The sequence below is a fragment of the Fimicolochytrium jonesii genome (genome assembly GCF_025526975.1).
Source record: "Fimicolochytrium jonesii strain JEL569 chromosome Unknown EV422scaffold_3, whole genome shotgun sequence".
In the NCBI taxonomy this organism is placed as follows: Eukaryota; Fungi; Chytridiomycota; class Chytridiomycetes; order Spizellomycetales; family Powellomycetaceae; genus Fimicolochytrium; species Fimicolochytrium jonesii.
Genome location: NW_026515670.1, coordinates 1 through 949269, shown reverse-complemented (window position 1 = coordinate 949269; position 949269 = coordinate 1). Strand labels below are relative to the sequence as shown.

Here is a 949269-nt window from a genome sequence, read left to right as displayed (position 1 = left end):
AGTTGGAGAACTGGCGTCTTTGGTGGCTTCCTCGGTTGCAGAGCTTTCAGCGATCTCATCGACCTCACGCTAGTGAACTCGATCTCATCTAGATCTTGAGCACCGGCATCCTTGGTGGGTTGACGCAGGGTGTTGTCCAAGGACTCTGCGGCCTCCAAGGCACTGCGGGAAACACCATTTCACCACATCCATTTGCTTCGGGGTATCTCCATTGCTTTGGGGTATCTCCATCTCGTCTCTCCAGCGTTGATCATTGCGGCGTGTGGCTTCCCAGATGCGTAGCATTCGAAATTTTCGAGAAGACACCCTGAAAATCATGGAAATTTGGCGAAAAAAGTCAAAAACAAATGGTCCCGACGAGAATCGAACTCGCAACCCTTCGATCTGGAGTCGAAAGCTCTGCCATTGAGCCACAGGACCATATTTACTTCCTTCTAAGTCGCTCACACTCAATTCCCAACGTTGTGTTCAAACCATTTCATGCGTGTCACACGCATTAGCTCCACGTATGAAAGCTATCGGCTGCAACCACTGTCAGTCGCGCTGTCGCACTTGGAAATCGCAGCAACTCCGGCGGCGCATCACTGACTCGGTTGTGCTCGTCTCCAGACCATCAATCCCCTGCTGACTTCAGACTTCCATTGCGATACGCAATCTCTGTTCTACAGTGTTCGGTCACTCGATCATCGATTGGTGGAGGGCACCTCTCACCTTTCTCTGAGCGAACCATGCGAACGCCGTCGAGAGCTCTCGCAAACACATAAAAGAGGTGCCATTCCGTTAACCCGCCCTCGTCCATCGCTTTGCCAATTTCCTGCACCTCTCGAGCTGTAGTCACATCACGATTGCAGACGTTACTCGGAGCCACCACTTACTCGTGACGTTCACTTCGGGGCAACCACACGTCAAATACAACTCGATACGACGATTCGAACCCCCTGCACAAGAAACCAGACAGTTCGCGAACGACACCCGACCGACGGCGACATGCAGCGTCAGGGATGGAAAGATTACGAGAGTACGAGACTTATGGCGGAGAACCACCACCCAATCGTGTTCATGATGGGAGCGCAACCCCGACGAGGGATCGTTAATGCAGCTGGGGAATGACGTTTCCTCATGCGCTGTCTTCTTTTCGCTGTTCGACTCGATGAAACAAATCCGAACGAGGCACATATACACCAGCTCTACGATGCCCAAAGCCGCAGCCAGCCGCCTGTCTCGCACGCGCGCCCCCGGCGTCGATGATAGAGGTTACCGGTGTCTTGCGCCTGGAAACCGCTGCTGCTGGTGCGCTGCGACAAAGTCGACGGCTTGGAGGACTGGTCTCTGGAGGCTGGCCTGAAAACCGCCCGCGCTGCCTGCAACGCGTGCGGTCGTCAGGCCGGCCACCAGCCTTCTCCTGCTCTCAGAAGTCAATGGCCCGCTGCTCTAACGGTCGGTGGGAAGTGGGGGGGGGGGGGGGGGGGGGGGGGTGGTTCGACATCTCCGCGCTGTCCGCCAACCTGCATCTCACGGCCGGACGCGACCTGGTGGATAGGTGGAAAGGTGGACGCGACCGTGCTAGATAACGGCGGCTCACATCGGCTCTTCTACTCAAACATGGGCCTCTTTTCTGAGGCCTCGCGCCAACCCCTATGTGGGGCGGAGGTGTGAAGTTGGGATGTCAGACTTCTCTGACGTGTTTTTTCGACCCGATTGCCGAGGGGTGAAGGGAGAGGCGGGGGGTATCTATGCTATGAGTGTAGGGCGGGGGTGAGCAACAAGAAAACCGTGCGGCTCGATCAATCTGGAGTCTCCCCACTAACATCACTTCGCCTCATCTGCGCAAGTCAAAGGGAGACCCTCGTACTCCTGACGAAATCGCCTCCGCAATTCTCAAATGGTTTGAAGGAAGTCATGGATCCGAAACGCTGAGGAAACAATCGACCTGTCTGTCTTTCGACGGAGGGGCACTCAGATACATCTCACCCACGGAGACCAACATATACGCCAAGCCCAAGTACCTCCTGGCAGACGGAGCCCTTATCAACACCGAGCATACCCGGGCAGACAGAGCCCTTATCGATACCGAGCATCTCCCGAGAGAGGGAGCCCTTGTCAACCCCAATCATCTCCTGGCAGAGGGTGTCGCCTATCATCTCCAGAAGATGATGGACGCTCTTAACCTCCTCCACAGTGCCACTATTCTGAGGAGATCCGGGGTAGTGAATATGTTCTTAACTACCATGGCCTGGTGAACTGCCTCCATGGCGGATGGCGAGAGAGCCATCCTGGAAAGAAGGGATTCGTCAAGCAGAAGGACACGCTCGTACGCTGGTTTATCGAGAATGAAAAAGCCATGGGGATCATCAGGATGGAAGCGACCGTCGAAAGAATGCAAAGGAAAGAGGCTGAGTTGGAGGCGAAGATCAGCACAGAGGAAAACAGAAAGCATTCGAGAGGTAGACCTAGTCCCTCCACTACTATTCAGCGGATAACTGCACAGCTGAGTTCCTTCCCGCATCCAATAAAGCCATTGTTCTGAGAGTCGAGATTGTATTTCTATATGCCAACATCCTAAAGCCCTAAGCCTATATGCAATATTAAATACAAAAGGTCCACTCTCGCGGATGGAATGTTTGAGCTAGCAACAGCTCGGAAAGAGTCCGTACTACCGTACTTCCCTATCAGCCATATCCTCTCCTCTCCCTTTCGTTTCTTCGATGGCATGGCCACCCAGCTGCCCGTCCGCTCTCCCTCAGCCGACACTTTCATGACCTTCCACCACGTCACCTAGCCCCAACCTCCCTCTTCAACCTCCTAACCTCCCGCTCCGCCTCCGCACGTGCCTCACCCTCCTTCGCCAGCAACGCCGCATGCTCCGATCTCAGATCCGCAATCAACTTCCGGAAATCAGCGCGCATGGCCGCCGTGGACCCGTTGTCCCCGCTGCCGAGACGATCGACGGAGAGGTCCTGAATTTTTTCGCGGAGGGTGTCCATTTCGGCTTTTTGGGTCGAGACGGTGGATTCGAGGTTGCGGGATTGGGCTGTTAGTTCGATTGTCGTTCGTGTCAACTGTGGGGAAAATGGGGTGTTATCAGTCATACAATGTCTTTTTCTCGGTGAAGTCCGGATCATTGATACAAACCTGCTCAACAGTCCTCTCCAACCCATCCGCCTTCCGCTTCATCATCTCCTCCCTATACTTCGCATCCTCCATCTCCTCCACCAAGTCGGCGCGTCCTCGCTTCAAGCTCATCACCATCTGCTGCATCGTATCCAACAGCTGCTGGCCCTCCTTAAAGTCCTTCTCCTTATCCTCCATCGCAGCTCTGTATTCGACCAACTCGCGTTTCGCGTTCTCGGCTTCGCGCTGCGCTTGCACGATGGTATGCTCTTTCTCCTCAAGCATCTGTTGGATCATGCCGATTTCGCTGGTGATAGATAGCGCTTCGTTCAGCTGGTGTTCCTTCTCGGCCAACGTGCTGCTGAGTTTCGAGATTTCGGCGTCGCGGCTTTCAAGACCCATCTTCATCTTCTCCAGCTCCATGATCATGCCATTAGCTTCGTCTTCGGCAGACGCGGCACGGCGTTGCGCTTCCTGGAAATCTTTCGAAACTTTCTCGAACCGCTCACGCACATCGTTCAGTTCGGCCTGCGCTTGTTTCATAATTTGTTCGTTTTGGGTTTTCTCCTGGATGGCGAGGTCGCGCTCGATCGCAGCGTTGTCGATGCGTTCCTGGAGCCGTTCGCGTTCTTGAAAGTATTGCTGCTTGGAAGACATGAGGGCTTGCTCGGATGACTCGAACCGGGCTTTGAGTTCGTCGTGGCGGCTGGCTAATGCATCGACCTCCCGATCATGCGCTTGTTGCTGCTCCTGAATAGCTTTGCTATGCTCGCGTTTCGCATTCTCAAGCGTCTCGGTCAGCGCAGCAATGGCGGCCGGACCTCCACCTGACGCAAGCTCCTTCGTAAGCGACGTCAGCTCATCATTCAGCTCGTCCATCTCACGCTGGAACCTCGATTCCGAATCCTGCATCACCTTCGCATGGTTCGCTTGCAAGTCCACCATCTCCTGCTTATACCACTCCTTCTCAGCCTCTAACTGCCGTTGGAGCTCATCACACCGTCGGTTCCACTGATCCGCATCCGCTCTCGCTTTCGTCAACGCCTCGTTCAATGAGCCCAGCTCATTACGATGGTTGGCGCTCATCTCGTCCTTCTCGCGCGCAAGGCGGTCTTCGAACTCCTTCTCCTGCGCCTGAATGTCCTGGTCTAATTCGTCGACTTGCGCGGAAAGATCCTTGTTCTCCCTCTGCAACCGGGCGACGTTGTTCTTGACAGAGTCCAGCTCGTCTTCTAATCTATCTATATCGTCATCCTTAGCGGCGATCTGTTTTTCCAGGTCAGCAACCTTGTCGTTGTTCAGATCTCGGTCGCGTGGTGAATCCCGGGTGTCTTTCAGTGACGCGATCTGCCGTTCAAGGTCACGTTGTGCGTCCATCGCCGTGTCTCGTTCCTGCTCCACCCTCTGCAATTCCCGTCGCATCTCACCCACGCGTGCGGCGTCTTGCGAAAGCTTCGCCATGTTGCTGTTCGCTTTCTCCTGTTCCAATCCGACAGCGACGGAACTTTCCACTTGTCGCTGCAGGTTCTGTATTTCTTCGGATGCCCGTCGCCGCTCTCGTATCAAGCTCTGCACTTCCTTCGTGAGTACATCTACGCTGTACGAGCGCGAATACGAGTCCTTCGACTCCTTAGCAGCCACAATGTCATCGTACAGTCGCATCAGCCTCTTCTGATCATCTTCAGACCCAGCGGAACTCTCGTTACTCTTAGCAAGCTGCCGCCGGAGATCGGAGATGACTTGCTCTTGCTGGTCGAGTTGTGCAGCCAGCAGTTTTGGATCCCGTCTCCTTGAGTTATCCGAAGCCTGCAGCCTGGACGGGGAGCGCAATGACCCGCTGCCTGGGCTCCGAGGCGTGAGGGCCTCTGGCTCGGTGTCACTTCCGGAATCACCACCGCGGAAGGCTCCGCGAGCCCGCGGGGAATCCCTGCCTTTATTACCGTTCTGACGCAGTTCCGCCAATTGGGACCTCAACTCGCTGGCTATCTCCGTTTGCTCATTGTACTGCAAACGCATGCGCTCGCGTTCCAGAACGGCTTCTTTCAACTGGTCGCCAAGGACAGCTCGCATCTTTGCAGAGTGCGAAGCGACCTGCTCCGTCACTTGCTCGCGGTACCACGCGCTGTTTCGGGTAGGTTTATGGACCGACCGCGCTTGGTCCGCAGCCCGCGAGCTCATGTCAGCCTGCGTTGTCAGCTCCTCCACCTGCGCCAGTAAGTCCGCAATGGTACGGTCCTTCTCCTCCATCAGGGTAACGTTATCGTCAAGCTGCAACTGCAATTTCGAGTGGTTGTTGCGGGCTTCGTGCACTTCCTCAGTCAGGTGCTCGATGTCCGCTCGCGCGACGGCTAATTGCAGTTTCAGCAGGTCTTCCGCTTCCGACTTCGTGGTTTGGTCGGTACGGTACCTGTCACGGATTTCCCGCGTTACGCGGGCCTCCTTCTTGGCTTGCGCTGCCAAGCTGCGCAAAGGCTCCTGTTCTGACTCCAGTTGGGAAACAGTCTTTCGCAGAATATCGTTTTCGCGATGCTGCTCTTTGATGCGGATCTCGGCCGAGTTAAGTCGCTCCTGGACATCCCTGGAAGCGTCCCGGCTCTGGGCATTGCGAGGCGGCGAAGGTTTACTGGCCTGCTGCTCCTTCGCATTCGTTGCGCTCCAGCGCAGGACACCAGCAACATGCTTTAGGATCGAGCGCTCAATTTCTATGAGCTGTTGCACTGCCTCCCACAGGGCGGCAGCGATCGCCTCAACTTTCTTCTCTGCATGCGCCAACTGTTCCTTTGCTTGCTGCGTTTTGCCTCGATCTCCTCCAGAATCCAGCTTATTCAAGGAATTCGCAGCCTCTTTGATCTTTGTTTCAAGTGCGAGCCGCTTCTGCAGCGCTTTTATCCTCGCCATCGTGTCCTTTAACGCTTTCTTTTTGGCGTCGTACTTCTCCGACGTCAGAACTGGGAATTCCGCAGCCAGTTTGTCGGCTTCTTGCTCCATGATCTGAATGATCATTCCGTCTGCAACATCCATCATGGATTGCCCGCTCATGACCGTGAAGGAGCTGAGTCGTTTGCCTCCTGGCATAAAGAGGTCGTCCTTCGTGGACGCGGCTTTGCTTCCCGGATCCTCCATGAGATCTTTTATGGGCCTCAAAAGCAAAGCGTATAAGGGCACGTCGGTCCCTAAAGGCGATGGTATGTCGTCTGCCGATAACGATCGGCGAGCTGGGGAGTAGCGGGAGACATCGGGTACGTATGAGGTGTTGGTGAGAGGTGATGATGGGGTTGGCCGTGTGTTGGTTGAGGATGGAGCTTTGGGTGATATCGCGAGCCTTGGCGGTGCCGCCAATTCACGCTTGATGGAGTTTAATGAAGTTGTGGAAGACGATTGTGGGCCGTTGTAAAAACGTTGTAGTGGTTCCTGGCTCCTCTGCAAGAAGAAGGGGTCAGCAGTGCAAGTCGCGTTATCTTGAGATCTGACTCTTTCCCAAATACCAACCTGACTGTTTTCAGAAGCCAATCTTGGAGATGCCGCCGATGACGTCGTTCGACTTGGAGGCGTTAGCTTTGCATCCCTAGCAGTCGAAGCGGAGGTGTCACTTCTGGCGGGAACATCTTTTCTCGTGCCTCTCGTGCTCTTTCCTCGGCCAGGCAGCAGTTTCTCCAGATCCGCCAGTATCTTATCCGCCTCCGCCCCCATATCGTTGTCAACATCCCCAAAACTGCTCCCAAAATCGTCAGGGCTTTTGGTATGTGCTCCATTTCTGGAACCTACGCCGTTTCTGGCACGAAATAAAGGTTCGCTATCCTGACTCTTCGTGTTCTGCTGCGGTCGTTGCTGCTGCGGTGCAGCAGCTGGGTTGAAATCCAGCGCAAAATCTTCCAGCTGTGAAAGCAAGTTGCTTATCGGCCGAGACGACTGCGAGCTGCTCGAAGCTGAGGGAGCGGGCCTCGATGGTCGACGGTCTGGCCGTGGCAAGTCTACCGCAATGTTTGGCCGGCGGGAAGATCCCGACGAGCCGTCCGTGCGCCCGCTAGCATTTCCACTAGAGCCGCCATACATTTTGGCAACGCTTGCTATCCCAATGGGCCAGAACGGCCGTTATTACGTGTACACGTAACAGATCGTGGTCTCTGTGACAAAAAAGAGCTCGAATGGCGATTTTCCCACGCCCGATAGTTGTGCTCTCCTGGTCGACCGTGCGTGAAATGACTTCTTTTGAAATAAGCGAGACTTACAAATCGAAGGCGTCTCGTCTCGAGTCTTCTACTATTCGATTGCACCTCCTGCTTCGTATGCGTGGTTTGCGGAGTTCCTGAAAGCCTCCATTTGTCGTTGCGGCTACGGCATACAGTAGGCTTCTGAGCTTCTCTTTCGCGATATGGCAAGCCGGGGACACCGCCACCCGCAATAACTTAAACGCGATTGCTTGGCCGTAAAACCTGAGAGCCTCGCTGTGATCTCACTGTTTCAAAACCGTTTCACTTCCTCCGCTCACTCATGTTCCCGACAAAATCAGCACATACGGTAAATCACTGATCGCACGATTCTGGATAGAGTACTTGCATGGGCGAGACGGAGTGCTGTCGGGCATCGGGCATCCTCGGATACCAATACTGAGGACATTATAGAACTACTAGATGTGAGCGACGGATCATGGGTGTGTTTCGGATATTTCGTCACACTGTCGAATGTGAAGGTTCGCTGACGACTGCGCGTGTCCGGACGAACGCACGAGAGGACGCCGTGTCCGGATGGCAAGTCGCTACCGAAGGGCAACGAAAGCATACCCCATCGCGGCTGTCTCCGGGTCCAATCTCCGTATCGCATCACCCAAGGCCTCGCTTGCAGGGAGCGAGTGAAGCCGGTGTCTGCTCACGCTTTCGCCCGATATCGCAAGCGTCGAGCGAGGATGCTCACCCACCTCGAAGAAGAACCTTCTCGGCCGCCATCACCATCACCAAACCCTATCCCCACTATCGAGTCCAAAAGTGAGATCTACCTGAGCTCCCCTGCGAAACGAAAGCTCACCGTGCTTCAAGGCAACGCTGCCGGGAGCGCCGAACCGTACGCTACAAATCATAATGCAGACGAAAGAACGCTGAAAAGTCGGCCAAGGCAAGACGTGGACCCAGATGACGACAGACGTAGGAAACGACATTGTGGAGAACAGACGACAACCAATGAGAAGGATGATATCGTCGTGCCTCTATTCGTTCACCTAGAACATGATGGACATGGCAAGGAGAGATCCCTGTCAGCGGATTCACCGCTCGCTGGGGCCTCTGTACCACCTTCCCCAATGCCGCAGTCCAAAAGTGTTACGGCTTGCAGCACATCTTGTCGCGCCATCTCTGTCAACGACACTGGACGATCAGGTCTGCCAGAATTGACCAGAAGCAACGATGCGCCTGGGATACTCAAACATGACTCGCATACTCTCCCATCTGTCGGCCCCTTGGCGCTCAGCCATAAATCCGTCGACGCTGCCGAGCACCCACAACCAGACACTACTGCAGACGACGGTCTCGGAAACCATGGAAGCGTGCCCGCCAAGAAGAAAAAGTCGCCGCACTTCACAGAGGCTGAGGATGCGATCATCTTACGTGGGTACGAGATGTACGGAGACAACTGGGACGAGATCATCAGATGGGGCAATCTGGATCGGTCCGTCCGAACTACCATATCTGTCAAAGGGAGATTTACTAGGCTGCAGACTGCGAGAAAGAAGGAAGTCCCAACGTTGGGAGCGAGTGTTCCCCAGAATGTCGCAGGCGAAGAGAAGAAGCCAGATAATAACTCCTTGTCGAATCACTCGTTATTGTCCAATGAGGATGCGATGGCATCAGGCTTGAAAACTCCCGCGCGGCATACGAAGTCGTGGTCGCAACGTTTGGACGGTGGTGGACACAATGCGCTGGTCTGGACAAACGGAGCGGACGCGCAGATAGCATCGAGTTTAATACACACCCCGACCGGAATGTCGCCCGGTGCCAAACCGTCTGCACAAGCCTCAACCAAGAAGATTCATGAATACTTTTCAAAAACCGCTGGAGGCTCTGAGCGAGCACCCGTGAAGGACGGCAACAAGCGTTCCAGGGCTGGCAGCAGAGAGGTGGATGATGGTACGGGAACTGATGGATTGGACTCCGCACCATTCCTGACCGATGCTCCCCTTCGTGTTTCCGAGAAGGTCAACGACGCATTAGTCAAGGAGTTGGAGGAACTCCGGGCGCAGCTGCACACATTCGCCCAAACAAACGAAAATACCCAAGTGCAGCTCCGAGGTGCAACCAACGATCGGGAGGAACTGCAAAAGCAAATCCAGGAGCTGGAGCACGAACGAAGCGCCCTGGAAGCCCAGACCTGCGCGCTACGTGAGGAAGCCCAACAGAGCATCGCCAACATCGAAGCACAAGCCAACGCTCAACTAACCAAGGCGCGGTTGCTCTTGGTCGATATGCTGAGAGAAAAAGCGACACAAAGCGGACGAGAAGCGCGGGAGAAGGTTAATGCGCACCTGCTGCGATTAGGGAGCATCAAGTATGACCGGCATGGCATGGGATTTCATGAACGATGGGAGGACGGGTATGCGCTAAAAGAACAGCATGATCAGCTCAATAGGATTGGGAGGGAGAAGGAGGATATCGAGCGTAAGCGGAAGTTGCTGGCTAGACGGCTACGATTGACGAAGGCATTGCATGCGGAGGCGAGCAACAATAATACCGAGTCAGGGTTCAAATCAGATGGTGGGTCGCTGGAGAAACCCATGCCACATGCTCGGACGAATGCCGCCGGCAACAGCTCCTCCAACACCACGCAAAGCCCACTCGAACCCATCTCATCTGGGGAATACTTTGAACTTGACGAAATCGCCAAACTACGCCTGGCTGCCTTGAAACGCGAAGAAACCGAAACACAGGTCCTACTCGACAAACTCACCCTCCAACGCGACCTCCACATCCGCGCCTGGCGCCGCATCAATGACGAAGACGCCTCCCGCTTCAGCGGCCACCCGCTCCTCAACGACCGCTACCTCCTCCTCAACCTCATCGGCAAAGGCGGCTTCAGCGAAGTCTACCGCGCCTTTGACACCATCGACATGCGCCACGTCGCCTGCAAACTCCATTCCCTAAACGAAACATGGAGCGAGGAACGCAAGCAGTCGTATATCAAGCACTCCATCCGCGAATATCGCATTCATAAGACACTCGTGCACCCGCGCGTCGTGAGGCTGTACGATGTGTTTGAGTATGATCATTTGTCGTTTGCGACGGTTATGGAGTATGTGTGCGAGGGCAGGGATCTCGAGGAGTATTTGCAGGTTGTGAAGGCGGTGTGTGAGAAGGAGGCGAGGTCGATTGTGACGCAAGTTTTGGGGGCGTTGAAGTATCTGAATGAGTTGGAGAATCCGATTATTCATTATGATTTGAAGCCGGGTATGTTGGGGCGAGTCTCGATAACTGGTTTTGTGTCTTCAATGTATAGGACTAACGTTTCCACTGTTGAAGGCAACATTCTCTACCACAAAGGAGAAGTCAAGCTGACGGACTTTGGGCTCTCCAAGATTGTGGAAAACGCTGAGCCGCGCTTCCGGACGCCCGGATTCGCACCTCTAGGCGTTAAGGACATTGAGCTGACAAGCCAGGGTGCTGGCACCTATTGGTATCTCCCGCCGGAAGTCTTTGGCGGTCGGCGGGGACAGGAGCCTGTTAAGATTTCCAGCAAGGTAAGAGTCGCGGCTCAGTCCGACGCCCTCTCGATGAAGTGTATATCCATGCTCTTCTCTATGGTCTTTGTCACCATCTGCGCAGGTGGACGTCTGGTCCCTCGGCTGCATCTTCTACGAACTCCTGTACGGCGCCAAACCGTTCGGCAACAACCAAAGCCAGCAAACGATCCTCGAAGAAAGCACCATCACCCGCGACGCCGGCAAGCTCGAGTTCCCAGTCAAACCGGTCGTTTCGCAGGAGACGAAGGATTTCATTAGGAGGTGTTTGGAGTATCGGAAGGAGAGGAGGCCGGATGTTCTGCAATTGTATGTTTGGCGATGTTTTGCACATGTTTTTGTGACTAGTTGATTTGGAGGGCTTAACCTGATATGTTCTGCTTCTGTGTTTCAGGTCGAACGATCCATACGTGAATCCACCCGTCACCGGTTTGAAAGATGGCGGAAGTGCCCGTGCTGCTACCAAGTAGGTTAGCTTCTGTGTGGCTGCGGATGGGCGTTTTCGACGAAACACAGGAAAAAGACGTATCAGTTCCGAGAAGGCATTAAAGGGAGTGTAAACGGTGAAGTTTTGTAAATAGGAGTTTAGGTTCGTGATGTGAAGTCGGAGCATTCGCAAATCGCATACTATTGTAGATATAGAGCAACCCAAAAAAATGTGTGTACAGAGGAGCGGTTAGATTTTTGAGGAAGGCGAAGAAACAGAAAGGTCGAAGGCAAACGTGGCGGCATTGATATGAAAAGACATCGCAACAGTTTCTCGAACGACAAAAGCTCAATCCTTTGGACGTGCGGGCTACTGAAGGCTTTCCTTCGATTTATTCAGTGCGGCGATCCGCTCCTTGACACTCCCTTTCCTGACCACCGCAAGCCCCAAATCCAGCTCCGGATCTGATTTCGCAGCCATCTGCTCCTTCAGCGACGGTAACGGCGGCGGGGCCGCGGTCGCCACTTTCGAACCGCCTCCATCCCCACTTTTATTATGCGCCTTCCACCGCGGTGGCGGCGCGGACCCTGGCGATGCCATGGTTGCGCTTTTAGCACTCTGAGCGGACGATGGGGACCCAGAAGGCAGTACCCGCGTCTGCGACCATTTCTTCTGTGGCGCGGATAACGTGCCATGCCGTACCAGCGAGCTCACCGGCGGGACGGGTGCGTGCGGTTGCGTAGGGAGCAACGATGGCGATGAACGTTGGTGGAGGTCCAATGAACGCGGCGGCAACCCCGCGCCTCCGCCCCCACTGACCCCACCACCGTCGCCTGCAAATATATTCCCGCTGGATGCCGTCGCTGCCAACGGCGACGAGTACGATGGCGAATTGGCCCCTGTCTCCCCACGCAGGAACTGCAAATCCACCGACATGGATTCCGAGCGTGCAACAGAGGGTCGGCGGGAGAGCTTGATGCGCGAGCGGGTGGGTGTCATGCCCAGTGGGCTTCCCGATGACGGGGATTGCGGGACCATCATCTCTCCCGCCGACGTCGCTTGGGTACCTGACGGTAATGGGGGCGTTGCACCACCGGAGAGTGATGACGGCATCCGGTTGGTTATGATGCTGAGACGGAGGGGTGATGATGGTGTGGAAGAGATACCATGCCGAGAAGGCTTGCCGGCGCTGTAGACTGTGGATGGTGGGGAAGGAGTGGCTGCGCCAAGGCCGTCTGGAGCTGAGTAGGCGCGATTGGGTGCGGGTGGGATGTTGGTTCTCGGCGGTGTTGGGGATACGGGGTTGTTCGTCTGCGTTGGCGATCGTTGCGAAGTGCGATGGGGAAGGGCGGATGGGGAGGATTCGATGCGCAGAAGTTCTGAAGGGAGGGGATGTGAACGTCGTTTTGGCTCGACAGCTGCCTCTTTTTCTTTGATCTTTGCCACTGACGGTCCAGTTTCCGTTCCATTTGATCGTTCGGTCACAATCTTCGGCTTTGGATCTGATGAGAGAGATCCTGATGGTTCCAACGGCTGAGATATCTGACTGGGTTTAACGGCTTGCTGGGGTTCGGCTTTATCTGCAGGCCGTATCGGCTTCGAGGAAACGTCGTCGGGTATCTTGTCAGGGGCATATATGCGAGACGCGCTTTCCCCCAATGCGTCCAGTAGCGAGTTCGTAGATGATCCTGGGGTCTTCTGATACGAGGGCAAAGGAATGCGGGATTCTCGCGCTATGGGAGATGTGGGAGGAGCAGCTGTCTGCGCTGGTAATAGGGAAGGCGTTGGTGCAGGTGTCCGCACTGGGTCGGTTGCTTTTGGCGGCTCGACCGGCCTTTCATTGGGTGGTTTCGCCGGCTGGATTGGCTGCTTCTGTGGTTCTATTGGCGCTGGTTCCGCGGCAGGGAGGGACGGCGCTGCCAGCGGCCTTCGTATCCGTGGGAGAGTTGGCGACGAGTCTTTCTCTGTGTCCTCTCCGTCTGTGGATGAAGACGCGGCGGTGTGTTCCGCCTCCCCTTCCTCCTCCTCCTCTTCATCCACGTCTAGGGAAGATCTGGACGCTTGCAAAGGCGGTGGATAGCGGACTTTCAGATCTGAACATCGCAAGGGTTGTCAGATGCCTGCAAATCGTCATTTGGACGTCTGCGACTGAATGCGCTTACCGTTCAAAACATTTTGGATCTCCTCTGCCCTCTCCTCCAACGCAATGTCCTCAGGCAGCTCGCCCTCTGAATTATACGGCACCAAATCAATCGGTCCATCTGGCGGATAGAACGGACTCGCGTCCCCCATCCCCGACCCGTCAGCCCCATCTTTCGGGCCCTTTTCCTCCACCCCTCTACACCTCCCCAACAGCTTCACAATCTCCACATGTCCTTCCGCACAAGCACAATGCAGCGGCGTCCACCCCTCCACATCCCGCATATTCACCTCCGCGCGTCCGCTCTCCAACAAAAGCTGCACGATATCCGCGTGCCCGTGCGTGCACGCCTGGTGGAGGGGTGTGAGTTCTTTCTGCGGGGTGCTGACGAGCGAGAGGTCCGGTATGGATGCCAGACAGTCGCGGATTGTCTTGAGGTAGGATTTGTCGGAGAGCGAGGCGTGTTGGCAGAGATGCAGGAGCAGCGTGGCGTAATCGAAGCGGACTGAGCGGGATTTGGTCTTTGGCGCGGCGGTGGTGCTTTTGTCTTTGGGGGGTGTAGAAGTGCGGGCGATGCTGGATTTGCGGGGCTTGACGAGATTCGTGATTGAGCTAGTGAATTCTTCATAACTCGGCATCGTTGGGAGGGATGTGCGTGTGGATTTTGCTGTGGCGGACTCCTTTATCACCCATGAAGAAAAGCTGTCAATTATGCGATGTACCATATATTACCGGTCCAGGAAACGCCTAAACTCACCTGAGGACCCAGTTTTCCCCCGTCCACCGACAAGCTCTTCTGTCTTTTGACCGCTGGCGGCTTATAATCACCCCCGCTTGCTGCAGCCAGACTTTCCTGCGTGCTAGCGTCCGGAAATAGTGTAGGCAAACTCGTCTGCCGTTCTGATCCGCGTGGTCTCGATTGCAAAAACTCTGTGATGCTGCCATAATGCGCTTGCGCCGGCGATGTTTCCAATATTGGCGAGAGTGCGACGTTGGAGTTTTGGGGCGAGAGAAGGGAGGAATGGGAGCTGATTGATGGTGGACTTCGATCTGCGTCGGCTAAGCGATATAGAAAGCTTTAGCATAACTTCTCATTGAGGCCCCTACTCGACGGCAGGCATCAACATCCGCTGCTCTAACATGTAAAACCGTACCTTCATTCACAGTACTAAACATCAGCGTCGTGACCTGATCATCAGCACAATCCACCGGCCTGTATCCCCTATCATTTCGTTTCCGACTCGCAGCGCCCAACTGCAACAATCTCTTCACCAGCTCACTCATCCCTTGAAACGAGGCGAGATGCACGACCGTGTTACCGTTGCCCCACACCCGGCCCATGAACTCGTAGAGGACTTTGCGGGACTCGATCTCCTCGGTGACGCGCGCGACGAAATCGAGGATGTCGAGCGCGATGTCTTCCTCGCTGAGCACGCAGGCGATTTGGATTGCGTTCAGATGTGTCATGCTAAGGTAGTATCGCGGTTGGGTGATGCTGTCCATGAAACTGGCCAAGCCATCCAAAACGAATCTGTTTCGGCACATACCTTGGCCCCAGCAACTCGGCCGCATCATTCAACACCTCCTCATCTAGCTGATAGAACAAATCCGTGTTCGGATACGTTGTTGTCAGCAGCAGCTGTAACACTTCCGTCGCCCCGGGATAAATTGCAAGAAATTCACGCAACCCGGCCGTGTCGCCGTTATTGATTGCGGTGAAAATTATGCGTTTGATTTCGATGTCGCGCTCGGCGGCGGACAGGTTAGCTGTTGATGAACCCGAAGAGTGAGATCACACATACGGAGTGATTTGCCCTCGCCTGCAGCCACGAATCATCAGGAGACACATGCGCTGGGCCGTCAACACTCACCACCAAAAAACGCCGCCGTCCCACCTCCACTGCGCGTATTGATCGAATCCTCGCTGTTATCCCGGCTATGCCCCAACGGCCGCTCCACGCCCTTCGTCGACAACAGCGACTTGTTTGGGATCGGCGACATAAGCGGGGATGACGCATCGATGGAGATCGTTGGCGTTGTGGGAGACGGCGGGATCTCGGTTGGCATTGCTGCTTTTGCGCACTGGGAATATCGATGTGGGTGGTAGCGATGGAGATGAGCGAGGAAGTTGGTCGTCGACGCCAGAGCAGACCGCGTTGGCTCGCCCGGAACGCGTCGAAGAACCGTACACAAACCCTAAAATACTAGATCTAGATATTTGGGCTCAGAAGCAGAAAGATGGCGCACTGTCCGGTACGGGATCGACCCAAAGCAAGTGGGCGTTGGGCAAGGATCGCTTGCACGAGCGAGGCGCACGACTTGACAGGTCTAGTGTATTGGCGATCTAAATGGAGGAAGCGAATTTAGGATTATTTAGATCCAGAGCGAACGAGCCGAACGTGTACCGAGTCTACCGACAGCCGTCTGAAAAGCCGCTAGCGCAAAGAGAACAATGCTGCTGGAGTCAACAAGCTCCAAAGGCTTTCCCCGCCCGCCAACGCGCTTCACGTAAGCAAGTGGCGCAGCATATCCGATCGGGAGGTCTCACGAACCTGAGAGACAGTCGTAGATTCAAACGAGGACGTGACCACATATATGAACTGTGACCATCTGACGATATATTTATGGACACGGACGCAAAGAACTTGTACAGGGAGGGTGAAATAGAAGCTCTCAACACGAGGGGAAAACAAAGAAAAGCACGCACAAAGGATTTACAAGTATCAGAAAACAGGCATGGTGTTGCCCAAGGGGAGAACGTATATATGTCCCGCCCTGGGCCGCCCATGGAGGCACAAGAAAGTGGGCTGACAAAGGGGGTGGACTTCCTTCCCGAATATATGGTGGGAGGAGGTGACGGGAGTATCTACATACTAGGACAGGAGTGGATATGTGGCATGTCGTTTGCTGGGCTCCGTTTTTTGTGAAGCGAGAAGTGTCGACTACGCAGAGCGCGGCATGGGGCTGAGTGGGTACGAGGTGAAGGATGCCGATAGGTGTTGGATGCCGTAGTTGGCGTAGTACTACTTGCGTCACCCCACCAGTCCACCGGGAACATTCGGTATCACAGGCAAGTCGCCGTCGCCATCCCGCGGTTCTCGAGCGTCATGCTGATGATGCCGATGATCATTCGAATTCGAAGACCCTTGCCGCTTCTGCTTTGACGCCGCAATCTCATCCACAATCTTCCTCATATCCGTTTCATCCAACTCGGCCAAGATGCCGCGCAGGAGCTCCATGTTGGCTTGCGCTTTGAGAGTGTCATTCACGTTCTCGCGAGTGGCAGTGCCGGAGGAGATGGATCGATTCGCATGTTGTCCAAGATGCTTCGGCGCTTGCAGGGGACGGCGAGGCGCGGGAGGTGGTAGAGAAGAATCATGGTACCGCTCTTGCTCGATGTCTTCCCATGGTTCCGATTGGACGTCGGGAGGAAGCTCGATGTCATCGCCAGGCGGGGATAACAGGTCATCATCTGATGCAGACGCGACATGTGGAGCCGAGACCTCGATTCGAAGAGCACCTGGGGCATGTGAGCGCGTGCTTCCAAACTGTGCAGAGTTCGGGACTCTGAAAGGATCTTGATTTGACGACTCAGGAGCAACGGGAGGTTGCGTTTTCTGGTCATCCGACTCGTCTCCCTCAAAGTTGAAGCCTTCCAAATCGTCCAGCAACTGCTGAAGATCCCGTTGACTCTTCTGCAATCGCAAAGTCCTCTGCTTGCCCGTAGCAGGAGACGCGGCGGCCGACCCTTCCACTCGGGATAATGCTGGTGATCCGGGAGGTGTCGCTTTCCTTTCTTCCTGCCCAACCGATTGTGCGACGTCACTTGAAAACGATATTGTTCGGTGCTCGGCTCGGAGGTTCGGGCGTCGAGTGGGCTGGTGCCGAGCAGCGATATGCTCCAATTCGTTTACATCGATTCCGCTCTCCATGGAAACATCTGTCTGCTTTCGCGACAGAGCATAGGGTATTGTGCTGTCGCTTGATACAGACGACATGGTGGGTATTGTGGGATAGAGACTGAGGGTGTGAGTTTGTGGCGCACGCGGGATCTCCTCAACACATGCTCGGGTAGACGATGTGGACGCTATTTCCGGTGATGACGTCGATGATGCAATACTGATTGTTTGCGATGCGGGGATCGAGGCGGAAGAGTCCATGGAAAGCTGTGATTGCACATGCTGGCGGCCCGCGGATAGTCGTATTGAGGATGCAGCTCGTTCGGAAATGGAGGATCCGAAGGTCTCGCTCCCTCCACTCCGGGTAAGAAGCGACCGAAGCACCTCCCGAGAAACGCCTGCGCTTCTCGGTTGCGCACCGGTGACATTCACTGTGCCGCCTCGTTGAAACGTTCGCCAGGCTCGGAATACCATATCGCGCCTAAATCTGATGCTGTCTGCTTTCGCGGGGCCAAGGCCTTTATTCGCATCCACTACTGTCTTCGAGCGGGTCGATAGGGTGGATGACGCTATTGACTTGAGGGTCGGATTCACTACGGTCAGCGGTCCTGACGGCTTGGTGACTGAGATAGCTGAGCCTTCAGACAATATGGTGTTGGAAGAATCTCGGTTCCCAGCGGCGCTGAGCCTGCCCCTATTCGCCTCCATATCCTGGGTTCGCGAAACTTGGCCGTAAACGCGATCTGTGGAAGCGGTTGCTGATCTGTGAGATTGGTTCGAGTGACGATGTCCTCCGCTATCGTTGCTCTGCAGGGACCCTGTCGACCCATTCCGCCGTGATTTGTACGCATGTCCCATCTTCCCTTCATTGGCGAGCGACACTATCCCTGATGCTAGAAGCGCTCGAGCATGCTCCTGTGCCGATATCAGAATCTGCCTAAAACAATGGGCGACAGACTGCGGCGCCATCACGGTTGTCTCGTTGAAGGTAACTTTGAGCAGATCCGCCAACGCTTGCCCCATATCTTTCGTAACCTGCCGAGGCCGTTTGTCTGGCGCCGATCTTGTAGGGTCCGACGTTACATTGTCCACCATATTTCCAAGCAGCATGATCGGTAGCGTGGCTGGCCTCGCACATTTCACTTCCATGATCTGACGGTAGAATCCGAAAATGGCCTCAAAGGATTGTCGGTTTCCGACGTCGTAGATCAGGATGAACGCGTCAGCCGCAGCTATGGCAGATGCCCAGATGGTGCCATAGAACGGATGCCCTCCAACATCGCTCAATGTGAGCACAATCCGTTGGCCACGTCTCTTCTGCCAAAGATCCTCCTCTGTCATTTCCACTTCCTTATCCGCATCGTCCCCCTCATTGCTGATCGTGCTGCCTGAGCCTAAGCTCTCAACAGGAGATATCGGTAGAGCGCTGCCAGATAGAGATCCACCGGTAGGCGATGCCACTGGGAGTATGTACTGAATGACGTTACAGTCCTCTATAGTCGGGTCGTATCCGCTGAGCCATGGCCCTCGATGCCGAGTTTTGCCCAATCCACTAGAATGCGAGCCTCTCAGGAAGACCCTCCGTAAGGATGTCTTTCCCACATGCGCTGAGCCGAGGAGCAGGATGTTGAGGTGCGTGACATTGCCTGTTTCTTCCAGAAGCAGCATCGTGCGGCCTCTCCAACGGTCTCGTCAGCTTTCCGGGCGTTGTGGCCAGCACCGCTTCGTGAGACTGTCTATTAGCAAAAGGCCTACTGCTGGGTATTCGTGCAGAATTCTTTCGCAGGCACAGCGTGGGAAAATGTGTTGAAAGGCAAGACCAATGACACGATAACAAGATCGCACAGCACGAAGGTATGCCCGTGTGTATTAGGAGCGCCGGGCGAGGGGACGGTGGCGGGCTAGTCGTCCCGTGATGGTGCCCGTCTTCTCTGTTGTGTTGCCCTTCAGCTGTATTGAGGAGTAAAATTCCAATCCCCGGCCTGAATTCGGGAATTTGAAAGTTGGCGGAACGTGTTGCAACGAGACCGTGTTGGACAGCAATGCTTGCAACCAATGCTGTTGCTTCTGAGTGATCTCTGCACACGCAGTATGCCTGTTGCCGTTACGAAGAAAAACAGCAGCGACCTCCGGCCATCAGGGTCTCCACAGACGCAAACGTTGTCGTATCTGGTAAGCCCTTACGCTAGCCGTGCAGCTACGGTCAAGGGGTTTCGCAACACAATCAAGAATCACAGCAAAGTCTGAATCAGGACTCTCCTTTTCCCTCGCTCTGTCATCATCCGAATTTCAGGGATTCATCATATGAGTTACGAACATGGCGGTGCTGCAAGCGTGCGTGGCATTGCCCGTCCACCCACAAACAAAGCAACCAACCCGGGGCCCAGTGTCCCCACCACCAAGAAAAAACGACGCTGGGATGCCTGCGAGGGAGTTTACCACAAAACACCGTGGGACTGTGCGCTAGAGTCGCGCGTAACCACGCGTAGAATCCGCGTCGATCCTCGCAATTTACGGCTATTGCTCCAACTTGCCTATCGTCTCGCTGGCATGTTCATTCCGGCACCTCAAAATTCTCTAACAATACCGACGGGGCATCGATGGATTATCCTATGCTGTTGAGATAGTTGAGATAGTCGCCGTAAGCTGGGAGACCGTCACGCCGGTGCGTAGCGACACAAATTCATACAATGCGATATTACCTATGACGTCTGCCCTGGCCCATGGGAGGCATGCTTTCGACAGCCGCTGTTTGGCAGTGGGTAGTATCGATATGCAGTCCGACCTCGGATCCATGGAGTCGCAAGTCCGCTCGCCGACAACCGCAGTTGTGTCACTTGTGAACAGAAGGACCGCGCGCGCAGCCCTCGCATGGAAGCCGTTGTGGCCGTAGCGGAAGAGCTTAAATTGGCGCGAACGACGTTGCCGCGGGAAAGCTGTCCACAATATAATGCTTTCCAACAGTGCGTTTGTAGCCGTGGTCGGATGCAGGAGAACAGAGTCGACGCGGCGGGAGGCCTCAGCGTCGGGGCGATGAGAGGCAACCTCTACGTGGCGGATACATTCTCGTCGCCAGGCAATCTTGACACCGTGCTATGCGCATCTGCATGCAGTCACACCCAATCCGGCTCGATATATTCAACCGCTTCGGCTATGATCTCAGTCGAGGTTTTGAATGGGCTTCAAAGTCAGCGCTGACTCGTTTGTACTGTACGTTTCGAGTTTCTGTTGCAGCTATGGTGGCGGCCCTGTGGTTCCCGCAGGATGGTCGACTCTGATCGATACCCGAATTGAGCGTGAGCAACATGGAGTGTTATTTTTCCTCGTAAATCCTTTCTTTCTCTGCCTGGTCGGATAAGGATCCCAACTGGACGCCTGATGCCGGGCACCGCGATGCGGCATGTATATCGGTCTTGCTCGCGGAAACTCACTCCCTGTCGACTGACCACTGTGGGACCTTTGCATTTGCTTCAAATTCAACGGGTTGAGGGAACTTTCGAGCAGGTTGCAGACACAAGGTATGCAATTGCCTCTGACCATCTATTGAGCTGGGGTAAGCCGACAACAGCGAACAGGAGAACTATTCGACGGACCTGCAACTCTGTGTGTACAAGCGCCAGCGCTCTTGGGACCTGGGGGATGTGACGCATCGGTCTCTGGCCGCCCTTTCTTGCCACGCTGGATCTCGACAAAGCTGAAGCGACTGATCGCCATCGTAGCGTAAATACATGGCCATGGCTGGTGGGGCACAGTTCTCTGGGGAGTCAACCACGAACAAACTACGGAGTACGGACCGCCGAATTGAAGAACACTTGGGAAGATGGTCGAAATCCTGCACAACACGAGCGCCGGCTCTTGGACAGCGCGCCATTTGCGATTGAGGCGTACAAACCCAAAACCAGCCCGTGGCACGAACTCAAGGTTCTCGTATTTACCCATTTTTAATCGTCGCCTAGCTTGACAATCAAAATCAAAATCAAAACAGCACATATGGTCAACTACGTTTGGAAAGACGTTGGTGGTGAGTATGAGTTCGCCCTCCAGGAAATGAAGTACTGTACCTGGATTCGATGGCTGTAGCCAGAGGAGGCGGACAAAGGGAGCAAAGGCCTCAGGGATTGCGTAGTGCAAGTTGCGGCATGACGAACATCAACCAACGACCCCATGGGCAACGTCACGATTCCAGATGCCGCCACCACACTACAAGACACATCTCTACCTGTCCCGATTCCACTGTTGGAATTTGCGAGTGTGGAGTTTGTTGGACCCACTTACTAACACCAAGCTCGCTCACTGCACTGGGGTGTGTGCCAGGGATGGGGCTTCCTCACACCGCACAACCGTGACGCCTGCAATGATCCGCGAGAAACGACTTGATGTACACCGCATCACAGAAGCCGAAAAAGCTACAGCGTCGCACTGGATCAACAAAATTCAGGAATTGTTTACACAAGAGGTTGTCTTCTTCTGCATGGGACGGGCAAGTGCCAACTTGAAGAGGAAAAAACCACGAAACTACCACCGTAGCAACATCAACTTCCTGCTGCGATATGACCTCCCTGAAACTGACTCCATCTGGCCAATCTTTTGCGGCCGCCGTGCTAGACGAGCGGAGATCTCCCCACTTGCGTACACAAGTTATACTCGCAGCTATTTCGATTTGCTTGAGGGGCCGTACTGCAGCATTTTCTCCGAGCCATACGAGGCGACATTTCCGACCTTCTCTACCCTGGTGCACCACCTGGCGGTGGTTGCACGGCAACCGCCATCCACCGGTTGGAATCGCCCTGGTAATGACCGAGATCGACTCGTTCAGCAGTTCAGTGATGTTGTGGTGGGAATACCTCGACATCATCCGACACTTGTCGCGCGGAATTCCAGTGCAGATCATTATCCACCGTGAGGGAACCCCGCTCTGTTTGACGCTTTTCAAAGCCATGGGAATTCTGGAACGACTGCTAGCTCTTCGACAAGGCGAGCTCCACATGCTGGACGCAGACGGGCAGGCATTTGCTCAGCAAATGCGCGACATCCAACGTACTCGAATCAAGAATTATGAGAGAGGCGTACGCGGCGCTTATTTCGAAAACTAGCTCCCCTGACTGATAGATGGGGTAGCCGACCATAGCAAACAACGTAGAAAAGGAATACAACCCGCCGTAGATACAACGAAATACAACGAAACATCCCCTAATAGTACATGAGCAGTTTATGCGTGAGTCACGACAATCACTTTTTGGGAGTTCTCAGTTGACGCGCAGCCCGTCCGAAATCCCCCCAAAACCCCACCGGCGTTTCCCCACTGCGCCCTCCCTCCCAGCGGAGCGGCCCGTCGCGCGCGTCCCATACTGTACGTGCACCATGATATATGTAGAAGTTGCCCAAGGCCCCCAAAACCCTCCATTACCGGCTTATATTCCTCAACCCCCACCGGACCAATCACCCTGCTCAACGTCCTACGTTGCTACTTGTCCATACCACTTCTCTCACTCCCCCGCTTCTGAAACAAGCGCTTCGTCACTATGAAGATCACTCAGAAAATCGACAAGGCTATTGGTAAGGAGTCGTTCCATGAAGTGTTCTTTACCGTAACACCGCAGTCCAGTCAGGGAATATCTCACTGAGACGCCGTCGCTGACTGTCCTCATCCTTCTGCTCTCTACTTTCCTGTTGCGACTTGCAATGTATTTAGCCGATGGCCGGTGTTTTTGGGTGAGTCTTTTTCGCCCCTTTTTCCCGCCTTCCTTACACTTCGTCGCTTAACCCCTATTTCCGTCGTCCACAGTCATTCGAGTACTTCCCACCAAAGACCGAAGCTGGTGTCATCAATCTTTACGACCGTATGGTAAGTAGTTCCCATCCCGTTGGCCGCACATATTCTCCGCGAACGCTTGTGTGGACTGACATTCCATCGATCACTTTCAGGAACGTATGTACCAACTCGGACCCGAATTCATCGATGTCACATGGAACGCTGGTGGAAGCAGCTCGGATGTGACAATGCAGATCTGTACCACTGCGCAGGCCGTTTATGGTCTGGAGACCTGCATGCACTTGTAAGCATCCCTGACGGCGCGAGCGCGAGCGGTGGAACCGATGGAGCGGATGCGGGCCGGAGCGATGGTGGAGCTGATGGAGCGCATTTGGGCCCAAGCGAAGCGTGCGGGAGTGCGGGCGACAGCCACCCTCGACGAAGCCGAAGTGGCTGCATCGAGATTCGCTGCGGCGCCATGAGGGGCCGATTGCCTTCATCACACACCCATCCCGACATCTTTGTCGAGCAGGGTGTTGTTCTCTCATCGTCCTCGCGAGCGGCCTTCATATGATATATCGTTGGATCATTATTCATCTTCATTTTTCCCCCTCATCGCAACATAGGACATGTACGAACATGCCGCGGGAAAAGATCGATATTGCTCTTCGAGACGCAAAGGCGGCTGGCATTCAGAACATTCTCGCCCTCAGGGGCGACCCACCACGCGGTCAGGAGAACTGGACAAAGTGCGAGACTGGCTTTTCGTACGCTGAGGACCTGGTCAAGTACATCAGGCAGGAGTACGGCGACTATTTCTGCATTGGTGTTGCAGGTAGGACTCGATAATGCAGTACCGCGGAGAATCCGAGCGACGTTCTGACATCTTTTCCATCCCGATAGCATACCCCGAAGGCCACACGGAGCAAAACGATCCTGAAGCCGACATGCGCCACCTCAAGGCGAAAATCGACGCCGGCGCCGACTACATTGTGACTCAACTCTTCTACGACGTCGACATCTTCATCAACTGGTACAAGAAATGCCGCGGCCTCGGCATCACCACGCCCATCCTCCCTGGTCTCATGCCCATCCAGAACTACGGCGGATTTCATCGCATGACGAGCATGTGCAAGACTTTCGTTCCACAATTCATTCTTGACGACCTGGAGCCGATTAAGGAGGATGATAAGGCGGTGAAGGATTATGGTGTCAAGCTGGCCGTGGACATGTGCAATAAGATGAAGGAGGAGGGAATCAGGGGTTTCCACTTCTATACACTGAACTTGGAGAGGTCGACGCGGCTGATTCTTGAGGGTCTTGGCTTTATTGCGCCGCCTGATCAAGTCCGTCCTCTGCCATGGAACCCCGTAAGTCTTCTACTTTTCTCCCTCCGACTGACCGCTGCGATCCTCACTCACCACCCTCAACCTCGCTTCACAGTCCCTGGCCAAAAACCGCGAGAAGGAGAACGTCCGCCCGATCTTCTGGAAGAACCGCCTCCGCAGCTACATTCTCCGCACCGAAGCCTGGGACGATTTCCCCAACGGCCGCTGGGGCGACGCGCGCTCCCCCGCCTTCGGGGAATTGGACGGCTATGGCTTCAACCTCAAATACCCCGCCGACGAATGCCTGCAGCTCTGGAACCACCCTGAAACCCTTGAAGAAGTCTACACCCTCTTTACCAAGTACTGCACCAATGAACTCAACGTCTTGCCCTGGTGCGATGCGCCATTGTTCCCAGAGTCCGACATCATCAAGACCCGCCTCGCGCGGATCAACTCGCAGGGTTACCTCACCATCAACTCGCAACCCGCCGTCGACGGCGCGCCCTCAAGCCACCCGGTGTACGGCTGGGGCCCCAAGAACGGGTTCGTGTACCAGAAGGCGTACCTGGAGTTCTTCATCAGCCCGCAGGCGCTGGACAAGATTGTGGCGAGGATCGCATCGTTGCCATATATCACATACTATGCGGTGAACAAGCAGGGTGATTTGAGGACTAATACGCAGGGTGATTCGCCGAATGCGGTCACGTGGGGTGTGTTCCCGGGGCAGGAGATTGTGCAGCCGACCATTGTGGATTCGGCGAGTTTCGTTGCTTGGAAGGTCTGTAATGGGTATTCTCCTTCGTTGTCATCCGCCATGTGCCTCTCATCCTCTCATCACCATTAATAACGCCTCCAACCTCTTTCTTTCAGGACGAAGCCTTCGAACTCTGGAACAAATGGGCGCAGCTCTACTCCCCAACCTCAGCCAGCGCAAAAGTCATTCAACACATCTCGGACGACTGGTTCCTCGTCAACGTCGTCGACAACAACTACAAGGACGAACAGGCCATCTTTGAGATCTTTGACGATGAGGATACTGAGAGGGCTACTTCCCGATGATGAAACACATCACACACGATGGGATGGGATCGGACTGCCGTGGCCAATGACGATGAATGATAATTTATCTTCCTGACTCGCCTGGACCCCGTCCGTTAATGCTAGATTATGATATAGGGAAGGGTTCAGAGTTTTCTCAACTCTCACCTCTTTACCCTCCGCTTTGTAATTTTCCTCTCTCTCTCTCTCCGCTTTCCGTTTTTTATCCTTTTTGTACAAACGCTCTTTGGTATATATGCAAACGACGTTGATTTGATATCTAGTACTTTTGTTGGAGTGGTGCTCCTCGCGGATTTGACCGGTGACGTTTGACGATGCCCCTGGAGAGGCGAACAGGAACGGACAGATTTACGCTAGGGTCAAGAACACAACGTTACGAATGATTATAACCTACGTACGTATTTTGGCAGAAGGCTTCCTTCGTTCAGGGCCCAGGAGAGAGAGGAGGGTCTCGGTTAAGCGCGAGTGTTAAGCGCGAGTGTTACAAAAGCAAAAAGAAAGTGCATTCAGGTAACATACCACTGACGCGGTCATACTCTGAGCTGAAGGACGTGGGAATCGAACCGGTGACCTGCACGTCTGCAGATCAGGAAGATTCGCCACTACGCCAAACAGTATATGCTAGCCACAAATCTGGTTACGACGCCCCACACATTACTCCGAGCATAGCCACCCGCAGTTATGCAATTAGGGTTACGCGTGAGTTCCCTGCCCTCCCCTCCTGCTGCAATTTCGATTGGGACCCATATTCCCACCGGCAAAGGCATCTCAACGAGCCTTGCCTATTAGAACGTTCCAGCCACCCGACGTACATACCCACTGCAATGGCCTTCGGCCAAGTCACCGCTCGTCACTGGCTGGTCCTGTTCCTTGCCTGCGCTGTTACCTTTAGCAACTACTACTGGTACGTTCTGTTGCCCATGAGCCACCATCACCATGCAATTGCTGTTTGTTTTTCGAGCTTGTTTTTCGGGCTGCGTGCATGATGTCGAACACAATACGCCGATACGGCTATCTCCTTTCTCTCCCCGTCCGTCCCAAACTAACTCCCCATTTTCCACGATGGCCCCAGCTACGACATCCCATCCGCGCTCAACGTCCCGCTCCGAAAATGGCTCAAAGCGCCCTACGCCGAATACCAATGGCAGCTCAACCTCCTCTACTCGGTCTACTCCTTACCCAACGTGCTTCTCCCCCTCTTTGGCGGCCTTCTCGTCGACGCGCTGTCGCCGAACGTGATGCTGATGATTTTCGTGACGCTGGTGGCGGTCGGGCAGGGGTTGTTTGCGAGTGGGGTGGCGGCGGGGAATTTCAATTTGATGGTGATTGGACGGGTGGTGTTTGGGGCTGGGGGGGAGTCGTTAGAAGTGGTAAGGAAGAGGTGTGGGAGTCGCTTGGATGCGAGTGCGGTTCTGGGCAGGAGAAATCTGATGGGTGTCTTTCGTAGGCAGCATCCCGGATAGCCACCGACTGGTTCCAGGGCCGCGGACTAGGCTTCGCGATGAGCGTGCATCTCTCCATGGCGCGCATTGCGACCGCCGCGAACGCGAACTTATCGCCTTGGCTTGCAAACGAGGCGTCGACCCCGTTTGCAGTCTGGTTCGGCCTTTTGGTGTGTCTGGCAAGCTTCCTGTGCGCTGTGGCGATGCTGTATGTGGATCGGCCGGCGTCGCGCGTCGCTGCGGGCATTGCAACGTCGAATCAGAAGCCGAGGAAGAGGACGGAGGGCGGCAGCGCCGATCGGTTGAACACCGACAGCGCCGTGAATTCGCCGAGGATAAGGGGTAAAAGTGTGGACGGGAACCGAAGCGACGACGGAGGCCGACGCTCATCCTCCTCTTCGCGATCCTTCATCTCCACATCCGCGCGATCCCCAAGTGTCGGAAGATCACCCACGGGCGGGAAGTCCACACGTTCACCCAGTGGCAGCAGATCAATCTCGGGGTCACCGATCCGATCTGTCGCACGCCAGCATCGGAGCTTTGGGACGATGGACGACCGTGACTCGAATTCGAGTGGTTTGGATGAGAGTGATGATGTGGAGGAGGAGTATGATGAGGAGGATGAGACTGTGCATTTTTCGCAATTGAGGGGGTTGAGGGCGCCGTTTTGGATGTTGTGTTTGACTGCTATAGCTTTTTACGGTAAGGTGTCCTCAATCCTTTTCTTGGCATCAACCGACCGATCTGCCAATGTGCTGACTCGCGACTTTATCGACTGCAGGATCTGCTATCCCATTCTTCCATATTTGTACAGACTGTAAGTGCTTGATGTTGGATGTCAGCGCAGCAATCGCGGATCAGTCATAAACAATCATTGTCCAGTCTTCCAGCAAAAATGGTATAAAGATGATTCGCAGATGGCAGGAACGGTCATGTCCATCACCGACATAGTTTCCGCAGTTGGCTCGCCAATATGCGGGTTATTCATCGACCGGTTCGGTCACCGAAGCACAATGCTCCCTCTGGCGGGAATCTTGGTGTTGATATCCCATCTCCTATTCGGCTGGACCACTATTACACCTATTGTCGGCATGGTCATTCTCGGACTGGCATACTCGATCTTTGCGGCCTCGGTCTGGACATGCGTGCCTTATGTTGTCGGCAACCACCAGATCGCAACAGCTTACGGGTTGGTCACCGTTGCGTTGAACATGTCACTCGCAACGTTCCCACTGGCCGTTGCACAAATACGGAATAGTTACCCGGATAGCTTCATCCCCGTCCAAATCTTCTTTGTGGGCTTAAGCTTGGTGTCAATAGCAACATCCTCGGTCCTGTTCATGGTGGACGCACGAAACGGCTGGGTCCTGCTTAAATCTCACCGCCCACAACCCCACTACGAGCGTGTACGCACCTCCTCCGATTCACCACGAGACGACCAGCCCGGGACGGTGTACACGCCCCTCCGCCACTTCTCGGACCCAGCGCCCAGCTACAGTCGCGACGAGTTTGACGAATCGGACTTCACGACGAGGGTTGTCGGCGACGGTGTCATCGTGCCGACCCCGCATACGCATATCCATCACCGACATTACCACCGCCACACGGAAGGCGAGGCATGTACCTGCGCAGAAGACAACGGACGGCCACGGTCAGCGGACTGTATAACAGGGCGGAGCGCACCGGACGGGTCAGGCTGGCGGGGCTGGCTAAGGGGCGGCGGCGGCGGGGGTTCCGACACCCGTGAGCAGCGCTGGCAACGACGCCCACCATCCACTTCCTCCCGGCGCAACAAATCCTCCAGCGCGGCACTGCGGACGCATCATTCGTCCGATCAGGACGGGCTGCAGATCTTCATTGATGATTTGCAGCATATCCCGCCGTCGCCGACGAGTGCGATAGGGGGTACGCCGAGGACGTCCACGGCGGGTGGGTTTAAGGGTGAGGAGTTGAGGGCGAGGAGCCCGACGAAGATGAGGTCGCCCTCGCCGTGAAGGGATGGGGATTTCCTGTATGTAGAATGATTCTGCTTATCTGGGTGGTTAGTGCGGTAGGATGGTAATTTATTGAGATCTAATTCGGAAATGAATCATATCCTTCTTGATTCGCGATCCGGCATCCGCTCTTCATCCGCATTCGGTCCGCTCTTCATCTTGCCATCTTCCGGAGGTGCCGGTCTCCAATCGCGCTGTCGAAATTGTGTCAATCTCCCAACCCTCCATCGGCCGAGCGCAGGACGGAGAGTTGCAATCAATGCGAGTGTGGTAACGTTGTGTGATGAAGGGGCAGCATAGTGACTTACAGTATCGCTCAAACCATCAGAGGTAGGGGGCCCTTTTCATGTGACAATACGCAGGAAATGGTGGTGATTACGTTCACGGAAACGGTCCTGATTATATGTTATCGAATGTCAAACCTCTTGAGACCCAGAAGAATAGGCATCATCCGCTGTCCATGCCGCAATCGTCGAGTTCCGTGGGTATAGAAAAACGAGGTTTTCCGCACGCTTCTCCCCTCAAAATTTCAGTTGCCAGTTGATCAACGTCAAAATCAACCACATACACACGCCATCAAAAGACCGGCACGCACATCTACGGCATCCCAAACAGCTCGATCAACTCAATTCGTACTTGTCGCATTAGCAACTTGACAAAAAAAATGGGTGTCATCGCTTGGCTGGCCGTTACCACCATCGGGGGCGCCGCTTTGCTCGTCCCGCCTGCGGCCCCCGTTGTCGGCGGCATCCTGGGATTTTCCCGCATTGGGCCCGTAGCTGGTGCGTTATAGAGCAAAGAGTAGCTATGGCCGGATGGTTCAACTGGTGTGGGTTTACGAACGTCCTTTGGAATTGACAATATTTCCGTCCTTTTTCTTCCTTGCCTCCCATGTCGTAGGTACGATTGCTGCGTCCGCGCAAGCGTACGTCGGTGCCGTCGCCGCCGGAAGCACTTTCGCCGTGCTTCAAAGCGCAGCTATGTTGGCGCCCACTCTCTGATGATGCCTTTTCATAATGTCATGAGCGAAATATGAGCGACTTTTCATATCATAGTCGTCCAGAGGAATAGTAGGGTCACTTTTCTTCTGTTTTGGGTTGCTACAAATGTATAGTGCATGTTCCGTCGCCTGCAGCTCCCCGTGGTAGGCATCACTTTGTTATGGCTTTGAAGGAGGGTATTCAAATAAGATTGCACGGCTTCCCTGGCGGACATGTTATTGGCGCATCGTGGCGTTCCCGACTCGTTGTTGTCTTGCCTCTTATACTGTATAATCGCTGGACGCAAACGTCGGACTTCTATGTGATTCCTTGATCTTGGACCCGCCAAACCTGGACATGCTTCCATGCCGGAGGGTCGAAAGGTACACTCCAGCTTGGCACTTCGTTGCCGCTCGGCTCTAATGAAATCGAGACCTTTGTAGGCGGGCTGGCAGTGGCCATCCAAGAACCGCCTTGCGCGCCAAACCCAACTTCGAAATTCGAACATTGATTGCAGCGAACATTCGCCCAACCTGGAACTCCGCCATGCCCATCCCCCGCTCGGCACCTAACAAAAAATTGACAACCCTCCGCGTCCACCTCGAGCGCGAATCTGCTCTTCACACTTCCAATCAAACTTTCATGCGCAGCTGGCTCACGCGTCACCACGGCGAAGAAAAGGAGACACTTGACACCACCAAAACACACATACATCCGACAAAAGGATGCACATCTATACATCGACAACAGCAGGATTTGAACCTGCGCTCCCAAAGGGAACTTCCTTAGCAGGGAAGCGCCTTAACCACTCGGCCATGTTGTCACTTGAATGTCGCTAGAAACCAAAGTAAATTAGATAATCAAAAGTACTTCAATTGTTCATGTTGGCGGATTAAGCGCCTGTGGATTGCTTTCTGGAGCATGGAGCATGGAGCATGGGGGAATGTGTCAAGCAATGTCCTGCATTACCACTACGTACAACGATGCCGGGTGGTCTTCGCCACAGCGTATGTCGAGTGCAAGCCGCGTGAAAACGGTAGTGTGATGCGTTGCGGCAAACTTATGCGATTGCACTCATAGAAGCCAAGGCGGGGGACTCCGAGTGGGGTTGTTGGATGAGTCGCTTATCATCGTGAGGGATCTCTTCCCTCAGGCTCTACAATGCGGTGGCCTTTATGCAGCCCGACGAAATCGTCAGTGAGTGCCCACAAGGGGAACTCCGCCCCGGCCGAGTGGTTAAGGCGCTGTCCTAGGCGATGCTTTCCTCGCAGAAGAACACTTCGGGAATTCTATTTCAAGCTGTGGCCAAGTCAAAATGATATCCGAGTACATCGATGTGATTTCATGCGGTGAAAAGCCCACAGCGGGTCCATTCCAAATACATATGTAGATGTTTCCTTTCTTTCCATCCTTCCAACTCCTGTGTTACGGAGGGCATACGCATGCGCATCAAGTGCTTCCACTGCATACATAATATCAAGCTCTCTTTCCGTCACAGCGCTTCAATTCCTCTTGGGCACCTTTCGCATCTTCAAGTACGACCAAATCCCATCCGTTTTCCCACGCTGAATACACCCGCAACTTTAAGCCGCAGCCGCTTCTCCAGACCCACACTGCATTCCCCATATTTCATGTCTGCATCGCATCCTTCGCCTTTGCCTTCGCTTTGCTCTTAACCTTCTTGACACGCTCCTTCTTTTTCAGCGAGTCCATGTGTAATCGCACAATGTTGGTGTAGGCGTCGTGGAAGCGGTCTGTGTCTTGTGGTTGTACCTGTTGGAAGAAAGTTTGAGGGTCTACAGTCGGGAAGGGAGACTAGGAAATGAGAGAATGGAGACGCTTACCAGAGTGCTTATCTTGGAATTTCTGCAGACGGCGCGGATGAGGCATGGGTAGGTCGATGACGTTGTTTCCGATGATGACGATGGTATTGGAGCAGAAGCTCCTGACTTCTCGTCTTTCCGTTTTTGCTTCTGTTCCTCATATGCATCTGCGATAACCCAGATTCCGATATTTAAGTCCCAGGATCGAAAACATGAGCATCTCCTGTGCTCTTTCGCTATGCCCTCTACTTCCCGACGCTCCTTTTGCTGCCGTACGCCATCCCTTCGTACGCCCTTTCGCATGCAATCGACCTATGTGCGTCTACTCCTCTTCCTCCGTGTCCCCAGCATTCCCTTCTCACACTCCAACGCCAAAGCTTCATACACCCTGATTCTCACGTACATCGTTTCATGGTCACGTAGACGGTCCCAGACGCCTTGGCGGAGCTATATAAGGTATTCAGTTGGGATAGGAACTGCAAATGAACAAAAGGAGGCATACATGTTAGTATTGCTTAGAGGAAGGCGGCTGCTTCGCAAGGTGCACAGGTCACGTTGCCCCGCTTGTCCAGGATATTCCTGCTGAAACCCCCCTCCCTTCTGCGTACATACCCCGTCGTTGGATAGAAGAGGCATCTTTTATACTTTTTATACTTGGTGGAAATGCGCGAATCCGGTCGAAGTTTGCGGAAGTGTGAAATGGACTGGCGGCCTCTGTACGCTTTTCTCTGCGACTGGGTGGGAGTTGTCCTAGCCTGAGGGTGGAGTCGTCCGTAGCGGATCGTGGGCAGGGAGAGTGGTAGGATACAGTGGAAGGTTCTCGCAGGCCGTTGCAGCGAGAGGCGTCATGACAGCTCACGCGTCGGGCGACAAAGTCCGCCTTCTCTGGCCTTCTCTCACGCTCGCCCTCCTCAAAAACAACCCCCTGCGCTGTACAGACGCTCCCTCTTTGAGACGCAAAAGCAGTCCATACACCGGAAATGGCTACCACAGCAGCGAAAGCCTTCCCATGGCTCGAAAGCCTCCAACGCTCCCTCGACAACAATCCCGACCCGAGTACGTCCCCCAAACTCCCATCTTCGAGTTTTTCCACTATCTCACACTCCCCACCTTCCAGCCTCACGATGGCCCTCTCTCGCAACAATCAACGCAAAGACCCAGCCAACGGCCCGCATAGTCGCCTTCCGCGGTTTCGTGAAAGATCACATAGACGAAGCTGCCCAGAAAAACATCAACCCAGCTATCCTGAACTCGATTATTTTCACTACCGACGCGCGAAGTGCCAAGATTGAAGAGTTGCAGCAGAGGAGAGACGCGGCGCTTTGTTGGTACTTTCAGGATACGAGGGAACAACATAGGTTTCAGGGCACGATGAGGATTGTGGCGGGCCCGGAATGGGAGTGGAGGGAGAAGGAGTTGAGTGGTTGGAATGATTGTGGGGTGGATTGGGAGGAGGTACGTGTTTTGAGTGAGGGCGAGCGGAGCGAGCCACATTGCGCCAAAGGCGCAATACTCCCTTTACCGCTTTTCTTAGGGCCCAACATCCGTGCTGCGAGCAGAGCGAGCAGGGGTATCCGTTCAACCATCATCCCCAAATCAATCAACCTTGGCTTCGCACATGCATCGGTCATCCACTCAACGCTTCACTTCTTCCAACACAGGTTCGACGCGCGGAGTATGCCAAAATGTCACCCACAATGAAAGCCACCTTCACCCACCCACCCCCCAAATCCCCGCTCCTGGCAAACACCGCCTACGAAGCCGCACTCACCGACACCGCCTCGCCCGCCCAGCACGCCGCCGCGCTCAAGAATTTCGCGCTGCTGGTGTTCAAGGTGCATGAAGCGGATCGATTGGATCTGAGGCCGCAGCCGTATCTGAGGGAGTTGGGAGGGAGCAGGGAGGGGAGCGAGGAGTGGGAGAGTGCTGAGGTGTGTCCCTGAGCATTCCCCTCGTTAAAGCGACGGTCGATAGGAAACGGCGTATTGTTTTTTGTATCACCTGTATAGCAGATAGGGTTTTCTCTCTCAATACAAAGCATTCATACTATTCCACGACGGGCCCCCCCTCACCATATCTTCCCTCAACAGACCCACCACGACATCAACTACTTCTGCCGCAACCTTTCCCTCACCTTCTACGACACTGCTAACCCCGCCTCCGGGGCCCCCTCGACCCCCAACCTCCTCCACCAGTCTCGCAAAAACTACCACCACCTCCTCCACACCACCGTCGCTCAAATCCTCGCCACCGTCTCCTCCCTCCGTCTCGCTTCTCACACCAGTGGCACGGAATGCAGGGTTGGGGTCGTCGTAAGCGATTTGATGGCCGCGACGGGGGAGATGATGCTGCGGATGGTGCTCGAGGGGTTGCTTGGACGGGACGGGGAGGGGGAGGCGTGGGTGGAGGTGTTGAGTCGCCGCGCGGCGTTTTTGAAGAGCAGTTTGGATGGGAGGTTTGCGGGGATGCGGGTTGATGGTGTTTTTAGTTCGAAGGTATGTGTTGTTTCTTCCGCACATCCATTCGTTGTGTTGGGTAGTCTTTCATCGCAAACTGACGTTTCAATCCTATAGATAACCCTCGTAATCCTGATAACATCATCTCCCCACATCGCCCTCGCCAAAGAGATGCTAGATAAGCAGGACGCGGAAAAGATCCAGGACGCGGTGTACTTCTGTACGAGTGTGGGTGTAAGACGGGAGAGGCTGGCAAAGGTGATGGGAGTGGAGGAGGAGAGGGTTTTGCTGCCTGTGTGGGAGGCTATTGGGAGTGGGGAGGAGGATAGGGTCGGGGCGAGGGAGGAGTAAGGGTGGGGAGGAAACGTACAGTGAGATTGCTTTGGCATTTTTGGGAACTTGGAGGTTAATGTACAGCCAACATCAAAGCTTCTGGGCATGCGTTGTGGCAGGTGCATACTTCGCTATTAATAGTGCACAATCGCATCACATGTATTTCGCACTCTTGAGAGAAAACCAGTATGCTTGCTTCCTAACTGTATAGCTACCACATAAGTGTAAAAGTTCGCCAACTTCCTCTGCTCGGGTGAGGTGCTCTCAAAGCCCCTCACCGCAGAGTTCCGCCAAGGTATTGTGGTTGTTTGCCCTCCCAAAAACGGCGCGGCCGTAAACCTTGACGCGCCAGCTCACTCAAACGCATCAATAACCTCCTTCATATGTTTAAAAGTCTTCGCGTTAGTGCGCACATCGATGAACTTCTCCCTTGTCTTTTTGCGCATGGTGAGGATATAGTCGCGCAGCTCCGGGAGAGATGCTTCGTCTTTTTCAGCGATGATGTAGGTGCTCATTATCAATTCTATTGGCTGCGCGGTTGAGGAGAAGGGAGGAGGGTTGGTGAGTCTCCGCAAAGGGACATGAGACAAGGAGAGCCCGGAGGGAGATACATACAGCCATCTTAGTCGGCACACTGAACACATGGCTCGCCTCCTCCACCATCGTCGCAAAGACCTGCAGAACGCTCTCGACCAGCACCACATGTTCCTTAGCGATCGGTTCCTTCTTGGCCATTTCTTTCTCGATGAGGGGCCTGCTCGGCAGCTTGTCGGGGCGCTTGTTGATGATGAGGATGATGATGAGGACTAGCTGGAAGGAGTATTTGCGGCGGGATTCGACTTGGGCGAAGAGTGTTGGGAAGGACTGGTGGGGGGTGAGGGTTCGATTGAGGGTGCACGGGCATTTACTGGTGAGATTGTGAGAACATACATCGGTGAGGTCACGCGCGAGGTCGGCTAATGGTCCTGGTACAGCCCACATCTTCTCTGCCGTGGTCAATGCCACCCCTGTGCATGGACGAAGGATCAGTACCGATCGCATACCACTCCAGCCAACCACAACCATGCCCAAGTTCCCCATGACGTCCCCAACATACCCAACTGCACCCTCCTAAAAATCTCCTGCTCCTGGTCATCTGTCAAGCTCCGATACTCGACACACATGATCTCCTTCTTATCAAACTCCTTGCGCTCATCCGCGGTCATCCTCCTGCTTCTCGCCGAGGAGTGGCCGGAGTGGCGGTACCATATCCGCTCGCCCGTTAAAGAATCGATTTGCGGGATGAGGCCTACCATGAAGCGGTTTATGGAGGTGATGCGTTGCTTGCCGTCGATGGCGACTCGCACGTCTAGGTCGTCCCGTGGTCTGGGATGCGTGGAAGAGGCCTGTATGAGGCTGTTATTCTTTGACGAATGTAGCCGACGGCCCCCAGCCCCGTACCTGATGGAAAAGATCACTGGTGGAACGTAATAGTTCTTGACCAATGCTGTGTTCGATAGAAGCCTTAGTCAGCATCAATCAACATACGCGACGTGCTCGGCCATATACACTCACAGTCAATGAGATGACCCTGTTTCGCTTCTATACAGAGCGCGAATCCGCGGATTAGTTTCCGCATTACATCATCATCGAAACATCAACCATGATCAACCCATCAACATCCAATAACATCCACCGACCACCGACCACCGATCATCAACAAGCGATACCCTGCTCGCTCCGAGGATGTTGGATTGCGGTGGGCAGGAGTGTAGCTCGCTTCGCTCGCTAAAAGATGTGAGGCTCGCTTATGCTCGCTAAGAGCCGTACTTCGAGGAAGCATTGCGCCTTCACCGCAATGTGGCTCGCTCCGCTCGGAACCTCAAACATGCAACCCTCGCTCGCTCCGCTCGCGGCCCTTACATTACCATTCCATACGACCTCCCTCTTAGTGGCAAGAGTGTGAGAACGGGTGCCGCGGAAGAGAGACTGTTTGATGACTCCAAAGTAACGGCATACCTGATAAACCGCGTTCAAGTCGATAACACCTTGATTAACATACTCTGAGAAAGAGACAACGGGGTTTCAGCATGAACCCCATCTTTCCCCAGCACCTCCTCTGTCTCCTCGTCCCCTACCGTTTAATATTTCGAAAGGCATAGTATAAGTCGCGGGGGCCTTGAGGGCGTCGCGGGCGTCGCGGGCGACACGCTGCGAAGCCTCTCGTCCTCTGAGTCGTAGAAGTGGTCGTGGTCCTCGTCTTCCTGGTCCCGGCGCCGTTTTGTCATCTTCGTTCGGTTGTTATATGTATTGCGACGAGGATCTGGGTACGATGATTGGGGTCCGACCGACGGTGCGTCGTGGGAATTGTTTTTGGACTACGTAGTAAACTGACTTCGGACTTGGGGATCTCGGTGGCGCAGCAGTCCATTTAAATCCCCCGCGTGTACGTCACGCTTACGAGATGGGGGAAGTGGAGCGTGCGGAGTTGGAAGTGTTTCACCCCCCCAATGTTGTTGTGGAGTGGAACTTTCCATTGAGATGAAACGCCCTGCCGCAAGCAATCCCCCCCCTGTTGCTCTTGCTTTACTGTTATACGTCTTAAGCAATGAGAATCAGGCAACGGACGGGGAGAGCGGTGCGTCAAACCCGCCTCGTACGTATTTACTGTGAGTATTATTATTGACAACAATCACCCATCCCCCCCTACTAACAACCCCCCCCGTAATACTCGTTATTGTCCGCCGTTCCCCATGTCTATTTCGTTGCTTCGCTGCTTTGCCTATTATTATCCTCGTATAGGCCTCGGTTCGGTCCTGCTCCCGTCTTGAAAAAAAGTCGACATCGATCGCATCCAACAGTACGTAGAGAAGAGCGAGAAGAGACGGTGTGGTCAGTCTACGCTCCCACCAGAAAGCGTTCTACACCAAACTCAACGCTCGCGGCCTCTGCTCGGGTTCACCAACACAGCAGAGCAGAGCTGCTCGTTCGGCTCTAAAGGACTTCCGACAGTGTACACATCTAAATTCACATACAAAGTCACATATACCTGCGAGCCAGAGGCCTCTGTACATATTCCCACACCATGCCAGCACGAACCACCACCGCAACAGCCCTGAGGTTGCTGGCCACCTCCACTATTCTCCTCTGCTTCCTCGCCACGCCGGTCGCAAGTCAAACTACGTCGAATCCACCACAAGGAGATTGGTATGAGACCCCTACGGACCCGTCAGCATAATTCATGTGTCTTGTCTTGTTGACCCCGCCTTTCTTTGTTTCTCTTTTAGCTTCAGTTTTCCCACGCCACCACAAGTTGTCAGTACCGCGTTGATTTCGAGTCCCAATGCTTCCGTTAGAGCTTGTGCTCTGCAGTGTTTGGCGCTGACGCCGCCAAGGGATAGGACCGCTTTATCTGCCAGGAGTTTAGCCACGGGGACTACTATTTGTGAGTGGAAGCGAGTGCGATAGCGGAGGGAGTACGCGAAGGAAGGGAGACCGAGCGTAGCGAGGCATGCTTGAGGGTTCCTACTGGACCGGAGGCCCAGGAATTGCGGATCACCCAGCCCAACATCCTTGTCGCGAGCGGAGCGAGCAGGGTATCGTCCGCTCAACCCACCATCCAACCAACCACTGTATCGCTCATCCGAGTCTAACTCACCTATATTTTATTCACAGCGTGCGCATGTTTCCAATCCGACCAACAACCGGCCTCCTCCGTCCCACCCACCGGCACATGCGGGCTCACCTGCACGCAAGACAACCTAATATGCGGCAGCAACCGCGCACCCAACGCGTTTGTAGTCTACGTATCAACCGATGCAACCGCCGTAGTTAGAAACGCCGTCTCCGCCGCGACACCCATCCCAGGCCGACCAACACTGACACCATCGACAGGCAACCCCGGCGGAGTTGACGGCAAACAGAACGCCAAAATCGCACCACCGGCCCCGGACAGCCCCAACTCGGTCGCGATCGTTGCGGGTGTTGGATTGAGTTTGTTGGTGGTTGGGGTGGGGATGGCGTACTATTTCTACAGGAAGAAGATTTTGAGGAAGGGTTCAAGGCAGGATCCGGAGGATATGACTGTGCCGGTGGGGACGGTGTCGAGGCCGGATGGTGGGGATTATTTGCCGAGTACGTTTGTGAGGACTTCGGATGGACAGCCGCAGTCGACTCTTCCTCCACAAGGTATGTTGAGGGACGATCGTCTTTTTTCACACAGAATGCAGCAAACAAAACTAACGCTACATTCTATTTTGATATTAGTCTCGATCGTGAACATCCCAGGAGACGGTCAACGAAAGGAAGAGAAGAGTGCATCGAAACCTCTGGCGGCATCTCAAACATCGCAGATTCTGCAGGTGCAAAACAAAGCACCCACAAATGCTCAAGATTTACGGGCGCCAAGGATGGAACAACCACCACAGATGCAACCCACCAAACCTTCAACCACCCAACCCTCCCGCATAAACAAACCGCCACAAATCACCGACTCCTTCCTCTACGTAGCCGAAGCCCCCCTCCTTAGCAACCCCGCCTTTCGAGGTCCTCTAGGAGGCCCAACCAACACCGGCCCCAAAAAACCACCAACAAACGAACCCCTCAAAATCGCCGCCGAATTCTCCTCCCGTGCCCTCGGCCCCGCCGCAATCGCACCTTCCGCAGAACCCAACCTGCAACGCGCGCGGCAGATGGGCGTGCCGATCTTGCAGAGTCCGCCCAATGCTAAGACGTATAGGAAGGTAGACAGCCCGACTTCTGACCCGGAACACGAGCCGGATGTGCTGGCCCCGCCGGTCCGAACCGTGTCGATGCCGCAGAAGGCGACAACGGCCCCGGGGCCGATGGCGGTTAGGACGAATATCGTGCAGATTGCGCCGAGGGTTGATGTTTCGGTGCTCTCATCCACGCCCGTGAAATCGGAACCGTCGCAGATTTCCTTCTCCTCCCAGGCGCCGAAAGCTTTGCTGCCGTCACCCCCCGTGGCCGTCAATCAGGGACCGATGATAAGCCCGAGCGGGTCCAGTCTACTTTCCGACGCAGAAAAGTACTTCTTCCGATTTTCAGGGCTCCAGTCCTACGAAACCACCAACAGCCCCGGCCCACCCAACCGCGCTTACACCCCCTCTGCGTCCGGCTCAGACGCACCCGACGCAATCCGCAAATCCTCACTGGTGACGCCCAACAAGGCGCTCTCCCACGTCTCATCCTCAGCGTCCCGGCCCTCCTCCCGCTCCTCCACAAAATCCGTCCGCTTCGACATGCCCCCACCCCCCGTCCGCGCCCCACGAGCCATCTCAGCGCGTCAATCCTCGCTCGTCAATTTCCGTACCTCGGAGAATAAAGTATTTCGATCCTCATCGTTGAAGGAGGTGATCACCGACGTCGATATCACCGGGTCACCGGAGAAAGGGGACACTCCGCCGATGAGGAATGGGAGCAAGCTTCGCAGCGAGATCACACCGGACTCGCCATCCACCGCCGCCGATACATCCTCAAACACGCAACAACAGCAAATCGACTCGCTGATGTTGGAGCTCTCCCACATCGCGGACGCGTTGTTGTCGGGGAACTCGATGCAGTCGCCTGCGATCAGGGATTTGACGCTCGCGCCGGAGAGGGACGTGAGCTCCCCGAAATTGTTGACGGGGATGACGGATCTGTATGAAGATTTGAATCGGGCGGTTGAGGTGGGTTGGGAGGTGAAAACGGAGGTAGCGGATAGGTCGGAGGGTGCTGAGCTAAAGCTCCCTGGCGGATCGACTCCAGTCAAGTCTCCTGCCAACCGGGACTTGCCCCTTTCACCCGAAACCCGCACACCAAGCCCGGAAATCCTACCATCCACAACCGACCTGTACAAAAACCTCACTTTCGAGACCCAGAACATTAGCCCCGCCTCTGAGCGTGTGGAAGAGCAAGAGGAGGACGAGGAGGAGGAGCAAAAAGAGCAAACACCCGTCGACCGCGCACTCGACCTCCCCTCAGCCGACCCGAAACACCTGACATCCATGACGGATCTGTACGGGGGGTTTTCGGCGTTCGGGACTATTGACCGGGTCACCAAAGCACGGAGGGGAAGTGAGGCGAGTAGCGATGATGGGGGCTGGGGATTTGAGTCTGCCGATGCGTTTGACCGTCAGCCGGAGGAGCAGGTTCAGGAGCAGGAAGAGGAAAAGGAACGGCTGACAAGCGTTGGGAGCGCTGATAATCGGTGGGAAGCTGACTCTCAGACGCGTGAGGAGCAGGCGGAGGAAATCGTAAACGAAAGGCCTGCAAGCGTTGTGAGCGCCGACGACCGCTGGGACGCCGGAATCATGTCGAATCAAAACATGTTCGCCCCCGACGTGAAACACTCTACATTCATGTCGGAGCTCACATCCATGTCGGATCTGTACGGCGGGGTTGCCGAACCCGAGTTTGAAAACGAATCCGATGATGAAGATATCGCACCGGACGAACCCACCCCGACCACCACCGCCGTCCCACACACGGCCTCACTCCGCCTTTCCACAGCTTCATTCGCGCCCAATAACGAAGATTCGCAAGACCTGAAACGACTCATCTCCGTATCAGAATTCTACGGCGCGTACGACGAACACGACCAACCCCGCCGTCGCGGCAGTGTCGAGTCGGATGGGGATAGCGAGGTCCGGTCGTTTGTTGACGAGGAAGATGATGATGATGACCGGGTTCCGGTAGACGAACCGACGTGGGAGGTGCAGCAGCCCAGAAGGGAGGATCCTCTGCGCAGCATTGCCGAAGAGGCGGTCATCGTCGTCGACGAAGACCCGGACAACGACACCGACCAAACACCCACTCCACCGACCTACGCCCCCACAACTTCCCCAACGACCTCCCTACCCCTGACATCCGCCCAACCCCGCGCACCCTCCTTCACCCCCGAAGAACTCGCCCTCCTCCAAAACCTCCCGTTACCCCCCGACATCATGTCCGACCCCGAGTCACCGACACCCACCGACCGCCACTCGATCATGAGCGTCATGCCGGATTTGCCGGCAAGGATCCCGAGGGCGGAGGTGGCGATGTCGCGGCAGTTTATGTCGCCGTCGCCGTTGTCGTCGCCGTCGCCTAGGAGTGCTGTGGTGCTTGATGTGAGGGAGGAGGTGGAGAAGGAGGGCTTGGAGGAGAAGAGGTTGGAGTTTGGGGAGGATATATGCTGAAAGTTGAAATGCGTATGTAAAATAGCTGGCCTGTTTTAGATCTCCCTTTCCCCTATTAGACATACATTGTTTTGGCTCGACCTGTTGGGACAATTTCGGCGTAGCTTCATTGAGATAATACAAAGAGACAGTGTTAAGGACCTCAGATACAGTTCGGTTCCAGTTGCGGGCTTTAGTTTGACGTTATATCCAAAAACATTTCAATGGTACAGGAAGGTACATGAACAAAAAACAAGCAGGGTCGTGGGATGTTGCCTACATCAAAAACAAACAAAACGGGGACAGGCGCCTACGCACGTCTACAAAAAAGCTGATCACACAAACACCCAACGAACGCACTCACAGTCTCGCCTTCATGCACCACTGCGGCGGCGGAGTTGACGTCTCGGGCGTATGCTCCGGCTTCTGTTCCGGCGGACTATCCTTTCCCTCCACAACCGGCACCGCGTCCGCCGCCACCTGCACAACATGGCCGGGCACCCCATCCTCAAACGCCGCCGCCAGGACATCATCGATCGTCTTTGCCATCACAAACTCAATCTCGTCCTTCACGTACGCCGGCACATCCGCAAGGTCGTTGGCGTTACGGAAGGGCATGATGATCCGTTTGATCCCCGTGCGATGGGCCGCGAGGACTTTCTCCTTCACCCCGCCGACGGGGAGGACGTTCCCGCGGAGGGTGATTTCGCCCGTCATGGCTGTATGTGGGCGGACGGGCTTGCGGGTGAAGAGGGAGACTAGGGCGGTGACGATGGTAATGCCGGCGCTAGGCCCATCTTTAGGGGTGGCGCCTGCGGGGAGGTGGATGTGGACATCGAGGTTTTCGAGGACGTTGGCGGTGGAGGAGGGGGAGAGGCCGAGGCGGTGGCTGTTGGCGCGGACCCAGGTTAGGCCTATTTGGGCGGATTCTTTGATCACGTCGCCTAGTTTGCCTGTGCGGATGCATGGAAATCGTCAAGAATGCACTCGGGGACACATTCTCAAACTGTGGAATATAGTCCAAAGACTCACCAGTGAGATGTAACACACCCCTTCCAGGCATCTGCGTCGCCTCAATAAACAGCAATCCCCCCGCCCCACTCGCCGTCCACGCCAGCCCCGAAGCAATCCCCGGCACAGACGCCCGTTCCGCAACCTCATCATCAAATCTCTCCGGTCCCAGTATCTTCTCCAGCTTCTCAACCGTAACATGCCCATCAAAAGCGGTCCCTTTTTCCTTTGCATCTGCAAACTCGACAGCCATGGCTCGGCACACAGCGCCAATCTCGCGTTCGAGGCTACGGACGCCGGCTTCGCGGGTGTAGCCGATGGCGATTTTGAGGAGAACCTCGCGGTCGATTTGGATGTCCTCGGGTTCGAGGCCGTGGGCTTTGATTTGTTTTGGGAGGAGGTGGCGTTCTGCGATATGCAGCTTTTCGTCGAATGTGTAGCCCGGGATTCGGATGACCTCCTGGGAAATGGCACGTATGGGTGAGCATGAGGATGGCAGATCAATGGAATTGCGAGCTCGGCACATACCATGCGGTCATAGAGAGGGCCTGGAATTGTGTCAGCATCGTTCGCAGTCGCCACGAACAAGACATTGGAGAGGTCAAAAGGCAGATTCAAGTAATGATCTGTGAATGTGGAGTTCTGTTCGGGATCCAGGACTTCCAGTAATGCCGATGATGGATCGCCACGGTTGTCACGACCCAACTTGTCGATCTCGTCTAGTACAAAGAAGAGAAAGTCGGCGATTGCTTAGCATGTCATTGTTTAAGGGTAGGGCCATCAATGGCTAACTCATGACGCACCTAGCAGGATGACGGGATTGTTCACACCACATCGACGCAAACCCTGCACAATCCGTCCCGGTAACGCCCCAATATACGTCCGCCGATGTCCACGAATCTCAGCCTCATCTCGCACTCCGCCCAGCGAAATGCGATGAAACGTGCGACCCAAGGCCGTAGCCAGCGATTTGCCCAGACTCGTTTTTCCAACCCCCGGCGGCCCAAGCAAACACAAAATCGGTCCCTTCAGATCCTGCTTCAGTTTCCGAACCGCAAGGTACTCCAATATCCGTGTCTTGACTTTCTCCAGGCCAAAGTGGTCATCGTCTAATTGCTGGCGCGCTTTGGCAATGTCCATGATGTCCTCTGAGTGCTTGCCCCATGGCAACTCCGAGAGCCATTCCAGGTAGGTTCGGACCACCTGGTATTCTGCCATACTGGGATGCATGCGCTTCAGGCGCCGTAGTTCGCGCCCTGCTGCTTTGCTGGCCTCATCTGGGAGTTTGGCTTCGGCTATCCGGTTGTTCAGATCGGCTACGTCGTCTTCCTCGCCGTCATCTGATTCGCCAAGCTCCTTCTTGATCGCATCGAGCTATGGATGATTCAATTTCATTGGCATTCAAGCGGATCGTCAAGGTCCCAATAGCCCTTCCATACCTGCTGACGCAAAAAGAACTCTCGCTGTTTCTTCCCCAGCTTGGAATCCACAGTCGACTGCAGCTTTTGCGAGATCTTGAGGACTTGTATTTGACGCGTCAACAGCTCCGCGGTCCTCTTGATCCGCGTTTTCACGTTGGTGGTTTCCAGAATCTCGAGCTTTTCTTCCATGCTGAGATCAATCATGCTTGCAAAGAGGTCAGCGAGCTGGCCTGGTGGTGTTGAATCGAGCATTTGTCTTAGTTGCGTCAAGACAGTGGGTGGTAGTTGGAGCTGTGACAGGACGTTCGCGAGTTCTACATCGGGATGATTGGAATATTAGTCAATCAAAGGATCGTCAGCTGAGACAGTACCAAGGACGTACCATGTCCGCTTGCTCGAAGATTCAGAATGATAGCCTGGAGTTCGGCATCGTCCTTTTCAATCGTCTGTTCGGGATGTACCAACACAGCTGCCTCAAAGTAGGGCGTCGTCTTGGTGTACTTTTCGACTTTGAACCGCGCAAGACCTGAGCGCATTGACAAATATCAGCACATGCCACTTTAAAAACTGTAGCCACGAACTCCGCTCTCCTCCCACCTTCTAACGTCACAGTGTAGCTAGCGCGAGTCAGCTTAGTTTCGCTCGGACTGTTCCTCTTAAGGTTCAAGATGCGTGCAGCGACTCCCCATCCAAACAGTTCAGTCTCTTCAAGCGGTTGCCGACCGTCATCCACGTCCACCGGCTTCCTGTAGAGTCGCGAAGCACGCGCGGGCTTATTCTCGTTCGTCTTTGATGTCCCACCATTGTTGGTCGATGTCCCGTCGCCATTTGTCCCAGTAGGATTTATCTGCTCCACAGGAGTGTATTTCACGGGCACACAGCCGACGATAATATTTGGGTTCTTCGAATACTGCTGGATGAGCTGATCCATCAGATGCGTCGTATCCTTACGTCCGATTTGTAACCGGAGGACGATGCCCGGCAGCAACACTCTGTTGTTGCGAATGGGTACGACGGGAAGAGTCTTTGGGATCTCTGATGTCGCCTTTGTAGATGGCATGGCGTGCAAGCTTTATCTAGGCGCTGGGTGAAGCCCCTGGTTTCTACAAACTACGATCTCTCCTTATACCTAACGGTCTTGCCTCGAAGAGACTGATAGGACTGCACAAGACAGGTGCTAAGATGTGGTCGGACGAACTCGAAGCGTGCTAGCGGTTGAACCTATGGAATGGCGTTGCAATCTGCAGCTTCTTGCGCCCGGTGTCCGTGGGTTCGCCTCTCAAGTCTACGAAAAGGGTGAGGTTTCGTTCCCGTACTTGCAGGTTTGATATGGTAACGTAGAGAGGGATGCGGGGCTACAGTAGGTAGGGAAAATCCCAAGCACAGAAGCACAGCGAGCTCGCGGACATTTGAAAGCGCTCCCATGTGATGGCCATGACACGCGCGCAGTTCACACGCTCTCAGTCGACCTTATCCTGGAGGTTTGGAACTTTGGATGAAGCGTTTTCACAGATTTACAAGTCCGAGCACTATGTAAGTATGTACACCCGAATGACTATCCTGCTGTACGCCCGAATGAATGGGTGTCCAAGCGCTTTGGACCGGGGGTATATATATATGTACAGTACAGGATTGATGGTAAAATGTGGAAACTGCGGTCAAATCGAAATGTGCTGCCCATGCATCCCGGCCCACCCCGCACCAAACCCACTCAGCATTATGCTAAAGACCTGCATAAGCCTCGACTCATGACCACATTCCCGACATCCGTATCCGGCACAATCTCTGCACAACGACCGTACCGAAGCCAAATCCCCGACCGTCTCGCGTTGTGGAGGCTCCGCGGTCCGCTTTTGCCACCACGACCGGATCTTCCGCACCAACGCTTTCCGTTTGTACGGCGGCGGTGCATGTGGGAGGACGAGCGTGACGGTCGACCGATACGCAGGCAGCAGCTCCCGACTCGAATTCAAGCAGTGGAGCATGAGTGGATACACCTGGCTAGGCAGCGCATTCCGCTCGCGATCTGCATGTCTAGATCTGCTGCCATTCGTATGTTGTTGGTATGGCGGGATATCATCCATCGCTTCTTCAAGGCGGCGGGCCTCCTCCGCCACCTCCTCCGCCCTCCGCCGTGCTTGTCCTCCTATCCGCAAGCAGGACAGTCTCCCTGGCAACCGTAGGTATCTTGAGCGCGGCCGTGTTGCGCTCGCTGCGTTTCGATTAGTTTCGGTAACTGAATGCGGTGCGTCGTATCGTGGTGGTCGCTGCTGCCGCGAAGCGAATGGTATCGACGAGGGGTCTCGTTGGTAAGCGGGCGCCTCCGAGTCCCAATCGTCGTCGTGGTATGTTTCTGCTATTGTATCGTGGTGACTCGGTGCGAACAGCACCCTTCTTACGGGCGCCGCAGTGGACTCCCTGCTGGACGCGTTGCGTAGGGCAGACATACTGACTGGTGGAATACTACGAGTTGCTTCCAAATAGCGTACGTCAAACTAGCGCTTTAGGAATGGCGGAAGTCATTCCTCTATCGCCAGAACGTCGCAATGCGGAGGTTGCTTCACAGGGAAACGTCCAAACGACTCTGCATGACCTGCTCAAACTCTGCTCAACTCGGCTCAAAAGATGCCAGTCGTCTCATGGGAGACTCTTGCCTCCCTCTCTGTGGATAAATATGATATTCCCCTGGCATTGAGCGGGCAGAGAAAAAGCCCGCAGGCCCGGGCCTTCTTTGAGAGCTTTTCGGTGCCCTCCGTCGACAAAACGCGCCCTTGTCAGTCCAACATGGCGGCCGGTCCCCTCGGCGTGTCGCGCGCAGCACAAAGCCATGCGGACAACGAGGACCAAGATGATGGCTCCGCATAGGGACAACATAAGATCGTCCTTGTTTCTCCACCATCTCCATCATCCAGGGACGCCCAATCCGAAAGCCAAGGCAGTCCGACCGGAAGTCTTTCGGAGCCTTAAAGGTCTAGAACACCTTCTGACGTTCAAGCTTGTGATCGGGATGTTCCACGCTTTCGGAGCGCACACAGTGCCACAGTGGCCATACAGCGCAGATCCGCGCGACCGAAAACCTCAGAGACAAAGGATCACAGGATGGACGCCTGTGGATTTCAACACAATGGATGGTAACGATTCTTACTCGGATGGGCTTTCAGATTTGCGGGTGACAGAATTACATCAAAAACAAAGTCCGTAACAGATCGTGCAACTTGAAAAGGGGGAACTTGATCATGGGAGAGCAAAACAAAATGACTGCCATGAGGGTTGGGAATTAAAGCAGAGGGGTTCCATGGCCAGCCATGGAGCCTGGGTGCGAAGTCACTCAGTTACGCCCTACAGGTCGTCGTCATTTACAGGCGGCGGCGCCAACGCCAGCGAGTACTTGCCCGACGACGCCAGATGCGACAGCGCTTGGTTATACGAAAGCCCTAGGCCCAGATTATCATGCGAATGCCTCACAAGCGAATGGTACGCTCTGCTCGGCGAAGTTGACGCCACAGATTTGGCGTCGTCCGGATGCTGGTGATGGTGACTGTTGTAAGGCGAGTGGTCCCCATAGTCGATGACCCCATCTTCGTCGAATGAGTCAGAGAGCGGGCTGGATTCACCGGCGTTGGCGAGTGCTGATGTTGCGTGCGCCTGGTGGCGCTTGGCGTCGGTGCGGAGGAGGTTGAAGATTGCGTTGGTGGAGTATCGGTTGATTGAGAGCGCGTGGTATAGGTGTGCTTGGGATTCGTGGACGTAGGCGGAGGAGCTGTTGGGATCTCCCTCTGGGGTCGGGGTTTCGGCTGTCGTGTCCGTCTGTACAATCAGGATGCAAAACATATGATGAGGTCTTCATTCATACGCAACAACAAGTGAATATCGCGCGGCTGCAACATACCTCTTTGCCCTTCCCTTTTCTCAGGGAAGTCGCTACTGCCAACGCCTTCTTCTTTGCCAAGGCTTTCACACGTCCCCTGGTTCTTGCGCACACAACACACCAAGCTGTGCCATTCTGCACGTCCCCCGTACCATCCCACTCCTCCAACCGCGCAAACTTCTCCATTTCGGCTTGCAAACACGCCGCATGAAACGCATGTCGACAGGGCATTATCACCACCTTATTCTTCGCGGAGCGTTCCGCCTCCGACATGGCGCGGACGTGCAGGAGTCGCCTGCAAAGCGGACATTGCCCACGAGCAGGTCGGAAAGCCTCCGAGCGGAGTCTAGCGTTACGGACGTGATTGGCATGTACGTCGGCGGCCATGACGCGGTTGGTGGCTTGGAGGAGCTCACGCTCGTATGTATATGATTCCAGCATGGAGAAGATGATGTCGCGGTGTTCGCCGAATGTGGCGCTGCGTTGGGATTGAACGATACGGAGAAGGATGGAGGGGAGGGAAACGTGTCCTACCATCGCGTAGAGGATGTCTCGAGTCCGGGCTTTTAGGATCTCGTGAAGGGCGTCGCGGTCTGACGGCTTTGCGACAGATGCGTCCGCACCTGCCTCTCCATTGCTGACATCCAGCGGGACACCGTCCGTAGGAGGTTTCGCCGAACTTGTAAGGTGCTGCATCTCCACGATCGAGTCCAATAAGCGGAACCACACCGTTTCCCTATCTCTCGACTCCGTCTTCGCGTAATGACGTCTGCATAGGTTCAACCCCATATCAACCTTCACTGTAATCACGTCTGCCATCGCTCTCTCGGACACGTCTCCGTCAACGCTTTCCAATGACGTGCCATTCAGAATCGACTCCACATCCTCCTCAATGCTCTTCAATATAACCGACAGAGCCCCATCCCAATTGCCACTCTTCTCCAGCAGCCAGGCGGCTGCATCAATCACGTCATGCTTCTTGCACAGGTTGAATACTCGATCAAAATCATATGGGAAGCCCGCTTGGCCCGCAAAAAGGCTTTCCAGATACTCAATAACATGGTTGGGATGTTTTGAGCCGAGAATATCGATATACCGCTCGTGAATCTCGGCACTCACGCGAGTTCGAGGGTTTTGAGAGTAGCTGCCGGATGATCTCGACGGACGTTCCCTCTGAACCCATTCCGCGTCCAGTAAGCCGGAAAGGTATTTGAACAACGCATCGGTGTCCGCCGATAAGGAGGCGATAACAGTCTTGTGGTCGGCAGGCCAAATCGCATCCACCAAGTCTGCCGTGGAGATCTCATCGATTTGCACTAGGTCGCCGATCCGATCCATGGCGCTGCGCTTGACCGCATCCACTTGCTTCCGTGACAGCTCATCCCGACTGTCTATCAGTTGCCGCAGAGCAGCAAACCCTTCGGTTGCACGATCTGGATCATTGATGTAGCATTCGAGCAGAAGCTCAAAGCGTCGGTGCCTACGGATGACAACTTCATACGCCCGCCAAAATCCTGCGTTCTTGAAGTGGTCGAGATACGCTTTGGACTCTGCGTCAATCAAATCCTTTGCGGTAGTCAGCATGGCCACGACCGCGCGTTGACGCTCGTCGCGACCGAGACTCTCGTGATCGGGTCCCAATGTCAACTGCAGGATGATGCGGCCCAGGACGTGTGTTGGGAAAGCTATTGAAGTATGATAGCGTGCGTATGTTCGAGCAACAAAGCAGTAGAAGATCGTTCTTTGGTCGTCGTTTGCCGCATCATTCCCATGGTCAGCGCGATCTTCTAATGGCTCGTCGTCAATGAGCCAAGTCTCGCCATCAATAACCACAAACAGAGCGTCCAAGATACTCTGTCTCCCGATTACAAAGCGGTCAGTGTACCTCCCTAAGCCATCGGTATCAGCAACAAACACATTGGATTTGATGGCCAGGACATCCGAATCAAGTGTCGAATCGGACATGACTACGGCAACGACTTTCAAGAACTCCTCGGGATCATGGTTGAAGAGTAGCCGTAGGTATGGATACGGTTCGGTGCCCAGTCGTTGCCGAGAGTCGGATCCGGGCGGCCAGGATGCGAACAATGGGGAGAGGAGAAAGCTGAAAACGTCGTTGCGAGCTTGCAAAGATTCGGCGCTTTCGAGTGTGCCGATTGGAAATGCTTTCCCAGTCAGTACGTAGGAGAGGTAAACGTATAATGTGTACACGGCTTCCCTCCGTGACGTACTTGTCGATTCCTTCTTCGCTGAATCGCCGTTTGCAACTGCAGCGCTTTCGGGGGTTGAGACCATCAAGCGGAGGATCTCAATGATGGGCATCACAAAATCTCCCACGCGCGTGTACACGTAGATGAGGGCGCTATGCAAGCCGTGGCGAAGACAGACAGTGATGATGCCATGCACGTCGAGGGTTGCGGTGTCCAAGTGCAGGATCACTTGTGCCAGCCTGTCCAGCCACCCCTTGTTCTCGTAGTGGGAAATGAAATCTTGCACAGTGACGGGACTGCTAAAGGCGGTAACCCGTTCGTCAAGGATATACAGCTCCAGCACTTCCAAGTAAACGTGTCCTAGGCCCTTCTCGCAGAACTCTTCGTAGATGTCGCCGAAAAGAAGTGCGTCTCGATCGATTCCAAGGCATGTGTCAAAGGCTGCGACGGCCAATTGTCGGTACGTCGCGAGGTCTTCCGCTTCATCTGCTTCCGGCGGCTGAGGCTCGTAGCTGGCCATGGACATCTTGATGTAAGTTTGCAAGAGCTCAGCCAGATAGTCCCCGACAACTGTCTGCCGTCCATTCTCATCGACTGGTAAGCCAGTGACAGCATTTTTTGCCTTTCCACTGAAGTACGTCATCCCTAGTTCGATGGCACCTTGAAAATGACCCGTGACTACCAGCGCTTTCAAACGGTCCATCCACGAAAGTCTGCTTGCGCTGGTAACTTCTCGTTGGCCCTACGAAAGTGGAGGAGTACATTGAGCAATAAATCACCATATCCAGCGCCATCTGAGCAACATACCAGAATAAACAAACGGCCTTTGAATGATTTTATACTTGGATAGTAGGCCGCCAAGGCCGTACTGGGCGCACCCTTCGTAAAGTAGTCCGCCGATAGGATCATGCGAGGTTTGACATCCGTTCTGTCAACTTCCTTCATCAGCGTCACATCCAGCAGGATCAGGCTTTGGTTCTCGGTCAGTAGCAGGAGAAGCTGTCGAAGAAGCGTATGAGAGACAGCCTACCAAGACATTCTTGACTAGACCCAATATCTTACCTTATCGTCCACCCACTGAAGTGCAACAATGACATCGTCTCCTAGCCAATCCCCATGCATCTTGTAGTCTATTGGTGTGGATATCGACGCGTCTTGCCTCTTCAGATTTGGAACGGTAGGAGCTCCATATGTCACTCGTAAGATTCGCAGCTGTTTTTCAAACGAGCAAGCTAATAGAGGATCGCACAACCTAGTGTATTTGCCTGATACAACGTTCGTTAGGCTGCGAGCGCACCGTTAAGCCTGAAACGGCAGGCTTACCTTCTGTCGAACGTTTCAGCAAGGGACTCCACGCTAGACAAGCAATCCCACATGCGCGGTCGTCAACCAACTTCGACGCCGAAGTCCCACGGGCCCAGGACATTTTGAATTGCGTTTGCGGTTGCGGCTTCATGCTTTTGATCACCATCTGGAGTATCTTTATCAGCTTGTGGCACCCTCTGGGTCATCAATGTCGAAAATAATGTACCTGATGAGAAGTTGAGAATGCCACAAGATGCGATTGATCTCCAGGGTGTTTGTAATGGCCGACGATGCGAGGAAGAGCAGCCATGGCGTAGATGACGGAAGGAGTTGCGGGGCTGCGAGAGCTGGGTAGCAACCGAGTCATGCTATATGCTCCTACAACCACCATCAACGGCACACCGTGATGAAACGCATTTCCCTATGGTGACATTGCTCTCAGTTTCGAGAACGCAGATCAAAGCTGCATGGAGCACCACTGACCTCGTTATCGGCAGATACAAAAGCACCTTTTGTGCCGACGAATGCAATGTGGATGATTGATGCTCCCTGAACGTGCCCCTCAGGTCTACTTGCGCCTTCGTCTTCCGCGGCAACTGGTGGAATATTCCTCAAAACCGTCTGCCTCAGAAGATTCCAGACACGGATGCACCCATGCGCATATCCGCATACAATCTGCTTATGATCGATCCCGATGGATATAGCTGTTACAGGTCCCAGATCTGTTGACTCACGAGGGTCACCGATAATCACCTTCAGAGTCTGCGCAAAATCGTACACTAGAACCATAGAGCGAGACGTGCCAATGACGATCCCAGCCCCGCCTGATATCGCCATGACGGTCGGTTTGCCGACCTTTTGTCTCATTGCACCAGTGTACAGCTGTAATGAGAGCCGCTGCAAGGATGTCCATCGCAGAACGTCGTTCGGACCTGGTGGAACGCTGATGACGTTGCCAGACCTTCCTGGTTGACTTTCGTTGGAGAAGCTCAGAGGTAGGGATGCGGCAGGTGACGATGATAACGAGGTCATCGACGCGAGTGTCGAAATCGACATGGTCCGCATATGAGCGGGCGGCCGTGGAGACTGAGCTAGCGGTGTGGAGTACGCGCTGGCTTCGGAGGATCGTTCGGATGAGCTATCCTGTAATGGAAGCAAAACACACATTAGCGTTTGCAAGTGAATCGGTTTGATGAGCGTGACCACCACCTCGGCGGAGTTGGTAGCGTTTGTGCTGGCATGGCTGAACTTTGACGCTTTCACCACGACGTAGTTCAAAGTTTCGGCATTCGTGTCAGCAAGGAGTTCTTCACCATCCTCGACATCTGATTGACCGACTGTGAGATTCTACCCATCGCAGTAGAACAGCGATTAAGCGCACGCTACCATCGATGTCCAAAAACTCTCCATACACGGCGATCTCCTCGATTATACTTTCCAACAGTGTCTTCGCTCGCTCACATTGCAACGGATTTGGCCCATTTAGATGGGGCAGGATCTCGCGGTGTAAAGTCTCCAATGCAGCCATCTTCGATCGCAGTACCGATTGGCTTACTTCTGAAATCTCTCCTGGAATCAAAAGCTCAGCAAACCCATTGGTGATCTCAGATAGTGGATCTTCCACATGTTCCGGCTCTGGTTCATCTTCCCAGCTGCGACTCGGTGCAATTTGGTATGTCGAGGAACGTGCTACCGAAGGTCTCTCCGACCTTTCCAAACTTCCGCTCCCTGCCGTCCTATCGGGAAGACTGGAATTCGACAGCCGGCTACTCTCCCGTGGCGAACTGCCCAACGACGCCTGTGCCGTGTTGCGACGGCCCCATCCCGGCAATTTGAAGCCCGTCCCAAATGGTCGCCACTTTGCATAGTCATTCCCTGCCCGCGTTGGTGCATTCCGCTCAGCGCCGTTAGAAGCACCTTGAGGTACCTGTGAACTCGTTGAGGTTGAGCCGTCTTCCGACCCGGCGTCAACATTCTCTCGTGGTGATTCCGTGGGAAAGCCTTCGACGCTGGAAAGATCACTCATATGTAACTCTCGTTGTGAGCCACCATGGGCCAGACTTGGGTTCATCTATTCCCCCGGGAAGAGCTTCTTCGACCTTCAGTACAAAGCCGGTGTCGTTGTGTGCATCGACGGAATTCTGTGCTTTTCGACTCGAGGTTGCAAGATGGCTATGATCGTCAGCGGTTCTCCGACACCGCACGGAGCTTCAAAGGACGGAGAATCAACTATGAAAGTTCGGTTTTATGCTCTCACGGCTTGGAAGAAGCCTTAAAATTGAGCTGTGCGTTTCTGTTGTCTGAAGAGCCTATGATGCCCACGGAGTTGCTTGTTCAAGTCGACATGCCAAATGCTGTGCCAAATGCAACGAGCCCAAATGTCGCGGTGACTTGCGGTGGGTGACACGTCGAAACCTTCGTCCAGACTCCAGCAACTCCTCAAACCGCAAACCATCTTTGGCCCAAGATTCCACCGTTGTTTGCTGCTCACAATCACTCAAAAATGGACAGCATAAAAGCGCTCTCACGGCTATCCGTCCGCCAGGTAGGTCCTTGCTGCGGTGGCTCCTCCCTGTTCGTAGCGGTCTCTGATCCATCATATCACCCCACAGGTAGCGCAACAAGCCCTCAATTTCTGCCTGATCGTATCGTCGGCGCTTATGATATGGAAGGGTCTTTCGGTCGTAACAAACACCGAGTCACCAATAGTCGTCGTACTTAGGTACATCGAATATAGCCTCCGTTGCACTCCTCGTTTGGCCAACCCTTACCATTGTCCGTGTTCACCCCAGTGAGAGCATGACACCGGCGTTTCAACGCGGCGATCTTCTCTTCCTCACCCTCCCCTCCACCCCAATAAACATCGGCGACATTTGCGTCTACAAAGTAGAAGGCAAAGAGAGTGGCATTCCAATCGTGCATCGCGTGATCCAAATACACACGAAGGACAACGACACGCAGTACTTGCTGACGAAGGGGGATCATAATCCGGCGGATGATAGGCAGGGCGGGTTGTATGGGAAGGGGCAGATGTGGGTGAAGAGGGAGCATGTTGTGGGGAAGGTTAGAGGGTAGGTTTCGATGTTGTCCGGTCGTTGCTTCGCTCGCAGACACTTCATCTGACTGTTACCTCGCTTCCCTTCCAGGTTCCTGCCATACGTCGGGATGGTAACCATCCTGCTGAATGAGTTCAAAGAGCTCAAGGTACTTCTACTCGTCGTCTTAGGGCTATTTGTATTGTTCTCGAAAGAAGATTAGGTGTTCTGATACCGCATCAACGTGCTCATGCCGGGTGAGAGCACTGCAGTTCTATGGTATCGTAACTCCATCGAGGAGGTCATGGCGAAGTACGGGTCCCGCAGAATAGTTCTGATTCGGTTTGTGAAATATCTACCGAACCCACGTTCATTTTGGGACTTCATAGCAATGGTATTGGGGAAATTTGAATACAAAGAGTAGAAACTATAATAGAAGACGATGACCGCGAAACGAAGCACATGAGACCTATAAAAAATCTTGCCTTCGCTACAAAACCTCACGGGGCCGGATATTACAACAACGAATTAAAAGGAAGGTATCAACATAACGCCCGCAACAAGGCAAAACAACTACAGCCGCCTCGTTGACTCGCTGCCCGCATTGAGAATGAGGAAGGCAACCTATACTGTAGATCTCGAAATTTTAGCGAGCAAACTCGCTTGCTTTTTTTTTTTTTAATTTTACGCCGACTGCCTCAAGGGCATTTTCAGGTCCAGGGCTTGTGGTTCCTGAGCACTGAAATCTGCGCCTCGTTTGATGTTCTTTTCGTCCGTAATCGCATCGCTTGCATGAATGTGATCCATTACTGTCCACTTAGGCGCTGGCAACGACCTCCTGCGTGGGGGCGTGAGCTGGCTCGGCGGCAGGAGCAGCATCGGGCGCGGACTCGACGGTGGAGGGTCCAGCGGCGGGGACAGGGACTTCGGCGGTGGTTTCCTTGGTCGCAACGAGCTTCTCCTCGGCCTTTTCCTCAGCCTTCTCCTCAGCAGTTTCCTCGGTTATAGGAGCAGCAGTGTTTTCAGTGCTCGCCTTCTTCTTGGGGGTCAGAGTTCCCTTGGCGGCAGTGACGGCTCCAGCAACGGTAGAAGCGACACGCTCACGGCTGACGGTGATCATTCGGGAAAGAGTGCTCAGGCGCTTGGCGGAATGTGCGGTCTGGGTTTGGGAAGCGGCCTCGGTGGTGCTCTTGTGCTCCTCAACGACGGGAGAGTCGGTGGAGGTCGCAGCTTCGCTGGTTGCGGGTGCCGAGGGCGCCTCAACGACGACGGGAGTGAGGTCGGGGATTGCAGGGCTAGCGACAGGAATTTGGGGAAGAGCGGCGAGGACTTCGACGGCGGCAGGGGCTTTGCCGGCGTCGGTGGCTTTTGTCTCATCAGCCTACGGGCAAATCAAAAGAAGTTTTAATTTCATCGCGCAATGCAACTTGGTTGGCGTACGCAGAGCAAAATAACGCCAAATGCTATACGCGAAATAACGTAAAGCTAAGACCGCAGAGCGCGTCTGTCGAATCTCACCTTGACTTCCGCAGGAGCAACGCCAGCAGCACCGGTCTTCTCAACAGCAGGGACGTCCGTAGATGCAGAGGCAGCCGTCACGGGCGCCTCAACGTTCTCCACAGCGGCAGCAGACTCCTCAGCCTTGACCGCTGCGGTCTTTCCGGCCTTCTTCGACTTTCCGGTCTTGGGCGTGAACGAGAAGATCTTAGCGGCGAAAGAGGACAGACGCTCAATGACGGGCTTCTTGGGAGATTTGGGGGCCTTCTCGACCGGCGCGGGGGTCTCAGTGGCGGGGGCGGTCGCTTCAGTGCTTTCAGCGGCGGCTTCAGTGACAGGTGTTGACTCAGTAGCAACGGGAGCAGGGGTCTCGGTGACTTCCTTAGCAGCTGGCGCTTCAGTAGCGCCTTCGGGGGTTGGGGTAGCGACGGTCTCAGAAGCCTTTACCGCGGGAGTCTCAGTGGCAGGCACAGAGGGAGCGACGTCCGCAACAGGGGCGGCAGACTGCTCGACGGCGGGAGCCTGCTCGGTGGCAGGAGCGACTGCGGGTTGTTCAGAGTTTATAGCGCTCATGTTTTCGGTTTCGTGCGAGAATATGGGACGTGGCTGGTCAAAATCGGGCTTGCAGAGTGAGTTTCAAACCGGAAAGGCTAGCGCCGAGCATACCTCAGCGCATTTATATATATGGCGGCTACCGTCCCCTCTTCTCACCTGTGAATATTGGGCTTCCTCGCCTTCTTACTTTCCCACAGCGGCCTCTTTTTTGGCGCTGTTAGATGATATCGCTCCTCACGATTGATACAAGAAAGTACCAAAAAAAATAAATCCACAACCACTTTTTCGAAAACGCAAAGCCTTAGACTTGCGAAACTTCCCACGGTGCAGCGTCCGCGTGTGATAGTTGTGGCGAAAGGTGGCGAGATATCGATCTACTAACTTGCAAATGAGCGCAAATCCAGGCCGTTGGAAGGCCGACGAAAGATACTATATGACAGGGATAGCAGAAAACAGAGTTGGGAGTCGCTCTCTGCAACCGCCTTTGCTTATATTTGATCAGAATCGGCACGTCAAGGGCTTGCGTCAGACCAGACCGCATTAGATATCTTTACATGTCAAACCCATCCCTCCCCACACCTCCTGCGTCCCCTTCCGACCGATTTGATTCATTTGGGGGATGGCTGGCTGTCAGTGGGGCAAGGGACCAAGCCGGCCACAGGACCAAAGGGGGAGTATATAAAACAAACGGAGGGGGGCTTGCCGCTGTCATAAGTGTCAAAAATTTGCGTGATTTATTGCGCTTCACAGCCACCCGCTCGGTGTCGGACCCCCAAGGGCCCCAACATTTTCATGGAACAACATCGCGCAAGCCCCGTATCTACTACTACATACAGTAATTCCCACAATGTCCCAAAGGCGGCGTCGTAACGAAGAAGATGGACCAGCCGCTTGGAGGGATCCCAAGGACTCGGTTTATGTCCCAAAGCCACAACCGCCGGTCCTCCGGATTGAGGTGACCTGCTGCATGTGGTGGTATACTGTACGTATATTCGGCGAATACGACATGATGCGATTGAGTATATCGACGGGGCTTCTTGATTCCAGGCGGAGAGGAGACTTCCCTTGAAGAGGTTTCCCAGCTGAGGATCAGGAGACGAAGACCTTGCCTCTCATGCAGGAAACCGGGAAATGATAGCCCCCGGGAACTTCGAAGGCCCTCCATAAAATCTTTGATGTGAATGCTGATGACACATACGCGATCCAAAAGGGCACGCGACGGCATAACCGCTTGTCCCGACGATAAGGAGCCCGCCTTTGCACATGTCCCTTGCATCGGTCGTAAGCGAACGATTGAGGGGGAATGCCGAACCCCTCATGGCCGGAGGTTTCCGAAAGGGAGACGCCCCCGCTTCCATACACCATCATGGTCGTTGTAGAATACTGTACCTGTCCGGATTTGTTGCCACAGCGAGAATTCTCAGACTAGCCTTGCGGAGTTTAGCGAGCCGGGTCGTTTGAAATCTCACTCCACGACGTAGCTTACATCCAGATCTAAATCCCCAGAATCCATAGGCTCTCAACTGGACTGAACGTAAGCAGCCAGCGCCAAGCTTTCGATACATACGTCAGAGGCGTAAAGGAAGTTCCCCAGCGTTCGACTTGTGAGTGACGTACATGGTGTCATATTGTTGAGAACGAAGTGCCTATTTCGAGGATTTTCCAGCGCCTCAGCCTTCGCTCGGGGATTTTTTCGACGAGACACCCGCATATGCCATATGCGTAAGGTTGGAAAGCGTAACTGGAAAACCGACCAAAATCGACGCGTCCCTGTCAAAAGTGGACCCCGAATTAGGGGCTTTTTAGAACGATGGAGCTTCTCAATGGCGAACGATGCACAAACAAGAATGTGGCGCAAACTGAACTCACCTGGTTCATATCTCGCTCTCAATTCCCAGCAGGCTACTTAAGAACCTGTACGTCCCAAGCACCTCTCGGAAAATCCAAACCACGCAGTACGCAACAATCGATAGTGAACTACTCGATCTTCAACTCATCTCGTGAAAGCTCCTGAATCTTTTCAAAAAATCGCTATGTTTGCTCCCAGATTCGTCCCTTTCGGGCACGTTGCCCCGGCCGCCGATAGACGTTTCTCTTTGGGCGGCGACCAGCCGCTGACACCCTCTCCGACCATGACCACAGTACCGACCATCATCAACGGGTGTACCTTCTACACGCCTGTCCCTCTTGTGCGCCCCTTTTGGCACCCCGGTCCGGGAATCCCATTTTACCAAGGGAACATCCATCCCCCCGCGACTTGGGGCCCAGTGCCATACCCTATGCAAGTCGCTCCATTCTCGTACCCTATGAGGAAGCCCGCACCTGCCATACCAACTCGGGAGGAGCCCCCGCAGGTCGCCAACGAGAGGGCCAAGCTGATCCAGTATACCCGCGAGATAAAGGGCATGTTAAATATCGGCGACGAGGAGCCGTTGATCAAGCGATAGCCAACGCCAACAAAGACTCCAGAAACCGCTCCCTGTCAAGCGGGGTCGACCGGTCACGCCCCGTCCGTCCGTCCTCCCTTGCGCAAGGGTGCCCCTGCTGTTCCTGCCGTGAACAGGAACCAGCAATCCCCGCGGCGCCAGTCAACCAAGCTAAACGCGCCCGCCCCCGCTGCCGAATACCGTGGGGCGAATGTGTACGTGGGCAACTTGCCGCCAACGATGACGGACGAACGCCTGAAAAAAATGGGCAGTTCGTAAGTATCAGACTCCCGCCTTTATCGTCACTGCTTTTCGGATGTCCCGTTGATACATCTTCCTCTTCCATTGCAGGTTTGGCGCAATCGTCTCTTCCAAGGCGATTGTTGTGCCGAATACCAAAATTTGCAAGGGGTATGGCTTCATCCTGTTTAAAAGCAATATTTCGAGCGCAGCCGCAATCCACGGATTGAATCGCATGGGATATCGTGCGAAAATTGCAAGGGTATGTAAGACTAGTTCGCCTCATCCTTTACTCTGAATCGATTGCTGATCGATGTCCTTTCGGTGTTGAAATCAGGCTGCCCCTAACCATGCGGCCCACTGAAGTTCGCACATCGTTTGCATATACCCTTCCGGAAGCTGATTCCCCGGATTTTACGTCGTGTTCCCTTTTTGACTTCTGAGCCTTCTCGTTCGTCTCCTTAGTTCAGCATATGATACCTCATCTTGAAAGAAATCGATCGAGTTTATTATAGCACTTTAGAAACTATGCGTGCGCCTCTCCCCAGGTCCTTGTGACCCGCAGTTGGGAATGTGCTCTCCGAGCCTTAATAATACATTGCAAGCGTTATCAAAGGTTTGAACACTTTATATTACTTCTCTTTTACGGGACTTGGAATTCCGATCTGCAATAGATACGCATCGAGGGAAGAAGGATGGAGATTTGGCCCTTTGCACAACGATACCTGAATCCCTCCCACGAATGGATTGCGGCTCTCAGGTGAAATGAATCTGGCAATAGCGCTGCGACTCTGGATGGCTTGTTGGCTCAGCAGTCAGGCGGACTTTTGGCTGCTTCATCGCCAATGATCCAGCAACACAGCTGTATAGATCCGTGCTGGTATTCCAACGCATTTTCATGTTACAGGCACCGCCGAACCTCTCTCCATTTATATGACCATGCCCTGAGATGCTTCTTCACTGGCATCGTCGCCCATCTCACATTGAGTTTGCTGAACAGCTGATGTGTGAATCAGAAGACCTTTAGGTTTCTGACGCCCTTCGATCTCTGAAAGTCCGCCTCGCACACAGTGGTCTTTATGGACGCTAGAATCGGCGCTCTTCAGCACTGAATCGGCGTTCTTCCAGATCGACCGCCCCTTTTTGCGTTCCCCTTTTCCCCTGCTGCGTGCCTTTCGACACAGTCAGCCGCTTACGTACACCGAAGAAAGCCTGTCGTAATCCAATTCCATGTTGTCCACAACTCTGGCATGTGAAGAAGGCGGGGCTTGGAGCACTGTCAATCCGCACGCGTCGAGATGCGCTCCAATGATGTCACGGTCCTGTCATTCCCGATATCCTCACCCCGCCCCCCTCCGCCGAACGACACAGAGAAAGGGATTTGCATGCAGCAATGTCCAACGCATGCATCATCATGTTGCATAATACCCCCGTGCGTAGTATGCATAATACCTGTGTGCATGTGGAGGTTGCTTCATATTGCGGGGCGGAGTAACAGCTCCGAGGCAGATTAGATTTCGTAGCCAAGTGGTGGGAGAAAGGGGGAACAGCCTGCGCCTATAAAACCAGAAAGGTGTGCTGGAAGCCCCTCTCTCAGGTTCCAACAAAGTGATCGTAAAGACCACCACCGCATACCCAATACCCAAGGAAAACACATCAACACGGTAACCATGCCATCCGTATACGCGGAACAGGGGGTTTCAAACTTCCCAACGGACGTCGCCCAACCCATCCACGCCGCAAAGCAAGTCGACTTAAATGCACCCATCATCACCGCCGTCGACAAATGCCCACCCACAAAGATGTTCCCCGTTCCGGAGAACCTCGACCGGATTGTCAGAAACCCCGGCGTGCCCCGCGCAAACATCGCACCGTCGGCAGAGATGCCCAACGGGTCGCCCGAGGGGAAGCGTGATCTGACGGTTATGCAGCAGCATGTCGAGTTCTTCGACAGAAAGAAGGATGGGATTATTTGGCCGTACGAGACTTACCAAGGGTTCCGCGCGGTTGGGTTCAACATCTTTTTCTGCGTTTTGGCGATGTTGGTTATCCATGGCGCTTTCAGCTACCCATCGCTGGGTGAGTTGCCGCCGATATCCTTTCGAATGCACCGCGCATCCCGCTTATTGACCTTGCATTTTTTCCGTTCGTTCAACAGACAGTTGGATTCCCCACCCCGGGTTCCCCGTTTACATCAAGAACATTCACAGGCTCAAGCACGGTTCTGACTCTGGCACATATGGTACTCTACCATTTCACCCAAAAAAGTCCATGTGTATCGGGTTGCTGACGCATCGTGTTCCTATACAGACACCGAAGGCCGATACATCACCCAGCGCTTCGAGGAAGTCTTCAGCAAGTACGACCGCGACAACAAGGGTGGCCTGAACATCCGCGATATCCTAACCATGACCAACGAGATCCGCAACACCATGGACTTCTTTGGGTACGTTGCTGATGCTCAATGCCAGCAGGGAGTCGATGGGGTTTCTAATTCCCATGATGCTCGCAGATGGTTCGCCAACAAGTTCGAATGGGGTACTCTCTGGCTGTTGTGCGCTGACGACAACGGTGTGCTCAGGAAGGAGGATGCTCGTCGCTGCTTCGTAAGTACAACTGGCGTTGCTTGTTCCCTTCTGAAAAAGACAAATCACTCATTCTCGGCCTTCCCCCTTGGCGATTCGCACATGCAGGATGGAACTCTTTTCTACCACTACGAGAACCTCAACAAGCAAAAGAAGCTCGACAATCAAAACGCCAAGCAAAAGGCAAAGGCGCTCAAGGCTTCCGCCAAGGTTCCCACTGCCGTGCGAGTCAAGTCGTCGTAAATTCATGCTCGTCGTCATTCAGTCGGGTATCGACCCGCAAAGCATTCAGAATTGCTTAGCACGAGTAGTTTTGCAAGCATTCCGAGAGGGAACGGCTCTTAGTTTTTGGCATTCCTTTTCTTCCACTTTTTGTGTATACGAGGCGATCATCCCTCTATCCTCTTGATAAATAGTACGATATTCATCAGGCCGACAATAATAGTTATTCCATTTATTCATGCGAAATCTATTTCACATGCTACCTAAAAGTATATGGCTACGTGCTAAATCATGTCCGGAAGACGCTCTGATCACCGAGAAATGTCTCCATTTCCCTAAAGTTTCTCCCCATGCGGGTTGTAGAGCTGACCTTCTAGCAAAGTGTCCGTGATTCAACATGATACTCGGACTAGAATCTTCGCACAAATCGAGCGGTTCCAAGCCTATCCTAGCTTCGCTTTCTGCACTACTTGGAGGAGACATTGTGATATCGTGTGCGAGACCTATTCGGGCAGAGAGGCATACATACATATACTGTACTGTAGCTGCTGGTACTTGGGACGTCAGACGTCGTGGGAACAGGCTTGGGATTCCTGAGGGAAAAGGCCGCATCATATCGACGGAGGGCCCGCGACGGACGGCCTGCGCACAGGGCACAGGGGTTAGGGTTAGCGAGCTGGCATGACGTTTACGTGAGCACCCGTCCGGCCCAACTCCGCTTTCTCTCCCAAACCCTTCATGTCATGTCATGCATGCATGCGGTCGGCCTTGCGCCTTCTCAATCAGTTACGAGAACAACAAGGCGTTCCATGACGCTCGGTTTCTTGCTAACAACCCTGAAGAAAGGGAAATCCGTGACACGTCGACCTGGGTTATACCGACTGATTAGCTTCGAGAGTGCTTTATCAAGCTGCAGTCAGTTGATGACGAACGATTGACACAACAGGACACCTGCAATATTTTGGAGACAAGGATAGATTTGCTCGTTTGCCCGGGGATACTCCGTCGATATGATGCGGCGGGCGAGAAGCGGCTCGCTTGATGAGCCGCTGACAAGCGGAATGGACGTCCAAGAGGAGCTCGAGGTGCGGAGTTGTACGATCGCTTAACCCAGCCAAAGCCACAAAATGAACCCATTACATCTTTTGCCCCAGCAGGAGATGATACGCTCCTCGACCGTACGAGAGAGCGAAAACAGTCATGCATGGGGAGCATCCCCGAAAGTATCTTATAGGCAAACACCGCGCCTCGCAGGCACAACCCCAAACGATTCTACGGACGCAATGTTTAGCAACACGTTACGATACCGCGTGGTCCGTCAATACGCCGATTACGTCTTACGGCGACGGGAAGATGTGCCCTTGATAGACAATCCAGCTCAGCGCGGATGGACGAAAGCGCGCACGGGAGGGTTGTGCGAGTCCGGCTTGATAGAAGCGTCGTTCTCTATGGGCAGATGGAGCGTGAACCGGTTCCAAACCGTTATGCATACTCTGCGGGAGAAGGCATATTCACGGCTGCTTCCCAACGATTTTGCCACGGCGTTGGAAAGTTTGGGATGGGCTATACTTTCAAATACTGCGGCGGACGGGGATACGGAAGATGAAGAAGCGGATTCGCAATTGTGGACTCGCTATTCAATTGCCATCGAAAATCGCAGCGGGCCCCTCCCGCAACCTACGGATCCGGAGTCTATCATGCTGCTGATGGGCATGCGGAGCACTGGACTGGAGTATTTTCAGGGCGAGGTGGAAAAGATCATCAGTACCTTGGACAACCCAGATCTGGAGGCGGCACTGTACTTTCTGACGAAATATCGAGCGGCGGGGCAACTTCTGGAATTCGTGGGACCAATGATTATCGATCGAATCCCAGAGGAGCGACGGAAGCGGGAGGTGTTTCCGCGCCTCATGGTCTTGGCGGTGCTGAATGCAGATTCCGTCGGAGCGGTCATGCTCAACACCATCGCAACACTATGGGCGGATTCGATCACCTCCGAAGCTGCGAACTCCGCACTCGAATATAGTGCGCACTTGCAGCGCCCATCATGCTCTCGGTTGATAATCGATCAGTATGGTGAATTGCTCACGGCGGAAGGGGTTGTGGCAGCGATGATTCCCTGCTGCGCCCGTGGTGTTGATCACTTGATTGCGGTTCTCGAGCTTCTGATCATGGACAAATGCCAGCAATTGACGGAGAAGAATCTTCGAGAGGGCGAAAATGGCCCGGTCATATACGACGAGACCGTCGATGCAATCGGCCAAAACGACAGCGCGGCTGCTTTCGCCGTCTTAGTCCCGCCATGTGCATACCTTTTCCTGGTCCTTGCCGCCGCGGGCGGATACTCCCGACCGGACGTAGTAGCCGAACTCATCCAATTCTACGAGGACCCCTGCGCGGCCCTCCTCGAAGGCCGGGTCACCCAAGCCGAACACGCCCGTTTCGTGCGCGACCTCTTCCACCTCGTCTGCGCATGCAACTTCACCGCGATCGTCTGGGCGCTCATCATGTCCAAATGGCATCCCCACGATACCCGCGGCGCACTGAAAAATGCGATTGATGCTGGTCATCAGAGCATGGTGCATATACTGTTGGACGCGCTGCTTATACCCGATAGTCGTCTGGACATCCCTGCCGCGTCTGTACCGGCCATCTTCCGCAAATCGGAGGCCGTCGCGCTTCTCCCGCTTGTGGCGCAACGGTTTCCTTCAGAGGTGTCGTGGTTCCTCACCGTGCTGTCGAGCTTGCCGATACCGGGATGTATACCCTTGGGCGAGAACCAGGAGGCGCAGGTGCGCTCGGCGGCCATCACGGGCACCCGTCTCGGTCTGGCCACACTAGCCGAAGTCACCGGCCGATCCCCCGACCTCAACCCAATGATGATGATCTGGAGTCGGTTGAACACCCCCGCCCAACTGCGCGGAACGGCGTTAGGCCCCGGCGGAGCGCCCGCAGCGGAATGCGTCATCTGCATGGCGCCCGAAGCCTTCCTCACCGAGCCGGCAGCGCTGGACGGACGGAAATCATGGGTCCGGCAAACGAGCCCGTTCATCCGGTTACTCGAGACTGGAGAGGAGGATATCATTCTCCAGCCGATCATGCAGGCGCTGATGGAGTATCATTGGACGCAAGGGAAATTTTGGTACCGCTTTGCCGCGCATATCATCTTATCCCTCGGCTTCTTGGGATGCATGTGGGCGATGTTCGAGTCGACCGTGCGGAGAGACCTGTACGGGATTGGCACCAACCCGGCAAGCGTAATACCAGTCACGGTCGTAACGCTTATGTTGTCCGCGCTATTCATAACGCAAGAGTGTCGCGAATACATGGACTCGCCATACAACTATATCCGGTCCTCGAGCAACCTGCTGGATCTGGTCATCTACCTCTCCACGGTATACTGTGCCATTCAAGGCGTCTTCCGAGAGCAGTACGTCCCGCCGCTGCTGTTGGGCATTACGCTGGTGTTCTATTGCACTCGTGTGCTGATGCAGCTGCGGATCATCCCGTCGATCGGGCCCATCATACGGACGTTCGTGTCGGCGACGAAGGCGATCTTCCCGGTTTTGGTTCCGTTTGTCGTGCTGGCTATTAGCTTCGCCGGGGCGTTTCATTTGATTCAGATGCAGTTTATCTTTGCGTCGCCGACTCAGGAGACGTGGCATTTTAGGACGATACCGGATTCGATACAGAGTGTTTTGACTATGACGTCTGGGGACTACAGGTAAGGCGCTCTTGGTAAAATGATGCCGCCCGCCGAACGTCCATCCACGTACAGAACGCTGACTCCAATAATTCATGAAATCCACAGCGTCTTGGACTATTCAACAAACTCTCAAGTCTTTTTCCTCCGTCTCCTCTTCCACCTGATCTTCATCATCTTCCTCATCAACCTGATCATCGGTTTGATGACCGTCAACGTCGCCAACATCACCACAAACGCAACCAGCGCCTGGCTCGTAGAGATCGCGCAACTCATTGTCGAACTCGAACTCTACTGGCCATGGCCCACCCACTATCGCAAACGCGATTTGGCGCCCTTGCCTTCCCAGAGGGGTGGGAAAAGGCAGCCCAAAAAGGGATCGAAATCGTCAGAACCGCCACTACCGGGGCCTGGAAAATCCGGCGGTCCCCGGCCGCCATCTTCGAAGCCTAGATTCAGCTACTGGAAACCATGGACATGGTCCTCCCACCGCGGTTTAAAATCCAAGAACAAGATTAGGCCATATGACGACCTCCCGCCGGACATCACCATCACAGCCATCATGAGCCCCGAGCAGCAGCAAAGCATAGAGAGCGTGATCGTCGAGTCGGAGCCGGTGGTGACCGATGCGCTGCGGCGGCGGGTGGTGCTGTACACGTGTCCGGAGGAGCAGGTCGCATTGACGAGCTGGTGGAAGAATGCGGCGACGAATGCGCGGACGGCGCAGGATCGGAAGGAGAATAGAGGGGGTGGGGGTGGCGCGCCGGATCTGTTGCGGCAGGGGGCGAGTGTGAGACACAGTTTTCAGTCGTTGCGGGAGGAGTCGAACGCCGTTAGCGTCTTGAACCTGCGGGGGGAAAACTCGCGCAATCAGAAAGTGGCGTCGGTGCCGTCTATGGTCGGCCGGTCACAGACTTCGCTACCCCCCGTACCTTCCGCTGCGAACGCAATGACGGAACAGTCACTAACTGCGCCCATCGCGAACATGGACATGATGACGACGTTCTTGGCGGATCCGATGATGAATAGTCACATCTGGGGCGGAAACTCCCGGATGGAGGATGTGTTGACGGACCAAGATGAGCAGAACATGTTTTCAACCGTGCGCAATCGTCGATCGTCGAAGATGACGCGGAGAAGCTCGAATAATGTCTCGGCGTCCAATCTGGCTGGAAGGGGAGACAGCAGCAGTCAACTCCATCAGCAGCAGCAGCAAATACGACGGCAGTCATCGGGGTTAGGTCTCCCCACCGCATCCGTCAAAGAGCTCGGCGATCAGTTGAACAGCATGAAGGAAGCAGTAGCTGCTCTTGAGCGCACGCTCCGGACCGACTCGCGAAACCAGCGCGAAAGAACTCGGAGACTCGAACTCTCCCTCGACAGCGACCGTCAAAGATGCGGGGACGCGTCGGCGGCCACGGCACGCGAAGTCCAAGCACTGTCCCAAGATTTGCGGCTATGGCTGGGCATGACGGGTACCAGCGGGAAACATAATACCAGTTCAAAGGCATTGCACAGACCGAGCCATTCGACAAAATCGGAGAACTTCCTGCGGAGGATCCTACCCAAACGGACCCCTACGGAGTCAAGATCGCTGTCATCCTCCCACGGAGATGATCCCGCTGACTACCAGGACACGCCAGAAGGGCCAGAGGACCCAGAGGAACCAGAGGAACATAATCACGAGTGAAAAACAGATTCATTACTGTACCTAACTTTTTGTACGATGATCGTCACATACGGCCTGGTTCTTGAGGCGAGCAGTGTAAAGAGATATACGCCGAAGGGTGTTCTGATAAGCGATCCGATTCCTCAAACTATTTATCAATAGATTCAAGGATTGACTGAGTGTTTGGAGCGCTTGTAAGCTATTTGGGCAGCAGAAAGTGAGCTCCTCCTCTGGAAGCACGATGCCGAGTTCCCAAGATGTCAATCTCAAGTCCACCCACAGGCATCGTTGCAGGAAGCCCACGGTCAAACTCGGCTCCTCCTTTGTCGATCAGTTGACTTGCCGCCAACCTCCGTCTTCCAACACTCACTGGAGCGAGTCTCGCAATGTCTATCTATCCCGACTGGGATGTCGGTCGACTTATTCGCGGAACTCCATAGTGTTCTACCAGTCCCAGAGAGCAAGGTCGCTGCTGCCTTGGAGGGGGGCGCTGAGGAAGTGGTAGTGGTGTCCGAATGCTATGTGAACCCCATACATAACTTTTCCCACGTCGAATTGCATCAGTTTGCATGCGAGTTGCCTGAGTTGTTGGCAAGCGAGCGCGTCCGACTCATCAGACTGGAGGTGCTCGAACGACGGCGGTTTTTCCTCCCGCCCCTCTCGTCTTTCCCCAACAAGCACCGGAACGCCCGCCATGAACCCCAAGCCATACAACCACCAGCAACAGCAACAGCAACAGCAACTCCTGCTTCAACAGCAACAGCAGCAACAGAGGAACTTCGAGCAGCAGCAACAACAGCAACAGCAACAGCAGCAGCAGCAGCAGCCTCAACACCAGGCTTTCACTACTTCCGTCGTAACCGCTCAGGCTCTAGCAGCAGCCGCCGCTGCCTCCAGCCGTTCTTCAACTCCAGGCCCGCCCCAAACTCTCCCGAACCACCATCAGAACTCCCCATCCCAGCACAACCACGCCCACCACTACTCGCCCATTCCCGCCGCTGCGCTTCTCGATACCCTAAACTCCCCACGACGCGCACAGCAACCGACGGATGTAGCTGGAGTAGACGCCGCAACGTACGCAGCCGTGGAGGCTGCGGCGGCGAGTTTAAGGAATGCGATTGCTGCTGGGCATCCCTCGTTTGCAATGACCAATGCGCACCAGCAGGGGCAGCAGGCCGGACATCCGCCGCGGAGTCAGCAGGTCAGGCAACAGCAGCAGCACATTGTGTCGGCATTACCGCCGCCGCCGCCTGCCGGTGTGAATGGAGTTGCCAATGTGCAGAGGGGGATACAGCAGCAGCAACAGCAGCAGGGGGCGGCAGTATATAATGGCTTTGCGACACCTAGCAGCATGCCGGCAATATCTGCACCCGCCGTCCCGATCTTCTCCTCCCAACACCCAAACGTCGTACCTCCATCGGAAGCCTCCTCCGCCGATCCAACCGTCATGCCACTCCCCACCGACCCAGCACCCATCAGCGCACCCTCCGACTCCACCGACGCCAAACCTACAACAACAAGAACACAAAAAGACCGCCGCGAAGAACTCTCCAATGAGGTCCGCTGGCAAATAATTGGCGCCCACAAAGCAGGCGTCAGCATCCACAAGATTGCCGCCCTGTTTCGGGTGGCCAGAAGTACGGTCTCGGCGACGATCAAGCGGTATAAGGAAAGTGGGAGTCCAGTTCCACCGAAACGGTCGGGCAGGCCGCCGGCGGCTGCGAAATTGGCGGCGATGAAGGCCAAGAGGGGCAAGAGCGAGGCACCGGAGGAGGAGGAGGGTGAGGGCGAGGGTGAGGGCGACGGTGAAGGCGACGGTGTAGGGGAGAATGATGGGGGGGATGCAAATGTGGAAATGGTGGTGGAGACTATTGAGGCTCCTGATGGGAATCCTGAGGGTGAGCCTGATGAAGGTTGAACAATTTACTCCGACAAACCAAGGTACTTCCAGATTAGTCGATGTCCCTACATGCATACATCCCGGTAGCGGTGCCCAGTGTTCTGTAAACACTCGTGCGACACTAATGAAAGCTGAATCCACCACAGCTAGCTGTTGGTGAAGCCCTCATTTCTTTGACTGTCAGATATAACGAGCCAGGATGTGTTCAGCAGCGACCCCAAAACTTCCTTTTTTCTTTCAAAGTGACACATGGTTCGAGTGAGAACTGTGTGGGTTTGGAATCTGCACCTGGCTGGGAAAGAGTTGACTTGGAAAAACGCGATGTCGAACAAGACGAGAGGACAAGCCCGCGTAACGCGCAAAATCATGCTGCCCATGCCGTCCGACTTCCAGCTTCGCGCACACAGCCAGCCAACTTCAACGTCACATCGCACATCCCCCTGTGGATCTGGCCTGGGTTCGACCTGATAACCCCGGTATCAGCAAGGAGCAAAACTCAGCCGGGCCTCCGATCACCCTTTGGTTCCTGGATCTGCCCACAAACCATGAGCACAAATGCCATTTCCAGAATCCAGACAGACTGCGGGGGGCGTTGAGGCTTTGATGCGTGGGAGGCGGTGGAAGCAAATGAAAGATAACCGCATGCCTCTGTCACATCCGCCGTCGTGCATGTGTTCCGTGCGGCCAACGAGGGGGTTTTTTTTGAGCCAAACGGGGTTCTGTGGCCTTGATACCGGGGTCATCGACATTCGGCAACCTTCGACTTGCCGCTGTTCTCCGTGGGACTCATTGTCAAGGACTTATCGAGATACAAGGTCTTCCATCGGCCGTTCAAACCTACATTCGCATCCCACATAGGACCCATCCGGAGTAAAGATGACCCGTCTACACGCGCTAGCCTGCCTCCTCCTAGCTTTCATCTCGGTCGTGTTGGGCCAGGAAACCCCCGTCCTGTCCGTCCGCCAACTGAATTTCACGGGCACAACGTCCGGACCGTCGCCGCTGTCCTTTCAAGTGATTTCAACCTCCAAAGAAGGGACTTATGTTGTGCGTTTTGAGTGATCCAACTCCTGTTACGCGTCAGAACCACCTATGGAAGTCCGTTACTGACTCTTCCCTTGGCCCCCCTCCAACACCTGTTAGTTGAAATGGGAGAATCTAGCCGTAATCGATGGCTGTCGCCTGCATTTATCGGTAGCCCACCAGTCCATGGGCACGTTCTTCCATGCATGTCCGGAGGATTTCAAGCAGGATCGGTATACGAATGACAGCGACACTATGTACATCTACCCGACGTTGCCATATGCTGGGATTTATACCATCAATGCGAGGTTTACTATCTTTGTGCCTGCTGCGGCAAATATCACGTTGCAGCCTTCGCAGACGACGCTTTATGTCAAAGGTCTCTTAGGATGTTCAGATTCAGTGTGATGTCTCGGCAAGGGACCTTTTTTTCTGACGCATTTAGGCTTCGTAGTGGATCAGGGAGATCAGGCGCCGCCACAGTTGAGCTTGATTGATCAGAGGACACTTGGGCAAGCCTTGGGCCCAAATGACAGCTTCATCGAGCCGTGGGTGTATCAGCGTCAAGGTTAGACTTTCGCTTTGAACAGCAGGACATTTGTCATATGCTAATGCGCATTCCCGTCATACAGTCGCATCCTTACCAGCGCCGGATCATAATCCCGCCCAATGGCCAACAAACCAAACCTTCCGGGCCGTCTTCGGCACCACCTCCGGTGCAATCACAACCAACTACTGCAAACTCTTCACAGTCCTCTACTACACAACCAACTCCAGCGCGTTCGACATCCCAACCAACAACTTCCAAAAATACCTCGGCCGCGACGCGCACATCCTGCTTGTCGGAACCAGCGGCTCAACTCGGAATTCACAGTCCTCGTACGGGTACCGCGTATCCGAATCGCAGAAATGGCAGCCGTTCTGTACCGTCACCCAAGCCCCACCACCGTTCGAACTGACGAGTCCAAAGATCGGGTTTGGGCTGTACTTTCCGGACCCCGGGACGTACAATGTGTTTGTGCAGACGAAGATCAATGGGTTCTTGGTCACGTCGTCGTTTCCTATCAAGGTGCAGGATCCGCTGGATGTTGCGGCTGGTGCGAGGAAGGGGGTGAGCGATAGGAATTTGATGTGGGGTGTTGTGGCGACGGTTCTAGTAGGTCTTAGTTTCATTCCGGCGTAGTACTCTTGATGCATTTATAGACCCTATTGTTATAAACCGACTTGCAGGATATACCCCACCTCCAATATACCCCTCTATCAAACACCTCAACATCAGTGCCTTACGTCCCAAATTGAGTGATCTTTGGACCGGAGTTCGGGAAACGCGGCAAGTTTCGACAGAATTGACGGCCACAGGACTCCGATTTGATACTGTCATTCCGACAACCCAAATTGGCGCAACTTTGTCCAAACGGCCAGAGCGTTTTCTCTCCAGGACTTTCAACGCGTCGGATTTGGAACAGCGTTAGGATCACCCTGTACAAAGACTCATCGTATCCTTCGTCCGTGAACCAGCTAGCATTCGCTTTTACCGTAGGGACATCACGTAAGTATGGACGCTGTAAACTCAGGGCCGGATTTGCCGGAAACGGTCGCAGACCAAATGGTCGGCGATCCGGGTGTATTAGACTCTGCCGTACCTGCTACCGCTGCAGGAGAGGGCACATCTGAGACGCCTGGCACTTTCACTGTAGGTGTTGACTCTCGATGTATAAATGTTTGTTGCGAATATGTAACTGACGTTCCATGTCATAGACCGATGCCACGACCGAGAAAGATCCCGAACACCCACAGCTTCCGTCTGAACCGCTTGGACAGACGGATGTGAATGCAAATGCTGCAGCTGGGCTGCCTGAAGGGGCGGTTGGGAGTACGACGGCGGAGGCGGATGTGACGGCGGCCATCGCGGACAGCGCAGTGCCTGAAGGCTCTACACAAGGTATGGCTTCAAGTTCCTGCCTTGGACCTGAAACAGCGCATCGACGATCTCAGATCCTTCGGAATGCAGGAACAATGGATGGAGCAGCCGCCGAGATACCCGCCACCGAAGACGGATCGACACCAGCAGTAGGCGAACCGCCAAATCCCGACCAGCGACCAGACGACACTCGACCCACAGAGCGCGCACACACTGCCGGACCACAGACCGCAGAAACCGATGCCCTGCAACACTCACTGAACCTAACCAGCTCAGAACCTCCCAACGAGCATGCAACTCACGACAGCAGCAGCGCGGGCCCCGACGGCGGGTTCGGCGGCGAACTGATGCCCGCTATGCCTGATGAGATGTTTATGCCCCCCACCGCTAGGACGCTCATGTCGCCGCCGCCCGGTGTGGTGGCAAAAGCTTCTGGGCTGCCCTCTGAAACACGTCAAATGACGGACTTTACGTTCTTGCACGTGGATTATGCGAAGGCGTTGGATGAAGGCCCGCCTTTAGAGGTCGTTACGAGATATGATGAGCAGCCTTTGGAAGACGAGGAAGGAGCGGTTACGGACAGCATGACTAGCCTCACGGAGAACATCCCGATGCTGATCCCTTCGTCGCCGACTCCGAGCGTCCATGGCGAGTCTGAAGTTAAACTCGGTGTGGATGTGCCGTTGACCGAGACAGCAACGCAGCCGGAGCCACAGCAAGCCCGCACCCGCAGCGCGGGCAACGCCGTCGTCATCGATCGAGAGGAAATCATCGCAAGCATAAGAGCCTCCCTCGACGACAACGAAAAGCTCAAAGCGCGGAACGTCATCCTACAAAACCAGCTCGGAGAGTATTTCCGCCGGAAGCGCAGCGACGAGAACGCTCAAGCAGGCGGGACATCCAGCACGGGCGACAACACACTGAGCAACACAGGCGGGGGCAAAGGCGGAGCGGATATCGGAAACCGGTACAACGCCGCCCTGACGACCTTGCAAACGCTTCACGCGAACCTGGCGACCCTGCGAGGGACACACGATAAGCAGTCGGCGGATTACCATGAGAAGCTCACGCTTAAGCGTGCGGAGGCGGCGGCGAAAGAGGGGGAGTTTCGGGCTTATAAGCGGAGTGTTGCGCTTGCTGCGGAGAACTCGCGCACGGGAAAGGGGATCCAGGTTAAGGCTGTCGAGGCTTTGGAGGCTGGGGAGGAACGGAAGGATGCGGAGGTCGTTGAGGTGCGGTTGGAAAATATCAAGTTGAGGAATAGGCTGCGTAGATCCGAGGCGCTGTTGAGACAAAAGGTGCAGAGTGGGAGCTTCTGTCGTCGGACCGGCAGCCTATGTGGCGAATGTATGCTCACGTCTCTCAAAACAACAGGAAGAACTAGCGGATGGCCTGCACTTGATCGACTTCGAACAACTCAAAATCGAAAACAGCACCTACACCTCCAAAATCGAATCCCGCAACGAATCGCTCCTAACCCTACGCAAAAAAATCACCACGATCGTGCAAGTATTGACCCACGTAAAAGAAAAGCTCTGGCACACCCAGCTTGTTGCACGGGATCTCGAAGCCAAGCTTGCTGAGTTGGATGAAGATGTGCTAAGGCGCCGTGATGCGCTGCCTGGTCGGAAAGCTGTGCGAGATGCATTGAGGAAGGAGAATGCGGAGCTGAGGCGCCGGGCTGGGCTTTTGGGCGAGAAGGGACTGCTTAGGGACTTTGAGCATAGAGTGGTACGTTCCGAATTGTGGTCTGATTGAGCGGCTTCCGTATGGAGAACCTTTCAGCTCACCACCGATGGATTTTAGGATGCTACCGTCTCTCTACGTCAGCAACTGACAGAGTATCAGACTCAGCATGCCGAATATACGAAACACATTCAGGCCCTGAAGAGGCATATACACAAGGCTCAAATCCTTGCATCTGACCCAGGAGCGGCATCAGCGGCCATAGCAGCGGCAGCGGATGGGATGCATGGCATGTCGCATGTCCTGGGTGGAGTAGCTTAGACTGATCCTGTGATCGATTGCTGTGGTACTTCCATCGGGTCCCTGCCCACTTTCGTCCGTAGCATTCGAATTTTCACTTGCATCGAACTGGGATATGACTTATGTGATGAAAGGTTTATTAAGCGCCAAGTTTGAGGTGTGTTATGTTTCTCCCCAGGGCAGGAGGGTCTCGGCTAAGCTATTTTTGGACACTCGAGGGGCAAGCGCGTAATCGCTCTGTTTCTAGAATTTCATTCATAACGTTCTGGGGCGGTTCGTCGCCTTTTCGGAAGTGGGGCTGTGACTTCGGAGTCGGGCGAGTCGGGGAACGACTCGCTCTCAGGCGTGGTATCACAATCCAAGCACCTAGAAATATCCTTCGAATGAGCGAATGCAATGCCATTTTCCATCATTACTGATGAGACATACCTCCAGGCGTATCCTCGTGGCGGTCTCTTCTTCATGGGGGGATCGAGGCACCCCATGTGGAATGATTTCTCGCAATTTGAGCAATTGACGAGTTGTCGGGCAATAGGCGTTTTCCGTTGGACGTTTGCCGCTTCGAAGACTCCGCAAATATTGCAGACCCCAACGCTGCCATGGTTGGCAGTGTCTCTTTTCCGCTTGCGGGCGATTGAGGTGTCGATTTTAAGCGACTGGTCTTCTTGCGGTTGTTGTAAAGCGTGTTCATAGGCTGCAAGAAAAGCTTCTCGGTACTCCGGTAAAGGCCGGATGGTTGGACGCCCGCTGGACGTCGCTCGGCTGAGAAAGGACTCGAACGTGCCCATGCCTTTCGATTGAGAGGTTCTTTCCGGCGCAATTGCTGGGATGGCAGATTCTGCCCCATTACAATCTTTGTTGCTGATTAGCGGAGCGGACACCTGCAATGTAGGGTCTTTCTTGAAAGAAGCTGCATCGGCACCATTGAGCACGCCGCTGCTGACCGGGGGAGTCGAGGGGTTAAGGTCTTTTTCAGTATCCGCGGCAGTATCGCTAACCCCATTGCTGGTGAGATTTAGTTGTGCGTTGGCCTGGGTGAAGCCTTTTTTGTCCAGCGGCGTGAACTTGGATTGCGTATTTGGGAGCTGTTCCGGAACAGCTGTCTCCTCGTGAATATAATCGGTAGAAGGGGGCGGAGAAGTCGGAATGCCCATATCATTCGCGTCCGGTAGAACATCACACGCCGTGCGAGGCGCAAGCTGGGGCGATGGCGGGCGTTCGAAAATGGTCGGCATGTGAGAACTGGCGTTCTGGATGCTCTCTGAAAGATCGATGTTATCGGGTGGGATTCTTCCGATGGCCGGGGCGCCATGGATGGCGGCTTTCGTTCGGTAGGGGTCCTGAGTGTCGGTGAGATAATCGTAAACTCCTATCAACAATTGTTTTACTCTCCGTGTGGCAGACACAACGGAGTCGTTTTCCTTCTTGATGGTTGACTCCGCCTTGTCTCCAGCGTCGATAAGTTTTTGGAGTCTTCGGATTTCCTCCCGACGATGATGTTGTTCAGCCATTGATTGTAGCGTTATTCTTTCCTTGCTAATGATGGCTTTCCCCTGGTCCGCCTGAAATTTTGCTAAGAACGTTTCCGTAGCAGGACGAGGGTCCGAAATCGTCGGTTTTTCATAATGTGTACTGTTAAGATCCACACCGCCTGGTTTTGCCTTTACCCATTTGGCCCAGGGGTCCAGCTATCAAAATCCTAGGTTTCAGTTGTCATTCCATGATGAATGCCCAGAAAGACTTACCACAGGGTCGGAACTTGCATGCTTTTTGCAGTATATAAAGTGAGGGTCCGACATCATTGAGTCTGGATCCTTCTCTAGAAGGCCGTAGTCTGCCGCGCAAGTAGCATGCAACTAGCGCATGGCAAGCAAAAAGTAAAGAAATTGAAATCGATATATTCTCCCTGGGCTTCGACTTCGCTCGTAATCTTACCACGCTCTTGCAACCCGCTGCATCACAATTTCGCTTGCTGCCGGTTTTTCCATTACACACTGAACATTCACCTTCCCACGTTTTGCTCCCGACTCTGAATATGGCTGAGAGACTGACACTGTTTTGAAACGTAAAGTTAACCGATGTGCTCCATGGATTGACCGAGATGCATCAGACCAACCTCCGAGCTTCGCGGTCGCGCTGTCAACATGTGAATCCAGAGAAAGGACATCATGAGTATGTTTCCGGTATCGAGATAAGGAGTTAGCAACATACCAATTTTAGAATCCAATCCTTGCAAATACTATGCACCCAGGGAGTGCCGCCTTCGATGGCTAGAATTGCGCCTTCTTTATGTGAGCACAGGGTGCAAACCTGGGATTGATTTGTACATTCAGACTCAGTGGCTCAAGTACTAGATTGTATGTGCAGACACGTACCGCCAAAGCAGGGTCTTTAGAAGAGCACCGATCGCACCGCCACTGCGATTGCTGCTTGACCGTGGTAGAGGTGCTGTAACAAGCGGAGTGTACCGTGGTGGCACATCCGGGGACCGAGCAGACCAAGAAGCCTTGCCCATCTCCGCTCCCTTGTCGGCAAACGCAGCACACTGATGGACTTGCCATTGCCTGACAACGAGAAATAAGAAATGATGAGAAAACTTCCGTTACACGAATTGGGGATGGCATCATGGCTGTATATACCCATTGGACGAGTGCTTTGTCGTGTTCCGTTATTTCCTCCTTCTGCTCGGGGGCTTTCTTTCTTGAACCGGGTTTGCGCTTTGGCTTCTGAAATGACGTTCACGGAAGGGGAGCATCAGATTTTACCTCCAGATACTACCTTTGGGAGCATAGCCAGAAGAATTCTGTATGACCTTCTTCCTAATCTGGGGTCGTTTCACATTTTCATCTAAGATATCTCGGGGTTTTGGGACCCGGGTACTCTTTCGAGATCCCATGCTCGATCGTGTGCCGTAGGTGGGATGTCTCAATATTAGAATCGTCCGTTGCGGTTACCGATGACTCTTAGCTTCCAGGACTCAAGTGTTTAATCTGTAACGGCTCACTGCGGTTTTCCGTAGGCGATGGGAAAAATGGATATGAACCCAAGCTGAGAAACCATTACATTCTTCTGCAGGTCCTTTTTGACCGACACTGATTCGAGTTTGACAGGTTCGCCACTTACGGTTAACTTTCCGCTCAACAACCTTCTTTTTCGTGTGTGCAGCATCCTTGGTTAGAACGAGAGAAGGCTTACGTCAGGGTTACCGCTACAGCCTCGCTTGATATGGCTCGAGCGTCGTGGTTTATACGTATTCTTGGCTGGATCATAGTTCGCGAGTCCTCTTAGAGCGATAGGCCGATGCCAACGAGAAATCGACACCGCGTCAAAAGCTGTCAAGAACGGAGTTATTTCGACCTTAGTCACTTCGAAAAGAACGAAGGCGAGTTGTTACACGGCCAAAGTTCGAAAATCGAAGAAATTACGCCAAATAATGTGCTGTTTGTCGTGCATAAATTATGATACATATCTAACGTGAAAATACGCATCTGAAGTGACGCAGAGGCGGACACCACATCCTACATCCTCGGTACTACGAACTACGACTCGGTGGATGGCTATACATACTTCTAATCGTCGCGTTTCGCCTTCTTCCTGGCTCCACCGCTTGCGATGGCAGCTTCTCTCGCCCGTTTTTTGCCCTCGGTCCTATGGTAATCTTTCGTCAATTCCTTCTTCTTCTCCTCGGAGAACTTGGCATCCTTCTCCTTCTTTTTGAGATACTCCGCGCGCTTCTCCTGGACCTTGTCCTTCCGCTTCTTTTCTTTCTCGCGATGGATGGTGTTCAGCTGCTGGATCAGGTTCGCCACCTTCTTCTCGTGAGGCTCCAAAACCACTGCCCGACGTGCGAGCAATGATGGCTTCTTTTGCTTTTGTTGAAGCTTGGGCTTCGATGCGAAGGGGAGTTCTGCCTGCAGGGCTTTCGGGATCTTGAGGGTGTTGAAGCGTCGAGCTTGTCGCACAACGGGCTGAAGGTGACAAAGAAGAAAGGAAAGTTAGACTGAGTTTGCAATGCAACGCGAAGAGTGGCGCGGAACTCAAGCGAGAACGCACTTTGTACTGAGAGTCTTGACTGACGGGCGCACTCATGTTGTTTTCTCGGCGCAATTGTCCAGTGGTGCGCAACCCTTGCCATTTCTTAGATGACAGCAACAATGATGTGACAGGGTTGTAAAAGCGTTTTGGCTTCACCGGATACCATGCTCGAAGGAATACGATGTCTGGACAGAAATGACGAGTATTAGTCCTTTGTTCTTCTCCTTGCCCGCTTCAATCTACAACTTACCACTCATCAAAATCTTGTCTTCAAACGTTGCACGGAATTGTCCATCGGGTTTCTGGGAAACTTCGTAAGTACTTTATAATTCGAAAATGACCGGATGCCATATGAATATATGAACATACTCCAACATGCTTCTTGACTTGTCCTCTAATTCCAGAAACAGTCCTGATGTTGGCGCCCTCGAACTTCGCAACCTCCAAAGCGGTGGTAAACATATCTTTGACGAAAGCAGTGTTCTTGAAGACTTTCGTGGGCACACCGGTGAGCTTCAACTTTTTGACAATCTCAGTGCTCTTGTCGATGTCGAGAACGACGCCGGTGGCGCTCAACCTGAAAGCTGCAGTGTTGTCCGCAAGTTCTTGGAAGGCACAGAAGCCCGTGTTTGGCGGCGTTGTTGGGCCTGGACACGATGCAACATTAGGATTCAGTGAATCATCTGAAAGCGAACTTTTCGCCGATCTTACCGTAAAAGGTGGCCAAACAATGCATATGTTCAGGCGTGTACTTGAGCAGCCTATTTCTGGTTCCATCGTTCAAGGAGTAGATAGGCAAGCTTTGGAATCGCCTCCATCCCATAGAGAAGATGAGAGGGTCGTTGTTTTTCAGTGTCTTCTTGAACCATCTATGCCGCTTGATGCGAACCTGAGACACAGAAGCTTTAAACTCTTTGTTCGATACCACCCTTTCACATGTGACGCTCTCTGAACAAACCTGCATGAACCCAAAGTTTTCCTCCGCTGGTAAGAGCCCGCCCACCAATACAGGGAAGCTTGGGTCGAAGTTCTCTATGAACTCGCATGGCATGCCCTTGAGGACAATTCGCACATAAGTGCCCGGGCGATACCCCTCAATCTGAGCTCTCAGCTCCGGCGAGTCGTCCATAAACTCTTCCCTGTTGATGGCTTGTTGCCTGGCCATATCCTCCTTCATGTTCTCGTACATGTTGGAGTTGTTTGCTTCATCGTCACTACCGTCATATTGAGCATCGAACTTGCGTTTTAGTGCCGCCTTTTTCTTGGCGAGCTCATCCGTTTCCTTGGATTCTCCATCACCGGTAGTAGCTGCCTCGCCCTCTTGGCCTTCGATTTTTTCACCGGTCTCCAGATCTTCGAAGTCTCCGTAGACCTCCTCCGTCTCCGCGCCTGCCGCGGTCTCGGATTCTCCGGCCTCCCCATCGAGCTGCGCGGTAATGAAGCGATTCCTGAGGCTTTCCATCTCGGCCTCGTCCACCCATTTTTCCAGTTCCCCGGAGGGAGCTTCGTGTTTGCTTGCATCAATCTGCGTGTTTTTCCTTCCGAAATCCGTTTCGCCTTTCCGAACACGGAAGAGTCCGGCATCATCGACTTCCTGCATCAATCCAGCGTCGTCACTATCCCCCGCCTCGATTGTATCCTGTTCTCCATAAACAAGATCCATCAGGTTGACCCTCCGCTTCAACGCAAGGTTGGCGGCCGCTCTGTCGAGTAATTTGCCTTTCCAAGAGGCTTCCTCGTCTTCACCCACCAGAGCCGAGTCGTCCTCCTCATCGTCAAAGTCACTATCACTCTCGGCGAAAGCAAGATCATCGTTTCGCTCCTCGTCAGTGCGGACTTTTGGTGCTCGTAGTCGCCGTCTCGCGCCGTCTTGCACTTCCAGTTCGCCGTCCTCTTCGACATCGTCATCGGAATCGTCGTCTTCATCATCACTTCCGGAACCAGGCTCTGCATCGGATCCGACTCCAGAATCCACCTCATCCTCATCCTCATCATCATCTTCACCGTCAGTGTCATTGGGGTCAGCACCCACTCGCCTCCTCGACCTAGATGTTTGCCCCATGTCCCCATCGAGAACGTCGGACGCCTTTACGGTTGCTGAGGAGGCAAACAGTCGGAGCTCACTGTCCTTCATCTTATCTGCGAACGTATCCGGCGCATTCTGCAAGTCGATGACCATCTTTTCCCCTGCTCCGATGTTTTGATCGTCGTCTCCCATATCCTCATCGGTGCGCTTCGTAAAATGGCCAGGAACGTTGATGTACACGGCATCTTTGTCGTAGAGAATGCCAATAACGTCGGACATGGGCGCATAGATCAACTTATGTTTGTCGCTCAAAGTCCGTCGGACTTTATCGGGCTTCGGACACGGGTCTGGCAGAATGCTAACCTCGCCAACTTTCTGATCTCCGACTCCCGGAATATGTACCTAAAGGAAGTATCGTAAGTCACAGCGCGCATTTCGCAACAGCCCGGACGGAAGATGCATACCTTCATTTCCGATTTCAGGTTCGTCCCCCGCATATAACCGTAGAGAGAGACGGTGCGGTCGCACTTCGGACTGAGACGCAGCGTTTCGGGATCCGTCAGATCTTCCACACGATCAGCCAAGACATAAGGATGTGTGTTTCGCCAGATGAGTGGCCTGAATTTCATCACTGAAATGAAGCGGGCCAGATTCGTGATCTCATTCTTCATGTACCGCCCATTGATTAACCCAGACAGGTAGAAGAGCTTGGCTCCCTGGTAAATTTCTGTCCAGAAACGATGCTTCAACCGCTTCTTCGTTTTTCGAAGACGCTTGTTATCCCGGAATTTGTCCAAATGTGTCAGTACACCGATGACCTTCGGGAATCCATGGACCTGCAGAATGTTCAGAAATTCGAAGGTTTCCTGGGGACGCAAGAGGTCAAATTCAGATTCAATTCTCCAGGCACCGCTGTTCCCACGAAGGCACCGATTGTCAAAACGCACCATTTCAAAGCCGAAACTGGCGTCAATGAGCAAGAGCACCAGATCCGCGACCTTCGCCACATCGATCATCGAATTCACATCGTTACTGCACTCGATAAACGTCAACCGACGGTGCTTTCCACTGACAACCGTGATTGGCCCCTTGATTTCCGCAAGGTTGTGCTTTGAGTACTTCTTTACTAGCGACTGGATCAAGGTCGTCTTCCCCGTCTATGATGGAACTTCGGTTAACGGCTTTTCCAACTCCGTAGTCGACATTTACACATTTTCAGCGGCATACCCCAGGTGGTCCAACCACAGCAACAACCACCGGTGGTGCTTCCAATGGGGTCCTGTCAACAAGTGGAACGTGAAGTTTGTTCTGGTCTTTCTCCAGGTTTCGCCGAATTATCTTATCGGCCTTTTTCCCCGAATATGACGCAAATGCCTGTACGTAAAAATAGTGGCCGTTTGAGTCTGTGGGTTCGGAAACGGAGCCTAATGACGCAAGTTCGGGCGTCGACACTAACCTTGGGGTTGTTTCTCTCGGCATTCTTCTTTGTCTTACTGGCCTTCTTGTCGGCTTTCGGACCGGCCTGCTTCGGCCGGTGGTCTTTCGTGCTACGGTCCATGGCGAAGCCGGCGTCGGAGAGAGCAAAAGTGAGTGCTCACCAGAGTGACAGTCGAGCACTACCTAAGTCGGCCGTGGTGAAGCTATGAACGTTCCCTGCCCGAGCGCAAGTCAAATTCAAGGCTCTGCTGCGAAATGCCCATTCGCAGTTCGCAGTTCCAAAAAGCATTGCAATTCGCGTCTGCAAAACTGCAAGGGATTGATTACGCTATGATCACCCCAGGCACGTGAACGCAATACGCAATTAAATTTGGAACGCGTTCATCAGTCTCCGCTCTCTCTCTGACAGTAAAGAACCCTCTTTTCTGGAGTGGGATTTTCTCGTCAGGTAGTTTTGCGTGCAGCATATTGGAAAACTCAGGTGAGCAACAATCCTGTATATGGAGCTCCATGTCGTCTAGGCAACTGCATCTCAAGCTCCATTCTATTATGGTCCGCCATATCAATCCAATAAAAGGAATTAGCAGGTAAGTCTTAGCCATATATGCCTTCAGGTCTATGCACTTATCCACAGAAAGCTCCAGCGTTATGTACAGAAGTTTGAAATTACAATGGTGGAATGAATGAGCATGCTCAGCATATGCCTTTTCTCTATATAGCAACTGCTCTTGCTTTTCTCAGTTGCTCTTCCATGTCCATCATCTTCGTCGTGAGCTCCTTGATGACGAAGGATAGTCAGTAACAGAAGTCTGAAACCTGAACGCGATTCGGAGCAAGACAGACCTCTAGCAGCTTTTGCATCTTGTTGTTAATCTGAGAAAGTTGCACAGGGTCCATTCGCTGCATCGCCGACGTGCTTGATAATATGTTCAGGTTGAAGGCCTGGAAGTTGGAAGGAACTCCGTCAGCGATTCATCACAAGTTGGTCAAACGGCTCAGATACCCACGGATGTCTTCGGTTTCTCATCTGGCTGCAGTTTCTGCGCATTGTCTCGTAATACATATTGCCGTATCACGTTCGATTTTTGTTCCAAATCCTCTGATAGACGGGTGACTCTATCGTAAGCTTGTTTGAGCTGGGAGTGTCCATTGTCAGCTTCATCAAGTTCTCAGCTCAATGCCAAAGAAGTATCGCTCTTACTTCCTCCTCGTGATACTTTGCCCGCTTGTTCAGAGCCTCGTTTTCTTGTGCCAAGTTCACCAGATCGACACCCATCTGAAAACAAACGGGTTAGTCGAAGCTTCCAGTTCACGAGTCTTGATGAAGGTTCTTACGCGCTCAACCTTCGGCACGCCAGGTGTCTCAATCGATTGTGGACTCTTGGCGCTCCGAGCTAGATCAGCATTACTGTTGCGGATAGATGGTGACTTGTCATCTTGGTGTGCTGTAATGACGGGGGAGTGAGTGATCTAACTACCTCCCTCATCACGGGCTGGCGTCAACTTACTTGTCCCAAAAGATTCTGTCTCGTCATGCTGTTCGCGTTGTTTCCGCTCTTTGGCAAGCTGCTTTTGAAGATCCTTAACCTATGGGCAGCTGAGAGTTCAGCTCATACATCTACCGCCCGCTGTCAAACATCCGCCATGTACCCACAATCTGAGCAGTCTTCCGCTCCAGAATCTTGTTGTCGCTCTCCATCTGCTTGAGCTTGCTCTGAAGCTCTCCATTATCCTTTTCCAACTTTGCCTTCTCCACCTCCACCTGCTCCAGTCGAGTGTTGACGCTCTGTGTGGCACCCTCCAGCTCCGTCGCCTTTTCAGTCACATGCGCTTCAAGTTCCCGGATTCTCTGCTGAAGCGGCTGTAATTGAGCCGTCGTATCGTCGCGCTCCTTCTCTAATTTGGCGATTGCCTTCTTTAGAGCTGCATCGCCAATCTGCATCTCGTCGATGCGGACTTTGAGCTTCTTGACATTATCTTCCTTCTCTTGAGTCAGCTTGTTCGATCGCTCGAGGGACGCACGTGCTACCTCTAGCTCTGCTGTTAAGGCATGGTGCTGTGACTGTAAGGTACTGAGCTCCTCCTTCAAAGGCTGCACTTCGACACGGTTTTGCGTCTCTCCGCGGCGAAGTTGCTCGAGTTCTTTTGTCTTTTCTTCCAGTTGACGAGTGAGCGTCTTCGTCTTTTCGTCCAGTTGCCGCGAAAGCTTTTCCACGTTGACTTTGTTCTCCTCGACCAACTTCGCATGCTCTGCTTTGATGGTTTGTAACTCCTGTTCCGCTGTCTTGCCTTTCCGCAGGTAGCTCCCGAGCTCCTCTCCTTTCGAGATAATTTCCTTCTCTAGCCGTTTCTGAAGATCCACAGCATCCTTCTTATGCTTCTCGTACTCGGCTTGCACTTTCTGCTTCTCCTTCTGTTCCTTCTTCCATTTCTCCTCCAGCTCCAGCTTCTCGCGCTTGAACCTTTCTTCACCGTCTGTGGAATGTTTCTCAGCCGCACCTTTTTCGGCGTGTTCCAGCTTATGTATCCGCTCTGTTAACGACGCAACAAAGGCTTCATGGGATTTGTGTGCGTCTGCCGTATTCTTTTCTGTTTCCGCGAGCTTCTTCTCCTTCTCCTGCAGCCGCGCCTTCAGCTCGGCCACCTCCTTCGAATAAGCTTCCTCCACTGCCTTCAACTTCTGCTCCGTCTCACTGATCCTCGCGTTCAACGCACCAGCCGCCATATCGCTGGCCTCCTTCAATGACTGGATTGCCTGCTCTTTGTCGCTCTCAGCAGCAACACGTTGCGTCTTGTCGGCCTCAGCCAATTTCTCGGCCACCTTGCGGTCATTGTCGCTGGAAGATTCTGCAAGCTTTCGAGTGAACTCTGACTCTAACGCGGCCCTCACTTCTTGTTCCTTGGCTGCTAAAGCTTGCTGCAAAGCTTTCTCATGCTCATCTCGGATACGGGCAATGTCTTCCTCCGTTTGGCGCTTCGCTGAATCGGTTGCGTTAGCCTGAGCCTTTGCGATCCCGTCCGCGATTTTCCTTTCATGCTCTTCAGTCAATTTTGCGATTTCATTGTCCTTGGTTTTGATAGCTTCTGCAACAACTTGACTGCTGTCGCCTTTCAGCTTATCTTCTAACTCACTCAATCGAGCAAGCTCCGCCTGATGGGCAACCTGCAAAGCGGCAATCTCCTGCTCTTTCGCTTTGACCGCTTCCTGCACGAGATTTTCGTTGTTAACCTTCGCTTTGGATTGCTCCTCAGTAAGCCTCGCGAGATCCTCTCTATGTGCCGCCTGAAGTGATTCAAGCTCGCTCTCTTTAGCTTTGAGCGCAGTTTGCACGTTGCGATCATGCTCGGCCTGCAACGTCTCTTTCTCCTGTGTCAAATGTGCAATCTGTTCCAGATGGGCAGTCTTAACTGCATCAATATCCCGATCCTTCGCGTCCAAAGCTTGTTGGAGGTGCTGCTCATGTTCAGCTTTCAGACGCTGGATCTCAGCATCATAGGCCGCCTTTGCAGCTGTGTTTGATGAAGTTGAGGCGGATTCTTTCGCTTCAGCAAGCCTTGCCTCAAACGATGCCGTGAGATCCGCTACTTCCTTCTTGTGGGCATCCTGCAGCGAAGCCCGCGTTTCATCCAGAACTGCCTCGTGCCGCGTCCTAAGTTGATCAAATTCAGAAGACTTTGCTTCTTCAGCGCTAGCTTTGGAAGACGCCTCGAGTGCAGCGAGTTTTTCCGAAAGGACCCTTTCGATCGCAGAAGTAAGCTGCTGAATCTCTTCTTCCTTCGACCTCCTCACTTCATCCACCCGCGCCTCTGCCGCAACCAGGCGTTCATCAAACTGCCACTGCAACCGTGCAATCTCGCCCGTTCGCAGCTCATCCGCCTTTCGAGCCCCATCTTCATCGTGCTTCGCCAAATCTTCCACTAACCGCTTCTCCCAGTCCGCGTTGAGGCGGTTAAGCTCCTCCATACGCGCCGACGCGTCTTGGCCCTGTGCTTCAAGAGCATGCTGGAACTCCTGCTTCTCACGCGTGATTCGTTCGAGATTTGCCTTCTCGATCTGTAACTGCGATTCCAGCGATGCGATGTCGTCGTGGTGTTTCTTCTGTAGGGTCGCTGATGCGTCGGCTAGGCGTTTCGCTTCGTCCCTTTGTGTGTCTGCGAGACGTTTAAGTTCGTCGGCATGTTCGGTCTGGACCTTCGCGCGCTCCTGTGCTTCTTGAGACCGAGCTCTGGTCTCCTCTAGGTCGGCTTGAAGCCCCCGCCACTCGTCAGCAATCTTTCGATTCTCCAGCTCGAGCTTCTGGATAGAATCAAGGTGAGACGATGCGGTTTGCTTAGCTACCGAAAGCTCCTGTTGCGCCACTCGAAGTTCTTCGGTGAGTGCTTCCACCTGCGTTCCTTGCGTGCCTTCGGTCTGCAACTGGACTTTGAGGGTCTCAAGCTGACTGGTCAGTTTCTGTATCTCTTCCTGAGCAGCTCGCACTTGGTCCTTCCCATCATTCCCGTCTTTCGTAGCCGTGTCCAGTAATCCTCTTTGGGTATCGGCGTATTCGCGAGCAGATGCTAGTTGAATGTCCAAATCCTGCTTTGATGTCTTCAAGTGCTCCTCTCGCTCAAGAGCTTCTGCTAGCTGCCGCTTCAAATCAGCAAGAGCTTCCTCTTGAGCTCCGTTCTCAGACTGGGATGCAATCGCTCTGTTCAGCTGCTGCTTCAGATCCTTGAGCTTGGCATTCCATTCCGCTCTTTCCTTCTCATGTCCCGCCAGAATGTCTTGAATCTGCGCTTGGAGCTTTGCCGTCTCTCCTTCAGCCGCAGCTTTCTTCTCATCCAAATCCTTCGAGAGCGCTGAGTGACGTTGTTGCCATTCCTCCGCAGCCACTTTAGCCTGATCCAATTCGGCTTTGAGGGCGGTTGCAGCGGCTAGCTGTTGCTCTAGAGAATGGCTACTGGCCTTCCATGCCTCCCTCTCCTTCGCATGCTCTCCAACCAAATTCTCGAGCTGTGCCCGGAATCTAGCGGCTTCCTCAGAAGAGGTTTTGAGGGCGTCCGAAGTCCTTTGCGCCTCGGTCTTCAGCTCGGAAACTTCATGAAGGGCTGCATCCAGCTTTGTTTGAAGCTCTAGCTTGTCTTCCTGTGATGCTGGTTCTGCTTGTAATTGAGCGTCGGGCGAAGGAGAAGAAGCAGTCTTCGCTAATTGCTCCCTCAAGGTCGCAATCTCAGCATTGGCCACTTGATATTTGTCTGCAAGTTGTTTCGTATCACTATTCGCAGATTCACCAGCTTTGCGCAAAGTGTCAAGCTCGCCGACAGCAGTATCCAGCTTTTGCTGCAACGCTTCCTTCTCCTTACGTAGTTCTTCGATGTTATGTTGGGTTGCAGTATTATCTTGTCCTGCGGAGGCTTGCGGCGCTTGCGACTGCTTAGACTGGAGTACATTCAGCTGCTGTTGCACTTTGTGCAAAGATTCCTGAAGATGCTTGTTTTCAGCTTTGAGAGATTCAAGCTCTTTCTTCTGATCTCCTGTAGAAGTTGCGGTCGGTGCGGCCGCAGCGGCAGTAGCAGGAGTGGCGGCAGAGGCGGCACCTGCCGCGCCTCTACTCCACCACTTCGATACACCGGCAGTGCCTGTCGCGGGTGGAGGTCCAGGCGCACCCTGCTGTGATGCCGCAGGCGTCTCCGGCGCCTTTCCGTCTTTGTGCTCCACAGACTCGCTGGATTTCCCGGCTAAAATAGTAGTTGAGGTTGCCTGCGCATTGTTGGTTGCTGGAGCTGGTGCTGTGCCTGTTACAGCGCCAGCAGCCGTCTTGTTCCACCATGAGCGAGCAGCGGTTGCGGTAGCTGCAACAGTGCTGGACGTTGTCGAAGCAGTTGAGCTCTTCGCAGAAGGGTCCTTCTCTTTCAACTCCGCCACCTGTTGAGACAGGTCGTTCAGAGACTCAATCAAGTGGCCCTTCTCATCACGGAGGCTTTTGACTATCTGCTGCAAGGCCTGAATCTCTGCTTTCTCCATCATCTGCTCTGCAACTGCGTGAACGTTTGGATCGCCAGCGGTATACGGTGGGGGTGGTTTGACTTCCTCTTTAGGCTGGTCGGTTTGCTGCCCGCGAAGCTCCGTGAGCTCCTTGACAGCGATCGAGAGTTTTTGCTCCAGCGCCTTCCGTTGCTGATCAGAGCTAGCGACCAAGTGATGTATGTTTTCTTTCAAAGCCTGGTTCTGAGGGCAAAACGTTTCAGTGATGTGCGTCTTCAGACACTCCCTCTACGATCCGCTGCGCCAGGGAACTATGCCATACCTGCATTTTCTGATCCCCGAGTAGTTCCAACTCGACCTTCAACTTGGCATTTTCGTCAGTGAGCTGCTGTATGGTTTTAGCGTTGTTCGACTTGGATATCAGTGCTGCGTTACATTCATATCAGGTGGGGTGGAATATGCATGGATCATACATCGCACAATCTGTTTGCAAGTATGTGCGATTCAGACGAGAGATCTGAGACAATCTCACTTACTATTTGCCTTTCTCAGCTCTTTCTCCAAGTTAAGCCGAGCTTCTTCGACCCGATGAGTTTCGGCCTTCTCATGACTAATCTGCTCGAGGGCCTGTTCGAGGCTCTGGAAACGGGCTTTAGATCAGTTTCCCCCAGCCCCTCATTGGCAAATGCAGCATACAAAGCGCACCAGAGTGGTTTCTGCTGGCTTTGTATCAGCAGCCATTGCTTTTACTTTGAGAGCTAATCCAATTTCGGCTGGCTTTCGTCTCGACGAGACTTGCGATGGAAGGAATCGGGGGTGGAATTGGGACGAACTGTCAATTTGCCGTTTGCGAGAAAGCCCGCAAGGATGACACCGATGACACACGCGTCACACTGCGCTGCGCCACCGTTGCCCTCGCGTCCTTCGAATCCCCCTCCCGATCGATTCCCGAGGTTTCGCTCGCTCGGGCGGGGCAACTACTCTGTATTTATTCGATGGCGATACCTTTTGGACCGTGAAATGCTCTTTCTCCCATATCGAGGCTCTGTAGTTTCCCACCTCCGACTACGCTGCAGGCAGGCTTACCACCGGTTGCCTCTTACAAATTTTCGGTCGCTGAAAACCTTAACTTCAATGAGCGCCGACTCGCCGGAGCTGGCTTCTGGCCTGCCCAAGACCGCCCACGATGCCCTGTACTCCATGTATGCGACGGGTCTCGCCGACAAGTAAGTTGTTTAAGAATGGTTCGGCGGGCAAGCGCTCTCGGCCCAGGTGTCAGCTGCCTTTACCATTTCGCAAGGAGCTAATACTGGCGTCTCTCAGAATCAAAGTCATAGAGAAGAACCTCGACCCGTTAGTACCGAACGATAAGCCATATGTGATTCGATTAGACGGCGTGGCTTTCAGCACCTTCACGAAGGGCATTGTCAAGCCATTTGACGTGCGCCTCACTGAAGCCATGGTCAACACGACCGTGGATCTTGTTCAACGGTTCAACCCCGTGCTGGGGTACACTCAGTCAGACGAAATATCGTTGGTTTTTCCTGCAACACCTGTATCTGATTCAGTGATACCTGAGGAAGATGAAGATAAGGTCGACGAAACCGAAGGCGGGGAAGGCGGTTCAAACAAACGAAGACACAAAGCATCCTCAAAATTGAAGAAAAGCCATAATGTGCAACCCCAACAACACATGTACAATGGACGCCTCCAGAAACTTGCGTCTGTTCCGGCGTCCTACGCCGCCGCTCGCCTAAATTACCACCTCAGCCGAGCCAACTGGGACGATTTGAAGGAGCCTGTTCGGGAACGGATGTTGGGCGGAGCGGCCTTCTTCGATGGCCGAGTCGTGTCCATACCGGACACCGAGACTGCTATGGAGTGCATTTTCTGGCGGTCGAATTTCGACGGGTTCCGCAACTGCATATCAACCATCGGCAATGCATACTTTTCACCGAAGGAGATGCATAAAAAGGGAATGAAGGAGCAACTTCAGATGCTGGCGACAAAAAACGTATCGCCGTTCCGAGACTTTGCCCCGCGCCATCTGTACGGCACATGGGTAAAACGAGCGCAGTTCACGCTTCATGGATTTGTCAACCCAAAGACTGGAAAACCCGTCGGACCGGTTCTGCGAACCCGCGTGGTGATAGGCTCTTTCAATTGGGCGGATTACACGCCGGAGCAGCGGGTATCTTTCACTTTTGCGAAACTGTGGCCGGATGACGGGCCTCCGAAGGACGCCATACCTGAGAAACCATCGGCCAACAGTTGAGACATCCGAAAGATGAGGATCAGAACCCCTTTTTTCACATCCTTGTCGCTCGGAGACAAGACCGCGCTAACGAGATCGCTTTCATTTTTCGGGGATCGGTAGAACACTAGTCGGAGCTCGGGTAATGGGACAAAGCCGCGCTTTTTCAACGTCGACCTACCCTTAGATCTAGAGGTAATTAGGGCGTAGGCATTGTGGGGACCGCACAGCCAGAGCTTCTTGCCTTACAAGGCTCGTTCACATCAGCGCTCCAGAAGGTTCATCATCCTCAAGATATAGAAAGCAGTAATCTGTACATATGTATCATGCCATACCACTTGACGAATCTAGCACTACATGTCCGCCGCCCATCGTTAGGCCCGGAAATTGCAGCCTATGTTGACTAACGATCGTGACAGAAACTGGCAATACGCCCTAGATAAATCATGAAAAGCAGCCTTCTTTCAACCCCCCGCCACTCAACTCAGCACGGCGAGGCGGACTGCCATGTAGGAAAGATGCGAAAGTGCGGGCTGGTTGAGATTTTGTGCCAAACATTTCTTATACGATCATTTCTGGCCTCTCGAAGATTCAGCCGATTCCCCCTTCTGCTTCCGCTTCTTATACTGCTCCTCTCTCTCCTTAAACCGGCCTTCAAGTGCGTCCTGCGTTTCCCGCAACGTGTCTTCAAAAAAGTCGGAATCCGTCACGTAGTCACGAGGGTCACGGGGCTCCAGCGGTGGCAAGTCATCGTAATCGAATCTGTCTGCGACGCGGTCGTACTCATCGTCCAACTTATCGTGGGGTATCTGGTCGAAGTCCTCGGAGAGGTCTTCCTCACCCGAATCCAAGATGAACTTTGAGTACTGCTTCTCCTGCTGTGACCGATTTTCGACTTCGACGGTAGGGAGGGGTGCGTCAACGTAGTCGTATCTGTCCTCCTCGATCTCATCCTCAACAATTTCATCCACATCCTCAGCTTCGGTGCCAGTCACGTCCCCATCAGCAACCGCTTGGGCTTCCGCCTCTTTCTTCGCCTGTTTCTTCAGATCCGCTACGCCAACTGGAGTCAGATGCCTAGGGATAGGGTTCGGGAACCTGAGCGCACTTTTCTGCTCCAACTGGTCCGCATTGGCTCGTCGCTTGAGGAAGCATGCCCGTTGTTCGTCGGGAGACATCTCTTCGAACGGCACTTCTTCGCCCGCTTCCTTCAGCTGTTTTTGCACAGCGAGCTTTTGTTCGAGTTGCTTCATGGCCAACTGCACTTTCAGAGTGAATTCGCCCTTGGCCGGCCGTGTTTTCGATATCTTTTGCTGCTCGACGGCGTTGAGGAATGTTGGCGGCGCCATACTCTCCTGCCCAGCTTCCCATAATGCAATAGGAAGCCATGCGTTGATGGCCGTGAATCCAACCCAGGGTTCTTGCAACGGATTCCCAGTCCATTTAGCGTCGGCTTGTGCTTGCTGCAGATCGATGTTGATATATCGCTCCGCTAGCATGCGCGTCTTCGGATCCACGATTGGTACACCCTTCCCAAGAGGCGGCATATCCGGTAGAGGTTCTTTGATTTGCCGCTCCTTCATCTCTGCCAAATAGCTGACGGTATGCTTTCGTGCTTTCAACCTTTTCGGAGGTGGATGGTCATAAAATTCCGTGTCCATCCGCAACACTTGAGCCACGTCGTATATCCCACAGTAGTTGCGCGAATTGAAGGCTTGTTTCCAGTCAACCTGCAGCCGATCAAGCATATCGTTGATGTCTACTCCTATCTTCTTCACGTTCTCGTTCTTCAGAATCTTGTTGAACAAGATCGGATTGAATTTACGCCAATGCGCTCGCGTCATGCGTCCAGGCATGACAACCAAAACCTTATTCTGCGGCGTTGCGATCGTGAGTGCATGAATCGGGTTCAAGTTCTTGGTGCCCGGGGTGTAATGCGGTCTCTGCATGCCGGAAAGGCCAATGAGTGGCGCATTGTATGCTTCATCCATTAGCCACTTTTGAAGGACGGGTCCCCAGGTAGAGAACAGAACATCTAGGATGATCCGCTTTTCCTGGCTAGGATTGCCCTCGGAATCATACATCGGCACGTTGATCTTGTATCCTTCAGTGATCGGCACGATTCCCTTCTTGGAAGCCGGGCGCCAACGTCGGTTGCCGTCCTCGTCGGGCTCCTGCCAGATCACTTCGACTGGGGTGTCCTCAAAGACGCTTTTTGGTTTGATCTTTGGCTTTTTGATCCATTTTCGTCTTTCCAAGTGAGGTTCATCGCCTTCCTCCGGGTTCTGGTCCAAGCACGAGGGTTCGTCATATGAGTCGCCGCCGCTAGCTCCGGCGACTCCGGTCCTATTCCGGTCTGCGTTCCGGGATTGTATGGTCGTATCGCCCGTACCCGAGCTGTACGAAGTGCATTCAGCAAAGGGGTTGCCCGCATCCTCCTCCTCCAAGTCTTTCCTCTTCGAGGCCTCCCCACTCGAACGCCCATAGTCAGCCGTACCCCGAGTTAAATTCCGGTCGATCCGGTCCTCTTTGGTGCTCCGATCATTCCGCGGCTTGGACGGCATTCGGCTGTCATCCTCGTCTTCTTGTCTCCTTGACTGAGGACCGCTGCGGAGTCCGTTTCGCCCTACATTCCTCTCTGCCGACTTGCCAGCCCGCATGTCATTGTCTTCTCCCTGCCACCTTGACGACGGCGCGCTGCGCGATCCTCCTCGCGCTGCGTTTTTTTCGTATCCGCCGCCAGGAGATTCCCGAACATCATTCCCCCTCGACGGCGGTGCGCGGCGATTATTCATCTCCGCAGATTCGCCGTGGAGGGAGTCATAGAAGCCACCCTCGTCTACCCTCCACTTTGAGGATGGCCCGCTGTGCTTGTTCCCACCCTCAGAATTGCCACGAGGAGATGCTCGAAACTCATTCTCGTCCTTCTGCCCTCGCGACGACGGGGCGCTGCGTGTTTTATCTCGCCCTTCATCCCTGGCCGCATAGCTGCCGCGAGAAGGTTTGCGATCATGGTCCTTGTCTTCCTGCAACTTCGAAGGCCGTTCCTTCGGTGGTCCCCGGCGTTCGTGCCGGCCTACGCTGGCCCTTTTGATATTCGTCCCTGGAGGTGGTTTGTTGGCATACGTCGAAACATTCGCGCAAGTGGGTCGGAGTAAGCCGCCAAGGATGGATCGGGCGTGGGTGGGATCGGGGGTTGAGAGGAAGCGAGTGGTCCCTCTAGACCGTCTTCTGGTCGCAGCTAGCAGGCAAGGCCTGTACATCGTTGCAAGTGCTTCACCTGACGAGGGCGCTTGAAGATTCGCAAAACGCCGAATTGGATGTTCGAATTTCACGACGGAAACTTGATGGCATTTAAACGTCACACGCGTCATGTGAGATTCCCGTGATTTATTTTCCGAAGCGTCGTCTGGGGAAGAAAACGTCCAACGGCCGTGCGGTCCCTTCCTCCTTTTGCGCACTTAGCAGTACGATAATACCTGGACATCCCCTTTCGGTCATTCCACACACCCTCACAGTCAGCAATGGAGAACGAGAAGGGCCAGGTTAGTGTCGCTGTGTCGTTTGGGAGGGAACCGTGGGATGGAGGAATTTTGGGGTCAGCTAGTCGAGGCTCGGCTCTGGAGGTTTTCACTCTCGAATTGGGAGGAGAATCGCTGCCGGTTCTTTGCAAGAACGTTCGTCGGACTTATCAATACTTGCACCCACACCAGGTCGTCGACCTCTACATTCCCCGCAAGTGCTCTGCCACTGGCCGCCTTATCACCGCTAAGGACCACGCCTCCGTCCAGATCAACGTCGCCGATGTCGACGCTTCTGGCCGTCTGACCGGTACCTTCGAGACCTACGCTCTGTCCGGCTTCGTCCGCGCTCTGGGCGAGTCTGACGACTCCATCAACCGCCTTGCTACCGCTGACGGTTACCTCAAGGGGTGAGGCTTATTTGCGTAATTTGGTTTGTCGACTCTATGACTCGAGTGCTAAAGCGGCTTTTGAACTTTCTTCTAGAGTCTGGAGCTACCAGCAGTAAATTTTTCGAAGTCTCGCTTTTGGATACAACAGTAATGTTGGACGAGCCGTAGCGTTGTATAGTGCATACTCCGTCTCCTCAATATATCTCAAATCTAGCTTCAGATGGTTCAATCGAGTGAACGTTTTGGGATTTAGCGACGGACGGGTGGACTGGTTTCATGCATCGGAGGAAGGGCATTGCGGGCGAAGCATCATATGGAAGGACTGGCTTCGAATAGAAGATGGATTGGGGACAGAATATGGAGTGTTGCATCCGGAGCTATCACGCCTTCGACATGTGGAACGGGGCCGCCGGATGATTTCATCCTTCGCAGAAGGAGAATGTCCAGTGTGTATTATACAGAAAAGTGCGACAGTCCATGGTCCGCGTACAGTTACATAAAGCCATGTCAGGTGGATTGCAGTGAAAAGAGTAATATGAGTCCCACCATGTTCCAATAATGTCGCTCACTCTGCGGAAGCCTCCTCGCCGTCCGCTCCAATGATCCTCACAAACACCTCTTCCAACGTAGTTTCTCCGATTCCGTATTCCGAAATGCCATGAAGTTCAGCATGTTCCTGCATAATCTCAAACACCTTGGACACAGGTAACCGGTCATCATCCTACCAATTTGAAACAAAATATGTCATTTAGTATTTGGGTTGCCATATTTGTGTTATACGGGGTAGATTCTTTTGATGATTTCACCTTAGGGAATGAATACGTCGCCTGTGAGGCAAAACTCTCGTCTCGCTGCCATTCACCGCCGGACGGCAGCACTTGTGATTCCACAAATTGTGTGGCTGCGGGCATGGTGTCTTCAGACGTGGAGGAGAAAGAGAGACGGAAGGAGTTTGCGTAGAGTTGTTTGAGGCGGAGCGGGGAGCCGAGACAGCGCAACGTGCCTTGAGACATGATGCCGATGCGTTGGCAAAGTACTTCGGCTTCTTCCATGGAGTGCGTTGTCTGTGAAATGAATTGGGTCAGCTTGTCTAATTCCTGGCGCTAAAACCGGGCGGACAGAACTTACCAAGATGATCGTCTTGCCTATCCTGGCCTGCTGGATGATGTCCCAGATGAGACGACGGACTTCCGGGTCAAGCCCCGTCTATGAAGAGGCGAATAACACGACGTTCAGTATCCGAGACGAGTCCCGGCAGTAGGAAACGTGAGCATTGCCACCCTACCGTAGGTTCATCTAAGAAGACCACTTTGGGATGCCCAACCAAAGCAATCGCGATGGAGAGACGCCGCTTCTCCCCGCCACTCAGTCCTTTCGATAGCCTATTCTTGAACGCGCCATGCAGCGCGACGGTTCTTAGACTCTCTTCCACCACCTTCTTTTCTTCTGATGGTGATATGCCCTTCAGCCGTGCGTAGAAGAGCAAGTGCTCTTCACAAGTGAGATCATCCCAGAGGATGTCTAGCAACAAGGTAGACGCGGGTGAGCATGCGCAATATGGGAAAATGCTTTTTCGGTCAGCCAACTTACCATGCTGTGGGCAAATACCCACGACCCTCCACACGTCTTCCTGCTCCGAGTAAATGTCATAGCCCGCGATATACGCCTTGCCTCCCGTCGCATCATACAGTCCAGTCAGGATGCTGATCGTCGTAGACTTTCCAGCCCCGTTTGGTCCCAACAGACCTGTAAACCACCGTGTCAGTATGCTGATTATCGTAGATCCTAAGCACGTCCTAACGTACCAAACACAAGATCAGACTCCACAGCTAGGGTGAGTGTTTTCAACGCCTTCTTGCCCGTGGTCGCGTAGGTCTTTTGCAAGTCTTTGAGGATGAGCGGATTGCTGTTATGCTCGGCTAGAGCGGTCACGCGCGCTCGTTCGGCGGTGACGTCTGCGTCTTCATGAGATGTGTAGTTTTCTGGCGGTTGTTGGGCCTCTTCGTCTGTTACCTGCTGAGCGTAGTGATCGCGGAGTTTGTAAGTACGCGTCTTCATGTGCAGTTTTTGAAATATGCCATGATACACTTACTTTGCCAAGATCGTTTTGTTTCCTCCTATTCGCTAACCGATGCTTGGTCGCAAACACAAGCTTGCTCCACCCCCCATTCCCAAGCCATATCGCCAGTGCCATCAACACGAACCATTCCCAGATCATGAACATGATGGCTGTAAACACCTCATCCCCTGGACGGATGCGACTGATCGTGTAAGGACGTTCCGTCTTTTGGAAGGATGTGCGGTTGAGGACCGTGAGGATCCGATAGAAAGCGAATGGTGGCCAGACAAAGTAGCCTGACGGTGCTGCTTGGTCGACGAAAAGACTGTCGCCAGCGAGAGAGACTAGGACACTGCACAGGATGATGAGGAAAGTCACGACTATAGAGGGCAATCAGTATCAGTTGAAATGCCCTTTGCATTGAACGCGCGGAAGCTACTCACCCAACCCGGTGCGCGATGTTCCGAAAAGAGCACCGAGCAAGAAGGACAGGGCAACTTGAGCTGTGAAGTAAGTTTTAGTCAATCAGATATTAGCTAATCTTTCATGCTCGACGACACTGGAGGCATAGTTACCATGGCCCCATATGAACAGGACTAAAATCAGCACGCCAGGTGAAGTCTTCGTGAACATAGACTATTGAAAAGAGGTTGGATTAGCCTTCGTTCGCTAAGCCATGTCCCCTGAAAATCCCTACCATTTTGACGGCGGCTCCGACAATCAGGAAAACCGCAGCGGATAGGATATGGAGGGAGTAAAAATGGATGTAATGGGCCAGCCAATATGTCCACACTTTCAGCCCGTTCTACAACAGGCAAGGAAGATGGAGTCAGAATATCGCTCCAAGCCTCAATACCTGACCAACCATCTCCAAACGAACCATTCTCATCATCCCCATGATCCTGTCCTCCTTCTCCTTCACCAAAGTCACAACAAAGAATGGGGTGAGGAACGAGACACCGAACGGAAAGAGGATACGCCCGATGAAAGATGAGAAGGGAATGTCGAGGCGCGTGCTTTGGACGATCGGGAAAGCGCGGGTACTTGCGGTGATCGCGGCAGCTCCGTACGTTCCGGGGTTACTTGTCCGGACTGCAAGGTTGTGAGCGTATGTAAGTTTCAGGAAAAACTCCGCAATCGGAACAGTTGGATGAAAAGTTCTTACGGATGGCGCCGTTGAGCTGTGCCTGCTGCAAAACCTGGCGAAGACCTGCGGTAGGATATCCTGCAGCGGCCTCAAATCGTTTGTCTTTGCCAATCTGCATCGTATACTTGTACTTCTTCGCCGCATGATCGATAGTATCGAGGTGAAGAGCTAAAAGTGCATGATTGTGTGAGGTCTACTATGGCAGACCGGGATAAGTCATCGGCAGCTACACAATGGAAAGCGTACCTCCGTATGGAACCGAGTTGGTCACGCCAGACACATCTACCAGGAACTTCGAAACGGTGTCTGGATCTGGGTCGGATTCGAAAAAGATGCTCTTATCTATCGTAGATAACCTGTCCACGGCGTTTCGAATCGCCGTTCCAAGTGCGAGATTGATATCGCTTCCAACGTTTTGGAAGAACGGGACGCTTTCGACTCCGGCAAGATTCAGATTGCCTCCCGTCGTTGTGGCATTCACGTAAAGCCTGCTTTCAATCGTATCCAGCAGTCCATTCGCTGCTGTAGCGGGTTTCAGAGGGGTGAAGGTGGACAAAGCGGGTGTGATTGGGATGAGCGGCCCTTGCTCACGCGAGCCCGCATTCGTAACGCTGCTGCTCTGACTGACGAAGGCCCATGGACGAAGTTCATATTGAAACAGATACCGGGCCAGCTTCGTAGCAACGGTCGGCGAAAGCCATCCACCCCGCGGCTCCGGGGAGTAAGTACTTTGTGTAGAGGGCGAGATAAGCAAAGATGATCGTTCTCAAAACATTCACGGTTGTGACATACCTATCGTATGTAGCGTAGTTCGCGCTGGCGGCCACTTGCGGGTCAGTGGCGTAAGGATCCCCAGTGCGATAGCTGTACCCGGTCCCAAAGTATCTGACGCATGGAGCATTTCCGACCAAGCTACCTGCACTGGGTGGGCCATTCTGGGTTGGACCGACCAGGAAGTTCGCATGATAGACCAGATCCTCTGAGGTGCCAAGGATTTTGTTGCCATTGATCATTGGCGGAGTCGACGGTAGCAGCGGGTCCGACACGTTCTGGAGTGGGAAGTTCGAGTCATCGAGCGCAACGACGGAGGAACAGTAAATAATATCTAGGGGTGGCCGGAAGATATCAATCGCAGGGTCAAGAAGGCTGCGTACACAACGAGATGGGGCGAGGAATGACTACCTCTCGGCGCTGTAGACTTGTCGACGAGATTTTGGATAACCTTTCCCAGCGCTGCCGAAAGCACCACCATCAACAGTGGACAGCATCTAATCAAAAAGGCAGCAACAAAGGGGTGGGCTAAACGATTGTGACATCAAACGATCCGGCTTTGATCACACATACGCAACGCAACAGATGTTGGTGAAAAGCTGCCGTTTCTGGTATGCCAGTGTCTTTCGTCCCAAAGCCCGAACTGGGAGTTTGAGAGCGGTCAGTAATAAGTATGTTAGAGCCGTAACTTAGCGCTGCAACGACGTCTAACCTTGATAACTCTTCCCATGGCGAGCGGAACTTCTTGGCGAGGTTACTAGATCCAGAACCAGAACTCAGAAAGAGCAGTTGCACCCTAAGAAATATCCTGGCACTGCTTCCCTACCGTCGTTCATATCTACGGCAGCGGGTGCGGCCTTTGACGTTGGGTCAACCTTGGCCTCATTGGCCGGTTCCATTCTCTGGCAGTTTGGGAACGGGGCGTGAAAAGCGGAAATATACCCCTCTCGAGAAGCCGCATACGAGCACCGACTAACGGACGGCCGACACTTTCAGGAATGGGATGACTTCCTATGTAACGTTTTTCCGGAACGGCGGACGCAAGTAAGGACGCTCATATCAACCCCGCTCGCCAGAGTTCTAATGTGACGGACCCCTGTCATTTCCGACGGCTAATGAGCGAGATTAAGGTTTAAGCGCTTTCCGACTCGGACGTGTCCAATCAGCCCTCCGATCTCCCGTATTGTCGGACCTTTGTGACGCGGTGGTGTGTGTCACGTAGTAACGACGGTCGACTTGGCACGTTGGCAACAACCACCTTTAGCTCGTTCAGTCCCAGACTCTCACTGACAGGCCTCCGCGGAGTCCGTACGCCGGGGGAATAGCGGTTGGCTGGTCGTTTTACTGATGATCAAGCAGCTCTCGAAGCTGGGGAGTCCTGACTCCTGACGTGGGTCCGCCGAAGCTCGGAGGCCGTGGGTTGAAGGATGCGCTGGAAGTCTCTGTCCCAGCGCGTCCATTAGTTACACCCCGCTGGGAATAAGTTTCATCGGGCGCTTCGGCACTGAAGCAGCCGGGCCTCGCGTTTCTGTTGCGCATTGGAAAAGCCATCTGCACGGACATCCGCACGGTCGTCCTGATTATTGCATTGTGCATTGGCTTACCGGGAAGCTGAGCCTATTTGCCTCTTCAGCGACATCCTCGTCTGCCCTCATCATCGGTAGCCGCGATTTCGCTACCTTCCTGGTCTAACTCCACCTGGTCATCCGAGTCTTACTGACTCAGCTTTTCGTCAAACCTCCACTCCTCTCCCTCGGGCACCATTATACGCTGGAAACGGCGCAACTTCCGCCATCCATCCTTCATGTCCCTTCGAAACATCCACCTCCATCTATAAACAGGTCCAAATCTCTCCAACGCCCTCTTGCTTTTTAAACTCTCGCATAACAAGATCCCACCCTGCTCTTCCATCAGGACACCAATTCCCTTTTTTTGCGGAGCCCGGGAATTTTGTTTCATATACTGCACGAGGGATTTCATCTCGAGTCGGAGGACACTCTGATTCCTTTCTGCAGATCTGGTGAAGCGTGGTATGGGCCTCGCCGGGCTCGGTTCCCATGTACTTGATTTCATGGTCCCATGAATCGCGGAGCTCATATTGTAATACGGACGTCCGTTCCAATGTTCCGGGGCGCTGAGGCTGGTCATGATACAGAGGGGGTGCTGTTGTTTCCACGAAACACAAAATGCGTCCAGTCCGGTTAAGCCAACAGATCCCGATAGTAAATTGTCCGTCGTTTTGGCAGAGCGGGTCGATATCGATCCGGCACCGATTTCTATACATGCCTGACTAGCTGCTCGATTTGATCCAGAGAGTGCAAGCTCTGGCTGCTCTGGGGATGGTCCCTTGTTTAGCTTGTTGCTCACCGTGACGTTTGGCAGGCTGTTTGGCAGGGCTCGATCATCGATGACACCGCGTCGATCCCCACTTTCTGCAGTTTGCATGTGCATTTGGTTTGCATTTGAGGTCTGGAAAGTGACTGTACTGGGAACCACACACCAAACGACTAAAATGGACCCCGCAACTATCAAGAAGGAGAACGTCAAGCTCATAGTCAGCGACGTGGACGGAACGCTACTGGACTCCGCCCACGAGGTTCCTGCAAAAACGGTAGGCAAACGTTGAGAGCAACCGGTTCACCTCGTCCAAATGACGACTGACTTCCATTCTTCCAGCGCAATGCAATCCTGGCCATCCGCAAGTCGCACCCAGATCTGCCGTTCATAATAGCCACCGGCAAGCCCTTCGCCGCCACTTTGGATATCCGCCGCGACCTCAACCTGACTCCTTTCCACTGCATCCATACAAATGGATGCCTGATCTACGGGCCAAACGACGCGAACGACGGGACAACCCTTGACTGGGCCGAAAACCTGGAAACGGATTTCGTTAGGCGAGTTGTCCGTGAGAATCGGAAGAGGCAGATAGGGACATTCGTTTATGTTACGGATGAGGTGTTTGAGGTCGTGCTTGATGCGAGAGGCCGGGTGGGCGGGCCTGCGAGGGAGGATGGCAAGGGCTGGTTAGAGATTTTGAGAGCGTTTGGGGAGGACGTCAAGGTGCCGCCCGAGGGCTTTTTGGAGAGGTTGGAGAGCGGGGATGTGAAAGTGCAGGTAAGGCGATGTTGGGAGCCCCTTCTATCTGTTCATTCGACGAAGCGGTATCCACAATTGTTTTCATCAGAAAATGGTCCTTTGTGTCAACGACCCAGAAGTTCCAGGTACGAGGCCATACCCGTATTGTCAGAAAAGCACTGGTATCTTACCCTTATTTTTTTCGGCCACAGCTTTCCGCCAGCATCTCGTTACAGATTACCCTGCAACATCATTCCACCTCACGCAAGCCCTAACCTTTGCCCTCGAGCTGCTACCGCTGAAAGCATCCAAACAAGCCGCTCTGCAACACATATGCGATGAACTCGGCATAACCGTGGACAATGTGCTGGCATTTGGAGATGGAGAGAATGATGCTGGGATGTTGGGGACTGTCAAGTACGGCGTTGTCATGCCCAATGGCATGGAAGGAGCGAAGAAAGCAGCGGCGTATGTGGCACCCGTGACCAACGATGAGGCGGCTGTAGGAGTGGTTCTGGACTCAATTTTTGGACAGTAGACTTCGTAGAGTTACAATCAATGACATGGACACCATGCAACCAGGTCGCGCGGAGGGGCAGCCAGGAGAGCGAGACATACCGCCCTGTTCTCGCTGCGTCGCTTCACTGTATCAAGATGGTGCAAGTCTCATCCTTTAATCTGCTCACCCTGTCGCTGCCAAACGCGTTGTCCGCGTTGAAAGTCATCTGCCTGCTGCGATTTCGGTTCGGATCGAAACCGCACCAGGCGGAAGAAGATATGCGATGCGGGCACGGATCACATCGCGTCCCGGACGGTCAATCAACCCAGTGGCCTACGGGGCCAATTTGCCTTCCTCATACTCCGATGTATCTGCTGCGTACCACCGAGTGGATATCTTCCAGCGGGGATTTCAAAGCGGGATGTTCGTTCACATTTCACTCGGGGTCATTGATGTTTTTGGTTTGGTCGAATAGAGGCATGGAAGCAAGCTTCGAAGAGAGCAAAAACTTTTCGGTAGTCGGGCGAGCGTCGTGCTGTATTGCATCAGCAACAGGGATTTGCATACAGCAACAGGTCAAATCCCGCAGTCGGAGCCCCGACTCCACCGAAACATCGTGAGGTGGATGACAGACGTTTTAGGCGAGATTAGAGCGGGCTGGGAGAAGGACGTGGGGATTTCAACGTGAGGAGGAGGAGGGCTTTCCTGCAGCAGGATATGCACATGACTGGTTTAAGACAACCGCCGAATACGGACCCTCAGATTAGCGAGTTACGTGTTTTTTGGGCATAGGAGGGAGATGGGCGTCCAGGACGCGGTTGTATGCTGCGAACGGAGAGGAATCACGTCCATGATGCGTTTCCAAGTATTTAGTCATTGATTTTGGCCCGGGCTGGGCCAGAGGCAAAAAAAAAATTTCACCTCGGGAGAAGGAGAACAGTGCTGAACAGGTGCAGGTGCGTACTTCCTTTTGGCAGCATTGGTGGCCATACTTTTGGGGGAGACGCATGGCAGACGTCCTATGGCGATGCGATGCCTTTCTTTAAAGCTGTGCCCCCTTTCCCCGTGCTGTGGTGGGGCTTGTCCCGCAGGGAATTGGACGTGCACCGTGAGTTTGGCTTTGAGGGCCAGATCCTGGAGCCCAATCTCAGCTCTCTTGAGGTGTCCAACTCAATGCTTGGCAGAAAGGATGATTACTTTGGGTCGTCCCATACTACCAGCCTTGCTGTGATACCACTCCAGCAAAGTCAAAGCTACTGATCGCATATGCTCACTCACCCGTTCTGCCTGGGGGAAGCTCAGATTTGCCCTCCTTTCCTTTTCCATTTCTGGCCGGGAGGTTACCGTTCAGGTTGGATGTTTCAATATGGTGAATAACAATATGCTGCCTTCTGTTTACAAGTAAACCTTCCGCTCATTCCTGAGGCTTGTGCTCACGTCAATGTTCCATTCGGGCTCCCAGTCCTCACCCGGCTCACTGTCCACTTCCGTTGAGAATTCAAACTCTTGAATGCTGGTACTGTCTTAGAGTGAGAGAGTGAGACAGGCCAGCTCATCAGCTCATCACATTGCAGTCCATCTCGATCCCATTAACTGGCACATCGACACCAGCAGTTAGCCTGTACCGGACGCTCATCATGCTCGTACCGGGTTGTAGAGACGTTGGGTGACATTGTACTGAATATGGGCGAGCAGGATGCGCCGGAGGTCTACGAGGCTGCAGAGGTCTTGAGCATACTGCAGACAGAGCGAAGCGACCAATCTGTAACTGATGATTGGAGCCACATGGTTGGGCCGACGTTAGCTTGGTTGCGCGGTGGCAGAAAAATACACACGTCCTAAAAACGCGTAAACGCGTGAAACGCGTGAATCGTCAGTTCTCAACGCTTTACGTACTGACAGTACGGTCATCACGCAATCAGATTCCGCTTTACCACGATCCCGAAGCTCAATCTAAGGGGAATGGGAATAGTGATTCCGTATGTGATCGTAAAGTGGGTCTGTGATCGCAAACTTGGAATCACTGGATGAGCGTTTTTCATGCGCACGATATGTTGCCGGCGGTGGGCTACTGAAGCTTCAGGGATAGGTTTTAGCCTTGGTACAATGCGGTCGCGTTGGAGTTAGTGTGGCGGAAACGCCGCAAAAAGATGAAATTTCAAACTTCGTATTAGTACTGAGAGGGTCTATGCTCTATAGATACAATGATGGGATGCTAGATATATCAATCTGGATGTAGGAGATACTAGCATAGAAACAGCGGGATTACTTTGTACAAGAGGGGTAGCTGGAAGAGACTCGGACCAAAAGCGATCGGGACGAATCTACTGGGCGGCCAGGATATGCCCAAAATCTGTTCTGATGTTTAGGCAGAGAATCGGAGGAGCCGAACCGGTGCATTCACCCTTTGGGTTTCCGTTGCGTGGTGTCATACACACGGATAAGGCCAGCCTGTCCACCCTCGTTCTGCGAGAACGCGAACCCGCGCGTCCTTTTCAGCCGTTGTATCATGCGCACTTTGTGCATGGCCTTGCGGAACCACTCCATCCGTGGTCGGTAATCTGGGATGTTGTACTTTTGCACCTCTTGGATGATGTGGTAGCTGTTCGGGCGGTAGGTTCGTTTTGCGCTGCGAGTAGTAGGAAGACAGGTCAGAAAATGTAAATCCTGCGCAAGCCGAGAAAGACATTGGGGGGCTGGAGTACTCACTATTTCCATGTGAAATCACGGAGAGTTGCGGCGATGGGAATAAGCAAAAGGCCGAGCCAGAAGACGGGGTTCCCAAGCATTGGCGAATTCAGGCCAAAAATTTCAGGCGAGATGTGAAGCATGGGTCCAACAATCACGTACTAACGGAGTGCGAAGAAATGGAAGTATCAGCAAACCCCAGAAACAGGAACTTATGCCAAGCGCAAATCCTCAATGATACTCACGATCGGAAAGGCAACCAAAAACATCAAAAAGGCACCTGCAATCGCGATCCAGGTAAACTTTGTCCAGATATGAGCCACAAGCGCGGCTTTGAACCCAATCACCAACAAGTCTGTCGCAAAGATCGTTTCGCCCACGACCCAGAAATCGGCTAATCGCCCATCGGCGAGAATCGCACCGTCGCTTCCGGAAACGACTGCTCTCCACATGAAGTAGATGAATGCAGAGTGGTAGAAGGAGTTGGAGATCCAGGAGAAAAAGACTCCGTGGTTGTAGAAGTAGGACCGTTGACCGAGTGTGTAGAGCTGTGGGTAACGGTCGAGCATCCGTGCGGAAAGATATTGGTCGAAAATACCAAGAGCGATGGGTTGCGCAACGGCCCAGAGAACGTTGTATGATGAAAGTGATGACCATGTTTCGAAAAAGGTCTGGAGGGGAACGAGTGTCAGAATCAAACGAAATCCGTCGATTGTGTCACACTGAGAAACATACCGCTCCAGAGAATCCGTTATCGAAAGCAAACCACAGCTGAATCAAGTACAGCGTAATGTTCTTGTAGAAACTGTACAAGATCAACTTCGTCAACCGGTTGTAAGCCCAGCCTCCGTGGATGAGCAGCAGCTTCCGCAGGTATCTGAATTGAGCAATCGCGAAATCCGCTGACCGCGCAGCCTGCAAACCTTCTTGACCGGAGATACCGACACCGACGTGGGCAGCTTGAATCATCCCAACGTCGTTGGCACCGTCCCCAATCGCCAACGTCACAGACCCTTGCACATTTTTGCGCACGAGTTTGACGACGAGGGCTTTCTGAAGCGGGGATACACGACAGCAGATGACGGATTTGCAGAGAGTGGCGAGCTCTAGGAACGTGAGCTTGATGTCGTCCTCCAATGCGAAATCGAGCGTCCGCCCGTCGATGATAAGCGCAAGCGGTTCCGTGTCCGTCTCGGCATCCTTGTCGAAACGAGGTGGCTTTTTCTTGAGCAGGCGGTCAATGAATCCCATCTTCTTGGCCGGTGCGCCCATCCCCATTCCACCCCTCACGGCCAGCAACTTCTTTTCCAAGAAGTCCTTTGTCTCAAAGTGCGTGTCCTCATTACAAATGATGAGACTGGACTCAACCGTCAGCAGCTTGCATGAGTATCCGATGTTGATAGCGGTTTCTTGTCGGTCACCTGTCAGCACCCAGATTTTTATGTTGGCCTGGGCCAAGGTGGCGATTGCGTCAGGCACGCCATCCTGCAATTTGTCTTCGATGGCGGTCGCTCCGAGGAGGAACAGATCCTTTTCGATCAGTTCTGCTGCCTTGTCAAGCTCTGTTTGTCGGTTGTTGATGGTGTTGGCAGCGGTGTTGTAAATCTGCGCCCACTGTTGGTACTCGGCCTCAGAGACGTCCCGGTACGCTAGACACAGCGTCCGGAGTCCCTCCGTTGCGTAATCCTCCAAATGAACACACGTGGCATCAACAAACTGCTGGCCTTGCGGTCCTAATCGCTCGAGGATAACCGTGTCTGCACCCTTGATGTAGAGCTTGATCTGTCCGGTTGAAGTTCTGCATAGGATGCTCATCCTTTTCCTCGTCGAGTTGAACTCGTTGACGTTGAGTATCTCATATTCCTCCTCCCGTCCGTCGTGGGTGATTGTGACACTCCGTGGTTTGCGAGTGTGAAATCTCGCTCCGAGGTCCTGGGCGCCCTTGACGAGAGCGGCCTCGTCTGGTGACGATGCTTGGTAGATGATTTTCGTGCGGTCGTGCTCATCAATTTCCGGGATGACTGTGTGACACACTGCCAACAGATTCACGAACTCTGTGAGGACCTCTGAATGTGGATGCGAGTTCTTAGCTACCAGCAATTGCTTGAACGTCATATACCCCTAAAATGTATATGAGGAAAATTAGACACTGATTGGTTGCGTCGGGCACAGCTCATGTAACCGCTTGCATACCCCGTCGGCGCCTTTCTCTTCCGCCGCAGCCCGTCTCTCATCCGGTATGGTCTCAGAGAATGCGATTCCGGCAATGCTAGCCATTTTGAACTCCATGATGTTCATCGTCAACGTTCCGGTTTTGTCGCTGAAGATGTAATCGATTTGGCCTAGTTCCTCAACTAGCGATGACGTCCGAGCAACGGCATGTGTATCGCTTTCCTCGTGATACATATCGAGGTCGGAGTTGATGAGACCTCCGAGAACGAATTTGACAGCTTCCATGGTGACGATCAAACTGCAAATCAACACCCGAGTGAGAAATCACAGACAGCGACAAGGCGGAGCTGGAATATCAGGGTACCTGAGTGGAATCAAGTTGTTGAAAAGAATGATGAATGTCGCAATGTTCCTAGGGAATAGCGATGCAGGGTTTCCGGAAGTTGCAAGCCTGAGGATTTCTCTCTCGAAATCACCGCTGATCTTTGAACGACATAAATGAAATGTGAGCAAAATCGGTTAATGGAATCTGAGATGCGTACGACCAACTCACCTGTCTTATGAGGCCTCCTACAGCCAAAAGAATGGCAATGGACACCAGCAGACCGAACAGAAACAGAATTTGGGTGTTAACCATCCTCTCAACCTTTGTTCGCTTGACAGGCGCAGCTGTGGCGTTCCGCATTAGTTTGGTTTCATGTCCTGTAAACACCACGATCGCATAGACCCATTGGGTGTTTCGCAGTTGTGCGCCACGAAGCAGCAGCTGTTGTGGATCGAGTGGGACGGTCTTTGTCGGTAGACGCAGGGTGCCTTCGTATGTGTACAGAGAGTTGTTCGGTAACTCTGAACGCACGACGGCGTGTAAGCGCGCCATGGCCTCCGGAGTAAGAATGGTCGCCGTTTCTGGAAGACCCTGTCGGATCTTCAAGTTCGTCTCTCTGCAAGTCGGAAGGCGAGACGTCAGGGGGGTTCATTCCAGCATCACAGGTACTGCGTTTGCTTTGCTACTTACCCATCCAAGTTGCTAGTCTCGATGTAGCAGAGCGCATCAGGTTCGCTGGAGCTGAGCAAGATCAAGTCTGCTGGGAAATAGTTCCCGTTTTCCACCCTCACGACATCTCCTACGACAATATCCCTCCATCGCTTTGGAGCGAACTCCGATCCATGCAGAACCTTTGCATAACGGGCGTTCACCTCTCCGTCCTGCTTATGTCTCTTGATATCTTCGATGATCTCCTTCACGGCAGATGCAAACAGTACCACACTCAGAGGGAGGATAGTACCGAATTTGTTCGTCGGGGAAATATTTGGGATCAACTGAGCAGATATCAAAGTTAGCAAACAGCGAGATACCCTACCATTCTTGGTAACTACCTCCTATCCTCACCTGAATGGTACCAGTGAACAAGAAGAACAAGTTGGCATATCTTCGGAACTGCTCCAACAGGAATTTCGGTAGGAAGGTGGCAGGGTTGTACTTCGCGGTTGAGATGCCGTTGTGAATGTACTTGAATTGCGAGTTCTTGATGGGATCATTGACATAGATGGTCCTTTCCACTGCCTCCTTGTTGCCCGCATTCCTATCTAGCGTGTTACTAACGAAATTGGAGAGAGCGGTGGCGGCCCGATTCATCGTCCGTGGTCGACTGAGATCTGGCTCCATTGAAGCTGACGTTCCCATAGGATCGCTAGTCATTTTGGACGGCATAGGCTCATGCTGATGTTCACGGTCGAAGGGTGATGCCTGTGGTTGCTGGTGGGGCTGTTGGTGGTAGTGGTATTGCTGTTGCCCTGGTTGTTGCCAGACATTTTGACCGGGATGCCCATACGCCTCCTCGTCCCGGAGGTTCACGTCGTCCATCATCATCCTGCCCGATCTCCTTCTCGGTCGATGGAATCAATATCGCTGCAAGTCCGAACCTATATCTCGTCTAAAGTCTCAAACCGTGGCGGGACAGCAAGAAACTGGTAGTGCTCTGCGAAATGGACAAGGAATGTCAGCCCAACGGTAACTCGATTCTCCGAACAGTTTTAAAGCTGATTGCTGAGAGGGCGGTATGCTAGCGTTGAAAGAGGATCCACCATCTGACTATAAACGGAAACCCCAACTCATTCGGTTTCCCTCACAGCCTCAAGTTCGAGCGGCTTCCCTTCCTTTGCGGCTCGCCGCGATTCTTGGCACACGCGAGATGCAGTCCCAGTTCGATAAACACCTTTGCCCTGCTCCTTCCTCGTCCGCTACGAGTGGTCGTAACCCCTCAACTCTTCCTCTAGTGACGCAGGGCAATTCACTCCTGTGAGTCAATGTACCTTTGCAGTTCGGTCTCAGTGCCAATGTCGAGCTCACACGCGAAGTTCTACACTATACTACCGCGACTAAAGCAACCCCTATCGAACTCTTCCAGCACTCTTCTGCTGTTGCCGTTGGTCTGATGACACGGTGCTTGGTAGACAGCGACCGCAATCGACACGATGTCCTTCGCCAACCTTTCCGTGAGAAAGACCAAGGCTTGGAGGCGGACGGCACATAATAAATTGCACCCCGCGCCGCGCCGCAGTCTCAGGCTCTCAGGTACCTTAACCGGCACTTAGATTCCAATACCGCCAACTCGGATTTAGACCAATGATCGGCAATAATAATCGGATTTCCTGGTCAAAGTGCCTTCAACCGCTGGGGCATCAACTTTAACAGCGGCCCAAAGCCACATGGAAAAAGCCAAGCCTCAAGTCGAAACGATGGTTGTTGGATGGAGTTTCGGAGGCCGGTAAACAGCGTTCCAATCTCCAGAATCAATGGGAGGTGGAAGGTCACCGGCGGCGAAACATCCGAGGAGAAAAATTTGACAGCTCACTCCTGCTGGCGACCACTGGTGAATTTATTTCCGAAGAGCAAGTTGCGATTCGTGACCACTGCCGTTTAGGAAATTTTACTAGACAGGACTCGGAGTCCCCAGCGGTCCGGAATCCGCAGCCCACAAGCGGATCTGATCATTTTACATTAGCGGCCGATATGAGTTTGTGGTGCGCGGAGAGGACACCTTGATGATTGGGATTGGATCCAGGAACTTCATGTTACCAGAGCCCATACATAGATATGATATAGATAGGAGCCGGAAAAGGCGGGCAATGTGTGTACTTATGGTTTGTCCGTGCGAGGGTCATTCATTTAGGGGATTGGCAGCACGTTGGCGTTCTGGGCGTCAGCGCACACCAAAATAAATCTGGACGCGCCTGCGGTGTTCAAGACGCCTGGCAAGGAAAGGGCCCCGGGCAAGGAAAGGGCTCACGGAGACCCAGAGGAAGTCAAAGACAACTGGAAAGGCCATCTCCGGCTTGGCGAAAGAGAGAGCAGGCGTCCTGTACAGTAGACAGGCTAAGGAGGTCGGCGGAGAGAAAGTCCTCATAGAATAGATAGAGCATCGCCATTTCGCAGCGCTTTCGCGAAAGGGAAGAAAGTGTGACAGCATACGGCAGGATTGCATTTCATACCTCTAAATACTCCAACATGAAGCTTTTGAGCACACTGTGCACTGCGGGCGTCGCCCTGCTGGCCTCCAACGCACAAGCGCAAACGACGACCGGGACATGTGTGACCTTGTCCACCATGTCCGTGTGCAAGAACTGGGGTGGTGAGCTTGACAGTCGGAGGTTTCTTAGTGTTCGGTCGCCTTCTGACCTGCCATTATCCATATCCAGGATACTCTGTCCCAGCGACAGCCGACTACTCCGATGCCGCATCCTTCGAGGCCTACATCCTGAACCAGTTCGACAGCAATCCGGCGGGTCAAGCCGCCTTCCGCAACCAGTATGGGTGCCCAACTTACGCGGGAGCGGGGCGACGATACCATATTTCGGTGCTGTGTGGATCAATCATCGCATCCGCCACGAGCGGTGCGAATTCTTGCAACCCGGGCACCGCCCCGCCAATTCCGTTGTGTAAGGCGACGGCCGATGCTGCCATTGCTTCTCTTAACAAGATTTTTGCGGATAACAGTGTGTGTCCTGCTGGCCAGGCTAGGACCCTTGACGCAGCGACGCAGGCGTATGCCAGCAGGTTTGTCATCTTTGACTCTCTCCCTCAGTTCTCATTAACATGACTGACATGACCTATTTGATGTCGTACAGTCTTACTTCCTCGGTGAACTGCATCCCCGCCCTGGACGACGAATGGGCAATGTGTGGTTTTGCCGCCGAAGCGGACGCGAGCAAATACTGCAGTGACGCCAGCACAAAAGCCGACGCATGCTGCACCGCCCACCAAGCTAAGCTCGCCGGGCAGCCCATCAGCGTCCCCAACGGCGTGACCGTCGTCGACCCCATCACTACCGCAGGGGCCCCAACCACCGACGCCCCATCATCCGGCTCGTCCAAACCTGCCGTGTCAACCCCCATCATCATCGCCATCGCCGGAGGTGCCGTGGGTCTCATCCTCATTTGCCTGCTTGTGGTGTTCCTAGTCAAGCGATCGCACAAAAAGCGAAAGGCACCGACTGGCTTCTCGGCTACTCAGTCCAACTTCTCAAATCACTCCACCCCAACATTGACGCGGGGGCTAAGTTCAAGACAAAACACCGCATCCTCGAAGACTAACTTGCTGCAGAGGAACGCCTCCGAGCGCAGTTTGCCGATGAGACAAAACACGTTCAATGGGGAACAAGGTACCCTGGGAGCGGCGGCTATGATGGGGGTCGCCGCCCCGCGGGAGGATGTGGGTGAGCCGATTCAAATTGCCGAGACGATGGAAGTGGTCTATAACTACGTGCCGAATCTTGCTGATGAGATCTACCTCTGTAAGTCACTGCTGTCTTTTGTTCTTCGGTGTGTGTTCGGAAACGAGGGAACCAAACCTCACTGTCAAACCCTATCACAGACATCGGCGATCCAGTCATCGTGAAATGCAAATTTGACGACGGATGGGGCTACGGCTTCAACATGACCACAAAACAAGAAGGCTCCTTCCCGCTCGCCTGCGTCGACACCTACGGCACCGCCAAGAAACCGCGCGCCAACAACGACGGGGCGCAACAGATCTCGCCACACCCCCACGACCAGTGGGCCGCTGACAGCGATACCTACGACTCGTACTCTCGTCGTCCGCGGTCGACCTCCCTCGCGCGACCTATCGCTGCCCTGGACCCTGACAATTTCTCGCGCAACCCATCGCAGAGCAGGCGCAAGCCCTCTGTCCGCCAACCGCAGGCCTCGACATACGAGGCCTACACCGCTCCCGTCATTGGCCGTAAACCCTCCGTGCGTTCACCATTGCCATACACCCCCGCGTACAACTCACCAGTAGAGCGCAAACCGTCCCTCCGCCACCAACAAAACTCCTACCAAGGCTACAGCGCCAACATCCTCGACTACGACGACGACACCACCGCCCCGTCCTTACCTTCCCTCACCCGCAACAACACCCACAACATCCGCCCCAACGGTGCGGGTTACAATTACAACAGCTACACGACGCATGATACGATGACCAGCGGCACAATGCGGTCGGATGCGAGTGGCGAGACCTGGGGGGTTGGTGCGGGCAGTGCGGCGAGCAGTGGTGGTGCGGGACCGAGTAGCGCCCTGTCTCCGCCGCCGCCGCCGTTGGGCTCGGTAGATTTGGAGAAGTTCAAGGTTAGGACGGTGAGGCAGACGTATGCCCCACCGCCGCATGAGTATTTCCATGACACTAGACGGAAGTAGGTTGGAACGAGGTTGGAACGAGTAGGCTTTGGATGATGCGCGGCGTAGGGTTAGATTGGAATGTAGATGAATTTAGACCGGACATACTCGCACGGCGTGAACTAGGATATAGCGTAGCTAAATGGTCTCAGTTCAGGACCATTATAATGTAGATCGTCAACTCATTGCGTTTGTAGAAAGCGTTGGCAAAGGGCAGGTCCTTTTCGTTTCAACCCCATAAACTGCAGTATTTCGTGGTCATCTCCTCTAATCAAAATCAACGGCTTTGATCACTATGACGTTGACTGGGTATGCATCGACCGTTCTGCCAGATCCCAATTTTACCAAAAATTTATCAAGCTCAGATATACGTTCACCTTCCAGCAGATAAATAGAAGCTTCTTCATTAAAGATTATGAGGGCAGATATCGCGTTACAGGCCCGATCATCAGAAAAGACAGAAGGGAAAAAACTACACAAAGTAAGGGGTGGGTGATCGACACGAAGTGACAGCCTAAACTTCAAAAGTTCAACAGCGGGGGGGAAACAAGGCCATTACACCGCAACTTGATCGGTAGCAGCGCGGGAGCGACCGATCTTGAACATGCGGCGTCCGAGATTGCCCATCAGAGAGACGTTGGTGGATGGCGCGGACCCCTTGTCGGCCTTTGTGGTCGATCCGAGGGGAATGTCATCGGTATGGTTGTTAGCGGCCTTCTTGGTCAAGAAGGAACCCATGCCGATGCCCGTGATGCCCGTCTTGGTGGCAGAGCGCTTCCATTGGCGTTTGTAGCTGTCCACCATCCAGCTCAACTGCACAGAGTTGAGGGCTCCACGGCGACGACGACGAACGAACTCAACGGCGTCGAGAGGCACCATGCCGGCTTCGACGAGGGCAGCGGTGACGAGAACGGGTGCGCGGCCTAGCCCAGCGACGCAGTGGACGGCAATCACGGGGCCGGTCCCCTCGACGTAGTCCTTGGGAGGTGTAACAAGCCCGCCGAAGCGCTCATCGCACAGACTAAGGAAGCTGTGCAGGATGTTTTGCGGAGGGATACCGCCATCCTTGAAGGGCCAATCGTGGACCTGGATGCCGTTGGCTTCGAGGACGGTTTTGTCATAGGTGGGCTCGCAGAGCCGGACGACATCGGTGACGCCTCGCTGCTGCAGCTCCTGAAGGTAGAGCGGCAGAGTGTTGGCCGTGGGGCAATCGAGGATCACGAACCGGAGGTTGTGATGTTCAACCGTCGACATGATTCTTGCGAAGGGAATGGCGGCTGCAATAACGTCAAGGTGATTAGAATTGGCTGATGTAGAGAGATAACCGACATTTTATCACCCAACTTACCAGGCATTTTGATGGTGAGAGGCTTGGTGGTAGTAGCAGTAGCGGTGACAGAAGTAACAGACATCTCTGATATTTGCGTCAGAAGTCGAATTTCCTTCGCGGAAGGGTATGTGCGTATGTACGAGAGTTCTTTCGAGTATATGAGTGTGAGATATGGAATCGACAGTTCCAAGCTCCAAAGGATATTAATCTGGCTCCAGATCGCTCTTCACGAGAACGTAAGAGCGCTTCTTTACTGGGTTGTTAAGCGCACTAGCACCCGCAGCGGCTAGCACACTGAGAGGGGAATCGGGGTGGGAGGTAGAGCAGTCAGCCCATCGAAATGTGGAACTCCGCCGGGGGCCGGGGAGCTGAGACGGAGAGAAAGGTGTTGCCAGTTTTTTGACACGGAGTGGGACCTGCACACGCTGCGTCCGAGTCGAGCGTGCGGATGGGGGATTACTGAATTTGGAAGGGGAAACGTAGAACAAGAAACAGCGACTTTCGAGACGATTGTCGTTCCTTCTTCTGAGACTTGGTCGTGGGATAAGATGGTAAAGGAGGGATAAGGTTCTTTATCCGCCGTCGTTGTTGCCTGCGACGGTGCGAAGGAGGAGGCAGCGAAGTCCGTGAAGACGAGTGTTGTGAGAGTTGATAGGTCGGAGGGCAGCCAGAGGGCAATCACGAGTCATGAAGGTATGAACAAAGAGGTGAACGACGAGGGTTTGCAGTGTGCTTGCTTGGGTTGTCAGCGAGAGAGCCTAGCGCAGGGATGCGTTTTGTTATAAGGGCCGACGGAAGGATGGTTTGTCAGACTGAGTGGGATGTCAGTGCGATACGTGTAAAGTCCGCTGGGGAAGAAAAAGCGGCCTCTCTGTCTCTGGAGATGGGATGGATTTCTGTTTAGAAGTAGTGGGCTAGCTACGTATTAGGCGCGCGGGGGGGACACAAACAGAAGCGACTGGGCCGCGCCTCCCTCATCAATCCACTCTCTTCCACAGAACAAAAGTGGGGGTTGGCAATCGTCACCGCGCCCCCTGATTCCGCCCAGGAGGCGGTGGTAAATCATCATCATCTCCATATGCTCCACCGACTCTAAATTCGGAGATTGGAATCTTGGACCAACGACATCGATGGCTGCTAACGAGTTACGAAAGCCGTAAGCAGGTACTGTACACTGTACAGTATATGGGATCCTGACTCCTATGAGCAACATGTTATGAAGAGGGATCCACGTCCTCCCATAAGCAAGCGTGGATGGGGAAGAAAGAGAAAAAATTGCAAACGCGAAACGGGCCGTTGGTTCCTTTGCTACAAAACATGACATCGATGGCGACGTGCATTAGTAACAAGCTGTTGTTTAACGCTCGCCCATGTGATTGCTCGTCTCCGTTCTCCAAACTCACAGGTCACCACAAAACAAGCTAACGGGCTTACCTTGAACCCTCGCTCCCAACGGCTGCAAGACGCTGAGCTACAAAAGCGATGCGGTAAAGCACTGGTTGGTGTGCAACTGGCCTCCGCGCTGTGGATATTGTTGCATACGAGGCATAGCGCGGTACCAAGTGTGTAGGTACGACCCAGTCACGGTTTCTATCCACTCACCGATCGACGGACGAGCCTCTGCAGTGTGCGGTTGCGTGCGCCTCGGGACGTTCTGTAATTTCGCTTGGGTCTAATCTTGTGGGTACGAGGTTCTGCTGCATCGAATTTGGATTTGCAGCTCAGGATTAGGATATCCGGACGGCAGCAAACTTGTGGAAAGGAACCCCACTCAGCATCAACCCCCACATTCTTTCGTGCACAGCATTCATCTGCCCCGACCTCGCCTGTCCAAGGAGTCCATCACAACTCACTCTCCCATCTACGCGACGAATATATACCGGTCCGCTTGCATCCGAGTCCTGCTGTCCTCAATCGCCAGTCCTTTGTCCCGTCGATAAACCCAGCCGCCAATCGTGTCGCTCAGAATTTCGACCAAAATGATTCCACATCGAAGCAGTAGACCAAATGCATGTCGACTATATCGGTGTATTTTCAAGGATATATTGAAAAAACATGTACAGAAAGTTGAGAATATCTATTCCTCGGGGATTTCGATTTCCTGTAGATGCAAAACAGATGAGACACCATTCGCGATGACAACCGCATGAACCGGCAAAAGCTTCACTTACACCAGAGGCGACTTTCTCGCTGATGTCCTGTGGGGACTGGCCATCAACAGTGCAACCGACGGAGAAAGCGGTTCCGAGGATTTCCCTGACGGTGCCCTTCAACTCCTTGGCGAGGGACTTGAAACGCATCTTGCGAGCAACATCAATGATCTGGTCCAAAGTCAAGTTTCCAGAGTGCTTGACTGAGAAAAGGAGGGAAACATATTAGCCTCTGTACGGGAACGATATGTGAATCCATTTATGGATGCTTACTGTTCTTCTCCTTCTTACGGTCCCTTGGGGGCTCCTTCAACGCCTGGATGACCAGGGAGGAGGCACTGGGAAGAACCTCAACAGCGGCCTGACGGTTCTGGATCACCAGGCGGACGGTGATCCTCAGACCCTTGTACTCCTTGGTGGCCTTGGCGATGTCTTCACCGACCTTCTTGGGGGACTGTGATCGTGATATATGTCAGACTCGCCTGTTTCCTTCGTAGCAGTTGGAATTTGCAGCTTCGAAAAGTACATACCAAACCAAGAGGACCGATCTTGGGGGCAAGAGCGGAACCACCAGCAACTTCACCTCCAGTAGTACGGAGGACGACGTACTGGATTGCGGAGGGGTCGAACTTGGGAGGCATGTTGGCTGCAAACGAGAGGCCAAAGGTTGATCAGCCATCTCTTTCCGTCGAACAGAGTCTTCGTCTTCTCGCCGTTATGCATCTTCTATAGTTCCCTCCCGCTCTGGTACCACCCATTTCTTCGGTCGGTCTCGGTCTGCAATCGCCAACAACAATCACCGAGAGCCGCCCATAATTGTTGGTTTGCAAGAGGTGGAAACTCCCCCTGCCGTGAAAACGCATCCCACAAGCCCCTGAGTCATTGAGAACGGTCCACAGAGGTCGTAGCCGGTCCTCTTTCAATGCGGAGCGCTACTGCTGTCGAGTGGCATGTTTTCGTCGAATGGTTCGTCGAAGAATGTCATGTCGCAATCGTCATTCAGTCCCTACAACCATCCATCCTATCCATCTATCCATCCATCTCAGCGCCTCTTCTCCTCTGCTATGGCTATCGATCCTGCTCGTTCGTACGTTCTGTCTTCTGTCGTCGATTCTCACCTAGTGTGTGTTGCTGATCACGCAAGTTCGTTCGCGTATGTCAGTTGTGAAGCTTCAATCCATAAGACGAAAGCCGTGTGCTCTGTTGCAAGGAGCGACAGCGCAGGCCGCCGCTTAGGTAAGATCTTGACATGCATAATTTTGACCAAGTTGAACTCACCGCGTGTTCTCATGTTTGACACACCGCCGGCGCTAGAATCATAGGACCGCGGCAGTTTGGGGCTTCAAAATGGTAGCGCCTTACGAGTATAGTATTACTATGACGTCGCCGCAAGTTACGGGGCTGCAAACTTCTTGTCACTACACATCGACTTATCTGAGCGGCAGTCATTAACGTTGTGAGGAGGTGGGTTCCGCTTGGAGGGAGGTGGGAAGTGTGTGACGGGCACTGACGGCCCGCGGTTGATGAGAATAAGAGCAAACGCGCGCGAGGGGTTTTTCGGAGGGTCGGAGGAGACAAGGCTTAGCGTTGGCTTTGTGTTGAACTGTCAACAACGACTTGGAATGGTTGCGCATTTGCTCCCAGGCGGGCGAAACCTCAACGTATATTAATCATACGCTCACCTGAACAGCCAAAGTTGCTCTGACCGTCTCAAGCCTAGAAGTTGCGTCGTACTCGTATGAGTCCAAGGTTGGCCGGCTTCGCGTCCTCCCTTTCTGCCATCTTCCCCGAATCCCGACCACGGGGCTGCTCGACCTTCTCTCGGTATTTCAAGCAACAAACGGTGCCCAGGACCCCTAAGTTCTTTGCCACTCGACTGTTCAGCACCACCCGACCTGCAAATATGCGGTATTATCTGCAAGTGTTAGGTGTCGACTCGGTCGATACAAGCCCAACTGTGCTCGTGCACTTCGACTCCCAGCGGTATCTATTCAATTGCGGAGAGGGGACGCAGCGGTTCTGTCACGAACATAAAGTGCGTCTGAGCAAAGTCCAGAATGTGTTCTTCACTCGTGTCGCGTGGGATTGTATCGGTGGCCTACCTGGTAGGTCTGTCGTGATGTCGCCTAGATCGCGGGAGTGACTCTGAACTTTCTCCTCCAGGGATGCTGTTGACACTGGCGGACGCAGGGACTGATTCGCTTTGCTTACATGGCCCGAGGAATATGACGCATGCCATGGCCTCCACCCGTCACTTCATCTACAGGTAGCCGGAGACGCCCCGATTGTGTTCTACCCAAATGAACGTGTTTATCATTGATACTGTCGTCCAGAGAAGCTGTTGATGTCACCGTTGTAGAGTACATAGAAGCCCAACAGACATACCAGGATGAGAACTTGACGATCTTCCCAGTCCAAATCAAGCCGGAATTGGTCGAGACGCGAGCTACTTTCGCATCAGACGCATCAGTCGCGGACGTTGCTGCGTCCGTGAATCGGAAAAGGAAGAGCGAGGATGAACTCAATGACTATGCAGCGAGAAGAGCCGTTTTGCAGAAAATGTTTCCTGGAGGTCGGGGATCGCATCCCCTCTCATCCCTCCCGGAACCGGCTCGGGAACCCCCCGTCTCAGCTCCCGTGCATATGGAGTTCCCCGCTGGGCCGGGACAGGAGGCTTACATACAGCCGGTAGTTGAGAACACCCCCGGACAGGAGCCACATACTGAGATTGGGCGAGTGAAAGCGGCACGATTACCAAGAACCAGGGAAGATCCCACGATTCTCGCTTATATCTGTCGGGGTCCGAAAGTCCCCGGCAAGTTCAATGCAAAGGCTGCTATAGCTTTGGGTGTCAAGCCAGGGCCAGATTGTGGTGAGTAAAGGCGTAAGAGGAACTTTGCAAAAAAAATATCGTCTTACATGGGCTCTTCGCAGGTCGACTTGCGAGAGGCGAATCAGTTACCCTGGCGAATGGGACGACGGTGGTTCCAGATCAGGTGCTAGGCGAAGAAAAGCCAGGGGCCGTAAGTGGCTTATACGAAAACGAAGCTCTCCGGATGCAACGCGCTGACTGTTGTATGGACTGCAGGTGTTCGTGATTGTAGAGTGTCCGAGCATATCATACATCTCGCCAATAGCGACGTCGCCGCAGCTTCAGGACATACAAGGCGGCAAGGCACCGGTACGCTGTGTCGTGCATATCCTAGGACCGGGTGTTTTGGACGATATTCGCTACAAGAATTGGATGAAAAAGTTCAGCGAGAACACGCAGGTATGTCTCGACATATTCGGTCTTGCCGTGTTGTTATCTGATTATCCTTGCAGCATATCGTCATAAGTCGCAAGCACAATCCGGCCAGTGTTACAACTGTGTCCGCAGGGAAGCTACAATATCGGCTGAACATGCTGGATAACGAAATCTTCCCGTTGCCGTATAGTAATGAGACACCGGAGCAATCGCTCAGCTCAGGCGTGTTCTTGATGGCAACAACTCGCGAAAGAGTGAGGCGCTAACTTATCCATCTTTCATGTAGTCCCCGGTATACCGAAAAATGTCATCGCTGCCGCTCCTTTAACGAACTACATCCTCGAGCCGGCGCCTAAGCTGGATTTCAGTGAATGTTTGAAACCGCTTGACTTTCCTCACATTCAAGCACAAGCAAAAAAACAGCTGGAGGGCTACATCCTAAGCGATGGAAACGAAAATGGTGCAAGTAGGAATGAAGATGAAGAAGGCGTGTCTGTGATCCCTTTGGGAACGGGCTCTGCTATCCCTGGGAAGTACAGGAACGGTGAGTATTCAAAGTCAGCAGTAAGTTTGGTGCGAACATGCTGCTGATACATAATGGGGTTTTAGTGAGTTCCACACTCATCAAACTGCCCGAGGGAAACATTTTACTGGACGGCGGCGAAGGCACCCTTGGTCAGCTTTACCGGCACTTTGGTCCTGATGGGTTGGACACGGAGATTGGCAAGTTGCGGCTGATCTTTCTCTCGCACTTGCATGCCGATCACCATCTGGGACTCATTAGAATCATCAAGCATTGGTTTGAGGTATGGCGTTCTCAACTTGGCTTACACAGCATGATTTGAAATCTCTGATAGATGTCGGTTCCTTTGTTCCTTGAATCCCAGCTTCGAGATCGAGGCCACCCATCGCCACTGATTATCATTGCCCCATATCGCTTCAACGAGTTTCTGGAAGAGTACGGGGATTGCGAAGATTTCGGCGGAGGCCATGTAAGCATGGTCAATTCTGAGCTCTTGAGGTGGAATAGGGAAACGGGCGAAGTCTTCATTGGGGAGGAGAACTCGGCGTACGTCTTGTGGCTAAAACATCTTCCTTGCTGGTTTGGAGGATTGCTGACCTTGTCGTCATGTTGGTTTCAGGATTCAACGCCTCAAAGAGATCCTCCACCTTCAGTCTGTTGCCACAGTGGGGGTCCACCATTGTCCAATGGCATATGGTCTGGTCCTGAAGACCCACGCTGGTTGTAAACTCGTGTACGTGAATCTACCGTTGTTTTGATGCCCTTCCGACAACTCTGCCGCGTGATACTCATGTACCCCGTCAGGTTTTCCGGCGACTGCCGTCCATCCGAGGATCTGGTGGAAGCTGGCAAAGATGCGACAATCTGTGTCCATGAAGCAACCCTCGAAGATGGGATGCAGAAAGAAGCCGAGGAGAAGAGGCATTGTACGACCGGCGAAGCTCTTGATGTTGGGAAAAGGTACGTACGGCGTCTGCATTGCAACCTGGCTTCTTCCTCGACCTCTGAGATGAACTCCCTCCTCTCTTTGGGCAGAATGCGTGTCCGGCACCTCCTCCTCACGCACTTTTCGCAAAGGTATCCCAAAATCCCCGTACTGCCAAATTGGACGTTATCCAACGGCAAAAGCCAGGAGAATCGAGCTCCGGCCATGAACGTGGGAATCGCCTACGATCTGATGCGCGTGGACTTGGACAAGTTCCATAGATTGCCCAAACTGCTACCGGGGCTCCAGAAGCTGTTCCCCAGCGACGGTACTGAGGACGGTGACGATTCTGCGTCTCTCAGGTCCTCGTGAATCGAGCTAGATCTTTCATGTAGATTAGGCGACTTGGGTGCTCGCGCCGGTTTGCACTTGGTGCTCCCGGGCACTGCTACAGAACCGAACGAATAGAAAGAGACCGCAAAGATCGCTATTGATACACGGAAGCGAAGTCTGCAGCAGCAAAGATGAATTCAAGGGTCTAATGGAAATTGCAAAAATATGATATATACAACGAAGCAAGTCAAGGCAAAAACAAGAAGGCAAGACAGTCCCTAAACTCAAAGGTCCCGCGCCAGGCGGAACCCAGCAAACACATACGGGTATCCTCTCTGATACCAGTTGGTGAAACTCTCTCTCTCGGAGATACGCGGGATGGTCGCCCAGGAGGCGCCCAACACCACATTATGCTTCCCATCGAAAAAGTCGCTCGAATATCCAGGATATACCTCGGACTTGACATAGCCGTCCTCCTCCGACCGGTTCAGCACCGTCGACGTCCACTCCCACAGCCCTTCGTCGATGACGGGTTTGTCCGAGTCGATGTCACTGGACCCGAGCGCGACCATGGACGCGAACCCGTAGTTGCGTGGCTGGTGCTTGCCATGGCTGCGGAACTCGCGGAGCTCGGTTTCGGTGGGTAGACGCATGCCGCGGGTCGTGGCGTATTTGTGAGCTTGGTTGTAGGATACGGAGACGGGCGCGGTCATGAAGTCGGATAAGGGGAGGATGCCGAATACCGTCTTGACGCCGTAGGTGGAGAGACCGGTCGTCAGAAATCCCTTTTGAGCTGTAGATGATGATGGAAGGGGTGCCCAGCTGGCAGGGAGCAGGCCAGTTTCCTCCCTCCAGCCATCTTTCTCGCTATCTAGGAACTGAATGTACTCGCCGATGGTGACTGTCCGGGACTGGATCTCGTACGGTTTGCCAGCGGGCAACTCGCGGGCGGGCTTCTCGACATCCCATCCAAACGTCACGGGCAGCGCAGCAGTGGGCTCATGATCGAGGTACTCCTGGTCGTTGATTCCCGTCTTGACGTTCTGCGGATGTGCAACGCGGATCATATCCGCGAGCTTGGTCGATGGGAACTGGTTGGGAATCGGGGCCAGGATGCCCTTAGGCGGGACAGCGGTGGAGCATTGGACGAGCATGTAGAGCAATGTCTCGAGATGCATGCCTTCGTGCTCATAGCACATCCACAGCGCTCGCTTCAAGCGCTTTCCAACGTCCTTCCCCTGCGCAACATCGTCCATGACCTTGCGCAACCGCTCCCTCACCCGTCCCTGGTACTCCATGATCTCTTCCGCCTCCGGCCACTGATCTGGCACCTCCGAGTGCGGGTTGCACACGCTGGGGTCGTCAAGATCCGGGTCGATGCCGCGTTCAAAGATTCGTGCGAACGATTGCGGCGATGTCAAAGGCGCCTTTTCCGCGCGGGCCAGCTGGATGTCCAGGAACGCGGGGATGTGGCCCAGGTAGAAGATGAAGGGGTGTCGTAATGCGATGGGGCGGGTGAGCCGCTCGGAAGCCGGGATCATGGTCGTTGTGATGTGGTCCCATGCTTTCCACATCTGCCCCCACTCTTCCATCGAGGGTAAGATGGTGAGGGTCTCGTTGGACTTTTTGAAGAAGAATGGCGGCTTTTGGAACAGGTGGAGGTCGTACATTTGCCTCCTGTCGGTGTATTTACCGACATTGTAGAACTGCGCTTGTTCAACGAGCTCGTCTACCTCTTCCTTGGAGTACTTGTAGCTGTACTCGACGTTCAAGATCTCGTCCTTGGTCAACGATATCTGGTTGTGACCGGGGGCGGATATCGTTTGGTCTTTCAGCGACCTGTAGTATGCTTCGTGTCGGCCCTCGACGGCGTTGTAGATGGACAGATACTCAAAAGCAGAGCGATCAAAGACGTTTGCGCGGAAAATCGTGTTGACGTGATCCAAACCGTTCATGATGAAGTCTCGTGTCACATTTTGCGAGTCGTTATACGCCGCGCCGACAAGTTCGGGGGCATTGCGGCGGTCGATGCCGCACAGGAATGTGTCGCCGACATTCATTCCCTTGTCGCAGATTTGCCGTAAGAAGCTGGCGGCTTCCTGGCGGTTGAGGTTACCGATCGAGCTGCCGAGCCAGAGGTACGTCTTTGACGTCGTGGCGGGAATGGTGGTGCTGATATACTGGATAGAGTCCTCGTAACAGCCCAAAAGTCCTACGAATTGGATGGTTGGGAAGGCGTCTGCGAGAGGACTGAGGGAGTCGCGAAGTGACGCTTCGCTCAAATCGACAGCGTAGTAAGTCACGTTCTTCAAGCCAAGAGACTCGATCGCTTGCAGGATGTGCTTCGTCTTGCGCATGGCACCGCAACCGAGCTCGACAAAGATGCTGCCGTTTCCAGCAACGCGCGATACGCAGTCAACGGCGTGCGAATGGAGCACGTCAATCTCGGCTTCGGTCAGGTAGTACTCCTCGACGTACGTGATTTTGTCAAAGATCTCCAGACCTTTGTCGTCGTACAGCACCATGGTCGGGACCGATCGGACGAGGGTTGGTCCCTGCGGGCCGAAGTGGTACTCGACATTTTTCGTCGAGAGCCCTTTGATAATGGACGCTTTCAGGTTATCGTCCGTATTCGATTGGGATGTGTTTCCGCGCAAATCGATGACCGGCACTGGCGCCGGCTTTGCGTAATTTGACTTTACGCTCCTTTTGCGATGAAAGCCGTTATCGTGGTGGACGTCCACAGCGGTGGGTGAGGTGATTGTTGAGGGCGACATTTTCCCATGTGATTAGCGGGGTCCAGATGTGATTTTTTGAATTCGGCAGGTGAAAGATTCGAACGGTATGGAAGGGTAAACGGGCACTACTAGAACCAAAAAAAGGGACGCAGGTTTGGCTGTGATAGATAGAAGGCAGGCCCAGATGCTTTTATGTGCCGTGAATATCAACCCTTTGCGAATCTTCAGACAGTTTTGGAACTTTCGGCGGTCAGACAGAGGCTTTCTGTTTGAAATCTCGCTGCGAGGCGGCCGGCGGCGGATGAAGCCTCCTTTTATATCTGGCATGGTTTAGGGTTGGATCACTAGAGACAAGCGAGCTGCGAAACCAAATCCGGAACACTGGTTGATGAGGTCGGTGAGTTCCGAGAGTCATGACCGGTGGACAAGAAAGTGAAACATGAATGTGCATGATGATGCAGTTGAGTGTGGGGTAATTGTGGGGTCCCCAGTGCGAGTCAGCAGGGTGGCGCGCGCGCCGGTCAGGGAGGGCTTGTGAGAGGCCGCCCCCGCCCTCCGCCCATGCCGTATACGCCATGCCATCGTGCGCACGTCACTGGAGAGGTCCTCCCTGAGGCTCGCTCCCTTTGACCATTGATGGAACCTCGCCCCGGGACTCGATCCAAATGCCTGATTCAATTGAGACAAGGCTGGGAAGGAACGGAAAAAACAATCCTTTGCGCCAATTCATCGGCAAAAGGCCCACGTCATGATGTCAATGTGGGATTCGGGCACGCGTTTCGCGTCCTCGGCCAATCAGGAGCGCCGCCTTCATCACCTCAGAGGTACTCACTCCTCCACGTCATACGGGCATACATAGTAGCTCTCGAGTTGCACGCCAACAAGTCATGTCGATCGCTTCCAAAATGACAAATCGAGGCTTTGTGGGCCGTGCGGCCCATTTCCCAGACGCCAGAATCAAAACGTGCTCGCTTTGAGGAAAGCGCAAGAGAAGCGATGCGATGCAGGGGAGAAGGCAGGCACTTCTGCTCGAAGGCACTGCCAGGCTGTCTTGCAAGGTACAACACGTTGCTCAGACGTTGCGTGTTCCCGTTTGGCTGTTCGGTATACGGATGAACAGCGTTGGAGCCGACTTGCCATGTGTTCGCGAGGACAATTCGGAAACGTCCTTCACAGACCTTGTACGGTGGTAAGCCTGGGACAGCCCTTGAATAGGTGGGACGTCCACTGCTATGTGGAGGTGACCACCCCCGAGATACTCCCAACTGCTATGAGCTTGCGAACTTGGGCTCAGCGGAGGGTCAGCAGGCAGATGGCGGGACGGCATGCAATGCCTATGCGCAAACGAGTGCATCCATACGGAAAACGTGCATCCACATCGGCATATCCACCTACTCCGCACGCGACAGGGCCAACTCAGGGACCCGGACCTTGTGGCCATCGCGCCGGCCGGCAGCACAGCACGCAGAGGCATATGGACTTACGGATACAAGGCCAAGACGAAAATGTAAACGCTGTCTTGTATTGAACGGAGGACTTGGAACCAAACATCCTGAAAAGGAGAGTTTACTTGGAGTGGGAGTGGAGTGGTCCCTCTACAAGCGAATCGAGAGAAAAAAACAGACGCAGGGACCAAATTAAAAGTGGACCACTGGTTTCCTCGAGCCATGACAGCCCAAATACTACAACAGGAACCGCCACGAGAAGGCTGTCCAGTATGGGTTCCCATCAGCGGTACGAAGCTTGGGCATGCTCAAAAGTCATATGTATCGATACAGGACAACATGGAGCACCGTTTGGGTCATAAATGCGGATTGCGCAAGCATTTGCGCATACGGTTGTCTAAGCAGACCCTTTCCTCAACGGTACTATGTCTGACCTTTCCCCAGCGGTACTAGGCCCCCCTGTATAGAGAGCTTTTCCAGGAACGGTACTTGGTTGACAGCGGCTTCTAGCTATATACAGTAATGTTTGTGTGTTGAAGATGAGGGTGGGATGGCTGTCTTGTGTACTGTACGCGTTTTGCTTACCAGATCAGTGCACGCGTTGGAAGTTCAAATCCAAGCGGAGACACAATTGCGAAAGCATCACCGTAGCCCTTCCAAAAAGCACGAGAAACTCCAGTCTCTCTATATATAGCGACAAGAGCCCAGCCCTGTGCGCTGTGAGCGAAACAGGGTGGTAGAGTTGGTAGGTACTGGGCGTACATATGTTTTCATGTGTTACCAAAGGCGACGCTTGTCAACAGGCGCGGATTTGCTCGACGCTGGTTCATTGTTGACGTCGTACGTTACATGCAGTTACTCACGGCAGCGGGGCCAAGTCCTCTCTTGGAACCGGCTATCCGTGCTAGAACAGCCTCTCATGATCAGATGCATACCAGGATGTCTACACGAAAGTTCAACCCATGGGCCTGGCTGCTACTAGTCTCTCTGGCCATCTTCGTGCAGGAAGTTATGGCAGGAGGTTATCGTCCTGTAAGCGGAGGTCGACTGGCTCACGCGCAGTCTGCTTCGTCGAAACTCACGCCGACATCATGGCTGGCAGATTTCCGTAGGCTCCTCTCTCGACCGGTCTCTCACGGGCACCGGCATAACAACAATACGACAGCGCGTCCTCGTGCTGACAACCACGGAAGCCGACACATCAGCAGTGGAGACGACGCTTAAAAGCTACAGCATCCCATATGATGTCGTAATAGTTCCCAAAAGCGGATATGTCAATCCCGATGGAAGTAGTACTCTGCCGTTGGAAGATGCGAGCCGAAACGCTCTATATTCCATGACCGTGCTTAGTCCGGGACGGGTGCCATATCAGAATCCAGATACGAAGCTTTGGATTAGCGCGTTGACGACGGCTCAGTGGGATCAGCTGGCAGCGTAAGCCTTGCTAGGGCACGTGAATCAATTTGAAGGGAAGGCTCAAGAGCTCATCTGGACGTTTTGATTGTCGAAAGATTCGAGGTGAAGAATAAAGTCCGCCGAGTTACGTTGGATGACAACCCAGGACCGACAACCGGCACGGCCCCGGTTGGGCCGGCCAATGCTGCATGCTGCGCCAGCGGGGTGAGATCTTGGTTTACGGATCAATGGAGCTCTAGCTGCGGATCAGGAAACAGTTCTCATCTTCCTGGTGTGATCGTAGGTCACTCAAAACGTCTCGTACGTCCAGATCCCAGATGTGGCGAGCGCTGGGCTTGTGAATGGCGCAACATTCTCAACGACCGGATTGTATCATTATCCCGCCACCATCACTAATTCGACAACAACGGCCATTGCGACCTTAGGCCCGAGTTCGGATGGACAGTTCCCTACGCGGACAGTGGTTGGAGTTGTAAGTTAGGAAGTCCCTCAAGATGCACATTGAAAACATCCATCGTTCAATTCTCATATGAAAACCGATTTTAATGTAGCTCATCAAATATCCGAATGGCAGGGAGCAGATGACCTTCTTCATGGCATTCGGTAAGGCGTAGAATATGTTAAGTAGGCGGCGAGGCAGGCACATTAACGGTTTGATTCACAGGATGGTGGTCTACAGCAAGTCTCTTTTTCGGGCACTTGTAAGTAGACTTTATCTGTAGCATTCTCTAGTCTTGAGTGTAGTATAGGCGATGTTACTGATGCTCGTTTCGGTAGATACGTCCACTGGGGAACGCGGCAACTGTACAGTGGATTCCGAAGGATATACCTGAACATGGATGTATGGTCCAAAAAACGTAAATTTCCCGAAAGCGGATTCAGGCCTCATTTTCCTTCCGATATGCACATCAGGTCGATGACGTCCTCATGGGTCCACCTCAATACCGCATCACTCCCGCCGACGTTCAGAACATCGTCGCATGGCAAACTGATGTAAACAAAAGACTGCCAACCGGATCATCCTTCCGACTCACATTGGCGTACAACGGTGTTGGAGCGGTACAAGCGGCAACTCCCACCCTGTCGGTCTCTATTCCCGTGACGACACCCAATTACAACTTCATAAAATCCCCCGGGACTGGAACAAATTACTGGCCAGCGGAAGTATCGCTCTACAAGACGATGACGCACGAGGGGCTGTTGAAGGATGGGTTGTATGCGGAGCTTTTGGGCAATACGGCGACGAGGGACCAGTTTTGGTGGTGTTCGCATACGTTTACGCATTTGTCCTTGGATCAGGCTACGTAAGTGAGACTTGCTTGCAAGCGGGTTGCTGGGTTTCGGCTGGCGAGTCGCTGACGTCCCACTGCAGCCGCTCAGATACCAATAACGAACTAGAGGTCAATACCTTCTTTGCTGGGCTTTCGGGGCTTCTGCAAGCCGCTGTCATGGCAAAGCGCTCGATGGTCACCCCAATGGTAGGTATTTGCCTGATAACAGGATTGCCAGTTCCATGCACACACTACATATACTGATATCAATCGAACGCTTCCGTGTCTTTTTAAGATCACCGGCATTCATAATGTCGACGCACTTCAATCCCTCATAGCACATGGCTACACGTCTGTGGTCGGAGACACGACGCGAGGGGATTGCACCAACGCGACGTTCCCTTATCACCCTTATGTGACCACGATCGGCTCGTCAAACCATGCTGGGTACGAAGGTATGTCCGCCTCACAATCTTGTTGCCACTGTAGTTCATCTGCTAATACAGTCCGTCCACCGCACAGTGATACCACGGCAGGCAACGGTCATCTACTTCAACTGCAGCCTACCCGAAGAAGATGTCATTTTGTATAACAACATCTACTATAAAGACCAGGGCAACAGAACATGGGATTACATGATAGCAACGTACGAGACGAATCGGGTCATGACGTTGTTGTTGCAAATGCGGTGGGATAGTTATATGTTTCATCAGGTATGTGGGTGTTGCTGCATGAAGGCTCTTTCCACCGATGGCTTCTGATGTGTGCTTGGGCTCCCATTGCAGGCGAATCTGAGAAGTGCGAACATGCCGACCATCACGGTGGCGAATAGCGGAGCGACAGGGCGGTTCGGGCTTGCCCAGCAATGGGCCGAGAACATCGTCGGGACGCTCACAAAGGCTGTCAGATGGCCCATCATAAGTGCTCATATGGATGGTAGGCTTTCCAACTCCGCTGCCCTAGTGTGAGGAATCTCAGTTTTCTCACTTCACAATTTACTTCTTCAGTCCACCACGAAGCCTTCCGCAACCGCGCCAAACGAGATCTCTGCAAGCCAACGCTCACGCTCAGCATCGACCGCACGGCATCCTCCTCTTCGTACCTGAAAGCGATCGGGTTCAGCGTGGCCACAGAAAGCAACTGCACTTTAGCGATCACGCTACCCGTGCCTGTGCTTGGTCCGTGTGGGGGATGCCGCTTGGAACAGGTCGGCGTGGATCCGCTGACTGTTTGGGTGCCGATGGTGGGCGGGGCGCCGCCGAGGGAGTTCTATTTCGCGAGGGAGTGGACGTTTGGGAGTGATGTGGTTTGATCTCATTTTATCTGGGGCAGAAAAGTTTTTGGGACCGCCCGGTTGTTGAGGAGTCTGCATCTCTGTCTGATCTATCTATTTATACTTTTTGGGTCTAGGATACAAATGCGGTGTGACAGTTCTCTTTGTACATCTTTCCAAAAGATTCTGATGATTGGCTACAGCGGTGAGAAACTGCGACTCAGCGTCCGTCGAAGAATTGTTCTACAGATTTGCAACCCTATCTCGCCCTATCCTGACCCTCACAACCCCTCGATCGTCCATTCGTTGCGCCTCCGGAGCTTGCTTAACCGCCCATTGCAGAGCGGTCATCTCCGGGCCGTCGTCGGGTTTTGCGTTTACGCACTCGTTCGTGAGTGTGATGCTGCCATCTACCAAGTACGCCTGGTTGTTTTCCTCGACGAGAGGTAAGATGTAGTTGTAGTTCACCATGATTCCAAACGACTGGGCTAGGCCTTTCGCTGATGGGGCCAGACAGCGATAGCGCAATGATGCAGATAAGCGTGAGGCGACGGCAAAGATAAAAGGTACATGCCTTACCGGATGAATCTCCCATCCAGTTCAATCTATGCATGCATGCTCCGTTTCGAATATGGAAGTTGCCTGCGCCAAGCTCATCATCTCAGATCAAGAACGAGGCTTCGAGCCCGGTTGCGAAGCTCGATTGCGATTCACACTTACCGACGGGATCGAGAGCGAGCGAACGCCGTTTTTCCAATACTAGATACCTGGCACACAGCCGAAGTAATATTGGCCGAAGAACCTCCTGTGTTTCCCTGTTCGCTAAGAAGTCTTTGCGCGCCATCATTTCCTGCATAGCACGACGTCATCATGAGGGTGAGTCCGGGTGCAGCAACAGCTACGTTTACCTACCGATAAGATGGAGCTGGCCGAGCTTTTCTTCTCGCCTGCGAATCGTTTTATCGATGTAGACTCCTCCCCAGTCAATAGCTCCGACACGTCCTGGTTCAGCGCTGTCGTCAGCCAGCGACGAAACCCAGGGATTGGCGAGAGGGTGCAGAAGGTGGACACGGTGGGAAGGAACGTCTGCAGCTCTGTCACCACGCGTTTAATTAGGAAGTTGCCAAGATCTACGCCGGCGAGTCCTGAGGTACAGAGGATCATATAGAACCGTCAGTCCGAATTGATCCATGCACTCGGATCCAACGATAAGAAATCCGAATCCCAGGAATAGAGCACCGACCCTTTTGCGAGGAAGATATTGAATAGAAGATGGCGACTGTTGGATCAATGACCTCGGGATGAGGATTATTCAACATGTCCTGGGGTGGGAGGCGTCAGGATAAACCTCCGGTACTGCGAGTCAAGGCCGACATACTTGAACGTTGCCAGCGACCTCCTTGAGGAGGGCAATCTGCACGAATGTTAAGGGTTCCTGTGGCATTCCTTTGTGGAAAAAGGCGTAGCAAAGTCGTCCCGGGCCCAGCCGCTGCTTCAATGCTTGCCATGTTGGGACGGCATGAACGGCCTCATAATGAACGATCTTGGCGGCGGAGAATGTCAGCTGAGGTGTCTCGGCCTTGCTCATGCTTTTCTTCTTCATCGCACACCTTTTCCAGAACGCTAGCAGACGTGTCCCACGAGATCCTCTCCAGATCCAAAGACCCTATCCCAAACCATTGTTTCAACTGACTCTTCAATGATTCATTCAGAGCCCGTAGATGTGGATCACTTCCTTCTTGCTTCAATATGTCCTGATAAATCCCGTTTAGTGTTTGACTCGCCCGGCATACGGGAAAGGAACAACCACGCACCCACCAGTAAGTTCGATCGCATAGTGATCAGGAATGGCATCCCACCTGGCAGGCCCCGTATCTGATCAAAAAACTTTTCGTACAGTGGACGTAAGGATTCTCGGAGAGTCTCTTCTGCTCTGGGCAGCTTTCGACTGCCATTGCTGCCCTACAACACGACAACCGAAGGTCAAGATGGCAGCCAGAAACTCCAAGCTCGCATCCACTATCGTAGGTATTTCTGTACCACATACCGCAGCAACCGCGTCGATGTAAGCCTGAGCCGAAGCGACGACTTGGTCTTGCTTCACATCTGATTCGCGAGCATCGTTAGCTCTTCGCCTGATCCGTATATACCGATGGCAGTGTCCAACGGGCCAAACACTTGCCAAAATCGCGCCCCAGTGTGCGAAGAAAGTCCTTCCTATGGCTCTACGGGGATCTCTTTGTTTATATCTCATGAATCTGCGGGAGGTGCGCAATCGGACTTCCATACCAAGTCCAACGACTCGTAGAACTCGCAACACTGTCGGGCTAGCAAGCTAGGCAATATGTCCCCTTGCTCTCGCCTGGAGAGCATCGTAGCCTCAAGTAGCCGTCGAAGTCCTTTCTCGCCATCAGCTACGCTTGGAGTCAGCGTTGTTCCCACTCCGTTTGTATGTCCCAAGCTGTACAGAGCGGGCTCACGCGCAAACTTCATGATGTCTCTCCAAAACGCTGATACCAGGGCAGTTGTTGGCTCTGTTGGTGGAATGCCCGGGGAAAAGTTCTTGCTTTCCTCAGTACCTCTATGCTGCGGCCCAGTCTTAGAATCGTCTCTCATCGTAAGCGCTTTTGCACTTCGTACAGAAAAGCACTCACTTTCGTTGCGAATAAGCGCGTGATCCAAGGGCTTCCAGACTTGACGCAAATGGGAAGCGAGTGCGCTTGCCGGTTTCTGGGTCTCAACGCTCGCCACATTGGCATTCTGGTCTTTCCAGGGTTGAGGACTTCAAATAAGTAGGCCACCAAACTGCCGTGTTATCCGACCTTCCATTCGACCGTCGGGGGAAGCCGGGATGAGGAAAACGCGGAAGCCTGTTCACAACGTCCTGACTTATTACGCGTGGAGTCAGACGCAAGTCAGACGGGTGCGAAGGGAGAAGCGACAGACACTCTGACCCCGACAACGTCACTACCGGGGTCGTAGCATCAGATTACTTACTCGTCTACAATGGTAAAAGCAGGTGTCCGCGAGGACATTGTCCAGTCAGCAGTCCGGTTTCTCAGAGACCCAAAAGTTCAAGAGTCTCCCTTGGCGAAGCGAGTGTCGTTTCTCGAAACCAAAGGCTTGTCAGCAGACGAAATCGAAGAGGCTTTGAGTCGGGCGTCCGCAAGCGGTCCTGCTGCAAGCGTAGGAGGTGCTGTGCAGCAAGTGCAGGGCCTGCCACCCCAAGCGACCGGGGCGTATCAACAGTATGCGCCGATTCCGTATCCACAATATCCACCTCCACCACCACCTGGATACAATTGGAAGGACTACACTTTGGGAGCCATAGGGGCCGTCGGAGCAGGATATGGCCTTTGGACGCTTCTCAGGGTGGGTGCCTTTCGATTTGAAGTGTGGCATATAGTGTGGCATATGATCTATCACTGACTGGGCATATCCTGTGGTTCTGCAGAAACACGTTATCCCGCACCTTCAGTTCCCGACTCCCACCGCAATGGATGATTCCAATACCGAACTGTCAACGCATCTGGCCAATACCACAACGGTGATGGAATCAGTAAAGGCGGAAACAATGGAGGTTATGAAGGCGGTAGATGCGCAGGGGTCCAAAGTGAATGAGGCTCTGCAGGGGATGGTCGCGACCCTCACGTTGCTACGAGAGAGCGACGAGAACAGGGACAGGGAGATGCTGGAATTGAAGCGGGATGTCGATGGAATTAGAGATTTGATCCCAAAGGTTCGTTTGAATCTTTATCTTGTGTCACGATTCATTTTTGATGTCTGACTACTGCTGGTGCCAGATGCTGGACAAGAGCAAAGAGTCCCAAACTGCCGTCATAACGGACTTGCAGAACGAGATAAAATCACTCAAGTCGCTTCTCCTCAACCGTCGTGTGCCTAATACGCCACCCGCATCCAACACATCATCACCCAACCTAGCGAACGACGCTGTAGCCTCTCCCACCCCGGCACATTCGCAATCACCGTCACAACCGTCGCAGAACGGCTCACAAAAGCCCGATCAGCCAACCGTTCAATTCCCTACACCAGCAGCAGAGATCAACAGTTCCGTGCGGACCTCCTTCCCCAACATTCCGCGCACCCCTACCATCCCGGCATGGCAGCTGGCGGGAACGGGAAGCAGCACCAGCACTTTTGATGCGAAACCGGTGAACGGTAGTAGTGCAAAAGATGCAAATGTGGAGAGCGCGGATCGGGAAACGCCAGCTTCTGCGTCCACATCAAGCGATGACAAATATACCTAGTGTAGCAGATGATGGGCTTGGGCTCTGCTCGAAATCTCGTACATTAGAACCACGTTCATATAGCACCTAGTTGTATAGAGCCCTGAGATATGTAAGAGCCCATCCAAGGTACCGATGGAGAGATGGTTCTGCAGTGTGCGGAAATCCTACGTATGACCTGGAGCTGTCTGAAGTTCTGTTGAACCCGTCGGTGCTGCTCTGCTGTTTGGGTCCGTTTGGCGAGATCGTCCTCACGCGAAGTCCGAAAGTTTTCGAATTCAACATCGGAGTTCAAAAGGGCCAAACTCCGTGCCAAAATAACCCCCACACAACTCGACTCGCCGAATTCGCTCACAAAGTTGCGACCATGAACTCAAGCGAGGGAGAGGAGCTCGTACGGGAAGCAAACGAGGTGTGCATCGTGTCGTCCAGACCCTTCAATGTGCCCCCAACGCTCATTATTCTCATAGGTGTCTCCCGAGAAATTGTTCTCAGAATGCTGCGACATTCAATCCAAGGCTTCGTCCACGCTAGGGTAGGGCTTGCCATCTGCAATCAGTTCCGACAAAAGAGCGAGGTCAAAAATGCCAGTTAGAGCAATCCTAAGGGAACTCACAGATCATCCTTGCTGCCATCTTCCCACGCGGCTTCGCTGACAGAACAGACTTGGAGCTTCACCTATACTCCCTCAAAACGCTCCCACCAGCATTACAGCAATGGGCCTTCAACCTCGTCAAAGAAAACCTCTACGATGAGTACGTCCCTCCGCCCATCTTTTCCAAAAACCACGAACCTAACATCGATCACCTGATAGATACGTAGCAGCAAAAGACACCGGCTGGTCCGACGAAGACAAGCAACGCGAGATGACGGAGCCTAATGCGCGGTATATTGTTGTGAACACGATGGGCGGGGATGCGCGGCCGGTTGGGTTTGTGTATTTTCAGTTTACGATGGAGGAGTCGTGTGATGACAAGGACGAGGTTAAGAATGATGAGGATGAGGATGAGGGGAGTGAGGAGAGCGGGGAAGATGTGCAGATTCCGGTGGTTTATTGGTATGATTCGAGGGTTGGTGCACATTGCGCCATTGGAATGTATCAACTGATCACCTTCACGTTGGCAGCTATGAACTCCAAATCTCTGCCTCCTACCAACATTGCGGCCTGGGCACGCACCTGATGTCCCTCATCGAAGAGCTCGGGAGGCGGTACCACATGCTCAAATGCATGCTGACGGCGTTCAAAAGCAATACCGCCGCGCTCAACTTCTATCGGAAACGAGGGTGCGTTACCTTATTCTGCGCGGAGTTGATGGAGAGTGTTGTGGGGAGACTGACGGTGCTTGTGGGCTGTAGGTATGAGATTGATGGAATCTCGCCCAGCAACCATTTACCGCCGCGGAGGGCGGCGAGGATTTCGTATGAGATCTATAGTAAAGTTTTATGATAGACTTTGTAGTGTAGCGGCGTAGGGACCGTCCTTGGCTAGCGGGACTCATCCCCTCATCCGGTACTTGGACGGTTTCCAAGGCTTACGGATATCATACGTGCTTGTCAGCATATGGATTCTTCAACATTTACGTGGTTCTACATCATTGAGACGTTTATAGTAGGTCTGAGAGACAATGAGAAACTACATACAAATGGCGACGACTACGTAGTGAAACTACCATAAATGGGATGCTCAGAAGACGAATTCGCCGCGGAACGCATCCAGATCCCGCTTCTCGCACGCTTCTGCGAGGTCATGTCGCCGCACTAAGGGAAAAGAAATACCGAGTGGGTCAGTGTCCGCGTAATCAATCCGATGAAAAGGGGGTATACTTACGATGTCCATCAGCGACCATCTTCAACGTCGACCAAACCGTCCCACTCTGCACACTATGCATCGCCGTCAAATCACCCTCATCCGCCCGTCCTTTCCCCTTCGATTGCGCGACAACCGTCTCAATGTTGCTGCTCTGCACGGCGAGTGCTCCAAGAAGGTGTTCGGCGGCTTCGCGGTACTGCTGCAGTTGGATACAGCTGATGGCGAGATTGTAGCGGGCGCGCACGTAGGAGGGGTTGATGTCGAGGGCGTGGAAGTAGGCGTCCATGGCGCGTTCGGAGTCATTGGAGTTTGCTAGTGTTGCGCTGTAATTGTGAAACATATCGATGAGTCGGGGATGAAAAAAAAAACAGGAGTGCTACAACGTCATGCTGCACCTACCCCAATTTGTTCCACAGCAGGTAATCCTGTGGTCGTTTTGAAAGCGCCGCCTCAAAGCAATCCACAGCTTTCTGGTACTCCTCCGAAATGTTGAACAGCACCCCTAATCCAACCTGAACATCCGCATCCAGCTCCTGCGCACCACCCTGCCTTGCCGCCTCGATATACATATTCGCAATCGTCTCATGTGGACTCGTGTCCTCCCTCGACCGGGCCGCAATATGGCTGTACTTCGGGTTATTCGCAATCCACGATTCCAGAGCATCATACGCGTCCGCCCGCGCGTTCTCATTGGTGTACGAGACCGACAACGCGATCCAGCTGTCCAGCAACCCAGGATCGTGTCGCACGGCTTCTCGCAGAGCAGCGATGGCTGCGACGTCGTTTTCGTTCTCCTGTTGCCGGATCCCGAGCTCGTACCAGGCTCTGCTGTTCGTTGCGTCCTTTTGCACGGCGGCTTCCAGGACTAGGATCGTTTCGGTGAGATTGCGCGCGTTGACGGGGGAGGGGACTTGGTCTACGAAGGGATTGTTGGAGGTGAATTCGTAGTGGTCGTACCGCGCACCGATGGCGCGGCCTGTGATCACGTCTGAGAAGCCGCGGTCGTCGTAGTCCCAGGCGTTGTTGTACAGATCGTCTAAATTTTTGGACTCGTCGGCGAATGCCTCGGCAAGGCTGCTGTCTCCCGACGCAAATTCGTTTGCCCATGCTTGTTCTTGTGCTTGCCGCTGGAACTCGTCTGTCCATTGCTTGTCCTCGAGTTTTGGCCCGTTTCCTTGATACTCGGTCGCCCAATCCGCTTCCGCACCTCCTGCAAACTCTTCCGCCCACATCTTTGATTTCCCCGCCGTGTTGGGTACATCCGATTGCAAGGCATTGAAATCTTCTTCCCACGACGCCTTTTGCATCGGTGTCCCACCGCCAAACTCCTTTGCCCACGACTCTGCTTCTTCAAACGGTGTTGTTTGCTCCACCACCTTATTCCCTTCTATGGATGCCTCCTGGTCTCGGAACTGTTTCATCAGTTTCATAAACTGCGAGTCTCGGAATTTCGGGTTGTCTTGGGCATTCACGGCATCCAGGAGCATCCTCGCAGATTCCGCAAGCGCTTCTTTTGACCCTTCCGGGTGCGACATGCCCTCCGTCTCTTTGAATTCCTTTATCCATGATTCGGCATTTGCATTCTCGACTCCCTGGTATTCAGATGCCCAAGCTTCAGGTCGTTGTGCAATCCCCTGTGGTTCCCATCTCGTATGATCTGCGTAATTTTGTTGTTAGACGTTGTTACGGAAGCGGATCAATCATCGTCCTCAGAAGTGACTTACATCTGGCCTGTTCGAAGGCTCGTTCTAATTCTGCGCTATTACCATTAATCATTTGTGGATGTTGTCGGTCTTTCTGTGAATGGAACTCTGCTGCCCACATATCCCTAGCCACCGGTTCTGTTATAACACACATGAGTTAGTTGAGGATCTCGACAACTTTCAAATGGGAACCAGCGTACCACGCATGAGCGGCCCACTCTGCCGTGAGGATTCGAACTCATTGATCCAGTTCGCTCCGTGTATGATACCGTTTTGTTGTGGAAGCGCCATTGGTCGTTGACCCATTTGCATGTTGTGGTTCACAAACTCGGCTCCCCAATCGGCCCCAGCGTTTCTCGAGGCATTGGCCAGAGGTATGAGGGAATCCAGTTCTCTACCAAGCGGTTGCATGTCAAACATGCCCGGGCGTTGCATGCCTTGTGGACCAGGTGCATTGATGAACTCGTCAACACTCTGCGAACAATGGTTGGACGTTAATAGATGAAACGAGTTCCCGCTCCTGCGCTCAAGGAGTACTCACGTCGGTTGCTAGATTTGGTCGTGCGGCTCGACCACGCATTCCGAGTCCCTGAGAGGAGCAATGCCATTGTTAAGTGGTCGATTCACACCACAGGATACACCTGCAGCAGACTCATGCGGCTTACCGAACTACTAACACCGACATTGTCCGGAGGCCCAAAACGGTCCTACAAGAGTATCATCTTCGGTGAGTGGAATGGAATGGATGAAGAGCAACTAGGTGCGCCTTGGTCCTTCACGTTTATCGTACCTGTTGTAGTGATCTATCTTGCTGTAGTTGTTTTGTAAAGTGGCTGAGAGAATTGCCGCCGGAGCAGTCGGCACCGCCTACCAAGTCCTTCAATGCTGACATCGTTATGGATCGCTAGTGCAAAAAGCAACGATGAAAATAACTTTGGACTGACTCGCTCTACGAGCTCCTATGTATATGGCGGTTCAGTAGCTTGCTGGTAAGTGCAAGCTGTCGCCAAAGATTACGGTGTTCGCTTGAGGGGAAGTTGCATTTGAAAGCTCCGAATATTCTGGGGCCAGTCACGTCCAGCCGGCCACGTCACACGACTTTACTTTAGAAATTAGCACGCGCGGCTGTGATTTCTGGGACAGCAAGCCTTTATCCGGGAGAACACTTATTCAGCAGGCTAAAAGTGATCCACTGCATGCCGACGAGCACCCCTCGGTGTTGCCCTTGGCTCCAGGGCTGTCATATTGGACGTACAGTACATACAGTACATCACAAAGCCCGATACTGGGACATGCGCAAACGGACATCTCTAGATAAGTTAGGCATGTCCATTCAAAGATACACTAGCCAGCCCAGCACGTTTGCGGCCCTGCTCGCTCCTTCTGCACAATGTGAACCAGCAAAGATTTGCTAGAGACTCCTCCTGAATCTCCTCTACTTCCGAGAATATTACGATCAATTCGATGATATCCTCAGTGCTTGATGCAATTTCGGGGGTCTCTTGCCTCCGCTCCCATGACTCCTCGCTTCTGCATGATACTGGGGAGCCACCACGCGTCTCTGATGGGCCGATAACAACGTAACGGCGTGCATGAAAATGATTATTAGGCGCGCGACAATAATGCTCAACCTCATGGGGGTGACGTGAAAACGCTCTCGGAGATCCCCCAAAGTGTCGACCATCCCGCTCATCGCCTCCCACTTCGCACCACCTTCTTCCGTTCAGAACCACACTCAACAACAGCGGCGTACTAAGACTTTTTACGTTACAACGATATCCAGGGAAACCGTTGCTACTGGAAGAAACTACAACAATGGCTGCCGAACGGGCAGCTCAGATCACGACCGTTCCCCCGTCGGTTACCAACATCGATTCCAAACTGACTCGGAAAGGCCTGGCTCACTTGGCCACATCACCGCGGACCATGACACCTACGCATAAGCTGGCTGAGACGGCTGTCGGTGTCAGGGAAGCTGCAAAATGCATCGGTATGTCTGCGTCAACGGGCAAGTGGCAGCGAGGCTTAAGGTTCCGTAAACTCAGGTGTTCTATCATGCGTTATAGGACGTGCCCTAGTCAAACTTGAAGCACCACAAACTGTCATGATAGTCGCTAAAGCGTTCGATCCGAAAATAATAAAGTTCACCCGGCAACTGGCTTGCCACCTTATTGATACCCCGAGAACGAGCTGCAACCTGCAAGGCCTCACTGTGTATGTGCGCCTAGTGTAATGCCTGCGGATTTCGGAAACATGGGACTCACTCGACATCCTTGCACCTGCAGATATATCGACTCCAAGTTTCGAACGCACACGGCTTTCAACTACGAGAAACTGGTGTCTACACACCCACACTACGTAGAAAAGCTCATGTTCTGGGATTCGGAACTATGTGCCACTCACGCGGAACACATCGACTTTGTCATCACACTCGGTGGGGATGGAACGGTCATCTATACCTCCTGGCTTTTCCAGCACGCCCAGGTCCCCCCCGTAGTGTCATTCGATTTGGGATCCTTGGGGTTTCTGACGAACTTCAATATTGCGGATATCCGGAAAATATTACAGCGAGTCATTGGCTGTCGGGGCGAGGGAGTGCGAATCAACATGCGAATGAGATTGAGCTGCACGGTCTGGACGCACGACTATAAGAGCAGGAAGGATAGGACGACTGGGAGCAGCTTGCACTTGAATCATAAAACTACATTCAGTGAGGACGATTCGAAGCGGAAGAGCATCGATGGTATAAAGTTTGGGTTACTGGGAGACTCTTTCCACATGCCATCGTCAATCCCAATGCCTCCACGAGTCGGAGATGAGGACCGTCATCCCGGCGATATAGGGAATTTGCTGGATGAAATATCATCCCAGCTTGACGCGCATGCCGACCCGGATCTTGACGAAGAATCGTCGGCGAAGCCTAAGCGGACGACGTCATTGCAGTTTCTGGCAGATACCAAGTCAACGGGAGATAGAGGTCACAAACCGGTCCCGGTCGAAACGTTCCAAATCCTGAATGACCTCGTAGTGGACCGCGGGCCAAGTGCTTACATGAGTCAGTTGGAGCTGTTCGTTGACGACAAACATCTAACGACAGTGCAAGCCGACGGGCTGGTTTTGAGCACGCCAACGGGGTCCACCGCATACTCGGTACGTAATGACGCTGAATGATCTTCTGGTGAATACTATCTCACTCTTTCCCCTCCTTAGCTTTCTGCCGGTGGTTCTCTTGTCCATCCCGAAGTTCCCTCAGTCCTCGTTACACCCATATGTCCTCACACGCTCTCCTTCCGACCAATGCTACTTCCCGACACAACCGAGATTCGCATTCAAGTGCCCGCCGACTCGCGAAACTCCGCATGGTGTAGTTTCGACGGAAGACACCGAATTGAACTAAAAAAGGGCGATTTCGTGACGGTCAACATGTCACGGTGGCCAATGCCTACCATCTGCGATGCCGACCAAGGAGTGGACTGGTTCGAATCGCTGAAGCGCTGTTTGCATTGGAATGAAAGGACCCGTCAGATCGCCTTTGGGTCCGCGACGGCTGCGGATAAGAAGCTGGAGAGGGTCGGAAGGGCACTGGATAAGCAGCGTGTGCTCGAAAAGAAGGAAATCGAAGGGGTCAATCATACGAACGGGGTATCAGAAACCATAGTTGAGGACGAGCTCGTTGTGGAGAGCACCGAGCAGCAGACAGACGGGTTAAGCATGAAATCAGATTCCGTGTCGCACCGCAGTTCAACCAAAGAACGCGTGCAACGGCGACTTTCTGATAGCGGGTCGGAATCAGGGTCGCCGTTTTCGCTGCTAAGCGACGAGTGCAATTGTAAAGGGCGGATCCATGCGGATCATAGCCCGGTAGCCGCTGGGCGTGCGTAGTGGGTGTGGTCCAACAGGGCATATCGCCAAAGGGGCGGTTTTCATGTAGTACATAGTTAACTTTATCAAATCTCATTCTTAATCATATTAGAGAGGGAAGGGCGCCAAGTACCCCTTCTACATTGCATTCACGAGAAGACCAGAAGACTTGAGATTAAGAGGCAAAGATTACGTTGGAAGTTGAAACAGAAAACATGTCGGAGTACAAGAAATATGTATTGTCCATCGGTATGTAAGTACGTTCGTCACGACATCAGAAAGCAGTCTCCTCATCCTGCCCAGACGCAACAGATCCCAGATGGGCCATGGACAGCACGCTCGCCCCACCGGGTAGTTTCTTCTGCTGATGGTGGAGCTGCTCCATGCGCTTCCGATGCAGACTGCCATTGACGATCTGGAAGACGGCGTACGGAATGATCGTTTCTGCGATGCCGGATGTGATTGCGGGCGTCTCTTGCACAAACTATATGGACAGGAATGTGAGATTTCCCATCTCGACTCTTTGTAGCCGAGAAAGTGATCCACGTACCCGTTTCAAGACCAAGAAGGCTGATTCCAACTGTTTCGCCATTAGCTCCTTGTCAGTCGTCCGATGCAAGAGCCGCATAAGAACCGTTGATGATATCTGCAAAGACAAATCTCCTTGTCAATCACAAGTCTGTTTGGCTCATCAGATGCGCAAACAAAAGCACTCACATTCAAAAACTCCTTCTCAGCGGCCCATCCCGACGCCGCGCCTGGTGGCGGCCTTAACCCGGAAAGCAGCACACGGAACGCAGATGCTAGGCAGTGTCCGTTGTTCTCCAGGCCGTCGATGTACTGGTTGTATGTCGCATTGTCGTCGAAGGCGATCTGGTAGAGCATGGCTGTTTGGAGGAAGGGGAGGAGCGACCATAGGCCGGCATCCGATGGGTTGCCTGGTGGATTGTGCTCGTCCTTTAGCAATTGCATGGCCATCATCAATGACACGACATCCTTACCCATCAAGGTTGCAAGCAACGGAGCAACCCGCACATCCGCATCCGCGGCATGACGAATGCCTAAATCTTGCGCCAGTGCGTGCAGAGCCTGGTACGTAGGGTTCGCTTTTGCCTCCGCGGTTCGCGGGAAGTGGGTATACGCCGTTGCTACACTCGCTAACGCGTGCGGGCACTTTTCTCCAAACACCTGTGAAGTGGGGTGTCCTGTGGTCAGTCCAGAGGGTGGGCGCATGTGGACGGATGTGGTGTGCTTACCTTGTTGCTGGCATCTGCGAGTATTGTGCGGAATTCGATGATGAACCCAAGCTGGATGGCTCTTGTGGTGAGATCTTTTACACCTGTGATGATATACAACATGAGCAACCAATCTTCAGAAGCTGATGAGCTGATCCAGATCCGGAGCTCACCTTTCAGCTTTTTCAAGGGTTCAAAGACCTTCGCCTCGTCGGTCCAGTTGAGCCGAAACGCTTCGAGGAACGCTTGATGTTGCATCATAAGGTCCTATTGCAGAAGCCCGAATGAGATGAGAAAAGTTTCGATACCTCATCGACGAGACTGCGACTGCTCCCACCTTAATGCTATTCCCCAGACTGCCAATCATGCCCACAATCTGCTCATCGAAAAACCTGACGCCGGCGGGCCCAATGATCTCACATAAAGCGGACAACTCTGAATCATGAGACATTCAGCACAATCCGGACGATCCCCGAAAGTCGGTTGTAAAATGCTCACCGTTGATATCTGTATACGTCTCGGCTTGCAGCACTTGCTGATTCCGGCTCACGAAAGCACGTCGGTTGGGAGAAAAGCACACGGTGCCGGATGTCGCTTTCGATCCCAGAAGCTCAGAGTACCTAACACACGAAAAGAAGGAAGTTACAAGACAGATCCACTTCTCCAACCTGTGCATTGGGCGCCATACCAAGCCACATAGAGCGCAAGCACAGGTGGGGAGACGGTCGTGTTGATGAGACTTGGCTTGTTCCCTCGAGACTTTTTGGTGTCCCGCGTCACTTGGTACACCATGCTGTCCGGCTGCGTGGCTGCGTATTCTCTGGCACTTTGAGCGTGCGAACGGTAAGCAAGCGTTCACGGAAACTGGAAAGACGGCAAGGAGAACACGCTTACTTTGCGTCGCTGATCTTCTCCAGAAGGATGTCGCGAATGGCAGATGTACAGCTGATCGGGACTACGTTGAATATACTTTGAAGATTAGCCAACGCAGTCACAGAGAATGTATTGCAAACTCATTGATGACCTACCCATCGAGTCCAAGAAGCGGATAGCGGCCATATACGCTTTCATCTCCTGCAGATACACTGATGGGCGCTTGAGGTCGAAGGAGAGGATGTCCTCCGACGAACCGCCGAACAGCGACGTTTGCGCGGATGGGTCTGGCGGCTTGTAGACCGTAGAGAGGAGATATCTGATGGAAGGGAAGGCATATGTGAGTATGGAGGCGGAGCGTAGGCGAGAGGCATTTGTGGCTTACGCAGATATCCGTTCGGCAAAAGCTTCCAGAAAGAACTCGAACGGATGGAACTCAGAATCATACACGGTCGCGACCACGGGATTTGTGAGAGCGAAGAGGAAGTTCCGCATAAGGTGCTTCTTTCTCTCCAGACTACACACAAAGCATGCCGTCAGAGACAGAACCGGTTCTTTGTCACGGTCAAAATGATGAGTTTACCTCCTAGCTCCAGCATCAGTCCCATTCAAAATGCTCTCAAATCCAGGATTGATTATCGGCCTCTCTGGCGCGTTCTTCTTCTTCTTCAGCTTATCTGCGCCTGTCGCCTTCTGATACGCTGGTATTGCCTCACATGTGAGAACTTGGCTGTGATAACCGACGGAGTGCAATGCGATCTCGTGGGCGAGAGATGCTGCTGATTGCCCGAGGACCGAGTATATCTCGGTTGCGAACAGTATGCTGTGCACCGACAAATGCTTGGCCTGCAGTTTTGTGGAAGCGTTCAACGCCGATTTTCAAAGTCATACAATCCATTACAGAAAGTTGACGCACTGACCTCGAGTGGCCACGCTACAGTGACGTTGCTGAAGAACTCCTCAGCTACAAATCCCAAAGCGCCCACATAACGGACGAGCTCTGGGGCGTTGTCCAAGCAATCCCTCAGATGCTCATGCAGGGCCGACTGGTAGAAACAGAGTTCCTTCAATCCCGAGAGCCTGACCAGAGACACCTCGAATTGATCGAGCCATCTAAATGGTGGAACTTTGGTGAGGCCCCGATTGGAGAGACATTCGAGAGTGGGAACTTACCTTGTGCGATCGCAAATGTTGGTCATAAACCAGCTGATGTCGGATATGTTGGCTACACCACCAGCCGATGGCAATGAAGAAGCGACCTGGAAGCGGAGCCAATTCACTCGAAGACTCTAGGACGGGGGTAAGCAATGGTGCGACATCCCCCCGTGAGAATTGGACCCCTCCAACCTGCAGATCTCCGGCCTCGAGAACATGTACGAAATGTCCGTTCACAAAATCAGTGATCACGCGTTGTATGTCCGCCAGCAGAATTCCATAAGGCTCCTCCTGAATGTCGGGCGTGAGTGTATTGTCGAGGATACGCAGAAGCTGCGGTCCGTAGAACTGGACGATTTGATCCGCGATGTGGTCCTTGATGGCTGCGGGCAGAGAATTGGTAAACGAATCTTGCCACGTGGTTTCGTTCAGAGCGCCTTCATCTTATTTACCATCTCCTTTGGCGGCAACCTTGTTGGCCAGATCCTTCATCAGCCATATCAGCTCCAAAATGCCAACGTCCAGCGTTCGCACGTCCTTTTTGCTTCTCTTCTTTCCCGTGTCCAATTCCAAATGGTTGAAATACCACAGAATTTCGTCGCGTGCAAATCCAAGCGCGCTGGTAACCACCTACGCAACGTATCTGTGTGAGGCTGTGGCAGTTGTCGAAAGCGCACTGTGGGGTCGGGCACTTACTGGGAACTTCAGACATAAGATAGCGCTGTCGCTTGTCAAGCACGTCATTTGTTTCAACTGATGCCGTAGGTAATCTCTCCTGTCCTTATGTAACAACTGGTTGCTTGCAGCATTTGCGGTTACGGTCTCGCTGGAGTAGCAGAACGGAAAACATTAGTGAGGGGTTAGTGATCACCTTCGTCTTTCCGTGGGGGCGAATCTACCTGACGATCGTTCTCGATCCCGGAAACTTTTTTAGTGCTTTGAATGAGGCCTCGAACTCGCCTGCGATGTTCAGCATCTACTTCCAGATGTCTGCGTTAATGATCGCGTTACGGAAAGTGATCCCACTCAACGAGACATACCTCATTCCGAACCAGCGGCACCACATGCCCATACGTCAAAGTTTGCTTCAAGACATCCATGTACGCCGGCAGCTTCACCATCTCCGGGCCCGCCACCAAGAATCCCAAGATCAAAATTCTGTGTTGCCTGCCCATCTCCGTCAATTTTTGCAGATGTCGTTCATCTGGATCAGGCGCCTTGATTCCGCTCATCTCAGGTGTCAGACTGAGAATCGCCATTTTTCGGAAACTATCTGCTTTGACGCAGAGGCGGAGTTCCAGGTCGGGCTTCATCTCCAGCAAAAGGGTGAGGATCTTTGAAGCAAGGAGTCCCAGACTCTCTTGCATCGCAAAAAGCGGCTTGTCATAGTAAAGAATATGTTTGGCTAGCCTATGAAATGAAAGTCAGCGGCGAGTCTGCGACACATGATGCGAGCATCTCATTACTTTGCGTAATCCGGATCTTGCATTCCATGCGCAATCTGGTATGCTTTTCCGTATACCGCGGCAATGATCTTCCGATCCTGCCCAAAGGCGGCAAGCATGTAGACTGCAGACACGTGCGACACCAGGAGGTCCAGGAAGTAGTCGACAAGTTCGGGATTTGTATCAAACTATTGGTGGATTCGAGATTGAGATTTTGCAGCAGTCAGGATAGCAGTGGACCGGCCCTCTTCTTTGGCACTTACGCTCAAGCTCACGAGATTGATTGATTCTTGAAGTGCACTCAATCCAGTCTCTATGTACTCCATCGACGCCACGAGCACCTTGTAGTAGACCTTCAACTCCGCAAGAATCTGCACTTGGGCATCACGAAAAGCCTGGTGTTTGGGATCTTTCGTAAGGTCGATGGATTCAGGAAACTTTTTCACCAGCTTCCTCAGAACTTCGGCAATAGCCGGATCGTTCAAGATCTTGATTCTTTCCAATGCCGGCCGGGAAGGGGATGAGGGCGTGACAGCAGCTCCATTGTACGTGTATGCGACATCTGGTGAGCCGCCCTTCGAATAAACATCAGCAGCGGACGGAGAGGACGTGGCGGATACGGGCGATCTTTCACCCTCGTGCGGAATCAAAGTATGACGTGCGCAATACAAAGCGTTGAGAATACGATCCCCATGCGCGGTGAGCGCCAGCAAATGGTCGGCCCAGTATTCCGCCGTCATCCTTTGGCGTTGTTAACCCCTTCAAAAAAGTGCTGATCACCAAATGGCAACTATCTCCGATTGTCGACAAGACTTCTTTGCACAACTACAATGTTGAGATGCAATCTCCAATCTTGATTGGATCTTCGACGCCGCCTGTTCGTTTTGAGGACGGATCAACGCGAGAGAAATGAAACACAGTAGACGATATTGAGAATGAGCGGATGTCAGAATATATATACTGAACGTACTATGTCAGTGACGCTTCCGTCAGATCATCAAGGTAACAGGACACCTACCCGTCCGAGAACGCGCTCTTTTCGCGGATGCTGTACGTACGTGTGCCCAGTTTCAAGGGATAGAGTGAAAAGGTAAAGGCAAATAGGCTTAGCCCGTGTGACGAAAGTAGAGTTGTCCGCAAATGGCCTTAAGGATGGCGAGGAGGGTTGGCTTTGGTGCGCTGCGTTGTTGTGGGGAAGCCGTCAATCGAGTAAGCTTAACATGTCGGACCGAGAGCGAGCGCGGTGTCGAAAATCTCCGGAAAACAGACAAGACCAAGAAGGCATCCTGCTCCGACTCTTCCTTCTCATCCCGCGCAACAACTCATCCATCGCATCTACTTTGAGCGTACTCACTTGCACCACACTTAGCAGCTTACCTGAGATACACTTCCTTTATCTCAAGCCAGGCTCGCCCACCGAACGTCAGACGGTGAGGCAATGGGTGCCGTGGGACCTCTCTTGTTGGCTTCTGTTCTCATCTGACGTTATGTAATTTTCTGGCAGGTTGAGCAGTCCTTATACACCGTTTCAATATTTAAACGTATCTACAATACCAATCTCAGATATGAGCGGAAAGTCAGAGGAACCCGCTGTTGCACCGGGACCCCTACCGGACTTCAGTCATTGTACAATCAAAAACGAATGGACTTTCACGGACTACCAGGTCCTGTTCGATAACCCCGCCACGCGGAAAGACCCCGTCAAATGGGTCCCGAAAGTCGCCATCTGGCAGAACCACCAAATGGCCATGTTGATGGACAAGGTGTCAGTCGAAGGCGACTTTCGGGTGAACGAGAAACTCACGATGAAAGGATTGGCTTTGTGAGTCTTAGTCTCTCCCTTGTACATGAGGCTCCAGTGAGGTTCAGATGATTTCTAAAACTTTGCATCGCCAGAGACGCCGAGCTTTTAGATGCCGCTAAAATACTTATGCATCGCTTTTTTATGACACGTCCAATGCAAGACACACACCGGTGGGAGATTTGTGCTACCTTAATATACATGGTCGGAAAGCTGGCGGAGCTTCCGCAATTCAAGCGTGTGGAGCACGTAGCCCAGGTGTTCGCGGCGGCGCTAGTGAAGGCGATTCCGAGAAGAGAGGTAAAGTAAAACTTCTTCTCGAAAGAAGGGGAACCTCGTGACTAACGACGCTCTCGGTTCGGTTATCCAGGATATTGATATTTGGGTCAAGAGGATGATTTTTAACGAAATTGAAATCATGGCATCCGTTGGGGCTGACCTCTGGCCTGACCTCCCGCATGGAAGGGCCCGCAAGCTCATCAAAACATACGGAGGTAAGGCATCGAGCCCTGGAAACAGTGGTGTGAAAAATGTTCATGACGGACCTTCTGCATCAGGCTCCAAGGAGCTTCGAGAGAGTGTCGAGAAATGCTGTAGTGACGCGTAAGTTCACGAAGTTTGCCAAAGGTCTCATCCTGATGCAGCATGTCTCAACCTGGCCAATCACAGTCTGATAACTACGCTGGCCATTCGTGCCTCACCCGACGAGATAGCGCAAGGCGCCGTGCTCTTGGCATGTTTTAAGACCAAGACGAAGCTACTCGTCGGAGAAAAGCGCTGGTATCAGGAAGAAGGGCTCGACAAGCATCGTCTCGATGGTATGTATTCACCAACCTTTCCATAACACGGTCAAGGGCTCGTGGCTCATGCTTCCCATCTATCGCAGTAATTGCCCAAGAGATCTCCAACGCTCGGCATATGCAAAAGACTATGGATTTTATCGAGCAGCGGACGAAGCAAATCCAGGCTCCTCTAGTTCAAGAGCACTCGCAAGTCAAGGCAACACAAAAGGATTCAATCAAACCCAAAGAAGCTGTCCGCAGGAAATCAGGATCAGAGCTCGCAGTCGAAAAGAACGTTGCAAACAGTAACAAAGAAGAGAACATCATTGTTCGGAAGCGTGGTGCAGGTGACGACGTGGAACCAGGGGAAATCGAGGAAGAGGAGGTGCGTCCTCCTTCCCGTAAGGTGGCAAGGCGAACACAGCAATCGCAGCCAAACACGGTATGTTTCTCCTCCCGCCGCATAAATGACCTCTTTCGAATTGTTCATGTTTTCCTACTCCCTGAATGAGAACTGTTTCTTACGAATCCCAATATGCAACTCTTGGTTATTTGTAGAAACCTACACTCCCTTCGCCCACCTCTCCCGCGCCCACCCACCGGCACAGAGACGCACACCGTGATAATCGTGATCACCGGCAACATCCCTATCGAAGAAGCAATCACGGACGTGGTCGTCGCAACTCCCGTGCATCGCTGTCTCCCCCACCAAAGGACGTAAGGAGAGTGTCGCTCGAAGATTTGAAACGCGAGCGACCGGAAACCAAGGTCACCCCGTCGAAGACAGAACCTTCCACTCCTATCCGCAAAGTGGCACTGCTGGAAGTACCAAGCGAGACACCCGCAGAGGGTGCAGCAAGCCCTGATAAGGGCCGCAACCACCGTTCGTACGCCGCACGCCGACCGAGTCTTCGCCACAATCCCATCCGTCGCCCATCCAAGTAGGATGATCCCTCCATTTCATCGACAGAAAAGCTCAAGCCCGCAAACGCAACATTTTTGGACCCCCTTTTTGACACCACGAGATATATACCACTGTCCAAAGCCGCGTAGTGACCCAGAAACGCTCCTTATCCACGACGTTTCCCCACATTTTTTTGGTTAAGTTAAACACACCCTTTTTGCATGCCCTTTTTGAACCCCCCCACGCGATCAGTCGCTTTGGAAAGTGGGTACCTCCCTCGAGTTGACGAGCTTGCTTTGAAGTAGTGGGAGATATCTTTCGGATCTAGATGTTGGGCAAGCCTATATTGAACGCATCGAATATAAGAGATCCTGAACTCTCCACAATTCGACTCATCGGTGTTTTACGAGAGTGTCCGCTTTTCTATATACAGGATAACATTACACCCAGTAAAATAAAAAAGTGAGAGTGAGGGAGTGATGAAGCGTCAGATATGCTACATGTACAAAGTACGCCGGTTCAACCTCTACGCCAAAGAGCTTTTCCAAAAATGGGTACTCCTTTTCTAGTGTCTATTAGCGGGGAAACAAAACCCCCAGCTAACTCAAAACGTCATATACTTGAGCTTCGGCCCACGAATGGGCCACACCAACAGCGTGGCAACGAAAAGCCCGATAGTGATGCTCAAGCCAATAATCAGCATCTGGAAGGCGAAATTTGTTCCGCTGCCAGCGGTTATTCCCAAGAACCCCAGTGTGCTCCTGACGCCTAAACTTCCGGGCACCAGCAGCAGGATACCGGACAGGATCGGCGCGACGGCGAGGTCGTGGCTGATTCGGGCGTAGATATTGGACGCAAGACCGATAGCGAGTGCGGAGAGCACCATAGGTATCTGCCCACCGTTATTCTTCATCGAGTCGACCTTGTTAAGGAAGAAGTAAGTGACGAAGCCGAGGACGGAGACGAAGATCATGATAGGCCATTGTTTGGGGCGAGCTTGGAAGAAGATGCAGATGGCGACGGCCATCATGGGGTAGAAGAGGAAGAACCAGTATTGGGAGGGGAAGTTGGTGCATGTGGCGGAGCGGTTCATGTCCTTGTTTTCGGAGTCGATAAGGAGGGGGCCGACTGACATGCCGAAGCCTAGGAGCATGGCTGTGAAGAGGGCGTGGAAGAGACGTACACAGCCTTCGGAGAAACAGATGGGGATCGATCGGTGAGTCTGTTGGCACCGAATTGGAGTATAACAACGGCTAGAAGCTGACTTACCAGAAACCATGTTACGTGTGGAGATTTCGATGATGGAGATCGTCAAGCTCAATCCCTGGAAGAAAGAGAAGGGAAAAACCAAGTTAGCCTTCGACGCTGACCGGGCCAAGCATGGGAAGCAACGTACCGGTAGCAAGATAGCCAAAGCGGACAAAGTTACGACCGTCTCATCCACACATCCATCTCCCGACAGGTGCTTGTAGCCCCTGACCAAGATGCCAACCACGAGGGCCGAGAAGAACTCCAGCAAGTACGTAAATGACGGCAACCGCTCCGCCGCCAACGAAAACAGGCCAACCATGGTCGCCAAAATAGCAGCCATCAGCGCCTCGCCCCAGTTGGCGTTGAACCCGATGATCGCAATACCCCACGACGAAACCGGGAAGGTTGACAGGAACACCCAAGATTTGTATTCCTTCTGTGATCTGATCTCCACCAGTCGGTCGAGTGCTTCCTGGATGAGAACCTGTCCCTCTGTCAGTTGCCGACACAACATGTTGATAGCGGACAGCTTCCACATGTTGAAGCCCTGCGGCGCGCGGACAAGGTGGGTGCTGGATGAGTGGTCGTCGTTTCCGAAACTGATGAGGATCATTCCGGGCATGACGAAGAAGTTGCCTTCGACTTCCAACGCGTCCGCGACGCATCGGAGGTGGAATTCGAGGCGGTGGGATGGGGCGCCGTACATGGCGAAGGCGCGGGAGAGTTTTATCAGGAAGTCGCGGAGTTTGAGCTGGCGTGTTCAACAGAGTCGATTAGTGGACCGCCTTGCACTCATCGGGCATCAGAAACCTTCACGTGTGCTTACCATATCCGCGTTGACAAAGCCGCTAATCATGGTATGTTCGGACCTTTGGTCCTTCCACTCCTTCGCTGGTGGCTCTCCGCCCTTTCCATCACAAGTAGAGCACGACGCTGTTGTTCCCCTCCTTTCCATGTCAAACCCCGGCGGAGCCGTCCGCACGGTCAGATCGTTATCAGCAGCGGTGCTCCCAAATCTTGTCCCAGAAGCGAGGATACGCGCAATTGAAGTCATCTGAGGACGAGCTTTCGCTGTTGAGGGGTCCCACTGTGTTCCAATTACACCGAATTGCCTCGCGACTGTAGGGCTGGATGGTAGATCTGCTGTCGATGTGCCTTTACTTTCTTTACTTTCATTGCTGGGGGTTCGGGTGGGTAACGGTGGCGACCTTGATGATTGATCCACCCACTGAACAGTTGGCGTGCGAGCCGGGACCGGAGGAGTGACAATCTGTTCATCTGCACTGTGACTTCGTACGGGGACATGGGGTTGCGGGAAGTGGTGGTGGTGGTGCACATGACCCAAGTCGCCTAGAGCATCCGCAGCTGTTCGCTCTGCTGCTCCCTCTTCCGACGCATCGACCGGCGACAGTCGCTGAGAGGCTCCCACTGATGGACGTACAGTTATTATGTGCGATAAGCTCCCCTTCCGAGAGTCAATGACACTAGGTCGTCGCACTTCGCCGTTTCCAGAGCTGGCCGGGCTTGCCGGCGTCGCACTCGGCCTGCGCCCTCCCTCTCTAATGACACCTGCAGCATCTTCTGCACTCCTCTTTGCCAGTGAGCTCTTGCGAGAAAGGGGTGACCCTTCAAAACGGTCTTCTTCGTCGGTTCCAATGATTCCTGGCTCTCTGAGAAACGGATGCAACACCGACCCGGGCTGTGACGGCCTGCGCCGCAGGAATAGCTCGTCGAAGAGGGACGGTGGTGACGCCATGACTGTCGTGAACTCGTTGTTGGAAAGATGCCGGGAGGAGGACAAGTGCGTTCAAGCTTCGTTTGAATGAACACTTCTTTTCAAAAGTCCGCTGACGGGTAGCTTTAACGACTTACACTGGGAAGTACAGTACTTCACCCAGCCTGCAGCTCGAAGTACTGTAGTTGAGCTGCCCGCTGTGAGAAGCAGCACCAACATATGTCCCGAGCGAGCGATACACTCACTCCAAAACGTGGAAAAAGCCAGTGGCACACCCGGTCAAAAAAAAAGAAGTGTCTTGGAAAAAACGGCGAGTCAGAGCAGAGAAAAAGACGCGCGAGTCGGGGCGTGCGTGCGTCACGGCCAATCCATCAATTAGTAAGCCGCCCATCATCATGGTTTGGCTTGGAAGTGCAAACTCCGATCCTGTCATTTTGTGCGGAGCCCTTACCCCCAGGCTTCACACGGCAATGACAAAACGGGCGTTGGCCGAAGTTTCAAGTGATCTTCCTTCAACTGACTGGCTATGAGCTGCTGCAACAAGACAAACAACATGGCCAGCCCGAATCGGACATTCACACCTCTGAGATGGTCCGTCAATCGCCCGCCGCTTACAGCAGAAACGGTTGAGAAAGAAACGCAAATAACCCTTCGCCCGTTCCCTGCAATCTCCACACCTCGACCGTCCCGCAGCAGCTCTCGCCGGCGCCAGGGCTTTCCCGTCCGTCCCAGCCCCACCACACCAGGCCTGGATCCCGTACACTCCCAGACCGGCTACCTCACAACAGAGACAACCTCAGCCCTCGAAGAAGCTTGGGGGCTCAAACACCTGTCCACCGAGGAGTGCGTCGCAGAACTGTGGCGGATCATCTCGCTCGAGGAGCAAAAACTGGAATCCCTCCGCAGAAAGGCGATATTTGAGCTTGCCGACAAGGCATGGACAACGAAGACGCGGTTGGGGTTGCAGGCGCAGCAGGAGAAGCTGAACCGGACCCGCAGAGTTGTGCATGGGATGTATGTGGACGACAGCGGGAGGGTGTTTTTGGATGAGGAGGATTTGAGTTTGGAGGCGTATGAGTTGGAATTTAGGGAGAGGCTGAGCGCACGGCTGAGGGAACGGGAGGAAAAACGCGGGAGGAAGGAAAAGAGAAGGGAGTGGCGGGAAGGGAGAGCTGTTCGGAAAGAAGAGAGGCGAAAGGCGAGGATTGAACGTGCGGCGGCATGGGAGAGCCATCAGGCAGCTGGGCAGGAGGATGAGGTCTCATGTAGTGCTGAAAAGGGAGCAGAGGAGGTACTCGCAACTTTGAAAGAAACGGAAAAAGAAGGTATTGCGCTAAACGATGAGACAAGCGGCGAGCATCTCAAGTTTGCGGATATCTACAACCGTGAACCATCGTCACCATCCAGCGAGCTCGAGCACGAACGCACGTCGACTTCAGGGCAACAAATGGCTCGCATCGGCACCGATTCAAATAAGGCGACTGGTTCGCAACATGCCCATGCAGAGGAGCTCGACCGATTGATCAGACACGCTGGAAAATCTACATTCACCTGCGAAGTGATTCCCGGTCAGCGCACACATGAGCGACCCAGTAGGGCAAAGGGCCCCCGCAGATCTGTCGAAGGCTCTACCAGGCTACGAGAGCTTGCCCGGAGCCTGGATGCGGACCTTGACAAAAGCGGAGAGAAACCAAGGACCCAAGTCGGGACAACCAGTACGCTCAGAACCCACTACCGCCGATCGCCGGTGGACGCAGATTCCAGCGAAACCACTGGCTCGCGTTACTTAGATGTATGAGCAATTCATTGCGGAGGCACGAAAGGTGGGCTAAATTTCGTAGACCGTCCGTGAACGAAGGTTTTTGGGAATAAATGAGGCTATCAGCGCGGAGCATATCTTGCCAGACTATGACCTACGTTCGCAGATATTCCCTATCAGAAAGTCATGCGGGTGTTTTGGGGAATATATATATCTCTCTCTCTGCAATACATATACCGAGGGAGTTGTCTGCGAGCAAAAAACGCGCCGTCATTTTCAGAAGTCCGACCAAATGGACCTGGACTCTCTTGCTCCTTCCGACACGCACACTTCGTACCATTCCGTCAACACAGGCAACCATACGCACTCAGTTAACTGCGAAAAGGCTCCAATCGTCTACCTACGTGCGGCTCTGGTGCAAACCGTATTACCTCTTGACGAGTGTGTGCTTGGGCTGGCTAATGCGAGTTTGGCAAAACGCCATTTGCATATGGTCGGTAGAACGCTTTTTACTCGGACATTGTGGGCGGTTATTACCAAGTGCAGGTTGGTGAAGTTAGTGTTTCTGAGGCCGAGAACGCTTAATACTCCTGCTTATTCCGCTCAGCTCTCCTGATAGTAAATGCTTTCATTGCTTCCAGCTCCATAACGTGCGGTTTATACGCGTTCGGACGTCAAGATGGCCCCAGATGACCTGCAGGAACAGCACAGCCCGCTGGCTTCCACCGAGCTGGTCGCTATGCTGGCTTCAATGGACCTGTCAGCCATAGTAACTGATGATAGGGCCAGTTCGCCAGGCAGGAGGGCATTTCCGCGACAGTCATTGGGTCCGCTCACAGACGCTTCGCCAATGGAGGTAGAAAGTCCGCCGAAACGGGCCGCCAGCTCACTGACGGCTGGGCAACGGGCTGCAGCATTGTTTGGCGTTGGTGCTTCGGATTCTGTGCAGCAAGGGTCGCATTGGGCTGCTCGTGGATTCCCTGGAAAGAGCCCCACAAAGCCCCTTGCCCGTCCTCGAGCCTTCTTCAAACGGAGTGCGACTGTTCACGTCGAATCGACCGGATACAGCAGCGGACATAATGAAGCGATGCTGCTTGGGCCAAGTTCATCTACAGATACAGCGCCCGGCACACCTGACCCACGTCGTCGCTTCGCACGTACGCAGACGGATCCTCTCACACGAAGCATGTCGATAACCCGTCCCGCACATGCAGCATCCGCCATCAGTCCGAAAGGCAGCCCGCATCGCGACAAGGGAGCGTCATCAATGCGACAACTGGCGGGAACGAAACGGCCGTGCATGACACCTCCTTCTCGATCGCCCAGCCACTGTCTGGCGAGTTCTTGTCCGCGGCAGGAGATGCACCAGTTCCAGCTCACCCTGCTCAAGAAGCTTCCACGGGCACCTGCGAAACGTTTACGCCGAACAGCGACAAACATCGACGTGCCCACCAGGATAAAACGACTCGATTTTGATAGATTCCTTTCCTCTTTCCCAAACGAAGACCCTCAAGACACCGTCATAGAAAGCTCCAACAAGCGTGTACGCCGGACCGGAAGCGAGACGGACCTCAAAGAGAAGGTCCGCAGATACATGCCCAGGCCGTCGGATCCCGGTCCCCTTGCGTCGATGATGCCTTTGACCTTAGACCGGTCAACGACGATGGGAGAATTAGAAGGGACGCAAGGAGAGGAGGCCAACGTCTTTCTTCTAGACCCCTCGCTCCACGGTCGGCTACTCCCAACGCCTGCACCGTATTTTTTTGGAAGCTCTTCAACAACCGGAACAAGTTCAAACACAGCTCACGCTCAACCAATTATACCCTACACCGCGCCGGCTTCAGCAGCTACCCCGACCCAGCAACAACAGCAGCCAAACGACTACTTTTCATTCTCGCTCAAATGGTCCTCTCCGCACGCGATGGCCAGCCCCGCCGCTGACGATGAGGACTCGCAGCTTGCGTTTGGCGGTGTCCACCTTCCGGAACCTCCATCGCCGTGTTTTAGACAGATGGAGAAAGCGCAGGCGGCACAGGCAGTCGAGCTGCTTGTGCACAGCTTAGAAGCTGATCTCAAATTTTGAGTGGACGGTATCATTTTGGGAGCGACACTTTGTATGGCATCGAATTGGGGGAAAACGGGGACGAAGTGTCGCATGGAGATATGGACCCGCGTTGGGGATATGGACTATGTAAAGGATGTGAAGGATGTGGACTTAAGAGTTGGATGGTGGTTTTTGGCCGGAGCGGCATGTTTTCCTACACATATTGAGTATTGCAAAAGGTTCACCGCTGTATATAGCCGGAAAGATTGTTCCATTGCTCTTCGTTCCGAGCGGCAAGCCAAAGAAGTGGGTATCCATTTTTCTATTGCGAGCGGCAAGTATGGCGTTTCACCACAGAAGTGGTATCCAATTTTCTATTCCGAGCGGCAAGCCAAAGAAGTGGGTATCCATTCTTCTCTCTCAAGCCTATGTTTCCAGCATTTCCACCAGTGTCCCAGTCACACCAAGACCGTGGCTCATAACAAGCCCCTACGAAATATGCTATCCAGCTTCGGGTACTTTATTCCTCACCACTTCCCCTGGCAACCTCAACGAAGGCGGCAACCGACTCTCATTCGCCCCAGCCCCGTTAGCCCCATTCCGACCGCCAGCCTTCCCACCTTTTTGGTCGTTAGCAAGCGCACTGATCGAGGATTCCCGTCGCGATGCCGTCGGTGCTGGTGGCGGCGGCGTAGCTGTAGCTTGCCTGGACGCCGGTCTAGACGTGGACGCCGGAGCCGCGGCAGTGGCGGTGAAGATTTGTGTGGAAGCCGACGACGGCCGGCGAGGGAGGGCGGAGGGTGTTGTCTGGAGGCCGAGACGCCTGGCTTGAGGTGGGTTCCGGGACGTGGTGGTGGTGGGAGTAGGTGGATATGGGATGCTGGACTGGCGGCGTCGCGTAAATGTTGGTGAAGCCGTGCGTTTTTGTGTGACATCTCTCCTTTTATCCGTTGGAGACGTGACGCTTTCACTGACAGCGACGGCCTGTTGCCCTGTCGTTGTCGTCGTTGTCGCACCCTCCGGCAGCACAAAAACAGCGCCATTCACAAACCTCCCCTCAACCTCCCGCGCCATGCGCTCAAGGAACCGCTCCCCACCCACCACAAACGCCGATCCATCCTCGGCCTCCATTGCAGCCACCCTCTTCCTCAACGTCTCCTCCATCTTCAAAAGGGTAGGCACACACGTCCTACGGAACTTCTCCTCCTCAACCAACTGGAAACTGGGCCTAAACAATCGCTTTGGATCCGACGCGGTCTTCTCGAACTCGCGCATTTTGCTCAGGAAGGCCGTGCGGGCGTCCATGAGCTTGTAGAGAGCGTTGTAACGCTCGTAGCGGAGTTGTAGCGTGGCGACTTCGTCTTTGAGGAGCTGTAGTGTCACGGGGGAGTACATTGTATCGCCGATCCGCGCTGTGAAGGCGTCGCGTTGATTTGAGGAAGTGTGGCAGAGATCCCACAGTTCCTCCAATTGCTCGAAAAGCGCGTTGATCGTCTCCTCCATCTGAGATTTCCAGCGGGTACGAAGGGAGTCGGCGAGCTCTTTGTACGCTCCGACGTGTTTGATATTCTCTTCAAGATGTTGCCGCTCCTCCGCAGGTGTCTCGAGATGTTCCCAGAATAGTTTGATTTCCGCTATGTAGTGGCGCAGCCGCTCCAAGAGCTTTTCGTACTGTGATCGAACAGCACCTTCCGAATCCCGCAGCTGCTGTAGGTAGTCACGGGAGAGCGGCCATGCTATCATGGTTTCTTCTGAGCGTGAGCTGATCGCGGTGCGGATAGCTTCGTCGGTCGCATATTCAGGCGCAAACTCTGGAACGGTCGAACACAGCGATGCAAGGAAAGGTTCGGGAATGGTTACGCCCAACTCCACACACAGCCGTACAAGCGAGCACGCGGATTGGGCAAGCGCATTCACCCTTGCCGCCTTCTCCTCTTCCAGTCGCTGTACAACCTGTATACATCCATCGAGTGATGTCAATGACAGGTCGGCGTCGGGTAGTGGGTATTCATCGCTCGACAAGTCCATCAATTCGGCCCGCAATGCCGTCCACTTTTCTCTCAGCTTCCAAAATACCTCCTCTCGCTCCTCTATTGTTCGTCCGATTTTCGCTCTCATCTCGCGCAGCTTCCTTCGGCGAACGTATGGAGAAGGTTCTTGGGCTTCACTGGACTTTTCATGCTTCTCCAAACTCTCTTTGAGTTTGTCCCGTTGTTGACGGATCTCCTCCAACAGCGACTCGATTTCGATCTGGACCTTTTCGTGCCTCTCGGTCTCCTTTTGAATGGCCACCGCAAGGCATTCCTTCAGCGGTTGGAGGTCTCGCGCTCTGTCAGCCCATTCGCCGTCCAGCGGTGTGACGGGACCCGCCGCATTCGTTTCGCCTTCCTCCGGGACAAGCCGGTACAACTCTTCCAGCCTCACTAGGTCCTTCCCAATGTGAGCTACAATCTGCCTCGCCACCTCCTTCCCAATTTCATGGAGAGTGTCCAGTGACGGTTGCACTTCGCCTGCATCCGCATTCCCTGCGGCTGTCACCGTAAGCCCATCTCGACGCGTCTGTCCGTTCAGCCCCGATTTGACATGTGGCGAGCCACCGACATTTGTTATGGGGCTGGATACGGAGCGGCGTGAGAGGGCACCACGGAGGGCTCGTGGAGATCCGGAAGGGCTCGCTGCCTGCATTTGAGGTGTCAATGATGCAAGATTGGAGAGGACGTCAAGTCAAGCCACGATTCAAGGTCGCCTCACCAACATGTGCTTCTCTCCAGTTTTTCTTTGACGCGATAGTACAAGCCGCGACTATGCGGACGAGCGAACACAGCGGATGCAGAGACGAGCAAGAAGATGAGCGAGCCTTTATCTGGCGTCAGTTTGGCCGGGGAGATGTCGGTGGAAGCAAGAGGCGAGGAAGAGCGGTCCCGTCCCACTCGAATTTCACACTGGTGCAAGGGGTGCAAAAGCGCGCGTGTCCGAAAGACCTGTGCGTAACCCTAACTGCCCCGTCCCTCTCGCCATAACTTCGGCCCATCCGCCGTCCCGAAGGCGTTTCCAGGCTATGCGCTGGAAAGTGGACAAATCTTTCAGTAAGCATTAGAGCGGTTACGGGACCTAACACTTGGTGGTCCGACCATGTTGCTAGACGAGACCTCAGAGCCTGCATCTAGCTCCCAATAGAAAGGAGGCTGCCGCTGACCGTTAGAATGAACCGTCGGATGTAGGATGGGCTTTCAACAGGCCAGACTGGTGAGCTGACTGCTTTTAGGCTAGAGAAGCGAATGTCACATTGTCAAGCAATAACCCCATGGGGCAAAGGGTTGTCCTGCTCCAGGACGCGTGCATGAAGTACAGTATATGGCACACGATACACAATAAAAACCGCGGCAAATGACGGTGAACTGCGTGTGCACAATGCTCTGCAATCGGAGAATCGAAGAATCCATGCACAGTTGAACCCCAATGGCTTGAAGGTTGTGGCTTGGAGGGGGAAAGGAGGGACGAAGGGGTATTGAGGAGGGCGGCGAAGCGGGCGGTTTTCTACGTCCGATGTGCTTCTATAGTCATCAATCGCCTCAGCCATACGAACAGTTGGGTTTCAATGCGGTGTTCTTATCAACGGTGATCAAGACCGAAGAAAACGCGATACGCGTCTGATTAGGGCAACGTAACCCCACGGCTTCCCCCACACACAAACCCCGAGCTCCTCTGTCCGAGAACGCGTCCGTAGGCAATGTTCTACGTCATACTTCACAGCACACATTTGTAAGATTTACCCAAATTTCGGCCTTCTGGTGTTATGGCTTTCCTTCAGAATTCAACCAAACCCCCCGCCCTCCCCCGCCCCCCCTCCGCCACAGCAGAATACCGTATACGAGTCAGCGTGTCTTCATCAAAGCCGTGTGCACCTCTTTCTTCCGCAGGGTAAATATCTCCTAGCGCATACCGAATGACAGGCTGTTATTACGGCTGTCGCAGGCGGGCGGGGCAGGGGATCCGACTCGGGTGGAGGCTTCCCCGAAACCTTGGGCGGATATAAAAGCTGCTACCGGTCCTTCGCTCCCCTCGTCTCCACATCTGCCTTCTTCAAGAACGCATCAAACCACACTCGCATATCCAAACCACACACCAAAACCACAATCATGCCTTCCACCAACGAATCCGCCAAGGACTACAAGTTCGAAGGATGGGTCCAGAAGGACAAGAAGCTCGGCAACATGACGTGGGAGGAGTACTCGCCCAAGACCTGGACAGAGGACGACGTCGATATCAAGATCACCCACTGTGGGATCTGCGCGTCTGACCTCCACACCCTGCGCTCTGGGTGGGGCCCAACGGATTACCCCCAGGTCGTTGGACACGAGATTGTTGGGACTGTCGTGAAGGTGATTATTCAAGTTACTTTATTGCTTCAATCAGTTCGAAGAAAAGAGCATCGGACTGATGCGTTGTGAACTTCTTGACCCTCAGGCCGGAAAGAACGTCAAGAACATCGCCGTCGGTGACCGTGTCGGTGTCGGTGCACAATCTGGGTCTTGCCTCAAGTGCAAGTACTGCAAGGAGGGTCGCGAGCCCTATTGTGACGAGGGACAAATCGGCACCTACAACGGCCGTTACCCCGACAAGTCGAAGAGGTGAGTTGGACCGACACTCTGTCTGGAAAGCGGCGCTTCATTGCGCCGGCGTCAATGGAGGATGATTCTGATCTTCTTCTCACCCCACACTCCAGCTCTGGAGGTTACGCCGACTACGCTCGTGTCCCCTCGCACTTTGCCTTCAAGATCCCCGATGGCCTGCCCTCGGAGGTCGCGGCTCCCCTTATGTGCGGTGGAGTCACGGTCTACTCTCCGCTCAAGCAATTGGAAGCCGGACCCGGCAAGCGCATCGGTATCGTCGGTATCGGCGGTCTCGGCCATTTCGGTCTCCTCTTCGCCAAGGCATTGGGCGCCGAGCCCGTCGCCATCTCCCACAGCTCCAAGAAGAAGGAGGATGCGACGAAGATGGGCGCCGTGGAGTTCATCTCGACGAAGGATGACAAGGACTGGGCAAAGACTCACCGCCGCACACTTGACGGTATCGTCTGTACCGCCAACAACCACGACATGCCTCTCTACGAGTATGCCGGTCTGCTGAAGCCCGGAGGCAAGATCATCCTTGTCGGTTTGCCCGAGGAGGAGTTCCCACCTCTCAAGGCCGTGCCATTGGTCATGAACAACGTGTTCATCGGTGGTTCCGCGATCGGCGGTACCCACGAAATCAACGAGATGCTGGAAACGGCTGCTAAGGGTCATGTCAAGCCCTGGATCCAGACCCGCCCATTGAAGGACGCTAACCAGGCTGTCCTTGACATGGAGGATGGTCAGGCCAAGTACCGATATGTGCTGGTCAACGAGAAGCACGCCGCTTGATTGCCCTGCATGTAGCCATACAACCCATCTCTGTACACATACTTATTTTGGAATGGATATGTCATGAGCGTATGATTATGTGTGGTTGCGATTTGTCGCTCATTCGCCTGCGTTGTCAAGGGCCAACGGGATGACGGGAGAGGAAGGGACTGCAGCAGGAGACCCGGTTGGGTTGGAACCGGCGAAGCGCTTGTTAAAAACGTGCGCCTCTATGTTGCTCTCACACGCAAAGAGGTCGTTTTTCCCACGAGTGACGACATTCAAGTCCGCGGGCCACAACGAATATGACGCCGTGAAGTCGGGGGGAAAGGCCCACAACACCCATTGTGCCATCACCAATGCTGGCTTCCTCAGAATGTGTGTGAAGCTCAATCAATTGTCAGATATCCGAAACGACAAAGTGTATTCCTCCTTCAGGCCAGGCCGAAGCGTGAGGCATCTCCCGAGACGGCGTAGAGCAGCCCCTCCACCACTCCTGGTAATAGACCCCTGTTATTAGCGGCAAACGGCGGCTGGGAAAAAGCAAAAAAAAAAAAAAAAAGAAAAAGGGAAAGAAAAAAACAGAAGGTCATAATGCAGAGTGCATGACGTTCATGGTGGCCAAACACGTTGATTGCGAGATGAGGCGGAATGATGGACGGCCAATTGCAAGCGGCTATGTGTTGAGTCTGTTGACGGATGATGAGAGCGCGGGGGGGGGCGCGTGATTTCTGTGGTGGGAGCGCGTCTTGACGGGTGACTAGTCACGACTTGCCCTGGTGAGAACGGACTGACTGACTGAGGAGTTTGTGCAATATTCCCACCGCTTTTTGGGCTCTCAGAAGTGGAAGCAGCCATTCCATAGAACCACCCGTGGGGCATATAAGCTGGAGGTACGTCCGTCGGGCCCTCGCTCGTCTTTTTCTCCTCTGCATCGGTCCTTCCTTATTCTCATTCTCCATTTTGGGTCCTTTTTATTGTTATTTCATAGGTAAGTCCGGTGGTGATAGCTTGCGCGCATATAGAGATAGACTCAAGATCACTTAGACTGCTACCGGTTTTCCCACGGAAGTGGCGTTGCAACTGGACCTTTCACAACCCCACACCCGGAACTCTTTCATAACTCTCGCTCACGTCTTTCCTATCACAACAGTTTAGGGCAGATATTGCACGCACATCTACCCACCACCATCTTGGTCAATCACCAGCATCGTCTTCGACCCACCGCCTCCTCAACCGCATAACAGAAGAGTAAACATGTCTCTATCAGTTCCCGGCCAAAAGCCCGTGGCGTCCCCAGCGGGTGCCACCGACGGATACACGAGCAACGTCTTTGCCGGAAAGCAGGACCAGCTGCACAAAGTTTGCGCGTATGTCCAAGAAAAAGGTTTTATTCCCAGCGAACTCGTGCTCAACGAAGTGTCCTGGTTCTACGGGTAAGGAAGACAAGACGAGCATAGCCTTCGTCATTTGCAGTGGCGTCAAACCGCGACCGTTTCTCAACTTTTTCCATGTTCAGAAACTTGGGTATCGACGACATGTATTTCCAGCTGGAGAGCATAGATACGATCGCTCAGCATATCATGGCTCTTTACGGAGCGAAAATCTCTGCCTTCATTAAGAACGAGAAGGCGTTAGATATAGAGTTGGAAAGGGAAACCGATGACGGCGCTGTTTACATCAACACGTCCGCCCCGGGTGTCTCGAATTTGGCCGGCCCGCAACACGAAAAGAGGTGCGTAAGGCATTGCATGGCGGCCCATGGTGCCTGGCGGCGATTGGGCGTTTGGTACCCACGTTGCTGACGATTCTCCCCTTTTCGCATAGGATTGATACCCGCTACCTTGACCAGAGCACAAAGAACTCCGCGTACCGTTTGGAAAGTTACCGCTCGACCGGCACTGTTTCGAGCTCCCTTTCCACTCAACTGCGTTGTTACTTTGTTCGCAAATGCTCTTTCGCAAAGCCCGAGCCTACTGGCGACGAAGTCAACAATATCCAGCTTGTTGGTGACAAGACATTTTTGGAAAAGGCCACGGAGAACACCCTCGAGATCTACTCCACGGTCATGAAGCATGCCTTGTTGCGGACTGGGCCTGTGATTGAAGTTTACGACATTCCACGGAGTCGTGTCAAGCGGTTGGTCATGGCCTTCAAGCACCGTACTACGCAGGGCGTTTTGTCCGCGATTTCCGACCTGTACCACTACTACGAGTTGTACTCGACTCGCAAGTATGTGGAGCACTTCTCCAACGGCATCACTATTCACTGCATGTACCTCGACCAGCTTCCGGGCAGCAAGGCTCCTCCGATCGAGGCCTCCATCTGGCAAGTCATGAAGGAGGCCAGTTTGATATACTGCCTTCCTTCATCGCCTCTGCAGTCGTTCTTCCAAACTGGACAGCTCAGCGTACAGGAAACCGTTTATGGATACGTTGGATGGATATTCGCACAGCATTTCCTCAACCGTCTCGGGAACGAATATGTTGCGCTCTCGTCCGCTCTTGATATGAACAATCAACTGCACGTCGAGGTGTTGCAAAAGATCAAGAAGAGGCTGAGGTCTGACACCTTCACACGCGAATATATCCTCGACATAATCAAGCTGTACCCCGAGCTTCTGAAGTTGCTTTACACCAACTTCGCCATGATGCACTACATCAACCCACCGCACGACGACATGAAGATTTCGCTCTCATACCAGCGTCTCCAAACCACCCCGGTCCTCTCTGAGGACGAGCTTCTTGACAAGATCAGGAAAACCGTTGCCAACACGCACGAGCTGATGATCTTCCAGTCGTACCTTACCTTCAACCGTCACGTCTTGAAGACTAACTTTTACCAACCTACCAAGGTGGCTCTTTCCTTCCGCCTCGACCCTGCCTTCCTTCCCGAAATTGAATACCCCACCCGTCTTTTTGGAATGTTCTTCGTGATTGGAAGCGAGTTCCGCGGTTTCCACCTGCGGTTCGACGATGTCGCTCGTGGTGGTATCCGTCTCGTGCGATCCCGAAACAAGGAAGCCTACTCAATCAACTTGCGTAGTTTGATGGACGAGAACTACAACTTGGCCGCCACTCAGCACCGCAAGAACAAGGATATCCCCGAAAGTGGTTCGAAGGGTACGATCTTGTTGAACTTTGACCAACAAGATAAGCCCCGCGTTGCCTTCGAGAAGTATGTCGATGCCATCCTCGACCTTTTGATCCTCGGCGAGACTCCCGGAATCAAGGAAAAGATTGTCGACTTATACGGCAAACCCGAGATCCTTTTCTTCGGCCCCGATGAGGGAACCGCCGACTACATGGACTGGGCGAGCCAGCATGCCCGCAAACGTGGCGCTTCCTTCTGGAAGGCCTTCACCACCGGCAAGTCCCAGTCCCTCGGAGGAATTCCCCACGACACTTTCGGTATGACAACGCGCTCTGTACATCAGTACGTGCTCGGAATCTACCGCAAGCTCGGCATCAAGGAGGAAGCCTGCAAGAAGCTCCAAACGGGTGGTCCGGACGGTGACTTGGGATCCAACGAAATCAAGATCTCGAAAGACAAGACAATCGGTATCGTCGATGGTTCCGGTGTCATTTACGACCCCGAGGGTCTCAACCGCGAGGAGCTTTTGCGCCTCGCCACCAAGCGCTTGATGATCAGCCAGTTCGATATCGCCAAGCTGAGCTCGAATGGGTTCCGCGTCTTGGTCGATGAGAACAATGTGAAGCTCCCTGACGGATCCATCGTTGACAGCGGTGTCAAGTTCCGCAACGAGTTCCACCTCAACCCGCTTGCTGCGTCTGACGTCTTTGTGCCATGTGGTGGACGTCCTGAGGCTGTGGATCTCAGCAACGTCGCCCAGTTGATCAACGAGGATGGCACGCCTCGTTACAAGTACATTGTCGAAGGTGCCAACTTGTTCTTCACTCAGGTGAGATTTACCACACTTTCTGAAACTCGAGATTCCGTACACTAATGACTTCTTTCTCCGAAATCACAGGAAGCACGTCTCCGCCTCGAGAAAGCCGGCGCAATCGTCTTCAAGGACGCCTCCGCCAACAAAGGCGGCGTGACCTCTTCCTCCCTCGAAGTCCTCGCCGCCCTCGCCTTCGCCGACGATGAGTTCGAAGAGAACATGCAAGTCAAGCCCAACCACACCCCGCAGTTCTACCTCGACTACGTCAAAGCTGTGCACACCATCCTCGAAAAGAACGCCGAATTGGAGTTTGAAGCAATCTGGAAGGAGGCGGCCCGCACCGGCCGCGCGAAATCCATCATCTCCGATCAGCTGAGTACCGCTATCGTCAAGCTCAACGCGGAGCTGCAGCAGACGACGCTGTGGAACAATGTGCCGTTGAGGCTGATTGTCCTCGCTGAGGCGTTCCCCAACATATTGCTGGAGAAGCTGGGTCTGGAGACGTTGCTGAAGCGTGTGCCGGAGCAGTATGTCAAGGCTATCTTTGGAAGTTACCTGGCCAGTCGATTCAGTAAGTATTCATGCCCTTCCGCGCGTACCTCGCATACCCCTCCCATGCGAACGGTATTCTCACTTACACGATTTTCTCCCCTCTAGTCTACAAATACGGCGGAGAACCCAGCCAATTCGCCTTCTTCGAATTCATGGCGCCTTACTTCACTAAAGTGTCGCAAAAGACCCCCAATGGCACGGTCTAAGACAACCAACCCAGACATTCTTCACGGACAAGTTTCGTTCCCCGGACTCTCTTTTTTGTTTTGATCCTTCGTACAATCTTCTTTTAGATTCTCTTTGCTTGCATGCATTTGTCGCTTTCTTTTTTGTCATTTGGAATGAGATTTTGTAAACGTTTTTGCCTCGAGGACGTTGTGTGACGACGCCATGTCAGGACGGCAGTTATGAGGAGCAAGTGCTCAAGAACTTCCTTCTAACATCATGAATATTGGATAAGACGAGGTTGCCGTTGCTATTTCAATGTTCTCTACGTTATATTCTACGTCATATCTTACATCCTTACAAATTACGCCAACTACGCTAAACTTTACGCCATGTCCAAAGTCCTCTACATGTACATCCTGTCCTACCTACTATGTATCCCACATCACTCATCCCCACTGAAGGTACTCATTCATCTCCTGCTCACTACTCGGGAACAACCCCGAATTCTCCGCCAACTCCGACTGAGCCGGCGCCTGCTGGTCCTCTCCCTCAGCACCCTCCACATGCACCTCTTCCTCATACTCCGCATGCTCACCGTCCTCAACAACAACCTCTGTCTCCTCCTCATACTCTCCCTCCACATACTCCCCCTCCTCAACATACTCCACCTCGCCCTCAGCATACTCATACCCTTCCTCTTCCTCGCCCTCGACGTATTCCTCTCCCTCCTCCAAGCCCTCCTCTCCGTCCTCGTAGTGGGAGGTGGTGTCGTCGTAGGTGGAGGATTCGGCGTAGACGACCTCTTCCTCTCCCTCCTCAACGTGTTCCAATTCGCCTTCTTCGATGTGAGGGCCAATGTAATTCCCCTCCTCATCGTAGTGTTCCGGATCGTCTTCGTAAACGACTTCTTCTTCCTCGCCGTCGATGTACTCGACTTCTTCCTCGTATTCCACCTCCGTCTCTGTACCCGCCACGCTCTCCTCCTGTTCGTAGGCGAGACCTTCCGTGGGGAGTTCATGTTCTTCGGTGGTTGCGTGGAGTTCCTCCGCCTCCGGGACTACAGCGGAGGGGGATTCAACAGCCTGCATAAGGATCTCCGGCTGCTTCTGCTTCTCACCGGCCGATCGGGAAACACCGGCAGCGTGGTCATCATCATCCGACGCCTGGTCAGCATCTTCCTCCTCCTGCACAACGGCGACGTGTTCCGCTTCCCGGCTGCCGAAGAAGGTGCCGAAGAGGGATTTGGCGGAGGTGGAGATGGAGGTTAGGGAGGTTAGGGAGGAGGATTTGTGGAGGGGGGATGATGAATCGTGGGTCGTTGCGGTTGGGGTGATTTCGCGATCTAGGAGGGGTTTCTTGTCCGTTGAGGGGATTTGGGGTGCCTCGACGGATGACTCAACGACGGGGGATGCAGGTACCGGAACAACTTTCTTCACAGCAGGTTTTCGCGTCCGAGATTTACTCCTGGCCGAATTTATCGGCCTCGCTTTCGCTTTCGATACCGCGCCCGTGAGGCGTTCTTCCACGCGGGTAGCCGGACGAGACGGGCGGGTGTCCCCCGGTGCTGGTTTCGGCGCAGCGGGTTTCTTTTCTCCCTTGACGGCTTTGCTCAAATCGCTGTTGCTTGCGGTGTTGAGGGTGCGGAGCAACCACGAGCCTTGCCGTTTGTTGCTGACGGGTTCCCTCAACGGGGGCGTTGCGGGCGGGGTCGGTGTTGAGTTGTCGGGCGAGCCGGGCGACGCTGTGGTAGTCGAGGTGGCGAGCGTGGTCGCGGAGGGGACTTTTGTAAGGGCATCCTCGTCCTGCACGTCTTCCTCGGGCTCCGGGGAGGGCGGAAGGTCGGCATCTTCGATGATCAGAGTCGATGTGTCGAGCTGGCCGAAGAAGTCGGTGTAGCGGACCATGAGCTCCAATGAGAAGCGCCAGGGGTGTTGGTCTTGCAGGGTTTCGGAGGTTTCGGTTTTTGGGCGGAGAATGCAGGGGGCGATGGAGTAGGCTAGGCGGGTGATGCGTTCGTCGGATTGCTCCAGGGGTTTGATCAATCTGCGGGGAAAGAATGACATGGATCAGAACGGCGGCCAGTGCATTGTGTATAGTGAAGAGGAAGGTGACTTACTCATGCAGGTATCCTGTGAACAGCTTCAACGTCTCATAATGCGGCGCAGACAACGTCTTCAACAAAGAAACAATAGACTTGATCCGAATCGCATCCTCAACCGTCGTAAAATCATCCGAATACAGCGTCCTCAACGTCTCATAAGTGTCGTAGCTACACAGACTGACAGGCGCCTCCACCAAGTACAGTTTCAGAACTCCCGCAACGACAGGTGGCTGGTACCTCCTCAGAGCGGTTGTCGTGACCCGGCTGGCTCGTGGGGATGAGTTGAACTCGAGCCTCAGGAACTGGACGGATGGCAAATCCGGGTTGGGAAGGATCCAGTTGTCGACGACCGAGCGGCCGGTGGTGAAGCTCTCGTACAGTGAGCTGACACATTTGCGGACCATGGGCGGGATGGAAGCGTTGGTGGCTCGGGAGAGCTCTTCGAGGCTGATGCCAAAGACTTGGTGGGGCGCTCGGCCGCTGGTGTACGATTCAAAGACGAATGGCTTCGATCGGAGGTGACCGGTACGATGGGTGCGGGCAATGTACTGCACGCCTTCTTTGGGGTCAGGGGACACTAGCAAAGTGGTGGGTGGCCCTGATTCTGTTTGTCCATTCTTCTCGGCCTCAAGCTGGGCGTCAACAAGAGCTGGCGGCCTCCACGAGAGTGTGTTTTCGCTCAGGACAAATACTTGCGCACTTTCCAGCGCGAAGGCCGCTTCCTTGCAGACCTTCAATCGATAGCGTTCAGCCTCCTGTGCCGAAACGAGGTAATCCGTGATATGGAACTCCAAAGCGCTGCGGGTATGTTCTGCGGTTTTAATGGCCGAATCGTAGTCAAGACGGGCGACCTCAGAGTCCTTGCGAGCTTTGACGTGTGGCGGTTCACCGGATTTCAGCACGGGCCGGCCGAATTGATATGGGAGCTCGGGATTGAACTGACGATCGTTGGGACCGACGAGAACGGACATCAACCGCCTGCCGAGGATCTCCTGACACACAGACTTCAAATCGTTGCGGGGAACTCCGGGGTATCGCTTCTTGAGGTAGTCCAATGCGTCTTCCCCGGTAAAGCAGCCTTCAAAGAGACCGACTTCCGTCATGATGCTTTTCGTGCGGACTTCCTTCCTCATTGTCTCTACGAGTCGTTGAAACTCGTTTGGTCCAACGGATCGGCTGCCGACCATGACAGGTGCCGACGAAGGAGCGCAAGCCCTCTGTTCCCCATCTTCCCTGAATTTTTTGTCCTCCTCTTCCGCAATTTTGCATTTCTGAATGTAAACGGCGTGACGAGCTTCGATATCCGCAGCGAGACGTGTAAGTTGTTGGTGGTTGCTGTCCACCTCGCTCTTCTTCTTGATCATCGACCTGCGATGTTGCTCAACGAAGGCTTGTAAGGGCGAGATCACCGCAAGGGTGAGGGTGTCGGCGTGACGACGATGTGCGGCGGCCATGGCGACGTACTGCTCTCTCATCGTCCGTATGACTGGCAACACACTGGACTGGTCGACAATGGGACCAACAGTGCTTGTGTCGCTCTCCGGTTCGGCCGTCATGGTCCAACCAGAAGTTCCGGGCAGACCTGATGCAGCGGCAGCCGATTGAAGCATAGCGGCAGCGTTTCCAAGTCCTTGTGCAATGTTGTTCAACGACAGCTTGCTCTTTTCGTTGCCGGCGCCGATCATGTTTCCTGCGGCAATAGCGGGCGTGGAAGCTCTCGAGTTGCGGCGACTTGGTCCCTCCCGATCAAGAATCGCAGATACTGAAGGATTGCCCATGGACATGGAGCCGCTGTGACGGCCGAGCTCCAGAAGGTTCATCGAATAGCTTTCCTCGCCCTTCACGCGGAGCTTGACCATGTTCAGCATGTCCTCGACTTCCGCAAGGTGCTGCAGGAACACAGTGTGCAGAGCGCGCACGCCGGCGGTGGCATCCTCGCCAGTGCCCCAGAAGCAGTCGTCGAACCGGAGCATCGTCGTGCGCTACGTGGATTATATAAGTTGTAGTATGCGTCGGAAAGCGTCTATATCTATTCTATCTAAACCGAGAGAAAGCCACGTTCCGGCGTGGGAATATCGTATAGGCCGGCAGATGACGTTGTGATGTTTGCAAACGAGGGTATATCGGACGTTGCAACGAAGACGATATGGAGATGGAGACAAGCGGTGATAGCAGGCCTTTCCGATGACAGGTCTGTGGGTTGGGTCCTTTTTGTGGGTTGGAGTAAGTTGGGACGTTCTCAGCGGCCAAAGCCGTGAGTTCCCATAAGCAAAATAAGGCAGCGGCCACTTCCCTCTCTTCCCTCTCTTCCCTCTCTTCCCTTCCTCTCGTGTCTCGTGAGGGGGGCGCTGACTTGCAGCCGCCACCCAGCGTGTTCCCTAGCACTCTCGAGGGAAGTGAGCGGCGGCGTGACCCCGTTGCTTGACAAAAGGTTCCATCGTGTGTCCACAACAAAAATTTCATCCTTCGCCATCTCAACCCCTCGCAAATTTGACACAAACCCAAACTTCTTCGGTGATGCGAGCAAAAGTGCATCCAGCAGCGGTCGAGGCGAGGTATCTAGCTATCCATCCATCTGTCTGTCTGTCTATGGAGAGGTGACACTCCTTCAGTCTCATAGCATGATCATTTGCCCATCCAGCGAAATCGTGGTGGACGGTGAGATTGGGCTTCTTTTGCGGACACCTCGTCTGCCGTTGGCCGATGCGCGCGACTCAACGGGGGGATAGACCGGGATCCCATGTTCCTATGCTGATCAAGATTCCTGGCCGACTCCTAGGCCATTTGCAAGGCACTTCGACTCTGCATCCGCCGCTTTACGAATTAGATCCATATTGACTGGAAGTTCTAGGTTGCACTACCACCAACCCCAGGAACCTTACTGGAGCCCTTTTCCTCAGCCGCCCCCATTTCCTTCCACAGCCTATGCATATGATTCCTCATCTCTTTCCACAGCTCCTCCAAATCATTTCTTCCACTGCTCGTACGATGCCCGCACACGAACAAGTAGGTCGATAGATCTGTCGTCTTGACGGTGGGTCGGCAATATCGATTACCGGGCGATATCCAGCGTCAGCACACCAATGGTAACGAGAAGATGGATTGGGATACTGCATTGCTGGGCCGTGCTCCGTGTTCACCCCTGTGCTGCCCCTCAGGGAGTGTCAGCACGTAACCAAGACGGCGCGACAGGAGACTTCAAGGGGTCGAAAAGCGGAGTTGACCGCCAAAACACGCGTCCCCGGCTCCGCATGCATACAGTACGCACAGGCAAGATGCGCGACTATCGCCACCTGCTATATATACTGTACAGTAACCTCCGAGGAAGGACCGACCTGTGTCTGCACTTGGCTCTGGTTGTGCAGGCTGACCGTGAAGGTAAGCGCTCGTCGTATGGCGTATGACTCTGGGAAATTGTCTTCGCGTGCATTGGAGGCGCCATCGCTTAACAACCTCTTCGGCTGCATCATCGCGTCGTCCTGCCAATGTTCCCTTCGACCCTTCAGGCTCCTTGACGGTGTAGATTCGGTCGCCCGGGATGGTGTCGGGGCGCAGCGACCGAATGTACGCCGTCATTGAGCCTGGGCAGTTTAGGAACCTGCGCTACAAGATCACTACCACTGCTAAACACAAGACGTCGCGGTTGAAGGGTTGTGCGGAAGTGGGCCATAGGATTTCCGTTTCGAAATAGGCTTCAATCACAAGCTTCGTATTTGAACCGCCAGTGAATATCGTCTGCAGTCGCATCGACCCAAATTGTGTACGCAGCAACTGCACGTCGCCTGGCCTAGAGCTGCAAACTTTCCCGTTGAGGCGCCCGCAGCCCCTAAACCACCCCATTTGACCTAGCAAGTGGGCGCCTAGGTTGTCTGTGTATATTGGTCTCTAGTCAACGTGCTACCACTGGCCAAACCATTCTACAGTACGTACGGATACAATCCCGTCCTGCTCGTCAAAACTAAGGCCCAAAAAAGAGAAGGCCTTTTGTGAACGCCTAGCGGCTGAATATCGGACGTACGTCCACATGGAAGCTTGAGTGTCTTTCATGTCTCTCATGTCTCTCAATATCACCGCCTTGAAGCTCGACATCTGGTCGCCGTTGAGACATTTTAGGCTCGATACATGCTTTTCTAGATCTGCTATAGGTATCTCGAACGATCCGCCGTATGTCCCATAACTCCTCCACACACAGTCCATCTCTGCATTGAGCAGATCGGACGGATCGGCTGCCTTGATAGCTTCGACATGCTTTTCTATTGCTTCGCTTAGCGGACTGCTAAGTACGGTGCTATCCACGTGGAACGAACGGCGTCCGTCTCGCCATTTACGGATCATCTTTTGGAAAGAGAGGTACGCGTGAGCATCAATGGATTTCTCGCTCTCAAAAGTCCCTCCTACATTGGATGTCCGGTCGTAGGTGGTTGCTGCGTCGATGCACCAAAAGAACTGCGGGCACCTTCCAGATCATTGTCAAGTCCTCTATAATGTGGCGCAGCATCATTTCCTACTGTACTGTACGTACATATATGCATGCACCATGGCATTGAGCGCTCGTTCAAGGGCGGCCACCCGTGCGCTTAAGTGAGCGACCTCAGTTCTAACTCTCGCGTCACTGAGATCACTGAGAGTCATCGTTGCCTCATCTTCGGACGTGGATATCGTTTCGTCTTCTTTCTCGGAGTGGCTATCTGCTTCTGTTGTCGTGCCAGCTGGTCTCACGTTAACTTCATCATCATCACTGTCACTATCTGTATTGGTAGAGCTGTCTGATTCTACCTCTTCATTCGAAGAGTAGTCTCTGTCAACGAGATTCTGTATAGCCCCGATGGCATCGTGATCAGCAGAGGTATGCTCGTCGTCATTGGTGTCACGTTTACGGTCTCCTCTATTCCCTTGAAATACGCCAGGTACGTTTGGATTCTGTCATGTCTAGCAAGTGGTCACCGCGAAATGCCTTCCCACTCCCCACCGGCGGAATCGGCACTGGCGAGGGACAGTTACGGCCTCTGGAGAATTGGAAACAAAGTGCGGGTTCAGAACAACAACCCGGCAGTTTTGGATGCGGGGTTCTCGTTGACTGTTCCAATTAAAGGCGCTTTCGGATATCCAACTCCCATTTGTGCATTACTCAACTCTGACGAACTGACTTACGGATAAAGCACTACCAACGGTCGTCCAATGCATGGTCGGGTTCTCGTTGACCTGCTCCGTAACGCGTGATTTACGCGTCAGGACATGATTGCATAAGCAATTGCGTTAGCTCAAGCTGAAGTGCCAGTGCATTTAATCAGAAAGATGCCCCCGCATTCGGCTTGCCGCCACTCTCTACTAACATGGTCAATACCTTCTCTGTATTTAGAAGCGATTGCATTGCATTTGCTTGGTATCGCTAGGAATTGAACCTGCTTGAGTCACCGTGGGCTTGCTCACGGCGTCGGCACTGGTGTCCCCGCATTGCACTATCCCCGGCTTTTGGCAGCCGCCAAATAGAAGAGAAGCAAATCCAACCATGATGTGCGGATGTCGAGATAACGGGTTGAAAAGGGAGAACGCTGCTCGATGAATCATGGGCGTTGCTTCCTCGGTCTCACTGAACCGATCATGAACGCACAAAGTTGTTTAGCGGAAATAGGTATCTTCGCTGTACGCTATGGGCTGGGGGGGGGGGGGGGGGGGGATGCAAAAAAGAAGTGTTGTCTGCGTCCATTGGTCAGAGTCTGATTGCCCGGCAGAGTTTCATGCCGCCGGCCCCGCTCACTCAGCAATGGAATCGGGAATCCGGCGGAAATGTCGGCTGCATCGGTGCAGAATGCACATCGTCTGTGGAAGGAACTTCAACCGAAGAGCCAAAATAATATGGAAGGAGTTTGCAATGCCGCCACCCTGGAAAACTTGGCCACTTACCATCTTTATGACCTGCATGTATGTCAGGAGAGCGTCTAACATCGGCCAGCCATTACTGGATTTCCTGACCACAGGCCATTCTGATCCGGGTGGAAGTCCCGGGGGTTGATGGGGGCCAATGTGCGCGTAAATCAATGGCCTAGCGGAGTTTGGAACGCGTTGGGATGTCATAAGCACGCGTGTCGCCGCTTTTGTATCCAACTTTTGCTCATTTTTTCTCCTGCTAAACCCGTCCCGCAAATCTGCCCCGGCTGGCCTGGCTCTGCCGCCGCTTCTTCGCCCTCATCCGCGCTGCCCTCTCGCTCTCCTATAAACCTATAGAAGACTCCAGCTTTCTTCCAGGGTCGCTTTTCTTTTGGATTTCTGCCCATCTCGGGCAGTTCCTCATTGTGTACTGTACGTTGCAGGATCAATGCATCCCAGATGGGAAGGTAAGTGCATCCCTCGGCTAATGGCCCGCAATTGCTGCAATTGCAGGCGTCTTCCTTTTGCAGTATCCGTTCCCGGCAGCATGCTTGACACTCTGCCTTTACTGTTTTACTGAATCGAGTTCCAAAAAAATCACCCAAAAACCGCGGCGGACCCACAAGGCGGGGTGTGGACATTTATTGGAGCAGCGATAAAGTGAATAATGTAAGAAGAAAACTATGTACAACTCACCACCCCTCGCACCTAAGGTGGGCAGGAAACAAAAGAAAAAGGCCAGAGGCTTACGGGCCAAGGCGTCTGGAACAGATCTAACGAAGGATGTCAGGCCAGTTTTCTGGCGCTGGGCTAACCTACAGCGGATGATTACAATTCCCGCTTTTCGACCCTATCCCACCAACCCACCCACAACCGACTCCGAGACCATCGCATCCTCTTCGTCCCCACCTTCCTCCACAACCTCGTCCTCGTCCTCAACCTCCTCCTCTTCGTCTTCTGCCGGCTCTTCCTCCTGAACTTCCCGGCGGACAGGCACAGCAGCCACCGCCCTCTTCCTCTTGGCCGAGGTCGTAGCGGTAACAGGTCTCGCCACCTCATCAGCCGTTGTGTTAGCATTGGGGTTAGCGGTCTCCTCGACGAACCGCTTGGCGTCGTCCCGGGTAATGGACTGGATCCGACTGACTTTGTTGACGAACGTCACGCCGTAGAACTTCTCCGCGTTGACGAGGAGCTCGGGGCGGAAGGTTGTTGTAATGAATTGCGCGTTGGGGGAGAGGGCGTGGATCATTGCTGTTGTGAGGAATGGGTAGAACTGTCAGCTCAGCGGTAACCCACAGGGATTTTTCGCAGCTCATCGGAAAACACACCTGCAACAGCTGTTCGGTACTGCGCATCCAGGGCAGCATCAATCTCATCAAACAGATAGAACGGTGCCGGGTCACATCTCTGGATCGCAAAGATGAGCGCCAAAGCCACCAATGATTTCTGCCCGCCGGACAGCTGCGGCATGCGCAGAGGATGTTGCGAGGGTTCGAACGTCAGCGAGATGGAGACACCGGTGTATTGATCGATGGTGCTGCGGAGCCTGTCGTTCTTTGCTGCCTTTTTGCCTTTTGCTTTGCTGGATTTAACTGGTTTCTTCCCCTTCGCTTTCGTTTTTCCTTTGGACTTGTGACCACGTTTTGACGTTTCTTCCTCATCGTCGTCGCTGGCGTCATCTCCCTCCTCCTCCTCCTCTTCCTCCTCTTCTGAAGGAGCTTCATCTTGGGTTTGAGAGCTCTGCAACAGACGCAGAAAAATCAGCAAGGAGTTCAAATTCACCGAAATTTATGACGTACTCACCCCGTCAGCCCGCCTCAACATAATCAACTCCCCATTCCCACCGGGCACAAGTTTCGACCACACATCCTTAAAGAACGCCGCGACCTGCGTGAAAGTCCTCTGAATAGCCTCGTCTTTCCTCTGGTCGAGGTTACTGATAAGCTCCTCGATGGCTCCCGCAGAGCTGTCGAGTTCATCCTTCCGCTTTTCGAGCGAGTCGCGTTGCTTCGTAAAGTTGACGTACTGCTCGAACGCTTTTTTGTTGACGTGGGAGTACTTTTTGAGCTTTTCGTTAACTGAGTGCAGGCGCTTTAGCAGCTGATTGTGGGCCAGAAATGGGGTTAGCTCAGATGATGGGAGAGGTCGAAGTCAACACGCTCATGCTTTCACTTGCCTTGTTGCCATTGAATCCCTCGAATCGCTCCCAGGCGTCGTCAGGCAACACTCCCAGTTCGCGGATGCTCCTCATGCATTCCTCCTTTCGTTGCATCAGAGACGTCTTCTTACTGACGTACTTCTCCAATACAAGTCTATGCTTCTCAAGCGTCTTCAAAGCCGATTGTTGTTCATTCTATGGAGAACCTTGCGTAAGCATATGCATCCACACCGATTGGGAAATCCGCATCGTGAAGTCAGACATACCCTAGCGTTCTCCAAACTCTCCACTCCCTTCCGCAACTCCAAGGTCCTTTCCTCCAGCTCAGCATCAATCTCGGCAATCCGATCAGAGCATCGAATAATGTTGGCCTCCACGCCTGCCAGTTCAGCCTTGCGGCCTTCGATGATCGCATCACTGCCGGCGCTCGACGATGAAACCTCCGCCACGCCGAGGTTCTCGAGTTCCAGCCGTATGTCGGCTTCTCGTCGAAGGAGGTTCTGGGAGAGTTCGAATTCGAGGATTTTCTTGCGTGATTCCAGCTGTTTTTCGAAGATCATGTCAGCGATACCGACAATACATCAAGACGGAAACATACATGGAGAACCATACCTTCGCCCTACGCTTCGAGGTCTCGCCCAGCTGTTCCTCCAACGTGACGAGCTCCTCACCCAACGCCTCCAACCTCTCCAACTCCTGGTCATTCAAAGCTCTCGAAAAAGGACTAGAGAGCTCCTGCGTGAATGCGGTTATCTGCGCCTCAATGTTCCTAATGCCCGACTTCAAATTCGCCATCGACAGCTCCTTCCTGCTGATGATGTTGCCCAGCGTCTCCTTCTCCCTCGTTATAAGCTCCACTTCCCCAGCTCCAACCACAGCGGAAGCCAACTTCCGACGCTCGGCGTCAAGCTCAGCGAGGTTTCCGCGGCATTTTGTGATTTCCTGGTCAACGCGGGTGATCTCATTTTTGAGACGGGCCGATTCCGCTTCCTCCGTTTCCTGGGTCTTTCGAAACTCCTTGAGTTTTGCAATGGTTTCCAGCTTCGATTTGCGATTGTCGTGGAACCCTCCCGTGATGGCACCCTTCCGCTCAATCCGATCGCCATGCAGGGTCACCGCGTCCAAGTTCTGCGATTTAGAGTACCCGCTAGCAACCTCCAAGTTCGGGCAGATAAGCGCCTTGCCAAAGACCTGCGCGAACGCCGGACGATACCGCTCGTCAAACCGTAGCTTGTTGATCATGACCACGGCATCGTTACTCTGCGGGTAGTTGACGTTCTTCGGGTGCAAACGGTTCAACGGCATGAAGGTCACCCTTCCTCGTTCGCGGGCCATATGGCGCAAGATCGTCGATGCCGTCTCGTCATTGTCCACCACGACATGCCACAGGCTTCCACCGGCGATGACCTCCACCGCTGCCTGAAACGTCTTGTCGACCTCAAACAACTCGTGCAGGGGTCCATACACGCCGCGAAGCTTCTCCCGTGTGACGATCCGCTGGACAGAACGCAACCCCTCGGCGGTCACACGGTCCATCATGGTGTACAAGCCCCTCTCGCATTGATCCGCCTCCTCTTTGGAGGTCTGAGCGGCGACGCTGGATCGGCTCTCGGCTCTCCAGAGCTCCTTCCTGCTTTCGTCCAGCGCGTTGCGTTCCCTACGCACCTCCCTGTCGCGCTCTTCCAGCTCCCCGAGTTTCGCTTTGCGCTCCTCAGCGCGGCCCTTTGCTTGTTCGATTTTGTTGTCCAAGGAAATCTCCTCTTCCCGATGGCTTTCGATTTGCGCTTTAAGGTCGGTAATCTGCTGTTCTTGAGAGCTCTTTGACTCTCGTAACGTTTTCAGCTCCTTCTTCAGGTATGTATCGCGCTCGGCTTTCGTCTTGAATTGGGAGGTGCGGCCTTGCTTAGCGTACAAGTTCGTACGCTCCAACTCAGCCAGGTTTTTCCTGGAAAGGTCAACAATGATGTGAGTAAGAAGAAAATCCTTGGGCTGAAAGATGCTTACCTCTCAGTCAAATCCGTCTCTTGCTGTAGAGCCTCCTCAAACTGCGGTCGAATAGTATCTATCTGCCCCTGCTTCTCAACCACTTTCGTTTTCAACGCCTGCAAGCCCTGCACCAACTTCTCCCTCGCGGTCGCATTCGAAACCGCATTCTCCTCCAAATCCTTCACAATGAGTTCCAGATGCGCTTTCGCTTTGATGTACTCCTCGCGATCCTCCTCGACCTGCAAACGCTCCGTCTGGAGAAGCGTGATCCGGCCCTTGACGTCCCGAATCTGCCGGTCAATGGTAGCGATTTTCGCATCACGATCGTGCAAAAGCTGTTGACGCTGGTTCGAATCGTCCACTTCGTTCCTATGCGCCTCTTCAAGTTCTTCAAGGCTCTCATTCAGCTCGTTCTGTTCGCGGGTGTAGATGGTGTACTCCAGACACCTCCTCTCCCGATCCAGATCCTGGAACTGCTTCAACTCCTCCTTCTCGGCCTCTAGCTCATTCAACCTCTCCTCGATAACCTCCAACAGCTCATCGATCTTCCCCCGCTTATGATCAGTATCTTCCATAATCTTCAGACTCTCCGTCCGCCGCTGCTCATACACCCTCGTCCCCGCCACCTCCTTCAGCAGCTGCAGTCGCTCAGCGTCCTTGGCATTCGTCAATGCCGTGATCCGCCCCTGCGGGACGATATAGTACGGATTCGACCTCGAGAAACCGGCGGTCTCAAACAAACTCATAACCTCCTGTTTCGGCACGCTCTTCTTATCCAGCGCATACTCATCCTTCTTCAGCCCGATCGTGCGTCGCAGCGTAGTCTCGGTCTTTCCCGTCGGGAAGCGCTGATCGGAATTGTCAAACACGACCTCGACAAAGGCGGAGAGGGTCGCCGGGCCTGTGCCTTCGTGGAGGAGCGCTTGGCGTTCTTCGCGGGTCATGTTGCTGTAGGCGTCGCTGAGGACGAAGCGGATGGCCCAGAAGAAGTTGGACTTGCCGGACCCGTTGCGGCCGACGACGACATTGTGGTGCGGGCTGAAGGGTTCGAGGGCAGTTTGGTCTTTGTAGGACTTGAAGCCCTGGATGATAATCTGGAACAGCGAGGCAGATATGGTGTTAGAACCTTGTTCTCACTGTTCGTTGGGAACTGTGCGTGCTATCACAGACAAACCTGCTTTATATACATCTTCAACCAACACCGCTAACCAAAACTGTCGACAAGATAGATGTCGGACGGCCTGTCTCACAAGCAGCCCTATGCCTTGACCTGTTGACCACGCTGTGCAGAGAGTGTATGTGTGTTACTGACCACCCAGCTCTAAGACGTTTGCAACTTTTCGAACTGTAGCAGTATATTGGGCAAAGCATGGAGAACGGAGTCGATGCTGAGCCCGACTGTCGCTGGTTGAGCGAGTGTCCGAAAGCGGGCGGTGGCAGCAACCTCCATATGCAAATGAACAACTGCGCCACCCGTCTCAAACCCCCCGCGCGCTTCCTCGTTCCTCGACATCTTCCCAGCTTCTGAACTTTTTCCCTACTCCCTCGCTTGTTCTCGTGAAGGACCAAGGACATCCAACGTCTGCACCGCTAGCCCGCAAACTCGCCAGTTGCCTCGCTGTTGGCATTCATGGATTCGGGAAGAAAGAAGGACAAGGCGCTCGATGTGATGGGTGAGATATGTCGACCGCCGACCTCCGATATCCAGTTCATTGACGTTCCCTTCTCAGATTGTTTTCCCCACGTCAAGCCCGTCTACGCCGTCCAGAACCATCCATACAGTACGTGCCGCTCAATCACCATTCACCGACCCTATGCCACTGATCAAATCAACCCATCAAGCAAACAGGGCACACAGGTATCATCATCCAAATCCACTCGAAAAAAAAAAATGATACCTTCTAAACCCCCACAGTTAAAGTCGGACAAAAATCGTGTTCAGCACACACACCCAACACCAACACACCACAAAGCATACAAAAAAACACAAGAAGGGACGCCGGAGACAGAAGAATATGATGGCTTCGACGTGGGCTAATGGATGGGGAGGAAGGAAGATACAGGGGAAAAGAGGTGGGGATGGGGGGGAGCTAACGCTAAGAAGGGTAGGGATCGACGCGTGCGAGCGTTTGGAATGGGATGGCGGACAGTCGACCGACAGCCTTCGCCCGATGTGAATGCATGCCCGACAGTGGGGCATCCATTCAACCGCGCACATCAGCATGGAAGTCAAACAATGACCTCCTTCCATCAAGCCCGCGCGTAACCCAAATAGTTCGCCACTCGCTTCACCGGCAGGGTATGAATTGGCTCGAAATGGTCAGCGGACCGTTTCTTGTCCGCGATAGGCGCCATGTCCGGTGATGGCAGGTACGACGCGACCGCCGTCGCCGTGGCTTGGGCGTCCTCAAGGGGAGCCCAGGGCGCCATTTTCCCGCAGAAAGGTTCGTCTACGGGCGGAGTCAGGGGTGCGTCGCCTGTGTCGGCTGGAAATCTCCATGATTGGGAAATCCGCAGACGAGGAGCGGCAGCGGCAGGGTGCAGTTTGCTGACGTTGACGTTAACGTGCACGTTCTGCGGGCGGGGTAAAGAGGCGTGGATGGGTAATACGGCGGATCCGGAGACACCGGCACCAGCGCCCCCGACGACAACGCCCTTTTGCTGCTTGGTACTAGCCAGATGCGCAGATGCGGTCATCAGCATCGTGCTCCATTTCGCAAAGCACGACTTTGAAACAAACAGGTTCCACTTGATAACATCCAAGAAACTCGACTCGTTCTTCGTCAGCTCGGTCGCGGGTAAGCCACAAAGCTTGCTCCACGCCCGGTTGCTATAGTTACGGTCTTGGAGATATTTGCTGGCGGTGATGAGGGCGCTGAGGAACATCCTGCGGGCGCAGGAGGTTGGGCATGATTTGGCGGCGGAGGTGTGGGACGCAACGTTTTGCTTGAAACGCACGTAGTAGAGGAGCGTGAGCTGGAGGGTGGAGAACGAGGTTCGGGAGCGCTTGAGGAGCTCGCTGATGAAAAGCTTCATGGGAACCAGTCGTTTGCTGGCATTCTCGGCACATGAGAGTTGTCTCGATGGTGCTTCGACGATTTTCGCAGCGATTTCTGTGTAGCGCGATGAGGCAAGAGGTTAAGATGCGGAGCTTTGACGACAAATAGCATATTGCTCGGCGACTACCATATCCCGATACGCTTCTCCCTTCCGACCCGATCATCTCTTTCCCAGCCACATTGCAAGACTACCCGCGCACTTTCACGGTGTTTCACTGTTCTGCGTTTCTGAATCCGCATAGGGTGTAAACACCAGAACATTTCGAACCGTTTCCGTGAAAATGCATTTCGAGCTGAGCGACGGAGATGCAACGCGGGACAAGGGGCGAGATGGAGGCCAGAGCGCAACTCAGGGGAGCGGAAGTTTCTCGGGAAAAGGTATGCGTCGTCGAGCAAGGTGGCACAGTTTACGAACCTACTAAGCTCTCAACAAAATCCTCTTTGCGGGGAAACAGGTCTGAGAGTACGGATTGCCGGGCTGGGGGAAGGCAGCCCTGTTCCTTTAGGAGCCCAAGGGCGGGCTTAACTGGGGAAAATTCTAAGGAGATCCTGTCAACACACGGTCTACAAACAACAAGCATTTTTCGCACGGGAGACGAGATGTACCTGGAGCAGCGATATTAAGTGAGCTCGCGATGGGGATTGACCTCATCGCACATTTTGTCGAAAAAGAGGCAATGTGCGAGTCGGTGTGGGCAATGGGCTTCGTTTCTTGACCACGGGACGGCTGGGCAAACGCCTCCTCAAAAGGAGGCAGTCTGCAGCCATCATCCGCAATCACAGACTCTGGAGTGTCCATTGTGGCGAAGGTATGCGCGGTTGTCTTAAGGGAGAGTGGGAAAACTAGTTAGATGGGTGAATGACGACGAACCGGGAAAAAGAACGCAAAAAGCCGAAGGCGGTATCCGAGCGTCCGCGAGTTGTCATTGGGCGGGACCGCTGGCTGAGGCTTGCTAAGAGCCAGAGGATTGCGCCTTTGGCGCAATGTGGTTCGCTCCGCTCGCGCTCCTGCTCACTTCGGTCGTACTCGCAGGGCTACTCACTTATTACTTCGAACTCACGAGGGAGGTCCGGGAAATCCAAAGATGTGAAAGTACCAGAGGCAAGTCGTGTTCGATCTGCTGTACTGCACTTTGAGAGCCACGCGAGGTGTGTGGGAGTCGGAGTATATGTTGAATTTAATTTTTCGATTTCCAAGAGGGGGAACTAGCGGTCGATGTCGATTGACGAGTGATCCAGCAGCACACAGCGAGTGTATGTGATGGTTCGGCGTAAGCGGCAAAGAAGCGCTCAGAACCGGCCCTTGGCGGCGTTGCAGGAGAAGGAGTACATGTTGGGAAAGTAGGAGTAGAAATGAAGCAGGTAATGACAGAAACAAAACGAAGCAAGTTTCGCTTAAACTGCTTGACGCATAGGCAGGCGGCGAACAAGAATAGTCGGTATGAAGTTGGGACGGAATGACCGCTTGCAAATCCGAGGCGGTTGTGAGCCGGTTTAGGAAACCTTCTCAGTCAATACAAGGACGTCGATCACAATGGCGAAGTCGGCAGCGCGGGTATTTGGCTGACAAAGGCGAGACGAGCAAGAGTGTGGACGGTTGCAAGTCCACAAGGTGGTGGGTATGATATGAGGGGTTGCGTTGACTGTGACGGCGCCGTTTTGCGAGCGCAAATTCCGAAAAGCTCTGCCAGCGAGTTTCCCGGCTGCTAATACAAATCGTTCGTTCAAATAGGACAGGCACGCGAGTGGGGTGGTGGTGGGTTGCGGATACGTTGCAAGAGCAGTTCGGGGCACTGAGTCAAGCTGTTCGTTATGTGTCTGGGGATATGTTCGTGGGGTTGGTGGCAGTGGGGGGAGAAGAGGGGGGGGGGGGGGCAAGCGGATATACGTGGTGGGAATAGGCAGGATTATCAGCGTGAGGACGAGGATAAGGCCTTTGTCTTTTGCGTTGGCCTTGCTTGCGCTTTGCTTTTGGCGTTGCTTTTGGCTTCATGGCGGGTGGGCGGGGCGGGTGTTTCCTTGTTTGCCATTATTGAACTCCCTCGGCAGCCGCTCACTTCCGAACATCCCCGAGCTTTCTCGTCCATTCCTAAGCGAGAGGCCCTGCAAGTCACCGGCCCCAACCCCCGCCCGTGGAGTCGCACCGGTATTCCGACGCGACTTGCCCACAAAGTCAGATTTTCCAAGGCAACCGTCGCATCATGTCCACATATAGGCGGTGACTCACCTGTCATCATTCTGGCCTGTTTGGGTGTTTGACTGCTGACTCGCGATTAGGTTGCAGATGATCTCGCTCTCCCAGATCACATGACACTGCGTTCCCTGACGCTCCACTTTAATTGTTTAATCGTGACTTGAGCAAGCACCTTTGTCCCAAAATGGCGGCGGTTTGCTTGTGCATGCCGCTTTGCAAAGCAGGTTGGCTGGCAGCATCGCTTCAGTCACTTTGTGCTTGGAAGTCTCTCCACTTGATTTTCTGAGACGATGAACAACGAACGAGCGCGTCCAAGCATTCCTTAGTCGAAGGAAAGGGGCGGGAAGTCACCCCCGACGAGCTGTTTGTGTTTCCAATTTACGGTGAAGCGGAACCTTTGCTCAGCAACGATGATGATCATTGATAACCGCACAGAGGAACGGGGCCGGACTCTTACGCCCTTCATCCACTGCTGGAAATATGTACCAAAGTCTGCCAGCTCGGAAGTCGCAGGATCTGTCGAAAAGATGGGAGCGCGAAGGTCCAACGGGACAAGATCTTCTATCGCCCCGAAATCTTCTCTTCGTCCTCGTCTGCTCCCTCCAAACCTTTCCCGTCGCGAAAGGGCGTTGCACACACCTGCGCAGTGGGCGACTTGCGCGTAGGAAAGCCGGACATGCGATATCAGGGCTTTGGACGGTTTCTCATTTACCTTTGGATTCCGTGTCGTTTCTGAGACCCGAACGCCTGAATGCACAGCTTACTAACCGAGTTCACTCAAGCGCTCGTCATTTCTGGCCCTCGACACAATAGCTTGCTGCCGGTCACTTAAAATCCCTTGTCCATGCAAAAACTCAAATACCCCTGCAACTGCTGAGGTTACTCTCTGCGGAACTGGGGGCGAAATCCTTTGCTGAAACGCGTTCCCGGGCTTCTTGGACCCGCTTGTGCGGTGCAAGCCGATGGAATCAAACGGCACATACGCTGACTGAGTTATCAACAGACTCTAAGGATGCAGTAGTTCAGTTGGGGTATATTCCGTATGGGTGATGGCGCAAGAAGCCCAATGTGCGTCCAAAAACGCCTTCTGTATGACCTCCGAGCTGGATCCCGATGCTCGCTTGAGACGGAACTTTCCACACCTCCTGTTTTGTGACCGAGAGTTCCCTGTGGACGTGGTGGAATCTCAACATAAGGCTCTTTCTCCCGAGGGCCAAGGAAGCGAGTAGATTCCGGGCCTGCGTGTAGCAGAATTCAATATGACTGGAGAAGACGGTTACCTAATCTTGCATGCTTACGCGTAGCCCAGCGCGTAGGCCCAACTCCGACGCGTTTTCGGACGGCAGGCAATGCACAATCCGCACACCCGCGATCGGATTCAGACGCGTGACCTCGCAGAAGCGTCAATGGGCTCTCGCCTTTCTGAGCCTCTCGCCTTTCTGTGCTGACGGTCGGGAGAAGCGGGGCAGCGAGGACCAGGGCTGTTTATATCGGAGAAACTGGTTCGAGTGGAGACGATGAACAAAACACGTCCGCGACACTCATCCAACCTATTGACGCGCAATGTTTGCCTGCCGTCAGCAGCTTATGCACGGGTGCTTTTTCCTAACAGGTAGGGGCTTCGTTTCATGTATGGAATGGGATACCATGTCTATGCTTTTCCACCAATTGGCCCGCCGCGAGATAGGGAGGGTAGTGGCCAACGGGCTCGTGCGAGGTACGGGGAGGCAGTTATGAGTCTTCGAACTTCACTTTGGCACATCCGTGCTATGTGGCATCCTTGAGGCAACAGACACGGAGAGGGAAGAAACGCTCATTGCCGCATGCAAGCGGGGCGAAAATGATAAGAAGGTGGCCGGTGAGGGTATGGAGCGTGCGGAGCCCGGAAGGTGCAAAAACGAATTTCCAGGTCCCGCCGAGATTCGAACTCGGGTTATTAGATTCAAAGTCTAATGTGCTAAACCACTACACTACGGGACAACCATATTTCCGGAGCCTCCGGAATCATATTTTCGACCGCGCGTTATCCTGAACGCCTGCCAAGTTCCTGGGGTCCGAGGAGCAGCCAAGTTTCCCCGCGTGATGAGATTGATGAAGCCACAATTGAGAAGCCGCACTCCGCAACTTCCATGAAGCCTGCCTTCAAAAGTTCAACGAGCAAATGGCCAGGACTATCCTCTTCCATTCCCGGTGAACTTCCAGCATCCTCAAAAGCCTTCGTTGTATTCTCTGTACGTAGTGATAAGTCAGTCCCACGGTCCTCAGCGCCCCCACCAAGCGACGTTACGACGTGACGGACGCAACGACAAAGGCCAGTCATGAGCAGAGTCATAAGCGATACAATATTAGGGACGCATGTGCTCGCCTTCTTCTCCATCTTCACCTTCTACCTCCCCCTCTACTTCTGGGCCCTCCCGAACGTGCACAAAGCGAACTCCCTGCAGCACAATGTCCCCGTCACCGTGCACATGCAGCATAATCTCAACAACAAAGTCGTCTTTCTACCCTGCCCCGCCATAAGCGAAAACGACATGACGGCGCTCTATACCAAGCTCGGCATATGCTATTCGCCCATGCAATTCGAGGGCCTGTGCGACGGGAAGATGGTGCAGACGACGTGGATAGACCTCACCTACGTCAGGGGAACGGAGACAATGCGCGACACAGAGGCGATCAAGGAAGCGCCGAAACCGTTCAATTTCGTCCGGTATCAAGAACTCTGCGCGCGGGACTGGCTCTTCGACCCTTCCGCGCACAAGTTCGTTGACAATAGTAGGGTGTACTGCGCTGTACCAGACGATCCCAGGCGGAACTACGTGGCGTGCCAGGACTACTGGAACCGTTTGAATATTGTGTTGATCATCGGCAGTGGGTTTGGGGCCTTAGCTGTAGCCTCTTTGGTATCTTTCGTTGCCGGAGCAATCGCCGTCGGTACGCTTATTTACAATGCATCGCGCAGATTGGCCGGGTTTGAGGAGGTTCCTCTGAAGGGCAAGAGTTGGACCAGCGGATGAGGTCGCCTTCTTACGGCGTAGTATACAGTTTGAAACAATGAACGGATGAACGGGATGGGATGGTAGATACCACCTTTCGACCATGTACGATAGTTTTCCCCCAAGGGCTTGTGTAGATTAATCATCTAATTGTAGGCCAAACTGGCCCTATGGCTTGTCGCTCGACCTCCTCCAGCATCAAAGCGCGTTGGGCTTTCACTCTTCAGGTGCCAGAGTACGCGAGAAGCACTTATTATACGACATGGAAGGGGCCAGGCTGAGAGCCTCCAATCTATCAAAACCATGAAACTGTAGCGCTCATCAATGTATGTACAATGTACTGTATGTATGTGTATGCCCGCAGACTCGCCGAGTTCGTCCGTCCAAGAAAAGGGGGGCAAAAGGGGAAAACGGAGCGCGAGAGGTGGCTTGTCCCACCGCGTTCCGACTCCTATGACGGTCCTGCTTGGGTCCTGCTGCATGTTCAACTTCTGCCAATTGCAAAGATCGCTCCTGTGATATCCAGGACGAACATACGTACGTAAACTCACGGGCAGCATATTCCGCGGACCCAGACTCACTTCGGAGGGGCTTATACAGCATGTTGAAGGAAATCGTCGCCCAAATAGAGGCGCTAACGGCAAAGTTGCGAAGGAGGTGAGACGCAAGGTTCCAATGGTCATGAGAGGGTTGAGTGGAATCTCGAGCGAATTCCTAGCGGCTTGCGAGTATGCCACACGCGAGGCCTGTGGTGGATGCCTTAGGCGACCCCATCTCGGTGCGGAATGCAAATCCCGCTACCCTTCCAGTGTTGTCTCCGAGGGAACAAACCCTTTTCTTGTCACTTCTCACACTTCCTTCTCAAACACCCCTTCCAGGCAAATACAGGGCTCCGACGAGGTGGCGATAGCGACGGCACGGCTATTGAGGAACGTCGTGGCCGCATCCCGATGTAAGGATGTCCCGGCGTTGTCAAAGATGGTGCGGGATGTGGGAAGCAAGTTGCAGGCTGCTCAACCGATAGGTATGGGATTGAAGTTATGGGGGAGATACTTTCTTCGCAGGAAAAATGGGCGTTACCTGGGGACTGAAAGTCGATATTTGATGGAAAAACCATCGTTCACAGAACTCGCCGTCGGAAACATGGTCCAGCGAGTCCTCCACTTAATCGCCGAAGAAGCCAACGCCGCCGCCGACGAATCCGACTCCAACAGCGACCCCGACTCTGCCGCCGACTCCGACACACCCACAGCCGGCACCGGCACCCCGCGCTCAACCCGCAGCAAATTCTCCACAACCTCAACAACAACAACCCCGGCAATGCGCCGCTCCTTCGTAGCAAACGTCAAACAGAGCGTTGAAGAAATGATTGACGAGCTCGAAAACACTACCGCCAATATCTCTAACCAGGCCTGGGAGCATATCCACTCTAAGGAAATCATTCTCACCTTAGGCTACTCCTCCACCGTCGCACATTTCCTCGAGGTTGCAGCGCAGGTGCGTGATTTCCAGGTCATTGTCGCCGAAACGTCTCCGACACATGATGGACATACCATGGCGGCTGCCCTTGCCCGCGCTGGGATTGATACGACTGTGATTACCGATTCGGCGATTTTCGCGGTCATGTCGCGTGTGAATAAGGTTATCCTCGGGGCGCACGCGGTTACGGCCAATGGGGGATGTGTGGCGGTGTGTGGGACAAAGGTGGTCGCACTGGCTGCGAAACAGTACTCGACCCCCGTGGTGGTGTGTACGGGGTTGCATAAGGTGTCGCCTAGTTATCCGTATGATACGGAGGCGTTTGGGTTGCTGGGGCAGCCGGGCCCGGTTTATGCTTTTGAGGCGGGTGAGTCTTATGACGAGCCCTGCGGGTGGATGGGCGTTCTTTTTATGCTTCTGGGATGCCCCTGCGGACGTTGCAGCCTTGGGTAACACCCCATACTCTCCCACCTGCGCAGGCGATATAATCGACTCGGTGGAAATAGTCAACCCGCTCTTCGACTACATCGGTCCCGAAGACGTCTCTCTCTTCATCACCAACGTGTACGTATCATCCCTCCCTCCCTCCATTCATCCACGACCCCATGCGCTAAACCCTTTTCTTATTAATCGTAGAGGAACACACCCGCCATCCTTCATCCAGCGCCTCGTGCACGACAACTACCTCACTGAGCAGCCATGAACATACACAGCACACACTTAGGGGAGGTTATAAAAAGGGCGGGCATTTATGTATATACCATATATTTACACACAAGGGGGTCTGAGTACATATCCAACGACGAACAGGATCTCACACGCGTCCGTAACCACGGTCGAAATATCTTCATGATATAGTAGTCATCGCGATCGTCACATATACATCATTCTATGCCGCCAGCTACACTGCCTACATACAACCATGCGGGCATGTCGGTATGCGGTGGAACGATGCATGTTCGATAGATGGGGTAACTCGTGAGGGGGCGCTCAATGTACTTATGTATGTGTACGAGGGGCGGATAGACACGCCGTGCAGGGGGTAAAGGATAACATATGAATACCAGCATGGGGATGCACAGAGCCCTTCAAAATGGGTCTCTCCCCCGCTATCTTCGCCCTCGAGAGTGTTTGTCACAAGGGCTGGGTGAGGGGTATATAGGAAAGGGGGGCACCTTGCTCAGCATTCAGAAGTCCCTCACCTGCGCCCGCCGACGTGTCCATCCGACCCTCACCACTCCTATTTGCATCCTCCCCCTTCCCTTTCCCTTTCCCCTTCTTGCCCTTCTTCCCATCCGGGTTGCCCTCGTGCGGTTGCGCAGGCGGCCTCCAAAACGCCGGCGCGCGTCCCTTATTGTATCCAAACGAGACTGTTTTCGGGAGGTTGACGTGCATGCGGGCTAGGGAGGCTGTTAGTGAGTTTAGTTCTGTGTCGTCTGGTAACGAGAGGGTGGTGGTCTTGGTTGGGAGGCGTGCGATGGGTGTGATTGGAGGATGGGCGGCGTTGGGGTGGAAGAGGGGTTGGGTTGAGGCCGCGTGTGCGTGAGAGTTGTTTTGTGGTGAGTGTTGTTGGATGGCTGGATTTCGAGTCGACGATGTGCGTTGCGCGGTAGCGGTTGGGATGGAGTTCGACGGCGGTCTTGATGCGGTATGAGGTTCGGTTGCTTGACCGCGGTCAACTTCCATCTGACCTCCCTGCGCCCGCCGTGCTGCCCGCCTCTCCTTTCGATTCGGACCGCCGCTGCCGGATGAAGTCTGATTGCTAGCCTCGGTTGCGACTGGTTCCACGACGTCCATCCCGCCTTCTTGATCGTCTCCGCCTGTGGCCCCGTCCCTTCGATCCTCCTCACCCGCTACCTCACCTTCACCCTCACCCTCACCCGCAACCCCTTCCACCACCCCCTCCATACCCCCCTTTCCACACCTCTCCGCCTCCCTCTTCCTCGCCCTCCTCTCCACCCCCTTAACCCTCTCCTTCTCCCTCCTTTTACTCAGCACCCCCTGCACAACAACCTCGAAATGGTAATCGGGCGCATATGCATGTTTCGCGACCAGATGCAGGCGCCGCGCGTTCTGGTTGGCGAACATTTTGGGGCAGGCCGGGTCTAGGCATGCGTACATCTTTTGCCCGCGCGAGGTGAGGACTGCAAAGTAGGAGTCGTGTACCTGGGTGGGAAAGGAGAGAGGGGGGATTTGAAGGGATGAGTATGTGCGATGCGTGAGCTGGCTGCAATTGATCTCAGTCATCCTAACCCAAACCGCTCGGGGCCTCGCTTCGCCCAGCTTCGCCCGGAAGTACAGCCCGCTTCTGAACCAATGTGTCGACCCACCGCCCCGGTTCACTTCCACAAATCCCGCACGGGCCTTCTTTCCTCCCTCAGTACCCACCTCCATGATATGCAACTCGAGTATCCTCCTCGTCGGCAAGGTTTTCCTACACGTGTCACACACATTGACATGATTGTTCTCATGATGCGCCTCGTACTCCGAAACAGAAGTGAATGATATTGCGGCGCAGGACGGTGTTATCGTGCAGCGGAGGGGTGCTCTGGAATGGCAAGGGAATTGAACACTTGCTCGTTAGTGGTGAGAGCAAGCTAAGCACTTTCGTCTTGCGAAGGGACTTACGGGGTGGTGAGCTGATCGACTGGCTGCTCTTCTTCTTGGTCGAGGCGGTGGTATTTCTGGTATGTGCCAATAACGTCGTCGTCGTCGTTGTCGTCATTATCGGTGTGCGCGGGGTCGTCACGGGGCCGTTTTCGGGAATGATGTTGTGGTGGCGGTTTGGGAGAATAAGACGAGTAGTCTATTGGGGCGGGTATTGTTGCCATCCGTTCGTTCTTCCAGCTAACAGGTTTGAGAGATATTCGGTAGGGAGGAGGGGAGATCGAGCGTGGCCAGCGAATAGAACTTGGGGCAAGAGTAGCGTGAGCAAAAGTGGAGGAGCCCCACGGCTTGCAAGTTGACAGCGACGCGTTCACAGGCGGTTCCGCTGATTCGGACACCTCCCCTTCCGTTTTCTCACTTGGAGCATACCACCAGGAAATATAAGCATGCCCGTATTCCTGTGGGCAGTACTTCATTTTCTTCTATGCAAACTATGGGAAGAATGCCATCTATGCATCGCCTTGTCGTCCCCGCTCGCATACATGGTACATCGTCATTGATGGAAAACCCACCGCCTTTCCACCCTTTCTACCCTATCCTTCCCTTTCTACCCAACGCCGCATCCTACGTCTCCCTTATTTGGTCGTCCAGTGGGTTCGTCCCTTCGTCTCTGAATCCACCTTCAACCCATCGATCTCGTCCATCGTCCGACCCTCCACGTAGTAGTCCTTCTAGACAATCCACTTCTCCATATGGACATGTGGGATCCCATCCTCGTCAAACTCGTCCAGTCCCTCCAGCCTCGCATATCCCAACTTCTCGTACCACCGCTGCTTATAACTCTGGGCATGCATATCGATCCGCTGAACGCCCAAGCGCTTGGCTTCCTCTTCCACCGCCTTGACGAGGAGTTGCCCGAGTCCCTTTCCGCGGTGTTCTTTTAGGACGGCTAGCCGGCCTAGCATTGCTGTTTTCGTCGCTGTTGGTGATTCGGCTTCCACGGGGACGAGGCGCGCTGTTCCTACGGGAGAGGCCGGTGCCGAGTCTGTGTTGTTGTCGGAGTAGGTGGCGAGGAATTGGGTGCAGACGGGGTCTTTTGCGTCTGGCTCTGTGTCTGGGGGACACTCCTGCTCGACGACAAAGACGACCTGGCGGACGTGTATGCAGCGGTCAAAGTCCTCTGTTGAGGAGACCTTGTGGACGGTGTAGGACATGCTGTGGTTGTGGTCTGCGAGGTGGTGAGTGAGTGTGAAGCGGTTCTGCGTTGGGGGAGGGGGGGCTGTTAACGAGACGGCCTGAGCCTGAGCGGAGTGTGAGATCGGGAGAAAGCTGCGGAGCATTCATTCCCCACGCATTCTTCCCGTGGCCTTTCTTCCCTCGCTATTCAGACTTGCATAACACCGCTTTCGTTGGAACAACGCCCGAGGCCATAGGAAGGCAGAATGGCGGCCAGATGGGCGCTCCCCTGGGGCTTCCCGGCTGGTTCTCTAGGTCAACTCGGTCGAAGAAACATCGCCTTGTCTGCTCCGAAAGCTGTGTTCCGGCCTCGGAATTCACAACCGCCCGCGCTAGCAGTAAGTGCAACCTACGGACGTCGAGTGAACTCCACCGCACCATCCAGTGGAGATGGCCGAGTACCACCGCTTCCTCCTGCTGAAGGGCACTACGATTCGGTGAGCAAAGAAGCTCTTCCATCTGCAACTGTCACCGACGCCTTGGATACAGAACACACACCACGACCGGAACCGGCAGCCCCTCGCACACGGAAAGAAATCGTTCTTCTCGAACAAGACCTCGAAGAAGAGTTTGTCAAAGGCTCCGGCCCCGGCGGGCAGAAAATCAATAAATGCAGACACAGAGTGCAGTTGAAACATATCCCCACCGGTTTGCGGGTTGAGGTAAAAAAACTCACATGAAATCTACGTCAATGACAAACATGTATGAACCCACGTTTACGTGAACTCAAAATCCCCCAGTCCCAACGCTTCCGCGACCTAACAGGCAACCGCAAAGAAGCACGCAAACTCATGACCCTCAAACTCGACGAGCATTTCAACGGCGAGCTTTCCAAGCGTCAGGTCAAAATTGCGAAAGAGAGGGTCAAGAAGAAGAAGATGGCGAGGAAGATTCGGAAGAAGCATGGTGTGGGGTCTGGGGGGTCTGAGGTGGATGATGGGGAGGATGATGTTTTACTCGAGGGTGACGGGGATGAATGGAAAGAAGGAAGCCTCACAATGGGGGAGAGTGGGAGTGAAATCAAGGCGGATGGAGGCCGTGCCGGACCGACAAAACATAGCGATGGCAAGACGTGAGGCAGCGCAAACCAAATTGGCCGTGCTCTTTCCCGTCAACTTTGCCGCGGAGAGACGGATGTGAAGGTTGGCGCACATGAGTGTACAACGCAGAATCCAGTGCCAGCGGCAGCAGCAGCGATGTAGGTGTTGAGTGGACAGCACACTCGCTCGCCGCGCGAAATGTTGTCGCCGGCCTTGACCTCAGTGATGCACCGCTTCAACCTACCTGAGGAAAGGTTGCCCTTGTCCGGTGACCCTAAATCCTGACGACCCTAGGACAGCTGCACGGCCGACATGGGTATCGAAATGCCCAAAACATGCATATGCACTATGCACGCAGCCATCGCCCATCACCTCTTCAAACCCGACCGTTTTCGCTGTCAAGCAGGATCTCTTGGCGGCAATTACCAGCACGACCACGCAGTCTCTATTGCGAAATTCACGCTACCCCTATCGATGATGCTTTCGTTAATTGCTCTTCATGGAGTGGAAAGTGGACAGTGCCCGCCAGCCTGAAATGCCGACAAGCTGGCATTGCCAGGCTCACCTCGGGTCCTGCATCCGTGGACGCACGAAAACGGACACATGTGTGATCTCTTCAAACTAACGCACAGCTCTTTTTGAAATCCGTGGATCCGCTGAGAGACATCCTTTCATGATCACGTAGTCCCAGCATCCGGCTTATTTGGCGTATATGATTTCGCCACCAGCGCCGGCCTCTTCACCAAAGACGTGATGGCATTTTATTCGCCTGCGTCAGTGTCACCGGCGACACTATGTAGGCGTGATGTAGGTGGCTTTCCATAGCAGTATACATAGCTTTTCTCGTGTATACGCCGTGTATACCACCACTGAGTTACCGGCCCGCGTGGAATACTTTGTGTATGACAAGTCCATGAGGTTGCCTACTGTCTCGCTTTCCTATGAAACCTATGTCGGACATCCATCGCCTCTTTCACCGAATCAGGTTGGAAGGTTCGGTGCGCACTGTCGAGCGGGTCAACTGAAAGAGAACGTGGAGCTGGCACGGCACAGACTCATAGGGCCGAGTCGCCCAACTCCGACCCCCGCGTACAGACGCCAAGTCTCGTTTGCCCGCGCAGAATTTGCGACACGATGATCCATCCATCACGTCGCCTCCTTTGGCGCCCATTTCATCTGATGTCCCCTTGCACTGGGCGAAATGCTCTGCGGAGAGACGCAAAGAGGCATTGCATGTCATCGTCATCCATACGCTCTGCGAAACACGGCCGTCACGGTCATGGAGAGAGGGTCAACTTGAAGACGCCGTCTGGGCTCTCGACTTTTCTGCGCCCCTCGTTGATCGTCCTAGTGAACACTGTCGTCGATCCCTTCCCCCATATCTCTTCGAATCGGTGGGCGGCTTCACACCGTACTAGTAAATCATCTTGGGAGCGTCGACTCCTTTAGAGGGATTTTCATGGAAAGGAGGGATGAAGCGAAAGGAGGAGACGAAGACCCGGGGAACGCAGCAACGCAAAGAGCCCGTATATTCTCTCCACGCATCTTTGCAAATAAGCCATCGTCCCCGTGGAACGCAATGCTTGTTTCCCTCGCTGGGCGCCTTCTTGGCGGGCTATTTGTGCACCCATGGTGGGCGGCGTGTGATGTGCAGTGAAGCAACCCTGCTTGCACTGGAATATGTACAGTATCGATATGTACAGGCCGATGGACGGCAGGAATGTGTGGAGAGAGCGAGCAAGATAACGATGCATATGTAGGGCATGCCATACAGTATCTGAGCCTTTCTCCCAGTGTGTTCTGGGGCCAGCAGGCAAGCTGTCAATTGCATTGCAGGAAGTGACAGGATTGACGGCGGCTGCGCTTACGACTCTCGCTTACGCGCGAATTCCCACCCACCAACGTTGCGCTTGTTTTCCTCCCCTTGCCAACCCTCATCTCAATCCTTCTACTTGGCCCGCACAGCGCCCGCCTGTTATCTCCCTGCTTCATCCATCGCCACTCCACACTTCTGATTCGCAATATCGAACTTCCTGTCTCCTGTCTGTCTGTCTGTCTGTCTGCACATGCAACCGCTTTCTCTGCATTAAAAGTACGCGAAGCACAGCAACGTTCGCCCGTCCCGCTCCAACTCGCTCCCTCCCACCCAACATCTCGTGTTCTGCTCGCACACGCCCTTTCCCTCGCTCCGTCGCATAGTGACTCGGGATCTCTACAAAAGCCTAAAGGGGCCCACTCTCGTATCCGGTTTTCCCGCCCAAAAAGTGAAAATAACCGCACAGCACAGCGCCGGACGGAAGACGAAGGAAAGGAAAGAGAACGAGAAACGGGAATTGGCGCACGCTTAAGCTTCTCGGAGGTGGAGCCGGACGTCGGTTTGGTTGTTGTCAGAAGCAGGAATATCGTCAGTGTCATCCGCTTAGATCGAAGTTTATAGTAGCTGCGACGGAGATCCAACGCCTCAACGAACGCACAGCACTACATCTGCAACGCACAGAACCATCATTCGCATCACATTGCATACTTCATCACACATCGCAACGCTACTTTTCAATCCTGAAAACATCGCATCAAACATGCTGCGCGCACTCGGGAAAGCATTCGGCAGCCAAACCTCGCTCTCCTCAACCAGCTCGGGTTCAAGCTCACAGCAGCAGCAGAATTCGCAGCAGCGGAAGCCTCATATGGGTGGCGCTCATCCGGCGACTCGCAAATCCGGACCTGCATCATCAGCGGACGCAGAGCCTGAAGCTAGCGCAAAGGTCAGGACCGACAGCACGTCATCCGCGTCTTCCTGCCCACCACCATCCTCCTCGTCTTCTTCTTCATCGCTATTCTCCTCATCCTCCACGTCGTCCTTGGGACGCAAGCCAAGCGGAATCCTCCGCCGAACGAACAGCCATCGTGTGCTTGACGTCAGTGCCCACAGGCGTGGAGCCAGGTTGCATCACTCGGACAAGGAGAACGTGAACGTGCATGCGCGGCCTCAAGCCGACAACATGCAGGGCCGTGATGCACCGGCAGTGACGGGAGTCTACCCACATCGCCGGCTTCCTTCCCATCCCAACCGCCGCGGTGTGTCTGGGTCTGCACATGCACATGCACATGGATACGATCCCGCATCCAACACTCCCGTCAGTCCCATGCCGCCGCCGCGTAACCGCCCGCATGCGCAGCAACATATTTACCAACAGCAGCATCCGGTGCAGCAAAAGTACGATCCGGTGAACTACCCCGTCCCACCTCCACCGCCGCAACTGCAATACCAGCGTCGCCATGTCAGTGATTCGCATCATCCGCAGCAGCACCACTCTACGTGTCCGAGTCCTCATCACCCGTACGCGTTTCCTAGTCAACAACAGACATCAACACCCCAACAACCACCCCCGCAACCCCTACGTACCCTGCACAGCAACCCTTCCCTAGCCTCACTCGCGCCTTCCGAATCAATGTCCGTCGCGGGCACCGTTAATGTACGACGCAGACCGAGTGAGACCCGGATTGGGGATTTTGATTTCGAGGATTTTGAGTGTGGGGAGGAAGGGTATGAGGATGAGGAGAGGAAGAAGAGCGGATTTGGGGCATTGAGGAGACGGGCGAGTAGTGTGCGGATTAGTGTTAGGAGGAGGTTCTCGGTATGTCGTTCCCTGATTTCTATGTTTGATGTTGACTTTCTGGACCCATTCACTCATCCCATTTGCATGTACTTCTCAGACCAAACGCTCAGCCTTCGACGCAGCGCTAACCCATGGCAGCTCGACAGTCCACCTCCCATCCGTCGTCAACGCCAACAAAGCAAACACCACCAGTCGCCGACGCGCATCCATGTCCGCGTCAACCTCTCGAAAGTACGCAACATTCACCTACGGCTCCGCCCTCGCCGCCCGCAGCTGCGTCGAGCTCGGACGCGTTCGCGAGGAGGAAAGTGGGTCCGATGCATCGTCTTACCAACGTGGCCACCCGAAGGTGCTGAGACCCTGTGCGTCGACAACGAGTTTGCATTCGTTATCTCATCCCGTCACGACGACCCCTGCTGTGACAGCCTCGCTGCCGCGCAGGTCACGGAGTTTATCGTTAAGGGTGCGGCGGACGGTTTCTACACCCGCCCTAGCTTCCACCCCTGCCACCTCCCACACCAAGTCCAAATCCAAACACAATGAGAACATACAACCAACGCCCCTTCAACTTCTCTGGCACGGCATGCACCACCCGACCCCGACCTCCTCCGCGACCTCCTACACCCTGGGCACAGCCTTGCTGGCGCGGGACCAAGTCGCACTCGCCGTGCCGCACTTGCATGCCGCGGCGGCGAAGGGGCATGCAGATGCGGCATACACTTTGGCGGTTTTGTGGATGCGTGGATGGAGTGGCGAGGCGAAGGGGGATGGAGGGGAAGTGGAACCGGACCATGGCCGCGCGATGCAGTACTACCTCTCTGCGGCTAGGTTGGGGCATGCGGCGGCGATGTGCAATGTTGGGGTTATGTATGCGGCGGGGATGGGTGTTGCGTCGGGGGACGCGGACGGGGTGCCATCGGACAACGATGAGGAGGTGTATGAGGATGAGCAGGAGGAGGAGGAGGATTCCCACGGCGGCCCATCGATGAGCCGCGGACGACAGCAGCAGCGAGGCCACGGCCGAGGCAGGGGCCGCCGCACATCCTCCACTTCCGCATCCGGCTCGTCCTCCTCTTCCCAAAGCGAAGGCGGCAACATCAGCCCCCCACCCAAACCCCGCCAACCCAACCACATCCTTGCCCTGAGCTACCTCCGGCAATCCGCGTTAGCAGGCTACCCAAAAGGCATGTACAACCTCGCGGCGATGCTCTACGGCAACGGGGACTTCATCGGGGCGGCGGCATGGTTTGAGCGCGCGGCGAGGGCGGGGTGTGGTGGGGACGCTGAGGACTGGGTGAGACGGTTGAGGGGTGGGATGAGGGTTGGGAGGCCGTTGCCGGCGGTTCCTGGGGGTGTTGTTGCGGGACGGTGAACATGGTGTGGATGTAAATTTGAAATGAGACATGTAGGTATCTTTCATGTAAAGTAAACGAGACTTTTGGGGAGTACAGTATGTATATTTGTGCAGTAGTCGATCAATGAACCAAAAATGCCAAAAGAAGCAGTGAAGAATATGGGATCAATTAGGTTTTTGCCACTTTCTGGTGGAAGGTGCTGCCGGGATTGCATCAGCGGTTGGGACGCCATATTTCAATGATCTTCTTTCGACATACGCTTGACCCTGGAAAAATGAAAGATGGTGGCCGTCCGACATATCCGCCTGAGCAACAGGTATCGGAATGACAAGCTTACTTGGCGAGCGGATAGTCCTGTCGGTCCGCATGACACACCTGGAAACGTTTCCAACTGCTTCCAGGCACTTTTGCAACAATGTGTATTATCAGGATTGTCACTCCTAGTGTTCGTTTGATGGGAGGCACCGCGAAAAGTGCTGTTTGGAGTATTCAGTTGAAAGGGGCCATCTAGAGCCATCCTGTGGTATCGAAACGTCGGAAGCCCTCTTGGCCACACCAAATATGATACTGTTGCTTTGCGCTCGTATGAAGGTGCACCCTAGTGGCAGTAGCTGTTACGACTGTGGTATCTGTGTGCCGGCCCGTGACGAAGTGCGATGCAGAGGATGAATGGGCAATGGGACCTGAGGACGCTTGGCGCTTCCATTTCACACTCATCCTTAAAGGTGCTCCCATCACCGTACGCATAGACACACACACACACATACATCCCACTATGACCGACATCAAGGACCTCAGCACTCTAAGACCGGCCAGTAGGGTGCTCAGGGAAAGGCGTGAAAGCACGCCGCCCGTCGGCGCCGAGACTGCTACTCCCGGCACGGGCACGGTGAAGCGTGGGCGAGGACGGCCGCGCGGGTCAGGACGAGGAGGGTTAGCACAAGGAGACACAGAGTCAGGTCCAGGGAGAGGACGGGGACGCGGACGGCCACGGGGAAGACCACGGGGAAGACCACCGCAGCGTCCCAGTACCATAAGACTGGTGTTCAAGACGCGGGAACAGGAAGAACAGGAACGAGAGGCAAAGGAGCCTACGCCCGAGGAGAGAGTCAAGGGCGAGGGAGAGGAAGAGGCGGCGCAGGAGGAGGCCGTGGAGGAAAAGGAAGAGGAATTAGAATTGGAGAAGAACGAGGAGAAGCTGGTGCAAGAGGACGAGAGTAAGAAGGAGTGGGAACAAGAGCCGGAGCAGATGGAGGTGGAGAAGGAAAACCTAGAGGATAACGTCGACGACGAAAACGGGGAGAATAACGTCGAGAAAAGCTTGGGGGAATCCATAAACCAGGAAGAGCAGGAGGCGGTAGAGGCACCACCACCACCACCGCCCGAGTACAACAGCGAAGTAGCCTCTCCCGAACCTGAGCCTGAATTCGGAGCCGAACCTGAACCGCAGGCAGAGCCAGAGCCGGAATCGGAACCGAAATGGTTCGCGAATTTGGTGCGGCCATCACCATCTCCGTATTTTGGCCTAAACCTTGACCACGATGATGTGAAGGACAGCGCGTTCCTCACGACGTTGAAGACGCTGGTTTTCATGAACAATGTACCAAGTTTGCCGGAGGAGTGTGCTGAGGTCGTGCGAACGCAAATGGCGTTCCTGTTCATGGGCATGGCCCCAAGCGTTGAGAATCTGGACGGTCAGAAAGGTGTCGATGATGGGTGAGGCGTTGTCTATACCTCTGTTGATCAAAGTTTGCCAAAGCCTACTCACTCGAGGATGTTTGACACAGTACACAAGCCCAGCTTCAAAGCGAGATCGAGCAAAGCATCGCTTCGCACATTGCGCGACGAAAAGCATTCCGCTGTCGCCCATTACTGAAGCAACGACCGTTGTTCCGCCCAAACTCGACAACCGTAGTACCCGGGAAGTCGCTCTACTATATCGACGCTCCAGGCATCCCCGTCGGGCATAGGACCTACGAGCGCGTTGCACCCGCGCCAGACCCGCCCGACAACGAGGTCGAAATGGCGTTCGACTCCTTCCCCGGTTCGCCGGCGATCTCAAATCCACTTGAGATGATGGACATCTCACCAACCAGCACTCCCGACGCGTCCCGCAAACGCAAAAGAGCCGGTGCGGCCTCAACGTCCTCGGTATCCCCATTAACCTCCGAATTGGAATCTATCGCCACCTCTACTCCGGACGAGTCGCCCGCGCGGTTACAGCTTAAGCTTTTGAGCGAAAGCCAGAGTCCGATGCGGAAGCTTGAGCGAGTGAGCGAGACGCCAGACCCCGAAGGGAGGCGAAAAAGTGGGAGGGTTAGGCGCCGCGTTCATTACGGATATGGATATTGAACTAGGTATAGAGCATGTAGCGAGATCGTTCTTGTGTATCTAGCGGCGAGAGAGTTTCTGATGGAATTTACTGCATCGAGCGGCGTAGGAACCGGTGAAATGACCGTTTCTTTCTTGTACATACTTACGCTTTGCGTATGGCATCTCAACATTGGGACACAAATTTGGCCAGCTTGGAACGCTCCGGTTGTCATTACTGGAGACATTGTTGCAATGCCAAATGTCCGTCTGTGACTTCTCCGACACCTTCTGATTCACTCGGAATGCCTCCTGGGCACCGCCGGTAATGAGGCAGCCCAGATGTCACATACACGGCGAACGGCGAAAGGCCTACCTTGAACCTGTCAACGGTAGTGCGAAAGGGATGCGAAAGGGGAACACGTCTTGGCTCGACTCGGGAAAATAAGCTTAATCCTAACCTTCTAAAACAAGCGTCGTTGTAAACAGCAGCTTGACGCAAGGATGCGTTCCCCCACGCTCTCAAGGGCCTGCTCCGGGAAGTCCGCGATTTCGACCCTATTTTAAGATTCAACCTTGCCCAACAATACAGTAGCCTTCAAAATAGGCAAAGCACTGAAAAGCCCTGTTGTACTATGACATCACAAACAAGGGCACCTTCTAGAAGGTGTGTAAACTTAGGTCGCCGAGGAATGTTGATCCAACCCTTCAGAAGGCAAACAATGCATTCCGTCATGTGCTCTATATACCATGGATGAAAAATGACCTTCCATAAGGCCCTGAAGCTTCGGATTGGCTATTTCCCCCCCTCTGCATCGCCTTATGTGGCATAGCCTTCAACCTTCCAGACAGCACAGCTCCCGCCGTCTGGCCACGCCTGGATTTCGTACCTATGCACTTTCCGGTGGTCGGTGTTTCACCTTCCGGCTATAACGGTGCACATATGTGGTCCGCGGATTTCGAAAACTACTGAGAGGCAGGAATGGCTAGAGCGTATGTGCCAAATGTGGATATTTTGATATTGCGGAATTGTGGATTCCATTCTTTTCCTCCGTTCTTGAATATCCCCAGGGCTATAAAGACAACTGGGTGGTCAGACGACAGCCGCTCTCGTTTTCCTTTATTCGCTCTTGTGCCTCGCACATACCTGTTTGCACTTCGCTCTACCAGGCTTTCTATTCCTATACCCTTCACTGATATCTGCGTCAATCATGCATTACAATCTCCTCAAACTCGCGCTCGCCGTGGCGGCCGTGTCACCGGCCTTGGCGGCGTGGCCATACGGTCCGTTCAGCTACACCGTCCCATTCGCAAAGGGCGGAGGCTCCGCCTCGATTGCCGAGCTGCAAGCGCCTTTCATCCCCGGCAGCAAGCTCGTGTACAATGCCGCCAACAGCGGCGCCGCGGCGTGGGCCAACATGAAGAACGACCCCAAAGACGGCAGCGTCGTTACGCTTATCAACCTGCCGCACACCATGCTGCAGCCCATATACCCCGGCTTCGTCGCCAATTACACTTTTGATGATATCAAGATTGCTTATATCCATTCGTATACCCCCTTGGCTCTCATCGTCCCGTCCAACTCGACCATCCAGACCTGGGCGGATTTCGTGGATGCCTGCCGTACTGGAAACTCGAGCATGATTATTTCCGGTGCCGCGAAAGGCACGGTGTTTGATTTGGCGACGTTGAGGTTGAAGCGCTTGGCTAGACTTGATGTTGCATATGAGAGTGCAGGGGATGGTGCCAATGTGGCTATCACTGCTCTGTTGCAGGTATGTGTCGAATGTGTGAGCGGAGAGAGCGGAGGGACGCGTGACCTCACGAATCTGTGAGGAACTCCCGCTTAAGGCAGGCCTTCTTATGTTAACCCATTTCTTCTTTTCCCAACCTCGCAGGGCAAATACCGTGCTGCCTGGACAACCACTCCCGCTGTCTTCAACCGCCCGGATCTCCGCACTCTCGCCATCGCTGCCGAATTCGAGTTTCCACAAATCGACGCGCCCACCTTCAAAGAACTCGGCATCAACTATGTCGATGGTATCTATCGCGGGATGGGGCTTCCTGCTGGCACACCTGATAACGTTATGCAGGTAAATTTATTGATTAGAATACAGAGAAAATGCTCGCCACGTACAATGTATGCTGAAACTTCTCATTTATAGGACGTCGCGAACTACCTCAATGTCTTGACCCGCAACCTGACCTACATCTCAAAAGTGGCTGACTCCGGCGCTGTGCAGGTCTTCATGCCCTACGGAAGCACCACGTTGAAAGCGTTCATTGCCAATCAGCAAGAATCTATCACCAGTGATTTGTTCCCGCCAGATGCCATCTCGCGCGGTTCTTTGCATGCCATGATAGGTGAGGATTGCGATTCTATCTCTACATATAACAGCTTGTGTGCATGATGTGCTGACGAGTGGTTTCCCCATGTGCGCAACTAGCTCTCGGTGCTATCGGATTGATATTGACGGTCGGAGCGGCGGCGTTTGCTCTTATCTACCGCAACACGCCCATCATCAAAGGGTCCTCCTACTTCTTCAACAATGTGATTCTCATCGGTATCGCAACCGTCTACATCTCCATCCTCGTCAACAGCCTTCAACAGCCGCTGCCAGGCGTGTCGGCCGCGACGCTGACCAAAGTGTGTCGCGCGATGCCCTGGGTGTTGGGTCTGGGTTTTGATATCACCTTCGCCGCAATCATCGTCAAGTCTTACCGTCTTTACCGTCTGTTCCTGTTCTCGGCGTCCTCGGTAATTCAGTTTAAGGCGACAAACTGGGCGATCATGCAGTGGGTGTTTGCGATCTGCTCCGTGAATGCCCTGGTGTATCTCGTGTGGACTGTCCACGACCCCATGGTTGCCACGTTGAACAGTCTGGACGGCGACCGCACCTTCTACTACACTTGCGATGGGAAGCACACGTCTGAGTACCTGGGCGTCGTTCTGGCTATCAAGTATGTGATGTTGTCCGCTGCTGGCTACTTTTGCTTCAAGTTAAGGGACTTGAGCTCCGCTTTGAATGAGGTGAGGAAAGAGACCTGGCTTAACATCATGACCTTTCTCAGTACGCTAACGTCCGCATGTCTTTCCATTCTCTCAGAGTAAAGCCATTGCCGCAGCCACCTTCTCTACCACGTTTATCCTCACCATCTGCCTGGGAGTGTACAGCATGGTCAACAGTTTCCAAGGCCGTTTCGTCATCTACAGCGGGGGCATCTTCCTTGGGGCTACCGGCTGCCTCGTCGCGCTGTTCGCCCCCAAACTGATGGTTACGGTGTTCTCCCCGCAAACCAACACCCGCGAGCACATGCGCCGTCTCCTCCGCGGAACAGACCGTTCGACACACGCAGGGGGTTCGTCTGACGAGGCGTCTGGCGTCAAGAGCGGCAACGGGAGGAAGGCGTCGCAGGACTTGACCGGCAAACCCATGCCTCTCAGCCAGAATACCAGGAAGGCGTCGATGAGTTTAGGCATAGGCACGCAATCCCTCGCCTCACACGGGTCGGTCGGATCCATGGCCAACTTGTCCCCTCGCCTTGGTGCGGCTGCATCCGTCGTCAACGGTATCCCCACGTCGAACGCCCATATCGCGCCAGCGCCTGCCACGATCTACGTGCAGGATGGAAAGCAGTTGGCTCGAGAGCACCGCGACCGCATTGCTGGTCTCGTCCGCGTCATTAACAACACCGCTGCATCGGGACGTATCACTGAGTTCCAAGAACACATCGACAAGCTTCAGGCGTTCTCGAGCCGGTTCAAGATCCTCGCCCCCGTCAAAACGCGCACGGGGTCCATCGGCGTTCTCAATCTCGAGAAGGGTGAGAAGACCGAAAAGGATAAATTTACGGCGGGATCGCCTACGACCAAAGAGATTACCAAAACGAATGTCTTTCCCATCACTGAAGACGTGTGAGCTTATTAGTTGCATGGTAGCGGGAGGGGATCAGCAGCAATCTACATATCGATATACCCTTTGGTTAACCGGGCAGAGGTGTTTGATTTCCTTCGAATTGTACCCCAATTCCTTCATTTTTTATTGCGTAATCACTTGGATAGCCCCTGCGAGCTGTGCGTTCCTTTCAGCTGTTCTCAACGATGCGGTTTCCTCTGAAACGGGGTTAGACTTCGTTCTTTGGCATCTCCCCCTTGTACTCCTCTGGCAGACATGATACTTGCATACGGAAAAGCACGCTCGGCCAATATCGCCCGTTCACCGTCGTTACTCCCCTGGGAACTTCGACACACATTTGCCATCAATTGCACCCCTGCATCGCCGTCCTCAATCCCTGCCTTCGCCCTGACATGTCGTCCAACTGTGATCCCCATTAATCATGTTCCCGTAAACCGATTGTGATTACGCTCCCGTTACTGTTCTCTGCGATATTTCCACGTGTTTCTGTTGCTTTTTCTTGACCATCAACCTGGCCCTAACTCCGTTGGAATGATTACGGGCGCTTACCTCCGGGATTTCGTCCATCTGTGATCGCTTCATAGATTGTTTCCCTGCCCGGGATCGTGGTTTCAGCCCTCTACCACAACTTTTCCGAGGAGTTGAGTGTTACATGTGGCTTGCAAGCACCATTCGGGTACAGCGGACACCGGTTCAAAGAATTTGCTACATTGGTACCTCGGCTGCGTATCTCCCTACCGTTCGATGCTCAGAGTCATAAAGTCAAGGATAGCTTACCTAATGGTCACATTCGCCTTCCATCGGTTCCCTGTGCTTTTCAAAGTGTCTTCGTCAAGACCTCTTACCCCGCCGCGGTCTTTTCAACGTAGGATTCTTTCTCCGCAGGCACACGTAAGGTTGGAAACGCGTCACTTGAGGCAGGGAGTTCTGCGGGGAAAACGCACTTCATCGACAGCTTGCTTGCTTCGCTGGGCAACACCTGAGACTGAACTTGAAGGCGAGCACGCATGTGGATCTGGAAACGAGCGAGGAGGATCTGCAGGAGTTTAGGGGCTTCCTGACGGGGCGCCCCAAACTAGCGCAGCAGAGCATCGAGACTACCACCGGGAGAACTTAGATCAATTCAGATGCAGGCGCTAGCCAAATGCGCTGCGTTTTGACAGGGTCGGCGGGTGCTGACACATCATAGGCCGAATACGCGTTATTCTCACGTTACGTATTCCCACGCGTCGACTCGCTGCATGATATCCAATTGTCCATAGATCTAGTTTTGGGAAGGGCTTACGCGGTCTGAGCAAGGCGCATACACCAGCGGTACACTAGGTGCTTCTCGGAGGTGCTGCGACGGAAAGCAAGAAGAAGAAAAAAGCGGGAGAGATTGGTTACTAGGCATCGAGCGCGCGCTATGATGATCAGAAAGTATGTTTGGAAAGGACGTGGCGGGAGCCGCAGGTCGGCACGTTAGCCCTCTAGGCTAGGAGCGCGCCAGTTCCCAAGTTCGCGGGCAGTCCCGTTCTTATCGTCAAGATATCGTTGACACCGGCCCTCCCACCCTGGCCCCCGGTTGGAATGGCTCCTCGAGAAACGGTTGCGTGCACCATGCATAGCGACGATCGGAACACTTCACCGAGATGGGTCCGTGTGGTGGAATCTTGTATCTGACCCAAATCATCTGTACATCACCGAATCGCTTATGATTTACATAATTACAGGCTCAAGTATACGCCGCAACAAATGTAGGAGAGTTGTCTATGGTATGAAGGTTGTCTATGGAGATTTGTCTACGGGCTGTCCTTCTACGAACATCTAGTTACCCTTGCAGTTACCCTTCCCGTTTCCGTTGTTGCCCTGGCAAGATGCGTCGCCTGTTCCAGCAGGCAACGGGATGGGCGCCGGCACAATACCCTTGCACTCAACAAGGTTGGTCCATCCGTTCTTTCCCATCTTCACCATCGCCTCCGTGAAATCCCTGTTCCAGTCATCCTGACGGCCAACGTACTTGGCAAACTCTTGCTTGGTACGAGGGTCACGGGAGATGCCGACGTCGGACTGGAGACGGACCTGACCGGCAGGCGCAACGGGTGTGCTTAATGTCTCGTTATAGTAGCCAACGTCCCAGACCTCGGGGGAAGAGTCGAAGGATTTGCCGGTGGTGTCGTCGACGGGGTTGGCCGGTGGTGTTGAGAAGCGCTTGCCAGAGGTGTGCGAGCCGATGAGTGCCGCAAGATCTTTTGTGGACAGGCCTTGACGCTTGAACTTGGCAATGATGCCGTCCATGCTCTCTGCGAATGGGATTCATCAGAGGTAGAGACGTTGACATTAGCATTCTGTCAAGCGCACATTACGCCTAGAGGCATTCGTGACGAAAGAGCAAACATACCGGTGTCACCAGGTAACCGGTTAGCATCATCAGGAGTGTTCGAGTCAACTCGTCCAACCCAGAAGGGGATCTGAGCGCCTCCAGGGCAGCTCTGCGTTCCCAAAAGCCCAGCAAGGTTGATAATGTCCGCCCGGGACACTTTTCCTCCAAACTGGTCGTACACATCGCGCAGGGCTGCGAGGACATCCTTCAGGTGGTCGTTCTCCGGCATGGCTTCTTCCGAGGCGAACTTCATGATGGATCCGTTGGGACCGCCAGAGTTATCGCTTACTTGGAAGGTGCCCGCGTCGTGAAAATACAGTCTCACGGCGGCACGGCCGAGAGCGGAGCATGGCCGAGAGCCGAACTTGGCAAAGATAGCGTCCTTGACTTGGGTCCATTGCGCGACGTCGCATTTGCCGGATGAGCCAGATCCGGAGTTGCCGTTGCCATTTCCGTTACCGTTTCCGTTACCGTTTCCATTGCCGTTTCCGTTGCCGCGGGGGATGACGGTGGCAGAGGCGGATGCCGCAAGGGCGGTGAGGGCGATGAGTGAGATTTTCATTTTGCGAGTTTTGCGAGTTTTCGAGCGGAGGCGGTGGATGAAAGCGCAGGAGACCGTGAAGACACCTGTACTTTTATATTCATCCCCTCAGCCTAGCGGTCCGTCCATCTTCCACCGGCCTTCTATTTCTCCGCCTCCCACCGAATCCATACACCAAAAGTTCTCTTTCCCTCTTTCCGAAAGAGCCACAAGAGAAAAATCTATCGTCGGGATCCATCTGTTGCCTACTACTGTGGGAGAAAACAATTGAAATCAGAAAGCCCGACGATGTGCCTGTGCGAAGTACAACGAGCTACTTCCGTGGAAAGGTGGAGACCGCCGATCGCGTAGGAAGAAATTTGGAAAATTCTACCACAAAAAAGCTCAGAAAGTTTGAAATTAGATTACCATCAATTTCCGGTGGTCCCGAGAACCAGAAACTCACAAACTTAGCAGACTTGCAGAGAAAATACCTTGTCCGCGGCGCACGCTGCCGGGCAGTGGGCACCATGAGGCTTGACTCTTGAGCAGGTTGTGAAAACTTGAGTGCGTTGTGACTTGCGCAGTCAACGACTTGGACAATGGAGACCGCCGCGGCCTCCGATCGGACCGATGGTTTTGAGTCCCGGGCGACGGTAATTAGTCGATTTACCTGCCTCGAACAGATCTGCGTATGTCGATCCTGGGTTGTGTAACTTGTGTTGCCAACTAACAGTGACGGTCGTTTGGGAAACTCCGCCGGCCAATTCGTGACAGCGTGTGGGAGCCAACGCTCTCATAACACTTATGAGCTTCCAATCTAGAGGCTGGATGTAGACCTGGAGAAGTGGATGAAGCCCTTCTGAAATTTTGTCGAATCGGGGATTCTTGGCGATTGATGAAAGTTTTTCCGGCAGCAAATTCCATAGAACTCACGCCATAGTCATACAAGGCAGAATAGACGGTCACCCAGCAAGGCCGTCCGCCTCACAGCGAGCGTGATTCGAGCTCATCGGCCTCAAGATTTGCCTTAGTCACGGTTGTTCATATACACCTACTACGTAGCTCTCGTGGAAACAAGGTCTGTCTCGATACCTGTAAGCGGACACCGCGCAAAAGAAGCCACTTTGTGGAAAGTCTACAGCCTGCTATTCGCAGTATCTGCTTAACTCATAGGCGGCCACCCTTCCGAATGGGGAGACGCCACGAGATGAACGTTGGTAAAGTCTGCACGGCTCGCTGCCCATTGGTGACCGCATACATCGATATCCGTGCAGCCTTACGCATAGGATGGATGTACGGCTGGCGAATAGGTGATGTTCCCTATGCAAGCATCGCTCTACGCGTGTGGCATTATTAAGCAGCGTACGCAAGCAGAACACACGGGAGTTGCGCATGCAGTCCGGGTCAAGAATGGTTCTATTCGTCAAGATACTCAGAAAGCTGATGTTCGATCGCCTGCCTCCAAGAGCTCATGATACGGGGATGATACGGGGATGCTTCCGACTCTTATTTAATAAGTACCAGATGTGGAGCCGGTAACGTTGCTCTACGCCTCCACCCATCACGTATGGAAGTTCGCGAAGGCTACGTCGTTTGTTAACTTGTGTACCAGGCCCTCAAAACTCCATTCCCGCAGGCGGTATGATGCGCCTTTTCAATCCAAACCCCATTATGATGGTGAAGCCGCCCTGCCACACACCACCCACAGCCAAAACTACACCTAATCCTCTTTTCACCTTTCATTTATCCCACCACCCATTATTCTCCCTTGCCCCACGTCCATTGCGGCTCGTCACAGGGCCGTCATCTGCCCCGCTGGCAGTTACAGCCGCCGATTTTCCAGGAGCCGATGTCAGCTCTGATGTCGTTTTGGGTTTCGCTTTCTTCACAACCCGCAGTTGCACAACCCCGCCCACGACGCGAGTCTCAACGCCGTCCGGCGCAACATGCTTTGTGAGGGCCGCCATGTAGCGTGCATGTGACGCTGTGTTGATCGTCGTCGGTGAGGAATCCGGATCATGCGCGGAGGATGTCTGAGATGCAGATGAAGATGATGCGGATATCGGCGCAATATAACGCGACAGGTCGCGGTCTGGGAAAGTGAAGTACGCCTTGCTGATAATTTGCAGTACACGGTCGCCCAGATGTGGTTGGAGACGCTGCGTAGAAGAGTATTTGCATGAGCTGGAGTTCCCTCACCATAGAGATGAGATCGAGAAGTCAAATGCGACCGAACTCAACCGCGCAACCGCACAGTCCCACAGAGATACAGCAAAGGAGAAAACGAACCTCCAGAAACACCAACTCCCCCCAACTCGCACGTTCCCAATAGCCCGCCAACGCGACATAATCCACATCCGCTCTAACAGCTCTCGCAACGCCCATCGCAAACAGAACGCGCGGGTGGGATTGGAGGGGTGCAGGCGTTTTGCGATACGTTTGGAGGAGGTCGCGCGCGGGTGAGGTTGATGATTTGGGAGCGGTAGAGGAGGCGGCTGGAGGGTGCAAGGGACGGATGCCCGAAGCGTAGCAGCAGAGATAGAGGAGCATGAAGGATGTGAATTCTGCTCGGCGAGGGCTGAATGTTTGTGCGTCCTGCGGTACCACAAGTACGTTTAGGACTGCGTCGTGAAGAGGGATACGTAACGGAGAGGCAAACATACCCGCCCATCCAACACATCGTACATCCGGCCAACCAGCGCCGCCAGCGCTTTGAGCATTTCTGCAAAATTGCGGGCGCGCAAGCTCACGTCAACGGATAGTTCGTAGACATCACGCATAAATGTGTCGGTTGCGTCGCTGGCCGTCAGGGCTTCCCGTAACTTGCCTATTACATCAGTTACATCCGTGAGCTCGAGAAAACGCAGTCCCATGCACGATGGAGAGGAGGTACATACGCAGCTTAGCTACTAGCGAATCAAAGTGGTTGGCTTTACGCTCGGAGGGTGGGACTTCACAAAGCCTCTTATACTGCATCAGGATCAATGGTTAGTGCACATATCCCATAATGCGACCCAAGAGACCCCTGGCACACGAGATTCTTATGTCTTCTGGGCCATACCAACCTGCCTCACCCAGCGAGCCAGTCCCTAGCAATGGAACGCACCTGCTCGAGAACGTAAGCGTAGAATGATTCTTGTACAGACCGCGTCTTCGCCCTGTTCATGAAAAGAACGGCGGGAATCTCAGCAAGATTGTCATGCCCTGTCGTTTCCTGAGCTCCATAGCTCGGCATCCAATCCTCCACAGTCTCTGTCCCTTTCCAGTAGGCCTCCATGACGGCTGAGTGAACCTCGCGCGAAGTTCAAACTCTGACACTGCTGTTCGTTTTGCCCACTCCTTGTACATGACATTGACCAGGCTTCTGTTCTACACACTCCTCGCTCCTCCTCGATGTCCCAAATCCACACTCGCCCACCCACGACCACTCCTGGGGTGCCCAGCGAACGGAAGATGAAACCCACCTTTCCACATCATCCCGTCCCCCCACTTCATTCATCCGACTCATCAATGGCAGGGCATCGAACTCATGCTGTACGTTCCGTAATGCCGGCGCTGGCCGGAGTCTATCCGGACCTCTCGCCACATGAGAGTCGCTCGTCGATGCAGGTGGTGGTGTTGACCACGATGGCGCTGGTAAGCCCGTCGCGGTTGAGTCGTTACCCCATGCGGGCCGGGACTGATTACCCCACGACGAGCTGTTGCCTCTCGTTGTAGCCCCGCCTCGAGTCCACGGTCTGCTTCGGCCTCGTCCGCCGCGGGTCCATGGCTGGGCTGGTTGCTGTTGTTCGTTCGGCGGTTGCGGTGGTGGCGGAGTTGAATCATCTGAGTGGTTTCGCTGACTGTATGCGGCTCTGTCGGCACCGCGCCGCTGGCTCATCTCCTTCAAGGTGCTTGTATTGTTTCCACTTCTTCGCTGTTCTCCTCCCGGGAATAAGGGCTAGTCTGCTTGCTCTGTTGCTCAGTCCAGGGAAACCGTGAAATGCCAGAATCCCACGCACACGCGTATGTATGGAGCATGGACTTGCTCGATCGTCGACTATAGGACTGAACCCTAGAGGACCCTGGACCAAACGTGCCTTCAAGCGCCGAGGGTAATGATTGAGTGAGGCAAAATTTTTCGAACGTGCTATGTACAGGAAATGAAACAAAATCGTGCTGTGGTCTACAATACCCTCCTCTATCAACACCTAACCTAACCCTGACCAGGCTACTAATATTTCAGGAAGAGGTGACAACAGCCTCCGAGGCTGTTGGAACTGCCTGTACAGCAGCCGCTGCAGTACGCCGTCCCGCCGGTCTCGGTTTCCTCTCCTTCGCCGGCCCTCCATGGTTAGGCGTCCAGGGACCTAACGAGTCCTTCGCATAGAAATCCATCGGGTATGCTTCCCGCCAAGCCGTGTTGCTCAGCACAACAGCCGCCTCGTAAGGAGTCAGAAGCGGCTTCTCGAATGCGTACCCCCAGTCTATTGATAGCCGCGGGCAGGCGACTTGGATCCAGGCGTCGATGGAGGCGAATTGGGCGAGTTTGGACGGGAAAATTTCGGTTAGGAGGACTGTCGTATAGCTCAGATTGCGGGATGTGAGCTCTGCTTTCAGGTACTGCAAATAAACGATGGTGAGTCTCACGCGCAATGCAACTCCCACCGTACAGCAAAGTGGTTACCTCTAAAACTTTCGGGCTGCCTTGTCTTCCAAGGGTGCCCATGATGAGTCCAAAGTGCTTGGCGTTCTGCGCCTGCTCCACCGCATGCTTTCGCAAAGCGTGCATCTCCTCGTGCTCGTACCGCTCGCGAGTAAACACTTTAGAGTATGGGTCGTAGCGATATGCCGGCAAGGTCGGATTAGCAATCATAATGGCTTCCAGGTGAAAACGGCCGTCGCCCAGATATCTGAGAAGAAATGATGAGCGATGGATCTGGAAAGTCCTTCTCCTACGCGCACCCAACTTACATTAGGACGTCATGCCCTTCCAGGCGCGGAGCCGTGCAACCCAAGATTTCTCCCGGTGACAGAGGCTTCGACTGAGGCACGAACACACCATAATCCTGCTCTAGCTCTCGCTTCGCGCTCTGTAACGATGACAAGAACTGCACCGTCGCCACCACCACAAGCTTCGTTCCCGCATCGAAATTGTGTCGTACGGTCTCTACAAAGTGTGTCGTATCGATGCCGATATCCACAAAGACATACATTGTCTTGATAGGTGTAACATCAACAGGAACCAGACAACTGTGTCCGTAGTGTACCATGAAGTCACATCCGAGCGCCCGAGCAGTGAAATCGTCGACACAACATGCACCATAAGTCACGTCTCCCATGACAACCGTCTCCACCTGGGCGAAGCGTTGCAGGATATCCGATATGGCGAGTGAGAACATGAGCAGCCCTTCAGGGAACTGCAAAGCGACGTTCTTCGCTCCCTGTTTGGATATCTGCCATATCGTTTTGTGGATTTCAAAGTTGTAATTCGACGGAAGCTGTGCTATGGCTTTGTTGAGCGCTTCGTCGTTTAAGATGCTATCGGGTATCTGGTTCGCTATTCGCGGTCCAAGTTTGGCGCTGGGAGAGGCCGCTATAAACCAAGTGAACTTTGAACGTCAGTACGAGTGTACCATGCCATCGAAACATGCAGCCAAAGACACCAAACTCTCCAACCTGGTACAAGAGCATCCTCGATATTGCCTGAGATATTTGAGGCTGTTGAGGCTCCGGTTTTGCGGCCAGTTCCGACAAACCGCTTTCTCGCTTGTGCAGCCCTCGCTGTAGTGGTTTTCTCCGGCGCAGCGACGTTTCCTTGGACCACATCAGTTACGGGAAGTTGACGTGGCTGCCCTTCCTCAGTAGCAGCGGTAGAAGGACCCATTGCAAGTGACGAACGTAGTACTATAGAAACGTTGTGTTGAACCTTCCAATTGCCCAGTTCGCAGTTGTGGTTTGGTTTCTTCACAATTGTTATGACTTGTGAACCAAGAGAACGCGTAAAGTGAGTTTATTTCAGGTAAGGAATTCGATCACATGACCAACATAACAATTCGTTCGGGTCGCGCAAACGTAAGCAGCAGCTGAATTTCAACTCCGACCGACCGCGTTTGTTCGGTTTCTCCCATCGCCAACCCTCTCGCTCCGGCTATTAAAAGAGTGGTCCTCTCCCGTCCTCTCAACTTTTTTCCTCTATCGAATTTCTCTTCAGCTCCTCCAAGCAAGGCAAGGCGGCGTTAAATGGCCTTCCCGGCGTTGATGGCCATTATACGGCACCACTCACTTTCTATTCCCCATTTCTCACCCACGATATGTCGCCGTCACAAGAGTTTCATTCCTGGCCGGAATCTGCACGGGAAATGGAGCATAATAGTATCCAGGTTGCTGTCCGACCTTCCAGCTGCTCATGTTTTGCATGTAAAGCTTCAGCTCCGGGAAGTGGACTCGATCTCCTTGAAAGCGCCCGCATTCGAAAGGTATGCTGTACAAGCACGGATCATCAAGTTGCACTTGTATTGGCGGGGACAAGTGGAAACAGGATGTCGCCAGTCAGTTCCTTAGATGGGTGTCAGCATATCACACAATCTGCGGTAATCAAACCAGATGTGTAAACGCCGTAGGTCTTTATCAGGGCTCCTGCTTGTCGAGCAAAGAACATCGAAGGCAAATTTGGGACCTCCGAGGGCTCGCTTGCCACAAGAAACATGTTCATGAAGGAGGATGCGCGTACAAAATCAGCTTGCTTGCAGACTAATCTACAGATAAGCTTCAACGTTGCATAGTATAGACATTCTCCGCGTGGAATGGCTCCCACCGCCTCGGTCAACCCATCCACTACACTACTTGAGAATGGTGCGAGACACAGCCGGGAGATGAAACCGAACCAGCAACGAGACGGCAGAGGGTAAGCTCCGCTGACCGTGAAGTACTCATAGTGTGTGGTGATTCTGTGATTGGGATAATTCCATGCTCAACATACAAAAACACAGAAGGTATACCCAACCGTCTTTTTTGCGTTCTTGGAGTTGGGAACGGGCCCACCTGTCACTTCAAAGAGCTGGACGTCGGCCCCAAGTCCTCCAAGATGGGGAGTCCATTAGCCAGCTCGAAGGAAATCCCAGCGGCACTAGATAATGTCGTCTGGGTCCACTTCCGTCTAGGCAAAGGTCGTCGTTGGTGCCCTTGTCCTTACAATACCTGAGCGAACAGATGATTCCCAAGTTCTTCCCCGGACTCAGACCGGGAAGTTTCCGCATATCCATACCACAAGCATCCCGGTTTGCGTTACCGCGGGCATGGGTAAACCTCCTGCGCAGAATTAGAACGACAATTTGTTGCTCGTTTTAATCCGGCTGGTTGGCGAGATGCCAGCACGCATATTCTCGAAGAATCCAGGGCAAATCTGCAAGGGTCATAGCGGTCTTCGCACTGCTACCTTTCCATTGATCACAATAGCGTCCGCGCCACTTCTCGGCCTTCTGACATGCCAGCCGTATACATACAGCTCTTCGTCTCTGAGGGTACACCTTCCAAAACATTCCTAAAAATTGCGGCTGAACTGCTGGCTGGCAGCGTCGACGGTCTTCTGAACTGGGAGGATCGTCCATGTACTGCCGCTTCAGGCCACCTCCGATATATATGACCCTGGAGCATACGCAAAGGGAGACGGGCAATTATGACCGGGATAGTGGTGGACGTTGCCCAGGGTTCCCGAAGTTGGGCGCATGGTCCCGGCCGATGCGCGAGTTGACTCGCTTCCGACAGCAATTCCATTAGTGGCGGAGGTCCTCCCAAAATGCTCCTCAGCTCCTTCTCCATATCTGCTGACGCCAAGGTCCCAGCTCGAGTGAAAATCTAACTCAAAGTAGCCCGATTCGGTAAGGAATCGTATATCCTCATACACATTCCGACATCATCTTCAAGTGGCAACTTGATAATCGACCATTTTCGCCACTCGGGAACTGCCAGTGAGACCTCCACAGTTCAGAGGCAGCGTGTGCTCCGAGCCCAAGGAAATACCGTTTTCCTTTCAGACCTTGGCATCATAAACGCGTCCCTTCGTTTTTGCGATATCGTTGTTACCAATGGCGTGCTCTTTCAATTTCAGAGACAGGCGCGAGAGCTCCGACTGGTCCACTTTCTCAGACATGACTCCATAACAAGTAGGGCGAAAAAGCGCCGCCCTCTCCTGCCACCATGTCTCCACTCCCATCTACATCTCACCCCGTTACGACTCCCCAGCCAAAACCAGCGGAGTCTTCCGCGCGACCGAGACCCATACCCGAATCTGGGTTAGTTCGAAGTCGCAACGCATCCACGACCTGTCCTGAAGTGCAGCGTATGGGTGACAAGAAGGCGTCAACAATCAGATCACGCAGATCTCTCGAGAAGTCGCGTGTGCCTTTTCAGTTCCTTGGTTCTGTCCTAAATCATCTGAACGAGAGACTTCATCACTTGGGAGTTCCGTTTGCGCTTTCCGTCTCTGCTTCGAATGCCGTCCGTGCAGTCAGGAAAAATTCGATAATACTGTCCTCAATGTTCATCCTTATGCCGCTTGCTCAGCCCAACGCGCTAATGCGACCAGGTCTTCTAACAAGGAGCAGCTTAACAGGTAGCTGCCGTACTTGCGGGAAGAAAGGCAAGGTTGATTCGCGAATGTATCAAGAAGTTCGATGAGAAAGCTCACCCCACCAACGTCCGCGACCGGAGATCATGGCCCGCCAGATTTGGGAAATCAGCTTCCGTTGCAGTTGCAGTGGGCCCTAGGGTCACGGCGTCGACAACATCGACACCGTATCAGGAGTCCGAGACCCTGATCGATAAGCCATGTGCTGTAGATATAGCCCTCCCACCACCTTGCTTCCTCCGCCTTGCGACAGCCTCTCCACGTGAAGTCCGCTTCGGAGAGCACACTTTCTGGACATCCCAGACGCAGAAGTGACACCGCAAACATTCGAAGGTGTCCATATTTCACGCGGGCGATGGACTAACACCCGTCCTCCTCAGATACTGAGCAGAGCGGCGAACGACGGGTCTGGTGAGTTCTTTCCCTCTCGATTTGGAGGCAAGCATCTCCTACGCTACTTGACTTTTTCGTACTCGCGGCTTCCTCCAGTCCCACTCTCCGGGACCGCTGTTAGGCACTATAGAATCGTTTGGCATTCCGAATACAGTCGATCAAAGACATTGTATCGAAAACCGGAGGCCAAAGCCCGTCAACAACCGCTGTTCGTTTGGAATCTGTTTGCCCGCAGGCAACCCCCTCGTCCGTGTGAGTGTGCGACAAGAGGATCTGCCGGTCTCCCCCGCCGGTCTCAACCGTCGCTGCACAACGTCGGCCATATACCGGGGCAGGCCATACAGCTTCCCACTGCGTCGTGGCGTCGAAACCTGTCCGCTACCTCCAACTCCCAACCTTCGGCATATCCTGTATATATGTCGTTCTCGCCGCGAGCTTGTGTTCTTCTGATGAGCCTGTTCCTGGGGCGTGGAAGTTGTGGAGACGTGGGAAAGCGCAGATGTGACCTTGTCGTGTTTTGGCCTGTTCCTCCCAGTGTTCCTCCCAGGCTCCCAGCGTCTCGCACTCCTTCCATTGCGTTCGTCCTGCTCTCATGGCCGCAAACAACAATACAAACTTGGACTTCGTATGTATCTCCACCCTTATCCCAGCACTCCTGATCTCTAAGTCCCTTCCCTTCCACGCCGTTCAAGGCTTGTCGCTTTCACACGCTAACGATTCTTCGGCGTTGAAACCCAGTTTGCCCTTTTGCACGCCGTCCAGTTAGCTCAACAGCAGCAGGCTTCGCCTTCGCCTTCTCAGCAGCCGGCGACAGCTATACAAATAGCGAATCAGGTTCACTCTGCAGCTCCGGCATCTCAACCACCTCTGCTTCCGTTTTCACCTTCCACTCCGCAAAATGCTCCGGCACTGGGACGCCCGACCACGCCCCTCGGTTCCCCGCAGCTCTACAAACATCTGGATGTCGATAGCATGACCTCGGAAGAACGCAGGCTGCTGATCTCGCAGCTTGCCCCGGGATCAGGTTTGGGCTCCGGTCCCAACTCCACTTTCAGCGCATTTGGGAGCGTGTCATCACCGTTATCGACAAGTATGCCTACGACCCTGACAGGAACGTCACTGTCCTTCACTTCGAGTATTCCCATGCTCCCGCAGATCCCCGCGAGTTCTAGTGCGTCGTCCTTTCCGCCTTCATATTTCTCATTCCCGGCCACGTCTATACCGAATGCGTCGGCACCACAGGGTCTCACCACCACCACGGCTCCAGCGGACTGGCCAATACCACAGTTCCACCCAGGCAGCATACCGCTCGTGTACAACAACCCGTACGGCATGCAACCCTTCTCCCAAGCGCACATCCAGGCCCTCGCGCAGGCGCAGGCGGGGATGTTACTGCAGCAGCAGACCAAAGCAAACATCAAAGATACCCCGACTCTCAACCGAGTTCGCACAGCCTTCACTTCTGGGAGTGGGAGTGGGAGTGGGATTGGAACCCCGTCGAGAGGCATACATACCCCGCCGACATCTCAGCTGCCGCGGTCCGCAATACCCGGATCGTCGACATCATCGTCTTCGGCGCAGAAACGGCCGGGACAGAGTTTGAGCGCGGCGTCGTCGAAGCGGTACCGGGCGCGCGCGAAAGCTGCGTCAGTTGGTAAGTATTCTGGAAATCATCGCTTATTTTACTATTAGATCTTCCCCTCATGTTGACATTCCCCTATCTAGCCCCAGCACCCTTCGTCCCCGTCCTAACCCCACAACAGCAAGAGCACATCAGCACCATCAAGCACCGGTACGTCATAGCACTATCTCATCCCCAACACCCCTTTGTCTCAATCAACTTACACGCATCTCCCCATCATCACGCAGCATGCACGAAGCCCTCCACGCCGACCAAACAGCGGTCCTCAAACCCAACCAAACGCCATTCACGTCCCGCGAAGACGCCATCAAGCGACTGTTGCCCTACCATGTATACTACGTACCTAAGGATGAGGCCAGGGCGTTGACGGATGCTGAGGCGGGTGGTATGTACTGGGCCGGAGCGCAAGTGGTTGTCGGAATTTGGATGTATTACTCATGGGCTTCTTTGGGATCGTATAGTTCCTAGTGCAGAGGACTTGGTCGCGCGAGCAACACAGCTGGTACACGAATTCAACCAGTGGGCGCTTGTTGAGCCGGTACGTTTCCGTTTAACCCCAGACCTCTCTTTTCTACGTATGATTTTGACCTGTTATCGCTTGCAGCCCCCACCATCACGATACACACTACTTGCGGAGCAACTGGTGGAGGAAGACGGGACGGGGTTCAGTAGTTTTGTGGGCACGGATGAGGTGGATATCGTAGATTCGGCCTGATGTGTCGGTGTAAGGGCAGAGGGAGCGAGGGTGGGATGCAGAAAGACCACATCCAGTTCGATCTTCGACGGAGCTCTCGAGTTGGCGCTTACACGTCAAGTCGAAGTCGACATTCCATAGCCCGACACCGACAACACGTGGCTGTTTGTAAATATTTGATTGCGAAATGACATATCAGGATATGGGTATAGGTATTAGAACAGAAGGAGGGCGGCTGCTTTTACCATGCCGTGTCCATCGTGCCAGACCCATTCCTCTGGGAGTACGAAAAGGCCTATATGTGTCGCTTTTCCTATCCTACTCTGCTCCCAAAGACCCGCAGACTACACAAGGGCAACCCCCAATGATCAACTCATTCTCACCGACGACGCACCCCCGGCGACCTCTCCTGCCTCCTCTCCCGCCTCGAGGGCGACCGCGATCTAGACCGGGACCTGTCCCTCCTGCCCTTACCGGTCGAGTACCGTGACGGTGGCGACCTAGAAGACCGACGACGCCGATCACGTCGCTCCATTGACCTCGACCGTGATTGGGACGGGGATCGATGACGCCCCGACGACTGGTAACGGTCATCACGTGGGGCGGTTCGCTGCCGGTTGCGGCGTCGATCGGTACGGTCTCGCGAGCGGGAGCGGGAGAGTGAGCGGGTGGTGCGTTTGTGCTTTGACTCACGACCGTAGTCCGAGCGGGATCCCCTGCGCTCTGGGGTTGAAGATCTGTCCCGATGACGGCTGGATTTGGTGGGTCTATCCCGCTGGGGAGTTTCGCTTCTTCTATGCTCCCTATACCGCAGTTCGCGCTTTCCTTCTGATCTGGTGGGTGACCGGGATGGTGGGCGGGCCTTGCGAGGTGGGGAGGGACATGGGTCGTGACTGGCGCTGAATATGAAGATCGTCAGTCGACAGGCACGATGAGAATCAGAATCGAACAACGGCTCTCCCCATCAATGCGACTCACCTTTGACTGGCCCCCGCAATTGAATCCTGCATCCCGCGCTGGAAAAGATTTTGTTCTGCAACTTTGCGCTCCTGTATCCGTTCATCCGCTGCGACTGTTTAACAAAACGTCGCAAAGCGTCACGAAGGAGGAGCCAAATGGGAATGAAGAACCGAGAACGCACAATTTAGCGCATAGATCACTATAGGCGTAGCCGACAGCGGCAAGACATCCAAAGCCCCACTCTCGCAAACATCAAATACTCAGGCGAACGATGATCTGACTTTGTTTTTCCAGAGCTTGCTGCGCTTTCGCTTTTAGCTTTTGCATCATTGTCATTTTCGCTGGTGGTGCTGGGGTGGTGGTTTGTGGGCGGGAGGGTCCTGCTGGATTGGGGGATCTGCCGTGTATAACATTCTTTTAGCTGCTGCTAATTATGCGCGATGCAAATTCATCGTTCCTCACCTCTCTGCGTGTTCCTCGTGGGCGTATACTTCTTCGGAATGATCATAGCCTTTGCCTGGTCTGGACGAATCAGAGGAAGGTTCGATCGCAAACTCCGTGATGAATTCCATGGCATCCGGGCCAGCCTCCTCGGCTCCGGCTTGGTTCGCAATGCCTTGGTTTCGGCCTGCCGGCGACAAACTCCTGCAAAATACAACCCACTGTGAGACTCTCTGCACCCGTCATCAACAGCCCAAAGTGACGTACGGTACCTAGCATACGGTGCGTACGACGGACTAGCACGCCGAGACCGCGGCGGCGATGCGTTGGACTGATGTTTGAAACCCTTCCTTCCTCTCGCAGAGGTTCCACCTTCACTCACAACGGATATTTGAAGACTATCATAAAAGTCTGTAATGCCGTACGTTTTCCCTAAAGCGTTCAAGGAGGCGATACTGTCCTCATCATCAAGCTCAAGGCTCGCGCCAGGCTTAGGAGGAGGAAGACGCGTTTCGGCGGGGGGCTCCTCGTCCAAACTGTCATCGTCCTCCTCCTCTTCATTTGGCTTCGCGATGGATGTGCCCGCGTAGGTGAATCCTATAGCTGCTTTCTCGGTCTTTGCGGGGCTGCATTCGAACCTGACTGTGAGTGAGAGGCTGGAATACGCGGGCTTCGAGTGATGTGCGACATACCCTTGTTGAGATGTCGATCCGTCCCCACCGTTCCTCCGCACTAGCAGCTCATTCCAGTTGTCATCGATACTTTTCAGTAACTCTTCCTCCGATTCTGGACACATCCATCAGTACACAATGGACTTTCCCATCTCTCAGCGTTCGCCCTAGAAGGAACGTACTTCCTAAATGCTCGTTCTCCAACAAATCCCTGTAGCATTCGAAGTTCAACTCATCGTCTTCTCCATCCCCTTCGCTGTTGTCGTCATTCGGGCGGTTTGTAGGGATGAAATCGAGCAGCTGGCGGCAGTCAAATCTGCATTTGGCAGGGTATATTGATGGAGTCAGGACCTAATATCAAGACGTCGGGAATCTCAAAGAGCGACGCGTGCATTGTCCAACTCTTTTCGCTGTATCAGATGCATCGATTCGACCTGTCGATTGTAGTCTCCCCATCGCCCTGCCACTTTGACCTGAAGCACGATAGAAACTTAGCTTCCTGACATCATGGACCTGGAAACCTCATGGCTCGCAAACTTACAGATTCGACTCGTTCTCGTTGTAATAGAACTGTTGAGCGTCAGGGAAAGTTTGACCTGGTGATCATCCACATAACGCGTCAGAAAAAACTTGCAAGGTTCGGAGGACAACAGCCGGGAACTCACATTGCGTGCCGGTGATACGTAAGAGGTGAGCGGGATCTGCTAGTTTGGACTGGGAGCCATAGAGTCGAGAACTTTCAGTCGCTGCGTCAAGAGAAAACATATCGGGTTTTCCTGAACTCCACCTTGTAGTAGATTGCACGCCGCTGAGCTCTAGCTTTGTAGTCAACCAATTTCGCGTTGAGCAGCTTCTCCTGCTTCCTCTAATCAAAGTTGACGTTGTGTATCAGTACGAAGTTTGTGCATCTCCAAATTCGATCGTGGGAAAATGCGCTATTCTCACCGCTTCATGCCACATTTTTCAGACACTGGAAGCAAGACAAAGGAGAACACGGTAAGAGAAGACAAGAACCCTGACGGTAAGCTGTAAGCACAGAGAGCCGGAGACCCACCTGCACTTCAACGGATGGTCGACTATGTTTCTTCACGCCTTCTAGGTTTCTTCACAAGTGGCAAGTTGATGAACTTGTAGGCGTTGCGTCGACTGTGCCACCCCTGCAGCCTCACGCGTTTGCCCTTTTGCCCGACTTTGACTTTCTTGTTCCCAGTTCGAGCAAGTCCTTCAAGTTTACATTCCGGCTACCCATCCCCCGCCGGTTTCTCGGCGTTAAAGTGAGTTTGACTTCAGGGTGGACTCTTTCACAGACGGGTCCAGTCGACCGGTCCCCTCCGACATAACCGCGGAGAAGGGCTCAGCCCCACAAACAGCTTCGGCGCTTATTTCGCCTGAATAGGACCGGCGTCGCTTTGTTCGGGCTGCTAACCTGCTGAGGGCATTGCCATACAACAGTAAGCTCTGAAGCTTCACAGGGAGGAGGACTCAGGACTGTCAGCCGCGAGATTACTGTACTCGCTGTTAAATACGATAATTGCACACCGTCGAAGACGCATCGCGGTCGAGAGACACATCTGCCAGGATGACGGCGACCCTATCCCGGTCTTTTTCGAAGGACTTCCGCGAGTTCGGCATCACAGATGTTTCCGACAGAGCGGCCATCATTGAGAAACTTGTAAATCAGGAGTGGGAAATGAAGGACCTTCGGGAACAGCTTCACGCCTCAGAGTCTGAACGAGCAAAACTCGTTAGCGTGAACAAAATACTTCGCGAGCATATGAGCATGCACAACCATCTGCAGGAGCAGCTTAGGAACGCGCTGAAGACTTACGATGAGATTTCCGCAAAGGTGACGGACCACGTCAAGCTCGCCGAGAGGCTCCACGGCCTCGTCGGTGAACCTGTCTCGCGAGCCAAATCATTCTCCGTCTCCGGGACCGGGAACCAGTATTCTCCGTTTCCCGAGGGATCCGTCTCTTCACCGCTTCCACGAGGGGGGCCGTCTGGAGGTGGCACAAGCGAAAAGGGTTTCGTTGCCGCACTGAAACAGGAAGAGGCTTCCTGGTTTCCCACATCGCCCGTCGTTGGGAAATCCAGACGTGGGTCAGGAAACAATATTGCGGTGGCACGCAGCCCTTTCGCGGCCGACGACGCCATCGCCCTTCTGAAGATGTTTTCGCTGTTCGCAGAGTTTCCTGATGAGGTCCTGAACAGATTGGCTATGATTTCTTATGAGGTGGGTTGCGAAGAGGGACCCGAACGGTGGCGACGAGTCCGGCATCATTGTGGGTACAACCTACTGGGCGGGAAACGAGGAGGAAAGTCATGGCATGACAGGACCTGGCCATCTGCAGATGGGGCTCGCTGACTTCAACGAGGGGCGAGTACATCTAAGGCTCAACTAGAGATGTCCATGTTATTGAGGCCACCCGGGCGGGAGATTGTCTATTCAGCCGTTGGGGTTCCAGCATGGAAAGCGATGCATTATGCTCTCGAAACCACTGGCGTTGACCATTAGTCTCCTTGCAGATGTTCAGGACAGCAGGACAGCAGATTATAACCAAGGGAGAGATGGGCGCGGAGATTTATTTCTTGGCAAAAGGCGATGTCCATGTAATGGCCGCGGTTGTGGAAGGGGAAGCCGAAGAACCATTAGCGACTCTAAGCGACAGATCTTTCTTCGGGGAGCTGGGCGTCTGTGAGTACCTCTTTCATGCCCTGCAATTGTTAAGATAGCTCCAACTGACCGCGGTCTGGACTCTCCTCGCCAGTGTTTGACAAACCACGAACGGCCAACGTCCGCGCATCGACCGATTGCCATATCGTGGTCGTCACCAAGCAAAAGATCCACGACACGTTGCAATCGTATCCGGATCTTAAACAGCGCGTGGAAATGTTCGCTCATGACCGCGAGAAGTGGTGGTCTACCCGCGAATACAAGGCCGCATTTGGAATGGAGTTTATTGCCAATATCGCAAGGCAGGATATTACCAAGGTGAGAATCACAGCCTTCACTTGACTGGGAGGTCCTTCGCGCGTGTTACTGATACCCTCATCCCGCAGCTCCCTATCTTCGCAGAAGCCCCCGACGTCTTCCTGGAGAAACTAGCCCAACGGTGCACATCAGAGACCTTCGCACCCTCCAGCACCATCGTCCAGATTGGTGACGACTCCGACAGCATCTTCTTTGTCATCCGCGGGTCCGCCCTCGTCATCTCCGCCGAAAAAGTGGTGCACGCGGAGCTCGGCCCCGGCGCCTTCTTTGGCGAGCTGGGCATCATCCTCAACATCAACCGCACGGCTAGTATCGTGGCGAAGGAGGAGTGCTTTGCTCTGAAATTGACGAAGGAAAGCTTGATCGAGGTGCAGGAGGCGTATCCGGCGATCAAGGCGAAGATTCAGGACGCTGTCAATGAGCGGTTTGCGTTGTATCAGGAACGGTGCAAGCAGGTTGATAAGGCGCCTGAGCAGTTTGATGTTGAGGTTAGCAAGCAGCAATTGAAGAAGGTGCGTGGCGGATGGGAAACAGGGTGTGAGTTGTGGACTCCCAGTCCTGACGTTTTGTTTTCACCTAGCTTGGCATATTCCGCAACGTCGATGACATGATCATTGGCGAGCTTGCGCACTTGATGAAGCAGCAATCGTGGAAAAAGGGCGACAAGATCATAGAGTGTGGACAAAAGGCCGACAGGTATGCAGATCATGCGGAATGGCGCATGTCCAATTCTCTTCCTTGCCCAAGAAACATGAAATTCTTACACCATTTCCCATTTCCTTCCCCACCTTCACGCCCTTGCAGCATGTTCTTCCTAACCTCCGGCGAAATCGACGTCCTCTCCGAATTCGGCGAACAGATCGACCGCGCCTCCGGGCCCGACGCCTGGTTCGGCGAAGTCGCGCTCCTGCAAGACGTGCCCCGCACCGCGACCATCCGCGCCCGCTCCGAATGCTCCACGTTCATGTTCCGCAAGGACGATTTCATGGCCTTGTTGAAGAAGAACCCGGTCATTGCGGAACGGATCGAGGAGACGGCTAGGGATCGGTTGCAGGCGCATTTGATGAGGAATATTTTGGCTTGAGGGAGAACAGGGACGGGAGGGCTTCAGTGGACGATGGCACTTCCACTTCCATCTTTTTCTTTTTTTGGGACCATCTTTCATTCTTCGTTTTTGGACATAGTAGGGTTCTCTACGCAATAGTATTGCTGCATCCTTTTCCGAAAGCCCCATTCCGAGTCTTGGGTGAAGTCTCTGCTCCGACTGTTTTCGTGCAGGCTGCCATCATATCCGACGTTCATCCACTCTATCCTCGTCGGCCGACGGTAATGCATGCCGTCATCTCACATTGGGATTATAAAGCGCTCGTCGAAGCCGACGTACCTCCGCGCTTCCGATTGCAAAGGTCGCGGAACAATGAATTTTCCAATGACAGCTCGGAGAAATGGGGGAACACCTCCATCGGGATAAGCTTCAGGTACCTGCCCCCTTCACAGCTCGGGGTCGCTTTACGTCCACCCCACCCCAGGATGAATCCCGTCCGTTGTCTCTGGTTCAGGTATGGATCTCCTCCGCAAACGCTTTTTAGCGGCGGGTCACGCCCAAGAGGGTTGGCTCCAGCCTAACCGTCAATCCAGGCTCATCCTGCACGCGTTCCGCGATTACATAAGCCGCATCCCGTCTTTGACTGGTATTGCCCAACGACGGTAAGCGGTGGCTGAATTTATGAATCGACCCACATGACCGACATGAACAAACGTTCTAGATCTCAAGTTAGAGGGGGGTCCCCTTTTCAAGTGTGTGTAAGTTCGGAACGCAGTCAAGTTGGCCAAACGTCTGATTAGCTTCAAGTTGTATGCGCAGCCTTCAGCCGCTATTGCTCAATATGAAGGAACGCGATGGAATACAAGAGAAAATAAGGACGGTATCTATGTATGTATGTAGGCACGGAAACGAAAAACCACGCGGTCGCCGATGTTGCAAACCCCTTGCATCAAGCGGCGTTGACCGAAAAAAGGTTTTTTTCCTTCTCCGGGCTCCGCCCCCGCCGCAAGTTACGTAGGCGAGGCCCAGTTCCGTTGGCGATAGTTCCGTTCATAGCGTGGCGGAAGAACAACAAGAACAACAAGCACAGCTCTGCGCCAAACTCGGATGGAAAACCAATTAAGGCCATGTGATGAGGTCACGTGGGCGTACTGACGTTTCTATTCCATCATGAGATTTGCGATATCGAATGAGATTTGTTTGATCTGTTTGAGGTTCCAGATATCCAAAAGATCAAGATATCCAAGTCGAGCTTAAAGACATCTTCCGAGCCTCGATCGAGCCCTGCATGACTAATACGGCGCAGCGCACACTGCTGGCTGATTGGCCAGGGGAAGGCGTGCAGTTGAGCAATCCGCTGACTGGTCATCAATGCCGCATGATGAGGAGCCGCGCTGTCAATATTTCCTATCCTGGGCGGAAGTTCGATTCACAGGCGTCATGGCCGTCTGCCTCCCGGCATTTTTTCTCTTTACGTGAATCTGAACGTGGATGGGCTCTTCAGGGGTTAAGGAACGTTGTTCTGAAAACCTTCCATCCGTTCCGAACAGGCATGCATGACTTGCCCTACGGTTCGGCGGCCAATGACCGAGTGCGTGTGTGCGGGGGAATAAACAAGGAGAACTTGGGTCTGACGGGTCACGACTGGAGTGGGTGAACTTGACACAGTTAAGTCATCCATAATCCCCCTCGTTCTGGCCACGTTCACCCCGCAAATGATGCGATATGTCGCCAGGTCGCATCATGCAGGAATCATATGCATGCGTAGGTAAAAATGGAGGACATGGATGAGATTTACACGGATAATATATAGATCGCTTGAAAGACGATGGGCAAACGTTTTTATGCATATCAGCTAAACCAGACCCAGCCTAACACAATCGCACAGAATTACCACATATCCCAATATCTGCTCCGTTTTATTTGATTGATGGTGACTGTATGTGCTGAACGAATCTGGACCACTACAACCTCCCGGCGGCATCACCTTGTTTTTATCTGCGATCTAATAAACGTTTATCAAGCGGCGGCAAAGGAGGGAAGCCTTCGGAGATTCGACACCTGCTTCCAGATCCGGGCCATCCAGGCGTTTTACGTGCTCAGTCACTCGAGTCATACGCAATCGCTCGCTCGCGCCATAATACGGCCACAACATCGCGAAGCCGCTCCCCGGTTGCGCAAACCCGCCATTAATCATACGTAGATCTGATTATTATTACTTCCGCATCATAAGACGTAACGCCGAGTCACCACAAAACGCCATCACCACGCCGATTCGGGCAATTAGGCAAAAAAAGGCAAGCCACGTCTCTGGCGTAAACGTGCTTTCGGAGAGTCGTGCCAACCACATAAGCTCGCGCAAAAGCTAGCCAGAGTCATCCGCTTTCGCCTTTGTTCGCCTTCCTTGTTCTTCCGGTTTACGCTTGTCCCCCCCGCCGCCCGCCGCAGCCAGTCCTCCGAACACGTCAACCCCATCACGTTTCCTTCCCCCCATTCCTCCTCGCCCTCCAAGTGGATCTGCACAAAAGAAAAACCCAACCCCGCCCGCTCCGTCCTGCCCCTCCTCGTATCCATACCATATTGCATCTTCAAACTTGGCAACGGGCAATACCCTTCCGACCTGGTTGCCATCATCAGCACTTCCAATCCACCATCGCCTCCGATAAAACCGGACTACCTGCCTTCACAGCCTCGCTTCTCTTCTGCAAAACTTCTACATCAATCCACATTCGATAGCTCCATCTCAGCAGCATCGCACTACTCTCCATACCAGTCTCAAAACGCTCAACGAAACGATGGACTTCGGCCTCGACCTCGATTGGTGCCTCGCCTGCGGGCAACATACCCTCAACGGTGTCCTCTACTGCTCACCGGCCTGCCTTGCAAGCGATGCAGCAGCAGCAAGGAGTTCAGCAGCGGCGGCTGACGCTTGGGAGCAACAGTCTGCTGCCCACGACCACCACTTCCACAACTCCAGCCAGCAGCATTCTCAAACACATTCGCCAGCGACATACCCACACCCTCAAACCCGCAACACGCACTCCCAACACCACCACTCGTCGCAATCGCACCTGGCATATCCACAAGCGCCCAAGTCGCCGCAGGTACATTCCATACACGAGTCGTCGTCATTCTCCGCTTCTCCGCCAATGGCACCTCTCCCATCTTCCGCGTTCCGAAGCTCATATCAACACAGCAGCGCCCGCCGCGGGAGCTCGCAGTCGGATACGTCTTCCATCTGGAACGCAGAACACACCGCGTCAAGGAAGTCTTCCATTGCCGGTGGCTCAACGACAAGGTCCGTGTCACCGCAATGGCCGGAGCCTTCGACGCGCACAACGAGGTATCCCCACAGCAACCTCCCGGCGGCCAACGTCAACGGCATCCTTCCTCTGAAGAACCGGGGGTTCGTGAACAGGAGCCCGTCGCCACAAGATACAGGCGCTGCCGAATGGTGGGAGCTGTGAAGTTGCGAGTTACAACTCGACGCGTCGGCCTTCTTCTCCCCCACGATACCCAAACACACACGCAAAGAATAGTCAACATTGTATATCCTTACATTGCATACCCTTCTCTGCAACGGTCGTGCCGTTCCGTTAGTGTTTGCGGGGGGGCTTGGGCTCTCCTCCCAACCAAAGTTTTTGATTATAGAAGGCATAGGGTGTGTGGGTCGTATGCTCAGAGCCGCCACCGCCCTGTTTGTCTTCACCCCGCTTTTGTATATATACATCCCTTTTTGAAAACAAAATAGAGTCAGAAATGATAAATACCACCATACTCGTTGTTCGCTGCCCTTTTGTGCGCTTGCTGTGAAGTACTAGCTTATCCAGATATGTGGACGAGTTCGGCGAGTTCGAGGATGTCGGAAATGTCAGGAATGTGAAGATGTGCGCGTCGAAAACGAATTCCCGCCGGCCAGCACATGGGTACGCATTAGCACGGCAGTAGGAGGACAGCCGGAGCCGGAGAAAGGTAGCGGTCGCTGCATAGGCGTAGACACACTGTCTTACAAGGCTGTGCTTGAGGCACTAGGTCTTCGACTTTGGGTTCCCGCGTACCATCCCGGCTCCCAATGCCCATGACTCTGCCCGCCCGATATATTCAGTGGCGGCATGAAGTTCCTTCCTGCGGGTTCATGGGCGTTGCATCAAGTGTTTCATCCAAGTATCACTCAGAAGAGTGTGTTCATCTATTCTATGGCTGCAAAGCAGACAGAGTCCTAGGGCGAATCCGGCAGTGGTCCGGTGTGCCGACCGGGGGAAAAGGCAGGGCTCATATGACCAGCGGCTTGCCGCGACGGCGCGCCGCATCTGTGACTCTTCTACCATTTCACCGACAAGGCAGGCCCCGGCTTGACGCTTCCTTCCCAACGCAATTTGCGAGCATCGTCACCACCAAATCACCAGCAGGTAACAACCACAATCCCTCACCGTTGTCAGCTTCATTACCACAGCATTGACGTGGTTTTCTTTTGACACACAGCTATCCCAGCAACCAAACAACCCTGCAAGACTGTACTGATCTTGGCTGTGCTGGGGCGAGCAACTGACCTTGACACAATCACGGTGTTGGAATCATCTTGTTCTGCTAGAGTGATCTACAACAGACATCATCTCTAGCAGGCACGCAAAGGGACACGCTCAGATCTGTACCCACGTCGGTCGCTTGAGGCAGCGTGCATTGGGGTGGCCTTGTGGTTTTCACCATGGCCAGAAAACCATGCAACCGAGTTCGAGTGCAACCGAGCTGGAGATGCCTACGTCGGTGCAGCTGCTTTGAATGGGGGAGGAGGAGGTGGGGGAGGAGGAGACCAGGGACCCGGGGGGAGTGTGGATAGGAGGATCGCACAATCGGTGGCCGGTGCACCACTTCTGCTGTTCGCCGGGGGGTGCATCGCTGAGCTGAACTGAGGCAAGCACAGAGCTGAGGCAGAGACTTATGACAGCGGCATGGAGAACCAAAGCACCGGTGAGAATGATGTGGAGAAAGAAGGTGACAACTCTTTCAGGAACCGCTTTCTGAAGAAGACTCCCATTACTTCACGCCGCCCACCATCTCTGGTGAGATCCGATGATTAGACTATGAGTGGAAAAATGCGTGCATTTCATCAATCTCCCGAGAAGCGCATATTGATTCCCACATTCACGTAGCTTAGCTTTTTGCGAATCACTGTGGTTGGACTGCGTAGGGAGGGTCAGTGGAGGGCATAGGGGAGGGTCAGTGTATAGCGCAGTGTAGCGCTTGCCAACCTGACATACTTTGCTGCCATAGGGGTCTCCCGCCTCCGGCGGCTCCCAATAAAATCGCCAGCGAATTCGGCTTAACGGGAGGCAACCGTGTTCCGAAGACGCCATCGGGGAATGCCTGGGGGAATGGCAGCCCAAGAATGGAGCAACACCCAAATGTCTCAAGACCATCCTTCATCATCGTACAGTCTGATGGCAACCCAAACGGCATATTGCCCATTCAGGCGGACGAAATAAACGATTATATGTGCACATTCCCGGATCAAGAACTATTATACATTGCAGATAAGCCCATGAATGGAGCGAGACGTTAGCCTTTCGCTACGTATTGCCTGCGCACCCAACATCCACCCAACATCCTGAAGAACCGGCCGAACTGCTAAGCATTGCAGCCGCCGTACCCTTACCACCACCTAACCTTCCTCCACCTCCACCACTGCATCCCCCAAAGCACGCTACTAATCACCGCTGTCAGCGCTCCAGCATACGCAACGCCTGCCGCCGCCTGCACCGCCGCCAGCCTGACGAAATACACCTTCGTCCAATCGCTGTTCCAAAACAATCCGGCATCATAGACATCCGCGCATCGGCCTCCTCGAACGGTCGTGAAATTATCGCATGTTTCCCGCAAGCCCTTGAGTGTAAGTGCGCCGGAGACGGTGAGGAGCGCTGCCGGGATGAGCGTGAGTAGTGCCGGGAAGAGGTGCGGTTTTTTGGGCGTGAGGAGGAGGATAAGCGGGAGGAGAGCTAGCGCTGTGGCAAGGGAGAGCGAGGAGAGAATGATGTTTGTGTGGCACGCTGTTGAGCGAGCGACGAAACTGTAGGATGTCGGGGTTTCTTGGTAGGCGGATATGAAGAGCATGCTGTTCGGGAAGGTTGATGAGCGAATTGCTTGAAAGTGAATGATATAAGCAAGCTGCGAAACAAAACATACCATGCACTTCTAGGTCCATACTCCGCATGCGTCCTAATCAAGGCGATATGAGCGGCAGCAAACGTCTGCAAATCGAGCAAAATAGTTCAGATATCTGTTTTTTCCCGTGTCATATCAACCTCCCCAACTCTCACGAGAACTCACCGCAAAGGCAACCGTCAACGCTACCATAACGAAATTCCTCTTCCTCCTAGTCCACGCTCCACCCAATCCCAAGCGTCCAGCGCTCAAGGGCGATTTCCGTCCAGCCGGGAATGGCCCATTGAACCCATGAACCACTTCCTCTACCGCAAACGGCAAAAGATTTCCTTGGCCAGGCTGGCCTTGTTCCAATCTTGCGGCTGTATCGGTGTTGGAGGCACCACCGTCCTTCTTTTGGCCGTTCATATGGGTGATCTGGACGGAGACTTGCATTGCAGGAGTCGCTCCTGCGGAAGAGTTTTTCACAGCGTTGGAATCCATCGTGGGAACAGTTTTTGGCTCGACTGCTGTCAAGGTCGTGAGTATCGTTGATGGTCGTTATGGGCTCGACAGCGTCGCTAAGGACTCTCAGGCAGAGTCCGTTCGGCTCCGCTGGCAGATTTCGTCGAAGTGTTGCAACAAAGGAGTGACGGGCGGCTGCTTTCCCTCCTTCCCTTTATATAGACTCAGGGGTTGCGGCGAATTGTGATTAAAGAGAGTAGAAAGGGGACAGGCTGCGAAAACGAGTGGGGCTGTGGAACGGTGAAGAGAAGCACAAGGGATTAATGTGAGGGAAAGTATTCTATTTGCAGCATGGGTGGAGAGGCCCCAGGCCTCCACGGAAAGGCAGGCTTTTGACAGGATGCATGTGCATGTGCGACAGGAACAACAACGGGGGTCGATATCTCGCGATCGTTCATACTCCAGTGTTCCAACTGCCGGAGGGACACCGGCTGCCCTCCACCAGCGTTCGAGTTCAAATCCGTACGGCAACAAAAGCAAACCGTGGAGACCCGCGAGCACCGGTATCTGGGAGCTTGATTGCAAGAGCGGTAGGAAGGTCAGAAGGGGTCTGCAAATGAGATCTCCTTACAAAACTCCTCTGTGTGGCCAGGAGGCAGTCTTGGAGATAGAATTATCACTTTCTGGAGGTCGAAATCTGCGGGGATAAAGGGACTAAAGGGATGGCGGTGTGACAGGCCTCAAATTGGCACGCGCTGTCGATATTTGTGACACGAAGCCGTTGCTTTAGGAGCAGATCAGATCGAGCCTCGAGGACTTTTCCCGGAGATAACTAGACGATGGAGTTGGAAAAAAACCTGTCCGCGGTCTCCATGAATAATGTATCATGGAGAATGTGTGCAATAATGTATGTACATGGGGAGGTCGCGACGTTTATTGTGGAGATGGCGAGGACTTGGAGTCAACAGGGCTGAGACGTTCCCAGGTTTTCCCAGGCTTTTCCAAGACCTGTCCAGGAGAAGTCCAAATCCCTGCACGTCTTGCACTTCTCTCAACAGGTAAGCAATGCAAGCAACGTCCAAAGCCGCAGAACAACTCGCTCAGAATCTTCAAAAAAGGATGGGTATATGTTTGAAGTATAACCAATATCATACTGGCCTCCGACCTCACCTCCCCCTCCCCTCCCAAGAAACTCATACGAAGCCATAAATACAACGGCCGCCTATCGTTTGAGGACTAAAGAGGTATCAATGTACATAACACGCCATCCCAGATATTATGGATGGTTGGGCTTAGTCCTTCAAGTGGCGGATAGAGTGCTTGTCTGACGTTGCTTGTGGGATTCGACGGTTTATGTCTTCTGCTTCTTACTATCGGGCACCTCGTCGTCGTCATCATCGTTATTGACGAATTCGTTAAGCTGTCAGAGTAGTTGAGAAGTTAAGGATTATGAGTCGTGCTAAACACGGCCGATAAAGAAAGGCTATCTCACCCCTTCATCGCCCAGAGCGTCAATCTCATCAGCCTTTCTCTTCATCGTCGCATTGAAAAGCGCCTCGTCCCCGACCTCTCCAGTAACGAAAGTCTCAAAGTCCCCCGAAGGCGCACCCATCAGCGAGTCATCCATCATGAATGGGTCGGCGGCAAGCTCCCCTCCACCCATAAAGTCGTGGTCGCCAAATCCGTGGTCCGCAATGTATTCCAGCTCCTCTTCTTCCTCCTCGGCTTCGGCGGCCAAGTCTTCTGTGTCGCCGTGGGAGATGTAAGGTTGCACACTAGACGATGGGAGACCTTTGCCTCCTTGTAAGCCGGTGTTTGGTTCGTCAAGGTCTTCATCTTCTAGCTCTTCGTCCTCCTCCCCGTCCTCGCCGTCGCCGAAGCCGCCTGCATAGCCGTGTCCATCTTCAGTTTGTTCGTCTACATCAATCACTTCTTGCCCTTCATCTTCCTCCTCCTCTTCACCATCGTCGTCACCGTCATCGTCATCTATGAGTTCGATGCCGTGATCGTGCTGTGAGACATCTTGTACTTCGTAGACGATATCTCCCTCATCTTGATCTTCATCCGCTAATGGATGACGTTCATCGGCTTCATCATCAAAGATGTCGTCCTCTTCGTCCCCTTCTTGCTCAACAACGGTCCCTTGGTATCCACTCTGATCTGCATCTTCATCATCGCTCTCGCTCCCTATCTCATATACTTCCAGACCGTTATCCTCACCACCGTCCACACCGTGCTCCGAACCGTGCTCATCTCCCTCTACCTCCCCACTCACTTCCTCCTCGTAATCCTCTTCCTCGCCTTCCTCATCGTGCGTTTCACCCCCATTTTCGCCTCCCTGAACCTCGCCCTCCCCTTCTTCCTCTTCCTCATCGTAGTCATCCTCGCTGTAGAGTTCGACTTCGTTTCCATCCTTGTCGCGGTCATCGAGGGCTTGCAGTTGTGGGAGAGTTTGGAATACGATATCGGGGTAGTCTGGCCGTTTCGCTATTTCGCATTCGACAAGATTTAGAAGTTTGAGGTTCGGTAATTGTTTCTGAACGCGATGGAATAGGATTCATCATGATCAGTATATTGTTCATCAGAGGTGAGAAACACTTAACGGTAGACGCAGGTATGAACTCACCAGAGGCGCCAAGGTTTCCAAGTCTGCAATCTTATTATTACTCAGATCCAAGCTCTCTAATCTCGTCAGCGCCGCTAAGGTCTCCAAGCCGCCACTAATCTTGTTATCCCCCAGGTCCAGTTTTGCCAGCCTTTTGAGAACAGGAAACCCTTCGACCGAATGTAGATTACAGTTGTTCAGGCTCAAGTGCTCCAAATTGACATATTGCGCTAGTGAGTTCTGCCTTGGCTTCCCGTTACTACTGTGACCGTTTGTGGCATGATCGTCCTCTTCATCGGAGTGGAATGGACTGTCGTCGGAATCGTGTTCTGCGGTTGAAGATGTGGCAAGGAGGGGCGAGAGGGTATTGACTTTTTGGCTATCGAGGAAGAGCTCATGTATTTGTGCCGGATCCAAATGGGTCAGGAGATGTGCCATCCTGGCAGCTTGGGTAGGCGGCAAAGCGAAAGACGCTGGCGGGGGCAACGAGGTTCGAGGATGGCGATACGAGCGCGTGGAAAATCTGCGAGGGACGCTAAGAACTTCGAGGTGGGGGATTCTGATCAACCGAAGGCTTGATACTCCTGGACACTGAGAAGCTCTGGATCCTCAAGGGTGGTTGGGAGCGATGCTATGTTACTGAATAAGCGAAGGGGCCTCGGGAGAAAGTGCCATGTGCAACTGCTTTTTTAGTTACAAAAAATAAGCACGTTTCGCGGGAAGTCTGAGGGCAGGAGGGCAAGATAGCAGAACCGCGATGAGAGCTTGCGCGTGTTGTCCAGTTACATATTACACATTTACATGCAGGCGAGCCTGTGGGCATGCCCTTTCCCATCTTACCCAGACGTTTCGTTGCCCGCTAAAAGTAAGCATAATGCGATACCACCCATTTACAGTCCACCCTCGCCGAGACAAGCCCAGAGCGACCAGTTCTTTCCGGCTTGGTTCCGAGGAAAAACAGTACATACAGATATGGCCTGTGGATATGGGGCGAGCGAGCGAAGAAGCATCAGCCTCGACGCGTCTTCGCCTGGACTTTCGTCATCACCCTTCGTCCCGTGGTTCAAGAACCCCTGTGTGTGCTCCTCCTTTCTGGGGACACCAGGTGAAGCATCCTGTAATTAAACCATAAACGTTTGGGATCCCGCCCGGATATCCATGGAATTCAACGCATGTTTTTCTGCGAAGCGAAGCTGGGAGGCAGTACTATACGGAGTAAGGCGTTATCCCCTTCATCAAACTTAGATTACTGTGTGCTACCCGTCGCCGTTTATTCGTCTTTCCTACCCCACTTTCGTCCCCCTCGCGTGCGTGTCTTCCAACGAAGGGTTGGAGAGACGGAGAGGAAAGAGCAAGCGCTGCAACACTCTCGACTCAGCGCTGTGTTGCGTCTCTCTTGAGGTTGCTGCAGGACCTGCCTACGCTCAGAGCACAAACCACGGATACACAGGCCATTTCAGAGCGCGACACGACGGCGAAGATGATCAGTTCTGGGAATGCGCGTAGCTTCTCGCTCCCTGGTCTTGGCAGTCAACCGCACTCCTATCCTCCGCCAGGTCTAGGCTTTGCAGCAGGGTTCCGACCGAGCTCTAGCGCACGTACGGACGAGGGCAGGGACGAGCGAAACACGTCCGAGGACAGGTCTGACGATGGGGGTAGTAACGCGGCTTCCCACCAGTATGACTTTCGCAGCCTTTCCCACTCTGCGCAAACCGCTCCCCATAAAGCGTTCTTGGACACGCCGACGTCGGCGACTGCGTCTGGGCTGCAGCCTGTACCCGTTCGCAGCTGGCAGCCCGTTGCGCGGCCCATTGCGATTGCAGCCGATTATGATAGCATCCTTGGTCCCGCGGAGCCCGTCTTCCCGTCCTCAGCGCCAACGCAGGAAAACCAGCCACATTATCCACAACAGAGGGACGATAGTGGTAGCGAGAGCGGGTTGGGCTCGTTGATGTACCGATTTCCCACGGACGCGTACAACCATATGAGCTCCCAAAGCCAACACCACCGGCTCGCGCAAGGGACACAGGCGCACAATATCTTTCCTTCACCTCCGACGTTATCCCATCGACACTCAGTGCATGTTCCTGGCTATTCGAATCATCAACATACTTCGGTGCTACCTGTCTTGTCACGTAACTCTTCAGAGCACTTTGAGCGTTATGGGCATGGCCGTGAGGAGCACGATCGTCGTATGGGGCACTCTCCTGAACGTGCTCACCTACAGCGAGGACTCAATGGACGTGCGTCAAGTCCGCAGAAGAGTGATTTAGGTCTGGAGTCAGGACAACCGGACTATTTCGCAGCTTTGCGCCTGTTGGCAGGTTCGAATGGGGGCACGACGGAGTTGGAAGCTTTGGAAAACGCGACCGCGGCTGCGCGAATGTATGGGGACGACCGGAGCGCGTTCAATGACGATGCCTTTCTCAGACATTTTGCGGACTTGGCTCTGGGCGATGGGCACAGCGCGATGCGGAGAGATGGGGTAGACATGGGATTCGGACCCGAGAGCGGTTCCGGTGGGGCTTTCCAAGGTATTGTGTCGTTGTTAGTAAATGTCCTTAGTGCTTCACAAACTCATACCATTCGCATCACCAGAAAACAACCCGCACCCTTCCGAACTCTCCCTTCCCGAAACTACGAACTCCGTTATCCGCCCATTCTTGTATGACAGCTTCCTTTCATCCGCCACAGACTTCCCAGACACTTCACGGGATAATCTGCATTATAGCCATGCCCAACCTCGACACCACTCGCACTATACGACTTCATTGGAAACCTTACGCGCAAGGGCATACAGGGCTCTAGGAAGAGATTTTGCGGATGAGTTCGACAGTCTAACGTCTGCTGGCTCTGGACACGCAATCGGGTCATACCCGGGGCTCGGAAGGGGCTATAGCACCGTTCCTCCTCCTGGATACATATGTAAATTATGGTACGTCGTCGTCTTGTCAGCATGCCGGACCGCGATGATTAATGTCATTAGGCTCACATATATTCTTTCTGGCCTCGTAGCTTCGTTGAGGGCCACTGGCTCAAGAACTGCAACCTCTACCAGTACCGTCGTCGCAGTGAATACTTCCATAACTACCCACCCAACGCCTCTGCTGGCATGAATACCTCATCGTTGAGTGCTGCAGCAGCGGCCGCCATCGCCAGATACGACGGGCTCTCCATCAGCGCCGCGCTCCGGGGACTATCGGCCAGGCACTCACCCACGCACATGCAACCATCGAACCGCAGCGTTGGGAAGACGACAGTGCCTCCCGACGGATACGTATGCCGCAAGTGCCATACTCCTGGTCATTGGTAAGGGATCTCTTGAAAGAGTTATGATGCCCTCTTTCCTGTTCCTTACGCCGTACATAACCCATTGCAGGATTCAACAATGCACCCTTCCCAAACAATCTGTGCCTCCGGACGGCTACACCTGCAAGATCTGTCTCGTCAAAGGCCACTGGATTCATCAATGCCCCCACCGCAGCGGCGCCAACGGAGGGGATGCGCAGGCGGCAGCAGCGGCGGTCATTCGCGGTGGCATCGCCGGCTTCTGAAGAATCCGCACAACATTTTTGGATACGGGCGAGGAACGACAGAGTCGACCATTGCGCATGCTGTTTGTCCAACTTCTCTTTCGGCGCTCGCATATCTACTGTTACAAGCGCAGAACTTCATCGACTTTGGGACTGCGGGCAGATCAGTCACCTGCTTTGCGTGGGGCATCTTCACCTTTCCCTTTGGTGGCCCGCCTTCCTTCGCCTCTCTTTTTGGACTAAGATTATTACCTCGTGTTTGACATTGTGATGTGATAGGATATTGTGGGACGCTTCGTTGGCTTGTCTAATCCTTCTTTACTATGTATTGATCTCTCTTGTTTCTTCTTTATTTCTTTGTGTTGTTTTGGACTCCTATGTTATGCCTAAATTATCCTCTACGCTTTGTTATGTTATTCTTTCGTTTCAATGTATTCCCTCTTTTCCAATGACATATGTGTTGTGTACGCTTCCTTTGCTTTGTTGCGGTGTATTCTGGAATAAGTAACCGATATTCGAGAGAAGGGCAGTTCATTTCTCCCCATGGTCGCTGCGTCAATGGATTTCTCATCTGAGGTCGTTTCTCAGTCCATGTCCGTGTATGCTTTCGCGACGCGTTGAGGAAACTTGGGCTCACGTCACTTGCCTGCAACTTTCCTGACAAACCACCGTCTCCCCCCTCGAAATCACCGCTAGCTGTACCAGCCGGCAGGCAGAAGACGGGTTGGTGTGAACGCTCTCAGAGTACAAATAAGCTATAGACTTAGCCGACGGAGGGCCTCTGAATTGCCTTCTATTTCCACAGCAGCACAGGAGCAAGCATGCAATCCAACGGAAGGTCCGACTCTCAGTCGAACGTTGATGGCATGGGGGTAACCAAAGAGCACTGCTACTTCTGCTTCGACGTCCTCGAATCACACTTCGAGAACCGCAAGCCCATGCCGGCACCCTTCGAAGACGAAAAATACCCCCTTTTCGTCACTTGGAACACCGTCCCGTCCTCCTCGTCGACTTCCAAACGGCGCGGCTCCTCAGACCATCAACTCAGAGGGTGCATCGGTAACTTCTCAGCCATGCCCCTCCACCGCGGTCTCGCAGAGTACGCGCTGACATCCGCGCTCCACGACCGGCGTTTCTCACCCATCGTCGCGTCCGAGCTTCGCCGTCTCTCGTGCGCCGTCTCACTCCTGGTCGATTTCGAGGACGGGAGCGATTACCTGGATTGGCGGGTGGGAACGCACGGCATCTGGATCGAGTTCAAATCGGAGAGTGGGAACAAGCGGACCGCGACGTATTTGCCGGAGGTGGCGAAGGAGCAGGGCTGGACGAAGGAGGAGGCTGTGGAGTCGTTGTTAAGGAAGGGTGGTCATAAAGGCAAGATCACGCAGGAAGTGAAGGATGGGATTGTGTTGACGAGGTATCAGTCTAGCAAGACCAGCGTGACGTATGAGGAGTATCTTGACTGGAAAAAGCAGAATCAATATGTCAATTGAGAGTTTTACCTACGTAGCTTCGATGGAGGGAGCATTCTCATCAGCGTTGGATGCGCCTCGTTCTTGTTTCACCGTTTGTAACTTGTTTGAAAGTGGACGACGCACAATATTGATCGTCTTTTGCGTATATAGGGTTGCGTGACGACATTTCACCTTCACTCTATTGTATGTAATTTTGGGGAACGAACGATCTCTCCCTTTTAAGCAAAACAATAATATATGCCGGTTGCATAGTCCCACATTCACGAGCATCTCATGCCTGAGCGCTGGCATCACCACTTATTCAATCGCGTATTGTCTCATCATACGTAACTTCGCAGTTTGCGGAGCCACCATTCCTCAACCGCACCTTCCATGGTACTCCGATGGTACAGTACGTTGCACACTCGTTTTCCAGTACCCAGTTTTAGCTGCATTCGCGTTCTCGATGGTTGCATGTTCGTTTGCCGTTGGTCCGAAGTGAACCACAGTATCGTGTCATCACAGCGTTGCTTTCAGAACAGCAGAACACCCATCAAAACGATCGCCTCCGTCCCAACCCACACACAGTGGATGCATCTGTTGTAAAGCTTGCGTTCTGGCCAGATTCGCTGGCATGGAGAGTGGAAAACATCCAAGATCTCCAAGATGTTTGCGGCGTCGAGGGAGGTCGGTTCTACCAAACTCGGGTCTCTTGCGTCGCATTATGTCTTCCCTGGCCAAATGGCATTCGGCATCGTGATGAACTTGTGCTAGTACAACAGCCCAAGGCAAGTTGAGGCAGCCGTGTGTATCCAGCGTCACGTAATGCCTGCAAAGAGTTTCATGTGTTCTCCGCTTGTTATGCAAACTTACTGTATGTCCAGTCGTCATCTCCCGTACCTGATTGACAGTGGTGAGCGGAGTTTGACTTCTGCCACCGTCGATTTTTAATTGTTTCTCATGTGATGACGATTTAAATACGCCAATAAGGAATGTGGTCGTAGAATGCGATGGAAGTCGCGGGTGGCACAGTCGATTTGGCCAGATCCTTCTCAACGCGTCTCGCAGCCAAAGTGGCTGTTGGGGCTCAATAAGTAATCGTGACGGAAGCCCGCCATTGAACAAGGAAACTGAGGCTATCGACGATGTTTAGAAATCGCGTCGAAGTCTAATCAAAATGGTGTCTTTCAAATTCAAAGGAGTTCAACTCCGCTCACCATAAGGGCGATCTTTACTGGTGCGCATATGGGCGGAGAGTGCGCGGATTGGGGCTTGCTTCCGTGTGATAGAACCGCGAGGAAGGATTCATGGGGACGCGGCAAGCAGAAGCCGACATGCACGCACCTTTTGCTCCTCTTGGCGCCCCGCACAGCACCGTTTTTTGCATGCAGGACCTTGCGAAGCGAAGATCCCTTGCGTCGCACACAGACCCGTGGGAAAAAAAGAAACTTTCGGTTCGCTGCTGAGCTCCTCGCAAGGCCGTGCAGTATAAAGCACCCACAGGCCAGCCTTCGTTCCCACTTTTCCCCTCATTCCTGGTGATCTCTTCTTGCTCTTCCCGCAGATCAGAAGAAAAACTATCAACCATGACTTCCAAAGCTGTCGGTATCGACTTGGGTACCACCTACTCTTGCGTTGGCATCTGGCAAAACGATCGGTAAGTTGAGGAGGAGATCATTCGAGCTTGCTGTGCCGCTCATCTTTGGCATTGCGCACGACTTTGGGGAGGAGGTTGCGGTGGATCTTGCGCGAGGAAGACGTCGTCTTTGTTCAGAGCATCAGTCTAAACGAGTTTCCTCGTTCTCCTGTTTTTAGTGTTGAGATCATTGCCAATGACCAGGGAAACAGAACTACCCCCTCTTACGTCGGTTTCACCGACACCGAGCGTCTTATCGGTGATGCCGCCAAGAACCAGGTCGCTATGAACCCCATCAACACCGTTTTCGACGCCAAGCGTTTGATCGGTCGTCGTTTCGCTGACCCCGAGGTCCAGTCCGACATGAAGCACTGGCCATTCAAGGTCGTCGACAAGGGTACCAAGCCCTACATCCAGATCGAGTTCAAGGGCGAGACCAAGACCTTCACCCCTGAGGAGATCTCCTCCATGGTCCTCTTGAAGATGAAGGAGACCGCTGAGGCTTACCTCGGTGCCACCGTCAAGGACGCCGTCGTTACCGTTCCCGCTTACTTCAACGACTCCCAGCGTCAGGCGACCAAGGATGCCGGTGTTATCTCTGGATTGAACGTCCTCCGTATCATCAACGAGCCCACCGCCGCCGCTATTGCTTACGGTCTTGACAAGAAGACCGCTGGCGAGAAGAACGTGCTCATCTTCGACTTGGGAGGTGGTACATTCGATGTCTCCCTTCTGACGATCGAGGACGGTATCTTCGAGGTCAAGGCCACAGCTGGTGACACGCACTTGGGTGGTGAGGACTTCGATAACCGTCTCGTTTCCCACTTCTCCGAGGAGTTCAAGCGCAAGTTCAAGAAGGACCTCACCTCCAACCCCCGTGCTCTCCGTCGTTTGAGGACCGCTTGCGAGCGCGCAAAGCGTACCTTGTCTTCGGCCGCCCAGACCTCCATCGAGATCGACTCTCTCTTCGAGGGTATCGACTTCTACACCTCCATCACCCGTGCTCGTTTCGAGGAGCTTTGCCAGGACCTCTTCCGCTCCACCATTGAGCCCGTCGAGAAGGTCCTCCGTGACTCCAAGATCGACAAGAACTCCGTCGACGAAGTTGTCCTTGTCGGTGGTTCCACCCGTATCCCCAAGGTCCAGAAGTTGATCACCGACTTCTTCAACGGCAAGGAGCCCAACAAGTCCATCAACCCCGATGAGGCCGTCGCTTACGGTGCGGCCGTCCAAGCTGCTATCCTCACTGGTGACACGTCCGAGAAGACCCAGGACCTCCTCCTTCTCGACGTTGCCCCTCTCTCCCTCGGTATCGAGACCGCCGGAGGTGTCATGACTGCTTTGATCAAGCGTAACACCACCGTCCCCACCAAGAAGTCCGAGACCTTCTCCACCTACGCCGACAACCAGCCCGGTGTGTTGATCCAGGTCTTCGAGGGTGAGCGTGCCCGCACCAAGGACAACAACCTCCTCGGAAAGTTCGAGCTCACCGGTATCCCCCCCGCGCCCCGTGGTGTTCCTCAAATCGAGGTCACCTTCGATGTCGATGCCAACGGTATTCTGAACGTCACCGCCGTCGACAAGACCACCGGACGGTCGAACAAGATCACCATTACCAACGACAAGGGTCGTCTTTCCAAGGAGGACATCGAGCGTATGGTTTCTGAAGCCGAGAAGTACAAGGCTGAGGACGAGGCTGCTGCCGAGCGTATTCAAGCCAAGAACTCCCTCGAGTCCTACTCCTACAACCTCCGCAACACCCTGCAAGACGAGAAGGTCGCTTCCAAGCTTGAGGCTTCCGACAGGACCAAGCTCGAGGCTGCCATCGACGAGGCCATCAAGTGGCTCGACCACAACCACGAGGGTTCCAAGGAGGAGTACGAGAGCCGACAGAAGGAGCTTGAGGGTGTCGCCAACCCCATCATGATGAAGATGTACGGAGCTGGTGGTGCACCTGGCGCCGGTGGTTTCCCTGGTGGAGCTGCTCCTGGTGGCTTCCCCGGTGCCGGCGGCGACGCTGGCCCGACCGTCGAGGAGGTGGACTAAAGCCCCTGCTAAATGACATTTAGTGACCCGGTTCAGCATTATATTATAGACGGCATCTCTCTTATTGTATATATAAAATTTGAAGCATTTTGAAATGTTACGTTCAAAAACATTACCCCTATTCGTCCATATGTGTGTGTGGAGTTATCTCCTTTTGAGTTGCTTGAGTTGCGTCGTCGGTCTTCAATTGCTGGTGTTCATGGGACATGTGCACGACTGGTATTTGCTTAGTAGTGCTGAAAAGAGTTCCCCATCACAAGCGTGTATATATATGTAATGCACGGGGCCTCTCAAAAAGTCTCAAAAAGAGGCGGAACACAAGTCGCGTCCGGGAGATACTGCGCAAGAACGATGACTGCCGGGGGTTTATGTTTGAAGCCTGCGCGGACGCGTGAGTGACGCGGCATTTTCTCAGAGAGCTCGGCTTGCTCTGAAGCCTCGGCGCGTATTGATAGCTTTAACCAGCCAGAGTCGTAGCGCGAACGACAGACTATGGAGACCAGAGCGTGGGTCAAGCAGCTCGTGGGCTCGGCTCTCGCAGTTCCGAATGCTGATGTACTCGATTCAGTCTTGGACGGCTCCGAGTTTGATCGGTTCCTGAACGACGGAACACAGCAGTTACTGTTGATTGCGTTCGATGAAAAGGTCTTTCTTGATGAGGTTATTTGGAGGTCTTCCTCTGGCTAGAGGACTTCTTTGTACTGATGCATCAAAATGCAGAATAGGAATGCTCGGTTGCTCTCCGATCTGGACTCGATACCAAGCGCAGCCGCTCGATGCGTGGCATTAGGCAGGACGCAGCCTGTCGCACTGACCCCGGAGAACATATCCGACATATTACAAGTTACCGGTCTCTCTGATTCACCCACAAACGCCTTGTACCGGTCTATCCACGCCATCTTTGCGCCCATCTTTCTCAATTCCCGATGGTCCATCGACGCCAGATTACAAAACCTGATCAGTGAGCTCGATTATGGGCTCGCGAGTGCAGTTAGAAAAGGAGCGACCAACAGTGTACACGGGGCTGATGAGTCGGATTTCAAGCACATACACACCCTGGATGATGAGTTTCTATATTGGGTCGACCTAGCGGCGGATTCGACATTGGGAAAGGCCCAAAGGTCTCGCGCCGAATCATTCAAACAATTATTGCAGCCGCTCAAGGTCGAGTTCGATAAGATGAGCTCCACGGCGCTCTCGGATACGGGGGAGCTCGTGGAACAGGCGCAGGACGTGCTGGATGAGCTATGGCGGCAGATGGATCATGCGTCATATAGGGAAGATCGTATGGTGCACCTGCTCGAGGTCACCACGGAGCAAATTATATCCAAGATTCGTGGGGATTTGGCACAAGCGAGGGTGTTGACCAACCTCGACACAAAGGTGAAGGATGACCTTAAAGAGTCGTTGGTGATTCTCGGGGCGTGGAAATCGGCGCATTTCAATTTGACGGGACGGCTTTGGCCGCACAACACCTCGAATAAGTGGAACGGTCCGGCGTATGAAAGCGATCAACTCTCATTATTTAGTACGAGATTACGAGAGATCCAAGATATCCGCGGGACGCACGAACTGCTGTCACAGCTGCTAACGGACGACGAGCAGAAGGGGCTGAGGGAGGCATTGGCCACCCTAGAGAAAGCACATCCGCTGAATGTCAACACATACGCCCAATCAGCTTGGCAGAATGCCGTTCTAGTGTTCACGAAAGCTTTAAGTCCGGTCGAGCATCGAGCAGCGACGGCCTTACGTGCACTGTTTGCTGGTCTGCAGGGGAGTCCAGGGCAGTTGCTACGCGAATTTCAGAGATACGCCGATCTTCTCAAGAGGGATACGATCTCGAGAGAGCTTGCTTCCGAGAAAGAATCGTTAGTTCGCCAATTGATCAACCAATTGCAAGGTGTTGAGGCATCGTTCAAAGAAAGGCAGATAAATGCGAAGGAGCCGAAAGGCAGAAATGTTCCCAACTTTCTAAGGCGGCTAACGTGGACTAGGCAAGCGATCATCAAGATCGAGGAGCATACGGCCTTCATGGAAGAAGGCATTGACGGGCGATCAGCCTATAGAGATGCGTCACAGTCTTTGCATGATAGCTTGCGCAAATACGAACAGGAGCTGTTCGCGGACTGGTTGGCCGACGTCGAGGTTGCCATGTCAGATCGAGAGGGGTTTCTTGCGCCAGATCGAGGGGGCAAGATGATGGAGATCGAAGAATCTAACGGGAAGCTGCGAGTGCACTACAGTGATCAGACGTTGACACTGATAAAAGAGGTTCGACAGCTACTGTCGATGGGATTCGCCGTACCCACGCAGGTTCAGCAGATTGCGGAGAACGCCCAGAAGTATTACAGACATGGCGTCGTTCTCAAACAAGTGGCACAGTTTTACAACACGATCGAACAGCAGATGCTGCCTTCACAACAAGCCATGTTGCTGGATTCGGCTCTTGCTTTCGAAAGGTTAATCAAGAGCCCGACCGGGGATGCTGGTGCTGTCATCAGCGAACGAAAAGGCTCGTGGAATCCACCAAGCCAGCTCGAAGGCTACATCACTCAGATCCAGCTGGCGGCCGACAAATTGACTTTGATGAATCGTAGATTACGGAAACTTCATTCGGCTGTGTGCGACCAAGTCATAGGGCTGATGGGAGTCGACCTGGTCAGAGGACAATCGAAGTGGAAAGACGCTTTAAGCAACATCCGAACTATGATCGCATCTGTTCAGGAGCATGGGATTCGCATGCAGGACACTTTGACATGGCGGAACCATTGGGACTATCAACTATACAAGGCCTTGGAGTATCAATACAAAGTTGGTTTGGAGAACTTGCACGTCTACCTCCCCGAAATCAAAATCGACTTGCAGTACAAACAAGCACGCATGCAGTTCCGTCCGCCATTTGAAGACGTACGAGCGAAGTATTACAGGGAGATGAAGAAGTTTATCAATGTCCCTGCCACATTCAAAGGCCTCAGTGACAATCAGATCTTCAAACACATGATTGATTCCAATGCGTCCGCCCTGGTATCCGTCTATCAGAGGGCGGACAAGTTGTTCGAAAATCTCGCCAAGGTAGAGGACATCTTCAAGGATTGGGTCATTCTGGGAACCGTCGATCTCGATCAGTTTGTCGAAGATGTTCTGCTGGATGTTCCCGATTACGAGGAGAACTTTCGCGTGATCAAGCTGAAAGGAAAAGAGTCGGAGGTCTTGCCGACAGAGGTGAAGGTTGACTGTATCACCATCTCGACTTTGCCGATCAAGTCCGCTATTGATGACCATCTCCAACGGATGTTTGACGCTATGGTTAGCGGGCTGAGGAAGGCTGTTCTTCGGCATATGGCAGTCATCGACGAATTCACCACGAAAGGTTCCGAGACGCTGAGTCAAAGGCCACAGACACTGGCGGAAATAGGGCAAGCTAACACTCGCCATGAAGAATTGGCAGCCTCTCAGGCAGAGATCCGGAGCAATTTTGAGTCGGCAGACGCTAAAAACCGACTTCTCAAGGCCGTGTCAGGTTCCGGAATCGATGTCTCGGGAATACAAGCTCGCTGGAACAAGTTGGAGATCATGCTCGAGTCTCATGACATCATGATCAAAGAGCAAGTCGACCTTCTGCGCACGCAAATAGATGGAAGATGCCAAGCGTTCGTCACAGATGTGACCAAATTCACGCAAAGATGGCAGCAGCTGAAGCCAAGCTTTACCGATGCGTCCGCCTTCGACACGGCGCCTCAAAATTTGGCATTCGTGAAAGATAGGAGCACGGAACTTGCGGAAATGCAAAAGACCGCTGAGAAAATCAAAAGCGATTCTGCTCACTTTGGGGTTGAGGCGCCCGAATTCCCAGAACTCGAAGTCCTTGTGACTGACATTCATGCCACAGAGCAGATGTGGCAGACGTACACCAACTACGTTGGCGAGATGGATGTATTGCGGAAAGAGGATTGGATAGGCTTCCGGAATAAGATCCACACTTTCGAGGATACCTTGGTGAAATGGATCGAATTCTTCAAAGGAAAGCCAGGGAACCCCGTCTCAGCTCAAATCTTACGGGATGTCGATAAGCATCGCGAGACCATCCCGGTTCTCAAATTCTTGCGCGGTGATTCGTGGACCACTGAGCACTGGGCAGAACTATTCCGCATGCTTGCCCTGCCCAGGGGAACGACGTTATCAGAATTGACTTTTGGGCACATTCTCGCGGCTCAAGGCATGGTGCTTGAGAAGATTAACGAGATCAAAGAACTGAATAGCCGGGCACAAGGGGAGATCTCCATTCGCGAAGCAATTCAGGAGCTGGATATGTGGGGTGCAAGCGCGAGTTTCTCACTTACGGACTATCAGGATGTGAAAGGAAACAATGTGCAGTTGATCAAGGACTGGAAGGACTTGCTAACGCAAGTCGGTGACAATCAGTCTCTACTATCCTCGCTAAAAGATTCACCATATTACAAGGCTTTCGCTGACCGGGCTATTCTGTGGGAGAAGAAGCTCTTTCAGCTGGAGGCCAATCTCTCAAATTTGAACTCCGTGCAACGCCGTTGGGTCTATCTTGAGCCAATCTTCAATCGAGGATCTCTTCCGAATGAACAGCAACGATTCGAGAGGATTGACGCAGAGTTTCGAGCAATTATGGTCAATGTGGCTCGTGACTCTAGGGTCGTGTCCTTGTTGTCTCACATGAGCGGAAACGACGTCCTCAGCACGCTGGTCGACCAACTGGACAGGTGCCAGAAAGCTCTCAATGAGTTCCTTGAGCAGAAGCGGGAGAAGTTTCCTCGCTTTTACTTTATCGGGGACGAGGATTTGTTGGAGATCTTAGGGCAAGCGAAGAACCCTATTGTGATCCAGGCACACCTGAAAAAGTTGTTTGCTGGCGTCCATTCAGTACAATTTGACGAGGACATCCGGAACATTGTCGCCATGAAAAGCATCGATGGAGAAACAGTGATGCTGCGTACACCGGTCAAAATTACCGATGACGTCGAAATTTGGTTAGAGGACTTTGCGAAAGAGATGAAAGTCACACTGAAGCATCTATTGAAGCAATGCGTGTCGATCACCGACCTGTTCAAGTATCCATTGCAGATCTTGTCGTTGACGGAACACTTGCATTTCACGGCGAACGTTGAGACGGCGATCGCGAACGGCGGGAGCTTTACACAGCTGGCACACGATCTCCGTCAACATTTGAATGAGTATACAACATTTGATCCTGCATCGGTAGAGAACGTCGCAGACCGCAACGTGGCAGAGCTGAAGATAAAGTCGTTGATTCTGGATGTCATCCATTTCAGCGATATCGTTGCGCAACTGCAGGAAGCAGGACTCAAGACCGTCTCAGACTGGACCTGGCAACGCCAACTGCGCTTTTATTTCAATCCAGATGATGAATGTGTGATGAAGATGAACGATGCGGAGTTCCTCTACACATACGAGTACCAGGGTATTCCTCCGAAGCTTGTACATACGCCCCTTACTGATAAGTGTTATCTGACGCTAACGCAAGGCATGGCCAGCGGCTTCGGCGGAAATCCATTTGGGCCTGCTGGTACAGGGAAGACAGAGTCGGTCAAGGCCTTAGGTGTTCTTTTCGGACGGCAAGTTCTTGTATTCAACTGCGATGAAGGCATAGACTATAAAAGCATGGGAAGAATCTTCGTCGGGCTGGTGAAATGCGGCGCTTGGGGATGTTTCGATGAATTCAACCGCCTTGAGGAAGCGGTTTTATCGGCGGTCTCGCAGCAGATCCAGACTATACAGGCGGCTCTAAAGTCTAAAGCAGCATCGGTTGATCTCCTCGGCCGAGTCGTGAACCTGGATCAGAATTCCGGAATCTTTGTGACACTCAACCCTGCAGGAAAGGGTTACGGGGGTCGTCAGAAGCTACCCGACAACCTGAAGCAGTTGTTCCGCTCTATTGCCATGACACACCCCGACAACGAGTTGATTTCGGAGGTGATTCTGTTCTCGGAAGGGTTTCAACGGGGCAAAGATCTGGGAGCCAAGGTCGTGTCGGTGTTTGTTTTGTGCAAACAACTATTGTCGCAGCAGCAGCACTATGATTGGGGTTTGCGTCCCCTCAAAGCCGTGTTGGGCCTCGCTGGCCGTCTGTTGCACGCAGAGAAACGTTCGGGAACAATCGACCCCGAGCGCGAGCGTTGTGTCGTCGTCAAGGCACTCAGGGTCAATACTCTCTCCAAATTGACGTTCGCGGACAGCCTGCGCTTTGAAGGCGTAATGAGTGACATCTTTCCGGACGTCAACATAGAAGAAGTAGACTACCGCGATCTGGCTGTTGCTGTGAAGGCGGCTTATGCCGAGTTGAACTTGATCTACATAGAGTCACAAGCGGAGAAAATCTATCAATTCTATCAAGCATGCAAGCAAAGGATGGGAGTTGTCTTGGTAGGCCCTTCGGGATCGGGCAAAAGTACCTTGTGGCGGGTTTTACGGTTGGCATGGCAGAAGGTCGGCCAATCACTCCGCTACCACGTGTTCAATCCCAAAGCTATTGAGCGGAACCGGCTTCTTGGCCACATGGACATGGATACACGTGAATGGTTTGATGGTGTCCTGACGTCCGCCTCTCGCCAAGCGGTGAAGGAGCCTACGAATGTGCACACTTGGGTCATATCGGACGGAGACATTGATCCCGAATGGGTCGAATCATTGAACTCCGTGTTGGACGACAATCGATTGTTGACGATGCCGAGCGGCGAGCGGATCCAGTTTGGACCGAACGTGAATTTCATTTTTGAAACCCACAATCTCACATTTGCGTCCCCGGCCACCGTCAGTCGAATGGGTATGATCTATCTTTCCGATGAAACACTGGATATCAGGGCCCTGGTTCAGGGATGGATTCTGAAGCAGCATGAGGATGCCCGCGCACAGCTGTCTCAGTGGGTCGATGCGTACTTCTATCGGAGTATCGATTGGGTTCTTTCCAATGCCAAGCTGGTCACCGACACAAGCAAAGTCGGACTAGTTATGAACGGACTTTCGCAGCTTGGGAGCACTCGCACACACATACAATTCCTTTATAGCCTGATTCGAGGGCTAGGGGCAAACGTTCAGATCGAAGATCGTTTGAAATTTGCTAACGAGCTTCTCCGGTGGGCCAACGAAGAGTCACAAGATCCAAAACGCACTCTGGACTACTTCGTTAATGATAACGGGAGCCTGGATCAGTATTCTCTGCAGGAGCAAACGGACATCAAGGTTGACATCGAAGATTTGGAAAACATCCCGCTCGTTCTGACTCCAGACATTCGCAAAGCTTTCGATACTGTGATGCCATGGATCGTGGATAACCAACCTGTGCTTTTGGTCGGCCCGGAAGGTGCTGGAAAGCATATGTTACTCCGGCATTGCTTCTCGTCCTTGAAATCAACGGCCATCGCCATGATCCACTGCAGTGCGCAAACCAAGTCTAGTCATGTGCTACAGCGGCTGAAGCAAACATGCACCGCGGCTCAGACGAGTGCCGGTAGGGTCTTGCGGCCGCGCGATGCGGATCGACTGATCATCTATCTCAAAGATATCAATCTGCCTAAACCCGACAAGTATGCGACAGTGGAGCTGATCCAGTTTCTTCAGCAACTTCTGACGTACCAAGGGTTTTACGACAGCAATCTGGAGTGGATAGGAATTGAGCATATCCAGATCGTTGCCTCGATGAACCCTTCCGCCACAATGGGAAGGCACGATCTGTCAACTCGATTCACCTCCGTCATAAGACAGAGTTTCATCACGTATACCGACCGCGATCAACTTCAATCGGTTTATCGGCTGTTGCTTCAGCCTGTGCTCGCCAACGCGTTCCCCGGTCATAAAGTTTGGACATTGCCCAGAAACGTGCAAAAGTTGGCGGCCACGATGCTATCCGTGTATGACTTTTTGCGCCAACACTACACACCTGATGTCAAGCCTCACTATCTTTTCACTCCTCGGGATCTGACCCGCTGGACCATGGGGATTCGACGTTATGAGCTAGTGCATTCGGAACAGGACGAACTGCTCAACATCATCGCTTATGAGGCTCGCCGACTCTTCCAAGATCGTCTTGTGGGATCGAGCACGAAGACCAGATTCGCTGACTCGCTCAATGGCATCATCCGCAATGAGTGGAACCACGAAGTAGATATTGAAAGCAAAATCTACACCGCGGCCCTTAGCACGGCCTCTAGAATCAATCTCCATGGGAGAAGGGGTCTGACAGAAGTGAGCAAACAGGACTTCATAAAAAACATCTTGGATGCACTCAAGATCTTCGAACGGGACAATAGAGATTTGAATCTGTCGCTGATTCCGGAAACCGTCGAGCAGATTGCTCTAACGGAGTGGGCACTGGGTCAGCCTGGAGGTTCCCTCTTACTCGCGGGCCGCCCTGGGGTTGGTCGCCTGCAGGCCGTGTTGATTGTCAATCACATGCTGAAACATAAGTTCTGGTCACCAAGCGTTGGGCGTGGCTATAGCATGAAGGAGTTCTCCAATGACCTGAAGCAGATACTGCAAGCGACGGGTGTCAACGGTGAAGAGACCGTGCTGGTGATGGAAGACCACCACCTGCAGGATGCAAGCATACTCGAGAGCTTGAATAGTTTGCTCAGCGGTGGCGAAGTTCCTGGGCTGTATGCGCAAGATGAACTCGATGCCGTGCTCGGCTCTCTCAAGAATCAGCATTCCGAGGAGGGCTATAGAGGCAGCTTATTCGAGTTCTTTGTCACTCGCATAAGAAGGAATCTTCATGTCGTCCTCCTCATGGACTCGGCTTCGCCAGATTTTGTGCAACATTGCGAATCGAATCCAGCGTTCTACACCAGATCTCAAATCGGATGGGTGGAGACCTGGGCCCCCAGGAGCATGTTCGAGTTTGCTAAAGCAGGCTTTGAGCGTTCTGATGTTCTCGCCAAACTCGCAGATAAGGAGAAATTGATCAAGATGATCATTCAGCTCTTTTCTGAGTATAAATCGAAAGGGATCAACCCCCGGCATTTCAGCAACTACATGACGGTCTACGAGCAAATCTTCCGTCAGAGACAAGCATCATTTGACCATAAGAAGAAGTATCTGTCAGGGGGTCTGAAAAAGCTCAATGAGGCTGCCAAATACGTCGATAAACTTTCCGCTGATGCGAAAAAGCGTGGGGAAGAACTGGCTGAGAAACAGCGCGAGGCAGATGTGGCCCTGAAGCAAATCACCGACAGTATGGTCAACGCATCCGAACAAAAGAAGGAGATGGAGCAGCTGACGATCAAGCTGAAAGAAGAAGAAGAAAAGATGGTGAAACGAAAAGCTGCCATTGAGCAGGAGCTTGCGGAAGTGGAGCCGCTCGTCACAGCATCCAAGGCGGCTGTGGGCGATATTCGCTCGGATAGTCTATCCGAGATTCGTTCGCTGAGAGCGCCTCCACCAGCCATCCGAGACGTTCTGGAGGGTGTGTTGCGAATGATGGGCATATTGGACATGTCGTGGAATAGCATGAAATCGTTCCTCGGAAAGCGCACTGTGAAAGAAGAAATCATGAACTTCGACGCTCGGAGTATCAATAAACAGGTGCGGGTCTCCGTTGGCGAACTACTGAAGGAAAAGAGGGATTCATTCGAGGAAGCAACTATTAAGCGAGTCTCAGTGGCCGCCGCCCCGCTGGCTGCTTGGGTGAAGGCAAATCTGCAGTACTCGGCGATTCTCGAGAAGATTCAACCCTTGGAAACGGATTTGAATCGCCTAACTAAGTCATTGGATACTTCCCGCGAACGAGTCGACAAGTTGAGAGGCGAACTAGCAATCGTGGATAGCCGTGTGGCAGAGTTGAAGGCAGGATTCTCGTCAAAGACGCGAGATGCAGAGGTTCTCCGTGCGGGTTTGGAAAAGGCTGAGTTTACGATCAAGGCGGCCCAGGGTCTGCTCAAGAAGCTTTCAGGCGAAGGAAAGCGATGGGCCATCCAAGTGCAGGAAATCAATGAATCCCTCCGCACGCTAGCCATGAACACCCTACTGGCTTCTGCATGTGTTACGTACCTAGGAGGCGCCACGGAAGACGAACGTAGCCGAACCATCTCCGAATGGCAAAAGATCGTGGATATTCCAAACTTCAGCTTCAAAGAAGCGATGACCACCGAAAGCGAACAGTTGATCTGGAAGTCTGAAGGCTTGCCAGCGGATGTTCTCTCGGTTGAGAATGCGGCCATCATCATCAACTGCAACACTACTCCGCTGATTGTGGATCCATCCGGCCAGGCAGCAGCATGGTTGAAGACGCATCTCGCTGAGCGGAAACCTGAAATTGTCAACCAACATGATGACAACTTCATCCGTTCTCTGGAATTGGGGATACGGTTCGGAAAGACGCTAGTCGTGCAAGAGGTTACCGACATCGAGCCTTTGCTCTTTCCCCTATTGCGAAAGGATTTGCAGAAGCAAGGGCCTAGATCAGTCCTGCAGATGGGCGACAAGACCATTGACTACAACGACGCTTTCCGATTGTACCTTGTGACTCGTAGGGCTGACTTTGTCATCCCCACGTACGCCGAGGGGTACATCCAAGACATTAACTTTACCGTCACGAGGGCCGGGTTAGCTGGACAGCTTCTCGGCGTGACGCTGAAGCACGAGAAACCCGAACTCGAGATCGAGAAAATGAAGCTTTTGAAGAATGAGGAAGAGCTCAAGATTCAGCTGGCTCGTTTGGAAGAGTCGTTACTGTCCGAACTCGCAAACTCACAGGGCAACATTTTGGAGAACAAGACCCTGATAGATTCTTTGAACGAGACGCAACAGAAAAGCAGCGTCATCGCGAATGGTTTGCAAGAATCGCGAAGGCTGCAGGAAGCGCTTGATAGGGAAAGAGACAAGTTCGCGCCGCTATCCAGCTTCGGAAGCCTGCTGTTCTTTGCCATGGCTGATCTCGCAAGGCTGAACAACATGTATCGGTTCTCGCTTTCCTCATTCTTGCGCCTTTATTCGCAAGCCTTGGGAGCAGAGTCCTCGGCAACTAATGACGGCACGGAGCTGCGTGTGCAGTTATTGATGTCGATACTGGAAAAGTCTTCGTACAACTACATTTCACGTTCAATTTTCAAAGCGGATCGGCATGGTTTTGCACTCCATCTTGTGCATTCGTTGCATCCAGAGCTGTTCGACAAGAATGAATGGGAGCTTCTAACCGGCTCTATAGTGTCGGTCGAAGAGACGCACGTGGATGAGGTTCCAGGATGGGTCCCTGCCGAGCGCGCTGTAGCTTGGACGCAGCTCGAGGTATGAGGACATTTGGCTCCTCTTTAAACCGGGAACGGGAAGGCTAACGCGATGCTTCTAGACTTCTTTGCCGTCCCTTGTGCAAAGATTACAGAAAACCGACTCCTCGCTCTGGACAAGATGGTTGAAGCATCCCAAATGCGAACTTGAGGGTCCAGTACCGAAGCTAAGGTTAGTCACAACCGGCGATCACTGATGAGGCGAGAACTCTGCACTGACCCCATTCTTTCAGCGGAATCCAAAGAGTACTACTTGTCCAGGCGTTACGACCGGACCGGCTGTTGAGTGCAAGTAAGTCAAAAAATTACCTCGTTCTGCATCCTGGATGCCATGCTAATTCGCGGGAACAGTGACTAGTTTCTGTTGCGGTGTCATGGGATTACCAACCCTCGCACCAGCCGCGATGAACCTGGCCAAAATGTCGGGCGAAGAGTCCATTCCGACCGAGCCGATCCTATTCATCACCACTGCGGGAGCAGATCCCTCAGACGAGCTCCGTGAACTCGCTGTGAAGGAAGTCGGGGAAAGCAAATACCATCAAGTCGCCATGGGACAAGGACAAGGTGACACCGCGCTATCGATGCTGCGAGATGGCATGAGAAGCGGAGGATGGGTCTGCCTTCAGAACGTCCACCTGGTTACCAGCTGGCTTCCCATTTTGGAAAAGGAGATTGCTTCGAGTAAACCACATGAGAAGTTTAGATTGTGGCTCACCTCAGAGGCGCACGCCAACTTCCCGAGCAGCTTGCTGCAGAATTGCCTCAAGATTACGGTTGAAGCTCCTCCTGGTGAGTTTTTGGAATGCATCTGGTCCGGGCAGTTTCGTCCGACCAGCTAATCTCATCGTTTCGTGTACGTCATAGGCGTGAAGAACAATCTGCTGCGAACCTACGAGGCGTGGACTCCTGCTTTCATCGCCGATGGCCCCGTGCACCGAGCGCAGGCACTGTTCGGGCTAGCATGGTTCCATGCGGTCATTCAGGAACGCAGGACATACATTCCTCAAGGATGGAACAAATTCTACGAGTTCTCGGCTGCCGATCTGCGTTCAAGTGCAGAACTCATCAGCGTGAGTTCTGGGTTCTCTCCATCTTATATTTGACTGTGGCTCACAAGGTCGACTCTGTTACAGAAAATGTGCTCGAATGCCAAAGCTCCGCAATGGCAGGTTCTCCATGGATTGCTGGAGAACGCAATCTACGGCGGAAAGATCGACGAGCCTCATGATGCTTTGAAGCTGAGGACCTACTTGAAAGAGTACTTCAACGATGGTACGTTTATATCTCTCCAATCCGAATATCTCGCGAGTACCGTCCAACACCGACTGCTTCAGATGTCTTCACAATCGCTGGCAAAGCCCCGACCAAGAGGCTGGGCAAGGGCTTGTCACTCCCAAACGTCACCGACCACACGGCATATCAATCTCTCATCGGGGATCTTCCGGATATCGACGATGTGACATCTTTCGGTCTTCCCGGCAACATCGACCGTATTTTGCAACGAAACACGAGTCAGATAGTCATTACCCAGCTGAAGGCTTTGAGACGAGTCGACAGTCATGGTCAACAGTTTGACAAGGATGTTTGGACGAAAGAGCTCGGACCATTTTTGCAGCTGTGGCGGAAGGTATGAGAAATTCTGAATTATATCCGCTCCGCCTACTTTCAACTATACTAACCTGTCGGACGGACGATCAGCTGCATAGTGGACAACAGCTACTACAGAAGAAGGTCCAACAAGACCCAAAAGCTTCGCCTACGGAATCATTTTTTGCATTGGTAAGCCCATGCAGATCTCGTGTTTGTCATTTGCACACGTTGCTCAACGTCTTCCCCGTCTCCTTTAGGAATTGACCAATGCAATCACTCTGCTGCTTCGTATCGACGCTGACTTCAGAGCGATTACAAAAGTCATCAAAGGCACGATGTTACTGACGAACGACGTGATAAGCGTCGCACATGCATTGATTCGCGGCGAAACTCCTCAAAGGTGTGTTGATGCAGAAGGGTTCCAAGCGTCTGACATCTTTCTAACAAGGGTCCTTATATCATAGCTGGATCGCCAAATGGGACGGAGGACCGGAAATCCCTCAGCAATTTCTCAAAGAGGCCGTGTCAAACACGATATCGGTGGAGAGCTCACTGCAGAAAGCCTCCACCGGCACCTTATTTACTCAGCCTCTGAGCCTGGCCAAGCTGTTCAACCCAGTAACATTCCTGAACGCTTTGCGACAACATACATCTCGCCAACGTAAGTGCATTGAAGTAGATTTGTGCGGCGTGACGGCGACTTGGCTAATGCAAACGTCCGTTCCCCAGTGAAGATACCAATGGACACTCTCAAATTGACGACATCGTGGGATTCGAAACAGCTCTCCACATCCACAGCCATGATCTCTGTAGATGGCCTGTTTCTGCAAGGAGCGTCCTTCAACGGAACTCGCCTATCGGAGGCCCACGCAGAGGATCCTACCTTCGTTCAAGTGCCCCTGTGCAATATCGCGTGGGTGCCAAAAGACCGAGCCGAAGGGACGCGGGGCATCATCCAGACCCCATTGTACACGAGCCCTACCAGGGAGAAACTGGTTTGCAATGTTGGACTACCATGTGAAACTACCGGTGCCGAGGCCTGGATCCTCGCCGGCGTCGCTCTATTCCTGAAGGCAGATTGATGTCCATAGATTGTATACACTTGTACATATGCTGTCATCATACATAAGAGACTTCTAGATCCAGTGCAGCGCTCGGTTCCAAATTCGCCGTATGTGTTATGATGCGTTCCTGGATGTCTCGAGCTCGTTCGTCGCGTATTTCCCGTCCGCTCCTTCCTGCCCCTCCTTCCAAATTCCTGATCGCCTCTAGATCCTTGTAAGATCACCCAGTATCTTGCCCGTTTTCATCTCCACTTTCCGCAGCAGATTTATTCTCCCAACGAAATTGTTATTCGACCAAGCATAACGTACTGAGCAACCGGGTCGAGGGCAAAGGGGGGCATTTGGCTGAGCGAAGGTCAACCCGAAGGCAATGGAGCGATCTGATGGGTGATCCCTCAGCTCAACGTGCCTCCGGCATGTGGAAAACGGTCCTGGAGCACATTTTTGCTGAATAAACAGCAGCACGATCCCCCAAGAGATCCCCCCAGAGGTCCTCTGCTCAGCTCAAAAGCAAAGCGAGCGAAGGCACCGGGGCATAGGCGTAGATTCCATACCGTGCACCTCAACAAGGAAGAAAGAACACCGGAGAGGCGTAAGACCGACAGGTCGCAGAAGTCTCGTTTTTCCGGTTGCAGTTGTCCGTTGGCGGTGAGTTCAAGTGAACTAAAAGCACTCCTTTCCGCGTAAACTCGTCCGTCTGAAATCTTCCAAGGTCTCACCTACATTACTTGCAGAGTGTCGCCGCCACGAATACCAAGGAAGTCTCACCGGACACACCGAGCGTCTTGCGGAAGACGTGCAAGGAAAACGAAACGGGTGCAAATGCGGATGTGCAATCATCCTCGTAAAGATTTCAGTTCAAATGAGGAATCCTACCACGATTCTCATGTCCGAATCAGCGCGCAGTGACATAGTGTCGTTCCATGGGGGCGTCGCTGTATCCGCTGCATAGCGAACAGCGGTTATGATTGCTGGCGCGACATCCTGGTCCCCACATGGAACTGACCTTTCAGCTATGCCAGCCGTTAGATGGGAAGCTGGTTGGGAGGGTGATCCCAAATGATGAGTTTGTGGTTAGGGTAGTGTGACTTGCGCTAATAAGTGAGGGGATTACGGCCACCCCAAGCGCCCAAAGCAAGCACATGAAGCGCCTTTCCAGTTGACAATCATAGGAGAGCGACGGCGGCTTTCTCGAGACACAGACAACCTGCGCGCTTTGCCGACAAGCGAGACCCAGAAGAAAAAACAAGGTGCACATACACACATTCCCCCACCCGGCCACGACACAGCAGCAGGTACATAACCACACACACACGGTTCGGTCCTGTCAGCTGCCCCAACAGCTTCTTGTTTTCCGCCACGCACCCTCGTCATTTCAGCGCCTTGTATTTACGATAAAACCGACTGGTGCATCTCTGATTGGCCGCTCCTCTCGAAATTATAGGTCATCTCGTGTTGCATATTAGGTGCGTGAGCTACTTCGCCTTTGTAAGCCTTCTGTTGCGCTACGGCTCTATTGCGTCGACCGGCTTTCGGAACTGTTGTGTACTCGAAGCGTGGCTAACCAGCAACATCCACGTCTGTGCTTTCATCCACAGCCCCTCTCTCGCGCCACAGCCTGAAATTCGACCAGCAGAAGCGACCCCGTTCGAACTTGTGAGTATAGCAGCCACCAACGTGACTTCACTACTATTGCTGCTGGCCCGGCGTGCGTGAAGGCGTTACGGGGCCGATTTTGGGATGGTCGTGATTACCAGTCCCTAGCGGTACTATAGGTAACTGACCTGCTCGGGTGTTTTCAGGTATATTCTTTCAATGGCCGAAAACCAGGAAGTAGACGTTGACTCTGTCATCGAGCGACTGCTAGAAGGTAAGCTTTGCATGTCTGGTCCGATTCCGGTCATCAGGTTACAATTCCGGGATTGGCGAAGCAAGAATCAGGATCCCCAGCGCTGACGCACTTCTCTCTCTATCCTTCGTCATTCGCCACACTAGTTCGAGGGAGCAGGCCTGGGAAACAAGTGCAACTCGCTGAACACGAAATCCGATATCTTTGTACGAAGTCTCGTGAAATATTCATAAGCCAACCGATTTTGCTCGAGTTAGAGGCCCCCATCAAAATCTGCGGTGAGTTTATCTTGGCAGCTTGCAGTCACACATGGCATCCGAGGCTCAAATTCGTATCGTATCAGGTGATATCCACGGACAGTACTACGATCTTTTGCGATTGTTCGAGTACGGCGGTTTCCCACCTGAAGCCAACTACTTGTTCTTGGGTGACTACGTTGACCGAGGAAAACAATCCCTGGAGACCATCTGCCTTCTTCTCGCCTACAAAATCAAATACCCGGAAAACTTCTTCATTCTGCGTGGAAATCACGAATGCGCCAGTATCAACCGTATTTATGGCTTTTACGATGAATGTAGGAGCATTCATGATCACGAAAGCCCTGAGCAATACCGACATATGGAGCTAACATGAACTTGACGCTTAGGCAAACGGCGGTATAACATCAAGCTCTGGAAAACCTTCACCGACTGCTTCAACTGCCTTCCCATCGCGGCCATTATTGACGAGAAGATCTTCACGATGCATGGCGGTCTGTCCCCAGACCTCCAGAGTATGGAGCAGATTCGACGAGTTATGAGGCCTACGGACGTCCCTGACACAGGTATGCCCCACCTTCATGCAGCACACTCCTGGAACATCACTCACGGGAAGCACTTGCGAAATAGGCTTGCTCTGTGATCTTCTGTGGTCGGATCCTGACAAGGATATCACTGGCTGGAGTGAAAACGATCGCGGCGTCAGTTTTACGTTTGGACCCGATGTGGTTACCCGATTCCTACAGAAGCATGATTTGGACCTCATTTGCCGCGCACATCAAGTAGTGGAGGACGGATACGAATTCTTTGCAAAGCGGCAATTGGTCACGTTGTTCTCTGCGCCAAATTACTGCGGCGAATTCGACAATGCGGGCGCTATGATGAGCGTCGACGAGACGTTGATGTGTTCGTTCCAGGTGCGTTGTGAAAATTATGGCACGCGTGTGGTGAAAGCCTTTCCGATGTATTTCGGTTCCATTCGCTCATGATGATCTCTTCCGCCCAGATTTTGAAACCGGCAGAGAAGAAGCAAAAGTACGCCTACGGAGGCATGAACGCCGGAAGGCCTGTGACACCACCGCGCAACAAGAAGAAGAAGGAGATGGCGAAAACTATGTAGATGCACCGTATCTAACCCAATTCCTTTGACCTCCCATTTTCTCACGCCCCATTGAGCGCCACTGTGGGCGGTCGACGCGAAACCCCTTTCGGAAGACATCCAAGGCTCAACCCTGCTCTCTCAAGGCATGGGATGAGAATGCCGTGTCCTGGTGGAATAGATGACATGAGACATGAGGGGTTTTAGGAGCGGTTGTAGGCAAGGCGACTGTCGAGGTGGGAGGAATTACTGGGCGTCGCTTTTAGACGATCTTTTTGTGTTTTGTTATTACTTTTGAAAATTTCAACCCATATCATACGTTTAACTGCCTTGTCAAATCCTTGCTAACGGGACGAAACTGGAATAACGCGACGCATTGCACGCGCCATCGACTGCGCCACTTCCATTCTTGGAATATGGCATGACGGCTGGAATAGCTTCTCACACAAGTGTTTCCGGATATCAGCGGGACGTGTGGTGCACGTCTGTAAGCCAAACTTCTGGGCCGTTAGAATCCAAGGATGTGTCCTCTGGCAGACAAATACTGCGAGTCTCAAGCTCTTTCCATGTCCAAACTAAGGCTGAAGTCGAATACACATCTCTCCTGGCAAGGGAGAGAGGTGGATTCTTAAAGAGAGGGGGAACGCCTGAGGCAGGGCACTGAGCAAGGAAAACTCTCCGCTTCAGTTCGTATTTGGGTCGCAAGGAAATTGAGAGCTTAAAGATTTGTCGTACTGTCGAGTGGCGCGGACTTGCGATTCGTTTTTGCCCTGAATTAGAAATGCTAACCGTGAACCTCATCAGTCGGTACTGGTATGCATGGCCGGAATACTATCAGAGTCTACAGACTTGATTTCGTCCTTGCATTTTTACGACGATTACGATTTTCCCTACCATCAGCTAGCACGGGTGTTTCTGCTTCAGAAACCATGTATAGTGGTTGAGAGAACGTCGGGCGGACTTCGCATGGCGGAATTGACCTTCGATGTGCGTGGTTCGCCGCTGGCGGCATACCAGCCATTGCCCCGGTGTATTCACTTTCCCGATGTCGAGCCAGCTACCTGTGACAATGTCAGTTCCTGATGTCCGTGGCGATGTCGAATGCGTCAAAGAGCAGCTGGCGCGTGCAATGCGTCGCGTTATCTCAATTTCTTCCCGTTCACTTCAGACTCCCAACTTCCAGCGTAGCCGTATATTCAACAATTCGGAGGTCTCACAGAAAAGAGTCTCTTGCAGAATCCGCATATAGAGACTGTATCTCTAAGAGAGCTTAGGACAGCATAATACTCGTTGTGCCCGATCTTTGAACTTTAGGGGACTCCTAGACCGCTCGATACAGGAACGTAGCGGGATCGAACTTTCAACTGCTTCGACGTTGAGCGTCCCACATGTCCAATACCACAGAAGTATCAACCCGGGCGGCCACCGCAACAGCAGCGGCCGTGCTGCCTCCCGCTTCGACTTTTGGTCACCACGCCGTCCAATTCACATGTGGTGCATTAGCAGCGTGCGGGGCGGTTACCTTCACGAACCCGTGGGAGGTGGTCAAAACGAGGCTGCAACTTCAAGGAGAGTTAGAACAGCGGCGCTCTTTGGCGGCGGGCGCGACGCCAACGAACCGCCCGTATCCCAGTGCAGTGTCGGCTCTGGTCACTATCGCCCGTAACGAAGGCTTGCGGGGCATTCAACGTGGACTTGGACCTGTAAGATAGCCAGGTTTCTCACGGCATAGTGGGAGTTTATTTCAATATGTTCATGCATTCCTATTCTCAGGCATACTTCTATCAAGTGCTGCTGAACGGATGTAGACTCGGAATGTACGAGCCGATCAAAAACGGCTATCAGCGGGCGATCAATTTTGTGTCGGCATCGAACCAGACGAACCAGCTGCCAGCGATGATCCTGGGAGGGGCCACATCTGGAGTTTTGGGAGCGAGTATAGCGTCACCGTTATACTTGGTGAAGACAGTAAGTGGAGACGCAGGCCATTGCGTGTCAAGGAATCCCCATGCACTTCTCGTTTAAACGCGTGCTTTCCCAGCGAATGCAATCATATACGACAGCAAAGAATGCGGCGGTGGGGGCGCAGCATAGCTATGTGCAACAAGGGACTATAAGCGCTCTGCGGCGGATCTATTCAGGGGAAGGCATCCGCGGCTTGTGGCGAGGAGCAGACGCGGCGATGTTGCGGACGGGAGTAGGGTCGGCAGTTCAACTCTCCAGCTATGAGTCCTTCAAGAACATATTGGCAAGGTCAGGGTGGTTCGATTTGAAAGATGGACACGGAGGATTAGCATTGCATCTGGGAGCCAGTGCGATTACGAGCTTCTTCGTTTGTCTCGCCATGAATCCGTTTGATGTAGCCAGCACACGAATGGTAAAAGCTGAGTGAAGAGCACGACTTAGCCGTATTCACTTTCTCACCGTTCGGACTCTCTTACAGTACAATCAGCAAACGGCCGCTGATGGCAAGCAAGGTGCTCTTTACAAAAACGGCATCGATTGTTTAGTGAAGAGTGTGAAGGCGGAAGGCTTTGGGGCCCTCTACAAAGGATTCTTTGCCCACTATCTTCGCATCGGGTCAGTAACCTCCGCGCAGCCTATCCGCGATATGAAACTGGACCCCTGACTTCACTAAACTCTACTTGCAGACCACACACGATTCTCACGTTCGTATTCTTTGAGCAACTGAAGAAGTTGGGGCGGTGGATTGATTTATAGAGGATCATCAGGTCTTAGATGAACCATTTAGACGGCTGTTATATGATGTATAGACGTCCCGCGTCCCTGCAGAGAAGCTCTAGATATATACAGAGTAGGTACAGTAGATCGAGCAAGAGTAGGGGACGGCTTGATTAATAGCAGATTGGTACCCGGACGACTTTCATGTTGGTTAAGACATGACGACATCAACGACTAAGGACCCCGGAATGACGAGCGAGGAATCCTGCGGTTGAATCAAAGAGCGTTGGCATGCTTCAAAGGGTTTCATCACCGTAGCTTTGCATGAACATACCTTTCAGCCACGCGTTATGCTCTGCAAGCAACGTTGCGGTTCTCGAATGGCCTACTTCCCAGGCTCGTTTCCTGTGCTGTGACGCCAATGCGCTATTCCCTGGGTCTCGGGCGTGTGCGTAGTCAACGACACGGGAGGATGTTGCAGAATAGTTAGGTTCGGGGTGTGACGTTCGCGTTGGTGATGACCGCGTAGGACTGATGAACGTAAAATGTCAATGAAACATCTCCACCTGACCACCTTATCTCATTCACGGTAATACCTGTATGTCGCACTACCTATACCCATCGCCCTTTTCGCGCTTCTCCCGCGCCGTCCGTTTTCGCTGGATTCGATTGATGCTTTGAGCGCGCCGAGAAGCGCGCCCAATTCTCCCTCAACAGCGCTACTAGCTACTCGCTCGCTACGATGTGGTGAACGCTATAGTGCGATAGGCTTTGGTGAGATCTTTTATACGTATACGGTGAAACCCCCAACATAGGGAAAGGAACCCACGAATTACCTGAGAATGGCCCGTATAGTCGTTATTCGCGTTGATTAAGAGCTTGATGACAACATGAAGATTGGGAAGACGAGTGCGAACGCCGTCAGGAGAAGGACGAAGGAATAGATTATGTCACTGGCGTGCATACCGAGGAGATGTCCGCGATATCCTTCTGCCACTTCGCCTGCGCATCGATGAGTCCGCGTTGTTGAGATCCCAGACTTTTCTGGTGCTTCTTCAGAAGCGTTTTAAATTGGCGAACGTGGGACTCTCCTGTGAATTGATCATCTCGCCTACTGTTCGAAAGGTAAATAAGCTATCGGCCCCGTATGGGAATATGTGTCCTACCGGGGCGGTGAATGCCGCACAGGCTCCAATCGAGATAGCTCGGTGTCCACATCCGAGTCGTTTGAGTCGTCCACGGGTATAGGGCCCTCATAAAGACCATCGGAAACTGAGGGCATCATCAAGATGAGTTAGGAGCTACATCGTCAACTACCGCCTCGAGCGAAATAGGATAGACTACCTTCATCTTCCTCTTTTCCAACATTGTATCGGTTGCTCTCTAAGTAGTCATCGGGATCTGCTAGCGACGCGGCGACGTTCCTAAGCTTTTGCTGCACTTGCGCTTTTCGTTTTCTGACTTGATTATCTGTTGTAGACCTCTTAGGGCTTCTCCTGCCCGCTCCGGCAGCGCGCTCCTGGCGCTCAACCCGCGCTTGCTCCAAGAGCAAGTTCTTCTCGATGTCAAGCAGGGCCGACCGTTCTTCGGTGAGATGGTGCCGTTTGATTTCTAGCTCTTTCTCAAGAGCTCGAATCCGAGCGTGCTCGTCTTTTACAGAACTTAGCCTCGCTTGCCCTTCATAATCGTCTTCACCGTACGACTCGGACCGCGGTCTGTCTCGGCGATGACTCCGTGCGCTACTGGACAGTCCCGGAAGAGCGTCCCTCTCCGACATGGCACCCAGCTGATCAACAATATCCTCTCTACGATGCTTCAGCTTGCGCTCAAGCGCATCAAGCTCCTCCTGCTCGTCCCTCAAGCGCTCCTTTTGCGCCAACAGATTCGCGATCGTCATCTCGTTCACCTTTTGCAAGGCGGCCAACTCAGAAGCCCTGTCGTTGTCATGACCATCATTGCTCAAAATGTCCAACTTCGCGCGCAATTCCTCTTCTTTCTGCTTCACTTTCTCTTCCTCGGCGCGGATTCGCGCGTCCCACTCCTTCCTCAAATTGCGAAGACGAAGCTCCTGTTGCTCCTTCTCTTCTTGTCGTGCCTTCTCTTCCCGAGCCTCTGCATCTTGTCGCACCTTCTGCAATCGGACGTCGGCATCACGTTCATTCGAATCACGCATATTCCGCTCACGCGTCTCTCGTTCAGCTGATAGCTTCTTGATCAGCTCGTCTATTTCCTTCCGATGCTCTTCCTTGGCACGCTCGAGAGCTCTGCGATGATCCTCCTCTGCGTCTTTCTCTAAACGAGAACGCATGTCCTTCAGTTCCTTCTCCAGCTTGCGCCTTTCGTCCGCCTCAGCTGTCGCTCGCCTCTCGGCAAATTCATAACGGATCGCGCTTAGCTCGCGCTCGTATTTGGCGCTTTCAGTCTGTCGTGCAACCCTTAGCGCCTCGGCGTTCTGGCGAGCAACGTCTGAGATCTCCGAGTCGATGCTCGCCTTTGCGGTGCTGATCGCTGTCCTCTCGTCAAGCAATTGGCGCTCCTCTTCCTTAGTCTTGTCAAGCTCTCGTTGGAACTTCTGTCTCAAAGCCAGAATGGCTTGATCCGTCCGCTCCCTTTCCTCCTGCTCGGCCTTCCTCAATCTGTCTTCGTTATCCTTCTTCAACTTTGCGATGGCGTCGTCAGCGTTCTTCTTTTCTTCGGCCTCGGCATTCCGCACCAAAGTTTCGTACTTCTCCCTGACTCCCTTGATAACTTTGACGCTTTTCTCCTTCTCTTCCCTCTCTGCCGCCTCAACCTGGTTCTTATATTTGTCCCGAATCTTCTCTGTTTCCTTCTCGAGCGACTCCTTCTGCTCACTTTCCAGCGCTTCCAGCTTCTTTAGGTTCCCTCCAGTCGCTGTTGCAGCTTGTGTCGATTTGATGGCAGCGGGACCCTCGTCTTCAATCGAACTCACACTCAAACTAAGATTAAAGTCGTCATCATCGTTCAGAGGCTTTCTATCTCGCCCGCCAATAGCAGGTTTGGCCGTGGCTACCGCTACGGGCTTTTGCGTACGCGTCAAATCCTTGCCCCGCAGGACACTGTCGATGATCTCATCATCATCCTCGTCGTCGAACGCATCCCAATCATCTTTATCTACTTCGTCTCCATCTTCAGAATTGTCGGCATCCAGGTGTGGGATGCCCGTTTTCAGCGGGACCGGTGCAGGTGCTGGTTTCGCCTTTTCGAGAGCTGGCAAAGCTCCTAGTTTACTGGGGCCGCCTTTCAATGCTGGTAATGCTGGAAATGCCGCCAGCTGCATGAAATTGTCTCAGCAATGTGGGTACCATCCGGAACCTCGCTACGCTACATACCTTGGAAGGCTTCCCACCGACGCTGTCGTTCCCCTGCTCGAGTCAAGATTGAGGGTCGTGGCTCAGAATCAGACCGCGGAGCTAGCCTGTCCTTACCTTGTCGGCACCAGAGCCTGGGACACCCTTCGCCTTCTCGGTCTCGTACAGCTTTTTATAGTGTTCGTCACAAGGATGGTCCCATATGCTCTCTCCCGTCGTGAAGTTGAAATAGTAGATGTTTCCGTCATCCGTTTGGCTGGACGGGAATATACAGCGTTAGCAGGTTGATGTTTCGTTTCTGCGACATGGACGGCTGGCTTACCATGGCTTCCAGTTTGGGGGTAACGGTGCTTTCAGAGAATCTCGAGCAATCCATAGCAGATGTTTCTCCTTCTCCGTGTCGATTCCAAGGAACTTGGCATAGTCAATGATCTCTGTGGAACATAGGTGATACCGACGTGAGCCAACGTAAATGCGTGATACAAGACCTGATTGCTAGCCATCTACTACCTTCCTGTGTTGGCTCGTAATCTGCATCATATCTGTGGAAAGGCGTCAATTATTATTCTGACACATGCTGTCTGACAAACGGCAAAACGACCTACTCTTCTTCAAGGACGGTTTGTCTCGCGCTCTCCGCAGAGACGGCTTCTGCGGTTTGAGGTGGGGACATCATGCGAGGCTTATGCCTACGGTCTTCCTTAAGGGCCTTGTCGTGAAATAAATTCTGAATACTTTCTATCAAGTCGCAGGTAAAGTTGAGGAAGACTATGGCTTTCAGGAATGGATTTGAAGTCCTACGTTTGCGAGCGCCTCTGAACGCTTTGAGCGCGTCAAAATAAGCTTAGCTAATATCGACTTGCAGCGGAAGACGTCGTGACCGTATTCGACAGCGCGTCGAGATGTCAGTGAGCACTGAGCCCAGCCAACTTCCGTCCATGTGGAGACCAGCTCAGGCGGCCAATAATATGTGGAGATCATGCTCAGGGAGAGGCGAGATGTTTCCTGAGCATGGTCATCCCGCTAATTCAGATTCAATTCCGACCGTAGCGGCCAAAGTTGTGGAGAGCAAGACTGAGAGACAAGGCAGGCTTGGGTATAAATGGGAGCCTGGAAGACGAGCCCTCGACACTCTCCGTGGGTGCCTTCCCCCTCGTGTGGCATAAATCCAGCACATGTCAAAATTATTAGGTATGGATCCGGGTCTGGATATGGTCATCGTAGTTGTTTGTCATGTGGACCAGTCTGACTGTGTTTTCTTCGAAGGATTATGGGTTCCATCAAAGCTTAGGCTCGGACCTCCAGGTGATACCGACACCATCGATCGAGGCGTGTCGCTCCCACGCAGCCTTCCTCCGTCACTTGCACACTACCACTCAAACATCGTACCAAATGGAATCCTACAAAATCGTCCGAACAATCGGCGTCGGCTCATCCGGCTGCGCCCGCCTAGCCTACAACTCACAACGGGAGCGGGTCTGTGTGAAGGAAGTACCCCTCGGAGGCCTGACGGCGGATGAATGCAAGACGGCCATCCGCGAAGTCAAAATCCTCAAGTCGCTCCCGGAGCATGAGTACATCGTGAAGTACCGGGATGCGTTTGTGCAGAATGGGAGTTTACATTTAGTTTTGAGTTATGCAGGTATTGGATCGGTTACAAGTGAGGACAGGGGAGACGGGGAATCTCCGGAAGCTGACGTTTGATGACGATTAAGAGCGCGGAGATCTGGATGCGTACTTGAAAGCTCGTCAGGGGAAACATCTTTCGGAGAGCAGGATCTGGCGATGGTGTGTTTCCGTTAATCGTCCCGCGGCATTCAACCGCTTCCATCTGATACGTCGCAATGCACACAGGGCTGTCCAGATCTTGCTAGCCGTTCAACACCTACACAGGCATAAGATATTGCATCGGGACATCAAGACCAAAGTGAGTCGATAACTGGTCCATCACCGCCTGCATTTGCTCACCATCCCACCCAGAACATTTTTCTTTCAGAAGCCAATGATTTGATCCTTGGAGACTTTGGAATCGCTCGATCATTGGCATCCACGATGGATCGCGCACAGACAGCCATTGGCACTCCGTTCTATCTGTCACCAGAGATATGTGAGCGGAGACCGTATGGGTGGAAAAGTGATGTTTGGGCCATCGGGTGAGAAGGATATTTCAAAATCGAGTCGCTTACTATCTGTCTGTCCCTGAGATTGCGATTAACGCAACGACTGTGCACAGATGCGTTCTGGTACGTTAAACGGAGGTATAAGTTTTTAACCAATGTCAGCATTCAACAGCGGGTCGTTTCCAGCATGAAATGGCTGCTCTCCGGCACGCCTTTGAAGCCAAATCGCTGAGTCAACTGTAAGTGCTCTTTGATATCTCCCGTCTCCATTATTTCCTGGTAAGTATCACCTTCCTGACTTACTCATCCTCGCTACACCCAGGACCTCACGGATTCGGAAAGGCACCCCCACGACCACAGTTCCATCCACACACAGCACGGAGCTTCGAACCCTGATCTCCTCCATGCTGCAAACCGACCCGGACGCCCGACCGTCTGTTGATGAGGCGCTGCGGTGGATCCGAATGAAGATGAGGGGCGGGGAGGGAGAAGCGAAGGAGGTCAATCTACCGCACGATATCAGCAATGACGCGGCAGGTCGGTTAAAGCGCCGTGCACCGACTCGATCATCAAAGAAGACAACGTCCACCAAAGAGGAGTCAAATGTTGGAAGAAGACATGAGCTCCGGCAGCCGGATGGCGAGGACGAAGCACAGGATGCTGCACCACAGATCAATGTAAAAGCCTCACAAATGCCTATCAACAATCGAGAGGCATGCCAATATGAATGGCCGGAGGGCCCAGGAATGTTCATGGATATCATGGTAGGCGCATCCACGTCCGCTACTTCAGACATTGTGCTACCGAGCCTACGCTCACTCGAAACCCCGCGCCAACGCACTTGCTGATGCAAGAACCGCGTCAACCCATCAGACTCGATCTTCACACGCATCGAGATCGCGCGCCTGTACATTGAACGAGTCATTGGCCTTGACGCTCTTTTAAAGGTAGAGTTGACCCGTACGCGCAAGTGTACCTCAGCGAAACTGACCGGTGTCTTCGACCCATTGCAGCTATCCGGCCGACCAGGCATCCCACAGCCCCACGAAGCGCACCGGAATTATGGCGGCGAAGGCGAAGCTGATGACTACTCAGCACGAGAGAAAGAGATGGTCAGGCGACTGGGTGAGTGCCCTTGCGGCGTGGGTCGATCTCTGCGACTGGATTGAGGAAATCTGATAAAGTTTGCACCAGTCTACTTTGAGTCTCAGGCGTATGGTACTCAGATTTCATTGCTGAAAAACCGTGCAGCCAAATCTTCCGGCGTATAGTGTTTTAGAGGTAACTCCCTAGATAGGATTGTGTCCACTATTCTATCGCCTATACTTGAACGTTGGAAATTTCTATCCAAATCTGCTCCTAGCGATGAGGAGCCCTCTAAAGCTTCGCTTGGGGCTTCAGCTCCTTGAGAATCGCGTCGAGCTCTGGAAATATGACCTTCGGTTAGCTCAATACGGTCAAACCACACCGGAGTTCAAGACACATACTCGTCGCAAGCATCATGTTTCCTGCGTAACGAGAATCGCGGTTGTCATTTAGTTAAGCTGCATGAATGTCCAAAACAACGAGTGCACCATGGACAGGGAACTGATCTACCTTTGATCTTGAGTTTGCCGCCCATAAATGCCTTCTGTCCGTTGAGCTTTCCAGATGCGAGGTCGACAAAGTCCTGATCGTGAATTATGGTTCAGTTCTCTGTCGCCACCAATCGAGATCTATACATATTTACCTTATCGCTGATTGTGATGACAATGTCCGGCTTCTTCGCTGGTGCACCGGTGGTCACGCTCACATCGTCCTTCAGATCCAAAGTCCAAGTCTGGACCTTTCCGTCACCCTGTAGTTTGGACGTCGCCCATCGTCAGTCGCAACTTCCGCAATATAGACGCGTTCAAATGCAAGCACGGACCTTAACGTCGAATTGGAAAACGGCCTTCGCCTTCTTCGCGGTAGCTTCCTTCTGCTCCTTCGATGCCGCGCCAAGGCCAGCCTAGAGACGGTGGGCTGATAAGTACCAATGATTGATGTTCGCAGAGGAAAGGAACTACAAACCTTAATTTGAGAGAAGATGGCAGAGGACTGGAACCCAGGGACTTCCACACTTCCTGACGATGCCGGAGCTGCCGCTGGTACTGGGGCAGGTGTAGGCGCAGGCGAGGGTGCTCCAGGAGCAGCGACAGCTGCAGCCGCACTTCCCGCGGAAGCAACTGGAGCGCTCTTAGCGGCCTTCAGAACCACGTCCAATTTCGTTGCGAGCATCATCTACGAGTCAAGTAGGCCAAGGTGAGATAGGATAGCCGACATTGCACATCACACCCGACAAGTAAACATACGTTTCCCTTGATTTTCAGCTTCCCGCTCATAAATGCCTTTTGGCCGTTCAGCTTTCCACTTGCCAAGTCCAGGAATGTCTCATCGGAGGTGTTGATGGTGATGTCGGGCTTAGTCTCCGATTTTCCCACAGTCACCTTGCCCTCCTTCTTGAGTTCCAGAGTCCAAGCCTGCTCCTTTCCCTCGGCATTCTTGATAACAATCTCAAATACGCCATTGGCCTGCTTGAGGATTTGCTTCTTCTGAGCTTCGGGGAGGGTTTCGACTCCGGCCTTAATCTGGTCAAAGACGGGACCGGACTTGAAACCTGCGACGTTAACTGACATTTTTGCGGTGATGCTGCGGAGGGACGGTGATGCTGCGGAGGGACTTGGCAATGTGTCTGAGACTGCGTTTTTATATGGGATGACTGTTGGCGAGAGTTGAGCCGATTTTCGCAGGCTGGCTTGCACGCTGCTGCTGAAGCACATGTCAAGCAACCAGTTGGGACGGTCGTGACACATCACATGTGGCTTGACGGCTGGGCGGTTAGGGTTACGTTAGGGACAAACCGGAAGTCAATGGATCTGGATCTCCCACGTCGGACTTCGGAGACAACGACAAGAACAGCAACCCGCATCCATCCAGCACTGAAACAAAACCGCTTTACGAACCGGAACAAGTTGGTATATTTGTACGCTCACTCTAAACAACAATGACTAAACGCTACTCCACTGGGCAACTACGGTAGGGTAAATAGCTTCAAACGTCTCGTACAGTTTGGGGTAGGATGTCTTCATAATCTTCGAGTCCTCGGCGATCGCAACGAACGTCGCAGACACACCGGCATCGACCACTCTGTAAACGACTTGCATAACGACAACCCCGGCAATAAACGCACAGTAGGCAATGGCGACTGCTTCCGCCATGATTGGGTTGGAGCCACAGAGGGGCTGGCTCTCATAATCCTGCTCAGGGAAGTCGTCGCAGGACGGGTAGCTTCGGTACGAAGGCAAGGCGGCCATGGAAACCCCATAAGCCCCCATCGCGGAAGCGAGAGCAACGCCAACGGCGAGGCAACCCATCGTCCACGAAATCAGACTGTCGTTGATGACAATATTGATTCCGGAGGACTTGAACAGTTCCCATGTGTCACGGGCAGCGTCGACGTAGCTCTGGCCGTAGATGGCAACGCGCGCGAATGCGTATTTGTTGAAGCACTTCAATAGCGAGAGGAACATGCCGAGACCGCATTGGCAGCATGCGCCAACGAGCGAACCGTGCCCGACGTTGGCGAAGATGGAGCTGATGAACTGCGCGATGAGGACGACGAACGAACCAAACGCGACGGAGCCGAACGACGTGGTGAAGGTACGAACAAACGACGCTTTGAGCGGGGAGACGGCGGTTTTGCCGGAGAAGTAGTGGCTGGCGAACGCGCCCGCGAGCACGGTCTGCAGCGCCATCGGAATGAACTGGAGGGTCCAGTACGCGGAAAAGATCAGGTAGACCAACCCGAACCCAGTGCCACTCTTGAAATTGACGGCATCGAGGTACATTCTGTTGGGGTTGGTCGGATCCTGGGAGACTTCGATCGTGTCGACTTGGTATACGAGGAAGCCGATCCACCCGGCACCGGCAGCGAGAGCATAGAGGGCGTGAACAACCAGCGCTATGGAAGACGCGGCATACATCGACGTTCGGGCATCCATAACCTCAGTGACGGTCTCGACCATCACGATGGTGAAAGCAACGCGCCTCTCCCATCGGCGGATCATGTATCCAAAGATGGCGGCGACACCCAAGCTCATAGCCGCGGCGGCAAACGAGGAAGTCAGCAGCCCGATGGCAAGGAGACTGAATCCGACGATGGGCACATACAACGCTACGTAGGTAGTTTTCCTGGCACTCAGGCGAAGACAGCGCAACGCGAGGATAGCGAGGAGGATGGAACCGATGAGGGACAGAGGGAGGACGTAGAACGCCGGGTGGACGCCCTCGTCACCGCCATCACGTCCAAATAACCCATTGCCGGACGGAATCTGATCCGCGATACGACGAATACTCGACTTCAGATTCGCAATGCCGACAATATTGATAACGGTGGCGATAAACAGCTGAGCGACAAACACGATGCCGACCCGGAAATCACGGTAGGTGTTCACGAAGGCGAAGCGGTCGGATGGAACGGGGCTTGGAAAAGGTTCATTCTTCTTGGTCTCCTCTTGCGTATTTCTGGGGGCGGTTTCGTAGGCGGGGCTGGGTATCGGCTGGGAGTAGGTCGATTGGCCGAGGAGGTTCGCCGAGTCGCTGTAATTGATGGGGCTGGAGGACTCGGGCGATAGATCTATACTGTGTTCAGACATATCTTTGACCACAATGAAAAAATCGATATATGGGAATGGTTTGGTGGTGGGGAAAGGGGAGCGACGAATGACATTTCCTTTTATATGTGGGCCATGTAAATATTAGGGTTGGCGGAGAGGTATTTGATATCTTGTGTCCTTCATCAATAGGGTTGTCTATTTTTGGCAAGCTGGTCATAATAGCGGACACCACTTATCAAAGGACGAGTAAGTACGTAGGATTTTTGGGACAAACACAGTAACATCGCTGGACATCTTGGTAATAAATTCCGGTCTTATTGTTCCCGTAGCTTCCGCTCTCTGACACCACGGGTTTGGTTCAACGGCCTTTGTTACCCGGTGCTGCTGAGCCCCGCAAGCTTTCTCCTGTCGGCCTGTTTGGGCGGGTGCTGCAAGGAAACCCAGGCACCCCCAGTCTGAGCCCAGATTCAACAACAATATCGAAGTGTAATTGCTGTGTTGGTGCGAAAAGCAGAGACCAATTCGGACTTGCACAAAATGGTAAGGCATGTCGGGCTCTCTTCAATGACGCTTGGAGAACTGAACGACTCAATTGCTGACTCAATTGCCCTGATGACCGAACTCGAAGAATCGCCCCGACGCCGAGGACACTACCACCCTTTCTACCACTCTGGACACCGACGACCTTGACACATGCACCGCGGTCCGCAATGCTAGTCTTGCGTTCGACGATAAATTCTCGGGTCCCAAAGTGAGGCATACGTATTGACTTAAAGACAGGGCACTAATAACATGACTTGGCACACCTGCCTACGCACTGGGACACACTTCGTACGTATGGCTGTCTATGTACAATTGGGATTTCTAACTTCGTGGGAGGAAGCGTGAGGATGGTGTCGCGCACGTATCAAGTTTCCAAAGACATCTTGCGTTGCAATTCGTTCCAATTTCACTCTTCGGTATCAGACTCGTGTTGCTCGTCAGGGTCAGGTATGACTTCACACCAGTCAGCCTTCGACCCAGGGGTCGTTATTCCTGACGCTGTTTCCGCCTCGAAATCGGTGATGGAGGTGTCGCTCGACTCATCCGCAGCGGGTTCAGGCACATTGAGCGGCGACGGTGTTAGCTCAACCGCTACCTCCTGAACCACGGTCTGTTCCACGACGATACCACTAGGTGGTACCGTTTCCGGCGGGTCGCCCAGTATCCCTTCCATATGGAGGGACACGTTTCGCTCCTCGTCGTCACTCAACATGTGGTATGTTGACCGCCTTCGCAGCATTGTGCCGCTCTGGGAGCCTACTGGTGCGACGGCGACGGCCCCTTCGCGCCCGCGCCCAAGGGATTGCATGTCTGGCGAGGGCGGTGACTCTAGCGTCAGTTGGGTGTCCTCGTGGGGTAAACCTGGATGCTCTTTGCCGTCCACGGAAGTGCTCGGCAGCGCAGAAATCATCTCCTCTGTGAGACCTTCAGGCGAAGCAGCAACCGTGCTTAAGATTTGAGGGGCGGGTTCTGATGAAGTGGATGCATCAGGGACAGATCCGCCGATGGAGCTGCTGCTCAAACCCGTCATTTTGGTGCTATAGCTGATGTATGGTAGCCGACCATTTGTTCCGCCCGCTCTGCTGAATGCATAGGAGTACGCGGACCCTTTCACGAATGGCGATTGTCGCCCGTCAAATGATGGTGGAGGCGTGGCGTGCATAGCGTATTGCGGCGGCGATCCAAACGGACCAGAGTGGTAGGATGGTGCCGATGACATGGATCGCGGCGATAAAGCCATGTTCGCGATGGGATACACACTCGCAGGTGGAGAGAAGCCTTCATCGTTGTCCATCTGCTCGATCAGGCGCGCGTCCAAGGTCTCGTTCAGTATCGACTGCTCTTGTCCTCGCTGTGCTTTGTCCGCGTCTTCTGGGGTTTGCGAGCCGCCTGCGATGCTACTCGCGCTGGATGTGGGCGCAGACTCATCGCCAGGACCCCTGGTTTTGAAGCAAGCCACGAGAACTCGCCAGACCATGAAGAATGCCAACGTCTCCCAGAACATGATCGCTGCTACGAACACGGATCCCGTGCTCAGCTTCCAGTGGTACATGAAGTATCGGAGTCCCTGGAAACTTGCGTCGATGTGCAGAGTGGCTTGATACAGCTGGAGTTTGCTGTCGGACAATCGGACGAGAGCATGGTGCGTGGGATGCTCCTACAGAGTATATAGATGGTTAGCCTAGGGTGTCCGTGCCCTTTACATCGCTAAGATCCATAAAAAGTTACCCTCATCTCTTCATATTTCTCCACGAGCGGTACAAATATGCTTTGTGCTTCCTTTGTCCACCCAAATACCAGAGGCAGCCCTTTCCAAATGGTGAGCATCGTCCGCAATAAAGGTGTTCGATATTGCAAGATTCCCTGTGATGGAACAACACGTCAGCCCTTCAACCTCCGGCGTATCAGTCAGTCACTTGTTCTCGCCAACTCACCGTTCTGCTGGAGGATGCCAATGTCTTGTTTGCTTTCGATTGGAGGTCTATGTACACCATGAAATTGCCTAGAGTGGACATCAAGATGTGAGCATAATCGCTATGCAGTCGCATTCGGAACATTCATTCGACCTACCCAGATCGAAGTTGCTGTGAGAATCAGGCACTGAAAGTTCCAAGGCAAAGTTGTAATGTTGTTCGGGCGTCAAATACGTGGACTGTCGTACGACGAGATCGGTGGCAAGTCAGATAAGGAATCGTTAAATATCGTCTGATAAACAATTCCACCCGCACCTGTCTGCTAAACGTATTCGCCGAAAAGTCCACGAGGGCATGCGGGTGCATTGACGTCTCGGGTGCTCTACAAAGATCATGCGTGGTTGAGCATGGTTGGATGGTTGAAGCCCCCGGGAGTAGAAGATTGCGGTACGGGGCTGACGAGAGTATTGCGTATTTGGCGCAATGTGGTGCTCGCTTCCTCGCAAACGATCTGACGCTCGCTGAGGGCTCGCTAAGAGCCGTGGTTAGGGGAGTATTGCGCCTTTGGCGCAATGTGGCTCGCCTGCCTCAAGCAACCCTTCGCCTCGCTACGCTCGCCGTGAACTCACCCATACTGCAGATACACTGGTATTGCGTGAGTGACTTGCGGGATGTATATGCAGTAGAAGAGTCCATATATCGTCAAAGCAATGGTGAGGAGGGCGCCAAATAGGGACCCAAAAATCCCAACGTTGAGTGCGACTTTCTGGGTCTTTGTGGACGAGACGCCCTCATATCCGAGCCGCAGATATGGCTCCAGGAAGGTCGATACGGGCCGGACGACATACTCCTGCGCCGCCTGCGTAGTTCAACAGTTGTCAGTGTTTTCTGCTTTTAAGGGAATTACGGTTCGCAAAATATAAACAGTGGAACTTACGTCTCGAACACCGAGCATTGTGGTGATTTCAACGGCCAATAGTATAGAAGCTACGCCAGATCCGAGATGCAGTACAGACGTGGAAGACTATGTATGAGACCTAACAGTATTCACACATGGGTTGTTTGGCTGTGATTGCAGTGGTTCTCACGTTGCGTGGGAAACGGAGAGAGCAGGAGCAGCGTTCTGAGGTCACCAAAACAAAATGTCACGCTTGTCACGCGTTATGGTGATCTCCACACACAGTTCCCCACCGGCAATCTTCACAATCTTCTGCAGCATTTGGTAGGCTGGTGTTTGACTGGCCTGTGCTCCGGGACAGGTGTTGTCGTTCCTGCGCTTCGTGGAAACATGGCCGCCTTAGTATGTCCCCGCTCAGCAGAAGTAACGTCTTTGGCAGGCGCTTCGACAGTCACGTCGCAAGGGAAGAGGAACTTCGGAACATCCGCCAAATCCATCGATACCTCGATTTGCAGTTTCGAAACCCGTTCAGGCGGCGCGATGGCGTAGAGAGAAAGGATGTAGAGAGGAATCGCTGCTTTGGCATCGGGGAATCAACTTGCGGCGTACATCAACTTGCCCATGACTATAATGCAGTATTTGGAATATTTAGTGGTTTTCCGTCACTATGTGTGTGCAACGTATGCAACATGATTCTATGCTGTACAATGAGTGCATTTTTCATATGTGCCAAGAAGGTCTTGACCAAGCATGGCATCATGGAATAACGAAGCAATACGAGTCGACGAAAGAGGTGAGACTAACAAAATATGCGTGTTTCCAAAAATGTTCAAGACTATAAGACAAGATACGAAGATACTGCGAAGCCACTAAGGTATGCTAACTGCTGCGAAAACTATGCGACGCAGGACGCCGAGACATCAGAAATGGGGGGAAATCTAGTCTATTGCACCATCTCCGACAAGATGGTATCGTAGTGACGGGCATACACCTCCTTGTTGTGCTTGGCCAACAGTGCGATCCTCAACGACAACGCCTCGAGCTCTGTTTGCACAATGTCCAATCCGGCGGATGCAAGGCTCTCCCGCTTGAAGGTACCCTTCTCGAGCTGGTACCGGATGGCGGCCTGCACCCTGCGGCTGATGAGGGAGAAGACCGGGTCCTTGTAGGAGAGTGTCTTCTCCACCATGTTCTTGATTACAGTCTCTTGTTCGGCGGACAAGGGCGCAGAGTCGGGGCGAGAGGAGTTGAGAGTGGCGATGACTTGGAGAGAGAGGTTGTCCAGAGTGGTTGCCTTGTCCTTGAGGAGGATGAAAAGCACCTCCTTCAGCTTCTGCACCGTTGCGCGCTGGTCACGCAGCTCACGCAGCGCATTCTTGGAGAGCATGATCAACGCGGCGACGATGGTGATCGCCTGCCCCTCGTTCTGGAAGCCGTATAAGCGCTCCGCATCAAGCATCATCGTCTCGGCGAGCGTGTCCGGCGCGATCGCAGTGTTGGCAAAGACGATGTTCAGCAGCGCCTCGTTGTACACGTTCTCGTACTTGACCCGGTTTTCCACTGACTGGATGCTCTCCGGGTTACGCGCGGCAACGGTGCTCGCGACCGAGTTCACGGCTGCCGACAACCACGCGCGGGTCCGGTCCAAACTGACAATCTTGGCGTCCAGAGCCTCGTCGAACTTGGTGCGCTCGTACTCGACCGCCTGGGTCTGAAGAACGGGTCGCAAAGCCTGGAGGCGGTAGTTTGCCAGATCGAGCTTCATGTCGTCCAAGATGGTGAGGACACGCTCGAACGCTTCGGCGAGGTGGGCTGATTGGGCGACGTTGCGGATCGCTGCGTCACGGACGGGCGCGCAGAGCTGTGACATCTTTTGAGTGATGTACTGCAGGCAGTTCATGACGTCGAAGGTGTTGCGCTCGATTTGCTGCTTGACATGCTCCACGTCGAGAACGTCCTTGATGTTGTCGGCGAACTTTCCCTTGTCAGAGACCATCGAGAGGAGGGACTATACAGAGAAACCGTTCGTTAGAATGCGCAAGGAGTGATATGGGCAACAGCAGCGATTATACATACCTCACGGATCTGAGCAATGAACGCAGGCACGTGACGGTCAAACTTGCCCTGGTTGAACTCCTCGCGAACCGAGTCAAAGAACGCTTTCTTCGCCATAGCCCGGATCTGCTCTTCCAGCGGCTCGCGCTGGGATGGCTTCAGTTGGAAGTCGGGGTCCATGACCAACTCATGCGCAAGCTGAGCGTTGCTGAGGTTGCTTCCGATGCCCATGGCAGACAATTGCGGGTCAGCGGTCTCCATGGTGGACATGGTCTCCTTGACCGCAGCGGCCGTGTCAACAGATGCCGCTGCCGCGGGAGCGCTCTTGGCGGTAACCTCAGGTGTGCTGGAGCTAGAGGTGGAAGCGGATGAGCGGCGCGCGGGGCTCACAGAGTCAGATCGACGCTCGGGCGAGGAAGCCGCCGATGGGAAGCTTTGCGGGGAGGTGGAGAGGACATCCACCGCCGGGGCGTCCAAAGACTCGGCGGTGGCGCTGCGGAGCTGCTCACGCTCAGCGGCCAACCTCTGCAAGGCGTCATCACCGAACTTGGCCAACTTGGCGTGGATCTGCTGCTGTTGCTCCGCGATGCGAGGAGCCCACTCGACGTCAGCCAGCGGGCGATCCTTGACGGACAACCACAGTTTCTCCAGCTCCATAAAGTGCGCGATCATGCTCTCCACAATGCGTTCGGTGTCGGCGCGCTTCCACGTTTGGAAGGCGGCGTAGTAGTCGACGTAGGTCTCCCAAAAGGCCTGAGTGGGGTTGCCCTCGACGCTGAATGCGGACATCCAGGATTCGAAGTCGCGAAGCATCGCAGAGGCCTGTTCGCTGAGGGCCTAATGGAGCATTTTGAGTGTTAGTAAGCAGACTCGAATTGACTCGATATCGGCGAGAGGCATCGTACCTTCTCAGACTCTCCCATGGAAGGCATCAACTCCTCCGGGTGCGCAGCCAACATGTAAGCGGAGAGAAACACACGAGCAGGGTTCTTGAGCACCATACTTGTCTTTGGTACCATCATCTGAACCCGCTTCAACAAAGCCGCAACGGCCTTGATCACCGATGGTGACTGTATCCTACCAACAAGCTCCTCGAATGGCATCTTCATCGCCCTGTCGAGAGTGATCTTAAATCGACCGAATGACTTGATCGACGGCTCCAGCTTCAACTTCCTCCACCAACTCTGAATGCAAACCACGGCATCCGCAGTGAACATCTGCACCTGTCCCTGCTCCCATGCCGCCTGCGACTCCTGAAGAAGGCGTGATCGCGGTGTCGTGAGCAACCGTTGGCGACGAAGGGATGTCAAGATCAAGCGCTGTTCAAGCGCCGCCTTCCGGGCAGCCGTCTCCAGAGCCGTTCGCTCCGCCTGCGCCCTGGCGACCTCTTTGGCATGCGCGACGGTATCGGCGCAGGATTTGACCTGTTTCTCCAGGATGGCCTGGCGGTTCTGCTCGGCGTTCTGCATGTCCTGATCTATACGGGATCGCTTGGCGGATGTGTCGCCGTTCTCGCGCATGCGGGTGGCCGCGCACACCGCTTTGACGTGGGTGGTGCGGCGACGGAGACGGCGGACACGGTCTTCGATGAAGGCGGTGTGACGGGCGAAGGCGGAAGCCCTAGGTGTCGTGCTGCGACCACGCAGGCGCGCTTCGAGATGGTGGGGTTTGCCGGCGGGCTGCTTCAGGGGAAGGATATCAATGACGAAGAAACCACCTTTGGTGCTTTCCATGTTGACGGCTTTGTGAATCGGGATGAGGGAGTGGGTGGCAAGTCCGCTAGTAAGTTTCGCTGTGGGGTTTCCTGAACTGCAGAGCTTTGATTCGACTACTTTCGACGGCGGCGGTGACCTCTCTAGCAATTTCTGTGATTCAAAGCAGTCGCTCACAACTAGATGGAACAGAAAGATGCAAGAAAAAGCAGAAGTCGGATGGTTGGCAATGAATAGTAAGATCTACTAGGTGTGATATACAGGCAAACAACGTCTTTTCGGGATTTGAAAAGTAAGCGGGAAAGAGACGGCCATCAATCTACCCACCGACAATATATGAAGCCTCATCGAATGCCCAACAGATGCCCCTTCCTTGTTTGTGGAAAGAAATAAACGACGCAATATCTCCATATCACTTTCACTATCTTGCTTGACAAGAGCAAAAAGGTGGAGAGGTCACTGCTGGCAGGCAGTTGACTATGCGCCACGCGTTCGCCGAAACCCGAGACAAGACAACCCCGCTGCTATTTTTGGCAAACGGCCGCTCTCACACCGGCGATCGATATGCACCCTTGGGGCGGATGACGTTCGTCGACTTTCCCTCACCGTCGGGCGGTAACAGCGAGAGAAGAACAAGAGCGGAGAGCGAAAACCGCGATTACTCATCACAGTTCCTTTTGGGAGGCATGAGTCATGCATGGCGCGCAGCCTCGAAGACAAAAATCTGGGCAAATTGGTAAGGACAGGGTAAAAGGAATCTGGGAATCTTGGGAATCTTGGGAATCGAGTTACATATACAAGTGCGGAGCATAGAGATATAGACGCCTCTATAACAGCCATACTCCGCGTGACGCAGGGATTGCCTTCCTTCGGTCTTCCGCATCTCACCCGTTGTAAAGAAGTGCTTTCGGTAGGGTGGGCAGGACTGTGAAAGCATGGGCTGGGGCTTGTGCTATCAAGACGTCTCGTTTCTGAGCTTCTCGTGGTAGAAGAAGCAAATCAATGCTTGTGCTGGACGAGTTCCACCTTGCATGTAGAGTGTAGACGCATGTGCTGGGGCCCCAAAGTCGAAGCGTTGCTGGTGCGCAAATGAGCGGCTCGACGACGCTCTTCCCATACATATTGCAAGTATTGTCGGTGTTCTCGTACACCACCGGACTCTGAGACTCAGCAGGACCGTGTGAGACTCCTCAGCGATGGACTTCAAACGATGGACTTCAAATCAATGGACTCTCTCCGAAAGCGGCCTTTACATGCGCACGACTCAGAGTTTCGAGTTCGAAAGAACCGACGAAGTGCTGGAGGATGCTCTTGGGAACCGACTCAATATGAACGGGGGTTCCAGTGCTGCAGCACAGAAAGCGGGGTGGAGCTTCTTGCCAATTGCTACCCAATGCTTGGTGGTCACTGTGCCGCTCTCTAATCGGCATCGGATAATAAATAATTTCATATTTGACGCGGCTGGGTGGCCAATTGAGGCGCGGGTCATAAGCATAATGGTAAGTGCTTACCTGTTAAGAACCAGGGCCCAGACCCCCCCCCTATACAGGAAGCGCGCGATTGTTTAGACCAGCGAAGCTCAGTTCTACGACCCTCAGATTGGCGAGTGATTAGACAGCCGCGCCAAATGAGGACCCCGGCTTATTCACATCAATCATGCTGTGCTGCTGGTAGCTCCGCCTCACTGACTGAGCGTGGTGCAGTGGTGCAGCCTCAATTTCCAAAGTCAACAGCTGCACAGAATATCAGTGAATAACTACGAACTCCGGAACTTCGTGAAGCGTTGGACCCTGCCTCTAAGAGAAACCGTACGTTCTCAAGGAGCAGGCACATAGCGTTTAACGCAAGGAAGAGAAAGCAGAGACAGATTCGTGCGGTCCTATTCATTTGCCGACGGATTTCAAGTCCTTCATCGCTGCAGTCATGGCCTCGTTCGATCTTCTGAAGCTGCCCGTCCAGGAGACGGTCACCTTGGTAGCCAACCACTTGGCTCAGGTCACGACCGCCAACGACAAGATACCCGGAAAACAGCGTCTTACGAGATTTCATGCTCGGAGCAAACCGTCGATCGACGTCGCGGCCTATGCCGCACGCATTCTAAAATATGCGCCGTGTGGGAACGAGTGCTTTTTGGCCGCGCTCATTTACTTTGAGCGAATGACGGAACCTTCACAGCGATACCTCACTAGCGGCTTCCGGCCGACGTCGCCTGAGGCGAAGCGAAGAGAATGGACGCAACAGCTTTCCCCGCCTTCACCAGTATCGCCACTATCCCCGAACTCACCAGCTGTCCCCGCCACTCCCACGAGCAAAAACGTCTCGCTACTGAAAGATATCGTTGTGGATTCATACAACGTTCATCGGCTGCTTATCACCGGTGTGATGGTAGCGGTCAAGTTTCTCAGCGATGTTTTCTTTACCAATCTTCACTATTCACGTAAGTATCGGGGTTCCCGATGCGGAATGTGGCCAATTGGAAATGATGTTGATCAAAGTACTGTTTGCTTACATACATATCTCCATCTATCAGGAGTCGGCGGGTTACCGGTTCACGAATTGAACGAGTTGGAGATCGATTTCTTGCTAGCAAACGACTTCAACTTAAACATATCCCTGGAGGAATTGCAGTATGCAGGCGACAGACTCCTGCAAGCAAGCAAGTCGTCCAAACTCGAGCCATCGCCGTCGCTAACCCCACCATCGCCGCACAAATCACATCAGCACAACGCATCGCCTGTGGAACAAAATTCCACGGCGGATGTAGAGGTCTCGGATTCGCGGGGCAACGGCGTAGCGGAGACTTCTTCCGTTTCGGCACCGTCGGTTAACACATGGGTGGGAGTAGAGAGAAGTGCAGGCGGGGGTAATCACGATTCACAAACACGAAACGAGTATATGGGCAGTGAAACCATTCACTCCGCATCGACAGCAGATTTCGCATCTCCACCTGCGTGTATGGAGCCTCGGTACGCTCCCGATCCCTTCTCAGCATATACCTCCCATTTCGATCCACGAAATGGCTCGCGGACGGATGAGAGCAGTCAGCATCACTCGTGGCATATGTATGGTGCTGCCGTCCATCATGATGGACATACCTTGCTAGCGCAAGGCTCCTTTCACAGGCATTCCAGAGGCAGCACGACATCGCCCTCCCACCACCGCATCTTCAAACCCTACGATCGCCCCACCTACCACCGACATCACACCATCTCCCCTCCTTACTCCTTCGACCGCTCGCACTCTATCCACAAGTCTCCCACCCGCTCACAAATAACACCAACCTCAACCTACAGCTCCCCACCCTACTCACCCCCCAACGCACCATGTCCACCTCACAGCCGCCAGTCAGTCTCCATCGTACCCTCTGAGCCCCGTCGAACGATGTCAATGGACGAGCGGAGGCTGCCGTCGCTCCTCATCCCACGACACGAGCGATCAGTGTTGCACCCGCATCACCCGCACTCGATACCTGATTGTGGACGGGTGGATTCGACCCCGATGAGGAGGCTGTTAGTGGAACGCGTGCATACGAGGGAACAGAACGGGTCGCCGGACCAAATGTCCGATGAGCAATGACACTGATGCTTACTGTTGCTGCTATTTCTGCTGCTGCCATATCCTCCTGGATCCGCGCTGAGGGCTTACGAGTCTAGTATGGATGGCAATTCGCCGTCCATCTATCCCTACTGTTGTTTGGTTTTTTTGCCTCTCTTTTTGTCCTTTTTTTGTCGGGCTGATACCATTTCACTATTCTCCACCCGTAACCCTTGCATAAGCCAAGGACGCGCTTACTGTGTCTCTGTTCCCACTGCACAGCCCCAAACCACTTTGTATCTCTGTAAATACTTCACCCCCTCCCCATCTTTTTTGTATGTCGGGTTCACCTCGCCGCCCCTCGTTCTATCTTCATCCCCATTTTGTCCCAATCGGCCGAAACTTAAGCAATCAAAGAATGGATCCTCATGTTTGCTGCAATCGATTTCGAAGGGTGCATGAAGTTCATTAAAGGTGTGAAACACATTTTGAAAGAGAAATGAGAAGAAATCAATGGAAAGTTCTAAATCTAAGAGATTCAGACATGTCATCATGTCCGCTGGGACGTTTCGAAGGAAATGAAAATTCGGGAAACTAGGCTGTCGGAAAAGGACGAACTAGGCAGTGGCGGAGAGTTTGGCGTACATGGCGTCAATCTGGCTCCTATACTTTGCCTGAAATGAGAAGGAGAATGCTCATCAGTACCGCTCAGTCCACCTCACGAACCGAGCCCAACGTCAGATCCATCATACCTGAGCCTCATGACGCTTCAGCTTGAACGTCGGAGTGTGCAAGCCGTTCTCAGGCGAGAATGGAGTAGTCTCAAGGTAAATATCCTTGACGAGCTCGAACCCCTTCAACCCTTCAGCACGACCGTACTTCGTGAGATCCTCCAACAGAGCCTTGCGGACGTCGTCGTCTTGGCAAAGCTCTGCGAACGGTTTGACGGGAAGACCCTTCGCTTCTACCCAGTGCTTCAAGGTATCTTCATCAGGGACTGTTCGGAGCGGAGTGAGATAAAGCTCGCTCGTGATGAGGCGCAAGCAAGCCAGGCGCGTTTGTGACTTACCGATGACGGCGACCACGACAGCCTGCAGACTGTCGCCGTAGACGAATGCTTGGGCAACAGCTTCGTGCTTCAGGTATACCATCTCGATCCTGCAGGTAGATATGGTAAGTACGGGTACGAAGGATGCTCAAAGAACGGTCTACTGACTTCTCGGGAGCAATGTATTCTCCTTGCGCAAGTTTGAAGATGCTACGATTATAAGTTTGGGAGTCAGCTGATGATACGTGTTCCAGAGCAAACGGCAGCACTGGACATACTTCTTTGCACGATCAATGATCTGCAATCGACCCTTGGGGTCAAATTGACCGACATCGCCAGTCCGATACCAACCGTCGGAGGTCAGAACCTCGTCTGGAGCAAGTGTGAGTCGGGGCTGTTAAAGGCGGTGCTAAGCTCCTCTTCGAGGACTTACCGGTCTTCTCTTGACTTTGGTAGTATCTTTTGAATGAAGAGTAGTGTGAGCTTTGCGAGATCTTCGTTAAGTTGGAGGACGCGCCTTCAAACATATTACCCTTTGAAGATGTTGTTACCCCGGATAAGAATCTCTCCTCTTGGAAAGGGTTGGTCCTTCACGGTGTATCCCATGCTCTCGACGTCAACAAGCTTGACTTCACAAATTGGTGACGGGCCTCCGATGTGGCCCGACGTGACATCGAGCAAGTCCGTGGAAGTGGACGCGCCTGGTTGTAGACAGTCAGCAACCTCCCGACAACCAAAGTACTAGATCGTCTCGCATCCTGTGTTTACCAGAAGTTTCGGTGGCGCCATAACCCTGGAGGACAGTAGCGGAGAAGCAGATCCGCAAGAAGTCCATGACATCGGCACTGAGAGGGGCTGCGCCGGTCAAGATCAATCGAACTCTCCCTCCGAGACGAGCGCGGACCTTTCCAAAGACGATTTTGTCCCAGAGGAAGTGCTTGACCGTTCCGCTGGCCAGGTTGGCCTTCTTTGCGGCGTAAGCTTTGTTGAAAAGTGTTGCAGCAAGGCCACCCTTCTGTTTCACACCATTGAACACCTTGTCGTAAATTCGGTTGTACAATCGGGGAACGGAAGCAAACATGGTGGGCTTGAGCTCCATAACGTCATCCAGAAGCTTCAAAGTGTCGCCTTGGAAGAATCCAAGGCGAGCTCCCTCGTAGGTCAGACAGACGAAAACCATGCGCTCAAAAACGTGAGCAAGCGGGAGGTATGACATGTAGCTGTCATCCTTGTTGTAACCGATTGCGTGCGGAGTGCCGTTCAGTGCTTCACATCCACCGCAGAAGCTCAGCAGGTTTCCGTGTGTGATGATGGCCCCTTGAAAACGAGCGGGCAGGGTTAGTGACGCGTTCCCTTTGGCGATGGCAAAAGTCCATTAGTTACCATACCTTTCGGCTGCCCGGTTGTTCCCGACGTATAGCAAATAGTGGCGATCGAATCCTTCGTGGGAAGTGTGCCAGTGAGAGGCTTCTCCTCTCCTTCGCGCTCCAGTTCCAGGATGCCAATGATCTCAACATCCTTCTCCTTGCCAGAGTTGATTAGCGCTTCATCAGCGCCGTCCATAACAACGATATGCTTCAAACTGGGAAGCTTCTCTTTGATTTTCAGGAGGATTGCAACCTTGTCCTTGGTGGCAACAACCAATGGAATCTTTGTCTGGGTGGAGATGAACTCAATCGCCTCAGCCCCGAGTGTGTCGTACAGTGGGACGGTAATGCATGAGTTCAAGAATGCCGCTTGCTCGGCAATGATCTTCCAAGATAGTCGCCGTTAACATGCTACGTGTGCACTCATCGTGAAAGGTGTTGCAGATGAATACACCCACCCATTCAGCCCGATTGATGGAGAACAATCCAACGGACGAGTCAACCGTCAATCCACGGTTGGCGAAGCCAGAACTGCAAACTTTGTCAGAGGCTGATCAGAGCACGACAAGAATAAAATGCCCTTACCCTAGGTTTTTGACCCTCTTGTTGACCTCATTGTACGTTTGCCTGTGGGGGAGGGGGGGGGGGGGGGGGGGGGGGGGGGGCGTAAGGGGGTCATGCCTGGTTCTGGCCTTCCCGTCCATATATCAGACCACTGAATTCCTACCAGACGTAAGGTCCAGCCACTCCGTTGGTAACCACACGGTGACCGAGATAGGGACTGGGGCCTGGCAAGCAAACAGTCAGCGAAAACAGTTTTGGACAGCCAAATTCCCACGGTCCATACCGCTTATCTTGACTCCACGCTGGAAGGCATCGACCAAAGTGGAGGCCTCTTGCGGGAGAGCGAGTAGAGGCTTGTCTGCCCAAAGTAGATTGCGCCTAGGCTACGAGCGTATGCACCACCGGTGAGTTCACTTATCCAGTAAACCGCCTGGGAGATGGGTGATCTCCGACATTACCGAAGGGCACGCGACCACTCACTTTAGTTTCTCCCGAAATTTCCGGGGCACCTGCGGCTTCCACGGACCATTGAGTAATTTGGGATGCCATGGCTTGAGCTGAAATGCGACGTATTATGAGAAGTAGAGGGGAGCGGCGGAAGTTGAACGGTCTTTTCTCTCTCGGCGGACTGTCCCGCCCGCAATAACCGGCAAGCTGAATTATTATTGCGAGACATGCTTCATCAGTCAGGACTCGGTAGGAAATGTCACAGTGCCGGGACGCGTGCCGCAATCTGCCAATCTGCCCACACCTCGTCCACTTGAGCCACACTTCACGATTCATTACGATAGATTCATTTGTGCGCCCCCACATGATGGCAGTAGGTGAGACAATAATAAGGTTTTGCACAGGTGGTTCCCTTATTTCCAGATTCCCATCGGTACAATAGATACAAGGTTCATGGGATGCCACCGTAAGAACTCGGGTCCCCCGTATGATGAACTGGCAAGTTAAAGCATAGTTCTTTCCAGGGGGCTCCGTTACGTTGTTCGATTTCCATCCGTCAAAGTTCGCCTCAAGTATTGGAAGAAAATGTGATTCAAGAAAGGATATGTACAGATTTTTCTCACTGCTCTTTACAAATATGGGGAATTCTGTAAGGTCGAATACTGCTAATGATTGAATGATGCTCACAAAATGTCTATGTAAAATGTCTACTTGGCGTAGGCGATAGCAACAGCATACGATCCGCTGTGACTGATGCTGACCTTCACGTCTTGGATGCCGGCAGCTTCGATGATTTCCTTGGCTTCTCCGTGGAAAACAACTTCAGGAGCCTTGTCCGTCGCCCGTACGATCTCGATGTCTTTCAAGGGTGCCGCTGCGCCTTTGGTCCAGACAGCTTCCGATGCCGCGCTGCTAACGGCCTTGATGACAGCTTCCTTAGCGGCCCAGCGTCCGGCGAAGCTTGATTGTGGTTCGGCAGCTTTGGTGCAGTAAGCCAACTCGCCGCTGGTGAAGTTGCGTTCGATGAAAGTGGCATTGTCCATCGGGATGTCGGCGCTGAGCTGCACATCGATGCCGACTCCCTTGGTCTCAGCCCACGGTCCGTTCTTGGCCGACGCCTCCAACATAGCTTTGGTCACGGTCAGGTCAGGAACCTTGACAGAGCGGGATCGTGCCTTGAAGTTCCAAGAGCCGGAAGAGTTGTCGTAAGCAGCACGGGCGAGCGGGTCGAGGTAGACAGTGGATTGCTGCTCAGACGTGTAAGGAGCGGCGTCCTTGACACGCACGAAGGGCTTGGCTCCGGTGAGCATCTCGTGGAAGTATCGGTACGAGTCGATCTGACGCTTCTGTCGGCGAGCGAGGTAGGCATCGAAGTCGGACTTCTCCAACGCGGCGAAGAGGTAGTCGGGGTGAACAACGAGAACTTCACCACCGGCTTGGCCGAAACCGAAACTCTTGAGCAGCGCGGCGCGGATACCGTCCGTCTTGATGGAGCGGCTTGGGTATAGTAGGTACTTGAACTGGCGGAGGCGGTCCTCGACATTGTCCAAGTTGCGGTTGCCAGGAACGATTCCGCTCTCGAGCACTTGTAAGACGCCGTTGAGCATCCAAGCTGCAGCTGCGCCCTTGGGGTGACCGGTCAAATGCTTCTGGAAGACGGTAGGCAAGATGTTTCCACGGGTCCTGCCCAAGTGGTCCATTTGCTGGTTGACTGCCGAAGATTCATTGTAGTCGTTCGCTTTGGTACCCGTGCCGTGGAATGATGCGACACCTGAAAGACGAAGATGTTAATATCTGAAAGTTTGTCACCACGTTGATGCACATCCCCAAAAACTTACCGATGTCGTCAATAGTCAAACCGTACGAGGCCAAAGCACCGCGAATAGGCGCAATGGCTGAATCATTCCTCCACCAGTCGTGGTTCCAGGTGGCGAGAGCCGCCTTTTCTCTCCTGGCAGCTTCCTTCTCGATGAAGGCAGTCCTTTCGTTAACAAAGTCCTCAACATCTTCACCGGCCTTCTTCAGCTCGTCAACTTCCTCTGCAAGGCTCTTGTACTGCTCCTCAACGGACTTCTTGATGTGTTCTTTTTCCAGGCGAAGCTGCTTCGCGCGGTATTCGAAAGACAGCAATGGGGACCGAATCTTGCCAGGGGCTTCACGAGCGGTTGTCAAAATACCTTGCCCAGGAGCAGGGATGGAACGGCCGTTCTTGTCCGTAGCGGTGCTGGTGCAGGCAATGATACCGCGGATTGGCACACCCATTTTGATCGCGAGGTCGGCGCTCATGAGGACGTGAATACCGGCTCCGTGAGACTCCATGAAACCAGCTCGGGTGTCTGTTGCAGGGCGGCACATGTCGCGAGGCTCGCGTCCCCGGGCAAATTCCTCCCTTGAGTTGGAGGTTGCTTTCATGTTGGCGAATTCGTAGGAGCCCTCTTCTTGGAAGTCGTCGTATCCTCCGCAAAGGACAACCTTGGCCTTGCCGGAAAGAATAGTGTCCACGGCGACTTCGACGGACTCCGCCGCGGTAGCGCAAGCTCCAACGGGTGTCTTGATGGGACCAGACGAGGACAAGAGCAGCATGTTGATCCACGCGGGCATGGTGTTGATGAAGCTCTCTTGCAGGATGTCGTTCTGAACGGGCTTGTCGAGCAATCGGTCCTTGAACATCTTCTGCATGGCGCGCATGCCTCCCATACCACCACCGGAGGTGTTTCCGACTTCGCTGACGTGCACGTACTGGTAGAACTCGTAGGGGTCCGTGACACCGGAGGTGACGAGCGCTTCGACGGTGGAGACGAGAGTGTAGAGTGTGATGGGGTCGACTTGCGAGACAATATCCTCGGGAACTCCGTACCGCTTGGCGTCCCATCCGGTGGGAATCTGTCCGGCAACAAGTCGGTCGAAGCGTAAAGCTTTGGGAACGTAGATGTTAGCGCCTTTCTGGAGGTGCACGAAGTACTGTTCGCCGCGCTGCTCGACGACGGCGGCTTCTCCGTGCTGACGCTTGAATGCCTCCGACTCCTCCTTGCTGACCTCCACAGGAGTCATGCCGGTGGTAATGGCAACCTCTTGCAACATCAACTTGCGCTCAGGGTCGTAGCCGTTGAAAAGCTCGGGTTCGATGAGACGGATACCGGAGTGCTGCAATATCTTGCTCTCGTACTTGGTCTTGACATCGGCGTCCTTGACGGGTTCCTGCGTCTCGACATCGATCCATCCAGTGTAGTTTGGGAGCTTCTTCAGAGGTCCGTTGTGGAACTTGATGAAACCCATGATCCAGGCCATCTCGATGCAACCCTCGAGCGAGAACTCTCCAGTGGATTCCTGGGCAGTTGAGAAACATCAGTATAGAGTTCCGATCGGCAATCAGGGGAAATAGGGGGAATATCACATACCATTTCCCAACGGGTCCTCGAACCTCCGAAAGGTCCCACTTCACCAAACCCGGTGACGACGACCACCTTCTCCAAGTCAAGCATACCGCGCAAGTGAGTCAATTTCTGGCTTTCGAGGTGAGGGAAATCGAACTTCATGTTGGCCTTGGGGGTGACGACCACATCTTGGTGCTTGATGGGGCCCTTTTGAGTCCGCTCGTCCAACATTCTCTCCCGGGCAACAGCACGTCGGATCTCGGAAGTCTCCAAAAGGGACTGGCGCAAACCGGAAGAGATTTTGTTAAGGTCGGCCACGAACTGAAGACCGCCGTTGAGATCGGCCCAGATGGGATCGTTCATGGACAGCTTCACGATGTTCTGGTGAAGGAGTCCGATGATGTTGAAGGCCATTTCGTGCGTAGAGAAGGTGCGAGCGCCGAGAGACTCGATGCCCTCGGCGACGATGTTGTTTCCAGACATCAAACCGGTTCCGCGGGTCCATCCAATAACAGCTCCGACAATGTTGAGGTAGCTTCCCCAGCTCTCGGAGTGGAAGCGGTTGAACAGAGTCTCAAGACCAATCTTGGACTCGCCGTAGAGACCGTCAGCGCCGAAGGTTCCGTGGTTCGGAGACATTGGAAGGACGACAACAGCTGGACGTGTGTCGTACTTCATAGCTTGCTTCTTGGATTTCACTTTGCCGATCAGACGAAGAACGTTTGTCAACAGGATGCGGTGCGCGAGCTCCGATCGCGAGTCGATGGAGTCAAGCTCGCGTCCTTCCACGCTGATGGCGGCGAAGGGAATGATGAAGTCCAGGTCCCAACCCAGGCCCTTGGGGTCGTAGATGTAGTCGACAAGGGCACCAACGTCCTGGAACGAAGCGCCGTTGAAAGGGACGAGCACAAGTCTCGAGCCTTTGGCACCGTGGCGCTCGAACACGCTGCGGTAGAACTCGGAGGCAGAGCGGCTGAATCGAGAAGTGGTCACGATGACTTGAGCTCCACCCGACAGCAACATCTTCAAGACTTCGACTCCGATCGAGTCCTTGGAGCAACCGGTGATGAGCGCACAGCGGCCCTTGAAAGAGATACCGTCTTTGGCCGCTTGGGTCAGGGCCTCGAGGTAGATGTTGGTTAGTTCCGAGTTGGGTTGCCATTCGCTGGGATCGTGAGGGTTCCTGCGCTTCAGGAAGACGAAAGGGAGTCGGTCGGCGGAGTATGTTGCGGCCGGGAGGTTCTCACGGATTTGCTCAAAGATGGCATCGACTTGAGTCTTGGTTTCGCCGGTCAAGTCCTTGCTGGCAGCCATGAACTTTTGCAGCTCTTCGAACTTGCTGACGATGACTTGGGAGTCCGGAATGCGAGTCAGGTGGCTACCCTCCTTTACCTCTTCGACGTATTCCTTCATGTTGGTAGCTTTGCGCTTCTCCTCCGTGTACACGAGTTCTCCAGCGTCGTTGATGTGGGTCTTGGGCTTAGTCGGGCGGTAGGTGACTAGAGTTCAAGAGTGTGAGCGGACAGGATCATCAATTAGAAGAGGTATGGCGGCTAGACTTACGGTTTTTGTAAACGGGATCCTGGTTCACAGCTTGTCGGCAGCTGTCCAAGAGGATCTGGCCAAGCTTCTTCGCCTTCTCCGCATTTGGTCCCTTGTTAACGGTGCCATGTTCAAGCTGGTACTCCATGTAGCTGATGAGCGAATCGGGATCGTCAACGCGGTTCATCAAGTGAATGCACTGGTTCATGAGTTCGCGGTCCACGTTGGTGATCCTGCCGAACACCATGTCGTAGTAAATCTCCCAGGCGTCTTGGCGAGCCCAGTTCCAGTACGAGTCGAAGGATCGAGCCTTGAGGCGATCGAAGGTAGGCTTGATTCCTTCAGCGTAGAAATCGCCATGCTCCGCGAGCCAGAGATCAACCTCGGATTGCAAGGCACTTAACGCACTCTTGGAGGCGGCAGCTCCTCGGGCTTCAGCCAAGAGGTCGATGTCGAGGTACTTGGCGTACGTCTCGAGTTGCTGCTTGATGAGAAGGTCCATGCCGAGCTTGTGCTTGTTGAAGTCTTCGCTGTTGACTGTGACGACAGAGGCACCTCCAGCCGATTCGTTCAAAGAGGCGGCCGCACCAAGAGTGATGCCAACCTTCTTTGCGTAAGCGGTGACCACCGTGTCCAACCAGGCTTTCACCTCAGCTTCGGATGTGAAACGTGCCGCAGGCTCCATGAGAAGACCGTGAAGGAGAGCACCTTGCGCGCGGTTGGGACCGAGTCCGTGGGTACCAGTGAGGTATGCCTTGACTTGACCCATTCCGAATCCACCAGCCATTTTGGAACTGATCAACTTGTTGATCAAGCCGTTGCTAGTCTTTCCGAGCGACCCAGAGTGAGTGTCTTGCAAAGCACCGGCCACTTCGGTCAAAGGAAGCTCCTCAGCCTTGTCAGCAAGAACATTGCCAAATTCCGCCGCGAGATCTCCGAGGATTTCGTTTTGAAGGGTGGACTTGCCGCCGACGAGATCCTTGATGCTCTTCGTGAGTGGGATGTCTTCCAAAGTTTTCTTCAACTTTTGAGCAATCAGCGCCATCAGGATTTCCTTCGCCGTGATGGGCTCATCCGCGACTGGAGCACTAGCCGCCCGGGGGGCAGCAGCAGCAACCGGCGCCGGTGCAGTAGCAACAGCCGCTGGCTGCGTCTTGGGTGCTGCCGCCGCCGGAGTAGGCTCTTCCTCAGCTTCCACTTCATCCTTGAAGGCGTAGTAGATATCGGTTCTGTCCTTGGTAGTGTTGAACTGAGCACGACGTTGGGTGACCGCATCGTCGTAAGCTTCGAACTTGATCTTCAGAGTGCGAGCAGCCATGCCAGCGAGGACAGGGCTGGGTCCGACTTCGATGAGACGCTCGACCTTGTAGTCACGGAAGAGTCTGTCTTGTGTCTCGATCCAGCGTACAGGGCTTGCGAACTGGTGAGCGAGTAACTCGATCAACAAGATGTAACCCAGTTGCTGTTGCTGAGCCGGTGTAGAGTTGGCAGCATCGTCCCAGTTAGAGAGAACTTCCTTCAAGGGGTCGGAGTGAATCAAGTCGAATACACGTTCGAAGTAGCCCTTGGTAAGAGCGAATGGCTCCGCGGTCAAGTTGGGAATGTACTTGCCAATAAGGAGGCTGACGTTGATGAAGCGGGGCTCGAACTTCTTGCGCAAGATTTCACGGAAAGGAACGACACCGTTGAGCAAGAAGCTCGAGTGGAAAGGCACATCGATGCCGGCAAGGGGAATGGTGGCCACGCCGCGCTCTTGGGTAAGGATACCGTTGCTAGTAGCTCTCCGCTTGGCCACGACACCGTTTGCTTCGCTGACGATACCGCTTAGTAATTGTTCGATTTCCTCCGCGGACTTGGATTTGGACAACTCGATGAAGTTGAGGTTCATGCCCTTCAGCTTGTTGAGGACGAGGCGAAGGCAGTCAAGGTTCTCGAGCACACCGGCAACCACGTACTGAACATTGTCGACGTTGTAGTTGACGATCTCGAGGAGGGAGTTCGATTGCGTAGCGATGGTGTCCACAATGAACTTCAAGGCTTGCTGGTTGAATGTGTGGCTGACACGGGACGGGTTCACGGCGCACATTCCGTACTCGGATCTGCCCTGCTCATCTCGCTGGACGGCGACTTGCATCGTCATACCACGGTAGAACACAACGTCGACGAGGCTCTCGACGGACAGAACTTCACCGACGGAAGCAAGACCGGCGTATTCACCCAAACTATGTGCAGAAAGTAAAGAGAACGGCTGTGAGTGGTCAACCTTTGCAAAACCGTTGTGGAGGAGGAGAATGACTAACCTGTGACCAGCGAACGGGCAATCCTGTTGCACAAGACCATGAGCACGCATGTCTTGGAAGGAAGCAATTTCCATGAGCGTCAAAGCAGGTTGAGTGAATTGAGTGGCGCTGAGGAGCCCGCTAGGATGGCTGAAGGTGAACGACAAGGTATCCTCGGTGATGCCGGGGAAGAGAGGCAAGCTCTTCAACTTTCCGTCGCGAATGACATCGTATGTCATGGCGGTGTAGTTGCGACGGATTGCTGCTCCCATCTTGCCACCGAAGTGAACCGTCTTGGACAATGGATTGTCACGCACGATCTCCAGGATTGAGAGACCGTAGGTTTTCAGCATGTGTGCATCCGCGCGATCCCAGATTTCACGAGCGACGTCAGAGGACCCGTAGAGTTCCTAAACACGAAAGTGAGCCATCGATCAAGGGGGAGCAAATTCACAGACCATGCTTACCATTCCCATGCCGACTTCCTGAGAACCCTGCCCAGTGAACACATAGGCAGTGCGACGCTGATCGACTTCTGCAGTGCCCTCCAGAACCTTCACTCCACGAGAGTTGGACGTGACAACCTTGATGAGCTTCTTCCCGTTGCTCATACCGAAGTGGTAGAGCTTAGTCTCGAGTTGATCCCCAGGGAGGACCATGTCGAGGAAGGTGACCTTGTAGGCTTTCACACGTTCAGGTTGGTTGTTTGCCGCGTGTTGCTCGATGAACTTCCTGGTGCTGGCGCTCGTCCACATGCCGTGTGTGATGGTGCCGGGAAGGTTGGCCAGATCGGCGAAGAAGACATTGGTGTGAATGGGGTTCAGATCACCGGAGATGACGGCATAGGGGTCGTTGGACGAGGGCACCGTTACCGTGGCGGGGAAGAGCTTGGGGTTGGGGTGGACGGAGTAGCCACCAGACTCGAAAGACACGGGTTGCTCGATGGAGGAACCGTGACGCTTGAGGTATTCGAGGACGACGTTTCCATGCACGTTCGTAGCTTCGTAATCAACCGTTCCGATTTCGAACACCTCACGAGTGGTCTTGAGCGAGACTGTGCCAGATGTCTTCACGGTGGCGAGCTTAGCAGCATCAGCGTTCTGAGCCGTTGTCTCAAGACGGAAGATCAATACAGCACCCTTCTTGAGCGCGGGCGCTTCTGCCTTCAGGCTGAACCAAGGCTTGGCTTGAAGGACCTCGATGTCCTTGGTCGAACCCAGAACGACTTGCACGGGTTGTTCGCTGGTACGGCGGAAGGTGTTCTCGTAGTCGGTGAACTTGCCGCGGTACAAGAAAGTGCTGATTATCTCCATGAGGGGCTTTCCTGCCTTGAGCAGAGTTGCCTTGACCTCAACCGCCTTGCCAGCGTCGGTGATCATGACAGAGTTGATGACCGACTTCGTCTCGATCTCGTCCCCGACTTGCAGCGCGTCGTTAGAAGTAAGCATCCTGAACTCGTTCGAAAGGTGGACAAGCTTGAGAAGATCACCGTCGATCTCCTTCGGCAGAATCGCGGTGACGAGCGACTTCCATCCGGCGACGATGGCAAAGTCCATAGGAGCGGTATGGTTGGCATTGCCGATGTTGAAGAGCTCGGCGTTGTTGCCGACGATTTGGTTGAAATCGAGGACGTGACGAGACTCGATCTTGAAGGTGGATGTGAAGGTATCGCGCGGAGACATGTTGAATTCAGCGGCGTTGACATCCCACAAGGCACCGTAGAATTTTTTGATGCGGTCGTTCCTTCCCTGAAATTAGCACGAAGGTGAGCAACGGAAAACCATGGAAACAGCCAATAGGAGAAAGTCCATACCTCCATGACTTCATGGATAGGGTGATGCCCTTGCCACGGCATGTAACGGAAGATCAATTCTAAGGGAACGTACTTCTTGTCCTTCTTGTGGTAAAGAGTAACTTTGATAGTACTACCCTCGACGGTGATGACCAGTGCCGGGTGACGGTCGGGGGTGACCTTGTCCACATCACGGTTGTGCACAGTCAAAAGCGCAGGCTGTTTCCGAGAATCGTATTTCACGAACGCAGTCTGAGCCGGTCTAGGTCGGAGGAAGTTGATGACCGGGTTGGGAATAAGAAGTTTTCCTTGAACGATTGCTTCCGAGGTCAGCAATGCACGAAGCCATGTGTGGTCAGGGCCGGCGATGAAGTCTAGGTAGTCGGACGGTGAAGGGAGCTGCGATTGCTGACGAGTGAGCTCGTACATGATGGAGCCTTCCTGGAGAGAAGTGATGGACGTTCCTTGCAATTGCCTGTCGGATGCACCACTGATGACACGAGCACCGAGGTACTCGACGGTAGGGATGGCGGCGTCGCTATCGCCGTAGTAGATCTTCTTAATGGCGTCGATGTGCGCGCTGTAGATGTCACCCAGAATCTACGAGAGAAGAAAATATGTAAACAAATACTCCCATCGACGCTTTGCGAAAACAACCCATAACTCACCTCCTTCACGGGTTGATCAACCTTGGTGCAGTGACGGACGGCCACAGGACCTTGCAAGATCGCCACACGCTGAACATCCCGGTCGACAATAGCATCGACGTCTTCCGACTGCCACAGCGAATCCTTCTTGAACCAGAATTCGAACTTGTCGTCGAATACGGGGATGAAGGTCACGGGCTTGCGCCATGGATATGAGCAGACGGTGAGGAAGTAAAAGACATCTTCCTGCGTAAGCGTCTGAGCCTTGGCGCCGGTGTAAACATCGAGGAAACCTTCCAAGAATGCTTGCGGGTCCTCGTCAAGGGAATCGTACGATTGCAGAAGCGAGATGGTTTGTCCGGTGACAAAGCGCTCTTCAACGCGGCGAACAAAGTCAGCGAACGTGTCTCGCAGAGTGGGGTCGATCCAGCGGGACTGGTGCTTAACGTAAAGGAGCTCGAGCATGCGGTCCAAGACTTCCTCGTAGGTCATCTCGTGCAGCTCGCACGCCCTGCCGTCGGCTTTACGACCGAACCAAGGCTTCTGGAAGTCTTCGTTCAGGCGTTTGATGATGTAATCCTTTTTCTTCAGTAGCACAGGTAGACGCTTGTCACGGGGAAGGCTGAAGATGTCATCGTCCATCTCCTTCCAGAAACGGATACCGCGGTTGGCAATCTTGTGGATGGGCTCGCCAAGCTCGGACTTCACGGTCATGATACCGCCGACCTCTGACTTGTACGTGCGCTCCCATTGAGACTCGTCGGTGATACCGGGGGCGTCTACGATGAGCTGCTTGACTTCGGGGGATGTGATGGCCTCCTTGGCGACCATGACGCGAGAGCCGAAGAGGAGACCGTCGAACGGCATGGGAGGGTAGTCGAACTGCGTGCTCCACTCTCCGGTGAGGTAGGGGAGGGTGCCTTCGGCATCACCGAATCCACTTCCGACGACGAGGATCAGGTTGCTCTGACGACGGATCGATCCGTAGGTCTCCAACATGGGCGCATGGAAGTCTTCGTAGGAGTGGTGACCTCCACCACGACCGCCGGTCCACTGAAGGATAATGGGCATGTCCGGGTTGTTCTTTGCGATGGAGATGACCCTGCGAATGGTCTCGACGCTTCCGGGCTTGAAGGCAACGTGCTTGAGTCCAGCGGCCTTCAAGTTCTTGATGACGTCGTCCGCGACATCAGGCGAGGGAACACCGGCAGCGACACAAACACCTTCCATCGGGATTCCTTCACGACGCATCGCCTGCACCGCGGGGTATTGGAACCCCCACAGGCGAGGGTTCAGGAACAGGATGTTAAGGGTGATGCCTTCACCGGGGGCGATGCGCTCGATGATGCTTTGCACACGGTCGCGGAGATGCTGTTCCGTGTGCTGACCACCGCCGGCAAGTTCGACGTGGAAACCAGCATTGATGATGGCCGAGACGAACTGTTCGTTCATCGTGCAAGGTGTCATACCGGCGACCATCAGTGGCGCCTTTCCAAGCAGCCTACTGAAGGGTGTGTCGACGTGCACTTCATTGGTACTGGCGATGCGAATGAGTTTGGGGCGGTACTAGATCGAAAGGATGGTCGAGTTAAGTTGCAATTCTAAAAAATCAAGCAAGATGCGCCATGCGAGACGAACCTTCTCTGCCCAGTTGGGAGCGAACTGAACCGAGTGCACGTCACGATCGAACACGTAGCTACGGTTCAGCAGATCCACAGGGACATTGTCGAGTGTTCCAGCCAAGATAACCTGAACACCAGTCCCCTCCATGTTTCGGTGAGTCAGCATACCAATGCCCGACGCACCACCAGGACCGAAATCGAGGATGTGCGTGATGTCCTTTTTGCTGGTAGCCTTCTCCCAGTGAACGGGCTCTAGGCAGATTTGACGAACGAGGGATCCAGTAACGTCGGCGTCATTCCTCAAGTCCTCGCCAGTGTTGGTGTGGTAGACGGGTATGCGAAGCTTCTTGACATCAAAGTTCAACGAATGGGCCTCGATGTCCTTTGCCAGGGCTTGGGGAACGCCCTTCAAGTATTCGCTGTGGAATGGGACGGCGACAGGGAGGAACTTTGAGAGGAATTTGACTTTGCGCTGCGAGTGAGGGATGCGGGATTGGTCTTGGCCGGCTTCAGCCTTCAGCTTGCGAAGGGAGACATTGAGACCGTACAAGGATTGAGAAGGACCGGTGAAGATAGTGGAACGGGATCCATTGATGAGCGAGAGTTGGATGCGACGATCAGCGGGGAGGAAGGAGTTGGTAGCATCGGCATGCTTTTGAACCTCGGAGTATCGCACACCTGGTATTGGAAACAGAAAATGTGAGGGTACGGTGGGAAGCGATACAGCAAAACTTCCTCATACCGTTCACAGCCAACATAGGGGTTGGAACACCTTCTTGGTGAGCCAAGGAGTCCTGCAAGATCCTCGGGTTGAGAGTGATGACAGGGCAAGCGCGTTGAGACCTGACTCCAAGCCAGTAGAGCAAAGCCAACGCCTTTTGTGTGTTTTCGAAAAACTCTTTTTCAGTCTCGGATGCTGAGATGACGACGGATGAAACGATTCCTTGACTGTGCCCGGTGGTTCCTAAAAACGGGGATGAATGGTGAGTCCGTTTGATCTGACATAAGATGGAATCTTCGACATTCGGAAGCACTTACCCGCAAGGAGATCGCGAAGTTGACCGGGAGTCTTGCCCAAAATTTTAAATGTGACGTAGTAGTTGGTGAGCTGAGTCAGCCCGATCAATGGAAGACTGAGATCTGTGCGAAGAAGCTGTTCGGTGCTGGGTCGGGTGTCTGGCTTCTCGAGCCATTCCATGACATCGATCTTAGATGAATAGTTGGACTGAGCCTCGGTGGAAGACGAGTGAAGGGCGAGGGTGAGAGCGCCTTGGTAGACCATAGGGCGAGCATACGCCTCGTAGGTGGTGAACAGCGACACCAGTTCGTCAAAGTATTCTTCAACATTGCCTTGACCACCAAAGACTGCAAGCAAGTGAGCGCGGCCAGATTTGGCGGCGGCAAAGAGAGCAGATGGAGGGGTATCGTCGGGGGTCACAGACAGAAGATCTTGACGCTTCAGAGCCACGAGGGCGAGATAATAGGTGCGGATAAGAGTCGAGCGAGTAGCGGGGTCCAAATCGCGAGTGACGGAGTGGATGTCGTTGTCCTTGAGCAGACGGGTTTGCAGATGACGGAAGACGACGGCGACGAAAGAGAATCGGCTAGCGGCCTCCGATTCGACCTGTGCCGCATTGGCAGACTCTAACCCCAGATCGAGAATGCGTGTTGTGAGTTCCAGCTCGGACATGTCGGCTTCGACTGTGGTGGCCAAAAATGTTTCTTTCACATCTTCGGCGATGGGCCAGATGGAAAGAGGGATGGGAATCGATGCTTCGGTGCCATTTTGCTTGATGATTAAAGGCCTGCTTTGCTGGCTTCCGCCGGTGATGGGCTCGAAGGACATCATCGTGCCCACAAGTGATGGGTATCCAGCGATGTGTAGGATGTGGGTCGCGGAAGGCGAAAGGGCGATGAGTTTTCCACAGACAGCAAGCGATGAGTGATGAATGATATGTGCAGATGAATCAAGTGCTGTGATGTGGATGCAATAGACTCTGGACCAAGAAATTTCTGAGGAGGGAGCCGGACTGGGGAGGTTCGTATAAATACATGGTCGGAGGATCGACGGGAACTGGATCTGGAGACCGGACAGTCATCATTCATCGTAGGGGACGTTGTAGCTCGCAGAGCAAGGGTTCGCCAAAGCAGAAGGTTGAATGGAAGCTACGGGATTATCTTGATAATCTACTCTGATAACTATCATGGTGGAATAATAAGATCGCTGGTTAAAAGATAGGTTTTGTGAAGAGGGAGGAGGAAGGGAGAAAAAAAAAGAAATGGGTGAAACGTCCGTCCGGTTATCCGCCTGAATTGAATCCATCGGCTGGATGGCAGGACGAGTCAGTCCCGCCTGGACGCGCGTCTCTGTGTCATCAGGCGTGCCGCGGCCCCGCACCACTCGGACACGCCCTGCAATACGGCCATTGGGGGCCATAGGAAGCCACTCGTCCGTGACCCCAACCCAACCAACCCCCAGACACCCACCACTCGCTCAACCCGGCCGAACTTCCGGTCACTTTCAGTTATCCCAGGACCCAGTGAGGCGTCTCGCCGCCTTCCGTACTATCGACACCAATCGGTGGTTGCACAGACACGACGGTACGTCCGCTCAAGCTCTTGTCATTTTTCCGGAGGTGATGACAGGTCACGACAACAGGCCTATGGGAAGGGTGATCGTGGACTTTGAAGGTCGCAATTGCCTCCGTTCTCGCTCAATCCCCTAACCCAGTATGCAGAGTTGAGAATCCTATTCCTACACGTTACAAAGGACATCGATACGGCCGTCTAGGGACCATTCCCTACGTACGATGTTGCACAGACAGGATAACAAACTGTGCCTTTTGGTCAGCGATCGATTAGATGATATTAACAAGTTGATAATGTTTCCCATCAACTTATGAATTTAGTACGACAAACAGTATAATCGAAGCGACGTGCAGCGTATTTCTGTTGTTCAAGTGCCAAATGTGTTCCTCAAGATCAAATCAAAGACAGTAAGATCAACGGGCTTTCGGTGCATGGACTCAGCCCAAAGTGAAAGGGTAGAGTAGATGTCAAGCGTCAGCCCAGCGTCAATCAGTGCGATGATTTTCCAACCTGCAGCCCTTGGGCAGGACTCCGCAAGCAATATATCTGAACCTTACAGATAGAAATCATGGCTGGCATCGATGAGGAGTTGATCTTCAACAACGTTCCTCGATACACCCAGGGGTTGTACAGGCATGTCATCATAGGGAGGCACATCTTGTAGATCCATGTTGGCTAGCACTGCCTAGCAGTAGCTGCACCTCCTAATTGTCCGGGTATGAGTACTACGGTATGAGTTCGTTGTTTCGTGCGCCGGCCAAGAATCTAATTTCGAAACCCCAACGCGTCCGGTTCCTCCGTTTTGCCGGTTGGTCACCGTTGATGAGGTCCCAGGCTCACTGACAACTCCGTCGATGGCGGCGATAAAATGAATCTTCAGCCTTGGAATGTCCGTCCGTTGGGATTCGCTGCAGGAGACCTGAACGGTAATCCAGTCGATGAGCCCTGAGGGCAGGAGAGTGCAGCAAAGAGTGTCACCGCGGCTTGCAGGTCGACGCATTTCCATCTTTCGAGAATGTTGCGTTGGCAGTATACAGTACGGCAAGCTTCTACGTAACTGATGCTGGGTCACGACAGGTTACTTTGAGAGGAGAGACCTTGGACAGCCGACCCGCAAAAACAGAAAATCACTCCAAACTGGCCAAAGAATGCTAGTTCCTATTCTTTCTAACCCGCAGTCTGCCTCCCACAACTCCGTCTTGACACGCAACTACGAGTGTGCCCGGCCCAACCCAGGCCCAACCCAGACGACCGAAAGGGATTTGGTTCGCAATGGACAAACAACCTGCACCAGACCTGCATCAGACCTGCGTGTTGCAGCTGGAAGTGGCGTAGCGGAACCTGAACGGAACTGATGAGCTCGAGTCTGAGCTCGAGTAGCACACGGGCGGTCACGTGACCATTGACAGGTTTATGTTTTTCGACAGCCCCCTGTCAATTTTTCGGCTTTCCAAGCTCTGCACTTGCTTTCCCATTGACCTGGTATCTCTGGTCTCCAGCGAGCTCCTGAGCAGATCTCCACACAAGAGAAATCTAAATAAGGTATAGATCTGGATCTCGCTGCATAACATCAGGAAGGAAACGGTTGAGATTGCTCTGTGTGGGTTGCTGTGCTCTCTCTCCACTGTCTCAGCAGCTGTCAGTGAGGAGTCTTCCCCCCGTCCCTTTGTGTGGCTTGGACCCGCTTGTGACCCAAGTCCCCCGTGTGGAAAGTAGAACTCTCTCGTTCTGTCGCACCCGCTCTCGAAGTCGGTCAGTCCCCTCGCAGTCCCCTGCCGGATCTAGTCGTGGCTGTCGATTATTCGCTGCCCAAATCTCAATTTTCCCACGGACTCGCCCAGAAACCTGAGACTCCCTTTCGCTCAAAACTTCATTCCCGCAAAACTTCCTTCTTCCTTCCTTCAGACGTCGCAAGCTTACTGTGCATCTGAGCTGTGCCTCGAAACTTCTTTCTCTCTTGTTCAACCCCTGAGGTGAGTGAGCGTTGGTCGGTGAAGCCCCTCTTGCAAGACGATTCCCAGAGTGGGTGCTGTGCGGTGACCGTAGGTTCCCAGCGTTTTTTCCCGCGATCGACGGTTACTGCACTCCCTTCCCAGGGCTAGTTCACAACGATCGACAGCGCTGTGCACTCGTTTCCCAGAACCCGTTCGCAGCCAGTCTTGTGTCTGTAACCCTTCTCTACGTTACAGTGGCCAGCCACTTATTCTCGGTCGCTTTCTCTTCTTCCATACCTGACAGAAAGTATCTGCAAGCATGTCTGACGGCTGGGATGCTGCTGAGCCCGTCTCCAACGGAACCGAGAAGCATAACGTCAATTCCGATGCTGTGCCCATGAACGACGGCGATGGTGGTTGGGGCACCGATGTTACGAACGGCGCGGACGCCGCTGCTCAAACAGCCCCTGCGGCGGAAACAAGAAAGCACAAGTTCGGCGTCAGGGAAGAAATTGTCGTCCCCGACGCAGAGAATGTTGTATGGCTTGCGAATGCCGAGCGCTGGGAGGAAGGCGTGCGCAATGTGAACCTTGAGACCAGACTCTACCGCGATAACATTGTGCACGCCGGCGAGCATTTCGAGGATATCCGAGGGGTGCATGTCACCACTGTTGGCGAGGAGATTCCCGATAAGCTGGAATCGGTGAGAACTGGTACTTATATCATCGACATATCGACATATATTGACCGTTCTTCCTGTTTCCCACCTGCATTCCCCGATAGTTCGAGCAATTGAATATCCCTACACCTCTTAGAGAGAACATTCTTTCGCACATGAGATACTCCAAGCCTACGCCTGTTCAAGCCGCCGCGATCCCGGTGCTCCTCAGTGGACGTGACGTTATGGCAACGGCCCAGACTGGCAGTGGAAAGACTTGCGCTTACATGCTGCCGATCATGATCAAGATGCTGGAGCGCGGCAATCCGAGAGCTAGTGTTGCGAACGCTGAGGCCGCTGGCGGGGAAGAGAAGCAAAGCTTCTTCAGCGCTGGTGGTACTTATTTGCCGAAATTGCTGTCTCCTTCACAATGGGCACGAATATAACCCTTTCTGTAGCTGGTGCAGGGCCTGTTGAGCCTCAGGCTCTGATCGTCGTCCCAACTCGTGAGTTGGCTTCCCAGATCCATCATGAAGCTCGAAAGTTCGCGTAAGTACTGCTGTACTGCAATGCGATGGAATCTGCATGTCGTCTGATTGTTTCATCGCCCAGGTATCTGACCTGGGTCAAGCCGTCCGTTATTTACGGAGGTGCTGGAACAAGAAACCTCATCGACGAAATGAGAAAAGGAACGGACATTCTTATCGCAACGCCGGGAAAGCTGCTTGATCTCCTCGAAAAGTAAACGGCATCAATACATGAACGCGAGTCATTTCGTTGGAACTCAACAACATTCTTCTGCAGGGGTGTCATTCTCCTTCGCAAGATTAAGTTCCTTGTCATTGATGAAGCTGACCGGTGCGTTGCTTGCGATTTCAGCATCGTTGGGGAATCTTCCTATTTCACCAACACGTATATTCCCCGACACGTACTTGATCTGTAGGTTGTTTGAACTGGGCTTCGCCGAAGATGTGATGCGCATTTGCAAAGGCTTCGATTTGCCTCAAGATGAATCCAAGAGAGTCTGTTTGTTTTCGGCCACGTTCCCGAAGAGTGTCCGAGCCTTCGCCGGCCAGCTTTTGGGAGACTGTGCTCTCATTACTGTTGGTCAAGTTGGAGTCGTTCCGACCGACATCAAGCAAGAGGTAGGTACTTATGCGTACGTACGCAGCAGATAATGGTGATTGAATGGACGTTGATCATCCGCAGGTGTTGGAACTTCAAGACAATGAGAAAACGGCGAAGCTTCTCGACATCCTCTTCGAGTCGGAAGTCGGATTGACCCTCATCTTCGTCAACACTTGTCGCGCCGCGGACACTTTGGACGACAGCCTCTATCGACTTGGCTTCCCGGTCACCTCCATCCACAGCGGACGGTCCCAGGCTGAGCGTGAAAGCTCCATCTCGGCCTTTAGGGCTAACAAGATCCCGCTGATGATCGCTACGGATATCGCGGCTAGAGGCTGGGAGTAGGTATTATAGAACATTGATAATCATTCGACAAGCAACTGACGCCTGTTCGTTCCAGCATTCCCAACATCGTACAAGTCATCAACTACGACATGCCCAAAGATATTGATGGTAAGTAAGATCGCCAGACGGTATTTATGTACGCAACGACCTCAACCGGTTTGTGTTTCGTCTGGCAGACTACATCCATAGAATTGGCCGAACCGCTCGTGTCGGGAACGTCGGGACCGCTACGAGCTTCTTCAATCCCGAGAAGAACGATGAACTCGGACCTGCCCTTGTCAAGGTCTTGAAAGAAGCCGGGCAACCTATCCCTGAGTTCCTCCAGCGCCACATAGAGGAGATGGAAATGTACGTACCAGTGATATCACGTGCTCGTCCGGGGTTAGTCTCTCAACTGAGCCCTGATCTTACTCAACCATCTTCGCATACAGTGACGGAGCTGAAGGGCCGGATAACCTCAAAGAGGAAGATTTGGAGGGCGAGGTTCCCGACTTCGCCGCTGCCGGCGGTTCCAATGGCGCTGATGGCGGCGAAGGCGGCTGGGACGAAGGCGAAGGTGGCGGTTGGGCTACCGGCGGCGACGGGGACGGCGGTGACAATGCCGAAGCTCCCGCGGAGGACGCCAGCGGTTGGTAGACGCACCTTCATGACCGCCAACCCCATCTCGAGGACATCCGCCACCCGTTCAAGCCGTTTCCTTGCAAGATATCCAAAGGCGTAGCTAGATTTGTCGTCTCTCGCGTATCGTTTCACCACAAAGTATTTCTGTCTTTCGATTCGTTCATAATGCCCTGTTGTATATGAGGCTGTATGTCGTGCCAGTATCCCAGCATGATCTCGTCGTGTGGTTCGCTTTTATATTTGTGCAAAGTACTTTTGCTTCCCTTTCGCATATAAATATAAATATTCCTTATTATATCCTCCCGGCGATCTTGGTGGGGAGACTGTTATTGCAAGCCGTCGAAGTGCGTCTTTGAGTTCTTTCTGGCGGTGATACTTTAACCGGTTTCGCTGCGAAGGCTTTCCGATCCTTACTTTTCCGATCTGAGAGTCGTCATCACCTAAGCACCCGAGACCATGCCCACTTCAAATCCTTCTATTATGCTACTGCGTAAAACATCCCACTTGTGCATAGCAAAAGTCCTGGTGCATAGCAAAAATGGCTTCATAGGCGTTGGACTGAGCTTCGCTTCACGCCGGCTCGCCAAAAAAAAATGCAGCAATTCTTAGGTTTCGACTCTGGCGGGACCCAGCAAACTTTTCAACTCGTCCGCCGTCCATCCTCTGCTGGGATATAAGAGAAACACCGATTCCCTCTATTGATTTCCATTTTCTTCGATGTTCAAGATAGTTGTTCGCAAATCCCCCATCCAACGGTAAGACGACGTTGCGCATCTCAAATCATACGTTGTAGTGATCCGTAGAGCGCTTTATGTGTTTAGCATGGTGGGGAACTTTTACGAGCGCATGTTATCGCCTCCAAATGTGTTGAGCCGTACGCCTTTCCGCCTTCCGTCGACACCATGGGTCCGCTTCGAGAAGAGGAGAGGGCAATTGTCCCGTTTTCGAAGCTCCGTGTCGGGGACTCGGGAGTGACTTTCACGCTGTCGAATACGACTGTCATCACTGTCAATTCGTTACACGGTGCGTCATCGCCGTGTTATATAGCCCTGGCCCCTGAGTGAGGATCTGCAAGGGAAACGCGCCGGGGGCGAGCCCGAGACGCGTTTCGAGCCAAGACCATATGCAAGTTGCCAGTTGGTTTCAACATGCACATGCACATGCACATGCACATGCACATGCCAGAAGCATTGGGGAGCAGCGGCGATGACGGACAGCGGTGTCGCCTCCTTCGCGGTGCATTGGTGACGTGAGCACCTTTGCCTACGTCTGAGGAATTCATGAATTCCCAGAAAGTCTACCACGTTTGAGTCCGTTGCGCCGTTGGACCTTTGGGGCCCAGACCACTTGTGTGCGTCGAACAAGGCAAAGATCGTCCCTTCTTGTTATCATGTCTTTGAACATTCGACACTTGTTGCCTTCCCGGCCCCGGTGAAGGACGAAGATCGTCTCTATCGTCTCATGCCTTTGACGAGTCGATGACGAACCAGAGAACGGTTCAAACATACCGGTCTTTACTTCGGTAGTGGAGGCTCTCCAAGCGGCTGCCGGTGGTGATTGTATGATGAAGAATGACGAAGCTCTGAAGCACCTTGAGGCGCCTACGAGCCTGCTACCGTATCGATGGTTCCCACTGCCAGATTGTACGCTGGCGACACGCATGGATGCACGCAATGGCACATGAAAGTGGTCAAAACCTTCTTGCTCGTCGCCGCGGCCAACATAATCCATATCCAGTTGCCATTTGCCGAGAAAAGAAGCATTTTCGGAAGACAGCCGGAGGTATAAAAAGCAGACTTGTCTCCCGCTCCGCTGAGGGGGCTCGTTTGGCGTCCCAATCCAACGTATAACGCCCGAATCCTCCTTCCCGAATCTCATGACGTTGTACGTATGAGCAAGACGCCAGATGTCGACGTCTCCCTCGCAACACACCGCCAAGATTGAAGCCACGACTCTCGACAATCCCCGGGACGAACCGCCTACCGATATACCCAGACCAGATATACCTCTTCCAGACGAATCCTCATCAGAACCAACACCACCGCCACGGACGACGCCCCCAGAAGGCCGACCATCAAGCACACCGATGGCTGACACAAGCCGAACGGGCCCATCCGATGCCGCCGATCCCAGGCCCACGAAAACCGTGAGTGATCCTTCCGATACTCCTCCGCCGAAGCCCTCAACGACTAAGCGTGAATCACAATCCTCACCACAGGCCACATCGACAGATGAACCACCGGCAACCCCATCCCAAAGTGGCAGCCCACCGCCATCGCGGCCGCCAACCTCTTCACCCGAACCTCCAACATCAGCCTTACCACCCAGCACGACGGATCTACCACCGCCAGAGTCAACACGACCAACAGCAAATCCCTCGCCACCATTAACGTCCGCACCACCGGCAAACACCCCTATCCAGAATGCACCAGCGCGTACGATCCCTCGAACAGTGGTCGTTACGATCGACGATACATCTGGCCCCAAGCCCGTCCGTCGCACGGTCAGCACCGTAGTTTGGGTGGACGCGACGGACACTCCAGGGGCGTTGAGCACATCCCTCCCCGCCGCCGCCGCGATCCCAACAACCGATCCGGCGAATTTTTCACCGACGGACGACCGGCCATTCACGCAGAGGCCCGGGGGCATCATCAGCATCACGATGATCGCCGTTATCCTCGTCGTCGCGCTGTTTTTCTTAGGGAAGTTGATCCTGGTCCGTCACGACAAGTATAGCATCCTGTCCCGAAAAACGCGGCGGAAAAGCAAGATGGATCAATTACGCAATTCCACCCTCCCACCACCGCCAGGCGCACTCTCAACTCGCCCACTCTCACCCGGCGGCGTTCCGGGAATCCACGTCGAAGAAATCTGCATCGACGCAGACGGCAGCACCAAATACTCGCCAACACCATCACCGAGCATAAGCCCGCTCCCGCACCCCATCGACGAGATCCTACCCGGCGAAGGCCGCCCACTAGCCGCCTCGTTCCCGCGCCTGATCCCGTCCGTCGCACATCCCCGCGGCAACCGGTTCTCCTCCACATCGCTCGCGGCGTACTACGACCCAACGCAGTGGGCGTTACCGGAGCACACGACGGTGGTGGTTAGCTCGCCTAACCCGCATCACTCGTTCATAGCTGTGATTGAGCCGCCGCCGGAGGAGAGCGGGGTGGAGTATGGCGCGTATGAGCAGGGGCAGGAGCAGGAAGCGCAGAGGCTGCTGAGACAGCCCACGTATGAGCCTGGGAGAAGGCTGTCCGTGACCAACTCCGTGCGGTCTGATACGAATAAGACGTGATGGAAGCTTTTTTCCTCGGTTCCTCTTTTCTTTTTTGGGCGATGCCTTTTTCTCGGCGTACTAGTACAGAGACCTCATTTTAATACCCATGCAAGTTCACCGTTTGCATACTTCCTTTGTCGCTTTCGTCATAGTCCTGTATATAATTCTTTGCCTTAGCTTTGTGCAGATGCCTTTTTTGAATATCACCCCTTGGTCCAATCGCCAACAATCGTGAGCCTGTAAGAAACAACTTTCTACCCTGCACTGGGAGTGGTGCACATTCAGGAGTTGGCAACCGTACAATCACCCCAAATGCGCTTTCATTATCTGTAGAGAATCAATATAATGCCGAGAATTGAGGACCCTGTCTGAGACTTGACGAAGGGAAGACTCGAAGACGTAAGATTCACATGGTACACGCACAGGCAAACAAGGGCAAAAGCGGAATTTCAGAGGACTCGAATATGATTGAGAAAAAATGCATATGCAAAATAAAAAACTATGATACACAGGATGGAATGCATTAAATAAGAAGACTGCGAAAATCGAGTGGGCGGGACAGAGACATTCCCGCACTTTCCACGTGCCAGCCGTGATACTCCAGACGGATCTAGGACGGGTTGCTGGGCGGAATTATTGGTTTTGTGCTTAAGTATTGCGGCGCGCGGTGAGGTTATATCGCCCCCCTTGCGTTTAGCGTTCATAGGTCTTAGTGAACAGATTCATGGGCCAGTGTGTCCAAAATTTCCGACGACCGCAACGATGGAGCGGATAATCTAATCATCGTTGTTGAAGGTAGTCTGAAAGGATGCAAGGATTAGTATCCGATGAACACAGGGCGAGCTACGGATGTTTTTAATGCATACCTTCTTGCCGGCGAAGGCTGGTGCGCCACCACGACCTCCACGGAATCCACCACGGGCGCCTCCACGGCCTCCACGGCCACCACGGCCACGGTCGCCGCCGAAGCCACCACGGCCGCCACGGCCACCGCGACCACCGCGGTCGCCCCCGAAGCCGCCACGACCACCACGGCCACCACGGAAACCACCGCCCCCTCCAGCAGCGTTGTCGGGCTTGGGACCAGCTAGAAAAGAAGGGACAGGTTACGAACAGCGGTAGCATGTCAAATTCTAGCGACGAGGGCATACCGTAATCGATCCTGATGCTACGGCCCTCAACGTCAGTGCCGTTCAGGCCCTGGAGAGCGGAGGTAGCAGTGTCGATGTCACCGAACTCAACGTAACCGAAACCCTTGGGGTTACCAGTCTCGCGGTCAGTTGGCAGACGGATGTGGACAACCTCGCCGTAAGCGCTGAAAGTGTCACGAACAACGTCCTCGGTGACGCTGAAGCTCAAGTTTCCGATGAAAAGCGTGGTAGCAGGGGTGGACTTGGGAGCCTCAACGCGGCCGTTACGACCACCGGGCGCAGACTTGTCGGCACGGGGAGTGGAGATGTCGACCTTGATGGCGCGACCGTCGAGCTCGCTGCCGTTCCATTCGCAGGCCTTCTTGGCAGCTTCGGCGGACTTGAACTCGATGTAACCGAAACTAGTGCGTACGATGCCGCGTCAGTACGGACCGGCTAGAAAGTGGAACAAAATAGTGTTCAAACTTACCCCTTGGACTTTCCGGTCTCACGGTCGGTGATGATGCGAACACTGTCGATCTCACCACACTCGGCAAAAGCCTCCTTGATGGAGTCCTCAGTGGAGGCCCAGGCAAGACCGCCGATGAAGACGGTGGTAGACTCGTCAGAGGCTTCTGCCGTTGTAACGGCACCGTTCTCAGTCTTGGCCTTCTTGGCAGCCTGCTGGGTGGCGGGCTCGGCTTCACGCTTCTTAGGCTTCTCCTCGTCCTCATCCTCCTCGGAGGAGGAGTCGTCGCTGCTGGAGTCGTCTTCAGCCTTGACCTTCTTGGCAGGCTTTTCCTCGTCCTCGTCGGAGCTCTCCTCCTCGGAGCTCTCGGCGTCAGCGTCACGCTTACGCTTCTCAGTCTTGACCTCAACCTTCTCCTCCTCTTCGTCGGAAGAGTCGTCGGAAGACTCTTCGTCGGACTCCTCCTTAACGGCGGCGGCCGGGGCGGCCTTCTCCTCTTGGTCGGACGAGTCAGAGTCAGAGTCAGACTCTTCCTTCTTGGCGGCGGCCTTGCCGTTGGTCTTCACTTCCTTGGCCTCTTCCTCATCAGAGGAGCTGTCCGAGTCATCGCTGCTAGACTCTTCCGCCTTTGCGGCAGCCTTGGGGGCAGCTTTGACGTTCTCCTTCTCAGCTTCCGACTCGGAAGACGAGTCATCGCTGGAGGATTCAACAGGCTTGGCAACAACCTTCTTCACCTATTCAGTGCAGACAATGCAACAGTTCAATCGCATGCCCCATTTTTCGCGCAGACAAGGTATGGCACACCTTTTGAAAATACAAGGAAAGTGCACCCTGGGGGCCTTCACAACTCACCTCTTTCTCCTTCTTCACGACCTTTTTGCTTGCCTTGACGGGGGCAGCCGCCGCAGCGACCTTGGCAACCTTGGTGTCCTTCTTAGCCATTGCTATGTTGTGTGATGTGGTAGAGGAGTGTTGAGGGATTGCAGGTTGCGGGACGAGAAGAAAACAAGAGCGAGCCCAGCAGGTTTTTGATGCTTGCCTTTTTCTTCCCTCTGTCCTTTCCTTTCCCTTTTCCCCGTGTTCACTTTTTATTCTTGACGGGTTTTATTTCTTTGTCGATCTCACTTGTCGATCCCCCTTTGTAATGCCACAACTCAACCAAAAAAGATAAATCAGAGACGCATCACGTGCTCGATCGTTTCCTCAAAACGTCACGTGAGCTGTCGTATTGTCATTTTAATCTGGCTGCTTGTCGGCGATGAGCTATATACGCATTCTCCTCGCATAAGCGGACTCACGCGCACCATAGCATAAGGAGGAAGGGGCGTCAGCGAAAACTCCTAGATCCCCTCGATTTCCAAAGTTACCGGGCCTCGCGAGAGCCTGGGCGGAAAGCATCAGCTGAGCAAAAACCCCTGGATTTTGAAGTCACTGGGTCTTGAAAGTCCGTCAGCTGGGTTGAATTCCCCTGGTTTTGATTTCACACGGGCTTTCGAAAGCAGGAGGCAACTTCGAAAGCAGGAGGCAACGAAGCTTCGAAAGCAACGGGTAAAAGATGCTTCCGTCCTCGTTCGCCGTCACTCACAGCCGGGTAGCTGGTCCTCCCGACTTCTTTCCTATTCAGGATGTCTGTTGCGGCTCCCCCGTCCAAGAAGAATGACATGAAACGTTACCCGGCTCACATTATAAAGCCCATGTCTCTTTGCTTTTACCAAACCGGATGAAGGATCGATTACAGGGCTCTATGTCGATCTCGTCTTTCCTCTTCACCCACTATAGGATTCGAGCGTAACCGGTCAAGGACCTCCGACCATCGCATCCCAATTCGACCATCACCCCCGCCGCTCCACCCCGGCCCCGAACGCCCAGCATGTGGCGCTAACCGTGTAGTCTAAAGCCACTTTTGAACAGCCTGCCTGCATGGTGGGAATGCGATGAGGAGGGGAAATCGCGTCAATCCATACCGCTCACAGCAACGCGTTGCTCACCCGAAATGCAACGACATGCAAAAATCTCTCGGGGTATTCGTCAGGTCTCTGCGAGCGAACATAATTTTGCTTTCACGCGTAGGCGATATGGCAGCTATAAACATCCGTAAATACAGTATGTCCATAACCCACGTATGTAATGTAGAACTAAAATCCACGACATTTCCGGAAATGGAACAGGTAATTAAGTACAGAAAGCAAAATCCTAAATACAAGTAGAAGATTCTCTTGCTATAATCTAATTGTCATCGTACTGCTGAGGAAGCTACTTATACGTCTCGGGGTTGGGATCCCTGTCATGCGCGCTCAACGCTGCCTCCGAAAACGTCAATATCCTGGGGGATCGTGAATTTTGTATGTCAGGCCCACAACTGCAAAAGGGAGACGAAAGACCGGCCAACTTACCTCTTCATCCCCATGTTCCACAAGTTTCAATCCGGCCAGGACACCGGCACCATCCCCTGAATGAAACGACTCCATGCTCAAAGCGGGCGTCGGATTCGATATCCCTCCGTCTGTCATCAGACTAGCTGCACTCCCCGTCCGGCTCGTCACAACGCCATCCACAGAGACCCTGATGTCCAGTTCATCGTCACTGTCGGCATCCATGCCCGCGACAGGACGGCCGCGGCTTCGTGACCGCGATCGATGTGAACGGGAGTCCGAGTCAAGATCGACGTCTAGAAGGGAGCTTGTTTCGCCGTTTGTTGCTGGCTTGGGGCGTCGGCGGTCGGTTTGTGATGTGGAGAAGATTTTTGGGTGATGCACGAGCAAATCCTGTGGGATGGGGTGGGCGGGCATGTCGTCAGAAGCGATGACGCACTCGATTTGTCGAGTCCCAGCCGGCACAAAAGCATAGAAATGTATTACCTTCATCAATCGCACTGGATGCTTATCATGCAGAGTGACAGCAGTCGGAGCCTTGAACCAAAGGTCAGTCAGTCGCGGAACCCGAAGCAGACTGGATCAACCCAAACCACACTTACCATTGGTCTCAGTATCGCCGATCCCAAAGAACCCGCAAGATCCAAAATCTTTTGGTCATCCCCGGGAAAAGACAGCATCAACTCATGCAGGAGGCCCGTGAGCTCCTTCGTCGCTTTCCAGTGAATTAAGGGCATGACTCCCAACAGTGATCTCAAGCTGCCCACGCGTCCATGATGTTCCTCTTCATCGGTTTTGGACAGGTACAGCAGCTTTAGCGGATCGTAAATCTCAGGGTGCACAAGGGATTGCGGGAGATGATAGAGATACTGTTTGATCATTGGGATCATGAGCGGGGGCGCCATAGGTTTGTGTAGGTCGGGGAAGGATTGAGGCGGCGGACTTGGTGTTATCCAGAGCGAAAATTCGTCCGCTGGGAGCAACGCTCCCTTCTCTCGACCCTCCTTTACGACGGTTAAGCACTTGCGTAGGAAAGGAGGCAGGCTCTGTGAGCCGGCTGGGGCGTTTTCCTCCAAAGGTACGCCGGTCGTGCTCTGCAGGTCATGGTTAGGTACCTTTCTCCCGCTTCCAGCCAATGCTTTTGCAGCGGACATACCAGACCACTATCGAAGCCCGAATACGCATTCTTGTACACGACCGGCGCGATCCTGATGTTTCCCGTCCTCAGCCTCTCAGTCAAAATATCCACCTCTTTCTGCGGTCTCAGCATCTCCAGATACACCGCCTGATGACCTCCATGCATTCTAAGTCCTTCCACCACAATCTCATGCGACTTATTCACGCGACCCAATGTCTGCTTGACCAACTCAATCCGCCGCAACTCAGCATCTTGCATTGTGTGCATGTACTCCCAGCACTGCAGCTCCAGGCTGGACCGGGTCTCTTCCGTTGCGGTCACAGCCTTGCGGTAAGCAAAGTCCGCACGATCTGCCTCTCTACGCGCTTTACGGTGAATCGGCTCTGTTTCGATTGCGTACCGCTTCCAGACATACGTTTGGGATGGGTTGAGATTTGTGGAAGTGAGGCTGGTCACGGAAATGCGATGCGTCGGGCGGAAGAAGCCTTCATTGATGAGGTGAATCAAGATTTCCGCGGACTCCTTCTCATCGACTCGCAAATATGTCCCTAGGTACTCGGCAATGTCCTTTCCAACGATGACATCTTTAGTCGTTCCCCAGATGGATCTGATATCCTAGAATCTGTCAGGTTATGCTTGCGAAGCGCCGGCTATCCGGTAAACAGAGGAAGTTACCTGTGTTTTCAGGTCCCGCTGCATTCGCGCCAGTAGCGTGTTGAAATCCTCGACGGTGAACAGTCGCGCGCCGACATTTATCATGACATCCATTGCTGGCAACTCGTCCTCGACGTGATCCACTTTGCTCTCTTCTTCATCAGCGACTTTGCATTTCCCCAGGTAATCTGCTTGTAGCGCATCCAGCTCAGATCGCTGCGTCGCCAACTGCTTGGATGCAGCATCGATCTTCTCCTTCCGCACTTCGAAGATCTTTTTACTTTCATCGAGGTAGTGCTGCACGGTTTGCATGGTGTTGGATATCTCCTCTATGACCCGTCTATGCGAGCCGCCCAGATTGGACATCTCCTACTTCATGCCCGTGAGAACATCGTCGTCCCGATGATGAAAACAGCTTGCGTGAAAAATCCCACCTCTTTGGAGTTTTCGAAGATCTGCGACAGAAGTGACTCGTCCTTCCCGAATCCATCCGCTCGGGATTTCGATTTGCTCAAGTCCGCTAGTTTCGTGCAGTATGCTTCTTCAGCGGCCACTCGAAGCTTGAGAAACTGGTTCAGCTCTTCCAGCTCCGCCAAACCCTGTCGAAAAGAAGACTGAGTTACGAATCGAGCAGAGAAAAGCTGTCCGAAGTCTGCATACCATGATATGATGCTCGTGCAGGATTTTGACCCCAGCCGTCGGGTCCGCTACAAAGTGCGTTCATCTTCGGTAAAAGGAGCATCACGAGTCGCTCAGAGGTTATTATGATCTTACCTGGAGTTCCCCAAAACCAATCCTCGAACCGTAGCATGGTGGATAACGAACGCCTTGCTCAACGAAACGGGCGGTGAAAGCAGAGGCAACAAAGGTACACAAGAACAGGCCCCCGTGATTTTCGGTGTTCTGTTGATCTCAAGATGAGGAAACCGGGATCCTTAGGAGTCCGTCCGGTGACTCGTGAGACCATACCGCAGACGCGACAAATGTGACATAAACGGCAGTAGGAACGATGGAAGAACCCAGAAACCGAGGTTTGTCGTCATGTACAGATGGATATGAAAATGCAATAGGAACAATGGGTATTCGAATCATATATACCAAAACTGCCGCGAGGTGACATTTATCTACATATACTGGTGTTCCGCCACATAACTAAAGCCTACAAAATGTTCGAAGGGGTCCGCCTCGGCCCCTGGGTTTGCTTGTCCGATGCCTAGCTCCGCCGGCGAGTCTCCAATCGGCATCGACGTGAAGCATTCGTCGAAGTGCGAGATATCTTCAGGATTCGTGAGAGTCGGCACCAGAGGAGGCTCCACCTCCAGAGCGGCCAATTTCTGCCAATCTACTTTCCTGAAAAACGGGTGCTTTTGCACCATGGCGGCTCCATACATGCCTCCACCCAGACGCTTCGATGGGTTCTTTTGTAGAAGTTTGTTGCAAAGGTCCCGCGCTTGCGGTGTCAAGTACTTTGGCCACACAACCTTCTTCTTCAAAATCCCGTCCATAATTTTCCGGCGATTGTGGCCAGTAAATGGCGGCGATCCGGTCAACATATCGAAAAGCATAACTCCCAGACTCCAGTAATCCACCGCTTTCTCGTATCCTCCTTTCCGATGGTCATCGAGGACTTCGGGAGCCATGAATTCGATCGTCCCGCAGACTGTCTGTGCATCGAGAGCAACTTTTGATAGGCCAAAGTCGGTCAGCAAGACGTGTCCGTTGGCGTTTAACAGCACGTTCTCAGGCTTGAGATCTCGATAGATGATCCCGAGGTCGTGCAAGTGCTCCAATGCCAAGAGCAGCTCGGCGACGTAAAAACACGCCACATCTTCCGCAAACATCCTTTCTTTGGAGAGGTAGGTAAACAACTCGCCTCCCGATGCGTAGCCAAGGATCAGATAAAGCTTTGAGGCGGTTTGGAACGCGTAGTGCAGCGTGACGATGAAGGGATGTCGGACATCTTCCAAAATGCTGCGTTCGTTTCGGGTGTGCTCCGCGTCTTTCCCATGCAGAACAATACTCGCTTTCTTCAAGACCTTCATGGCGTACAATTCGCTCTTGACGTTCGGGGAAACTTTCTTCTTGCGGACCAAAAAGACTTTCCCATACGCCCCTTGACCCACGACGCTGACGAATTCGAAGTCTGCCAACCCCACCTTCTTCGGAATAGGTGCAGCGACGCCAGTGGAACATTCCTCCTCGTTGACATCGAAATTATGAATATCGACGACTTGCGATATGTCTGCAGGTTCCGCGAATGACAGCCGCAACTCTTGCATCCCCTCCCCGACCGCCTCTACACCGTTCGGAGTCTCGCTGTTTCCATCATGCGTCTGATTCGCAGATCCCGTGGACCTAGAGCTAGCTCGCGAAGAGTATTTCAGCTTGGATGGTCCTCTCGCTGGACGTCGAGACGGTTGTAATGTCGGTGTCCCATCATGGTCATCGAAAGTGTCCGAGTTCGATGCCGAGTCACTGCCGGCACTATCGAACACCTCATCCTTGTCGAATGCAAACATGTGATCGTGATCCTCTTCTTCCTCCGTCTCGCCGTCGGATAGCGAATGGACGGCGTCTTTGAGTGTCACCGACTGCGGGGCGTTGTCGAAGACTCGCTTCGTCCACCGTGGGGCCGGCATTGCGGCTACTGAAACTTATGAAGGAGACTTGATTTGGAAGACCAAACATGCGACGAAGGACGTAAGGTCGTTAGGCGTTCCCGGCCTGTGGACAACGTTGGAGCCGGTTTGAATTTCGAACTCAGACGTAATGACGGCGAGGGCGAGAAGACGGCGTCGAGCTAGCAGGCCAAAGAGGGCCAGGAGATCGTGAATTGATTTCCTGGGCGTTGCGAAGTGGAGGTGGCGAGCGGACCGTTCCAATCTGTACAATTCGTGATAGATAGAACAGGCGAGTTGTCGGAGTTTCGTACCGAGCCTTTTCGGACAGCAAGGCTGCGAGGTAGGTTCCCGAGAGCCCTCTCAATAGCCGAACGGCTCCCAAGAGTATTACAATACAGTAAGGTGGACTGGGGAACTCCTCAGATACGGGGCAGATGTTTGTCGGCCATTTTTGCTTGACAAAAAAGGATGACCTGGCTGTTCCAACTTCGTTCACCCCTCGAACTTGGAGGACAAGGACAAAAAACGCGGAGACGCGAACCCCGAAAACGTGCGTGTCATCGTTTTTTTTTTCATCGCGTATCTAGATCGTAGATCCACTTCTTTCGGGACTGCTCATTATACGGGACAAATGCGCTAGACGACCTTGGCGAAAGCCGCTGCTTAGGATTTTAGTCCTAAACCGGTCCGTGATTCTCGCTCTGCACAGCCGAGCCTCTACCCAGAGGAGTGACATCAAACCATCAAGACATAGAGACAGCCTACCACCGCCGCAAACAAAATCGAGAAGATTGAAGCCCAGATGACCAGGTTGGATCCAGCATGCAATGCTTGAAACTCGCCATCTACTATCGAGCATGCGAGAACGACATAAAGGCTCATCGCGTCGGGCAGTCTAGGCCTTCTGCAGTGCACAGTGCCTTCTCTCGCTTGTTGAACGCGTTATTTGAGGGCTGCGTTTACGCGTTCATAAAAAGAAGGGAAAAGGCCTAAACGCAAACAAACAGCGAATGACGTGAGACCATCTTGCTCAGCCGTCCTCTCGTTCCACGGCTTCCCACCCATATTGAACGCTGTCGGCTAACAGGCATACTGTATGCTATTATATCAGCCTTTACACACCCCGTCCCCGTGATATGGGACCGCATATCTGCGTTCAGAGCGGCGAGTGCTGGTTGAAAAGGATGTAGAAAACATCACCCACCGCTTTCATCAGTCTGTCCTCAATATCGAAGAATTCTGAAAGAAATCCCATAGCAAAGGCTGTAAACGGCCATCACCGACGAGGTTTCAATATGCGTCGTGAACCATCCCTAACCAAGGAGTCTGAAACCGAGGTTGATACGAGACTCCTTCTCTTTCGCTCTTTTTTGGCCCGCGTGCTAACCCCGCTTCCTGACCTCCAGCTCAAGCGGTTGAAAGACCTCGCAAGGCTCTCCCCAAGGCCCCTAGAGATTCTTGCACTGGCACCTGAGCTCTTCTACAAGACAGACGAAACTGCCGTGCGCTTGAGATTGAAAGAAACCAGACGTGCGTATAAGAACAAATCTTTGCTGGTGCATCCTGACAGATGCAGTCATCCGTTTGCGACGGAGGTGAGCGTACAAACGCACACTTTTTTTTTCCACGCATTAAGATGCTCGGGAGAAAAGGTGGGATTCACGGACACCGCTTTGATGGCATTGGCAGGCTTTCCGTCTCATCCACCACGCGTACGAGGAGATTGTCCTCCGGGGATGGGTGCTCACAAAGCCCGTCGCTGGGACCAGCAGTGGACCCGGAAGCCCCAGGTTTACGTTCCGAAAACCAGCCAAAACCGCAGAAGAGCTCATGAAAGACATGGAAGATTGGATGCAGAAGAAGCACGAAAGCTACTTTAGAGGCCGGCCCCATCAGGCGCAACCCACTCCGCCCGGTTCCAGAACGAAGGCGAAACGGCCGACGTACGAGGATATGGTGAATGACGTGATGGAACAGGTTGACCAAGATATGGAGGACGATGAAGACGACATTTTCGACCATGCGGATGCAGACCTCGTGGCGTGGATGAGAAAGGTCCATCGAAGAGCTACCAGGGATGGCTCAAGAGGGATATCCGGCACATCCACCCCAAAGCTGAACCGCGCAAATTCAGAACCCACTCCTGGTCTCAAAAGGACCAATGCACAGCACGCCAGTCACTCGAAACTTGGTGGGCGTTCTTTTTCAGTGATGGTCTATGCTTTGGAGTCCCAGAGCCTTATGAATGTCATTGACTTTGGTAGGAAAAGAGGATGAGTCAGAAGATGATGACGATCTCAGTGATGATGAGACGGCATCCAACGGTTCGGGCAGAAACGGGCCGCCGCAACCTTCTCGCAAGCTCTCCAACCACTCGATGGACGAGTTCCTATACGCCAATTTCTGCGAACCTCACAGCTTCGGCCTCGACGATACCTTGTCCAACTTATACCGAGAGAAAGACCCCGACGACCAGCCAAAGCAACAAGACGACCTCGATGACGAGACTGCGGACGACGAGGGTTCCCCAAAGACGTCAGGCCCTCAGACACCTTCCTCATCCTCGTCCGCTTCAAGCCAGCCCACCCCCGACGACGAGGATTTTGTTCCCGATTGGATGCGGAAAATGCACGCCACTGACCGCCAGCGCCGACGCCGCCAGCGGAAGAAGGCTTCGCATTTGGCAGACGAATTTTCGCGAATGAGGACCTCTTCAGGACATTCACAACCAGGTTCGGAGGAGCGTTTGCCTATGGCATGCTAATGCTGGTTGTAGATCTCATTTGAGTGTGGGTTTAGCATAGGGACCGAATTTCCTCCCTGAGAGACGTGCAGTGTAGGAGCGATCCTGCGTACGAGAAATCCGAGATCAACATCAAAATTTTGTCCATAGGTTGTCCGCACAGCAGCGGAAATATTATTCAATGGACCACAAATTACTTGGATCGCAAGGATCCAGGCCTTGCCGGACCTTGTTCATGGGATAAGATAACCCGATGACAAAACTGCCGGCCCATAGGCTATATGATGCCTCTAGGAGGCATAGAACTCAAGGGAGTACGAGTGTGGGGATACGTCATGTAGCAAGGTTGATGCAGATGACGCCTATGGATTCCCCCTGTCCCCCCAGTCTTGCAGTCCTTCGAGAAAATGGTGGTCTGATGCACACAGGAAGTGGGGGCTTGTCTGAATTGCGTGGTGATCCGGCTAGCTTTTCGCGACGGACGGTGGTGTGCTGCGACGGTTGTGGCGGTGTGCTTTGACGGTGGGTTGCGCACAAAGCCCGCGGGTTGATGGACACCGGTGGGATTGGCAGGCCTCTTGCGAGGGCGCGTAGGGCCAGCTGTCTTCTCCGAGACGGAACCCCAAACACCCCTATCCTATCTAAGCGAGCGACATGGTGGACATCGTTTGAGCCAAGACGCGCTGGCTAGGGTTTCGACGTGGCAAAACAAGAAGCGAGGACACGGCAAGATGAGAGGTTGTCCGGATGGACTGCTAACGAGGCCGTGTACAGAAGACTATTCGGTAATTTGCCGGTTAACCCTTTCCATCATATATGGTGGACGGAAGACTTAGTCCTTGGACATCTCCAGATACTCTGGATTGATGGGGCGGGGTGGTGTATGATCCACGTCGTCTCCGTTTTCCTCGGCCGGCTGTATGTTAGGAAGCGGACGGGGGCAAATCGCAGGGGGATGGATGGAGCATGAAGTGTTGGCGGAGCTGGTGTTGCGCAATCTCATGCTGGCGAAGTGCCCTCGATCTGTCGCAAGTTTTCTTGGTGGACAAAGCCCGTCTGCTGCTGGCCCAGATGGTCAACGTAGAAGTTCAACTCGTTGATATCGTATTACGCCGCATCGGTTTGATGAATCTGTTCAAGCTGGTTCCTCCTTTCATCCAGCTGCGCCGTCAATCGCACGATGGTGTCCTCAAATCGCTTCCGCATGATAGGGTTGACCTGAGTTAACAATTTCTGCCGACTGTCCTCGATGCGCAGGTTCAGGTCGTTAATCTCGGCCAGCAGGTTGTCGATTTCTTGCCGTCTGGCTTGATTCTCCGGTGACGCATCCAGCGCCATCCCGTCTTCCTCGTCCTCGTCATTCTCATCCTCTTCATCATTCTCGTCTTCGTCGTCTTCATCGTCACCATCCTCATCTTCATCTTCCTCGCCTTCCTCATCGCCATTCCGTTCGTTTTCCACGTCGTTCTCATTATCTGCATCTTCCCAATCTGCCGCCAGCCCATCGTCGTCAAGGTCCATATCCGCATTCGCGGCATCCGCTTCATTATCTTCGGCGCCCATCTCGGGGTCATCTGAGCCTGCGGCGTCCGGATCCGCATCAAGGTCGCCCTCTTCGTCCTCATCTTGATCCTCGTCCCCGTCTTCTTCAGCAGCGTTTCGGTCTATGCCGTCATCTACCTCGAACAGTACTTGCTCCGCGTTCGAGTCAGCTTCCAGAAGGCGTACGACTTCGCGCTCAACATCCTCGATAGTCTGCAAATACCGGGCCAGTTAGTCTTGTTGGCCTTCAAACCCAACGAGCTATTGTTATGCTCCGAAGGTGGAAGTCAGTCCACGCACCCTTTTCGATATACGTTGTCTGAACCTCCTCTTCCGAACGTTATACAACGGAGCCGATAACCCATGCGGCCACGTATGCTCATCGTGCTGCAACGGCTGAACCGGAGCCGGCTTCACACCATCCGGTTGAGGCGGCCCTTCTACAACAAGCATCTGAGAAATATCCGCCACCTTGTAAAGCTGCTTGTTATCCAACGTCTTGTGGGACTCGATGATACAAGGCAAGTCCATAAGTTTTGCGGAATAGTTCTCGTTCGGTCCTAAACGGAACGTCGCCTGCCGGGGGTCTTGGAAAACGACGGAGACTTCGTCCGAGATCTCACGGGCACGGACGGCCTCGCGCAGCTTCTGGGCTGGCTCGCCCGCGGGCATGCGTAGTATGAAATGCTCCTCATGCGGTGCCTCCTCGTTATCTTGATCGTGGGCGCCAGCACCCCCTTTGAAGGTGATTTTGGGGATAGGTTTCTTCGCCGCGCCTCTTCCCGTGGGCTTGCTGGAACCCCTGCGGGGGCCTTTTAGCTTGACAACGGCGCCAGTCGTTTTGGAGGTGGCCATTGTCGCTTGTTGGACCGGTTGTTGCGGAACACTGTGCGAGCTTCACAATCCCTGCGAATTCCTGGGAGTCGTGCTCTACTGTAGCTGTATGTAGCTTTTCAGGCTTTAGAGGCTTTTTGAGGTCGTTCACCTGAAGCCAGCGCGTTCACCGTTCGGACTTCCGCCTCATTGGGCACTCTATTGTCAACTTCCCACCCTGTCCCGCCCCGCTTCACCATTCACACGGACAGAAGAGACAGTTTACGTTCGTATAAGCGCAGAACGACTGTCGAGAACGGCAGGGGCGTACATATGTTCTCCGTGGCATTGCTGGCTGGTGGCATGTCCTGAAGACCATTGAGCCACCTGGATCTGCAGGCGAGCCTTGTGCATGACATATGAGACCGGCAACGTCAACCAGGACAATCCCCTACATAGCCCAGGTGCAGGACGCCAGGGTGCCCGTACGTAGTACTTCCGGAGAAAGACAGGAACGCGAAACCCTTACGGCGTACCACGTACTGAAGGACGTACCTTCCAAGCCATACTGGAATTGGCGAAGTGAGCCCGTCGCAGACCCTGTTCTTGTTCCGCTCCCGGGCTTTGTTCCTGTTCCCGTCCCTTTACTAGTTCCATCTTTCGTTCCCGTCCCTGTTCCCGGTCCCGTCCCCGTTCCCGTTCCCGTCCCCGAACGCACCTGACATACATACATACTGAATGGCCGTCGAGTAGAAAGATTGTGAGCAATCGACTGGTTCACATATCTGAAATGCGAGCTGTACATGTAGTACCACATGCAGGACCTTGCGTATGCGAGAGGAAAGGACGAGAGGGGCGAAGAATTAATTAGCCCGGCATTGACACTCGCCTCCAGAATCACGGCGCGATGGCGGCCATTAGTTGCCATGTGTAAGACCTAATACCGGGGATGAGAAAGTAATTGAAGAGAGAGGGAAGGCAAAGGGAGAGAGACAGAGAGAGGAGCCTTATGACGGCTCATATATGGCCGGGTATGTTTAGCGTCGTTTTCCTTCGACGACGGAGCTGGAACAGACAATCGTGGGTAGAAAGCGAAGAGGACCGAGCTAGGGAGGGTACGCGTAAGGATTGGGACGCGCCGTCGGAGTTCTAACTTCTCAATGCTTACGATCGCACGGCGGACGACAAACGGTCCCAGGACCAGAGGTACAGTGCTTACCCGGTGCCCACTCTGCTCTCAGCGCTCACATTCGGCAGACGCGGGTCCGTCGCGAGGGCAATACACAACTCCGCCGACGCTTTTCCACAGCTCCTTTCTTGAGCATTCCTTTGGGGAATTACAAAACCACACACACCCAACTGACCTGAGACTTTGTGGGATAATCAAAACAGGTATGAGGAGCAACACTAGCTGGTCTGTTGGACAAAGTAATTACTCACCATGGACTTTTACCAAGCAGAACTCCTGAAAAGCGCTGACCCCCAAACTACGTGCTACTAGCAAACCTTTGGCGCCCCACAAAAGTGGAAGAAGCCCTCCTACGACGTTGACACAAAGGGTATGATGAAGGTGTCCTCCAAAGTTTAGAACCGGGAAGCCCATATTGACTTCGGGAAAGTGTTTTAGAGAGATGCCACAGACCCGAAACCAGTTGCTCCGTGCGGTGGCGGCGGCAAAGGACAGGGAAACCCATGTGCTGTGCGATATATGGAATCAGACATCAGATGAGCCCTGTTCAAGAGCTCTCCGCCGCGGGGATGGCACCAAGGGAGTTGCGAAGCACTTCACTCTCTTGAACGAAGAGATGTGTTCCTGGCTGCGTACTTCCCAACACTTCTGTCTACGGGCCTCTGCAAATGAGCTTGCCGCCACAGTGCAGTTGTACGGGTGCAAGTCCTGCATGAAGAAAGTGAGAGCAGATTGGCGGAGCGGGCTTTCTCCCCCCAGCGGTGACGGCCCTCCTCCCCCCAGCAGTGATGGCACTCCTCCCCCCACCGGCGGGGACACTCCTCCCCCCAGGTCCCCACGCTACACTGCCGGGCCCCCTCCCACAGTGCGCACTCAAAGTAGTTTTGACCCGCTCCCCATCTCAGAAATGCGTCGATACAAGCGCCACCTTGAGCCTGAGTTTGTGTTGGATGCCCCCACCGCCTCAGCTCGCCGATCCCGGACCACATCGGCTGCCAGTGTTATTGAGACGTTGATGCCAAAGCCGGCTGACAATCCTGTGGAGGGAGCATTCTGGGGTGCCGTTGTCGCTGCCGAGGAGGAGACTGCAGATGAAGATGCTGCGGGTGGGGGTGGGGAGGTTGATGCCCAGATCAATGTTCCTGATCCCGCAATGGATGTTGATGCTACTCAGCGTGTGGATCGAAGTTATGAGCAGAAGCTTGGCCTTCTGAACCTCTTCCCGTTCAAGGATCATCACGGGCATCTTCAGCACCCTGTTGGACACATGGAGGAGTTCATCGTCCATATGAACACAAGGTGCGATGGGCTGTTTGACACAAAAATGAAGTTGCTCGGGGGACTCAAACCCAAATGGCAACCAGGAACGATGGATAGAAAGCGTCGCCATGTCTTTGTCTCCATTCTTCTGGATCTCAGCTTCCGTTATAGCCGTGATTGTAACGTCAGAGGAAACGTAGACGATATTGGGCCCTTCTGAGAGGGCTGAGACCAGTGTATTGTAGTGAACAAAAAAGTAAGAAGCTCTTCGCAGCGGCCGCTCGACTGACAGCTTTATATATGGGCTGCCAGTGGGGCTTGCGTGGCTTCAGTGAGGCTTGGCGCCTTATGTAATGTATCACCGAGAGCTCGGGTGGCCAGCCCGGGTCTCGGATCAAGTAGAAGTAAAGAGATATAATATGAAATACAAGTGAAGATGAGATATCCCCGACAGTGATAACTACCTCCAACGCTGGATGTCAGCCCAGCTGGAGATGTCAAATGTTAGCACTGACCAGCAAACAAAGATCGCCCGAGTTGGACTTGCGCTGGTGCCGCAGCATAAGACGGTTCGCGCAGAGAAACTCATTGCAGCCCGCAAAGCTGATGTTGACATGGCTCTGGCCCTTCCAAACTGCTTATCGATGACTTCAACTGGCACCAGCAACAAGGCACCCCAAATGAGCGGGGAAAACGGTCCATCAGCCGAACAACAGCAAATGTGGGGGTTCGCACGTGGGATGTGTCGGCAATGCCTTGGCTGCCACCTGGGCCCTTGCGCCCTAGTTTTCAGGCCACAGGATTTGCGGACCCGCACCACATCCTTGCTCAGTACCGCCGCCTTTGGACAGTCCCATCATACAGTGAAGGGCGTTGTGAGGAGGACGTTCGACTGATGTATGACACCCGACGCCTTCATTGTGTTTCGGCAATTGATAACTTTGTGCCATTGGCCAGTGAGGACAACAGGATGAAAACCGACGTGGACATGGCTCAGCTGTATCGCAAAACAGTTATTCCAAGATTGCGGCCTTACCTCCGTCATTCACCTATGGTTGCCTCTGGAGACTTTTACGTGTGGATGGGGACATTGAAATTTCTTGCTCGCACGTCTTGCGGAGCTGCGGATGAGTTTCTGGACTGGCCTGGGTCGTTCCACATTGCGCTCAACATGCAGGAAGCAGGTTACCACCACTGGTTTCCCCTCCTCAAGACATTATATGAAACGGTATTCCCCGGTCTTCGTTGTCCCCAAGTCAATCTGCGGCCGGTGAATCGGGTCAGCCTCCTGTCACTTGCACTCAAGGCATGGCAGCGTGCCTGTGTGGCGCTTCCAGCCCTTCTGCACAATTACACATGGGGTGTGCATGTTCTGGTCACGTTTTTTGACGAGCACCTGCCGCTGATGCTCAATGGACCTGTCATCATTACCGCCAGCGACTACGACCGCTTTGAGAGCTACCTTGTGCGAAGCCTGCCATTCTTTGTTCAAACTGGGAAAAAAAATTACGTGACAGTCATCCTTTGTCTTCTCGGCCGCATGGGCTTCTACCATGAAAACAATGTGCCGATGTATCAATATATGCAAGCAAACTTCCGATATCTCAGTGAAGAGGGTATCGAACTCTGGCACTCTATCATTCGTCCGCTCATCCACCCGATGATGGAGCATGCCCAGGCAGAGCCACGTGTTTTGCTCAAAGGTGCCCTGCAACCATTGGAAGCAAAAGAAGCAGGGGTGCTGAATCTGCGAAAGGGGAAGGCTCGCACGTCAAATGCCGGTACCACATTGTTTATGTTCCGCAACAATCAAGAGCCGAACATACAGGCAGCGGCTGACAAGCTTATTACCATTTTGGAGGAGGTGCAGATCTACACCATGGCCAATGGTGGCGCCCCAACCTATCACAGCACTGGGAAAACAGGTGGAAAGCGGTCACGCACAACGAAGTTCTTTCGATTTACTGCTGAACCAGATGGACTTGTCCTCGCTGAGTCGGTCATCCCCTTAGCCCAGCGGGCCAGCAATGCACACGGTCAGCTCAAAGTGAAGCTTGACAAACACATCGACATCACGGGTCTTGCCTATCCTTGCCCACCTGGGTCCCACACCGACCCCGTCAGGGAATGCTTTCCAGCGCCGTGCGGTTGCTGCCTTGTGCGGATTGGGGCACCATCTATGGTTCAGAAGCGCAAATGCGGCAATTGCTTTGGCATCATCAAGGCCGTCATTGAAGGTGTTACAGAATACCGCAATGATCTTGTGCAGAAATGGAGTCAGTCTGAGGGCGCAGGAGTTGAAAGCAAAGGGGAGAGTGACAATGACGACCGCTTTTCAGACAATGAGGATGGGGATTAGGTGTATTCCTGTTTTGCCATAGCTGGAAAAAATCGATGCGCTGCACAGCATCAAGCGGAAAAGTGCGGAAAAGTCCGATCTAATGGTTTTTCTATATAACTACTGGAATTTCAAAAAACGCACACTACTCAGCCACTTTCTTTCTTTAGCGTAATCTGGAAACACCAATTGGTAGCTCAGTGGATGCAGATGTAGGACGCAATTTGCCATAGCTGGAAAAAATCAATGCGCTGCACAGCGTCAAGCGGAAAAGTCCAGATCTAAGGGGTTTTCTATATGAACTACTGGAATTTCAAAAAACGCACACTACTCAGCCAGTTTCTTTCTTTAACGTAATCCGAAAACACCAACTGGTAGCCCAGTGGATGCAGATGTAGGACGCAATTTGCCATAGCTGGAAAAAATTGATGCGCTGCACAGCGTCAAGCGGAAAAGTCCGATGTAAGGGGTTTTCTATATGAACTACTGCACGGCTTTCTGCCTTCTGGGCACTACCGTCAGAATCGCGGACCGCGTCTGCCGAATGTGAGCGCTGAGACTCTGCTCCCCTGGGAGAGGGAGGTGGAAGGGGCCAGGTCTTTTCCCTGCTCTGTGGAAGGAGAAAGAGGGATGGGGCAGAGTGGATCGGACATGCACGGCCCACCCCTAACCCCCTGGCACGATTCAATCGTACTGTACTGTACACCTCAGCCGCGAGCACGAGCCTCCTTGTGCACAAATTGTCGTCCAACTCATTTCATTTCTCCCATGCTGCCCATCCAGTCGTCAACGCCTTTAGAAGACATCTCCTTCGCAATGTCCTATGAACCGAGACTTCCCTAGCTTCAGGCCCCATATGCCTTGTCCAGCCGACTTGGTTTGAAAAGTCAACGTGCAAGTATACGGCGCAAAAACGAAGGCGCGGTCATCTTGGGCGATCTACACCCGCCCCAAGTCGCACCGTCCCATATGGGATTGGACAGATACAAATACCTTCTGACAGCATGTCTATAGCAGAACCTCCTCTGCCAAGCCTTCAGATATGTGACGAACGACGGAAGAAGTTGCTCCTGTTGGAAAGACGGACGGTGTGGTTAGAGTCGCGGGTCCGGAAGCTTGCCGCGGGACGGGTGGATTTCAGCAACAATATGGGACCCAAAGGAAGTGGAACGTGCGAGCAGAGGAAGCGACGGAGGCCGTTGTCAATGATCGTATTATCGTCGTCGACGCCGAGAGAAAAGGATGAAAACCCCACCATGCCATCATCGGAGATCGAAGCAGCCGGGTTGCAACCGAGGACTGCGCGCCTACGCTCAAAATCGACTTCCAGTCTGCCTGTATGGACGTCCGCTCATTCTGGCAGCATCATCAATCATAAGACGGACGGAAAAGAGCTCGCTGTAGATTGGTCATTTGACAGATCCCGGTGCGATTCGGGAGCTTCGCTGACCCCAGAACCACCACAACGCAAACTTGAGCCAACATCAACCACACTACTCTCCCAACGGCTGCCTACGCGTGTGACGAGCTTCAGAAGCCGCTTACCAGTTCCTAGCAGATTATTGAAAGTTTCAGCGTCGGCAAAGCGCAGCGAGGAGCCAATACGAAGAGATGATGGCAACCATGAGCAGCCTGCTCTCCTCCGGTCGCTCTCCCACTCGTCATCGAATTCCAGTCCTATAATTAGATCCGACGCGGGACACGAATTTGAGATTCGATTGAAAGAGACGAGCCCTCCAGGTACCAAGGATGACGATCTGGATTACGCTTTGAGCGAGTTCCGCGACATGATGGCGATGGAACCCCCTACTCCGTACGGCTCCGAAGCCAGCGAAGAAACGATCATACCCGTCAGTCTCGAAACGGACAGTGACTTTCTAACGAACCACGACACAATGCGCTCTCAATGGGCTTACGCACCCGCAACAGCGCGCCATGCTCCCAACTCCTACTTCCCGCATCCCGACCCAATATTAGATGATACGTCATGGGAGTCCACCGAACTATCCTCCGATTACGAAAACAGGCCGATTGTTCGATACATTGTCGCCCCGATTCAACCAGATCTGTCCAGGGAGGCCATGTACATGACTCCGCAGACGTCTATGCCTACGATCGAAGTCGATATGTACGGAAACCGCTCGTCTTCGTTTGAAAATGATCCCGATTCGGAGTTTTCGATGGATGGAGGTGGGAAGAGTGCTACGGGATCTCCGACCGGTGCGGATGGATTGGGTATGGTTACGAACGTGCACGTCACGAATGATGAGTCTTTCCGGAAGACGCGATCTGAGCTACATATGGCTGCCATTCAGTATATGCTCAAAGACAGAAAGGTAGATCCGTATTGTTGATCGCTTGAATCTGAAAGCGAACCTAACGGACGCGATTTGTAGGACTCCACCCTTCTCTGTCCTCCCTTGCGTAGCAACAAGCATACTCAGGAAGCCAGCTTGGAATGGGACGAGTCGTCCGAAATCACCGTCGTATCCTGGAAATCCGAAGCCGATGGCGATGAGCACGAACAAGAGTGTGATATCGTCGAAGTCGCAGAAGTTGAGGAAGATCAAGACGAAGAGCAGGCCATCGACGGCTGCTACGAGCCATCGGACTACGAATCCGCCTTGGCGGACTTTATGCCGCACACACTAGACACCATCAGCGAAAGCAGCTTTGAGGACGGGGAGGGCATCGAGATGCCCGATAGGGATGGGGAGGTCGCGTTTGGAGTCTCTTTTAGTAGCAGTGAAGGCACGCTGAATTCACTCAGTGGAACGTTGCGATGGCAAGCGGCCACTCGCATGCTTTATCCGGCGTCATCGGATTTGCTGTGAGAACCGGAGGACCTGAGTGTGGATTCGGAAGGGGATTTGTATCATTCGGCGCTGGAGGACCTAGAATTGTAGGCGCAGGCCGTGGGCAGGACCCTATTAGAGGTCTAACCACGTCTGAAGCGTCCGGACACTCGCCGCGCTTCCACGATCTTTTCGCGCTCCCACGGATGACCGTGAGCGCACGACGCATGTGATTACAAGCAGGCACGATGGACGTGAACAAGCATATTTTGCGCGATACTTTTTTTTTTGGATTGGGACCCGTGAAAGGATCGAGGACATTGGAGCCTGCCACAGAGTCTTGGCCTCACCTGCTTAGGGTCAGGCCTTCAGTACTAGAATAGTATGCCATGGTGCAGTACCCCCTTCTTGCCCGTTACGTGGGGTATGTACTGCCCGGCGTATCGCTCCTTCCCTTCATACTATACGTGCCACATTAATTAGTTGAGATCAATACACCTCGCAATGTCAGGCTTGGTGGTGCTGAGGTTGCAGAATAGAGTTTTTGAAGAGTTTCCTGAACGAAGCGGTGTTTGACGGCGTGGCGGAACTCTAACCTCGCGGCTTATAAAGACCTCGATGGCAACAAAGAAAGCAACCACTTACCTTGACCCGTCCGATGAGAAAGGATTTCGAGTGCCCGAAGTTATGTTCAGCGCGTCATACGTGATTTGCATACCCTGTGGATCTCTACATATACAATCACTAGGAGTTCGGGCGTGTTCTGCTGACAGTTTGCATCTCAACAAGGGAAGCTCCAAAAACGCGTTCCCATGGTTTGACGCGAAACTAACGCGTCAACGTAAGCACAGCCAACTTTCTAGTGCTGATACTTTCCGTACTCGAATATCAGACATCAAGTACAAGGCGTTTTAGAGCGTTCCGTGGTACGGTTATCCCATCTCCCGTCTTCATAGAACGGTGGAAGAAGGTCTTTTGTGGAGCATCCATAAAACGATCCATCTTCGTAGCTCAGACGAGTATGGTCACCGGCGTACGGGAACGTCCTTTGTGGTTCGGGCTCCAGTGTACAATAAGGCACTACGGGCTATCTACACAGTCAATCCAGCATTCCATCAACGTGCTACCCTGAATCCAACACTGTGACGTCTGATCTCACGAATACTTCAAAGCGATGAAGCAGACTTGTTCAAATCTCATCTTTCCCTTTCCGCCTGATACGTTGCACCTCCTCTACCTCAGTCCGCTTTCCACCATCTTCCGTAGTCACCTTCGCACCCTTCTCCCACTTGCCAGGTACCCCCTGATCACTCAAATAAGCCTTAACACCCATCCCCCACCGCCCCGCCCTCTTTCCCCACTCGCCCATACTCCAAAAATGGCGCTCGCGGAACCTAGGCGCTGTCTCCTGCGATCGTTCGTAGGCTGATTTGGATTGCTCGGAAGAGTGAGGGAGGTGGTTGAACTTTTCGTATTGGCGGATGTAGCCGCTGTAGGAGGCTTCATCGCCGAAGTCGTCTGTGGGTGTGTAGTGTTTGTTTTGGTCTGGAGTTGCCGATGTGGAGCGGGATGATGGGGTCGGCTTGGCACGCCAACTTGGCTCGGGGGACTCGGCCGATCCTGCGTTCCCTTTCGACGTGTTCGCGTCCTCCGCCTCGTCATCGTCCTTCTTCGACCGCCTAACATCAACCTCCTGCGGGACATGACTCCTCCCAGCCCAGACGCTCGTCCTCATCTCCTTCAGCCTGCTCACAGCCCTCCTGAATGCGAACTTCTCATCCTCTCCCGTGAAGATCGCCAATTTCGACAGTTCACCGAAACTTTTGCCCTGCTTGGACATGTTGGTACCCCGGCGCGTCAAACCCATGAGATCCCCGAGCATTTCTTTGTGCATGAATTCATCGGAAGATTCGTCCGGGGTCTTTAGTGGGTCGTCGATGGTGACGAAGAGATCGTCTGGCTCCGCTTCGGCGGATATTATGAGTTTCACCTGAGATGCAATAACGAGCGTTAGAAGGTGAGGTGCTGCATAGCACATCCTCGAAGTCACCGCACCTTGTTCTCATACGCGGCATCAATGAAAGTGATGAAACGCCGGGCCTCATTTTTTTGCACCAGTCCTAGGACTGGAACGGACTGTAGGACGATCGTGTGGTACCGCTGACACAACAGCAAGTAATCAGCCGGTCCCCATGGCTTTTTAGAGGCAGATGTGAGTGTCTATCGTTTCGCTGGGTACATTCATTGCGGCAGTAAACCCACCCTAGGTCCCGATCCGCATAGCTCATCGAAAGTCACTAGCGCCATTCCATCTGCGGCCTTCGTTATTTCCACAGACCTGCCATATAATTCGAAGTGATCTTTCCGTACTATAGTCGAGGTGGTATCAGGCACTGCTGACTCTTTGCACAAAGCGAGGTGCGCACTTACGCCTTTTCCCGTAGAATAGCCGCGCTACGCGTTCAATGAAAGCTTCGGTCTGCTCAGGATCATCCAGCCTGTAGTATGTATCCGTAAACTTCTTCTCTGCAGTCTCCTCTGATGAAGGGGATGCACAGTTAGCGGCCATCAGGTCAGCAAGAGAACATCAATGAGCCATACGTTGTAACAGCTGCTCTCTATAGTCCGTCTTTCCTCGCAAATGAACGACGTCACATCGCTTGTTGATCAGATCTATGAATGGACTATGGTGTTCACGATGGAAACCGCCCTTGTGCAGGTCTTCGAAGATCTCGCATTAGTCGTGTTCCTGGTCTTCATGAAGGCCGCTGAAAACAAAACATACCATCGGGTGACCGATTCGATGTTGCCACCATCACGGCGCCCATCCGGAACATATGCTGAAGAACCTGCCGTATCACAGTTGCGGTCGCCACATCCGTGATCTGAAACTCATCTATGCATAGCAGCCAGGCTTCATGGAACATCTCGTGGGCCACGAGTTCGGTCACATGCAGGTGATGTGGGCGGGTCCGGTTGCTGGTGAGATCTCACGCGTCAGACTCGGTGAGAGATGCCATGTGCCTTCCTCATCCATCAACATCTGGCAACATACTTCCACTTGTGTATCCGGCGAAAGATGCTGACAGTGAATGCGTTGAAATGGACGCGTTTCTTCTTTTGCAAAGGCATCGACTCGTAGAACAGGTTCATGGCCATCGATTTACCTGTCCTAGAGCATTGTGGTCAGTACTGGCACACCCATATGTATGGCATCCCGGTGTTTGCGATTTACCCGACTTCGCCATGGATCCACACTCCTTTCGGAATGGAACTCTCATCGCCCAAGTCCACATGGACGAGATCCTTTGTACGCGTGTTCCCTACTCGCAGCTCCTCGCCCGGTTTTGACGGCGGTTGGTCAAACCCTTCAAAGTGGATCGCACGCGTTGGTGGCTGGTAATCGAGCAGCGTTTCGCATAGTCGTTGCAGCTTGACGACTGCTCGCATTTGGTCTTCATCCGGCCGCAGCTGCTTCTCGGAGACCAGTTGGAAGTATTGTGGCAGGGGCCCTGACACGAAGACGACGCTTTAGAACGGAAGCCCCAATAGGGATCCATAAGCGACCAGTAGAGACGCGCCCACCTATCTGTGCAAGGGAGCTAGAATATTGCCGCCGAATGAGATGGCCCCGGCCCCTCACAATGGGGCGTAGGAGAGGTCCTCGGAAAAATATGACCGACATTGTGGCAGTGGAACGAAAGGCAAGGCCTCAAGCCGTCCCCAGGTGCTTCCAAGTGTTACGCCGTTTCTCGGATAACCCAAGCCCAATTCTACGGAGAAAGGATGGATGTATCGTCTCCAAACCGCCGCACACTTTGCCTTTGAGTGCACGGGATGCGAGCGAGGCTGCAGAAGGGAAAACCCGAAGTGAAGTTGGGGAGCGTCTTGGAGCAGATCGCGCGCGCGTCAGATCGGACATGAGAACACAACGGGTCGCCGTTCGCCACGCCCCGCACTTCCTGCTCAGACCACCGACAAGTTCACTCAGAAGTCCCATCTTCTGCATCCTAGCTCCGCATACTAGACGACGGCAAGCAGATCATTCAACATGCGCTCAGTCACACTCTCGCCAACGGGCCAGCTAGCTATCTCATCCACCAACACATCCGACGAAAAACCGTCAGTCACCGCCAACGTCCTCAAGCCAAACCACGTCCTGGTGCGCGTCCGCGCTTTCGCAATCAACCGCGCTGACCTACTAGTAGGCCCGTCGTCAAGCGATGCGTCTACGGAAAGAGTGCCTGGGGTAGAATGTGTGGGGACTGTGGAGGACGCGGGAAGCAATCCGACCGTGAAAGGATTGAGGGTTGGGGCCACTGTCGCGTGTTTCAGCCTGTCAGAGAATGCAGCTGGCGCTGGAGGTGGGCTGTGGAAAGAGTAAGCTGTGATAGGTCTTGTTCTTGTCTCGTCACCCTGCGAAGGGATGTGAGCCTTGTGAGGGATCGCGAACATTCCCACGCGTCAAAACGCGTGAGATACGAGCCAAAGAAGTGAGGCTTTGGCGGGCATATCGATGCAATCTACGATCGTTGCCGGGTGTATGCGGTAGAAGAGAAAGGAGGGTCGGGCACTCGGGGATTACCCGATTGATGTGGGCAGATACGAACGAAGGAAATTGCGGACGGATGAATCGGAAATAATGTTTCTCACTCTTCTTCCATCCGTCCTTCACAGCTACGTGATGGTACCGACTAAGAACGTGTTTCCATTACGAGTAGCACCCGCCGCACCAGGAATGCCACTTGATGCGGGGATTTGGAGCAAACTCGCAGCCGTCCCTCTGACATTCATCACCGCATTCGGAATCGTAGACGCCTTGGACTTAAGGTGCGAGTTCGTCACCTTTCTAAAGCTCTTCTTTGCACGTCTCATACTCACGCAAATTACGCTTCCAGAAGCGGGGATCGGCTTCTGATTAGAGGAGCAACTTCTTCGATAGGCATGGCGGTAGCGACAATAGCAAAGTCCATCGGCGCCATAATAGCATCCACAACGCGCGATCCAACGAAGGCACCTAGTCTATCGAACAACGGAGCCGACTTTGTGATACTAGACAGAGAAGGAGGCATCTCCAATGATGTCCGGATGATGTTTCCTTCGAGAAGATTAGCAGCATCGCGCGACAATCTCAACACAATGTTAAACGATACGGCGACGTCGATAGACACAGCTGGTGCAGACAAAGCAGTCGACTTGGTCGGAATCACGACGCTGAAGGATACAATCAGCGCGTTGAGGGCCCCGGGAGGCATCTGCTGTTTGGCGGGGACGCTTGGACAACCAAGTGGTGCAGATCAAAGCCCTGCGACCCTCGATCCGACGCGTTTGTTACCATCGGGAGTCTATCTCACCACATTCGACGTCAACCAGCTGGACCTCTCGAGAGTGCCGTTGCAAGACATAGTGGACCGGGCTCTTCAGAAGGAGGAGTTTAGATTGAACCTCGACAGGACCTTCCTGATGGATCAAGTAGGGAAAGCGGGGGAATACATCGCGTCTGGGAAGGCATCGGGGAAGGTGGTGGTGGTGGTTAACGACGAAATCCAGTGAGGGGTGGGGAATCTGGAGGATGCGGAAAAGCGGATGGCTGGATGATGTGAATGTAAATACGTTACGTGGGATAGACCCTGTCGTAGACCATTTTGAGATGTGGAAGCCATTATACACGTTCTATGCGGGCAAGCCCTGGATTCACTTGGAGTGGTGTGCAAGAGGCGACGTGTGGATGACAGCAGCGCAGTGGAGCGTGAGTCCAACGCGTGCAACCTCAGCTGCGGGCGTACCGAGTGCCCGGGCCTTGACATCATTTGCCGAGCAATCTCATCATCGCGCGCTGGGCCTTCCCTTTCGATAAAAGCATCCGGCCGCCCTTTCGCCAACCCCCGTTTGGGCAGGCAGGCAGGCGTTTAACGTGGGAGTATATATATCGGCTTGCATAAGGCAAACCCTCAGTTCAGGAGCGTATTCCGCAAGGAAGAATGGTCGCAGGAGTGCCCTCGGCAGCCGCCGGGTACGAGCCACCCGCTTGGCACAAAATAGTGGGCATTACGCTTGCGCTCCTTTCGTCCGCCTTCATTGGAGGGAGCTTTGTTTTCAAGAAGAAGGGTCTACTGAGCAGCAATAACACAAACGGGACCAAACCGGGAGAAGGACACGCATATCTGAAGAACCCGCAATGGTGGGTCGGAATGATAATGAGTGAGTTGGAAACAGAGACTGCTGTCGCAAGCGCCAGTATCTTATGTTCGCGTATGGACTGATAGCATTACCCCACTCTGTAGTGCTCTTTGGAGAAGTTTTCAACATGATAGCATATGCATTCGTGCCCGCCATCCTAGTCACACCCCTCGGAGCGCTGTCGGTCGTGATTAGCACCGTTCTTTCTGCCGTCATTCTCAAAGAGCACCTGTCGTACTCGGCGAAAGTCGGTTGCGCACAGTGTTTGCTGGGTGCGATTCTGATTGTTGTCAATAACGGCGAGGTGAAGAGTACGACGACGACGATGGACTCATTCGTGGAGAGGGTCGCTACTCCTGGTATGACATCTTCTCAAATGATCTTTCCGCTTCTATTCTTCGGTTGCTAAAAACTTTCCTGCACTGCAGCTTTTCTCGTATGGGCTGCCATCAACGTCGTCGTCGTTCTCTTCCTTATCTTTTGGTGCATGCCACGCTGGGGTCGCAAGCACGCCATTGTTCCCATTGCCACCTGCTCACTAGTCGGCGCCTTTGTCGTCCTTGCCACGCAAGGGTTTGGTTCAGCCGTCGTCTACACCCTCTCCGTACCCTCCGAACCATCCCAGTTTAAGGACTGGCGCCTTTATATCCTACTGGGCTTCATTTTACTGTCGTGTGCGATGCAGATTCATTTTCTGAATTTCACGCTGAACGTGTTTTCGGCTGCGGTCACGACGCCGATCTACTATGTATGTTTCACGGCGGCAACGATTGTGGCGAGCGCGATTTTGTTCAACGCCTTTTCACTGGAGAGCGTGGCTAGCGGGACTAGCATCGTGGTCGGATTCCTCGTCATTGTGAGTCTAACCAAGCGTTTGAAAGGGCTTTTTGTTGGAAATGGCAACGCTTTCTAACTTCACGAAATCTTCTTAGGTCGGAGGAGTAAGTCTCCTTTTCGCTTTCTCTCGCGCAGAGCGCCGACGGTTCCTCGCCGACCCATCCGCCAACACCAGCCACTTGTCCGACTTACCCCGTATGGACGAAAACGGCAAACCGGAGATCAACGACCTCCGAGACGCCGCCGAATACGACGTCTTCCAAGGCAGCCTGAACCGAAGCGCTGCCACAACAGGCATATCGGGCCTGTCGTCGGGTTTAGCAGGGACGTCCTTATCGTTACCATGCCCGCGGACCACGGACATCTTAGTAGACGATGGAGATGGGGAGATATGGTGCAATGTCGCGAGACACTCAAAGACGATGGATGGGAGGACGAGTAGAGCGTTGGGCCATCACAACGACGACGTATTGACGCACGAAGAAAACGAGAATGAAAAGGAGAACGGGTGGAGTTTGGGCAGCAGATCGAGCGGAAGGCGGAAAACGATGGGGCATGCGCCTAGAAGAGGATTATTATCCGCCGCGCGTAATAACCTGGGTGCTGGTGCCTCGGCCGACACCCTAGCGACTACAGCCACGGGTGCATCAAGTTCGAGCCGCTCTAACGGGCGAAGAGATCGGGGATCGGTGCAGGAGCTCTTGCCGCTGGGTGTCCTGTCGCCGGATACGGCATCATGGATGAGGGAGGCAAGGATATCTGAAGAGGTGTGATTGAAGTCACCCGTGGTCGTTGACAGAGATATACCTCATGGGAACGGTTTTTTGGACCGACGGCGTGTTGGGAACTTAAGTGCGGATTTATTTGACATCTGCGTAAGGTTCCGCGTAAAGATCACCTTTTTGTCTCTCATTTGATGTACATATGGTTGGGGTTAGGATAGGCGTCGATCGGCGTATTGGCCTCGTGTAGCTTTTTCGGCTATAACTTAATATGGATTACCCTGGAATATTTCGTATCACAACTGCTCGTTCATATGGTTTGCGTGTCTGCTTTTCTCCTTCGTGGTGAAAAAGTCTGTCATCCCATCACTTTTACGGCCGCCGATAATATCTCACTTTCATTCATAATAATAAAAATCTAGTTGCCTTTCATTCTATTCTACTCTTATACCGCCTATCACTTCCAAGCCCCGCTCCCCCCATGCGTTCGAAATTACGATTCCATCTCGAATACGCCCAAAACTGCTGATCAATGCGCCTGTCGTCCCAGCCCAATCAATCATCGAGTAACTCTGTGTCGACAAACCGTTGCCATCTTCCATGCTGTCTGTGCATCTCCCCCGCCACCGGCCCCCTCACAATCGATTCCGACACCATGTCACCAATCTCCCTCGACTCCCGCCGCAGGAAAGTCTCGATCGCGCTCGCCTCCGCATAATGGCCCGATTGCCTCAACACGCGCAACATCCTGAAATACGTTGTCCGGTTCGGTTGCACACCCATCTGCTCCATCCCTTTCAGATCGGTCGCAAGAGAGATGGTGGAGCGGTCCCGCGAGTCGTGCAATCGAATCATTTGTTGGATAAATGACCCGTAGAGGCTGGGCGTAAGAGGGGAGTGAACCGGGTCCGTGCCGTTCCCACTGAGTGGGGTATGTGTTGAGTCGCGAAGGCTGTCATTCGGTAACAAACGGGTCTTGGAGCGTTTTCGGATCTCAATCACTTCATCGACAGCCGTTTTGAGCTCTTTCAGTGAGGGTTGAAGTAGAAGATAGACCGCCAATGACCTCTCGCTCAATTCCAGATTTGGGAATGACTTCACGGCGAGTCGGAAGAACTCGCAGCCTTGCGCGTGCTCCTGCGTCACCAGGAAGCCTTCCAGCGCATGTCGGAACCAAAGACCAGATGCCGCAGCTCGATTTTTGGTACGTGGCGGGAACAGAATCGCATGGACAGCTTGTACATGCGTGAACCGCTCGGACCGGATCAACTCATGTGCAGCGAACTTCCATTCCACAAGTAAGGCGCGGTGCGACATCTGCAACCGTGCTTCTGCTGCTAGGGATCGGATCGCCGCCCACTGGTCCTCCTCCGCCGACACTTTAGTCTCTGCATCGTCCTCCGGTTCGAGTCGCATACGGGCTTCCATCGCTATCAGCGGCCCGAACGGAATTCTAGCCATACTCAAATTCTGGCTGCGAATACGCTCAATCAGCACGTAGGCATGTTCCCGATTCCCAGCCCGTGCGTATGCCGATATCAGAGCGTAAATCACCCTGACATCGACGGGATAACCCAATCGCCTCCCGAATTTGTCCCAAGTATGCGCCTCTTGAAATCTCTGCCGTTTCGCGTAGTTCGACGCAATCAACATGACGGTGCCAGCAGGTGGCCTGTAGCCCGCATAAATCAATTCGCGGAGCGCCTTGGATGGGGTGCGTGTCTGCTGTGTGATGTGCTGGACGTATAACTGCTTCAAACGAACGTTAATTCCGAATGAATCTGGCTTTTCCCATAGAGCAGATCTTGTGAAGTGAAACCACGAGCTTTTGACGAATCGCACGCGGTTGCGGATTCTGTGTTGCTTTTTCGCCAAGAATGAGGATTGAGTGCCCAGCGCTGCCCTCAGTGCTTTGTCGTTTGACGAGCATCTGCGAGTGAACTCCTTGACCGCCTTTTGGAGCCCGAGCGAGGCCAATTGCCGGACTGTCTGAAGACGCTCCTTTGAAGTGTACCGAGAAGATCCTGCATTGGCGAGCTGGACCACATGCGCAACGTTACTGGTATCCCCAATTGAGTGAAAAGCCCTCATCATGATGCATAGCAAATAATTGTCTGCATCAATTCCACTATCCAGCATTCTAAGATAAATCCGGATAGCCTCGCGGTATCTTCCGATCCGCACCAACGCCTCTATCACAGCAGAGTAGAAAGTCAATCCAGGTCTCAATTGCTGATCGAGCATGCGCGAAAGTATCTGATCAAACTCCGACAGTTTGATATGATGCACAGAAGCTACCAGAAAGACTTGATAGCAGTATGTATCCCAGGATAGCCCCATACGCCGCATTTTACGTAAAACGGCTCGCGTGCGGCCTAAGCGCTCTCCGGCCGCCAGAGATGTGAAGCGCTTGATGATGGAGAGCATAGCATGAATGTCCCGCATGCTAGGGGACTGAACATCGTTCCACTGTGCGCCGCGGTGGATCGACGGGGTCAGTACTCGGTCGAATGTCGTCCAAACTTGTTCGAAATTCTCCCTAGTAGGCTCATTGCCATAAATTTTCAGTGTTGCTCGGTAGGCGCTTAGAGGCATAGCTTCCGATCTTGCTACGACGTCCGACAAACAAACGCCATTCTTCGAAATGGGCTCGAGGGCAAGCTCAGGGTAAAACACGCCTTTGCGCATCGAGTCAGATCTCGGTAGCCGGCCTATCACCTCCTGAACCCGGCGAAGCTTTTCAACTCCTGTGAGCGTTACGCATCTGCGAGTCGCCCAAAAAGCTTTCTGCAAGTCTTCCAAAGTCAACTGCTTGGCGTATCGAGTATCCTTCATTACCCTCCCTAGGATTTGCCAGGCGCGAATGTAATTATGCGGATTCAGGAGCCGCTGGTGGGCATCTAGACGCCTTCGCAGGTGAGATATCGGGTCGTAAATGACGCTGCGAGCGCTTGACCGGATATGTCGGTTCTGGTCAGAAGAGATTGGGGAGGTACATCGTAATATCAGCGCTCTGCAGGCGCTGGAACGAGTGAGAGCTACGACCAACACCATCCCGGGCGGCTAGCCGAACACGAGCGGGATGGCCAGCGCTCTCGACCTTTCAAACTCCTGCCCCTGTCGTTCCTTTCCCGTGTCATCCGTGACCTCCTGCGGGGGGCCTCGATTTCCTCGGCCGGCAGTATGCGAAGTGGGCAACCCAGACGAGGGATGCACGAAGCCCCTCCAGTCGAAGGAAGATTGTCCAAACCCAAAATTGGCCGTCGATCTTGACTGCCGATTCCAACGAGGTTCGCCGATCCTCGGAGCTGTGAACGGACTGATACTGGAGACAAGCACTTGAGTGATTCTGTTGAGGACTCAAGCCGGAATGAATCGTTGGGCATAGAAGCTCGTGCGTGACTCTTTTGAACAAGGTCTTCTCGAATTCCGCGAAAAATCGAGGGAACCTATTCCAAATACAAAAAAAGATATCGTCCGGCCACCCAGGATCGAACTGGGGACACCCAGATTACAGCTTGCGTTACAGTCTGATGCTCTTCCAGCTGAGCTATGGCCGGATTTGATAAAGGCCAAACACAATTAGTCTCATAATCCTTTGTTGTCATTTGCTTTTCCCCGTGACAGCGCCTTTGCATGTAAAATCTTGCCACTCCTGCCATCCCCTTCTTTTTCCCCGTTCGCTCCCTTTTTTCCTCGCGGTGACGTTCCGTGAACAGCATCTGAACAGACAACTGATATGCAACTACTGAGCCGTTGTTAGAAGAATGCGGCGGTGTTCCCCACCTCTTGCATGCGATTCTTCTTGATGTGCGCCGCTGTTAATGTTCCGCAAATGCAAGGTCCATCTGCCACATCGTACGAGTCAGCCCTTGATTTGAACCAGGACGAGTCGGTTTGGAAGGAGGAGCGCACAACCCTCACCCAGGCTGCTGATGAGGCTGGTCGTCGGCGGACGAACTCCGCATCGGTTTTCATCAGGAGAGGCCGCTCATACACATGGTCGTCGACGGATACTACCTTTGCCCTGTCACTGCACACATCGATATCTCGTCCCTTTTCAGGGGCAGTGGGACATGGAATCGCGTCCTCGGGATTGGGTCGGTGCGATGTTGAGACGCAGCTGTGGAATATGCAGGAATCGGAATGCCGGCTGATCGTTCAAATTGCATTTTTTTTTTGGGCAGCGGTTAACGGCACAAGATGTAATGAGATTTACGTCATAATGTGGTTGCATTTTGCCGAATCCCCAGAAACGGTTCGGGGCGGGATTGGTGTTTGGCGTCTTAATCCAAGCCTCTTGATTGAAGACATTACAGGTCGCGGAGGCCCGAGGGCTTGGAAGCCTGATCGGATCGGTATTTCCAGTCCAAATCGGTGATGGATTTCTGCCATGCATGAGGCAACTGTATACAAACAAGCACACCCTGCAAGGTCATTCATAGCACCAAATATGGCCATAACAACGTTAACATTTCCGGCGGCGATGGGGTATTCCCAGTAGGTCCGAAGAGGTGGATTGCATGATAGAAAGGCACCGAAGCCTGGTGTGAGGGCCCCATGGAATCGGCGTGAAATAGTATGGGACGCAATGGGAGTCGCTGCCGGAGCGCGAGGACCGGATCAACGCCAGCCCAGACAGAAAGGGCACAGCCATTCCCCATAAAAGATCAACCGTCGCTTCCAGACCCGCCCGGCCCATCCTTCTCCTGCCTTCCTAGCAACGACGAGGAGGACAGGCAGGTGCCCTTAGGATCCAGACCCGGTTTTTCTTCTGTGAACGCAGTCTTCCATTCGTCTTTCGAGGTGACGAAAGCACCCAGGCATCTGACAAACGAAACATTAGAGCGATTTGGCGCAAGAGTGTTTTCAAAGGATCAGCCTGAGAAACGACCATCCCCGGCATCAGCTTGGTCTCAAGAAACTTCAAACACTATAAACAGGGGCCGTGATGATCCCGTCGATCCGTGATATCCTCGCTGAGAGCCCGGCTCCACCACCACCACTATCGGCCTCGACGTTCCCACCACCAACACTCCCTTTATCCGTCAGTCCTCGGGAGCTGGCGCTACCCTTTCCGCTACCGTTGCCGGTGCCGAAACCGCTTCGCCATCCTCCTGCAGCAGTATGTCTGGCACCCAGGTCGCCGCCTGCTGTCACCACCGCCCCCTACAACAATCCGCGAGCGGGCCATAGCAACTATCCCATCCCTCATCATCAACCCGCACCATACGCATACCCTCTTCCTCCGCCACCACCACCGACCCCTCAACGAGCCAACACTTGCGGAGAGTGGTGTTCGTCTGGCGTCCCGGCATGCTACCCTACTCACCACCATCCCAACGTCCCGACTCCAAGTGCGCCATGCTACGCAACGCACCCGTGCTGTCCGCCAGCACACCCACTCCCATTGTACATGCCATCGCTTTACCATGAGCCTCCGTCCCATCAACCTGCACCCATTCCGGCAGGCCCTGAAATCTCGTACCACAACCATCAACATTCTCAGCATCCACCTAGGGCAGAAGCGCCACATGTCCCAATGCGAGCTAGCAACCAACATTCGCCCCGCACAACCGCCCGACTCTCTCTACCATCACCACCGCCTCCATCATTTATACCACAGCGGACTCTGAGTTCCGGATCTGACCCATGCCCTTCATCTCCCGACTCTATCGAGCATGTATCGGCGAAACGAAAGACCAGCCGCTCGGCAAGAGATGCCAATGACGATCGGAAAATCGCACAACTGGCAGTGGCTCGCAAACCAACTCCGCAATACCCGTGCCTAGACTGCTCGAAAGTCTTCTCGCGGCCAAGCAGCCTCAAAACGCATTCTTACACCCATACCGGCGAAAAGCCCTTTCACTGCAGTTGTAGCGCGCGGTTCAGTGTACTTAGCAACCTACGACGCCATTTACGGAAAGCGAGGCCGGATAGCGAGTGCCGTGGCGTCGGAAGGGCCGTGGTTGCTCTTCGAACCCCGTCGGGAACTAGTAGCGATTCATCATCCTCATAGCGGATGGTAGTTTCCATGATGCGGGATTTTGTTCCATAACGATGACCTTCCTACTTTAGTTTACTCTCTGGACGCTACACTCTCCACTTCCCTACTGTAACGAGCGTTGGAATTATAGCATGGCCGAAGGACACTACAGAACCTGGAACTCTTCCAGCTGGTAAACTCGAAAAATACACCTTCGCATAACCCAGAGCACTACCTTTGCATCATCGTGTGGTTCTTATCGAGTCAAGACGCTTGACATCTGCATATCCGCAGGGCGCATGCCCATCAGATTACAGTGGCACTTGAGTTGACTTCCCGCGCCTCGTCACAATACACTCATCGGACTCGGACCTCCAACACAGCGCTCAGAATCGGACCTTATCGTCATGCCAGGAACGTCCATGGCATTGTCTTCGCTGCGCTAGGTACTGTACAGTAAGTAACACAGCTGGACGCACTGGGCAAAACCGGACATGGAGCATGCACGGAACAGCCCACACAATCTCTAGGTGTCCGCGCCGCTGCCAAGGAATGGCAAGAGCTGGTTTGGAATGGCTTGAGCATAGCTAGATCTATCCACCGGTTGCAGAACGGGCCAGAACACAATGTGAAGTTGAAGCTGCTGGTACTGGCTTGGCTCTCCCTGTACAGTAACTTCTCGTTTATTTCAATTCCGGTTACTTCAACTTTCGCTTATTTCAACGGTCAGAGGGTTAGGGTTTAGGGTTAGGGTTCGGGTAACATTGACTTTGACAACACTGAGAGCACGAGGCTTGAGCACACTGAATAGTTCATTGCTCGCCAGATTCTTATTGAGGAAGGGTTGGAGGTTATGGGGTTAGCCTAGGGAGTGCCTGTTCACCGAGCTTAGCGTACGTTTTAGTTGCGCACCTGTTTGTATACCCTTAGTATGAGGAGGATTTCAGATATTTTAACTTTCGCTTATTTCAAGGGTCAACGGTGTTGAAATAAACGAGAAGTTACTGTACTGCCTACCACTCCCGGGGACGGCATCAGCCGGAAGACGCTGGCCCAAACGAACACCCAGGCACAAATGAGGATAGGTCTGACCCACATACATGAAGCTGGGTCTGATGTGGCCCAGCATTCTGTTTCTTCCACCGTGGATCTGGTGGAAACACTTCCCTCAGAGAGGTTGCCTGTAGATGTTGTGATCATGGAGGTTGGCATTGCCCACAACGGTGCCCACAACGGGATGCTCAAGGTTGTGATAGGTTTCTGAGAGCAACGTTGTCACGGGCTTCCGATACAGGTGGCAGTCTGAGTGGACGTTCCGCTTGCGGCGGGCTTGAATGTGCGAAGATGGATGGCCTGCAATTTCCAATCAACGGGTGTGAGAATGGAGTTCGGTCGACGGCAAGTCCTTGCAGCCATAGCGATCATCCCGGCTCCCAATGTTGTGTGGATGTTGAAGTTGTGAGGGAGGATGGTTCCTTTTAAACGCGCACGTGCGAGGGACACAGATTTAAATCAGCAGCCAGCCAAATTCGTCCAGTCATTTGCATCCGTTCGATTAAAGGTCCTTTTCGACGAACAAGGCTTCGCAAACATGGTGCGTAACGAGACATGCAGCAGAGACACACCAATCCGGCATCACGATGGTAGAGCGAACGGCTGGGCGAACAGCGGGCGCATTTTGAGCCCGATATCGACGCCGAGATGGATGGATGGATGGATGGACCATGGATGGTTGCGAGAGGCATTGTGGAGTTTGGAATCGAAATTACGGGGAGAATTGGCGAAACGGGCGGTAGGGAGGGAGTATTCCCCTTTCAGCGGAGCAGCAAAGGCGATACCTGCGGGGTGAAAGACCTATGGTCGAGGGATTCGGCAGGGCAATCAGTGGATTACACCATCGATGATCACAACGACGAATGGACCTATGCGCGACAGCTGAGGGCGTATGGGACAGAGAACGGAAAAGCTTACCCAGGGCTCTGTCTCTTCTATAGTCGTCCATCACGGTCCCCGACAAGGGTCAGTTCCAGCACATTCTTCGTCTGCTCAACACCAACATCGATGGCAGGCGTAAGGTCATGTACGCCATGACCCACATCAAGGGTGTGGGTAGGCGTTACGCCAACATTGTTTGCAAGAAGGCTGACATCGACCTCAGCAAGCGGTATGTATCGCCGGGTCCCGTTTTCGAAAGCCTTTTTGGTGGGGAGGTTCTGAACGAAGGAAGCTAAACTTGGGCTCGATTTTCCTAGTGCCGGTGAATTGACCAACGAAGAGCTTGAGCGTGTCGTTGTCATCCTCCAAAACCCCCGCCAATACAAGATTCCTGACTGGTTCTTGAACAGGCAGAAGGATGTCAAGGACGGCAAGTACTCCCAAGTTGTTGCCAATGGTCTTGACAACAAGCTCCGTGAGGACCTTGAGCGTGTATGTATCTCATTGATTTTTTGTTGACGAAACCGAATGCGGAAGCTGATAGCCCCCTGTTTTGCCGATCATATAGCTGAAGAAGATCCGTGCTCACCGTGGTCTCCGTCACCACTGGGGTGTGCGTGTCCGTGGTCAACACACCAAGGTATGTCCGAACACTGACTTCTGCCATATGGAATGCCTTTGACTCATTCAACATTCTTTTTCCCGTGTAGACCACTGGTCGCCGAGGAAAGACCGTCGGTGTCTCCAAGAAGAAGGGTTAAGACTAGACGGTTTCCCACGCCATCGCTCATTTCATGCTCGCACAGTAAATATATTTGTATTCGTCGGAACATGCCCTCTTGTACAGAACCTTCTTGCTGGGGGGAGATCGCGGTTACCGTTTCCGAAGTGGAATCTTTGTTATGAGGAAGCAACACTGTGGGCCGAAGATGGGAAGCGGGAGATGGCAATGTGGAGAGACGAGGTGGAAGCGAGGCGACCGATCGAGCGCAGAACAACCACACCCGTGGAGTTTGAATGAGAGGCCCCATTTTATGCCGCACTCGAGTGCTTTCCTCGGTATGCGTGTTCTCTGGGAGCGAGCGTCAGTATACAGTCCATCAATTCCATATGTAATTCTATGACACAGACGCCGCCAAAATCTATGGAAACATGAGTGTCGGTACGGTCCGTGACAACTTGATGAGGAGGGATAAGCATGGAGTTACAACGTGTGATTATTTATTAGGGATGAGAAATGGGGAGTGGTCCAGGGTGAATACGAGAAAGGTGCAGCAGTCGGTATATCGGTATATGAAGTCCATTCCCGACCATGGGTAAAACGAAACGGAAGGAAGTCCAATGTTCAATATCGATTCGGGTCCTCACTCGGCCGTCTGCTCTGGGTTTGCGCCGATCGTTGCAACGACGGCGTCCCATTCGGAGATGTTTGCGACGAGTTGGGAGTAGAGCCTTTCCGTCCAAAGAGGTTGTTCAAAAACTTGGGTCCCGTCGCCGATTTACTGGTGTTTTGCTGCTGGTATATACCGTACTGTTGTTGTTCACGTGGCTGTTGCTGTTGCTGTTGCTGGAGGAATTGTTGCTGCTGTTGCTGCTGCTGATGGTGTTGTTGATGTTGTCCCGAATGTTGAGGTTGGGATGGGTAGCCGCGTCCAAAGGACCCGTCGTCAGCATGTTGATGCTGTTGTTGCTGCTGGGATTGCAGCTGACGCTCCATCTGCGCCTGAATCATCGCCTGAGCTTGGGCGCGCGCCTGGGCCAGTGCGCGCTCCTCAGCCGCGATGCGGTCCTGCTCTGCCCGCTGGCGGGATGAGGCGAACTTTTGTTCCCGCCACGTAACAAATTTGCCCGCGGTCACAGCGCGGAAGTCGTCCACGTCCAGGGAGAGGATGTGGTTCTTAAGCATTTTGAATTCGTTGATCTTGTCGCTCAATGTGGTGGTTTGCCCCGAGCTCGACGCTTGTGGGTGGTCCGGCGAGCCGAAGCGGTCCGTAGGGAGTAAGACGGGGTTGCTGACGGCGAACGGAACGACGCCATCCACCCCAGCCTTGGCGAGATCGATGAGCTCATCCACCGTAAGGCCGAAACCGTAAATCTCCACGCCGGCGCGCTTCACTTCTTCCAGAATGGAGACTTTGAGGCGAAAGAGCTCGTTCCGCGTGAGGGTATCGCTCTTCAGGATAACAGGGCATACGGCCACGTACGGGGCCAACCGCTTCATGTACTCGATATCTACAGGCTTTATCCTGTGCAGAATACCAAAGATGGAGAGATCAACGTGGGTGTGACCCCCGTTTGGCGTCAACAGGAAGCGGTGCAGTACCGCCGAGTTGATGTCCGGGACAAAGACGTTATCCGTAACTTCGAATTGCTGCATGTGGTATGAGACCACAGGCTGGATCGTGGCCATCGCGTCCATCTGCGCACCAAATCCAGGGGTGTCGACAAAGTGAAGGTTCAGGTCGTCGATGGAAGAGCTGCCAGATTCGCCGGTAGACGCGGAAAAGATTTCCGTGGCAAAGCTTGGCTCCCCAGCTGCAGGTTCGAAGCGCTTCACTTCAGAGCTCGCAAGGAATTGGCGAATCAAAGAAGTCTGTGATTCGAACAAGGATATTGTCAGTCAGTACGGGAAAGGGTGGGGAGACTCAACCTCATCGGTCATCCGTACCTTTCCAATCCCAGAATCTCCAACAACAGTGAATCGCAAAACCCCAATGGCTGACGGAGGCCGCGCCCGCGCGGCTCTGCTCAACTTTACTTTCTGCAGCTTCGTCTTTGTTTGCTGAAGCCTTTCCTCCGGAGATAGGCTTGGAACATCCGGCTGAGGTCTGGAGCTCCCTGCACCCTTCTTCGCCTCCTTAAGGGTTCCCGGGGCTGGGCCAGTTCCCAAGGTACTGCTTTCAATCTTCCTTTCCAAAGAGCTTGGCCCAGTCCTCCTTTCCAAGGAGCTCCCACCGGATTGATGCACCGGTGGCGTGGATGTCTTGTTATAAGCCTCCGGCGTGGTCCGCAGACTCGCGGGTGTAGCCGGCGTTGCCGCCGCGGACGCTGTGGACGTCAGCGTGTTGAACTCTGGCGTTGCCATTTTGACACTTCCATTTCGACTCATCGGCGGTGAGTTCTCGTTCCGCGCCAACGAGGGCTTGCTCAAAGCAGATGATTGACTGGCCGTCTCGAAAGAATCCCTGGAAGGTTTCTGCAGGTCGATGTCAACCGGACTTTTCCCAATCAACGAAGACATCCGAGCGAGCTTTTTAGGTTCAATCTGCTCAGCTGGTTCCCGGCCAGATTCAGGACTTTCAGCGCTCTGTCGCTCCACTGTCCCTGTTTCGGTGGTGGTGGCTGCCTGTGGACCTCCCACAGGCTTGTCCTGCTTTGTGCTCGCAGAGGTTTCGCTCTGCCCATTATTGGTAGTGGGTCCAGACGCAGGATTGATGACAGAGGCAGGAGAAGCCTGCTTATCGTCCTTCTTCACTGGTACAAGGAAGTTGAAAGGGAGCAGACCGCGCGCATCGGTATTCACATTGTGACCAGTGATCCAGCCATCGTCATATGCCTGTTGGAGCCGGAAGGGGGATGCTCGTTAGAACAACCTTTTCCTCGTCAACGCTAGTCCTGTTTGTTTCCACCTACCTGAACAACCAAAACAATATCGCCGGTCGAAAGAGCTATTTCGTCCGCGTAGACCTAGGTGGGATTCGGGTGTAAGCACTTATCGTCCATTCCTTTCGGAAACACCTTCTAGACAACCACGGCGGTTCATGCAAAACGCTTACCGGCTTATAAGACGACACAGCACGATACTGCTGCCGAGTAGCTCCGGCATTGGCGGAGTTTGCGTCGGCGGAGGGATCCATTGGTTAAGTTCCGCGCTTGCTGATGCGATTATGCCTGGTTCTTTTTGTTTTTCTCTCTTTCTTTCACAGCAGCAGGACTGGTGGCCCTACTTCTCTGCGATCTATCCGCGAAAAGAGGCGGCAGGAGGGAGGCCAGAGGATGTGGTCTGCCGAGTGTTGATGTTGTGTGGTGGGAAAGTGGGAGCGAAGCCGTGGGAGCGGCCATCCATTTCTTGATGGCATCATTTCAACAGCACTCGCTGGCAATTTCTTGTGTCCTGTGTCAAAAGAAAAGCCTCCATCTCAATCACACCTGTACCACATTACGATACAGACACAAAGCATCCGCCGGGCTCAACCGGAATATGATGAAAGCCTGGCTCAAGAGTCAAGAGGTATGTTGTAAACCGCTGTTTGTGCCTCCACTGTAGAGTTTCGGATTAGCGTGTTGCTGTGGCCCAGCGGGTAGTTCATAACACATCCCAGGAATTTCTGACTTGGGCATATTTTACTAGCGGAGAATCAGTAAGGGCCCCAAAAACCCAGTTATACAGGGGAAGGGTACATGTGCACGCAAAACAAGAAAGATGGGGGCAAAGATGAAGAACCAAGACTACCCTGAAAGGGGAAATAACATGAACAGAGAAGAGAGTACACGGGATGCAGGCCCCGCAAAGTGGCAGGGGAGAAGATCGGGAGGTTATTTAGCGACAGAAGTGAGATTAAAATGACTACGAATGAATTGCAAAAAGGGAAGAGAAACAAACGTCGCGGATGTGTACCGCGTTGTTGATTCTCTATGAGGTCCATCGTGATGTTGGGGATATGAGGAGATACGAAGTAGATTGAGGTTACGCCGTGTCGGAATGTTCTTTCAAACGATCGAATGAGAAGTGTCCAAACTGCTGCCGCCTTCCGCGTCGTCAACAACGTTGGAAGGTGGGCGAGCAGTCATGGTTCTGCAAACAACAAAGTTTAGAAGTCCAGCTGGCCCATGGGCAAGCATCGAAACGACGTCGCTTCCGCCCTCGGATGTGCGAGAGAATGATGCCGGTCCATTCTCATGTTCGCTATCAGATGCCGCGATCGGTGGTTCATCGAAGGGGGATATGAGCAATTGTTGCGCACTGCCCCGTCGTTGAAGGGTATCATCATCGGAATCAGAAGCGAAGCCGAATCCACCGTCACTAGAGGCAGTGACGGAATCGCTGCCTAACGTGAACTCGGTGCTACACGCATCCGGGAAGGCGGAGTCATAGGAGACCTCCGAGGGCGTCGACATGAAGGAATGTGTGGACAAAGATCCGTCTTGATCGGTCATCGAGGACGTGAGCGACTGCGGCCGGCGCAGGGAGGGGCCCGATGATATGCTGGAATCGCTGTTCCGGGTCCGATGTGAATATCGCCTGGCCATCATCTCGCTGGCTTGTCGCCGATTTTGTCGAACTTGTAATGCCTTCAGTGCGCTTGACAACGTTGTGTACAACGACGATGATATTGAGGAACCGGGGCCATAAGACCCGGTATCATGGTCCACAAGTGAGTAGTAGCCGCCATGTCGCGTCTGATGGCGAACCGGCTGCTGCACGGGGCTGCGGTCACTGCCACTGTCGTCGCTTTGGGTGGTGATTAGGGACTGATAGGCCTTTGCGCCTAGGCTGATCGGTCGAGAGTGAGCATCAGCTTGCATTGGAATGGGCGAGGAGGTAGTCAGAATATCGGATGGTCGTGAGGTATCAGAGTCCGTTTCGGAGTGTTCACGAAGCGGGATAAGCGGCGGTGGTAGATCACTTGGACAGTCTGTCGACATCAAGTCCAGTGGACCATCATTCCACAGCTCGCCTTCGGGGACTTGAATAAGAAGTGAGGTGGCGCTCGGATGAAAGGCGTCGATTTCACACAAGAAGGAACCGGACGTAGACGACGTCTCCATGAAGTAAGTCAGGGACGACGAGTCGGACGCCACCTGGACTACGTGGCTTTGCGGTGGAACTGGCTTACCGCCCTTGAACACCATCTCCTGGTGACCGACCTTTCCTGGTCGCACAGCCGACGGTCGATGGCGCCGACGGTACCGGACGGTGACCGCGGCAATGGCTGTTATGAAGAAGAGCGCAACACCCGCGATGCCTAGGTAGGCTTTTGGGAATCCGGCCTGGGAACTTGGTAAGGTGGGGCCCCCTACTCCGCCACTTGGTCCAGGATTGGGAAAGATCCCGCCGTTTACACCGCCATTATCGTCTTGAGGGGTCTCTTCTGTCGGCCATGTGGTTGCATCGTTGCTGTCAGATCCCGTCGAATTGCGATTCGCGGGTCGCAAGGGCTTAGCTTGGATCGAGCCCACAGAAGGGGGTCTGGCGGTTGGGACGGCCTTCTCCAATGGCGCTGGCAGTTGAGGCCGGCTCGGTGATGCTGTAGACACTGCGACGGTTTCTGAGGGCAAATGGCTTTGACCTATCGGCGGGGGTGTGGATTCGGGAGCCGGGGATGGTGGTACATGTGGTGTCGGCGTGGGTATGGGTATATCCGCCGGCTCCTTCCCAACACTTATTTGCTCGGGCCCTGGATCCATAGTATTCGCGGGATCTGGAGTCGGTGGTACTAGAGGGGAAGAGAAGAAGATAGGAATGAAGTCAGAACACGCAACGAGACAAGATAGGTTACACTACCCATCACGGGGGCGAAACGTACTTCGTTGAGGCCCTAGGTGTATGATCGATTCATCGGATGTGGTGGGAGTAGGGACTACTTTGTTGAGATTATTATTAGGGGCATGCGTAGCGCCAGGTAATAGTGACTGCGCTAGCTCTGCGTAAGGATCATTAGTGGTCGTTGGTGGGAGTTCCAAAATTTTTCGATAAGGGTAGGAAAGAGGAGACTCGGTTGTGAAGGGTCCCGAAGTGGCCACCGTGGAAGGGCCGTCGTTGGCCGTGAATGTAGGATCATCCGACGGGGTTGGGTATATGGTTGGGTCCCCGCCATCAGTAAATGGTAACGTGGAAGCGCTTGGTGTTCCGGATGGTCGCGGACGGCCGAATGATATTGACTCGTGCGTGCCGGATGATGAGGCTGTTGACAAAGTAGGGCTCTCCACCGGGTCCTGCGTCCAGTCATCTGTAGTTGGTGACGGCTGAGGCTCGGTTGTTTGTGTCGCTTCCTGAGCCGTCCACATCTCTGTGGATGTCATCACATCGGTGTCCGTATGTACATGTTCATCCAATGTCGTCGGTCCCACTTCGCCCGTCGTTGATCCCGAGTCACCACTCGGCATTGATGTAGTTCTCGCTGGGTCCGCCCCTCGGTGACCTCTCGTCGCTGTGCTTGTCGGTACTGCGGAATTCACAGAGTTCGAATCAATCCTCGTTGACGTAGCATTTGAGGTTTCGCAGCTTTTCGTCGTTTCGACCTCGGGCGGGTATGTATTTGTCGGGGAATGTTTGGAGGAGGTTGCCTCTGGTGGTATATATTCAGACGTGGGGTCCGCGTGCAGAAGTGTTGATGGTTCATCGGTCGGTAGTTTTGCGGAGGTGGTTGTCTTCTCGTTTGAAGGGGACTTGAACGACGAGGTCGCCGATTCTCCCCGGCGCGCGTGCCTGTTCGACGACGAACTTTTTGGCTGGCGCCCAGACAAGCGGTGGCTACGGGTCATTCTGCGAGGTGATGGCTAGTTCGCATATCGCTCAGATTTGGTTATTCTGATATGAAGGCGTTGGCGCCTGCATGACGCAGGTCCACACTTGCTTCGAAGATAAGATTAGGGCCCCTATGGTTAAGCGAACAGGCTGTGTGGCGAACGTTGGATGGTGTTGGAGAACTGGAGGATGGGATACCGATATGTGAGCGTTGGTTTGGCTTCTAGTTTCTTCTGCTGATATTGGGGAATCCGCAGCGATCTTACAGGCAGATCTCGCAACGGCAATGACCCGGACGTCTCGCGGATGGCCTTCCGGAATGCAGACCAGCGCTAATAAGCTTCTCAGTTTTTCTCCCACCGTCGCAGACTCGCAGCCTTCCGAGTATACCTGGTGTACGTATTGCTTTGTGGTCTAATATCTTCACATACGGGTCACAAACTAGCAGGCATCTCGTAGATTCCCGGCGCCTGGTGTGCATATGCTTTGTATTGCATATTGTCGAGGGCCTCGAGGCACTACGTCGTTGTCTTTCTCCATGGTCCTGCCAGAACCCCAGGTCCGCTTCACCGGAGTCCATCCAGCAATCATGCAATTGCCCCGTACCGGCACAACAGGCTGAGATGAAGGCCACAAAACTCCTTGCGGCGTGCGCAGGCTTCCGGCTGTGTGCGCTGCCTGTGTCCCCGCGATTTGCGATAGATATTAATTCCTACATGCGTAATAATGACCCGGGCGTAATTGGCCTTCCCATGAACATGCTCATGGTATCGATCTACAAAATCGACAGCAGGCTCAAATTGGACGCACCGTATAGGGTGGCTCTGTGGAACAAGTTAAAAAAAAACGATCCAGTTGGCGCACAGAAAAAAAACCATCCAGTTGATGAAAGTTCACGTTGCGCTGGAGGCGGCTGCGCGCACAGAAAGCGCGCCGTGAGATTGGGATTCTTGATTGAACCCTCGCCGTCGTCGCCGCCTCTTGAATAATCTACGGCCACAAACACAACGGAGACGCCGAACATATGCGAGGCATCAGTCAGTTCACTTGTGGCCCGCGGACTCCCGCCTTCGCCGCCTTCACCCGTTTATGCCCTTTTTTTTTTCTTCTTCCAAGATCCAGCTCGGGATCCCGCATTCCCCACGGCTGTCTCAGGAGATTCACGATGTCCGAGTCTGTCAGACTCTGTCTTCGCTCCGTATTAGACATGGACCCTGTCTGCTATATGAATACTGTCAGTCGCAACATTCCGGGGTCCTCCGGTGCACATGAACAGGCTCATTGGTGAGTCATTCTCGTGCGTAAATTTGGACCGTTCGCGAATAACATTACAGCCAGGGAACATAAAGCTGTTCCCCCCCGAAGGAATAAATCAGCGACTGCTGCAACGCCAAATTTACGTGAGTGACCGACATTGATTTCAATTGGAGGGGGGGCACAGCTTTATGTTCCCTGTACAACGATCGTCGTGTCGTTCAATAAACGATACCTTCAAAATTGGGAAGCATCGGACAAGAGGCCCAAGGTGCCCGATGATGTCGATATCCTGCGTTCGGGGTCCATCTGATTCCATCATACAGACAGTACATACAGTACGTACACCAGCCACGCCTTCATTATTCGCTCATTATCTGCGTTCGGGCGAGCCTCTTTGTAGAGCACACAACGCAGGCAAAAGGCACAACGTAGGCGAGCATAATCAGATGAGATTGCAGTGCATCACGCGGGGATAGCGTTGAAGAACGCATACTTGATGGCTGCCAGGCTGCCAGCGACGAACATCCAAGCACGACACATGAGGGGGGAATGCACACGTGATGATGTTTTGTCAGCCCGGCTCCAACTTCTAGACTGTGTACACTTTCTGGGGTGACAACTGCCAGTACGTGGCAAGATAGGGTCCAGCCATGGCCACTGCTTGCATGGGCCTCATTGCAACTTGCGAACGACGGTGACGGTTTATCGTCATCGTGGAGGTTGGTGGCACCTTTTTTACGGGTCTATATCTGCAGTAGGTGGCCAAAAGTCTGGGTCCGACGCCCTAAGGGCACATAAGGGAGCATAGCAACCGCCCTAACTCGCCAGGCCCCATATACATACATACATATCTGTATATCCATGTATCCTATGTATATCCATGTACCGTATATCCATCTGGAAAGCGCTGAAGACTGACGGCTGGAAACGGTGCGCGCAGAGAGGCCATACTGCTCAGAGTCTCAGACTGCTGGAGTACTGTACCCGACACTCTCCCACAGAACTTGCGACCGGTTTTGGCGCCAGAGCCGGGGTAGCGACATGTTACCGAGACCGAGACAATTACTGGTTGCTCGGACCGCTGTCAAGATTTTCCTTAGGAACTTCAAGCAGAGAATTTCAAGCCGAAGGGCCGTTGGAAGTCGATTGCCCGGTGATACTCTGATGCAGATTTGGAAGCAGAAGCTCTCCCTGACATATGTCTCTCCGCCGGGTATGGGACAAGCCCCCGTGTCGTTCAGGCTGGACGAGGTAAGTGTGTCATCATCCTTCGACTAGTCCTCGCTTGGAAACTCACTAGGTCGGAACTGTCTTCGCAAAGCGCGGCTACACATACGCTGCGCCGCCTGCAGACTGTCTATACAGTACAACCTCGAGGCTGCCGCCATCAAGCGTGATATGGACCTAAGTCTGTAAATAAACGTTGGTGCCCCCGTTGAGATTGAGCTGCTGCTCGACAAGCGCACTATGTAGGTGGCCAGCTACTACGAACCGCGCCGCGGAGAGCTCATCGCATCGCAGGCTTCGGTCGAGCGCGATTTGGCACGGTGCGGAATATGTATATGTAGATTGGGACATCCTCAGATACATGGTGGAATCCACGCGCTCTACGACGCTTTGCTGCACGTCGGAGGATCTGAGAGCACAAGTTGAGGGAACAAGCTCCGAAATGCTTCGCAAAAGTTTGCCCATTTTGTTAGTCCTGCGTGACGATGTCTTTGACTTCCCGCCAGACCAGCAGAGAGTAACTTGTAACTTGCGGATGTGAGAGTCGAAGGTCAAAGCTTCGAAGTGAGAGTGGACTCCGCAGTAGAGGATGATCCTCTGCCGATAAAGGATATTCATATTTAATTGTGTATTCAGTGCTATTCACATGTGCTTGGTCTTTCCGGCGAGGAGCGATCAACAGCTAGTAAATGAAATGGAGCACGCAATATGAGGCGGTTCAATGACACAGGATCCGAATTAAAAAAGTATTGAAATCCTAACTTCATGGTGCCGACGAAGGCTGGGGATTGGGAGACGTTTGTCTCTGTCAGTGAGATCAAGTTTGACGGCATCCAGAAATATTGTCAGTTTTGGTTTAGGGAAATTTTGCGTGGTCAGTGCAACTTCCGGTGGCGGCTTCCCTTACGCAGCGGCGTTCCTAGCGGCCCAACCCAGCAACGCTGCAATCAGTACTCCGCCCGTGCTGCGAAAGTTCCTATCGCCGGTCAGCGTTGTTCCACGGTCCTCCCACGCGAGGAAAGTCCGAAGGATCGGCTGCTCATCATGTCCCTTTCCAAGCATTCGTCTTCGATTGCTGCGGCAATGCTGCCCCAACTGGTAGTGGAAATCGGGTGCACCATCGGAGGGATCCGGGATTGCGGCTTGGGGAAGGCTACAAATCGCAGGTCGGGAGTTGGGAAGTCGACCACGGCATATGGTACTCATAGATTCATACTTTAGATTGGCCGTGCTGAGAGCCATTTCGAATTGAAAAACACAAGACCTTGTGATATTTGCGAGCAAAGGCGGGATTGAGAGGTCCCCACACGATTCTAGGGCATGTGCAGCGGCGCAGCAAAGCACTCGTGCAAACATCTGCGAAAACATGATTCGTCCCAAATGTCCTGCCGCAGCGTCCAGTGCCGTCCACCGGTGACATTTACTTCAGTTACAAAAGACATCGATTCACTCGTAATCCTCATCAGCTCCGAGTAGGCCTAGCCGTCGCTGTCGCTGTTTTACCTCTTGTAGAGGATTCGTTCGTCGCAAAAGCCGGGCACAACCGTTGGCATATCAGAGAGTTGAACCTTCATCAATTCCCCAGACTTCAAGTTCCAGTGTCGTCTTGCACGCACCCGGAGGACGAAAAGCGTCCTTGGATCGAGCTTCAGCAGCCCGCCCGTCACATCTGTGGCCGTCGAGTGAGTGTGCGTGTGGGTGTGGGTGTAACGGTGTGCGGGGCGGAGTGTGCGAGATCTCGTCTACGCTGTGCTCCATCCGAGGCGCGCCAAAATTTGTCCGCTGAACTTGGTGTCTCCTGCCTGCCCACTCGCAGATCACACCGCTCGCTTCCAACAAGCACACTTTCGTTATTGGAAGAGCTACGCACGGCATACACCAACCAGGAGGGCCATATCCCCCTGGATATTCAATATCCCCTGGCTTGGAATAGCTGCTTACCACAAGGCTGTCTGTCCTGTATCCGGCCGGCTGCACAGATACGGTTGTAGAGGAGAAGCTGACGAAAGAACCGCCGGTGTCGTTTTTCTTGCGGCCAGCCCAGGCCTTTGACGTTCCAAGCAACTCGCCCAGGGTCTACTCTCCGTCGACAGATTCGGCTTAGCTGCACCCCAGCCCCAGCGACTGCAGAAGAGACGGAGGGTGCAGCGAGCCTACTGCAATTGCGAGGTCTTTCAGTCAAAGTGTTCGAAATTGTCAACGATTACAAGCCATCGGGCGAGCATACACCGGACCGACTGTATCGAAGTACGAAAAGAGAAATGGATAACCGCAGCAAAGTCCCAACGCAGCGTCCGCACCTGTTCCGCTCACTGCGGAAATCGGTCTCGTCGTTCTTCCGCTCTGCCGACAGCAGCCAAAAGTTAGTCAATAGCCCACCATCGTCTGAACGTGCACCTCCCTCGGCAGCTGGACTGCGACGGAGGCAGCGTTTCGATATTACTGAGCTACAGAAGGAATCACGTGCACTGGCCGCCGCTCCTCCGTCGCCTCCAGCTGAGGCGGCTGTTATACCTGCTCGTGGGATCTCGACGAAGCTAAAGGCGCTTGTTCCCTCAGAGATTGGCAACTTGACGGATGCTGCGGACACGGAGCCCTTTCCCACCATTCAACAACGTCGTTTAACGGGCTCAAAATCCTCTCCCCTGCTCGCCACGGGCCAGCCAACCCCTGCGTTCCCTTCACCGGCGGCTTCTATCGAAGATGTGGTTATCGACAAGCGATTAACTCAGTTGCAGAGGACAGATTCGCAGTCTTCTGGTAGTTTAAGGTCTTCACAGCCATCTGCGTCTCACTCCCAAAGCGGGTCGGCACTTGCGCGAGTCGCGCAGTCGTCCGATGAAGATGTACCGGAGTCGCAGAGGAAGCGCATGGCCACTCGCGTGCTCTGCTATCAGGATCCGGTCACAGGGCTGTGGGGAACTGTAGCACCCGCTGGAACAACTATGGAGGGCACGGAGGACCTGGAGGCGAAAGAGCAGATATCTGCCCAATTCCCAGCGCGCGAAGACAGCATTCTACATATTGCGCCGGTAGAGGATGCTTCCTTGGGACCCGAAAGCAAGGAAGTGTTCGATCTGACAGTGGCCGTTGGTCAGAACCTGTTGCAACACTCAAGGGCCTCCACTCTCCCGACGCCCGTGGACCCACCGGCTGCACCACTCGACATCGTGGTAAGATCTGAGGGTCTTTCCATCGAGCCAGCACCGCCGTCGCCGCCGCTCTACTCCCTCTATCCCAACTCGCCTTTCGAAGCACTCCGAGACTCACCCACACGTCGCTCTACTGTATACCGACTATCTCGGTCACTATCGAGGAGTCGACGAGCGTCGGTCGCCACCAATGGAACGACGCGAAGCTCGCGCAAAAGCGTGCATAAGGAGAGACGTCACAAACGTCGAAGCGTCCGTCAGACGATAACTGACTTCGATGGGACCCTCGTTCGAAGGAAAAGCTCCAGGGGTCGGTCAAAGCATTCCAGAATTGACTCCAATGCGACACTGATTAGGAGACAGAGTTCAAGGCGGAAGGCACGCAGACGTCCGACGAAACCCGATCACAGGGCGAAGAAGGTCCGTCAGGCATTGGCGAATATCTCGGCACTGGCCCGCAGACTGGCAAACCAAGGAAGCTTCATGTCAGACGAGGATGTGGCCGCCATTCTGGGAGAAGCGAATGTTCTCGACAGCATCGCAACCTCTTTGCAAACGGAAACAAGGTGCAGCGAAGATTCTCAACGAGGGGATGCTGACGCGGCATCATCCCACGATGAGCAGCACGACGAAGCAGGGGCTCGGAGTGACCCCGAAAGCGACGCCACCCTAGAGGTTTCCGATGAGGAGAGTCGCCGCGAGACCATTCTGGCACCATCATCTCCGTTCAGAGGCACGGTTATCGAGGACTTCATCAGCAACAAGGACTCCAGCTCGTTGAGAAGCAGCCAGATCGAGATCGACCGGCCACTTAGCGCCAGGGTCAGCACCCTCTCGAAAGTCGCCACTAGCACGCGAGGCTCATCCGAGACCGTCAGCCGCGAAGGCGGTTCGTCGTCAATTGCGTCGGGCGGTAGCACTGCGAACAATCGCCCAGCTTCTACTCTCCGCAATGGTTCGATCACGTCGAAACGCTCGTCGTTCTCTGTGACCACTTCATCGACCACTGACGCTGGTGCAAGTGATTCGCGGAGGACCGCTGGTTTCCGCCGAATCGTGCTACCTGGCAACGTCGTCATTACCAATGAGGAAAGACCAGTCAGCCTGGTTACACCTTCCTTGCCTTCGTTGCCTTCCCCTGCGTCACCGGCCTCCGACGGCGCGGATTCTGAAAAGTCGAAGACGGTGTCAGAACGCCGAGAACTGTCAGCAAAGCGCACTCACAGCGGGCTGTCGGCCGCTTTTCGTAAATGGGAAAACGCAATCTCACGATTGGGCAGCAAGACCGCCAACAACGTTGTACCGAACGCCGGAAAGGACGCCGCGGCTGCGAAAAACATCCGCCACTCCCGATCCATCATGTTCCTGCCCACGTTACCCTTCGAATTCTCCAAATCTTCCAAGGCGGCGGAACCCGCCGTCACAAGTGGCACAAACGGCATTTACATGTCAGCCTCCAAGCGACCCTTAGGTTCCATCTCATCCCCACACCTGCCACTGCACGCCTCTGCATCCCACCAAAATCTCACCACTCTCTACGCCGCGGGCAAGAACCCTTCCTCTCCAGCCCTTTCCGCGCTCACCTCCTCGCAGTCGATCCGTCTCCCACCCGGCGCCATACCACCTCCCGTCGCCGAGGAAGACGAAGACCACTTCTCCTCGGCATCGGCATCCATGTCGGGGAGTAGCGGCTATAGATACCAAGCGGACCCGGCTATGTCCACCGGCAGCATGAGGTCATCCCTGGCTCCCAGCGAGGCGAGCAGCAGTGCATCGCTCCGTTTGGCGAAGAAGGGGAGGATGCTGTTCTAGAAGCCTTCTTCGTCTGTACATTTGGTACTCGACAATGCCTGATGGATCTCGAGACTTTCTGCTCTGTTTTGATTCCCCTCCCCAGCTTACATAGAATATCCCCCCAAAGGCGTAGTGTTTCGTTGACCACACAGATGGTCCGAGGCATCTATAGAGGACGCTTGATTCTGGCGTAGTTGTTGATGCTTTTGGTCAGACTTTCGGTAGTGCCTTTGGCACTAGATAGATCTTGTTTTCGAGGACCTCCATGTTTTGCGTATCGGCGTCTGCATGGTTTTCTTTCGTGTCTTTGGCATCTGGATATTCTCTTGAATGCTCAAATTACATGTAATTTCTTGCTCCCAATATGAATGCCGAAAAAGACTGGCATGAAGCTGCTCTGGCTCATCAATTTCACGTTCACTTCCCTCATTCGAGAAGAATGCAAACATTTGGCGGATGCTCAGTGAAATCGAAGATTCGTCAAGAAATCTCCCACAATGACTCGGTTTACACTGCAGCTAAGGCTTCCGACGCTATCCATTGTGTATTGCTATATTCGGGAATGCTATCGCTGCCGGAACTCGCTCCATATGCCGTCCATCCCTCCTCAAGCTCATCCCAACCACCCAACGCATCAGACATTTGCCGTAGCAGACACCACGCGAGGAGAGCCCACATGAAAAGCATCTCAACCACATCCGTCACCAGCTTGCCCGCCATTAAGGGAAACCCCAAACGCCCACGGATCCAACAACAGTTGACCTCCAGCGTATATGCCAGTTTCTTCGGCATTTCTGCTCCCTCTTCTCTATCTTCGGTTTTGAGCACTATGTGGTTGAGTTTGCCGATTGTGATCCAATCCAAGTCGGGTACGAACTCCTTCAAGCACCTTTTTCACGCGAGACAGAGAGGCTTCGGCATTTGTCTTTCCCTGTACGACTTTGCAGTCGGCAGAGTTATAAGGTGAGTTGATTTCGATCTCGTCCATGATTACGATGGACGTTTTTCGCCATCTTGTCGGTAGGGTTTTTGAGAGGTGGTCGAAGATGGTCTGCGAGGGGTAAGGTATGGTCAACATCCTGAGAACTAAGCGGTAATTCTGATTGCAAGTATATCTTACCTGAGCTTCAGGAGTGACTCCAAAGCCAATCCGAGCGATCGCGGCCTCTTCCCGAGCAGCTAACTTATCCATATTGATCGGACCGAAAGGGGCCAGTGCGGGTAGTGGGTTCGGAACCTTTTGACCCTTTATACGTGAATTGCTTGCCGATTCATCGCTCCCGTCTCCAGATACAGGCTCGATGTCTTTGATGAGGCTGAATTTGAGCATGTGGAAGTCGAACGTGCCTGGAGCGGAAACCGATGGAGTAGGACTGGGACTGTTACTCGTCGCGGCGCTGCCGCTGTTGATCGTTCCAAACTGGATCGAAGGAGCGGGCGAAGCAGGCTTCTTTGGTTGAGGAGCAGCAGCAGAAGAAGTGGAAGAGGACGAACGGGCCGTGGCTGCGGCTGCAGCGGCAGCAAAGTTCATAGGACGGCCGTTTACTTTAGCCGCCGGACCCGAAGCCTCCGGAAGACGAGCGGACGGGGTGGAGGTGCCGCTATCATTCGCAGATGCCGAAGCTGTGGCGGAGGCAGACTCCGTCAAGCCCGGAATCGACGTTTCCGCCCCGCCGCCTCCTGAAGAGCTCTGCAGCACCAGGACCCCCCAGTCTGTGTCGTAAGCATAGATGAGTCCTTCATACGTCTGATCGTTGGTGGTGATTAGACGGACGTAGAGTCCTTCCGCTGTAGCCGGATCGAGGCCGAAATTGTTGTCACCAGGTGACACCTCCGACGTCGTGTTCGAGGCCTCATTCTCGTCTTGGCGAGACGTCATGGAGGCGGTGACAGGTAGAGGGCCACTTCCCATCATCCAGGCCAGTGAGTCGGTTTTCGAAACAGTTGTCTAAGTTCTGATGGTGGCAGTCGCTGAAGCACGCGTACGAGGACGTCAATTCAAAGGGGCTCGCTCACAACGGGTGCTACTCGGTGCTTGCAGAGACAGCTGAACCGACGACAGATGAGAGGCACGAGGTTAGTCCTTCTGCCGCTAAAACCCCTAGAGCAGTTTACCGTCTGTAGGGTTATTGTGGAAGGGACGCTTACTTCACTTCTGTGCCGAGGGACAAACAGCAAAGCCCTCCGTGGAGAGGAAGGAGTCAGCCTGCTCGTGGACACACCCGACCAGGGATCATGCAGGGTGGGGGTTCCGCCCGTCGATGCCTGGGGTGAGAGAGCGGATCACAACGTTCTCGTGGGGATTGGAGTCGGGGTGGGAACTGAGCGGCGAGCCCGTTGTTTCCTTGCGGATTCAAACGGTGTCGTATTGCGAGATGGTCTTACGGCCACTGTTAAGACGGGATACTGTTTATTCGCGCAGAACGCTAATCAAACTCATTAGACCAGAGCCACGAGGCCCGTCTTCGGGGGCTAAACTGGTGTGACGTGAAGCGCGCTGTCAAAAAAAATCTCCACCAAACCCCGCTCGACGGTTTCCGTCATGTCCATCGAAACCCATTTCGAGCTTTCAAACGGATGAAGAACCATGACTTCCAAGTCGGCTTCGAATGAACACCGTCTTCCATAATAGTTTCAGCTTAAGTATACTTCTGCGGGTCTATGTTCGCTTTTCATTCTAGTACTTCGACTGTCTGGCGTATGTTGCCTCGATCATCTTTCTTACCTTCCGCCGGTACCTTCCTTCGCAAACCCTAATCAAACGAAGATTCGGAACAGGGCTTAGCGCCGCTCGTAACTCGGACGTCCTCCATTCACAGTTAGAGTTAATGTCTGGCGAATTGACGCGGAAAACGTCCGAACGAAGCATCCCTTGCAATGCGTGGCTTACACTTACGTCGGCACCCGTGGTAAGATTTGGCGAAATTCTCCGAGCCCATGTGTCCCGGAAAGCCTGCCAGTTCGTTCCAGCTTAGGACAAACTCCTCCTTTGACTTCAACTTTGAATTAGTAGAAGTTTCTAACCAGAGTTCATTAGATCGATGGTGCCATTGGAAGTCGACTTTCCTATAAGACACCATTACCTATCAGCGTTGTCCCGTAGCAGTCATCATCCTGTTGCCGACGAGCCTGTCGCCAGGGCCCCCTCTCTTTCTGTCGCCCAAATGGTCAAAAAACCAAAGATACCACCGCCAGAGGACATCGACGATGCAGAGAGACCGTCAACATCGCATAATGTCGCAGATACAAGATCGCACCCCGCCAGCTCGCTCCAGAACCAGCAGCAGCATTTCCCTCTCATCTTTGTCACATCACCCCAAAGGAAGCTTCCGCGCGCAATGCTCTCCTCGCGGGCATTACCGCAATTGGCTCCTCCGCGGTTTGCCAGCGTCAAACCACCATCAAGTTCAAAGCGGAGCGAAGACGCAGCTCTTGAGATACCGGCGACACTCACAGCAACACGTACGGGCATGGACCATGGAAATGAGCATGACTCAAAGTCGGACACCCACGCAAGAGGTTTACCGCGGACGTCAGCTACGATGAGGACCACGGCGATCCACATTGCTGCATCTAGCACTGGAGACCTGATATCCCTTCCGAGCGTCTCAAAGTCAGCGGAGCCGGAAATCGGACTCGATTCTTACGCGATATGTTTGAGCCCGTGGATGGGCCATGTCAAACCGCGGTCGCCACAGAAAGCGGCAATAGCGAGGCGGAGACAACGGCTGAAACAGAGAATAGACGATGGGATGCGTGCTAGCGAATCCCGCGGCTCATATTCGGGCTCGCAGTCGGCATCACGGTCTCAGACGCCGATGAACGATGGGAGTACGACGGGACTACTATACCCATCCGCGGGTGATGCGCATACACGCACCAACGATCTGGCCATTGTGGCGCATACTCCTGCCCATAGCCATCGCAAGAGCGAGGGACGAAGGGACTCTGAGACACTCCCCCTAGGCGCCCCTATGACAGCGGTGTTCGTCCTACCCCGTTTCCCCCAACACTACAATCGAGCCCACTCAGCCGCGGGCATCAGAGCTTCACGGCTAAGCACCGCCGCTCCACCACCCCGAAAACCGAACGCCCCACAGGATCCCCTTCTCCCGCCGCTGGGCCCGTCTCAATCATCAGAAGAGCTCCAGCGCCCTCACACGCGCATGCATGATGGACAACGCTGGCTCGTCGAAAACATGCGCGGCGCAAGCTCCGACTCGTTCGATGGGTCGTCATCGTCGTTACCGGAGATTGGAAGGGATGCGTTGATCGCAACGACGTCGATAACGCCCTTACCTGCACAGAGGATGAAGAATAGGAGTAGTGGCGACAGACGGCCGGGACCGGTGTTGGGCATGACGCCTGTGGTGGTGGCGGTGCAGAAGGAGCCGGATGACGCTGGATTGGTAGCTGGTACCGGCGTGGAAACAAGAAAGCCCCCAAATCGGAGGAGACGACGTAGGAAAGGCAGTGGGCGGAGTAGCGCTGGCGCACGACGGGTCACTATGCCTCCAATAGCACCGCCATCGCAACGGACCGGTCCTGCACGACCATCGCCACAAGCATCCTCACCATCTCCCCAGCACGGCCCACCGCTCGTCTCCTACAGTAAATCCACCCCTGCACAAACCCGAAATATGACATCCCAATCCCACAAACCATCAGCAAACCCGTTATCCACGTCCGTTCCATCACTACCGTCCCTATCCTCTGTATCATCCACATCCCTCGTCGCGCCCGAAGTCTACCCTCAATCCGAAGCGCACGGGCAAGTCCCCCCACCTCCGGCGCTGTATCTTACGACTCTGTATACGCGGATCCGACCGCACACTCAGCATAAGGAACAGAGCCATCAGCAAGCGTGTAGTTCTAAACGGCAGGCACAGACGAAGGCTAAAGCGTTGGAAAGGCTGATTGGATTGCAGTACGCCCATGGAGGGGAGGTTGTGGAGGAGACTGCCGAGTCGAGGTGGGTTCTAACTACGGACGACGTTTTCCGGTATTGATGAAACTCAAATCCTCTTCCTCAGATTCGAAGCTCGTCAAATCAGATCCGGCTCCCGTGGCCACTCCGGATACGAGCCGCATAACCCCACGACGAGCGGCAACGATAAAGTGGGCCGAGGGTTGGCAAAACTGCTCAAAACCAAACCGCTAACGGGACAGCATAATCTCCCGCATACACTCGGTGTAGATCCCGGGACGGAGGTGGTAGTGGAGGCCGGTGGATCGCTTGACGAAACGGACTTCGCTACAACGGATATCGGATAACGAGGTGGACTGACGATGGTTTTGGCAAGCTTGAGATGTTAGTGATTAGAGAGCAGGTAGAGCCGTAGATGTAGGTACTTGTACAGTAGCTCCTTTTAGGTCCATTCTTTCCTTGGGATAATCTCGACGTGACCGGTAAAATCTGATGCAGAACACTGACGAACTCTAAATTCGTATTGAACTCAATAAGATACACAAAATCGTTGCTTGCTTATTCACAAGCGACTCCAGTCATGGTCGCAGAAGCTCTCAGATGAGGTCGGTAACTGTACGGGGCGGAAAGCAATCGCGATCAGACGCACATTCGACCGAAAATCAGAACGGAAACTGGTATCATACCGTTCATGGGCATTTCGTCAATCTGAGTACTGTAGTACTGCTCAATATCGCGGAGAATCTTGATATCATCAATCTTGACGAAGTTGATGGCTGAAGGGAAAGTAGAACTATGAGACCGAGATCCCTGGTGTGATACATCAGGTCGGAGAACGTACCAACACCCTTGCGTCCGAAACGGCCAGAACGACCGATACTGCAATGAGAACGGAATTGCTTAGTCTGTTTGCCAATGGAAACTAGTATGAGTTCCGTGCTTACCGGTGGATGTAAAGCTCACGGTTGTTGGGGAGGTCGTAGTTGATGACTAGAGACACCTGTTGCACATCCTATCAAGAAGAAAAAAAACAAGGGACATAAAATGAGCAAGTTTGCTAACGATAGAGGACATGACTAATAGCATCAGTATGAAGAAATACTTACAATACCACGGGCCCACACGTCGGTGGTGATCAAGACCCGACTAAGAGTCAGAAACACCACCAACGTGGAAAAGCGAAGTCAGCGCTCCGTTCGATAATCGAGAAGACCAAAGGGATCCATTCATCGCGCATTTAGCCAACCGAGACATATTCGCCTGTGTACCTGGATCCTTGTCGGAACTCTGTCATGATGGCGTCACGCTCCTTCTGAGGCATTTCACCGTGCATTGAGGAAACGGTAAAGTTTGCTTCACGCATCTTCTCCGTCAACCAGTCGACCTGAAGAAATCGGGTGAGCAACCGTCCTGAAGCATGGGCAAAGCATCAAGTGCGAGACCCACCTTTCTACGTGTGTTACAGAAAATAACGGCTTGGGTAATCGTCAACGTATCGTAGAGGTCGCAAAGGGTATCGAACTTCCACTCTTCACGCTCCACAGCCACGAAGAACTGCTTGATGCCTTCCAACGTCAATTCATCACGTTTCACCAGGACGCGGACTGGGTCGGTCATGAACTTGGTCGTCATTTCGAGCACGTCGTAAGGTAGTGTAGCACTGAGTAGCACCACCTGGCACCCTGGTGGCAGGTATCTGTAAACGTCGTAGATCTGTTCCCTGAACCCTTTGCTCAACATCTCATCGGCCTCATCGAGCACAAGCATTTTGATTTGCCTTGTGCGCAAGTGACGGCGACGGATCATATCAAACACACGGCCAGGGGTTCCCGAGACAATGTGCTGTCCGTAATCTAACTTTTTGATGTCTTCACCGACACTGGTCCCACCAATACAAGCATGACACTGGACGTTCATGTAGTCACCCAAAGCGAGGACAACGCTTTGAATCTGCGTCGCGAGCTCACGAGTGGGAGACAGCACCAATGCCTGTGTTTCGCGGGTCGAAGTGTCGATGTTTTGTAGTGTGGAGATCGAGAAGGTGGCAGTTTTACCGGTTCCAGACTGCGCTTGGGCGATCACATCTCGGCCACTGATAATAGGGAAGATTGCACGTTGTTGGATGGCGGACGGCTTCTCGAAGTCTGAAATGAGGAACCCCTGTGAGTACAGCTATCTTCCCCAACATGGCACATCTCTGATCTTGTCTTCACTCACTGTAGGCGTAGATTCCTCTCAGTAAGTCTTCCTTCAGACCCATTTGGTCGAAAGTGTTGACGACCTTGACATCGTCGGTGGTCTCAAAAACAAGGGTGGCATCGAGTTTGCTGTCGATCCCACCACCGTTCCTCTGGCGTCCCTCTGTTTCCGTCATTGTCGTCGTTGCTCTTGACTTTTTCTGAACGTCGGTCGGTGGTTGTGTCTCTCTGGTCAAACCTTCGAGTGGGAAAGCCTGCGATCGCACTGGAAACTTAGAAGTCCACATGGTCACGTGAAAACAGTATCTTGTAATAAGTATATATATTTTGACAAACACTGCAATTTAACCCATCCGGCCATAGCTCAGCTGGAAGAGCATCAGACTGTAACGCAAGCTGTAATCTGGGTGTCCCCAGTTCGATCCTGGGTGGCCGGACATTTCCTTTTTATTTTTGCAATTTGCAATTTGCTCTGTTTTCGGACCCACCATTTTTGACCCAAGGGCGCACCAACCCGTTGAGCCGGCGGCGCATTTGACCCTCACTCGTTTTATCACCTGAAGCCACTATTCGAACTCTCAATCCAAACGCATTGTGCGCCGCAACTGTATTGTCCACCCCCATCTGCGTCTGCGACCGTCTGTATATATCCGGTGCCCATCCTGTCTCATTCCCTGGAAACAGCCAGCATCGACCGGAATCTTCTGTTTATTCCTGCGCGCAACTCACCCGATCTCGACGGGAAAGGGCAACAATCGCGCTGTGTTGGGGTAATTGCATGCGACCTTTGAACCGTAATAGCCCCCAAAGCATAAAAACTTCTCGCTACACATATACCTACGAAAACCGAGTTTGGGAGCAATGTCCGGCCCCGTTTACGCCACGAATCCCGACGAGGATGAGTTGGACGAGGAGGCCTACCTGCGGGCGGAAATTGAGGACATCCAGGAGCCTATCGACTTTGGCTTAGTCTATGCCTTGCATACTTTCATTGCGAACTTGGAGGGCCAAGTCTGCGTGCTAAAAGGGGATTCGTTGGAGTTGCTGGACGACTCCAATTCCTACTGGTGGTTGGTCAAGTGTTTGAAAACCCATGAGGTCAGGCAGCATTTTGGCGCGCTCGTCGTAATGGGAACCAGTTGCTTAGTCTTATTTCGCTTCCAGATAGGGTATATACCAGCAGAGAATATCGAGGTACGCACTTACTTGGACTTGCCCCATCTAGTCCTACCGCTGCTGACTTTCGCGTCCTGCAGACACCATCAGAGCGGCTGGCACGATTGAATAAATTCAAGAATGTTGGGGTATCTGCAATCCACGAGGAGGACATGCGGCCCATCACACCTGTACCGCCTGGGAGCCGTAGGAACATTGTGTTTCCGGAGAACTTTGTGGAGTACATCTACTGCACCGATGATGAATCGTCAGAGGGGTCGAGTGAAGATGAGGAACCTCCAGCTGCGGACACGTTGCAAAGACAGAAACCGAACACCGCGTCTTTAAGTCGAAACTTTTTGTCGGTAAGCATAGGCGTTTGATCACGCGCGTCAAATTTGCCGAAGACCCCCTCGCTCATTTTCTCGCATGTCCGCCTTATGGCCGAACAGAAACTTCTTTCGCGATCGAAAAAAGCGAAGGACAGCGTTTCGTCGTCGTCCACAAGGTCGTCTACGAGATCGCTGGAACGGCCGACTCTGGATAAAGCGTTTGAGCAACCGCAAACAGCAAAGGTACTAATTCCTCCCACAATTGAATGATAAATTTTGAGAACTGGAATCGCTAAACACCTATCGCTCGCACCGGAACCAGGACCCGATCAACGTCCTGCGGATATATGCCGGAAACGTTGATCTGAAGGCGACGTTCAAATCCGTCGCGTTGACCCCAACATTGACCGCGAAAGAGCTCCTCGTTACGGCACTAAAACGATTCCGAGTGCCAGGGGTGACACCGGATGAGTACTATGTGAGCGTTCTTCACATGGATGCACGTAAGGACACCGTTATGCACTATATATATGTCGCCCGCAGATGCTAACTTCCTAAGCAGAGGAGCGACGATTGGGAGAAAACGATAAAGTATATGACGTCCTGGAGGAGCTGAGGCACAAAAACCTACCGGGCGTAGGCGACTCGGCTTCCGTCTCGAAGGTGGTCAACAGCTCGGAGGGCAAGAGCAGCGTACGGCTTACCGACGACAACATCATCAAAGTCCTCATCAACAAGAAGCTCAATCTGTTTGAGAAGAACTACCACTTGATCCGGATATTTATGTACGACAATTCTGATCCTACTGGTCAGATGCGAACGTACAAGACACTTGGGGTCAATAGCAACACCACCGTTGGAGAGATGACCGAGGTCGCTATCAAAAAGTTCAAGCTGACACCACATCCCCAGTACCGATATACGCTGAGCTCAATCTTTGAGAACCAAGGTGGGAACCGTCTTTCCATTCATTAAATCAATCTTTTTGCTAACGAATTCATCCAAATGCTTGTAGAAACCGAGAGGGAGGAAGCTGAGAAACTATACCCAATATTGATGTCAGCGCAAGGGAGCACTGAGGAAATCGACTTCTTACTGCGCAGAGTATGGATTGGCTATGGGCCAGCGCCAACCCAACCGACCGAGCCCGCCGAAGAGGCAAGCGAAGCTCGCGACGAAGCCAACATCCAAAACATCCTAACCTCGAAGCCCGCCTTTTTGAAAGAGGCACCAGCAGCGGTAGAACACGCAGACAGCGGGATGTTACGCGACATGCAGCTGGGAAGTAGCTATTCGAGCGACACTATGGACAGCGACATCTCGCGGACGCAGAGTATGAGTGACATTGTGAATAGCGCGATGCACAGCCGGCAGACATCCCAAAACGATCTTCGACCGGGGCACTCTCATGGCGATGGTGACGGGGCTTCGGCGAATCGGGTACAGCCCCAACGTGTGGGAGCTTCACATCGAGGAAACTTCTCGCAACCATCTGCCGCGGTGGCCCCCGATTCCGTTCCAACACCAGCCGTGACGTCTCGGAAGAGCTCATTACATCACGATCCAAACAGCGTTCCCTCTTCACAACAAGGCCTTGATAAGCCATTGCCGATACCGGCAAATCGGGGATCGGACAGCAACGGTCCCCAGAACCTTTCCAAGTTGCCACCGCCGCGCGATAACGTGGATCCACGACCACACAACGAATACAGGAATGGCCCGCATTTGTCAGCGGTCCAACATCGGTCGGCGGTCTCGTCGGTCACATCACCTCTCAGTGATGGAGCCTCACCAGACTCGGAAACCAGCACAAAGACGAATATTGAGACGATGGAACAATATTTGGAGGAAATTATCCGAGGTGGAGCGGATGTTGGTAAATTGCGGGCACTGGAGCAAAAGATGAAAAGCGGGTTGCATGCACCGCCAGATCCCAACTCGCTGCCTATTCCATCGCCGCAAGGGAAATATGACGACTCTGGCCTCGAACAGATTCTGCGGAGACGGACATCGTCCGGGGGTGCCGCCATTCGCCAGCCATCCGTTCCTCGTCGTGGGTCAAGCCATGCTGCAAACATCATGTCGGTGTATGACGACATGGCTGCTGAGCTGGATGAGTCCATCAAGCGGACGTCGAGGACATCGGAATCGGAATCCGCTGGATCACCAAAGACATTACCGGATTCCCATAACAACTCCGATCGGAAAGGAAAAGGTGGCATGTCACCCGCCAAAGTCTCTGGACATTCCCCATCTTCAACAACAGCACCAAACGGGCAGCACACACATTCACCCGACCGGCCACTTCCCGAATCACCCGCACTGTCACATCTGATCCCGAAGAGCGGACAGAACACGGCTTCATGGCCGTTTGAAGTGAAGAAGGACGACGCAACAAAGCCACGGTCGTCTACGCCGCAGAACGGGACCGCCACACCGCCCACGAATGGCGCCACTACCGGTGCCCAACCTGGCAACGCCGAGGTTGCAGCCATGTTTGATGCGATGCAGCAGGTACGAAAAGGGCTCCTGGCCAAACCTCATTTGGTACCCGCCATGCACCGAATTCCACTGACTGACCTCCTACCTCGATAACCAGGAAGTAGAAGCAATGGCGCGAACTCCGACATCCACATGATGTAGTATCACCAATCTCAATACCCCCAAGAGGAGGCTACCCCTTCGCCCCTATTCCCCTATCTTTTTTTTTTTGGAAGATGTGCATCCCTTACTTGGGAGCTGTGCATCGCCCGAACCTTTTCCGCCCAACATAGAAACGTGTATATATATTGTATGTTTTTTTTTCGCGGACTGCTTCGTTTCCTTGATTGGTTTTGACGTTTGTCTCGTTCTATGACACTTAGCCAGCTTCCGCATCGAATCACTCTCGGAGGCCGTGTGAGGTGAGGGTGGTCAGGAATATTTTGGTGTTTTTTGCCAGTTAATGAACGAAATGAAGTCCTCTTTCAACGCGTCAGTTGGTATATATTTCCGGCCATCCCCAGTGGCGGGGCCGTTCAAGCGGTATGTGCGAATATGTACAGGTTGCAGATCTAGTGAGTGGTTTCATTCCGAGTTGAAGCTTACGCCAAATATCTACGGAGGGATAGCAGCCGTGCCAGCATCCGCGAAACAATCAAAAAACTCCTCCAGCTCAAACCGAAGGAGATCCTTGGGCCCCTTCCGCTTCGGCGGATCTACGCCGACAAAAACCCACTGCTTCCCTTGCGGGTCCTGCACGAACTGGATCGCCTCTTGCCCGCGCACGCTGAACGACAGGGTCCCGACCCTGGTGTTCTGCAACCCCTTCGCATTGACCTTTTGCACCGGCCGGGCGGTCGGGCTGAGCATCGCGTTGCTCCATTCTACTGCTCGCAGCTCTTTGGGCTTGTCGTAGAGCAGCCATAGATTGTTTCGCCATAATGTCATTGCGGACAGGTCGTATCCCTGCCCAGGCGGGTCAATGATCCCCATCAATGTAGCTGATCCCGATGGGTCGTCCAGCGGGATGTCGTATACGAAGATCTGGGCGTCGGCCTGCCGCCCGGCGTAGAAGTAGCCGCCGGATTTGACATCGGGGGAGGACATGAAGACGAGGGATTCCAGGCCGTTGTTGTCGGCTTTGGCGTCGGGGTCGGCAACTGGGTGGGCATCGAATGTTGCTTGCAGGTCCCATCGACGGGTAACGGAGGAGGTTTTGAGGTTATATTCTACAATGCTGGCGGGAACCTCGTTTCCTAGATATATGAAATCGTCCCTGGAAAGCGCCAACAGTCAATCAATGTGCTCTCTATCTGCAACGCACCGTAAGTGTTCTTACCTTCCCGCCACCAGCGTACACCCTTCAAGGTCAAAGTCTCCGCCAAGGTCCCATATCTCAGCCGGAGTCCCCGACCCATCCGGTGTTCCAATATTCGTCAGACCGCCGATTTTGCCACCGTCGCTGACCACGAACAAGGTATTTGTAGAAGGCTGCCACACCATATCTGACGGCTCGAACTTCTTTTCCAGGCGGCCTGTAAGGTTCGAAAGACTTCAGCCGGAAAGAAAACCACACAAGTAAAAGAACCCGGGACGAGAGGGCAGGCTTACCATACATAGACAGTCCTTTGCAGTCGGTCGTATCAAAGGGTCTTGGAGGTTGAAAGTGGAGCATGCGACTCTGGACTGCTCCCATCAACAAACCATATGCGAGGGCTGCTATTATCGCAGAGGAAATGCGGTGTATCCGACGGAACATGGTGGACGGTCGCAGGCCGAAGTGCGCAATGAAGTAGCGAAAGCTTTAGACGGTATTCGAGCGAAGGGTACCCACCGTCCCAGTATTCTTATGAGTATGTACGTAGCTCGTGGTTCCTCCCAAAAAGTGCCCCGCGCGCGTCATCACGGCATCAAACGGTTTGCGACACTCGCCCCTTCTCGCAGGTCGGATCACAGGATTCATAGCGCAACTTCTGCCCGCGGCTTGATCAGAAACATGTACTGTACATATTGGCACACAACGGTATTCGCCTTACTTTCCCTACGCATGTACAGTGTGTGTGCTACATACTCTTTGCCTGGCAACTCCGGGCCCTGCTCCGTTCGTGACAATCGACGGAGTTGTGTTGGGGAAGTCGAGACGCGTTGGCGTTAGAGACCGGGGCTACTTGAGAACACGCGGCGGCCCCACACTCCTGTCGAGCGAGCGCAAGGATTCTGCACAACGGCCTTCAACCAAGTCACAGTAGCCTCATCCTCTCGGCACACAAAACACAAACACCGCAAGATGGCAACAACATGGATGGACGGTACGTTCACAGGAGGCGGGCTTCAGGCTCGGGTTCAGTATGCTAACCTGTGTCGAATCGCACTCTGTTCTATGGCCAATTTCCAGTCGGGCGTGGCACGGTAGGTGATTTTCGCAAAATATTGCTACTCTCAAATCAGCTGGCTAAACACAATGGGACGTCCCACAGCTGCTCGCCCTCCGTAAGAACGGCTTCAAGCGCACGCTGAGGCAAATTATGTCCATGTATGTCCGGGGCAGGGCCCGTTCACCCTGCACTCGCAATCCGAACGCTATTTACGGACTCTCATGTCTGTTTCCTTCTCTTTAGCGACCAACCGCGCGTGGGAACACATGCCGGCACAGACGAATATGGAAACAACTACTACTACAACCCGAAGGATATCGTCCTGCGTGACCGCTGGATCGAGTATGGAAGGTGGAACTCGGACCCTTCGCAAATCCCTCCAGAATGGTGCGAAACGATTGTCCGAGCAGAAGTGGTGTGTTTCCCTCCGAAAATCAACGACTTACGCCCGATCCTTTAATCACAGGCACCAATGGATCCACCACATCACCGACGACATCCCGACTGCACAAACGGTGCCAAAGCCCTTCTTCACGGGCAAGCACCTCGAGAACTTGACGGGGAGTCGCGGCGCCTATAAGCCGTACAGCACAACGGTGCCGAAGTTTACGTCGTGGACTCCGGGGACGAAGGAGCGTCAGGGATAGAGAGCGTCGTATACCCCGTCTTCATGGAATTGGAAATGAAAGATGTGTTTCAATGAGATTGTTTTGTTGGAGAGGATTGTGGAAATGGCGATTCTGGTTTTTGGGGCAGGTGGGGGAGGGATTGCTCTCGACGGTCAGCGTTGACTGGGGACAGATCATCACGCAGAGTGTTAATGGCGAAGAGATGGGACAACTGGACAGCTGAACAAGAGGGATAAATGTGACATGGCCAGCTTGCGTCGAGAAGCATTCCGGTTCGGGCGATATTGACGATTGCTTGAGGACCGGCGCAATTGGCTCGCCAGCGAAGACATCCGTACTCGGAAACACTTGGTACACTCTGCTTTTCAGCAGACCGATGTGATTTTTGATGACCGCAGCACCAGTCGGATTCACTGTGGCCGCAACGAGCAGGAGACCATGCATTATTTCCATTCCCTACATATTTCCCAGAGCAGTACCCAAAAACTCCCCAATGGGATATCTACAAACTATCTCAAGTTTCCGCAGCCGCAGATGTGAGCGATATGCGAGCGATACGTCGACCTACATGCCACATCCGCCCTTGCGCTTCCAACTATTCTTTCCTTGTCTAAACTTGATTCCTCCTCCTCCCTTTCACTCCCGTACCGTCGTCCTCGTTCTCCTCCTCACAATCATCACTTCCAATCTCATCCTCAGATTCCACCCTCCTTCTCCTCCTCCTCGTCTTCCTCGCCCACCTCTCATCTGCCCACCTTCGATCATTCATCGCCTGCAACACGATCCCAGCGCCCATGACCGTCAACCCGATCCCGATCCCGACCCCGACGATGATCAAGCCGGTCTTGATACTCCGCCCGGCGCTGTCCATGCCATCGCCCACGTTTTTGAAACCGGCCGCGATTTTGTCGGCGTGATCTTGTAGACCTTCTGTTCCGAGGCCGGCGGCTGAGTATGGAAAGAGAGATGGAGTCAGAGTTTGGATGCGGAGCTTGGACGAAGAGGCCGGCCGGGAGCGAACGGACCTATTGACCGGACTTCTGTAGAGATGTTTCGGGCGAAGCTTTCGGGGAAAGGAAAGTAGATAGGCAGCTTTTCGGAAGCTGACATTTCCGGAAAGGGCTCTGCCGATGAAGTGGCTCCCGTTTGAAGGTTTTTTGTGGGTGTATATGAGCTGGGAAGCAAGTCACTGCTTTCACGAGCTGTAAGCGGGCTTTCGGGCTGGCGAACTTGGGAGTGGTGGTGTAGGAACTTGAAGTTGGGCAGCAGCGCAATGGCGGAGTGCCTTTTCGACGTTCCAGTCTTTCCAGTGGTGTTGCCACGTCACACGCCTTCCGCCAGAGTCCAAACGCGTGCATGGGAAAGCGTTTGCCGCTTGCCAGCCGCTTGCACTTCTGGGAATCACCGTTCGTAGATCACCTCATCCGCAACAATGAGATCCTCCCTCTACCTCTTCCTCGCGGCCTTCCTCGCCACCCTCCTGGTGTCGCTGCCCCTCGTTGCAGCCGAAAAGAAGCGGGACGTCACCTCCTTGCAAATTGGCGTCAAGCACAAAGTAGAATGCACCCGGAAGTCTCAAAAGGGCGGTGAGTAATGGAAGGGTGGTGCGACTGGATGGGGTGGTTTGTTTGAAAGGAGATGCTGATGGACTCTATTGCGAATAGATAAGCTCTCCATGCACTACACCGGAACCTTGTACTCGACCGGAGAGAAGTTCGACTCCTCCCTCGACCGCAACCAGCCGTTTGAGTTCACCGTTGGAGCCGGACAAGGTACACCGCTTTTACCGCAGTTTGTCTAACTTGCTGCCCAGGCCAATCGCTCACTATCTTTGATGTTGCAGTTATCAAGGGCTGGGACCAAGGCCTCCTGGACATGTGCCCCGGCGAAAAGAGGAAGCTCGTCATCCCTTCTTCGCTCGGCTACGGTGACCGGGGCGCTCCCCCGAAGGTATGTGCATTGCTTTCTACGTAATCCGTGAGAGGTAAATTAGTGGAGCTGACGGTTTTGTTTTTGCAGATTCCCGCCGGCGCAACTCTGGTATTTGAGACGGAATTGTTGGAGATCAAGAATGTGCGTAACGAGTTGTAGAAGCGGATCTGCATTGGGTGAATGAAGAATAGACCGGGTTGCAAATTGCGACCGTAGCCTTGGATTTTTCAAGGGATTCCGTCTGGTGCATGCGCTCCTTGTACGTGTGATACGGGATTCCTGGCGCTGTTAGAGGACATGTAGCACCCACAAAGCGTTTCATCAGAAGCTCAATATCGTCCTTGTCTGGGTCCAGACCTGTACTCCGAACCGGTCACAACCGTCTCCCAGAAGCCCACAGCACACGATTAAAAGGCGCGCTAGACTTTTTCTTTGCACCGAAAATGCTACATCGTCTGGGCTTATCTACTGTATTCGCACAAGCATATGCGAATTGAACGTAACAGCTCCCATTTGGAGTTTGACAGCGCAGGAAATCGTCTCCACACACTCTGCGACGACCACAGTGGAACGACGTCTCCACAAGTTTTCGGACTTGCAAATTCAGGGTGTTGCGAGGAGTTCTTCATTAATCGATCGGTCCCCCGTCTCTGTCTGTGTGTGGGCGTTGATGAGCGTTGTTTCTGGAGCAAAATTTTATCATTTCTGACGGGAGCGTGGTTGGGGGGGTGATTTCTCCGCGGGACGCCTTTTGACAGGCGGGGTTGTGTCTATAATGGTAACAGGCGGGTGGGGGCATGGCTTGGAGGGGGGGGGGGGGGGGGGTGGAATCCGTGGATGGATGGGTGGATCTTATCCCACACTGGCAACTGCACAGCGCACAGTGAGTGTAACACGTTGTGATTAGATATCGATGCCAACCGAGTGAAAAAAACGAGTGGCATGCGAGCATCATGCAATGCAACGGGTTGTGGCCGCAGCATCAGGCGCGATCACTTGAGTTGTGCGCTTAGTGGTCGTTGCGAGGGGTCTTCCGCGCTACGCTGAGGAGGCTGAGGATCTGGGGAAGAGTTGTCGCCAGCCGCCCCCCCCCATATCGGCCCGGTAGTATGTACAGTATGTAGTATGATATGAGCGCAGAGGAAAACTTTGCGGACTACTACTACTACTACTGCTACTGTATACCAACTATGTAAGAGGGGCCCTCCTTATATTTGCCGCCCTCACCCCCCCCCGCCCCCGCTCCAGTCCAACTCCATTCCCACGAATCGTTGAAACCCCTGCGTTGACCGTAGCTGGCTTCGAGATCGCAGACTTCATACCTTCACATACCCCTCCTGCTCCTTCTAACTTACAGTAGTATATCCTCAAAAATGAAGCTCTCGCTCGCTCTCATTTCCTTGGCGCTGGCCGCCACCTCCTACGCCGCCCCAGTCACAAAGAAATGCGGCGGCGGTCAGAAGCCCCCCCACCACGGCAAGAAGAACAACATGACCATCCTCGCCACCAACGACATCCACGCCCACTTTGACGAGTTCAACCTTGGAGGTACCGACTGCAGGCCAAAGGACATTGCTGCCAACAACTGTGTCGGAGGTGCCGCCCGTATCGCCCACCTGGTGCAAAAGTACAGGGCGGAGAGGGACAACGTCGTCCTGTTGGACGCGGGTGACCAGTTCCAGGGAACCCTCTTCTTCAACGTGTTCGGTGGTCAAAAGTCTGTCGAGATCATGAACGAGCTCAAGTACGACGCTATGGCCATCGGAAACCACGAGTTCGACAAGGGTGTTGAATACGCCGCCCAGTTCTTCAAGAACCTGACCTTCCCCGTCGTCAGCTCAAACATTGACTTTAAGAAGGGCGATGGTCACATCTTGAAGGAGGCCGGTGTTAAGCCTTACACCATCCTCCGTGACTACGGTGTCGGTGTCATTGGTGAGTTTCGATGTGGGGCGTGGGGCGGGAGACGAGGACGGGCTTCCCGGAGCGAACGCGCTCCAGTCATTATCGCATTTCTTGGGAAGCCCATCGCTTCGCTTCGCGGTTTCTTCGATTCTTCGATTTACGAGCCTCCCAACTCATTTTGCCCAATTCCTGTTACTTTCAAGGTTACATCACCAACACCACGGCGTCGATCGCCACTGGCGCCAGGAACACATCGTTCTACAACCCCGTCCCTATTGTTCAACGCTACATTGACGAGCTGCACCGTAAAGGTTACCGCCGTGTCATTGCAGTGTCCCACAACGGTTACGCCGACGACAAGTATCTCGCCGAAAACACCCGCGGTCTGTCCCTCATTGTTGGCGGTCACTCCCACTCCCTCCTCCTCAACAACGCCTCCCTCCCCGGCGTCGTTGGACCCTACCCCACCTCCGTTACAAACTTGGACGGAAAGCCCACCTACATCATCCAGCACCACCGCTACGGCGACTACCTCGGCCACGTCGATCTCGAATGGGACGCCAACACCGACGAGCTGCTCAACCTCAGCGGTGAAGCCATCCGTCTTGACGCTGCTATCCCCAAGGACAACGCGACTGCGATCAAGGTCGCCCAATGGCGTGAGGCCTTCAAGCCCATGACTGAGCGCATCGTAGGTCAGGCCGACGGCCCCTTCCCCGTCGAAGGCTGCGGCGTCCGCGAATGCGCATTGGGCGACCTCGTCGCGGATTCCATGCTCTTCTCCGCCCCCTCGGCCGACATCGCCTTCACCAACGCCGGCGGTCTGCGCGCCGCCATCCCTTCCGGCCCCGTCACTTACGCCGACGTCATCACCGTCCTCCCCTTCGGAAACACCATCAACATCTTCTCCTACACCGGCGCACAGGTCCTGGCCCTCCTCGACCGCACCGCTGACCTGACCGGCGCCGATGGAAAGAAGATGCTGTCCACCCCTCAATGGGGCGGTGTCCACTTCACGTACGACGTCAGCAAGCCCGCCGGCTCTCGTATCACGACCGCTACCCTTCTCAAGGACGGAAGCGCTATCGACCCCGCCAAGACCTACGTCATTGCCACTAACGACTTTATCCTCGGAGGAGGCGACAATATCATTTCCCCTGTTGCTGGCCCCGCCGGTGAAGTCATGGCCGATGCTCTTGCTACTTACCTGGGCACCAAGCCGTCGTTCAAGGCTGAGATTCAAGGACGTTGGGGTCCCGTTGCCAACACCACCGCCACCCACTAAGCGTTTCACATTTTTGCGGATCCGAATGTAGAGCATGCGAATTCGAAGAAGGTCACCCCGATCTCCACACACACACATACCACATACACGCATATAGACTTTAGCTGTTTGAGAAGTACATAATTTGCAATTCATCTGTAGACGTACCGGGCGACTCTCGCCCCCCACCCCCCTAATAGATCATCTGCTAGACCATATCACGCATCCTTGCTGTCTCATGTCACATTACCCTGCTCTTATGTATACGCTCATTTGCCTTGTGGAAGGGAGAATGCAATTTTGCACGTATCGCGCCGCCTCACTAATAAGTTACTATGCCATCTCATCAAAAGTATGCCGACAAGTGCGTGATATAAGGCTGACCAGTCAGCCTGAAGACCCCGATGCTCCAACGTTCCATAAGAGCGCAGGGCGATTACACTGTGTGGACAGTGTTGAGGAAACCACTGCGGGCGGCGCTTGAGGTGCACTCACTCTTCAACAACCGTGTCACTCGTCCCTGGTCATGCGGGGTCGAGGATAATGATGGGATCTGAAGTCGTTCAGTATGACCGACCCGGACATTTGCTGAAATCGCACTTCCCAAACGTTCAAATGCAGCGCATTCGGCAGGAGCTGGGAAGGGGGGGTAGGACTCGACCGTCCCAACGAACAAGCCAACAGTAACACCCTCAGTTGTGACAGTTAAAAGAAGTTCATCCTACCTATCATGAGGATGGAAGCTACAACGAAAATGGCTACTCCTATATCCTATCCAACTCTTATCACACCCAACCTCCCATCGAGAACACTCCAAAATGACCTACCATCCTACACCCGCCACCCTAACCGCCCCCACCCCTCCTCCCCACCCTAATCCCACCCAGAACCTCTGGCGAATGACACCCCCCAATCCTCCCATCCCTCTCCCTCCAATGCACCCTCCCCAAAATCCCATACGTCAGCTGCGCAGGGTGCACGTTATTGAACGTCGGGTTCAACGCCTGTGCCCTTACTGCCGCGGACGTGGCTATGTCGTCGGAGAAGGCGAGGAGGTCGAGGTCGGTGGAGTGGCTGGGGGGTGTGCGGAGGGAGGTTGTATGGGCAGCAAGGGTGGCTGCAGCGTTTTGGGACGGGTGGTGTAGCAGGGGCTGGAACTGCAGCGGGGAGGTATGTGTGTGTTGCGGGTGTAGTTGTGGCTGCTGGGTATTCTGAGCATTCGGCGCAACTCGGGGCCAGAGCACCACCGTCACTTTGGGTGGCGGCGGGGCCTCTGCGGGCGTCAGGATGTGGGGGTTTTCACCGGCCGCTTTGGACGGAGGTCTCCCGTGGGTGGCGTCGAGGTTCATCACACCGCACGCTCCCCACGCCCGTCGCCACTTGGCTTTCCGGACAAACTCCTGTGCATCCACGGCGGAATAGCCCAGGTACGTCTCCTCCACCCGCATATCCCGCTTCAGTCTCAGCGCGGCCAGCAACGCGTGCCGGCGCGAGACGCTCACCACCCCTCCGTCCGCTGGGGATGAAACCGCGCCGAGAGCGGCGGTGGATGAGCGCGATGTCGATGACGGCGAATGGACGTACCGATAGCGGTAGGTGTAGGCGTAGCTGGTGTGAGGTCGACCCTCTCCCGCTTTCTGCGCCCGCGAGGTGTTCTCCCCCCCAAACGTCAGCACCGGCTCAACGACCAACACAACCGATCCTTTCAACGGCACCGGCTGCACCCGTGCCAACGGCAACGGCGTGCTGTACGGCGACGACAACCGCGCATCCACCGGCGGACTCGTTTGCTCAGCGCCCGCGTTCGCAGTCGTCGCCACTCTCCCCGATTTCGCCGATCGCGCCGCGGAAGTCCTCGAATCCCCCCGCCCATCCCGCTCGAAATTCACGTCGGCGGGGTCGGTCTTTGGGGGATCGATATGCGCATCGCCCGTGACGCTTCCTGCACTCCCGGGCCGTCCGTAGCGTCTTTGGAACCAGGGGAGGGTGGGGCGGCCGGGGATGGAGGGGAGAGTCGGCCCTGGTTTGTGTTTGTGGATTTGCCGGGGGAGGGTGCTTGGGCGGTGTTGGGGCTCGTTTGGGGGTCGGCCGGCGTTCTCTGCGTTCCCATCGGTGCTTCCATCCGTCTTTCCCACGCCCCTACCCATCACCACGGAGCTCGATCCCTCAGATTGGACAGGCGACGAGAGCGATCCCCTTCCACCCGACGCCGTTCGTTTCATCGGGCTGGATGGCGCGCCCGTCTTCATGCGAGTGGGTGAATAATACGATGCTGGAAACACGTTGTTGAGCTCTGCGTCGGACTGCGAGAACGGGTTGTGCTTGGTGGCGAGGACGCTGCATAGGTCGTCTCGCGGGGCTGCGGATGTGGGTCGTGGTGGTCGGACTGCATTTCCGGGAAAAAAAAGAAAAGTGATGGGACGGATGTGTTTGCGTGGAATGGTTCTGTATTGAATGTGAATGATGGGTTGAAGCAGGTTACCTTCGCTCTCCAACCCTCTCTGCGTGAGCACCGTCATGGTGATCCGCCCCTCCTCGCGCTCCTTTTCTCGCATTCGAGCGCTGGAGCTTCGATGCATGTTTGGCGTTCTCTCCGGAACCGCGGGGGAAGTGAGACGAACATCAGCCTCCGTCCCAGGGGTTGACGTTGAAGATCCCGCCCGTGCAGCCACAGCGCCCGGCTTTCGGTCCGCACGGAATGTATCCGCAGCCTTATCCGCTGTGCCACGCAGGCCACCTCCTGCTCTCGAATTCCTCACGGATAACCCTGAAGTCGCCCCCACGGGCACGGGGATCGCGCTTTCTTTCACCCCAGTCTTGGGCACAAGCGCCTCTCCCTCCACGTCCGCAAGCGGTGTGGGGTGAGGGGGTGAGGGATCGGGCTCGGCGCTCGTACCCCGGAGTACCGCGACGGGCACGATTTGATCTTGCTGGTTGGCTGACTGGGGCAGAAGTCGTGCCGGACCTGACAGAGTCGAGGCGTCGGATGCCGCTGTAGCGTCGACGGCTATTGGTGAAGTTTGATTCTCTGCAGCTGCTGCCTGATCATTTGGCACAGATCCCACACTCGCATCCTCCTCCGTTGCCACGCCGGCGGTGGGCTCGGGTGGCTCAGATGGGTGTTGTGGCGCAGAGACGTCCGGATCTATATTCCCTGACCCGCTTTGCTCCACACCTAGCTTCTGTGAAGCTTCATTTTCAACCGCATCTGCAGTGAGTGCCTCCACATCATCGCCACTGATATCGTCCGAATCTTCCGCGTGCGGTAGTGCCTGCTCAGTGGATTGCGGCGATGGGTTCGCTTCGACGGAAGTGCTGTCCGTGGCGATGGAGACGTCTGCGAGCACATCAGCCAGAGGAGGAATGTCCTCCGGCTCTGAGGCGTCCATTTTGACCGATCCTCGTTCGTAATGCTTGAATAAAGATTAGCTCGTTGAGGAGGTAACCTGTTGAAATCTGGCACTGTAAGCAGCCCCGATTTCTTCAAGCGTCACAGTGGATATGTACTCGGAAGAAATTGACGTTTGCGAAGAGGTTCTTTGACAACGGCAAATGTGTGGATTGACACAAGGTACTTCTCAGTTCTTTCGTATGGCACTCGAATCCCGCGTCGTCGACGTTTTACTCCTTCGAGTTCAGACTATACAGGAAGTCCATCATCGATCGCCACGCCGCAGGGTTGCATAATCTTATCGCAAAAACCGAAGGAGCGAACGAGGCTTCGATGCCAAGCCGGAGTAGGAAAGGCAAGAACGGAAATTCTCCGAAAACAAAGTGCGAAAAAAGCTTCGAATTGGAGGACACTGCATTTCTCGACTGCCAAAATCGCGCTGTCGAATCCCGAGTTGAAAACTGTCAAATGTCCCAACCAGTGTTTTTTTTACACCACAATCTCATCCAGACTCTAGCTGAGCCCAGGCTGAAAAAAGAAATTGGGTACATGAGGAACGTCTCTGACAGCCTCTTTCACTCACAAGATCTCTTCCTCCGAAATATCAAACTATTCTGCATTTGCAACTCTATCTATCAGACCTGAAGATGCAATCACACCAATTTCGCTCTCCTGGACGGCTGCCAACCCAAGTTACCCAACAGCAGATTGATGCTAAGATCCCAGTGTGATCGCTGAGCAGCAAGGCTTATTCCGAGAATCCGAGCGAACAACAAAAACAAACAGGGGGGGAACGCACAGCGCCTGGTCACCTGGTGCAATGCGAAGTCTCTGTGGAAGGGGAAGGGGGAATGGAAGCATCGCAAATGAGAAGGGGCGGGCGGGCGCACGTGTTGTGTCCGTATTACGTAATGACGCGTCGCGCGGATCCCCTTGGAGAAAGCCGCAACGCCATTTTTGGGGTCGGGAAAGAGCACACGCACGGAACAGCGGTCGGCTGCCTTGTTGCCCTTGGACGTGCTTGCTTCTGCAAGAAACACTCCACCTTCTCTCCCTGTCCATTCGATTCCGCAAGTGGTCTCGCTGCTGCCCTTCTCCCTTCTCTTTGTACATAGAAAGTCGTTTGTAGAATAGACGCCACCCAGCGAGGAGACCGGACGGATTCGGCAGGTGTTGGCAACACCATAGAATAGACGAAAAGCTGCGGCATATATATATACCTCGGGAACGGCTTATACTTGTTTTTTTCAACGGTATCTGCCTTGCTGGACCCAAAGCAGAAGCCTAGAAGCAAAGCTAGATAGAGGTTGCATAGACTCCGCCGATTTTCAGCGCAAAACAATGTTCGACCTCCAAGTCTCTAAAGCCCGTAAGTAAACTCAATGGTATCCTCGTTCTTTCTGATCTCTTGAAAACCCCCATCTCACCGCATGTTCTCCTTCCCAGACTCACCATGGCTTTCCAACGCCCTACCCCTCCTCTCCCAAACAGCCCCCCTCCTCCTCATCCGCCTCGCCTTCAAATCCAACCCAACCGCCTTCCCATCCCTCTTCTCCGCCGTCCTCGCCTCCGAACTCCTCAAACTCACCACCCTCTTCCTCATCAACGCCCACCACGAGGGCTTTGCACCTTTCATAACGCGGTTACCGAACGTGGTATCCGATGGTGTGCGACACTACCGAAAGACCGTCGTGCCTGGTGTTTTTTATACGCTGCAGTGCGTGATGCAGTATGTGGCGCTGAGCAGTATCGATTGCTTGACGTTTACCAATGCGTGGCAGGTGCAGCTGCTCCTGACTCGGATTCTGGCAGTTAGCCCGTTTGCCGGGTTGCGGAAATGGCATTCGGAGGTCATTTTGGCGGTTTCGGTTGTGAATGTTTGGATTCTGCGTGGGACGGCTTTGTGGGGCGTCTCGGAGAGTGAGGACGGGCCAGAAGGTGTGGTGGTGGAGGCCGTAGTCGGAATCGCTGCGTCGCTGGTTTCGGGTCTGTGTGCGGTGTTCGCTGAGCGGGTCGCTGGCGACCGCGCCGTGGAGCCGACGTCGGCAATATTCTCATCGGCAACGGCATCGGCATCGGCATCGTCGTCCTCGGTTTGGATTACCAAGCTGCAAACCAGCTTTGCATCCATCATCGTCGCGGCCTTCGGCGCCTTACTGTTGGAATCCTCATTCATGCCTGTAGATCTCACCGAGGGCATACTCAGTTTGCCCGTGCTTGCGATCGTGGCGAGTGCGTTTGGTGGGCTGGTTCTTGGGGGCTGTTCTGATCTCACAGGTAAGCTCTTGCTGGCCCACATATCTTATGCAAGTGCCAAGGCCAATTTATTCCCGTCCCACTTTCACAGTAACAGATCCCAGCTTTACCACCATCGGTACCGTCCTCTTGCCCCTCCTGGCCGCTCTCGCCTCACTTGTCATCAACGACACGCCTCTCACGATCGCCACCGCCCTACAAATACTCATCCTCGCGCTCACCAACGGCTACCTTCTGAAATCCTTGATCATCAAAGCTGTCACTGAGAACAGGGATTACAACCCATTACGGGCGTCGGAAACAAGCACACCCTCCGGCTCGCCACCGAGGGTTAGAAACGTTGACCTAGTTCTGGGGGGGGAAATCATCAACAGCCAAATCGGAAAGCCCACCACCCCAACTGGAATGAGACGTCTCGTAGAAGGCAGCATAGCATTGACTCTAATCGCAATAACATGGCGCGCCCACGCCGCCTCCCTCTACCTCTCCGGCCATCCCTCCCCCACCTTCTCCTTCGTCCGGCCCCACACTCCCACAACAACCCTCCTCACCTCCCTCCCCAAATTCACCATCTCCCCCCTCGCCGAACCCCGCGAGCCCGGTCTGCCGAGTTACACACACCACCCGATCCACCCTGCCCGCCCGCAGAATCAGTTCTTTACGCCGGCGTCATTGGTGGCCGATAAACCAGTGATTACGTTGATGACGGTGACGCATAACCCCGGGAGAGTGATTGTGGACGAGACGGCGCGGGCGATACTGCAGGGGAGCCTCCAGAGTTTTGTGTGGGTTGTTGTGGATGATCATTCCGAGGGGGATGGTGTGGAAGTTTTGAGGGAGTTGGAAGCTTTGGATCCGCGTATTAAGGTCGTCAGGAACACTGGGAGGAGCGGGGTAGCCCATGCAAGGGCACTGGCGTTAAAACAGGTCCAAACACCCTACCAGGTGTTCATAGACGACGACGACCTCTTCGAACTCACCGCTCTCGAACAGTCCCTCCTCCTCCTCTCCGCCAACCCACACCTCTCCCTCGTCGGGTTCTACACCATCCTGTTCGGCGCGTCGCGCACGCAGCGGGAGGTCGGGTTCCAATCCGGGTCGCAGCAACGGGGTGGGAACAATATTCACATTGGCGCCGTCCACCGCCATGCCGCGGTGGGGAACTGCACATTCGACCCGGTGTTTAATGGAGGTGGGGAGGATTACGATTTCTGGATGTGTATCGCCAACAACGGACATTGGGGGGTTACGATACCCGAGTACAGTTACTGGTACCGGCAGTGGGAGAAACGCGATAGGGAGTGGACGATGATGGGGAGCAATTTCGACAAAGCTGCGGAGCTCGTCCGGCAAAGGTGGCCCGGGGTGCAGCAAGGTGCGTGGCCGGCTCACGACCCCATACCCGCTGTGGCGTTCGAGCCGTGGTGGAAGGGGCCGGGGTTTGGTAACATATTACATACATCCCCGGGAATGACCGCTATGGTGCTCCTGGAATCGTACGCGGACACCCTCGCGACACGCCGCACACTCGCGATCGTATCCGACCTCGCGCAACAAGGGTGGCGGGTGACTGTTGCTGCATTCACAACCGCCGACGACGCCCTCCGTCGCCATTTCTACAAATACACCCACGACGTCTTTGTCCTCCCACATTTCCTGCGCACGGCCCAGTATCCCGGTTTCATCGAGTATATCGCCCAGTCACGACATATCTCCACCGTGCTGGTTGCCGAATCACCGACGGGGTACGGACTCCTTTCCGCGTTACGATTGGGGAGTCAAGTCTCCGTGGTGGATCTTGTGAGGGAGGTGGATGAAGCCGGATCATACGCCGCGTTTACGTACTCCGCAACGCACGGGAGATATATCCACCTAACACTGGCCTCCTCCCTGTCCGTTCGCGCAAAACTCGAAAAGCGGGGACGCACACGGGGCACGCTACGTGTGTCGGCGTGGGGGATGCGTAACCTTACATTAGAAACGGGTGGTTCAGCTACCGAGCTCCGTGAACAAGCAATGAAAGAGGGTGAGAATGTATGTCTGATCGGATACAGCGTCTCAACAGCACAATCCCACCTGCTTCGTCCGACGATCGCGGTCCTCGCATCCCACAACATCACCGCCAAACTCGTACCCTTAGTCGGCGAGACGATGCAGCGTCTCGTGGGCATGTCCGACCATTCCGTACGCGTCGAGAACACAGACCTTGCCCGTCGCGCATGGGTGAATGCAAGCGATGTGGTCCTCGTGTTGGGCGAGGAAGGGAGGGAGGCGGCGGTGACTGCCCTCGCGTCAGGCACACCGGTCGTCACGACCGCGACATCCCTACCCGTGCCCCTCACGCTCGGCTCAGCACGGGACAGTCTCCTCCAGACCCGCGCGACACCGGCACACATCGCCAAGCGGATTGTGGACGCGGGCGTCTGCACCCACCGCCGTCGCGTGCCTTCACGTACCGCCCAACTCGCATTGCACCAGCTCCGACACACCGACGTGGACAGCACACCCGTGCCGGACGTACTCGCGCAGGCGTGGCGGAGTACCCCGGTGGGGGAGGACACGGCGGCATATTGGGCTGTGAAGGCTGTTATTGAGGCGGGGAGGGAAAGTGTGGATATTTTGAGGGGGCAGAGGGGGTTGCCGATGTATCAGGAGTGATCTTTGGAGGGGCGTATGGATGGGAGTTTTTGAACGGCGTTTTTGTTGTGATGTGTGTAGAGTCGATTCGGGACATTCTGATGGACTGTTTTTTTTTGGGGGGGGGGGGGGGTTGGTCAGTGTGATGTATTCAAATGTACGTAGAGTGGATAATGTATTCCTACCTGTCGCTCTGGATGTGGTGCGTTCTATGATGATGGGGTTTCGCGGCTTTCTTTAGGGAGCGGAAAGTGGATCTGTGCATACATACGTTGCACGCTAGGCAGGGAAAGATGGATATCGGGGAGGAGATTTCACAGCAAACAGATTTTACAGCGTTGCGAGAACTATGGCAGTGAAGGATCAGCTTCCTGAGACCACCCTAATGCCACCCACGTCGTGTATATCATGTATGCGCCCACATCAGCAGAATAGCAGTCGCTTCAAGCCTCGCATAGGAGCCCCCGATCCAGCTCGTTGACTGCCGTCAAGGGTTGATGTATCATTCGATGGGGTTTTACATTTAGGCCAACGAACATCGTATACATTGACAGATTCGCATCCAGCACTTGCCTCTGCAGTTGACAGTAGAGTGAGACCGGGAAGGTGTGCGGTGTGATCCACCCGGCAGCGAACAATGGAAAGAAAGATCTGGCTTACTCGCTTACTCGAGACGCGTTGTGCTTACGAGGACCCGCACGCGTTCCCCTCCATTCGAAGGTTGCCCTTCACACCTCGACATCGACCCTCTCCCCTCTCTCCAAACGCACACACTTCCCTGTATAAATATCGTCGGCCCCTATCCGCCGCTCGAAAACGAGTTCTCACAACCTCACCGTTCCTGTCAGATCCGCGCTCATATCGGTTCCCAAACCCGCATCATCCATCACACGGCGAAATCGCATTTACACTCCAACCACACGTCGTAACCACATCACTACCGCACACAACCCCCACCCTCCACACCCAAACACCCCCACAATGATGGCCCAAACAGAAAAAATCACAAAAGAAACCTCCCTCGCCGCCCCTTCCGACCCGGCCAAGGTCGCGCTGATCACGGGCATCACGGGCCAGGATGGGAGTTATCTGACTGAGCTGTTGCTGAGTAAAGGTGCGTACAGTGATAGATTACGAGTGGGGATGGATTCAAGGGGGTGAAGTCTGGGCGAGTGGGTGATTGATGAGGGCTTTTGGGTGTAGGGTACACGGTACATGGCATCGTCCGCCGCTCGTCGTCGTTCAATACCGGAAGGATCAGCCATTTGTATGAGGATCCACATCAGAGTAAGTTCGCTTGCCATCACGCATACCGTCCGACCCATAGTTCCCCGGATCGCATTAAACTCCGCCCACTAACGAATATTGAATAATATGAAACAGACCCAAAGATGATCCTCCACTACGGCGACCTCACCGACGCGACGAACCTCGCGCACATCGTGACGAAAGTGCAGCCGACCGAGATCTATAACCTCGCCGCGCAGTCGCATGTCAAAGTGTCGTTTGATATGTCTGAGTATACCGGTGCGTTTCGCCCACCACTCCTCTGTCTATAAATTCCAGCAGGCCTGACATTGGTCACATATGTTATCTTTTTCTTTTAGCGGACGTGGACGGCGTCGGCACCCTCCGTTTACTGGACGCGATCCGCACGGCCGGGTTGGCGCACAAGGTCAAGTTCTACCAGGCGTCCACCAGTGAACTGTACGGCAAGGTGGTCGAGACGCCGCAGTCGGAGACGACGCCTTTCTACCCGCGTAGTCCCTACGGCGTCGCCAAACTCTACGCCTACTGGATCGTCGTCAACTACCGCGAGTCTTACGGCATGAAGGCGTGCAACGGGATCCTGTTCAACCACGAGAGCCCGCGGCGCGGCGCCACCTTCGTCACAAGGAAGATCACGCAGGCCGTGGCTAATATCCATCATGGGAACCAGGAGTGTTTGTATTTGGGGAATATTAATGCGAAGAGGGATTGGGGACATGCGAGGGATTATGTTGAGGTAGGTGAAAAAAAACAAGCGAGGTGAATGAGCGACGTGAAGCTGGTTGGTTGGGCGGATGGGTGATGCATGATGGGCGGTTGATGGATGAAACGAACATCGTGCTCGCTCTGCTCGCGACAAGGATGCTGGGCTGCGGTGGGCCGGAGTATGCTGGCGCATGGAACTCGCTACCGCTTGCGCTCTTCAGGACAAATCAAGCGCGCTTCACTCGCTGACCCCCACTCTCGCTGCGCTCGCTTTTAGGGAATGTGGCGCATGCTTCAACAAGAGGAACCCGAAGACTACGTCCTAGCCACCGGCGAAACACACACAGTCCGATCCTTCGTCGAGAAAGCCTTTTCACGGATCGGAGTCACCATCCAATGGTCCGGCGAAGGCGAGAAAGAGATCGGGATCGATTCCTCGAGCGGCGCCGTCCGAGTACGAATTGATCCACGGTATTACCGCCCTGCTGAAGTTGAGTTGTTGTTGGGTGACCCGAGCAAGGCGCATCGGAAGCTGGGGTGGGAGAGGAAGGTTAAGTTTGATGTAAGTTGGAGTGTGATGGGTGTCAACTTGAAGCCATCAATTCCTGAATGATTCACTCCGACTCTCCATCTTCAATTTGCAGCAATTGGTGAACGAGATGGTAGACGCCGATGTTGCTGCGACCAGCCCGCGCCCAGTCGCCGTTTCAAAGAAGGTTGTCCAGCCCGCAGGTGTGATGCAAGACCTTCCCGACCCTGCAACGGCCAAGTTGACACACCCAGCCGCCGGGCCGGCTTTGAGCGCCGCTTGAACTGGAAGATTTCCGTATTTTGGACTGCGGGAGGGAGTGGGCGGCTCCTGGGCGTGATGTGGGCTATATATTTTGAGGGTTGTACTTGGACGGGCATCACCGCATGGTGCGGATCTGTTTTCAATGGACACTTTTTTTTCGATTTTGGTATTCAAGACGGACCGGACATATGTACCCAGTAAAGTACATCATAGAATGAGAAGATACTTGTTGTGATATCTGGCATTTCCTCCGCAGCAGGAGCATTCCATATTTCAGTGTGACCAAGGAAGATACTGTCCCTTCAAAGAGACCCTTTCTATGCGGTGTTCGGTGCGCTCGCTTTGGTCGCCCCTCTCCATCAGCGCGAGGATCACGTAAGCGCGACGCGTGGAGGCAGGAGCACGTGACTTTAATCCCTTGAAGGGGGAACGAGTGGAAAGCCGGGTGGCCCATCTGGGGGCATCTGTCGCGACTCGCAAAAATGACAGCAGCAAGAACAATCCGCAGAATGCAGAATGGAACAGGCCGCTGGGGAACTTATTATTACGTGGGGTCCACCGGAGCAGTCGGCGGGCACTCGGCACAGGCATATATCTACATGCGCCAACCACCCATACCCTAACCTACCTATATAACGGCGTTCATAGGCCGCTCGCTCCAAAGAGAGTGAGTGCCCTTCACTGAGTCTGTGCGTCCAGTTTCAAGTGCACATATTCGTCACTTCTTGCGAACTTCCGCGGAATCTGCCCCCTGACATAAATTTGAAGGGACTGGCACTACCAGGTGAGTCCTCTGGGAATGGCACTTGAAGACTGCACCGCTTTTGCATAGCGCTCTGTTGTGGTGGAGACTGGCGTCCGCACTACTGGTGCTTTGTCACATATTGACTTGTGCAATTTCCCACCAACAACAGTTGATGCCCTCGCCTGCAAGTAGAGTTACTTTCGGTTTATTCTCCCCTGTTACAGTATCTTCCAGCAAAATGAGAGCTTATTCCCCCATACTATCGAGAGGTGGTGGTGTGAACGCAAGTAAGTCATCCCATCCATCACCCGGTGTTTCATCCGCCCTCCATGGCTTACGAACCATTCATCCTTAAAAACTTACAGCACGACTGAAATATGGCGCCCTACTGGCACTCGCAGCCCAAAACACCATTTCGGTCATGGTTCTCCGGTGGGCACGGAAGTCAGCAACCGAGCGGAATGCCGTCGCATCGACGGCCGTGTTCCTTTCCGAGGTGATAAAAGCACTGGTGTGCGCTGCGATCTACATCTGGCAGGACGGGCGGACGGGGGCACCTGTGGCGAGTTCGGGGAGGAAGTTATACCTGGATGCGTTCGGGCAAAAGTCGAGTTGGGCGAAGATGGCTATTCCCGCGGGCCTGTATACGATCCAGAACTGGCTGCACTATTTCGCATTGGCGCGGTTGGATGCCACTACACATCAAGGTGTGTGTTCACTCACCTCTTGTATGCCCCGGAATATATGTTGGATTGCTGAACTGACGTTTTCATTGCGAACAGTCACCCTTCAGCTCCGCATCCTCACCACCGCCGTGTTCTCCGTCATCATGCTCCGAAAACGTCTCTCCCTGGCGCAATGGGTTTCCCTGGGAGTGCTGACCGCCGGTCTAGCCATGACCCAACTACCACACCTCGGATCCTCCACGTCCGCGACACTAGCGGCCGCAGGCACTACAGCGGGGACAACAGCCGCCAACGCCGCAAAAGCCTTCGAACGCCTAATCGGCCTTGCGGCCGTCGGCATGATCTGCGTCTCGTCCGGGTTCTCGGGCGTATACCTGGAACGAATGCTGAAGGACACACCCACCTCACTGCTTGTCAGAAACGTGCAGCTGTCGTGTTTCGGATCGCTGTTCTGCGGCGTGTTTGGGATCCTGCTGAATGATCGCGCGACTATTGTTGAGAATGGATTCTTTGCGGGGTATGGGTGGGCTACGACCTGTGCGGTTTTGCTGAGCGCTGTGGGAGGGTTGCTCGTTGCTACCGTTATCAAATACGCCGGTACGTTAAGTTGGTCCTCTGTTCCGTAAGACGCCCCTTCAAGCTCTTCCTCTGTCTAAACATATCACTTCCCCCTCTCACCCTTCAGACAACATCGTCAAAAACTCCGCCATAGCCCTCTCCATCATCGCCAGCGGGGCCCTCTCCTCCATCATCGGCGATTTCCAACTCACCCCACCCTTCCTCCTCGGCGGGCTCCTCGTCGTCGCGTCCGTGTGGACGTACTCCTCCACACCGATTGAGAAGGTACATGTGGGCGGATCCCAGGTGGATATGGATGCGGGCGGAGAGGAGGAGGAGATGGAAAAGGGGGTGAGGGAGCCGTTTGTAGGGGGGCAGGTGGGGGGCACGTTGGAGGTAGGTTGTTTGTGGGGATTTGGGAGTGCGTGTATGGGGCGTGTATGTTGATCGGAATGTTCTTTTTGCTTCCCACAGCGCATTGTCACGAAATCCGGACAGGACTGAGGGAGGCATTGCAAAACCATTTGCCTCTAAGAACGGAAAATGGTCTCCTTGCTAGCTTCACGCGAGGTCGTCGAGAAATTTAGCTCTCCCGACTTCGGCTTCCTTTTGAAGCAACATCACGCATTCCGCTACACGCCACGACGCGACGCGCACGAGCGCTGCATCTCTGCACCCATTCATTTTACATAGACTGTTGGGTTGGCATCTTTTTGGAACTACACTTAATCGAAACATACCTGCCACGTTTGGGCCAGGCACGTGATATCGGAAGGGGAGATTTGGGACCGCAATCGCATTGGGAAGCAGACGGGGTATATGACCGCATAACCCATGCTAAATACGTTCTACGTTCATTTGTCCCCGCATGGGCTTGCTATACGCGAGCCTTGCGCACATAAACGGGCCCGAGTGGGTAACACCCCCCCATCCATACACAACCATAGATAATACACACTTCGAAAACGACCAACACGGTTCTCTCTTCATCATCCATCATATTCAGTTCCCAAACCGCTGATATACCTCCCCAAAAAAAGACAATACGGTACATATCTCACACATATCACCGACCCGCCAACGACTCCCGATGCTTAACCCACGTATACATCCCCGAACCTACAATAATAATTGCGATCGACCACCCGCGGGAGGATGTGACCGTTTCGTTGAAGAGCCATGCCGCGAGGACTATCTGAAGGCTGTGCGGATGAGAGTGATTAGGTTGGGTTCGAGGGGGGGGGGGGGGGGGGGGGGGTGAAGGAGCGGGCGGATGTGGGGTACTTACACTCCACGAGCAGCCGACGAAACGACGTGGGTGACGGGCGAGGTGACGTTAATTTGGAAGAAGCTGGCGACGTTTAGGAGGAAGCCGAGGAAGCCCTGCGCAAAAACAAAGATAGGGGCGTCAGCCCTCACTCCCACCAAAGCAAAAACCCACTTTGAAAACGGGGGGAATCTATGCCCCCCCCTCAAACTCACCGTCAGCAAACACCCTGCAACAAAAACGCCCACCCCCGCCCCATCCTCCCCCTCGATCGCCCCAAGCGTGCCCCACCTGCTCACCTCCCCCGTGACCAAAAACACCACCGGCAGCAAAACGGCACTCAACGCGTTGTTGAAATACACAAGCGCCAACGTATCCCCGTCCACAACCGCAATACTCTTCTTGATCACGATCGCATGCACCGCGGTGCTGACGCAGGAGATCAGGCCGAATGCGATGGCTTTCACGGGTTTCGTGCCGGTGGTGGACGTGGGCGAGAACGCGGTGCCGGTGAAGTAGCCGATGGTGACGATCAGACAGCAAGCGAGGATCGACGGGGAGGGGCGGGTGAGGTACAGGGCGGAGAGGAGGACGGTGAACGGCAGGACTAGGCCTCTTGCTACCTTTTTGGTGTGTGGTGTATCGCCCCCGTTAGATTTACAATGTAAAAAACTTAAACGTAAAGCGAGGGCCCCGACATACCTGATAGAAACTGGCATCACCGTACTGGATGGTATACGTGTTCACTGACAACCCCAACACATTGATCAGGATCATCGGCCACAGGCGCACACAGACATTCCAATCGATTCGGGGCAGCGGGAAGAGCCGCATCGCTTCGCCGACATGCATGAGGGCGACGGCGATGACGAGCTGGATCCAGAGGAAGGTGATGGGGAGCGCGACTTTCAGGAGGACCATTTTGTTGGCTAGGAGGAGGGCTGGTGTGGGCGAGGGGGGGGGGGGGGGATGTGTCAGCCGTGAAAAAGCAGTGAGGGCACGTAGGATGGAATGAGACTTTCACATACCGGTAGAAGCAAACATGTAAAACGACACAGAGAGCACAATCGTCCTCGTACGCGGCTTCTCCTCCTTCCCCGCCGCCTTCAGCTTCTCATCATCATCATCGTGATGCTTCAGATTCACCTCGTACGCCGTGGACGCTTTCCCATCCGGGTGGAGATCGACGTCAATGACGCGCGAGTCCTCGTCGATGGAGCCGTCTAGTGTGCGTGCGGATGCGGAGCGGTCCCAGGGCTGGGGGTCCGTGTCGTGCACTGTGAGGGTGAGCGGGGTGGTGGACTCGGACTGGGAGAGTTTGTCGGCGGCCATGGTTGTGTAGGTGGCGTGTGTGTGTGGGAGGATAAGCTGGATGTGGGGTTTTGGCGAGAGCGGGTGGTGGAGCGGGATATGAGGGACTTGGGAAGGTGGGGTTTATGGTGCGCATGTTTTTGTATGGGAGGATTGGGTAATGCGAGGTGGAGGGGGGGGAGCGGGATGGACGGGTTTGACAGTTTTTTGTGCTGACGGCGGACGATACGCGCCGTCGAAATTGGGAATGGGCCGACTCGTGAGGGGGTTGGGCCGGCTCGGGCCTCACCCAAATGTACTGTACTGTACTGTACGCAAGGACGGTCCCATTCAAACGTGCGTTGCCCCGCCCCTCGAGAAATCACCAGAAACGGGGTACAGTAGAAGCGGTATGCAAGTAAGGCATCGTATCAGCATCGACCAAGGCCAACAGAAACACTTTTTCGCAAGCATTGTTCAAGGATTCATGAAGAACGAGAGTAGACACAGAGAGTGTGTATCCCACTGCTCCCTAACATACTCAAGCAGGAAAGAAGCATCTGCCCGCCGTTGCGTATATACAGTATATGGGGCTTACGGCGATTTGCCATCGCTACTGCCGTGTGTTGCTGCATGACGCGCAAGCAATAAACGCAATAAAGCAGACACGTGACTCCGGTGGCCGACGGGAGGGCAGGGCAAGAATGGCAGGGGACCTCCCTCGTTCTGGGAACCAAAACGACCAACCCCCCCAACCAACCCCCATCGGTGGAAATGATAAACGACCGGCAAGGAAAAGCCACCACGCGCACCAGCAGCAGGAGCACCACCCACGACCAGCTCCCTCTTTCGTCCCGCTCCATCACTGTCTGACCTGCGTTCTGGCATTCGCTATATAAATAAGTTGCGCGCTGCTAGGTGGGGTTGCTCACACGACGGAGCAGGGAGGGAGATGATGGACTCGCTAGCCGCGCCACCTGCCTCAAACTTAGCTCCTGGGCTCGGTCAGTCGCAGAGCATCACCGTTGATGCGTCCCACGAATTCACTCGCCCGGCAGACTGGACGCCCGACTGGGTACCCATTTCCTCACTCTCCACAGCCGCCAGGAACTCGCCGGTTCCACTTCATGAACAGCCGGCATCAGGTCAGGACTCTAACCTCGTGATTGTGCTCGACAACTCAGTACAGACGGCGTTGCTGGACCAAGCTTACACGGACACGAGACACAACATTAGCGGATTCCTCGGCGGCTTCTGGAAATCCGTTGCAATCGACCAACCCGGCGAGAAACCGCACTGGAAAGTCGTGTGCCATGTGACGACACTCTATGTTGCTGACCGGCAAGTTACTGAGCTTCTGAAGGGCTATTCAGCGGAAGATCCGACCTCGATCATCCACGCAGTAGCAAAGTTCAACGAGCTGGGACTCGAGTGCGTGGGATGGTTTCGGTCAAGCGACCCCGTCAAACCGCTACAGCCGACATGCCAAGATGTTGCGAAGCAGGCCTTCTTGCAAACTCTGATACCCGAGGGAGTCGGACTATTACTGTCTATAGCTTCCCTCAACAACCCAAATCGGTTGCAGCCACATATACCCCGCGCATCTCTATCTTCGCCGCTGATTGCCCCTCTCCATGCGTTCGTAGCCTTTCGAGCCTGCATGCCCACACCCGAGGGATTGCTGGAAACGGACAAACTGTATCCCCCATATCCGGAAAGAAATCCACTCCCTTTTTACCGCAATCTTGTTTACCATGTGGATCTGAGCACTATCCGCATCCCGATCGGTATCCGAAATGAAGAGTTCACGGCACCTGATGTATTTCGGGAAATGCATCGGTCGATGCAAGTGTCCCTAGAAGAGTCGAGACAGCTATATCTGGCGCAAGCGTCGGTTTATGGACCGGACTCGGCCCGGCGAATGTTTCTCGACGCAGGGTATGATGCCTTCCTGATGGACTTTTGGAAACGATCGGTTGTCGGTGCATTCAATGCGCTGGACCAGGAATACCAGACAGTGGCGTCGAAAACGAGTTGGATACAGGAGAGGATTGCAGAAACGATCAAAGAGCTGAGATCTCTCTCTGATGCAGCCGCGAAGGCTGGTGTCATCACCGACGGGACGCGAATCTCTTCCTCACCCGTCCCTGAAGCGGATCCGGACGCGATGGATGTGGACGCATCGGAAAACAACGCAAAACCAGCGTTCACGGTCCCGGATATCGAAGCAGTTCTGGAGGAGATTCGCGCCGTGAACGAAGGCCGGGCGTCCCCACTACGGCCGCAGGACGAAGCCATTTCCGCCTCCATTCAGAGAGTGGTGCTGAGCTTGGAGACCATCGCACCCGATCAGGTCGCCACGCGCATCCCTCGCCTGCCAGCGACCATCTCCCGTATGCGTGAAAGGGCGCTGTTTGAGGAAGAATACGAGTCCGTCAGGGATCGGCAGAAAAAGCGGGTCACAGGTCGAAAAGGAAACCAAGGGCGGAAACCTCGAGGAGGGAAAGATAAAGAGAAGGGTGGTGTCACCCGCAAGGATAAAGGAAAGAGTCGGGAGGGAACGATTATCCAAGATGGGCTTGAAAGGCGGCCGCTTGGGTCGGAGGAAGGCCCAGAGAGGCGAGAGTCGGGATTCTCGGGCATCGGGCCGCTTGGGCCTGATGACGAGGGTGCTGCTGGACCGGATGATGGGATGGAGGTGATGGATATTGTTGCGTCGCCTCACAAGGCGTACGGTCAACAGAATGCGGGGTTGAACAACCTGCTTAGCCGGTCTGTGGAGCTGTTGCAGCAGGTTGTCGTACCCTCGAACAGGCCTCACCCGGACCAAGAGTCGGCTACGACGTTAGGAGGTGGGGGCAAAAAGAGCCGACGGTCCTCAATATCGGGCGAGGGAACCGGTTCCTCTCGCGGTCGTCGGTCGAGTAAGCAAACAGCACGAGATGGACGACAAAGCGCGTCCCATTCATACGCAAAGTCAACGATGCAAGATTCCGCCCACCCGCCTGCATCATCCTCGAATTACGGTCATCGCCGGTCGTCATCCGTGTCGGCGTCCATGTCTGGTCATCCGAACGCTTTACAGGATCAACAAGTGCAAGGCTACTCTGCAGCTGATGCGCACCATCTTCAACAACAACAACAACTACAACAGCAGCAGCAGTCTTCGCAGCAACATGGAGCCCAGCAGGCGAATTTTGGGGCTATGATTGCGCCATTGGCTTTGTTGAGCCATTTGCAGAGTCAGTCGCTTGGATTCGCTTTTCGAGGTGCCACTCCGCCGGGCGGGGCCTCGGGAGGTGGGAGTTCACCGCCAGCGGGCAATGGGGGCAATGCGAACAATAACTCGTCGTCGGCGTCGTCGATGGATGCGCAGATGCAATCGGTGCCGGCTAGTATGCCTGCGTACGGATTGTTCTCGACAGCTACGCCGGCCGCAGCCGCAGCTGCTGCCGCCGCCGCCGCCGCGTCGGCGTCATATGTGAATCCGTATTTCGGACAACGGCGGCCGAGCTTGAGTTCGACCCCTTTGAACGCGTCTAGCAGTTCGCGGGGGGATACGAATTTCTCAACTAGCGGCAGCCCTGTGCTCGGCATCCCGCAAACAACCGGCAGTTCGCGAGATCATCCCTCCTCCGTTCCGTCTTCGGCGCCACAGTACGGGCCAGCACGGTACCTACCAGCCGGCTTCGCACCCTACAACGCCGGCCCGGTGCCGGAAGGTGCGACGTTGCATTACATCCCCGTGATGAATCCCGGCGCTGTGCAGCACGGACAGCACCCTCTGCAGCTCCATATGCAGCAGCAGCACGATCAAATGCAGCATCAGCATCGCCACATGACCCCTGGCTCGTCGCAACAACAGCAACACTTCGCCCACGGTAAGCAATCTGGACAAGGGCATCGAGAGCCATCGCAGCAACCACATCCCCAACAACAACAACCGCAACAGCAACAATCCTCAAACCACCCCTACGCCAGCACCTCCCGCAACGGCAGCGGATCCAACACCCCAAACCCACCCCCCGGCAACCCCTACGACCTCTCCTTCGGCCCCAGCCAGCGCTTCGCATACGGCACCAACGCCAACCAACCCCATCACCATCACCACCACCCACCCCAATCCCACTCGATGGAGAACGCGAATCGGAATGAGTCGATTTACGCGAACGCCATAGCCCCGCCGAGTATCATCCCGTCCGGAAACCCGGAGAGTAAACGTGGTGGTCCGGCGGCGTCGCAGGCGTACCCCCCACCGCCTATTTCGGCTATTCCGTCGATTTACGGGACGCATACCTCGTCTCCACAACCGCAACAACAACAGCAGCAGCAGCATTACGCACAACAACAACAACAAAACCAGCCGAATAGGCAGCCGTCCCCACGTCCTGCGGCGCCTGGGTCAGCCACGGATAGACCAGCCGCGTCGACGCGGAACTCGGTCACGTTGCCGAGTTTTAGGAGCTTGTTAGGTAGGTTGCATGATGATTGGCGGCATCCGGGGCAGCAGCAGGGTGGGGGGCAGAACGCTGCAGCGGCGAGCGGGGGAAGCTCGACGGGTGCGGGTGCAGGGCAGGGTGGTGAGGATGAGGGGAGTAAGTAGAGTTTGGGAGGGGGTTTGGACATAGGGTGGAGATGGGTGTTTTGCAAGCTGATTCTGCTTTTTTGTGCTTTTGGAGCCGGTTGGAGACGGGAAGCACTTGCGAGCTTTGTGGGCTGGCTTTTGAGCCGGCTGTCTGTTTTTGTAAATATGATTTGTTTGGTACACTCGGTTGGTTCTGGTCAAAGTTGCTCGTGATGGTGGATTTGCACATCGACACTCATGTCGTTACGGTGATTGAAACTCCGCTTTTGACGGCATGTCATTTTTTTTCGCTCTGATATCTTTTGAGGTGACCTTCCGTTGCAGACCCTCGAACAGCAACAGCAACATCGAGCTAGGTATGCTTTGACCCGCTCTTTTTTGGCTATGCATATTATATAAGGAAACCATAGGAAAATGTATCAAAAGCGTCAGTAACGAGCATTTGTACCGCTATTCCGAATCCGGGACACCTTAACAAAAATGCCACACAAAGAGCTTCGCATCCCAACATCCCACTCACCGCACTCCGCCATCAAACATACCCTACTCGCCAACAAACCCCACCCGCCAACCCTGCACACCCTCCCACCAGAACTCATCCGCCACATCCTCTCCTTCACCCTCGACCACCCCACATCCGGTCCCAACACCACCCTTCGGCAAATGCTAGCGACGAGCAATGCATTGTTCGAGACGTATCGTCGTGATAGAGTCGTGACGGACTGCGTGGCGGTCGTGCTTGCCGAGCGGGCCGTTGGAATCATGTCGCGGAATCGCACCGCATGTACAAAGTCTGCCACCAAAGCATCGACATCGAAACCACCCACGACCTCTGAGACGGTCGCGGAAGACATACTGCTGGATCTGGCCCGCGAGTTGCGTGTCGCGTGCGTTGATGCTATGATCCAGCGGATCGGGGAGGGCGATGGGCGGGCAAGAGGGGTTGTGAAGATGTTGGGGAACTATAGGGGGATGGCGGTGGGGCTGATGGGCACCTCGGAGGGGGATTGGTGACGGCGGAGATAGAGGAGGGAGGTTCCATGGGTGTTGAGACATCTTTTGGCGGAATTGTGGAGCGGGAATGTATACAGCGGGACTGTTTAATACTGTACATCAGAACGAAACTCGCATCAAGACGAGGGCTCGATGTTTGACGAAGCAACTGATTGCGACCGATACATTTTGTATGAGGCTGTGTGGATGGAACGAGTAACAAGGACATTGCGACACTTGAAGCATGTGGATTTTTAGCCCCCCCTGTCAAATTGGAGAGTGCGTTGCGCTGTTCATGTTCAATGCCGGAGTCAAACCGCAAATTCGCGACTTCCACAAGACCCGATCAACGATTTTTCATACGTGAAGTCTTATATTTTTCGAAACGGTACATGCCAAACCGCCTTTCCAACATACAAACACACAAGCATTGGGGTGCCAAGTTGATAGCAACAAGTCCCTTGGGAATGGCAAAACTATACGCAAAGAAAAGCACAAAAAGGGGAGACTCTAGGAGTCCAGGTGTGAAATACAAGGCCAAAAAAACAGTCTGATAAATATAGGTCCGTACGAGGTGGGTTGTATGTGGCAATAAGAGTTGGGTGCGACGATGCTTGGGCGATGTAGTGTGTGTATAATGTCGCCGGCGTGTCGTTTTATCATCGGAATGTCATTGCGCTGATCACCACCGATGCGGAATCTCATCATCATGCGTAAACCTCGCCCAGATCTCCAGCTGCTCACACTGCTTGAGGTACGCATCCGTGTCCTGCCCGGGGGCACACGCGAGCTGGTAGCACAGCGACAGCGTTGGGGATTTGAGGCACTCGGTGTAGGTTTCGGCGGTTGCGCAGGTGGCCCATGCGTGTTCGCGGCAGAGGGCGCAGTGGGTTCCGCAGACGCCGGAGGTCGCGGTGCTGGTGGATTGCGCGGTGCATGTGCCCGTTGCGGATTCGGTGGTGGTTACGGTGACGGTGACGGCTGTGCAGGGTTCGCCGGGGGTGACGGGCAGGCCGGTGACTTGGGATGGGACGGGTGGGGAGATGAAGGTGAGGGTGCCTGTGGAGGTTGATGTGACGGTGTCGATGGGGAATTCAGTCGCCTGGCTTGGCTCAAAGGTGACGGGCAGACCGGTGACGTGGGCTGGAGGGGAGATCCAGGTCAGGGTACCGGTGAAGAGGGATGTTTCGGTCTCGATGGTCCCGGGTTCTTGACTGGGCTGGACCAGAGTCACGGGCAAGCCGGTGACTTGAGATGGCGATCCGGGAATGCCAATGACTGTCGTGGAGACTTCGACGATGGTCGTCGCCGGTTTAGCCGTGTTTGTTTCCGGGAGGGGCTCGCCGGTGGTGGGTACGGAAGCGGTGGACGGGATGACAATCACATCGGTGGTGCTTGGCTGAACAACGACGACTGTGGTCTCGACAATGACGACTACGCTTGTGACTTCTCCGCCGGAGGTGACAGTCTGCGTTGCCGAAGCGGAAGGATGCTCGATATTGGTAGTAGTGACGCTGGGAGATTCCGTAGGCCTGCTTGTAACCGTGCTACTAGACGTGCTTGTAGACGTAGTGGTAGTCGTGATGGTCGTGGTTACATCAGGCTGGCCACCAGGGCAGACCGGGGGTTCGAGCGAAGTGGTCAAGTTGAACACGAGAGCTTCGTCGACCAAGCTGAAGGCGGGTGTGAAGGAAGGTCCGAAGAACGAGCCGCTTGCGCCGGGAAAAGGCTGGAAGACCAGGCTCAATGGAGCAGGGAGAGCGCTGCCTTCGAAAGTGAGGACAAGGTTGTAGGGCTGCTTCTCGAAGATGAGACCGGATTGGAGACCGCAGAAGTCGAAGAAGAGTTGATCGCCCTCCGAACTGGAATAGAAAGGAAACGAAAAGGCATGATTGTTAGTAAACTGCATACACAAACCCCACGCAACAAAAGCACTTCACAAAACTTACAGCGTATTAGCAGCAGCAACCGGTGTCGCATTCCCCGCAAAGATCTGACTCTGTTCCACAGCACCATCAAAAACCGCCACAGACGCGTTGGCGCTAACCGAGAACGGCAACGGGGTCATGAAAAACGAAAGCGAGCACAGCGCGCCCGTGGTCGGGGCAATGAAGCCTTGCAGCCACGCGTCGCCGATCTGGAGCAGGTTGCGTGTGTAGGTGTCGTTGCGCGTGCCGGTCCCGTAGATGGCGCCGCAGACCGTTGCGCGTTGCGGACGGGTGGATTGGCGCGCGGTGAGGTCGTTGGCGTGACGTGGGTTTGACGGGAGCGAGAGTGTGGTAGAGGAGAAGGCGAGGAGGAGGGCTAGGATGGTGGTGAAGGATGTAGGATGGCGCATCGTGCAGACGTGTTTTTTGGAAACGTTTGAATAGAGATCTTGATCGACGAGAAAAGGTTTCTCGCGTTATGTGAAAGAGTAGCGTGCGTAGGTACGTGTAGTGGTCGTCGGATAGCACGTAAGGTGTCAAGTAAAGTACAGCAATATAGAACAGAGTTGGCAATGTACGCGAAATTTCCGAAAAAGACAAGTTGCGAAGAGAGGGAGAACGCAACAACGACGTCTTATATACCGGGCGGGAACCTCAGACAAACAACGTTCGGGGAATGCGCGCGCTGAGGGAGGGTAGCGCCAGATCTGATGCTGCACAACAAAGCTTCGCCGCGGGATGACAGATGCGAAATCAACGCCGAGACCTTGCAGCGCCTGACCAGTCTACGTCAGCTACGGGACGGTGGACCCCTCTGGTCGTTTTCATATGGGCATACCACGGCTGCATGTGCATGTGGGTTTACGTAGTCAGTCCGGGAAGGTCTGGGCGCCGGGGGGATGACTGGAGGGGTATCAAACTGACAGTAGGAGCTTAGGACCCCGTATCCGTAAGCTTGTTTGTAGCTGTGGTAAGACTAAGCCTGTGCGGGTTACGAAGTTCCGGGGAGACGGGAAAGAAGAAAGTTGACGGGAGCGCGTGTTGCGGAGCTGATTAGGTAAGGCGCGTTTTTCCAATGGGGAGAAGCAGACACTTCTTTTTGGCGCTGGGACTCTGTTTCGTAATGCTAGGTGGATATAGAACACCCCTCTTCCGACTCAAGCTGGATGGATGATCTAAGGGCTCTAGGGCTACGTCAACCCAGCATCGTACTGGTTTTACCACGGATGCGGGCCTGACACGATAGTTTGTCTGACAGTATTCCAGCGTCTCGACCATTGTCGACGTCCGACTAACCATATGCGATGCATGAACTAAGTCAAATTACGTTGTACACCAGTGCACACCGCAGGACTTCCAATGTACACCCGGCTGGGATAGCAATCATTATGTGTGAGATCCAAGTTCCCGCTCGTTCCGTTGAGAACAATGCCAGCGAGGCAAAACCTTCACGATTGGTCCGCGAATGCCATCGGGTCGACTCGGAAGAAGGCACGTATGCCCCTCAGGAGGTGTGAAATGCGATGTGCAGCGTTGGCATTAATCGCATTGGCAACGCATCAGTACAAACCGAAATCACATTTGACATGCAGGATTTGACGTACCACTCATCAATGAATTAGCGGCTCGGTGCCCTCGCTTCGCTCCATGCAAATCTTCACAATCTTGCTCCCCGCCTTTGCGCAACGGATCAAAGAGAGGCGCTCGCTTTGCTCACCCACCTCTTCGGGCTCTCGGGCCTCCCCAAGAGCAGCCTTCCGGCTTTCCGAGACACTCCAGCGACACTGCTATTCGAGACACAATATCGGTCATCATATAGTGAAATGCTTGACCCTACCAAGGGCGGAATGAATGCCAATACAGCAGTGCTCCCACGATTCAGATGTGCTTTTCAGGAGGTTGTTGCGAACGGTGGGTGGAATTTGGAAGCCATGCTGGTAAAGGGCACCGCAATAATATCCATGATCCATGTTGAAATTCAATAAATATCGTGCATCGCATCACTTCCAAGAGAAGTATAACGGGGAATGGCACTGTCGGGTAGATAAGCCGTTCATGAGGAAATTGGCACTTCTTCAGACTGCCGGAGGCGGAGGTGGCAGCCATAGGCAGCATCCGACCCACAGGCACAACTGCATCACATCGCTCACCATCCAAAACAACCCCTCCAGAACATAGAGTTACAAGTGTATTCATTTCAAACCAGGCAGTTCAAAAACGCCTTTTACACAAAGGGAGCCGGGAGGTTTTAGAAACAAAAGGGGAAAGAGAGGCAAGGGAAAACATACAAGACACATTATCGATTTTCCGATGGGATCTATAAGAAGGGAAGGGGAGGGAATGCTAAACACACGTATATGCGTTTGACCCCCACATGATGGGTGATTCGGAAGGGTTTGACAAGGAAAGGAGATTTGCTGAGTTCGGTGAGGAGGTAAAGAAAGGCTAGAATGTCGCGCTTCATGCCTTCTTGGTCTTCTTCGCAGCAGCCTTTTCCGGTTTCTCTGCGGCCTTCCGCTTCTTGTCGTTGATGGCAGCAGGGGCGGCCTTTTCCTTGGGGGCGGCCTTTTCCTTGGGAGCGGCCCGTTCCTTCGGGGGACCCCTTTCCTTCTTCTCCGTGGGAGCGGCCTTTTCCTTCGGGGCAGCCTTCACCTTCTTCTCCTTAGGTGCAGCCTTCTCCTTCTTCTCCTTAGGTGCAGCCTTTTCCTTGTTTTCCTTAGGTGCCGCCTTTTCCTTCTTCTCCTTCGTGCTGCTCTTCTTTTCGGAAGGTACCGGCGACTTGGCCTTGGCGGGAGATTTGGACTTGGCGGGAGATTTGGACTTAGCCGGGGATTTGGCTACCGCCGCCTTCTCCTTCTTGCTGTCCGCTACCTTGCGAGCCGTGGTAGTCTTGCCCGCGGGGGACGCAGCAGCCTTTGCAGACTTCTTCTTCGTATCCGAGGTGGCCTTGGCAGCCTTTTTGGGCGACTTGGCGGGGGATTTGGTAGGGGATTTGACGGATTTGGCGGCTGAAGCGGCGTCTTTCTCCGCCTTGGGCTTTGCGGCGGCCGCGGCATCCTTCTTGGCTTTGGCAGTGGTGGTAGCCGAGGACGAAGGGGTGGAGCTCGACTTTTTCTTAGTCTTATCGGTCTTGGATTTGGCGGAGGAGCTGGACTTGACCTTTTTGGCATCCTTCGCCTCCTTCTTCGCCTTGGCTAAGAGCTCTGGGTTGAGCTTGACCGGACCTGAGGCACCCTTAGGTTGCAGGAAATCGCCGTTCTTGACGCCGGATTTGATGGCCTTATTGATGAAATGCTCATGTTGCTCGCTCAACTTCTATGGGAAGGAAGGATGAGGTGTTGAAGAAGTACTCCTAGAAGTGCAGATTTGGGTAAAGCCAGGCAAGTACCTTGAAGTTTGCAAGAATGTACTTCTTGATAGCCTGACGTGAAGATCCGCCCCTTTCGTGCTACGAGGGCGAGATAAGTAAAGGAGTCGTGGTTCAGTTTCGAGGTCCCAGTGGATCATTGACTATCGACGTCCATCGTGCTAGAGCCGAGTATATCCACCGAGTGGGTTGCCTGCCAAGCAAGTCCGCTCCCACGCGTCTAACATGCGCAGATGACGATGGCAAGTCGGCCGACCTAGGCACCAGGCTGCCACTGAATGCAACGTCCTCCACAATGAATTCCACAACCACCCCCTGCCCAGACGCGAAGGCTTTTTGCAGAGACGGAGGTCTCGTGTCCGAAATTCAAGATCCAACGGAGTGGCGAGAAAACACGGGAACGTACCAGTTCGCCAATTGCGGTGCCGACCATTTCCTTGAACTTCGGGTGTGCGGCGGCGGTAGCGGAGGTAGACTTCTTCTTCTCGGCACTAGTAGCGGCGGCTTTGGTCTTGGGGGATTTTGCTTTGGTAGCCTTCTTCTCTTTCTTTGCGCCCGCCTTCGGACTTTGTGTGTTTTCCGCCTCTTCATCGTGAGATTGGTCCGCGTCCTCGTGGTCCTCATCAGCGCCTGAAGTTTCCTCCTCGTGGTCGCTGGTAGCGGGGTGGTCCTTGCTTTCCGTGTCCGACATGCTGCTGTAGGGTTCGGGTGATGGGGCGGGGTTGAGGTTTCCTTGGGAGATCGGTTTGGGGTTTGTGTGGAGGGGGAAAGAAGAAAAGCCAGGCACGGTTGTCCGCCGCGGCCAGAGATATCGCGGAGGGAATCCGACAAGGGCGTGTCCGAAAGGAGCAGGGAGCGCGTTTCTCTGTCTGCATCTCCGCCGCCTGTCTTTGAACCCCATATGCAGTTGCAATGCACCCTCATGGATTACTGGTATGAACATGTGCCCTGCTGCTTGATCGGCCTGTTTGAAGCCACCGGCTTGGGGCGTCTAGAGGATGTGGGCTGGAAGTACACTCAGGTGAGGAGCCGCGGCCGAAGACCGAAGTCAGAGCTCTTCGCCTCTCATGCCGCTTTCTACAAGTGACGAGGGGAACACAAGTATGTACACCTTATTTGCCAAGTTCGAGAGCCTGTGTCGGAAAAGATGCATGCGTTGTTGAGTAGGGCCTCTTCACGCATCCAGTAAAGGAATCCGGTTTGTCCTTAGAGCCGGACTGAGGTAAACCTCCTGATCAGGCTCCCTGAAACGGCCCACTAGCCGGGAAAAGAACAGCAGTAGGCCATTCATATATCGCTGGCCAGATCATAGAGGGGAGTTCGCCCATACGGCCTTCGAAATTGGTCTGAAATGCCTTCGGTGGCACTGTCAGATGTTAAATGCTGTCATTCCCAGTAAAATCGTTCAATTAAACCACTCAAAATGGGACACGTGCCGCCGCTGTCTGCATTTTAATTCGACGTACATCGCGAGCCAATGGAAGCAGCCAATATTGAACTGCCTCTTCCGATACGCTTATAGCCAACCCGTAAGGTATGTAAGACGACACCGCTCAGTACCCCACGACACACGAACGACGACGACAGCAGAACGTACGGCTCAGAACGATATGCGACATGCCCGATTTCACGACCGATGGATGGATGGATGGATGGATCGGTGGATGGATGGACTGTCATGGCGAATTGTCGGCTTGAAGGAATTGAACTCAATAATGGAGGAAGTCATGGGATAAGATGGTGGTGGATACTGGGAGGATTGTCACCAGCGGACGAAATAGAGAGAAGGACAATCGTCGAGAGACATAGGAGAGGGAATCTATGCGGAATTGGAACGACGAATGGCGAAGTGCTCGACGAATTCCGGTTATTGATCGACTGTTCGTGTGTCGCTCTCATTTAGATCCGGAACCATGGCTGACAGTTGGAACAACGACGAGGCTGTTGCCGTCGAGCAAACGGGTCTTGTTACCCTCTTCAACAAGGTATGGAATGAGGAACACGGTTGGGAATTCCTCTTTTGGACTGGTGGTCTGACAAAAGTCTTCCTCTTTACAGTGGAGGTAGGCGTCATGGGAGACAGGAGGCCTGAAGCAGCGTGGGCTTTGGGAATGGGGTTGGGAAAGAGTTGGGAATTGTGGATGCTGATTGTATTGTGGATTCTCTTCAATAGCTACGAGGATGTCGAGGTCCGCGACATGTCCCTCCAGGTGTGTACTCTGGGTTTGCAGAAAAGCGAGTGCGATGGAGGAGAAGTTCTTCCGGACGAGGATCGTGGCATTCGGAGATATGAGGGGCTGTTACGAGGAAGTCGAAATTGACCGCTGGACTTCCTGCTTCACAATAGGACTACATGATGGTCAAGCAACACCCCGTGTACTCGCCCCACACCGCCGGCAGGTACCAACAGAAGCGTTTCCGTAAGGCTCAGGTACGTTTCGAAGAGGAAACTAGACTTCACCCTTTTCCCCACGAAAAAATGTCTAAACAACGTCCATCGCTCTACAGTGCCCCATCGTTGAGCGCCTCTCCAACTCCCTGATGATGCACGGTCGCAACAACGGAAAGAAGCTGATGACCATCCGTATTGTCAAGCACGCTTTCGAGATCATCCACCTCCTCACCGACCAGAACCCCCTCCAAGTCCTTGTCGACGCCATCATCAACACCGGACCCCGTGAAGACTCTACCCGTATCGGATCCCAGGGTACCGTCCGTCGTCAGGCCGTCGATGTGTCTCCCCTCCGCAGGGTGAACCAGGCCATCTGGCTCTTGACCACCGGTGCTCGTGAGGCTGCTTTCCGTAACGTCAAGACCATCGCTGAGTGCCTGGCTGACGAGCTCATTAACGCCGCCAAGGGTTCTTCCAACTCTTACGCCATTAAGAAGAAGGTATGCATCGATCTTTCTTTGAATGTGGAACAGAGTGTGGAAAGGGTTGGGGCAAAATGGGGGACGGCACCAAACACTGGGAAGGAGAAAAACGGATGGCTTGTGGTGGGCGGGAGGAACACGCTTGGCCAACTGCAATAGGTTTTATCGGAATGAGTCGCTGCAAACGACTGCATGATCATCCACGTTTCGAGTATACTATCTATTTCTGGTCGCTGACGATGGTTTTCTCTCTTCCTCTCTTTTCATCTCACAGGACGAGCTTGAGCGTGTTGCCAAGTCCAACCGTTAAAGAACTCGGCCTTCATTGGGCAGATTTTTCATACACAAGACGGGCACACATGCGATCGTCGATGGTTCGCGTGGTGTCTGGCCGGGGGGGCCGGGCGGCGGGACAGATGGAAGAGGCTCCTTTTTTTCGTCTCTGCTCGCGTTGTTCCTTGTTGTTCCACACAAAATATACATAGGTTCCTTGATCAACATATTTTGAGTGGCTCGTCATTGCTCGGTGTCGGAAGTGGGCACGGATTTGGAGTAAACGCTGGCCGCATCCCCAGGCTTTTGTGTCTTTGACACGTACAGTACAAGGGCATGTACTGGGATTATGTAGGGACTTGCGGACCTGCGGTTCAACGGACGAGTGAGCAGAAGGACCATGAACCGGTTTTTTAGGCCATGACGCAGTTCTGTGGTGCCCATGGGAACAGCCGGCTCCACATCCAGAGTATGATCTCCGAAGGAGGCAAAGGAGCAACCAGCGAGCAACCAGCGTGACCAGCGAGAAACCAGCTCTCGAAGACGAGTCGTCCATCGCCCATATCCCATATGCGATCGCCACCATCAACAGCAAGAGCAACGTCAATGTAGAAAATTGAGGAGCTTTCTCTATTCTGAGCTCCCCGGCATATACAGACAGTTGTATATATACAGCGAACATATTTCCTTACAACGAGCATCAGACGGGAACTCAAGGCTAAGGTGAACTCAAGATCAAGTGGGATACACGTTGTAATAGGGCGACTACTCTAGTTTCGTCAATGATCTCAGTTTCCAGATTCCACATCTTCCTCGTCCCTCTTGCGCTTGTCGGTGCGAGCTGGAGTCGATGCAGAGGCTGAGACTTTGTCCGAGATCGCTGGAAGCCACTCAGTCGAGGTACTGTACTGTCGGACGAAGCGCGAGTTTGAGCTGCCGAACCCGAATTGCCTTCGACAGTCAGCGTGGGCTTGTCAGCAGCTGCGACCGAATCGAAAGTCGCCTGTGCCTCAGCGCGGTGTAGGTTTTCATTGTGGCCAATACAGAATTCCAACAATCGATCGCGAGCAGCCTCGTCGCCAATCTGCATGTAAGGATCGACATACCCCTTCTCGATCCCCGCCTGTTCCAATACCTCAGGACGGTAGTGCGGAGCCAGATCCTCGGCCATCTCAAAGTCTCTGTCCCACAGGATGCGATCGACGACATTAAGTCTCTATGGCCCCCGTCCACTTTTCCAGATCACTGCAGCCTTTGGTCGTCTTCGTCATCGGAGTCGCGATACTCTTCAAGGACATCCTTTTTGATTTCACGCTTTAGCGTCAGTTCTTCGAGCACCCTCTCTTACTCGTTCTTCTTCCTTCGCGCCAGCTTGTGCTGAAGGTAGCGGTAAACGTATAGTAGATGGCGGATACGTTCGTAGCGCGGTTCTCCAAGTCGTGTCTCTGATTCGCTTTTGGGGTCCGCTGGTCGCCGAAGCTTATATTGTACGCGCGGGTGGCTGTGCACTCAATGAATACCTGGTGCAACGCGTCTCTCGCGCGACCGTCATAATAGACAGTTTATACAGCCCGCGACGACAACGAGTTCGCCGTTAAAACGAGTAGCCCGGGAATCGGGTACTCGTTCTCGTCGTAACGTTTATACAACCCGTCTCAAGCTTGCAACGAGTAGTAGCGGTACAGTAGATCATTGATGAGCAGTTCTCAAATATGCTCAAAAATACCACCAGCAGAGAAGCGAGAATAAGGACTGTGGATCACCGCTGGAAGCTGCAGGACCTCTACCAGCATGAGGAATTCTGAACAGCGGAAGCTGAAAAATTGTCAAAACTGCACCTCATCCATGGTTTCCCAGCGCAAACGGTGGTGGGGAGGGTCGTGGAAAGCAGTCTGGCGATGCCTGAGATGATGGTAATATAGGAGAATAAAGTTTCTACGGTCGTCCATGTCAAAATGTTGAAATGCTGCTGGAAATGGTGAAATGGGCAACTCGTTGGAAGGCAACGAGTACAGTAGGTGGCCAGATATCTGGGTACGACGGGTTCGCCAAGCCTCCGTGTGCAACCCACAAGTCAACGACAAGGTGCCGTCAATTTGCGTACTTCTTCAGATGGGCAGGCAGGCCGGCGACTTTTGCTGGTGGCTATGGTCGGGATGATGTGTCCTCGTCGCGTCGTACCCAGATATCTGGCCACCTACTGTAGTGGAACTGCTACTCGTTCGCACGGAAGGGGCTACTCGTTCTACCGGATTGCTGGGCCCGCACCAAATTCTCGGGTTGCCACTACTCGTTCCCGCCACCGTCCACAACGACTTGTATAAACTGTCTAATCTCCGCCTGCACGTTCAGCCCCGTCCTCTCGGGGCCGATATAAAAGCAGCGGCCTTGCTCTTCGCGTCGACAGGATTGTTGAAAGCTGCTCTCAAGGAGAAGTCCTTCATGGGCGCTCTAAATGTCACTGAGATCTCAAGGCAAAGTAACCGTGGACCCGGGAGCTACTCTCTTCATTGAGGTAGAGAAACCGGTTTTTACCAAGAAAGGCCGAAACACATGATGTGAACGGTATGATGCTGCTCCATATCCGGCCTTGTTGCAATCCCTCCGTTGGAATTGGGAACTTGGTGCGATGCCTGCGTTTCCAATGCCCAACGCAGGCGCGTATGTGCAGTGTCGCCGGCTCCCGCAATCGCAGCTTCCTAAACGCGTTGGGGAAGTGACGCTAACGAGCGCCACCGACTCTCGCCTACTTGTCTATAAACGATCTTGCTTGTGGCAGTCGGTCGACCGCACAGGTTGCTTGGCTCTTCCGGCGTCGGAATGGTTGAATAAGTGATGTTCGAAACTCGACGACGTTCGGGCGGGTATACTTCCGCTTTCATGCTGCGTTACATGTAAGATGGAGAACAAAATGCAAGAGAGAGACCCCCTTGTAATGCAGTTCAAAGCCGCATATGGGGTATATTGTCCATATCGCTCACGAGACCAGACAAAGAAATATGTAACGGTGCGAAGAAACACCTATACTGGCCTCTCCCGCCCTGCATCCATCACAACAGGACCGACACGCCGTTAGTGCTCATGAATCCCGGTTTCCTCATCCGTGGGCATCCGCATATCTACGATGTATGTTCTAAAGGGCGTTCGCCTGAGTACCCTTTTTCTTACAGGTGGCATCCTCATACGCCGAAATGCTGCCAGTGGAATATGTGGCGTAGGTGGGGATGCACGACCTGCACGTCGCGGTTGTGCGTCGGTGCGCTCTGTGCGTGTTCGCATGGACGCCACAGGTTTCCGCATGGCTGGAGGATGGCGAAGGAAGTGCCAAATCATCCCGGCGTGGCATCTTGTGATTGCAGAGAACAAACCAGCCAGCGTCTCGCTTCGTGATGGCCCGACCATCCGCTGCTCTGAAGTTTTCCGCTGGGCCGTCGCGCAAGCAGGCAGAGAGATGCCGTGGCGATCCAAAAACTCCCACACCGTTCCGCTGAGGCTTCCTGAGCCGTCGTCCGGACGGTTTTGCGCAGATCCGACTCTAGCGGGGATGAAAATCCATTCGTGACCTACCCCCAAACTCATCTTTCACCGACTTCCCAAAATTCACTCCAAGCCCCGCCTCAGACCCCCGCCAACGCATGCTCTATCTCCCCAACAAGCCCCCCAAGCTCCTCCGCAAATCGTCCAAGCTCAGCCTTGTTCACCCTTCTCGTCTCGCGCACTACCGCCAGCCGCGCGCGCATCGTGCTGTTGAGCATGTGCAGATCTGCCAGCTGCAGCGCTTGCTTCAGTTCTGTTGTTAGCGTCAGGAGGGATTGGGTTGCGGTTACCTGCGAGGAGGTAGTGTTAGCAGTGTACATCGTGGGAATGCCTCGTAAGAGGTTTCTAACGTACGATGTTAGCCGCTGCGCCTTCCATCGCCTGACGCTCCTGCGCTATCCGGTACCGGTCCTTGGCCTCCATTTCCCCTCCTGCGTCGCCCACCGGGACTGGTTGCCGTAACTATTTGCCATGGAAGACACACAGTGAAATTAGGTATAGGTTGAGTGCTTCCTCATTAAGTGACAGAAGAACAGCAGGCTGGTGTATTTCTAGAGAACTCCAAGTTGCACTGCTTCAACTTACAGTGCCGGAAGCGATTATTTGCGTCAGACTTTTCAGAAGCACGTCAATGTCCGCGTCGAGACGGGCATTGAGCGAGGCTTCCGTGGCGTTGGCGGACGATGTGGGCGCTGACGATGAAGGTGCTAGTGACATGGCTGCTGGCCTATTGAGTGAAGCCCCCTATGTTGTTCCAGCGTCGGTTGTTGGTTGTCGTCGGCTGTGTTCGCCTGGGGAAAACAGGGAAGCTGGGATGGATTATCCCCACGCGTCTCCTTCCTCGTTTCGTTTGACGTTTCCGGCAACCCAGCGTGGGCCATCTCATCAGGAACACCAGAAGGGACCGCCACCATGACCACGCCTAACCCCACCGTCTACCTCATCGGCCTCCCCAGCGAGCACCCCGCCGTCCCCGAAAACATGCGCGAACAAGTCGCAACCAGCCTCGCCCAAGTCAAAAAATCACTCACCTCACCCAACATCCACCTCACCTACCGCTTCATCCCCGTAACCCCCGACGCCAACGCCACAGACCTCAAACGCGAGCTCGCTGCAAACCGTCCGGACGCGGTCATAATCGGCGCCGGCATCAGGATGAACCCGCAGCTTAATTTGTGGTTTGAGGAGATTGTGGCGGTGATTCAGGATGTGAAGCCGTCGTGCAGGATCTTGTTTAATACGAGCCCGACGTCGACTGTGGATGCGGCTAGGCGCGCGTTTCCGAATGCTTTCAAGCAGTGATACGTAGGAGAGGAAGGCCGGGAAGAAATAGAATGGGGAGGAATATGTAGAGCCGGATGAACGTCCCCTATACAGAGTTATACCCCATCTTCATTGGCTCTCAGGCAACTTGTTTTCTTTTGTACATAGGTAAATACGACCGCAAGCGTGCATGACTGAGCCTGCGAGCCCTGAGCTGGGAGGAGGGGGATAGAAGTGTGCAAATACGGTGTCATGCCGTTTACTGGACTGCAACACGCAAGCCTGAGTCTGGTGTGGAGGACGAGCGGAATACGCCGGCATCCATCGCACTCAGGGAGGCTTCTGAGGTGTCGAGCGTGGCCGTCTTTTCCCTCTGGGCATGACGAGAGATCAGCGTCTTCCCCCATCCTTCACTGTGAAAGCATCGCCTTCCGGCTCGTTCGAGTTCAATCCTTCGTGGGATGCGCTTCATGACTAAGAAGCCGAGCTCACATCCCACGGGCTTCGGATATCAGATATCCTTCGGATCGGATAGTTGGCGAAGCATCTGGGTTACTGATTCAGTGGGATATCTGTTAGCCCGCAGGGGAGATACAGTGCAGATATCCGGCATTTCGTGGGATAGGGACATTTGGATGCTTGCCAAAGAATCGACCCCAGCAAAGGAAGTTGCCTTCACGCGCATCTTCAGGCCAACGAAGAGAGGAATCCTTGGCTATGCAGCGTAAGACCTATGAGAAGAACGAGGCGAGAGTGGGACTCGATTCATGTGGTCTACCCGCCTGAATTTGGCGATCTCTCCCCGACCCCGCGATTCGACACGTCCAAAACTCCTTCACAATGTCGTAAGTGTCTCGTAGTAAGATGTACGATATGCAAGTGCTGCTAATCTGATTCTGTCTACTCTTCTACTTGCACAGCTCTATTATGATCATGTAAGCATCGCACATATGAGGTTCGAATCTTACTCCAGGACATCCAAGTATGGCCAAAGTCTGTATGATGACCGGTCTCCTCTTCCGTTTAGAGAGAAGAAACTCTGAGAACAACTCAGGGTAAATGAGTGCAAACTGCTGTATAGCCTTTGGGCTATCAGCTCCATCAACTGCTTTTCTCGCCTCGTCCTCGGTGCATGGCTCGTCGAGAAAGCCCGGTTCTACCCTGTCTGGCTTCACAAAATGTCCTTCTTTGTAGTGTACTCCTTCTTCCTCCATGGTAGGTGCAAGCTCCGGAAGGTAAGGCCCAGGATCTTGATACCGAGCCATCAGGTTGAGTATCTCCTCTGATGATCTCTTCACGGCCGTTTTGAAGAAGAACTCGTCTGCATCCGATGCACGGTGTCGCAAAAGAAATTCCAAGACCAGATGATCGTTATTGGTCAGCGCTGACCAGTACAAAGCTAGCGTTTCTGGTAACACGCCGGCTTCCAGTAGTATGTTGAGCACGCAGCAGTTAGTCTGGTGTTGGCCGATATAGAACTCCGGCCATCCTTCTATGTCGGGATGGAGCGAGAGGATACGCTTCACCGAGGGGATATCGTCCTTAGCCTGTAAATACTGAACGATATCGAGGCGACTGCTGGGAAGATTGTCGGACATGGTTGGGGGCGATGATAATCTGGGTTCAGTCGAGTGGACGAACCTCCTCGGGATGGGTCGTATGAGGGAGTTCCTTTCATAGCACAAGTTCGTTGCGGAAAAGGAAAACGACAGAAAATTGAAGACGAGCAGATAGAAAATGATAGATACATACGACTGGAAGAAAGTGAGAAGGTGAATCTGAAAGTGCATGGAGAAGAAGCGACAATGAAAGGAACGCGTGATTTGGTAAGCGAGCCCTGTCACCAACAAGAGGCGCCTCCGACCGACCAAATAAATAGCACCCCATTCCCGCCGAGAATCGACCTCCTTCACTCCTATTTCACAACCACCATCCCAAGTAAGTAATCACCCTTGTGTGTACAGGGTAACAATGTTGTGCATTGGCTGGTTCTGACCAGACCTGTTTTCTGTTCTGCTTCCTCTCAATGTCGATGTAGAGGTTATTTGGTCTAGGGAGAATTGGCACGCGTTCTTATAATAGAAGCGGGGCAGCGGGGCAGCGGAGTTTGGTTATCAAAAGACGCGTTGAACTGGCAAAACGCGTAAGCTCCCCCAAAACGAGCCATATGCCCATTCGCGTCCGGACTTGAGGGGCATGACTGGGGCATTCTACATGTACTTGTGCTGCATTCTAGGTGCTTGAGCAGTCGGAGTATTTGTACTTCGGCCGATCGAGGTAAAAACTGTTTTGCCAAAGGGTCAGTGAATCGCCCAATACCCTGTGCACCGAACCTGCAGTGCCACGCTGAAGGTTCGGGGAATTCCTCCTGCCTTCAGCGAGCTGACTGGTTGAGAACTCGGCCTGCTGCCGCATACTGCGATCAAGGTGGGGATGAGTTGCGATTGCCAGGCGCTGGCACTAGCAATCCCGTTCTCTTTTGGAAAGGCCACAGCACGCGCCTTAATTTTCAGGGGTACTGGCAGAGACCAGAGTCTTCAGGCACCCTCAGCGTTTCATGCTGTCGGAATATGCAACACGATTTAAAAATTATGATTCAACCCAGACTTCTGGACGCGTTCGCCAAAACATATCGGAAACCGTTGAAATGGGGTTGATGACGGTTTCCGGGAACTCGTAAAAACTGCGGCCAGGCGAGGTGCACGACGCGAAAGAAGGGAAGGTGTTGAAGTAGGAGGGAGGGAGCACTGTGTTAGCAGTTGGAACCGTTCAATATAGTTGCTTTCGTCGCGGGCATATCGGCGGAATGGCGCTTGTCTGCATGCGATCGAGCCTACTTACAAGGAAGATGACCAAACAAAATACACAACGAACAAACCAAGAATCGGAAGGCAAGCCAGGTAGTGAGAGACAGACATCCACCCGGTTGGTGAAGTCCGAGTATACCGTTTTGAGGTAGATGGAGGAGCTGCAACAGACTTCCTACAGATCAAAAAAAAAAGTGGAAGAGCAACAATCGGGCGCCGGCTCTTTTTATACCAGTGTGAGAGCGTCAGACATAATATCACTGGACTTTAGCTGAAGCATGCAGAGTTGAGCCCGAGAATCCGACATAGGAAAAGGGGACGGTCCTGATCGTGAAATAAACGGTTATGGGGGAAAACGCGTATCGCGTAAAGGTTACGTTCTGACGCGTGTTTGATAAGCAGCTGAGCGACGCGAACTCCGCGTTGGGAATTTGGCGACGACATCGACGGTCATTGCGAAGAGAGAAAGACGAAATCGTCGACAGCAATGACCCATCCTAGCCAGTCCTCTCAGACGGAGACGAAATGTTTTTCATGCGTTCCATTATGCTATAAACCGAAAATAGGTGGCAGGAACTTGAAGTTCAGCCTTCGACGGAGTGGATGCATCACCGATTCTTGGGCCTCACTATAGCGCGGAATTATCCCGAGCCTAGGCTTCCGAGGTATGTCTGAGAGGAACACGTCTTCTGGCACTAAACGAGTACTCAGTCCTGACAGCACCGGATGATGACTTCAATGGGGCATACGCCCATGTGACGCTTTCGGCGGACATACATAAAGCTCCGACGGGCAATTTGACGGGCAACGCTGCCGAGAGGGTATGTATGATCGGAAGCCCGAATCTCGCAGCAAGAAGCCCAGCCCGCAGCGTCGCCAGTCCACGCTTGCCGTGCTGTGGGACACTTGCCGCGTCGACAGTGAGTCCATAGTGACGGGCGGCCAGGATGCAAATTTGCGTATGCACCGGGTTTTCATTTTTCGCCTTTCGCTTTTTTTCGTTTCTTCGGTCTACTTCATTGACTTCAACCCTGGACACTAGATTTTTGGATACTTGGGGTGCGCCGATGGTGGGGAATGCGATCTTGTGAGATTCGTTTGGGCGCCGAAAGATGGGCAAATTTGCATGGATTGCAGTTTTCATTTTTTTTTCAAATTCGTGGCATCTGTCACAACCGCGCGTGGAAGTGTTGCGCGCATTGTCGCATTGTCGCACTGTCCACTATGCGGTCACGTGACTAAGGCATTCCATAGTGCGCCTTTCATAGGACTGTAGAGTACGCTGGCATCTGGGATGATTTGGGAACGCACGGCACATGCTCCCTAACGACCACTACCCAACAACAACCCCTCGCTGATATCATACCCCCGGGGAGTCCGGGCCCGAGTGTTGTCTAATAATAATAGAGGTGCAAAGAGAAGTTTGAGCAAAAAACTGCAAGCCCTGTTGCTATTTTTCTCCCGCCTAGCTCCGTCTTGGTGTCTGCTGTCCCAACTTCCAAAGAGACGGTGTGCACTTGTGGTTGAGGTTGTCTGAACGAAGGCAAGAGAACAAGGCGATACGCCGACCATAGCATCGCACCTAGTGTCAATATCGGCACGTACGAGTAATAGATATCTGGTGTTTCTGCTGTCCGACTGCTGAGTTGCGATCATACGTAACACCTCGTTCGCTGGAAAGGTAAGGCGTCTTGGCTACTGTACTGTAATACGGGATACCGCAGTTGTCCTGGAGCCTCAACGCCCGTTGGTTAGCAACGACTGCATAAGGTTCTTCCGCTCTGAGAGTGAAGCGCTCATTGCGGACCTACAGACCTTTGGGCTGATTCCATTTCTCTCACTCATCAGCTGTGACGGCGCGGCCTTTCGGACAGCGAACGACAACAAGTGTGGGAATAGGAATGTCACCTGCAGTCATGCTCTACGAGACAGCTGACGGTCACAGGCCGCCAATGTACATGTACTCCAATCCAGTGTCACACGCCGCCGAACCTTACTACCGCAATGCAACCCACCCCGACCAAAGTCCTCGCAGCACGGACCGGGACGGTCACGATGAGGACGGCGAAGGAGAAGCAATACGGTATCCTTCACTCGACCAACATCGTCACTTCCCATATGCGGGCAAACATGCACACACCCCATCATATGAGGACGATTTGGAGCAGCCGCCGATAATTGTGTCGTCGATACAGGAGAAGGCGCCTCCATTCCAGGACAGAGGTCACCAACCGGAACTGGACCATCACTCGGAAGGGATCCCATCACATTTCTCAGCTGGTTTACCCCCGCCTGTTCCATCTGGTGCGAGCCATGCACCCTACACACAGCAGCAGCAGATGCTGCACTCGTCGTATCCGTCTTCTGATCGAGGGGACGTGCAAGCCTTCGAATCAAGTCCCAACCACAAAGACTTGCATCACACGTCTTCCATGCCAGAACTAGGCAGGCAGGCGTTCGATGAGAGCATTCGGGAGCACGACAACGGGCATCTTACGGCACAGGCAGACGCCTCTGGGTCGTACTCAACCCACAGCGGCGAGTACACAGAAGAAGACGAAGCAGAGACTCGCGAGAGGCCGAATGTAGGGCTGTCCATTGACACTCGGAGTCACCGGCCGGATACGCTGCTCAGCGTGGGTCCATCCCCCTACGAGCGCGCATATGGCCATAGGAGCGATGCGGAATTCAGGTCGCCGATTTCTGCAACATTTACGGAAGAGCTGCAGCGATCGCCGCATCACCACCCGTATGCATATGCTTCGTATTCAGCGACCGATGTTTCGATGATGGGCGCGCACGAGGCGGAGGAGAGGATACCGTATGGTTTCAATCCGATGCATCGCCGAAGATCGGTCTCGGCGCCACCTATGGGTCTTTTGTCGAATTACCACTACAGGGAGGGAGACTACGGCATGGACGCGAGGACGGTGTCGGGCGTTGGCGAGATGGGAATCCCGGCCATCCAGGTGACAAACGGAAGCCCGCGCAGTTCGTCACGGCTAGGGCATTTCGCTCGCCAGTTGCATCACCCCTACCAGCATAGCGAACCTCCACCATCACCGCAACATGGCCGGCTGAGGAGGGATGAAGGTGGTTACATGGAGTCTCTCATATCTCAGGACAGCCATGTCCTCGCGTCCCATCATGAGGGCATGCCCAACATTCATTCCCAGAGTGCCTCGCCCTTGGGAACAAAGCGCACTTTCCCTCCACAACGTCATCCGCGAGTCCACAACATCATCTCCGATCACGGTCCTTCCCCTTCCACCCCGACATCGCCATCCTCTCCGACTTCCCCTCTTACCGCCAGGACATCCCCATCAAGATCATCACCCTTTCCGGTCCTCAATGTGCAGGGATTGGCGCTCGCGTCCCCACTACCTGTGGAATCGTCAGGACTGCACGACCGGTCTCCCTCGTCCCCGCGAAGGTACCCCACCCCGGTGTCAAGGAACTCGGGCTACAGTCCTCAGCAAATGCCATATTCGCAACAACACCAGCGCCAATTTGGACAGCCACACGGGAGCGAATTTGAGTATCACCAGTATGAGCATGAGAGTGTGTACCACGGTCACGACGGTTCACACATGGGACCCGTTCCACACTCCATGTTCCAGCAACACCATCTCCAACAGTCCGGATCCGCGTACTCCGTCCCCAGCAACGGCTACCCCCACCAGAACGGAATGATCCCCTACTCAAAGCACGACATGCAGCACATGGAGAACCCGTACCCGGCACCCCCGCCCTCATCTCAAGAAGAAACAGCCGCAGCCGCCGCAGCGGCAGTCGCAACCTATCACATGTACCAACGCTCCTCCCATCTGCATCTACACCAAAACCAACACCAACACCGCGACAACCGCTACACCGCCCTGACAGGCCCACCCCACCCACCCCTCTTCGTCCCCGCCCCCCGCATGCACAAATGCCCCAAACCCTTCTGCACCAAAGTCTACAAAAACGCCAACGGCCTGAAATACCACCTCGACCGCGGAATGTGCGAGCACGACACATCCTCCCCAACGGCATCCGCTTCCATCCCCGGCGGCCCCAAATCAGCTTCACCCACCCTCCTCCACAATTACACCACCCGACCGCACAGCCCCGCGGAGCCCACCACGCCGTCATCAGCGTCACCTTACGCAGACCCAATCCAGGCCGCTGCGGCGGGCACGGTGAAGATCGCACACCGACCGTATTGGTGTAAAGTGCCGGCGTGTGGGAAGAAGTATAAGAATCTGAATGGGTTGAAGTATCATGCGAAGGCGGCGCATCCGATGTTGGATTTTAGGGATGATGTGAAGGGGGTTTTTATGGCTGGGAGTTGAGAGGAGGTGGAGGGATGCGGAAGCGGAAGAGTAGGGACGACTTGCAAGGCTTTTGGGAACGGAAACGACGAACCGGATGAAAAATCATACTCAAATCGTCCTGGTTGACACTCAACCAACAAAATCATGCGATTATACCCCCACCTAGGAAGAACGGATGCAGACAGACGAAGTACGTCATCGCTCGTGGAGGATTTTGGAACACACCAAGAACGAACACCCCCCTCCTCGCCTCCCGACCGCATCCATCCACCAGTACCTAGTAATCGCCACCCCACCCCTTTTTTAATCGCCCCTGCATACACATACACGGCGTATTCACCCCAAACTACTCTACATCTACTACATTTTCCACTTACACTACACATACATTCTATACGATCTAGATCCCCACCCCACCCCTGTCACATACATACATAGCATATAGAAAGGGATGCACTACACCTATACGCGAACGCGCATTTTGCAGAAATATAATGTCTTGGCTCCTCACCTTTTGGGCGACGGATTCTTTTTTTTTTTTTCAATTATGGATTCAACCGGCGTAAGTCTCGACCAAGAAGCACAGCACATTTTTTCTCTCGCTCTCGAACACGTAGCGGAGTTTGTTCGCTTATGTGAGACGCGTTTTCACGCGCAAAGTCTTACAAGCGATCCACCCCGTCCCGCTTTTGGGCCCGCCTCTGAATATGCAATGCCTGGTGCTCTTACCACTGCACATTTGACCATCTCTGTGATTGACCTCTGCACACATTCACCTCCGTAGAGCTAGATGGGTGTCAGATGCAAACCGTGTTTGATGCGCATCATGAAAGCTAAGACCGAGCATTCTGCTGTGTGCGACATCATCATGGCTCCACACAGGTGGAATTCGGCGTCCAAAGCGAGGCTGACTCGATTGTCAAGAGGCCATTCTCCGTAGGCTTTTGAGCCTCCGCCCTCGCGTGTAAGAGAGAATCGAAGCAAACGCAGTTACTCTCGTCGAAGTCGATCAGCGTTCCATTGAAGCCGCGGACGGTCCATATCCCCGCCGGTACGATCACGAAAAAGCGCAAATCGCTCCAGTCTGTTCATCTCCACGGCTTCCAAAAGGGAGGGCTGCGGTGAGTCGCATATTGCTCCTCCTGGCCATAAAAGACTTGCGCTTCGTCCAAGATGAGAAGCGTCTGACAAGTCGATTTGCCTATCTATCCGAAATGAAGCGGGATATGAGCAGAATAAAGAATCGGTATGGCATCCTCAAAATGTAGAGAACGATCCTTTGAAAGCATAGGGGTGATTTGTCTTGGCAAGAATCCAGAATTGGGGTTTTGCTCGGCGTTGCTTTCGCTAGTCCGCCAATGAACGAAGAACTCAGGTGCAGGCGACCTGCACCATCATTCATCGAATCCAGTTCCCAGGACAGCATGCCAGACAACAATGATGATCTTTTGTAGCTTGGCGATACTTAGCGACGGTCCATGAGGTCCGAAAGCGCGTTCTGCCATTTCTGAGGTAAAATGTCTGGCGGCATAGCCCGACGTGCGTCTCAGCCATTCCAGAGCTGAGCGCAGACCCCCACCATCCCACCATCCCCTTTTCGATATCGAGTTGCCTGCATGGCACTAGTTCCATTTCGCGAGATGCGACATTAAGTATCTGTGAAGCAAGCTGTACATGTGCCCGGAGTGGTGCTATTCGAGACAAGGATTTGAGAGTTGCGCTCTCTCTGAACACCGGAAGGTGACCTTCCAGGTAACGTTGACTCTGCTGAGTCGAAGAAACCCGCATGTCGAAACGAGTACATCCCGGCCTTTGAATGCCCCAGAGTTTTGCAAATGTGCGATGGTGATACATCAGTGGCCCCGACATGCCTCACGATTTGCGTGCCCACTCGCATGCGCTGATATTGACGATGATGGATGTGATGATGTTCGAGATTGTCGTCATTGTAGAAGACATGATTTCTTCGTCCATTTGAATGGCGACCCACGTTTCGATTCCAAATCACTTGGTCGGCTAAAATGTAAATGAGGAATATACCGGTATGAGGCATTGCGTGGAATCGATTACTGCTCCTAAGTGACGCTCACAGATATCTCACGCGCTTCGGAGTCTTCACGCTCCACTTGCCTCCCAGCTCACAGCGACCGTATATATATACGACTGCCCAGCCGCGGCATCAAGACGTTCACGCCCCTATACCTCCTCCTCTTCCGTTGCTCATGTCGCATCTTCTCTGTACATGCCAGTGCTTTTGTTGCGGATCGAGATATCCTGTACCGTCAACTCATGTTGAATATCCCGGGCGCACGGTGCACGTATGAAGGGAAAAAGCCCGCGCTCAGGCTTTCCTGCGAGATGGCCCCATGTGATAGGTGACCGTCTCCAGCGAGGGTTATAACTTCGGATGGCGCACAGGGAACAGGGTGGTTCCCCCTTGGCGGTTCAGCCTAGTGTACGGAAACCGGGCCGCCGGGCGCATACTCTTCATGCACGTGTGGTGTACACTGTGAGACATCGATACAGTGGAACTTCGAAAGAAGTGTACTTTTTGGAAAAATCCACCGTTGAAGTTTCCTTGAAGTGACAGGGACGGCCGAGAACATTCGCCTACCGGAACGAGCGCCTACTGGTCAAGTCAGGCTCCCAGCCATATTAATCGTGATAGCGACGTACCATCGCCATCATCCTCTCCTTCTCAAGGCCGTACATCATGCGTAGCTTCAGAGCGACGTTATAAATTCCTCCACGTGTGTGTCGGAATGGGGTCCGTCGCCAACCTTGAACGTAAAGATTGTGGAAGATCTCCAAATGCAAGTGCATGTGCTGTCCCAGCGGGAGATGGATAACCAGCTGCCATGGGCTTGCCGCACCTCTGAGAACCTTCCTGCTTGCACAATGATGGTGTATACCATCCCACTGTGCACGTTTAGGGCTCACAAGAGGAAATTCGCATGGCAGAACGACGCCCAACGCATTCTCGGACTCTTTCTCATTTAGAACTCCTTTTGTGGAAACGTGCTCAGGATTGACAGTGTTTTGACACCGCATTTACGCCCGCCTCAGATGCTTATGATAAGGTTTGCTTTCTGGAGCCAATCAGCGTTGAGTGAGCCTGCACGTTGCGCAGCCAGCCTCCTGCGCAGGCCGTGCACGTTGGAGCTTTGCCGTCGCTGATTGGCTGAAATGATTTGCATTTGAGTTACTTTCTTTGTGGACCGACCGCCCCTGGGCAGCCTCAGGGGATTCATTCACGCGAAATTCCACATGAAGAACTTAGCGGCGGCTAAACAACTCGGAACATGGAGAAGGCATGCGGTAAACACCTTGACGCCGGCGCCAAACCTTGAATTAGACCGATGAAACGTCAGGCCGCACACGGCGAAAATGCCCGACCCCCCAGCCCGATTCTCTCGCGGTCACACCGGGCGGTGAGATAGCTCGTCATCGCTCCGAGAAAAAATGGGCGGTTTTCTCACGGAGAGGGAGGGATGCATAATGGGATATCCGCCTCTTTTTTTGCCCACCGCCTGCACAGAGTGTCAGGAGGATAAAAAGACAGGCTGGCTTCGTCCATCCCCCTCCCTTTCGCTGGCAGCCAACTCCTCAACGCTCACCTTCTCTCCCCCTCGCAACAACAGTCAGCCATGACTATCGCTACTCGTGCTTCGCACTTCGCCCACCTCGACGAGGCCAAGCTTGGCTGGTTCCATATTCGCTCCATCCTCGTCGCCGGTGCTGGTTTCTTCGGTGATGCGTATGACATCTTCGTCATCGGTCTGGCTCTGCCCATGATCTATCGGGTCTACTACCCACCAGCGGACCCAACAAAAGGCTCCACTTTCAACGCAACAGTCCACAACAGCATTCACATCGACGCACTCCTGAAGGCCTCTACCAACTGGGGTAACTTGGTCGGGCAACTTTCGTTCGGATACCTCGGTGACAAGCTCGGTCGTAAGAAGGTCTACGGTGTCGAAATCATCATCATGATGGTTGCTATTCTCGGATCTACCCTCGCTTGCTCCACCGTCCGCGGTATGGGCGTCCTTACCATGCTCGGTCTGTGGCGTTTCGTCCTCGGAATCGGAATCGGTGGCGACTACCCGATGTCCGCTACCATCACCTCCGAATTCGCCCAAGTTCGCTACCGTGGTATGATGGTCGCAGCCGTCTTTGCCATGCAGGGTATCGGAATCTTGATCGGTGGTCTTGTCACCCTTGCCGCCCTCGCCGCCTTCAAGTCTCTTCTCGTTGACGACATCCTGTACCTCGACTACGTGTGGAGGATCATGTTGGGTTTCGGAATCGTTCCTTGCCTCGCCACCGTGTACTTCCGTCTCACCATGCCCGAGTCCCCTCGTTTCGATGTGCACGTCCGCAACGACGTTGAGGCCGCTCACCGCGACATCAACAAGATCAGCAAGGTCAACGGCACCACCAACAACACCGTCAACACCGTCGGCGAGGAGTCTAACAAGGACACCACCGAATCCCACGCTGTCGTTTCCCACAACAGCAACCGCGCACCCGAAATCGGATTCAAGGAATACTTCTCTAAGCGCAAGAACTTCTTGGTCCTCTTCGGAACTGCCTACTGCTGGTTCGCTCTCGACATTGCATGGTACGGTCTCACCCTCAACACACCCCGTGTCCTCACCATCATCAACTACGACGGTGCGGGCAAGTCCCAGTACGACTCATTTTTCTCCAAGGCCGTCGGTAACATCATCATCGCCTGTATGGGTACCGTGCCCGGTTACTGGGTCACCGTCGCCCTAATTGAGAAGTGGGGACGCAAGCCCATCCAGTTCCTCGGGTTCGGAGTCATCACCGTCATTCTCGTCATTATCTCTGCGCTGTGGAACCAGATTCTGCAAAAGGACGAGACGGGAGTGTTCAGCCAATCCTCCCGCATCATCTTCATCTTCCTCTACACGGTTGCCCAGTTCTTCTTCAACTTCGGGCCCAACTCAACCACCTTCGTCCTCCCCGCTGAGGTCTTCCCCACCCGCTTCCGTGCCCGTGCCCACGGTATCTCCGCCGCGTGCGGAAAGGTCGGCGCCATCCTCGGTATCCAAGCCGTTGGACCCTACTTTGAAGAGGCCCCTCGTGTCGTCATCGGTGTCTTTGCCATCGTCATGGCCACCGGTGGTATCGCTACGTTCTTGGTGCCCGAGACCAAGGGCAAGACCCTCGAGGAGCTCACCGACGAGTCTGAGGACGAGACCTACGAGATCCCTGAGCAGAACAACGCGAACAACGCCGTCCACCACGACCAACTTCGCGCCAACTAGACTGCACACACACATTGTCTTGTCCCCATATATCCCCCACGCCCTCATTTCTTGTACATTATCTTATTTAATGCTCTTTGCACACAACAACACTAGCGTAGTAGTATATTCCCGTTGGCGGTTTTCATACCTCAGCACATTAGAAGGCGGACTTTGGGGATTGTATAGTATTTCAATCCGCCTGCCTTCATCACCTTGCGCGGCGGACTCTTTGTTCCTCACTTTGGGTGGTTCTTGTACATGATAATACACTGGATTGTTTCTCATGCCACACAATTGAGTTCGCCCATTTTGTAACTGATTGAGTTCAAGGTAAAAAGAGAAGCAATCAGGCCCAACCTCAGAAAAGCCGCTGCAGATGCAGTGCTTCCCGTCCGACCAGCTGTCGTCGCATAACATCCAATGCCCAATGCTGACGGCCAAATCCCGGCCGGAACCATCCTCGGCCCGGCCCAACAAATCATCAGGCGTGGTAATCGCCGGGAAACGAGAAATATAAACTGGGAACCCCAACACAGTTACAGCAGTCGGCCGAAGACTGCAGATTACCATGAACACCACCCCCCCCTGGGAGGGGTTCGCTGTCATTTTGCTTGCTCCCGACTATCGGAGCCGGGAAGAGCTGCGCGTTGTTCGGTTGCATAAGCAGCAAGCTCAGCCTTTGTTTACATACTGTACTGTACGCCGCCCGGTCCATCCGCCTCATTGGTAACCGAGTATAAAAGAACCAGCCGTGCCTCGCCTATCCTCTCGATTCCGTTCCCCTCTAACTCCTCCTCTCTCTAACTTGGGGTGGTATCATCCCTCTACACTTTTTTTCATTCGTAGGTTTCTTACTCGAGTCGTGCTCTTTCTCTTGATGGATTCGACGCGTACCGGTCGGTCAACTGGCCAGACCACAAAGTCTCATAAGTCGGTCCTCAGACAACCCTCCCTCAACAGAAGGGTTGCGTCACCATAGAGGAGGAGCTTGCATATTGTGGAGACGCCCTTGCGCCCTGAGAAAGCTGCTAAACCACCCCGGTCGAACAGCTCGGAATGACGGGATCGCCTCTCCGCTTCGCACAGAGAGTCGGCGGTGTCCCACAGTCCGGGATGGGAGCAGTTAAGAAGCCTGACTTGCGGCCTGACTCCCCGAAGGAACGAAACGCTGTCGGGCCACGCCCCGTTCCATTCCTGTGCAGCACTGCTCATCGTACTCTGGAGAGACCGAAGATGGACACAGCGGACGCTCCTTAGCTGAAGTCTTTGTGAAGCAGCCGCTGCCGCTATCGAAGTCCTTCGGTCCTTACGCCTCGGCAACGAAAACAAGGTTCTACTATTCCCCTGCAGCACTCACAACATATGAAGGAGGACGCCTCCGCCGAACGGTATTTCGCACTCCTCGTTGCGCTTTTCTCGTTGCGCTTGCCACGCCTCGGAACATCCTTTTCGCATACCCCCTGGGGCGGAGCTCACCACTACCGCCCAAAAGGTGACCTGGGCTACTTTCCAGTGGAAGCCGCACAACGTCCAGAAGGAACAAATGGCTGAGCAAATGAACGGAACCGCTGGAACCACACAGACGCAGACTCCTGGCCAACGCCCGACGTATTCGACGAAAGCTACGTGAACTTAATTTTTTCGTCGATCATGGGATTACGGCGATCAGAATGCTCTTCGTCGAACCGACAATTTCGACGGTTATATCAATGTTATATGCGATGAAGACGAAGAGTTCAGAGCCTGGGACGGCCAAGCAGGCAAAATTTTACAACCATCACTGTGAAGCGTACCAGTGTCAAGAATTGTCTTATCGTAGGTTATTGGGTTCCTCGACAATGACCAACAAGCGGCTGATCAGTGATCAGGTGATGCGCCGGTGAGAGCGGCAGTGGAACTTCCAGGCTTTGGTCGCGCACTCATGGTGTCCTCAATATTCTCGAATGACTTCAACCCGGACCGTCAACGAAGAATCTTTCGTAACAAGGATAACATCCCAGACCATGAACAGCGAGATCCTACGGGCTATCAAGCTATCGAGCGACCATTGCTTCAAGAGCAGAAACTCACTGCACTCCAAAAGTGATGGAACAGTGGGGTTGGCAGATATATACAGATTCACTGGATCGCGGCACGCCACGCTCTGAAAAAAGCAACCATTTAGGACCTACCTGGAGAATTGCAAGGCAAACCATCGAGCGCCACTGAAGGCGAATAGCTTTACGGGAACCCTTTTCAGATTCTTCATAGGGCTGCGAAAGGAAAACACGCGGCAGTCGGATAGGATTGGTTAGTGAGGGGTCTAGAACCGACCGCCCGGCACACAGTCACCCCGGCGGCGCTATACCCAGCCCCAAACCCGGGCCCCTCCTCGACACCAACACACTCGACGCAGGCCGACGCCCCCGCCCGCGTCCAAACCTCCTCACGCAGTACTCTTTGAGGGATACAGTGCTCTTTGGATATTTTGTAGACCTTCCAAGCGAAGTGCGGGATAACCAAGTAATTGACTCCTCCCTTCCTGTCCGTTTCCCGGTCATCTCATCTGCTTGCCGCTTCAACAGAGTTTACGTCGATGGAGCGCATACCGAAACCAACCGGATTCGTATGGACGCGGTGGAGGGGAGAGCCCCCATGTCGCCGTAGTCGGCGTCATGCCGAGTATTGTCCACGAAACTCAAGGCTTTCAATGCTTGATGAAGCTTAACGAATGGGTGGAGAGATTATCTATCGTGGCCCCGCACGACGTGGAGATTGTTTACGTCCCTCTTCCGGGTCTGGAACCTTGGTCACGCTCCTCGCGGTCGATGTTGGATGCCCATGAAGAAATCCCGTATAGCGGGACCACTCTCACACAGAGAGGCGATCACGCAGGGAGGAAACGTATGGAGGACCACAAGGGAAGGGAAAGGAGGGAAAAAAAGAAATGATGAAAAAAAGTCAGATCCCGTAATGGATTCCTCCCTTGCCGACGGCATCTGTCTTCGCGGTTTTGACAATCTCCATAGTTGCTTCCTGCGTAGCAGCTTTGAATGATTCGAGAAGGTTCATCGGTTTGCCATCTCATGCCTCCCTTTCCTTGCATCGACAGCCGCGAAGCGCTGCGACGGGTGGTGTTGATGTGATGCAGCATGGCAATGGGCTGCGCGTGGGGCTGCCCACGAGCCTCTGTCGTGGCGAGGGAAGACCTTGACCTCGGTTATTTGGCAAGGCAAACACAAAGAAGAAAGTCAAACCGTTGGTGGTTGCCCAATGGACTTTTCCAGGAATGGATGTCGACGAGGTGACGGAGCAAGGGCAGTACGAACGAGGGTGAGCCCTCCGAAGGCGAGGAAGATGAAGAAGAGACTGTGGTTGAGGAGGATCCGGCTGAGCGTAGGAAAAAGATCGTTGCGATGGACACCAAAAGAGGAAATCTCTCCGCCAGAACAATCTATACCCACTTCAAGCTGATAGATACTCTGCGCTGATCCTCAACTGCACAGTGAGGAAGAGACCGAGAGGTCGGTGACCTGTTATCGAGGTAGCACCAGTTTAGCTTCTTAGATCAGGCTGTATTGTTTTACAAGTATCGGTTGAAGGGCTCCGCAAGTACGACGATATATGTAAGGAATGGATACGCTACAAAATGAAGAATGTCCACTTCCAATTCAGTTGATGGTGCATAATGAGCTACTTGCAATACCATCCTCTGATGAAACGTCAGGTTGGAAGTCCATTCTATCCACACAAAATTCATTTATCTCCACAGCGTTGAGGAGTGCCTGAAGGCAAACAAACACCTACCATGGGCGCCGATAGGGATATATCAGAGACTTGGCTCCATGTTTCGACATTCCTTCCGCTCCCGCTGGCTGGAAGCAGGCTTATCGCTTCCAATATTGGCGCGACCGACGTGCGCTTCCTATGTGGGACTGGGACATCACATGTCCACCATCGAATCATTATTGACTTACCAAGATCGACATATCCCGCCCTCATGATACCCAGATGGCCAGGCACCTACTTCAGCCCTCCTCAGAAGGTCTTCTCAAGCACCTACCTTGCGCGCATTCCTCTCGCTGCCCTCACGACATCATAATTCCAACGCTCGGATGCACTGACCTTCCCCATTTTTCGCAGAGGTTCGCGTTTCTTGAGGCGGTTTGCATTGCAGCTGGGATTACGCATATACCTGGTCCAGCAACAAGTGCCGCGGAATGTCGCCGCACCTGCAGAGCACTAAAATCTTCACATTTGCCATTGAGTCTCTTCCCTATTCGGTCACTTCCAATATAGTGGGGTATCTCTTCTCCTCCGGCGTCAATGAGGGATGTGGTATGAAAGACATGTCGATGCTCACATCCCTTGCTCGCGGTGCTTTGCTCGCCCTGAGTTGAATGACAGTGCTGTGTTGCCTCGGACTCCATCAACGAGTCTCGGAGGCTAACTGTAGGTCGTCGGCGATGAACCGTTGGTTAGCGCACAATAAAGACGTCCTTGTGGCAAACGCGCATTTCCTTCATTCCCTTTATGTTTGGCTTCATCCATCCTCAAGCCAAATAGATGCCGGTTGTTGGACGGGGACACCCACCTCAGACTGCGCCATTCGTCCTAACCAGAGCAGTTGCCTTGATTCCCTCTGGCTCCTCGAACGAAACGTTGTTGACAGAATCGAACGGAGGGGAGAGGGAAAACGAATGCTTTGGACGTCGCGTTGATGAAAGCAAGAAAGCATCATCAGTAACGCGCCTTGATTGGATGGATCCCATGAACATCGCGCGGTTGTTTTCTTAGTTCGAGAGAGCACCTCCGAGACACAAGAACAAGACGGAGGCGACCTGCCCAAATTGCGTCTCCAAAGTCTCCAATCATCAGGCAAATTCTGCGACAGTCCGCCTCGTTTCGAACGAGGGAAGCAGCAGCGAGGCCTCTGCGTTTCCCAACATCGCGGCCTCTTTTTTTTCTTCCTTTGGGTGTTGTCGTATTTCGAAGGATATCGTTTGGCAGCCGCTGGTCGGTGCCTCTCTATCCCTCCATATATACCGAGACTACAGTATATTGGGTCCATCCCACCCCGGCATTTTCGGCAGGAAGGACCGTCAAACCGTCAAACGGCATAGAACTCGCGCAATTACTCGCAGCCATGACCTCCATTCCCATGACCGAATTTGGCAATGAGGGCAAGGGAGACTCCACCACCCACCTGCACACCGACCACTCGTCAAACTCATACATCTCCTCAGCTGGAAACACCAACAGTGGAGCCCAGTCGCCGCACTATCGTGCAGCTCCCCACCAGCAGTCATCACTCCTAGGACGCTTAACCGACTCCCACTTGCACAATATCCTGGATGACCCTGAACTGCTCACGACTTCTTATGTCGTCTCTTCAAAGACCTTGTTTCGATTTAGGCTGTTTGGGCTGTTTTGGGTTATCTTCATTGTGCCTTTTCAACTCAGGAGGGACCAGGAGACTTATCTCTTTTATTTTACTCAACTGACTTGGTTGGGGTTGGGCGCTTGGTTTGCGGTAGGTAGCGACGACGCGAGCGTTAGCGAGCGGCGAATCGAACGTAGTCAACGCGAAAGGAGCGAACGCGGATTGCGGCGAGCGAAGCGAGGCGTAGGGTCGCTTGAGGCCGGCGAGCCATAGGCGAGCTGTTGGTTTGCTGTGGGAGCAGCGAGGGCGTAGAAAGCGGACGCCTTCACGAGCGAAACGAGCCACCTTGCGTGAAAGACGCAAGGCTCCCCCAACTATAGCTCTTGGCGAGCAACGGCGAGCGTTGGATCTTTGCGAGCGGAGCGACCTCCGCCAACCATTCAACATCATGCGAACACGCCAACTCACTTGTCGCGAGTTGGAGCGAGCACGATGTTGTTCATTTTACACCTTCAATCGCACACAGCCAACTCATCGTTCCATCTCACCCTTATTCTCAGGTCGCAGCATTCCAGACCTACCGGTGCAACCGAGATGGGAACATGTCCAAGTTCCTGCGGCAGTCGAGGTTCACACAGTGGCTGACATGGGCGTTGTATGTCATGCCGGCGACGTTTCACTGGATCGTACCCGTAAGTGGAGTTTGGAAATTGCCAGATGCAGACGGTGATAATGGAGGAAAAAACTGAACGCCTTCGGCTATCCCCATAGATTGTCTTCTGGGGTCTTCTCTCGTCAAGCCTGGTTAAGGACGGAGACGGCATGGCGGTTAGTAACAAACTCATTTCTCTCTTCACTTATGCCGGAGCACACAATGTAAACATCCACCTCTCATCTTACCTCGTTACAGTGGTGGAGCAACATAAACGTGCACCTCTTCGACTTTGTCCTCGTTTTCATCGAGCTCTGCATCAACCGCATCCCGCTCTTTTACACACAATGGCCAATCATCGTCATCCCAGGGCTGCTGTTCCTCGCTTACGCGTTCGTCCAGCATGCCGCGTATCACATTAGTAACTCGTAAGTTCCCGCAAATTCACAGCGAGTCAATGAATCTATGAAACCGGCCCGGCTGACACTCTTTCCTCTCAACAGACCATCAGGATGGTGGGTCTACTCCTTCCTCGACACATCCAAGAACGGCGCATGGGTCTACTACGTCGTGCTACCGCTCGGGTTCATCCTCGTTTTTTTGCTTGTGACTTATGTGCATAAGCTGAGGGATCGCAGGAGAGAGAAGCGCGTTGTTAGGGCGTAAGATGCGCTTTCGGGGACCGATGCGCACACTTGTACACCCCACTCGATGGCGCCGCCCGTCCCACGCCTCCTCCGTCACTTCACATCCCTTACCTCGAGTACTCATCTCGCCACATTAGCGGTATATCTGCGCTTTCATCAACCACCGACCATACGCACACATCCCTACTCCAAACTCACCCGGCGATGGCCTTGCCGGCATTCGCTACAGCGTCGCCAAAGACTGTACATGATATATAGGACTTAGCACGGTCCCACATTGGGGCCTTCCTCCACCCTCACTTCCTCATATCCCCGCACTTTCATCCCTACGGACCCTCCTGGCCGGACACAAACGCATAAAATAGAGGCTAGACCTGGTGTCAGCACATATTTTGAATAATCCCACGCTCTGCCGCTTACAGCCATGGAAACAAAACAATGCTTTTTGGGCGATCTCCTCCGAGGGACTTTCTTCGCTTCTGGGATTCTTACGTTTCTCGGGACACAAGTATACTATCCGGGTAGCATAGGCCCAATGGGTGCCTATACCTATGTGAGTTCACGCAAAGCCTAGAAAAAAATGGCTCTATTCGACGACCCATACAAATACAAAAAGCAATGTCCATCAGGAAGCAGCGGGGTCTACGCCGTGCTGTTACGGTCTGTAAGTGTCTATATAATGTTGTGAGGGAACTATTTCCGGGACAGAGATCCACTCGGGGTTTCTCTATACACCCATAGAATGCCCCCCGCAGTGTTCGGGAATGGTGTGATGTGGTAATCCCCATATGCTTCTACGCCGTCCACGCGTCTAATCCACGGGTCTACAAGAAAAGCGCAGACAAAGCCGCGGCGACGATGGCAACCGCTCCCACAGCCTGCGTGTTAGAGTTCGCCGCCGCAGTCTGCGAAGCCGTTGCCCCCGCAGCCGTGTTCGTAGGCGCACCCACCACCGTCGGCACCGTCCCCGCCGGCCCAGCCGCCGCCGTTCCATTCGCCGCACCACCCGGGGCGACGGCACCCCCCACGTACGCCGATTGGCCAATACACGCACCGACCGGCACGATGGTCAACGGCATGGCGTTGGCGGCCTTGGCAGCGATGACGGCATCCAGGACCGCGATGGAGGAGTTGATGGCGGCCGCGTTCAGGTTATGCTCCAGGGAGATGAACCCGGGCGCTGTGGGCTGGGTGAACCACGTGTTGACCATACGCAGCACCTCGGCGGTGGGAACGACCGTATCCTGGGTGTTGTGTGGTTTGTCCCACATGATGACCTCATACCCGAGCGCATTCACAATGGCACGGACGCGGTTGTCAATGTCACCGTAAGGCGGGCGGAAGAAGCGGGGTTTGACGCCGGTGACTTTCACGACCAGGGCTTCGGAGTAGAGGACCTCGGCGATGATTTGCTTGACGGTGCCCGTGGTGAGGGCGGCGTGGGTCCACGTGTGGATGGCGATCTCGTGGCCTTGGTCGAACATGGCTTTGAGGTCGGCGGGGTTGTAGTAGGAGGCGGAGCCGGCGACAAAGATAGTGGCTTTGACGTTGGCCTTAGCGAGCGCGGCGAGGAGGGGACGGGCTTCGGGGGAGGGGCCATCGTCGTATGTCAACTGGAGAGGGGGGATGGGAAGAGATTCATGAGTAAGTGAATTGCTCTTAAATACCAGAGGATGCAGCAGGAATAAGCTCGCTGGGAGCTCATACGTACCGCCCACTGTCCAGCTGTCTTGCACATTCTATGATCCGCGGGCGAAACACACGTACTGTCAAAGTGGCAATAGGTCGCATCGGCCTGGTTTGAGAGTCGTCCATCAGGGTACCTGATCATGGTCCCGTTCTGAGCAGTCAAGAATCCCACAGCCGGTTGCGCGTCCAAAATGCTAGCTGCGACAGCGGCCCGGACCTTTTTCTCTCCCTCAAGCACCAGAGGCGAGTTGAGCAGGGGCGCGAGGTTGATCATCATCTTGCGCTGGTCGGCGTCGGGCCATTGGGTCGGCATATTGGGGTATGAGGCTGCGGCTGCGGAAGGGACGAGGCCGACGGGATCCGCGCCGGCTACTTGCGGTTCGGGGTTGATGGGGGCGAAGGGGCGGGTGCCTGCTGGAGGTTGAGAGAGGTCCACAGGGCCAGCGGGAGCAGGAGCAGGGGCTGGGGAGACGGGACCAGGAGTAGCGACAGGGGCAGGAGCTCCCACAGGGCGAGGAACAGCTACAGGGCCAGTGACAGGACCGGGAACAGCGACAGGAGTAGCGGTGGGCGCTGGCGCAGCTCCGCCGTTGAAAATAACGGGCGCATTGCCTTGGGCGGCCACGAATGAGGTCGCGGAGGTGGCGGCAAGGGCCACAAGAGCGAGACGGGCAACCATCTTGTTTGCTAGAGTTTTTCTGTTGGTCGGCGAGGAAGGGTGAAGACGGAAGGTTAGCAGAGAAAGAGGAGGTTGGGTGGTGAGGTGTGAGAAAAAGTCCCGACGAGGTGTGACAGGTTGTCTCGACCTCCTTCTGCTCCCAGCACTCCCGCCCTTGACCTATTGCAACCGTCTTACCTAGAGGTTGGGGTGGTGATGGAGAGAGCAAGCTAGGTGGCTTCTGGCGCTTTTGTAAGTATTTCTGTGCGGCCAGGTGTGGACAGCAGCAAACTTCACCAGTCCATCCCGATGTGATAGAAATAGCGGCCGGATATGTTTAATATTGGGAACAGCGGCCGCACACTCTCTCTTGCCTCTCGTCGCTCTCTTTCAAAGTGGCGACATGGTTTCATTGGTTTGCTTCGTTTGAGTTAAGGTTTGTCTCCCACCCCAAGTACCGCGGCGACGGTCCGCGGGTTGCCGGCTGCCGACACATCGGTAAACTGCTGGCAGCGGAGTTGCGAATGAGGCCGACCGAGCTCATCAAGCGTTGACGGCGAGACGAGGCGTTGACCCGTGGCCTTTCGACCGCGGCGATCACCCGCGGCGATGGCACTTTTAACGAACGGCGGACCCCATGCAACAAAAGTCGTCGAGAAAAAACTTTAAAGATGACCGCTTTTGCATATTAGCCTTGCTTACGGCGCGTCCATGCCGCGTGAATTTGCGACGGGCGTGCGGCCGGTGGGCGCTCTTGGTGGTAGTCTACATTTGCCATTTATTAGACGGGAAAACGACCTTCCCAATGGTCCCAATGGTACTGTACGTCCCAACCTGGAACGGCTTGGATTCACCATGAAGGTGGTGTTTTTTCTGCTGTATAAGACGAACGGGTAGGGGTCACCGCCTCCTTTGCAATTCCGCGCGACTTTCCACGTACGGACACAGCAAGACCCAGAACGAGGGACCGCAAACGACCATGGCGACCTCCACCGTCCTGATCTCCCTCTTCGGGCACCGCAACGCAACCGGGGTCTTCTCCATCGACCCGCATACGACCTCCGGCACCACTCTCCGCCGCCTCATCGTATCCCGCTTCTTCCCGGGCCTGGAAGGGCATGTCGAGAACACAATCGCGTTGTGGGATGTGAGTGGGGAGGATGTGGCGTGGGACGATCTGCGGCTGACGTTTTCGACGAGGAATGAGCATGTTGAGAGGGTATTTCCGTCCGCGAGGAGGATTAGGCGGGCGGATGTGTACCAACCGACTGGGGAGGATCGCAGTGTGGGGGTGTTGGCGGTGGTGCCGGATTCGGTGTTTGAGATGATGGCGAATGGGCCGTTGGCGGCGCAGGAGGTTGGAGGTAGTTCGAATGGGCCGGACTCGCAGCATGACATGGGAGCTGTGGAAGGGATGGGTGCTGGATCGGCCGTCGCTGTTGGTGCCGCCGCCGTTGCAGCGACTTCTCCTCATCATTCGGGGGAAGATAGCCTTGTATACGCGGAGCGATCCGACGCCTCTCCGCGCCCCATGGCCCCCGAGGCTGCTTACCAACAGCAAAACCAGTTGCGCTCCCCTCCATCGACATGGCTCGAAGCCACACCCGTTCATTCTGACCACGATTACGAACTCAGCAACCTCTCGCCCGCAGCCACGTCCGACAACCCGTTCGTCGACCACCCATCATCGTCGCCCTCAGCCTGGAAGCACAACGTCTCCAACAGCGCATACGCATCCGAAGCCACATCCGTGACAGTCCACCGCGAGGGCCCGTTGAACACCTACAAACCCACCCCTCTGCCACCGGCCTTTGTCGAGCACAAAAGAGGAATGAGCGGCAAGAAAAAGATCATCGTCATCGCCGCGGGGTTGATCTTGCTGCTGATTGCGGGAGGTGTTACGGCGTTTTTTCTTTTGAAGGCCAAGAATACCACGGACGCCGGGCGGGCTTCTGGCGTCGGCCCTGCTGATACTACGGTGATTCAGAAGTACACCAGTCCGACGGGCGAGATGTACTGGGAGCTTGGCGGCTCCTCCCAGTTCGAGGACAAGTACCTTATGCTGGGACTTCGAAACGGGGGCGACTATGATCAGTTCGATTACACGACGGGCGCGTTTATCCGACGATTCAGTGGGCTCGTGAGAGGCTTGATGCACCCGAACGGTCGTTTGTTTATAGGTCACAACAACGTTACGGTAACAGCTTGGTCGCTGGATGATGGTTCCATAGTTAAGTCGTTGCCGATGCCGGCGAATGCCTCCAGCTGGCCGTTCAGATTCATTGTCGGGTCCGATCCCAATCCTACGACCCACTCCCTCCTTACCGGCACCCTGAACGCGGCGGGGACCTTGCTTGACGGATTGGCGGTGTGGGACTTTTTTGGTTCTGGGCAAGTCACCAGCACCCTCTCCATGGCACGACCGCAGGATCAGCTCGAGATGTTTACCTACGGCGACACCGTCGGAGCTGACATTGTCGTGACTTATGAATCTGGCATTGTGGTCAGGTTCTCGGGGCCCCCGTTCGCAAACGCTGCAACTCCCGGTACCATCATCCCACTGCCCGCGCAAGTGCCCAAACCCCAAGACTGGGAAGTGTGGACCACTACTCCCGCGCGCACATCGCTTTTCATCATCAAGGACGACAAGGCCGTGCTGAAATGGAACATCAAGGACAACAATGCCATGATGGTCATTCCGAGCTTGGGGGACGGCGCGTTCTACACCTCGAATGATATTACCCTCAGCAAAGACGAGTCCACCTTCTACATCGCAGACGGGAGCCCCGGCGGTAGCATCCGAGTTTACAGCGCCGCCACGCAGAAATTCGTCAAGACGATCGATCCGGGGTGTCGCGCGGTGATGACGATGATGAGAGCGGACCAGAAATCTCTGCTGGTGCAATGCTATATAAAGCCGGAAGTGCGTCTCATCGCTCTGTGAGTTACTCATCACAACTTCGGCTCCCGTATCAAGGACGATGGTCCTTGATACGGGATACGGGGATACGGGAATTCTGGAATGGACGGATGGTCGCGCGCGATTTCTGACGCAGGATCGTCGGGATGTGGATCAAGTATATACATAGAAGGTAGTCTATTGTAGCAGACGATATGGGTTGGAGGATGTCACTTGGTGGGTCGAAGTTCAATGGGATGGGAACGCGGAAACGGCTTTCATCGGCCCGAGGAAGGGCGTTGGCGTATGGGGGCACCGTCTTACATTTAGAGATCAACGAAGATAGTTCTTTTCCACCCTACCAAATAGATTATCCATATATCGATTACTCCTGCTGTGATTTCACGATCCTCATGAGCAATGAACAACTGACAACGAAAGATGGTACGGTTAACGGGAACTTCATTGAGGAGACGCAATGCAGACGCACTGCTGCGATGCTCACGGAGCAAAGCTGAGAACGGTAATGCACTGTATGTAGTCTATATCAGTTTCCGCGAGAATGCATTTGACGAGTGCGGTCGTCAATTCATGGGCTGCTGAGGAAGTCTACGGTTTTCTCGAGCGTCTTCTAGGTCACGCAGATTCACACAGTGAAAGCACAGTATGTCACCTCTTCAGACTTCTTTTGCGGGCCATCCCAATGTATTGCCGACATAATGCAGGCTTCAGGGATGGAGGTTTCGGGCGGTGGAGAATGACTGTAGTTTTCAAACTACGATTCTGTGCACTTTTGCTCAACTACCGTCCGTAGACTTTGATGGCGCATTGTCCATTACACGAGTGAAAGAGCGTATTTAGAAGCCGTAATTGATGCGGCTCATATGATGGCTCCCGCTCCCTATGCGACTAGAGAGGACGGTCGACGCCCACGCATACTTCGATGCTGAGATGTTCTTTAGACGTAGGATGCCACTCCTGAAATGCTTAGCTGAGGAGCGCCAGAATGAGACGGTGCCTAACTAGATGGATTTCCAATGATACCACGCCGTTCATTGCTGCAACCTGCTTCTCCCTCCTTCATCGTATGTACAGAGATCTTGGGCTGCAAATCAATGGATGCCAGCACAGATGCGTGGGAAAACCGTTGGGGATGTCTGGGCTTTCGGACGTTCAAGACGCGTGAGACTTCCCCCTTTTAGCTCCCCACCATTTCCCTGCTTTCCCTGCGCCTGCGAAGTACATTACTGTATATGTATGTACCCCATGCCACCATGCACGATGCCGAAGAGTCAGACGACTCGGATATTTCGTTGCTCGACATTCTAGGGAGCTCGGAAAGGCTTGTCAAGGTACTGTACGCTTTGGAGAAAGGTTTCGGAAAGGTCCTTGGTCCTGATACAGACCCGCCAGGGAAATGTCACCTTTGACTGGGCAAAACTTCCGACGAGTATACTCGGGACGGTCCCGGATCCACCACAATCAGCTAAAAAGCAGCTGTCGGAGCGAAGGGCTTTGCGGGAAAGCACAGCGAGTAAGATCAACCGTAACGGACATGACAAGCGCATGGACGAGACCCGCACGTTTGTGTCTGAAAATCTTGCGAAGTGGGCCAGCCGATCGCTTCGCAACGACGCCGCCCACACTAGGGAGAAGCCTGCAACGATTCTGAATACCTCCCTTGGAAGCAAGCCTATAAAGAATACTAGAGGAGAGGCTTCGGGGACTGGCGAGCGTGTCTTCAATTTCACCAACTGCCAGTTCACTTATCAAAAGCCGAGGGTCGATACGGCCGAGGAGGAGCAGGAGTCAAATCGCAGCTGTCTCAGCCTAAGTGCGATACTTGAACCACAATCCGGTCTTACTTCGACCGACACGCGGTTGGCTGGCAGCGAACCGAGGGCGACAGTTCGGCCGAAGGACGCACCTCTCCCCATGAAGCAAGATATGTGCGATGATTCCCCAGCAAGTCGCTTGAGCATCCATCAATTGCTGGACATCGTGAAGGACATTCATGACGAGGACGAAGACAACGGGAGGAATGAGGTTGGACATCCGAAGACAACTGTCCAGAATCCAGATATATCGCGAGCGTAAGTCGCAAGCCTGCGCCGCGGGAATCCCAATGATTGCACCTGATATCCTTCAAACTCCAAAGTCAGCGAGAGCAGCACAAAGCGTTTTTGAACCTGCATAAGGATCTCAGCGATCTCGCCCGGCGTCTGAAGGTCTGTTCGTCGACAAAGACACTCTCCGGCATAGGATGAGGCTGAACCGGGTTCCCGTTCAGGACCAGGATGAAGACTTGTCGAGCAGGGAGCGCGACGTTGCCGTTCGTGAAGATGTCGTTCGAGACCTCGAAGCCCATCGAGTGAAAAAAGTTGAGAGAGAAGTTGCGAAGAGGGTCGTGAAATACGAGACGGCCGCGATTGAGGTGTGTAGCTAGTGCCTTCACTGTTGCGTACAGAGAAGCTCACTGGTTTTGGGCTGAGCAGACAAATCGCCGCCACGAACAAATCGTCAGCTCCCATCTGAAAGAGATCCGGCGACTACAAGCGTCAAACAAGGAAGTTATCGCCGCGAATAAGGAGCTGAGAGGAAAGGTACGGCGTGAACCTTCCAATCGGCTCTTCACTTGAGGCTGAGCATGAATCTCTAAGATTAGCGTATTAGAACACGACAAAGAAGTGTGTGCCAAGCAATTGCAAGCCGCTCGGTCTCAATTACGCTTGGTGAGAATCTTTTGTGTCGCACTCTTACATCCGTTTGCTGACATTTCGCAGTCTCGGGATAGGGGTCGCCGACTGAAGGGCGATTTACATGGGGAACCGCTCAAGAGCGAGAATAAGCTCGAGCAGCTGCAGCAGCGCAACGGTTCACAGCACTCAGCGCTATCCAAGAGATTGTGCAAAAACGGTACGTGACTGTCTCACGATTGGTGCGCTCGCACTACGCTCAAACGATTCACCCTTGTAGCAAGTTCTCAGACCGTCGCTCATACTGGTGGTCAGATCGAGAAAGTTGCAGAGGATAAGGTGAGCGGCGGGGGGAATCCGCTCTTCGCAGTTCGAGGCGTTCTGATGTCTTTGGCTCCGGTGTCAGCTTCGACGAATGCAGTCTGCGCTAGCATATCTGATATGTTCAAGTCGGCATTTTCATGTGAAGCCATCAAACTTTCTTCGCGAAAGTTCACCGGCCGCATTTGAAGTGCTTTCTACCATATTCCCCACGAAAACGACACCACCCGACATGATGGAGTTATGCTTGGCATTTATTTACAATATCATCAACCAGACAGAGGAAGTCGGGGCAAGTCAGGTATGTGACCCGTTTCTCCGACATCCGGCGCAAAGAAAAGGACCTTCTCACGTAGACTTACATATGTCCTCATCTTTGTTTCAGAGAAATGAGCTCGCCCAACAAGCATTGAAGCGCCTCAGTGATCCTCCTTCTCACGTCATCAGCGAATCTATTACGTTACTTCTCTGCCTAATCATCCTGCCCTGCGCTATACAAGAGGGCCCTCTGCAAACAGCTTTCGACCATTTCGTCCCACTGCTCACCTCCGATGAAGGGAAGGCGGCTTTCGTTCACTATTGTGCAGTTGAGGTTGTTCATCCTTTCCTGAGAAGCGATGTCAATGAGAACTTGAGGGCGTTGGCAAGTGTGACGCTGTTGACTCTTTCTGCGGATAGTGGTAAGTGATTTTCTGCTGAAGCGTTCACATAGCAATGACTAACCCTTTTTCATTTACATGAAGATAATCTGCAGTCCTTCCTAACCCAATGCGCGCAACCTGAATGCCTCAGATCGTTCGTAGCGGCGCTATCAAGGTCATCAACCTTGCCCAATACCCACAAGAAAAATACCCACCATACTTTGACGGACGCAACTGTTGTCGAGAACATCGCTGTCATCATACAAAAAATGTCACGCCTGCCTGAACTGCACATGCGGTTGAGGAGCCACCCGCAGCTCATCCCGACTCTGAATGAATTGATACAAGAGGATGGAATCGAGTCGGAGTTCCTGGCGTTCAATGTGAGGTCCGCACTGGATAATCTGGAATAGCATAGGACTGTACGAACTATAAAAACGTCTTCACTATAGTAGAGTTTGATTTGAACTCAACCGTCGGGACATCGGGTGTCGGCGCTTTGCCTCTGGGGGTTATGAGGAGCGTAAGCCCCCGCGATTGTCACAATATATGTATCATCGGAACATAGGCTGGAGCGCCTTTAGTACTTGAGCACAAAGCCGGACGGGCCCACATCCAGTACCCTCTGCAAGAAAACGAGTCCGCCAACATTAGTGATCCCGGTGTGACCCGTTCCAAGCCTCAGGATTCGGGTCGAAGAGATGCTGAAAACCTCACTCTCAACATCGGATTGCTTTCCTGATCCCACTCGGCCGGCAACCGTCAGCAGCTTCTGGAACGCATCCAAAGCAAAAATCGAACATTTTCCACTCATGTGCAGCTTGTTATTTGCTAATGGAAGGACCAGAAGAATTGATATTCATCCACCGGCCATAGCTCAGCTGGAAGAGCATCAGACTGTAACGCAAGCTGTAATCTGGGTGTCCCCAGTTCGACCCTGGGTGGCCGGACATTTCTTTTCGTCATCATTGTTTTGTCTTTTTTTCCCACTGGCTGGCACCTTCCTTTCCTGTCTTTTCATTACGCTCTTGATGTGGTCATTTTCCTGATGCCTTGATGCCGCCGAGGTCCCCGACTCCCGCGCTGAGGGGGAGGGCGCCCGAAGATGTGACTTTTAATGGGCGCACTGTTACTTTGCTGTCAGTGCGATCATCAGCAACAAATATCGGCATGCATAGCCGAATGGCACAAGTAACGAATACTTGTATATGTATCTCGAGCATGTAAAGAGCAAAGCCGATGCATGATCTCGCGAGAGGACCTCAAGAAGTACAATCAGGATAAACGCCGATAACTCGCTCTACGGCACGCCAGGAGGGTGACCAGATGATCCAGAACCTCCCAAGATAAACCTCATCTGCTATAGTGGAGTTCGGTGCTCCGCGCTTCCTTTTGTTCCTGAATAGTTCTTGTCATAGGCGTCAGGGCGGGGAGCAGATCGTCGCCACCATGCCGTGGTCGGCGATCGATTCTTTCCGGTGGTCTTCCATTTTTTTTAAAAGGAGTAGGGGGCCGACAACAACACGCGTCATCCTTCCGCACCTTAGTCATATTCACACGAGGCTCGCTTATGGCTGCGGCGTTCTGTCTTGCCTTGTAGCGGGTTCGTTGGGTATACAGTGGAGGCGTTTGTTTATGTGAGTGGATGGGGAGGACAGAGGAGCGAGGCATTTCATCATCATTGGTCGATGTCGGCCTCATGTGTTGACGTTCGAACATAGCTTTTGTTGAAAACGACAACCCATCAGGTGTCACTGCTTAGCGGAAGCGTCGCTTGCCAGTCTGCGTCGTTTCCACTTTCTTTGGACAAAACGCCCTCTTCCACCAGTCCTCCTATGAGATTCCCCCCTAATTGGTTTTCCGGAAACGATCGCCAACGGAGCTCGCCTACCTAGTGTTCGAAACGCGCCTCTGCAACGGCTTTCGAATACGTTTCTTCTCCTCAGCTATCACTGTCTCCGAGAATGGTGGGGAGCGGACGGCCCGCATCAGGGAGATGGTGGGCTTTGGTGTAGTTGCTTGTTTTGCGAGCGATTCGGAGGACCTATTGAAGGTGGTGATATGGCAGACCGGCAAAGATCCTTTCTTTTGTGCCTTGGCGGACTCCGGCGAGCGGCACAGCTTGCCGTTCCGCTGCACCTCACGAACACAACGTCACAGTCGCTATAGAAGCACCTGGACCCGTTGTCATTGCAATCTTTGACAGCCGCGGCGATGAGGGCCTCGCCCCAGATCCGATTCCTTGGGCTGCCCGCCATTAAGCGTAGTTACTAGTTGTCGCTCCGGACTTTTCCTAGAGCCCCCTATCGTGGGGAGAACCTGCGCTCCCTTGATTCCCTCGTCGTCCAGGGTCAACGCTTTGGTGCATAGCGACTCGTGCTGACAGCTTCCGCCAACATCCGTGTTGTCCACGTCCCTCGTGGTCAGTCTTGTTCTGCAGCGTGAACACTCATGTAGGACCATCCCGTAATCGGAACGGGTTCCCCCGACCGAGGACTCCACCCTGCTTCCTTCTTCCCTCTCCATAGCGGAGCGCTATTCTCACATGAGAACCGATGAATATCGCTCCTCCTTCAGGCCCGCAAACATGAGCATCCTTCTGATGACGTCCAATGTTCCGATTTTCCTTGGCGATCTCTTCCTTGGCGGGAGTGGTCTGTGAGCAACGCTCGGAACGGCACCTTCCACCTTGAATCCGGTAAGCATCAGTGATGGGGACGGCGCCAATTTCGAAGTCTCCCTTAGCAATCTCTTTGATCTCCAGGGCGCGACCTGGGAGCAGTGCTCTGATGGTCGGCAAAGATGTGAGTGATGACCGTGACGATTTTGGTCCCAACGCTTTCCTTGGCGATTCTCCTAATCTCGGCGGGCCAAGCTGCAAAGAGGGCCTGGATGGTCGGCATCTTACCCGACTGCTGCTTGACCCTGTGACCCTTCCGTTTGATGGTGCCGGCGGTCTCGTCAATGCCGCCCGAAGCACGCGAAGGGGACCCAAGCCCACGCGTCCCAAAATATCGTTGGAGGAAATAGCGTTGAACGTCCGTGTCGCTTGTTGGAGACCGGTGTTCCCGTCAACGCGGTGATGCGCACCCGGAAGAGGACCCAAGCCCACGCGTAAGAGAATATTGCTGACAGTCCCTATCGCTTGTTTGAGATCGGCGAACTCGTCAACGCCGCCAGAGGCCCGCGGGAGGGGAACCAAGGCCACAAGTAGCACGATGCCATTCACCGTCGTGTCCCTTGTTTCACGAATGTTTTCCCACTTCCCTCAGTAACTCCTCCGCCCGCTCGGCACGCCATTGCATAGCTTCCAATTGCGATCGTAGAAAATTTCGTTCGCAACCAAACAATTGATCTGGTTTTCAATGTGCTTTGTAACGCTTTCTTTGATCCAACCTCGCACGCGAGTCAGCGACGGACCCCGCGGGTGGAGATTAGATTGAACGATGGATCTGCTGCAGCACCCACTTATCCACCTCCTACGTTGCCACCGTTGCGGCGTCGGAGGGGGAGCCGGGGGTCCGCGAGGCGTTCTTGTTCGCGACGGTACCAGCATTGCGTGACTTTTTTGGTATCCATAGAATGTTGATAATCTGGATCCGCCGATATAAGAATGTTCTTTTGCTCCTCACGGGCGCCGCCCTCATCCCCGCCCTCGTCCCCATCCTCAAAATTCCCTTACTTGGCGTCTTCATTTGGTCCTTTAAGCCACCTTGCAAATCTTCATGCGAGTGTCACGAGTTGTCAAGGTAATGGCAGACTTATGCACAAAGACGCCAGAGTAGGCTTTCCGAGTGTATAAGACAACCTCAGGTGCATCTCTTCGATGTGCTGGCGGAAGCCGGGATGGTCGTCCTTCCTGTGCTTTGACAGGGCCGATGATGTGTGAGGCCGAGGGGTAATTATTACCCGGTGTCTGCTCTGAAACGTTCTGACAGCTTCTCCACACAATCTCGCCTCTTTCCTTCGAAGCTCAGTCCAGGACGACGACAGACCTCCTTGATTTGTGCCCGTCAATCACGCCGGGTCACATGGTCTCCCGTGCTTCCCAGGAACCTTCTTGAATAAGAGAAACAACCACTGGCACCCAACCACTGCGCCGTGACTGCGGCAGGGTCGGTTTTGCGTTCTTCAAAAAGAAGCACAAGAGAGCTCCGGAGTGGACTCTTTCCACGATTTGGGAAATTGGAAGGATGGGATCAACGTATTGCATACTACACAACATAGCGGGCGGCCATCCACAACTCCGGCCCAAGATGATGGCTGAACGTTTGTGAAAGCCACAGGGGATTGTCTCCACACACCTCGCTCCCATCTCCTTTCTTCCCCAGTCCATCCAGAGGCTCAACAAGAGGCTTTCGAATCATCGTCGAGTAACCCGGCCCCCACTGACAGCTGCGGCCGGCGTGCCTCCGTTGGATCCTTGGCCTTCTCCAGACAAACTCCACCCGCGAATATATAACCGCCGCCCCCCACTTCCCTTCCCGCCTCCGTTCACACGGAAACACATACCACCCAAAACCCATCAACCTTCAACAACCCCATACCTGTACCTCGCAAAATGCAATTCAAGGCTATCCTCGCTGTCGCCGCTTTGGCCCTTGCTGCCCCCGCTTTCGCTCAGGAGGAGCCTTCTTCCTCCGTCGACATCGTTCCCACCTCCGACTTTCCCTCTGACCCTGTTCCCAGCGATGAAGTGGCCGGTTCCTCATCTACTGATGTCGAGGGCGCTGGCATTCCCACCTCCACCTCGGCGTTTACTAGCCCCACCCCCTCCGCCAATAGCACCGCCTCTAGTGTCATCTCCAGCGTCTTTTCCCGTGCTTCGTCCATCTCCAGTGGTGAGTCGTGGGAATTGACAGGCCTACAACATGATTTTGTTCACTAAAGTTCGTCGTTTCTTTTCTCTAGTGATTGCAACCGCTCGTCCTTCCACTGCCGTGTCCTCTGCCCCCGCCGGAGCCACCACGTCCGCCGCCGCCAAGCCTGCCAACGGCGCGACTGGATCTTACGGAGCGACAAGCATCCTCGCATCTGTCGGTCTGACCGCCGTCGCCGGTGCCTTCGCCCTCTTGCTTTAAATATCCCCCCCCCCCCCCCCCCCCAAACATATACGTAAATAGTCCAAAGTCTCATGTGTCTACTAGTCTGTATTTGCGGTATAGTGTATCACCGTAAAATGGCGTACGTGGCTGTATCGGCGTAGCTAGTATGCAGGACGCTTCGATTTCTTTAATCAATATCTGTTTCTTTGTCAATCTGATGCGCTGGAAGTCCAGTGTTTGACATATTGACATACACGTGGGGAAATGAGTATGTGTGAGAAACATATCCGCCTGACACAACAACCGTGAGCGAATGGCTGCGGGGACAGCTGGCCTTTCGTCTCGCCCGACGATACCAGCAGCAAGTGACGAAGTAATCGCCGTCATACCCTTTGATGAACAGATGGTCCCCCATCCACTCCATCCTCTCCTTCGAGGTACCGATTGCCGGCCAAAACCAATCCACGCCGACCCTAAGTCATTGAATAAACGCCGCCGGTACTCCTTCACATCCAACCCGCAGACACAGGTATCGATCAGCGCCTCGATGCAGTCTATTTTGTTCGGAAGTATGCTTCGAGTATCCGCAAGGCGATAGGGAAGCCAAACAGTGAAAATATATAGATGATGAAGAGTAGTCCTATGGGGTATAGGAAGACTACAGGATTCTTGAGGAATGGTAATGCTGGAAAAGGTGCAAAAAGAACGCAGGTCAGTATGGGGCCCCCACCCCCTATCCATAACACCGCAGCCTGTGCCAAACCTTTGTATCCCAGGAACGTTATGTAAACGTAATATGATGTGGCGACTAAGTACATGGTGTTGCCGACAAACAGGGATATCCAGTTGTTTTTCGTCACGATGGGTATGAAGAACAGCTGGAGGACGTAGGTGACGAGGAACATGGGGAAGAAGGAATTGCAGTGCACGTCAAAGGCGTAGGCCCATTCGACGGATTGTTGCACCGAGTGTGGGTTGTGTTGCAGGAGGAAGCGATTTGTGAATGCCCTAACGGAAGGAACATGGTAAACACCGCAGTCAGATTGTCTCCCCAAGCTCAAACTGTGTTTGGATAACTCACCACAAAGCTGTAGCAACCACTGCTCCCACCAGTAGGAAGTCGATGAAAACCATCCAAAGGATCAACCGCAACAATCCCCCAAATCCCACGGAATACACGACCCCGTATGCAATAGCCGACGCTGAAAGAAAGGAGCGTATAATGTGCATCAGACGGTAATCCACAAGCAGTGGATAATCTACAATCGTGTTTCCGTCTTACTCGTCAGGCAGAAGAATAATATCGCCATAAATGCTGGATCATCCCTTGCCCACTGATTTTTCGTTTCTATCGACGCAGAGAAGGCCAAACATCAGCAATCTGTGCTCCATGACGTTTGACTTAAGTATCCACTGGTGCATACGTTTGTGGTATTTGATATTCCGATATCTACGATAGCGGAGTAGTATGAGCGACGGTATAGCTTTCCGGCACCCGCAGAAACACTGAACTCACACTCGTTCTGGTGAGATACACAAATACAGCATCTCCCACAGCGCAACCTCAAAATCCATTTGGCGGAACGAGAACAGTCGCCGTAGATACGTGGGAAAAAACCTATTGGAGCCTCTTCGGGTCCGCCTTGGACGAGACATTGGTGATGGGAAGTCATATGGGCTGGATGGCGTCCGCGTGGCGCTTGTTGGCAACATGTTGGCTTTGCTTTCGGCGAGGAGATCTGCTGATTTGAGGGGAGCTCAGCAGCCTCGACCGTGGAGGAAGCTTATAGCGGAATGTTGAAGCCGCTGGCTATATTGTATGGCTGAAGGTCTGAAGGTTTTACGAAGGGGCATAGGAGAGTTGCTACTGTGACCGCAACAACTTCCACGCGACTTGCGTTTGAAGTTGACTTCCTCATTTCCCAGGCACAGAAGCAAGGATCTCCAAGATGGCAGAAGGTGTAGGCTCACAGCAGCAAGGGCTTACTCCTCACTCGTTCTTGCCACTCCAACCGTACGAGGTACTATGGGCGTTGGCTGAGCACCACCTACAGAAGGCTGCAAAACAGGAGCACTTGGGCGGGACCGGACCGGACAACGCGATCTCTGAACCCGTTGAGCCACATCTAGAGGCGTGTGTCCGAGCGTTGGAGGCGGTGCTACTTTCAGGTGTCCTGCCGCTGAAGGTCGAAGTCAGGACGAGGCACCGGCTGGCGGAGGTCCTGCATCTGCACTTCTTCAACTTTCAAGAAGCTGAGGCACATTTATCGAAGGCGGTGGGTTATCCTTGAGGATGAGCATTTCATGTTTCTCACCGTCTAAAAACTGATCATTTTTGGTATGATCCTGGATCAATAGGCTCTTCTAGTGCAAAAGGTACCCGTACTGAGAATACTGCTGACGCGTTATGCGAAAAAGATGCCCGAACCGAGTCTAACCTAGGTTTTGCGACATAGTCAAACGATGTGGATATGTATGAATACGGCTACAGGATCAAAGATCTGCAATGCCGAATTTGCGAAGCTGATCCGACTGGGATGGCTGGGAGGACAGTCAAGAATCAGTTGAAACAATACGCCGCGGATGCAGCCAGGTGTGTTGGCGTTTACTCAAAGGGGGTTCATATTCTGTTCTAAAACTCAGCACAGATTACACATGCGAAAGTGGTATTACCACTTTACGATGAGGCGCGCGCGTATTCTAGCGTTGGAGAAGGACTACAAAGGGTGTTGCTCGACGCTTTTGAGCGCGGCTGAAGATGCACGGCTACATGGGGAAGGAACTATGCAGGTTTGGCCGCACTTCCATGCAAGTGACATGAGACACGTTATTTATGGATGTTCGCCGTTAGTGTGCACTTCTGCTATCCCTCGCTGCCATCTTGCTGAACCCTGAAAGTCTGCAACTGGGCCTCGACGTGGTGAAGCTACTCGAAACACTGTTTGAGCCAATGAACGGACAACAACCTGCCGCGGTCGAAGGCGGTCAACCCATCGGTCCCACCACGGTGTCAATAGCTTCAAGTCAGAACCAACATCTGCGACTGTACTATATCGCCACCACAATCCTTTACAACCTTCAGATGGGAAACTCCAAAGATGCTATCCCAAAGTTGGCGGCTCTGCACGCGCTCGCGGAAGCTCCTTCGCATGAAACCCAAGCCGAGACCGCAGCTGGCATCATTCAAGTGTTGGTTCGAAATGGGGAACACACGGTGCCATTCGCTCTCTCAGTCCTACCTCGATACAAGCTACACATCGTAATCTTCCTGATATCTGCTTTGACGCACAAGACTCAAGATGGATTCAAAGCCCAAAAGCATCTGATTGAAGGACTGAAGGCGATAGAAAGTACGTAATCTCGACTCGCTAGATGTGGCAGTACGGGAGACTAACACACCTGTTTTATCAGAGGAGCTTGCACAACGACCGGCTAGAAGTATGTTATTCATTCGGACACGTCCCTGAATCCCGGCTTTCTGACCCGTCTATCTCAGGTGCACGACCCGCAGAAGCGGGAAATTCCGACACAGAGCGAGCATGGCTTTGCGACGCGAAGTTGACTTTCCTCAGGCACATTTCGGAAATCGCTATCTATCGGGGAGAGTACTTCGATTCTTATCGCGTGGGTGCAGCATCGATCATGCTATGCCTCGTACCTTCGGAAACGGTAGCTAACTCGTCAACAGGTGATTGGAAAGATACTGGAATGGTGCACGTCGGAAAGCGCTCTATGGACGAGGTTTCGACCTGTGGTCCTTCACAACTGGGCGATGCTTTATCAAGCGGTGGGCCGATATGACCTCGCGGTTGAGCGCTATAGAGAGGCCGCGTCCATAGGGAATGGGGAGTTCAGATTCCTTGGCGCGGTTCATGTAGCGATTCTTGCTTGTACGGAATCGCCGCCTGACCATGCTAAGGTAACGAGGCCGGACGAGGATTCCACCTGCCACAATGTCCCTTACAGACTTTCTCCTTTCGCAGATTGCCGGCGCGATAGCTGATCTAGAGGCGGCAGTCAAAGACCAGGGAGGAGTCCGCACCGTTAGCGAAAGGGCACTTACGGGTTTGATTGAGGGTCTGCATCTTTTGATCAGCGGAAATATTCGAGATACCAAGTAAGTGCCGTTCTGTTTGTCACCCCTCGATGTCCCAAAATATCCGATTAACCTGAAGGTACACAGAGTCAAGATCCTGGACAACATAAAGATAAACGACGCCTTGTGTAGCACACAACTGCGGTACATCTCCGTTGGCCTGCTTGGGGAGCTGTTCTCCCCAATAGACCCTAACCATGCAGAACGGATGTTCTGCACCGCATACACTATTTCCAAGAACGCGCACAACCACAGCTTTGCGGCCGCTTCAGCGGAGAACGCGGCTTCATGCTTTCATCGCAAGCAAGATCGGGATACGGAGATAAAGTTTATAGAACTCAGTCAGAAGCATTGGGAACTGGACACGAAAGTTTTAGCTCTACTGCCGGCGGTATTCAACGAAGTGCACGGAGGACCACATGCACATGCCTATTGAATTAGTGCCTCCTTTGCGCCGTACTCTAGTTATGTAGGAGAAATGGATTGCCCCAATGGGTTGGTAGACACTTCAGCGGGCATGGTCCTGCGTATAGATCGTGTGTATTTGGATTCAGGATGACGGGATCGCATCTACCAGGCACTGTCGAAAGTCCCGTCATTTGGATAACAGGCTTCAAGGTTTGGGGAGTTTCCGGTCCTCAGGCAATGGTCACAATCGTCACAACTCACCATGTCCAAGAAGCACCACTACTCATACAATCACATCCACACGCTCCTTGCCGGCGCCGTTGCGTCGTTGAAGAGCGTGCCCGACGTCCTGGTCCCAATCAGCGGAGGCGGTCTCATCCCCGCGAGAATTCTGCGCACACTGCTGAAAGCCAAGTTCGGCAAGACCGTGCCGATTAAAGTGATTGGCCTCCAGCTTTATGATGACGATACCGAAACGATCCTCGAAAGTGGAGTGAAGAGGACCCAGTGGCCGCGGGAGCACGATTGGGACCCGGAGCTCAAGAGCGTTTTGCTGGTGGATGAGGTTGACGACACGCGGTGAGTATGCGACCGTAAACACAGGCGTTGCAGCTCCCAGAACGCTTCACTCCCAGGAGCTCACGCAGGGGGCTCCCATTCTGTACAGGACCACCCTTCAATACGCAGTAGAGAGCTTGCGCAAAGACTTTGGGCCAGAGGTCAAAATCAACGTCTTTGTGGTACACGATAAACAAAAGGAAAAACGAGGAACATTACCGGCAGACGTGGAGTACATCGCGGCCCTAAAGGTGGAGGACGTTTGGATTGCCTACCCGTGGGATGCTATCGATATTGACGAGCATCAGAAGATTGCTGACGAACAAAGAGTGATCGACGCCGCACTAGTTGCCTCGCCTTGGTAGAATAGCTAGCTTCATTTAGCCATACCTTAGCCATACCTGGAGCTTTGATCTAGTACTATACACAGCACCTGAGGCAGCTGCACCTTCCCCATGTAAGAGGCAGTTCTTGGCTTTTGCCAACACAATCGCTTCATCGAGCTTCAAAAGTCGAACGCTCGCCTGAGGCCATAGCCGTCAATTTACGTCAGCAGCTCCGAACTGTCATTTTGCCCCCCGCTCCTATACCCGATTTGCTTCGTCCGGTAGGGATCTTAACTTTAGCTTATTCCTGCGCGACGTCCCGTACGTTCGTCGCCGAATACGCTCCTCACTTCTGTGCTTGGCCTTATTTTGACACCCGGCTTCTTAATCCCTTAAAGACTTCATTTCGCGTGGGGAGTAACTTTGGAAACAGTAGAACCACAGCATACACTATAAGATTTGACCTTCTGATAAGTGAACTCCGCATCCTTCTCCGATACTGCTCAGCAGTAGCCGCCATCATGTCTCACTTGTCGCTGAAAATCACGGCGGTGGGCTTAGGCCTCACGAAGACTATGCAGGTTCGTGCAGCGTGGCAAGCATTGTATGGGAAGTCTTCACTCACTCCCCTTTGAATTTAGTTTTCGGGCGATATGTCAGTATATGAAGTTTGCCGGGAAATCCGTGAAAAGTTCGGCGAGGGTGCCGGTGGTCAAGATCATGGACTCATGGCCCCCGATTCTGGGAAATGGCTGCAGCCATCGAAGCTTCTTGACTTCTACGACCTCGTGTCCGGCGATTCATTAGAATATCGAAAGAAGCATCGTCCGCTAAAAGTGAAAACGATGGACAACAGCGTCAAGACGGTTCTCATCGACGAAAGTCTAAATGTACAGCAACTTGTCGAAATTATTTGCGAGAGGATAGGCATCCAAAACCCCGAGGAATACTCCATTTTGCCTGAGAGATCGTTGGAGGCCGCGCAACAAGGCGTGGGAAAGGACGCTAAGACTCAACCGAAAGCAAAGGTTGGTCTGGACACGTTAGCAGGGGACCAAACCAAATGGCTTCACCCGGACAAGACCCTGCGAGAACAAGGCGTCAACGAAGAAGATACGGTCATGCTGAAAAAAAAGTTCTTCTTCACTGATCAAAACATTGACCGAAACGATCCGGTGCAGTTGAACCTGATGTTCAACCAGGCGAAGGAGATGATCATTTCCGGCAAGCATCCCTGTACAGCCGAGGAGGCCTGTCAATTTGCTGCCATTCAAATGCAAGTCCAGTATGGAAATCACGAGCCCGACAAACACAAAGCTGGGTTCATCAAGTAAGTGCCGATGTTGACCGCTCGTCTGTGAGGCCCCTCGTTGACTTGTTGGCGGTGTCTGTGTGCAGGGTAAAGGAATACATCCCTCCAGAATACCAGAAGGACAAGAATCTGGAGAAGCGGATCTATACGGAGCACAGTAAACTGCAAGGCTTGACGGAGCTCAATGCCAAATTTCGATATGTACAGCTCTCACGGTCGCTGAAAACCTACGGCATTACCTTCTTCTACGTCGAGGACGAGACAGCCAAGAAGAAGAAAGATTCCGCGATGTTACTCGGCATTACCAAGCAGAGTGTTGTCAAATTGGATCCACTCACCAAAGAAATCATCCGTGAATGGCGTCTGACACAGTTGCGTCGCTGGGCGGCGTCACCTAACAGTTTCACCATGGACTTCGGAGATTATGCTGAGGCATACTTCTCAGTTCGGACGAAAGAGGGGGAGCAAATTTCGCAACTGATCGCAGGGTATATTGACATCATCATCAAGAAGCGGAAGGAAGCAGAAAAGGTGGTGGAAATTGACGAGGAGGAGCAAGCAACTCTAGAGGAATATGTGACACCGAGTCGAGCCACCAATGTTGGCGTTGTTACTGCCGGTGCAAGAACAGCCGTGGAAACGAAGATGTCTCAACCTACGATGATGGCAGATGGGATGAGGGCCGGATGGGGTCGCACGGGAGCGAACATATATCCAGTGCAGTATGGTGTAGTTGGAGGCGGTTATACCGCACGAACGTCGGAAATTTCTGGAGCTCAACAAACTGTCATGCAGAGTATCAGTAATGGATTTGCTATGGTTAACAATGCGGCAAACGACATGAATCACGCAACCAACCTACCTCCGCTCGGTAACGACGCTGCAGCAGTTCAGTGGAAGCAAAACACTGTGGACGTAAACGCCGAGGCCGTTGCCGCTCAGATTATTGCAAATCTTGCGGCGGCAGGATCTTTGGTGAACAACGCAACAGGTGCAATGGAAGAAATGGATTACGAGGTCATTGGGGCAAACATCGTAACGATGACTTCCAATCTTGGTCAAATGGCGCAAGGAATTAAACTGCTTGCTGGTCTGCAAGAGAATCACGAAGATCAGGAACACCTCTTGGCGGCAGGCAGAGAAATTGCTATCGCAGCAGCGAAGTTTCTCGAAGCCGCCCAGCCACTCTGCATGGGGCAAACCACTGGCCGGGAGGAGTTCTTTAATCACGCCAAAGAGGTCTCCGCCGCGTCTGCAAACCTCTTGATGTTGATGGGAAGGCTGGATGTGGACGATGCGTCTCAGGATGATCTGCTTCAAGCGGCAAAATACGTTACCAAGTACGCTATGGATCTGATCAATACTGCACGCCCGATGGCAAGCGGCACCAAAGACCCCGATGCACAAGCCATGATCAGCTTCAATGCTCAAAGAGTTGGTGAAACATGTCCAGCGCTCGTCGCCTGTCTGACTGCTGTGTGTCCTGCAATCACCAATACTCAGTGTTTCGAGCAATTTGCCGAGTCAGCCATGCTACTGCGTGATGCCGTGGAGCAATTAGTGCTGTCTTCGGAGGCCGCTGGAAACCCGAAATTAGAGAAAACTATGAAGGAGAGCGCGCAGAGGGTTGCAGAAAACATTGCTAAGCTGGTAGAGAAGGCAAAACGAGGCGGGAATACGTCGACAGAAGATCCGTTCGACATCCAGCATGACGCAGTACTCAACTCTATCGACCAAATGTTCCAGCAAATCGACACCGTTGATGGTGTGGTCAATGGGGCTAGGGATCTTACCATGATCGCGATGCAGTACGTCAACATGCTCAAAGGTCTGGGACTGGATGTCGAAGATTCTGACGAGAAGAATCGGCTCCTGTATGTGGCGCGATCCCTTGGAGATGCGACGTCAAAGATGGTGGCCGCAGCCAAGGACTCCTCGAGGAATCTCAACGATCCCGCTGCAAGGGGGCGACTGGAAGATGCGATTCTTTCGGTGCGCGCGGCAGCCAATGAGGCTGCCGGACCCCAACTCCGAAATAAGGCGTTCAACAGGCTAGTGAAGGCAGTTCGAGACTCGATCGCTTCCTCAAACCAGCTCATCTCGGCTTCGCGCGCCACAGCGCAATCCAACCGGAACCAAGCATCGCAATTGCAGCTGAATCAAGCAGCGCGGCGAATCAACGAGATCACGCCGGCTCTTACGACTGCGATGAAAAACTCGGCGAGCGAGCCGGAGAACATGGCCGCTCAGCTGAAACTTATCGAAGCGGCGAAGAAGTTCATTGCCCCTTGCGCCTCTCTGATCGCTATGGCCAAAGTATCCGTACCCACCATTGCCGATACTTCATCACAGTCGTCCATGATCAACACAATGAAGCAGACGGAGGATGACGTCTCCAAATTGGAGCGTGCTTTCATTCTAGCAGAAGAAGCAAGTGCTGGAATGGAAATGGAAAGCGCAGTATATTCATTGCAAGTGCACCAAGAAGAGCTCACTGCCGCCGCATCAAATCCAGCCGCCCTGGTTCCCATTGAAGGGTATACAGCCGAAATGTCGCAGACCGAAATCCTGAACGCTGTTAAAGCTTTGCAGAACAACATTGCCCATCTCGCTGGAGGGGTTCAACAAAGGAATGAGAAAGTGGCCGGCAATGCTGCCACTGATGCTGTCGCTGCATTACAATCGCTTTCCTTCGCGGCACTGGCTTTAGCATCGGTCGAGAATGACTTCAGTCTCCGTCAGGATCTTCTGAACGCCGCCAATGGTGTCACAGGTGCACTCTCGAACTTGCTGGCAAGCTCGAAGGAGGTTGGACAGGACCCAAAACGTCAAGCGTACTTTGAGAGCGAAGTCCAAGGCATATCGGAAGCGTTGGGCGATTTGACCAAGTTCTTACCGGGTCAACGAGAACTCGATAAAGCAATCACTCAGGTTCATCAGGTTGGCGAGCAGATCAGACAGAAAGGCCTGTCGACCAAAGGTTCGAGCGGTGTGACTTTCCAGGCTGCTCAGAGCAAGCTCCAGGCAGCTGCGACTGGCATCACTGTGTCCGCCAATGGCTTGGTGATCGCTTCTCGTGCTTCTCCGGAGGAACTGAAACAGTACGCTCAGCAGTTTGGTCAAGCATATACCAAACTTGGAGATGCCAGTGGAGTGTATGCTGGAACGACGCAGGACGAAGTTGCAAAAGGGCATATCACCCATATCTTGGTGGACGTTGCTCAATCATCGGAGAAGCTCTTGACTATCAGCAAAGCCTCAGCATTGGACCCTTCGAACGCTGTCTTCCGAACACAATTGATGAACGAAGCCAAGTCTATCAGCGAAAGAGTGAACAAGTTACTGGATGTGTGCTCTGCTTCCGCACCTGGACACGCTGAGTGCAACATTGCTCTGCAGGGCCTAAACGACGCCGCAGCGCGGCTGGATTCAGTGAACGATGCCAGTTCCAACCAAGATTCTTACGCTGAAAGCATTGCCAAAGCCTCTGACTCCTACAAGTCTTTGTCTGCAATACTAGCTTCAATTGTTAGCAATGCTCGATCCGGCAGCGTCGCCAAGATCGCGAGTGACGCTGCCGAGTTGTCGAACCACATCAGCTCTGTAACAGACAGTAACGTCCGTGCAGCTTACATGGTTGGAGTTTCGGATGAGTCCTCGATCCCAGCCATTCCCCCGATTGTTGATCAAGCGAGTCTGGCCAATTTTGCCCACGATATCAAGGAAGCCTGCAGGAAATTGGTCGATGAGGGGAATTCACAGCAGCAAATCCTCGAAATTGCGGGCACGATCGCCAAGCAAACGGGTGGTCTTTGCAGTGCTTGCAAAGTTGCGGCCGCAAACCCGCAAATCACATCAACAGCAAAGGCAAACTTTTTGAATGCCTCGAAAGATATAGCCACACGTACCTCGGCGCTGGTCGAAACAATAAAGCTACTTGCACTCAAACCTAGTGCAGAAGCGCGAAACCGTTGTCACGAAACGTCGGTACCGTTGACTGATGCCATCGATAAGTTGCTGAGTTTCGCCGTATCGCCAGAATTCGCCGGAACGGAGGCCAAGATGGGATCTGCTGCTCTTGCGGCTCAGAAGCCCATCCTTGAGGCCTCGCAGGCAATCATCCTCGCTGGACAAGAGTTCCTTGGTACAGTCAAAATGATCTGCAGCAACCCGAAAGATGAGGGGTCACAGCAGATGCTGCAAGCTCATAGCAGAGCTTTGGTGGACGCCGTTCAGGGATCTTTGCAGACCGTGACCACCTCCGCGCCAGGGCAAAAGGAGTGCTCTATCGCACTAGAAAAGCTGTCGCAGTCAGTTGTGAGTGTCGACAGTGCCATTGTGGAAGCTACGGTCAACAACCTTGCACCGCAAGCGGAGACGATGAACGCCGCTGCGTTGGTAGATACGGCTCGTGCCATGGCCAGCTTATGTGATGTACTGGCAAAGGCAGCAAAGGAGGATGCGACTGGCATAGGCGCTTCTGTCAACGAGCTCCCGGCGTCATACGAGAGGGTACGGGTCGACGTTTTCGCTGAAAAGGGGTTGAAAAGTTCATTTGCTCACAACTCTTTTGTCCTCATGAACAGGCATCGCTCGCTGCCATTTGCCTTGCGTCCAACATGGTGGACATGCATCAACAGATGAGCATATTGGAGCAAATCAAAGCTCTCGGAGAAGCCATGAATGCCTTCGTGTATGCGGCTAAGGCTAACGGCGGAAATGGAAAGAACGCCGCCGGAGGAAAGAAGGTCGAAGAGGAGAAAGCCAAAGTCCGGACGGCCGTCAGCAAACTCGTCGCGACGCTCGAAGGATCTCGTGATGAATCTGGAGAATTCACAAAGGCGGTGGAGACCATCGAGTCGACACTTTCGTCCGTAGACTCCAAGATCCCCGATACTGTGCAGAAAGCATATCACTTGTACGAGGAGGATGCCGAGGCCGTCGGAAAGCAGATTGTGGCGACTGTGGGAGACGTCATAGCCAAAGCAAAGACACCAGCGCAATTCCGTCAGATGGCAGGGACTATCGCCACGCTATATGATGACATGTGCACAAAAGGTGGATGTGCGGTTCGCGCCACGAGCGATACCAAAGTTCAGGAGAGCATCAAAGACGGCCTGAGAGGTCTCGGGGCTTCCGGAGTCAAGCTGATTGAAGCCATTCGCCACGCCAGCGGCAAGAGTGCTGCAGATCAAGCTTCGAGAGCTAAACTCAGTGCTGCCGCTCGCGAAGTATCGATTTCAGTAGCCAACATGATGGGCGTGGTGAAGGAAGGGTCAAAAGGGATCTTGCAGTGTAAGATGGCGATGGAGGACATCAACAGCATTGTGGCCGATTTGGAAGGAAACTTGATCTTTGCCCAAGCTGGGCAGCTCGATCCTGTAGACGTAAAGGACAACTTTGCCCGGCATAAGGACCCGTTATTGAGCGCTGCGCGAGCGTCAACTGAGGAGCTCAAAGCGTACATTGGTGCCGTAGGGGCTACGCAAGACGAACTGGCAACCGTAGTCACCGCATCTGTGACGGCCCTGAGCGCGCTTAGGGACAAAGTTCGTCTTGGTGCTACTGCAGTCACATCCGCCGACAAGCACATGCAGCAACAGCTACTGAATTCCGCGAAGGCCGTTTCAGAAGGACTGCAGGCCCTGATCGCCAGCGCGATCAATGCATGTGGGCGGTCCCCAGACGATCCTGCAATGATGGAATTTGCCGAAAAGCTGAGAACGGAGTTCCTCGCGATGAGGGAACTTATCAGAGGCGCCCGCGTGCTGGGAGACGAAGCTACTCGGGGGACTCGCGCTCTGGAAGGCGCGATGGCGGAAATCGACGAGGCATTGGGTGTCTTGACATCAGTAGCACCTGCTCAAGGTACAGCACTGCCCGATGAAGTAGCGGGATCCGCAAAACTCCTAGCTACTGCCGCCGCCGCCCTGGTTTCTGCGGCATCGGGCAAGCAGGAGGATATAGTGGCATCAGCCAACGCGATAAAGAAACAGATGGAAGACCTTATCCGGTCAGCAAAAGCCGCCACGGAAAAGGCGCCGCCAGAACAAAAGGGCCAGATGGTCGATGCAGTCCGAAAGGCAGGAGACGCCGTGAAGAACCTCCTCGCCCGTCTAAAGACCCAACAGGAGCACAACAACCCCGACAACAAAACGAAGGTCCAGATGGCCGCGAAGGATGTTGCGCTATCCGTCAATGCCATTGTCACCGCTGCTAGCGCATTACTACCGGCTGGTTACGTTGATGCCAACGACCCGAACGTTATTGCTGAGAGGGAGTTGCTGGCCGCCGCTGCTTCCATCGATGCTGCCGCACGGAAGCTGGCTAGCCTCGCACCGCCGCGTCCCAAGGAGATCAACGAAGATCTGAACTTCGAGGAGCAGATCGTTGAAGCCGCAAAGGCCATCGCCGCTGCGACCGCTGGTTTAGTGCGATCGGCAACGGGCGCTCAGCGTGAACTCGTCGCGAAAGGACGGACGGGTCCGAAGGAAGAGGCCATGTACTTTTCTGACGGAACTTGGAGCGATGGATTGGTTAGTGCTGCAAAGACCGTGGCTGGCGCGACGGGAGACCTCTGCGATACAGCAAACCAAGCCATGAAGGGCAAACTGGAGCGAGAGAGGGTCATCGTCAGTGCGAAAGCTGTTAGCTCCTCGACAATCCAACTGCTGTCCGCAGCGACGGCTCGCGCGGATCCGAACTCACAGGCTCAAATCAGATTGAGAGCAGCCGGAAAGGCCGTTACCAACTCGACGGACAACTTAGTCCGTGCAGCTCAACAGAACCTCGCATTCGACGATGCGGACCAATTCTCATCTGTGATGTCGGCTAGTGGGAAAGGTGGCGTCGCAAGCTCGAGAGTGGCCGAGATGGACGCGCAGGTCGCCATCCTCAAGATGGAGAAGGAGCTAGAGAAGGCGCGAATGAAGCTGGCGTCTGTTAGGAAAGGCCGATATGATGCAGGCAAGGCCGGGGCGGCACCGACACCAGCGGCCGCACCGGCACCAACTCCATCGAAACCCGGCGTGCAGACTACGAAGGATGCAGCAGCATCTCTGGCTGGTGTAATAAATCAAGGAGCCCCACCGAAGGCCGCAGCCAGGGCACGCGGCCAGGCACAATGAGGCCGTGCAATGTCGTATCGAATGTAATTCCATATCTTCACTCTATGACTCTATACTGTTTATTTTCTGACTCGTAAATATCGCTGGATGCTATAAGGCATTTTAATGACTCCTCTATGGCAACCCTAGAAACAAATTTAAACTGTGGTATACGCCGGCTCATAAAGATCAGCATTTCTTGCGATACGCCTGCTGGTGACCCTTACGTTAGGCTGATATCCGGAAATAATTTGGAAACGGATGGACACAAACCACTGCGGCCATCGTCCTTTGCATTCTCAGTCCGAATCATCTCCAACAGAGCAGGACCGAGGTTCAAGTCGTGGCGAATCACTTCATACGTGTCAAACTCATCGCTCAAGTGGAACATGAAACCCTCATTGACGAGCGCTTGGACTGCGCGGCTTACTGTAGAATCAATCCGCTGATCCGAAGGACTCGGGATACCAGTCTGAAGTGTCACATTAGTATTTAGCGTGTACAATCGGTCGGGAACCCGATGTTACGATTAGTTACAAACCTGCCCTATCAGAATCCTCCTAGAAAGTCGGAGAATGTCATCGGAGAGTCTCAGTGTAGAGAAGGGGAACCTCTCGAAATCGTTGCTTTTGATAAATAGCCGCATGATCGTCAGAAGATCCGCTTCCGACGGACTGCCGGCTAGTGCCTCATCGAGAAGTGCTTGATACACAACCTAAAATGCGTGGGACAGTTCAATCAAAGCCATAGAAACGTGAAATATAAGATTCATCGGTGCACCCACCGTAAGTTCTTCTGGGCTTTCGGCCATCGGGGCTGCCATCGACTCCAGCCGCAGCCACTCGGCCATCGTTGCTTCCAATTCGGTATCCGATAGGGTTGCTGTTGGTGACGTATAGAAGGACGTCTTCAGGTCCAGGATCTCGAGCCATCTAAACGCTTCCATGTTCATGTCATTCTCGACAGCTGTGGTAGATGTCATTCAGAAAGACCGCCCTTCGATACCTCATCCCACAATGTCCATACTTATGCTGTTGATCGTTATCTGCCTCTGAAAACGGAACTCGCCCAGGCGGCCGGACACCTTGACTAAATCCCCCAGGGACAAGGTTTTCCGGGACGAGACTACGCGATCTTCCATGGGGAACCAGTATACACAGGGAAGCAATCCAGTCCCGTCGTCAACTACATACAGTGCGTGCGGATTTAGTGAGCCAAGGGACATACCAAGTGAACCCGCCAATAGCTAACGAACCCGTGTAGGTAATGACAGCGGAAGATTCCTCTTTGCCCACAACAATACCGGTCACTTCGACCCGTCTCAGAGGCCGTCCGTTGAACATATAAACCTCTGCATGTACATAGGTAATCTCCTTCAGTGGAGTCTGTCAGGAAACGAATGTGTGCCAACCAACTCACCTGCAACCTGTGGGTGTTGCGAAAGTGCCAGGACGTCACTGATGAACAACCTGCAGTTGAGCCAAAAGAGATGGTCTAAGCCGAACCTCTGCACATCAGGAGCCGTGGACGCCATCCTTTGCTTTCCACATGGCCGTGGCCAACTCGGCACCAGGGAGTTCAGGAAGGCTTTTCGTTCTGGCCAGGTGGAAAGCCACAAGCGAAGTGTGAGACAAAGTCCGAACCAGCGACGCGTGAGATCACTCGCGGGCAGCAAACGCGTCCCCCTGCTTCCTTCTCTTCTTTCCATTCTGGTTCTTTTTCCAACGCGTTTTTTTCCGATTCCCCTTCTATTTCTTCTTCACGTCCTCAATCGAATCCTCCGCCATTCTCATCCCGCGGTTCCTAAAAACCATGATGTCGATGTCAATGTCAATGTTCCCGATGAGATGAATGTCCTTCAAGGGGGCCTGATTCAACACGATGAACAACCTCCCTTGGATGAGTCTCCCATGCCAGGTGTTGGCATGCCCAGCTTTGCATCCACCGTGTCCGGATACTCATTGAGGAGCTTGCAAGCTTGAGCAGCATTCGGCCTCCGCCGCTGTGCTGAACTCGGGATTCAAATACCCGCCGCCCGCCAAAACGAGAAAAGCAAACGAACAAACTGTACATGTACGTATCGCGAACATCAACGCCTCGCTTCAACGATTACTGCCAAGGGTTTCTGCTAAACCGGTTGCGCTATATTGGATCGTCAGGACATTAAGTACCCAGGCCACTTGCATCTCGAAATATGAGTTCGCCCTCACCCACCAGCTCGCTATCGACGCCGACAGTAACACCTATCGATGTCCAGACCCCAACGGTCGCTTCTCCAACCGTTTCGCCATCAATAACATCAATATATGTCCCATTTCCACCCCCAGGTGGCATTCCAAGCCCATCACAGCTGTATTCACGCTCCCCATCCGCAACTCATACCGTCACCACCAGCACACCTATTGTCATCTTCCCTACCAGAATCTCATCGACATCACCATCGTCCAATACCAGTTTGGGAGCTGCCGGCAGTTCCGGCGATAATCAGAGGATAGTATGGATCGCAATCAGCGGTGCAGCGGGTGCTGTCTTGCTCACTGTCATTCTGTGCGTGTTTTGCACAACTGTCATGGCATGCATCCGGAAACGTCGGGCGAAGAACAAGGGCTTTGGGGATTCTAGGGTTCGCCGATCCACGCTGATAAGAGTGTCTGGCGAGATGAAGAGAAGGACAGCCGACATGTGGGGAGTCGTAAGACATCACCGCCCTAGCACGGATGGTCTGGAAGGCACGGGAAACATGGCGACCATTGGAGCAGATCCAGAGCTGGGACTCCCTGTCCCAGGAAGGGCATACCCTATTCTGAGAGACTACTGGCCGACACCCGTCACGTCCGTGCCAGAAGCGCAACGAGACGATGCGCACATCTCCTGGACACAGCCGGCAGCGCACAAGCCGCCGAACCATGACTCCATTGCATCTACTGCACTGTGGTCACAGAAAGCGACCTCGGGACCCCCTCAAGCATCCCCAGCATCACTTCGCAACCACTTCGCAGCATCCGATAACCCTCGCGCAACGGCTCTTTACTATCCTACCCTAAAGCCCAACAATCACAAACATGCGAGCCAGCAGATAACCACCCCACGTGAATCCATGGACGAACAAACGCGTCCTGACGGAAAGACCATAGACTTAGCCACACCAATCTCCCGCGCGAGCACATCGACGATAAAGGCATCGGAAGCAGCACCAAAGCAGAAAGTACCGCGGCCTCACCGCCACTCAAGCCTATTCTCGGAAGTAGGAGGCCCAGGACTGTTTCTCCAAACCGCGGACTCTGAGCTCTGGCAGGATTCGCTCGAAAGTGCTGAGGACCCTACCACACCACCAAAAGCGCCTCCGAAACTGAGGTCGGTCGCCGTAACACCTCAGCTGCCGCCGATCAATTCTCCCGGTTCACGGCTTAGCTTGGCAGACTTTCAACCAGGGCATCACCGGGACTACTTTGGGCCCGATGCACGCGTAGATATGCCCAACACGTCACCTCGGCAGATTGACGGAACCCTGCCGCGACCGCTTTCTTTAGCGGCATCTACCGCGAGCAGTGTAGGGATGCTCGTAGCGATGTATTACAATACTATGGACCGGCCGAAGGAGACCCCCGAGACGTCGCCTAACCGGGAACCCACGTCCTCGGCACGTATCTGCGCTCGATACGGTCACGAGGTACGTGTTTTTCGTCTCCCAGCTCAGTCTCTCCTCGCTCGATGGCTCACATCCCAATTGTTTATGCAGCCCGTTTTCAACGACGAGATCGAGGTGAACGAGGGAGATAGCATGCTCATTGAACAAGTGTTCAAAGATGGTGAGTTTATCCTCATCTCAAGAATGCATGTTGGATGCCACCGGCACGTTCTAAAGTCGGTCCTCCCTTAGGCTGGGCGTACGGTTGGAACGTGAGACTAGGCACGCGAGGAATGTTTCCGCTGACGTGCCTGGACCGGAATTTTGCTTTGCCGGACGGAGTATCAGAGATATCCAGTATCGACATGCCTTCGGATCCTCAAATCGTTCCATACCCACGCTGACTCGGGCTAAATACACCCAAGATGGCGCAGGGTCCTCCATACCCAACTTATTATGTTTTCTATCCATGCTCCATATGGAAATTGTATATCTAAGTCTGCCTTTATTCGTGCTGTATATGTACATAAATCATTATATCCTCAAGCAATGCCTCGCTCGTGTGTGGTGGCCCTCGCCATGCGGCCGTGGTCGCTTTGACAAGGTTGGCAAAATAACAGGCGTTCGACGCGTGAACTCATCACTCGCAATTCCGCTCGACGCGTTTTCGGACGGAATTTGCACGGAAAATGTTGGTCGATGGCAATAAAGGCTAGCATCTCACGAGAAGCAAGGAACCCATTCACCGAGCCTGCATAAGTTCTTGAGCATTGCATATTCCACTGTCTGGTCGTGCGTGATCCTGGCTCTTTAAAAGGCGCACGTTTCTGCGTCATTCGCGCTACTTCGAATGAGCTTGTACTCCGCTTCCTGTGCATTGTGTCCATTGACTCGCTCGGAGAGGTGGATGTTAGAAGATCTGAGGACAGCACCAGTGTGAAGTTCATAACGGGCGCCTACGGGCTACCGGCTGCAAAAGCACCCAGGATTTCTCGCAAGCATCGAGTCTATCCGGAACCCATCGCGAACAACTACCTCCCGCTTACCGGACAATCAGCCATTCCGTCGCCTATGGCGAGCGTCTTGCCTATTCAGGCGCCCGTACCACCACTCCCTGCACCCAGCGCCAACGACGTACCGGGCGGAAACCGATGGCGGGCCGGCGGCGAGGCCCCGCCAGCACCCCATGGAAACGGCGACAAGGGAACTCCTTTGCGGCGGCGACATGGCCACGACGCACATCCACCCAAATCCCGCTATCGCCGAGTTGTGACAGCAGGAACAAGCGTGTCGAACATTTGGCGCTACTCCATCCGCGAGACGTCCCGTCAAAAATCACAGTTCTGCATCGGTTGCTGCTCCGTCTGCTTAGTCGTCTTTGCCGTTGCCGTCCTCATGAGCGTCATGGCAATTACCCCTGTCGTGTTTCTGGGCATCGCAGAACTGACCGCCGGAGAGACGGACATGACCGTCTGGCCGGATTGGCCGTCCGGATATACCCGACTGAATTACACGCTGGCGCAGACGGTCTTGTCGGACAAGGCGATGTACACTTACTCTACGCCAAGAGTAAACAATTACAACATGGCGTACTATCCGTCATCGAAGTGCATAGGGTGGGATGTGGCGAATGCACCGCAGAACACGACATTTTCCTACATCGGGCCGGACGACAGTTCGGCGGACAGCGGAGGGACCTTGGCTTCCAAAGCCTCTCTTCGAGCTGCATGCCAAGCCGATCCCAAAGGCTGTGCACAAAAGGTGTGCTCTGGCGGGGTTTCATTATCAACATGGGTCATCGATTCCGAAAAGGAACGCCTCTACGGAATCGGCAGAACATGGACATTGCCACCGGTTCCCCAGGGCGGTGTCTATATAGGGCAGAGAGCAGCAAGAGCTTTGGGCGTCGGCGTTGGGGACTTTGTCCTTCTCAGTTACGACATCTTCATGTTCCCCTCGGTCTATACTATCGTCAAATTCGCGACGACCGCTCAAGGGTTCCAAGATATCACCCTTGTCAATACCCCTCTTCGGGTGAGCGCCGTATTTGATGAGGAAGCTTCGAACAAGTTCCCGCAGTGGGCTCGCACGGGCTACCTGGCCGTCTTGGAGTACAAATGGATCATAGAGAACGTGGCACCCCATCTCGCTCCTTCGTACCCACCAGCGTTCGGAGACCAACTCCTTGCGGGGTCGCGGAATGGCGCACAGTATGGCGAAGCGCATCAGATCATCTTTGCTTGTGATCAGCCGCGGTTTCAATGCTATCTGACGTCAAACTTCAACAAGATTGCGGCCAGGATCATCAAGTGGGGCTCTGCTATCAAGTTTCGCTTGGGGATGGACCTCGTAGCAACCTCTCTCGATACTCTGGGGTCTTTAAAGACTGTCAGCACCTTCTCCCAATTTCTATCGCTCATCACGTCCATCGTGGTAGCCCTCTTTGTCGGTCTTTCATGTTTCCTGATATACAATCTGCTGATGGTTTCAGTGGAGACGAGAACATTTGAATTGGGCATCCTGCGCATGATTGGGCAAACGAGGAAGGGCATTGTTCAGATGATATTGGTAAGATGATGTAAAACCAACGATGAACGGGCCATGGAACTGCGCTCACACATTGCAACCACTCAAGATACAAGCAGCTACATACTCTGTGCCGGCATGGGCCATCGGTCTAATCCTAGCCCAGATTGCCTTCGGCTTTGGGAAGCGCTTCTTGGAAAACATAGCCAACATCAAAATATCCGCCTTCCTCACATTCTCCTCCATCATCACCGCCACGGTGCTGGGCATCGCTGTCCCCGCCATCGCCGCGATCCTCCCCATCCGCCAGGCGCTATCAGGAAACTTGCGGGATTCGTTGGACAAGAGACACAGCAAAGTCAAGCCGGTCGTCATCACAATCGAGCGAAGTGGGCCCGGGTCGTTGCAAAGCATCATACCGAGCGCATTGACAGGTGCCGTGCTCGCAAGCTTGGGATTTGCCATCTACTACCTCGTTCCGAAAGCGCTTGTCGATTCGAACTATGGGATGCTGTTCAACATCTTCATGGCGTTGTTGCTAGGCATGCTGTTCGGCCTCGTGATGCTCAGTTTCAATATGCAGCCTATGGCGGAGCGGTTCCTGTTGTCGTTGCTGCTGATGGTTGTGTTCTTCGAAAACGCTGCGGTTCATTCGCTGGTGGCCCAGAATCTGGTGGCGCATCGCATGCGCAACCGCAAAACGTCGGCAATGTTTGCCTTCGCGCTGGCGTTCATCATTTTCCTATCCGTTAATTTGAGTGTCGAGTTGAACGGCATGGAATACGAGTAAGTTTGATGTTTGCCAATTCTGATCGCACTATGATCATCGACTGTGGGATCTGAAACTTCCTTCTCGTTGCAGCAAAATGCTAGCCATCGGCGCGGAAATCAAAGTCCGGACCGGAGACGACTACAATGGCATCAAACCGGAGTATTCCGCAGCGATCGAAGATGTCTTGACACGAAACAAGCCGTTTGTTGTAGATTGGGCATATGCATCGTCATCGATACGCTCTTTCGACAGCGCTGTGCAAAACACGCAAGTGGCAAACCTCGGTCGCATAGCCGCATTCAACATCGAAGTCATCGCAGTGTCGCCGAATTGGTTCAACATGCCCAAACCAAGTCCGTTCATCTACATCGTCGACGAAGCAAATCCAGTCCTGTCCGCAGAATACCCCTCCGTGTCGGAACAATTGTATTCTCCAGAAGGTTTTCGGTCGGCTGCCATCAGCACCATCCTCCGCACGAACCTGGCTGTCCAGCAGCTCTCGAAAAGCCACACAAACTTCTCCGACGCGTTCCTTCTCAAAACGACCGTCAATGGCCAAACAAAAGCGGAGATAGAATACAAAGTTCTGCATCCGGCCGCGTTTCTCGATTCGGCACCAATGGCCATCATGACCAAATTCCCCACGTCGCGGAGAACAACTGCCATCGTGTCGTTCCCAACGATGGTCGATTTGACAAACGGTCGACGAACGTCCGTGGATGAAATCCCGATCAATAGCATACAGATTGCTCTAAACACGTCGGATCCCGCGTATCCCCGCCTTTCGGCATCATTGGTCGATGCCCTGAACGCCATTGTGCGGAGTGACGCGTCAGTAACTAGTCTATACAAGGAGCAAGAGTCCATCAAATCCTCACGGCGACTGTTGAGCACCATCTTCAATCTCGCGACGCTATTGGTGATGCTGATCACGCTGTTCAGTTTGAACGGGTGCATGTATACAAACATCACCGAGCAGGCGAAGGAATTAGGCGTTTTGAGAGCGTTGGGTGTGACGAAATGGGGGATTTTCCGGGTATACGCGTATGAGGCCTTCATCTTGACCAGTACCGCGGGCATGCTCGGGGTAAGCTTCCGTCTGAATCGTAACGCAGTCCTATATTTGCTAACAAGGTTCCTCTTTGTTGTAGGCGCTAATCGGAGCGGCCATTGGATGGTCCATGGCAGCTCAACGAGCCATCATGACTCAAACGCCCGTCGGTTTCCCTTTCCCGTGGGACATCACTCTCGTAGCCATTGTGACTTCTGTAGTTTCTTCGTTCATCTCGACTACAGGACCAGTGTACGGACTGGTCGCAAAGAGAAGAATCGTCTCCATACTGCGAGACTAAGTTGGCCATTGGATCTGTAACATACACTTCGGGTTTGCTTCTTTATACATAGTTGTGGGTACCGTTTTTGTCGACAGTTGCGGATTTCAGGTCGCAGCCGTATCTTGCTTTTACGGCATTTTTGACGGAATCCATCAGTTCCTCGCTTGCTTCGGCCCACGCTCCGTTACCCTTTCCCTTGTCACTGCGCTTTCCGGCCCTGATTTTGGAACCCAACCACGACAAAAGCGCATCAACTTTCTCCAGCTCCAGATCTTCCACAAGCGTTTCAAAGTAGGTCTTCAACGCCAGGACATCATCCGGTTCGGGTCCATTCCGGAAGTGCTCCACCCAGGCTCCCAGCATTTCCCGGATTGCTTCCACATCCTGAAGTCCACCCAACGTAGGAGGCGGCGATGGTTCGGGCACCGTGTCCGCCTTCATGGCCAGGTCTGTCGAGTTGTCACGGACTTCCGGTATCATCTGATCGAATCGCAGCTGGCCTTTGGTGGGTGAAAACTTTGCCCCGCGACCTTTTGTTCCACGTTTCGCGTTCGGGCGTTGAATCGGCCCGGCGCGTCCTGATGCATTCGCGCGCGATATGGCTGCTTCCATCTCTTTCCGGATGGACTCTGGTAATGCCCGCATCACCTCAGGGTCTACTTGCGATGCCGTTGGAAGCATATGGAATGAATTGACGTTCGCTTTGTCCACCCGCGGGTTGTTCTTCGGCGGTGTTTGATGCGCAATGTATAGTGCGGTTGCCTTCGTAGGCGTCGCGGCGCTCGCCCTTTCTTCAAGCAATGGTAGAAGTTCCGCTCGAATATCTTCAGGCAACTCCATCAAGACGTCCCAGTCAACTTCACCAGGTTTGATTCCGAACTGCGCAAGCAGGTCGTTCGAGCGCTTCGGTGCCGGTGTACCTTTTTTGGTTGACTCCTGTCGCTCAGACGACTGTGCATCCGCGACCGGTGCAGGCCCGAAATCTAGGCGTCTCTGACCTTTCAAGTCGGTGCTAGTGTACGCGTCGCCATATGCTTCCAAGCTGGAGAAATGCAGCCCTAGGCCACGGATTTCGTCGGCGCCCACATTGAGCTCATGGACCATGCGAATCCCTTCTTTGCTGACGATGTCTACAGCGTCGATGAACTGAGCAAACTTCACAGAGCGGCTGAGATTGTCGCAATCGCCGCAGCCGAGAACCTTCTGCGGTTCTCCTTGATATCGCTTCTTCTTGAGCTTCAATGTCAGATGCTTGCCCTTGACGGACGCTGCGCGCATGCGTTTGACGACCTCTTCGCTCAACTCGCGAACGAATTTGTTAACCTGTTCATAGTTCTGGAAGCGCATACCCCAGTTGATCTCTGCACCGACGCTTTGCCGAGGCTTGTTTTCGAGAGGCCGATTGTCAATTCCGCGGCAGTCTGGAATTGCAATTCGATCAGTTGAGATGTAAAGGGACAAGCGAAAGGCCGCATAATGAATACTATTGTAGAGTGTCTGTCCGATCTTCTCTCCGCAGTCTCGTTGGAGTGCGCTCGAGCTCAGTTGGGCAAGCTCTCGGCACGTTGTGATATTCTTAGCTTCCATTTTGGTTCTCAACGCATAGCCAACACCTGGGAGGTCCCTGATACGCAGCTCGCTCATGAACGTCGCGACATCTTCTTGAGGCACGAAAAAGGAGCCGTTTGGCTTCGCCTTCTTTGTCGCTAACCGGGCAAGTAGCATGTTGGGTCCAATGCCAATGCTGGAGTGGGGAGGACATACATCAGGTCGCCGAAGCAGAGGGATGAAAACGTCTAGGCGTCACCTCGCAGGACATCCGGTGGCATCGAGTACGCGCGCTCTCAGATCCTCAGCGAGTTTGATCTCGCTTCCATCCGAGGTTTTGGGCATCAACGAGGAGACATCTATGTATGCCTCATCAACAGACACTGCCTGCACCTCATCCGCTGTGTCGATCAAGATGGCATAAAGCGCCTTGGAGGCTGCATCGTACTTGTCAAACTCGTAAGGTACCACGCGAAGATCTTTGCAGAGCTCGCGAGCACGGCCAATCGACATCCCATTGCGAATCCCGTATTCTCGCGCAGCGTAATTGCACGATGCAAGCTCGGAAGTGGATTTGTTGGAAGTCCCCGGCGAGTGAGCGACGGCGACAGGTACATTGCGCAATTCCGGTCTGTCTCTGATGGATATAGAGGCGAAGAAGCAGTCCATGTCGACATGCATTATCGTGCGTGGCCCTGAGGTAGGTCGGTCCTTCTTTCGTTTTGACCGCGCTTGATCTGCGACAAAGTCACGCAGTTCGCTCTTCCAGGTGCTCAAATGATGCAGCCGTGACGAATTGAAATACTTTTGCAGAAAGCCTGGTGCCGTCGAGACGTTTGCTTTCACCCACTCGCTGTTCATGTCCACGTGTAGCCTCCCTTTCCCAAAATAACCTTCCGCCCAATCAGGTATCGCCGCTTCCTCTTCACTGCTTTCCCCGTCCGACAACTGAAGGTGTAAGCCCAATTCTTCGTTGGCGTCCTCGGAAGATGCCGGTGGCTTTTCAAGGGGAGGATCTGAAGTGGTCGCATAATCCGCCAGTGTTTTCTGTGTTGGAGCGAGACCACTGTACAATCGATATTGGATCCATGGGAGCAGCTTTTGTTGCTGAATCGAATCCAAAAGCCATGCTGGCGTCACGACTGGTTTCCTCAGCTGATTTATCTTGGAGTCTGTCATCTGCGGCAGGCATCTGGTTATCGGTTTGGCATGATCGTTCAGCGAAAGCCAGTATATTTCATACTTGCGTGGCCACAATATGTGTGACATCGGGCTCTAGTTTATCCCGCACGCGAGCGCCATGCACCAGAACCAACTCTTTCAATTGGATCATCGTTAACTCACTTGTTCCAGTATAGCCTGAGCAGCGAAGGAAACACAGATGATCAGGGAAAAAAAAATTCAGAGCGATCGTCCGCTGTGGCTCACATAAGGAGCCAGGGACGGCCCCACCCTCCACTAGCCTAAAAACCACTCGCTCACAACTATTACCATTGAAGTAAATCACGATCCCTTGCAAGACATTGGATTGGGAACCTGCCACGGCAACCTCCTGTCCTTGTATTTCCAGCTTCCTTCGTTTCACTTGCATATACTCGCGGAAGCCGCCCGGGAAGGCCCCACCCGCGAAACCCATTGCGAAGATCACCGCCGAAGGAATGGAAAGCTCTTCAGACGCACCCCGACAGAAAGAGTCTCCATCTTACTCTTCAAGCGCTCAGCCAAAGAAGCAGAACGCACGTCAGAGGCCGTCAGCTCTAACCGAATATCTATGTGCCCGCTCTAATGAGTGGTGGTGGGGACTGTGCTGTCGAGGGTTTGACATTTATTTCTGGACATGGAGTTCGGATGGACAGCCCTGAAAGCGATGACAGGGCAACCCAACGGATTGTCACGTGGTTGGCCGTCCGGCGTCTACGCGCACTCTCGATCTATCTCCGAGTTGTTCCCCGGTGCATGGACGCAGCTCGTTACTATTGGTTTCTGGTTGTGGCCCACCCACCCACCACCAGGGACTCATCAGGGAGACGATAGGAATCGGACATGCAGCGTCGGCACCCATGTCCGGCGCAGTGGGACAGCGATTATGCGAGTATGCGTTGCGGAGATCGGCGTGTCTGATGAGGTTGGTGGGCGTGTGCGAATCAGTGCGATGCGGTTTTGTCTTTCTTGCGCAAGGGGACGGAGAGAAAGCGAAAGGAAAGAGCACGGACGTCACTAAACACTGTCCTGTCACAGACCAAACGCAAGCAAGACAAAGGGAAAGGGGAAAAAGGGAAGAGACACATAGCACACCACCCGCCGTCGCAAGAGCAGCAACCAAGGGTCATCAATACCGGCCAACTTCCTGCCTTCGTCGTCTGTCCCGAAACGTTATTCGACGCCAGCAAGTATCACGAAGATTCGAGTAAACGTCAAGGGGACCAATTTCGCCCTCGAATTGAAGAACGACAAACACGAATCCCCTTCAGAAGCTCAGCCAGCACACAATGACCGGTGACGTCGAAGTAGCATTGCAACACGAGGGCAGCGGTGAAGGCTTCGCTGCGGAACACAATGGGCAAGAGGAGCCCCAGGCACGCACTTCCGGCTCCAGTGAGGTCGAATCCGGCCAGGTCTACACTGACGATAACGGCAGCTTGAGGACGTCTCTCGAAGGTGCAACGGCGGCGAGCACCGACGCTATCCACGGAGAAAGCGACTCCGAAGACAAACCTCTGGGTTTGATTCGCAGGGACTCGGGGGTACTTCCCGAGCCGGCTATGCACGCATTCGCCGCTGCCAACGCTGGTGAAGTGGAGGAGGACGAAGAATCGACGCTGGGTTCCACCTATGTCAAGCCTTTAGAAACTGTGTACGAAGAACCGGAGGCATACACAGCAACCTCCGAGCGGAGTGCGTCCCCAGAGTCTGAGCCGGAAGTACTTCCAGTCCTATCCACTGGACTGCAACCTCGCGTGTCATCCGCCCAGCGAGGCACCCACCTCAAGCGGTCGATGAGCACCCCAGCTATGGTCGTTAACCGTCCCGCAACCCTCACCCGCACCGATACTTCCGCCCCGGAACTCCAAACAACCGAGTTGCCGACGTTTGCCACCCCAACTCCAATTGTGAGCGTCCGACCTCTTTCCCTTGGCGAGATAGGAACCAATATGCATGCGCCACCACAATTCGCTGCATCCTCAATGTCGTCCCGCCATGATGGCATGCCTCTTAGCGATAACTCGAGATCCAAGCAGTTCAACCAGCGGTTAGATGTAAGTAGTCCAATGTCGCATTACCTCCTGCGAGAATGGTGTTTTCATGTTACTGACTGATTTCTGATGGTAGTATATGGTTGGCGAATTCTTCACTCGCCAAGTCACAAAGCTCGCCACTAGCACTCCCTCCGGTATGGACAGAGTGCAGAAAATTCTGTCGCAGCGTGTGAAGGAAAAATTGGGTCAACAAATGGGCAAGCAGGTAGATATCGGATAATAGGCGCCTTTGCCGGCCCGCCCTTGAAAATGCTCACATTTTTTTTCAGTGGGCGCATGTCACTGCTCAACCCGAAGTCGACGAGGCAGCAAAGGAGATCGAGTCGATGTACAGCTACTTCTCTCAATTGGAGAAGATGGTCGAGAAGCAGCGGGCCTGTTTACAACAATTGAACGAGGTAGAGGCGGAGCTGTCGCTCTTCTACCAACAGAAAGGGTACCAGGAGTCGGATGAGGAAATTGGCAAGAACCTTGTTCACCTCGGTGAGGCATATCACTCTGAATGGTGAGTTGATACTTTCGATGGGAGAAGGAGTATGACATGAATAATAATCGGGGTTTCTCTGTAACAGCAAGGAACGAGTGCCTGTGATCAGCTCCCTGGACTCCTACCTTGGCTTCTTGAAGACGTTCAAGAGCAAAGCCATCAATGACTCGCGAGACACCATCAAAACGCAAAAGACTGCCCGTCAAGAATTCGATTCTTACGCATCGCGCTTAGGCTATCTCGAGGAGAAGAACGTCCAACGCGCTGCGACACTAAGCCCCGGATCCATGTCGTCGAGCTCCTCCCGTCCATTCGGGTTCAGATCCAAATCATCCGAAGATACACAGAAGTACCAAGAAAAGGAGCTGGACCAGACTCGCCGGCGGTTCCAGGCGGCAAAGACGAGATATCAAGTCCTCAGCACGCAGATAATCGACAAGGCTGGATTATTGGAGATGAAGCGGGCTGTGGACTTTGGCGCTTATCTCGCAAAAGTTGTGGAAGGTGAGACGACTCTTCTTACACGGAACAGGGTCATGTGTGATTGTGTTTTCTCACACTCTATGTTCCCTGTAGCGCACGACGCCCACAACGGATTCCGACCGCCAATTCGCAAAGCAAGTTCAGAGCCACTGCCCCTACCCGACGCTGTGGAAGCCACCGAGGATGCCACAACCGAAGGCGTAACGCGATGAGCCCATGCTCCACACGAACATTTTGAAACACCTTGATATCCCTGCACGAACCGTCACCCGATGTAGACAATCCCCCCGACTGCGACTACATATTGGCCCCTTTCCTGTGTCCTTCTCCCCTCCCTCTTCCGCCACTTTTTTCTTGTAGGGTCCCCATGTAAAGTTTCAGACCCCCTTTTGTTTATTTCTCCTTTTGCTTCTTCGGAAACAATCGCCGCCCCGTTACCGGCGTATTTGCACAAACTAGGTTCCTAGATTTCTATAGCCATCGCAAATCTGCCTTCCCTCGTTTTTATGAGCGCTTCTATGTAGCCGTTGTCGGCGTACCTATAATGATACACTTTCGATATGATTTCACAGTGCGTGGATTTCTGACCAAGAGGAGGGTCCAAAATTGACCTGCCAGCCAACAGTGCAGTCGAACTATCCGCTTTGATAAGCCATGTTCACATCGACGACTTGATATTGCTAATATATCACACTGAGCCTATTTACATTCGCGCACGACTTTGGGAACTACCGGATCCCCGCGTTTCTCGCCTGCATAGTCAGATGAGCTAAACTACATCCTATCTCACGGCACGGCCCATGTCCTTGATAGCGCGAGCTCTCTGCAAACTCCCTCCAGAAACTTACACCTTGAAGTCGTTCTCAATAAGACTGTTATGCTGAGGCACATTCATGCCCTTAACCACGGCAGGACGCTTAGCAGCGCGGTGAAGCCACTTGTCCAGCAAAGGAAACTCCTCAAGCCCAACACCGGCCCAGTTATGAGCCGCAACCCAACCAAAGCAAGCGATATCCGCCAAGGAGTACTCCCCAATCAGGTACTCCCTCCCATCGCTCAGCTGGCGCTCCATGACACTGTAGAGACGCTTCGTCTCGTCCTGGTATCGCTTGATTCCGTACTCGATCTTTTCAGGCGCGTAGCGGAAGAAGTGGTTCGCTTGGCCTTGCATTGGACCCAATCCACCCTATCAGATTCTTGTTAGCTTACGACTTTTCCGCATCTTGCGAGAACGGCTTCAGGAACATACCATCTGCCACATGAGCCACTGAATTGCCTCGCTGCGCTTGTTGGCGTCTGTAGGTGCGAGGATGTGGTTCGGGTCGTGGTGTTCGGCGAGGTAGAGCAGGATCGCGCCCGTTTCAAAGACGGGGAAATCGCCGCGCGTGTGGTCGACGATGGCGGGGATGCGGCCGTTGGGGTTGATCTTCAGGAACCATTCTTCCTTTTGTGTGTTCTGAGGGCGTCGAGAGTGGTCATGGGGTGGGAGGGGGCGATGAGCTTCCGTGGTTTACAGTCGGGCGTAGTTTACAGTCGGGCGTGGTTTACAGACGGGCGTAGACCAACATCTTCACACTCCAGCCACCTACAACCCCGACGACCGTCGTGTCACAGCGGGAAATTGACTCCCGGGTAGTTCCTCACCTTCCTGATGTCGACTTCGACCGTCTTGTAGTCAATTCCCAGCTCCTCAAGCGCGATGCTGGCCTTTTGCCCGTTGGGGGTGCCAAAGGTGTAGAGCGTGATCTTGGGCGAAGCAGACATGATGTGCGGTATGCAGTATGAGTACGTATGAGTACGGATGAGTGAAACGGAGCAGTGGTTCTCTTCTCTTACGAGTAGCGTGCGAGGGAAGTGGGGTCCTGCGATGAGTACCGCTCTTATACACCGATGTGGGTCCACGACTCCCCGTTCTTGAGGCTTGTGGTCGTGTGGGATTTGTCATGGCGGTGGACAGCCACTCTCCGAACCTCCGCCGCGTCGCAAGCCTCGCCCATACGTGCTCCTTACGTACGGGTCATTTTGGCTTGGATTTGCCGGAAAAGCTTAGAAATCCTCTTCTGGCAGGGCACACCATGCGAATCGTGGTTTCTGGCCGTCTAAAAGAAGTTAATCATGATACGTTTGGACATGTAAAAATCACCAACGGGCGATCATATGTATTATTGTTGATTACATTCACCGGCGGGATTAGTCTGTATTCGTCCTGCATACACATGAGCAGGTCCCCTCGCTTCCCCTTGTCCACTCGATGCTCTGCTAGCTATTCGAGCCTTCTGAGCTGCGCGATGCTTATTAGAGTCTTCCGTTGCTAAGGAAGTGGCCGGTGTGTTGGTGGAATCGGCGAGAACGGTTATGTCGGAAATAGATGCATAGCTGTCTGGAGCCGGTTTTGAGTCCATTCGGGCATGGCCCGCGTCTGGAGTCACATTTTCGTTGGTAGCCGCTTTCGACTTGGTCACCCGAGAGGGAAGCTGTGATGGTGTGATGCGTGGGTTCGACGCTTCGACTGGGGCCGTACTTGACACCGGTTTGGGATGTCCAGACTGCGATTGGACGAGGACTGTTCTCGTCTCCTCCGTCACAGCGACTCCGCTGCTCCCAGTCGACTCCCGTCTCGAAGCCGCAGCCGCGTCTGGCCCTAACGCGCGAAATCGCTTCATCCACGCCTTTGCCTCGTCCAAGTCGAATTTGATCTGCGAGTTGGAGGATTTCAACCGCACAAGCTCTTCCTCCCGCTCACGGAGAAGCGCCTCCGCGCTGCGTAGCTTTTCCGTTTCGTACGATTTGAGCAAACGCAATGTCCGCAGCTCCCTAGTGGTTTCCTCCTGCTCTGCTGCGAGCTGTCCCACGCGTAGACGTAGGCATTCGAGCTCGATCTCGTTGTCAACCTGTGTTCCCTGCGGGGCGTTTCGTGCCCCGATCATGCCGCCTCGATTGTCCAGACCGGCATAATCACTCCTGCTTTTCTCCAGCAGAGCGATCTTGACTTGAAGTTCCTGCTTCTCGCTCTCAGCCTGTCCCAATGCTTCTTCCAGCAATGATATTCTCAATTCACCTTCACGTGCGTTCGTGAGCTGAGTGAGACGCGAAATATGATTCCGCATGCGCTCCTGCTGATGGACGGTCATCGAGTGCGCCTTGACGAGGCCCGCATGTTTCTGCGTCAGATTGACATGCCGGTCCTCCAAAGCCTGTCTACGGTCCTCGACCTCGCTGAACAGTGTTCGATCGCCTTCATCCTCCACGCCGCCTTCCTTCTTTGGTTCGAGGATCGCGAGACGAGCTTCGAGTTTGCTTAGCCGGTCGCGCTCCGACTCTAGTTCCCACACCAGCTCATCGTTTCGAGCGAGATGTCTTTCGCTGTCCGTGCGGTAGTCCTCAATCATGGCTTCCAGCTCTTCGCACTTCCGGGCCAATGCGTCTGTTTCGTGCGTCGCTGCAGCAACCTCGCTTTCCATCTCTGCCCGCGCTTGTGTGATTTGCACAACAGCGTCTTCCAGAGCGCGATTATGATGTCTCAACTCAGCAAGCTCTTCCAGGTCTTTCTCGCGGTCAGCGGCTTCTTTCAGTTTCTTCATAATCTCTGTCTTCTCCTTCAAGACCTTTCGGCGATCTTCATCGATCTCCTGACATTTCGTCAACGCGCCATTGAGCTCACGGGTAGCGACTGCCAGCTCTGTCTCTGCGAGTGCTGCTTTGCGCTCTGCAGCCCGCTCCGCCTCCTGGGAATGTCGCACATCCTGCCGTAACCGCTCCAGTTGGGCTTGCAACTCACTGATTGTCGCCTCCAGCTCTCCAATTCGAGAGATGGCACTACTCTCCGCCTCTTCCGCCCGTCTCTTTGCGTCCAAGATCGCTACCCCGGTTGGTGATGGAGTAAAATTTCCTGATTGTTGATGTGGGTGCCTTACAAAGTGCTGGCTGGGCGTTGGCGGTGGGTGGTGATTCAGCGACATTCCCCGTTGCGCGGCGGCCAGCTCTTCCAATTCGGCAGCCAAGCGCGTGCAATCTGCTTTCAGGCGCTCGTTGTCCTCCAATAGAGACGAACCCAGCTCCGCTGCCATGACCAGGTCTGTTGAGAGATAAGGTATTTCGGTTCATTTGGTTCATTGCCCAGAATAGAGCTTGTTCGTTGGAAGCCCGGGTGTTGCATGACCCGAGGTTTTCGTCACTCACCATTGTCCTTTTGTTCGATATCTGCGGAAACCGGAGGTAATAAATTGGATGCGTCAGTCGTCGGAAGGTCGGGGAATCGATAGCACTGGGACCCACGTTCATCTCTTTCCCTCAACTGGCGCAAAGCCTCTTCGAGCTGCTGGCGCAGTGTCGCATCACCCTGACCTGCCGTTGGCGAGCCCCGAGTTCTGTCCATAGCGGACACTTGACTATGTTGCCCACAAATGCGAAAGGAAGCGATGATCGGGGCGGTCTGGCGAGGGGACGATGGTAGAAATCCTACACCAAAATTTCGGCCATCACACAAGCAAAGCCTTTTGCAATGTTGCAAGCGATAAAACTTCCCGGGTCTCGCAAGTGTGAGAAACGGGGATGTCCGGCGAGTGTGTTCGGACACTGGTTCGGACAACGCGGCCCACGCGTTTTTTCCACGCGTTGCATTTGGGGCTCGGCAGCCTCGGCACCCTCGCTCTGGATGTGGAATGAACTTGGGAGAACAAACGCAAAACGAGCGCCCGACGAGGTGGCGCCTTTTAAGTACGCAATGGATGGAGAGGACGTCCGAGAGTGGAACAAGACCAAGGAGGAACGAAAATGGAGAGATTCTGTAAGATGAAATATGCTTTTATTGAACGACAATGTATGTGATGATGATGATGACGATGATGATGATGACGATGACGATGACGATGACGATGATGATGATGATGATGATGATGATGAGGATATGCAGTTGCGTGAGGGTACAATGAAAATGAATAGGCTTATAATGCGGAATTGAGGGTTATGCGACAAGCAGTTTAGGACGGGAAGGGAAGGTATCTGACTCGTGTGAAGAGTTCGTCGTCTATGGGCGGCCGATATCGGACCGTTAACGGGGCCCTCGACAGTCGCTTGCACTTGCGCTCATCAGAAGAGCTCGGCGGCGGTTGTCGCGGCCGCTTTCTTGGGTGGCAACCCAGCGGGGCAGTTGCACTTGATCCTCCAGCAGACTCCGGCATCCCAAGGGTAAGCCTTGGTGCAGCAGTCTTTGCACACGGCGGGGCCCCAGGTCTCGTCGTAAACGGCAGGAGTAGGAGTAGCGGTAGGAGTCGCCTTCGCCGTGAAGAACTGGCAGGGACACCTGAGGCGGGAGCAGATCTTTGGCTTGTCCTCGGCAGGCCACAGGCAGCATTTTTCGCAAATCGAAGGGGTGGTCGAAGTGGTTTCGGTGGGAACGGCGGAGGGTGTTGCCTTCGCGGTGAAGAACTGGCAGGGACACCTGAGGCGGGAGCAGATCTTTGGCTTGTCCTCGGCAGGCCACAGGCAGCATTTTTCGCAAATCGAAGGGGAGGTCGAAGTGGTTTCGGTGGGAACGGCGGAGGGTGTTGCCTTCGCGGTGAAGAACTGACAGGGGCATCTGATCCGGGAGCAGACCTTGGGCTTGTCCTCGGCGGGCCACAGGCAGCATTTCTCGCAAGTGGACGGGCCGGTCAACGTGTTGTCGGAGGGCGCCGCGGAGACCGTCGGCGCAGAAGAAGGGCAAGGGCACGCGATGCGAGAGCAAGCCAGGGGCTGCTCGCTGAGGGGCTTGCTGCAGCACTCGGTGCAGATGCCGGGAACGGAGGCCGCGCTGGCGACGGCCAGGAGGGCGAAGAGGATAACAAGGATTCCGCGCATCGTAAAAAATATGTGTTGCAACCTGCAAAGGAAGGAGGAGACTGGTTGATAGGATTGGGGATGGCACTTCGATCGGCCAGCTTAAATACTTCTCGAGTTTGCTGTCTGATCCCCCGCGTCTGTTGCTAGCCAGAAAAGAAAAAGAGCAGACGGCTGCGGATGGACGTCAGAGGTATTCAGCTTCAAGCTGAAATTAAAGAGATGAAAGAAAAAGATAATGAAGCAGCCGCTGAAGTGAAAAAAAATGAAAGACCGCCAAGTAGCGAGGGGATACAACGTGAGCATATAGTCAAGGTTCAGCGGCACGAGGACGAATGATGGAATAAGGAAAAGAGAGAGAAGGACGGACCCGCCGTGTTGTTGACGCTGAATAGTTGCGACTTCGGGAAATATTTGGGAGGCAGTAATATGAGAAAACTTCTGGCTGAGAACGACACGCGCCCCTACAATTTATTGAAAGTCCTCGGTACAGGAAAAGCCTCTTTTCTCCCGAAGAGGTTTTCCTAAATTACTTTGGTGGATGGATGCTGGTCTGGGCTCTGGGCTTCCATGAGTTTGCGGATGGGGGATTGAGAAACCAGAACCGCTTTTCTTTTCTAGTACTGGGGTCGTTTCCATGAATCGACAGCGCTTCAAATCATTGCGAGCTGAAATCGGCATGGCATGTTGTACTGCACTCTTCGTTACCGCCGATGTTACCAGCTCCGAGTCCCCCGGGGAGTGCGAGGGTGCTTTTAACACTCCCCTCTCGAGGCAGAGACCCTCTATGATTCAGGGTCGGATGTTAACCTTCAGAGGCATGGTACAAACTCAAGCGTTGTACAGTACCGTGCAATGGCATTTACTGGACAGTATATCTGCAGCTGAAAGGGTTCATACCTCTAGCATTTACACTTCCTACGGCGGCCTATTGAGATCATCCGCTTGCTTACATCCCAGCCTCATCCGCACTACGTTCATTCAAGTTCAAACGGCTACTGTTGAGCTTCACACCTTCGGCATCCTTTTTCACGCGCGTGCAGCTTGTTGGCACGATAAATGGACCGGATAATGGAGTAGATTCACTTCCTTAGAACGATCTGATTTGCGACGTATGACCTTGGATGGGAACCCGTATGAACTTGATTAGGTAGTTGCGTATGAAGTTATAAATCAGGATGTGAATAAGAAAAAGACGTGCGTATCAAAATACTGCTCTATGTGAACTAAGAATGCGTTCAGGATACTGGGTGCAATATGCCAGTCTGCCACGGAAACCGTCCTACAGTATATACAGTAGATCCCAGACGACGGACCTGGCCGACTGGACATTGCAAATCATCATACAAAGACCTGGGAATCCCGCTTTCATAGGATATATAGGGCCAAAACTTCCACCAGTCTCATGGATGAGTCGGGACAGATGGAATATGGTGACCAGCGTTGTTCTAGCACGACAGAACGTAAGTAGCGTTTGTTTGGTTTCCAAACGTCACTGAAAACGATCGTGCGTTTGAATGATGGCTCATTCGCGGTCTCCAAAAACCCGTCCCATTCCCAGCCTCTCCTCCCAATTGATTTTCCACAATGCAGATTACTTCGTCGGAGGCACGTCGTCGGCACTGCCAGATTCCTTCACGCACGGCCAAATCTCCCCCAAATTGTCACAAAAGATCTGCACTGAACAAATTGCTGTACATGAAGCTGCTTTCGCATTGATGTATTGAGTGAATCGAAAACTAAAAAGCTTAGTCGAAGAGACCGAAGCCCATGTCGTCGTCGGATTCCTCCTTCTCCTCCTTCTTGGCCTCCTCCTTAGGGGCGGCAGCGGCAGCGGCACCACCAGCGGCAGCAGCGGGTGCGGCACCACCAGATCCACCAGCGGGGAGGGAAGAGAGCTTCTTGGAGCCTTCAGCGATGAGCTACGAAGAGTTGCAGCCAGTCAGATACTTTATCATCGAAAGACGAGCACTTGACTGAAAGTCGTACAAACCTCGTTGACGTCTTTGCCCTCGAGCTCGGAAATGAGCTTGCTCAGGCGCTCGTCCTCAGCCTCAATACCAACAGCGCTGAGGATCTTCTTGACATCAGCAGCGGAAGGGGTGGTGTTGCCACCGAGGGTGGCAAGCAAATAAGCGGCAAGAAGCTTCATGTTGACCCTATGAGGCAGAGAGGAACCCGGTGAGTTGAGGGGTTTGGCCGCTGTCGCGAAATCCCATCTTAACGACATAACCAGACTGCGCTTCCCCAAACGTCTCGCCCAAAGCTTCTCTGTAGCGTGCTGGTCTACCCTAAATCCGTGTCCAAGCATTCGAATTCGGAATGTCAACCGGTACCGGGTCTCGTCCCAACTCCACCGCCGTCACCATCCATCCATCCTCATTCGACCACTATTCTGCCCGTCTCCATCCACCCATCCATCCATCTGCCGTCCCCGCCAACCCTCGCTCTCCCTCTGTCATTGAGCGACGACACTCACGTTGGCTAGCTTGGACTATGTTTTAACCGATGGACGGAGTCGAAAGCTTTGAAGGATCAACCCAATTCGCAGCTGTGCGATGATTGCTCAAGAGCGACACGCGATTGTCCACAGAGTAACTGCGTGACTTCACGTGACATATGCAATCGTTCTTATTACATTCTTTGACGGAAGGCGGGGATGTCATCACTTGCATGGCAGTCCGCCCATTCGACATCACAGTAATTGACACCACCGAACCCTCAACGGTCGACTTGGCGGTCAAAGGGAGGGTTCGGGATGGCGTGCTCCGTACTTGAATTTGTACGTGCAGGAGAGCCTGTGAAAGACTTGGCACCGACATATGAGGTGCCAGGTGACTTGGCTGCCGTCTGCGTATCCTGCTACATACAGGTTACCTACTGTACATAGGGAGGGGGTATTGTGCCGGTGCACTGTGCAGTGTACACTGCTACTGTATGTGCGCTTGAAGAGAATAAAAGTCTCCCGGACAAGGACAACCACCAGCAGCAACTCCGGCCACCCCACCCTTCCAGTTTGAAAGAGTGTCAGAAATCATCCGAAAAACCTCATACACTCCCAATTGAAGAACCACACTCATGGAGGCCGCTATAGCCATAAACAGTGTTAAGTCACTCGGCTGCCTCTTCGGACGATTGAAAGCAGTGCACCATGATCGGATAGTCAAAGACTTCGCCTTTTCGGACGTCAGCTTCACAGTATCGGACTCTAGCACCATTGTCCGAGGGCACTTGCATCTCGATCTCCGCACATTCCTTGCTGCAAGTGTCCTTTACATCGCCGTTTCTACCACCGCTTCAGGCGATCTCAAAGCGCCGCAGGCTCCCATGGTGCTCGCCCGGGAAATCATCTGGACTCCCACTGAGCGCGGAAAGCCGTTGATCAATCCCAAGTTCGCTCGCGACATAACGTTCGAAATCGAGATCACACAAATCACACGAGGAACCTTACAGGCTGGGTCGAAGGCGGTGGCTTTGACCGGCGTGGTCGAAAGACCTGCCGAGACCTCCGGATCCGTTACCGCAGAACATCAGATACTCCTTCGACTGGATATCGAGGGCCCGCCAGCTTACGTCCGCACAGACTATTTGCCAGTCTTGGCCTGACGAGTTCCACGTTCCAATTTCTTCAATTTGATTTCACTCCTCATAATCTTCACTTCATTGTGCCCCGTAGTCTCTCCTCATGTTTGCCAATGACGTTTGGTAGTATATCTCGTCAATTTTCCCTCCTCTATGCCCATTCCCGCTGAAAGCCACGGTATATGTGAATTTCCTTATCAATAAAAGGTCCTTCTTTGGGCGAATGGATTGATCCGGCTTTGACTGACGGATGCAGCACGCACACATGCGAAGATTTCGGGTGTTCGGCTTGCTACATGTACAGGAGATGTTGGTCACGTAATGTTTAAACCTCAATGCCGGAACTTGTCGAGCAAGGTCAGCCAGGACGATCCCGTTGACAAAGGTTTGGGAAGGAGGCCATGTCGCACTCTCGCTCGGAGAGTCTGGACATGATCCAACGGCCAGGTAACAACCCCAATTCTTCGCCGTCTTCACCGTCGTGAAGGGGAATAAAGTAACGAGTTCCACAACACGTTATCAGCACCATAGACGACCACCCCACTCTAGAGAAAGACCACCTACGCAAATACCCATTCCACCTACGAGCTAGAGCCAGACCGCCTACGCCACTACACAAAAATCCCGCTAGCAAAAATCTATACATCCTAAAACAACAAGACGCTTACCCTAAAACCTAACCATGACATCCACCAGTAACCCCACTGTTGCCGCCTCCAAATTGAACCATGTAGAGGTCCTTTCTGCCAACGGCGAGAACTACCAGATCTGGAAAGACGAGATCAAAGCATTCATGGAATGGAATGAACTTCAAACTACCATGCCTCTCGCCTTCAAAGACGATGAGATCAAACTCATCAGAGCATCCAACGTAGCTAACGCCGGAGAAGCCGCCGCGGCCGCCCTAGAAATCACTCAACAAATTGAGGCGATAAATCACCTATATGACGAAAAGAATCAGACCCGCAAGAACTTAGCGGCCGCCAACCTCCTCATACGCAATGCAATCCATACGAACCTTAAAGAACAATATCGTTAAACGATTCGGTATGGAAAACGCTCATCCACGCAAAACACCCTTACCTCAACGAAGTACAACATGCGAGAAAGACATATATCGACCAAAAGACGATGATGAGGCTGTCCTAGGCGCCGATACACCGTACGCCGCTGCCATAGGGGAAGTTGACAGCATAAAGTTGATGGCGTAACCAATCGCGAGCCCGGCTCCTACTCCGAGCTGGACACGAGCGATCGTGACTTGAAGAGCGAATCGCGAGCCCGGCTCCTACTCCGAGCTGGACTCGAGCGATCGTGACTTGAAGAGCGAATCGCGAGCCCGGCTCCTACTCCGAGCTGGACTCGAGCGATCGTGACTTGAAGAGCGGAACGTTCCATGAGATCAGAATGCAGAGCTACTGCAACGACGACTGCGACTGAATTCGATCTGTAGTCTGAGAGGGAGTGTTGTAAACAACCAGTTTCAACCACAGCTTCCTTTTTATAGTTACCGTACCCCTCCCCCTTTTCTTCTCTGCAGATAGAGAGCTGGTTGTACAGGTGTTGCAGGTGATTGCCGGACTTTTTTTTTTTGAGAAGGAAGCGCCTTTGGCAGTGCAGAGAATGCAAGCTACTCGGCACACCTTCCCGAAGGTCTGCACACACACATGTACAGTACACACACCAGGAAGCTACCCCACATCCTTTACACGCGTGTAAAAAACGTGGTATCCTCACCTGGATCCTCACTCCCAATTACATACCAATCGCAATTGTGAGCAGTAAGCATCCCCGGTTTCACCTTCAACCGCCACCAGGTAACAACCGCAATTCCTCACCGTTCTCAGCTTCATTACCACAGCACTGATGCGAGTTCGTTGACACACAGCTATCACGGCAATCACCTGCATACACCTCATCTCTAGCAGGCACGCAAAAGGCACAGCACAGCCAACATGTCATCACACCAGGCGGTCCAGGGGCACCTGTGGGGTGGCTTCTTTACGGGAGCTACCACACCACGGCGGAAGAGGAGGAAAGTTACTCCGGTTACCCCGCGGCTGCCCATAAATCCGCCAACCGCTGTGCAGACACCACTGCAGCCCCCGCGATTCGAATTCCCACCTTCTGTCAAAAACTTGCCCCAAGCAATTGCAGACATGGTTAGCGAGAGTTCCGGCGATGAAGACGGGCAGCAGCACCAGCAGCGAGGGCTTTCACCGGTGGACAGGGGTCTGCAGCGTCCGTTGAACCTCCCCGCTCCCATCCCTTTCCTTTTTCCCAGCACACCGGGGGGATCCCTGGTGTATGAGCCCCCGCCACCACCACCACCAGTTCAACGACCCCGCCCGCAGACGCATGCCAGCACCAAGGTTTCCCTTCACCGAATCCATAATCAGAATCAAGTTCAAAGGGAGCGCCTGACAACGTTCATCGGCAATGTTCACGTCCTTGCGCGCCACACCACCTTCTTTCTCAAGTACTACCTTGGTGAGTTTTTGAGGTACACTGTATATTTCCCATAATATTTCCCATAACAATGTCCTGACTAGTACGTCTGCCCACCACAGCTGATCATCCTCTACACGATTTCCCGGACATCACTGACAAGCACATCAGTGTGATGTTTGAGCTGCTCAACAATCCAGGCTACAATGGCAATCCGGTCATCGCGCAAGAGTTGCGTCCATGGGTTCAAGACTACTGTAATGTTCATGGATTCGCCCCCATCCGCATGCAATATTGCCAACAGACCGCAGGGTACACGGCTACAAGCATCTTCACAAACCTCAAAGTCAACGTACAAGAGCATTTCATTCAAATGCTTCTGCGCTATGTCAATGAAAGGCTTGGTTTGAAGCAAGTCGTACTGCATCTCCGTAGAGCTGGAGTCAACCGAGCGCAGCGGCGACACTATTATCAGCGTGTCCGTCAGTTTACAAAGTATGCAACATTTGAAGAGTTTCCAACCGAAGAGGAGTTTGCCCGCCTCACACGACTTGAGCGGACCGTGCTCGACAAGTTATGGGCTCTGTTTCCTCCCCAGGATGAACCACTTGCGTACAGCCTTGCGGTGGACGCAATGCCATATTTAGGTGAGTTAGTATATTCCCCCCCCCCCTCCCCCCGCGGTGCCCTCTTTTGTGTAATCATGGTCTGCACCTGCCTTGTCATAGGCGCCTCACAGTATTTTGAGCACCACATTGACGACTTAAGGGAGGCTCCAAACATCGTCTGCATTGATCCGGGCAAGCGTGACCTCCTATTCTGTCAAGACAACAAGAAGGAGCGGCCATTTCGGTAAGTTTCAGTTGATTACTACTGCCCTGCTGTCCCCGCTACCCCCCCCCCCCCCCCCCTCTGTCTCCGCCCGCCAGCCCCCCGTCCTTGCCCGCCAGCCCCCCGTCTCCGCCCGCCAGCCCCCCGTCTCCGCCCGCCAGCCCCCCGTCTCCATCTCCATCCCCGTCTCCATCCCCGTCTCCATCTCCGTCTCCGTCTCCGTCTCCGTCTCCACCCCCCAGCCCCCCGTTGCCGCTGCCGCTCCCACCGCCCCTATCCCCACCATCCCCATTGCGGCGACATTCCGTTGCAGCGTCCTCACAATGCACCACCCCATATCAGATACACATCCAATCAACGGGCGGTCGAGACAAAGTCTCGGTACTTTCGAAGAGACATGACAGAGCGGAAGATCAATGCCGGCGTTGCTGAGATGGAATCACAGATTCCGTCACACAGGAGCATGAACATCGAGGCGTTCTCCGCGTTCATCGTGGATTACGAACATGCGGGTATGATGTTCTACTTCAACTTTGATTTTCAAATTTAGTAATACATGGGCTGACATTCGTCCATATCCCAGATCCAGCCCTGGATGAGTTTTACCGGGATGAGATTCACGTTGCTCGCAGATTCAGGACTTTGATAGTTTTATCAGTCAGATGCAATCGATCTTCGGAGACAGCGACAGGGTCCGCACCTCGGAAAACAAGCTCCAGAACCTTCGCCAAACCCGTGCGGCAACCGAGTACGTTGCTGAGTTCCGCCAGCTACAATGCGATGTCTCCTGGAACGACCAGGCCCTGATTGCTACCTTCCACCGTGGCCTTAAAGAAGACGTCAAAGACCTGATGCTCACGATGCCCCCTGCGGCCACCATTGATGTGGTGATGGAGCAGGCTATCCAGTGCGATAACCGGCTGTTTGAGCGCCGCCTGGAGCGAAACAGAAGCCGCCAGACCTTCCCGGTTCCCCATACCTCGTTTACTACTACCACCACTGTCGACCACAGCGATCCTATGCAGATTGACGCCGCTCGTCCCTGCGGCCCTCTGAGCCCTCAGGAACGCCAACGCCGCATTTCCAACAACCTCTGCCTTTACTGCGGTGGCGCGGGGCACATTGCAAAAGTCTGCCCCGTCAAGAACAAGACCACCACCCGTGCCGCCAACGTCGACATCAAAGAACCCTCCACCGAACAGGGTTTTCCCAAAGTCCAGCCGCAGTAAAGCCCCAGCGACTGGACAACACACACCGCCCCGGGCCTCCTAACCTCGCAGCTCCTGCAACGGGAGAGGCCACCCCCCTGGTTCCCGACTCCGTTATAGCCGACACAACCCTCCTAGCCGCTGCCCATGTCGAAAACTCCGAAATTAACCCCCGCGCCATGCTTGCGCTGGGTCCCGTCGAACCCTTCAACTACCCTGTTACCATCATGGTATCATCCAGCCGCGCCCCGATACCTACCTCAGCCATGATCGACAACGGTGCCCTGTCCTGCTTCATTGACAGAGACTTTGCCCGCAAACACCGCATCGCCCTAGTCCCGCATCAGCGTCCACTGATGATCGAACTCGTTGACGGTCAACCCAGCTCTGCTGGGCCAATCACCCATCACACCCAACCAGTAGGCCTGTGGGTCGACGACCACTTCGAAGAACTCGTCTTCCATGTCACCAAATCACCCCATGCTCCAATCCTCCTTGGTCTCCCCTGGGTCCGCCTCCACGACATTAACCTTGATTTCAAGAACCTTTCGGTCGGTTTCCGTTGCGACTGTCTGTACCATGAATTCACGAATTGGGACAACTCTCCAGCACCCCCGAGCCCAGCACCCGCCAGAACCCCCAAGCCCTTGATCCGCATCCCCCAGGATGAAGTCCCCGTCGACGAAACATGGTCGATTCCAGTACTCAAGGTATCTCGCTCCAGCACCCCAGAACCGGCTCCCACGCCGCTCCAAGTCTCGTTCATCTCCGCCCCAGCCTTCCGGGTCACAGCAAGGCATGACCAGGTCTTTGTCGCCTACGCCAACCCTGCGAAAACCCGATCTCCCGGCCTCGCCTAGCCCCAGTAACCCCCGACACCCGAGAAAGACATCAAAGACTTCCTGCCCCCCGAGTATCGAGACTTCGCCGACTGTTTTCGAAAAGAGAAATGCTGACACTCTCCCCAAGCACCGGCCCTACGACTGTCCAATCGATCTGGAAGAAGGCAAGCAGCCACCTTTCGGCCCGATCTACAGCCTCAGCGAACCAGAAATGAAGGCACTCTGCGAATACCTCGAAGAAAACCTCGCCAAAGGATTCATCAAACCCTCAAAGTCCCCTGCCGGTGCGCCAGTCTTATTCGTGAAGAAAAAGGACGGTTCTCTCCGCCTCTGCGTCGATTATCGAGGCCTGAACAGCATCACGGTGAAGAATCGCTACCCCCTGCCCCTGATCAACGGTATCATGGATTGTTTGCGCGGCGCCCGCCGTCTCACCAAGATCGACCTCCGCGGCGCTTATAACCTCTTACGCATGCGCCCGGGCGATGAATGGAAGACCGCCTTCCGCTGCCGCTACGGCCTATTCGAATACAATGTCATGCCCTTTGGACTCAGCAATGCTCCTGGCGTCTTCCAGTACCTGATGAACGACATCTTCCGCGACATTCTCGATGTGTTTGTTGTCGTCTACCTCGACGATATCCTGATATTCTCCAAGAACCCCGAAGATCACCCCAAACATGTCCGCGAAGTCTTGTCCCGCCTCCGACAGCATGGGTTGTACGCCAAACCAGAGAAGTGCGAATTCAACCGCGAATCCGTTGAGTTCCTAGGCTTCATCATCTCCAAGAAAGGCATCCAGATGGACCCCAAGAAGATCGCTGCCATCACGGATTGGGAACCTCCCAAGAATGTCAAAGGCGTCCAGCGGTTCCTCGGCTTTGCCAACTTCTATCGCCGATTCATCCAAGGTTATTCCAAGATCGCTACCCCGCTCACAGCCCTGACCCGGAAAGACATCCCGTACGCCTGGACACCCGCCGCAAACACCGCCTTCGAGAACCTGAAGAAAGCATTCACCACCGCCCCCATCCTTGCTCACCCTGACCCAGAGAAGCCCTTCGTCGTCGAAACTGACGCCTCCGACTTCGCTCTTGGCGCAGTTCTCCTCCAACCTGACCAGGACAATCAGCTCCACCCCGTGGCCTTCCACTCTCGCAAATTCACGGCCGAAGAGATCAACTACGAGATCTACGACAAGGAACTTCTGGCCATCCAAGACTCCTTTGCCCAGTGGCGCCACCATCTCATTGGCGCCCGTCACAAGATCACCGTTTACTCCGACCACAAAAACCTTCAGTACTTCATGACCACCCGCACCCTGAACCGCCGCCAAGCCCGCTGGTCGATATTCTTCTCGGATTTTGACTTTGTCATTACCTATCGCCCCGGTTCCCAGCAGCACCAAGCCGATGCCCTCTCCCGACGCTCCGAACATGAGCTAAAAGAGGGGGAAGAAGCGTTCCGCTCCCAGGCAACCACAATTTTGACTCCCGAACGCCTTCGACTCGCCGGCTGCCTACCTCACACCCATGGATACCACGCTGCTTGACAAGATTAAGGCCGCCCAGGCCTCTGATCCCCTCGCTAAGACCATTCGCGAAAAGCTCAAGATACCCCTCGCCCAACGAACTGAGGAAACCCAAGATCGTATCAAGCGGTTCTCAGATGAAGATGGGATCCTGCTGCACGATAACCTGGTCTATGTCCCCACCAACGAGCTCCGAGCTGAAGTCTGCCACGACATGCACGATACTCCCCTAGCCGGCCACTTTGGGATGTCCAAGACGCTCGAACTCGCCTCCCGCAACTACTGGTGGCCCGGCCAGTGGCGCTTCGTCAAGGCCTACGTCAAGTCCTGCGATACCTGTAGCCAAGCGAAATCCAGTCGACACAAACCATACGGCCTACTCCAGCCCAACAGTATCCCTACCTGCCCTTGGGGATCTTGGTCCCTGGACTTTATCTCCGGTCTGCCTCCCGTGGACGGGTACGACTCCATCCTGAACGTCAACTGTCGCCTCACCAAGATGGCCCACTTCATCGCCTGCAGCGAGTCAGAATCCGCCGAATCCACCGCCGACCTAGTCTTCCACAACATCATCCGTCTCCACGGCCTCCCCGACGACGTCATCTCTGACCGAGGACCTCAGTTTAAGTCCCGGTTCTGGCGTCGACTTCTCGAACTCCTTGGGGCAAAAGCCAACCTCTCCTCGGCCTTCCACCCCCAGAGCGATGGCCAGACGGAACGCACCAACCAGATCCTGGAGCAGTATCTCTGATGCTTTTGCAACCACCAACAGGACAACTGGAAACAGCTTCTGACGTCCGCCGAGTTCGCCTACAACAACACCCATCAGTCTGCCTCCCAGACCACCCCCTTCTACGCCAACAAGGGTCTCCACCCCCGCTTCAGTTTCGCGGCCTCTGCTACCTCCGAATCCGTCAACCCCGCCGCTGAAGCCCGCGCTAAACAAATCAGGGAAGTCCATGAACAGCTCGCCCTCGAGCTCAAGGAAGCCCAAGATCAAATGAAGCGCTACGCCGACGCCAAACGAATTCCTGGACCGGACTTCAGGCCTGGCGACCACGTCTGGCTCCTGCGCAAAAACCTCCAGACAACCCGGCCCTCTCAGAAACTCGACCATCGCAAGATTGGTCCATTCCCCATCGTTGAAAAAATCAATCCCGTCGCCTACCGGCTCAAGCTCCCGCCTACGTACAAAATCCACGATGTCTTCCATGTCTCGCTCCTCGAACCCCGCCTCACCATCCCCGAACGACACGAACCCGAACCCGCGCCCCCAGAGACCGTTGAGGGTCAAGAAGAGTGGGTTGTCAAAGCCATCCTTGACTCTCGCATCCATCGTCGTCGCCTTCAGTACTTGGTCAAATGGCAGGGCTGGCCTGACTCTGAGAACACCTGGGAGCCCGTGGAACACCTCACCCATACCGACGCACTTCTCCAGGACTTCCACAACGCGTACCCCAACAAGCCTTCCTCTGTCCCCATAGCACCTCCTCTGCGGCCACACCAAACTCGACGCCGCCGCCGCCGCCGCTAAAGAGAGGGGTGATGTTATGGACGACGCGCCCATACCATAAGCTTACCTACTGACAGCCGCCAATGTCAACCGCCAAATGTCAAACGCCAATGTCAATGTCAATGTCAGTGTCAATGTCAGTGTCAATGTCAATGTCAATGCCACTCCCCCTCTCTCCTCTCATTTCGCCAATCCTCTTGCAATATTGCCACTCCTCCACTCTCCTCTCATTTCGCCAATCCCCCCTCGGCTTCTCCACACCCCCCACTGCTTCCCCATAGCCAGCAGCTGTAGCAATGCTCTCTACGCTCGCCACGCACGCTCTAGGAGCATAGCTGGCGCCCCCCAGTCCCCTCTTGTTGTTGTTGTTCTCTGATCTGCTGGGTTGCCTATCTATAAATAGCCGGCCTCTCTTCGTCCATCCCCTTCCTCCCCAGCAGATCAACACCAGTTCTTCTCATCTCCTGTTCTAGTCCTTGTTTCTTGTTTCGCCAATACAATCTCTTGTCGCCTATCACTCTCGCCCTGTCTTCTCTACTTCGCTTCCGCCTCCGTCGTCGAGATCATAACATTCAGGAGTCATCAAAGACCAAGGGGTGAGTGACCATCATTGTTTTTTATGTACTATAATATGCTAACTCATCATGGCAATTAGATTCCGCACACTCTTTGCAAGAAACAGCATTCCATGTTACTTGCTAGATGAGTATCGAACGTCGTCCGTGTGCCCCAACTGCCACGGTCGTGTGAAGAAAAACATCCGACGACGGCTGTCTTCTCGGCCATGGCAAGCTAGAAAGGGAAGAATGGAATTCGTCCATGGATTGGTGGGTTGATCCATGGATTGGTGGGTTGCCCCAACCCCGAATGTATCAACCAAGACTGGACGCCATTTGAGATTCCTGGAAGACAACCACTACGGATGAAAGTGCACAATCGGGACGTCCTAAGTACCAAGAATTTCCTCTCGATTGTGCGTTCGGTGGTGTTTGGCAATGGCCGCAGACCAGACGCATTCTCCCGTAACCGGTAGTCTAGATTTCACCCCATCCCATTTTCCGTGGTGGTTATCTGCCATCCACATCATTGTACCTCTGCCTGAGGCGTCGCCGATGAAGGCAACTTGTAATCCAACGCGTTATTTTCCGGATCATGTCCGAACGGGCGCACGCCCCCTCAACCAAGCTCAGCTACCCAAAACATGCCCTTCACATTGCGAGCAGCTGCAGTGCAGACAGAATGGACGAACCACTAGAAGATATGGATGTGTGGGAGGCGGAACATGGCGAGGAGATGGACGCTATGCTAGCTATGGAGAGCGAGCAGTCGGGTAAGGCCGTTCTCGCATGTGTGCCTCATTCCTGTCCGTCCATTCACCCGGCAAATGTCCTTTGTCAGGGCGATTCCCTTCCCCTTTGAAACGGTACGGCGGAGCCGCAGCAAGTGCACTACTGCCTCAACAAAGACCACCAGGTGATTGCCAACCTCCGGTCGTTTTCGATGGGTTGCGACTCGAGGTTAACTTCAACGGTGCAGACCAGTGTACGGACCCGTTTTCGTCTTCCCCGCCGACTTTCACCTCACCCAGCTCACGAATGGAGCAGCCCACACCAATGCCGAGTAACTTTCAAATCAGAAGCAGCTTGCCCGTCGTCAGCTCCCATCCTACGCGATCCGCAGCCAGCATGGAGCCTCTCACCGCCTTGAGCTTCGGCGAATCCGAGAACGTGATGGATTTTAGCGCTGGATCATCACAGTGGGGAATAAACGTTTTCGAAGCGAGACAGACTTCGACGGCGGGCGGTCCGATTACGAAACGGAATACTTTCAGTAATCGAGCTTTCACATTTGACGACGATTCCGACGAGGATGCAGCCGTTGATTCGGGGAAGGTGGCTCCTGGAGGGAATTTGCCGCCGCGGGCGAACATCCCCGATCGTTCCCAACCGTCGAAAAACTCTGATCGGAAATCAAATGCGGAGAATGAGACTGCTTTCGATGCTTTCAGGAACAGCTGGCTTGGCAAGCACACCGCGAATCAAGTGTCTGCTGATCTGCCTGGACATCTTCTACCGGGGATTACGGGGGCGTTGCCATCAGAAAGGCGGAAAATATTGGATGCAAGCAGGAAAAGGCCACTAGACGAGATCAAACTCCTTAGGCCCACAAAGCGCATCTCCTTGGGTGGGGTATCTGAAGATGATGAGCTGGGTGTCAAGGCGAGCGCAAGTGCGATGCCCAAGGAGTTTCGGAGCAGGGGTGCGGCCCGTGCTACGCAGAGCAACGCCGTGAGGCGACCAGATCAAGTAGGGGAACAGTCGCATTCATTTCAACAACAGACACTTGAATATCCGGACTCTGACGAGGAGGATGGTGGTCCTTCAGTGCATGCGTCACGCATTATGCGACAAGCCGACATTGCCCCTCCACACCACCCGGTGACAGCAGATGCATCTTCCGCACCGATTGAGATCGATAGCATGTCGGCAAATGTATGGGAAGCCGCCGCGCCTAGCTCGACGTCGATGCCCGAATCAAGAGCACTCATGCAGTTTCCAACCAAAAACTACCACATTCTGCCTGCCAATACCAACCGCTTCCGAATGGCCACATCTACTGGAGGAGCACGGCTTTACTTCCCACATCGCCGGACGAACGCGACGGCCAATCCCGTCGACACCGTAACAGCTAAGGCAAACCTTCTTGGCCGAACATCCGTTTACAGTCTACTGGATGAGATCGGTGCTGAAAAGGCGAATCCAGCCGCTGAGAGGGATTTGGTCGACGCGCGAGGAAGGTCCATTATTGCAGAAAATATCTTGTCCAAGGACGGGGCATCGAAAGAAAGGCTTTGGGTCGACAAATACGCACCACGAATGTACATTGATCTTGTTGGGGACGAGGTGGGTTGCTCATCCAGGACATAGTCAGCCAAGGGGCGACACCTGCATAAGCTGATAGGATGTTTCCCTACAGCGAGTCAATCGTGAGGTCCTCATGTGGGTAAAGGAGTGGGATTACTGTGTTTTCAAGAAAGTCAGCAAGACGGCAATGTACAACAAAGCAGAGCAGACACAGGTTAGTCCGCTTGTTAGGTCCATGCTGGTGTCACGTTTCACACCTTGCTAAATTGAAGTTTGGGGAAAGTGGACGGATCCCCTTCGACGACCGGAACAGAAAGTAAGCTGAAGTGTGCCATCTTCTCTTGAGCACTTAACGACGGGAGTAGCCTGACTTACCATGGGCATCTCTAGATACTCCTGTTGACGGGGGCCCCTGGACTTGGCAAAACGACGCTAGCGCATGTCATCGCACGACATGCGGGATACAGCGTGGCAGAAATCAATGCCAGGTGAGTGAGCACAATCCATGGTCCTCGCAGGTGATAAAACCCTAACGCACTTCTACGCGTTGTCGCAGTGATGATCGAACAGGGGGGGCGATAAAAAATAAACTTGTGGGAGCTCTTGAAACACAGTCTGTCATGGGAACGAAGAAACCCAGTCTCCTTGTCATTGACGAAATTGACGGAGCCAGCTCAAGTGGGCAAGAAGATCAGGTGGGTAGACATTGTTACGTCTCGTCACGATGTTCCACCTGACATGTGCTTCGTCCCAACAGAACTTCATGAAACTGCTGGTGGATTACGTGCATCCGCAGGGAAAGAGGGCGGATCGAGCTTATTCGAAGAAGGGAGACAAGAAGGGCAGGCGATCCTTGTTGCGTCCGATCATTTGCATCTGCAACGACCCGTACGTTCACCTGAAAATTAAACGCGCGAATATGAGCTGACGATTTTCACGGATCGGCCCCAGATATGCCCCTGTTCTCCGCGTGCTTCGCCCTTATGTCAAGATGATTACGTTCAAGCCTCCGACAATGAAAATCCTTGCCAAGAGACTGCATGAAGTGTGCCGATGGGAGGGTCTCCAGGCTGATCTGCGCACATTGACTTCACTCTGCGAAATGACGGACGGCGACATCCGGAGCTGCATCAATACCCTTCAATTCCTGCGGCGCAAAACCAACGTCCTCACCTTGGAACATCTTGCAAAGGCGGATGTCGGGCAAAAGGACATGGGGAAAGGACTGTTTCTTGTCTGGCAAGAATTGTTTGCATCGGCGAACACAAGCGGACGACGACAAATGTCCGCTGCAAACGGCCTTGGTCAAGGTGCGTCGACCGCGTCCGTGAGCGGTGGTCACATGTCATTCAGATGGACTGTCGTTTCATTGACAATGTCTTCAGGAAGCAAAAGGGATGGGAAGTTCATTCAAAGGTTGCACTCGCTGGTGACGGCAAACGGGGAATATGATAGGATTACGCAAGGTAAACAGTCCACACCCAAGCGTGAGATACTAGTATGTTCTGATATAGGCTTCTCCTACCGCTGCAGGATGCTTTGAAAACTATCTGCGCACAAACATTTTCGATACTGCGTCGAGCCGTGGTCACAACTCTATGTCTACCTCGTTGTGCACAGCCGTCCCAAAGAGCAAAATTGAGCGGGCCCTCGATTGGCTTGCCTTCCACGATACACTCGATTACCTTGTTAACGTCCGGCATAGATACGAAGTCGCGCCATATGTGCCATTCATTCCCATTACCTTCCACCGGCTGTTTTCCAGCGCATCGCGTTTGAGGTTGGAGTATCCGAGACGCGAAGCTTTGGTACGTACCTTTCCTTCTCTGTGATCCGGCGAAGAGTGGTTGGGCTTTTATCAGCGACCCTTTCTGATCGTTTTCCTATTGGCTCAGGTCGCCGCCTCGACTAAAGCTAACAAGAATATCATGCTGAACCTGCTTCACGGAATGCCGCCCCTGTTCCGCCGGTGCTGGAATAATGTTGAAACGGTGGTGGTTCATCTCGTATCCTATCTACTTTCCATTATCTCTCCCGAAATCCGTCTGGTATGCGATTGATGTCTCGATAGTGCGAGATTTTTGAGCGGTGGGGCCCGTGATGCCGGGTTGGGGACTGATATCATTGTTACACACAGGTCAATACGCGTTTGATGAAACCAGCCGAAGCGCAAGCCTTTCATCGGCTGGTAGATATTATGGCTTCTTTCGGGCTACGCTTTCGACATGACAGGACAGAAGAAGGGGCGTTCGCATTTCATCTTGATCCGTAGGTGGACCTGTCAACCTGAGTTGTCCTATCCTCCTATATTGAAGATCCGCTCGAGTGCTGACGATGCATATATTGATACCTATAGACCACTGGAGCTCTTTGCGCGGTCCTTAACCGCTCAAATAAAACAAAGTGGGTCGTCCCTTGCGCTCGCACTGTCAAACAAGCGAGCACTCGGGGCCTCAAACGCTCTGAAGCAAATGATCTCGATGGAGGTGCGAAGATTGCATTGTTTTTCACTGCATCAGGGCGACGTGGGCACAACCTCATCTGAATTGTCCAGATTGATCGCGAAATAATCCGACGCTCGGAACCAGTGACTGATGCAGCCGCTATCGAGAACAAGTCGACTGTCCCTGCGGACTATCGGAACGGCCGACAGTTGAGTGATCGGTCTGGGGATGTCAAGAACGTCGGCGTAACTACAACGACGCGGCTCAAACCTAAGGTCGTAAAAGATTTGATCCCAAGATCTGGGACAACGAAAGACGAATACAAGGTTCGTTTGATAACTTTGTCCCAGTTGCGTGCTCAAATTGATATGCCTTCACGGTTTTCGTAGCCTGAGCGGGATTTCTTCGGGAGACTCACCGCAACCACACCGAATGCCGCACAAGACATGCAGACTGAAGGTAATTAGGCTGAAAAAAACATACTTCTTGTACCTAGGATCTTCGGCAATTCCGGGAACGCCGGTGCACTTATTGAAAAACTGACGCACGTTTCTCCACCTCTAGGACTTTCTGCATCAACACCCACGAGCCCGAAAGTGGAAGAACGGCGGTATCCCACTATTAGCTACAAGTTCAATGAAGGGTTCTCCAATGCCGTAAGGAAGCCAGTGCTTGTAAGGGAGCTTCTCTGAGCTAGATCCCACTCGCCCTTCGTTCCCTCCTCGCTTCTGCATACACGCATAGAGTTTTCAACCTCGCGCCTATAGATGGGAGGAGTTTAGTTCAGATCCACGTACAGTCAGTGTCCATAAAGCTGGGTCCCCCCCAAGATTAAGTCAGAGTGTCGGCCCCCAGAGCAAAACAGCCATCCGAGAGGCCGACATCGCCTCCAACTTTTTGACAACCCCAGCACTCGACGGCGCCACCGCTAGGTATTAGGGTTCTAGAGTAGGGCTCTAATCCCTCCCGGTGCCGCTGGCTGTCTGGTTGGCTGTTAGCTCTGGCTGGGGGCCACGTTCGTCTTGCCTTTCAGGTTTGCTTGCCGCTGGGAAACGCGCGACCTCGCTTTGTGAAACGGACATTGAAATCAATTATGGGGGGGACGCCTAGGGGGACGCAGCTTTATGGACACTGACTGTACTTATCTGGCATGTTTGACAAAAACCGACAGCGCGTCCCTCCTGTCAACAAGATGTCAGTTCTTATAACCAGTTCTCTCCACACGCTGAAATGGTTTCCAGGGGTATACTTTCATTATAAGATATGAGATATGAGAGGTACTTGTGGAAAGCTCTGAAAGCGCACTTCCTTGCGAGCAGGCAAAATGTCAAGCCGACTTGCTGGGCGTGACATGACGGTGCCTCATTTCCCGCTGCAGGGCAGTCGCTGGCCCTTCTACACACCTTTCCCAAACTTCAAAGGCAAACTGAAACCATCGCCCGGTGCAGGTGAATGTGGAGCGCTTTCTCGTCATGCAAGCTAGAGCATTTCTCGAGAGAGAGACTTGTGGAGTACTCGAAATTGGGTTCGACCTCCAGAAGGTTTACCTCCAAACTTTAAGTGCCCTTTTTTTGTTGCATGGACCGTGCTCACGAAACCTTGAAAGCTAATTTGCCGACTACACCTTAAAACTTAATCTCCGCAGCTTTTCACCACATTGGATTTGGTTTGGAAGCACGCTGTACGCTGCCATAGGGTTTTGGCATGTTTATGCGAAAATGATACGTGGTGTGTTCAATTCTTGGCGTGGCTCGTCGGCTATAAAGCCGGCAGCAGCCGAGCGATTCCCTTCTCATCATCGCCTTCCTCTACTTCTTGCCTGAAGCTACTACAAGCATCCTTTCAAATCACCGAAATCCGATACACTTCTCCCCAATCTACTCTCAAAACATCATCAGCATGAAGGCCACACTCCTTGTCATTGCGTCCATCGCTCAATCGATCGTGAGCATCTATGCCGCTCCGACTCCCGCTGGGGCTGTAAGTTGCCATCTCATACAGGGTGATTATTGACATAAATATGCACAGACATAACGTAAATGTCTTTCTCATCTGTGCAGGTTGAAGCCGCCGGTGTGAAAGGAAATTGGGCCAATGACTTTGAAAAGAACGACTTCGACGGAAAGAAGATTGACTTCGATTTTAAGAAGAACGACTTCGACGGAAAAAAGCCCTTCTATGGATATGGAAAGAAAGGTTGGGAGAATGCAGGAGAGAGTTGCCTTTCGCTGCCGATGTTAATCATTTTATCCCTCGACCACAGGATTCTTGTATGAAGCCGACGTTGAGGAAGTCCAGGCCGCAGGTTACAAGGACGAGCATAACATCCAGAAGAACAGCCAGGTAAGTCCTTAGACCGTTGGGAACTTTGGGGAGCGCTGGCTGACCATCCCAAACAGCACAATGCGCATAAAAACTCCGCCAACCAAAATCAGCACCACGCCAATCAAAACACCAACAAAAACGCTCATAACAACTTGCAAGAGTGCGTATCGCTGCCGTCATGTGCTCTGTGTAAATATGTGTATATCTAAACATATCACCTTTTCGGTTCCCCGTTCAGGGATCATATCGAGGCCAACCAGCGCAATCAGATTCTGGAGAAGGTCAATCAAGGTTAGAGTTCTCTTCTTACTCGCTCTCAGGCGCACCTCTAACACTGGCTGCAACCAGAGAACAACTTCGAGAAGGATCATCTCAATCAAAACAACAAGAACCGTAGGACATATCTGCCCTGAGTTCAACGCCCGCTAGTCGTTGCGATTAATCCACGTCCCCATCTCCATCCATCCCGTCTTCTCGCTATAGATCATAACAGCGCTCAAAAGAAGGACCAGAGTAAGCACAACAGACTACTCATTGCCGCCGTTTGCTCTCCCTTTCTCATCACAACGACGCATTTCAGACAACAACAACTACAACAACGTGAAGAAACACGATCAGAACCGTAAGGATACTTTGAGCAGCCGGCTCGTCCGACATCTGTTGCGATTAATCACCTTCTTCACTTCCACCCGCATCCCTTATCCTGCAGAGTTCAACAAGAAGGAAGTTGAAGCCGCTGCCGTCTGATCTAGTGTAGCCCTGGTCGCAATCTCGCCCTCATCTCTTAGTAATGAGTCGTAGCCTGTTGTGTCTTTTGAACCGATCGCTCATTGAGGTGATCTGCCTTAGCAGTAGTAGTTCGTCAGTTTGAATACATTACATTCTCTTCGCAATTCCGCTCAATACACGCTCCTTACTGCTCATTATTCACAAACTCTTCCCGCAAGTTCTCGACCGCGAACTACGTATTCAATGGCAGATGCTGCCATTTACGGCTCTAGGAGAGACAAGACTTTGAGCTGCAGAGGTCCCGCACTTTTTAACGCAGGTTTCGTCTCTGCTGGAACCACCTTCGGTGATGTAGCTTTCACAGCATTGGCATCCACTGTTGCTCACTGTTCGCGCGAAATTTGCAACTACACTCTTGCTCCTACCCACAACAGGCCAGAGGTTGAGGTACTGTACAATGCAGGTACTGTTGGGTTGGTCACTTCGTATACAAGGGCTTTCTTCTCCCAAGCATAAAGCTGGTCTTCAGATTGTCCTGGCACCTCCTCGGGACTTGCATCCTCATCATCGACTCGCATTCGTCCACTTTTCCTTCGACAATCGTCTTACAATCATCATAGGCATGCGCTGTCAAGAATTATCCTACCTGGCAGCATGAACGGAGGAACTGGGCTGAACTCTCTGAAAGCTCTGAACTGCTGAACTGGGAGGCGGAACTTGCTTTCCAACCGCGTCGGCCAGCGCGTCGGCGCCTGGTGGACACTTTCAAAACCAGGTGACGGTGTCGATAAGGTTAACCAAACTGGCAGGCAGTCCTGGGGACTCGGGCGGAAAAGTATGGGCGGGGATCAGGGCGGGGATTCTGGCTGGATTCCCGTCAGGCGGCGGCATCTTTCCATAAAGTGAAAGGCGGTGGTGCAGCAGTTCCAGGAGCTCCAAGGTGTTACTCCTCCCTGCTTTTCACGACATGGATGAGCTACATAACCCGTTCTTCCCGTACGCCGACTGGCGTGTTTCGCTACTGGGAGAGGGAAGGCCCTGGGTGCATAAGGTGTACGAGGTCAACCTAGTTGCGAGCGGCATAACGACGATTATCTACGGGGGCATTTTGTTCCACCTCCTCAGGGTGAAGAAAGGAAAAGTATTCCAATTTGAAGGGGGTGTATTTCGACCGCATCCTCTGCCCGGATATGTAGCCTGCGCTTTCGTTTTTATGATAGGTGAGGCTTCAAGGAGTGTCTCCCTGTCGAACCGATCACGCATGCTAAACACTTCCTTATCACTGCGACCAGGGCGGACGCTGTTCTGTGCGATGATGATTTCTGGAGTCCTCGGGTATGGGCACGTCCGTAACGAAGGATATATCATGGAGGCTTTCCATGAATGGCCATGGGGATTCGGCTATTCGAGTTGCGTCCTCTACCTTATCGGGCTGTGAGGAATCCTTGATATTCCGACCTGTAGCGTGTTCCACTGCTGACCAAACTATCCAGGATATTTGCGACCCCTGAACGGATAGCGGTTGCAGATCAGTCAAAGGTCTATCTGCCAAGGGGAAGCCAAATGAATGCCTTCTGCATTTTTATGATCGTAGTTCCCACGGTCCTCGCAAATACACTTGCGGGGTAAGTCCGTTTTGCCGCTTCCGTTCGATGACTATGTTTCTGAATTATCTTAGCAGAGTGGCTGGCTACTACATGGATCATAAAGACATGGATATGGGGCGGAAGGTTACTTCGGCACACTATTGGATATGGGGGTGAGTACTGCGTAAACCACCGCATAACCATTTGATCAACGGCTCCCCGCAACGATAAATACCATATCTCGTTAGAATCTGGACTTCCCTCGCCTTTGCCTCATTCGTTTTCTTCGGGCGCCAGCTCAATCGCCTTTTGTATTTGACAACAAATGAAATCAAGCAGAATGGGAACTACAGTGGGCGTGTTCGGACGCTGGAAGCTGTACGTCGCAAAGTATGTCGGCTCATCTACCTAACCTTGGTTTCCATTCGTGTCTGATTGGGAATCCAATACAGCTTCTCTACATCACGATATCCCTCTCAGGGGTTCTGGCATGCTATGTATTAGCGATCGTCGCTTACGCTACGCAGCAGGAACGGTATGAAAATTTGACCAAAACCCATTTTCTGAAACTCTGATGAGTGGATGGATTTCGCTTAAATTGGAATATGTCTCAGGATTTTGACCGGAGCTCAGGGGATTTCCATACTGTTTTGCTTGTTATGGAATTTCTGCGCTCCAGCGTTGATGCTCACTATTTCGGGCTTTATCCTATATGGGTAAAACACCATAGCAATCTTGGCAACAACCGAACGCACTGTCGGAAAGCTAACATATGCACCCTCCGGCAGATTTGTCTGCGAAACCAAGCAGAAAGAAGCGGCGGCTGTCCCAGGCTCCGGGGTGGCTACAGGCGGGTCAAGCAAAAAGAAGCGATCGTCTAAGGCAAACGACGTGTCTGTACCAGGCAGCGAACCAGCGTGGACAGTCGGGGCGATATCAGGCTGGCAGACGATGGCTCCCAGTGCAGGCGTCCCCCACGACGAGGAAGGATGAGCGACCCGTTTTCAGTGGCACTGTTTTCCGAGCGCAGCTCCGAGAGCCAAGGGAGACGGGACTATAGAAGCATGGCATGTGGAGAGGAATACATCACTTTCTATACTAGCTTCCCACATAGTCCTGATTCCGCAACGTTGGCGTGTTTCGGGGGAGGTGGCGAACCAAGGTGAGAATCGATATCCGTGTCGAGATGTGTTCCTTTCCGATGGCAACAAAGTCCAGACATACTGAGGTGTTTCGGGGGAGGTGGGGAACCAAGGTGAGAATCGATATCCGTGTCGATAAAGTGTTCCTTTCCGATGGCAACAGAACTTACCGAGTAGGGTGGATGGCAAGAGGATCCTAATAACTCTGTCTGCTAGTCACATGACCATGTAAAATCGATGAGAGCTGTCCGGGATCGATCGCGTACACAGAGCGTGCGTTTGCGCCCAGGGTGTTTTGGCCATGTGAAAGCCGCCAAAGCTACAGTGTTTTTAATGCTGTTGTTGAATCTTGGTTGATCCCTGATTGCGGCGATGTGCGACATATCCTGAACGCATTTTCAGTTCACATAGAGAAGTATATTTTGATACGAACATTTTTTTCTTATTCACATGCTGATTTATAACTTCATACGCAACTACCTACTCAAGTTCATATGGGTCCCCATCCAAGGTCATCCGCCGCACCAAGTTCATACGCCGCACCAAGTTCATACGCTGCAAAATTCAGATCGTTCTAAGGAAGTGAATCTACTCCTTGCCTCCATCAGCCAGTCCATCCGCCAACCCTCCGCCTTCCTCCTCCTCCTCCTCCTAATTCTCCCCGTTGTGCTGGAACTGAGCACTTAGCAGTAGTCGGCAGAGGAAGCAGATGACTGAGCAAACTCTATGTTGTGTGAGATGTAGTACTGTGAAGTATGTATTGTCTTGTTTAGAAAAGTCTGTGGTGTAATGAGGACACAAGGTCCGAAAGGGAAGAAAAGAGTGAAGTCCCGTACTCGGAAGTGTGGCGTAAGCGGGAGGGGAGTCACGTGAGGAAATAAACTACGGGAACCCTAACCGGGGACTCGGGAGGATGATACCTCCAACACCCCCACTCAAACTCACGAGTCTATCTAAGTGAAAGATAAAGCTAAACAATGAGTACAATGGTGCGGCCGTACGGGAAAAGCGGGCGGACGTCGGGTGAATAGCTATGACTAAAATGAAAGAAATGAAAGAGTAAAATGAAAGAAGAGGGAAACGCCGCGAGTATAAAACAAGAGACAGCTGTCAGTCGCCCCAGAGAGGTGAGACCAAAGTTCCCATACTCAACTACCATATCCCAGACGACCACACGATACGCGAAACAATGGCGAAGGGAGGCAAGAACGGCGGGAGTGGCAAGAAGAGCGGCGACGGCAAGAAGAAGCAAACGGGCCGTAAGTCGGGGACCCCAGCAGCCCCTCCAGCTGCACCTCCGCCGGGACCCTCACGACCGACAACGCGCTCTACGCACGCATCGTCCGCAGCGTCTGCAAGCGACTCTTCGATGTCGAAAGCCCGAGTGAGAGAAGCTCTTTGATTGGCGACAGAGGTGGCCACGTTGAGGTACCGGAAGGATAACCATGAGAACCTCGCAAAGCCCCTGGCGTTTACGAAGGCAAAGCTGGATCGATCAAAGCAAAAGAAGGGGTCGTTCGAGGCATTGATGGAGGAGGCAGACTACCTTGGGTGTAAGGCAGTCTCGGAGTCACGATATAAGGCAAAAGGCTGCATATCGAAAGAAAAGACGAAAGAGGCAAAGCGCCGCAGTGATGCGGCCGAGAGACGAGAGTGAGACAAGTTGATGAAGCGACTCACGTACTTGCGAAAGCACATGGATGATTCGTCTTCGAGTGATGATGGAGACGGTGACGGAAACGGCGGGGGAGGTGGTCCAGGGGGTCCGTGTAAGAATGCTAGGTCCATTGCCAGAGGCTAGCTCTGTCTCCGCTCAATGTAATGAAAGAATCTCAGAGTTTCTACCTCCCGGGGCGCCGCCCAAAGGCTTTTCTTCCCTTAGGGAGTCACCCCAGAGCGTAGGACTCCAATATAATCTATGCTACACGTGATCTCATGCCCTACGGGCTTCCCCGCACTAAGGTGACACCTGCAGCACCTCATTACACCCCCCTTAGAGCCAAGTGTCACTCCGACACCGACCGCACCTGTCAGTCGCTCCCCGCTGCTACTTGATGTGGAGCTAACACAGGTGTCGGCCATGAGGAGTGCGCATGGCTCTACTGGAGCGGCTGGCGTCACCGGTGGTCACCATGATGGCAATCAGATCCACGCCGATATGAGGTAGAGATGAATCGGCCTCAGCTGGTCGTGGGGGGCCATGGTCCTTGTCCCCGCGGCATATAAAAAGGAAGGCAGTGGTCCCTGCGGCACCTTCCCACCAGTCCTCGGACTTACATTTCTTGCTCGCAATCTCGTAAACCTCTCACCGTCGCCGTTCCCATCTTCATCATGGCCAGCGTAGCTCCTCCAGCCAAGCCTGCCGCTGCCAGCCCATCATCGGGCAAGAAGCGAGTAGGCGAGGGCCCCACCAAAGGGGACAGCCTAAAGAAGGCTCTCAAGCGACAGCAAGTGGTGAGTCTACGGAGGGTACCCAATTGACCGAAGTTACGTGGTTTGACCAATTCTATCTCAGGACACCCCTGAGGTGCACTCGGACAGTACCCCGGAGCCCCCGTTCCACCGGCCCGACCTACGTGTTGGAACTGCAACACGTTTGGCCCCCGCAAGATGTTCCTCTCAGCGTGCCAGCACGTTATATGCCGGCCTTGCATCCTCCCGCTCTGTGATGACACCGTAAGGAACCGCATGTTATGGGTGGTTCCCGTGAGGTGACTGACAGCTCACGTCTCTTTCCGACAGACCGACACGCGCGTCCGTGGGTTTACGTGCGGCTACGTTGACAGTTTTGAGGAGGAGTGCGAAACGCCGCTCTTCTGCCAGGGGCTACCCTGCACCTGTGTGTGGCCCGACTGCAATTCTCTGGCCCAGGACGTGCAGGTCTTGCCCTGCGACCACATCAATTGTATGGGGCATGTCTGCGCGTAAGTACAACAGTCGTGAATCTTTGACAGGTCCCGCCGTTGACGTGACGCGCTCCCTTTAGCCAGATGAACGTCCAGCAGTTCGTCCCGCGGCGTTGTGGCATGGGGGCCGCCTGCCACGGCACACGTTGCCAATGGTCTTTTGCCAAACAGGCTGGTATTTAGCCTGGCGTCGTCGTTCTTCTTTCTTGTATATGTTTTGTTGAATTTGATCTCCTTGAAGCGTTTCCCTTTGGTACTTCACCGATCGTCCTGAGCCCTGGTGCCTCGCACCCGCTTGCATAGGCCATGGTACCTTGTACCCGCCCGGATCTTGGGCCTTGGTATTGCATACCCGCCCGCATGAGCCCTGACACCTCGCTTGCCCGCTCGCATAGGCCCTGGTACCTCGTACCCGCCCGCCTCATAGGCCCTTGTACTACGTGACCGCCTGCATCATAGGCCTTGGTACTAAGTACCCGCCCGCATGGGTCCGCAATGGTAATGATCATTTCGGACAGTAGAAACTCTGTTTTGATGTATGTACAAGGTTCAGATATGTTTACAGCGACGAGAGACTGCCGCTCTCTCCTTCCCCTTGGTCTCCCGAGTCTCCTGGCGCTTGGCGGCTTGCTTTCGGACATATCGCTTGTGGGCTGAGGTGTCGCGGACGTGGTGGAGTGGCTCCCAGGTGTTCTGGGACACATCGTAGCCGGCCCATTTGACCAGGAACATCTCGGTGTTGCGTACCCACTTGGAATCGAGGATGTCTCCAACTCGGTGTTCGAGTTTGCCGTTGACTTCCTCGGGGGGGGGGGGGGGGTGGCGCGTCCACTTTTCGGTATGGGCCGTTCTCCAGAGGGTTGTACCTGCGTAGGATGTTGACGTGGAACACCGGGTGTAGTCCACTGAACTCATGGAGGAGCTCCAGCTCGTAGGTGTCCGGGTGGGGCCCCTTTCCGCTGACGGTGAAGGGCCCGATCCACAGCGCGGACAGCTTCTGGTTTCGGGCCAAGATACTCTTGATCTGGATGCCTTCGCGGTTCAGCAGGACCTGGTTGCCTACTACGGACGCATCCGTATTCTTGTTTCTGTCGTAGTATCTTGCCTGCCTCTTCTGGGCCTCTCGGAGTCTGTGCTGAACGATGGGGCTTACCTCGATCAGTTGCTGCATGCGCTCCTCAATGCACTTTCGATTGGCGTGTTTCAGTTGCTCTGTTGAGTCGCTGGTACCCCATTGGTCGGGTACCTTTGGGATGTACCTGATGTCGATCTCGTACGGGGACATGCCCGTGGAGGTCTGGGGCGTCCTGTTGTAGTTGTACTCAAGGAGGGGAAGCATCTTACGCCAGTTCGAGCTGGTGTCGTTCAGGTAGGGGACCATCATCTTCTTGATTGTCTTGATGACGTTCTCTGTCTTGCCGTCGGTCTGTTGGTGTCGTGCCGACAAGAGTTCCTGCTCTACGCCGGCGCACTTCAGGAGGTGCTTCCAAAAGGCGCCGGTCCATTTGGTGTCCCGATGGCTGATGATCATGTGGGGCATGCCCGTGATGCGGAAGGCCTGGTCGAAGAACAGCCGGGCGAGTTCCTTTGCCGTCGCCTTGGCGTGGGGCTTGAGGAGGATTACGCGGCTGGATAAGTAGTCCACCAGGATGAGGACGGCTCCGTTGTCCATGACGGACTCGTCTCCCACTTCACCCCCCTTCGAGTTTGTCTTGGGGAAGTAGATGTCCAAGCCGACGCAACACCAGCGCTTGTCGGGGACCGGAATGCTGCGTAGGAGCCCGAAGTTGGGGGCCTGGTTGTTGCGTTCGCAGTTGAGACGAGTTCGGACGTACTGGTGGACCTCGCGCTTGAGGCGGGGCCAGTAGTAGAGCGCGAGGAGTTTGGCGACGGTGCGCTGGACACCCGAGTAGCCGCCGTTGGCCAGGGAGTCATGATAGAACCGGAGGAGCGGGCCCCGAAGGCCCTCGGGGACGTAGCGGCGGCCATGGTACAAAAGGAAGCCGCGGTCGTCGCGCGTGAGGCGGCGGGCAAAACCCGAGAGGGTAGAGGGGTCATCGGGGTTTGTTGCGGTGGTCTGCAGGTGGGCGAGGGTGTCCTTGCAGAACTGGTCATTGTCAAGCGCAGTGAGCCACTCGGCGTCGGTAGGGAGGCGGCCGGTGATGTGCGGTATAGGTGTTCCGGTTACAATGGAGATCACCTCGACCTTCATCTGACAGCTGGCGCACTTTGGGGCGTACAGCGGTGTGCGGCTGAGGATGTTGGCGATGTGATTGAACTCGCCGGGGAGGTATTCGATAGTCACCTGGCTCTCACCCAGGTGGCGTGGGTTTGAGTCCTACCTTCCCCAAACATTTTTCTCTTCTCTCTGTGACTGTACCACCTCTCCAGGGCGTTCCGAGCGATCGAGACGATTCCCTTGACAGTCCGTGCCCTGACCGATCCAGCCCCCTACGGCGAAGCCCGACGCGTCGGAGAAGACGTAGGGAACTTATCACGGTCGAAGAACGCCAGGGAAGGGGCATCGGTGACGCGCGCCTTGATGGTGTCGAAGGCTGCTTGTTTCTCGGCGCCCCACTGCCACGGGCGGGTGCCGGATTGAAGGTTGGTCAGTGGGAGGGCTGTGTCAGCATAATGCGGAATGTATTCCTTGACAAAGTTGACTAGCCCCATGAAGGAGAGGAGCTCGAGGGCGCTGGTGGGTTCGGGTCAAGCGCGGACAGCCTCGACCTTGGATAGGGCGATGGAAAGGCCGTCCTTACTGGCCATGTGCCCGCAGAACTTGACCTGGTCCACTGCCCACTGCCATTTGGACGGTTTCACGTGAAGGCGGTGAGCCGAGAGGGTCTTGAGCACTTCAGTGACATGCCCGATGTGTGAGTCCATGTTGGGACTGAAAATGAGGATGTCATCGAGGTAAGAGATGAGGTATGAATCGTACTTGTCACCCAGGAGTTTGTTCGTGAGGCGTTGGAACGTCCTGGGTGTGTTTGTCAGCCCAAAGGGTAATACGTTGTACTGGAAGTGGCCGAAGCGCGTCCGGAAGGCAGTCTTCTCACGGTCTTCCTCCCGAATGAGGATGCAGTGGTAGGCATCGCGGATGTTGATAGCGGTGAAGACCTTCATGCCGACGAGGCGGTCCCGAAGCTCGTTGAGGTTCGGGAGGGGCGTGGCGTCCTTATGGGTCATCTTGTTGAGGGCCCGGTAGTCGATGCAGCAGCGGAGGCCACCGTCCTTCTTTGGGGCAAACAGTACGGGTGCCCCCCAGGGGCTCTTAGAGTGGGAGATCCACCCACGGGATGATAGGCGCTCGAGTTGCGGCCGTAGCTTGTTGAGTGCGTCGGGGGCCAAGTGGCGGAGTGGGAGCATGACAGGCTTGGAGCTGGGCTTCAGATTGATGCTGAAGTTGTCGTCGCCGCGGTCCGGCGGCAGGCCGGTCTGTTCGGTGAAGAGGGTATCTGTAAACTGTTCCAACGTGGGGCAAAGAGGGTGGTCGGCGGCAACCGACAGGAGTGGGTCCTCCGGGGTGGTATCCGGGGGGGGTGGCCGTTGCCTTTCGGTCCGCTAGGATCGCACGTTTCTTCGCCTCTATCGTGCGAACAAAGTTGGCCTCGGCTTCGGCGACGTCCGCAAGGGTGTTGTGTGTGGCCAGGTCCACATCCGTGTCCGTGCGTGAGACCCATGCGGTATAGACCTCGGTGGTCTTATCCCTCTTGATTACTCGCTTGAATTGTTTGGCCGTGAGGAAGCTCTCCTCATTTAAGGCCGCTCGCTTGGGGTAGAAACGGCGGGGGCGAGGGCCGTATGAGGTTCGAGTAACCGGGCCGTGCAAGCGCTGGGTTGCTGCCATCGACGGGTGGAGGGTTTAGCTCGGAAAGTTAGTACGGTTGCGTTAGCCTCAAATTGAAGCGCCGGGAACCCATTGTCGCGCCATAAGCGTATGAGGGCAAGGTCCAAGATGTAGGGTATGTTATGGACGACGCGTCCATACCATGCGCTTACCTCATGACAGCATCCCAACAGTCAGTCAATGTCAATTCCCTGTCAAAACCTGACATCTGCCAAACCTCGCAGCCGCACGCAGCCGCGCTACCCCACACCTGCCACTGCCTTCATTTCTCCACGCAGCCGCACGTAGCCACACCTCCCAACACTCGGCGCTTACAAACCCTTCTCCATACTTCCCCACGTACCCGCCCACAGCCTCAGCGTAGCCACCCCATCCCCAGTCTTCTGTTTCTATGCTTCCCCAACCTTGGCGCTTCTCTTGGCTTCCCTCTCATTCCGTACCCTTCTGCTTCCCCACGCTTCCCCAGCCTTCCCAGAAAAACATAAATAGCCGCCTCCCTGAGCTCCCCACTTCCTGATCCCCCAGCAGATCAACACCAGTTCTTCCTAGTCTTGTTCCAGTTCTTGTTTCGGTCTGAATACCATTACCTGTCAACAACCTGCACCACAAGTCGCCTCTATTTCCATCGGCTCCGCCCATTCATAACAGGGTAGCCCTAGGATAACATCCGCACGGATCGGGGCCACGACAAACGGGACCGGAGGGGTCTTATGAGGTATTCGTTCCTCCATGAAGACGGAGAGGTCGGCGCAAATCATCCGCGTGGCGCCATATGATCCGGCTTTGTCACCCCAGCGCACCTCAAGGGTTGTGGGACACTGGTACGTGTTAAGATCAGGGCGTTGTGCGACTGAGTCGCTGACGAGCATGGTATTGCAACCGGTGTCTATGAGGATGCGGCCGAAGATACCGCCAACACGTCCATGAACCATGAACGTGTGCTTGTCGGTGACGGGCCCGGGGCGTTATTCCGGAATGGTGTCCTGCAGTCGGGGTCCGGTAGGTCCCTCGGGTTGTGTGGACGCTGAGACCCTGCAGGCGGTCAGGCCCTGGGGAGAAAATCCTCACTTTTGATGGAGTACGCGGGGCTTGGGGGTTCCTCCGCGGCCACATGGAACTCCTTGTTGTCATCATCGAAGGCCTTGGCGGGCGCCGCCGAGATCTTGAGACGGTCCGGGTTCTTAGGGCACTCTCGGGCGTAGTGGTCCTTGCTGCCGCAAGTGTGACATTCGCCTTGCTGAGTTTTCCTCCCCTTCCCAAGGGGTACTCAGTTGGAGTTGAAGGTGCGGGGCGTATCGCGCTTCGCGAGCCTGGGCCGGAGTGGCCTTAGCGGGTTGGACCCGTTTGCTGTCTTCCAAAATGCGGGCGATCCGGTCGGCATAACCCCTGATGCGGAAGGCCCTCTGGGCGGCTTCCTGAAGGGTCTTGATGGGGATGTCTTCGTCCTCATTGCCCTCTTGTAGGATGAACTGGTAACACTACTCACGGATGCAACGTCCGACCTGGTGGAAGGTCAGGAAGTACTCACGTTTCTGTCCCGGCGTAAGATGTTCCTTTTTGGGGAGCATAGCAATCTGTGTGGTCAGTGCGTTGAAGGCCGAAACGTAGTGGGACATGCTGTCTTTGAACTTCAGCGCGGCCAGTTTCGCCTCAACCGAATTACGGAGGTTGGCGGGGTAGAACCTGCGCCTGAGTGCCTTCAGGAACCGTTCCCGGGTGGCGGGAGGCTCTCTGAAGCGAGCCTCGAGCTTCCACCGCTCAGCGGCGTCTCCCGACAAGTGGGCTACGAAGTGTTTCACGTCCCCGTCCTCCGTTCTGAATTCGGTGGCTTCCAGATAGCGTAGGTGGGCGTCGACGAACTCATCCAGTTTGGCAACCATGTCTTTACCGTTAGGCTTACCGTCGATCTTGGTCAGCATCTTAGCCAAGGTGGTTCGAAACTCCTTCTCCGCGGCCGCCTTGCGCTTACGCTCTTCGCCAGCCGCCAAATGGTCCTCGCGGCTAACCCGTACTCCAGCAAAGGGGCCGTCATCTGGACGGTCCATCTCCAGGCGCTCGAATTGCTGCTGGAGTTGGGCGTTGGTGTTGGCCAGCTGGGCTAGGATTTGGAGGATTGTTGCCTGTCTGTTCTCTTGTCGGGCTGGGGTACGGCTCCTGCGCCGCATGGGGGAGCGGCTTCGGGTCCTTGCCGGGGAGCGGCTGTGGTGGCGGCTTGCTGAGCGACTCCTTCGACGGGGTGGGAAGATGCTCCTGCGAGCTCGTCGTCCGCGCCTGTACTGCTCTGGCGTCCGATTCCGGCGTCGGGGGTCCGGGCTTCGACGTCGACGCGCTGAGCGTGAGCTGGAGTGCCTCCTTCCAGGTGGCGACCACGGGGGTGACCCCCTGCGCCTGTGCAAGGGGCGGTTACGCTCTGCGGGGCCGTTGCCTTGGCGTTGGTCGCCGTCGAGCCGTTGCGCCCTTCGATGCGGGTGTTCAAATGGATCAAGCTCTAAGCGGTCATTGTTAACTATCGCGTAGCTGACGGCGGTATTAGCACCCGCCTGAGAGTTGCTCATCGTAGGTTGCCAGACAGATCTTGAAGGGTGGTGCTACCATGTAATAATGCTAGGTCCGTTGCCAGACGCTAGCTCGGTCTCCGCTCGATGTATTGAAAGAATTCCAGAGTTTCTACCTCCTGGGGCGCCGCCCGAAGGCTTTTCTTCCCTTCGGGAGTAACCCCAGAGCGTAGGACTCCAATATAATCTATGCTACACGTGATCTCATGCCCTACCCTAAGGTGACATGAGTCTATCTAAGTGAAAGATAAAACAAACAATGAGTACAATAGTGCGGCCGTACGCGAAAAGCGGGCGGACGTCGGGTGAATAGCTATGACTAAAAATGAAAGAAATGAAAGAGTAAAATGAAAGAAGAGGAAATCGCCGCAAGTATAAAACAAGAGACAGCTGTCAGTCGCCCCAGAGAGGTAAGAACAACGTTCCCATACTCAACTACCATATCCCAGACTACCACACAATACGCAAAAAAATGGCAATCGGAGGCAAGAACGGCGGGAGTGGCAAGAAGAGCGGCGACGGCAAGAAGAAGCAAACGGCCCGTAAGATGGTGAGGCCAGTAGCCGCTCCAGCTGCACCTCCGCCGGGACCCTCATGACCGACAACGCGCTCTACGCGCGCATCGTCCGCAGCGTCCGCAGGCGACTCTTCGATGTCGAAAGCCCAAGTTAGAGAAGCTCTTCGATTGGCAACGGAGGTATCGACGTGGAGGTACCGCAAGGATAACCATGAGAACCTCGCGAAGCACCTGGCGTTTACGAAGGCGAAACTGGATCGATCGAACCGAAAGAAGGGGTCGTTCGAGGCATTGATGGAAGAGGCAGACTACCTTGGATGTAAGGCAGTCTCGGAGTCGCGATATAAAGGAAAAGGCGGCATAACAAAGGAGAAGATGAAAGAGGCGAAGCGCCGCAGTGATGCGGCCAAGAGACGGGAGCGAGACAAGATGATGAAGCAACTCCAGTACTTGCGAAAGCACATGGATGATTGGTCTTCGAGTGATGATGGAGACAGTGACAGAAACGGCGGGGGAGGTGGTTTAGGGGGTCCGCCTGGTGGAAGCGGAGCCGGAGCCGGTGGAGCCCCCGGTGACGGGGCAGCGGCGGCTATTACGGTGGCGGGTTAAGCTGCCGAAGTCATATATAGTGCCCAGAAGTGATCCCGGTATGGGTGTTCTGCATGTCTCATTTGGACGTAGTTGTCACCGGCTGTCTATTGCTAGCGACACATCCTTCTTCAATTGCTTGAATAAATTTCGTATCTGTCTCGGGAGGAAAAGGCTTTGTGAAGTAATCAGCCAGTTGTTCCTGCGTCGCGGTGTCGAGGAGTATGACGTCTTTCTTTGCCACGCCGTCGCGTAGCTTGTGGTAGCGTACGTCGATGTGTTTGGAGCGTTGAGTAATAGCCGTGGGGTTGACAATCTCGCGGGGGCTCTGATTGTCGATGTGGATCGGCGTGGGGTCCTTGATGTTGCCGTATTCGTCGCCGCAGACCTCCGCGATAATCGAGCGGAGCCAGAAGACCTTGTTGTAACCGAGGGCTGCGGCAATATACTCAGCTTCCGTGGAGCTGAGAGCTACGCACTTCTGCTTGGTGCTTTTCCAGTAGATAAGCTGGCCGTTGAAGAAGCTGGCGATGCCCGCGGTAGATTTGCGGTCGTTGACATCATCTGCGTAGGATGCGTCTCTATAGACGCGAAGCCCAGCTTGATCTGAATGAACGGACTTGTAGGTAAGCTCGAAGGTGCGGGTACCTTTAAGGTAGCGCATGATGCGAAGTACATCATTCCAGTCGGCTTGACTAGGAGCTGAGACTTGACGTGCGACGAAGCCGACGGCAGTTGAAATATCCCAGCGCCAGGTAATGGATGCCCACGTGAGGGCCCTTACTGCTTCCTGGTAGAGAAGCTTGTTAGGAAAAGGGGGGCTTGCGGAGGCTGGTTGGGTACGCGCAGAGTCGGCGCACGGCGTGGAGACCGGGGTAGCGTTTTGTTGTCCAAATTGTTCAAGTAAACCGTCGATATAGGTAACATTGCTGATTGTGAGTTGGTTCCCTTGCGCAGCAGGTATACCCAGTCTGCGCGCGGTTTCTGCGGATCTTTGCCAGGTAGGGGTAGTAAAACCAACCCACTTGACAAGGTATTCCTTTTGGACGTTCTTGCCGCGGCGCTGACGTTCAGAAAGGATGTGTTTGATAGGGAACTCCTCTTGCGAGGTTTGAGCATCTTCTAGAAGATCTAGGAGAGCAGGATCTTGACAAAGGTGCTCAGGGAGCCCAGTAGATTTGTTGAAACGAACGTCACGTGAGACGGCGACAGTGTCGCGTACTGGATCCCATACATAATACCCTTTGGTGCCTTGTTGGTGAGCATAGCCCACTAGGTATGTCTTGGTAGCACGATTTGCCATCTTGTCCCGGCCCTTGGGTGGAACGACAGTGTACGTGAGACATCCGAGCTTGTGCAGATGCGCGATGCTTGGGCGGCGACCGGTAAGGAATTCGGAGCGCGATTTGGCGTCCGGGGATGCAACTGAATGCGGGTAGAGGTTGTGCAGGTAAGAGGCAGCCTCCAGAATGTACGGCCAGAGCTTGCGGGGAAGGTGAGTGTCCGCGAAGATGGCGCGTATGCGGTCCAGCAACGTCCAATTGAGGCGCTCTGCTTTCCTGTTTTGTTGACTAGAATACGCGACAGTGGACTCATGGGTAGTCCCATTGTTGTGCAGGTACGACGTGAGCTCGCCAGTGTATTCTCCTCCCCTATCCGTACGTAGGATCTTGAGGGAGACGCCAGTTTGATTCTTGAGCCACTTATGAAAGATCATAAACCTTGCGCTAATAGTGGATGCCTCCTTGTCCTTGATGGAGTAGGTATGGGCGAAATCGGAGCCGTCGTCGAGGAACGCGAGACTGTAGCGCTCTCCGTCGATGCCGCAGATCCAAAATGGACCTTGTAAATCGCTGTGTATCAGCTCACCGGGTTTGTGTGGCGGGGATGTCGATTTAGGGAAGGTAAGGCGGGTAGCTTTGCCGAGAGCGCATGGATCGCAGCGTGCGCCGGAGTCCGGCGTAGCTCCCACTGATGGCCAATCCTCTACTATCTTAGGCATAACCGCGAGAATGTGGTTTCCAGCGTGTCCAAGACGTTGATGCAGAAGTTGGGGGGTTATGGAAGCGACCAGTGCTTGTGCATTGGGTAGGCAAACACCCAGTCCGTCTACAATAACTTACAGCAAAGTAGTTATTGTATATGAACATCAGTTAAACAACCAGTGTGGAAGGTAGTCCACATCACAACGTCGGTGGGGTGAAAGGAGACGGTAACGCCGTTATCAGTGCATTGAGCAACGGATATAAGCGGCTTGACAAGACTAGGAACCAATAACACGTCGCGTAGAGCGAGAACGTTGCCGCCGGACATAGGTTGGATAAGTACGGTACCCTTGTTTTGAGAGGTGATGGTAGTCGAATCCACGAGTCCAATAAGGCGTTGGTAGTCTTGAAGAGAGGATGGATCTAGATCCTCAATATAGGGGGTCATGTGATCCGTACGGCCGGAATCCACGTTTGCCTTGAAGATGCGGATGTCGTGGTTGGCTGGGTGGACTTGAACGTGCATGGCATGGGCCGTGGAGGCTGCAGCGGGTGCATCCTGCTTAGTTTTCGCGTTCTTGTCCAAAATGTCTTTGCGAGCTTTGTAAGTAAAGCAGTTTTCCGACTTGTGGCCATCCCGTTGGCAGTATTTGCACTGGGGAGGCTTCTTGGTTGCGTCAGAAGATGAGGATTGGGTAGAGGGGGTGCATCTAGCGCCGCCAGGCTCGGATTTGTTCTTCTTCTTCTGAGGTAGAGTGGAAGTAACGTGGGCAGCGGATGCGCCCGACGAATCACGGCCTCTTGAGAAGGACTAAGGTGATCGTTGTACTGAGCCTGAGCAGTGATCAGGGTACTAAGATTCTTAGGAAGGGCTTGAAGGAAGTCGGCACAGAGTATGTATTCCGGGAGCCCAGGTAGTTGTCCAGCCAAAAGGTTGAACTGGGCGATGGTTAATTGACTTGGGCTTCAGTGCGCGCAGTCTGTGAAGAACTTGCAGCAGATGAGGGCGGGGAATGAAGCGCCTTAACATCGCAGAGCGTAATCCGAGCTGAGGAGGCAGTCCATAGACGTCTTGAATATCGTGCCATGAAATTATGGAGAAGCGCTCATTTTCAGGAAGGCTTTTCCACCACTGGAGAGCTGGTCCCGTGAGCGCGTTGACAACGAAGTCTACGCATTTGGAAGGCGAAATCATCTGGTACTTCATAATCACATCAATGTGATAAATGAACCCTTGTAGCTTGGTAACGTTGGGGTCGCCATTGTAGGTGCCAAGTTTACTAAGCATAGTGTTGATGAAGACTTTGGAAGCTGATTTGCCGGCCGAAGGGGGTGTTACAGGAGTAACTGATCTCACAGACGCACTTTTGTGATGAATTTCAGCGAAAGGAGGGCTTTGAGAACGGGTTTGAAAGTAAGGATGCCGTTCCGGGGCTTTATAAGCGTATGGGACGGAGTAGGCCATAGCGCGCTGAGGAGGCGCATGGGGTTCCAGCGACACAGAGGTCATGTATGGCACATTTGCCTGGATGGGGCTAGTCGAGTAATGAGAACGAGTGCTGTTCACAGGCGACTGAGCAAGCAGGTTCACGGAGGGGACTGTAGGCGCTCGGCCCGAATTCAAGAGCGAGGTAACCAATCCAGTCAGATTGGCTATTTGATCCTTTATTTGAGTCATCTCCTGTTCCTGCTTAACAGGCATAGGTTCTTCCTGAATGGAATCCATCAGGAAGGGGTTGGTTCCGGTATGTCCACGTGATTCAGGCGCATCCACATATGGCGTGGTTACGTCTTTCCATTCTGCAATAGTAGCAGGAAGCTCCTCTTTCCTCCTCTTTTCATCCACAAATTCACCAGGCATTTTGTAAGGCGGGGTAGGTGTTGGTTCACTGTGTAAGTCGGCATGACGGGCTACGCCTTGATTAAGCGGAGTACGTGAGTCAATGCCAGAGCGCTGATTAATAGATTCAGAACTCTTAACAGGGGGTTGTTAGTACGGGAGTCAATGCCAGAGCGCTGATTAATAGATTCAGAACACTTAACAGGGGGTTGGTGAACTTTCTTTCCTCCCCCTCTAGTAGCCGCAGGTAGTGGGCCCAGGAGAGCTCCTCCCTGGGACCGCGTGTGGTGAGCGGAGGGCTTGCCGGCTGTCACTGCAGCTGCGTAGCCCTTCTGAGATTGGGTTGTTGAATCCTTAAGAGTGCGGTGACTGGAGACCGTGAGTTCTTTTATCCTGGAACGTCCGCTAGTTGCGGCCGAAGCCAGGGCTCATGACCACTTAGCAGTAGTCGGCAGAGGAAGCAGATGACTGAGGGGACTCTATGTAGTGTGCAATGCTGTACTGTGAAGTATGTATTGTTTTGTGTAGAAAAGAGGACATGAGGTCGGAAAGGGGAAGAAAAGAGTGAAGTCCCGTACGCGGAAGCGTGGCGTAAGCGGGAGGGGAGTCACGTGAGGAAATAAACTACGGGAACCCTAACCGGGGACTTGAGAGTATGAAACCTCCAACAGAGCCCCGCGTACTCCATCGAAAGTCAGGATTTTCTCCCCAGGGCCTCACCGCCTGCAGCGCCTCAGCGGCCAGACAACCCGAGGGACCTACCAGACCCCGACTGCAGGACACCATTCTGGAATACCGCCCCGGGCCCGTCATCGACAAGCACACGTTCATGGCCCATGGATGTGTCGGCGGCATCTTCTGCCGCATCCTCATAGACACCGGTTGCAATACCATGCTCATCAGCGACTCATTCGCCCAACACCATGATCTTAACACGTACGACTGTCCCACGCCCCTTGAGGTGCGCTGGGTTGACAAAGCCGGATCGTACGGCGCCACGCGGATGATTTGCGCCGACGTCTCCGTCTTCACGGAGCAACGAATACCTCATAAGACTCCTCGGGTCCCGTTTGTCGTGGCCCCGATCCGCGCGGATGTTATCCTAGGGCTACACATCTTGGACCTTGACCTCATACGTTCATGGCGCGACAATGGGTTCCCAGCACTTCAGTTTGAGGCTAACGCAACCGTACTAACTTTCCGAGCTAAACCCACCACCCTCCGATGGCAGCAACCCAGCGCTTGCGCGGCCCGGTTACTCAAACCTCATACGGGCCCTCACCCCCGCCGTTTCTACCCCAAGCGCGCGGCCTTAAATGAGGAGGGCTTCCTCACGGCCAAACAATTCAAGCGAGTAATCAAGAGGGATAAGACCACCGAGGTCTATACCGCATGGGTCTCACGCACGGACACGGATGTGGACCTGGCCACACACAACACCCTTGCGGACGTCGCCGAAGCCGAGGCTGACTTTGTTTGCACAGTCAAGGCGAAGAGAAGTGCGATCCTAGCGAACCGAAAGGCAACGGCCACCCCTCTGGATACCACCCCGGAGGATCCACTTGCGTTGGTCGCCGCCGACCACCCCCTTTGCCCCACGTTGGAACAGTTTACAGATACCCTCTTCACCAAACAAACCGGCCTCCCGCCGGACCGCGGCGACGACAACTTCAGCATCAATCTGAGGCCCGGCTTCAAGCCTGTCATGCTCCCACTCCGCCACTTGGCCCCCGACGAACTCGACGAGCTACGGCAGCAACTCAAGCGCCTATCATCCCGCAGGTGGATCTCCCACTCTAAGAGCCCCTGGGGGGCACCCGTACTGTTTGCCTCCAAGAAGGACGGTGGCCTCCGCTGCTGCATCGACTACCGGGCCCTCAACAAGATGACCCATAAGGAGGCCACGCCCCTCCCGAACCTCAACAACCTTCGGGACCGCCTCGCCGGCATGAAGGTCTTCACCGCTATCGACATCCGCAATGCCTACCACTGCATCCTCATTTGGGAGGAAGACCGTGAGAAGACTGCCTTCCGGACGCGCTTCGGCCACTTCCAGTACAACGTATTACCCTTTGGGCTGACAAACACGCCCAGGACGTTCCAACGCCTCACGAACAAACTCCTGGGTGACAAGTACGATTCATACCTCATCTCTTACCTCGATGACATCCTCATTTTCAGTCCCAACATGGACTCACACATCGGGCATGTCACTGAAGTGCTCAAGACCCTCTCGGCTCACCGCCTTCACGTGAAACTGTCCAAATGTCAGTGGGCAGTGGACGAGGTCGGGTTCTACGGGCATATGGCCGGTAAGGACGGCCTTTCTATCGCCCTATCCAAGGTCAAGGCTGTCCGCGCTTGACCCGAACCCACCAGCGCCCTCAAGCTCCTCTCCTTCATGGGGCTAGTCAACTTTGTCAAGGAATACATTCCGCATTATGTTGACACAGCCCTCCCACTGACCAACCTTCAATCCAGCACCCGCCCGTGGCAGTGGGGCGCCGAGGAACAAGCAGCCTTCGACACCATCAAGGCGCGCGTCGCCGATGCCCCTGCCCTGGCGTTCTTCGACCGTGATAAGTTCCCTACATCTTCTCCGGCGCGTTGGGCTTCGCCGTAGGGGGGTGAATCGGTCAGGGCACGGACTGTCAAGGGAATCTTCCTGATCGCTCGGAAGGCCCTGGAGAGGTCGTACAGTCACAGGAAGAAGAGAAACATGTTTGGGGAAGGTAGGAATGGAACCCACGCCACCTGGGTGAGAGCCAGGTGTCTTAACCACTAAGCCAAAATGTGTGTGTTCCCATTACACAGACGGTGACTTTCCCATGCCAAACCCACTGCCCACCACGAAAAAGGGCCTCAATAACCTTCCGCGCCTCCACGTCATCTCATATTACTCACACAAAATGGCTCCGGCCGAAACCCGATGCCCCGTGCACGAACAGGAGCTCCGAGCGTTGGTCAAAGTGATCCGCGCTAACCGCCATTACCTCATTGGTTGCCAATTCCGTGCATTCGTCGACCACGAATCCCTCATATACCTCCAGAATCAGCCTCATCTCTCCCGGCGCCAGGCCGGCTGGGTGGAGTTCCTTCAGGACTACGACTTCACTATCGAATACCTTCCCGGCGAGTTCAATCACATTGCCGACATCCTCAGCCGCACAGCGCTGTACGCCCCGAAGTGCGCCAGCTGTCAGATGAAGGACACCCTCGCCCACCTGCAGACCACCGCGACAAACCCCGATGACCCCTCTACCCTCTTGGGTTTTGCCCGCCGCCTCACGCGCAACGACCGCGGCTTCCTTCTGTACCATGGCCGCCGCTACGTCCCCGAGGGCCTTTGGGGCCCCCTCCTCCGGTTCTATCATGACTCCCTGGCCAACGGCGGTCACTTGGGTGTCCAGCGCACCGTTGCCAAACTCCTCGGGCTCTACTACTGGCGCCGCCTTGAGCGCGAGGTCCACCAGTACGTCCGAACTCGTCTCAACTGCGAACGCAACAACCAGGCCCCCAACTTCGGGCTCCTACGCAGCATTCCGGTCCCCGACAAGCGCTGGTGTTGCGTCGGCTTGGACATCTACTTCCCCAAGACAAACTCGAAGGGGGGGGAAGTGGGATACGAGTCCGTCATGGACAACGGAGCCGTCCTCATCCTGGTGGACTACTTATCCAGCCGCGTAATCCTCCTTGAGACCCACGCCAAGGCGACAGCAAAGGAACTCACCCAGCTGTTCTTCGACCAGGCCTTCCGCATCACGGGCATGCCCCACATGATCATCAGCCATCGGGACACCAAATGGACCGGCGCCTTTTGGAAGCACCTCCTGAAGTGCGCCGGCGTAGAGAAGGAACTCTTGTCGGCACGACACCAACAGACCGACGGCAAGACAGAGAACGTCATCAAGACAATCAAGAAGATGATGATCCCCTACCTGAACGACACCAGCTCGAACTGGCGCAAGATGCTTCTCCTCCTTGAGTACAACTACAACAGGACGCCCCAGACCTCCACGGGCATGTCCCCGTACGAGATCGACATCAGGTACATCCCAAAGGTACCCGACCAACGGGGTACCAGCGACTCAACAGAGCAACTGAAACAGGCCAATCGAAAGTGCATTGAGGAGCGCATGCAGCAACTGATCGAGGTAAGCCCCATCGTTCAGCACAGACTCCGAGAGGCCCAGAAGAGGCAGGCAAGATACTACGACAGAAACAAGAATACGGATGCGTTTGTAGTAGGCGACCAGGTCCTGCTGAATCGCGAAGGCATCCAGATCAAGAGTATCTCGGTGTTATGATCTCGACGACTGAGGCGGAAGCGAAGTAGAGAAGACATGGCGAGAGTGATAGGCGACAAGAGATTGTATTGGCGAAACAAGAAGCACGGACAGAACAGGAGATGAGAAGAACTGGTGTTGATCTGCTGGGGAGGAAGGGAATGGACGAAGAGAGGCTGGCTATTTATAGATAGACAACCCACCAGATCAAAGAACAACAACAAGAGGGGACTGGGGGGGTCGTCAGCTATGCTCCTAGAGCGGGCGTGGCGAGCGTAGAGAGCATTGCTACAGCTGCTACAGCTGCCGGCTATGGAGAAGCAGTGGGGGGTGTGGAGAAGCTGGGGGGGATTGGCGAAATGAGAGGAGAGAGGAGGAGCGGCAAATGGGGGATTGGCGGACGAGAGGAGAGCGGGGGATTGGCGAAATGAGAGGGGAAGGCATTGACATTGACATTGACATTGACACTGACATTGACATTGGCGTTTGACATTGGCGGCTGACATTGGCGGCTGTCAGTGTGCTGTCATGAGGTAGGCTTATGGTATGGGCGCGTCGTCCATAACACTTGGCCCAAAACAAGAAGCTGCCCGCGCTGTGGATCGGGCCCATCACCGTCAGCGGAAAGGGGCCCCACCCGGACACCTACGAGCTGGAGCTCTCCCACGAGTTCAGTGGACTACACCCGGTGTTCCACGTCAACATCCTACGCAGGTACAACCCTCCGGAGAACAGCCCATACCGAAAAGTGGACGTGCCACCCCCCCCCCAGAGGAAGTCAACGGCGAACTCGAACACCGAGTTGAAGACATCCTCGATTCCAAGTGGGTACGCAACACCGAGATGTTCCTGGTCAATGGGCCGGCTACGACGTGTCCCAGAACATTTGGGAGCCACTCGGACATGTCCGTGACACCTCGGCCCACAAGTGATATGTCCGAAAGCAAGCCGCCAAGCGCCAGGAGACTCGGTAGACCAAGGCGAAGGAGAGAGCGGCAGTCTCTCGTCGCTGTAAACGTATCTGAACCTTGTACATACATCAAAACAGAGTTTCTACTGTCCAAAATGATCATTACTGTTACGGACTCATGCGGGCGGGTACTTAGTACCAAGGCCTATGATGCAGGCGGTCACGTAGTACAAGGGCCTATGAGGTGGGCGGGTACGAGGTACCAGGGCCTATGCGAGCGGGCAAGCGAGGTGTCAGGGCTCATGCGGGCGGGTATGCAATACCAAGGCCCAAGATCCGGGCGGGTACAAGGTACCATGGCCGATGCAAGCGGGTGCGAGGCACCAGGGCTCAGGACGATCGGTGAAGTACCAAAGGGAAACGCTCCGAAGAGATCAAATTCAACAAAATATATACGAGAAAGAAGAGAGACGACGCCAGGCTAAATACCAGCCTGTTTGGCAAAAGACCATTGGCAACGTGTGCCGTGGCAGGCGGCCCCCATGCCACAATGCAGCGGGACGAACTGCTGGACGTTCATCTGGCTAAAGGGAGTGCGTCACGTCAACGGCGGGACCTGTCGAAAATTCACGACTGTCGTACTTATTCGCGGACATGCCCCATACACTTGATGTGGTCGCAGGGGAAGACCTGCACGTCCTGGGCCAGACAATCGCAGTCGGGCCACCCACAGGTGCAGGGTAGCGTCTGGCAGAAGAGCGGCGTTTTGCACTCCTCCCCAAAACCGTCAACGTAGCCGCATGTAAACCCACCAAAGGGCATGTCGGTCTGTCGGAAAGAGACGTGAGCTGTCAGTCACCTCACGGGAACCACCCATAACATGCGGTTCCTTACCGTGTCATCACAGAGCGGGAGGATGCAAGGCCGGCATATAACGTGCTGGCACGCCGAGAGGAACATCTTGCGGGGGCGGTATGTGTTGCAGTTCCAACACGTAAGTCGTAGCAAGAGATGTAAGTCCAAGGACTGGTGGGAAGGTGCCAAGGGGACTACTGCCTTCCTTTTATATGCCGCAGGGACAAGGACCATGGCGCCCCACAACAAGCTGAGGCCGAATTATCTCTATCTCATATCGGCATGGATCTGATTGCCATCATGGTGACCACCGGTGATGCCAGCTGCTCCAGTAGAGCCATGCGCACTCCTCATGGCCGACACCTGTGTCAGCTCCACATGAAGTAAGAGCGGGGAGCGACTGACAGGTGCGGTCGGTGTCGAAGTGACACTTGGCTCTAAGGGGAATGTAATGAGGTGCTGCAGGTGTCACCTTAGTGCGGGGAAGCACTTAGGGCATGAGATCACGTGTAGCATATATTGTTTTGGAGTCCTACGCTCTGGGATGACTCCTGAAGGGAAGAAAAGCCTTCGGGCGGTGTAACAGGAACACACACATTTTGGCTTAGTGGTTAAGACATTTGGCTCTCACCCAGGTGGCGTGGGTTCGATTCCTACCTTCCCCAAACATTTTTCTCTTCTTTCTGTGACTGTACCACCTCTCCAGGGCGTTCCGAGCAATCGGGACGATTACCTTGACATGGTAGCACCACAAGTCCTTCTCGGGACCATACATATACTGCGATACCAACAACCCGGTCCTAGGTACCCCATAGCGGACGAGAGACCCGGGCCCCTCTGTGACAGTCCCCTCCGTGAACCCGCTCGCTCAGTCGCCTGTGAACAGCACTCGTTCTCATTACTCAACTAGCCCCATCCAGGCAAATGTGCCATACGTGACCTCTGTGTCGCTGGCACCCCATGCGCCTCCTCAGCGCGCTATGGCCAACTCTTTCCCATACGCTTATAAAGCCCCGGAACGGCATCCTTACTTTCAAACCCGTTCTCAAAGCCCTCCTTTCGCTGAAATTCATCACAAAAGTGCGTCTGTGAGATCAGTTACTCCTGTAACACCCCCTTCGGCCGGCAAATCAGCTTCCAAAGTCTTCATCAACACTATGCTTAGTAAACTTGGCACCTACAATGGCGACCCCAACGTTACCAAGCTACAAGGGTTCATTTATCACATTGATGTGATTATGAAGTACCAGATGATTTCGCCTTCCAAATGCGTAGACTTCGTTGTCAACGCGCTCACGGGACCAGCTCTCCAGTGGTGGAAAAGCCTTCCTGAAAATGAGCGCTTCTCCATAATTTCATGGCACGATATTCAAGACGTCTATGGACTGCCTCCTCAGCTCGGATTACGCTCTGCGATGTTAAGGCGCTTCATTCCCCGCCCTCATCTGCTGCAAGTTCTTCACAGACTGCGCGCACTGAAGCCCAAGTCAATTAACCATCGCCCAGTTCAACCTTTTGGCTGGACAACTACCTGGGCTCCCGGAATACATACTCTGTGCCGACTTCCTTCAAGCCCTTCCTAATAATCTTAGTACCCTGATCACTGCCCAGGCTCAGTACGACGATCACCTTAGTCCTTCTCAAGAGGCCGCGATTCGCATAGCCGACTAGCGCAACGAGAAGACCCCGGGTATGCATCAGTCGGGCGCATCCGCTGCCCACGTTACTTCCAATCTACCTCAGAAGAGGAAGAACAAATCCGAGCCTGGCGGCTCTAGAGGCACCCCCTCTACCCAATCGTCATCTTCTGATGCAATCAAGAAGCCTCCCCAGTGCAAATACTGCCAACGGGATGGCCACAAGTCGGAAAACTGCTTTACTTACAAAGCTCGCAAAGACATTTTGGACAAGAACGCGAAAACTAAGCAGGACGCACCCGCTGCAGCCTCCACGGCCCATGCCATGCACGTTCAAGTCCACCCAGCCAACCACGATGTCCGGATCTTCAAGGCAAACGTGGATTCCGGCTGTACAGATCACATGACCCCCTATTTCGAGGATCTAGATCCATCCTCTCTTCAAGACTACCAACGCCTTATTGGACTCGTGGATTCGACTACCATCACCTCTCAAAACAAGGGTACCGGACTTATCCAATCTATGTCCGGTGGCAACGTTCCCGCTCTACGCGACGTGTTATTGGTTCCTAGTCTTGTCCAGCCGCTTATATCTGTTGCTAAATGCACTGATAACGGCGTTACCGTCTCCTTTCACCCCACCAATGTTGTGATGTGGACTACCTTCCACACTGGTTGTTTAACTGATGTTCATATACGATAACTACTTTGCTGTAAGGTATTGTAGACGGACTGGGTGTTCCCGGCGCTGCTATTCGGTATGTAGTAAAAGAACTACTTGTTGTGAATAGGAACTCTCAACGAGCACTGTTATAGTACCCATGTGGTCGGGGTCCACTGGAGAACACTGTCTGAGCGTGAAGGGCGTAAGCCTGAGCGTGACGGGCGTAAGCCCAAGTGCTTAGGAAAGGCCTTTCACTGACGGGTCGAAAGGCCTTTCACTGACAGGTCGGAAGGCCTTTCACTGACACGTCGTTCTCCAATAAGACTGGACAACCCAACACACATTACGGACGTCGTCATGTTCAACACTGACCGACACTTACTCGCGATGGGGATGCGCGAAGGCGACGCATACTATTTAGAAGGACGGGTTACTACCTACAAGCCCAATGCACATGCACTGGTTGCTTCCATAACCTGCCAACTTCTGCACCAACGTCTGGGACATCCAGGAAACCACATTCTCCCGGTTATGCCCAAGATAGTAGAGGATTGGCCTTCAGTGGGGGCTACGCCGGACTCCGGCGCACGCTGCGATCCATGCGCTCTCAGCAAAGCTACCCGCCTTACCTTCCCTAAATTGACATCCCCGCCACACAAACCCGGTGAGCTGATACACAGCGATTTACAAGGTCCATTTTGGATCTGCGGCATCGACGGAGAGCGCTACAGTCTCGCGTTCCTCGACGACGGCTCCGATTATGCCTGGACCTGTAACGTCAGAGGAAATATAGACGATATTGGGCCCTTCTGAGAGCGCTGAGAGCAGTATATTGTAGTGAAGAAAAAAGTAAGAAGCTCTTCGCAGCGGCCGCCCGACTGACAGCTTTATATATGGGCTGCCAGTGGGGCTTGCGTGGCTTTAGTGAGGCTTGGCGCCTTATGTAATGTATCACCGAGCGCTCGGGCGGCCAGCCCGAGTCTCGGATCAAGTAGAAGTAAAGAGATATAATATGAAATACAAGGGAAGATGAGATATCCCCGACACTGGCCTGACTCCGAGAACACCTGGGAGCCCGTGGAACACCTCACCCATACCGACGCACTCCTCCAGGACTTCCACAGCGCGTACCCCAACAAGCCTTCCTCTGTCCCCGTAGCACCTCCTCTGCGGCCACACCAAACTCGACGCCGCCGCCGCCGCCGCTAAAGAGGGGGGTGATGTTTTGGACGACGCGCCCATACCATAAGCTTACCTACTGACAGCCGCCAATGTCAACCGCCAAATGTCAAACGCCAATGTCAATGTCAATGTCAGTGTCAATGTCAGTCTCAATGTCAATGTCAATGCCACTCCCCCTCTCTCCTCTCATTTCGCCAATCCTCTTGCAATATCGCCACTCCTCCTCTCTCCTCTCATTTTCCCAATCCCCCCTTGGCTTCTCCACACCCCCCACTGCTTCCCCATAGCCAGCAGCTGTAGCAATGCTTTCTACGCTCGCCACGCACGCTCTAGGAGCATAGCTGGCGCCCCCCAGTCCCCTCTTGTTGTTGTTATTCTCTGATCTGCTGGGTTGCCTATCTATAAATAGCCGGCCTCTCTTCGTCCATCCCCTTCCTCCCCAGCAGATCAACACCAGTTCTTCTCATCTCCTGTTCTAGTCCTTGTTTCTTGTTTCGCCAATACAATCTCTTGTTTTGCCTATCACTCTCGCTCTGTCTTCTCTTCTTCGCTTCCGCCTCTGTCGTCGAGATCATAACACCTACGCTCCAACCCTACCCATGTCAATTCTTCGCCTTTTCCTCTCCATTGCCGTCTCCCTCGGTATGGAAATCCCTCAACTTGATGTCCACAACGCGTTCTTACGGAGCGATATCGACGGACCCGTCTATGTTGAACAATTTCAGGGCTACAAAGATCCGCACAAGCCGCGGGCAGACTGGGTATACCTCCTGCGCAAGGCTCTATACGGTCTGAAGCAATCTCCGCTTCTCTGGTACCATACTCTTCGCGAAACCCTCAGTTCTCTCCGCTTCACCCCGTTAAAGAACTGCCCTTGCGTCTTCTATCGCTACGCGACAACGACGCGAACTCTGGACGCCCTCCAGATGCTCCTTATCTATGTGGACGACTTCATCGCCTGCTGCTTTCCCGTACATGTCAAGCAAGTGAAAAGTGAACTATGTTCTCATTTCAACTGTACGGATCTTGGTCCCATCAAGAACTGCCTGGGTCTAGTCTTCGATTACGAGCTCTCGCCGTCAGGGAACCAACTCACAATCAGCAATGTTACCTATATCGACGATGTCAACGACCGCAAATCTACCGCGGGCATCGCCAGCTCCTTCAACGACCAGCTTTTCTACTGGAAAAGCACCAAGCAGAAGTGCGTAGCTCTCAGCTCCACGGAAGCTGAGTATATCGCCGCAGCCCTCGGTTACAACAAGGTCTTCTGGCTCCGCTCGATTATCGCGGAGGTCTGCGGCGACGAATACGGCAACATCAAAGACCCCACGCCAATCCACATCGACAATCAGAGCGCCCGCGAGATTGCCACCTCCACGGCTATTACCCAACGCTCCAAACAGATCGACGTACACTACCACAAGTTACGCGATAGCGTGACGAAGAAAGACGTCGTACTCCTCAACACCGCGACGCAGGAGCAACTGGCTGGTTACTTCACAAAGCCTTTTCCTCCCGAGACACATACGAAATTTATTCAAGCAATTCAAGAAGGACGTGTCGCTAGCAATAGACAGCCGGCGACGACTACGTCCGAATGAGACATACGGAACACCCATACCGGGATCACTTCTGGGCACTATATACGACTTCGGCAGCTTAAACCGCAACCGTGATAGCCGCCGCTGCCCCGTCACCGGGGGCTCCACCGGCTCCGGCTCCGCTTCCACCAGGCGGACCCCCTGGACCACCTCCCCCGGCGTTTCCGTCACTGTCTCCATCATCACTCGAAGACCAATCATCCATGTGCTTTCGCAAGTACTGGAGTCGCTTCATCATCTTGTCTCGCTCCCGTCTCTCGACCGCATCACTGCGGCGCTTCGCCTCTTTCGTCTTTTCTTTCGATATGCAGCCTTTTGCCTTATATCGCGACTCTGAGACTGCCTTACATCCAAGGTTGTCTGCCTCTTCCATCAATGCCTCGAACGACCCCTTCTTTCGGTTCGATCGATCCAGTTTTGCCTTTGTAAACGCCAGGTGCTTCGCGAGGTTCTCATGGTTATCCTTGCGGTACCTCAACGTCGATACCTCCATCGCCAATCAAAGAGCTTCTCTAACTCGGGCTTTCGACATCAAAGAGTCGCTTGCGGACGCTGTGGACGATGCGCGCGTAGAGCGCGTTGTTGGTCGTGAGGGTCCTGGCGGAGGTGCGGCTGGAGGGGCTGCTGGTCTCACCGCCTTACGGGCCGTTTGCTTCTTCTTGCCATCGCCGCTCTTCTTGCCATTCCCGCCGTTCTTGCCTCCGTTCGCCATTGTTTCGCGTATCGTGTGGTAGTCTGAGATACGGTAGTTGAGTATGGGAACGTTGATCTTACCTCTCTGGGGCGACCATTGTACTCATTGTTTAGATTTATCCTTCACTTAGATAGACTCGTGAGTTTGAGTGGGGGTGTTGGAGGTTTCATACTCCCGAGTCCCTGGTTAGGGTTCCTGTAGTTTATTTCCTCACGTAACTCCCCTCCCGCTTACGCCACGCTTCCGCGTACGGGACTTCACTCTTTTCTTCCCCTTTCGGACCTCGCGTCCTCTTTTCTACACAAGACAATACATACTTCACAGTACAGCATTGCACACTACATAGATTTTCCTCAGTCGTCTACTTCCTCTGCCGACTATTGCGAAGTGGCTCGGGGGTTCCTCCGCGGTCGAATGGAACTCCTCGTTGTCATCATCGAAGGCCTCGGCGGGCGCCGCCGTGATCTTGAGACGGTCCGGGTTCTTAGGGCACGCTCGGGCGTCGTGGTCCTTGCTGCCGCAAGTGTGACATTCGCCTCGCTGAGTTTTCCGCTCCTTCCCAAGGGGTACTCGGTTGGAGTTGAAGGTGCGGGGCGTATTGCGCTTGTCGCGAGCCTGGGCCGGAGTGGCCGTAGCGGGTTGGACCCGTTTGCCGTCTTCCAAAATGCGGGCGATCCGGTCGGCGTAACCCCTGATGCGGAAGGCCCTCTGGGCGGCTTCCTGATGGGTCTTGATGGGGATGTCTTCGTCCTCATTGCCCTCTTGTAGGATGAACTGGTAACACTACTCACGGATGCGACGTCCGACCTGGTGGAAGGTCAGCCCGTTCAGGAAGTACTCACGTTCCTGTTGCGGAGTGAGATGTTCCTTTTCGGGGCCTCGTGAATTCGACTACCAGTACCTCTCAGAAGAAGGGTACCGTACTTGTAATGTGGGTTGTCCTGTCTAGTTGGAGAACGACGTGTCGGCGAGACATGTCTCGCTAGGAGTGCGAGACATGTCCCAGACAGTGTTCTCCAGTGGGTTCAAGGTTTTCATTCTTTTAATGCCTCACTGGAACGTGTTCTCCAGTGGACTCCGACCCCATGGGTACTTCAACAGTGCTCGTCGCGCGTTCCTATGCACAACAAGTAGTTCTTCTACTACATATCGCATAGCAGAGCCAACGAATACCCAGTCCGTCTACAATACCTTACAGCAAAGTAGTTATTGTTAATGAACATCAGTTAAACAACCAGTGTGGAAGGTAGTCCACATCACATGGTAGCACCACTCGTTCGAACGAAACGAGCTTCCTAGTAGATAAACGCGTTCGGCAACTTCAGCATCTCGAAATTGCGGACGCAGCAATCGTCCCAGAACGTCGATACAATCATTCTAGACGATTCATATAGCCTTGGGGACGTCCCGGGCACCGTCCACTGCAACTCCTGAGGCCCCTAGTGCGCTATAGTCGAAAAGCGCCGGCCTCTAGGTTATTTACCTAGTGGAACGACCGATACGTCGCAACCACCTCGCTTTTCGCACCTGGATGGTTAAACAAACCTCCGTAACTCATAGTTTGCCATCCATACCTTACTCTTTCGGTATATCAACATCTTGAGAGTATACGTTCGACGGTTGACACATAGTCAACATAAACGCGTGTTTACTAGTGGCCAATTAGTAACCCGTTCACGGATCGGAAATCTACCCCAGTAATTCTATCCCCTTCAAACTCGGAAACCTTGTAGAGCGCACTGAGCTTGAAAACTTGTGGGAGTTTCAAAGAGATTCGACCTACGGATACAGAGATATCAAAAAACGCGCTAAATCGTCGCCATTATAACCTCCGTATAGCAAAACTATCACAGTCTGACTGAAATGACCCCCGAGAAGGTTCTTCCCAATCCTGAGAATCACCTTGAATTCACCTGAACGTTTTGGGATTTTTGAATCACTGCAAAACGAGCTATCCGTCATCGCCTTCGTCGTTAATTCGATACTTAAGCGAAAACGGGCGGATAGGAAAAGTCTTTCAGTTTTGGGACAGAGCTAAGCCGTTAGAGTTCTTCTTGATCCTCTCAAAGGCCTCTTCAAACTGATAGCTTCAGATCCTGTCTAGGATCAACGTAGCCAAAACCCGCCGACATCGGACACGGTGGATTTTGGGGACTTTTCGCTCGGAAGAGGGGAAATCTATGCCCGAATTTTGGTTATTGCACATGGCATATACCTGATTCGAGAACTTAGTTGTTTGTGTGTCTTGCTTGAGGTACTGAGCTATACAACATCAACGGAGTACTTGTGTCCGCATTCTGGACGTATTCGTCGTTGTTTGAGGTTATTCAACCTGACAACAAGATTACACTGGCCAGAAGGTCGTCATGAGTACGTCAACGGGTAGTACAGTTACCAGGAGTGAGGACACTACTCCTGTGGGTACAGCTGTTATTACTGAGATCGTTGAGGAGCCGGAAACGTCGGTTGACGAGCTTCGTGTTGAAGTTTGCCTTCCTCTTCCTCCTCGAACGACGGGACCTGTTCCAATGGAGGGTATCCAGGTCGGTGGACCTCCTCGACCTCCTCCTGGTCACCTGCCCACTAAGGCTATGTTGACAATATCCGTCGAGGAGCTTAATGCCCGAATGAAGGCTGCCGCGGCTGCCACTTGAGCAGAAGTTCGCGATCAACATGCCGAGGAACATCACGCTCAACAGGATCGTGTGCGAGCTACGTTGGAGCGTGATTCCGCAATGCGCCGTGATGTGCTGCAGGATGGGTCGGTGGATCCTTTCTATATCGAGCGGCGTAGGCACCATGGTACACGGATCTTGCAGCATCCGTTCAATGGCAAACGGCGTGAGGCCGCTTTTGTCGACACGTTTTTGCAGAAGCATACAGACTTCATGGTTACTTTTGGTCTTCCGATTGACGACTTTGAGTACATGCAGAAGGTATCTAGCTCGCTTGAAGGCGACGCACGTACCTGGTTCAACACCGCATGCAGGCCTGACATGCGGAAAGAGGATTTTGAAACGGCTTTCAAGTTAGCCTTCTATCCTACGAACGCGAAAACGAACGCGCTCAATGCTTTGCACCGAATGACTTTTCATCATAAGTCGATGGATTCGTATGTGACGGAGTTCAAATGTATCGTTGCCGAGGCACAGCGCAACCTGGAGGTTATCACTCCCGACGATTTGAATAACCTGTTCCTTTGTGGTCTTACTCGCGATAAGACCAATACCGTTGGCTATGAGATCGCCCAGTCGTTAGTGCATACGATGGTCGATTATAGGGAGCAACACCCTCTGCTCGCATTTCCATCAACTCGTTTGATGGATCGTGCACTTAGTTCGTTTGCTGTACGTCATCTTGCCGATAAGGGAACCGACGCGAACAATAAAGCGGTTGCTTCTGGGAGTGGTGCGCCTAAACGTGCTAATGTCTCTTCTGCCGCGGGTACTGCGGGCAAGAAGGGGGGGAAAGCTAAGAAGGCGGAAGCTGCTAAACCTTACGCACGCCCAGACCTCTCGCACATGAAGTCTTTCGATTGTGGCGAGATGGGTCATCGTGCGGGAGATTGTCCTAAAAAGAAGAAGGATAAGAAGTCCGACGAGGCTAAGGATAAGCCGCGTTGGGACGCTGGTCAGAAAAAGGGTTTTCAATAGAGACGTTTAATAAAGACACCGTTAGTGGCGACCAAGTTATTTTGTGGCGATCTACAGTTATGGGGAGATGGACGACACTATTCCAGAGAACAGCTTCCATTTGTGGTCGCTCCTCTGTGGGTGGGTGTTATCCTTGGATTGCCATGGATTTATATGCTTGACGATGTTTGTTTCGAGCACATAGAAGACGAGATTCCTGTTCTACGATTCCGTGCAGATGAAGTTGAACATACCCCTGGTTGCCAGACCAGTAACTAGGGAATGGGAATCCCAGTCGTCCTGTAATGCGGCCGACCTGCGGTCCTTTGATACCAGAAAGAAGTCTAAACGATTCAAGGCGGCGATGCCTGAACGGGAAGACTCAAGTGAAGGGATTGTTATTTATCAGAAGTTCACTCGCTTATCTTGAAAAGAGGTGTATGGAAAGTGTTACATAGCGTACGCTCTGGACATAGAAGCTGCAGTGAATGCGTCACCAGCTTATGTTCCCGCAGATGAGCGCGATCGTGCCGAACCAGAGCCAGAGGTTCAAATGAGAGAAGCTGCAGGACAGAAGGGTGAATTGGGCGTGCCATCGGATCGCATTCTTTATCCAACGTTCGAAAAGTGCGTGAATAGTTTGTTTGTCGAGCACGCAGAGTTGCCGCCCGATAGGGGAGAGGATAACTTCCATATCGAGCTGGAGCCTGGTACAAAACCAGTCTTTAATCCCTTACGACATATGAGCGAAGCTAAACTCAAAGAGCTGAATGAGAAGGCTACTCTCATGCTCGAGCGCGGTTGGATTCAACACCCGCAGAGCCCGTGGGGCGTGGCAGTGTTATTTGCTAAGAAAACGGATGGCAGTCTCCGTATGTGCATCGACTATCGTGGGCTGAATAAAGCAACGATAAAGGATCGTACGCCATTCCAAAATCTTGCAGAGATGCAGGATCGGTTACGTGGAAAGAAGTTCAAGCCTTTGTTGGATATCAAAGATGTGTATCACCGCCTATTGGTTTGCAAGGCTGATAGAGACAAAACAGCGTTTCGGACGCGGTTTGGTCATTTCGAGTACTTGGTTATGCCATTTGGATTGACGAATGCGCCAGCAACGTTCCAACGGTTAACCAATAAGATATTGGGCAAGATGTACGATGCGTTTGTCATATCTTACCTGGATGATATCTTAATCTTCTCGGAAACGGCCGAGGAGCATATTGCTCATGTGGATAGCGTTATGGCTGTTCTCGCCGAGCACAAACTCTATGTTAAGCCGTCCAAGTGCAAATGGATGCAGAAAGAGCTTGAATTATGCGGTCATCTCCTGGGAGAGGATACAATGGCCATTGCACCCTCGAAATTGGATGCCGTGCGAAACTTTGCACGTCCTATGAAACACAAAGAGGTTCAGTCTTTCTTAGGGTTGACAAATTACCTGAGTCAATACGTCGATCGTTATGCATAGATCGCGTATCCATTGACAGAGCTACAGTCGGGCAAAAGGCCTTGGCACTGGGGCAATGTTCAAGAGACGGCTTTCGTTAAGCTGAAGGAAGCTATTATCACAGCTCCTACGCTCGCGTCTTACGACCCGGAGCGAGATTTATATGCGTTCACGGATGCATCGGGTTTCGCAATAGGAGGATGGCTCGCCCAGCCGGCAGATCCATCGGAGCACTACCCATCACCGTTGCCTACCTCAGTGAAGGGATCTAAGAATCTGCCACCGTTAAAGCCAATAGCTTTCTTTGGGCGGAAAATGCAACCCACTGAAACACGTTACCCCGTGCACAAACAAGAGCTATTAGCTCTGGTTAGCATATGCAAGGCGAACAGGCATCCCAGAGCAGGCATCCCAGATTCCTATAAAAGGCAGGCCTGTTGCCCATCCCCTCCTCTCACTTTATCCTCTTCAATACACAGCTTTCTATCGCGCTACTCTAGCCCCAGTACTGTCGTTTACATCACAACACTGCCCTTTGGGCAGCTATGTTCCTCAGTCATCGGCGAACCAGTCTTAGCAACCTCTCAGATACACCTATATCAGCTAAAGGTTTCAATAGGTTATGAGCCCTGAGCCTTATCATCACTAAAACCGGCTTCACCAATCCTATTCAAGACGTTTGCAACCCCCTACAGACGCTACCTATGCCCTACCCTCAACATATCCTGTTCATAAACACCAAAGTGCTCAACTTGACAGGATACGCACTGCTTGACACTCAAAACACGTCCAATGATATACCATCATCCAAAGCGTGTCCACACTCTCGAAACAGATGAATTTCGCTCGAACACACGATGGCTGGAGACTCAGAGACTTCAAAACTTATGGTGGATAAGTCCACGGGGGAGAACTACCATCTATGGAAGTTTACGATGATGATGATGTTGAAGGCAAAGGGACTTTGGGTGGCAGTGGAAGCTGGGAAGAAGGAGAAGGCAGGAGATACGGCTACAGCAAGCCCGTCGAAGGGAAAGGGGGCTGAAGGGTAGGAGGAGGAATCAATGGAGAGGAAGGACAAGAGGGCTTTGGCATACATCTGCCTCAGTCCGAACGACACTCAGCTTACGCATGTGCATACAGCTTAGACGGCTTGGGAAGCCTGGTCTAAGCTAGCTGAGGTGCACGAATGAAAGGGGCTTGCCAGCAAGCTCTTCCTATGTCAAAAGTTCCTTACCATCACTATGAACGAGTCAGACTCGATCACAAACCACATCAACAAGGTCAGACAGCTTGCACAACAGCTGGAGGCTATCGGTGCACCAGTACCCGAAGACGATATCATGACCACCTTGATATACAGCTTACCAAACAGCTATGAACAAGTTATCACGAGCCTCGAAAGCAGGGCAGACGACTTAGACATGGAGTTCTTGATGGCCAGACTTCTGAATGAAGAAGCTAGGTGCAAGGAGAACTCGAAACCAGTCAGATCGAATGGAAACGCCTTCGTTGGGGATGGGGGACACCAGCAGGAGGCTGGGGGTTCAGCCAGGTTCGCCAGGAAGAAGGATAAGTGCCATCACTGTGGCATTTAAGGGCATTGGAAGAACGAGTGCAAGAACCTCAAACGAGAGCTAGCTCAAGCCAACAATGCGAATCAAGCCGAACCACACCAGGCCAGCCAGGGAACCGGGTTCCTCTTCATGGCAGGTATGAAGCGCACTGAAATCATCAGCCCTGAGTGCTGGATTATCGATTCAGGAGCCTCCTCACACATGACACACATCAGGGAATGGCTCCAGGACTACAAGACGCTGGAAACCGAGATCCAGGTCCAGCCAGCTGACAACCGGTCAGTCCTAGCCATCGTGACAGACTCCATCTCGATGAGAACGCACGGGGAGCATGCTAGCACCCTTCGAAACGTCTGGTTCGTTCCCAAACTGGAAAAGAACCTCATCTCAGTAGCCCAGCTGACTGAGAATGGAGCATAAGTTGAGTTCTCGAGTGCAGAGTGCACAATCAAGACCAGGGATGGTGCTCTTGCTTGAGCTCTCAAGGAGAACGGTCTGTACACCATGACAGCCCAGGCTATCCCTGAACACGCCTACTCAGCAGGAGCACTTTGTAGCACACCCTTTCATATCTGGCATCAGAGATTCGGTAATCTGAACGCCCAAGACGTCTAGAAGCTCACCAACGGCTACCAACGTGACATCAGAGTCATCGGATATCCTGATGGCCACATCTGCAAAGTCTGCACGTTCTCCAAGCAGTCCAGAGCTCCCTTCCCGAAGAAACAAGCTACCCGAGCCACAGAAGTCCTGGCACTTGTCCACACTGACCTCAATGGCCCCATGAGGACATCTACCTTACCTTTGGGGGATGTACCTACTTCTCATCATGGATTGATGAAAAGTCCAGAATTGTCTGGGTCAAACTCCTACGCAAGGAAAGCGATACCTTTGATGCCTGGGAGGACTACAAGGTTCTTATGGAGGAACAGACTGGGAAATCAATCAAAGTCCTCCGATCGGGCAAAGGACGCGAATACGAATCCATCCAATTTGCCCTCACATTCCGAAAAGCTGGAATCCAACACCAGCGCGCTGCTACCGACACCCCACAGCAGAACAGAGTAGCGGAACGTACGAATCAAAGTCTAGTCGACATGGCACGCTGCCAACTCACCCAAGCTGGTCTCGGACACGAATACTGGGGAGAAGCTCTGCTTGCAGCTGTCCACATTCGAAATCGTTGCCCTATGGCTGCTCGCAAGCCCATCCTCCTACATCTCAGAGTGTTTGGATGGATGTATGGAGCCTATGCATAGTTCTCAAGAAAAACTGAGGACAGCTGGACAACAAAGCCAAGAAGTGTCTTTTTCTCGGTTATAGCTCTTCCAGCAAAGCCTGGAGGCTCCAGTCACTCAAACCCGATGATCAGGGCGCCATCATCGAATCAAGAGATGTCCAGTTCAATGAAAACAAGTTCTACAACAGCCTGGACAACGAGGATACGCATGAAGACACGTCAGATCACTCCTATGACAGCTTAGCGAGCTTTGAATTCGATCCTGAGCCTGACAGCATCATTTCGCACGCACCCAAGCCCACAGACAACACCGAATTACGCCCGCACGCTGCAGAGGGGGATTCTGAGCTCCCTGACGCATCCCCCAACCCACAACCTGACACTGATCAATGGGCAGAGGCCCCAGAGGACCTAGACGACCAGGGAGACCAGGAAGATGATGATTTGGTGCATTACAGACGCATCACATGCTCCCAGAGCACCCGAGTACACCAAAGCAACCTTGCCTATGCCCTGGCTACCAAAGTACTGCACACAGAGCCCAAAACCCTCAAGCAAGCTCTAAACTCGAACGACTCAGCCAAGTGGAAGGAAGCCACGGATGCTGAATACCCATCCCTCGTCAAGAACGGCACCTGGGAGCTCCGTTCAGCACCCAAAGATCGCAACCTTGTCGGCTGCAAGTGGATTTACAAGACCAAGACGAATGCTGATGGCGGTATTGAACGCTACAAGGCCAGACTAGTCGCCCAAGGCGTCTCACAAGAAGAGGGAGTTAACTTCAACGAAACATTCGCACCAGTGGCCAAGTTCGACACCATTCGGCTACTCCTGTCGCGGGGAGCGGCTCAGGACCTCGAAATGGACCAAATGGACGTATCTACCGCATTCCTGAATCCGACACTCAGTGAGGAGATCTATATGAAGCAGCGGCCGGGCTACATAGAGCCAGGAGAAGAGCATCTCGTGCTTAAACTCAAGAAGACACTCTATGGTCTTAAACAAGCCCCCAGGGAATGGAACATCGAAATCCACGGCACTCTTGTTGAGAAAGGCTTCACTCGTCTTGATTCAGAGCATTGCTTCTATTTCAGATTCTTTGAGGCCTGGCTACTCATCCTGATCCTCTATGTGGACGATCTCGTACTTATGGGCAACAAGGGACTCGATCTTGACAACTTCAAGGCCAAGGAACTTCAGAGGGCGTACGAGATGCGTGACCTTGGTGCCCTACACTGCTTCCTAGGCCTCCTAGTCACCCGAGACCGAGCGAAACAACTCCTGACGCTCAACCAGACTGGGTACATCGAAAAATGCCTTGAAACATACGGCATGATCGATTGCAAGCCTGGATCAACTTCCAGCGTCGTGGGAAGCCCTCTCACCAAGGAAATGGCACCTCAAACGCCTGAAGAGACTGCAGAGATGCAGGGCAAGCCCTATTGGGCCATTGTAGGCAGTCTGATCCACGCAATAATCGGCACAAGACCGGACATAGCCCAAGCAGTCGGAGCTGTGAGTCAGTTCTTAGCGAATGCAGGTAAAGCACACTGGGAAGGTGCTGAACGCATTCTGGCCTATCTCAAGACGACCAAACAGAACCAACTTCGACTGAGAGCGGTCCAAGGAACCCCCAAACTTGTGGGATGGTCAGGCTCAGACTGGGGAGGCTGCCCAGACACTCGAAGATCGACCACAGGATACCTCTTCACCTTCGGCGGTGCAGTAAGCCTGAAATAACGCAAACAATGCACTAGAGCACTCTCCTCCACCGAAGGCGAATACATGGCACTCACTGATGCCTGTAAAGAAGCCATGTGGCTCAGATCCCTACTCAAAGATCTGAGCGTACCCCAAGACAAAATGGACCTCGTCCAAGACCTCACAGTAATCTGGGAGGACAATCAAGGTGCTATGGCCCTTGCTATATGTCAGGTTCACTATGCACAAACCAAGCATATCGACATCAGATGACATTTCATTTGTGAACAAGTCACACGTAAAACAGTTTTCCTCCAGTACCTGCACCACCAAATCCCTGCTCATGCCAGACTTCACACTTCGGAGAGCTGGGATGGACGTAGAGGCTGCGGAGCCTTATTGGAACCTTTAGCTGATATAGGTGTTGTAATGTGGAGTGTCCGGTCTTATTGGAGAACGACACGTCGCGTCTGTTAGACAGGCCTTGGGGAAAAATACCTGTATGTGATGGAAATATACAGGTATTTCCTGGGCTATGACGTGTCTTGAGAGTGTTCTCCAGTGAACCCTGACCTTATGGGTACTTTAACAGTGCTCGTTGCGCGTTCCTATGCACAACAGGTAGTTCTTCTACTACATATCGCATAGCAGAGCCGGCGAACACCCAGTCCGTCTACAATACCTTACAGCAAAGTAGTTATTGTATACGAACATCAGTTATACAACCCGTGTGGAAGGTAGTCCACATCACAGGTGTATCTGAGAGGTCACTAAGAGTGGTTCGCCGATGACTGAGGGATGTAGCTGCCCAAAGGGCAGTGCTGTGATGTAGAAGACAGTACTGTGGCTAGAGTAGTGCGATAGAAAGCTGTGTATTCAAGAGGATAAAGTGAGAGGAGGGGATGGGCAAGAGGTCTGCCTTTTATAGGAATCTGGGGCTTCTTTCTTGGGGATTTAGCTATGTGCTGGGGCGGTCAAAGCACCCTCTGAGAACCCCTCAGAACGCCCAAGGCGTCTCTGAGTGCTGCAGTTAAGGTTGGTAACGTTTGTAAGAGTTTGCCAAGTCTTTGTAGCCTCACAGGTACCTGCTGATGCCCCATGGGCGTCTGCCAAGTCCGCGGAAGGTGCTACAGGCTGCCACAAGCTCAATCAAGCCCAATCTAGCTACTACAACCCGATCAAAACTCCATACAGGCACTACTGGCCGCTATGAGCTCTAAAAACATCATGAAAGCGCAGTGCTGACGCCTGGATGTCTGGGAAACGGTCCCGACATCTTCAGAGCCTCCCAAGACGCGTCCTTAGTCTTGCAGAGCCTTCTAAGTGCCGCATCTTGATGCTATCTCAATACTCCCTCTCACTTGAAGGCTTTGCAGCCTCTAAGTGCATCGCAGCTCTCAGACGTACGAAGTCCGGCATGGGGAGGGGTTTGGTGAGCGCATCAGCTATCATCTTCTTTGTTGGGCAGTACTGGAGGATAACTGTCTTGTGTGCGATTTGTTCACAAATGAAGTGGTATTGGATGTCGATGTTCTTGGTTCGTGCATGGTGATCTGGGTTCGTGGCAAGTGCCATAGCTCCTTGGTCGTCTTCCCAGCTGACTGTGGGGCCTTGGACGAGTTCCGTTTTGTCTTGGGGTACGCTCAGTTCTTTGAGTAGGGATCTGAGCCACATGGCTTCTTTACATGCATCTGTAAGTGCAATATTTGCCTTCGGTGCAGGAGAGTGCCATAGTGCATTGCTTGCGTGTTTCCAGCTGACTGTGCTTCCAAAGGGTGGGGAGTGATCCTGTGGTTGATCTTCGAGTGTCTGGGCAGCCTCCCAAGACTGAGTCTGACCATCCAAGGAGTTTGGGAGTCCTTGAATTGCACCAAGTCGAAGTTCGTGGTGTTTGGTAGCTTTGAGATAGGCCAGAATGCGTTCAACAGCCTTCCAGTGCGCCTTCCCCGGGTTTGCTAAGAACAGGCTCACAGCTCCTATGGCTTGAGCTATGTCTGGTCTTGTGCCGATCATCGCATAGGTCAGGCTGCCAAAAACGGCTCGATAGGGCTTATCCTGCCTCTTTGCCGTCATTTCAGGCGTCTGAGGTACCCTTTCTTTGATGAGAGGGCTTCCTACCACACTGGGTGTTGCTTTAGGCTTGCAATCGATCATGCCGTATGTTTCAAGGCATTTTTCGATGTACCCAGTCTGGTTGAGCGTCAGGAGTTGTTTCGCTCGGTCTCGGGAGACTAGGAGGCCTAGGAAGCAGTGTAGGGCACCAAGGTCACGCATCTCGTACGCCCTCTGAAGTTCCTTGGCCTTGAAGTTGTCAAGATCGAGTCCCTTGTTGCCCATAAGTACGAGATCGTCCACATAGAGGATCAGGATGAGTAGCCAGGCCTCAAAGAATCTGAAATAGAAGCAATGCTCTGAATCAAGACGAGTGAAGCCTTTCTCAACAAGAGTGCCGTGGATTTCGATGTTCCATTCCCTGGGGGCTTGTTTACGACCATAGAGTGTCTTCTTGAGTTTAAGCACGAGATGCTCTTCTCCTGGCTCTATGTAGCCCGGCCGCTGCTTCATATAGATCTCCTCACTGAGTGTCGGATTCAGGAATGCGGTAGATACGTCCATTTGGTCCATTTCGAGGTCCTGAGCCGCTCCCCGCGACAGGAGTAGCCGAATGGTGTCGAACTTGGCCACTGGTGCGAATGTTTCGTTGAAGTTAACTCCCTCTTCTTGTGAGACGCCTTGGGCGACTAGTCTGGCCTTGTAGCGTTCGATACCGCCATCAGCATTCGTCTTGGTCTTGTAAATCCACTTGCAGCCGACAAGGTTGCGATCTTTGGGTGCTGAACGGAGCTCCCAGGTGCCGTTCTTGACGAGGGATGGGTATTCAGCATCCGTGGCTTCCTTCCACTTGGCTGAGTCGTTCGAGTTTAGAGCTTGCTTGAGGGTTTTGGGCTCTGTGTGCAGTACTTTGGTAGCCAGGGCATAGGCAAGGTTGCTTTGGTGTACTCGGGTGCTCTGGGAGCATGTGATGCGTCTGTAATGCACCAAATCATCATCTTCCTGGTCTCCCTGGTCGTCTAGGTCCTCTGGGGCCTCTGCCCATTGATCAGTGTCAGGTTGTGGGTTGGGGGATGCGTCAGGGAGCTCAGAATCCCCCTCTGCAGCGTGCGGGCGTAATTCGGTGTTGTCTGTGGGCTTGGGTGCGTGCGAAATGATGCTGTCAGGCTCAGGTTCGAATTCAAAGCTCGCTAAGCTGTCATAGGAGTGATCTGACGTGTCTTCATGCGTATCCTCGTTGTCCAGGCTGTTGTAGAACTTGTTTTCATTCAACTGGACATCTCTTGATTCGATGATGGCGCCCTGATCATCGGGTTTGAGTGACTGGAGCCTCCAGGCTTTGCTGGAAGAGCTATAACCGAGAAAAAGACACTTCTTGGCTTTGTTGTCCAGCTGTCCTCAGTTTTTCTTGAGAACTATGCATAGGTTCCATACATCCAAACACTCTGAGATGTAGGAGGATGGGCTTGCGAGCAGCCATAGGGCAACGATTTCGAATGTGGACAGCTGCAAGCAGAGCTTCTCCCCAGTATTCGTGTCCAAGACCAGCTTGGGTAAGTTGGCAGCGTGCCATGTCGACTAGACTTTGATTCGTACGTTCCGCTACTCTGTTCTGCTGTGGGGTGTCGGTAGCAGCGCGCTGGTGTTGGATTCCAGCTTTTCGGAATGTGAGGGCAAATTGGATGGATTCGTATTCGCGTCCTTTGCCCGATTGGAGGACTTTGATTGATTTCCCAGTCTGTTCCTCCATAAGAACCTTGTATTCCTCCCAGGCATCAAAGGTATCGCTTTCCTTGCGTAGGAGTTTGACCCAGACAATTCTGGACTTTTCATCAATCCATGATGGGAAGTAGGTACATCCCCCAAAGGTAAGGTAGATGTCCTCATGGGGCCATTGAGGTCAGTGTGGACAAGTGCCAGGACTTCTGTGGCTCGGGTAGCTTGTTTCTTCGGGAAGGGAGCTCTGGACTGCTTGGAGAACGTGCAGACTTTGCAGATGTGGCCATCAGGATATCCGATGACTCTGATGTCACGTTGGTAGCCGTTGGTGAGCTTCTAGACGTCTTGGGCGTTCAGATTACCGAATCTCTGATGCCAGATATGAAAGGGTGTGCTACAAAGTGCTCCTGCTGAGTAGGCGTGTTCAGGGATAGCCTGGGCTGTCATGGTGTACAGACCGTTCTCCTTGAGAGCTCAAGCAAGAGCACCATCCCTGGTCTTGATTGTGCACTCTGCACTCGAGAACTCAACTTATGCTCCATTCTCAGTCAGCTGGGCTACTGAGATGAGGTTCTTTTCCAGTTTGGGAACGAACCAGACGTTTCGAAGGGTGCTAGCATGCTCCCCGTGTGTTCTCATCGAGATGGAGTCTGTCACGATGGCTAGGACTGACCGGTTGTCAGCTGGCTGGACCTGGATCTCGGTTTCCAGCGTCTTGTAGTCCTGGAGCCATTCCCTGACGTGTGTCATGTGTGAGGAGGCTCCTGAATCGATAATCCAGCACTCAGGGCTGATGATTTCAGTGCGCTTCATACCTGCCATGAAGAGGAACCCGGTTCCCTGGCTGGCCTGGTGTGGTTCGGCTTGATTCGCATTGTTGGCTTGAGCTAGCTCTCGTTTGAGGTTCTTGCACTCGTTCTTCCAATGCCCTTAAATGCCACAGTGATGGCACTTATCCTTCTTCCTGGCGAACCTGGCTGAACCCCCAGCCTCCTGCTGGTGTCCCCCATCCCCAACGAAGGCGTTTCCATTCGATCTGACTGGTTTCGAGTTCTCCTTGCACCTAGCTTCTTCATTCAGAAGTCTGGCCATCAAGAACTCCATGTCTAAGTCGTCTGCCCTGCTTTCGAGGCTCGTGATAACTTGTTCATAGCTGTTTGGTAAGCTGTATATCAAGGTGGTCATGATATCGTCTTCGGGTACTGGTGCACCGATAGCCTCCAGCTGTTGTGCAAGCTGTCTGACCTTGTTGATGTGGTTTGTGATCGAGTCTGACTCGTTCATAGTGATGGTAAGGAACTTTTGACATAGGAAGAGCTTGCTGGCAAGCCCCTTTCATTCGTGCACCTCAGCTAGCTTAGACCAGGCTTCCCAAGCCGTCTAAGCTGTATGCACATGCGTAAGCTGAGTGTCGTTCGGACTGAGGCAGATGTATGCCAAAGCCCTCTTGTCCTCCCTCTCCATTGATTCCTCCTCCTACCCTTCAGCCCCCTTTCCCTTCGACGGGCTTGCTGTAGCCGTATCTCCTGCCTTCTCCTTCTTCCCAGCTTCCACTGCCACCCAAAGTCCCTTTGCCTTCAACATCATCATCATCGTAAACTTCCATAGATGGTAGTTCTCCCCCGTGGACTTATCCACCATAAGTTTTGAAGTCTCTGAGTCTCCAGCCATCGTGTGTTCGAGCGAAATTCATCTGTTTCGAGAGTGTGGACACACTTTGGATGATGGTATATCATTGGACGTGTTTTGAGTGTCAAGCAGTGCGTATCCTGTCAAGTTGAGCACTTTGGTGTTTATGAACAGGATATGTTGAGGGTAGGGCATAGGTAGCGTCTGTAGGGGGTTGCAAACGTCTTGAATAGGATTGGTGAAGCCGGTTTTAGTGATGATAAGGCTCAGGGCTCATAACCTATTGAAACCTTTAGCTGATATAGGTGTATCTGAGAGGTTGCTAAGACTGGTTCGCCGATGACTGAGGAACATAGCTGCCCAAAGGGCAGTGTTGTGATGTAAACGACAGTACTGGGGCTAGAGTAGCACGATAGAAAGCTGTGTATTGAAGAGGATAAAGTGAGAGGAGGGGATGGGCAACAGGCCTGCCTTTTATAGGAATCTGGGATGCCTGCTCTGGGATGCCTGTTCGCCTTGCATATGCTAACCAGAGCTAATAGCTCTTGTTTGTGCACGGGGTAACGTGTTTCAGTGGGTTGCATTTTCCGCCCAAAGAAAGCTATTGGCTTTAACGGTGGCAGATTCTTAGATCCCTTCACTGAGGTAGGCAACGGTGATGGGTAGTGCTCCGATGGATCTGCCGGCTGGGCGAGCCATCCTCCTATTGCGAAACCCGATGCATCCGTGAACACATATAAATCTCGCTCCGGGTCGTAAGACGCGAGCGTAGGAGCTGTGATAATAGCTTCCTTCAGCTTAACGAAAGCCGTCTCTTGAACATTGCCCCAGTGCCAAGGCCTTTTGCCCGACTGTAGCTCTGTCAATGGATACGCGATCTATGCATAACGATCGACGTATTGACTCAGGTAATTTGTCAACCCTAAGAAAGACTGAACCTCTTTCTGTTTCATAGGACGTGCAAAGTTTCGCACGGCGTCCAATTTCGAGGGTGCAATGGCCATTGTATCCTCTCCCAGGAGATGACCGCATAATTCAAGCTCTTTCTGCATCCATTTGCACTTGGACGGCTTAACATAGAGTTTGTGCTCGGCGAGAACAGCCATAACGCTATCCACATGAGCAATATGCTCCTCGGCCGTTTCCGAGAAGATTAAGATGTCATCCAGGTGAGATATGACAAACGCATCGTACATCTCGCCCAATATCTTATTGGTTAACCGTTGGAACGTTGCTGGCGCATTCGTCAATCCAAATGGCATAACCAAGTACTCGAAATGACCAAACCGCGTCCGAAACGCTGTTTTGTCTCTATCAGCCTTGCAAACCAATAGGCGGTGATACACATCTTTGATATCCAACAAAGACTTGAACTTCTTTCCACGTAACCGATCCTGCATCTCTGCAAGATTTCGGAATGGCGTACGATCCTTTATCGTTGCTTTATTCAGCCCACGATAGTCGATGCACATACGGAGACTGCCATCCTTTTTCTTAGCGAATAACACTGCCGCACCCCACGGGCTCTGCAGGTGTTGAATCCAACCGCGCTCGAGCATGAGAGCAACCTTCTCATTCAGCTCTTTGAGTTCAGCTTCGCTCATATGTCATAAGGGATTTAAGACTGGTTTCGTACCAGGCTCCAGCTCGATATGGAAGTTATCCTCTCCCCTATCGGGCGGCAACTCTGCGTGCTTGACAAACAAACTATCCACGCACTTTTCGAACGTTGGATAAAGAAGGCGATCCGATGGCACGCCCAATTCAACCTTCTGTCCTGCAGCTTCGCTCATTTGAACCTCTGGCTCTGGTTCGGCACGATCGCGCTCATCTGCGGGGACATAAGCTGGTGACGCATTCACTGCAGCTTCTATGTCCATAGCGTACGCTATGTAACACTTTCCATACACCTCTTTTCAAGATAAGCGAGTGAACTTCTGATCAATTACAATCCCTTCACTCGAGTCTTCCCGTTCAGGCATCGCCGCCTTGAATCGTTTAGACTTCTTTCTGGTGTCAAAGAACCGCAGGTCGGCCGCATTACAGGACGACTGGGATTCCCATTCCCTAGTTACTGGTCTGGCAACCAGGGGTATGTTCAACTTCATCCGCACGGAATCGTAGAACAGGAATCTCGTCTTCTATGTGCTCGAAACGAACATCGTCAAGCATATAGATCCATGGCAATCCGAGGATAACATCTACCCACAGAGGAGCGACCACAAGTGGAAGCTGTTCTCTGGAATAGTGTCGTCCATCTCCCCATAACTGTAGATCGCCACAAAATAACTTGGTTGCCACTAACGGTGTCTTTATTAAACGTCTCTATCGAAAACCCTTTTTCTGACCAGCGTCCCAACGCGGCTTATCCTTAGCCTCGTCGGACTTCTTATCCTTCTTCTTTTTAGGACAATCTCGCGCACGATGACCCATCTTGCCACAGGCTTTGCTGGAAGAGCTATAACCGGGAAAGAGGCACTTCTTGGCTTTGTTGTCCAGCTTTCCTCAGTTTTTCTTGAGAACCATAGCATTGGCTATACATCCAAACACTCTGAGATAGCAGTCTTGGAATGGAAGGCGCTTGACATGGCGGGGGCCGGTCTTGTATGTCCACGCTTGGCGCATCCGGTCTCGGAAGTGGTGAATGGCGGCAGAATCACTGGAGGGTGGAAGCCCGTAAACACCTTCATCTTGTTCACGGAAGCCGCCCTTGGCGAAGATGTCTCATTTGTGGTTCAGCAACTTGGGACAGTCGACAAGGAGCGTGAGGAGCTGGAGGTACCATGGAGCTTCTCACCATACTGGGGTGATCTGAGTAATGGTCGCTCCATCTGTGACAACCTTGTCAAGCACCTGTTGAATGGCTAGCCAAGGGGGCTTGGCCCAACCAATCGCGGTGTTCCAACAAATTTCGAAAGCGTCGTGGGAGATTCGTTGGTTGAGTTGCTGGAAGATGTTGGGGTGTAATTGAAAATCGTTCTTGTCAACCAAGTTGATCAAGTAAAGTTCTTTTTCGGGCGGCGAAGACGGGTAGCGGGTTTGGTTAGGGTCCTCCAAGTCAAGTTTTTTGTCTCTTGACTTGGACAGGTGTTGGGGTTGTAACAAATTGTCAGCTATTGTTCTCTCTCCTCGAGTTTCCCAGTTGCTTGTGGAGTCGGAATCACTCCCTCTTATTGGTTCTGATGGTGACCGAGCGGGAAAGGTCGGACTTTCATTCTGATCTTGAGGCAGCAATTCTCCATGGCCTTTCTGCTCAAGAGCCATGTGTTCCAGGACTGGAAGGCTCCTAGCCCTGGCAGGGACTATGCCGCTTGTCAGCATTGGCAGTTCCCACCTTGGGGCTTTGTTTCTTGGGGCATACTGGTCTCCTTGTCTCACGGTCCACGTCGCCCTTGAAGTCGTCATCCCCTCAGGCAAAACACTTTCCGTCTCCGATCCTCGGTGATCCTCCCAAGGACTGGCCATTGGTAATTTGCACCTTGGCTATTTGTGCGGCCATCTCAGCGACCGCCTTCTTCACAACTTCTTGAACTTGCGTACTGGGGCCGTTCTGCCTCTGCTGGCCGTAGTCGTTGCGTGGGTACAGCTGGCGGAGGTAGGGACCTTGTTGTTGGTCCATCATGTACGCTTGGTAACTGGAGTAATCATCCCGGTCATCGTCGGATTCCGTCAGGTGCACAGCCCATCCTAGGTGTCCGTTGGCTACCTGTCAAACAGAGTTCTTCTTTGAACTTGGTGATCTCATCCTCTGCCGCCTGCTTTGCGAGCTTTTCAATGTCCGTGGTAGGCATGGTGCTAGGTGGGGCAATTTGAACGGGCATCTTCAGAATCGGCGATGGGGATCCTTGTCGCTGAGGCCGGAACTTCTTGTTGTTCTTCCTGTTACGGCAACAACGTCTGCGTTCTTCTTCTGAAGAAGAAACAGACGAGGAGCCACTGGTACTCAACTACGAGTACAATGAGGAAGAGGAGGAGCTTCGGGCGTGGCGCCGGCTTCAGAGCCGTTTCTTGTTGTCACATCTTATCAATTCTGTCCGGCTATCTTCACCTCCTCGATTTTGTCCTGCTCACGAGGCCTGTGGCCTTGGTAGAAGGCGCACTTGAGATGGCCTAGGTTAAGAGCATCGTCACCGAGGTGGAAAGTAGCTTCCTTGACTCGAATTGAGAAGTCGTGCAACGTTTAATTCTTGAGCTTCTTCATCCTGGGTACCTTTGCCGAGCGGTGGATAGGAGGTATCTTCTAGTCGTATTGAGCTAAGAATTGCTCCTTGGATTGCTCAAACGTAATGTTGGTCGACGACAGACTGCTGCACAAGGGCACCATGTCATTGAGGCTATCAAAATACTTTTGGTCTACGGCTTTGAGCTTCCTGCTTCAATCTCTCGAGAAATCCATACATGTCTTCGCCCAGCTTGCCCTTGAATCTTGCCGAGAAGTCATTCTTCAACTTCCAATGGGCTCGCTCGAATCCTCTTGCCGCCGCTTAAGTACAGTGGCGACCGATAGAGCCACTGGGCCAGCTCTAGTGCGTGTTCGGTCTGCCATTTGCTGTTGATCCCGATCGGGATTCCTTCTGGCAATCGGTGTGTACCAGACGTCCTCTCGTTCCAGTCCTCAGTCAGGGGTCTGTGCTCAGGCCTGTTCACTTAGCAGTAGTTGGCAGAGGAAGCAGATAGAGGAGTGAACTCTATGTAATGGGGAGGACACGCCCTTGTATGTATAAGAAGTAATGCAGTGTTGTCTGTGGACTTGTCTGAAGTAGAAAGAGGTCGCGAGGTCCGAAAGGGACGAAAAGAGTGAAGTCCCGTACGCGGAAGCGTGGCGTGAGCGGGAGGGAAGTCACATGGGGAAATAAACTACTAGAACCCTAACCAGGGACTAGACTACGGGAACCCTAACTAGGGACTTGGGAGGATGATATCTCCAACATGTTCTTGAGAGGTCGCCGGGACAACAACAGGAGTGTGTGAAAGTGATCAGGTTGACGGCGTACAAGGAGATGGGGAGATTCAAGGGAAGATTAGTATTTGTGCGCGCGTGACCAGGCGTGATCAGTAGTAGGATAGAGACACACCCCCTTCCCCCCCCACTATAAAAAGGACGACACTGGCGTAGATTGCCCAGAGAGCATCTTACCGGCGATAGACTAGACCATAAGTTTGTACCATAGGAGCTCAACTGACCCAACTGACTAGCGTACCTACGCCTAGCAGTCCGGGGTGGCCAATATATGGAGTACGCTCAAGCATGTCTACTTGTGTGGTGAGAATAGGGATTTAGTTGGTCTGTACCTTTTACCTTGCCCTCTCCACGAGTAGATCATCTCCACCCGCGAACGACCCGATTTAGGACCTATCTCAGGGAATAATTGACCACTTTCACATTTTGGGGGCTTGGCCGGGAACAAGGAGAGACCACCTTCAAGGAAAAACAAGGAAGGAATTACAAGGAATCTACGAGGTCATTTCCAAGATCGGATTGGCAAACCACATCTGCCACCTTACAAGAAACCTACTCACGCGTCGCATTCTCTGTTTCCCTACGGAGAAGCGAAGCACCAATCTCCACCAGACACTGATGATCAGTCGATAGATCTTCACCAAGATCAAGATAGCGAAACTGGCCGACGCAGAATTTGTCGCCAGTCTCCGCTCCGCAAGCCGCTCCTCAAGCCGGTCGTCAACCGGGGAAGCAATTGCGGCGAGCAGCGCGACAGCCAAACGAGCAGCCTACAAGCGATACCGAAGTTCTCTGCTCATCAAGAGAGAACGCAAGCCGACAGGCAAAGCCAAGTCCACGGATTCCCCGTCCAAGGAATCCCAGTCCAAGGAATCCTCCTCCGAGGAATCCTCGTCTGAGAGTTTGTCGTCAGAACAAGGCCCATCATCCGGTGCGAACCCGTCCCGGACAACCACAAGACCAAGCAGCTTCCCAGGCGGCTTCCCAAGCACTCCACCAGCCCCAGTATCAGGACCACCTGCTCAGGATTCCCCCGCGGATCCTCCAGCGCAACCCCCGTCTACCCATCCATCCATCCATCCAGCCACTGCTGCTGTGGCCCCGGCGACCTCGCAAGAACAAGCCCGAGCGCAGACTCCCGACCAGGAAAGGGAGTAGGAGGACACCTGGTTCACGCCGGTTGCTAGAAGGAATCCCGAAATGGCGGACGGCACCCCCGCAGGAGTTCCCCGAGCGGCCTCAGCGGCCACAGTACTTGAAGCAGCGGCAAGAGGATCCGAGCGAGCCCACTGGAAGATGAAGAATGACATCTTGGCGAGATTCAAAGGCAAGCCGGGCAAGGATCCATACGCATTCCTGGAGAGACTGAAGCAAGAAGCTCAAAGGGCCGTGGACCAAAAGTACTTCGATAACCTCGACGACATGGTGCCCAAGTTCGGTCCCCTCTTCAAGGATGGGGCAAAGAAATGGTGGAGCAGCCTGTCGTCGACCAACATTCCATTTGAGCGATTCACGGAACAATTCATGGCTCAATACGACGAGAAGATACCCCCTATCTACCGCTCGGCAAAAGTAGCCAGTATGAAGAAACTCAAGAAGGAAACGTCACGCGACTTCGCCATCCGCATCAAGGAAGCCAATCATCGCCTCGGCGCCAATGCCCTGGAGCTAGGCCAGCTCAAGTATGCCTTCTACCAAGGTCACAAGCCTCGTGAGCAAGACAAGATCAAGGAAGTGAAGATAGGTGGCAAGGACTGGTACGACGGGGCGGTGACATTCGACCAATTTGCCGAAGAAGCGTACCAAAGAATTGACAAGAAACGGCTCTGAAGCCGGCGCCACGCCCGATGCTCCTCCTCGTCCTCCTCGGACTCGGAGTCAAGCTCCAGTGGCTCCTCCTCAGCTTCTTCCTCGGAAGACGAACGCAGCCATCGTCACCGGAACAAGAAGAACAACAGGAGGTTCCGGCCCCAGCGACGAGGATCTCCGTCGCCCATTCTGAAGACGGCCGTCCAAATCGCCCCGCCAAGCCCCATGCCTACCGTCGACATCGAGAAGCTAGCTAAACGGGCGGCGGAGAACGAGATAACCAAGTTCAAAGAGGAACTCCGCTTGACCGGTAGCCAACGCGGACACATGGGACGGGCAGTACACTTGACGGAATTTGACGACAACCGGGATGATTACTCCGGTTACGAGGCGTACATGATGGACCGACGACAAGGTCCATACCCCTGCCAGCCGTACCCGCGCAACGACTACGGCCAGCGGAGGCAGAACGACCTCAGTACGCAAGTACAGGAAGTCGTCAAGAAAGCAGTTGCCAAAATTCCCGCGCAAATGGCCAAGGTGCAGATTAACAATGGCCAGTCCTCGGGAGGACCACCAAGGATCGGGGACGGAAAGTGTTACGCCTGCGGAGGCGACCACTTCAAGGACAACGTGGACCGCGAGACGGGGAGACCAATGTGCCCCAAGAAACAAAGCCCCGAAGTGGTAAATGCCAATGCTGAGAAGCGGCATTTTCCCCGCCGGGGCTAGGAGCCGAGAGCCTCCTAGTCCTGGAACCAACGGCTCTTGAGCGGGAGGACCCCGGAGAATCGCTGCCTCAAGACCAGGATGAAAGCCTGACCTTTCCTGCTCGGTCACCATCAGAACTGAGAAGAGGCAGTGATTCCAACTCCGAAAGCGACTGGGGGACGCGCGGAGAAATAATGACAGCTGACGAATCGTTACAACCCCAACCCCTGTCCAAGTCGGGAGAAGAAAAACCCGACTCGGAGGACCCTGACAGAACACGCTACCCGTCTCTGCCACCCGAAAAGGAACTCTACTTGATCAACCTGGTTGACAAGAATGATTGGCAATTGCACCTGGACATCTTCCAGCAACTCGATGACGGACCCTAGGGAGGCCCCCACGGCCACACCGTGGACCTCTTTGCCGCGAAGCAGAACGCCCAGGTTTCAAGGTACTGCTCGGTCGACCAGACGGACGCCAATGCAATTGCCCACAACGCCTTCAAGATTCGCTGGGACGCTGAGAATGGCTGGGCCAATCCCCTTTGGCTCGCCATTCAGCAAGTGCTTGACAAGGTCGTCACGGACGGAGCGACCATTACGCTGATTACCCCCGTATGGCGTGAAGCTCCAAGGTACCTTCAGCTCCTCACGCTCCTCATCGACTATCCGAAATTGCTGACCCACGAACGAGACCTCTTCGCCAAGGGCGGCTTCCGTGAACAAGATGAAGGTGTTTCCGGGCTCCCGCCCTGGGAACACACCGCGGCATGGAGAATCTCCGGTGACTCGGCTGCCATTCACCACTTCCGAGACCGGTTGCGCCAAGCGTGGTCCTTCAAGACCGGCCCCCACCATGTCAAGCGCCTGCCATTCCAAGACTGCTACGCAGGAACTCTGTCCTTTCTACGGATTCCATTCCGGAACATTCTCTCCATCCGTCGGCGCCCACCAGCGATATTGGACAAAAAAGGGGAGGAGGACGCCAAGGCGGTGGCAATTGACATGGCCATATCGGAAGCACACAAGAGGGGTTCACTGGAAGAGATAATGCTTCTGGAGAAGACGGTCAAGCGACGGCAACGCAAGGCATTGAAGAGAGAATTCCTCGACAGCCTTTCCTGGAAACAAGTCGGAACGAACGAGTATGACCCCAAGGTGCAATTCTTCCTGAAAGACTTGACGATAGTCACGGGAGAATTGCTGAGCAAGGCAAGGCGGTACCTCGATGTCGGAGAAAAGTACGAGATCACCGCGCATCCTGGGGACAACTTACCCGCCCAGGACACCTGGATTGCTTCGGTTGCTGGAAATGAAGAAAGATTCCACGCCTGGAAAGGGTCCCGAGAGCTGTACCTCACGGACGACCGCATGATCATTCCCCCCAATGAAGGCAAGGAGGACACCCTCCTTGATTCCCTTCATGCCCACGTCAAAAAGGACACGACAAGTAGTCCTGACCTACGCAAGATGTACACCATTGCGCAGATCTACGGGAAGATTGAGGACACGCCTCTCGACGAGCTTGTTGTCAACACTGCAGCAAGTCTCAACGGCATGGACGCTGAGTTTTACATGATGCTGAAGACCAAGCACGGCTCGAAGATCAAGGCCACCAAGTATGAGCGCAAGCTGTCGGGAATTGGCGAAGGCCGTTCAATAGGCCACGTTGAATTGAGGGTCAAGCCCGGCGTCAACGGACGGCACAGTTACAAGTTGAAGTTCAACATCATTTCCAACTTGGGACGACCGGTGCTTATCGGCATCCCAGGGCTCGACGCAATGGGGGCAGTCATGGACATGGAGAAGAGATCATTCGCCTTCCGACTACCAACCGACGAGCAAATGACCACGCCCATGAAGATAACACTAGAAGACCATCCCCTTCACACCCACCTCCCGACGGTCGCTCCGCTAGGGCCATCACGCTACAACACTAGTCATAGAGCAGGACCGAGTAGTGTTGAAGCCAAGGGCGGTGACGCACGTACGGGTGGGCGGAAGGAAGCAAGGAATCCCCGGAACAACATACCTTGTTGAAGGCAACAAGGCGTTAGGCGAGTCAGGCATATGGTGTGCGAACCAACTCGGGAAGGCCGACGAGAACGGAGAATGGCTGTACCCGGTTGCAAATCTCACGCCCAGGAAGCGCATCCTTCGGAAGAATCATGTCGTCGGAATGGCCACCGCCAGCAACCACGACCTACGGGTAGAACCAGTGCCTGAAGCGTATCTGACGGAGGAGAAGCTGAGCGGATGGTTGACCGAAAACCTGAAGAATGACCTACCGCCACCGCCGCCCGCATGGCCGAACGGCCCAAAGGCCGCCGGCCAACGCCATTGGAAGATGCCCAGATTAAGAAGCACCACCGGCTCAGCATTCTACATGCTTCAGAGCCAAGAGGAAGTGAAGACCTACGGAACGGACGAGCCGGAAGAGGGACCAGTGGAGGTGAAAGGGTTGGGGCAAGGGAAGATTGGCGAACTGGCGAAGACATCAGTCATTCACAAGATGAAGGATTTGGAAGCGGCCGCCACCCCTCTGGAGGACGAGCAATCCCACGTGTCACCAGCCGCCCGCCGAGGACGAGACCAAATAGAAGCAATGGCGCCTTGGGCACACCTGACACCAGAAGAAGACAAAGCATTACGGGACGTGCTCCTAGCGAATGCGGAAGCGTTCGACCCCCAAATTCCGGACAAGCCAAACATTCCAAACACCACATGAAGATAATGCCTGAGACTCTTCCCATCGCCCACCCTCCACGCCGACAGGGCCAGGAGAAAGAGAAGGTCCTACGAGAGCACACCGACACGATGCTGAAGGACAACATCATCCGACCCAGTAGATCACCATGTGTAACGGGAACACAGACATTTTGGCTTAGTGGTTAAGACACCTGGCTCTCACCCAGGTGGCGTGGGTTCGATTCCTACCTTCCCCAAACATTTTTCTTTTGTTTCTGTGACTGTACCACCTCTACGGGGCGTTCCGAGCGATTGGGACGATTCCCTTGACACCATGGGCCGCTCCAGTGTCGCTAGTCAGGATGGGGGTGGACTAAGGTTCGTCACTGACTACCGCGAACTCAACGCAAAGACGATACCCGACTCCTATCCGCTGCCTCGAATCAACTTGACCATTGAATTCCTCGCCGGCAATAAGTGGTTTACAACCATGGACTTACACTGGGGATTCTGGCAGGTAGCGATCAAGGAAGAACACAAGCACCTCACAGCCTTCTGTACACCCCATGGGCTGTTTGAGTACAACAAACTCCCGTTCGGCCTCAAGAATTCTCCGCCCACCTTCCAACGTGTGATGGACGCGGTCCTAGCAGGACTAAAGTACAGCTTCTGCCTGGTATACGTGGACGATGTCAGGGATATCTCATCCTCACTTGTATTTCATATTGTATCTCTTTACTTCTACTTGATCCAAGACCCGGGCTGGCCATCCGAGCTCTCGGTGATACATTACATAAGGCGCCAAGCCTCACTGAAGCCACGCAAGCCCCACTGGCAGCCCATATATAAAGCTGTCAGTTGAGCGGCCGCTGCGAAGAGCTTATTACCTACTTCTTCACTACAATACACTGCTCTCAGCCCTCTCAGAAGGGCCCAATATCGTCTACGTTTCCTCTGACGTTACATGGTAGCACCACCTACCGCTAGCATCACCGAGACATTCCTCGTCAACGTTGCCCTTCTACCGGACGTCGCCCACACACTTGTTTACAAGCAAGAATGGACGGACAGACTCAAGCTATCAGACACCCAACGAGCCGAACGTTTCAAACTTCTTATGGACGCTCGCAAGAATAAGTTCGTCGAATACGATGGCGCCAAAGCTGCCAAAAAGATCGAAGAGTTCGTTACGTCTCACCACAACTTTCTCGAGTCTCTCACTTTCCCGGCTGTAGCAGCTGGAACAGACGGTACTGGAGCTGCAAGTGCCATACCCTTTACTATGGCAGAGTATGCCCCTACGCTCACTGCCTATCTCAAGGGTACTGCTCTCGAGTGGTACAATACGACTTACGCCTCCGGCGCTCCCGCAAGTTGGACAGCTTTTGAAACGGCTCTTGTCGCTCACTTTTATCCTCGCAACTTGCGCAATACTATTGAGCTCAAGCTCTCCGGTCTCAAGCTCGGAGACTTCCTTGACAAATATATCGGTACTTCAAGGCCGGTCTTCTCAAGAATACGGTAATCGGTCATTATCTTGCTGAAGCCGTTACAAACTTTGAAGTCTTGGGCACTACCAACATCAACACCCCTATCACTCTCGATCAAGCTATCACTGCAGCTCGTCGTGCTCATGTGGCTCACGGGCTCACTGACGGCAACCAAGCCAATACGCCCAATACGCCTCGTCTGATTACCTTGGCATGGAGTGCCCGTGGCGGCCGTGGAGGCAGCCGCGGTCGAGGTAGTCACGGCGGTGGTCGTGGCAGACGATTCGCCCCTTACACCAATCCTCGGATTACGGAATTTGAGCAAGACTTAGATGATATGACCTTGGGGCTCAATGTTATGAATGGGCGGAGCCGACGGAAATAGAGGCGACTTGTGGTGCAGGTTGTTGACAGGTAATGGTATTCAGACCGAAACAAGAACTAGAACAAGACTAGGAAGAACTGGTGTTGATCTGCTGGGGGATCAGGAAGTGGGGAGCTCAGGGGAGGCGGCTATTTATGCTTTTCTGGGAAGGCTGGGGAAGCGTGGGGAAGCAGAAGGGTACGGAATGAGAGGGAAGCCAAGAGAAGCGCCAAGGGTGGGGGAAGCATAGAAACAGAAGACTGGGGATGGGGTGGCTACGCTGAGGCTGTGGGCGGGTACGTGGGGAAGTATGAAGAAGGGTTTGTAAGCGCCGAGTGTTGGGAGGTGTGGCTACGTGCGGCTGCGTGGAGAAATGAAGGCAGTGGCAGGTGTGGGGTAGCGCGGCTGCGTGCGGCTGCGAGGTTTGGCAGATGTCAGGTTTTGACAGGGAATTCACATTGACTGACTGTTGGGATGCTGTCATGAGGTAAGCGCATGGTATGGACGCGTCGTCCATAACACTCAATGCCCACAGTACGTCATACTATCCTCCTGGAGTGAGTCGTCTCACTACAGGTCAAGTTCCCTACCAATGTCAACAGCCCTTTCATCGACGTGGACAATGGCAAACTACTCACATTCCTCGTCAACGCCCAACGACTCCTTGTCCCCTTTGTAACAAAATGGGACATTGGAGAGTTGAATGCTGGTCAAATCCCGAAAATCGACAGCAAGGCTTGCAAACCCAGAACCGACGCGGTGGTTTTCAACAGCGCGGTCGTAGCGCTCCAACTCCGCAGCGCAGTTGCCAACCTAATCAACAACAAGGTTCAGCCAATCAGGTTGATGCTGGGTCACGCATTACGGAAATTCTCGATGACGCCATCAACTCTGCGAATACTACGAATACTACTACAAATCAATCTTCGAGTTTTTTCCAAGGTCAATAGAGCTCCTCGGTAGCTCTGCTAGGCCTACAACATACGATCCTACCAATAAACCTGCCTTTGAACCACTGTCTGCTGGACTCTGGGTCTCTCATTGTCGCATCGGAAACAAGTTTGCTTGTGGTCTCTTTGATAGCGGCGCAAATGGGTTATTCCTTGTCAAGACATTCGTCGAAAAGTACAAGTTTCCCAAGAAACGTATCGAACCGAAGCAGATATGGCTGGCCGACAAAGAATCATACATGATTCTCGTCACGGTCATTTCGGAAAAGTTAGATCTACGGGATCTCGAATCTCAGTCGCTTTTCTTAGTTGGACAACTTCCCTGGCTAGTCAGTAATCTGGCTTACGATGCTATTATTGGAATGCCTTTCTGGCGTTTCTTTAATTATGCTGAACAATTTTCGATGAGTACCTTACCTATCCTTCGCTGGACCAATTACGGCCCTATACCAAACGCACCGCAGTCTGTCACCATCAAGTGCGAAAGAACTTCAAGAAACTGGGAAGACGTCGAATACATCCCGAAACACAACAATCCTTACTTTGATGTGCAACGAGATCCGGTCTATGACAAAAGACCTGTTCGACCTGTTCGGATCATCAAACCTGTGGATACTCGTCCCTTACAAGCCGCACCTCATTACGTATCTCGATTTGCTCAAGCCAATGCCCTTCGCAATCCCCAAGTCATAGAAATGACTTCCAAGCCATTCATCAAGGCTTGGCGACGGAACAAGTTTAAAAAAGACACGGTCTGTTGCCTCGCTCTTAGAGAAATACCGGACGCTCCTCAAGAGCTTGAAGGAAATGTTATGGACGACGCGCCCATACCATAAGCTTACCTACTGACAGCCGCCAATGTCAACCGCCAAATGTCAAACGCCAATGTCAATGTCAATGTCAGTGTCAATGTCAGTGTCAATGTCAATGTCAATGTCAGTGTCAATGTCAATGTCAATGCCACTCCCCCTCTCTCCTCTCATTTCGCCAATCCTCTTGCAATATCGCCACTCCTCCTCTCTCCTCTCATTTCGCTAATCCCCCCTCGGCTTCTCCACACCCCCCACTACTTCCCCATAGCCAGCAGCTGTAGCAATGCTCTCTACGCTCGCCACGCACGCTCTAGGAGCATAGCTGGCGCCCCCCCAGTCCCCTCTTGTTGTTGTTGTTCTCTGATCTGCTGGGTGTTATGGACGACGCGTCCATACCATGCGCTTACCTCATGACAGCATCCCAACAGTCAGTCAATGTCAATTCCCTGTCAAAACCTGACATCTGCCAAACCTCGCAGCCGCACGCAGCCGTGCTACCCCACACCTGCCACTGCCTTCATTTCTCCACGCAGCCGCACGTAGCCACACCTCCCAACACCCGGCGCTTACAAACCCTTCTTCATACTTCCCCACGTACCCGCCCACAGCCTCAGCGTAGCCACCCCATCCCCAGTCTTCTGTTTCTATGCTTCCCCCACCCTTGGCGCTTCTCTTGGCTTCCCTCTCATTCCGTACCCTTCTGCTTTCCCACGCTTCCCCAGCCTTCCCAGAAAAGCATAAAGAGCCGCCTCCCCTGAGCTCCCCACTTCCTGATCCCCCAGCAGATCAACACCAGTTCTTCCTAGTCTTGTTCTAGTTCTTGTTTCGGTCTGAATACCATTACCTGTCAACAACCTGCACCACAAGTCGCCTCTATTTCCATCGGCTCCGCCCATTCTTAACACTGGGTTGCCTATCTATAAATAGCCGGCCTCTCTTCGTCCGTTCCCTTCCTCCCCAGCAGATCAACACCAGTTCTTCTCATCTCCTGTTCTAGTCCTTGTTTCTTGTTTCGCCAATACAATCTGTTGTCGCCTATCACTCTCGCCCTGTCTTCTCTACTTCGCTTCCGCCTCCGTCGTCGAGATCATAACAGTTTGATCTGCTCCAACACTGCGAAGTTCAGAACCCGTCCAGCCCTGCATCCGACAAACCTTTTTCGCCATGTCCCAACCCGAATCCGTACCTTTCACCGCCAAGCAATGGAACGATATGTGCCAAGCCATCGCCGCCTTGCAAAGCCAAAACGCCAACTTGCAGGCCAACCTAGCGCAAGCCCAAGCCGACGCACAAGCTGCCCAGAGCATCGCCGCCCAGGTTCAAGCCGATACGTACACCCGTCCCCAAGCCACCAACCCTGCTCTGGAGCCAAGAATCAGCTCGCCTGAGAAGTTTGATGGTACCCGCAGCAAATTCCGTGGGTGGTTGAACAACATCCGGTTGATGTTTGCTCTCCAGCCCGACCGCTACCCCAGCGACATCATCAAGATCCAAACTATTGGCACCTACCTCACCGGCACTGCGCAAGCCTGGATGGCGCCCCTAGTCGAACGCCAAGATCACAGCCTTCAGGACTTCGATAGTTTTATCAGTCAGATGCAATCGGTCTTCGGAGACAGTGACAGGGTCTGCACCTCTGAAAACAAGCTCCAGAACCTTCGCCAAACCCGTGCAGCAACCGAGTACGTCGCTGAGTTCCGCCAGCTACAATGCGATGTCTCCTGGAACGACCAGGCCCTGATTGCTACCTTCCGCCGTGGCCTCAAAGAAGACGTTAAAGACCTGATGCTCACGATGCCCCCTGCGGCCACCATTGATGTGGTGATGGAGCAGGCTATCCAGTGCGATAACCGGCTGTTTGAGCGCCGCCTGGAGCGAAACAGAAGCCGCCAGACCTTCCCAGTTCCCCATACCTCGTTTACTACTACCACCACTGTCGACCACAGCGAGCCCATGCAGATTGACGCCGCTCGTCCCCGCGGCCCTCTGAGCCCTCAGGAACGCCAACGCCGCATTTCCAACAGCCTCTGCCTTTACTGCGGTGGTGCGGGGCACATTGCAAAAGTCTGCCCCGTCAAGAACAAGACCACCACCCGTGCCGCCAACGTCGACACCAAAGAACCCTCCACCGAACAGGGTTTTCCCAAAGTCCAGCCGCAGTAAAGCCCCAGCGACTGGACAACACACACCGCCCCGGGCCTCCTAACCTCACAGCTCCTGCAACGGGAGAGGCCACCCCCCTGGTTCCCGACTCCGTTATAGCCGACACAACCCTCCTAGCCGCTGCCCATGTCGAAAACTCCGAAATTAACCCCCGCGCCATGCTTGCGCTGGGTCCCCTCGAACCCTTCAACTACCCCGTTACCATCATGGTATCATCCAGCCGCGCCCCAATACCTACCTCAGCCATGATTGACAATGGTGCCCTGTCCTGCTTCATCGACAGAGACTTTGCCCGCAAACACCGCATCCCCCTAGTCCAACATCAGCGTCCCCTGACGATCGAACTCGTTGACGGTCAACCCAGTTCTGCTGGGCCAATCACCCATCACACCCAACCAGTAGGCATGTGGGTCGACGACCACTTCGAAGAACTCGTCTTCCATGTCACCAAATCACCCCATGCTCCAATCCTCCTTGGTCTCCCCTGGCTCCGCCTCCACGACATTAACCTTGACTTCAAGAACCTTTCGGTCGGTTTCCGTTGCGACTGTCTGTACCATGAATTCGCGAATTGGGACAACTCTCCAGCACCCTCGAGCCCAGCACCCGCCAGAACCCCCGAGCCCTTGATCCGCATCCCCCAGGATGAAGTCCCCGTCGACGAAACATGGTCGATTCCAGTACCCAAGGTATCTGGCTTCAGCACCCCAGGACCGGCTCCCACGCCGCTCCGAGTCTCGTTCATCTCCGCCCCAGCCTTCCGGGTCGCAGCAAGGCATGACCAGGTCTTTGTCGCCTACGCCAACCCTGCGAAACCCGATCCCCCAGCCTTGCCTAGCCCCAGTAAACCCCTGACACCCGAGAAAGACATCAAAGACTTCCTGCCCCCCGAGTATCGAGACTTCGCCGACGTTTTCGAAAAGAGAAATGCTGACACTCTCCCCGAGCACCGGCCCTACGACTGTCCAATCGATCTGGAAGAAGGCAAGCAGCCACCTTTCGGCCCGATCTACAGCCTCAGCGAACCAGAAATGAAGGCACTCTGCGAATACCTCGAAGAAAACCTTGCCAAAGGATTCATCAAACCCTCAAAGTCCCCTGCCGGTGCGCCAGTCTTATTCGTGAAAAAAAAGGACGGTTCTCTCCGCCTCTGCGTCGATTATCGAGGCCTGAACAGCATCACGGTGAAGAATCGCTACCCCCTGCCCCTGATCAACGGTATCATGGATTGTTTGCGCGGCGCCCGCCGTCTCACCAAGATCGACCTCCGCGGCGCTTATAACCTCTTACGCATGCGCCCGGGCGATGAATGGAAGACCGCCTTCCGCTGCCGCTACGGCCTATTTGAATACAATGTCATGCCCTTTGGACTCAGCAATGCTCCTGGCGTCTTCCAGTACCTGATGAACGACATATTCCGCGACATTCTCGATGTGTTTGTTGTCGTCTACCTCGACAATATCCTGATATTCTCCAAGAACCCCGAAGATCACCCCAAACATGTCCGCGAAGTCTTGTCCCGCCTCCGACAGCATGGGTTGTACGCCAAACCAGAGAAGTGCGAATTCAACCGCGAATCCGTTGAGTTCCTAGGCTTCATCATCTCCAAGAAAGGCATCCAGATGGACCCCAAGAAGATCGCTGCCATCACGGATTGGGAACCTCCCAAGAATGTCAAAGGCGTCCAGCGGTTCCTCGGCTTTGCCAACTTCTATCGCCGATTCATCCAGGGCTATTCCAAGATCGCTACCCCGCTCACAGCCCTGACCCGGAAAGACATCCCGTACGCCTGGACACCCGCCGCAAACACCGCCTTTGAGAACCTGAAGAATGCATTCACCACCGCCCCCATCCTTGCTCACCCTGACCCAGAGAAGCCCTTCGTCGTCGAAACTGACGCCTCCGACTTCGCTCTTGGCGCAGTTCTCCTCCAACCTGACCAGGACAATCAGCTCCACCCCGTGGCCTTCCACTCTCGCAAATTCACGGCCGAAGAGATCAACTACGAGATATACGACAAGGAACTTCTAGCCATCCAAGACTCCTTTGCCCAGTGGCGCCACCATCTCATTGGCGCCCGTCACAAGATCACCGTTTACTCCGACCACAAAAACCTTCAGTACTTCATGACCACCCGCACCCTGAACCGCCGCCAAGCCCGCTGGTCGATATTCTTCTCGGATTTTGACTTTGTCATTACCTATCGCCCCGGTCCCCAGCAGCACCAAGCCGATGCCCTCTCCCGACGCTCCGAACATGAGCTAAAAGAGGGGGAAGAAGCGTTCCGCTCCCAGGCAACCACAATTTTGACTCCAGAACGCCTTCGACTCGCGGCTGCCTACCTCACACCCATGGATACCACGCTGCTTGACAAGATTAAGGCCGCCCAGGCCTCTGATCCCCTCGCTAAGACCATTCGCGAAAAGCTCAAGATACCCCTCGCCCAACGAACTGAGGAAACCCAAGATCGGATCAAGCGGTTCTCAGATGAAGATGGGATCCTGCTGCACGATAACCTGGTCTATGTCCCCACCAACGAGCTCCGAGCTGAAGTCTGCCACGACATGCACGATACTCCCCTAGCCGGCCACTTTGGGATGTCCAAGACGCTCGAACTCGCCTCCCGCAACTACTGGTGGCCCAGCCAGTGGCGCTTTGTCAAGGCCTACGTCAAGTCCTGCGATACCTGTAGCCAAGCGAAATCCAGTCGACACAAACCATACGGCCTACTCCAGCCCAACAGTATCCCTACCCGCCCTTGGGGATCTTGGTCCCTAGACTTTATCACCGGTCTGCCTCCCGTGGACGGGTGTTAAGAATGGGCGGAGCCGACGGAAATAGAGGCGACTTGTGGTGCAGGTTGTTGACAGGTAATGGTATTCAGACCGAAACAAGAACTAGAACAAGACTAGGAAGAACTGGTGTTGATCTGCTGGGGGATCAGGAAGTGGGGAGCTCAGGGGAGGCGGCTATTTATGTTTTTCTGGGAAGGCTGGGGAAGCGTGGGGAAGCAGAAGGGTACGGAATGGGGGGAAGCCAAGAGAAGCGCCAAGGGTGGGGAAGCATAGAAACAGAAGACTGGGGATGGGGTGGCTACGCTGAGGCTGTGGGCGGGTACGTGGGGAAGTATGGAGAAGGGTTTGTAAGCGCCGAGTGTTGGGAGGTGTGGCTACGTGCGGCTGCGTGGAGAAATGAAGGCAGTGGCAGGTGTGGGGTAGCGCGGCTGCGTGCGGCTGCAAGGTTTGGCAGATGTCAGGTTGGGACAGGGAATTGACATTGACTGACTGTTGGGATGCTGTCATGAGGTAAGCGCATGGTATGGACGCGTCGTCCATAACATCACCCCCTCTTTTAGCCACGGCGTCCAGATGTTGTTTTGATGTTGGCAGGCTTTGGTCGGGGTTTGTCGGGGTACTTTTGATGGAACTGGGCTACAAGCTCTTGACATCGGGCAAGGTGTTCCACTGGCTCCCATGTGTTCTCCGAGCTTGGCCAACCCTGCCACTTGATGAGGTACTGAAGGTGCGTGCGTCGAATACGGGAGTCAAGAATGTCTTCCACAATCCATTCCTCCTGTCCTTCGACTTCTTCTGGTGGGGTGGGTTCTGGCTCAGTTCGCTCCGGAATGGTGAAACGTGGTTCAAGAAGGGAGACATGGAAGACGTTGTGAATTTTGTAGGATGGGGGAAGCTTGAGGCGATATGTGACCGAGTTGATCTTCTCCGTGATTGTGAAGGGGCCAATCTTACGGTGATCAAGTTTCTGGGAAGGTCGGAGAGTCTTGAGATTCCGCTGTAAGAGCCAGACACTGTGACCGGGTTTCATGTCTGGGCCAGGTGCCCTCTTAGCATCGGCAAAGCGCTTCATGCGTCCTTGGGCCTCCTTGAGCTCAGTGGCAAGCTGTTCATGGATTTCCTTGAGATGGTTGGCACGAGCTTCGGCTGCAGGATTAAGGGATTCGGTTGTGGTGGCGGAAGCCAGACTGAATCGAGGATGGAACCCATAGTTGGCGTAGAAGGGGGTTGTCTGGGTGGCGGAGTGGATGGTGTTATTGTAAGAGAACTCAGCAGAAGACAAGAGTTCCTTCCAGTTATCTTGTTGATAGTTGCAAAAGCAGCGAAGGTATTGCTCAAGAATCTGATTGGTCCGCTCGGTTTGTCCATCGCTCTGGGGATGGAACGCCGATGAGAGGTTGACCATGGTTCCCAGGAGAGCGAAGAGACGTTTCCAGAAGTGGGAGTTGAACTGTGGACCACGGTCAGATACAATATCGTCGGGGAGTCCATGGAGCCGGATGACATGGTGCCAGATCAGATCTGCAGTTGACTCAGCGGTGGCAGTTTTCCTGCACGGTACAAAGTGCGCCATCTTGGTGAACCGGCAGATGACAACGAGCACAGAATCAACCCCATCACTGGCGGGTAGATCCGTGATGAAGTCCATGGAAATTGACCCCCAGGGGCGGTCAGGGACCTGCAGGGGTTGGAGGAGTCCGTAGGGCTTGTGTCTGCTGGTCTTGGCTTGAGCACATACGTCGCAGGACCTGATGTAGGACTTGACAAAACGCCACTGGCTAGGCCACCAGTAGTTGCGTGAGATGAGCTCCAGGGTCTTTGACATGCCGTAGTGTCCTGCCAAATGCGTGTCATGCATGTCCCGGCAGATCTCAGCACGGAGCTTGTTGGTGGGGACGTAGACAAGGTTGTCGTACAGCAGAACCCCATTTTCCTCGGAGAATCGCTTTATCCGTTCTTGGTCTTCTTGAGATTGCTGGGCAATGGGGGCCCTAAGCTGTCGCCGGATGGTTTGCGCAAACACATCGGATGCCAGGGCAGCTTTGATTTGGTCAAGGAGCGAGGAGTCCAGTGGGGTCAGATAAGTGGCGGCCAGGCGGAGGTGGTCAGGGGTGAGGATCGTGGTTTCCTGGGAGCGGAATGCTTCTTCCCCCTCCCTTAGCTCGTATTCAGAGCGACGAGAGAGGGCGTCAGCTTGGTGTTGCTGGGTACCAGGGCGGTATGTGATGACAAAGTCGAAATCAGCAAAGAAGATTGACCAGCGGGATTGGCCGCGGTTGAGGGTACGGGTAGTCATGAAGTACTGGAGGTTCTTGTGGTCACAGTAAACGATGACCTTGTGGCGGGCACCAATGAGGTGGTGTCGCCATTGAGCAAATGAGTCTTGGATAGCCAGGAGTTCCTTGTCGTAGATCTCATAGTTGATTTCCTCAGGAGTAAATTTGCGGGAGTGAAAGGCCACGGGGTGGAGTTGATCTGTGTCATCGGGTTGAAGGAGGACGGCGCCAAGGGCAAAGTCGGAGGCATCGGATTCGACAATGAAGGGCTTGTCAGGGTCGGGGTGAGTCAGGATAGGTGCGGAGGTGAAGGCTTTCTTGAGGGTTTCAAAAGCTAGGTGTGCAGCGTGGGTCCATTTGAATGGCAAGTCTTTGCGAGTGAGCGTGGTCAGGGGTGCAACGATCGCAGAGTACCCTTTGATGAATCGCCGGTAGAAGTTGGCAAAACCAAGGAAGCGCTGGATGCCTTTGACATTCGTTGGGGGTTCCCATTCGGTAATGGCAGCCGTCTTCTTTGGGTCCATGGAAATGCCTTGCTGGGAGATGATAAACCCCAGGAACTCAACAGAGTCACGGTTGAATTCGCATTTTTCCGGTTTCGCATACAGCCCGTGCTGGCGGAGTCGTGAGAGCACCTCTCGGACGTGGTTGGGGTGGTCTTCTGGGTTTTTTGAGAAGATCAGAATGTCGTCAAGGTAGACCACAACAAAAACGTCGAGAATGTCACGGAATATGTCGTTCATGAGGTGTTGGAATACTCCAGGGGCATTGGTGAGCCCAAACGGCATGACATTATACTCGAATAGGCCGTAGCGACATCGGAACGCTGTCTTCCATTCATCCCCTGGCCGGATCCGAAGAAGGTTGTAGGCTCCCCGGAGGTCAATCTTGGTGAGCCGGCGTGCCCCTCGAAGACGATCCATGATGCTGTTAATCAAGGGCAAGGGATAGCGATTCTTGATGGTGATATTGTTGAGTCCACGATAGTCGACGCACAGACGGAGGGAACCGTCCTTTTTCTTGACAAAGAGGACTGGGGCACCGGCGGGAGACTTGGAGTGCTTGATGAACCCCTTAGCTAGGTTCTCTTCAAGGTAGTCACAGAGTGCCTGCATTTCAGGCTCGCTGAGACTATAGATCGGGCCGAACGGTGGCTGTTTGCCCTCTTCTAAGTCGATGGGACAGTCGTAGGGTCGGTGCTCTGGGAGGGTCTCCGCGTTCTTCTTGGCGAAGACGTCCGCAAAATCTTGGTATTCTTCAGGAATGATGGCCTTCGGATCTTTTGGAGGAGTGGTCGCCAGGGCTTGGGAATCTGACTTGGTCGGATTGGCGTAGGCAATGAATGCCTGGTCATGCCTTGCCGCCACACGAAAAGCTGGGGCGCTGATAAACGATACATGGATCGGTGTGGGTGCTGGGTCCAGTGTGTTGGGTGTCTGGGCTAGGGAGACTGAAATCTCGTCTTGATGGATACGGATCAGAGGTTCAGGGGTTCTTGAGGGCTTCGGGGTAGGTTCTGTTGGCAGGGCATCCCAGGAGGCGTATTGTCCAAAACCGCAATGGCAGCGGACGCAAGGAGTGCGAGTCTTCCAGTGTAGCTCCACATCATGGAGCTCAAACCAGGGAAGCCCCAGGATGATTGGCGCATGCGGGGAACATGTCACATGGAATACCACCTCCTCAAAATGGTCGTTGACCCACATGCCCAAAGGTTGGGTGTGATGGGTAATGGAGCCCGCATGGCTGGGACGTCCGTCAACCAGTTCAAGCGCAATGGGGTCCTCCTTCTTGACAAGTGGGATGCGGTGCTTGCGGGCATAACTTTCGTCGATGAAGCACAACATCGCACCGGTGTCAAGTAGTGCTGAAAGCTGAACTGGAGCTCGCTGGGCCGATATCTGCAGGGTAACAGGGTACTCGAATGGTGAGGATGGGCCCAAAATCCGCATGGGTGAGGGTATCTCAGATCGGAGATTGACATTGTTGGTGGTCAGGAGAAAGGTGTTGCTGGAGATGCCAGGATCGGAGCAAGGTTTTGTGGCTTCTCCCTTGGCAGTACTTGCGTGGTGAGAAGGCCCAGGACAGGTGTTGCCCAGCTGCTCGGCCTTTACTGCAGCTGGACTTGGGCAAAATCCTGGATGGGTGCAGGTTCCTTAACCGCGACATTCGCCGTGCGTAATTTGTTTGGGCAGAGTTTGGCTATGTGGCCAGGTTTACCACAATAGAGGCAAAGTTTGTTTGTGATGCGGTGTTGGCGCTCTAGCGGTGTGAGGGGTCCTCGCGGACGAGCAGCGTCAATGACCATAGGGTCGTCTGGGCGGTTGTCGGGGCTCATGAGGGTGGGGCTAGTGGTAACTGGCACATATGGCTGTCGGTTCCTGCTTCGCTCTAGACGGCGCTCAAACAATCGGTTGTCACATTGGATGGCCTGTTCCATCACGGTGTCGATTGAGGCGGTAGGGGGCATCGTGAGCATTAAGTCCTTGACGTCTTCTTTGAGGCCGCGACGGAAGGTGGCAATCAATGCCTGGTCATTCCACGACACATCGCATTGCAGCTGTCGGAATTCAGCTACATACTCTGTTGCTGCACGGGTTTGTCGAAGGTTCTGGAGCTTGTTTTCGGACGTGCGGATCCTGTCGCTGTCTCCAAAGACTGCTTGCATTTGCTGGATGAAATCATCCAGGTTCGTAAGGGAATGATGGTCTTGTTCGACAAGGGGCGCCAGCCAGGCCTGGGCGGTGCCAGTGAGGTAGGTGCCAATAGTTCGTATCTTGGTCTGATTGTTGGGGTAGCGCCTGGGTTGGAGGGCGAACATGAGCCGGATCTGGTTGAGGAACCCACGGAACTTGCTCCGGGTGCCATCAAATTTGTCTGGGAGACTGATTTTGGGTTCGGGGGCGTGGGTGGCAGGGGCAGTGGTCTGGGTTTGCGCTAGTTCGGCTTGTAGGGTGGTATTCTGCGCTTGAAGTTCGTCAATCGCATTGCACATGGCTTGCCAGGCTTCGGCCGTGAGGGGAAGGGCGTCGGACATGGTGATTTGGCGTGGAGGCACAGCAGCTGGGGGTTGTTGAGCAGATCAAACTGTTAAGAATGGGCGGAGCCGACGGAAATAGAGGCGACTTGTGGTGCAGGTTGTTGACAGGTAATGGTATTCAGACCGAAACAAGAACTAGAACAAGACTAGGAAGAACTGGTGTTGATCTGCTGGGGGATCAGGAAGTGGGGAGCTCAGGGGAGGCGGCTATTTATGCTTTTCTGGGAAGGCTGGGGAAGCGTGGGGAAGCAGAAGGGTACGGAATGGGGGGAAGCCAAGAGAAGCGCCAAGGGTGGGGAAGCATAGAAACAGAAGACTGGGGATGGGGTGGCTACGCTGAGGCTGTGGGCGGATACGTGGGGAAGTATGGAGAAGGGTTTGTAAGCGCCGAGTGTTGGGAGGTGTGGCTACGTGCGGCTGCGTGGAGAAATGAAGGCAGTGGCAGGTGTGGGGTAGCGCGGCTGCGTGCGGCTGCGAGGTTTGGCAGATGTCAGGTTGTGACAGGGAATTGACATTGACTGACTGTTGGGATGCTGTCATGAGGTAAGCGCATGGTATGGACGCGTCGTCCATAACAACGGGTACGACTCCATCCTGAACATCAACTGTCGCCTCACCAAGATGGCCCACTTCATCGCCTGCAGCGAGTCAGAATCCGCCGAATCCATCGCCGACCTAGTCTTCCACAACATCATCCGTCTCCACGGCCTCCCCGACGACGTCATCTCTGACCGAGGACCCCAGTTTAAGTCCCGGTTCTGGCGTCGACTTCTCGAACTCCTTGGGGCAAAAGCCAACCTCTCCTCGGCCTTCCACCCCCAGAGCGATGGCCAGACAGAACGCACCAACCAGATCCTGGAGCAGTATCTCCGATGCTTTTGCAACCACCAACAGGACAACTGGAAACAGCTTCTGTCGTCCGCCGAGTTCGCCTACAACAACACCCATCAGTCCGCCTCTCAGACCATCCCCTTCTACGCCAACAAGGGTCTCCACCCCCGCTTCAGTTTTGCGGCCTCTGCTACCTCCGAATCCGTCAACCCCGCCGCTGAAGCCCGCGCTAAACAAATCAGGGAAGTCCATGAACAGCTCGCCCTCGAGCTCAAGGAAGCCCAAGATCAAATGAAGCGCTACGCCGACGCCAAACGAATTCCTGGACCGGACTTCAAGCCTGGCAACCACGTCTGGCTCCTCCGCAAAAACCTCCATACAACCCGGCCCTCTCAGAAACTCGACCATCGCAAGATTGGGCCATTCCCCATCGTTGAAAAAATCAATCCCGTCGCCTACCGGCTCAAGCTCCCGCCTACGTACAAAATCCACGATGTCTTCCATGTCTCGCTCCTCGAACCCTGCTTCACCATCCCCGAACGACACGAACCCGAACCCGCGCCCCCAGAGACCGTTGAGGGTCAAGAAGAGTGGGTTGTCGAAGCCATCCTTGACTCTCGCATCCATTGTCGTCGCCTTCAGTACTTGGTCAAATGGCAGGGCTGGCCTGACTCCGAGAACACCTGGGAGCCCGTGGAACACCTCACCCATACCGACGCACTCCTCCAGGACTTCCACAGCGCGTACCCCAACAAGCCTTCCTCTGTCCCCGTAGCACCTCCTCTGCGGCCACACCAAACTCGACGCCGCCGCCGCCGTAGCTAAAGAGAGGGGTGATGTTATGGACGACGCGCCCATACCATAAGCTTACCTACTGACAGCCGCCAATGTCAACCGCCAAATGTCAAATGCCAATGTCAATGTCAATGTCAGTGTCAATGTCAGTGTCAATGTCAATGTCAATGTCAGTGTCAATGTCAATGTCAATGCCACTCCCCCTCTCTCCTCTCATTTCGCCAATCCTCTTGCAATATCGCCACTCCTCCTCTCTCCTCTCATTTCGCCAATCCCCCCTCGGCTTCTCCACACCCCCCACTACTTCCCCATAGCCAGCAGCTGTAGCAATGCTCTCTACGCTCGCCACGCACGCTCTAGGAGCATAGCTGGCGCCCCCCCAGTCCCCTCTTGTTGTTGTTGTTCTCTGATCTGCTGGGTTGCCTATCTATAAAAGCCGGCCTCTCTTTGTCCGTTCCCTTCCTCCCCAGCAGATCAACACCAGTTCTTCTCATCTCCTGTTCTAGTCCTTGTTTCTTGTTTCGCCAATACAATCTCTTGTCGCCTATCACTCTCGCCCTGTCTTCTCTACTTCGCTTCCGCCTCCGTCGTCGAGATCATAACAGGAAATCCAGGACATCTCAAGGATATCCTAAAAAAATACATCAATACGCTCTTCAAGGAACCGGAGGGTCTACCCCCTGATCGCGGAGAAGATAATTTCAAGATTGAACTCACTGAAGGTGTTGAACCCGTTTGGCAACCTCTTTGGCACATGAACATAGAAGAACTCGCTGAACTCAAGAAACAAATCACCTTGATGCTCGAAAAAGGATGGATACAACACTCCTCAAGTCCCTGGGGAGCTAGTGTCGTCTTTGCGAAAAAGAAAGATGGCTGATTATGCATCTGTTGGGACTACCGAGGTCTCATCGCTGTCACCAAGAAAGATCGCACTCCTTTACCCGACATTCGTGAGATGAGGGATCGCATTCAAGGTTGTGATGGTTTACGCTTATCGATATTCGAGAAGCATACCATCGTCTTCTTATACGAAAACAAGTTCGAAAAAAAACGGCAATACAAACTCGCTTCGGACTTTTCGAGTATTTGGTCATGCTGTTCGGGCTTACCAACGCACCTGCTGCATTTCAACGTCTTATGAATAAGATCTTCCATAAAGATTACGACGAATTTCTCGCTACCTACCTGGACGACATTTTCATTTTACCAAAGACCTTAGCCGAACATCGGGAACACGTCGATCATATCCTGAAGAAACTTGAAGAACACGCCCTTTTCATCAAGCCTTCAAAGTGCGTATGGGCTAAAGAAGAACTCGAATGGTGTGGACATGTCAGAAGACATGGTGTTCGCATCGCGCCCTCGAAAATCCAAGCTATTAAGGATTGGGCTACTCCAAAGTCAACAAAAGGAGTTCAAAGCTTTCTCGGGTTCACGAATTACTTCCTCGACTTTGTACAAGGTTATTCGGACATCGCTCTGCTCTATCAAGTATTCAATCTTCGAAAGTCAAATTTCGATGGGGTCCTGAGCAACAAGAGGCATTTCAAAAGTTGAAAGAAGCGTTGATCAATGCGCCTACGCTAGCAACAATCGATGAAACCAAAGCGATTTACGTCTATACAGACTCATCAGGCTACGCTATCGCTGGCTGGATTGGACAACCTTCTGGCGATGAAACGATCCCTACGAATCTGCCTACTCTTGTCGGACAATGGAAGAAATTACCTCGGCTCCGGCCTGTGGTCTTCTTTTGTAGAAAGATGAAGGACGCAGAAACTCGATATCCTACGCACAAACAGGAGCTATTAGCTCTTGTCAAGATGTTGGTCGTCAATCGACCATATCTCATCGGTCATTACTTCCAATGTTTTAGCGATCACAAGGGACTCGAATTCATCGAAACGCAACCCCATTTGAGCAGAAGACAAGCCAATTGGGTGGAGAAGCTACAAGAGTATGATTTTGACATCCAGTATTTACCTGGACAATGGAAGCAAATTGCCGACATGCTCTCCCGCAATCCAATCTATGCGCCTCGGTGTGTAGATTGTCAACGACGCCTCGACATGCATACGCAGATCAGCAACATGCTTGTCAATGAACCTTCCTCCAATGCTACGACGGACAATCCACAAAGCTCACCTACCTGCTCAGACGAAGAATGGAAAAAAGCGCTACGCGAAGATCCATATTCCGATTATCTCGATGAAATTTCTCGAAAACCTCAACACAAGAAAACTTCGCGAGAACTACGTTATACGTTTGAAAATGGATTAGTACAACACAAAGGACGTCTATACGTTCCTGAAGACATTTGCCCGAAGATTTAGCGGAAATTCCATGACGAACTCGCCACCGGAGGACATCTCGGTGTTAAGAAGACTCTCGCAAGAATTCTTACGGACTATTACTGGCCTACTGTACGCTCCGACGTCATCAAATACGTTGGAACTTGTAAATCCTGTCGACAATTCAAACCTGGTCATCGTCGATACGGATTTCTTCGACCTCTTCCTATACCTTTTGGAAGATGGCACACAATCGGATTCGACATTTTCAAAGTAGATGAAGCAAACTCTTGTCTCGTCTGCATTGATTACCTTTCCAGACGTGTGATTCTGACACCGATCAAGAAGACAATTACTGCACACGAACTGGCGCAAGTCTTCCTAGATCATGTTTGGAAACATGTGTGTACGCCAAAAGTCTTCGTTACGGATCGCAAACCTTGCACACTTTCCGACTTCTTCCTCTCATTCGATGTTCTCCTCGGTGTAAAACACGGATTTGCTACAGCTTGTCATCAGCAAACTGACGGCAAAGTTGAGCGAGCCATCCAAACCCTGAAAAGGATTTGGAAGCAATACCTCAACTACAACAAAAGCAATTGGAAGAAGCTATTGCCTTTAATCGAATTCGCATACAATACCGCTCCGAGGGAGGAATATGAAGGTTTATCGCCATTCGAAGTAGATCTCGGACGCTCTCCAATCCTCCCGGGTTGGAATCCAACACTCGAAGGACAAGAATTCAAACTTCGAGCTGTAGATCGAAACGAAATCAAACTCTTCAAGAAAGGGCAGGAAAACATCGCCCGTATCGTACGCAAAAACCTTCAGAGATCGCAAGATCAATTCGCACGTCAACATGACAAAGGTCGAACGCCAATCGCATACAAAATTGGCAACCTCGTTGATCTGAACCGACAAGGAATCAACCTAGAAGTAGACGCACAAAGAGGACTTCGATACTCAGCTACGTGGATCGGACCATTCAAAATCATCGCACTGGGAGCACATCCTGATACCTACGAACTCGATTTATCATCATCGAAGATCAGCGGCATCTGGCCCGTCTTTCACGTCGATATTTTACGACCACATCGCAAAGAGCAATATCCGCAACGTGCAGTTGCACAACCTCCTCCACCAATCGAAGAACGCGGACAACCTGGATGGGTTGTAGAAGATATCATCGACGAGCAACGCGCCGTACAAAATCTTCTAGTCAAATGGCTCGGTTATCCTCACCCTACTTGGGAACCCGAATCCGCACTTCGCTACACGCCTGCCTACAAACGGTGGCGAAAAGCTCATCCACAATCTTTGTGGATACGGAGACGAACAGCATAGAGCATCTTATATCACATCACACGCGCGACGCCGCAAGAACCGCTGACTATTAATCACACCGCTGACAATAGCGACGTTCTGGTGGTGGCCGGCAGAAGCGAGGGTCTGTCGAATACGGGGTTACGGTCGGGTGTCGGGAAAAATAAGCTGCCGGTCTCTCAATAGCACAAGAAGAGATCTCAAGCGAGAGCGTCGTCTTGCCACCTTAATATCCAGGTGCTTTGAAAGGAGTCCTTCTTCTAATACGGGGTCGGGAATTACGGGTACGGGTACGAAATACGAAAGCGGGAATATCTGCGGGTTTGACTACAAAACAAAACAACGGGGTTTTCCAATCTCACTCTCAGCTTTTCTTACAAGATTCCTGAACTATCAAGTCCTCGGCAACGTCAGCAAAGTACAAGTCGCGACACTCGGGGTCGTCTTGTCTAAGCTCTCCGGGTCTATGAGCGCGCCTTGAAAGTCTATCTGAAACTGAAAGAAGTCGTCGGGAGTAGAGAAGTAGAAAGCTCTGTTGTTTATCGGGATCTGTGTTCTGCATGCACTGATCTGGGTTTTGCGTATTGTACAAAGGTCTGGGGAAAACAGGCGGGTTTTTATATGGATTTTTCTAGGCTACGGGATTTTGTCAAAGTCCAAACTCTCTACTAGTTGTCTCTAGAGGATTTAGCTACATCGGGGTCTTTTTCTCTTTTCCTGCGGCGGTCTACGTAGTTTTTCCTTTTTCCATTCGCAATTTTGACGCTGATACAGTCTTATCGCTAATCTTTTCTCGGGGTTTTCTGCAACGTTTGGCGTATACGGCCACCGGAAATTGGTTTTCTCGTTTTGCAGGTGATTTCTTCAGCGTTTCGGGCGTCGTGGGAGCTTCTGGTTGGTTGAGAGTCGGGTCGGGGGTGCTTTCATGTGTGAGATCCTCTCCTACGCCTACATTTTTCGCATGTCAGTCGTATCCGAGGACAAAACGTTGTTGTGAAGCAAGGTTTCGGTAAAGGTAGTTGTATTTGGTAATCGTCGGAGTGTTGGGAACGCGAGTGTGTCGATTTATTGTCGGAAGTTTTAACGGTATTTCGACGTTGTCGTATAAAGGTGATTTCATTCGCTCGTCGAAGATTCTGGGCATATAATCGGCGTCGGAATATTATCGATTTCATGCGCAGTTCAAAGCACAATACTACAACGTAAACTTCATCACATCATGCGCAGCGACGCAACAACCGACCTTACACACCCACATCATACACAACGTCGGCTTAGGGACGCCTTTGCCTCAAACACACACATCACACAGTGCGTCAACACTATAAAATGAACAAGTGCGTCAACACTTAAAAATGAACATGAGCTCTCCCTTTCTTCACATATCCCTCGTAGTTCACCTCTTATTTATTCGGCGCCCTTTTCAGGATCTGAGGAAGGTGTCGGGGATATCTCAACTTCACTTGTATTTCATATTATATCTCTTTACTTCTACTTGATCCGAAACCCGGGCTGGCCACCCGAGCTCTCGGTGATACATTACATAAGGCGCCAAGCCTCACTGAAGCCACGCAAGCCCCACTGGCAGCCCATATATAAAGCTGTCAGTCGAGCGGCCGCTGCGAAGAGCTTCTTACTTTTTTCTTCACTACAATACACTGCTCTCAGCCCTCTCAGAAGGGCCCAATATCGTCTACGTTTCCTCTGATGTTACAGACGACATCATTGTGTTTTCCGACACGTTCGAGGAGTACATGACCCATGTCTCTCAAGTCCTCACCCGCATTCGTGAACCTGGACTACGAGTGAAGCTGGAGAAGTGGCATTTCGCGGCACACGCAATTCACTTCCTCGGCAAGAAGGTGGACGGCCAAGGGATATCAGTAGACGAAGCCAAAGTGACCAAGATCGTCGACATCAAACCCCCAAAAGAGAAGCATCTGTTGCAACGCCTCCTCGGAATGTGTGTCTACCACCATCAGCACATTAAGAGGTACGGCCAAATTGCTCGACCATTATACGACTTGCTCAAGAACGACACAGTGTGGAAATGGGGACCAGAAGAGCAAAAGGCATTCGAGGAATTGCGACAGGGAATCACGGACGCGGCAATCCTGGAATTTCCGGAGGAAGGATGCCCACTGGTACTCAAGTGCGATGCAAGCAAACTCGGACTTGGAGCCGCGCTCTACAAGGTCAAGGACGGAAAGGAGATCCCTCTGGTCTTCATCTGCAAGTCGCTAACGGATGCAGAGAAGCAGTACTCAAACAAGGAGAGAGAGGGATTGGCAATTCACTGGGCCGTGACGAGTACTACCTCTGGGGAAAACCATTCACGGTGGAAACAGATCACTCTGTGCTGTTGGCACTGGCCAAGCATGGAGACCTGGCAGGAAAGTGGGCGCGATGGAGATACGCGCTCCAAGACTACCAGATGGAGATTCGGTACAAAGCCGGCAGCACACGGTCTCACGCGGTACCCGACTTCCTATCGAGAGCCTTGTTGGAAGAGAAAAGGTCGATAGGAACTCAGATGGAGGCAATTGAAGAAGCATCTAGAGAGAGGAAAGACGAGGTGTTCATGATGGAGGGAGAAGCGGCCGCCGCGGGGAAGACTTCAGCAACACCAGGTGCCATTACCCTGGAAGGAGCGTTCGCCGAGGAGATTGAACGCGAGCAGAAGGAGGACAAATTCGTTGCCTGGTACCTCGCATTCTTCGAAACGGGAGAACTACCAGACAACGTCCTGACAAAGCAACTCATGCTACGGACGATCTCCGACCTACGCGTCCAGGACGGCATACTCTATCCAATTCAAGAGTTTCGCTGACCCGGGTACCGACGCCGGATGTTCAAACGGATTGTCGTACCGGCCAAATTGCGATGACAATGCCTGGAGCTCTGCCACGACGACCTGTTGGCAGGACATCTGGGCAGAGACAAAACCTTCAGCAGACTCCAACAGTCCTTCTGGTGGCCGGAATGCGTGGCGGACATGATCAATCCCCTTGCCAGTTGCGTCAAATGCAATCAGCACAAGCCGGAAATGCCAAAGTCTGCGAGAGGAGGAGAGATGGACCCAATTGTCATTGGAGACGTGTGGTGGCGGGTCGGAATGGACTCGCTCGGACCTTTGCCGGCTACAAGGAATACGAAGTTCAAATACGTACTCGTTGTCATCAACTACGCCAGCAAATTCTGCTTCGCAATTCCATTGAAGGACGCAAAGGCGTACACGGTTGCCCGGGCACTTATGGAGCATGTATTCACCATCTTCGGGGTCCCCGGAGTGATAACGTCGGACTGTGGACAGCCCTTCACGAGCGAGGTTCAGAAGGCTCTCCTGAAACTACTGGGGGCTGCCCCAGCATTAGCGTCGCCCTACCACCCACCATCCAATGGGCTTGCGGAGAACACAATCAAGACGCTCTCGAAGATGATCCAGACCTACGTGAACGAGTACACCCACCACGACTAGGACCGACAACTTCCGTACATCTTGTTCGCTCATCGGACCATGATGCAATCATCGACTTTGGAGCTGCCATTCTACCTGATGTTCGGACGCGACCCCCAGATGCCGGGGTTCTTGTGGGAGAAATCCCACACGCCAACGGAGCCATGGGGGTCGATTGGGAAAGGAGCAATGCCGGTCGGGGACTTGCGAGCGGAGATTGTCAGGCGCCTGCAGATTGCATGGGATTTGGCCAAGGAGAACGTCGCCAAAGCCCAAGCACGACAAAAGGTGTGGTACGACAAGAACTCCGAGAAGACAAGCTACCAGCTAGGAGAACGAGTCTGGCTGGCAATTCCTCAGTTTCGCAAGTCGACCGATGTGGAAAATGCGACGGCCATCAAGAAGTTCGCTGCCAAATGGAGTGGACCACACCGGGTAGTAGGTGTCGGCGGCACCGGCCACACCTACAAGCTTATGGAACTCGTCTCGCCTGTGGAAGTCATCTACCGGACAGCCCATATCCGACGCATGCGACCATTCACAGCCAGACGACCGCTGGACCCGACGGAGCTAATTGAGATGGACAAAGAGGAAGTTTCGACAGCTCAATTGGCACAGACAGCGACAGCTCGAGTCCTGAAGAAGACGCCATTCAGGCCTAGAACGTATGGGACGTCCCACGAACTGAAGAAGCGAGGGCTTGACCCGGACACGGACTCGGAAGGCTCTGATGGCATTGTTGAGGATGAATGGGAGGTCAAGAAGATCGTTGACCACCATCAGGGCAACAACGGGAAATGGGAATTCAAAGTCCACTGGAAAAACTGGAACACTGGGCACGACAGCTGGGTGGTACTCTCGGACTTCGGAGGCCAGGAGCTACTGGATACGTACTGTCGCGCAAACGGCATCACCATTGGGGACGAATCACCTACGGCGGACACCGAGACCGGCGATGACAGCACGCAATTACGCCACACCACGAGACAATCCACGCAGAAGTCTCAAAAAAGGGGAGGAGATAAGAGCGGGGATACCACAGAGGCCGCAGGGCGGAGGCAGAACAAAGGAGGGACAAAGGGTCAGCTGGTTGGCACAGGAGCAGGGAATGAGGAAAAAAAATGGGCAAAAAAGCACGCAACCGCGGACCAACTGGCATCTTCCACGTCGGTGGAGTACCCAGCAGCCCAGCGGGAGCAAGACGTGCAGCAAGAGAATGCTCAGCAGGACAGAAGGGAGAGAACGCCCAGAACCCAAGGGAATTCCCCCTCTTCGGAACTGCATAAATAGCGAGCGTCAGAAGCCGCTCCCCTCGACCCTCACCAGCCCCCAACCGACGACCGCTCCCCACCATGCTCCTTTGCTACCCCTTCCCCCCTACCAACCCCGAACCGGTACTACGAGAATTCCGACCATCATGTCCCGAAGATCCTCCACCACCTCCTCAAGAAGATCGAGCGTCGCAGACCTGTCCAATGCAGTCTCGAAGCCGCCTATCCTGCAACCAACAACCAGGACCAAGAACCAACGAACGAACTCGCCGGTCCCCAGTACCCCCGTCCGCTCCGTGTACCCCCACAAACCAATCGAGGTTGACAACTCTCCCCCTCAGATCGACAGAGGGTTCAGAGAAGCCACCGGCCCATGTACTCCCGCCCCAGTGAAAGCAACGGGGAACAAACGTCCGCCAATCCGCTTGCCCAGAATCACCGTGCAAAATGCCGGCGACACCCCTGTTGACACCCGCAAGAAAAGGAAGGTGTTGGACAAGCCGGAAGAACGACAAAGAGGCAAAGCAATCATTGGCTCCGCCACTCTCAGCATCTCCGGCCTGGACCCGGGAGAGGACAAGTTCACGAGCAAGACCCTGACCAGGAACGTGGAATACTAGCCCGGAGAGGAAGAGGAGTACTACGGAGCAGAGAAGAATGGAGCTGTTTGCATGTGCAAAAACCCAGACGATAGCGCTTCCATTTATGGTCGCGTCGTTCAATGCGAACCGGAGACCTCTGCTGTGGAAGCCAATTCTACCAACCAGAATGCCTCAACAACCAGAGACTGCCCCACCCTCAGGAAGACGAAGAAGTCCTGAGGGATTACTTCGACCGGTACAACTTCGTTTGCCCGCCTTGCCTAGAAGACCTCCCGGAGAATGTGGAAACCAACGGCAAGATCACTGCAACCAAGCATCCGAATGTTGGCAAGAGGAGGGGACTGCGTCTGGCGCTCTATGACCATGAGAACGGCAAGTGGAGGACCGACTTTGCGATGAAGACAGGGGAGGGGGATATGGAGGAAGACCAACCATACCGGGTCGCAGGGAGGGACATCGAAACCGTCATGCTCCCGAGCCTATACAAGGAGTATACGGACATCCCATCCACCATGTACACCCGTGTGCACGGCCTCTTCCCCCACCCGGTGCTGACCTCGCGATTGAAGGCTCACAACCACATGCAAGACTGGGAAAAGGAATTGATCTTGAAGCAAGCTGTCTTTGTTGTCATTACCAACCTGGAGCCGCACTACGCGCAATGTGCCAAGGCCCTCCGCAAAGAGCACGGCATCCAAGAGACTCGCGATGACCTAGAGGACCCAAAAGCACTGCTCCGCCAAGCCGCCTTCCCCCGCGTCGACCAGCCCAACTACATTATCCACGCAGGCCCCAACCTTCGGTGTAACGGGAACACACCCATTTTGGCTTAGTGGTTAAGACATTTGGCTCTCACCCAGGTGGCGTGGGTTTGATTCCTACCTTCCCCAAACATTTTTCTCTTCTTTCTGTGACTGTACCACCTCTCCGGTGCGTTCCGAGCAATCGGAACGATTCCCCTGACATGGTAGCACCACAAGTCCTTCTCGGGACCATACATATACTGCGATACCAACGACCGGGTCCTGTGTACCCCACAGCGGACCAGAGACCCGGGCTGGTACTCCAACCAAAATAAGACCGATCCACTGGTCCATCATACCCATACATTGGTACATCTACCCGAGAGGCTGGTACAGTCAAGGGGAGGTGTAACGGGAACACACATATTTTGGCTTAGTGGTTAAGACACCTGGCTCTCACCCAGGTGGCGTGGGTTCGAATCCTACCTTCCCCAAACATTTTTCTCTTCTTTCTGTGACTGTACCACCTCTCCGGGGCGTTCCAAGCGATCAGGACGATTCCCTTGACATTTGGGAACTTGAGGTCATCGTAGCGAGCTTTGGCCCCAAACCCAAAGACAAGCCGGAGGACAAGGAGCTGATGTTCGGCGTGCCAAGAGTAGAGTCTGAATTGTGGTCAAGTCTGGCGTTGAAATGGCTTGCCACCGGAGACCTTGGTTCGCTCAAGCGAAAGGATGGAGGACACCGAAGGGCGTAGCAAAACACGGAGGATCACCGAGGTCCAGAACTCAACGGGGGCACCCAGCAGTGGACGCACAGGCGGTCTTCCACGGAGGGGTGTGGACAACAACAACCTCCGGGGGAGAGACGAACAAGGGCAAATTCTCTTGCCCCACAGCAGAAAGTCGACATGTGAGATACGGCCTTGGGTGGGCGGAATACCTAGAATTTGCGGAGAATGCCACGGCACACAAGCGCATGGCCATTTGCCACAAATGGATCGACCCCGCTGGCCATGCTTGACGAAGCAAGGTTATCGAAAACCTCCCTGCCCAATGTCAACGCAACATTCCTGCGGGCTCTCCAGGCACTATGTGTCTCATGAACAACAACGTGACCGTAGACTGCCACGTGAACCCCAACAACCATGGGTTCACCGTCCAATACGTCCACGCAAGCTTCTCTGCCGGAGACCTTCCCTTCCGCAATTTGCATCTTTGCGCTGACACACCCTCGGGCACAATCACCTTGGTCCGCACCCAGCTAGCAGAACACACAGTGCTGGATTGGGGACCACTGCCCGGATGGAGCTGGCTCAACACCTGGCGCTTCAGTCAGCCCACCACGACGCCACGGGATGTCCTGCACGCCCATAGCCGGAAGGAACTTCGGGAATCCTGGGTGAAGTACCGAGGCGGCTCATGGCCTACCCTGGGGCTCAACATTGCCCAGCGTCCCAAGGCCGACGTAAACTTCGACCCTCAAAGTCAGCTTGAAACCCTCAAGACCAGCCTGCGGGAGTCGCCAGACATCTACATTGGCCACGCTTCCATCGCCAGCGGCGACGAAATCGGCAACCCAGATCAATTCAACGAGGATAGGCGAAACATGCTGTCCCGTTACACCGCAGGCGTCGACGACTTCGCCCCGATCGCCCGCCTCAAGCAGCAAGAGGCTGCCCGCAGAGCCCACTCTAGCCTTGCCGCCAGCGAGCACGCCACCATAGACGACATCCTGGACGCAATTGTCGCTCGGTACCCAACCACCCCTCCGACCTCACCCCCGCAACCACGTTGTCCTACGCTCCGAGCTAAGATCACGCCGTCAATGACAAATCTCATTGACTACTAACACGTCGTCCCTCTCCCCGAGTCCGCCGCCGAAGAAGTGCTCCGCAGATGGTGGCTCAAAGTACGCATGCTCAGTGCAGAAGCTTGTCAGGAAGCGACCCAGACCACGACTCCGGGGAAGAGAAGACCATCCGGTGCCGGACCATCCCGCGCTGGTCCATCCAGCGCGCGCTGATTGATCAAACCTATGACACCCCACGACCTCAAACACCAAACACCACTTCACCAACACATCCGCCCAAGTAGCGGAGGTTCCCGGAGGCTACCACACCATGGCAACATGGTGCAACAGGCTAGTTTCTGCAAAATACAGGGAGTACCACGGCGGAACCCTTCTGAGCATCCCTCCTAGAGAAAAGCTCAAAAGAAAGGAGGATGTGAAAGTGATCAGGTTGACGGCGTACGAGGAGATGGGGAGATTCAAGGGAAGATTAGTATTTGTGCGCGCGTGACCAGGCGTGATCAGTAGTAGGATAGAGACACACCCCCTTCCTCCCCCACTATAAAAAGGACGACACTGGCGTAGATTGCCCAGAGAGCTTCTCACCGGCGATAGACTAGACCATAAGTTTGTACCATAGGAGCTGAACTGACCCAACTGACTAGCGTACCTACGCCTAGCAGTCCGGGGTTGCCAATATACGGAGTACGCCCGAGTGTGTCTACTTGTGTGGTGAGAATAGGGATTTAGTTGGTCTCTACCTTTTACCTTGCACTCTCCACGAGTAGATCATCTCCACCCGCAAACGACCCAATTCAGGACCTATCTCAGGGAATAATCAACCACTTTCACAAGTGGCTGGATGGATGGATGGATAGGTAGATGGTGGTTGAATGAGGGAATGCACGGGGGGGTTCAGGGATGGTGGGCTTTGTACGGGGGCAGCTTGACTGCTAGGTGGGCTTGGTATGGGGGCAGCTGGACTGCTAGGTGAGTCCGGTGTCCGGGACGGGTTCACACCGGATGCTGAGCCCTGATGTGGCAACGATTGCTTGGGCAAGGATTCCTTGGGCAAAGATTTCTTGGGCGAGGGTTCCTCAGACGGGGAATCCTTGGACTTAGCCTTGGCTTTGGACTTGTGTACTTTCTGGCCTGCTAGGGCCTGCCGTTTCTGCTTGTTGAATGCTTGTTGGGCTGTCGCACTACTCGCAGCAATTGCTTGCTGAGTTGACAAGCGGCTTGAGGACAACTTGAGGAGCGGAGACTAGCGACAAATTCTGCATCAGCCAGTTTCGCTATCTTGATCTTGGTGAAGATCTATCGTCTGATCTTCAATCTCTGGTGGAGATTGGTGCCTCGCTTCTCCGTAGGGGAACAGAAAGTTCGACGCGTGGGTAGATTTCTTGTAAGGTGGCAGATCTGGTTTGCCAATCCGTTCCTGGAAATGACCTCATACATTCCTTGTAATCCCTTCTTTGTTTTTCCTTGAAGGTGGTCTCTTCTTTTCCCGGCCAGGCCCCCAAAATGTGAAAGTGGTCAATCATTCCCTGAGATTGGTCCTAATTTGGGTTGTTGGCAGGTGGAGATGATCTACTTGTGGAGAGTGCAAGGTAAAAGGCAGAGACCAACTAAAAGGCCTATTCTAACCGCACAAGTAGACACGCTTAGGGGTAGTCCGTATATTGGCAACCCCGAACTGCTAGGTGTAGGTACGCTAGTCAGTTGGGTCAATGGGCACTATATGGTACAAACTTAGGGTCTAGTCTATAGCTGTGAAATGCCTCCTAGGTTAATCTACGCCGGTGGAGTCCTTTTTATAGTGGGGGGGGGCGGGGGGCGGGAAGGGGGTGTGTCTCTAGGTGCCACGCCTACTTAATTCAACTCTGTTATCGATATGGCTCAATCACAATCACAAGGCACGACTGTTGCAAATGTGTCTGGCAAGTGAATATGAAGCACATCGAATAGCAGCACTCTTCAGAGCAGTGTTGGAGCGCATCAAGAGCATTCAGCTGTATCTGAGTCAGTTGTATCTTGCGAAAAGTAAAGAATCGGGTTGCAGGTCAACAAATCGTGCTGAATGACAAGGTATCCGTAGTGCATAAAACGAGCTACACTACGGAAAGGGTGTTATAAGAACTATCGATTAGACGAGCTCCCGAGGGGAGAAAATCTCAGACACAAAGATCGGTATAGCATTGGGGAAAAGGGTATTGGGCGGCCTTGAGATCCGACAAGGCCTCAGCAAAGACCAGCGCGAGTCCGGCCTCGATGTGCCACTCGATGTGGCAATGGAAGAACCACACGCCGGGGTTATCCGCGACAAACCTCAGGACGGTGTAACCGAAGTTGCCGGCAGCGCAATCGCCGGAGGTGGGGTCGAGATCGCAGGCTTGCAACGTAACGACGTCACGGCGGGGTGGGTTCGTCGTGGGGAAGGTTTTCGGGATCTGGGAGAAGGCGGTCGCGGTGCCTTGGCCCATGATCCAGAACGTATGCCCGTGCAAATGCCAAGGATGCTCGCCCCCGTCGTAGTTGATCACGATGAGATCCACCACATCGTGTCGCTTGAGCTCAAACACGTTAGAGTTCGGCGACAGCTGAGCTACGGTTTTCTTGTTCTTGAGCAGATCGATGAGGACAGGCGTCGCTGGAGCTTGGTACCTAATGGAGTCAAAAAACATTTTCAACACGCTGATTCGAGGAAGGCGTAGAGATGGAACTAAGGGTGGGACTCACGTATGCAAGTTCTTAAGGTCAGGATTAAACGCGACATAGGCGCGTTGGATGGGATCCGTTGCAGTGGTTTGGAAAGTGAAGCTGATGGGCACGGTCACGGTGGCTTTGCTCGGGGCCGCAGCCGGGGGGTTCGAGCCGACCTTTGACTGGTCAAAGTCGATGAACGTCTTGGGCATGACCGTCGTTGGCAAAGCAAGACTGTTGGCAGCGTACTGCAAGATCGCGGCGCCGTTGAAACGGTATCCGGGCCCAGGAGGGGAGGCGGTCCACGGGTAGTCATGGAGTCCGATGACTCGGATGTACGTATTTTTGGCTTTGGTCGAGGGGGGGGTGGTGACCAGGACGGAGTACCTTTGACCGTTGTTGATTGTGATACGATCAACAGCGTACGGCATGGTGTCGACGCCATCCGTCTCGATGATGGTCAGCTTGAGGCCGTCGATGCTGAAGTTGTAAGCGGTGAAGGAAGACATGGAGATCAAGCGAAAGCGGTAGGTCGTTCCGGGATTCACAGTGATGCGCGTCATGGCTGTGGTCGAGTCTTTAGCAACACAGTGTTGAGACACAGAAGCGTATTTGCATTCGAAGAAGCCGTTTCCATTGACGAGGATTGAATCCGGGACTGGTTCACTCCCATCGTTGGTAGGCGACTAATGTGTAGCACGGAGTAGACGGCATCTCGCGTCAGGAGATCATTCTCTGGATGGAAAACCTGGGTCCTATCATAAATACACTTACCAGATAACCTGCCAACAAGTCGTTGGAGACGGCGCGGTTATACCAGTCTGCCAAAGTGAGCGTCCTCTCATCCGTGTAGCCGTACTTGGTCTTCTCCTTTGGATCATGGATGATGAGCGGTCCACGCAGCCCGTCGACGTATTGCGCCATGTAGTGCGAGTGCCACCAGTAGCTGCCCGTTTGCGCGGCAATGAAGTCGTAGACGAAAAGTTTGCCAGGTGGGATAGGGCATTGCGCCACGCCCGAGGGCCCGTCCATGATGTTACTTCCGTTTTGGAACATTCCGTGCCAATGAATCGAAGTCGGAGCCGTGAGACCATTTTGAACGTGTACGCGGATCCGATCACCCAGATTCACTTCTGTTGGACGACGAAGATCTAAAGCATGAGCCTCGGAGGAAATCAGACGGGAAGCGAGCATAGCGGCTCTTACCGATTAAAGCCTGATCGCCGGCCTTGTTGTTGATACCGAGAACGGTGCGGGAAACGCCATCAGGAGCATCTATGGCACAATAAAAATAGCAGCATCAGCGATACTGCCTTCCCCGGACCCTGCCATGTACGGAGCGAGGTAGCTTACCGGTGAAGTTGGTCACTGTCCAGTAATAGTCGTGAATAACGCCAGTAAGAGGCACGCCACTGACGCTCGTTCCCCCAGCGGGACCAGCGGTAGTGGTTGAGGTGGGAGAAGGCTTCGCTACAGCACGGCGAGCTCTTTCGACGATGAGGGCCGACTCGGAGGAGAAGAAATACGCGACAAGAGCAATCAGGATGGATGCTCCAGTAAGCGCTCCCACTCCGAAGATGCGGAAGGTTGACGGTTTTTTTTGAGCACCAACCACCGCTGGGGTGGCGCTGGCAGAAGGCTTGGCCATGACGGTGGCTTCTCCTCGACTGTTTCGGGGCGAATCTGCGTAATACGATAGCAAGATGGCGAGCGCAAAATCACTTTGCCTTACTGTGATGCTTGAAGGAAGATGCGAAGGGGCAATCAAGTCCGCTTGGGGACCTCATATACTCGCGTGGATCCCCTCAGGCGAGATGCAGGTTCCTCGCTTATGTTTACTCATTTGCATCTTGGGCGAAGCTACTGTACTGTAAGCGCATCGCGAGGGGCGGGGCGTCGACGCTCGAAAGCGCATTCTGGAGTTCGTTGGTGCGCAAAAGCACCGCATTCCCTCGACTCGCTCGGTTCAGCTAACCCTGGCCCCCCTGGACTATAGACTCCGCATTTACCGCACCTTCGTCCACCCCATGCTAGACTACGTACGGCTCTAACCCTTCAGGACCTCTGGCTTTCCATTCATAAACTCGCCTCCCCTCGACACCTCCGCTCTCCCCGACATTTTGCCATGTAGTAGACTGGTGTCTACGGGCTCACAAGGTGATATCGGTATATACTGCAGTGGTATCGAAGTATAGACGGACCAGATGGTGTAGTTCGCAGTTCGCTGCTATTCCGTGCTAGTACAAAGGTACTTGCTTGAAGGGATAGGAAACGTGCTCCATCATCTCTTCAGAGCTCCGCAACGCGTGTGTCATGAAAGAACACGCTGAGTTGTGACTTCCAGTCGAACGTTCGCTGAGTCGAATATTCGCAGTCCCTTTTCCGGCAACAAAAAACGCAGTCCTTCCAAACATCGATACCATTGGCAGGGGCACCACCTCGATCAGCTCAAGAGGGTCGTGCTATCTCAAGCGCAGGTTCTATATGCGTAAAGGTTGCTGCGACAGAGATGATATGCCACGTCAAGAGTCCCATGTTGGCCGTCCATCCATAGTCTATTGTCTCTACTTGTACGCCCGAACAGCATCTCCCTCAGCCGTGCATCTCCTGATGCAATGTCTGAATGACCGGCGTCCCAGTTTCTTTCCTTATGCAGCTGATCCACACTGGTGGTTGTCAAGTTATGAGGCTGGGAGACCTCTGGTGTGATATTACCACGTACCGTTGCCAATAGCTCGTCATTGTCTATTCCATTTTCGGAAAGAATCCTAACCTTCTCGCCGGCCGGCGGGCAACTTGGAACCGGGAATGGGACGGGGCTCGAGGTCGAGGGGAAGGAGCAGGAGCATAGCTTATGTATACGGTATTTTAGCATGCCCTGTTACGACCTTCTTGTGGTTAGCAGCCCTTAGACTCTATCTCGTTTGGAAGATCGTGTCGTAAAACCCCATTGCATGACCCGAACACATCCGGGTACTCGATCAGACCACCATCATTACGTGAGTTGAGGTGTATGATATGACTAATTGTAGGCAGGCCTTTACATAGCCCCATGGGACATGCGAGCTTTGTCCGCATCAGGCTCACAAAAATCTTCCAGCAGCCTGATCTATGCCACGGTCGCCTTACGCTCAAGCCGTCAGCAAATGTTCTCAAGCGCATATGGTGATTCCATTGTATTTCATTTTTCGTATTGCATTTCGCACACTCCCGCAAAAAAAAAGTACACTCAAAATCACATATAAAAAAAAAAAAACAAGGGGTCACAAAAAAGTGGATCAAACACATTCCTCCACCTGGCCCCCCCCCCACGCAGCCGTCCAAGAAAACAACAGAGATGAGAAACTACTGATGAATAAAGTGAAATGACAACACAGACTCACACCCCTGAATGGGGTGGCGGTGTTAGGTACAAAGAACAACATGGGTGAGTGTGCATTGGGTGGGGGATGTGGGGGAAGGGTATATGGGTGTGTTGGAGTGTGTGTATCGCGGTGTGTGGGGTTGCATGCGGGGGGTATATCGGCGAAGTGGTATGTCGCGTGCGAGTTGGGAGACCTTGCAGGATGAGTTCCCGGACCGCCCGATGCCGTTTGATGCAGGTGAGGATGGTATGATGTATCGCCGCCACCCGCGTCAAACCCGCGCATCAAACATAAAGACATCCTCATCGTCCTCCCTCCCCGGCGACGCGATCGTACAACACTCCTCCTTCCCAAACACCTCACACAGCTCCTCCGACTCGAAGCCCGAGTCATGCATCGCGCCGTTGGTCGCAATGTACCGCGGCGGCGAGGCGGTGAAGAGGGAGGATGTTGTTGTGATGTTTGTTGGGGCGGAGGAGCAGGTTGTGAGTGTATTGATCGGGGGCGTGGAGGGGCGGTAGAAGTCGGCGTCGTGGGTTAGTTGCAGGCCGGCGATGCGGGGGTTGACGGCCGCTGATACGTTAGTGGAGGAGCAGGATGAAGTGGGGGTTACGATCACGGTTTTTGGGAGGGTTTCGACGACGACCGGTGACGATGACGATGTGACGGGGAGCGGGACCTCCGGGGGTATGGGGTCAAAGATCTTGCGGACGGCCTTGACCTTCTCCCACACATCACGCACGGCACATCTTGTAGCCGGGTTCGGATCGAGGATCGACCTCACGACATTGTCGAACTTTTCCGAAAATCCAAACGTGTGGCGGAGCACGGGCTTGCCTGACAGGTACGCGGCGTACAGCGGGTCGGACAGGTCGGCCTCGTACCAGGGGTTCTTGCCCGTGACCAGGTTGACGAGGACGACACCGAGGGACCATGCATCGGCTTTGGCGCAGTCGTATGGATCTGCGCGGGCGATGTCGCAGTCGTCGTCGTCTTGGTCGGAGTTGAAGGCCCCGCTGTCTGTTGAGCATGCGCATTTCCGTGCGTTGGGTAGGCATTCTGGCGCCATATAGCGGCTGGACCCGCAGCCGAGGTCGGTTGAGCACGGGTAGATTGTGGAGAGGCCAAAGTCGGCGAGGCGGACGCGGCGGGAGTGGGAGTAGCCGTTGGCGCTGTGCGGGGATGTGAGGAGGATGTTTTCGGGCTTGATGTCGCGATGGTAGATGGAGAGGGAGTGGAGGTGGGTCAGGGTTCGGCAGAGCGCATGGAAGATGGGAAGTACGGCATGGGCTGGTAGTTTTGATTCCGTGATGGCCTGGGAGGAATGGAGGTAGGATGATGATGAGGACGCATTCAACAAAGAGTAGACCGATGATCCCAAGTGCTGTCCCGGGCAATGCAACGATACTCACATCATAGAGATCAATCTCACAATACTCCAGCACCAAAAACAACCAATGCTCATTCTCCACGACCCTAAACAGCTTCACAACCCCAGGCACCCGCTCAGCCTGAATCCGCTTCATAATCCCAACCTCCCTCCACAGCGTCTCCATATGCGTCTTGCTCAGATTGCTCTTGGACAGCACCTTGACCGCATACCGCTCGCGCGAGCAGGTATCGATGGCCTCGTAGACGGTAGCGAAGGACCCCGAGTTGATCAGGGAGGTGATCTTGAGCGTGGGAAGGGTGGGCAGGGTGAAGTTTTCGGGGGCTTGAGCGCTGCCGTGGAGGTCATCGTCGAAGGCCGTTTGTGCTGATGAGGATGAGACATGCATCGTGCGGTAGGAATGCTTTGTGGAAGGGTAGAATGCAGTTATGAGATGCAGTCTCATTCAAGGGTATAGTTCAGATGCGAAATCGTTCGTCGTCGGTTGGGGATCGAGCGATTCGTAAGAAGGAGATATATATGGCGGGCCGAAAGAGACTGCGCACACTGCTTCTGATCTCTTTTGGACGGGCGGATGATGACGGTGGTAGGGACCTTTTCTTTCTACGTATCTTGTGGTTCTTGCTGTTGCTATGATGCCTCTCCCACGGGCGGGGAATGTGCGATGGCGGGAAGTGGGATCGGGATGGATATAGATGGACGGGTTGTTATGATGTCGGGTTTGTCGCAAGTTATAAGCCCCCCTTTTTGCCAGTGCGTTCTGATCAACGATGATTAGATCCGAAGGGGGCGGGGGGGGGGGGGGGGGGGGGGGGAAATAGCGGTTGACAAGTGATGATGCTGAGTTGTAATGGGAGTGCCTTGACCGCTTGCGAAACGTACTAGGAGTACTATTGCAAGTTTGCGTTTTTGTGGGCGGGCGTAAGGTTTAACTGAGAGGGCGGGGGGGGGGGGGGGCGCGTGGTGGATGCGAACACGGAGGGATTGATTAAGATTGCCGAGTGGGTGTTATTGCGGGGCGGTGCTCCGTCAGATACGAGTGTTTGCAGGCAGGCACTACTAGTAGTAAGTAGCGGATGAAAGCAGCCTGACGCTTGATACTAGATCGGATGCTGACAGCGCGATGGGGGATACTGTCGAAGCGGGACGCTGTCAGGTGGCGCAGCAGACCCTACTCCCTCCGTGTGTGAGAGAGATGACTCGACGCGTTCTCTTGGCCTCCCTTGATTTCCGACGCCACACTTCTCCCGTGAAGGAATGGGAGCGCGGTGAGTGAACCTTGCGATGAACCCTACGTACTAGTATACCGTACTATGTCGTGGGTGACGGCCGATGATGATGAGAAGGCCCCCGGGGAAGGAGGACTTGGGGAATATGCGGGCAGGTCTGTTGCACAGTCAAGCGGACCGATCCTCAGTGCCAGATCGTGAATATATATACAGTACATGCACTTCCCACAAACGGAGGAGGAAGTGTATGAACTCGGGAGGTTCTTGTACATGCGCACGCCAATCGCAACCGACTCTTGCTTGGGGGGCGAGATACGATCCCCACACCACGACGATGATCTTTTACACAAGCCGAAGGAAACTACTGGAGGGTACTGTATGTCCTCACTCAGTGATGAGAGACGACGGAGGCTTTGTGCGAGGAGAGGCTTGCAAGAGATAGTATGTTGTCTCTTTGGGGTTGCGGGGAGGACCCTGGGCTTATGCCAGTGAGTGTGCGTGGGTGTGTGTGTGTGTGTGTTGGTTCCTATGGGATACGGGGGTCCCGATAGCGGATGGGAACAGGACCAGGAAGAAGAACGTGCGTGTTGCGTGCGTGTTCCGGCGATCAATTGGGCACACGCGTAATCTCGGCTTGACAGGCAAAGGGACAACAACGTGAGGAAGAGATATCGCGAGGGTGGATGGATGGTGATAAAGGCAGGCTGGTTATCTCTTGCGAGTAAACTGCTCGGAAGGGTATGCGTGCGATGCGCGAACGAAGGGTCGTATGGTGTGCAAAGCAAGGCGTAAGCCACGAAAGCGATGCAGACGGGGTCGAGGCGTTTTTGCGATACTGGCACGAGCTAGCACCCTCCCCAGGTCTTATATGTGCGGGAAGACGAGTCGTAGAGGTGTTGCCGTGGCTAATATCTTAGATGGGGTATGTGCGATGTCGGAAAGAACACCCTTTTCCGTTGAAATCGTCCCTGAACCGTTCCGGGGGATCCCGAGTCGGTGTTGTGCGAGGGTTGCGGTATACCGACCGAGCGATCTGTGGTGTGGAACGAGCCGGAGTGTTGGGGTAAAAAGGGGATGGCCGTTCGCAGGGGCAGAGAGGGGTATAGCTCAGACCCGACGGGAGGAAAGCTTTTACAGTTTGGGCCGTTGAGGGGGGGAACTGGAAGGCGGCTTGGCGCTTGCTTGCTTGCTTGCGACCGACGGGGTGGTGAAAGCCAAACCTTCTTGTATGTATGTGTATGCCGACGGGATAAATGTCGCCGACGAAAGGGGTGGCGCGCGCAATATAAGCGATATACGATGTAACAACCTTGAAAGTTGAAAGCGCGCGCGTTTGTGCCAAAACCTTGATGAACGGTGTACGACAACCCCTTCTTGCGGTGTGCTGTTATGTAACGTCCGTGGCGGTGATGGCCGACGACGATGAAGGATATTGGGGTATTGCGCGGTGCGGGTTGAATGGGTCCCGACTCCAGATGACACTCGAGGAGAGGAACGTTGGGTATTCCAAACTGCGCTCGCCGGTGCAACGTAACGAGCCCGAAATGTGTCGATAGATGATAGCTTCCGGGTTTCCGAACGAACCGAAACCAATTTGGGGTTTTCGTGTGTGTGTGTGTGTGTGTGTGTGTGTGTGTGTGTAAGGTTTTGCAGGAATTGGAATGCGTCCACAACACGGAGGGAGCGAGATACAATTAAACCGGTTCCAGAAAATCTGAAGTACCGTCGGGAGGGGGAACGCAGCAAGCCAGCTTTCTCTTTTATGCCGCCCACTTTTTTTTTGGCGGTCGGTCGGGAGCAGGGCTTAGATCCATCCCCCGTATCTTTTTCTATAGCCAAAAAGGACATTGAAGGTGGGGGGAGGGACGGTTTCCATACGGATTTCAGGGTATATCGCAGGCAGAAAGTTGAAGTAAGCTTCTTGTGCCCGCGAAATGAAACAGAGAGATGGGTTGAGAGAAAATGTTTCCACCACGTTCCGCCCCTTGCAGGACACACCCGCACGTTGAATCATACACCCGATCGCCCGCGGCCCTCCTGTCTTTCTGTCTGTCAGGTTCGCGGATGGCGATGATACTGTAGCTTATGGGAGAGAGAGGATCATGACGAAAGCTTACGGGAGGGTAAGGATGCGAAAACCGTCTCCCACGGCCTCAGACGCTCTCATTTGCGGGCCTTTCGTATAGATGTTATGTGGGGACTTAGAGCGTTAAGTTGGGGAACACTGAATGTACGGGGGACAGTTCAGCGATATCTTTTCGCACTGTACGTTGAGATAGACAATACCATTCCAGAAGGGCTATTCTGCTGAATGCGTTTCCTGTTCGGTTCGCCCATTCGGTCATTGTCCTGATCCGTCACGCTGGGATGTGGGATCCGCACTACGACGTGTACCGGCTGACGGGTGATGTGCACTGGGCTGGGATCGTCTCGTCTGGTGTTCCATGACGAGCAGTGCTGTGTTGCATGCACACTTTTTGTTCAGCCGTTTGGCTTTCCTCTGCGCATCCAACCTTTTCCGTTGGTGGCGTTTGATGCGCGCATTCTCTGACGGCCGGTGGTCATCCGTTGTTCAAGAAGGGTATATTGTGACCTCCGAGAGTGGGTATTGTAATACGTAGATTGGTTCTCGCGACGTGCGGACCCAGTGTCGAAGAGAGATTCATCAGCCAAATGACCAGCCCAATTCCGCAATATCAGCCGGGTATTCATCCCACGTTCAGTATCATATCTACGCACCGCCCAGCGTAAACCGGGGACAATCATGGCCAGCCCGCCATCACGAAACACAATCCATCTCATTGCCCCCTCCGGCGGTGGGAATGAAAAAGTGTAACCACGGTGGCTTTGCTCAGCGACTCAGCGAGTCGGGTTTTTGTGGCCGTATTGCCACTGTGATCGTGGGAGGGGGGAGACATGGGTCGGATGGATGGTGGTTGCGCACCCATGACGAAATCTTTTTGTTGGGGCTTTTGAAGATGGCTTCGAGTTTGGGTTGAGTGGGATTATTATTGGATTATTTGGGTGCCACTGGGATACGATTGGAAACGACGGCCCGAACTGTGTGCGAGGTCTGCCGGGACGATGGGGGCTTGGATGGGATGGAGAAAGTCCGATGGCTGGGAGGGAGGTACCGAGCTGTCGTGCGCGGGTGCTCCGGACCCACTTCCCACAACGCATTCTCGTGCCCGCTGTGAAAGACCCACGACGAGAGGCTGAGACCCCAAAACCCTCCCCGAATCCCATCGCCGTGGGCGAGCCGTAGCATTGGTTCCCCATGTGCGGAGCGCGAGATGGTGACTTTGCCCAAACCAGCCACGCCTTCCCTTCCCAAGCGAAACCAAAAACCTACCAGAGATAAGATTGTCCAACCACCACGGTCGCATGCACACACACCGCTCACACCTGTGTCCCCAAGATAACGCCCGCCGCCCTTTTCAAGAAGCATGAACTGCCACTTATTATATCCGGGCACAATCGCCATGCAATTCGGGCGCGCGCGCCATAGATCGCAGGGCCACAATCCAAAGGGACCGGAGGGGCGCGGCGAACACAGGTACACATCTGGAAAACGGGATCGGCAGGGCGGGGGGAGCCTCCGGGGTGACTGGGGTTTTTTTTATTTATGAATGGGAGGGTTGGGGTGAATACGAGGAGGGGGGCTTGAGGCGAACGCCATGTTGTTTCGTGTCATCACTGCGACTTTTTTTTGTTGGCGTCTTTGCAGAGATCGGCTTTTGGCGTCGGAACGGGTGGTTGGCTGGTGACATATCTGTCCATGCGCGGATGAGGAACATCGGTATCGTTCAGCCCTCATATCGGAAAGCCGAATATGTTCTGACGATCAGACCTGTAACACGGTACCTGCTACCTCCATCGACAGTGGTTCGACGGCTTGCTAATTTGTATCTGGTTCGCGAAGCGACCTGTCTGGCTGCTCGACATACAGGACTCGAAACACCTGCGCAGGCGTATGTACAGTAAAGATTGCGAACTTTGATGGCGTTCAGCTTGCGGGAGGGACTGGGGGGATCTCCGGACGTACAGGAACATCAAACGGCCCCACTTCGTCGCCATGTTGTAAGGTTGGAGGGCCCGCCTTGATGGCGACGGACAAAAAACGCTCTCAGTCAAGTTGCCGCGTAGTATCGGGTGCTCCTTTGGGTCGGTCACGCAGGCACAGAATGGTGCTCCAGTCGCGAGCGTACCGAGGATAGTACTGTACAGTATCGCTGGGTTTATCTCCGCTGTATCCGGAATACCAGCCCATCTCGGCATTTGGGGACCTGAAATGATCTGCAATTGACGCAGCACGGAATGGGGATGGGAATCAAGCATCTCCCGATTCTCACCCCGCCACGACACGAACAACGACCCAGACGTGAGTCTGATGAGCGACGACGGGCATGACGTCGCCTTCGCATGCCCACCTGAACGTCGACCACCGAGCACAAAATGCATAAAAGACCAGCAGCGGTCCCCCTGTTCTCAGGGGATGCAGGCAGTGTTTCGCGCGGCGGAACGCACTCTGCGGTTTCGGCCATGTACTGTATGTACGTGGGGCAGAGGGGAAGCTCCCGAGACCGGAACATATCAGCTCCCCTTGCTTGCTCGACTCGGGGCCACAACCCGGGAATCGCCGCTGCTCGTACCATTACAAACCGAACGATGCGCACCCCGCTGATTTTCCGGATCCCCAGAAGCATGGGGTGAACCGGCTCATCAAGGTGACGGGGACGCACTGTTTCGTCATTGGCGTTTTCGGGAGCAAATGGTGCGAGAATGCCGGGGGTCATTTGTGCCCATACTGTAGGTCAGGTGGCGGTACGAGGACTGGGGTCCCCGCTCCTCTATCACCTTGTCATGATGCCGTCAGACTGTGTGCTGACCCGTTTACCGTAGCTCTGTGATTCAGCCCGTCGTCGTGCACGCCTCCGGTGGATGTTTGCAAGCGGGGATGCGTCTTCGCTGAACTGCATACTGTACAGTACTGTAGTCCAGCTAAACGGCCACAGTACCGTACCCTTCCCCACCGTTTCAGACCCGCCGAGTGAGCAACCGAGGGGCCGAGCATCGGAGTATACTGTACCTCCAAACGCACAGCGGCAGCGTCCACCGTGTGGGGGTGACCAATGCGGTGTTTCCCGGTGGGATGTCGCCGCTCATGGTATGTCGTTTGAACGGATACCGTCGATGGCAGTCGACGAAGAGGAACGTGTCATGCATGATGGGGCAGCCGTCCGCGGAATCCCATAGAGCGATATCTGTACAGTATATAGTGCCCGCGTACTGTATCCTTCATTCTCTCTCGCATAAGACTGTGACGTTTTCGATTCCACCTCGTCTGCACCAAAGATGATCGCACGAAACGATGGTAGGGTATAGTTATTCCAGCTCATGTACTTGCTTCAAAAGGGAACACATCGCTGTCTTTGGATCAAGTCTGATGGCGTGAAGGAGTTCATCATGCCCCAAAAAAATGGGTGAGGACGGGGAAAACGTACGTCCCCCCGGCTCCTACCTAAACCCAACATCTACATTATCCCCTACTTAACCAACCCAACCAACCCGACAACCCCCGCCGCCACCCCGGCCGCGCCTACAAACACCACACTCCCCCACCCCACCCACCCGTGCGCTCCACCTCCCGTATACCCCACAACCCCGCTCCCCCACTCCCACACGCTCCCGGCCACCCCCGGCGCCACCGCCCGTACCCCGGCCGCACAAGTGGAAGCGAGACCGTGCGCGGCACCGAGGTAGAGCGGGGACACGGAGTCGGTGATGAGGATGATGATGGAGAGGTAACCCGCGACTTCCGCGAGGCCGAGGGTGAGGAGCGGGGGGAGGATGTAGAGAAACAACAGATCGTGGGGTTCCGGTTGTTGCTGGGGTGGTGGTATCCTCTCCGCATGGAGAGGGTGTTGCTGGGACTGGGTCGCGGAGGTGTTGGCAAACAGGGCGACCAAGACCGCAACCCCGGCATTCCCGACACAGAAACACCAGCCGCCTGCCCTGAACGCGCCCCATTTCCCCAATTTCGCCAGTAAAGGTCTGAACAACACCAGCTGCGTGACCAGCTTTGTGATGGCGATGGTGGAGAGGTATAGGGATGTTGTTGTGGGGGAGAGGCGGAGGCCTATTATCGGTTGCGGGGTATCACTGGGCGGTTGGGGTGGTGACCCCTGGGAGGGGGAGGAGGGGGCGATGTAACCGGAAGAGAAGAATAGTGGAAGAGCGGCGTAATCCATCATGTTGACGAAGGCGATTGTGCAGTAGAAGGCAATGGGGAGGAGGGTTTGGCGGGTTAGGAGGGGGTATCGCGCGTTGGTGGGGGTATGGTGGGTAGAGGTTGAGGAGGGGCGTGGTGATGGTGAGATGAGGAGGGATGTTGAGGATTGGACGGTGGGGATGAAGGCGGGGTCCTCGGTGTCGGAGTCGGAGTCGAGGGAGGAGAGGGAGGATGGGTGGTGTGGGGAAGGGGTTGGGTCGGTGTCACCAGACGGTTTGAGGGTGGTTGATTTGGAGAGGTGTGCGGCTGCGGTGTCCTGGTCCATGAAATCGTCGATTTCTTCACCGTCGATGTCGAGGTCTTCGTCGCCGCCGTCCAGCTTCGCGTAACTCCCGACGCGCGCCTTTCGCGGCTCATGCACGCAGGTCGTGAGCAGGAGGAATCCGAGACACATCAACGCGACCCCAACGCCGCACGCAAGGGCAAACGGTCGTTCCTTCCACCACGGGCTTGCAAACACGCCAGGCCACTTGGTCGCAGGATCAACGAGTAATCCGGCCAAAAACGGGCCGAGGATCCCACTGACTCCATATTGCACGCCGTACATCGCATAAGCCCATCCCCTCCCGCTCTCATCCACAAACAACTCGCCCAGCATCCCCTTTGTCACCGTCGAGTTGGCTCCAAACAGGCCCGCAACAAACCGCCCGACCAAGATAACCTCAAACGATCTCCCAAACGTCAACATCGTCGCCGCAGCTCCGCCCGCCGCGATTCCCATCATCAACACCGGTTTGCGGCCGTGCCGGTCGGACAGGTGGCCCCAGAAGATGTTGGTGACGAGCAAAGGGGCGTAAAAGGCCGAGCCTAATAAGCCGGTGTAATAGCCCGTTTGGGTGGCTGGGATGCCAGGGAGGGAGCGCACGATGAAGGGGTAGAGGGGGACGAGCATGGCTTCGAGGATGGATTCGGGGACGAGGCAGAGGAGGAGGAGGAAGGCTTGGCGGCGGGCAGTGGGGTCGGAAGGTGTGGGAGCGGCGTGGTCGGGTGCGCGGCGGTGGCGATGCCGGGGGTGATGGTGTACCAAGTTTGAAGGCCGTTCCCCGCTTTCTAGTGATCCTGGCTGGCGCCCGGATGGTATTCGCCCGTTCTCAGTGAGGTTGTCCGCCGACGTCCGGCGGGGCGACATTGCGGACACGGGCGACATTTCAATCTCCACCGCTCCTGCGCGCGTCCGTCCGTCCCTCCTGCTCTGCTCTCCTTCACCACTGAGGTCGTCGTCGTCGTCGCCGTCGTCTTGGTCAACGCTGTTTTGGTGAGCTGCCGTCAGTTTTTTGAGGGGTCTGTTCTGCTTCGGGTGGCCCATCCGGGCTGCGCGGTTATCTTTCGAACGACGGGGTTCTTTCAGCAAAAGCTCACGGCATGCTCACTGGAGAGGGAGAAGATGAAGAGGACTCACTCAGGCAGCGACAGTCTGACAGTGTAGTCTGTGTGTGGGAGCGGGCGAGGGGGCACAGTCGGATGTTCTCTCAGCAGCAGGAGGAGAGGGAGGCGGCGCGTGGGAAGGCGAGAGGAGCGAACCCCGCGGACTCCACTTCCCCCTGCCCTGAGGCTGCAACCCACCAGACCCACCCGCAATACAAAAGAACAGAGGCGGAAGCCATGGCCGCCCCCAGAGAGCAACCCCCTCCGCCCACTACTCTTTCCATAGGCACAAGGGTCGTCTCAACTCGCCGTCATGACTCCCCCACCCCCGGCAACCGCAGACTCGGGCTTCCTCTTCACCCCACCCGCCCTCCAAAACCAATACCTCGCCGACCCTGCCCTCCAGGGCATCCTCGCACACTACCTCCCTGCCCCGCACCTCACCCGCATCACCCCCGACCTCATAAACATCGGCCAACGCGCCGTGTCCGATATTGCTCACTGGGGTGATAACGCTGAACGACACCCTCCCACTCTCACCCAGTATGACCATTGGTGTAGGAGGGTCGATAGGTTGGAGACGAGTGAGGGATGGAGATGGATGAAGGGGATGGCCGCGAGGGAGGGATTGGTGGCCATTGCTTATGATCAGGGGAGGAGGGATCTAGGGGAACATGCTAGGATCTATCAGTTTGCCAAATTGTTCATTGCTAGTCCTAGGTAAAGCGAACGGAGTGAGCGATTGACGAGCGACTGCGACGACCGAAGGGGGGTGATCGACGAGCGAAGTGGGGTTCGCTCGGCGCAGTGATGTTTGATGCAGGCGAGCCATGAGGCGGGGCACATTGCGCCAAAGGCGCAATACTACCCTCACCACCCAACCGAACCTCCTCGTCGCGAGCGGATGGTGGATGGGTATCGTCCATCGAGTACCGTTACTAACCTCGCGTTTCTCGTACTCCTAGCATGGCAATGTACTCGTGTCCGCTGGCAATGACAGACGGGGCCGCGCGTTTGGTCGAATTGTACGGAACTGAGGAGATGAAGCAAGGTGCCTTCAAACGATTGACAAGTCGTGACCCGACCCAGTTCTGGACAAGCGGGCAATGGATGACTGAACGCCCCGGCGGGTCCGATGTCGGCGGGACCGAGACCGTTGCCGTCAAGACCGATACCAATGATAACGATTGGCGCGTCTCGGGCTTCAAATGGTTCTCCTCCGCCACGGATTCCGACATGACCTTCCTCTTAGCCCGCACGCTCGAGTCGCCCACGCACAAAGGCACGCCGGGCTCCAAAGGCCTCTCCCTCTTCTACTCCGAGCTCCGCAAACCCGATGGGGAATTGAACGGCATCCGCATCCACCGCCTCAAAAACAAACTAGGCACACGGGCCCTCCCCACCGCTGAGCTCGAACTCCATAACCTACCGGGAACACCCATCGGCACACCTAACCGCGGCGTTGCAACCATTAGCGTGATACTGAACATCACGCGCATCTACAGCGCGATGGGGGCCGCATCTCATCTCCAGCGCGCGTTGAGTATCGCAAAGGGGTATGCAGAATCTCGAGTCGTGTTTGGGAAACGACTTAAGGAACAACCGTTGCATTCCGCGACACTGGCTGAGGTCGCACTCACACTCAGGGGATGCACCCTCCTCCTCTTCTACGCCGTCAAACTCCTCGGCGAATCCGAATGCTCCCCCCACCCCGCCGCCCGGCAACGTTCAACCACCTTATTACGCCTCACAACCCCGTTATTGAAAATGTACGTCTGCCACTCCGCCGTCCCCGCCATCTCCGAAGCCCTCGAGGCCTGCGGGGGGCAAGGGTACATGGAAGAAACCGGCCTGGCGCGGCAGTTACGGGACGCGCAGGTGAATGCGATCTGGGAGGGCACGACCAACGTCCAGGCGCTGGACGTCCTCAAAATCGTCGCAACCACATTCCCTGTTTACGCGGAAACGGTGCGCGGGATGGTCGACACGGGGAGGGAGACGTACCCGCACGCGGTAGCCGTCCTCACCACTGCCCTCGAACGCATCGAAGGCTTCGTCGCCCGCCTTCCAGCGGCCTCACCCGGCTACCGTGAACGACACGCGCGCACGCTCGGGTTCGCGATGGCACGGGTGTTGATTGGGGCGTTGTTGGTTGAGCATGCGGTTGTGTTGCGCGGGATGGGGCATGGGGACGCGGAGGCGAGTGGGGTTGCTGTGGGGAGGTGGTGTGCGAGGGTGGGGGATTTAGTTGGGGGGTTGGGCGAGGAGGAGGAGGGGGGTGATGGGAGGGGGGATGATGTTTTGGTTTATGGACGGGCAATCGCTAATCCAAAGTTGTAAATGGGCGTGCGGCGTGGCCTGTAGGATAGCAGCTGAGCAGACTGTATACAGTACATCTTCGTAGCGTTTAATCAACAGCAATTTTAACATCTTGTGTTATGGGACCGTAGAACACGTATGTACTGTATGAAACTGAATCCATAGGAACTTTGTCCGTCCAACGTGGCGTCTCCTCGCTCGAGCGCGAGCGCACTCCGCCGGACTTGAGAAAGGTGGGGTAGGGAACAGCTCCGACGGGCTGCGCCGGGGAAGGTCACGCGAAGGGTGTCGAAGATCCCGCTTCCGCTTCATTGCCGACTGCATCATCGTTCTTTCAAGTTCTACGAGTTGCCCGCCTGTCCGCCTGTCCTACAAGCTCCAGCGGGTTCCGAGGTCAGTTGTTCCTGTGTCGGTGTTCCCGTTCCCTTCACATCCGAACGCGTCCAAAAGGGTAACGTGGCGAGTACTGTAATCAAGCGACGGCGTCGCACAACCCCCACACATATAAAAAGGGACACCTCGACCCCACACCCCCAGATCAACCCAACCCGCAACCACCCCCTCCTACTCTCCACGAACGCAAATGGCACCCCTCCTCCTCACCGTCACCCCCGAGCACGGCTACGTGAGTTTGCCTCCCCACGATCTCACACCCCCGCACGCACACTAACGCCACCGTCTTTTTTTTTTTTTATCTCGGCGTGATCATCCTAGGCCCTCGGCGTCGCCGCAGCCTCCGCGCTAACGCTCCAATGGCTCGCCTTCAAAGTCGGCGGCGCGCGCAAGGCCGCCAACGTGCCGTACCCGTACAGTACGTACTGTCCCACCTTGTCGATTGAGTGCAGGGGAAGGGGGGATATGAGTTTGAGTTTGATATCCCTCGTCATGACTCCCGCACGTGCGTCGGCCAACTGTTCTGAATTTTCTCTTTGGTTAGTGTACGCCGAACGCTCCGAAATCGACAAGGACGTCGAGAAGGACGTCAAGAAGAACAAAAAGCATATCTTTAACTGGTAACGCACCCCCCGCCCTCACTTACACGTCCACGTCGCTCACTCTAACCCCACCCCCACAGCACCCAACGCGCCCACCAAAACACCCTGGAAGTGTACCCCGTCTTCCTGGTCCTCTACGCCACCACCGCGCTCACGCAGCCCCTGTACGCCTCCGTCTGCGGCGCCACGTGGGTCGTCTCGCGCGTGCTGTATGCGACGGGGTACGCGACCGGCGACCCGAAGAAGAGATTGCGGGGCTCGTTTGGATACCTCGGGTTGCTTGGCTTGCTGGGTGGGGCGGCGAAGGTTGTCTACGATCTTGTTGTTTGAACTATGGGGATGAAAGAGGGATGGAACAAAGCGCTTTTGGGGGGCTGTATTTATCCATAGGTTGAGAGGAGCAGGGTGAACGTCGATGGCGTTTTTGCTGTCTGGTCGCCAAAGGGCGGAATAGACTTTTTACAAACGCAAAAATGTGTGATTGTGAAATGTTGCCTACATATACCCCTATAAACATACGCCATAACTCCCACATAACCCTCACATCAGATCGTTTTGCCCTCCCTTTTCAATCACTCCCACTCTCGCTCTCCTCACTACTACTCTCACTCTCAGAGCTCTCACTGCTCTCGGAACTCTCGGAACTCTCGGAACTCTCAGAACTCTCAGAACTCTCAGAACTCTCACTCGAACTACCACTCCCAGTCTCGATATCCTCCCCACCCTCGCTCACAGCCGCACCCTCTTCGGATTCCGAATCCGAATGCGCCACATCCATCTCCTCATCCCCACTCTCCAGCCCGCGTTCACTTCCATCCCCACCAGACTCAAGCGTACCCGCGGGGGACACCGATCGGACATCCGCAGCTTCTGCTTCCGCATCGGATTCGGAGCTGGGTAGGGAGTCCGATTGGGATTGTGCGTGGGTCGGTGATTCCGAGTCCTGTGAGTCGATGGAGGGGTCGGATTCGCTGGTGCGGAGGGGCGGGGAGTGGGTGGTTGTAGCTTCTTCCTCTGTGTCGTCGTCCGAGGGGGAGGAGACCGCGACATGCCGGCGAGACCGGGGTTGAATATGGTCCGATTCGCTATCGTCGTCGTCGGAGGAGGAGGAGGATGGGCGGTGGCGTTGTGGTGGGGAGGGTGAATCGTCTTCCTCGGTGTCGTAGTGGTGGTGCTGTATGGGAGAGTCCGCTTCCTCTGATGCCGTGTGGTAAGGGTGATGGGCCACATGGGGCCCTGGGGAGTCCTCCTCCTCTTCCTCGGTGTCGTGGTGATGGTGTGGTTGTGGTGGGGAGGATGAATCCTCTTCCTCGGTGTCGTAGTGGTGGTGCTGTACGGGGGAGCCGGCTTCTTCTGACGTGGTGTCGTAAGGGTGACGGGCCACACGGGGCCTTGGGGAGTCCTCTTCGTCTTCTTCCGGGTCGTAGTGATGGTGTCGTACGGGGGAATCCTCTTCTTCTTCGGTGCTGTAATGGTGCCGCCGCTGCACGGGGGAGTCGGCTTCGTCTTCTTCGGAAGTGTCGTTGTTGAAGTTACCTTCTAGCCCGTTTAGGTAGGCGCGTGTTTGGTCGGTGGGGTTTAGACGGCGGCGGCGGTGGGGAACTGGATAATGGAAAGTAAGGATCGAATGAGACGTATGGGAGCCCCAGAGCAGACTTACCTCCATCATCACTATCTCCCCCGTCCTCATCACTCTCCTCACTAACCTCCTCCGCCTCATCATCAATCAACCTAGACCGTTTCCGCTTCCTCTGCCTCGCACTCCCGTCGTCTTCTCCGCTCGAGCTGTCTGCGGCGATACGGGTATGACCGTTCGCGGATCGGCCGACGTATGAATCTTCGTCGCTTGAGGTTATATCCGCACGATGTCTGCCGTTCGATGGGCCGGCGTTCGCTTCGTCATCGCTTGAGGTTATATCCGCAGCGTGACGGCTGCCGTTCGTGCTTGGCCCTGGCTGTCCATCCTCGTCCTCATCTGTATCCTCTGCGTATACAAGCCTTGTCCTTCTGCCTGCAGCACCACCACCACCGCCACCACCGTCATCGTCAGGCTCATCATCATCCACCACAAACCCGTCATCGGAAGTATACGACTCCTCGTAAGCTTCGTCATCTTCCTCCTCCTCCTCCTCCTCGGCTATATGTGGCGGTGCACCCTGGGGCCTGCTATATACGTGTCCGCAGCCAACGCAGCGGCCGTCTTCGATCTCCCAGTGGCAGCGCGAGCATCGACTGTAGGAAGAAGGGGGCGATAAGCGCTTGGTCTCCACGAACGACCTATCCAAACAGAATCCCAAACCTGACGCCGTCCTCATGATCGAAAATCAACATATCCTCCTCGTTCGGGAACAAATCAAAAAACGGGAGAGTTCTCGCCAAACTTTTCTTCCGTAAAAGTGCGCGTGCGACTTCGATCTTCTCCTTAACAGCCGCCCACGGATTGGCCCTCGACGAGGATGCAGGTGCCGACGACGACGAGGAAGGCGGATGCCGTACAGGCGACTGATCCCAATCCATCTCACTCTCCCACCTCTGCCCCCTCGAGCTGCCCACGTTCGGTGTCTTCAAACACACCTCGACATACGAATCGATAAGCTTGGCCGCAAAGCTACAGTGTTTCGGTCTCGTAGTGATCTCCATCCTGCATTCGGGACAATCCGCCACAGCGTCGTTTTCGCGCTTGTGCAGGATCCAGGTGCGGATGCAGTTCAGGCAGTAGATGTGGGCGCATTGTTGGAGTTGGAAGGGGAGGACGAAGATGTCGCTGCAGATGGGGCAGTTGAGGTGGTTTTCGACGCAGGCGGTGCGTTGGCGGAGGCCCAGGGCTTGAGATTGGAGTTGGAGGGAGGGGGGATGGTGGGGATTTTGCGAAGCGCCTGGAGACTTCATGACACTATCGGGGTCGGCGGTTTATTGAATAGCGGCAGAGGACTCTGCGATCAATCACCTTCGCAACCTGTGTGTCTCTATAATCCTGGAGGCTAAATGGTCTTTCAGTCAATTGTCGGCTGTCCCGCCCTTCCGTGAGGCGCATTCTAAAATGCTGCCCCGCCACCGCCCCAACCTTACCTCCCAGTATGGCGGGTATCTTCGGTCCTGTGAACAGCGTTCTGGGTCTGGCGAGTGGGGACTGTCCGACAGGGAAGCCGAGGCAGAGAGCACCTCAACTCCCAACTGGATTTGGACGCGTTTGCCCTCAAGACTCTCCAGATGCCCCAGACTGCTCAGGCTTCAGGCTTCCAGAGGCCAACAGAAAACACACACTCTAAGCCCGGAAAAGACGGCACCGGGTATGGTCTGGGATGTTACCTATAGCGTGGTTTTCTGTGGGCTAGCTGCCGCCTGCGACAGGGTTGAAGCGAGTAGCAAGTTGTGCCAGCAGGTCGTGCCGTGGGAAGCGGGCGCCTCTCATAGATTTTTCGTCTAAAACGACAGCGGAACATTTGCGGGTACCGCTTGGCTAGCGTAGCTGAAGGTCGAGGACGAGGACGGGGACGGGAAGGGGAAGGCGAACGGGAACAAGGAGGACCAGGACGAGAACGCGAACTAGGATTGGAACAACGACCACGGGAACGAGAACAGGAATGAGAAGGAATGTGCAAATGCCAAATCTCGCGGCTTAGTTGCAGGCTTCGTCTCTGCATCGTTAAGCGTTGGTGATGATACACGCTGCAAACTCGACCATGGTTCCCCTATTTTTCCCTCACCTTCCTGTGGCATTTCCCAGCGAGATGAGATACCTATAACCTTGTAGAAACATAAAATCCCGGGAGCATTCGCACTGACCTCAATTCTTACAAGTCCCGATCGTTCAACTTGAGTGTGGTGGCGAGCAAGAGTCGCACATACCTCGAGAAGATTTTGCTCATGTAGTTCTCCAATTAAAATTGCTTGGTTTAGTTCAGACAAAAGGTTCAAAGGGTCCGCGAAGTGTACGCTTACCTTCGGAATCAACACCTCGAAGGAAATGCATGTCGGGGAGAAGGAGAGAGGTGGGGTTACCCCCAGTACAGTAAGCCTGGCCAGTGACATGGAGCATTGAGGAGATAAACGGCGGTTGAACACTCAGGGATAGAATGATAGAATGATAGAGAAACGGAGACTGAAAGTGGGGCGAGTGAAAGAATGTGGGAGAATGGGAAGGAGGGCGAGGGGGCGGCTGGTCCTTCCACATATTGCGGACGGGAGGACGGCGGAAGGAGGTGGAAGGAGACAAAGGAGGGCAAGAAACGCGTAAGCGAGTGGCTTATGCAAACCGGACGCGTTTGAATCTGGCGTCGTTCGACAGGGAGGGCGGGAAACGTCCAGCGCCTAACCCTAACAAGGGGAATGGCTAGAAGTGGGTAGTTCGTGCTAAATTTGAGCAACTCCGGTTAGGGTTAGACTGTTAGACAGTTGCCGAGCGGAGCGTGGCAGACCCTGATTGTAGGAGGCCGGTAAGGCCGACTCACCGAAGGCAAAGGGGTTAGGTTTGTTAATCAAATGGTTCACTTTGGCTGTAAAAAAGCACGAGTTACCAATTTCTAGTCACGCCCCCCCTAACAACTGCCACTTACCGCGTACAAGAGACCCTTACGAAAGCAAAACCCCGCTCGGTGTTATGCGAAAGGAGACGCGTGCGACGTGATCCGAAGGAGGGAGCATAGAACCGCGTGTTGCATAATCCATCCTGCTCGAATACGCGGGAGCTGGCCGCCATTCCGCTTCGCAAGGCACCGGCGGTTGTTTCCATGCAAACGGTGGAATCAAACTCAAGCTGCTCCGTTTCACTACAGCAGTTGATAAACCCCCTTCCCAACCAACGCCTTCCATCGCCAATACTCATTTCCCGGTAGGGCATGGTGGAGTGTCGTGAGATGTAACGTTCCCGCAGGCATACCAGGTAGCGGGCCCACCCCGAGAGCTTCCGGGTGCGTTCACAATATGCAGGCACACTTTGATGCTCTCAGACAAAATCTGGTTGACGAGCAAATTGGGTGATTTCTAGCCTCACGGCGGACCGGTCGAAGGACTAGGGGTGGTTGGTTCACGTGCACCAGACGCATGCAAAGAGCATCTCCATCGGAAGGTTTGCCCCCTAGCGAAGTGGAGAACACCAGTCCGCTGCTATTTAATGCCTTGATCGCAACCTTTGTGTAAACCGTGTCACTTGAAAGATCAGAGGCTCGTTCCGTCAGATACCGAGATACCACCAGTATTCCCTCGCAATTCCACCTTCTGTCTAGATGATAGGAATTTGGAACGGAGTTGATTTCGAGCTTCCTATTGCTTTTGCGATTCTATGATGCTCCTCCATTTCCCTTCCGTGACTAAATGTCAGATCTCCCTTCCTACGTAGCAGACCGTGACATGGTTGAGCGAAAGTTGGGTGCAAAGCGCGTGGAGGACGCAGGCAAAAACGCGTGCTGCCGAAAGTTCAACTCCGAGTTCAACTCCCATTTTGCTTCACGTGTCACGTGACCGTAGATGACGAACAGGTTTGAATTTCGGGAGGCTGTCAAAGATGATCTACTATCGATATGTCGCACGGAATCATCATGGTCCCAGATCTCCCGTTCCTGGAGGGGGTTTCGTTGAGATCCCAATGCATATCTTGTCTCGGCATCTGCAATTTCTGTAATGGATGCCTGGCGAATGCAGGCAAGCTTGCTGCACTGCATGAAGAAGCGGAGGCCGTGGGTCCTCCATGGTCCAAATCCACTCTCGGCAGCGTTCATCAAGTTCCGGTCTCCAACGCCAAGAGGTTGTTGGCGTCACAGCGACAAGCAGCCGAGCAAGCGTCATCTGCGCGTCGGTAAATGAGCGGAGAGGAGGGCCACGTCATTGAGTACGCTGTGACGCGATGAGTCTTTCCTGTCCAAACTCCCAGAGTCCAAACGAACGACGACGACGACAAAGGACGCACGCAAAAGATCAAGGAGAGCAAAAGGAGAGCAAAAGGAGAAGCAGACAGAGAGAGAGAGAGAGGCTTATGATGAGGACGTTAGTGTAGTACAGTTGTAGCATGAGTGAAGTGGCTCGGCGGATGGTCACAGAAAAAAGGGGCATTACGCAACTGTCCCAGTCCGCATAACCTGCCACGTCCCCGCTCTCCCCCGAGAGAAAGAGAAAGAGAGAGAGGGACAGAGGGGACGCTCGGCCAAGACTCCAAATCCATATAAGGTTGCGCTTGTTGTCTCCTCCTTCCTTCCCTCCTTCCCTATTCCTACCCACTGTCCACGCAGATAAAACCCTGCTCCTGTGTCCACGCAGATAAGACCCTGCTCCTGCTATCTACTACTGCCTCCTTGTTCCTCGCTCTGGTGAGTGTGCTGTGACTCCCGTACTAGGCTTGACTGTATTGGTTGCGAAAGGCGTGCCAAGCAAAGCTGTTCCCACGACCATCTCGCTCATACCCATCCCCTTACATCACTTGTCACTTCCCACCCACCCAGACGATCAATCGCACACATACCCACTAGCACTCAGAGTATACTCGCCTAACTCACACAGCAACACACACATATCCCCCATCACCACCACACAAACTCGCCAAAAATGGATCCCATCGCAACCGACACTACCCCCCTCATCCCCCAATCGGACTCGCCCATCTCCAAAACCACCTCCTCCGCTACCCTCGACCCCACCTCCAACACAACAACCCTCCCCCGCAAATCAACCTCCACAACCACCTCCGAAATTCACAAGCAGAAATCAGCTTACATCAAGTCCATCATCCACTCTCTCGTGCACTGGGAGAACCCGATTGCTAGTGCGATTGTGCTTGGTGGGATTTTGGGTGGAAATTATCTCCTGGCCCACTATTCGCCGATTAGAGTGCTCGCACTGGTTTTTGGGACCGTTACGTTTGCTAATTTGGTGTTTGTGAATGGTTGGGTTTATGGGGCTAGTCTTTTTGTCCATGCTGATAAGGATGGGGGTGTTAGGAAGCCGCCTACTATGTGAGTATTGCCCACGAGACCGAGTGTGCCCACTGTGATTCCCGAGCGGAGCGAGCCCAATTGCGCCAAAGGCGCTATACTCCCCTAAACACGACCCTTAGCGAGCAGCTCCCGCCCATCGACCACTCGCTGACACGATCTGCTTTCTTCCCGTTCATCGGTCTGATCAACGGCATTTTATTGACATCTCTCCTTCCTCAATTACTTAGGTGGTTCCTGGACAACGCGAACCGTCAACCGTTGTCACACTCTCTCGTCCGTGACTGGTCCGACTTTATCGTGGACACTGTCAACGTAGCCGTCAGTTCCCTCGCGTCGTTGGTCGCTGTTGATGACAACAAGAAGTCTGCTGAGGTAAGGACGAACCTCACACTCGCAATTGCATTCCCACTCATCAATCACGCATTCTCATACACGATTCCCAGGCCCTCTTCGCAACCGGCCTCCTCTATCTCCTCTCCTCCTACATCTCCTCCACGACCCTCTTCATCCTTTTCACCCTCTCCTCCTTCACCTTGCCCCTAATCTACAAGCACAACAAGACCCTCATCGATACGCACGCCAACAACGTGCACGCCCAGGCCTCTGTGCACGTCAACCGCGCGACATCTGTTGTCGGGACGTACTGGAACTCGGCGGCGGAGCAGACGAAGAGGAAGATAGCCGAGGCGAGCAAGAAGGGGAAGGCGGCTGTCGGGAAGGCGGGGGATGCGGCGAGGGGGGTTGGGAAGAAGGCCGAGTAGGGCGTTGCTATGTTTGGAATTGATGCATTTGTGGGAAGTGGGGAAACATCGAATGCCGGTGTCTCGCGTCGCCCCAACACACAAAAGTGCATGTAGATTCATCCTCCATCCTCTTGGGGTTTTGGGCTTGTAAGAGTGAGGGTTCACATTCCCTCGCTTTTTTTGCTTTTTGGTGTCTTGCGGGACACCTCTCCCCCCCATCGCTGTTTTCATGTTTCTTGGTCTGTCATAAGTTTTTGCGTCATATCATGCGTTTGTCCACACATTCTTTTTGTGATGCTCTTTTCGTGAGTCGAAATATGACTTGAGACGTTTGAAGTTTACGAGTACTGCCGCACTTATCAAGTTCAGCTTCTCGCTGCCGCGCGTCCATAAGGATGTTGGCGACGCGATTTGGTCGTTGCGGATAATTCGACAGGCTCCCGTCAAAACGGAGCAACTGATTTCAAGAGCCACAAAACCTGAGGGAAGTTATCGGCCCTACTGCGTTTCATATGACCGTCCCACGATTTCGCTGAGTATTGATCTCCTATTGTGTCTCGCCATAGTTCCAGGCCTTCTCCGATCACTTACTTCCGGGCCGTACATGAATAAAGATGGCACACCAGCTCGAAGTCTTGAGAGTCTTTGTGGCCTGCATCCTCCTGGAATTCCCAACACTCGCACAGGTGCTTCCTTTCTCGCATTCCAGAATTCATCTACAAAATGATCGGGTAGGTGCCGCTTCGTATGCTGATCGTGCCTACCCTTTCACTCACTGACGTTGTCTCACGGGCTTCAAGATCTCGGCAAACTTTGTGCGCACAAGGTTGATTACTGGCAAGGAGCCCGAGAAGCGGACGGGTTTTCAAACAGGGGTTCCTGGCTGCCGTGATGGACTGACAGCGTTCCGCAATCGTAGCCCATCGCATTTCTGGTTTAACGCTGTGTTGTGCAGGACTCAAACGTTTCATAGGCAATGTTCTGCTGTCGTATCCATGATGCTCACTGGCGCCGCAGCAAAGAGAACCTGTCGGCTAACCAAAACATGGGTCCATCAACCAACACAGCGCAGAAAATCGTCCGAAGCTTTACAGACGGCGAAAGTACGAGGTATTGCGGGATTCAAGACAACCTAAGCAGCGTTTCTCAACGCTTCTGCCTTCGCGGGCCCTCTATTCAATCTAGCTACAAAAGAATACGTGATGGGACAGTGTTTTCTGTTGGTTTTTAGGAAACCGAGTGTTGTGCGAAGTGCAACGATCTATGTCTGACAGTACGAGCATTCCAGAAACACGAGGGTATTAAGAACCCCATCCTCACTCTGACATCTATGTCCTCGCACTCTTCACAACATCCTCCCAAAGCGGCCTCAACTTCAAATCCTCATCGAACGACGTGTGCTTGAAATGCAGCTGGGCGTCGCCATACGTCGACGCGATGAACTCGGACGTGGTCGTGATGTCGCCGAGGTGCTCGGCGGAGGAGAGCTCGGTCGCGTGGTACTGGGTTGATGGGTTGTACGGCTGAATCGGTTCGGGAATGGCGTATATGTGGTAAAGTGGGGTGGAAGGTGGGAGGGCGGAGAACGAGGTTGCGAAGGTGGTGGATGCTGTTGCGGCGGTCTGTGGGAGGGGAACGGGGGTTTAGGTGGGACATCTTCAGAAACGATATGGCAAGGTATGGAGAGCGGCTTACGAGTTTCGGGGCGTTGTTCCTCGCCTGATCCGTCGGGACCAGCCACAACTGAAACGGCGCCTTGGGGTTCTCCACAGCCTTGCCGTCGGGAGTCACGCTCGCAAGCCCGGACAGCCCCGTCATCTCCGACCAATGGCTAACCCTCTGGTTCAGCAGTTTCGCCGCTTTGGTCTTCAACGTCGTGGGCGGGGCGAGGTGGTTGCTTAGTGCATTCTCAAAGTAGTTCCAGCTGCCTTTCTGGCCCTCGAGGGAGTAAATCACGAACAGGTTGGTGGATTCGCGGCCGGAGATGAGGAACTTCACGACGCCGCCGGGGGCGATGAGGACATCGTCGGCTTTGGGGTTCTTGGGCGGCTCGTCGAGGGTGGTTAGGCGGATGAGGCCGGTGCCGCCTGTAGCGAAGATGCCGGTGTAGTTGTGTGCAGAGGGCAGGGGCGTGAATTGGATCTGGGCGTGGGCGCCGCGGCTGCGAAGGGGGCAAGTGAGACGTGAGTTGCGGAAACGAATGGAGCGCCGGAAAATGGGGAAAGATAAAACGCACTTCCGAATGAACTTCTTCCTGCCAGGAACCATTTCATCACTCTTCCTCTGGAACGGTGGGTTCCACGGCAACGTCGTCATCAACCAGGCGCTCTCGATCCCCGAGTTCCATCCCTGCGACTGATTGGTCGTCTGCTTCAGGCGCTCCCACAAGATGCTCTGCTTCTCGAGCGCCGACAGCGACTCGTAGTTGGCGGGCAACGGCGGGAAGGCGGGTTTGGGGTCGAAGATCCCAGCGGGCATGGACTTCCCGTCGTGCGGGTTGACCTCGCCTGGGGCCGCGGCCATGCCGGGATAGGCGAGCGCACTCGAGGCGCTAAGGAGGAGCGGGACGACGAGGGTGGTAAGGAGGCGCATTGCGGGACGGTTCCGGGGGGTTCGGAAGGGATGTCGGAAGGACGATGGCTTCAAGTTGTCCGCGGTACTTGTTAACGCTTCCGAGCTAGATATATGCGGGCGTACGCCGGAAGGAGGGATGGCCGGGAATTTTTCTACGCTTTCTCCAAGACAGACGACGATGGGAGCCGCACCACGCTAAAGCACTACATACGCTTGAACATCCTTGTCATTGAGTCCTGGACGAAGTAGCGCAGCTAGCGGCCCAGCCGCCGGTCGAACCGGTAGAAGTCGTGCTAGTTTCTCGAATCGGTCTTCCCCAACCTTTTTTCTCGCCAACGCATGTCATCAAATAGGTCGGTAGGGGCCTGATCGGCAGCAAATTCTTGTGCAAGGTGGCATGCGCATGGCTCGAAATGACATGTAGCATCTGATGAGACATCATAGCCTTTTGGGTACCTTTGCAGCCGCAAGATGGAGCGAGATGGGAAAGATGCGTACAGTGGCTAACCACACGCATGCGAGGGCTGGCAAAACATACAACGAGTGTAACATGAACATCTGCGCTACGGGGCATCCGCTCTTACAGAAGGGATAGACCGCTCGGCGAACCTCCTTTTGTGACTCGAAACGCCGATAAGGCTATTGCCGTTCTCAGTTCTCAGTGTTCTGACCCACGAGTTCAAGCAAAAGATGTATAGTACACCGCGCCAAGGACACTATTTGCATATTTTGGGCCGCTCCAAGACGGTCTCCAACAACTTTTTGTTGAAGCCACAACCCAATTTGTGAATTAGATGCAAAATTTACAACCGAGAAAAAGTCAAGATGGCCGCAGCAGGCGCCTGCGTGTGAAGAATGACTTTCGGACGCCAACCAGAGATGTGCATTTGACAGGAATTGACAGGGACTCGTGCAATTGACAGCTGTGGAGATCCACCAGCTCGCATATGGCAATTTCCACATCCCATCCCAGGGCCACAGACAAGGAAACGGATTAACCCGCTGTGAGTGGCTTGCCACGGTGACCGTGAAAGTGAAAAGGTTTTCTCTGACCGTGAAATTGAAAAGATCTGTTGCGGCTGAGAAGTATTGAACAGTCTGGGACCGTGAGTTGCACAACAGAGCATGCGGAAGGACCCGCATCTGAAATTAGGAGGTGTTGCTCGTTATCCAGAACGCATAGATTGCTTTCGACGCCACCGTTTCTCAGTTTTCGCTCCTGTCATCTTCTCCTGGTTGAATGTTTGCACTTTTGGCGGTACGGCAGGATGGGGAGTTCGAGGTGTAGAACTCTTCAAGCTTCAGGCACTGTCTGCTCATCAGCGGACTCCGAGGATATAACTCGGCACCCGCACATCCGCCGGCCCCTGTCTCCGCATCCCATTCCGTTCACCGACGGAACCACCCGAACGCGTACGACTTAGGAAACCTCCCTACAATGCCCTCCATTACGCGCCTCGTACAGCGCGCGGCCCCAGCCGCGGCCGCGGCGGCACCTGGCATTTTCTCCGCCTGGTAGGTTCATGCTTGGGACTCCGTAATGTTCTTAAGTAATAAATGTTCTAAATTGATAGGCGATGGTGGCAACGAGGATTAGTCCTTGCACTCCTGGCGCTCTCTATGACACGCGACGAGCTCTTCAAGCACAACCTCTTCGACTCTTACGTGGCCGATGAATATCCACAAGGAATTTGCGACGCTTCCGCTAGGAATGCTCGCACCCTCGATGGCAGCTGCAATGACCTTGCGTTGCCGAAGATGGGCAGCGTTGGCTACCGATTCGGACGCAACGTTGCGCTGGATAAGATCCCGCAGCATAAGAGTGATGAGGAGCTGATGAGCCCCAACCCGAGGACGGTTGCGCAAAAGCTGCTGAAGAGAACTGAATTTACGCCGGCGAGCAGTGTTAATTTGTTTGTTGTGGCTTGGATTCAATTCCAAGTTCATGATTGGATGGTAAGAAAGGGGGAAGGAAGTTTGGCGAGCAACGGTGTCCTTCCCAGTTAACCCTAACCCTGTCCTTCAACGCAGGACCACGAGCGCGCATGGGGAAGTCCTGTAGAGGTTCCCATCCCCATAGACGACCCGCTCGCCGGAAAGAAAGAGAAGCTCTACCTACCCCGCTCTGTACAAGACCCTGCACAGAAAGCTGCGTCTCCCGGCCGGCCTGCCGCTTTCAAAAATAAAGTGGTAAGTTGCGATTGCCGTCGCCAAATCCCATAAATCAGCATGTCATCTTTTCATATCTCAAATGTCTCCTCAATCCAGTCGCACTGGTGGGACCTCTCACAAATCTACGGGGTGACCTCCGAGATCAATAACCGAATTCGGACCGGGGTCGACGGCAAGCTTCGCCTCGACACCGACGGCCTCCTCCCACTCGACACGGACGGCATGGACATCACCGGCTTCAAAGACAACTGGTGGACGGGCATCATGCTCCTGCACACGCTTTTCACCCGCGAACACAACGCCATCTGCGACATGTTCAAGTCCAAGCACGCCGACTGGTCCGACCAGAAACTGCACGACATGGCGCGCCTAGTCCTGACCGCACAGAACGCCAAGATCCACACCCTGGACTGGACGCCCGGCATCCTCCAAAACAAAATCCTCAAAACCGCCATGCAGGCCAACTGGGACGGTCTCCTCCCCGACGGCCTCGACAACTGGAAGGGCGGCAGCGTCCTCACCGGTATCGTCGGCGGAAACAAGGACCTTCACGGCGTGCCCTTCTCCCTCACCGAGGAGTTCTCCGCGGTCTACCGCCTCCACTCTCTCATGCCCGACACACTCAACGTCCTCTCCGCGACCACCAAGAAACCCACCGGAAAGACATACCCGCTGGCCGACATCACCTTCCGCGGCGCCCGAAAGCCCGTGACCGAAAACACCCTCGCCGACGTCATGCTGACCTTTGGGGCCACAGTCCCCGGCGCCCTCACATTGAACAACTACCCAACATGGTTGATGAACCTCACGAAACCGGGTGAACCGTTCGTTATAGATCTTGCAACCACAGAGGTAGCGACCAAAGCTTCTCTTCAATCTCTTCACCTTCCTTTATTTGATATTTATCATCGTATTCTTCAATAGATCTTCCGCGACCGCGAGCGCGGCATCCCGCGGTACCTCGCCTTCCGCCGCGCGCTGAACATGGAGCCTGAGTTCAAGACTTGGAAGGACATCAACCCGTCCCCAGCCGTCCAAAAGCAGCTCGCCAGCGTCTACGCGTCACCCGAGGACGTCGACCTCCTCGTCGGGTGCATGGCGGAGCAGCCCAGACCCGATGGATACGGATTCAGCGACACGCAGTTCCATGTCTTCATCCTCATGGCCGCGCGGAGGTTGTGGACCGACCGCTTCTTCACGGACGATTACCGCCCGGAGATCTACACGAAGGAGGGTATCGAGTGGGTGAAGACGCAGGGCAACTTCAAGAGCCTTGTGACGAGACACTTCCCGGAGTTGAAGAGTGTGATGGACAGTGTGGATAACCCGTTCAAGCCGTGGAAGGTCTGAATGGAAGCAACGCTTTTAATATAGAGCCCTTTCTGTTTCGTAGCCTGGTGCTACGAGACCATAGATAGATACTTACACACACCATCATCCGCTGTATTATCCATGTAATACCATATGACATCCGACAAGTGCTTTCCCAAAAAGCGTTGTCACTGTCACTGTCAGGACGCGAGCATAAAATAGTGTCAGTAACCGTCAACTCACGGGTCGGCCGCCCACCTGGCACCAAAAAGTATGATTCAAATTTCTTCTCCTGAAAAAACAAACAGATACAAAGAAAGGAACAAGCGAAGCATCGTAATGAGATATGGTCCATCTGCCTGATGCGAGCTGAGGAAGGACGGGGACCATTGCGGTAATATGAAGTGGTGTGGTGCCATATCTCTCCAAGGATAGATCTCTAGATCTCGAGTAGGCATCGCTAGAAGGCATCGAAAGATAAACCAAATCTTATATTCCTCAAATACAAATACAAAGCCCGCGCGAAACCCTCTATCCTCAATCCCACCTCCCCCTAATCCTCCTCCCCTCCTCATCGCCTCCATCCCTCGAATGTTCCTCCTCTCTCTCCCTCCCTCCACCCATCCCACCCGGTCCCCGCTCATCCCTCTCCCTCTTCCGCCCCATCCCCCCAAAATGATGTGGCGGCGGCATACCCATATGCGGCGGCATCGGGCCCATCGGTCCCATGGGTGGCATATCCCACATCCCAGGTCGAGGATAGTGGTGCGGGGGCGGACGCATGCCTGGTGGCGGCATGGGCATTCCCGGCATACCGAAGGGCGGGAAGGGGAAGAAGTCGGGTGGGGGCATGCCTGCGCCGGTGGGTGGGAGGCGGTGGCGGAAGTTCGTGTTGTTGGGACCGCCGTGATGCATTGGTTTATTGTGGGTTGCTTGATGATGGTGGTCGGGTGCGTCGGGTTCTTCTTTCTTCATCGGAGCAGGGGTATTGGTATGTTCATCGTCGTCATCCCCACCGCCGCCGCCAAGGACGACAACATGCTCTTCCCCGCGATCCTGCTGCCCCTGTCGTGGGCGGGACCACGATTCTTGCCGTTCGTCGTATTGGCGGTCCGCGACGACCATGATTCCGCCGGGGCTGCCGCCGCCGCCGGGTTGATTTTGTTGTCGATACGACGCGCGCTGTTGTTGTTGGGGCATGCCCATGCCTCCGCTGAAGCCGGGCATCATCCCGCGTGTCGGCATGCCCATTCCCATTCCCATGCCCATCCCCATTGCCATGCCCATGTTCATGTTCATCGCAGTTACGCCGCCAGCACCGGCCCCACCCATCCCACCCCTCGCGCTAAATCCACCCGCGCCGGCCCCGGGCCCACTCCCAGTCGCCTGATTATTGAAACCTCCCCGTTCCCTCTGCGCAACCGCCGCCAAATACCCCGGCGCATGCACGAGTTCCCCTCCCGCATATTTCCCTTTGATAACCTCCCCCTTCTGCGGCCACCCAAAATCGGGCTCTTCAACAACCATCCCGCCCTCGACCTGCCCGCCGCCGCGCGGGGATTGGGAGATGGTGCGCCGCTCGACGTCCGACATGCGGGCGAGCGGGAATAGAGTCTCGCCGGTTGTGTAGTCGAAGAATTCTTTAGGGCCGTAGCCGCAGCCCCAGCCGAGCTGTTGAAAAAAGGGTTTGGTGTCAGTCTCGGCGGTACTGGAGAACAAGAGCGTGGAGAACTGGGACGCATTCTCGTACCTTCAACATGCTCCCACTGAACGTATACTTATGAAACCGCTCCTTGATCAGATCGGCCTCGGCGCGGGTGAGGAGTTTGACGAAGGCGTTGAATTTCGGGTAGTTGACCTGACAAAAGGATATCACATGTCAGATAATGCGTATGTTCTAAGAGAAAGTTGGGGCAGGCCAGACTTACGGTAACAGTATCAACCCGCGCAATAGTCTCAAACAAATCCCTCAACTGCTCCTTCGTGATATTCGGCGTGATGCCGCCAACGTATACCGTTCGTGTCAAAACTACCAAAAAAAACCCACATTAACATCTCCCCATCGCCTCTCATCCATACCCCTTCTCCCAAAACTCAAACTTCCGACACTTACTCTTCATAAACTCCTTGGGCACGCCCGGATCCACATACCCGGGCATACAATCCCCCGGCTGTGCCGGCTGCGCACCCTGCGCGAGTGCTTGCTGGTAAGGCGTGGCGGCGGTCTCGCCTTCGCGATCGGAGCCGACGACGGGGATGGGGCGGCCTATGGGTTGTTGGGATTGATTGTCGGAGGTGGAAGGGCCCCAGCGGGATGTTTGGGATTGGTTCTGATTTTGGTTTGTGTTGGGGGTGGTGGAGGTGGGTGGTTGTTGTTGCCAGCGGGATGTGTTAGGGCGTTGTTGAGTATCCTGTGCGCCCGCGGATGTGGGTGTGTCAGCGGCGGGTGGGACCGGCTGCGGTTGCGTCATCCAGGGGATGCTGCTGCCGAGGACGCTGGTAGTTGGTCCGCGGTGGTGGTGTTGCTGAGGGGCTTGGGTTGACGGTTGTTGTTGCTGGGCGGGTATGGTTGCTGTTGGCCTGATGTGCGTGTGATGTGCGTGTAGGGTGCGACATCATTGGTTTTGGTTGGTCAAATGATTTGGATGATTTCATGTGTGGGAGGGGTTCCAGTTGTCATGTGGATGTGCAAAGGGAGAGAATGGTAGACAGGATGATTAGAGGTGCTCTCCAGTAGCCATACCGTTCCCCCTTCCCCAAACCCATTCGCACAGAGACACGCTTGAGCTCGGCCGCGCCGCACATAGCAGCAGCAGAAGCAGCGTGCTCAAATCCAGTTTCCGTCCTTCCCAGTCTCTCAATCTCAGTGTCAATTACTAGACGGTAGAAGATTTTTCTATTAAGCCGAACAACATGTATTGTGCATGGTGTATACGTTACGATATCCGCCGGCGGTCGATAGAGAAACCCCGGTATCACACTTCTCTCTCCATAAACACTCTAACGAGGGTATTTTCGCGAAAGTATACGCCCAATATTTGTCCAGCAGGTAACAACGTCCAGTTTGATGTCTCCTGACTTTATCCCCGGTGAAATCGCAAATATGCCCATGTGCAGTCTGAGCAGAGACTTGCACTTCCACACGGTCCAACATAGGCAGCAGTAACGTTTGTACTTACATTTGTGATCCTGTGAAATCTGCCTGCTTGTCGGTGTTGATTTGTTGAGCATTCGCATTGGAGTTTCCAAGAAGGGAAGACAGCGTCGCCAATTGTGTAGCGTCCAGGGATCCAGCGTTCAGCCCGGCGAGGCCAGCTAGGGATGAGTTATTTTGCAGTCCTAACAGTTGACTGATCAAAGGGTTTGCTTGCTGCTGTTGCTGCTGTTGCTGTTGGGCTTGCAACAGCTGCATCATCTGGCCAAGGTCCACTCCCGGTATAGTTGCTTGTCCTCCCAACGATCCTAGAGCACCCAACAAGGAAGCGTCCAGCCCTCCCAAAGAGCCCGCAGGATTGATTGACGCTGCAGGAGCGCCTCCCCCAAGTCGCGGATCAGCGGGTGTGTTGAGCCCGGGTATATTGCCTCCGGTTGCTAAACGGGGATCGGAAACAGCTCCATTGCCGGCGGCTTCTTCTGTGAAATACTTCTTCTCCAAGTCGGTGATCAAACTGACGTTGAACAGAGATCCTTTCTTCCACAATCCGACGGTCCTTTTGATCCGATCCTTTTGGGGAGAGAATGGAGATTCAGACATGAATTCCAACTGCCATAGGTAGTTGAAACTTTGAAGAAAAATCATACCTTGTCTTTCTGGGGAGCTTGCAATAAGTGCGGAATAAGCGTATCCAGTTTCTCCTCAAATCTTGCAATGTACTCTTCTCCTTCCTCAGGATGCTTCGCTACGGCCCTTGTTATAGAATCGATGACGTACAGCCCAGCCAGCTTGAGTTCCGAGGGACATTTTTGCACGAATTTTTCGATGCTGAAGACAATATTCTTGTAATGCTGTTTAGAGTGGAGAATGTATTAAGATCAGATCCAAAAGCGAAGGGGACTGATAATTGAGACACAGGAATTCCGTACCTTAGCATGCTTCACAGCGAGCTTTGTGAGGGCGCTGATCTTTGAAGCCGACACTGGTAGCTTTGTCTCGTAAAGAGAGTGAAGCTCCTTGTCGAACTCGATGGTGTCTCTTATGGACATCGTCGAAGAGGTGACGTGGTTGGAGGATCGATTCAGAAGTTGTTTTCGGCGCTGGAGTTGGTCAGATCCAAGTGCGGCGGTCGTTTCAGAGTTGTCGATGTCCGTTCTTGTCCCGAAAGTCAAAGCGGCGACAGCGGTTCTCTCTACCTCCCACTACTACAGGCCCTCTTTCTTGAGTAGTGCAGCCGACGAGCCGTTGCTTCGAGTGGTTTCTCCCACGAAATCAAGGACTTGGGAAGACCTTTGTCAGTTTGTCCTGGACTTGTTTGTCCTGTCGTCTCTCGTCTGGAAAGACGGGATCACGTGACAGGGTCCCTCGCGTCCACGACCTCAGGACTGCCCCGAACAGCCGAACTCGCAGCTGAACTCCCAAAAACACAACAGACAAGATGGGCAAAGAAGCACCACCAAGCAATAATGAAAAGGCTTTCATCCTTGATGCCCTCAAGCAAGGGCTAAGAGTGGACGGCAGAGGGCCACATGACGTGCGCAAAACGAGGATCGAGCTGGGGCCACAGTCGGGGCACGCAGAAGTCAGACTGGGGAAGACGAGGTGGGTGTGGGAGAGAGGGAGAGGCGATTAGGGAGTGGGAGCCGCGGGCGACGAGGGACCAGGGAGGAGTAGGGCATGGCTACGTTTATGCGTACTGTGTGCTGATCGCGCGCTGGCGGAAGAATGCGCATCGATGGCCAACATCGTTGGAGACGAAGACTTTCCCACCACCGGTACAAGTCCGCTCACCGCTCACCAGGTTCTCTTTCTTTACTGAAGAGTAACAGCAAACGTATCCTGCGAAATCATAAGACCCCGCGCCAACGCACCGACTGAAGGCAACGTCCAATTCAACACAGATTTCTCCCCGATGGCCTCCCCCGCATTCGAAGAGGGCAGCTTATCAGAAGAGGAAGTCCTCGTCAGCCGGCTCCTCGAAAAGGCATTGCGACAATCCCGCGCAATCGACACGGAGGGACTGTGCATTGTTGCCGGGGAGAAGGTGTGGCAGCTCCGAGTGGATCTACGCGTGCTGGATCATGAGGGCAATATTGTGGATTGTGCGTGCATTGCGGCGATTGCGGCGTTGCTGCATTTTAGGAGGCCGGATGTTACTGTTACAGGGGAGACAGTTACCATCGTAAGCGAACAGTATGTGATTCCGGTGCCTGGCTTTGAGGATTCAATAGCTGACCACGCTCACGGTGATCTCATGTAGCACACGGTAGAAGAACGGAATCCAATCCCACTCAGCGTCCACCACATCCCCATTTGCGTCACCTTCGCCTTCTTCGACGACGGGTATGTAGCACCGCCTCCTAAACAAATCCGCCTTACCCGCTCCCATTCATCTCTCACACCTCCCCCACAGCGAACGCCAAGTAGTCGACCCGAACTTCCTCGAAGAGCAAATACAAGTCGGCGAAATGACCTTCGTTGTTAACAAACACCGCGAGATCTGCACTCTCTCCAAAGCGGGAGGTGTGCCCCTTGCTGCAACGCAGGTGCTCGGTTGCGCGAACATTGCGGCGGCGAAGGCGGAGGATATTACTGAATTGATTAAGGAGGCTTTGGCGAAGCACGCCCCACCGAAGGCCGATCTTGTCTAGTGATACCAGTATAACATGGCACGAGCCGCTCACACCTGGCACCAGCAGGTCGAACGACCGCCTCCCGTCCCATGTACCATTCACGCCGCAACCTGGGAAAATGGACAGCTTCGCCGTACCTATGATTCTATCATGCCCACACTACTGGGGTCACAGGCAGGCGCGAACATGGGGTGGAAAGCGCGAAGTCGGAGGGATGGAGCGATGAGGGAGGGGAGGATGGGTTTCCTTTTTGTATATAGCAGTATTTGAGCCTCGAGCTAAAAGTGTCCCGCCTGCACCCGCTATCCCTCTGGCCAAAAACCCACCTTCTTATTCCTGGAAAGCCTCAACCTCGTAACATCCATAAACTGGTAAAATAGCCCCTCATCTCGTCCTCATAGAACCCATGCGGAATGCGTCCCGAATACACAACGCCCGTTTTTGTCTTCACCGAAGCAGCCGCTTTAGCAGCCGCCGCGGCTTTCTTAGCCTTTTTTGTCGTTTTTAGCTGCGAGCCCGTGCGTACTGCACGTATAGGCGTCGTAGGGCAGAAGCGTATTGGAGTGTCAGCGCAATATAAAAGCGAAAGACTTCACGTGGCGCCTGTCCCTGAGTTGAATAAGACCCTGGAGGCCACCGATTGCGGGGAAGATATCACCGAACAACGACGACAGATTGGCCCTGCAGTCGTCGTCCTGCTCTCCCACTTTCTCTTCTATACCATAACGGGCAGTAGAACTCCATACACAAACGTTCTGTCACCATATTCCTCAATACCCCGCTATACTTCGTTGGAATCACCCCAGAGGATAGAAATTTTTAGCGGATCGTATTAGTGGGAAACATCAAAACACAGCAATCATGGCAGACGACTTAGACGCCCAAATCAGGGCAACAAAAGCCGCCCGCAAAAGCGAGAAGAAAACGGACAAAGCCTCCCTCGTTGGCGACGTCAGCTACGACACCGATCTCTACGCCGGCAAAGGCGCATCCCGTTTCGAAGGCTACAGCGCTTCCCTCCCGGTGAATGATGCCGACGACGACGATGATGCAGCAGATCCCGCAATGAACCAACGCAAGAAACTGTCTTCGGTCACGGCGCCCAAACAGTTCTTTGAGGAGACGACCGCGGAGGAAGATGCACCGGACCCAATGGAGTCGTTCCGCCCGTCGCGCAAGATTGCGGATAGGGAGTCCGAATACCACGCCCGACGGCTGAATCGGCAGTTATCGCCCGAGCGAGTGGATGCGTTTTCAACCGGTGGGGAGAAAGAGTCGGCACAGGCGCGGTCGTATTCGGAGGTGATGCGGGAGGCAAATCTGGATCGGGAGGCGGCGGATCTGCAGAGGAAGTTGGCGGAGAAGGGCAAGGAGGAGGAGGAGAGGAGGAGGGAGATGGAGGGGACTGGGGATTTGAGGGCTTTGGCTCAGGCGCAGGCTAAGGCGGCTGTCGAGAAGGCGAAGGCTGATGCTGCTGCTGCCGCTGCCACGTCAGCGACGCCGCGGAAACGGAGATGGGATCAGGGTGGTTCGGATGAGCAGGAGAGGAAATCGGAATGGGAGGAAGATGATTCGGCGCCTTCGTCAGGGAGCAAGGCTAGCAAGTGGGATGAGACCCCCAAAGCAGAAGCTGTGCCGGCGCGGAAGAGGAATCGGTGGGATGAGACGCCGGTTGATACCGCGAGCTCGTCGGCGTGGGATGCGACACCGGTCGCCAGCGCCGCTGGTGGAGTTACGCCCGGAGGTACCAAACGTTCAAGATGGGACGAAACCCCTGTGGGCACGTTCAACCAATTCGCAGCAACCCCCGTTGGCAACATGGGGTTGATGACGCCTATGGGTGGCTCCCAAATCCCCATGACGCCCGAGGCCGTCAACGCACAACGATGGGAAAAGGAGATCGATTACCGCAACCGATACCTCTCCGACGAGGACCTCGATGCCATGTTCCCCACTGAGGGCTACAAGATCCTCGAACCTCCCGTTACTTACGTACCTATCCGCACGCCGGCCCGGAAGCTGATGGCGACGCCGACTCCCATGGCGGGCCAAGCGGGCGCAGGGTTCATGATGCAGGAGGAGGACCGCACGCAGATGTACGATGTTCCGCCAGAGATCCCGGGGGTCGGCGGCTTGCAGTTCTTCAAACCGGAAGATATGCAGCATTTTGGAAAGTTGTTGGATCAGCGCGAGGAACTGGAACTGACCGTTGAGGAACTGAAAGAGCGCAAGATCATGCGGTTGCTGCTCAAAATCAAGAACGGGACCCCGCCGATGCGTAAAACGGCTCTGAGGCAGATCACCGACAAAGCCCGGGATTTCGGCGCCGGCCCGTTGTTCAACCAGATCCTGCCCCTGCTCATGTCCCCAACCCTGGAAGACCAAGAACGCCACTTGCTTGTCAAAGTCATCGACCGCGTTCTCTACAAACTTGACGACCTCGTCCGCCCCTACGTGCACAAGATCCTCGTCGTCATCGAACCCCTCCTCATCGACGAAGACTACTACGCCCGTGTTGAGGGGCGGGAGATCATTTCCAACCTCAGTAAAGCCGCGGGGCTGGCAACCATGATCGCCACCATGCGCCCGGATATCGACCATGTGGATGAATACGTGCGCAACACCACCGCTCGCGCCTTCTCTGTCGTCGCGTCCGCATTGGGTATCCCTTCTTTACTCCCCTTCCTGAAAGCCGTGTGCAGATCGAAGAAATCGTGGCAGGCTCGGCACACGGGTATCAAGATCGTGCAGCAGATTGCGATCTTGTTGGGATGCGCCGTCCTCCCGCATCTGAAGAGTCTGGTGGAAGCCATCGCTCACGGCCTGGAAGACGAGCAGCAGAAAGTTCGCACCATCACCGCCCTCGCCATCGCCGCCCTTGCTGAAGCCGCGGCACCTTACGGTATCGAATCGTTTGATATCGTCCTCCGACCCCTGTGGGCGGGGATCAAGAAGCACCGCGGTAAAGGCCTTGCGGCCTTCTTGAAGGCGATCGGATACATTATACCTTTGATGGACGCCGAGTATGCGAATTATTACACGAAGGAGGTGATGATTATCCTCATCCGCGAGTTCCAGTCGCCCGATGAGGAGATGAAGAAGATTGTGTTGAAGGTTGTGAAGCAGTGTGCGGGCACTGACGGGGTTGAACCGGCTTACATCAAAGCGGAGATCTTGCCCGAGTTTTTCAAGCACTTTTGGGTGCGTCGTATGGCACTCGATCGCCGGAACTACAAGCAGTTAGTGGAGACCACAGTGGAGTTAGCCCAACGCGTTGGCGTCGCTGAAATCGTCGGCAAAATCGTCGAAGACCTCAAAGACGAAAGCGAGCCCTACCGCAAGATGGTCATGGAAACAATCGATAAAGTCGTGTCGCAGCTCGGCACCTCCGACATTGATGAACGGTTGGAAGTCACGCTTATCGACGGTGTGCTCTATGCGTTCCAGGAACAGACGGTGGAGGATATCGTCATGCTCAACGGCTTTGGAACCGTCGTCAACGCCCTCGGCCTCCGCGTCAAACCCTATCTGCAACAAATCTGCTCGACCATCCTCTGGCGGCTCAACAACAAGAGCGCGAAAGTGCGTCAGCAGGCCGCGGACCTGATCTCGCGTATCGCGGTGGTGATGAAGACGTGTGGGGAGGAGAAGCTGATGGGTCAGTTGGGCGTGGTGTTGTATGAGTACCTGGGCGAGGAGTATCCGGAGGTGCTGGGAAGTATTTTGAGGGGGTTGAAGAGTATTGTGAATGTGATTGGGATGGGGAATATGACGCCGCCGATTAAGGATCTTTTGCCGAGGTTGACGCCGATTTTGAAGAATAGGCATGAGAAGGTGCAGGAGAACTGGTGAGTGTGGGGAGAGAGTGACGTTACTTCCGGGTTGAGAGGCTGCAGTTTTCTGATTCCTCTCTTTTCCTTATCGCAGCATTGACCTGGTGGGAAGAATAGCAGACCGCGGCGCCGAATTCGTTTCTGCACGCGAATGGATGCGGGTCTGTTTCGAGCTCCTGGACATGCTCAAAGCGCACAAAAAAGGCATCCGCCGTGCCGCCGTCAACACCTTCGGCTACATCGCCAAAGCCATCGGCCCGCAAGACGTGCTCGCGACGTTACTCAACAACCTCAAAGTCCAAGAACGTCAGAACAGAGTCTGCACCACAGTCGCGATTGCTATCGTGGCTGAAACATGTTCGCCGTTCACGGTCCTGCCTGCGTTGATGAACGAGTACCGAGTCCCGGAACTGAACGTTCAGAATGGAGTCTTGAAATCGCTGAGTTTCTTGTTTGAGTATATCGGCGAAATGGGCAAAGACTACATCTACGCCGTCACGCCTCTCCTCGAAGACGCGTTAGTCGACCGCGACCTCGTCCACCGCCAGACCGCCTGCACAACCGTCAAACACATGTCCCTCGGGGTCTTTGGTCTCGGCTGCGAAGACGCCCTCCTCCATCTCCTCAACACTGTCTGGCCCAACATCTTTGAAACGTCCCCGCACGTCATCAACGCGGTGATGGACGCGATCGACGGCCTGCGAGTGGCCCTCGGACCGGCTGTGATACTGCACTATGTGATGCAGGGGCTGTTTCATCCGGCGCGGAGGGTGAGGGAGGTGTATTGGAAGATATACAATAATTTGTATATTGGGGCGCAGGATGCGCTGGTGGCGTGTTGGCCGAGGATTGAGAATGATCAGAGGAATGTGTATGAGAGGTATGAGTTGGATTTGGTTATTTAGGGTGGTGGTGGGAGAGGTGGAAGTGGGATGGGTGGAGTGGCAGTGGAAAGGCACAATGGTGGGAGGGTGTTCCATAGGTACCTAGCTATCCCGCAACCCCGAACTGGAGTGGAAGAGAGCTCTCCTCACACCACGAAAAAAAGTGTACATTCGTCCGTTCGTCCAAGGTGTCATATTACGAGCAGCCTTGATCTACCAAATGCCCCCGCCTCTTTCACACGAAGACGAGTGCATGATGGACTCTGCGGGCGCCCTTTCTCGTTACCCAGTACAACGCAGTAGGTATGTGGACGGGCCGCCGAGGAATACAGTAAATCGCACGGAAACGCGCTAAAGAGCCCGAAAAAGCACAAGAAGCACATGGGGAAAGCCGCGAGAGAAAACGGGCTCAAATTTGTCGCCAGTAGCGGCCCACTTCCAACGGGCAAGCCTCGTTTGACAGCACCCCCCCTGGACATCCCCAGACATCATTCCCAAACTCACTCCCCATCAGACCTCCTAAAAAGAGCGAGGGAGAGGTCATCCGTCCGTCCCTCTCTTCCGTCTGCGCTCATACATATCTAGATCATCACGTCCCATCATACCCCATAATATCGACTCCCACAATGTCCTCCTCCTCACCAACGTCAACCCTCCGCCTCTACGCCAGCCTAGCAGTCTATGCCGCCGCCGTCTTCCTCCCGGGCGCACTCGCGGTCCTGTCGCAGGTCCCGCCAAGTGCAAAGACGACTCGGAAGTGGAGGTTGAATGTCATGATTTTGTCGAGTGTTATGTGAGTTGAATTTTGACAGGGGGTTGTGGGATGGGAGGATGCGTGGTGGGATAGGGGTAGAGAGCGAGCGGGTGAGGAGGGGAGGAGGTGGTGCCGATCGAAGCGAGGGATTTATTTGCGGACTGCGGCGACCGAAGCGGTCGGTGTTCAGGGATGCTCGAGGTTCATTCGTCCTGGGAGCTTGGCGACCTGCACGAACACTTTGGCGCGCGAAGCGAGTCCCTGCAAGCGACAGCGAGCATCGTTCATCCATCCCGTGCTTCATCACATGGCCTGGTCCCATTTTCGAATGATGTTGATTCTCGCTGACCCACTCGTTTATGGCTTACAGGACAGAGATGCCCCAAATCTTCCTCCTCCTCAAACTCTTTATCATCATCTTCGCCTCCGGCGCCGGGATCTTTGACGCCTACCCCGCTGGCCACAGCGGATCATGGTGCTTCTGCCTGGGTTCGATCGCCCACGCGCTGTACTATCTTGATGTAGCGGTGTGTCTGGGCATCTGGGCGCTGTTTCTGCAGTCGTATTTTGCGCGCTTTATTGTGGAGGAGAATACGAAGCAGTATAGGGCTCTGGATTCCAATGATCCGCCGGGGTTCTTTCAGTAAGTTGGAACGTGAGGGAGATGTGAATGGGGGGTCGGGCTCGGCGCCGAGACAGGGCAGAGGGAAGGCCTCTGCAAAGTTGGCGAAGCCGCTTGCAGTGAGCACAAGCAAGATTCATTCTCGCCGGCCAACATCGTGGTTGCGAGCGAAGCATGCATCGCGTTCGTGCTTCGTTGATTTTGATTATCGGGACGGGCTTTTTTTCAGTATGGCGAGACTGACCACTATCCCTCCCGTCTCTAGCCTCGGATTCTGGTTCCGTCTGCTCAACCCCTTCTGGAGCGCCAGGGGCGTGCTCGTCCACCCTGACATCTGCTATGCCACGAACGAGGAACTGAAGGCGTCGGACAACCCTGCCGCCGAACTGTACCTGTCCCTCGATGTTCACATGCACCCAAGCTACCCTCGAAACAGGCCCGTTCTGGTATGTTCCTGCAATCCCGGCGTGTGTGTGATGGAACGCTGTACGCTGACAACCCCCTCCCTTCTCACAGATCTACATCCACGGCGGCTCCTGGTCCACCGGCGACAAAACCATCACCCCACCCTTCGTCTCCTACATGGCGCTCAAACGCTGGGTCGTCGTCAGCGTCAACTACCGCCTCTACCCGCACTCCAAGTATCCCACGCACCTCATCGACGTTAAGCGCGCCATCCGCTGGGTCCGCCAACATATCGCCCGCTACGGCGGCGACCCCTCCTTCATCGCCATCTCCGGCAACGCCGCGGGCGGCCACCTGGCCTCCATGGCGGCGCTCACCCCTAACGACCCGCTTTACCAACCGGGCTTTGAGGACGTGGACACGACCGTGCAGGCCTGCGTGCTCACCAACGCCGTGGTGGATCTCACCAACCATAAGCGGTTCTGGCGGTACAGGTTCCAGGAATGGTTCTCGCAGTACATTGCGGGGTTCGGGAAGAATGGGTATGCTGCCCATGAAGAGTTTTTGAAGGCTTCGAGCCCTGTCTTGCTGTTGAAGCAGATCGAGGCGCTCAGGAGGAAATCGGCGGGTGTCACCGCGCAGGTTACTGAGTCACATGAGCCGGCACATGGGGAGGGGTTGAAGGAGGCGAGGATCAAAGCTGAGGCGCCGGTTGTGGCTGCTGCTGAGGTTGCTGGTGAGGAGGAAGCGGGAAAGAAGCCGAGGGCGATGACGGGGGCGGAGGAGTTGCCGCCGTTCTTGATCTTCCAGTAAGTTGCGTCGCCTTTCTCCCAGACCACTATAAAACGTTTGGGTTTTCCTGATATGCCACCCTTCCTATCCCCAACAACCAGCGGCCGCGCCGACCACCTCGTCCCCTTCCGCTCCGTCCGCGATTTCGTCCAAAGCTTCAAAAAGGTCTCCAAGTCACCTATCTGCTACATCGAGTTCCCGGTACGTGCCTCCATCCCCTCCCCACCCCTCCCTCTCTACCCACACTCACATCTATCTTTCCTTAGTGCGCAAACCACATGTTCGACATCCTCTCCTCCCCCCGTTCCCACTACATGGCCTACGGCATCGACCGCTTCCTTGGGCGAATGTACGAGCGGCATGGGACCAAACCGGCCCTGCAGGTGCCGTTGAGGAGGAAGCCGACTTTGAGGGCTCTCAATGAGGGACGGTGATGGGATGCTTCACATATGAGATGGACTGGGTGGAACATCATGACGGGCGCTTTTCTTAATAATAGTGTTGTAGACCCACCCTCCTTTTGTCGTTTGTTTAGTTTACATTAGCCTTTGATGGGTTTAGAGGCCTCATTTTCGAATCATGGTATACATGTACGCATGCAGAGAATTGGCGGATGGAGTTGTTGGCTCGTTCGTTCTTCTGATCAGAGTTCTTCGCTAGTCTTCGAGCTTGCAGTCTTCCAGCAAATCTATGGAATGTTTCCCGCGGAGTGGGCCGAGATCTCGCATAGAAGCGTTGATGCCAGCTAGCCTTTTCAGGCCAACTCTCTCCTTTTCTTCTCCTCGGGGTCTTTTGGCTGGTGTTGCTCTTCCTCCAGTTGGACAAGTGATTTGGCTGGTGTTCGTACTTCCTCTAGTTGGAGTGCTCGGTGGCCTGTTTCCCTTCCAAGCGTCGTCTCCTCCCCTCCAGTTCTCCTGCTAGCCGCCGCCGTGGCCCTTCAAACCCACCGCTCTTCTGCAAAATCCCGTTCTTGCTCAGGTCTGCGGATTTCTACTACCGCAGCTTACTATTCGGGCTATAAGAGCATAAACGGATAGATACACACCGGGATGAGGGCTGGAAGGCATGTTTATGATTTGATTTAAAAAAGATCGGTCTGATGCGGCAGGAGACCGATTTCACACCGGCCCATTCCGCAAGCGTTTCCGGATGTCGGGCACCTACGAGCTATTTCTATCCAGATCTGCGGCGGGCCCATCAGCCACCGACCTATATACATGCACCCACCAGGGTAGAATCTTTACTCCCGCTCAATGCCCGGTCAAAGATGGCGCACGGGTGTCCTATTGCGGTTAAAGTTGCGCTCCGTCAGTAAATAACCCGCCCCAACCAAACTCCATTTCTCATAAACTTGTGTTTTACCTCCATGCACCTTCGTTCCTCCGTTTCCCCAGAACGACGGCAATCACCCTCCCTCGCTACTCCCACCTCCCGTACCCCAATCCCTGCGTCTAGCCCTACTTGATAGGAACAATAGGCCACAACACCCTCTTCCGCCCCTTCCCCTTGCCCTTCTCCGTCCCCGTCTTGACCAACTCCGCCAAAGCGTCTTCCATCAGAATAACCTTGTACGCACCATCCGCCCCATACAGTTGTTGTTTAGCGGCGAAGCGAAGGGCGGGTGTTGATGTGTTGTGGTTTGATTGGGCTGTTGATGCTGCTGTTTCTGGGGAATGAAAAGTGTGAGTAATGGGGCGGGTGAGAAGGACAGGGGATTGATTGATGAAGGATGTGTTACCAGCAGCCTCCTTAGCCTCCATCTCCTCCATTATCCGCCGTTTCTCGATCTTCCAGTTGGCCGAGTGCTGGAACATTTCGATCATGCCGGGGGTTAGGATGTAGGATGGTTCGGTTTCATCGTCGTATGCGACCTCTTCGTCATATGTAACATCTTCTTCCGCTTCCCATGTTTCATCTTCCTCAGTCAGGGCAGTTTCATTTGTGACACCTGTGACGTCGAGCGTGTCGTGCTGCTGGCTATAGTAACTCGACCAGTACTCTGCGCACGGTGTGCACAACTTCGACCAGTAATTGTCAGCATCATGCGTCATTGGCGCGGCCGTAGAAGATGTGAGAGGCCCGAATATGGGGTTATGGAAGAAGGTTTGTTTGGCGGATTGACTGAAGTGGCGGGTGTGGAAGGTGTCGAGGGCTGTGGCTGTTGGGTTGCTGTGGTGGTGGTGGGAGCGGGTGCAGGTTGGGGTTGGGTGAGTGGTGGATGCGGTGGGCTGTGTTTGGCGAGGTTTCTTTGACGCGGTCTAGGCGAGTAGGAAAGAAGAACATTTAGCTAACAAACATAGGAAGCCCCCATATCCCAAGAAAGCTGCCTTCACATACCTCATCGCTATTCTGTTCTCCTTGCTCATCCTCTGTCATCCTCTTCCCCCCCTTACTCTTTGCCTCCTTGTCAACCCCCTTTGCATTCGCAGATATCGGCGTCCTCCTCCTAACCTTTTTCCCCGTCCCATCGACCTCAAGCATCCCATCACTCTTCTTCAAGGCAATTGCTATCCGCACGCTGTCGGACTGAATTGCTTTCAATTTTTTGAAACTCCGCAGGACGGAAATGGGAACCCAGCCTTGGTGCAGCCGGAGGACTTCGTTGAGGTATTTGTCTTTTGGAAGGTTTTCGTCTGTGGAAGGTGAGTTAGGCCGTGCGATAGACTAAGCTTCGACTTCTGCTCTTGGTCAGAAGCACTTACCTCCGAAATAGTATTCAACCTGTTTGAGAATTGCAGCTTCCACGGCATTGGGCCTATTGTCTGGCGAGGTCACCATCGATCTGGAGAACTTGTGTTAGCGTGAGAACATGGTTTTTTTTTGACTGTGGCAACATAAGCTCCAAGTCACTCACCCGCTCATTGTTTTGCCTTTGCCAGCGTCTTGCATGCCTGTGCTTCCTGTGCTGCGTGCAACTTCCGAGGCACGAGTGACTTGCGCAACGACAAGCTGCACAAGGGTCCGAAGTTCCCACGCGAGGCCCCTCCTCAATTTCACATTTCCACTCAGGTTTCCACTCAGCTACGCTCAGCTTTCCCAGGAGTTCCCAGGAGACATGGGAGACCACACTTACCCGGATCTGCTGCGGGCGTTCCGGGATGTTGCAACTCCACGGGCCGATCACGAACCGTTGCGACTTCCCCCTCTGCCCCCTTTCAACATCTTCGACTGCCCGACTTTGCCAGCACGTTCTGCATCCGCTCGCGTCAACCCATCGTGGTCATCTCAAACCAATCTCTTTGGATCTACAACGACGCAGCATTCTCTACCGCCGGAGCTAGTGCCTCGCATCTTGTCTATCGTTGCGCTAGATTCTCCGCACGATTTCCTCAGCTGTCTCTTGACCTGCAAGGCATGGAACTCGGCGCTTTCCTCCCCGAAGTACCGCTTTCTCGTCATGTACAACTTTCTGGAAACGAAGGAGCTTCCCCATGGACTAATATTTCACAATGATAAACACCGGTATTCCGAAGATATTGGATACAAAGCGTTGGATAACACCGCCTACGCGATGTGGAGCAAGCTAGGTATAGCCTATCTGAGATCGGAATTTGGGTTCGTCTCCGCGTCCCAGGCGAATCTTGTTCAAGAGGCGAACGTCCCTATCACGGCTGGCTCAATTGTACCAAAAGACGATTCTGAGTGGAGACAGCTTGCTGAAGACATCGAATTTTGCAAAATCAACAACGATCCCGGGTTCCCTTACGCATACAATATGATATGCCCTTTTATCATCTCGCCGGCCTGGGAGGAAGAGAACACAAATTCGATCGCAAAGGATGCGGACCTTCTCAAGAAGCTCCTTCCTCTGCTCCGGGTTTCAAAACACCTTCAAAAGTACTATGAACTCCGTCGCTTTCCCGTAGCAAATATATATCAGATCATCGGGTATATTGTCGAACACCTTTACGGAATCCACGGAATTGATTTTCAACATAGACGGAGATTCTGGGCGCTGAAAGCCGCACATCTGTATGCAGCAATGGAAAAGGCGGATGTCGTGGAAGTCATTCACATAATGGCACGGGCGGACGATGTTGATGCGGCGGAGAAGTTTGGGGGTTGGCGGGGGCAGTTCAGTAGATTCACATTGTGTAGGAGGAGGGACCCGGCCCGTAATGTGTTGGGATGGCTTATTTATGATGATAGCAATCTTGAACCTGCTTAAGTGCGATGGCGTGCGAAGACGGTCGATAATCGGATTGAATCCAATCTATTGTACTTCAGTTTGGATATTTCGTCCGCTCCATAATACACATATATTCACGATAGTCTGGATGTGCTGAATTTGTTTGAAGCCAAAGGACGACGGAAACGAGCAGGTGGAGAGGGTGAAAGATGCGGGATTTCAGTTTCCCCTCCGAAACTTCCGTGTGCGTGGTCGCCAAACATCCTTTTTGTTCGAATGCAAGTAGTGTGCGTCCGACGAGAACCTCGCTTAACTCGCTGTATGGCCCTTCCGACAGCTCGCCGCATCGCGGCTATGAGAACTACCTCAGACCTGATTCCCCTCCCGGGGATAAGTAAGTAGCACCCCTTCCTGGTGTTGGGTCTTTGCCACCTCGCCGCATACGACCACTTGCTGCATAGCACATCGCCATCCTTGGACGTCTCGACAATTTGCCGCAATCGCCGCATATGCCCGCAAGCCATCATTTCCCGACATTACGCCCTCTATCGACAATTCGCCGTCCTGTGCTGTTCCAGTCTGTCCACGATGTGTTTGTGGACAAGATCCCGGAGCTACAGAAGATTGTTCTGCGATTGTTGAATCCAGCGGGGATGCGATCTACTATTTATGCAATTCGTACAGACTTTGCGATGCTGAAATGGTAATCATTGGTGGTTCGAGTGCTACTTCCCAGATGTCCTAACACATGGCTTTTTCCGGGGCTCATGCGCTGCTATATACAATTCGTTTGATGTGACTCGGGACCGGGATCCCGCCCGGTCCACAAGCCTTCATCCCACTCACAACGCACATTCCGTCCTCCCCTATCGATACCCCGCCCTCACACTCCCCCTCAGAACCCTCTCCATCCCCGCGGCAGGCCCCACACTCCCTCTCCCCCCCGCCGCCCTCTCCTCAACCGCAAACGCCGCATATTTCGTCTTTAATGGGTTGACGGCCCGTCGATGTGCGGCTGTAGCCATGGCGATCGCGTACGCGGAGCTGAAGGGTTGGGGTTGGGGTTGGGGTTGGGGTTGTGGGGAGTCAGAGACGGCGGTGAGGGAGGACGTCGAGGGGAGGGGAGGTAGTTTTTCTCTTTCCTTGTCTCTCTCCGCATCTAGTGTCTGTCCCTGTGTATGTGATGTCGTAGACCCCGGCCGCTCCCCTTCCCTCGAACTCCCCCTCGACTCCCCCTCATCCCCCATCGGCGCCAACCGCGTCCTCCCACCTTCTCCACCCACCCCAGAATTCGATGATTGTCGTTGTCGCCCCCCGCGGCGTATTGATGTTGATGGGGCAGGGGAAGAAGCAGAAGACGTGGAGCCCCGAGACGGGGCACGCCGGCGAAAATGCTTCACTTGCCAGGTTGTGCCTTTTGTGATTGCGGAGGCGAGGGGCGGCATTGGTGGGATGGGGCGGCCGGCGCGGTCTATTGGGAAGCAAGGGTGTGCCGGTGAGTTTTTTGTGGGGTGGGAGGGGAGGGAAGCGGCGAGGAGGGAGGAGGAGGACTTACCGACGTGCAGGCTTCCTAGCCCATACTCTTTGAAGACGACGAAATGGTTCGCTTGTGGGACGACTGGGATAAAAACACAGGGGAATGCCAACTTAGTGCTATGAGTTCTCAGTCCATGACCGACCGTTGTTCCGACCGTCCAAACAACGCATACTCACACTCCGTCAACCCATAATGCCTCTTCAAGAACCCAATCAGTTTCGGCGACGGCCGGTCATACGCCAAATGGCCCGGTCGTTGCATCTCAATCTACATTTGTAAAACATCAGTCTCTCCAGCTCACACCCCAAGTCTCTTCCCTCCACAAAATGCCTGAAAACCGTACCCCAAGCATATAATCAAACAACGCCTTCCCATGTCCTGCATGCGTATGCCATTAGTGGTCATTGGTCATCTTGAGAAACACAAGAGTAGAAGCGAGAGTACCTTTCCGCTGCGCCGACTCATGCACATAAAAATCCAGCACGCAGAGTGGGTTGATTTGCAGTTGGCGGCCGTATTCATCCTACCAAACAGAGACTCAATTCCTCTCCCCCCCCCCTCCTCCCCTCGGCAATGCACGAAAAATACAAACCCACCCCAACAAACAACCCCTTAATCCCCACTTTCAGCATCCCATACACCGCCGGACGAACCACCCTCTGTCTCCGTCCACCTCCCGCGTTCACATTCTCATCCCCATCCGACTGTTGTGGCGGATCCGGGGTTCGTGCGATGTAGATCCTGTGCGTGGGGTTGGCTTGCAGCCGGTCGGTGGTTGTTACAGGGCGGCGGAGGCCTTGTGCCTGCGGTGTGAGATGACATGGGGGGAGTGTTAGGGGTGTGTGAGGCGGACGAGGATGGGTGATGTGTGTTTGGTTTACCTTGGCGCTGGCGACGCCTAGCTCGTCGATAATTTCCACCGTTCGTTCCAACCTGCTCTCATACACGTCCGCGATCAATCAGCACGACCACTCGATTCTCGAACCCCAAGCCTCATAGCACGTACAGCACAGGATTCCGCGGCAGGCTGTCGCCCGTAACCACCGACACGGGTTTGCGTAGGACGTGGAGGATGTCGAATTTGAATTCCATCGGAGGGACAGTATCGTGGTTCTCGAGGACGAGCGTAGTATGCGCTCTGGATCACAACGCTGTCTTCTCAGTGGTGTATGGGTTAGATACCTGTATACTAATTTGGGAGGGGAAAAGTCTCGAAATGTGCGTCGATAGGGAGCAATGTGTCCCCGTCGGAGTGGGTGTGGCGCATTTTGACGGCCGCGTCTTCCTCTTCCGCCCCGTCAAACCTAGTCCATATCATGCGACACTTAACCAACGTCCGGCCTTTCTAAACAATTGCAAGGACGATTTCCAGCATACATTCCACAATGGCATCCCCCAACGGTAATGCGATATCCACAAAGGTCTGCTCCGGCTCTCCAAAAATACATACTACATATACAAAGAGCAAGGGGTAGACGTTCGCCATCCTAGATCCGACGTCCCGCTCCCCACTCCACGAATTTACCCACCCAACCACCACAGCGCACCCTATACCCCTTCCAACCCCTCCCCACCCTCAACACTGGCCTCCCTCCCTCGACTCCCCGGATCATTCGCATACTTGGTCAAATGCTGCACCTCAGCATCGACAAACTCCTTCATCTCCAATGCCATGGAGTACACCTCCGTGTCCTCGTTGTTGTACATGATGGCGTTAGTGAAGACTTGCAGGAGGTCGCGGTGGAATTCTGCTGTTGTTGTCGTAATCTAAACCAAAACCATCATACCTCCATATCAGCACACAGACAGACAGAGACATGGAATTGCGACGATATTCATTATACTCACCCCCTTGCGAACCCTCGCCCTGACAAGATCTAAACTCATCGGCTGCCTCACAACCGCCTGGTACCCCTCCTCGCGGACGGGCGAGGCAAACACGTTGCCGTAGCGGTGGTCTGCGATTTTGGCGAGGATGAAGTAGACGGTTTTTTTCCAGATGGCGAGGGTTGGGTCGTTTTTGGACGTGAGGGTTGTTGTGCTGCGGCGGCGGGTTGGGTCGGCGCCGTCTGTCGGGGAGGGAGATTAGGTTGGTGGGGAAGAGGGAGTGTGATTCAACAGGTTGTGTATGGGGACGTACCGGAATTTTCTGCCCCCGAATCGACATCCACTAGATCCGGATCCGAGTTGGATTTCATTTTCGCGCTTGCTAGGCTCCCTACACGTCCCCCAATAGTCAGTTCCTCTCCACATCCAAATTCACGAATTCTAATCCACATACCCCGTCGTCCAGGCCCCCGCGCCTTCACGGGACTCCCCCCAGGCGACATCGTGCTCGGCGCTTCCGAAGTCGGTGACGCAGTCGACAGGTGTTGTTGGTGCACGGCGGTGGCAGTATGCACGGGGACTTTGAGTTTTTCTAACGTGGTGCGTTTTTCGGGTGGCGGTATTGGCGAGTTGCTGTTCCGTGTATTGAGGGTCTTTTTCACAGGTGATGCAGAGCGCAGGCGGGGTGGTAGCCCGGCATCTGTAACCACTGCTGGCATTGTATCTACGTCCATGGGGACATCCCCACCACCCTGCTCGGCTGCTGCTGCATCGTCCACCTCCATGGCGGTAGATTCACTATCACCACCCTCGTTGGTCTTTTGTTGTTCAGCCTCCCACGCTTCCCGGAGTTTTGCATCCCATTTGCCGGATTTGATCTCGTCGATTTCTTGCACTATTTCTCTACAGTTCGTGTGATAAGCGGGCGTGCCTCGCCAAATCTTGAAGGAAATCGCCCTCTTTCATACCGGAACAATATCTCCTCCTCCCGCAACTTCAACTTGATCTCATCTATCCGCTGGATATGCAGTCTGCGCGCCGCTTTCGCGATTGGGAGCTGGTCCACTGTGAAACATTCGCCCCCAAAAATTAGCCCACCGCCCCATTCCCCATATTCCTCCCTCTATCCTCATACCTGCATTAGGGTCCTCCACATCCCGTGCTGAACGTTTATCTGCTCTAAGCCTCATAGTCAGCCGCATGTCCCGCAGTGCTAGATCGCCCGCCTTCAAAGGACTGGGCCCACCCCGCGAAGGGAAGACTTACTCGGTCGCTTCAGCCAAAAGTGCATGATATTGTCGTTCACAGCTCTATTCAACCAAAACATGTCAACCCATATGGCCGGTCATACTCTCCTGTTATGGCAGAACCGAACCTTGGGAACGAAAAACTCAGGCGCACGAGACAATGCGGGGTGGTTCCGCAGCAGTTTGGAGACCTGCGTCCAGCTGTCTTCGCCGTGACGGTAGACTGCTTGCACGAGGATGAGGGACTCGAGGGATGTCCATGGGTTTGCCGGGGTTGGGGTTGGGGTTGTCATCTTGTCGAGGGGACTGGGGTGCTGGGAGGGGGCTGACTGCGTTCCCGGGCTGGCGGTGTGAGCTTGACTGTGGAGACCCATTGCCCGTAGCGTTACTTCCTTGAAAGGGGTCCTGTGCGGCGGGTTGCGGGTGTGCGTCCTTCCTCCCCTTCCTGCCGTTGGCCGAATGCAATGCTCATTGGGAATTTGGGATAGCCAAATGTCGTCGACCAACGCGTGCGGAAAGGACCAGGGCTTTTTTCTCGCTGTTTCCGTCCGTCCCGTTGACCCCAATACCCTTTTGCTCGCACTACCACCGCCGACAACGAAATGGAGTCAGGTACGTCCGTCTATACAGGTCATGACCCCCACGCCTCAAAGCAGCGGGGCCGCCCTTTCCCCCGAAACCAGCGACCTCATTCTCCCGTCCTTACACTCCTACGGACGAACACCTAACACTAACCATTATGCACACCCTCCACCAACAGACCTAGAAGAAGTAGCAAAACACTGCCATACCGAGCTCCATTTCTACACCCAGTGCGTCCAGAAGCACCCAGACACCTGGCAGACGGACTGCAAAGGCGAGAAGGAGGCTGTCACAAGATGTGCTGAGGCCAAGTGCGTCCTCTTCTCTCACACGCCTTCCCTAACCTTCTCTCAATTCTCACATATCTCACATCTATGATTACCCCGATTTTTAGTGTAGAAAGCCTGCGCCTAGTGAAAAAAGCCTGCGCGCCCGAGATCACAGTCTACCAGGCCTGTCTGAAAGCGAACGTGGGGACGCCGACTGAATGTGTGGGTGTGTTGCGGGAGCTGTATAATTGTCATAATACTGTTATGGAGGGGTTGAAGGAGGCGAGGAGGTTGGAGGGGGAGAGGGGTGGGAAAGGAAGTAGGGTGATGTGATAATGGGTTGGGCAGAGTGGCGAGGATAGGTGGCGGATGCCGGATGAAATGAGGGGCTGGCGAGAGGATGAACTGGAATCCGGATGTCGATGGGCTAACGGTCGCAGGGACGAAGACTTCTCATGTAGGATGGAATCAGAGTAGATAAGGGTATGTAGTAGACGACGACGGTAAAGAAGTGCGTGGTATATATATGGGCCTCCCAAAAACGAAACTAAGATACAAGATGAACCCCAAAAACTGCATGTAGCCAGCTACAAATGAACAAAACTATCACTCTCCCCTTTTCCCATCCCAATCGCAATCCCTACGACCTCCTCCTAGCCGATGCATACCCATGATCATCCTCCTCATTCGCCGTCACACTCCCACTACTCTCTGAATCTCTCCAATACCGGTGTCGCTTCCCCTCCCCCACATACCTTCTATCCCTACCTTTCCTCCTCCTCCTCCTGCTCTCTCTCCTCTCCCCTCTCTCCACCCTCAACGCCCTGATAATTGTCCCCGCCCCGATAACACTCAACCCAACCCCCAACCCGATCCCGACCGCCGCCAGCCCGTCACGGATGGAGTAGCCGCACGAAACGACGCCGGTGCCCATGCGGTTGAGGCCGGATTCTATCTTGTCGGCGTGGGAGGCTAGGCCGGTTGTTGCTAGGCCTGCCGCTAGTGAATCATGGGGAGAAACATGATTTGCGTCAGACGCATAGTATGTCGGGGAATGGAAACCAACAGTTTATCCGTACCGATGTTACGAATCTCGGCGACCATGTACCGCGCCATATCGGAGCGGAAGGGGAGGTAGGAAACTGAAGGGATTGTTTCGGGGTCGGGGATGAATGACATCCTTTTACTTTCGAGTTCTATGTATTGCTTCAGCTCTGGGTGTCGCAGTGGTGATGAATGTGTTTGTGAGGGTCTAAAACCGCGGTGTTCTTATATGATGAGATGGCACGACGATAATTTTGAGACCCTGGGGGAGTGAAGTGCGGCTGATATCTGGGTATCTCACTCAGAAGGTGGATATTCCGCAGCATTCTTGCAGACGAAGGTTGAAAATGCGACGAACAGCGTTCCTGGGACAAGTTGGCGAAAGTCCTAGGACCCCTTCCTTCTGTCAGTCGGCGCGATCGGAGATCCCACTGCGCAAAACGCGTTTATGAGCGCACGCGTTCTTGACTAGACTTGACGTGCATCGGAGGGTGCACGCTTTCGGGCAAGGAAGGCAAAGGGCCGGGGATGCGAGCGACGGCGGCCAAGAAGGGCATCGGCGAGACTTGTATACAGTAGGTGGCCAATAGTCCGGGTACGACGGGTTCGCCAAGCCTCCGTGTGCAACCCAGAAGTCAACGACCAGCTGCTGTCAATTTCCGTACTTCTTCAGATGGGCAGGCAGGCCGGCGACTTCTGCTGGTGGCTACACCCCCAATTATAGAAAATGCCAGTCGCTTTGATTTTGTCATCACGCGCGATTGAATGTTTTTCTTTGGATCTGCACCTGACATTCTTAACGTTTTTCTCCTGAAAACACGTCATGGGTAACTTTTGACCTATGACTAAACCTCGGGTTCCTCCTTTGGTTCTCAACCGACCTTGTAATAATGCTAGGTCCGTTGCCAGAGGCTAGCTCTGTCTCTGCTCGATGTATTGAAAGAATTCTAGAGTTTCTACCTCCCGGGGCGCCGCCCGAAGGCTTTTCTTCCCTTTGGGAGTCACCCCAGAGCGTAGAACCCCAATATAATCTACGCTACACGTGATCTCATGCCCTACGCGCTTCCCCGCACTAAGGTGACACCTGCAGCACCTCATTACACCCCCCTTAGAGCCAAGTGTCACTCCGACACCGACCGCACCTGTCAGTCGCTCCCCGCTGTTACTTGATGTGGAGCTGACACGGGTGTCGGCCATGAGGAGTGCGCATGGCTCTACTGGAGCGGCTGGCGTCACCGGTCGTCACCACGATGGCAATCAGATCCACGCCGATATGAGGTAGAGATGATTTGGCCGCAGCTGGTCGTGGGGCGCTATGGTCCTTGTCCCTGCGGCATATAAAAGGAAGGCAGTACTCCCCTCGGCACCTTCCCGCCAGTCCCCAGACTTACATTTCTTGCCCCCAATCTCGTAACCTCTCACCGTCGCCGTTCCCCTCTTCACTGTGGCCAGCGTAGCTCCTTCTGCCAAGCCCACTGCCGCCGGCCCGTCATCGGGTAAGAAGAAAGTAGGCGAGGGTCCCACCACAGGGGACAGCCTGAAGAAGGGTCTCAAGCGACAGCGAGCGGTGAGTCCACGGAGGTTGCCCAATTGACCCAACTTACGTGGTTTGACCGATTCTATCTCAGGACACCCCCGAGGTGCACACGGACAGTACCCCGGAGCCTCCGGCTCCACCGGCCCGACCTACGTGTTGGAACTGCAACACGTACCGTCCCCGCAAGATGTTCCTCTTGGCGTGCCAGCACGTTATATGCCGGCCTTGCATCCTCCCGCTCTGTGATGACACCGTAAGGAACCGCATGTCATGGGTGGTTCCCATGGGGTGACTGACAGCTCACGTCTCTTCCCGACAGACCGACACGCCCATCGGGGAGTCCACGTGCGGCTACGTGGACGGTTTCGGGGAGGAGTGTGAAGTGCCGCTCTTCTGCCAGGCGCTACCCTGCACCTGTGTGTGGCCCGACTGCGATTGTCTGGCCGAGGACGTGCGGGTCTTCCCCTGCAACCACATCCAGTGTATGAGGCATGTCCGCGCATAAGTACAACACTCGTGAGTTTTCGACAGGTCCCGCCACTGACGTGACGTGCTCCCTCTAGCCAGATGAACTTCCAGCAGTTCGTCCCGCTGGGTTGTGGCATGGGGACCGCCTGCCACGGCTCACGTTGCCAATGGTCTTTCGCCAAACAGGCTGGTATTTAGCCTGGCGTCATCGTTCTTCTTTCTTGTATATATTTTGTTGAATTTGATATCCTCGGAGCGTTTCCCTTTGGTACTTCACCGATCGTCCTGAGCCCTGGTGCCTCGCACCCGCTTGCATCCTAGGCCTTGGTATTGCATACCCGCCCGCATGAGCCCTGACACCTTGCTTGCCCGCTCGCATAGGCCCTGGTACCTCGTACCCGCCCGCATCATAGGCCCTGGTACTACGTACCCGCCCGCATCATAGGCCCTGGTACTATGTACCCGCCCGCATCATAGGCCTCGGTATTAGTACCCGCCCGCATGAGTCCGTAATGGTAATGATCATTTTGGACATTAGAAACTCTGTTTTGATGTATGTACAAGGTTCAGATACGTTTACAGCGACGGGAGACTGCCGCTCTCTCCTTTGCCTTGGTCTCCCGACTGTCCTGGCGCTTGGCGGCTTGCTTTCGGACATATCGCTTGTGGGCCGAGGTGTCACGGACGTGTCGGAGTGGCTCCCAGGTGTTCTGGGACACATCGTAGCCGGCCCATTTGACCAGGAACATCTCGGTGTTGCGTACCCACTTGGAGTCGAGGATGTCTTCAACTCGGTGTTCGAGTTTGCCGTTGACTTCCTCTGGGGGGGGGTGGCGCGTCCACTTTTTGGTATGGGCCGTTCTCCGGAGGGTTGTACCTGCGTAGGATGTTGACGTGGAACACCGGGTGTAGTCCACTGAACTCGTGGGAGAGCTCCAGCTCGTAGGTGTCTGGGTGGGGCCCTTTTCCGCTGCCGGTGAAGGGCCCGATCCATAGCGCGGACAGCTTCTTGTTTCGGGCCGAGATACTCTTGATCTGGATGCCTTTGCGGTTCAGCAGGACCTGGTCGCCTACTACGAACGCGTCCGTATTCTTGTTCCTGTCGTAGTATCTTGCCTGCCTGTCCTGGGCCTCTCGGAGTCTGTGCTGAACGATGCGGCTCACCTCGGTCAGTTGCTGCATGCGCTCCTCAATGCACTTTCGATCGGCCTGTTTCAGTTGCTATGTTTGGTATGGACGACGCTGTTTGATCTGCTCAACAACCCCCAGCCGCTGTACCTCCACGCCAAATCACCATGTCCGACGCCCTTCCCCTCACGGCCGAAGCCTGGCAAGCCATGTGCAATGCGATTGACGAACTTCGAGCGCAGAATACCACCCTACAAGCCGAACTAGCGCAAACCCAGACCACTGCCCCTGCCACCCACGCCCCCGAACCCAAAATCAGTCTCCCAGACAAATTTGATGGCACCCGAAGCAAGTTCCGTGGGTTACTCAACCAGATCCGGCTCATGTTCGCCCTCCAACCCAGGCGCTACCCCAACGATCAGACCAAGATACAAACTATTGGCACCTACCTCACTGGCACTGCCCAGGCCTGGCTGGCGCCCCTTGTCAAACAAGACCATCATTCCCTTACAAACCTGGATGATTTCATCCAGCAAATGCAAGCAGTCTTTGGAGACAGCGACAGGACCCGCACACCCGAAAACAAGCTCCAGAACCTTCGACAAACCCGTGCAGCAACAGAGTATGTAGCTGAATTCCGACAGCTGCAATGCGATGTGTCGTGGAATGACCAGGCATTGATTGCCACCTTCCGTCGCGGCCTCAAAGAAGACGTCAAGGACTTAATGCTCACGATGGCCCCCTACCGCCTCAATCGACACCGTGATGGAACAGGCCATCCAATGTGACACCCGATTGTTTGAGCGCCGTCTAGAGCAAAGCAGGAACCGACAGCCATATGTGCCAGTTACCACTAGCCCCACCCTCATGAGCCCCGACAACCGCCCAGACGACCCTATGATCATTGACGCTGCTCGTCCGCGAGGACCCCTCACACCGCTAGAGCGCCAACACCGCATCACAAACAAACTTTGCCTCTACTGTGGTAAACCCGGCCACATAGCCAAACTCTGCCCGAACAAGATACGCACGGCGAATGTCGCGGTTAAGGAACCTGCACCCATCCAGGATTTTGCCCAAGTCCAGCTGCAGTAAAGGCTGAGCAGCTGGGCAACACCTGTCCTGGGCCTTCTCACCACGCAAGTACTGCCAAGGGAGAAGCCACAAAACCTTGCTCCGATCCTGGCATCTCCAGCAACACCCTTCTCCTGACCACCAACAATGTCAATCTCCTATCTGAGATACCCTCACCCATGCGGACTTTGGGCCCATCCTCACCATTCGAGTACCCTGTTACCCTGCAGATATCGGCCCAGCGAGCTCCAGTTCAGCTTTCAGCACTACTTGACACCGGTGCGATGTCGTGCTTCATCGACGAAAGTTATGCCCGCAAGCACCGCATCCCACTTGTCAAGAAGGAGGACCCCATTGCGCTTGAACTGGTTGACGGACGTCCCAGCCATGCGGGCTCCATTACCCATCACACCCAACCTTTGGGCATGTGGGTCAACGACCATTTTGAGGAGGTGCTATTCCATGTGACATGTTCCCCGCATGCGCCAATCATCCTGGGGCTTCCCTGGTTTGAGCTCCATGATGTGGAGCTACACTGGAAGACTCGCACTCTTTGCGTCCGCTGCCATTGCGGTTTTGGACAATACGCCTCCTGGGATGCCCTGCCAACAGAACCTAGCCCGAAGCCCTCAAAACCCCTGAACCTCTGATCCGTATCCATCAAGACGAGATTTCAGTCTCCCTAGCCCAGACACCCAACACACTGGACCCAGCACCCACACCGATCCACGTATCGTTTATGAGCGCCCCAGCTTTCCGTGTGGCGGCAAGGCATGACCAGGCATTCATTGCCTACGCCAATCCGACCAAGTCAGATTCCCAAGCCCTGGCGACCACTCCTCCAAAAGATCCGAAGGCCATCATTCCTGAAGAATACCAAGATTTTGCGGACGTCTTCGCCAAGAAGAACGCGGATACCCTCCCAGAGCACCGACCCTACGACTGTCCCATCGACTTAGAAGAGGGCAAACAGCCACCGTTCGGCCCGATCTATAGTCTCAGCAAGCCTGAAATGCAGGCACTCTGTGACTACCTTGAAGAGAACCTAGCTAAGGGGTTCATCAAGCACTCCAAGTCTCCCGCCGGTGCCCCAGTCCTCTTTGTCAAGAAAAAGGACGGTTCCCTCCGTCTGTGCGTCGACTATCGTGGACTCAACAATATCACCATCAAGAATCGCTATCCCTTGCCCTTGATTAACAGCATCATGGATCGTCTTCGAGGGGCACGCCGGCTCACCAAGATTGACCTCCGGGGAGCCTACAACCTTCTTTGGATCCGGCCAGGGGATGAATGGAAGACAGCGTTCCGATGTCGCTACGGCCTATTCGAGTATAATGTCATGCCGTTTGGGCTCACCAATGCCCCTGGAGTATTCCAACACCTCATGAACGACATATTCCGTGACATTCTCGACGTTTTTGTTGTGGTCTACCTTGACGACATTCTGATCTTCTCAAAAAACCCAGAAGACCACCCCAACCACGTCCGAGAGGTGCTCTCACGACTCCGCCAGCACGGGCTGTATGCGAAACCAGAAAAATGCGAATTCAACCGTGACTCTGTTGAGTTCCTGGGGTTTATCATCTCCCAGCAAGGCATTTCCATGGACCCAAAGAAGACGGCTGCCATTACCGAATGGGAACCCCCGACGAATGTCAAAGGCATCCAGCACTTCCTTGGTTTTGCCAACTTCTACCGGCGATTCATCAAAGGGTACTCTGCGATCGTTGCACCCCTGACCACGCTCACTCGCAAAGACTTGCCATTCAAATGGACCCACGCTGCACACCTAGCTTTTGAAACCCTCAAGAAAGCCTTCACCTCCGCACCTATCCTGATTCACCCCGACCCTGACAAGCCCTTCATTGTCGAATCCGATGCCTCCGACTTTGCCCTTGGCGCCGTCCTCCTTCAACCCGATGACACAGATCAACTCCACCCCGTGGCCTTTCACTCCCGCAAATTTACTCCTGAGGAAATCAACTATGAGATCTACGACAAGGAACTCCTGGCTATCCAAGACTCATTTGCTCAAGGGCGACACCACCTCATTGGTGCCCGCCACAAGGTCATCGTTTACTGTGACCACAAGAACCTCCAGTACTTCATGACTACCCGTACCCTCAACCGCCGCCAATCCCGCTGGTCAATCTTCTTTGCTGATTTCGACTTTGTCATCACATACCGCCCTGGTACCCAGCAACACCAAGCTGACGCCCTCTCTCGTCGCTCTGAATACGAGCTAAGGGAGGGGGAAGAAGCATTCCGCTCCCAGGAAACCACGATCCTCACCCCTGACCATCTCCGCCTGGCCGCCACTTATCTGACCCCACTGGACTCCTTGCTCCTTGACCAAATCAAAGCTGCCCTGGCATCCGATGTGTTTGCGCAAACCATCCGGCGACAGCTTAGGGCCCCCATTGCCCAACAATCTCAAGAAGACCAAGAACGGATAAAGCGATTCTCCGAGGAAAATGGGGTTCTGCTGTACGACAACCTTGTCTACGTCCCCACCAACAAGCTCCGTGCTGAGATCTGCCGGGACATGCATGACACGCGTTTGGCAGGACACTACGGCATGTCAAAGACCCTGGAGCTCATCTCACGCAACTACTGGTGGCCTAGCCAGTGGCGTTTTGTCAAGTCCTACATCAGGTCCTGCGACGTATGTGCTCAAGCCAAGACCAGCAGACACAAGCTGTTATGAATGGGCGGAGCCGATGGAAGTAGAGGCGACTTGTGGTGCAGATTGTTGACAGGTAATGGTATTCAGATCGAAACAAGAACTAGAACAAGACTAGGAAGAACTGGTGTTGATCTGCTGGGGGATCAGGAAGTGGGGAGCTCAGGGGAGGCGGCTATTTATGTTTTTCTGGGAAGGCTGGGGAAGCGTGGGGAAGCAGAAGGGTACGGAATGAGAGGGAAGCCAAGAGAAGCGCCAAGGGTGGGGAAGCATAGAAACAGAAGACTGGGGATGGGGTGGCTACGCTGAGGCCGTGGGCGGGTACGTGGGGAAGTATGGAAACAGAAGACTGGGGATGGGGTGGCTACGCTGAGGCTGTGGGCGGGTACGTGGGGAAGTATGGAGAAGGGTTTGTAAGCGCCGAGTGTTGGGAGGTGTGGCTACGTGCGGCTGCGTGGAGAAATGAAGGCAGTGGCAGGTGTGGGGTAGCACGGCTGCGTGCGGCTGCGAGGTTTGGCAGGTGTCAGGTTTTGACAGGGAATTGACATTGACTGACTGTTGCGATGCTGTCATGAGGTAAGCGCATGGTATGGACGCGTCGTCCATAACACAAGCCCTACGGTCTTCTCCAACCCCTGCAGGTCCCTGACCGCCCCTGGGGGTCAATTTCCATGGACTTCATCACGGATCTACCCGCCAGTGATGGGGTTGGTTCTGTGCTTGTTGTCATCTGCCGGTTCACCAAGATGGCGCACTTCGTACCGTGCAGGAAAACTGCCACCGCTGAATCAACTGCAGATCTGATCTGGCACCATGTCATCCGGCTCCATGGACTCCCCGACGATATTGTATCTGACCGTGGCCCACAGTTCAACTCCCACTTCTGGAAACGTCTCTTCGCTCTCCTGGGAACCAAGGTCAACCTCTCATCGGCGTTCCATCCCCAGAGCGATGGACAAACCGAGCGGACCAATCAGATTCTTGAGCAATACCTTCGCTGCTTTTGCAACTATCAACAAGATAACTGGAAGGAACTCTTGTCTTCTGCTGAGTTCTCTTACAATAACACCATCCACTCCGCCACCCAGACAACCCCCTTCTACGCCAACTATGGGTTCCATCCTCGATTCAGTCTGGCTTCCGCCACCACAACCAAATCCCTTAATCCTGCAGCCGAAGCTCGTGCCAACCATCTCAAGGAAATCCATGAACAGCTTGCCACTGAGCTCAAGGAGGCCCAAGGACGCATGAAGCACTTTGCCGATGCTAAGAGGGCACCTGGCCCAGACATGAAACCCGGGGACAGTGTCTGGCTCTTACAGCGGAATCTCAAGACTCTCCGACCTTCCCAGAAACTTGATCACTGTAAGATTGGCCCCTTCACAATCACGGAGAAGATCAACTCGGTCACATATCGCCTCAAGCTTCCCCCATCCTACAAAATTCACAACGTCTTCCATGTCTCCCTTCTTGAACCACGTTTCACCATTCCGGAGCGAACTGAGCCAGAACCCACCCCACCAGAAGAAGTCGAAGGACAGGAGGAATGGATTGTGGAAGACATTCTTGACTCCCGTATTCGACGCATGCACCTTCAGTACCTCATCAAGTGGCAGGGTTGGCCAAGCTTGGAGAACACATGGGAGCCAGTGGAACACCTTGCCCGATGTCAAGAGCTTGTTGCCCAGTTCCACCAAAAGTACCCCGACAAACCCCGACCAAAGCCTGCCAACATCAAAACAACATCCGGACGCCGTGGCTAAAGGAGGGGGTGATGTTATGGACGACGCGTCCATACCATGCGCTTACCTCATGACAGCATCCCAACAGTCAGTCAATGTCAATTCCCTGTCAAAACCTGACATCTGCCAAACCTCGCAGCCGCACGCAGCCGCGCTACCCCACACCTGCCACTGCCTTCATTTCTCCACGCAGCCGCACGTAGCCACACCTCCCAACACTCGGCGCTTACAAACCCTTCTCCATACTTCCCACGTACCCGCCCACAGCCTCAGCGTAGCCACCCCATCCCCAGTCTTCTGTTTCTATGCTTCCCCACCCTTGGCGCTTCTCTTGGCTTCCCTCTCATTCCGTACCCTTCTGCTTCCCCACGCTTCCCCAGCCTTCCCAGAAAAAACATAAATAGCCGCCTCCCCTGAGCTCCCCACTTCCTGATCCCCCAGCAGATCAACACCAGTTCTTCCTAGTCTTGTTCTAGTTCTTGTTTCGATCTGAATACCATTACCTGTCAACAATCTGCACCACAAGTCGCCTCTACTTCCATCGGCTCCGCCCATTCATAACAGCTTGTGTCTGCTGGTCTTGACTTGAGCACATACGTCGCAGGACCTGATGTAGGACTTGACAAAACGCCACTGGCTAGGCCACCAGTAGTTGCGTGAGATGAGCTCCAGGGTCTTTGACATGCCGTAGTGTCCTGCCAAACGCGTGTCATGCATGTCCCGGCAGATCTCAGCACGGAGCTTGTTGGTGGGGACGTAGACAAGGTTGTCGTACAGCAGAACCCCATTTTCCTCGGAGAATCGCTTTATCCGTTCTTGGTCTTCTTGAGATTGCTGGGCAATGGGGGCCCTAAGCTGTCGCCGGATGGTTTGCGCAAACACATCGGATGCCAGGGCAGCTTTGATTTGGTCAAGGAGCGAGGAGTCCAGTGGGGTCAGATAAGTGGCGGCCAGGCGGAGATGGTCAGGGGTGAGGATCGTGGTTTCCTGGGAGCGGAATGCTTCTTCCCCCTCCCTTAGCTCGTATTCAGAGCGACGAGAGAGGGCGTCAGCTTGGTGTTGCTGGGTACCAGGGCGGTATGTGATGACAAAGTCGAAATCAGCAAAGAAGATTGACCAGCGGGATTGGCGGCGGTTGAGGGTACGGGTAGTCATGAAGTACTGGAGGTTCTTGTGGTCACAGTAAATGATGACCTTGTGGCGGGCACCAATGAGGTGGTGTCGCCATTGAGCAAATGAGTCTTGGATAGCCAGGAGTTCCTTGTCATAGATCTCATAGTTGATTTCCTCAGGAGTAAATTTGCGGGAGTGAAAGGCCACGGGGTGGAGTTGATCTGTGTCATCGGGTTGAAGGAGGACGGCGCCAAGGGCAAAGTCGGAGGCATCGGATTCGACAATGAAGGGCTTGTCAGGGTCGGGGTGAGTCAAGATAGGTGCGGAGGTGAAGGCTTTCTTGAGGGTTTCAAAAGCTAGGTGTGCAGCGTGGGTCCATTTGAATGGCAAGTCTTTGCGAGTGAGCGTGGTCAGGGGTGCAACGATCGCAGAGTACCCTTTGATGAATCGCCGGTAGAAGTTGGCAAAACCAAGGAAGCGCTGGATGCCTTTGACATTCGTTGGGGGTTCCCATTCGGTAATGGCAGCCGTCTTCTTTGGGTCCATGGAAATGCCTTGCTGGGAGATGATAAACCCCAGGAACTCAACAGAGTCACGGTTGAATTCGCATTTTTCCGGTTTCGCATACAGCCCGTGCTGGCGGAGTCGTGAGAGCACCTCTCGGACGTGGTTGGGGTGGTCTTCTGGGTTTTTTGAGAAGATCAGAATGTCGTCAAGGTAGACCACAACAAAAACGTCGAGAATGTCACGGAATATGTCGTTCATGAGGTGTTGGAATACTCCAGGGGCATTGGTGAGCCCAAACGGCATGACATTATACTCGAATAGGCCGTAGCGACATCGGAACGCTGTCTTCCATTCATCCCCTGGCCGGATCCGAAGAAGGTTGTAGGCTCCCCGGAGGTCAATCTTGGTGAGCCGACGTGCCCCTCGAAGACGATCCATGATGCTGTTAATCAAGGGCAAGGGATAGCGATTCTTGATGGTGATTTTGTTGAGTCCACGATAGTCGACGCACAGACGGAGGGAACCGTCCTTTTTCTTGACAAAGAGGACTGGGGCACCGGCGGGAGACTTGGAGTGCTTGATGAACCCCTTAGCTAGGTTCTCTTCAAGGTAGTCACAGAGTGCCTGCATTTCAGGCTCGCTGAGACTATAGATCGGGCCGAACGGTGGCTGTTTGCCCTCTTCTAAGTCGATGGGACAGTTGTAGGGTCGGTGCTCTGGGAGGGTATCCGCGTTCTTCTTGGCGAAGACGTCCGCAAAATCTTGGTATTCTTCAGGAATGATGGCCTTCGGATCTTTTGGAGGAGTGGTCGCCAGGGCTTGGGAATCTGACTTGGTCGGATTGGCGTAGGCAATGAATGCCTGGTCATGCCTTGCCGCCACACGGAAAGCTGGGGCGCTGATAAACGATACGTGGATCGGTGTGGGTGCTGGGTCCAGTGTGTTGGGTGTCTGGGCTAGGGAGACTGAAATCTCGTCTTGATGGATACGGATCAGAGGTTCAGGGGTTCTTGAGGGCTTCGGGCTAGGTTCTGTTGGCAGGGCATCCCAGGAGGCGTATTGTCCAAAACCGCAATGGCAGCGGACGCAAAGAGTGCGAGTCTTCCAGTGTAGCTCCACATCATGGAGCTCAAACCAGGGAAGCCCCAGGATGATTGGCGCATGCGGGGAACATGTCACATGGAATACCACCTCCTCAAAGTGGTCGTTGACCCACATGCCCAAAGGTTGGGTGTGATGGGTAATGGAGCCCGCATGGCTGGGACGTCCGTCAACCAGTTCTAGCGCAATGGGGTCCTCCTTCTTGACAAGTGGGATGCGGTGCTTGCGGGCATAACTTTCGTCGATGAAGCACGACATCGCACCGGTGTCGAGTAGTGCTGAAAGCTGAACTGGAGCTCGCTGGGCCAATATCTGCAGGGTAACAGGGTACTCGAATGGTGAGGATGGGCCCAAAGTCCGCATGGGTGAGGGTATCTCAGATAGGAGATTGACATTGTTGGTGGTCAGGAGAAGGGTGTTGCTGGAGATGCCAGGATCGGAGCAAGGTTTTGTGGCTTCTCCCTTGGCAGTACTTGCGTGGTGAGAAGGCCCAGGACAGGTGTTGCCCAGCTGCTCGGCCTTTACTGCAGCTGGACTTGGGCAAAATCCTGGATGGGTGCAGGTTCCTTAACCGCGACATTCGCCGTGCGTATCTTGTTCGGGCAGAGTTTGGCTATGTGGCCGGGTTTACCACAGTAGACGCAAAGTTTGTTTGTGATGCGGTGTTGGCGCTCTAGCGGTGTGAGGGGTCCTCGCGGACGAGCAGCGTCAATGATCATAGGGTCGTCTGGGCGGTTGTCGGGGCTCATGAGGGTGGGGCTAGTGGTAACTGGCACATATGGCTGTCGGTTCCTGCTTCGCTCTAGACGGCGCTCAAACAATCGGTTGTCACATTGGATGGCCTGTTCCATCACGGTGTCGATTGAGGCGGTAGGGGGCATCGTGAGCATTAAGTCCTTGACGTCTTCTTTGAGGCCGCGACGGAAGGTGGCAATCAATGCCTGGTCATTCCACGACACATCGCATTGCAGCTGTCGGAATTCAGCTACATACTCTGTTGCTGCACGGGTTTGTCGAAGGTTCTGGAGCTTGTTTTCGGATGTGCGGATCCTGTCGCTGTCTCCAAAGACTGCTTGCATTTGCTGGATGAAATCATCCAGGTTTGTAAGGGAATGATGGTCTTGTTTGACAAGGGGCGCCAGCCAGGCCTGGGCAGTGCCAGTGAGGTAGGTGCCAATAGTTTGTATCTTGGTCTGATCGTTGGGGTAGCGCCTGGGTTGGAGGGCGAACATGAGCCGGATCTGGTTGAGTAACCCACGGAACTTGCTTCGGGTGCCATCAAATTTGTCTGGGAGACTGATTTTGGGTTCGGGGGCGTGGGTGGCAGGGGCAGTGGTCTGGGTTTGCGCTAGTTCGGCTTGTAGGGTGGTATTCTGCGCTCGAAGTTCGTCAATCGCATTGCACATGGCTTGCCAGGCTTCGGCCGTGAGGGGAAGGGCGTCGGACATGGTGATTTGGCGTGGAGGTACAGCGGCTGGGGGTTGTTGAGCAGATCAAACTGTTATGAATGGGCGGAGCCGATGGAAATAGAGGCGACTTGTGGTGCAGATTGTTGACAGGTAATGGTATTCAGATCGAAACAAGAACTAGAACAAGACTAGGAAGAACTGGTGTTGATCTGCTGGGGGATCAGGAAGTGGGGAGCTCAGGGGAGGCGGCTATTTATGTTTTTCTGGGAAGGCTGGGGAAGCGTGGGGAAGCAGAAGGGTACGGAATGAGAGGGAAGCCAAGAGAAGCGCCAAGGGTGGGGAAGCATAGAAACAGAAGACTGGGGATGGGGTGGCTACGCTGAGGCCGTGGGCGGGTACGTGGGGAAGTATGGAAACAGAAGACTGGGGATGGGGTGGCTACGCTGAGGCTGTGGGCGGGTACGTGGGGAAGTATGGAGAAGGGTTTGTAAGCGCCGAGTGTTGGGAGGTGTGGCTACGTGCGGCTGCGTGGAGAAATGAAGGCAGTGGCAGGTGTGGGGTAGCGCGGCTGCGTGCGGCTGCGAGGTTTGGCAGGTGTCAGGTTTTGACAGGGAATTGACATTGACTGACTGTTGGGATGCTGTCATGAGGTAAGCGCATGGTATGGACGCGTCGTCCATAACACAAGCCCTACGGTCTTCTCCAACCCCTGCAGGTCCCTGACCGCCCCTGGGGGTCAATTTCCATGGACTTCATCACGGATCTACCCGCCAGTGATGGGGTTGGTTCTGTGCTTGTTGTCATCTGCCGGTTCACCAAGATGGCGCACTTCGTACCGTGCAGGAAAACTGCCACCGCTGAATCAACTGCAGATCTGATCTGGCACCATGTCATCCGGCTCCATGGACTCCCCGACGATATTGTATCTGACCGTGGCCCACAGTTCAACTCCCACTTCTGGAAACGTCTCTTCGCTCTCCTGGGAACCAAGGTCAACCTCTCATCGGCGTTCCATCCCCAGAGCGATGGACAAACCGAGCGGACCAATCAGATTCTTGAGCAATACCTTCGCTGCTTTTGCAACTATCAACAAGATAACTGGAAGGAACTCTTGTCTTCTGCTGAGTTCTCTTACAATAACACCATCCACTCCGCCACCCAGACAACCCCCTTCTACGCCAACTATGGGTTCCATCCTCGATTCAGTCTGGCTTCCGCCACCACAACCAAATCCCTTAATCCTGCAGCCGAAGCTCGTGCCAACCATCTCAAGGAAATCCATGAACAGCTTGCCACTGAGCTCAAGGAGGCCCAAGGACGCATGAAGCACTTTGCCGATGCTAAGAGGGCACCTGGCCCAGACATGAAACCCGGGGACAGTGTCTGGCTCTTACAGCGGAATCTCAAGACTCTCCGACCTTCCCAGAAACTTGATCACTGTAAGATTGGCCCCTTCACAATCACGGAGAAGATCAACTCGGTCACATATCGCCTCAAGCTTCCCCCATCCTACAAAATTCACAACGTCTTCCATGTCTCCCTTCTTGAACCACGTTTCACCATTCCGGAGCGAACTGAGCCAGAACCCACCCCACCAGAAGAAGTCGAAGGACAGGAGGAATGGATTGTGGAAGACATTCTTGACTCCCGTATTCGACGCACGCACCTTCAGTACCTCATCAAGTGGCAGGGTTGGCCAAGCTTGGAGAACACATGGGAGCCAGTGGAACACCTTGCCCGATGTCAAGAGCTTGTTGCCCAGTTCCACCAAAAGTACCCCGACAAACCCCGACCAAAGCCTGCCAACATCAAAACAACATCCGGACGCCGTGGCTAAAGGAGGGGGTGATGTTATGGACGACGCGTCCATACCATGCGCTTACCTCATGACAGCATCCCAACAGTCAGTCAATGTCAATTCCCTGTCAAAACCTGACATCTGCCAAACCTCGCAGCCGCACGCAGCCGCGCTACCCCACACCTGCCACTGCCTTCATTTCTCCACGCAGCCGCACGTAGCCACACCTCCCAACACTCGGCGCTTACAAACCCTTCTCCATACTTCCCACGTACCCGCCCACAGCCTCAGCGTAGCCACCCCATCCCCAGTCTTCTGTTTCTATGCTTCCCCACCCTTGGCGCTTCTCTTGGCTTCCCTCTCATTCCGTACCCTTCTGCTTCCCCACGCTTCCCCAGCCTTCCCAGAAAAAACATAAATAGCCGCCTCCCCTGAGCTCCCCACTTCCTGATCCCCCAGCAGATCAACACCAGTTCTTCCTAGTCTTGTTCTAGTTCTTGTTTCGGTCTGAATACCATTACCTGTCAACAACCTGCACCACAAGTCGCCTCTATTTCCATCGGCTCCGCCCATTCATAACAATGTTGGGTCGCCGGTACCCCATTGGTCTGGTACCTTCGGGATGTACCCGATGTCGATCTCGTACGGGGACATGCCCGTGGAGGCCTGGGGGGTCCTGTTGTAGTTGTACTCGAGGAGGGGAAGCATCTCGCGCCAGTTGGAGCCGGTGTAGTTGAGGTAGGGGACCATCATCTTCTTGATTGTCTTGATGACGTTCTCCGTCTTGCCGTCGGTCTGTTGGTGGCGTGCCGACGAGAGTTCCTGCTCTACGCCGGCGCACTTCAGGAGGTGCTTCCAAAAGGCGCCGGTCCATTTGGTGTCCCGATCGCTGATGATCGTGTGGAGCATGCCCGTGATGCGGAAGGCCTGGTCGAAGAACAGCTGGGCGAGTTCCTTTGCCGTCGCCTTGGCGTGGGTCTTGAGGAGGATTACGCGGCTGGATAAGTAGTCCACCAGGATGAGGACAGCTCCCTTGTCCATGACGGACTCGTCTCCCGCTTCCCCCCCCTTAGAGGTCGTCGTGGGGAAGTAGATGTCCAAGCCGACGCAACGCCAGCGCTCGCCGGGGACCGGAATGCTGCGTAGGAGCCCGAAGTTGGAAGCCTGCTTGTTGCGTTGGCAGTCGGGACAAGTCCGGACGTACTGGTGGACCTCGCGCTTGAGGCGGGGCCAGTAGTAGAGCGCGAGGAGTTTGGCGACGGTGCGCTGGACACCCAAGTGGCCGCCGTTGGCCAGGGAGTCGTGATAGAACCTGAGAAGGGGGCCCCGAAGGCCCTCGGGGACGTAGCGGCGGCCATGGTACAAAAGGAAGCCACGGTCGTCGCGCGTGAGGCGGCGGGCAAAACCCGAGAGGGTAGAGGGGTCGTCGGGGTTCGTCGCGGTGGTCTGCAGGTGGGCGAGGGTGTCCTTGCAGAACTTGTCATCGTCGAGCACAGTGAGCCACTCGGTGTCGGTAGGGAGGCGGTCGGTGATGCCCGGTAGAGGTGTCCCGGTGACAATGGAGAACACTTCGACCTTCATCGGACAGCTGGCGCACTTCGGGGCGTACAGCGGGGTGCGGCTGAGTATGTCGGCGATGTGATTGAACTCGCCGGGGAGGTATTCGATGGTGAAGTCGTAGTCCTGAAGGAACTCCACCCATCCAGCCTGGCGCCGGGAGAGATGAGGCTGATTCTGGAGGTATATGAGGGATTCGTGGTCAACAAATGCACGGAATTGGCGACCGATGAGGTAGTGGCGGTTAGCGCGGATCACTTTGACCAATGCGAGGAGCGCCTGTTTGTGCAAGGGGTATCGGATTTCGGCCGGAGCCATCTTGCGTGAGTAATATGACATGACGCGGAGGCGCGGAAGGTTATTGAGGCCCTTTTTCGTGGTGGGCAGTGGATTCGGCATGGGAAAGTCGCCATCCATGCCCTGACCAATCCAGCCCCCTACGGCGATGCCCGACGCGTCAGAGAAGACGTAGGGGAACTTATCGGGGTCGAAGAATGCCAGGCAAGGGGCATCGGCGACGCGCGCCTTGATGGTGTCGAATGCTGCTTGTTCCTCGGCGCCCCACTGCCACGGGCGGGTGCCGGATTGAAGGTTGGTCAGTGGGAGGGCTGTGTCAGCATAATGCGGAATGTATTCCTTGACATAGTTGACTAGCCCCATGAACGAGAGGAGCTCGAAGGCGCTGGTGGGTTTGGGTCGAGCGCGGACAGCCTCAACGTTGGACGGGGCGATGGAAAAGCCGTCCTTACCGACCATGTGCCCGCAGAACTCGACCCGGTCCACTGCCCACTGACATTTGGACGGTTTCACGTGGAGGCGGTGAGCCGAGAGGGTCTTGAGCACTTTGGTGACATGCCCGATGTGTGAGTCCATGTCTGGGCTGAAAATAAGGATGTCATCGAGGTAAGAGATGAGGTATGAATCGTACTTGTTGCCCAGGAGTTTGTTCGTGAGGCGTTGGAACGTCGCGGGCGCGTTCGTCAGCCCGAAGGGTAATACGTTGTACTGGAAGTGGCCGAAGCGCGTCTGGAAGGCAGTCTTCTCACGGTCTTCCTCCCGAATGAGGATGCAGTGGTAGGCATCGTGGATGTCGATAGCGGTGAAGCCCTTAATGCCGACGAGGCGGTCCCAAAGCTCGTTGAGGTTTGGGAGGGGCGTGGCGTCCTTATGGGTCATCTTGTTGAGGGCGTGGTAGTCGATGCAGCAGCGGAGCCCACCGTCCTTCTTCGGGGCAAACAGTGCGGGTGCTCCCCAGGGGCTCTTAGAGGGGGAGATCCACCCGCGGGATGATAGGCGCTAGAGTTGCTGCCGTGACTCGTCGAGTTCATCGGGGGCTAAGTGGCAGAGTGGGAGCATGACAGGCTTGGAGCCGGGCTTCAGATTGATGCTGAAGTTGTCGTCGCCGCGGTCCGGCGGGAGGCCGTTCTGTTCGGTGAAGAGGGTATCTGTAAACTGTTCCAACGTCGGGCGAAGAGGGTGGTTGGCGACGACCGATGCGAGTGGATCCTCCGGGGTGGTATCCGGAGGGGTGGCCATTGCCTTTCGGTCCGCCAGGATCGCACGGTTCTTCGCCTCGCCCGTGCAAACGAAGTTACCCTTTGGCTTCGGCAACACCCGTGAGGGCGTCGTCTGTGGCCAGGTCCACCTCCGTGTCCGTGCGTGAGACCCATGCGGTATAGACCTCGGTGATCTTATCCCTCTTGATTGCTCGCTTGAATGGTTTGGCCGTGAGGAAGCCCTCCTCATTTAAGGCCGCGCGCTTTGGGTAGAAACGGCGGTGGCGAGGGCCCGTATGAGGTTCGAGTAACCGGGCCGTGCAAGCGCTGGGTTGTTGCCATCGGCGGGTGGTAGGTTTTGGAGGATTGTTGCCTGTCCGTTCTCCTGTTGGGCTGGGGTACGGCTCCTGCGCCGCATGGGGGAGCGGCTTTGGGTCCTCGCCGGGGAGCGGCTGCGGTAGCGGCTTGCTAAGCGGCTCCTTCGACGGGGTCGGGAGATGCTCCTGCGACCTTGTCGTCCGCGCCTGTATCGCTCTGGCGTCCGATTCCGGCGTCGGGGGTTTGGGCTTCGACGTCGACGGGGTGAGCGTGAGCGGGAGTGCCTCCTCCCAGGTAGCGACCATGGGGGTGACCCCCTGCGCCTGTGCAAGGGGCGGTTACGCTCTGCGGGGCCGATGCCTTGGCGTTGGTCGCCGTCGAGCCGTTGTGCCCTTCGATGCGGGTGTTCAAATGGGTCAAGCTCTAAGCGGTCATTGTTAACTATCGCATAGCTGACAGCGGTATTAGCAGCCGCCTGAGAGTTGCTCATCGTAGGTGGTATGATCTCGACGACGGGGGCAGAAGCGAAGTAGAGAAGACAGGGCGAGTGTGATAGGCGACAAGAGATTGTATTGGCGAAACAAGAAACAAGGACTAGAACAGGAGATGAGAAGAACTGGTGTTGATCTGCTGGGGAGGAAGGGAATGGACGAAGGGAGGCCGGCTATTTATAGATAGGCAACCCAGCAGATCAGAGAACAACAACAACAAGAGGGGACTGGGGGGCGCCAGCTATGCTCCTAGAGCGTGCGTGGCGAGCGTAGAGAGCATTGCTACAGCTGCTGGCTATGGGGAAGCAGTGGGGGGTGTGGAGAAGCCGAGGGGGGATTGGCGAAATGAGAGGAGAGAGGAGGAGTGGCGATATTGCAAGAGGATTGGCGAAATGAGAGGAGAGAGGGGGAGTGGCATTGACATTGACATTGACACTGACATTGACACTGACATTGACATTGACATTGGCGTTTGACATTTGGCGGTTGACATTGGCGGCTGTCAGTAGGTAAGCTTATGGTATGGGCGCGTCGTCCATAACATCACCCCTCTTTTAGCGGCGGCGGCGGCGGCATCGAGTTTGGTGTGGCCGCAGAGGAGGTGCTACGGGAACAGAGGAAGGCTTGTTGGGGTACGCGCTGTGGAATCCTGGAGGAGTGCGTCGGTACGGGTGAGGTGTTCCACGGGCTCCCAGGTGTTCTCGGAGTCAGGCCAGCCCTGCCATTTGACCAAGTACTGAAGGCGACGACAATGGATGCGAGAGTGAAGGATGGCTTCGACAACCCACTCTTCTTGACCCTCAACAGGTCTCTGGGGGCGCGGGTTCGGGTTCGTGTCGTTCGGGGATGGTGAAGCGGGGTTCGAGGAGCGAGACATGGAAGACATCGTGGATTTTGTACGTAGGCGGGAGCTTGAGCCGGTAGGCGACGGGATTGATTTTTTCAACGATGGGGAATGGCCCAATCTTGCGATGGTCGAGTTTCTGAGAGGGCCTGGGTTGTCTGGAGGTTTTTGCGGAGGAGCCAGACGTGGTCGCCAGGCTTGAAGTCCGGTCCAGGAATTCGTTTAGCGTCGGCGTAGCGCTTCATTTGATCTTGGGCTTCCTTGAGCTCGAGGGCGAGCTGTTCATGGACTTCCCTGATTTGTTTAGCGCGGGCTTCAGCGGCGGGGTTGACGGATTCGGAGGTAGCAGAGGCCGCGAAACTGAAGCGGGGGTGGAGACCCTTGTTGGCGTAGAAGGGGGTGGTCTGGGAGGCGGACTGGTGGGTGTTGTTGTAGGCGAACTCGGCGGACGACAGAAGCTGTTTCCAGTTGTCCTGTTGGTGGTTGCAAAGCATCGGAGATACTGCTCCAGGATCTGGTTGGTGCGTTCCGTCTGGCCATCGCTCTGGGGGTGGAAGGCCGAGGAGAGGTTGGCTTTTGCCCCAAGGAGTTCGAGAAGTCGACGCCAGAACCGGGACTTAAACTGGGGTCCTCGGTCAGAGATGACGTCGTCGGGGAGGCCGTGGAGACGGATGATGTTGTGGAAGACTAGGTCGGCGGTGGATTCGGCGGATTCTGACTCGCTGCAGGCGATGAAGTGGGCCATCTTGGTGAGGCAACAGTTGACGTTCAGGATGGAGTCGTACCCGTCCACGGGAGGCAGACCGGTGATAAAGTCCAGGGACCAAGATCCCCAAGGGCGGGTAGGGATACTGTTGGGCTGGAGTAGGCCATAATGGTTTGTGTCGAACTGGATTTCGCTTGGCTACAGGTATCGCAGGACTTGACGTAGGCCTTGACGAAGCGCCACTGGCTGGGCCACCAGTAGTTGCGGGAGGCGAGTTCGAGCGTCTTGGACATCCCAAAGTGGCCGGCTAGGGGTGTATCGTGCATGTCGTGGCAGACTTCAGCTCGGAGCTCGTTGGTGGGGACATAGACCAGGTTATCGTGCAGCAGGATCCCATCTTCATCTGAGAACCGCTTGATACGATCTTGGGTTTCCTCAGTTCGTTGGGCGAGGGGTATCTTGAGCTTTTCGCGAATGGTCTTAGCGAGGGGATCAGAGGCCTGGGCAGGCCTTAATCTTGTCAAGCAGCGTGGTATCCATGGGTGTGAGGTAGGCCGCGGCGAGTCGAAGGCGTTCGGGAGTCAAAATTGTGGTTGCCTGGGAGCGGAACGCTTCTTCCCCCTTTTTAGCTCATGTTCGGAGCGTCGGGAGAGGGCATTGGCTTGGTGCTGCTGGGAACCGGGGCGATAGGTAATGACAAAGTCAAAATCCGAGAAGAATATCGACCAGCGGGCTTGGCGGCGGTTCAGGGTGCGGGTGGTCATGAAGTACTGAAGGTTTTTATGGTCGGAGTAAACGGTGATCTTGTGACGGGCGCCAATGAGATGGTGTTGCCACTGGGCAAAGGAGTCTTGGATGGCCAGAAGTTCCTTGTCGTAGATCTCGTAGTTGATCTCTTCGGCCGTGAATTTGCGAGAGTGGAAGGCCACGGGTTGGAGCTGATTGTCCTGGTCAGGTTGGAGGAGAACTGCGCCAAGAGCGAAGTCGGAGGCGTCCAGTTTCGACGACGAAGGTCTTCTCTGGGTCAGGGTGAGCAAGGATGGGGGCGGTGGTGAATGCTTTCTTCAGGTTCTCGAAGGCTGTGTTTGCGGCGGGTGTCCAGGCATACGGGATGTCTTTCCGGGTCAGGGCTGTGAGCGGGGTAGCGATCTTGGAATAACCTTGGATGAATCGGCGATAGAAGTTGGCAAAGCCGAGGAACCGCTGGACGCCTTTGACAGTCTTGGGAGGTTCCCAATCCGTGATGGCAGCGATCTTCTTGGGGTCCATCTGGATGCCTTTCTTCGGAGATGATGAAGCCTAGGAACTCAACGGATTCGCGGTTGAATTCGCACTTCTCTGGGTTGGCGTACAACCCATGCTGTCGGAGGCGGGACAAGACTTCGCGGACATGTTTGGGATGATCTTCGGGGTTCTTGGAGAATATCAGGATATCGTCGAGGTAGACGACAACAAACACATCGAGAATGTCGCAGGAGGATGTCGTTCATCAGGTACTGGAAGACGCCAGGAGCATTGCTGAGTCCAAAGGGCATGACATTGTATTCGAATAGGCCGTATCGGCAGCGGAAGGCGGTCTTCCATTCATCGCCAGGGCGCATGCGTAAGAGGTTATAAGCGCCGCGGAGGTCGATCTTGGTGAGACGGCGGGCGCCGCGCAAACAATCCATGATACCGTTGATCAGGGGCAGGGGGTAGCGATTCTTCACCGTGATGCTGTTCAGGCCTCGATAATCGACGCAGAGGCGGAGAGAACCTTCCTTTTTCTTCACGAATAAGACTGGCGCACCGGCAGGGGACTTTGAGGGTTTGATGAATCCTTTGGCGAGGTTTTCTTCGAGGTATTCGCAGAGTGCCTTCATTTCTGGTTCGCTGAGGCTGTAGATCGGGCCGAAAGGTGGCTGCTTGCCTTCTTCCAGATCGATTGGACAGTCGTAGGGCCGGTGCTTGGGGAGAGTGTCAGCATTTCTCTTTTCAAAAACGTCGGCGAAGTCTTGATACTCGGGGGGCAGGAAGTCTTTGATGTCTTTCTCGGGTGTCGGGGGGTTACTGGGGCTAGGCAAGGCCGGGAGATCGGGTTTCGCAGGGTTGGCGTAGGCGACAAAGACCTGGTCATGCCTTGCTGCGACCCGGAAGGCTGGGGCGGAGATGAACGAGACTCGGAGCGGCGTGGGAGCCGGTTCTGGGGTGCTGGAGCGAGATACCTTGGGTACTGGAATCGACCGTGTTTCGTTGACGGGGACTTCATCCGGGGGGATGCGGATCAAGGGCTCGGGGGTTCTGGCAGGTGCTGGGCTCGGGGGTGCTGGAGAGTTGTCCCAATTCGCGAATTCAAGGTACTGACAGTCGCAACGGAAACAGACCGAGAGGTTCTTGAAGTCAAGGTTAATGTCGTGGAGGCGGAGCCAGGGGAGACCAAGGAGGATTGGAGCATGGGGTGATTTGGTGACATGGAAGACGAGTTCTTTGAAGTGGTCGTCGACCCACATGCCTACTGGTTGGGTGTGATGGGTGATTGGCCCAGCAGAGCTGGGTTGACCGTCAACGAGTTCGATCGTCAGTGAACGCTGATGCGGGACTAGGGCGATGCGGTGTTTGCAGGCAAAGTCTCTGTCGATGAAGCAGGACAGGGCACCGTTGTCGATCATGGCTGAGGTAGGTGTTATGGACGACGCGCCCATACCATAAGCTTACCTACTGACAGCCGCCAATGTCAACCGCCAAATGTCAAACGCCAATGTCAATGTCAATGTCAGTGTCAATGTCAGTGTCAATGTCAATGTCAATGCCACTCCTCTCTCCTCTCATTTCGCCAATCCTCTTGCAATATCGCCACTCCTCCTCTCTCCTCTCATTTCGCCAATCCCCCCTCGGCTTCACCACACCCCCCACTGCTTCCCCATAGCCAGCAGCTGTAGCAATGCTCTCTACGCTCGCCACGCACGCTCTAGGAGCATAGCTGGCGCCCCCCAGTCCCCTCTTGTTGTTGTTGTTCTCTGATCTGCTGGGTTGCCTATCTATAAATAGCCGGCCTCCCTTCGTCCATTCCCTTCCTCCCCAGCAGATCAACACCAGTTCTTCTCATCTCCTGTTCTAGTCCTTGTTTCTTGTTTCGCCAATACAATCTCTTGTCGCCTATCACTCTCGCCCTGTCTTCTCTACTTCGCTTCCGCCTCCGACGTCGAGATCATAACAGTTTGATCTGCTCCAACACTGCGAAGTTCAGAACCCGTCCAGCCCTGCATCCAACAAACCTTTTTCGCCATGTCCCAACCCGAATCCGTACCTTTCACCGCCAAGCAATGGAACGATATGTGCCAAGCCATCGCCGCCTTGCAAAGCCAAAACGCCAACTTGCAGGCCAACCTAGCGCAAGCCCAAGCCGACGCACAAGCTGCCCAGAGCATTGCCGCCCAGGTTCAAGCCGATACGTACACCCATCCTCAAGTCACCAACCCTGCTCTGGAGCCAAGGATCAGCTCGCCCGAGAAGTTTGATGGTACCCGCAGCAAATTCCGTGGGTGGTTGAACAACATCCGGTTGATGTTTGCTCTCCAGCCCGACCCCTACCCCAGCGACATCATCAAGATCCAAACTATTGGCACCTACCTCTCCGGCACTGCGCAAGCCTGGATGGCGCCCCTAGTCAAACGCCAAGATCACAGCGTTCAGGACTTCAATAGTTTTATCAGTCAGATGCAATCGGTCTTCGGAGACAGCGACAGGGTCCGCACCTCTGAAAACAAGCTCCAGAACCTTCCCCAAACCCGTGCAGCAACGGAGTACGTCGCTGAGTTCCGCCAGCTACAATGCGATGTCTCCTGGAACAACCAGGCCCTGATTGCTACCTTCCGCCGTGGCCTCAAAGAAGACCTCAAAGACCTGATGCTCACGATGCCCCCTGCGGCCACCATTAATGTGGTGATGGAGCAGGCTATCCAGTGCGATAACCGGCTGTTTGAGCGCCGCCTGGAGCGAAACAGAAGCCGCCAGACCTTCCCGGTTCCCCATACCTTGTTTACTACTACCACCACTGTCGACCACAGCGAGCCTATGCAGATTGACGCCGCTCGTCCCCGCGGCCCTCTGAGCCCGCAGGAACGCCAACGACGCATTTCCAACAACCTCTGCCTTTACTGCGGCGGCGCGGGGCACATTGCAAAAGTCTGCCCCGTCAAGAACAAGACCACCACCTGTGCCGCCAACGTCGACATCAAAGAACCCTCCACCGAACAGGGTTTTCCCAAAGTCCAGCCGCAGTAAAGCCCCAGCGACTGGACAACACACACCGCCCCGGGCCTCCTAACCTCGCAGCTCCTGCAACGGGAGGGGCCACCCCCCTGGTTCCCGACTCCGTTATAGCCGACACAACCCTCCTAGCCGCTGCCCATGTCGAAAACTCCGAAATTAACCCCCGCGCCATGCTTGCGCTGGGTCCCGTCGAACCCTTCAACTACCCCGTTACCATCATGGTATCATCCAGCCGCGCCCCGATACCTACCTCAGCCATGATCGACAATGGTGCCCTGTCCTGCTTCATCGACAGAGACTTTGCCCGCAAACACCGCATTGCCCTAGTCCCGCATCAGCGTCCACTGACGATCGAACTCGTTGACAGTCAACCCAGCTCTGCTGAGCCAATCACCCATCACACCCAACCAGTAGGCATGTGGGTCGACGACCACTTCGAAAACTCGTCTTCCATGTCACCAAATCACCCCATGCTCCAATCCTCCTTGGTCTCCCCTGGCTCCGCCTCCACAACATTAACCTTGACTTCAAGAACCTTTCGGTCGGTTTCCGTTGCGACTGTCAGTACCATGAATTCGCGAATTGGGACAACTCTCCAGCACCCCCGAGCCCAGCACCCGCCAGAACCCCCGAGCCCTTGATCCGCATCCCCCAGGATGAAGTCCCCGTCGACGAAACATGGTCGATTCCAGTACCCAAGGTATCTCGCTCCAGCACCCCAGAACCGGCTCCCACGCCGCTCCGAGTCTCGTTCATCTCCGCCCCAGCCTTCCAGGGTCGCAGCAAGGCATGACCAGGTCTTTGTCGCCTACGCCAACCCTGCGAAACCCGATCTCCCGGCCTCGCCTAGCCCCAGTAACCCCCCGACACCCGAGAAAGACATCAAAGACTTCCTGCCCCCCGAGTATCGAAGACTTCGCCGACGTTTTCGAAAAGAGAAATGCTGACACTCTCCCCAAGCACCGGCCCTACGACTGTCCAATCGATCTGGAAGAAGGCAAGCAGCCACCTTTCGGCCCGATCTACAGCCTCAGCGAACCAGAAATGAAGGCACTCTGCGAATACCTCGAAGAAAACCTCGCCAAAGGATTCATCAAACCCTCAAAGTCCCCTGCCGGTGCGCCAGTCTTATTCGTGAAGAAAAGGACGGTTCTCTCCGCCTCTGCGTTGATTATCGAGGCCTGAACAGCATCACGGTGAAGAATCGCTACCCCCTGCCCCTGATCAACGGTATCATGGATTGTTTGCGCGGCGCCCGCCGTCTCACCAAGATCGACCTCCGCGGCGCTTATAACCTCTTACGCATGCGCCCGGGCGATGAATGGAAGACCGCCTTCCGCTGCCGCTACGGCCTATTCGAATACAATGTCATGCCCTTTGGACTCAGCAATGCTCCTGGCGTCTTCCAGTACCTGATGAACGACATCTTCCGCGACATTCTCGATGTGTTTGTTGTCGTCTACCTCGACGATATCCTGATATTCTCCAAGAACCCCGAAGATCACCCCAAACATGTCCGCGAAGTCTTGTCCCGCCTCCGACAGCATGGGTTGTACGCCAAACCAGAGAAGTGCAAATTCAACCGCGAATCCGTTGAGTTCCTAGGCTTCATCATCTCCAAGAAAGGCATCCAGATGGACCCCAAGAAGATCGCTGCCATCACGGATTGGGAACCTCCCAAGAATGTCAAAGGCGTCCAGCGGTTCCTCGGCTTTGCCAACTTCCTATCGCCGAATTCATCCAAGGTTATTCCAAGATCGCTACCCCGCTCACAGCCCTGACCCGGAAAGACATCCCATACGCCTGGACACCCGCCGCAAACACCGCCTTCGAGAACCTGAAGAAAGCATTCACCACCGCCCCCATCCTTGCTCACCCTGACCCAGAGAAGCCCTTCGTCGTCGAAACTGACGCCTCCGACTTCGCTCTTGGCGCAGTTCTCCTCCAACCTGACCAGGACAATCAGCTCCACCCCGTGGCCTTCCACTCTCGCAAATTCACGGCCGAAGAGATCAACTACGAGATCTACGACAAGGAACTTCTGGCCATCCAAGACTCCTTTGCCCAGTGGCGCCACCATCTCATTGGCGCCCGTCACAAGATCACCGTTTACTCCGACCACAAAAACCTTCATGTACTTCATGACCACCCGCACCCTGAACCGCCGCCAAGCCCGCTGGTCGATATTCTTCTCGGATTTTGACTTTGTCATTACCTATCGCCCCGGTTCCCAGCAGCACCAAGCCGATGCCCTCTCCCGACGCTCCGAACATGAGCTAAAAGAGGGGGAAGAAGCGTTCCGCTCCCAGGCAACCACAATTTTGACTCCCGAACGCCTTCGACTCGCGGCTGCCTACCTCACACCCATGGATACCACGCTGCTTGACAAGATTAAGGCCGCCCAGGCCTCTGATCCCCTCGCTAAGACCATTCGCGAAAAGCTCAAGATACCCCTCGCCCAACGAACTGAGGAAACCCGAGATCGTATCAAGCGGTTCTCAGATGAAGATGGGATCCTGCTGCACGATAACCTGGTCTATGTCCCCACCAACGAGCTCCGAGCCGAAGTCTGCCACGACATGCACGATACTCCCCTAGCCGGCCACTTTGGGATGTCCAAGACGCTTGAACTCGCCTCCCGCAACTACTGGTGGCCCAGCCAGTGGCGCTTCGTCAAGGCCTACGTCAAGTCCTGCGATACCTGTAGCCAAGCGAAATCCAGTTGACACAAACCATTTGGCCTACTCCAGCCCAACAGTATCCCTACCCGCCCTTGGGGATCTTGGTCCCTGGACTTTATCACCGGTCTGCCTCCCGTGGACGGGTACGACTCCATCCTGAACGTCAACTGTTGCCTCACCAAGATGGCCCACTTCATCGCCTGCAGCGAGTCAGAATCCGCCAAATCCACCGCCGACCTAGTCTTCCACAACATCATCCGTCTCCACGGCCTCCCCGACGACGTCATCTCTGACCGAGGACCCCAGTTTAAGTCCCGGTTCTGGCGTCGACTTCTCGAACTCCTTGGGGCAAAAGCCAACCTCTCCTCGGCCTTCCACCCCCAGAGCGATGGCCAGACGGAACGCACCAACCAGATCCTGGAGCAGTATCTCCGATGCTTTTGCAACCACCAACAGGACAACTGGAAACAGCTTCTGTCGTCCGCCGAGTTCGCCTACAACAACACCCACCAGTCTGCCTCCCAGACCACCCCCTTCTACGTCAACAAGGGTCTCCACCCCCGCTTCAGTTTCGCGGCCTCTGCTACCTCCGAATCCGTCAACCCCGCCGCTGAAGCCCGCGCTGAACAAATCAGGGAAGTCCATGAACAGCTCGCCCTCGAGCTCAAGGAAGCCCAAGATCAAATGAAGCGCTACGCCGACGCTGAACGAATTCCTGGACCGGACTTCAAGCGTGGCGACCACGTCTGGCTCCTCCGCAAAAACCTCCAGACAACCCAGCCCTCTCAGAAACTCGACCATCGCAAGATTGGGCCATTCCCCATCGTTGAAAAAATCAATCCCGTCGCCTACCGGCTCAAGCTCCCGCCTACGTACAAAATCCACGATGTCTTCCATGTCTCGCTCCTCGAACCCCGCTTCACCATCCCCGAACGACACGAACCCGAACCTGCGCCCCCAGAGACTGTTGAGGGTCAAGAAGAGTGGGTTGTCGAAGCCATCCTTGACTCTCGCATCCATTGTCGTCGCCTTCAGTACTTGGTCAAATGGCAGGGCTGGCCTGACTCCGAGAACACCTGGGAGCCCGTGGAACACCTCACCCGTACCGACGCACTCCTCCAGGATTCCACAGCGCGTACCCCAACAAGCCTTCCTCTGTTCCCGTAGCACCTCCTCTGCGGCCACACCAAACTCGATGCCGCCGCCGCCGCCGCTAAAAAGAGGGGTGATGTTATGGACGACGCGCCCATACCATAAGCTTACCTACTGACAGCCGCCAATGTCAACCGCCAAATGTCAAACGCCAATGTCAATGTCAATGTCAGTGTCAATGTCAGTGTCAATGTCAATGTCAATGCCACTCCCCCTCTCTCCTCTCATTTCGCCAATCCTCTTGCAATATCGCCACTCCTCCTCTCTCCTCTCATTTCGCCAATCCCCCCTCGGCTTCTCCACACCCCCCACTGCTTCCCCATAGCCAGCAGCTGTAGCAATGCTCTCTACGCTCGCCACGCACGCTCTAGGAGCATAGCTGGCGCCCCCCAGTCCCCTCTTGTTGTTGTTGTTCTCTGGCCTGCTGGGTTGCCTATCTAGAAATAGCCGGCCTCTCTTCGTCCATTCCCTTCCTCCCCAGCAGATCAACACCAGTTCTTGTCATCTCTTGTTCTAGTCCTTGTCTCTTGTTTCGCCAATACAATCTCTTGTCGCCCATCGCTCTCGCCTTGTCTTCTCTACTTCGCTTCCGCCTCAGTCGTCGAGATCATAACACTTGCAGGGGAAGGATTTCCGGGCATTTGTGCAGATTGGGTACCTGGTTTCATACGGGCTGGTTTCGGCGGCGTGGTCTCGGGCATGGCGGTACATGGCTGCGTTATCAGCCCTGTTGTATACTCGAATCGTCGACACGACAACGGAAGACTTTATGGCGGATGTCAACAGATTGCTGAATGCGGTGCTATCTGCGGTCGTCGAGGGCGATATTCGCCTCCTAAACCACAACAAATTTCACATCATCCTACATATTCTGGACTGCATGCGGCGACTGGGACCACCTATGCTTTATGCAACAGAGAAATTTGAGTCGTTCAATGCTATCATGCGGAATCATTCTGTTCATACAAATCGCCATGCGCCATCCAAGGACATAGCGGTGCGGTTTGCGCGGTACCAAACAATGCGGCATCTGGTGTCCGGCGGGTACTACTGGAGCGGCGCTAGTGAGGGTGACAGAGCTGAAGCAGATGGCGCAATGGGACAAGAAGGTGCTGTGGAACAAGGGGCCGACCAGCCTGGAGCGGACCAGCCTGGAGCGGACCAGCGTGGAGCCGAACGAGCCGGAGCCGAACGAGCTGCGGGACAGTGGGAACGGGCGGGAGAGGACTTGATCGGTTTGCTTGAGTTGCCGCAAGTGAGAAAGCTGTATGGAGTGCTATCCGAGGATCCGCCGCTTGCTCCCAAAAGGAAAATCAATCGGAAACCTATCAAATTTGAGGCAACGGTAGCCGGCGGTTCACACAACGATAGGCATCACTTGAATGTAAAGCTCACGTTTTCGTGGCAAGCGCTCCATGTTGACAAGCACCGGAAGCTAGTTGTAGGGGAATTTGCGTTGTTATTCGACAAAACCATCGCAAGAGTTGAGGAGATTTCGACTTTCCCAAATGACAACGAATCTATCCTGATAGGTGTCAGCCTCTTTGATGTGCTGGATGCAACATGGCAGGGATGCCCAGTGATCGCCGCACCTGCTGATGCCCGGAGACGACTAGTTAGTGTTTCAGATATCGAAGGGCCGGTGAATACACAACATCACTGCAGTTTTCTGGGGTGCGAAATCGCTAAAAGCAAGGAGCCCACCAGACAGGAGCGCGTGAGTGTGGTCAAGCTCAAAGAGAAGATCATTCATATACCGACGGAACTATTGTCAACACTTGCGTATTCAGCACCCCATGGGTTCGCAAATTATTCCCAGTGCAGATCGACGATGGTGACGACAACTTGACGGAAAGCATTCGGAAATCGGTCAATACCTATGAGCTAGCAGTTCTTTTGGGACAAGAGGGTACTACAACTCATGGTACTACATCTGATGCCGATTCTGATCAACCGTCATCGATACCGTCGGACGGGGAATCGTCGGCATTGGAGTCAGATGGGGCCGAGTCAATTGCCGAGTCCACCATCAGCCAGGAAACAGAATTCGCAATCCCAGCACCCATGCCCCGTGGCCGTAGGAAAGCGGCGGGGAAAGCGGCGGGGAAAGCAGAGGGGAAAGCAGAGGGGAAAGCGGCGGGGAAAGCAGAGGGGAAAGGGAAAGGACCTGGCCGAGGTGGAAGCAGCAGCAGCACCACAACATCACGACAACGAAAAAAGCAAGGGAAACAAAGTGCTTCTGCAAGTGGGAATAGCACGAGTGGTGGTCAAGCATGTGGGTCTGGGCTCAAGCGGGGAAGAAGCGGAACTGAGAGTCCATCTGATTATGTAAGCACTTATGAGTTCCTTCGCGCGTAAGGGAAAATGTCTTAACTTTCATGCTGTTTGCCTTTTCGGCAGCCACAGTCCGTTTTCCCACGCAGACGGTCTGGTGCCTTTTCAGAAAGCAGCCGACGCCATCACCGTTTGAAGCGTCTCAATTCTCGGCACCACAATGACCGGTGGCAGTACCCCTCACCGCAGGCAAACTGGCGGCAGTAGCACCACCACCGGCAACTTGTTTTCAACGAAGCCTGACCCACCTGGCTTGCGCTCAGCACTTGCTTCACATGACCCAAGGCATCCACCAAAAGCCACCTCCAGCAGTAAATTCCGTAGTCTCAAAATCGGTCAGAAACGCCCAGCGTCTGAAGGGCCAGGTCCAACGCCACAAGCTAAACGGGTGCAAACCAGCACAACAGGGCAGCCTTCGACCGGGAGCCCGCTGCTACGAAAGACCTATGTCCCCGTAATTCCCACGCAATCCACTCTTCCCGTATCACAATCCGCCGCCACCTCGCACAGCAGCCTCTCACCTGGGCCCACCGGTGTTTCAGCGGTTTCTACACCAGAGGCCACCAGCCTCCTACTCTCACTCAATGTTACACCCGAACTTATTCCAACTGCTCTCAAATTCGCAACAACCTCGCACGCACAGCAACAGGTCTGGCTATTTGCTGAAATCCAGGAGTTGAAACAGCAAATTCGAATCGGTCAGAGAATGTCGGTTGCATCCTGGGAGCCAAACAGGGTATGGGGCTGAGCGTTGTATGGGAGTGAGCGTTGTCTATCTATTAATACTCGCAGTGGTTAAACATTTCATATTTTCGACCGCTGTACATACAAACAGACAGGCATTCCGCTCAGCTGTGAAGGCTCAGGCAAGACAAGTGTGTTATAACCCCGTGAAGACAACGTACGCCGGCGAGTCGCAGACACTGGCAGATATTCTCTTTCGGAAGGAAGCGGGTAAAGCCACATCGTTTTGTGCTGTGCTCAGTAATACCATACCCGGTGGGACTATTCTCATCACATTACTCTCATATTACTCTCAATATCTCCAAAGGTGTCACCAAGGGACAGCGGAATGTAGAGATTATCAACGAAAAAGTCAAAACCGAGTGCAGTAATGCGCTCGCCAAAGTCCGAACCGCGATGAAGCAGCAGATCTTGGTGGGCCCGCCGAACGAAAAGGTCATTAATGATCTCGAGCTCAAAGCCTACACTCGGATGTTGTTCAATGGTATCCAACCAAAAGCATCGCACAAGCTTAGAGCAGCACTTCTGGTAAGGCGTGGTGAGGGACTGGTTGTCTGCGAGAGTGGCGTGTCCTCTCAGATATATACTGATCATCGTTTGCATCAATTGTCAAACAGCGCAAAATGGTAGCCGAGATGGAGAATGAGGATCTAGGCAACCGCTTCTGGGTAGAGATCACCGAATGACTCAAAGCGATATACGAGTTGCCTAGCGAAACCCTTGCTCTGTGAGGAAAACATCGTCGTACGTTGTGTTTAAGCCTGTGAATTAACATTTTATGTGCCAGGTATATGGAGGACGTACTGTCCAAGGATGCTGCACTCTACACCCGCCGGGAAGATTCGATGGTGCTTTCTGCGCATCAGGGTGATAATGGGAATTCCGACTATCGTTCCCACACCCCAGATGAGTACGACGAACACTCAACAGCCCGGCCACCGAACCAGACCCAGATCCGCAACATGTCTCCGGACGCGGGTTCCGAGTCATCATACGTTGCTCATACTCCCAAGCCCACCCGCACGCCAGCATCCTCTTCCACTCGCACGCCGGCTTCCACTCGCACGCCGGCATTGTCCTCTTCCGCTCGCACCATCTCAAATGAAGATCACTATGAGGCACGTCCCTACAATTCCGACAAGCAGCTGACATCACCTCAGGCGGATCGACTGCTTGGCGACTTCAGGGGGTTCGATGCAGATGAAGCGGATGGTTTCTTGTAATGATGGTAATGTCACTTTGTGGGCTTCTCAGCGTTCCGCAAAACTCTCATTGACGTTTGGTACAAACAGACCCTCGTCTGCAATCATTCTGCCTTTTGGTCCCAACAACCACGCCTTTGCACGCTACCACCGCATTACCCACAACGGCAAATCCGACCTCCGCCATTCCCTCATGCCCATTCCAGTCAAATCTACCAACCACCACCACCATACCCTTCCGTTTCACGAACACCTCTTTCGCCGCAACAGCTCGGTTCGGTATACCCATGTATCTATTATGCGACTGTGATTGTTGCATTGGTGCGTCATTGGTTGTGGTTTTGCCGGGACTCATTACTCCTCTTATGCTCCTTTTCCCTTCTCGATGACGCCCCACTATATCCGATTGAACCGTGCTTTCTATATCCCTGCTTCACTTCACCTGTATTTGATTCTCTCTGCGTCATCTATGAAGAGATGAGCCCTTGTACATATTTGATGCGCGAAAAATTATAGAATGCTTGTATGATTGCGACAAACTGGATATAAGGGTTTACCGGCAACGCGAGAGGAATGACACACAGATGCCAGGTGTGTGGCACTTCCCGTGGATGTTGGAAAGCAGATGTTCAAGGATCCTCTGTGGAACATCTGTGGGACCTCTGTGTGAACATCTGTGGGAGGAACTTGCCAAAATGTCCATAGCCCATCGTCGCGGAATTTCCATAGCACCTCCAAAAGAACGTCGCGTGGATGTCGTCGCGAATCTCCCCTGAATCTCAAATCGCGTCATTCTGTGGGCATTCTCATAATTGGGGGTGTATGCTGGGGATGATGTGTCCTTGTCGCGTCCTACTGTACAGTCTGTTGCCATAAAGCAGGTCGCACCTGGCCGTGCGCAGTCGGCCCCAGCGGTTGTTGCGTAGGACAGTGACAGATCTAGTTTAGATTAGAGTCCTAATACCGTTCAATTTGAATAAGGATGATGGGTGCGATGATCAGCCGCGAGGACACTGACTTACTTTCGGTGGCGACCTGCTTTATGGCAACAGACTGTATATATCAAGTCCAGGTTCCTTTCGCCAAAAGGGCACTCAATGCCAAACAGTGGAAGTGATGGAAGTACGGTTCACCTGCATCCCGATATCCGACTGGGACGATTGACTCTTCGGGGGACGACGTCGATGCGCAGCCGCCGCTGGAAATGGACAAAAAAAAGATAGATTGCTCGACTATTATCGGATTGTGAGCCTGCAAACTCGACGTGGAGCATGGCTGGGTCCAAGGAGGGATATCAGGGGGGGGGGGGGGGGGGGGGGGGGACCAACCTGGAGCAGCGTTGGAATGAATGGAGTTATAACGGGATATGGAGCAGCGACTTTGTGTGGCCACAATATTTTCCGACAAAAGTCTTTCAATCGTCATTCACAGGATCATTGGCGCAACTGCCGTGCGGTCGCCTAACAGCGGGTACACGAGACCGCTTGGAAATGCTGTTGGATTCGAAGCCATCGAGGACTGCCCGGCTACAGATGAAAGCCAAAACTCTCATTCAACCCGGATGCCGGCGGGTGCATGAATGCATACTGGCAAGTGCTTGAGCATCGAGGGCCATCGTCTGAACTAGTTAGATGATCAGAAGAAGTAGGATGATGGGTGGAAAGCCGAGCCAAAGGTCGTTTGTGTTGCACCGACATATGGAGAAGGTGCACTGCTATCCTCCGCGACTTGGAACTCCCGGCGGGCGGGCATGGTGAAAGCAGCCTTGTGGTGCCCTTCCGGGAGAGAGTTCAGACCATCACCACCTCTAAACCTGGAAACACCGCGCAGGATCCTACTCATCCCCCGTCAATGACTTCTCGCAACCCTGTGTGAGAGCGGGGGAGACCATGGAGGCTTGGCGGGCAGATTTGGACGTCTTTGCTTTTGGACAACTCTGGATCGTTCAAAAAGTGGAGCCCTCGTCCACAATGAGCTTACAACGGATCAACTGTTGGACTTGGGGAGCAACGATCAGTTGCTGGTTTGTGTGCTTCGTAACCACAACGAAGACAACCACGACGGCGCATGAAGAACAAGGAAACGAGATAGTCTGGAACCCAGTTCTCATTGCAGCCGCACCCCCGGCGACCGCTGCATGTGCCCGCTGCAAGACTGCTTATTATTGCCGCGAAACCTGCTAGAAGACAGGTTGGCACTTCGACTTTGTTCCGATCGGGAACCCCCAAGACATCACGCCGCGAAGCTTGAGTTATCAAGACAAGTTCAATCATGATGGTAGATTTTGGCACGGTAAATTGGTGTCCATGGCAGGCGTTTTACTCGCTGTCCAATGTGTCGCTTGTCTACAGGAACTCCGGACGGGTGCTCAGGGAATCCCGCTTACAAAAGGTTGGGCCGTACGCACGGGTATTCCACAAGAGAGCGGTTGGAAGGGAGGCCGTTGACTACGCGGCCGTATCGCTCTGGGAAGCAGGGGACGGATATCCGCAATCGAGCTTATACGGGGATGCGAGACTCGACTAGTGACTCCTGCGGCGAACTAGTCGACCCATCCTTCCAATTATGGAAGTAGTAGGTCCCATCATCTAACTACTCGACCCATCCTCCCGCACCTGTAGTAGTACGCCTCTCAACATGTACATAGCTCTTCACGGTCCTCCCTAGATCAATAACATGTGATAATGATATGATTCGAGCATGTGCTTCGTGACAATGTAGCAACACCCTCGCTGCAGCAACACGCTTGCTGCACAGACAGCCATGCTTCAATTTAACAACACTTCTAGAAAGTCATCAAACCCGAACCTCACACTCCAAAAAAAAAAAGCCCCGAAGCTAAAATAAATACATAACCCCCCCACCAGTCCCTTCCCCACCTTACCCGGCCCCAGGCAACCCGGCATTCTTATTCTTCAACATACTCCCAAACGCCGACGCGAAATTCCCCTTCTTCGCATTAGCCGCCGCATTTGCAGCCGCCGCCGTGGCCGATTGCGGGGACTGGGTAGTATTAGTCGTTTGTTCCGACGACGACCGCGGGGTGGGTGTTCCCCCACGATTATTGGGGTTACTAGTCCCCGGCGGTGCGGCCGCCGTGCGCCGGTCCTTGATCTTGATGTTGTTGACGGCGACTTCGAGGGCGGTGCCGGGGCCGTCGACGCCGTCTAGTGCGGAGAGCTTTTGGATGAGGTGTTGCACGTCGATTAAGAGTCTAGCGGGGGTTTGTGAGTAAAAAAAAACTTGGCATTGTGTTGGGTGAAAGGAGAGGAGAAATCATACCTATTCTTCCCCGCCCCGGTGAACAGATCCACGTTTTTGAGCTTGTCCCCAATACACTGATTGTAGGCCTTAAAGACGCCCAGTAGCACGTTCTAAGCAAACCGACCATGTCAGTACATCCATTTTTAGAAACGTGTCTGTGAAGAACACACCCCGTCGCGTACCTTCATCGTCTCCTGCGGTAAATACCGCGCAAGCACCTTATGTAGCGTCACGGTCTGTTTGACGATCTCGAGCATGGGCACGCTGGCGCCTTCTGTTTGGGAGAACAGGGCTGGGTCCGGGTTATCCCAGTCGATTGCCTGGAAAGCAATCGCGCGCCGTTCAGCCTCCCTCACGGAACTCGTCTAACATCGGGACACGTGTGCATTACCTGCAACCGTTCGGACTGAGTGATACAGAACTCCTCCATGATGGATATGAGTTTGGTGTATAGTTCCGATTGATGGTCTTTGTAGTCCTGTGAATCAATCATCATCAGTTGCTAAGCCCCTCGGAAGATAGAACAATCTCAAAGTGTATGAATGCTCACCCGCAACAACCGATCAAAGTCCCCCAAAAGCACATGCTGCTTCGGCGGCAAGAACTTTTGAATCCCGTCTTTGATGTGCGGGATGATGGCGATCACGACCCCGAGGGCCTGGGCTGTCAATGCTAAAATGTGGATACGTGCGTTAGGGGATGGGATGTCGGTGTCACGAAACGTTTGCTAATGCTGGGACCTACCGATATGCTTGGCAGATATATTTTTCAACCCCGCCGACCGCATCGCGCCGGCTCCCAGTATCACTTGACAGGTTCTCGAGTTGAAGAGCTTTCACTCGACGGTTAAGTATACCCCTCTCTACATCCGCAAACCAACCAGCGAACGAAAAACACACCTTCAAAGCATCGGCAATCCGATTCAGCACATCAGTCGTCAAAGTCGGGATACTCTCCATACAATGCATATACTCCGTCAACATCTTCAAAAAGAGCAACACACACGTCACAACGTTATATCGTCTCCTATCAATCATCAAATACTGCTGCGTTCTCGACGCCGCATCCAGTTTCTGCGCAGATGTGGAGGGGGACGACGCGCTGCTGGGTGTGACCGCCTCATCGTCGGACAGCCGGCGGTTGAGGGATTCGTCGCTGCCATCGAGGGTGATGGGGGAGGTGCTTTGGAAGTATTGGTTGACCATGTCTTGGAAGTCGTAAGGGACTTCGGCCTGTGCCCATTGCTCGGTTTCGATGATGTGCGCGATTTGTTTGGCTTTGTCTTCATGGAAGCGGTTGATGAATGCTTTCGCCTGTGGGTCGACAACACAAATGGAGCCGTCAGGATCTCCATGTGATGCGTAGCATGCAGAGTGAATATCCCACACAAACCTGCGAAAGTATCGTCCCCTTCAACCCAAAGCACATCCTCCCACACAGACTCTCCCCCCCAACTACAAACTCCCATGTCGCTCCAAACAACCTGAAGAAATCGCCGGGGCTCAACTGCGCGTTCTGATCCGACCGCACGCCAATCAGTTTCGCGCACCGCGCATGGGTCAGATCACACGCGGAGAACAACACGTCGGACGATTCCGATATGATCTGCCCGTACGTTGACGAGGTGCCAGCGTCCAAGACATCCGTCGACTGGGTTAACGCGTCTCTCGGGTCGCTGCCCATCCCGAGTGCAGGGTTATCGATGTCGAGCGTGGCGGTGGAGCCCAACTCGTCCTCATCCTCGCTGAGGTTCTTCCGGAGTTTGTTGGGGTGGGTCGGAGGCGTGTCGGCGGATTGGAGGTCGAGGCCTTTCGCGCTGTCTGCTCCGATGACGACGCCGCGGTCCTGGGCCTCTTTCACGATCTGCACGATTATTTCGTGGGCTATGCTGACCCGTTGGATGACGTGCAGGAGGGAGATGTAGACCATGAGGAGGAGGTCATAGAATGCTTCGAAGGAGAGGGAGCGGAGCAGTCGGGCGAGAGCACTGGTGGGGAAACTGGGGTTTTAGTTGTGGGTTGCGAAAATGACACAATCATGGGTCCATTACCTCTGCTGTGGGTTCTTGTCGGAGTTTGGGGAAAATGGGGTCACGGGAGACATGCCTAGCACATCCTGCCCTGCGGTTGACGGATAGTACTTCATATCGGAAACCCGACCATGTCAGTCTTGACAGCTCGCCACGATACGACACGCGGAGGTGAAACTACGCTTTACCTTCTTCGACAAAAGTTTGATTTCCTTATGCAGAGCGTCCTTATACGACTGCATAGCGCTCCCCAACCTATCCATCCGTAGCAGCCCTAATACCAGCGGCAACAGCCTTGTCTTGAGCCGCTCCTCCCCCGCAATGAACGCCGTATCAATCGTCGTCGCCACAGGTGTGCCGACGGAATACGAATACGTGCTATTCAACATATTCTTCACCCACGTAGCTGCCGGCGCGCCTCTGATCCGCGCCGACGTCTTTGACGCGTCCATCGTGGCTATCGTTTCTTGAACATCGGAGAGAATGATATTTACAAGCTCGGCTTCCATGGTTGCGCCAATCGTCCGGGATAGGCTGAGGAGTTGGGCGCTGAAGCTTCCTAGTGCTCGGACGCGTCTCAGGTCTAGGTTCTGGGAGACGACGGAGGAGCGACGGACTAGTTGCACGCCCTCGGTGAGGTTTGAGCGCTCTATGCCTTCTTCGGCACCTTTACGGCCGGCATCTGAGCCTCGTAAGATCGTGCTTGTATGCTCGATCATATCCAACGCTGCCACGTAGTCCCTCTGTTCCAGCAAGAGCTGTATCATTGGCTGCGTTTGCCGTACCTCGGCTACGAGGGTAACTACCCCGTACAATACCCCAATGTTCCCTCGCCGCCTCTTCAGGCGTACCACCTCCACCCCTTGCTTCGCGTTGGTGCGACTGACGTTGCTCAGCTTCTTCCGCAGGGCCCCAATCTGTGCTACGCAGGACTGCGTCTCCTGATGGAGTGCTTGTAGGTTTGCCAACGCCGCAAAGAAGGAGGACGAACGTCGCGAGATTTCGCGGAGGAGATGCACTTCCACGGTATCTAGATAGTGGGAGAGTTTCTCCTGTAAAATGCCATTGGTCGTGGTCGAGCCCGCATTCGTAGGCGAGGTGATGTCCCCATTCTCACACACGACTGCAAAGGTATGTGGGTTGCTGAGTGTAAAGTCAGACTCCATGAAGATCTTTGGTACCGTTTCCAGCGCAGGTGCGTTTGATGGACGGAGGTTTGGACGGCTGGGGCTTCCCGCAGGTTGGCCTTTCTTTCCCGCTGGAGCGAGGCCCAGCCGTGACGTGATCTCGTCCAAGTTGGCGAAAGACGGGGACGCTGCATCCATTCCAAGACTGAGGATTGGAGTTCCTTCTATGGCGTTTTGCAACCCTAGAGCTCTGTTCAGCTGGTATTTGTTATAGACGTCTCCGAGGGACTTGATGTAAGGGTCAAACTCGTTGTTCTGGATCTTTCGGATGCTCGTTGGTGGCGGCGCTGGTGAGCTTTCGCCCAATGATATCGCCTTTAGCACTTTCGACCCGCCACCTTTCCCTTGGTCATGAGGGTCATTTATGATTCCCTACGAAAAGGTGGGAACGGAGTGAGTGTGAGTGCACCATCAACAATCAACATCCATGAACATCAACCATCAATTATCAACCATCATCAACTCATCCTTCATCCATCAAGCATCAACCAACCATCAACAACCGTCCATCAACGATCAACCACCATCGACCATCATCCATCAACCATCAACCACAACGACCATCATCGACCCTTCATCAACCTTCATCGACCCGTTAATCCATCAATCATCAACAAACGATACCCTGCTCGCTCCGCTCGCGAAGAGGAGGTTGGGCGGCGACGGGCAGGAGCGTAGCTCGCTTCGCTCGCTAAAAGATCTGACGCTCGTTGATGCTCGCTAAGAGCCTCAGTTAAAGGAAGTATTGGGCAATGTGGCTGGCTTCCCTCGCGCTTCGCTGTCCCTCGTTGCAGTTCAAGACCAACGCTCGCTTCGCTCGCGGCTCTCATACTTCGCACTGGGTCGCGGTGCCGCTCACTGTCGCTCCCAGACCTCGAGCATTCTCCTCGCTATCGCTCGGGACTGCAAGCATTTTTGCTCCTACGGCACAGTCCTCCAGCAATCTTGCACCTTCGGGGCAATGGGGTCGCAACTCACAGAAATAGCATTATTCCCAATATCCTTAACCGTCCAAACGTGTTCGTTCTGTATAGCGTCTTCCAGTGGGTTCTCAGTTATCGTCATAGCCGTCTTCTTTGTTGTCAAGTTTGTCAAGATGTCGGCGCTCGGAGAGGTCCTCATTTCCTTCCCTCCACCCATTCCCATTCCCGGGTCCTGCACCTTCGTATCCATGGGCGTCGAGAAGGATCTACGGTGTCCTCCATTACTTTGTGGTTCTGGCGGTGGTCGAGAGCGGGCGAAGTTTGAGAGGAATGACATTCTCAGTAGCGGAGCGGGCGGGAAAAGGCCAAGATGGGTGTGTCTCAAAAGCGTCTCCTTCCACGGCCACTGCCTCCCGACCCCTCACTTCTATCCGCAGAGGCTCTTTATATACTAAGGTACCCGAGGGAGCGACCTTCTCGTGAGTGGATGTCCGAATTCCAACCCTCAAATGCCGCCGGGGTTCAACTTTCAAGGTGGGAATTCGGGCGGAAAGGAACGCGTGACGCTTGCGTCCGATGGGCTTTCCCGACCGGCTTCAGAAAGGCGTTCCTCCCGACTTGAAACATACGCGCAAACAGCATATGCATAGAGATAGAGATATGGCCACTCGGCAGCGTTCGGGCAGTACCGCAAAAGGGGGCTTGTCCAAAGTTGGGACAGGGGACTCACAGTCGCCTCGCGAGCTGGTGAAGCTGGAAAACTTCAAGGTCAGGAGATCTAGCTATGCGTGCGAAACTCTGCAGTACTGCTTGCTGACACAATTTCATGTCGCTCCTGTTGGCATCTTGCTATAGGGAAAGTTTGCGCCTATCGAGTTTGTCGAGTCCCTGTCGTCAAAGCTCCTCACCCAAAATCAAGCCACGCCTCGCCGTATGTATGATCTAAGGCGGATAGGAAGCCGTACTAGTGATTTAATGTATGACTCTGATGCACCTACAGAGTTCGATCCGAAACCTTTCATTCGCAATTTCGAAGCTGCGATTGATGAACTACTAAGGCTCAAGCGAAAGATACATAACAAGATCGAAGATCTGGAAGATCAGGCCGAGGCTTCCGAGTCGGCGCGCAGGAAGAGCCTGCATGAGATTGATGAGGCGATGCAGGTTCGTCGGATCATAAGGTTCTATACAACACGGATCGCTCATTGATCCACTCTTAGGAAGCACATGTGTCGTTTGAGTCGCTAGAATCACGACTCGGAAATGTGGGAAAGACGGCCATCAGCATAGGTTGGTGTCCGTTGCTGATCGCACTTGTACTTCAACTGATAAATGAGCCTAACAAAAGGTTGCGCAATGTATCCACAGGAGAACAGCTAGAGACCATTGACAAGCAAAGACAGAGAGCAGCGGAAGCAAAGGATCTCATTCAATACTTTGCAGAGTTCAACGCTGGAAACACCCGCCGTCTGGACGATGTCAAAGATGAAGGCGCGGAGGGAGAGTTCAAGGTGCGTCACAATCATCATGCTCAAATCCTCCCTCATTGCACCAGACTGACTCCCGACGGTCTGCAGACTGCCACCATCGTGCGCCGGTTGAGCGCCGTTGCAAAAGAAGTTGATATTCCAGGGACGGAGGCCGTGAGTCTCGGATGAACATGAAATGGATCAGTTCACCCCAACTCAAACAGCCCCCCTACTCTACAGGCACGAAGCAACATCGAAAGCTACGCAGAACATTTCGAAAAGGAGCTCCTCGAACGGTTCGATGACGCATACCGGGACTTTGACAGACGGGTCATGAACGTATGTATGGGTAGTTTCCAAGCCGTTGAATCGCGCGACGCTAAACAGATGTTGGTCGGTTATGCAGGAATGCGCATGTGCGCTGGTAGAATTCAATGGAGGAGAGTCGTGTATCCGTGCCTACGTCAACCAGCACGAGTTCTTCATGAATCGGGCCAAAGTCAAAGAACTAGAAGTTGTGGATGATCTCCCAAGGTGAGACAGCGCAGAACGTTCAGGCACCGTCAAATCGATGTAGTTGGCTTCCACGTCTTCTTTCGACTTAACTCACGTCCGGCAGAGAACAGGCAGATCTGGTCGCACTATGCGACGAAGTCCGCAAAACATGTAAAGAGGAATGGGCGGTCATCCGCGCCGTCTTTCCCAACCCGCAGACAGTCATGCAGCAGTTCATTCAAAGGATCTTTGCTCAATCCGTAAGACCACCTTCCATGATACTGGTACTCACCGATTGCACCGATACGCTAACACGGCTGATAACACTACCTAGATCCAAACCCAACTGGAGAACGTGGTCTCACTTGGCAACGAAGAGTCTCATCTCGCCTACCTCCGCGCCCTCTCAACCTCCCACCAGACAATATCAGCGCTCGCCAACGACCTGCACAAATTGGACGAAAGCATCGTGGCCGACAAAGGCGGCAAACCGATGCTGACCTCGGCAATCAACCGATCCTTCGACGATCTGTTCGTCCCGCATATCGAGGGGGATAAGTACATTGAAGCGGAGCAGTATTGCTTGACCGAGCTGTTCAATGAGTCGCTGGGGAAGTTCTACGAGTATACTGTGAGTGCATTGATACGGACAATCCCTGACCGGCACCCACCGAAGTTGACAAGATTTCTCTCCCCCAGATCCAACGCTCCAAAACCGCCCGCGGCAAACCCGTTACCAAATCCAGCACCTCCAGCGCCGCACCCCCCTCCCCCACAAAACTCTCCCCAACCTCCGCCGAAGCAATTATGTCCAAGTTCGTCACAACCATGAACGTGCTCGGGCAAGAAGTCGCGCAGACCATCGGCTTGCAACCCGCATCAGAACGCATGAGCCCGGAAGAAATGGGCTTACCCTCCGTGCAGATGATGACGGGGTTACTGGAACTGCATGTGGAGGCGATGGCGAGGTGTGGGCAGTTGACGAAGATGAGTGACATGTAGGTGGTTCTTCATTTTGCACTCCCGCCCCGCTTTTTCATCTTGATTGAAGTAAATGGTATGTTGGTGAGCAGGGCTGCGAATGGAAGTACGCTTTTCAAGCTGTTCGTCGAGACTGTGGGTGTCAAATACCTCGCCGTGGCATTGGACATGTAGGCTTCCCTCCTCCCCTTCATCATCTCCCCATCCACATGACAAACTCGCTATCTTCCAAAAACCCGCAGGATGATAGAAGACCTCCAATACAGCGACCCCCGCCTCCCGCCCACCTTCGAGCAGCTACCAATGGTCCAAGTCGCGCAGAAAGTGCTCCAATTGCTGCAATTCCATTTCCAAAGCTCGATCGTAAGTCCCACCATCAGATTCAAAGTCCCGCGCACATTTCTAACCCCCTATCATTTTGGAAAGGCCCCAGTAGTCTCCGCCTCCCCAACAGCCCACCGCGACATGGTCGTCTACAAAAACTCGTTCATGTCGACCGTCGAGCATCGGTTGAACGTGCTTGTGCAGAAACAAATCACTGGTAATAACACATCCCATCCCATTTCCTTCGTCCGCGCGCTCTGTGCTCGCTAAATGACATTGTTTTCTGATGGTTACCCAGCCATCGTGGGCTGGCTCGGCACGCTCCTCGGCACACAAAAGAAAACCGATTTTAAACCAAAGGACGATGCGGGGGATCAGGAGATCTTGCCTAGTCCCGTGAGTTGGTTGTTTTTTTCTCGTTCGACCAGTGGGTGGGACTTCACTCTGGATCCCCAATGGTGTGTTTTGATACCATCTGTTGGTTTTTTCTTAGACATGCATCCAAGTCTGCGATTTTCTATCCCTCGTGCATCAACGCGGCGGGACGTGTCTCGCCGGGAGTAATCTGGAGAATTTCTTGTCGGAGATTGGGATCTCGTTTCAAAGGTACTAAATCAAACCGCACGGCTTGCTTTGGTTTGATCGGCGCTAACCTGATGATTTGCTATCCACTTTAGTCTGCTGCTGGACCATCTCAAGAAGTTTACCGTCAGTCAAGCCGGTGGTCTCATCCTCCTCACGTAAGATCCAGATCCCACACTCGAAATCAGTGGTCCCTCCCCCATCCATTAAACACCTCCCCCCCTTCCCACAGCGACATGGCCGCCTACCAACACTCCATAACCACCCTCTCAATCCCCCTCCTCTCCGAGCGCTTCGACATGCTCCGCGAGCTCGCCAACCTGTTCGTCGTGCGCCCGGAGAACTTGAAGACAGTGATGAACGAGGGGCATCTGAGCAGGATCGAGATGCAGCTGCTGCACCCGTTTTTGAGCATGAGAGCCGATTGGGGGAGGTTGAAGGGGTTGGAGAAGGACTTGTTTACGGGGGGTGCGAGGGCGGGACGAGGGCAGGAGGCGGGTGGGGGTGGGGGGCCCTGAGTGATGAGGGGGGATACGGGTCTGGTATTTGTTTAGAGAATATCTTTATATGAAGGGCTGTGTACATAAGTTTTGGCAATGATCATCTTTCGCCGGGCCAACTACGAGGGAAGGGACCGTGAGGGTCGATGGCGAGAGGATTCACGCAAATCCCGCACCATGGCGTGCCAATCCAGGGCGTTGTTCAGCAGACCTGCAAATCGAAAAAAAAACCCGAGAAAAGGCATGATCAGTGACTGCAAAATACAAACCAGAAAAGACAATTATAACTGACGGGGCCCCCGAGCCGCCTACCCCGGACCACCCAACGGCACAACCCTATCACCGCTCCTCACCACCTTTCCAAAATGGTTACCCACCCCCTGGTTAACCAAACACTCCTTATGCGCATGCCGCGGGAAATTTCCATACTCCCCGTTACTCGTCTCCGGGCGGCGGTAGCTGTACGTGTCTGTGGCCTCGAGCGCTCTGCCGTTGTGGGGAAGCTGGGTGGTTGTGGTCAGGGTTACGGTTTGGGTTTTCGGGTCGCTTTTGTGGTGGTAGAAGTGGTTGTGAGGGGTGGGAAGGGGGCCGGAGTACGGTTGGCGGCCGCCGGGGAGGGGCGTGTGGAGGGGGCCGTTTTGGAGGGCGGTGTAGGCGGCTTGGGCAGCCTGGCTGGGTTGGCCTCCCATAGAGGATGTCAGGCCTTGCCCAACGGTCCCGTAGGAATGTGGTGCATGGGGTTGTGTCCTTGAGACTGCGTGGTAGTTGCTGGCGCCGGCATCCAGATTCGTGGTTGGGCCGGTGTTCGGAGATCGGTCATCGCCCAGGCGCAGGCGGTCGAGCTCGTTCTTGACGTCGTAGTTGCGGACAGGCGATGTTTCCGGATTGAAGCTCATGTTGGGAAAGGATAGATGAATGCAGTTGATCCAGAAAATGTGGGTTGAGTCTCAACAGGTAAAAGTATTGAAGGCTAGGAATCTGTTGATTCTCGCAAACCGGCCAGATTCCGCCTTTTTCTGCGGCGGCTGTTTGACAGGGGCCCGTCTGCGACTGACCTCTTTTGACGGTTTGCATTCGAAGAACACGCTTACGTCACAGCAATCCGTGGACTCCGCCAGAATCCACACCACGAGGCTGATTCTCCAACCCTTGCTTCTTGATATAGTGATCCGCTGTCGTTGAGGATGCTAACATCGTCTAATGTGCGAGCTAGCTACAGCTCCTTTCCTATAACTCGTCTGCACTGGCTGAGCACTTTGTCAGGATCAACCGCACACGGAAACGCATACCCCAGCCCGGTGCGCGTCGTCTTTTTGGCGGAGCACTCGTCCGGTGGCAGCTTTATTCTCAGCGACCAAACGCTCTGCCCACTGATTGTTCGCCTCTATCGCCTTGTTCATGAGCATCATTTGCTCTTCTTGCGACTGCTGTCTCGTCGTTTCCAGCTCTGCGGTGTATGTGGTGGCATGTCTCCTTTTGCTTGCGCTGCCAGGGGTGTATATGATTCTATTGCGGAAATCAATGAGCTTTCCACTACTGGACGAGCGATACTTGGAATCGCAGGAGAATACGGAGATGCAGCTTGAAGCCACTTTCCTGGAATAGCAGATGAGAGGCTCCTGGTGCTCCACATCCGAGAAACGCCGAAAGATGCGATGAGTTCTTCGTTGCAGGGAGAGCAAGGCACAGTGACGAACCTTTGCCATAAGCTTCCCATAGCCGTCGCCCCACATCTCCATGGTCTAACTTGGTATGGTAATACCTTTGGAAAAGCGAGAAATTGTGGTCCGAGCCCGTTGAAGCAAGAGTTAAAATTACCACAGCTTAGGTGGCCGTTCCGACTACGACTATCAATGGCACCTCCAACGCGGATGACAAGTTCTGCACCTATCCCCGTGCATTGGTAGGGTAACAAACCGCATCCAATGCATCTATTCGAGGCATGCTCATTGTCCGATCAACCAGTGCGTAGTTCGTCCAGCAGCATACAACAAGCTCCAACGAGGGATGAAACTCTTGCACGTACTCCCGGTGCATCGGCAGGGTAACAAGCCTCACCCGATGCCCCGATTTGTTGCAGCCTTAGCACAGCCCAAAATCTGGTAAGTGGCGGAGCCCAGAATCTGGAATCCGCCACTTACCAGATTTTGTACCAATCTTCGAAACAAGTTGCGCGTAGAGTTGTCACCAGCATGATGCGCTTCAAGTTGCACAGTTTTAACGGCGCGGATGAAACGATCTCTATGATTTGCTGCGGTTAACGAAAAAAGCATGTCATTGTCGATGCCGGGTTCCTTGGCGAGTGAGGCGAAGATCGTGACTAAAGTCTCCGGTGCCAAATCCTTGCTTGTGACGAAATCACGAAATGTCTCAGGCGTGAAAAAGTGCTGGAAACCAGTCCGCTGAGCAACCTTGCCGCTGCAGCACGCACAGCAGCAAAGTGTGCATATAGCTTACCTCGGCAGGATAATACGCGTTTCCGCGTGCTGTGTCGGACAGAGAACTCTACGGTCACCTTGTAGGATCAGATCAGATGTGAGACACCATGCCCAACGTGAAACAGAAGCACAGTGTCGGACTTGTTGCAAGCTGGGCGGGGCTTCCCGTGACGACAACCGACGTTGCAAGCTGGGCGGACCTGCCGTCAGCAAGATGGCGGGTTGGGCTGTTGGAGTGAAGCAGAGAGCGTCAGGGTTCGGAGGGTTCGGGGAGAAGCGCGTCGCGAGCCCGTCAGTCCTAGTGTGTCCACGCCCAGATCCTAACCTGGCAGTTGTTACCGGGCGGTTGTGATGTGACCGGAGCATGATCTTCCCCTTATTCTTTAAGTCAGACAACAAACTTCACTTCCCAGCCTCCTTTTGCTTTTTGGCCTTTGCAGGCGTGGCGGATGTCGTTTTGATATCCAGTGAAGCAGGGGCGTCGCTGTCCGAGTCGTCAAGGATCAAATTGTTGAGGTACTCGCCGGTTCGGCGGATCATCTGGTGCATCTTCAAGACTTCGGCAAGTGCCCTTGAGGCCAGCTTTAGTTGCTGTGTTGATTGCGGCAGCATGACGGTCTTTGTCGGGACCAACCAGAACAATCCTTGGATTCGCAGGAGAACACGGAGATGCAGCTTGAAGCCACTTGCCTGGAATCCGCAGATGACCAGCTTTGTTGGATCTGGTGATCGGTAGTGGTCGTGCTTGAGGGTATGAACTGTGAACGCGTACGCGTCCCGCAACTGAGGAGAAAGGTCAAGTCAGTTTAATACAAGAACATTGCTAAGAATCCATACTCATTTCTCGCGCAAGTTTGTAATGGTCCGCTGCAGTTTTCGTGCGGTCTTCCGACAAGGGCGCACCGGACGTCTCCAGCATGCCTAGTTCCCAGGCGGGAGACCACCGGATGATGCCGTCCACACGGTGACCCCGCCTTTGGGTCTCCGTTAGCGCATCGAGATCCAGGTTTTTTCGCCATATAGTAGCTTCGGAGAACTCCTCGTCGCAGTAGCAATATGCTTCCATAGACCTTTCCAGTGGCGCTTTTAGGAAAGGCGAAAGGTACGCGGTAGTGTACTCTGTCTCCCCAATTTTTGCAAGGGGATTTGTGACTCTGGTAAATGCAATGTTGCTAAAAGCACATCTTAGGTGAATCTGAACCACGCAGAATAGACCAGAGCAGCCACCCACAAAGGTTTCATGCATTCCCTTGTTAATCGACTGATCTAAATGGTGGGAGGCTCGTCAGTTTGCAACCCTTGACTTTTGGCTCATGTTGGCTCCCACTTCCTCATTCTCCCAGTTCAACGCCTGAGGGAAATCGACGCCGTTCAGCAGGAAAGTCTTCAATTCCTTGGTTGTTTTTGAGCCAAGGTCACTGAGGAAGCGGCTACCTTCCGTCAGGTCAACGATGTTGTCCTGAGAAAGACTTTGACTATGGACCATCGGCTCAGTACCAATGCACCGGGGGGAAAAGGACCGGCCATCGCACATACCAATATTTCTTGTCGGCCATCGTCTCCTGGAATTGGCGGAATTTGGCAACGACATCCACCTCTTCAATCATCAAGGATGCCGGCGGTGCCACTTCCTCATCTTCTAATCCCGCGAAAGTTTCAGATTCGTCGTCCACCGCAACGCCCTCCTCATCTTCGCCATCTTCATGTATAAGTCCCATTTCAACCGCCGTAGGACTGGTGGGCTCCAATATCTTCTGATGTAGCGTCGATCTCTTCTGGCGTAGCGTTGGGAGGGGGTGGATCCTCTTGATCATCGTGGAGGGGGGTGTTGTAGGGCGCATTAAACGCGGGAACGTGCCAAGCCGGGCGGATCCGAGCGGGAACCAGGCGCAAGTGGTTCACCGGGCGCGAATTGAACGCTGGATTCCCGTTTTCGTCGAGTAAGAGGTAAGCGCCACCGGGGTATGCCTTGGAAACTTGGTAGGGCCCAGTCCAGCGGTTAACTAACTTGCGGGACGAAACGTAGGTCGTATCGAGTTCATTACGGTGAACATACACCCAAGCGCCGACGGCGTACTCGCGGGGAGGCTTGCGTTTAGCGTTGATGGCGTCCGTTTCGAAGGAGGGACGCCTCATGCAGCGGATGCGGAAAAGGCTCGTGCCGTCGCGGTCATGGATCTGCACCGTGTGGACGTCTGCACCGTGTGATGCGAGGGAAGAGTTGCGCGTCATGGAATCAACATCCCCTGGGAAAAACAACGCAAATCACAAGAATCACATTCAGATATCGGCTGAGCAGAGCACAGCAAGGAAGCGTAGTACTTGTTCCTCGTCAAGCAGCTGTCCCTCTCACCTTTCTCCGCCCTTACAACGCCCACAACAAGCCATGGCCCTGCGCCGAATTCAAAAGGTATGTAAGCCCATCTTGCATGCACCACTTTCGTCGCTCTTATCGGAGACCCAAACTGACATAAAAGTCTCGTATCAGGAACTGGTAGACCTAGCCAAGAACCCGCCCCTAAACGCCTCCGCTCAGCCCGTGAGCGATGACGATATCCTGCACTGGAAAGGCGCATTAACCGCTCCCGTAAGGCCAAACCGCGTCATCATCCTTCCTTCGCCCATGTGTGGAAAGCTAATCACCATATTCCTTAATCAATAGGACACCAGCGCATATAAAGGCGGCACATTCCAGCTCACCATCGAGTTCCCACCAGACTACCCCTTCAAACCCCCATCCATCAAGTTCACGACCAAGATCTACCACCCGAACGTCGACGACGACGGGACCATCTGTATCGGGTTATTAAAAACCGAGGTATGTGCTCCCCCCAACCCTCCTCAGACTCCCCGTGTCTTAATGTAATTGTGGTCATTCCTTTAGGTGTGGAAACCATCAACCAAGATAGCCGACGTGCTGATAGCCCTCGTGGACCTTCTGCAAAACCCGGTGCCCGAGGACGCGCTGCAGTCGTCGATTGCGCAGGTGTATAATTCCGACCGGCCGGTGTTTGAGAAGACGGTGAGGGAGTGGGTTAAGAAGTATGCGAATTCGAAGTGAGGGGGGTTCGATGAGAAGGGAGGGGGGCGGGCGGGAATCGTGGCACCGAAGTGGTGAGAAGGAAGGAGGATACAGAGGCTAAGCTCGCATAGCATGCAACATTTCTCCGAGATGAGGTTCTGTCGGCGAGTAGCGAGACGGAAAGTAAGAGTAGGATATGCCAGTCAGAGAACAGATGACGTAGGGTTCGAATTACGGGAATAGTTAGGAGGGCGGCCGGTTTCTTGTCACCTTTCCATTTGTTTTGAGATTAGGAGACGTGCTCTGAGGACGTATGTACATATGGGGTATTTTTGTGTGAAATATATAGTGCCGTAGTCGACGGGGTTGGTTTTAGATACTCTCCGCCATCATCACCGCCTCGCAATATTCCTCAACTCGTCCTTCCCCATCCCTTTCAACCCAAACCCCTTCATCCTCCCCTCCCCGCGCTCCCCACCCCGCTCCAGCACATCCAACTGCGACGCCTTCTCCTTCATACTCTCCCTCAACCGCCCGATCTCCCCATCAATGTTCGTCTGGTCCTCCGTGAGGAGCGTGCTGACGGAGGAGGTGGGCAGTTTCATGAAAAGGCCTCCGGCAAAGAAGTAGGTTTTTTTGTCTGTTAGGGGGTTGTTAGTGGGAACGGATGATGAGATGGGAAATGGGAGGGGGGATGGGGACGTTACCGGGTTGTGAGGAGGAGGTTTTTTGGATGGAACGCAGGGCCATGCGGTTATCGTTTCGCCGCCGGTCGAGATCGATTACAAGCTGCTTTTCGATGAGGATGTCTTCGGCGAGGCGTTCAACTTCTGCTTGTTCTGGGGCGGGAGAGCTCGTCAGTTGGACTTCGACGGGGGGGGTCTCCAAAGACAGACGATGTATAACTCACTTTGGAGGAAAGTTAGACTTGTCATTGTGGCTCGAGAAAAGGAGGGACTTGCACGAAATGGGAACTGGGGAAGATGTGTGGACGGTACCGGTGTGGACGGTGCAGAATGCGATTGTGTCCCCTGACCCCGCCGATCGGCACTCTTACAGAGAGGGCCGGCACAGGGGAAAAAAGAGATGGAGGTTGTTAGAATAGATGCAGGTGACGCTGCCCATTCTCTATCCGGATGCCAAGACCCTGAGATAGATAGAAATTTTGACAAGGGGCGTTCCGATGCGGGTGGAGTTGGCCAGCGGACATCATTCGTCCCGGAGCCTTCTGCTGCGGAACTGGAGATTGAGCCGAAGACGCAACCGCCCCTGGAAGAATGAGGTTGCCAGAGATGGGAGGGGCTTCGGAGAAGTGCATCTCATCATGACATAAAAGCCTATAGAGCCTATAGAGCCAGTATTTCGGTGGCTTTTATGTCATGATGAGATGCTGCTGGCTTGCGTCTATCGCTGGCTGGATTGGGCAACCCTCTGGCGATGAAACGATCCCTACGAATCTGCCTACTCTCGTCGGACAATGGAAGAAACTACTGGCACCTGCACATACACCCAAGCGCCGACGGCGTACTCGCGGGCAGACTCGCGGGGAGGCTTGCGTTTAGCGTTGATGGCGTCCGTTTCGGAGGAGGGACGCAGAATGGGCAGCGTCACCTGCATCTATTCTAGCAACCTCCATCTCTTTTTTCCCCTGTGCCGGCCCCTCTGCGCAACTCCGCAAAAAGAGAGGGGCAATCCGACCCTGCACTGGAGAGTCCACCTATCTAACGCTATGATAAGTTCGTATCCTCTGCAACAACGCTCTACTCTGCTTCCTTCGCGCCCAAAAGAAGTGGCGCAATCGTCTTCCCAGCCCTGTCGTACCCGTCCACGAATAGCTCCCCAAACTCTTCCACAAAATTATCCCACGTCGTATGCGGCTTCACTCGACAAAAGTGGCACATCATCTCCTTGACGCCGCTTCTAAACCCTTCCCTTCCATATTTTCCCACCACCGCATCCCACACCTCCCGCTCAAGGACTATCTGCTCGCCGTCCTGCAGCCCGGTTACTGGGAGCGGGATAGGAGTATCCGGTCCGAGAAAGTCAAGAAAGGGTCCCAATGCAATCAGCCGTACTTCAGGCTCTTTGTGCAACGCGATGCTGGGACTGGTATGCAATGCGATGGCGTCCCATAGCAGTTGGAGGCGGGAGGTGGGCCACGCGTCTTGCGCCGCGGAAGGGGCGTGCTTAAGCACAAAGGCCCGAGCGGCGTTGGCGCCGTCGACTTCAAAGCGCTTGTCCCCGCTGATGAGCGGGTTGGGAGGCTTTTGCTCGGCGGCGGTCGTGCTGGCGTTCTCAGACAGCGTCTCCCATCCGAGATCGTGCAGAATGGAGGCGAGGGCGACGAGCTCAGCGTCAAAACTAGGGAAGGCGGCGGGGTGGCGAGCGCCAATGTGCAAGGCGAAGAGCATGCAGCGCACCACATGATTGTAGGTGAAAGAGTTGCTGAGCTCGCGAACGTACGCTAGGGCGGCGGTGATGAGCGGGGTGGCGGGGATGGTGATGTTGGGGACGGTGCTGGTCGACGCCTCGAGGTTCTTGGGGGAGACCATCATGCGATAGCTCTAATCGATGCTGGTCGGGATTAGTGAAGCTCAAGAAGCGGAACAGGAGGGGACCTACTAAGGAACGTGGAGTAAAGCGGAGGAGACGAGGAGGACTATATACTTCGGCGCAGATCAGCCGTTCGCAGCAGACACGGAATCAGGCTAACTACAGGAAGACTTTTGAGTAGGCAGACACGGAAGATGGCTCATATGATCATTCCTAAACAACTGTGATTGGTCCTATGGCCTAACCACTGTGTGCTATGATAGTTACCCGAGACGGTTCTTCACTGTAATGTCCATGTGAGTCGCTCCGGGACATGAATTCGTTCATGTTGCGTTATGTAGATCTGGAGTTAAGCTAAGATCTGGTAGTACTGTACTTATCCTTAGATCTAGACAACATAAAGGGACCGCGCGACTTGCGGCGCCAACTGCCGTTACTAAGCAGCTTCCGACTCCGACGGCAGTCCGACGGCAGCCTGCAAGTTAATGTAGCGCGGGCTGAAACCGGGTGCCGGCCATGGGACAGCATGCAGGTTTACGAAGGCAGGTTTACGGAGCTGCATGTGTGTTGGGTGCGGGAGATCCCACCCGCCCCGTTCTCAAGGGACCCCTGGTTCGCCTTCGAGGAAAGATACTCCCGAGCCGCTAGTTTTCGCGGCGAGAGACTCCATTAGCCAACCTCAGACAACAATGGATTAGATTCAAGGCAAGGTTTATAAATCATCTCTGTCTGCCCGTAACGTTGAGGCTCTTGGCTTGAGGGTACGTGCCGATTTCTGTTGGGGACATGCACCCTGGGTTGGGAATCTTGGGATAGCAGTGCTGAGACTACGAGTCATACCACCCCTTGCTGCATATTGACCTTCGGTGTGCCGAGAGAAGGGATATGGACTCCGTGTCTCCCTATGCGCATACTCTTTCTGTCACTGGACATGGCGTCTATACTCGATTGAAGAATGAGTTACGTGCTCCATGCGTCCTTTAAAAGAATGCGGGCAGAAGTTGAGGCACTTGATACGGCGGTCGTGGAAGCGTGTCTGCAGTAGAAACCTATCAATGTCTGCTTCAGCGACTCTAGTCATGTGTAAAGAACACGATTAGTCTTTCCCGTTGGTCACGGGGCCGGTTGCTCTCGAGGCAGAAGAAGAGATATCTCTCAGTTGCCGCTCGTAGGCGCATTCACCAAGCTTGCCCTCTATGCACTGAATGTAGCCGGGTTTCTTCTCCTTTGAGGATATGAAGGCCTTAACCGTTCGTTGCTCAGCCATGTATTCCCTATGACAAAATCACTCCAACTTTCAGAAAGAACTCAATAGCGCCTGATTGCCCCCGTCCGCTATTTTGTTTTCGCACTGTCCCACAAATTCCTCAGATAGTGTCATGCAATATCAGCTAACTCCCGACAGACATTGTTCTTCTCTCGTTTCCTTCAGGCCCTGCCACCCCTCACACCATCGGCTTATCATGCGCATGCTTATCAACAAACTTCTCCAGGTTCTTCGACATGTAATACGGCCGCTCCCTGCTTCCATCATTCCTCTGGCTGTCTTCACAGAAACTCAAGAAGATCGTCGTAATCGCCATCGAGAACGTCGACAGGAAAGCGGAGGCCGTCAGGTAGGAGAAGATGATGATGAAGATCAGAGGGACGGCGTAGTTGGCGAAAACCTGGTCCTTCCCTTCGAGATGGACCAGGAGACCGAGGCCGCCCAGTGTTGTGATAAGGACGATACAGAGTTTGCCGACGAAAATGAGGAAGGTGCCCACTTTGTGGACCACCACCATCCTAAACAAGTAGAGAGCGTGTGTATGAGCCATCGCGCTTTCTGAGAGGTTATCGAAGGTCAGTTGAAGTTCCACATACCTAACGATATTCGCAGCGATCAACTGCATAGCCATCCTCGCGGCCGTACAGAAACTGTATCCATAAACCGCAATCTCCACATACGCATTCTTCGTCAACATCTTCAGTATCGCCTCGATGCATTTGAAACAGCATTGCAGGCAGCAGAGCAAATATTGCGCTGCCTTGTTGCCCGTTCCCTTCAGCCTCCTCTGCATCTCGAAGATCACCAATCGGATCAGCTGTACGATGGCGATTAGGAGAGATCCTAGCGCCAGAGATCCGAGGTGGTAGCGGAATGTACGGCCGAGGGCGCGGATGACGGGGAAGGATGGGAGGTTCTTTTTGTCCCGTGCCCAGTACCATGTTGCTATCGATCCTACAGTGCGACATGACGTATTAGGAATATACCTCAAAAAGCGCAAAAACACAAATTTGGGGCTCTTACCTGCTATCGTAGTCTGCCCAATAGCGATAATCCAGTTATAAACCCAAAGGAACCCAAACGTAAAGTAAATCTGAAGATACTGCAGCGTAGGCTGGTTCTCGTATTTCTTTCCCGTCTTCGATAGCTGGTCGTTGACGTCGCCCTCCACCGCGGTTGTGATCTCCGTGCCTGATGTGGCCAGGAGCGCCATCACGGCCACGAACACGGCCATCCAGATGAGAATGACGGTGTACTTGAGGAACGGGAAGAAGACAATGAAGGGCATTGCGCGCAGGGCGGCGCTGGCTTCTTTGACGATTTTGGTGGCGAGGCGGATCCGCCGGCCCAGGCATAGGATAACTAGCGTTAGGATCAGAGCGATTCCTCCGGTGATGCAACCTATTCGACACAAGATTCTGTGAGCGCGGCTTCTAACAGATAGCACCGTTTCCTGAACATACCTAGAACCAGCAACAGCTTCTCATTATAGAGCACCGAATCGATTTGCGAAAACCCAACGCTCAGCATATTCTGATGCAACACCTTGATCCGCACATAATTGTAGATAAAGTAGAACCCCAGCGCCCACGCGACGCCGAGAACCACAAAGATGCTCCCCCACACCATCAACGACGCAAACCACTGCAGCAGCAGCATATAGAGGAACGCGAGCACGAACGAACCCCCGACGCAGACGAGGATGACCCACCAGTTCTGCGCAAGGTCTTGGAAGATCGCCGTCGCTGCGTCGCGGGCGTCCAGTTCCGCCGAAAAGAGCCGGGCAAACTCGAAGGAGTAGCCCGAGGCTGTGTACGTCTGGTTGTGAAGCGACGCGTTGGCGGCGGTCTGGATGTCGCTTAGCAGCTGCAATGGGATACAGCGGTTGAGGACGGCTTTGGATTCGATGGTCAGTGAGCAGTCGCCGCTTTGGATTTGGGCGGCCCTGTCGGAGACGGAGGCGGCGATGACGACGTCGTATTTGCAGATCACGGTGTTGTAGTCGGCTGTTACAGATGGGCATCCGTCGACGCAGCGGCGGTAATCGTTGTCGTTGAGGAAGTAGACTAAGTCTGTCTGCCCTCGGAGATCGCGGGAGGAGTCGGTGCCGTTGGGGGCGCCGCAGAGGTTCCCCTCGGAGTCGCGGCCGTAGATCAACCTGAACCAGTGTTAATACCACAGCTCCATCCTTCTGTGTGCCAAATCCCACGTTACTCACCTATCAACATTCCCATAACGAATCGAATAGTATCCCACAGCACACATAGCCGCAAACATGATCAGAAAAATAATCAACCAAATCACATCCCTACACTTCCGATTATAGATATTCTCCGCCCGTGGCGCCGGCTCCATCTCATACTTCGGGTTCCCTCCAGCGGGGGGACCGCCCCGCCCCTGCTGCTGCGGCAACGGCGCCGGGTATATCCCATCCTGGTTCTCCTGCGCGGTTCGCTGGATATACGGGTTCGGGCCAGCGGGGTATCCCTGCGGCTGCTTATAGTGCTGCTGCTGTGGGGGCGCCTGCTGGTAATGCCCTTGCGGTGGCGGCTGCCTGTACACGGGCTCGCTGTACGCATGTGAATGGGCAGGCGGGGCGGCGTACGGCTGTTGGGGGTAGTACTGCTGATGCGGCTGGGCTGGTGGGTAGAATCCACCGCCACCGCCCCCGGGGTGTTGTTGCGGGGGCATGCGGTAGCCCTGTGGCGGACCGCTATTCCGGGCCGCCGCCCATTGCTGGCCGTCGTCGTAGGCGGTCGGGTATACTTGGTGGGTATTAGGCATTGCGTCTGGCGCTGAGGGGGTTGGGTAGGACGTGGTGGGCGAGGAGTGATGGGGTTGATGGAGGGAAGAGGGGGATTGGAAAGTGCTAGTTCGGACTTTTATAAGGGAGGAAGCCGATGGACGGTTTTGTGTATGATGTTTATTGCTGCGGTTCAACGCAAGCCTGCTACTAACGATATATCCCTCTGCTCAACAGAGAGTGCGCTCTGCTCTACAGAGACCCCGAAACCTTCGTTTGCCAAGACAGCCGATCACACCCGAAAAAAGAGGCTTTCTGGACACCGACCTCGCCTTCTGTAGATGTCTATTTGGGCTTAGGGGCAGGTAAACACCCCTTGGCCTTTCAATCATTCCCGCAAACAGCGCCAAGAGAAAATAACGCTCACGTTTAATCAAAGTTAACGGGCGACTTTTCGGATTCGGAGCTGCTTACGGCACTCGAAAACATCTAAATTTAGTAGTAGGACTTCGTGATTTCGACGATTCCGACAGCGCGTTCTTGGACATTGACAGCATTCTTCTCGCCAGGGTTTTCTGAAAATCACCGAAAAACGCCGTCGGCGCATTCTCGGACTGCCAACGACTGAATGTGCTGCATAACACAATGTATCATTTATGATTCGGTATTTCGAAAGTGGTGACAACTTCTTATTTGCGTTTGAATCTCAAGGTCCTATTTACACGTACGCCGCCGCCCTCTAATATAATAGGGATGGATGTCCAACCATGTACCACCGCCCGTAAAGATACCTAGAGGAAAGCACTCTCATAGCTCCATAGTAACAGTCAACCCCTTCCCATGCACCAACAAAGTCGGCGGCAAGTCCTTCGTCAACAAATCCAGTTCCTGTAAATACGTCGTCGATCTCTCACTATTATCCGCCGTTCTATCAATCAAAAAAAAAGTCATACGGTTAAAGCGACGCAAAAGATATGGAAGAAAGGAGGAGAATAACAAACCCAGGCTCCGGCGCCGGCAAAGTCATCAAAACTACCGCCGTAGTCGCATGCCCCGACCAATGTTGCAACAATTCGTTTAGGATTATATGTTGCATGCGGGTTGGGAGGCTGTCGAATATCGGTATCTGTCTCCGCGATGGTGGTGACCGAACACCGCGAGATGATTCCGCATCACCATCGTAATCTTTGACGTTGAACGTGGAGAGGTATTCGCGGGAGAGACGTGTGCTTGATAATCGGGCGGATAGACGCCGTGAGGTATCGGTCGGGCTGATGTTCCGGGAGATTTCGCGGCAGATGCGTTCGTATTCGGGTGATGAGGAGGGGCCGGTGTGTGGGCGGAGGTAGACCATGTGTACCTCAGCCTTGGAAAAGATTATCTCTTCAGGTTTGTTGAAACAAAGTGTGTGAAATGGTGGAACGAGAAACTCACATCAACACGGAGACCACGCAGCAGTGCAGCCACCCTAACCCTCTCCTCCTCCGCATCCCCCTCAAACTCCACAAAAACCACCGTCCGGAGCTTATAGCTATCCCTCCAATGCGGGACCATATGCAAGATCGTTCCCAACTGCAGCACCATCGTGTACGATTCAAAGCTGTACGCTCCCCTGCCGCTACCCGATTGGGCTAGCTGCATTGGCCAGAGGTCGATGTACTGCGGTTTGGGTGGTTCTTTGGTTTGGGAGTCGGAGCCGCTGGAAGTGGTGCTTGAGTTGGAAGGGAGGAGTGGGGAGGCCTCGTTGGGGGATGTGAACATGACGTTGTCGGGGAAGGCTTGGGAGAAGCGGTTGGAGAGGAAGATCGAGAACCTGTGAATATCATCAGCTCTATCCCACACGCGCACTCGTGCCAATCCCATAATCTCACCGCTTATACTCCTCAACAGCATAACTCGTCAACCTCCCTTGCGCCATCCTCTTCCTCCTCACCTCCGGCCCCCTCTCCAACCTCTCGAACCCCCTCGCCACCGCAACCGCCTTATCCAACGCCAACGCGTCCTCAATAATCCCCACATAATCCGTCTCCGCGATCCCGTCGTCCAGATCGACGGAGTTGGGTAGGTCGGCAGCTAACGGGTCCCTGTTGAGTTCCTCGACTTGTTCCGCGAGGTTGTGTGCGGGGCTGGTGCGGGAGTACATGGTGAAGGCGCCGCCGGTGTGGGAGCCTGTGAGGGATTCCTCGTCTGAGTCGGGGGTGCGGCGGTTGCTTTCGAGGAAGCCTAGGGCCTGAAATGTGCAACATGTTAGCAAACCGCTCACTCACTGATACCCACGGCTGAAACATACGCCTCCGACTTACGATAATATTCGGCTTCATCCCACCCAGGCCGCCCCCCAAAAGCAAATTCTGCGCCCCAACACGCTCGTTCTGCGAAATCGTAAGCTGCACGAACGCCTTGACATGGGCGATATCGATGTATCGCAACCAGGCGGGGAGCTGCCTCTTGTAGTCTGGTAGCTTGGTAGTGAAGTCTCCTTTTATGATGTGACTTAGGACGAAGAGGCCGCCTTTTTTCATGTCGTTTAAGAACTGAGGGCCAGGAAGCGTTTATTAGATGTCGTTCATACGCTTCCTAACCGAGCCTGTGGACGCTTACCTTTATGAAAAGCAAATCCTGCCGAGGGTCTTGTACAAGGACCAATATCTGGGGACGCCAAAACTATCGAGGATACGATTAGGTTGCCGAATTGTCTAATGCCGTAACCGGGCATGCATACCTTGACATGATCCTTCCTAACGTCCAACCGCAGGAGATACTTCCGGACCTACGATCACCACCCAGTCAGCAAACGTACACACATCCCACCACATCCCATTCCTATCCTGACCTGATGATAAATCAAACTCTGCGTAACATCCCCCCAACTCTTCGGCGGCGCTGAGTAATGAATAACCACAAACAAAGCGCCTCCCAACACGCAGGAGTACATGGCGTGGATGTCATCTACGACAAACATGGCGACCAGGCAGCCGGCGAAACCCGAGGCGGCGGTGCGCCAGGAGAAGGTTTTGAAGGACGGGCGGAAGTTGGGGGAGCCGGAGATGCGGAGGAGGAGGCAGGCGAGGTTCAGGACTCCGAACTGAGAATGAAAAGGATTAAGGGGTGCGAGAAGAGACTGGGACGGCGCTCTGTGTTAAGCCATACCGTCAGCAGCGAAAACATCGCAACGTAAGGTGCAATCTTCGAAAGCGATGTAAGCGAGTAACACAATTAGGAGACGAGGGAAAGACAGAAAAGCCCACCTGATTCATATCGCTAACTGCGAACAGCGCAGCTTGGATCAGGCCGAACGTCAAGAAAATCGCCCATACAGGTTCATCCCCGCCCGACAGGGCTTCACGAGCTTTAGCAGGAATGGGAAGTAGATCGTCTATAAAGTAGTTTCACGAAGTATCAGTGGTGGTGAGGTCATATGCGTTCCGCTGATACCATCGACAATACCTCTGATGATCGCCTGCAACATCTTCGCAGCCCCAAGCAAGCTCCCCAACGCGGAAAAGAAACACGTAGCAGCGACACCCACAGCCACCAACGCCGGAACAATCGACACATCCTGCAAAACATTCAGATCGGTCCTCAACACCGCCCGATCGATCGACCCGGCAATCAACAGCGCCAGGACGACATACAAGATGTACGTGAACCCCATCGCGCGAATGGTCCCTTTTGAGATGGACTGGCTGGGAGTTTTTAGGTCGCCGCTCATGGAGGCGCCGGCGAGGATACCTGTGCAGGCGGGGAAGACGATGGAAAACACGGACCGTAGACTTTGCTGCACGCCTAAGTCGGTTGTGAAGTGGGGGAACAGGTTTGCGTGCAGGGTGACGCTGTTGAAGCCGTTGAAGTAGACGCTTGAGTCCGGGTCTCCGAAAGGTAGTCGCAGGGCTAGAGACCCCATTGCCGAGAAGGTGGAGACGAGAAGGGCGATCGCGAGCCAGACCGAAAGTCGACCAACGACCTATCAAGATACTCCACGTCAGACTCGCAATATTATACACTTGCGACAACAGAAGACATGAAACCTACCGCAGACCCCACCAAACACAACGCCACACAAAGCAGCCCCACACACGTCGCATACAACAACTGCCACCAAACCCCCTCCGGTAGCACCTTCCCCAACATCCCCTTCTCCTCCCCAAACGACGCCAACAGCGGCTCAACGAATCCCAACAGATTCAACACAGCCCCAAGCACCGTGCCTGAGTAAAAAAGCACGCCGATAGACCCGCCGAATTCGGGACCGAGACACCGTGATATGACATAGTATGGCCCGCCGCCGCCGACTTGCCCGTTGCTGGAGATGGCGGAGAGCGAGAGTGCTGTGGTGCCAGTGAGGAAGTAGCCGAGGGTGAAGAGGCCGATGGTGCCAACGAGACCGGATTGTCCAACCACCCACGGCAGCCGGAGGAACGCCAAGACTCCCTGGGAAACATTTTCGTCAGACTTCACGTTCTCACGACGATTACAAACACCGTCCACCCCAACCTACCCAAATAGACAGAAACACCGGAATAAACACCCCCTCAAAAGTACTCAGTTTCTTCGCCGTCGCATTTCTCGCCTCCAAGACCCGAGCACCCAGCGCTTGTGCAGAGGCGCTATTCGACGCGGGGTTGGAGACGGACTGCCGCCTGGCGAGTGCGTTGGAGAAGATATCGAGCTGGGTTCCGCCGCGGGAGACGAACTTCATGCGGCTTGTGTCCATCGTTAGTGGAGAAGCTGTGGTCTGTCGTCTGTCGTGGTGTTGTTGAGTGGCAGAGTGGGTAACCTGTCGTAGTATCGTGGGAAAATGAGGTTGGGTGGGGAACGAGGCGGAATTGAGGACCGAAACGTACTGTATATAGTTGAGAAAACGAGCGATTTTTGGGCAGGCTCAGAGCTCTCAGAGAGACGTGGGAACGAACGGCCGACCGATGAATCATCACCGCGTCTTTCTTTGATGGGAGTGTTTCAGGGGGCGCCCATTTCGACACTCTCAGACTGCCCCGTCGATTTGCTGTCAACCTTCGCCAACCAACCCATCCTCCCAATCGTCCAACACGGGAAAGATGACAAGAGGATATACAAATGTATTCACTCAGGAGTCCCATGACTCAATACATACATTCATAATTCACAAATATATCACTACGTACAAAGCAAGCCATAAGCGCATCAAAAAAGCAAACGGGCACCCCCACTCAATAACCCCGATCAGGCTCACAAATATTTATGATTTTTTCTCTGTTTTGTCGTCCATGTTCAGTAATACGAGGAAAATCGCAGATCTTGGTTTCGGGGGTGCGTCCGTGGAGGAGTTTCCAGAGATCTTCGCGTAGAGACGCCGGCTTGGCGCAGATGTTCGAGGTGAGCCAATGTTCTCAAGCGAAACCAAAGAACGTATTCTGAGCCTCCTGGGCAGCCGACGACCCCGGTGCAGATGAACTGTTCTTGGCAAACCCGAGGGCAGAGGCGTAGACGCTGTCGACCATTTCTCGGGTGTACATGGTCTTTGTGGGTGCTGCGGTGGCGCTAGAGGTTGACTTGGCTGAGGGGGATGGATGGGTTGCTGACGTCTGTTGAGCATCCGTACAATTATGAGTAAGGCATAATGGAAACAAACGCAAAGGAGAAACAAGCACTACCTGTCCCGCCTCAGTCGTTTCGGTCTTGTGAGCATTTCCGTTCTCAGACGTCATGGAAAAGTGAGGCGTGAACGGCGGAGATGTCGCGTTGTAGGTGAAGGCTTCGGACTGAGTGAAGCTGGAGCGCGGGTTGTAGGACGGATTTTTCTGTACACAGGCAAATCAGCCATTAAGACTTACAATGGTGAAAAAAAACAGCGAGTAGTACCTGGCGGGTATCGTTCCCAGCACCATCACCCTTCAACCCATCTCCAGCCTCCCTCGAAGACCTCCACTGGATCTGCGACTGGCCGGCGTGAGAGCCGTCATCAGCCGTAAACAATTCCGGTTCGGGTTCAGCCTGCGCTTGTTCTTCGTCGTTTTCATCCTCGATTTCGATGTTGATCAACTGCGGGTCTTCCGATACTTCATGTTGTTCGCTTCGCGTGATGTCCCTGCCTTTTGGGTTGCCTTGGACCGATGTGGCGCTCATCTGGTGGGGGCATTGAAGCTGATCAAAGAAGATTCTGTCAATACACCATCCCGATGTACGAAAGAAAGTCTAAATCAACAAAACCTTACCTCCGCCACATCCCTCCACTCGCTCCCCATCCCCCCAACCAGCGCCTCCAACGCCTCATTCCTCGCCAGAAGCGCTCTATTCGCCCTCCCCAACCCCTCATTCTCCCTCCACAGCTCCACCAACTCCGCATGCGCCTCCTTCTGCTGATGCTGGGACGGGGTAACCGATCCCTGCCTCGACCCACTCTTCTCCAGCAACGCCTGCAGCCGCATCGTCTCATTCTGCCACCTCTGGCTCTCATGTCGCTGCGCATCGAGTTCGGTGCGCAGGATAAGGACCTCCCGACCCAGATCCGCGTTCCGCATCTGGAGGGTGTTCACCACAACCGGGTTCACGTTCCCCTCCGCATACACCCCAACACCCCCCATACTCCCCCTCCGTTCCGCGGCATTCTGCCGATCCTCAAACTCCCTCGTGATCGCCTCCTTCGCCTCCATAATCCGTCTCCTCACAACGATATCCGACACCTGCGCGCGACGGTTGAGTTCGTTCGTAAACGCGCGACGCTGGGATTCGGCGCGCATGGCGAGCTCGCGGCCGTACTCGGCGGCGACGGCTTCGGCGAAGGCGAGGTTAGTGCGCATCTGGTGCTCGAGGAGGTGTTTGACGCGGGAGACGAGCGTGTCGTGGATGGGGGAGGAGGTGGGGATGTAGCCTTGCCGTTGGGGGTTGCCGTTTTGGTTGCCGAGCATCTGGTTGCGATAATCATTCAGAATGAACGACGGGTAAATGATGCATAGCGGAACCCTTCTTCAATAATCTTACTACACCCCACCCCCTCGACTCAAACCAACGCCATCCTATTCATCCCACCTACCATCTGAGACCCCCCCTCAGCAGCCGGCGCCATATGTCCCTCCGACTGGCTCCTCCTCAACCCCGGTTCATCACTCGGCCTCGACTTCAACGGGATAGTGTACGAGCTCAAATTCAGTGATTTCGCAGGGAGGCCCTGTTGGGTCTCGGGTGCGGTGGTGGTGGTCATCGGTGCCTAAACAAGATAATACGAAAACATGAACAGACTGCGTCCTATATTGAGGTACGGAAGCGAATACAGAGGACACATACGGTATTCCCAGCCTGCCACCCCCACCCACCCTGGACACCCGGCGCACCACCCCACTCGCTCTCCTTCCTCGCCACGCGTTCATCCGTAGATCTAGTCCCCGCGCCAACAGCACCCCAAACAGGCGCAAACTCCGGCGCATCCGGGTTAAGTCGCGCGATGCGTTGGGCTTCTTCATGGATGGCTGTTTGCTTGTCGGTTGTAGAACCAGCAGAGAGGGGTGCGGAGGTGTGGTCTTGCGGCCGAGGGGTGGGTCTTGTCTGCGGGAATAGGATATGTGTGATGGGTTTAGAGTGGTAGTTAGGTGGCATGTGAAAGTTTTGTTCAGATACTGAATCCTGGTACTAACCGAGGTATTCCTGACCGACGACCCCTGAGCATACCCAACACCCACATCAGCACCTGTCCCACTCTGAGCGTCCAACAGGTCTTGACCCTCGAACACCTGACCGCCTCGGAACGCTTCAGCTCCGTCCTTCCTTGGCTCGGTATCCCAGCGGGAGAAGCTCTGGCTTCGTTGCATATCGAGTGGGGTTTGCGGTGGTGAGAGGTGCGAATGAAGGGACGGCTGGTTCAGTTGACCTCGCTGGACCAGAGGGAATGTCTGGGAGGGAGGAAGGATGAGGACGCTTGCTGCACTCCTTGACTTTTCGAGCGGGAGTGGGAAGCTCTGGAGCTGCAGTGGAGCAGCGTTGTAAAGATCCCTGTTTTTCTGCTCTTCAGTGGGTGCTAGCCCGTGAAAAGGGAAGCAGAGCTGCCAAGTGGAAGTTCAAAAAGGCGGGCCTTATGCTAGCATAATATGACTATTTTTTCTTCCCAATATGAAATTAGCGCAAGGGTTTTCCCAATTGAGATGTTGTCCCGTGTGGTAAAACCAGAATGCACGATGACCAGAGACGGAGAGATGCGCATAGACACTCGTTTATAGCCTACATGATGGAGCAGCCCGTCACAGGCGCCGCATCCCACGCAGTGCGGGGGCGTCTTTCCTGGAGCAAAACGGGGACCGAAAACCCTTGACGGCATTTGTGCCTGTTGAAATTGGCTTTGACGGGGCCGTCAATAGACGACCCCAAGCACTTTCTCACTCCGAGACTTTCCACACTTTGCAAGTTAAATCCGGAGCTCCAGGATCCAGAATAGGCCAACCGATATGTATGTACTTATTATCGCAGACACCCATTAATAACCATCCATTAATAACTCAAAAAAGCACGTAATGTATGTGCATAATCCCACTCCAATCCAACCCATCATCCATAATCCCTTCCCCTGTCCTACACCCGCTTCTTCAACCACTCAATAGAGTCCGCCAATATCTCCCTCGACTTGGGTTCGCGGCACAGATCGTGTTGTTGGCCAGGCACGATGCGCAGCGTTTTGTCTTTTGCTCGGGATTTTGCATGGAGGAGTTTTGAGCCTTCGGGACTGTGTATGCGGAGAGAATAGGGATCGATTATAAGGGGAATTTGCGATAATCGGAGGCGTTTTCATGTAGTTGCGATATGAGAATGAGGCCTTACCTTGTAGCACGGTCGGCGTCTCCGTGAATGACGATGAATGGGGTCTCGACGTTCTCTAGGTTCTTTTGCAATCTGGTTTTGATTGGGAAAATGGCGATCAGTAAATGGTTGATCACAGTGGCCCCGACCCTCTTCGAACCGGCTTACCTTTCAAAACCTCTCAGCAGCGCCAACGCGGTGCCGATGCGCAGGCGTCCGTGATACGTTAACGGATCTTCAGATGAATCGAGGAAGGAAGATGTAAGCATCCCATGGTCCATCATCAGCCAGTCCATCCCACAATGATCACTCATCATACCCTCAAAGAAAAGCTCTTCCATCCTCGGATCCGTCGAATTCTTCCCCCGATTCGCCTCCGCAAGCGGCAAAAAAGGTGTGAAATACGACAACCCCTTGGCAATCAATTCCACCACATACGACGGCCTCGAGTCCGCCGCCGCGTCAACCAACGGACAGAGCACGACCATCCCGTCCGGTTTCGCTTTCGGGTCTTTGCCGTACGTCACGGAGTAGGTCAGCAGGATGAGTCCCGCCAACGACCCGCCGAGCAGAAACACTTTTTTGGATTTGGTGGGTGGGAGTTTTTTGACTACTTCTAGCAACACGGTTTTCACGGCGTCTACTTGCTCGTCAATGGACGTGAACGCTCCATGCAGTCCGGAAGACCGTCCGTGCCCTATCAAATCGATATTCGTAACTCGGAACCCAGCGTCCAGGATAGCCTTCGGCCACGGTGTCGCCGCCCATCGCGTCGCATGGTCATGCAGCCCATGCACCTGAATGACATCAGCCACCGCTGTCCGATCGCTCCTATCCCATGTCGCGCTGAAGATCTTGTGCTCGTTGAAGTCGGTGTGCCTGTCGCCCGTGAAGTAGGGCTGGCGTTCGAAGGCTTCCTCTTCTTTTGTGTAGGGGATGTTGAAACGGTCGAGATGGCCGTCGAGATGGCCGATGCCGAGGGACTCTTTGACGAGGGTGGGGACCCAGGGCTGGACCCAGGAGTTCTTGAGGATGAAGGTCATTATGCAGCCACTGGGGGAGTGTGGATAGCAGGGGGTCCACTTTTCGGGGCGGTTTTGGGCAGGGTGTGAAAGCGGCCTAGTTTCGATCTGACGCGTGTGTCACAGTCGCTCTCCGCTCTGCCCCGTTTCTCGAAGGCTGAAATCGGGCTCATCAACATCAGAAGCTTCCCTACTCAGCGCAACCAACGTTGAAACTTGGAGAGGAACCATAAGTCTCCTGGAACGTGGGGTCCGCTGGCTCTCGACCCGGGGATTATCGAGCGAGAAACCTGCCGTAAAATCCGGAAACTGTGCTAGCTTTGCAAGCGTGACGCTCTGTACTAAGGACAAGGGACAAGCACTTTATTTAGATCGACCGACTCTGGCTCGCCTTGTGAGCTTAGGCAGCGTCATTGGCTACCCGTTGCACGTGCCGCCGGAGCAGGCAATCCCTGAGCGGGGCCAAGAAGACATTCTCCGGGTCGGCAGGTGGAGTACCGCCTTTAGTCAATGGTCCATGTTCTGAGCCGCGAGCAATGGCCACACTCGAAGCGTTTCCAGGCCGCTAGCAATGGCCAATCCTTAGGGAAGAACAGGAAGACACGTCGCCGAGCGAAATAAAGACCGATGGAATAGAGCGAATGTCGGGATCGCGTCCGTCTATGTCCATGCATGCGGCGCAGGGACGAGATTGTGAAAAATAGGACGCGATCCCAAAACTTCAATACTGTGGGCGTACTCCAACCTGTGTCAATATATCGTGCGAAACGTGCGGCAAGAAAGGGAACGTTTCCCAATGGAGCATGGAGTTTCTGAGGCACGAAGGAGCTTCTTACGATCATGGACAGAAATGTTCTTGTATATGCTATCCGGTTCGATGGTAGCTGTTCAAAGCAGACATCAGAATCCAGCAACTGAGGCGAGCCTCTCAATAACGTCTGAAGACTACGACTGCTATTGCATCACGACCACCGCTATGAGACTACTACAATTATGTATAGCAACCCTTGTTTGTCCATCTTTGTCTATATTCTCCCGTTTTCCTTCAACTTTTTAATTTCTTCCTCCCTGTTTCAGACGCCCACACACATATTTACAACTTCCTGGACCGGCAGTAGCCAGGAGCCCCGCCCACACACATCTCAGCGTTCAGCCCGGCCGAGGCAGATATCGGGGCCTGGGAGGCGTGTGTCAATCTCGATGATGTGCTCCTGAGCAGCGAGAGGAGCTGTTCGTCGGCCATGTTTTCGTTACACGATGTTGGACTTTTTATGCGACATCCATGAGTGATCCAATCAGAGCTCTTGTAGCATCCTCCGCGTTCGGCAAATGATCTCGAGCCATGTCATAGTTAGGATCCGCCCCTGCACGTACGAGAGCCTCGATGGCGCCGTCCAATTGGTTTTGCACCACGACATGCATGAGAGCGATATCCAGACTGGCAGCTCCGGCGGCTATGAGCTCTTCTATGAGCGAGACCTTGATCTCCTCTCGATCGACACCCACCACCAATACCGCTGATGTATCTCCATCGAAAACGTACATAACCAAGTCCAAGTGCGCTCCTTTTAGCGCGGCTAGGCGGCATAGGTACCCCTCTTGGTAGTTTTTATCGGGTTCTGCTCCGTTCTATGCGCAAAATCGCACCAAATCCACATTCCCTAGTTTCAAAGCCTGTCGGGATCTGTCCTGAATCTCATTCGACGTAGGTCCTAAACTCAACAGATGTTTGACGATTGCTAGGTGGCCGGCCGCTGTCGCACATACCATAGCTATTTATAGAAGTCTCCACCCCCAAGATGAGACCATGGCTCTCCATGCGAAGAAGCGCGTCAAGACGTCCGTGCCGGGCTATGGCGCACCCCAAGGTGAGGAGGAAGTAGTCGTCCCACTCCGGATTGCTTCGAATGTACTCACCTAGAAATGCGAGGAGATGGTCGTCTGGAAATCCGGCTAGGCGGTCTTCCACGACGCCTGGGACGCTACGACGAGCGAGCCTGAGCGCCAGGGCCCTGGGCGACAACAAGCGGTAGATGTGCGAGACGCTGAGGGCGGAAAGGAGAGTTGGGCTGTCGCACTGCAAACCGATCGAATAAGGTGGTCATTGAAATTGGGCATCTTTTGGAGATATTGGCCAGCTGGGAAGCCTTGCAGGAAGGATAAAGACTGTCCAGCGCTAGTGATACTGCATATATCAAGTTAGAACTACATGCAGATTACGTAATCGAGCCCCTTTAGCTAAGTGGCATAGCGTCTGCCTCGTAAGCAGAAGGTCGCGTGTTCGATCCACGCAGGGGGCAAACTCTGGTGCTGTCGTTTTGTTTTTTTTTTCTCCTGCCGGGGGCAGACGTATCCTCTCCTGAAGTATCATCAGCGGTCCTGTCGAAACTAGAGGCTAAACTCAGGAAACGCTGCGATGCTTCGAATTCTTGCGACGCGGCGGTATCTGGACCTTGTATCAGGAAGGGATCGCTCCTGCTTGACGCAGATCCAGATGCGGATTCCCATGTTTCAGTGAGGAGAAGTAAGGAGCCCACACCAAGTCGTAGTCCAAGATAGCCTTCCGTTTCCGATCATGTTCTTTTTCAAAAAGGCACACGTCGGTGCAGGTCCCGTGCTCCCTGCGTAAACCACAACGTTGCTTCCACGTGCCGTCGGCGTCCAGATGGAGGTATCGTTGGTCATCCAAGCCGAAGTCGGTATTTGAGCGGCGGTTCATGAAAGGCAAGGTCAGGCAAAGGTAAAGGCAAAGGTGAAACGTAGGGACCTCCAGGATCAACGATTACATTCCGGATCTTTCGGCCCAAAATGTTCTACAAGGGGTTCCTCACAAACACGTTATGCTTCCTTATTCTGGCCCTACTGAAGCTGTGAGGGAATTGCTGAAGCCGAAGGTGTCGCCATACAAGCATCCGCTGCAGCGCCGCAAGGGCCCCCCAAGCCTGCTCATTCGCACATGGCTCCTGCTTCCAGTGTCCATGTCGGCATGCACTTCTGCACGTACGGGTGGGTTGGTCCTTACCTTGCGGTACGCGCATTATCCAGGCGATTCCAGGGATATCTATCCGCCAGGCTGAACCCTGAATATAATAGCGACGTACACCTACCTGCCAAACCCAAATTCGCCCCCAAACCCGCAAGTGGTTCAACCCCAGACCCAGAGATGTTGATGGTGACTGTACGAAACAAAGTAGGTCCTTCCTAGCTACCCACCGCAAACTTACCTGCCGAGCTGCTGCCTTACGCGCATTTTACCTTCCTGCCGTGTTTACCCTGCCGTGTTTAAAAGAATAACCTGACCAAAATTCAGGTCACTCCGAGACGTACTTACACACCTAAAGCACATCCAGATTCCACTAAGTAGGCAACGCGTTATTACGCGACCTCCCGAAAGAGAGTTGTGTGAGACAAACTCCTGAGGCGAAAGGAACCTGAGAGTGGACGAGACCAGGTGGGGCCTTTTATATACTATGGCGGAGCGGGAGGTGGGCGGGACTTGGAAGGACATTTCTGCGCCATAGCAATTTCGCGAAACATGACGCCAAACGCGCTGTCAAGCATCGTCAATCGCATCACGTAAGCGACTTGAACTTCAGTTTCCGCTTCAGGTTTGCCGCCTCTCGTTGACAATGTTCCGAACTTGCAAGATATTCAACATGCTCAGACTGTTGGTCTTCGCGGTTGCGCTTCTTGGCAGCATTGCTGCGGTGTACGCCGAGTGCAGCGGCGGGTTCAATTTCACTTGCCCTACAGGTTCGGGTGGCCCGGTGTGGTGTTCTATATGTAGAAGGGAGATGCTAACCCGGCGAGAACCATTAGGCCATTTCATCAATGGAATCAAAGGTTATGTGCAAAATGGAGGTTATACTCTGTTGGGATTGTCCTGTACGGGTGGTACTACGTACGGAAACTACAGCGCTACAATCCCTGGTACGTCAGGTCGCATGCAAATCTATGTTCAGATGGGTCCGAACGTGCGGCGCTAACCGCGTATTTCTGCAGTAAATGTCAGTCTGTCCATGGACGAGCAGGGCTCCGGGAAGTACTGGATGGTTGGACTAGAAACCGTGCAGGCTACGTGCGCCAATCAGGTCTTGTCCTTCCAGTTGTCACAATATGATGCAAGCGGCTATTACAGCCAAAGAACGTATACGACCCAGACCTACCCATCCTGGCGTACGACAAGTTGCTCATCCCAACCATCGCAACAATATGTCAATTCAATCAGTGCGATTGCGACATCCCCGTTTCTCGCTGGAGTTACGGTTTCGTGCACGGATCCCTACGCTTGGACCCCCTTCCCCAATCCCGTTCTGGTCCGCGCCTACGGTGCTACAACCATCACTCCCAAGATATTTCAATACACCTCAAAGCGAGTGGGCGACAACGGCACAGTATGGACACTCGGGGGAGATCCAACAACAGCGAGTCAGTTTGGGTACTTTGCGATGAACGGTGTCATGGCGTCTACATGCACACAAGCAGATATCAACAACGGGAACCTGACGTTCGTTGCGGTCGGCCAAACGGGTGACGGCGGGTACTATAGCCCCAATCCAAGGTATCCGAATGGTCCCGTTCAGACGTACATATACACGCCCGTCAGCACCAGCAAGTATTTCGGTGGTTCGGTACGTGAGAGCCGAGCGCATTGGCCTGTGAGGAAGAAGGATCCCAAACTCATGACTTGGCGATTTGACAGATACGAGATGGGAGCCAATACTATGTTCCGTACCTTTCAATCAGCATCAAGTTGAATTGGGCGCCGACTGTCGCAACTCCGGCAGCACTGCTTACCGCTCAAAACCAGCCCGTGCTGCTGGACACTGCTTTCCTCCGGGCCACCGATCAAGAAGAAAGTTCCGACAACCTGTTATGGGCAGTAACCGATTCGTCTTTCCGTCGAACTGGGAGCATTTTTGTCCTGCCGCCAGACTTATCGTCTAACGCAGTCATTCTAGGCGACGGAGCGACATTCCGACAGACCGATGTGTCCGCTGGGAAAATTTACTTCGTTCCCGTGGCAAGCTTTACTGGCAGTTTCTCGTTGGCGTTATCGGTCACGGACGGTGTCAAGCCTGTCCCAGTCACCTTGCAAGGGGTGATCGCAACCCCCAACTGGGCTTCCAAGCCGGTCAGATGGGTCTGGCCGAAAGGCACAGCGCCGAAGATTCTCGGGTTGTCCAGTTTGGCAAATCCTGACCCCAGCGGGAACCTCACCGAGATCAAATGCACGATCAAAGCACTCGATTCGGTGGTCCTGAGTGTGCTCACCAGCACGGGATGGATGCCGTTGGCCGTCGGAGACGAGTTCGCGTTCAGCAAGGTCGCTTTCCGTCAAATCCAGATTGGTGTTCCCAGCGGCTTTGTTGGAAACGCATCGTTCACTTACAACGTCATCGGCACCTCGCAACCAGGCAGTGATCCCACATCCGGCACCATTCAGATCGTCTCCGATGGTCCGCCCACGATTACCCTAAAGACCATCACTGCACCGCAGGTGTCTAACCGGATAATCGTCAACAGCACCTACTTTCTCGCGTCGGACGTCGAGACTTGGGATCCGGCTGCGATCCGGATGTCGCCATATGCGTACTCCTCTGCTATAGGCATGAATCTGCAGATATTCAGGAACGGCCAATGGGCAAGCGCGTACTTTACGGGAATAACATTCAGTCAGGCGGATTTCAACGCTGGCAACATCGGCATCGTCTTCGATAGTTCGCAGACCGGCTATGGGTACTTTGAAATGTTTGTGTCGGATGGTGTCAATCCCGCAGTCATTGCCAGATTGCCTGTCAACCATGTGGCTGCCCCCAGAGTGACCTTAACAGGATTGACGATCTCATTCAACGGGTCGGTGACACTCTCTCCTACTTACGTCTCTGCCACGAGCTCGTATGCGGCGGCTGCTAGTCTTGTCTACACCGTTACCAAACTCCCCGCTTCAGGAACGCTGTTAAACGGTAATGTCTCTCTGGCGGTTTCGTCCCAGTTCAAGCAGGACGATATCCAGAATGGAAGATTGCAGTACACGACTTCAGCGTCCTATAACGGGAGCACCACGCTTGGCCTCGACCTTTCCGACAGCGTGCAGGTTTCCCACATCGACTATCCGATTCACGTTAATGCGGTACCGTATCTTCCGCCCGTGGGCACACTGTCTTGTGCCCGTGGATCGTTCCTGGTTCTTGATGCGTTGCAAACCGTTGATCCGGATAGTTCACCGTTCAACATCACCTTTGCATTGACTGCAGTGCCGCTGCTTCATGGCTGCATTGAGAAGTGGACTGCAGGAAGGTGGGGCTGCGTCACCACTTGGACACAGAGCGATCTGAATACTAAGAATATCAGGTAAGTATCCGCGTCCCCAAGCAATATCATGTGTTATTCCTTTGGTCACACCTTACTCAGGTATACCGCGGCGCCGAATAACACCTACCTCGGACCCGAGATCATCCAATTCACCATCAAAGACCTTATCGACACCCACCCGGTTCCGATCACGCTGAACATGACGATCGTCCCAGCGCCGGTGGTGCCTGTGAATCAATACGTAGTTCTAAGCGCCGTGACCGGCGGAAAGCAGACATCTGTTCTCTCATCCTCGAACCTCCTGGTGTCGTCCACTGATACGGGTCCTGCTGCACTCACCTACACCGTGACCGGCACGACACTTCCCCCCGGCTCGCTGTTCTTCGAGGTCTTCCGGGCGGGATTGTGGATCCAAGTTCCTGTAAACGGGATATTCACGCAAGATGAAGTCAACCAGCAGTTTGTCCGGGTGACCCGAACCGCACCCGCCGAAGACATCTTTGTGTGGAACCTAACCGCCGCTAGTCCACTCAGCCAAGCGACGATCGGTTTCAAGGTGCGCTATCACCTGTTCCCAACCATCACGACAAACGTCCCTTTGGTGGTCAATTGGTACTCTGGCGCGGATATTAGGAACTCGTCCCTGAATGTGTCCAGTACATCTGTATTCAATCGGTCCGCTTTTCTGTACAATGTGACGACAAAACCTGGACGGGGAGATTTGTCGGCTAAGGTGTTTACGCAGGCGATGTTGGACGCGGGACAGGTGCGATATACGCATCTCAGGGACAACCGGCCTATCAATGTTACAGATTCGTTCAACTTCACGCTTTCCGATGGAGTTGGGTATGTGACCAATCCTTTGTTGCAGATGTTGGGCGGAAACTGAAACTGACGCACTCTCAGCACGGCAATCAATGGCTCTTTCACCATAAGTTTCCACAACGTGGCCCCGTCGCAATTATACAACAGCACTTTGGCGTCGTACCCCACCTCGCCAACTCGCCAGCTCACAGCCGACCTGCTGTCCTGGTCCGACCCCGACGGGCCGCAGGATCTCTCGTTCGTGCTGACGAGCGTGCCCGTCGGCGGCAACCTCACGTTGAACGGCACGATGCTGACGCCCGGAGACGGATGGACGTACACCAACATGAACTCGCTCTTCGCGGCTTCTGGTCTAGCCACCCAGTCTCTGCAGCCGCTCTCGCTGACGTTCACATACATGGTGTTGGACGGTCTGAACGCGCCTGTTCCCGGGTTTTCTAACATCACGTTCATACCGCCTCTGATTCTCCCCACGGTCCCCAAAGTCATCCTCTGTGATACCGCGAGGAAGGATATAAACGTTTTTTCCTGCTTTATCGACAAACAGTATACGAAGGCCGTATCCTGGTTCCCGCCCGGTAGCATCACGTGGAAGGTGCCTCCATATTCCTGGACGATGTACTGGTTCGACACGTCGTACAGCATGTTGAGCGGCAGTTATTCCCAAAACTCGGTTGCGGCCGGGCTGATTATGCAAAGATACCAGGCGGGCCTTACTGGCAAGACAGAAACCTTCCAGCTGGAAGTCACTGACAACTTGAACCCGTCGCAATGGATATCATACGTTTTCCAGTATCAGTCCCGCCCGTACGTGCAAAACAACGAGGTGACATTCGGCTACGCCGCCAAGGGAGGCTTGATACCGACCTCGGCGCTCTCGTGGCTCGATCTGGACAACACGACAGACACGTTGGCGTTCACGCTCCTCAGCCAGCCGTCCGAGGGCGTCGTGGAGTCTTACGACAATGCCACGGGCAGCTGGGTAACGGCGACGAACTGGACGATGGCCGACGTGGGACGGAACTGGCTTCGAGTCCGATTGCCGTCCACATACCCCTCGCCCACACCCCCCACGTTCAATTTCACATACCAGATCACCGACGGCATATGGACCGTCCCGGCGGCCCCGTTTATGATCTACATTGACGATATGCCGCGAGTAACTGTTAACCAGACCCTAGCTGTCAACTGGGGGCAAATCGACCAATGGACCCCAATTTCGAGCCAATACCTTTATGTCGCCGACAACAATCAGCTTAGCCTAATCACCGTCGTGGTGAGTCCCAGAGTCGGCAGCCTGGCATACTCCATGTTTTCATGGCAAGGCAGGACGTCGACACCGATTTACAACGCCACGTATTGCACATGCAACTTCAGCATGCCGTGCACCGCGCCAGTGTCGCCGTGCCGATATACATTCTCCGTCGCGGACCTGATGATGTCTGACAGGGCCAACCAGGTCCAGTACAGATCCGTGGATGTTGGGTCCGGGCTCGATGGATTCGATTACATGGTGTCCGACGCGCACAACGTCGTCGGTCCGTTCCATTTTGGAATCCAGTTGTATGGGAAATACCAATTTCGCAACGACATCGATCCTGCGGGAGTTCACATCGTCACGCCCTTCAACAAAAGCGCCGTCGTCTCGTCCGCGGCCCTGTACGCGTATGTCCCGAAAGGTGAACTGACGGGCCAGACGGTGACGTACCGTCTCAAATACGATTTACCAACGTATGATTTGGGCTTTGCGCTCGAGCTGCAACGGATCGGGCCTGATGGATTGACGACGGTTTGGTCCTCCGTTATGCTTGCGTCCACGGTGTGGACACAGGATGACATCAACGACGGGAATCTAAAGGTGAGACATATTCCGACGTCGCCGGAGGCAACCTGGAACTATTATGTATACTTCGAGATATCAGACGGGTACCACACTGGGGAAGGCTTGCTCATCTTAGAGTTCGGGAAGATTCCATATGTAGGGGACTTGTCAATTCCATTCGATCGGGGAATCATGGGACTAACTTCTTCCCCTACACTGCATAGACAAAAGTCACTGCGGCCGTCCTTCTGCCCGGCGAGTCGTTCACCCGTGACTTTCAGATCGTCAAGCCCGACGCGAACAAAACTTTGTCCTTCCAGGTCGCGTCTCTAGACACAACCGGGACGCTCACCTTCCAGCGACAAAACGCCAACGGCACCATCATGGGTACGCCACTGACCGTGGGCGACAACTTTACAGAAACAGATACAGCAACCCTGCTCGTGACTGTCGGGACTTCAAACCCAACGTGGGGATCGAGCGTCTTGACCCTGTCGGTGACGGACGGAGGAACAGACCCTGTGCCGGTGTCATATACCTTCGTTGTCAAGGCTCCGTTGGTATGGCTCCGTGATGCGCCGATTGCTGTGGCTGTCAAAGCCCCGTTCGTTATTGATGGGGCCGATCTGACAGCGACGGAAGTAGATGCCACCGTGTTCGGCCTGAATGCGAAGGGCCCCTTGCACTATCAGATTGCGTCGCTTGCAGGACCGCGCGCCTATACACGCACCGAGGCATGGGCGGGTAACATCCTTAGCATAGTCGCTACGCCAGGCCGGAAAGAGATGGTGTTGGAGACCCTGTCGGAGTACGCTCAGAGATCGATCGTGGCAAAGAAGACGCTCGTTGTGTACGGTGTTCAGGCACCCACTCTGTCGGCTGGCACGCTGACGATGCTGACACCTGGAAGTTCGGCACTGCTGCCCACGCACCTCAATTTGACCTTCGACGGCGGTGCGACCATCATTGGCAGTCTCAACTACGGTGTAAAAATAACGATTCAAAGACTTCCGGAATTCAACCTGTCGGTCCACAGACGAGCCATCACAGCGGCACTAAACACCTCCACCGGCGTCGCAGTCGACTCCTCCGCCCATATCTTGACCAATTTGATGGTAGGCGACGAGATCACCGTCGACGACTTGCTCGACGGGATCATCCTCATCGAAACCACCGACCATTCATACGGCAGCACAAGCCTGAGGCTGCAGGTATCCGACGGCGTCTATTCGAGCTTCACCACCACGCTCCCAATCAACATCCACGGCGGCATTTCCTGTGTCGGCACCCAAACCCTAACCCCATGGGGCTCCCAACTTTACTACCCCTTGATCCCCTTCGTGCTCTCATGCACCAGTCTCGGGGAACCCGTGGGACCCATCGTCTACACCATCGTGGGCTTCGACGCGTGGGTGAAGATTTTGGATGCTGGGAGGCAGCTGCAGGCGGGCGGCACGTTCACGCAGAGTGATATCGACAGCGGCTATGTGGAGGTGGTTTGGGATTATTCGCAGCCGGCGGGTGGGGATGCGACGGTAAGGTTGGAGGTATCGGACGGCACTGCCTCGAAAACCGTCAGTATCACGGTGGGTCAGCCCCCTAGCGCTCAGTCCCCTAGCACCACATCCAGCCGTCCCGCACGCACCACTACATATAGCGCTGGGGTGGCGATGACCGATGCTGGAGCCGGGGGCGTGGGCACTGGCACTAGAACCAGCGGTAGTCCTGACGCTAACACTGAACCTGCCACCGCTACCACCAGCAAGTCCACCACCAGCAAGTCCACCAGCAGCGAGTCCACCAGCCCTGCCACAGCCATCAACGACCCAAGTCTAAAGGTGGGCGGCACAGCTGGGACGACAACGATGACGCAAACCACAACATACGCGATAGCCGGCGCCGCTGGCGGGGCATCGCTTGCGTCTGCCGCGGCGCTCTGGCTGTTTTTGAAGAAGAAGCGAAGTCTGCGTGGGGAGATGCAAGAGGCAACCACTCCCGGTACCGCCAATCCCGGCGGATGAAGTGGTTTGTTTGACATTCATATGCGATATTGCCATGTTTCAGGTGACTTTGGTAGCTGTTTGTTTTTGTTTTTTGAATAGGAGCTTTGACTAGGCCTGGATGTGTAGGGTTAGGTGTTATGTAGATACCCATTTACATCCGGGGTTTCATATACTTCGTTCACTTCAGTTTAGAAGATATCCATTTGCATCCAGAGTTTCATATACCTGGTTCATTTCAGTTTAGAAATTAAACTGGATATTTCATAAATGACATGCTCAATCCGCTAGAACATACGCCAACTGTCGGAACAGCTTTTCGTGTTGTGAACTAGGACCAAAGCGTATCTAGAACTACATGTGCATACCAACCCCTTTCAACCTGCGATCAAACCCGCACTACCTACCTTCTTCACGTGTTGGAGAGTGGGCTGGGAAGATTGGAGGAATTCCTTTTCTGGGCTCTGAAATAGTGCTTGAAAAGCATGCCGATATGACGGTATGTCGACCTCAGGGAGTGTGGGACACTGTTGGTGTCCTGCGTACGGAGCAGAACGGACCCAACTTCGTCTCTTGTTTCGCTACCATCTGCAATCCAGCGATACGCGTGTTACGTGATCCATTTTCGACAGGTTCCGACGGGATGGCCCCTGTACCACTCCTTTGAATCTTGCAAGGGACAATTAAGCCCTTCCATCCTCCTTACCACGGAGACTTACAATCCCTCTTCCCTCCTTGAATGCGTGTCCATCCTTCATTCTTTTCCCTTGTTGTAAAGTCCCCTTGCTCCCTCATGCTTATATTTTCCTTTCTCTCACCGTTGCTTAAAGAATTCCCGGAGGCTGTTGGTCTCGCCCAAGCTCCACTGACGGAAATTTGGTTGTGACTAGCGCTTCGCCAAAACCCATGCCTATTCCTCCCACAGTAGCAAAATGATCGGTGGCTGGTGCCTAAATGACGAAGCAATGTATTCGCCCTCAAACAATCATAGAGCGCCGACTTCCAGAAGATCAAAGAGGTGGAAGAGAGCAGGAGTAAGAGTTGGCAGCTTCTCGAGCAGAACTTGAGCAAAGAAAAGATCATGTCCATTTGCCATACCATCGGAACGCGTTAGCTAAGAGCAATGCGCCGAGAGGAACTGATGGGCTACTTCGGGCCGGATTGACGGCCTTGCTCCTAACTTGACGGCTTGCGCCTACACGACCCGCTGCTACACCCAGAAGAATGAGGGTGGTTGCAGAGAGCGTGATTATGGAGAATGCTAACATGGAAGGAAGGAATGGGGGGTAAAGGTGAACGAGAAGGAGAATGTGGATGCCTCACGCGGAATCTCTCCGGGCGCGGGAGATGGCGCGTTAGATTGCGCCTCTAATTAGCGGACCGCCATATGTCCAGTGGGCCCGGGGGTGGCGGAAGGGCCCCTCGCAGCTGGCGACGGGAATAGCGCGCCTTATCGGTGCTGACAATGGATGTGCGGACAGCATGCAGAGCGGCGGGGCGATAGAAGCAGGTGGCCAGCATGAGCAATGCCGCGCGTCGAAGCGAGGGTAAGAGCGAACAGACCCCTGAGCATTTTCAGCAGTGTTGAAGACAAACAACTAATAACGAGAAGGGATGAAAAAAATGGAAAATGACAAAAAAAAATCTATGTGAAAAATGATGGTATCCCCCTTAAAAAAAACCCCGCATCTATCTTACCAAACCTAAGGATATCAAAGAGAGAGAGAAGCATTCTATATAAAACCAAACCCACAATCCTGACACCCCTACCTGCGCCCCTCCCACCTCTCCAAAAAATCCACCAACATCACCCCTCCCAAAATTCTCACCTCCTCCCCCTGCTCTTCCCCTCCCGCCCCAACAACCCGCCTCAACCTAACCTTCTCCTCCACCCCATCTACCCCAACATGTCGGTACAAACAACTGGTCCCGAATGGACATGTTCCGGTTCCGTGGGCGTAGTGTTTGCAGTCGATGGTGTTGAGGCGGGATTTGTAGGTTTGTATGATGGATTGTTTGTGATGGGGGGTGAGGGGCCAGGTGGTAGAGGGGGTTACGACGTGCGTGGTTGTGCGGCAGATTGGACAGGACTATAAATGAGATGGGGTTGGTTAGTTGTGGGGGTGGGGAAGAGGGAGGGGAGGGGGAGTTTTACCTTGGCGGTGTCCATACGCTCGTTTGTACGCCATTTTCGGATGCAGTCTAGGCAGACGCAGTGCTCGCAATCTACGAAAATTCACCGCCCAATGTCAGACACCGATGAAAAAGTACTGAGAATTGTAATGATGACGAAGACCATACCCAGCAATCCAAACCGCGGGTCCGGTTTCTGCAGCACCGTCTCCATGCACACCACACAGTCCATCTCCTCCGACGCCGAGGCCGCGGCAGCGAGGTCTACCCGGTTATGCTGTTCCTGTTCGCATTGCTTGATGTGTTCTGTTCACGGATGGACATGCAAAAGTCAACAAGACCACCCCAAAGTACGCAAGGGGCACGACGGGTTTATTTGACCCACCTTGATGAACCTCCACCCCATCCAAAGGATCCAAACACATCTTCCCACAAACAGGACACGCGTCCCCATGTCTATACCGACAATGCTCGCCATACCGACACCGGCCCTGCATCGCGAACGGGCACAGGGGTTCGCGTTCCTCAGGCTGTGCATCGCCCTCGTGGTGTTTGGATGGGTAGAACGCCTCTACCCCGTCGGGGATGAGGACGTTACTCCGTGCGATGGAGGAGTATGAGAAATCGGTGGGTTCCGGGGAGGAGGGCGGGCTTTCGGGGTCGGATGTTGAGATAGTGTCGTGGACGCCGTAGATGACGTCCGGGTTGCGAAAATAGTGCTCTGCGTCGTCGTCGTCTTCATAACGGGGTGTGGAGGTGGAGATGCCTACCCGGTTCATGCGATCTGCTAGATCAGTTTGTATGTCCGTGTTTTGGGGACTTTTTTGGGCGGATCTGAGGAATTGGGTCGCGCTGGATAGGCCTGCAGAGGACGAGATGAGCGGTCTGGTTGAGAGGACGCGCTTTGCTGGAATTGAGGTTGTCGGCGGTGGTGTGGCCGTCTTTACTGGGACAGTGGTCCTTGCTGGTGCTGCAAACTTTATTGGCACTGGCGGTCTGACAGGTCTATCCGCCGAGGAAGGCCCTGCTGCTGCTGCTGATGGTGATGGTGCTGATGAGAAAGACGCTGTTCGCAGCGCTGCTGGCGTTGGAGTCGATGTCGCGGGCGATGTGGGAGCCTGTGCGGAGGGGACACAAGGTGCGCTAGCCACACCAAATTTCGCCCCCGTCGCAGCCGTTGCCGTTGCCGTTGTTGTTGTCGGTGGACGCACTTTGGTATGCTGAAAAGCGCAAAAGTTCCCAAAGCGGCATTCGCCTTGCTGATAATCTGCACAGGGTTTATACCGTCAGTGCGAGAAACACCAAACGTGCGTCGTTTTGAGAACATACAGAAAAACCATGAGCTTGCACTTACAACGACAGACAGGCTTCTCTCCGTCGCGATCGTGGGCGAAGGTGCAATCCCGCTTCGTGCACGACCCGAGGGAGTAGTAGCGGCAAGTGGCGGTGGCTATATGTTGAGAGCGAGGAAGCTTTGTGTTAGCGGCAAGAGTGACATGTGAACGGCGTGAGTTGAAGGTGAGACTTACCCCCCATGTTTTCTGGTATTCTGGTCGAACTTTTACGTTGGAGAAGCTGAGGTTGCTGAGGGGCTTATAAGCGAGAGCTAGCGTTGTCCATATGAAGGGGAGCCGGTTGCCGTTGCTGTTGGACCAGTTTTGTGTTGGGTGCGGAAGCGTTCTGTGGAAAAGTCACACCTCCCTCTGCGAGTCGCTTGTCCGACGGGCGTTTTGCTTTCGGACGCGTTTCCCTCTTTTCTCCCCTTTTTCCCTCCGAAACCCCCTTCACAGCGTAAACACCCCAAGCAACAATGTCATCCCACACCCACCGCACTCCCGTCAAGCAAGTCCGCTCCTTTCCCTCCCACTCCTTCAGCACTCCGGCTCCAACGCCGGTAAACGGGTTTTCTCCTACGACGCTCGCTTGGAGGGATAAGTTCAAGCAGCAGTGTCTCACGTCACTACGAAACTCGAGGCAGGCGGAAATTAGGAGGCGGCGGTTTGGCCATATCGCGAGTCCACTTGCGGGAGACTCGGAGGAGGCGCAGGAGCAGAGGAGGAGGTTTGGTGATGTCGTTGAGCAGCAGGTAGGCGCACGCGGGGGCGAGCAATAAATGTGAGCGAGCAGCGAACTATCGTACTTTTTCAAGCGAGCCTCTGTCTTGAACTGTGCGCGACAGCCAACAATCGTTTATATTCACACCTCGCCCACCATCCTTGTCGCGAGCGAGGGTATCATTTCATCCCCTCGCATCTTTACAAAGGTGGCTAACCCAACGTCTCTGTATCCTCCAGTTAACAAAAGCCTTCATAACGAACCAATGGGACCACTTCCGTCGCGCCGCCGCGACCCTCGGCGACCTAACCCCCGACCTGGAAGACGAGATCCTCCACGAACTCTCCTCCTCCCTCTCATCCCACGACGAAGAGCTGCTGCGGGCGTACGAGCTGTCCCTTACCGAGGAGGACGTCAACCCCACGTATCTCACGGCCGGCGGCGGGGCGGATACCACGTGCTTTGTGTGTCAGAAGGGCACTCTGGGCAGCGATGGCACCGCGATTGCGTGTTCGGGCTGCGATGTGCGGATCGGGTGTGCGGCGCATATGCGGAGCGCGGAGGAGATGGTCGCGCAGGTGCAGACGCTTGCGTCGAATCATGCGTGAGTGGTGTTGGCATCCTCCTTTCTTCAATCACCCCACTTTTCTGACTGGACTTGCGCCCCCCGCGGATTTAGCCAAGCGTGCCCAGGCCACCCCCTCTTCAGCTTCCACGAAGAAACAGGCCTGCTGATCCTGTGCAGCTCATGCAACGCCTGCGATGTCATCGGGTGAACAGTCATATACCCGAGCGCATACCCACCCCCCCGCTCGTAGTATACCCCCGCTCCATAAAGGGGCCATAGGCAGCATATTTTTACATTTTTGGATGCCCGGACAGCGCCGGCCGTAGCGTAGGCTTGACGAGGGAATGCATTCTCCTCTGGACTTTGGGTCATATGCCCGTTGGGCGATTTGTATACAATGAAAAGCGTTTCTGCAACGAGTTCTGTTGTCGGCGAGGGATGTGAACTGGGAAGCAACAGAAAAACCAAGTTACCAATATAAACCGTATCTGTAAGCTCTTGCCCATTCTGAGGGTTCTGAGTTTTCGTGGAGGGATATGAGAAAAACAGGGCAGGGGGTAGTCAAAAAGCAAGGTCGTAAATACACCACTCCAGAATATCATTACGGCACCCTCCAAATCATGCCCTCACCCGAAACCATAACAATCACATACGCACACCTCTCTGCAGAACCATCCCCGGGTATACCCCACCTTCCCCCCTTCATTCCCTACCCCGCACCCCTCCCCGTCATCCCCCCAACTTCCCCCTCACAAGCCCAACAAGCACCTCCGAATACGTCTCCAGCACCCGTCTCAGTTCGCCTCCGCCCTCCCCCTGCCGCTGCCCCGTCTCCCGCACATGCTGTAGATACGACTCAATAACCCCCTGCACACGTCTCAGCGCGGACTCGATATCCGTGGCGGATGCGATGTCGGGGTCGGCGGTGGGATGCTGGGCGAGCTGGGCCAGCGATCTGACGGCGCGGTGGGCTATTGATTCGAAGAATGCAAGGTCGGGGGTTGTTAGGGGTGGAGTGTCGTCGTCGGTGTCGCGGTGGGGCGATGATGGGACGGGAGACGTTCCTGTTGGTGCATGCACTGAAGCCAAAGAATGAGACCAGGTTCAAAAGTTTGTTTTGAAAACACAGGGTTTCGCGAAAGATACATACCATCAGCCGGAATCCCACTACTCTCCGTCCCCCCAAGCATCGGCAGAATCACGTCCCGATCAGCAGCCGACCGCGGTGGACTCCGCGGCCGCGAACGGTGCGGCGACCGATCGCGGGACCGGTTCCGCGATGCTGCATGTTCGGCGGCTTCTGTGGCGGTCCGGAGGGGATTCTCGATCACAGGCGTGCTGGTATCCGCGTCCGATTGTTCTGGGGTGATCGCGTCGGTGGGTGCGATCACCACGTCGGGGCGGGAGTCCTGGCCATTCGTTTCCGCACCCTCGAAGGGCACGTTCGGCGGTTCCCCAGCCACCGACTCAGCATGCCCCCTTGGCGGCGTCACAGAGGCCTCTTCCACCTTACCCTCGCTGACCCCACCACCACCACCCCCATCGACCTCCAACCCATCCCCCTCCGAATTCCGCCACACAATCCCCATCGCGGCCAACTTCACCCTCATCCGCTCCACCTCATGTGCAGTCGCCTCCTTGCGCTGCCTCAACGACGCCGGCGTGCTGACAGTACTCCCCGTCTCCGAGGGGGCGGCCGTGCTCGGGAGGGGAATCTCCGCCACGTGTTCGAGAACCGGGTCGTTGGAGCGTGCGGCAATGTGTCGAGCTGAGAGGCTTTGGCGCGTGGTGGTAATGGAGGATGATGATGATGGGGGAGGGGATAAGGTACGCGCGGCTGGATGGTCTTGCAGCTCGAGACTGGCTTCGTGGAGCTCCGTCGCGGTCATGGATACCGGTTCCGAGTCTGCGTCTTCGTCCTCCTCGTCAACAGGTTCCCGCTCCATTTTCGGCTCGTGCTCCGAGGGGTCCCCTTTCTGCAAAGCGGGGGAGATATGAACCACGTGCGAGTCACCGGTCCCCGCTTGGTCATCCGCGTCATTCTTAGGGAGGTATATCGGCGCGTCTTCGGGCTCGTCAGGTTCATCAGCGGCTTTGAACCTTGCCGCAAACGGGTCCTCGCCATCCTCCCCATCCCCATCCTCAGAAGCGGGCCCCGAAGTGATCCGACTCATAAAGTCACTCTCCAAATCCACAACCACCAAATCCGCCTTCTCGGACCCCGCGCGTCGCACCGTCTCCTGATCACCCTCTATGATCGGTCTCGCCACAAACGGCGCATCCGTGATCTTCTCGATCGCGCGGTTCGGACTCTCGTGCACATCAAACGTGTACCGTCGCTCCGAGGTATCATCCGGGCGGGCGACACACACGTCGTCGTCCTCCAGTTCCGAGAAGAGCGTGACGCCTTCGTTGCCGACGCGTTGCGCCCAGCGGCCTTTGGGGGCCACGAACCGGCCGGCTTCCGATGCGGTTGTGGTTGTGGTTGTGGTGGTGGATGACTGCCGACTCCTGCCCGAGCGCGCCCACGCCGGCAACTCCGAGTCCTCATACCACGACGCGGCCAAGCTGGACGAGGAGGTTTCCCGCTCCATTCCCTCGCCGGAATCCTGCCCCACGCTCGTCTTCCGCAGCGGCGAGGTCCCTCCGCTGCTGCTCTCGCCTTCGTCGGTGTTCCCGGCCAGCGACGGCGGCGCGCGTCCGAGCCTCGCCAGCATCTGATTCACCAGCCGATTGGCCACCCTCCACACAAACACGCACCCATCCGAGCTCGTCGAGACCACCCGCGTGCAATCCATCGTAAACTTCACATCCGTCACCAGCTCCGAGTGGCCGGTGGGGACCTTCCCGACACACATCCCCGAGTAGAAATCAACGATCCGGATCGCGCGGTCCAGCGCCGAGGTGACGATGTAGAGGCCCGAGGGGTCGATCGAGAGCTTGTTGTACCCGCCCTCCGGGCCCGTGTCGTCCAGCTCGGGCTTGTAGGCGCGCACGACCTTGCCGGTGGCGACGGAGTAGACGGTCACGCGGCGGTCTTGCGAGACGGCGGCGACGTATTTGGAGTCGGGGTCGATCTCGAGGTCGTAGATGGAGAGACGGCCCGAGGCGTTGTGGTAGGTTTGGAAGCCGGCCGCGGGCTATCAGCGGAAGCAATGTTGGAGATGTCAGAGTGAGCTTTCCCATGTTCTCGGATCAAACTGCAATCTGATGTAACTTACGTCGATCTGCCGAAACGCTAAAGACTTATCCGCGCCCCCACTAATCAACTTAGTCCCCCCATCCGCGAACCTTACACACGTAATCGAAGACGTATGATCATCCAGCGTCTGAATCAGCTCGAAATCCATATCGCCGCTAAAGACGTGAAGCAACCGGTCCCGGCTTGCCGTCGCCATCAGCAAGGAACCTGAAGGGAAGAATGGCGTTAGAAGACCGCCGAATTGGCCGTGATACAAATATGGATGTTTGGAACATCTACCAGACTCCCGCTCGATGCAAAAATCGATCGCCATGACTTCCGCATCGTGGGCTTCCAGTGTCTTCACTTCCTGGAAAGTCGTAAGCTCGTACACTCTAAAAAGACGACGATGGTTGAGTTTCGGGAAAAACTTCGCGTCTGCATATCCTTCGTAGAAACCACACAGGGCGCCATTCATACCTGACATTGCCCAACCGATCCCCCGCAGCCAGAAACTTCCCATCCGCCGTTATCCGCAACGACCTTATCCCCGTCTTTGGCGCCGAGACATCCGGTTCTAACGGTAACAGTTTTGACATCAGATTCACCAACACCAATCATCATGCTCCCTGGACATCAAGGATCCTCATGACGCACCTATAGTCGACGCCTTCAACTTCATAATGCCAGCTCTATCCACATACAAAACCCGCATCAACTCCCTCGAGTACACATTCTCCCGAAAGTAGCGCTGCACAGCCGTCGCATCTTCGGTCGTTGGCTCCGCTTCCCCATTGCGCGCGGCGAGGTCCAGGTTCCAGAAGCGTACCGTCCCGTCGGATGAGTATGTTGTGAAGGTATGCGGCGGTAGGCCCAGGGCGGAACCTCGGAGATGCAAGGTGCTATCCGACGACGGTGCCATCTAGAATGCAACGGTGGGTCAGCCTACCCAGATCGCCAATGTTACATCGACGCACGATGTGTAAGTATACCTCGACGCCCCAGATGGCATCACTGTGCCACAAGAAGCTCCTGTATTTCCCAATCTGCTTCGTATCGGTGATGTCCCAGATGTACATGCTGCGGTCGCTGTAGACACACGCTAGCTTCTGGCTTAAAGGATCAAGCTGCAGCGATACGACGTCGGCCCAGCCAGACGAGGCTCTACGCGTAGATGAGTGAGCCAGTTCGCGGGTGAGATACGTCGTTGCTTTTCCTGACTTACATGGATGGAGCACTTGTATGCAGCTCAACGTCAAGAGCGTGTGGTCGTGGGAGAGTTGTTATGTACTGCAGGTTTGTAGAGTCGAAAAGCCGAATGATCCCATCCGTGCCTCCACATGCAATGTACTTCTCCGTAACGTGCAGTGCACGTCCTTGAGCGACCTGGACCAGTCTTTCCTTAGCTATGCGCCGCCTAACATGATCCCTAGTGTGTGTGAATGACATACCCGCATATCCACCCACTTCTCCATCTGCTTTTCCGCATTGAAGTACATCAACGTCCCTTCCTCCGTCACGGCATATGTGTACGTCAGCCCCTCTGGCCCCGTCACACACGCAACGTCGGTGAAGGCCCCGACTTTATGCCCGGGCGTCGACACGAACGTGCCCTCTAATGCCATCGGTACGAGCTTTGGTGTCTGTCGGCACAGTGGAAACATGATAGCATCAGTAGCCAGCCCCTCTAAGCCATCACGTGCGACTCTCCCCTTTTCGCACCTTGAGCGCCTGTGTCAGCTTGACCACGTCCAAATTCCAAAACTTCATATGTCGGACGCCCGCCGTGACGAAAAACTCTCCTTGCGGATCAAATGCCACTGAATGCACCTGTTTCGGGTCCGATAGACGCGTTCAGCAAGGTTTGGCCCGTGGCACGACCCCCCCGAACATGTCCATTTACCTTCGTGGTTATCCTGTTGAACCCGAGTCGTTGGCCGGTCCGCCAGTTCCACAGGTACACGGCGCCATCATGCTACGAACCATACCCCGAGTAAGACGTCACACGGGCATCGCGAGAGTGGTGGCTGCACATGGGAAACACCGCCGCATACCTGATATCCCACCGAGACGAGGAACCTCGAGTCCGGCGAGAACGCCAACGCCGCAATCCCATACTTATGCCCAACCAATTCCGCAACCACCGTCGGCCCTTTCCACAGTATCACTTTCGGGTTATGTCCGGCCTACAGTCAAGCAAAAGTCGCCCCATCAGCGCCCCCCGCTCGCTCGATTTTTTCATCCCCCGCCCCAAAATCCGCTTCAAGGGTGAGCAGTTACGCACCAACCTCGCCAACCGCCAGAATCTCCCCGTCCGGGCTATACGTCAAGCACGCCACGAGCTTCGCGCCCGATTGCCCCACCCGCCGTGTCGAAGCCCCCTTCTCGGCCTCGGGTGTGTGGTGCAGGAAGCCGACCTGCCGGTTGCGGCGGTGGTTGTAGAGGACGACGACCCCGCCCGCGGGATAGGCGACCGTGTCGGACTCGAGATGGGGGTTGAGGGCGAGGCTGGTGGGTTTGTTGGCTGTTAGACCAAGGACTCGTTCCAGTTGCAGCTGTCAAACATGAACACCCGTTATAAGAAGGCTGCGAGTCGAGTGTGAGGTGGGGGACTCGTTGAGGGATGTACTTACAATGGGACTCCCGTCGTCTTTTCCGCGCGGCTTCCGCTTTGGGATGTTGGGCCTGGAGGTCTGCTCGGGCTGTCGGCGTGCTGCAAACATGGGTAGGGGCCGACTAGTGGATCAAGTGCTCGTTGTATGCGTGTGCTTGTCTTTGGGAGAGCGTTGTGCTGGCACAGGATGATCTTGGGAGGCCCGCCTTCTTTTTGCGTGAGAACGTAAATAGAACCATTGTGTGTGTTCTCTCCCGTTCGGACATCATTGTGGGGAAACGCGCGAATGCACTCCGATAACCAGGCACAGTTACTTGACTTATCAGAGTTACCAGAGTGATACATCCATCTACTGCATAGTGGTTCTTTTGCTGCGATGTGCCGTGCCAGGCCAGGCACCTCGTGTCCTTCCGGCTTGCATATTGTGGCACTGTGCTGACAGGGCTGTCCGGTATTTACCTTTGTTTGGAGGAACCCGCTGAAAGACATACTTTCCTTTCATGAGGTCGACATTATATCGCATGCATGTACGCCCACTGACCATGAAGCTTGCGAAGCACCTCATATAAAGTTCCAGACAGTCGTGTCCTTTCGGAAAAAGGCATATTACATCAAGCTTCCCGTCTTTGCAACGAACCGAAACTGACACGAATTCCATGATAGTGCTTCAAATGTCTCGAAACACCTACTACCAAGCGCGAGGAGCAGGCCAGCCGCTCGGCGGGCATCGCCCTGCCGAACCCTCAGAGCCTCACACCGACAAGCGATCCCTCACCTGCCTCGTCGCCGCCCTCGTCGGGTTCGCATGCGTGCAAGCCAACACCTTCCGCAAGAGCCCCGAGAAGCTCCCAATCACCCTCGCCATCGACCCCACCCTGTTGGCGTTTCCGACCCCCACGGAACTCCTCTACGGCCTGCGGGCGCTCGGCTACCGCCTCTGCCAGCACCTCCCGCTGCGCGGCATCCAAGTCTGCGAGGTGCTGCCGTACCGATCCCCATGGGCGGTCGTGACGGACGAGGCGGCGGTGAAGCATGTGTGGACGGGACTGTTTTGGCTGGCGTTGGTGGGAGGGATCGCTGCGGGGCCTGTTTGGATGGTCGTGCGGCATCGGCGGGTCGTGGGGGAGTATGCGTTCCCGGTCTTGCAGGGGATTGCATTCGGGGCGCTGTTGTTTAGTAGTTCGATAGAGGGGAACAACCTTACGTACGTTCTCATAGCTTTGATGGCGGCCTCGATCTTTCTCAAGTAGATGTTGTGGAACAGCGCAACTCCTGGTGGCCAAAAACGCGCTGTCGAATGTGATGGATTGATTGGCTGGGGCACGACATGCGCGCCGCCGATCGCGACATGGGGGGGACTGTGTCCCTCTGGAGGGTGTGTCATAACCTCAGACGCGCGCTGATTGGCTGGCCATGGCGCCTTGCAGTAAGTACTAAGAGAGAGCATAGTCATAAGAGAGAGAGGGATCCACACTCCGACCCGCTGTGCGTGCAAACCCGCCGCCGCCTACAGTCAACAAGACGTGAAATGGCGCAATCCAGCCGCTGTGACGGCAATGAAGCGCCTGTGACTGACAGCTCCCATACGGTTTCTGAGAGGATTGCGTGCGCCATCTTACTAGTAGCACTCCCTCCACAGGACTTATATCGGACCGTCGTTTCTAGAAGCCCTCCTCCTTCCTTCCTTCCTTCCTTCCTACACAACCCCCTTTTCTCATATATACCCCCCCCCCTCGCCACTTCCCCGCCTTCCGTAGACGTCCGGATCTCGAGCACACACACCGCAACTCCAACCTGTCACCTCTGTGCCATTACGCTCGCTCGCATTTCTCTCACTCGCTCTCTCTCTCGCGCTCTCTCCGCCAATGCGTCACCTATACCCAACCCCGCGAAAAGTCAAATCCTCGACCGCCCGCCAGCATCGACACTACCACCGTCGTCGTCAATCCACCCCCACAGTCAGCATGGCGACCGTCCAGCACATCCGCCCCACAACCGCACAGCCGTGGCTCGACTTCTTATACCCCGTCCTCTGCACCGCCACGAGACATTCGCGCGTGGTCGAGAAAGGTCGGAGAGGTGGAAAGTCTCTTGATGTCTCTACCACCGCGATGGTCGCATCGTCCTCCTCGTCGGCAATGTCTCGCCACCACCTACAGTTCCAGATCATCAAACCCCGCCCACTCCGCCAACACATCCGGTCCCACCACACCCAGACCCACCACCAATCCTCCCTCGCCACTCACAACCCCCTCTCGATCCTCGCGACCTTCACACCGCCATCCCTCCCTCCCTTCCCCATCCTCCCTCTCGTCCAACCCCCCAAAAAACCCCAACACTACCTCTTCGGCTACGGCTCCCTCATCAACCCGCACTCGCGCCTCCGCACCGTCCGCACACCCACCCACGCCATCCCCGCCGTCGTCCGCGGCCTGCACCGCTCCTGGTCCTACAAATGCGCCCGCAAATCCTACACCGCCGTCGGCGTCCGCCGCATCCCCGACTCCCCCACCGCCCGATGCAACGGCGTGCTGATCCCCCTGTCCGACCCCGACACCGAGCTCCGGATGCTCGACGAGCGCGAGAAGGACTACGTCCGCGGAACGCTCAGAGTGGAGGACATCGAGATCCTCCACTTCAACACCCCGCCATCTCCACCCACCATCTCACACCCGTTTGGAACGACATCCACATCCCCGGCCGCGCCCGTCGTCGTGTGGGTGTACGAGCTCCCGCCCCCGTCGTCCCGCACAAGCGCGTGCATGCGACCGGCGGCCCCGCACACACCGACCCCGTGCACACCGATCCCGCAATCCTACATCGACTGCATCCTCACCGGCTGTCTCGCCATCCACCCGACCTTCGCGCGCCTCTTCATCGACCACACCGCCGGGTGGGATTCCGGGCCGTGGATCAACGACCGCGCGGCCTGCGAGCGGAGCGTGAAGCGCTATGTCGGCGCGGAGGCGGAGCGCGGCGCCGAGGAGGTCGATGGGTTGTTGAGGGAGGGTGTGCCGGAGAGCTTTAGCGCGAGGGTGGAGGTTTGACGGGGGTCTTGTAGACGCTGCGGGGACACCGACATTTGTAATCCTCCCCCCGTGCTTTGTTGGAATGACATTTAGCGGTGGACGTGGTAGACAAAGACAATTTACAAAAACACGTTTTGGACTCCCCCCCCTCCGAATTTGAATCCTCAATCGAGGCCGGGCTATGCTATCATAATGATATCCACGTCAATGAAAACAGCTGCAAACATTCGGACCCAGACGACCGTCCTCCCCAATTGCTCCCCCCGCAAATATCCTGCGGAACAAGCGTCTAGATCTCCCCTTTATGCACTGTACGCTAGGTCACCCGTCTCTTCCAAGAGCGGTTGCGGAAAAAAAAAACTGAAAGCCCGCAGTGGCGGAACTTTGAATGGGGCGATGACACGACGCGTCAGGGACCGCTTGCCCGACAATCAAAGCCCGGCACTTCCGGGACACCAGTCTACGCTACAGCCCGTCCACATAGCAGGGGACGGGTCCGTTTTTGCTGGCGGTGGCTTCCTCCGCAACGATGCACGAAATAAAAGAGACGGTTGTAAGACCGATGTTTACGCCTCCACAGCTGTTTCGCTGTGGCCCAGTAGTTCCCACCAGAAACGAGGCCAGAAAGAGGGTATATGGGACAGCCACATATGTACAAAACCACTACTCAGCCGGCACCAAAAGCACTGCTCAAAACGGGGTGGTGATCGAGTGAGGTGTATGCCATAGCATAGCACAGCCGGCCCCGAATGCCCTATCTCCTCCCACCCAAACCCGGACCGCTCTCACCAAAAAACTACGATTCAGACATTTCCACCTACATAACAACACACCCCTCCTCCCCGCCGCCCATCCCGTCCTCGTCCTCGCCCCCGCCCCCGTCAGCATCGCCGCCCATGCCCTGGTTCAGCAGGGCCCTGAGCACGCTCCACGGAAACCCGCCCGCCGTTCTCCGGCCGTGTTCCCTTGCGAGTGCGATCACGCGGGGGGCGTGGGGGAGGAGGGAGGACGACGGCGGGAGGGCCGACGGGTGGGAAGGGATCGACGACACCGTGGTGGTGGTGGTGAGGTACGTGAACGGTGTGGCGAGGAGGTGGGTGGGTGAGGGGATCGGGTCGGGGTCGGATGAAGAAGCGGACGCCGATGCCGTGTCGTGTGGGACCGGTGGTTCCCCCGCCATGCCTCTCAGAACGCCGACGTATCGCTCCGTCTGGCTCAACGACTGTTCCGCGAGGGACGGTTGGCGGCGCAGGCTCGCCCTCCCGCCACCTGCACCCTGCGTCAATGTAGGACCCCCCGCACCCTGCGGCTCCCCATCCTGCCGCCCGGCTCCGGCGCCAACCTCCTCCACCCCCCTCCGCGCCCGGTCCGGGTAAACCGCCTCGAAGATTTTCACGCTCTCGTCGATCCCGCTGACGGCCACCGCACCCCCGCAGGGATGCATCTCCACCACATTCACCACACTTCCGTCCCCCTGCAACAGATTGCACAGCTCCCCGGACAGCTTATCGTAGATATGGAACGTGCCGTCGTCGGACCCGGAGACAACGTGGGTGGTGCCGAGGAAGTTGGTGTCCTTTGTGGTTTGGATGTTGGTGTGGGTCGTGTAGGATTGGAGGGGGGGGAGGACAGGGGTGTGGGTGTGCGGGGTACGGTTTCGTTTGGGGATGGGGCGGGTTGGGTGGGATGTTGTTGTTGTTGTTGTTGTTGTGGTGGTGGTGGTGGGTTCAGCGGTGGACGGTGGATCGTGGAGGGTTTGGAAGTCGGAGTGGGTGGAGTTGGCTTCGCTTTCGGTGGTGGTGTAGGACCCCCCGTCTTGATCTTCGTCTTCGTCGTCGCTGGCGGCTTCTTCTTCGTCTTCGGTGGACCAGTGCCAGTAGCGTTCCTCGTCTTCTTCTTCGTCTACTTCGTCATCCTCGTCCTCTTCGTCCGCGGGACCGACGTCCAAGTTCGGGTCAAAGGTCCCATTGAATAAATTCGCGAGGGTCGGCTCGCCTGTGGTCGGATCACCGATGGCTGCAAGGAGTGGATCCGCAGTGGCAGTCGTATGCGTGTGGGTGGTTCGAGAAGCGCTCTCCGGTTCCGCCGCGTGAGTCGTAGGTTCCGCCGACGACGCCGCCGAAACATCCATCGGTCCACCCGCCAGACTCTCCCCACTCCTCCTCCTCCTCGATCGCTTCACGGGACTGTGTCCATCCCCATGGTGGGCGTCCCCCACACCCGCATACTGAGAGTCACCCTCCTGCGCCCTCTTCTTCGACGGCGCCGCATGCGCGTGCGTCTTCTCCCGAGGTTTCTCAGTAAGCCCATCCATACTAAACCATTGCACCCCGTACCCCGTCCAACTCCCCAACACCTCCCTCCCATCTTCGCTAAACTTCACACTCGTCACCTGCACTCCTCTGTTCTCCTCCATCGCCTGCGGCGGCATCAGCCTCGCGACGCACTTGGACGCGTTTCGCCGGTCGTGGATGTACACGTACGGATTGTCCCCGCCGACGGCGATGTAGCGTGAGTCGAGGGGGGAGAGGGAGAGGGAGTTGAGGTAGATGCGGTTGGGGGCGTAGTTGATCAGCGGGGCGGAACAGGTTGGGGTGCGTTGGCGGGTGCGGCAGGTGTGCGGGACACGGGTGTCGAATTGGCGGACTGTTCCTACACTCATATGAAACCAATCATCAGTTTCCCCATACACTTTGCAAATGACCCCCCTCCCCCCCCCCGCACCACCGCTCTAGCAGATATGACACAACCCACCATCCTCACTACAACTCAAAAACACCTTCGGATCCCTCCAATCCACACAAATCCGCTTCACCCGATCCGAATGACACCCATACGTCTCCCTCACCCTGCCCCCCTCCCTGCCCTCGGTCAACTCCAGATCCACCACTTTGACATACCCATCCCCCGCACAACAATAAACGACACTATCATCCCGCGGCTGGAACTTCACGGAGAAGATGTTGGCGCGGTGGCCCGTGGAGATGGTTGTCAGCAGCTTGGTGGGGTAGTCGATCTCATCGCTATCAGAGGCGGGGAAAGCGGGCCCCGGGGCGTACTTCCACACGCAAAGCCGTTTATCGTCCGACCCCGAGATCAATAGATCCCCCGTGGCGTTCCAGCACAGGGCGTTGACGCAGCCGCGGTGGGCGCGGAGGGTTTGGGTTTGGGTGAGATGGGTGAGGAGCGGGGTGGAGTTGCGGGACGCTTTTGCTGGTGTCAGATGGCGGGTGAGATCATGGGGTAAGCCACGAATGGGGCGGGGCGAGGGAGGGACTTACCGAATGCGACGGGAGGGAGGGAGCGGTAGAGACCTGCTTCGCGCTCGTGGGTGTAGGTCCAGGGGTTGTTGAAGTAGGCCATTGTTGTTGGCGAGTGTGCTTCTGGATGGTCTTCTTCCCTTGGTGATGCTGGGGGGTAGATGTGAGCAGTTGGCGCAAGAGTGACGCTTCACAGAAACGCGCGGGGGTTGCGTCTCCCCTTCGCACAGCTCCTTCGGGACAGCGACTAGCAACAACTACCTATGATTTGTGTCCGCCATGCAAGACCACATCCCCCATCTAGATAACCATGCATATCTACAAAATTGTGAAAATAAGTTATCCATCATGCGATACCTTCTATCCCCACCCCTTCTCTCCGCCCCGCGCTCCCCTAACATTACGGCTATCCGACTCCCCTACACCCCGCTCCAACCCCCTCCCCGTCCCCCCTTACCCAACCTCCAAAAGCGCCTCAATCGCCCCCAACACCATCTTAATCTGCGCCTTCAAATCCGCCGCCCTGCTCGTATATCTGTCCGCAACCTTCACCAACGCCTGTTCCTTCCTTGCGATAAACATGAGTCCTTCGGGGAGTGTTAGGACGACGTGGACGTCTAGTCCTATTTTCACCGTAATCTGATCCAAGCGCGGTCTATGGGGAGAGAGGGGGGACGTTAGGTGTTGGGGTCATGGAAGAGGAGTTGGGAAAGGCGACTTACATGGTGGCCTGCATGAAGAACTCGCATCCGACGTCCATCATTGTTTTGAGTGAGGTGAGGTTTTGGGTTTGGAGGAGTTCTATTTGGTTGCGGAGTTTCAGACTACGTAATCGATCAGAAAAAGGTAGGTATTCATTGTTCATTATAACAAGGGGTATAGTACATGGGGTACAAAAACGCACTACTTACTACTCGGAAATGGTCTCGTATACTTTATCTCGAGCGTCTAGGGTGTTTTGTAAGTCGACGCGAAGCCGGTCGTTGACGAAGGATTCGTATTTCTTTATTTGGGCGGCGGTGGTGTCGCCGCCTGCTGCGGGGATCGTGGCCGATGAGGGTGATGGCTGTCGTTGGGCAGTCTCCTTCGCGATCTGCGCCTCCGCCGCCGGGTTCTTCGCATCCTTATACCCCACCACAAAATCCAACCCGCTATCCTCCAAAAGCTCCCCAAGATGCTCCACAGTCGCCACAATCGGCGCCGTCCACACCCGCTCGCCCTTCTGTTTCACCATCTTCGTAACAGAGCAGTACGCAGTCCTCGGTAATGACAAGTCGGTTGGATGCAGCGCCCCTGCGCGCGCCATCTCCTCCGGCAACGCCTGACATCCCGCCCCATGCGAGACCAAGATCAGCACACACCCGGGCGTATAATGTTCCCCAACCGCCAATCGCACCGCCGCGAGGAACCGGGCTCGCATCTCCTCCTTCGTTTCCGGATAAGGTGGCAACGGCGCCGGAAACTCTGTTTTTGAAGGGTTGAGGAACGCGAATTCGCCGGCGCGGTTGGCGTAGGTGAAGGGATCGTGGGGAATGGCGGTGGGGAAGTAGGCTGATGCGAGCCACTCGCTGAGCGGGGGGAAGAGTTCGAGGAGTGGTTTCTCGGCGGTTGAGTTACCGAGGCCGCTGATAATGGAGGTGGCGGTTTGGAGGGTGCGGTAGAAGGGGGAGGAGAGGACGATGATTTTGCGGTGTGTGTTTGAGGTTGAGTGTTGAGATCTGGCGAGATCTGAGGCGATGAACTCGCCGCTGCGTTGGGCTTGTTTGAGGCCTTGATCTGTGAGGGGTGGATCGTATGGGTTTTTGGCATCGATAACCCAGCTGGGGTCGACTTGGTCTATGCGTTCCCCGTGGCGGACGAGGTAGATCGTTGCGTCGAGGGCGGGATCTTTGAGAGAGTCTGGCGTCATTGTGTACCGTTTTGACGTCGAGTGAAGACCAAAAGTTGCTTCGGGAATATGCCTGCGGCGGGCGCTTCGGAGGCTGAGAAAGAGGCAGGTCTATGCTTCTTCCAAGAGGAAGTGCGGTAGTGTACTACTGCTCAGGGTCTACGGGTGGAGCGTACTGTACGCTTGGCCGGCCCTGTCCAGATGCTTGAATTCTATCTGAGGAGCAGTCTGAGGAGGAATAACGTCGCCGGAACAAAGTCTCACCGCTCTCTCTTCCTGTCGACTCTGCCCGTTTGGCAAGACGTGAACAGGCTGCGGTGGACAGGCATCCCCCAGGCAACAACGACACTCACTCACTCACTCACTTGCGGCTCTACGGCTGGAGGCCCGTGGTTTCGATCACGTAGAAGAATTCGGAAAGTGGTGACGAGTGGATCATCTATTTACATCCCCAAGAAAACCCACCACCCACAATGACGCTAAACCTCACTCTCCAATTCAGGTGCAGACCTCGCCCCCATACCATCGCTTGCCCTGTTCGTCAAACCTCTTCCACGCCTAACCTCGTTTTGTCACCTTCGCAGCGGAGGCATGGAACTCCTCTTCTCCAATCAAAAAGAGCTCACCCTCCAAACCACACCCTCCGACCTGCTTGCCCACTACGCCAAATCCAATCCGTCAGAGTCAACTTCAACCTCGGAAGCAGAACTCCGCCATCTCCTCCCTTACATCCGCGACACGCTGCTGACCGAACGGGCTGAGCTGTTCATGCAGGGTGATACCGTGTACGTACCCCCCAAAAACAAACCCCCCATTATCATGCTTGGGGGCCGATGGTAAAAACTCATATACCGGTTACTGCTTTTCTTAGACGACCGGGAATCTTGGTGTTGATAAATGATGCGGACTGGGAACTGGAGGGGGAGTTGGATTATGTCTTGAGAGACGGGGATGTGATTGTTTTCATTTCGACGCTGCATGGGGGGTGATGAAGTTCGCTGGGTCGAAAGCAGGGACGATGGGGTCGGGGGAAGGGGGAGGAAGGGGAGGAGGTGGTTGGAGCGGCTTCGGGAAAATGAAAATCTGGAGCGGAGGCCTATAGGTTGCCGGAAAGAGCACACGGCGGGCAATATGGACACAGCGGCTACGAGACATACCGATGGTCAGTGGCCCGCTTCTCGGCGCGTCAAGCAATGCCGGAAACGTATGGGCAATCACCGAAGCATCTGGCGGCGCGATGCCAGCGGGTCAGCATTCCGGATCGTCGAAATCGAAGACATTGTAGATGTGTGAGCATAAGTACGCGTACTGGGGCGTTCTGGCGGTGAAGCTCTCAGATGAGAAATGTGGGGAGGGCTATGAGGGGAGGTGTACTTGACGGGGAGTGGTAATGCACAACTGCTGAGGCGCGGGTATATGCGGGGTATATGCGGGGATCTGCCTGCAGACCCCCGTTTTCCAACCTGCTAACTCGTAAACCCGACAAAAGTCAAACACTCATTCGGGATAGGTGTATCGCAGCGGTTTAGCCTGATAGGTCGATGAACAGCGAGTATTATCTGGGTAATATATGTACAGTCACCTCGCAAAACTCTGTACCCCCCCGGAAATAAATCAGCGACTGTCGCGACGCCAAATTCACGTGAGTGACCAATATTGATTTCAATTAGAGGGGGGGCACAGAGTTTTGCGTAGTCGATGTAACCGCTGATTTCCTGGTTTTTGGCGTTGTAGGTGCGGATGAAGATGATGGACTTTTGCATTGGAAAAGTCGTATATATATACCCACACTTGATCCCACTCCACAGCTTCTAGCACAAATCGGAGTTTGAGCCAACAGCAAAAATGTACCAATTCAAACAACTAGTCGTCCCAGACTTCCTCAACAAAAAAGCCCCTCCAAACTACATCGCCGGTCTCGGCCGCGGCGCAACCGGCTTCACCACCCGCTCCGACATCGGTCCCGCCCGCGAAGGCCCCACCGAAGCCGCGCTCGAAAAAGCCAAAGCCGCCGCCGAAGGCAAGGGCCCCTCCAACGGCGGCGACGATGACGACGATGAGCGGTTCCAAGACCCGGACAATGAGACCGGGCTTTTCAATGCGGCGCCCTATGAGGCTGATGACGAGGAGGCCGATCGGATCTATGAGGAGGTCGATGCGAAGATGGATGAGCGGCGACGGGCGAGGAGGGAAGCGAGGGAGCGGGAGGAGTTGGAGAAGTACCGGAAGGAACGGCCGAAGATCCAGCAGCAGTTTGCGGATCTTAAACGGGGGTTGGCGGCTGTGAGTGAAGATGAATGGGCGAGTATACCGGACGTTGGGGATCTGGTGAGGAAGGGGAAGCGGCAGAAGAAGTTTGCAGATAAATACGTGCCGGTGCCGGATTCGGTGCTGCTTGGAGCGTCCAGCCAGTCGGCGCTGACGAATACGTTGGATGCGAAACAGCAGTTGTTGGGTGGGTTTGCGACACCGGCGGGCGCGATGGACGGGACCATGACGGATTTCTCGCAGTTTGGGCAGGCCCGTGATAAAGTGCTGGGACTGAAACTGGACCAGATCTCTGACTCGGTTGCGGGGCAGAGTATTGTCGACCCGAAGGGCTACCTCACCGACCTGAGCAGCATCGTCGTTCAGAGCGATGCCGAGATCAGTGATATTAAAAAGGCCCGCTCGCTGCTCAGATCCGTCACCGCCACCAACCCCAAGCACGCCCCCGGGTGGATCGCGGCCGCGCGGTTGGAGGAAGTCGCAGGCAAACAAGGCGCAGCACGGGAAATCATCGCAAAAGGGTGTGAAGAATGCCCCACAAGCGAAGACGTCTGGCTCGAATCCGCCCGGCTAAACACAACCGACAACGCAAAGGTCATCCTAGCCCAAGCCATCCGGCACGTCCCCCAGTCGGTCAAGATCTGGTCCAAAGCCTGCGACCTCGAGTCCGACCCCAAAGGCAAGAAACGCGTCCTCCGCCGCGCCCTCGAATTCATCCCCAACTCGGTCAAACTCTGGAAAGCAGCCGTGTCGATGGAAGAGGATCCGGACGACGCGCGGATCCTCCTCTCCCGCGCCGTCGAATGCATCCCGCTCGCCATCGAATTGTGGCTCGCACTCGCCCGGCTTGAATCCTACGAGAACGCCGTGAAAGTCATCAACAAAGCGCGTGCCAAGAACCCCACATCACACGAGATCTGGCTCGCGGGCGCGAAACTCGTCGAAACGAACGGTAACACCAAAATGGTCGACGTCATGCTCTCCCGTGCCGTCAAAGCCCTCGCGGAAAAGGGGTCAACACTCAACCGCGATAACTGGATCCAGGAAGCCGAGACGGCTGAAAAGGAGGGGTATGTCGCGACGTGCCAGGCTATCATCGCGGAAACGATCGGGATGGGCGTTGAGGACGAGGACCGGAAATCTACTTGGATGGAGGACGCCGAATCGTGTATCGCGCATGGGAGTTATATCACCGCCCGCGCCATCTACGCACACGCGCTTAAAGTGTTCCCGCACAAGAAATCCATCTGGCGTCGTGCGGCATTCCTCGAGAAATCCCATGGCACCCGTGACTCCCTCGAGGAGATCCTGCAACGAGCCGTGCGATACTGCCCGCAAGCCGAGGTCCTCTGGCTCATGGGCGCGAAGGAGAAATGGCTCGCGGGCGACATCCCCGCCGCGAAAGGTATCCTCGAAGCGGCGTTCGCGGCCAACCCCAACAGCGAACAGATCTGGCTTGCGGCGATCAAACTGGAGGTCGAGACGGGAGAATACGCCCGCGCACGCATCCTCCTCGCCTCCGCCCGAGAAAAAGCAAACACCGAACGCGTGTGGATGAAATCAGCGGTGCTGGAACGACAGCTGGGCCAGCCCGACGCGGCCCTCACCCTCCTCGCAACAGGAATCGCCAAATTCCCCACCGCGCCCAAACTGTACATGATCAAAGGCCAGATCGAATCCGCGGAAAAGAACGACCCCGTCACCGCGCGCGAAACCTACACGAAAGCCATCCGCGCCATCCCGTCCTCCACACCCCTGTGGCTCCTCCTCTCCCGTCTCGAAGAGTCCACGCACCAACAAACCAAAGCGCGCGCCACGCTGGAGAAAGCGCGGATCATGAACCCCAAGAACCCGCAACTGTGGTGCGAAGCCGTCCGCGTCGAGACGCGCGCGGGCAACACGCCGATGGCGCGTGCGTTGCTCGCCAAAGCGCTGCAGGAGTGTCCGACGTCTGGGATGCTGTGGGCGGAAGCGATCCTGATGGAGCCGCGGGCGCAGCGCAAGACGCGGAGTGCGGATGCGCTGAAGAAGTGTGAGAACGATCCGGTTGTGGTTGTTACGGTTGCGAGGCTGTTCTGGGCGGAGAGGAAGGTGGACAAGGCGAGGAATTGGTTTGGGAGGGCGGTGAAGACGGATCCGGATCTGGGGGATTCGTGGGCTTGGTGGTATAAATTTGAGGGGGAGCATGGCGAGCAGCAGCACGGTGGTGCGAACGGAGCGGGGTCAAATGGAACGGGTGCTGCTCCGAACGGTGCGAATGGTGCGACGACCGGGGAAAACGAGCGCCAGAAGGACGTCGTGAAAGCATGCATAGCCGCTGAACCTGCGCACGGGGAGAAATGGCAGGCTGTTGCGAAGGATCTGGCGAACGTGGGGAAGAGCAGTGATGAGATTTTGAGGATTGTTGCGAGGGGGTTGGTTAACACTATTTGATGGCTTGTTCTGTTTTGTTAGCCGGAATAGATGTGATGATTCATTCCCCTGTCGAAAGCCCGTCAAACAGCATGCTACGGTACCAGGAACCCGTTGGTAATGATTAAGGTTAGCATTACAATAAGCGGCGCGTCCCGAAAGGGCAAACTTTTCGAACTCCGATCACACGATGGAACGAGAGCGCACAAGAACTACCCATCACAAGCCCTCCGTGGGCCTGCCCCCCCCCCAGCTGGGCAGTGGGAAAAAAACGGGACAGAACTCAGCTCAGATTGCTTTTCTTCCACAAACAATCTGCCACTCCCCCACACAATCTGCATCGTCGTCGTCCCAGTCCCTCTCAGTAACGTACTGCACTAGTGAGTATTCCTGCCTCCCTTCCTCCCACCTCCCGCCGTCTCAGTCTCAACCTCTTCGCTCCCCACTCCCACGAAACTCATCTCCCTCCCCTCCCCCTATCACAACTCTCAAAAACAGACTCAGAGCAGAAAATGCACACCCCGACGACCCTCCTAGCCCTCGCGGCCCTCGTCTCATCCACGACCGCCCAACTTATCACTGCTCCAGCAACGTCCCAGTGGACTGCGGGGAGCACGACAAACACGAAGGGATGTGTTGCGAACCCCGTCGTGGGGACGGATTATTTCCCGCAGAAGACTTTTAAGAATGTAGGTAACCGAGCGAACGTTAGACCTTTTGCGAGCAAAGCGAGCACCGTCCGCCCACCGCAACCCAACCTCTTCGTCGCGAGGGATGTTGTTTTCATCCATCAACCCATGCAACCGACCGTCGTTTCACTCGTGAAATGTGGAGTGTGAAATGGAGGTGTGGTTTCTCAGACACAATTCTAACGCTCTTTTTCCTGTAAATCATTCTTAGGGCACAAACGATGTGTTCACGGTCGCGTACCAGGGAAACATAAAGATTGTTACCGACAACGGCAAGCTCCCGTACACCAAGCCGCACACTTACGTGCTTTACCAGTGTGGAACTGCCAAGCCTACTCCCGAGTTCTTGGCCAACTACCCCGGCGCTACCGTTTTCTCCATCCCCCTTGAGAGCGTGGCGACCACCTCCACGACGGAGCTTGCTTACCTTGAGATCCTTGGTGCCCGTAACGTTATCAAGTACACCACCGACCAGTCTCTCATCACGTCCCCATGCATCCACCGTGCCAGTATGTACAGTGTCTGAGTCTCCGTTGACCATATCCCATCTCCCCAACTCACGGTCACTCGTTCTTCACCACTTTAGATTTGACGAGCATCAATCCCTACAACCAGACCGCCGCGGAAGGTGCTGCTTTCATTGCCGCCTACAACAATGTCAATGCTACCATTTCCGGGGGTGACCTCCCAGCCCCGAGCGCCAACAAGACCCTCGTCTTTCCCGCGGTGTCCGACCAGACCCGGTACGGCCGGTCCGAGTGGCTGCTCTTCCTCTCGGCCTTCTTCAACGCCGAAGACACCGCCAACCAAGCCGTCCAAAAGATCAAAACCCAGTACGACTGCGTCTCCGCCGCCGCCAAGAAGGCCGCAGAAACCTACGGCTCCCCCGACGCGTCCTGGGCCGACTTTTATACCCCGGACCCCACCAAGGGCGTCACCCAATTCAACCTCGGCGCCCCGTACAAGTACCAATACCTGCAAGACGCCGGCGCCGTGTTCGCCAAAGCCGGCGCGGGCAACACCGGCACGACCGCGGACAAGGTCACCGAGAGTTCTCTGACCACCACCCCGACCACCTCGGAGGCGGTCAAGAACCTGATCGCCAACTCCGAGATCTTCATCACCTCCGGCTTCGTCAAGGACAACGCGGCCCTCCTCGCCTCCCTCAACATCGCCGCCGCGGACGTTGCAAAATACAACATCACCCAGACAAAGGAGGCCTGGTCCGCCGACAAGAAGATCTCCCCCGAGGGCAGCGGAATCGCCTGGTTCTCGAGCGCCGTCCCGTACCACCACCTCGTCCTCGCCGACCTGGCCTCCATCGTCCAACCCGCCCTCCTCCCCAACTACGTCCGCAACTACTTCCGCAACGTCGCCACCGAGAACCCGGTTGGTATCAGCAACGCCCAGTGCGATAACGCTGCCAACCCGCTGATGGGAACTGCGGAGGTTGTGCCGGATGTGTACACCGGCGATTGTGCACTGAACGGCGCGACCCTGACGGGCACCGTGACGAACTGGAAGACGACGGGTGCGGGTGGCACGAATGGCGTGGGCAACGGTGGTCAGGGCAACAGTGGGGGCCGGATGGGTGTGTCGGCGTTCTTGACCGTTGCGCTGACGGTTGTTGGGTCCGCTTTCTGTCTTTTGTGAGGTCCCCTCCCCCCCGCCTCCCCCCGAAGACTCATCTAGATGCAACATTCTCTTGTTATTCCCACCCCTCGCATACCACCCACACCATTTCGCATTTTATAGACTTTCCTGGGCAATGCAAACGATTGGAACTTTTTTTCCGCTTTCCCTTACTCCTGTATGCATGAACGGCCAAAATACAGAAATAAAAATTCGCTCATAGACTACGTTCGCTCTATCGCCATTCGTGTATGTTCTCCCCCCACATATATGCGGACCCATCTACCGTAAGTTGCTCTGGGCACATGGGAGTGTCACCTGGCACCTGTCAGCGTTCTTCACCGTAAGCGGGGGGGACCATACCTAATGTGAACAGGAACCGGGATGGCGCCGGACAGACAGATAGCGACTCTGTGATACGCCGTTGAGAGTGAGCGCGCGACCGCTATCTCCGGAACGCCGTAACGCGTTCCGTGGGCTGCGATAATGGGGCGGGGTATGGGTGCGTCATCTGCATCTTGGCGGAAACCGTCACTTCCAAACGCATCGTTATTCTCGCACGCGAAGCCGGCCCCTCGCAACCGCCTCCCTCAACTCCGCCAACCTCCCCACCTCCCTCGCGCCCCTGACCAGCACCATGCTCTTCCACGCGTTCCCGTTCGGCCGCCGGCTTTTCGCCACCCGTCCGTCCTGGTCGAGGATGTATGTTTCTAACCGCGTCGGGTTGGTGATGTCTGCCCAGGTCAGTCGCGCGGAGCGGATGGTTAGGGTTTGGGTTGTAGGGTGGATTGACGTTATCTGAGTAAGGGGAGGGGAACGGGGCTGTTAGGGTGGGAGGGGGAGGGGGCCAGGAAGAGGGGGCAGGGAGTCTTACGGTGACGGTTTTCTCGACGGAGATGTTCAGACTCCCTCCGAAATTCTTTTTGTAGAGGAGACGGTCGGCTTTGCGGATGACGCCGGCTTTGCACATGTCTTTTAGGGTTATTGTTTTTGCGAGGCTAGAATTGGTAGAAAAGATGATGGGTTAGCAACACATCGTTCCGGTTTGGTGTTTCTTCTCGTTGTGAAAGGCGACCAAGACCTGGAGACTCACCTCGCAACCTCATCCCCAGCCTCATCCTGATCCAGCTGCTCGCCCCACACCTCCTCATAGTGCTGCTCCTTCCACTCATCAAACTCCCGCCTGCTCCCTTCCCTCCCCCTCACCATCGCCTCCCACTCCTGCGGTTCGTAGAACCCGTTCCCGAGGTTGGCCTGGAATTCATGCACGCTTTCGCGGAGGTGGCGATTGTGGTTGAAGAAGCGTTCGGGGAGGGTTGTTGATAATGACGATGGGGGTGATTGGGCGAGGTCGATGGACGGGACGAGGGACGCGAGGGAGGATTGCTCGGCGGGCGTGAACATTTGGAAGATGTCGTAGGTGAAGCATTTCTACAACGTGATTCGTTTCCCATCGCATCAGCATCGTGTGCACACAGAGCACACCGCCCCACGCCCCCACCCCCCAACCCTTACCATCAAATCGCACCCCTCACTCCCCAACCTGCTCTTCTTGCTCGTCAGCAGCGTCTCGATGGAGGTATTCGAGTCGATTTGGATTCTGGCGCGTTTGGGGCGGCGGGTGGGGGTTGTTGATGAGATTGGGGGCGGCGGTGGTGAGGTGGGGCGTTTGCGGGTGCTGCGGCGCGGGGTGGGGTTGTAGTCTGTGTCGCTGGAGGGTTTGGTGGGGGTTGGTGGGGTGGGCATGTTGGGCATGCTTTGCGTTGGGGAGGGGGATGTGGGTTCCGATGCTGAATGCCCAAGTCGCTAGCCGTAATAATACGCGTGCTCGAGATTATTGCTCCTTCACAGAGTCCCAGTGTCCCAGTTATTGCTCCTTCCAGCCCGCCGCTGAGATCGACCCCTGGCCATCCTCAAAGTATCGCTCGCTCCCTTGTCCGTCGGACAGCGTTGTGAACACCGTTTCCGGAGCGTTGAAGTGGTCGTCATCTTGCGCAATTCCCCTTCTTCACGCGTCCCCTCGGCGACGTCCAGCGAGACCTCAAATTGAGCGGCCTTCAGACTCAAAAGCCCAGCCAACCCCACCCTGATCCCGAATCATGCGCATCCTCGAAACCCCCTCCTCCCCACGCCCCTCAGACTCCGATGAGTACGTCACCATCCCCTCCCCGACCCACGATAAAGACAACAACGACGACGGCCACCCGACCGAAACCTCGGACCTGCAGCGGGATGTCGAGGAAGGAGTGAGGGAGATGTATGAGAGTTTAATGGAGGGGTTTGAGAGGTGGGTTTTGATATGCGGAAGGGGTTGTGTGGATTGCATTTGCGATTTGGGTCCGGAGATGGGGTACGAGGGAATGGGCAGGACACTGCGGTGTATAAGACGAGCGGGGCGGTGGATGGCACGAACACCCTCAACCGCGGCTTCTCCATGAATCCAGTCGATGTCGTCGTTAACCCGTTCCCCCCTTTCTCACCCCACCGGCCATTGTCTCGATTCCCCCCCAAAAAACAGCACAAAACTCCTCCGCCCGCAACACAAATCCTACCTCCTCGCCTCCCTTCCCTCCCTCCCCCGGTGGTTCGTCTCCCTCGACGCCTCCAAGCCCTGGATCGTCTACTGGCTTCTGCACTCCCTCTCCCTTCTGGGAGTCGAGATCCCCGAGGAGGTCGGGCGGCGTGCCGTGCGCGTTTTGAAGGGGTGTTGGAGTGATGGCGGGTTTGGGGGCGGGGTAGGGCAGATCCCGCATGTGGCGACGACGTATGCGGGGGTGAATGCGTTGGCGATTGTGGGGACGGAGGAGGCTTATGATCTTGTTGATCGGTGAGTTGGCGGGTCGCAGAGGGAACTCACCATCACAGTCACTGATGAAATGGGTACATGACAGACAAGCCCTCCTCGCCTTCCTCCTCCGCCTCAAACATAAAGATGGTTCCTACACAATGCACGAGGGCGGTGAAGTCGACGTCAGGTAACGTCAAAAAGATCCATAACGCGTTACATTACCCAATGTACTGAAATGAACCATATTTCCCACAGAGGAATCTACTGCGCGCTCGCAACCGCCAAACTGGTCGGCATACTCACGTCAGAGCTTTACGAAGGGTCCGCGGCGTTTATCCATCGGTGAGGACGTGTGCTTCTCTCACGGGGGCTGGTTATGATGGGGTGGTGATTCTGATACCGATAATAGATGCCAGACCTACGAAGGCGGCATAGGCGGCGCACCGGGCTACGAAGCACACGGCGGGTACACGTTCTGCGCCGTCGCGGCTCTCGAACTCATCGACCAGTTAGAAATCCTCGATCTCGATTTATTAACCGTACGTGAGACACCCTTCTCTCCTTTTTTTCCTCAAATGCGTCTCTGCTTATGATTTATAATTTTTTTTGATAGCATTGGCTAGTGTCCCGCCAACTCCCCCTCGAAGGCGGCTTCCAAGGCCGGACCAACAAGCTCGTCGACGGCTGTTATTCGTTCTGGCAGGGCGGGGCGTTTCCGATCTTGGAGACTGCGTTGGCGAGGCGATCAGAGAAACGTGGTGGGGCGAGGGTTGATATTTTCAATCGAGGTTTGTGTTGTGAGTGACTTTTGGGGGGCGAGAGCGTGGGGAGTTGCGGTTTTACTGATTGATGGGAGGAAAAGAACGATTGCAGGAATATATCCTCGCCTGCTGCCAGAACCGAAAGGGCGGGTTACGCGATAAGCCCGAAAAGTAAGCTTACCCACATACCCACATTCCCCATCACCCCCTCGGAGCTCATAACATTTTCCCTTTCTTAGGTACCCCGACTACTACCACACGTGCTACGTCCTCTCCGGCCTCTCTCTCGCGCAACACAGTTACGCGTGGGACGAGAAGGAGGACGATATTGTCGTGCAGGGGGCGAATGTGGTTGTGGGGGTGAAGGAAAACCTTCTGGTAATGTTCTTTCGGGGGGGGGGGGGGGGGGGGGAGATGGGAGATGTGGAATGGGGCAGATAGGTGATTGATTCTCTTTTTGTTTTGGCTAGCAATCGACACACCCGATCCACAACATCCTCCCGAGGCGTGTTGCGAGGATCAAGGCGCATTTCGCGAGTTTGCCTGTTGTTGAGTGACCGGGGGAACCTCCCAGGTCGGAGATTTCACACACACTACGAAATGCATGCATGGCGTTCTGGGTTAGCTGCAACCACGGGGATCGCACACACGGAGTAGGAAGATCGTGGGGTATGATAGGTTGTGTAGGGCAGATTTGCTTTTTTTTTGGCTCACATGTCAGGGGATATGTAGGATAGCAATAGGTTGCGATGGGAGTGTACAGGAGTGGTGGGGAATCACTGATTCTGGGTGTGAGGAGCAATGGTGATATGGTTGTATGCGAGGTCCCGTCCGATCGTAACTGTTCATAACTTCCCCCTCCATCTCGCGTGCGAGATGCGAGATGAGCGGAAGTTACATGTTTCCCCTTTTGCCCAATAATCTTGGGGAAACCAAAACGTGTGCGCAATTAAATTGCACACCTTCCTCACCGCGCTGTAATGTAGGACTAGCGTTCTCCAACCGGAGACGAGCAGTTTGACAGCTGGGACTCGGTTCGGGATCAGCGGGGCAGAAATAGCATACAGCGAACAGGAGAGCGAAAGGAGTTGCAAATTCGTCTCGCGTGGCAGGAAACGCGTAAGCCTGCCGTGTTGTGCATCGTGCAAGCGGTTTCAATCGAATTGCCCAGTTCCGGCAAAAAGAAGGAGGATGCTGGGGCCCGGCACGGGGTAACAAAGGGGACGCTGGGTCAGGGCCACCTTTTTCTGAGACATGTGCTGATTCTAGGGACCATGGAGCTTTACGTCCTTGTTCAGCAGACATACAGTATATTATCGGCCTTTTCCATATGGAAGGTAAGCCATGCTTTGAGATGGCGCGGAGGGGGTTTGTGCAACTCCGCAAGCTTGGGTAAGCAAAAAGCGCGTCTCCGGCGCTTGAGGTTGAAGGGTTAACGGGACAGCGGAAACAGCGGGACAGCGGGTTCGAAGAGGCTTATATAAAACGCGTTGTCCCCTCCAACGCGTAATAAGGTTATCCTACATACATGGAATCCGTAGCACATTGCCCAAACAGGGGAGGAAGAAGAGCGTTGAGAACTTTGGCCCTTCATAATTGCGACTTCAATGGCGCCATCCATACGAGCAGCCCTGCCAATATAATTTTATAAAGAGGAACAAGACAAGAGTGGGATGAAGTAAAGTAACATAGTCAAGAATGGATGAAAGTAAGGACGACCGTACCTGTTTCCGCTGCGGAACCGCAGGCCACATATCGACCAGATGCCGCATTCCCGACATGCCTATATCCGTCAAGAGAATGCGAAAACAATTAACGTCACTCAGATCAATACGCACGACAACGTTGCGAATATATTTACCAAGTCACTCGATGAAAACAAACACTGGAAGTTTGTTCACGCTCTGGGATTGCGCCGAACAGCCGATGTTTCCTGATACGACGATGCGCTCTTTTCCTACTCCCAGGATCTTTTTTTTTTCCTCATGGAGGTTTTTACACCTGGGAGAGGTTTTTAACGGCCAACAGTGGTCCATACACTCGTCCATACACCGAAGTCCATGACCGAATAGCCGAATAGCACAGCTCAAAATGCACAGACGGACCCAAGCGCAGAACACAGCACCTCCAACACAGAAGTAGAGTTAACAATCACGCCTGGCCGTGCCGGCAGTGGTCATAACTTTTTCTAGGTGTACTGGGGAATGGGCAACGGAACCTGGGGACTGGGCCACGGAATCTTGGTCTTGATCTTGGTCTTGAAATGCTGAGGAGGAAAAAGGTGTTCCGCCCGACGACGTGCAGCTATTTATACGTACTGCACAGTATGTCCGAGCCTTCAGACTCCGAGGTCGAGCAGCGTTGGTTATTACCGGGTTAGGGTTGTGAGGTTGGGGATAGGGTTGATAAAGCTACTAGCGAGCGACCTTCGCGGGCGAAACCGCGTACACGTATATTATAAACGATAAATAAATACATATGATCCAGCACATCTTTGGACCCAACGACGCCGGATCGCGCACGGCGAGACCCGACTTCGGCGAAATAGTAAATGAGATGCATTTGATGATATGGGAGATGATATGAGGGGCTCATGCGCGAGAGCGAGAGCCCCGTGCGCGATCCGACCCAAAGATGGCGGCGATATGAGGGATACTGGTGACCTCCGTCTATTCTCCGCGACGCCGTCGGGGGAACGATTTTCGCCCCACGCTGTACTAATCAGCCCTCAATGGATTTTGGGGAGAAATTCGTCCCCCGCACGTCAAACCGGGAAGTGCCCGGGGACAGTGCTCTCCGCGACGCCGTCGGGGGAACGATTTTCGCCCCACGCTGTACTAATCAGCCCTCAATGGATTTGGGGGAGAAATTTGTCCCCCGCACGTCAAACCGGGAAACCAACTTGAGGCCCCGATGTCCTGCCCTCATCCAAATCGATCCTGCCCTCATCCAAATCGCTTCGACCGTTTCTAACAGTTTTCGAACGCTGTGTGTGATTCAGGAAGGCTTTTCAGAAGACCATCGTGGGTAGCGACTTGTGTACATTGCATTCATTTCTACACTAACAGCCGACGCCCAAAAAGGCCCAAGCGGATGATGAGTTAGAGAGCAGAGGGTTGCTATATATTAGACCGGCGACCTAAAAGGTCCGAACGGATGACTGCCGGGTTATTCATCTTCATCAGGGAGGCCGTATTTCCGGATGGCCGCGGCCGTCGCCAGGGGCAGCGTCACAACAGCTGTGTGGCGACTGCCGCCGGACGTGTCAAGCACCGCCGTTCCGTGGAGCTTGTCAGGCATCCACGTCCACATGCAGTTGGGCTGCAGCACCAACTAGAAGCCTTGCTCTGGCAGCACAAATACCCACTCGCCGACGACGGTTGGCGGAGCGGCGGCATAGCCTGCCGCCCATGCGCATAGCTTGCGGGCTTGAAGCTCCTCCAGAAGCTCCTCCTTCGGGGTCGGCTTCCATATGGTGCGTCCTGTGTGCGGGTTCAGCTCGCCGGCTACGCCGTCGTCCGACGGGTCGCAGTGAACGACCACTTGATAGTTGGTGGTGGCGAACCGCGGGGGGAACTCATCGGAATTTGGCCTGTACACCTCTGGCATGGCCATCATCAGGTAGGCCTCCACGGTGGGGTTGCGTTTGGCGAGCTCCTGCAGCAGTCGCTTGGTGAAGGCCTTTTCCGTGGCAACGAGAAACTTCTTTTCCCCTCCTTTCATTGCATAGTGCGATGTCCCCCTGGCATATCCCGAGTTCTTGTGGCCACGACAAAGCCCCGCGGCATGCATTGTGCCCCTTGAGGCCTTCCATCGAACCACAGCCGGCCGGGATCCACAGGACTCGACGATGAGCCCCAGCCGTAGGTCGTGTTCGCAACGACCCGCGGTAATGTACGAGATTGTGGCCACAAGGGCGCCGTGCTCGTCGCGGATGTAGATGTCGGCCCCTGCCCGGGGTTCAATTCGCTCAAGCCCATCCAGGCCCCTCGCCTTTGCCGGCCTCTCCCCAAACCCCGCATAGACCATCTCGCCCTCCCAGTCTGTAATAATGCTAGGCCCGTTGCCAGGGGCTAGCTCTGTCTCTGCTCGATGTATTGGAAGAAATCTAGAGTTTCTACCTCCCGGGGCGCCGCCCGAAGGCTTTTCTTCCCTTTGGGAGTCACCCCAGAGCGTAGAACTCCAATATAATATATGCTCCACGTGATCTCATGCCCTACGCGCTTCCCCGCACTAAGGTGACACCTGCAGCACCTCATTACACCCCCCTTAGAGCCAAGTGTCACTCCGACACCGACCGCACCTGTCAGTCGCTCCCCGCTGTTACTTGATGTGGAGCTGACACAGGTGTCGGCCATGAGGAGTGCGCATGGCTCTACTGGAGCAGCTGGCGTCACCGGTGGTCACCACGATGGCAATCAGATCCACGCCGATATGAGGTAGAGATGATTCGGCCGCAGCTGGTCGTGGGGCGCTATCGTCCTTGTCCCTGTGGCATATAAAAAAAAGGCAGTACGCCCTTGGCACCTTCCCGCCAGTCCCCGGACTTACATTTTGTTATGATCTCGACGACGGGGGCGGAAGCGAAGTAGAGAAGACAGGGCGAGTGTGATAGGCGACAAGAGATTGTATTGGCGAAACAAGAAACAAGGACTAGAACAGGAGATGAGAAGAACTGGTGTTGATCTGCTGGGGAGGAAGGGAATGGACGAAGAGAGGCCGGCTATTTATAGATGGGCAACCCAGCAGATCAGAGAACAACAACAACAAGAGGGGACTGGGGGGCGCCAGCTATGCTCCTAGAGCGTGCGTGGCGAGCGTAGAGAGCATTGCTACAGCTGCTGGCTATGGGGAAGCAGTGGGGGGTGTGGAGAAGCCGAGGGGGGATTGGCGAAATGAGAGGAGAGAGGAGGAGTGGCGATATTGCAAGAGGATTGGCGAAATGAGAGGAGAGAGGGGGAGTGGCATTGACATTGACATTGACACTGACATTGACACTGACATTGACATTGACATTGGCGTTTGACATTTGGCGGTTGACATTGGCGGCTGTCAGTAGGTAAGCTTATGGTATGGGCGCGTCGTCCATAACACATTTCTTGCTCCCAATCTCGTAACCTCTCACCGTCGCCGTTCCCCTCTTCACTATGGCCAGCGTAGCTCCTCCTGCCAAGCCCACTGCCGCTGGCCCGTCATCGGGCAAGAAGAAAGTAGGCGAGGGCCCCACCACAGGGGACAGCCTGAAGAAGGCTCTCAAGCGACAGCGAGTGGTGAGTCCACGGGGGTTGCCCAATTGACCGAACTTACGTGGTTTGACCAATTCTATCTCAGGACACCCCCGAGGTGCACTCGGACAGTACCCCGGTGCCCCCGGCTCCACCGGCCCGACCTACGTGTTGGAACTGCAACACGTACCGCCCCCGCAAAATGTTCCTCTCGGCGTGCCAGCACGTTATATGCCGGCCTTGCATCCTCCTGCTCTGTGATGACACCCTAAGGAACCGCATGTCATGGGTGGTTCCCGTGGGGTGACTGACAGCTCACGTTCCTTCCCAACAGACCGACACACCCATCAAGGAGTTCACGTGCGGCTACATGGATGGTTTCGGGGAGGAGTGTGAAGTGCCGCTCTTCTGCCAGGCGCTACCCTGCACCTGTGTGTGGCCCGACTGCAATTGTCTGGCCGAGGACGTGCGGTCTTCCCCTGCGACCACATCCAGTTTATGGGGCATGTCCGCGTGTAAGTACAACAGTTGTGAGTTTTTGACAGGTTGCGCCACTGACGTGACGCGCTCCCTCTAGCCAGATGAACGTCCAGCAGTTCGTCCCGCTGCGTTGTGGCATGGGGACCGCCTGCCACGGCTCACGTTGCCAATGGTCTTTCGCCAAACAGGCTGATATTTAGCCTGGCGTCGTCGTTCTTCTTTCTTGTATATATTTTGTGGAATTTGATCTCTTCGGAGCGTTTCCCTTTGGTACTTCACTGATCGTCCTGAGCCCTGGTGCCTCGCACCCGCTCGCATCCTAGGCCTTGGTATTGCATACCCGCCCGCATGAGCCCTGACACCTCGCTTGCTCGCTCGCATAGGCCCTGGTACCTCGTACCCGCCCGCATCATAGGCCCTGGTACTACGTACCCGCCCGCATCATAGGCCCTGATACTGTGTACCCGCCCGCATCACAGGCCTTGGTACTAGTACCCGCCCGCATGAGTCCGTAATGGTAATGATCATTTCGGACAGTAGAAACTCTGTATGTACAAGGTTCAGATACGTTTACTGCGACAAGAGACTGCCGCTCTCTCCTTTGCCTTGGTCTCCCGAGTCTCCTGGCGCTTGGCGGCTTGCTTTCGGACATATCGCTTGTGGGCCGAGGTGTCACAGACCTGTCGGAGTGGGTCCCAGGTGTTCTGGGACACGTCGTAGCCGGCCCATTTGACCAGGAACATCTCGGCGTTGCATACCCACTTGGAGTCGAGGGTGTCTTCAACTCGGTGTTCGAGTTTGCCGTTGACTTCCTCCGGGGGGGGTGGTGCATCCACTTTTCGGTATGGGCCGTTGTCATAGGCCACCCATAGGCTGTACAGCCTATGGGTGGCCTATGACAGTAGCCTATCGGTCTATAGGTCATACTTCTCAACAGCCTACGGGGTCTATAGGTCATACTTCTTAACAGCCTACGGGTCAATGGCCCATAGTCCTCAACAGCCTATTCTCAGCATATGAGTCTATGGGCCACAGATCTCGTCAGCCTATCCTACAGATCTCAACAGCCTATCGGCACGACTCCAGTCACGTGACCTCGCTGGGCCTTTGTTTATTAAACGACTTCGAGCCAATTCTTGCCAGGACTACACGCAACCCTCTCCGTTGTCTCCGGATTGGTTCTGTTACTTTGCGCGAATAACAACGTTATCGAGTGGTAGCCATTTTTAGCCATTTCATAGCCACTTCGTGGCCGTTTCGTAGCCATTTCCCTCCTCTCCATACTTTCCCTCTTTATCGAGTGAACACGCGTCTTTCACTGATTTTTATCGAGCCGTTTCGTCGAGCGTTTCAAATGGTAGCCAAGTAGCCATTTTCTGCCAGAATTCTCTCCGTATATATAAAACTGTGCTCCTCAAGGTGGTGGTCATATTCACCACCACCACCTTGTTGATCAAAATTTATACTATAACACCTTTCCAAAATAAATGGCTACTTGGCTACTTTCTATTCTCTTCATATTATTCTCTTCATTCTTCTTATCAAATTCAACCTTTCACTCGATCTAAAGTTCCTTGTCGAGTCAGAAAAAATGGCTACCTGAATGACTACGGATTGCTCTTAATGGCTACCTACCCCCGCTTCTACTTTTCCCCTCCCTACTCATACTTATTCAATTTGATTCCTAGATATCCTCGTGACACTTTCTCTACACTTCTTTGACCAAAGTCGCCTACGCTTTTCATGATCTTTAACGAATCTTTCCATTGAACGCCCGGTTGGTTCAACAGCCACTTTTTCATATCGGCCTTTGTAACCGCTTTAAGGTTGATTTTTGCCCACTGCTGACATTTCTCAAATAGTTCCGTATTGAAGATGCGACCTTCAGAATCAAAGGTACACATGTCATCAAAGAAGAGTTGATAAACATTCTGTTCACTGCGATATCTCTCCGTTGCTTCAATAACTGAGGTGGGCGGAGATAAAACAAAGTCATTCTTATCTCGCATGTCTCTGTAGCGTTTTTCCACCAATAACCACATAAATGCCGGAGCAAGACTGTGCAGTTCGTTCTTCAAACACTCATCCGCGAGATACCGATTGTTTTTCACATCTACCTCAGACTCATCCTCGACAAATTTGGACCGCATTTCAAGCAACTCTAACCGTCTCCAAGTCGCGTGGTTCGCCTCGGATATTGCCATAAGCGTATTGAGTGATAGCCAAAGTTGAGCATGCAGTACGAATGAAGTTACCCCGCTTCCTTTCTCAAACAGATCACGTATACCATTGAAAGAATCTCCTCCCGTGTACTTTCGAAATGTTTCCATGTTAAACTGCGATGATTTCTTGCCTTCTTGGATATTGATGAATCGGACGTGTCTGGCCCTGTTCAACTCGGTGTTTGGTGCGGTAGGGTCGAATTCTGTACACAGCATTGCGGTGCTCCAAGAGGTTGCATATGGCCCTAATGCTAACTCCATAAGTTGAGTCAGCAGCGATTTCCCATTTGCGCCCTCGCCGAGAAGGATTTCAAGTTTATTGGTCCTTTTTCCTCCAAGAGCACAAGCCAGGATATCAAGAACATACTCCCGCTCGTCACGATCCGGAAGGATTTGTTGGAGAATCGTCCCAAGACGCTTGAAAATATGCACGTTTTCCGGAAGCGAAAAATCAACAAAGTCGTAATTAATCTGTATAGAGATGCGGTCTTGGGGTTTGCCATCCCTAAGATGCCCGGCGTTCAAATCGTAGACTCCATTTTTAAAGCACAGTAGCGCCAAGTCTCGATTCAAACTACATTTAAATGCGTGATAGTCTAGTTTCTGAAAATGACCAATACACGCGGATGCGATATTCTTGGATGTGGGTAAATCTGATAAACTCCGCTTGAGATTCGAGATATGTCCATCTAGATCACCACCTGTGTCGCGCCAACTTGTCAATTCGTCAAGAATTGGGAATAACTCGAACATTATTTTATGCGTCATAGAATAAGGTGAATCTTTCCAGTAATGATTTTCAAAGTGCCACCAACTATTATCTCCATAGAAGAAATCGTTTCTCCATAATTCGGAGATGAATTGAGCACATGCCGCGTGAGACTTTTCACAGATCATGCTCTTCGCTAGTTCGTCAAGACGTGGATTTTCTGGGTACAAAGGTTCGAGAAATAAAGGCTCTTTCTCCTCGGTTGAATCAGCAAATACCGTGTTCTCATCCAGGATGGGAAATAATTGGTGATGATCATTATCCGCAATTAAACCAAATCTTTCATAGTAGGAGGCGGGAACTTCCATAGGTTTAATGGCTATCCTCGTCTGCATTTGAGTTTTGTCAAAGATGTATTGCTCGCATGCTCGCAAGTGGTCAGGGGTAAGAGGATTTTCGGGATCTTTACGAATCTGGCAACCATCAGAAATGAGAACATCGGGACGAAACTTTGCATTAAGAAAGTAGTGGTGCATAAGAAGTAGCATCGTGTTTTCGGTCGTTTGGCACACCTGCGAGAAAAATGATCCTTCGCGGTTATTTACTGTTTTCGGTTTTCGAGATTTCAAAACTTTTTGCCAAATATCAGGGTTTTCCCCTTTAAGAATGGGGACGAGTTTCTCATAAATGGCACGGTGAATGGCTTTGAGATCGGGGTGCCAATTTACCGCGTTAACGGTGTTGAGTACCGCAATCACATCATGTTTCTCCATATTCCATTTTTTAAGACAGTCCTGTCGATTTTCAACATAGTATTGCATTTGCGGAACAATTAGATTGCGTTGAAGGAGAAACTGATTGGCAATAGTCGGCTGACAGTTTACTAAATCGACGTCGTCGTATTGCCCGCAAGACAGATACTGTCTATGCTGGGTTTCGCGTGCGGGCATTTGCTGCAACGAGAAATGATTTGGTACAAGTCGCCCGCTAGCAATTTCCAAAGCATCTTTTCCATGATTATATTCGACTTTGTACGTATTTGGTGCAACTTTGAATCTTTTCATATATCGAAGCCCGTTTTTAGTCTTTGCGTCCACGTATTTGCTTGTAATCAAGTTCTGAACTCGACCGTCGTGTTGGAACTCGTGCTTGACGAGGGGAAGGTCAAATTTTTCATGATAAAGGTGGTCATCTTGGTCATCTTGGTCATTATCAACTTCACCTCGGTATGTTACACCTGGAATGTTCGGTAAATGGGTGCTTTCCATGTCCCTTTCCGAAGAATGAGCCTCTTCACTGCTTTCACTACATACGATACTAGTATTGATGATATCGCTTCCATTGTCTCCAATAGATAGATGCGATTCCCTCCCAGCAAAGGGAATTGCTTCTTCTTCGATCTTTCTTGCGAGATCATAATCCCCAGCGCTTATTGCACGGTCACGTCGGACTCGGTCGTTTACACGCAAGCGTTTAGAAGACTTGACAAACCCGGCGTCCATTGCCGCGCGTTTTTCCCCAGTTAGAGTTTGTTTGTGTTGACTCATTGCTTTATTCTTAATACAATCAATACTTTAAATGGCATTTAAACGCAGGTGATTTCATAATATTTATCTTGATTAATAAAGCAACATCGGAAATGCTTAGTCCGTTCACATATACAGCGGACATATCCTTTTATGACGGAGAAATTAAACAAATCGATGGAAAGAGCCTTCGCGACTTGGCAAAGAAACTGAATCTGTGCCAATGTACAGTTCTGGACATTATCGCTCGAAAACCAACATGCCGATCTGCAAGAAACATCTCCATTACTCGGAAGGTGAAAAAGGTGGACAACGGGTGAGAACATCAATCGCTATCCGGTTCAAGTTGAAACCCAACTGGGAGTTCAATTTTTTTCATGAAATGGGTTAAACAGTACATCCGTCTGGGTTGAAATGGAATAATTTCATTGCAAGTTTCTTCCTTGCATTTTCGTGTTCTCGGTGGAATGAGGGGTCTTCCATTTGACGGGTGCTTCATAGGCCGTCCACGGATCGTTTCTCTGGGCATAATAAAAAGAAGTTATAAGTTACTCTGTCGATTGCTTTAAATAATGAGCAAACGCAATTTTACCATTTTTTGGACGCAAGTTCCAAGATCTTGTCCCAAGAAACCGACAAGGCTTGGGCCTTTGCAAGGTGTTCCGTTAAGTGAACTCGAAAGGATTCCAAATGAAAGCGAACATCTTCACTTAAATTGTCGGATTCCAGAAGTTCGCCGATATTTGCTGCAAGCGATTCGGTATCGTTTGTGAGCGCTTTTACGCTGGGACTGTATGTAGGGATATTATCCATTTTGAATGCAGTAATGCTTATCGGAAAGTGCAATATCCAACTTTGAAAGTGGATTCGAGAAAGGAAAAGCGTACGTCTTAGTGTCGCTCGCATTCACCGTCCGAATGTAATGTGGACAGAGAGCGCGTTTCGTGTTTAAAGTAATACCAGGTCGCTGCGGAAATCATTCAGTTTCTTGGAAGATTCACCGGGTGGATTTGAGAAACGAGACTGGAATAAACACCGAACTGGACATTCCACAAACATCAATACCTGTAACTCTATCAATGTCGTTCAGAGAAGGACACGACGAAACAGATTGTAAGAATCGCAAATTTCGAGATACTTTGATCCCAGGTTATACTCACGATTTTTTGTTGCGGTTTGTAGCAATTGGAATCGACAAAAATGAACTGCTTTCCACGGAATCTCATACCGAGCAAAATGTCCTTTTAACAGGGACAAACAATTCTGTCAAAATAACCGAACCTGCACCTGCTGAGATTGCGGGGACAAACAATTCTGTCAAAATAACCGAACCTGCACCTGCTGAGATTGCGAGTACGGAAGATACAAACCATCAATCCGGCAAAGCCAAAAGGAAAAGGCGCACTGCGGACGAACAACTAAAGAAAATGCAAGAACAAATCGCAGCCAGGGAACGGAAAGCATTCGAAAAGATTCAGAAAGCGAAGGAGAAGATGAAAGAGTTGGAAAACAAAGTTGAAAAGGAGAAGATATCTTCCAGAAGGAACAGTGAAGGGGAACAACGGAGTGGTCAGTCAACTCCTCGTAAACGTCGTGGAAGCAAATCCGTGTTCAGCAAACCGTATGTGAGCACTTCGGATGATAATTCGGACAACGATGCTACTGGCATGAACCGACCGGAGTACGAAAACCCAGAAAGTAGTCGTCATTTATCACCTCCCAAGCAGCAAACAGTGAAAAAGAATTCACGTCAAGTGTCTATTGAACCTTCTGGCGATAATAAGTACCCCTCGCGGCAATCTCGTGGATCACCCACCGATTCCGATTCCGAAGATGATGGTGATGATGATAGCAAAGATGACATTGACGACGAAGATTTGAGTGACAACGAGAATGGGTCTGGATTGTCACTGGAGGAACAAATGCGAAGAATTCATGAAAAGCAGAAGAAAAAAGAAGAGAAAAGGGAAAGGCTGGCTCAAGATCGCGCTGCTGCAAAACGGATGAAACAGGAAAGAATGGAGCAAAAAAGAAAGGCCGCAGCCGATAGACGTGAGGGTAAACGACCAGCACAACCTGCCACATTCATTCCTGCCGTGAAGCGATCCAAAGGTTGTACCTACTCAATCTATTCCATCACGCGAATTGTATTGACAAGAATGTTATTTTCTTCTTCTCGTTACCAGTGGATCGTGGAGAGTCATCTAGCAGCGCAATGGTTAAAAGCACTGGATATTCCAGTGTTTTGGGGGATGAGAGTATGACCGAAATGCTTCTGCAAGAATTGAAAAAGGGATTCAATGGCATAACGGATGCAATTGGCGACATGAACAAAAACATTATCATCTTGAACGACAAGATGTCTGGCGAGAGCAATATCAAAAGAATTCCCTCCGAAATCGACGGATTCCGCACGGATTGGTTTTTCGAGTTCCTCGATAATGTGACTACCGAATCTCAATCGGGTCAAGTTAAAATCCGGGATCTTGCCGATTATTTCCACCCTTGGGTAGATGTAACGCATCCTATATGGGCTCAAATGCATCCACATTATTGCACAAAGCCCCGTTCGAGAATCTACTTCTTGATCGACATAGTCAAGATCATTATCGAGGGAGAGGGCGAGAAGCGATTGACTTACATCGCAAAATTGAATGGCCGCACAGATTTGCTATCTGGGAGGAAAATGAAGGACTTGTCCAAAAACGGAAAAGGTGACTTTGATGTGTCATGACATCATCATGACTTAATTCATATCAACTTACCGAATTTAATTGTAATAGGATCGTAATTTTGATGACATCCAATTAAGCATAAGTAGGCCGATTTTTTATATCGGCCATAGAACTATTTTCTGGTATAAACATATACACGTTTATAATAGAGAATAATGTCAGACAACAATCAAAACTCCGCTTTCAACCATAAATTCTGCCTAGGCGTCCTCAATCGCATTAAGGACAGCAATAAGGATCACAGATCCATGGTATCGTCCTGTAACGTACTGAGCGATCAACTTCATCTTGTAAAAAAGCCTAAAGATCTACTTTCGTCAATCGAGAAAAAATGGTCGAATAAGCATACCCGCGCCAATAAAGTGAAGTTTCTCTCGAAAGTCCTTAGAAATATGAGCGCTAAAGAAAAGCGGATTCTTTTTGATAATGAAAAAGATCTTAGCGACGAGATGGTCGATAAGCAATTCAATGAGGATATCCTCGAACACTTCACCAAGATGTCCCTTTCTCCCGAAGAAAAAGAGAAACGCCAAAAGGAAAACGATGAACAAAAAATGACCGAACTGGATCTTGAAAACTATGTTCCGTTTCTTGAAATAGTCGGCAAAATCAAAGAAGTCCTTTCCACACTTACAAGTGAGAATATTATCGAAAATCAAATGCTTGTTGCCCTTATCATATTTTGGTCAAGCGATAAAATGTTGAGAGGGGATATCTCCACCACATGTTTCGATCAAAACGCGGATGTTTACATTGAGAGCGACTGTTCTAAAATAGTCGTCAAAGATGCAAACAAAACAGGTCGTTCCCACGAAATCAATCTGAAAGGTAATGGGAAAAAATACGCGAAATTGCTCATGGAGGCTCGACAAAAGGCCGGTCAGAACTACCTTTTCTGCAAACAGAACGGAGGCGATCCAACAGATGAATGGTTTCTGAATAGATTCGCGGATGTTATGGAGAAAATGTTCAAAAAGCGCCGTTTGACTGTTTCAAGATTTCGTCAAAGTCTCGGTATTTATCTGAGCGAGAAGGACAATGGCGACTTGGAATATCAAAGGAAAATTGAGAAAAGACTCGATCATACTTACTCGGTTCATCAACAATACTATAATCGATACAAGTCTTTGATCTTTGACAAGAAATGATTTGACCTAGCGCCTATTACGATTCTCGAATTCTCGAATTAGATCTGGCGCATTTATGTTGCTCACACGTTCCCAAGTACTTTGATCGATAGGATAGTCTTTGTATTTTACTAGATATTCAATGAATGTTCGTCTTCCCACTTTGACTCTTCTTTTATCAATAATGTACTCCACTTCGTATTCTCTGTCTCTATTGATTCGTCCCGAACGTCTGGAAGGCTGTTCTTCCTCGTCTTCTTCTATGTTTGCCGGAGCATCTGCTCCACCATCTGCTCCACCAGGTTGACTGTTGTCGTCTTCGTTTAACATTTGTCTCCCATCGATCCGATGATCACTGAACGGAACTTTAAGAAGTTGCGCTCGCGACGACAATCCTTTGAGTATGGTTCCGTTTGCGTCTTTAAGTTTATAACTCGGTAACGCGTTCGGGTAAGGACTTTGAACAACGGATGTCACTTCATACAAATTGTTTATGTCGAAATATCCGAGCCGCGACGCTTTCTTGATACCGCTTCCAGAATATTGGAGTACTCTACGAACTTTGTCGCCCTCATGGAGCAAGGTTGCTCCACGAGTTTGTACTGATCTATTTGCTCTGTCTATAATGTTCTCCCCAGCCTGTTTATGAATTTCCGAATCTGCAGCGGTTTCCTCCAGTTCGTTTGGACTTTTTCTTGTTGTACTGTTGAATGTATTGTTCAAATTATCGACCAGTTTGTCTAGCATGTCTGGCCAATCTCTTTTCCCCGTCGTTTCCATATAAGTTACGCATGCTTTTCGTACCGCAAAATTGCTTCTTTCTATAAGTCCGTTAGAAAACGGTTGACCCGGACGAGAGACATCATGTCGCACTCCTTGCTCCCGAAGAAGTTCTGGAAAAACATTTTGGAGCTCGGTTCCGTTATCGGTTTGCAATCGATTAAAGACAATATTGGGATTTTGTGCGAGAATCTCTCGGAGGACTCGGGTACATTCGGCAGCGGATTTTGTACGTATCGGCTTCGCGTATAACTTTCTACTGAAAGTATCTATCATTGAAAAGATTGCCGTGAAACCTCGATAACTCTCACTTTCCATTGCTAAAGTATCCGCTTGGAAAGATCCATGCTTGGTAGAGACAATCGCTCTGACGCCAGTAAATCGGAGCGGACGAGTGAATTTCTGATGGATTTCTTGCTTATCCAGGTAATCCATTATTTGGCGTCTGGAGATGTCCGACCCGAGTTTTTGAGTTAGAAAAAACAGTCTATCCCGACCCTGTATATTATGTTTCTTGTAGTAAAGATCGTTGATGAATCTCAATTGCTCTTCGGTTAAAGGAGGAGCCATTAGTTTCTTTACCAATTGACCACAAATTAATGTTGTGGTCAATTTTTTTGTCATTGTTCGGTAAAAAATTGAGAAAAATACCTGGGCCTGTTTCTTGGGCTTGATGCAGTCAATTAAGAAGTCAAACTGTATAGGTAAAGCCCGAATCAACCTGAAAAAGCACAACCCAAATAGTAAATGGCATTATTTGTTCAGGAGTTTGGTCGCGCGGAAGTCTTTTGTTGCTCAACTTGTAGAATAGTTTTACGTCATATTCGGGACGTAAATCTTCAAGCGGCCTTTTTTCTTCTTGGAGTTTTAACTGGAACTTGCTTGTCCAAATGCGACTGAACGATATTCACAACTATTTCTTCCTTACATTGCTGTAAAGTTCTCGTCCTTACGTCCTCCCGCATGTCTAACCAAAGCCTATCCTGTGATAGGTCTTCTATAAGTTTGTCGAACGATTCTTTGGTTAGCGAATTTGGCAAATAGAAAATGTTATCAATCATCTTATACTTTTAGTCCACAATTTTTTCTTTAATGCGTTTCTGGTTGCAATTGTTTAAAGACCCCTTCGTTTGTCGGGCTTTTCAAATCGACGTAGAGCGCATGGTAAGGATTGACAGTATATCTCTCGGCTAAATCTACAAACTCCGACTCGGACAAATGACAGCGAAACTCACCCGCAATCTTCTCGTACTGTTTCTGATTAAGTCGATACAATATCCAATGAGTGCTGTTGACTCGTTGGAGCGGAGTCAATTGTTTCGTATCATGAAGAGAACAGAGAACGGACATCCCATTATGTCTCGCCCTGGAGTACAATAAGTCTAACATCTGTCTTATACCGCTCGATACGAGTTCGGGTTCTTTAGGTTCCTTTCCAATTGCGGGGCCGTTTTCTTTTGCAAGGATACCAAAATCATCCAGAATTAACAGCATATGATTTTTGCATTTATCTTGTTTGTAAAGACTTTTCTGCTTCTCGAAAAGGTTGTTGAGTATGTGATTCGACACAATGCTGGACATGTACACATTATCGCATTTCTTCAAACTGGTCCATTCCGGCGAGTCAGCGCTTGGAGAGAAAACCACAACATTTTCATACGCTTTTGCACAATTCTGGATGAGATTGATAATACAGGTAGTTTTCCCTGCTCTTGAACTCCCGACTAGAGTCAAAGTGAAGAATTTCTTCGGATAGTCATCGGGCGTCTTGTCCTTTATGTGTATCTGATATTCATAAGGAATTTTTGGTTTAGCAATTCTCATATTTAGCGCACTCGTAAAATTAATCTCTTTACATTATACAAAAGATAAGAAATCGATGTTTCGAGAGATTATCCTCAATTCTGGTACGTTACCAGATATGAATAATTGTACATTTCGTCTTCAAAATACCGTCCCGTGCTATGCCTGGAGACTGATTTCGGTATCTCTACTGCAGTCATGGCGTGCGACATCGGATTTTAACAACGCGGTTGTTTTTGCAGAGTCGGGATCTACGACTTTAAGAAAAGCGACTTTGCCCGAAGGGACCTATGACTCAACAAACGTTTTGGGTGCTCTTGGAAGCGCGATGACTGCAGCGGGCTCACAACCGTACAGTGTTTCTTACGATGGAGTGACTCGACGACTAACTGTTTCAACCTCTGGAAGTAAAACGTTCAAGATCCTTGGAGGATCCCGTGGTTCAAGCGCTTTTCTGCAACTTGGGATCGATAAGGTGAATGAAACCGGATACGGATCAAGTATAACATTTCCAAACACACTCAATCTGTCGGCGTCACAACCAATTCTAATAACTTCAAGGACTCTACAGACAAATGGAGCGATTCTTTATCCGGCTGGTATTGACTCGGACATCAATTGTTTAGCGGCGATCAATCCTGATTCGTATGGAGATATCTTGACATGGGTCAACCCGAGTGACAACTTTCATCGAGCCGAAGATCTAACAATCAATCAAATTGACTTCCAGATTGTCGATAGCGCATCGTTGCAAGTTGTGAGAACATCCGCTCCAATAACAATTCATTTGGGAATCTATGATGATCCTAGTGATCTCGTTGTATAACGAATTTTTTTTCTCTTCTGTACAGTAAAACATTGAACAAAATGTCAGAAAACGAAAGCGCATCTACTGAAAACCCCTCTGTTCAGGAAGAAAAACCCATTGTTGACGACCCGATCACCGAGGCTGTTATTGAAAAGGTGAAGGTCAAAAAACCGCGATCTGAAAAACAGATCGAAGCGATGCGTCGAGCGCAAGAGAAACGTACCGAGAACTTGAAGAAGATGAAGGAAATCAAAGAGAAAGTAGATAAAGAGCAGGAAAAGGAGCAAGAGAAAAGGGCAAAAGAATCTAAAAAAGACGAAGCAAGAAAGATAATTGAGAAATATGAAGCGGAAAAAAAGAAAATTGCTGAACAAAAGCGACAAGAGCGTATAGCAAAAATCAATCGAATGCCCAAAGCGCTTCAACCTGCTGCGTACAAAGACGACTCTGTGGAGGAAAACACGTTTGTAGAATTCGATCCTCCCGAAGCAGATGATGATCCGTATATGGGAATCTTTGGCGGACGTTGATGGACGTTGATTATTTTTTTCTTAGAGATATGTTAAACCATTATAACTAAAAATAATGTCAACAAATCCCGTTGTTCCTTCAAACTGGATCTATAGTAGCAGACAATTTTCGATGCATTCAGACGCTCTCAGCGAAAATATTGCGATTTATCGCCCAATCAAGGAGACGTTTAGTTCAAAATCACCTGGAAATGCTATAAAAATCGTAGTTGATTCCAATAGTTCCTTTTTGAGACCTCAACGCTCGTATCTATCGGGAACCATCTCTGTGAAAAATGCGGATGGAAGCCCCGTCACGGATGCGCAGATTTCTCAAATCGGTGCAATGGCTTGCTTCCGAACGATGAACGTGCGATTTGGCGGAAAAGTTGTTGACGAAATTGAAGATGTACCAAGTTTTGTTGCGGACACTCTCCAGTTTGTGGAGGCTGAGAAACGAAAATATTTGAAATATAACGAAGGAGCAGGTAACCCGGATGCGTTCAAAAATCCCAACGGAACTTTCACATTCAAACACCATTTGTTGGCAGGGTCCATGAGAAATTTGAACGGAAACCCGATTCCACTAGCGATTTTGCCGAATCAATTGGTGGAATTGACATTCACTTTAAACACACCGCAGCAAGCGTTTAGCAATGTTGGTTCCGGAGTATACTTTGAAGTTTCAAATCTTCGTTATGTAGCACAACTTGTGGTCCCGAGTGCCGCTTATATGTCCGCATTGTGGTCCGGAATTCGGGCAGGGAAGTATCTCGAAATGGATGTAGTAGGTGTTCAACAACTCTCAAATGTCTGTAGTGGTTCGTCTCAAAACAACTGGATTCTCCCACTCACAAACGGCCGGATTGTCGGATTAACACATAGGTTTAGAGACGATAATAAATACGCCACTACATCAGGGGACAAAAGTTTGATTTATGATACAGCCAACTTGAAGTCATGGAGGTATCAGATAGGACAATATAGATTACCTTTAACCGAAGATTTCCAGGTAGAAGATACGGTTATGATAGGCAACCTCTCCATGAATGATAATACATCATACGCCTCTGAAGACTTGGACCTCGATAACTTTTACAACAAACAGTTCGTAATGCGTTATTCGTGGCAAAGCGCAGATGAAGATTCCAGTAGCGCTTTGAACCTACTCGGAGGCTCCGGAAACGTACATCTAATCACAAATCACAATCTCCCGGCCCCGAGTACCAGTGTTTCATTGCAAACAACCGTCTATGCTCAACGCACCATCTTGATTGGAGCAACCGTCGATGTTGTATAAAAATCTTCTAATCATATAGTAGAAACCAATGCCGAGAAAACAAAAGGTTTTGAAACCAGTTCGCATTCCTGCTAGAACTAAATCTGGAAAACCGAAAAAAGGTGTAATCCCTCCACAATTGCTTCCATTTATCCTTGCTCGACGAGCCGGGAAGAAGATCGTTTAAAACTTATGCGCTTTTGTACATTTCAGAATCCTCTATGATTCTCAAATATTACAATTATAACCTTCTATACAATTATGATCTTTTTATCTTATACTTTTCGTGCCCGTTTTGAAGATTGTTCCCAGCCGTGTTCATAAGATAATCTCTCGGGAGGTAAAGATGTTCGTGTACTGTTCTTTTTCCTTATTGGCGCAATGGGTGTATTTTCTGGAGCCCTCACTGCTGGGGAATCGGTGAAGATATCTCTCTGTGTTGGTGTTGCAGAATCCAGATTTGGGGAAAGAACTTGAGTAATCGGTTCGGCGGTAACAAACTGTTCAATTGGTGTGGAGAGATCCATAGGGGATCCTACCGATCCAGTTGAAAGGGTAGATTTCGGACTCCTATTCGGGAAAATGTCGCTTTGAGTTACTGCTGAACTGGCAGATGGATAACTTATTGTTGGTGAGAAATTCGTAATTATGGGTGGTGGTCGTGGTCTAGCAACCCATGGCACATCTCCAAGAGAATATTGTGTCCCTACATCTTTGCTTTCTGTAATCTTTTCCTTTCTTAAAGTTTCTATCAATCTTTGCATCGCTCCCTACTTCACTTAATGCGATAGGTGTGACGCTTTGCACTTGGCTGAGAAGTCGTTCCATCTCGTCCGGAGTCATTGTCGAAGGAACATTTTTAAAACCTACCGATTCTAACATTCTTCTGAACGTAGACATTGTGGCTGTTGTCATTCTTCCAAGTTGCTCTTCTTGAGATCGGAGTTGTGTTTGCAAGGTTTGATTCGCAGTTTGTTACTCCATCCATAAAATGTTGAAATTTTCCTCCAGACGAGAATATAAGATCTAACGTATCGCTGTCTAGATCCGGTGTTGTACTCTGCGTTTCAACTGTTCTAAGATCTCGAACCCGATGGAGAGGAATATCTGTCTGTGTGCGGCTATTTGACATGCTTATCTTTTCAGCAGAACCGATTCTACCAATTTCGTCCGTCATTGTTTCACGGTCGTTCATTTTTGTTACCACCTTGTTGTTACCAAGTATCGTATTTGCTTCACTCATGTTTGCTTTTTCCGGAAGGTGATTATCACCGGTTCGTTGCACATTGGATGATGCATCTCCAATGAATTGATTCTGTTGAGCGCGAATGTAACTCGGTTGATGGTAGATTGTATCGCCTTTCGACGCTGTGGTTTTGGTTAAAGAAACCGTTCGACCTTGTCGAGGGAAAAGATTGTCTTTATCCAATTCATCAAAGTATGCTTGTCTTGCACGTTCCTTATCGATAGCATGGAGCGCTTCCACAGCCTGTTTTCCAATCTGAGACTGGTACTCTCCTTCACGGAGTTTGAGTGGTTGATATACAGTCTTTTTTATAGAGAATGCATCCGATATTTTCCCTTTGCCTGGAACGTAGAAGGGAGTTTTGAATAAACGGTCAAAGGTCTCTTCAGGCTTTCCCTGTATGTAACCGAACTGATTTGAATGGATATTCAACACTGGAGGGGAGGGAAAAGTATTGTTTGGCAATCGAGCAAACTTGTCGTCAAGAACCAACATAGAATGGAATATATATTCTTTAGTACATGTTAAGAAAAAGAATATTCAATGGGATTCTTTCAAAAAGCGAGAGGAAAAGCGCGCACATTTTTCAACGAACTGCCACAAAATATCGGAAAGGCGAGGAATTTTCTAGACAAAGCGGTTTCCGTTACTCGAAAGGGATATGCGATAGCAAGCCATGTAAACAAAGGGATTCAAGAGAATGATGTCTTCCACGATAAAATCAAGGAAACTGCGCGAAAAGGGCAACAGTTTGCAGATCTGGGAATAAAGAGAGTTGAAGATTTCCATAAAGGCGGTGATCAATTCTTAGAACATTTACAGCAAACTCCAATCGGATAATTTTTCTTTAGCAATTAGTAAATGAGCGGTCTAAATTCCCGAACATCAAGTGGAATCAGAGTGCTTGAACGAACCAATCTCGTTTCTCCTTTAGTGACCAATAGTCTTCGTGCTAATGGAGAGAACGTATCAATTGATAATTTTCATTCAGCAGGCTTTCAAAAGGTATCGAACGAAAATGGACCAATTTTGTTGAACGACCTTGTTGACAGCGAAGATGCGATTATTCACAAAACCAACGGAATTGCATCTGTTGAAGTAATCCCTGACAATATGGAATTTCCCCTCCAAAGGGATGACGGAAGCCGAACTGTTTCCCTTTCAACAAACCTGCCTCTCGGAGTCAATGAAAACGGTCTCAATTTGTTCCACGACCAATCGCTTTCAGTAGGTGCAGAAGGGTTGACTGTTAACTTTCCCCCGCCTGAACTGGAAAATCTTCAAGAGCCGTTGTCAAGAAATGATGAAGGAATAAAGTTGGACTTTGATGATGATTCATTCGAGGTCAGTAATGGTAAGTTAGCAGTTGTGAAAGAATCCGTTATAAGTCCTTTGAAGCGTAACGTACAAGGAATCTCTTTGGATATTGACTCCACATTGACAGTTGAAAACGGTCAGTTGTCTGTTGTTCCAGAGAACATTCAGGCGATCGTTGATTAATCTTTGGAGGTAGCAGAACCGCTCTCGAAAGATGCAGACAAGGTAATTCATCTTGATTATGGAAAAGGTCTGAAAGTAAATGATGAAGGGAACTTGGAAACCGACGTTGATACAGTGATTGTTGGACGAGGGGCTATTTCGAATGATAAAGCAGGAAGTCTTGCACTCGATGACCTTCTAGAGACCGGTTTTGATTCCCTTGCGGACTTTCTGGGATCAGATACGGATGTTGATACAACTGTTGTGCGTTTGAAGACGACTGATGATTTCCAACAAACAGGAGGAAAATTGGCTATCCGCTCGAAGGGTATGGGGCAAGTACCATTCTATTCTGCATTATCGGGGTTAAATGGAGACAGTAGTTTTATGTATAATGAAACACTCAATGAACTACATGTTCCGCATGTATACGTTACCAGCAACTTCGACCCTTCGAACAATGAAGTGGTGACATCCGGGTACGTAGAGCAATTGTACCAAGCAGGGTCAGGTATAGACATATCCGGAGTGTCCAATGGTCGGCGTACTATCGATGTTAGAACAGATGCAAGTTTAGCAATTGACTCTTCACAAAATCTTTCAGTGAATCCATCCGCTATCGTAAACGGCTCATCAGTCAGGGTCGTTGATGGAAAGATTGCCTCGGGGTTGAATTTCCAGAGCCAAAATGGATTGAAACTGAGGGAAGGAACAAATAACGATGTACAACTTGCACTCGATGTTGGACCCGGGTTGGAAAAGGTGGGACTGAACAAAGTCAATTTGAATATCACGAGTAAGAATGCGCAAATTCTTGTCGATAATGAGACGGGAGGCATTGAAGGTAATATCGAAGTAAAGGCGGATTCCGGACTTCTGATGAATGAAAATGTACTGGATATAGACAAAGTCGCTCTGGTTGATGGAGACACGATTACTGTGAACAACGGGAAATTGACCGGAACGAATTACCATTTCGGTAACGGTTTTCATACAGACTCACAGATCGGTTCGGCGACGGTCAATCTAGATCTCAAAACGGATGAAGATTTATCTTGGAATCAATCCACCGCTACCATCTCTTCTAAAATTACAGCAGATGGCTCCACAATTGTCAAGCAAGGCTCCACGCTGAAAGGTAATTATCAGGCGGGTCAGAACATCAGTATCACAGGAAATACGATTTCTGCAAACATTCCGGATGTCAACGTGTCTTCTGGTAGCGGCGTGACTGTTTCTGGAAGTTCAAAGAGCGGCTATGTAATCAGCGCTCAAGGTACTGAAATCAGTGGTGGTGAAGGCATTATCTGTGTTGGAAGCCCATTAACAGGTTATACTATTTCATCTATCCAGCCATACAAAAAGAAAAAGGAAGACGATGACCCGGAAGAGAAAAATGAGGATTCGGAGCCATCTGGTGAATCGGACCCATTGACTGCTTCATCTGCCCCAAGTACAGTATCACTTGTTGGACCCCTTGGGGCGGCTCTTGGGGCAGCCAGTTCTCTTATCGGTGCTGCACCCGCGGCTGGAGCGGTGGCTTCTGCCAGTTCGGCATTTGGTGCTATCGGAGCACTTGCTGGAGCGGCAGGTGGAGTGGCGGTTCTCGGGGGTCTGCTTCAAGAGTCAGGCAGACGCAGGCAAAACAAGACGAATTCGGACGGAACGAATATTATCGGGGCAGACGGGAACCCGGTTTTGGTAGACGGTAGTGAGGTTATCATAGCAACTTTTCCAAAAATCAACGACACGGATTGTGATGTGACCCGATTGATGTTTGATAAACCCCCTCCATGTTGGTGGAGAGGTGTAGCGAAAGAGTATGGTCAACAGTCCGTGAATCTCGACATATTAAAAGAGTGGGACACGGATGTGAATCAACCAGCATATATGAATGTTATAAGCCAGAACACATCTCTGCTGCAAAGTAGCATCGATACCAAGTTTGATAAGACTGGAACTCTGCCCTTTTCCCAAGTAAGTGGACTTTCATTCACCACTGGTTTAGTTCGAAATCCTACCACCGGTGCCGTTTCGTTGAACAGCGGACAAACCTTTAATTCAGTCACCGTTTCATCTGTTTTACTTTGTCCGACTCCAATAGCCGCTGGAAATGCTGCAAACAAAGGATATGTAGATAACCTTGCGGCGACGTTGCAGCCGCTCAATGCTCGTCTAACAAACTTCGGAAACATTGCCCCGACAAATACTTTTATGCTTATCGCATCGGGTGGGAACTTCATTCAGTATTCCCCAGCAGACGTTCGTGCGAACTTGTCCTTAAAGAATCTGAGTTTACTCGATACGTTAGACTACACAAGTTCGGCGTTGGTGAACAAACCTGTCCTTGGCAGTCTCGCTGCGCTAAATAGCATTGATTATACGAGTACATACATAACAGGGAAACCTACGCTTGGCTCGCTTGCAGCACTTAGCAGTATTGACTATGCTTCGACGTACATTACTGGAAAGCCAACTCTTGGTTCTCTTGCAGCACTGAGTAATATAGATTACACTTCGGCTTTACTGATAAACAAGCCTACACTTGGCAGTTTGGCGGCTAAATCCGTTATCAATCTCGCAAGTACAGATGTCACCGGAATTCTTCCTTTTGGGTCTGTTGATCCGAACATTGTTATTGCAGGAACCGGCCTCTCGAAAACCGCTCAGACGCTAAGTGTGAATCCTGTACAAACACAAATCACAAGTGTGGGTACTTTAACGGGTCTCACCGTTTCTGGTTCTAGCACATTTACAGGGTCAATAACCGTACCTACTCCAACCACGCCTTCGCATGCTGTAACAAAATCATATGTGGACGGATTGATTTCTACAACATCCGGAAATGCTCAACCTCTCAATCCCAAATTGACTGCTATATCTTCGAGCACCCCAACTCTCAATAATTTCCTTGTTGCAGATGGAAGTAATTTTGTCTCAACAACTCCATCAGCATCTAGAACGGCATTAGGGCTCGGCTCCATCGCGTTAAAGAACACCATTACGCTCACAACAGATGTGACAGGTATCTTGCCATACACGAATCTAGACCAGAATGTTGCATTAAAGTCTTATGTGGATGCTCAAACAACAAATGCTGGTAATAATCTTACAAAAACAGGTACGGCGCTATCCGTAAAACCAGATGTTTCATTAAATAGTCTACACTTAACTTCGACAGATTTGAACTCGTTTGGGCTTTCCGTTGATGGTATTGCACAATTTGCTCAAGTTCGAGCGTCTGACCTGATTGTCTCTGGAAACAGCGATTTGCAGGATGTGACGGTTAATGCTAGTTTGAACGTAATTGGTAGTTCTAGCCTAAGCGGACTTAATGTCACGGGTAACGCAAATGTATCTGGTGTATTGAATGTCAGCGGAACCGCCACTGTGTCTACACCAACATCGGCTATGCACGCGACAACAAAAGCCTACGTTGATGGTCTAGTTTCAACTGCTGGGACCGGATTGACAAAAACTGGAAATGTTTTCAGCATCAATGCTAGTCAATCAGGAATCACATCTCTGGGGAATGCTGCATCGAATGTTCAAATTGCCGGAACGACTGATTCTACCTCGATTACATCAGGTGCGCTCCAAGTTGTTGGAGGAGTTGGTGTGGGGAAAAGTGTGGTGGTTGGCGGCACCGTATTCCTAGGAGGAACAACAGCGAACCTGAATACCACAACAGGACAGACTCTGAATATAAATAACGCTGCATCGACTGTAGTTACTTCTACTCTTGACTCCAACGCTATAAATGCTGGTTCTCTCCAAGTTGCAGGTGGAGTCGGTATATCTAAAGCGTTATGGGTTGGCAACGGAATAACAGTTAAAGAATCTGTGGCTGGAAATGGAACAGGTTTGAGTATAATAAACTCCAATGGGGGTGGCTGGTATTGGTGGCATATAGGACAAACGAGTGCATCAGGAACCAATAATTTGGGTCTTTGGAACACCTCCGCAGGTAATTTGGCTTTATCTGTAAATTATACCAATAATGCTCTCATTTCGAATTCGACAATTGATTCAACTTCTACAACAACAGGTGCTTTGCAAGTTGCCGGAGGCGTTGGAATTGCGAAAAATCTGTATGTCGGTGGTACTGCAACACTATCAGTCACCACAGGCTCATCACAGACAGCGTTGAATATGACAGGAAATGGCAGCAATTATGTTCAATTCGGATTCACAAATACAAGTGTAACGAACTCTGGTTTTTATTTTGGCATTAACGGTTCATCCGGTGTAAATACCGGGCCAGGGGGGTTCTACCTGTACAACAGTTTGACCCAAACCTTGCCTTTACAAGTGAAGCCCACTTCAGAGGTTATTATTTCATCTGTAACCGACTCCTCTTCTACAACAACTGGGGCATTGCAAGTGGTAGGAGGGTTAGGTGTGGGGAAAAGCGTTTCCATCGGGGGGGTTCTCACCTCAACTATGGCGGGTACGGGCTATACAAACGCTGCCACGTTTCTTCTACCCAATATGGCTACTGGATTCTCCAACTGGATAACCCTTGGACAGAGCAACACATCCATGAACTGTGGACAGATGAGTTTCGTCTTGACAGGTACTGGCTCTGCAAACAATTATATCAAACTGCAGATAGCCAATCAATCATATGGTTTGAGTGTACGCGGGGATGGAGCAGTTATCGCCGAATCTCCAGTAGATTCATCTTCTACAACAACAGGTGCTTTGCAAGTGTCTGGTGGCGTCGGAATCGCAAAATCTCTATTTGCTGGTTCATCGGCTACTGGAAGCCATACACTGCAAGTAAACTCAACTTCCGTTGACGTTTTGAAACTTCAGAGTCTTTCGGCATCTGGGTTTTCTACTATCGGTTTCCTTAACAATACAGGAACGGTGGTGGGAGCATTCGGTTATGCTGGAACTGGTACAAGTGCCCCAAACGCTGGAAACTTTTTCCTCTATTCGGGGTCTGGCGCTAACTTTGTGATAAACAGTAATCTCCCAAGTGTACAGATACAATCAACTGCAGATTCAACTTCGTCAACATCAGGTTCGCTTCAGGTAAGAGGAGGGGCTGGAATAGCGAAATGGCTGACAATTGGAGGCGGTGCTACCAATTTGGGCGCTTCGGGTAGTGGGGGAATCTCATTCGAGTTCAGCGCTGGAGGGTCAGGATACAGACATTTCATCAAATCACGACACAACGCTGTTTCGAATATGGATTCTGGGAATGCTTTAGATTTTTACATGAATAACTCGACCACAGGGACGGGTTCGTCTTCCCCCGCGACAGGAAATGTATTAGCGGCATCAATAAGTGCAGCAGGAATTCAAGTTTGGACAACGACGGATTCCACAGGCGTTGGAACCGGTGCGTTGCAAGTCTCTGGAGGCGCTTCTGTTGCAAAGAACGTATATGTTGGAGGTAACGTCTCTGTCTTGAACACTGCGGATGCAACCTCTACATCAGGCGCCCTTGTAGTGAGTGGAGGCGCATCTGTAGCAAAATCTTTATATGTCGGGTCAAATCTCAATGTGACCGGTGATTTGAACAGTCCTGCCTTAACATCGAAAACTACTTTGTTCCCTTACCCCACAACGCCCGCAACAGGTTCTTCATGGAACGGGTACACTGTGAGCGCGTCTTCAGAATATACCTACGCAAATGGAAACGGTGTAGATGGATACACTGGTCATCCATTCGACGCTTACATGAATGCGAGTATTGCATCCAGATTACGATGGGCGACCGCAAGCACTTCAACAGCCAATTTAGGCTTAGATGGAACAACACAGAGTTTGCATTGGTCGTTATTGAGACTCCCGTCGGCCATTGCTATGGCTTCTCTTAAACTCACCGCCTACCTGATGGACGCCGTGGCGATGCCTACTACGTTCTCCGTGATTGCCGGAACAACCGAGTCGGCTATGGTAACAATCGCAACGTTTTCGAATATACCTGGTTCTACTTGGACCACTGATGGAAATACGTTTAGTTTTGCAAACACCACGCCTTATGTAGTATGGGGTATCGCATGGCAGTACGCGAATCAGACAGCAACAGGAGGGGTCGCTATCCGCCAGATTCAGTTCAATCAGGCTGTTCCGAAAGCGACCCTTGTCAGTGCTTCTGCAAACAATATAGATGTTTCGGGTGCGATAACTACGGGAACCGTTTCATCAAGTGGTTCAGCAACTGTGAATTCCTTGACATGCAATACAACAGCCTTGGTAAAGAATGATTTGACTTGTAGTACGAACATCTATGCTTCACAAATCATTCAATCTGCAGTTTGCATAGAAGACGGTGTTGTTGATGCGTTGTTGACAAACGCAAATGGCTACACGGGGGGCTTCGGTCCCATAAATTGGAAAGCAGGTATGTCGGGAGTGGTCGCGCATGTTTCCTTTATGGGATATATGAATGCAATGAACAGTCGAGTCACGATAACTGTTCAAATATTAGACCAATCTTCTACTGTAGTGGCTAGTAGAGGAGTGTCGTATTATTGCGATATCAACAATTATCAGACTCGTTACCCGTTCAGTTTCCAAGTGCCGTTGCTGTTCTCTTCGACGAATACGCAGTTAAGCGCAAGGATTGTCATACCAACTTCTATAGTGTTATCCAATTCATATCTCAACTTTTGGACACAGTGCTACTAAGTATCAATATCAAGAACGCACGCTCGATGGTCTGTGTCTGTTCCACATAGCATCCGTAATTGCTCGGAGTCTTGAGTAATACCTAGATACCCGCTCTTGAAAATGAAGTCTTTACGGAGACGATTATTCTTCTTATTAAAAATGGTATAGATCTGCTTAAAAATTCCCCGATTCTCGTCATTTACTTTGATATATGCCATGTAACCGGGTTTGTTTAACATAGACCGACATATTCGTTCCAGACTATCGAGGTCTGCTACGACAAAACGAATGACAAAAACTCCCTCGATACACTTGATATGCGAATTGATTTCAAGAACGTTTGGCATGGCTAATGTCTGATGTATAGTATTCAAATACTTAAATGTGTGCGACCCGCAGAAAGGATGCGGAACTTAGAAGTTAAAGATCATGAAAAGCGTAGGCGACTTTGGTCAAAGAAGTGTAGAGAAAGTGTCACGAGGATATCTAGGAATCAAATTGAATAAGTATGAGTAGGGAGGGGAAAAGTAGAAGCGGGGGTAGGTAGCCATTAAGAGCAATCCGTAGTCATTCAGGTAGCCATTTTTTCTGACTCGACAAGGAACTTTAGATCGAGTGAAAGGTTGAATTTGATAAGAAGAATGAAGAGAATAATATGAAGAGAATAGAAAGTAGCCAAGTAGCCATTTATTTTGGAAAGGTGTTATAGTATAAATTTTGATCAACAAGGTGGTGGTGGTGAATATGACCACCACCTTGAGGAGCACAGTTTTATATATACGGAGAGAATTCTGGCAGAAAATGGCTACTTGGCTACCATTTGAAACGCTCGACGAAACGGCTCGATAAAAATCAGTGAAAGACGCGTGTTCACTCGATAAAGAGGGAAAGTATGGAGAGGAGGGAAATGGCTACGAAACGGCCACGAAGTGGCTATGAAATGGCTAAAAATGGCTACCACTCGATAACGTTGTTATTCGCGCAAAGTAACAGGACCAATCCGGAGACAACGGAGAGGGTTGCGTGTAGTCCTGGCAAGAATTGGCTCGAAGTCGTTTAATAAACAAAGGCCCAGCGAGGTCACGTGACTGGAGTCGTGCCGATAGGCTGCTGAGATCTGTAGGATAGGCTGACGAGATCTGTGGCCCATAGACTCATATGCTGAGAATAGGCTGTTGAGGACTATGGGCCATTGACCCGTAGGCTGTTGAGAAGTATGACCTATAGACCCCGTAGGCTGTTGAGAAGTATGACCTATAGACCGATAGGCTACTGTCATAGGCCACCCATAGGCTGTACAGCCTATGGGTGGCCTATGACAGCCGTTCTCCGGAGGGTTGTACCTGCGTAGGATGTTGACATGGAACACCGGGTGTAGTCCACTGAACTCGTGGGAGAGCTCCAGCTCGTAGGTGTCCGGGTGGGGCCCTTTCCCAATGACGGTGAAGGGCCCGATCCATAGCGCGGACAGCTTCTTGTTTCGGGCCGAGATACTCTTGATATGGATGCCTTCGCGGTTCAGCAGGACCTGGTCACCTACTACGAACGCGTCCGTATTCTTGTTCCTGTCGTAGTATCTTGCCTGCCTGTCCTGGGCCTCTCGGAGTCTGTGCTGGACGATGCGGCTCACCTCGGTCAGTTGCTGCATGCGCTCCTCAATGCACTTTTGATCGGCCTGTTTCAGTTGCTCTGTTGGGTCGCTGGTACCCCATTGGTCTGGTACCTTCGGGATGTACCCGATGTTGATCTTGTACGGGGACATGCCCGTGGAGGTCTGGGGCGTCCTGTTGTAGTTGTACTCGAGGAGGGGAAGCATCTCGCGCCAGTTCGAGCCGGTGTAGTTCAGGTAGGGGACCATCATCTTCTTGATTGTCTTGATGACGTTCTCCGTCTTGCCGTCGGTCTGGTTGGCGTGCCGACAAGAGTTCCTGCTCTACGCCGGCGCACTTCAGGAGGTGCTTCCAAAAGGCGCCGGTCCCTTTGGTGTCCCGATCGCTGATGATCGTGTGGGGCATGCCCGTGATGCGGAAGGCCTGGTCGAAGAACAACTTTGCCGTCGCCTTGGCATGGGTCTCGAGGAGGATTATGCGGCTGGATAAGTAGTCCGCCAGGATGAGGACGGCTCCCTTGTCCATGACGGACTCGTCTCCCGCTTCCCCCCCCTTAGAGTTCGTTGTGGGGAAGTAGATGTCCAAGCCGACGCAACGTCAGCGCTCGTCGGGGACCGGAATGCTGCGTAGGAGCCCGAAGTTGGAAGCCTGCTTGTTGTGTTGGCAGTCGGGACAAGTCCAGACGTACTGGTGGACCTCGCGCTCGAGGCGGGGCCAGTAGTAGAGCGCGAGGAGTTTGGCGACGGTGCGCTGGACACCCGAGTGGCCGCCGTTGGCCAGGGAGTCGTGATAGAACCTGAGGAGGGGGCCCCGAAGCCCTCGGGGACGTAGCGGCAGCCATGGTACAAAAGGAAGCCATGGTCGTCGCGTGTGAGGCGGCGGGCAAAACCCAAGAGGGTAGAGGGGTCGTCGGGGTTTGTTCGGTGGTCTGCAGGTGGGCGTGGGTGTCCTTGCAGAACTTGTCATCGTCGAGCGCAGTGAGCCACTCGGCGTCGGTAGGGAGGCGGCCAGTGATGTCCGGTAGAGGTGTCGGGGTGACAATGGAGAACACTTCGACCTTCATCTGACAGCTGGCGCACTTCGGGGCGTACAGCGGGGTGCGGCTGAGTATGTCGGCGATGTGATTGAACTTGCCGGGGAGGTATTCGATAGTGAAGTCGTAGTCCTGAAGGAACTCCACCCATCCGGCCTGGCGCCGGGAGAGATGAGGCTGATTCTGGAGGTATATGAGGGATTCGTGGTCGACAAATGCACGGAATTGGCGACCGATGAGGTAGTGGCGGTTAGCGCGGATCACTTTGACCAATGCGAGGAGCTCCTGTTCGTGCACGGGGTATCGGGTCTCGGCCGGAGCCATCCGGCACGGAAGGTTATTGAGGCCCTTTTTCGTGGTGGGCAGTGGATTTGGCCTGGGAAAGTCGCCGTCCGTGCCCTGACCGATCCAACCCCCTACGGCAAAGCCCGATGTCAGAGAAGACGTAGGGGAACTTATCAGGGTCGAAGAACGCCAGGCAAGGGGCGTCGGCGACGCGCGCCTTGATGGTGTCAAATGCTGCTTGTTCCTCGGCGCCCCACTGCCACGGGCGGGTGCCGGATTGAAGGTTGGTCAGTGGGAGGGCTGTGTCAGCATAATGCGGAATGTATTCCTTGACATAGTTGACTAGCCCCATGAAGGAGAGGAGCTCGAGGGCGCTGGTGGGTTTGGGTCGAGCGTGGACAGCCTCGACCTTGGACAGGGCGATGGAAAGGCCGTCCTTACCGACCATGTGCCCGCAGAACTCGACCTGGTCCACCGCCCACTGACATTTGGACGGTTTCACGTGGAGGTGGTGAGCCGAGAGGGTCTTGAGCACTTCGGTGACATGCCCAATGTGTGAGTCCATGTCAGGCCTGAAAATAAGGATGTCATCGAGGTAAGAGATGAGGAATGAATTGTACTTGTCGCCCAGGAGTTTGTTCGTGAGGCGTTGGAATGTCGCGGGCGCATTCGTCAGCCCGAAGGGTAATACGTTGTACTGGAAGTGGCCAAAGCGCTTCCAGAAGGCAGTCTTCTCACGGTCTTCCTCCCGAATGAGGATGCAGTGGTAGGCATCGTGGATGTCGATAGCAGTGAAGACCTTCATCCCGACGAGCTCGTTGAGGTTCGGGAGGGGCGTGGCGTCCTTATGGGTCATCTTGTTGTGGGCCCGGTAGTCGATGCAGCAGCGGAGGCCACCGTGCTTCTTCGGGGCAAACAGCACGGGTGCCCCCCAGGCGCTCTTAGAGTGGGAGATCCCACGGGATGATAGGCGCTCGAGTTGCTGCCGTAGCTCGTCGAGTTCATTGGGGGCCAAGTGGCAGAGTGGGAGCATGACAGGCTTGGAGCCAGGCTTCAGATTGATGCTGAAGTTGTTGTCGCCACGGTCCGGCGGGAGGCCGGTCTGTTCGGTGAAGAGGGTATCTGTAAACTGTTCCAACGTCGGGCGAAGAGGGTGGTCGGCGGCGACCGACGCGAGTGGATTGTCCGGGGTGGTATCCGGAGGGGTGGCCGTTGCCTTTCGGTCCGCCAGGATCGCACGTTTCTTCGCCTCGACCGTGTGAACAAAGTTAGCCTCGGCTTCGGCGACGTCCGCGAGGGCATCGTCTGTGGCCAGGTCCACCTCCGTGTCCGTGCTTGAGACCCATGCGGGATAGACCTCGGTGGTCTTATCCCTCTTGATTGCTCGCTTGAATTGTTTGGCAGTGAGGAAGCCCTCCTCATTTAAGGCCGCGCGCTTTGGGTAGAAACAGCGGGGGCGAGGGCCCGTATGACGTTTGAGTAACCGGGCCGCGCAAGCGCTGGGTTGTTGCCATTGGCGGGCGGTAGGTTTAGTGCGGAAAGTTAGTACGGTTGCGTTAGCCTCGAATTGAAGCGCCGGGAACCCATTGTTGCGCCATAAGTGTATGAGGTCAAGGTCCAGGATGTAGGGCAGCCCTAGGATAACATCCGCGCGGATCGGGGCCACGACAAACGGGACCCGAGGGGTCTTATGAGGTATTCGTTCTTCCGTGAAGACGGAGAGGTCGGCACAAATCATCCACATGGGGCCGTATGATCCGGCTTTGTCACCCCAGCGCACCTCGAGGGGCGTGGGACAGCTGTACGTGTTAAGATCATGGCGTTGGGCGAATGAGTCGCTGATGAGCATGGTATTGCAACCAGTGTCTATGAGGATGCGGCAGAAGACGCCGCCGACACGTCCATGGACCATGAACGTGTGCTTGTCGATGACAGGCCCGGGGCGGTATTCCAGAATGGTGTCATGCAGTCAGGGTCTGGTAGGTCCCTTGGGTTGTCTGGACGCTGAGGCGCTGCAGGCGGTCAGGCCCTGGGGAGAAAATCCTGACTGTCGACGGAGTATGCGGGGCTTGGGGGCTCCTCCGCGGCCGAATGGAACCCGTCGTTGTCATCATCGAAGGCCTCGGCGGGCACCTGAAGGTGCGGGGCGTATCGCGCTTGTCGCGAGCCTGGGCCGGAGTGGCCGTAGCGGGTTGGATCCGTTTGCCGTCTTCCGAAATGCGGGCGGTCCCGTCGGCATAACGCCTGATGCGAGAGGCCCTCTGGGCAGCTTCCTGAAGGGTCTTGATGGGGATGTCTTCGTCCTCATTGCCCTGTTGTAGGATGAACTGGTAACACTGTTCACGGATGCGACGTCCGACCTGGTGGAAGGTCAGCCCGTTCAAGAAGTACTCACGTTCCTGTCGCGGTGTGAGATGTTCCTTTTCAGGGAGGATAGCAATCTGTGTGGTCAGTGCGTTGAAGGCCAAAACGTAGTCTGACATGCTGTCTTTGAACTTCAGGGCGGCCAGTTTCGCGTCGACCGAATTACGGAGGTTAACGGGGTAGAACCTGCGCCTGAGTGCCTTCAGGAACCGTTCCCGGGTGGCGGGAGGCTCTCCGGAGCAAGCCTCAAGCTTCCATCACTCAGCGGCGTCCCCCGACAAGTGGGCTACAAAGTGTTTCACGTCCCCATCCTCCGTTCTGAATTCGGTGGCTTCCAGATAGCGTAGGTGGGCGTCGCCGAACTCGTCCAGTTTGGCGACCATGTCTTTACCATTTAGCCTTACCACTGAACTTGGTCAGCATCTTAGCCAAGGTGGTTCGGAACTCCTTCTCGGCGGCCGCCTTGCGCTTACGCTCTTTGCTAGCCGCCAAATGGTCCTCACGGCTCACTCGTACTCCAGCAAAGGGGCTGTCATCTGGGCGGTCCCTCTCCAGGCGCTCGAATTGCTGCTGGAGTTGGGCGTTGGTGTTGGCCAGCTGGGCTAGGATTTGGAGGATTGTTGTCTGTCCGTTCTCCTGTCGGGCTGGGGTACGGCTCCTGCGCAGCATGGGGGAGCGGCTTCGGGTCCTCGCCGGGGAGCGGCTGCGGTAGCTGCTTACTGAGCGGCTCCTTCGACGGGGTGGGGAGATGCTCCTGCGACCTCGTCGTCTGCGCCTGCATCGCTCTGGCGTCCGATTTCAGCGTCGGGGGTCTGGGCTTCGACGTTGACGAGGTGAGCGTGAGCGGGAGTGCCTCCTTCCAGGTGGCGACCACGAGGGTGACCCCCTGCGCCTGTGCAAGGGGCGGTTACGCTCTGCGGGGCCGTTGCCTTGGCGTTGGTCGCCGTCGAGCCGTTGCGCCCTTCGATGTGGGTGTTCAAATGGGTCAAGCTCTAAGCGGTCATTGTTAACCATCGCATAGCTGACAGCGGTATTAGCACCTGCCTGAGAGTTGCTCATCGTAGGTTGCCGGAGAGATCTTGAAGGGTGGTGCTACCATGTAGTAATGCTAGGTCCGTTGCCAGAGGCTAGCTCTGTCTCCGCTCGATGTATTGAAAGAATTCTGGAGTTTCTACCTCCCGGGGCGCCGCCCGAAGGCTTTTCTCCCCTTCGGGAGTCACCCCAGAGCGTAGAACTCCAATATAATCTATGCTACACGTGATCTCATGCCCTACGCGCTTCCCCGCACTAAGGTGACACCTGCAGCACCTCATTACACAGTCATCGCACGAGGCGGGCGTTGGCACCACGATGTGAGCAGCCGGGCGGCTAGCGGAGGGCTGGGGGTCCACCAAGAAGTCGGCCGTGGTAAGACTGCCATCGCTGATCGCGGCGATGATGCCGGACTGGAGCCCAATGTTGTGCTTGGCGCGCTTCTTCTGGTGACGGGACCGCGTTAACCTATTGATCCACCAACCCCAAAGGGTGGGGTTGTCTTGCTTGATCTTCTTTGAAAAAAGGCCAATCGCCTTGCCCTTGTCTTCTAGGCTGGCGTCCCGGGCGGCAAGGCCGGCGTCTACCAGCAGGGGATACAAAAAGGCCACCGTGTCGCCGAAGATAGCTGTGGCGCGGCTCTCACCCATGCCCATCAGAAGAGCCTTGACCGCGGTGGGTGCGACGGGGGGCGTGGCCTGTGGCGCGGTAGAGGGGAAGGGGGGGAGGGAAGGTGTTAGCGGCTCAGCCCGCGAGATCAGCGTATAGCAAACACGCCCAGGCAGCACGGCCCATGCAGGTCGACCTCCCGCAAGCGGCGGTTGTGCTCAACATGGACCGCGAGCCCAGGCGGTCAACACCCAGCGGAGACGCTCAGACAGCACAGCCCATGCAGGTTGACCTCCCGCAAGCGGCGGTACTGCTCAACATGGACCGCGAGCCCAGGCGGTCAACACCCAGCGGCCACTCACCTCGCTTGACGTTTCCATGCTCAAATGTGCTAGCTCTGCGTGAGTTGCCGGGCTTGAGCTGGAAGGAGGTGGGTGCTGGCCAGGGGGGTGAGGGGGCCGTCATCCGCCGCGAGCGCTTGACGTTTCCATGCTCAGAGTGTGCTCTGCGTGAGTTGCGTGAGCTGCAAGCGTGAGCTGCAAGCGCTTGACATTTCGTGTGAGAGGAGGAGAGTGTGGTCTTGGAGGTGCGGCTTGTCAACCACAACTGCGCCATGACTGCGCCAGGCTGCAAATCCTCCCCGCTCTCCGCACTGACGCGAGTTCTTTGACACACAGCCATCACGGCAATCACCTGCAACACCTGTCTCGGCACAGCACAGCCAACATGTCCTCACACCAGGCGCTCCAGAGGCACCTGTGGTGTGGCATCTTTACTGGAGCAACCACACCACGGCGGAAGAGGAGGAAGGTTGCTCCGGTTACCCCGCGATTGCCCATACGTTTGCCAGCCACACCATTGCAACCCCCGCGATTCAAGCTCCCACCTTCTCTCCAACGCCACTTGCCCCAAGCAATTGCAGACATGGTTGGCGAGAGCTCCGGCGATGAAGGCGGGCAGCAGCAGCAGCCGCCGTGAGGCTTTCACCCGCGGACAGGGGTCTGCAGCGCCCACTGATCCTCCCCGCGCCCATCCCTTTCCGTTTTTCCAGCACACCGGGTGGATCCCTGGTGCTTGAACCCCCGCCACCACCACCAGTTCATCGACCCCGCCCGCGAACACATGCCAGCACCAAAGTTTCCCTTCACCAAATCATCCATAATCAAAATCAAGTTCAAAGGGAGCGCCTGATGGCATTCATTGCCCATGTTCACGTCCTTGCGCCCCACACCACCTTCTTTCTCAAGTACTACCTTGGTGAGTTTTTGAGGTGCACTACACTGTATATTTCCCATAAAACAATGTCCTGACTGCTACATCTGCCCACCACAGCTGATCATCCTCTACACAATTTCCCCGACATCACAGACAAGCACATCAGTGTGATGTTTGAGCTGCTCAACAATCCACGCTACAATGGCAATTGGGTCATCGCGCAAGAGTTGCGTCCATGGCTTCAAGACTACTGTAGTGTTCACGGATTTGCCCCCATCCGCATGCAACATTGCCAACAGACCGCAGCGTACACGGCTACGAGCATCTTCACAAACCTCAAAGTCAACGTACAAGAGCATTTCATTCAAATGCTTCTGCGCTATGTCAATGAAAGGCTTGGTTTGAAGCAAGTTGTACAGCATCTCCAGAGAGCGCAGCGGCGACACTATTATCGTCGTGTCCGTCAATTTACAAAGTACGCGACGTTTGAAGAGCACCCCACCGAAGAGGAGTTTGCCGGCCTCACACAACTTGAGCGGACTGTCCTCGACGAGTTATGGGCTCTGTTTCCTCCCCAGGATGAACCGCTTGCGTACAGCCTTGCAGTGGACGCAATGCCATATTTAGGTGAGTTAGTATATTTCCGGCCCCCCCCCGCTTCCTCTTTTGTCTAATCATGGTCCGCACCTGCCTCGCCTCATCACAGGCGCCTATTGTGAGCTCTCACGCCTCTATGAGCGCCGTGGAATGCGCCTGTTTTCCGCTATCCCGCTGCGCAAATCTCGAATCCAATCATCTGTTCGGATCGACACGCTGACCCTAGGCATCCATATCCTGGGCTTGGGCCAAAGTCGCATGGGGAAATTCACCGATGCACGCAAGCAGGAGCTGAGGGGGCAGTTTATCAACGTGAATGTAAGTCTCTATCCCTCTGGGCTTATTTCACTCACCTCACCTCGCTGAATGACGGATTGCAGGACAAGGTTTTCAAGGATCGAAACAAGCTTGGTCTCAAATTTGATGAGTCAATCAGCACAAACGGGTATTCCGCTACCATCCACTTCAGGAAGCCAGGGCTCAAATATGGGCATCGGGCCCGGAAGCGCAGCAAAACCCAAATGCAGGAAGAAGTCAAGCAGCTGTGTTTTGAGCACCACATCGCGGAACTAAGGGAGGCTCCAAACATCGTCTGCATTGATCCAGGCAAGCGTGACCTCCTGTTCTGTCGAGACAACGAGAAGGAGCGGCCATTTCGATACGTTTCAGTTGATTACTACTGCCCTGCTGTCCCCGCTATCCCCGCTCTCCCCGCTGTCGCCGCTATCCCCGCTATCCCCGCTATCCCCGCTGTCGCCGCTATCCCCGCTGTCGCCGCTATCCCCGCTGTTGCCGCTGTCGCCGCTGTCCCCGCTGTCCCCGCTGTCCCCGCTGTCCCCGCTGTCGCCGCTGTCGCCGCTGTCGCCGCTATCCCCATCAACGCCCTCCTCAACCCTGTCCCCGCCCCCATCCCCACCATCCCTCCCGTCACCATCCCCCCTGTCACCATCCCCACCATCCCCGTTGCGGCGACATTCCGTGGGAGCGTCCTTACAATGCACCACCCCATATCAGATACACATTCACTCAAAGGGCGGTCGAGACAAAGTCTCGGTACTTTCAAAGAGACATGAAAGAGCAAAACATCAATGCCGGCGTCGCTGAGATGGAATCGTGTATTCCGTCGCACAAGAGCATGAACATTGAGGCGTTCTCGGCGTTCATTGTGGATTACGAACATGCGGGTATGATGTTCCACTTCAACTTTGATTTTCAACTCTGGTAATACATGGGCTGACATCCATATCCTCGATCCCGCCCTGGATGAGTTTTACCAGGATGAGATTCAGGTAGCTCGCAGATTCAAGGCATTCTCACTGCGACAAAAGTCTGAGAGCAAGCTCATTAAGAACATGCGACGCCGGTATGGAAAGCATTTTTCGGTCATCTTGGGTGATTGGAGCGATGCTGGGAAAATGATGCGCTTTCAGGAGTCATCGAAGACCAAGGGGTGAGTGACCATCATCATTGTTTTTTATGTACTATAATATGCTAACTCATCATGGAACAGATTCCGCACACTCTTTGCGAGAAACGGCATTCCATGCTACTTGCTGGATGAGTATCGAACGTCGTCCGTGTGCCCACACTGCCATGGGCGTGTGAAGAAAAACATCCGACAGCAGCTGTCATCTCGGCCATGGCAAGCTCGAAAGGGAAGAATGGAATACGTCCATGGATTGGTGGGTTGCCCCAACCCCGAATGTATCAACCAAGACTGGACACCATTTGAGATTCCTGGAAGAAGACAACCACTACGACTACGGATGAAAGTGCACAATCGGGACGTCCAAAGCACCAAGAATTTCCTCTCGATTGTGCGCTCGGTGGTGTTTGGCGATGGCCGCAGACCAGACGCATTCTCCCGTAACCAGTAGTCTAGAATTTTCACCCCATTCCATTTTCCGTGGTGGTTATCTGCCATCCACATCATTGTACCTCTGCCTGAGGCGTCGCCGATGATGGCAACTTGTAGTCAAGAAGGGGCAATGGAGATTAAAAAGACCAAAAAGAGGGGAAGGAGTAGATCAAGATTAACATGGTGTAAGTGACGATTCAACCCTCAACGACTCCCCGCAACAACAACCGGCACATCAGTCGACCTCGAATCCGGAACAGTCTTGGACGCCGCAAAGTAATCCGCCGACTTACTACTAGCCATTTCACTACTTCTCGGCGTTGTACTCCTCGCCGCCGCGCCAACAACAGAGGAGGTAGTCGACGCGCGCTGCCCACTCAGCCCCACCGGTATCCTATCCAACACCAATTCCAGCTCATGAAAACTCCTATCCTTGGCACTGACATACGACGCGCGCTGCTCCTTGAGGCCCTGCGGGATCCGATCCATGATCTTCTCGAGCTCCGCGATACGTATGTCGCGCAGGTCGGAGGGCGCCATGGCGTCCTGGTTGCCCATGCGGCGCTCGGAGGTGCGTTGCAGGCGCGCGCCGAGGGAGGAGAGAAACATGTCGCGTTGCTTCTCCGAGGAGACTTCGTAGCGCTGTGCCGCGAATTGGGGGGAGGGCTTTGTGAGGGAGTTGGTGAGGTGGGAGAGGTCGTTTAGGAGGCGTTGTTCGCGGGTTACTGCGTCCTGAGAGACGTGGGCGTGTGGATCAGACAGTGTGCATCTTCGGAAAGAAGGAGGAGCGAAGGAATGCAAAACACGTACCTGATTTTTGAACCGAGTCTTCTCCTGCCTATCAAGAATCCCGCTCAATTTGCCCATCTCTATCCGCTTGCTTTGTTCCGTAGACAGCGTAACCCGCTGATCAGACATGCTGCGCTCCCCAGCGGCGGCCAGCTGATCCACCAAATTCTGCAGCGCCGCGTATCGATGAGACTGGCTAGACGTCGCCCTCTGCGCGTCGAAATCCTCCTTTCCGCGGTTCAGACGCTCGATCATCGCGCCCAACGCAGCGGCGGACATGACCTTCTCTTGGCGAGCGTTCAGTTGCACGGACTGATTGTCGAGACGCGGCGCGGCGTACATCACCCGGTCGATCGCAGAGATGACACGACTCAGCTCGTCGTCACGTTTGGAGTAGTTGGGTGCCGAGCCCTTGGCACCGCCCACCAGTGCTTCCTCATAGCTTGGGGGTGCAGAACCGACGCGTTGACGTGCAGCGACAATGGTGCGGACGAGAGACATAAGTCGTTCGCATTCCTCCCACAACGCGCGCTGTTCAGGTTGCAGACTGTCACGATCGAGCATGTTTCGCTGTTCGCAGATAGCGCTCATCTGCCGCGTGACTGCCGCAAACATCGTGTCAGTCACCGCTGCGGTCTTTGCTGCGTCCTTGTCTGTAGATCCGCCTTGCGGTGCTTCTGAATTCCTGATTTCGTTCACGTCTAATATCCGATATAATCCATTGCATAATGCGGCGATGGCGAGCGCGAGGCCGTGGTCGGTGAGTAGGTCATGGCCGACATCCGTGGTGTCGGAGTCCGCCACGGATGAAAAGGAAGAGCTTCGCAGCGGAGCTATTGGTGAAGATTCTGACGCATCGTTTTGAGTGGTCGTGTGGCTGGAATCTGTAACGTGTTTATTCGAGGAGGCATCATCTGCACTCGCAGCGTCCTGTACGAGAGCACTAGAGGATTGTGACCGACTCATAGTGCCCACTTTCGATTTCAGCGCCGAGAGCATGGTTTGTCCAGTGTGTTTCGGAGGTGCCGAAAGGTCTTTTGCCGAAAGTTTGCTAACGCTTGCGTTTGCGTCTTCCCCTTTCACGAACGAATACAGCTCCTTTAAAGTTGATTTTCTCACGATTGCCAAGTTTGCGTCGGATTGAATGGATGGGGATGGTGCCTATATTTGATTCAACATAAGTGACACTGTATCCTCCTTGGATGTCGTTTTGTTTCCAACCGCCGTAATAAAAACCAGACAAACCAGAAAAACCCACCTGAGGTGAACTTCCAGCCCGTTTCCGTCCCAGTATGCTCTTCACCCTGCTAATTTTCTCCGGTGGCAAGTTTCCGACAAGCCCCTTCAGCTCGCGGTGTTCCTCCTCACTTAGCGTTACCTTATCCTGCGGCGGTAAAGTAGACGACGGTGAAGACGAAGACCCCTGCTGCTGGTGCGAGGTGTTCCCCAACGAGGCGGTTTGGGGCGAGCTGTCCTTTTCGTCGACGAGACGGCGAAGCAGGACGCCGAGTGCTTGTAGCGAGACTTCTTTGAGGTTCTGAAGTGCGTCGACGCCTTCTTCGTCGATTGCCTGCTGCTAAATGAGATCACGGAAAAGGACGTCAGAGAGGAATCTGTCTGAGGGGTTCTCTGTCCTCCGTTGCTGCTCAATGCCCCAGGGGTCGTCGTCGTGCGAAATGGAGCAAGCTGTCATACGCGTTGGGAACGTTCACTCCCCGGACAACCCGGTCACAAACCCCTTCTTTTTTTTTCCCTTCCACAGACTCAGCGAACCCCGCCCGAAGCCCGCTGGCGAACGGCCCTTCTCCCGCCACATTTTCCCACGCGAGGAAGTTTTGGGGGAACCTCACCACAGATGCATCCTCCTGCGTCGCGCCAGGCTCCACATCAGGTACCGCCGGCGCCGACTCCAGCAACTCCTCGGCGCTCAGGTCTCGCCGGGTGTCGACCGGTACGCTGCTGCTGTTGCGTGGGGATGTTGATGTTGCCCGTGGGTCCGGGCGTGATTGCATTGTTGTGTCCATGTTTGTTCCTTTGGTGGGAGTTGGTGGTGGTATATGATTTGCGTATTGGCAGTGGCTGGACAGGCCAGTGTTTGCCAAAGCAGATATGACACGCGCAGTCTCTCCCACGTCTCTCCCTAAGCTGGAAACGGCTAGACCAGGCCTCCATAAAGTCACAAAGGACCGAGGGATCAATTGGATACGGTGTGAGATTTTTAAGCTTAACTTTGACGACGATACGCCATCGCCTGAGGAAACAGAAGAGGAAACAGAACGTTTTCTTCCGTTTCCCAGCATTTTCCGCTACCGGGACGCCCATCGACATCGCAAAAGAAAGATGCCATCCTATTAGGTTTTCAAAAGAAAAAAAGCGGACCATATCGTCAACCCCAAAAAGTGTTGCCGTTTGCAAAATCTTGCATACCACGACCATCCGTCCCTTCAAATGCCCTTCCACCCTCACTCCCCCTATACCCTACATCAAGCCCCAATACAAGCCAACAGCGCCTTCCCATAATCCCCACTCGTCTCCCCATCCACCCTCGCCCACAGCGTCTTCCCATTCTGCTGCTGGTACGCCTGCTTGATCATCGCCATGACGCGCGGGTCGCGGTGGCGAACGGCCAGGCGGATCAGCTTGTTGTCCTTGGTGCCCATGCCCGCCATCGCTTTCTCAAAGAGGGTTGCAATGTAGGCGGCGCGGGATTCGATCGAGCGGACTTAGGTTAGACAGATTGGAGTTAATGCTAAGGATCGTGTACAGGGAAGATGGCGTCAATGTGAGTACTTACTAACGCTAACAAGCGCCTTCTCGACATCCCCCGAGAACTCGCTCTTGACGACGGCTTCCAAGGTCAAGTTATATTTGGCCTTATATGCTGCAAAGACGGCGCGGAGATGCGCTTCGGGACGGTTGACGAGCAGGCTGATGAAGGCGCTCTCGTCCGTACCGACTTTGCCTGTGCCGGCTTTGTAGAAGGCTTCCACGTCGGCGTTGACGTCCCACCTACGCGTCCAAATTCAGTATGCATGTCTTCAAACCCCGGGCGTCGTAAATGCTGCAACTTCATACCTAGACTGCCCACTCTCATCCCGACTAGCCTGCAGCACCGCCGTAAGCAACTTCTTGAAATGCCCCGACGTCTCTGACTGAACAACGGTAATGAGGTCTTTCTTGTATTTAGCTTGGTACGCCTGCTTGATAGCGGCCAGCTCGACATTGGTGCGGCCCACGAGGATCTCAATGAGGGCGTCTTCGTCTGTCCCAATTCCAGCCTGCAAAACAAAAAAACAAAAAACAAAAAAAAAAGAGAAAGAAAGAAAAGAACTGTTCAGCATCGATAAGATCCACGGAACGAATAGATGAGGACAAACCTCAGCCTCCCCTTCACCAACCATAGCCTCCTTCAAGCACGTCGCGTCGAGTTCGGGCAACGCCATGGTGAGGAACACCATCAATTTCTTGAAATTGCCGCCGCACTCCGATTCGAGATCTTTCACGAGCTCCCGGCCGAAATGGGCGCGGTACGCTTGCACGATCGCGGGCGCTTGGTCGGGGGTGCGTTTGCAGAGGATCTCTGTCAGGGCTTTTTCGTCTATAAAGGAGACATGTAAATTCGTTAACATCGGGTTTTGTGATGTATGAGTGGAGGGCTGGGATGTATTTATGTCACCCACCAGTCCCAAACCCCTTCATAGCCTTTCTCAACCCCTGTGCATCCCTCTCCAATTCCTGCGCCGACAACGCAGGCGAGCCCGTCGCGTAAAACGACTGCACGGGAGCTGCGTAACCCTGCTGAGGCGGTGGGGCTCCATACGGCTGTTGCTGAGGGTATCCCTGCTGAGGTGGCGGGGCTCCATATCCCTGCTGAGGCGGCGGGGCTCCATATCCCGGCTGCTGCTGAGGGTATGCCTGCTGGGGTGGATACTGTTGCGGGTATCCCTGCGGGGCACCGTAGGGCTGTTGGGGAGGGAAACCCTGTTGCGGGGGAGGGAAGCCGGGTTGCGGGTAGCCTTGGGGCGGCGGGTACTGTTGTTGGGGATAGCCACCCGGTTGCGGGGGTGGAGCGCCGTAGGGGGCACCGTAGGGCTGCTGTTGCGAGTAGCCCTGAGGAGGAGGGTATTGTTGTTGTTGTTGTTGTTGGGGGTAGCCTTGGGGCGGGTATGGGGGTTGTTGTTGGTGAGCCATCGTTGAGTTTGTTTTGGGGTTGAGGGGTCAATTGGAGTTGCGATGGGTGACGAGATGGGTTCCAAGATGGAGTTCGATTGAACGGACAGACTAAGGATGCGAGTAACCAAGCGCTCCTTTTTATAACCGTCAAGCCTCTGAGGTTGTGTGGAGGCTCGACCTGCTTCGTCCTCGCCCAGGATGCCAAGCGGAACGCCTCGTTTCCTGCACACCTCACGCGTCGCACAAACAACCTGTCAAAAAGCCCCAACGCGTTGGAGCTACTATCATTAGCGGTTTCCCTCGCAAACTCTCCTTCCCCGCCTTCTAGATTCCTGTGGCATCGGCACGCTGTTTGTACATATACAGGGCGGGGGACTGGGCAGTCTGTGTGTACAGTACATACTGTACTTTCTGGGGCTGCAGATGTCTTTTTTCTGGGGGTTTTTGCGATGAACTCAAGCCCCGCCAAGGCCCTTGTGCGAAAAGTGCTCAGCCTCAAGTTGACCACTCTGCAGAGCGGCTTCTGAACAACAGAACAGTGTCCCAAACGGTAACGGCACGCTTGGCACGCAAGCATACCAGTAAGCACCGCAACAACCAAAACATCCATCACGCAGCGTCTTCAAGACACATCATCTGCCAAATGGCGGGCATCGCCATGACCCACGCCATCACCGCACCCGTACGTGCGAATTGGAAATGAGGGCAGGAGGATGGGACTTATATCTTAACAGCCGGTAAGCCGGGGAACATTTGACGTCCGTTTACCTTGGATGGAGGAAGCTCTAGGGCAATCTGCGATTTTTCTGGTGGGTGCGTGATCTTATACCCGGCCTGTGAGTGCGGCGGATGAGGGCGGCGGGGTGGCGCGCGTTAACGCGTGAATCTGAAGCCTGGTTCAGCCTGGTTGCATATAAACTTTTTTCCCCATGAGAGTTGTTGGTAGTATGAAGCGCAGAAGATGCAAGAGGGATGTCGGAATCTCATAATCAAAATTGTCCGAACTGCTGCTATATTGAGGTACAGATTTGGCTACCCCTATCTAGTTGCGGGTGATTCGACTAGCGAGGTCTCGAGCTATCTTATTTTCGGACTGAAACTTGACTGGTAAAAACGCGCATCCGCTTCCCATAAATGGGTGTTCGCCGTAGCACCTCTCAGAATCAGGCAACAGACAGGAGCTCCTAGGAAAGGAAGAGAGGAAGAGAGCGTGCTCCGACTGATGTCAAAGCGTGCTCCGACATGAGCGCTGTTCTACGTAGCTTCTCAGAGAAAGGAAAGGAACACTACACTTCCAGAAAATGGTATATAAAGATGCGAACCAACTGCTCCACATTCCGCCGTCATCCACGAGATCAAGTGCATAGAACGTTGTAGAGATATATACAAGCTAGAGATGCGTTTCGACTTTTTCATCGTTGGGTTGGCGGTGGCCGCGTCGGCTGCGTCGGCTGCGACTACGTCGTCCAAGGCGGCTGTTACTACGACGTCCAAAGCGGCTACTACGTCCAAGCCGGTTGCTACTACTACGAGTAAGACGTCCACCACCACGGTCAAGACGTCCGCCACCACGGTCAAGACGTCCACGTCCGCTGCTGCTACTACATCCAAGGCGGTTGCTACTCCTACGACATCCACCACGTCGGCCGCCGCCACCATCACTCCCACCGCCAAACCCTACTCCTACATCCTAACCGGCGACTCCACAACCGCGCCCAAAATCGGGTGGGGCGACGAATTCTGCAAACTCACCGCGCAATGCACCAACCTCGCCGTCTCGGGCCGCACAACCGCCACCTACCGCTCCGACGGCTTCCTCGCCAAAGCCCTCACCCAAGTCAAATCCGACATCTCACTTGGCTTCGCGCCAAGGGTCACCATCCAGTTCGGGCATAACGACCAGAAAGTGATGAATACCTCCGTGTTCATGGACAATCTGAAGGGGTTGATAAAGGACATCAAAGGGGCGGGCGGGTTGCCGATTGTTGTCACCTCCCTCTGCCGTCGGACTTTCAACTCCAAGGGCAATCTCACGGACGTGTTGCAACCATGGGCCGACGCCGCCGCGCAACAAGCAACCAACTCGTCGGTGCCGAGCGTCGATCTGCACGGGAAGAGCATGGCGTACATCTCGGCGATCGGAAAGGACGCGGCATGGCGGTTGAACGCGGCGACGGGCAATACGGCCGGAGATACCTTTGCGGCGAATGCGACGGATACGACGCATTTGAACGTGAATGGCAGCATTATATTCAGCCGCGTGATGGGGGATTTGATCACAAGGAGGATTTCGAATGCGAATATCAAGGCGAATGCCACCCTTTCGGCCAGCATTGATGCGGGACAGGCTGTTTTCTAGACGAGATCGAGAGAGTGAGGGCATATCACCCCGACTGGCGTATCCGCTAGGTAGATAGAGTAGAGTGGGTTCGTTCGTGGCCTATTATTCGATGTGTTGCGTGTTAGACAGATTTCCTTACCCCCTTCCTATGAGGCGTACTTCGTAGAACACCCTGCTTTGAGATAGACAGCTCTTTGTGACTAGATTATAGTTCGTAGAGCGCTCTTATATACAACGGCTGATGCGACCCAGCTTCTCACTCCAGGGCCCAGTGTGATCATGGCAACAGAACGTGTACCGTTAACACGCGAAAAACGAGGGGAAAGACTCGAGGAAACCTCTTACGTAAAAAAGTCACAGCGACGCGTTAGTTGCCGTTGCTCTCATCACACCGATTGCGAAGTTCGTCCTCATCCCGTCGCTTCGACAAACAGCAAGATCGCTGCACACACCCACAACGGCTAGCCACGCCTTGCTCATCTCTCACAACGCCCTGAACAACCTTCGACCAACATGGACAAGATAAAGGAGGTAAGTTACAGAAAAGCGCAAGTCCGTTCCGCTTGGACGTATTCCACGGAGATGGGTTGCTGGTTGGACAAGAGCGGTTAGGGCCTGTCTGCGGTTTTAGATGAGGGGCCGGGTAAGGTGGGAAGGGTAAGGTGGGAAGGCGGGGGGAGGTGCCAAAGCGAGCTGAGCAGGGTGCAATCGCGGGCGGTGATGACGATTACGTCCCGTTGCGAGTCGGGGGTCTATACATAGCCGTTGAGGGGAAAGAACTGGGCACGGAGACCCTGCCTCAAGACCCTGCCTCAAGACTCACACAAAATTCCCCCACGCAGAAACTCGAAAAACTCCGCATAGAAGCCGACAACTCTTACGCACGGGCAACCAAAGCCGAGGAAGAGATCAAGCAGCTGAAAGACGAGCTCGCGCGGCGCGAGCAGGAGGTGCAAGGGTTGAACAATAAGGTTACGCTGTTACAGGAGGAGGGTGAGAGGACGGGGGGGAGGGTTAATGAGGTGCGTTCGGGAGATATAGGAGGGGATCAGGGGATTGCGCGCTGGGACGGTGCCTAACTTGATTCCGTCTTCCGTTGCTTCGTTGGTTCCAGCTCACCGAAAAGTACGTCCCCACCCTCCCATCCCCCTACGCCTCCTCTGTACATGTAACGACTTTACTCACCCCTCCTTCCATTTTCACCAGAAACCGCGCCCTCGAACTCTCAACCGAACAAGCCGAGCGGCGCGCCAAACAGCTCGAGTCCGAGAAAACCGAGCTCGAGAGGCAGCTGGAGGAAATGAGCAAGAAGTATGAGGGCGTCAGGGAGGAGTTGGAGAAGACGTTGAGGGGGTTGGAGGAGTTGTGAGAGGGGTTGATGTGTGTGTGTTTGTGTGTTTGTAGAAGGGGGAAAGGGAAGAGGAGAGGTGGGTTAAGAAAAGGGAAGTCAAGGGAACGGTGTTGCGGTGATGGGCGGAATGTTATGCTTGTAAGCGGTTTCCTTGAAGATGTGGAATAGAGGGGTTGGAAGTGGGTTATAAACGTGGTGCGCCCGTTATCATTGTCGTTGAAATGTATGGGTTGGTTCATCGAAAATGAAGCTGTTTTGTGGGACAAGGACGGTTGGGAGACATAAATATGCGAGCGGATTTGTATCCTCGTTATGGATCGAGGAAAAGACCAGGGAATTCAATCATCTCTGGCGCATGAGGTCGTGTGGTCCTCAAACTCCAGTTCTACAAGAAGGCCTTTCCTCGAATGACAGATCATCCCTCTTCCGCTACCTTTTCGGCAATACCCTCAAGGAGCAGAAAAGATTTTCAGTAAATCCTCAATTTCGGCCAGCTCGTCCAGCAAGTAAATGCCTTCGGTTATCCAAATCGGCAGTCGCCCCATGGTCCCATAGAACACTCGGATACACCTTTCCAATATGTTTCCGCTCATTCAATCCCCTCAACCGTAAACGTCATAGGTATAAGTTTTTTGATTCTGATTTCGTTTTTTTGTGTTCGGCAAGATTCTACAAAGCGGGAATTGGAAGACAGACGGATGGCGCGGTGTTGTGTTGGATGGGTGGGTGCGTGGGTGTCCTCTACTTCAGCTTGGCAAAGATCTTGTCGGCGGCCTGGAACAGAGATAGCGGGAAGGTGGTCGTTAGGGGTGTGAGGCAGGTGAAGATGTGTAGGAAATGCGATGCATTCTTTGTGGCTCACGAATAGAAAGACTGTTTGCTGTCGCTTACAAACAGAGAATGTTGGCTGCCGCCTTCATTTACTGCTCGCTTTGCTCGCTAGGGTTACGCCTGTAGCGCGAAAGTCGCTGCGCTCACCCTCGCTTTCGCTCGCGAAGGCGATTCCGATGGTCGACCTCGCTAGCGCTGGGGCTTCCATCGCAAAAATGGCTCGCCTAGGGCTTGCCCTGCCTCATCACGTCGCTCGCCGCAGTCGGCCTTCGCCCGGGTCGAATTCGCCTTCGCTATCGCTCCCAGAGCGATCCAATCCCCCTCCCGCCACCACTTTGGAGATCCCACGCCCCTAAAACTCCACCCTCTCCTTCCTCATCCAGATCCAAATACTCACACAATGATCAACACACTCCATAAGATCGAAAAACTCCTCGACGCACGTCTCGTCCTGGGCGCCGTTACCGGCCTCCAGCTTCGCCGTGCAGGCATCGAACCGCGCTTTGAGGCCGTGGCAGTGATGGCTTTGCGCGCATGCTGGTGGGGAAAAGTACGTTGAGTTGGGTTTAGTCATTTGCGGGATTGCGGGATTTTGGGGCTGGACTCCACGGTGTGTGGGAAATCAATCATCCCCTAGGCAGCTGGTTGCTGATGCGTTCCCGTCCCACTTGCAAGTTCGGGACCCCACGCCGTCGACGAACCCCTCTCGATGCATAGCCGAGCCCACATCCTTCTCGTAAGTATCCCAGCTATTTCCGCCCTGGTCCACTGTGGAATCGAAATCGCCAGCCTTGTATTTTCCGCCCACGCCGACTAAACAATTTCGTGCACAACGCACACGATTTTGAAAAGATGTGGGGGAGAAAACGAACCTTCGTCAATTGCGGGCTTAGGGTCTTCTGCTGGGTATTCGACGTCGGACATTGTGGCTGTTTGTTTTGACGCTGTTGTTGCAGGTTGGGTTGCTTCCTCCGAGCTGTTGTCGGTGCTTGTTGAGAGTGAGCGATGAGGCGGTCGGTGGATTCTGGACGTCACGTGACAGCCCGGGAATCCCCGCCTTGCTGGTCTCGGCTCTCGCTTACGGAAGGCCATAACGCGTACGGGGCATTTCCCCTTTCGCACTACTTTTTGCTCATGTGTTTTCTGCCTCCCGCTCCCTTATAAAGACTCCCGCACCATGGGTCCCGTCCTCTCGTTCTTCCCCTCCAGGAACATGTCTTACGGCTTCTCCATCCAAAGCAAGGTGACGTTGAACATTTCTTCCTCGCGGACCTTTATCTAGCTGTGACACAATCGCATCGCCCCTTATGTACGGCGTTGGGGAGTGATGCGTCCGAATGTGCCTTGGGTGCGTGCCGTGCTGCCATCGACATGGCGCGCGGTTGAAGACCGAGCGCCGTCGCCCAATTTCTCCCACTTCTGGTCCGCCCACCGTGTCGCAATTTCCCACCCGGGCGGTGTGCATCACGCTGGGAAACTCGGGGAGCTAGGAGATGTGGCCGCGATGGGGCTGTCAGGCCGAGACGCACCAATATGGCCGTGCCGCATTCCCATTTTTTGAGCATCGATTTCTGAACACAGCGGGCACAGGTAGCGTACCGTTCTCGTTCCCGTATTCGTTTAACCCTTAGCGGAAACGTCTTTTTCGACGCGGACTCACGGCATTCTGGAATTATCCTGCATGCATTCTGAATATGGACATTCTGAATATGGAGAGAGAGATGTGCATGGGCCTTTGGCTGGGTCCCCACGCATAAGAACCACATTGGGACAAGCAACAACGCATACGCGGGAAGATGCGCGGACCGGTTTCCAATCAACAAGAATGTCTATTGCTGCTGAAAAGGGTTTCAGGGTATCAAAGATCAACTGGGCTCCGGGATGGGGATCTACGCTAATCGATGCAACAACACGCTCGATGTGATTCCTCATAACCGACATATATCCAACGACACACGAGGCGATCCCGACCCCCCAACAAGATTCACATGAACCGTTCTCGTTGTCCCCTTCGAGGATACTATGGAATTCATTTTGAGTGTCGCATGCCCCACATACTTGACACTCGCACTCCCAATCCTCCCGTCATCCGCCACACCGCTAATCTCCAAGATCTCCACAAGCAGCCACGACGCCGGAATCTTCGAACACCCTCGTTTGGACTCTTCGTCGAAATCGATGGAAGCGTGCCGAACCCCTGCCGAATCACCCGCAGGCGGCGGGTTATGGAAGGTGAACGTCTCGCCAAAGGGAATACGGGAACGTCTCGCCCATTCGGGTGTGCGGGCGGAGGTGCGAAACTGGTGACCGTGCCGTGACAGGCGGACGAAAGCGTAGTTATCTCGTTTCTCTGCAGGGAAGTCTGTGACTTCTACCACGCGGACTCTGTAGCCGCCGCCGGGAGGTGAGGAGGAGGACGAGCAGGAGGGGCAGGTGGAGGGTGACGGCGTCGGATGGCCCAACATCAATCTGCGGGAGCCCGGCTGGGGTTTGACGTCGTGGGCGCGGATGGGAGTTGCGATGGAGCGCGTGATGGGTGGGGCGTAGGCTGGCGGCGGTGGGAGGGTGTCCGAAAAATCAAGGGCATCTTTTGGTGGCGGCGGTTGATGGTCCTCTTGACTTATGTTGGTTAGTAGCGGCTCGGAACGGGCGGGTTCGTATGCGGGCAACTGTACGTTAGCGTCCATGCTGACCCTCATCGTTCGGTTGATTTTCTTCGTTTCCCCTTTCTTGTTTGTGGTTGGCGGTTTGGCAGCGGTTGGAATTGGAGTTGAGATGAGTGGCGAGGACGTTCGAGTGGCGTCCTTTTTATATCATTGAGCTCTGCTCCCTGGAGAGTATTGGAGACCTGGCAAAGTAGCACTTCGCCGTTCTGCCAAGGCACCGCAACGCGTACAGTCAGTGGACAAAAAGCTGTGTGCACCCCATATGGATTTCAATGACCGTTTCACAAAGCGCACCGCGCGTTTTGGAGCCGCAAGCTTGAGTATTGAAGCCAGCGACGAAGCCGTGATGGCGAAATGCACGCCAACATCTTCACCACCTCAGCTATGGGGAAACCTCTCACACCACAAAAAAGGGCAGCCATAGTTGCCCTCCATATAGCAGGCAAGACGACATCTGAAATTGCAAGGCAGGAGCACGTTCACAGGAATACTGTGAGGAACACTATTAAGAGGTTTGCGAACGAGAGTGCCACTGCACCAACCGCCTATCAATCGAAGAAGCCAACAGGAAGACCAGCTAAGTACCAGCCTTCTGACAATGATTTGGCTGCCTTCCGCAGTATTGTCGTTGCTGACAGTAGCACTCGGGAGAAAACACTAAAACAGATCACTTTTGAATTCACGCAGCTCACCGGACTCCAGGTGTCTGCAAAAACAGTGCGTCGCTACCTACGGGACCTGCTCTATCTCACCTCGCGTTTCAAGGTCCCAAAGCCACTATTGACAGAGGACCATAAAGCAGCACGCCTTGCATTTGCACTGCAGCACCAAGACTGGACGGAAGCGGACTGGTCTCGTGTTTTCTGGACTGATGAGACGTCCTTTGAAATTGGCTGGGTACCTAAAATGCGGTGCTGGCGCTTACGAACTGAACGTTTTCATCCCGATTGCATCCAGGGCACCAGGAAGAGTGGACGAAAAACATTCATGTACTGGGGAGCATTCATTGGAAATGCAGTAGGTCCAATGAAAGAGATGCAGCGTGTTCAGCGAGAGGGTCAAAACCGTGGAGGGATTAACTCTACTGCCTATGTGCAACATCTTACTGCTAACATGTTGCCGATGTGGCGGAATCTAGAGATTTTTCTTCCCAATCCTCTCTTCATGCAGGACAACGCCCCTATTCATACATCGGCTGAAACTTGACAGTTCTTTGATGAACACGGCATTGAGCTTCTTCCCTGGCCAGCGCAGAGTCCAGATCTCAATCCGATTGCGAATCTGTGGGCAATGCTCAAACGGAAGGTATCGAAAGCGAACCCTACCCCTGGAATGTTGGACAACGTTGTGCAAACTATATGGCCCACAATGCAGCCGCATCTTGATGCATTGACACGGTCAATGCCATCAAGAATGGCAGCCGTAATCGCAGCCAATGGGGGGACAACTAGGTATTAGCGAAATTCAGATCTAGATCCATTCATTTAGGTCAGGTTTCGCAATGCCCCAAGATTAAGGATGATGAGTTGATGTCGCGCAACGCGCCTCAGACACTGACTTAATCTGGCATGCACACAGCTTTATGTCCACTGACTGTACATACTTTGGCACGCGTTCCCTATATAAATCAACCAGAATCATGTGACCTCACGCTTCTTCTCATCTGGGAAAACTCAATTTTTTTCCATGCTTCTAAACGTTCTGGGATTTCGGTGATCTGTGCAGCAACCAGCTTCTCGCATCAGCGCAAGATACCCTACTTCAACGAACCACAGAAAGGCCAAGGCGAACGCATTATGTCCGCCTCCACTTTCCGCATCATCCGCCGTGGTGCGAGAAGAATAGAAGAATTTGGCGTAGTGCGACCAACTTGCCAAACGAAAACAGTTCGGGATTGCCAACAACACTCCCTAACACCCATCAACTGCCGCAGCCTGACGACGAGATGCAGGTCGTCCGCACTCCCAACCACAGCACCCACCCGCCTCACCACCTCTTTCCGGTACAGCACCGCTTCCACCCCCACCCCCGAATCCGACGCCACCGAAGTCCAACCCCTGGGCACAACAAAAGCCTGCTTCAGCGAGTTCCAATCCTTCAACGAAGCTGTCACCCAATCCCGGACGACCGAAGACAGCCTCCGACGCCTAATATACAAAGTCTCCACCGCCGAAGACGGCGAGCTCCTCCGCGCGGCGCTCAAACGATGGCGCGCGGCGGGACGGCCCCAGGACGGCACCGACAACCTGCTTGTCCTCGAACGCCTGTTCGCCGTGCGCGCGTTCGATGTCGTGCTGCAGATCCTGTGCGATCGGCCGAGTTACAGGGTGTTCCCCGATACGGTGCATGTGGAGCGGCTGTTCCGCGCTTTCAGGGCGCAGGTGGTGGAAGCCGCACAGTCCGGGAAAGCGGAGGAGAAGGAGATCGTGGAGGTTTTGGATAAGGTGTATAAGGCGTTTGCGGTGGCGCTATACACGCATATCGCGCCGACGAAGGAGATGTATACGGATCTGATCATGGCTGGGTTTGAGAGCGGGGTGGGAGAGGGACGGCGGCGGTCGGAGATTACGTCGAAGGAGCAGGTATCGTTGGGGTTGCCGCTGGCGCCAGAGGTGGAGGCGGCGTTGGCTACCGCCCAGACTGCTTAGAATGTTGCGCGTATATCTCGGACAGCGTGGTCATGTGCGGTAGCATAGAATGGAGGGGCAAATACATGCATTATCAGCAAGAATAGATGTCTGGACTGCATTCTTCACGCAACTGAATGGATTTCATCGCCTTACGCGGCAGTCGTCTTATCAACGGGAAGACGCCTGAGGATAGCCCGAGATTCCGCATGAATAACTCCCTATTCATTTTCCTAACCCGAGTACCAGGGCTTCATGCCCACGACACTCCTCAAACAATGCTCTCCTAGACCTGCGATGCTACATTGAAGCCACCAATCAAGACCCCCTCAATCCAACAACTCAAAAACCTCCTCACCACCCGTCGTCGCACTTTCCCCAGCCGCCTTCCCCACAGGCACCTCCGCAGCAGAAGCCGCAACACGTATCATCTTCCCCTTAAACAGCTCCCCATCAAAGCAGAAGAAGTTGTCGATGGGGGCGTCTTTGCCCGAGAGGACTTTGAGGATGTCTTGTGCGGCGAAGCCGCCGATGATGGCGCAGACGGGGGAGATTTCGGAGCCGGTTTGGGCGATGAATGATCTGCGGGGGTGGTGAGAGCGGTTAGGTTCATGATGGTTTGGCAAGGAGGAGGAAAATGTAGGGAGCTTCAATGTACTTTAAGAAGTCCTCCTCAAGGAAAGCGGGATCACAATGTACCCGCTCCATGCCCTCACGCGCTACCGTTATGAAACCCTTGACATCAGCGGCGTCGTCCGCGCGTGGTGGCCTTTGAAACCGTTCGCGGAACTGCCATAACGCTGTTTGCGAACAGATGTTATGCATCAGCGTGCGTCACGAAACAACAGAGTTTAGCAAGGAGCTGACCATTGAAGGCGAAAAACACAGGGTCTGCTCGGGCACGGAAGTGTTTGAGTTCTTTCTTCTTCAGCTTTTGAAGATCGGAGGTAGCCCAGTCAATGGATAACGCCTCCTCTAGGCTCGGGAACGTGATGGATTTTTCTAGGCGGGTTATTGTGGTTTCGTCTTTTTGTGTTGTCTTGCGTTCTCTAGCAGTGAGATTTGACAGATGAGAGGAATGTTCCACAGGTAGAGGAGAATATAGTGGAGACGTACTCGACGTAGTTGTGTTCTCGCAAGTCGCAGAAGATAAACCCGGTGATGCCGTTGGTATCTGCGGCGTAGAACTTGACGCCATTCTTGCGACATATCTTGTCTGCTCGTTTCTGCAATTCGAAGCACGTCAGGACCTCTTTTCGTTGTCAAGGTATCGCTCGACATCTCCTTCATACCAGCTGGCTCAGGGTAGCATTGCACAGGCACACGATATCGAACTCGGTGAAGAAGGAATCTGGAACGTTCGCCAGCGGAGTGGTGATGGCTTTCACATGCACGCGGGGATTGAGCGCCTGAGCCCGTGGTGCGACGGCCTCTGCACGCTAAAGATCGCCCTTAGATTTGAAGTCCCAAGCCCACCCCGAAACATCGCCTTTCGCAAACATGCAGCCAATGGCTTACGTTTTCGCCAACATCCTCCTCCCTTAAGAAAAACTGAGCACCCAAATCCTCTTCCTCCACACTCTCGCTCTCCTGAATCGTCAACGCTCCAACTCCAGAGAGAACAAGGTTCTTCAATATCTCGTTACTTGTCCCGGTCACGCCTGCCACCAAGATCCTCGACTGCCGCATCCTAAACGGGGTGATGTCGGCTTAGCACCATACCAAAATTCACCGACATGCCACGGAAAGTTGCACTAACCGCTGTTGAGCCTCGAGTCCCCATAGTCGAATTTGCCTATCATACAGGTCCGCCTCATCTTTCGTTATTGTCGCAGGCGCCGAGCCGTTTGTGGGTTTGGTGACCGGTGCAGAGTCTGTTGCTTTTATTTTCTTGCTGGATGGGCCGTCCTCGCCGTTGACGGAGACGGTTACTTGGTCGTGGGTTCGTTTGCCCATGTTTATTGGCTATGAGTACAAAGTAAACGGGAGTGACTTCGTTCGTTTGCGTCGGCCGTCGGGATGCTGGTCGGGATGTGCGCTGTGGGAAAATGACCAAATGGTTTTGCCCCTTTTGCCCTTTTTGCCCAAGTTTCGCGTTCGCCTTTGACAGGCCTTTGGCCTCCGTTTCGGACTTGGGGACTGCCTTTTGGCCATTTGGCGCATGCTCGAGTAGACTTTCAGCTCTCACGGACGGAAAGAAGGACCTTGGCCACCCAATGTCTTACGTCTCAGACCTCAACGGCTCTTTGAAGTCCCTCAATGACCTCTACGCCCGCCTGCAAGATCGCGCAAGATCGTCCAGCGGAAACAACCGCACTTTCAACCCACACCTTGTTCACGGCCTGTATCTGCATTCCAACCTTCTAAGAACGATCGAGGCCGATGTCTTGGGGCTCTTTACTTCCCTAACTTCTCTTGATCTTTCGAGCAACCTGGTACGCCGGTTCTGGCGTTGGGATACGCGTTGCATATTATAGTGGCCCGTGGGATAGCAGCAGAGAGAAGACTGATACGTCTGTTTATTGCTGATTGTAGATAGAATGCATGAAGGGACTGGAGGCGACCCCTGGCCTGGTAGAGCTGAACTTGTCAAATAACAAAGTAAATATCATCTATACACAAATCATGTCTTTCCTTGAGCAAGAGAGCGGGAAGGTTTTGACCAGCTGTTTTGATGCCAGATTCGACGGGTGGAGGGCTTGAAGTCGTTGTATGCTCTTCGATCACTCAATCTCTCCTTCAACCAAATCAAAAACTTGGACGGCTTTCAGGTGATTCGTGGAAACCGCTATTCCTTGGAGATCTTGGATGTGAAGGGCAATCGCATTGATGATATCAACACGCTTGACGACCTGAGGGGTTGTACGGTGAGTCAGAGCGCCGCTGGAAAAGCGCTTTGGGCGTCATCGAGGCTGAGCTCACGCATTGTGGCGTTATGTAGTCGTTACGGCATTTGGTGTTGCATAGCGAAAGTGTGATTTCGAGGGTCAATCCAATATGTGCGTCTGCTCGGTATTCGCCGCGGATGGTGTTCGATGTCTTTCCGCTTCTCGAATCCGTGGATGGATATTCGCCAAGTGGATTGCCTGTCACGGGTAAGAAGTCACAGATGCCTTTAAGATGTCGAGTCTTTGCATCTGACTTGACGCTCGTCTTTATAGTGGAACCGCTGCTAGACGGGACGTCAGAGTATCAAGAGCATGCATCAGCGGCAACCCCTGAAGGGTACATGTCGGTGTCTAATTCACTCGTTCTCACAGCGCTGCTCTCATATCAGGTCCTCAATACAGGTTTGCTTCGGGGAACATCTGGGATGCCCCTCGTGGGTTCCCCGCCGAAGACGATCGAACCCAATATCGCGACAAGCAGGTCCTACACCTCCAAAACCAAGTAGAAGCCTTGATGGCCTCCCTCGACCGGCGGCCAACCCATCTCGAAACCAAACTGTCCTCCGACATCGCCCACCTGCGGTCCGCCTACGAAGAGATGCGCGCCTTCCTGAGACGAGACGATCCGCCAAAAAAGGGTGCCCAGCTTCGCGAGCACAACGGCGCCAAACCGGTGTCGAACGCAAACGTGGACGCCTTGGCTAGGATGGAGAAACAGCTGGCTGCGCTATCGCAGATAGTTGCTGAGAAGAAATCGAGGACGAATGGGGATGAGGAACGGAGGAGTGGGAGGCAGTCACCTGTGGGTGGCGGCAAAGCTCGCTCAGGTCCGAAGGTCACCAGAACCCGGGAGAAAAGTCCTCCGGTTGCAGTCCAGAGTCGAAAGAACGCAACGATGGTAGGTGCCTAAGCGTATTTCCCTTTACATGGCCCTGGCGTAGCAAAGTTGAAAATCAGATCCTCATAGGCAACCCACCGGAATGCCAATGTCGAGAATGAAGATCCCGACGAGCAGTCAAGGTACAGGTGTATTCCCGTAAACAATACATGTTACAAAGCCATGCGCTCATAATCTTTATGGTGACCAGTGACGGCTCAGATTGCACCACATCAACAAAAGGGCGGGGAGTGTGGCCAAGTGCGAGAACCGAGAAATCAGACTCTCTCATTCCTAAAAGTCGAGTTTCCCATGGGTACGCTGGTCTGACTCTTTTAGGGCACTCTTATACGGTTCAATAGGGACTGAGCATCTATTCGGCTTCTATAGCCAAAAAGCGAGCACGGTGTCCGACGCCACGACTAAGAAGAAAGCCGCCATCACTCTCCCAGCAAACACAAAACTCATCAGCGCATTGGAAGAGGAAGAAAAACGCTTGCGAGCCAATGAAGTCAAGTACGCGGAACAGATCAAAGCGCTGATGGAGGAGGTGAAGACCGAGCGCGAGTTGCGGAGTAAAGCGGAGGCGGAGTGCGGCGAGTTGAAGAAGGAAGTATGTGATCCTGGAGATGTGACCTTTTGCGGCTTCACAAGTGTACTGATATGCCGGCCGTGCAGCTCGAACCCAAGAAAGATGCTCAGAATCAGATGGGAATCTTACAAGAAGAAAACGCGAAACTTAAAGCGAAAGCGAAGGAATCAGATCAGAAGATGGAGTCACTTGAGAATGTCGTCAAGTCTCAGAAGGTAAATGTCGTACTGTCAGCGTGGTCTGGCTTACGGGACGCAGATGCTAAATTTGGTTGTAATGCAGGTCCAAATAGCAACCATGACGAACGACGTTAAGATCCTCAAAGCAGACAAGACATCCCTCGAATCGCAACTAGCGAGCCATAAGAAGAAGCTAGACCTTGCAAAGGACGTCGTGAATGACGATAAGGTAAATACCATACTGGCAAGATACCGTTCTGGAATGCCTAAGCGGAGACTAATCGATTGAACCTTTCAGAGCGCGTTGCTCAACTTGGAACACCAGCTGCAGGCGGCTGAGGAGTCCAAGTCTCGACTATCCATGCGTTTGATCAAAGAGCGAGAGGAGTCTAAAATCAGAGTCGCTGAGGTATGGCTGCTCACATATTTCATATGACTTCGAAAATTCTGCTCACGCCGGTTCCCATACAGTCGAACGCCGAGTTGGACGTGTACAAATCTACCGTCAAACAATTGCAGAAACACCTCCAGAGCGTTCAACAGCAGCTGGCCAATAAAGAGTCTGAGAGCGGGCAGCGGATCAGAGAGTTGTCTTCGTGAGTGCGCAGTATGATTGAAATCATACTGTGTTAGAGTCCTTTGGATTCTCACTGCTCGGTCTCTCGCCAGCACACTCAACAACGAACTGAAGACGGCCATTAGTGACACGACGAAGAGCTTGATCACCAAGCACCGCGACGAGTTTGATGCCGTTTCGAAGCAGCTGGCAAGCACCAAGCATGCGTACGGCGTCCTGGAAGAGGAGTATCGAAAGAGGATGCGAGGTAGGCAAACCGATTTTGCTCGACCACCCGAAGGAGTGCTAACAGACCGCCGTTGTTTGCAGAGGAGCAATCCCGCCAATCTCGTCTTCAGGCTGCGTACAATGAGGCATCTGAGCGGTTGGCCAAGACGGAAAAGGTACGATCGAACAGACGAGAGGCCTGCGTAATCTGATCGACTAAGGCACGTGAAACGGCAGGCTTTGGACTTGGCCACTGACAAAGAAAAGGAAATGTCATGCATCATTCAAGAGCTCACACTGGTCGTCAAAGAGCAGAAAGCGAAACTCGCTGAGCTCGAAAAGCAGGAGACATTGTCGTTTGATGTGTTTGAGGTCCGTTCGCTAGGCGGAGGAATCAGGCGGTCGGCATGAGACATTTGACCAGGATTGCGCCTTAGGAAAAAGTACGGTCACTCGAAAGTCAATTGAAATCTGCACAGCAATCGCGGGACGACCTGACCAAAGCCCAGAGCGAATGGATTGCACAAAGGAGTGCATTCGAAGAGAATATTGCAAAACAGAACCGTGAGGTTTGTCTTGTGTTACGCACGCCATTTTGGACGTGGAGAACCAGTCGTCTGACGCATTCTCTCTCAGATCACGAATCTCCAACAGCAAATCGAACGCATCACATCCCAGTCCGAAACAGCCGTGGCAGCCAGCGCATCCCACGAACAGGTATGCATCACAGCATTGCATATCAGCCACTTCATGGCTCACAAAGATTCATCTAGGCATTGCGCGTGAAGAACAAGATGCTCGATGATCAGATGGAAACCATCAAATCCTTAAAGCAAAATCTGGACAACAAGTGCCGCGAACACCAGCAGCTTCTAGCCGATACAGAGAAACGGACCGACGAACTGGAGGATCGGCTTGAGGCTGAGAAGGCGATTAGGAAGGATATGCAACAAGAAGTGAGTAATTGTGCTAGGTTCCGACATAGACCACCGATCCTGACCACCCATCGACGTAGATCGAATCCCAAAACCAACTCATCGACCACCTCCAAACCCTCGTGGACGACTACAAAGGCGAACGCAACGCGCTCCGCAAAGATCTCGCCGAAGCCACCAAACGGCTCGAGGAGCGGAACGAGAGCATCCACATGATCGAGGAGGAGGTTGCGCGGATACGGAAAGTGTTAAAGACCAAGGAGGAGAATTGGAAGCAGGAGAAGGAGGATGCATTGAAGCAGATGGAGCATGGGTATTTGGAGATGAGGTTGAATCATGAGGTACATTTTTACTAGGCCCCTGCCTAGCTGTCCCTGGAAGGTCAAAGTGCTGAGAATGGGATTTGATGCAGGCACAGACGTCACGATTAGCGGCGCTGGAGCGAGAGCGCGAGGTGATGCTGCAGAGTATGCAAGGCCTGCAGAAGGAAGTCGAGGCTGCAGCAAAGCAGGTAAGGTCCCCGCGTTCCCCAGTTCCCCATCCCAGTGAGCACCTCGAACAATTCATGGCCTTACCAACGTTCGTCGGCTCCTTGTCTAACCACAGCGAAAGACTCATGAGGAAGAAATGCGGATGCTTCTTGGCGAGCTGGACCGTCAAAAAGAGCGGATGAGCGCCAAGATGGACCGGCTGCGTGCTGCGTTCACGATTGACTGAAGGATTTTTATGAAGCTGCTCTGAGTACAACGTCAGTCTAGCACTTCCAGGGGAACCTTCCGCCCTAGTCACTCGAAATCTGATGGATTCGCGAATCAACGGCAGTAAAAGGCAACGTCTCGGCGGACCGTAGTCTGTATATGTAGTTAAGCATCATATGCATAAAGAGCCCCAACCCCCATCTCTCACCCGGGCCTCTATCCCTTTCAAGACACCCTAATGCCCTATCCTACCTATCCTAATATTCTATCTCGGACCCACTTCCAGTAAACCCTAATAAACAGGAAAGGCCCCATCAACCTCCCTCGTCCACGCAGTTAACCCGCCAACGATATCCTTGACATCCTGAAACCCTTCCTGTTTGAGCTTCTGCACGGCGAGTTGCGAGTCGTTGCCGCGGCGGCAGATTATGTAGACTGTTTTTGTAGAGATGTGCCATGTCAGGGAGGAGGGATAGGGTAACCTTTGCTCTGGAATTGGATTTGACTTACTAGGAAGGGCGAATGCCGCGTTCTCTGGCCTGTTTGCTGCCTGCTGAATATCTGGTATGCGTTTCGCGAGGTCTGTGAAAGGTATATCTATGTTGGTTGGGCAAGTGTCCAGTCAATACATAACGAGCGAACAACCGACCAAGCCGGAAGGTCGTGGAGAAGGGAACGCCTGACAGAATATCACATACTCATCGAATTTGGCAATGCGCAAATTTCAAACTCGCCAGGCGGCCGCGTGTCCAGTAACACGTGCGGCGTCGCCTGTTGCATCACCGATGCGTAGGCCTGGCAGGATACACGTTCTGCTGCAGCGATGATCTGATGGTTTGGCGCCTGTATACCGAACAGCGAATGAGACGAGATGAATAGGGTACAAGGGTTGACTTATATGCACAAGAGATGATGGGTTGACATTGCAACACACACGTACCTTATCATGCGGGCCAGCCCCGCAGAACTGGACGTAGTCTATCAGCTCCGTTATGCTCGGGTTCTCGCCGCAAGCAGCGCAAGTGGGCGACCTTCCACGCAGGCGGATGGTGCGAAAGGTGCCGAGGACGGCGTCGAGGATGAGGAGCCTTTGAGAGTATGTTGCTGAGAAAGTTTGTGTGAATTTCGGGATAGAGGACCTTAGCGGAGGGTGGGGTGGGGGTGGAACTCACCTCCTATCCCGCTAGCGATCTTGATCACTTCAAGCGCTTGCAAACAACCGATTATTCCCGGTACTGTTCTCAAAGCGCAAAGGATCCAGATCAGTCCACCTAGTCCCATCTCCATCACGACAACCGCTGTGACACCCCAGCAACCTAACGCCACCCACACCCACCTACACCCAAGACGCCGCCATCACTACAATTAGTGACCGTCTCAGCCGGCGGCGGTTTCGGAAACAAGCAACGATAGCACGGCCCGCCATCGAGGTTATACACCGTCAGCTGGCCGTCCATCTTCAAGGCGCTGCCTGATATGAGCGGTTTGCCGAGCAGGACGCAGGCATCATTGAGAAGATATCGTGTCGCCACGTTGTCCGTTGCGTCCAGGACGTAGTCGTAGCTTTGGGAGTAGCGAGGTTTGAGTGATGTGCGGACGGAGCGGGTTCATGTATGCGAATGGGTGGGATCCTCACGGTTTGATGATATCCAGTGCGTTGGAGCTTTCCAGCAGCACGTTGTATGGCACGCAATCGCATAGAGAAGACAGCCTGTGAAAAGGAGACCCGTCTATCAGCGTCAGTCCTGAAAGGCGTCGAGACGCATAAACCTCGTCTGATCTTCACCTCTGGATGGTCTCCCTCGCGCTCTCCGCCTTCAGCACCCCAACCTTCGTCTCATCATGTATGATCTGGCGCTGCAGATTACTCGCTTCCACGTCGTCGTAATCTACTATCCCCAGTCGCCCTTAAATATGGAACCTCTGTCAACTGCCAGCAACGGACGCAGGAGACCTAGCACCGTAAGGCTTTCCAGATAATGAGCATGCCCAGGGCTCACCTACCTATCCCCGCAGCCGCCAGATACATCGCCGCAGGCGCCCCGAGACCACCCGCGCCTACCACTAGTACAGAAGCATTGCGAATACCGAGTTGTCCTGGTATCGTCGTGATTCACGCGTGGGTTGCAAGATCACAGAAGCCACGCACAGATGCGCACGTACCCTTCACCCCAATCTCCGGCATAAGCAGCTGCCGACTAAACCGGGCAATTTCGGCATTGTTCAGCCGGTCTCGTTGCGGATGTGGCGGAAGGTTGGGAGGGGTGTGCGCTGACGGCTGTGAATGTGTTGGCGGAGTTGCGGCGGCACCAAGTTGACGCCTGAGCTCGTCGTTTTCTTTCTGGAGACGGGCGACTTCTGCTGCTAGTGCTGTGGGGTCCGCCATGGAAGGCTGAATTAAGCTGGAGGGCGGTAGTGGGATCTGAAGGAAGCTGTGTGGAACTGGGGCTTTGCGACCGTGATCGCTGACCTGTTGCCCATCCTGCACATGGGGACGCAAAGACCACCTCTCCCAACGCGTTCGAAAACATGAAAGCATGAAGCGTACAGTACGTCCAAGTGCGCAACCAGCACGGGGGTATACATATGTACATTTTGAGTGCCAAAAAAGTGGGGATGGTGTAATACACGTGCGGGATAATACGCAAGATGGCAAAAAGGAACTATTGCAGATGCGGGAAATAGCGGTCGTGCGGCAGGCGGAATGAAGACAGCTCCACCACGGGGCAGCCGCAGGAAGACCGGAGAAGGATATATGCCAAAAATGTCAGAGAGAGAGGGAAGGGTGCTTCCAACAGGTCCATCGATGCGTTGACCTTTGCATAGCTTCGGTGGAGCCAAAACGATCCAAAAAGCGAGGACTTGGGGATGGGGACTTGCGTGGTCGGTAGAAAGGTGGTGTGATTTGGGTATATGCATCTGGGTGCAAGCGACGGTTCGTGCCGATCTCAAGTCGTCCTCCATCCGATGATGTTTTTGCCTATGGGGAGACGTAAATGCTTACTGCATGGCTTGGGAGGATAGTGCCGTTCGGCGTTCGCGTGCCGAGAGCTCGAAAGATCCGCAACGTCGAATGCATCCGGACTCTAAGGATAGCTCACGCTGAAGAAGAAGATATCAACAATGGCAGAACGGAGGGTCTGTGCCGATGTGCCACGTTGCTTCCGAGAGGAGCGACGATGCTTGGGAAGTCGAAGAAACGACGGCATTCAGCCTTTCATAGAAGGACTTCAGGATCATACGAGTCGTATGAGGGTTGGGAGTTGCTGACAGCTGTCCATCGGTAGAAAGTATCCCGATCGCGTTGCAATTCCAGAATAGACCTTTTTGAAGTGCAACAGTCGGTTGAATACATAGTCGCCTTACCAACACATCTGGGTCAAATGGCCATTCAACATACCCATATTTCGAGTCGGCAATCCCAATGAACAGCTCGTCCGCTCCGTCACCATTTCCGCCTGGATTGAAGCTTATCCCCGCTATCTCTCCAAAAAAGTCGACCACCTGACTCCGATATATTTCCCCGGGCGGTCGTTGCATGAAGCCCACTGCGGTGGGCTCTTTCTCCTCTGCGTCGCCGTCTTCGTCCTCGGTGTCGTGCAGGTCAGTCGAACCTGGCGTCCGTAGCCTATGTGAGCTTGCTGATCGAGGAAGCGGTGCAGCGTCCGAAACCGGCTGCCAACTCTCAATAGGTCCCTCCGGCAGACGTGTCATGTCCACAATGTGAACGAAGTCCGCAGGTTCTGCAAACGCCATGAATCGGGCATCGTCAGAGAATCGGATGGATCGGATTGCCCCCATCCGACCAGATAAGACGGATAATGTTTGCGACATGTTTCGCGTGTCGTAGATTCGAGTTGTCATGTCTTGGTTGCCGGTCGCTAATACGCGTCCGCATGGGGACCATGCGCAGGCAAACGAGTAGTCGAGGTGGCCGGTCAGGGTCGCCAGATCTGTGAGAGTGTACTGTCAGCTTGCGATGTCAGGAATGTCCGTGAGCATGACGTTCGCACGTACGTCGTCCCCGTTCGGAGTCCACTATGATCGTTTCTGGGTCGTCACCCACCACGCAAAGCATCCGCTTATCCGGGCTCAGCGCTGCACACTGACAACCGAAGAGAATGGTTAATCTTCCGGCCGCCCACTCATTCTGACAATGAACTGCTCCATGACATACATTCACTGGGGTATCGAAGTAGAAGGACTTCGCGATCTGCGCTGATGCCAAGTCCATCATACGCATCCGTTGGTCATTGCTCGACGCAATGGCGCTCAAAGCTAAATCGAGCGCCGTGTATCAGCTTCCGAAGTCAATCACATCATCCAACTGTCTCGATCGCGACATACCACCACTCCGCGCCTCCTCTATGTCCAGATGATTGGTAAACCCATTCGAATCCGTCGTCAACGATCCTTTCGTCGGCGGTGACTCGTCCGTCAGTCTCCGCAGCATGTACTCCCCGCTGAATCCTCCCACCATCAGGTAGCCCTTCTTGGCGACGATCGAGCTGATTTTCATTCCCACAAAGTCCTGCTTGCTGAGATCGAGGGCCATCCGCGAGGTTTTGGAGATCGGGCACCAGTGACACACTCCCAGATTGTCTTCGTTCACAAATCAATCGATACCGACAATGTATGAGTAATGATTAGATCACTGCAGACCAGCTATTGGTCAAAGAAGCCAGCCACTCACTTGTGTAATACACATCATTCTTGCTAGTCGCCCACAACAAGTTCCTCAGTTGAAAATGCAGATACATGCACTTGTTCTGCAGGGATGCGTGGCGGAACTGGTACAGTTGTGCATCCTGCCGAACCTTCAAGATTTCTCGCTTCAAGATGTCGGGAGATACAGTCGGGATATTCTTGAAATTCCCGTAGTTCTTCACCCGGGAATCGCGAAACCTCTCCCGCGCTATTGGAAGCTTCGACCAGTCGATGCCTTGCATATCGACTTTGGCAAACAGACACTCAATGTCAGGCCAGGCCGAACTGTCGAATGACTTGCTTCCGCAAAAGCGCAATTGCCATGTCACCCACCTCTCCCTGCCCGAACATCCTCCGCGGTAACCTCTACGAGGACGTCTTCACACAGAGCACTCTCAATATATTCCTCGGGATATATAAAATCCATGTCTGTATTGGCTCGAAAAGCCAAGTGTTGAGTTTGAAATTCCAAGCCTCGTTTCCCTCCCTCGTATTCGAATTGCGTTGGAATGAAGAGCTTGTCACTCACAGGGGTCGTCACGATCTAGGCTCATGGCGTGCAGAGCCGGTATGCCGTCCTCAGAAGGCGGTGCTAGAGTACTAGCGGTGGTTCGGCCTGGTGGTAGTTGGTGTTGGGATGGGACTGTCCTTGCTTTATGCCAAAAGTGCGAAATGCCTGAACTCACAGTGAGCGATGACAGCACGCGTATAAACTTGAATCAGTCGTCATTTCACGTTTCTACTACGGAAGACTATTTTCATTTTCTGTTCCTGAACGAGAAGTTCACCCATTCAATATCAGATGGATGTTCCCGTCAAAGGAGAAGCTTGAGACTGCATCACTTCTGGCATCATTCCAACTACTGTTTTTTTGATTCCCGCACCTTACGCCGTACATCATCAATAAGCACATCCCGGCAGCCGGTTTCTCAAAATAGGTTTCTTTGAGGTAGGGAAATGGGATGGGGACCTATACTACTATTCGACAGTTGCGCGGCATCCGTCTTATAGGAAGCTCGCGCGAGGGTATCGTTTGGGAGGGTATTTTAGTTCGTTTGCCCTTTCAGTGATATGCCTCTTGCGCCTCTCCAATCGTTGTTGCTCAAGTTCTCAATATTTCGCCATGGAAGTTCTCATTTTCGCCAAGACATGTATCCTCAATTGTACGTCACCCCGATCGGGATCCCCGATGACTAACCGATTAGCTGCTCGTTCAAGTATCGCAGAGCACGCTTGTACGATGTGAAGTCATGACGTTCCGATCGGTCCGGGTCGCCCTTCAGCTGCACAACTCCCATGTATTGAATGAAAGGCTCGTGCACTCGACGTGTATTCCAGTGGAGGAGTCGATTGGCCAAAGTGAGGACTTTTTCCTTGAACCTGGATCCAGCGAAATCACGAATTTCCTGCTCATTGGGGACTTCTCCCACCCCTTGCTCGCGTAAGTCCTCAAAAAAAGCGTGACGCGGTTGTTTCTTCAAAACTTTGTGAAGACCCGTCGATGCCGGAGTTGGGATAACCCTTCCAACGTCGCGGTGAAAGTATGACTCGGTCGCAAATGCTTGAAATTGTAATCGAACAAAGGGTGTCAGATCTCCCATCGTGCGCGATGCGTGCTTCGCGATCAGTTTCCGGAACTTTTGAGCGCCCTTCTTCAATTCTCTACGTCGTGTCTTCACATACGCTTGCAAGTCGGGTAGTCCGAAGGTTTCCGATACATAGCTATTCACGCTTTTCCTCCAGTAGTACTGTCCAATGAACCGCAGGGAGGGATTCCGTTCAGCATCTATGTCAATGCGCTTTTGCAAGCAAAGAGGCACAGCTTGCCGAGGAATAGTGGAGTTCCTGTAGCAATCCGGACAGCACCTCAGACCCATCTCGTACACGCGTTTGATTCCAGGTTTTCGGCACAATTCACATCCTTTCCGGGAGAACAAAGCAAGAGAGCGCCTGTAGCCGACATTTGACATCATCTCGAATTTATCGGCTTTCCAGCGAGGAGCAATCACCTTGTTTCGCTTCTCCCACTCGCCCCAAAACAGCATATCCTTGTTTCCGAGCAGATTGGCGAAAATACGGTTAACAACAGCCAGGTTGACGATCGTGCTTCCATCGGAGACACACAGGCATATCTGGCGCAGGATCTCGGGCGGGAGATCCATCAAGACTGCGGAGAACTGCTTGTGTTTTTTGATTTTGGGCGGGAGTTTCGGCGACTTTGTCGAGTTCAGCTTGCGTTTTTTGTTCCCTTCCGGGCGATCCATCAACTGTGCCGAGCTAGGCTTGCGTTTCTCGGTCTCGTGGTATTTCTGCATGTTCTTGTCCTCGGTTTCGATTACATTCTTGATTCGCTTCTTGTTGAACGGACAGCAATTGGCAACACTCGTTCGATGATACTCTACAGAGGTAAGCTCGATGCCGTCTCGCCGGCAGGTTTTGCAGAAGTTGGCTGCCAGCGTGCCATGATTCTTGTTGAACCGGCAACAACGGGCAGTGCACAACTGATGAAGTTTGACGGACTTGTGGTCAATGCCGCTGCGCTGGCACTTTCTGCAGAATCTAGCTGCCAGGTGAACGTCCTCGTCTTCAGTCTCAAGCTTGTCGCTCATAGTGGCGTCGGCGTCATCGGCCGTAGTCTCGACCTTGACTGCCAGAAGCTCTCCCATGACCGTTTCAAAATCGTCCAGCGAATCGAGGTCAAGTTCCAGGTCGAGATCTCGACCAACATGCTTTCGTTGTCGCCGTCCGCGCCCCATATTGTCCCCGACCGAGAAGCTATCAGGAAGCTATTGTCCTTCCCTGTTCAGCCGTGGTCGTTGGCTCCAGGTCTGATCCAGGGTCTGATCGTGCCCAATAGTTAGTGACGGTTTCAGGTGAACTAGCTTAGAAGAGGGGCTGAGGCCGTCAGGACGTTGAACACGTACCGTACGTTGCGCTGAGGTGTATGCTAAACACGCTCGAATGTTCTGCAGTGCTGTGCTGCTTGTCAGGCTGCTTGTGCTGTGCAGGGGATGGGAAAGGGCAAGACGCGCTTCGCATGGACCCGAAGCTGGACCCGAAGCTGGACCCGAAGGATGAACGTCTGGGACATTGCCAGTGTCGTCGCACCTTTGCGCACGATAACGTTTCCACTCTTCCAGAGAACACAGGCATCTTAAGACTTTCGCACACAATATGTCTCGAAGATGAGAACAACCTGTTGACTTATTATCTGATGCTGAATGGTCTCAGTGCGACGGAAACCGTTCCGTTGTCACAACCGAAAGTAACGGTAATGTCAAGCACAGCTGTTCAGGCATAAAATATTCACACCGACAGAAGGATAAAAGAGAAGCAAGGAACAGTCAAATGGACACAGCCCTTGTGTATTGCCTCACGCAGAAACAGGCTCAACAGGCTTTCCCGACTTCTTTATCGCGTCAAACACCTCCTGCTGCGTTAGCGAGTCGGACTTTACAATGACGGTTTGGTTTTCGAGGGAAATGTCGAACGAGTTTACGCCGGCGGTCTGTGGATGGTTCGAAATGCGGGTGAGTGAAGTGAATCTGAGCAGCGGTGACACCCAGGGGCCTCCAATCCACTCTACTATGTAGAGAGTCCAGGAACTCCTTCAACGCATCGGACCCCCTCTGTCCCCTACCTTGGACAAGATCCGATTGACGGCGCCGCTGCATCCAGAGCAGGTCATCCCGACCTTGAAAGTGTAGGTTTGTGGTTCGCCCATCTTGAATTTTGTGTTTTGTGTTTTCGGAAGATGTGACGGAGTGACGCGCTTCGGGAGCTATAAAGACGGGTAGAATGAGTGAGGGCTGGAGCAGAACGGTAGAGAGAGCGGAAGAAGATGGGCTTACGGTTGGGGAATGTGCAAGGATTTAAGAGGTGTGACGCTGTGACGTTGGCGATGAGAGGTTTTTGCGGTGTGCAGGTCCAAGTTGCGAATTCCGACCTCAGCCCAACCTCAGCCAGACCTCAGGTCCTCAACTTGACGCTCGGCTGCGTACGTCTGCCCCTCAACTGAGGCGTTCACATATGTACACAGCCTGCACATATCTTACGAATATTACACTTTACCAGCAGTTTCGAATATTGTAGCCTGGAGGGGAAACTTCGTAGAATGTATTACCGAAGCACCTCAGGGCCAATGGACTTCAGGCGAACCTCCGAGCCCATTCCATGGAGCGTCCCGCTCGACAGCCTAGGAAAGTCCATAGCAGGCGGAAAGCCAGCAAAGAAGGAGGAGGAAGAGGACTCGGTGCAGGCTATGGACGTGGTGGAACAGCCAGTGCCTCCATTGGACGAAAGGACCGAATTGCAGTCGAAACGTACGTCCTTCCCTGGTGATGATCTATGACCCGTTTCTTCAGACAATGGACTGCTAAAGTTCGACCTCCGACCTTTCAGCAATGGAAGACTTCCAATTTGGACCGATCTCGCCGTTCTCTTCATCGGGAATGGCACCCGCAACGCCAAAACGGCGCATACTACAACCACGGAGACGATCGCCAAAAGGCCGACCGTTCTATCGAGAGCTGCAGAGGGATGAGAGCGGGTCGGATGAGGATGTTTTTGTGGCTTGGGTAGGCTGCATGGTCATAGTGGCTGCGAAAGTTGGCCATGGCTCAACCCCTACCCTTTATGGATAGAACTCGCGGAAACGATTGAAGAAGGACGACGCGGAAGTGAGCGAATCTTCATATTCTGGGCATCCCCAATATACGCCGACATCGGAGGGGTTTAGCTCGCGGACCGTGTTGCTGCCATACATGATCAGCGGGTAAGCAGAATGGATTCGCGAGAGTCACAATCACGTCCCGGGGAAGACTAATAGGCTTTTTTTTCAGATACATCCAGATGCTGTTTTCGACCGTTATCATCGGAATCATGCTGTACATCATCGTGCAATTCGTTCTGACCGTGCAGCATGATCTCGATATGAAGGCAGAGGAATATTCGCTGGGTAGGGAGGGACTGGTGCTTTGCTTTTTATCCCGGTGGTATCGGATGGACGTGATTCCTAACTCTCTGTCTATTGTTCAGACATCATCCACCAAGTCTCGGAATGTTCCAAGAACTATCTGGAAAACAGATGCGATCCATCGACTAGAGTGCAGTACATGCAAAAGGCATGTACTGACTGGGAGAAGTGTATGCAGCGGGATCCGAAGGAGGTTGGGAGGTGAGGAAATGAAACCCACACCATTCTCGATGGTGAAGCGATACACGCACCTGATTCGGTCTGACCTACCTCGCTCAATCCTACACAGACTAAAAGTCGGCGCAGAAACCCTCGCCGAGATCCTCAACAAACTCGTAGAACCGCTCTCCTACAAAACAATGGTGTTCGGCACCATCCTCCTATTCGGCACGCTCCTCCTCACATCGTCGGCATTGACACTGGTCAAATCGCGCGCCTCGTCCGTGCCACATATGCCGGCTCACCCACAGCCGTATTCGCAGGTGCAACATCACCCGTACCCATATATTCCGCCCCTGGCAACGCCGCCGTCGAAGGCGTGGGAGGCGCGGCCGAGCGCGTTTGTTTATGCTCCTGCTGCTGGTTAGTGCTCTGCTCCACGCGCGGCGTAGTGAGATGACTGGAAGTTCCAACATACTTCTCTCTTCTAGAACGCCGGTCGCCGAGTCCCGCTCGTCGCATTGCATTTTGAAGGAAACCGTTCATTTTCCATCTCACCCCATTGGGCTTGTATATAAATCAAACACCTGGGTGGGTTCGTCTTAGGAACCCACCTGAACATTTTTGTCATAAGTTATACATAGTTAATCATTTCGCCGCTAAGATAATACATCATTGCATATCTCCCGAACGGGCGATGGAAGTGGGTGGGCTGACGGGAATCCCTCCACGAATGCGGCGATTGTGCTCGAATGGAGTCCATAGCTGAAGCCTTCCAAAAGATGGGTGGATCAAACGCAAGTGCCAAATCCAGGTCCCTTCCATATCGCAGTGGCACGTACCACCGTTACCGTTGCAGCCCTCATCGACCGACAAGCCATGATGACAGATCATATCACGTAGACACCCGGTTGTTGAATGCCTGGAACAGCGCAAACCTGGAAACAAACATATATCCATGAGTCCTTTACAAAAAGTGGTCGAGACTAGACCAGGAGAGCAATTCCGAACTTACACACAGCGCGATATAGACTTTACGTCTTTGCGGACGAGATCTAGCAAGGAAGATGTGAGTGAACGGGAGTTCGCATGGAGGATGATATGAACTTCACCTGTCGGGCTTATCCTCGTAACGTCGATTTCGAGATCGCTCATCATCGATATTGCGAACTTAGCGTTGTCGATCTGTTGGCAATTGATTCAGAATCCTAGAGCCCTACCCACTATTCCCCCGGCATTCACTTCCACAAGCCGCACCTTAGCAGCCAAAGTCGTCGGCGTCAACGCATAATGATGCAACGGCACAAAAAAGTTGCCCATCGTCCCGATCAGCAATATCAGGTACACGCACTCGAGTTTTGCTAGTGTGTTTAACCGGATGTTGAGGCCTTCGAGCTGGGAGTTGAGGAATTCGAGGAGCAGCTGCGGGATGGGTGGGGCGGTGTGAGCATGCGTTGCAGGAAAAGTAGCTGGTGAAGGGAGGGTTACCTTTGTGACTTCGGGCATCTTTTCGGGCATGGCGAACAGTTTGTCGAAGGCGTCAGGCTCATAACCTGAATCTGCTCCTAGGAGTTGGTGTTCATTGTCGTAAACCAACAATCGTGAGGTGTGAGAAGATTGATTCCATTCTCCATACCATCATCGCGCGGCTGCAGCGACACTTCAGCATCCGTAAGCCCGCCTTTGCCCGCTTTGGGCTCCTCGCCGGTGATCTTGATCACCGATGTCTTTTGTTTGATGCCACTGGGGAGTTCCTGCGATGCCAAAGGGTTGACCAAGTAGCCCAAGGACGATGAGACCCATCCAACAGCCCAGCAAGCAAACGAACCTCCTTCCTAATGATAGCAACAGACAACTTCGGAGGTATATCGTACGGACACCCGAGCACCTGCGCCAGATCAACCAATATACAAAGCGCTGACGCCACATCCTTGTTCATGATCCCCTCGATCGTCCACCGCGACGGGTCCGGCGGGATCTTGAGACTTTCCTCCATGTACCGCACTACGGATTGGAGGATAGCGACTTTTGTCCGCTCGGATTTGGCGGCGAGTTGGTTGGGGTCGGCTATTACGTCGCCTGTTATTTGACCTGTGGGATGGTGAGAAAGAGGATTCTCTTTTACCCTTGTCTACTGTGGTGGTGGACGTGCCGGCATACCCAGGAAGGCCGCCAACAGTTGGCCGTCGTCCAGATCTGAAACCAGGTCGCGGACGGTCATCGTTTCGTGTATCACATATGAGTTGACCCATGTCGTCAGTGCCTGAGTGAAGGCTATCAGATGGACCACGGGCATGTAAAGCTGTCGATCAACGCATACCTGAATCAACTTCTTCAAATTGGCATCCGCTGAATAGGTTCAACGCCTTGATGAGCCAGTAAGTATTGTATTTCACAGATGAGAAGGCTTCATACCTTTGGACGACGGATGTATCTCATATACCACCATATTCTCTGGAAATGGACCCTAATCTTCAAGATTTTCCGAAACCTGAATGGGAGAACTTCGACTCATGCCGTACCATTTCTTTTGAGCAAGCCATGCCTGGCGAGGGCGTCGCTAGATCCAGTGTCGCCCAGGCGCGAGGCGCTTCCATATTTCTTCATGATGATAATTTCACTTTCCTCAACCGAGAGGACAGAGGAGAAGAAGGTGTGCACCGCACTAGGGGGGAGTTACCGAGCAGTGTTCGTCTAATGGATATGCAGTTGATCTGTCGAGCGAGCGGGAGTGCGCGGTGTCGTATTTCGTCGTCACTACTCTCTGTCTGCGCGTCCTGCTCCCTTTTCGGCCGGAACTGGATTCGGATAGGAACAGACAGCCAGTCAAGATGGCGGAGCCACCACCCAAGAAACCCCTATTCCAATTACCTTCACAAAGTGAAATAGAAAAGAGGCAGCGAGGTTTACGCGAGAAGGTCAGTCGCTCACAGATTGCACTGAAGAGAGAATGAAACAGGTTGCTGAGGGTGCATGTGTATTGTATAGGTCCCGGAGCTCAGGTTCAATGCCGGTGCGAGCGGTGCGAACCCGAGGAGCAGTTCAAAGACTATCGCAGCTGGACCATCCCATCCCGTAACGAATGCACCAGCAGGACCCAGCCATCCTACTACGAGACCGCCAGCAGGGACCACCCATGCTGCCGCGAGACCACCAGGACCCAGCCATCTCGGGGGAAGACCAATAGCTCCATCGAGAACAGGGGAAGTAACTAGGGCAGGTGCAGCACGTCCGTCAGAAGGGCAGCAACAACATCTGCAACGGCCGCCAAGACCGCCAGCACAGTTACAGCCACCGCAGGGGCAGCCCGCGGGACCACCGGGAGGGGGAAACCCGGCACCGGCGGCATTGAACCGTACTGGCTCGAATCCGACGAAGCGAACGAAAGGACCAAATGCCGTTGTAGTTAACAGTTGCCAGGTGCGACCTACATTGGATGACCGAATGTTAGCGATGGTGGAGAGGGAGAGCTGACGATTTGGCGGTATAGAGGGGAAACGGCGTATTGAACTTCATCAAGAACGTGCCGTGGGAGTATGGAGACATTGTGCCGGATTACCAGGTCGGGCAGACGAGCTGTGCTCTCTTTCTCAGGTACCGTTTGCCGCACTCTACATCCGTCAGGAGTGAATCGTGTCTGACTCGGATCCATGCATTCACTAGCTTGAAGTATCATCGATTGCATCCTGAATATGTTTATACCCGGATAAAGCAGATGGGGCACAACTACCTGCTTAGAGTGCTTATGGTGCTAGTCGACATCGTACGTTCCAGATGCTATACCATCGCCATCTTCTACTTGTGAAAACGCTCATGGCAGACCCCTTGCCCTTAGGATGATCATCAACCAAGCATCCGAGATCTGACTCGGATATGCATATACAACAACATGACGCTTATGTTGGCATGGAGGTACGCCGTTGCTTACGATTGGAAGCCTGAGCAACCCACTCACTTTAATGCTCTCTCAACAGTCAAGAAGAGGTCGGCCGGTATCTGGAAACCTTCAAAGCATATGAGTTCAAACCGCCAGATCTGTTGAAGGAGCGCGTTGATTCCGATTACTTGGCGAAGGTTCGGCATGGCGACATTTATTCCGAATGTGGCCTTCCGAGTGTAATGCGAGCCTTTCTTTTGGATCGGAACAGCTCACGGATGCATTGACGCAAATCAAAACTGTTAACAAAACTGATGTGCTGACCTTAGCATCCGCATTCGGGGTAAGTGCCAGTGCTCCACGAACACTTCAGCCGAGACCCGCCATCTCACCCACCTCACCAACCGGCAGTCACTCCGCGGCATCATCTCCGCAAAACCAGACGAGCTCGCGCAATGTCCCGGATTCGGGGAGCAGAAAGTGCGGCGTATACATGAGGCGTTCCAGCAGCCGTTCTTGTTGAGCAAAAAGTCTAGGACGGGATGAATTGGGCGGTGTGTGGCAATTTTGGCGTTATGGCGATTGCCGGTGCGTAGGTGCTGGTGGGAGGTTGGATAGTTCGCAGGCTAGTTGGCGTCGTTTGAGCTACGTAGGAACGGTAAGGCTTAAATGGGTACGTAGGGAAAGGCTGTTTCAGGCTGCGTTCCGTTGGAAAATGATGTGGGCAAGGCTGGCCCTGCGAAACCCGGTTCGCAGTCGTTCGAATTATAACGCGCTTATTCATCCCTGTTGGTTAAGAAAACCGGACGACATGTACGGCACAACAGAATGTGCGATGTATTGATGATGGCTATGTACATACAGTAATGACCTCTCTATCACTTATTTACGCCTATGGAGAGCAGATACTACGGGCTGGCGCTTTGCCATGATCTTCCAGAACCACGTTACCCAACCCGTGAAATGGTGCTTTCGATGATATGGACGGGGCCAGTTTCCGGGCTGGCTAAGACCTAGCGTTCGGAAGGTCAAGCAGCGGCAGGGCGTCCAGGTCTAGCACGTGGAATTTCCCGGCCGGAAGGCAAACGCGTCGCACCTCGTCGAACTTCTTGCTTTCGACTGCTAGCTCGACGTAAGCATCAATAATCTTATAATAGTCGTTGGGCCTCATAACAACGCGATAATAGTCGGTCGTCATCACATCAGCGCGATACATGATCTCCAGTGTGCCTCCTCCGTCGTAACTGGATAGTTCAGCACGCCAGTCATCCGGGTCAAAGCTGTGCAGGAATAAGGACGGACTATATCTGAGCACTCCTGATTGAATCCGGGAACTCGAGGGCCATGGGGGTAGTTTCATCCGGTCATCCATGAAGCAGACATCAAGGGAGCGGGTCCATTGTGGAAGCCGGGGGACGATGCGCAGCCAGTCGTCTTCCTCATAGGCCGTCAAGCGGACTTGGTCGAGGCTTCTCGACGGAGACCAGCCTTGTCCGGGATCGCCAACCAGGAGGTCAGATCTCAGAGTGACCGTCCGCAACGCCTTGAAATACGGTAGTTTATGAAAGCTGCCGCCGAGGCTCTGAAGACTGCGGGTTTCGTCGGCGTAGGTCCATGCAAGCGTTTGTGCGAAAGCTATTACCTCCTCTTGAAAGTCCTCAGGAACGAACGCCTGCATCTCAAATGTGAGCTCTCTCCTATCCCATCGACAGAAGAACATATCGAGGTCGCCGCCGGCGTTCAAGCAATAGATGGTGAAGGACGCTCGACCGGGGCGCGACATGGCAAGAAGAGCGCTCAGTCTTGAAAAGGCGACAGGGCTCCACTGTTCGGCGTAAGCCGTCTCACCATTCACAGAATTACGGCAATACGCTTCCATCTGGATGTCTTTAATCCAGCGAAAGCGCTCCAAATTGTCGTTGAGCGTTGCGAAAAGTAAGTTAAAGCGGTGCTCACCCACGATTGAGACCTTAGAGTAGAGAAGTTTGGCTAGAATTCCGTGCCAGGATCGGCTGACCGAAACCATATTGTAGCCCGTGCAGGAATCGACGAAGCTGAATACGTGGGGTATGAGCTCCAAAGGAAGCTTGGGACACAGCTTGGTGTGTGCCTTCAACGTTGCCTCGGTGATGACGTCGGGCATCACTGCGACGGATGGAATAAGGGAAGCCGCTGCGATGCCGTAGATGCCAGCGACGTGCTTGGAGGTTCAAGTGAACTTGTGAGATCGACGGCTGTACCAACTCATGAGAGAGATTAAGACCTTGCTTATAACCCGTGGGAAGGTGCCTGCACGAGGCTCACGTCCGGATTTTCTTACCAGAACTGTCCAGACAGGATGGGACAGAACCCTAAACCCGTTGCTTGCACTTCACCGTTGAGTGGTAATATGACACCGTTCCCTTGCGCGGACGTTGTAACGCAGACTTGTCGCCGCGAGACATGGGCTGAGGGTAGGGTACCAGGCGAACTTCAGTGCCGCAAAAAGGCGAAAGCCTGAAGGCGATCACGTAAGCAAAGGCGGCTTTCGGTCTTCCCGTCGCGTTCTCTCTCACCCAGTCGCAATTCCCACCCCCTCATCCACGTCCGCCGCTGTGTTCCCACTCCACCGTAACCACCCAGGACCCTCACAGCACCTCAGACCTCACAGCCCACGGACAGATCGGCCTATCAAGCGAAACGGCTGCTGGCTACAAAGCGCGTCCAAGTCTTCCCATCGCGTAACTCGAGAGTACAGAAGGAACAGAACATTTACACTTCAACATGGTGAGTTTAACGCTCAGAAGGAGGATGGCATATCTCTCATATCAGCAGCGAACATCCTTCTTGCTGAGTCACCCACAATCGATTTCCCCGCGTTCGCGCAAAATTCTAAATCTCCGTCCAAATCCACAGTCCGAAGTCGAAGAAACAATCAAACGCCTCTCCTCCCACAAAGGCGTCGAAGGCGTCGTAATCGTCAACATGGAAGGAATCCCCATCCGCACGACGCTGGACAACGACAAGACGGTGCAGTATGCCGCTTTGATCACCCAGCTGGCGGCAAAGGCAAGGAGTGTGGTTAGGGATTTGGATCCGCAGGTGGGAGGTTGATGGATTGGGAGGTACATTGATATGTTGCTTTTGGCTGATTCACTGTTGATGATTTGTAGAATGATCTGAGCTTTTTGAGGATACGATCAAAGAAACATGAGATTATGGTTGCGCCAGGTATGTTCCCGCGACCCTTCCCTTCCATTTTCATCCCAACCCCCATCTCACCCACCCTTACTCCGATTCGCAGATAAAGAGTATATTCTGATAGTGCTACAGAATCCGCACAATCAATGACCGCACTGCAGTCACAATGGAATCTAAGCAACAAGAAACATGTATAAGGGTTATCTTGGCGGCAAAAGAAAGTGTTAGGAGCGTGTACATATACACGACTTGGGTTACTCGCCATGCCGATTGTTGTCAAACCACGGGCTTAGTATGTTGGGTGGAAGACTGGGTGGACGACTTTGCTTTTCCGACGGCGGTTTGTTAACTCTTTTGGCTTTGAGCGTTGATGTATAGTACGAAATATCACATGAAACCGAAGTCGCTGCGTCCATGTTTTGTACAGTGTAACATGCCACGTTGGTGTGTTAAATACAGATGTTGCTCCGTACACAACGGCGGAAGAGAACCGAAACGCAAACAGCGCGAATCCACCTCCACAATCTATCTATCGCCTTCCCGCGCTACCCATCACATCTTCCGCACCTTCCGATCCACCATCAACACATTACTCCTATTCATCAACGCCTGCTTATGAATATTCATCCGCTTCTGCAACGCCGAACTCGTCCCCTCAACAACCGCCAAAACCTCCTTCCCAATTTTCTCGCCCAACCCCATCGTCGATTTCCCACCGCTGGCCGCATCCACGATCCACAGGATTCCGAACCGCCGTCGTTGGCGTTCCGCTAAGGGTGTGGGTGTTTGCAAGCCTTTCGAGCCCCGTTTTTGGGTTACGAGCTTCACGAGGGGGGCGACTTTGTTGACGGCGGATTCGAGGACGACGTGTGGGTCCGACCCGGCGGGTGCCTCGCGCTGGATGTAGGCCAGAGCGTCGCGGATGATTCTGCGGGCACGGGCCTTTTTGCCGTCCTTCATGATATTGTTCACGAAGGCTTCTGTGAGTGTGAGTTCCGTTTTAGGGCGGTGGGCGTGCTTTTCTATTGGTTTTTGTGATGCGGTGGTGGCGGTGGGTGTCGCGGGGGTGGTGGTGGCGGGCTTGGAGGACAGAGCCGCTTTGTATTCCTCATAGACTGAGGGCTCGGCGGGAGCGGGGGTGCCGCGCGGGGAGAGGGAGAGTGGGGTGTCGTTGCGCAGAATTTTGGCGATGCGGGCGGCGTGGCCTTTTGAGAGGTCTACGCCGAACTCTTCTACGAATTCCGCCCCTGGAGATTTTGTGAGGGGGGCTGGTTGGGCTTTTGCGGGCTGGGTCTCCTTCGGCTGCTCGCCCGGTTTGCTGGCGGTTATGGCGGACTTGAGGGCAGACGCGAAGGAAGCACTCTGTGGAAAGTGTGTCGTCGCGGATTCGATCACTTTGGGCTCCTCGGCTTTCTCCGGTGTGCCTAGGTTTTTGAGAGCGGGCACAGTAGAGCTATTCTCCGGGACCTGTGCTGCAGTTCCATTCGCTTTTGGCTGCTCAACCTTCTCTGGCGTAACCAAATCTTTGAGAGCGGACACGAGGGAAGGGGTCTCCTGGACCTGCGTCGAGGCCTGGTTCACTTTGGGCTCCTCGACTTTCTCCGGCGTTACCAAATCTTTCAGAGTGGATACGAATGACGCACTTTCCGTAACCGGTGTCAAGGATTCCTTCCCCTTGGGCTCTTCAACCTTCTCCGGCGTTACCAAGTCCTTGAGAGCGGACACAAAGGAGGTGCTCTCGGGTGTAGAAGATTTGCTCACTTCCGGCGCTTCAATCTTCTCCCGGGGTACCAGGTCTTTCAAAGTGGCCACCAAGGAAGGGCTCTCGAGTGTCGGGGATTCGCTCAGTTTAGGCTGTTCCACTTTTTCCGGCGTTGCCGAGTCATTGAAATCGGACACGACTGAAGCGCTCTTCGGGACCGCCGTCGAGGATTCAATCCTTTTAGGCTCCTGAACCTTCTCTGACGCTGCCGAAACGTCCGGTGCCGACACAGAAGCAGTTTCTTCCTTCACAACCGCTGCTGGAGACTCGACCTCCTTAGGCACTTCCGGCTTGCTGACGGTAATCGCTGCGGGAAACTTTAGAGGGTCCTCTGGCCCGCCGGTCGACATGGCCCGAGGAAATCTCGCATACGTCGGTCGAGGAAGGGCTGTGATGTTCGTACACCGGACGCATGCTCGACGGAGGGCGAACATGGCTGTCGGATGGCTTGTCGTTTTGGGGGAGTGTTGCCCGCTGGCGGATGGGTTTCCTGGAGCGTGATCTCGGAAAGGCAACGAAGTTGAAGGTTCAACGCTAAAAGTTGACTGGTGTGGATTGATCACGTGCCCGACTAAACGCGATTAAATGCTACCCCTCTTGTCCACCGCTTTTACAAACTGCCTTGCCTTCGAGTTGGAGATTCCCCAGCCGAAGCCATAAACTACGTACGATTCGTCCTTGCGAGATTGCGCACGTATACAAACCTCGTTTTCACGACCACCGAAACAACATGTACGGCGGCGAAGGCGGCGGCGGTTACCGTCAAGTATAATACGTCTCTTCACGCATGATGCATGCATATGTGCAGTCCCGGTGCGGGAAAATCAATCGCTTATACCTTCAACTGTTCCCAACATGTATTGCTGCCCTTCTACGGAATATACTACGGATTGTACTGGGCCGTGTTGATCTCGCAGTGTACACTGCTGGCGTGTGAGACCAGCATCCGTTCTCCATGGTCCTTGACACAAGCTTCGTCCCCAGGAGATGATAAGGTTTGCCTCCTCCAACCCTCTCGCTTTTCTCCCGTGTCGGAATCTCTCCGCTTCTGTGGCCTTCCGCAACCACCGCGCTCTCCCGAGACCAAAGCATGCGTCTACCGGACACCCGATCGGCCAGATATGGAGGACGCTTTCAGAGGTCATCGACCGGTGGTTGATTAGGAGGGGCCGACTTGAGAACTTCTCCAGCTGTTCCAATCCCACGATATTTTTCGACTACCTGTCCCGCAACTCCCTCGTCCACCTTACCCAAGCCCCGCTGGTCGGGGCCCAGGCGTGCGCGGAGCCACAATCTGCGGGGGATGTCTTCGTCGAGTCATACGATGCCCACGCTCTATGAATTATCAGAGAACCTCGGCCTGGATAGCCAATAGTGAGGCATGGCGAAGTCAAAGCCAATGGGAGACTGCTGCTCCCATGCGCGTATCGAAGAGATCGTGGCTGCACAAGCAACTGGAAGAGCCACCGGGAAAGCAGGTCGCTCATCTGAGCTCGGAATGAGTTCCAGCGTGTACGGTAGATGTGTTCTAGGGCTGGACATACATACACTTCACGCAAGGAAAGCGGCTTTTCTCAGCCGTTGATGCTGTGGGAAGACGGGTGGAAACCTCGGGCCCAGCCCCATTGACACTTTTTGTCCGAGTGTTCCGTATTATTTAAAGGGAATCGCTATTTCGACGGCATCATCTTATTGGAAGTGTAAACCCTATCCCTATATCCCTATCCATAACCCTATCCCTTATCCCTATCCCTTATCCCTACTATATATGGCGCTTGTCGCTCCTTTGATGTGGAGGGGAGGTCCTTAATTTATTTTAATACACACTCCTGAGTGAAAGCCATTGAAGCGCGGTTGCGAAGAACGAGAAGCCACGTTGGCGCGTCTCATGATTCATAGAAGGCATGATTCACTCCGTAACACCACCTGACGTCATCCCTAAGTTGTGGCTTTATCGTCAGAAAAAAGGAAAGCAGCGCCACAATCCAAGCACTTGGCCCCTTCTCAACTCGGTACCGGGCACCCATGTGACGGTATGTAGTAACTCTAAGCCAAGGAATCTATCATGGATGGGAGAGCAATCGCTGTTTGGATCGATCCCTGGCTGCAGTGCTCGATTTTCGAGGGTCTCGACGGCTCTGTTGGGAGATGATTTGGGGTGTGTGTGCGGGCTACACTTTCCAAGATGTTCTTTAACTCTCTGTGAGAAAGAAAATGCTAGGGATAGTATATCGCATGGTCGTAGATGGGGGAGGGTGGAGAGTATCCCACTCGGGATATATCAAGCGAATAGAGCGTTCCGGGCCTTTGTGCGAAGGTTGCAGGAGGCACTTTTGGACAGCTTTTGTGGTTGCTGGGCATATCCATGGCGAAAAGTTGGGGGCAGCACCACATATGTGATTGGGGGTATAGATACTAGATATACGGGAGCAGAGTCGCGTCCCCCCCCCCCCCCCCCCCTCTGACGGCTGCCATACGTCATCTTTTAAAAGGCACTTGAAACCCATTCCCCCCTCACAGAAAGCCCAAGCCCAAGCCGAAAGCCCGCTCCCCACACAACAAGCGACCTTTCAAACCAGAGACAAACAAAAGGGAAGCACGGGTGACGTCGGCCCCCCCCGCCCCCGCAGCACCTTGCTGCCCCCAAGCCAAAGTGCTGCTATTGCCCCCCCCCGGCCGTCATTATTACCCTCCTCACTCCACCCACCCACCCACTCGGCCTCGCTCTCCTGTCGTCACCGTTTAACCTTCCCCCCCCCCCCCCCCCGCGCCGCATATCGACGCTTTCACGCCATCCGTCATACCTCCGTCCCCTACCCGCGACAAGACAATACCCCTCCCTCGTTCGAATATCCGTTGAGGGCTGCAACCCGATACTCAGCCCGCATATTATTCCTTTTCGTCTCCCACACCAACCACTATTTCGTCGCCCAGAAGGCTTAGACCCCCTTCTTGCCTTCACCCTGGGTTTTTCTTCCCGGTACTTTTTCCCAACCTTGTTCGCAACACTGCTACCGTCGACCAAGCACCATAATAAAGGGGCGTGGGAAAATTCATTCACAGCGGATATCCCCCCCGGCTTCCCCGAAAACGCGTTTTCTTGGCGTCACCACGGGTCTCTCAGTCTCTCCACAGTTGAGAGAGATACGGTCAGAGATTCCATAAGCGAGCGTCACCAGGCCCCCTCCTACGCACGCCCCACAGGGGGAAAGAACTTTCGACAGCAATCGATTGCGTAGGAGAAACCGAATAATAATATGGCTTCAACGTCAAGTGTATACGGCAGCTACGGCGGCAGCGGCGGAGTGTCGGCGGCTGCAGGCGGATTCCTTTCGGATGGGCTGCTGGGAACACCCAATCTACTCATGCAGTCGCACGGCGAGTTCTCCTCGCTCTTCGGTAAGTTGCCCCAATCGCTTCCTCGGCCATGGAAAATATTTTTCCGTTCCGAGGAAATTACCTTTCTCAAGGTTATTCCCATTATGCACGATGCACGGCGTGGGAAAAGCCGCAGGGAATTTCTTCAGTGACTGACCAATTTATACCCTTTCTTCCCAACCCCTTCCCGTTCTCTTTCGCCCTCGTTCATCAAATCGCACACCCAATGATGACGGAAACAACGCTTCATCGCTTTTGACTTTCCCTCACCAACAGAATCGAACCTCATGACACCAACAAGGTTCCTCGAAGAGTCGCTCAATTACAAATTCACCCCGGGCATCATCACTCGTGCATCCTCCGCCGGCGACGTCAACCTGTTCGAGGAGAGCTTCGGCAATGCCACCGAGCCCTCCGCTGACGGCAAGGGTGCGGCGAACCCTCCAAAACAGGGCACTGAAGCATCGCCACAACAACAGCTCACGCACAATGTATCGAGTACGACACAGGGTCCGAATGCAGCACCGACGGCGAACGCCGGTCCTGCATGGAGCGGTCTCGCACCTGAACAGCCCGTCATGACCCCATTCACGGCCTCGATTCAAGCTCTGTTGCAGGACGTGGGCGATGTCTCGATGCCGTCTTTACCCGTTGTTTCGCAAAACTTGCAACCACCCCCACCACAACATCACGAGGGCCCCGGAAGTCGTCGTGCATCATTCGGTGCTGTTCCCGTTTCGAGCGGCATTGTAGATAATGGAGCACCGGTGCAGCAATCCAGTGGACAACATGCGTTTCAACTTCATATACCTGCCGACAGGAACCAACGAAGACGGTATTCGGACGCACACCAACCTCATTACGCCCAGCAAGGTGGTGCAGTACCGACGCAAGTCCCCATTGACCCGTCAAATGGAGCCATCCCCGGCTACGGTATGGACGGGTACCGCTACCCACAACAACCATTACCACCTCATCAGCAACAATCACCTCCACAACCATCACAACAACAAGCCCAGCAATATCTTCAACAGATGTATACCTCCAATCCCACTCAACCGCACCCATCACATCCGCAACAGCAGCAACCCGCATACTCCATGGCCGTCGACATGCACGGACAACCGATCGCTATGCCCATCCCGATGGGCATGTCGGTACCGATGGGCCCGCCCATGCAACCTCACATGCAGCAACCTCTCGCCATCCCCGTCATGGCGCCGCAGATGCAAGACCCCAACGACATGTCTTACCAGATGCAGCAGCAACACCCGCAGCAGCCCAATATGGGAATGCCGGCATCACAGGAAGAATTCTACCACCACCAGCAGCAAATGCAGATGATGTCGCAGCCACCGCAGCAGCAGATGCAGCATTCGGGCGCGCCGACGGTTCACCCATCACAACTGTACACCAGTCCCAATTACCCCCAAGATGGGCAAGGGTACCATCAGCAGCCGCCACAGCAGATGCAGGGACCTTCACCTCAGCAGCAGCAATATCAACCACCGAAACTGCATCAACCGTCGAAATCGCGTCGCACCAGCATCAGCAAGTCCGCCGCAACAGCCGCCGAACCGCGCACGCAGTCGCCGCCGAAAGCAGTCAAACCCACGACCGGAAGCAAACAGACCGGAAAGAGTCGACGCGATTCAGGCACGTCACAGCTGCAACCCGCGTCTGGGGCGTTGAGCGAGGATACTTTGGTGGCGAAACCGGGTGCGGGAACACCTGCGTCTGGCCCGGCGAAAAAGAGGAAGCGAACGGCGTCTGGTGCCGTCGCTCCAAATGCGGGCGAGAAAGACGGTATTGCTGCAAGCAAGGTGGGAGGAGAATCCCAGAATGCGGAGGACGATGCGAACGTCAGCAGTGGAAAAAAGAAAAAAGCTCCCACTTCGGTAGGCAAAAAGGTTGCTGGCAAAAAGGACGATTCCTCAGCCGCAGCCGAAACGGCAAAAGTGGAGGCGGAGAAGAATCCCACAGCCCCCAACAGCGTCGCGGGCGACGACATGGGCGACTATCACTCCTCCGACTCCGAATCCGACGGCGAAGGGGGCAGCAAATCCCCCACGAGCGGCAAACGCAAGCACCCGCCCACCGAAGCCGAGCGCGCCGCGAAACGCAAACGGTTCCTCGAACGCAACCGCGTCGCCGCGTCGAAATGCCGCATGAAGAAGAAGGAGTGGTTGAAGGAACTGGAGACGAAGAGCGCGACGCTGAGCAAGGAGAATGAGCGGCTGGTTAGCTGCGTGAAGGATCTGAAGGAGGAGGTGTTGCTGTTGAAGAGCCAGCTGCTGTTGCATCGCGCGTGTGACTGTAATGTCATACAGCAGTACATTCAGACCAGCTCGCAGGTATGTTGAGGTTGGATCAAAAAGTTGGAGGAGGTGATTGGAGTTTGTGTTGGAAACTGGGAATGAGAAGGAGGAGAGGTTTTGCATCCTGGGGACATATCCCCCACATCTTTTCTTTGTATCACGGAGAATGGAGAGGTAGAAAAACAAATCACATCATATTGTTTTGCATATCATGTCGGGAAGGAGCGGCGCTTTGATGCCATTTGCGCTTGGGCGAGCTGGGATGAAAACCGGAGGAGACGTATTGGGTCTAGACCAGCCGAAATTTGGGCGACCCTTTCTGGCGACAAAATGTCCCCCACTGGGTGTCTCCCACTCTCCGGTACTATGATACCCTCTCTCTCTTTTACACGTATGCTAACTCCTTCCTTCTCTCTCTCTGCTCTCATCATCACAGTTTGCGACCATGCTCAACGGCGGCGGCAGTAATGGAAACGGCGGCAACGGCAACGGGGGGAATGGCAATGAGAATAGGAACGCGCATGTTTAGAGAGCGGGACATCGCTGGGTGGGGCTCAGTACATCATCGTCGTCGTCCTCACACACTTGAGGAACTACTCACCGTCGACGATCGATGTCCTCGTCACCGTCGCCATCATCATCATCATCGTCGTCGTCAATGCATGGATCTTTGCAACGGCGTAGGCGATCGTCGGATCGGTGCTGTGGATGGGCGTGCGTATGAGGGGGGGATGGCTCACGATAAGGTCGGGAGATCCACGCGGGTGTCGGCGGTGTCGGACTCGGAGTCGAGTCTTTGTACCCCATGGCCCACCTGGTGTCCAGGGAGTCCGACTCCAACCCCTCCCACACCGCGGGTGCGGCCGATGACCAGCTCACCGGTTCCAAGTGACATCTCACGGAGCCGATCTAATGCTCATCCACATCCGTCCCACCGCCGCCACGTCTCTCCTCCACAGACGTCGACTGCACACCCTATCCCTTACCCCACCATCACCCCACCAAAGGATTCGTAGCGAATTCCCTCCCCCATCCCCTTGTGCGGCCGAGGCGGGTCGATTGTTTCTCAACGTACATAGTGTGTATACCTTTTCCTATGGGTGGCCTTTTCCGTTTTTGGGGGGGCTGTGGCGTGTATGATCTTTTTCGTTTTGCGAATGGGGGATTTGCGGAGGGGGTTTAATTATATGGATTTCGTCTGGCATATGGTTTTTTTTTTGCATACGCGATTTGTGCGGCATTTGGGAATTTCAGAGTACCCGAGTGGAAAGCACAAGTGGCTCAATTCCTCTGAGAAGTCATGATGGTATTCGCGCACTGCGGCGCGCGATTCATTTCGTGGTTGCCGAAGAAAGATTGGGAACGCGGGGGAAAAGTAGATGGGAAAAGCAGAGGAGACGCGACGGATTACTCGGTTTTGTCAGTATTTCGACAGCGCGTTCGATGGGCAGAACCCAAGCTCAGACCGGTGAACTGTACTCAGTTAGGAATTAGGGACGAAAACATAGCGTAGAGCTGGTGAGCGAGCACCAAAAGGGAGTTTCAGAAGCAAAACACCCTCAGCGGAATGAGCCGCCAAAGTCTTGAGTATATGAGCGGATGGCCGAAAGTGTCTGTTCGACAACGTATGAAGAAAAAATGTCCCTATCTAAACGCAACATACGCCGATGAGTCCTAGACTCCTAATGCAAAAGTCCAATCTAGCCTAAGACAAAATATCACAAAGCTATTTAACCAACAAACTATGACTGAGCTACGTCAAGCAACTTCGACGGCAGTTGTGGGTTTCACACAAGTAATTGAAGTGGGTCACACCAGTGATTGAATCTCTTCGCATGACCAGAATCCTTGCTTTGCGTGCGGCACTGGGTACCGTACCAACAGTTGGGTCGGCGGAGGACGGCTGAGCAATTTGAACGGACGAGTAAGGCAGAATCGTTAGTGAGTTCACGATGGTGGACGAACATCCCTTGAAACCCAGCTCAAAGCGCAAATCATACCTGGAATTTGGTCTTGCGAGTCTCGCATCACGTCGATCAGCATGTCGGACAGGATGGTGGTGTTGCAGCTGTTGCAGATCACGCTGTGCGGTTTGAGGCTTGTAACGGGTTGCCAGCGTTTTGCTATGGAGTTCACGTACGGAGGAAAGACACGTTGATGAGCTGGTTGTGCTCTGCTTCCCGCAGGTTTTGGAGCGGAAATCAAACCACCATGCACATCGCAGGATGAAGGCCTACTTACCGTAAGTCTTCTGACGGAGAACGGTGGGCAGTCTATCCGTCCAGACTTGTTTCACATCCGTCTTTTTCGCATACAACAGCCCTCGCACGATCGCGCGCTCGTACTTATTGTTCGCAAACGTTCCGCTAGGGAGATCATAGTTCTTGACGACATCCTTGTACGAATCGGCATGCTTTCCAATCGGCTCGACTCCCGCATCGTTCTCTTCGCACAACACGCACTGTTCCTTCGGCCGCACGATCAGCATATACCGGATCCTGACTTGCGCAGGATCGTACACAATGTACTCGTTCCGCGCAAGATAGCGGGGTATGGGGGTGCCATCAGCCTTCGTACGAAGTGGGTACTTGATAATCGGACCCCGGGGGACACGTGTGCCGTCTTTCGCGATGAAACATTGTCCACTTGGACCTTCTTGTCCTAGACCCAGTGTGCTTTGCGTGCCTTCCGCTGGGTGCTCCATGTATTCTTGGTTCTCGAGTTCCTTTGGTTTGCCCAGAGCTACTTCGCAGAGAAGGAGACATGAGACGCCGCTGCCGACGCTACTGTAGTTGACACTCTTGCAGAAGGTGTCGGCGAAGTAGATGCTATGGACCGCGCATTCACAGTTAGTATTCGTCAGTCAACCGGATCGGGAACGTGGTGGGCCTTACCCTTTGCCAAACATGTATCCGGTGGACGCTGCCTCGACGGGCGCAACCTTCAGCCCCTCGGATAGGATGCCCATGAAGTTACCAGTGCTGCAACAACATCAACTTCCACTGTCAGAGAGGTGGTCATGGGATATTGCAATCTGTGAAAACTCACTTGGAACCATGCCACAACAGCTTCCGGTTTTCATTGTTCGCATGCGGCGCAAACCTCTCCTTTTCTCCACCCCTTTCCACGTCGATCAGCGAGACGATGTCATACCCCGCGCTTGTATCTTCCATATACTCGCGCACCATCCTAAACTCGTCGCTCTCCCTATCCAGTACTGGTTTGAGCTTGCACTTCAAAGCAGCCGCCACGTAGTCCCATGGGTTGACTTCCTTCCGACGTCCATGCGCGGCGAGAAGCGTGTCGCAGGCGGTTCCGAGGTACAGCAAATCGGCCATCTTCTCCATTTGGGCGTTGACCTCGTACATGGAGAGTAGGGCGGTGGTGCCTCCACTGCGTCCGTCATGCGTCGATGGGAGGAGAGTGAAGTACGTGTTGCTCAGATCAGCTATATCGCGGCGGGCGGACTTCATGGCTTTTACATCGGGGATTGCCGACGCTGTGCGAAGCGTGTCCAGCGCTTTGACTTTATCGCGGATCTCGCAGAGAGTTCTGTACGCTTGCAAAACGGTGGTGCGTTCGATGTTGCCGAGCGGGAGTGCGACCTTGTCTTCCGCCATCTCGCGCTTCAGACCCTTGACGTCAGTGATTATGCGCATCACATCTTGCAGTTCGTCGCTCAGCTTTGATGCAGGAGAGTCGGAAACGTCCAACGAATGGATCTCCACGTCCGGCTCCTTTCTGGGTCTGACTGGAATGTACTTTCCTTGCTTGGGCACGAAGGCCTCTGGTCCGCGATCCTCCCAACTATTCCCGCTCTTTGCTTTGAAGATTTTGCAGAACTCTTCCACGCAGGCTTCTTTGGTGCTCATGGGCGTGCGCTGATACATCCCGTCCTCGCCTATTCCGCCCCACCGGGTCCATAAAATATGGATGTCCTGAACACGATTGTAAACCACCTGCATCTTGTAGAAAACATTCAAGCCGTAATGGCCCTTGTCGACGTCGGTCTTGGTCATGAGAATGTCGTATGGGTCGTCGTTGGCGTCAGTAACGATGTGAGCCACTTCGGCAAGCTCCAGCAATGGATCAGGGAGTAGTGACTTCTGCCGGTCTTCGGCGTCTAGCTGTTCGATAGTGACCTTGCGTTCTTTGGCCAGCTTGACTCGGGCTTTCGCTTTGGCGATGCGGTCCGCCTCCCGTACATCGTGCCGGCCGCGCTCGGCGTCCGATTCGATGTCTATCTGGATTTGCGGCGCCAAGTCTATCTCCATAGCTGTCGGGGCGTCGTCTGATTCAGTCCTTGTTGACGCGCTATCTTTGGCTCCCAATTCCTTGAGCAGCTCGTATATGTCCTTGTTGGCGTTGTCCATTGCATACTGCACAGCCGTCAATCCTATCGAGATCAACCAGAGTTGAGTTCTTTGTCATCAGATGTGACCCGGATGGGTAGTTCGCCGCTTCACATACCATCGTTGTCCGCCGCCTCCAAATCTGCACCTTTCTCAACCGCCAACCTCACTAGCTCAGCGTTTTCGTACGCCACCATCGGTCTAGGGCGCACCAAGAGATGCAAGATAGTACGACCATGCTTGTCCTTCGCGCTCCAGTCCACAGAAGTCTGAGAAGATGTAACCACAAGCTTGAACGACTCGATATAATTGCCAGCAGCACATTTCATCATCGTGGTCAAGTCGTCTGGATTGACGGCCGTCAGAGAGCGGACATTCACATCGGCACCAAGTTTGAGAGCCATTTCAATCTGCGAGAATGCGGGCTGCTGCTTAACGTTCTCACTCTCGGAGAGGCCTTTCTGGAGTAGCAAGAAGTCGATGATGGAGTGTCCGGTGGCATTGTCAATCAAGTTCATGTTCGCCTTTGCAAACAAGAGCGTATCCTACAAAGTAGTATAAAGCTTGTCAGCTTGGAACTCGAAAATATATGGGATTCCGAATTTCGACAAATGCACTTACCAGACCGCCTGGTAGTTTTGTTACAAGGTTATCCAACACCAGCATTTGGGCCGCAGTTCGGTTTGTCTTGGGATCCACCGCGTTGACGTCAGCGCCATGGCGAATCAAGGCCTCGACAATCCGCCAATGTTTTGCAGCTAGTGCCAAATGCAACGGCGAGCGGAGAGACTCGTCCTCCGTGATATTGGTGTTGACTCCAGCGTCAAGCAGCATATCCAAGACGGATCCACCGGCTTTTGTCGAGGTATCCGTCGCTTCCTTTTGCAGTGCAATGTCGAGGGCTTCCAGCAATGCGCAGGTGGTAAGAGCTTTCCCGACTTTCTTGATAGGGCAGATTTGATTAACGTCCCCTTTCGCCTCGATCAGCATCTGAACGAAATCTGGCTTGTCCGCCTGGACGGCGAGCACCAAGGCTGTGGGGTGATTATTTGCGACTCCGTCATCATTGACGGAAGCACCTAGATCAACGAGGGCCTATCGAGATCCAGATGATAAAAATCAGCAAGAGGTCCCCTCCAAAGATGTGCATGTTCGTCGCGAACGTCGTAAAGATACCTTCAAGATGTCCTTGGACCGAAGCCCGATTGCTAGATTCATCAACGACGGCTTCGTGCTCTTGTCATCCTCGGTGATTCTTGTACAAGCTTTCAACAGCAACTCCACAGTTGACTGGTGCCTGTTTTCCAATGCGTAGCCAAGTGCAGACCTGCCATGCGTGTCTAACACGGCAGCCACATCAGCAGCCCCTGATTCCAGCAGCTTGGCCACCAAAGTGGTATGTCCATTTGCGGCCGCATAATGGAGGGCAGTCCTGCCTTCCAAGTCCTTCGTAGTCCAATCAAGTTTCATGTCCAAGAACATGTCGACAAGTTCACGCCCATACTCGTCCCAATCAGCGACAGTTGCCTGGAGAGGAGCGAAATCGAAGCAGACGTGGAACACAGTCTGGCCCTTCCCATTGCGCATTTCACGCAATTTGGCTGCTGGCGTCTCGGATAGCAATAGCACTGCGATATGGTACCTGCCGGTACTCACGGCATCATGGACAGCCTGTAGCAAATCTTGGCCTTTGGCCATGATGAGATACGCAAGGGCCATGTAGCCCTTGCGCAAGGAATATTTGAACGTCGACAGCGTTCCCTTGTCCGCAGTATGCCCAGAACGGTTCGGAATAGTCATATGGCGCAAAACTTGGGCATCCTTATTGGCGAGCATGACCGCATAATCGATGTGTTCGTACAAGAGCGCAATTTGAAGAGGTGTATTCGTGTCCAGATCCTCCGAATCTAGCAACGCGCCACGTTCGAGGAGGTAGGATGAGCTAGTAAAGGCACCGACGCTAGCTGCGTAGTGTAAAGGAGTCCTGCCGAATCTGCAGATTTGAAGGGAAAAAAAATAAGCAGGCGTCGTTGAGATGTCCCCAAACGCACCGTCGAACACTCACTTATCGACCGTGTCCAGCTTGATGCCCTCGACACCAAGCAAGTAACTGACGATCTCAATCGGATCGCTTTTATTGGCCGCCGACGTCTGGTCACCTTCCCAAACCCCTGTATACCATTCCTTCCCAGGGTCTCGATCGTCAGCATCCATTGCATCGCCTTGCGATTTCTCCTTCAGCTTCTCCAACCGATAGACTTCCAGCGCGGGTGCGGCGATCCACATATCAGCTTCCACATCACCAAACGCATACTGTTTCACGATCTGCTTTCTCCGCTCTGTGTCCTCCTGCCTCGCGGCTTGCGCTGCGCGATACGCATCATGCTTCTTCTTCTGATCCCTCGTGTATTGCATGAACGGGATGCGGTCGACGTCTACAAACGCAATATGCAACGGTGTGCGGCCCTGGCAATCTTGCGCGTTCGTGGAGGCGCCTTTCTCGATGAGCAACCGCTCGATCTTCAAGGAGGTGTTGATCGCGGATTTGGATTGCTGGATGGCGAGATGGAGGGGTGTTTGGAGGTTCTTGTTGACCCGCGTGACCGATGCACCGGCGTCCAGTAGCATTTTGACCATCTTCCAGCTCTTCGCCTGCACCGCATAATGCAATGCCCAGGTCCCCAAGTCATCCGAGACGTCCGCCTTCGCAGGTCTGTCCCCGTCGAGCAGTAACACCACACAGGAGAGATGGTCGCCTTTGACGGCTTCAATCAGCGCGAAAGTTCCGTTTGGCCCTACGGCATTCCGGTCGCCGCCGGCTTCCAGCAGCGCCTCCACGACACGCACGACTCCAGCTCGGCAAGCAAGGTGCAAAGCCGTCCAACCCTCCTTATTCGTCGCAGCAACCGCCAGATCCGCTTTATCGGCACACGCATCCAGTAGACATAGCGCCGCCGACGGCTCCCTTAAACGCACCGTATGCATTAACGCGGTGTCCCCATTCTTATCCTGATGAGAAAGGTTCACCCTTCCGGATTCGACGAGAGGCGTGAGGACGGAGACAGCACCGGACTTGGCCGCCATGCCCAGCACCGTCTCGCCCGCGAGATTCTCGGCATTCACGTCAGCCCCACGGTCAACGAGCGCCTTGACCGCCGCCCCGTTTTTGGCGAGAACAAAGTGCATGAGAGCCGTCATGCCGTCTTCTTTCCGCGCGTAGTTGATGCCGTCGCCACTGCATCGCATAATGAAATCTAGAACCGTCAGTGGGCGGACGACGGGCGCTGCAGATGCATCTTCCACAACGGGCGTTTGGGTCAAGCAGTCCAGGGGTCTTTTTGCGAGCTCCAGCAGCGCCGTCGTCTTCTCCTTCTCGCACACGATAGCGGGGTTGGCTTCATATTCCAGCAGGATGGAAAGAGTCTCCCTCCATCTCTGGGCGGCAGGATCGAACGTCACCTTGTGGTGATCTGAAATCCCAGCTGTAGATGGGTCTTGACTGCTGGCCGGGTCTGGCGAAAATGCTTCCAACAGGGCTGTCGGGATGGAACTGGAGGCGTGGTCGACAGCACATCCGAGGTGCGCGAGGTCGCCGAGAAGAACGGGTTGGAGACTTTTGGCAGCTACATTTGCAAGAATTGAGTTTTCCCTCCACGAAAAACTGATCGACCAACTGACAGTCTTACCTAAATAAACTGCGGTCTTCCCCGTCACCTCCGGTGCAACATCCCCAGCTTTGTGGTCCTTCGGCACTTGCACGGGGGGATCCGGGATCTGCGCCCCGGTGTCTTTTATGTCTTCCAGCACGGTAAGCTATAGGACCGTGTCAGCCAACATATCTCCCCACAAAGGGGGCGTAACACGGGCTGACATACCAATCTGTCCCACGTGTAGTCCACATTTCTCTCGAAATCCCTTTCCGACCAGGAATATTGCCGCAAGTTGTTCAAGACCGCGTTACGCCCTTCATGTTGCTTTTCCACTCCCGTCTGCACCGCACTAAACAATGGGCATTGCCCTAGATTGTTGGGCGTCGACATCTGTGCCGCATTCCCGGTTAGGTGCCACCATCCTCGGCATTTCCCAAAGGAACAAAAACCGGAAGACTTTTCCCCGCATAACTCACCAACTCCTCAACAAGGCCCCCATGTCCCGCCTTCAGAAAGCCGTCCCAAAAGCGCCTCATAAAAACCAACGCCTGCTCCATCTTGTCCACAGCCTCGTCCCATTCCTGCCAAGGATAAGCGGAGCCGCAGCGCAGGTAGAGCGCATCGGCCTTAGCCGCCTCGTTCAACAAACAGTGCATGAAGTTGTCGCCGGCGCTGTTGGTCGCGGCCCGTGGGTCGGCTTTGCGCGCGAGCAGGAACAGGATGGAGTCGAGGTTGGGGACGCTGAGGGCTACGGACAGAGGGGTTTCGTTCGCTTTGGAGCGGTGGTCGATGTTGGCACCTGTCGGAAAATGAAACGAAGGAAGAAAGTTGGTACCCATTGCGGAGGCGTTGGGTGTGGAAGTTTGGCATGTTACCATATTGGAGGAAAAGATCGGCTTGCTTCTCGCGAAGGGCAGTATGGTCTTCAATGTAGAATGGGTCGGGAGCGGTCTCTTCTGTCTCCTTCCCTTCGGTTTCATCATCCTCCATTGCATCGTTGTCCACGCGTTTGTCGCTCACCATGGTCGCTTCCACCTCAGGATCCGTGAGAGGAGCATCACCATCACCCGCTTGGCCGTCCGTCGCCGCATCGATCTCCATCGCACTGTCATCCACGCCTCCATCCCCACCCGCCACAGGACCTCCCACGGAAGTCTCATCAGCACCCGTATCCGCTTCATCGACCTCCGTATCTTCAGGCGCAGGCCTCGCCACCAATGCATCAGGACACACACACCCCGCCAGCATATGCATCACCGTCGCCCCCTCCAAATCCTCCACATTGGGATCAGCCCCTTTCTCCAGCAACGCCCGCGTCTTCTCCAGCATCCGTTCCGATTCGTACGCGGAGCTGATGGGTGTCATCACCGTGCGGTGGAGCATCGTGTATCCTGAAAGAAAAACACAGTAAAGGTAATGGTTAGCTCGGGCAGATGATGAATCAACCAAAACATGGAAAAAAACAAAACCAGTACATACCGTCCTTATCCCTCCCATCCACCCTCACCCCCTGCATCCCCAACAACACCCTAACAACCCCCATATGCCCCTTCATATCCGCCACCATCAACCCGGTAAACTTCCAACAGTTCCCGCGATTCGGGTCCGCCCCGCCATACCCCACAAGCAGCTCCACCACATCCTGATACCCAAACCCGCACGCGTAATGTAAAGGCGTGTTATCGGATGTGTCGCACGCGTCTGGGTCCGCGCCGTGACGGAGGAGCTGTTTGACGATGGCGGTGTGTCCGTTCTTGCAGGCGAGGTGGAGGGGGGTGCGGCCTAGTTTGTCGGGGGTGGTGAGGAGGGGGAGGTGGGCTGGGAGGAGAGTGGCGAGGAGGGCGGTGTGGCCTTGGGAGCAGATGTGGTGGAGGGCGGTGGCTTTGGTTTTGCGGGACTGGGTCGTGGGTGAGGCGCCGAGGAGTAGGAGGAGGGAGAGGGTGGAGGCGTGGCCGAAGTGGGCGGCTATGTGAAGGGGTGTGAATCCTTCTTTCATCGCGGTATGATCCGCACCCAATGCCTCGACCAAAATCCTCACATTCTCATCCCGTCCATACCTCGCCGCCAACATCAACGGCGTAACCCCCAGCAAATCCCCCTTCGCCGGCTCCATCCCCTCCTCCAACAAAAACCGCAAACACCCCGGATCCCTATTCCCCGCCGCGAAATGTAGGGCCGTGCGGCCGCGGTCGTCTGGTTCCGAAGCGTCCATGGGTGTGAGGTCGGCGTAGAGGAGGCGGAGGAAGTGTGGGTTGGGGTTGGAGGCTGCGAGTCTATGGGAGGGAGGGGGTTTAGTAGGGGAAAGGGGAATGAGGAGTGGGAGGGACTTACTGGAGAGGAGTGATGGACCCGTTCCCTGTCGCTTTCTTAAGAATCTGGTTCTTGCGGTAAGGGAAGAGAACCGCATCCGGTTCAGTCTAACCAAAAAGCAACGGAAAACAATCATTAGTTCTGAATCAAAGACCCCCGGTCAGCCGCGGAACTCCCCCATGAAACAATGACCCACACTTTCTCCACTCCCCAAACCTACATTCAAAACTTCCAAATGCATCCCATTAAACCCCCACCCATTCTCCAGCACCCCCACAAGATATCTCGCCATCCCACAATTCCCCGCAGCAGCAGCTTCATAAACGCCCCAGGCCACAACACCCCCCTTCATCTCCTCACTCTCCATCATCACCAAATCCATCGTCTCGGTGTTCACGCGCGGGTCGGACAGGATGTGGGGAAGGAGGGCGAGGTGCCAGGGGAGCGGTTTGTCGGAGGGTTTTTTGCGCGAGTCGAGCGGGTGCAGGAGGGTGAGGAGGGAGAGGGAAGGCGAGGGGTAGAATGCGGTGTTGCCTTGGCGGTTGCCGCGGGACTGGTTTAGTTTGCTGCGTGGGCGTGAGAAGGGAGGTTGTTAGTTTTCCGTTGGCTGACGATGCAACGCCCGTGCAAATACAGGACCCGCCATCGCTGATGAGGGATTGGTTGAGGGAAAAGTATACATACGCGACTTGATGACTGAAAGTCCCCCTCCTCAAATACCCTGTCCCCGCCCCCTCAGCCTCCAAAAACTTCTTCTCCACCTCCGTCCTCCCATTCCACGCCCCCACCGCATCCCTCGACAAAAGCCCGGCAACCATCCCCATCTCATTCCCCACAATCGCATGCCACACCGCCAGCTCATGCGGGCAATCAGGTGGTGATGCATATGTGGGTGAGGGGATTTCTGTTTTGCGGTCTTTGATCAAAGATGTGAGGAGGGTGGGGTTGCGAGTCAGGACAGGGGGGGTGTAGACGCGGGAGGCGCAGAGTTTGCAGCAGGTCAGGGTTTGGGTGAGGGTGGACGTTGGCACAGGGGTGGTGTGGGCAGGGTGCTGGGCTCGGAGGGCAGCGCGGGCGGTGAGGGCTTCCAGCACGGCAGCGGGCTTGCTGGCTTTGGATTTGGCTGCTGATTTGGGTTTCTTGGTGCGGGGTTTGGGCGTTTTGTGTGTGGAGTCGGCTTCTTCTTCGGAGCCGTTGTTTGTGTCGTCCCCATCGGAATCGTATCGATCAGCTGCCCTGCGCTTCTTACGTGGTTTCTGCTGCGTACCACCCTGTCTCCGTCTCTTCGACGTCTTCACCTCAATCTCATCCCCCTCATCACCAAAACCAATCTCATCAAAAGCGTCAACATCCAGAAAGGTCGCATCACGTTTCAGCGCAACACGGGATTTGGGCGGGGATCGTTTCTTTTCTTTGAAATCTGAGATGAGCTCTGCTTCGACTTCTGGTTCCGCGACCCATTCGTCGGCGTCGTGGGTGAAGCCTTCCCACTTTATGAGGTATTCGACCGTGCCCTACGAACGAAGGAGACTGCCGTTAGGAGAAGGAATGCAGAAGGATGTTGGCCAGTGGTAGTGAGTAATAACAATGGATGGAGGGAGGCGATGATTGATCAAAATGCCCTGCTAGCTCCGCGCGTGACAAGTAGATATCTAATGATGACTGGCGCTCGCTTCGCTCGCCACACAACCACGAATGCTCGCTGTTGTTCGTCGCTCCCAGCGCTCGCGAGTCACTTACATTACGAGTCCTGCTCGAAACGATTTTCTCAGCAAAGATGCTATCCGCATCAGAATCCGAACCCTCATCACTGTCTTCATCATTGTTGCTACTTTCCTCGTCTTCATCGTCTTCATCGTCGTCACCTTGAACAAGACCGTCCTGTCCATCGTTGGCATCAGGGTCAACAGTGGTAGCTTTCGCTTCCAGCTTGCTGGCGGACGGCGGGAAACTGCGACGCGGACGGAGACGGGATTCGAGAATGATGACTTCGTCCACAGGGGCACGCGGGCTACGCTTCAACGGCGTTGCTGGATGGGATGAAGCCACATGAGCATGAAGTTCCTTGTCAGGAACTGATCGCGATGTCTCTTACTGAAAGCGGTTACCCCGCTGTCCTCCGCGACAACATCGTCATCCATTTCCTCTTCCTCATCGCTTCCATTTGCGATTTCCTTGTGCTGGATCTGAACGACTTTCTTGGCCCTCTGTGCTTTCTGAGGGACGTTATTGGGCGTGGCGACGGGAAGCGGGTCCCAGACATCTCCGTCGCTGGTTTTCGCTTCGACGTTCTTGAGCAGAGAAGTGCGAGTCTTCATACTGGCAACTCGGCCTGTATGCGGGGTAGCAGGGGGTGTAGCGGCGACGGTGGCGGCAGGGCCTTTGGGTTTACGCCGGGTCATCTTGGACTAAGGTCAAGCTGACTTGAGCGGGGCGAAAGACGAATAGGCACGAAGAGCGGAAGCCGAGGGAGAGCGACCTTTTTATATGCGGCCGTAAGCAATAGGTGCATGATATGCGGCTTGCGTTCAGGCTTGCGGCTGTCATTAGTTGAGGTGAGCGTTGCTGAATTCACGGGGAGTCATTTAGTGTTAATGAAGTGATGAAGATGCCAGCCACTCGCTGATCAACAGGCGATCGCTGAGGGGATCGACGCGTTGGAACGTTTTCCGTCGCTCCTCTGCGCCTGGATGATATCCCCAGGCAGCGCAGGACATTGATCGACAGTGACCTGTGTTCGCTTTCTCGTGGATGTCTGCGGCGTGGCTGCTGGAAGTTTTCGGTGGTCCATCGAACACTCATATCCAACGAGAAGCTTGGAACTCTCCGGTCGGATTAAGCACCTCGCCTTTCATCGCCTTTTATCTATGCCCGATACTTGAACAGCTGCATACAATGATAGATGCGTTTCCAGTCTTGAGGCAGAGGGACGTTGATCACAAACCTCACATCGGGGGCCGTGGTGCGATGCAGTGATCGAGAACCTGAAGTGGCTCGCGGTGTGACTTCGTTGCCGAGCTGATATGCTACAACGGTTCCTATTGATGAAACGAAGCGATGTTTGGTCACCGGGTAGTTTCCGACTTTTGGTTTCGTGTTCGTTACGCGATCAACCGTTGTCATTCCCGCCCCAGCTCCTATGGCGTATAGGTACGCGGATCTACCTTGCCATTATCTATAATTCCCGTTTCCCTTCGATACTCGACGTCAACATGGGAAGTCTGCACATGTGGGTACGTGACTTCAGCGTTCTGGACCGTCAGAGTTCTTCTGCACTAGTCTTATATCCAGCTTGGCTGGACTAACATCCAGCTGCTTCCACGCATGCATTCGTCCTGGCGTTGGCAAAGGGCGGATTCCTTCGCAAATCGAAATGTCCCCAGCCCGTGTCGTTATGGATCTTATCTGGCACACTACCCTCTACATCAAGCACTCGCTTTGCAAGGCGTTCTCAATGATACCGGCAAATCGACAACCCCATTGGCTGCCCCCGGTGCGCTTGTTCACCGCACATTTCAATGTCTGCGGCCCAGCTCGGTCAGATACCTCCGCCGAGTTGGTAGCTTCTATGCCGCATGGATAATTGGAAGTCAAAGGCGGCGACACTATTTGACAAACAGGCTGTAGGCGCACCAAACGCAGACAAGAGCAAGGCGCAAGTTCAAGCGTGTATACCGTCTGAGCATGCCCGACCCTTTTGGCACAATCAAAATTTCACTTTGGTCGACGAGTCAGACTGATGGGACGGGTTACTAGAAGAGTGTTCGCGCATTGTGACCCTCTTGTAGAGTGTTGGCAATCCGCGAAGGGGGACCTGCGGGTGGTGCTGGTTCTCGTTCTAAGCGGTTTTCAGCTTGTCAATTCCGTCCAGCCTGTCTACCGCAGACTGAACTACCTTGTATTGCACATGCACGTTGAGGAGATTCTTCCGCTGGGGCATATCAAAGCTGCACAGCAAAGGATAACAGCGAAACCACTTCCACGATAACAATGGCGTCTCCCGGCGCAAGACAACCAGCTTGAATCGAGAGGGAAGCCCTGGTCTGGTTGACAGTGACAGCAAGATAGTGTCAAAACAAGCGTGAGTCAAGTGATGACGAATCAGGAGAAGTTTGCGCGCTTCTCACAAAGCATTCTCCCCACCGATGACAAGCAAAGTCTTTCTTTTCTTGCCCCACTCACTCAAACCGCCGCAACCAGATCACCAATCGCAACAAACTACCAAGGCCAACCAGGAATCGCCACGGGCAGTATGCGTTCTCACAGGAGGCGCACGGTTGACTTCTCCAGCTGTAAAACGACGCTCAGAGGACACTTGCCGGTCGAGGCCTCGTCTGTACAGTCAGTTGATCGCGGAGTGGGAAACAAGTAGTCGATATCAGCTGGTTTAGAGCTTGTTGTTTCTCGCTGCACTTCCGACGCAGGGGGTGTAGGCTAGGCTACTGAAATTCGCCGCTTTGCTGATTTGTCTACGATTTCGGAACGGGTAAGCTTTTCTTTCTCTCTTTTCTCCCAGGCCGCAAATGGTGCAGATGTGGAGAGAAAGTTTGGACTTTGACTGTGGAAACAGGGTTTTCGCTATACTTCGCAGGGTGGTTGTTGACCATGATCTTCTTTGTTCTTCCACTGTTTTAGTGCATGGAGCCCAGGTTTGCGAGTTCTGGGTGGTATTTTCCCATGCCCAACGACCTTGGTCGCCGGGGCGGCGAAAGCTCTTCAACGCGAATCCCACGCTCGATCGCTAATGACTTCACGAGGATGGAGAATCTCCATCGTCGCAGCTCCGGACCGAGTAGAGTATGACTTTCCCACGCAGGAATGGCGAATAGGCTCACGCTATATTGTTGTTTGACCAACCTGTCTCGAATGTCGGAATGCGAGCGTCCGCAGCCGTATTGATTGCCGAAGCCCTCTCCGTCTCGGAAGATGAGCGTGGGAGGACATCGGCTAGCTGTAGATTTGACAGTTCAACGCCCGTGGGAAAAACGTGGAGGTATTATACTATATACCACGTCATTTCTTGACTTGACGTAGCTTTTCTAACGCTTCTATTACCTTGATAGGTTTGACCTCACCGAAATGCGCTACTTGCCGAGTCGCCAAGCAGCAGATTGGCGCGATCGCTCTCGCGCACAGCACAACGTTCCCGATCGCGGCCGTCGTGACCAACGGTGCATCTACGGAAATCAACTTTTCGCGACATTTCTGGCACGTCCCCCCCGAAGCGATCCGAGTACAGCTGGTCAAACGTCTGAAGAAGCGGGGAGATCTCAAACTACTGCCAAAAGCGTCCTTCGGAGCCTGCCGGCCCCGTATGCTTCCCGTCGATTTTGAACAGCTCAAAATTCGCCTCCGTTTGATTCGCTCATGGAACGAGGGCGAAACGAGATCACGCATTGGACTCGTTTGCGGGAGAGTATCATTGCGTTCTCTACTGCACCGCTGCATCAACCTCTGGGGACGGTTCCCATATTTTCACCGACTTGCATTCTCAAATGGGAGACATCGAACGTCGTGCGGACTTCTACATGTGCACTTACTCGATTTGCGGGGCGTCAGCAGCTTTCTGTTGCTGCTGAAGGGGCACTAGCAAGCTATGGTAACCCGGCGGGGGCACATTCACGGACATAAGGTTTGATCCCGAATTTGACAGAATGTCAGATTGCGAATGCCAATTCGGAGACTGAGTGCTACCGACTCAAGGTATGCGATATTCCTGTCCACTTTCTTACGCTGCTGTGGGACTTCATTTCCGTTCGTTGCCTGTGCATGTCGACCAACCTACTCACCAGAATCTTCTCGACAGGCTTCGAGAAGCGCTTCGAACCAGGGGACTGACTGCGCGTATACCGAGCGGCCGGCTCTATCTCGCATTGATCGTTGGAGTCATAGATTCGTGGTACCAACCTGACGGCCATGTCGATCCTGCATCATTTATTTTTTTTTCGCGGCCCGCCCGCGCCTTTGGTTGTATCATATGTGACATATTGGAGCTGTGTGATATTGGGGGGAGGGGAAGCGAGGGATGTTGATGTTTGGCTTTTGCTTGCTGATGTGACGAGCGGGTTCGTCACTTGTGCCGAGTTCCTGGGTGCGGTTCACTTTGTGCGAGCGTGCTGCGCCACCCCTTGCAGCCAATCACGACGCGACGCGCATGTTTGTCATCTCCACCGTTAGGGCCAGAGTGCACAAAGCGGGAACCCCTGCGATGCTGGGCCAAAATGGCAAATCCGGGACCCCCTGCCAAGGGCCAAATCACTAGCAGAGTATAAAACGGCCAGAGCGTGCAGCAGCGCCCTCGGCGTTTAAAATCCCGCATCTTTTTGCTTCCCACCCACCAATCGTTCGTCCACTCGCTTGCTGCGCACTATTCCGACAGTGGCCTATTCCCTCTGACTCACAACACGTGACTCACATTCTAAGGGAAGAAAAAAAATTCAACCGCAACATAGCAAGGTAAGCCGTGGGAATGAGAGAGAGAGGCGAGGGAGAGCCTGAGGGAGGCTCGCTGGTTCGTTTGTTTCGTCGTCGTCGCCGTTCGTGGGCTTGGGCAAGGGCAACAACATCCCGAAAACAACACCGGTTTCAGTTGGGGTTGTTTCAACTTTCGCCCGGAGCTTCAACTCGAAGAAAACTTCTTCCGCCTTCTCTGACTGCCGACGCCGGGCAATCAAGCAAGCGACCGATTCGGCCCCTCGGAAGGTGCGCCATCGGCACTCGTTGGTCGCCTTGGAGACCAGCCAAGTTGTTGCGTCACGTGTGCGCCGCACCCCATTTTCTTCCGCTCCAATGGCCTTGAATCAAGCCGCGGCCCTTTCCCCGCACCCCCCTGCGTTGGAAAAGCGCGTTCCGCTCAGTGTGCGCGACGCCAAATCGACACACAGCCCATCCGGTTCTCATCCAAGCGCGTCGGGACAACAAAACAAAGGCTCAGCAAAAAGCAGCAGCAGCTGGGAATTTCATCAAAACGCACGGCCTGCAAAACGCGCGCTCCAGATCCATCATCCCCAGCATCATCATCAACAACAACGCTATCCCGCCAAGACTCTCAGGTGGCGGCGTCGTCGCCAAACCCTCGATTTTCCCACGCCCGGCTTTTGCACTCCCCCCTTTCGGTGAGCTATCTCGTTGTCTGCGCTGCGTCGTCGTCGTCGTCGTCGTCGTCGTCGGCGATGTCGTCGGCGCTCGTCAGATCAGACATCGTTGGCAAGGGTGCTTGCGTGGCTGAGCTAAGCATGCAAAGTCGACCGTCATGAGGGCAGGCGAGCGTGCTGGTTGGTTGGGGGCACGGACGTGGGCATCGTCGGCACATCGTAAGCAAGAGCAGACTCATCGGCGCGAACGGGTGATTCCTCCGTCGTTGCAAATCTCCTGCTCAATGCTGTCGGCGCTAGCTACACTTGCTGGGGTCAGTGGCGTGAGTTCGCCGTTGTGGGAATGGATTTGGGCAAGGCTCAATACGCTCGGACGTCGGATCATGAACCTCGTGTTGTTCGTCAAGCATGCGCATACCTCCTCTTCATCCGCATGACGATCCGCATGATGCAAGTTGGCGTGGCAAGAGATTGGCGTACTCGTTGTACCCAGCACAATCGTCTCGTTCATTCAACGTCGTGGGATCAAGCAATGCAAATCGTCGCTGCTCACGATCGAGTCGTTCGTCGGAAGATTTCCAACCCATCGAGGCATTGGATGATCAACCGCCTCCGTGTCGTCCTTCCTTCATGCCGTGCTTTCTACCACCAGCTTGCTCTCTTGCGTTCTCGCCTGCTCCGCGTTCTACGGCACCCTTGTCCAACCATGACGGCGGACCACGTTGGAATTGTCAGGATTGCTCGGCGATGGGGTGGTGTTGGGGATGTTGGATATGCGGCCGTGGGGATTGGTCGTGGACATGGTGCCATCTAGACCGTGCAAAGGAGACCATGGACGGCCGTCGCTGACCTTTCCGTTCCCTTTTCTTCAACTATTACAGACTGCTTCGAATTCGTGATCAAGCCAAGCCTTCGATAGAAAAACAACAGTCGCTCATCAAACTTGCGAGATTCAGCGTCAATATACCCTGCTACGATCTCCTAACGGTGACTACATCGCCGTAGATTAACATTTGTGTGCATTTGGTCTTGGAAGGTACATTGTTGACGTTCGGCCTTTACTTCGACTTCATCTGGTCCTCACTATCCTCCTCATTTTCCTCTAGACCGCCCGCTATGACGATGGCTCTCGCAACGCTTGATACATCTGTATTGTCGGGAGGGCACAGAGCAACGGCCGGGTCGGCTCACGTCTCACCAACGACCATCAATGTTGGGGGACCGGCCGAGGAACTCAAGGTGGTCGCACCCGTGAGCCCCGTCGATGGGAAGCCAGGCCACAAGCAACTCGATGGTATACCAATCACGCGGTCGCCATCGTCGCTCCCTCTCTCACCTCCTTCTGACGGCCCAGAACTGTCAGCGTCTGCTGAGATGGATGTTGTTGTCGACGATGAAATCAAGCTGCCTCTGTCTGCTGAGCAAGCGGCCATGGAGGTTGTGGATGTAGAGGAGAAGACGGAAATCGACGAGAAGCAAGCAACGGTGGTTGAAGAAAGCTTTGAAGGTCCCGTCGCAAGCGTCATCCGACCTGCCATCGACACCAAGATGGATGTCGACGCCTTCTCGGGAGTGTCCGTCTTCTCCCAATCACCGCCCGCCCCATCACCTCCCATCCTCACCGCCGCGGAATTCAAAGCCTGCACTCAACTGATTAACGAGCTCATGAAGCACGGCTCGGCATGGCCTTTCCAGATGCCCGTTGACCCCGTAGCGGCGGGCGCACCGGATTACTTCGACGTCATCAAGCAGCCCATGGATCTATCGACGGTCAACTCGAAACTGAACACGCGGCAATATCACGACGTCCAGCAGTTCGCCGATGACATTCAGCTGATGCTCAACAATTGCTTCATATACAACCCACATAACAACCACGTCCATCAGCTTGGCAAGTCGCTCGACAGCTTCTTCTCTCTTCAACTCAGCAAGCACTTCCCTACCATCACAACAACATCACTGTCCCACAAATCCTCCGCGGAATATCCTGCCGAAGCGGCGTTGGCGTCTGCCCCTCAGCAACGTCGTCTCTCCAAACGCCACGTGCGCGCGCCAAAGATCTTCGAGCCGGAAATCATACCCGTGAAGAAGGCAAAGTCTTCACCAGCAACGCGCCGTCTGTCGACCAGCAGTAGCATCGCTCAGATGAAAGAAGAATACGAGTCAAGCGAAGAAGAGGAGGAGGACGAGGATGATGATGTCAACCACCAGATCACCACGTTAGCTACCTGCCTCCAATCCATCAACCAACAGCTCGCGCTCCTCACTGAGAAGAAGAAGGGCAAGCGTAAGCGATCCTCCGTCTCTGCTGCCAGCATTGCCGCTGCAGCCACCGTTCCCGCCGCCAAGAAACGCCGTCCATCGTCCTCCAAGGCCGCCGCACGACGCGCATCGATGGCAACGTCCGATCTCGGTATCGACGCTGATGGTGCCCCTTCGTCAGCACCGTCAAAGAGGAGCAGGACCAAGAGCACTGGTGATAAGCACTGTGAGTACTGCGGAACCAGTGAAACCCCCATGTGGCGCCGTGGCCCCTCTGGCTGCGGGACATTGTGCAACAAGTGCGGCGTAAAATGGCGAAACGGGAAAATCATGGGTGGTGGGGGGGCAGTGACACCGGCTGGAGCAGTCGCAGCAGCAGGGGCAGATGCAGGGGTTTCAGTGAAAGCTGACCTCGATGGCGGGGCGCAGCCCCTGGATGGAGAGTCCCTCGCTGCTGCAGTCGTCACTTCCTCCACTACCCCCAAGCCCCCCTCCCATTTCTCCTCCTTCCGGTCTATCAAGTCAAAGAAAGAAAGCCAAGCCTCCTCAACCACTCCTTCCACCACAGTAGCAACAATGAAGGCCAAGAGACCCCGCGCCAGCACATCCTCCCGGGCGGGCAGACCGCCAAAGGCGTCCGCGTCCACACTCAAGAAACGAAGGCAGTCAGCGTCCGCGCCGAAATCCAAATCGATCACTTACGAACAGAAATCGGAGCTCTCGGTGCTCATTGGATCCCTCGGCTACTCGGACATGACCAACGTCGTCGAGATCATCCGTTCGGGCCTGCCTCACCTCCGCGACACCGAGGAAGAGATTGAGCTTGACATCGACTCGATTGATGACGGGACGCTCTGCACGTTGTACGATTTCGTTAAACATGCTACGATGAAAACGGCGGGCGGCGCTGCGGCAGCTACTCCGGCGAACACGGCTGTCAGGGGCCTCGCGGGAAGCGACGACGATGGCGATGACTCGGACGATGCGTCTTCGTCGGATTCGGACTAGGAGACATCACACATTCACATTCGAAATCGGCCACATATCGACATTCCTCGTACACGATTTCGAATCCTCCTCTATACAACCGCGTATATATATCGTAACCCCCTCCCGGCGACCCAATCCTCAACACACGGCCAAGGCGGAAAAAGTAAAAACGAATTTTGTGAAAAATCTCCCCTCCTTACTCCAACTCCCGTCCCCCTCCCATCACACGGGTATGTGAAGCCATCTGAAAGAACGCCTCCCTCGTGTCCCAGCGGTGTTTCCTCGCGTCGTGTCCCTCTCCCCTCCCCCTAAATTCCCTCCCTACACCATACTCCCCTTCCCCGCGTGTGTGTCTGTGCGATGTGTTCGAATGTATCCCTCAACTATTTTTTGCCGTAGTTTGTTACGTGTGGCCGTCGCCATTGAAAAGAAAAAGGAATAAGGAACAAAATCGCTTTGTGCGTGTTGAAGAAGTGGAATGTGCGAGTTTTGGGAGATTGGTTGTGGGTCATTTGAAGCTGCATGTACGACTGTTTTTCCGTGTGGCATTGCTTGTGTGTGTTGTAAATTGTAATGTACGGAACATTATACCCCAAATTCGTGAACTTGAAAAGATTTGTGTTGGTTGGTGTGGGTGGTTTGCGGTGTGGGGAGAGAGCTGCGTTGCGGTTAGCAGATCTCGATGAGAAAAGGGGGATGGGATGACCTTCTGGACGGTACATGCAGCGTCTCTTTACCCGATCGTCGCAGGCAGGTACGATGCCTAAGTTTTTTCTGGCTCTCGTTAGGAATCGGAGACATTTTTGTACGGACCAGGACCAGTTGTTTGCACTGGATGTGATACGGTGCTTGTCGATCCGGCCTGGGTGTGGAATTGCTTCAATCCGGCCTGGGATCTGATGAGCATCGTACCTTAGGATAGCTTTCCGAGGGATGGGTAGTGGAAATTGTCCGAGGGGATATCGGGCAGCCTCGCATACCCAACTCCTTGGAAATGCGTTTGAGGTGATCCCCTGTGAGATACACTACTGCAACGGTGAGAGTTACTCAAATGGCAGGGGGCCCCTCCTTTAACGATTGGGCGTTAATGTCTACGATGTGTGGCATTGCGTGAGTCCGCTTTTCCCGACTTCACGCTCGGCATTTTCACTGAGCAAGTACCGAAGAAAACAATGTTGGATATGGAGGGAGCGAGGGATAGCAGGAGAGAGGCCTATGTATGGTTCATATGAGATGGGCACGGAGTGAACAGCAGGAAAACGTGGTCTCGGCGGAAAGAAACGACGCGCTGTCGATTTCGTCAGGCCAGTGCCCACGTCATGCCGCGCGCGTGTGGCCTAGTCTTTTTTCACTCGCTGCTGGTTGGACAAACCGTCCCTGTTCGGACCGATCGCCTTCATATCGCCGACTTGCCCCGCACCCAGGGAGACAGGCAGGCAAGGCAGAGGACACGTACGCACGAAATAGTACCATATATCCTGCAGGAGAAACTTTGCCGGGAGTCTTGTCACGAAAACCTCCTCGCCGAGGTCGAATTGGAACACTGCAACAGAGTCCGGACGAAGTGGAATCGGCTTCGGTGCCAACCTTCGAACCAATCCGAAATGCCGTGGACCCTGAACGGCGACCACGACGACGACGAGTCGGATAGGTTTGCAGGAACCTGCAAGATCGTCGACCTCTACCCCGAGTCCTCAGGCACAGAAACAGTGTCCGAAGACGACTCACCCCAAAACGGCCGAACAACCCGAAAACAACACCGAAACCGCAACCCACCCCCGCTTTCCGAAGCCGATACCGACGATGAAGTCGAGGAGGCGGTGTTTCGCAGTCTGGGTGCGGAGCACCCGAAAACGAAGCTGTATTTCCGACGCAAAAAGGAGAAACGCATAGAACGGGAGCGGCAACGGGAGTTACTCCGTCTGCGTCATGGAGACAGGCGCGGGAGACGGAGCAGAGTGGTCTCTGGCGAATCGGTGCGTCCGCTGTTCTCGGATGGGGATCCGCAGACGTACCCGGAGCTGACGGATAAGATGAGGGAGGCGGATGAGGGGCCCGAAGGGAAATTGCGCTCTGTGTGGCTTCCGAAACTAGGGCTTTTGGAGATTGGGTTTCCGAAGGGATACAAGCTCTTTGAGACGAGGAGGCATGTGGGGACCCATGTGGACGCTTATTTGTATGGACACCCTAGCGGGAGACGGTATCGATCACCGGCCGAATTTGAGCCGCATCTGAGATGGCTGGTTGAGGGCAAGCCTACGGTTCCTTGTCCTTGCCAGTTTTGCAAAGGCCAACCATTATCGGAAGATCGGGCGGCAGAGCTGGTGGCGATTGTCGAGAAGAATTTCGGTGCATCGTTTGATCATGATTCTATTCACGCGCATTATCTCCAGCCCCGTGACGACTCGCCTCCATTAAACGGGCACAATGCCGCTGAGGAGATCTCTCGAGTCCCCAGTGCTGAGTCTTCGGAGACAAACAGTGTCGGGAAGGGTGTACAATCAATGATCGATGATGAAGCGGATGGTGGCAAGGGTGCCATTCGCTCGTCCACAGTCACTTCCGTCAAAGTCGAAGTCACCGCGGAATCGAATGGCCGTTTTGTGGATGAGGTTTTCGAGTACCAGACCATCGAAGAAGACGCAGACTCTCTATCATCTCCTGATCGGGCGATATCAGCGAAGCGAAAAGCATCGGATTCAGATTCAGACGAGGATTTCCCGTTTCGAAAAGTCTCAAAACTATCGCATTCTGGATCTGCGAGCGATGCAGAGATCGTGGAAGTGAATGGGTCTGAAGACGGCCTGAGGGATAACGGCGATGGCGAAGTAGATACAGGATGGAATCAATCAGACAACGACGATGATGGTTGGATTACAGACGACGATGAGATGGAAATGAAAACAGACATTGAAGAAAATGATGATGTGGACGTGAATGATGACGACGGCGCCGAAGCCGCCTGGCGATCTTCCGACGGGATAGGCGCCGGCTGGACAACCGACGACAAACCCACCCGAGGCGGCTGGGACATTGAAGACGACGATCCCGGCCAATGCTGCAGCTACAAGATGGAGCCAGATCCCAACGGCATGGAACCCGACCTCGACAGCAGTGAAGACGAAGACGCCGGCATCGCCTACGAACCGCGCTGCGGCGAGCTGGTCTGGTGCCTCTCCGATCTGCTCGATCTCAACCCACCGCCCCGTGGGACCGAAATGCCGGATTACTGGCCGTGTCTTGTCGTTGCGGAGCGGGTCATTGCACAGGCGTTCCCTATCATCGCTAAACGGCAGGGGAAGCGGGTTAGGACGAACAGTGGCGAGGGGGCGTGGGTCGTTCCGCTCCCTGTGTCGTCCGTGCAAGATGCGCGAAACGTGGCCGCGAATGGGAACATCCATACATCAAGCATCCCGTCCTTCGGTCTGCGCGAACCGTCCTACGTCGAGTACGCGCAGATCAAGAAAACCGAGGAACGCCGCGACCGGCGCGGGAGCGTCGCCTCTTCAACTGTATCCGTACCCACTATCGCACCATTCTTCGCCCGAAACCCGTTTGAAGATTTCCCCGACCTGCCGGAATTGAAAAACAGTAGAGGCCACGTAGCCCTCTACGCCGCAGTCATCCAAGCCGTAGGCATCGCCGCCTCCTACGAAGGATACACCCACCAACAAATCTTCGACGACAAATTCAGCTTCTTGGAAGAAGACGGGTTGCTCAGCTCTCCATCGCTACCCCCAGCGTCGATCGACAGCGACGTCTCAGTCACATCCACAATCTCCGTCGAAGACGATCCCGCCCCAACAACACCTTACCAACGCCTCTGGGCCGCCCGCCTCGGCCCGGAGATCGTGCACCCTGACGATGTCCTCTACGTCGCGCACCGGGCGACAGAGACTACCCAGCCTGAATGTTTGCTTAAAATCCTCTCGATATACCAGGACAGGGCTACGCGAAAGATATGGTTCCTTGGCCGTGCACTGCTTGCTGATAGCGATGATGAGGATGGGAGCGATGATGATGAGAAGGGTAGCGAGGGGCGCTTCGCGCCTAGCGAACTCCACGATGAGGGGATGGAACATGGACATGAACATGACCCGGAATTGGAGTATTTAGCGCAAGCGATCGTTGACGCGGAGGATGACGATGACGATGGGGAGTGGAGCGAGGATGAGGAGATGGCGAGGAAGGTGTTGGAGGCAAGGACGGGGGATTTCGGGGTGGTGGGTGGGGAGATGGGTGTGGCTGATGGTGAGGAGGTTGAGGACGAGGAAGAGGAAGAGGAAGAGGACGGGATGATGATTGACGAGGTGATTGAGGCGCGGATACGGGAGTTGAGAAGGGCTGTGGGGGATGGGGGGAGTGGAGATGAGGGGGACATGGAGGCCGATGATGCCGGGAGACGAGATAGGGATGCGGATTCGAGCGACGCCAGTGACTCTGAAGATGGAAAAGGCGGACACCTCGCATCGTCATCGCCTGCACGCGTCGACAAATCTTCAACGCCTTCACCAACCCGCCGAACCACCTCATCCACCACCCCAGCCAAGCGATCCACCCCCAACAACCACTCCTCCTCTCTCAAAGCATCACAGGACGCAGAAGCCGAGGAAGGTTCGCCCTCACCGACAGTAACAGTCTTCTACCGCGTAAACAGCGACCACGTCATTTGTCGCGCCGTGCCGCAGTTTAGGATTGTGGAAAGACTGAAGGCGGTGAGGGAGGAGGTGGGGGCGTGGAGGGGGTGGGTTAGGGCTGGGGATGTTGGGGGTGTTTGAAAGGGAGGTGCATCAGTTGTTTTCTTGCATATGCGTCTTTCGGCCTTTTTGGCACCACTTTTTGTTGAGCGCATTTTTGCGCTGTCATATCATTCATCATTTGTTATTCTTTTCAATCCAACATCGTCGTATGTGACGACCTGGTGGGCATACCATGAGCGCTTTTCTGCGGGGACTAGCATCACCATTTTCTTTCCTTCCTTCCGACCATTTCATTGCTGTGATCAGCAGCAGCAAACCCTACCCATTCAGCATGCGCTATGCAACCCCTACTTCCTACGAATCTCTTTACGGTTTGCTTGGGTGTATCGACTTTCCGGAGCCCAGGGTCTCTCCATCGCTGCCACTATACTTCATAGCTCCAGGGCAAAACGTTCAACCATCTCCCAGTCGGCCTTGCATGCGTGGCCCGCCCAAGCAGGTGAGATTCAAATTGAGATGTTTCGATCAATGCGCACTGCCTATAGCGTTTATAGCACCTGGCTCGCACCGGCGGTCCTGTATATAGAACGTCAAAGTCGTCCCTGACGTAGAGGACCTTTTGAATGAATAGAGTATTGAATTCTTCCACGAAGTCATCGCCGTATTGGTGTAAGCAGGCCCCAACACGCTTCAGTAGATCCCGCGTACTTCCGTCTGATCAAAGCTTCTGGAGCGGCAGGAACGGAGTAAAGTCGTAAAACTCCAGAACTTTTTCCACTCTGCCACCTCAAGTGAGAGGGCTTTCTCAACCTTTCTCTACTCTCCCAGTCCTAGTGAGTAGTGGTAGGACCCCTTCAGTTGCGAACACCACCGCTTGAGTTAGGATAGCGGCCGTAGACGCGGTGCCCAGTTCAGCGCCTGGAGAGATAGCACCAGTCAGTCCGAGAAAATCCAGCTCCTCTTCACAACATAGTGCGGGATATCAGCCGCGGGCATCCATTTCCAATGCGATAGAGATGTATGACGCATTTGCAGATGTCCGGGTTCCTATTCAAAAAGGAAGTGACCATCCGGCTTTCCGGTCACCACGAGACTATCGACGAACGTAGAAAGAAAGGTATCGGGATAACGTTGCAATGTGCTTTTGAACTTCCAGAAGTTGTGACCGCCGACGTCCGAAGGTAAGGATTTCAGGGGCATACGACATCCGGGAGATAGATGGATGATGCGGGAAGACCAGAGACGCCAGAATCAAGCCGTTGTGGCCCGCGTGAACACCGTTACCTTGAACCGTAGGCAGTCGGAGAGATGCAATGAGACGATGAAGCTGGTTGGGATGGCGGTGATGTCCCACAATGTCGTGCGAACATCGTGGGAGAATGGACCCGATGGACGACGCGAAGCCATACCAGCGTGACATTCTGCTGACCGCCACTAGCGACCCACGGCCCACGCATTTCCAACGAGGGCGTTGACCAGAACGGTAAGACTAAGGCAACGGGCAAGCATCTATAGAAAGAGGCAATGAAAACCGCTTTCTCCCGCATCCTCAGAGCTCTCGTCCCACAAAGCTCTTCCACGTCCGCCGCATCCCCTCCCGCTCGCTTCCAAGTAGCCCGCAACAAGAGCACCACCGCCACAACAGCCAAGAGTAGTCCATTCAGCATGGCAAACACGCTCTCCACCAACGCCGCTAGGGTCGCTAGGCTCCGTGAGGTCATGCGCCAGCATGGCGTTCAGGCATACATCATTCCTTCGGAGGACGCTCACCAGGTGGGTTTCTGTCTGCGTGAGAAGAGGTGATCTACTTACACATCGCTCACGCACGTCTCAACCGTAGAGCGAATACATCGCCGACGTCGATGGCCGTCGCGCATACATCTCTGGGTTCACTGGTTCCGCTGGTGGGTGTCATGAGGGTTACCCTGCGCGTCTCTGTATATATGAGCTAACGCATCCCCACCTCAATAGGATTGGCGGTTGTGACGTTGAAGGAGGCTGCTCTGTGGACGGACGGTCGTTACTTTCTCCAAGCGTCCCAGCAGCTGGATTCTGCCAGCTGGACGCTCATGAAGACGGGACTCCCTGACGTACCCAGCAAGGAGGAATGGCTCATGCAGGTGAGCATCTGGCGAAGGAGGATGTTCAAGGAGGTGGGATGGTGTGATCACGAATGTTTGACTCACGGGCGTGAATGTAGGTTCTGCCAAAGAGCTCTAAGGTTGGGCTGGACCCCAAGCTTATCACCATCGGTAAGGCGATATGGAGCTTTATAATCTCCTCAAACGTATGGACTGAATTTCCGTCTCATTCCCATAGCGGCGGCGAAGCAGCTTCGTGAAGCTCTGACAAAGGAGGGACACTCTCTGGAGGCCATTACGGAGAACCTGATTGACAAAGTGTGGGGTGCGGAACAACCCGCGCGTCCCGTCAACCCCGTCACCGTTCACTCCGTCGAGTACGCCGGTAAGATTGGGCAGGATAGTGTAACCGCTGGGCGAGGGCAAGATGGAAACGCTAACATGTATCAAACATAATGCTCATTTCCTCAGGCAAGAGCAGCTCTGACAAGATCGCCGGCATCCGGGAGCAGATCGCTAAGAAGAAGGCTTGGGGATTCGCCGTCACGGCTTTGGACGAGATTGCATGTGAGTTCTGCTTCTGGTTGTGCGTCACTCTGTAAATCGACCGCTGACAAAGGACGCATACCATAGGGCTCTTTAACCTCCGCGGTTCCGACATTGCTTACAACCCTGTCTTTTTTGCTTACGCTCTCATCACCAAGGATGAGGCGATTCTCTACGTCGATGACGCAAAGCTGTCGAAGGAGGTGGGGTCCATTGTCTCCGTCCAATTTCATCGCATAGCTGGAGACTCATGATGTGAAAACAGGTGAAGGACCACCTCGGATCAGACGTCACCCTATGCGCCTACGACGCAATCTTCACCGACCTGCAAAAGCTCGGCAGCGAAAAAGGCGACCAAAAGCTCGGCCTCGACAGCCGCTGCAGCTGGGCTCTTCAAAACGCGCTCGGAGGCGAAAAACGCACCATCGAGTTCCGCTCTCCCGTCATGACCGCCAAAGCGATCAAAAACGAAGTCGAGCTTGAAGGATTCCGCCAATCCCACATCCGTGACGCCGTGGCGCTATGCGAGTACTTTGCCTGGCTTGAACGGGAGGTTGTGCAGAATGGAGGCAAGATCTCGGAAGTCGAGGCTGCTGACAAGCTTGAAGGGTTCCGAAAGACGAAGAAGGACTTTGTCGGACTGAGCTTTGACACCATCTCCTCCACTGGCCCCAATGGCGCTATCATCCATTACAAGCCGGAACCAGAGACCTGTGCTATCATCAAGACGGATCAGCTTTACCTCTGTGATTCCGGAGCACAGTATAAGGATGGAACCACCGATGTGACGCGTACGCTCTCGCTTAACAAGAAGCCTACGGAGCATGAGAAGGATACATTTACCCGTGTGCTCAAGGGACACATCCAGCTGGACATGGCTGTTTTCCCTCGGTGAGTGGGGGGAGATTCTTCGAAATCGTTACTGCTCTGTGCCATACCCTTTCTCATTGCGACATCTTAGTGGAACTACCGGATACATCCTCGATGTCATTGCTCGCCAGCCACTGTGGATGGCCGGTCTGGATTTCAGGCACGGCACTGGACACGGTGTCGGCGCGTTCTTGAACGTGCATGAAGGTATGCGCGTTGGGGAAGGGTATCGTTGAGGAGGTAGAGCTGGCTTTGCTCTATTGTGGGGGCTAGGAGGGAGTTGTGAAGGATAAGGGTCAGACGGCGAGGGAGAGTGTTGCGTGCTAGTGACCAGGAAGCTCGCCAGGCAGGCCAATTGCAAAGCCTTTGGAAACGCTAGGGCGGTCCGACCGCTCTGCGAGGAGGTCACCAAGGTGGTTATGGTCCGACCCGAATGAATCGGAGACATAGGAGATCGCCCTCATGGAGAGCATGGGCGACCACCCGGTTTCGAGCCCGAAGCTGAGTCAGGACGTCAGTACGGTGGCTAATACGATCGGATGGGACGCGATCAGCAGCGCGGTAACAAGTCTGTGGGGAGGGCAATCACGGAAATTACTGCTACTGAACACTACATAGCTGGCAAATAGGGCACCATCGAAATAGCATGACCTTAGCGTAGCACGCGAACACTTGGTGGGACTGACGACTCGTCTTCGATCTCGTTAATAGGCCCGCACGGAATCGGAACACGCATTGGATACAACGACGTGCCCTTGGAGGCTGGCATGACGATTACGAACGGTGAGTTGGGCGGAAAGGACGCCACAGCTTGTCACCAGGCTCTGGTGATGACAATATGCGTTTGATCCGAAATTCTTTCGCTAATTCCTTCGTTGCAGAGCCTGGGTACTACGAGGACGGCAACTTCGGTATCCGGATTGAGGTGAGTTTTGCGGACCGCGTTTACGTCGTTCCCATCTGGTATTCCCAACCCATAGGGGCATTTGCTTTCAACCTTACACCCACTCACCCCCCCAACCCCAACCCCTCTGCCTCCCCCCAGAACATCCTCCTAATCCGCGCCGCCTCGACGCCCCATAACTTCGGCGACCGCGGCTACCTCGGCTTCGAGCACGTCACCCTCGTGCCCATGCAAGCCGCCCTCATCGCCACCGACCTGCTCGTCCCAGCCGAACGCGACTGGCTCAACAAGTACCATAAAAAGTGTTGGGAGAAGGTTAGCCCGTTGTTGGAGGAGGGGAGTGAGGGGTGGAGGTGGTTGAAGGAGAATACCAAGGAGATTTAGGGGGGCGCCCCATAGCCCATGTAGCATCCGATACATTTACGCGGGCGCATCCGCCTGCGCTCTGTGTGGGCCACTGAATGACTTGACTGATCTGAGGTGAAACACCAACGGTGTATTCAATGTTCCCTGGCGTTGTTGTGCTCGGACGGGCAGCCCTGTCTTTTCTTCGTCGTTTCTCGTTTTAGAGTTCTTCTCCCGTTTTTTCATACATTTTCCTCACTTTTTGCTGTACCCTGCACTTTTCACAATGGTGATATTCCTACTGGGTTGCGTCTGTGACGAACCTCCCGAAACATTTTGATTTCTTGCCACTTGTCTTCAATCGCTACTCGCGCACACTTTCTTTCGCTTATCTGCCTTTCTCAATGAATGGACTTTGACTTGAAAACGCTTGCTAGCCACATTTAGGCGCAGTTACTATTTTTGCACGAAGACTACATCGATGCCGCCACCATATCTTTAAGTGGAGACCCGTTGAGCATAGCCTAAATTCCACTTCTCTTCCTGAAAACTGGCCCAACACGGTTTTTCCTGCAGAAGAATAGCGCTTAACCATGTTGTCTTGATGAACAGAGTGCAATGGCATGAAACATTTGGCCGTCAGCACCGTATCTATTTTCTCATGATTGAGACAACAGTTACGTCTGAGGTTGCCACCTTTTGCGGATTCCCCCTGCTCCCATGTTGGATCGCCTGATTTATGGGTTTTATAGAGAGACCAATTTACAAAATACGAAGAAATCCCACAACGACAACAGCAGGATAATGTCGCGAAACTCCGTCTCTCCGCGTGTTCCTGTTTTTGAGAGCGACACTGTTTCCCTGCGTTTGTTTTCATCTCCAGTGAGCAGGGATCGTACCATATGATGCAAAATGTTCGAGGAAACAGACCCCATCAAAGGCCGATAGATTGCCCAATACAGAACACGTCCGCAAGTAGTGACGATTCAGCGAACAGTTGCCGTTCATTTTGCCCTCTGGCACCATCCGGTCTTTTTTCTTTCCTCGACGTTGGCATCCCGCGCACTTCACCTTCTCCGCAACACGTCCAATAGACTTTCGGAATCCTCCCAATAGATAGTTCTGTTAGGTGCAAGGAGACCGCACCTGATTTCGCATACTGATTTCGATGTCCAATGGTAAATCGAATCAGGAATAGGAGCAGGCAAAACTCCGACTCGGCAATATGGGATGACGCGTCGAGAAACGAAAAGTGCAAAAATGAATCGACAACAGCAGGATTTGAACCTGCGCTCCCAGAGGGAAATGCCTTAGCAGGGCACCGCGTTAACCACTCCGCCATGTTGTCTTTCTTGGGGGAAGAAGTCTGGCTTATATTGTATACATTTTATTGTCTGATTCTTCACATAGGGTTCATCTCTGATTTCTTGGACCATTTCGCCTCTGATCATTGATAATCATGATCAAATATCAGGCATGGCTGTCGTTAGCGAGGGCTGGCTGCAGTTGACAAAAAGAGCGCATCACCAGTAGCCCTCCAACTAGTATCTGTCACAGTGACAGCCTGTCAGAGAAGCCGGAGATGGACAGGTGAACGCGTACTTAGGAAACGCAATGCATTACTATGCTGAACTGTTCTCCGGCCCCGTGCCCTTCCGGCGGAGCGGTGTCCTTCCCTTTCCCCTCTCCCCTTGGCGGAGTGGTTGAGGCAGCTTTCTTGCCAGGAAGCGTAAAACAATCATCCCTTATCCCATGTGAACGCAGGGCTTACTTTCATACATGGCATACAGCGCATTTTTCTTGCAGGAAAAAGCGGGTTCTTGAAGTTTTTTGTTGCTCCCAATTTGAAGGCGGGGGGGGGGGAGGGGGTCGCGGAATGTGTCCAGACAGAGGAGATGTGTCTCTTTCATTATCATAGCGAAAGTGCTGCCGTCATGGCGCGTCTTGTTTTCCCGACGGCGGCGGAGTGGTTGACGCGGTGTCCTAACCCCATTTGAGTCAAAGTGTTCACCTTCTTCCCATGGGGTTTCCTCTCTGATTTCATGGACCACTTTGTCTCCGGTCGGTGACCTCGCTGTATTGGGCGAGCTCGGTCGCGTACATGTAGGATTCTTGTTATTAGAAACCGTTCTCGCACTGACCACTCGTAACTGACGACTCGGTACTCACCACTTGGTGCGTGTAGAATTCACCGCTCGTAGCTCACCACTGGCTTGCAACAATGCTCACTTGCTTGATTGAGGCTGACTGCTTTGGCCGCCTCCAAGTCCGTCCGTACTTCGTTTATTGGCCCGCGTCGCTGTACAGATAGATTGTTCTCACTTCCGGTCTCTCCCTACTAGTCAACCACCGTCGCGCCGTCGCCGTTACTCTCGACCCTTCTCGCAACTTGCAACGCAAATCGTCGCTTGACACGACTCGCAACTCGCGATGTGGGGCTCACTTGCCGGCTCCACGGCTAGTCCTTTCTTGACCGGTTGAACGGCCTTCAGGTCCCAACGGTTCCCGTCTCTGTTAGAATGCAGAAGAGCCGGCTCCCTTGCATGGGAAGGCTCCGCAGAAGGTTGCCGTTGGATCCGCGGCAAAGCGCCAGCCCCACGCCAAGTGCCCGAAGGGTATCATGCTCACGCCCCGCCGTAAAACACCGGCGGGCGTGGGAGTCTCTTGCCTAGAAGCAAACTGGATCTACGCTCAGCCGTGCCTGCTAAACGCTGATGCCCAACGCAATCGCCGAACGCTATCATCCGCGCATTCGCCAATCGCCGCTGTCATCCTGGGATGGGGTGTCCTTGTCTATAGATTGACTGCAGGGAGGACGCTGTGCGGAATCCGTGCAGAGTGACACTGCAGAGGATGACAATTGAATTGAGATCCCAATGCTTCCGCCCTCTGACGCATGCGCTGGAGTGGGCTTTGCAAGATCCCATTTATCAGCACCACGATATTCTTGAATGTTGGGCGGTTGTTATGCAGGCCAATGGGACGGTGGTACTCCGCTGGTTGAGCGATGCCCCAACCCCGCCTGGCGCTGCACAAACTCCGGGGACGACCCATGCTCCGAACACACACTTGCCTTCTCCCGGTTATCAAGGGAAACCTGCGAACGTTTCACTTTCTGGAGGCTAGGATTGGGCTCCGTGAAGAAAACGGAACAGATCTTGTGCCGCCCAAGTCAAACCCTGGCAGCGCCCGGAGAGAGGGGATCTGTCCTCAGAAAACGTTCAAATGAGCATGAGAAAGCGAGCGACCTGCAGCGGCTTTGGGAAGTGGAGCGGGCGAGGATTCTGGGTACTCCCGCCCCAGCAGCTCCCACTCCAGCGCCTCCTGCTCCTGCTCCTGTTCCTGCTCCTGTTCCTGCTCCTGCTCCTACTCCTGCGACGGGACCAACGCCCACAACTACGCCCGCAACTACGCCTGTAAAGCAGACACGAGGTGGATCAACCCCCGCAACTCCTGCAAGTCTAAACATTGCCGCCCCAATCCCTGCTGCAACACCAATAGTGCCTCCTGGGCGAAATTTTTTCATGAACCAGTCCAGATCCGCAAAAACAAACTTTCAGTGGCCTATTGTTTATGCGGTTGCACTGTGGCTGCTTGATACCTGGCTGGACGAGGAGTATGAGCTCGGAGGCACTTTTGCCGTTGCCCATGCCGACGCTTGGCCAAACGAGAACTGTATGTTGCCATCTTTTGCCGCATTCCTCGAGCATCACAAGCACCACCCAATGGGCAAATGTGCATGCAACGTTCCTCAGGAAGTGAAAGATGCAAATCCACGCGTTTGTTGTGGGGGAGCCTGGGGAGCAGCCTGTCCTTCTGGGAACCTCCATCTGAAACCGCACTACATACATAGCCTTGGCATCAGGCGTGAACGACAAGAACAAGGGTCCTGTGCATGGCTGCCTGGAAGGGAAACGATGAAGGCACAGAAAAGGCGTCAACGTGCGCAAACCGTAAGTAAGTGGGGCCACATCGCAATCGCCTCGCGAGCCATCTCTGAAACCTCCACTCTACACAGATACTCTCAGCTCGCCGATCTACACACTCGACCCACACAACGGCTCTTCTTCTCTCCCGTCTCTGAGATGTCAGCCCTGTCCTGCTATTCCCCACGCGACATTTACTCGCAGACGGTCGGAACCTTCGAGTCTGGCACGCAGATGAAACGCAGCTGTCAGTCGTCACATAAAGAGTGTCAACTCTGAAACCTGGGCCCACCAAGCCCACACTTGCCGCTCGTGCAGATCCATGTCATCTATCGGACGATGAGTACCTGGAGGTTCCTCACGGAAACGCTCATGGTCAACCCCAATTGCGTCACTGACACGGACAAGATGGACGGACTTGCAGCTGGAAAAAACAGCACAGTTCTCATCGCCGCCGACGGGAGCATTTTGAACCATACTTCAATCAAACCACGCCATTCACTCTACCTCCTTACCCACCGCCACATCTCGGTCTACTTCCTCCCGCCCCCGTCGGCCAGATGACTCGATTACCATTGATTCAGTAGACCTGCCAACCACACCTTTCACTATTGAACAGCCACTACCTTCACTCCCAATCCTCGGCACCAACCTCGGCACCCCGTGCACAGGCAATCCAGCGACGAGCCCGCCATGTTCACAATCACGGGGTGCAGACATATCTCGAAAGAAACTCTGTATGAGACCTTCGGGCGGCGGGGCATTGTGGATTACGACAATGGCCGTCGAGGTCGGTTTTTGGATGACTTCGACCGACGACAGCGGGCAACCTGGATGAGGGCGGGCGCTAAATGGCCGCCGTGTTCGCAACATCATCGCCATGTGGGGGCCCCTTGGTTTGGGTCGCGTCTTCGCAGAGAATGGGTACGAAGAGTTCAGGATCGAGTTGACCACCCAATGATGGAATCACTCATGAAGTTTGGAGAGAAGTGTTTGTCCATGCCAACAACGAATCCCACCCACAACGCCCCCGACCCCGACGCCCACACACGCCGGGATTGGAGAGGCGGAATAACGTGGGGAGGAGGGAGATATAAGGAGGGGAGGACAGCGAGATCAAAGGAGGGGACGGTACGGCGCCCTAGCTGGGTGACCGTGGCGGTCGGGCTGTGAGGTTTTATTTTTTGGCAGCGCACTCGCCGACAACTCCTTTCCCCGACACCCCCTCTCAACTACAAATGGCCGCGCCTGCTGCAATAATCGCCCGGATCCAAGCCGAGGACCCGAACCTGGTTACTGGCTGATGAGGAACCACTGCCCGTGGAGACCACAGCGTGCCGACACCGACACCCTCGATCAACATAGTGGTGGCCCCGCCACCAATGACACATGCGTTCGAGTCTGCGAGGACATGTCGACCGTTGATTCCCAGGGAACAGGCTCCGTTGGCCCAGTCTCGCGCCGTCGCCCGTCGCACTGAAGGAGCCCTTGCGGTCAATCCATTCAGCGTGTCGTCCAGGCAGAAAGGTCGGCGACAATTGACTGCGGAGGACCAAGAGATTGAAAGAAAACGCCGCGAAAACGGAGCTCGTCTCGAAAGATTGGCCGGGACTCTTCAGGCAGAGCACCCGCGGATCTACCTGAAGTCTATCAAAGAAGCACTACACGACTGCGGCTGTACTGTTGACGACCAGAGAAATACTGCAGCAATGGTCGGACTTCGCAGACGCGAGTAACCCACCCAGCAACCACCACACAATGAGCGCCCAGCAGCACCATGGACGCCGACAGCATGATGCGGCGCTCAACAGCAGTTCTCAAGACTTCGACGGTGCGATCATTGAGCGATACGTTGAAGTCCTATCAAGTACGCATGAAGCAAACCCAGCCTTTGGACATAGGTTCTGGTTTGCCGGGTTCGGTGTACAAGATCATCTAGGTGGACTGGCAAACGATATCAGCCAGTTTACCGGGCCTCCAAGTGGAGGGTCCGGCTTGGGTAGCTGAGCTGACCGAGCTAGGGTAAGGTCCATATCTTGCCTAGGAACGAGGCCTGGATAGCTCATACATATCTGACATTGATTGATCGAATTCAGCCGCATGGCTGAATACTGGTGGGCTGTAGGCTTTTTGCCTACAGTTTTTGCGGGACGTGGACGTCGTGGCAACCATCGGGATGAGGGACGATCTATTCAATGTCTTAAAGGCATAGCATAGAAGGCGCTTCGCTACGCCCGCTCGCAGTACTGCAGCCCACGCCATCACACGCCCCAAAGAGGCCGCTGTTCTTTGGTGGAAACATTCCCGCGGGCTTCTCCGCGGGCTCCTCGAGCAAGACCTCGCCAACGTTGACCCCACCAATCTCGGTTTGATTCCACCTGGCAATCGTTGCGAAATTGAACATATTTGGGCGCGCTACAAGCATCTCACGGGTAACCTCGACACCACCGAGCGGCAGCGGCTCGGCTCGGCCGCATTTCCTTCCTCGACCAAGATCTCGCCGACGTGGACACCACCGCCACCGACGAAGCCACCATTCCTTCTTCCAACCCGACCTCCACACCCGCCACCTATCAACTCCCCACCACCGACACCGCTCCCTCAAACCTACAAACGCAACAACAGCAGTACGCCGCCCCGACCCCAACAGCCACGCGCGTTCTGGATGATCGTGCTAGGTTTTTTGCAGGTGCATCCGTTACGCCACCCGCAGGGGGTGTGTTGATAAGTTCAATAAATCGTTCAGATCCTCTTCAAATCTTTCCCATTTCTCATTTCTCAAAATCAGTCGGTGCATGGGCCGCCAACGTCGGCGGAAGCGCTCACCGGTGTCCCAGCGGGTCCGTGTCCTGGCGCACCGACGTTCAGCGCTAGGCGCTGAACGTGAGTACCAGGGTGAATTGTTGAGATCTTTACGTGTATTCCGAGCTACCACCGGCGGGGTCATCACGTACAGGCTGGCGAACAAAGAGGAGAAAGAAGTCACTTCGACGGCCGCACGTTGATACCAAAGCATTCATCGATCACAAGAAGGACGACGAGAAGCGTCGAGATGAGGACTGGGAGCTACGGAGATATCGCCCACCTACCACTACCCCGCCTACCATCGCCCCGCACCAACCGCATTCGATCGAGTAACCCTGTGCCTTCAGCTTTTCCAAACGGACCGATGTTCCCACGACCATATTTTCCCACGACTCCACTACCAAACCGAATCGTCTGCCACCACAGCCGACATGGTACTTCCGCTGAGCGTCGAGAACCACCAGAACCCACGGCAGGATGGGGCCCGGAGTGACAGCAATGGGCAGCATATTAGCGAACGAGTCTTGAGCACCGGGATTGCAGCAAGGCCAACGAAGCGCCCAAATCCATTCCTGAAGCATAACGAGCTAAAGCCCCTGCATAGGTACTTCACATTTGGATTCCCTCCGTGCCCAAATCAATGACTTACCATTGGTTTTCTCTCATCCCTCGCAGGAGCGGACGTCGCGCCCTAACCATCCAGAACTACATGAGCACTATAAATGTGTGGATTATGTACATCACAACCACACGAAACGTTTCAGCCACATTTGTTTGGAAGGAGGAGATTGTAGGCGAGGTGAGTACAAGTACATGGGAGCTGTTCGCAGGGAGGAACGGTCGCCGATGGGGACATTTGTAGGATATTAAGGAGTTCGTCGACTGCCTCTTTACCATGGAAAACGATACCGACGATTTCACCGATGAGATGGTGGGTGACGCTCTTGATCGAGTGGTGGCCCTCGAACACTCAATGACGTGGTGGCAACCATTGGGATGAGGGATGATCTTTTCAATGCCTTAAAGGCATACCGGGACCGTCGCCAATGGAAGGCCGCTTTGGGGCCTGGAATGCTTATGAGAATACTTATGCACCATCTGCAGGTATGCACGATCTACTCGTCTCTTCCACACGAAAGTAGAACCATTCACTTGTAAACTTACATGAAACAACTTTCACAGGTGTATAATATCAGCCAGCGTTGTTGCATGGGACATCCCAGCAGTCCGCGTCGCCCGGCGGTTGCCGCTCCGACCACGAGATTTGGTGACCGGAACCCCTTCAACTCCTTCGAGAAATCAATAAAAGTCAACTTCATCGACAACAACTCCTTCGACAAATCAATTGAGCTCAACTTCATCGACAACAACGAACCAGGGAAATCAACTAAGCATTAGCTTTTTCTCGACACCAAATCCATCGAACACAAGGGCTTTTCGACAACAATGAACCAAGCAAACCCCGCCCCTACCCCGGCTGTGGCCCGCCCGGTCGCAGTTGCGCCGCCCCCGCCACCACCCGCAACCCCAAGGAAGGCGCTTTTCTTTGGAAACATCCCCGCGGGCTCGGCGGCGGCCTCTTCGTCTTCTTCAACCAAATTATGGCTCTGCTCATCCGGCAAATTTGTTTCTTTTGCGCATTCGACATGACCTGTCAGCGCTCTTTGGTCTCCTTCGTTTGCATTGCCGACCTTCTTGACCTGTCAAGAGCGTCCGCAAGGCATACGAAGGCGATCAGAGTGGTTGCGGTCGCACATTCCGACTTTGGGCTACTACGACCTGTTCACATCACCCAAAAGCTGAGTGTCATCCGCATATGAAGGCCTCATGTGTTGAGGTGCTGGGGCATCGCAACAGACCGGGTGGACCCGACCAATGCGCACAGATGATGAGGAAAACATGGACGACGACCATGATGAGTAGAACGGAGACGAGGAGTATGACGAGGAGTACGAGGACGGGGATTTCACTGAGGAAGATTAAGGCCCCATCGAACCCCAGCCCATGCCACTGCGCATGCTGAAATGCGGGAGCGCATTGAGCGGTATGAAGGCGACCTCATCCGCGTGTCTTCCAACAAGAATTCAACGGAGTACAAGTGGGCCGTGGTGTTTGTGGTGATGTTCCTGAGGGAGTGGCCTAGGCCCCCGAGGACGAAGAGGGATTTGGAGGAGGAGTTGGAGGTGTACAGGTGCGTTGTCCCACCTACTGTCTTGCTCTTGTCACCACGCACCACTGACTAAGTACCACCAGTGGGGGACGCCTGCGATGGAGGGCATTTGCAGGTGTAGCTGCGCTCAGGCACATACTGGGCCAGCTGCTTGCGGCGTTCACTTTGGGCACTGGCAAAATGGCCTCGCTTGTTTGGCATCAGTTGCAGGTAAAGTGAGTGGTAATAAACCTTTGGTTTGGCACAGCGCAAAGGCTTATAGATCAGGACAGCATAGTTAGCGCAACCTGACAGTGTTTAGCAACGCGGTATCCGCGCACAGAAACGCCCGCAGATTCACGATATTCAAGCAACAAATACACCTTTTCCTCACTCCGACCGGCGACAGTAGCCCTTGGCCCCTTGCCATTCTGCTTGCCATTGTGCCATTGCATAATTGCCGAGTCTCAAACTGACTCCCCACAGCACAGGGAGACCTCCTGGGCCATCACACGCCCTCTTGAGTGTGCCTAACCCAATGGCCTCCCCAGCGAGATTCCTTTACCTTCATGCAGACAACTTACCCATCAACCTGGCTGCAGTTGATGCACGTGGCAGAACGGCGGAGGCCTGTGGAGTCAGCAACAATACTGTCACAGCTCTTTGGAAGCAGTCCTTTGACAAGAGGGGAAAGTACGTACGTCTCCCACTAAACCACCGTGCCATGAAAATTGATATATGAGAGCTGGTTCATACTCTCAATGCTGGAGACTTTTACAATAGGTGACATTTTGCGATGCTTTCTTTTTCACTGAATAGACAGATTGTTGGAACCGGACTTGACACTCCTACTTTTTTATGATTGTCTGTGTGTCTGATAAACAGAAACTTGTAGAAAAAAGAAGTTGGCGATTCCGCTGGAAAATGCTGTCAACCGGTTTCTTGGCTCCTATGAAGCGACGCGGTCCACGCCCGTCAAGTCGCGCTAACTATGCTGTCTCGATCTATAAAGGATTGGTTTCTAAATTGATGTGGCCCGGAGCATGGTCATTTATCCGAAGGCCTTTGTCCACAGGCCCCCAAGAACTCCCGCAACAACCTCCCGTAACAACCGCACCGACGACCACACCGACAACCGCAATCACCGCCGCCCCCGCAATCATAACCTCCCTGGCCCAACCCGCGTCATCCGCCTCCGTCATAACCCCCCTGGCCCCGTCCGCGTCTGTCGTTCCTCTCGCAAACACCGGTGGACGCATTCTGACCTGCCGAACCTCGGCCTTCTGACCCTTGCCTAGTGCCGATTCGCAAGGGTCGCAGTACATGCCGATTCGCAAGGTCACGATGCAGCATGCTTATTTATGGTCGGTGTTCCTGGAGTACACCCTCTTATTTGCGTTACGTTGTTTCGTGGCCTAGCAAATGATGAGGACGTGAAATGGTGCCTGGGGGTTTTGCGTTGGAAGCGTACACGTAGAGTGATTGGACTCGCATGAGTGTTGTTATCGATAACAAACTATGTGCCGGGCAACTGTGAATGACTGCGCTGGCGGAAAAGAAGGCGGTGGCGATGAGTGTTGTCTAGAATTATCTATTGTCGATGGAGGTGTCGTTTTGTATAGAGTATGAAACTATAGGTACATGAAGGCTAGGGCTAAGAGAAGCACAATAATACATATTCTGAGGTTTATTCTACGGCTAGGTTGGAGCAAGCACGGCTATCTCGTCCTCCGAAGCTATTGCCGTTTGCTGCCCATACTTGGTGTCAATTCGCAGGCAGAAGATATTGTTCACGATTTCGCAGCGGGTGACATTGAAGCCTTCCCGCCGCAGGGTCCCCAATAACTGCCCCGCCACCTCGGGGAAGAGGTCAGGATGGACATTGGTGGCGGTCGTTGAAATCGCAAAAAGGAAGCGATCCTCGTTGACCTCGGAAAAGTGGTCGGTTTGCGCCGCTTCGCGGATGCAGCTTTTCACGTACCGGTAGAGGTCAACGTACATGTCCTGACGGCGGGACATGGACGCCGTGTCGAAGTCCGTCTCGTTACCGGTCAAAGGGACCGCTAGGTAGGGGTGATGGTCCGGCGACAAGGCCACATCGGTTTTCTGCGAAGCACGACTCGAACCCGAGGCGAGACGGTGGTGAATGTGGTACATGACTGTGATGGCGGAAAGGAAGGCGGTGGCGAGGAGTGTGGACGGATACCAGGCAGCAGTGAGGGAGAGACTGCTGAGGGAGCGATCAAAGGGTATGATGGTACGGCGCTCTTCCCGTGCGTACGAAGGGATGCTCTTGATTGCGTCGAGTTGTCCCTGGAACGCATGGCGACAGATGGCGCCGGCGAAGACGGAGCAGGCGATGTGCCAGAAAGTGACAGTCAACGCGAAGGAAAAGGTTAGGGAAAAGCATCGTGGAATGCAGTAGGTAGGCTTTGTCGGTGGGCGGGTAGTTGCTGAAGGGTACCCTCCCACCTTATATATCCCCGGTGTCCATGCCAAGCCAAGCGGCAAGTTGCGAGTCCTACCATACCCACCGTCGCGCCTACTTGCCCGTGCGTCGCTCGCTCGTTGGTCTTGCTTGGCCTCTCAGCGGGCGCGAAGGAGTCTCCGCCCAATGCGCCCATACACATGTCATGTTGTAGATAGAACTTGTATGGATCCAGCGCAAATTTCAATCGTTCCCAACTTCAAAGGTTCCACCGCCGTCTTCTATATACGAAAGCCCGCCCTTTCAGGCTTTTCCCTCGCGCGAAAGGGAGTTTTGTAGCGCGAACGGCAAAAAAATGTGTTCTGTTCTGCCGCTACGTAAATTGTACTGTAACAATTTACGCGCCCTGTTCGCAAGGTCGAGAATCGGCATTCTTTCTGACCCTCGCCGAGTTCCGACCAAGGTCGTTGAGCCTCGCCGGAAACGCTCCGACAACCGCTGCAAATCTTCCGTCTCCTCCCGCCCCCTCTGCCTCCCCGCCGTCATATCCGCCGACTCCCCCCTCTTGCATCCCGTCCCCCCGTCGCACCCGAAGCAAACGTCGATCGAGTCACCCTTCTCTCAACAAACCCCTTCCGCAACCCGCCTGTCCGTCTGCTCCCGATGGCGTGGACGTAGTACATGTTGGTGTTGTCGTTCGTTGCGTGGCTTTCCCTCGTCCCGGCCCGCTCAGCACGGCCGGAGGTTGAGTAGGGAGCGGTTGAAGAGGAAGAGGAGTCGTTCGTTGCGTGGCTTTCCCTCGTCCCGGCCCGCTCAGCACGGCCGGAGGTTGAGTAGGGAGCGGTTGAAGAGGAAGAGGAAGAGGAAGAGGAGGAGGAGGAAGAGGAAAAGGTTGTGGTTGTGGTTGAGACCCGGCGTAAAATTGTACAATACCACGACAAAACTTTTCGGAACGCGCGGCAGCATTGACTTACTGAACCATCCCCGATAATACGTGCAGAATAGGTTGTATAAGTATGTGTTCATGTATTGTAGAAAAATATACCCTTGCCGCATATAAAACCACGCGGAAATTCCGAAACTTTTGTTCGGCATCATGTGTGGGCCAGGTGTCGGGAAGGCAGAGCTCAACGCGGAGCTCCGGGCCGACCACAAGGCCACTGCTGGCGTTTGGTGCAATTCCTCCTCGACCTTGCAGATTGCCGGGCCGCTCGACCCTACGCCTGTCGCTGTATCTCTGGACAAACGGCGAAATCCCTGCTCCAAGACGCAGGTGCCGGCAGGACGGACATGCGGAAAGCCGTCGATTATGTGCCACCGAATCCTTTTGCGCTTCCACCTCTACTGCTGAGTTTCCAGACTGTCAACATCGACTGGCGCGATACTACAAACAGGGTGACCACTACTCAGTCAGCCCCGGGGTGGACACCTAACCATGAAACGCACCATCCAGTTCCGGGTATATGGGAAAACTGTCGAGATCCATGGCGCTCAACAACGGGGCCTCTGCAGGAGGAATGAGCGATGCCCGTATCAACTGTGCAAGCTCTGCCGAAGTGCCCCGTTCATCGTCACTGGAGAGGGTGATACTTCAAGCCGAAAATGGGACATTGGAAAGTAGAGTGCTGGTCGAACCCCGAAAATCGACAGCAATACTCTCAAACCCAGAACCGACGCGGTGGTTTTCGACAGCGCGGTCGTGGCGCTCAGACTCCGCAGCGCAGTCGCCAACCTAATCAACAACAAGGTTCAACCAATCAGGTTGATGCTGGGTCACGCATTACGGAAATTCTCGATGACGCAGTACACTCTGCGAATACTACTAGTACCACCTCAAGTCAAAATACTGGGTTTTTTCCAAGGTCGATAGAGCCTCTCGGTAACTCTGCTCGGCCTACAACATACGATCTCACCGATAAACCTGCCTACGAACCATTGTCTGCTGGCCTTTGGGTCTCTCACTGTCATATCGGAAACAAATTTGCTCGTGTTCTCTTCGATAGCGGTGCAACTGGCTTATTCCTTGACAAGACATTCATCGAAAAGCACAAATTTCCCAAGAAACGTATCGAACCAAAGCAGATATGGCTGGCCGACAAAGAATCATATATGATTCTCGACACGGTCGTTTCAAAAAATAAGATCTATGGGATCTCAAATCTCAGTCGCTTTTCTTAGTTGGACAACTTCCCTGGCTAGTCAGTAATCTGGCTTACGACGCTATTATTGGAATGCCTTTCTGGCGTTTCTTTACCTTACCTTCTAGCACACGATTGACTTTCGCCCGCGGCAACAGATCTCGACATTCGCTACGTGAGGACTCCGACTCCACGCATCCAACCTACTTCGTCTTAGTATCTCTCGCTCTGCTCTTTGCTCTCAACCAAGTGGCGCCTTTCCTCGTTAACAGTACTTCACTTCGACATCAAGGGTGGATAGGCAGCGAAAACTTCCGAGGATGTATCCTATCGCGCTGTCGCTCGCCTACTCTCGCTCCTCACTCGGAAGGACAGTCTTTTTCTCTGTGTATGAAGCGCTTGGATATCATCAAGCTCTTGGGGACTATGCGCGGAAGGGAAGTCACTATGCCTTTTTGATGGCCCGGGGTTCTCGTCGCACCTGCGAACGTCTTGCCTCTGGAGATTGAGACGATCCCGGCGTGTAAACTCCATATTATCTCGGAGGAGTTGGACAGTGGGCGGAGCCGTATTGCCGACCTCCCGGAGGCAGACGTAGATGTATCGGATCGCATTCACAAAGTTATCAAGAAGTCTGAATTTTACGAAAGTGTCAAGCGATAGAGCCGCGAGAAGTAGCTGTACCATCGCTGGGCACGCCGCGCACCTGAGAACATCTCGAAAAAGTCATCGGCTGAATTCATACCGTTAGCATTTCAGCCTCCCGCAGATCCGCAGTCTTGAAAGAAGTAGTGGAAGCCGTACAGGTTGACGATGCTGCTCCCGGGATGATCTACTCGGCCGGATCACCCGGTTCCTTTCCGAAGGCAACAGTCGTACACAGACTGCATAAACCCACCCGCTCGTCCATATTGTCGGGGAGGAGGTTGACGATGCCGAGTCGGCTCGTTTCATCAAGCGAGCTACCGAAGGACTGGATAAGGAAGGGCCTACTGCGAAGCCAAAATATTGGGTCTTCGACGACGAGATCACTTTGTGGTATCAAAGGATGCCCTGGTTGAGCAGCTCGGTGACTACCAAGGAGCAGCTAAAGTCTCTGAGGACAGACCTTCGTGCGTAACCCTGCGCCTCGATCACACCGGCACCCCAGTTTTGCTGGATTCCATATAGGGTTGCACATCACGAGCAAGAATTGGGAGATTTGGTAACACAGCAAGAAGGCGTTCGAGTTATGAAATGACGCAACGCATGCACGACATGGAAGCTGAAATCATCCGCGCGTCGAGTGCTTTGCAGAGTGCTTTGGATGGGATGGAGTACAAGTGGGCAGTTGCATTCGCGGTGATGTTTTTGAGGGAATGACCAGCGGCGCCGAGGACGAGGAGCGAGTTGAGGAGCTCAGAACATCCAGCACCTGCTACGTAAGCATCACCAGGCTCCCGAAGCGAAGCACACGAATCACTTTAACCCAACCGCCACCGCAACCATGTTACTTCTACCGCTGCCTGGTTCAGCCCCCGCGCTCCCCATCGAAACCCAGCCCATGCCACTGCGCATGCTACAATGCGGCAGCGCATTGAGCAATATGAAGGCAGCCTCATCCGCGTGTCTTCCATCAAGAATTCGACGGAGTACAAGTGGGCCGTGGCATTTGCGGTGATGTTTTTAAGGGAGTAGCCAGCGGCGCCAAGGACGAGGAGGGATTTGGAGGAGGCGCTGGAGGCGTACAGGTGCATTGTGCCCACCTACTCTCTTGTCACCATGCACCACTGACTAATTACCACTCCTTGCAGGACTGATGGTGATGGGGGACGCCGGTGTAGCTGCACTTAGGCGCATACTGGGCCAGGTGCTGGCGACGATCACTTTGGGCACTGGCCCAATGGCCGCCATTGAATGGTACCAATTGCATAGTCTACACCAACACTATTCCGACTGACCGCTCCCACTGGTTCCCGCCACCCCTCAAGGCACCGTATATCCCGCGAAAGGACGCCATTCGACGCAAGTACGAGCATGATCAGCGAGGACGGTGGAAGAGCAGCGACCGAAGCTGGATGAGTATCGCAAGAACGCGAGGATGGAGATCCGGTAGGAAAGCTCTCAAACATCACTTCAAAATAAACAGCAAATGGGGGATGCAAGCCATGGACATTCATGTGAATGCTGACTCGTTATCCGTCTCGTCCGAGCCGGGATACCCATACATTCGCAATGTTTTACCGTCCGTCAGTGGTGTTCAATTTGCCTCATATCGGGCTGACCTTTCGAGTGCAGATCAATCCGTTTGGTGGGCAAAGGCCAAATGCTGGAGAGTTGAAGGACGAGCGAATTATGAGCTTACGGAGGTGCACATCATGCCACTTGAATCCACTGAGATTGGAGCTGTACCCGTGCCGACCAGAACGGCGTCGTCTGTGCGCTGTATGCCATGGTGATGGCCGAATGGATCATTAGGGAATACCGCGGCACCCGGTTCTATGACCCCGTCACAACTGACATATGCCCGCCAATCCTTTGGATACACCACTACCGCGGAAGTTCCTCGGCCTCCTACCACGTTCAGGATTATCCCATCCTCATCAGGGTCTCGGATATTCCCCACCGTCTCTACATTGAGTGGGCACGGGCTTCCCGACTGGCAGAGTAGTCCCAGTATTGAGGCATTTATGCGTCTATACGTCCCCATCGGGGAGTCCTTGTGGGGTCCGTCGGGTTTCTCACCATGGTCCGCCTGCTTTCGGCGTCATTGGCGGCGGGGGAGAAGGTGGATGTTCAGCTGCTGGGCGTGCCACAGGCGCTGTGGAGAGGGGAGCCGAAGTGGCAGGTTCTGAGCATTTTGTTGCTTTCGTGGGGAGCGGCTGGGCTCGTGTTGGGGTGGGTACACACCAGCGTATGGTTGGAGTTGATATCAGACAGATTTCATGGGCTGACTGCGGGACCCGCCGTGCGGCTCGCACACCTGCTCAAATCATGGAGGAGATTCGCAAAAAAGTGACGAAGTATCGTAACGAGAAGTCGCACCGAAACGGCACGTCGGAGAAGCAGGGTGCCCCGAATTTCTTGCAACGATGGGGCTTCCAAGCACCTTCAGGACCACAGTCTTGCGGATCGTTCGACATGACGAACAGGAAATCATCGATGCAAAAGGGAACCTGTACCAGTCCCGCAGTCGCTTGATGATGACGAGGGATTTGCTTGTGAGGAGGAACCTGCTGGAGCGGAAAGCAAGAAGCAAAAAGCCGAAGATGATGCTTGATAAGCTAAGCAACATCAATGGGAGTACGAGATTGAGGATGATATCCTGCTTCCTTGGGCGACGGTATCCGGGAACTACAAGAAAATAACGTTGACGAATACAGCCGTTAAATTCGCCCGAAACATACGGGCGGGAGCAGTGGACGTTCAAATGGCTTCCAAAGAGAGAGTCAAATTTTGCCTGTCGTACGACAACCCACATCAGGAAATTGAAATGTCCTGCTGGCCATGCAATTCAGCGAAGGGCCGTCAGAGCGTCGAGAATTTCCAGGGGTACCTAGATCAACTTGCATCGACCAATTCAATGGCCACATACCCGCCGATGAAGGTTACGGAATCGCAAAGGAAACTGCTGGCGAGGCATAGTTGGGGGCAAACGTCGTCGAGGACGTTGCAGCAGAACGTCGGACACCCAATTTTCCGACGCCCTATGGCAGGTGTTCCGGGGTTGCTCCTTAACCCGGACTTCACCTTAGGGTTTCAAGGAACGGCCAAGCCTAAGCTAGTTAAAGAGGTCAAGAGACCTTGGGCCTTTTCGCTGCCAACGTCGAAACAATAGTATGAAGCTGTAACAGCACAATGAACCATCGCACACACCCATACGGACCCCTCGTCACAGCGCACGTAGAAGCTGGGAACGTGTCTCTCAGTCGGCAGAAACGTGAAGTAGACGTGGTGCAGCTGGAAGAGAAGCTCAAGCATACAGAAATGCAGCTGGAGAAGCTCCAGAATGAGAGGGAAACGGTGGAGACGCCACCCGTTCCAAGGGTTATGCGCCAGCGATGACGCTCCCTGAACCAGCCAACGCTGCTACCGACCATTCAATCACGACTAGCAGAACTTCGTAGCGCTCCCAGATCTGTTTTCCGCGCCATCATGATGACACATGTATCACTGGTGCCAGTATTGTTACCCCTCCGACTCGCGCTTGCATGAGGCCGGAAAGACTGTCTAAAGTCAGAGGACATGATTTGAGCAAAATTATGGAGAAGATTCTGCGGGACATGCGATCGTCGACCTGAGGTGGTTGCGGGACTGTGTCCCTTTACGCTGTCGCGTAACTACCTCGGGTTCACGACTCCCCGTCCGTAACTCTCGAATCTGACTCGGATCCGACGGCAGAGATGAGAACGAAGAGCCCGCGGTCAATCTAAGGAAGATCGGAGGCCTCGAGGAGGACAACCACCCCATCAACAGAACATCTTGAGAAAGATATGAGATGTACCCATGTTCAGTGCAAGGACAGGCACTCATATCCTCTCAGGCTGCTGGAACACACCAAAGTACGCAGTGACGATTACCTCTTCTCTTCAACTCACGAAGGAGATGGGGTCGTGGGAGAGTCTGATCTCCCTAGCCAACTGGTTAAACTCTTGACCATACCCACCGCAGCCAAGCATAGGCTTGGTGGGCTTTTGAGTACGCACGAAACCGGGCGTGTTGTCCCGGTTGCTGCGTTGTGGGTGCTGCTTGACAATGATGTCTATGCTGCTACCCGCCAGATGTTGAAGTTTCAGGCTGAAATTGCCCAACTTCCCTGGCATGCAATTGAGCTCCAAGCCTGGCTTATCTATTGTGGCACACTCAATGATGCCTCTTTCAGACTCGCCATTAAGCGCGAGATAGCCCAGATCGCTTTTGCCGGTCTAGATAGGCATGGCCCTGTCCCCGACACCCGCCAAATCAGGGAGTCTGGGCGCCTTTGGATCGATACTATCAGCCTCGTCCCTCGTGAGACCTGGTCGGATGCACTCATCACCAATTACAATAGAGTGAATGAGATTGTCCAGCAGCAGCGCACCGAGCGTGCTCCTCAGCGAGCTAGTGCTGCTGGTTCCGTTGTTGGTGCTGATCGCGTCTCAGTTACCTCAACTCATCCTGAACCCTGATATGAGTCAATCTTGAGAGGATATGAGTGCAAGGACAGGCAATCATGAAAGAACTGCGTATTTGAGGAATATAGTCAGTCGTTCACGATTTGTGAACAGCAACATAAGCCGCCCAAGGCTGTAGGGCAAGGTCGGCTTCATATGCGGACGAAAGCATGGATTAAGGCAAAGCCGCGACTTCAACTGAACGACCGAGTTCGCACCAACTCTGGAGCTTGCGGTTAGCGGGTGATCACTATCAACGTTAACAACAACAGCAACAACAGCAACGACAAATCTTGTAAGTTTGCAGTCTGCCCTCGGCAGGAGGGGCTGGTAGTGCTGGTGGTGGTCGGGGTAGCGGTGTCGGTAGCGCGGTGAAAGATTTCGGCAGGCAGCAATGGGAGTTCGGCAAGGAGATGCTTGCAATGACCATCGCGCTCTTCCGCTACTTGTGGTGTTTGGGTTACGTGCCACAAAACTTGACTGTAGACGGCGTGGACCTGTGGTGGTGGAGGATGGAAGACGTGCAACATGTTGAAAGCCTCGATCGCATCTCCCGGTCCACCGCATTTGGGATTACTCGGATTGAGGGCGCGGCGAGGGTCAGAGAACCAGTCCGCCATCCGGAGACGAATAGAATGAGGACGGTGCACACGAGGGGTGTCGCCCTTAGAGAGGACCTTAGATATCTCAGTTTAGAAAGGCAAATACCGCGGGCTCTCATTGAAAATGACTGCGTCATACAAGTTCATTCTCCGCACCAACGCTTGCAAGTCCGGTTACTGGCGATTGGGTACCGATGTTTCGCCGACCGCCGTCACACGCTGCTTCCGTCGCCAGCTCTGGGCTTCGAGCGGACGGCGTGGAAGGCCCGCGAGGCGCGGGTGCACGCCGCGGATAGCAATTGAATATTGCAGCTGCGTCCAGCGAAGAGAGGAGCCCCCGAAGGCATCAACGATCTGCACATGGGAGCTATACAATAGGAAATGCTAGACTTGGATCTGTGTAACATCCTAGTGTGTATTCCGTGTATGTATGTTGTTTGATTTAAACAAGTGCCTTCACCGGGGCTGACTGGTTTACCTACGGATGGCGGGAACGTGTGTACATGGTTTGACTGTGGGGTTCGTGACAGATTAAAGGTGCTTGAAAGGTCGGTAGGGCGGAAAGTCCAAAAAATGCAGTGAAAGATTGGTCCCAGGACGCATAAAAGGCTCCTCGCCGCCAATCCTGTGGTGTTGCACAGCATCAAGCGATGCCTCTCAACGGGACGCAGCAATGCTACGCCGCCTACCACCTCGCCAAGAAACGTGCCGGAACCATGCCAACACGCCCACCTCGGGTATCATTGATAATGCGGCACCAACCATCAGAGAAGCGCTGAATAACAGTAACCATATCCCCATTCTCCAATTCTGTCTCATCAGGCGCGGTCGGTGTGAACTTGCCAGACGCCGTCGGGATTGTTGCAATGAACCACACTGGTTGATTTGGTTGCTGAGGAGATCCGCGGCCAGTGGGGATCTTTGCATCAAGAAAGCGTGGCGACGCGCTCGGATGATGGTGGTGTGGCGCTACACCCGCCACTGCTGCCGCCGATGCCTCTGAGAGGGACGGTGATGGCGATCGAGTGAACTCCGAAGGCGTGGCGCTGCTTCCGCTTGCAATGGATGGTGCGGTGTGATGGAACGACGGGTATGGCATGTCAGGCTGCTTGCCTTTGCTGCTTGAGCCGTGCGCGGTGGACGCCTCGGACCGCGGCGGTACAGGCAATGGCGACGGGATGCGAGGCTTCTGATCTGATCCGAGTGAGGCGGACGATCGGGGTACTTCGGGAAGAGGTCGCAGTGGAGGCGGTGAGCGGGGCGATGTATGAGATGGGGCAAGCGATGAGACGGAGGCGGATGCTAATGCACCTAATGCAGCTGCCGCATTCCCACTACCACTTGGTCCCGGGTTTCCCGTCGTTGACTGTCCGTCGCCCGCCTCCTCCAAATCGTCCGCAAACGCATCAGAGAAAAATTCGTACGGTGGGGGAGGGCGATCGTCGGCCACCGAGCTCAATGTCTCTGCTCGCCGAGGTGTGGCGCTGGCCCGTGCGGGCTGAGGTGATGGAGTCTCCGATGCAGCTGGCACATCAATGCGGTGACTGGACCGCGACGGACGCAATCCGAGGGCGGCGGTGCCGGCAGCTAGCCCTACTCCGAGGCCTGCCGCTTCATCTGAACTCGAGCCTGATTGGGGTTGGGGAGTATCTACGTGTTGCGTCGCCGAGGCCTGCCCCATGCCATCCGTTCCTGCCGCTCCCTCCTCTCCTGGAATGTCCAGCACGGTCGCGGATCCATGAATATTGTCCGCCGGCCTCCCACCCGCAGTGAGAGTGCTTGGTTTGCCGCTTCCATGACCTCCACTGCCCCCGGCATGAGCATGTCTCTCCTTTGTTCGCTGACATCTAGACCATATCAATGCCCCGAGGAGGAGCAACAGCCCGCCACCGATCCCGCCAGCAATCCCCCCAATCAACCCTGCTTTCGAACTACTCCCGTCGCCCACAGCAACGGTCGGGGACGCGGATGGCGCAGTGGTTTCGCCCACGGTCGACGATGGTAACGGCACTTCGGTACCAACGGGCGCGAGGGAAGTCTCACCGACAACGGGCTCAAAGATGGCTGTTGTTTCCCCCCCGCCAACAACAGGTACAGGGATGGGAACGCCACCTCCTTTGACGCTGCTGGTGGCTGGAGACACGATGAAAGGCGACGCAACTGACGTGACGGGTGCTACGGTCAGCGTTGGAGAAACGTACTCGCTTGTAAACCCCGCCACTGTACTGTACGTCACCGCGTCTGACGTTGACGTGGAGATGAAGACGACACTGGGTATGCTGTAACTCGTCGACGCTGACGGAATCCCAGGCGTGTCCCACGGTGGGACTGGCGGCCACGGATATACCCCCGTACTGACTGTCGACGGAACAGCTGCATTGCTGGTAGATGGGCTCGTCGTCGATGTTATCGCAAAGGACGGTGCTTCCGTACTACCAGGCACTGATGGTGAAACTACGAGGATAGTCGAATACGGTTTCGATGTCGATGGGATGGCCACCTCTACGCTCGACGTAAACACACCCGTTTCCCTCGTTGAAGTTGGCACAACTTCGCTCCTGTCCTCAGCCGAGGTCGACGTGTATCTCACGGCAACCTGTGTGGATGAAGTGAACGCGACTCTCGTGGATGAGAAGGTTGACCGCGGTGACGATAGTCTGGTAGTTGTAGAGCCCGGAGTGATTGGTATATCTGCCGTCGACGAGTAAGAGGACATTGCGGAGGGGGTTGTGAAGGGACGAGAGGGGGATGGTGAAGCTGATGGTGAAGCTGAAGATGCTGCCAATGTGGATGTCGTGTGCGTTGGCGTGATCGGAGTAACGCTGGAATCAAAAACTGACGTCGGAAGTGGCGGAGGGGGGGAAGTCGGTAAAGTGTAAGGTGAGGATAACCCAGTAGCGGAGGGAATGGGCGGTGGTGCGGTGGGTACCGAGGTATTCGGTGGGACCGTTGATGAAGGTAAGGGAAGAGAGGCTATGTAAGAAGCCTCTGGTGTGACTAGACTCGTGAGCAGAACGAAATCTGATGTGGTTGGGGTTACTGTGGGCAAACTCGCAATGTGCGGAGAAGTGGATGATAACGGGGACGCTGAGGTACTTGGTGCGGATCGAGATTTGGTCGACGAATGTGTTTGCGAAGCACTATGCGACGATGTTCGGCGGATCGTAGTATCGACGCGGGACGTTGAAGTCGGCCGCGGAGGTCTAGTGGATGTCGGAGTGCGGGAAGTTCTTGTGCGCTTGACGGTGGGAGTCGAGATAGGTCTAGATGTTGACGGAGTCGTCACGGGATGATTGTTGGTCTCTGATGCTGCCTTCGAGGATGGAGCGTACGAGGTCTTCGACGATATGGAGCGGCCACTGGTGGGTCGCACCGAAGAAGGAGAGGGTGTGGTGGGCCTTCCGATAGACGTGGACGTGTATGTCGGGATTGGGGGGACACTTGAAGCGAAAGTTTGCGGGACGATCAGAGAAGAGATGGGTTCTGTCTGTGCCGATGATTCAGTGGAATAGGACGCAGCGGTCGACCGATTTGCGTTGAATGACGTGAAAGATACTGTCGGGGCGGCAATGCCAACCGACGTGGTGCCGAACACTTCAGACCGACTCTCGGCCCCTTCCGCCACGGTTGATGTGAGCGTGACGACGGGCACGCCAATCGGCTCGTTTGCCGTGGGCGCCGCGATGGTCTGCGGTTCGGGGGAAGGTTCGCCAAGGGTCACAAGAACGGTCGTCGTAGACTCAACTGCACCGCCGATTACACTAATCCCCCCACCCGAAATTGTCCGTGTCGTAAAAGAGTCCCCCGTCTCAGCAATGGTCGTACGTGTTCGTGAGAGTGGAGTTGACGTGATGCTGGGAATGTGATGCGTGATCCCAATTGTGCTCCAGGCTGGGGATGGGAATTCCACAGAGGAAGATGCTATTGCGACGCTACCGATGCCGACTGGCCGTGTTCTCGTGCTCGAAAGCTGTATACTATCACCGACACGGCTCGTCGTTGAGAAAACCGTTCCAGAGCCAATTCCGATTGTCTTTTCCGTAGATTCGAAGGCCCTAGTGGTTGTAGTAGTTCCAAGCGGCACGAAGCTAGTCGTACCACTGGCGCCAAATGCAGGCGTGAGGGAGGGGGAATCGCTGGAGGCGGCGAACGACACCTCACTCTGTGTCGTTGTCCGGAAGTCGGATGCCGTCGTTCGCACGTCCGTGATCGGTGAAGGCGGCGCTGTCCGGCTGGGTGGACTGGACGTCGGTTGAGGAATGTCAAACGTTCGTGTTGTCAGCTCAGTGGTACTAAAGCCATCGTCAAATGCAGGCTCGGTGGTGGTGATCTCTAGCGATCCTAGGCCTGCATTGCCTGGAGCGGCTATCGTTCTGGTTCTATTTCTCGCAATCCCAAGCAAAGAGCTGGCCTTCGTTAAAAGCGCTGGAAGTAGCGACTTTGTCGCAACAACCGGTAATGGTCCGTTAAGATCCAACGGTAATGTAGCGACCGCTTGGGTGGGGACAATCTCCTCGAGATTGAAGGTTGTCAGTAGATCGTCAATATTGGTAGGGCCGGCTGGTTCCTCGGAATCCGGATGTAGAAGTGTAGCGAATACGTCGTCTGGGAAGTCCAAGTCCGTGCTGAAAAGCGCCTGGTAATGAACAAATATGCGAAATTGGATGAAGTTGTCCGAGCTAGAAGTGACTGACAATGCTCGAGATATTTTCGCATGGAGAGTTTTGATGCCGTGCGGCAAGCCTCGTTTGGTGCGGCACACCCCGCCCCACCCGCCAGAAGAGAAGTTAAATTACACACCATTTACAAGCCGCCTATCCTGTATAGAGTTGTTCTTCGCCTCTGCGGATCTTGCCGCCCTTCCGGTAGGTACGATGTATTCTGGCTGTTCAAGTGCTATGTGCTGTAGGAGGAAGGCTCCAGGACGCTTTGTTCCAAAAAGTTGCAGAGTGAGCTTTAACGAAGCTCTCAGGCTGGATCTGAGAGTTGCATCTGTGGCATATCTGGACGGGATATCTTTTCATGTGTGTTTCGCCCCTGAATGCGAGCACTTTTCAAGCAATGTATCATTACGTGCGCCCAAGCACATCTCAACTGTGAGTGGTTGCGGAGACGCTGTCGAGGAGAAAGTCACTCGTGTTTACAGCCAAGACTGCTCCTTGCCGGAATCGTGCGAGCCATGACGGCCGAGACAGACGCGACGAACAAAAAAGGGTTTAGGTTGCATGGCAAGCGGTGCAGTTCGCTTGAAATGCCACGCACGGCTCGTGGCAGCAGCTGCCATTGCAAGAGGCCCACGGCGTGCGCTGCACGTCCTGCACGGATGAAAGGGAAGACCGGTCGGCGGGAGAGTTGACGGGAAATGCGACAGTGCCGCCTCGCGTTTGCTGACATAAGCAACTCCGCCCGCCCAAAATGAAGGCACCGCGAAGACAGAGTCTAAAACGGCACAGGTGGGGCTTCCGTTCGCCATGAAGGTGACAAGGGTTGCTAAACCCTCTACGTAAATAGATGAAAGACTTGGGATTGTTCATTTTGCCGCCGTTTGCCGCACAGACTACAGAAATTTTGCCGCCGCATGAGACGGATTCCCCTGCTCAGAACCCGCAGATCTGCGTGATTCCCGCCTCGGGACGGCCCTTTTCGAGGCTACTTGACAGCTGCTATACAAGCACATTCAAAGAGTCTCCCAGGACCGCATTACAGTACTACTAGACGATCTCGTTTCCGCACATCGACGACGCGTGGAGCGTTAAGTTGCTCGTCCTACCTGCCCCAGTCGGGCTTCCCTCTCAAACACAAGTCCTCAATCCTTTCATGAAGCTTAACCTACATGGATAAACAGTTCGCTCACCTGCCTATATGAGCTCTCTTGACACGAATCTCGATCGAGGAAGACATATGAGATCCCGTGCGTCATAGCCGAACCCCGGCCGAACCGGACTTACCTGCTGAAAGAGTCTTAAGATGACGTGCCTATTATGATGCACAAGAGGACGTGTGCATGCTCGATTGGAGATCTGTTCCTACGGCTTTGAGCAGGGCACAACATTTGTAATTGTGTTATGGACATCATGGAGACCTTCATGTCTCGGCTATTCCTTGAACGTATAAACAGCAGGGTCTCCCTGAAGTCCCGCCTCCTTTCCGTAGTGCGTTTTCTTGGCTGGGCCAAATCTCTAACGGTGTATCAAGGAAAGGCACAGGGTCTTCGCTCCTGCTTATAAGCGGTCGCTCCAAGTGAAGTAGCAAACGCATCGCTATCCAGATCCAGTGGTTTGCATTCATACGACGTAGAACGTCCAGTCTAGCAACCACCACAGCATCAACCATACACCATATTCTTCATCATGGCCCCGCCGACGACGATCGTTGCCATCACTGCCCTGGCAGCTACGATTGGAGCCCAGATCGCGTCCGCGCAGGACCTGCCATCGACTCAGTATGCTCGTGTCGGCGCTGCTAGCGTCGTGGTAAACAACAAATGGTTGTTGATTGGCGGTGCTCCGGCTTCTGGCTCAGGTAATGATTTGATGGCGCCGGCACCCTTCCAGGCTCCCATTTGCGCCACTTCTAACATGTCTCAAAATATCAATGTGCATTAGGTTCGGCCTATGCGCGTGCACTTCGAGCCATTGGGTCGAACATCACCTCTTTCGACTTTTCGACGAAACAAGTCGCGTCCATCCAGTCCGCTGCCTCAAGGAGCAGCAGTGGTACAGCCAACCGCCTAACAGTGGTGGGCCAGACTTGCGAATACGACAAGTCCGGTGACAAGGTGTACTGTTTTGGTAAGCAATGGAGAACGTCTCTTTTGATCACTGTTGGAGAGATCCCCGCTTCTAAGCAGTTCACATCGTTCTAGGTGGTCAATCGGTTGGGTCTAAAAGCTTCGCGTCTGGAATTGCGACGTACGACCCCACTAGCAACACATGGGGCGGAAACACCAACACTGACATCGTCCCACGGAGCAATCACTCGTCGGTAGCTCTTGGAAATGCGTTCTACATCTTTGGAGGTGAGAGTGTGATTTTCCGGGATTCGGGTCTTTCGCATTTAAATTTCGGTTAGCTAAAAGTCGTTATTCTATCTAGGACAAGGATCTTCGTCGATTCAAGGAGACTTGCACAAAGTCACTTTCTCCAATCTGCAAGCCGAACGGCAGTTCACCGACTCCTGGCCCGCTGGAAGGACCGAGCACTGTGCCACTGCGCTCAACGACACTGCTTTCATCATCTTTGGCGGCGTCGGAGATAGCAACAAACTCCTCAACGACGCCTGGGTTTACTCTACCATTTCCAACAACTGGGCTGAAGTGACTTCTTCCATCAGTGGTGTGAATCTGGCGAGGAGGGGAAGAAGCTGCGTCAAAGTTGGAAGCCAAATTGCGTTATTTGGTGGGGTGGACGACCAAGGGCAGGAGCATGGTGGTGCGTATTGCTTGTCACAGTCTCGCAGCCACTCTATATATGCGATTCCTATATTAGGATTACTCGGAAGGCTCTCACTAATAATGCCTCATGCCGTCCAGACATCTACCTTCTCAGCAACACAACTCTCAAGGTCACATCTTCCTCCAACACCTCCCCATCTCGTCGCTCAACCCGCCCAGCGCGTCTTCTTAGTCGCAATTCCATCCACCGCCGGCAAAGCTCCACCGCATCGCCCGGTAACCGCGCCGGTGCTCAAATTGCAAACATCGCCGACAAGTTCGTAGGCATCGCCGGCGGTCAAGGTGCCACCAACCCTGTCGTCAACTTCTTCAACAGCGCCGCTTCGGGTGGCAGCGGATGGGCGCCCAGTACTTCATCGCTCGGGAACTTGTTGCAGGCCGCTAATGCGGCCTCGCCCGCGTCTTCTGCGGCTGTCTCGGCGCCCTCCACCTCTGCCGCCGCCGCGGCTGTTGCAAGCTCTGCTACTCCAGCTGCTCCAGCTGTTGCACCCTCATCATCACCTGCCGCCACTGTCGAAACCTCTTCAGCGCCCGCTGAATCCTCACCTACTGCAGCAGCGCAAACCGGCTCCGACTCTGGCAACAACGCTGTTGTCCCTCTTCCAGTTGTTGCTGGCAGCGGCGGCGCCGCATCGTCTGCAGCACCAGCTGAATCTTCACCGACTGCAGCAGCGCAAACCGGCTCCGACTCTGGCAACAACAACGTCCCAGTCCCTCTTCCATTTGTTGCTGGCACCGGCGGCTCGTCAGACCCGAGCACCGTTACCTCCGCCTCCACCGTTTCCGTTCAAACTCAAAACACGCAAGACCCCCGCGCCGCCCGCGCGGACTACCAAAGCAAGGCTCTTGGCGCTCTGGCCTTCTCCATCATTGGCGGCAGTGCTTTGTGCTGCCTTCTTGGTGCGTGGGCGGTGCGTCGACGTGAATTGAAACGAAGGTCCAGTGGGTACTATGACAAGGATGGACACCGCCATCACGCAACTGGGCACAACGGATACCGTGACACCTCCAGCGAGCAGATGATCCAGAGGTCGGCTCCAGCAAGTGATAGTCCATCTTCCCGAGCGGCTACTGCAACCGCCGGTGGTGCGGCGACGGGTGCGGCCTTGGCTCACTACAGCAATCAGCAACATCCCGGCCAGAAGGACAACAGCTTGAACTCGCAATTCGAGAACAAGGTGGCACAGGGCAAAGCGCACACCCCCGGCGGATCGTCTACCGCCGGAGCCGGAGCAGCAGCCGCCTCCAGCCACCGCAAAGACCACTCCTTTGATCAGAACAAAGATCTCCTGAACGATTTCGAAAACCGCGCCGTACCTCTGGCAAAAGGAAAGAACGACCAGGTTGCCGCAGGCGCTTCCGCCTCCCGCAGCTCTGCCCCGGGATCCGTGAGGAACCAGCCGGCCACCCCACACCGTTCCGACTCTCGCCGCCGCGCCCACTCTCCGCTCACTGGCGCCGCCCTCAACTCGGCGTTCGCGTCCCACCCCGGTGGTGATAACACCGGCGATGCGGACTCTCCCGTCCCGGCGTCTCCGGCATCGACACATAAAAGGTACAAGGTTCTCTGGAACTCGACCCCCTCGCAACCCGATGAGATTGAGGCGAGTCCTGGCGATATCGTGCAAGAGAAACGGATCTTTGCCGATGGGTGGGCGATGGTGAGCAATTTGAACAGAGGAAAGGTTGGAATGATCCCTTTGTAAGTGTCCTGCATTTGCTATCTGGGTGGGATCGGATATTGGAACGCCCCTTCTCATTTTTCGCTCTCTCTCTCTCTCTCGTTCGGCATACAGGAACATCTTGGAGGAGATCAAGGAGACCCAATGATCCGCATCGATCCCTCGGGTTCTGACCTTTTCTCAGCTTCTTGTACCCATTCTATGTGCTCGACTTTCGTTGTGACCCGATGGGCATTCAGCGTTCTACCTGTTCATCCCGTCACATTTGTACTTTCTTGCCTTGCATGTCTGTTTTCGGGACCCATCATTCAGCGTTTTGCTCCGTATTGTCCAGTAACTTTTCGCAATATATTTGCCATATCGAAAGGGATCCAAAACGAAGTTGGGGGACTCTTTAGCTCGCCGCCGGAGATGAAGGCGATTCGAACGCAATGACTCGTTGGGTTCATATGTTTGTTGTTTTTGGCCGACTGCTGGGGCGTACAGTATATATGGGACCCCTCGACGCACCTCAAGAAGGACAGACTCATTCATTGAGTGAGCTTGAAAGGCATGACGCAAGGCAAAAATTGAAGAAGAAAAAAACAAAGAAACGTAAAGAAACGTGGAGTGACGGAGGATTGAACTCCGGGCTTCCTCGATGCGAACGAGACACTCTACCACTGAGTTACCACCCCATTTCCGTTTTGATATTTGACGCTTTTGTTTGAATCACTTGACAGTTTGTTGACTCACTGAGGTACACCCCCGACACTTCTACCAACGATATCTGCACCTTCCGTTGTTCAGCCTTTACCTCTCATCTCAACACTTCCACCACCAGAGTTTTGATATCTGATGCCTCCGTTTCAGAGACTTGACCATTTGCTAGTCTCCAGAGTTGATGTTTGGATCCAAGCGAAGCGTGAGTACAGGACATGCTCGCAGGCACTTTTCACATAGGGTTGATGTTTCGGTTCTTCCAAACGCAGATATCTGATGCTCCTCAGACAGCTCTTCACGTAGGTAATCAATCGGGAGCATGTTGTGTTCTCAAATAAACTGTACCATGTACCCCAAAACGCTGGGTTGGCGGGTGATAGTTAGCCTGCATATCCAGATCATACTGTACACCCATATCACACATTAGCCGAAAAGCCAGCCAGAGTGGGTGCGCACTTTCCCCTCGCTGCATAAATAGCCACCCACTGAACCGGGACGGTCGGTGCGTCCATTTGTGAGGAATTCACCGGCTCTCTCCATAGAGTGGGATATGATGCCGAATCCTGCCTTGATCGTCGACACCTTCACGCTTCTGATGATCAATTCCAGAGCCCGGGTGAAGTGATGCTGGCTTCCGCATCTTGCTGGTCATGGTTTCTGATGGTCCTGACGCCCGCTCAGTTTGCCTCTTTGCTGATACGGTCACCTCCTAATCCCGTTACAATTGTCGTTCGAGGAAAAGTTGTAATGCCTAGTTGTGACGTTGGAGATGGCATAATTCTCAATCCCGCCCTTGTCCCATCATACTATCTCGCAAACTCAGAGAGAAACGGGAGGCTCTGGGGAGGCTCTGAGTTTGCATGAAGCGCTGTGGTGTTTACATTCCTGTGGCGTTGCAACTACGGAGTTTCCTCCCAAGTACAGTACACATCTTCAACCCCTCCGACTCGAACGCTCCTTCCACAGAACCCTCCAAATCGCAGGCGAGACAAAACATATTTAAATACAATGCGGGCATGAACAAAAACGAATATACTGCAGAAAACAAAATGGGCCCGGGGATTCCTATTTGGTTGAATAGTTCAGAATGCAGGGTCGGGATGGGGTGGAGTGGTGGACTGAATGCGCCGTCGTTGTTGGAATGCGTCCAGTGGGTGGATGGGTAGGCTTCAGCGGACAGGGATGTTGATGTGAACTCCGAGAACCGGCACGTTTCCAGAAGGGCGGATGGTAGAGTGGAGAGGGATGATAGTATCGTGAGCTTTCTTCGGTTAAGCTAGCTTATACGAGAAGAACGGCGTTGATGCACTGTAGGACGAGAGATGGAATCGATTAGTACAGTTCCTCGACATTGCACTGTCATCGACTACAGGATTACATACCCCATCGTTCTCCGGGTTGTTTGTGACCTGCGCGTATTTACCCCAGACAACCTTCCCAGACTGTGTCACAAGCCCCAACTCGCTGACGTTCACTTCAATGACGGTACCCTTCGTTATCACACCCAGCTGTGTGTACATCGGGCTGCTGGGGTTCTTCTTCACGCCCAAGATAGGCAGGCAGAACGTCGCGCCGAGTTCCGGGTGGGTAACGTGTGCCTTCTTGTAACGCAACGCCATGGGTCGGATGAAGCGCTCGTACTTTGGAGGCTTACGAGTGAACCCTTCTCCCACAAATGTCGCCTTTGTGACAACACGCTTCCATTGTTTGGTTTTCCTCTTTCCGGTTTTCAGCACCTTGAAGACTTCTGCCTCGTCCATTCCTTTGACTTTCGGTAAAGGAACCTGCCACTTCCCAGCCTTCTCCTTCCGCTTCTGCTTGATCATGTTGGAGAGCACCTTGGCGCGGGACTGGTTCTCACGATCCAAGAGATATGTTGGGACGGCGCCTTCCTGCACGGGCTGGTCGTCGGATTTGTGTTTGTTGTTCCGTTCGTCGTGCATTTTGATCGTCTTTTTCATCTGGATCTTTTCGTTGTGACGCTTCTTGTTGTACAGCTTCGCCTTCAGACCATGAAGCTTCTGAGCGTGAGCCGCCCGGGCGTGCACCTCACGGGCCTCCTTCTTACGCCTATGGAAAGTAGAGTAAATCAGAACGGATGTTGTGGGAATTTGGGTTTCGCCAAACTTCAGGTTGCTTGACCGCAGACGGCCTCCAGTCGGAGCGACTACTTACTTGCGCTCATCGTGATCAAGTCGGCGACCATGTTTCTTGATCGACTCCTCAATATACTCGTTCTGAGGCATTGCGGCTAGTGACTCGTCTCACAAAGGGAACTGGTATACGAGAATCGAGCCGGAAGAATTTTGCCACGAACTTTTCAGCAGTCCGGTGACAAGGTTGGTCCAGGCAGCGGAGAGCAGGGTGGTATAAATGAAGAGACGGTTTGCCTGATACCCCACAACGAGCGAGTTCAGGGGGGGGGGGGGGGGGGGGGTTCACTTTTCGGCGGTCGAGAAATGTCCAAAGGTCGTCCGCTCCACTTTGGCAGCGGGGGATCCATTTGTCAATTCCCCAATGCGAGGAGGAACTCAGATCAGCGAAGAGTCACGTGTGTCGGTTTATATGTTGGCCCGTGACTCGAGAATGCGTTTAAATGGAGCAGCCGCTCTTTTCCGTATCGGTGGCGCTTGCTTGCTCCGTGAATGCTCGTACGTCGTCGTAGGAATGTTCTTGCTTGCACGTGAAAGCCAAAGCCACGCGTGATGTCATCGGGAGCCTCCTGGATTGGATGTGGCTGGCCGTCCACAAGCACAAGCACAGAGAGAGAGAGAGAAGGGCCTCGGATGGACGTCGCTGCTTGCCGTGCCTCAAGCTTTAGTAGGCAGCTGAGCGTTTTCGCGTGCCGTGCGAGCATCAGAAACGGCGTGGGCGTTGGATGACGCTGCTTCCTACATCACCAGCGCATGCTCCCTGGCACTCTGAGACGTCTTTGTGCATATCGAGGCGTTGCAACACCCACCACCACCACCAGTGTCACTCACCCCCGGCCCCGGAACGTTCCGCCTTCCTTTTCGCATCACCCTGGCCACCCTCCAACCCCACTTTCCGGAAGTGTATAAAAAGGCAAAGGACTTTCGCTGTTCTCCGCCCCCGCAATAACCCTCCAAGCACCATTGGAACACTTGCATTGCTGTCATTACCGCCTTGATTCTATCTCTACACGCCCCGCTGATTCGACGCAACCATGGCGGTGAGCCTACCCAAACTCATCGGCTACTCGCCTGCTGCACTGGGCACTACCGTCATTTCGGCATTGGTCTATATTAATCTGATTGTCGCAACTTGGGTTTCGTCCATTCTCGCTTGGGCGGCGGGGAAACCTTGGTGAGTGTCGACTGCGAAGCGAGCGATAGCGAGCGCGACCATCGCAAACGCCCATCGCGAGCGGCAGCGAGCCACATTACGCCACGCAATCCTCCGCTCATCAGCCCTCATCAGGGTGTTCGTTTTCAACCATCCAACCAACCAACCAACCAATCAACCTTCGCTTTGCTAACCAACCTTCACTTCATTTCCAATAGGTACCCCTTCTTGCCTTCAAGCGATACCCACTGCAACCCCAACCCCAAAAGTCCCCGGGTCGCCATCATCGGCGCCGGCATCACTGGAGTCGGCGCCGCAGCCGCTTGCCGCTCCGCCGGCGTCGAAGTCGTCATCTACGAGAAATCCCCCACAATCGGCGGCGTCTGGTCCCGCGTCAACAAGACCTCCTCGCTCCAATTCCAAGCGCTGTTCTACCGCTTCCACCCCATCGTCCGTTTCCACCGCGATTTCCCGCATCGCGATGATATCCTGAGGGAGCTGGAGCGGGTGTGGAAGTTGTATGATTTGGAACGCAGGACGAGGTTTAATGCCGTTGTAAAGAGTGTCAAGTACGATGCCGAGACAAAGACGTATACGGTCAACGGGACGGATGTGTACGATGGTGTCATTTCGGCAGTCGGGACTTGCGATGAGGTTCTTATTCCGCCGTTTGAGGGGTTGAAGGACAAGTATCAGGGTTTGCAGGCGCACACTTCCAAGATGGATAAGGTGGATTTGGACCTCCGCAAGGGACAGAAGATTGTGGTTCTTGGCAGTGGAGCTTCTGCTGTTGAGGTTATTGATTACGTCTTGAACCGTCTTGATGGCGATGAGTCCCGTCTTGGAAGCGGCCCTGGGCAGATTGACCTGACCGTTGTTGCCCGTCACGACAAGGTACGTTGATAACTCTCTGATATTCCATCCGTTTCCTATCCCGGCCACCAAACTCATATTTTGCTTCATGTCACTTCCAGTGGATCATGCCCCGTGGAATAATCCTCAGCACCCTCGCCAGCATGATTCCCCCCGCCCTCGGCTTCCTCGTCGAAGCCTTCATCCGCCGCTACTGGTACGGCACCGAGCTCCGCGGAATGACCCCCACGCGCCCCTTCTTCTCCTCCACCCCCTGCCTCAACACCCGCTACCTCGAACTCATCCGCACAAACAAGATCCGCTACATCCGCGGCAGCATTAAGAACTTTGAATCCCACTCCATCAAAGTCGGCAAGATCGAGTGGGACTCGGATAGTATGATCGACAGGGACGCGTATAAGGACCCCGGGGAGGGTGGGGATGTGGAGCTTGGGGCGGACGTGACGTTTTTCGCGACGGGGTTCAAGAAACCTACGCTGAGTTTCATCGAGGACGACGTGTGGCGCGTAGCCTCCTCCCCATCCAACGACGAGTTCAAACCGCCAAACCTGTTCAACGTCGCCTTCCCGCCCAACTACCCCACCATGCTCTTCCTGAACGACGCGTACGTCGACGCCGTGGCGACCGCGGGGCATATCCACATTGGGCTGCTCACGAGGTTGTTTGTCATGTTCTTGTTGGATCCCAAGACGCAGCCGACGGCCGAGAAGGCGGCGAAGTGGGTCAGGGACCGCACGCCGAAGGAGGCGCTGGATATGAAGAAGGAGGAGTGGCGTAGTCAGGGGGTCGAGCCGGCGTGGTGGGGTGGTTATGACCGGAAGACTGCTGGGCTTTCCTTCTGTAAGTTCTGCTCATCCTTCAAATCCCTATTCATCGGAATACCGACACTCATCAACACCCCTATCTAACCCCATCAGACAATTACGGTGAACTCCTCTTCTGGACCCTCTCCACCGCCATCTCCCAACCCAACCGCTGGCGCTACTTCCTCTTCGTCCTCGGCCTTGCAAACTCTAACGTCAAGACCCTCGCCAAGAACTTTGATCGTCCCACCATTGCAGCGCCCAACCACCACGTCAACGGCACGAAAGCCCTGCCCGCTGCGGCGCCGACGCTCCGGATTGTGGATGAGAAGAGTAATGAGTTTGATGGCGTGTTGAAGAAGCGGGTTGGGGAGAAGGTTCGGGCGTAGAGATGTGGGATGATATCCCGCCGAAGTGAGGGTGTTTTCCTCTAGCGGCGTCTTTGTATACCTGTAGATCGTTTTTCACATCTTTTTTTCTTTTGCCTTGGACGCTTTTGGCGAGACGCAAAATATATCTTGCATGAATTGAGCTTCTTCGACCCGAAGTTTGGTGGACCCGTGAGTTTGGCCGAAAGTTGCATACTCCATATGCAGCATCTCAGTCGCGTAGGGAACCAGTAGGGAACGCTCCGGGGGCACTCTGCACGCATACTGTACGTACTGTACTTGCTGCCTCGACCGATATCTTACTCATATCAAACAAACTGCTGTGCTTTATGGGATGTGTGGTGCAAAGCGGTAGTGTTGCGCCCGTCTTATGTTGAGTACCAGATGGCGATGTCCAGCAGGCTACAGCTCTACAGCTCCCTCGGCGACCGTTCAACTGCGCCACTCTGCGCCACGTACTCACAGCATAGACTATAGTGCATTCCCCACCATCGACATTGCGTCCAGAGAGCCCCGTACTCGCAATCAGATCGGCTGTAGGTACAGGTATTCCCACCATCCACCTCGACAACTACACGCGGCCACCACATCTTTTCCCACGATCAAATATCTCACGGACCTCTCCTTCAACGAAATCCGCCTAATCGGCCTTGTCGCCCGTCCGCCAACCGAGTCGACTAATTTCCCCCGTTCTACAACCACCACACACCGTCATAAATGCCCAAAGTAAAGCGCGGGAGGAAGCCTCCACCGGAAGGGTGGGAGCTGCTGGAGCCGACGTTGAATGACTTGCAGGCTAAGATGCGTGAAGGTAGGGTCGGTGGATTGCGTGTTGGTGTTTGGGTTGCGGTGACGGCATTTGCAGAAGTTGGAAAGGATGGATACGGGGATGATATGCCAAAGGGATCATGAGTTGGAGCATATGGTTTATTTACGGCAGCGGTAGCATGTGGATGAACCCATGAGAGAGCAGGCGGGACAAAATCTCATAAAACACACCCGGATCAAGCTCAACGTACCCTCCCTCCCCGTAGCCGAAAACGAATCCCACGAAGGCAAACGCCGTGTCGAATCCCTGTGGCCCGTCTTCCGTCTACACCACCAACGCTCGCGCTACATCTACGACATGTTCTACCGGCGCAAAGCCATCTCGCGCGAGCTGTACGACTACTGCTGCAAAGAAGGCTACGCGGACGCCAACCTGATTGCCAAATGGAAGAAGCCCGGGTACGAGAAGCTGTGCTGCTTGAGGTGCATGCAGCCGAGGGATACGAATTTTGGGACGACGTGTGTGTGTAGAGTGCCCAAGAAGAAGATCGGGGAGGATAAGCCGATTGAGTGTCAGCATTGTGGGTGAGTATCGGGTGGCGAGTCTGGATGGTGGACATGGGAGACCTGGGTAGGCGCACATTCGGGTCATGGTGTCTAATCAAAGTTCATCCCGCAATCATCACAGATGCCGGGGATGCGCATCAGGAAGCTAGTAGTAGCTCCCCATATATACAAACAATTTTGCGCTTCCACCCCTTCTTACCGACCTTCCGATTGTACATACTATCACTCCTCCCGCCTCGCCACGTATGCCAGACGACCCGATGTTTATATATAAACGAAAAATATGTATTTATGATATCCCAAAAACGAGGAGACGTTTTGATTCAGGTGCTAATGTATGCTTGGGTGTTGAGAAGCGTGTTGTGATGTGCGTATGTGTGGTATGAGTGTGGTGAATGTACACGATGCAGGGTTGTTAGGTACAAGTGGGGAATGATGCCCGAGGTATCAGTGACGGTATACCCCGGTATCAGTGAGGTGTCTGCACGGGGCGTGACAGGTGGCTGACGGCCATGGTGTGCGGAAGCAGCACGTCTTGTGGGTATTGTCGGGTGTATTGGTAATTAATCGAGAACTGGATTGTGCATCGAACGCCGTAGTTTCGTTCTCCGTTTCCCGACGGAGTGAGCGCATTCGGGACTTGCGGGTGGGGATTCCTACCGGTGTCCTCTGCTACCCGCACTCCAAAGCAGCAGTTGGATGACCCATCTGCCGTGATGGCCTGCGTGGTTGACGGCCGGCCAGGACGCTTGTGACGGGCCCGCTGATCAGGCTGCGATCAGAGCAACTCGGCGCTTAAACAGCTAGGGGCTGGGGCCGTCGGTTCGCGATTGGCCGAAAGGCCAGATGAGGTGGCTGACGCTGTACGGCGAGATGCATGGCGGTAGTAGATGGTGCGTACGCTCGCAGCGCATGCCGTCGGGGCCACAGCTGCCTTCGCCGATAGCTTCGCAGATTCAGCCCCTCCACCATTTCTCTCCCAGCCCCTCATCTCATCCCCACCCACCGCGCCCCTCTCTCCCAAAAAAGAACTCTACGCAGAGGAATGGAGGCACTCCCGCCCCCACCTTGCGCTCCCCCTCCCCCCATTCACCCCAAAACCCCCAAACTCCCCGCCATCCCCCACGGCTCCCTCCCCCGCCCCGTGAACAAAAACTGCGGATCCAGCTCAACCCAGCACCGCCCGCGGTCTTCCTCGCCGCTCACAGGCGTGTAGTAATTGCACGAGGAGGCGAGGAGGGCAAAGATGACCAGTGAGCTGTTGTGAAGGAATCGAGACAACGGGCGGAGGTTAGGGAGGCGGAAGAATTGGACGGGGGCTGTTCGCCCTCCTGGAGTCAAGCGTGCGGTAGCTTACCAGTATAGACATGGCTTATGCGAAATGAAGAGACAGAACAGATACGCCAGGAGGAAGAAGTTGGGCGCGCGGGGGAAGGGGACTAGGAACAGGATGCTGTGTCGACCGAAAAGGGGGCATGGCGTCAGCAAGAGTCGTTTGGGGAAGACAAGGCACCCTGACTACAATGGGTGCAGATCCCCCCCTCCGTCGCTTCCACACACGAGACAATTCCCACATAGCGCCTCCGCCTGCCCAGCGGCTTTCCTCGGGCATTAGCTGAAATGTGTAGAAGATGACGGCCAGAAACTCACATGAAATACTGCATGCACCACATATTGGCTTGCGCTTCGGGCCGTCGTCGGAACTAATAGTTTCCAAGATGATGTTTCCACAAAGACAGGTCGTGTAACTCCCAAACAACGGCAAGCAGTTTTCAGTTCCCTGCAGTGTTGTTGATGGCTGTTGTTGGTGGGGATGGCTGATGGGGGTTGGGGCGGCCGGGCATAAAGCCTCGAGGTTCGAAAACGTGGCCACACGGGAAGGCCGCGCGGTGACATCTCTTTGCGAAGCCCCGCTCCGCTTTCACCAGAGGATTCGACACTTCGACAGCAGACAAGAAGGAAGGGTGACATGTATGGATGAGCCACCGTACCTGGCATGGCAGGATGAACCAGCGGATAACATGTCCTAGGCAGTTTCCAAAATAGATGGAGATTTATCGACTTTCCAAAATGCCGCTGCGTTTATAGTGAGTGGTGGGGGAGAACTAGCAGATTTCCTACCAAACTAACGCTACATATAACGGCGGAGGTATACATTTTCTCCACACATTTTCCCATGATTCTTGCTTGTTTGTATATCCGAGAGCAATGACGACGATGGCGGCTAAGCACTTATGGCCTTGCGTTTGTCGTTTGAGTTGAATTGTGTCGCAAAGATGAAAGAGTATCACGGTACGGAAGAACTAGGCGATGGGGATGTCTGGTGCCGTCGCAGGTGGGGGGTCGCGGACTCCTCCTTGCCCACGGCCACGGCCGCGTCCATTACGGTTTTTGTTCTTGCGCTTCTTTGCAGGGCCATCGTGGCCTTCGAAGAAGCCTGTGATTGTAACCACCGGCGGAAGTGCTTGATCGCCGAGCGGGCTCACCTCGACGCGTGGGCTCGCGCTTCTGGTCCTAATGATTTCCAGCCCGCTTGGGGTTCTGATGATTTCGGGTTTTTTTCCGGTCGTGCTGTCTCCGTGAGGGTCTGTGGCTTTGGTACTCAATGGGCCTGTCTCCTGTTCATTCGACTCGGAAAGTTTGGCGATGGGGGGGCTAGCCTTCCTGCCCAGCAGCTTCGGGTTTCCCGTAATCGGCCGGGTCATCGTACCGTCGCGCGGCTTCCAGCCTGGCGCCCTGTAAATCGGTTTCGCGTCTCGCTTCGGGGAGGTACCGTTCTTCTTCTGTGGCAGCCGAGCTGCCTCGATTTCGTTTCCATTCGGACCTCCGGAGGCCATTTCGGCGGCCGGGGCCGAGGTTTCCTTTGGTTCATCGGGCGAGTCGGGGCATCCGGGCGTCGAGACGGAGTTGTTTTGTTCGATCTTAGGTTCGGCTGTCGATGTCGCCTTTGTCTGATCGAGGGTCAACGGCATTTCGAGGCTGGGTTGCATGATGTTCACCGCGGGTTCCGGCGCGGGTGGTGCCTCCTTCACCTCTGTCTCGATGGACTCTTTGTGGTGGGAGGGTTCCGAGGTCTGTCCAAACGCAGGTTCCTGTGCCGATTGTACTTTAATCTCCGTCAAAGATTCATTTTTGATATCGGGCGGAGCATTCTTGGTGGAGGGCTCTGGGTCGAGGGTCGCCGGCGTCATGGCGCTCGTTTCCGCTGTTTCCACCGCATGTTCCTCCGCCGGTGGTACCTTGGTTTCCGTATCTTTGACATCCAAAGGAGCACTCTCGGTGAAGGCTCCTGGATCGAGGGTCGCCGGGGTCACGGCGCTCGTTTCGACAAATGCGACCGCATGTTCCTCTGCCGGTGGTACCTTGGTTTCCGTATCTTTGACATCCGAGGGAGCACTCTCGGTGAAGTCTACTGGATCGAGGTTCGCCGGGGTCACGGCGCTCGTTTCCACAAGTGCGATCGCATGTTCCAATGCCGGTGCTACCTTGGTTTCCGTATCTTTGACATCAGAAGGAGCACTCTCGGTGGAGGCCGGAAGCGATCTCGGAAGCTTCGCAGTTGTGAAGGTCGATTTCGTTTTGATTTTGGTAGCCAAAGCAGGTGCGCGGCCGGAGGCTGTTCTAGTCTTGATCTTGGGCGCTCCTTCGGGCTTTCGTTCCGCTGCCAACATAGGACCGGCCTCCTTGACAGACGCCGAGTTTGATCGGCTCTTAGGTGTTCGTCCTGGAGCCACCGCCGCTTTCGCCTGAATCGCTTCTTTGAACCCGATTACTTGTGCCGGTTCGGCAGTCGCAGGTGCTGCTGGCGACGAAGCTACCACTTTAACTTCGGTTTCGGTCGGTTCCTCCGCAGAAGGCGAGCTTTCCTTTGCTTCGATTGATTGCTCGCGCGCCGGTGCCGGAGTGAGTATGCCCGCCTTTTCTTGCTGCCGCTCCGCCGCCGAATGATAGCTGACCAGGACGTTCTTGCCATCACGTACGCAGAACGTAGACACGTCCTCAGTCGCAAGCCACGCCTGGAGTTTCTCCTCTTGACGCTGCCTGTCTTCCTCGGTGCAGTTTCGCGGATTTTTCATCATGTCGAATTTACGTTCATATCTCTGGACTGGTGCAGCAGGGTTCATGGGTACGGCAACAGACGTTTGACGGGGAGAGACGGTTGATCGCACGTCCCTGCCGTTCATAACGTCCTTGTTGGCCCCAGAAGAAGAGGTGGGCTTCTCGATAACGGTCGGCGGCCTCTCTGCCTGCGTGGGAGTTTCGTGGGCCGACTTCTCGTCCGGGGGGCACAGTTCCGCCAGTTGCCGGACCGCATCGTCCAGGAACGCTTTGTTGCGCTGCGCGTTGGCTTCTAGCGCGGCCGTCCATTCAGCCGTCATGGCAGCGAGAGCGTCCCGAGTAAACTTGGGCACCATGATGGATTGGGTGGTTCGATGAGTCAAAGGTGGGAAACAGTGAAACTAGAGGACAGACCAGAATGGTCGTCGTCGGTACAGTGTTACGAGCCGCTACAAGTTTTATTTGAGACTGTGCACTGCCACGATAGGTGCTTTGAGTTGGGAAGATTGTGTTCTGTGTCTTTATTATCGTCGTCGTCGTGGCAATATGAGTTCTGCGGTTTCTGGTGAGACAGGAGACCCTGGGGGTGAGGGAGGCGTTAAGACCCCCGTAACTGGAATTGAAGTGGTAAATCGACAGCATGTCAACAGTCACTGGCCTCGGAGATTTTTTCCAAAATCGTGTGTTAGGACATGCTCACATACAGTAATAGCGGTTGCCGCTTGTGAAGTCAACGCATTATGTCATCCCGGCAGCTCAAAATGCAGAAGAGGCCCATAGTCCAGGTGCTGTTTCATGGCCTTGGAGAATGAATGCGCTTTAAGGTTGTATTGTGGATCCTTTGGGGAGGTAGATTCGATCATCCCATTCTCCCAACGGAGAGTCTGCTTTGAACTAGGGAGGTTCTCGGTGCTCCTTGTTAGCACTCATAGCGAAACTAAATTGGACTGCTCCCGCCGCATTGCTCCCATCACCTCGCGGCCAGACGACCGCATTCCTGTGAGCGGGCGGAGGACACGGTTCACCCACCACCCGAGGTAAGATGACGGAGGTGAGGACTAGGTCTAGCCACACGACAACATTTGCTCGCCTATACGACGAGCTACAGTGGCTATGGCTGGGTTGCAATGAGGGTGAGGTAGGTATACACGCGGAATATGCTCCACACAAGCAGGCCTATAACCTGTGCTCTGGGTAACTGGTGTTCAGGCTGATTAGGAGGTAGAAAGCGGTCGTCGATGGTACCTCTATAGTCGTTCGCCATCTGCACCTGGGCCATTGCGCGTGCCGGGTTCAAATTGTTGATGGGGGTCCACTGGTTCGACTCTGTCATGAGAGGTGGGTTCGTGGGCGCACAAGTTGCTGGTCTGTTGAACTGCTGGCTTACGGGGGAAGGGTGCGTAAGGTTGGACGTTGCCAGCGGTTGAACTTGGGGCCGAGGTACTGTTGCATGGCTTGATAGAGGGCCTGGAGCATCTGAGGATCGAACGGCAACCCGCCACCGGGTGGACCAGTCCCCGACATGGTTTTCCTCTGAAGACAGGCCGATAGGTGAGGACTATGAGGATGAGAGCGACTTTCCCGGCCCCAACGCCATGAGAGCGCCTCGAGCGAGGCAAGCTTCTCCCAGGCAACAGGGGGTGAAGGCGAGAAACATCTGTGGCACCGACCTGTCTCGTAAAGGGTGGCCTCGTCGACTTGAAGAACTAACGGGAAAGGACCTGCGCATCGTGACTTTGTATCACGGATCCCCCGCCCCGCCATGGAAGAAAATCTAAACCCAAGCTGTTACGGTGACGCCCCATCCTTCATGCATTGCACCACCGTTGCTAACCAACAACGACATCCTGCCTCAGCTCTTGGCGAAGTAGGTCCACAACGGGGCGCACACAAAAGGTTCAGCAAGTGATCCGAGACCGGTACCGAAGCCTGAAAATGGGAAGTAGGGGATGTATGGAAGTAGAAAAAGGCGAAAAAGCATTGCGGGTCAAACCCACCGCTTCACGGATACGATGTGTGGCCCAGCCTTCCTTCGCTTAACCATTTTACCAAGGCCTCAGCGGATGGACAAGCTGATATTTGTGCATACGTCCTGGTTCATTTGCGGCTACACTTGAAGCGATGCCTAACAATTGAAAGCGTCGAAAACACTTGGCCTGTGACATTCCAGGCCGTCCGCACAAGTCTCAATGCGTTACCAAGACAATCCCGGCAGCAACAAGCGGGCGTGTGCAAGTGCAATGCAATGTGAGCTGACGTCCACGATGCGAGTGAAGGCGGGGGTTTGGTGCACAAATGCAGGCGTGAGACGCGGTGTCGAAATGCGTGTGGAAACAGCATGTCCGATAGCAGGCTTGTCCAGAACGGAATCGCTCCAGATTTCTGCGTTTTGCACATCCTACTCTCAAGCTGCTTTCCCTCGACCTGCTTTGGCCCTTCGGCGCTCGCTCACAACCGTAAATACTATCCTGCTACCTTCGCTACAGTGGCGCCGGGGAGTCGAAGTTCTCATCCGTGGCTTGAGCCTCGGTCAACGCATTCGCTAGTCCCTTTTTGTCAGAAGGGCCAAAATGCCGTCGGATACGCCGAGGAGAACGCCTGGCTCAGTCAGCAAGACCCCAAAGTCGCAGCAGACTACTCTCACTTCCTTCTTTACGGTCCCAAACAAGAGCCAGCAAGGAACCCCTACCCATTTGCCCTTGAAACAAAGTGGTGCCACGAACGGGAAAGGTTGGTTGCTTGTCACGACTCCTGCAAAGACTCTCGCATTAGTGCTGACTGTCGAGTAACTATCTATCTCCTCTGCGCCGCCCGCCTCTCAGGAAGCTTCGCGACATCTAGTCCACGAGTCCCAACGCCTACCGCAACTACTGACGCGAGTGCACCGCAAGATGACGAGGATGACGATGCCGAAATCATCCCCTTCCGCAAGCGTCTGAGGAAGAGAAACAGCATGGTGTACGCAGAATCCGACGACGAAGACGTCGAAAACCGCATTACTGATCAGCCTCGCTCGGCTAAAAGGAACGGTGGTACCGCCAAGCGCCTGAGGGTCTCCAAAGACGACGAGGATGACAAGGATTGGGATGCGGGGAAGGACGAGGATATGGATTTGATAGCAGACGATGCGCTCTATGACATGATGGATGTGGTTGAGGCCAGTGGCATTGTGGACGAAGACAATGATGAAGCCGTGGTTCCTTCGCGCGCGTCACAGCCCTCAGCGGCCTTCACTCCCTACAAAGCGAGCACTCAGTCGACATCGACCGGAAGCGCTGCTCCCACGCCAAATTCCTCCTCGTCCAGACTCAAGCAGTTCAGTTTGGCCCCAAAAACTTTGCGCAAGAGTTCAATTGTATCGAGTCCGCTGGATACGGACAAGAAGCAAACTCGCGCTCAAAAGTTCAAGGAGAAGAATGATGAGCGGTACTCCTGGCTGCTTAACCCTAAAGGTACTTATCTGAGGTGGCGGTATCAAACTGTTCTGAGTCGGTGACTTATGTAAAACATTCATTGTCAGACGCGGAAGGAAGATCTCCAACCGATGAAGACTACGACCCGCGAACCCTCCTAGTACCCCGCGAAGCATGGAAGAACTTCACGCCTTTCGAGAAGCAGTTTTGGGAGATCAAAGCTAACCACTGGGACACTGTTGTGTTCTTCAAGAAAGGAAAGGTTTGTATCTAGCCCTGTGCCGGGCTACTACTTACGCGAGCCTCGCTGACGTTCGACAATTACTCTCTCTGGTTTTTATAGTTCTTCGAGCTTTATGAGAAGGATGCAGACATTGGACACCAACACTTTGACCTCAAGCTGACCGATCGCGTCAACATGCGGATGGTTGGTGTGCCTGAAAGCTCGTTCGATCACTGGGCCGCTCAGTTCTTGGCCAAGGTATGTCTTCCATTTACCATTTACCCACCTCTCAAAGCCTATCACCCCGTCTCACCACATGCCAACCTCAGGGCTACAAAGTAGCTAAAGTCGACCAAACCGAAACAGCCGTAGGCAAAGCCATGCGCGACCGCGACAACTCCGCCACATCGCATCTTGGCAAGAAGAGCGCGCCCGAGGAGAAAACCAAGGTCATCAATCGCGAACTGACGTGCATCCTGACGACGGGCACATTGATCGACTCGGGGCTGCTTACGAATGATATGGGGACGTATTGTATGGCGATTAAGGAGGTGCAGGAGGCGGAGCATTTGCCGCCTTCTTTTGGTGGTATGTTGAGGGAATTGTGGTGTTTTGCTTAATGATTGCTGTTGGTTGTGGAGTCTTGACCGTTTTCTCGTCATTGGCAATATTGTAGTGGCTTTCGTGGACACCGCTACGGCAGAATTCTCCTTTTGCGCTTTTGAGGATGATGTCGAGCGCACGCGGTTAGAGACGCTGGTTATGCAGCTGAAGCCTCGGGAGCTGGTTCTCGAGAAGGTGATAGTCGCTTTGTCTCCCACTATGCCATGAGCCGTTTCTGACACTCGTCACTTGTCTTCCGTTCAGGGGCGATTCAGCAAACCCTCAATGAGGCTCTTGAAGAACAATTTACAGAATCTCGCCATAAACTTCCTCATCCCAGAGAAAGAGTTCTACACCGCCGAATATGCGCTCGACGAACTCCGCGCGCGCAACTACTTCCAAAACGAAGCCGACTGGCCCAAAGCCATCGACATGGCCAGACCCCTCGCCAGAGAAGCCTTCGGCGGCCTGCTCTCCTACCTCCGCACCCTTATGATCGACCGCCAACTTGTCTCAGCGCGCAATTTCCACATCTACGACCCCATCCGGCAATCCGGCTCCCTCATTCTCGACGGGCAAACCCTCATCAATCTCGAGATCTTTGAAAACACCCACGACGGCTCCGACACGGGCACATTGCATAAACTGCTCAACCACGCCGAGACGCCGTTCGGGAAACGGTTGTTCAAGAAATGGGTGTGTCACCCGTTGAGGGATGTGAGGCGGATTGAGGATCGGTTGGATGCGTCGGAGGATCTGAATGCGGTGCCCGGGCAGTTGGAGAAGGTGGAGGGGGATCTGAGGGGGTTGCCGGATTTGGAGAGGGTTATTTCGAGGATTCATGCGGGGAGTGTGAGGGTTAGGGAGTTTGTGGCGGCCTTGGCTGCTTTTAGGACTATTGGGGTATGTTGCGATGGTCTCATCATGGTCCTGGGCGTTGGTCATTGCTGGCCAGGTTCATCTCATCAAACGTTCTCCCCCCCTCTTTGCGAAACAGGAAATGATGGAAGATATGCAGACGTACCTTCCGAGCTTCCGTTCCAAGCAACTCCATTCCATCTTCGAAAACGCTCTCCCTGCCCACCTCGTGGAAAGCCTCAACTACTTCGCCGACGCCTTCGACCACCGCAAAGCCACCGAATCCGACCTGATCCACCTCCACCGCGGCTACGACGAAGAATTCGACCAAGCCTGCGAAGCCATCGAAGCCGTAGAAGCAAAACTCGAGCGTCATCGCGTCGAATGCGAGCGCACCCTCAAATGCAAGATCGTGTTCAAGGATATGGGCAAGGAGCTCTTCCAGATGGAGATGCCCAAGAAAGTAAACGTGCCCCGCGACTGGCAGATCAAATCCAATACCGCGGCGGTTAGTCGGTGGTGGAGCCCGCGCGGTGAGGAGCTCGTGAGGGAGTTTTTGGAGGCGAGGGAGGTTCGCGACGCTGCGGTGCGGAATGTGAAGGCGAGGCTGTGTAAGCGGTTTGACGAGCATTATCAGGACTGGTTGCGGGTTGTGGGCAAGATTGCTGAGTTGGACTGTTTGATTAGTCTGGCGAGGTGTGCGCGGTTTGTGGGGGAGCCGATGTGCAGGCCGGAGTTTGTGGAGATGGAGGAGAACGGGAATGGTGGTAGTGGACCGTTATTGGAGATTGATGAAATGCGACATCCGTGTATCACTACGGGTCCCGGATCGAGCAAGATCGACTTTATACCCAACGATCTTCATTTCGGAGCGGGTGCAACCGGCGACGACCCATCCACTGCAACCAGCAAGCCCAACATGGTCCTCCTCACCGGCCCCAACATGGGCGGCAAATCCACACTCCTCCGCCAAACCTGCATCGCAGTCATCATGGCCCAACTCGGCTGCCACGTCCCCGCGCGGCGGTGCCGCCTCACCGTCTTCGACCGCATCTTCACCCGCCTCGGCGCCAACGACAAGATCCTCGCCGGCCAATCCACATTCATGGTCGAGCTCGCCGAGACCTGCAAGATCATGAAGGAAGCGACGCCGCGCTCGCTCGTCATTCTGGATGAACTCGGCAGGGGAACGTCTACCTTTGACGGGTACGCCATCGCCTATGCGGTCCTGCACCACCTCGTCACGCGCGTGCGGTGTCTCGGCCTGTTCTCCACCCACTACCGCCAGCTCACGACCGAGTTTGCGGCCAACCCCTTGGTCGCGATGATGTACATGGGCTACATGACCGACGAAGAGAAGCGCGAGGTCGTGTTTCTGTACAAGCTGACCCGCGGGACGTGTCCGAAGAGTTATGGGATGAATGTCGCGAGCATGGCGGGGGTCCCCGAGGGGATTGTGAGGAGGGCTGAGGAGGTTGCGAGGGGGTTCAGCGGGTTGAAGGAGGTCAAGGGGGCGGGGGTTGCGGGCAGGGGGACGAGGGGGGATGTGGTGCGGTTGGCGAATTTTGCGGATCTGGTGAGGGTTGCCGGTGCGGGTGGGGGCGAGGCGAAGGGAGTAGTGCCGCCGAAATGTGTTGTGGACACTATCTGGCGTAGTTTGCAGAGTGGCACGGCGTGAGTGGAAGGCACTGCGAAACGATTTTTCGGCATTTGTTCTTGCGGCGCTTTTGCATGGGATGTATGTAGTATTGTGAGAAGTACGAGGTATTACCCCCGACCTCGACGGTGGGACATAGGACACTGGCTGGGCGATGTATATACATGCATATGAATCCACGGAAGAATGGACATTTACGAAGGAGCAATAGCGATGATGATCTTTGCGTGGATGAGCGTTTGAAGGCGAGGCTAAAGCAAGATCACACAATTCACCATGCAGCACAGGATTTGCTCAACGGACATAAATTCCTAAAGGTATCGACCTTCGTACAGTGGCTCCCTCTCGATATACCCGGGGGAGTTCGGATGATCCATACGCACTTTCGCTCATCGTGCATACATCCGGGGTGAATATACGTACCTTTTCCAGATCGGTGGAGGGTTGTGAAGGGCTATGAGGAGCTTGAAACGGACATCCAAGGTGATTTGGCATTACACGAGAGGTACATTGTGTGTACGAAAGAGGACGGCGGGCGATGTGGGGCGTTCCGAACACCGCCCGTTCGCGGATAGCGTGAGCAGCGAAAAAAAAGGAGGCACTGGCCATCCCGATCCCACCTCCGCACCCGGGATCTTTTCTCGCCTGGATGTCTCCTCCCAGGCGGCTCCGTCCCAACGGCAAGGCGACGCTAGGTATCTCTTTCCGCTGGTACAAATACCTCGTGTTTGTATAGATGGGGGACGGCTTGCAAAGAAGATTGGGGGTGATGCAAGACTTCAAACGCATTCGTTGGCTACCTGTACGGTGCGAAGATATCTAGGTAGGGTCGCTCGCCAACACAAGACAGCCCTTGGTGTTCGGCGCTCGCTTGGATAGTATACAGTACATAGAGAAGGTCGGTCTCGGCGCACTACGCGTGCTTGCGCCTGGACTTGCTCGCGACAATTACGTACAGTATGGCGTTCAACCTTCTTGCCGCGCATTAAACTTCTTCGCCCCGTCACGTGACACTCTCGGAATCCGCGCGTTGGGCTCTCTCGCAGGGTGGTCTCGCAGAACGGAATAAGGCTGGATCCAGACTGCAGACTGACATTCGAACTCATCCGCCCAACCCCTCCATACCACTCACACACACACAGCAAGACCATGTCCGCCGCCGCATTGGAGTCTCTCGCACGGTGGGCCGTGCCCATCGGCGCAGTCGTCAGCGGTCTGCAGTACAGCATCTACAACGGTGAGCTTTGCCAACTGACCCACCTTGGAGACGGATAATTGTGATCTCCCGCTTTGGGGTTTCGAGGATGTCGGCTTAAGGAGGCCAATGTTATTTCGCCTTTGAACGAACGAACGACCGCATCATTGCTTTCCCCTTTCCAATGCTAATGGTTTCTTGTCACTCTTACAACAGTGGAGGGAGGCCAAAGAGCAGTAATCTTCGACCGTTGGCGCGGAGTCGACCAAACCGTCGTCGGCGAAGGCACACACTTCCTCGTCCCATGGCTCCAAAAAGCTTACAAATTTGACGTCCGCACCAAACCCCGCAACATCTCCACCACGACAGGGTCCAAGGATATGCAGATGGTCTCTCTCACCTTGCGTGTGTTGCACAGGCCGGAGATTTCAAAGATTCCCGTCATCTTTTCCAACTTGGGACAGGATTATGATGATAGGGTGTTGCCGTCGATCGGAAACGAGGTGTTGAAGTCCATTGTCGCCCAGTTTGATGCTGGGGAGTTGATTACCCAGCGTGATCAGGTAGGTAGAATGAGGGACGGAGTGCGGGAGGACGGAGGGAGTGAGTGAGGGAGTGAGACATGGCGTTGATTCGCGCAAGGGAGCGGGTAGGCTACCTGGAGCGAATGCGGACTGCGCTGAGCGAAGCCAGGAAGGGATGCTTGAGGCACGCGGCCCGCCTTTGCGAGCAAAGCGAGCTACGCTCGGCCCACCACAGCGCAATATCCGCCGAGCTCAACATCCTTGTCGCGAGCGGAGCGAGCATGGTATCGTTTGCTGACGTTCTGATGGGAGGGTACCGTTTGTTGATGGTTGATGGGTCATCTCGGGGGGATCTTTTGTTGATGGTCGATGGGTCATCTCACTCCTCTTTCATTCTGTCGCAGGTCTCGCAAAGGATTCGGGAGGACCTGCACAAGCGTGCTCGCGAATTCAACATTGTTCTCGAAGATGTATCTCTGGTGAGTTCTCCGTCCATTTGCATGTGAGGCATGCATTCCATGAACGGCCCAAACTGAACTTCCCTTGATTATAGACACACTTGACATTCGGCAAAGATTTCACTGACGCTGTCGAACAAAAAGTAATCGCACAACAAGAAGCCGAGCGCGCCCGTTTCGTCGTCGAAAAAGCCGAACAAGAACAGCTCGCAGCCATCATCCGCGCCGAGGGAGAATCGCAAGCTGCGCAACTGGTCTCCAACGCATATAAGAAGTCTGGCCAGGCCCATTTGGAGTTGCGGAGGATCGAGGCGTCGAAGGATATCGCGACCAGCTTGTCTTCGGCGAGGAACGTGACGTACTTGCCGTCGAACAAGGGGGGAAGCGGAACGAACATGCTGCTGAATCTTGGTCAATAGAGCGCTGCGCCTGGGCTTTAGATAAACTTATGCGGCGTTGGAGCGGTTGGTAGCGTAGCGAAAGCGAAAAAGGGCGATGTATTTCCTTTAACTCGGCCATCCCCATGTGTAGATAGTTTCACTTATGTCTGAAATGAGTCCGTCAAATCACCCCCATCGGAAAAAGATCTCTCATGAAGGCGATTCGAACAAAGTGAGGAAAAAGAAGTTTCGTGTGGAACGTCGAAGAGAGAGAGTCTGTGCGTGACGCGAAATGAGTCGAACGAGGCTTTCGGCGTTCAAACAAATTACAGCCGCCGTCGCCCGCCCCCTTGCGACTGAGTCGTGCACAATTCCGTGGAACTTCCCGCCTCATAGAACGGCTGGCCCGTCACTATAAACGCTACACCCTCTGACTACTCGTTCCTCGACTGAATCGGCCGATCGCCCCCACACTACCACTCCAATCACAAACGCTGTCGGAAAAGATGTCGCGTTACGTCGAGGCTTTCAGCGTAAGTTCCCCACCCATCACGATGGCAGTATGATGTTCTACTGGGAGAGGCATCTAACCTTTTAATATCTGTCTAGCTCGACAAACCAAAAGAGTCCTTCGAAATCGTGCAGCGGAGACTCAAGCGGGCGCAGGGGCTGGATGAAGAGGTTGCGAATTATTTTAGGGACCGGTGCGTGAGCGTCGTTTGGGGGCCTTATAAGGGAATTATGTTCTGAGGATGGAAAGTGGTCTCATACTCCCTGTGAAAAACAGCGCTGCGGTCGAGGAGAAATACGCCAGCGAACTACAAAGACTCGCAAAGAAGCATGTGCTGGCTCCGACGGATAAGGACTTTGTCGGGTGAGTTGCCTTACTCTCCAGGTCTCTCCCACAGAGCGTATGCTCATCCCGACGAAACAGGACATTCACAGAAGTCTGGGACCAGCTCCTCAAATCGATCGTGGAGGTCGCCACGCTGCACTCGACATACGCAAAGGAGGTGTCGGAGAAGATGGAGAAACCGGTTAGGGGGAGGGCGCAGGTTGATGCTGATTGGGCAAAGTTGAAGCAGGTGGGGACGCTGTTACAATACGGGAATTCGGGATGGCGACGTGGGTGTCGGTGACTGATATGGGTATGGTGCGTTTGATGCAGTATGAAGCGGATTTTGGGAGAGCAACGAAGGATTATGAGGATAAGAATATGAAATATCTGAAGGTGAGGACTGGATGCGGCGAAGCGTCTCATCGGAATATGGATCCGGTGATGGTTCGGCTGAATGGTATGGTGATGGTTCACAGGCAGCAGCGAAAGCGAAGAAGGGTGCGGCGTCGGAAAAATCAGGTTTGTGCGGGTTGGCTTATGATGGTCTATCCAAGGCTGACATCGTTGAAATGCATCAGACAAGAAGGTGGCGGATGCCCAAGCCGCGAAAGAGGCTGCACAAGAGCACTGGACGCCTCAGGCGATTCAAGCTTTCGAGGTAGGCATAAGTTGAGATTCCCACATTGCGTGGAAAGCCCTACTCGTACTCAGGCTGACGCGTTTCCGCCGCAGCGATTTCAAACAATGGATGAGTCCCGCCTAGAGTTTCTCAAAGACACAATGTCAAAATACGCAGATCTGGAATCGAAGCATGATGCCAGCAAGAACGCCGTGAGTATGCATGTTCCGACTTGATGCCAAACACTACATCCACTCACGATCGACCGCCCACCCTCCAGATCTCCGACAGCGTCCTTGCAGCCGTAATGTCTTTCGACGTCCCCCATGAAATCGCAACCTTCTGCGCCACCAAAAGCAACAACGACGGGCAGGCACCCGCCGCCATGATCAGCGACGGGGCGAGCTCGACCAACACGTCGCGCAAAAATTCGGTCGTGTTGCCCCCGAACGGGCGGACTTTGTCGAGGGATACGGTTTCGCTGGCGCCTTCGTCGACGAACGGGCCGAACCAGCCGCAGGTGGATGATGAGGGGTATAGTATTCCGGCGACGGGTTCGTCGAGTTTGCCGTGGGATAATCCTGCGAATGGGAATTTGGATGGGGACGATGAGGACAATGCTAGGTGGGTGCGGCCGCTGGTGTGATACGAACGGATTTTCGGGATCGAGCACCGCACTTCCAGGCACACCTGGTTGTTGACGCACTTTCTATGTTGAACAGCCTCGCTAGTCAAAAGATCAAAGTAGCCATCAGGAAAGAGACCATCGTGGAGAGTCCTGAAGACATGAGCAAGGCATTGCGGCAGTTCCAGAATGTCCTTGGTCCGAGTGGGGCTCGGAATGCCGCGAAGCGAGCGTAAGTATTGCGGATGATTCTCGCTGAAATGGGGGGATGGTGCGATACCCTTCTTAAGAGTTCACATCTCTAACAAATATTGTTCCAACAGTTCCCGACGCATATCACTATCCGGTAGCGACAACCCTCCATCATCCGATCCCAAATCCCTAACCACACCTCGCAACTTCTCCAACCTCTCAGAACGAGATCTCGACGTCTGGGGAAGCCTTTCCCCCAACTCAGCCACATCCTCCATCCCTTCTCTCGAACCCACCAAAGGCACGCCAACCGTCGCCACGCCCACGTACACCGGCCCCGTCCGCGTGCGCGTAGCAGTGACGGAGATCGTGAACGCGCTCATCAAAACAGGGCACGTCGAGAAATTGCTCGTGACGGGCGAAGTGCTTTTGTCGTCCGTGTCGGAGCAGGGGCAATTTGTAGACACGGCGGGCATGGAATCGTTCAAGATCCGTGTAGCGAACGCCAACCAGCTCGCGCACCTCGTCCCCAACGACGCGTTCGTCCGTGCCGCGGACCCAGCCCAACCTGATCTGTTCATAGTAGACTGCGCTGCGTTGCGTCGCAGCGCGAGCGAGTCCCTCTCAAGCGTGCCTATCTTCAAATACCAAGTCCGCATCGACGGCGACCCCGCACGTTCCGCCCCGTTACTGGTCAACGCCGTATGGAAATGCGAGCCGACACAGACCTCCTTACTGCTCGCGTACCAGCTCAACGCATCCGCCCCGCTCACAAACCCCACCACCACCACCGCCACACAATCCCCCCTCCTAACCAACATCCGCTTCCTCGTCCCCGTCACAGCCGGCGGCGAAATCAGCACCGTCCGCACCTCACCCACCGGCATCTGGAACCCCGAGCGCAAAGCCATCCTGTGGAAAGTTGGCGACATGGCTGTTGCAAGCGATCAGCCTACGAAACTGCTGGCGAGGATGGATACGACGGAGATGGCGGTGCCGGGGACAGTGATTGTGCAGTTCTCGGCGCCGAGTGCGTCGTTGGGTGCCGTGGGGGTTTTGGTGGAGGCGGGGGAGAGGGTGGAGGTTGTGGAGACGACGAGGGCGTTGTCGGCCGGGAAGTATGGGGCTTCATGAAGGGGGCGGAAAGGTCATACGGGGTGTGCCGCCATTTGTAAACCAAACCTCTCGCAAACCACCTCTCCCTGCAGTTACCCCTGCTCCTCTTGGCCTCGCAAATCCACGCATACTCTTCTCATGTTCTTCATCATTCTCCCCTCCCTCAAGGCGCCTCATAAATCCCCTCGCAAATTCTACCCTGTCTAACATACCGTCTCAACCCCCATAGTCTGTAACTAGATTCCTCGTTTTATCATACCCATACGCGTATCTTTTCCCGGCAGGATTACAGTACTGTACAGTACGTCGGGCCGGAGATGGCTGAAATGGCGGACGTAGAAAGGAGCTCAAAAGCTGTGCAGAATAACCGTGTTATGAGGAGGACGAATGGGTTTGGGCGAAAGCAGAAAGCTGGGCCTTCCTGCGGTACGTTTTTTCCGAGACGAGCAATTTCTATTACTTCTTTTCGTTTTAAGGAGTCCGTCTAAAGATTGAAAACTACCCTAAAGCGTTTCCTTCTGGCGATCATCATCTTCGCCATCCTCAGTTGGTGTGCTCGGGCTTCGCGCTGCGACGTAAGCTTCAACATCGCCATCTCGCGCTGGTGCTCCCGTACTTTAGCGGCCTCCTCGGCTTCGAACGCTATCTGTTTGGCATGCGTCGTTTTGAAGGCCTGATTGTGCGTGAAGGCGTAGTAGGAAGCAAGAACCGCCTTCTGGTCGAACTGGCTCTCTTTGGGTTTGCGGGTTAAGACTTTGTCAACGACACCCCCAACCACGCCAGTGCCGGCCGAGAGGATGTCTTTCCACCCCAAGGGTCCTTGCAGTGCAGGAGAGCAACCGATGGCTGCAGTAGTGGTGGCCACGACTGCAGTCTCTTTCTTGGGCAATCTTTCGGCGAAGTATGAACCCCACGATGCTGCACGTTCCGCCGAGTACGGGGGCGGCCGGCCAGGCGGAAGTGCGTGGTCAACGTCGCCACTGGATCCGTGCTTGATGCTGGCCAACGCATAAGCTCGTCTGTACACCCGCCACCAAAGCCGTGGCAATCACAAAGCCATCCGATTCGAAAGCAGCACAACCAGCATCAGACGGGAACTCAGTCCGTATATCGCTCTTGGCGTTGCTCCCAAGATGTTTGCTGGCAAGGTCACCTCCATGGGCAGCCACAACTACTCCAACACCGCCATCCCCAAAAACGTGCACGGCTCCAACCGCTTCATGGTCAAGGTGCAAAGGGCCGGTTTCGGGTTCCCGCTCGCGCTCTACGACCAGATGCGCACGATTCAGATGAATGTCTCCCAGGAACATGGCTCGGCCAGTTATACCCGGCTGTGGGAGAAGGTCCGCTCGGAGGAGACGTGGCAGGGGCTGAAGGTGTACCTGTGGGCGACGAGGGAGGGGGGTTGGGGATCTTGCTGGATGAGTGTCCGAATCAGCGGCAGAGCTGGTAGTGTGGGGCCGCACTTGTAGCGATTTTCGGGGCTCAAAGCTCGTCTCTCTGGGTGGCACAAGATATCGAGAGTGGGCACACAGCGTGGGGTGAAGGTTTGCGATTGCCTGGGAGTTTTCCGTTCATCGCACGGCACCCCTTCGATTTCCATGCACTTGCGGCAGGCGTATCTAGATCCCATTTCCTTAGTATAGTACTTGAAAAACTCCTGATGCGGTGTGATGTATTTGTACTGCAGAAGGAGCGTTAGGCCCGCGTAGATCCAACCGTAGAGTTTAGTAGCTGGATATGTAACGGCAAGTTGGATTGATCATCAGATTTGTTCTGTTGGAGGGCTGCCGCCGAGGCGCTCGTCCATCAAGCCCTCATCAAAAACGCGTGGGCGGAGTTTGCTTGTTGCATCACGCGCCGGCGTGGGTTATTTACCACACTCCGACTTTCTCGAAATCGAATTGGGCAACATTTTGACAGGATCTACTCTCCGAATTATCGAAAAAGACAAAGGTACGACACTATGCTCTCATAAGAGGACGACTCTCCTCTCCGTCATGCAACAACGAAGCACTCAAACTCACTCGCCTCGACGACGCACCCCACCGGACTTCAAAGAAGCGAACTACACGCGGAAACACCACAACCAGATCACCAAATGTCCAAGCTCGTCCAACCCGCAGGATCTATCACGGCACCCAATCAAACCGACTCCGGAAAAGCCGCCGTCGATGAAACAAAGCTTCACATCGACAGACCCGCTGACGAGGATGCCTGTGCGCGACGGATCGTGGATCTTATTCCGGGGCAGGTTGTCGATAAACAACACGAAATGGTCCGAACGGTTGGTCAAGAGGGTGTTACGGGCTAGACTTGAGCAGAAAACAGTTGGAATAGACCCTGGAGGATTCCAAATACTCCATGCAGGCCGAGATGGTTCACGTTGGTATAGCCGCGACTTCAGCGCCGGCGTTCCCGCGACAGAGAGTTGGCGGTTGAAAGTCGAAGCGCATCGATATCCGGCGAGGGAGGGAGGAGTTTCTCATCGTCGCAGGATTCCTGCTCACTACCCTTCCCGGGATATTTAGTGCGCATCCGTGGATTGGAAGAGAGTCATCGAGTTTGAATCACTTCGATGGAACCGAGGAAAGGATAGATACATACACCCCTGGCGCCACTGGAACCAGTGTCTGTTTTCGACATATGGACTGCGTGCGTTGCTCATTCGACCGGTCGCCAGGTTGGTTGTGCTTCATCGCAGGGTTCGGGTATGTCAGGAGCTTGCAGTGCAATCCGTCGCCGTTTAAAGCGTCGCGCTGAAATATAGGAACTGAGAGATTTGGAACGACACGGGATCGATAGCGCTGATTTTGTTGGGGGTTTGAATTTAGGGAGTGGCGGCGGCCAACATGCAAACGGGTTTACCGTTCTCACAGTCTCACGTAGTGGAACACTGGTGAGGCAGCGGGAGGGCAAGAGCATATGACGGGGCAGAGGGAAGTAGCCTCCGGGACGGAGGCTGTGGAGAGTCTAGACAGGTGCAAAAGGACGTTCGAAGACAGACATACTTGTAAACCAGCTCGGGGATCATACACCACACCCTTCCGGCCTGTGGCGGAAACGTGCGAGGCGTGAGATCTCATCGCCAGGTACGTGCTATAATCCACGTTGGGACGTTGACGGCCCCGTATCAGCCCCGTAGTGCGAACGGCGGCTTCACCCTGCCACACACTCCGTTCCGTGTCCTGCCCGTGACATCCTATCCTAATTTTCCTTGAACGGCTTCACCTTCACCATCCACTTGGTTGGTCCCGGCGAAGAAGACAAATCTACAGGAGCTTGATGCACGCGATCGGTGATGTCTGCCAAACGCGAACTGTGCGCGTCGGTCGTTCATTGCTGACTGAGCGCACTTTCACGGAGCGAAGTCCGATTTCGGACGTCCCTGCACATCCACGCACACATGTACAGTATGTATGCGGCCATTGTCGGGCAGCAGAAAAAACGAGCACCGAGCATGGGACCGGAATGCTACCGTGTGGAAAGCAACAACGAGCCAAATATCCCCATTTGGATGTTCGTCGGTCTTTTGCTCGCATATTTGCTGGTGAGATGCAGCCTTTGGCGTCGGTTTGGGACGCAGAGGGGGTTATATATTATAGGGAAAACCAAAAAACAGAGGACATTGACAACCGCGGCGCTTTGCCAAGTGTCCGCCACCCCTTTGGATGCCGGGCAACCAGCCAATCTAGAACATTTCATGCCAATGGGCTGCTCCAACTGTATCTATGCAACATGAGAGAATCAATACCGTACATCGTCTGGTGTCAAGGCCAACGGCGTAGAGATTCAATATGCAAAGCGAACATAGACGAGTTTTTTTTCGTGGGATGTTGGTTGCATTGATTGTATTGCGAATACATGCAGGGGATGATCAACATCACTGGAAGACTATCATTCGGACTCCCATTCAAAGACGATACACTCGTAATTTGCTACATTCGGCAACGGTTGCGATACTTCGCAAATGAATAATTACTAGGTGGGCAAGGTCGTCTCGGCGGAAGGGTGGAAATCTGGGGATGGACTATCTAATGAACGGGCTCGCCCAAGACGAGTCGGCTCCTCGAGCCGATACACTGCACCCTGATCTGCATATCCGACCCATCACTTTCGTTCCATTTCTTCCTTTCGTTATGCGTCATGCGCGACAGACAAGACGACACCCCAATCTTAAATCTCGTCATCATCGAACTCCCTCTGCCTCACAACCCTCTTCCGCTCCTTCGCATGTCTCACGGCGACAACCATAACATCCGTCGGCGCATTCTCCACGACAAACCCAGCAACGCTCCCAAAGCACACGGCGCTAGTAACGGACCACGGTCCCGAGGGCATCACATAATGCACCTTGGGCTGCTCGCCGGTGCCGATGATCAGATGCTTCACATTGTGTCGCTTGATGTACTGCAAGATCAGTGTGCCGGCCGGGGACGCATACGACGGGGGCGGGCTCGATGATCGGGACGGAGACGAGCGGGTGGAAGATGTTCGGACAGGCGGTGGAGTCTGGGTACGCGTTGTGTGGAGGGGCAGGTCCGTAGAGGAGGAAGATGGGGAGAGCGCGGCGGTTGTGGAGGAGGCGAGGGAGGTGAGGGTGTTGACGAGGTTGGTGGTAGAGAAGGTGGCGGTGGAGGATTGGGAGGTGGGGAGGGCGGCGACGTGGAGGGAGACGCGGACGGTGTGGTGGAGATGTGGGAAGGATTCTTTCACGGCGTTGATTAGACTGCTTAGCCGTTTGATCAGCTGTGGGTGTAAATAAGAGATGGAGTTTGAGTTTGGCATCAACATCTTTCATCGAGCCACCCAGCAACCATCAACCATCATCAACCACCACCATGGAAAAATGTTGGAGAATGGACGTGGGAATTCTGATTTCTGATTTCCGAATTCTGGGCGTGGGTGAGGGGGAGTATTGCGCCTTTGCCGCAATGTGGTGCTCGCTTCCCTCGCTGAGGCTCGCTAAGATACTCACATGAACCTCATCCTTCGCCTCCTGAGCCGCCGCAAAAACATTCAAATGGTCACCCGGCCTGAGAACCGCCCTATAGCAATACTTCAAAGCATTGACGCTCGCCGGCGACTCGTCCATGGCCAAGTGCGGGGCATACTCGTTAACGATTGCGCCGGCCATGTTCGCGGTCGCAGCGGGAGTCGCAGGGGAAAGTAGGGGAGCCGAGTGGGGGTGCTGTCCTTGCTGGATGAGTTGGTGTTGCTGTTGGAGGGCTGCGGTGTGGAGGGGGTGGAGTTGGGGAGCGGGACTGGGAAGGTCGAGGTGATGTGCGCGGCCTTTTTCGATGTAGATTGTGTCCATCCTCTGGTGGTGGTGGGGTTATTGAGAGGGCTTGCACGATACGAGACGGAAAGAAAGACGGTGACGAAGCTGACTGGAGTGTATGTTTGAAATCGCAAGAGAGCTCCGCCAATGGCTGAGCAGGGATTCTTTTCCCAGGCGGCGTTCTCGCATGGACGGTCTGGGTCTGTTCTTCTCAGACGCGAAGGTTCGCCGCCCGTAAATTATCCCGTACCACATGCGGCAACCACCCGCTCGCAGGACACATATTACTACCACACAGCAGGCGGGTGTTGCTCTCATCACTCTCCAAGGTCATAGAACCGGCTGCTGGGAGCAGTGGGTCTCCGGTTCTCCCGTGCGTAGTGGATGTAGACGCATGACTGCTCATTTCACACAGACACCGCTCTTGTCCCGGAGATGAGCATCTCATGTCGGCTGCTCTCTGGGTCTGGGAATTGGCCGATACGGAGGTCTTTTCACGCTAATGACGAAAGGACCCTGGACAGAGCTGTTTCGCAGAGAAATGCGACAGCTGCACGATGTCAAGCACCCACCCCTTCATGCCATCAGGTAGGTCCGGATGTCTACACTGCTTCGGTCCATACCGCACCATCGTTGCTTCGGTGTTTTTGTGCTGTCTTTTGCGGATTCTTCGTGTTGGAAGCTTCCTGGGAACTACAAGGATGTGCTCCGCCGGCGGCTGGGGCGGGTACTCCGTCCCAACGGTTACGCCCATCGACGGAGGACAGGCGGACCAGCGGAGGTGCATATATTCGAACCACGGAAGCGCCCGCCTCTGATCATCAAACGCGGCAGACTGAGAGAGACGCGCGCCGCTGACAAAACAGTGCGGAGTTGGGTGGACTGGTATAATAACCCCCCCGTGGACTGGTGAACTGGGCTGCTGGCGGGGCGCTGGGCATACATACAGCATGCCAGCTTGAGCGAGGCCGTCCCTCCTTCCTGCACCCAAAAGGACAAGGAAAACCAGCAGACAGACAGCTCCCGCAAAACCGATACATCCTTCCCCTCTACCCGAACCACCCACCACCTCCAACCCGCGCTCAAGGCCCAAAAAAAAAATGATAACAATCCACGTCAACCTCCGCACCACCCCCGCGCACATCGCCTCCCTCAGCTACCGCCTCGCCCTCGCCTCGCAAACCTACATGCGCGACGCGGGCACGCTCTCGTGGACGGTCCACCAGAGCGCGTCCGACCCCACATCCTTCATGATCGTCGAGATGTTTGCGGATGAGGCCGCGAAGGGAGTGCATATCGCCAACCCGTTTTTCAAGGAGCAGGATGAGATTGTGAAGCCGTGGTTGGTCGCGTTTGAGTTGACGGAGTGGAGGGGGGTTGAGGGCGGGTGGGTGCCGACCGAGCCCAAGGATTTGAAGAAGTAAGCTGAGGGGTGGTGGTGCAGAGCAGAGGCGTGGGAAAACGGGCGAGTTGACGGACATTCGTCGTTGAGGAGCGCCGGAATAGTCGCACAGCTGTAGGGCTACTGCGATGTTCACAGGGGGATAAAAAGGTTACACCGCCGAATACACCGTATACGTATGTATAGCTCGGATGTATCGCCCGGCAACCCCTTCCATGTACAGACGGAAGATACCATTGTTTGGATAGAATACTACAGAGGCATTCGCGACATAGTGTATCGCTACGACTCAGCAGATTTCGGCGGGCGTCACGATGGAAGATGGATGTTGCTCGCGCAAACTCATCGATCTGCCCAATCGATATCGCCGGGATGGAATTTTGCTGGATGCTCGGTCTTGCACTTCATTAAACTTGAAGCTCCAGGGAGCCTCCGACGGCGCATACTGTGTGATCGCTAAACAACCTCGCAGCGCGCCTCTCACAACAATAAGAATGGTACTGGTTCGGTTGCCATGCATTGCCAGTTGGGATGGGATCGAACTTCGAATATCGGTACTCCCACTCCGGCGGCCGGCCCTGCCACATTTATTATTGATGCTGACAGTTCTGCCGATCGACCGCTCTATGTCCACACCCCCTCTGTTTCAAGAATTTTCGCGTTCGGGCCCCCCCGCTCTCCGTGCCCGCCTCTTTCAATTTATCCTTGGACAAGTTGAATCAGTCCATGATAATGCGTTTCAAGAGGTCCTTGCCGTTCTCGTGGCCGTGAGAAATAAGTGTGGCTTGGCTTCCGGCGCCAACGGGTCCAAGTTCCAACCCCAACGCACGCCCAACTCACGATCCTGGGAATCTTGCATTATTGTGTGCATAACTCCGACAGCCCCAACCAGCCTCCGCACTCCCACGTTCCCATTGGGCCAACCCGCTGGCAGGCCAAAATTTGCGTTGATGGGTCTCCACGGCGAACAACATCCAATAAAATGGAGGAAGAAACTTACCTCCGTGTTGCGCTCGCTGCCCAGAGGTGATCATCCGCACCCCCCAGCCCGTCACTTGCTGATCGGCACTACATGGGGAGCGGCCGTCCGCGTGTCTTGAGATCCATATCTCAACCGGGAATCTTCAAAGGGAAGTAGTAATGGGGGTGTGACCGGATTGTGCTCTTCAAATTCGCTCTGAGGGTTGTTCTTGTAGGGGGCTGGATTCAGAGTGCTTTTTTTCTGGGATGGCGGATCCGAGCCGTGGGGCGAATATTCTCCGACGCCCAGGCGAGGGTCAACCACAGTTTGGGATCCGGGTGGTATCGAAGGGGAAGCCTCACGCTCGGAGGGCGAGAATGGTAATAGAGCTGTAGGAGTGTGAAAAAAAGCCCGCCCTCCCAGCGCCTGCTATTTCGGGGCAGCGGCTGCTATAATAGGACTAGCAACGCGTGTATAAAGAAAGCCTCCCGCCGTGCGTGCGCCCCCCTCGTCTGCCCCTCCTTTCGACGCTTTCGTATATAAACTCCAGGTGGCCCACCTTTCGTCGTCGTCGTCCTACTCTAGAACAGCAGATTTCTTGCCCACTCCCTCATAACACAGACAGAAATCCCATCACCATGCGTATCGCATTCGCTACCTCCCTCCTCGTCGTCGCGGCTTCGTCCGTCTTTGCTCAGGACCCAAGCAGCTCGGCTGCTGCTCCCGCCGCAACAAGCTCCGCTGCTGCTCCCGCCGCCTCCTCGGCTGCCCCGGCTGCCCCAGCTGCCCCAGCTGCCCCAATCGTCGTACCCCACACCGTTATCCCCCATGTCGAGTGCGGTGCCGATGTTCTCGTCGACGACTTCAAGAAGTCCAACTACACCACCCTTCCTGGAGAGACGGCCCCTCTCCGCTACTTGAACTTGTTGGGGGGCGACTACGGTCAAGGACCAGACCCGACCAAGTCCCTGAACTTCACCATCGACACCGCTACCGGCATCAACCACATCACATCGACGGAACTCAAGAACGCGAAGGGCGAGACCAACTTCTTCTTTGCCAAGTTCGACTGGGGAGCATGCTTTGACCTGACCAACTTCTTCGCCGTCGCGTTCGACCTCAAGGGACCCCCTGGCGGAACCTTCACCCTCACCTTGACCCAGAAGAGCGCCGACTGTCAGACCCGATTACCCGACGACTCCACCTACATCCCCATCACCGACTATACCGTCGTCGACGGCACGACCCGTCCCGTCATCATTCCCTTCGTAGACTTTAAGACCAACGTCGTCGGCAAAGCCTTCGACTTTGTCCACTTGAAGGACTGGACTTTGAACGGCTTCTCACCCCAGGGCTCCGTCTGGGAAATGACCAACCTGAGGTTAATCCGCGCCTGCAAGGACAACGGTCCTTACGGCAAGAACGTCACCGTCGGCACCACCGGCCCCACCAAGAAGGCGACTGTCACCCCCGGCACCGGCACAACCGGAACAACCGGAGGTGTTGCTGCCCCTGGCGCATCCGGCACAACCCCCGCCGACGCCAAGTCCTCCGCTGGCAAGGCCCTCTACGGCATTGGCACCATCATCGCTGGAGCCCTCGCTGCGTTCATCGGAGCTATTTAAGCGAAACCCCCCCTCACTTCAATTAGCGCCTTCACACACACACACACACGCACACACACATTCGCCTGCGTATTCACCACTCGCTTTATTCCCCACCCTACGCAACCCACCACCCATCACCAGCATACATCCATCGCGCATTTGGCTCGTTTTAGTATTAGGGTAGTTCAGCGACGCAGACACTTTGAGAATCCGCGAAAATGCCTCTGGGGGAGGGGGGAATAGAGGTCCCGACATTCTTGTCATACTATACATCCCGCAATTTTGTAATCCCTTCCTCCTTATAGCCCCCCGCCCAACCTCATCAGAAAAGCATATAACGGAATAGATGATTTTCCTGTTCAAGTTTTTAATACTTTGTTGCTGGCCGCCGCATTTTGCTGCTTCTATCTTGGCGATATTTGCCGTGTTGTTGTTGTCTGTTCATTTTCTTTTCGTTGGATGCGCCAAGAAACGCATTTTGCTTGCGGCTCAGTCAACGGGGGCGCAGTCGTGGCTGGATGTGGCGCGTTGCAAGCATGTTCTCCAGTCGCCTTGCCCACGTGAGCCCACGTGGAAGCGGCGCACATCCCAACAACTCTGAGAAACTCACCACCACCGAACTGCTCGTTTGAAGGACAGATCTGGACAGATCGCTGCCTGCAGTCCACGCCAACCGTCTCCGTCGATCCCTGAGGCATGACGATGCGTTTCTCCACCCGCGTCACGTCCGAATTCAGGTAGATCCGCACCGCGATGTACTGTAGCCACCCCCGCTCCCATCGGGGCCGAGCAGTCTGTCCATCGCCATCGACATGAGGGTTCAAAGGCCCGCCTCGCCTGGCGCGGATCGCAGGAAAAGGATGCGTCCGTGCACCCATCGATGCGCCCCCTTTTGCCCGTTTTGGGCAGTTGATCCCCCCGGCCGCATTGAGCTCGCCGGGAAACGGTGAGAGGCCGGGTCTCGCGATCGCGCAATGAGATCGTGCGCATTCGGCTTCTGAAGAGACCCGGCTATGATGACCGCGAATGTGGGGCGAGCATTTTCAGGTCTTGCCGATGTGACGGTGGTGTCGGCAGTCATGACGGGCAATGGTTTATGGATCTTACCGCTCCTTGACGGGGGAGATTTCGAACATGAAGTCCAGACAGGGAGGCGGGGAACTCGCGGATGATCTGCGACTAAGAAGCAAAGCCGGATATTGCTTCCCGCACATCACTGCAAAGGGCGAGTCGCCGGATACGGGGTGGGTTGTCACGAGCGGGAGGGCTCGCCTACCTGTACCCCCCGATCTGCTGGCGGCAGTGATGAAGCAGCTCATCCTGCGGCCTAGCATTTTGCAGATACGCCCAGCGGCGTGCTGTACATGTACACAGGACGGAGAGAACTCCGTATCGTGAGAGAACCCCGGGGGAAGCACAAAGTAGGGAAAAAGTGTGCGAGAAACAGAAAAGAGCGCCCGCCCGGATGTGACTGAGTGGAAGGTGGAAAAGCATGGACTGGATGAAACATCTCTTACGGGGACGAGATGATAGGACGTGTACGCGCAGGGGGGCGGGCATATGGGCATGGAAGATTATGAAAGACATGGAACGAAAAAGAGAATGGGCCTGTCGTGCTGGTGGGGACAAGGAGAATCCGCTGCAACTCTACGCCGTACTGATTTACTATGATACGTCCCCAGATTCGGAGGGGCGAAGTGGCGGAAATCCCGACACCTCAAAGGGTGTGGTTGTCATGGAGTCCTAATACTACGTCTGCTACATGTCAGTTACATGCACTTCAACTCATTTCCAACGTCGCTCCCGCGGCCTGCAGTGCTGCTGTCACGCGTTGCAGCACGGTCGCCGCGGGTTGCGTGTCCAAGAGCTGCACAATCTCGCGGGTGGGTTCCCAGAGCGGGACGTATTTCGGGATAGGCGCCTGAAATTCAGAGAACCGATTGAGTGCAAAAGCCCGGATGTAACGACCATCGTCTTGATCCCAATGCTCCCTCGTCTACCGACAGACAAACACATACCTTCTCAACCGTCTTCGCCTTCCCCGCCCCTGAAACAGTCTCAAAATACTGTTCGGTCTTGTCAATTAGCGATAGCAGGTATCGCAGCTGATGGGCTTCCTGTCTTGTCCACGCAACCTCCGGAGCATCGTCGTTTGCTTTCGTATCCGCTGATGATGGTGAAGTTGAAGACTGGGGATATGAGAGTTTGGCTAGTTCTTTGAGGAGACCGTGCAGGAGGACGTTGAGGAGCAGGCCGATGGATTGGAAGTAGAGACGACTGGCCATGATTGGCTGGAAACAGACATTGTTTTAGCGACGGAATATGTGTCGGATTCGCCCGTCGCAATGGGCCAGGGGGAACGGAAGCAGGACATCTCACCTTCCAGGCTTTGGATAGCGTTTGCAGATGGTACAGAGTGGCCTTGATGGCTTCTTCAACGGTTTCACAACGTTCGTCGTCGCCGAGGTTGTGGAATCCTTGCGCGTCGGCCACTTTGGCAAGCAGTATGTCTCGTTGTTTTCGCTGGTTTTGTGGAGGAGTAAAGTAACACAGGTTAGTCCTTCAGCCGCGACGGTCACTATCCGATGTTGTACATACCATCTGGTTCCTGAAATACCCCTCGCCCATCTTCCTAAAGCTCGGCACAAGATCCACAAAGGTCCCCATCTCCGTCAACGGGTACGGCAGGTTCTTATGGTACCTGTATCCCAGGATCAACAGATGGAAGGATATGTACTCGCAGTCGTTGTGGAACAGCATGGTCCTCCCCGGATCGTTTTCGAGCGAGTCGGCGTGATGCACGGGCAAAATGGCACGATAAGCGTCGAAGATATCTCGGGCGCAGTAGAAGGCGTTCAGTTTGCTGTAATTGAGGCAGTGTAGAAATCAGCGAAAAGCACTTTCAGCTCTTTCAAAAAGTATCCTCTGAGCACATACGCAGCATCCGGCGCATCAGTGACCTCCTCGAGAGTCTGGATTGCGAGCTCGACGATTGTCTGCGCTTGAACGCTCACGTGGCAGGTAGGGAACTTGAAATCCATATCAGGAATCTCAAGTCCATCTTTCTGGCCTCCTTTGCCGTTCGGATTGCTACCGCTTGTTTGTTCTTTGGCTGCCTTCGTCTCGGACGTTGTCGCAAAGATATCTCCTATATGGTGTCGAATCATTTTGTATCGACCCTTGGAGTCGCGCTCAATGTCGATATTGTTAACGCACCTTTCTCCAATGGGCCGGGAACCTGGACCGTATTCCGATCATCACTCTCTAGCACGTCTCGTACCAGAACCAAAAGCTCGGACCGTTGTTTATGTGCATAGTGTCGCTGGATTTTAGCAACAAACTGTACGAGCGGGTTCTTATCGTCCTCAAAGTAGCCTGATTGATATCCATGATTTCCTCCATCAACTTGGATCCAATTGCGCTCTGTTAAAGCTTGGCGATATTATCGGTTCCTCACCTAGATTCCTCATTCCCTGATCAAAACCCTGAACATCCTCCACCAAAGTAGCATATTCATCAAATGCGGCCTGGTTATCAGGTATTGACCTGGTAAGGCAGGAACGGACCAGCTCGTCGCATAAATCATGCCCCCATATCTTGGCAAACACCCGAAAGGCATCATATGAGTGCTCGGATGAAAGCGGAGCGCTCAACACGTCCTCTTTCAGTGCTTGGGCCAGTTTCAGCACGCTGGCTAGTATTCTGGATACGGCTAGAAGCATGGAAGAGAGTTAGATACTGCAGATGCGAAACCTGTCGTCCACCCGGGGCGCCAACCAGTCACATACTTTTTCGATCATGTTTAGTGTCTACCTCATGTAAAGATTTCGGCGTGAATCCCACCCGAATGCTCAACGCTATCCTTGTCCGCGTCACATTGATGTCTTCGGATGGATGATTGATGATGTGGGTAACAATCGTTGAGATGAGCCGCTTCGACAACCGCCGTATTGCAGAGTCCAAAGTGCCCATCCGCTCCATAGCCACGAGGACATCGTATGACTTTATTGGACTGTCGAAGTAGTTCTGTCCAATTGTAGCTGTCAATTAACAAGAGCATAAGTCAAGCATACACGGACATTTGAATGGAAAAACATCTTACCGAGCAAGCGAGTGGCAGCTCGCAACTCGCAACCATCGGCCCCACTAGTCAAGACAAAGGCGGCTACGAACAGCTCTTGCAACTTTTGTTGAAGATGTGAGCTTTTTGAGATGACTTGCATCTGTATGCCAGCTCAGCCTGTGTTTACCACGTCAAAGTACACAAGGACGTCCATCAGGCATACCTTCACTGCTTTCACGATATCAGGCGGACAACCGCATCTTTTTGCGAACCGATCAACGGTCTCCAGCAATCTGGTCTTTGCAATTGTGGATTAGTGTCATCCAAACCCAACAACCATCAGGACAACTTACCATCTCTACTATCGAGTCGGCCGCGCTGACAAACTCGCCCGTATCGACAAGCTGATCCATGCCTTGAATCTCTGCATGTATCTACAGTGGCCGTTTAGGACATCGGCATCAACGATTTACACTGGGCCACCAAGTGCGTCCTCACTTTCGTCAGAGCCTCCAAGAATGTGATTGTATCTCCCATCAGCTCGTTTTCTCGTTTTGCATGCAGGTTAGTCTGCTCACAGACATGAGTTATCAACAACATCAAGTTTTGGAGCCAGCTTCTGCTCACCTTCTCAGGCGGCCCCATCTCCTCCAGCTGGTCGCGTACAGATGCTATATCATCGCGCAAATCGATGCGATGTTGATATGAAGTCGTGAAGTCTTTGTAGAAGCTGAAGACAATCATGATCCTTAGCTAAAAGGCACTGCGATCCGTCGGTCGGTGCCCATTTTCAGTGGCCTACCTCGTCAGCACGAGCAGGACTTGGCTCTAAGTTGCGCAAGATGGTTAGACTGACCAGCGCATGGGGAAGACACGAAGTAAAGTGCAAATCAGAAAATGCCGCATCAGCGTCATACCTTCAGCGTATCCAACAAGGACCTCACAGAAACCTCCTCGCCTTCCTTCTCGTCCGCTTGAAGTCTCATGTACAAAGACTGTCGCCGCCGGCGAGACGGTGCCGGGGCATCGGCCGCATGTCCTGCCAGCATCTCGAAATGTTGTTGGCTGGGAGAAGTTTCGGTCTCACCGACGCTGACACGTTCTCTGCTCTACTGCAACCAGGCGACAGTATGTCTCTATCCTGTGTGTGAGCTCTGTATGTGCTGTAAAGTTGGGCACAGCAGCTTCTTGTGCCAGCGACCAAATGGGACGAATGTCGCCAAGTCTGCTTCGTTCGGACAAGCCTCGTTTCCGCGTCGGCATCATGACATTTGAGCAGCCCGCGGGTGCCATGGGAATGCAAGAGGTCAGCATGCAAGCTATCCCACGTTTCTTCCACAGAAAGAGGTGCATGGCCACGATGCTCGAGCATAGTTGTATCCCCGCGACGCAGCTGGAAAAGGCCAGGGTGATAATGATATGCAAACTCGGATGTTTATTTGTGCCTTTCCGAGAACTCATCTCGTGCTGCCATATATATACAATAGCGGAGGATTTGCAGGTTCATAAGGAGGCGACTAGGGGTGCGAAACAGTAAAGATTCTTCATCAGTCCCGCCACCTTGTGAGAAAAACGGATGGGGCCTCTTGGTGTTTCTCATCGATCTTCAACAACTCCGCTCACTTGGCGCTGTGCCCGATTTCTTCCCCAAATAACCACGACACTGGGCTGTCACTCGACACCACCCTCCCTCGACACAACGACCAGGTCTGGACAACTCTACCTGCGGCGAATGCCGATCGTTTCATCATCCTATCATGGGTGCTTCATTAAGGAGACGTCACAAGATCCTCAAGGGGAGAATAATTCGCAAAAGAAAAAGCTCTGTTGATCCAAAATGCGCCCCAAAAGTACATTCCGATGTAACGGCGGGTCTAATATCTAGAAAAAGCAGGATGGCGAAATGCAAGCTAGCGCCAACGAAAGGGCAAGACACATGTGTATAGATTAGGTATCGAGACGAAATGACGGATGCGTTCTATCCAATCCTACACAGAGACGCTGCGTGCGCCTCCTCTTCGCCACTCTCCTCCTCGTCATCACCTTCATCCCCATCAATGCTCTCCACCTCTCCATCAACAATACCGCTCACCCGGCCCGTTGCACCACCCTCCTCCTCCTCCTTCGCACTCGGCGTAGTAGTGGTCGTCTCCTCACTCGGACTCACACTACTATTGCACACATACTGTGACTCAAACCAATCCCTCGTGCGTCGCGGCCGATGATGCGTCCGTTTCGACCGTTGCATCATATGGTGCGTCCGCGGCTTGTTAAGGTACCGAGGACTCCCGCCGCTGCCGCTACTGCTGCTCGCGACATTGCTCTCGTCGACACCATCTAGGCTCGGGATGCGCGCGGGATCGCCGTCGTCATCGTCATCGTGGGAGTCGGAATCGTACGCGCGGGTGTTGTGGTGGTCGAGACGCGGGGATCGAAGAAGGACTTCGATGGTGGGACGCTGGTAGGCTCGCATTAGGCGAGCGTTGTAGAGGTCTTCACGGGCGAGGATGGCGGCGTTGTGGCGGCGTGTGCTGCTGTTTGTGGCGAGGTCAGGGTCACTCAGGTCGATGGGCATCGGCCCGCTGCCCGCTGCGAAGGGCATTCGGGGCTGTAGTGTGGCGCTAATCGGGGCTAGGGGCAGGGTGCTGTTGGCTGCGAGTAGAGGCCAGGCCGAGTTGGACGTTATCGTTGCCATGTACGGGAAGGAGGCCTGCGAGCCTTGGTCCTCAGATGCACGCTCTCGCGACGAACTTCCCACATGCATCTCGCCGTAGCGTAACTGGTCATCTGTGCGCTGCGATTGTCGGGTCATGGCGGCCGGAGCAGACGCAGTAGATATCTGCCGTGAATGACCACGTCGGTCGCCGCCGACCGCCTCGTCCCGCATCGGCCTCTCGTCCGGATTGCGAAGCGGCGGGGACACGAGGTCGCCGCGACAGTGACGCTCTTCAGGCGGCCGCGCATCGCGATGGTTGGATTGATGAAAATGCAGCGCTGGGTTGTTGGCCGATCTAGTCGTGCCGTCGTACGTGATGTTGGTGGGTGTAATGGCGTTGATCTGATCTTGGTAAGCAGATCTCGCGACATGTCGCCGGAGGCGGGGTGAAGATGAGGATTCGGGAGCTCCATCGTCGTGATCCTCATCGGCTTCTGATTTCAGGCGCTCGTCGTCGTGTACGTCGTCGTCGTAGGTGTGAGTGCGAGTGTCACCGGCGTCATGTGGTTCGTCGTCGTATTGGTCGCGGTGCTGATGCTTCATTCGCCCGAATTGCGATTGCACCGGGAGTGAGATGGAAGCACGGGAGGTCAACTGGCGCAGAGGGAATTATTGTCTCTGTCCGTGCGATGTGGTCTCCTTCGCGATTAGAAAGGTGGGTTGTGAGAGTCGCGATTAGAAAGGTGGGTTGTGAGAGGAGCGATGCCGATACTTGTTGGCCGCCGGTCTTTTTGGATACTATCTGTAAATCCTAACGGCGATTTAGAAAAATGAAATGATTTTCGACATCTGAAGAGTTCCTATATATGTACCGGCAATACGCGGAAGGATCCGATAGCTGGGTATTAATTACGCGATTTGTATAATTCCGTTGAAGGGGTATTGTGCGGTGATATCCGAAAAACCAAAAATGGAGCCCCCAGGATGGGACGGGAGGGCTTAGATGCTTCGGATATGGGGTCTGAAAAATCCAAAAGAGGAAAAGGGGGGGTCGCTCACAGCGCAATTTCGTTTTTATAGTGCTGGCCGGCACAACGACAGGACACAGCCGCAAGGAAGGCTAACGGACGTATCTACAAGAAAAAGAGAGTAAACCACCACCCCCGCTCCCGACTGTTCTTCAACTCGCCACGGAGGGCTCAAGCGAGACATACACTGCAAAGAGTCTAGACCCTGGCCTCCGGGGCGGCTGCTCCCCATGGGATCCGTGCCAAGCAGAGAGGATGTGCGCTTTCGGCGATCTTCCTTACGTGACGTCTGCTCTCGGGAGGCGATCTCCTCCGCCGAGGCCCGAGGGTAGGAAGTTTGTGGAAAGTCTGTTGCAGATCCGGAGGAATGGGAGACAGATGAGGCTTGGATATCTCTGTGTGTGCTGTGTGGGGTAGGTATGTCGGTCTTGCCACATGAGTGCGTCAGCGTGCTTGCAAGAAGGGCGGGGCATCGCGAAGGGTGGATTGACAGCGTCGGGAATGGGGGACTTCACACGTCATCTCCTTCGGATCGCAACGGTCCCCCAGTGTTGCTTGCGGCCGGCACATAATCGTCCTGCTCTGGAACGCTCCAGAACCACATACCTCTCTGCCATAGGGGATTTCGGTACCCTCGTATCCTCACATCCGCACATCCTTCAGATATTCCTGGGATATCCCGTCAAACATCACTCAATATCGGAGGGATACACAAGCACATGGGGCGCGAGACGCGTGGCTGACTCAGGCAAACAGACTTTCAGCAGCTATACGCAGCGGTCACAAGCGACCCTCCGATCGAAAACCTCACTATGCGCAGTTCATCGCCCTTTGTTCTTTCCAGCCTGATTCAAAATTGATCGAAAGGGATGGCTGTTAAAGGAAGCATTTCCAAAAATGCCATGTTTTCGGATCAAAACGTGGACCCTTTTGTTTGAGGCTATACGCAGGCAATCACAAAACATGTATTTACCGAATTCAAGGAGTTTTCGATGAAAGAATTCTTTCCATTTGAAAAAAACGCCCCGTATTTTGTGGCGGACGACCATTACGAATGCGTGCATGCGCCATGTTGCGATGTTTACCATTGTCAGCCTCCCCTGCATATGGACTCTGCAGTCTTTTCCAACAGCCTACGATCTGGGCAGCACGACAGAATGATGTAGTTTTCCTTCTGAATGAATAAGCGCATTGGCGGCCCTGATGTGTCCGCACAGAGCCCTGTGGACCTGAATCAGACCCTTAAGGCCAGCCATCCGTGTTAAAGTCATGACGACGAGTTATAATACTAGAGACCGTGCCACACGCTGCTGAAGAGAGGCTTAACGTGCATGCATTGCACGCAGCAGGTTCCTGATGCATTGGTCTGCTCAGGTCTGACGGCTCGGATGGCTCGGACTCACACTGTCAAAAGGAGTTGAGCCCCAGGTGTTATGCACGGGTGGGAGACGTGACATCATGCACGGTTGTGGTCACTCGAGGGGATGATGTCATCCACCCTGAGTCACGTTGGAGGCGTCAGATGTACTACCAATAAGTGTCCAGGACCAGCAAACTACCAAATAGTGCGATTGGTAGCGTTATTAGATATCAAAAAGAACATGGGGTGGTAACTCAGTGGTAGAGTGTCTCGTTCGCATCGAGGAAGCCCGGAGTTCAATCCTCCGTCACTCCAAAGTTTCTTTTTTCCTTTCTTGCTTTTTCGTGTATGCCTCCGCCAATCATCGTTGTGACCATATGTTTTTCACAGGTGCCCTCAGGTGCCCCTGCATTAGAATCCCGTTTATGATCCACTGTTCGCTCCTATGTGATACGTTTTGCAAAGAGTCATGTAGTTTGGGATTGCTGCATCAAATTGATGTTGAATACCATCTAAAGCGCAAGCCATATGTATGCGGAAGTCTAACAACCCATTGATTGATTAGATGTGAGGTTGTTCTTACGAGGACTAGTCGGCTTCCCGCAACGGCATAGATCACTCCTTGCTCATCCTAGGCCGTCATATCATTCGTTTGAGGAATACGCATAAAATACCCATTTGCAAAGACCGCAACCTCCACACAGGACCCACTGGACCATCTGAGTATGAAGAAGAATATGACCTCCGAGCGGCAGAAAGTCGTCTGGTTCCTATTGAAACAATCCATGATCACAAAAAAACAGGCAATCCTGAACTACTAGAAATATCTAAGTACCAAAATCGATCAACATCATCGGACCTTCACCCCTACACCAGCAGCTGCAACAGCATCCCTCGCCGCCTTCACGCCCTCCTTCCGTTTCCGTTCCGCGTCAACGAACGCGTTCCCAATCTCGCCCGTGCCTCGTACGGGCCGTTCGTCCCATCCGCAGAAATACGCGGTGAATTCCGGCGGTTCGTGCCCTTCGAGGACCCAATTGACGTCTCCGGCCGCCGCTGCTGCTGCCGCGGCCGTTTCTGCTGATGAGGCGCCGCCCGGGTGGTGGTGAGTTGGATGTGGTGGGTGATGGTGGTGGTGATGATGGTGTTGATGCTGTGCGTAATGTGATGATGTCGATGATATGGAATGCGTGAGTGTTGTATTGTGTTTGTTGGTTGTGGGTATGTGCGCGTGAGATGCGTTGGGTGATGTTGACGACGTAGGTGGTCGTAGTGATTGATGAGGTCTGCTGCTATTGCTATTACTTGTATCGTCGTGGTTGTCTTCCTGGATGGCTTCAGCGCACCCGACACATTCGCAGCAATCACAGTCTCCAGCTGCGATACTGAAAGCGCTGCTGCTGCTAGTGCGCCGACTGATAGGCGATGCTAGTGAGGAGGGAAGGAAATCGTCTGCGGGTACTCCAGTCGTCGAATGAATGGCCAAGGGAGATAGGCCTTCGGCATAGGCGTCTGACGACTCGTCAGCTCCATCTTGCCCTTTCGCCCTTGATTTGAAAGCGGCGGTGATGGCGCGACGCGCGGCCTTTTCGGCGCGCTGTTTCCGCATGGCAGCGGATGCAACAGATGCAAGATCGGTGAGCGACGTAAAGGACGAACCCAACGAATTCGGCTCCGTCACCTCCCTCCAGTCATCCGCCTCATGCGGGCCACTCAGGGCCGTTGTAGGCCCTGGCTTTTGAAGTTCCCGGCTTCCTGAACTCGCGGACGTCAGATTCCCACTACTCCTCCTCAGCGCGCCGGCTTCAGGTCCACGCGCCCTTGTCGTCGGGCCACGATACAAATGTCTCTGATGCGGCGTTACTTGCGACTGCTGAAGTTGTTGTAAACGCGGATTGAGCGCTGGGCCGAATATCCCTGGCACGCGCCCACACACCCGTCCATCGTCCAACCGATCCAGCCACACCTCCACACTCTTCCGACAGAGCTTCCGCACAACATCCGACGCGCCGTTGCCGACCCACACCCACAGTTTCCGAGGTGCACCTGGATCCAGAATCACGCACGCGTCAGAATGGAGATCGATTTGCTGCCAGTGAGAGATTTCTTCGACGCTAAAGAAACCCTGCGCGCATGAGCAGCGTAGGAAGCGTGGAGCGGGCACGTAGTAGTATTCGGTGCCGGTTTGGTAGTTGGCGGCGTGCGGGGGTATCAGGAGGTCGAAAAACTGCGGTGGTTCGATGCTTTGACCAACGGGGACGGGAGGGGAAGTTATCGTGAGGGCGGGGATATCGGCCGGGTTCTGATCTGTCGGGAGAGCGTCCGGTTTCCCGTCGATCACCGCTAGGATCTTCGGCACGATGGCTTCCGCTCTCCGCCACTCGTCTTTGCTACACCCTTTTCCGCGCCACAGATAACTCGGCACATCTGGCGACGTGGAATGCAGGTAGTAGCAGTCTCGACTGACCATGCTTGCTTTGCGAGGTAGGACTTCCACAGCTCTCGTCGTCTTATACCGTGCATCTACGCGAATGTGGTACATGGTGGACCGTGGGCTATCCGCTTTCTCGCCGCCATTCGCCGGCCGGGACTTGCCCCGGGCTCCATTACCAGGCCTTTTCGCAGCCAAAGCCGCAGCGCGACTACCCCGATGCAGAACAATATTGTTTCCAAAATGAGCCAAAAGCGCGATCGGCTCCTTGCCCTGCTCCAGATACGCCACTTTGACGGGACACCCGTACATATCCAAGACAAGATCCTCCAGTTCCTGCTGCGTTCTGAACTTGAAGGTCGAGTATGCCAGCGGGCTCGCTAACCGGCCTTGCCAGAAATAGACGACACATTCCAGGGACGGCGCGGGAGCCTCGCTGTCCGTGTCGTCTTCCTGGACACTACTGACTCGCGAACGCGTCTCGTCATCTTCACGATCATGGCGGCCGTCGTACCCTTCATCGTCATCCTCTGACGGAGTGGGGGCTCGTAAGCGCTGTCCGGATTCGGAAAGACCGTTGCGCTGTGCCGGCGGGAGTAGAGGCCCAGGTTGTTTCGAAATGGGTGTTGATGTCCGACGGGGACTCGACTCGGATGTGGCTGGAGACCTCGCGCCAGTCGCGGGATCTCTGAACTGGCGTTCGATCTCTTTCGCGCGGACGGAAGATCCCACGCGGATACCCTGTTTCGTCCGCTCGATTCTCCGCTTCTCCCACTCCTCGCGCCGCTGCATCTCTTTCTCTTCTTCCAGCCGATACACACAAAGGAATACGTAGGCGTCGTCCGTGTAAAAGTGACCATGCTCCTGTTCTGGTAATTGAACAAAGCGGCCCTTTTGGTAGAGAAACGCTGAAAACGTCTTCAGAAGTCCGTTCGCATGAGCGAGAGTGTCTTCGACCGAAGAAACATGGGGTCCATCAGGCGCTGGAGGTGGAGCGTACAGAGCCCTGACATCCACCCTGATTCCGCTAGCGACTTTCATAGGTGATTTGCCGCGGCCTGCGAATGGGTCTTTGATCTCTTCCCAGTTGACTTCGTTCGCTGGGGCGTCCCAGTCTGAGAATCGCAGCTTGAAAACCTCCGCCTCATGATCTTCCATTAGTTTATGTAAGCCGATCCATGATGGTCTCTTTTTCAGTGGGACGATTCTCTGCAAACGGCAAGTCAGTACGGGCGCCAGTGAAACAACGCGTGGAAGAAAAAAATACATACCGCAAGTAGCTCGGTCGCCATTGGTCGCAAGTCCATGGAAGCCGCCTTTCCAATCCACACAAACAACTCCACTCCCACGTCCAAAACATACGCCCCATCGGAGCTCAACATCGCCCTCGACAACGCCCCCACCGACACAACATGCCCCTGCACATCATCTGCCAATTCGACAAAGGCGCGGTATAATGTCGCGGGAGCCATAGCGATACTCATGAACAACGCCTCATCAGAACTCGGGTCATTCTCATGGTCTTCGATAGCGTCCTGGACAGTTCGCTGCCCTCCCAGCAACTCCCAAAATCGCGCTGGCTCGTCCCATTCGTTGATCTCGTAGACTTCTGCCCTGCCCTGGCGTTCGGAGCGGTTGATGCGTTCGGTGAGCATGCGGCATTTCGCTTTTTGGTTGAGACTGGCTGCGCCGCCGTTCCATTGATAGATCTCGAGACCCCAGTCGAGTAAAAAGACTGCGGTTGTTTTGAGCGACCAGAATGCTGGGTCCATCTGCGAAAGAAGTTAAATAGTGAACTCAAGTCAACATGAGCGTCTCTCCGGTTCACTTACCAGGCGAAGTTTAATCTCCTTATTCCCGCAAAGCATGTACAGGCGAAGTGGGTATCTCTTCTTCTCCGCCACAAACAGCCCGCTCTCCGCAGCATCCGCCACGTCATCGTCGACGGAAAACCGCCCTCCAAAGAGCGCCATGAACTCTGGCGACTCATCTCCCGACGTCTCCCGATCCACCGACCCGCTCGCGTGAACCCAATTCCGCAGGCCAGCTCCGTAAAGTGCTACACAAAAGCGCTTATCCACCTCTGCTTCCATGCCAATCCAAACCCACAATTTGTGGTCCATGCCCTCGCCTTCTAGGCTCGCATTCACACCTCCGGTCCTTGGCGTGTTCTGCAAAATGATGTAGCAGTCTCCGACGCAGAATTTGCCAACCTTCGATTTGCCGATAATGACAGGTTTGAGCGATTCGATGCGAAATACGGTGATGCCAGGCCTCGTTGCAATATCATCGGGAAAGACATCGGAGTAATCGATCGAAGGTATCGTCTCGCGGATAACGGATTTTGTGAATTGCTTATCTGCCTCCGTGATTTGGGAGAGTGGGAATGGTGGGGGTATCGGGATCGATGGCTCTGCTAAGGCCGTGGGAAACTGGGTTTGGGTATCTTCCGGATGTATCCTGCTGTGCGCAACGTTGCTCAGGGCGTTGATGAACACATCTCCCTGCACGGCGCGAGTTTGTTCCTGCTCGAAAAGCTGGGCATCGTCCAGAGGTTTGCTATGCTGATGAATCTCGACTACTGCTGCGTTTTCAACGGGGGCCGAGAAGTCGGCTCCATAGAATTCGGCGGTCTGAAGGACGAATTTTGCGTCTCGCTTCTTCGTCTGCAACACGGCGAAAGAATGACGGGGGACGATGGGAGTTGATTGCGCACGTCGAGAACGAGACGAGAACATAAACGGGAAACGCGAGGGAGTGAAGAACGTGGAAACAGAAGATGGAACCATTAGTTTGAACCAGTCTATGGAGAGCGAAAGAGGGTTTCTCAGCCCTAGTGACGGCATGCAGCTGTCAACGCCTATTCCTTCCCCCTCGACCCCTCCCTCCTGCAAGTCGCTAACGTCCCCAGGCGCCATGTCGATCTCGTCCCAGCCAGAGCTCTCGTCGTCGTCCGCAGCTTCCAAAAGACGTTCGGTTTCTCTTGGTATCACCGGTGGCTCACGGGCCTCCCCCCACGTTGTTTTCCCCCAGCCGGTTGGCCCTCCATATAGGAGGCAAGCGTCAACAGGCGCCATTCGGAATGGTGATCGCCAGAATTGAGGCTCGAGGTGCGGAGTGTCTCAACTGCCGAGGATTCTCTCGGAGGCATTCGTGAGTCCCTCCCGCAGGCGCACACCAATAAGTGAGTTTGCGGTTCCACCTGCTTTGGAGCGGAGGCTTTACGAGGTGCAGGGAGAGCCAATTGTCACCCTCAGGGAGGGGCTAGAATCCCCAGGTAGACAACGGTGGAAGACGGTCAAAATCCTGCGCGCCGTGAATGAGGGATCTTTGCTGTTGACGACTTGGAACCGGAAGCTGAGTACGTAGAGCTTTCTTGAATTGGGAATGGCAGGCTCTGCTATCGTTGTCGAAACGACGCTTGCGGATTGGCTCAGGCGGAGTGGATGTTTGTGAGTGGTCTGTCCCTCTGAGAGCGGTCGGCAGGCGGGAAATGCCCAGTGACGTTTTCGAGTTCAGGAGGTCTCGGCGGTATTATATCCCAAAGAGCTTGGGTTAGCTGTATGCGAACAACGATGTTGGCTTTGTGAAGAAAGCCGTTGTTTGTGACGTCCGAAGTTCGGGGAGTGCTCGCGGATAATGTGAGGCTTGTGTCTGAGTTGTTCGTAAGAGTGACTTGCGGCGGAGGAGGTCGAAGGAGCGCTCACAGTTCGCTCCTTGTGGAGAGAGTAGTACGGTGATGGCGTCGGCGTGGGGAAAGCGGGATGGAAGAATGCGGATATGACCGGTTTTGCTGTGAGACATTTCGTCGTCGGTGGGCGGTGGGGCCGTTTGAATCGCAAGTTGGCCCTCGATTTCGAATCGCAAGGAACTCGACAGCGTGAACGTCCCCTTTTCCGCTCCGAATCGACAACAACGTGGTGAACCGTCAATACGGACGGACTTGCATCTGCATCGTCCTTCGTTCTTTCGCTTGTTGTCTGGCCGTCGAAAGTCTCCACATTCCCTCCCATCCGCCAGACATCGGCCCTCCTGCTCCGTCCCCGCTCCATCCTCCCAGTCTACGCTACATGTTCACGCCAAACTCGTCCACTTACCATGCGTTTCCTCATAGTCCCCGTCCGGGATGCGACCGTCGACGACCCTTGTCCAGCAAACTGCGCTAGCCGTCGATCCCGCTTTCGCTCATTCGCCAACAATTGTCGATTGCTCTCCCTCTCCCTTTCGCGCTGCTTCAACCGTTGCTGACTGTCGTGCTGCCATCTCCTCAATTTCTCCATTTGCGCGCCGACCACTGGCAGGAGTAGGTCATCGGATTCATCGATGACAACGCTTCCCTTTGGTAATGGCGAGGGTGGCGGCGCCGCCGACGACCCATCGATAGCATTGGTGTTCGTCGTTGAGATCTTCTCCACGTTCGCAAAAGCCCGCAATACATCCCGGCTCTTTCCATCCGCACCCGCACCCGACCCAGCAACTGAACCCCCAGCATTAATCGGCTGCCCGCCGACCGCAAAAAACGAGTTTTTCCTCGCCAACTCCGGTGGTGGCTCCTGCAACGAAATCGTAGGCCTCCTTCTCGCCGCAGCCCTCCCAATCGTCGACGCGCTCGCCTTCAATATCCTATCCCGCGTCTTATCCCTCTCCGCCTTATTCCTCTCCCTCTCAGCTGCCAGATTCGCATCCAGCTCGTCCATCTCTAGATTATGTGTGCTGGTGCTCTCGCGGATCTTGGATCGCAAGGCACGGATGACCGCAATGGGATCTACATCGACCAGCGCGCGTTCGGTTTGAAGGTCCGGCGTGCTGCGTGGTCGGTAGAGTAGGGATGACGACGAGGCCGTAGCCGACGCGACATGTTCGGTCGTTGGCGGGGGAGGAGGCGGCGGTGGCGCTGCTTTGGCTTTTGGCATTGCGGCGGGTGTTTTTGTAGATGCGGTGGGTACGTGATGTGCGTATTCTTACGCGTGATGCCAAGCAAACGACAATTTCTGTATTGTTGAGGTGTCGTGAAGTAAATGTTCGTCCTTTCGTTCGGGAACTCAGGAAAAACAAGGAATCGAGCGTCCAAGTAGCTCGCAAGAAGCAAATGTGGGAAAACTGGTATGCTCTGACTGTAAACGTACACGCCTACAGAAGCTCGTGCACGAAAACGCCCCCTCAAGTCAAAAGCAGCGCTCGCACCGCAAACCAGAAGTAAGCAGCCCCCGAAAATACCGGGTTCAGGAAAGGGCCCCAGCGAATAATCTCCGCGAAGAAGCTTGCGTCTAGTTTTTTATTACGTGGACGGCGGCTGGTGACCCGGTGGCGGTTCTGCCCATGCGCTAGATCCAGAAGGTCGGTGGAAAATGGTCATGTCATGATTCGCTCGTGCCAAACAAGGTTAAGCGCAATATAGTCTTCGCAAACCAGCTCGAAAATTCGGATTCTCGGATTTTCACATTTTGACTGGCTTTCGCAACTCGCAATGCCTAAGTACATTTTTTACCAGCGCTATTTGGAATAGTACACATAGCATAACTTTTTGCCGCAGAGCGTATGAGCAGGGGAGTGCTACTAATCTGGCTTCTTACAACATCAATTGCGGAAATCTACAAAAACGATGATAGGACCGAGCGCGCCGTCGCTAAACCTCTTGATCGCTCAGTTCGCTCAGCGCGGCTGGCTCGCTGTTTGTGTATGACGACTCCCTTGATGGCGGGCGGGGCTGGACAGCAGGTTGCCGGTTGCGAAGCCTGTGGGCGATTCGGCAGGCAAACCCGCGGAAGTTCTCAGTGGCTGGGTGTCTCGCGCCTTGCTCGCGACGGCGCTGCTCTTCCCTTTCAAAAGGTTAGTGGCCACAATTTTGACGGAGAAAATGTCCTCCTTCCTCGACCTACCATTCGTATTGATAATCAAAGTGCGTAGGTGGTTGAGCCTCACTGATCATCTCGTCAGGGTCATATTTCTTGAGCACGGTCAACAGAACACGTTCGCGAAGCTCTGCCGAAAGCAGCTTGAAATGTTCAGATTTATAAGGAAACTGCGGCACCCGTGCACCCAGGGGATCAGCGCTCAGATCCAGGACAATGCTGAGGTTGTGCTTCTCTGCCAAGAAGAGTGCTTGCATGGTCTTCGTTTCGTCAACCCCACAGAGCCAGTGCTCGCATTCTGTCCGCAACACTCCTTGGTTCTCGATGAGCGGGTTGCATCTCGACAGAATGTCTTCGACGTTGTTCCAAGTGATTTCAAACTCGTCCTCGATATGAAGCTTTATCTGCTCGTTAATTAAGTCGCAGTGGAGGTAGTCACAAACGTCCGACAAGGCCAGCAGGTTGTTGAGGTCGAGCCAAACCTCGTCGTGTCGGTATGGATCATAAATGACATCGAGAAACATCGCAAAAGCATGGGCTTTGATACCCCCCAGCTTGACTCGGGGAGGTTTGTCGACGGGCTGCTGAGCGGTACCTCCCTCCTTCCACTTTCCGCTGAACATATCGGCGAAAAACGTACTGTTGTACGCAAGTACGCTCTTGTGAACGGCAAACAGGGTATCTTCGATCTCTAGCTCGACCGAAGCGTCCGAGAACTGGTGCTTGCCGATCTTGAGACCCTCGGGATGCTGCTGTTCCGGCGCTTCAGCGGTGTCTGCTGGTGTTGACACCAGCATGGTTGGGGGGTGTTTTTCGCGTGTTCCACTCCGGCGAGAGCTACCGACCATGCTCATGTTCTGGGCTCGCTGAAATATGTCGGGAATACGGGCAACCTGGGTGTTTGTAAGCTGGATACCTGCACCTAGGACTAGCTTCAGCGGGCAGAGGAGAAGGCAACCCGACTGCCGCAAAAGTGTGGGGAAAGGTCAAAAAATCGACAGCCTGTTCCATGATTCGAAAAGCCATGAGTCATCGAAGAAAATCGACAGCGCGTCTGACGGCATTGGCTTGTGCATTGACAGACACAACAAAGGCCGCGATAAACTCGACCTAAACCCCTTCATATCGACCTAAAACCCTTATGGTTAATATTAATGCATTCCCAGCAACATCATCTTTCAACTTCATCGTTCAAAGCCATTGATCCCTACTCCAAATGTCCTTGGCTGAGCGCCTCCTATGTTTGCGTTGTATAAATAAAACGAGTAGTTCATTTCGCCGCTGCAAGTTGTATCTCTCCTTATAGCTTCCGTGGAGAGAGATTTCAGCGTCTTCCTCCTCCTCGGCAATCCCGCAGTTTATCGGAAGATGGCCACAACGGAGCCTCTCCAATTCGGTTCGGTCGAAATTAGCGTATGGAACGGCAAGGTCGTTCTGTACGGCGCAAAGGGCGTCGTGGATAATGGCGCCAATACCAATTCGGTTTGGCTCTTCGATCCCGCTGCCCGCAGCTGGAACGTCCTGAGTCCCAACGGTAATGCGCCATTCACGGGTGAGAATCATGACGCGGCCACAGCGGTCGTGGCAGGCGACGCACTTTATGTCGTTGCCGCGCTGAATACTCGTGGATGGTACAGTAATTGTCCGCTTCGATGCTGCGAATATAGGCCGAAACTGATTGCATTTCAGGTGGAGGTATGATCTCGTCAGCGGCACCTGGACGTCTATGAGCGGAGCGCCGACGGCAGTGCTCTACCCGACCATGGTCGGCACCAGTTCAACGCTATACTATGGTGGCGGTTACAACTACCTAGGTAACAACAGGAAACTCAGCGACTTTTGGAAGTACACTCCGTCAAGCGGAGCGTGGACTCGGCTGCCGTCGTTCCTGTATGAAGTCAATCGCTCGCCGGGAGCACTGGTTGGCAATGATATGGTGAGATGGGTATACTTCTGATGAAGGTACCGTCTGGCCTGTATCTTAACGGGGTGCTCTCTTAGTATCACTTCGGGGGTTTTCTCGACACCTTCACCAACAGCTTGCAAAGATGGACCGCGTCACCGGAGGGAGCGAGTTGGCAGTCCAGAAACCTGCCTGGGGCTCCATCTGCTCGCGAAGGTGGCTGCTTGACCAGTGGTAAGAAGATTGTTCCTTTGAAAATTGTACCGTCTAGCCTGTATCTTGACGAGCGCCATATCAGTTGGGAGCAGCTTGATTTACTTCGGCGGCAGATATGGATCATCGATTTTTTACGACGACCTGTATATGCTGGACACGCCGTCAGGCTCCTCATGGACAAACCTGACACCCTCGGTATCGGACCAGGCCTTCTTCCCGCGACTGGACCAATGGTCATGCGCCGCCATCGGCCCGATCGTCTACATCAGCGGCCATCTGCGTGATAACAGATCGCCCGTGTCGCAATCGTCGGGCCCTGCTCTTTTCGGCCTCGACACGAGAATTTGGAAGTTCTTTGACGCGGCCAACGGGACCACTCCGTACACTTCCACCGTTTCGAGCACGGCGTACCCGTCCACGATCTCGGTTACGGTGGTCAGCACAACCACAACTACCCGGTCGGTTACGCAGACCACTACGAGCACTATTCCGCCGTCTACGGTTTCGGTTACGCAGACCACCACGAGCACCCTTCCGCCATCTAGTATTTGGGTCACGGACACCACCACGACCACAGCTCCGCCCTCGACGGTCTCTGTTACAGACACCACCACGACCACAGCTCCGCCCTCGACGGTCTCGGTTACGGACACCACCACGACCACAGCACCGCCCTCGACGGTCTCGGTTACGGATTCAACTACGACCACCATCCCGCCGGTAACTGTCACGGAATTGACCGTTACCACAGTCACGGAGGTGAGCACTAGCACCGTTCCGCCGTCCACAATTACAAAGACAGAGGTGAGCACTAGCACCGTTCCGCCGTCCACAATTACAAAGACCATTATTAGCACCGTACCGCCCTCGACTGTCACGGTCACTAGCACGCTTTCGCCCTCTACAGTCTCACTCACACAGACCATTACGAGCACAATTGCCTTAGCGACGACTACGGTCACGGGTGCCGGCACAACTACCATCGCAGCGGGTGACATCCCCGGAGCCGGAAACGTGTTATCCGGCCTCGGCAGCGGCGGCGGAACTACCACAACCGTTGAAACCACTAAGCTGGCAGTCCCGGCCACAGCGGGTATTGCCGTTGGAGGTGTTGCGCTCGGGGCCGTCATTGTCGGCGGCGCCATGTTCTACAAACGCGGTGCGGCCGCAAGAAAGGGCAGGGCGGCTGCTAGTACCCTTTCCATGCCGGCGCTCGTTGCGGCTGTCCCGGCAGCTCCGGTCAGAGCGGCCGTTGAGCACGATGAGACTACGGCGGCGACGGCCGACGCGGAGCAGGCTGTGGTTAAGGGACAGCAGGTTGCAGGTCCTGATGATTTGGTGAGCGTGCCGATTGACGACTCGCCTTCGCGCTCGGATGCTCCGGAGGCTGGCAAATCGAGGAACGGGGATGAGAAGAGGAGGAGGAACATTGTCTGAATTGACTGTATCTGGTGATGACCTGACAGATGACAGACCAACTTCTCTTGCGGGGTGGAGCCGGTGGCAGCAGCACATATTCTCGTAGGATGTTCATTGACATTCGTATAGAACATTGATCAAGATAGCACCACCAAGTTGTTTCATCTGGGAAATACAGACTCCATTGTAAGCCCTTTCTTCGCTGAAGATTCCACGGCTCGAAAACTTCTCCAAAATCAACCGGTTCATCCTCCACATAAACGAGCGACACCCCTCTGCTCCCTTGATTCCTACTTTACACCGTGTTCTCATTTCCTACATCTGCAAAAGGATCTCACTATGCTAGTACGTCGATTCCACCCACAATAACCCCTACTCAACCGTATCGCACGTAAACCGACGATCCCGACTTTTCGGGCCCCACTTTGCAACGAGCAGCATCTGCGAGTCTGTTGACAACCGCTGGTAATAAGGATTAACTTGAAGCGCCTGCAATGCGAACTCCCTCAGGAATTGACCAAGAGGCCTCTGCAAAGATCCGAGCATCTCCGTCGTCAGAAGGTCTTGGAAGCCGTGTTGCTCGGCTAGGTACGCGGCCTCAGCCATGTTGTCCTGCAGCACCTTTGATGGGTTGATGGGTAAGGATGGATTCCGGGAATCCGCGCCGCTGTTTGAAATGCATGATTTTATAAGGTTCCAGCTTGTTGGGTGTGAACAGGAGCTTGCACCTACTTCCTCGAAGGTTCATCAACAGAAACTCCCGACACTTCTCCCTCAAATCCGCGTCCTTGTATCTTATGTCATCAGCCTTTTTCAGCAGGACACGGACATTCTCGAAGGTAATATGAACTGCCATGCGTCTGGCTTTGATGCGTCGAACCACCTCTTTGGACAGATCCTCCGCAAGCAAATAATCGCAAAGCTCAAAAAGCTTGAATAACCACCGAAGATCCTCCGTACAGCCAATCCCGTGCTTATACGGATAGTATATAGCGTTGAGGAACCACGCAAAGCATTCCAGGGTGACAGGTTCCTCAAGTGTTAGTCGCGGCAAACCGCTCTCAGCAACCTGCACGCTCTTCCACGGCCCGTTGAGCATGCTTTGGAAGTACTTTGAGTTGTGAGAGAGGTAGATTTTGTGCACGGCGAAGACGGTGCTGCCGATTTGGATCTCGATGTCTGCGTCGGGGAAGGAGGGTGAGCCGCGGGTTTCTTGTGGGACCTCAGCGGAGGAGGAGGGACACTCGACGCCGGTTTGGTGCGGCGGAATAGGCTCTTTGGATGGCATTTTGGTGTGAGAGATTCGTCTGCTTGCGGCTTTAGGTGGTTGCTATTTCGCGAAGAAAGATTACTGGTTCTGGAGCAAACTTCACATCCCTTGCCAAAAGAGCAATGCGTCTCCACAACAGCTGGGGGTCGGATAGTCGTATAGTCGTATATTGGAGAGCACGCACAAAATCAGTTCATCTCCACAAAAGTCCACTGACAGGCGGCTCTTTCGGCGCGCTGTCGGATACTGTCAGTTCGCATGGAACATTCGTAGAGCATTGACCAAAGGGAATGGAGTTGAAGCACAGCGTTGGGTTCATACAATCTCCGACGCACCCAACCTAGCAGTAACAACCGCCACTCTCACCCCCTTCTCCCCACTCCCAATTTCCGTCTTCCCCACATTCTTCACATCCGACCGATCCCCCTTCTTGACCGATCCCGCAGCCGTACGCATCTGATTCCCACTCGACACCTGCGTTCGCGGTGGCCGGAAAATGGACTCCGAGTCCATTTTGACCATCACGAGATCAATCAGGTACATCAGGTTCATCGACACTTGCAGGTAGTAGATTATCGAGCTGGCGTCCGCGCCGTAGTTAAAGGAGGAGCTGATGGTTTGGTTCATTATCAGGCGGATGGCGGGGAACCTGGTAGGAAAAACGTAGTTCACGCATCATAGGATGATCTTAGCATCGAAATATGCCACTCACAGATTGGTAGCCACAACTCTAAACACCCCCGTCGACAAAATTCGCTTCGAAAACACATTCACATTCGTACTCGCATCCGTCTCCCTCATATGAGCAATCGTCAACCGCATCAAGAATGCCGCCGACCACAATTCTAATACCGACAGCATCCCCAGATATATCGGGTCGACCGTCTTGACCACCTTGCCTGGAGTATTCATCGCCGTCGGGTCGGCTGTTCGAAGGCACATGTCAATCAGACGCCAGGTGATCAGCAAGCCGAGGAGGCCACGGAAGACGCGGTGGTAGAGGGTTTGCGCGTTGCGGACGTCGAGAACGGAGACGATTTTGTTGGTGTAGAGGGTCAGGCCGAGCTCGCGGATGGACCAACCGATGACTTCTATGAATGTCATCACCTGCACGGGGTGGAGTGAATATGGCTTTGAATATACGGACATAAGGATATTCAAACCAAATGAAGGTGAAAGTCCTTACCCGGATACTTGGCAACCTCTCCATAACCTCCTCATACGGCACGCTCGTGAAAACGAGCAAGCAGTCAGCAACAAAAGAGGCAAGGGACGTTGCGAGCAGGAGCCGCTCATGGAAGCCACGGCGGTTGCGGATGAATAGCAGGAACGCAAAAGATACGGCGAATAGGTTGATCAGACCATTCTGTTCAAGAACGAGGCGGAGCTGGTGAGTGGAGTTGGTGGTGGAGGACATGGTTGGAGGATTGAGTTTTCGGGGAGCTAGTGAAGGCGGAGATCCGATCGGCCTCTGTCCGCTTTTTATACTGATCTCGAACCCATCACCGGCTTCAACGCTCTAACGACACGGGTAGGTATTCCCTATCCGCATATGGTCCGATGCTTCTACTGCTATTCCAAACTTCCACGACCAAGCCCAGGTTGACCGCTGAAGCTCAATAAACACGTGGTATCCACATTCCCTCAGCAAGGGAGCCATTCGACTCCTCGTACAATCAAGTTCTGGGTTGATCGATCGAGATATCTCTGCAACCGATGTTCCCACAACCGAGTTTCGTGCGATGGTGGGGGGGGGGGGGGGGATTTTCAGAAACTTCTTCGGGATTTCGGGGACTTCCAGAAACTTCTTCCTCCGTATGAACATCCTTTTCTAAGCGAATAATGCAGGCTACCAGCCTACCATTCATGTCTCCCACAGTTTGTCTTACGGCTAGGGCAGTAAGGTACAGGCGAGGTAAGGTAGCAGACAAAACTTAGGTTCAACGCGCTATGAAATCTTTCCTGACGGCTTCCAAGAGAGCAGAAGTCACCGGCCACCACCGCCTCACAGAAGCTGTACGCAAGTCATACGCATGTGGTTGACGGGGGGCCGGCGAGTCTGGGGCCGGTCGCCCAGCGCTGTCAATTTCGCATCAACGCTTGATGCGTAACCTTGTGCCATGGTTAGGGCTTCATCACCCTGTTAGCCGTGGAAACGTTGAGGAGTGGAACAATGCAGTACGATCCAAAAGCTCATAAAGCGCTCGGAAAGCGACGTGTTTACTGGGAGACTACCTGCAAGGACTTCCATCAGGTCGACATGGACTTCCATCAGGACTGGGGGCTATATAATCATGGTCCTGTGCCTGAGCCGTTTTCAGGGCATTCCTCAGGGCATTCCTATGGAGAGGGAACCAGGCAGATTGTTCACGGCCATGCTGCTAGTTACGCGCTGTCGAAATGGGCAAGTCACCACTGGAGAACACGCTTGGATGAACTTGATGATTTCATCAGCGCTCCCCTCCTTCGTTCCTTCGCTGCCCCTTCCCTGCCCATGGAACTTCCAGTACTTACCTTCCCCGACGTTCGACAATTCGCAGTCGGACATAGATAGGACAGCTTCAACAGCCCCATGGCTGTCACGCACGACACTCTGCACGTAGGCGCAGCGGCCTCGTCTTCGCAAGGTTGGTTACTCCAATGGGCAGTTCACTGCGTGTTCTTTTGTTTTGTCTTTGTTTCACTTTTTCTCACTGCCTCTCACCTGCACGTAGAGCTTAACGGCAGCCACGGAACAATATCTGGAAATGAAACCGAGGCGGGCATTGTGGCGGTGGAGCTGGAGCCGCACGAGCGGGCAAGCGGAGCCCCACCAGCTTCCATGCCGGCACCTATGCGGAACTTCTATATTATGTGAGAATTGGGTGAGACATAGGAAGGGATGCTTCGTGGAGGATAGAGCGGGGTTTGGGCTAAAAGGCTGACGGAATGCACACCCGCAGTGCAAGCGGATACCTGATATTCACCTTTACGGACGCTGCGTTGCGGATGATTGTACTGTTCGGGCTATACCAGAGGCGTTATCAGGTTGGTTTGACTATGGTCGCTTGCCCGGGCGCAAATATGGACCGTTTCCTGACATCAGAACCATTGCAGCCCTTCGAAATAGCCCTGATGTTTACCTCTTATGAGGCACTAGGCGTAGTCACCAATCTCTTTGGCGGCATTATGGGCTCGCGCTGGGGACTGAGACTATGCATTCTGGGCGGTTTGGCCTGTCAACTGGTCGGAATCAGCCTTCTCTTCGCGTTACTCCGAGCCGACGAAGACGGCTGGTCGCGCGGGGCAGTTATAGGCTACGTCATATTCGCCCAATGCTTTGCGGGCGTAGCTAAGGATTTGGTCAAATTGGCTGGCAAATCCGTCACGAAACTCGTCACGAAGAGCGAAGATGAAAACACAAGAGCAGCAGCTGCCCATTCGCCCTTGTTCCGCCTCGTCGCTTGGCTCACAGGGGCTAAGAACTCCATTAAGGGTCTTGGATTCTTCGCAGGCGCTGCGCTACTCAACTACGCAGGTGTATGGCCGTCCTTACTGGTTCTGGCCATCTTCTGCCTCCTGGTCATCCCGGGCTGCCTCCGCCTCGATCACGACCTGGGCCGCTCGAAAACAGCCGGACGCCTAACATTGCGTAAAATCTTCGACAAGGGGTACGCAGTCAACATGCTTTCCTTAGCCCGCATGTTCCTTTTCGGGAGTAGGGACTTATGGTTCGAGGTGGTGTTACCTATCTACCTTCGGGCCATGTTCAATTGGAGCTTCACGGCGTCCGGTGCCTTTTTGGCGGTCTGGATCGTGATTTATGGAGCGGTCCAGACGGCGACGCCGGAATATATCCTGAAACCTTTAAAGTGTTATCCATTACGCAGGTTCGTGAATTTCCTTTGGTGAAGGCCCCTGGAACCGACATTCTTACACTTGTTTTCCTCACATCAGAGGCAAACTCCTAGTCCCCTGGACAGCTGCCCTGCTGACCATAACCATCGGCCTCGCGTCCTTCCTCACCGCCTTCCGCGACACACCCTACGGCGAAGGCTCCACTGGCATGCTGATAGGATTAGCGGCCTTCTTGATCGTGTTTGCCTTCTTTTTTGCGGTGAACTCATCGATGCATTCGTATTTGATTGTCGCGTATGCGGGGAAGGATAAGGTTGCTATTAATGTTGGGTTTTATTGTAAGTTACGGGTATCTCCCTCAGCTTCTGATGTTTTGCGTAACCTCAGCTCACCAATCCCTCCATTTCATAGACTGCGCAAACGCGATGGGCCGCCTCGTCGGCACCCTTCTCTCCGGCTGGCTCTTCCAATACCAAGGCGGGATCTGGGTCTGTCTCTGGACGTCCTGCGGGTTCCTCATCGTTTGTGCGGTCGTTAGCGTGTTTCTGCCGGATACGGATCATGCATTGGCGGGGAAGGTGTGATGAAATGACCATGTTGGTTTTTGGAGGGTACCAAGCGGGCTGCAAATGGGTTGCACACCGGCCCTTAGATTGAGGACGTAGACTCTGATGAACGTTCAGTTTCCTTTTACATAGATGGACAATGAAGATATAGAACACGCTGGCGTAGGACACTTTTTTGTGAAGAGATTATATGTTACATGTGTATGATAACATGTTGCATATAGATGTGGGATGTATCGCTTCAACATCCCCTCAAACCCCAAACCGAAGGCCGGTAGGGCTGGGTGTTACTAACCCTAATCCTAACCCTAACCCTAACTGGGGCACTTACAATTAGAGTATGAGTGCGAATAGAAGCTTGATCGGTGAGTGCGAATATCGAATCTCTTGCAACGAACGTGATTGGGGGTGTACATACACGAATTATGGGAATTGCTGGAGTTAGTCTACCCGTGCCAAAGGTCTCGTATCATACTCAACCCGGTACTTCCCGCGCTGCGTGAAGCCGGGCACTCTCTGGAGAGAGTGCCGGACAGTCCAACGCACCTTTTTTAATTTCTAAGAACAACAAAGCTACAGTGTACGGTGGCCAGATATCCGGAAAAGTCAACGACCTGCCATCAATTTCCGTACTTCTTCAGGTGTGCGGGCAGGCCGGCGACTTCTGGAAAAGTGCATTGGACTGTCGTGTGCGTTGGACTGTCCGGCACTCTCTCCAGAGAGTGCCGCCGGAGCGCCATCGGTGCGACTGCGGGCGAGTATGATACGAGACCTTGGCACGGGTAGCGCCACTCCAACGTTGCCCACCCACTCCAACACCTCGGCATGCTTCGACCGCTGCTCCTGAGAGGGCGACGAAGAGATAGTCGCGTCCAGAGTCGCGTCACTGCCAATGTGGTGACGCCGTGGCTCTGCCAACGGTGAGGTGTGCTCGCCGTCGTCCGGTCCATCATCATCGTTGTCGAAATGATTTGTCGCGGCACGGAACAAGAATGCACCATGCTTCTTGAGTTTATCGTCTAGCTCTTTTCCCGAACGAGCCAGGCCCACCAGCAGACGCGCAACGGCGTTCGCTTGCCACGGACTTTCGAGATCTAATCTGCCGAAGTCCAATACTCGGGTGTAAACGAGTTGTGTGGCGGCGGGATTGTTGGGGTTTGGCCGCAGCGTCACAGCTGCGAAAACGACTTGCCAACTGGCCAAAGCAAACCCAACAACACGGACCTGATTGGCGGGCACACCGGCAGTCATCAGCACTACTGCATGACCTCCCAGGTACATGGCCAACTGAGGCTCGGCGTCCGCAGGGTCGATATCCCCCTTACACTCCCTGATCGCAGTAGCAGGGACGTATTTCTCCTCGCCGTCCAAGGTTATGCCGCTGTCCAGGGCAGCACCGCGGCAATTGACGGCGATGTCGGGGATGCACAGCCTGTGCCCTGGCATGCACGCGTACGGCACCTTGTTTTCCTCCGTCACGCCAATATCGTCCCCAAAGAAATGCTCCAGTATGTTCAAAAACACGAACTGGAAGAGCGGTTCGGTCCTCTGCTTCTTTGGCCATGGTAATCCCATCCGCTCGAGTGCCTTTCCCACCGTCGTCTTCTCCTGCGGAGTGAAGGAGGAGGCATCCACCAGGGTACCGCCGGGATGGGCCTCCGGCAGAACAAGCGGCCCAAGAAGTGTTTGTGCCCCTGGCGACAGTTTACCGTAGTGGATCCGGACGAACAGCTGGTTGCGAACCAAATGCGCCCAGCCCGCTTCGCCAACAAGGCTGTTCGGTGCGTCGTAATCGCGAAGCTCAAACCCCAGAGCCCGCACCCGCAACAGCAAATCCTCCTCGGTTTGACCGTCACTAGACACGCATTGCTCTCGTTCGGCTATTCTCAAGCGAGCCGGTTCCGTCTTGGATGCGGCAGATGTTGCCGAAGAGGACGCGATGGACGTGCTGGGAGACGCCGCGCGCGACGGTCGATTGCCGACAGGGTTAGGGTTAGGGTTAGGGTTAGGGTTAGGGTTAGGGTTACAAGACCCCCTGGGTTGGGTTTTATTTTTGGGTTGCCTGGAACCCTAGGGACTTAGGG

The 949269-nt window shown here is 53.9% G+C and overlaps 275 protein-coding genes, 10 non-coding genes and 4 pseudogenes across 289 annotated transcripts; 149 read left to right on the top strand and 140 right to left on the bottom strand.

Moving 5' to 3' along the window:
* Nucleotides 1-348: 348 nt before the first annotated feature.
* Nucleotides 349-420, bottom strand: EV422DRAFT_t24. Its single transcript has one exon. It is a non-coding gene; the product is annotated as a tRNA-Trp (tRNA).
* Nucleotides 421-7878: 7458 nt separating this feature from the next.
* On the top strand, nt 7879-11464 carry EV422DRAFT_243265 (uncharacterized protein). The gene is made up of 4 exons (XM_053065675.1): nt 7879-10541; nt 10614-10831; nt 10917-11140; nt 11226-11464. The coding sequence occupies exons 1-4, from the start codon at nt 8015-8017 to the stop codon at nt 11299-11301; spliced, it is 3045 nt and encodes a 1014-aa protein (XP_052928749.1). The 5' UTR covers nt 7879-8014; the 3' UTR covers nt 11302-11464.
* Nucleotides 11465-12656: 1192 nt separating this feature from the next.
* EV422DRAFT_243260 (uncharacterized protein) lies at nt 12657-14092 on the top strand. Its single transcript, XM_053065674.1, has one exon. The coding sequence runs from the start codon at nt 12941-12943 to the stop codon at nt 13763-13765; it is 825 nt and encodes a 274-aa protein (XP_052928748.1). The 5' UTR covers nt 12657-12940; the 3' UTR covers nt 13766-14092.
* Nucleotides 14093-14101: 9 nt separating this feature from the next.
* On the bottom strand, nt 14102-15820 carry EV422DRAFT_243290 (uncharacterized protein). Its single transcript, XM_053065676.1, has 4 exons — nt 15270-15820; nt 14946-15165; nt 14553-14866; nt 14102-14457 (listed from the first exon to the last, which is right to left on the bottom strand). Exons 1-4 carry the CDS (start codon nt 15463-15465, stop codon nt 14108-14110), a joined length of 1080 nt encoding a protein of 359 aa, XP_052928747.1. The 5' UTR covers nt 15466-15820; the 3' UTR covers nt 14102-14107.
* A 557-nt stretch (nt 15821-16377) lies between these two features.
* EV422DRAFT_243255 (uncharacterized protein) lies at nt 16378-19158 on the bottom strand. The gene has a single exon (XM_053065673.1). The coding sequence runs from the start codon at nt 18963-18965 to the stop codon at nt 16431-16433; it is 2535 nt and encodes an 844-aa protein (XP_052928746.1). The 5' UTR covers nt 18966-19158; the 3' UTR covers nt 16378-16430.
* Nucleotides 19159-21564: 2406 nt separating this feature from the next.
* Nucleotides 21565-22579, bottom strand: EV422DRAFT_243210 (uncharacterized protein). The gene has a single exon (XM_053065671.1). It carries the CDS (start codon nt 22282-22284, stop codon nt 21625-21627), a length of 660 nt encoding a protein of 219 aa, XP_052928745.1. The 5' UTR covers nt 22285-22579; the 3' UTR covers nt 21565-21624.
* Nucleotide 22580: 1 nt separating this feature from the next.
* On the top strand, nt 22581-25508 carry EV422DRAFT_243216 (methylenetetrahydrofolate reductase-domain-containing protein). The gene is made up of 7 exons (XM_053065672.1): nt 22581-23009; nt 23083-23142; nt 23223-23353; nt 23676-23884; nt 23953-24419; nt 24493-25155; nt 25248-25508. Exons 1-7 carry the CDS (start codon nt 22980-22982, stop codon nt 25434-25436), a joined length of 1749 nt encoding a protein of 582 aa, XP_052928744.1. The 5' UTR covers nt 22581-22979; the 3' UTR covers nt 25437-25508.
* Nucleotides 25509-26169: 661 nt separating this feature from the next.
* On the top strand, nt 26170-28960 carry EV422DRAFT_617475 (major facilitator superfamily domain-containing protein). Its single transcript, XM_053074009.1, has 5 exons — nt 26170-26340; nt 26509-26806; nt 26884-27580; nt 27660-27695; nt 27761-28960. The coding sequence occupies exons 1-5, from the start codon at nt 26261-26263 to the stop codon at nt 28870-28872; spliced, it is 2223 nt and encodes a 740-aa protein (XP_052928743.1). The 5' UTR covers nt 26170-26260; the 3' UTR covers nt 28873-28960.
* Nucleotides 28961-29204: 244 nt separating this feature from the next.
* EV422DRAFT_243182 (uncharacterized protein) lies at nt 29205-29953 on the top strand. Its single transcript, XM_053065670.1, has 2 exons — nt 29205-29654; nt 29773-29953. The coding sequence occupies exons 1-2, from the start codon at nt 29537-29539 to the stop codon at nt 29871-29873; spliced, it is 219 nt and encodes a 72-aa protein (XP_052928742.1). The 5' UTR covers nt 29205-29536; the 3' UTR covers nt 29874-29953.
* Nucleotides 29954-30593: 640 nt separating this feature from the next.
* EV422DRAFT_t23 lies at nt 30594-30675 on the bottom strand. The gene has a single exon. It is a non-coding gene; the product is annotated as a tRNA-Ser (tRNA).
* A 499-nt stretch (nt 30676-31174) lies between these two features.
* Nucleotides 31175-32505, bottom strand: EV422DRAFT_517222 (signal recognition particle, SRP9/SRP14 subunit). Its single transcript, XM_053069432.1, has 4 exons — nt 32288-32505; nt 32079-32151; nt 31697-31842; nt 31175-31625 (listed from the first exon to the last, which is right to left on the bottom strand). The coding sequence occupies exons 1-4, from the start codon at nt 32309-32311 to the stop codon at nt 31482-31484; spliced, it is 387 nt and encodes a 128-aa protein (XP_052928741.1). The 5' UTR covers nt 32312-32505; the 3' UTR covers nt 31175-31481.
* A 46-nt stretch (nt 32506-32551) lies between these two features.
* EV422DRAFT_243097 (pyridoxamine 5'-phosphate oxidase-domain-containing protein) lies at nt 32552-33784 on the top strand. Its single transcript, XM_053065669.1, has 3 exons — nt 32552-32731; nt 32793-33130; nt 33337-33784. The coding sequence occupies exons 1-3, from the start codon at nt 32656-32658 to the stop codon at nt 33616-33618; spliced, it is 696 nt and encodes a 231-aa protein (XP_052928740.1). The 5' UTR covers nt 32552-32655; the 3' UTR covers nt 33619-33784.
* A 919-nt stretch (nt 33785-34703) lies between these two features.
* On the bottom strand, nt 34704-36807 carry EV422DRAFT_242975 (uncharacterized protein). Its single transcript, XM_053065668.1, has 9 exons — nt 36582-36807; nt 36463-36506; nt 36372-36390; nt 36019-36045; nt 35905-35950; nt 35561-35829; nt 35395-35471; nt 35080-35328; nt 34704-34994 (listed from the first exon to the last, which is right to left on the bottom strand). The coding sequence occupies exons 1-9, from the start codon at nt 36601-36603 to the stop codon at nt 34818-34820; spliced, it is 930 nt and encodes a 309-aa protein (XP_052928739.1). The 5' UTR covers nt 36604-36807; the 3' UTR covers nt 34704-34817.
* Nucleotides 36808-37061: 254 nt separating this feature from the next.
* EV422DRAFT_517192 (uncharacterized protein) lies at nt 37062-41770 on the top strand. Its single transcript, XM_053069431.1, has 4 exons — nt 37062-37650; nt 37731-37888; nt 38119-38631; nt 38710-41770. Exons 1-4 carry the CDS (start codon nt 37529-37531, stop codon nt 41622-41624), a joined length of 3708 nt encoding a protein of 1235 aa, XP_052928738.1. The 5' UTR covers nt 37062-37528; the 3' UTR covers nt 41625-41770.
* Nucleotides 41771-41963: 193 nt separating this feature from the next.
* On the bottom strand, nt 41964-44287 carry EV422DRAFT_549872 (Lon protease C-terminal proteolytic domain-containing protein; the record flags this gene model as incomplete). The annotated part of the gene is made up of 6 exons (XM_053071735.1): nt 41964-42083; nt 42105-42556; nt 42636-43074; nt 43143-43333; nt 43418-43988; nt 44054-44287. The coding sequence occupies 6 exons, from the start codon at nt 44285-44287 to the stop codon at nt 41964-41966; spliced, it is 2007 nt and encodes a 668-aa protein (XP_052928737.1).
* A 1221-nt stretch (nt 44288-45508) lies between these two features.
* EV422DRAFT_517189 (uncharacterized protein) lies at nt 45509-46781 on the bottom strand. Its single transcript, XM_053069430.1, has one exon. It carries the CDS (start codon nt 46480-46482, stop codon nt 45694-45696), a length of 789 nt encoding a protein of 262 aa, XP_052928736.1. The 5' UTR covers nt 46483-46781; the 3' UTR covers nt 45509-45693.
* Nucleotides 46782-47305: 524 nt separating this feature from the next.
* EV422DRAFT_242838 (Golgi CORVET complex core vacuolar protein 8-domain-containing protein) lies at nt 47306-53775 on the bottom strand. The gene is made up of 9 exons (XM_053065667.1): nt 52805-53775; nt 52628-52743; nt 51902-52561; nt 51645-51839; nt 51437-51584; nt 51176-51378; nt 50921-51112; nt 47925-50855; nt 47306-47842 (listed from the first exon to the last, which is right to left on the bottom strand). The coding sequence occupies exons 1-9, from the start codon at nt 53487-53489 to the stop codon at nt 47375-47377; spliced, it is 5598 nt and encodes a 1865-aa protein (XP_052928735.1). The 5' UTR covers nt 53490-53775; the 3' UTR covers nt 47306-47374.
* A 59-nt stretch (nt 53776-53834) lies between these two features.
* Nucleotides 53835-54828, top strand: EV422DRAFT_517184 (signal peptidase complex catalytic subunit SEC11C-like protein). Its single transcript, XM_053069429.1, has 4 exons — nt 53835-53963; nt 54031-54140; nt 54211-54489; nt 54565-54828. Exons 1-4 carry the CDS (start codon nt 53922-53924, stop codon nt 54674-54676), a joined length of 543 nt encoding a protein of 180 aa, XP_052928734.1. The 5' UTR covers nt 53835-53921; the 3' UTR covers nt 54677-54828.
* Nucleotides 54829-55270: 442 nt separating this feature from the next.
* On the bottom strand, nt 55271-56523 carry EV422DRAFT_503798 (uncharacterized protein; the record flags this gene model as incomplete). Its single annotated transcript, XM_053068376.1, has 3 exons — nt 55271-55748; nt 55894-55916; nt 55972-56523. 3 exons carry the CDS (start codon nt 56521-56523, stop codon nt 55271-55273), a joined length of 1053 nt encoding a protein of 350 aa, XP_052928733.1.
* Nucleotides 56524-57352: 829 nt separating this feature from the next.
* Nucleotides 57353-59535, top strand: EV422DRAFT_503797 (uncharacterized protein; the record flags this gene model as incomplete). The annotated part of the gene is made up of 8 exons (XM_053068375.1): nt 57353-57487; nt 58052-58109; nt 58172-58232; nt 58407-58421; nt 58553-58936; nt 59069-59206; nt 59283-59433; nt 59509-59535. The coding sequence occupies 8 exons, from the start codon at nt 57353-57355 to the stop codon at nt 59533-59535; spliced, it is 969 nt and encodes a 322-aa protein (XP_052928732.1).
* Nucleotides 59536-60841: 1306 nt separating this feature from the next.
* Nucleotides 60842-62171, top strand: EV422DRAFT_617464 (Caleosin related protein-domain-containing protein; the record flags this gene model as incomplete). Its single annotated transcript, XM_053074008.1, has 5 exons — nt 60842-61250; nt 61330-61413; nt 61482-61617; nt 61684-61777; nt 61865-62171. The coding sequence occupies 5 exons, from the start codon at nt 60842-60844 to the stop codon at nt 61997-61999; spliced, it is 858 nt and encodes a 285-aa protein (XP_052928731.1). The 3' UTR covers nt 62000-62171.
* Nucleotides 62172-63261: 1090 nt separating this feature from the next.
* EV422DRAFT_564380 (uncharacterized protein) lies at nt 63262-67371 on the top strand (the record flags this gene model as incomplete). The annotated part of the gene is made up of 2 exons (XM_053072195.1): nt 63262-65702; nt 65790-67371. 2 exons carry the CDS (start codon nt 63262-63264, stop codon nt 67369-67371), a joined length of 4023 nt encoding a protein of 1340 aa, XP_052928730.1.
* A 673-nt stretch (nt 67372-68044) lies between these two features.
* On the top strand, nt 68045-69268 carry EV422DRAFT_564379 (uncharacterized protein; the record flags this gene model as incomplete). The annotated part of the gene is made up of 1 exon (XM_053072194.1): nt 68045-69268. The coding sequence occupies one exon, from the start codon at nt 68045-68047 to the stop codon at nt 69266-69268; it is 1224 nt and encodes a 407-aa protein (XP_052928729.1).
* A 622-nt stretch (nt 69269-69890) lies between these two features.
* Nucleotides 69891-71544, top strand: EV422DRAFT_517162 (uncharacterized protein). Its single transcript, XM_053069428.1, has 4 exons — nt 69891-70297; nt 70394-70652; nt 70728-70841; nt 70906-71544. Exons 1-4 carry the CDS (start codon nt 70127-70129, stop codon nt 71454-71456), a joined length of 1095 nt encoding a protein of 364 aa, XP_052928728.1. The 5' UTR covers nt 69891-70126; the 3' UTR covers nt 71457-71544.
* A 1261-nt stretch (nt 71545-72805) lies between these two features.
* On the top strand, nt 72806-73952 carry EV422DRAFT_492799 (uncharacterized protein; the record flags this gene model as incomplete). The annotated part of the gene is made up of 2 exons (XM_053067626.1): nt 72806-73492; nt 73569-73952. 2 exons carry the CDS (start codon nt 72806-72808, stop codon nt 73950-73952), a joined length of 1071 nt encoding a protein of 356 aa, XP_052928727.1.
* A 364-nt stretch (nt 73953-74316) lies between these two features.
* EV422DRAFT_242528 (uncharacterized protein) lies at nt 74317-75878 on the bottom strand. Its single transcript, XM_053065665.1, has 2 exons — nt 74610-75878; nt 74317-74546 (listed from the first exon to the last, which is right to left on the bottom strand). The coding sequence occupies exons 1-2, from the start codon at nt 75689-75691 to the stop codon at nt 74432-74434; spliced, it is 1197 nt and encodes a 398-aa protein (XP_052928726.1). The 5' UTR covers nt 75692-75878; the 3' UTR covers nt 74317-74431.
* EV422DRAFT_242547 (uncharacterized protein) lies at nt 75793-77220 on the bottom strand. Its single transcript, XM_053065666.1, has 5 exons — nt 76820-77220; nt 76556-76744; nt 76392-76490; nt 76297-76316; nt 75793-76233 (listed from the first exon to the last, which is right to left on the bottom strand). The coding sequence occupies exons 2-5, from the start codon at nt 76739-76741 to the stop codon at nt 75894-75896; spliced, it is 645 nt and encodes a 214-aa protein (XP_052928725.1). The 5' UTR covers nt 76742-76744; nt 76820-77220; the 3' UTR covers nt 75793-75893.
* Nucleotides 77221-77604: 384 nt separating this feature from the next.
* On the bottom strand, nt 77605-81941 carry EV422DRAFT_553782 (uncharacterized protein). Its single transcript, XM_053071882.1, has 10 exons — nt 81698-81941; nt 81469-81615; nt 81189-81398; nt 80706-81107; nt 79174-80643; nt 78927-79104; nt 78585-78862; nt 78466-78517; nt 78234-78400; nt 77605-78148 (listed from the first exon to the last, which is right to left on the bottom strand). Exons 1-10 carry the CDS (start codon nt 81797-81799, stop codon nt 77750-77752), a joined length of 3405 nt encoding a protein of 1134 aa, XP_052928724.1. The 5' UTR covers nt 81800-81941; the 3' UTR covers nt 77605-77749.
* Nucleotides 81942-82608: 667 nt separating this feature from the next.
* EV422DRAFT_242457 (uncharacterized protein) lies at nt 82609-88168 on the bottom strand. The gene is made up of 5 exons (XM_053065664.1): nt 87969-88168; nt 83333-87889; nt 83187-83265; nt 82880-83123; nt 82609-82814 (listed from the first exon to the last, which is right to left on the bottom strand). The coding sequence occupies exons 1-4, from the start codon at nt 87972-87974 to the stop codon at nt 82936-82938; spliced, it is 4830 nt and encodes a 1609-aa protein (XP_052928723.1). The 5' UTR covers nt 87975-88168; the 3' UTR covers nt 82609-82814; nt 82880-82935.
* Nucleotides 88169-88780: 612 nt separating this feature from the next.
* On the top strand, nt 88781-89921 carry EV422DRAFT_564374 (tRNAHis guanylyltransferase-domain-containing protein; the record flags this gene model as incomplete). The annotated part of the gene is made up of 2 exons (XM_053072193.1): nt 88781-88872; nt 88970-89921. The coding sequence occupies 2 exons, from the start codon at nt 88781-88783 to the stop codon at nt 89919-89921; spliced, it is 1044 nt and encodes a 347-aa protein (XP_052928722.1).
* Nucleotides 89922-90268: 347 nt separating this feature from the next.
* On the bottom strand, nt 90269-93204 carry EV422DRAFT_517147 (uncharacterized protein). Its single transcript, XM_053069427.1, has one exon. The coding sequence runs from the start codon at nt 93161-93163 to the stop codon at nt 90470-90472; it is 2694 nt and encodes an 897-aa protein (XP_052928721.1). The 5' UTR covers nt 93164-93204; the 3' UTR covers nt 90269-90469.
* Nucleotides 93205-93331: 127 nt separating this feature from the next.
* EV422DRAFT_242275 (30S ribosomal protein S21e) lies at nt 93332-94028 on the top strand. Its single transcript, XM_053065663.1, has 3 exons — nt 93332-93445; nt 93614-93831; nt 93908-94028. Exons 1-3 carry the CDS (start codon nt 93425-93427, stop codon nt 93927-93929), a joined length of 261 nt encoding a protein of 86 aa, XP_052928720.1. The 5' UTR covers nt 93332-93424; the 3' UTR covers nt 93930-94028.
* Nucleotides 94029-94106: 78 nt separating this feature from the next.
* On the bottom strand, nt 94107-98881 carry EV422DRAFT_242205 (uncharacterized protein). The gene is made up of 18 exons (XM_053065662.1): nt 98617-98881; nt 98503-98547; nt 98364-98433; nt 98202-98287; nt 97812-98124; nt 97266-97747; nt 97038-97187; nt 96753-96964; nt 96570-96677; nt 96448-96508; nt 96316-96375; nt 95906-96252; nt 95619-95829; nt 95404-95559; nt 95099-95334; nt 94942-95019; nt 94620-94877; nt 94107-94534 (listed from the first exon to the last, which is right to left on the bottom strand). The coding sequence occupies exons 1-18, from the start codon at nt 98687-98689 to the stop codon at nt 94379-94381; spliced, it is 3102 nt and encodes a 1033-aa protein (XP_052928719.1). The 5' UTR covers nt 98690-98881; the 3' UTR covers nt 94107-94378.
* Nucleotides 98882-100302: 1421 nt separating this feature from the next.
* EV422DRAFT_564370 (HAD-like domain-containing protein) lies at nt 100303-101403 on the top strand (the record flags this gene model as incomplete). Its single annotated transcript, XM_053072192.1, has 4 exons — nt 100303-100401; nt 100467-100904; nt 100975-101011; nt 101078-101403. 4 exons carry the CDS (start codon nt 100303-100305, stop codon nt 101401-101403), a joined length of 900 nt encoding a protein of 299 aa, XP_052928718.1.
* A 2361-nt stretch (nt 101404-103764) lies between these two features.
* On the bottom strand, nt 103765-107860 carry EV422DRAFT_492579 (uncharacterized protein; the record flags this gene model as incomplete). Its single annotated transcript, XM_053067612.1, has 9 exons — nt 103765-103993; nt 104074-104213; nt 104298-104723; nt 104788-106173; nt 106246-106522; nt 106589-106707; nt 106778-107165; nt 107240-107544; nt 107615-107860. The coding sequence occupies 9 exons, from the start codon at nt 107858-107860 to the stop codon at nt 103765-103767; spliced, it is 3516 nt and encodes a 1171-aa protein (XP_052928717.1).
* Nucleotides 107861-109949: 2089 nt separating this feature from the next.
* Nucleotides 109950-111219, top strand: EV422DRAFT_488545 (uncharacterized protein; the record flags this gene model as incomplete). The annotated part of the gene is made up of 4 exons (XM_053067424.1): nt 109950-110308; nt 110353-110605; nt 110711-111017; nt 111098-111219. Coding segments are annotated over 4 exons (1041 nt in total), but the record flags the coding sequence as incomplete, so codon positions are not given.
* Nucleotides 111220-112184: 965 nt separating this feature from the next.
* On the bottom strand, nt 112185-113643 carry EV422DRAFT_242124 (protein-tyrosine phosphatase-like protein). The gene is made up of 2 exons (XM_053065661.1): nt 113249-113643; nt 112185-113177 (listed from the first exon to the last, which is right to left on the bottom strand). Exons 1-2 carry the CDS (start codon nt 113310-113312, stop codon nt 112456-112458), a joined length of 786 nt encoding a protein of 261 aa, XP_052928715.1. The 5' UTR covers nt 113313-113643; the 3' UTR covers nt 112185-112455.
* A 1605-nt stretch (nt 113644-115248) lies between these two features.
* EV422DRAFT_492382 (60S ribosomal protein-like protein l12) lies at nt 115249-116021 on the bottom strand (the record flags this gene model as incomplete). Its single annotated transcript, XM_053067597.1, has 3 exons — nt 115249-115583; nt 115654-115834; nt 115911-116021. 3 exons carry the CDS (start codon nt 116019-116021, stop codon nt 115249-115251), a joined length of 627 nt encoding a protein of 208 aa, XP_052928714.1.
* A 1262-nt stretch (nt 116022-117283) lies between these two features.
* EV422DRAFT_564365 (beta-lactamase-like protein) lies at nt 117284-120447 on the top strand (the record flags this gene model as incomplete). Its single annotated transcript, XM_053072191.1, has 12 exons — nt 117284-117485; nt 117544-117646; nt 117714-118252; nt 118315-118403; nt 118469-118651; nt 118705-118816; nt 118914-119171; nt 119237-119433; nt 119515-119696; nt 119770-119883; nt 119955-120110; nt 120186-120447. 12 exons carry the CDS (start codon nt 117284-117286, stop codon nt 120445-120447), a joined length of 2397 nt encoding a protein of 798 aa, XP_052928713.1.
* Nucleotides 120448-120597: 150 nt separating this feature from the next.
* On the bottom strand, nt 120598-123540 carry EV422DRAFT_517113 (histidine-specific methyltransferase). Its single transcript, XM_053069426.1, has one exon. It carries the CDS (start codon nt 123183-123185, stop codon nt 120693-120695), a length of 2493 nt encoding a protein of 830 aa, XP_052928712.1. The 5' UTR covers nt 123186-123540; the 3' UTR covers nt 120598-120692.
* A 1990-nt stretch (nt 123541-125530) lies between these two features.
* On the top strand, nt 125531-128590 carry EV422DRAFT_564363 (uncharacterized protein; the record flags this gene model as incomplete). The annotated part of the gene is made up of 13 exons (XM_053072190.1): nt 125531-125623; nt 125694-126025; nt 126103-126211; nt 126291-126479; nt 126559-126610; nt 126672-126708; nt 126785-126848; nt 126920-127311; nt 127380-127485; nt 127574-127733; nt 127801-127991; nt 128064-128214; nt 128286-128590. 13 exons carry the CDS (start codon nt 125531-125533, stop codon nt 128588-128590), a joined length of 2181 nt encoding a protein of 726 aa, XP_052928711.1.
* Nucleotides 128591-128794: 204 nt separating this feature from the next.
* EV422DRAFT_492508 (malonyl-CoA decarboxylase-domain-containing protein) lies at nt 128795-131167 on the bottom strand (the record flags this gene model as incomplete). The annotated part of the gene is made up of 11 exons (XM_053067605.1): nt 128795-129051; nt 129131-129193; nt 129272-129382; nt 129448-129696; nt 129795-129873; nt 129930-130094; nt 130162-130305; nt 130370-130492; nt 130572-130645; nt 130719-130776; nt 130841-131167. 11 exons carry the CDS (start codon nt 131165-131167, stop codon nt 128795-128797), a joined length of 1650 nt encoding a protein of 549 aa, XP_052928710.1.
* Nucleotides 131168-131471: 304 nt separating this feature from the next.
* On the top strand, nt 131472-133060 carry EV422DRAFT_241154 (peroxisomal membrane anchor protein conserved region-domain-containing protein). Its single transcript, XM_053065657.1, has 3 exons — nt 131472-131923; nt 132006-132290; nt 132355-133060. The coding sequence occupies exons 1-3, from the start codon at nt 131558-131560 to the stop codon at nt 132817-132819; spliced, it is 1116 nt and encodes a 371-aa protein (XP_052928709.1). The 5' UTR covers nt 131472-131557; the 3' UTR covers nt 132820-133060.
* A 1-nt stretch (nt 133061) lies between these two features.
* EV422DRAFT_241284 (acyl-CoA N-acyltransferase) lies at nt 133062-134362 on the top strand. Its single transcript, XM_053065659.1, has 6 exons — nt 133062-133210; nt 133269-133333; nt 133458-133553; nt 133613-133855; nt 133924-134082; nt 134155-134362. Exons 1-6 carry the CDS (start codon nt 133166-133168, stop codon nt 134243-134245), a joined length of 699 nt encoding a protein of 232 aa, XP_052928708.1. The 5' UTR covers nt 133062-133165; the 3' UTR covers nt 134246-134362.
* Nucleotides 134363-134389: 27 nt separating this feature from the next.
* EV422DRAFT_241169 (uncharacterized protein) lies at nt 134390-137402 on the bottom strand. The gene is made up of 8 exons (XM_053065658.1): nt 137102-137402; nt 136977-137018; nt 136853-136900; nt 136512-136785; nt 136333-136449; nt 135008-136265; nt 134627-134931; nt 134390-134556 (listed from the first exon to the last, which is right to left on the bottom strand). Exons 1-8 carry the CDS (start codon nt 137201-137203, stop codon nt 134483-134485), a joined length of 2220 nt encoding a protein of 739 aa, XP_052928707.1. The 5' UTR covers nt 137204-137402; the 3' UTR covers nt 134390-134482.
* A 571-nt stretch (nt 137403-137973) lies between these two features.
* Nucleotides 137974-140398, top strand: EV422DRAFT_241013 (ATP-NAD kinase-like domain-containing protein). The gene is made up of 4 exons (XM_053065655.1): nt 137974-138301; nt 138378-138525; nt 138597-139461; nt 139522-140398. Exons 1-4 carry the CDS (start codon nt 138127-138129, stop codon nt 140191-140193), a joined length of 1860 nt encoding a protein of 619 aa, XP_052928706.1. The 5' UTR covers nt 137974-138126; the 3' UTR covers nt 140194-140398.
* Nucleotides 140358-145774, bottom strand: EV422DRAFT_241022 (Nck-associated protein 1). Its single transcript, XM_053065656.1, has 22 exons — nt 145144-145774; nt 144902-145068; nt 144476-144845; nt 144335-144411; nt 144132-144261; nt 143888-144065; nt 143628-143818; nt 143454-143569; nt 143201-143393; nt 142864-143126; nt 142666-142797; nt 142436-142599; nt 142302-142362; nt 142096-142233; nt 141906-142027; nt 141745-141842; nt 141581-141674; nt 141429-141511; nt 141174-141360; nt 140890-141110; nt 140723-140818; nt 140358-140656 (listed from the first exon to the last, which is right to left on the bottom strand). Exons 1-22 carry the CDS (start codon nt 145618-145620, stop codon nt 140447-140449), a joined length of 3768 nt encoding a protein of 1255 aa, XP_052928705.1. The 5' UTR covers nt 145621-145774; the 3' UTR covers nt 140358-140446.
* Nucleotides 145775-146102: 328 nt separating this feature from the next.
* EV422DRAFT_240927 (uncharacterized protein) lies at nt 146103-148690 on the top strand. Its single transcript, XM_053065653.1, has 8 exons — nt 146103-146310; nt 146385-146702; nt 146777-146981; nt 147052-147175; nt 147239-147284; nt 147351-147499; nt 147568-147905; nt 148022-148690. Exons 2-8 carry the CDS (start codon nt 146446-146448, stop codon nt 148406-148408), a joined length of 1506 nt encoding a protein of 501 aa, XP_052928704.1. The 5' UTR covers nt 146103-146310; nt 146385-146445; the 3' UTR covers nt 148409-148690.
* A 6-nt stretch (nt 148691-148696) lies between these two features.
* On the bottom strand, nt 148697-151473 carry EV422DRAFT_240947 (uncharacterized protein). The gene is made up of 4 exons (XM_053065654.1): nt 150445-151473; nt 149764-150369; nt 149637-149691; nt 148697-149555 (listed from the first exon to the last, which is right to left on the bottom strand). Exons 1-4 carry the CDS (start codon nt 151372-151374, stop codon nt 148972-148974), a joined length of 2175 nt encoding a protein of 724 aa, XP_052928703.1. The 5' UTR covers nt 151375-151473; the 3' UTR covers nt 148697-148971.
* A 333-nt stretch (nt 151474-151806) lies between these two features.
* Nucleotides 151807-153314, top strand: EV422DRAFT_517046 (uncharacterized protein). The gene has a single exon (XM_053069424.1). It carries the CDS (start codon nt 151880-151882, stop codon nt 153149-153151), a length of 1272 nt encoding a protein of 423 aa, XP_052928702.1. The 5' UTR covers nt 151807-151879; the 3' UTR covers nt 153152-153314.
* An 82-nt stretch (nt 153315-153396) lies between these two features.
* Nucleotides 153397-155499, top strand: EV422DRAFT_617441 (uncharacterized protein). Its single transcript, XM_053074007.1, has 2 exons — nt 153397-153658; nt 153720-155499. Exon 2 carries the CDS (start codon nt 153792-153794, stop codon nt 155193-155195), a length of 1404 nt encoding a protein of 467 aa, XP_052928701.1. The 5' UTR covers nt 153397-153658; nt 153720-153791; the 3' UTR covers nt 155196-155499.
* An 11-nt stretch (nt 155500-155510) lies between these two features.
* On the bottom strand, nt 155511-158145 carry EV422DRAFT_240890 (microtubule associated protein-domain-containing protein). The gene is made up of 2 exons (XM_053065652.1): nt 157908-158145; nt 155511-157835 (listed from the first exon to the last, which is right to left on the bottom strand). The coding sequence occupies exons 1-2, from the start codon at nt 157911-157913 to the stop codon at nt 155658-155660; spliced, it is 2184 nt and encodes a 727-aa protein (XP_052928700.1). The 5' UTR covers nt 157914-158145; the 3' UTR covers nt 155511-155657.
* Nucleotides 158146-159194: 1049 nt separating this feature from the next.
* On the top strand, nt 159195-160611 carry EV422DRAFT_240869 (putative NADP-dependent alcohol dehydrogenase C 2). The gene is made up of 3 exons (XM_053065651.1): nt 159195-159538; nt 159624-159787; nt 159883-160611. Exons 1-3 carry the CDS (start codon nt 159296-159298, stop codon nt 160559-160561), a joined length of 1086 nt encoding a protein of 361 aa, XP_052928699.1. The 5' UTR covers nt 159195-159295; the 3' UTR covers nt 160562-160611.
* A 795-nt stretch (nt 160612-161406) lies between these two features.
* On the top strand, nt 161407-165472 carry EV422DRAFT_517033 (Glutamate/Leucine/Phenylalanine/Valine dehydrogenase-domain-containing protein). Its single transcript, XM_053069423.1, has 6 exons — nt 161407-161433; nt 161530-161976; nt 162060-162275; nt 162368-164462; nt 164532-165018; nt 165105-165472. Exons 2-6 carry the CDS (start codon nt 161798-161800, stop codon nt 165203-165205), a joined length of 3078 nt encoding a protein of 1025 aa, XP_052928698.1. The 5' UTR covers nt 161407-161433; nt 161530-161797; the 3' UTR covers nt 165206-165472.
* On the bottom strand, nt 165473-169590 carry EV422DRAFT_517031 (uncharacterized protein). The gene is made up of 2 exons (XM_053069422.1): nt 167284-169590; nt 165473-167210 (listed from the first exon to the last, which is right to left on the bottom strand). The coding sequence occupies exons 1-2, from the start codon at nt 169239-169241 to the stop codon at nt 165614-165616; spliced, it is 3555 nt and encodes a 1184-aa protein (XP_052928697.1). The 5' UTR covers nt 169242-169590; the 3' UTR covers nt 165473-165613.
* A 4155-nt stretch (nt 169591-173745) lies between these two features.
* Nucleotides 173746-178652, bottom strand: EV422DRAFT_583883 (putative chromosome segregation protein SudA). Its single transcript, XM_053073423.1, has 8 exons — nt 178455-178652; nt 177299-178374; nt 175907-177239; nt 175561-175836; nt 175313-175489; nt 174940-175236; nt 174465-174876; nt 173746-174387 (listed from the first exon to the last, which is right to left on the bottom strand). Exons 1-8 carry the CDS (start codon nt 178467-178469, stop codon nt 173987-173989), a joined length of 3987 nt encoding a protein of 1328 aa, XP_052928696.1. The 5' UTR covers nt 178470-178652; the 3' UTR covers nt 173746-173986.
* An 841-nt stretch (nt 178653-179493) lies between these two features.
* EV422DRAFT_240670 (cyclin-domain-containing protein) lies at nt 179494-181604 on the bottom strand. The gene is made up of 4 exons (XM_053065650.1): nt 181401-181604; nt 180946-181162; nt 180755-180877; nt 179494-180393 (listed from the first exon to the last, which is right to left on the bottom strand). Exons 2-4 carry the CDS (start codon nt 181136-181138, stop codon nt 179531-179533), a joined length of 1179 nt encoding a protein of 392 aa, XP_052928695.1. The 5' UTR covers nt 181139-181162; nt 181401-181604; the 3' UTR covers nt 179494-179530.
* Nucleotides 181605-184440: 2836 nt separating this feature from the next.
* EV422DRAFT_t22 lies at nt 184441-184513 on the bottom strand. The gene has a single exon. It is a non-coding gene; the product is annotated as a tRNA-Gln (tRNA).
* A 129-nt stretch (nt 184514-184642) lies between these two features.
* EV422DRAFT_517018 (uncharacterized protein) lies at nt 184643-185920 on the top strand. Its single transcript, XM_053069421.1, has one exon. It carries the CDS (start codon nt 184852-184854, stop codon nt 185545-185547), a length of 696 nt encoding a protein of 231 aa, XP_052928694.1. The 5' UTR covers nt 184643-184851; the 3' UTR covers nt 185548-185920.
* Nucleotides 185921-186127: 207 nt separating this feature from the next.
* On the top strand, nt 186128-187708 carry EV422DRAFT_549861 (uncharacterized protein; the record flags this gene model as incomplete). Its single annotated transcript, XM_053071734.1, has 5 exons — nt 186128-186183; nt 186405-186550; nt 186653-187372; nt 187485-187569; nt 187642-187708. The coding sequence occupies 5 exons, from the start codon at nt 186128-186130 to the stop codon at nt 187706-187708; spliced, it is 1074 nt and encodes a 357-aa protein (XP_052928693.1).
* A 293-nt stretch (nt 187709-188001) lies between these two features.
* Nucleotides 188002-190191, bottom strand: EV422DRAFT_240598 (uncharacterized protein). Its single transcript, XM_053065649.1, has 4 exons — nt 189634-190191; nt 189394-189553; nt 189004-189171; nt 188002-188874 (listed from the first exon to the last, which is right to left on the bottom strand). The coding sequence occupies exons 1-4, from the start codon at nt 190086-190088 to the stop codon at nt 188140-188142; spliced, it is 1518 nt and encodes a 505-aa protein (XP_052928692.1). The 5' UTR covers nt 190089-190191; the 3' UTR covers nt 188002-188139.
* A 152-nt stretch (nt 190192-190343) lies between these two features.
* EV422DRAFT_492779 (acyl-CoA N-acyltransferase) lies at nt 190344-190826 on the bottom strand (the record flags this gene model as incomplete). The annotated part of the gene is made up of 1 exon (XM_053067623.1): nt 190344-190826. One exon carries the CDS (start codon nt 190824-190826, stop codon nt 190344-190346), a length of 483 nt encoding a protein of 160 aa, XP_052928691.1.
* On the top strand, nt 190731-192074 carry EV422DRAFT_240590 (RF-1 domain-containing protein). Its single transcript, XM_053065648.1, has 3 exons — nt 190731-190850; nt 191001-191510; nt 191589-192074. Exons 2-3 carry the CDS (start codon nt 191055-191057, stop codon nt 191922-191924), a joined length of 792 nt encoding a protein of 263 aa, XP_052928690.1. The 5' UTR covers nt 190731-190850; nt 191001-191054; the 3' UTR covers nt 191925-192074.
* Nucleotides 192075-194464: 2390 nt separating this feature from the next.
* Nucleotides 194465-197229, top strand: EV422DRAFT_605445 (uncharacterized protein; the record flags this gene model as incomplete). Its single annotated transcript, XM_053073780.1, has 2 exons — nt 194465-195523; nt 195603-197229. The coding sequence occupies 2 exons, from the start codon at nt 194465-194467 to the stop codon at nt 196875-196877; spliced, it is 2334 nt and encodes a 777-aa protein (XP_052928689.1). The 3' UTR covers nt 196878-197229.
* A 153-nt stretch (nt 197230-197382) lies between these two features.
* EV422DRAFT_240473 (uncharacterized protein) lies at nt 197383-199355 on the top strand. Its single transcript, XM_053065646.1, has 2 exons — nt 197383-198576; nt 198648-199355. Exons 1-2 carry the CDS (start codon nt 197537-197539, stop codon nt 199210-199212), a joined length of 1605 nt encoding a protein of 534 aa, XP_052928688.1. The 5' UTR covers nt 197383-197536; the 3' UTR covers nt 199213-199355.
* A 611-nt stretch (nt 199356-199966) lies between these two features.
* Nucleotides 199967-201356, top strand: EV422DRAFT_516998 (uncharacterized protein). The gene is made up of 2 exons (XM_053069420.1): nt 199967-200945; nt 201069-201356. The coding sequence occupies exons 1-2, from the start codon at nt 200382-200384 to the stop codon at nt 201333-201335; spliced, it is 831 nt and encodes a 276-aa protein (XP_052928687.1). The 5' UTR covers nt 199967-200381; the 3' UTR covers nt 201336-201356.
* Nucleotides 201357-202209: 853 nt separating this feature from the next.
* Nucleotides 202210-203383, top strand: EV422DRAFT_240450 (uncharacterized protein). The gene has a single exon (XM_053065645.1). It carries the CDS (start codon nt 202347-202349, stop codon nt 203088-203090), a length of 744 nt encoding a protein of 247 aa, XP_052928686.1. The 5' UTR covers nt 202210-202346; the 3' UTR covers nt 203091-203383.
* A 1384-nt stretch (nt 203384-204767) lies between these two features.
* EV422DRAFT_240390 (heme peroxidase) lies at nt 204768-206504 on the bottom strand. Its single transcript, XM_053065644.1, has 2 exons — nt 205468-206504; nt 204768-205369 (listed from the first exon to the last, which is right to left on the bottom strand). The coding sequence occupies exons 1-2, from the start codon at nt 206009-206011 to the stop codon at nt 204894-204896; spliced, it is 1020 nt and encodes a 339-aa protein (XP_052928685.1). The 5' UTR covers nt 206012-206504; the 3' UTR covers nt 204768-204893.
* A 1563-nt stretch (nt 206505-208067) lies between these two features.
* On the bottom strand, nt 208068-210045 carry EV422DRAFT_240327 (uncharacterized protein). Its single transcript, XM_053065643.1, has 5 exons — nt 209437-210045; nt 209079-209130; nt 208870-208942; nt 208636-208799; nt 208068-208567 (listed from the first exon to the last, which is right to left on the bottom strand). Exons 1-5 carry the CDS (start codon nt 209850-209852, stop codon nt 208193-208195), a joined length of 1080 nt encoding a protein of 359 aa, XP_052928684.1. The 5' UTR covers nt 209853-210045; the 3' UTR covers nt 208068-208192.
* Nucleotides 210046-210193: 148 nt separating this feature from the next.
* On the bottom strand, nt 210194-211838 carry EV422DRAFT_564336 (putative diphthamide synthesis protein-domain-containing protein; the record flags this gene model as incomplete). The annotated part of the gene is made up of 4 exons (XM_053072189.1): nt 210194-210574; nt 210639-210864; nt 210926-211547; nt 211631-211838. 4 exons carry the CDS (start codon nt 211836-211838, stop codon nt 210194-210196), a joined length of 1437 nt encoding a protein of 478 aa, XP_052928683.1.
* A 3602-nt stretch (nt 211839-215440) lies between these two features.
* On the top strand, nt 215441-217522 carry EV422DRAFT_516977 (uncharacterized protein). The gene is made up of 5 exons (XM_053069419.1): nt 215441-215598; nt 215712-216627; nt 216699-216765; nt 216843-217000; nt 217077-217522. Exons 1-5 carry the CDS (start codon nt 215566-215568, stop codon nt 217328-217330), a joined length of 1428 nt encoding a protein of 475 aa, XP_052928682.1. The 5' UTR covers nt 215441-215565; the 3' UTR covers nt 217331-217522.
* On the bottom strand, nt 217510-218420 carry EV422DRAFT_240204 (uncharacterized protein). The gene is made up of 2 exons (XM_053065642.1): nt 218288-218420; nt 217510-218208 (listed from the first exon to the last, which is right to left on the bottom strand). The coding sequence occupies exons 1-2, from the start codon at nt 218317-218319 to the stop codon at nt 217689-217691; spliced, it is 552 nt and encodes a 183-aa protein (XP_052928681.1). The 5' UTR covers nt 218320-218420; the 3' UTR covers nt 217510-217688.
* EV422DRAFT_240203 (alternative splicing regulator-domain-containing protein) lies at nt 218421-220553 on the bottom strand. Its single transcript, XM_053065641.1, has 11 exons — nt 220436-220553; nt 220327-220351; nt 220169-220246; nt 220047-220095; nt 219923-219977; nt 219816-219854; nt 219564-219697; nt 219403-219496; nt 218983-219336; nt 218732-218914; nt 218421-218666 (listed from the first exon to the last, which is right to left on the bottom strand). Exons 2-11 carry the CDS (start codon nt 220339-220341, stop codon nt 218522-218524), a joined length of 1146 nt encoding a protein of 381 aa, XP_052928680.1. The 5' UTR covers nt 220342-220351; nt 220436-220553; the 3' UTR covers nt 218421-218521.
* EV422DRAFT_516964 (cyclic nucleotide-binding-like protein) lies at nt 220462-223852 on the top strand. The gene is made up of 7 exons (XM_053069418.1): nt 220462-220495; nt 220592-221614; nt 221908-222076; nt 222150-222373; nt 222442-222885; nt 222954-223069; nt 223178-223852. The coding sequence occupies exons 2-7, from the start codon at nt 220961-220963 to the stop codon at nt 223455-223457; spliced, it is 1887 nt and encodes a 628-aa protein (XP_052928679.1). The 5' UTR covers nt 220462-220495; nt 220592-220960; the 3' UTR covers nt 223458-223852.
* Nucleotides 223853-225783: 1931 nt separating this feature from the next.
* On the bottom strand, nt 225784-227258 carry EV422DRAFT_576208 (uncharacterized protein; the record flags this gene model as incomplete). The annotated part of the gene is made up of 5 exons (XM_053073228.1): nt 226675-227258; nt 226433-226649; nt 226290-226406; nt 226070-226248; nt 225784-226038 (listed from the first exon to the last, which is right to left on the bottom strand). Exons 1-5 carry the CDS (start codon nt 227146-227148, stop codon nt 225784-225786), a joined length of 1242 nt encoding a protein of 413 aa, XP_052928678.1. The 5' UTR covers nt 227149-227258.
* Nucleotides 227259-228951: 1693 nt separating this feature from the next.
* On the bottom strand, nt 228952-230240 carry EV422DRAFT_239786 (uncharacterized protein). Its single transcript, XM_053065640.1, has 3 exons — nt 229743-230240; nt 229599-229663; nt 228952-229527 (listed from the first exon to the last, which is right to left on the bottom strand). The coding sequence occupies exons 1-3, from the start codon at nt 230058-230060 to the stop codon at nt 229068-229070; spliced, it is 843 nt and encodes a 280-aa protein (XP_052928677.1). The 5' UTR covers nt 230061-230240; the 3' UTR covers nt 228952-229067.
* Nucleotides 230241-231372: 1132 nt separating this feature from the next.
* On the bottom strand, nt 231373-233064 carry EV422DRAFT_564330 (uncharacterized protein; the record flags this gene model as incomplete). Its single annotated transcript, XM_053072188.1, has 3 exons — nt 231373-231441; nt 231514-232557; nt 232648-233064. The coding sequence occupies 3 exons, from the start codon at nt 233062-233064 to the stop codon at nt 231373-231375; spliced, it is 1530 nt and encodes a 509-aa protein (XP_052928676.1).
* A 1724-nt stretch (nt 233065-234788) lies between these two features.
* On the top strand, nt 234789-236497 carry EV422DRAFT_605431 (uncharacterized protein; the record flags this gene model as incomplete). The annotated part of the gene is made up of 5 exons (XM_053073779.1): nt 234789-234818; nt 234887-235160; nt 235225-235561; nt 235642-235935; nt 236006-236497. The coding sequence occupies 5 exons, from the start codon at nt 234789-234791 to the stop codon at nt 236178-236180; spliced, it is 1110 nt and encodes a 369-aa protein (XP_052928675.1). The 3' UTR covers nt 236181-236497.
* A 294-nt stretch (nt 236498-236791) lies between these two features.
* On the top strand, nt 236792-237893 carry EV422DRAFT_516949 (ammecr1 protein). The gene is made up of 2 exons (XM_053069417.1): nt 236792-236886; nt 236965-237893. The coding sequence occupies exon 2, from the start codon at nt 236981-236983 to the stop codon at nt 237650-237652; it is 672 nt and encodes a 223-aa protein (XP_052928674.1). The 5' UTR covers nt 236792-236886; nt 236965-236980; the 3' UTR covers nt 237653-237893.
* A 1049-nt stretch (nt 237894-238942) lies between these two features.
* On the top strand, nt 238943-241414 carry EV422DRAFT_516945 (hsp71-like protein). Its single transcript, XM_053069416.1, has 2 exons — nt 238943-239270; nt 239429-241414. The coding sequence occupies exons 1-2, from the start codon at nt 239200-239202 to the stop codon at nt 241293-241295; spliced, it is 1938 nt and encodes a 645-aa protein (XP_052928673.1). The 5' UTR covers nt 238943-239199; the 3' UTR covers nt 241296-241414.
* A 302-nt stretch (nt 241415-241716) lies between these two features.
* Nucleotides 241717-255302, top strand: EV422DRAFT_583866 (dynein heavy chain and region D6 of dynein motor-domain-containing protein). Its single transcript, XM_053073422.1, has 12 exons — nt 241717-241955; nt 242016-252563; nt 252625-252734; nt 252796-252854; nt 252914-253351; nt 253427-253632; nt 253696-253834; nt 253897-254189; nt 254261-254341; nt 254410-254552; nt 254617-254813; nt 254882-255302. The coding sequence occupies exons 1-12, from the start codon at nt 241788-241790 to the stop codon at nt 255232-255234; spliced, it is 12735 nt and encodes a 4244-aa protein (XP_052928672.1). The 5' UTR covers nt 241717-241787; the 3' UTR covers nt 255235-255302.
* Nucleotides 255303-257031: 1729 nt separating this feature from the next.
* EV422DRAFT_492641 (Serine/threonine protein phosphatase PP1) lies at nt 257032-258442 on the top strand (the record flags this gene model as incomplete). The annotated part of the gene is made up of 6 exons (XM_053067617.1): nt 257032-257086; nt 257212-257343; nt 257409-257639; nt 257712-257888; nt 257953-258239; nt 258329-258442. 6 exons carry the CDS (start codon nt 257032-257034, stop codon nt 258440-258442), a joined length of 996 nt encoding a protein of 331 aa, XP_052928671.1.
* Nucleotides 258443-259608: 1166 nt separating this feature from the next.
* EV422DRAFT_239513 (mitochondrial carrier domain-containing protein) lies at nt 259609-261156 on the top strand. Its single transcript, XM_053065637.1, has 5 exons — nt 259609-260124; nt 260195-260389; nt 260463-260798; nt 260865-261001; nt 261073-261156. The coding sequence occupies exons 1-5, from the start codon at nt 259810-259812 to the stop codon at nt 261140-261142; spliced, it is 1053 nt and encodes a 350-aa protein (XP_052928670.1). The 5' UTR covers nt 259609-259809; the 3' UTR covers nt 261143-261156.
* EV422DRAFT_239586 (uncharacterized protein) lies at nt 261072-265341 on the bottom strand. Its single transcript, XM_053065639.1, has 12 exons — nt 265038-265341; nt 264943-264974; nt 264755-264866; nt 264550-264688; nt 264454-264486; nt 262448-264395; nt 262270-262375; nt 262070-262214; nt 261940-261981; nt 261700-261857; nt 261438-261634; nt 261072-261368 (listed from the first exon to the last, which is right to left on the bottom strand). Exons 1-12 carry the CDS (start codon nt 265106-265108, stop codon nt 261331-261333), a joined length of 3021 nt encoding a protein of 1006 aa, XP_052928669.1. The 5' UTR covers nt 265109-265341; the 3' UTR covers nt 261072-261330.
* A 324-nt stretch (nt 265342-265665) lies between these two features.
* On the top strand, nt 265666-267721 carry EV422DRAFT_503745 (kinase-like domain-containing protein; the record flags this gene model as incomplete). Its single annotated transcript, XM_053068374.1, has 8 exons — nt 265666-266074; nt 266148-266220; nt 266287-266359; nt 266413-266585; nt 266666-266675; nt 266739-266791; nt 266875-267316; nt 267407-267721. 8 exons carry the CDS (start codon nt 265666-265668, stop codon nt 267719-267721), a joined length of 1548 nt encoding a protein of 515 aa, XP_052928668.1.
* A 208-nt stretch (nt 267722-267929) lies between these two features.
* Nucleotides 267930-269209, bottom strand: EV422DRAFT_564321 (SCP2 sterol-binding domain-containing protein; the record flags this gene model as incomplete). Its single annotated transcript, XM_053072187.1, has 7 exons — nt 267930-267976; nt 268040-268060; nt 268149-268221; nt 268282-268389; nt 268462-268542; nt 268605-268814; nt 268886-269209. The coding sequence occupies 7 exons, from the start codon at nt 269207-269209 to the stop codon at nt 267930-267932; spliced, it is 864 nt and encodes a 287-aa protein (XP_052928667.1).
* Nucleotides 269210-269475: 266 nt separating this feature from the next.
* On the bottom strand, nt 269476-271346 carry EV422DRAFT_516902 (plasma-membrane choline transporter-domain-containing protein). The gene has a single exon (XM_053069415.1). It carries the CDS (start codon nt 271226-271228, stop codon nt 269582-269584), a length of 1647 nt encoding a protein of 548 aa, XP_052928666.1. The 5' UTR covers nt 271229-271346; the 3' UTR covers nt 269476-269581.
* A 430-nt stretch (nt 271347-271776) lies between these two features.
* On the bottom strand, nt 271777-274749 carry EV422DRAFT_516899 (putative adipose-regulatory protein-domain-containing protein). The gene is made up of 7 exons (XM_053069414.1): nt 274583-274749; nt 274275-274504; nt 273961-274177; nt 273803-273884; nt 273667-273734; nt 273461-273595; nt 271777-273389 (listed from the first exon to the last, which is right to left on the bottom strand). The coding sequence occupies exons 1-7, from the start codon at nt 274598-274600 to the stop codon at nt 272139-272141; spliced, it is 2001 nt and encodes a 666-aa protein (XP_052928665.1). The 5' UTR covers nt 274601-274749; the 3' UTR covers nt 271777-272138.
* A 737-nt stretch (nt 274750-275486) lies between these two features.
* EV422DRAFT_492713 (T-complex 11) lies at nt 275487-276778 on the bottom strand (the record flags this gene model as incomplete). The annotated part of the gene is made up of 2 exons (XM_053067621.1): nt 275487-276551; nt 276620-276778. The coding sequence occupies 2 exons, from the start codon at nt 276776-276778 to the stop codon at nt 275487-275489; spliced, it is 1224 nt and encodes a 407-aa protein (XP_052928664.1).
* Nucleotides 276779-277105: 327 nt separating this feature from the next.
* On the bottom strand, nt 277106-278331 carry EV422DRAFT_487939 (uncharacterized protein; the record flags this gene model as incomplete). Its single annotated transcript, XM_053067406.1, has 2 exons — nt 277106-277435; nt 277504-278331. Coding segments are annotated over 2 exons (1158 nt in total), but the record flags the coding sequence as incomplete, so codon positions are not given.
* A 1819-nt stretch (nt 278332-280150) lies between these two features.
* Nucleotides 280151-282235, top strand: EV422DRAFT_239350 (cyclin-domain-containing protein). The gene is made up of 3 exons (XM_053065636.1): nt 280151-280747; nt 280841-281808; nt 281900-282235. The coding sequence occupies exons 1-3, from the start codon at nt 280234-280236 to the stop codon at nt 281945-281947; spliced, it is 1530 nt and encodes a 509-aa protein (XP_052928662.1). The 5' UTR covers nt 280151-280233; the 3' UTR covers nt 281948-282235.
* Nucleotides 282236-282461: 226 nt separating this feature from the next.
* On the bottom strand, nt 282462-285372 carry EV422DRAFT_564316 (uncharacterized protein; the record flags this gene model as incomplete). The annotated part of the gene is made up of 14 exons (XM_053072186.1): nt 282462-282518; nt 282597-282841; nt 282914-283002; nt 283061-283102; nt 283171-283264; nt 283326-283351; nt 283425-283593; nt 283661-284209; nt 284281-284644; nt 284718-284790; nt 284845-284886; nt 284987-285047; nt 285107-285206; nt 285304-285372. 14 exons carry the CDS (start codon nt 285370-285372, stop codon nt 282462-282464), a joined length of 1980 nt encoding a protein of 659 aa, XP_052928661.1.
* A 605-nt stretch (nt 285373-285977) lies between these two features.
* Nucleotides 285978-298372, bottom strand: EV422DRAFT_605412 (uncharacterized protein; the record flags this gene model as incomplete). Its single annotated transcript, XM_053073778.1, has 11 exons — nt 285978-287041; nt 287109-288597; nt 288669-290143; nt 290208-292408; nt 292487-292875; nt 292933-294213; nt 294279-294857; nt 294926-296470; nt 296543-297204; nt 297269-297490; nt 297565-298372. The coding sequence occupies 11 exons, from the start codon at nt 298370-298372 to the stop codon at nt 285978-285980; spliced, it is 11715 nt and encodes a 3904-aa protein (XP_052928660.1).
* A 2996-nt stretch (nt 298373-301368) lies between these two features.
* Nucleotides 301369-303816, top strand: EV422DRAFT_564314 (P-loop containing nucleoside triphosphate hydrolase protein; the record flags this gene model as incomplete). Its single annotated transcript, XM_053072185.1, has 10 exons — nt 301369-301752; nt 301833-302103; nt 302166-302256; nt 302320-302448; nt 302512-302565; nt 302651-302852; nt 302917-303176; nt 303236-303288; nt 303357-303528; nt 303612-303816. The coding sequence occupies 10 exons, from the start codon at nt 301369-301371 to the stop codon at nt 303814-303816; spliced, it is 1821 nt and encodes a 606-aa protein (XP_052928659.1).
* Nucleotides 303817-305707: 1891 nt separating this feature from the next.
* EV422DRAFT_503737 (uncharacterized protein) lies at nt 305708-307102 on the top strand (the record flags this gene model as incomplete). Its single annotated transcript, XM_053068373.1, has 1 exon — nt 305708-307102. One exon carries the CDS (start codon nt 305708-305710, stop codon nt 307100-307102), a length of 1395 nt encoding a protein of 464 aa, XP_052928658.1.
* A 353-nt stretch (nt 307103-307455) lies between these two features.
* EV422DRAFT_516871 (uncharacterized protein) lies at nt 307456-309711 on the bottom strand. Its single transcript, XM_053069413.1, has 4 exons — nt 309536-309711; nt 308705-309417; nt 307951-308636; nt 307456-307884 (listed from the first exon to the last, which is right to left on the bottom strand). The coding sequence occupies exons 1-4, from the start codon at nt 309623-309625 to the stop codon at nt 307865-307867; spliced, it is 1509 nt and encodes a 502-aa protein (XP_052928657.1). The 5' UTR covers nt 309626-309711; the 3' UTR covers nt 307456-307864.
* Nucleotides 309712-310998: 1287 nt separating this feature from the next.
* On the bottom strand, nt 310999-313658 carry EV422DRAFT_492556 (uncharacterized protein; the record flags this gene model as incomplete). The annotated part of the gene is made up of 8 exons (XM_053067611.1): nt 310999-311448; nt 311542-311592; nt 311658-312149; nt 312212-312808; nt 312869-313216; nt 313282-313446; nt 313508-313554; nt 313622-313658. The coding sequence occupies 8 exons, from the start codon at nt 313656-313658 to the stop codon at nt 310999-311001; spliced, it is 2187 nt and encodes a 728-aa protein (XP_052928656.1).
* Nucleotides 313659-313971: 313 nt separating this feature from the next.
* EV422DRAFT_492546 (kinase-like domain-containing protein) lies at nt 313972-315126 on the bottom strand (the record flags this gene model as incomplete). Its single annotated transcript, XM_053067608.1, has 1 exon — nt 313972-315126. The coding sequence occupies one exon, from the start codon at nt 315124-315126 to the stop codon at nt 313972-313974; it is 1155 nt and encodes a 384-aa protein (XP_052928655.1).
* A 1637-nt stretch (nt 315127-316763) lies between these two features.
* Nucleotides 316764-318232, top strand: EV422DRAFT_564309 (uncharacterized protein; the record flags this gene model as incomplete). The annotated part of the gene is made up of 4 exons (XM_053072184.1): nt 316764-316805; nt 316875-317063; nt 317158-317659; nt 317733-318232. 4 exons carry the CDS (start codon nt 316764-316766, stop codon nt 318230-318232), a joined length of 1233 nt encoding a protein of 410 aa, XP_052928654.1.
* Nucleotides 318233-319024: 792 nt separating this feature from the next.
* EV422DRAFT_238881 (TAFII55 protein conserved region-domain-containing protein) lies at nt 319025-320756 on the bottom strand. The gene is made up of 2 exons (XM_053065635.1): nt 320054-320756; nt 319025-319966 (listed from the first exon to the last, which is right to left on the bottom strand). Exons 1-2 carry the CDS (start codon nt 320606-320608, stop codon nt 319319-319321), a joined length of 1203 nt encoding a protein of 400 aa, XP_052928653.1. The 5' UTR covers nt 320609-320756; the 3' UTR covers nt 319025-319318.
* Nucleotides 320757-322067: 1311 nt separating this feature from the next.
* Nucleotides 322068-323280, top strand: EV422DRAFT_516852 (uncharacterized protein). The gene is made up of 2 exons (XM_053069412.1): nt 322068-322125; nt 322194-323280. The coding sequence occupies exon 2, from the start codon at nt 322198-322200 to the stop codon at nt 323233-323235; it is 1038 nt and encodes a 345-aa protein (XP_052928652.1). The 5' UTR covers nt 322068-322125; nt 322194-322197; the 3' UTR covers nt 323236-323280.
* Nucleotides 323281-326277: 2997 nt separating this feature from the next.
* On the top strand, nt 326278-328235 carry EV422DRAFT_238822 (uncharacterized protein). The gene is made up of 2 exons (XM_053065634.1): nt 326278-327689; nt 327750-328235. The coding sequence occupies exons 1-2, from the start codon at nt 326358-326360 to the stop codon at nt 328185-328187; spliced, it is 1770 nt and encodes a 589-aa protein (XP_052928651.1). The 5' UTR covers nt 326278-326357; the 3' UTR covers nt 328188-328235.
* Nucleotides 328236-329337: 1102 nt separating this feature from the next.
* EV422DRAFT_576184 (AFG1-like ATPase-domain-containing protein) lies at nt 329338-332004 on the bottom strand (the record flags this gene model as incomplete). Its single annotated transcript, XM_053073227.1, has 9 exons — nt 331734-332004; nt 331384-331660; nt 331204-331320; nt 330934-331127; nt 330750-330869; nt 330579-330686; nt 330411-330517; nt 330204-330344; nt 329338-330138 (listed from the first exon to the last, which is right to left on the bottom strand). The coding sequence occupies exons 1-9, from the start codon at nt 331831-331833 to the stop codon at nt 329338-329340; spliced, it is 1965 nt and encodes a 654-aa protein (XP_052928650.1). The 5' UTR covers nt 331834-332004.
* Nucleotides 332005-332087: 83 nt separating this feature from the next.
* EV422DRAFT_516839 (uncharacterized protein) lies at nt 332088-333837 on the top strand. Its single transcript, XM_053069411.1, has 3 exons — nt 332088-332528; nt 332826-332978; nt 333047-333837. Exons 1-3 carry the CDS (start codon nt 332200-332202, stop codon nt 333699-333701), a joined length of 1137 nt encoding a protein of 378 aa, XP_052928649.1. The 5' UTR covers nt 332088-332199; the 3' UTR covers nt 333702-333837.
* Nucleotides 333838-334016: 179 nt separating this feature from the next.
* EV422DRAFT_516837 (magnesium transporter NIPA-domain-containing protein) lies at nt 334017-336274 on the top strand. The gene is made up of 4 exons (XM_053069410.1): nt 334017-334349; nt 334433-334687; nt 334757-335184; nt 335261-336274. The coding sequence occupies exons 1-4, from the start codon at nt 334130-334132 to the stop codon at nt 335936-335938; spliced, it is 1581 nt and encodes a 526-aa protein (XP_052928648.1). The 5' UTR covers nt 334017-334129; the 3' UTR covers nt 335939-336274.
* On the bottom strand, nt 336275-339367 carry EV422DRAFT_516834 (uncharacterized protein). The gene has a single exon (XM_053069409.1). The coding sequence runs from the start codon at nt 338939-338941 to the stop codon at nt 336443-336445; it is 2499 nt and encodes an 832-aa protein (XP_052928647.1). The 5' UTR covers nt 338942-339367; the 3' UTR covers nt 336275-336442.
* Nucleotides 339364-339447, bottom strand: EV422DRAFT_t21. The gene has a single exon. It is a non-coding gene; the product is annotated as a tRNA-Tyr (tRNA).
* A 1050-nt stretch (nt 339448-340497) lies between these two features.
* Nucleotides 340498-341601, bottom strand: EV422DRAFT_238737 (uncharacterized protein). Its single transcript, XM_053065633.1, has 2 exons — nt 341064-341601; nt 340498-340820 (listed from the first exon to the last, which is right to left on the bottom strand). The coding sequence occupies exons 1-2, from the start codon at nt 341448-341450 to the stop codon at nt 340605-340607; spliced, it is 603 nt and encodes a 200-aa protein (XP_052928646.1). The 5' UTR covers nt 341451-341601; the 3' UTR covers nt 340498-340604.
* A 56-nt stretch (nt 341602-341657) lies between these two features.
* On the top strand, nt 341658-341810 carry EV422DRAFT_487706 (uncharacterized protein; the record flags this gene model as incomplete). Its single annotated transcript, XM_053067400.1, has 1 exon — nt 341658-341810. A coding segment is annotated over one exon (153 nt), but the record flags the coding sequence as incomplete, so codon positions are not given.
* A 1619-nt stretch (nt 341811-343429) lies between these two features.
* Nucleotides 343430-344909, top strand: EV422DRAFT_516831 (ribosomal protein S13). The gene is made up of 5 exons (XM_053069408.1): nt 343430-343467; nt 343868-344037; nt 344126-344300; nt 344377-344448; nt 344519-344909. Exons 1-5 carry the CDS (start codon nt 343465-343467, stop codon nt 344567-344569), a joined length of 471 nt encoding a protein of 156 aa, XP_052928644.1. The 5' UTR covers nt 343430-343464; the 3' UTR covers nt 344570-344909.
* Nucleotides 344910-345042: 133 nt separating this feature from the next.
* On the bottom strand, nt 345043-347877 carry EV422DRAFT_238625 (Septin-domain-containing protein). Its single transcript, XM_053065632.1, has 4 exons — nt 347585-347877; nt 347442-347495; nt 346477-347364; nt 345043-346401 (listed from the first exon to the last, which is right to left on the bottom strand). Exons 1-4 carry the CDS (start codon nt 347663-347665, stop codon nt 345154-345156), a joined length of 2271 nt encoding a protein of 756 aa, XP_052928643.1. The 5' UTR covers nt 347666-347877; the 3' UTR covers nt 345043-345153.
* A 4022-nt stretch (nt 347878-351899) lies between these two features.
* On the top strand, nt 351900-352265 carry EV422DRAFT_503723 (uncharacterized protein; the record flags this gene model as incomplete). Its single annotated transcript, XM_053068372.1, has 1 exon — nt 351900-352265. One exon carries the CDS (start codon nt 351900-351902, stop codon nt 352263-352265), a length of 366 nt encoding a protein of 121 aa, XP_052928642.1.
* A 2260-nt stretch (nt 352266-354525) lies between these two features.
* EV422DRAFT_503721 (uncharacterized protein) lies at nt 354526-358724 on the top strand (the record flags this gene model as incomplete). Its single annotated transcript, XM_053068371.1, is given in 4 exon segments — nt 354526-354958; nt 355162-355442; nt 355694-355834; nt 355854-358724. 4 exon segments carry the CDS (start codon nt 354526-354528, stop codon nt 358722-358724), a joined length of 3726 nt encoding a protein of 1241 aa, XP_052928641.1.
* Nucleotides 358725-359514: 790 nt separating this feature from the next.
* Nucleotides 359515-360585, bottom strand: EV422DRAFT_492514 (anticodon-binding domain-containing protein; the record flags this gene model as incomplete). The annotated part of the gene is made up of 3 exons (XM_053067606.1): nt 359515-359757; nt 359827-360109; nt 360293-360585. The coding sequence occupies 3 exons, from the start codon at nt 360583-360585 to the stop codon at nt 359515-359517; spliced, it is 819 nt and encodes a 272-aa protein (XP_052928640.1).
* Nucleotides 360586-361870: 1285 nt separating this feature from the next.
* On the top strand, nt 361871-363980 carry EV422DRAFT_564296 (uncharacterized protein; the record flags this gene model as incomplete). The annotated part of the gene is made up of 2 exons (XM_053072183.1): nt 361871-363678; nt 363740-363980. The coding sequence occupies 2 exons, from the start codon at nt 361871-361873 to the stop codon at nt 363978-363980; spliced, it is 2049 nt and encodes a 682-aa protein (XP_052928639.1).
* Nucleotides 363981-364862: 882 nt separating this feature from the next.
* Nucleotides 364863-366116, bottom strand: EV422DRAFT_238435 (P-loop containing nucleoside triphosphate hydrolase protein). Its single transcript, XM_053065630.1, has 2 exons — nt 365851-366116; nt 364863-365777 (listed from the first exon to the last, which is right to left on the bottom strand). Exons 1-2 carry the CDS (start codon nt 366005-366007, stop codon nt 365005-365007), a joined length of 930 nt encoding a protein of 309 aa, XP_052928638.1. The 5' UTR covers nt 366008-366116; the 3' UTR covers nt 364863-365004.
* A 68-nt stretch (nt 366117-366184) lies between these two features.
* Nucleotides 366185-366268, top strand: EV422DRAFT_t33. The gene has a single exon. It is a non-coding gene; the product is annotated as a tRNA-Tyr (tRNA).
* Nucleotides 366269-366574: 306 nt separating this feature from the next.
* EV422DRAFT_238348 (uncharacterized protein) lies at nt 366575-369965 on the top strand. Its single transcript, XM_053065629.1, has 8 exons — nt 366575-366929; nt 366996-367025; nt 367088-367351; nt 367439-367561; nt 367641-367821; nt 367881-368267; nt 368334-369832; nt 369922-369965. The coding sequence occupies exons 1-8, from the start codon at nt 366693-366695 to the stop codon at nt 369922-369924; spliced, it is 2724 nt and encodes a 907-aa protein (XP_052928637.1). The 5' UTR covers nt 366575-366692; the 3' UTR covers nt 369925-369965.
* A 449-nt stretch (nt 369966-370414) lies between these two features.
* Nucleotides 370415-371558, bottom strand: EV422DRAFT_564293 (uncharacterized protein; the record flags this gene model as incomplete). Its single annotated transcript, XM_053072182.1, has 3 exons — nt 370415-371075; nt 371139-371334; nt 371411-371558. 3 exons carry the CDS (start codon nt 371556-371558, stop codon nt 370415-370417), a joined length of 1005 nt encoding a protein of 334 aa, XP_052928636.1.
* Nucleotides 371559-371912: 354 nt separating this feature from the next.
* Nucleotides 371913-373006, top strand: EV422DRAFT_238342 (NADH ubiquinone oxidoreductase subunit NDUFA12-domain-containing protein). The gene is made up of 3 exons (XM_053065628.1): nt 371913-372208; nt 372277-372561; nt 372641-373006. The coding sequence occupies exons 2-3, from the start codon at nt 372335-372337 to the stop codon at nt 372819-372821; spliced, it is 408 nt and encodes a 135-aa protein (XP_052928635.1). The 5' UTR covers nt 371913-372208; nt 372277-372334; the 3' UTR covers nt 372822-373006.
* A 407-nt stretch (nt 373007-373413) lies between these two features.
* On the bottom strand, nt 373414-373913 carry EV422DRAFT_564291 (uncharacterized protein; the record flags this gene model as incomplete). Its single annotated transcript, XM_053072181.1, has 2 exons — nt 373414-373751; nt 373829-373913. The coding sequence occupies 2 exons, from the start codon at nt 373911-373913 to the stop codon at nt 373414-373416; spliced, it is 423 nt and encodes a 140-aa protein (XP_052928634.1).
* A 200-nt stretch (nt 373914-374113) lies between these two features.
* Nucleotides 374114-375045, top strand: EV422DRAFT_238260 (FK506 binding protein 2, 13kDa precursor). Its single transcript, XM_053065626.1, has 4 exons — nt 374114-374389; nt 374468-374575; nt 374647-374753; nt 374823-375045. The coding sequence occupies exons 1-4, from the start codon at nt 374236-374238 to the stop codon at nt 374892-374894; spliced, it is 441 nt and encodes a 146-aa protein (XP_052928633.1). The 5' UTR covers nt 374114-374235; the 3' UTR covers nt 374895-375045.
* Nucleotides 375046-375920: 875 nt separating this feature from the next.
* Nucleotides 375921-378245, top strand: EV422DRAFT_516811 (Metallo-dependent phosphatase-like protein). The gene is made up of 2 exons (XM_053069407.1): nt 375921-376670; nt 376844-378245. The coding sequence occupies exons 1-2, from the start codon at nt 376109-376111 to the stop codon at nt 377923-377925; spliced, it is 1644 nt and encodes a 547-aa protein (XP_052928632.1). The 5' UTR covers nt 375921-376108; the 3' UTR covers nt 377926-378245.
* Nucleotides 378246-378934: 689 nt separating this feature from the next.
* EV422DRAFT_503711 (uncharacterized protein) lies at nt 378935-381293 on the bottom strand (the record flags this gene model as incomplete). The annotated part of the gene is made up of 2 exons (XM_053068370.1): nt 378935-379021; nt 379158-381293. 2 exons carry the CDS (start codon nt 381291-381293, stop codon nt 378935-378937), a joined length of 2223 nt encoding a protein of 740 aa, XP_052928631.1.
* Nucleotides 381294-382271: 978 nt separating this feature from the next.
* Nucleotides 382272-386294, top strand: EV422DRAFT_238185 (uncharacterized protein). The gene is made up of 3 exons (XM_053065625.1): nt 382272-382664; nt 382742-383572; nt 383643-386294. The coding sequence occupies exons 1-3, from the start codon at nt 382637-382639 to the stop codon at nt 386207-386209; spliced, it is 3426 nt and encodes a 1141-aa protein (XP_052928630.1). The 5' UTR covers nt 382272-382636; the 3' UTR covers nt 386210-386294.
* Nucleotides 386295-386954: 660 nt separating this feature from the next.
* On the top strand, nt 386955-389238 carry EV422DRAFT_516799 (GDP-mannose 4,6 dehydratase). Its single transcript, XM_053069406.1, has 6 exons — nt 386955-387302; nt 387392-387475; nt 387572-387715; nt 387796-388193; nt 388440-388724; nt 388807-389238. The coding sequence occupies exons 1-6, from the start codon at nt 387170-387172 to the stop codon at nt 388972-388974; spliced, it is 1212 nt and encodes a 403-aa protein (XP_052928629.1). The 5' UTR covers nt 386955-387169; the 3' UTR covers nt 388975-389238.
* Nucleotides 389239-389938: 700 nt separating this feature from the next.
* On the top strand, nt 389939-391448 carry EV422DRAFT_564285 (UDP-N-acetylglucosamine transporter-like protein; the record flags this gene model as incomplete). The annotated part of the gene is made up of 5 exons (XM_053072180.1): nt 389939-389987; nt 390066-390407; nt 390483-390983; nt 391072-391340; nt 391419-391448. The coding sequence occupies 5 exons, from the start codon at nt 389939-389941 to the stop codon at nt 391446-391448; spliced, it is 1191 nt and encodes a 396-aa protein (XP_052928628.1).
* Nucleotides 391449-391915: 467 nt separating this feature from the next.
* Nucleotides 391916-393678, bottom strand: EV422DRAFT_576169 (uncharacterized protein). Its single transcript, XM_053073226.1, has 5 exons — nt 393240-393678; nt 392914-393152; nt 392427-392834; nt 392233-392327; nt 391916-392146 (listed from the first exon to the last, which is right to left on the bottom strand). Exons 1-5 carry the CDS (start codon nt 393541-393543, stop codon nt 392011-392013), a joined length of 1182 nt encoding a protein of 393 aa, XP_052928627.1. The 5' UTR covers nt 393544-393678; the 3' UTR covers nt 391916-392010.
* A 568-nt stretch (nt 393679-394246) lies between these two features.
* Nucleotides 394247-398350, top strand: EV422DRAFT_516789 (uncharacterized protein; the record flags this gene model as incomplete). The annotated part of the gene is made up of 1 exon (XM_053069405.1): nt 394247-398350. A coding segment is annotated over exon 1 (3647 nt), but the record flags the coding sequence as incomplete, so codon positions are not given.
* EV422DRAFT_516788 (uncharacterized protein) lies at nt 398351-399337 on the top strand. The gene is made up of 2 exons (XM_053069404.1): nt 398351-398442; nt 398580-399337. The coding sequence occupies exons 1-2, from the start codon at nt 398361-398363 to the stop codon at nt 399098-399100; spliced, it is 603 nt and encodes a 200-aa protein (XP_052928625.1). The 5' UTR covers nt 398351-398360; the 3' UTR covers nt 399101-399337.
* A 112-nt stretch (nt 399338-399449) lies between these two features.
* EV422DRAFT_576166 (uncharacterized protein) lies at nt 399450-401692 on the bottom strand. The gene is made up of 2 exons (XM_053073225.1): nt 401029-401692; nt 399450-400941 (listed from the first exon to the last, which is right to left on the bottom strand). The coding sequence occupies exons 1-2, from the start codon at nt 401415-401417 to the stop codon at nt 399762-399764; spliced, it is 1569 nt and encodes a 522-aa protein (XP_052928624.1). The 5' UTR covers nt 401418-401692; the 3' UTR covers nt 399450-399761.
* Nucleotides 401693-403174: 1482 nt separating this feature from the next.
* On the bottom strand, nt 403175-405158 carry EV422DRAFT_516782 (linker histone H1 and H5 family-domain-containing protein). Its single transcript, XM_053069403.1, has 3 exons — nt 404781-405158; nt 404396-404455; nt 403175-404322 (listed from the first exon to the last, which is right to left on the bottom strand). Exons 1-3 carry the CDS (start codon nt 405063-405065, stop codon nt 403468-403470), a joined length of 1200 nt encoding a protein of 399 aa, XP_052928623.1. The 5' UTR covers nt 405066-405158; the 3' UTR covers nt 403175-403467.
* Nucleotides 405159-405866: 708 nt separating this feature from the next.
* Nucleotides 405867-407768, top strand: EV422DRAFT_516776 (ribosomal protein S7 domain-containing protein). The gene is made up of 6 exons (XM_053069402.1): nt 405867-405908; nt 406278-406365; nt 406546-406584; nt 406722-406805; nt 406883-407266; nt 407523-407768. The coding sequence occupies exons 2-6, from the start codon at nt 406288-406290 to the stop codon at nt 407556-407558; spliced, it is 621 nt and encodes a 206-aa protein (XP_052928622.1). The 5' UTR covers nt 405867-405908; nt 406278-406287; the 3' UTR covers nt 407559-407768.
* Nucleotides 407769-411138: 3370 nt separating this feature from the next.
* EV422DRAFT_564277 (uncharacterized protein) lies at nt 411139-411775 on the bottom strand (the record flags this gene model as incomplete). The annotated part of the gene is made up of 3 exons (XM_053072179.1): nt 411139-411348; nt 411413-411520; nt 411644-411775. The coding sequence occupies 3 exons, from the start codon at nt 411773-411775 to the stop codon at nt 411139-411141; spliced, it is 450 nt and encodes a 149-aa protein (XP_052928621.1).
* A 195-nt stretch (nt 411776-411970) lies between these two features.
* EV422DRAFT_564276 (uncharacterized protein) lies at nt 411971-412360 on the top strand (the record flags this gene model as incomplete). Its single annotated transcript, XM_053072178.1, has 1 exon — nt 411971-412360. The coding sequence occupies one exon, from the start codon at nt 411971-411973 to the stop codon at nt 412358-412360; it is 390 nt and encodes a 129-aa protein (XP_052928620.1).
* An 869-nt stretch (nt 412361-413229) lies between these two features.
* EV422DRAFT_564275 (uncharacterized protein) lies at nt 413230-413919 on the bottom strand (the record flags this gene model as incomplete). Its single annotated transcript, XM_053072177.1, has 1 exon — nt 413230-413919. The coding sequence occupies one exon, from the start codon at nt 413917-413919 to the stop codon at nt 413230-413232; it is 690 nt and encodes a 229-aa protein (XP_052928619.1).
* Nucleotides 413920-417044: 3125 nt separating this feature from the next.
* Nucleotides 417045-419462, top strand: EV422DRAFT_564274 (uncharacterized protein; the record flags this gene model as incomplete). Its single annotated transcript, XM_053072176.1, has 3 exons — nt 417045-418221; nt 418305-418561; nt 418632-419462. 3 exons carry the CDS (start codon nt 417045-417047, stop codon nt 419460-419462), a joined length of 2265 nt encoding a protein of 754 aa, XP_052928618.1.
* A 3515-nt stretch (nt 419463-422977) lies between these two features.
* EV422DRAFT_516765 (major facilitator superfamily domain-containing protein) lies at nt 422978-425013 on the top strand. The gene has a single exon (XM_053069401.1). It carries the CDS (start codon nt 423092-423094, stop codon nt 424739-424741), a length of 1650 nt encoding a protein of 549 aa, XP_052928617.1. The 5' UTR covers nt 422978-423091; the 3' UTR covers nt 424742-425013.
* A 634-nt stretch (nt 425014-425647) lies between these two features.
* Nucleotides 425648-427379, bottom strand: EV422DRAFT_503697 (uncharacterized protein; the record flags this gene model as incomplete). The annotated part of the gene is made up of 8 exons (XM_053068369.1): nt 425648-426035; nt 426081-426345; nt 426410-426466; nt 426517-426576; nt 426794-426866; nt 426895-426975; nt 427049-427244; nt 427312-427379. 8 exons carry the CDS (start codon nt 427377-427379, stop codon nt 425648-425650), a joined length of 1188 nt encoding a protein of 395 aa, XP_052928616.1.
* A 2195-nt stretch (nt 427380-429574) lies between these two features.
* Nucleotides 429575-431901, top strand: EV422DRAFT_516755 (uncharacterized protein). The gene is made up of 5 exons (XM_053069400.1): nt 429575-430235; nt 430646-430777; nt 430857-430913; nt 430996-431165; nt 431241-431901. Exons 1-5 carry the CDS (start codon nt 429849-429851, stop codon nt 431401-431403), a joined length of 909 nt encoding a protein of 302 aa, XP_052928615.1. The 5' UTR covers nt 429575-429848; the 3' UTR covers nt 431404-431901.
* Nucleotides 431902-432208: 307 nt separating this feature from the next.
* Nucleotides 432209-433215, bottom strand: EV422DRAFT_492787 (uncharacterized protein; the record flags this gene model as incomplete). Its single annotated transcript, XM_053067624.1, has 2 exons — nt 432209-432997; nt 433096-433215. 2 exons carry the CDS (start codon nt 433213-433215, stop codon nt 432209-432211), a joined length of 909 nt encoding a protein of 302 aa, XP_052928614.1.
* Nucleotides 433216-434484: 1269 nt separating this feature from the next.
* On the top strand, nt 434485-437078 carry EV422DRAFT_516753 (uncharacterized protein). Its single transcript, XM_053069399.1, has one exon. The coding sequence runs from the start codon at nt 434711-434713 to the stop codon at nt 436673-436675; it is 1965 nt and encodes a 654-aa protein (XP_052928613.1). The 5' UTR covers nt 434485-434710; the 3' UTR covers nt 436676-437078.
* Nucleotides 437079-437904: 826 nt separating this feature from the next.
* EV422DRAFT_605374 (uncharacterized protein) lies at nt 437905-440863 on the top strand (the record flags this gene model as incomplete). The annotated part of the gene is made up of 10 exons (XM_053073776.1): nt 437905-437982; nt 438044-438723; nt 438789-438858; nt 438921-439064; nt 439126-439233; nt 439414-439546; nt 439607-439665; nt 439733-439948; nt 440033-440327; nt 440391-440863. 10 exons carry the CDS (start codon nt 437905-437907, stop codon nt 440699-440701), a joined length of 2094 nt encoding a protein of 697 aa, XP_052928612.1. The 3' UTR covers nt 440702-440863.
* A 291-nt stretch (nt 440864-441154) lies between these two features.
* On the top strand, nt 441155-441238 carry EV422DRAFT_t34. Its single transcript has one exon. It is a non-coding gene; the product is annotated as a tRNA-Tyr (tRNA).
* Nucleotides 441239-442737: 1499 nt separating this feature from the next.
* EV422DRAFT_503692 (uncharacterized protein) lies at nt 442738-443983 on the bottom strand (the record flags this gene model as incomplete). Its single annotated transcript, XM_053068368.1, has 2 exons — nt 442738-443527; nt 443772-443983. 2 exons carry the CDS (start codon nt 443981-443983, stop codon nt 442738-442740), a joined length of 1002 nt encoding a protein of 333 aa, XP_052928611.1.
* A 754-nt stretch (nt 443984-444737) lies between these two features.
* Nucleotides 444738-445395, top strand: EV422DRAFT_237640 (uncharacterized protein). The gene is made up of 2 exons (XM_053065623.1): nt 444738-445129; nt 445200-445395. Exons 1-2 carry the CDS (start codon nt 444850-444852, stop codon nt 445367-445369), a joined length of 450 nt encoding a protein of 149 aa, XP_052928610.1. The 5' UTR covers nt 444738-444849; the 3' UTR covers nt 445370-445395.
* Nucleotides 445396-445887: 492 nt separating this feature from the next.
* Nucleotides 445888-447046, bottom strand: EV422DRAFT_492704 (UNC-50; the record flags this gene model as incomplete). The annotated part of the gene is made up of 6 exons (XM_053067620.1): nt 445888-446018; nt 446097-446341; nt 446415-446535; nt 446616-446681; nt 446758-446783; nt 446850-447046. 6 exons carry the CDS (start codon nt 447044-447046, stop codon nt 445888-445890), a joined length of 786 nt encoding a protein of 261 aa, XP_052928609.1.
* Nucleotides 447047-447244: 198 nt separating this feature from the next.
* Nucleotides 447245-450054, top strand: EV422DRAFT_516729 (cohesin loading factor-domain-containing protein). The gene is made up of 10 exons (XM_053069398.1): nt 447245-447609; nt 447692-447709; nt 447790-447926; nt 447982-448123; nt 448185-448683; nt 448745-448771; nt 448830-448957; nt 449022-449252; nt 449317-449450; nt 449517-450054. The coding sequence occupies exons 1-10, from the start codon at nt 447283-447285 to the stop codon at nt 449863-449865; spliced, it is 1992 nt and encodes a 663-aa protein (XP_052928608.1). The 5' UTR covers nt 447245-447282; the 3' UTR covers nt 449866-450054.
* Nucleotides 450055-450078: 24 nt separating this feature from the next.
* On the top strand, nt 450079-451135 carry EV422DRAFT_516726 (phosphoribosyltransferase-like protein). Its single transcript, XM_053069397.1, has 2 exons — nt 450079-450416; nt 450505-451135. The coding sequence occupies exons 1-2, from the start codon at nt 450100-450102 to the stop codon at nt 450758-450760; spliced, it is 573 nt and encodes a 190-aa protein (XP_052928607.1). The 5' UTR covers nt 450079-450099; the 3' UTR covers nt 450761-451135.
* EV422DRAFT_576151 (uncharacterized protein) lies at nt 451136-459160 on the top strand (the record flags this gene model as incomplete). The annotated part of the gene is made up of 4 exons (XM_053073224.1): nt 451136-451302; nt 451363-452051; nt 452120-456545; nt 456620-459160. Exons 1-4 carry the CDS (start codon nt 451243-451245, stop codon nt 459158-459160), a joined length of 7716 nt encoding a protein of 2571 aa, XP_052928606.1. The 5' UTR covers nt 451136-451242.
* A 672-nt stretch (nt 459161-459832) lies between these two features.
* Nucleotides 459833-460664, bottom strand: EV422DRAFT_516723 (uncharacterized protein). Its single transcript, XM_053069396.1, has 4 exons — nt 460643-460664; nt 460395-460495; nt 460166-460324; nt 459833-460105 (listed from the first exon to the last, which is right to left on the bottom strand). The coding sequence occupies exons 2-4, from the start codon at nt 460480-460482 to the stop codon at nt 459855-459857; spliced, it is 498 nt and encodes a 165-aa protein (XP_052928605.1). The 5' UTR covers nt 460483-460495; nt 460643-460664; the 3' UTR covers nt 459833-459854.
* A 1215-nt stretch (nt 460665-461879) lies between these two features.
* Nucleotides 461880-467417, top strand: EV422DRAFT_564262 (uncharacterized protein; the record flags this gene model as incomplete). The annotated part of the gene is made up of 6 exons (XM_053072175.1): nt 461880-462809; nt 462879-462948; nt 463585-465335; nt 465403-466079; nt 466156-467152; nt 467217-467417. The coding sequence occupies 6 exons, from the start codon at nt 461880-461882 to the stop codon at nt 467415-467417; spliced, it is 4626 nt and encodes a 1541-aa protein (XP_052928604.1).
* A 31-nt stretch (nt 467418-467448) lies between these two features.
* On the bottom strand, nt 467449-470781 carry EV422DRAFT_237505 (uncharacterized protein). The gene is made up of 5 exons (XM_053065622.1): nt 470439-470781; nt 470191-470306; nt 469207-470126; nt 468884-469143; nt 467449-468820 (listed from the first exon to the last, which is right to left on the bottom strand). The coding sequence occupies exons 1-5, from the start codon at nt 470581-470583 to the stop codon at nt 467460-467462; spliced, it is 2802 nt and encodes a 933-aa protein (XP_052928603.1). The 5' UTR covers nt 470584-470781; the 3' UTR covers nt 467449-467459.
* A 328-nt stretch (nt 470782-471109) lies between these two features.
* On the top strand, nt 471110-473738 carry EV422DRAFT_516699 (uncharacterized protein). The gene is made up of 5 exons (XM_053069395.1): nt 471110-472204; nt 472278-472409; nt 472474-472709; nt 472777-473195; nt 473268-473738. Exons 1-5 carry the CDS (start codon nt 471437-471439, stop codon nt 473384-473386), a joined length of 1674 nt encoding a protein of 557 aa, XP_052928602.1. The 5' UTR covers nt 471110-471436; the 3' UTR covers nt 473387-473738.
* On the bottom strand, nt 473723-475259 carry EV422DRAFT_516697 (glutathione S-transferase). Its single transcript, XM_053069394.1, has 3 exons — nt 474819-475259; nt 474424-474630; nt 473723-474360 (listed from the first exon to the last, which is right to left on the bottom strand). Exons 1-3 carry the CDS (start codon nt 474936-474938, stop codon nt 474019-474021), a joined length of 669 nt encoding a protein of 222 aa, XP_052928601.1. The 5' UTR covers nt 474939-475259; the 3' UTR covers nt 473723-474018.
* A 41-nt stretch (nt 475260-475300) lies between these two features.
* Nucleotides 475301-477799, bottom strand: EV422DRAFT_516693 (uncharacterized protein). Its single transcript, XM_053069393.1, has 3 exons — nt 477450-477799; nt 477354-477374; nt 475301-477249 (listed from the first exon to the last, which is right to left on the bottom strand). The coding sequence occupies exons 1-3, from the start codon at nt 477547-477549 to the stop codon at nt 475337-475339; spliced, it is 2034 nt and encodes a 677-aa protein (XP_052928600.1). The 5' UTR covers nt 477550-477799; the 3' UTR covers nt 475301-475336.
* Nucleotides 477800-478075: 276 nt separating this feature from the next.
* EV422DRAFT_516690 (uncharacterized protein) lies at nt 478076-479433 on the top strand. Its single transcript, XM_053069392.1, has 2 exons — nt 478076-478448; nt 478587-479433. Exons 1-2 carry the CDS (start codon nt 478203-478205, stop codon nt 479139-479141), a joined length of 801 nt encoding a protein of 266 aa, XP_052928599.1. The 5' UTR covers nt 478076-478202; the 3' UTR covers nt 479142-479433.
* Nucleotides 479434-480702: 1269 nt separating this feature from the next.
* Nucleotides 480703-481529, bottom strand: EV422DRAFT_516683 (60s acidic ribosomal protein-domain-containing protein). The gene is made up of 3 exons (XM_053069391.1): nt 481471-481529; nt 480985-481150; nt 480703-480913 (listed from the first exon to the last, which is right to left on the bottom strand). The coding sequence occupies exons 2-3, from the start codon at nt 481141-481143 to the stop codon at nt 480740-480742; spliced, it is 333 nt and encodes a 110-aa protein (XP_052928598.1). The 5' UTR covers nt 481144-481150; nt 481471-481529; the 3' UTR covers nt 480703-480739.
* A 1295-nt stretch (nt 481530-482824) lies between these two features.
* Nucleotides 482825-483381, bottom strand: EV422DRAFT_237384 (uncharacterized protein). Its single transcript, XM_053065621.1, has one exon. The coding sequence runs from the start codon at nt 483217-483219 to the stop codon at nt 482932-482934; it is 288 nt and encodes a 95-aa protein (XP_052928597.1). The 5' UTR covers nt 483220-483381; the 3' UTR covers nt 482825-482931.
* Nucleotides 483382-484528: 1147 nt separating this feature from the next.
* EV422DRAFT_503678 (uncharacterized protein) lies at nt 484529-486402 on the top strand (the record flags this gene model as incomplete). The annotated part of the gene is made up of 4 exons (XM_053068367.1): nt 484529-485063; nt 485126-485668; nt 485750-485873; nt 486195-486402. 4 exons carry the CDS (start codon nt 484529-484531, stop codon nt 486400-486402), a joined length of 1410 nt encoding a protein of 469 aa, XP_052928596.1.
* Nucleotides 486403-492051: 5649 nt separating this feature from the next.
* Nucleotides 492052-497304, top strand: EV422DRAFT_516644 (uncharacterized protein). Its single transcript, XM_053069390.1, has 17 exons — nt 492052-492276; nt 492345-492419; nt 492483-493849; nt 493923-494024; nt 494094-494126; nt 494201-494298; nt 494367-494505; nt 494568-494698; nt 494762-495120; nt 495196-495276; nt 495344-495618; nt 495706-495858; nt 495948-496078; nt 496167-496296; nt 496365-496580; nt 496644-496713; nt 496819-497304. The coding sequence occupies exons 1-17, from the start codon at nt 492099-492101 to the stop codon at nt 496944-496946; spliced, it is 3666 nt and encodes a 1221-aa protein (XP_052928595.1). The 5' UTR covers nt 492052-492098; the 3' UTR covers nt 496947-497304.
* An 849-nt stretch (nt 497305-498153) lies between these two features.
* EV422DRAFT_564250 (uncharacterized protein) lies at nt 498154-499326 on the top strand (the record flags this gene model as incomplete). The annotated part of the gene is made up of 8 exons (XM_053072174.1): nt 498154-498234; nt 498315-498450; nt 498518-498597; nt 498654-498739; nt 498818-498870; nt 498928-498972; nt 499063-499092; nt 499160-499326. The coding sequence occupies 8 exons, from the start codon at nt 498154-498156 to the stop codon at nt 499324-499326; spliced, it is 678 nt and encodes a 225-aa protein (XP_052928594.1).
* An 817-nt stretch (nt 499327-500143) lies between these two features.
* EV422DRAFT_236931 (uncharacterized protein) lies at nt 500144-500877 on the top strand. Its single transcript, XM_053065618.1, has 2 exons — nt 500144-500528; nt 500601-500877. The coding sequence occupies exons 1-2, from the start codon at nt 500276-500278 to the stop codon at nt 500744-500746; spliced, it is 399 nt and encodes a 132-aa protein (XP_052928593.1). The 5' UTR covers nt 500144-500275; the 3' UTR covers nt 500747-500877.
* Nucleotides 500878-501179: 302 nt separating this feature from the next.
* On the top strand, nt 501180-501940 carry EV422DRAFT_236960 (uncharacterized protein). The gene is made up of 3 exons (XM_053065619.1): nt 501180-501429; nt 501509-501610; nt 501683-501940. The coding sequence occupies exons 1-3, from the start codon at nt 501287-501289 to the stop codon at nt 501885-501887; spliced, it is 450 nt and encodes a 149-aa protein (XP_052928592.1). The 5' UTR covers nt 501180-501286; the 3' UTR covers nt 501888-501940.
* Nucleotides 501941-518999: 17059 nt separating this feature from the next.
* Nucleotides 519000-519068, bottom strand: EV422DRAFT_t20 (annotated as a pseudogene). Its single transcript has one exon. The product of its transcript is annotated as a tRNA-OTHER (tRNA).
* A 3858-nt stretch (nt 519069-522926) lies between these two features.
* EV422DRAFT_t35 lies at nt 522927-522995 on the top strand (annotated as a pseudogene). Its single transcript has one exon. The product of its transcript is annotated as a tRNA-OTHER (tRNA).
* Nucleotides 522996-553458: 30463 nt separating this feature from the next.
* Nucleotides 553459-553530, top strand: EV422DRAFT_t36 (annotated as a pseudogene). The gene has a single exon. The product of its transcript is annotated as a tRNA-OTHER (tRNA).
* Nucleotides 553531-577852: 24322 nt separating this feature from the next.
* EV422DRAFT_503674 (uncharacterized protein) lies at nt 577853-578566 on the top strand (the record flags this gene model as incomplete). The annotated part of the gene is made up of 1 exon (XM_053068366.1): nt 577853-578566. One exon carries the CDS (start codon nt 577853-577855, stop codon nt 578564-578566), a length of 714 nt encoding a protein of 237 aa, XP_052928591.1.
* Nucleotides 578567-578903: 337 nt separating this feature from the next.
* Nucleotides 578904-578972, top strand: EV422DRAFT_t37 (annotated as a pseudogene). The gene has a single exon. The product of its transcript is annotated as a tRNA-OTHER (tRNA).
* Nucleotides 578973-579568: 596 nt separating this feature from the next.
* EV422DRAFT_564216 (uncharacterized protein) lies at nt 579569-580327 on the top strand (the record flags this gene model as incomplete). Its single annotated transcript, XM_053072173.1, has 1 exon — nt 579569-580327. One exon carries the CDS (start codon nt 579569-579571, stop codon nt 580325-580327), a length of 759 nt encoding a protein of 252 aa, XP_052928590.1.
* A 1838-nt stretch (nt 580328-582165) lies between these two features.
* EV422DRAFT_236795 (Cupredoxin) lies at nt 582166-585036 on the bottom strand. The gene is made up of 5 exons (XM_053065617.1): nt 584324-585036; nt 584177-584245; nt 583745-584103; nt 583007-583656; nt 582166-582931 (listed from the first exon to the last, which is right to left on the bottom strand). The coding sequence occupies exons 1-5, from the start codon at nt 584616-584618 to the stop codon at nt 582442-582444; spliced, it is 1863 nt and encodes a 620-aa protein (XP_052928589.1). The 5' UTR covers nt 584619-585036; the 3' UTR covers nt 582166-582441.
* A 1570-nt stretch (nt 585037-586606) lies between these two features.
* EV422DRAFT_564214 (kinase-like domain-containing protein) lies at nt 586607-588113 on the bottom strand (the record flags this gene model as incomplete). Its single annotated transcript, XM_053072172.1, has 2 exons — nt 586607-587650; nt 587748-588113. 2 exons carry the CDS (start codon nt 588111-588113, stop codon nt 586607-586609), a joined length of 1410 nt encoding a protein of 469 aa, XP_052928588.1.
* Nucleotides 588114-589740: 1627 nt separating this feature from the next.
* EV422DRAFT_236767 (uncharacterized protein) lies at nt 589741-591125 on the bottom strand. The gene is made up of 2 exons (XM_053065616.1): nt 591072-591125; nt 589741-590995 (listed from the first exon to the last, which is right to left on the bottom strand). The coding sequence occupies exon 2, from the start codon at nt 590800-590802 to the stop codon at nt 590086-590088; it is 717 nt and encodes a 238-aa protein (XP_052928587.1). The 5' UTR covers nt 590803-590995; nt 591072-591125; the 3' UTR covers nt 589741-590085.
* A 3375-nt stretch (nt 591126-594500) lies between these two features.
* Nucleotides 594501-596552, bottom strand: EV422DRAFT_564213 (major facilitator superfamily domain-containing protein; the record flags this gene model as incomplete). The annotated part of the gene is made up of 1 exon (XM_053072171.1): nt 594501-596552. The coding sequence occupies one exon, from the start codon at nt 596550-596552 to the stop codon at nt 594501-594503; it is 2052 nt and encodes a 683-aa protein (XP_052928586.1).
* A 243-nt stretch (nt 596553-596795) lies between these two features.
* EV422DRAFT_605290 (uncharacterized protein) lies at nt 596796-599126 on the top strand. The gene is made up of 2 exons (XM_053073775.1): nt 596796-597331; nt 597577-599126. The coding sequence occupies exons 1-2, from the start codon at nt 596925-596927 to the stop codon at nt 598949-598951; spliced, it is 1782 nt and encodes a 593-aa protein (XP_052928585.1). The 5' UTR covers nt 596796-596924; the 3' UTR covers nt 598952-599126.
* Nucleotides 599127-599385: 259 nt separating this feature from the next.
* Nucleotides 599386-600374, top strand: EV422DRAFT_236550 (uncharacterized protein). The gene is made up of 4 exons (XM_053065615.1): nt 599386-599555; nt 599645-599741; nt 599868-599943; nt 600006-600374. The coding sequence occupies exons 1-4, from the start codon at nt 599514-599516 to the stop codon at nt 600253-600255; spliced, it is 465 nt and encodes a 154-aa protein (XP_052928584.1). The 5' UTR covers nt 599386-599513; the 3' UTR covers nt 600256-600374.
* A 25-nt stretch (nt 600375-600399) lies between these two features.
* Nucleotides 600400-603118, bottom strand: EV422DRAFT_516511 (uncharacterized protein). The gene is made up of 4 exons (XM_053069389.1): nt 602995-603118; nt 602225-602906; nt 601586-602157; nt 600400-601527 (listed from the first exon to the last, which is right to left on the bottom strand). The coding sequence occupies exons 2-4, from the start codon at nt 602812-602814 to the stop codon at nt 600494-600496; spliced, it is 2196 nt and encodes a 731-aa protein (XP_052928583.1). The 5' UTR covers nt 602815-602906; nt 602995-603118; the 3' UTR covers nt 600400-600493.
* On the bottom strand, nt 603119-604127 carry EV422DRAFT_516509 (uncharacterized protein). The gene has a single exon (XM_053069388.1). It carries the CDS (start codon nt 603955-603957, stop codon nt 603472-603474), a length of 486 nt encoding a protein of 161 aa, XP_052928582.1. The 5' UTR covers nt 603958-604127; the 3' UTR covers nt 603119-603471.
* A 1905-nt stretch (nt 604128-606032) lies between these two features.
* EV422DRAFT_516505 (Reticulon-domain-containing protein) lies at nt 606033-607935 on the top strand. The gene is made up of 3 exons (XM_053069387.1): nt 606033-606869; nt 607079-607223; nt 607295-607935. The coding sequence occupies exons 1-3, from the start codon at nt 606463-606465 to the stop codon at nt 607610-607612; spliced, it is 870 nt and encodes a 289-aa protein (XP_052928581.1). The 5' UTR covers nt 606033-606462; the 3' UTR covers nt 607613-607935.
* An 868-nt stretch (nt 607936-608803) lies between these two features.
* Nucleotides 608804-610195, bottom strand: EV422DRAFT_617337 (uncharacterized protein). The gene is made up of 3 exons (XM_053074005.1): nt 609831-610195; nt 609290-609755; nt 608804-609216 (listed from the first exon to the last, which is right to left on the bottom strand). Exons 1-3 carry the CDS (start codon nt 610184-610186, stop codon nt 608923-608925), a joined length of 1116 nt encoding a protein of 371 aa, XP_052928580.1. The 5' UTR covers nt 610187-610195; the 3' UTR covers nt 608804-608922.
* A 1572-nt stretch (nt 610196-611767) lies between these two features.
* Nucleotides 611768-613861, top strand: EV422DRAFT_553635 (heme peroxidase). The gene is made up of 4 exons (XM_053071881.1): nt 611768-612124; nt 612200-612358; nt 612437-613192; nt 613265-613861. Exons 1-4 carry the CDS (start codon nt 611789-611791, stop codon nt 613688-613690), a joined length of 1677 nt encoding a protein of 558 aa, XP_052928579.1. The 5' UTR covers nt 611768-611788; the 3' UTR covers nt 613691-613861.
* A 124-nt stretch (nt 613862-613985) lies between these two features.
* Nucleotides 613986-615538, bottom strand: EV422DRAFT_236482 (uncharacterized protein). Its single transcript, XM_053065614.1, has 2 exons — nt 615402-615538; nt 613986-615322 (listed from the first exon to the last, which is right to left on the bottom strand). The coding sequence occupies exons 1-2, from the start codon at nt 615408-615410 to the stop codon at nt 614189-614191; spliced, it is 1143 nt and encodes a 380-aa protein (XP_052928578.1). The 5' UTR covers nt 615411-615538; the 3' UTR covers nt 613986-614188.
* Nucleotides 615539-616777: 1239 nt separating this feature from the next.
* Nucleotides 616778-618111, bottom strand: EV422DRAFT_236473 (uncharacterized protein). The gene is made up of 3 exons (XM_053065613.1): nt 617735-618111; nt 617453-617656; nt 616778-617375 (listed from the first exon to the last, which is right to left on the bottom strand). Exons 1-3 carry the CDS (start codon nt 617852-617854, stop codon nt 616827-616829), a joined length of 873 nt encoding a protein of 290 aa, XP_052928577.1. The 5' UTR covers nt 617855-618111; the 3' UTR covers nt 616778-616826.
* Nucleotides 618112-618161: 50 nt separating this feature from the next.
* On the top strand, nt 618162-619945 carry EV422DRAFT_516498 (ribosomal protein S5 domain 2-type protein). The gene is made up of 4 exons (XM_053069386.1): nt 618162-618407; nt 618627-618987; nt 619066-619148; nt 619219-619945. The coding sequence occupies exons 1-4, from the start codon at nt 618244-618246 to the stop codon at nt 619454-619456; spliced, it is 846 nt and encodes a 281-aa protein (XP_052928576.1). The 5' UTR covers nt 618162-618243; the 3' UTR covers nt 619457-619945.
* Nucleotides 619946-620051: 106 nt separating this feature from the next.
* Nucleotides 620052-624538, top strand: EV422DRAFT_576126 (armadillo-type protein). The gene is made up of 2 exons (XM_053073223.1): nt 620052-623286; nt 623366-624538. Exons 1-2 carry the CDS (start codon nt 620300-620302, stop codon nt 624174-624176), a joined length of 3798 nt encoding a protein of 1265 aa, XP_052928575.1. The 5' UTR covers nt 620052-620299; the 3' UTR covers nt 624177-624538.
* EV422DRAFT_516492 (Alpha/Beta hydrolase protein) lies at nt 624539-627389 on the top strand. The gene is made up of 6 exons (XM_053069385.1): nt 624539-624948; nt 625280-625552; nt 625797-625977; nt 626048-626745; nt 626830-626929; nt 626995-627389. The coding sequence occupies exons 1-6, from the start codon at nt 624782-624784 to the stop codon at nt 627160-627162; spliced, it is 1587 nt and encodes a 528-aa protein (XP_052928574.1). The 5' UTR covers nt 624539-624781; the 3' UTR covers nt 627163-627389.
* Nucleotides 627390-628185: 796 nt separating this feature from the next.
* On the bottom strand, nt 628186-629506 carry EV422DRAFT_564202 (uncharacterized protein; the record flags this gene model as incomplete). Its single annotated transcript, XM_053072170.1, has 4 exons — nt 628186-628394; nt 628467-628986; nt 629066-629361; nt 629431-629506. 4 exons carry the CDS (start codon nt 629504-629506, stop codon nt 628186-628188), a joined length of 1101 nt encoding a protein of 366 aa, XP_052928573.1.
* A 70-nt stretch (nt 629507-629576) lies between these two features.
* Nucleotides 629577-630943, top strand: EV422DRAFT_236409 (uncharacterized protein). Its single transcript, XM_053065612.1, has one exon. The coding sequence runs from the start codon at nt 629616-629618 to the stop codon at nt 630894-630896; it is 1281 nt and encodes a 426-aa protein (XP_052928572.1). The 5' UTR covers nt 629577-629615; the 3' UTR covers nt 630897-630943.
* A 719-nt stretch (nt 630944-631662) lies between these two features.
* Nucleotides 631663-633641, bottom strand: EV422DRAFT_236261 (touch receptor neuron protein Mec-17-domain-containing protein). Its single transcript, XM_053065610.1, has 8 exons — nt 633401-633641; nt 633276-633327; nt 632991-633197; nt 632839-632917; nt 632738-632772; nt 632571-632661; nt 632413-632475; nt 631663-632328 (listed from the first exon to the last, which is right to left on the bottom strand). Exons 1-8 carry the CDS (start codon nt 633484-633486, stop codon nt 631724-631726), a joined length of 1218 nt encoding a protein of 405 aa, XP_052928571.1. The 5' UTR covers nt 633487-633641; the 3' UTR covers nt 631663-631723.
* A 301-nt stretch (nt 633642-633942) lies between these two features.
* Nucleotides 633943-635761, bottom strand: EV422DRAFT_564199 (uncharacterized protein; the record flags this gene model as incomplete). Its single annotated transcript, XM_053072169.1, has 8 exons — nt 633943-634161; nt 634243-634463; nt 634535-634612; nt 634676-635124; nt 635190-635286; nt 635357-635400; nt 635488-635531; nt 635597-635761. 8 exons carry the CDS (start codon nt 635759-635761, stop codon nt 633943-633945), a joined length of 1317 nt encoding a protein of 438 aa, XP_052928570.1.
* A 218-nt stretch (nt 635762-635979) lies between these two features.
* On the top strand, nt 635980-636881 carry EV422DRAFT_583768 (uncharacterized protein). The gene is made up of 3 exons (XM_053073421.1): nt 635980-636080; nt 636229-636361; nt 636445-636881. The coding sequence occupies exons 1-3, from the start codon at nt 636071-636073 to the stop codon at nt 636650-636652; spliced, it is 351 nt and encodes a 116-aa protein (XP_052928569.1). The 5' UTR covers nt 635980-636070; the 3' UTR covers nt 636653-636881.
* Nucleotide 636882: 1 nt separating this feature from the next.
* Nucleotides 636883-637867, bottom strand: EV422DRAFT_516472 (uncharacterized protein). Its single transcript, XM_053069384.1, has 2 exons — nt 637399-637867; nt 636883-637318 (listed from the first exon to the last, which is right to left on the bottom strand). The coding sequence occupies exons 1-2, from the start codon at nt 637496-637498 to the stop codon at nt 636960-636962; spliced, it is 459 nt and encodes a 152-aa protein (XP_052928568.1). The 5' UTR covers nt 637499-637867; the 3' UTR covers nt 636883-636959.
* A 28061-nt stretch (nt 637868-665928) lies between these two features.
* On the top strand, nt 665929-667577 carry EV422DRAFT_516452 (uncharacterized protein). The gene has a single exon (XM_053069383.1). It carries the CDS (start codon nt 666129-666131, stop codon nt 667266-667268), a length of 1140 nt encoding a protein of 379 aa, XP_052928567.1. The 5' UTR covers nt 665929-666128; the 3' UTR covers nt 667269-667577.
* EV422DRAFT_236197 (uncharacterized protein) lies at nt 667556-668567 on the top strand. The gene is made up of 2 exons (XM_053065609.1): nt 667556-667747; nt 667820-668567. Exon 2 carries the CDS (start codon nt 667914-667916, stop codon nt 668499-668501), a length of 588 nt encoding a protein of 195 aa, XP_052928566.1. The 5' UTR covers nt 667556-667747; nt 667820-667913; the 3' UTR covers nt 668502-668567.
* A 3821-nt stretch (nt 668568-672388) lies between these two features.
* On the bottom strand, nt 672389-676930 carry EV422DRAFT_236073 (Vps54-like protein-domain-containing protein). The gene is made up of 11 exons (XM_053065608.1): nt 676673-676930; nt 675181-676551; nt 675014-675102; nt 674356-674950; nt 673863-674276; nt 673708-673795; nt 673514-673635; nt 673355-673441; nt 673146-673283; nt 672982-673073; nt 672389-672913 (listed from the first exon to the last, which is right to left on the bottom strand). Exons 1-11 carry the CDS (start codon nt 676718-676720, stop codon nt 672580-672582), a joined length of 3378 nt encoding a protein of 1125 aa, XP_052928565.1. The 5' UTR covers nt 676721-676930; the 3' UTR covers nt 672389-672579.
* A 748-nt stretch (nt 676931-677678) lies between these two features.
* On the top strand, nt 677679-681452 carry EV422DRAFT_553620 (exocyst complex component Sec10-like protein; the record flags this gene model as incomplete). The annotated part of the gene is made up of 18 exons (XM_053071880.1): nt 677679-677870; nt 677958-678033; nt 678103-678266; nt 678323-678392; nt 678471-678613; nt 678680-678745; nt 678812-678910; nt 678978-679105; nt 679191-679326; nt 679401-679697; nt 679766-680064; nt 680140-680217; nt 680290-680410; nt 680474-680588; nt 680670-680767; nt 680865-680977; nt 681049-681111; nt 681186-681452. Coding segments are annotated over 18 exons (2523 nt in total), but the record flags the coding sequence as incomplete, so codon positions are not given.
* Nucleotides 681453-681466: 14 nt separating this feature from the next.
* Nucleotides 681467-682533, bottom strand: EV422DRAFT_236001 (uncharacterized protein). Its single transcript, XM_053065606.1, has 2 exons — nt 681766-682533; nt 681467-681664 (listed from the first exon to the last, which is right to left on the bottom strand). Exons 1-2 carry the CDS (start codon nt 682347-682349, stop codon nt 681613-681615), a joined length of 636 nt encoding a protein of 211 aa, XP_052928563.1. The 5' UTR covers nt 682350-682533; the 3' UTR covers nt 681467-681612.
* Nucleotides 682534-684293: 1760 nt separating this feature from the next.
* On the bottom strand, nt 684294-686123 carry EV422DRAFT_564182 (uncharacterized protein; the record flags this gene model as incomplete). Its single annotated transcript, XM_053072168.1, has 4 exons — nt 684294-684674; nt 685219-685366; nt 685428-685530; nt 685616-686123. 4 exons carry the CDS (start codon nt 686121-686123, stop codon nt 684294-684296), a joined length of 1140 nt encoding a protein of 379 aa, XP_052928562.1.
* Nucleotides 686124-686128: 5 nt separating this feature from the next.
* EV422DRAFT_516435 (ubiquitin-conjugating enzyme/RWD-like protein) lies at nt 686129-687008 on the top strand. The gene is made up of 4 exons (XM_053069382.1): nt 686129-686301; nt 686380-686478; nt 686554-686709; nt 686776-687008. The coding sequence occupies exons 1-4, from the start codon at nt 686278-686280 to the stop codon at nt 686950-686952; spliced, it is 456 nt and encodes a 151-aa protein (XP_052928561.1). The 5' UTR covers nt 686129-686277; the 3' UTR covers nt 686953-687008.
* On the bottom strand, nt 686984-688279 carry EV422DRAFT_516432 (uncharacterized protein). The gene is made up of 3 exons (XM_053069381.1): nt 687824-688279; nt 687621-687752; nt 686984-687553 (listed from the first exon to the last, which is right to left on the bottom strand). Exons 1-3 carry the CDS (start codon nt 687846-687848, stop codon nt 687306-687308), a joined length of 405 nt encoding a protein of 134 aa, XP_052928560.1. The 5' UTR covers nt 687849-688279; the 3' UTR covers nt 686984-687305.
* Nucleotides 688280-688549: 270 nt separating this feature from the next.
* EV422DRAFT_516430 (uncharacterized protein) lies at nt 688550-689603 on the bottom strand. Its single transcript, XM_053069380.1, has 2 exons — nt 689581-689603; nt 688550-689487 (listed from the first exon to the last, which is right to left on the bottom strand). The coding sequence occupies exon 2, from the start codon at nt 689466-689468 to the stop codon at nt 688674-688676; it is 795 nt and encodes a 264-aa protein (XP_052928559.1). The 5' UTR covers nt 689469-689487; nt 689581-689603; the 3' UTR covers nt 688550-688673.
* A 1096-nt stretch (nt 689604-690699) lies between these two features.
* On the bottom strand, nt 690700-693873 carry EV422DRAFT_235679 (plasma-membrane choline transporter-domain-containing protein). The gene is made up of 5 exons (XM_053065603.1): nt 692952-693873; nt 692197-692891; nt 691757-692134; nt 691330-691687; nt 690700-691251 (listed from the first exon to the last, which is right to left on the bottom strand). The coding sequence occupies exons 1-5, from the start codon at nt 693515-693517 to the stop codon at nt 690912-690914; spliced, it is 2337 nt and encodes a 778-aa protein (XP_052928558.1). The 5' UTR covers nt 693518-693873; the 3' UTR covers nt 690700-690911.
* Nucleotides 693874-694094: 221 nt separating this feature from the next.
* On the bottom strand, nt 694095-698353 carry EV422DRAFT_516413 (amino acid permease-domain-containing protein). Its single transcript, XM_053069379.1, has 13 exons — nt 697975-698353; nt 697509-697907; nt 696924-697440; nt 696725-696852; nt 696627-696662; nt 696310-696561; nt 696199-696246; nt 696078-696140; nt 695780-696010; nt 695348-695706; nt 694911-695289; nt 694478-694842; nt 694095-694404 (listed from the first exon to the last, which is right to left on the bottom strand). Exons 1-13 carry the CDS (start codon nt 698188-698190, stop codon nt 694284-694286), a joined length of 3114 nt encoding a protein of 1037 aa, XP_052928557.1. The 5' UTR covers nt 698191-698353; the 3' UTR covers nt 694095-694283.
* Nucleotides 698354-698563: 210 nt separating this feature from the next.
* EV422DRAFT_617315 (uncharacterized protein) lies at nt 698564-701571 on the bottom strand. The gene is made up of 7 exons (XM_053074004.1): nt 701087-701571; nt 700740-700997; nt 700489-700662; nt 699671-700363; nt 699318-699599; nt 699110-699256; nt 698564-699040 (listed from the first exon to the last, which is right to left on the bottom strand). The coding sequence occupies exons 1-7, from the start codon at nt 701258-701260 to the stop codon at nt 698846-698848; spliced, it is 1923 nt and encodes a 640-aa protein (XP_052928556.1). The 5' UTR covers nt 701261-701571; the 3' UTR covers nt 698564-698845.
* A 308-nt stretch (nt 701572-701879) lies between these two features.
* On the bottom strand, nt 701880-703379 carry EV422DRAFT_516404 (Alpha/Beta hydrolase protein). The gene is made up of 4 exons (XM_053069378.1): nt 702559-703379; nt 702408-702474; nt 702261-702332; nt 701880-702165 (listed from the first exon to the last, which is right to left on the bottom strand). The coding sequence occupies exons 1-4, from the start codon at nt 703280-703282 to the stop codon at nt 702015-702017; spliced, it is 1014 nt and encodes a 337-aa protein (XP_052928555.1). The 5' UTR covers nt 703283-703379; the 3' UTR covers nt 701880-702014.
* A 2110-nt stretch (nt 703380-705489) lies between these two features.
* EV422DRAFT_t38 lies at nt 705490-705561 on the top strand. The gene has a single exon. It is a non-coding gene; the product is annotated as a tRNA-Thr (tRNA).
* A 1095-nt stretch (nt 705562-706656) lies between these two features.
* On the top strand, nt 706657-712517 carry EV422DRAFT_235488 (uncharacterized protein). The gene is made up of 9 exons (XM_053065602.1): nt 706657-706837; nt 706909-707014; nt 707081-707191; nt 707264-707892; nt 707964-709615; nt 709676-710422; nt 710483-712259; nt 712324-712379; nt 712448-712517. Exons 2-8 carry the CDS (start codon nt 706918-706920, stop codon nt 712357-712359), a joined length of 5049 nt encoding a protein of 1682 aa, XP_052928554.1. The 5' UTR covers nt 706657-706837; nt 706909-706917; the 3' UTR covers nt 712360-712379; nt 712448-712517.
* A 1244-nt stretch (nt 712518-713761) lies between these two features.
* Nucleotides 713762-714728, bottom strand: EV422DRAFT_235465 (uncharacterized protein). The gene is made up of 2 exons (XM_053065601.1): nt 714631-714728; nt 713762-714340 (listed from the first exon to the last, which is right to left on the bottom strand). The coding sequence occupies exon 2, from the start codon at nt 714259-714261 to the stop codon at nt 713830-713832; it is 432 nt and encodes a 143-aa protein (XP_052928553.1). The 5' UTR covers nt 714262-714340; nt 714631-714728; the 3' UTR covers nt 713762-713829.
* Nucleotides 714729-715656: 928 nt separating this feature from the next.
* Nucleotides 715657-717248, bottom strand: EV422DRAFT_235447 (uncharacterized protein). Its single transcript, XM_053065600.1, has 4 exons — nt 716742-717248; nt 716525-716662; nt 716379-716449; nt 715657-716313 (listed from the first exon to the last, which is right to left on the bottom strand). The coding sequence occupies exons 1-4, from the start codon at nt 717133-717135 to the stop codon at nt 715990-715992; spliced, it is 927 nt and encodes a 308-aa protein (XP_052928552.1). The 5' UTR covers nt 717136-717248; the 3' UTR covers nt 715657-715989.
* Nucleotides 717249-718075: 827 nt separating this feature from the next.
* EV422DRAFT_235393 (uncharacterized protein) lies at nt 718076-719267 on the top strand. Its single transcript, XM_053065599.1, has 3 exons — nt 718076-718442; nt 718651-719015; nt 719091-719267. The coding sequence occupies exons 1-3, from the start codon at nt 718167-718169 to the stop codon at nt 719185-719187; spliced, it is 738 nt and encodes a 245-aa protein (XP_052928551.1). The 5' UTR covers nt 718076-718166; the 3' UTR covers nt 719188-719267.
* Nucleotides 719268-719708: 441 nt separating this feature from the next.
* EV422DRAFT_617310 (WD40-repeat-containing domain protein) lies at nt 719709-725010 on the bottom strand (the record flags this gene model as incomplete). The annotated part of the gene is made up of 14 exons (XM_053074003.1): nt 724794-725010; nt 724449-724715; nt 724215-724346; nt 724064-724135; nt 723883-723990; nt 723612-723803; nt 723386-723546; nt 723153-723324; nt 722818-723082; nt 722641-722737; nt 722461-722555; nt 722201-722388; nt 720130-722119; nt 719709-720058 (listed from the first exon to the last, which is right to left on the bottom strand). The coding sequence occupies exons 1-14, from the start codon at nt 724881-724883 to the stop codon at nt 719709-719711; spliced, it is 4179 nt and encodes a 1392-aa protein (XP_052928550.1). The 5' UTR covers nt 724884-725010.
* Nucleotides 725011-725445: 435 nt separating this feature from the next.
* EV422DRAFT_503645 (uncharacterized protein) lies at nt 725446-726085 on the top strand (the record flags this gene model as incomplete). Its single annotated transcript, XM_053068365.1, has 2 exons — nt 725446-725978; nt 726025-726085. 2 exons carry the CDS (start codon nt 725446-725448, stop codon nt 726083-726085), a joined length of 594 nt encoding a protein of 197 aa, XP_052928549.1.
* A 358-nt stretch (nt 726086-726443) lies between these two features.
* Nucleotides 726444-728170, top strand: EV422DRAFT_516375 (uncharacterized protein). Its single transcript, XM_053069377.1, has one exon. The coding sequence runs from the start codon at nt 726640-726642 to the stop codon at nt 727819-727821; it is 1182 nt and encodes a 393-aa protein (XP_052928548.1). The 5' UTR covers nt 726444-726639; the 3' UTR covers nt 727822-728170.
* Nucleotides 728171-728576: 406 nt separating this feature from the next.
* EV422DRAFT_235188 (WD40-repeat-containing domain protein) lies at nt 728577-731298 on the bottom strand. Its single transcript, XM_053065598.1, has 3 exons — nt 731085-731298; nt 730558-731016; nt 728577-730455 (listed from the first exon to the last, which is right to left on the bottom strand). The coding sequence occupies exons 1-3, from the start codon at nt 731164-731166 to the stop codon at nt 728621-728623; spliced, it is 2376 nt and encodes a 791-aa protein (XP_052928547.1). The 5' UTR covers nt 731167-731298; the 3' UTR covers nt 728577-728620.
* A 189-nt stretch (nt 731299-731487) lies between these two features.
* EV422DRAFT_583745 (uncharacterized protein) lies at nt 731488-732297 on the bottom strand (the record flags this gene model as incomplete). The annotated part of the gene is made up of 3 exons (XM_053073420.1): nt 731488-731718; nt 731786-731887; nt 731975-732297. The coding sequence occupies 3 exons, from the start codon at nt 732295-732297 to the stop codon at nt 731517-731519; spliced, it is 627 nt and encodes a 208-aa protein (XP_052928546.1). The 3' UTR covers nt 731488-731516.
* A 1127-nt stretch (nt 732298-733424) lies between these two features.
* On the top strand, nt 733425-733940 carry EV422DRAFT_564166 (ubiquitin-like modifier 1; the record flags this gene model as incomplete). Its single annotated transcript, XM_053072167.1, has 3 exons — nt 733425-733453; nt 733536-733736; nt 733823-733940. The coding sequence occupies 3 exons, from the start codon at nt 733425-733427 to the stop codon at nt 733938-733940; spliced, it is 348 nt and encodes a 115-aa protein (XP_052928545.1).
* A 523-nt stretch (nt 733941-734463) lies between these two features.
* EV422DRAFT_516369 (PRP1 splicing factor, N-terminal-domain-containing protein) lies at nt 734464-737713 on the top strand. Its single transcript, XM_053069376.1, has 2 exons — nt 734464-734593; nt 734686-737713. Exon 2 carries the CDS (start codon nt 734797-734799, stop codon nt 737650-737652), a length of 2856 nt encoding a protein of 951 aa, XP_052928544.1. The 5' UTR covers nt 734464-734593; nt 734686-734796; the 3' UTR covers nt 737653-737713.
* A 74-nt stretch (nt 737714-737787) lies between these two features.
* Nucleotides 737788-740171, top strand: EV422DRAFT_516368 (uncharacterized protein). Its single transcript, XM_053069375.1, has 4 exons — nt 737788-738011; nt 738130-738320; nt 738532-738829; nt 738907-740171. Exons 1-4 carry the CDS (start codon nt 737822-737824, stop codon nt 739971-739973), a joined length of 1746 nt encoding a protein of 581 aa, XP_052928543.1. The 5' UTR covers nt 737788-737821; the 3' UTR covers nt 739974-740171.
* A 90-nt stretch (nt 740172-740261) lies between these two features.
* EV422DRAFT_235044 (ASXH domain-containing protein) lies at nt 740262-741979 on the bottom strand. Its single transcript, XM_053065596.1, has 4 exons — nt 741468-741979; nt 741046-741383; nt 740827-740950; nt 740262-740750 (listed from the first exon to the last, which is right to left on the bottom strand). Exons 1-4 carry the CDS (start codon nt 741705-741707, stop codon nt 740502-740504), a joined length of 951 nt encoding a protein of 316 aa, XP_052928542.1. The 5' UTR covers nt 741708-741979; the 3' UTR covers nt 740262-740501.
* A 242-nt stretch (nt 741980-742221) lies between these two features.
* On the top strand, nt 742222-744227 carry EV422DRAFT_235031 (farnesyltransferase, CAAX box, beta). Its single transcript, XM_053065595.1, has 8 exons — nt 742222-742779; nt 742844-742927; nt 742996-743082; nt 743150-743279; nt 743354-743528; nt 743603-743672; nt 743741-743879; nt 743972-744227. Exons 1-8 carry the CDS (start codon nt 742400-742402, stop codon nt 744056-744058), a joined length of 1152 nt encoding a protein of 383 aa, XP_052928541.1. The 5' UTR covers nt 742222-742399; the 3' UTR covers nt 744059-744227.
* A 2607-nt stretch (nt 744228-746834) lies between these two features.
* EV422DRAFT_564161 (uncharacterized protein) lies at nt 746835-747530 on the bottom strand (the record flags this gene model as incomplete). The annotated part of the gene is made up of 1 exon (XM_053072166.1): nt 746835-747530. The coding sequence occupies one exon, from the start codon at nt 747528-747530 to the stop codon at nt 746835-746837; it is 696 nt and encodes a 231-aa protein (XP_052928540.1).
* A 3334-nt stretch (nt 747531-750864) lies between these two features.
* On the bottom strand, nt 750865-753684 carry EV422DRAFT_503638 (uncharacterized protein; the record flags this gene model as incomplete). Its single annotated transcript, XM_053068364.1, has 1 exon — nt 750865-753684. One exon carries the CDS (start codon nt 753682-753684, stop codon nt 750865-750867), a length of 2820 nt encoding a protein of 939 aa, XP_052928539.1.
* A 12624-nt stretch (nt 753685-766308) lies between these two features.
* EV422DRAFT_503636 (uncharacterized protein) lies at nt 766309-772074 on the top strand (the record flags this gene model as incomplete). Its single annotated transcript, XM_053068363.1, has 4 exons — nt 766309-768550; nt 768611-769396; nt 769478-771787; nt 771875-772074. The coding sequence occupies 4 exons, from the start codon at nt 766309-766311 to the stop codon at nt 772072-772074; spliced, it is 5538 nt and encodes a 1845-aa protein (XP_052928538.1).
* Nucleotides 772075-779715: 7641 nt separating this feature from the next.
* Nucleotides 779716-782026, top strand: EV422DRAFT_564153 (uncharacterized protein; the record flags this gene model as incomplete). The annotated part of the gene is made up of 6 exons (XM_053072165.1): nt 779716-779963; nt 780041-780246; nt 780322-780831; nt 780911-781119; nt 781182-781779; nt 781869-782026. 6 exons carry the CDS (start codon nt 779716-779718, stop codon nt 782024-782026), a joined length of 1929 nt encoding a protein of 642 aa, XP_052928537.1.
* Nucleotides 782027-782147: 121 nt separating this feature from the next.
* Nucleotides 782148-782678, top strand: EV422DRAFT_605127 (uncharacterized protein; the record flags this gene model as incomplete). Its single annotated transcript, XM_053073774.1, has 2 exons — nt 782148-782251; nt 782312-782678. The coding sequence occupies exons 1-2, from the start codon at nt 782154-782156 to the stop codon at nt 782676-782678; spliced, it is 465 nt and encodes a 154-aa protein (XP_052928536.1). The 5' UTR covers nt 782148-782153.
* Nucleotides 782679-782863: 185 nt separating this feature from the next.
* EV422DRAFT_564152 (uncharacterized protein) lies at nt 782864-785472 on the bottom strand (the record flags this gene model as incomplete). Its single annotated transcript, XM_053072164.1, has 4 exons — nt 782864-783391; nt 783470-784609; nt 784707-785024; nt 785299-785472. 4 exons carry the CDS (start codon nt 785470-785472, stop codon nt 782864-782866), a joined length of 2160 nt encoding a protein of 719 aa, XP_052928535.1.
* Nucleotides 785473-785839: 367 nt separating this feature from the next.
* EV422DRAFT_234938 (Annexin 11b) lies at nt 785840-788023 on the bottom strand. The gene is made up of 5 exons (XM_053065593.1): nt 787129-788023; nt 786847-787046; nt 786524-786726; nt 786243-786457; nt 785840-786170 (listed from the first exon to the last, which is right to left on the bottom strand). The coding sequence occupies exons 1-5, from the start codon at nt 787637-787639 to the stop codon at nt 785932-785934; spliced, it is 1368 nt and encodes a 455-aa protein (XP_052928534.1). The 5' UTR covers nt 787640-788023; the 3' UTR covers nt 785840-785931.
* Nucleotides 788024-788661: 638 nt separating this feature from the next.
* EV422DRAFT_234906 (SGNH hydrolase-type esterase domain-containing protein) lies at nt 788662-790311 on the top strand. Its single transcript, XM_053065591.1, has one exon. The coding sequence runs from the start codon at nt 789018-789020 to the stop codon at nt 789978-789980; it is 963 nt and encodes a 320-aa protein (XP_052928533.1). The 5' UTR covers nt 788662-789017; the 3' UTR covers nt 789981-790311.
* Nucleotide 790312: 1 nt separating this feature from the next.
* Nucleotides 790313-791444, top strand: EV422DRAFT_234907 (uncharacterized protein). The gene is made up of 4 exons (XM_053065592.1): nt 790313-790493; nt 790805-790984; nt 791077-791087; nt 791169-791444. Exons 1-4 carry the CDS (start codon nt 790476-790478, stop codon nt 791329-791331), a joined length of 372 nt encoding a protein of 123 aa, XP_052928532.1. The 5' UTR covers nt 790313-790475; the 3' UTR covers nt 791332-791444.
* Nucleotides 791445-792559: 1115 nt separating this feature from the next.
* Nucleotides 792560-793044, bottom strand: EV422DRAFT_478806 (uncharacterized protein; the record flags this gene model as incomplete). The annotated part of the gene is made up of 2 exons (XM_053067276.1): nt 792560-792681; nt 793017-793044. Coding segments are annotated over 2 exons (150 nt in total), but the record flags the coding sequence as incomplete, so codon positions are not given.
* A 756-nt stretch (nt 793045-793800) lies between these two features.
* On the bottom strand, nt 793801-795089 carry EV422DRAFT_576099 (uncharacterized protein; the record flags this gene model as incomplete). The annotated part of the gene is made up of 2 exons (XM_053073222.1): nt 794203-795089; nt 793801-794164 (listed from the first exon to the last, which is right to left on the bottom strand). Exons 1-2 carry the CDS (start codon nt 794841-794843, stop codon nt 793801-793803), a joined length of 1005 nt encoding a protein of 334 aa, XP_052928530.1. The 5' UTR covers nt 794844-795089.
* Nucleotides 795090-796511: 1422 nt separating this feature from the next.
* On the top strand, nt 796512-797545 carry EV422DRAFT_516327 (uncharacterized protein). Its single transcript, XM_053069374.1, has one exon. The coding sequence runs from the start codon at nt 796607-796609 to the stop codon at nt 797456-797458; it is 852 nt and encodes a 283-aa protein (XP_052928529.1). The 5' UTR covers nt 796512-796606; the 3' UTR covers nt 797459-797545.
* On the bottom strand, nt 797546-799479 carry EV422DRAFT_516326 (uncharacterized protein). Its single transcript, XM_053069373.1, has 7 exons — nt 799197-799479; nt 798956-799127; nt 798730-798876; nt 798554-798663; nt 798305-798486; nt 798096-798237; nt 797546-798019 (listed from the first exon to the last, which is right to left on the bottom strand). Exons 1-7 carry the CDS (start codon nt 799391-799393, stop codon nt 797767-797769), a joined length of 1203 nt encoding a protein of 400 aa, XP_052928528.1. The 5' UTR covers nt 799394-799479; the 3' UTR covers nt 797546-797766.
* A 59-nt stretch (nt 799480-799538) lies between these two features.
* On the top strand, nt 799539-803298 carry EV422DRAFT_234684 (uncharacterized protein). Its single transcript, XM_053065589.1, has 16 exons — nt 799539-799872; nt 799973-800038; nt 800119-800304; nt 800379-800532; nt 800599-800662; nt 800728-801223; nt 801293-801345; nt 801414-801518; nt 801593-801815; nt 801881-802009; nt 802077-802202; nt 802272-802382; nt 802445-802569; nt 802643-802797; nt 802860-802933; nt 802995-803298. Exons 1-16 carry the CDS (start codon nt 799654-799656, stop codon nt 803166-803168), a joined length of 2460 nt encoding a protein of 819 aa, XP_052928527.1. The 5' UTR covers nt 799539-799653; the 3' UTR covers nt 803169-803298.
* Nucleotides 803299-803366: 68 nt separating this feature from the next.
* Nucleotides 803367-804873, top strand: EV422DRAFT_234668 (uncharacterized protein). The gene is made up of 5 exons (XM_053065588.1): nt 803367-803474; nt 803531-803713; nt 803773-804033; nt 804105-804203; nt 804299-804873. The coding sequence occupies exons 2-5, from the start codon at nt 803552-803554 to the stop codon at nt 804407-804409; spliced, it is 633 nt and encodes a 210-aa protein (XP_052928526.1). The 5' UTR covers nt 803367-803474; nt 803531-803551; the 3' UTR covers nt 804410-804873.
* On the bottom strand, nt 804497-806776 carry EV422DRAFT_605111 (adenylyltransferase; the record flags this gene model as incomplete). Its single annotated transcript, XM_053073773.1, has 10 exons — nt 804497-804825; nt 804901-804987; nt 805089-805233; nt 805331-805494; nt 805563-805625; nt 805727-805953; nt 806027-806101; nt 806177-806297; nt 806395-806487; nt 806554-806776. The coding sequence occupies 10 exons, from the start codon at nt 806774-806776 to the stop codon at nt 804683-804685; spliced, it is 1341 nt and encodes a 446-aa protein (XP_052928525.1). The 3' UTR covers nt 804497-804682.
* A 704-nt stretch (nt 806777-807480) lies between these two features.
* EV422DRAFT_234632 (WD40-repeat-containing domain protein) lies at nt 807481-809758 on the bottom strand. The gene is made up of 8 exons (XM_053065587.1): nt 809627-809758; nt 809431-809526; nt 809084-809344; nt 808738-808992; nt 808568-808668; nt 808408-808495; nt 807791-808343; nt 807481-807713 (listed from the first exon to the last, which is right to left on the bottom strand). Exons 1-8 carry the CDS (start codon nt 809649-809651, stop codon nt 807608-807610), a joined length of 1485 nt encoding a protein of 494 aa, XP_052928524.1. The 5' UTR covers nt 809652-809758; the 3' UTR covers nt 807481-807607.
* A 199-nt stretch (nt 809759-809957) lies between these two features.
* EV422DRAFT_516286 (uncharacterized protein) lies at nt 809958-812262 on the bottom strand. Its single transcript, XM_053069372.1, has 2 exons — nt 812022-812262; nt 809958-811937 (listed from the first exon to the last, which is right to left on the bottom strand). Exon 2 carries the CDS (start codon nt 811851-811853, stop codon nt 810291-810293), a length of 1563 nt encoding a protein of 520 aa, XP_052928523.1. The 5' UTR covers nt 811854-811937; nt 812022-812262; the 3' UTR covers nt 809958-810290.
* Nucleotides 811948-812457, top strand: EV422DRAFT_234406 (uncharacterized protein). Its single transcript, XM_053065584.1, has one exon. It carries the CDS (start codon nt 812042-812044, stop codon nt 812396-812398), a length of 357 nt encoding a protein of 118 aa, XP_052928522.1. The 5' UTR covers nt 811948-812041; the 3' UTR covers nt 812399-812457.
* On the bottom strand, nt 812263-813046 carry EV422DRAFT_516285 (heavy metal-associated domain-containing protein). Its single transcript, XM_053069371.1, has 3 exons — nt 812949-813046; nt 812738-812878; nt 812263-812605 (listed from the first exon to the last, which is right to left on the bottom strand). The coding sequence occupies exons 2-3, from the start codon at nt 812819-812821 to the stop codon at nt 812471-812473; spliced, it is 219 nt and encodes a 72-aa protein (XP_052928521.1). The 5' UTR covers nt 812822-812878; nt 812949-813046; the 3' UTR covers nt 812263-812470.
* EV422DRAFT_234408 (Di-sulfide bridge nucleocytoplasmic transport domain-containing protein) lies at nt 812992-814833 on the top strand. Its single transcript, XM_053065585.1, has 7 exons — nt 812992-813419; nt 813499-813674; nt 813741-813871; nt 813939-814054; nt 814135-814273; nt 814362-814654; nt 814723-814833. The coding sequence occupies exons 1-7, from the start codon at nt 813212-813214 to the stop codon at nt 814761-814763; spliced, it is 1104 nt and encodes a 367-aa protein (XP_052928520.1). The 5' UTR covers nt 812992-813211; the 3' UTR covers nt 814764-814833.
* On the bottom strand, nt 814707-817149 carry EV422DRAFT_234264 (uncharacterized protein). The gene is made up of 11 exons (XM_053065583.1): nt 816754-817149; nt 816647-816685; nt 816552-816580; nt 816392-816494; nt 816060-816322; nt 815868-815985; nt 815720-815796; nt 815489-815653; nt 815344-815416; nt 815247-815286; nt 814707-815169 (listed from the first exon to the last, which is right to left on the bottom strand). Exons 1-11 carry the CDS (start codon nt 816836-816838, stop codon nt 815127-815129), a joined length of 1035 nt encoding a protein of 344 aa, XP_052928519.1. The 5' UTR covers nt 816839-817149; the 3' UTR covers nt 814707-815126.
* On the top strand, nt 817063-818654 carry EV422DRAFT_564138 (DNA excision repair protein ERCC-1; the record flags this gene model as incomplete). The annotated part of the gene is made up of 8 exons (XM_053072163.1): nt 817063-817149; nt 817220-817651; nt 817722-817825; nt 817895-817994; nt 818067-818143; nt 818206-818305; nt 818380-818451; nt 818520-818654. 8 exons carry the CDS (start codon nt 817063-817065, stop codon nt 818652-818654), a joined length of 1107 nt encoding a protein of 368 aa, XP_052928518.1.
* Nucleotides 818655-819000: 346 nt separating this feature from the next.
* On the bottom strand, nt 819001-820251 carry EV422DRAFT_503622 (uncharacterized protein; the record flags this gene model as incomplete). Its single annotated transcript, XM_053068362.1, has 2 exons — nt 819001-819114; nt 819205-820251. The coding sequence occupies 2 exons, from the start codon at nt 820249-820251 to the stop codon at nt 819001-819003; spliced, it is 1161 nt and encodes a 386-aa protein (XP_052928517.1).
* A 324-nt stretch (nt 820252-820575) lies between these two features.
* Nucleotides 820576-821691, top strand: EV422DRAFT_516270 (uncharacterized protein). The gene is made up of 4 exons (XM_053069370.1): nt 820576-820874; nt 821004-821189; nt 821261-821318; nt 821392-821691. Exons 1-4 carry the CDS (start codon nt 820872-820874, stop codon nt 821436-821438), a joined length of 294 nt encoding a protein of 97 aa, XP_052928516.1. The 5' UTR covers nt 820576-820871; the 3' UTR covers nt 821439-821691.
* On the bottom strand, nt 821692-823553 carry EV422DRAFT_516268 (uncharacterized protein). Its single transcript, XM_053069369.1, has one exon. The coding sequence runs from the start codon at nt 823482-823484 to the stop codon at nt 821841-821843; it is 1644 nt and encodes a 547-aa protein (XP_052928515.1). The 5' UTR covers nt 823485-823553; the 3' UTR covers nt 821692-821840.
* A 3033-nt stretch (nt 823554-826586) lies between these two features.
* Nucleotides 826587-828874, top strand: EV422DRAFT_234246 (uncharacterized protein). The gene has a single exon (XM_053065582.1). The coding sequence runs from the start codon at nt 826716-826718 to the stop codon at nt 828789-828791; it is 2076 nt and encodes a 691-aa protein (XP_052928514.1). The 5' UTR covers nt 826587-826715; the 3' UTR covers nt 828792-828874.
* Nucleotides 828875-830979: 2105 nt separating this feature from the next.
* Nucleotides 830980-832765, bottom strand: EV422DRAFT_492507 (poly polymerase catalytic domain-containing protein; the record flags this gene model as incomplete). The annotated part of the gene is made up of 3 exons (XM_053067604.1): nt 830980-831574; nt 831641-831727; nt 831795-832765. 3 exons carry the CDS (start codon nt 832763-832765, stop codon nt 830980-830982), a joined length of 1653 nt encoding a protein of 550 aa, XP_052928513.1.
* Nucleotides 832766-834138: 1373 nt separating this feature from the next.
* Nucleotides 834139-837256, bottom strand: EV422DRAFT_234186 (ankyrin repeat-containing domain protein). The gene is made up of 4 exons (XM_053065580.1): nt 836974-837256; nt 836785-836911; nt 835164-836721; nt 834139-835091 (listed from the first exon to the last, which is right to left on the bottom strand). Exons 1-4 carry the CDS (start codon nt 837136-837138, stop codon nt 834218-834220), a joined length of 2724 nt encoding a protein of 907 aa, XP_052928512.1. The 5' UTR covers nt 837139-837256; the 3' UTR covers nt 834139-834217.
* EV422DRAFT_234192 (ankyrin repeat-containing domain protein) lies at nt 837131-839528 on the bottom strand. The gene is made up of 5 exons (XM_053065581.1): nt 839279-839528; nt 839080-839165; nt 838228-839021; nt 837225-838139; nt 837131-837138 (listed from the first exon to the last, which is right to left on the bottom strand). Exons 1-4 carry the CDS (start codon nt 839438-839440, stop codon nt 837376-837378), a joined length of 1806 nt encoding a protein of 601 aa, XP_052928511.1. The 5' UTR covers nt 839441-839528; the 3' UTR covers nt 837131-837138; nt 837225-837375.
* A 4291-nt stretch (nt 839529-843819) lies between these two features.
* Nucleotides 843820-844940, top strand: EV422DRAFT_234128 (uncharacterized protein). Its single transcript, XM_053065579.1, has 3 exons — nt 843820-844051; nt 844122-844761; nt 844865-844940. Exons 1-2 carry the CDS (start codon nt 843985-843987, stop codon nt 844646-844648), a joined length of 594 nt encoding a protein of 197 aa, XP_052928510.1. The 5' UTR covers nt 843820-843984; the 3' UTR covers nt 844649-844761; nt 844865-844940.
* A 907-nt stretch (nt 844941-845847) lies between these two features.
* Nucleotides 845848-846966, top strand: EV422DRAFT_503615 (uncharacterized protein; the record flags this gene model as incomplete). The annotated part of the gene is made up of 3 exons (XM_053068361.1): nt 845848-845914; nt 845943-846173; nt 846377-846966. 3 exons carry the CDS (start codon nt 845848-845850, stop codon nt 846964-846966), a joined length of 888 nt encoding a protein of 295 aa, XP_052928509.1.
* An 812-nt stretch (nt 846967-847778) lies between these two features.
* EV422DRAFT_485123 (Bromodomain-containing protein) lies at nt 847779-849212 on the top strand (the record flags this gene model as incomplete). Its single annotated transcript, XM_053067365.1, has 3 exons — nt 847779-848113; nt 848285-848439; nt 848986-849212. Coding segments are annotated over 3 exons (717 nt in total), but the record flags the coding sequence as incomplete, so codon positions are not given.
* A 1505-nt stretch (nt 849213-850717) lies between these two features.
* EV422DRAFT_617282 (uncharacterized protein) lies at nt 850718-854182 on the top strand (the record flags this gene model as incomplete). Its single annotated transcript, XM_053074002.1, has 1 exon — nt 850718-854182. The coding sequence occupies exon 1, from the start codon at nt 850724-850726 to the stop codon at nt 854180-854182; it is 3459 nt and encodes a 1152-aa protein (XP_052928507.1). The 5' UTR covers nt 850718-850723.
* A 1587-nt stretch (nt 854183-855769) lies between these two features.
* EV422DRAFT_492677 (peptidase M24, structural domain-containing protein) lies at nt 855770-858889 on the top strand (the record flags this gene model as incomplete). Its single annotated transcript, XM_053067619.1, has 12 exons — nt 855770-855877; nt 855945-856008; nt 856076-856224; nt 856305-856356; nt 856424-856570; nt 856657-856752; nt 856819-856934; nt 856997-857622; nt 857693-857808; nt 858313-858384; nt 858483-858526; nt 858647-858889. 12 exons carry the CDS (start codon nt 855770-855772, stop codon nt 858887-858889), a joined length of 1833 nt encoding a protein of 610 aa, XP_052928506.1.
* Nucleotides 858890-860116: 1227 nt separating this feature from the next.
* Nucleotides 860117-860198, bottom strand: EV422DRAFT_t19. The gene has a single exon. It is a non-coding gene; the product is annotated as a tRNA-Ser (tRNA).
* Nucleotides 860199-863202: 3004 nt separating this feature from the next.
* EV422DRAFT_233815 (uncharacterized protein) lies at nt 863203-864054 on the top strand. The gene has a single exon (XM_053065578.1). It carries the CDS (start codon nt 863470-863472, stop codon nt 863947-863949), a length of 480 nt encoding a protein of 159 aa, XP_052928505.1. The 5' UTR covers nt 863203-863469; the 3' UTR covers nt 863950-864054.
* A 1076-nt stretch (nt 864055-865130) lies between these two features.
* Nucleotides 865131-866103, bottom strand: EV422DRAFT_516235 (uncharacterized protein). The gene has a single exon (XM_053069368.1). It carries the CDS (start codon nt 865790-865792, stop codon nt 865475-865477), a length of 318 nt encoding a protein of 105 aa, XP_052928504.1. The 5' UTR covers nt 865793-866103; the 3' UTR covers nt 865131-865474.
* On the top strand, nt 865791-866979 carry EV422DRAFT_605073 (uncharacterized protein; the record flags this gene model as incomplete). The annotated part of the gene is made up of 5 exons (XM_053073772.1): nt 865791-866185; nt 866257-866380; nt 866444-866512; nt 866608-866685; nt 866764-866979. The coding sequence occupies exons 1-5, from the start codon at nt 866013-866015 to the stop codon at nt 866977-866979; spliced, it is 660 nt and encodes a 219-aa protein (XP_052928503.1). The 5' UTR covers nt 865791-866012.
* A 626-nt stretch (nt 866980-867605) lies between these two features.
* EV422DRAFT_564127 (uncharacterized protein) lies at nt 867606-867970 on the top strand (the record flags this gene model as incomplete). Its single annotated transcript, XM_053072162.1, has 2 exons — nt 867606-867772; nt 867835-867970. The coding sequence occupies 2 exons, from the start codon at nt 867606-867608 to the stop codon at nt 867968-867970; spliced, it is 303 nt and encodes a 100-aa protein (XP_052928502.1).
* A 764-nt stretch (nt 867971-868734) lies between these two features.
* Nucleotides 868735-869055, bottom strand: EV422DRAFT_503610 (uncharacterized protein; the record flags this gene model as incomplete). The annotated part of the gene is made up of 1 exon (XM_053068360.1): nt 868735-869055. The coding sequence occupies one exon, from the start codon at nt 869053-869055 to the stop codon at nt 868735-868737; it is 321 nt and encodes a 106-aa protein (XP_052928501.1).
* A 373-nt stretch (nt 869056-869428) lies between these two features.
* Nucleotides 869429-870360, bottom strand: EV422DRAFT_503609 (uncharacterized protein; the record flags this gene model as incomplete). Its single annotated transcript, XM_053068359.1, has 2 exons — nt 869429-870202; nt 870265-870360. The coding sequence occupies 2 exons, from the start codon at nt 870358-870360 to the stop codon at nt 869429-869431; spliced, it is 870 nt and encodes a 289-aa protein (XP_052928500.1).
* A 4641-nt stretch (nt 870361-875001) lies between these two features.
* EV422DRAFT_233684 (uncharacterized protein) lies at nt 875002-875913 on the bottom strand. The gene has a single exon (XM_053065575.1). The coding sequence runs from the start codon at nt 875754-875756 to the stop codon at nt 875268-875270; it is 489 nt and encodes a 162-aa protein (XP_052928499.1). The 5' UTR covers nt 875757-875913; the 3' UTR covers nt 875002-875267.
* Nucleotides 875914-876572: 659 nt separating this feature from the next.
* EV422DRAFT_233686 (uncharacterized protein) lies at nt 876573-877601 on the top strand. The gene has a single exon (XM_053065576.1). It carries the CDS (start codon nt 876769-876771, stop codon nt 877441-877443), a length of 675 nt encoding a protein of 224 aa, XP_052928498.1. The 5' UTR covers nt 876573-876768; the 3' UTR covers nt 877444-877601.
* A 6564-nt stretch (nt 877602-884165) lies between these two features.
* Nucleotides 884166-887393, top strand: EV422DRAFT_233645 (uncharacterized protein). The gene is made up of 6 exons (XM_053065573.1): nt 884166-884552; nt 884636-884821; nt 884896-885048; nt 885125-885460; nt 885562-887185; nt 887280-887393. Exons 1-6 carry the CDS (start codon nt 884381-884383, stop codon nt 887311-887313), a joined length of 2505 nt encoding a protein of 834 aa, XP_052928497.1. The 5' UTR covers nt 884166-884380; the 3' UTR covers nt 887314-887393.
* A 377-nt stretch (nt 887394-887770) lies between these two features.
* EV422DRAFT_t18 lies at nt 887771-887842 on the bottom strand. Its single transcript has one exon. It is a non-coding gene; the product is annotated as a tRNA-Ala (tRNA).
* Nucleotides 887843-888048: 206 nt separating this feature from the next.
* On the top strand, nt 888049-888731 carry EV422DRAFT_503605 (uncharacterized protein; the record flags this gene model as incomplete). Its single annotated transcript, XM_053068358.1, has 5 exons — nt 888049-888069; nt 888137-888166; nt 888295-888315; nt 888346-888369; nt 888477-888731. The coding sequence occupies 5 exons, from the start codon at nt 888049-888051 to the stop codon at nt 888729-888731; spliced, it is 351 nt and encodes a 116-aa protein (XP_052928496.1).
* A 359-nt stretch (nt 888732-889090) lies between these two features.
* On the bottom strand, nt 889091-890258 carry EV422DRAFT_233519 (ribosomal protein S8e/ribosomal biogenesis NSA2). Its single transcript, XM_053065572.1, has 3 exons — nt 890043-890258; nt 889250-889937; nt 889091-889175 (listed from the first exon to the last, which is right to left on the bottom strand). The coding sequence occupies exons 1-3, from the start codon at nt 890111-890113 to the stop codon at nt 889149-889151; spliced, it is 786 nt and encodes a 261-aa protein (XP_052928495.1). The 5' UTR covers nt 890114-890258; the 3' UTR covers nt 889091-889148.
* A 796-nt stretch (nt 890259-891054) lies between these two features.
* On the top strand, nt 891055-893238 carry EV422DRAFT_503603 (uncharacterized protein; the record flags this gene model as incomplete). Its single annotated transcript, XM_053068357.1, has 4 exons — nt 891055-891194; nt 891392-892067; nt 892148-892886; nt 892964-893238. 4 exons carry the CDS (start codon nt 891055-891057, stop codon nt 893236-893238), a joined length of 1830 nt encoding a protein of 609 aa, XP_052928494.1.
* A 512-nt stretch (nt 893239-893750) lies between these two features.
* On the top strand, nt 893751-894883 carry EV422DRAFT_516200 (G10 protein). The gene is made up of 3 exons (XM_053069367.1): nt 893751-894049; nt 894273-894591; nt 894695-894883. The coding sequence occupies exons 1-3, from the start codon at nt 893956-893958 to the stop codon at nt 894720-894722; spliced, it is 441 nt and encodes a 146-aa protein (XP_052928493.1). The 5' UTR covers nt 893751-893955; the 3' UTR covers nt 894723-894883.
* Nucleotides 894884-895662: 779 nt separating this feature from the next.
* Nucleotides 895663-896246, bottom strand: EV422DRAFT_564118 (uncharacterized protein; the record flags this gene model as incomplete). Its single annotated transcript, XM_053072161.1, has 3 exons — nt 895663-895831; nt 895931-896026; nt 896224-896246. 3 exons carry the CDS (start codon nt 896244-896246, stop codon nt 895663-895665), a joined length of 288 nt encoding a protein of 95 aa, XP_052928492.1.
* A 361-nt stretch (nt 896247-896607) lies between these two features.
* EV422DRAFT_516195 (uncharacterized protein) lies at nt 896608-898070 on the bottom strand. Its single transcript, XM_053069366.1, has one exon. It carries the CDS (start codon nt 897762-897764, stop codon nt 896877-896879), a length of 888 nt encoding a protein of 295 aa, XP_052928491.1. The 5' UTR covers nt 897765-898070; the 3' UTR covers nt 896608-896876.
* Nucleotides 898071-900920: 2850 nt separating this feature from the next.
* Nucleotides 900921-905666, top strand: EV422DRAFT_617267 (DNA mismatch repair protein msh6). The gene is made up of 8 exons (XM_053074001.1): nt 900921-901362; nt 901455-902084; nt 902153-902307; nt 902389-902526; nt 902598-902856; nt 902945-903066; nt 903136-903774; nt 903869-905666. Exons 1-8 carry the CDS (start codon nt 901203-901205, stop codon nt 905405-905407), a joined length of 3642 nt encoding a protein of 1213 aa, XP_052928490.1. The 5' UTR covers nt 900921-901202; the 3' UTR covers nt 905408-905666.
* Nucleotides 905667-906308: 642 nt separating this feature from the next.
* Nucleotides 906309-908214, top strand: EV422DRAFT_516187 (band 7 family-domain-containing protein). Its single transcript, XM_053069365.1, has 4 exons — nt 906309-906623; nt 906798-907144; nt 907510-907584; nt 907659-908214. Exons 1-4 carry the CDS (start codon nt 906536-906538, stop codon nt 907980-907982), a joined length of 834 nt encoding a protein of 277 aa, XP_052928489.1. The 5' UTR covers nt 906309-906535; the 3' UTR covers nt 907983-908214.
* Nucleotides 908215-908284: 70 nt separating this feature from the next.
* EV422DRAFT_516185 (muniscin domain-containing protein) lies at nt 908285-911791 on the top strand. Its single transcript, XM_053069364.1, has 11 exons — nt 908285-908476; nt 908553-908647; nt 908731-908817; nt 908878-909028; nt 909112-909174; nt 909258-909300; nt 909360-909439; nt 909514-909612; nt 909681-910024; nt 910123-910257; nt 910349-911791. The coding sequence occupies exons 1-11, from the start codon at nt 908450-908452 to the stop codon at nt 911349-911351; spliced, it is 2127 nt and encodes a 708-aa protein (XP_052928488.1). The 5' UTR covers nt 908285-908449; the 3' UTR covers nt 911352-911791.
* A 3718-nt stretch (nt 911792-915509) lies between these two features.
* Nucleotides 915510-917368, bottom strand: EV422DRAFT_503597 (uncharacterized protein; the record flags this gene model as incomplete). The annotated part of the gene is made up of 4 exons (XM_053068356.1): nt 915510-916082; nt 916312-916653; nt 916865-917012; nt 917187-917368. The coding sequence occupies 4 exons, from the start codon at nt 917366-917368 to the stop codon at nt 915510-915512; spliced, it is 1245 nt and encodes a 414-aa protein (XP_052928487.1).
* Nucleotides 917369-917714: 346 nt separating this feature from the next.
* Nucleotides 917715-918038, top strand: EV422DRAFT_492354 (uncharacterized protein; the record flags this gene model as incomplete). The annotated part of the gene is made up of 1 exon (XM_053067593.1): nt 917715-918038. The coding sequence occupies one exon, from the start codon at nt 917715-917717 to the stop codon at nt 918036-918038; it is 324 nt and encodes a 107-aa protein (XP_052928486.1).
* A 6-nt stretch (nt 918039-918044) lies between these two features.
* On the top strand, nt 918045-919475 carry EV422DRAFT_233334 (uncharacterized protein). The gene has a single exon (XM_053065570.1). The coding sequence runs from the start codon at nt 918331-918333 to the stop codon at nt 919114-919116; it is 786 nt and encodes a 261-aa protein (XP_052928485.1). The 5' UTR covers nt 918045-918330; the 3' UTR covers nt 919117-919475.
* Nucleotide 919476: 1 nt separating this feature from the next.
* Nucleotides 919477-920766, top strand: EV422DRAFT_233335 (uncharacterized protein). The gene has a single exon (XM_053065571.1). It carries the CDS (start codon nt 919616-919618, stop codon nt 920600-920602), a length of 987 nt encoding a protein of 328 aa, XP_052928484.1. The 5' UTR covers nt 919477-919615; the 3' UTR covers nt 920603-920766.
* A 1492-nt stretch (nt 920767-922258) lies between these two features.
* Nucleotides 922259-925959, bottom strand: EV422DRAFT_233153 (Centromere/kinetochore Zw10-domain-containing protein). Its single transcript, XM_053065569.1, has 15 exons — nt 925565-925959; nt 925450-925475; nt 925275-925377; nt 925146-925217; nt 925001-925081; nt 924871-924945; nt 924687-924807; nt 924373-924624; nt 924042-924296; nt 923801-923959; nt 923522-923729; nt 923183-923447; nt 922964-923107; nt 922603-922875; nt 922259-922505 (listed from the first exon to the last, which is right to left on the bottom strand). Exons 1-15 carry the CDS (start codon nt 925694-925696, stop codon nt 922365-922367), a joined length of 2307 nt encoding a protein of 768 aa, XP_052928483.1. The 5' UTR covers nt 925697-925959; the 3' UTR covers nt 922259-922364.
* A 666-nt stretch (nt 925960-926625) lies between these two features.
* On the bottom strand, nt 926626-927906 carry EV422DRAFT_564108 (uncharacterized protein; the record flags this gene model as incomplete). Its single annotated transcript, XM_053072160.1, has 1 exon — nt 926626-927906. One exon carries the CDS (start codon nt 927904-927906, stop codon nt 926626-926628), a length of 1281 nt encoding a protein of 426 aa, XP_052928482.1.
* A 2028-nt stretch (nt 927907-929934) lies between these two features.
* Nucleotides 929935-930006, top strand: EV422DRAFT_t39. Its single transcript has one exon. It is a non-coding gene; the product is annotated as a tRNA-Ala (tRNA).
* Nucleotides 930007-933232: 3226 nt separating this feature from the next.
* EV422DRAFT_492631 (uncharacterized protein) lies at nt 933233-934860 on the bottom strand (the record flags this gene model as incomplete). Its single annotated transcript, XM_053067616.1, has 3 exons — nt 933233-933331; nt 933394-933894; nt 933955-934860. Coding segments are annotated over 3 exons (1506 nt in total), but the record flags the coding sequence as incomplete, so codon positions are not given.
* Nucleotides 934861-937738: 2878 nt separating this feature from the next.
* Nucleotides 937739-939012, bottom strand: EV422DRAFT_233105 (uncharacterized protein). Its single transcript, XM_053065568.1, has 2 exons — nt 938002-939012; nt 937739-937941 (listed from the first exon to the last, which is right to left on the bottom strand). Exons 1-2 carry the CDS (start codon nt 938826-938828, stop codon nt 937749-937751), a joined length of 1020 nt encoding a protein of 339 aa, XP_052928480.1. The 5' UTR covers nt 938829-939012; the 3' UTR covers nt 937739-937748.
* A 5-nt stretch (nt 939013-939017) lies between these two features.
* On the top strand, nt 939018-941530 carry EV422DRAFT_617256 (uncharacterized protein; the record flags this gene model as incomplete). Its single annotated transcript, XM_053074000.1, has 4 exons — nt 939018-939605; nt 939664-939910; nt 939976-940111; nt 940176-941530. Exons 1-4 carry the CDS (start codon nt 939343-939345, stop codon nt 941528-941530), a joined length of 2001 nt encoding a protein of 666 aa, XP_052928479.1. The 5' UTR covers nt 939018-939342.
* Nucleotides 941531-941884: 354 nt separating this feature from the next.
* On the bottom strand, nt 941885-942859 carry EV422DRAFT_605046 (uncharacterized protein; the record flags this gene model as incomplete). The annotated part of the gene is made up of 2 exons (XM_053073771.1): nt 942241-942859; nt 941885-942179 (listed from the first exon to the last, which is right to left on the bottom strand). The coding sequence occupies exons 1-2, from the start codon at nt 942798-942800 to the stop codon at nt 941885-941887; spliced, it is 855 nt and encodes a 284-aa protein (XP_052928478.1). The 5' UTR covers nt 942801-942859.
* A 76-nt stretch (nt 942860-942935) lies between these two features.
* On the bottom strand, nt 942936-944544 carry EV422DRAFT_516150 (uncharacterized protein). The gene is made up of 3 exons (XM_053069363.1): nt 943969-944544; nt 943495-943889; nt 942936-943431 (listed from the first exon to the last, which is right to left on the bottom strand). Exons 1-3 carry the CDS (start codon nt 944197-944199, stop codon nt 943098-943100), a joined length of 960 nt encoding a protein of 319 aa, XP_052928477.1. The 5' UTR covers nt 944200-944544; the 3' UTR covers nt 942936-943097.
* Nucleotides 944545-945121: 577 nt separating this feature from the next.
* Nucleotides 945122-947491, top strand: EV422DRAFT_233037 (major facilitator superfamily domain-containing protein). The gene is made up of 6 exons (XM_053065567.1): nt 945122-945409; nt 945497-945635; nt 945725-945809; nt 945879-946651; nt 946719-946957; nt 947031-947491. The coding sequence occupies exons 1-6, from the start codon at nt 945355-945357 to the stop codon at nt 947201-947203; spliced, it is 1464 nt and encodes a 487-aa protein (XP_052928476.1). The 5' UTR covers nt 945122-945354; the 3' UTR covers nt 947204-947491.
* Nucleotides 947492-947791: 300 nt separating this feature from the next.
* EV422DRAFT_605045 (uncharacterized protein) lies at nt 947792-949052 on the bottom strand (the record flags this gene model as incomplete). Its single annotated transcript, XM_053073770.1, has 2 exons — nt 947792-948959; nt 949042-949052. The coding sequence occupies 2 exons, from the start codon at nt 949050-949052 to the stop codon at nt 947792-947794; spliced, it is 1179 nt and encodes a 392-aa protein (XP_052928475.1).
* Nucleotides 949053-949269: the final 217 nt, after the last annotated feature.

Excerpts from the sequence above, each read along its gene's own strand:
- EV422DRAFT_243265 (XM_053065675.1), top strand. The coding sequence starts at position 8,015 with ATGCTCACCCACCTCGAAGAAGAACCTTCTCGGCCGCCATCACCATCA. Across the intron at positions 10,542-10,613 it reads TCATTATGATTTGAAGCCGG|GCAACATTCTCTACCACAAA; the intron begins GTATGTTGGGGC and ends CCACTGTTGAAG. Across the intron at positions 10,832-10,916 it reads CTGTTAAGATTTCCAGCAAG|GTGGACGTCTGGTCCCTCGG; the intron begins GTAAGAGTCGCG and ends CCATCTGCGCAG.
- EV422DRAFT_243260 (XM_053065674.1), top strand. The coding sequence starts at position 12,941 with ATGATCCTGGGGTCTTCTGATACGAGGGCAAAGGAATGCGGGATTCTC.
- EV422DRAFT_243290 (XM_053065676.1), bottom strand. The coding sequence starts at position 15,465 with ATGCCAACCGAGATCCCGCCGTCTCCCACAACGCCAACGATCTCCATC. Across the intron at positions 15,166-15,269 it reads GACGGCGGCGTTTTTTGGTG|CTAACCTGTCCGCCGCCGAG; the intron begins GTGAGTGTTGAC and ends GTTCATCAACAG. Across the intron at positions 14,867-14,945 it reads GCCGAGTTGCTGGGGCCAAG|CATGACACATCTGAACGCAA; the intron begins GTATGTGCCGAA and ends ATACTACCTTAG.
- EV422DRAFT_243255 (XM_053065673.1), bottom strand. The coding sequence starts at position 18,965 with ATGCTGCTTCTGGAAGAAACAGGCAATGTCACGCACCTCAACATCCTG.
- EV422DRAFT_243210 (XM_053065671.1), bottom strand. The coding sequence starts at position 22,284 with ATGTGGAGCTCGCCTTGTCGAAGAGCTAGCAGTCGTTCCAGAATTCCC.
- EV422DRAFT_243216 (XM_053065672.1), top strand. The coding sequence starts at position 22,980 with ATGTATTTAGCCGATGGCCGGTGTTTTTGG. Across the intron at positions 23,354-23,675 it reads CTGGAGACCTGCATGCACTT|GACATGTACGAACATGCCGC; the intron begins GTAAGCATCCCT and ends ATCGCAACATAG. Across the intron at positions 24,420-24,492 it reads GTCCTCTGCCATGGAACCCC|TCCCTGGCCAAAAACCGCGA; the intron begins GTAAGTCTTCTA and ends CTCGCTTCACAG.
- EV422DRAFT_617475 (XM_053074009.1), top strand. The coding sequence starts at position 26,261 with ATGGCCTTCGGCCAAGTCACCGCTCGTCACTGGCTGGTCCTGTTCCTT. Across the intron at positions 26,341-26,508 it reads ACCTTTAGCAACTACTACTG|CTACGACATCCCATCCGCGC; the intron begins GTACGTTCTGTT and ends CGATGGCCCCAG. Across the intron at positions 26,807-26,883 it reads GGGGGGAGTCGTTAGAAGTG|GCAGCATCCCGGATAGCCAC; the intron begins GTAAGGAAGAGG and ends TGTCTTTCGTAG.
- EV422DRAFT_243182 (XM_053065670.1), top strand. The coding sequence starts at position 29,537 with ATGGGTGTCATCGCTTGGCTGGCCGTTACCACCATCGGGGGCGCCGCT. Across the intron at positions 29,655-29,772 it reads CCGCATTGGGCCCGTAGCTG|GTACGATTGCTGCGTCCGCG; the intron begins GTGCGTTATAGA and ends CCCATGTCGTAG.
- EV422DRAFT_517222 (XM_053069432.1), bottom strand. The coding sequence starts at position 32,311 with ATGCCTCTTCTATCCAACGACGGG. Across the intron at positions 32,152-32,287 it reads CTCTTCTATCCAACGACGGG|TTCCTATCCCAACTGAATAC; the intron begins GTATGTACGCAG and ends GTTCATTTGCAG. Across the intron at positions 31,843-32,078 it reads CTACGTGACCATGAAACGAT|ATGCATATGAGGAACAGAAG; the intron begins GTACGTGAGAAT and ends GGGTTATCGCAG.
- EV422DRAFT_243097 (XM_053065669.1), top strand. The coding sequence starts at position 32,656 with ATGGCTACCACAGCAGCGAAAGCCTTCCCATGGCTCGAAAGCCTCCAA. Across the intron at positions 32,732-32,792 it reads CGACAACAATCCCGACCCGA|CCTCACGATGGCCCTCTCTC; the intron begins GTACGTCCCCCA and ends CCCACCTTCCAG. Across the intron at positions 33,131-33,336 it reads GTGGGGTGGATTGGGAGGAG|GTTCGACGCGCGGAGTATGC; the intron begins GTACGTGTTTTG and ends CTTCCAACACAG.
- EV422DRAFT_242975 (XM_053065668.1), bottom strand. The coding sequence starts at position 36,603 with ATGCCTTTCGAAATATTAAACG. Across the intron at positions 36,507-36,581 it reads GCCTTTCGAAATATTAAACG|AGTATGTTAATCAAGGTGTT; the intron begins GTAGGGGACGAG and ends TCTCTTTCTCAG. Across the intron at positions 35,830-35,904 it reads CCAGTGATCTTTTCCATCAG|ACCACGGGACGACCTAGACG; the intron begins GTACGGGGCTGG and ends CACGCATCCCAG.
- EV422DRAFT_517192 (XM_053069431.1), top strand. The coding sequence starts at position 37,529 with ATGCCAGCACGAACCACCACCGCAACAGCCCTGAGGTTGCTGGCCACC. Across the intron at positions 37,651-37,730 it reads AATCCACCACAAGGAGATTG|CTTCAGTTTTCCCACGCCAC; the intron begins GTATGAGACCCC and ends TTTCTCTTTTAG. Across the intron at positions 38,632-38,709 it reads GTCGACTCTTCCTCCACAAG|TCTCGATCGTGAACATCCCA; the intron begins GTATGTTGAGGG and ends TTTTGATATTAG.
- EV422DRAFT_517189 (XM_053069430.1), bottom strand. The coding sequence starts at position 46,482 with ATGTCTGCCCTACGCAACGCGTCCAGCAGGGAGTCCACTGCGGCGCCC.
- EV422DRAFT_242838 (XM_053065667.1), bottom strand. The coding sequence starts at position 53,489 with ATGAACCCAAGTCTGGCCCATGGTGGCTCACAACGAGAGTTACATATG. Across the intron at positions 52,744-52,804 it reads AGAGTTTTTGGACATCGATG|ATGTCGAGGATGGTGAAGAA; the intron begins GTAGCGTGCGCT and ends TCGGTCAATCAG. Across the intron at positions 51,379-51,436 it reads GCTGAAACGTTCGACAGAAG|GCAAATACACTAGGTTGTGC; the intron begins GTAAGCCTGCCG and ends ACGTTGTATCAG.
- EV422DRAFT_517184 (XM_053069429.1), top strand. The coding sequence starts at position 53,922 with ATGGACAGCATAAAAGCGCTCTCACGGCTATCCGTCCGCCAG. Across the intron at positions 53,964-54,030 it reads CACGGCTATCCGTCCGCCAG|GTAGCGCAACAAGCCCTCAA; the intron begins GTAGGTCCTTGC and ends ATCACCCCACAG. Across the intron at positions 54,490-54,564 it reads GTTGTGGGGAAGGTTAGAGG|GTTCCTGCCATACGTCGGGA; the intron begins GTAGGTTTCGAT and ends CTTCCCTTCCAG.
- EV422DRAFT_517162 (XM_053069428.1), top strand. The coding sequence starts at position 70,127 with ATGACCCGTCTACACGCGCTAGCCTGCCTCCTCCTAGCTTTCATCTCG. Across the intron at positions 70,653-70,727 it reads GACGACGCTTTATGTCAAAG|TGGATCAGGGAGATCAGGCG; the intron begins GTCTCTTAGGAT and ends TAGGCTTCGTAG. Across the intron at positions 70,842-70,905 it reads GTGGGTGTATCAGCGTCAAG|TCGCATCCTTACCAGCGCCG; the intron begins GTTAGACTTTCG and ends CCCGTCATACAG.
- EV422DRAFT_242528 (XM_053065665.1), bottom strand. The coding sequence starts at position 75,691 with ATGGCTGAACAACATCATCGTCGGGAGGAAATCCGAAGACTCCAAAAA. Across the intron at positions 74,547-74,609 it reads CCACGAGGATACGCCTGGAG|GTGCTTGGATTGTGATACCA; the intron begins GTATGTCTCATC and ends GGATATTTCTAG.
- EV422DRAFT_242547 (XM_053065666.1), bottom strand. The coding sequence starts at position 76,741 with ATGGCAAGTCCATCAGTGTGCTGCGTTTGCCGACAAGGGAGCGGAGAT. Across the intron at positions 76,491-76,555 it reads CTAAAGACCCTGCTTTGGCG|GTTTGCACCCTGTGCTCACA; the intron begins GTACGTGTCTGC and ends AATCAATCCCAG. Across the intron at positions 76,234-76,296 it reads CGCGACCGCGAAGCTCGGAG|TGTCAGTCTCTCAGCCATAT; the intron begins GTTGGTCTGATG and ends GTTTCAAAACAG.
- EV422DRAFT_553782 (XM_053071882.1), bottom strand. The coding sequence starts at position 81,799 with ATGGACCGTAGCACGAAAGACCACCGGCCGAAGCAGGCCGGTCCGAAA. Across the intron at positions 81,399-81,468 it reads CTGTGGTTGGACCACCTGGG|ACGGGGAAGACGACCTTGAT; the intron begins GTATGCCGCTGA and ends GTTCCATCATAG. Across the intron at positions 78,863-78,926 it reads TTGTTTGGCCACCTTTTACG|GCCCAACAACGCCGCCAAAC; the intron begins GTAAGATCGGCG and ends CATCGTGTCCAG.
- EV422DRAFT_242457 (XM_053065664.1), bottom strand. Across the intron at positions 83,266-83,332 it reads AGCGGAAGACTGCTCAGATT|GTTAAGGATCTTCAAAAGCA; the intron begins GTGGGTACATGG and ends AGCTGCCCATAG. Across the intron at positions 83,124-83,186 it reads GACAGAATCTTTTGGGACAA|CACACCAAGATGACAAGTCA; the intron begins GTAAGTTGACGC and ends CCGTCATTACAG.
- EV422DRAFT_517147 (XM_053069427.1), bottom strand. The coding sequence starts at position 93,163 with ATGTACAGGCCTTGCCTGCTAGCTGCGACCAGAAGACGGTCTAGAGGG.
- EV422DRAFT_242275 (XM_053065663.1), top strand. The coding sequence starts at position 93,425 with ATGGAGAACGAGAAGGGCCAG. Across the intron at positions 93,446-93,613 it reads TGGAGAACGAGAAGGGCCAG|GTCGTCGACCTCTACATTCC; the intron begins GTTAGTGTCGCT and ends CACCCACACCAG. Across the intron at positions 93,832-93,907 it reads GCTGACGGTTACCTCAAGGG|AGTCTGGAGCTACCAGCAGT; the intron begins GTGAGGCTTATT and ends ACTTTCTTCTAG.
- EV422DRAFT_242205 (XM_053065662.1), bottom strand. The coding sequence starts at position 98,689 with ATGGAACCGGCCAATGAGGCCAAGGTTGACCCAACGTCAAAGGCCGCA. Across the intron at positions 97,188-97,265 it reads CAACTCGGTTCCATACGGAG|CTCTTCACCTCGATACTATC; the intron begins GTACGCTTTCCA and ends ATGCACTTTTAG. Across the intron at positions 95,020-95,098 it reads TCTTCTTAGATGAACCTACG|ACGGGGCTTGACCCGGAAGT; the intron begins GTAGGGTGGCAA and ends GCCTCTTCATAG.
- EV422DRAFT_242124 (XM_053065661.1), bottom strand. The coding sequence starts at position 113,312 with ATGTCTGTTACTTCTGTCACCGCTACTGCTACTACCACCAAGCCTCTC. Across the intron at positions 113,178-113,248 it reads TCTCACCATCAAAATGCCTG|CCGCCATTCCCTTCGCAAGA; the intron begins GTAAGTTGGGTG and ends ACGTTATTGCAG.
- EV422DRAFT_517113 (XM_053069426.1), bottom strand. The coding sequence starts at position 123,185 with ATGTCGCCCTCAACAATCACCTCACCCACCGCTGTGGACGTCCACCAC.
- EV422DRAFT_241154 (XM_053065657.1), top strand. The coding sequence starts at position 131,558 with ATGGTAAAAGCAGGTGTCCGCGAGGACATTGTCCAGTCAGCAGTCCGG. Across the intron at positions 131,924-132,005 it reads GCCTTTGGACGCTTCTCAGG|AAACACGTTATCCCGCACCT; the intron begins GTGGGTGCCTTT and ends GTGGTTCTGCAG. Across the intron at positions 132,291-132,354 it reads TTAGAGATTTGATCCCAAAG|ATGCTGGACAAGAGCAAAGA; the intron begins GTTCGTTTGAAT and ends TGCTGGTGCCAG.
- EV422DRAFT_241284 (XM_053065659.1), top strand. The coding sequence starts at position 133,166 with ATGAACTCAAGCGAGGGAGAGGAGCTCGTACGGGAAGCAAACGAG. Across the intron at positions 133,211-133,268 it reads TCGTACGGGAAGCAAACGAG|GTGTCTCCCGAGAAATTGTT; the intron begins GTGTGCATCGTG and ends TTATTCTCATAG. Across the intron at positions 133,554-133,612 it reads AAAGAAAACCTCTACGATGA|ATACGTAGCAGCAAAAGACA; the intron begins GTACGTCCCTCC and ends ATCACCTGATAG.
- EV422DRAFT_241169 (XM_053065658.1), bottom strand. The coding sequence starts at position 137,203 with ATGTCAGCATTGAAGGACTTGGTAGGCGGTGCCGACTGCTCCGGCGGC. Across the intron at positions 136,901-136,976 it reads ATGTCGGTGTTAGTAGTTCG|GGACTCGGAATGCGTGGTCG; the intron begins GTAAGCCGCATG and ends TGCTCCTCTCAG. Across the intron at positions 136,450-136,511 it reads GAGTGGGCCGCTCATGCGTG|AACCGGTGGCTAGGGATATG; the intron begins GTACGCTGGTTC and ends GTGTTATAACAG.
- EV422DRAFT_241013 (XM_053065655.1), top strand. The coding sequence starts at position 138,127 with ATGGCTGCCGAACGGGCAGCTCAGATCACGACCGTTCCCCCGTCGGTT. Across the intron at positions 138,526-138,596 it reads AACCTGCAAGGCCTCACTGT|ATATATCGACTCCAAGTTTC; the intron begins GTATGTGCGCCT and ends TTGCACCTGCAG. Across the intron at positions 139,462-139,521 it reads CGGGGTCCACCGCATACTCG|CTTTCTGCCGGTGGTTCTCT; the intron begins GTACGTAATGAC and ends TCCCCTCCTTAG.
- EV422DRAFT_241022 (XM_053065656.1), bottom strand. The coding sequence starts at position 145,620 with ATGACGGCGGAATACTGGGCCGACCATTTGCTGGCGCTCACCGCGCAT. Across the intron at positions 144,066-144,131 it reads TCTTATGTCTGAAGTTCCCA|GTGGTTACCAGCGCGCTTGG; the intron begins GTAAGTGCCCGA and ends TACGTTGCGTAG. Across the intron at positions 140,657-140,722 it reads CCTTCTTGGTCTTGAAACGG|TTTGTGCAAGAGACGCCCGC; the intron begins GTACGTGGATCA and ends CTGTCCATATAG.
- EV422DRAFT_240927 (XM_053065653.1), top strand. The coding sequence starts at position 146,446 with ATGAGCGGAAAGTCAGAGGAACCCGCTGTTGCACCGGGACCCCTACCG. Across the intron at positions 146,703-146,776 it reads ACGATGAAAGGATTGGCTTT|AGACGCCGAGCTTTTAGATG; the intron begins GTGAGTCTTAGT and ends TTGCATCGCCAG. Across the intron at positions 146,982-147,051 it reads AGGCGATTCCGAGAAGAGAG|GATATTGATATTTGGGTCAA; the intron begins GTAAAGTAAAAC and ends TCGGTTATCCAG.
- EV422DRAFT_240947 (XM_053065654.1), bottom strand. The coding sequence starts at position 151,374 with ATGGCGTCACCACCGTCCCTCTTCGACGAGCTATTCCTGCGGCGCAGG. Across the intron at positions 150,370-150,444 it reads GCTTTGTCAACGCGGATATG|CTCAAACTCCGCGACTTCCT; the intron begins GTAAGCACACGT and ends TGAACACGCCAG. Across the intron at positions 149,556-149,636 it reads CACACGTAACATGGTTTCTG|GCTGTGTACGTCTCTTCCAC; the intron begins GTAAGTCAGCTT and ends GTTTCTCCGAAG.
- EV422DRAFT_517046 (XM_053069424.1), top strand. The coding sequence starts at position 151,880 with ATGAGCTGCTGCAACAAGACAAACAACATGGCCAGCCCGAATCGGACA.
- EV422DRAFT_617441 (XM_053074007.1), top strand. The coding sequence starts at position 153,792 with ATGGCCCCAGATGACCTGCAGGAACAGCACAGCCCGCTGGCTTCCACC.
- EV422DRAFT_240869 (XM_053065651.1), top strand. The coding sequence starts at position 159,296 with ATGCCTTCCACCAACGAATCCGCCAAGGACTACAAGTTCGAAGGATGG. Across the intron at positions 159,539-159,623 it reads TTGTTGGGACTGTCGTGAAG|GCCGGAAAGAACGTCAAGAA; the intron begins GTGATTATTCAA and ends CTTGACCCTCAG. Across the intron at positions 159,788-159,882 it reads TACCCCGACAAGTCGAAGAG|CTCTGGAGGTTACGCCGACT; the intron begins GTGAGTTGGACC and ends CCCACACTCCAG.
- EV422DRAFT_517033 (XM_053069423.1), top strand. The coding sequence starts at position 161,798 with ATGTCTCTATCAGTTCCCGGCCAAAAGCCCGTGGCGTCCCCAGCGGGT. Across the intron at positions 161,977-162,059 it reads GAAGTGTCCTGGTTCTACGG|AAACTTGGGTATCGACGACA; the intron begins GTAAGGAAGACA and ends TTCCATGTTCAG. Across the intron at positions 165,019-165,104 it reads TTACCTGGCCAGTCGATTCA|TCTACAAATACGGCGGAGAA; the intron begins GTAAGTATTCAT and ends TCTCCCCTCTAG.
- EV422DRAFT_517031 (XM_053069422.1), bottom strand. The coding sequence starts at position 169,241 with ATGCTCCGGTTCGACGACTGCTTCTGGGGCACTGGCGAGGATGCCACC. Across the intron at positions 167,211-167,283 it reads TTCACAGGATACCTGCATGA|ATTGATCAAACCCCTGGAGC; the intron begins GTAAGTCACCTT and ends CTTTCCCCGCAG.
- EV422DRAFT_583883 (XM_053073423.1), bottom strand. Across the intron at positions 177,240-177,298 it reads GAGACGGATTTGACTGAGAG|GAAAAACCTGGCTGAGTTGG; the intron begins GTAAGCATCTTT and ends TGACCTTTCCAG. Across the intron at positions 174,388-174,464 it reads GTACCGAACAGCTGTTGCAG|CAATGATCCACGCCCTCTCC; the intron begins GTGTGTTTTCCG and ends TCCTCACAACAG.
- EV422DRAFT_240670 (XM_053065650.1), bottom strand. The coding sequence starts at position 181,138 with ATGGACACTCCAGAGTCTGTGATTGCGGATGATGGCTGCAGACTGCCT. Across the intron at positions 180,878-180,945 it reads ACTTAATATCGCTGCTCCAG|AATTTTCCCCAGTTAAGCCC; the intron begins GTACATCTCGTC and ends GGATCTCCTTAG. Across the intron at positions 180,394-180,754 it reads TTTTGTTGAGAGCTTAGTAG|AAATCGCTGCGAAAATCGTC; the intron begins GTTCGTAAACTG and ends CGCGCTACACAG.
- EV422DRAFT_517018 (XM_053069421.1), top strand. The coding sequence starts at position 184,852 with ATGAGCAGAGTCATAAGCGATACAATATTAGGGACGCATGTGCTCGCC.
- EV422DRAFT_240598 (XM_053065649.1), bottom strand. The coding sequence starts at position 190,088 with ATGAAGTACTGCCCACAGGAATACGGGCATGCTTATATTTCCTGGTGG. Across the intron at positions 189,554-189,633 it reads GTCGATCAGCTCACCACCCC|AGCACCCCTCCGCTGCACGA; the intron begins GTAAGTCCCTTC and ends TTGCCATTCCAG. Across the intron at positions 188,875-189,003 it reads TCGAGGTTGTTGTGCAGGGG|GGTGAAGGTGAGGTAGCGGG; the intron begins GTGCTGAGTAAA and ends GGTGAGGGTGAG.
- EV422DRAFT_240590 (XM_053065648.1), top strand. The coding sequence starts at position 191,055 with ATGGCGGCCAGATGGGCGCTCCCCTGGGGCTTCCCGGCTGGTTCTCTA. Across the intron at positions 191,511-191,588 it reads CCACCGGTTTGCGGGTTGAG|TCCCAACGCTTCCGCGACCT; the intron begins GTAAAAAAACTC and ends AAAATCCCCCAG.
- EV422DRAFT_240473 (XM_053065646.1), top strand. The coding sequence starts at position 197,537 with ATGGGACCTGAGGACGCTTGGCGCTTCCATTTCACACTCATCCTTAAA. Across the intron at positions 198,577-198,647 it reads CAGAAAGGTGTCGATGATGG|TACACAAGCCCAGCTTCAAA; the intron begins GTGAGGCGTTGT and ends TGTTTGACACAG.
- EV422DRAFT_516998 (XM_053069420.1), top strand. The coding sequence starts at position 200,382 with ATGCATTACAATCTCCTCAAACTCGCGCTCGCCGTGGCGGCCGTGTCA. Across the intron at positions 200,946-201,068 it reads CTATCACTGCTCTGTTGCAG|GGCAAATACCGTGCTGCCTG; the intron begins GTATGTGTCGAA and ends CCAACCTCGCAG.
- EV422DRAFT_240450 (XM_053065645.1), top strand. The coding sequence starts at position 202,347 with ATGGTCAACAGTTTCCAAGGCCGTTTCGTCATCTACAGCGGGGGCATC.
- EV422DRAFT_240390 (XM_053065644.1), bottom strand. The coding sequence starts at position 206,011 with ATGAAAATCTCACTCATCGCCCTCACCGCCCTTGCGGCATCCGCCTCT. Across the intron at positions 205,370-205,467 it reads CCGGTTACCTGGTGACACCG|AGAGCATGGACGGCATCATT; the intron begins GTATGTTTGCTC and ends TCCCATTCGCAG.
- EV422DRAFT_240327 (XM_053065643.1), bottom strand. The coding sequence starts at position 209,852 with ATGAGCCAGCGGCGCGGTGCCGACAGAGCCGCATACAGTCAGCGAAAC. Across the intron at positions 208,943-209,078 it reads ACGCTTACGTTCTCGAGCAG|TATAAGAGGCTTTGTGAAGT; the intron begins GTGCGTTCCATT and ends ATCCTGATGCAG. Across the intron at positions 208,800-208,869 it reads TTCGCTAGTAGCTAAGCTGC|GCAAGTTACGGGAAGCCCTG; the intron begins GTATGTACCTCC and ends CTGATGTAATAG.
- EV422DRAFT_516977 (XM_053069419.1), top strand. The coding sequence starts at position 215,566 with ATGGCCGCAAACAACAATACAAACTTGGACTTC. Across the intron at positions 216,628-216,698 it reads CGCGAAAGCTGCGTCAGTTG|CCCCAGCACCCTTCGTCCCC; the intron begins GTAAGTATTCTG and ends TCCCCTATCTAG. Across the intron at positions 216,766-216,842 it reads ATCAGCACCATCAAGCACCG|CATGCACGAAGCCCTCCACG; the intron begins GTACGTCATAGC and ends ATCATCACGCAG.
- EV422DRAFT_240204 (XM_053065642.1), bottom strand. The coding sequence starts at position 218,319 with ATGCAGGATTCAATTGCGGGGGCCAGTCAAAG. Across the intron at positions 218,209-218,287 it reads ATTGCGGGGGCCAGTCAAAG|CGCCAGTCACGACCCATGTC; the intron begins GTGAGTCGCATT and ends CTTCATATTCAG.
- EV422DRAFT_240203 (XM_053065641.1), bottom strand. Across the intron at positions 220,096-220,168 it reads GGCGTGCAATCTACTACAAG|TCCAAACTAGCAGATCCCGC; the intron begins GTGGAGTTCAGG and ends TATGGCTCCCAG. Across the intron at positions 219,855-219,922 it reads AACGAGAACGAGTCGAATCT|GTCAAAGTGGCAGGGCGATG; the intron begins GTAAGTTTGCGA and ends ATCGTGCTTCAG.
- EV422DRAFT_516964 (XM_053069418.1), top strand. The coding sequence starts at position 220,961 with ATGACGGCGACCCTATCCCGGTCTTTTTCGAAGGACTTCCGCGAGTTC. Across the intron at positions 221,615-221,907 it reads TGGCTATGATTTCTTATGAG|ATGTTCAGGACAGCAGGACA; the intron begins GTGGGTTGCGAA and ends GTCTCCTTGCAG. Across the intron at positions 222,886-222,953 it reads GCAAGCAGCAATTGAAGAAG|CTTGGCATATTCCGCAACGT; the intron begins GTGCGTGGCGGA and ends GTTTTCACCTAG.
- EV422DRAFT_239786 (XM_053065640.1), bottom strand. The coding sequence starts at position 230,060 with ATGGATTCCAACGCTGTGAAAAACTCTTCCGCAGGAGCGACTCCTGCA. Across the intron at positions 229,664-229,742 it reads CGTTGACGGTTGCCTTTGCG|ACGTTTGCTGCCGCTCATAT; the intron begins GTGAGTTCTCGT and ends CTCGATTTGCAG. Across the intron at positions 229,528-229,598 it reads TATGGACCTAGAAGTGCATG|CATGCTCTTCATATCCGCCT; the intron begins GTATGTTTTGTT and ends CTTCCCGAACAG.
- EV422DRAFT_516949 (XM_053069417.1), top strand. The coding sequence starts at position 236,981 with ATGCAATCCAACGGAAGGTCCGACTCTCAGTCGAACGTTGATGGCATG.
- EV422DRAFT_516945 (XM_053069416.1), top strand. The coding sequence starts at position 239,200 with ATGACTTCCAAAGCTGTCGGTATCGACTTGGGTACCACCTACTCTTGC. Across the intron at positions 239,271-239,428 it reads GGCATCTGGCAAAACGATCG|TGTTGAGATCATTGCCAATG; the intron begins GTAAGTTGAGGA and ends TCCTGTTTTTAG.
- EV422DRAFT_583866 (XM_053073422.1), top strand. The coding sequence starts at position 241,788 with ATGGAGACCAGAGCGTGGGTCAAGCAGCTCGTGGGCTCGGCTCTCGCA. Across the intron at positions 252,564-252,624 it reads TAGCTTGGACGCAGCTCGAG|ACTTCTTTGCCGTCCCTTGT; the intron begins GTATGAGGACAT and ends CGATGCTTCTAG. Across the intron at positions 254,553-254,616 it reads CGCGGCGAAACTCCTCAAAG|CTGGATCGCCAAATGGGACG; the intron begins GTGTGTTGATGC and ends CTTATATCATAG.
- EV422DRAFT_239513 (XM_053065637.1), top strand. The coding sequence starts at position 259,810 with ATGTCCAATACCACAGAAGTATCAACCCGGGCGGCCACCGCAACAGCA. Across the intron at positions 260,390-260,462 it reads CGTTATACTTGGTGAAGACA|CGAATGCAATCATATACGAC; the intron begins GTAAGTGGAGAC and ends GTGCTTTCCCAG. Across the intron at positions 260,799-260,864 it reads ATGTAGCCAGCACACGAATG|TACAATCAGCAAACGGCCGC; the intron begins GTAAAAGCTGAG and ends ACTCTCTTACAG.
- EV422DRAFT_239586 (XM_053065639.1), bottom strand. The coding sequence starts at position 265,108 with ATGATGTCCCCACCTCAAACCGCAGAAGCCGTCTCTGCGGAGAGCGCG. Across the intron at positions 264,689-264,754 it reads CCCCCAAACTGGAAGCCATG|CCAAACGGATGACGGAAACA; the intron begins GTAAGCCAGCCG and ends ATTCCCGTCCAG. Across the intron at positions 261,635-261,699 it reads ATAGGTAGTGCGACATACAG|TCCTACGCGGTCATCACCAA; the intron begins GTATTACCGTGA and ends TACGTTCATCAG.
- EV422DRAFT_516902 (XM_053069415.1), bottom strand. The coding sequence starts at position 271,228 with ATGTCTGAACACAGTATAGATCTATCGCCCGAGTCCTCCAGCCCCATC.
- EV422DRAFT_516899 (XM_053069414.1), bottom strand. Across the intron at positions 273,885-273,960 it reads CGAATACGTTTAGCAGACAG|TCCACGTATTTGACGCCCGA; the intron begins GTGCGGGTGGAA and ends GTCGTACGACAG. Across the intron at positions 273,390-273,460 it reads AGAAATATGAAGAGATGAGG|GAGCATCCCACGCACCATGC; the intron begins GTAACTTTTTAT and ends TATACTCTGTAG.
- EV422DRAFT_239350 (XM_053065636.1), top strand. The coding sequence starts at position 280,234 with ATGGCCTCGTTCGATCTTCTGAAGCTGCCCGTCCAGGAGACGGTCACC. Across the intron at positions 280,748-280,840 it reads TACCAATCTTCACTATTCAC|GAGTCGGCGGGTTACCGGTT; the intron begins GTAAGTATCGGG and ends TCCATCTATCAG. Across the intron at positions 281,809-281,899 it reads GACGGGTGGATTCGACCCCG|TGTTGCTGCTATTTCTGCTG; the intron begins ATGAGGAGGCTG and ends ACTGATGCTTAC.
- EV422DRAFT_516871 (XM_053069413.1), bottom strand. The coding sequence starts at position 309,625 with ATGGCTAAGAAGGACACCAAGGTTGCCAAGGTCGCTGCGGCGGCTGCC. Across the intron at positions 309,418-309,535 it reads TCGTGAAGAAGGAGAAAGAG|GTGAAGAAGGTTGTTGCCAA; the intron begins GTGAGTTGTGAA and ends TGCACTGAATAG. Across the intron at positions 308,637-308,704 it reads GAGACCGGAAAGTCCAAGGG|TTTCGGTTACATCGAGTTCA; the intron begins GTAAGTTTGAAC and ends CGTACGCACTAG.
- EV422DRAFT_238881 (XM_053065635.1), bottom strand. The coding sequence starts at position 320,608 with ATGGCCACCTCCAAAACGACTGGCGCCGTTGTCAAGCTAAAAGGCCCC. Across the intron at positions 319,967-320,053 it reads GACAACGTATATCGAAAAGG|ACTATCGAGGATGTTGAGCG; the intron begins GTGCGTGGACTG and ends CGGTATTTGCAG.
- EV422DRAFT_516852 (XM_053069412.1), top strand. The coding sequence starts at position 322,198 with ATGCCACAGACCCGAAACCAGTTGCTCCGTGCGGTGGCGGCGGCAAAG.
- EV422DRAFT_238822 (XM_053065634.1), top strand. The coding sequence starts at position 326,358 with ATGTCTATAGCAGAACCTCCTCTGCCAAGCCTTCAGATATGTGACGAA. Across the intron at positions 327,690-327,749 it reads ATATGCTCAAAGACAGAAAG|GACTCCACCCTTCTCTGTCC; the intron begins GTAGATCCGTAT and ends CGCGATTTGTAG.
- EV422DRAFT_516839 (XM_053069411.1), top strand. The coding sequence starts at position 332,200 with ATGCGCTCAGTCACACTCTCGCCAACGGGCCAGCTAGCTATCTCATCC. Across the intron at positions 332,529-332,825 it reads GGAGGTGGGCTGTGGAAAGA|CTACGTGATGGTACCGACTA; the intron begins GTAAGCTGTGAT and ends CGTCCTTCACAG. Across the intron at positions 332,979-333,046 it reads GTAGACGCCTTGGACTTAAG|AAGCGGGGATCGGCTTCTGA; the intron begins GTGCGAGTTCGT and ends TTACGCTTCCAG.
- EV422DRAFT_516837 (XM_053069410.1), top strand. The coding sequence starts at position 334,130 with ATGGTCGCAGGAGTGCCCTCGGCAGCCGCCGGGTACGAGCCACCCGCT. Across the intron at positions 334,350-334,432 it reads GTGGGTCGGAATGATAATGA|TGCTCTTTGGAGAAGTTTTC; the intron begins GTGAGTTGGAAA and ends CCCACTCTGTAG. Across the intron at positions 334,688-334,756 it reads GGAGAGGGTCGCTACTCCTG|CTTTTCTCGTATGGGCTGCC; the intron begins GTATGACATCTT and ends CCTGCACTGCAG.
- EV422DRAFT_516834 (XM_053069409.1), bottom strand. The coding sequence starts at position 338,941 with ATGGTGTTGGTCGTAGCTCTCACTCGTTCCAGCGCCTGCAGAGCGCTG.
- EV422DRAFT_238737 (XM_053065633.1), bottom strand. The coding sequence starts at position 341,450 with ATGTTGGTTGCTAGCTCGCATTGGGACATGTGGCGCTTCTGCCCTAGG. Across the intron at positions 340,821-341,063 it reads CTATGGCCCGCTCGCGGATT|TGTTTGAAGTTTCTTGAGAC; the intron begins GTTGTAGGGGGC and ends CCCTGTTTATAG.
- EV422DRAFT_516831 (XM_053069408.1), top strand. Across the intron at positions 344,301-344,376 it reads TCCGTGAGGACCTTGAGCGT|CTGAAGAAGATCCGTGCTCA; the intron begins GTATGTATCTCA and ends CCGATCATATAG. Across the intron at positions 344,449-344,518 it reads TCCGTGGTCAACACACCAAG|ACCACTGGTCGCCGAGGAAA; the intron begins GTATGTCCGAAC and ends TTTCCCGTGTAG.
- EV422DRAFT_238625 (XM_053065632.1), bottom strand. The coding sequence starts at position 347,665 with ATGGATCCCTCCGCCGACGCAAACTCCGCCAATGCCGGAGCTACTCGG. Across the intron at positions 347,496-347,584 it reads CTGTGTCGTCTTATAAGCCG|GTCTACGCGGACGAAATAGC; the intron begins GTAAGCGTTTTG and ends AATCCCACCTAG. Across the intron at positions 346,402-346,476 it reads GAGATTCTGGGATTGGAAAG|ACTTCTTTGATTCGCCAATT; the intron begins GTACGGATGACC and ends TTCGAATCACAG.
- EV422DRAFT_238435 (XM_053065630.1), bottom strand. The coding sequence starts at position 366,007 with ATGACGGAAACAGAGGGACGCCAGAGGAACGGTGGTGGGATCGACAGC. Across the intron at positions 365,778-365,850 it reads GAGAGGAATCTACGCCTACA|ACTTCGAGAAGCCGTCCGCC; the intron begins GTGAGTGAAGAC and ends TCCTCATTTCAG.
- EV422DRAFT_238348 (XM_053065629.1), top strand. The coding sequence starts at position 366,693 with ATGTCCGGCCCCGTTTACGCCACGAATCCCGACGAGGATGAGTTGGAC. Across the intron at positions 366,930-366,995 it reads AGTGTTTGAAAACCCATGAG|ATAGGGTATATACCAGCAGA; the intron begins GTCAGGCAGCAT and ends TTTCGCTTCCAG. Across the intron at positions 367,822-367,880 it reads CGTTCTTCACATGGATGCAC|AGGAGCGACGATTGGGAGAA; the intron begins GTAAGGACACCG and ends CTTCCTAAGCAG.
- EV422DRAFT_238342 (XM_053065628.1), top strand. The coding sequence starts at position 372,335 with ATGTCCGGGGCAGGGCCCGTTCACCCTGCACTCGCAATCCGAACGCTA. Across the intron at positions 372,562-372,640 it reads TCGCAAATCCCTCCAGAATG|GCACCAATGGATCCACCACA; the intron begins GTGCGAAACGAT and ends CTTTAATCACAG.
- EV422DRAFT_238260 (XM_053065626.1), top strand. The coding sequence starts at position 374,236 with ATGAGATCCTCCCTCTACCTCTTCCTCGCGGCCTTCCTCGCCACCCTC. Across the intron at positions 374,390-374,467 it reads CCGGAAGTCTCAAAAGGGCG|ATAAGCTCTCCATGCACTAC; the intron begins GTGAGTAATGGA and ends TATTGCGAATAG. Across the intron at positions 374,576-374,646 it reads CACCGTTGGAGCCGGACAAG|TTATCAAGGGCTGGGACCAA; the intron begins GTACACCGCTTT and ends TTGATGTTGCAG.
- EV422DRAFT_516811 (XM_053069407.1), top strand. The coding sequence starts at position 376,109 with ATGAAGCTCTCGCTCGCTCTCATTTCCTTGGCGCTGGCCGCCACCTCC. Across the intron at positions 376,671-376,843 it reads CTACGGTGTCGGTGTCATTG|GTTACATCACCAACACCACG; the intron begins GTGAGTTTCGAT and ends GTTACTTTCAAG.
- EV422DRAFT_238185 (XM_053065625.1), top strand. The coding sequence starts at position 382,637 with ATGTTCGACCTCCAAGTCTCTAAAGCCC. Across the intron at positions 382,665-382,741 it reads CCTCCAAGTCTCTAAAGCCC|ACTCACCATGGCTTTCCAAC; the intron begins GTAAGTAAACTC and ends TCTCCTTCCCAG. Across the intron at positions 383,573-383,642 it reads GGGCTGTTCTGATCTCACAG|TAACAGATCCCAGCTTTACC; the intron begins GTAAGCTCTTGC and ends CCACTTTCACAG.
- EV422DRAFT_516799 (XM_053069406.1), top strand. The coding sequence starts at position 387,170 with ATGATGGCCCAAACAGAAAAAATCACAAAAGAAACCTCCCTCGCCGCC. Across the intron at positions 387,303-387,391 it reads TGAGCTGTTGCTGAGTAAAG|GGTACACGGTACATGGCATC; the intron begins GTGCGTACAGTG and ends TTTTGGGTGTAG. Across the intron at positions 387,716-387,795 it reads TGATATGTCTGAGTATACCG|CGGACGTGGACGGCGTCGGC; the intron begins GTGCGTTTCGCC and ends TTTTTCTTTTAG.
- EV422DRAFT_576169 (XM_053073226.1), bottom strand. The coding sequence starts at position 393,543 with ATGGCCGCCGACAAACTCTCCCAGTCCGAGTCCACCACCCCGCTCACC. Across the intron at positions 392,835-392,913 it reads GTGATGCCAGTTTCTATCAG|GTAGCAAGAGGCCTAGTCCT; the intron begins GTATGTCGGGGC and ends CACACCAAAAAG. Across the intron at positions 392,328-392,426 it reads TTGCAGGGTGTTTGCTGACG|GGCTTCCTCGGCTTCCTCCT; the intron begins GTGAGTTTGAGG and ends GTTTTTGCGCAG.
- EV422DRAFT_516788 (XM_053069404.1), top strand. The coding sequence starts at position 398,361 with ATGTCATTTTTTTTCGCTCTGATATCTTTTGAGGTGACCTTCCGTTGC. Across the intron at positions 398,443-398,579 it reads CAACAGCAACATCGAGCTAG|AGCTTCGCATCCCAACATCC; the intron begins GTATGCTTTGAC and ends TGCCACACAAAG.
- EV422DRAFT_576166 (XM_053073225.1), bottom strand. The coding sequence starts at position 401,417 with ATGCGCCATCCTACATCCTTCACCACCATCCTAGCCCTCCTCCTCGCC. Across the intron at positions 400,942-401,028 it reads GTTGCTGCTGCTAATACGCT|TTCGGAGGGCGATCAACTCT; the intron begins GTAAGTTTTGTG and ends TTTCTATTCCAG.
- EV422DRAFT_516782 (XM_053069403.1), bottom strand. The coding sequence starts at position 405,065 with ATGTCGGACACGGAAAGCAAGGACCACCCCGCTACCAGCGACCACGAG. Across the intron at positions 404,456-404,780 it reads GCACCGCAATTGGCGAACTG|CACGAAAGGGGCGGATCTTC; the intron begins GTACGTTCCCGT and ends TCGCCCTCGTAG. Across the intron at positions 404,323-404,395 it reads ACATTCTTGCAAACTTCAAG|AAGTTGAGCGAGCAACATGA; the intron begins GTACTTGCCTGG and ends TCCTTCCCATAG.
- EV422DRAFT_516776 (XM_053069402.1), top strand. The coding sequence starts at position 406,288 with ATGGCTGACAGTTGGAACAACGACGAGGCTGTTGCCGTCGAGCAAACG. Across the intron at positions 406,585-406,721 it reads TCCGCGACATGTCCCTCCAG|GACTACATGATGGTCAAGCA; the intron begins GTGTGTACTCTG and ends GCTTCACAATAG. Across the intron at positions 406,806-406,882 it reads AGCGTTTCCGTAAGGCTCAG|TGCCCCATCGTTGAGCGCCT; the intron begins GTACGTTTCGAA and ends ATCGCTCTACAG.
- EV422DRAFT_516765 (XM_053069401.1), top strand. The coding sequence starts at position 423,092 with ATGACTATCGCTACTCGTGCTTCGCACTTCGCCCACCTCGACGAGGCC.
- EV422DRAFT_516755 (XM_053069400.1), top strand. The coding sequence starts at position 429,849 with ATGACCTCCATTCCCATGACCGAATTTGGCAATGAGGGCAAGGGAGAC. Across the intron at positions 430,236-430,645 it reads GGTTGGGCGCTTGGTTTGCG|GTCGCAGCATTCCAGACCTA; the intron begins GTAGGTAGCGAC and ends CCTTATTCTCAG. Across the intron at positions 430,778-430,856 it reads CGTTTCACTGGATCGTACCC|ATTGTCTTCTGGGGTCTTCT; the intron begins GTAAGTGGAGTT and ends CTATCCCCATAG.
- EV422DRAFT_516753 (XM_053069399.1), top strand. The coding sequence starts at position 434,711 with ATGGCGACCTCCACCGTCCTGATCTCCCTCTTCGGGCACCGCAACGCA.
- EV422DRAFT_237640 (XM_053065623.1), top strand. The coding sequence starts at position 444,850 with ATGCAATTCAAGGCTATCCTCGCTGTCGCCGCTTTGGCCCTTGCTGCC. Across the intron at positions 445,130-445,199 it reads TGCTTCGTCCATCTCCAGTG|TGATTGCAACCGCTCGTCCT; the intron begins GTGAGTCGTGGG and ends TCTTTTCTCTAG.
- EV422DRAFT_516729 (XM_053069398.1), top strand. The coding sequence starts at position 447,283 with ATGGCAGAAGGTGTAGGCTCACAGCAGCAAGGGCTTACTCCTCACTCG. Across the intron at positions 447,927-447,981 it reads TACGCCGCGGATGCAGCCAG|ATTACACATGCGAAAGTGGT; the intron begins GTGTGTTGGCGT and ends AACTCAGCACAG. Across the intron at positions 449,253-449,316 it reads CGCCGCCTGACCATGCTAAG|ATTGCCGGCGCGATAGCTGA; the intron begins GTAACGAGGCCG and ends CTCCTTTCGCAG.
- EV422DRAFT_516726 (XM_053069397.1), top strand. The coding sequence starts at position 450,100 with ATGTCCAAGAAGCACCACTACTCATACAATCACATCCACACGCTCCTT. Across the intron at positions 450,417-450,504 it reads GATGAGGTTGACGACACGCG|GACCACCCTTCAATACGCAG; the intron begins GTGAGTATGCGA and ends CATTCTGTACAG.
- EV422DRAFT_516723 (XM_053069396.1), bottom strand. The coding sequence starts at position 460,482 with ATGTTCAACGGACGGCCTCTGAGACGGGTCGAAGTGACCGGTATTGTT. Across the intron at positions 460,325-460,394 it reads CGCTGTCATTACCTACACGG|TTGACGACGGGACTGGATTG; the intron begins GTTCGTTAGCTA and ends CACTGTATGTAG. Across the intron at positions 460,106-460,165 it reads GATAACGATCAACAGCATAA|CTGTCGAGAATGACATGAAC; the intron begins GTATGGACATTG and ends CATCTACCACAG.
- EV422DRAFT_237505 (XM_053065622.1), bottom strand. The coding sequence starts at position 470,583 with ATGGGTTTCGCGGGTGGGGCCTTCCCGGGCGGCTTCCGCGAGTATATG. Across the intron at positions 470,127-470,190 it reads CACATATTGTGGCCACGCAA|ATGACAGACTCCAAGATAAA; the intron begins GTATGAAATATA and ends TGCCTGCCGCAG. Across the intron at positions 468,821-468,883 it reads CGGACAGACACTCTACAATA|ACTGCCGCGGAATTGACAAT; the intron begins GTATTCATTATG and ends TTGCAATTCCAG.
- EV422DRAFT_516699 (XM_053069395.1), top strand. The coding sequence starts at position 471,437 with ATGACCGGTGACGTCGAAGTAGCATTGCAACACGAGGGCAGCGGTGAA. Across the intron at positions 472,205-472,277 it reads AGTTCAACCAGCGGTTAGAT|TATATGGTTGGCGAATTCTT; the intron begins GTAAGTAGTCCA and ends TTCTGATGGTAG. Across the intron at positions 472,710-472,776 it reads GAGGCATATCACTCTGAATG|CAAGGAACGAGTGCCTGTGA; the intron begins GTGAGTTGATAC and ends TCTCTGTAACAG.
- EV422DRAFT_516697 (XM_053069394.1), bottom strand. The coding sequence starts at position 474,938 with ATGTCTGCTTCGCCCAAGATCACGCTCTACACCTTTGGCACCCCCAAC. Across the intron at positions 474,631-474,818 it reads TCGAAGTCGACATCAGGAAG|AACACACAAAAGGAAGAATG; the intron begins GTGAGGAACTAC and ends CGACGCCCTCAG. Across the intron at positions 474,361-474,423 it reads AGTGGCTCATGTGGCAGATG|GGTGGATTGGGTCCAATGCA; the intron begins GTATGTTCCTGA and ends AGAATCTGATAG.
- EV422DRAFT_516693 (XM_053069393.1), bottom strand. The coding sequence starts at position 477,549 with ATGGACAGAACTCGGGGCTCGCCAACGGCAGGTCAGGGTGATGCGACA. Across the intron at positions 477,375-477,449 it reads GTTGAGGGAAAGAGATGAAC|ATATCGAACAAAAGGACAAT; the intron begins GTGGGTCCCAGT and ends CGGTTTCCGCAG. Across the intron at positions 477,250-477,353 it reads TATCGAACAAAAGGACAATG|ACCTGGTCATGGCAGCGGAG; the intron begins GTGAGTGACGAA and ends ATCTCTCAACAG.
- EV422DRAFT_516690 (XM_053069392.1), top strand. The coding sequence starts at position 478,203 with ATGGGCGGCCGATATCGGACCGTTAACGGGGCCCTCGACAGTCGCTTG. Across the intron at positions 478,449-478,586 it reads GGAGTAGCGGTAGGAGTCGC|CTTCGCGGTGAAGAACTGGC; the intron begins CTTCGCCGTGAA and ends GGAGGGTGTTGC.
- EV422DRAFT_516683 (XM_053069391.1), bottom strand. The coding sequence starts at position 481,143 with ATGAAGCTTCTTGCCGCTTATTTGCTTGCCACCCTCGGTGGCAACACC. Across the intron at positions 480,914-480,984 it reads AGGGCAAAGACGTCAACGAG|CTCATCGCTGAAGGCTCCAA; the intron begins GTTTGTACGACT and ends AACTCTTCGTAG.
- EV422DRAFT_237384 (XM_053065621.1), bottom strand. The coding sequence starts at position 483,219 with ATGTATAGATTTTTGCTAGCGGGATTTTTGTGTAGTGGCGTAGGCGGT.
- EV422DRAFT_516644 (XM_053069390.1), top strand. The coding sequence starts at position 492,099 with ATGTCCGAACGGGCGCACGCCCCCTCAACCAAGCTCAGCTACCCAAAA. Across the intron at positions 495,277-495,343 it reads ATATGATAGGATTACGCAAG|GATGCTTTGAAAACTATCTG; the intron begins GTAAACAGTCCA and ends CTACCGCTGCAG. Across the intron at positions 496,079-496,166 it reads TTCGCATTTCATCTTGATCC|ACCACTGGAGCTCTTTGCGC; the intron begins GTAGGTGGACCT and ends TGATACCTATAG.
- EV422DRAFT_236931 (XM_053065618.1), top strand. The coding sequence starts at position 500,276 with ATGGATGAGCTACATAACCCGTTCTTCCCGTACGCCGACTGGCGTGTT. Across the intron at positions 500,529-500,600 it reads CGCTTTCGTTTTTATGATAG|GGCGGACGCTGTTCTGTGCG; the intron begins GTGAGGCTTCAA and ends CACTGCGACCAG.
- EV422DRAFT_236960 (XM_053065619.1), top strand. The coding sequence starts at position 501,287 with ATGTCGGCTCATCTACCTAACCTTGGTTTCCATTCGTGTCTGATTGGG. Across the intron at positions 501,430-501,508 it reads TACGCTACGCAGCAGGAACG|GATTTTGACCGGAGCTCAGG; the intron begins GTATGAAAATTT and ends AATATGTCTCAG. Across the intron at positions 501,611-501,682 it reads TCGGGCTTTATCCTATATGG|ATTTGTCTGCGAAACCAAGC; the intron begins GTAAAACACCAT and ends ACCCTCCGGCAG.
- EV422DRAFT_236795 (XM_053065617.1), bottom strand. The coding sequence starts at position 584,618 with ATGGCCAAGCCTTCTGCCAGCGCCACCCCAGCGGTGGTTGGTGCTCAA. Across the intron at positions 583,657-583,744 it reads ACTTGTTGGCAGGTTATCTG|TCGCCTACCAACGATGGGAG; the intron begins GTAAGTGTATTT and ends GCTACACATTAG. Across the intron at positions 582,932-583,006 it reads GACCTTAAGAACTTGCATAC|GTACCAAGCTCCAGCGACGC; the intron begins GTGAGTCCCACC and ends TGACTCCATTAG.
- EV422DRAFT_236767 (XM_053065616.1), bottom strand. The coding sequence starts at position 590,802 with ATGTCCTTTTTGGCTATAGAAAAAGATACGGGGGATGGATCTAAGCCC.
- EV422DRAFT_605290 (XM_053073775.1), top strand. The coding sequence starts at position 596,925 with ATGACTCCCCCACCCCCGGCAACCGCAGACTCGGGCTTCCTCTTCACC. Across the intron at positions 597,332-597,576 it reads TTGTTCATTGCTAGTCCTAG|CATGGCAATGTACTCGTGTC; the intron begins GTAAAGCGAACG and ends TCGTACTCCTAG.
- EV422DRAFT_236550 (XM_053065615.1), top strand. The coding sequence starts at position 599,514 with ATGGCACCCCTCCTCCTCACCGTCACCCCCGAGCACGGCTAC. Across the intron at positions 599,556-599,644 it reads TCACCCCCGAGCACGGCTAC|GCCCTCGGCGTCGCCGCAGC; the intron begins GTGAGTTTGCCT and ends TGATCATCCTAG. Across the intron at positions 599,944-600,005 it reads AAAAAGCATATCTTTAACTG|CACCCAACGCGCCCACCAAA; the intron begins GTAACGCACCCC and ends CCACCCCCACAG.
- EV422DRAFT_516511 (XM_053069389.1), bottom strand. The coding sequence starts at position 602,814 with ATGAAGTCTCCAGGCGCTTCGCAAAATCCCCACCATCCCCCCTCCCTC. Across the intron at positions 602,158-602,224 it reads GATCATGAGGACGGCGTCAG|TCGATGCTCGCGCTGCCACT; the intron begins GTTTGGGATTCT and ends TTCTTCCTACAG. Across the intron at positions 601,528-601,585 it reads GGGAGATAGTGATGATGGAG|TTCCCCACCGCCGCCGCCGT; the intron begins GTAAGTCTGCTC and ends TCCATTATCCAG.
- EV422DRAFT_516509 (XM_053069388.1), bottom strand. The coding sequence starts at position 603,957 with ATGTCACTGGCCAGGCTTACTGTACTGGGGGTAACCCCACCTCTCTCC.
- EV422DRAFT_516505 (XM_053069387.1), top strand. The coding sequence starts at position 606,463 with ATGGATCCCATCGCAACCGACACTACCCCCCTCATCCCCCAATCGGAC. Across the intron at positions 606,870-607,078 it reads GTTAGGAAGCCGCCTACTAT|GTGGTTCCTGGACAACGCGA; the intron begins GTGAGTATTGCC and ends TCAATTACTTAG. Across the intron at positions 607,224-607,294 it reads ACAACAAGAAGTCTGCTGAG|GCCCTCTTCGCAACCGGCCT; the intron begins GTAAGGACGAAC and ends CACGATTCCCAG.
- EV422DRAFT_617337 (XM_053074005.1), bottom strand. The coding sequence starts at position 610,186 with ATGCGCCTCCTTACCACCCTCGTCGTCCCGCTCCTCCTTAGCGCCTCG. Across the intron at positions 609,756-609,830 it reads AGGAAGAAGTTCATTCGGAA|CCGCGGCGCCCACGCCCAGA; the intron begins GTGCGTTTTATC and ends CCCCCTTCGCAG. Across the intron at positions 609,217-609,289 it reads GGAACAACGCCCCGAAACTC|ACCGCCGCAACAGCATCCAC; the intron begins GTAAGCCGCTCT and ends CCCCTCCCACAG.
- EV422DRAFT_553635 (XM_053071881.1), top strand. The coding sequence starts at position 611,789 with ATGACACGCGACGAGCTCTTCAAGCACAACCTCTTCGACTCTTACGTG. Across the intron at positions 612,125-612,199 it reads TCCAAGTTCATGATTGGATG|GACCACGAGCGCGCATGGGG; the intron begins GTAAGAAAGGGG and ends CCTTCAACGCAG. Across the intron at positions 612,359-612,436 it reads CCGCTTTCAAAAATAAAGTG|TCGCACTGGTGGGACCTCTC; the intron begins GTAAGTTGCGAT and ends TCCTCAATCCAG.
- EV422DRAFT_236473 (XM_053065613.1), bottom strand. The coding sequence starts at position 617,854 with ATGTCCATAAGAGACACCATCGAGTTCGACAAGGAGCTTCACTCTCTT. Across the intron at positions 617,657-617,734 it reads TCGCTGTGAAGCATGCTAAG|CATTACAAGAATATTGTCTT; the intron begins GTACGGAATTCC and ends CACTCTAAACAG. Across the intron at positions 617,376-617,452 it reads AAGCTCCCCAGAAAGACAAG|GATCGGATCAAAAGGACCGT; the intron begins GTATGATTTTTC and ends TCTCCCCAAAAG.
- EV422DRAFT_516498 (XM_053069386.1), top strand. The coding sequence starts at position 618,244 with ATGGGCAAAGAAGCACCACCAAGCAATAATGAAAAGGCTTTCATCCTT. Across the intron at positions 618,408-618,626 it reads GTCAGACTGGGGAAGACGAG|AGTAACAGCAAACGTATCCT; the intron begins GTGGGTGTGGGA and ends TCTTTACTGAAG. Across the intron at positions 618,988-619,065 it reads CAGGGGAGACAGTTACCATC|CACACGGTAGAAGAACGGAA; the intron begins GTAAGCGAACAG and ends GATCTCATGTAG.
- EV422DRAFT_576126 (XM_053073223.1), top strand. The coding sequence starts at position 620,300 with ATGGCAGACGACTTAGACGCCCAAATCAGGGCAACAAAAGCCGCCCGC. Across the intron at positions 623,287-623,365 it reads GAGAAGGTGCAGGAGAACTG|CATTGACCTGGTGGGAAGAA; the intron begins GTGAGTGTGGGG and ends TCCTTATCGCAG.
- EV422DRAFT_516492 (XM_053069385.1), top strand. The coding sequence starts at position 624,782 with ATGTCCTCCTCCTCACCAACGTCAACCCTCCGCCTCTACGCCAGCCTA. Across the intron at positions 625,978-626,047 it reads CTCGAAACAGGCCCGTTCTG|ATCTACATCCACGGCGGCTC; the intron begins GTATGTTCCTGC and ends CCCTTCTCACAG. Across the intron at positions 626,746-626,829 it reads CCGCCGTTCTTGATCTTCCA|CGGCCGCGCCGACCACCTCG; the intron begins GTAAGTTGCGTC and ends CCCAACAACCAG.
- EV422DRAFT_236409 (XM_053065612.1), top strand. The coding sequence starts at position 629,616 with ATGCCTGTGCTTCCTGTGCTGCGTGCAACTTCCGAGGCACGAGTGACT.
- EV422DRAFT_236261 (XM_053065610.1), bottom strand. The coding sequence starts at position 633,486 with ATGGAATTCAAATTCGACATCCTCCACGTCCTACGCAAACCCGTGTCG. Across the intron at positions 632,918-632,990 it reads TTAAGGGGTTGTTTGTTGGG|GATGAATACGGCCGCCAACT; the intron begins GTGGGTTTGTAT and ends TCTGTTTGGTAG. Across the intron at positions 632,476-632,570 it reads GCATTATGGGTTGACGGAGT|TCGTCCCACAAGCGAACCAT; the intron begins GTGAGTATGCGT and ends TTTTTATCCCAG.
- EV422DRAFT_583768 (XM_053073421.1), top strand. Across the intron at positions 636,362-636,444 it reads ACAAGATGTGCTGAGGCCAA|TGTAGAAAGCCTGCGCCTAG; the intron begins GTGCGTCCTCTT and ends CCCGATTTTTAG.
- EV422DRAFT_516472 (XM_053069384.1), bottom strand. The coding sequence starts at position 637,498 with ATGTCATTCATCCCCGACCCCGAAACAATCCCTTCAGTTTCCTACCTC. Across the intron at positions 637,319-637,398 it reads CGCCGAGATTCGTAACATCG|CGGCAGGCCTAGCAACAACC; the intron begins GTACGGATAAAC and ends ATGATTCACTAG.
- EV422DRAFT_516452 (XM_053069383.1), top strand. The coding sequence starts at position 666,129 with ATGGCTGCGTTATCAGCCCTGTTGTATACTCGAATCGTCGACACGACA.
- EV422DRAFT_236197 (XM_053065609.1), top strand. The coding sequence starts at position 667,914 with ATGACCGGTGGCAGTACCCCTCACCGCAGGCAAACTGGCGGCAGTAGC.
- EV422DRAFT_236073 (XM_053065608.1), bottom strand. The coding sequence starts at position 676,720 with ATGGATGATGGTCGATGGTGGTTGATCGTTGATGGACGGTTGTTGATG. Across the intron at positions 675,103-675,180 it reads TCAAACTTTTGTCGAAGAAG|TACTATCCGTCAACCGCAGG; the intron begins GTAAAGCGTAGT and ends TCCGATATGAAG. Across the intron at positions 673,636-673,707 it reads TATATCTGCCAAGCATATCG|CATTGACAGCCCAGGCCCTC; the intron begins GTAGGTCCCAGC and ends TCCACATTTTAG.
- EV422DRAFT_236001 (XM_053065606.1), bottom strand. The coding sequence starts at position 682,349 with ATGAGCTTCAATCCGGAAACATCGCCTGTCCGCAACTACGACGTCAAG. Across the intron at positions 681,665-681,765 it reads GTGCCGTTGGGTGGTCCGGG|GTCTGCTGAACAACGCCCTG; the intron begins GTAGGCGGCTCG and ends TTCGATTTGCAG.
- EV422DRAFT_516435 (XM_053069382.1), top strand. The coding sequence starts at position 686,278 with ATGGCCCTGCGCCGAATTCAAAAG. Across the intron at positions 686,479-686,553 it reads AAGGCGCATTAACCGCTCCC|GACACCAGCGCATATAAAGG; the intron begins GTAAGGCCAAAC and ends CTTAATCAATAG. Across the intron at positions 686,710-686,775 it reads TCGGGTTATTAAAAACCGAG|GTGTGGAAACCATCAACCAA; the intron begins GTATGTGCTCCC and ends TCATTCCTTTAG.
- EV422DRAFT_516432 (XM_053069381.1), bottom strand. The coding sequence starts at position 687,848 with ATGACAAGTCTAACTTTCCTCCAAA. Across the intron at positions 687,753-687,823 it reads AAGTCTAACTTTCCTCCAAA|AACAAGCAGAAGTTGAACGC; the intron begins GTGAGTTATACA and ends CTCCCGCCCCAG. Across the intron at positions 687,554-687,620 it reads AACCTCCTCCTCACAACCCG|ACAAAAAAACCTACTTCTTT; the intron begins GTAACGTCCCCA and ends ACCCCCTAACAG.
- EV422DRAFT_516430 (XM_053069380.1), bottom strand. The coding sequence starts at position 689,468 with ATGATGGTCTCCCCCAAGAACCTCGAGGCGTCGACCAGCACCGTCCCC.
- EV422DRAFT_235679 (XM_053065603.1), bottom strand. The coding sequence starts at position 693,517 with ATGCCTAATACCCACCAAGTATACCCGACCGCCTACGACGACGGCCAG. Across the intron at positions 692,135-692,196 it reads GAAGCTGTTGCTGGTTCTAG|GTTGCATCACCGGAGGAATC; the intron begins GTATGTTCAGGA and ends TGTGTCGAATAG. Across the intron at positions 691,688-691,756 it reads TGGGCAGACTACGATAGCAG|GATCGATAGCAACATGGTAC; the intron begins GTAAGAGCCCCA and ends GTCGCACTGTAG.
- EV422DRAFT_516413 (XM_053069379.1), bottom strand. The coding sequence starts at position 698,190 with ATGGACACAAGCCGCATGAAGTTCGTCTCCCGCGGCGGAACCCAGCTC. Across the intron at positions 696,853-696,923 it reads GTTGCAGGCGATCATCAGAG|ACGATCTACTTCCCATTCCT; the intron begins GTATTGTCGATG and ends ACTACTTTATAG. Across the intron at positions 695,707-695,779 it reads GGATGAAGCCGAATATTATC|GCCCTAGGCTTCCTCGAAAG; the intron begins GTAAGTCGGAGG and ends TGCACATTTCAG.
- EV422DRAFT_617315 (XM_053074004.1), bottom strand. The coding sequence starts at position 701,260 with ATGCAACGAAGCCAGAGCTTCTCCCGCTGGGATACCGAGCCAAGGAAG. Across the intron at positions 700,998-701,086 it reads CGTCGGTCAGGAATACCTCG|ACAAGACCCACCCCTCGGCC; the intron begins GTTAGTACCAGG and ends CTATTCCCGCAG. Across the intron at positions 699,257-699,317 it reads CTGGGAACGATACCCGCCAG|AAAAATCCGTCCTACAACCC; the intron begins GTACTACTCGCT and ends GCCTGTGTACAG.
- EV422DRAFT_516404 (XM_053069378.1), bottom strand. The coding sequence starts at position 703,282 with ATGACCTTCATCCTCAAGAACTCCTGGGTCCAGCCCTGGGTCCCCACC. Across the intron at positions 702,333-702,407 it reads CTGCTGAGAGGTTTTGAAAG|ATTGCAAAAGAACCTAGAGA; the intron begins GTAAGCCGGTTC and ends AATCAAAACCAG. Across the intron at positions 702,166-702,260 it reads GACGCCGACCGTGCTACAAG|TCCCGAAGGCTCAAAACTCC; the intron begins GTAAGGCCTCAT and ends CCGCATACACAG.
- EV422DRAFT_235488 (XM_053065602.1), top strand. The coding sequence starts at position 706,918 with ATGCTCAGACTGTTGGTCTTCGCGGTTGCGCTTCTTGGCAGCATTGCT. Across the intron at positions 707,015-707,080 it reads CAATTTCACTTGCCCTACAG|GCCATTTCATCAATGGAATC; the intron begins GTTCGGGTGGCC and ends GAGAACCATTAG. Across the intron at positions 712,260-712,323 it reads TCAACGACGGGAATCTAAAG|ACGGGTACCACACTGGGGAA; the intron begins GTGAGACATATT and ends TCGAGATATCAG.
- EV422DRAFT_235465 (XM_053065601.1), bottom strand. The coding sequence starts at position 714,261 with ATGTCAAACAAACCACTTCATCCGCCGGGATTGGCGGTACCGGGAGTG.
- EV422DRAFT_235447 (XM_053065600.1), bottom strand. The coding sequence starts at position 717,135 with ATGAACCGGGTAGGCATCTCCACCTCCACACCCCGTTATGAAGACGAC. Across the intron at positions 716,450-716,524 it reads CCCGCGGTTTGGATTGCTGG|ATTGCGAGCACTGCGTCTGC; the intron begins GTATGGTCTTCG and ends GAATTTTCGTAG. Across the intron at positions 716,314-716,378 it reads AGCGTATGGACACCGCCAAG|TCCTGTCCAATCTGCCGCAC; the intron begins GTAAAACTCCCC and ends TCTCATTTATAG.
- EV422DRAFT_235393 (XM_053065599.1), top strand. The coding sequence starts at position 718,167 with ATGTCATCCCACACCCACCGCACTCCCGTCAAGCAAGTCCGCTCCTTT. Across the intron at positions 718,443-718,650 it reads GTGATGTCGTTGAGCAGCAG|TTAACAAAAGCCTTCATAAC; the intron begins GTAGGCGCACGC and ends TGTATCCTCCAG. Across the intron at positions 719,016-719,090 it reads ACGCTTGCGTCGAATCATGC|CCAAGCGTGCCCAGGCCACC; the intron begins GTGAGTGGTGTT and ends CCGCGGATTTAG.
- EV422DRAFT_516375 (XM_053069377.1), top strand. The coding sequence starts at position 726,640 with ATGCGTCACCTATACCCAACCCCGCGAAAAGTCAAATCCTCGACCGCC.
- EV422DRAFT_235188 (XM_053065598.1), bottom strand. The coding sequence starts at position 731,166 with ATGGCCTACTTCAACAACCCCTGGACCTACACCCACGAGCGCGAAGCA. Across the intron at positions 731,017-731,084 it reads CCTCCCTCCCGTCGCATTCG|CAAAAGCGTCCCGCAACTCC; the intron begins GTAAGTCCCTCC and ends ATCTGACACCAG. Across the intron at positions 730,456-730,557 it reads TTTGAGTTGTAGTGAGGATG|GAACAGTCCGCCAATTCGAC; the intron begins GTGGGTTGTGTC and ends ATATGAGTGTAG.
- EV422DRAFT_516369 (XM_053069376.1), top strand. The coding sequence starts at position 734,797 with ATGTACCAATTCAAACAACTAGTCGTCCCAGACTTCCTCAACAAAAAA.
- EV422DRAFT_516368 (XM_053069375.1), top strand. The coding sequence starts at position 737,822 with ATGGAACGAGAGCGCACAAGAACTACCCATCACAAGCCCTCCGTGGGC. Across the intron at positions 738,012-738,129 it reads CTCAGTAACGTACTGCACTA|ACTCAGAGCAGAAAATGCAC; the intron begins GTGAGTATTCCT and ends TCTCAAAAACAG. Across the intron at positions 738,830-738,906 it reads CCCATGCATCCACCGTGCCA|ATTTGACGAGCATCAATCCC; the intron begins GTATGTACAGTG and ends TCACCACTTTAG.
- EV422DRAFT_235044 (XM_053065596.1), bottom strand. The coding sequence starts at position 741,707 with ATGCCCAACATGCCCACCCCACCAACCCCCACCAAACCCTCCAGCGAC. Across the intron at positions 741,384-741,467 it reads GTGAGGGGTGCGATTTGATG|AAATGCTTCACCTACGACAT; the intron begins GTAAGGGTTGGG and ends ATCACGTTGTAG. Across the intron at positions 740,751-740,826 it reads CCGTCGAGAAAACCGTCACC|ATAACGTCAATCCACCCTAC; the intron begins GTAAGACTCCCT and ends CCCCTTACTCAG.
- EV422DRAFT_235031 (XM_053065595.1), top strand. The coding sequence starts at position 742,400 with ATGTCGTCGTTAACCCGTTCCCCCCTTTCTCACCCCACCGGCCATTGT. Across the intron at positions 742,928-742,995 it reads GGCGGTGAAGTCGACGTCAG|AGGAATCTACTGCGCGCTCG; the intron begins GTAACGTCAAAA and ends TATTTCCCACAG. Across the intron at positions 743,673-743,740 it reads TTACGCGATAAGCCCGAAAA|GTACCCCGACTACTACCACA; the intron begins GTAAGCTTACCC and ends TCCCTTTCTTAG.
- EV422DRAFT_234938 (XM_053065593.1), bottom strand. The coding sequence starts at position 787,639 with ATGGCTCACCAACAACAACCCCCATACCCGCCCCAAGGCTACCCCCAA. Across the intron at positions 787,047-787,128 it reads TATGAAGGGGTTTGGGACTG|ACGAAAAAGCCCTGACAGAG; the intron begins GTGGGTGACATA and ends TCTCCTTTATAG. Across the intron at positions 786,727-786,846 it reads CGTGCTTGAAGGAGGCTATG|GCTGGAATTGGGACAGACGA; the intron begins GTTGGTGAAGGG and ends TTTGTTTTGCAG.
- EV422DRAFT_234906 (XM_053065591.1), top strand. The coding sequence starts at position 789,018 with ATGCGTTTCGACTTTTTCATCGTTGGGTTGGCGGTGGCCGCGTCGGCT.
- EV422DRAFT_516327 (XM_053069374.1), top strand. The coding sequence starts at position 796,607 with ATGTCCGCCTCCACTTTCCGCATCATCCGCCGTGGTGCGAGAAGAATA.
- EV422DRAFT_516326 (XM_053069373.1), bottom strand. The coding sequence starts at position 799,393 with ATGGGCAAACGAACCCACGACCAAGTAACCGTCTCCGTCAACGGCGAG. Across the intron at positions 798,877-798,955 it reads AGGAGGATGTTGGCGAAAAC|CGTGCAGAGGCCGTCGCACC; the intron begins GTAAGCCATTGG and ends GGCGATCTTTAG. Across the intron at positions 798,238-798,304 it reads TGTGTTTTTCGCCTTCAATG|CGTTATGGCAGTTCCGCGAA; the intron begins GTCAGCTCCTTG and ends GTTCGCAAACAG.
- EV422DRAFT_234684 (XM_053065589.1), top strand. The coding sequence starts at position 799,654 with ATGTCTTACGTCTCAGACCTCAACGGCTCTTTGAAGTCCCTCAATGAC. Across the intron at positions 800,663-800,727 it reads TCAGCGGCAACCCCTGAAGG|GTTTGCTTCGGGGAACATCT; the intron begins GTACATGTCGGT and ends TCCTCAATACAG. Across the intron at positions 801,224-801,292 it reads GTCGAAAGAACGCAACGATG|GCAACCCACCGGAATGCCAA; the intron begins GTAGGTGCCTAA and ends AGATCCTCATAG.
- EV422DRAFT_234668 (XM_053065588.1), top strand. The coding sequence starts at position 803,552 with ATGCTCGATGATCAGATGGAAACCATCAAATCCTTAAAGCAAAATCTG. Across the intron at positions 803,714-803,772 it reads GGAAGGATATGCAACAAGAA|ATCGAATCCCAAAACCAACT; the intron begins GTGAGTAATTGT and ends CCATCGACGTAG. Across the intron at positions 804,204-804,298 it reads TCGAGGCTGCAGCAAAGCAG|CGAAAGACTCATGAGGAAGA; the intron begins GTAAGGTCCCCG and ends GTCTAACCACAG.
- EV422DRAFT_234632 (XM_053065587.1), bottom strand. The coding sequence starts at position 809,651 with ATGAGCCTAGATCGTGACGACCCCT. Across the intron at positions 809,527-809,626 it reads CCTAGATCGTGACGACCCCT|ACATGGATTTTATATATCCC; the intron begins GTGAGTGACAAG and ends GAGCCAATACAG. Across the intron at positions 808,993-809,083 it reads GAATGATGTGTATTACACAA|ACAATCTGGGAGTGTGTCAC; the intron begins GTGAGTGGCTGG and ends TTGTGAACGAAG.
- EV422DRAFT_516286 (XM_053069372.1), bottom strand. The coding sequence starts at position 811,853 with ATGGGGCGCGGACGGCGACAACGAAAGCATGTTGGTCGAGATCTCGAC.
- EV422DRAFT_234406 (XM_053065584.1), top strand. The coding sequence starts at position 812,042 with ATGCTAAACACGCTCGAATGTTCTGCAGTGCTGTGCTGCTTGTCAGGC.
- EV422DRAFT_516285 (XM_053069371.1), bottom strand. The coding sequence starts at position 812,821 with ATGGGCGAACCACAAACCTACACTTTCAAGGTCGGGATGACCTGCTCT. Across the intron at positions 812,606-812,737 it reads TCAATCGGATCTTGTCCAAG|ACCGCCGGCGTAAACTCGTT; the intron begins GTAGGGGACAGA and ends AACCATCCACAG.
- EV422DRAFT_234408 (XM_053065585.1), top strand. The coding sequence starts at position 813,212 with ATGTATTACCGAAGCACCTCAGGGCCAATGGACTTCAGGCGAACCTCC. Across the intron at positions 813,675-813,740 it reads AGGATGTTTTTGTGGCTTGG|AACTCGCGGAAACGATTGAA; the intron begins GTAGGCTGCATG and ends CTTTATGGATAG. Across the intron at positions 814,274-814,361 it reads GATCCGAAGGAGGTTGGGAG|ACTAAAAGTCGGCGCAGAAA; the intron begins GTGAGGAAATGA and ends AATCCTACACAG.
- EV422DRAFT_234264 (XM_053065583.1), bottom strand. The coding sequence starts at position 816,838 with ATGAAGAAATATGGAAGCGCCTCGCGCCTGGGCGACACTGGATCTAGC. Across the intron at positions 815,797-815,867 it reads GCTGCAGCCGCGCGATGATG|GAGCAGATTCAGGTTATGAG; the intron begins GTATGGAGAATG and ends ACCAACTCCTAG. Across the intron at positions 815,287-815,343 it reads TACGAGGATAAGCCCGACAG|ATCTCGTCCGCAAAGACGTA; the intron begins GTGAAGTTCATA and ends CTTCCTTGCTAG.
- EV422DRAFT_516270 (XM_053069370.1), top strand. Across the intron at positions 821,190-821,260 it reads TTAGGGATTTGGATCCGCAG|AATGATCTGAGCTTTTTGAG; the intron begins GTGGGAGGTTGA and ends GATGATTTGTAG. Across the intron at positions 821,319-821,391 it reads TGAGATTATGGTTGCGCCAG|ATAAAGAGTATATTCTGATA; the intron begins GTATGTTCCCGC and ends TCCGATTCGCAG.
- EV422DRAFT_516268 (XM_053069369.1), bottom strand. The coding sequence starts at position 823,484 with ATGTTCGCCCTCCGTCGAGCATGCGTCCGGTGTACGAACATCACAGCC.
- EV422DRAFT_234246 (XM_053065582.1), top strand. The coding sequence starts at position 826,716 with ATGACACCAACAAGGTTCCTCGAAGAGTCGCTCAATTACAAATTCACC.
- EV422DRAFT_234186 (XM_053065580.1), bottom strand. The coding sequence starts at position 837,138 with ATGTCGACGCCCAACAATCTAGGGCAATGCCCATTGTTTAGTGCGGTG. Across the intron at positions 836,912-836,973 it reads ACTACACGTGGGACAGATTG|CTTACCGTGCTGGAAGACAT; the intron begins GTATGTCAGCCC and ends ACGGTCCTATAG. Across the intron at positions 836,722-836,784 it reads GAAGACCGCAGTTTATTTAG|CTGCCAAAAGTCTCCAACCC; the intron begins GTAAGACTGTCA and ends TTGCAAATGTAG.
- EV422DRAFT_234192 (XM_053065581.1), bottom strand. The coding sequence starts at position 839,440 with ATGGATTTGGTGATGATGGAGAGTGAGGAGATGAAGGGGGGTGTTGTG. Across the intron at positions 839,166-839,278 it reads TGCATTTGGAAGTTTTGAAT|ACTGAACCGGATGCGGTTCT; the intron begins GTAGGTTTGGGG and ends CTTTTTGGTTAG. Across the intron at positions 838,140-838,227 it reads GGATGGGAGGGATAAGGACG|GATACACGATGCTCCACCGC; the intron begins GTATGTACTGGT and ends TTTTTCTTTCAG.
- EV422DRAFT_234128 (XM_053065579.1), top strand. The coding sequence starts at position 843,985 with ATGAGCGTGGGAGGACATCGGCTAGCTGTAGATTTGACAGTTCAACGC. Across the intron at positions 844,052-844,121 it reads CCCGTGGGAAAAACGTGGAG|GTTTGACCTCACCGAAATGC; the intron begins GTATTATACTAT and ends TTACCTTGATAG.
- EV422DRAFT_233815 (XM_053065578.1), top strand. The coding sequence starts at position 863,470 with ATGTTCACAATCACGGGGTGCAGACATATCTCGAAAGAAACTCTGTAT.
- EV422DRAFT_516235 (XM_053069368.1), bottom strand. The coding sequence starts at position 865,792 with ATGCTTTGGTATCAACGTGCGGCCGTCGAAGTGACTTCTTTCTCCTCT.
- EV422DRAFT_233684 (XM_053065575.1), bottom strand. The coding sequence starts at position 875,756 with ATGTGGGTTGTCGTACGACAGGCAAAATTTGACTCTCTCTTTGGAAGC.
- EV422DRAFT_233686 (XM_053065576.1), top strand. The coding sequence starts at position 876,769 with ATGAGATGTACCCATGTTCAGTGCAAGGACAGGCACTCATATCCTCTC.
- EV422DRAFT_233645 (XM_053065573.1), top strand. The coding sequence starts at position 884,381 with ATGGCCCCGCCGACGACGATCGTTGCCATCACTGCCCTGGCAGCTACG. Across the intron at positions 884,553-884,635 it reads TGCTCCGGCTTCTGGCTCAG|GTTCGGCCTATGCGCGTGCA; the intron begins GTAATGATTTGA and ends AATGTGCATTAG. Across the intron at positions 884,822-884,895 it reads TGACAAGGTGTACTGTTTTG|GTGGTCAATCGGTTGGGTCT; the intron begins GTAAGCAATGGA and ends ACATCGTTCTAG.
- EV422DRAFT_233519 (XM_053065572.1), bottom strand. The coding sequence starts at position 890,113 with ATGCCTCAGAACGAGTATATTGAGGAGTCGATCAAGAAACATGGTCGC. Across the intron at positions 889,938-890,042 it reads CTTGATCACGATGAGCGCAA|GCGTAAGAAGGAGGCCCGTG; the intron begins GTAAGTAGTCGC and ends TACTTTCCATAG. Across the intron at positions 889,176-889,249 it reads ACAACCCGGAGAACGATGGG|TGCATCAACGCCGTTCTTCT; the intron begins GTATGTAATCCT and ends CTCGTCCTACAG.
- EV422DRAFT_516200 (XM_053069367.1), top strand. The coding sequence starts at position 893,956 with ATGCCCAAAGTAAAGCGCGGGAGGAAGCCTCCACCGGAAGGGTGGGAG. Across the intron at positions 894,050-894,272 it reads GCAGGCTAAGATGCGTGAAG|CCGAAAACGAATCCCACGAA; the intron begins GTAGGGTCGGTG and ends CCCTCCCCGTAG. Across the intron at positions 894,592-894,694 it reads ATTGAGTGTCAGCATTGTGG|ATGCCGGGGATGCGCATCAG; the intron begins GTGAGTATCGGG and ends CAATCATCACAG.
- EV422DRAFT_516195 (XM_053069366.1), bottom strand. The coding sequence starts at position 897,764 with ATGACGCCGGCGACCCTCGACCCAGAGCCCTCCACCAAGAATGCTCCG.
- EV422DRAFT_617267 (XM_053074001.1), top strand. The coding sequence starts at position 901,203 with ATGCCGTCGGATACGCCGAGGAGAACGCCTGGCTCAGTCAGCAAGACC. Across the intron at positions 902,857-902,944 it reads TTTGCCGCCTTCTTTTGGTG|TGGCTTTCGTGGACACCGCT; the intron begins GTATGTTGAGGG and ends GCAATATTGTAG. Across the intron at positions 903,067-903,135 it reads GGGAGCTGGTTCTCGAGAAG|GGGCGATTCAGCAAACCCTC; the intron begins GTGATAGTCGCT and ends TCTTCCGTTCAG.
- EV422DRAFT_516187 (XM_053069365.1), top strand. The coding sequence starts at position 906,536 with ATGTCCGCCGCCGCATTGGAGTCTCTCGCACGGTGGGCCGTGCCCATC. Across the intron at positions 906,624-906,797 it reads GCAGTACAGCATCTACAACG|TGGAGGGAGGCCAAAGAGCA; the intron begins GTGAGCTTTGCC and ends CTCTTACAACAG. Across the intron at positions 907,585-907,658 it reads TTCTCGAAGATGTATCTCTG|ACACACTTGACATTCGGCAA; the intron begins GTGAGTTCTCCG and ends CCTTGATTATAG.
- EV422DRAFT_516185 (XM_053069364.1), top strand. The coding sequence starts at position 908,450 with ATGTCGCGTTACGTCGAGGCTTTCAGC. Across the intron at positions 908,477-908,552 it reads GTTACGTCGAGGCTTTCAGC|CTCGACAAACCAAAAGAGTC; the intron begins GTAAGTTCCCCA and ends ATATCTGTCTAG. Across the intron at positions 910,025-910,122 it reads GACGATGAGGACAATGCTAG|CCTCGCTAGTCAAAAGATCA; the intron begins GTGGGTGCGGCC and ends TATGTTGAACAG.
- EV422DRAFT_233334 (XM_053065570.1), top strand. The coding sequence starts at position 918,331 with ATGGAAGATGGATGTTGCTCGCGCAAACTCATCGATCTGCCCAATCGA.
- EV422DRAFT_233335 (XM_053065571.1), top strand. The coding sequence starts at position 919,616 with ATGCGTATCGCATTCGCTACCTCCCTCCTCGTCGTCGCGGCTTCGTCC.
- EV422DRAFT_233153 (XM_053065569.1), bottom strand. The coding sequence starts at position 925,696 with ATGCTGGCAGGACATGCGGCCGATGCCCCGGCACCGTCTCGCCGGCGG. Across the intron at positions 923,960-924,041 it reads TCAGGGAATGAGGAATCTAG|GCTACTTTGAGGACGATAAG; the intron begins GTGAGGAACCGA and ends GATATCAATCAG. Across the intron at positions 923,448-923,521 it reads ACTGATGCGCCGGATGCTGC|CAAACTGAACGCCTTCTACT; the intron begins GTATGTGCTCAG and ends CCTCAATTACAG.
- EV422DRAFT_233105 (XM_053065568.1), bottom strand. The coding sequence starts at position 938,828 with ATGAGCATGGTCGGTAGCTCTCGCCGGAGTGGAACACGCGAAAAACAC. Across the intron at positions 937,942-938,001 it reads TTTGATTATCAATACGAATG|GGAAGAGCAGCGCCGTCGCG; the intron begins GTAGGTCGAGGA and ends ACCTTTTGAAAG.
- EV422DRAFT_516150 (XM_053069363.1), bottom strand. The coding sequence starts at position 944,199 with ATGTCCTCCACCACCAACTCCACTCACCAGCTCCGCCTCGTTCTTGAA. Across the intron at positions 943,890-943,968 it reads AGAGGTTGCCAAGTATCCGG|GTGATGACATTCATAGAAGT; the intron begins GTAAGGACTTTC and ends CACCCCGTGCAG. Across the intron at positions 943,432-943,494 it reads AGAGTTGTGGCTACCAATCT|GTTCCCCGCCATCCGCCTGA; the intron begins GTGAGTGGCATA and ends TTTTCCTACCAG.
- EV422DRAFT_233037 (XM_053065567.1), top strand. The coding sequence starts at position 945,355 with ATGGCTGTCACGCACGACACTCTGCACGTAGGCGCAGCGGCCTCGTCT. Across the intron at positions 946,652-946,718 it reads AAGTGTTATCCATTACGCAG|AGGCAAACTCCTAGTCCCCT; the intron begins GTTCGTGAATTT and ends TCCTCACATCAG. Across the intron at positions 946,958-947,030 it reads TATTAATGTTGGGTTTTATT|ACTGCGCAAACGCGATGGGC; the intron begins GTAAGTTACGGG and ends TCCATTTCATAG.